The 1,153,433-nt window shown below is 41.1% G+C and overlaps 9 protein-coding genes, 1 long non-coding RNA gene and 5 other non-coding genes across 42 annotated transcripts; 6 read left to right on the top strand and 9 right to left on the bottom strand.

The window, feature by feature from the left end:
- Positions 1-148,601: 148,601 nt before the first annotated feature.
- Positions 148,602-170,178, bottom strand: LOC142053945 (uncharacterized). Of its 3 annotated transcripts, none has more exons than XR_012659387.1 (4): positions 170,023-170,178; positions 162,357-162,456; positions 159,476-159,614; positions 148,602-149,187 (listed from the first exon to the last, which is right to left on the bottom strand). It is a non-coding gene; the product is annotated as an uncharacterized LOC142053945 (long non-coding RNA). The 3 variants fall into 3 exon arrangements; XR_012659386.1 differs by lacking the exon at positions 170,023-170,178 and adding an exon at positions 155,466-155,620 and having other exon boundaries at positions 162,357-162,695; XR_012659385.1 differs by lacking the exon at positions 170,023-170,178 and having other exon boundaries at positions 162,357-162,695.
- A 41,924-nt stretch (positions 170,179-212,102) lies between these two features.
- LOC142053390 (chloride channel protein C-like) lies at positions 212,103-294,655 on the bottom strand. The gene is made up of 16 exons (XM_075084995.1): positions 294,386-294,655; positions 293,358-293,487; positions 288,608-288,688; positions 287,442-287,617; positions 285,257-285,349; positions 282,237-282,480; positions 278,677-278,871; positions 273,821-273,918; positions 270,260-270,360; positions 269,589-269,760; positions 267,853-268,024; positions 250,396-250,562; positions 231,657-231,836; positions 218,068-218,164; positions 217,042-217,137; positions 212,103-214,913 (listed from the first exon to the last, which is right to left on the bottom strand). The coding sequence occupies exons 1-16, from the start codon at positions 294,622-294,624 to the stop codon at positions 214,662-214,664; spliced, it is 2,493 nt and encodes an 830-aa protein (XP_074941096.1). The 5' UTR covers positions 294,625-294,655; the 3' UTR covers positions 212,103-214,661.
- A 10,032-nt stretch (positions 294,656-304,687) lies between these two features.
- UBE2V2 (ubiquitin conjugating enzyme E2 V2) lies at positions 304,688-334,148 on the bottom strand. Of its 4 annotated transcripts, XM_075084993.1 has the most exons (6): positions 334,011-334,052; positions 325,410-325,573; positions 315,489-315,634; positions 314,280-314,320; positions 312,164-312,289; positions 304,688-305,559 (listed from the first exon to the last, which is right to left on the bottom strand). In XM_075084993.1, the coding sequence occupies exons 3-6, from the start codon at positions 315,517-315,519 to the stop codon at positions 305,413-305,415; spliced, it is 345 nt and encodes a 114-aa protein (XP_074941094.1). In that variant the 5' UTR covers positions 315,520-315,634; positions 325,410-325,573; positions 334,011-334,052; the 3' UTR covers positions 304,688-305,412. The 4 variants fall into 4 exon arrangements, with proteins under 4 accessions (XP_074941094.1, XP_074941093.1, XP_074941095.1 ...); XM_075084992.1 differs by lacking the exon at positions 325,410-325,573 and having other exon boundaries at positions 334,011-334,148; XM_075084994.1 differs by lacking the exon at positions 314,280-314,320 and having other exon boundaries at positions 334,011-334,056.
- Positions 334,149-337,928: 3,780 nt separating this feature from the next.
- On the bottom strand, positions 337,929-338,001 carry TRNAA-AGC (transfer RNA alanine (anticodon AGC)). Its single transcript has one exon. It is a non-coding gene; the product is annotated as a tRNA-Ala (tRNA).
- Positions 338,002-348,973: 10,972 nt separating this feature from the next.
- Positions 348,974-349,046, top strand: TRNAA-AGC (transfer RNA alanine (anticodon AGC)). The gene has a single exon. It is a non-coding gene; the product is annotated as a tRNA-Ala (tRNA).
- An 878-nt stretch (positions 349,047-349,924) lies between these two features.
- On the bottom strand, positions 349,925-349,997 carry TRNAA-AGC (transfer RNA alanine (anticodon AGC)). Its single transcript has one exon. It is a non-coding gene; the product is annotated as a tRNA-Ala (tRNA).
- A 2,205-nt stretch (positions 349,998-352,202) lies between these two features.
- On the top strand, positions 352,203-352,275 carry TRNAA-AGC (transfer RNA alanine (anticodon AGC)). Its single transcript has one exon. It is a non-coding gene; the product is annotated as a tRNA-Ala (tRNA).
- A 521-nt stretch (positions 352,276-352,796) lies between these two features.
- On the top strand, positions 352,797-352,869 carry TRNAA-AGC (transfer RNA alanine (anticodon AGC)). The gene has a single exon. It is a non-coding gene; the product is annotated as a tRNA-Ala (tRNA).
- A 5,676-nt stretch (positions 352,870-358,545) lies between these two features.
- Positions 358,546-372,459, bottom strand: MCM4 (minichromosome maintenance complex component 4). 2 transcript variants are annotated; one of them, XM_075084988.1, is made up of 17 exons: positions 372,441-372,459; positions 371,723-371,823; positions 371,449-371,607; positions 370,547-370,710; positions 370,359-370,457; positions 370,143-370,238; positions 369,962-370,057; positions 369,360-369,498; positions 368,692-368,912; positions 368,022-368,142; positions 365,972-366,231; positions 363,100-363,465; positions 362,631-362,758; positions 361,119-361,326; positions 360,345-360,573; positions 359,374-359,507; positions 358,546-359,006 (listed from the first exon to the last, which is right to left on the bottom strand). In XM_075084988.1, the coding sequence occupies exons 2-17, from the start codon at positions 371,790-371,792 to the stop codon at positions 358,914-358,916; spliced, it is 2,583 nt and encodes an 860-aa protein (XP_074941089.1). In that variant the 5' UTR covers positions 371,793-371,823; positions 372,441-372,459; the 3' UTR covers positions 358,546-358,913. The 2 variants fall into 2 exon arrangements, with proteins under 2 accessions (XP_074941089.1, XP_074941088.1); XM_075084987.1 differs by lacking the exon at positions 372,441-372,459 and adding an exon at positions 372,009-372,088.
- Positions 372,460-372,656: 197 nt separating this feature from the next.
- PRKDC (protein kinase, DNA-activated, catalytic subunit) lies at positions 372,657-458,789 on the top strand. Of its 4 annotated transcripts, none has more exons than XM_075084983.1 (86): positions 372,662-372,872; positions 373,439-373,515; positions 373,628-373,720; positions 374,551-374,625; positions 376,555-376,663; positions 378,101-378,213; positions 378,913-379,012; positions 379,554-379,609; positions 379,701-379,731; positions 380,734-380,891; positions 381,116-381,262; positions 383,414-383,578; positions 384,428-384,596; positions 385,635-385,684; positions 386,296-386,433; positions 386,720-386,869; positions 387,317-387,432; positions 388,118-388,277; positions 389,222-389,308; positions 389,677-389,796; positions 390,185-390,344; positions 390,752-390,858; positions 391,637-391,727; positions 393,105-393,268; positions 393,936-394,088; positions 395,340-395,447; positions 396,263-396,489; positions 396,914-397,008; positions 397,922-398,024; positions 399,014-399,147; positions 399,660-399,914; positions 400,879-401,105; positions 401,946-402,154; positions 402,295-402,427; positions 403,482-403,640; positions 403,962-404,165; positions 406,085-406,270; positions 407,158-407,262; positions 408,394-408,561; positions 408,863-408,990; positions 410,005-410,212; positions 411,291-411,469; positions 412,550-412,718; positions 413,274-413,339; positions 413,767-413,839; positions 414,062-414,210; positions 415,418-415,555; positions 415,756-415,875; positions 416,638-416,781; positions 416,997-417,148; positions 417,756-417,887; positions 418,319-418,430; positions 419,933-420,057; positions 420,151-420,300; positions 420,722-420,895; positions 421,797-421,895; positions 422,552-422,762; positions 423,335-423,524; positions 423,897-424,112; positions 425,446-425,558; positions 427,527-427,658; positions 428,850-429,029; positions 432,360-432,568; positions 433,022-433,160; positions 433,756-433,944; positions 434,457-434,681; positions 435,312-435,420; positions 436,117-436,228; positions 437,793-437,982; positions 439,124-439,298; positions 439,386-439,576; positions 441,289-441,469; positions 441,997-442,157; positions 443,676-443,887; positions 445,007-445,094; positions 445,783-445,926; positions 449,488-449,692; positions 450,249-450,316; positions 450,587-450,807; positions 451,118-451,210; positions 453,144-453,233; positions 454,505-454,576; positions 454,662-454,863; positions 455,310-455,498; positions 456,082-456,221; positions 457,233-458,789. In XM_075084983.1, exons 1-86 carry the CDS (start codon positions 372,728-372,730, stop codon positions 457,435-457,437), a joined length of 12,417 nt encoding a protein of 4,138 aa, XP_074941084.1. In that variant the 5' UTR covers positions 372,662-372,727; the 3' UTR covers positions 457,438-458,789. The 4 variants fall into 4 exon arrangements, with proteins under 4 accessions (XP_074941086.1, XP_074941084.1, XP_074941085.1 ...); XM_075084984.1 differs by having other exon boundaries at positions 372,713-372,872; positions 397,925-398,024; XM_075084985.1 differs by lacking the exons at positions 450,249-450,316; positions 450,587-450,807; positions 451,118-451,210; ... (4 more) ...; positions 456,082-456,221; positions 457,233-458,789 and having other exon boundaries at positions 372,657-372,872; positions 449,591-449,698.
- A 6,372-nt stretch (positions 458,790-465,161) lies between these two features.
- CEBPD (CCAAT enhancer binding protein delta) lies at positions 465,162-467,086 on the top strand. Its single transcript, XM_075084990.1, has one exon. It carries the CDS (start codon positions 465,472-465,474, stop codon positions 466,531-466,533), a length of 1,062 nt encoding a protein of 353 aa, XP_074941091.1. The 5' UTR covers positions 465,162-465,471; the 3' UTR covers positions 466,534-467,086.
- A 1,375-nt stretch (positions 467,087-468,461) lies between these two features.
- SPIDR (scaffold protein involved in DNA repair) lies at positions 468,462-678,709 on the bottom strand. Of its 2 annotated transcripts, XM_075084980.1 has the most exons (20): positions 678,547-678,709; positions 669,684-669,839; positions 668,584-668,662; positions 666,904-667,089; positions 664,034-664,191; positions 621,887-622,143; positions 610,176-610,276; positions 596,199-596,418; positions 540,086-540,296; positions 537,977-538,227; positions 496,024-496,182; positions 486,265-486,352; positions 483,769-483,912; positions 483,615-483,674; positions 479,882-480,080; positions 478,796-478,948; positions 473,878-473,971; positions 472,270-472,384; positions 471,728-471,781; positions 468,462-469,101 (listed from the first exon to the last, which is right to left on the bottom strand). In XM_075084980.1, the coding sequence occupies exons 1-20, from the start codon at positions 678,559-678,561 to the stop codon at positions 468,970-468,972; spliced, it is 2,832 nt and encodes a 943-aa protein (XP_074941081.1). In that variant the 5' UTR covers positions 678,562-678,709; the 3' UTR covers positions 468,462-468,969. The 2 variants fall into 2 exon arrangements, with proteins under 2 accessions (XP_074941081.1, XP_074941082.1); XM_075084981.1 differs by lacking the exons at positions 468,462-469,101; positions 471,728-471,781; positions 472,270-472,384; positions 478,796-478,948; positions 479,882-480,080 and having other exon boundaries at positions 473,626-473,971.
- An 8,544-nt stretch (positions 678,710-687,253) lies between these two features.
- On the top strand, positions 687,254-744,526 carry LOC142053383 (ethanolaminephosphotransferase 1-like). The gene is made up of 10 exons (XM_075084979.1): positions 687,254-687,429; positions 704,080-704,148; positions 711,042-711,150; positions 713,238-713,312; positions 717,961-718,229; positions 726,259-726,367; positions 736,681-736,729; positions 738,430-738,610; positions 742,186-742,368; positions 743,551-744,526. Exons 1-10 carry the CDS (start codon positions 687,373-687,375, stop codon positions 743,614-743,616), a joined length of 1,167 nt encoding a protein of 388 aa, XP_074941080.1. The 5' UTR covers positions 687,254-687,372; the 3' UTR covers positions 743,617-744,526.
- Positions 744,527-747,269: 2,743 nt separating this feature from the next.
- MAPRE2 (microtubule associated protein RP/EB family member 2) lies at positions 747,270-852,141 on the bottom strand. 4 transcript variants are annotated; one of them, XM_075084977.1, is made up of 8 exons: positions 852,064-852,141; positions 826,087-826,148; positions 787,260-787,387; positions 775,177-775,322; positions 772,979-773,192; positions 760,651-760,790; positions 756,037-756,195; positions 747,270-750,247 (listed from the first exon to the last, which is right to left on the bottom strand). In XM_075084977.1, the coding sequence occupies exons 3-8, from the start codon at positions 787,378-787,380 to the stop codon at positions 750,176-750,178; spliced, it is 852 nt and encodes a 283-aa protein (XP_074941078.1). In that variant the 5' UTR covers positions 787,381-787,387; positions 826,087-826,148; positions 852,064-852,141; the 3' UTR covers positions 747,270-750,175. The 4 variants fall into 4 exon arrangements, with proteins under 4 accessions (XP_074941078.1, XP_074941076.1, XP_074941077.1 ...); XM_075084975.1 differs by lacking the exon at positions 852,064-852,141 and adding an exon at positions 841,603-841,770; XM_075084976.1 differs by lacking the exons at positions 826,087-826,148; positions 852,064-852,141 and adding an exon at positions 807,249-807,471.
- A 34,686-nt stretch (positions 852,142-886,827) lies between these two features.
- DTNA (dystrobrevin alpha) lies at positions 886,828-1,125,041 on the bottom strand. 15 transcript variants are annotated; one of them, XM_075084966.1, is made up of 22 exons: positions 1,077,680-1,077,856; positions 988,608-988,675; positions 983,605-983,685; positions 957,335-957,548; positions 948,163-948,248; positions 946,491-946,645; positions 941,779-941,884; positions 939,121-939,287; positions 936,517-936,641; positions 931,257-931,337; positions 923,634-923,711; positions 922,914-923,006; positions 915,977-916,064; positions 913,536-913,633; positions 912,046-912,159; positions 908,392-908,488; positions 902,629-902,788; positions 899,710-899,799; positions 898,988-899,156; positions 898,115-898,247; positions 894,841-894,887; positions 886,828-887,134 (listed from the first exon to the last, which is right to left on the bottom strand). In XM_075084966.1, the coding sequence occupies exons 1-21, from the start codon at positions 1,077,694-1,077,696 to the stop codon at positions 894,870-894,872; spliced, it is 2,238 nt and encodes a 745-aa protein (XP_074941067.1). In that variant the 5' UTR covers positions 1,077,697-1,077,856; the 3' UTR covers positions 886,828-887,134; positions 894,841-894,869. The 15 variants fall into 15 exon arrangements, with proteins under 15 accessions (XP_074941067.1, XP_074941075.1, XP_074941061.1 ...); XM_075084974.1 differs by lacking the exon at positions 894,841-894,887 and adding an exon at positions 929,267-929,356 and having other exon boundaries at positions 886,832-887,134; XM_075084960.1 differs by lacking the exon at positions 894,841-894,887 and adding an exon at positions 1,066,304-1,066,377 and having other exon boundaries at positions 886,832-887,134; positions 1,077,680-1,077,806.
- Between the last annotated feature and the right edge of the window lie 28,392 nt (positions 1,125,042-1,153,433).

Below are 1,153,433 nucleotides of genomic sequence, written 5' to 3'. Positions count from 1 at the left end.
TAATGTTTCCCGGATCTGTTTAGCTCACCTACAGAGAAAGAGTTTGCAGCGCGTGTGTGCGAACAGGAGCAGAGTCATTAAAACTGGAGCAGCTCTTGGGCAAGATCCAGTTTGCATGTTACATATTCATAAATAGCTGTGTTAGAATGGCTTCCAACAGTGCAAACGTCAATGGAGCCTGCTGGAGCAAGCCTTAGGTATGCCATCTATGTGTCTGATTGCCTGGAGTTCAGAGGAACTTGCTAAATGTATTACCAACGGGAATGAAAAAAGCTTGCATCAGGGTAGCTGGCCAGGTCCAATTGCTGCATGTTTAAAAGGACGTGTCGGTGTCAAAGGGCTTCACAGCTTTAATTTTTTTAACTCATTTGTTTTTTGTATAATCCTTGAGACTCTCAAACAGGAACATTTAGTTTTGTTGTTCTTTCAAAAAACACATATTAATTTATGTTATAACAAAAAATGTTCATTAGGGCTTGGCTAATAGCACTGATTATTTGTTTATTTTCACCCTGTGCAGCCTGTTTAATTGTGTGTACACATACCTATAATTACCACTTTGAAATGCAAATACACAGTTACTAAGGAAAACCCTTCTCATTTTCAAGCAGCTAACACTCCTTTTTTATAAATGCTAACCATATCCTAAGCTCTCTGGAAAACAGCACATTTTAAGCTCTCCCCACATTGCAATGGTTGTTGCCTGCTCCAGATTATTCTCTCTGCTGCTGTCACAGCTTCCTTTAATTTATCATGAGTCGCAGCCCCTGATGAGGGCTGCAAGGTCATTTGACTGAGGTACTGGCCAGCTTACGGATGACTATATGTTGGGACTCCTTTAAGTGATAGGAACAGAAGTGAATGTGTTAAACGGTGTCTCATTGAGCCTCCAACTCTACTTGTAATTTATCTGTGGAAAGGCCTGGGTTGGTACAGAATCATTTGTTACTCTTGATTATTCATCAGATAGTTTATTGCTATTTATTTCCACCCACAGATTGCTCTGATGCTTTCTTCTGGGACAGGATTTTCTTCCTAAAGGGAGAATTTTGGGTTTTGACTAAGCAGTATGAATAGCAGAAGACATCACATAACAATGGTCTTGCTTCCTAACTGTCAAATCCACAAAGTGCTTTCAAAGTGACCATACCAACCCACCTTCCTTTCCCCATCCCTCCTCCCCAAGCCCCAGTCCTTCTGCAACTACAGACATCAGTGGCTACCCATGGAAGTTTCTCTTTCAGCAGTATTTTTGTGAACAAATATTTGCTTGTCCCTCTGTTCACAGAAAGCACATTAAAGAGGCATGTCAGTTAGAGTGTGGGCTGTCTTTGAACAGATGTTATGAATACTGTTTTGCAGGATTTGCCCAGCAGTAGATGAGAACAAGTAGTGAGGAAACTAGGAACATGGGTAACGAGGCCAGAAGGTGTGGAAGCTTTCCAGGAGCAGGGGGAGCTGGGTGGAGAAAAACTTGCCTTACCAATATATAGCCACAAACCTTTCTCAGACTTTATTTGTACTTCTTAATGGTCACTCTAAAGAAAAAGTATTTACCAGGGCTCGTTCTCTTGAGAATTAATTTTCCTGTGGCTTAAAGGTGAACAAAGGCACATACACTTCCATATAACTCTTGTAATTCCATAAACATGGTACCTAAGAGTGGGAAATGATTTGGGATTGATCTATCTTATTTATTTAAATGAAGGGAAAAAAGGATGTTGTGTGCTCCCAGTCAGGTTGAATGTAGAGCCACAAAGAGCTCCTTCACCTGTGCGCTTTTCAACCAGTTTATTATTTGTTCTGTATAAAACATATAAAGATAATTAATGGGCTGAATTGTAAAAGGGTTCTCCTTATCTTTCAGTGGGCAGCATGTGGAGAGGTAGCATGACCCAAATAATAATTTCAGTCAGTGAATGAACAGATGATATCTCAGTTCAGCTTCAAGCCCTATCCAACAGTACTTTAGTAGAAATACCAGCAAAGGAGCACACAAATAACATACATATCTTGTAGATTACATAATTTATTTGGAAATGGTTTCATACAGTTAAATAAACTTCAGAAAACTACAGTGGAGCCTTCTTATAAATTAACTCTAGTGCCTAAAATCCCATGAGCTATGAAATGTTAAAAAAGAAAAAAAATTAAATACATAGTGTTGCTGAGCAACATAGCTCACTCTTAAACAACTTTCCCTTGTATGAAGTGCCTCAGAAAGGGACTACTGTGGAGTCTGTATAAGTACTTGCCCTATGGGTAGTGCAATTTTGTTACAGTCCTTTAAAAAACAGCTACACAGACTGTTACTGAATTCAATTATAAGGAGTCTCCAGGGTTATTCCATTACCTCTGCCTTTAGCTCACAGTCTCAAATCAAAGCTTGAGCTATTCTTTTTTAATTTCATTCATCAAAAAAAAAACCAAAACACATGATATGAAGTTTCAACATGGAAACAGCTCAAGAACCCTTCTGCAGTTTCAACTCATTAAGAGTGCATAAGGAAAGTCTCTACCTTTACAAGATTTTGCTAAGGGCAGGGTAGCTTTCCCACAGCCCTGCCCAAATGTGTGTTGGATGCCCAGGGTCTTGAATAATGCAGAGCAGAAGGACAGTGCCTGATGGGCTCTGCTGTGGAGCAGATTTGGGCTGATGCCAGATTGCCAGCCCTGGGTTGCTGTGTGAACATCGGCCCTAGGAGGACCAGCCCTTCCCCTGCCTTGCAGAGTCTCTCTTAGTGAGCTCAGAACCCCAAAACTGTCCCAAACTATTAAAAAAAAAAGAGCTGAAAAAAAAAGGTTCCTCCCCACAAAACAGAAATCTCATTGTTATTCTGTTCTCACTGGTACCAGGGTGCTTAGCAAGGTTGCATTGCGTTGCTCAGTGCTGACTTCAGCTTCCGTACATCTGTGTTTCATCTGCATGCATCTACATGCATCTGCAATGAGGTTTATAATGACAAGGAAGGGGTTAACCCAGGGAGCAGGTGGAAAGCAACCCAGCTGCAAAAAGATTTTAAAAAGTGGTATGAGAACCCAGCCTGAAAGGGAAAGAGGCAGGCCAGGAGAGAAGAGGGGAGTATGAGCCTGGGGGAGAGGCTGCCAGTGCCACCCTGGGGCAGGGGGAGCCAGCAGGCTGTTGCCTTCAGTGAGGCAGGTGTCTCCTGGCAGCAGCAGATGTGGCTTTGATCTGTGGGTATACAGGGTGGGGAAAGGTCTCCACGTGGTGGGGACACTCTCTGGGGAGCTGAGCTGTTTGCAGGGTTTGGTTCAGCTAGGCTTTAGCTCTCCTCAGCTTCTCTGGGAGCTTGCGCAAGGGATACTTTACCTGGTTGGAGCAATGTCTTTATTTACAGATTTATTTTTAAAGGTTTTTAGACCCCTCCTGCACATAAAAATGGGAACTGAGTACTCAGATACCTCTTTGAAAATTGGGTCTTGCTAAAATTCCTCCCTCAGACCAGACCAGATCCAAACTTTCTGCTGAGGTTTGAAATGCTATAAATGAACCTTCTATATTGTTGCCTTATGCTTTCAACTTCAGGCACCTCATTCAGACAGAAAAGTAATGAAAGACCTGAAAAAAGTTGAGGGCTGGAAAGGAACAAAGCAGTCCTGTGGCCACAGCACAGGATGAGGAGTCAGTGGCTCTGGGTCCCGTTCCCAAAGCTATCGCTCATTCGCTGTGTGGCCTTGAGCAATCCACTAACAGGCCTATCCAGCTCCCAGTAAAGTCACTGGGAATTTTCCCATAGACTCCAGTGAATGCTGGATCAGGCCCCTAGATTCCTCACAGTCCCCTCATTACCCCACCCCTCCCCCCCGCAAAGCCGGGATAACAATATCCTTGTCTCAGAGGGTAGTAAGGGGATTAATTCATTAATGTTCATAAAGCTTTTTCAGATCTACAGATGGAAGGCATTATGTCAGCACAAATTATTCTTAGTTATTATCATTCTCATGGTATTTCCAATTGTCTCTGCTCACTAAAGCCAAGAAGTTCCAAAAATCTTGTGAGAAAGTTTCTTCTCTGGAGATCAGACCCCATTTCTGGCCCAAAGATACATGGAAACAGATACGTTCAGATGGCACTGGAATGCGGGAATACTTACTGAAATAAGCCTCTGAATCTTTGGGGGTTTTGCATGAATCCTGAAAGCAGAGGAGCATGCAATGCTATAGGAAGGATAGTCCCTGAATTTTATAAAAAGCACATACAGCTGTAGTCTAGCAAGCAAAATGACAAAGCCAAAATATTCAAATTTGACTCTCAAAGCTTGCTGCCAGTAGGGATTCTTTAAGCTCTGCTCCCTGGTATTTCAGAGCACTTTCAGAGGAAAGGTGGGCTCTGGCTCAAGTTCCATGCTGAGAGAAGGAAAGGAGGAGTCCTTTCCCTCCCTACACCCCTATTGCTTGCTAGAAGTTAGTCAGGCATCAGGTCCAGGCACGGAAAAGCAACGAGGTCAGGTGAGTAGGCAGCAGATAAGGGATTTCACTGGGGAGAGGTCAGCTTGAGCGAGTGGTAACCCATCATTTGAGAAAAGGAAGAAACATACTGCAAATGTTACATACAAACACACTCACTCATATGTATGAGTATGTGCCTGTATATAGATGAATCCCACCACACTCCCTATGGCTATTCTGTTTCATGTCCCCTGACCTGACTTTTGGAACTATACAGCTTTGTATACTTCAGCTACCCGACTTTAGCCATCCTCACTACTAAAGGTGAATGCTGGAGAAACTCCACAGGTGTAAAAGTCATCTAAAGAGACTGCGACACATGCTGTCAGGAACACTGTAGTGTAGACAGCAGTGTCACAAATTCTGCATTTCACTTTTCCCTGTCATCTCACTCCTTCCCCACACGTAACCACCCCCTTGCAGGTAGAGAGCTTGCTACTCTGCTTTGGGAAAGCAGGTAAATGTTAATGTTCTGATGGATCCAGCTCTTTTAAATCATGCATTATGTCAAAACTGGTCAAAGACAGGAAATTAACCTCCCTCCTTCCCCCGACTGTGCACACACGCACAGACACACGCATGCACAGCCACAGCCAAGGCCTTCGGCAAGCCATCTGATAGCAATCAGTATTTTGAGAAGTGATAGCTCATCTGTAGATTCAGCATTCTTTTGCAGCAGAAGGTATTATGCAAACTAGCCCCATTAGAAAAGCAAACATCAAAGCAAAACATGTTTTCAAAGAGACAAATGCATAAACCATGTGGTACCTGACACTGAAACAGAAATAGAATAATTACCCTTGCTCTCAGTGGAAAGCATAGCTGCAGAGGATAATAAAGGCACCTCATACACTGTACCTCATAGTTTCCTGTACTGTGCATGAAAGGGAGAGTAGTCAGGTAGGGAGATGCTGCAGGGGAGAGCCTGAAAGGGCCGATACTGTCCCCCTCGGTGAAGGACAGGAGAACACGAGCTAGGCTGCAGCTGATTGTGGAGCAGCATGGCTACGCCATGCCCTTGGCACCAGCTGGAATGCAAGGTGCCACTCCAGCCTTAGGGGAAAGGAAAAAAAAAAAGAGTGCAGCTAAGGTTACACAATTACCTGTCTTGAAACTGCACAACTTTTAAAAAATATGCATACCTCCCTGACCATAAGTAGCCACAAAGTATGCTCCGTGGGTCCTTTGACTAAAGTCTAAACAGAGGAAGCTCTCTGTAGGCAGCCTTTTGCCTAGCAGTGGATGCTGCTGTTCAGTCACTGCTACTGCAAGAAAAAAAAAAAAAAGAAGCCCTCATGGGTAGGATGGAAATGGAAGGTGTGAAATGAGGCTTGGATGATGCTGTCACAGTGCTGGTAAAACAACACAGCCAGGTACCACTAATTCATTTAAATCAAGAGCAGAGTAAATCAGAGTCTATCAGGACTTCTGCAAAAGTTGAACAAACTTGCTTTAGGGAGGAAATGTTTGCTGAATTTCCCAGGACAAGTTGGAAGTACATACACATGCTCTCTCTTTCTTTTGCCTCAGCCCCCCTCTTTTTGTCTTTCAGAGCCCATTTCTCCAGCACGCAGATCAGCTATCAGGCAGAGAGAAAGAGAGAGTGTGAGATGGCTGACCTTGTCCTCCAGTGCCGAGGGCCTGTGGGTTTGGGCCAGGAACAGGAATTCCCTGTACAGACACTGAGTCTGCTGGAGGAGACAGGAGAGCCTGCTCCACAGAAGAGCACTTTGTTCACTGCCACCAAGGAAAACTTACACAACAGACACACACAACCATGGAAATATGAATATTTTAAAAGTGTGTTTTTTTCCTAGAATACACAGTGCTCTTATTTCCTTAGGGGGGCAGTAAAAATTGGGCAAGAGCATATTGCCAAATGCATGAGAGTTAGGGAGGATATTAATCCTGTATGCTGTAGTTACAGAGAGCAGGGCACCAGAGCAAGGTCTGGAGAGAACAACAATTCAGACGGAGTTACTGACAAATGAAATGCCCACCAATCATGTCTAACAGAGAGGGGGTTTTTTTAAGCCTGCTCTACTTTTTAATAGCTTTTCTGTCAATTCATCACTTCTTGGAAACTGAAAAGAGTTAAAATCCTTTACCCTTTGTGCCCCAAAAGTACACGTGCATCTGTGTTTGTGTGTGTACATAATTTCTTTGTGCAAAATGCCAGACAGTGCTGTTGGGCAGCTGTTTTGTGCTGCATCACTAGCACAAAACAAACCTTAAAATGGCTTGAGTGGGGTCATGTGAATATAGATAACATGGAGAGTTAAGACCCTAGCCTTTGTATTGGGAAGCCTAGCCTAATTTCACATGCTTCCTAAGGTACCTTATAAAACTCTTTGGAAAGGAATGCCTCTTGCTTTAACCATCTGAAAGATAGATGCCATACTAGATATCCAGGCTTCCTATAGACACAACTAGGTGGTGATCCACCTTATCTTCAGTTACTACATTTGTCTTCAGAGTTACTCCATCTGTCTTTACTTCTGTGCCCTGCCTAAACGGCGAGCCCAGATGGATAGCTTAGACTTGATAGCTAACTTTTAGATGGCTAACGTTAACTGATCTCTCTATTCTTAGTCTATACTTCCCTATCTCAACGAGGTCATATGAAAAATCATTCATTAAAGATTATGGGTTGCTTTTCTATTAACAAGACACATAACGAGAGCTTAGATGGTGTATTGGCAACTGTGAACATCCTAATGCTATTTTCCATGCAGTCAAGGTTACAACTCTAAACAGCAGCAAAACACAACCCAGTTCACAAGGACGTACGTCTTGATATGGAGGCCATGCAAACACCTCAAAGCCCATGGGCTGGCGGAGTCCAGTACACAAGGCTGTGGAAATGGAGGGTGGCTGGAGAAATCTCTGATGGGGATGCGAGGCAGGTATTTCTATTTCATTCCGAGCACCAGGTCTCTGCCAAATACACTGTGCCACTGTTTATTCGTGGTCTTCTAACTTAAATCGGGGAACTGGCCTAGCAAATAGTCACCACAGGAAACAAAGTCAGCTTTATAACACCTTTCCAAACCCCACCTCCTAGACCAAGTCAGGAGCTTCTTGGTGGGAACCTCAGCTGTGGTCTTAGGGTACATGGATACATTACCCAGGGGTTACCATTAAAAGTTAGTTTCTGAGAACCGCTGCAACACTGTGTATGCATGTATATGCACATACAGAGAGACTCTGTGTATTGTACACAGGATCATGGTTTCATCTTTATTCAGTCCTGATTTAACTCTCTCAATGACAGATTTGTTCAAAAAAGAAAAACTAAAAAACTCATCTGAAATCTTTTACAGTACATTTTAAAAAGCTGTGAGTAGATGCTAGTCAAAGAAAATATATGCTGATAGGAGACAAAAATCCTACAGTCCTATGAAGAGTGTCGCGCTGGGGATGCACTTTGCTTAAGTTACAGGTATCTTGCCATTCCTCTTGTGCCACATCAGACTGGGAACATTACATATCTTCACTATGTTAATATAAATAACTGCACAACATAGAGTTGCATCCCCCATACTAGAAAAATTTAACTTCATACATCTCAGACCTCTTAACTTCTAAGAAGTATTAGTATGATATTCCTCTACTCATTTTACTCTTGCCTTTCCTGTCATCCATCTAAGGATTTCAGTAGAAATTTAAAAACATGACTTGCTTCCTCCTGCCCACCACTCCCCTGTCTCATTCTTTCCCTCGAAGTTGCTTTCATGGATTGTCAAGGTTTTCTCAATTAATGTAGACAGGGCATTATAGCATGTGGTTGAACAGAGAAAGCAAAGAGCCCATTACCTGTAGATGGGGGTAAGGGAAGAGCATGCATTCAGTAGTTATCCTGATGGATCTGTCAGAAATGGGGTTCTCCAAAGGCAAGGGAGACACTGAAGAGGGTGATGAGAGGAGAACTGCAGAAACTTTCCAGTCAGCTGGAAAAACCTACAGAAGTTTTTGGTGAGTAGGACACTGAGGAAAACCCATTGGACATCACACAAAGGAGAAGGATGTCAGTGCACTGCTGAAATGCAGTGGAAAAGTGGATGCCTGGGATCAGGAAGACCAAGTCAAAGGCGTGAGGAAACAGATTGTGTGGTTCAAACTTTTTTTGAACTTAAAAATGTTAATTTTGGTTCAAGGAAAAGGCTTAGGTTCCGAGTTGGTTCCTATTTTAATTGGATCAATTCACATGTTTATAACTACAATAATTTGAAGGTATGTGATTTGTAAATATCAAATAAAATGAAATCTAGCATACTGCATACTTTTTGCTTTTTAATATCAGCCAAGTTTATTGGCTGTTGCATATAGCCTGTACTTCAGATGTATACATAAAATTGTCTTTCTTTTGTAGATTAATATCATTACAAAATATTACAGATGTTTCATCCTAACATAAATTATATCATGATGGTCAAGATACTGTTGTAACATCCACACACTGAACAGTGAAGGGGTACACACAGCTTTTTATCAAAATTAGGGAAGCTCCAAAGACCTGTGGAACCCTTTGCCCTCAGGTGAGTTGGCACAGACTGTTACACATATTTTGGAGTCTGGGGGAATGTTTAGTATATGTAAAAAGCTATGCTTTCATTTCTGTTAATGCCAAAGATCCAAACATGTGTTTCAAATTCTGCAAGTGTACCAGGTACTTGGAGATCACAGCCTACTGTTTTGCCTTTGTAGATGCCTTCTGCATGTGCCAATAATGCAGTTGGATCACAAATAGAAAAACACAAACAGAGAAGTGAAAAAAAAAATCACTTGAAAAAATGACTTGCTGTTTTAGAGACCTGGATGATGTACATTACAAGTACAAATGCTGGGAGAATATTATATAGTGTTACACGACTTCATAACCATTCACAGAGTAACATTTCTAGTGGGAAACTGATGCTAAACAGCATTTTCCCAAGCATCACTAGGATATGCAATTAATCTTGTTTGCTGGGCATCATTCCTTCACTTTGGGCAATGAGCAGAAGACCCTAATGTGCAGTTTTAGAAAATACCCTTTCAGTGTTTTTCCCTTGGCACACACACAGAAAATTCAACTAGTGGCTCTGGAGGAATCTCAAGTCTGCCACATAGGTGGTCTGCTGCCTGCTGGAGAAGTCTGGATACCTTTATATTCGGGACATAATTTTTCTGTCACAGTACCCTCGCCGCTCAGAAATTCCAAACTCACTCTTTAAATCAAGCCCGAGGTTTTTCAAACACATAGTTTGAAAAAATCTTGAGGAATTATTTTTAGAGCTACCACAGAAAGGGTCAGAGAATCCCCACAGAGGTGAGGTTTAGCCTATGTATAAGTATGGCATCTACCAGATTCCTAGGTGACTATAAGTGACACATTTCCTGTAGATTCTCATAGAAAGTCTCATTTATTCCAGTCTGAACTCTGCTTCAGTCACCGCAGAGCTAAATTCTATGTCTTTAGCAAAAAAGTAGAACAAAAAAAGTCCCAAAACAGTAAGTTGGACTGAGACTCAAACCGGGATATTCAGGTTGCAGAGTACATGTGTGTGCACATGTGTGCGTGTGTGCACGTCTGTACATAGTCTGACAAATATGCATGCACACACAGGCACGAAAAACATGTAGCATCTAGGGTGCACAGAAACAAAACATTATCTTTCACCCAAAAAGCAGCTATTTACCTTGTGCAAAGTGCCTCTTTTGGGAGACAGATATCCCCTCACAGAAATAGAACGAGAAACTAAAAAAAAACCCAGAAAACAGCAGCAGAATAATAGCATAGACCAACTGTAATCTAGCCTTGGAGAAGAAGCAGTCACACTGCTAGTTGGCATAGACAATAAATGAATTCTGAGACAGAGAAACAAAGCCCTTGCTATTCACTCCTGGAAAAATGCAATCCTTAGCTAAGCATCTCTGTCCTTGGATCTTATGACTTCAGCAGGCTCAGCTCACCAAACATAGAAGTCTGCATTGTCTATGATGATCATTAGAAAATAGCAATATTCTCAGGAAATATATTTATATTCTGCAAAAACATGAAATATTTGTAGTAGAAAACTACTTATGATTCTGTAATTATGCATAAAATGGAATTTGTTGACTCTGAACAAATGAACAGCAGAAGTTATCTCAGTTCAATAAAACTGATTCATTGCTTTTAACAATGCCATTGTTCCATAGGACAGTTATGAAACTCTTCTTCAACCCAGACAACTCTATGGAGGAGAAGGTCAGCTTTCTTCTATTTCTTCTGCTCTCTTCAAATGTTTTTGAGAGCTTTTAAAGGTGTTACCCACAGGAGAACAGATCGGTTGTTCAAGACTTGCATCATGATGCAGGTACAGACTGTGTTTACATTATATATTGAGCTTGAAACCAGGGAAAGTTGCATCCAGTTGGGGATGGAGTAACCCAGAACTACCAGAATTGTGGCAGTGTTTCAGCAAGGCCACACTCAAACATAACCCAGAAAGGAAGAGATGCACACAGAGAGAAAGAGTTCCAGTGTGGAAAGTAATACATCTTTCATTAAACTCAAGAAAGACTAATTTGCTATGAATAGTGCCATAAATCTGATTTCAGTTGAATGACTTAATCATTACATGAAGGGCAACAGAATATATCTGGCACTGAAAGTAAAATTCAGGTCTAAAACAACTCTGTATTCAAGGATCCCAAAGAAAGGAAGGATCAGCCAAGGAGAAACATGCAGGTGGAGAGCTACTTTTCTCAAACTCATCACACAGCGTCTAGAAAGGGAACACGAGAGAGCACTCTCAGAAGCAGCTGATCAACAAAATACTCAGAAACCTATTTGCTGTGGTTCACCATGTTTACAGATAAATCAGCTCCATAGTAGATAGTGAAAGGAGTACAGCAGCAGAACAATAAACTGTGGTCAGACACAGAAAAGCTGAGGCTTCCTTCCTGTTTCTGGGCATGTATTCCAGAATATGTAGATGGATAGCATCTCTCTGTCCAGCTATTCTAGGTAATGTCTTCACAAAACCAAGACATCACAATGATACAATTCAGACAATTCCACAACTGTTTCCCCAAAAGAAACCATCTAATGGGCAGTGCTTTTAGGAATTTACCTCCTTTAATCTATGATTGCTTCAGGTGACCCAAGAGAATATAAAAGCCATGCATACTAAGCAACATATATTTGGCTTGAATTACTAAGATTTCTCTGAAGTGGAGTCTGCTAGTCTCCCCAAAGAAGGTGCAAAATCCCATTTGAGCAGAACCAATCTCATAAATCTTAATATGATATTCAATGGAAATAAACCAATTACTTCAAGGACCAAGTAGTCAGATTTGAGTCAAAAAGTAGGTCTGTAAAAATGAATCATGGCTGAAGTACCTGCCAGCTTGCATTTGCATATATGTAGAATAAGAAATTAAATCTAAAAAGCAGGTACTCCATGGAAAAAATTACATTATTGCCTATACTTGTTAAACACACCACGGTGCTTATTTTATTTTCTAGTCTACCAAATAGAAATACAGCACATAGTTTATCAATTTCAGTATTATAGACTGTTGTTCATGATTTTAAAAAAGGGATGGAGCAGTCAAACGTATATGAGCATCAATTTAGCTGTTTGTGACAGGTACTTGTGTTTCTTTTTAATACATATTTTTCCTACAGCATTCAAAAGCATAGTCATTATCCAGTGAAATCATAGCATGAAAACCCTTATGGACTGTATGAGAGAAAGAGGTCTAACATGATCCATCTTGAAAATCTCACTCAGTTAAAGGCTTTGATTAAAGAGATCCTTTAATGACCACCAAAAGGCATATTCAAGCCCATTGACTTTGTCCAGCAAGTAACACTATACTTAGTGCTAAGTATGAGCATAATTGTTTTGCTGAATCTGTTGTGAAGGAAAAAAAAAGGTTTATTTTATTAAGAAATTATTTTATATGAAAATAATAATCACCTAAAAATCCACTACATGGATATTTACACTCTTTTTTCTAAAGGTGGACTTTTGCAAGGTTCTCAGAGTAACCACTAATAAGCATATGTTACAAATCCTCCGCTTTTGTCAATCCACCCTGGATATATGTTGCTAAAGCCCCCAGCTGCAGAGCCTTGGCTCTTAACTCAGGCGCTAAAACTTGTGCTGTTCACTTTGGATCCCTGATGTGTCAGTTAAGAGGGCAGCTGACACATAAACTGGGACCGATCCCAGCCTCAGGCCGCTGTGGTCCCACATACTTGGATGAGCCATCTTGGAGCATATAAACCTCTAGTTATTGTGCATTACAAACCCTCCCAGTCTCAAGAGCCTGATCCGCAGAGGTTATGAGATTTTAAGACAGCCAACTAAAGAGCTTTGGCTTCAGTTTTATGGCAGCATATGCTTTGTAGCTGCATTCAAACCCTTCATGTCAGTCTAAAGGAGGTTGTCACCTTGATTGCTCTCCATTCCTATCAATGATTGTCAAAGTTAAAGGCACCCAAAGATTCCTAGCTGCAAATCAAGGTGATGCTTTAACAGAACCGCACTGAAGCAACACATATTTTCCTTACGGGAGTCAAATTTGGGCTTTAGATCATCTTATTGTTTCTTTCAAATTAGCTCAAATTAGTGAAAAATTTGGAACCTATCTATTTATTTGACGCAAGCCTGCACACTAGAGCAACACTGCATGAAAAATTAGAAATTGCAGAACTGTAGTCCCATTAGTCTCATGCTACCAAGGTTTCTTTACAGCACACATGTATGACAACTTGTATTCCATATGCTAAGTCAGGACCAACTCACTGACAACATGTGTTTTTTTATTACTATAATCTGCCTCAAAATAATTTTGTGGAAAGAAATTGTGGAGAAAACCTGCAGGGCTGTATTTCCACTTGAAATTATAGAATGTCTTGGCTACCAGTACAGAAACACTTAGGTTACTCCATCAATGAGTTGCTGCTGGAGTCTTCAACTTGAATAAAGGAACAGAGAAGCTGCATTACTTTCAAAAGTTTCACCACATCCATGGTACACACAAGTATAAAATCTGTAAAGGAAAATGGGACAGAAATTCATACAACAAACAGGAATTTAAAATGCCCTTCTAAATTGGAAAACGCTTAATGGCTATTGTTGCCAATATCTTGAGTTTTTAAGATAAAATAAAAACCTATTGAATTCCATTAAAAATATAAAAAAGGAGGAAAATAAAGGAGAAAGAAAAAGAAAAATGGCAGCAGTATAGCCAACTGGAATACATGTTTCCTTTATGGAAAAACTGTGGTTTAGATTTCCCTTTGGAGTCCTTTTCTTAAATGACGATTTTCAGGAACTCTTTAGGAGAACACAGACCCCCAAAGAAAGTGCTTTGAAAGTATTTCTGTTCAGTCTAAAATACTCATATTTATGCTCACAAAAAGTTTGCCTCCCTTTTTGGTACAATGCCCAAAAGAACCCCCAACAGAGGAAGCAGCATTGTTGTAATTTTTTTTTCACTGACTCCTAAAAAGGCCTTTTTTTTCCCACCAGCTACGCACTGCATTGAGTTTGTCAGTTCTCCAGAGCACTGTTCTGAAGTGCATTATTTCCTCTCCTCAAAAATACAAGCTAAAAATAGTATAAAAATACCAGTTGCCTTTTGGAAAATGAACAGACCTCATTTAAAAAGGTAAAGTTTATCTGGTAACAATTACACTTATATCGAATAAATCACAATGTAGCTCCTTGTTGGCCCTAGTTAGAGAAGGTAAGGCTTGTATTTCTTAATGTCTTTGATATAAACTCCTTGTATAGCATGCGTCTGCAGCTGCAGAGTTTAAAATTTCTCAGACAGAGAAATACCTGCATCACTTGTTCCCATTCGGAAGGTTCTTGTCCTCCCAGGAGCTCACGGGACCAGGCCAAGCAAAGCCAAACACACCTAGCTGGCTTTTACAGTTTCATCTGTGGCTTTGTTACATATTTAGTAAGTCTCAACCATTGATGTTCATGTAACAAAGTGGATGCCATGGACCCACGTGCTAACACAGAGTCTTATTTTCTTTCCTTACCCTCAGCTACAGAGGCTTCAGTCCCAAAATACCTACTAGGACTGTCAATACCTTTGCTCCTCACTAACAAGAGCCTGTGTCTAAAGAGCATCCCTATTTGCAGCAATTATATGTGTTTCAGATATTCATGCGTGCTGTGGTTACCCCATAACATAACATATTGGAATATGAAGAGGTTTAACTTTTCTGCCATCTTGCCACCCCTTTCACTTAAAAAAAAATAGCAGTCACACATCACTTCATGGATGTGTGGGTCCAGGTTTAACAGGATTCCTTAGGAGACACTAAAAAGGCACTTCAAGAGTGAAGCTTCAGGGACACCAACTGAAGGCTGATAAATACTTTCCACATGCTGGGTGCATTGGGGAAAAGAAGAAAAAAACAACAGCAGCCTTTGTATCCTTGACCCTTCGCCTACTGTGCATTTTGGACAATCATATGCAGGCAATCAGAGCCTAAGGAGAGTCTGCATGACTTGCCAAAGCAAAAGTTTGACCTCAATCAAAAAGTGATTTCTGCAGAGATGAAGGAGGATTAGGAAAAATGTATTCCAATTTCTCATCAGGCCAATGTTAACCAAGCTGAGGAAGTTATCTTGCCCCTGTAGAATCAATATTTTATTAAAGAAACCCTGTGCTGAAGTTTTGAATTATACAACCAAGCGCTGTGCCAAAAAAGCTCTCAGTGGCATAGTCACATCAGCTTCTCCCCCACTATAACAGGGGATGCTTCAGCTGGTTACGTCTGCACTGAACTGGCACTAGTGTTGATTTTGGCTGAATCCCGGGGGAGATGCTATAAGCCTGATAACAAACATTTTAATGGTGGGTTTTTTTTAAGAAAATAAAAAAAGTGCAAGATAACTACAAATTTGAATTGTTTAAATGTGACTCAAAATTTCTCAAGGTTTCATCAGCTCCAGATAGTTCACAGTGCAATCTCCACATATAATTTAAATATACTATTTCAGCTGGGAATGTAGTCATGCCCTCATACAAGCAGCACTCTGTAGAAGATGCTAAACATTCATCTCATTACTAGCGTTGTAAATAAAATAACATGCCTAATATGCTTGCTACCAGCTAGATTAACAAGTTTGCAAGGAGATGCTTGGAAAGGAAGAAAACAATATTGCAGTTTTCTTCACAGAACAGCAGATGCCTGCATCCACAGAAAACTCTTCAGCTTAAGAGCTGAAAATAACTTCTCAGGTGCACAGTGAGATTGCAGATCTGTACTTCCGTGCTCCATTTCTGCCCACCAAGAAAGTTAGCCTGTGCTACAGAAATGAGAACAAGATGTTTATGGCATGAACTCAGTTAACTTGTGGAGTGCTGAGACACAGTGTACATTCAGGGTTGGGCACCATTAACGTTAATGAAAGACTAGGATGTACATCCACAAGTTTTTACAGATGATACATGAATGGATATGTATCATACTTCCTAAGGGCACTAAATCGGCAAAACGGCAAACCCAAAATTAGACAGCTCTCACTAGAACACAATACATTGAACAGCTTGTTTCTTTGAGCAAATGGTTTTGTGTGAAGGAAATCAAAACTTAGGGCAATACATATGTGTAACGAATATAAAGATAAGCAGAACAAAGAGCTCTGCTTGTGACCCTGTGTAATGGAATTTTACATTTAGTCTTTGCAGTGTTTGCAACTTGATGGGGTTTGGGTCTTTCTTTCTTTCTTTTTTTTTTTTTTTTTTTTTGGGGGGGGGGAGGGGTATAAAAGCCCAGAGGAAAATAACTAAAACGAAATGAAAAGAGAGAAAAAAATCATGAAACAATTTGAAGAGGAAAATATGACACTCAAACATAGCATGCCCAACAAAAGAAATACCATACAGTGTAGTCATATACCAGCATTAAGTGATTCAAGAGTGCCCTTCCTGGCTGTTACTGTCACTCTGCTGTAACAATGGGTTGGCATGAAGGAAGAGAAGAATATATTTTAATTTTGTATCCCTTTTTAGTGGACAATAAGTCTGTCTTCAGTTACATATGTGCAATGTTGCAGTTCCTCCATGGGTCCTCAAGTTGCATAGTCACCTGTAAATAGTATTTCTGCTGAGACAGCTAACTACACTGTTAAAAAAGAATAGCACAAGTAGTTGTCTTATATTTTATTGTTCAGAACAACATGCTTGGACTTAAAAGACAGCAAAATAATTGCATTTATTTTATTTCTGTTGTGAGGATTTTTGCTAGCAAGTTGTTCAAGCAGCACCCTGAGGTCCCCCAAGTTTTGGTCCCCTCCATCTGAGCTGCCACTTTTCCTCCAAAGAAGCTCTGCCTCCCACAGAGATGGAAAGAGGGCAGGACTGTGGGTCTGCAGCTGCCTTTGAATGCCCCCCAGCCACCACCTCGCTACGGACCTGATGCAGTGGGGGAGTGGGAGGTCAAGGAAAGACAATCCTCTCAGAACTGTGGCCATGTCCAGAAAGGTTCATCCACCCTAATGTGCTACCATTGGCTAAATCTGGAAAACATGGGATCTAGTCAGTACCTATTCACCCAGGCCCTTTCTTTTATGCTTTCATGGACCACACTGATCTGCTCACCAAGTATCTGTTTTCCTTTGGAAGTTCATTTCATATTCTTTATCCAGGCAAAAGGGGCTAGGAGCAAATGAGTGAGAAAGCAAACAAGCAAGCGAGAAGGCAATAAGGGGAAGGGAGAGACAGGGAGAGAATGAGAGGGAAGGCGATAGGAAGGTGGGAAGGAAGGATGAAGGGAAGGAGGGAAGCCTGGTTTAAACACCTACAACAAGACACGACACCTCAGTCCAACCCTGGGATCCTACTTAGCAGCCACCCAACCCAGGATACTGGGATTATTTAGGTACCTCCCACTTCCCACCCAGAGCACCCAAGGCGCCAGCCTGCCTTCAGGCAGCAGGAGCCAGGCCTCTAGCTCTGCCGCAGCCAGCATAGCTGGGACTAGGGTGGAAACCATGCACAGCTCTGTGGCAGGGCCAGCACCTGGAGCTTCTTGGCTGCCCCTTGGCTCTGGTGGAGACAGCACCGGGGTCTATGGCATCCTGCAGTCTGCCATGCCTGCGGGAATAACAGCCACCACAACATCCTCAGAGACTCAGAGGGGCATTAGGCATGCACCGTGACATGGGAAAGGACAGCACTCATTTTTTAGATACCAGGTTAGTCAGCTGAGCACTCACCCTAGCAGCGGTCCTGAGCAGATTTTAATCCACCCAAGACAGATAGGCTCCCTTACACAGACTTCACAAGATGAGGTCTTATTAACTAAAGTTCTGCCAAGTGGTATCTTCCTTTCCCTTGTTGAAGATCACCTGCTGTGTATAAAGCCACATAAAACAGTAAGACAAAGAAGCAAGTTGAAAAATAAGACTATAAATACATTAATTAAATCACCTTGATGGCATCTAGAAATTATTCCTAGCTCACAATCTCTGCTCTTAGAGTTATTCCTTTTTATTTTTTCTTATTAAATGACTGTTTAATGTAAAACATGTAAAAATGCAAAAGAGGGGACCAACACTGAGAACCACATTTGAAATAGAAAAGAGTAAGCTCTGCACGATTCTGTGGAAAGGGTACCATGTATCAGTGTTCATGTAAAAAAACCCTCTGCAATGGGAAAATTAATCATCCAAGGAGCTGATGGGTTCAAGGTGGTGGAGATCCATTGACTTGGGCATTTAATCACAAGGCAGAGAGATAGTGGCTTCAGTATTCCCTGTTGGGACACCATGAAACAGTTGCACCCTGTCCATCACTGGGAATTTTGATCTCCCATCTGAAGCCTCAGCAACTATCTTAGGGGTCCAGGTTCCACTCTAGGGATCAGGCATGTACAAATTAGGCATTACACTGTGTAATGTGTAGACACTTTTGTCCCCCTCATCCCATCTCCCAGAGATCTAGCAAAATTGGGCTTATTATTCAGACTTTTCCCTGAAGTCTGACTTTACTGAGAATTCTCTTGCTGTACAAATCAACTGCATTGCCTCTATTCAAGCTTGTTTATTATAGAGGGTTTCTCAATAAGATGTCTCCATTCCAGTTACCCCAGCACAAAGAATCCATTTTCACACATTAGCTTACATAGCTGTTGGTGCTAGCTGGCATGGTTTGGTAGTAGTTAGTACAAAATTTAACAGAGGTTTTAATACTAAATGTAAGTTGACTCAATAGAAATATATTTCTCTATAACATCACAGACACTGTCAATTTGTTACATTCACAGTATACTGCTACAAATATTGGATAACTCTTATCTCTGATAATATTTTATGCAAAAATGCATATGGAAGTTTTTACATTGGTTGCTAGTGGCATTTCTGTGGCTTCATCAAAACAATGCATTAAGACTGCAACATAATGTATCCTGCCTCATTTTCATTGGAATATCTGCAGGGAAAGGACTGTGATTGTCTCAGTTCTTTTAATGGAACTAAAATCCACTGCTTCCAAATGGAAAAATAATATCATCTTGATTTCCCTTGTGATAGCTATTTTATATAATAGAAGGGAAGTATTATTAGTAGTACCACTGTTATTAAATGAAGAAATTGCCTCTGTTCTGTGGATGATTTTCTGCCTCAGAGGACAACAAAGAAGCAGAGTGGTCAGAACGGAGTTTGAAACGGATGTGGATTTATTTCCATACTTCAGGATTAACTGAACCCTGGTATTTAGTGTGTATGGTTCTGTCCAACTGGGAGAGCTGTGTGTCGTCATGAGCAGCTGAATTTACTCATGTTACTTTGAAGGGGTTAACATCTACGCTCTGACAGAGATTCTCCAGTTCCATTAATTAAAAGGGGCTTGGTAAGCAAGTAGCTATTGTTTTAAAATGTCAGATTACCCTTGTAGTCGACAAGGAGATAAGATAGTCATAGACCAGAGCTAGTTTTCATTTTCATTTCCTCATTTTATTAGGTTTGAAACAGTGAGAGTGGGCTGCAGTGATTAGTACAAACAGGAGAGCCACACTTAAAAGCTGTTAGGGTTTTTGTGTATCTGTTTAAGCTCCCCAGGCTAAGAAACAAGTCTATCCTTGCATGTGTACAATGCCTGCTAAGCATAACTGACAAGGATTTCCAGGCCTAACTCTAAGGGCAGAGCTCTTGTCCAAGCCTTGGACATCTTACGTCAGATTTTTTGTAATCCACTCTGCTCTGCTAAGAACAGCCGTAAAAGGGTCCCCCTCATGATAATTCAAAACTCTGCTTCTAAGCTCTTCTTTCCTACTTGTGGCTGTGTACAACCTTCAGTGTAAGCCCTTCCCTCTTTTCACCATATCCAGCACAAATTTCTTGGCCTTATCTTCAAAGCCCCTCACAATTTCACCCCACCCTACCTCTCCCACTGGGTCCCTAACCAAGGTTAACTCCCACCTCACATCACAATGCTACACTTTGTGCTCTGTCCCACTCACAGGCCCTCACCAGCAAAGTTTCAAGTCAAATGCACCTCCTGAGACATAACCTTCACACTCCCAAGCCCGCAGTTCACAGCCCAATGAACAACGCAGGACTGAGCTTTATTTAAGGGTCCCGGCTACTGGTTGCAGGGCTCCTTCAAAACAGCAGTCCTATGCCCTGGACCCTGCTCCAGGGTGTTGCTGAGGGGCTGCACTTCTTCCAACAGCAGGGCTGTCCTCTGCTCACTTGAAATGTTTGTGCAACTGCAGCCTCGCATTCAAAAGGTAACAGGACCTCAAGCAATGTTCATATTATCAAGTCAGGTTTATTATAGTGCAATGAGGTCTGGGGATTTAGAGATTAGTGAGCGGAAGAATTTATTCTCTTACTTTTCTATCATTTAGGTCAGAGTATAACCTCAGTTATCCAGGGAGATTTCTCAACGTGTATATTTATTACAGTTTGGCACCAGACTCGGCAGTCTGACCCTTAGCTGTCAGAGATCCCCCATCTATATCACTTTTTCCATTGCCGGGCAGTGCTGTTGATTGGCGCTCAACTTGTAGCTTGTAAAATAAGAGCACATTACTTCACACTGTGCATGTGCTCCTGAGCAAACTCCAAGCAAGATACCACGTACGATGTTTGCAGAAAATTGTTGACACTTCCCCTAAATGAGCTGGCTGCTAGTGTGGGCTTGCATATCTATCCACCTAATACTTGGGTTTGACAGTAATGTGTATTCAGCATGTCAGGGGAGGTGGTACTTAAAGATACTGGCACGAGCAAGGCAGGTGGAGCCTAGGAGGCTTTTCCATTGCCAACAACAGCTGCCCTTTTTACACAGTCTCTCCCTTTTGTGTCTTCTTTCTTTTTTTTTTTTTTTTTTTTGTGTGTGTGTACACTGAAGATCTGCTTCATTGCAAATGCTTCCAGGAAAGTAACTCTTCTGTCTACAGTCCAAGTGACTTGTATAAGAGTTGGCCATTGGCATTTCAAACCTGATTACAGTTTTAATCAGATTCATATGAACACCCAGCCAGGCAGTTCAGTGGGCTACCTAAAGCCTTATTATGGAGACACCTTTTTAGCCACATCAATCAGTCTAACAGAAGCAGGATGCCATTGCCGGATGGAGATCTTCCACCTGAGCTTGCGTTGTTCAGAATCAAAACTGAGATTAAATTTATAAGCAGAAGTTGCATCTGTATATTCTACTTACCTTTTCATTATAACAAAAATAATTTATCTTTCAGGTTTCCTATGCATGTCATACATGATGGATAATTTGGCCAAAGCAAGAACTAGGTCTGGCTCTAAAGCTATGTGAAAAATAGCTATTCTTTTTGGACTCCTTTTTGTGAGTAAATAGAAGTAAGTGATCTATTAATTAACTTCCTGGTCCTATTTGTTATGTATTCATGGCAAGGACATGCAGAGGTTCAGTGTTTAAGAAAAGGAAAAACTTACCAATCCAATGCTGTCTACAGTTATTAATTCTCCCAGATCATGATTCACCTTGTCAGAGGACTTCTGCAAAAGGGCATCTGGTTTTGCCATGGCTTTTCTTCTCTAATTTTTGTTTGCTTCCTTTGTTTTTCTTCCCTGTCAACAGATATTTGCCCTGAATCTATTTGTATTATAAATGCCCAGTGAGCTAAGACCTGAAATGGAAAGTTGATGCTACAAGATACTGCCAAAATTAATCTCACCAAAAGCAAATATGACACATCTCTAGTCCCAAAGTGAGACTATTTTATTGTGCTTTTCAATCATTGTCACAATTAAAACACAGCTTTGCTGCCTCCCACTTTTCTCACCAAACCCCAGAGAGACCCACTCTACTTTCAATGTTTTTAACACTAATGTCCCTCAGGTGTGCCAGTGCTTACTGATGTTCTCCTAGCATTCACAGGGAGCAGATGTATGCTTGAATGTGTAGTCTGGTGAAGGCACCTGAAGGAAAGGATCAGTTATGAAGTTGCAACTTGCTGGCCATATTCATTAAGCTGAATAGCTAGATGCATATTGATTTTTAGGTGGCTATTCTCAACAGCACTTACGCGCTGCTAGGTGCACTCGTACTGCGAGGAGGCCAGTTTTACCCATACTTAGCGTTCATAACTGAGCCTATAAACTCCACAGGGAGGAATACTGCTTTGTGTGTTGCCCAGCAGTACGTCCATGATTTTAGGCTGGTACAGTGATCCACAAGGTAATAGACTATATATACATGCATGCATGTGCTGTGTGAGTGAGCAAGATATAAGTACCTAAACACCCCTAAAGTTAACTTATCCGTTTGCCACTAGAATGAATCAGAATGTGCATAGAAGATGAGACCTTCTAAATACTGGGTAGTGCAGTGGCAGACAAATCATACCAAATAGCACAATACTTTCCATTATACACTAATCACCACATTTAAAATTGTTATCATCAGATTATGTGGATGCATGATTCACAGCCCACTCCCTGTCTCCAAAGAATCGGTTTTTAAGCAGGCTGCCACGCGCCTACTGCACCTGATTGTTTCATCGGCACATTCCAGCTAACAAAGGCGGACGAGCCGGGGCAGAGCCCGGGACACTGATACACTTGTTCTATCCCCACAGGTGTAGCAGCCTTCTGTTTTGAAAGCTTCTGGGTGTAGGCGTTAGGGCTGCATTCTTTCTTTAATTTGTACTCGCTTCATTCGGAGTCAGATGGAACAGCAGCCAAGTGAGGAGTGCACAGAAGGAGCTAAACCCATGTTCAAAAAGCCCTGCTAGAACATGGACCGTTACGGCAGACCCTGAGACCTTGCTTTCAGCCAGAGGAGGAAGAAAGGGAAAAGAAGGAAATGATATGGAGGGTTTTAACATTAAAAGCTCCTTCCTATCCTCATGCATTTTCGGTCTATATTGCTGGCAGAAAATATATTCTGTATAACTTACAGCAACAGGCAGTTCCATGTGAATGTATATTTTTTGGATAATTATTGATGCAAGCCATTATTTACATGGTAGTACAGGTGTACTTTCCCTATATTTTATGTATACTTATTAGAACCAGCCATTATTTGTATGGGACTACAGATGTACATACTGTTTTATTGCCAAACAAGCAGAGGGGAGACCGCATTCTCCTCCCAGTTTACACCATCTTCAGCCAGAACAGACCATTGTACCCATCCAGTCTGACCTCTCGCACTCTCACACGTTACTTTCCTCAGTTGTACCAGTTATAACTCTGATGTCCCAGTCCCCAAAAGCCAACAGTCTTCTAGATTAATGCTTGGGCAAGGTGTTGAATTGTTGGCACTAAAAACTGAAGTCACTTATGTAGTTGGAGGACAGCTGTATAAGAGATAACATGTCACCTTCTGAAGGGAGGGAGTAGGTCACTCTACACCACACATAATCACTGCTACCTCTACTAAGGTCGCCCACAAGATTTCTTGTAATGAGTCTTGTGACAACCACCTGTTCACCAGGATTTTTATGGAGTTTTACCAGTTTCTTGTAGATTAAGTTACTCAGTCTGCATTGCTTTGGAGTCCTTAGCCAGCCAATTAGGATATTAAATTAGCTCACTGATGCTTACAAAATGTCTGTGAGCAAACTGAGATTTGTATGAAAATTCAATTTGAACAGAAACGATTTTTCATGGTCCATAAAAGGTAGTGTAAGATGCGCAAAGCTGACATTCCTGACTCCTGCTCATAGCTCAGTGCTCTGTGTTTAATTCCACACAGATGGAGTTAAGAAATTATCCTCACATTTATTAGAGAAAATATTCAGGAGAGCAGATTTCTTGCAGCTCCACCTGTTTTTAAAGCCAGATTCGGATAAACACAGAATTCTGCAATTTGAGAAAATAGCTTACAAATATCTTATTTCTTTTTCCTTTTCTTTTTTTTTTCCTGCCAACCCAGAGTTCTGTTATCTTATACTTATTTTGATAAGTTACCTTCAGCTTTTCTGTCTGCACATGCAAGGAAACAAATCCAGCCCCATTTCCAATGCAAGTTTAGACAACGTGGTTAAATTAACAGCTTGAACATTAGAAAAGAGATTAGAATAATTAATGCCAAGATGATAGAACTAGGAATGTTTTGTACTGTAGGTAGGGCCACTATTTGGGAGGCCAAAAGAGGAGTTTTACCACCAGCTTGCAACAGGTTCTAACAGTGGAGCTTGAAAACTGGAATCACATTCCCCTATAATGCTAGTCATGCATTCAAAAACATGTGTCACAAGCTGGTCCTCCAAACTCAAGTGGAAGCACCTGAAATATGCTGGTTTTCCCCACTTTATCAAGAAGATTTACTAGATGCCCACACTATTCTAGAAAATTAAGCATTTCTTCGGATTACTTTGTGTGCTTCAGCTCAGAGTTGGCCAAAGAAACACAGGTTTAACACCTTAAAGAACAGAGTAGCTGCTATCTATCACAAGCCCAGAAATTCATTCAGGATTTTTTTGGAATTAAAGAAACATTTTATTTCCTTGCTCCAGGGCCTGTTCAATGCCCTCCCTAAAGACATTGAGATCATGAAATAATTAAGAGCATATTTCTTGACCTGGAATTATTATTCACTGTCAAACTGCCAGGTTCTCTGCACAAAATGCACTACATAACATTATACTGGGAATTAATAGCACTGGTTATACAGACCCAGTCAAATTTCAGGAAGAAAGTTTCAAAGCCAAGCGGAAAGGGAGATGCTTGATTCAGGTCTGAACCATTTACAATGTGCTAACTCCAGTGAAATAAGATGGACAAGAATTTTAATATTTTAACAGTTATTTTTGCAAGGAAAAGTCAAATTTCTCCAGAGAGATCCTCCAAATCCCTGAAAAAGGAACTTAAAAATGTGAATATTTTCATTAAAATAATGAGTTTGTTGGTTGGCCTCTGTTTTAAGGTGAAGTTTGCTGTTACTATGTCTGCAACCTTCTTTGACAGATGCAAGAAAAATGGATTATAGAGAGAAGCATGTGAAACAGAGAAGCAGGAATGCTGATAGTTAGATCCATAGTTAGACCGGTAAGTAGAAATGGCCTGATTCTGAGAAGTGCTGAGAAATCAGGATCCTATTAGTTCCCATTCACATCACTGGAAATTTGATACACTAAAAACATTTTAATTTATATTTCCATAACTGTCTTACCTTGGCACCAGAATACAGGTTATCAAAACTTTCTGTTCTTCTGTTGTAATGCCCAACCTGAGAGGACATAAAAAGACTCATGTTCAGAGGACACAGGCTCAACACTCCCCAAAACCCCAGCTCTCTTAATGTCCGGAGTTAGAGGTTCTCACCCTAAACTGGGATACCCAGAAATGCTCATTTAGTTTGAAAACCCAGACTTTCAGTTCTCTAGTCTCTGCACCCAAGTGTGAACCTAGAGTACAAGACTAGCCAGTGCATGGAGAAGCTGTTCCCTGAATCGCCAGAGCTAAGGCTACCAGAAACACAGAGTCGTTCTCCCATCTCTTCTCAGAAGGTGCTGGAAAATCACTTCATTGGGGCCATTACATCCCAAAGCAACATTAGCTTCGTTTGATCTACAAACTGCTCTGTCCTCAGCAATTTGTGGCTTTCTGTGTACCCTTACACCTCCAGCTTGAATCCATCCAAAAAAATATTCCTCCCCCAAAACATACATCCTTTGTTTATTTTTACCTGCCCTCGTGCCTGTTTAGCTGTACGCTGCTCTATTATGTGGTCTCTGTGTTTTCCAGGCAGATTTTCCTCATCTAAGGGATCTCTCAAGTGAAGGCTATTTGAATAAATGAGGATGATATAGCCCACCCACCCTAAGCCCCCTATATGTCTTCTGAGAGCTGGCCTTTACCAAGAGCCAACAGCTTATCTTTGGGCTAAAAAAGTCTAAAGGGATTCCTGTACTAGCATGACTAGCTGTAGAGGTCTGCAAATTAATAATTTAGATATACAGGCAAATAAAGCCCAGATATCTTAGAAAAATAGACTTTTGAAGACTTCTTTTCTTGCCACAGAACATGAGCTAACCCTGGAACAAATTTTTATGATCTCTGCAAATCCGAAATATAGTTCTGAGAATCCTCAGAGTCCCTACGTCCAGCCATACCAAATTACAGCATTTTAGTTTGTGTGTGCACATGGAGAAGGTGTCTTGGGCCTTGGGGCTGTGTCTGTTCAAATGAGTACTCCCCTGAGGTGCCCTAACAATCATAGCAAACTCATATTTCACTGGACAGTAGATTTTGATTTCTCTACCAAACTCACTCATATCAGTGTTGCAAAGCTTATACTCATAGATGTAGGATCAGGTTGTTGCTGAAAGACCCATGGGCAGGAAAAGGTTTTATGTATTGATACAGTGAACAGCTACAAGCAGGATCATGCCAAGTGATGCCTGGAGGTGGGGGCTGGGAGATGGAGGGGCTCTTTTTGTACTGAAGGCATTGCTGAATATCAAATGGCAGGTATCAGAGTGACAGCTTTTGTTTTCATAGCCTATTGAAAAGTTAACGAAGTAAAGAAGATATAATCATTCAGGTAAAGCAGGATACAAAGCAGGCCAGGGCTTGCACTAAAAATGCATAAAGTTATTTCACTAAAAGACGGAGGCACTTGCCCATGGCAGGTGCAAAACTTAGGCAGTGCTCTGATTGCCTCGAGAAAGGAAAAAACCTGCAGAAAATGTTGGGACATGTTCTAAGCCTCCTTAACAGCCGTCCTCCTTTTCCACCCCCCCACCCCCTTTCTTTTTTTTTTTTTTTCTTGTTGAATACTTTAGGTCGTATCTTTATTGTCTGCCAGCAAAGGCTGTGGTTTTCAGGGCTCCAAGCTATTGGGGAGGGAAAGCACACACAGAAATCTTGAGTGGTTTAGAGAAGTCTCTGAATCAGGAGATTTCTTTTCATGACGAAGATGATATGGCAGAGCTTTAAAGTATGTGTCTGCTGTAAACCAGAGAAAGGACAATATTTGAGGCTGACTCACGTCTGTCTGACTCTGCTCATGGGTTAAAGGAAAAATGTCAGCCTCACCTCAGCTGCCACTTGAAAACTCTGAGTGTTTGGTTTCCTTGGTTTCCCCTTGCTGTTAGGTGTTCAGGTCCTGCTGCTTTTGAGACATATTTGGCCCCATTGCTCTCAGCATGTATTTATATTGTCATCTCGTAGCATGCTCTGGTTTGCACCAGCTTCCTGGCTCCCTCACCTTCCAGGGAGTAAGTAAACCCTGGCTCGCCCGGGGAAGACAGAGCACGGAGCGAGCCAGGGTTCAGCCCCTACCTGCAGTACAGGTGTGACCTAGGAGTCACCACAGTCCCCCATGGCATGAGTCAGGGTCCCAGCAGCAGAGCCCTGCCAACAGCTCGGTACCACACAGCTCCCATGGGGACTGAATGGCCTGTCACATCCAGCAGGACCCTCTCACCCCCTTGGCTGTCCAAAGAAAGGGCCCAAAGGTCAGCCCAAGTGTCGCCACGTGACACGCTGTTCACCCATCCCCTCCAGTTGTCCAAACCCAGCTGTGATGCACATTTGGCGGAGACAACAGCCAATACCAGGAGGGCATTTTTTGGTCAGATCAGTGCCTATAAAGCAAGGGTAAAAGGACACACAGGAAGCCAAGGAAGCTCTTGCAAAGCAAAATCCTTAAGATTTGATGAATCATCAGGTGAAGAACCTCTCAAAGCTGCCAGAAAACACAGAAACAGACAATCAGAGTAGTCGAGAGATGCCAATTTTTTTGGCCAAACACATCACTCTGTGATAGTACATTGATATCTGTTTTGCTTGCTGCCTTCTTTTGAAATGGTTAGAGACTCCCACTGAAAGCAAGAAGTGTGAGGATCAAGTTTAAAGGAAATTACTAATTTGGACTGGAAATTGAAGGTTCTTAAAAACAAATTCAACTTCTCACTATCATTGGGGAAAAAAAATGGAAGCAGCCAAATTTATGTGATACCTTATTGCTCAAGCTCAGCAGTACCTGGGAGACTCAGAAGCAGGCACTGACCTGCATGCATTTTTCCAGTCCCAGCCCTTGATGATATGAGTAAGAGACAGGAAAACAGAGGAAGCTTTGAAAAACACAGGCTTAAAGGACAGAAGTGCCTGAGTGAGTCGTTTGCATCAGCAGCTGCCACGCACCAAGGACTGTACAATCCAGAAAACTTCCCCACAAAGCAGATGGCAGAGGCATTTCAGCCAGGAAGGAAATTCCCTCCTGGATGTAATTTTGTTTGTTTGTTTGTGTGATTGATCCCCACGCACACAAACACACACCTGTCTCTCTCCCTTCCTCCCTCACGCACACAGCCAGTAGCAGGTTTGTGTAGAAGAGCCCTTATGTTAATGCAGCTCCTCCTGTCCCAGCAGCTCCTCGCTCTCCCTGGCAGACACTGAAGCAAATGGATCACCAAGCGCTTCCCCATAGAGAGGAATTTTGGTGCCTACAGGTAGATGGTGTGCAGGGGAGAGGCACAGTTATTGCAGTGGTTTCCTGTTAGCCTGCCCTTCTCCAGCCTTCCAGGCACACTCCTTTCCTCACAAGGCAGGCCACAGCACACTTGATCTTTCCACATCAAACCCAAACATTTCTTGACTTCTACCTCCCTGCCATCCTTTTCCCCTCATTTCCCATCCTGAGTTCCTTTCTGCTCCAGGTGTGTATTTTGAAATAATTCACCGATCAGAGTCTCCCTCTGCGAGCCAGATAAGCCATCAGGCCAAGGGAGAAAGAGATCAAAAATACCACTTTTCTTCTGGCAAAGCTCTACAGCCTGCAAGCTTGTAGCTACCAGCCGGCTGGAAAGCAATTGTGGTGACTACTTGGACTTGGGCCGTCTGTCATAAGCCAAGGGCTGTAGCTGAGAACAGAGCTTCAGTGTAGTGCAAGGAGCAGCCGTGGATGGAAAGAGCTCAGGCAATTAAAATGAAAATAAAGGTGTACGGCCTACAGTCATGTCTATTCAAGGTAATGGAGTTGCTGCATTACTGTAGGTCTACTCCATGTAAAACTCAGTGCTGTTAAATGCAGGTAGGTACAACGTCCAAACTCCAACGTTTTCAGATTGAAATTCAGAGTCACGAATCCGGGGGAATACATCTTTATTTGGCCAACTTTATTGGCATAAGCACTTGAAACAAGAAAATGCCTAAAAAAGTTGTGTTCATTACAATCTTCACAGAAGTTGATCAGCTGTATGAAGAAAGAAATAATAAACTATCAAAAAATTTACAAAATAAATAATGACATGGGAGAAAACTAGTGGGGCTAACACATTAACTTAGAAATTATGAAAAATGACTGGCTGAGAATAGGACATCAGTGAAAGCCCTGTTTGCAGATGAGAAACAAATGCGTCCGTAACTCTAAAGGTCCCCTATCACCTTTGTACAGAACTCTATAGTGTAATGAAGATGATACATCAGTGAGGCCTGCTCCAAGTAAGGAAGATGTGAACCCTTGCTGATAGTAGGGGATTTTTCCAGCACAAAGGAGGATAGTTTGGCAGAGGAGAAGCAAGAAAATACTGGACTCAGAATTACAGCATGATCCAAGATCTTCTCAGAGCAGGATCTCCATCCAGATTCCCAGCCTGCTTGTCCACACTCAGTCATTTGGGCCAAGGATTATTTTATGTCAATAAACTCAGCCCTTTTCCAGGGAATATCAAATTCATCCAGTGTGGATGAATTGGCTTATATATGAAAGGAAGAGCTCCAGAAAAATACTTATTCTAATTACACTGTAGGAAAGGCAACACAGGCAAACAGTAGAAAGTAAAAAAATCAAGAGAAAAGGAAAAGCTCATTCCAAAAGAACAAACCCAAAAGAGGAGTGCGTATCTGATGTGTCATCAGGTTACTTTGCACTTTTCTAAGATGGAAGGATAAAGATGTGACATGTTAACGTGTCATTGCCTTCCTCTGGGATAAAGGGCATACCACATGTCAGGAATCTCCCGTCCTCTAGCAAAGGACTGACATCTGCAGAGACCACACATTCCACCTGACTACAGGTAAAAACAGAGTATCTGGTTGCATTTCTTAGCAGAAACTGTGATTCTTGAAGAACTGCCTTATGTTTTTTAAAAAAGGCAGCAGCCACTTGTGCCTGTTATATGGTGGGAAGGAAATTCCAGGGGAAAAAAAAAGCCCAAAGAAAAATTTCCCCACTTCAAGTTACAGATAGCCATCAGATCATCCAGATCCTTGGCTGGTAGGAAGTAGTGGGTATTCTGAGCTGTATTTAAAGGGAAAACTAGACTTTCTCAAGCTATTGTTCAAAAGCAACCTGAGAAGACTGAATTTTTCTATGAAGAGCTGCTCTGACAAGATTTTACTACTAAAAGTGGCAGATTACTCCTGAAATTTCCCCTGCTTGGTGCTTAAGTCTGAGGAAAGGTTTTTGCAAGAAGTTTTCTCCACTCTGCTGAGTGAGCAGTCTTAAAACTGGTTTGGTCTTGAAGCCACGCTTTAACTAAAGGCCCAAATCAAACTGGCATCTGAAGAGTGCTTGCCTGATCTGCTTACCTCTGACTGCTATATTGCAGGGGTGAAATGCCACCAAATGGACTAAAAAAAAAATATTAAAAATTGTTTTGTAATTATCTTGGCAGCACGTTTACTGTAATTACAAGGAAATTGCATTTAACCATGTTTTATGGGTTTAATTTTCCGTTCAATTAATGCAATTGTTTTGCAAATCTTAATTCTTAACTTTAGCTCAAATATTTAATACCAAAGGAGAACAAAATTTTTAAAGAGCTTCATGGAGCTGATTTGTTGTGTATATAATAATGAGATCAGGTTGTTATAAAATGAAGGAATTCTTTATTAAATAGTCAGCTTTACTGATCTTAATTGCAAGCTGCATCTTTACATGGCACCTGTACATTCTGATGTGTTGTCATAACCCTCAGAGCTATGTAAACAAGCAAGTCCTGTCGTGTTGCTGGCTGACTCCAGCAATCACAGAGACAGACAAAGTGATCTCTAAGGAGTCAGGTATATATACGTACATTAAAAAAAAGAGAAGAAAGAAAGTAAAAAAGGAAGGAGCAATGGTAAAGCAATAGGATGATTAAAAATATATATGTTTAATGGGGAAGAAAGTGAATCACTTAAAAACTCAAAAGGAATGCAAGATGAGCAGATCTGAACAGCTAAATTCCTGATTCTAAACCCAGTTTTCACAGGTGGTGGGGGACTCTGGTTTCCACATCCCACTTCAGTGTCTACATTTTTTTATCCTGGTTTGAAAATAGGGCGCCCCTGTTTTCTGGCAGCTGATTTTGAAACATGCAGCTCTCAGTGACAGTTCCTCTGGTTAATCCACAGGTTTTTAAAAGAAGATTTATAAGTCAGTGCAGTGCTGGTAGGAGTACAAGCAGCCAGATTCTTAGCTGGCATAAATCAGCATCCTCCACCAAGGTATATTGTGCAACATTGATTTACACCAGCTATGAAATTAGCCCACAGTGCTCTGCCATGAAAAAAATATAACTCCCGGCAGCAGAGAGGTGAAAACCTTCAAGCTAGCCTGATATTTATCTGTCTGGACCAGACAGATTTTGATTACTGTCACATTCCCCTTTCATTTATCCATCTGGTCCTTCTTGGCTCCAGAGGTGAAATTTTCAGAAAAGACTAATATTAGACTAAACTGCTTACACAGTGGGACCCATGTGAAGCTGAAGTTAAGTAGTTTACAAAATCTTGACCAAGTCTACTAATTCCCAGGTTACAATATGCACTGGGCTGTTTCTGACAGAATGTGATGCACCTCGAGGAAAAGTGGACTTTCAGGAAAGAGGCTGAGGCTGGTGGTGTGTCTGTAAGGGGCTGATTAAAAAAAAAAAAAAAAAAAAAAAAGAAACCTAAAAACAAAAAACACAGCCCCCACCTCAAAAAAAAAAAAAAGCCCTACAACCAAGAAATATTGCCTGGTGATCTCTGCCAGAGTTTTGAGTTGGGCTGTTCGTGTTCTCATCTGAGAGGCTGCTAACATATCCCTGTGATGGTCTCTCAACCCGTGTGATATTGGCTTTGAGCTTCAGAGAAGCACAAAACTTTGGAAAACAAATATCTTGCATTTTGCACTTCCTTTATCTACAGCACTTAATAATCCACAAGCATTTCTTAAATTAAAATATTGAGGCAAGCATCAAAGGTCTGACTCCTCTAACACTAATGTATGCATTGCGGTCCACACTTTCACTTGATCAAACCATCTGCAGCAGCAATGAGAAAGAACTTGATTGTAAGTTCAGACTTTGCTTTCAAATAGCTACAGATTTGCCAGACACTTGAGGAGTCACTGGCAGATAAACCCTTTCAAACAGTAATTATTCAAGCTTTGCCAGCAATATCTGTCTGCAGCACACTTTCCTTTGCCACACTGTGTGATCAGAGAGGAGTTTCCATGAGTTGTTTTCTTATTGATGGAAATCAGAAATTATGCCTTCACCACTCTCCTCTCAGACTTTTTCAATACCTTTTTCCCAGGGTCAAAACTCTTTAGCACATGCACAAAAAACAGTGCTAGCAGATATTGCCTTTTGGTTTTTTTCAGAGTTTCACCTTTTTTCAGCTTTTGCTTTGTTTTTACCCAAAAGGCAAAGTAAAATACAAACCAACAGTTTGCTGCATGGAGACATAGACGATGAAGGGTGGCTACAGCCACGTTTCGAAGCCCATGCCTCCCTGCAAGACCTTTCTGAGCTCTGCGGTGCATCTGTGCACACCTGCAAGGTGGTGTGCAGCTCAGGGAGGTGTACATGTTAATGTGAGTGCCCCCCTGTGGTACTGTACTGTCAGTTGAGGCTTTGGAAAGAAAAGCCACTTGTTACCCTGCAATAACCTGTTCCTGCAGAAAGCATCAGGTTTCACGGCAGGTTAGCTTCATTGTACTGTACAAGCAAGACAATTAGAATAAGCTGTTGGGATCACCCTTGGTAAAGCCAATCTGGAAGTGCTCCTAGGAGCATGGGAACGAAGCAGTGAAGCTCTTCACAGTGTTGAAGCTGTATTGAACAATGTCATTAAGGGCTGGGTTCAGCCGCAGTTGTGAGTTATTAAGGTTTGTTTATTGTTAGCATTGCCTGGCCAGGCCTTTGAGGTGGAGGAGCTTAGTGTGTGAATGGCAGCACCTGAGTGAAAGTCACCACTGCCATTCATTTCTGATTTCAGCAAAGCTGCAGTCTTCAACAATGGATGACAGGGAAAGGGGGACCAAATATGAAAACAGCTTCTGAGCAAGGGGGGCATCAAAATTCCTCAAGCGACTGTGATACTCTCAATTAAGCTTGTCCAAACTTGTAGCTGTTTCTCTAACTGAACGTGATGGCAGCAGAAGCAAGCTGGGGTGAAACAGCGGAGAGTCAGGCCATGTGCTTGGATACCACTTCCCTTTCCCCAATATGGTGGGGAGCCACAACAAGGTCTTCCCCAATCACAGAATCACAGAGTGGTAGGGCTTGGAAGGGACCTCTGGAGATCATCTTGTCCAATTCCCCTGCTTGAGCAGGCACACCTAAAGCAGGGGGCACAGGAACGCGTCCAGGCGGGTTTTGAATGTCTCCAGGGAAGGAGACTCCACAACCTCCCTGGGCAGCCTGTTCCCCTGCTCTCTCACCCTCACAGGAAAGAAGTTTTCCCTCATATTGAGGTGGAACTCCCTGTGTTCCAACTTGTGCCCACGGCCCCTTGTCCTGTCATTGGGCACTATTGAAAAGAGCCTAGTCCCATCATCCTGACACCCACACTTTAGATATTTATAGTTATTGATAAAATCCCCCCTCAGTGTTCTCTTCTCCAGGCTAAACAACCCCAAGTGTCTCAGACTTTCCTCATAAGGGAGATGCTCCAGTCCCCTGATCATCTTTGTAGCTCTCCGCTGGACTTGCTCAAGCAGTTCCGTATCCTTCTTAAACTGGGGGGCCCAAAACTGGACACAGAACTCCAGATGTGGTCTCACTCGGGCAGAGTAGAGGGGGAAGATAACCTCCCTTGACCTGCTGGCCACGATCATTTTAATGCACCCCAGGATACCATTGGCCTTTTTGGCCACAAGGGCACATTTCTGGCTCGGGGTCAACTTGTTGTCCACCAGCACTCCCAGCACTGAACATCAGCATTGAACACAATGTAAGGCTGCTTTAGCCCACAGGCAAAACTCTATCAAAGTCCTTCCCCTGAGGCTGACTAGAGCAGGAAGGGAGGAAACCTGAACCCTTGGGAGGCCTGGCTGTCACCTTTTACCTTTGCTTCTGTCACCTGCTTTGGAAACCAGGGTACTCAGTTCCCCTTCTTTCAGAAAAGTGAAATTGCTCAAGTCTGGATCAACACTCTCCCTTCCTGATCTTTCCACTCACTGTGTTGAGGGTGGCTTTAGGTTCTGGTTCACACCTTGGGAAGCTGCAGAAGAACAGTCACTTCTGTTTCTTTTCCAGGGATTTCTCGGTGACAATATTCCTAATGTTACTTTTTTAACTGATGACCTTCTCTTTGCCACCAACAGTCCTTTAATGCATGTCTCCAGTCAAGAATTCCAACAAATAGGTTGGATGTTCTCAGTCAACCATGTAACAACACCTACACTTTCTCTTGCTTTGATAATAATTGGGGGGGTTGTTTACATGTACTATAATGCAGTAAAGAATAGGGGGGGTTTTATTCTAAACTTTTAGGCAATTTGATTTTAATTCTCAGTCTCCATTATTTGAGAATCAGGGCTGAGACCTTGAGCTTTCACTACTCTTAATGAAAGTCTGCGTGAAAACCACCCCACCTTTTTCATGTGTTCCTTTGGATATTGTGTCAAACTTTCAGAACCCAGGTTTGAAAATGTTGCCCATACCTATTTACTCATCCTTGTAATTAGATAACAGTGATGGGAGGAGTTCATCTTTCTTTTAGGTGATTCAAGTAAGGGCATGTCCACTACCTTCCTCTGGAAATTACTCAGCCTAATAGCCTTGCTTTTCAAATGTTTTTCTTGACAATCAGATGACTTTAAAAGCTTGCTCTCTTTTCAATTCAAAAGACATTTCATTCTCTTTTCTTAGCTTTTGTGAGAAGCAGCTCAGCATTTGAATGAAATAGTAGACCAATAAGTCTGGATTATGAACTCCACAGAGCAAGTTTCCTGACATTGCCTTGCTAAAGTATCTTAAGTATGATTTGTATAGGTTGCTTTAAAACTGTTGTCTATTGTGTCAGATCTTGCTCTACCTGTTCTTAGCACTTCGTCTTTCCCGTTGGCCTGTGAAAGGCAGTTACTGGCTATTTTGGTGCATGTATTAGGATATGGAGATCCCCTCAGGACCTGACTGCAACTAGTTCCCTACTGGCTTCATTGCTAGAAAGCTCCCAGATGGCAAGCAATGTGTTTTCAGTCACTACCAGACTAACATCACTTTGAACAAGTGACCTAGAATGGTATCTCATCATCAATCCACTGAGCCATCCCATCCCCATAAATACAGTTTCACTTAACAAAATTGCATTTGATGAGTAGTTAATCCAGTTTATGCTTTAATCCCTTTTGGTCTTTCAAAGAAAAAAAAATCAAGCGGCTAAATATTGAGGAGTTAAAATTCACAACTGAGTAAAATGTAATACTCTCCTAAGGATTTCAGGGAAGGAGGAGAGGAGAGGAGAGGAGAGGAGAGGAGAGGAGAGGAGAGGAGAGGAGAGGAGAGGAGAGGAGAGGAGAGGAGAGGAGAGGAGAGGAGAGGAGAGGAGAGGAGAGGAGAGGGGACTACATTTCTGCTGATTTAGGACCCTAGCATGGCAGACATCCTTACCTCTGTTTTTACATCACTTGTTCTTACATATATTAAAAATATAATGTCAGGCCATTCTACAGTTTAATGACTTAGCCAAAAGCTGTCTTACATGACAAAGATTACAAACACACAAGATATCTCCCTGTAAAAACAAATATGGACTGACCCTTTTTAGGATGCTATCCCTATATATTTCTGTAAAAATCAGAGGTTTGAATGCCCTTTCAGATCTGAGTATAAGCAGCTTGCCCAGAGAACTGAACAAGATTTTGCCAAGTCCCAGGAAAACACCTGAACCATCTTTCTGCCTTGCTAAAGGTTACAGTGATTTGAAGAATCATAGAAAAGAGTGACATGCTCAAACACTGTCGGTCCAGATTGTTGGACTGGAGGTTTTTGGAGGGGTGGGGGAAAGTGTAATTATTCATTAAGGTGTGGAAGAGGGAAAGAAGAAACTAAATCTTGAAGGATTTTGAGCAGGATGCAGATATTAATAGGGCAATACCAGACCAGTTTACAGCATAAGCAAATACAAAGGTATGTGATATGTTTTGATCAACAGGTAAAAATGCAAATAATATTTTACAGTTCATAAGGTAGAAAGCACAGGAGGCAAGATATCTCTGTGAGCCATCTACCAGCTGTACCAGGTCCACTTGATAGAACTGCTTTCTAGCATAATGGTAAGAAGCCCCCCAAAATGAATTCTGGAGCTCCCAGGAAAAGAGTGGTCATGCTTGCCATTCCTCAAACCCATCCAGCTGTTTTTCACTTCTTCATAAGAAGTGTCCATGATGTTTTGTCTGCCACTAGGCCACCTGCACATCTGTGAGAAAACCTCCCTGCCCTTAATCAGAGAAGGTTCAAAAATATTCTTGAGCAACACTGACTTTACAGGATTGCAAAAGGGAACATTAAATGCCAGCCACTATCTCTTCCCTTGTATGATGGAAGCAAGTGTTGTCGTAGTATCTTAGATATGTTGGTTGGACGGAAAACCTCTGGGGGTTGTCTAGTCCAGCCAGAATGAGACTGTGACCAACAAACACTAGGTCAGGTCAGCCATGGCTTTGCTAGACGTGTCCTGAAAACCTTCACAGATGGAGATTATACCGCCTCTTCAGATATGCTGTTCCATACCCACACTACCCACTGAAGAATAAACTTTTCAAAAATTCTGGTATGAACCTCCCTAGTCATAATTTGCAATTATTTCCTCTTAGAATTTTAACTATTTGCTCATGTAACTAGCCTAGTTGTCTAGTAACTACCAACTAGTAGTCTGAAAAGAGTTTTGCTCTTATATCTTTATAATTCTCTTTTCAGAAATTGTAAGCTACATTTAATCATCCCTTTTTCTTCTCTATCAAATGAATCAAGCTCATGTCCCTCAGCCTTCTCTAATAGGCCATGTACTCCACATCCCTAAGTATCTTTGTAGCTTGCCACTGGACCTTATCCAGTTTCTCTGTATCTCTCTTTAAGTGGAGAAAACAAGTTTGGCACAGTATTTCAGGTGCAGCCTCACCAATGCCAAGTAGAGATAGTTCCCTCAATCTGCTGTCCAAGCTCCTCCTAAAGTAGTATGTGGTTTCCCTTATTTACACTGAGAGTACATTGCTGGGTTATATGCAATTTGGCACCTGTCATAACCCCCAGGTCCTTTTCCACAGTGCTGTTTCTCAGCCAGTCAGTTCCCAGCCAGCACTGATGCAGAAGGTTACCCCACCCCATGTGCACAACTTTGCATTTTGTGCAGCTGTTGTTCGCCCAGATCTAAAGTTTCTCCAGGCCCTTGCAGTTCAGCTGCACTGTATGTCAACCACTCCCCATGATGTACTGCCATTTACAAATCTCCAGAGGGTACATTTTGTCAGATCATCCAGGTCACTGATGAAGATATTAAACAAGTAGTCCTAGTTTAAACCGTTTGGGTACTGTACTTGTTGATGGCCACCCAGCTGACCTCAAGCCATCAGTTACCACTCTTGGAGCCTGCCATTCCTGCTAATTTTCCAGTCTTCTAATAATCCATCTATCACACATTGCCTCAAACTACCTTTGAAAATGCTGTGGGAGATGGTCTCAAAAGCCTTCCAAGATATATTGCATTCACTTCTCCCTTCACCCACAGTCATTTCGTCACAGAAGGCCATCAGGTTGGTAAAGCATGATGCCCTTGGAATTTCTATGTCTCCTCATCCTGATTATATTCTTGTCCCTCATGTGTTTGGAAATGGAGTCTATGAGGATGTTCTCCCTGATTTTTCCAGACACAGAAGTAGAGCTGACCAGTAGTTCCCCAGATCTTCCTTTTCCCTTTGTAAAGATAAGCTTGTTCTTATGTTAATCTTTTTCCAACTATCAGGGACCTTCCTCAGCCATCATGATTTTTCACTGAGGACAGACAGCAATCTTGCAATCACATCTGCACCCTCAACACCTTCAGGTGCATCCCACCAGCTTCTCCCTAACTTTTTGGTCCCCTGCTGTTGGCTCCCCCTTCCATTCCAATTTATACCAGTATGCACAGAGGTCTGGAAGAATGGTCTGCCTTTGAAGGATGAGGCAACAAATGTGTTGAGTACTTCAGCATTTCCCATGTCATGAAGTCTGGGAACCTCAACAATTGTTTATATGGTGTGGTGTTGCCACTCAGCACACACATCAATCCTTATGTGATATCTCAGTCCTTGTAAGTTTGGATATGAAAATCATGGAGATGGTCTTTTAGCCCTGGATACTGCTTACAGTGTAACCGCCATTATCTACAAAATCCCCAAATTAGGGCAATAAACATTAGGTGGAGCAAGAGGGATCACACAACTCTCCCATTCCACACACTACTGAATATAAATGTCTATTCAAAGGGAAATTTTCAAAGGAATGAAGGAAATTAGACTGTCACTTCCCCTTTTGAAAACCAGTAGGTATTGCCATTTTGAGCCACTAAAGTAGGTGTTCAACTTAGAAGATTAGCTTTCTGTGCAGTCAAAGGAGTGAGAGGCTTCCAGAAGGCAAATGAGACTACCTAGAAGATAAGTCTCTATTCTGAAAAAGCTGGGAGTCAGGGTGGAAAGCAAGCAGGGATGAGAAGAGGTGACTTAGATGTTCTTCATATTTTTTGAAAGTCCTAATCCAGTATTTGAACCAAATGTGCACTATTTCTACTTCACCCTAGTCTCAGATGTCATATTCCTCTCTCGCTTATGAAGCTAAGCTTCTCTTATAAAGTGTTCAGTCCGTTGCTCCACAACTGTATCTTTTTTCCACAAGACAGAAAATAGAAGCACATACTTAATGTACTGGTGCCTAGATAATTTTTTTAAAGTAGGGCTAAACAAAAGAATGATAGATAAAAGCTGGATTCTCCCAGCATACAAAAAAAAACCCAAAACCCTTTTATTTGTCATTTTTTGGAAAGCAGAACATGACAAGCATATTTGATGTGGAAGAAAAGCTTGTTTGTAGATGTTGGAGAAATTATTCAAGGACAGTTCACTCATATAAAAAATGACCCCTGCGTTACTGCCAAGGTCAATGAGACCTAGAGCGACCTGCCACAAAATTGTACTTTTGTCTGCTTGTTTGGGCCAGCTTATCCTTTTTCTCCATTTCCTTTTGGCGCTTTGGAGATGACTAACACTCCCCCACTTCCAGTGTACTTGGCACTTTCCCCGAGATGCATGAAAAACCCTCAGAAGGATAATATAGACCTTATGAGGTCGTTTTTTCCCACTTATTCTTTGGAGGGAGGTATGAAGTTATGATGTTATATTGCCTATACATCAGGTGACAGATGCCATCTTTTTTTTTGCTAGTTATCTCTCCAGCTCTTTTGCTAACTTCCACTAGTCTTAGTATGTTAGCTGTTTATGCTTTACACTATAATAATTGCTTGCATCTTGCCATAGGTTTATCTGCTGCTATCCTCACAAGAAAATCTGTTCCCCATCTCATGGCTCTCAGATCTTATGCCTGTATATAATGCTACTGTTGGGAACATTAGGTATGATACATTCTGTATGGTTAGTATTCTCATGATAGTATTTTTATTGCAGTGCAGTTCTGTTCTCTCTCCTCTAACTCAAGGGAATTTAAAGCTGCTCCTTGAAAAATTCAGAGGACGCATAAAACTACCAGTGACATCAACTGGAGCCAGTTAAGTACGTCAGAGAGATTAAAAACTGATAAAAGAGGGAAAGAGTAGGACTGCTTTTTCATTTGTACATTAATCACACATTCCTCATCACTCACCTTTTTTGAATTCTTGATTATAGTCAAATGACCTTAATTATATGGTAGTCTTTGTTATCTAGACCATGAAATACAAATAAGACTTTGAAACAAAGGACAAGGACAACACCAAAAGTAATAATCACAAAGCAAAGACAACCCTCTTAACCACCCCCACTAAAAACCCGAAGACAGAGACACTGCAATTTTATTTATATTGTAGACTGTAGGAATTAGTATGTGAAGATCAATGGAATGTGCCACGTAGAGACTGAAAGGACAAAAGCATATTCTTTGTCCATGAGAACTAAGAATGCAAAATTTAAGGTGGTAATCTACAACATATTTTCATTTTCATACAGTATTTCAACCTAACTTGGAGCACAAAAATCTCTTCTGCTACAGTGCCATTTGCCCAGCTATTTACTCTTCCCAACACTGAGTACTTATCAAGTGAAAAATGCCATACAAAAGAAGCAGGTGTATCCATCTAAGCATACGGACATTTATCAAGGGCTTTGGTGTCCCCCTCAGCAATGATCACTTCAGCCTCACTGTGCATCATGTGTTGGGGTCACAGCTGCATGGCCCTCCCCTGCCCTTCCAGTCCAAAGGATCCTATTGTTTCAGCCTCTGTCCCTGCATAGATGCATCCATATGCACATATATGGACACTCAATGAATGCACATATATATCCACACATATACATTGTGCAGTTTACCAGAGTCCACTTGAATGACTGCACAGGGGAAGTATATGGTTAAAAGTGAACTAAATGAAGTAACAGTCATTTGGAGCTCTAGGAAAAGCAAGTGTTTCATATGGAAGGGATGGCATGGAGCAAGTTTTTATGTCACTAGTATAATATTAAGAAATCTTGTCTCATTTCCTTAACTAATCTTTTCCCTAATCTTAGCCCAAAATATTTATCTACTTGAGCTCAAAAGGGTGGAGTGTCTTGACAGTCACTTTAAGTTGCCTTTAATTGAGGTTTTTGGCCATCTGCTTATATTTCTTTACTATATCTAAAGTTGTGAATGTTACATGATAACTCCAGTACAATCCTCTTTTTTTGGTTGCTAGATCAACTAAAACCAGACCAAAGTGCCACTAAGACATTGAGAGTGCTACAAAAACGTAAATCAGTCTTCTGTCCATTTGATCATTTAGAATTACTGCACGCTTTCAGATTTTTGTGGGGACTTAAAAGTGAAGAGATGATCAGTTTCTGAACTGACATTGTCCAGTTGTGAATTATTGGAAACACAGTCCTCCCCTCTCCATAAATGCCACAAAAACTTGTGCAAAAGCCATGGGGAGGGCAAAAGAAGAGGTCTTGATACCAGATGAAATGGAATGTTCAAGATTAAAACTCAATTAAAGTTTTGTTAAAAGTGGTTTGGTTTTTTAGTAGCTGAACTAACACTGTATTACATGACAAATTCACTTTTTAAAAAATATTACTATCATCACCTCTACCGTTCAAAGAAACTTTAAAATACCATTGTAACACTTTGCAATATCAACCATTTATATGTTCTAAATGTATCATGAATCAAGAACTAAAATGCATTTATAAAAGCTCCAGGACCACCTATTGAACATTTACATTCTCTTCAAGACTCTGGAAAGAGGCATCAATGCTTAAGGTTAACTGCGTCTTTGAAAGGCATCAGAAGCAATGCCATAAAAGCTGATGGAGTTAGATTAGTGTAAAAACAGATTCATAGTTAATGTCTATATAAGGCAGATGCAAGAAGATAACACTGAACTTCAGGGCTCACGTAGACAGGAAATCCCAGGTCTGGAGCTGGGGTATGAGTTTGGTGTACACGGCAGCAACTGTGTGCCGTCATAGCAGTGCGGGCTCTCTTTGTACATAGCTGGGGTGGCTTTAAAGAATAAAACCTACTCCAGTTGCAATGCATTTTTTTCAAACTCATCCTGTGCCATATAAAATCTGCCTTAGACTCAGTAGAACTGCAAAAGAAAACTTCAGTAGTCATTACCCAGTTTTATAAACTCAAATTGCACTATGTGTAGTTGAGCCCTCCTCACCTAGCAGAACGCACTTTGGAGCTACCAAATACTATATGAAATGTCAGCTGAAGTGTCTCTAATTAACTTATTCCCATCTTATCCTTCTTACTGATATTATATTTATTGATTGATTTGATTTGGAGCTTTCGTTTCTCCAGAGATAAATCTGAAAATCTCAGAGGGCCGTGTCAGTTAGAGAGAGGGGCCTAAAGCGGGGCTTCTCCAAAAGAGGAATGTGGAAAGAACAGCTGGTTCCTCGTAGGCTTCCTGTCTTCATATGACAACAGAGTCGGGCTATGTCAAGCCTTTTCCCCAACTCTTTTACCTAACGCAAGGGCACAAACACACAGAGGTGTGCAGGTACCTGCAGAGGAGAGGACATACAGAAGAATGGGGAGTAATGACCTGATCTCACATGTTCTGGGTCTCTCATCGGGTAGTGCCATACCTTCCCCTAAACAAACATCGCTGGTTTCCTGCCTTCTGTAACTTTGCTTTTCTGCATCTAAATGGGACTTCCCCTCCTGCCACATCATCTGCTCCTGGGGCTTCCCTTTTTGTTCCCCCTCCTGCTCACTTCTCACAGGTTTTATTAAATGTATAAGAAATCACTCTATTCACCCTCTTGTGTCCTCAGTCTTTCTCCTAGTGACACCTGACCCAGTATGGTTTCCTATCTCACTTCCACAGTCCTGCTCTGCACAGCTGCTTTTTCTCTTATCTTTCTCCTGCTGCCTTCTCCTCTGCTGGTGTCCCTCCTGGGATTGTCTCCTCTGCCTTCTGTCCAGCTGTCCCACAAGCAGCAGCTGTGTGTAGTTGCACACCATATATAATGCCAGGGTGGGTTGCATGGGAGTGCTTGCAGACTTGTAGCTGTGCTGGTGATTTTGTAAATTAAATGAATGGTTTCATAGAAATGATGCCCACAACGTGCTCCACAATTAGCACTTGAATCAACACTCCTGGCCTACCATTGCTCCTCTCTTTCAATCCTTCTTGCTCCAAGTTCAAGTGATAGTTGGGCATGGAATTTTTTGTGAAGTAATCAGCACTCTGTACAAGTGGAGGCTGTTAAGAGATAATACTTCTGTCCCTGAATCTCTTCCCAGCTGCTTCTTGCTGTTGTTCCTAGCTTCATAAATTCACTTCTAAATGTCATATCCTTCATTTTAGCCAGGCTAAAGTTTTCAAAACAAATCTGAGCATATCTGGACTATTTACTTGCTATATATAGACCAAAATAAAATCCCCAGCTACAGTATGAGCTAGTGAGAACATATGGAACGCCTCACAGACTTTAGAAAGAAACAACTAGCTGTGGAAATGTGTAATTAACTCATAGGAAGGCTACTGTAATGTGAAGGAACCATTTCTACCAGGTTCTGCTACTGGATGTGATTTAGTCTTATGGAAAACCATACTCTGATGTAGGAAACTTTTGTAAACTTTTATGTACATATACAAACATACATATATATAAGGCATAAAGGACAAAAATCTAAAGGTGCTGGATTTGATCCATGGTTGTGGATGAATCTTGGGGAGGAGGGGGGAATATCACAATTTTGTTCTGTTTCTGTTCTGTTCTGTTCTGCTTCTGTTTAAATTAGCAAGTCAAGTCTACCAAAATTCAAAGTGTAGGAATACTGAGACCGATAGCTTGAAAACAGAATTTTCTGTTTTCTGTACTGAATCAGATCTGACTTGTTTTGTCTCTAAATGAAATAATTGCTTAAGAAATAATTCCTATTGCAACCAAAAAGTTTAGTAAAAACATACAGTCACATTGTCATTTAAAATATGCGTTATAGGCCATGGTGCAAAACAATGACTGAAGGATAGGATAGGATAGGACAGAAAAGAATAATCCCACAGAAGCTCTAGACAGGTAGCTACACATACTGGCTTTCATCAAACTCTTGGCATAAATGATGGAACAATGGCAGACAGTACAAAAAATCGGAAGAGCTTTGAAGTGTAGATTTTGAGTTCCAGTACCACTGCCATATATATGGGAATCTTCAGAAATGCTGCTAGTTTGGCATAAAGTAAGACAGTATATGCATACTGGGAGAAAATATAAGTGCTGAACAATGGAGCAGTCATTGAAGAAAAGTTAGTCAGCTAGCTTAAAAGCAAACTAAACAAAGCCAACTACTGCTCTACACATTCTCAGCTGTGACACATTAACGCACAGCAAATAGGTACGAAATATCTGAGCAGAAACACAGTATAAAGAGGATTTGATGAAATAGAGATCAATGACAAAATTAATTTTATTAATTTCACCAGCATCCCTAAATGCTTTGAGCAGACCCTCGGCTAATTTGCAGCAGCTGAGGTTCTGCTCCCAAATTATGGATATTGGCCACTTCTTAGCAATATTTAATCTAAGGTTGCTTCCTATTTTATTGTTAATAATTAGCCGCAGCCCACTGGCTATGGACCACTGATAGGTGAAAAGTCAACAGACTCTGCAATATGTTTGTCCTGTTTCAGGCTAACATTTGCAGGCTGCACCTTGCAGGACCGTTATTATGGGAGTTATTAAAAATCTATTTTTGCTGAAAACAATGTAAACGGAAGGAAGTGAGCCTGTCGGGAGACTTATTTCCTATTCAAGCCGACAGGTAGTTGGAGAATGGCCATCTGGTGTTTAAAAATTGCCAGTCAAACCTCTTGGATTTGTCCCTTCCTGGATTAACACACTTGCTCCGGATAGTGCAACGATGTTGTCATGGCACAACAAACAAGAAGCAACTTTCTGGGGGGGAAGGAATCAAAGGAAGTTAGTTAGCCATGAGAAAACTTGTTTGCTCTCGCAACTCTAAGAGCCAAAAGGCAAACACTTGGACACGATCCATTCATCTGGAAACTTTTGCGTCGTGGGAGCAGAGGTACCAACGGCGAGAAGCTGCGGGGCAAGGGCTTGGCTGCCGGCGCAGACCTTTCCCTGTAGCCCGCCTGCTCCCCGGCCCCCACAGCCAGATAGTGCTGCATCCTGGCTCCCATCACTTCTGGCAAAACAGATTGTTCATCCTGCCTGCTGTTCCAGGGTGCTAAATCTTCATTTCCTGAAGACTGGAAAACTCTCTGCCCAAAGTCAGCCCTTGCCCTGAGTCCCGCTGCTCCTACTGCAAGGAGTTGCACAGGGCCCCATCCCTCCAGTGAAGTGGGACTAACAAAATCACAAGCAATCAGCCTGGAAAGCAAGTGAAGACTTCAGGAGATAAAAACTCAGCAGCCTTCCACTGCATCCCCCCCACAGTTGACCACCCTTTTTGCACTTTGCTGTATTAACAGGGTTACCCTACAGTTTTAGGCTTAAAGTGACATAGGACTTCTGAGCTGAAGTTAATTTTCCATATGAGTAAATAGAAAACTACCTGTGTCACTGGTTTGCTTGGCTGCTTGTGGCAGTTCTTGTGCTAGCTCCAGCGAAGCTTTTCATCTTCAGCATCCTTATCTTCTTGGCTAAGCAAAACATCACACACCAAGGGTCTGTCACTAGAGCATGGTTTGGCTAATGTTTATGTTGCAAAATACCGCCTGACCTAAGAAAGCTTTTACTTAACAGTAAGGTAGGTGCCTCACTTTACAGTCTTATCTCTCCCCTTCATATGCATCGTAAGCCTCAATAGTTTATACAATATACATACCACAATGTTTGGTATGTTTGGTCAATAGGAGCTAGAAAAGAGGCAAAAAATAAAGAAGTTAGAAAATTTTGGAAGTGTTTCCATTGGATGGGGTTGAAAATTATGGAGGTTGGTAGGGGCGTTTTCCACCTTCTAAAATCATAACATTTTGGGAGAAGATTACCAGTCTTTTGCTTACCAGAAACTGTTGTAAGCAGGCTGTGTACTTTGGGCGCAAAAAAAATCTATCTTTGAAAATGTTGACCAGCTCCATGAGAAAGAGCCTGCTCTCTTTCCACCAAACTTTGGGCCCCATTTCAGCACCCTGCTGAATCAAGGCCCTCGTGTGCTGAACAAGGGCAGCTGGCATTATTGAATATTAATGTGGTAAGGTAATCCCTCAGCGATCATGACACTTATGTTTTTGGTTTTACTTAAGTTGTAATTTTCAAAGTTGGACAAGCTTGGAGGAAAAAAACCACCTGGCAAACAAACAAACTTTAAAAATTAAAGGAATTTTCCAAGACTGCTGCATTTGCAAGCCTAGGCATACTGCAGCTTAATTACTAGTCAATGAAGGAGAAACAATTACACACCAGAAAGTAACATTTGAGAGCTCATGAAATGTGGCCCCAATATGTTTCTAATTTTTTTTTATACATGAAGGACTCAGCTGCCATGGTGATAGGCAAATAAAATAAATAATTATAACAAATATTCCATGAATTGGAGTTGTGAAATCTGTGAACAACATGTTATTTTATCCTTCCATCCTCTTTACTTCAGTTTGGAGGAAAGAGCTGGTCAAATGTGCTGCTTTGGGCCTAACCTTGTCTGTTCCTCTTTTATTTTCTTCATAACTGTTCTGATGTACACTGCCAGCTGGAAGGGTCAAGGTGATGCAAGGTGATGCAAGGTGAGAGTCTGATCTCAAAACTACTTTTGAAGAATGCTAGGAACCAGGATTTCTCACAACATCATAGAAATTTGCATGAGGCTTGCAGATATACAGTTCCTTACCCTGAAGGATTACACTAAGAGCTACCTACGAGCTACCTAAAGATACTTAGACTTGCACGCAAAGTGTGTATTCTTTATCTTCTTTATTTAATCACGTGAAAATGCATGTCATCAGGTGGACCTTAGGCTAGCCATCTGATCATAAAATCCGTTTTCTTCCTGTACTTGCAGTGCAGAGGTCCCATGCCAAACGTTCTTTTTTGTTTCAGTTGCCCTGTTGGATTTCGCATATGGAGTTTATACCTGGGTTATTTCAAACCCTGCTTATAGTTTTTCTTTTTTAAAAACTTGTTCTTCACCCCAGTTGAATACTATATTCATTGTTTGAATGGTATGTTTTATACTCAGCCTTGAATTCTTGGCAAACTATAAACTTAATATCTCCTAAAAATATTATATCCTTGTGGAGATAGTAAATCCCCTTGAGCTTCTTCTGTAAAGACAGATAAGTACCATAATCATGTGCCTCAATTACACCTGCTATGCCATTTGCACTTTGATTTTGAAAGGTGAATTTATTCTTTTTAATCATTATTAAGAACATCTGTATTTCCTGCCAAGGCAGTCTTATAAAAACATTGGAGACATATGAGAAAAATTCCTCTGAGGCCTCAGGCACATTGAACTGTCCTGAGAATGTGAAGTGAGGAGAGATTGATGCATGGACTACCTGTCCAGGAATTCAGTAGTACTGGATCGGATTTTCCATGGTTTCTCTCTCTATTTTACTGAAATTACACATAACTCACATACATGTATCTGTGCATGCATACAAGTGTATGCATGCACACACACACATTAAGTGATCCTGCAGAGCAATGAGGATAATGGTAGACATGATCTGGCTGCAGTTTAGTTACAGAGGGAAAAACAAATTTCCACACCTTCATATATATTTTTGAGAGTGTAACTTCTGTTTTAGCTATATGGCTATACCTATTTGCAACTTAAATATTACATATGGTCAATGTCCCCTCCAAAGCAAACTAAGCTAAAGGAATGAGTAGTTACCACTGGAATTATAATTGTCACTAAAGCATCGAGCCAAGCCAGACAGTTCCAAGGAGATTCTTTGATTTATAAAAAATCAAAATCATTCTGTCTATTTATCTGTCTTTGTTATCTCCTGGAAAACATGTGCTGAAGGCCACTGATATTTTTTCCAGTGATGTGAGTGAAGATGTATACAGAGCTACACAAAAACATTTCAAAGTGAAGTCAGCTACTATTCCAAAAGTTCACCTTCTATTTTTGAAATTCAGACATGGGACTGTAGCCACTTCTGGCTATTGGTACAAAATCAAGAACATGAATACCTCTTCTCCCTCTAGCAATAGGAATTATTAAGGCCAGAAGACAGTTATGAGCCTTTAGTCTGGCCTCCTGCATAACACTGGTCTTTGAATTTCACCCAGTGATTCTTATAAACCTATAACTCCAAGTTTACTTCAATCATAGTTTTAGAAAGATGCTCATTTTTGATTTAAAGAATTCAAGGGATGGAGAATCCATCAAATCCCCATGGTAATTTGTTCCAATGGATAATTACCGTCACCTTTAAAAATATGTTCCTTATTTCCTCTCTGTATTAATATAGCTTCAGCTTCCAGCCACTAGATCTCTATTTTTCCCCTTTATCTTTCAGAATTAAAAAGCATTGATCTATGTAGGTAATTACAGATACTGATTAAGTCTTTACTCAGAAAGGCTGAAAAATTGAGGGTCTTTCTTACCTCTAGACTCAAAGGCTTCCCCTTTCCCGTATAAAGAAGGAGTAAATACTGAATTACTGTGAAGCAGAAAAGATCAGACTTTTCTTTCAAATGATTTTACTCATACAGGCAGAAACAAGGCATCTAATCCATATGGAACTATATTAAAATCAACAGCTTTATTATGTCCCACTTTGTACTTTATTTCCACATGTCCCACTGTTTTGCGAAATAGATTTGGTGCAGATTGGACAGTCATTCTTGGCTCCAAATTTTTCACATTTAAGTCAGACTCCTAATAACACTTTAATGGGATATTGAGGCCAACAGCAACTTCTCTTGACTTCCTCACTTCAAAATGAGAGAAACTACCTCACTAGACACCATAGCTTCTCCAGGTGACATTTACTTAAAGCCAGATTGAATCCTAGGGGACTATTCCAGCGCTGCCTTGTACCCTGTATCACTCAGTTGAGTGGGGTTGCACAGCACTGAACTTGTACAGCAGGCAAGGAAGTAGAAAGGACAGTGCCTTTAGCAAATTAGATTTTTGCCTGACAAACAATTTGTGGTAAAATTAATGAATGGCATTCCATTTTTCAGCTTAAATTCTCTTTGCAACCATCATGGTAAAAACACATGTTTTGTAGTCTACAATCTTTTTTGGCACAGCTGAAACATTTTGCATAGATTGCTGATTTATTGTTTTGATGATCTTTTCTTTTGCCTTGGCAGTTCAAGATGTCTCTTGTGGACATTGCTTTTGTCAGCCTGATACCTGAGTAGAATTCATTCCTCTTTAGCCACTACAAAAAGGTAGCAATATCAATGATAATTTAATGGTTAGTAATATATACATAAGCCACACAGACCAGATCAGGTGACATTCACGTGAAATGTTAGCCCCAAAACCAGGTCCCTAAATCCCTATGTAATTACAGCTATCAATATGTTTAGTGCACATGTATCCACCATTTCCTATATAAAAACTTTCAGTGTTCAGTTTGATCCTTTGCATGTGGATTTGCAGCTCCTGTTTGGTAAAAACTAAGCTCAGATACTGTGTGCAGGAGTCCTAAGGTGTATGGCTAAGCAGAACACAGTGGACTTTTTCTGATTACTTTTTTGTTTCATTTTAAGAGCATATGCATTGCCCAAATGTAAAATATTATTTTTCTCACTGGTTATTTGGATAGCCTAAATTTATTGCAGATGAACTCCTTTTTATTCCTAGTTAAGTTTGCCTTTGTTACCAGTGCCAGTTTTGCCAGTTAATACACAAAAACATCACAGCCTTACAGTCTGTGGATCAAGAACAGATCCTGGTGCTTCCTTTTGTCATTAAGTTCAACTACTAACAAAATGCAACCAGCAAAGCGCAAATAGACTCAAGAAACATTCAGTTCTAAAATCATTAATTGGTTTTCATTCCCTTTGCAGTGTTTGCTTATGAAGGCAACTTCCTAAAAAGTTGCATGATCTTCTCTTTGAGAAACCAAACACCTAGAGGCATGTAGACTGGATTGAAACATGAAAGGATTCACACATTTGCACAGTTTGTTTTTATCTACTATACTTCAACACACTGGCATTCATATCTGCAGTACAAACTGATGTCCCAGTGCATTTTCAGTATCCCAGCTTTTCTGACAAGACAAGAATACAAACCATCTGCTTTTCAGAGAGAAAGGCGAGGGCTCTGCCTAATATCACTTCCCTACGGACAATCAGGTTCGTGCCAATTTATTGAGGGGGACAGGAGGGAAACCTGTGCTCTTGCCTTGAGCCCTCACATGCCAAGCTGCAGCCTGGAATTTTTACAGCTCTGTCCTGAAGCTCTGACAAGAAGGGTTTACAACAGAAATCTTGCCAGACCCTTAACTATAGCGACGCCACTATAGTATTTATAAGTACACTATACTCTTTCCAAACATATGCCCTTATTACTTATGTCTCTGCTCCTGCCTCTCTTCTAGGGGACTTTTCTGTATAAACAAAACAGATTCTCTTGCTTATACTTAGAAAATCTAATTGCTCTGCGTCTCTAGCTGTTATGCAAAAGCCCAAACAGCCAAGAGATTCTTTCAGTGCATTTACACAGCAGCGAGTCTCTACAAAAAACATAAACTTCCTTTTCCACTTTGCTCTTCTTTGCTTTCATAAATCTGCCCATTTCACTCATGTTTGGATAAGATTCTTCTTTAAAAAAAAAAGAGTAAAAATAAAAAATGCAAGTTTGAGGTGGATAGGCCATTAGTTACACAGCCCAGCCTTACAAGAGCTGACAATTCTGTCCCGTTAAGTAAACAGAGGAACAGAAAAGATACATAAACAAAAAGACCACTTGCAGGGCTGACAGCTTGTCTGCTCCAGCAAAAGCAGGTTCCCAGGGAAAGTGATTGCCTAATAGTAATAGGGAATGACAGGGATTTCCTAGCTTTTCCATTAACATCTCAAAGCAGTTTGGTTCTGGGTACAGATATGCCCATTTCTGCTGATGACTTAGACAGATGTGGCCTGCAGGTGAGAAACTGCTCAAAAGTAGCTAACCCAAGGTAACACAGGTTCCCCTGCACAAGGTTTTAGCTAGATTTAAGGTCACCAGAGCTTTTAGTGAGCACAGCCTGGGATGTTCTTAGCTGCTTTTGGGTTGGGCTTGCATCAGGGTTTCAGGTTCGGATCGAAGTCAAACTGAGGAATAGTCTGGGAATGGTTTCAAGTGAGCTTAAAGCAAAATGAAATAGGATTCATATATGAAATAGTAGAATTTTACTGAAATCATCTTTCTTGTGAGATTTTAGGCACGTTTCAAACAGCACATAAGGTAGGTCTCTTCCAACTCCAAAACAATAGGAAATAGAACACCCAAAGATACAAACATTGGACACTTTTAAGATTCAGCTGGACAGGGTGCTGGGCCGTCTTGTCTAGACTGTGCTCTTCCTAGAAAGGCTGGACTAGGTGAACCCTGAGGTCCCTTCCAACCTGTGATTCTATGATACTGTGAAATAGGTAGCCTTATTCTAGTCAGGAATGCCAGTGAATTTTTCACTCCAGCTGCCTTTTTACCCTGGCTAAGAAATATTTCAGTTGGGTTGCTGTATCTATTTGGATGCTTAGATAATTCAGAAATTAAATTACTTGGAATTATGGGATGTATACGGCCTGTAGAAAAGGAGATGTTTGGGAAAAAAAGACTTTTAAGTAAGAAAGTGTTACCTAGAGCACAATATATATAGGAATTGCATGTCAGGTAAATGACTCCTACATGGACAGACCTGCTTCTCTGGTCTGTCTGATGCTGATGCGGTCTCTCTTAACAGAGACAGATCAGGAAGAAAGTGTACTGGTCAGCATTTTTCTTCTACAGTTCTTTTGCAGTCATAAACAGGTCATAAAAAAATTGAAACAACATTTTCAAAGAAGCTACTATCACATAACAAAAGCTCTCTGAAAATATTCTTTCCTGTTGCGCTTTATTCTTTCTGAGCTTTCATTTTCTCAAATAAAGAATTTAGTTTTTGACGAGTAAGCTTTTCTGTCTACACATATATGACATTCGAGATGCAGCTGCAGAAAGAGTGAGGAAATAGCAGACTCAAGCTATCCTTAAATTATATGACAAGTTGTCTGAATGACTGATGTTACCATAACAGTGACAAAATGATGGGATGTTGGATGAATGTCTATGTTCTAATCCTGATAATTCTGAGGATGTGAAGACAAAGTTACCCATGGAAAAAAACATTATGGAAGGCCAAGTATAACGCATATTTGGGAGGAATTGTATTAAGATTGTTCTGTAAATATATATGAGATGGGATTCCTCTCTCAGAATTTGCATTAAATTCTGGGATTGACTTAAGTGGAACCGCCCACAAAACACCTCAGAACTCAGCTACTACAGCTGAAACCTGGCATTGACAGTAGGCCTGAATTTTATTATCTGAAAATATTTTTGATCATTCCTGATTCTTCTGAATTTGAGGAACTCAAATGGGAGCTAAACACTGCACTGAAATGATAAGGCATAGATATAAAATCTAATAAATTGTTTCATTTTCCCTTCCCTATTTTTGGCATGGATTGTGTCAGAGCACTTTAGCCTGGGATGAACTGTATCCTGACAACTGAAATCAGAAAGTCAGGAAATTCAGAGACTACTAAGAAAAAGGATACCAAGGGGAAAAAAAACATACAAATAGGTTTGATGACAAGGAACAAATTTCATTAAGAAGAAACCCACATGAGGAAAACCAGTTTTTACTTTGCTGTTTTATGGACAAAGTCAGCAATATAAAACAACCAGGTCATCCATCTATTCCTGCAGGAAAACCACTGGAGCCTTCAATATCATAGTGTCAGCTGCTTTTCTATAGCCTGACCTCATGAGCTAAGAAGCATGAACTCTGCTGAAAAAGATTCCTTTGGGTTCAGTAAGACTACCTCCTGTTTTTAAATGTGTGTGTGTGTGGGTATTGTGACACCTGCAGTCTGATAGAGCTGTTATTTCTCTAACTATGCAAACTAATTTAGGCACTCAGGGGTTTTTTTTAGTCATGCTTAAGTGGCTGATTTTAGCCTTTGAAAACAGGAAACAAGTGCTATAATTTTAAAGAATTAATCTGGCAATCCACCCATTAAGAACAAGAAATCAAGGGTGGATTTTTGAGGGTGGGTTTTTTTTTGAGTCAGAAGCTTAAATTTGGATACAACTCAGACACAGCTTTCCTTAACTAACCCCTGACTCTGCTTAGAGCAGTAAGGAAGTGGAGGAGGAAGAGCATGACTTAAATGGACTGAACCAGAAAATAATAAAAGAAAAACAATGCTATTCTCTGGAGAAAAGAATATCATGATGAAAAATCAGTTTATTCTCAGCTTGAATAAATTTTGAAAGAAAGAAAACACAAGAGGATAATTTTCAAAGAAACTGCTTTCATTAAAAAATGATGCATATATCATGGGGATAACTTTAAAAGGGAAGCAATAATTTAAACACCATTCCCCTTCCCAGAACCTTTGCCATAAATTTGTAAGAGAATAATCAAGTGAAGAGGAGTTTAGAAAAGCAGTTAGATTCACCTGAAAGTGATTTAGGCAAGTTTTGTTTTCCCTTCTTGTGTTAATTTATTTTGATTCACTATCTATCTGTCTCTAATGAATCTCATTATGTCATTAGGCAGTGTTCCCGGACAATGTAGGGACACAGCCATCCTCTGTTTTACACTTTGGACTGAAGAACCTAATCTGACTCCTGTAACTGAAAGTTTTTAATTTGGGTTTGCCTTTAATGCTTATTTGTTGAAGATGATGGACAGAAGCTGCCTCTAAACTCCTGCCTGTGTTCTGGACCTACTCACCTGAGCCAACCTACTTTCACACACAGTGTCTCCTCAGTATTATTCAACAGCCATTTCCTCCCACACCACCGATACGAGAACAGACCACATGAAAATGGAATGAGTCCTAAGACACTGAGTATTTCTCCTCCCTATCCTGGATGTTTACAAGCATTCTTTGCTGTCAAAACAATATCCATACAAACCAGTGACTGTGCTGGGGTATTTCAGTCTAAGCATGTGGCTAGAGATATAGAGAAACACTCAGAAAACAACTTTCTTAAACAAATAAACAGCTCAGCTCTTGAACTTTATGCTCATAGTAATCTCTGTCATTAATCACATTCAGTGTTTGACTTAGCAACCTAAATGGGGTGGGGGGGAGCAGGGTAGAAAAAAGTCATAACCCTCTGTCAAACCAGCTGAGAACTCTTTTCTTAAACATGGAATATACAACGGGCCTGATCCAGCTGCTGGCGAGCACTGATCTTGTGAGGAGACAGGCCTGATAACTTTGCCATGAGTGTTTCATGGAGGACATTCGCAGGTAATACCTGAAAGCCCCAAAGTCCCTTACAAGAAGACTCCACAGACCAGCACAGTATCTGTGGCTGTGTATTAGCTGTTCAGAGTCTGTTTCTGTTTAACAAATGATAAAAACACAATCCAACTCCTAAGACAGTTTCTGCATTAAGAGAGTGCTTAGGGAATAGGACCACTTCAGAAGCCTTGAAGAGAAATCGGATAAGGAGCTCACAAACTACTCTTTCAAGCAGTACCCTTACTTCTCCTAAAATGAGTCTCTCACCTGTAGTCACAAATCAAGTTGGAGAAGCTGAGGTAGTCTCTGTTGTCAACATATATTATTCACATTATTCTCCTATGACACCAGAACATTATTGATTTATATACAAGTTATTGGAGTCAACCACATTATTTTCTTTGGGAAGGGTGAGGAGAGAAGATGGCTGCTGAAGAGGTCGAATGTGGAAAGAGGTGTGGGCAAGGAAAACTGATTATTTCTTCTAACAAAGCTTGTGTTTTCCCCCTTATTGTCAAATAGTGCTGTTCAGGTGATGAAAACCAGCTGGGCCCTCAGAAACTTGATGAAGCAATAAGGTCCACATGCTGAAGGCTAACATGAAGCAAAGGTGCTAATTACTGGCTTGTAGGTAAAAAAAAAAAAGGGCTCCACCTGCAATCTATAACATCTGAACCTTCATTTTCCCAGGAACAGGAAAACTATAATTTAAACAACCTGTCCCACTCATTCTTCTTTTATGAGGGAAAATTTGAATTTTAAAGCAGATTATGACCCTGAGTGACAGAAAAAGCTATGCAACCAGGTTTGCACATTGAACTGATTTAAGAATCAAACAGCTTATAGATAGATTAGCTGACGCATAGTGTGGGATCAGCCCTGTCCCTCATTATAGCCTCAGCCTGGACAGAAATAAATTCTGAAAATCTTTAGTCTCCTGTAAACAAAATTGCCAGAGTCCACAACCTCAGCAGATAGGTCTGATTCCCGGCTGCTGTAAGTCAGCCGTGAATCCTAGTATGAGACTATGGACTTTTTTATCTGCTAACTTACTGCTGCCAATGGAGCTTGTTCTGCTGCTGATATGCGAGGATTGACTTGCTTGCTTGCTTTCACAAACAAAGCATGCTTACTGACAAAGCTACAGAAGCTGGGAAGGTGACAGTCGTTCCATCTCCATCCTTTCTGTTACATCCCATGATGCCACTGTCGTGCAATTAAATCTTGAGTTGAGAAATGATGTGCTGTTGGCTCTTGCTCATGTTGCCTTCCTTGCCCCGGCCTCTTTACACACTGTCCCATTTCTCTTACCTTCCTTGAATTTTGTTTCAGGACAGATTTCCACCTTCCTTCATCATTTATTTTTAATTCTCAGAAGCCCCTACACCACAGGGACCTTGGTGCAGCTGCAGCAGGGGCATAGGTAAAGGCATGGGCCTAGCTGGATGCAGCTACAACCCTGCCTCCAGGGCAGTGCTTGGAGGAAAGGTGGGATTGCCTCTGGCTGGTTAGCAGTCAGCAGCACCATAGCGTCGTGCTTCTGCTTCTGACACACTTTCATTCAGCAGCTCTGCTAATGGGGAAGACGGCAAAGAAAATATGTTCATAGGATGTGCCTGTCTAAAATCAGCAGAGCAGCGGTCTCCTTGTCAACTTGTACCCAGCTTCCTGTTTTGATGCATGATTCCCTGACTGCTATTTAATCCCAGTTTGGCTCTAAAAGATTACAAAATACATTTTTGGCAATGGCTTTCTGAGACTCCTAGCAAACAAAACTTGTGCTATGGGAAGATGCCAAATTCTAATAAAGCTCTTCAGGGGAAATGTTTTCTTACTATAACTACTATGGCCACTTACTGCATTTAAGCACTGAAGTTGGAAGTAAGCTGTTATGAGGTAAATTGATACACATTTTTCTGGAAATGATTTATTAGTAGTGTTGTCACCAAAAAGACTACCACCCTCTGGGATGGCATGACCCCTGGGCAAATTTAGATGAGGCCCAAGTTGAAACAGGTCTTGAGTTCGATTCAGAGAATTGTGCCCTTTCACAACTGAAACTACAGTAATAGGAGACTTAGAAGTAACAAGAGCCACCAAATAATTTCTCAGATACCACTAACTTGGAGATAATTCTATAATATAGTATTTTAAGCCTAAGGAATCATATGGAGTAGATCTCTTCAGAGTCTGCAATAAGCAGGTATGCAGTCTCTGAACCTAGAGTAAGATATGTTTTTAAGGAAGATGAAACTAAACAATTACAGTAGTATTTGTGATATAATCCAAATAATTTGTGGAACAGGAAAATATATGGTATTAGAACACTTCTCCATGGTTTCTGGTTGTACCAGATACTTCATCTGGTTGGTATTATTTTCAGCTTGGAAGGAGAGGGGAATATCTTCCTTTTATTTAATATATATTTGGGTTTTAAAGAGGTGTCACATCAAGTAGAATTTCCTCTGATGCTCCTGAATGTATGGATACGATCATTCTGCAAAATGAATGTAAAAAGTAGCAATGGACATGGCCCGGATCCAGCATACAGCTCCCTCAGTGTATATACACAGAAAGATCCCTCAAGGCATAAGTGGACTCAAGATCAGCAGTTTTTTTCATTTCACAGGTTTGCAAAGTCCATTACATATTCTGAATTTTGCTGTAATCCAAGGGGGGCTTTTTAATCAATTAGCAAGATCTCAGAGGATTTCTCAGAAGCATAGCAGTGATAAGCAGACCTCAGATTAGGAGGTGTTCTGTTAAAAACTTTGGAAGCAAATGTTTCATGTTCTAGCTTCCTCATGTTCCAAACAATGTTTAGGGCATACAGTAAATAAAATCTAAATACAGCCAATACATATGATTCTTACTTTAGCTCTATCAGAGAATGCTAGGAGACCAATTTGTATTAATTTTCACTTCACACCCAGACTGTTTCTTTTTAGTACACTCTCTCTCCTAGGTCAGATATAATAGAAATATCGTTGTATGGCAATACCTATTTTTTTATAAATCCACAAATATTCTACCTAGATAGCCATAGGCAAACTATTTTTTTTCTCCCATAATAATCAGACTACTGGTTCCTACAAAGCCATAAGGCATGAGCTTCAAATAAAACAAGAAGAGGTTAGGAAAAGTTTGGATAATTTCCATGTTAAAATGATTGGATCTCATGCACCCAGATGCTAGACCATGTAATATTGTAAGATGCATAAAACTTTTAAAATATATCACAAATCGACGAATTAAATCTCGGAATCACTGACAGATATTGTTGGAAAGACGTCTTTCAAGTGAGACAAAAGAAGACTGGAAAAGGGCAACAGTGTCTATCTTTTAAAAAGAGGCCAGAGAGGAAAACAGCAATTTTTACACTACAGCTCCATGTTGCTGGAGAAATGCTAGAACAAATAATCAACAAACCATCTGTAAATACCTAGAAAATAAACAACACGATAAGCATGAGCCAGTTTACATTTGCCAGAACAAACTGTGCAAAACCAAAGTAATTCCTACAACCACATAACAGAACTTGCAGATAAAGAAGTCATAGTTGTTATATAGCTCGTCTTGAGAAATGTACCAGACAGCATGACGTGACGTGCTCCAGGGAAATTTATGGAAGCATGGACTAGGTGAAAGGAAAATACAATTTTCTCTTCAGGAGGGACTAATCAATGTTTAAAGGGTCTTTCCTACATCAAGTATTACTCAGTATTTTCATGAATGAGCCAGGAAAGGAAAGAAAAGCATTTATCAAATATAAGAAAAAATTTATTCATCAGATTTTAAGGTGACATCAAGTAAGACAAACTCTTAATGCACTAGAAGACATAAAAGACACCACAATCCTCCTATATTGGTGTTAAGAGACAGAAAGCCATAGGACACTGCCCACAGGGGAGAGGACTATTTATCGCCTCTGTACAGGAATAAACTGCTGTATGAAAAACACATAGAGAACGGCTGCCTAAGAAGTACTTAGGTAGGAAAGAACTAGGCATTATGTAGTAGATCACAGGGTGAATGATGCTGTTGTTCAAATGATACACAGGAGTAGCCTGGAAAAGAAGATAGAAACACAGTCTGTAAGAGGCAAGATTTTCCTCCTTCCCCTTTCAGAGCTTGCAAGGCCTCAGCTACCGTATCTGAGTAGAAATATTGAGAACTGAAGACTCCACAGGAGAACTACAGGTTAAAAGTCTAGAAAATATGCCTTAGAGGAAAGATTGAAAGATTTGAGTTTATTTGTTCACAGAAAAGAGGATGGAGGGGACATGGTAATTGTCTTTTTTTGGACAAAAGAAAGCTGCAAAGAGAAAGAACATGGGTTTTATGACCTTGGCATATAGAACTAGATTAATGGAAAGATTTAGATTAGGTATTAGCAAAGCTTCCTAACAGTATGAACACATACTATTCTGGAGTAAACACACAAGGACATTGTGGAATCTTCATCATGAAACATTTTTAAAATGTGATCAAACATGTAAGACATGATATGAATATGATTGATACTGTCTTTCCTTGTCCATCATTTTGAAGTCCTCTTTACTCCCGTGATCCTATGAAACCACAGTCCACAGAAAACTCATTGGCTATGAGGTCACAGTCTCTAGACCCCTATGAAACGGTGCATCTCTGTAGTACAGTTCTTAAATAAAATTTTAACGGTAAGGGCAGACAGTGGTCCACAAAAAAATGTGAGGTTTGGCAGTGGTCAGTTGGTCAGTTAGCTGAAAAAGCTTGGAGATACTGGCACAGGCCCTACCTCAAAGTCTGAACTCCTTTTACATCCCACCTTTATTCAGAGAGAATCTGAGTAAAGTATAACCAAAAAAAAAAAAAAAAAACCAAAACCAAAACCAAACCCACCAAGCAAAACACTTCCCCCCACCCAGCCTTTTTTTTTTTCAACTCATGGAAACAAGGAAATTCTCCCATTTTTGCCAGCAGTACAGTGGTACAATTTTTTTTTTTTTTTTCACACAACTAAGGTGGAGTAACTTTAACCACCCAAGATGTATAATTATCACCCTGAAATGCACTGCCTGGAATGTATTATTGCTGTCATGAAATGGAATTTATACACAGTAAGGAAACAGTTAGCCCCACAGATTTACTGGACATTATCGGCAGGGCTATGACATCAAGGGCAGCCAATCCAACAGCTCCAAGCAAGCTCAGCACTCACAAACCATTTTGCGCTTCTAAGTACTTATTACCAATAAAACAAATGTTATGACTGTGTATTTTTAGGTAGTCCAGTTGATTCATCAGCCAGTCTTTTGTGCGCTGAAGAGGTCTGTGTGGCACAGTGAGACTAAATCAGAGAACTTGAAGACAAGGCATTTTCCTACACAGCTTTGGTTCTGCATTTCAGGAGCTGCTTTACAGCTGCGCTGCTGAATCTGAAGGTCACACGCAGAATAAAACCACTGCAAACAATCATTTCTGCTGATGAAGAATGAATTCTCGTACTGTTTTGGCATTTATGGGTGTCAAACTGCAGCTGTTCTCAAAGAAGAGGAAAGAACTCCTGGGTATTTCTGCTGCAGTCCCAACCACAGCAAGCCCCAACAAGCAGGCAGTGGTTGCGAGTGTCTCTCTTACACCTACCCTGGTCCAACAGAGACACTCTGAGCAATATCTCAGAAAGGACCCAGCTCACCAGCACCAGACAGACCTCACCACGCATTAGGATCTGGCTAAGTTTTAGAGCCATGACACATTTTGGCAGGTTGGCATCCGGCAGTTCAGATGCACCTGCTTACAATTAGTTACAAGAAATTCCACATAAAATACCTCATTGCTTGGATCAGCGTACCTTGTTCGCATACTCATATTTTAACCCTTTCAGTATCCTAGTCTTATTAAAGGTTAGCCACAGAGGTTTCCTTTAACTTTCCTTGACTTTTTCTATGTCAGGGCTTCCCTTTAAAGGGTTCAATTTCAAAATCAACCTGATATTGAGGACAAAAGAAAAAAAAACATTACCAGCCATGCAGGAGACTGAATTGAACTGTCTGAGGACAATTAAAGTAAACATAACCCACTGAACAATCTCTGTGATTCTGAGCAGAAATGGATTAACTCCTAATATGGAGTTAATACTCTTCCAAAATATACAATAGCATTTCCTTGTGCTACTAATTATGACAATAAAACAACTGTGTTTGGAGAGGAAATGAAGAAACACCAGAAATCACCTGGTCACCCAATACACGTGCATTATTGAGCTATAAACTTCCATTTTTGGATACCACTACCACATTCTGCTGCTACACTGATATTTTTAATGCCTCACAATATGAACGTTAAGAGGGACAGATTGCCTGGTTTATGTACTATTGTGGGAAACAGAGATTTTTACTGGGACAAAATAATGAACTATCAAACAAGCATGCTCTAATTGTAGCTAGTATATAGTCACAAAATCCTGTTAACTCCAAAAGCCTGAGGCAAAAATTTATTTATTTCAGAAAAATAAGAAGTAAATTAATTTGGGATAGGATGCACCTGGAGGAAGTTTAGATCTAACTGTTGGCCCAAACCAAATGTGAAGGATGTCTGGATCCAGTTCCATATTCATATTCCATCTTGCTTCTATCTCTATAACATGATAGAATGAGAAGAGCCAAACTCCAGATCCAAGAATACAGAATATTTCAAGGATTAATATAAAACCTTTTTCTTCTTCAGTGGAACACAGAATTCCCTCATAGTCAACATGGCACAAAGTGGCTGCAAACATAAGCATATGAAATTTACTCTGCTCACCTATGTTCTGTTTTATTTGACAACACTAACTTCACATCCCTAACTGCATTATTCTCTCAAATGAAAGAAGAGTAATGCTCACCAATATCACAGACCTACAGCAAGAAGAGATACAAAGACTGAGTACCAGCCTTTCAAAAACCCTTCCACCCCAATTAAAAGTGGGTAAGGAGGTTCATTATCACAAAGGCATTTGTGCCGCTGGTCTCCCATTCTTTTTATTTTTCATTTAGGGCTTCAGTTAATTGGAAAAAAATATCTGACATTTAGACTGAATGGGCATTTAGAATTCAATATGCTGACAATGAAATCAACTCTTTCTTGTAAAACCACGGTATTAAACCCAAACTATATTGCAACAACCTTTTTTTTTTTTTCATCATTATGGTCAAAATAACGTGGTATGTTTATCCTCCCCTACGCTAACTGGCAATCCTCCTGCTTCCTTTCTCCAACTGGAGGGGAAGGTAAGAGGCTGCTTTGCATTGTCTGGCAAGGGACGTTTGTCTCATGGGAGAGAAAATGCCTTCCTAACAGACTACAAAAAAAGTCTCAGTAGACAGGATATACAGCACACTCCATGTAAACTTCATTTTGATGTAATTAAGTGAGACTCGCGAGGCACATCACTTTATGTGTTACTAAGTTTGCTCTGGCATACTCCAGGAGCTAAGCCCATCTGGGGCCAGGGAGCAAGGAAAAGGCTGAAGATTGCAGACTTCCGAGTGCAAAACCACCTGGTAGGTTTTGGATGCTTAAGCTAAATTGCCACATATAAAGACACAGACTGTTTTAGGCCATACGGATCTCGATGGCATCATTGTTAGAGCAGCTGATACTTAGATAGGTATGGCTAGATCTATAGAGGAACATGTAAGGAGGACTGGAAAGGACATAGAGATCCTTTACAATCTCAGACAGTTAGTAATAGGATTAATCCAGAAAACAGCTCTGATGCTTTAGAGAACTTTCAATCTAGCAAAAAAACTAAGAATAACTGTTGCAATGTACCAGAAGTTGGGAACGGGAAAATTGCTGCTCACAGCTTTAATCAGTTCAAGCTTCTATATTATCAAAGCAGTACAACCAAAGTATTTTTTCATATCTAGTCCACAAAAGTCAGACACACTTAGAGAATGTGTGTATGTGTATATATATACACAATTCTCATCACAGTCAGTGGGAGTTGTGCAGCCTCACAAAAGGGACACAGACATCTGACTTGATGCGCTTTAGCCATAGAAATTACAGAGAACTGATCTTGTCACTAGTCTCTTGGGTTGTCTCTGCCTCCCACTTAGTAGCTCAGGTAAAGAAATTAAAAAAAATAAAAAGGCAACAGAAAAGCTCTTTGAGGTTTTATTAAAGACGTTTATGTAGAACAGGGTTCAACAAGATGTTTGCTACTCCAGCGAAGATTTATGCAAACAAAAGCCAACTTAGGTATTCAATATAAACCAAATCCCCCTATATTTATTGAGCTTAGAGGATTCAGTATCACATTCATGCAAATCTAATAGCTGAAAGGATGGAATCTATAACTTATATTTCTCTCCCTATAATTCTTGTTGACTTGACATAGTACCACTCCCTTCTAGCATATTTCCCCAAAGCTTGAATTTCTAGTGAGAGCTGTAACAGCATCTCAGTCCAACAGCTTTCTGATTGCTCCCTCTTCATATAATGATTTGCCTGAGTCCTGTGCTTCCTTGACAGTTCTTTCTCATTACCAAGCTTTCCCTACCTCATTACTCAATATTCTATCTTATATCATCCTTGAACACAGAGACCTCCCCCATTCCAAGTCTCAGTAGGAGCCCGTGACTCATTTTTATACTCCCTCCCCAGGAACCATGAGTTTCCCAGGTGTGTTTCATAAGGGAGAAAGCAAATGGTTGCCTAGGCAAAAATATCTTTCAGGTGAATGCACATTGAGGCAACAGACAAGCAGCATGGAGGAACCAGATTTACCTTTTCCATTATTTACTTATCCCAAATATAATTCCCTGCATAAGCTCTATAACCAACTCCTCTTGCGTTTCACAGTTGGCCTGTGCCTTCCTATATCCTCTTCCCTCTTAATTTTAACATGCTTAGGAGAAGCAAATCACCCCAAAGAAATTCCTGGGGGAAAGTCCTTATGCAGCTATGTAGTACATAAAGAGGAGCTTGTTTGCTCAACTTATTGAAGAGTAGAAACTTTGCCAAGCTATAAAGAGCAGGAGTGTTACTACTTGATTACGGACAGCTGCTTCACACTGTTACAAAAGTCAGTTTCACTGAATATTTTATTTTTGGCTGTTTTTTTCATAAGTATTCTGTAAATGCTTGTGAAAACCTCCAGCGCAACAGCTTAACAAATACTATTTACCATCCTTCTTTTCCTATGGGAGTCATTGTTAGATTATCCTTACAGGTGTTTTCCTTATAGCAGCCCTGGTATGCAAAATGGGGATCAGTGGCTCCACTGCATCATTTTCATTCTTCTTTTACTTGTGCCTTCTTTTTTACTTCATACTTCTTTTACTTGTTTACTTGTTATTCCTTCCCCACCTAGTGCTTTCTCTGATCTCTCTTTCACTGGTAACAAGAGTCTTTCCATGCAATTTCTAGTGTATCATGAAGGGATTTATTTTCAAAGGTGCCTAATTTCCTGTCGCCTGTTGTGATGAATCTTCCTAGAAATCACTATGGTCAGATCAACACGACACCCTGTGTCCTTGTTCCCCTATCAAATTTCTGTGGCATTAGAAAAGAATGATGGAGCTCCAACATGACCAAAATTTCTTAGCTGGTATCATCAAGGAAGTTCATTCCTCCACACTAAATTCTTACAGGAGTTGAACTTATAGGGGTACACAGGGATTCCTACTACAAACTGAGAAAACTTCGATCTCCCTCACTCCATCTAAAATTGGCAGAAATATTATTAATTTCTCCAAGCCTAATAGATGGCTCTGAAAGGCACAAGACTCAGCAGAATTGTAAAAGAGACCATAAAATGGAAAGGAAAAGGAAAGGAGGGGAGGAGGCCCTCTGTAAGAACAGCTGTAGAGAGAGAAACCTTTGAACTGCATCAGGGCAGCTATACTGGCTACCTAGAGCCCTCTCCTTGGACTCCGCGCAGGTGCGGGGGCCACTGCGACCTGAGGGTTGATGGCACGAGTGATGAATCACATGCTGCAGCCAGGTCTGGCAGGTGACATCCAGGTGGGAGCCCTGGCCGAGTCAGGGGTCCTTCAGCCACCGTGGGAGTGTGGTGCAGATGCGCGTGGCAAAAGAAGATGGATGAAATGTATCTCGCCGGAGGTGTGAGGTATGCTGTGTTCCCACGCACAGACAGGCACACGCAGACCATGCCGCTCTGTTAGAACCCAGGTCAGATACAGCAGGTTTATGAAGCACATTAGGAAGGAGGTCAGTGCTATTCCTTATATTTCGCAGACTGGGAAAATGGGGCGCAGCTGAATGAAATCACTAAGATCACCCAGAAAATGAATGGCAAGGCCAGGAACAGAAGCCAGTTCTAGCCTGGTGCCTACATATGGCTTTAGTACATGACTATCCATTCTGGCCTGTCATGTATAAGAGCAGACCTTCTACAAGCAACCTTTCCCAACAAGACTTTTTTTTCTATTATTATTCCTCTTAAAATAATCCTGCCATTAAAACACAAGTGAATTCACAGGCATAAAACTCCATTTAAATAACATTATATTGACAGAACCTGACACAAAGCCTGGAAATTCAGAGTTATGGTTGGCATTCCCTGCTGAACTCGAGTCACTGTGCCTTTTATTTTCCACATTAGTGTCAGCCTTAAGTGTGGATTTCCTGACTTTTTCAGCCTGTGTCACAACCTTCATTTTATTTAAACACAGATTTTTTCCTGCAAATATCTACTGAATAGGTCACCAGAATTACAGTGTCATTTTGCTGCTTCTAAAGTAAGATCTGGCAAATAAGCTAAGAAACAATACAAATCTTGATCCAAAGGCCTAACCAAACCCAGTCCTAAATTTTCTGGCTCTATGAAGGAGAAAAAAAGATAGGCTGTGGGTTTCCTTAAAAAGAAAAAAAAAAGTTTTTTGTCTCTTTCTGTCCAGGACTGGAAGGAGAAATTAAAAAATAAACAAAAGGTCTTCTCTCACTGCTTTGCTCTGCTTTTCTAAAGGCAGGGAGTGCAGACAGTTCAGCCATGGTCATATATCTGAGCAAATGCTGTTTATCAGATAAACCCCCTGGAAGAGCTGCCAGGGCCTTCATCAGTGTGCTGAATTTTCAGCCATGAAGAACCAGCCAGGCAATTACAGTTCCTGGTGCACGCAGAGGGGAGAGGTAGAGTCAATATGAGCTGAGGAGTAATTACTACAGGGGAGGAACACATGAATTTTACTGTCAACATGCCGTGCTCTCCTTGCTACTTGACAAGCATTTGTCCAGCTATATGGCATCATGTGTACTTGGTGTGTGCCCCGGTGATATGCTGGGTACACAACCAGTTCGATGCAAGCAGACCTATCTTATGAGATCAGGACTCAACGTGCATGGTCACACCTGCATACGTGCACACTGTCGTGTGTGCCTGATGGGGACAGGCTGAAGGATGGCAAGGACAGCACCAGCAAAGAGCATACTGCCTCAGGAAGGAAATTAATCCTCCAGCCCCATCTCTGAGGGACGTGGGAAAGAAGGTGATGGGCAGTCAGGTGACAGGTTGGCTGTTTTATCCTGCAAAGCCAAATCTGGATCATGAGTGCAACAGACAAATCATACATTCACAAGCCCTTTGACATACACCCTGTTTATCTATAGTGCCTTCTCTTTGAAGCTCCCTCATGCCAAATTCCTTAATTTGGACATTTGTTCTATATTCTACCAATTAAAAGTACACATATGCTGGGACCACTCACCTGCATCTGTACAGGACTGAAGACATCATCAAGGCTTTGCTGCTTACAGTTTCACTGAGCTCTGGCCCAAATCTGGCCCACAATCCAGGAGACTCAGGCATCAGCTTCTCCTTCAGCACACACTGACCCAGCATACAAGCTTCTCTCCCTGTGCCAGTCAATAGTCTGGTCCAAAGAGATGGAGGGGATGAAGGAAGAGCTCAGAGCAGCATCTGAGTCCCCTCTTCTGTTGGCGGTCCCTCGAGGATGGACAGCATCCCTCCTCCCCTGCACCCCAACACTCTCCTGCCCCAGTGCAGTCTTCTATGGCACACATGGGTTTTATGACTGTTGCAAGTGGTAGAGATGGGAAAGAGAAATCCTAAAACTTCAGTCCATCCTTCCAGGGTTGGATCATCCAGGCCTAAGGCATCTTCCACTAACGCTGCAGTGTGAATGCAGGGAATCACCATTTTCTTCAAATTATGATGAATTTCACATTAGCCCTTTAACCTATGAGTACCTAAGCATGAAATTACACGACTAGTCCTACCGAAACATAAGTATGGGCAGAGTTTGGGCCCTTGTGCTACCTTCAGCAAGCACACGTACAGGCTGCACTTGCATTGATTGCATTTGTACAGACTGGCAGAAGCAACTAACAATTCCTCATGGCAATTCTTTACCACATTTGCTCAGATTCTGTTGTTACAGACACCAGGGCTGATTTCCCTCTGTATTAAGGTCATGCCTAAATTAAAGTCCTCATTGCTCTGAGATGGTAAATTGCACGTTTTACATGTTATTTCAGTTTATCAGTATTTTTCTTGCTGCCTGGTTCTTAGCTTCTCAAAAACATAGCTTTAGAATGTACCTCAGTAGTCGAAAACTGGGAAGATTATATCTTTATTTGTCTCAGACATAGCCTGATATTTTAAAACAAAATGCTAGATAAAGACTATTTCTATCACTTACGCAATTTCTAAAGTCTGTATGAGAAACTACAGAAGAGGGTCCAGTTCATATAATCCTCTTTAAGATAGAAAATAAGACAAGTCCTTATCACATATTTTACATAGAAGATCATTATATACTGTGGCTCATTTAAGGCTTGGTAGTGAAGCCACAATGTTGAGATCAAAGCAGCATTCAGAAATGTAATCGTCGTCTTTTAAGAAGAATCTGTAGATTACGCAGTGTTTGCTGGGTATGCATAAACAACCAGCTCCATGAAGCCTAATCATTTAGTAGTCTTAAGGCAACACTACATTCTTATAAAGCTTGTCTGTGACAACTCGTTATTATAGCAGAAAGCTAAACTAACATGTCCTTAGGCCTGATCACTGAAAAGTCTATTCTCAGTTTAAGATCACATTCTGCCTTACACAGAGAGAGGAAAAAAAGAAGTGCTGTAAAGACAAAAGAGAAAAACACACCCCAGAGCAAAGACAGCGTACACTTGGACTTATGCATGTCTACAACACATCCAGAAGGCAAAGAGGCCAAACACTGCATCTCAGTTGTTTTGGCTCAAGAGAGACATGCAAGGCTGATGGGACTAGAGCTGTCCCTGGGGTTTGCAGCCACACTTGTTTCCCCAGAGCCAGAAATGTGCAGCGCAGAGCTGTCCCAGCACTGCTGACAACTGTGAGAAGTTCAAGGGAATGAGCAGCCATAGCCACAACCATGCACGTAGCACATTTTTGCAAGATCTCGAGGCTTTATTATCTCTGGACAAAGTCAGGGGTCTCAGTGCCTAACTCCCATCTATTTCGTGGGGAAGTAGGCATCTGATTTCTTCTGTGGGCATGGCCTCTTCTCCAGGATGGTTAATATAGGATTTAATAACATTATCAACTTCACATCTCTACACAACTGTATACAGTCTTTTTTTCTGCTATGTCCTTCTTTTTTATTAGCAATTAAAAGGGGGTAAGATTGTCACACCATTAATTTCCAGGATTGCTTTCACAGCATGAACATATAACTATATACAGAATCAAGCAGCACACTGAACTTCTTTCCTCACAAGGAGGTCCCAAAGACGGAGCAAGCAGAGGCCAAAGCCAAGAAGCCAAGAAGCCAAAGCCCATCTCATTTTTCCACCAGGGCAGCGCACAGTCCTGCATGAGCACTTCCCACATTGCACAACAGTGGCTCCTGCTCAAATGCAGCTGGATTGAGCAGGCAGACTGTGGCAGGACCAAGCCTCATCGGCTTGAAACACTGCCTTAAAAAGTCATATTCAGGTTCAAGTGTCTGTAAGGGCTGTGAAGCCACTGGCCAGGAAGCAGGTAACACCTGTCAATCGAATTCAAACCACCTGCAGGGACTGGGAGGGAGTGAAGCCTGTGCACCCCGGGCCCCAGCACCAGCTGCCCACCAGCACCCTTGCTGGCACCGACTCTCCTTCCACATCAGGAGACCCATCGGTACCCAGCAAGAGAGGCTTCAAACCATAGGCTCTTGGCTGGGAAAAGAAAAAAGTGGCAGAAGATTTTTAGTCTGCAAGATAGTCTTTTCCTCAATACATAATGTTGTGAAATCCAGTTTCATGCTTTTGTGATTAGTAACCCACATGCGGTGCTTTTTCCTAAAATTACATCAGAAAGACTTAAGAACACGATGCATAAACATGCATGTTAGAACATAGAGGCTGTTCCCAAAAAGGTAAAAAAAAATATATTTTTTTTTCTCAAATCCAGAAACTTTGACATCACATGTATGCATAAGAGATTAAGTGAAATGCCAAAAGTAACAGTTTCAATTGGATTTCATTACTCTGTGATGAGGTTGTCCTCTGTTATTTTTGGTATAGCTCTTAATGAGCTGAGCAACCATGCCAGTCTAATAAGCATTTGCTTTGGAGTCTTCCTCTAATTTAGAAAAAATAGTTTTTAAAAAATCACAATTCATTTTGAAGAAGGAGTGACATAAAAGACTTGGTTACAAAGCAGAACTTTCCTTTTGTGTTCACATCTGTATGGACAAGAGGGCTATGTTGGTGACCTCCTTAACATTTCCTTTTTTTTCCTTTTCTTTTTTTCCTCTGGATTTCCGCGAAGCATGAACTGTTCTTTTAATGGTCTGGAACTAGACATTTCAGGGGGTGGAGGTGAAGAAAATGTGAGAGAGGAAAAATAATTTCACACTTAATACCTGATAGGGTGGGTCATTTTTGCAGAATGGAATATGATTTTTTTTAATTTCTTCACTGAGTAAAATACATTTGTCCCATGTTCCTTACACCTCATTGAGACATGAATGTCTCCTTTCTTCACGTACACTGGAGAAAGATGTCTTCACTTTGGAAAAGACTAAGTTAGACAAATAAGAAGGAGATTCTCTGAGCATTAAATTGCTTAACAAAAATGGCATATTTCATAACAGAAATGAAAAATCAGAAAGACCTCTCCATGTCTCTGGATGAATTCTTTGTCTAAATGAGTGCCACATGTCAGGGCTTCTCATGGAGAAAGGGGAATTTTTCCTGCCGAATCTCACATATGGTACACAGTCTAAATCAGATGGAGATAAAAATGCAAACAAACTATGCACGGTTTCATTATGCGGGCTCTTAGGATATTAATGCTGCCTGTTTATCAGAAAAAGCAATTTTTTAAAAAACGCAGAAAACACTCAATTTACAGCAACTAGGCCCACTCTGCCTTCCCAGTGAGATTATTACTGGTGAGGTAGAATGTAATCTCATTAAGGCATGATTTAATTTCCACTTCAGATGCTTTACTACATGCTACAAGTGGTAGGTGTTGTGAGACTTGAAAATCCATACAAATTTTGAGTTCAATACCTCAGAAACCTGTCATTCTCAAGGTCATAGACAACCTTTCCAATGCAGTGATGCTGCTCTGCAACTGGAGCCCTTGGATGCAGGACCTCAAATGCAAAAGATGGCAGGATTAGGTCCCAAGTCTCCCTCTTTACCTCCTTAAACAGCTTCTTCACAGAGTCCTGAAAGTCCTTGGTGGGCATAAATCCCTTCTTTAAAAACACAAAAAAGTTAGTAAAGGGGAAAAATTTTCTTTTTTTTAACCAGTGTTTGAGAAGCAAGACTATATAGCTAAGAGTATATTACCTTAAAATCCTCACAAATAGTGATGTTAACATATATCTTTTTAAAATAAAATTAATTCTGATATTCCTTTAGAGCTATCCATTAAAAAAAAAAAAAAACCACAAAAAAAAAAAACCCACACCACCCCACCAACCCATGATTACCTTTTGTTTCATAAATTACTTTTTCTCCTTACCCTGCCTTTCAGTCTTCCAGGAATAGCCTGGCATATGCTCGGGTGTCTGTTATAAATGGAGATTAATAAAGCTTATGCTTTAAAGGAGTTTAATAAAGTCCAGAACAAATTAAACCAGAAGTAGCACAACAAAAAGCCTATTAATATTGCTACACCAGGGACCTCTTAAAGGCCCATAGCTTTGGTGTATTCCAAGTTTCATCTTGCACTGTACCTTGAACAGGATGTGGGTTGAGAAGGTTTCACAATGCATCTGGTTCTCAATAAATCAGTCATTAACTCTTGGTTTAGTTTTCACTGAAATTGTTGAATTATCATTGTTCCCAATTTTATTTCTAGACCATTTTATTCCCCCATTAGATGTGTATTGCAGGGCACACAATGACATGCACTGTGTTTTTTTTTGATCTACCTCTACAGAGTCAGTAATTTTAATTATTCTAATAATAACCCTTACAGTTAGGAAATGTTTCTGCCCCAGTGCAGTACTTATACCCTCTTGGACCACCCAAAATAATTCCTTTTATCATGAAAATGTAATATTATTTTCAAGTTAGCCATTTGTTACTTTGGGAGTCAAAGAACAGAGTAGGATCATAGAATCATAGAATCATTAAGATTGGAAAAGATCTCTAGGATCATCAAGTCCAACCATCAACTCAGCACCACCATGCCCCCTAAACTGTGCCCTGAAGTGCCACGTCTATACACTTTTTTAACACCTCCAGGGACAGTGACTCCACCACCTCTCTGGGCAGCCTGTGCCAATGCCTGACCACTCTTTCAGTAAAGAATTTTTTCCTAACAGCCAATCTAAACCTCCCCTGATGCAACTTGAGGCCATTTCCTCTCATCCTATCACTAGTAACTTGGGAGAAGAGACCAACACCCACCTCACTACAACCTCCTTTCAGGTAGTTGTAGAGAGCAACAAGGTCTCCCCTCAGCCTCCTCCTCTCCAGGCTAAACAACCCCAGTTCCCTCAGCTGCTCCTCATACAACTTGTGCTCAGACCCCTTACCAGCTTTGTTGCACTTCTCTGTACAACGTCCCTGGGATGAGAAAAAGGAGAAGAGAAGGAGTAATTCGGCCATGTTCATTTTAATTTTCTATTAATATTTAAGGCACTTCACTGAATTTCAGATGAAGAACAATTACATGAATCAAAATGCTGAGCTAGTTAGCTGTTTAGCTTGCATTTTCAAAAAGCTGAATATATTTATTAAAATTTAATTAAAGTTCAAAAAAACAAAAGATAGAAAATAACTTTCAATATGAGTAATCATTCACAAATAGGAACAATCATGTAAAGGAAGCAAAGGCAAACATGTCCATATCATAGAGTTAATTTACTAACTCAGCAGAAAAGTATCTCATGCACAACCAGAGCAGTGTTAAGTCAACTGGCTATTTACTCTCAGGTATCTTGGGCTGAATCCACAAATGGGCGTAGGTATGGCAACTCTTCCCTTTGCCATAGCTAACTTTTGGGGCCAGTGTTAAATCCACCGTATTGACAAGTCTGAGTTAGCTGCCTTACATGCCTCCCACTGTGAGCAGGAAAGTTGGCAGCACAGAGCAAGGCTCACAGGGCAGCAGGGACAAAACAAGTTAAGGAAGGAGGGAGCACGTCTGCTGTCCTGCCTCTCTCCTCAACCTAAAATTTGCACTGAATTAGGCACCTGTGGGAAACTTGTCTTCGATCTCTTGCACTAGGCACCCACAGTTTCTGCCTGTGCATGCACAACAGGCTTATGGTTTCTCCTGAATCACAGCTGGAAGAAGCATCAGCACAGCTTATCTCATATGCATGAACCTGAGCAGAAAGCCTTCTTCCTCGGTGTTAAGATGCATCCTATCTTGGAGCCTGATGTTCTTCAGACCTCTTAAAGCTGGGACACTGGACAGTCCAGCATAGAAAATGCACAAAGGCTGGTGAGAAAGAAAAAGCAAGATGATGCATTACCTGTGACTTAAAAGCGAGCCTTGCTGGGGGAGGAAAGATGTTGATGATGGCCAGACACACTTATGTAAGACAAATGTCTATCCTATTAGGTTTGCACGCACAGAACAATACATACCTACCTTTTATTGACCTTCACCTCTCCCCTTGGAGGCCCTTCTCCGCTCTTCATTCATTCTCCATGAATTCTAGGGAGTTTTCCATCCTCTGATATCTCATACTTTTGGTAACCTTCCCTCAGCCTCTCTGGACTTAGCTCCCTCTCTGTCTCATCACTGGCGCTGTTCGAATGAGACAGACAAGTCATGCACTCCAGGTTGTCCCCATCTTTTTTCCTCTCACAAGACTTCCTTGCCTGAAGTGGAGCACCCACCTCAGTCACTCCCCAGCCCAGCTCTCTGCTCAACACCGTAGCACACAACCATGGACCAAGGGTGAGCTGTGAGAAAGCATACAGTGTACATTGAATTCCTTTGCTGTTAGGGTCAAACTTATATCCAAATACCACATTCAGCAAGAACACTATTCCTGGACATCATTCTTCACGTGAAACTCAAACCCTGTTTTGCCATGCTTTCTTCTTTCAACAAAGAAAATTATAGCATGATAGGCAATAAATTGGAAGAAATGTTAAAAGATTATTTGAAGAGATATCAAAAAATCCCAAAACTTTTCTCCTCAACATAAGCTGGAATCAATTTCATCTGAGCTAATCCTGATATGATGTGTGTGCAACCTATTCTTAAACACCTCCAGTACAGCAATTCTGCAGAATTCCTCAATATTTTATTTAAGACCTCAGTTATCTTTACAACCAGGAAGTTTTTCTGCATGTATTACTTAAATCACCCTGGAGTACAGTTTATTCTTTTTCCGTTCTAGATACCTTTATGTGTTTTAATTACTGTTATTGTATATCTTCTCGGTGTTATTTTCCAGATAAACACAGTTTTTCTAGTCTTTCCCATATCTCAGGCTTCCTAGTCTAGTCTGGATCCTTGTCAACTGTTTTATGGCTTTCTTGGCATACAGTGCCCAAAATGGTCATGCGTCTGCTGCTGGGGCCTTGAGAGAGGAAGGATGGAGTGGAAGTATTATTTCAAATGGGCCCACCAAAACGAATTTGACTCATTTCACAGTGAAGTGTGAGTCTTGGTGAGTGAGCCTGGCATAACAGCAGTAAGATTTTTGAAAGTTCTTAGTATTTTCTTAACTCTTTTTTTTTTCTTTTTTTTTACAGCAATGGTAGAAGTTTTGGTACTTTTTGAAAATTTGAGCCTTCAAATGCATGTTAGCAGCATTATACAGAATCAAACCATCATTTGCAAGAATATCCCTGAGTAAGCGATGGCCAAAGGCTGATGTCAGCTCTTACATCTGATACTACTAATCATTGAATATGCTCCTATAATTTTTAGTTGGAGGATAGATTTCAGTCTTGATCCTGCAAAAGACTGTATACACCACCTAAGCCATATTTATGCATAGTATTAAGGGGGGCTCTCTGCAATGGGATTAGTTTCTGCTATGTAGAAAAACAGTTGACTTTATAAGGTGGAAAGGAAGACCGAAGAAATTTTGGGGTTCCCAGAAGCTATAAAATATCATTTTAGCCAAAAATAGTTCTTGTAGGAAAAAACATTCCCTTTGTCTAACACTTTCCAAAATGGAATAAAATCTTTAAATGCACTAAAAGTTTTTATACCATGGTATTCTACAAGGTTTTAAATTATAGGTTCCTGATTCTTCCATCCCTAAACAGTAGCCAAATATAATAATGTAGGGAATATAATGCCAGTTTAGCAGGTTTGGAAATAATGTTGTTGTGTTTCTTAATACAGAGCACTTTCACATGCTCCCTTCTGTGAGACTTTCAAGAATGGTGATGTGGCAATGTATAGTTGGCAAGGTACACTCCATGACAACGGTTAATTAGTAAATAAATGATCCCAGGCCCATTTCCACTGAGTTTCAGTTGTAATAGCACAGTATGCAGGTTTAAGCTCCAAGCTGACTAATTCTAACAGTTATAAATGAAATGTTGCTTCACTTTGATATATCCTTTAATATCTTCCCTTGACAAGCAACGGACCCAGGATCCAGATATAGTTCTGGTCTACAGCACAGCGACTCTAAACTGTAGCAACAGCTAGTGAAACTTACTGAGATGGTAAAACAATTTATACATTTACAAATTATTTTAGAGAACACATTGAAGCTGTTTATTCACAAAAGGTCTACATAAGGAGCCAGGACTGTCTGTCTGCCTCAGCCTGTGTTAAACCTACACAGAAGAGACTCCTGCACATCCTGATCCTGACATCAAGGAGAAGAAAAGAGGCTATAGGAGCTCACACAGGGATTCACCGCACCATGTGGTCATTTCTAGTAGGAATTTGCGCTTTCCTCTCTGACTTTGCTCTAAGGCAGAGTAGGAGCACTTATATGGGAAGTTACAAATGGGAGACAATTCAAGAAGTTACTACCTTTCAATAACAGCTGGGGGAGATCCCTTAATGCAACAGCGTGTGTAAGGATTCAGCAGGTACAATTCGCTGGACACTGGCACAAATTTTGCATGCTTGCAATGATGGTGAATGTATGCTGCCATCTCACCGAGCAGGCATAACCTCAGGAAGACAGGTTCACCTGGCAGTCTGGGATCGGAAGTCTCCATTGAACTCTCTGCTAAAAGTCCTCTGCATGACCTGGGCAAGCCAACCTTCACCTCACCCAGCAGGACCTGTCTGACCCTCTCTCTCCATCTCCCTCCATTCCATATGGGGGCACTACCTTTGGTATCGTGCTGATACAAGACTATCTTGGGTACAATGCTGACACAAACCTTCTATTTTAATAACTTGAACAGCACAATTCCCCTGCAATTTATAAAATAAGGAAGTAGCTAGTGGCCTTTTTTAAATTGCTAAGCACACTATCTAGGTCAACCAAGCTTCATCACAGATTCTAGGTCAAGATTTTCACATGCTGAGGGAATTCATATGTCTTTTTCCTGTCTTGTTTCTCTGGTCTCTAATAGGGGAGAAATTTATGCTTCAGCCTTAGGATACTTCCGTTAAAGTCAACAGGAAGGTACAAATGCCTTAAAAAGCAAACTTGATTAACTTGTGTGTTCATCAAACCACTTGTTTGGACAGATCCATATGCTGATCCCTATCCATGTTGCTACCATCTTCTAAATAATAGAACTTAATAACAAGGAGACCAAATTATCTGCTGCTGTACGTCAGCAAAACATCAAGGAACTCAATGAAGATTCACACACACTGTGAATCTGATTCAAAACACAGCATTTTCTACATGTACAAGTCTGGAGGTTGGCTGAAGAATAAGATCCCCTCCTTTCAGACACAGAACTTCTATTGATGCCAGTGGGAAGGCCCGGGATAGTATAAATATTTTACACACATGCTGGTATATCCTGTGTTTGTAGAAGAAAATGTTTATTTAATTTAAAGTAAATGCGTGTAGTGGGTCACATCCTCAACCTGACTGCACTGGTTTCTCTGCCAGAACCAGGTCATCTTCGGGCGCTGAAAGACTGCACAACTTTTTTGGATGCTGAAGGCCACAGAGAAGCGTGAGAATATTTTAAGGTTCATAATATATAAAAATACTTTTACTGTTTATATAACCTGTAACAATCATAGCCATGGAATATTAGAAAGGATAAAAGGAAGACAATAGCACAGAGGCTTCCACAGTCTGCTTAACATGAAATAGAAACTCATGATCATATAATCAGATTCCTACACTTCTGTGAAAAGGATATTTTTAGGACAAGAGAGAAAATTAAATATTCAGTATATGTTTTCCATAAAAGAAGATGCATGTATACTAAACCTTCTTGTCTGAAATTGATGTAGATAATCTTCTGACTCTCATCAGCTCTTACTGTTCTGAAAAGAGTGAAAAATCCACCTATTATATTTTCTGCTATTCATTGCTGTTGCACTTTCTAATAACATATATAGTGACAGTATGTTTCCCCTCATTATGACAGTCAGCTGAGTAAATGTAAGTGCAAGTGTTTGGGTTTTTTAAGCATATTTTGTAATTTTTAGGTTGCAATTCATTGGAAAGGTTTATTTCCTAAGCCACAGTTTGAAAAAAAAAAAACACTTTAAAAAAAAATCTTAGCCAAATTTCTCTAAACTTCATTGTACCAAAAATCACACCAAATACTTCACAAGATCTGTTTTATATCTCCAATGCCCAAACTTCTTTCTCTTGAGTTGATTTCAAATATATCATGGTACTTTGTTGCAGCCCTGCTTCACCTGTGTGAAAAGCAGGTGCGAGCAAGTAAAATTTGAAAGACTGCCAATAACTATCTATCTTCAGCATAGTTCCAAGCAGTGGTTCATATTGGTTTGTACTTTCACCCATTCTTAATCTCCAAGGATAGAAAACATGCAAAGGATGCAAATATACTGGTTTAAGATTAGAAAAGTTGTCTTTGAGTCTTATCTCTTCCTTAACCCTGGCCACAGGTTTTTGCAATATAAGTTCCTGCTTCAAGACCAACAGCTGTTTCACTAGAGTATATCTTTAGAAAAATAGTCACAATCTCAATCTTGTCAATCAATCAATAGTCTACTGATAAAGGGTGCAAAAATATGTGTCATCCCTAATACCAGATATCCACAGTTAAAACACAGGCCCTATTTTTACTTGATATGTGTTTGACTTTACCTTCAGGCTGTTGGATATTGCTATACCTTTCTCCTCAAGACTGAAGAGTCCACTGTTGATGATTCCCATTGCTTATGTAGATATTTCAGAGTATCACCAAGTGACCCTCTAACATTTGTTCTGGAAATAAATTAACCCCTGCATCTCCTTTGTTATAAAACTGCTTCTATAATGTTGTTTTCATCTGAAATCACCTAGTTTATTATCTTCAGCCTTCTTGAGTTGTGAATACTAGAACCACATACAGTTTTGCTGTAGCATTGCTCCTCCACCAAACACAAAGGTAATGCCGCCTCTCCATTCCCAATCATATACCACCATTCACATAATTTGTTTTGTGTTTTGTAGCCAAACATTAAAATGAGAACCCACAGCCACAAAAAAACCAACTTCTTTTACAATTTTCTTTCTTCCCAAGATAGACCACTCAGCCTCAGTGTCTTTCTGCAAGAGACGTGTTTCTTGATACATAACCTTAAATACAGTTGCACTAAAGAAATATGACCTATCTCTATAATTCATCTTTCCCATCATTCTTGTCACCAACAGTTATTATTAGCACCATTATTTGCTCTTTGCAAACCATGGATGATATTGTTAATGTTAATGAACTTCTGTGGGAACATTGTCATGCAGTGATGATTTCTCATTTCAGTTTATATCTGAGCCCTATGACTTAATGAAGTCTTCATCTATTTCACATATGACACACTAGTTTTGAATCAGTCTATCTTATTAATAATCACTATACCATGTGATTCCTTGTCAAACAGCTTGTACAAGTCCAGCTATATTCCATTAACATTTATTCATTCCACTAACCTTCATTCAGAGGCGAAGAAAGTAAGTTATAGACAGACTGAATTACATTTACTAGCAAGGAACAGTTTCACAAAGATTCATAGGCTGACATCTGCTTTCCATCCCAGGGGACCCTTAACCTGCCATGCTGGAGTCCAATTCCAAGTTTCAGGTCAACTTTTGGACTTGGACTCTGACTGGAGTAGCTTTTTTTGACCAAGGAAGGGGTACTTCTACATTCAATGTCCATCCTACCAGTTTATTCATTTTCAACCATATTATCAAACATTTTCATATTAACCAATTTTTCAAACTTCCAGTGGGTAGTTGGTATGTCTGAAGAAGCCTAATGTAATTTTATACAAATGGTATAACAAACAGGGAAAATAATTGTATCAAATCTAAAATTTTTATAGTTTTGCTGGCAATGGTGACTCATTTGTAAATGAGAGAAAAGATAGAGAAGGCTCAAAATGGAGATTGTCACCATGAGTTGGATTTACAGCCAGACTCTATGGACAGTGCTCACACTATATTTTTGTCTCACTCTCCACTGAGTTTTGCCAATTTTATCGATGTAGTGCCATAGTGATTTTCTCTTCAGACAGTGCCACTTCATGGAATAATAATTGGGCAGCAGAACCATTTGGTCCAGTGAGACATGTAATGACAGAAACTTGGACAAATGCAGTTTACCTACTTCTCATTTGGACAATAGAAAGTAATACAATTCATCCTGGAAAACCCTGCCAATAAACCTACCCACTTTTCTGTGTATCACAATATCATTGATCCAAACTGTGCAAGGAATTCTACTGAAATCAGGGAGGAAACTCACTCAGTGGCAGCTTCTGCATTGTGTCTTTGCAGCATGGCTGCTTTCCCAGCAGATGTTGCTGTGCTATTTGAGGAAGATTCAGCCAGCAATGCCACAGTAGCGTAGGGCCAAACTGTTAGGAGGTGTGACTTTGCATTCCTCAGCGTCACAGCAGGAGGTATCATTTGTGCAAGGAATTGGGGACTAGCAGTGTGTCCTACATAGCTGGCCATGGTCCTTGCTACCCAAGCATACTTGTAACCAGCGCATGTTCAGCAGCCATACGCCAGCTCATCACAAAGTAGTCTAGGCCTGGAAGAGTTCAGAAGTGATTTTTCCCTCTCCCCTTCAAACTCCATGACGAGCAGATCAGCCAGACCCTGAGAGCTGACATTGTCTGCACATTTATTCAATCTCCTCTGTATCTCTTACTTCCTAAGTCCCTCCACCCATTTCTCAAGAAATGAGAAATGTCTTTCTTAACAGGACTTATTAAGAGATTCAGGTGCCAAAGCCAGTCAGCAATTCATTCATTGTGCTGATGCATTCAAGCTCTCAACACCACTAAAAGATATACACAAAAAAGTATGATTTCAAAATCTGCACCCTTAGTCTCTGAAACGAATAAAACACAGTAGAGAAAGTCTAGTAGAAAAGAAAAAATGAAAAACAAGATGTGGAACAGAGTAAGAAATGGAGTGCTGAATTTCTTTCAGATTAATTACAGACCTTTGGAAAAGAGGGGAGAGAAGTAGTCATACAGACATCCCAGAAGAGTCAAGCTCCACACCTAGGACTGGAAGTGTCTGTCACCTATAGATCATGCATGAGTGCAGACATCGGTAGAGATTAATAAGCATTAAGGAGAAGGAGAAATTTGTGAGATTTTTAAAGTTAAAAAGCATACAGAGTTCATGATCAGATTAATGTTTTATGGGGAGAGATCTAGCTTATCGGCCTAGTATGTTATGGCTTACCCTTACCTAATTTCTCTGATATAATGCCGCATTAAAAATAATGTGTTATGCATACAGTAGGATTATAATTTGCAATGCTCAGTTTCACCCTTCATATATAAATGTATGTGTTGTCTTGTGAGGAATATTCTAAATTCAGGATAGCTCTAGCCACAGTATACGGGTGCCCAGGCAAATGTTCAGGGCAGTGGAGTTCAAAAAGTGGCAAGAATCTATTTTGACAGGTCTCACAAAGAGACTTAATGGTGTTACCAACTTCAGCTGCCTCTATACTCCCTCTGATCACGGTACTCCTTCAGAGCAGAGCTGCTGTCAGCAGACATGTGCCTAAGCAGTAGCTTCCCCAATTTACACATCTGCAATAACAGCGTACTTGTGCAACCACAATTAACATCCACATGGGTTTACTGAGATGGTATTTGAACATGGAAAAGAGCAGCCTGTGGGAAGGAGGTCCAGAACTGATCCCACCATGACGTAATTCTGACATTACCCAAGCAGAATAACAGTCTAATGTCCAACGTCCTGACGTAATGGCTAAATTATGGTTAAAATACCGAACTCCACTTCTGCAGGTACAAATGATTGGCCTCAGAGCATACTTCTAACAGTTTAGCATCCATGGATTTCACACACAGTTAAGAGCGCTGAAATGTGCTGGCCTCTCTCCACCCGTTGAAAAATGGTTACTGAGCACCTGAACCTTATTTAGACTTTTCAGGCATGAAGGAAGAAAGAGAAACATGGATGAAACTAGATGAGGCTTTAGTTTCACAGTTGAAAATTAATTCTCTTTTTCAGTGTTCAGGGAGCCTTTACAGCACCCTGTGAGCACACACCTATTTATGAGGAAGACACCCTTTCAGAATGGAAAAATAGATGCATGAACAAATCCTCATCACATCTGTCTGTGAGACCTGCCCAGGCACTCTGAAAATTGCCTGTGTCCAGTCACTGTCTCTTCATGGTTGATCTTGGCAGTGGCTGGTAAGGAGGGAGGAGAAGGGAAGAGCCATTACTCCCAGGTTTTCACACAGCCGCAGTCCCAGCAGGCTGTGACTGCAGAGGCGGGGCTGCTCCAGGGACCTGGGAGGAACAAGACACCCCTGGAGAAGTGGCCGGCACCAGCTAGCCAAACCCAGCAGATGCACCGGCTGCAGGCAGCCCTGAAAGTCCCTGTGTAATGGTGGCTTCATGACTAATAAAATATCGACCCTTTTGCCCCCATCAGTGTCTTCTTTTGCTGCCCCTTCCTCACTCTCGTCAGTTATGGTGAAACACTCCCTGCAAGCGGTGATGGCTGCAGAGAGTCAGGGAGAACTGAAAGGGATAGGGCAAAGTTTCCCTGGGCAGCGCAGAGGGTGCTGGCACCGAGCAGGAGGCTGTCAGGGCAAAAAAGGAGGTTTAGGCTCCTTTTATCACCAGATCCATGGGAACTGCCCTGGGCTCCTGCCTCCTTCCTCCCCCACCATTTTGGCAGCCCCTCTGTGCTGTCAGGCACAAGCAAACCCTCCATTAGTCAGAGGAAAAACATTCAGAAGTACTTGATATGGATTTATTCAGTATAGCTTGTAACCATATTTTGAAATGAGAGATCAATGACACTGCATATATACCATTATTTTTCATACAGAACAGATTCATTTTCACACTTGGCATGCAATTAAACACCAGAGTCATGAAGAAGCACAGTTTCTAAAGGCCAGCACATTTCATGCTGGGAGAGCACTGTACAGCTACCCCCTAATTACATGCAATACAGACCACAGCAAGGCACATACAGCATGTGATAGTTTGATTAAAGTGAACACCGTGGCAAATAAACCAAATGCCTAAAACTCTGAATATTACCTAAGCTAAACATATGAAGAAGAAATGCAGAAAACAGATCTGACAAGTCCTTGAGCAACGTTTCAGCTTCTCATGGCTTCAAATCATTTTCTCATGTTGGGACTGTTATTTGCTCTAAAGTGATTCTTATGTGAGGGCAAATTCACTGTAACCTTTCCCACATGCCTGCTCGGCAGCATGTACGTGGCTTAAAAAGAAAATTCCACGCTCTGGAAAGCCCACCAGCACACCAGCATTAACTGCAAATTTCCTTCACCTTCCTTATGCTTCTCTTCATTAATCTCCTCAGAGGTGCTAATTACCTGCACTAGTTGTGTCCAAAAACAAGCCGCTTTCTCTTGCAAGCGGATTTTCTCTCCTCAGCTGAGTTTTCAGAGACAACTGCAGGAACAGGGGCTGCATTTCACCTATGAGGTACATTTACATAGTGAGACAGACCCTTGCTTCTCTGCTTTTACTTCACCAAGCTAGGCAGGAGCCAGTTGCATCCCAAGAGTCATATGTCTCTGTAAACCCGGGATTGTGCCAGGACACATCTGCCATGTGGCCACTGCCATACCTGACCAGCTCGGGGTACAGCAAAGCAAGTACACATCTCTTGTGCCTAATGTACGGCTTGAGCAGAAGGAGAAGGGATTTCTCAAGGTCCCTACCTACAAGTGACTTTTGAGCTGCATGCTCTGTTGGCGTGTTGAAGTTCATTCCCCCAGGAGCAGTCAGCCTGCCCCATGCACCAGAGCCCATAAGGATCAGTTGTGCTATATTCATTCACCCATTCCTATATGCTCTGGGACAACTTCCCACCACGGGGGTGCACAGAAGATATATCACCTCTGCAACCCACAATGCTGTTTCGTTTCACTTTTGCATAAAGTAGGCAAAGTGGTGGGGAAATACTCTGTTTGCTCTCACCTTAGGGACCCACATTTCAGGCTGAGACAATCAGGCAGTGTGGCCTGGATGCTCCAGGGTTTATGGAAATTTTCTGAAATCTTCTTCTATACTGAATGTATTCTTCCCAACATAATCAGAGTCTTTCTATCCCCTCCTCATCCCCCTCCCCCTGCACCTAAAGCAGCTCCTTCCCTCTGGCTTCCAAGAGCTCCTCTTTCCAAGCTATATTTTATCAGGGGAGTCTCAGTTTTGGCACGTTTTCTTCTGGGCTCAGCTGGCTGATGTCTTCCCATCCCATGCATTCCTCAGGTCAAAGGTATACCCCAAAATGTACTCACTCCCTCTAACCCAAGGGAAGCATTGGAAATTGTCAGATTTGAGGACAGCAGCTGGATCAGCAAAGACAGCCAAGACTGTAGAGTCCACATGATTAATTTCAGGGAGGTACTTATTGAAATCATGTTAGCTTTAAAACAAAAAAAAAAAGAAGGGGGTGGGGAGGAGAGGTCAAAATTTGGGCTGAGGTTCATGGCAGTTGCTATTTTTATTGAAGTAGTTTGCCCATCCCTGGTGGATTTGTGCTATCAAAATCATTTCGATGCTGGCAACAGCCTGCAATGTCAGAAACACAGAAGTATGATTTCACTGCAGCACTAAGCCAGGGGAGAATCTGGATTGTGAAGGAGCAAGCTCTGACCAGAACACAAATAGTTTAAGAGCTCACAAATACAATTTTGTAGAAGTAATTCTTTTTTCCTGAAATGCTTCTTTTCCCCACTTCCCGTATTACAGCCCAGGACCACTTCTTTTGTGCCTTTAGGCTCCAGCATTGCAAAGAGGGGGCTGAGGGTGGATAGCCCTGGGGACAGCAAAACAAGTAGCAGAAAGGGAATAACTTTTATTCTTGGTCTTCACACAAAAACACTGTAATCTTTTCATTTTAATGAGTGAAAGAATGGCATAAAATACAACCCTCTATATCTAAGATTCATGTTGCAGAAACTCACCTATGGTAAAGTCTTTTATGGCCTGAGAAACAAATAAAAAAACATCTATGAATGAATGTATGTTTAAGGAGCATAGATGAAAGGAGTATAAGGCAGCAGAAAACTTATGGAAAATGTGTGTCTCCTGCAATCAGTTTTCCATGAAGAAGGATCTCCTGAGGCAGCACATGCAAAATGGAAAGACCTGGGTATTGCTGGAAATAGGGATTTTATTTTGGCATTAAAGAATTTGGTTTGCGCTAACAGAAACAAAACTCCTGTGTAACCTGATGATGGTGATGCATAAATTATCTGTGCCCTACAGACTATTTAAAAAACAAAACCTGACTTTGTTTGGTTGATTTCACTTTTTCTAGTGCTGCAAACACAAGTGTCAACTTACATGAAGTGGAAAAGGTGTTTAGTGGTCAGGAAACATGTTCTTTCTAGTGCACAAGGAATGCAACTCTCAGGCAGAAATAGCCCACCAAAAAAAAAATTTGTGATTTATTATTCTGATTTACAAGGATGACAACTGTTACCTTTTGTAAAAAAACACCACTTTTACATCATTGCAGAAACTTCTAGACACCAAAGAACAAAAAGCAAGGTTTTACTATCTTGCAATGGCAAAGTAAATTGAAGAGTGGGTTGAAAAAAAAAAAAAGCCCTATATGCCTATTTCTCTTTCTGAAGAGCTACAGGAAGGTTCTGTGTTCACTTTATGTCCAAGTGAACTTCTTACCACGGCCAACCTCAGCTCAGTTCCTCTAGAACTGACGCTGTTGTGTGTCATGACACAAACTAACAGGTCCTGCTGCTAAAACACGGAGTGCCTTAAAGAAGTTTTAATCAACGTGGTGCTTAAAACAGCAATGGCAGACAGCGGCTTGTAGCAGCTGCAGCATAGCTAAGCCACAGCTTGCAACAGTGAGAAACCTTGAAAACAAACCTTTGCACCAGGGCCTTCACAAGCAGAGGGCAGCTTAATCGAAAATATAGGAGGGATGTCTCTCTAAACTAATGCAAACTGTAAAAGTCAGGAAGTCCTACTGTGAGGAACCAAACAGCTCAAGGACTTGCACAGGCATCTGTCAGAAATACTCAAGATGAGAAGCCTTGAGTCAGAGGGCTGAAACAGATGAATTCCGTCCTAGTTCTACTTTTCTACCATTTTTCTTCACTAGGATACAGAGAAGTTCTTTACCACCACTAAACACCGTCACGTACGTACTGCAGAGTGGCTATTTTTAATAAATATTCCAAGAAACCTTGTGTTAACGTCTTTAGGATTATGAAAGAGTAATATAAAAGACAAATGTATTCTTTAAAAGTTATATATGCTGTCAGTACCTCGGGGTACTGAAGAATTCTATCATGAAAGAATGAAAACTGAACATATATGACAATAGAAAAAACAGCTTTGATTTCTTGACAGTTACCATTCACTGTCTAAAGGTACGTAACAAAGCAGTAAAACAGATATTATGCACCACAAGCTTTTTCTTCATTGTTTTTCACAAAGTTCACAGATTTCTTCTAAAGTAAGAGCAAATGTAACTTGACAGAGCCATATGTCTCCAACATTCTGCAAAAAAGCAAAGCACTTTCATAGATGAAGTAGAAATAATGCGGCTGAGGTCACCTGGCAAAAATTTGGGGGACATAATGTGAAACTTCAGGCCCAGGTCAAGATGACCAGAATGTGGTGGACAGTCACTTCACTTTATTGATATATATTCCATTTCATAGCTTAGTGTAAATGCTATTAAAGCAGCTGCTGAGTACAAAAGTAAGCTGATGTACCAGACAAGCCTTAGTGTCAGAGAGGGCTGGAAGAAACTTTTTTTTCTTATATAGGTCACATTTGCATTACATCAACAGTAGTCACTCATCAAATCCAGCTAATATTGTTTGGGAACATGTCAGAGCTACTATAATAATACAAACATTTAGGCTGCATTGGGAATACACTAAATACACAATAAACTATTTCCAGTACAAAAACAATGTGGGCAGTTTTCTGGCTGAATCAAAACTAACAAGAAAATAAGGAATTGAACGTAAAAAAAAAAAAAAAGCAGCAACAAATCTGGTTTAACAGCTGCACAGCAAATATGTTAATAATGTAAAATCATTGAGTCCATCAACCCATCCACTCCTTTCTTAATGTTTTCCTGTCGCATAATGGTTAATCCTCACAAAACTACAGGAGTCATCTACAAGACTCTTTACAAAGACATTCATGCTGCAGTGCACAAATACAGCCTGACTTGCAAACAGCAAGGGAAGATAATAATAAGGTAATAGAGAAGGTACAAAACACTCTGATCTCTTATGAGCTGCTGAGTCTTTTTATTTAAATTATATTTCATATATATGTGGCAGGAAGAACGTAGGTGGTTTCTTTGACCCTGGTTGATCTGAGGACCCAGGTGTTTCTGATAACAGAAGAATCCTTTTGTCCTCATAACATTTCATCTCTCTTGCTTCAATATCTGGTTTCTCGCTAAACATTTGCCTTGAAATCTGTCCCAAGGGTGCAGGGCTGTATGATCCCCCATGACAGCAGCTGTAAGGTAGTGTGCAGAGGGTTAGCTCTATTACTGCAGAGTACAACTTTCCCAAACTCTGCTGTCCTCCATCCTCTTAAAGAAAAGTCAAAGCCCACTGGTTCCTTGAGAGGCTCTCCATTAGCCTTCCTTGCTGCATTAGGCCATGGGGAGATAAAAACCAGTTTCTCACTGCAGTGACAACAGGAATCAGAACATCAGTGCTCTCCTTGAGGAGACAGTTTGTTTTTAACACAAAATTATCTCAAAGACTTGTAAAAGGTGAAGAAAGAGAACAGACAAAGATTGGACTGTATTACTACACTGGCTCTCAAGATGAAGCTACTAATAGTTGTACTATTAGAATAGAAAGGAGAGAAGAAAAAGGCTAGTTATATTTTGAAAAGATAAAATGGGATAGAAGACACACCTGCAAAAGGCTAAAAACCAAAAAGCCTGCAAATCCTCATTTCTTTCAGTGAACAAGCACTTAGCCAAAGATAATGAGGGTCCTTTGACCGACTTTTCTGTACACTGCCTTTGTTATCTCCTCCTGCTCTTGCAAAGGTTTTTCTCTTCCCTTTCTCAGCAGCTGTTGCTACAGGCAAAATCAGTGTCTTCTTCACCATTTGCAGGAAATTACGGTGCTAGACATCACTCCATTCACAAATTGTGGCTCCACAATGACTACAGTGATGTGAAGCCCAAGTAACCCAACTGGTTTTAATTTACATCAGGTAACTGGATTTGCGCTTGTGCCAATGGGAACAGTACCTAGCCCAGAGAGCCAAGCCATAAACAGGTGGGAAGAGGTTTGGAGAGAGTTCATCACCAGGGATATGAGAAATGTGCGCGTGAAAAGAGTTTAGTCAGCAATCAGTCACCTCTAATTTTTTTTTTTTAACCACAATGGGTTTATCCAAGAGCCCTGTAGACTTTTATCTGGGTACATTACGCAACCCTGTCTACTACAGCATTAAAAGGCAGGTGTATTCAGAGACACGCATGCAGAGATCATTTGCAATCTCTGAATCACAGCAATGTTTCTGCTGGCTCTTTGCTCTGCCACCTGTACACTCATCGTTAAGTCAGAGCACAGACCGGCCGGCTGATCGTACAAGTTCAGAAAATCAAAGCCAGGCAGATGATGGCGTGGGAGGCTGAGTATGAATTGTTGCAGGGCTCTGACTAACGCTCCGGCAGGGAAGCGCGCAGGAAGCTGTGCAGAGCCAGGAAGGACACTGCCCCGGTGCTTCCTTTCTGCCACTTCAAAAATATCGACTAACAGACCTCTTTAAAAAAAAAAAAAAAGTGCTTTGGACAGATCCTGACATTAGCTCTTGGCCTTTGCCTCATATTATCTTACCGAAAAATAGAAGGAAAGTACTGCAAGTAGTTAATAGCTTCTCTTAAACAGGATGCTGAGGATAGTGATTACAAGGCACTCTGTAGAAAAAGACTTTGAAACATGCAAGCTGTGTATTCACAGTCTGGGCATGAATGCAGTTTGTACATGTCCTTGTAACTGTTTTCTGAACCCAGAACACTGTTTTCTTTTACTTACTCCATTCCTAGTCCCTCTTCATATACTCTCTCTCCACATATTGTTTTAAAATAGAATGTCAAACAAACAAACAAAAAAAAAGTCTTTGTACTTGTGATACTATATGCAGTTATTTGTATTGCCTTTAGGTTCAGAGCTCACAGACGCTGTGTGATTGGAAACTCGGAGACATGCTGAAGGCTATGTTTGAGACAGCCACTGAGTCAATCTGTGACCTTGAGCAAGGCACTAGATCTCTCTGTGCTTCTACTAGTCATGTCATAAAACTGGGGAAAAAACAGCACCCCAGTGAAATGCAGATGCTTCACCAGAGACGAAGTTACCTCCCTAAAATAACACACGTAGAGGCATACATACAAATGGGCCTCATACGGTCTTTCCTCATTTTGGTAGCTGCTTTGCTAAACTTCTGCACAGTTTTACATCCGTCCTACTGGTGTCAGAATATTGAATTTACACACAAAGGCATATCTGATCCACAGCTGAAAACTAGCCTTGATAAAATTCAGCTTTATGCAAAGTGCCATCATAAGCCTTGCTGAGCACTCAGCCTAAGCCATTGCAAGCAGGACTTAAAATAGCAGGAAGCTTAAACTTAAGAAATGGCAGCTCTGTTATTGCTCCTTGTTTTAAAATTGATAGGTTTGACCTTTTACATTTATCTTCTGTGGTCATTAATCAGCTCTGAGGTGAAAGCTGAAGTTACAACATGCTATGCCCTTTCACTATTCAATTTTAGTTAAAATTCTGATCTTGCACTTTGTTTAATATTCCACACTGAGAGTGGGGTGAAATGGTCCCCAGGAGCTTGAGAGTCCATGCATAGCAAACCAAGTGCCAGGCATTCATTGTTAAATTAATTAACAAAAGTGCGCACTGAATTACATCGTCTTTTAAGGTTGTAAAGGGATTTCACTCCTACCTACCAGCTACCTCCAGAAAAGACTTTAGGATTTATAAACACTATTCCAGCCACTGTACCCTCTACAAAATTTCAGACAGAAAACCTCAAAATCCTTCTTCATAAATTCTTGAAACTCGGACTCTTTGATCAACATAACTGTACCATTCAAGGATTTTTGTAAATCCTGAGTGCCTTGGGAAATGCAATGTACATGTAGCAAAAAGGCTACCTAATGGCCATATGGAATGTAGTTTATTCTTGCCCACTTTCAAGTTACATAGAAATGCCTGTATGAAATGTCTCCAGGGGCCTAGCGCGAGACAGATATAAAATCAGGAAATGGATAGAGAGGGGAACAGAGGAGCAGCTTTAAATGTTGAACTGCCATTCACATCAGCTGGACTTTGAGTCAAAAATTAGGACAGAAATGGATTATCACCTTTTATAAAGAGCAAAAGTCTCTGACATGATTTAAAGCTTGCGTCATAGGTACAATCAGACCTCAGTCAATGCATGCTGTACTATCTGCAGGGCTCCACACACAGAAAAACTAAGCAGACTTGAGGAACCTTAATAATATACAAAGACGCAACGCATGACCTTCTTATTTGTTTTTCAACCAAACACTATCTAAAAGAACGAGCGTTTAAAAAGTTTGATGTTGATTAGCCAGGTCTGACTGTAATTAAGTTTATGAATAGAGAGAAAAATGCAAAATTTTATTAACTGTGGAAGGAATGTTAGGTCCTTAACTGCCCAGCAAGTTCGTGAAGACAAAGGAGATCAGTTTACAAGGGTTAAGTAAACATAATATTTTACATTACAGTTCAAATGAATCCAATTTCAACAAGACTGTGTAAGAGTCTAAAAATTGGTTTACCAGATTGAACATTTTTATGAACATTAAAACCCATTACATTGCTCTGAAGTACAGCTACCGAACAGCCAGAGCCACATAAAGAAACCATTTGTTTCTTAGCCCTATGGCTGAATTGCTTCTAGCCTCCTTGCTATTCATGTCTGGTGGGTTCCCTGTATTTATTTTTACACGCCTACGTGTTGTGCATTTTGTATTCCTTTAAGTTTCCAAGGTCATGTCAAAACAAAATGCATTCCTGAGTGGGTCAGCATAGGAATAGCCACACCAGACATTAACGTAATAACTTGATGCTTACTGCAAATCTGAGAAAAGTAACCAGCTGTTGTGAAACACAAATTTCTGGTAAGGGAAGGAGGCAGTACGTGAACACAGCGCTCTGAAAAGCGCTGGCTTAGCAGTAATTGACCTTAAGGTCCTTTATTTATATATAGAATAGACACACATTTATAGCCTGCCAATTAGCACTAATTATGATAGCAATACTTCATTCAGATTAACGAGTCTGAATGAACCACTGAACATCTTTGGAGAGGAAAAGTCCTTTTAAGCACTTTTCAGAAGATTTCCAGCACTGCAAAGAACTAGACGACAGATACTATAAGTGTGTATCCAATGGTGATAGCTCACCATTTGAGGGAAAACAAGTATTAGATAATGGAGATACTGTTATACAACATGGCACAAACAGAGTGGATCCTGTGTGCCTCCTGTAGCATGCAGTACGGTTCCCCCATCAAACCACAACTACCTCTGCATAACATGCCATTCATTAGGAGCTGTAAAATTCAAACAGCCCTCATCTTGCAGCTGATCACTCCTTTTCTGCACAGCTGCTGGTATTACAAGCATTATCAGTTGTATTGGTCTTACTTGGGCCATGCCTTTATTGCAGCCAGCACAAAATAGCTGAGGCAAGCCACTCGTTCTGGTGAGAGCCCATGGGCCAAAGGCTGCCGTGACGTATGCACCAGAGGCGAGTCTGTTGAAGTCTGTGACAAGGAAACAGATTGACCTCGGGCATTTTGAGCTACAGTTTGTTAACGGCTGAATTACAGGGCAGATAAACCTTTAATGTACCTCATGAGCAAAGCACGCTAGTCCATGCCAAAGGCTGGTGGATGAAGAAAATCAAGGAAACAGAAAGATATACCACATGCTCTGCCATGCCAGCTTGGGTCCTGCTGTCCGAGCAGCAGCTCTGAATGAGGCTATCTGGGGCCATACCTGGTCCAGTACAGGGATCTGTTCGGATGCACTCTGAGAGAAAACCAATGTCACCACCAGCAGCTCTGCAAACCAGTAAAGACCCATGTTTTACTGCACCTGAAACACAACACTTGGCTTCTCAGGATGTGTAAGCAACAGATTTGTCAGGTGAGCCAAAAGGGATCCTCCCCTTAGGCAGGCCAGCAGAAATGAATGCCAGGGTTGTCTCGTCCAGGACTCACTCTTGCAGCTCTTACACTGAAAGAACACATTGTGAGAAGTGAATTAACACACTGGCATCTGTATTAGCTACGTTAAAACCACCAGAGCATGGACAGGATTGCCCATACCATGCATCCAGAAAGAGAAATACATGGGTTTGTTTCATGATCAGCTGTGGCTCTTCCTTGCTCTCCTCGAGGCTCCACTGGAGCAGGCTGGTGATGGGCAGGCTGCCTACCTGCACACCAAGAGCAGGGCTGGGAAAGGGTCCAAAATCCAAAGAGAAGCTAGGGAGTAACCCGGTGACTGAAGGTCTGGTTTGACCAGGAAAAATGCAGCCGTCCCAGTAAAGATGATGATGAGTTGCAATAGAGTGGGTGGGTAGGGTGGGGCGAGAGAAGGCTTGAGAGAATTGAGCCCGAATGACTCCCACACTCCAGAGAGCTGGAGACTGGGAACCGTCCTTTCTGGAAAGCAATATGCTGGGGTGTACGAGTAGCACAGAAAGACGTTACTCCCAGTAGAGATGGGCGGGAGGTGCAATATTTGGACTCCAGTTTTCAATACCACCAAGTATCGAACATGTATGGGTCTGAGCGTGTGGACCTAACAGACCCATCTTAATTTCCTAAGAGTCGTAAAGGAAAACTTTTAGCAGCGTAAAACACAAAATATAATTTGGAAAACCTGTGTTGCTGGGGGAGGCAAAGAGGCATGCCTTAACCTTCGTGGAAAAAAAAAGCTGTTTTGGCAAGGGCAATAATTAATGAGCCAGCGGGTCATTTAAGGTGGGCATAAATATTTGCATCTCAGAAACATTTGCCACCTTGTCCACGTTCCCCTTGTCTCTGTTTTTTCCCTTCTCTGTAGCCTCCTCTCTCACGCGCTCTTTTTCTCTCCCCTCCTCTCCCTGCCTGCCTGCCTATCATCTTGCTCTAATTGTTTCCAGATTTGTGTGGGAGGTCAGGGCCCAGGAGTGCTGCTTCATGCCAAGTTTATAAACAGAGCAGTGTTTCCAGATGGCCACTGGCTCCAGCCTGGCTAGCAGGTTGATTGGGACCAGAATAACAACAGGTGGAGAACAGACAATGAATTCCTTGACACTTATTTTACTCCCTCTGCTTTTTCCCCCATTCCCTCCTCCCTGCAGCCACCACGGCTACCACCAGCAGACCTTTAAGCTCTGGAATCAGGGCAGGGAGTCGAGACATGGGGGAGGGAGAGAGGAGGGGTAGGAATGATGAAAGAAAGCGCAAGTGACTTCCTTGACCGAAGAAATGGCAGGGCAGGAAAGGAGACACATGCTGCTACCTCCCTGCCACCCGTTACTGCTGCTGTTAATTAGGGTGTCCTTCAAACCCTCATGGAAGAGACCCTTGGAGATGAAATAACAGAGAATAAGCAAGATACCTTGGAAAAGTAGAGAAAATTATAACATTGATTTAACAATGCTCCTTAGGCAATTGCATGCTCTCAGTTTTTGGCAAGGCAGCCTGGGCCACCAAGCCCACTGGCAGCAACGACACATCTTCAGCCACAGGGAGCTCCCTACTCTGTTTTTCCAGGCAAAGCTAGTCTCTCCCAGGCTCCAGTTTGCTACCCCCCCTCCTAGGCTCCTGCTCTTCCCAGTTTCCCTCGCCTCCTCAGAGCTGGTGTTTTCTTCCCAGTCTCCACATCAAATTCCCACTTTCCTCATCGAAAGTTGTTTATAGAAATGATGGGGGCAGGGAAAAGAGGTTCTGCAAGGCAGTAGCAGAGGTGTTTTTCTTTTTATTTCCATGCTCTTCCTGGTGCATTTGGGGGACTTGTTCGGCTCGACAGTGTTACTCCAAACGACTGGGTTTAGAGCAGATCAAAAGGTGGCCAGAGATGACACAAAACTGCAGTAGGTTCAGACTCAGGAGAAGCCTCACTCCAATTGAAGGAGAAAGAGGCATAAATTAATGCAGACAACAGCCTTGATTTTTTGCCTACGGTAACATGAAGGGACACTTTATATGTATACACAGAGTATAGGCAACGCCTACTATCATATTCCTCCTGGAAATTCCCAAAGGGAAGGCAGATCCTGGGAGAGAAAGAGCCAGGCTCAGAGGAGTAAAGCTAAACTTCATATGCTCAGAACTGCTTCAGGCTGTGGTAAAACTTTCAGGAAGGTATGAACAATAACCCATCAGGAAACACTTGCAACAGTACGTTTTGGTTCTGGTGGCTATGATTGGCACCTCCTCCATCCCCAGAGAGAGCACCAGGATGCAGGATCGGGATCCCATTCCAGCTGTACGCAGGAGTACCAGGGCCGCTCCTCTTCCTCACTGAATCTCCCAGGGATCCATGTGATTAGGAGCTTGACTTCAGAAGGAGAGAATGGGGAAAAGGGACTGAAAGGGGTACTAATGAGGGGAAATGAGGGGAAACAGTCAGTCTTCCAGATGAATGTATTTTATATTACCAAACTGCAAATGTTTCTATGTCCCTGCCTGGCCCAGTTCTGTGCTCCTTAGGGTAAGACAGCAGAACTGTTGAGAAGCAAAAGTGTAAATGATCAAAAAACGTTATAATCTCAAGTGAATTAATGAATAATGAGACTAAATTATTGAAACTGTTGGACATGACTCACCAGGACAGGCTTGACAAACTTGCTATACACAAGAGAAAGAAAAAATGGTAACATATTCTCTCCATTTCCCACTTGCGCTTACACTCTCCAGATGGCTAAATTTAAACTAGGATGAATACCCTAGAAATAAACCCATAGAGAAGTATTAGGACTGCAGAATTAAAAGCTGCTGTCTTAAAAAAATTATTCCTGAAAAATTCAATGGCTGCCTTAAGCAGAATGTTATCCAAAGTTGATAATTAACCCAAGACTCCAAAGTAAATTGCTTATTTTCTTTTTATTTGCTGCTTTCCTCACACATAAATAGAGAAATTCAAAAGGCAGTGAAATGGCATACACAGCCTCCTCTGTTCAGATAAAGTGATTAGTAAACTGAATGAATTGCTTACATGGGTAAAGCAGACAGAATTTGTCCCATTCATTATTAATAGCATATTTTCTTATTTGTAACTGTATATTCAGGTCCTTAATGACATGTACTCTTGGATTGTCTATAAAATACCCCCAAAAACCATTTTTGGCACCAGTGCCAGCATGAAGGTGAACTGGAATTTAATAGGACTACAATTTGCTGCTACTTTGAAAGCTTTTATATAAATGGTGTGTGAGAAGTGAGCATAATTTAAAAAGCATTTGCTAATATTTGCAATGCAAAAGACTACAAATTCTTGCATATGAGTACCTGGAAGCAGATTTGGAAGCATTTAGGGGTTTTCATGAATGTCAGCAAATTGTTAACAGGTTTTTATTTTCCTGGAGAAATTTCATGACTAGTCTTAGCTGTCAAATTTTATACTTCATTAGTTCTACATCTACAAATAAACACAAAAACTTATTAAGCCAGTTAAAAAATTCTTTGCAATTCCAAAGCTGCTTATATCTCAGGATCTCAAAATACTTTAAACAAACATTGTGCCTAATCCTAAGGATTGGTTTAAGTGAGGTCACTCAGCACCTCTTCAGTAGATGCTTAAGATATTCTTCTAGAGTGAACTTTTAAGATAGGTAATTTTATGGCAATAGGGTAAGCTCCACAGTTTGGAGATTCTCCCACTTTCAGACTGTGAATTCTTTGGGGCAGAGAATGGCTTTGAGCATTTATTTAGGCAGTAGAGTCTTGATTTTACTGGGAATTCTGGACATAACTGAGATGCAAGTAGAATAACAAAGGAAGAGAATAGGAAGTGCTGAAGACAAGATGCTCACCAAGGCAGGATTTGGATCTGATCAAATATGGTAATTCTTATGTTCATAAGAATCCAAAATTCTTATTCTAAGATTCTATTCATGCACAAAATTTCCAATTATTTGTGGAGCATTATTGGGACTGTAGACTGATGTTTTTCATGTGCCACTAACACCACTGCTTTGGCACAGCACTATGTTTTGTATTACTCAGAAACACTAGGCCATACCTTTCCTGTCATTAGTCCTGTGTTCTACAGAAAACTGCATACCAGGTTTTTCAAAAAGGAATTCCATTCATTGCTTGGTTCATAGATGTTTTGCAGTATCTGTGTTTCTCCTGAATGGAATTATCCAACTCTGATATACCAAATCCAGGATAAGTAAACTTGAGAGTTGATTGTGCACCAAACTCTAGATTCCTGTAGTGAAGGTATTGATCTGGTGCTGAGCTATGGATACCTATCTGCAATCCTCGTTTCTCTTTCAGCACTTCATCATTGACCGAGATGACTAGAGTCACTTGTGGACCTCTCTCTGGAAAGAAGGCAAATGACACTTGTATTTTAAACCAACAAAGAACACTTTCAATAGATGCAAAGCTGAAGATAGGTGGGCCTACGAATTACTAGCATAAGTGATTCTTTTAAGGAGAAGAGTTTGTTTGCATAATGCTGATTTGCAGCGTTGATGTCCACATGAACACAGTGTGGTAAGTAGAAGTTCTTGTTCCGGATGTGGCTCCTCGCACATTTTCACACCCAGGCAGCACAGTGGGAAATGGCAGGGAGTCTGGCTTCAGTCACTGGCTCAGATATCAAGTTAAGCTTGAAAGGTCAAGTTCTGGGAATCCACATTTCAGAAGCTTTATATGTAAATGTAAGCAGAAGGATTCATCTCACCTAACTTCCTAAGTCTTAAAGTTAAGCATCTACTGGAAGATGCTTAGATTGCAGGTGTTTCTTCTGTAATCAGCAGAGACAGACATCTCCACAGGCATCTTCAGTGGAAGGATCTCTCACTTGCACACTGTTGACTGTAGAAGGACTTCAGAAAACTAACATAGCTAAACAGATAACTTCTTTTAGATGCTAAAATAAATTATGCTCCAAGCACGGCAACAGCTTTTTGGACTTTGCCAAAGATTAAGCTCTTCACAAAGACATAGCTATTGAGACCTACTGGTACAACATAATTTTCAAATGTGAATGTTTCTGAACATTCCCGCTGTAGAAAGATTACATAAATGCTTCCTGAAATGTAGGTTATTTAGAAGTGAGGTGCATACCTGAGCTAATGTTCCTGCAAAAAAGAAAAAAACAGCTAAGCTTCTTCTCTCATAACTTTTGAAACACCTCAGACCAAAATGAAGTTATTTTTCCCTTAAAGAAGTTGGCAGGGCATTGAAAAGGCTTGTGTGGAGGAGGTGAGAAATACCGTTTCTAAATGCTGAGAACACCAAGTAAACTGTCCACAGTGACAACCCATATTCAGTGACTGAATTATTTATTTTGCTGGTCTGAATTGCTACTCTAAACCAATAATACAGACAGAGCTGTGACTGGATAGGACAACATGCAAATATCATTCACAAATGCTTCCCTGACTTTTTAAATTAAATTGGAACTCATGTTTGTACAGTTATTCTGCTCACAAATATTCAAGTGGATGGGTGCGTTCTCCTGAGCATTCAGAGGCAGGGAAGTATGGCCCTGGAAGAGGACCATTGCAAGGCCTCTGAATAGTTCAACATATACAGACCCCTCATAAAAGCTTTTCTTTTTTCAGGAAGCACCTTACAAATTGAAATAAACACACAGAGGATAACTGGACTGGGTAAGTTAGCTTCACCTGATGGTGCCCAGTGGCTGTTACTCTGAAGAGCAGACTACAACTTTGGGCATTAAACCATCAGATTTCTGGAATTCTGCCAGGCACAGTCCAAATTCCCTGGGCAAAGAGGCACAACATGGTCTCAGAACACCACCACAGTCCATCGCAGGTGGTCTGAGAGCTACTCAGCAGGTGCAGCAGATCCTAGAGATAAGTCTGGCACCTACCCCAATTTGTATGTTTTGAAAGGTATGTAAATGCTATAAGCAATTTCATTGCAGGGAGTCCTGCTAATGAGTCTTCACTACGAGGGCAATGAGGCATTGGAACAGGTTGCCCAGAGAAGTTGTGGATGCCCCACCCCTGGAAGTGTTCAATGCCAGGTTGGACAGGGCTCTGAGCAACCTGATCTAGTGGAAGGTGTCCCTGCCCATGGTGGGGGGGTTGGAACTAGATGGTCTTTAAGGTCCCTTCCAACCCAACCCATTCTATGATTCTATGATTCTGTGAGTCTATGATTCTATGATAATTAATAACAGACATTTTTCTGCTATGTTTTCTATGAAGGACCTCAGTCAAGTCACCTCAGGTTGTTTTTGCTTTCTGTTCTTTGCCACCCTAAAGATAGGCAAGCAAACACAGCAAACACACTTGACCAAAACAGAGAGCATTTAAATGAAAAGCATGTAATGGTGAGGGCTGCTTCGTCATAGGAAAAGGCACACTAAAGAGATACGGGGAGAGAGATTCTAAGTATGACCACTGAACATCAGATGTAGCAAGTATACTTCGTAAAAAAGGTGATAGTGAACTGTGGATTGCAGGGAACCTAACTGCTGAAATTTAGATAAACCTTTTGTTCCACAGGAATCTATTGATTATGAAGTCTGAACAAAAGGAATTGCCTGGGAGATTTTTTACCTGCTTAATGAGATATTAATTGCAAGATTTTGTTAAAATATGTGAAGAAAAAAAAGTGGTGCTTTGTTCACTCTAAATTGTAATACCTATATAAATATTAAGATGATAGAATAATCTGCTCCAACACTTCCATCTGTATTAGTATAACTGGTGCACTGGAATGCTCTTTTGCTGAAGAACACTACAGTACGCCTACAACCATTTGCATATCTCCTACTGCCAGATCTTGTAATGATACAAGATTCCAGTTCAAGGAGCAGGTTTGTGGCAACATTCTGCAGTACATAGTGTCATAAGGGCATATATGGTATGAACACAAATTTTAAAAAATTTTAAAATGAACCTCAGATGTTAATTGTAATCCTCTATTTATTTCCTGATTTAACTGCAAGCATAGCAGTCCGGAACCTACCGACAAATATGGATTGTACAATAACTAGCACTATGCTGTTCTTCTACCTTTTGCATAGAAAAAATTGACATCAACGGAGTTCTACCTAAGAGCTCCTGTGATATCATGGGCTGCACAGTGAAGCCCCAGGATGAGCCACTATTGTCTGTAAACTATTATAATACTAATACTTCATCTAAATCATAGAGCCAAAAAGGCCTAATAGATCAACATGTTCATCTGTCTGCCAGAAGACTGCCCACGTTCTGAAACTTCACAACAATTCAAAGGAAAGCAAATAATAGTGATTAACGAGCAAAGAACAACGTAGTTATTGCAGTGGAGTTGATCTCTGAAACAAAGCAGAATTTAGCAGCTAAGTAAAGTGGAAGCTATTAACTGCCTCTTTATTACTATGCAAAGGCAAGTAGCAACTGTGTAATTTAAATAGGTCCCATTATGTAACATTTTTTTCTAATTCATTCCTGATCTGCTAAACTAATCTCTATTTTTTAGGGGGTTTGAAAATGAATTAAATGGATGAAAAATGCAGCTGAAAGCCAGGATTATTTAAGGAATGGAGAACAATAGAAAACCATGACAAGGAAAGATCAGCCATTTGACAATGAAGCAACATCCTGAGCCTGAAGCACAATTCTATTGAGCAAGCATCTGAGAAAATGTTTTATTTCTTCACCCAGGATGCATCCTCTTTCCTCTTTCTCCTCCCCTTCTAGCAGTGGAGCTTGACTTGGTGTTAACCTAGAGAAGTTTAACTTGGGGTTTCCTAGACTGGACTAAGAACTCCATCTGCTACGTAGTTCTCTAATTCCACACCCTACATTTATAGGGTGTACTGGAAATGCCAGATCCATCCCACCTAAATATGGGCACTGAATGGAGGCAGCTACCCATGGACTGTAGGACTCCTAAATGCCCTTTACAGTCAATGGAGAGAAAGTCACTCCAGCAGCTGACAATTCAAAGAACCAAAACATATCTCACCTTCTGGAGATCTCTCATCTTCCACTGATTGTAAAGGAAACCTAAAATAGGTAAGCTCTTAACACAGGTGGCTAAAGTTAGGTGGGAAGATCCCCATCCAACTTTGCATGTTCTCGTGCTTTTACAACTCCCCACCCTATCAGAAGTGAAGGTTCTCCTTTCCACAATGTTTGTTATATGGGTTTCAAAAGCTGTTTCTACTACAGTTTTCCAGGCAGCATAAGCAAGGCGATTTGACTGGTTACAATGCTAGCTTCCTTCAAATAATGTCTTGTTACATAGTTATCAGAAAAGAAATCTTTGTCTATCCAATAATGATGCTGCAATAATGCAAGATTTTTATGGTTCAAAGACTCCATTGTGCCCATCAGGATATAAGGAATTTTCACCTTATTTTTTGGTCACATGCACTAAGCCATTGCAACACATAAGAGTGGTGCAGCACTGTCAGTTAATTTAGTGCAGCATTTCAATAATGAAAGTGAGGGTCTTTTGAAGATTTGGAAAATATATTGAAAGGCTATATATCTAAAACTAACACCTTTTCTTTTAGCAATGTAAAACTAGTGTTACCCTTTTATCTAATTTCCTGCCCTTTTTACTAGCGACTTAGTTACAGCTCTTTTCTGCTAGGAACTGGCAGTTCAGTAGTTCAGTGGACCAAAAAGTAATGTAATATTTTGCAAGTTTTGTTGGAAAAGTAATATAGTAGTGCTATTACTAACGAGGAACATGCTTACACTATGACTGAGCTTTACTTTAAAAAATTAATTAAAACTAGGAAGTACGCTCTGCCCACTGTTGCACTTGTACAATCCCTTGTGATTAATGAGAACTGTGCATTATTACCTAAAGATACAACTGAGTCCTGTGGTTGCACTGCATCTACTAAAAAGCACCATGTTTGTTCAAATTCACTTACAGGAATAATTTAGACTCACACATTTCAGTCATGCTCTGCATAAGACATCCACTGTATTTTCTTAGTTGGTGGACAACAGAATTAGAGATGAGTCCAGCTTGGAGCACCAGCCAAAATGCACTTTCATTTAAAAGAGGTTCAAAACACAAACCTGATGCCAAACTAATTAGATTCTCTTTCACAAAAATAGAACTTCCAAGTCTCACTTCTTCTTTCAGAAAAATCTGAGAAGGGGATAATTCTTTATAAAATTGCAATTCTTATTTGTATAATTCAATTTAAACTTTATAGAGGAAAAGGTCTTATCCAATTATTAAATCATCATTTGATGATCACTGAAATTCGACGGAATCTATATTTAATCTTGGGCATTTAAAAACCCTTGGGGTTTATTTGTTGTGTTTCAGGACACCTGAGTTGACTGCAATGACTGTGATCAGAATTTCACCTGCCTGATAAAAATAAATTGTGCTTTTGCAATAATTTGGTGGATAGTTTCCTTTCTCTCGCTCTTAACTTCAAGCTCTTTTTTCACATCCAATTTATTACTTAATGCCTGCATTCTTATTCTTGTGGTTGTCTTTCTACTTCTCTCCCCCTTTTTTTCCTCTACTTCATTCTTTTGCTGTTCTTCAATTTTGCTTAGTCTAACATTTGTTGTGGTTTATTTTTAGGATACATGTATATTTGGGGTGGAATTATAATCTGAGCATTTATATACTGAGTATATGTTTTTGTTGGAGAAAGATATAATTGACCACTGCTCTTATTCTTCTGAGAAATGCCAATAACAAATGGCAGGCTCCAGTTCAATGAATCCACACTGCTTTAACAAAACAAAACACTGAAAGCAGGCAAAGTAAGTACAATAGGATAATTTTTTAAAGTACAACAGTTTACCCTGGGGTCAAAAATGTTGCAGATGCTGGTGTTTGACTGTTTCACATCTGTCATAATCTTATGCTGAAATACCATTTAAATGTCAATACTATATTTTGCAAAAAACATGGAACAGATATACTGTAAATAATCACATTGAGAGGAAATAACACACTTGGAACTGGAAATTTCTTTTTTACTTCTAGGCAGATTTCTCGGTTTATTTAGATGTTAAAGACATCTATTGCCCTTTAAAGTATGGTATTAATAGCTGGGTTAGTTTAACTGCCCTTTTCCCACACACATATGTTTTTGCACACTAACACCTACTGATACACTTTTCAAACCCTTAAATCTCCTCTGATTCATAAAGTGCTCTTCTGTCTTCATTTCTGGATGATGGTCACAGAGCACAAAGTCTACTAGAATAAATGCAGTTTTTGAATGCATGTTCCACAGGTTTCACTGTTGTTTGAGCATGCACATAGGTCCCAAAGTTGTGCTTGCTTAAAAAAAAAGCCCACAGTATTAAGGCCTCTTTAAAAATTGATTATTGTTTGCCATGGTAAATTGTCTTTTAAATCTAATATAACTGGATAGGATTCAAAAGAAGCATTACAGAGTGACTGATTGAGTAAAGGACAGGCATGGGCACATATTTAAAGTGAGGCACCCAGGTGAGCCAAAGGGACATACCAATACACAGGCAGGCTCTGCTGACTTTATTGGCACCACTCAGCTCTAGTAAATTTTTTATTTTTACCTTTGCTACATTAATCCACAATGTTTAGTTTTTCACAAATGCTTTTTTTTTTTTTTTTTTTTTTTTTTGTTAGAGGTAGAAAATCTATTATGAAGTAGTAGTTTCCAAAAGAGAGGATTGGAGAAGGGAGAGCTTGTTGAGTTTTGGAAGGGGGTAGTTTGTTTATTTGTTTTCTCACAACTGGCAAAACCCCAGCAGCTATTCTCCAGAAATTTCACAAGAAACATTCATATGGGCAGGAAATGTACTGGCAAGAAACGGCAGATGAAAGAGTTATGTACTGCTGAACGAGAGTTTTGCACCTGCATATTGCTTAAGTTGGAGAACACGCTATTAATATAATCACAATAACATAACCAGCAGGATGCATAGTCATCTACCAAGAAGATTTCATTTCGAGACTTCATGGACACTTTTGGCATTAGTGCAAAACAAGGAGTTGAATCAGTTTCAAATGTGCGCTAAATGAAAAGATTTTCTGTCTCCAGAATAGAAAAAGATGTTCTATTCCCATTCAATTACTATCAGGATATCATGTTTAAAATTAAGACAAGAACTACATAACTGAGCCCAGACCAGTCTACTGGAGGTCCAGTAGGACACCTGTGGGATTATAGGCAGAGATGTCCAGTAAGTAGGTTCAGAGGAACCCTGCTTCAGACTCATTCACTAGATCCTGTTTCGTTTCTACTTTATTTTTGGAGAAACCATTTTTTCCCCCTCAGGGTCATTAAACTTAGACTGGAATAGAGCTGTTCAAAAACTCATGTGGAACATTTTTTGGGGTCAGGATTTGGTAATTCATTGAAATCAAAATATTTCCAATGCATATCAAAACATATCAACAAAGTTTCAAAACAAGTGTTGTCCCAGTTTCGAAACCTGCAAGCCCTGAGGTCTCCAGTTCAAAGGTAGACTACTTGGTGGGCCATCCTGCAATGACAGGACATCAATCCTCTACCCTGGTAGTCGGAGGGTTGAGCAATGATCTGCCAGCCAGGCAGGACTCCTCCAGAGCCCTGCAGGCTTCCAGAAACACTTAGCCAAAATCCAACTGTCCCTGCAAAAAGTTTAGATTTCAGTCAACTGCCAAGGTCTCTCTGAAGTTTGCCAAAGAGCTTTACTTTTGAGACTGGTTCCATCAGCTTTTCTGTATAGAAATGGTTTTTTTCCAGATAAATAATTTCTTCCCAAACAAACCATTTTACCTACCTTTGTAATCACCTAGATCATGCAAAATGGTGTACCATCCCTGGATTTGTCCCTGGACTCATGATGCTAATTCAGGTTTCAGGCACAGAAAGGCTATGTGCAGTTCAGTCTTTCCAAGCTGACCAACACCTCTGCCACGCAGACAGTCCTTACTGAATTTCACCTTGAGTGGTTTTAAGCAGCCATAGGGTGGTAATGCCCAGTAATTCCCTGCATGAGAAGGCTGAGGCCTGGCCAAGGTGGTTCATGAGGAATTTTGGCCCTTTCCTACTGTGATCTGAATAGCCAGTAAAGTAAGAGAAAATATAATTGTGAAGAAATTACTAAAATCAACTAAAACAGTATCCATTAAAAACAGAAATACAGAAGTATGTCACCTATATCGCTCTCTCTTGTATAAGTATTATGGCATATCAACACAGAACATCGAACAGGAATCGTAAGAGCCCCATGGGGGATGCATTGCTGAAACTTTGGACTACCATGGTACATGAGCTGCTGCTCAGCCACACTTGCTGCTCAGGCCAAATTTTCCTACATGATAGAAAGGCCAGCCTCCATCAAGAATCATGGGAGCCACCTACTCATCTGGAAGGTCACAACTTAATCCACCAAAAGGCTAAAATACTGAGCATGGCTTGTAAACTGTGGGGAGGCAATGAACCAACATCCCTAGAAAACTGTACTGGTGATCGAAGATTTTCTACTTCTGTAGACAAAAATGTTTTGGGGGCTGACCCACAGTGGTTTATTCAGATTTACTGAGCAAGATTGTTCAACAGTCTCCATACCAGGTAAAACACTTCTTTCATCTGAATGTGAATTTTACTACGGTCTTTAAAGACAGCTAAATCAACCTAGCATGCATCAGTGTGTTATCAGCAGCAATGTCTCCTGAGGTTTTTTTCTCTCCTTTATTCACTGCAAAATCTTTTGAGTTGCAAGGAATGGTGAGTGGGAAAAGTAATTTTAAATAGCATGTTTATCATTTTAACGTAAGTTGAACAACTGACCTACAAACTTTCTTATTTTGCTATTAGAAAGAAGAAATAAAACCTATATAAAACTTGTAAAGAATCACCAAGTACTCATCCAGATTGCTGACAGTCAGTAAATGCCTCAGAAAACTCTCCCACTTCTTTATTGAGACCAAAATTCACAGGTCCAGTGAACAGGACTATAAAATCAGCATATCTGCCCCAAAAAGAGTATGCTTTTTCTTTGCAGTAACATAGCTAAAATGCATTTGTGGGACAGCAGGCTGGCACTGGGCCGTGGAAGGTGTTCGCCATTTTGTAAAACAAAGCAGCCATCCATAATCTTTTTCGTTTCCAGATAATAAAAGGAAAGTCTCATTTTGCGACGATAAAAAAAAGTTAAAGCAGTACAGCTGTAAGCAGAAACCCAGTCCACTTGTGGTTTAAAGAGCTCCACGCCTACTGTACATAAAATAATACACTGGTATCATTAGCATAGACAACAGCTTGTTTTCAATTTGGCTGCAGATAATGAAATTATCCCCCAAATTACCATAAAGTGGAACAAATAAACACAAAAGCAAACTCTTGCTTTTTTTTCCCCCCTTCAGCAGCGCTGGCTTTCAGCTATTTAGAATAAAAGCAAAGCTTCTGTTTTTCCAGAGCTCCAGTTTGACCTCAAGCAGATAAAGAACATGAAATGACAAACACGCAGCAAAGAGTTACTGTGTCCTTCCCCCCTGGCCTCTGTTTACATTAGGAAATGTACCCGGGGAGGAGGGAAGGGGAGGCAGGAGGGCTGCCTTTCAGCGCTGCGCTCAGCTCCGCTGGCTCCGGCTGGAGCTGGCCTCTGTTTCTGAGTAAGCTTACTCCACTCCAGATGTGCCTCGGCTCCAGCGTGGCTGCCATGTACAGTAAATCGGCATCTGAGGGCTCGTCAATCTGTGGGGTAGAGCAATTGCGGTCTCGCCAGGCCGCCCCACTGGCACAAACAGAAATTTGCGCTGCTGAACTGGAAAAGGAGGAGAAGGAGGAGGGAGAGGAGGGAAAGGGGCGACAGGGAGGGAAGGAGGCAAATAACGGGAGAGCAGTGTGTGAAAGGTGAGGGGCTGGAAGGTGTCCGCTCCCGGGAGGAGAAGGGGAAGAAATAAACACTAACAGCCAACGGGGGAAATGTTCTTAATGCATTTGTAAATTTACTTGTAAATGTTTTACACTTGGAGAGAAGGGGGAATGCTGCATATCATTTGGCAATGTTGGCTCTCTATAGGTCCCTGCGGATATACTGGTTTAGTACGACTTGTAACCAGGGCAAGAGAAACATAAAATAGCTGGGAAAACACAGCCAATTAGTCATTACATGTAGACTGTAAAAACAAGAGAGAGAGAGGCAGAGACAGAGAAATAAATACCCTTAGCAAATTGAGTCCCTCTTGTTTATGTCCCTGCAACATGAGTACGAAAAAGCAGAGGCAATGCCGCCTTCTAATCAAACTGCAACCTGCAAACCAGTCAGTGCTCCCATTCAAAATCCTCCAGGATTTCCTGACGCTCACAAGATTTACCTATTTGCTGTCATTGTAAAATACAAATTGTTTCGCTAATCAGGCAGTTTGCTTTGGACCTGACCCCAGTTGTACAAACTCCAAGTTGGATGTTCATTTCTGATCTCCTGCCGCCTACACAGCCGTTGCTAACTGAGTTTTAATAGGATGAGAAAATGATCTTTTCTTTTATAGTGGGTTCAACTGAGCTACCCAGCTTCAAGCTGACCATAGCTGTGTTTTCCTAATCACCATTTTTTTATAGCAATTCTGAGGACCAAAATGCTTGCTCCCCCTCCCTTCTCTTCCAACAGCGCCAAGTCTAAGAATGTAAATAAGTGTTAAATTGAAACACAGAACAAAAATGGGTCAGATTTAGTGTAATTGAGTCATAGTTAAATTTAGGCTGCTTTTATTTCCGAATGTGCACTTTAACAGCAGCTCTCTACAGCATCTCTGGGTAGAATGAGATGCCTCATTTATTTATTATTTTTACTGTGGTTGTGCCTGAAATTCTCAACAAAGGCTCCCAGTCCCATTGTGCCGTGCACTGTAAAAGATGAACTATGCATTTTAAAGACTCTCCTTTGCCAGAGAGGCTATCCGCTGGGTACCACCTGCATTAAATGGCAGCACCTTAAATGGACAGAAATATTGTCAGCTGTTCCAAATTTTCAAAAATTGCAAATCAAAGCTGAAAAAAATCACGAGGCTGCAGGAAAAAAAGATGTAAGATTTTCCAAAGGGCATATGCAGCATCTTTTCTTGTCTTCTAATTTGTGAGTTTTCAAATCTTCCCAACACACTGCAAGAGTATGAAGGCTACTTTTTTAAAAGGAACGCTCAGATTCTTGCAGTATCCCTTCATTTAAGGAATGAAAGCTTAAAAACTTTAAATATCATTAGATTTGAAATACAACAAAACAAACAGTTGTATATGGGACTTGATTTTGCTCAACACCTCATTGACAGGATACTAAGCTGTCTTCCCTCTAGACGAAATCAGTCCTGCAAGGTACAAGGTGCTCTGATTCTGACTGCAAAGAACATACGTAATCACATACAATTAAACAATTAAAGTAAATGTAATTATTCTTATGTATAAATTTCATACTGAATAAGATGCAGGGCAATAGAGAAGCTCAACAAGCCCCCAGCAAGCAAGCAGGCGTGCATCTGCCAAAGAGGACAAGTCCATGCGTAAGGAATATGTGTCACATTATCAGCTCTTCTGTATCGACCAGAAGGAGGCACGCTGCCTCCCACTTCTTCCTCTCATCTCAATGCGCAGCCTGTGCCCCAGCTAGTCCCTGCAGAGGGTTTTCACCATTGCTTTATGCCTTGTACAGTCATTTACAGCTGCACAAAATGGACATAAAACAAGCGTATCGAATCAGGATGGCAAGATTAGGATCAAAATTACCTCAAAAACTGACTGTTTAAAATTAGGCTGGCCAAAGCACTGGTAAATGCACAACAGGAACTTCCCTTACACTGACAGAAATACGAACTGGGTGATTGAACAGGTGTTTTCAACAGCCAGCATTTCCATGCATAAAGGCAACACAGACGGGTCTCATTAGACAGTAGCTAAGTTTAGTGAGGAATGTGACTTTTCCCACCCAATGTTGAATGAGTGGCCCAGGGGAAATGCGATACTTAGAGGACACCATGGGCAGCACAGTTCTTAGCTCATCCACCACAATAATGGCACTAATTTGAGAATAAGTGAGCATAAAGCTGATAATAGTTGTCTGTAAAGGACCATGTATGATGGTAAGATGATATCAGACAATGCTAAGTGACCATGGAGGAATGTATCTAGAAGCCAGGACACAAAGTGAGTGAAGCATGAAGACAGTGATGAAAATGAATCACTGAAAGAGAGAGGAACAGCAGAGCAAACAGTGCAGTCCCTCCTCAGAGCATCCCCTCTCAGTACCATGCTCCTAACCCACAGCAACGGTGCTCTTCCAAGTCCTTGTTTACATGTGCATCATAAGTGCACCCACTTAGCCTCAGGTTTATCATGTGTATAGTCAGAAAGGACAATTTCCCTGACAAAAGTTAAAAAAGAAGACAAAGTCAACTCATAATATCACTAAAATATGGTAATATCTTCTTTCTTTGATGGCTCAGCTAAAAAGATGTGCTCTTTTGCAAGACAGCAGGTACTAACAACTCAGAAAAAATTGCCTGAAAAAGAATTGGTGCTTTGTACTTCCAACTACAACCACATTTGAACTGTGCATTAGAATCTTGGATCTACTTTTTAATTTGTTTTTTCTTCTATACGCATTCCAATGCACCTGACAACTGACGGAAGGACAGTACTGTCCAGCCATTGTGTGGGCAGATGTTGTGTAAATTTCCACACAAGTTTCTGCCAAGCCTCCCTCTTACACAGACCTCTGACACCTGCATTATTTGGAAGGATTACTTTCTGTATCAGTGAACTTCCCCCAGGGACTGAGACAAGATGAGCAACCAAGAGGCTGGCCGCAGAGCAATGCTGCAGAGTACAGAGGGATGCAATTATCCTTCCCTCCTTAAGGAAGGAACCTGGCTGCAGAGCAATCCTGCAGAGTAGATAGGGATGCAGTCACCCTTCCCTACTTAAGGAAGACACAGCAGTCCCGTGCTTCATGGAAGACAAAGGTGGCTCACTTCACACATCTCCTAAAAAAGTGAGGACTAACAAAATTTTGTTAGGCATCCTGCCTACAGTCATTTTCAAATAAAATAATATCTAAAAGGACTGCAAGAACAGGTTGTGTTGCAATTGAAATTGCCTATAGCATAAAGTGCAAGCTTGGCATTTCTGTTCATAAAAGAACTATCAGTAAGTCCACGGGGCTTATGTATGCCAAATGCTTAACATCCCAGAAGCATGCTTTTTATGATGCCTTTGACACCTGCAGAGAAATTACATAAAATCTGTAGCAGCAGTATTAGGTAATGCAACAGAGTTCAATGTTCAAAACATCCTGTTCTTTACATAGCCTCTTGTCTTACACAAAAGCAGTTAAAAATAATAGAGCTTGTTCACGCGCCAGATTTACAAGCTTGTGTTCATAGACTTTGTAAGGCTCATCTTGCAAGGTTGTTTTGTTTTACCTGTGGGCTGAGAAAGGGGAGGCAGGAGACAGCACAAGAGGGAGGAAAGCTCTCAGGAAAAAATGAAATAACCTCAGCCACTGTGCTTTTATGACAATTAATTTACTTTTCTGAAAAGCAAAATTAATAAGAAGTGAAATTTGTCAGAAGTGAGTAACAAAATAAGCATCCTGTAGCTGGACTGGAGATAGATTAAAGTCATGGAATATTTATATTTGTAGTTTGAGATCTGGAGGCTTGGATAGGCTAATTGGTAGGACCGATGCCATTGCAAAACTTGGATGTCGATCCTGATGCAGATTTTGAGCTCATCAATCTTTTGGAATGTTTAGAGGAGAGGAAGCTTGGCTCTCCTCTCGAATTTCACACTAGGAGGCTCTAGCTGGGTTCAGTGCTGAAAGAAAAAGTAGGGGAAAAAAAAAAGAAAAAACAGCTCTATGTAGGTTTCTACAGCCTTGCTATGTAACGTGTACATTGTAATAACCTCAGTGTTGATGTTACAAAACTATGTGAGTAATAGGCCCTCTCCTTATTGGGATCTGGGGTTCCTGTTGTTGAGAGAAATCTGAGCAGAACAATGCAATCCACCAGTGCCTTTATGTTCTTGTCACATTCACAAGTCCTATGACTAATCTCTTTGCAATCAAGACTCAAAGCTATAATTGATCACTTTATTCTTATTTTCTCAAGCTGTTGAGAGCTTTGCTGTTATTCATTCTGTTTATGAAACACTCATTTTCACTGGGAAGTAACATACTGATAGCGTGTTGGAATGGAAATAAAGGGACCTGGCTCAGAACATCAGTGAAGTCTGCTACTAGTCCTGGCCTTTGGCACTGACACACTTCTGAGACACAGATTATATTTGCAGTCTAAAAACTGTAAAGACCTTCATTATTACTTAATAAGGTACTCTGAGATCACAGGTGAAAAACATGAGGTAAAAATAATAGTAATTTGTACAAAAAAATAACCAGCACCACAGAATGAAGCACCAGAACACAAACAAGCTGAATTTCACTCTTCCATCTTCAGTTTATACCAGATCAGATTTGAGCCCAGCTATTTTGTCCAAACACCTACATATAGTCTATTTGTAATGTGTCCCTCATAACTCTTCCTCTTACTTCCTGTGAATAGGAATATTGCAAAACTGCACAGAGGAAGTGGAAGTTTAAAAGCTTTGCAGAGACCAGATGGAAAATGTGATAGGAAATTGTAAAACAAACATTTTGTGTTTTCATATATATTAATTACACTTAACAAAGGTTAACTTCCACTCATATCTTCCCCCCAATTTTTTTGCCCAGAACTTTTAATTCTTGCACTAACAATTATACACTGGAAGGGCTTCTACCAATAATAACAGTAAGAGTCTGGTAAATGTTTTATTATCAAAGGCAGCAAAAAGTCTTATTTTATGTAGAGGAAATAAGCCAGAATTAATAGAGATATAACCTGTTGATTTTATTAAATCACTGGAACAAGGTTTCTCAATTATTTTTTATCAAAATGCAGTTTCCTTTAGTGAGGTTCTCTGGGTGATTTTTGCTAAAGTTTTCACAGTAGGAAGTACTGGACAAACTCCAGATCTCAGAGAGAATGACAAACCGGTATGAAATACCGTGTCTCCCACAAGAATGCTAGGGACTTCATCTCTCGTGGACCTGGAAAAGACCAAACAAAATTTACACATGGCCTGAACCCAGATTGGGGTCTGGTATTTGAATAATCCTGGAGTATTTTCAGTCCATCTCATTCTATCTTAGTAGCTGCTTCATTTTTTAAAGCGGGCTAGGCCCTTGTTAAATCAGCTGATTTTCAAACTCTTAGTACCCACCAGCACACCTGAAAATCAGAATAGTTATTTTGTTCTGTAAATTATGAATTAAAATTTAGAACATTTTATGTCCCTAAAAGTAAATTATTCTGAATGTTTTGTCTTTTGTAGTTACTGACCACTAAAGATTGATGTCGCCCTGTAACTCCTTCCTGATTAACACATTCCTCTGGATGCCTAATTTGTGAGAGATTTACACTGTGCAAACATTATTTACAGCAAGCACTTGATTCTCTCTAAATCAATTAGATATGCCTTTTCAGGCACATTTTCTGTTGGAGACTGCTACAAGATGGTTTTCTTTTTTACCTGCAATGGGGATTCCAAAACCACATCACCTCTGAGAAGCCCCGGGGCACCTTAGAAATAAAATGGTCCTGCCAGTGGAGCCGCCTGTATAATTGAAATGCAGTTTAAGGGGTCTTCAGAGGAATTTCTCCTTCCAACTCTGGAGGAGGCCGATCAGCAATCTGACCTCCAATAAAGGCAACAGGAGGAAGCTCCCTTTGAAAGATAGAGGAAACTTTTTTCTTTGAAAAGCATTCTTAGGTGCCGTCTGCTGATACAGTGCAGACTTATCTCCTGAGGTCCAGACAAGTCTGTGTTACTGATTATGCCAATATACCTCATGCGGTTCTCACTGCCCTTATCTAAGAATGAGAAAAGTCAAGGAAAGCAAGTGAAAAACAAAGCAGAACCCTACCTAATGGAGAATTTTATCATTAGAAGTGTTCTAAACGCATCCAGAGAAATCTCCCTGCATATATATATATATGAAGTCTAGGAATGTTACCTTTTTACTATTCTATGGAAACAATGAGACTGCCAACAAAAAACGAGCAAAATATGTCTATAAACCTGGTGGACGCATGTACAAACACGTAATTATATTTAGAATTATGCATTGTGTGTGCAAAATGAGCATCTGTACCCAAAGGTTCATGAGGTACCCAAAGGTTCATGATATTCAACAAAGGCTAATACTAAGTCCTGCATCTGGGATAGTCTAGAGGGCAAATGATTAGAAAGCAGCTTTGCAAAAAGGACTCAGGTCTCCTGGAGGACAAACCAAACATGAGTCAGCAGTGTGCTTTTGCAGTGTTAAAAGCTAACCTCATACTGAGCTGTTTTATTAAGAAAATAGTCAGCAAGTCAAGGAAGTAATTATTCCCCTCTATTCAGCACTTGTGAGTCCACATCTGGAACACTGCATCCAGTTCTGGGACACTGACGAACTGGAGTACGTAAAGCTGAGGGCCACCAAGGCGGACAAAGGGCTGGAGTATGTGACTTGAGAGGACAGCTGAGTGAGCTGGGTTGGTTTGGTCTGGAAGAAGGAGAGATGAAGGAGAGGATCTCAATCTCACCACCATTGTCACCTACCTAATGGGTGGTCACAGACAGACTGTTCTTGGAAGCGCACATCAAAAGGTTAAGTGGCAATGGAGGCATGTCACAGGAAGGTAAATTCCAACATGGAAGGGGGAAAAAAACACACTGAAACTGGCCAAAAACTGGAAAAGGCTGCCCAGAGAGGCTATGGAATCTCCATCCTTTGAGATATTCACTACTTGATGGGAAAGGTCCTGAGCAGTATGCTCTAGCTTTGAAGTTATCAGTGCTCTGAGCAGGCGATTGCACTACAGGAGCTCCAAAGGTCACCTCCAACCTAAATTATTCAATGAGTTTATATTACTATACAAAAGTTCATCTGTTTTTATGGTTAACTGGTCTTCCATCTCACATCAGAAACAGAGTAAGTGCATTGTCTGTGAGTTTACAATTTGTGGGACAAAGCGACACACTGCTGGGGCAGCGTAAGACTAAAGAAGACCTGGAGTCAAGCCAACCAGCATGCCTCAAGCAAACCAGAGCAGTGCAATAAACTAACCGAATCCATTTAAACACACAGCAAAAATTCCCATGACTCAACCCCCTCCATAGCCTGTCAGCTCTACCTCCCACCTCCACAGCCCTATCTAACATTAGAGCCCAAGCTGCCAGATACTTCAATCCAAACACTGTGGTTATACAGGCCCCCTCCAAGCCCAAGGCCCAGATCCATGAATCCCGCCTTAATCCACTCCTGAGAATGTGTGTATTTTTTGGTCAGAATTTTGGTTGTCTATATTTGGAAAGTCTCACCCACAGTCTTTAGCTGCCTAAAGGAAGCCAAAGAAAATGCAAGATGTAGTGGTTACCAAAGCTAAAATCTTCCCTGAATATGACCATTCCTTATGTATTCGTGCACTGTATATGGCCTACCAAACCTCTAGGAACTCAGTCTGCTCCTTATTTCATTTATAGGGAAGGGATGAGAAAGAGTCCGTTTCTACATAATTCCCCAGACACAATCTACTGCAAAGTACATCATTAATAAAGGCTTTTTCTATTTATTTGTTTCACCCAGAGCAGCTGGTCAGCCATATCCCTCTGGGGCATTTCAACTAATACATATTATTTCATAAGCTGAGAATTTTTGAATAAAACTGTCTCGTCCCTTCCATTTGTATTACATTACATGGGAGCAAGGAAGTACATTTTCATTATACTGTAGAAATTTAAGGGGAAAAAATATTTACAAAATATTAGAAAACTATAAAAATGCTGATAAACCTTTACAAAAATGTTGGTAAACCTTTGTATCAGAGGTTATGTTTCATAAGAGTAAAGGAGGAGGCTAAGAATAAATCTGAATCATGCTCATGTGAGGTAGAACCAGTGACTGACAACTAAGGAAAATGTATTAAAAGCAACAATCAGCTTTTTTTCCCCCATGGATCTCAAAGCACTGGAGTGCCACTGAACTCAATAGGAATCTATTATTGATTTCAGTGAGAAAAGCTGGCCCACTAGCCTCATTTTCACAGTTGGAGAAACTGAGACACAAAAATGTTAAATGAGTTGAAGGATATTACCCAGCAAATGGCAGAGCTGGGAATAGTACTCAGCTCCCCTGGAGGCCAGTCCGTGCGTCATCCACCGCACCACTTCCTCATACTAGAAGGCAGCAGCAGAGCACAAATTTCAGGGATTTTGTTTAATGAGAATGGGAGATGGAGAGATCTGGAGGCTCACCTCCAAAGTAAAGGAATTCCGGGCTTGTCTGATTGTTACATCCGATGTGCAACTGCTGACACTAAAATATGAACATGTCTTTGCTCATGTGCAGACTATTAAGGGTCAGGATTACAAGGAGAGAAAAAAAATCAATTTATTTTAGAAACAAACACACAGCAATGCAGATTCTGTAGACTCTGTGTCAGGACGCGAGTTTGCAAATCATAATCAAATGTGATTTAAACACCGTTTCTGCTAAAGTGGTAGAACCAACTAGTTGGTTAATGTAAAAGGAATACAATGCAGGGATGTCACTTTGCATCAGATGCCCACCAATCCTATTTTTTACAGGTTACCTCTCTTCAGCCTGAAACAGGTGATATCAGGCTTTTAACAGAATACATGACTTGTAGCGTGATTATTTATGTCTCACTGCTGTATGGGTGGCATATTGCTTTACTGCTGGGACAGATGCACTGACTTTGCAGCTTATTCCTCCAGGATATTTTAATCATTTAAAATTATGACTATGAATCCATTTTCACAGCAAACACTGTTTGACAATTCCCTCTCCCTGTGGTTGTTGCTGCACATGATTTGGTATTATCCTCCCATCCTAGGAGGTTCTGTATCCTCAGAAGAACACATGGGATGGGACAGGCCTAATAGATACCGACTTTTGACTGTCTTGCTGAACTGTTTTGGCCCATGGAGCCGGAATATTTCAGGCTGCCAAAATGCTCATAGTTGAGAAATAGCCCAAACACATGCACGTTACAGGTGGGGGTCCCCTTCCTTTGCCCAGCAGGCTATGCCCCTGTTAGGAGCCTCCCTGGTACCAGGAGAGGAGCAGCGGCTGCAGTGCTGACACGGTTTTGGAGCAGACCCCCTGGCCTCAGTGTTGTTGATGGCTCCACTTACTTGTGACTACCCGTGCAGTGCGTTTTTTCCAGAAGGTTTCAAATCACTTTACCAAGCTGACAGCTACACGTTATTATTGTGATGGTTTTGTGAAAAGGAAAGTAGCAGTTATGGCCAAGACCATCTCAGACAGTTGCTAATTTCAAGTGATTTAAATTGAAGGACATTGTAAATACTTTACGTTACCTTAAGTGAAGGCAATACATGAATGGCAGAGCAGCAAAAAGATTATAGGATTCATATCTTATAGTCCAACAGCCTTTCAAATGGACCACGCCATGATTCAGGGGCTCTTCAATTCACTTTAAGCCTTCTGACTTCGTTGCTTCAACACAAACCAACTACATAATTTAGCTTCATGACTGCTAGTGGGAAATAAACACTACTGAAACTTCAGACTTCGAACATTTCAAACTTTTCCTCTGATTTTAATCTTTGAAATCTTGTATATAAACTTGTAACTTTGACACTACAATTCTTCAGCAAACACTTTCTTCTTCACTTCTGGACTGGGTTTGGCTTTTATTGTTTTGTTTTAAAAAAAAAATTGCTATTATGCAGCTGTGTAATATATGACAATAGAGGGTGATAAATACTGTACAGCTGAAGCTGAAAACAAGTTTAGTTAATGGAATGAAGTGAAGGTGATGACACTTTTTTTTTTTTACAAAGTCATGAGATATTTTAAAGAATATCTTTTATACAAATGCACACAAAAAAAAATCTTTCATTGTTCCTTAAAGAGACTCTGGTGCAAAATTTATTCCCACTGGAGAACACACACACATACAACAAAAAAAAAACAAAAAAAAAAAAAAAAAAAACCTGGCCTCTTTTTAACGACTTCATGAATTCACACAAAGTGGGATAACATTTATGCTTCCAAAATCCAGATTAAATAACAGTCCTCCGTTCTGCTGCTAAAATCCCCTCTGTTGCTGGTGGCTGCTAGAAATGAAAGAGTTAAAATGGAAACCACTGAAAAAAGAGAAAGCATATGTTATATGCAGCATGTTACTTGCTCACTGGGCTTCCCATGGGCCAGCGAAGGTTGGGAACCACTTCTGTAAAGGAAATGTATATGGTGTCAAGTTATAGACAGTCCTGCGTGTTAGCTCCATCTCTGCAACTGATTAGCCCCAGAATGACTTTGGCCTCACATAGTTTCTTAAAAACATTATTTAGTCAGGCTTCAAAACTTAAGTAGGCAACACAGTTATTCCCAGTTTACAGACAAGTTATAAGTGCAACAGGGTTAACAGCTACTACAAGAGGACACACTAAATGAGCATCAGGAGCCAGAACAAAATTCACTTTCCCAGCCCTTGCCCACTTAACCATAATGTCCACAGTCTCAACCGCTAAGATGAATTTAAAAAAGAAGTTTCTTCACTGAAACCATGCCCCCTGAAGCCATTTCTGATGCATAAGCCTGTAATTTTTAGAGCTACTGTGCACCTGCAGCTTCCAAATAGTTTCCAAAGGTCACCTACCAATCCTAATTTTTCCAAGCCTCAGCTTCTTAAGTCTTTCAAAACATGGAAAGAATAGCTATCTGTCTCCCAGTCTTCCTGCCCACTGAGGTCAATGAGAGAATTTTCATTTACTTCAGTGGCTGTAAGACTTCCCTCCCATATTCTTTTCTTTCAGTTTTGGAGAGTGACTGTCTCAGGGTGGGTAAATGTCAGCTTGAAGAGAAACTGTTGTGTTGAGAATCACTATCTAATCATTACCACCCATGCGCCACACAATACAAACAGTAAAACTGACAAGCAAATAAAACAACATAAAAATAAAGAATAAGAAAACAGCACAATCATCCTAACAGCAATGGCTGGAAATTCATCTTGGAAGGCTTAACTGTTCCTGTGGCACAGAAGCTAGGAGTGATTGTTCTGTGCTGCAATGGCATTGCCCAATAACCCATTCTGTCTAAACTAACAGAGCTGGCTAAATTATCCTGCCTTGTGTTCTCTTTTAATTAATTGTTTAGTTTAAAGGGAGGATAAAAAAGGCTGGCTGGGATCCGAGCTCAATTGCCTGCTGCTATGACAGAAAAAAGTACTGATCAGAATATTTCTCTGCAGAATGAAATGTGTATCTCCTGGGTTTTTAGCAATAGCAAAACAAGTTTACATTTCTGTCTCTAATACGATTCTGTCCTCTAAGTCATTAACAGTTCCTTGATCCCTTCTCTTATTCCTGCCCCCTTTATCTTATTTATTGAAACATGTAATATAAACAGCATTTCTTCACCTACTGCCTTTTTAAATTGTTGATTGTCTGGAAAATGGCACTAGCGCAAGGTTCCAGGGCATTCCCTCTGTGTAGCAGTGGTGTTTCACTCCCCTGTGGGTACTGTCAGACACCAGCTATCATTTAGGGCCATCAGGGGCAACTCGGGGAGCAAGATACTGGGCCAGTGTAAATGAGCACAGCACAATGTGACCTTAGGAGCATCGGGCAGATTCGCACACGGCTGAGGATCTGGCCATGTGACTGTTTCCAGCTAAAATCACATTCTTCCCCCACCACACGCTGGAAAATTAGAGACTGCGGATCTTTCTAAACATGCTTATGGATGTAGAAAACCCTTTCATAAGGCGGAGGGTGGGGAGGGGAAGGGCAGTGGGGGAGACAGGTTTCTTCTGAAAGGCAGTATAGGAGGAGATTGGAAGTGCCAGCACTTTTGCCCCCTCATTGTCACATTCCTTTCCCAGGCCCAACCGATGAGGCGGTTTGTGAGCTGCTCTCGCTGGGAAGGATCGCATTGCTGAACAGGGACGGGAAAGGGAATGTGGTTTCCTGAAAGGTTTCCAGCAAGTACATGAGAATGGAGCTCTTGAAAGAGACATGGAGCTGGAAGCACTTCCCTTCTGAGAAACACTTCCAATCCGCTCCCCGGGCCAAATGTAATAACAGCTCTGACATTATTATTACAAAGGGGGAAACAGTCATTCTTCCAGCTCGCTCCTGTGATTTCTCCATTTTGAAGCCACACCTTCTTTGAAACCTGGAAGTCATGTGGTTTAACATGCAAGCCTGCTCACAAGGGATGCTTCTTGGGCACCTCTCTAGCAGCATTTAGCACCAAGCCTTTCTGGCGGTGCCAGGAATGCTTCTGGCAACAAAAAAAAAATAAAGATGTGTTTTTCTACTTGGGTCCCTCATTATATATTGCCACAAATTGTCTGCAATATGACAAGCTTTTTCCTACTGTCAGTCATGAGCCAATATCTAGATATGAGGGAAAATTGTGTGTGAAAACCAGCTATTTTCCCATTTGATGTGGCAAATTTTAGGTTTGGTAGGATCCTTCTACAGCTGTAACTTCTCTCCCCCTCCCCACTTAATACACTACACTGCACAACAAATTAAGAGAATATATTTGAAACCTCTGTCTAAACAAGCCTATCAGAGGATATGCTAACTGCTCCTTATGAGTGAATACTAACAGAGTCGTGCTAAATATTCAGACTATCAGTAGAAGGGTTAGGAAATAACGTATGAAGGAAGAAATGAAGAAGCAAAAGCAGCAAGGGACCCAATTTCTGGTTTACCGTCCAGGAATATGCTGGAATATGCACAGAAGAGTTACAAAACAAGTGCTGTTGACAGTACAAAGGGGAAAATAAAGCCATTAGAAACACTATAAATTGTACTGGCATGAATAATGTTTCTCCCCAGACTTTGTTCTAGAAAAAAAAGGGGGCGGCATTAATTCAGCAACCTCCGTTTCTAAATAGGTTCATTTAAATTGGTACAATTTTTGTTTAGATAAGGCCTCAGACTCACTGACTCTCTGGATCCCCCTCTTAGTCTTACCTCTAACCGCTTTTTCCAGCCCATGGCAGGGAAAAATGTACCACAGGAGGCAGAGCCAGACACCAGTAGTATCATAAGAGCCTCAACCAAGAGTGTCTCAGCAAACACAGGGCCAGAAACCACCCTTGCTCACAGTGAGCAATTCATTTGATTGAGGCTACTTAAAGAGGCAACTTTTAAGCTGCCAGTTTACCGACACCTGACAGCCATCAGCCTCCAGTGCCTAAGCTGCTATAAAACATGAGTCAGTCAATGAATTACATGATTTTTGGAAAATAAGAGTAATTTAGAACATTCTATTCACATTTCTGTGTACAGATCATTTAACCTCGTGGGTGGGTTTTTTCTTTAATTATTATTTTAACTAAGCATATAAAAGGAATAAGAACACAAACATTCTTACCAGTATCAGGAAAAAGTAAAAGACCATTTTTTACAGGGTTATGTCCATATTCTAAGTAAGGGCAGGAAGTTCTTTGGACCTTTGGGAAAATGTAGCCTTAACTATACAACCCAAAACTGACAGCATGCTTTTCTTAAAATTCAAAATACAGGATTTTAAACAGCTGATGGTTAATTTTAGCTGATATTAGAAGTTCAGGTAACAATTGAGAGAGTATATCTGGGTCTGTAGCTAACTCAAACATCCACACACTTCACAGCCTCATTTCTATGGAAAAGTTTTTTAGGCAATAAATACACCACACTTCAGATGAGTGTTTATTCTTTCAGTTTGATTCTTCCAGTCAAATAGAAACAGCCAAGAAATCAAAGATTTCTAATGGGATATAGAAAATACCACTAAAAATATCAAGTAGCCACAAAACTCTCAGAGGCCAAAGAACTACTAAACTGCAGTCAGTTTATGCAGAAGGCTGTACAAACGTGCCTGAGGACTCAGGTTCCTGCAGTCAGAGGTAGGTGGATATGAAGCATCTAAATCCAAAACGGTGAGAAAAGCCCCTTCCTAAACTTGAGGATGCCTAAAGTCACTGGAACCCTTCTTACTTGACATGAAGTACACCAGGTTGCAGGAGACCACTTCTACAAAAGTGCAAGATTGCCAGTATCTGGGTTGATAAACACCATTACTCCTGAATACAGTCAGGATTTAGAAACAAGGTGTTTCTCAGTTTACATCTTTCAAGGAAACAAATTCAACAGGTACCTTTAGAACAAGCTCGGCACACAATGATAAACTAAGGTCTCCACAAAAAGCCAGTTGTGGACACCATGTTTAAATGGAGCAGGAAGAGGAATTTGTGTCATTGACATCTTTGTGCTCCTCATTCAACACCAGGTTAATAATATACAGACATGGGCCTGGAAGCCGGATTCCTTCATCCCAACAGAGCGCCCTAAGCACATAGCAACAGTCACACTGCTCATTCCTCACTCTGGTTCAAACAGTCTCACGGTCCTCATAAGCAGCTGACAGTGGCACAAACAAGAAACTACTCCAGGTCATCCTGTCTCGCACCTGGTTAGAAAGACCCATTTTTAGGGGGAGACCCTAAGAAAAGGATTTGATTCCTCTGTCCTTCTCCATACAGACTAAATAGAAGACAGACCCCACATCTTCCCCATCCAGACAAGCACCCTAACCTGCAAGCTTTCCCTCTAGTCACACTGTGGAAGAGCAGTTGACTGCTTGCTTTTGCACACTTCAAAGAGGATGCTGGGCTCTGGATCATGGCTAGATAGAGGAATTTTCCCACAAGCCCTGCTGAGGCTTGGCAATGGCTATAACTTCAGGCACATCCTAGCTAAACTTCAGTGCTTCCTCCTGGCTCACTCTAGACAGCTGGCTATTCAGTGTGAGGGTTTTCCAACTCATCCTTATGAATCACCACTTTTTGATGTACAGTCTAGTGCACTCAGACTGATGGTTTCCCATCTGGTGAGAAGATTGCTGAGCTCATCGGACACAGCATTAATTAACAATGAGACAGTTACAGGCAAACTGTTCTGGAGCAGTAAGCACCCCTTCACATTTGCCTTGCTTTCTGACTTACTCTTTTCCTGATGAAAAGGCACTAGGACAGCACATTATTAGCATTCTCTGTTTTATTAGTATGACGGTCCTCATGTACGTCACAAGAGACTTGCATGGCAGGCCAGCATGACACTGACGTTCTAAATCTCCAGCAACCCCATCTGGTTTCTGCAGGGTCTCATAAAACCAGCATGTGTGCTCATAAACTCAGAAATGCCATCAGCACCATGGAGGAAGTTGTCACTCAGGCAGAGTTACCTTCATGTGATCGTCAGGGTTGGAGAGCTGAATGTAATTTTCATCAGACCAGGCTCAAAAATTCTGACCATGCAACCTGTGCACAAACCAGAGGAAGGGAACCTAGAGGAGGAGCCATCAATAATGATAAAATGCAAGATTAAGTGACCAAGCAGCAACTAATTTAACCAAGTTTAGGAAATTAAAGTCACCCACTTTGATCTTGCATTCGAATATCTCCTAACATTCTCTATAGTTCTGTTTCAGCTCCCATCATGCTTTTCAGCAAATAGTCCACAGGTGCCTCACTGTTCTCCATCCCTGAGCTTGACACTGTGCTCCATGGTGAATTAAGGTGGCATCCCTGCTGGCCATGCTAGGCCTTTGACTCCAATTAGGAAACAAGGAGATGAGATAATGGAGCCATCAAACCTAGTAGAAATCTGGCTGAAATGATTCTGAAATGCTCCTACCATCTACACTGCTCCCTGCCAAGTCTCCCCACCCTCCGCTGTTATTTTCTCCTCTCTTTTATAAGAGGAAATGGATGCTAAATAAGCAAGTTAGGTTAGCTCCTTAACATAACAATTACTAACAATACACCTTTTCCCCTTTGTTATAAATTACTTTAGGGTGTAATTCGGCCAAATGAGAAGACAGGCACCACTTATACACACTGTCTCCATCCCTTTGTGCAAGTCCAGAACTAGCTTCATTCACCAGCTTAGAGATCTGCAAAAGAACAACTTTTTTCCTTCTACTCTGGCAGCCTGCTTAGTTCTCCTTCTGCTACTACCTCTCTTTATCCCCAGAAAACCAGGACCACAGGAAATGAACTGTTGCAGGCAGAGGAAGGATGAGACTTCAGTCATTCAAGATACTGAAGACTAGATCTTAAGCTCCAGTTATTCCACAGACTTTTTTTTTTCTCTGAGGTTGGCCAAAAAAAACACATTTAGCGCTATTTCCTACTTATACCCCAAACTGAAATAGAGTTAATACTTTTGGAGACAGTCCTTAGTTTCTTCAGCCATACAAAATATGCCCTGTGAGGTCACTCCAACAATGGTAGAGTGTGCCATTGCACATCACCTACAGCACCTTTAGGCACAATATCAGTCCCACAAAACCCAGTGACATCCCCAATAAGCCCTTTCTAGTGCTTTGCACTATACCCATACCCATCCCATCTGCACCTTCACAACCATAACACATGGCACTACCTGATTCACATCACTATTTGCTAGCCCTGTAGCACAGGGGGACCCAGGGACCATGAAGGGAAAATGTGAGCCAAGGGAAAGTGTGGGGCAGTTACCTCCCAGACTCCCACCCAGCCTAATGATATTCCCACCAGGCAGCTCACATAGGAGAGAGGAGGCAATACCTGCCTCCATAGGCTTCATGTGCCTTAATGTCTGCATGGAAAAGGGCTGTCCTTTCACAAAGACCCTATACTGGGTTCCACAAGCAGGACCTGTAGGTATTTACCTTGTTTCCTTAATGTATTCTCAAAGGCCCAGATACCCTCTCTCTGTAGTGAGCCTACAAAGCTAAGTGGGAACAGGAGGACTTACCAACACCCATGCACGTGGCAAAGCCCAGATGGGGAGGGAGAGCAATGGAGAACTTCCTCAAAGTATTATATGTGCATACACACAGGGGATTGGGAGCGAAGACCTTGTCTCTGGAAGTCACACAAAGCACTGGACAAGGAGACAGCCTTCCAGCCCACCCTGACGTGCTTTGCAGCCAGGCAGCTCACAGGGAGTCTAGCGTACGCTACCAAAGTCCTGACATGTCGATTTTTCATGAAATATGAAACATTAAGAGAAGACTCTTTAGCCATGGCTCTGCACAGATGTCTTGTCAAATCTCTGTGCCAACAGCATTTGGCTCTAAGTCTTGCACAATCCACTCAAGAAGGACACGTGCTCCCCGTTCTTCCTGGGCAACCTCGAAAAGCAAGGAGTGACTGTCCAAGCTTTTGGGCAGATGACCCGGAGGGATCTCCAGCTCCTGCCAGTCCTCACAGCTGTTTTACTCCAAATCTGATTGCTTCAAACTTGTCAGCAGGCTCAAGAGGAGAATTTCACACAGCCTAGGGATACCAAGTGATGTGGATGTGCCAGTGTGCACATAGTTTGGGACCTAACTGACACCATGATAATTACCTATAAGATCTGAATAACTATCCATACAAATTAGGAACATTTGGGGAATAATTTCCCACTTGGAACAGATCATGAGAGCACGCTTTTCTGAGGACCCAACTCTCAAGTGAATACAGATGCTGTGGACACTGGTGTGTCCCTCAGTTGTTCAGATTTCAGGTCCTATGCTTCCAATTAATTTCAGAATTTGGTCAAATGAAAAGGCCACGGTTATTTCCAGTTCATTTGAGAGCACAAGTCTGAGGTTCACAGCTGACCACATTTTCTTTACACACACACATACTGTGTAATTTTAACTCCCTCTTGACTTCCTCTGTCGTAGATTCTATTACAAAAAGTGAATGTTCATTAAGTGATTAATTACAATATTAAACATTAAAGGCCAATTCCCAAATTGATGTGATCAGTGTAGCTGCGCTGAAGTCCTTGAATGATCGCTAATTTACACCAGTGAGTAGCCTTGTACTTATAGTACCAAGATTTTTATTTATGCTGGCTGAACAGATGTAGGGAGAGAGCAGTGTCATTGCTCTTCGGCACGACTCTCTCAGCTTTGTATCTGTTCTCATGAAGCTTCCAGTCAAGTTTTTGCAAACTCAGACATTTACACACCTCAGCCTGTAGATGCTCAGCTGAAGAAACCACCAATTCCAGTCCTCTGGTAGCTCACCTATCATCATTAATGTAAACCAACCAGTCTTTCCTCCACCATCAGCCTAAATTCCCTGAAGTGCTGCTTGCAGAGGGAGAAACTGCCTTCACAGACACCTGTTACATCTCATAATATCAGATAGCACAACGTCTGTACTTCTACCTCAGACTCTTTCTACAACTTTGTGAGTCATCCTACATGTTTCATGTACCTAGTGAACTAAAGCAAACAAACAGGAACTATTTGTATTCTTATTTATGCCAGGGCTTATAATAAACCCCTTTGGAGACACTTCCGAACAGGTAGCAGCCGGCACATAAGCTTTGCCAAGGATTTAAACTAGTCTTTACCTGCTGCAGCTGTTGGGAAATTTTTAGCTGTTGCTAGAAGTGCACTTGTACCTGCATGCTGGGATTGGGAGTGTGAGCAGGTGTTTGCAAACCACAGTTATACTGCTAACCATGCTTACTGTCTCAGACTCAATACTAATCACACTAGCAACATCTGGTACCTGCAATATCTTGCTGCAAAGATTCTCATTCAATTTGTCTTACAATAGTGATCAGAACCGCTCCAAGCTATAAAAGCCTCTCCAGCTAATTTCTGTGTGCAGCGTGATGCTCCTTACCCTGAAGGCCCTTTAAGATTTGACCCCTTTCACTGTTTTTCCTGCTGTCAGCCAGGACAGCAAAAGAAGAGGTGGCATGTGAGCTGAAAAGCCTAGCAGTCCTCAATCAGCCCTTTGTCTTTCATGACCAGCTTTTTATCCAGGGGCAACAGTCTTTTTCCATTACCAGTAAAAATGAACCCCCCAGTAGGGGTGATGAAGAAACAATAAAACTAATCATTAAGCAGGCCTGCTGAGAAGTGAATTCCAGTCCCAGGTCAGATCTAATTGCATTCTGACACTGAAGCAATGGCCTGGTCATTTATATTAGCAATGTCATGTTTCTTTTTATTTATTTGTCTCCATTCTGCCCTCCATCCCCATAAAGAAAGAAATATAAACGTGAAAAGACATATGCAGAGATCAAAATACACATACCGTCCTGTGGTGTACTTTGAAAGTTTTTAAAATACTCTTTTTTTAGCCAAGATCAATTGTGGAAAAACTAGAAACAAATATAGCATTTTGGAAAATGATGAGCAACTGTAAAAGGGAGATTTATTAAAAATTATGGTAGTGTTATGGCTTATTACCAAGGAAAACCACGTACACAGGGGAGGAAAGACAAATTTCATCATGCGTATAAGCACACAAGATATATATGTGTAGCTGTGATTTCTGAAACTAAGGAGACCTAGATATCCAGCTTTGAGTAACTACAACAGAAATACGCTACTTTTGAGTTCAAGTACAGAACAGGCATGCACATGGCATACACACACACCCATTAATATACTCCTGAAAATATAACTATCTTTAGGTCCTTTTCCTCCCTTGCCACCTTCCTTTTACTGCTTTCACCATTAATGATGTTTTGCCCCGGTCTGTGTCCTCAGCCTCCTCCCCCACTGTTTCTTGCCCAGATTCCCAGTCAGCCTCCCAACCTGAGACTCTTCCTTCAAGAGTCTAAACAAGATGCCTTTGCATCTGACTGAACACAATGGGCCTCTCTTCAAAGCCAAGCAACATTTTTCCTATCATTGTTTGCAGGGGAAGAGTCACTCTGCACTCTGCTCAGATATTACGGTCCCACAAGCCTTATTAGCTTATGGGTAGATTTGCTGTCATAAAAGGGTTTGTAAAGCTAACAAGATTGCTTAATCCCTTCCTAGGTCCCTCAGCATTTGTAACAAGTTTTGTAATTGTTTTTTAAATAAAATGCCTTGACTTTGGAAACTCACTTTCAAGCCAGCTCAATCCTCTGGCTTTTTTCCCTTCATATAGCTTTTATGACCTCTCCTATCTGGATATCAAGCCCTTTCTCAGAAATATCTTAGTCCAATCGTCTTGATTCTATCCAGAGCTAAAAGCCCTCAGCATGTGCTTTGGATCGGATCCCTACCTGGCTGCTGCGCTCAGAGGGGCATTGATCAAATCTGGTAACAACAAATCAGGGCCCAGGAAATGTATTTGTAGAACCTGGAGTTGTTCCATCTAATTGCAAGCAGGCTTTCACAACTCATTTACTGAAAAAAAACTTCCTTATCAGGTGAGGATGTGACTTCATGTTGTGGTTCTTATCAAAAACACTTGAAAAGTTTTTTACTTAATCCATGGAATCAGCTTTCAAAACTTGCTTTATTGAAAGCCACATCACGGCACCATGACAATTTTGGCTAGTATTTGCCATGTGCTTCATGTTCTAGGGTTAGCTGAGCTATGCCTGCCCTGGTGGCACAGGAGAGAAGCAGGCTAGCATAGGTATGCCACAGTTAGCTTTTTGTATTAAGCTCCACACCACAATGAATACAGTGCTACCAGTATCCAAGGTAGCTAGTTTAACTACTCATTTATTCCAAATAGTTTCCAACCTTATGAACATTAATCATTGTCAGGGCAGGCACACATTCCCTGTTACATTTGTGTGCCCATGCTGGCTTTTTTTAGTTACCTGTGGTGAATCTTTTAAAAGTCACCCATGGATGCCAGGCCCAAAACCTCTGTGATGCTCTGGGACACTCCAGCCCTCTCTGTGCAGACACGCCGTAAGAGCCAGGCTGTAACGCCTGGGTTCTGCTTCCACCTCTGCCACTGAACTGCTTGACAAATCTGTTCAAATCAAATAACTTGTGCCTACATTTCACCCTTTCATCTAATGTATATAGGGGAGTTCTCTACTTCTCTAGGGTAATAAACACTTAGAGGGTGGGCTGGATCAATGTGTAACAAGGTGGAAAGGACTGGGACTCGCATCTAGATCTATTAACCTTCTGAGGATCTAAATCACATTAAAAGCTACAGGGATTTCATTCCCAAGGTGAGCATCTAAAACATACCCAAAACATTATATACATTACTGAAATGTAATTAGATAGTAAATATTATTATAGTAATAACTTAGCACTTTGTTTTCCAAGACTGAAAAAAACATTTTGGGAAACTCTAATTAAGACTCAACTCATGAAACATAACCTCTTTGCAGTGGATAGCAATATATGTATAATGGTGCGCAGCAACATGACCCAACAGATTAGAGCAGGAAAGCAAGGAAAATACCACATCCAACCTGCAAGTTCAGAGGGAATTAAGTAAACAGAAGGATCCCAGGTGGAACTGGGATTAGGGCAACTTGAAATAAATTAACTCTACTGCCAGAGAAACGATTACAGAACACTTAAGACCAGTAATTGTGAAGCTTTTTAATAACTTTTCCAAAAAATACTACCTGCATCAGCAGTGTTCCCTATGTCCTACTGAGGCACAAGTACTGACTCGGGTAAGGATGTGCCATCTACAGAGGAACTACTGCTGACTGCAGCGCTTGAGGGCTGCAAGAACTACTGCAGCCCCGCCGAGACATCAGAATGGTGCTAGGCAGAGAGAGCTTCCTGCACAAGACACTTTACAGGGTCCTCTCTCTTCTCAATATCAAGCTGCCCAGGACGTTTTTCTCCCATAGTCCCACATATCCCAAAACATGAGCAGAGGAATATAATTGCAAACAGGCTCCATTCCTCTTACATCAATAACTATAAAGCTGCTATTATATTTTATACGTTGCATAAGTAAACTACATTCATTTTCACCAATTCTTTTCCCTCTATCTCTATGCCCTTCCCTAATTTTGATAAAAATATTTGAAACTTTAAATCCATTAGGTTTCCCAGTAAAATTGCAAACTATATCTTAAAATGCTTTTCCTTTATACTTTTTATTTTTCTAAATTATAGTTGTGCATCAGAAATTACTTGTTTTTATACAAAACACGCCAGTTAAAACTACAGCATATTATTTATCAGAAATAAATGAAAAATTGCCATTTCATTATTTTTATCAAGCATATAACACATCACAAGAATATATCTTCACAGATGTGCCCTTGTACTAAAATATCAAACACCCCCAACTCAAGACTACTTAGATACTCCAAGCTAAGTCTGTCAGGTCTTGATTCAAAGCTCTTTGAACCCAGAGAGAGTAAATTCATTGACTTTTATTGCTTTTGTTCCATGCTCTTAAAGGTAGCATCAGAGTATTTGGAGATAGAGCTGAATTTTTACACACAGCTAACCTCCAAAGTCTGGGATAAGCCTGAGCTTGGGACTGAGAACCCAAAAATTATCGACAGAAATGGTCCAATGTAGCCAGAAAAAGTTGGCAACTTCTTACACTCTCTTTCTCCAGGTCATCTTACCCCAAAGAAAGAAAAGACTATTGGGAAGAGTTTCCATGTGCCATATAAAATCTGTTTCATTTTGTGGACATCTCACCAGCGTCTCCTTTATAGAAATGCAGGACAGGTTCACAGTGCTAAGTTTCAGGTGGACACCAAGCAGTGCAACAAGCCTGGTACAACGTCAAAGCACTCACCCCATTTCACTTGCAGGCTACTCAGGCTACTCAGTGGTAGCTCAGTGGAGTCATTTGAACTTCAAGATACATCACGTAATGGATTATCATCGCTCACACAAGTCACTGAAAACCTCTCCTATGACACCTGTGCTTTTAGATAAAATCACTGGACAAATGGAGGTTGGTAGACCATATCTATGCCTCTTTAGTCATACCCTCTTCTCTGCTGCTGAAGTTAGAAATGTCACCACTAAGATTAATCTCATCATACAATAGTATTACACGTTGTCTCCTAAGCTCCCCTGAAGCCCTTGAAAATTCATATGAACATTACTGAGGGAAAAAAAAAACCCAACTAACATGTGAGAGCATTGTCCAACACCTATCAGCCCTGAATTTAGGAAAACTGCCATTAGATGTACCAGCAGACGATCAGGAACTTTCTAAGAGCTCTGAGAACAAACCTTTACTTACACAAGCTTGATTACAACCTTCACAATACTCAAAAAATCTGTTTTGTAGGACAGCAACTCTGAGGTTTTCCTGCCATTTATGATTTTTATTAACATCCATATCAGTTTCATCTCCCTGTCATGGACTGAATTTCCAGAAGCTCCACTTCATAAGGCTTGTTGAAGCCTATTGTACACAAGAAATGACTTGGATAAAAATTCTGGAGTCAAAACAGAAGGAAAAAAACTCCTTTCCTCTTCCATCCTCCAGAAGATTTACAGAGACTCAGTATAAGACCATACTTTACCAGTAATTTTCTTACTCAGGAGGAAAACTAATTTAGTGATCCTATTGAACAAATGACAAGTCTGATTGTCTCTGGGAAAGAAGTGAGGGAACAAAGAAACCTTGTCACACCATGTTTTTTAGGATGATGTTATTCAAGCCCCACAACCTTGCCAGCAATTCCTCATGACTCATTCTCCTCTGAAAATGCTATTATCGATCTTATATTGAGACAACGACATTTTACTTATTTGGTGTCTGTTTCTGTTCAGTTGGCCTTTCACAGAAGCCAGAAAACAGTATCTAGATGCATTCATAAAAACTGGAATGTAGTAAAAAGATTCAGGGAGGACCTATTATGGATAAGTATAATGAATAAACAGAGGACAAAATTTACTGAGGAACTGAGGTTTCTTCCAATTCTCTCTCTTCTGAGGAATTCTACCTCTTCAGAGAAAACGCCAGTTTCGGTCTCAGTTATCTGTTAGGATCCACAAGCCCAAGTTCACTATACCAAATACTCTGTCCCCAGCAGCTATGTATTATGCCACTGGAGATATCAACACGGAAAAGACAAAGCCTTTTTTACTCTCCTTACACCAGCTAAGTACTCCTGACCACTTGAATCTGCTATTGCAGGTTTAGAGTAATACCAGAATGGGCAATTTTAGAACATGATCGTGCTTGTACTGAAGGCAACAGTAACCAGATTTTGGTGTGAAGACCCTTTGGGGACCGCATTTGCTCAAAGAAAAGCCAGAAGGTAAATGTAACTGGAAGCATACTCCAAAATTGACTTCAACGGGGGTGATGAATAGTGAAAAGATGAGGTCTTCAAGCCTAGGTGCTCTACCAAAATTTACTGGGAAGCAGACAATCTGCCGAGCATCCTTGTACTCTTTGCCCAGCTCCAAGTCTTCAGCCCCACTCCAAAAAAGCCAGGTTCCCTCAAGTCCTTTCCGCTGCCAGAGAGAGAGCTCTTGAAACCTCATTGGAGCTTGCTTCCTCTCCTGCAGCACCAGGTTATTAAAGGGCCTGTATTCCTCTGCCTGCTGCCACAAACATAAATCCTCATTTTACATTGCCTTTCCTTTAACACTAAACATAAAAGAATGGACTTTTTATTGGAGTTTTATCTTTGCCTGGGCTTCTAACAACCCATACCGAACACTCTGTTATTAAGGCCCCTTCTGGATTTAGAGGCATATAAACTGTTTGTGCTTGGCTACATACATTGGTATTTTTATGTTCTTACGTATCTTTATCTGTACAGTATCTCTGAATACACTTATAACTGTTTCAAAAAACCACCCTAAGACTTCATTCAAATAAAACTGTAGAAAAGCGACCTGCTACATACATATTTCCTCATCACTTCGATTTTCATGTTCAGCAAGGGCCAGAATGTTTAATTTTGACTGTTTGTTTTAATTTGGCCACTACAATTAAAAGGCCATGCCCCAGATTTGGCCCTGTGAAGAGGTAGTTTTCTCCAGTTTAAATGGGTATGAGGCACAGCATTTTCACATCCTAGAAACAGTTCTCTCATCTTCTTTTTTTTTCCTAATGTAAATTTTGCAATGCTAATTCCTTTCATAAGAGACGTAGGGATAACTGGTGGTTTACAGTTCAACCTTCCCCTGGTACCCATAAATATTTATTGTTTCTTGCCCCATTTCAAGGCGCAGATGAAATTCATCTTCGGGGGGGGGGAGTTGAGAGGGAAAGGATGTGGAGGGGCGACCGTCATCTTTAAAATATAAACGTGAAGAAAACTAAAACAGATGCGTGGAGAGGAAAAGAGAAGCTGGTGGGAACACGGTGGGGCTGGAGCACATTTTCCCTGGGAGACGGCTGCGCTTCGAGCTTCCCCGGGACGCCCTGCGGGCGGACGGCTCCCTGTGGAGAGCTTCCCGGGAGGAGGTGGGAGGCTGCTGTGGGCCAGAGAGGCAAGAGGTGGGCTGGGAATGGCCCCGCTCCCCAGCCAGGCCCCCAGCGCCGTGTGTACACTGTCCCCTTTTTAGTTAAACCTCAGTCCCTTCCAACCAGGGAGGAAAATGTCTCCCGGTCAGAAAGCAGGATAGCCTAGCGCTGCTCCCTCACCCAGGGCCTTGGTGGGGCTCTGAGGCGGGGCGATGGCAGCCCACGCCAGCAGGCACCGCCGCGCAAGGACAGGGCTTTGCAGGCCGAGCGGCGGGCGGCAGTGGGGAGGAAGAGAGGGAGGAGGTGCCGGGAGGGAGACCGGGAAACTGTAACTCATTGTGGATGGGATGGAGTGGCCGGGGTGGCGAACGCTCGCAGCCCAGCACATCCATCAACCTGCCGAGCGGCCCGACAGGCTGGAGCCGTGGCTGCTCCCTCTCTCCCTGTGTCAGGCATGATCCAGCCCAACTGCGCCGAGGCGGCGCAGCCCGGCCAGGCAAGCTCCGGTCAGCACAAGCCATCGCAGCCTGCCAGCCGCCTGGCAAGCTCTGCCGCAGCCGGCTGTGCATCCTGGGTTGCCTGCAGGGCTCAGCCCCCAGCATCCCAGCTCTCACATGGCCTACGCAATCCAGAGCCTAATCCCCTTTCAATCCCTGCAGTTGCACCCGAGGTTAATTTAACCTAGTCATGTCCACTCACATTAAAAGCCCTGTTTGGTCTCACATCACATTTAAATCGGCCTAACATCACCATCTCCAACAGCCCCTGAGTGTGTGAGGGAAGAGCCAGGCCCTCGGTCTTCCTCCAGTACTCCAAACAGGGCAAATCAAGTGCTCTGTTTTCTTCCATTTTATGAGGTAATTTGGGTTAAGCCCTGGTATTTATTTTTTCAACCCTGCTGTAACGATGTTGCTCTCTAGCACAGGGCTATTAAATGCTCTCAGTTCTCTATCAATGACTTGCTTGGCAGGAGTGCCGCAGCCCGCCCCAGGAGCCGCCGCCGTGGTGTGGTGCAGGGGGGCTTCTGCTGCAGTGCTCCCACAGCCGCTGCCTGCTCCTCCACTCTGGGGCACTGCCCTGTCAGCTCACTGGCGAGGCTGTGAGCTGCATAAAAGCTGCAGAAAGCCAGAATGCCCAGGCAGGAGGCAAATCATCATTTGCAGCTTGCCCTCCCAATCTCTACCCAGCTAATGAAATGCTGGCGCAGGACATGAAGGCACTGGCCTTGCTGCGGTGCCTGATATGGATCAGCTGCAACACCTCACCATGTCACAGGGCCTTAGCTCACAGCTTGTGCTCTAAACTTCCTGCACTTTGTCTGCTTAAAGCAGAGCCAGAACACTGCTTTATTGATAGGGGTGGCAAGAACGATTTGTCCAATTTTGAGGCTTTTGCTTGAAGGATTTCAGGACTTTTTAAAATTTGTTGTTTTTTTTTTCTTTTGTAGCAGCTGATTTAAATAAACATTTTGAAAATATATATAATAGCACTTCCTAAATGTATGCGGTTTTCCCAGCATCGTAGGCCAGCTATATATGATAGAAACCAATCTCTGATATATTTTCCACATAATTTTCAAATTTTCATTCATCTTTTTGTTTTGTTGGAGCTCATATGTCCTAACATGCCCAAATAAATTAATGGATTTCTATATTATTATTACTCATTATTCCATAGTGTGGCTTTTATCTTAAAGGAGAAGACACAATGAAACATGAACAACATGTCTTTCATCTCTAAGAATCCCACTGCAATTTATAAGCTTAGGTCCTGCACTAGGAACACATCAATACTCAGGAGAACAGTTAACATATTTTAGCCTCAGATATGTGCCCACATCCTCCTGAAGTCAAAGGTACTTAAGCACATGATCAAAACAGGGGAGGGGAGCTTTTATAAGAATAAACCTCAAAATACCCAAAGTGCTTTCCTGCAAGTATCTCTTAAAGGTCATTTCCATCTTAGAATTATTCCACCATCACCAAAATGCAAAGAAGGAACAAAGTAAGTAGTGTATTGGGAAGAAAGTGAAATGGGATCCTTTTTTCAAATGAAATCATAGAATCATAGAATTGTTAAGGCTGGAAAAGACCCTTAAGACCATTGAGTCCAACTGCTAACCTATCACTGCCAAGTCCACCACTAAACCATATCCTCAAGCACCATGTCTACCCTTCTTTTAAATATCTCCAGGGATGAAGACTCAACCACCTCCGTGGGCAGCCTGTTCTAATGCCTGACAACCCTTTCAGTGAAGAAGTTTTTTCTAATATCCAACCTAAACTTCCCCTGGTGCAGCTTGAGGCCATTTCCTCTCATCCTATTGCTTATTACTAGGGAGAAGGGACCACCCCCACATCACTACAACCTCCATTCAGGTAGTTGTAGACAGCGATAAGGTCTCCCCCTCAGCCTCCTCCTCTCCACACTAAACAACCTCAGTTCCCTCAGCCACTCCTCATAAGACTTGTTCTGTAGACCCTTCACCAACTTCGTTGCCCTTCCCTGGACACACTTCAGCCACTTAATGTCCTTCTTGTAGTGAGGGGCCCAAAACTGCACACAGTACTCGAGGTGCGGCCTCACCAGTGCCGAGTACAGGGGCACTATCACCTCCCTGCTCCTGCTGGCCACAAATGACAGGGGGAATTTTAGACAGGCAAATAGAATCATTCAAGGAGCAGTTCTGCCAGGAAAAAAGATTAATACCCCTATACTTAAAAAAATACACAGTCAAGAGCTCAGTACAATATTCATCCAGAATCCAGAAGCTATATGGCACAACTACAAGCTCTTCCATCCATACAATATCAGCTCAAGAGGGCTGGTACAGGCATAAAGATTATTTTATCATGATGTTTATATTTTGATATAACATGACAGTAATATATATTACCAGGATAGGAGAAAAGGAGGAAGTAAAGAAAATCTAATAAATTTACCTATCAAAACTGAGAGATTTGTACTTATCTGCAAAATTTTAAGTGTTTTCCAGAACCCTCAGCCTCTGATACCAAGCCAGTCCTGCCCCGTTCAGTGTGCTAGATCTGACAGGACAACACAACAGAGTGATTCCCATTGCCTCCAATATGAAATACTATATGCACGATGCAAAAGGTGGCTCTCATGTTTATGAATTGAGCACACCTCTACAGAGTCAGGCTCACCTCCAGCAGTCTGACCTTTCTGTATTTAGCACTATCAGTCTAAATCTTCCTAAATCATCCCTCTGCATTCTGAGGACTGCATTTGCTATTCTCAGTATTCATACAAGTGGAGAAGCTACAGCTATTAGTAGCCAATTTTAAAAGTATCTTCATTGCAGTCAGCAAGGGCAACTGTTTCTGCAGCACGGCAGGTGGGACACCAATGGAAAAATTAGATTTAGAGTGGTAGCGTTCCATTTTGTAGTGTAGCTGCTGCATTCTTAAGAAATAACATCAGGCTTTCACTGGTGTCTGGAAAATATCATCTGCTATGCAGGTACTCTCTGTCAGCTGTTGCAGGACAAAGGACAACAGTGAAAGATTACATATGATGTGTCATGCTGAAAGACTACTGTTCCATCAAACTTTTCCACTTCCAGCAAATAATGTCAGAAAAGGGGGGTGGGGGGTGGGGGCAACAACAAAAAACCCAGATAACACCTAAAAAATCCTTAAAAATGTGAAAGCATAAAGTCATACTCTCACCAGTTTGGCAATCTCACCAATGCAGCAAATCTGCTAAAATTTGTGGAGATACTGAATACATAAACATCAGAGAAATTATTCCTGCATTACCTCTCAGAGGTGACCATATATGTGACAACTTTGTTAAATCATACATTGTTGATTAAAAAGAAATACAAAAACTGTTAAAAGAGAAACATGTTTTCCTCAGAGAACCTCTTTGAAAACTTTGGTGAAATTGCTGGCTTAAAGTGAACCTATTAAAGGATGGGTATAGGCAAGTCTTGAAAAACATTTAGGGATTAAAAACTCATTACCAAAATGCCAGCAGTCACACAGCACTATTTATGCTATGTGGCTGCCCTGTATTAAGTGATACAGATTTAAAGGCTAGTCAGATAACATCCAAATTATAATTGAATCCAAGCCAAAATCCTAGATCCAGATACCCACGCTTAGATATTTATGAAAACCAAATCCAAATGTAACATGATTTCATAGCTAACAAAAGAATAACAAGTAGCTGTTGCTAGTTACTGGACCTGTCATACATTATTAATTGTGAAGGAGCCTTGCCAACTCTCATGGTTGTCCTGTGCTCGGGTCTTGCAATAATCAGTATTCTTCTTGAAGTACTAGTTGCTAGAGTCATATGAATAGATACAAATCTCACCTTTCTCTATATATTCTTTTAGCATGTCTTAATGTATTCTGACACTAAAGTGATATGTCTTTTCTATACAGAAAGGGAAATTTAGGGCCTTGCCTTACTTCCTTTAAAGTCTACAGAGGAACTCCACGTTTATTTTCATTAACCTTTTGGCACAATACCTGGGCCTGCAACTCAGTGTGTCTTATGTAAGGACATACAACACAAACTGAATGAGATACTGTATCTTAATAAGCTATTTATCGAGTAAGTGGTAGTAGCTGGCTGGGGGAGTGCTCCTACCATGTCCAAACTGTCAGGTACTTTCGAATTAAAATGTTTATTCTGCAGCTGACATCGAAAGAGCCCCTGACCCAGGAGCTAGAGGAGATCACAAGCAGGAGCAGAATTAACAGCAGAATCAGAATCCACTCTGAACCTACAATTTTTTTCTTTAATTTAGTAGATAAATGCTCCTCCATCTAAATGAAGTACATAATAAAGTACACCTGGCTTCTGGCCACACAGGAAAAAAAGTTGCAAATATTGGTCTACTGCTTCCACATCCGTTTAGTAAAGCAGAAATAAGCCCATTGTAACAGGAGATTGCCATAGGATCTGTACCTCCAGCTTTGCAAATGAACATGCCTTGATGTTTAATTTTCCGTGAGTTCCTCTGCATTTAGGTACCAGCAGGAGACCATTATACTGTGACAGCACTCAGTTCTGATGACATTATCTTAAACTTTTCCCAGTTGTCCATCCTCACCCCTGTTGTGCTGCCGCCATCTATTAACATTCCACTGACAACAACGAAAGATGTTAGAGCAGAGCACATTAACACGGTAGCCAAGATGGGGTGCTTTCACCTGGATGTACACAAATGTTTGGCAGTAACTATATAGTTAATTAGCTGGATCACATCATGCCTATTCCTCACAAGGCTTGTCTGAGGTGCTTTGCATTTATAATTCATGGATTCATAGATTTTTATGGCCAGAAGAAATCATTAGATCATCTGGCCTCCCCTTCTCTATTATAAAGGCCATACAATTGCATTCACTTACTCCTGTCGTTAACCCAATTACTTGTGTTTCACTGTCTTCCAAAAAAGACATCCAAAGACTTCAAAAGATGGCAATCCCACTTCTCCCTTGGAAGTTTATCCCAACAGCTAATCACGCTAAGTATCACACAACTAGTGTAGACTTGGGACTAATAAAGCTTAGTCTCCTATGGATTTGTGTTTCATGGCTGATTGACTTCGATGCCTAACAAGCTGTGAGCTCTGATTAAAGTTTCTTCCCATATACAGAACATTTTTAAGGTCTTTTCCTCAACTCCTTGTAGATCCTCTGCATCTTACTAATGTGACAACTCAAGTTATAGCCCTGACAGTACCTCAGATCATTATAGGTCTCTGTCAGAATTCTTCTAAGTGAGATTTCACCTATTCTTGACCACATACTTTCATGAAACCTGTAGAAACATAATTGCTTTTCAGACCTTCCCCCCCTCTTCCAAGAGTGGCTGCAGAGAAACAAGGTCAAAATTTATTGGAGGCACCTGTGCATGTACATGCACGCACACATACACTCAGCATGGTTACTTGCAACTTTTTTTTCCAAACAATTGTGCCTTATTTCTTATTTATTTGCATTTGTTGCTCTCTTCCTCACTATGTCTCTTTTATTCCTCAGTATGACTTTCATCAGTGCCCACTAGCACCCAGAATTTGCTCTGTACTGAAGACATTAATGCACTCAGTATTCTTTTTAATATGATGAATACCTTGAGTTACTTCTCCTCCTTAACCCTGTTGAATTTTTTCCCAGGTTGGAATAATTCTTATTTCTCTTTTCTGTACTATTATCAATTTTCCCTAATGCAGATGTCATGATGTGAAGAAAAGCCCATATGCCCAATCATTTTTCCATATTTTTCCAAATATGTTGGCTAGTCCAATTAAAAAAAAAAATGCATCCCTTTCTACAGATCTTACTTGTATCCTTAGACCACCATAGTTACAACAACATTGCTAAGAGACAGGAACAGTATGCACTATTTTCAGTGTTAACCTCCCCAGTGTCAGATAGAGGTAAAAACACCTCCTTATGCTACTCACAACTCCCTTCTTATATATCAAAGGACCACATCAGTCTTTTCCCAGAACATCTCACTGGGAACTCATGTTGAGTGACTTGTCTTCTTTGACCTCTAAATCCTTTCCAGAGCTTTCTAAGACACAGTCTTCCTATTGTTCAGAGAGAAACTGCTAACGTTCCCAAATATACTATACCTATTACACTAGAAGAAAAGTTTTTGCAATTATTTTGGATGGAAAAAGAGTCCATAACCAAGTTTCCCAAAATCAGTGTAAGAAATATCCACCAGAAAAAAATTTAAAAATTAGGGAGGCTGAACATACTATACTAATCTTAATACATTAACATTTTGCTTTGATATTGTTGGAGAGATGGAAAGAGTAGAAATGGGACTTCACATGCCAATTTTAATGATTTATTTTTTGGAGTGCAGGACAGCAAAAATATATGTTGCAAAGTTCTGTAATTTCCCCTCTTCTTTCCCATGTTTTAGGCAGGCTTCATTCAGTAGTACTGATAAGCAAGTCTTATATGTCTGAAGACAGTGAACTGAAATTATGTGAACCAAAATAAAAAGCCAGATTGAAAATAGGAGGCTTGGCTTCCCTTTCAGTAATCGTGGTAGTAAAAATGAATTCATATCTCTTAGAGAAGCTGAAAGACACTCAGATTAACAACTTTGATGGTCTCAGAGAAAATCAGATCTGTAACCACTGAAAACATGTTTTAATACTTTTTCATTGCATTGCATATTGCTCTTAACTAAATTATCTCTTCCAGAGTTCTTTTTATTAATCAATTCCAACTCACCTAACCACTGTCAGTTTTGCTAATTAAAAATTCAGCTGTGTGACACTACACTCTTTTGCATCTATAATGAAATCTAATAAAGACTGAGGAGAAAACTAGTAATTTTCTTGTGGGAAAACTATGGCTAACTTTCACTGGGTCATTTGACAAAAAATTAAAACTAAGTGATGCTCATTTTGGTGATCACATACCAGGTCCTGGGACAACTATTCTGCCTGCAGAGGAGCTCCTTGAAGAGCTGTCTGTCTCCAGGAAAGGACTTAGAACGCTCAGCTCCCATCAGATGAGAAGGAACTTGCTATGCCAAATCCTAACTTTGAGGAAAATTTTCAGGGAAAAACCTCTGAGCAGCAAATACAGAGGCTTTTAGAGACAGTCCTGTTTGTCTCTTGTACTGCATCATTTATCAAAGACATAGCTAGGTTTAAAAACAAACAAACAAACAAACAAAGAATAAGACGACGGTGAAGGAAAGTTGCTGTAGAAAGGGAATGCTGATCAAATTGCTTTTGAGTGAAGCATGCAGACAGAATAAATTTTAAATTTAATCTTTGTTACAGTAGTAGTAATAAAGCAGTAGTACGATGCATTAAAGATTTGATTTTCCTTTATAGCTTGTCTAAGAATATGCAAATTACCCTCAAGGAAAATGAGAATCAAGCCTTTTAATAGAGAGAAACTAATGGGTATTCTCTGTCCTGATGGTTCTAGCTGAGTTTAAGAGTTGCAGAGATCTGACTCTGCAAACGCTAACACATAGAAATTAATTACCTGGATCAAGTTATTTTCATGATCAGAACCCAATAATGGCTCATTTGTACAGCTGTTAATATTAAACAACAAACCCAATAAAAAAATGAAATTCGAAAAAGTCTAAGCTGAACCTGAGGCAGTACATAAATCTGCTGAGACTGCAAAACCAGCACTTATGGAGGAAGAAAGCCAAGGGAGGCAAGCTAGGCTTCTAACTACGGAAGTTAATTAGCTCTATTTTTAGCTAGAAGGGGATTTCTGTTTAATATTCAGCCAGGTTTTAGGTTACAATGATTTAAGATTACAGGCAAAAAAAATGTACCTGGTAAATTTAGTTTAAGGCCTTAAACAAAACAAAACAAAAAAGTCTAGATAAAATACTAAGGCAGCCTTGAGGATGTAAGCATTCACCCATATGCTCCTTCCAGCCATACTTGAAAAAATATTTCTCATGAGATTACAGACAAAGAGGGATTAATTAGTAAGAGATAATTCTCATGCATTGCGCAATGCATTCATCTTCCTCAGCTCAGCACTTTTTACTGAATGATAATGTCAATAGCATAGGTTCTTACTGGTGAAAATTACATATGCACGATGCCTCTCAATTTTAAGACTATAATCTTAAAGGGTTTGACTCTGTATCAAGTCATAGTACAGTACTGTATTGCATCAGTAATGCAACACAATTTCTAACGTGGGTTCATTCCTGATCTGAATGGTTTTTAGTTCAAACTATTGATAATGAATATGAGAGGGATTTGCTTTTGATTTTTACAGTTTTGGGAACAAGCCCATTGGAAAAGTCATCAGTTAAAGCTGCAGGTGCACATCACCTCTGAAGATGATAACCTAGAAGAAAAGCTATGGTCCCTCTGAAGTCAATATGATCTCAGAGAATTACAGGAGGAATGTTCAGGTACAATCTTTGAATATGAAAAGCAAAACTTTTATCATAACTTTTAGATGGAGCTAGATTGGTTCATAAAAATGCTCTGTGGTGTGGTTGCCTGTGACAGCAGAGGACTGTTGCCCTACAGGTCTTGTCCAGTCTTATATTCCTGCATTCACTGGAAAACACTCATTGATGTCCCTTTACCTGAGAGCTCTCCATGGGTCCTGAATTTGACTGGGAATCTAGCTCTTCAGAATTGAGGTCACATTCGATAATACAGCTTTTAAATCCTCTGCTTCTTTAGTCATGAAATAGGTACACCAATTATGTACTACACTAGGCAATAGATTTATACATACATTTGCAAAAAAAATCAGTGATAGGGACAGAAAAAATGCCATATCACTTCACTGTGTCGAGACACAGTGACATTTGAACACAAAACAAAATATATAGCAAAGGAGGGTTGAGAAAGAGGAGCCAGTCCTAGTAGTCATCGACTAAACAGAAATCTCTGGCAATCTTTATCTGGGATTGTCAGACAGCTCTAAGGAAATCAAGGATAGGTATCTTTATCATTGAGCAATTAAGCTCGAAGGCAGAAGAATATACTTGTGAATGCCATCTCTTTAACCATGCGTGATAAATTGTCTTCACCCTTTTTCCCACTCCTGCTCTCCACCCATCCCATCTTTTTTTTAAGTGACTACACCCTTTCACCTGCTTCACCCTCACCCCTTGCCAGCTTCAGTGCTTAGAGCAATTCAGACAGCCCTGCCAGCGAACCTCCAGCTCTGCTCACTGCTGTGCTGCTCCACCTCCTATCTGCTGCTCCGCGACCTGTCTAAAGAGCCAGGGTTTGGCAAGGGAGCAGGTGAAACAAGCTGAGAAGGCAGATGGAGGGAAGCAGCAGGTTCCCAGCTTGTAGCACACAGAATAGGACTTAACTTTTCTCCCACGAGACCTGAGTAACCCATAGGTAGATGGAGTTGCCCTCCAGTCACTATTCATTTTCCAGAGAACATCAAAGGTCTAGCATACTACATTATGCACTGCTTCTTCAAAAAAAGTGAGATGCTATTGAAAAATCTGGTAAAAGCACAGCATTTTCGTGATAAAAAAATTATAATTGCCAATGAAGTAGCATTTAATAATAATAATAACAAAAAGCTCTGAGGCATTCTAAGAAAAGAAATATAGGACTAAGAATCCTTTTGTAATATAATGCACACCCCTCACTCAATAATATGTTAATGAAATTTATTTAATTAATTAATGGATGTTAAAGAACATTTAAACATACTGTGCCTTTGGCTATCACAGGGAAATATTCTGGTCAATGAATGCAATCAAATTACTTGAAGTACTGCAAAGAATTTTTTTTAAAGCAAGCATTAAAAGTTATCTATTAAAAAAATAATGCTTCAAATATGAAGAATAAGTACCTTGTACGTGGAATGTTTGTGTCTGAGGTCACTCTTATTTAGAAGCTCACTAGTTAATTGCAATTACAGATGAAAAGCTTTTCATTAACACTCATCTTTGGGGACATAAATAATTGCATTTTAAAGCCAGAGAAAGTGCTGGCTCCAAACCAAACCAGGGTACAGGCAAGTGGTCCCTCAGATCACAGCAACTAAGCACAATACTGTGCGCTATATATATGATGATAGCAACAACCGTACAAAGCGTTTCACAGAAAGTCACATTCGCCTAAATTTGCTAGTGCACTAAGACACAGCAAGAATTTTCCCCATGATCTTGAATGAGAAATGTACAGATCTTTTTCCAAATTTTATTTTCCAGTTGAATTCTTAGAAAACAACAATAAAAAGTTACAATATCGGAAGGAAAACATACTGTCTATGGGTCTCATAGGAAAAGTATCAATAGCATCAGTTTTGCTGGAAATTTCAGATAGGACAAACCTCCTGGTCTTTTGCTTGCAGCAAATAATCATCTCTTCCAAAATCATAAAACTTTCTGGAATGCCAAGTTACATGAAGAAAAATTAGATAGGAATCATGTTTATTTAACTTTTATTTAAAGATAGCAATAACTCCTTTGCACTCCTTGGCAGCCTACAGCTGCTTACAAGTTACACCTGTAACTTCCATTAGGTTAATAAGATTATACCTACTCATTAACCCTCACCGTATTAATGGCTAATTATGTGCTGTCTTATTTAAAAGTGGATGCCCCCATGCAGGTTGGAGGGGGTGGTATAGGAGGGGAGAGAGAGGATGAGCCAATTAGAGAAAAAAAGTTTATGTGTCTGAAATGAAAAGGTTATGCTGTATCTACAAAGGGTTCTTAGAGGTTAAATATTTCAGGTTAGGAGGATATTCATCATAGTATATTTAGAATAAATGAATGTGCAGGTGGAATAAGGACAAAGCACTTATACTGCAACTTGCAGCAGCCATTCACTTTAAAGATGCTCCTGATATCACAGTGAATTTCTTTAGTGCCAGTTTAATCTTCTCTCTAGAGCACTCATATACGCCCTATAGCATGTTAAAGCACAAAATCTACAAAAAATCTATTCCCAGCTTGCACTCTGAGTCAGTATTAAATTCAGGTCATTCTAACTGGAGTTAGACAAAATTTGCAGCTACAGTCCCTTTTCAGAATAGAGGTGTTGAAATATGTTGTGTAATGTGCAGCCATTTTACACAATTATTTTGTGTAGAGGGAAAATAAGGATATTTTAAAGCATCTTAAGTATCAATATTATTTAACCATTTAAGCACCTTAATAATCTTTCAGTGTGAAGCATTTTGGTCCCTGGATTAAAGAAAACTTTTTTTCAAAACTCTCCTGAAGTTATTTCTCAAACAGTAAAAAAAATTCCTCAAAATCTTGTCCAATGCCTTTTTATTTGGTTTTTTTTTAAACTGCTAGTGAGCCAAATAACCCATCCTTCACAAAGTCCTTTCTCTTAAATAGAGAACTACTCAGACAGGACTTAGCCCACTGAACCCCATTTAATCACCACCAGCAAAGCACAGTTATGGTGTCATGCAAAAGATAATGTCACTGAGTCTCTAGGCATGAGAAAGATGATTTGTTTGACTTGATTTTTTTTCCTCATAGCACTGAGAAATCCCTTTAGGCAAGAACTTTTTTCTTTTTTTTTTTTTTCTTTGTTTTAATTTTTCCTTAAGCAAAAAGGAGTGGGACTCATTTGTTAGGTGTGTGAGACTTTGCAGGTCTGGTTTTACAATACACCATTTAGTCTTTGGTGAGGCTTGTTAAACCCTGAAAGAAAAAAGTCATGCATTGACTGAGTGACGCCACCCTGAGGTTGATTCCCAAGGGAAAATAAAGACTTGGTCCTGCCTTAGAATCGTTAGAGTGACCGAGAACACCTTCTAGCAAGTGATAGCGTACCAAACCTTGGCAAGCTGCATAATAACAGTAAACCCAGTGATCTAATTATTCACCTCTAATAAAAAGGGCAGGGTTCCATGGGAAATCAGGAGAAGGCCTGAGAATTACACCCAGCAAATACATTTCACAATACAAACGGAGGCAGTTTGTCAAGACTCTAACCTGGGAAAATTAACTTATGAAGCTGTCCTATGCATCCACTGTGCCCAGTTCAGAACAATTTCACATTTATGCAGGGAGGCTCTTCAAAGCACCAAATTATCAGCCTTGAACGCCGGGTTTAAAATATCACTTTAACCCGTTGTGGCTCAGAGATCTTTAATTTTTTATTAAACATGGAAATACATAATATAAATATATGGATAGATATAGCATAGGAATTTAAACTAACCCCTACTGACCTGTGAACATAACAGAAATTCACAGGTAGAAAAGTAGTATCTTTTATGTATGCCAATGAGACAGTCAGCAGCACCACTGATGGCACATAAAGCCTTTCCCCAATATTATACTTCTTTTTCATGACCACTTCTTCATTTTTTATTCTGTATAATCTAGTGTGATGCCATGTACCAAGTTTTTGCTGTGTAAAGGTATGAATTTCCAGATATATCCCTAAATACACACTGAAAATATTTGCATGTTCATTCATTTGTACACCTAAAACCTTGGATTTGTTTGCAAAGCAATAGCTACACATGCCAAAGAAGTGACTGTTCTATACCCGCTGTACACAGAAAAATAGAATTTTCTGCAAGTATATTTCAAACTGTGGAATATTTGAACTGCAGCCCAAGTAATTACCTGAGCAGTCTACTGGGAATGTACATACTAGAACAAGTTGTAAAATAATCTCTTCCAAATAGCTATTAAAAACAAAATTACAGATCCTGGGCCAGATCCTCAGCTGTTACAAATTGGTAGCTGTTACAAGTCTCTTTGACTACATGTGTGCAAAGTTTGAACTCCAAGAGAAATTTTACAGTAAAACTACAAATTACTGAAAAATGAGGTTCAGAGTAGAAACACAGGTGGTATTCTCACCATCTCCTTCAAACTCCTTTAGGCATTTAGCTTGGCTTCTCTGAATCATGCCTGCCTCCTCTACATCAGCAGTATGAGGAATCTGGGTTCCTCCAAACTGCACCTTAACAGATGAGTAAAGTAGCCTCAGCCAGACAACGTAAATGCCCTGAATACCACAAAAAAAAGGTCATGTCTTCTGTCAGTATAACTGAATTGCTAGAGAACCCTGCTTTCAATAAAAAAAAAAGTATCGAGCCATTTCATTATAGAAGTTGTGGTTATTTGCAAAAGCAAATCAGTTGTTGCACCAATTTCTGCATCACTTTCTAATTTCTCTGGGATTCTCTTAATTAAAAAGTGTTCTGAATGATGTCTTGCTGTCTATAATAAGAAAGATTTTTATTTTCTTCTAATGATGGTCTAAAGCCTGTGTAGTAACCAACTGACTAACACAGGGAAATCCCAATCTTTCAGCTCCATTGTATAATTTATACAATATGTTCAACACTTTCCCACATAATAAACGTGGGAATCCCTTACAACCAGTCCAAGGTCTGAGGTTTTTTGTATGAATCATGTTTGCTGCATCCTGGCTTTACCACACCCCCAACTACTACTGCTGGGAGCCAAAGAGTTACTGCAATCACCACTGGTAGGAGATACCGTGTGCAAAGGCGTTATTTACAGGAGGATGCAGTGAAGATGAGAGCCAGAGCCTGATAACTTTATCTCAGGGGTTACCTGGGAAAGAGTCCTCTAGGTCTATTTAGGAGAGAAACATTAAATAATGAATAAATTAAGAGATATTATCATTCAATTATTACTTCTTGCTATTACAAATCTTTCATGTAACCCTTAGCCAGGTTCTGTTTATTTAAGGTGATGCTCATTTGAATAGTTTGGGAAAGAAGTGCTTTCACTGTACCTGTTATTCAATTTGACAGTTCTTTGCAACACAGGAAAGAATCATGTTTGAACTTGCGCAGATAAATGTCATTGTCTTGTCTTTAGAAAAGATATTCAAGATACCTCTGATAATGTTCGCAAACATTTAGCTTCCCTGACTGGCAAATTTACTGTCTGGCAGCAACTTTAATGTAAGGGGCCGGGGGGCGGGCAATCAACAACAGGTTGCTCATTATTAATGCAAAACTGACAATTTTTATCAGCCCTCAAAAACTAATGTACTCTTTCTGAACTGTGCTCAGTGCAGGGAATTGAACCAGAAGGTTGCCTGTAGCATAGACATCTCCACTATACATTTATTCCTACTGCTTAGAGCCCTCATAGATGTACAAGCATATCATAGGGATAATCATCTCTTGGTCTTTTCTCTGTCATATGTATTTCACTCCTTTTATACTGTATTGTCAGATGAATCCCAGCTCCACCTATTGCAATCAGGGAACAAGAGCTTGTCAAGGCTTTAGGCACTCAGCCAGCTCAAATCTGAGCACCTGACCTGTTCTGAATCATCCTCTGGAAGAACCTCTTAGATACACACCTGTCTGTTGACTCCAGACAGAATAAAATCTAAAGACTTGTCAGCTAACCTAGCCACCTAAGTCAGAATCCGGATTCTGAATGTTAAATAAAGCCACTCACTCTTACGGGGAAAAAAAAAATAAGGCAGAAAAGGTCTGTGCTACATTCATAAAAGCAAGTTTTTACAGCATTTCCCCCTCATTAAAGCTATTTTTTGAAAGGGTAGGACAAATTCATAAAAGGAATTGCTTTTGCACTATTATGCAAAGGTGCACTAGCCACAGTCCAAACACTTGTTCTGTTAAGTACTGGGAGTTTGCCTTGTCTGCATTTACTGTACAAAACAAGGGGGTCAGAAATAGGGATCCTGAGTTTGGTTCTTATCTGCATCACTGATTCAGTTTGTAATATTAAGCAAGTCAAGTAAGTGGTGCCAGCTAGGCATCACAGATTTTCCCACATCACAGAAATGCTGTTTGGCTGAATTAATTTATGCTTATGAAGCACTCAAACTTTTTATGAGAAGTCAATGTAGTAGTATGAAAAGGAGTTTCTCATGGGTTCCAGACTAGCTGGGATCCATAACACTGTGGCAATCAATCAGCAGTATTACAGAGTGAGAGCACTGTGCCTCCCTGAAAGACAAGCATACACAAAAGTTAAGAAATTGTTTATTCCAGCCGTAATAGGAAACTTTTGTATATAATTTCCCTGCTTACTCAGAGGCACTGTAACATCTGTCAGGCCAGTCCTAGCACTTAGCATGCAGATCTGAGCAGAGGAACACATGCCCCATTTCCTGATAGCAGCTCACCCGCCGGTGCTGCCAGCTCAGTGACCACGCATGAGACACCAACCTCAGTTCCACCAGTGTACAGTTAGACTTCATGGACCAAATCCAAATTTGCACAGGTGTAAATGAGAGCCACCCAATCTGTTCAATGCCTTTAATGAAATTTCAGCTCTGACTGCGTGGCACTCCCTCTCTTTTAACCATTCAAGAAGTGATAAGGACTGAAGCCAAAATCTCATTACCTTCCATGCACTGCTTGACACACACTGTTGTTTGATCAGCATCCTTCCCTAATGTATAAGCAGCTCTGAACTTCATTCCCCCTGCCTCCCTGCCCATTTAGACAGTGTCAGTCAGCTCAAATGGCGGTCACCGCAACATTTAGAGTTGTTTAGGGGAATGATGTTTAAGGGGATGAACACTTTTCTTTCAGATTCCTGATTTCAGTCAAAATCTATTCAAGCTCTGCAATAGAAAAATGGCAGCTCCAACTGCAACACCACCAAACCACTCTTCTTTCTTGTATTTGTTCCTAAATCCTGTTCATTGAGTTGTTCTCTTCTCCTGGGTTTATACACCTGTGCTCCTCTCCACTTTTGCCCATAAATTTGTAAGCTTTGGGCATCTGGTAATGTCCAGTGCTGCCAAGTTTTCGTATGAGACCAAGCGAGCTCAGAGTGCCACAGTGACAGAAATCACTGTAACAGACATTTAAAATATTATACCTCCCTCTTACACAATAGGGACACTTCTCCCAGCATAATTAAAAAAAAAAAAAATACAAAAAACCTGAAAAAGCTTAGAACTATCTAAAAATATGTATTTTAAGCCAGTTAGGAAAGCTATGCAGCGGTTTTAACTTTTATTCTTTACACACCTACCTGTGTTCACATATCTATACTTCAGAGTGTTTTATCACCTCAGTCATAATTTTGAATTTTTAAAAGGCATGCAGTGCAAGATATTGCAAGTGATTGCAGTCTCTTTCTATCATCCAAAGACTTTGGAAACATAAGCAATGATGTATTCCTTATCTGCTGTGTTTCCTTCTCTTTCTATATTATAATACATTTTGCACCCTGACAGAGGATTAATCACCTGATGGGAATACCACAGGCTGCAGAGATCTGCTGGGAAATATATTTCTGAATGACTTCACACTAGTCAGAAGTTCATGATGTCTATGATTTATTGTCTCTGGTGAATTTCTCATTGCTGTTGAGAATTTAAACTAGTTCAGATGCTCCTAGTGATGAGGCACAGAAGGCAAAGAACAAGGCCACAGTAATGTCTGTGAAGCTCAGATTTGGAAAACAGCTTTTCCAAAACATGCAGAGAGATTATTAATTTAGACCTAAGGAGGAGAAGAGCAGCTTTCTTTTCAGGTGTTTCCACATTCCTATTTGGCTGTGCCATAAAGCCTTATACGTAGCAAAAAGAGAGAACTGTGGCCAAAACCTGAAATTCGCCCTCAGTTTTCATCACATTTTTACACAACAAACTACCTCTCAGCATACTTCCATGTAATAAGATACACACATGGAAGAGAAGGGAAAAAACCAAGCCCAAGATGTCAGGACTGCTCTTTGGCATGTTCAGGTACCAACTGGTGTCAGAAAAAGAGAGCAGCTTGGGTAACCGACACTGTTGGACAGATGGGGTTTATACACCCAGGAGGGTAGAAAGGCTCAGTTGGATCAGTCAAAAGCAAAGGCAGATGGCAACATGATACAGATTTTACCTTGAATAAGGATTTCAGGTACAGACCCCTGATTAAAAGGAGTGAATATAGCTTGGCTGACATCACTCAATGTTTCAACTCATTTTTAAAGCAATTTGTATTTCTTAATATCCTCCTCATTGCTCAGTTGTGATATTCAGTGCAATGCCTTCTCTTCAGCCTTGCATATGGTTGGGATCGTGATTCATTAGAAGAAGAGTTTACTCACACAAAATAAGCACTTAACATTTTGCAACCTCTAAACATACTTCAGTGAAATACACAAAATCTTTTTTGGCCCAAAAAGACTTTAAAGGCTGTCTTCACTCAGCAATGGTATAAAAGGACTAAAAATATTCAAGATACTTGCAGTGTTTTAGGTGTTATAAAGTAAACCACATTTGATCATTTGCAAACGAGCAAGGGTCTGACTCCTGATTTGCCCCTGTGTAAAGGGGCATAAACCCCTACTGTTCTGATGTGAACAACTGCAAATAACAATGCTAAGCAAAAGTACTGGAAAACTATGGTTATCAAGCAATCAACCAAGCTAATGAGTCAGGCAGCTATTTCTCCATAGTCATATTTATATAAATGTGAGAGAGATTTGTGGGCACAACAAAAGCAGAGATCGACCTAAGGCCTGACCTAGGAGAAAAGAAACAGGAAAGGGAAGCACACTGGAGATGACTAGGTTAGGCTTTCTTCCCTCTGTCATTCCCCTATATTCTGGATGTGCCTGTCCTCCATTTTGAGAATTTATGTGTTCCCCTGCAATGAAGAGCGGTTTCATCTCCTTTCAGCAATCACATTCACCTCTTTCAGAAGGTTTGCTTTGCCCGAATTCTTTGACAAGGAGTAAGTGAAATCGCAATCCCACTGAAGTCAGTGGGAAATTTGCCATTCACTGTAACAGAGCCAGGATTTCACACAAAGTTTATATCCATAGAAGACCAGACTGAATCTAGTCCAGTGTTTGTGAAGTGCTTTGAACTAGAGAGTGTTGCAGCACTGAAAGTATGGCTATTATTACTATTGCTATTGAGTGCATGACAGAGAAGAAAGGTAGAAACCTCAGAGTGAACTGGAAGGAAATACTGATTCTGCAGATCTTTCTCAGAGGTCAGTACATGACATTTTTCTAAACAGTTTCCTTTAAAAGTGTCTAGTAAAATTCTCTTTCAACCTAAGTACTTTCTTGGCATGTTAATCAGAAGCAGATCTTCCTACCAAGTACAACCATCCCAAATGAAAACATCCTATCTTTTCCTTCGCCTGCTTTTCCTAGAGCTTTATTGTTGCTCTCTAAGGATTAACTGAAATACTCTACAGAGAGCTTAAAATGTTTTCAGAAACACTGCAAAAGCCCAAGCGGGAAGGGAGAAACAATGGTTTCCTTTCAGCCTGTCTATTCTTCCTCTGAACTACAGTGTGGCCTTTGCACTTCACTGGCCCATGGAAACAAGAGCCTGGGACTCAGTAAACATTGGCAATGATAAGCTATTTCACTACTTGTGGCTGTAGTGTATGTATTACCACCAGACAAGACAACAGTTGATCATCAAGGAAATAAAGCACTCTCCCATGATCTCATTAACTAGTTTATTCTGCCACAGATTCATTCAAAATTCTTTTCAAGTTACATGGACAACACGGCAGTCAGGAAATGTGTTAACTGCTACCAAAGGAACTAGCATTTGGGTCTTGGCTGTCATTTTCCATGAGGCTGTGGCAGAGATCTCACCCCAGTATCCTCAGATCACAGTCCCTGCTGTTCCCCTGATCAACTTGCTCATTAGAAAAGAACGCTCCCTGTAGGGTTCAAACACCCAGGGACAGATCTTCAACTGGTCCAAACTGTCAGTGCTCTGTTAACCTCAGGCAACCCAAGATTTTAGGCTGTAGAGGATTTATCAGCAGCTCGTCAGCTGTGAGAAGAGCACAGCGTTAGGTCAGAGAGTGAACAGGCCAGCAAGTGTGATTCAGCCATTGGCACACTCAGCTCAGCTGAGAATTCCCAACCACAGCCTACAAAAGGGAGTTGTTACATCTTGATTAATTTCAAATTACCCTGTCTTCTTTCAGTCTCTACCTTTTTTGGTTATCTCAGTGTACAGCAGTGGTCCCAGTGGTTGAGATCTGGACAGTCGAGTTCTTGACTCTGATCTTAATCATGTGGCCTGTGATGGAAACAGTGACAAATTACTATCAGTCAACTACGAAGAAAGGACAAGCTTATATCTTCTCCTAAGTTTTATCCTTGACACTATAATCCAAATGAAGGCAGTGATAGAAAATATGTTATTAAATACTTCACTAAATGTTTAGTAGGTATAATTGCAGCTAGAAAGAAACTTTAAATATCATAAGCTAAAAATTTCTGGAAACAGTTTCTACATCTTCTGTTCTTGACCCAGGTGCCACTCAGCAACAAGCTATTGCTGCTGAGCCACAGCACGTTAGGCACCAGCTGTGCTTGCGTGACTTGCTTGCATTTTACTTCTCTGGGCACCACACTTAATTCAGGACTGAGATTCCTATTTTTAAATGTGTTAGACAAAGCTGATTCTCCAGTGCAGATATCTCAATGTAGGTAGGCCTCGATGTTATATGAAGACAATTCTATAAAGACATATCTGTGTAGGCAAAAATCGTGTCTTAATAGCTTCAACTCAGCACTGCATCCATGTACCTATACAGTTTCTGGAATGGAGCTGGTTTCTATATGGACAACTCCTTCTGCAGCAGAGGAGATCACATCTATCTGCATGCAAGCATGTCAACACCTCACTTGAGGCTCATACAATTATTTTTCAAGAAGTCTCTTAGTCTCTCAGTACTTTGGAAAAAGAGACCACTTCTTTGTAAGTTGAAAATGGATGTAAATTATCAACTTTATAAAAATAGATTTTAAAACATTGGCAACAGTGACTAAGCATACTAACGAGAGCAAAAGCTAAAATAACCACCTATTTAAGTATTTGCTATAAATATCTATATATTCCCTATTTAAGTTTACCAGTATAAAATGCTAGGTTCAGATGTAGCATTTCAACCAATAAACACATTCTTAAGGGAAGATACGACATGCTTTTCTACCATTCATCACAATCAAACACAACAGCTGCATGTGTTCAGGACAGTTCATATCACACTTAGTTCTTAGCACTACTTTTCATGGCCAGTGACATAAAAAAGAAGGTAACTGGGCCCACTGTCCTTAGCAAGAGACACAACACTGCACAAATCAGTACTTCCTTCACACAGCACTGCTCTTAAGCATCTGTGTGTGACTTCAAGAACACAAATAGGTTTTTCCCTCCAACTGAACAAGGAAGGGGAGAATTTAGAAAAGCAGAAAGGCAGGCAGAGAGTTATCCATCCCTCTCTGTGCCCTCACAAACCAGGAAAGCTGCTTGAGCTAGAGAGACTTAGCGAAAAGAATGGGTAGTTTGCAGTCAATAATCTAGTACTTTGTCATTCTCTGAAATCAACTGTATCAGCCTTATGGATTTTAGCGGGGTCAGGATTTCACTTGCTCTGTTTTTACCTGACAGAGGAAGCCTAATCTTTTGCTAAATTAACTCCTTAATGAGGCCACTTCTCCCTTTTCTCACATTTGGGGCAGTGAAAAACCTAGTACTGCTAACAGCCTTTTGATGTGCCAGCCCTCTACAGCTTCCAGGTCCGTCCTGCCTTTGGGGGTCACACCTGTTTGCAGGCCCATGACTGAACATTACCTTGCAACACATCTTCCCTGCCTTCCCTACTGCTGGGAACATGCAGGCATCCTCTAGAAATGCATCTCGCCGCCTCAGCAGCTCTGAAGGCCTGTGGTAGGTCGGCTCCACTGATCAGCTGGAGATTTTATTTAGAAGGCTTCTTTATGCTGTTTATGTTGCTGTCAAGTCTAGCTCACCACAGACCTAACACTGCCACCTCTTTGTTTACATACCTCCACTCCAGGACATTATAACCCTCCACTACTAACACTGCCCAGTGTGTGAGGGAGCAGCTTCATTTTTATTTTTATAAGGTTTGTTAGCCACACTGCTATAAGATATTCATTCAAATTCCACCCAAATAGACCTCTTGCTGTCAGCATTTAATTATGCTTGCATTCCTATGTAAATAGAGCGTTAGCCAAAATAGAGCCTATTATAGAAGATAAGGTCAGGCACATCTTTACAAGAAAAGGAAGCCTTGGAAGCTTCTGTACTTTTGACAAGAATAACTTTCTGCATGCAAGAAAAATGGAGAGGACCGAGCATGTTCTGCTGGGGATAAATCATGCTATTGAAAGTAGTACTCTGTCTTTATGCATCTTTCTTAGGAAGTTTAAGAAGACATATTTAATATGCATATATAAAGTATGCCCTTGTAAGACTACAAGGTCTTTTCAGACTTACTTTGAAAAATAATACACACTTAAGATCACTCCTTTTAAAGATTCACAGCTCAGGAAAGATTTCAGCCAAGGTTTTCTCCCAAGCTGGGTATCAAATTATTTGACAGTTTGGCTCATGTATGTAAACACCTGGAGAAACATTATGTTCTAAGTTCAACCACAGATTTCATATCACAAGATAAGCATACACTTTAAATCCTCATTTAAATCTTAAAATACTGAAATCTCATCCATTCAAACAGGCTCCTGATCTTTCAAGAATAAATGTCCATTTCCCTTTCAAATAGGACTAGAAAAATAACATAGTCCTTCAAACAAGAATATCAGACCCCACTGTATTTAGACTGACAGGAATTGCAGCAAGCCTAATATGATTCTTCCTCACCAACATGAGTCTTAACTCAGTTGTCAGGTTTTCTGTCACCTCCAATATAGATTACTGTAAAAGGTCATACAGATCTAATGCAGTGGCTCAACTTTCATTGTACTGGGACACTGTAGTTAACTTCAGATTCCCAGCTAGCATTCTCAGCAGCCACACTGATAGGTGTAACTGAAATCACACTGAACAGCTACACAGCTATTTCCATGATAGTAGCTTTTGAGGTTAAGCTTCTGCAGGTTTCGGAATGATGAGGAACTGCATCAGCTATTTCAGCACTTGTTTTGGTTAAATTGCATTCACCTTGAACAGGAATTAAATACCAGTTAACATGCTGCTGCTCCAGAAATCTATATAGAACACAATTGAGCGTAATCAAAATGAGATTTGACCCTAAAATCCTGTTTACACGTTATTTTCTTGTGGCACATTTGCCTTGACAATACAATCTCAATTTATCCAAAGGTTCCTATGTTTCTAGCAGTGTCAGAAGTAAGTATCAGAATAATTTTTGCTATTCATATGGATCAACCAAGTTCTTTCTTCTGACACACCAGTAGAAAATCAGTGCAGAATTTGGCTCACTGTATTTTCACTTGTAGATCTCTAGACACCCTAAAAATGCTTCACAATGAAGATAATAATTAAGCGTTTGCAATTAGCTTATTTTATTGCTGAGTACTACCCCAGTACTGTGTAATTCACCCATGCTGTTTGACCTAAAGGTAACTTTAACAGCTGAAGCTGAGGTGTATTCTCACAGATCTGCCCTATTACCTAATGTTGCCTACTGCTGCATTAGAGAAGTGTAAAAATTATTTACCTATAATTATAAAATCAATTTTATACAAAGCACTCTGAACAAATACCTTCTACTACATGCTTTTAAAAAACCACATTTTACTTGGCTGGAAATACTCTGATAAACAGCAGGTCTCATTGACTGTAACACTGAAATGCTCTAATGAATTTTTAATGTCTTTAGTTGTTTAACTGGATCTTATTACAAAGAAGCTGAAGACACAGAAGCATGATGTTTCCTCCACTGGCACATTTAAGAAAACAGCAGAGGCATGTCAAGAAAATATTCTGCTTTCAAAACAAGGCTCCAAAACTGAACTCAGGGGAAAAAATAAAAAGCATTTTGCGTGGTTTCTAGAATTAAACTATGGCTGTTGATTTGAAATCTATATATACCATTTCCTCAAACTGCCTACACTTTTTTCTGTCCTTTATCTCACTGCTGGTACAATATTGCATCTGTGACTGGCTAGCAGGTAGTAGAAACTGATCACATTTGACAACAAATTAAAGGTCAGAGATCTCCAATTGATTAAAGGTCAGAGATCTCTGATTGCACCGACAGTAGAAGGGAAATTCTCCTATTATAATATATGTGCCATTTCCCTGTGAAGTTAAAACATGGTTTTCGAGATGATGCTTTGCTCCACTGATAGCTATTATTGCACAGGCCTACCAACTGCAGAGATCCTTCCGCTCTTGTTCAGTAAACCCGCACTGATTAACAAGATTGAACTGAGAAAGTTCACCTCAAAAATTTTCCTCAGGTCCTCCATTCAGTGCTATTGCATTATCTACGTCCCCATGTCCGCTGCAGGTTTTAAATCTCACATGCAGTCCTGAGCAATAGAAACCCATGTGCATTAAGAAAATAAATCGTTATAGACTCCTCAAGTATTCTGCTCTTTGTCTGGCAACCAACCCGTTGTGCTTTGAGAAGCCTCCCAGCTTGCCTGGAGGCTTTCTTTGCTGGAAAAACCTATGTATTATCATCACCAGCAAAACAATGGAGTTGGCTGCAGGCGCAGTGGTAACACAGTGCACTAGCAGAGAGAATAGCCCCATGCAGAGCCTGCAGAGCAGTGATCGTGAGGAGTGTAATACAATGAGGCCTGCAGAGCGCTAATGCACATCGGGGTTGCTGTGCCAGTGCTCCACTCAACAGGCTGCATTTCCTGGCAAAGTGACAGGATACTATTAGTGCTGGTCAGAAAGCCAAGCTACTTGCTCAGCTTCCTCATGTAAGGAGGAGAGGAGTCATACAGCAGGGATAGAAAGAGCTTCAAAGCATGCAAGGGCACGAGAACTGCTTCCATACTAAAATAAAAAAAAAAAAGAGGTGCTCCTTCCTGCAATGCCTTTTCTGAGCACAGTGAAGAAGGTCCTAAAGTTCACCGGCCCATAGATTTCCTTGAATGAGAAATAACACATATTAAGTGGGTGTCTTCTTCCCAGAATACACTCCAGAGTGTTTGAGTATATACCTCACCCTCCCCCACATTTGTTTGTTTTATCCATCTGTTATTGCCCCATATTTGATTATGAATTGAAAGCATTCTCCTGGAGCTGCACTCTGAGCTTTTTAAACTGAAGTGTTTGAATAAGGCTTGTCACTACAGGAAGGATGTGGAGGGCATCACATTCCCCAGCTGCCTCCCATCACCCTTTCCCCCTCCCTGCACCTCAGAGCCTCGAGCAGCTCCGATGCAAACAGGGAGAGCTCTAAGCAGCTGCTACCTCTTCCCTGTTCCTCCTGCTGAGCAGCTTCCATGCAGGGGACAAAGAGAAGAGTGGCTCTGTTGCTGGCTTTCAAGTGAGCTGAAGGAGCCTGAGGGCAAACAGAATGGTTCACTGGGCTCTGTCTAAGCTGACAGTGGCACATTAGTAGAGGATGGATTCCCCCATCCTACACAGCCATGAAAGAGAGGCAGACAAATATGTGAAAAAGTGGTCGTGTGGCATCCTGATTCTCCCTGCCCCAGTCACAATGCCTGGTTAAAGAAATTATCCTAATTTTTCCCAGATGAATATCCTAAGGAACTGTGCACAGTCCTACAATGTATTTCTTCTGGAAGGGTTTGCATAAGTAGGATGTTTTGGCAGTACCCTCAAGTTGGGAAGTCCCCTTTTTCAGAGGACTTTCCAGGAAGGAGCATTTGGGAGGTGATTTCCACTCCCTCTGCATTGGCTGAACTGATATATGAAATAACCTGTTGAAGTCTTGGGCTAAGAAGGAGCTACTCTGCTCCAACCAAGTGCCCTGCAGAGCAAGCTAAAACTCTTCTGCTTGGCCTAGAGCTTCTCTCTCCACCACTGCCAGAGCCTGACAAAAGCCATCAGGCTGCATGGCAACCAGCAGAGCTGGGAACATCCATATTTCTTGCGCACTGTTCTCGAGGGAGCAGAATATAAATCTTTTAAATATATAGCCTGTTTCTTAACAAGCTGTTTGACTTTTTTTCCTGAATTACTCCAATAAGCCATTTGCATTTGATAATTTAACTGATATGGGGACTGTTTCAGGTAGCAAATTTGCTGCTTTGTTCTTCACAACATGAGGAAATTTAATTTTAAAAACAGGTTTTCAACTTCAAAGCCTTATAACCTGACACAAAACATAGCACGCAGAAACCACCCATGCTTCACATTTGGCCATTTGCAGGGACCAAAAGTGGTGTGGAGCCAGCTGACAGTAAGGGGGACTGAAAAACAGATTCTGTGTGGGCTTCTGCTGCAGTCAGATTAGATGAGGGAATTAAAGACAGGGTGTGGTTCCCACCTAGAATGCCTCTCCTGCAGTTCACAGACCTTCACACTGTCTTATTAACATGCAGTTCCCTCTCTCCTTCCAAATATGCAAACTGTACCCTCTCTCAGGTCCCTCCTTAGCTTAAGGGTGCTGGCATGTTGTCTGCTGACTTTCTGGAACCCAGGGATTTCCAATTATTTCCACATCCTCCTCCTGTTTCTCTTCTGGCTGTGATGCCTCTGGGCTGCCTGCTCAACTTCCCACTCCACAGGTCTGCAAGGCAAGGGCAGAAAGGCCAAAAATTAAAAGCACAGAGTGATATTTGCACAAGGCAGAAGGGAAGAGGAACAAATAGAAATTGCCTGGGGCCAGATCTGCTTATTCTCTCTATCTTGCCCTGTCTCTAAAAAGGCAGCCTTCGTGTCTCCTCAGGTTCTTGCTAAGTTTCCCAGCTATCTTTTATTCAGCATCCAGCTCGCTCTCTCTCAGTTCTTAGGAAGAGAGGAGGAGTATCTTCTTTACCTTTAGGCACAAAAGGCTTCATCAAGGTGAGGTACAGGCAGCATGTTTTATTAGAGCATGTGGTATAACACAGTGCAACGCATCTGAGAAGTCATGAACATAATATTGCAATGTTTGAAATTATTGCGTTAGGTGACATCCCCCAGATCAAAAGTTGATCCCAATCTAGATAAGCGATTACTGCAGAGCCTACACCTCAGGCCTGTCCATCACCCTAGTCTAGCAATTCCCTCACCCAGTTATCAGCTTGGCCGAACTACACAGCCCTAACTCACTCCCTGGGCTTTCCAATGCCTGTTTAACTACTCTTCCATTTTGCAGTATCTCAGAGATACTCCTCACTCCATATCTTCCAGACTAGAAAGCTGGTGACTATAGGCAGCCTCCACCAAGCCCTTCCCTAGCCAAGGCTACAAAAGACCTCCACCCTCTTGCATGCTGTGGGTACTACTACAAACAACCCCCTTCACCCTGTTCCCAGGCCAAGTACTGCAGGGAGGGAAAGGGAAGGAAGGAAAAGGAGATAGCAAACTGACTTATTGTTCGTAAGAAGGGTGGGGGAAGGACAGAGAAAAGCTGACCTGAGCTGCAAAGCCCTTTTAGTTTCCTCTTTCTCCTGTAAGGATGATTTCTGCTGTTCCCACTCTTCCCCACCCCACTCCTCCTGCTGTAATTCAACTCCTGCCCCTAAAGGTAGGGGAAGAACTGTGCCTGACTTTTGCAGAGATCCTGGTTTGATGCTTTTCTGTAGGAAGTCAGTCAATCAAAGGAGCACTTCCCACTGGCAAAGCTGGGAATCTTGTGAAGGCCTAGGGTCAAGATATTGATAGCAGTGTAAGTCTTTATATGCCTGTCTGTTATATTGCTAGAATAAGAAAGGAGCCAAGCACTTATCTGGTTAATCACTCCTTTCATTTTCTACATCACTCCCATTTCAAAATCTGTATGTATATATTTGCGGGTCCTAACAATAGCATGTTTGTGTGATTCCAGCTGACCAAACAACAGAAGTTATTTATAACTACAGATGACCGGACTCTGCTGTATTTTCATTTATGTAATTTTCCTTAGATCATTCATTGGAAAGTGGTCGTACTTTCATGTTTCTCACACGCAGAGGCCTGTAGGTTAACACTCAGGAGATTAACCTTGGCAGTCTCCACTGCCGGACTGCCTGAAGAGGAATTCTCGCTGCAGCTGTCTGAACCAACAACCCACAGGGGCTGGGGGATAGCTGTTCTCAATGCCACACCAGGCAGCAGGTGGCTGCAATGGCAGCACTGGTGATTTTCAGATATAAAGCTTTGTATAAGTGGTACTTGTTTGCAGTTTTTTTCTTTTGCCAAGGCACTGCAGTGGAATGGTCAATGCCAGAGAAATGCCAAAGTGAGTGAGTGGGATATTGAGAAGTGGCATTAGTTAAACAAGGGTGAATTACCGTAAGGTGAAGCATCTTCTTCTTAGACAGTAAACAGAGCCACAGCATGCCTATCCATGCTAACAGAGCAGCACTTCCCGTCCACATAAATGCACACTAAATTTAAAAACATTTTTAACATTTTCAGATGCTTCTCTCTGTACAAGCTTAAATGGGGACAGGCATGAAATTTACATGATGACAGCTGGGACATCAAAGGCTACCTCTTTGAAACCATTCTACCTACAACCTTTTCACATTGTATGGAAGGCTTACAGTAGGTAGAGCACTTTCTATAGACCCTTCACTAGCCAATAATGCCATCCAAGGCAAATTCATTCAAACAAGCATACTATAACCAAAAAAGACAATTTGCAAAATCCTTTATTTCTAACTTACAAGTTCTAACTTACAAGCAAGGCAGTTCTCCCCAAAGCTCCTACGAAAGGACTGAAGTTCAGAAGAGACAAAGGGACAAAGGGAACTGCAGTGTCCAAGGACTCCTCTTACAGTTGCACATCAAGATTCGGAGCAGCCAGATAGAGACAGCAGCATATTTTACAGTATGCGCTGTATGAAATCAGCCTCACAACTAATCCAAGCAGACACACAACCAGCCAGAGCAGGTCTACTAAATAAAGCCACAAGATCTTTTCCTTAAAATAGAGACTATTAAGGAATTTGGTGATTTAAAATACTCAATAAAACTCATAGCTGGCAGTAAACAGGACAGAAACGAAGTCACGGAGGTTGCATTCCTTTATCTTAAAGCAGCATAGGCCTTCTTATTTAGTCCAGCCATGATACCAGAGAAAAATGTATTCAAACACTCAAAGAAAAAGCAGGGATCATCTCTGGGGCCTTTAAATATTAACCTGCACTGACTAGGCTGTGTCTATGCAGCTGAATAGCGGCGCTGTTCTCTAGAACAAAAACTTTTCCTACTTCCCATCTTTTCCTTTTTATTGTCTTTTTTGTTTATGGGAAATTTAGGCATCTTCTGAAGAGTTCAGAAAAGGAAAGCTGGCTGGCATTGGGAATTCTGATATCACAGCCGTGGAATGCCACACACTTATTAGCCAAGTGTTTCCATCCCTCTGTATACGTGACTCTTCCCTCAAGCTAATCATTTTCATAACCTTTTGCCCTTTCCATGGCATCACAGCTATTTAGTAATATTTACTTTTTTCCCATCTTGTAAAATGTGTGACCCTATTGCCTTGCCAGTTTGTGGCTGATCCCCACGTAGATCAACTCAAACTGAAAGAGTAGTTCCCAGAGTCTGTGTTCTCTGACATACTTTCTTCCAAGTATGTTAGTCAATACCCACTAATGCTCCCTAAGGAAAAAGACATCCAAATGACTGGGGAGGAAGAGGAGGTACCACAGCTTTTTAAAGCTGTTGTCTGGGGCCTTTAGTCTCAGGCACCAGTCTCACAACTGAATTTTCTGGAAGAGCTTTTCTCTTTTGAAAACCAGTGCCTTCTGGGCTAATACTGAGAACATGTACTTGGCACCGTATCCAACATAGGGTTGTAATTAGCAGCCAGTATAGCACTTCTGTTGACCAAACAACCAGCTGAGTTTATTGCTGAGGACCTATTCACAATATTACTGTCTACTAAAACTAGACGTTATTTTAACTGCTATATCGTCTAGGCCTGATAAAGTTCTATACTGTTCCTCATGTCCACTCACAAGAACCATGAACACTAGCTACAGTGCCAATATTCATCAACAAGTTAAAGACTTTCTTTAGAGAAGAGCAGAAAAGATCCAGCTGCAGTATTTACATCAGAATGACTGAAGGTACTTTTATCCTAATCCCAAATGTAGAATGGCAAGTGATTTTTTTTTTACCATATATATTAAAATGGATGACCGTCCAGAAAAGTTGAATCAATCAACTAACATGGCTACACTTTCAGTAAAAGAAAACGATGTTGCCTACTGACTGTTGAGAAATGATCTTGTAGAGAATAATGACAATTTAAGATTATAGTTTGTATTACTTTGCATCCTGGAAAGTCTGTACTGAAAGAAAAACTGGTTTCAGATATGCACACCTAATTTTTACTGAGTCCAGAACTGTTTCTGTAATAGTACGTGCTATAAAACATTTATTTTGCCAGGAAACTCCAGGAGTATACACCTTCCATATTTCAGATCAGAACAGAAGTGTCACAAACCTGCCAAAGCTCCATGTGGTGCCATGTGGGAAGCCTTGTGCTTTGCATCCTTTCTTCTGTGTGGGGTCATCTGCAATCTCTGCCTCTGAGGAAGGTCCTTTGTGGCTCCTACTGCCTCTAGCAGATTCATGTAAGGGATCTGAAATACAGAAGTGTAGCATGTGAATAGAATAAACCACAGTAAAACTCCTATTATCTTTCTAGTGCGCTCATTTTCAAAAGTGTGAAAACTTTCTTAGAAATCTTACAGACTAAAAAAATATATAGAATGAAGTGTAATACTGACCCTTAGTCCTTCTTTTAACCTTGAACAGAAAAAGTAAAGAAACAGTCAGCTTGGGAAAGCTTACAGAAGGAATCACACAGAATCACAGAATCACAGGTTGAAAGGGACCTCAGGGATCATCTAGTCCAACCTTTCTAAGAAAAGCACAGCCTAGACAAGATGGCCCGGTGCCCTGTCCAGACGACTCTTGAAGGTGTCCAACGTCGCCGAGTCAAATGCATTTCTAAAACGTTTCCAAACAGTCTGGACTTTACAGAATTTCTGCACTCCTTGGTAACCTTGTCTTGGTGATGAGAGTCTCTTCTTTATTGATTAGAGATCAGTCCTGCCATGGCAACGAGATCATTGGATAGTCACCGAGTATGCAGTGAAACCAACGCAAATGAAGTAATTTTCAGGTGAACAAAAGAATAAGAACATAATAAATTAAGAAATGCTACATCTGGAAGACATGTAAACATGGAAACACTGCAGAGAATATCATCAGTAGCGAGACACCAGGAGGAGCACAGACTAATTACGCAGAATTTAACACACATACTTCCCTGATTGTATGGGAACTCAGGTGTTAAAAATGTAATTTTCATTCAGGGTGCTGGTGCTTCTGTTGGGATTTGAGGTTAGCAGTTCAGCTTTTAAAATTCAGCCCAGCGTTCACAGACTTCTGTCCTGGGAAGTTTTTCTAAGAGAGCTCTGGGGAGGAAGCTGTGGAGAACAGGACTTGCATTCTCCAGGATGCTCGCACTATATGACACACCGTCTGCAGCTTTCCTGCTAGAGACATTCCTGAGGAGCCTGAAAGAATGCAACAAGTGTCTGGCAAAATATGCAGGGATCTCTGCAAGATTCAGGCCAAGAACTTGCTTGTTTGCCAAGAACTTCCCTGTTCCTGCAACATTGCTGCCCTTTTGTTAGTTTGCTTGACAAACACTGTAGTCATTCTTCTCTGGAGGGTTACAGCAACATAAATGCTGTTTAGGCTGCACATCAGTTATGGGAAGTGGTGGGTAGATCTGCCATACAGGTTTGTGTAGCACCTCTCCCCCAGCTCCAAAAGTTGGAGAGGAAACCATACAAGACAGTGTTACAAACCTCTTTAGTATGCTTGGTCTTGTCTACCCCTCATCCACCACCAACACTAACACCGCAGATCTGTCCAATTTGGAAATACAAGTTCAAAAGCCTTACCACTCTTTCTGCTGACTTCTATGCAGCTGCTAAGCTTGCGCTTGATATGTTTATGTTAAGGGTTTGGTGTAAACGGCGCTTATTTTGCATAGCTGTCTGAAAATGTCTCCCCCCACCCACTTTTCAAAAATGGGCAAAAGACCAAGTATTTCTGTAAAGCTTTTAAAATCCTACAGTCTACAGAAGACCTTAAATCTTCTAAACCAAAACTGAACATTTTCAGGGAAAGCAGACATTTTTCTGGGAAAATGTTACGTTGTTAAAAATGCTGAGTTTAAAAGCATTCAGATAATCCTTATCACTAAACTCGACTCAAAACTGAAGAGGGCAATTCTGCATGAATTCTGCAGCTTCCAAATGCTTAGATGTTCCTTTAAAGATTTGCCTAACACAGGAAGTATAGACTAAATTCTAGTAGAGATGAGGATTAGTAACAGCGTTGCACACATTGATGAGTTTGTAATGTACCTCAAATTTATTTTGGTCTCAGATCCAGCATGAGAAGAGAAAGAGCTTGTAATTTCTTGATGAAGTAATTTAGTGAATGGGGGGCAAAGAATTTAATGACTAGCCCAAAGAATTTATGTGACAGCCATGCAGTTCTTTTATCCTCTGTTGCACAATGTGTTCATTTTTTAATGTCTGATGCTTTAACACAGTGTGTCACAAACCCAAGATGTGCAGAAGACCCAGGGTCTCTGTGACAGAGAATCGGACTGCAAATGAATGAATTCCTCCTTTGCTCTTTGGGATTGGGACTGGTAGGCACAGCTTTTGCCAAGTTTTTTTCACCCTGAACCAAAGAAATGTACTTAGGCATTTTTCAGCAGCCAATACAGTATCGCAGCAACACTTGCACTAGACAGTACTGAAGGACTCCAGAGACAAGGTGGGGAATGGTTTGAGCTGGGCTCAGCACAACACTGACATGCTTTTCTCTAGGCACTCAAAAAATCTGATGATGAGGGCCACATGCAGAGCTCCATCGGACCACCTACAAGGGTGCTAGATCACCTTAAGAAAATGCCACAGGATAATCCAAGACTACAGGTGGCTGGAATCTCAGTTTGAATCTACCCACTGACATCATTAGGAATATTCACCTCCAGCATTGGTTAATCTGGCTTTCTTTAGATCCAAGACCTGCAGAACCCTCTGCAGAAGCGTTTAATTGCCTTTTTGAGACTTCTGGCCCATGGTTACAGTACTGATTCTGAAAGAAAACTGATCTTTTCTTCATACAGATTACATTTAGAAGCACTTGTTTTTCAGGTATTGAAAATCACAGAAGTTGAAAATCATGGGTGAGAAGTAATCCAGTGTTATTACCGCTCTTCAACCACTGTATTTACCTCTTAGGCAGGAAAATAATGAAGCATGAGACATCAGTGAACCAAGCCCCTTTACCTCTCAGAGAAGATTACATGGGAATTCAAGTGTCCTGGTATAGTTCACGGATTCCTGAGTTCACATGAACAGCAGCAAAAGAGGAAAATTGCTCCATATCCTGTAGAGAGGAAATGAAAGGTATCAGGAAGAGAAGAATGTGCTGTGTGGTGCGAAAATGCTGTTTTGATTCCTGATGCTAAACATCTGCCATATTTTTGTGTGGAATCACTTGACTTAGTGAGAGAATAGCATCTTCAGGATTGTGCAAAGCCTGTTCCAGACTCGAGCTGTCTGAATTGGCAGCTGTGGGAACACCCACAGGAAGCATGGGATCCTGGAAGAAAAAGTGTAGGAGTACATCCTGTGGGGATAGATAAAAGTCAGAGCCGGGCTATGGGAACCTCTTCAGAACAAACATGCAAATACAGTTTCGCAAGTCAAAGTCCCAACTGTTTTGTTATTTGTTGCTTTTATTTGGCTTTCACAGAACAGAAACAGAAAAAGGATCTCAGAAAAAAAAAAGATGAATGAAATCAAAACCTTACATGTTTTCTTTATTGTTTGGTGTGAGTTCATGTGCTTCATGCGCAGCACCACAGCTTGCTTCTTTTCCTGTGCAGTAGAAGAATGCCATAACATACCTATTTCTGGCCCACCAAGTTTCATAGTCCATCTCCACTCACAACTGATAAGAGCAGTGCTAGAGCAGAGCTGTCCATAACTTCTTCACTGTCACTGCTTCATGGACAAACGCCTCCTCTCATCCATATAAAATCTGTAATTACCTGCTACAAAACTGTTGGTGAAGAAGAGTGACAATGGGAAAGAATTTCAACCATTTATTAACTATTAAGCGCTCCCAGTCACTGAAATTAAGTAGAAATTGGTGTCATGCAAACAGATGGCTTCCCATGAATACCGACAGGTAACAAAGAAACCCTCTACCATCAGAACAGGATCCCTTCTACTCCCATCATCACAGTAATGTGTTCATCTTTCTTCTTACCTTTATATGCCCTGCTGAATAAAGCTAGATGGATTTATTTTTATCTTACCTGGGTGACATTTTCTCTTAATATTTGTGCCCAATATTTTCGTCAGTCTTTAAGCCAACTTTCTGTCATTTGTACAAATTATATCCTGCAAAATCGATACCCACAGATTGATTACACATTATGTCAATTATTATTTCCTTTTGTGCCTGAACGTTCCTAATTCCTATATCACTGGGAAGGCTGGAAAGGAGTTTTTAAGTTGGCTTCCTGCCTATTATCTGTTATTTCTTGTGTAATACACGCTATATGTTCTGTTGTTCTTTTTACTTTCCTGAGCTAATAATCCTAATCTTTTCAATTTCTTCCTACAAGAAATACGTTCTCTGTAGTTCTCTGATCTTTTCACTACCTGTCTGGTGTTTGTTTTTAGTTCTGTGCCTGTCTTTTTTTAGATGGGTTTACTAAAACAAAATGCAATAACCAAATTGAGGACATGGCATCTTAGATGAAACATGTAAGACTCTCCATGTGATTGTCTATCCACTTCTAATGTGCAGCCTAATAAATCACTCCCATAACAGACATTCACTGTATTGCCCATGAAGACTTCTAGGTCTTCTTGTTTCCCAGGAGGTTACTACTACATTCAGAACCCATTAATATGAAAGAATAATTTAAAGTATATTTCCATGTCATTCTGTTGTTAGTTTCTTTAATAGTTTCTGAAAGCAAGAAAGCAAGAAAGAAAGCAAGAAAGCAAGAAAGCAAGAAAGCAAGAAAGCAAGCAAGCAAGCAAGCAAGAAAGAAAGAAAGAAAGAGAAGGAAACCACCAGCTCAGTAGAAGTTTAAAGAAGTAAACATTTTACAAGTTATCATGCAGTGTGGAGAATTGGTGACCATCTCTCAAAGCGCCTTTTGATTCCCCAAATGCTGATGGGAAATATTCTGGAGGCACAAATAGACTGCAGATGTTGGAGAATACATCTTAGAATTCTGCTGAACATATTACCCTACTGGGAGGCTGTTTTGAGTCTCCGGGGACATTCCTTTGAGAGCCCAGCTGATTGTCTCATATTGAAACAACATGTCCAAGATACATTCCAAGTAAAAGAAAATAGAACAGGGGTACTCTGACCAAATATAAATCATGGGGCTAAAGGGCAGTTTATCTTCCTTCTTTCTACCATTCCTTTTCTCCTCTAGTGAATACTCCCCCCAGGGAAACAGACCACTGGGTAAATGACTGCCAAACATGATGACTCAGACATTAGGCACTGTCCCCAAGTGCTTCACAGATGGTGTCTGGATGGGAAACCCAGAGCTTTCGGCACCATAAGCCTTGCTACTTATTTTTTTTTCCCTCTTTTTTTTAAAATTCACTGCAGCATTACTTCTGATCTCATGTCAAGCCCTTACAGCACTGTTGCCCCCCACAATGTATTCTGATCCTGACCTTATAACAACCGATGTCATTGGCACATAAAAAAGATAGGAGAGAAATCCTAGCAGACCTAGGGGAGTGGGAAAAACAAAGCTAAAATAAACACATTACTTAGAAGACTATCTTGTGTCTAATTGAAAAAAAAAATACTAGCATACATTTAAAAGGAAAAGAGTCTGCTGTAAAAGACAGGCATACTGTGCAGTACAGTACACTAGCACAATTGCATAACAGTAGGTACTATGAAAGAAAATGCTCTCTGTACAGTTTTTACTGGTCTGCTGCTTTTTGTGGAATCCTGTTTGTTTCAGTCAAATCCTGTTCCTTTCAGTTTGCTTTATGTTCCCCAAAGCTAGCACATCTTGGGATGCACATCTGGACATGGGCAAGCCTGAAAGCAATGGCATGTTTCTGTGCTTCTCCAGTACTGTGTGTTCACACTAGACACTGGAAAAGTCCTCTGTGAAAAAAAAACCAGCTATTTTTCCTCCCATGAAGAGAAGCTCAAGAAAAGCCCTGTAAAGGCTTGCAGATTATGCACAATGAATCAAGCTATCACAACCCTAAACAAAACATATCATGGGAAACGTGAAATAGCCCTTCCTCTCTCTCTCCCTCTCTCTCACACACATGCACACACACACACACACAAAGCCAGCTGCAAAGGATAAAAAAGGAGGAATTGCACATTGAGAAGAACCAGGTCCAGCACATTTTTTTTTCTTCCTCTTCTTCCTCTCCTTTTGTTTTTAAGGTTTACCACCAGTATCATCCATAAGAAACAAAAGGAGAATTGTTTACTCCAAGTGGAGAGGAGAAATAACTAGAGTTTTTTGTGGGGCTTATTATGTTTCGAAGGTTATGCAGCAATTCATTGAACTCCAGTTTACACAAATTCAGCTGAGCAGTAATTCTATTTAAATCAATGGAGTTACTTGAACACGTGTATAAAAGAGAGAAAATTCAGACATTTTGCTTCCAGATTCAAAGTAAAAGGACCCAGAATTAAAAGCAGCAACTCTTAGGTCAGCCAATTTCTCTGTTATTTAAGAAGGAGCCTCTGATAAAAGTTGATAGCACTACACAGAGCCAATCTCTCCAAGTCCTGGGTTTTACGAGCTCCATGAACCCTTGCGGCACTCTGTCTGGTGGACCAAGCCAGGGTCACAGACACTGACCACCACTGGGTTCCTTACTTGGGGACAGTCACTCCAGAGCCATTACACTTGGAAATATACACTTAACAGCCAGTTGGTGAACTGCTAAGGAACCAACGGTATAAACCAGCAGAAAACTAGCCAGGTTGCTAAAATGTGCCTGGCAGGCAGTTTTCAATCCCTGCCTGGTTTTGGAAGCAACTTTGTCAAAATTGGACCCACTCCACAAAGTGCTTTGATGTTGATGAATCGGTAAATTCCAACGAAAACTTGTTTAGTCAGAATTTTTCTGACCATCTCTACTTCCTCCTTCTGCCAAGCCTATTTACTAATTCTCAGACTTTCTGTGTGGCTCCAGGCAAAGGTTTTCTGCCAGGACCATCATGGCCGCAGAGCCCTGTGCTCAGGGGTCTGCAGGCACAGCTGAACACAGGCACTCACCCTCCGGGATCCTCCTCTTTCGTGTCCCCATGCGAGAGCAGTGCCATGCAGCAGCACAGCTCTCAGCCTCCCTCTCCATCCATAGCACAGCTCCATCCAGACATCTGTAGCTCAGGAAGCTTTGTCATGGTGGCTAAAATACCATTACCCCCATTTTACAGCCAGAGACACTGAAGCATAGAGAAATAATCAGTTAGGGAGTGTCACAGCAGCATTAAAAGTAGACTCCCGTGCCTGATGCCTGTGTCTTTATTGAGTCCAACAGTCAGTAACATTTATTTACACATTTAGATTCACAGCTACATCTGTGAACTTCAATCCAACGTGGATGTGGGTGAGCCTGTGCAGTAAATAGGGAGGGAGAGAATAGGCCAAGATTATATTAAACTGTTTCCATTCCAGGCTTGCAAAAACAATGCATTGCGCTGAGACAAGGTGTTATTGTCTGCTTTTAAGTGTACCCTCCCTTTCAAGTTTTTCTTTCTTAATAAAGTATCTGAGGTCATGCTATTGTCATTAGAGCTTGGCGAGTGCTCAGCAGCTGTCACCGTGGCAGCAGGAGTGTGCCTGGTGCCAGTCCCCTTTGTCACGACAGCCACAGCAATGTAAGGAGAAGGGCCTTGCAGGATGCAGGACAATACTGGGAAGGAAAAGGAGGGAATCCTCGACCTTGGGCCAGGGCCTGGTGGCAGACTATTGAACCCTGCGCATCTCGACAAACCACAAGGAGTAAAAATTCTTGGAAGCTGCAAAGGTTGCAAGTGAAAACAAAAGATTCTATCGTGTAGGAAATAGAACAAAACGGAGAGAAATTTGTTTTGTTTTCAGAGATAAAATAAGCAAATAGCACTCTGCGAGGGTCAGGAGCGCTGCACCCTGCATGCGGCACACACGGCAGGGAGGAGGGCAGAAAAGATGGAGCGAATCTGGAAGCAGGTAGGAAAGTGCTCCATAGCTTTCCAAATCTTGCACTGTAGGAAAGGGACTCCCTCGTGAAAAAAAGGACTATGACGGTCTCTAATAGGGTGTAAAACATAAAATCATCTACCCAAACAAAACCCTGATGATGCAATGCAATCAAATAATTGCCTTTTGAGCCCATAGCTGAGGCAACAGATAGAAGCAAATGAATCACCGCTACTGAGCTTTGCCAGTTGGGCGATCAGAAAAGCCCAGTGTAGGATAACTAGCACCGATTTCCTTACACTTCAGCTAAAGCAAGAGTAAAGCCTGCACCCATAAGTGGCTGCAGGAACAGACAATGAGGATGGTGTTATTGGTCCACGTAGACTTGTTAATTTAATAAATGTTTCACAGCTGACATGCTGAAGTGTTTTGTCCCCCTTTTTTGTTTGTATTTATATCAGCAACACCCAGAAGAGTGGCCTTGACTAGGAGCTGCTTAGCTATTGTTTTCCAGCTCACTTCTGATCTGAAGATCCACTCCAGAAATACCAGCAATTTCTAATCCACGCCCAGTAATCAGTGCCGTCTCTCTTACACCAGAGATCCCAGCATACTCTGTGTGCACGACTTTCACAACTTTGTGGGTGTTCCTTTAGGACAGGAAGTGAAGAAATAAATCACATCCCAGCAGAATCGCCAGTGGAGCTCTGGGCTGGTGGGATGCTACCCAGGCTGCAATTTGGCTGGGATGCCTGGGCCAGCACCCCTGTATTTTGAAAAATACTGTGGTGTTTTGAATGACCGCAAGTGGCCAGAACCTCAGCTTTATTCCTTATCCAAAAGAAAAATACCTTTTGGAGCAGAAAAGCCCCGCAGCGGGTGAGCAGGACTCACAGTGCCACCTGCTGAAGCACCAGGGCTGCTCAGGGCAGCAGCTGACGTCCCTCTGAGAGGCTGGGGAAGGTCTGGCTCGATGGCTGATGCGGCCAGCCTGATGTTACCACCAGCTTGTCTTGCCCAATTTCCTACATGTAAAAATCTCCCCTTGGAAAAAGAATGCACCTCAACAGATTGGGGGGGGGGGGGGGGGGGGGAGGCACAGGGTGCTGTGGCAATGTGGGAAGGCATCAAGGGATGGGGTTTTGTGACGTGAGAAGGACGCCCGCCTTTCAGCAAAGCTTTGGGTCACAGCAGTCTCTGTGCCAGCAGGCGGGCTGGTTATTACCCTGAGACAATACAACTTGTTCTTTTTCTTTCTCAGTAATTTCACAGCATCCAGTCCCTGCTGGAGTCCTTCGCTCCCCTCCTCCCCACACTCTAATCTGTGGATCCGTTGAAAAAAGATGCTGGTGAAGCTCCTTCATACTTAAAAGGGGGTGGTTAATTGCAACAGGCTAAGGACACATCTTTTAACCATCTCCTTCTGCCTTTTTCCCATCCTTCCCTTGTCAGTATGGGACTGCAAGTATCTAAGACCTGAAAAAAAAAGAGAGCATCTGATAGACAGTTCCCCCCCGCCCATAGTGATGTGCAGCCAGTCACCAGCTCCTAGGAGCTCACACCCAGTAATAGCTGTAGGACAGACCCACATATTCCCCGACAGCAGGTGCATTATTCCCCTGGGCTATTTCCATCATAACAGCTCCCATGTAGACTGTCCCTCTCTAGTATGATACCACTATCTGAAATGAAAGAAGGATCCAAAGGAGGGAAAAGCGTCCCTGATGCATTCAGTAACAGAGAGGAATAACGCTGGGATGTGAATAAACAGGGCTGGTTTTGTCTAGGCTCAGGTATTGTAAGCCTTTCAAGAGACAGTGATAAGACCTCAAAAATGAAGCAGGAAGGTAAATATACAGTATCTTCCCTGTGAGGGTAAGCAAATCGCACGGATGACCTACAGAATAAACTGGTGCAGGGAAAGGGGGAGTCCAGCTGGTGGGCACCAGAGACATTGTGCAGTCTGAAATGGCTTGGGGAACGTCTGTGTGGCATGTATTTTTCCAGGCGTGACTACAGCAAAGAGTTTCACATGTACTTACAAATCAGTCATCCTTTCTCTTGTACCCTGCTTAACTTTATTTATGCTTACCATCTTTTCTACCTTCTTTTACATTACTAGTAAAAAAAGAAGAGAGAAAAAAATCCGTTTCTCAGCTGTTCATAAACTCTTCTACAACCTTTCTGTAGAGAAGAAACAGAAGGGGGAAGGGACGAGCAAATGTGGCATTGGCTCTGTGACTGTGGTTTTTGTTTCCATAAACCTTAGAGCACAAGAATGCATGAGATATTTACACAAATCTTTCCACAATTCCTGTGGCCTTTGGGAGCATTGCATTTGCATGACTTCACCACTGTGGCTGGTTTGTGCTTTCTCAGCAGCATTGCCTGCAACAGGGAGCAATCCTCGCCATTCAAGTACTTCTCCCTCTCCCACCCCCAGATACGATCACACCAGTGCATGTTTAATACAAGCTATGTTAATGCAGGAGTTCCTGTCCTGCTCGTTGTCCAGTTTCCCAGGGATGGTACAGGAAGTTTCCCAATTCATCTCATAAATACAAAAAGAGAAAAATGTTATACTCAGAGAAAGTGTTGGCCACTTAGATCTTGAGGGAAATTTCAAGGGATATGAGAGGGAGGAGGATGCTTCTGAAAGGTTACTGAAGTGTGGTAGAAGTTGGTCGGTCAAACGCATAAAGAAAAATGCAAAACACAGCCCAGATTTTGCATCAACAACTCACCTTATTCCTACTTGCCCTGCATCACAGCATGGTGGGAAGCTAAGTGCCGTGGAGTCAGTGTCTCCAAGTGAATAGGCTACTGAATAAGAACTTGGCTATGGGTTTCCATCCTCTGCTGCCCAAATCAGGGACTTCCAGCAATTGCTTTGGTCTGTCTATACCTCATTTTCTCAGTCTAATAAAGGGATGTTGCTCAACCTTTGCAGAATAGTTTGCATCAGTGCACAAAAAGCGCTGTGTTAGGACCAAGGCATTTTTTTCACTGAATGGGAATATATCGGGTCACTCAGCACACAAGCTGCCTGTTGCGGAAACAAAGCCACTACGTCTACAAGGCAAGGCCGTCTTGCCCATTCTCACTATTGCAGCTGTAACCATTTGGCTGCAGCAGCCCTGGCTTCTACGGTGTTAGTAGATGTCTTTAAAAGGGAGGTTGCATCCTGGGTGTTTGTTCTGGAGGATTTGAGGGGGGAGGCTAGTGAAGGAGAGCACGTGCTGCAACGTTGTAAGTCTCAGGACTGTTGTCGTGGACTTTACAGGGCAGCCAGGTTGCTTGAAACCGTGTTCAAAGCCGTGCTGCATCTCTCCTCCCCACTCTGGCTGAGCCTGTGGGAGATCCAGCCCAGAGGCAGAAGTAATAGCAGATTCATTTGCAGGAGTTTAACACTTGATATCAGAACCAGTGTGCAATGACATAAGGCAGAAGCATAAACACAGACGGCTTGTAAAAATTCAGCTTTGTCCCTCGCAAGTGAATCCATAATTAAAACTGCAACTACAGTCCATTGTACTTATCCAGCAGTAGGACTCACTCCCGCTACCACCTGAGTCAGCAAGTTTCTCTATTTACAGTAATCCTTTACTTTGTCTTTCGTTGATTATTATTAAAACAATTTTAGATTCTTTAATGTCAGCCAAATGGTGTTTCAAATTATATTTTCCAGAAAAAAAAAAGACAGTTCAGTGTTCAGAGGGGAACACTTAGTTATGTTATAGTTCAGCCTGAGACACTCTGGTGACTCTTAGAAAGTGTTGAAATTACAGGTTCATGACGTACACAGTGTTGAAACACCATGTTACTGCAACACTTGGTCCAACACGAACTTGCAGTTTCAACACTTCCTAGGTCTTTTGTAAAACCCCATAACCAACCAGAACAAATGTAAATTCCCAAAAAGTCTAAAGCAATGTGCTGTACAATAGCACAGAATGGAAAACCCATTTAATTTCCAGTACTGCTACCCTTACACAGGATAATCATTCTCAAAGTATGTTTAATTTGCAAAAAAAATGTCATCCAGGATTAGCTGCCCTTACAGCAAGATACTGGTCCCAAGGCACAGCTGGTCTGATCTGGTATGGTAATATCTGTATTCTTCCAACTTGTTAACCTCTTTTCTTGGTGTCACAAAAAATCCAACAGGAAAGTACCTGCCTTAGCCTAAGCAAAGGACATTCATCAGTGACCTCCAAAATGTGCTGTCCTGGAGCTTAGCAGAGACCATAATAACAAAACATTAAACACAGGGATAAAACTTTCTCGACCAAAGGGAAGCTGCAATTTAAAAACACAGCAAAATTTGATATTTAAAAATACACCATGGCATTATTTCAAAATACCGTTTGTTATATAAGCGGGAGGCAGCAGAGCAGGCAGGATCACGGCTCGCATGGTGTTTGTTTTGAAGATGAGGAGAGTACAGGAATTGCGCTCGACCTCTTCACAGGTTACACTTAGCTCATTTGGTTTCATTTACAAAAGAAACGAGTTTTTACTCAGGGGAGCTGCTGAGAAACAGCTTTATGCCCTGGCTCCTGTAAGCAGCTCGGGTCAGGAGACTCCTACACCTGAAGCCAGCAGAGATGCAGCCACCTAGAGTGCTTGGCAGGATGGGGACATCTGGGTTCCTGCCCCTGCCAGCAGACAGGGGACCGTCCATGTGTGTCACGAAAGCCAGGTCTCACGTGGGGGTTAAGCGGGACTGGCGGGGATGCTGGCCTGCTGGAGGAATCCCACTGCTAGCATATATCGTCTTCAGCACTTGTGCAAAGCACCCTCCAATAATGGAGATGAAATGGGAGTTTTAACAATACATTTCCTTTTGTTTATCTGGCTCTGTTCTGATTATTTAATGCTAACTTTAGTACTTGAGCAGTTGGGAAGGAGTAAAACAGACTAAACATGTTGTGTGTATTGGCCTGTAAATATATACCCCGCTACATACCCGCTTGGGTTTCTCCACATCAGTCAAAGCTGAAGTAACAGCAGAAACAGCAGTTTTGGTGTTACATACAACTACAGTTCTCATTTATTTTTAGAGAACATAATTTCTTAAGATAGCAGAGAGCTTACTTGGAAAATCATGATAAATTACAATAGTCTCTCTTCTCTGAGACTTTGTACAGAAGCTGCTTTTTTTTGGACCGTTGCAGTGTGCTACATACTAGGAAGAAGGTACTTACGATAGGATTTATTTGTAGCTGTGAGCCAAAATACATATTGCCTTAGACGAGAGTCAGTATTATCACAAAGAACCGTGCCGACTGGGATTTAATGAAATTGGACCTGGGTGTCAGATTTTAGCTTGGTATAGTTAGCAGCTGGGATGAATTGGACCAGAAATGTGCTGTGTAACAGGATTTCACTGGAATCCTTGTGAAAAAAAAAAAAAAAAGTATGTGGAATATGTCACGCTAACAGTTGACAGTGTAGCTGCAACACCAAACATTAAATAAATAAATTCCATACGTAACACAGGCACAGAAAAACTTTTCAGGAAAGTGCCTCAGAGCTGCATAGCCTCGCGTCTATAAATCTCCATTAAATCAGTTTGAGTGGGGCGAGTGTTAGAGACAGAGCTGCCAGAAATAGCTCTTTTCCTGCAAGATGTAGAAAAGATTACAGCTGAGATTGAGACGGCGGGGTGGGGAGGGAAAGCAGGGGAGGGGTGGGGGGGAAGAGAAGCAAAGGAGTTGAACTGGAGGAGGCGGGGGAGCTGTGAAAGGCATCTCATAAAAGTCCCATTTGTTGGAAGGCTGCAGGAAGTGGAGGCAGCTTTGGCACACGTGTCCACGGTGCTAAATTAACTGTTAACACAAATAATCAAAGTGCAAGGCCCATCAAGCCGCTGGCGCCAGCAAAATGAGGGAGCGGCCAGGTCAGCGCTGCCTCTCGAGTGAGCCGGCTAGCAGGTGGAGACCAACCAGGGACTCGACAGGATGGAAGTGCTTACAGAACACACTGACCCACTGACAGAGGAAAACACCGCTGCACTCCTGCTTTCCAGCTATTGTGTGCAGAGCGTCTTGTGTGTGTATTTTTATTTTGCTTTTATTTATTATATTTTATGTAAATTTTTAAAAAAAAATCTTGTCAGCAATTCACTGCAGTTGAGAGCTTGGACACCCCAGGGTGAGTTTTATTACAGCTCAGCCTTTATTTGCCAGCATTGATGGAGGAACAGCTGAGCAGGACAAAGGAACAGTTATCAGGCGCAAAAGCAGCCCTACCCTCCCGAAGGAAAACCACTGCTTTTCAGAAATAGATGCTGAAAAGGAATGCGGACAGGGGTATTTCTACCTGCTGTGTTCTTTCTCCCTTTAGAGAGTCCAGAGCACCATTCTGTACTGAAATATAATGCAGATGCTTTGGTAGGTATCATGGCAATGCTGCCATCCCAGCAGTGAAGGACAGAAGCCCACCACAGCCCACACTGCGCTGTGCAGAGTGGAAGCAGACAGGGTGGTGGTACATGCGCCTGCTGAGTAGGATTAGATTGTAAGCAAGCAGGACTGCTCCTACAATCAAATTTGGACATGCTGAGGTTCACTGAAAGTCTCAAATGATCTCATTGTATTGTACTGTGGAAGCAGAAATTGCTCCAACTATCACCCTGCTCCGCTCTTGGTGAGATACCTCGGTGGGAAGGCTGCCTGGTGAGCGGCTTCCACCACACCAACATAGTAGGAGCCTTGTGCTGGATTCATTGGCTGCTTTGCTCAGCTTCCTGACACAAGACAGCTATAAACCCACTTTAACTGCCCAGTAAAGCCAGGTTTACAATTACTTTGCATGACCAAAGCACTGCAAAGCAATCACAGTGCAATTTCGCCTCCTTTCCCAGGTATAATACACAGAGCTAGATGCTATAATAAATCACATGTATATAATATACATGTGCTGTGTACATACATATTTACATCACACACTTTGGTTTAGTTTGGGTTTTGTTGGATATACACATATTCTCTACAGATACACCTGTGAGCACATATATACACCAAAAAAAACATTTGCAGTTATCAGCTGTTACAATAGAGAGCATGCATCATTGCTTAGCATAAAATATGATCCAGAAAACAAAACCCAGAAATAAGCACTCATACTAAATCAAATTACTTATAATTACTTATATAATGAGTAATATGATACAAAAAATGTATAATTTCGGTGAGGATATACATCTTCAGAGCATCTAAACCTTAATTATGCCTTTAATTCATAACTGAAAGTATAAAAATCTTATGTATCTTTAAAAAATTCTCATCACATTTATCTTAGCCAACAGATAGCAAAATACCCCATAAAAATATGGAGGGGTGAGTGTATAATCTGTTCATAGGGCTGTCATTGCTTTTAGTGAAGAAGTTAGTAAAAGCTAAAATTACAAACAAAATCATTAAGTGTGGCAGTAATATTTACACATCTTCTAGAAACAATGTTTTAGTGAGGTTTAAATATATAGAAATTATATGTGATCTTCCCTATATTCCATAGGGTCACTTTGACATCTACCAGTTACGAGGTCTGTGGTAGATCCAAAGATGTATTTCAGTTCTAACAGTATGTTAGACCAGTGCCTTTAATACAGGAGATCATCCTTAGCTAACTTTGTAAACTCTAGCTGAACCACAGCCAGCTGCATGATCTGTACAAAGAACATTCAGGAACTTTAGCAGCAGACATCTGATGTGATCCAAGGAGCAGGTATAAAGATAATTTGCTCATAAGTCAGTTAGATTTGTGTAGACTTTTACAGGACAGGAAAATGTAAGATCTCTCAGGAAAAGAAATGGGGAGAGAGACATAGACAGAAAAACAGAGACAGAGAAAGAAACAAAGGGAGAGAAAATAATACTGTCATAGGCCAAAATTACTTATTACTACCCTTTGCCCCCTTCTTGATAAGGGTTAAACCAACTTCACTGAAACCTTCCATGTGTAAAATTCAACCTGACACAGACAGAAGTTTTCTACAAGGGAATGGGCAAAGTTACAAAAATCTGAGATCCGTGACTTACACCAGAGGCTAGGTGGCCACTGTTGTATGTGTCGCTATCACGTTTACCTCTACGGAAACGTTATGCCCCCCCTTAAAGATACCATTGTATGTGAGTGGGTGGGTGAGTGCATGCATGTGTCAGAGACAACAACTGCTATCACAGCTACCAAATTAATGGAAAAGTTATAACTACTCTGAAAAATGGAAACCAAGCACTTCCTGAGTAGGCAGGAAAAGGATTATTGCAAATTTTAAAGACTAGATAATCTTTGTTAATTGAATAAGAAAATTAGAAGAAAAGCCCATTAAGCAAAACGTCCATGATTAAGAGTCCCTTTTCTGACCCTAAGCCAAGTTAGAGAAAGAATGTCATTGTTACAGTTTGATAAAAACTACTGAAGATACAAAGAAACCATGTCAGAAAAACAAAGTTCCAGACATATAAAGATGACATCGTTCCAAACACATCAAGATTGAGTAATAGCTTACTTGGATCCTGTCCTACAACTAATAAATTCAGCCAAAATTTGTTATTAAAGTTTTCAGAGTATATTATAGTTAACACTAGCTGTGCAATGTTTAGCATAGCCAGTTAAATGGCTATCCCTTTTCCAATACAACCATTTGTAAAAACATCACAGCCTTGGGTCTGGTCTTTCCTGCACCCAAACCTTGGGGTAGGGCTCTCCACAGCACTTCTGCGCCTCCTGCCACTGGTGGGACCTGCTGAAGCATGCCGCTGCTTCATATTGGCCTGGGTTTCCTTCCAAAGAATACTCTGGCATGAGAAGAGCAGTCCAATAAGAATTTGGGACTTAGGTGAGCCGAATGCCTGTGAAAAAAGATGGGCATGGGGACAAGTAGATTTCCCATTAAGTGATGCAACATATATTGCTCTGACACCACTGATGATTTACACTGGTGTGATATAAGAATCATACAATCATAGAATCTCAGAATCATTAAGGTTGGAAAAGACCTCCAGGATCATCAAAGTCCAACCATCAACCCAACACTACCATCTCCCCTAAACCATGCCCTGAAGTGCCACATCTACACGCCTTTTAAATACCTCCAGGGCTGGTGACTCCACCACCTCTCTGGGCAGCCTGTTCCAATGCCTGACTGCTCTTTCAGTGAAGAAATTTTCCCTAATTTCCAATCTAAACCTCCCCTGATGCAGCTTGAAGCCGTTTCCTCTCATTCTATCACTAGTAATTTGGGACAAGAGACCAACACCCACCTCACTACAACCCCCTTTCAGGTAGTTGTAGAGAGCGATAAGGTCTCCCCTCAGCCTCCTCTTCTCCAGGCTAAACAACCCCAGTTCCCTCAGCTGCTCCTCATACAACTTGTGCTCAGACCCTTCACCAGCTTCGTTGCCCTTCTCTGGACACGCTCCAGCACCTCAATGTCCTTCTTGTACTGAGGGGCCCAAAACTGAACAAAATATTCAAGGTGTGGCCTCACCAGTGCCGAGTACAGGGGCACGATCACTTCCCTACTCCACCCTCCTTTACATATTTCTATTTCTTAATTTTCTGTCCTTTCAGCTGTCAGGAAGGAATTTATCCTCCCCACCGCTCAAAGCAAAGACAACAAGACTCTCATTTCTGTGTAAGAGAAGGGGAACAAAAATTCCCACTCCTTTTAACAAGGACCTCAGACAAAATAACTCAGGACACTGCTGTGGATCCAGACTGGGGAGGAAACCAATCACTCCTTAACACATAGGAAAGAATGTCTCCTAGCCTGAAAGAATAAAGGTCAGATAAAAGGGGAAAGCAAGCCTGGGCCCATTTGAAAAGACTTAGCCTGCAGTTCAGAGGCTTTTTTAACTAACATCTAAACATCAGGAACCCTCCACCAACATCTGTACACAAAAATCATAGAAGTTCTCATTCCACTCATTTTTAATGTTCTTGATAAGACTGAAAATATCCAGAATAGGAAATATCAAGTGCAGCAAGACATCCAAAACTGTAACGAACAAGGAAGAAAGAAGCAGTAAGAGTTCACTAGAGACAAAAAAGTGGGTGGGAAGACACGAAGTCTTCTGTGCAGAGGTACATTCTTCCCACTCCCCACTGTTTAAATAATTTCTGTGTACCTTTTGCAGGCTTAGCTCTAAACTCCAAGAACCCAGATCTGTAACTGGAGAACACACAGTGTAATGTGGCCAGTGTGTTTGAGAAGGATCTGTGAGTTGACCCTTATCTTCCACATAAGTGAAGAATACCTAGCCTGTGCAAGAAGAGAGTCACAAGTCCCATATGACACCAACATTGTGTAATGCCCTAATGAAAGCTCTTACATATGATTCCTGGCAACCAGGTTCCTGAAGCACAGGGGTGTACGGACTGCAGAATTAGTTAGCACAATTTGGGTTGGAGGCCATCTAAACTCACTCTCTCAAGTACAAACAAAACGCAGTGGTTTTCTGCTGCTTATTTCTGTGTTTAATTTCCTTCAGTCATTTTCCAGACAGTATCAGTGAAGCTTCTTCCTCTACAGGGTATTTCTATAAGACCAGTGGCCTCCCAAAAACCACATAGGTTAACATTGCAAGTTCTCTGACCTATATTAAATCCTTTCATGCAACTCATCCAAACAAGTGTCAGTTCATACAGCACACCATTTAATGCAAAAAGACTTCCAGATCTAGTTCCAAGTGGATTTTTTGCCAGCCTCATTCTGACACAGCATCATGCACCATCACTAGCTCAGACCCCACAAGCAGTAGTCATGTTAGTACTGTACGGCACCAAAGCAAACCAGCCCTACGTCCTTCCCCTTACCCCCCTGGAGAGCTATACTAAATCTTTCAGATCCCAGCTAGCTCACCTGATGCAGGTTCAGGGATTTCTACACTGCCTCATGTTAGAGACATGCACTTTCATACCCCTGCCCTTTCTTACAGCCATGACTGCCCATAGATGTAAACCTCCTTGGGCACAATCAGATTGTCAGCTAATAAATCGAGAGGTCTGACAGCAGCCTCCATCTATGCAACTCACATCTGCGTAGAAACAAAATAATCTCATTTCAGCAAGTTAATATAAAGTTCATTTCTCCAGTTTAGTTTTCTCACAGCAAAGATGAAGTGACACCAGCATACCTGTACTGGTCCAGAACTGGAGACACAGAGCAGTTAGAACCTTTATCTGATACAGAGAGAGGCAAAAGCCAAAGTGAGATACTCGAATGGCAGCTCCTGTCCCAGCACAGGCAGGGATACACCCCAGGGTACACTCCCTTAACTTCTTATTTCTGCCAGGTCCTGCCAGGCTGTGAAATGCACTTCCCACCAAAGGCTTGAAAACTGTTTGTATTTGATCCACAGACTTTAATGAACATGCAAGAAAACACAGCAGAATGGATTTGTTGAAGAAAGCTGTCCCGTTGTCCTGAAATGGGTTAACACACACAGGTTACAACTTTTGAAAAATTTACAGTTCCCAGTTCGGCCCCATATCAGTACACACAATGAAAAGTGAACATGATTTAACTTTGACTTCTTGTATCTTCAGCAGAAGTCCAAGAAAAAAGTGGTCACTGTGAAGGGTCACTAAGACACTATTTTCTGGAGGACTGGATAACATGGCTATTCCTATGGGATTTCAGAAACGCCAACTGCAAACCACCATTTATTTCATTTCCGTCTTCGAAACAGGCTGACAAGCAAACCCAAGAACACCCTGTTTCATAACCTAGGTGTTCACCTACACTAACCTAATGTGGTTTGCTGCCTTTAGTTTCCAGGCTACATGTGATCCTAGACTCATACAATAGGCAGTACTTAATATTGCCCAAGTGGCCTTAAATAATCCTTTCATTTTCAGTTGCCATTAATCCATGAAAGGAAAGAAGAGGCCGTCTGAACTAGCACCTTCTCAGTTTGTTCTATCATGAACTGATTTTTCTCAGTGGAATTGTGCACAAGCAGTAAAGATAGCCATGCCAGGAGAGGAGGGGGTGGAAAGGAAAGAGGCTTTTTACTCCTGAGGGCTTTTCCTCTTTCCTCATAGCTTTCTGCATGATATCGCTCCTCTTTTCATTGCCCAGCAGGGAATCCCAGAGGCCAGAGGCAAATTTTCCCTTTGGTCTTAGAGCATTCGTGATGGATTCTTGTTTTAAGAAGGGGTTATTAGTTGTTTGCTCTTGAGTATTATATCATCACCATTACAGCAAAGCTGGTCTCATTCTAAATTTCGTTTATTCTTTGGCACGCATGAGATATCTTGGATCCCTTTATGCACCAAAGTCAAAGAAAACCCTTCCAGTGGCTCCAGTGGTGCCAGATGAAAGTTGCAAAGGTGCTGAAAAAATTATCTCTTTTGGTCTTAATTCTATTTCCACTGGTAAACTTCCCTCTGGCTTTGACAGTAGTTGCTTTAAGTTCACTGATTTAAACAGCTTTTTAGAAACCATGAAACTATTCCATTTCATATAAGCTTCCGCTTGATAAGGAATGCTCATAGTCCGTGAGGTCTGTTTATGTTGTAGTTTGTTAATAGAAGTTAACACTTAAAAATGTCTTGGCTACTGTTTATATTTTCACTACTTATAGTTCATATAAGTCACTGTAGAAATAGAAAAAGATACAGTATTTAGAAGCGATACCCAGTTAGGGACAGTATCTAGTTGAATTTTTAAAACATCACAGCATTTCCAAGTTCTTGATAAATTATGCGACATTGCTGACCCTGATCAGAAATTTCACCAGTGAGCGCTTGTACCTATCTATTACCTTATACAGCCATTTTCAGCCCCATTTTTATCTAAGTTTCACCATTTGGGAAAACCTAACCTAACCTCATCTCAGTACTTAACTTCCCAAGGCTCATACAGCAAGCAAAAGATTCCTTTGATGCTTTTCCAGTTTTGTAATAACACTGATGTGCAGCAAAAGATCCATTATTCAAAAAGACTCTGTAGAAGCCATATGCGTGGATTAAACATTATTGTTATCATTTTTATTTTTTCGGTAAGTCTTTGCTTAATAAATTAAGACATTTAATCATGCACACAGAAAATCAATCTTCTATATACTTAGGGTCTGGGTAGGAGGTGCTTTCTCTTTATTTTGTTTTTTTTGTTGTTGTTGTTGTGCCTGAAGGGTTATTTTCCCCATCCCAAAATAGTTTGTGTTATCGCATATTAACTTCAACAAGTTCAAGAAACTACAACCAGAAAACTCTCAATGTTCAAAGAAGAAAAAAGGCACCTTTTATCTTATCTGTTCTACACATACTTTTAACTCTGAGTCTGACATCATTGCTGGCAAAACCTTCATAGTTACCAGAGAACTAGCAAGTTCAGTACGGCAATGAGCTTCAAAAAGTAAACTTACCAATCTCTGTTTACAGATGTCAGCATCGAAGAGTTTGAAAATTCCAAGTGTTACCTGATATATCTCAGAATACTGACTTTAACTTTTCTGCTCCCCATTGCTTTGGCATCTCTGTTAGCTCTGGAGACAGCGTGTCAGAACTCCAATACAAACAACCAGGTTTACTTTGTAAAGAGTTTCAGACCTGAATACAGTTAAACCATCCTGATTTCAAATTCTTTCAAGCTTGCTCTGTATATTTGACAAAAGTAACTAACACTTCCTTCAGTTCTGCACACCCCACACCTCCCCCCACCCGGGACTGGACATTCCCATATTCCAATACTTTAATTCATAGTGCACAAGAGAAGAGAAATGAAATGTAGGATCTTGAAAAGAATATAATTTTACACAAATATTTCAACAGCTATTTTAAAATGTTTTACACGCTTCTAGGTTTGCCGCTTGCAGCACAGCAGGACCTGGCTATGCCAGTTAACTACTTGGATAGACTGACCATATTTATTAACAACCTGATTTTTGCAGTGAATGTTGTCTTGACACCTGATATTTGGGAATAATTGTTTCCACAGAAAAAAGGTTTGCAGTACCTTTGATTTTTCTTTTCAAGGTTAGCAAGATGAGGTCATTAAGGGAAGTCTGTGTCCTGTTATGCATAACAGAGCACTCCCATCTGCTTTCTCTGCTTTTCGCGTAGTATTCCTGTTCTTACACAGGTAATGCATACCGCAGGAGCCAACAGCCAAATATGCTTTGCGTGTTTACATCCCAGCAGATGTTTGGGCAAAATTTTCAAATGTGAGCACCTGCCATTAGACAAAAAAAAAAAAAAAGCCCAATTTTTGAACACCTACTTAAGTGCTGGGGTCATCAGAGGTGCCAAGAAGCAATCACAAGGTTACATCTTATGCTCTTTCCTTGGGCTGCGAGACAACCCTGTGCTATCTATCTTCTACCCAGGGCTAAGGCAAAGCAGAAACACTCACACAAAGGCCAGCAAAGGCAGAATTAACAGCAGCCTTCGGGGCAATGGGGATGGCACTGCAGCAGAGCAGCAGGTGTTCAGCTCTTCCTCTCCTACCCCACCACAAAAGCTCAGTTTCTGTATTTTTTTCTGAGTTAGTCATGCTTCATCTTGACTGTTTGTTTGTTTGTTTGTTTGTTTGTTTGTTTGTTTTGAGGAAGAACAAGGGCTTCAAATACTGCCATTATATGCCACAAGTGGGAAGGAACTGGTTAGTCAGTTGGAAAGGGAGCCGCCTGGGGAGGAGGGGAGGCGAGAGGGGCTGCAGACAGGAGGGAGAGGTGGGATGGTTGCCACTGGGCCCCTCGATACCATTACACAAGCTTTTCTGCTCTCTCTAAGCACCACGACCTTCTCTGGGTATTAAATAGGGTTGTTTTGTTTTCTTCGAGCTAGGATGATTCCTGCCATGTATTTGATATTAGAATCTCTCTCTAGTGGTTTGCAAGTATTTGATCCCCTAGGGCTTGTGATGCTGGATCCACTAATGATTCACACAATGGCATTAATGTCATTCATGGATGAAACCACATTTCCTTACCCTACAGGGTGAGAGCAAGATGGGAAGACTGTGGCTAACGTTAGGAAGGGACTGGGTGGGAAATAAAAATTGAAGTATTCAGGTCAAAAGACAGTGGGTGGCTAAATAAAAATCCGTGATTTCTGATCATTTTGGAGGTGGGGTGAACAATAGAGATTTCACCCTCAAATGCCTGAGGACCCAGCACTAAAAAAATAGACAATAAATGACCCCCCAAGTGAGCAATTTAAAACCATTCTCTTTGAAAACAGTTCTTGAAAACGAGTTGGCAGAACAGTTAGGTCTCCCCACAGCAATGCATCATGAGATCACGTACAAGGAAACAGCAGAAGTATCAAAGCATGCTTTACTAGAGCCTGCCCTTAGCTGCTCTGCTCTCTTAAGCTAGGCAGCCCAGACTAGCACCTAACAGCAGAGGCTGCGTGAGGAGCTGGGTAGACATTGCCAGCTAAACGGTGGCTCAAATCCTTCTTGCTTTGGAGTGGGAAATGGGGCCCTTAAGTTTTAATTATGTAAAATAATCACAGCAGACTGAAAGTGGGAACTTACATTTAATTGCTAATGTGCATGCAAATTTTGGAGGATCATTTCACACACTCATTTCCAGCTTCCATGGATAAATGGTATGAGGAAGGTGAGAAATAACACAGGAATGTAGGAAACAACAACTTACAGGAGGACGGAGGGACTGAGCCAGCCAATTGAGGTTGGCATGCAGGAACACCTTTACCCCAAACACAAAAAGAAGGGTGAAACAAAATAAAAAGACAAAAAAATAAAGGTCCCTGAAGAAGTGCATAAGAAGCATTTGCTGGGGGGGGGGGGGGGGGGGGGAGAAGGGGGGGTGCTGAGAGCACCAGAGTGATCAGCTCTGAAAAATATGCCAGAGAAATTTCCAGCAGAAAGGTCTGTTCCAAGGCTGAGACAGACCTAGGTGACTCAGAGGGCCTTCCCAGCTCCAGGGTAGAAGAAAGAGGAAAGATTTCCAATTCCTCACAAGAAGATAAACAAGGCTTGGATCAGATACCAGCCTAATAATCAAGGTGCACTTTTTTGTAACCTTGAAATGTCCAGACTGAGAAAATATACATTGTTCACTGGTTAACAAAACACAGTAACTGTCAGAAAAGGGGCTTGCATCTTGATTTATGGAAATACACAGGAGAGTCTCAGCTCCAGCTTCAGTTCTGTGGGTGCCAATCCTACCATTTAAGGATTTGGTCTCGGAGACAGCTACTCCTCTGAGCTACGCCACTGATGTAATTTCCCAGTGAAGTCCCCTTACACCCACAAATCAGGTGCTGAAATCCCTTTGTGGGATAGTAAAAATGCTGGCACAAGTAACAGCCAATGTAAAATTATTCCTGAAAATGAGAGGGACAGGTCAAAGCCCCTTTAAAAAAACAAGTCTTGGTGGCTATGCAGAAAAGGATTATATTATGCTTAGCTAGTGCGTGGGTGTAGAGAACAAGGGACAGAGACAGTCTTCCTCGGTACGCCCTCCCCACAGCCCCTGGCAAGGCAGAGCACATAGGCAACATTTCAACCTCAAATCCACAAACAGATTGGGATACAGTGGAGGAGAGAGAGAGAGATTTCTTGTTTTTTAATAAAAGGTAGGATTAGGAAAAGATGTAGGTGGGGAAGGTGTAAAACAAGCAGGCAGGCAGTCCTTACTCAGCTTCCCTCTTATATTCATTTCTCTGAAAAGTGGACAAGCCTTAGGAAGAAATAAGACACATGGCTGTGGGTAAAGGGGGGGAGGAATTAGAAACTGTAATTCAATCTAATATTTGAGGCTTGGCAAATGCACCTATGGGATTTCATGAAAACCCCCGAATCTTTTTCATTTCGGAGCAATTAACCAGATCCCAGCATCGCTGGCTCCAGTGAGCCGCTTAGCTCTCTGTTTTATTACCCATTTCCTTTCCCCCTCGCCAGCACTAGCTCCCATCCTCACACTTGGGGAAAAAAAAAAAGGGGGGGAGGGAGAACCCACACTGTTACAATGCCACAAAGGGGCCACCACAAACAAGTGCCAGCCAGTGCATTTCAGAGCAAACACAGAACACACATAAATGAGGCTCACATTTGGATTAAAACGCTGTTGTGTTCAGGCATTTATGTGTGGCATAATTAAAAACATCCAGCCGTAATTTAATAGTTCCCACCAAGCACAGACATAAAGTCTAGCAATTTTTTCCCTCTGCATATTTAACCCTTAGAGACAGAAGGAAGAGGAGGCGGGGGGAGAGAGAGCAGGAAGCTGAGGAGAGACAGAGGTCTTTTGAACACATTTTTTTCCCCCTCCTTTGTTACTCTAGTTTGCTTTTTACCTTCTCTGATCTTTTCCTTCTACAGAGAGAAAGCAAGTATCTTCTGGATGTGATAGAAAGAGGAATTACATTCAGACAGCATTTCCGTAGTTCAACAGCAATACGGCTGGATACGGGCTCCTCAATTTGCAGAGGATAACTTCTGTAGCTGGATGCACTGATTCACAATTTGTGGAGATGCCAGATTTTTCAGGCTTAAAAATCAGCTACTAAAAAGACAGACTAATTTCACCACCATTACTCACGCTGAGTACAGTCTTTCTATTCAGAGTGGCCCTTCTAAATCAAAGGCAGCAGTGACAGGACTAAGTGCAATGTTAGGACAGGAAGGATAAACCAGCATTTGCAGCACTAGCTAAGCATCCGGGACACCAGGGTGGGTTCAAGTCCCTGCTCTGCCACGTCACTGATTTCCAGAGAAACATCTCTAGGGACATTTTCAAAAATGCCTAGCTACCAGCTATGAGAGTGAGGCACCTGAGTAAGGTCCCATCTGTAGCACTGGAAATCTGAATGATTTAAAGTTCTTCAGCTCTCCCCATCTCAATTCCCTACAAGCAGATTTGGGATGACAATATTTTCCTCCATCCCAAAGTATTTTACAATGAGAAAGGTATTAAAGGTTGGGATGTGCTCAAATCCTACAGCAAGGTAGAAACTTAATAAAGAGTAGAAAATCTGCTTGGAACTATATTTCTAAATGCTGCAGTCTTCATTCAGGCAACAGCCCATTACCCTGACAAAGCTCAAGCTTGGCTTGAGCAAGGAACACAGAATCCCACCCTTATCCTGGAAGAGTGAAAACTGAAGGAAATGCTCTGCATAAGTTCCTAATCATGGTCAACTGTGTCCCAATTTTCCGTCAGTTCTGTATATTACAATTAGTCTAGGATCTTAAATCTATTAGTCTCCAGAGACAGAAGGGTATCTATAAAAACCATATAATATTTCTATCACTAGCTGTTCAGCTCTGCCCTTTAAACGTGTTCCTGCCCAACAGAAGATACTTGCAAAAATACAGAGAGGGCAAAGGAAAAGGACTTCCAGAGCAGTAATGTAAAACAGGGGAAACTGAGAAATAAGCCTCTTCTGTGCATATAATTTTAAATTTTAAGATCATTCAGTTCTCTCTTCAGCCTTTCTTCACCACATCCGGATTAATATCTACTGGCATAAAAACTTGCAGAAAGCATATCAATCTTGCCATCCTGAAGAAGAAGAGAAAATATCTAACTTATCCACTCTGGATTATGAAAGCCAGCAATGCTGTGAACTTGCCCCAGCTAGGTCAGAACCTCCTGGTACCTAACTGCAAAGTAGCAATCAAGAAGCCCAGTGATGCTCACCAAATGGTTCATAACCAACATATAGAGAAAACATCTGTGAAAGACAGCTTTCTAAAATATGTAAAATAATTAATATGAGAAAATTATGACCAGCTCATAGATATCTTGCTTTAATTATATGCCTGTCAATCAAAGATAATACGTGAACTTCATTCTGAACTATTTGTGAACGGTGAGAAGCACTGCTGTCAGCAACAGCCACTATCTTACTGTTGGTATAGCCAACTAACCACAGCTGAAGGGTAAAGAAAAGGAATGCTTAGTGGTTATAGCAACAGCTCTGGACTTGTGAGATGTAGGATCACAGGACCATATAGGAATTCAGGCTGAAAGGAACCTCAGGAGGTACTTTCAGCAGCTGTGAGGTAAGTCTGGTTATACATAAAAGTTGTGGGACGAGAAGCTGGAGAGCAGCCCCGTGGAATGACATCTGGGGGTCTGGGTCAATGGTGAGTTGAATACGACTCAACAGTGTTCCCTGGCAGCCAAAACGGCCAACTGTGTCCTGGGGTGCACCACGCACAGCATAGCCAGCTGGTCGAGGGAGGGGATTGTCCCACTCTGCACTGCACTGGTGCGGCCTCACCTTGAGTACTGCGTGCAGTTTTGGGTGCCTCGATATAAGAAGGACATCCAACTATTAGAGCATGTCCAGAGGAGGGTGACCAAGATGGTGAAAGGCCTCAAGGGCAAGACTTATGAGGAGCAGCTGAGGTCACTTGGCTTTTTCAGCTTGGAGAAGAGAAGGCTCAGGGGTGACCTCGTCACAGTCTACAGCTTCCCCAAGGAGGGCAGCGGAGGGGGAGGCGCTGATCTCCTCTCTCTGGTGACCAGCGATAGGACACGAGGAAATGGAACAAAGCTGCATCAGGGGAAGTTCAGACTGGACATTAGGAAAAGGTTCATCCCTGAGGGGATGGTCAGTCACTGGCACAGGCTCCCAGGGAAGTGGTCATGGCACCAAGTCTGTCAGCTTTTAGTCATCTTGTTTAGTTTTAGGTGAGAAGCAGGGAGTTGGACATGATAATCCTTATGGGTCCCCTCCAACTTTAGATATTCTATGATTCTATGATTCTAAGTCACTTAGGCCATTCTGCTTTGTACTTCAGAGCACCAAAACACTGACAGCTCTGACCCCCTGAGCACCGTCTGGGTGCGGTGCAGCACAGTGAGGTGTAAAGACATGGAGAAGTTCTTACTCAGAACTGGTGACAGGACAGCCCCCCAGCCCCAGCACACCCCTGAGAAACACAGGTTTCTTCTTAGGAGGGTCAGTTTTCCTCTTATAATGTGGCACTGATGCAAATGTATTGCTCCTGGCTCCAGAGTCATTACTACCATCTCTGTACTCCATACCAGTAGTGCCTGTATACCCTTACCTCCCTGCACTTCCCCTTCCCAACAATAAAGCCTTCTGGGCTGCTGTGAAAAAGAACTAAATTTAAGATTCTGACAGCCTCAAGTACTCCAAAGAGGAGACTGGTGTAGGTGCCTAAGACAGATAGCTGTGTGGGAGGGGGTTAGGTAAATAAGTTCCAAATGAAATCCTACAAACCGTGGCTCAGGACTACTGAAGCATTGTTTTTGATTGCCACTTTATTACCTGCTTTATTGCTTCTCAAATAGATTGCAGAGAGCATGGCATGCCAGGAGAGAAGAATGAGCCCCCCTGTCCCAGTAAAATCATGGGTTTCTTCCAACTAGAAATCCTAACCCTGATCTCTTTTTATATAAATAAAAGTCAGAGCAGGTCTCGCTCTGTAGCAATTTCTTACAATGTCGTTTTAAAAGTGCTCTGCTGCAAACCTCTCTGCAAATGAAAACAATCCATCTTCCCAAGGCATCCTGCAGAGTGTGTAACTTTTCAGGCAAGGCGGGAGTGGGTGATGCTGAAATGAAGATGGAACAGGGTGACACAGTACACCAGCACTTCATGAGATCTGTTTTCTGCATACTGACTCTTGCTAATGAGAAAAAAGCTCCGCAGCGCCTTAAACATCATGAAATCGTGGACAAGAACAACTAGCTGATGATGTCTGCCAACAGCGATTCTTTTGTTTCTCTGTACCTCCACACTAAGCAGTTACTGCTGGGCTTCAGTAACACATGTAACATGGACTAATGACATGGAGGCACCCAACCAGCTCCCCAGCAAATCTGCCAACCCGCTGCTTTTAATGATAAAGTCCCAAGTGCACAGCGTAGGACAATAATGTTTTACATTGCAAGATATTACTGCCATAAAGTTTCCCAGGTAAAACTACTTGAAAGGCTCTAAAAGTGGGCAGTCACAGAATGAACAGTTTTTATGCTTGACTGAATCAGAGACAGTATGCTGAGGTTCTAGCCAGTCCTAGTGGAAAAAAAAAAATGTTTTGTCTTAGTTTCAGTAATATGGGCACGCTGGAAAGCTGCCACCTTTCCCCCATAGCTATTCTGCTTTACCTTCTACTCCCCCTCACCATCCACCATCATTTTAACACAACAGATTGAAACTGTACGTAGTACTATAAAGGTTTCAACAGTGTTACAAATAAAAGAAATGCAGTCATATCTGTTTTATACATCTTATGTCAGCACAGCACCCCGACATCACTGTGATGAGAAGCACTTTTAGCACACAAGCTGAACCAGCGAACCCAGCTAACCTAACTATGTCAGCAACAACACTTCACCATATAGCTAACTCACTCACTGCTCCAGAAATCTGTATCATCACCACCACCAAAACACAACCACTGCTGGACTAGAAGTCGTCAACTGACTCATGTCTTGCTGCACAATGGTTACTGTGGGACATAATTATAGCCAAGGACTCTGTAACAAACCACTACTCTTAGGAAAAAGCACAGCGGCATCTTTAATGTCCACACAGAGCAGACGGAGACTGGGAGTCAGGCCCTGCAAGCACATTGGTAAGGCTGTGAGCCATGCCATGAAGCTTCCTGGCATGGTGGTGGCAGAAAGCATGACACTGAGTTGTGAGGAGCTGAATTCACACTTAGTATGGCCCGCTGGCACCGTGAAGCTGTAGGTACAATGGTAATTTACACTCACTTAGAAGGCCCTTTCCCTTTGCCAAACTGGTAACAGTATAAATAGGACTCAGGATCCAAAGAATGAACCATTGTTTTTCTTAAGGCCACGTTAAAAAAAAAATACTAATCCCCCTATGTTTTTCTCCTTGCTTTGCATGCTAGTCAGAATGCACTTTCCTGGGAAATGCATTATAATAACAGGCAATGTTTAGCATCACATTTGAAGTGAGCACATCCCAGTGATTAAAATCCAGGCAACAGAAATAAACACATCAGCAGGACATGCTGCACAGTACTGAATTGGGACTTCTTTGTTTTATTACTTTCTTGAACGTTAAATACTGTGTGAGAAAAACATTGTTCAAACTTAACCATCTGTATTTGGTTTCTTTTGAGTGCATTACAATCATCAGTAATCATTTTAAGTCTAAAATCAGAAAACCTGGTTGTACTTGTGGGAGACTAATTGCAGCAGTAATAGGCGGCTTTTGTAGCCATAGAATCATTTAATTTTTTTTTAAATGAATTTATTAGAAACTTCTTGTTTTTAAATGGGGCTACTCCACGTAAAACTGGTACAGTCCATTATGTTAAGCTGAGAGAGAAACGGTTTCCCTGTAAACAGTTTTTTAGATATCAGTAATTTTTTCCACAATTCAAAGTGGGAGGAAAGGCTTAAATTATTAAAATTTTCAAAAGTAAAACCTGGGCAAAGAAAAAAAAAAACCTGGACTTCAAGGCCAACATTTTGCTTTGACAATTTCAAACCATATCTTTTCAATACAACTTCTTAAAGATGCTATTAAGTTTAATTTTCTAAATAAAAAGTAATTTTGAATGAGAAAGCCACTCAGTTAGAAACCATCAAAACATTCTGACAGTTCCAGAACTTTATTTCCACAATAGTTTTCAAGTCAAGAGATTTCTGAAAGCCAACCCTTTCCCACAAACAGTCTCAGTTTCTGTGAATCAGCATGTTCCATCTTTGAACATTTTATTACCAGCATGACACAAAGGCTCCCACCTCACAAGACCTCTTCTCCAAGAGCCTGTTACTCTCGCACCCTCCTGGGAGCTGCCACTGCAGTAATACTCCGGGTTTAGGTTCTGCCCCTCATTGACAGACAATATCCTCCTGCCAGCTGCGGTTCTCAGCAGAAGTCTTCCGCGTCTGCAGATGTCTTCTTCTATCTCTCCAGCCAAATGTCAGAAACTAACAGAGAGGAAGAACAGAGAGTAAAAGAAATGCTGCACCTGCAAGCAATGCTTCATTCCTACCTCTTGGTCAGAGCTTCAGATTCTTAGAAAGGTCACTTGGAGAAGATCAGCATGAAGAGGAAGAAGCTGGCCATCCCACCCACAGCTCCTTGAAATCTCACAGCCCCCTGTACAGAAGTACAATAGTAGCCATCAGGACACCTGGTGGTATCACAATTATATTTTAATCATCCACACTGAAAAGCAGTCGAACAGTCTCACCCATCATTTGTCCCACCTCACTGGACAAAGTAACTCCTGCTTTCAGCTCATCCCCTGGGCCTTTTTGGCCAAGTCCCTGGCCACAGGATGTCTGTAGCCCTAGATATGTCACCTCGAGGCTCCCCAGTCTTAGCCTCAGTGCAGACCCCTTGTCAGTCCAGCTTATAGCATCCCAGGGATCCTCTCTTTCTCCTGGTTCCTTGTTCCCCACACCAGAGTTAGCAGATGGTCTCATTGCTCTTGAGCTCTACTTCTGGAAATCCCAGCCCAGGCACGGGCTGAAAAAAAAATGCCTTAATCCAGAGTAAAACTTTCTGCTCCACACATTAGATCTACCTGGGTGCCAAACAAATGACTAGTTGGTTGGACATGCCAGAGTCACTCTGCAGCCTTAGTAGCTTAACCACTTAAGGCCAAACACAGCAGAAGGCATGCAGGAGATACAGACAGTTCTGTACCCAAACAGGATAAATTCAAAACTTAGTTTCTAAACTGCATGCAGAAAGACTGCCCACACCATCCCACTCTTCCTTTCCCTAGCAGTGTCGGCATTAGGGGTTTTCTGGTGTCTTGGGTGATTAAAGCCATCCAACCTTTGGCCTCATGCCTTATAACTCCACCCAAGGCATGTTGTAATTCCCTAGAAACGCACTGTTTGTCATGTTTTATTGTTTAATTACACTCTGGCTTTATTTTATTGATACATGTCTGTTTCTTGACTAGCTACATGTGGGTTTTTATGCCCCTGAAGGAAAGACTGGGAGCACAGATGCCCTGCAAGTATTGCCATTACCAGAATTGCGGTGCTCAGCACCTGTCCCCTTCTATTTGCCTTCCTTGCTCGCACTCCCATGAGGAGAAATGTGGCCCTACCAATTAGCACAGTGACATGAGCAAAGACTATATTGTTTGTATCTAAGAGTGGACAACGTCACTGTGTTGCACTGTACATCCCCAGACTCCTAGTTATGAGTTATCTTTTACAACATCTTGGCAAGTCCTTAAATAAATAGAAGTGGGCATTGGTCAGTCATTTCCAGGTCTAGGAATGAAGCTTACACTTTCTGGAAGTATACAGGTCTTAGGATGGAGGAAGAGCAAAGCAGCCTGATCCAGCTTCATTTCTCAAGGTTTGGACTAGCTGAGGACACAGAGAAATCTGTGGTAGTACTAGACAGGCTGACAAGGTCAGAAAGCTCATCACCATATTACAGTTAAGAGCCACAGGCTACCCAATGAGAGAATTTCTAGCAAGGGGTAGACGGAAGTCAACTTAAGTCTTGTTGACACTGTCAGGCAGAGAATGAGTCCTGCACACACATTACTGGATACGGTCCAGTGGCACAGGATGCTAGGATTAAAAGGCACAATCACTAATGTGAATTGTTGGCGGAGGAGGCTAAAAAGGAGGACTGGGTAGTATTCAAAGACCTGCTGCTGAGGGACGAACAGAATGAATTATATAAACCAGGCCTAGCATTTTTTAAAAGAGACCAAGCCCTAGTTGTTGACATCACAGTCAGGTACGAGACTAAATTAACACCTTTGGCAGATTAAGCGGCGGAAGAAGTTAAGAAATACCAACACACAAAAGATCAAGTGGAGGAACTGACCAACACCAATAGCATTAAATTTATGGGATTTCTGTTAGATGCACGTGGAAAACAGTACCAAGGCAGCTATGAATTGCTGAAAGAACTAGGACTGTCCAGTTCCCGGCAGGAAAAGCTATCTCGTTGTTTATCAAATTGAGCACTGTTTTCTTCAGTGGATTTTATGCATATGTTTGTTAGTCAAGTAAGAACTACTGTAAAGTCATAATGTTTTGATGCATTGTAAATGTGTTATCTAATGATTTGTAAATAAGCTGACCTTTCTCTTCTATCATCTAAGGCGGGATCCAGACCCCCATGGAAAAGCCAAGGGTGACAAAAGCTTAGATAAAGAGAGCAATAGCGTGGAGGGAGGAACTGGGGCTTGGAATCATGATGTGTCACCTATCCTGCCAACGATAATTATCACTGGTCTTTACCAAGGTGGACAAGCCACCTATACTTACCCAGAAAAGGAACATGTATAATGTTGTATATGTTTGATAAATAGCATCCAGTAGGAGGATAATTATTTCCACACCAAGAGTCCTGAGGTCATTACTCATACAAATTCCCATGGAAGTTAGTTGAGCAAAAGTTGGAAGAATTCCCCCACAAATATGAAAGTATCGTAAGGGTATTTACAGAAAATTGCAAAATATAATCAAAGTTGGATGGTATGCTCTAGAATCACTCTCATTCTTACTAGCCATCCTGATCTTATTCCTGTCTTTATTTGCCTCTAGTTTGATCAGTTGCAAGAAATATAAGCCTTACCCAGCTGAAAAACTCTTTCAAATAGGAAACTGCGTATTTAAAAGTATGTAAGGAAGGAGGAATAACAAGCACTCTCTGTAAATATTCCTTACCTCCTTTCATTTTGCCCTTTCAGAGAAGGGAATTTGGCATTTGGAGCAAGCAATGTCTTTTTGTTGCCTGCTTCTGGGTCCCAGTTGATCAGTACTTCCCAAAACACAGCCCTGCTGTTTGAGAGTTGCACGTTAGGCATCTAGAGTTCAACAATAACAGAATTTTTTCTGTTTTGGCAGAGCTTGTCTCAGTTTGGAAACTTTTAGCTGGACTTTGATGTCACAGCAGTCAATATGCCCATCCAAAAAAATAATGCTAAGTAAACAGAGTTACTGCAACTTCTGCTAAGGCAACGCACACCAGTATGTGTTTCCAAAACTTTTGGTAGTCCGGAGGTAAGAAACAAATGATCCAGATTTCATTGTATCTATATTCATATATAGATGTATTATATATATTTATTTAGTTTAACTGATGGATACTGTTATGGATTAAATCTGTGTAACAGTCAGATCTCAAGCACAGGGAAGGCCAACTGTCCTCATAATTTCTGCCAGAGCCTACAGAATCTATGCTGACATTAAAGCAATAATAATAATAATAATAACCTAGTCCTTTTGGCTAACAGAAATCCTTCTGAGCGTGAAACTGCCAACCATGAACCAGAAATCTTTTGTGAGTCTGCAGAAAGAGAGGCTGGATCAATAACTGCCAGGGTGTCTCTCCTAAGTTAATAGTTAACTGAAAGGACTGCCCCAGGACATTGAAAATGCCCATGTTATTAACTCTTTATTGCACAGGAAGGAGGGGGAGACATGACCCTCCCTCTTCAAATCCCAGAAAGCACGGGAATGAAAAAAGAAAGCTAAGGTAACTGTTGATAAAGTTCTGGCTAATATGCATGTCATTTGCATGACTATATACCTCTGCCCTCCTCCCAAGAGAACATTACCTCTGCTTTTCACCTTGCATCTTCCTTCTCTTTGATCCCTAACAGAAATTAACATTGAAATGTTCTGTCTTTAAACTAAGAATTTGCATATGGAGTGCCATTTGCTACAAATTTATTTTTGGAGTTAGCTTGTAATGTCTAACGTAAAACATTATTAAACATCACCCCATACCATTACATATCAAAAAATCTAAGGACGTTTCCCCACTCAGCAATCATGGACAACTTTACATGCTAAGAGAAATTGGAATGGCTCCGTAAGTACTGTGGGCTGCTCAGTAGACTGTTTTCCTAACAGCCTGATGTTTCTTGGTAGTTATGGTATGACACATCAATCACAACACTATTTAAGTATAGCCAATTTAACGGAGTCTGTGAATCCCACAGCTGCAAGGGCTTGGAGAAGTAACTTGCAAAGTGACTTCAAAAAAACTTAATTTTTGAGGGGAAAAGCTTCATTTAGACATTTTGATGATTTTATCACCCTTTGAGCCTTCTTTTTTTAAATTGGATTGGCTTCCTACGAAATCAGTCAATACTTAAATAAATTAACATCTATTTACTTGGTCTGTTACAAATAAGAAGAAATCTATCCTGGTTTTAAGCAAAGTCAGGGATGGTTTCTGTTTAGTTTTCTGTCCCCTTCGTTTTAATTCCTAAAATTTATTTATCCTTTTGACTAGCTGTGAGCTAAAGTTTGCATAGTCCTGCCTGCAACTACTTCAGGGTCTCTTCCCTGAACAGTAATAGCTAATACAGAGTCTGGCATTGAGTAACACAGTCACAGCTGGTTTTCCTCCCTAAATGGATTATTTTGCATTTATTAACATACAATTTAATCTGCCACTTTATTTTTCAGTTATTAAGTGTTATGTCCTTTTTCTACTGCCCTGCAAAGGACTTTCCTGCTTGAATAAGCAAACCTTGTCCTTCATCCTCTCATAGATATACCGATAGGCCCACATACGCATGCTAACCTAGTAAGACCCTACTGGGAAAATCCCTTCAGTCTGCAAACTTAAATTTTTAGTTCTCACATCCTTAGAAGGGAACTTTTCCACTTACTGAACAATACCATAATTTTGTAAGAGGAACAGTGATGGTGGTGGATCATGTTTCTTGGAGAGGCAGCACACAGAATCCAACTGCCCTACGTTGACTCCTTCAGAAAAATCGGTGGAATAGCGAAGCAGGGCTACAAAACCAGAATGGCAATCTTTCACAATACATATCCCCATGCCGCCTCACCTAATCTTCATTACTTAACTTCTAACAGTCTGCCTCCCACAAAGTCAGACACTCTAGGCTGGCAACACAAAGAGCCACTTTCCATCCCTATACTAGCAACAGCTAGGACACATACTCCTGTTAGCAATTTGGCAGTTCCATAGTTGTGCCATCTAACCTCCTGGTTAAGCAGCATCTGTCCTCAGAATTTTGTAAAAATTGTGTTATACTCAGCCTAAAACTATTCTGCCTCAATATGAATATATTTTCTTGCCTCACCTCCCGCAAAAAAATGTTGTAGCAGCTGTAAGCTCCTCCATACTGAATACCAGTACAATGCTATCACATTTCTTTTATATACTGATTCTACAGATATACCAGTATAGTTTCAACTTCTAATGTGCTTGAAATAGAACAGTTAATTTATTTACTTTTATGTCTTTCACAATTTTCTTCAAAATCTTCTTGGCATAACTTACTATGGTCTGACATGTATCTTGTGAAAGTTTATTCTCTTTTGTATGTTCTTCATTTGGAATGACTTCTGTATATTCAGTTATGTCTTATTTCTTTTATTCTTTTTCAGTCTGTTTAGAAACTAATTTTCAGAGACAAAATGCACACCACCTATCAAAAAGACGCTAAAACCACCCCTTATTCTTCATGGCACTTCAAGAAATTTAACATTTTGGCTGTTTTAATTTCCTTTCAGAGAGGTTTCCTCAGTTTTATCTAACACCTCTGCGACTCTTTCACTCTCACAAGAATGCTGAGCTTCGGTACACGGTGATCGCTACCGCACTCACTTTTTGGTAGTTGCCTTTTGGGCCATGTCCGGCACAGTAACTGTGGCCTAAATCACAAGCTGTTCCTCCTCTTGTTTGTTCTTTGACCATCTACTCTAAAATATAATTATGGTGTCAAAACAAAAAAAAAAAAGAGGCTTTGTCTTATATGCCCATATGATGTTTAAGCTGTCTATAGAGAAACACAGTTTTTCATTATTATTGTGATTTTTTACTCTCTGTTAGCATACCACGTTCATTGTTAGTTGCCCAACCAAGTGATCAATATTGTAAACACAACATTTTAACATTTCTTCTAACTGGAATCCACAAGAATACTGTGATACAGTTAATATATTTACCTTGTTTGAACCTGAATTTTAATGTATCATGTGACTTCTCCACCAGCAAAGCTATTCTGTTATTCCTGTATGTTTTCTATTCAAATATTAAAGCGGCTTTCATTCCCTCTCCCTACTGGCATACTTATATTTTTGTCATTTCTGAGCTTCTAAGTATGCCCAACAGAAATAGGGTGCTTTCAGAAGGCTGAATAGATTCAGGATGCTTCTTTGTGGCCTGTGATGGCAAGTGTGCCAGCTCTGCCTACATTCCATAGAAGTGGGAGAAGCCAAGTCTTGCCCTGCAGCCGTCGCAGTGGCACCAGCTAGGATGATGCTAGGTCCTCCCCATCTGGTAAGGAACACTTAATTTCACAAGCAAAATCCCATACTAACATCACTGTCATCATTCAGGAGATCCATTATTCCTGCTTCCTGAACTAACAGTGCAAGAGGAGAAAGATGAAGTCTTTGGTTTCTGCACAGCAAGTCATGCCCCCGAATTTGAGGTCAGGGCCTGGACAGTTTAAAAAAAAGGGTGGGAGAGCAAAGTTGTAGGGCACTGCAAACTAGCACATTTTAACACGTTTTAACAATTAAAAGTTATTAGCATGGCTGTTTTTCCTGAAGAGAGCCTACCGTTTCAGTTAAGAATGCAATACAGGAAAAATCCATAGAGTTTAAAAATTTACCATTCTTGTCAAGATACAACCCATTTTTAATAAGGGCTATCTGACAGAAAAGCGAAGAGGTGTTAGTAACTTAAAAAGGAGCAACAAGTCCCTTCTTCCCTATTGCTTTTCTGTGGTACAACCTAGAAATTCAACAGAAACCACCATCTAGGTTTGGACCAGCCTCCTGATCACACACGCTATAACTTCTGGTTGATTTACAGTGCATATCTTTTATAAAGATATCTTGTTTTAAAGACTTCCTTATGGATAGTCCACTATATACCTTAGCAATTTTTCAATAATTACTTACCCTTGCTTAACTTATTTTTCAATTTATTCCCAGGTTAAATCAGATTAGCTTTAAATGTCTAGTATTTAGACTTTGTAAACCCCCTTTGCCAAAGTAAAGAACCCTGAAATATCACCTACTTTTGCTCAGAGACATGCTTAAAAAAATTGAGATCAAGCCATCTTCAGTCTTTTTTTTGTCTGCACAGACTGAGTTATGAGGCTCTCCTGTTGCATTAAGGAAAAGAAATTAGAAGCTAAGAGGAACCAGAGCAGAATCATAGTGGCAATAAGGATGAACAGTGATGACGCCAGTGTTGATTTTCTCTTGCTTCCCTGAGGCAACTACTGTCCCAGTGTCCCATGATGCTGTGAGATGTGGAACACAACCAAAGCCTCCAGCCGCTTCAGTAAGTTGTCCAGGTATCAAAGCCAAAACCAACACCATGGGTGTGTCAACTTCATTAGCGATGATTCAAACAATCACACAATAGAAGCATTTTGCATGCCTCAGCAAAAGATTATTCGAAGACCTAAATCCAAATCAAAGGCATGCACATCTTTGTTTTACTGTTAACTGTTTGGCTATTAATAATTGCTTATATGAGTCCACAAGTGAATGTAGTGTTTAAAAAAAGAAAAAAAAAAAAAACAAACAGGATAAGACCACTTCTTTACAATGAAATATAATTTTAGCAAAACACCTGCAAAACAGACATGCTTCTGCATTCAAGGAAACTAGTAAGGAACCTGGAAAATTAACTGAGCAGATCCTGGATATAAAAACAAACACAGGATCTCATTTCCCCCAATCCTACGGCACACGCATTATGTGTACACGTGAACAGGACATCTCCACTACACAGTCCATCAATTTAATAAAGAAGGCTCCTTTTGGCTGCTGGGGCAACACACAAGCCAATCAATAGGAGACCTTTTTGAACCTATCTGTCAAGAGAGTCACAAATACACTCCTATGCCTCCTTCTTTGGGCTCCGAAAGGAGGGTACTGCCTTTGCAGTCTGCCTTTACTGCTCTGACCATCATGCAAGTAGCTTGATGAGAAGGAAGAGACTTCAGGAATAAAGCAAATTCAAAGAGCAGTTCTGGAGGGCCTGGCTGACGATAAGGATTTTGGCTTGCAAGTTCAGATTGTAACTGGACAAACAAGCACGGTGATTTTAGCTGCACTTCTCTAGCAGACATCATGCACTCAATACGGCATAACCAAGAGCTGATTCCAGGAGACCACCTGCTGAAGTCACTACGGCTTTTCTCCAAAGTAAGGACTAAACAGGAACTGCATGATTGACCCAAGGTGCAAAAAAAGAATATGAACTTACACTAAGTAGGAACTGATGACTAAAAAATATGTGGATTTGGGGAAAAAAAAAAAGGTGGTAGAATGTGTTTGGAAGTATAAGCAGAAGGCAGAGACATGACAGAGTGTACCACAATAAATGAAATATGTTTAAGCATGTTCCCAGTAGCAAAATAGAAAGTGTACTTCCTTTTCTATCAGTCATGCTACAGCAACCAACAAATCAAAGCAGATAAAATGTCATATAAGATCTGCACTGATTTATTTCTTTGATTTGTTATTTTTTAGAAAATAGTCATCTACAAATAAACCCAAATCAAGTCTGCTATTGCTCTTCAGCAGCAGGAGGGCGGACTGTAAGATTGGGAGCTTTTCAGATGTTATTTCCCTGCAATGCCGGTGGTCTTAAGGCCCTGGCCTTTTTACATCTTTGGGCAAGCCAGACCAGCATAACAGAGACTGAGAAGAATTAACACCAATACAATGGTAAGAGTCCAGAGCATTATTAGTTACACCTAAAAAAATGGATCGTATTTCCAAGTTACACAGAAATATAAGAGTATTCCATGGCAACATGTAGACTCAGTTTAAACAAAAATCATCAGACACCACAAAGCATACTGCTGTTTTCAAAAACCATAGACCGGATTAAAAAAATAACATGTAAGAACATGAAATTTAGCTAGGCAAAAAAACATAACCAGGGCTTCTGAAAACCTTCTTTAAGACCAACATCTAATATACAGAGCACAGAGATACTACATTTATCTGTTAATTATCTGCTCATGAAAGCTTAATTCTGCTTGACTTCAGCATATGCAATTCCCACCAACAATGGAGAGCTATAAGCATATCTTGAGAGAACAGAAAGCACTGTAAATAAAATGTTGATACAAATGTTCAGCTTTCTAATAATTTTCCCCCTCAAGACACTAACTTTTATGAAATTCTTTAATTGCCTATATTAACTCTTGGATATATGGCAGATTTTAAGGACTGTAAAAATATAAAACTAAGGAAATTAAATTCTTAAGCATAAACCATGTGTGTCAAGGTTGTAAGAATGATATAAAAGATAACCATTATATACCATTATATAAAAGATAACCATTATATATTGCCATAACTTCAGGGCTGTCGTTTGCTTTCTATGTATATACCTCTTTCTAAGAGAACGTGCAAGTTGCCCTGAAGCAGCACTGCTTATCTTGTTACGTGCACTGTGTGACTCTAAAACTATCATTTTATCCTGACTAAAATGCAACATAAGAAAAATTTATTTTCACACTCAGCGCTCCTAGACCTAAGATGACGTGCACTGAAATACAGATGTGCCTTACTACTTCTACACACACTGATGTCTTAGAACAAAGATGAAGGAATATTGAAATCATATCTCAAATTCCTGGAATCCTAAACTGTAACTTCCTTCTCTGCATCATACAGGTCTATGTCTTAGGCAGCTGGGATTCTGGCTCTTCTACTCCTATTCATGCATATTGCATATTTTCACAAGATTTATCTTAAGGTCTTAGAAAAAGATTTGATAAAACAACAGTGATTTGATTTTATTAATTATTCACAAGCATTTTAATGAAATTTCATTTAGGTAATTACTGATAGAAACTAATAATCTGACATTCCTCTCATTTAAGCAGTAGTTCAAAATCAAACACCACCTCGTTAATAATAACCAAAATTTACCTCATGCTGATGTTTTCAAAGGCTATTTATAGGACATTTATATGGCCCAAACAGATACGTTTGATTTTCCCACCTTGTTCAGAGAGCATCGGTAATTGATCCAGATTTGGGGTTAGACCACTCAGGAATGTACCAGCAAGCCTCCTCAGAATTTTTCTGCTATCCTTTTCCTACATAAACATCCTAATCACGATATATTATCACTAAAATCTAGACAATACTGAATTATTTTTTGCCCAATAAGCAAAAATAACTGACAGTTAGGACAATCTTAAATCCTCTAAATCTCTGCCTGTTGTAAACACAGATTTGCATTATCAAACTGCTGATCACTTTTGATGTCTGTGGAAACTTTCTGTCCACCCAGTGCATGGAGAGTCCAAACAACCAACATAAAATAGAAAATAGTGAACTCTGCAGTGGAAGCTGGGAGAATCTAAATTTCATAACGAATTGCTATCGGCCAAAAAACATTGCCAAATCTGGACCTGTGCATGCTACTTGCTCCAAATAAGGTAGTTTTTTCAAAAGGGAAGTTAAGGAGGTGAAGCAGAAAATGCACAAATAAAGTTGATATAGGAATCCCTCTGGTCTTACTGCTCGCTGCACCATCAGTGCCAGAGAAATAGCTTCACAACAGTCACGTCAGGAATGTGAATGAACAATCCCTGTGCAGTCACTGGAAGTGAGACTAGTCACAAAAGTACCAGCATAATAAGACAGATTCAGTGGAAAACTCTACTTCTATCATTTTCCTCAAAAGATATGGGCTTTTTGGAAGTTTCCTGGGTTTTACTTCTGTTAAACACAAAGAAAAACATGCATCTCTTAGAAGTGCCTGTTTCTCTGACAACGACAGACCACTGAATTCAGGTAACTTCAAATACACTATTCTTGATTTCAACCCCCAAAGAAATACAAATACCTTGAAAAGGAAACAGCTGTTTGGAACTAGTGATCACCTGCTTCTAAGCAGGTATTACAGTCTACTAATTTAGATAAATATACACGTTACTCTTGCCACGTCCTCCCATCACCACGTCTTCCCCACTGAGTAGACTAATCTTTTCTCCGTCAGATGGCAAATACTAGACTTCAGTCCTGCAGGGAATGGGGCTGTCTTTGACCTTTTTGATCAGTCAGTGTTTACAGCACAGAAAATATGCTAGAATTAATAATTAAAATGCCATTAAAATCATCTTCTATACTTCTAAACCACTGCAGGGGAAAACTACTACAAATATTGAAATTCAGCATCAGAAAAATTACGTGCTTTCTTGTTCACACACAAAGATTCACTAGCTCTTTAAAGAAAATGCATGTGACAGAGGTCCTAACCACCAGCAGAATGACTGCAAACGCGCCAGAGTCTGCCAAAGTCCTTGCAGAAGACAGCAAAGTGAGAAAGTTCTGATTTCCATAATATAACTTTCTCCTCCCCACTCTTCTTGATAGCCAGGGCTTGGTTTTTTTTCTGGATTACAACTGGTGAGGCACAGATCTCCACGAGTTGCCTTGCTCACTGCAGCTGGGTAGCAGCCCCGTGACTCCTTGGTGGGCCGTTCAAGAGCTCACCCAGGGACCGAGGTCTCCCGGGCAGCTTGCTCCTGCCAGTTCTCCAGACGGGCTGCTAAGGCCAGGAGGGCAGACCACACAGGCTGCTGCAAGCACTGCCACAGCAAACAGCACCACTCTTGCAACACACTAGATTCCCATGCCTGGGGAACTGCTGGTGTAAATAGTCCATCACTTTTCATCTTTAGGCCCTACCTCAGCAAAACATTTATACATAAAGAAGTGCACACTTACTTACACACATTGTTATGCTGCAAAGCAACGCATTAAAGACTTGTTCAGTCAGAGATTTACTTACAAGTAGGTTAAAGTTTCAAGCATTTTAAATTTTTTTTGAAAGATTAAAACTCAGAAAACACCAAAGAGGAAGAAAAATCCACACAAAGACCTTTTCATCCAACCAGAATCTTGCAGTAATTATTCCAATACTGGTTGAAATATTTCACTGGATATTGGGACTTGGTGTGAGTACACAGTTGGCCCAGTAAGCTTGTCCACCTAAACTAAGCTTTAACTTGTGAAAAATTTGGCCTTTAGGATTAATACCCTACAAAGACCTGGTTATTTTGCAACCCTCAAAATAAATCAGCTCTTCATCCTTGAACATCTTGGGTGAGCTGAAGGCAAGCCTCTTATTTGTTTTTTACTCCTGGCATTTATGAGAGGAGACAAAAATCAAAATACTGATGGTTTTACTTATCATAGACTTGAAAGTATTTTGTATTTATTTGCTATATGAGCTCTTTCATTCTTATATATTTGTCTTATCATACACCACACATCATTTCATGGCTACAACAGCACATGGAATCCACAAATATCATAAACTATTGCTCTTTGTCTGCAGACTGGTGTGTGCCAACTACAGCATATAAGATAATGAAACACTTCACATGTTATTGGCAAAGTATATGAGCTGTTAAATATGGGACCTCACAGTCTTACAGCCAAACACCTGGCAAAGTTCAAATGAATTCCACAGGTTTGGTAAAAGCTTATTTTTCGTCACTTATGCCGTGTCTACTCAAGAGTCCTTTTGGTTGTATAAAAGTCAAATATTTATAGTTCAGTACCTGAGGAGGAGCATCTTTCCCATCAGCCTCCCCATATGAAAAGCAACGCAAAAGGCATTGCTTAACATTCTGCCAAAATAAGCCTTCTTTGGAGGCTGAAAATGCTTGGCAAGACTGCCATCCCACAACCAGCATTTTCTCTCCTTTTTTTGCCCAGTCACTGAACTCAACTTGGATCAGCAGAACATCATGAAAAAGGTCTTTCTAAACACCTTCCATTCAAGGCAAAACAGGAAGCTCTGTCATAAGTGAACCTGCTCATCGCTTCCTCTCCTCAGCCTGAGAAGTTCAGCCTGGGTGAGTCACAGAGAACTTAAAGATGACTTCTGGGGTATTCAGCCAAATAAATCCAAACTTCAAAAGCCTTGAAGTCTAACCATCCGTATGAGCATCTCTTCAATGAGGCTGTTTCTCTAACTTCTGAATGAATGTTACAAGGCTCCTTCTATATATGGACAGCCTGTTCGGCAGGATCAAGTGGTTTGAAATTCCCATTTGACTTTGAAAAGTCTGGTGAGTGCTCAACACAACTCTTGTTTGCTAAATGCATACTAACATATGCAAAGAGCATTCTTTTTCCAAATCAAACAGTTCCAAGTCCACGGTATATTTTGCTGCACAGATATGCTTACTCATAGCCTACTATCACCTTGAAAACAACACGTGTGCCCATGCTGACAGAAAAAATTCTAAGAGATCTCAGCTCATCTGCCATTACAGTTGCTTGTAATGCTATCCTGGGAATCCTCTTTTCATAGTTTTATGATTTTAAGACATAACCTTGCACAGCATAATGCAGCCTGTCAAAACTAATATCACAAAGTCTCTTAGAGATGAGACAGTAATGGATAGGAGATGTGCAGAAGAACTGAATGGATCCACAGCGATCCAACGAACTCAATGCCCCTGTCTAATCTACTTGAGCTCTGTAGGAGGACAACATCCAGCACACTCCTGGGGGTTGTTTAAAAGCCTACTAAGAGACTGAAATCATATAGCTGAAAAGGATCCAGTCCAAAACCAGGAAAGTCAAGCAAGGATAAAGGCATTCAGAACCTCCTGCGTCTAGGACATTGGTTAAGACACGCGATAACCAAAGTTATTCCCATCCAACAGCTGTTTGGTAGCCTCCACAAAATGAAACAGTGGTTTCAGTGCAGTTAGTAGACAGATGTTTACATTATAGATAGAACTACGTGGCAAGATCAGCAGAGAAGCCAAGCAGTTTTGCTAGGTTAACACACCAATGATAACAGAAGAAAGCTTCCAAGCCTGACACTGCTCACCCCGACTTGCCATTCATGGGGTCAGTCCAGGTCACAGCCAAGAAGCCGTGCAGGAAGTGCTTATGCTTCTGCTTGTGAATACAGGAGTCCAGACAATACAGCATTTCACACAGAAGACGCTAAATTAGCAATAGTGGTCAATTTTTAAGTATTACAAACCTCTCCCTCAAAAAAACACCCAAATAGACATGGCAATTGCTTATATTCCTTTAGCCCCTAAACAATTTTATATTGCAAATTGGCTTTGAAATATGAATAGTCCCAAACCTCAGTGGCCTTGGCCTCGAGAGCCAGCCCTGAATTGTGGACTAACTGCTGTTGACTTTTTCCCCCATGAATGCACACAGCCAGATGGCTGTTACAGCATGGGGCTCTATTCTTCAGATGATTTTACTCCCAAAACCATGCGTGCACTCAATGCATCCGTTCTTTTAAGTAGAATACTCAATGAGGGAAAACTGAAACACACAAGGTTCAAAAGGGCAACACAGTCAATTGCTACTGAAATTCAACATACAAACTGGTTGCTCTAATCCATTTGAGGGCTGATTGTTGTCGGTTTGTCGTAAAGATCATTTGAGAACCCCTCTAATGAACAGAACACTCGGTTTTGGCCACTGTCACCCACCCCTCAGTCACCACGCTGTGACCCCCCGTACCGCTAGCCCTGCACTCCCTGAAGAAGCCCGATGAATCCCGGCCAGTGCCAGGGCCCCAGTGCTGTAATTCAGCAGCCTTGCCCAGCCTCACGGGGGGCCACCCCCAAACCCACCCGTGGCCCAGGAGCCTGAGGTCGTGGCAGCTCGGGGCCGTCAGTCCCTGTCACAGTGTCCATTCTCGCCACAGCCCGGCTCTGGGCCCCGCCGGCCCGTAAGGCTGCCGGTCCCGCCCGGCCTCGGCCCTGCCCGGCCACCCCGGGGCTGTACCTGACTCTGGCTCCCCTCACCCAGCCCGGCCCGGCCCGGCCCTGACCCCCCACCCGCGGGCTGGCCCCGTCCCCGCGGCTCGGCCGCCAGCCCGGACCCGCTCCGGAGCAGTGACAAAGTTGCCTCCTCCGAAAAACAAGGCAAGGCAACGCGGCCCCCTGCGCCGCTCCCCGGGGCGGAAAGGCGGCACCAGCACAGGCGGCGCGGAGGGCGCTCCCCGGGCGGGTGGACGGGCAGGGGCCGAGGGGGCAGACCCGGCTCCCGCCGAGTCGCCGCCGCCGCCGCCCGGCCGCCAAGCCGTTGGGCAGGGCGGCATCTAGCGGCCGCTGCCGCCGCTCCCGCAGACCGGGGTCCGCCCGGCGCCGCCGCGGGCGGCCCGGCGACAGCTCCGGGCCTCGGCGGGGGACGGGGCCCAGGCGCCGGGAGGCGGGCGGGGAGGCGGCCGGCGCGGCGGGCGGGCGAGGGGGAGGGAGCAGGTGGCGCCCGCCTCCGCCGTCGGCTCGGTGGGCTCTCGCCTGGGGCCGGCGGCGTTTCAGCCGCGGGTGCGAACTGCCTCTTTTCGGGTCATAATTCACCACAAACTGTAACTTCGGCCTTTTAATTAAAAGCGACACCGATACGAACGCGGCGCTGCAGAAGGTGCCTTTTCCAAGCTGCGATCTGTACGGCGGCCTAAGGCTTGCTGCTGTCCGCCTGACCACTCGCGCCACATACCCGCCTCATAAGCACCCCTGGGATCACCAAATAATGCTATTGACCCCCTAACAGAGATCATTCCTTTTCCTAGTAAGCCGATCAAATGTTATAGGAAATAACATGCATGTAACATGAAATTATAGCTACTTAGCAAACGTGCAAGAAACTTCTGGGTTGGTGGCTACGCCGTGGCTTTGGCAAGAAGTGAGGCGGGTGCGTAACAGGGCTTATGACACGGGGATGGAAAGCCTGCCAGAAAGGAGAGACTGTGCACCCCCACACACTGCAGTGGGGGCAGTTGCAAAACAAAGGCAGCTGCACTGGCGATCAGACCAGATGCAGGTTCTGAAATCCACGGTCTCGAGAAGAAACAGCACTCAACGCTTCACGACATCAAACGGTCACGACCCAAGTTTGAAAACTCATCTGAAGATACAGCATCTCCACTAATCCAGTTCCTGCTATGAGAACACCAGGGCAGTGGTTCAAGGATGACTCGGAGGGAAGGCTGCCATTTCCTGACTCACCATCCTCGCTTCCTGTAGCTTAGCCTTTCAAGTCTCTGTCCTGTTACCAGCTCCTGAAGTGAACCCTCTTATCGTGTGAAGTACGATGAAGTCACAGGCCCCCACAGACTGTGTCTATACATACTCGCCCTCCTCCATGTTTTTGTCTGGAAATTTGTTGCTCATACTGTTCAGATGAACATTTTTCTCACTAAGATCCAAGTAAAGTTATTCATAAAATGATTCAGGTTTGCCAGTAACTGCACGGATTGTGAGAGTTTATTAAGTTGTTTCATACCTATGGATACTGTGATGCTACAAAAAGGCTTCCTATTAGGTTTTACTCATAAGAAGTTGAAAACTCACCTGATGATAGTGCTCGTCCTGTCAAAAATGCAAGTAGAATGAACACAGAAGGGTTTGCAAAAATAACCCCCATTAACAACAGCAGATTTGAGATAGGGATGCTACTGCCAAATGATGAAAAAGTATTCCTCAGTATCTCAGTAGTGCAATGCATGTTTTATCTGCCGCCTCAAAAAAACCAGAACAGACCTAAACAAGAACATATACTGAGACATTTCACAGTGAGAGGTCATGATCTTTTAGCTGTAATCTTAACCATTTAGCTCTGTCTGTTTTAGTCTGTTCAGGCAAACCTAATTAACAACTTCAAACAGCATTTTGCAAAATGCTATCTCTAATCTTAAAATATATAAATCACTAGGGAAAACTGCACCTAGCCCGTGATCTGCTGTTTATTTCTGCAGAGACCTTTCACGCAGCACTACTCAAGTTCACTCAAGTGTACAAAACACTAACAAAATAGGTGAAATTCACTTAGGTAACATCTCACCCCAGTGAGGCTGTGAGCTTGCCTTGGGTAGCCTTAAGGAGGTGTAGTCTGATACCCCTTGGACTGGACCTGTGTAGTCATTAGCAAGCAAATGGACACAGAAGGCAGCCATTCTGACCACACCTGCAGTGCCAAGCAATGGAAATTCAGAGCCCTCTGCCTCAAAAGTAAAAAGAGGAGCACTCAAAGCCTGGCACAAGTCTGGAAAATTACTTTGGAACAAGCAAAAGCAATGAGAGATGGAAAGTGAGTAATTTTCTATGGTACAGCAAGCAAAATTTCCTGAATTTCTGAGAAAAGAATTCGCATGCAAAGCAATGAGGAAGAGGCAATCAGTACCAAGGATGAAGAAATAATGCCCAACAAACTATAAAAGAAAAGAAAGCAGAAATATGGAGAGAAAATAACACAGTGAAATTCATTGTGGAAAAAAGCTGTTAATACAACTTCATTGCAACTAATAGGAAACAAAAAGTTGCTGCATGAGAGAGAAACACCAAATGCTCACAATATCGAAGAGAAAGTGGCCGCAAACAAACTATGAACTGATGCAGCATTAAAGCATCTGGCCTGCAGTACCCAAGTGTAGTTTTAGCTCCCTGGGCTGTTCACCTATCTGAACAATATCCCAACTCCATGCCACGGGAAACCTTAATGAGCACCAACCCTACACAATTATTTGGTCTCACACAAAGGAAATGCAGGTGCAGAGGCCAAAGGGTCCCTACAGAGCCCTTTGACCTAGCCTCTGTCTATGTCAGTAGCTTGCTTTTCAGGGAAAGTGCCTTGCTCTATGTAGATGCAGCCATAGGTCTGCCTGCTCTTGAGGTGCTTTCTAAATTCTTCTGGCTCTCATTTCTGAGGTCACCCCCCTGGAGGTCTCCCTAGTGGTGCCTGCAGCCTTATTTTCCATCCCACGTACTGGAAGCACCCCATTTTCAACATTTACTGTGGATCTCTTCTTTATTTTCTTTGGTCTTCCATCTCTGTTGCCACCGACATGCAAACAATTTAAGGAGAATTCTTTCTGGCTGAGGGAAGCAACATAACGAAGTAGGGAATAATAGATACAAAATGAGCTTCTGTGGCTGAGAAGGGTTCTATGTTGGGCGGACATAAAAGCATCAACAGCAAACAAATACAAAATCAATTAACCCATACCAGAGAAATTACCGAGGACTACATGAGAAATAAGATGCAGAGGTACAAAGCTCAGCCTGTCCTAGGAAAGCCAGAGAGGCTGTTGACAAGTAAGTTTATCATTCTGCGTCCCGCCAACCTCCTATTACAGCATCCAGCAACCATCAGCCCACCCAAGTCCTACTGTCAAAAGAGCTGTATGTTCCTGCTGACGAATATAAAGAGTTGTGGAAAAATATGTCCAAACCCCAAAGCCTCACACACAGCACCTTACGTTTTTTGACTGTCATAAAACCACCCTGAGTAATTTCCAAAATCATGGCCAGACCCTAATGAATAATTTTTCAAAACAATGTTGTGGGTGTTTCTGTTAACATGTTGAGTGTATAATTTTAATTTCTTCATTTGGAGTTACTCTGTGCTAATAGGCATTATGTTCCTTTCAAGAGACAGCAGAGAACAATGCGGCTGCACTCAGTGAGGGGGCATCTTCTGGAAGGCGGAGGAAATTGTGCTTTTCCAAGAGCAATTGAGCAACTTTTCGGGGAAAAAGTTTCTGGAGTGCAGAGCAAGTCAGAGTGGAGAAACGCACAAGGAGGAGGAGCCTGCAGCACAAGCAGAGACAGGAGAGCTCTGTGAGAGGCAGAGGAGACATACGCAACGAAAGGCCCAGGATGCTGAGAAGGGATTGTGAAGTCTTCCTTACAGTACAGGAAGCCACTGAAAATTGTGGGCTGAAAAAAAAAGGACACATTGGGTAATGAAGGAGAAGGCAGAAATGGGTTAAAAGCCTTTCGTTTCCACGGTCTCCAATTTTTAAAAAATTAATTGCTAGAACAATCTTCTAATTGCTATCTTCTAATGAAGTCATATTCTCTGTGGCAGCATATATACTAAAATCTGAATGATATAAGATTAGCATGGCACCTGCGCAAGTTGTTTTGGGAGTGGTAGGAAGGCTTCACAGTACAGGAAAAATATTGACATACTGGAGCAAGTCCAGCAGTGAGCCACCAGACTGGTCAGGGGGCTGGAGCACAGGCATATGAGGAGAGGCTTGGAGAGATGAGTCTATTCAGCTTGGAGGAAAGGAGGCTCAGAGGGGACCTGATTGCTGAAACTATCTGACCTCAGGGTACAGAGAAGACAGAGCCAGACTCTTCTTGTAGGTGTACAATTATAGGCAATGGACACAAGTTGGAGCATGGGAAATACTAATTAAATATAAGAAAAATAGTTTACCAAGAATGTGGTGAAATTCGGGAATAGAGGATGTGTGCTCTCCATCTTTGGAGGTGCCAAGGGCTTGACTGGGCATGGCCCTAAGCTACCTGATTTAGTTAGACCTCCTCCAAGCAGGGGCTTGGACTAGATGACCTCCAGAGGACCCTTCCAACCTAAATTCTTCTGTGACTTCTGTGAAACTCAGCTTTCTAGGTTCAAAGAGCTGATGTTTTCAGATGTTCTTCACCTTCAAGACAAGATGCAAGGAATATCTCTGTCAGAGATCGAACCCACCCAGGCTGATTAAAGAAATGTCATGGCATTTTTGTGAATAGTGTTTATGTTTTATACTGTTGTTGGCATTTCAGGTAAATATTACTCCTTCTTATTTGTATGTCCTGCAAGGCACTGCTATCTTGGGCACTTGATTCACCAAGCTCTTTTAAATTCCTTCTGTGTCTTTTACCTCTGTGCCCTGCTCTCAACCCATAACTTGCATCAACACTAATCCCTATCCTATTGCTTAAGCCCTGAGGATTAAAAAGGTTTCTACAGGTAGTAGTCTGTATGATTGTAGGGTAATGAAGCTCAAGGTACACATAGTTTGTTTCCCCTTTTTTTTTTCCTAAAAGGAAACACATAGCCTCATCCAGTGCTTAGCCTGTCTTCTAAATTACAAAGGATAGTTACAAAACGATTAGGTTCCTTACCTGCACATGCATGCACACACACACACACATATATGTTCACGTCTATACATATACAGACATACCAGACATATCAAGTCTTGTGCATTTATTGTTCTCCACCTCATACTTTCACAGAAACCCATACCTTCTGCATTTGTAATGCAGTGACTCAGCAGTGGTCCCATCCTTTGCTGTGCTGACCAGCTGTACCCAGTGTATTTCTGGAAGGCTTCCAGGCTGCGTTCTCACTGAGAGCACTTACACAGGACTACAGTGCCTCCTGCACAGGTGCAGTCTTCACAGCCCTCCCTGTTGCGTGGGTGGCTTTGCTCTGTAGACCAGGGACAGCCCTATCACCCCAGAAACACTTCTTTCCTGCGTATCAAAGCTGACAAAAATTTGGAAGGCCATGTGAGTCACACAGCTTGACATGCCTTCCCCTAATGCTAGCTTTTGTGTCTACATTACCAGTCAGAAATTGAGAAGAAAAGAAGTCAGGAGTCTGAAGCTCTCCTTTTAGATTTGCCACAGAGTCACTTCCCAATCCTCAGTAGGCTACTTCATATCCATATCTCAGCTCCACCATATGCAAGAGGGGTGATTATAGCAACATTGCAGCAAAAGCCGTGTGACTTCGCATCTACAGAGCTCTTTGCAAATATAAGCTGCACAGAAATGTAAATTCTTTTCTGTAACCCCTTCAAAATAAAATATGCAGAAACTGGTAATTCCTCACAGTTTCTCTGCTGGCATGGAGTGAGGAGTGGCCTCAGCGGCAGAACACTGAGTCTTTGCACACAATCTCTGATCTCAGACGAGGAAGATTCACCAGTTTAATGAGATACTGCAAGTTAGTCAACCATTTCATTGCTTTGGCCCCTCAGAAGTGTGCTAGGCATTGATTAGAATCACATAGTGTAAGTTATTCTGGTTTGTTCAGTACCTCAAGTAAGCAGCAGTAACTCCTCATGTGTTTGAACTCTGATGCTGGCATTCCCACGCCATACCGTGTTAGACATTCAGACAACTGTGCTGATCACATTATTTCCTCTTACTTTAATAGGCCTTTCAGGAACGAACAAGCATTCCCTTGTATTCTACTAGGGTTCCCATCACTTAATGGTCACACTTAATTAACCACTAGTTTAGTAGAGAGCTGGTTACACTTCATTTCATTAAGTGATTTCATGATCACCAGAGGTACACTGACAGCTCTGTTAGCTGAAGGTATGTGAAAAGGGGCAGCAGAGACAACAGTAACATTTTGCAGCACTTCCTCATCAGTGATTTTCCATGCACTACTCTTGCAGAGAGAGTACAGCTAGTTACATTTCCATTCCCGTTTAGCTTTTTGGCTTAAGGCTATCTCAGCCTTGAGGTAAGATAGACGATATTCTATTACTAGTACCTTTAGAAATGTTGGTCTCTGCATCCTTAAAGTCAGCATTTTTATGTAAAGTAGATACTAAGAATTTCTTCATCTGTCTTCCCTCCTTTAGGCTTTAGGTCAGCAAATAAATGTGATAAAAGGACAACACTCTATTTAAAAATGTAAGCAAGAATCAACTGGAAACAAGAAAATGTTAAAAGGTTCTACAACATGATAAACCAGGCAATGTAAAAACACTAAGCAATTCACTCTAAGGTATGTAAGCATCACATGACAGGAAAAACACCGCTAATGTTACATACATTAGCATAAGCACATAGACATTACAGGAGACCTGTAAAACCATACATTAAAGCTGCATACCACAAAAACCTTCTCACGATAGTTAATGATCATTCATAGGGATATGTTATGCACAGATGGTTTAATGTTTCTAATGTGAAAGCATTTTTTCTAATTGAATAGGGGGAATTTTGCATGGCTGTACTTCAAACCTAGATCTAAAGGTCAGTCTGCCTGTGTTTTAAGCAATATTTCGGTATAAGAGAGGAAGAAGTGTTAGGAAAACACCATCATAAAGGAGGGTGAGATGAAAGAGGTGTAGATACATAGCACAAACCAAAAAATAATGCCAATGGCTTGAATTTTATTGTGAAGCCTTTATATCTGTCACAGAGATTTGTGTTCAGAAACTGTGAAAATTCATAAACAAACTGTATTTCATATAAAAATAGCATCTTTAACTACCAAGTCTTTAGTTCAAATCAAGTGAAGAAATAGCAGAACATTTACTGTTCACTACAAGCAGACAAGAATTAAAACAGAAGTATCTTGTGCCAAAGGGTCAAATGATATGACTACTTGTTACTGCTGTGCCTTAGAGACCTGTTACGGTTTGTGATGAGATGGATTTGACACTGGAGTCCAGAATATAAGGGACCCACCTGTTTTAGGAAGTGCTAGGAGGGATTCCATTTTGTGTGTCTTCAGGACACACATATATTACAAAAAACCCCATGTAGCAATGGAACTAGGTAATTATGTATGGAAAAATGCAGCATGCCATCCCACATGCAGCTCACAACACAGTTACAAGAGGTTCCACGTAAATTGTGTGAACTTTTCCTTAGAAATTACACTTGTTACTGGGGGGCAGAACCTAGTCCCACACTGCTTTTTACAACTGGCCTGCACAAAATGTTATTATAAACAGTTTCTCTTCCTATTATATCTTTCGCACATGTACTCTTCACAGTAACTACGGTGGATCCATATCACTGTTCCAACTTTAAGGGCAGAGTAAACAACATGCCAAGCATTTAAGTGACCTGTTCAAAGTTGTGTAACAAGTTACAGATATCCTGGCTGTCTCTAGCCCTCATACTCTGCAAAGTACACCCCAGCTACAGCTTGTACTGAGTCATTTAGCCACAGATACTGTAAGCAAAAAGAAATTACATTACTCAGGTCTTAGAAAGCTGATACTTTGTGTACCCAATAAATCAAGGAAAAGGAAATCAGCAATGGGCTTTGAACCAAAAATGCAAATTCACAGCAAGGTTGTTCAGATTTGGTTATCAAGAGAAGAGATTCTCACTGCCTTAAGGGGAAATCACAACGGGTTTCTAGATTAGATCTCTTGTTCTGCTAGCACACAAACATGAATTCCTTCAAGAAAAACTTTGCGTTTTTCAGGTAGGCGAGGCATAGATCAATAGTGACAATGACCTTAGTGATGCACTAATGAACAAAAGATTACTAACTGTAACAGGATCTAAATAAACATCCACCTCCCTGTCTCTTGGATGGATGATTTGCAAAGCATTTCTCACCCTGCATATGACGTATTTTAACTGACCATTTAAAGAACCTTTCTCATATACCTTCATAAGTTTCTGGGCTGCCAGCTATCTGCGTTGACGGGACACTTAAGTTTTAAAGTGCTGTGCATTCTCTGGCGTGCTAAAAAAGCAACATTATTGATAATAAAGACAAGATCCAGCAGGGAAAATGGGAAAATCCAACAAATCTTTGATTCTTAAGAGACTCAAAGCTGCATGATTAAAATGCCAGAAATGCACTTTCAGGAATTTTGGCATGTTTTTATAACCAGTAAATTATTACTAGTTTTCTTTGGTATTCATTATAACAACATTAATAGTGGTGGATTCCTTTGTACATGTTTGATTTTAATATCCAAATCTGTGGGAATCCCTCTGGTATTTAACAGAACAAAATTAAACATCGATTACAAAGTCATAGAATGAAATCTAAAAGCATCTTTTTCCAAAAATATGTTCACATTAATTTATTAACAGACAACATTTTCCAAGGTTTCAAACACTGTATGACTCCAAAATCACAAAGTATTTAATTTGTGCTCAGTGTGTAGATACGCCGCTATATACACAAAAACTACTCCCACAATTTCTCATGTTGCTTCCCCATTATTAGAATTTGCCCCATACTTCACTGCACAAGAACTTAACTAAGAATGTTATTGTATCAGGTGGAAGGAGAGAAAGAAAGCCTGTTCTAGGAGTTGCAGAAATTGAAAGAAATGTAGGCAACAGAAGAGCATATCAAGTTTCTCTCATGGAGAAGTGTGAAGGGAATTTGGCAGGAGCCCCACAGTCATTATCTTTCTTACATACAATCCTCCCTTTCCATTTCTAATACAGGTAGGTCAATAAGAATGGCCAATCCCTTGTTCCTCTCAGTGGCCCACCTCTCTCGAGGCAGTGTTTCCTTTCAGTTAAACATACGTATTACAGCAAAAAGACACTGATATGGAAACATTCTCCTTTTTAATAGGCAGATAATTAGAGGTTGAAGATTTAGTCCTCACTGAAAGTTTTGACAACATAACTGCTGCTAATGGTTATGACATTTTTTCACTGGGAGGCGTAGACACAGTGTGACAAAAAGCGTTCTTGACATCCATCCTTCACATCTGATTTTATGTACATCTTCCATAAACATGTGAATTCTTATCTTGTCTCACAAACATTTAAACTAATTAATTTTGCAGTCACCAAACAGCTGAAGAGACATAGCTCTGGGCTACAATCCCACATGTCTACGTACAACAGCTTTTAAGCATCTCTCTCCAGAAGGGATCAAGTAGAAAAGCTCTGATTTTTTTTCCTGAAGAAGAGCATGGGCTCAAAAAGAAGTAACAAAGCCTAAGAATGCATCCATAGCCTTGAATCCAGGGGTTGATCACCTGCATCAGGATTCTGTGGTGCCAGCTGGAGCCTCAGCCTCATCTCCAGTGGCAAAGGCATCAGGTCCTTCCTGGTGATCACCCCAACTACTCGGTTCTGCAGGTCGACAACAGTGAGGTGGCGCAGCCCCAGGGTGCGAAAGATGATGTAGGTGCGTTGCAGTGAGAAATGAGCTTGAACTGACATTGCAGATTTGTTTATGTATGGCTTCTGTAAAGCAAAGAAACAAGACACAGGGGGAAGACAAAAGTGTGAGTGCAACCCTGCCACAGGGGTGGGAAGGAGAGGCGGAGGAAGGAGGCCACGGAGAAAGAGGTAGCAGACTTGAGGGACAGGAGCCAATAAGAACATTAGTTCTTCTCTCCCTGTTCCCCACCCCCAATTATACCTAAAACATCAGGAAATACCATAGTAAAAAAACACTTTCTTTTTTGGTAAAACATCAGGTTCACTCTAAATAAACTATTATGACTGGAATGTACCCAAATCTCACAGGCTAAAAAAGCAAAGTTGAGCTCCATTGATTTGGTCTGAGTTTTAAGTTAGAAATAGTCAGTGACCCCAATATTTATTAAGTCTTAAGATTTTTTATAGCTGCTATCTCATTACACAACCATTTATGACATCCTGTAATATTTTGCAGTAAATGCTTTTAAAAGTCAATTCACACAGAAACATAGACTGCAAGGAGGAGGACAGAGAAAACAATCATATTGCTCTGAGAAGAAGAGGGCCTGCAAGTACTGAACTCTGGTCACTGAAAACTATGAGGACTATAACTGTTTCTTGATAGGAACAGAGCTAAAGACCATTTTATTGTTAACCAAACTGGTCTTTCTAACTTATATATGTGTTCACTAATTTTTTACTTTTCACGTAATTCTACAGTATCCTTCTTATGACTTGGCAAGGTCTGTCAAAGCAGGTGTGTTATGCTTCCCAAGTGTATGCTTCTCCAGACAGAGGAAAAATTAAATAAAGACATGATAAAACAATATCAATAAATATGCAGTATAGAGGGACACGTCTCTTCTCCCTCTTTCATTTACAGGACTGACAAAACATTCAAAGACATAAGGAGGAAAAAAATTACAGGTAAAAAGGTTTTCTCTTTCTATACCACATATAATTTTGCTGTGGAACTCACTGCCACAGCAAATCATTATGCCCAAAAACTTCACAATGGATGTTTTTGTGGATATCAGAAACAGAGCTTTCATGAGCACGTAACAGGTTTTTGGAAGGGATACTGGGATACTAAACTTTGTGCTTTGGGGATCACATCAGGTACTAAAATGCTAGGTATCAATGTGAAACCTAACTGAGTGCAATAGGTTTCGCATAACAAAAAAGTTGGGTGGCCCAATAAGGCAAGCACTAGACTGGGTCCCAGCTGAGCTGGCTTCTACTCCCGGGTATGACCTCCTCTTGAACTCTGGAGAGCCATGTGTCATCTCTCCACCTCAGTTTCACCATCTATTAAAAGGAAACTCTTAAAGCATATTAGATAATGGGTATTAGGAGCATTTTGGGGTTTATAACTTTTCTCTCCTTCAAGTTATTCTCAAAGAAAGGAATTCAGACTAGATGGATCTCAAACTCAGTCCTAGCTTCTTTACACATGAGTAAACAGGAGCAGATTTTATATTTTTTTAAATAAAATCCAACTGAATTAGGCCTGGATTTCCCAGTGTCCCCCAATCTCCATTTCAGTGCTGTAGACTGGAAATTCACTGAGGCAGAAACTACATTTACTTTGTTCATAACATATTTATTTTAGGCCTTATTCAGTATACCAAACACATTATTGCTTTTGGACCCAGTATTTTAGTACAGTATTTAGGAAATAAATGTGGCAATGTCATAGCAAGGATTGAAAAAAAAAAGGAAAGGGAAAAGAAATATAGCTTTATTTATAAGTTGATGTATAGGCACTGTACTGTAATGGAGCCTAAAATCTCAAAAGCGTTGCTTTATATTTGCTTTATGGGACTATAAGAGCCAAATAATGACATTTAAATGATCTATTCCATTAACATTGTATCATTTTGTCAATCTGGAATGTATTTTAATCAAAAGCCCCCTTGAAATGGTCTCCTTTGTTGTATTTTCTTTTTGGCTCATTTTATCAACATCTGTTATGTTTATACAATATGAATTAAAACTTCGGAATGCTGTTTGTACTCAGCTACTTTTGTTGAGAATGTAACATCCCAGGATTGGCAGTGTTTATGTAAATCAGTGCGGCTGACACAGCCATCATAAACAAATGAGAAAATATAACAAACACATTGTTCATGGAGGAAATGTTTGTTTTTAGAGTTGGCTTCAGTCTTACCAGATTGATGAAGAGTTGCTGATACCGGGGATCTGTAGCGTAGCGATTCAGCAGCATGGTTAGGCGCGACAGATTGGGCAGCTTCTCCACTGTTATCTAGAATAGGCAAGAATCCATTTCTCTTTCCTTCTGTGCTGCACATTAGAACCCAAGGTTCAAAAGCTTTCCAATCTGACTCTTAAGAAAAAGTTTTCTAGCAGAGCTACACTGGCAGAGCTTGTCCAAACTTCATAAATTCTTTTGCCAATAAGGCTTACATTAGCAATTTAAAATAAAACACTCTCTACTTACAAAATTTTTTTTTCCCTTAGTGTAACTGTATCTCTATTAAGACAATGTAAGTTATATTGGCTTGGGGGGAGATTTTTCACGCTGTGAAAATTCACACACTATGTGGTAAATACATGATAGTGCAGTGCAGAAAAATGCAACAAAACTGGTATCCTGGTATCCTATTTGTATCCTGGCACCTCATCCCATACATAATTGCCCTGCTCCTTCTCTACATTGTTTTGCCAGCCAGATTCTCATGCACAGACCAAGCTTCAGTAATATATCATGAATTTCCAGTTGTGCCTGTATAAATTGCTCAAAACTACATTACCAGTCTTGCCCTGGTAACACATGATTTTCTTCTACCACGCTTACTGTTTACTATTCTTAAAAATCCTTTAGTCATCTATCAAAGGGAAGAATGCAACATGCTTTTGAGTTTGAAAGATTTTATAAATACTCATCATTCAGAGAGGTGGTATCCCATACAGAATTAAATATTATAATAATTCTGCTATCCATAGAGAAGTTGAGAGAGAGAAGATTGGAACAGCCTATCTGAGCCAATTCTTTGGCATTATGGTTTATGACAGCTGTCCCGGGAAGATCTCTAGTCATCCTTTAATTTAAATTGAACCTGACCACTTCTTTATCTCACCCATATATATTACATCTTTGTTTATGGAGAGTTCATCCTAAATCACCCAATATACATGCTGGTTAAACAATGAAAGAGCTGAAAGAAAAGGTTACCTTCTCATAGGAGAGAAGATGAGAGGAGGAAAAAGACTCATCATTTGTCTCTGGTTCAAAGAGGTGCTCATTCTCCAGCAGCATGCACAGCTCTAACCTAAGGTTAGAGAAGAGGACTGTATTCATTATAAGGGGCAAATTTTAAAAAGCAAGTACACAATGATTTAGCATCAAATAAATGATGGTACCTCAAGTACTGTGTGCAGTCTTGGGCACCTCAATAAAAGAAGGACTTCAAACTATTAGAGCATGTCCAGAGGAGGGCAACCAAGATGGTGAAAGGCCTCAAGGGCAAGACTTATGAGGAGCAGCTGAGGTCGCTTGGTTTGTTCAGCTTGGAGAAGAGAAGGCTCAGGGGTGACCTCATCACAGTCTACAGCTTCCCCAAGGAGGGCAGCGGAGGGGGAGGTGTTGATATCCTCTCTCTGGTGACCAGCGATAGGACACGAGGAAATGGAGCAAAGCTGCATCAGGGGAAGTTCATCACTGAGAGGGTGGTCGGTCACTGGCACAAGCTCCCAGGGAAGTGGTCATGGCACCAAGTCTCTCAGAGTTCAAGGAGCATCTGGACGATGCTCTTAATCATATGGTTTAATTTTAGGTAGTTCTGCAAGGAGCAGGGAGTTGGACTTAATGATCCTTATGGCTCCCTGCCAACTTTAGATATTCTATGATTCTAGAGTATTAGTGGGCTGACCACAGATTTCACCTTCCTAAATTTCCATCAGCAATAGCAGCATCACACAGGTGTTTTCTGGTTTAAGTTTGCCTAATTAGATTAATGGACATCACCTGTCCTACATGTTCTTCTTGACCTGGATCAGTCTGCTTGGCAGGACCAGCTCATGCCCTGTCTAGTTTGCACCCAATAAGACAATACAAATAATAAGCAAATACAATTTTCTGAATATAAGTAGATAGGCTGTTGTTCCTTCCCACATCCTTCTTAAGTAACTTCTACATTAAAACACAAGATCTGCCAAAAATTTGTCATATTTTAAATCATCAGAGAAACCTTTTCTCACAGTACTGCACTCTAGAGTTCATTAAGACATTTAATATTCTTGCTGACTCAGTCATGTGAAAATGCATATCTTTATCAATTATTATATCATTTCAAACCTTTCTTTAGAGCTCCCCTTCCAAACTACATATATAAAGCCCTGACAAGGAATATATTTAAAACTATTCCACTCCATCCACACTATCCAATTCAAGCCTTTTAACTGATATTTAGATAACAAACACCTTGGGGACTGCCACAAAGCTTTTTGGTTTGCAATATATGTAACATCATATTAGCCCTGGTCTGTGATTACAACTAGGGGCTACTACAGTAGCACAAACATGTTCAACACACGGCTAAATTATGTGCCTGAGGGACCCAGAGGAGAGCAGATACACAGTCTTCATTAGGGAACAAGAGAATTACAAATTAGGTACAAAGTGGCTTTTGTGACTGGAACACCAAGTATAAGCTGGGAATTTTTCAAATAAATATTTCTGTATCCAAAAATATTGATTCGTTCAACCAAAAATTTTTATAGGTATTTACGAGTTTTAACATAATATCTCCTGGGAAAGATTAGTCTGCTTCAAGGTGGGATTAGCACTCCACAGCAGAGGACTTACACTAAGACAACATGCCTGCCAGATCCAAAAGCTGGTGGTTAGTGACTTCCTTAGGGACAGGATATGGAAGAACTACCTTCAAGCCTTTTCTCCACACTCTCCTTTCCTTCATAACAAGCACATTAATGGCCATGTATGGCATGTCTTAATTTCTCCTATTGGAGGGGTTCCATGCTGAATAAACAGGGATCTGTACAACCAGGTCCCCCCCATTCCCGCTGGCTGCCCTGACCAGCAGCCTATTTGCTGTTCTATTATTTTCTTTCCAAACAGTCTCCCCTTCACTATTCTATACTTCTTTGTCCTGCATTTGATGAAGCTGGATTGAAACTGTAAAAAGTGCAAAAAAAAAAAAAAAGTAAATTTATGATGAAATACCACTGAGCTCTTACACATGAGGAGGTAACATTAAACTAGTTTCCAGTGTGATACGTTAAACTGAAGTTTCACATGTTTCGTGTCTTTTATATAGTCCACCTTTTCTCCAACTTAAAACCAAGATACTTTGGGAGCATCTACCTCTGCATTTTAGTTCAGATCTGGAAAACTCATTTGAAGGAAACTATCCTATCACCTCCACCTCCCATGAGTTGGTTAGCATTGTAGAGCAGTCTCCTTTCTCCTGAAACAGTCAGCTGTTTCACTCTGTAGCTGCACTTTTGAAATCTGCACTTGCGGATTTCAAATGCAGATGTGGCTTTGGTCTCTCATCTAAAGTTCTCAATGGGATTTAGAAATAAGTATGCCTGTGGCCAGGATACAGGCATCAACCTTTTACAGGTGAAGACCTGAGTGTGGATAAAACTTTTGGAAAAACATCCGTTCTGAAGAAAATCAGTGGCACAGCCAGGGATACCTGGAGTTTGTCATCTGCTCCCACCTTTAATGTACATCCCATTCACAGGACAAACAAGGAATTCAGTATCCTTCATAACTCTTGAAACTTTGTTGCAATTTAATATCTGACTGGCTTTGGTTTTCATAGAATCTCTTTCAGATTACTAAACTAACCGCTGAGAAAACTCCACTGAGGAAATACTTTGCCTTGGGCTCACATCTCCCCTCCTGGGAAAGTCAGTAGCTTGCCCTAAGCCTCTGGCCATGTGCATGCCAGCACATGGACATGTCACACAGACAATTAATGGGCTTGGGTTTGAGGACAATCATGAGAACACACTAAAGAGAACTGTATAGGGATGCTACAACAGGCAAGATCTATTCCCCTCAGGCTACATTTGTAGGAGGAAAGGAAGGAAAACACAATATACTCATAATATATTCACTAGAGCAGAGAACATGAAGAAGAAATTAATCCAGCCATGCCATATGAATTACCTTTGGCGCATTACACACTTTGTTCTGCAGGGCTTTCTAAAGGTTCACATTTTATGGTCTTTCACAGACCGGTCTGTAATCGTTCTAAGTAAGATATAAGTACACAGATCTAAATTCTGCTCCGAGATCATCATATACAGCTCCAGAAAGTTGATTTCAGGAATGATCACTGGGCCAGGGATATTCTCAAGACTTTAACCCTAACATGAATATATAGATGTCAAGTGCAAAAGCTATGATCTACCCTGGTCCTTTGCCAGAATCTACATGCTCAGGTCCAAAACACTGTTCAGACCTGTCCGTAGTCCAGACTTCACCACTTTCCACTTAAGCATCATGGGCTGGAATTAAAAAAGCAGCAACATTCACTATGAGCTGAAAGAGCAGAAACATTTGCTCATCACCAGTGGTTTGTTGGCCGGTTTTGGTGGCTTGCAATTGGCTCGGCACCACTCTCAACTAAACCCAGCAGGCAGTCACTTAACAGGGCTTTGGGAAGTGTGAGGGAAATTTGGCTAGTCAAAAAAAAAAGCACACGCAAACACAATGAAGGAAATTGTTGGAACGTTTCTGATAAGAATCCAAGCCTATTAAAAACTGGCATATTCAGGAGAAAAATGAACATACATTATTTCACTTGGACTTCCAGAAGTCATGCTTCAGAGGTATAACAACATCACTCTTTGATGTTACATACAACATCCTTCCTATCACATCATCAAGCCTTAGAAAGCAGACCAAACATGTTTCTTGCACTATTTTGTGAGGTTTAACAGGAAGTGATAGGATTCAGACTTGGACTCTGCAATTGTTCATTTACTCTTTATTTATTTAAGAAGGAAGAAAACCCTTAAGTAGGGAATCTCATTTCAAAGATACCCTGGCAAGGCATTGCAGTAGTTTCATGTGCTCTATCTGTTATAAAGCGTGCATCATGAAGATACACCTAATTAAGATAACACATTATTATCCCAATATCCACATGTCAGATTTGGCATGGAAGTCAGGAATGAAAAGTATCTGACAGCTGATTGTGTCACTCTTCTTGTCAAGATGGCCAATTATCTGAGGAAACGAAAAATTCTAAGTACTGGGGGAGTGACATAAAAGGAACTTCAGCTCCAAAGTAGCTGCAAATGAACACAAGGAAGATTAAAAGGTGATGTCACTGGCAAAAGCATTCAGAGAAGGACTCTCCCAAATTGAATGGATAAAATAGCCACATAGTGGGGCGAGGGGCGGAGGGAGGATTAGAGAACCTGAAGCATCATTTTTTGCTTGCTTCAGAATTCTTTAGGCTTATTTCCCCTGTATTAATCCACCAAAGGTACCTGCATTGTTTTTATTCTTAAGCTGATTATATCTGATATCCAACCCAGTGAGGACCAGTGATTAACATATTCCGACCAGAATAAAACAAATGTCCCTTCCATGCATTAAAAATCTACTGTCTCAGGGCTTCTCTCAGATATGTTTACAACCCAGTGACATCAATTACTAAATTTTGATTTATGTCAGTCAGTTTGAAAAAATTATGATGAAAGAGCATTAACAAGTAACAATAAATTGCACACTAAAATAACTGAATATAGCACCCTGAAACTCTTCATGGTCCTTCTTCATCTTAATAACTGGCTGGTGTAAATGATTTTACAGTATCAACAAGTCTCTGAAAACTTGCTGCGTCTAAGACTTAGCGTCTTGCACCTTCAATTTTCACAGCAGTCGAAATGAAAGGAGTGCTTTGAGGATTTTGCAGGATTTGATCACTGCTCTGCTCTTAACAGAATTTCTAGCATAAGCGTGCAACTCTTCCAAAAGGGCACAATGAGAGAAACATTTTACATAGACTGTAAAATGTAAATTCTGTTTAAGAAGAGTTGTTACTTTATGTCCTTGGTAAAATAGCTGCTAGTATAACAAATGCATTTTTCCTGACTTCAAATAGCGTTGTGCCTTTTCTTAACTGGTAAAAAAGAGTATTCTGCATATGGTGAGCTAAACAGGAGATAAGGACTAGATTATGACATACTGGGAACTCTCTTAAAATCCACCAAATCCCCATCTTACACAGCAACATCTCAGGGTTACAGGGTTGTTTCAGGTTAGACAGCCTAAATCATTACTGTTTACTCAATATTTTATTCTTCAAACCAAGAAGGATCTTTGCATGAATTTTTGGCACTTCACCTACAAGACGATAAAAATGTCATTATCAAGTACTGGACTGAGGTTTTCCAGAGCAGAGATCAAATTCTGTCCATGCCACAGCTTTTCAGAGGATACTGAATAAATATTTAATCTCTGTACCTCGGTTTTCACATCTACAAAACAGGGATTTCTTCCACCTTAGAGTTGTGTTTTGAGGTTAATATTCATTACGTAAGTTGCCAGCTGTCTGGTTTTATGGGCATCATCATCAGGGTGAATGAGCAGACAGTAAGTCGGCAGCCTCAACACAAAATGCAAAGGCAGCTGTTAAATTGTAAATGCAGATTTAGTATTTCAAACTTACAGAAAGGCTAGATTTTAGAAAATGATGAAGACTTAGGATCAGATTTGTGTTTCCCTACAAGCTGGCTTGTTACCAGGAAGATTTTCAATTTCAGGGGAACCTACCACACATTTAAAAGACAGAACAAGTATGTGATCAGTCTTTCCATTCACACACCAGTTTTCTCCATGCCTATATTTGATTTTGACATTTAACAACACTGCACTTGCCTAAAAGCCACCCACATGCTGCAGCAAGGCTGGCTGCATACGTTTTTAATTTGGCTTTTTGAGTTAGCGCACAGCCTCTGCAACGCTCCAGTTTTCCCTCCAAAGGGCTCTGTCACAAAGTCCTGCAGCACCTGCACGATTATTTGTATGGCCAAACAGGCCTACTAATTTTAAAAGTATCATATAATGTTGTCCTTTGGAAGAAAATTTTTACACTTTGGATACGAAATAAAACCACTGCCACAGACTCTATAAACTTTCCTCCATCTGTGTTATTCATGAGCTGCAGTGCCCCAGGACCCTGACAATACATGGGAGGATCATAACGTCAAGGGCTTTTGTTGAAAGTGCTGGATTCCATTTATTTTAATAGGCAAGATTACTGTAGAGTGTATCATTGAAATTAACTGGATCAGCTTTTCAAAAGCAGGAGTCCAGACAGTAAAAACAAACAATGTGCTGACAGACTCTACCCTCTAACATGAAACCCAAGTAATCACAAAAGCACTTTGATATTGCCGTCAGCTCCCTTGTCTGCACACCTAAAAATAGTTTGCAAGTCCCTAACCTGCTCCCCCTCCCCTTCTTTTCTTCTTTGCTGGCTGAGTTTAGATGCAGCCTTCAAAACACAGCCAACAGTGTTTCTAGCTTTGATCAGACCTCGTAGAATCACCATTGCCCAGAACTTACAAAAAAACCACAGGGAGGAGGAAGGGGCAAAGCTATCCGTGATCCTCTAGTAAGAAACAAAACCTCATTTTTATCTCCAGCGATATTGCATGAACTTTGCAGACTTCTGTGTTTGATTGAGTAACTTTGCATTCCTGTGATCTAAACTTAGCAACCTCTCCACAACAGTGCCAGAAGAAAAAAGGCTCTCCAAGAAGCTTTCAAATCTTTATCACTTATTTCAAGAGTGCCAGCAGCAAGGCTGTCGCAATATTAAGGTAGATATCACTAAACTCAGTAATTAACTTATGAATTAAATGTTTCAGGTCTCAGTTCATGGTTATCTTTCCAGTTGTCCCTAAGCTGTCGTACTGCATTGCTTACTGAAGGCAAGTACTTCTCCTCTTGCTAAGAAAAATAAAGGTATTGCCTTATTAAACAAGTGTGCATGGACTCTCCGCACACATGCGCACACACACGCCTTGAGAGTAGTGTTTCATTAGTCCCAACTGGGAGGGCAGATTAAAGAAAAATACCAGAAACCATACCTACAGCCTGACATATCTATGATATGTTGCAATGCTCGGTCTCCTTTCCCACAGCACATATCAATATGCTATGCTTAGCTTTACTGAAGTGCTTGGCAGAAAGTATTCCTGACTCACAATGATTTCTGTTCACTGGACTGACCAGAGGCGAGTCATACCTAATAAACTGCCATAAAATACACATACACACACCACTTTGGATCAATGATTTCTCTGCTAAAGGATGTTACTGTGTAATACAGCTTTAAGTTTTCAACTTTGTCATATTTTCTAAACTCTGATCTCTTCAATTTACTTTCAGTTATGTGACATTCCCCTTTAGCGGAGTGAAAGCATGCATTAGCTAAACAATGTGGTTTGGATTTAGTGTTCCCATGCATCATCGTGAAAATGTTTGTCTCAGCAATAGTGTCATTATTGTTACTGGGAACAGCTGCTCTACCATGTCTTCTGATTGTGGAAAGCAGAGTATCTCCCTTCCCATACCAGTTTACAAGCAGGGAAATTAAAGCAGGACCATCGAGTAGGAGGTTTATGAGTGCACACTGTTCTGTACCTGGCTTCCTTCTACCACGAAGGAAGCAGAAAGTGCAGGGCAGCAAGACCAGCAGCAAAATTAATATTGCAAATAGAAATGTAGTTTGGCTCCCTCCACTGGCAGTTCTTCTGACTCCAGACCGGGGACTAACCTGAGGCAGAAATCCTCCTCTCAGGTGCAGTTCTCTGGCAGTTTGGCTCCATTAGACATGACATCCTTTGAGCAAGAATTAGAGTGGGGAGCTCGCTGCTGATCGAGCGGATGTTTAGTATCTCCCCTGAGTTTCTGAAGTGGAAAGATGTAACCCTCAGTGTTCTTGCCAGCGCTCCCAGCCTCACTGAAGTAAGTTTCCAAATCCAGCTCTGTGTGAGCAATGGAGTCCTGCTGGGCTCGCCAGGAGTGTCGCAGCAGCGATGCTGTGCTCTGCGGGCCCATGCAGCTTGGCTCAGGCCAGCTGGGCTTTTTTAAGAAAAGCTCACAAAATTTAGAGCTATTTGTGTGATTACACAGAAAAGCAGGCTCTAACTCACCTTCCAGAACAAGATCTTCAGAAGTAATTAGGCTTTATTTTAAGATGGATAAAATCTGTTCTCCAGAATATTAGACCTTTTGAAATGTCTTCAGATGGGAAGCCATGCTTTCAGTCACTAGGCATTTCTGAAAGTCCAGGCTTTGGTAACTTTTCAACTACACAAAGACCACAGCTTTTAAATATATTTCTTTTCTGATTTAGAGCCCAACGTTCTATTTTTTGAAAGGATCCTAAATTCCCAACTTTGTTCCAAAAATGGGAATTAGGCCCTGTGAACACTTCACTTTACTTGTATCAAACAAACTTAGTTTGAATAAGGCAATTACATAGTCAATACACTCCCATATAGCATAACAAAACGTGTAATAAAACAGTTCAAACATGGTAAACTACATGGATTTTTGACAACTTTACCTACAATATTTTTACTGAAATTTCTTTTTGGCCCAAAAACAACAATTTCCATCAACCACAAATGCTGAAGTTTCAGTAAACTTGATAGGTGGGAAGAGATGGGGTTTCCTAGGTGAAAAAATATACACAAAAATGCAGGCACAATGCCAGAAATGTCACATCCTGTAGAGAAGTAGCAGAAAACCAAGTTTTACCCATTTCTGCTTAGACAGATATATTCTGTACAGTCTGCTTACAGTCAGAGACATTGTGGTTTCTGCATAATTACTTTCTCCTAATCAAATTAAATCAAGCAAAAAAAAATTTCCTTCAGCCCAAAGATAGGCAAACAAAATGCAGAGTAATGGCTAACAGCTGTGTAGGTAAGAGGGCAAGGCAAAAACAAGGAATCCAGCCTTCAGCCGTACAACAGGAGAGCTATGTATGGTACAGATCTGGGAGGTTCAGGCATGAACAAAATGGCTTATTTGTTATGTTAAAATTCCCAAACGGGCTACTCAGTGGTATTTGTCAGCCCAGTAGTTTCTCCAGGAAAATTGTCTCATAGCTGTGTTCAAGGCTGGAATTAAGACTGCGAGGCAGCACTCCAGCTTCTGCCTCTCTGCACCACTTCTCCTCAAAGGAAATGGAGGGGACAGATCCTTGCCTAACAAGACACCAGCATCCACCTGCTTTTCTTCAGTGAATACCAGGAGGATTTAACCGCAGTATGGAAACCCTGCTCTTTCATTTTCCTTGGCAAAAGCGAAGTAAAAGCAAGAAAAGCCACCAACATCGGAACAGTCCCTGGGAGGAACATGGTATTCATCAGTCACAAATATGCAGGAAACCCACATATAATAAGGGATAAACAGCACCTCAGAAAAAAAGCACCTAGGTAGAGTCATTGTCATTCATTTTGGTGGAAGAAATCAGAGAGTACATGATTGTCACACACACGTAGGGAAGAGACCATGCATGGGAGGATGTGCAGCATGGCAGCAAACACATTGATGATGACCATGAGGTATCATCACCTCCCATGTTATATCCCACCCATGTTCATAGCCAGGGAAAATAAATTCACTACCTAGAGCTTTCCTCCTCAAATCTTCCATGTCTTCTGTTTTTGCTGTGGTTTACATTATAAAGTAACCTCTGGGAAAGTAGATGGAGCAGCAAAACACAAGTGATCACATGTCTAATCTCTGCATCATGTCAAAGAACCACTCGATTGTCCCACAATGGCCCTACACCAGCACTTTGTAACAAATGTGGAAGTGAAAAAAATAACTCTTTTTTCAGTTTTGGTCTCCCAGAAATTAGGCAGAAGAATAACTCTACCTTCTCGCACTGGAGGAGTATCTGGAGCCACAGACTAGAGCACCCAAGGCTAGAGAGAGGCAGGGGACCTCCTAACAACTCCTCAATATGGATTTACAGCCTCACGCAGTGTCTCCGGCAGAAACTTCCTAGGAAGGAAGGCTGTGGTCCCATCCTCAGGTCTCTCTGAAGAATGAATTCCACCTACCCAGGAGGGCATGCCATTTAGGGCATGACATTTATAGCGCTCAGCAGACTTTGGGCTAGCACATTCATAACAGCCCAGCTCCCTCCCTGCAGTCGCTGAGGGAATACAGGGGAGGCATTTCAGCTGCAGTGCAAAAGAACAGCTTGTTTTATTCTGATGTGCAAGTATCATCATTACTGGGGGAGAAATGAAGGGGGGAGGCCAGTCCCTCTGTGTTGCTCACAGTAAGTTGATCATCCCCATCAATGCCATGCATGAAGTTCATCAGCCACACGTTCCTCAAACTGAATTCTGCGAGGGTTTCCCAGGCATGCACAGAGCTCTGCCTATGGCAAAGTGTCAAAAGTATTACTCTAAGGAGATCTTTGTTTTGGAAACTTGCTTCTCAGCTACAGCTTGCTTCTTCAACAATTTTAAAGCCAAGAGGTTTTCTTTAGTAGTTGGTTTTGGTTTTAGTCTCTACTGCTTACTCAACTGGGGAAGATAACAGCTTCAGATTTAGGTCACCCATGTAAAAACGTCTTTGGTGATCTGACCTTGATCCCCCGCGGGTAAGCATCCAGATCACAAAGAGCAGGAGAAAAATCTGCCCCCACTAAGCAGATCTGGAAGATTTTTGGGGTTTTGTTTGGTGTTTGGTTTTTGGTTTTAATAAAATTGGAATACCTGGGTATTTGCTACAGGCCAGCACTGAGGTGGATTTGTAGGCCCATGCAAGTTCCAGCCAACATTGCCTGGACACAGTCCTTGCTTTTAAGAACTGACATTGACCTTTTCTCTTCAAAGGGTCAGAATCATTCATATGCATTATAAAACATTACAACACTTTGTCCTTGTACAGCAACTCTCATCACTACAGTTTCCAAGTGCGCTCAGGTACTGAATAACTTTTACATTTCGTCCAAATTTAGTCTTTCATCCATGCTTATTTCACGAGAAGAAACAGTACAGAAAAACACATAAATAAGAAGCAGTATTAAAAAATTATGAGCTGCTGCCTTCATGCAAGCTTAGCAGATTGTTTGCTTCTTTCCCTTCGTTAGCTTGTTGCCCCCTTCTTTTTAACCTAATAATAACATTTTTGTACTAGAAGAAAAAACAAACCACATTTGAGAATCAATAATAATGCCCAAGGCAACTCTCAAGAAAAACATCATGGCAATTATTTTTTGCATCTTCCCCAAGCCACCTTTTTTAAAATATGCCAGGCAAGCCACATTTCCTCCACTTTAACTTTATTGATGTACAAGATGGAAAAATAACTTAGCATTTTTCTGCCTGTGGCCATGTCACCTCCACATAGGATTGCATTAGATCTCATAGGGGAAGGGGTTGAACAGCACCCTTCTCCTTTAAGGAGTCCACAGCATTTCTCATCTTGGTCTTAACAGTTACGTGCTGCAAGAGCTGTAATTTTGTGAGTAATGGAAAACCCAAATCCTAGCTGCTTATGGTTATGAATATTCTAATTCCATGACACATCACATTTTTGGAGGCTTGTTTCAGAGGATGGCTGCAGAGAATTACCTTCCTGGTATTGGTGAGAACAGCAGAACAGCAAAGTCACCCATGGTCCCTGCTGGGAAGAAGGCACCCAGAACTCATCAGGCAACTACTCAGGCTGCTGGGCATGCACTAGGGCCAGATGGGATGTCGTCAGAGCACCCCAGAACACAGCGCTTGCTCCCAGACAATGTCTCTGTATGGGTTTCACTGGAGTGAGCAACTGACTAGCCAAAAAAGCCATTTGCTGCTTCTTTGTCAACCATTTAAAACATTATCCTGGTTTTACTCAAAATAGTCTAACAACAGCTCATTTATGCTGAAAGTGACAGGGAAACAAACTTCTTCCTTCATCCCTTTTAAAAGGATCTAACAGAATGTATCATAAAAGAGCTCTGGGATTAGCAAACCATAAGCCTACTGGAATTGTCAGGTAGCATCAGCTTTTCTCTAAAGGCATCTTTTTCTGGGATGTGCTGGTGATCAGCCTTCCGTCCCCCCTTTTTGCTTGCTCCCATACCACTTTGCATTACAAAGCACAACGCTATTTGCATAAACTGAGCATACTCCTCAGCAGCCTGGGACGCTCACTGCAAAGTGATTTGGTGAATTAAGGAAATTATGAAACTAAAAACTGAATTTAAAAGGAACTCTGGCTGGATCAGTTGTTAGTGTGCTTTCTAGTTTTATTGCCATGGGCAGCCGAGAACTGAAAAGACACACTAGTTTATTCTATACAATATCTTTAGATTGGTGCACACTACAGACTATCACCCAGAAACTGAGGTTTTAGTGCCTTAGCACATTTCTTAATTAATAATATTTATGATAGCATCACCATGAGGGAACAAGTATACATATCATATACAAGTATAAATACCGCACTTATTGATGATGTTACTCCTGCAGGCCACTGTGACCCAAACAATTTCCATTGTACAATTCTCATTCCAAGCAGATATTTATCTTCCTAAAAGGTTCAAACTGTTTCACTTGTCAATGAAGCAAGTTCACAATTTTTATTAAATATTCACTCCCTTCTCATCTTCATGCTCCAAAAGGGCAGCTGACCACATTGCTATGAGGTAAGTTCGTGTGATCCAGCTGCCAGCGGTTCATCCTTGAAAATTTGTTATAAAGCAGGCAAGCAGACAAGTCCTAACCAAATTTCCACTGATGATGCACAAATAACATTTTTCCCCATCCAGATCAACAGAAGAAAATACTTTCATCCCTGTTTGCTCACAGATAGCTCCCAGCTGCCATGCAGTTAAGGCATTAAAGCAGAAGTGCATAAAAAAAACCGGTTCTTCAAGAAAAGATGTAGAATGCTACAGTCATTTGGGACAAAAGACACCATGCAAATTATGAAAGATTATGATATTACAATACAAAACTGGGCATGTGTTTGTATTACAGTTATTGGAAGCATAATTAATAGGGCTTTGCTGTGTGAACTCCTATGCAGTAGGAGTTGCGTATGCATCTTCTCCCTTCCTCTAGGATACTCAAGGTGGAAATTAAGTTGCTGCATCTGCCACTCATGACCCACCACTCAAATGACACTCTTAAGATACCTTCCTGAAAGGATGAATTCACTCCTGCAGTCATATGAAGTACAGTACTATAAATACTTCATTAATCAGGAGACTTTATATGCCTTTTGAGAGTCCCCCATATGGCAAAGATTCCTTTAGCCTAATTCTTGTTTACTCTAGCATGTTACTACTTCCAGTGACTTTGTTGCTTATCTCGTCTATGATATGATTTATGTTAACTCATTTCCTGTAAAAGCACACACTAATAAAATGAAAAAATGGTGAAGAAAGAGCAGGCCAGCTCTGAATTGGCATGGGACGTTTCATGAGTAACTAGATTCAAATCCTTTTAAATTACTGTTTCAGTGAACCTTTAAGGCTCTGAAGGGCAATTTTCCCTTTTTCCACGTTCCTGTAAGATCAATTCATTGGTGCTGCTTCAATAAATCCCTGATGCAAGAGATAACCTTGTACTAGAAAGGACCTAGGTCCTTCCTTTAAAGGACACCTGCTGTTCATGCTAAAGAAAGTAAGAACAACTTTCATATCCATCCCAAATAATCTTCACAAACAGATGCTTAAAGAAAAAAAAAACCTGATGAACAGCCAGAAACATCACATGACATCAATTTGATAGCATTTTTACCTTTTAATAGTTCCCTGGAACACCTCTGCATGGTCTGGCTTGGGCCTGCAAACCACTGGGAATCCGCCATGGCTTGTACTTGCAAGAAGCTGAGCCAAGGAAGCAATGCTTTCCTTCAGGTGAAGGACTCTGACGCCAGGCTCCATGACGTCCCTGGCAGAGAACAATTCCAGGTTCAACCTGGAAGACACAAAGCAGACAGCCAAAGGATTATTTAGTAAACAGGAAATGAAGCATACTGTACCACGTTAGCATTTGACGAGTTTATAATGTGTTAGTAAATTACTTCAAGATGGAAATCATGCTGCTTTATTTGCAAATGTAAAAAAAAAAATGTAATTACCCAATAAAACTGCTTATCAAGCATTGCCTTTCTTTGTGTGAGATACATGATAAATTCAACCATATGCATGACATGGTCATCCTAGACAGGATATTGTAAGACCCATTTATCAATTTGCATGACTTTTCACATTAAAAAAATATTTTTAATCTGAGCTGAAATCCTCTGGAATTCTGGCTGATACCAAATAGTTTAAAGTTAAGCACTTTGGAGAAATTCAGGCTTACACTTATCATTGCAACAGGATTTTTTGCAGCGGTAGCAGCTAGAAAGATAGCCTCTTCAAAGGTAGCTTACAAATCATATATGGATTTTTCCAGTATTTTCTAACACTTTTCAGGTTCTAGGCACAGTTTCAGGAAATATGAACATACAAAACTGAAAAATATGAGTACCCACTATTTCTGACAGTAGGGTGAAATGAAAAATAAAGATGCTTTCTGGAAAATTCAGGAGCAATTTCTATGGAATTACAGTAGGCCGGATTCTTACAACTGACGTCAATGAACTGCTCTAGTTTTAGGTTTGTTTTATATTTTCCAGTTTCAGAAAAATACATTAATTATTCTGACTATCATCTAGACACACCATAAGCCAGAATCTCCTGTTCAGACACAGGCTGACACAAACCACAGACAGAGACAACTGGAACATAAATTTGCCCACATCCTGTTTTACCAATGTACCTTTCATCCCTGTGGTAAAAGCAACTCTTTCCATATGCTGTTAATTATTGTCCTCCCTCCTGAGAGACACAACATTATTTTTTCAAGCCAGTTACTCTGATGGTTTGTGATGTGACCACCTGCCTACGAGTAGCTGAACTGAGAAGACAGTGCATTTCATACATGGCACCTACACAGCTGTGAAACAAGATTATTCTTCTTCTAAACTGGGAAGGATTTAAATGAATCCTGAAAAAGAAGTGTCTCATATACATCGAATCACATCATACCCATCCCCAGTTCTATGAAACAGACTGCAGGCAATGAAAATTTGGAACACCATCTTGTATAGATCCACATTTGCAGGGACCAGAACAGCAACTTATGGAAAAATGAACCTCTCTGAACCGCATTTTGCCTCTGAGTTAAAATGAGCAGTAGTTCACCTTGCAAATCAAAGTGGCTGAGTGCAGGATTCAGTGTCAACTAATGAAAACAAAGCTTAAAAATCCCGAAGAGATGGATTTTTTCATTCTTAATCTCACTTGGTGCTACCAGTTGATGCAGTACAAGTAATGGAACTCAGTGGGAACCACAGATGCTGCCAAGGGTGAGTTGCTGTCAGAACTGTGCCACTGTGTCTGTCTGTTGTGTAAAACACTTCCCCAGAGGAGTTTTATTTTTCCTAAATGAGTAGATTCCTGTTCATCCTTTGCCTCTTTTCTATCTCCATAGGCCAGATAAAAATCTGTATTTGCCTGCCTTAGGCTTTGTCTACAAATACTATACGCTGTATTACTCTTAAAAGTACTGTACCTAGCACAGTATACACAATGGGAAAACATGATTAATGGTAATAGCTACTTCCCGGATGACAAGAAATATGTGCAAACCCCAAGTGATTTTTAAACAAGAGCAATATGAATACCATTATATTTCAGCAGTTTCTAGAGGGTATTTCTTAGCAGTACACAGGTTTTCCATCTTCACAACTTTACAGTTTTGCTCTATTGCACGGAAAGTAAATGTTCCACATTATTGCAGAAGACCATGAAACATCCTTAGGTTTTGTCAAATCAGTCATTTGTATAGAAGTGAGGGATAGCTCTTTATATGGTTCTGTGATCTTGGCTCTGTCTGGGTTTTTATAAAGTGTCTGTATTGTCTACATCAACTATACACCTTGCATTATCATCAGTCAGCTTTTTCAGATGTAAGAACACACTAAGGGCTGGCGCTGATTCACTGCTTGTTGTCAGTGACATTTCTTTCAAGGAGTCTTCTCTCTGTTGCTGTAAAGTATAACCTTACTTTGGGGGTGGGGGAGACAAGCAGGCAAAAGTTTTTTTATGAAAGACTGTTACAAGGCCAAGGCATCTTTAAATAAAATTGGCTAAAGAAAGCCTTTACCAATATATATTGCTTCTCAGAAAAACACTAAGCCAAACTGGAGTTGTATCTATAGGATCATAAGAATCAAGGATCATTCAAGTAGAAGGGACCTCAGCAGTTCTGTAGTCCAAACTCCTGCTGAAGGTAGACTCAGCCATGAGCTCAAACCATTTGCTTGGATCTTTCTCCAGTCAGGTCTTAAAAACCTCCAAGGATGGAGGCTGTGCAACCACCCTAGACAGCCTGTGCCACTACCCCACCATCCTCATGGTGAAAAGGTATTTCCTCATATCCAGTATGAACATCTCTTGTTTCAACTTGTGCCTGTTGTTTCTTGTCCACCATGCACCATTGTGAAGACCATGGCTCCATCCTCTCAATGATCTCCAATAGTTATGAGTGGAGGGGAGGCACACTGTTAGGTGCCTCCAAAGCCTCCTCATCTCCAGGCTGAACAAGCCCCAGCCCTTCAGCCTCAAAGCATAAGTGGTCCAGCCCCGACCATCCCGGTTTGACATCATCTGCATTTCTGTTGAAAGTACACTCCATTGTCTCCTCCATGTCATTTATTAAAATGTTAAACAGCCTAGGTCCAGGGATAGACCCTGCACTGCTCTACTTGTTAGGCCTCCAGGCAGTGTATGATCCAGTAACCACCACCCTCTAAGGCCAACCACCCAACCAGTTATTCTACCATCCAGTTGTTCAGCCTTTAAACTGTAACATCTTATCTTAGATACAAGGATATGATGAAAGTCAGTGTCAAAAGCCTTGCTAAAGTCAGGGTAAATGACATCCACTGCTCTCCCCTCCTCCACAAACCCACTCATTTCCTCACAGAAGACAATCAGGTCAGTGAAGCATGGTTTACCTTTGGTCCTGACAACATCCTTCTCCTTCATGTGCCCAGAAATCTATTCCAAGAGGACTCACTTCATGATCTTCCCAGTGACTGAAGTGAGGCTGACTGACCTATAGTTTTCTAGGTGAACTTTTGGTCTTTTTTGGACACAGGCACAATTCTGCCATCATTGGGGATTTCCCCCAATCTCCACAACCTTTCAAAGATGAAATATAGCAGCCTCGCAAAGACATTGGCCAGCTCTCTCAGCATCCTTAGATGCCACCTATCTGGTCTTGTAGACTTCTATGGCTCAAGTTTTCACAAGTAATCCCTCACTCAGTCCTTAGCTACCGCTGGCAGTTCTCCTTTAAGTTTTACACTAAATTCAGAGACCTAGGAGTCCTTGTTTGTAGACAGTGAAGAAAACAAGGCACTGTGTCTTACCTATGGCTGTTGTCACTAAATCATGTGTCCTCCTCCATCTGCTTCCAGAGCACTAAACCTATTCTGCAGTTGCAGAGCTGAAAGTGGAGAAGGAACCATTTTCTTGCTGCCAGTAGTCACAGGTCTCCAGCCTTCCCCATCATGGCAGTCTCCATTTGCCACCCACAACTTAACCATGGTCTCCTGGTGCCCCTCCTTCTGTGGAGCTGGGTGTTCAGGCTGTTGTTAAATGGGTGCTTAACATGCCTTTACCAGGATCAGCCTTCCCAGTAGCAGCCCAGATCAAAGAAGGCAAAGAAAACTCACAGAAGAGCCAGAAGGAGGGTACAAACAGTGAACAGGAGCCTAAAAACCATCCCAGGCACCTACATTTGCACTAGCCCACCAATGGCCATGCCAGCCAACCAGGCCATGCTCACAGCCCTCCAGGTAGCAGTGCTGCCTAGGGGCCAGTTAGAGCACAAAAGTATGCCATGCCTAGGCATCAGCCCCTGCGGGAAGGGTCCCCACCGTTGGTGGGTCCCTTCTCCTGCACAACTACAAGCCTGCCCAAATGCCTCCCAAAGATGCTTTGCTTAGCTGATGAGTGCCACTGCTGCTGCACGCTTGTGTTTATGTAACAAAGTCCTCAGTTTCAGAATACAGTTTCAAGCAAGGTCACGTCATTTACCATTTGGAAAATGCCTTTTTGTATGGAATAACAAGAGGTACTTACTTACATTTGGATTTTGTCAAGTAGATCTTTCTTACATTATTAGATTTACCTCAAGGAGAGACACAGAGCTGTAGCCACACTACTAAAACAGATCTCACATAAATTTTTCTTTTATAGGACATGTGAGAACATTTTCTCCAAAATGTAATTCACTATAGTAGCGTAATGTGTTAAAGTATTAAGGCTATTTCACCAAAGTTATGATATCTAAGTTTCAGGTTCATCTCAAGAACATGTCCATGAGACTGGATATAACGTGGAACAAAGACAATCTGCCTTATGACCTAAATAAGTCAGTCATTTGGTAAGAATCCAATATCCCTGAATGGTAAACTGTCTTGAAATGATTCACAGAAATTTAGTTTGGGCCCTGTTGCTATTAAATCCAATGGAAGTTTTCCCACTGAAATAAATTGTTAAGGATCTAACCATAACAGATCTAATCATAACATGGAGGTTTCCTTAGACAACATGCAGTACAAGAGAACTTTTCGTCAAATAGGACTTACTCTATATTTTATGCAAGTATCAAACGAATCAAAGGACTTAAAGGGGGGTGGAAGAAAAGCATAATCCTAACTCAAACACACTCCAAGGACCAAGGTGCATGAGAACACAGGCAGTCCTGCTTGCTTGGATTTATTCACAGATTTGCCCTTATAGTCTTTTTTAGCTGTCGCTCCCGTCCTCCTCTTTCTGCACTGAGAATGTTTATCCATTGACTCACCACAGGCCATCCTCCTCAGGACAGCCCTAGGTTTTGTTTGGGCTTCTTGTAAACCATTGTTTTATTGCTCTGACTGGCCAGCACATCTTGTATAAATACTTCTCAGGAGGTTGTTTTGGGGTTTGCTTAATGTTTGTGGTGATTTTTAGTCTGAGCACAGTCAGGGCTCCAAACTATTGAGAGGGCAGGCTGGTTAGATTAGGGGAACATCATCAGGTGGAGGTCATTAAAATTACTTACCTGTGTTATAAACATTGGCAAGTATTAGAGCTATTCAGTTCTAGTTTCTACTATTCATGCATCTTCTGAGACTAGGGCATTCTTTTTTCTTTTTTAAATACATTTCATTTGGCCACAAAAAACAAACAGATTTATTTAATAATTTTCACTCTAGTACAGAACCAGCCACACTGCTGTGAAGACCTGTAACTGCTACTACATTATAAATACAGTTTATCTATATTATCTTCCTTTTGCTCTGTCATCTTTAAAGAAACCCCATTGTGAATAAACTCATAGCATTGCAGGAAATTGCTTATATTTAAATACAAATTCTTTTTTTTTTTTCTTAAAAGGTTATTTTAAAAGATTTCTGCATACTTGTCACAGGCCCACCAATTTTCTTTTCAACAAGACATTTGGTAAAAGCAAATGATGAAAAAGCTATCAAAAAGTTACACGCCAATATTGATCTCACTATATAACAGAAAAGTATATATGTACTACAGCAATGTTAATCGTGTGCAGATGATGGAATTCAGTAGTTTTGCAAGTGAATTCTGTAAAAAAAAATCGTTCTTTAAGTATGTTCACAGAATACCACTGAGATCAATAAAGGGAAACAAAAAGGTCTATAAAACCTCCTTATGCTGGAAAAGGACACCACTTAAATTAAATTAATTTTAAAATTTAATTGCTCCACTCAGTGCTAGCCCCTGAAATAGACACATTTAAAGTTAAATTAAACCCATAAAATCACCATGTGCATTGATGTAAGTGCATGCATGCCAGTGATGTGCTTTGTTTAATTAGATCTATTTAAAATCAGTTCTCAGTGGAACTTTGCATGGCATATAAGGCCTATGACTCCTTGCTGTCTCTAGTTTAGCTGAACGCTAGACTGAGTGAGAAATTCTTCTGGTTAAATCAGGAGCCAAAAGTTTGGCAGAGTTCAGTCTCCATTCAGTATATCTACAAATATTTACATTGACTGTAAGATGACAAGCTTCCCAGGATCCCCTGGTCCTGGCTCCCTCAATAGCCTTAAATGCGGGGACATTTAGCTATTCAGTCCAAAGGCCTTTTGATAGTACAGCACTTACTGTGAAATGTGTTGTTTGGGTTAGCTGCATGTCTCTGTCACTTATTTCCCAGGGAGGATTTGAAAGTTATATATGTTTAGCAACTACTGTATGCTAAAGACAAATGGATTTCCACAAGGTCTCATAATCTGCTGGGAAACTGTCTCTCCCTAATGCTTGAAAAATTGCAGAACAAAAAAGAAACAAAGGAAACAGATAAGAAAGCCTTTGTGTTTTGGAAAAGAGATGAATTGGCGGGGGGGGGGGGGGGGGGAGTGTGGGGGGAGTAGAATGTTGAGTGTTTGGGGGTTTTCTGCCAAGAGTTTGTTTTTCTGTTCCTTTTTCCCTTATGAAGTTTTTCCCACCAGCACTGTCAGTATAAAATACTACCAAGTTAGAAAAATAGCAGCTCCTACCCACTTTGCATAGATGTTGCTGTTTATACAAGGGCATTTAGCTTTAAAAAAATTAATTAGGTTGTGCATGAGACCTTGGGATAAGCAAGTAAAGGATCATGTGAGTGGATCACATGCTGGAGTTACTCAAACAGCAGCTTAAAAACTACAGCCTTGGTGCACCACCTGCAAAACCGTAGGTAAAAACATAAAGGTCGTAGTCCTTGACTTAGTTTTCACAGTGCAAGTCCAAAAACAAATTTACAAATTGTAACTAGCAGTCTACTTTAGCCATGTCAGTATTAAGGGGAGTACAGGCATCTAAATAGTCAGAGCTATTGACAGTGCCCGCTCACTACTTCCATCCAAACCTGAAGGCATCTCAACTCACTTGGTGTTTCTATTCAGAACTGTGCATTTCCCCACGTGATTAGTAGTGTGTGTGGAAATGTCTCAGTCCAAACAAGCAGCTGTCTGGCATGCACCTGCTCTCAGCCCTTACATGTATATCGACAGCACTCAAGCCCAACACCAGGCTCTGCACCATGGCTATTGAAGAGTGGCATCCAACAGACATGGCCTGCAGAAGACCACATTTGGTGGAAACGTCAGAGATCCTAAATGGGTTCTCACCTCAACCATGGGGCATCCAAACCCTCATCTGGGATCTCCAAGACACAGGGGATGCTGCAGCAGCCAGGCTCTCAGGGGGCCAGGAGCAAACACCCTCCCGCCAAGGCTGCTTAGCTGAATGGTCAGGAACAGAGGACACCTGCAAGCAATGCCTAGCTGGCTTTAGAGAGAACACATATGAATGTGTATAAATGGAAGAAAGATCCAAAGATGTATTAGCCATCTTGATGTCTAATGGGTTAACACTGGTGTATGTACCAATTATTATTACTGTATTCAGAATGGGGATGATTCAGCATCCTTGTGCTTTCCAAATTATTATCTGAGCCTGTAGGAATCTTTTTTTAAAAAAAAAAAAGTTACCCTTGTGTTAAATCTTTCTGCCCTGGCATTATGACCAACCAGAGCAAAGACAGACATTTCTCAAAATGACACTGGTACAAGCTATTTAAATTCAAAGAAACATTTCAAACAAACTTCCATAGGAATAAAGTGAGAGAAGCAAGTAAATTGAACACTAAAATAAATGCCTCATGGTCTTGCTTATAACCAAAGAAACAGAGAAATATATGTTCTCTGGATAGATCATCGCAGAGCAATTTCCAAGGGAAATTCACAAAATAGTAAGCTGGCTCTTGCAGTTTGAATGCAATGACATGATGAGTTTCTTGCAAACATATGCCAAAAAACCTAATCCAAACTGGAAAGAAGAGAGGAAAGCTCCGATGAGACAGTTATTATAAAAGCTTCATTCAGGGCCTCCACCCTCATGTACTGTACCAGCCACCTTAGCTTTTCCACTCTGCCTGGTCCAAGAAACCACCGACTAGTATATTAAAAATGCGGGCTTTAAAATGTTTGGGAATGGACAGTGACAGCAATATATGTTTTAATAATCAGCAACAGATCATCAGACGACCCTTTAGTCAAAATGAAGTACAGAAATTTAGGTCTAACAGACTACAACATGAGTAAACTAAAGTAATACACATGGGAAAAAATATGAAAAATATTTCAAATTGCTCAGTCCTTCCAAGAATCAGGCTCTTTCTAGTGGAAAAGTATAGTAAGGTTATTAAAACATGACGTTGGGTATCTGGAAATACAGATTATACCCTGTTCCCAATTCAGTAAAGAGAAGTTTTTGACACTTATAACCAGGATTTCAAGCAACTTCACCTGTACAATCAACTTACTTGGAAAATGCATTTAAGCCCTCAAACTTCACCATTCCCATTTCTAAAATTAATCTAGCCCACTTCTTACACCACAAGCACATTGGGAACCATAATTAATTTTTCATAAAAATACTGTAAGCTACAACTTCCTACATATATTAATCGTTTAAAATAAAATTTATTTAACTAACCCCCTTGATCTCTAAGTACCATCATGTACCTTATCACTCTCTACAACTACCTGAAAGGAGGTTGTAGTGAGTGTTGGTCTCTTCTCCCAAGTTACAAGCAATGAGAGGAAACGGCTTTAAGCTGCATCAGGGGAGGTTTAGATTGGAAATTAGGGAAAATTTCTTCACTGAAAGAGTGGTCAGGCGTTGGAAGAGGCTGCCCGGAGAGGTGGTGGAGTCACCAGCCCTGGAGGTATTTAAAAGACGTGTAGATGTGGCACTTCAGGGCATGGTTTAGGGGAGATGGTAGTGTTGGGTTGACGGTTGGACTTTGATGATCCTAGAGGTCATTTCCAACATCTATGATTCTATGATTCTATGTGCAGTACTTGTTTTTTCCTTGGTTATGACTTATGCAAGGACCACTACTACCAGTGGAGAACACACACACTTCTCAGTTAAAAATAAGATCATGAATGCTGGTATTACTTGTCTGTTCTTCCAGAAAATAAGTGTATTTATAATGAAACATAGTCAATATATGCACCTGAAATTCTGGGAATGGATTTCATGTGTCTGACTTGCTTTGTCTCTCTCCTTCCTTATCCCCAACACCACAACTCAACTTCCTCAGGCTTCTTCCATCTGCTGTCACTTTCATCTCCCACTCACCTACTGTCACAACTCCATGTGTTGAATGGCAGCAGCTAATAAAACTACACTCGTGGCTTTATGGCTTTTCATAAAACTACTCCATTCTGTCTCTTTTTTTTTTTTTTGCCTTACTTCTGCTGCGGCTTTGTGTACACTCTGTGTACTGAAGAACAAGCCTCCCTAGTGATTGTGTGAAATAACATGTAATGTCTTCACAAAACTGATATTATTTCTAAAAAGGGTATTTCATTTCTCAAACATGCTGAAATTCATTAAAGTATCTTTTGCCATCTGTTCCCTCCTTGTAAATAAATAACTCTTTCCATCACGGCAACCAGTATGACAAGCAACTAATATTTATGAGGATGTAGCAACACTCACAGGAACAGAAAAAGTGACATATATGTGAACAACAAAGAGAATCCATTTCAGCTTAAGGTGAACTTGGAAGTAGTCCCCAGCACCAGAACAAAGATGGTATCCTTACACGTAACTCAGGAACACTAAGGTATAACTCTTATATAAATGGATGTCTGTATTCCCATATCCAGCGAAGACCCCCAGGGGATTTCAGCCCACATCAAGTCAGATCCACTCTTTCTTGAATGAGCCCAAACAGTTGTTCAATGACATCTTCATGAGATTGGCCGCTCTGCCGGCACAGCTGGCTTTCCAGTGAGGTTGGCTGGCTTTAAGTGGAAACTGTCAGTATTTGCCAAATGGTGGCCAGACAGACCAGACTTAACCAATTAGTGGAATACCCCATGCGATGGCTGGATGCGATTTCTCTGTGTGTGTATGTGCACGCTCCACCTGCATGCTACCACATCTGAAGGCTGAAGGTGGTACCCGTACAGGCAGCCCTGTCCTCCCAGGTGAGGCAAAAGGGAGTCAGTCTGCTCCTCACTGGGCCAGCAGAAGCTGTTTTAAGTTTTCACACAGCTGAAAGTCACTGTGTGCATGTTTTACATAAGGGCTTGTAGGAGCCGGAGAGGCTCTCTCACTGCCCATCAGTGAGCTGTGAAACACAGGTGATCAGTTCCAGATGCTGCTTCAGTGCCTTTCCTTCTGCGGAAAGTGTGCAGAAGTCACTTTTGGTTTCATGGGACTCCCCAGAAATGGAAAACACACCAAAAGTCGGCGTGGATTTGTTATCCCTCCCTCAACATCAGGCAGGCTGCAGCAGCAACTAAGAGGTCTGTGGAAAGACTTCTCCATGAGCTGAAGGGATCTGTGTTACACTCACTATGAACCTTACAGCAAGAACCAGAACCTCATATTAAGTTCCTATCCATTGTCACAGCATGCCCAATACTTGAAGCAGGTTTGCCAACCCCATGACAGTCCCATTCATACTCTAACAGGGACCTTGCTTTGGACAGAAAAGAGAAGTGCATTGTGACAGAAACCAGAGGAACAGGATAGCTGCTTCAAAACTCACTATATTTGATCTGCCTGTTCATGCCTCCAAATTTTCTGCCTAAGGTTTTGACCAACTGCAACAAAGCAGTCTTTCAAACTTCTTATACGTTTGTTTCTTTTAAAAATCTTTCTTCAGGAAAGACATTTGTCTCACCACTTCTGAATTATAATAAAAGCAGATCATGTAGCTGCATCTATCTGATAATTTACAGTACAACATTCACTTGTAAATTCAAAATGTTTTCTTCTTAGCACACTGTGATTACAATCAGTATACAGTCTTTGTAGAAGTTGCCATTTACATTTTGCATATTCGGGGGCAGGGGGGAATCCAGCTTTAATTGTTAATGAAAAAAATGGGGCGATAAAGAAGCTGAGCCTGCAGTTTTCAGACATATCAGAAAGTATAATTTCTTAGAGCCTGAAAACATTCCAGTGTAAAACATTTTGGGCTCATGGAAAGGTAATTGTGCAAATATACAGGCCCTGTGTAAACATTTAAGTATTTACAAGGTCCTCCAAGGATTTCAGTCAGACAGATTGTTGGCTCATCTTCAATATCCTTGTCATTATATTTTTCCGTATTCATGCTTCTATTGTATATACTTGGTTATGAGGACTGCAGTAACTACCAATACACTTCCAAGTGCAGTAGGCCAGCAGTGAGCTATTACTCAGCCCCCAGCCCTTTCTATCAAAGGAGGGTCCTGCTGGCCGGGTCTTCATGAGCCCTCCTCTCAGCCAGCAGCATGCTTGCTCCTCACCCACTGCTCTGTGTAAGCCTGCAGCTCCTAACCGTGAGGGCACAGTGCCAGCTCCAGCTCTCATCCTGGACATTTTGGGAAAGGGAATGGCGAAGGGTGGGAAAGGTTTATTTTAGGTTGGAGGAAGGGTTATATCTGCTGGTATTTATTGTAGCCTGGGAAGAGTAATTTGTCTTATCTGTTCAGACTCCACTCTAAAAATAAACAGTAATGCAAACAGAATCTTGGGCATCTTTATATGGTTTTACCAATCTAAATAAATAAAGTCATTTTGATTTGTGTAGTACCTTTAGGAAGTAGCTTCATTAAATAGTCAAAATTAGAGCAGGTCGAAAATCATCTTCTAGAGTTCACAAGAAATTTTGCCTTTATGTAAGGCCCTTCATTTAAGAACCTGACAATACTTGGCAAAGACAACAAATGCTGAAAGCCACACAAGATATATAGGCACTATTTTCCCTTCTGTAACTGAGAAGACTGAAAAATAAATTGGTTTGGCCAAAGCAACACAAGGAAATGGGACAGACCCAAAAACAGAATAGTGACTCCTCCACAGTCTCCTGCATCCCTCCACATAGACTTCCTCTTCCTGTCTCATCTCAATATTCATATTAATATGATTACATTGTTTGCATGTGACTATTTTCCCTAGAGACATTATTCAAATTTGGGCACTGAAATTACTTTATGCTAAAATTTGAAATTTTAGGTGAAATTTAATGGTTAAAAATTCTGAGGAAACAGTGTCCCTGGTCACTGAAAATGAAGGCTGAAAATGCCCATCAGATGATTTCTGTATATCACTCAGTGTCACTGAGTCTTGTTTTTCCTCAAAATCCTACAAAGAGAGAAAATCAGATCCCCTGAAAACTACAAAGCTAAATAGCCTTTTTTATCACCACCTGTCATAGAGCAAAAAATTTATCAATAACATAAGTATTGGTTGGGGTTAATATACAGCAGTAGCTCTGCCCAGCTGGAAGGTCACCTTCCATACATATTCACATTACGACAACCTTCTTCACACAGATTCGTGTGCACCGAATCGTCACCTTTTTTCTTTTTTTCTTTTTTTTCTTTTTTTTTTTTTTTTTAAGAGCAGTTCTGGATAATATGGACCCAAGCACAGTCTGAAGGCTCAAGCACAGTGAAGCAAGCTAGTATCAGCCTTTTGACAGGTTAAAAGGGTTGGAAAGAGAGACAGGCTGGGCTTTCCCACAGAGATCTGCGGGAGCTGGTACACGGGCAGGAGGGAGCAATCAGTCCTTTCGCCCATCCTACATGGGCTCCACCAACCCCACAAGGCAAGGCCGTGCTGCTGTTCTTCCACACACATAAAGAGACATCCGGCTCTACCATAGCATTTTTGTCAGGGGGTCAATATGGCTGTTTATGGGTCACACAGTGACTTCTCCAGTAATGGGATCACACTAAACTCAAAACCCAGTACAGGAGAATAGGCAAAAAAAGGGACTAAAACCAGGTCTTTGCCATGTTTGCTTAAGCCTGACATAGAGGCGACTTCTAAATAAATTCTAAATAAATCTCACCCACATCTCAACACCTTCCCTCCATCTTTTCCATAGCAGCCAGGGTTCTCCCCAGACAAAGCGTGGCCTTGTTACAGCAGCTCCCTTTTTCCTTTGTGAAGCCAGAACAGGTTCCAGCTTCCACCGCAAACACTCTACAAAGATGGGCTGGATGCCCTCTGATGTGAAAACATTGCCAAGTCCACCCCCTAACGATGCCTCTGAGGATGAAAGCACCAAGGAGCCATGAAACACACCATCTTCTCAAAGAGGCGAGATGAGATTCACCACGTGTATCTTGGTGAGTTATCTTTGAATGAACACTTGTGTCAACAAGATGGGTAAGCAATCTTTTAGTGTAGTAGTTACTAGTCAAGGCCCAAACCAAAAGCACCTCCTTGCCCCCACAAAGTCCAGTGATTTTCAAAATCCAAAACCTCATCTAAAAAGTTCGCTAATTACCCCAAATTTTATAGCAGGCCAAACCAGGACCTTGGATCCCAAATAACCCTCAAACTTGGGTTGGCTCAAATTCTGGATCCAATATCTGTGGTGTGGGCTAAGGCAAAACTAGAAGGGAGAAAGAAAAAAAATCAGCCTTGCTCCATGGATCTTTAATATAGGGCCACCTCTGATACACTTTAAAAAATATAATGAGACCACTATAATATATATTCCAGCCAAAATTCTTGGCTCCCAAAAACAGCTTTATATGGTATGCAATACAGAAACACCCAGGAGACGCTATAAGAACTTTGACAAGGCTAATATTAAGCTAGAACAAAACAGAACTACTGGCACCAGCTCCACTCAGCTCTTAAGTAAACTTGTCCCATTAAAAAGTAGCCTCTAAGATATTTTCTCTCTGAAGTGTATAGTAGCTTATAAAAAGCAGGAAGGGTTGCCAAGTCATAGATGCATTCAAGTACTCCTTACCCTCATTAAAGAACATTCCCTGGCAGCCAGCAGCTTTGAGTGTTCCAGTGAACCAGATTTTATAAGGGGGGGTGTTTACAGTGGTGTGTGATGGAGCTGGAAATCACGGTGCACTGTAGCAGCCCTGTACTAGATACAGCTGTGTTTGGAGCCTTGTCACCCAGGGCACAGAATACAACAGGTGATCAATGAGTTTCAAAAAAAGAAATAATGAGTATTAACAAATAATATCTCACGCCTCTCTGCTCCATAGGAAGAAAAGCATCCAGAGATGCGAGTGCCTAAATTAGGCACAGATTAGGTAGTGAAATACCACTAAGGATCTAAGTCTCACTTCCACCAGTTTTATATATTATAACAGTATTTACAGAGATGTGTTCATAGTGAGTGTGTATATAATTTAGCTTCTTAACCTACCCACTCATTTACGCAGCATTTAGGAGTTAAATTCTTTTGTGGATCTGGACCTTAAGACTACCCCCTGCTTTGTTCATGTGAAGGCTATCTTCTCTTCTCAGTTCAGTGTCCAACACATCTTCTGCCTGAGCATATTATACAGCCCTGTAAGAGGAATCAACAAATGACTGAATACAGAAGGTCTTTCCATCCTTAACATTGATGAAGAACTGGGAAAGAAGACCCGCATTTTCTCTCTAACAGTATGAGTGCTGAGGACCTCAAATACAATTTATCACCTGTTTATAAACACATGCTAGTTACCAGTTCCTACCCAGCTGACCCCTTTCCCTGTTATGATTTGGCAAATCCAGAAATGCTCAGTTTATACATTCTTTGATCTTACAGAATAATTAATATTGAAGAAAGAGGATGTAAAACCTGTCACACACACAACTGTCACCTATGCTTTCCCAGAGCGGCAATAACGTGGTTGCAAACCCTCAGCCAAACTGGCATGGCCAGAGAAAGAGGATAGCCTGTGCAAAATGACATCGGGTATAGGCATTTGAATGTAAAAATACTCCCAAAGTGTAGCAAATAAGCGGAACTTAAAAACAGCAGAGCCTCACATACTCTGGGTGGTCACTCTGAGATAAAAGAAAGACTAGAGAAGCAGATAGGCAGGCTCCCACAGCATCTTGTAGCTGCAGGACCAGTCACAGAGAAAACAAACGAGAAATCTTGGTCCACAGGGAAAACACATGGAAAGAAAAGTCATGGCCAGGCCCCTTTCTGTAGAATTTTGACTCAAGTTTCAAGGATGCTCAGAAGTGATGAGGAAACAGAGATAAGGAAACATGTACAGAGACTGATTTTATTTTAACTGTCTTGTCATAATTTGTATATTTCTCATGCTAGGTAAAGTAATAAGATCTTGGGTTTGGAATTCTTACAAAGGCTGCATGTTAGGCTTCATAATTTGTTTCAGTTATGACGTATTTTTTACTTTAAGAGGCAGATTATAAATCTAGAGTTCCCTTGAGTCAGGGTTTGGGTTGCCTAAGCTATAAGACAGATCTAAGGATCAGTGCAAATCTTGAAGGGCTAAAGTGGCTGAATGGTGAAGCTTCATTTGTTTCAGGGGATGACAAGGTAACAGAGCATCCAAGAAGTGTGCTGGAGAGACCAAATGGGCCAGTGCCATAGAATCATAGAACCACAGAATGGTTTGGGTTGGAAGGAACTTTTGACAATCACCTAGTTCCAACCCTCCCGTCATGGGCAGGGACATCCTTCACTAGACCAGCTTCCTCAAAGTCCCATCCAACCTGACCTTGAACACTTCCAGGGATGGGGTATTCACAGATTCTTGGGGCAATCCATTCCAGTGTCCACTACCCTCATCATAAATGTCTTCCTTATGTCCAACATAACCTATCCTCTTTTAGCTTAACACTGTTGCCTCTTGTCCTCTCACTACAGATCCTGGTAAAAAGCCTCTCTCCATCTTTCCTGTAAGCCCCCTTTAAGAATTGAAAAGCTGAAATGAGGACTCCCCAGAGCCTTCTCTTCTACAGACTGAACAACCCCAACTCTCTCAGCCTGTCCTCATAGGACAGGTGCTCCAGCCCTCTGATCTTTTTCACGGCCCTCCTCTGGACCTGCTCCAACAGGTCCATGTCTTCCTTGTACTGAGGACCCCAGAGCTGGTTGCAGTACTCTCACAAGAGCAGAGAAAAGGGAGAGAATCACCTTTCTCGACCTGCTAGCCATACTTCTTTTCATGCAACCCAGGATACAATCGGCTTTCTGGGCTGCAATTACAAATTGCCAGCACATATATAATTTTTCATCTACCAATATCCCCATGTCCACAGGGCTGTTCTCAATCCATTCATTACCCTGGTGATTGCCCCGATGCAGGTGCAGGACCTTGTTGAACTTCATAATGTTCACAATGGCCCAGTCCTCAAGCCTGTCAAGGTCCCTCTGGATGGCATCCTTTCCCTCAAGTGTATCAACCACACTACTCAGCTTTGTGTCATCCGCAAACTTGCTATGGGTACAATCCCACTGTCTGTGTCATTAATAAAGATATTGAACAGTGCCAGTCCCAATATGGACTCTTGAGAGACACCACTTGTTACTGACCTCCATTTGGACCATTTGATGGTCCAGTGAGACCACTCCATTGAGTCACTGACTGCAACTCTTTGGATGAGGCCACCCAAATAATTCCTCATCCATCAAACCCTTCTCTCTCCTATTTATCTAAAAGGATGTTATACAGGACTGTATCAAAGCCCTTACAGAAGTCCAAGTAGATGATGTCCATAGCTCTTCCCTTGTCCACTGATGCGCTCTATTGTAAAAGGCATGTAGATTATCACTAATCTATAGATCAGTCAGGCATGATGTGCCCTTTGTGAAGCCATATTGGCTGTCTCAGATCACCTCCCTGTCTTCCAAATGCCTCGAGGTAGCTTCTAGCAGGATCTGTTCCATGATCTACTGGGCACAAAGGTGAGGTTGGTATTTTCCAGGGTCCTCCCTTTTAAAAATGGGTGTGATGTTTCCCTTTTTCTAGTCACTGAGAACTTCACCTGACTACCAAGACTTTTCAGGTATGATGGAGAGCAGCTTAGAAACTACATCTGCCAGTTTAGAGGTGTAATAGCCTATTCAGACTATGTCTAAGAGGATTTAGACTAAAACTTGGCAGCCTGTAAAGGGTCTATCTATAAAATCTTTACCAAGTTGTGCTTTAGAGTATCAGTATATTCTGTGACCAAGTTACCCAGAAACTTCCTTTAACGTTCCTGGAGAGGAAAGAGAAAGGAGTGGGAGAGAAATGAAATTTTATATATATATATTTGTCCGTCAAATGAATAGGACCTCACTCTGAACCAGGAAAGCAGCTATAATTCTTTCCAAGGACGTGTCATCTAACTGGAATACCATGGGAAATTTTATGACTCCTTCTCCTCTGTTTTATCTGCCATGGTACATATAGAAGTCATCCATAATGTCACAGATTGTTTTTATTTCCTCCTACCGCATTGCTGGCTCTTTTTCCTCTCATATCAAACACAGATTATACCCAGCATTCAATGTGCCTGCTAAAAACTTTCAGATATGGGTACATTTGGAAGAAAGTTATAAAGTGTGGACAGAATGAGTCGCCAATATTTTATTCTTCTAAAGGGTCATTTGAAACTAAGAGATTGTCCAGTAGACCTCAATACTGGGAGAAATGACAGCTAAAGCATCCTGCAAATAGCTTTGGTTGTGGATATATACTACCCAGCTATGCTTTAAGGAAAACAGAAAGTCTTTCTATGGTAAATAAACAAATTCATTTTTTCCTTCTATTTCTTCACCACATTACCTATTTCCATCCATTTCCTTCCCAGAGAATATCTTAAAGAATCAGCATTTCTGCTAATTATTTTATAGAAGACAATAAATAGAGTTCTCACTATGCACAGATAAATGTAGACCCAGCACCTACGTTTAGGAGAGAAAATGGTTCTTATTACTGGTTATAAATGCCCATGAACAGACTGAAGTTTTGGATGCTGGTTCACACACTGGAAGATACACAGGACAGGTTGGATGAACGTAAGTTAAAAAATAAAAACTATATTTTTTTTCTAAGCTATTAATTTAGTCTACAGTCAGTGGAGGCACTTCCAGAAGACAATTCATGCTACCTGCCTTAAGTTGCTATCCTTGGATGGCAGGAATCGCTGCCTGAAAATGTACATCTTATGGTACCAATCACACAGGAAGCCCAGAGCAGTCATCCAGAAGTTGGGTAAGGCAAACTCCACCATAACGGCCTCTACATACCCTGTCATTGTTCCTCTGCTCTGTGGCATCTGCTCACAAGAAACAGAGTCACAATTGTCTGTGAAAACCTCCACTAGATTCTCCAGTGGACCAACTGGACCGCTAATAAAGAGCATCAAACTGGGCATTATAGAACACTTACTACTCTCAGGACTCTAGCAATGGTGGTAATTCAGATCCCACCACAAACCTGAAGAGAAAGGGAGTCTCTTTTGTTCTGTTTGTACAGCACATCACACTGTGGGGACCTTGTTCAGGATCAGGGTCTCCTTTTACTCCTTTGTCCCTCCAAGCTCCAGGTATCAGAGAATCCACACAGTCTCTGTGCAGAACATGACACAGAAAGCTTACAGATCAGCAACGTAAGAGACCTCACCGTTTTCTCCTGTGATGAGCAAAAGGTTCCACATCCAAGTAGGGAATGCATTTCAGCTTCAGGAGGGAACTGTACAGCGATGCATTGAACAAGTCGCCAACCATCTTGGCCACCATGACAGCCAGCATTATCAGTAGCAAGGACTGGACATCATTTGTGATCTCTACCTAAGGAGAAAACAGAACAAAGGACTTCCCATTTTTTTCATATACCTGGAAACAATGGCAATGGTTGCACAGGACTTCCTACTTTTTTCAGGAGAGAACAGGAAGCAATTCTGTCTGCTAAAAATGGAAAGGCTCTCCCCCTCCTTTCCCAGGGATGGGTGATCAATCAACACTTCCACCAGAAAGTCTTGGCTGATGTAGTGACAGCTCCCCCTCCCGTTCCTATCAGTTGAAGCACTGCACTTACATTAAAACTCACGTCTCATTCCCATATTTCAGGTGGCTTGTGATAATTTTGAAGTAAGAGAGGACGGTAAGTACAGATGGAGTAGCCAGATTGCTTAAAATAGCTTGGCATTGTGACAAATATTAAAAAATGAAAACAAATCCAAATATTTTTTTTATTTCTTGCTGAGCTCAGGCAATATAAAATTGTTTTCCCATACTGCTGCTTCCTGACAGAAAAAGTGCCTTGTACAAACGCTGTCTTGAAGGATGCCAGAAAGGGAAACTAGCAGCTTTCAACAGAAGTCCAGCTCAGGAGATCAAGCAGCAGGAACATCACGCAGTTACCATGCTGAACAACGCTTGGCAGTACAAGGCATGGGTCAGGCATCCCTGCCCCCATGATCACAATTCTATGAATGTGGCACTGCAGCACTGGTTATAGAGAAACATAAGCACGAATTATGGTATCTCACCTAAAACACATTTCCTAAGTGATGCTTGAACTTTCTCCCTATTTAGTGAGAGTATGGTCAATACCCTCAATAGTGAGGGCAAAGCAGGTAGAGTGTTTCAATACTTTATCCCCCTTCAGCTATTTGTTTTTGCCTCCACAGCTGGACACAGCCACCGTAACAGTACCGTTAGCTCACTGCAGTGCAAAGGTAGACTGAGTTCACTTGACCTACTACTGCAAATGTCTAATAGCTGTTGTGGCAGTGACTTAAAGCACACCAATACAACTGCCTTTGAATAAAGGATTCAGAGTGAATCCTCATACACAAAGTAGAGAGTAATGTGAATGCACTTAATACTGCTTATGCCCAACTCACAATAGTCAAGTATTTTTCATGGTGAAAATGACCACACAGAAATATTCTCATTATGCTACCTTAATAACCCTTTTTAGTAAAAACTGCTGTCCTTTCACTTCCCACTATTTCCCCTACCATTGCATCCTATTAAAAAGGCGTATTCACTAGCAATCATCCTGGGATTAAATATGCAAAATTTCCTCATAACACTAAGAGGCTTTTGCCCAGAAAATTCTCCAGTCCAGACAAACCGTATTGCAGCACATTGCCATTTAATAGACCTCATTAGCCAGAGATTGTTTAGTACTCCAAGAATCTCCATTCAAAGAATGCCAATAAACACATTTCTGCCTGATAAGCTGTAGCAAATTGATCCAGACTTATACTTTTACCCTCTTTCTGTCGCTGTTCTGGGTTTGGAAAGATAACATCCAGGATGATTTACAGTATATCCCAACAAGGGACTCATATGGCATGGTCAGCCATGTACGACAGGGTCATGCAACTGTCCTTTCTGCTTGGACATAGCCAGGGATTTCTAATAACACCACAGCATTCTTTGAATATCTCTTTAAACCTAGTATTCAACTGTTTTATTTAAAAATACCAGGAACATGTCAGTTGAAAGGAAAACAGCAACTGTGGGATTTTAAGAATTGCTTCATCATATCTGCCACAACTCATTCACACAGATGGAGACTCCTTTATTGTGGATTCCTTTTAAGGTTTTTTTTTTAAAAAGTATCTTTCTATGGGGAACTTTTCTGGAACAAAACCAGCATTAACAATTAATATAAAAACACTCTAAAAAGCTATAAAAGCACTCTAAAACTCCAAATTTAAACACTCTTGAAACTCAGCCTCTAAAAAACACTCACGTAACTGCTTTCACCTATACAGAACATCTCCAGAACAGCAAGAACCAGAGCTTGATTTTCCAGACTCCCCTCCTTGTTTTTCATCCCATTTTATCCCTTGCTCCTACCCTCCCATTCTCTAGCAGGAACAGTCAAGCTGGCCTGGCCCAGGCCCTCATCCTTTATTGTCGCAAACATTCAGCAGCATTTTACATCTGCTATTGAGTAACTGAGGCTTGTGCCGATTTTCTCCAGCTCTGCAGCCCTCCTGAGTGCTGAGATCTGAGGGGGTGGCTCCTCTCCACAACAGCGCATTGAATGCTCGGTGCAAGTGCCTCTGGGTTCAGTGTCGGACTTCACTTCCTCCAAGAGTTAACGCCTGCTGAGCAGAAATGCTGTTTGCCTTTGGCAGGCTAGTATGGCTGAGGTCATTAAAGAAAGACATGTTAAAAGCATTTTGAGCAATACCTTTTCTATGTAAGTAAATTTAAACTTTGGCCAAAATAGAGCTGATAGAGTTGTCCTGAACTCCCACTACAGATGGAAACTGGAGAGGTAATTTTTGTGATAGGAAATTTTCTTGGAAATAGGAAATACTAGAGCAAAAACATAAAGCAGATCTGCAGATGACTTGGAAATCAATTTTATATTTGAAGCATGAGTATGAAAAACAGATTAAATCATTCATAAAATATCAAGAAAACTTGCATGAAAATTTAACCCATTATGTGACCCTAAAATAAGGTAAAGCTGTACACTAATTATAGATCAAGTTACTTATGAAGCCCAGCCTAAAGCAAAAGTTTTATTAACAAATTGACTTGATTTCAAGTACTCAGAGAGCTAGAGAAAACCTTATTTCCTTTTTACTGGGGGTTCTCATGTCATGGGAGAACATTTATTACCTATAAACATATATCAAATAGAAGAATAAATTCCAGAGATCAAATAAGAAATGCTGGAGAAGGGAATCACAACAAAAAGATTCACACACAAAAGATGCAGTCACTCATAGAAGAAAACGTATGCCAGTCTTAGCACTGCAGAAAAAAGAAGAATTCATTGAAGCCTCCCCAAAACCTGTAGCCAAAACCTAAGTCCATTAATGATAAGGATGATGGCAATGCAGCAGCAAAGTTCTCCTTAGGGTGTCTTGATAAAAATCAAGGAAGCACAAGTTAATCCAAGAACCGTGACAGATTCAAGTCATCTTCTGTGAGCGTATGGACACACACAAACCTACACATGCACATATATGTGCCCTTCATAAAGCTTAGTATTCCCTGTTTAGAGAAGGGCCCTCTGCTCCCTGCTGAGAGAGACAAAGTGCAGAGCCTCAGGACTCAGCTGCATGAGAGAGTGAGCCCTCGGTGAGCTTGGGTGTGAATTTACTGCGTATTAGCTACTCTGCACTAACTACCCACTTGGGTACCCTTGGTGCTTGGGAAGTGAAAAACAACATACTTCACCTTCAAAAAGGACCCCGCCTATCTCACGCAAAAGCACTCTTAAAGCTACCCTGCACAAAAGCACTCTTAGTAGGTACTAGAAGCATCCGCCCAGGGAGCTAGTGCCAAGTAACTAGCAGGCTGTAAATTCATGCTGGAGCTCCCTGCATACTAATTCCCCCAGCAGACAGGCCCTTGTAAGCCCACAACAGCAGCCAAGCAAGCCCAGCCACAGTCCAACACCATTAGGAGCCCATGTGGTCCAGGGCTGGAAGGTTATGCAGCCTCTCCTTCAAAAATACTTATCCGTTCAAACCAGTTCCTAAAGAATTTAAGAAAGGAACAAATTACACAGAGTATTACAGAGGGAGTGATAAAATAAAGGTGACAAAAGCAGAGAAAGGAAGGGGGAAGTTGGGGGCAGCCACCAAACACCTACAACTCTTCAGCCATTAAACACGATGTTCCATTTAGTGATATTCATTCCAAGCCTGCGTTTTAGGGGCTCCTCTTTAGGATGCAATTTACTCTCTGTGCATATTGCCAGATTTTTTTTTTCCTTTTGATCCTACGGGTGCAGCAGGCCGTGCCAAAAATGTCTTTGCCTAGGGCACCCGTGTATGCAAAGCCAGCAGCACTAATAGGCGCTGGAAGCACTCGGCGCTGACACTTCATACATCAGCAGCCTAGTAAATTGCATCTATTTTTTTTCAATATTCTCTCTATATACAAAATCTTGAAAAATGTCGTTCACACACGCACAGAGACCACAATTAATTTATTAGCACAGTTACTCAAACCTCTTTAAATATCTTCTTTGTCACCGGAGGCACTTTTCAACAACCCCCATGGTCCTCAGTTTCTCAGGCCTCCACATCATTATAATCTATTAGGCACCTTCATGTTAGCTCTGTTTTATTATATAACACATAATTATGCATTTCATTAACAGCATCACCAGGCACGGTACATCAAAAGGAGAAAGGCAGCTGCCCAGGAAATTCAAAAAGATGCAGTTTACTTAAAGCTCACTGTTAAAAAACCTCCCCCACTTTTCAATCAAATTGTGGTTAACATGTTTCAAAGGTTTTATTCCAGCTCAGAGAACAGAGTCCAAACAACCTCATTAGATGCAAGGCTGCTGATACAGTGAATATTCCCTGAACCCTTGATACTTACAATAATATAAAGAAAAGATTGCCAGCCACCTACATAGCACAAATCAATTTTCTTTCTTCTACTGAAAACCCACTTAGCAAGAGAGCTCGCTTGCTACTTGCAGCCTACAACGACAAATGCAGAAGAGAGGGCATATCAAAAAGAAAGAAAAATATATTTATTTTGTAGTCAAATTCATTTTTCAAGATTTGTTGAAACAGAAGAGCTGACTGGCAAACTGAACAAACAAAAGACAAAATATCCTTCCTTCCCATGATATGAAGATCATCATCGTTGGTAGAAGCAAACTCTCCAAAAAGAAATATTTTTGTCGTTCTTCACAAGGTTACACACGGTTAACCGAAAGGCCTGGAAGTTGGAAAATATTTGGGAAAAAACGAGCAGCTGCTGGACAAAGGTGCAAGACAATATGTCTGAGAGCAAGTTTAAATAGTGGGTAGATGGGAAGGGACATGAAGCCTTGGTACTACGAGCCAAATCCAACAGCTTTGGAGTTGAGGCTGCAGCTCTGTGCACAGTTTCCCAGTCTCCAGGACACCAGATTTTGTGGAAGAGTACACGCTCCCCCAGGAAAGCAACTTTCATTTCTCTCATATACAACCAGAACGTCTCTTATTTGAAATTTTTGCTACTATTGATTAAAGGCACCAAGAAAAAAAATCGTTTATGATCAACAGAACATTTCCAAAGGGTGGAGGGCTTGTAGCCAGCAGAAAACTTTTGATCATTTTTTTCTTAGAGCAAATACCAACAAGGTTGCAAGCTGATCACTTGACTTAAAGAAGGGAAGGAGAGAACAATTCTCTATTCACAGCAGTAAAAGAGTTGTTCATGCAGCTTTCTTGAGAACAGGAGGTTATGGAAGTAACATCTCCCACGATTAAGTTATTTGTATTGTCACAGCCATTTCATAAATGATACAGATCTGCATTTCAACTTCTTTCATCTCTGGATTATGATCTGGTGGCCCTTAGAAACCTGTGCATTGAACACTTGAGTCACTTCCCACTTACTAGTTCCTGACAAACTATGGGTTGAAATGGAGCTATCATGATCCACTATTTTCATCTGGGATTATGCCAAAAGAGGCACCTTCTTCACATATCAATCCAGCTGAATACTCCCTCCCTGAACTTCTGTTAATCTCTCTCTTTAAAACTAAGTGAAAAATATTCCTTTCCTGTGCACTTCACCTTTAAAGAAATCCTTTGTAGTCTTAGGACTACATCCATTAACTCAACTCACTTTACTGTATCTCCTTATCACTCATCACCATCACTGCTGGAAATTTTTGGAAAAGTGGGATGCTGCAATACAGTAAACATAAATCTCCTAAAAAGACATGATTGCCATGCTAGCCCCAAAAAGTTATGCATTCAAGCTCCCTCACACTGCTGAAAATTATTATTTCTTGCAGCCTCAGGCACACAAAGCTGTGCATCACACTCTACAAAGGGCGGCACACCCAGCGTAGGTTCACTGTGAGGACGTCCTGCCAAACCCCAGTGCCAGGAGGATTGCACAATTAGTGGGATTCTTCCTCTTACAGAGCTCAACCCCATTAACTATTCCAGGCCATTACGAGGAATAGGCAGCCTCTAGCACCCTAGAGCTTAATTACTGCCAAGACAGAGCACGAAAAGATATCTTAGCACAGGGTGCGTACTTTTTCTCTTTAAGCAAAGTAGTTGAATTAATCACACTCATGCACTGCTTCTTAATTTACTTTAATTCATAATGTTCAGTGAGATCTTGTCCCAGTTTTCTCTGATGTGGATTTAAATATTTGTGTGTTTTTCTGAAGCCAACCAGCATTTTGTTGATGATTTCCTTGCTAAAAGGGAGAATAATTTTTTCTAATTCCAAGACCTAGTACAGCAGCAGGAGATTGCTAAAGAGAATATAGAAATGTTTGATTTCTTGTTTCAGTCCCTCAGGGCCTATAAATACACCTGTTTTGACAGGCTGTGGCAATGGATGCAAGTGATATCAGAAACAGCATAGGTGATAGCAGCAACTCTTGCCAAGATCCCCTGGAAAGATATGTATCAGTGATTTTTTTGTAATCTGGCTCTTTAGCTTGCATACAGAGCAGACACCAGACCCTGAAAGGAGGTTTCAAAGCTGTCTAAATATGTGTCTCAGGAAGGTAACAGTGGTGTGTGCTGTGTCAGGTGAACATTCTAGTAATAAAAATAGCAGCATTGTGTGTGTGCATTGCTGAATATGCCTAAAAATTCAGCTGGGTCATGTATTAAATATTTGCAAAACAAGCACTGTACTGTATAATAACCCAGCTAAGCAACCTTGTACTTTTTTAACCCATTGTATCGCAGAGTTCTTTAAATTATGATTCATGAGCATTTTTAAGTAAGATAGACTACTGCAATAAACCTCTTGTCATATTAAAGTGATGCTAAAAGCAACATCTGCGGAATGCCATGATTCTTATGGCCTCAGCTCCTGAGGTCTAGAAAAGGCTGAAGAAGAAAGAGCCCCATGACTACAGGCAGCTGCAGGCTGGACAGTGGATTTACCAAGGCTATTTGATAAATGCTGTATGCCATGGGCTGCAAACTTCATTTCAGCTTTACCTTCAGTAGGAGATCAGGCCTTAAATATCAGAACAGAAAACTTACAAAAGCTTGTTATTCTCAGAATGAGCATAGGTACTCATTCACTGAGCCTCCAGTTTCTTAAAGAAATGCATTACGAAATCTGAGGTCCTGAAACCATTCCCCACCTCTTTCTCCATGAGAGCACGGTTTCATTTATTTCATTTTCCAGACAAGCTACTGCCAAAAAACACATGGTGATCTTCCCCTAGTTGGAGCAAATTCAACAGAAAATAGTAGGACTTAATGTATTTAACAGTTTGCTGATTATGCATTGTTACTCCAATTATTTTGGCATTAATTTGAATAAGACTAGGATCCGTACAACACTACTCTGCATCTCCCCTTCTTTGTAAAAAGGTGACATCACTTGCAGTCAGGTTCCAAAATAACATTAAATATACCATACAAATACACCAGGCTTCTCCTGACAGGCAGTGTAAGCAGAGCGAATGCTTATCCTGTTAGGAATAACTGTAGGCTCGGAGATTTTGAAAAATTGTTTTGACTAGGGTTTAAACTCTTCATTAGAAAAAAAATCAGGCAGCTTAGTAACAGAAAATTATACCCTGTCAAAACAGCTTCTGTGAACCATCTCAGGTGTAATCAAAAACGTTAAGTGAGCCCTAAAGTATTTAAGTGTGACGGGCTGATGCATTAAATAGCCTAGTGCTGGGAAGAACCTGCCAAATGAGTTTCCAAATAATTAAGCACTTCCGCTGCCTGCTTTGAAGGCAACATGATGGGAAAAATCTTGAATACTACACATTTGTCCCAGCTTCTGCAAAACATTTTCCTTTCCCCACCAAATCAGGTGGAAGATCAACCATGTGGCATTTGCTCCTGGGGAGTTAAAATGAAAACTGTGGCCATGCGGAGAATCCTGACCAAAGCTAAATTCGATATTGAGTAACCCTGCTGGAGTAACTGTACTGAACTGTTTTTAAGCATCTATGGAGAGAATTTGAACCTGACTGTTGAGTGGGCACATATGCCTTCCTGCCCTTCTGGTACGGACTCCGTAGTACGTGCCTTATTAACCAGTTCAGAAAACACTCCCTGATCCAGAGCATGTACATGCGTACTCATTCTAAAGTGAGGGTCAAAATCTTCTCTCATCTACACCAATGTAGCATGACAGATGCTGACATGACTTGTCATGAGCCTCTATTAGTTTCTCAAACAGGAATGGCTCTCTCAACAGGCAGCTGAGAGCTCCTTATCATTTTCTCTCCAGAGCACCAGACTACGTTTGCCCCAGCAGCCCAATGTCCCTTTCACGCCCTTCCATCTTGAGCAAGTCAGAGGAAGGCACACTCAGACATCTCCCAAGGTCTGTGCTGCCAAAGTGTGCCATAAGGATATATTCATTTATTAAAGTCAGTGCTTTCCCTTGTCTTTGCCTGTTCCCTCCCAAGTACTGCATACGCTGTGCTAAACAAGGAGGAGAAAGGGAAAAGTATGACTTAAGCCCTCCACATAAATTCTCTTTTCTTTGAACAAGGGTCAGGCTGAGGAAGAGCATGAGGTGAAGGCAGTATAAGCAGAGTAACCTGAGGTCAGTCTTCATGCTATATGATCTGAAGCACCAGACAACTCCACTCCAGCTGTCTCCACAGCTGTGCAACTTCATCCTTTCTAAAGCCAGGCACTGCTGTTTCACAAGTTGCATCAGCAACTGAAGAAGTCATCTGCTGCTACATAACTCACCAGTGGACAACAAGCTGGGTGACCACTGCCAGTTTGGGGTGTTGTGGGTTGTTTTTTTTTTGTTTGGGTTGGGTTTTTTGGGTTTTTTTTGCTTTTTTTTTGTTTTGTTTTGCCTTTTTTTTTTAGAGGTGCAAGAAAGCAGCTCAGGTCTGGCTCTGCAAGCCTGCCTGAGACACAGCCATCAGGCACTCAAGAGTTTTTTCCATCATCCCTTTTTCATATTTCAAAATGAGAGAAGAGCCATCATTAGGACAGGTCCCACTGGCTACCAATTATGCTCCTCCTTTCTGCAGTGCTTCTACTTTTCCATGTGCTTTCATGGCTTCCCCTCGGTGCCCACCTCCATTCAGTCTTGCTCACAACAGCAGCACACCTTTCACCAGCAGTCACCACCACCACCATGTGTGCCCTGGACCCAGCCTTATTCCTCTTCAAAAAAAAAAAACAGGGAGAATGTTGAAACTGCAACAACAAAAGATGTTGTTCTGCCCATCTTGAGCAGAGGGGAGGCCATACTCCTCCCTAGGGATTTGCATCTCTCAGGACCTACAGTAGGAGCCTCCTTCCCACTGACAGACCTTGTTCAGCCCAGCAGCTGCCGGGTTGTGTAACCACTTGCTCCTGTTTCAGCTGGGTCCAATAATCAAACAGGGATTTCTGGCCCTGAGCCCCCATTCATTAGAGCACCCGGTTACATGGGGGTTTTAATTCAAGATGATAATAAACCCCTCAGGCTGGAAAAAAAGAGGTAGGCTTATGGTGGTAGGTTTTGTCCCAGAGATAAATCATTTTCTCAAAAATTGGAAAAATCACTATCGGCAACATTCTGAAGTTTTTAAAGTTAAAAATATAACAAAACTTAACAGTTTCAGATGCTTTTCGTGACAGTGTAACTGAAAAATGTCTTTAATTTGGAAACAAATTAGATCTGGCAAAGAATTAGTACATAAGACAGCCCAATTGCATTTTGTAATTTGAAAAAAATTAAAAACAGATAAGATACTGTGAATTAAAAATAACTTCTGCACATTAAATTCTCATGAACTTTCATTAAGGTTTATATTACATGTCCCAAATGTACAACTGTATGTTGTAATACACCAGATCTCTTTATTTATAAAATACCTTTAAAGCTACTGAAAGCTAGAGCCAGAAAAATGACTATATAAAAATGTTATCTTCTCGCATTACAACTTCATTTCCAATGTGTGTATTTAAAACAGAGATGCAGTCTCAATTTCAATATTTTAGATGCACAACTGAACTTTCTAAAAGTTCAATGCCAATTGAATCCATGTACAATTCAGTCATGTCTGTTTATTTTACTGATAAAAACCTGGTGCCAAAGCTGAAACAGCTATATTAGAGATATAGCTGGATTCTCTTCTAATCTGTGAATTACCTATAGACTAACCAACTGCCCCATAGTTGCAGTTCTTCTTTACAGATGATGAATGAATGAATCAGAGGGGACTTGTTCTGACTTTCTTGGGCTGGGTTCATAAGGCTACCATCCAGAAAGAAAAAGGGTTTTCTTTCATTTTTCCTCACAAGCATACATTCTTTTATGGAATGTTCCAGTGATGTGACAAATTGTTTATCATCCCTGTAGAGCAGTATTTTTTAAGATTAAAACCCAAAAAGCTTTCATTTGGAATGCTATTTTGGCATCTCTTGAGAATTTTAAACTCAGATTCGGCTTGGCCTCTCAGATTAAACTACGTCTCCCACGATGCACCATGTATTGCCTCTTCCTTCCTCAGACATACCAAGAAAGTCTCTTTGGTGTTTCACGGGAAATATTTCATTCCTTACAGAAAAATGCTGACGTGAAACAACAAAGCTTATACTAGGACGTTTAAAATATTTTTTTTCTTTATTTCTGTTTTTCAGATGTTCAGCTTTTTGATGAAATGTCCAAGGGTTTTGTAAAAACAGATCTGAAGGCCTCATTTTTCAGTCAAAAATAGAATGATTTTTAAAAATGGCTTTCTACTCTAATGCGAGTGATGTTGAAAAAAACAAGCTATTGCAGACTTTCGTATTTATAGTCACTCCTACCACAAAGCTAGGCACTGAAGAACATTTTGCTGGATTGACTGTAAGATCATACTGATGTTATTTGACCACAAGATTCTTCACATGAACAAGAAATTAATGTATTTCAGATCAGCCTGTTCTCTTGCTTGCTGGTATGCCAAAAGCATACTCAGCACTCAGAGAAGTTTCCTACTCACACTTCAGCAAACTACGATCTTTATCAAGGAAAGGATCGCACTTTGGATGGCATTACAAGTTTGGAAGGGAACTCCCTTCTTTTCAACTAGTCAGATGTTACACCACGTTTTATGTGCCGAAAACAAGACTGGTTTCTTTTAAGACCATAAGGACCGATTAAATCATTTAATTTGACATCTTGCAAAATATCCTGCTTCCTGTAGTTACTCATGCCATAAGACCTGCCCTGAAGAGCTGTCTGGACCAAAATCCAATAGCCTCCTTTTTCTGAAGCCCACAGCATGAAAGTGCCACTGCTCTTGAGCCCCATCGCTTCAGGGTCAGCGGGTCCTCCATTTGGGAAGAACATAATAAGGGCACCAGTACACAAGCCCAGCTTCGTGCCAGCACTCATTTTGTGCATTTAATAATCTACCAAAAACAAAAAAGTAAGACAAACTGGGAGGAAACTATGCATTACAGAAAGGCACCTGCACTGTAGTTGGTGTTTTAAAGCCAGCTGTTTAAAGGTTATTTTATTGTTTCTTTCTCTTACTAGAGCAAGATCCAAGAAGACTGCAAGTACATCAACAAGTCTTATGTAAAGCACAGTTTGCACTGAAGACCCTTTGCACCTCTAAGTTCTGCCAGTTCTGCAGGCAGCTTCCTTTTCAGGCTCTCCTCATTGCCTACACAACAATCCTGGGCCCTCATAAACCAGTTGGGGACAAACCCCGGAGACTGGCCAAACAAGACAACCAATTCGTACCATGAGCTGTTTTCTGTCCTTACTCTCCAGCTCAAGGAGCAGAAGGGAAGAGGGAAAAGCAGGAGGTCCAGTTGGCAGACACAGCCCCAACCCAAATGGAGGTGGAGGCTGCCCAAGGCAAACAGACACTGCTGTTTCACGTGATGAGGAGCACATGCACCACCAGAGGCATCCTTCTTCCTTTCTCAGGGAGACCTTACCCTGCTGCAGCCAAGTAAAACAGTGACAGGTAACAGGGGTCAGCAGGCAGGCTGGAACTGAAAACGGAGGAAACATCATTCATGTTCTGACAGACATGCAAAACATCACACAAAAAGCACTGGGCAACCCAGCATTTCTACTAAAAAGCTCTCTCTGTTTCTAAAAGTTTTAAGATCTTGACAAAAATTGAAAAAAGAAAATAAAAAAAGAAAAGCAGCGTGTAAGTTAATCATATGCCCCCAAAAAATCACTCAGAAGAGCTCAGTATTAATAATTTGCAGAGGTGAGCAGGGGAAATTCACAGAAATGCTGCAAGGTATTACCAGGTACCAACCAAAACCCAAACACAGCTGCTGGCAATCCAGTCCATGGCTCTCCAGCACCACAGAGGAGGAGGCTGAAGTGGAAAATACCACAATCCAACTACTCCCAGCATGTTGAAAGGCACAACTATACAGACTTTTTCTGGCATCCCATTAGACAAGAAGAATCCTAGTATTTACACCCATTAACATTTACATTTAATCCAAGCGTGACACATATAACAATTGTGTTGCCCAGTTAATGTACAGTTTATCCATTTTCACCTGTAGAGTAGACCTGTCATCCATTAGATCAGGCCTCTCTTAGGAGAAATTTGATTTAAATCAGTGAGAATGCCTGGCCCCCGATGGTCTTTTTAGCAGCAGTACAGAAAAGCAATGCCATGAGCAGCCAGGATTTTTTACTGTTTGCTCTTCAAGCGCCAGCTATGCGATATTATCTGACACCTCCACTGAACAAGGAAAGATTCAGAATTTATATTTGTTTTAGCATTTTCAAAACCATCCTTCCTGCTTGCATCATCATTATGTCAAATGCTTCAAAATGCAGCATATTGCATCCTACAACCACTGAGCAACACAGCTCTCTTGTAAAAAACTTGCACTGGATACCTGGCAAATTTTACATGTATTTTAGAAGTCTTGTGCTTATTTTTCTAACATCTTACATCACCATTCTGCTTTTCTTATAATTTCCCTCTAGTTAGTTGGATTGGGTGGTTGTCTGTGCTGTATTCTCTCACCACGTCTGTACAACATGATGTGTCTGTCATATCTACTCTAAGTGACACTGTACTTAAATTTCTTGTGAAAGGACTTAAGCTGCTCGAGAGTCACTCTCTCTGAGGAAGTGAGAAAGGTAGCCGCAGAATTTGCAACAATACATCCTGCCTGTAATTTGAGGTAAGCACATTTTACCTAAACTAGAAGTACTGAAGAAATATTGAGAGAGGAGAGAGGTTAGGGTTTAATTGTTACTACCTGCTGATACAGTTATTTTAGTGCACTTACTGAAGATGACCTGTAACACTGCTGGGAAACATGTCAGAAGTATACATTACAACTGAGGTATCCAAATTATGCAAAAAAAAAAATGTTCCTTTTCATTTCTTAATGGACTATATATAACAAATATGCCAAATTTCCTAACTATAGGACAGCAGGTCACTTAGAGCAGTGTAACTTATTATATACAGTGCTCTGCCAGTGTGCCTGTCTTGATGCAGGCATCAGAGAGCAGAAAGCACAAACAAACCTCATCTCTGAGCCTTCAATACCATCTTATGAGCCAGATGATTTTACATACAGCTTGTTATTTCTGCCGTATTGCAGACTCAGACAGACATCAACAAGCAACTTTTCATAATGCTCTGGACCCCCATCAGATGTTCATATCTTTTCAGTACCAACATTATGCCCATTAGCACAAGTCACTCAGTCACAGCAGCCACACCCGCCATTAGGAAGAGACACAAGGACAGACCTTAGGCCATTTAATCCTCTGTGGAGATTTCCCTTTGGTTTATGTAACAGCATTGCGTTTCCTCCTCCAAATCCTAAGGTATACTCTATTTTCTCCTTGAGCCGACATCTGTTAAAAGCCTGATATTTCAGTGTCTCATTGAGGGTTTCACAGTGTTTCATAGCAGGGTTTTGAGTCAAACTTCTCAGAATTAATTGCATTCCCCATATCCCTTAGAAGAGATTTCTTGCAGAAATAAATTAGGCAAATAAACTGATATACTGCTTTAATTCTGTTTGAGCAGAACAGGCAAGAGAGAGGTTCAGGGCTCTTTTCTGTCCTGTGTAATAGAATGACAGACAACTCAGGGGACAAAGGATCCAAACTGGTGCTAATCAAGCTTCTCTCAGCTTGCACACAGGGGCATCACCAGTACTGGGCAAGAACACTAATCTTAGGCTAGCCAAGTGCCACCTTTCCTCTTTAACCCTTGCAAGGCTGTGTTGCTGAGAGGTAAAAATACAAAAGGAATGATAAAAACACAGAATGACCCAGAGACAAAACACACTGTAGGAAGATGCTATTCCTTTTCCCACATCTAGAGCACCCTGAGGCCAGCACGCCAGGACACATGACACTTAAAAAGACATGGGAGACAGAAGGCTGCAGGGAGGCAAGTCATAAGGCTGGTCCTTGTATTTGCCAAGGAAAATGTCACCACATCTACCATTCACCACAAAGAACTGAGGATGAGGGTCAAGTGTCAGCATGGGGGTTAGAAAGAGGCAGCCAAGAAAGAAAAGGTGGGCAGATGCCTGTGGGGTCTGCCATGAGAAAGGAGAAAAAAAAAAAAAAAAAAAAAAAAAGCAGCATACAAACCTGTTCACTACAAATCCCACATTCATAACTATTTCCACATGGAAGACTCTGTGAAAAGCCAAAGCAAACATTCTCAATTCTTTTTGAAACCATCAGACAATATAGGAAAAATATGTGCATTTTATGGTTTGAGGGCACAACCTTTTAATTATGTTTTTGCATTGTCATGTCCAGGACCTTTTTTCTCCTCAAAAATTAATATTTCCTCAAGCAATGCAGCTATTTATCTTGGACAAACATGAATTGAAACATAATTTCATAAATAGCCTCGCAGAGAGAGGCACAGAAGGGTTATAACATGACACCTAGGGGAATTCAGAACACATTGCAATGCAATCCTCATTTTTCTAGTGCCTTTTCAATTGAGTGTCCTACAGTGCTCTTAACAGATTCCAGCTATTGTTTTGCATATGCTGTACACGCGTGCTCACGGAGGTGGTTGGAAAAAAAAAGAACAAGTGCAGGTAATGGGGAAGGCAGGGAGAAAATGAAGCAAATAAAATGCAGGCTTTTCCTCTCTACTGGAGCTGAATGAAATGCAGTTCTGTCATCCAAGACCAGCAAGTGTTCTGGCACATAATCACCTCTCACTTCCCTGCGATGAAGCACAGCCTCATGAGCACCAAGCTAAGGAAGATGTCAATCAACTGCTTTTGCCACTAAGGACTTATATCTACAGCAAGACCATAAAAGAATGATTTACAAATGATACTTAAAATGTATTGAGCCATTGCAAGAAAATTCAGGCCTACTTTGGAAAAGACATTACATTTAGTGGTAATAGGGTCTCTCAAAAAACCTACACCTAGTGTCCAGGCACCAACTTTCCCCCCTTCAAGTTTTACAGACTTAGTAGCTGGCCAACAAATCATACAGTAACTTCCAAAAGATGCATAACAGCAATAATAGAAGCAAAAATGCCAGAGTGCATTTGTACTTAATGGATAAATAAGTGCTAAAGAACTAAGAGGACACTGAAGGAGGAGTGATTCCGTAATCAATCTAATTATTCATAGAATCATAGAATCATTAAGGCTGGAAAAGACCCTTAAGATCATCAAGTCCAACCTCTAACCTATCACTGCCAAGTCCACCACTAAACCATATCCTCAAGCACCACATCTACCCTTCTTTTAAATACCTCCAGGGATGGAGACTCCACCACATCCCTGGGCAGCCTGTTCCAATGCCTGACAACCCTTTTGGTGAAGAAGGTTTTCCTAATATCCAATTTAAACTTCCCCTGGTGCAGCTTGAGGCCATTTCCTCTCATCCTATTGCTTGGGAGAAAAGACCGACCCCTGCCTCGCTACAACCCCCATTCAGGTAGTTGTAGAGAGCAATAAGGTCTCCCCTCAGCCTACTCTTCCCCAGACTGAACAACCCCAGCTCCCTCAGCCGCTCCTCATAAGACTTTTTCTCTAGACCCTTCACCAGCTTTGTTGCCCTTCCCTGGACACGCTCCAGCACCTCAATGCCCTTAGAGAAGTTTTTATGCACATACAACACGTTTCAAGATAAAACATTAAAAAAAAAAAAAGGCTTCCTACACAATCTACACAACCTATCACTAAAATGAACCCAGTTCAGAGTGAGTGCCAACAAACAGCTACTTTATCAAACACTGTGCAACAGTGTACTAGAAGAGAAAATCCTGGTTTGGTCACTCCGGGTGAATTCTGACATCTGCAAAGATTTTAATGAGATACTTTTGGGCAAAGCCAGCTGGGCAGCCAAGACTAGGTTTAGTCATTGGTGAAATTTCCACACACAGTAACACTCATAGGACTTGAATGTCCTTGTCATGGAAGGGTGAAAGCTTCCCCCTTGTGACCCCAACATCACTTCTCTGTTGACTAAGCTGAATTTCAGCTGCGCCTTACAACTCACTGTCCCCAGATGTTGCAACTGGGGAGAGCAAAGAACATCCTCTCTAATTAGAAGAGTATTGTTTGCAAAACCTCTAGCTTTCAAGAGGCTTGCCTGGAAAGTATTGTAGCACAGACTCAAAATGTTCTATTATAACAGGAGGGGCAGGAAACAGAAATATGAAATGTGTTCCAAGCGAATCTCAAAATTTTGAAATCTAAAAGGCATAAATTTATCAGAGAGACCTGGGAGGTTTCCCATTGCATCACTTGCCTATACTACTGCAAATCCTTCACTTACTCCATCCAGAAGGCCATATTCAGCCCCAACATAAAAAGGTGCATTGCACAAGAACCTCAGCCCCCACAGAAGTCAATTCACAAGCCAAGCAGTGTGATCTACTAATTTTTTGTAATTCAGAAGAAACAATAGATAGTATATTCTGTTCTCTTGTTTGTAAACCACTGATGCCATTATTGTTTCTGTAACCCCCCAAAAAATAAAAAATAGGAAAACAGATAGTCATATTTCTCAGTCAGAATGTTATTTCCAAACTTACACGTCACAAATCTCTTCAGGCAAGCCAGAAAAAGCCAGGCCAATAATTTATTTCTCTGTGGTTCAATGTGCATGGGACAACACCTGTGGTTCATTTAGCTGCAGCAGCAAAAGCTCAGCTCAATCTTGGCCACACAAATACCTAAAAACTTAACATACTTACCATTATCACAGTGAGGGAGATGGTTAGTCTTGACACACCACTGAAAAAGGAGGCAGCTCCAATGGCAGCAAAGAGACCTGGATCAATCCATGCTCCGTATTCATTAGTTGGAACACCAAAAATGGAAACAAGGATCAAACCAATTATCCTGCCATACAAAGCTCCTGTGTACCTGTATGCAAGAAGAAAAAGAGCAATCCTCTTGCCAATGATAGCGTTTTCTAGAAAAGCTTCTAATATTCTGCTGATCCCAGATTAATTTTGCCAACTTCTGTAGCTACTCCTTTCCCAAGAAAAGCTCTAGCTAGCATCCTTCCTTAGAATAAGCATTTACTTAGTGCCAATCACTAGCATGAAACTGCCAGATTTACCATATTTGAAGAAAAAGGACTATCAGCATGTTTGTCTTAATGTCCTTCAAAGCCAAATGAGAATGAACCTTACAGGAATACAGTCAAAAGTATAGATACAAACACTGGGATATTTCAGATTAAAAGCCCACATTTCTAGAGCTCCAGCCTTAAAATTAAGTCTACCTGTGCCCCATAAACCAGAAAAGTAAAGTACTACAGCCATGTAACAAATGAGCAAAATGGAGTAATAGGCATTAATGACCTGCCCAAAGCTAACCAGGAATGAAACTGGAAGAGAACCCAGCAGTCCTCAAACGAACCATATCTACACTGAGGAGCAAGACCAAAATTTAGCACAGTTGGGCATGTAATTGCTGGCATGATACATAGCCTTTCATTCCACATGCAAGGAATTAAATATACAGATTCCAGCATCAGCTAATGAACTATATTTGTACAGACATTCACCTTCCAGAAACAGCAAATTATTATTTATACAATAGCCATATGTATGATATATATTATCTCATTTGGGGATCATCTTCTTGCATCATTTTTTCATGCAATTGATTCATTTTATTGATGGTTCCAGTTCTAGTGGTTCTAGAATGGTTATAAAAAATTAGGTTATTGGGTCAGAAACACGGGTGCTGGCTGACAGACTTGACTTGACTATCTATATCTATTCAGCCAGGTATGCCAAGTTTCAGCAAACAGTGCCTATTAAAATTTGATTTAGGCAACAGTTTGGGGAGGGTAGGAGGTGAATACATAGGGGTAGGGAAAAGGCAGAAGCTTGTACGCACAACTATTTTTAGATATTTTTTTTTCTGGTATTTCAATTGCATTATGCTGGATACCCACTCTCCAGCAATGGCTCCTTACTTGCTGAGCATTAAACCTCTCAACATTACTGTAAGAACTTTGCTCTAGTCTACCACAGCTTTCTAAAAAGTACAACAAAAGACCTAACTGCAGTTTCCTCCGAAGTCTAGGGTGTTGATGTCCAAGATTAAGATTCAGGCTGTTATGTGCATAAGAAACAGATGAAAAGTCTGGATCTGAACCCATATTTCTACAGTTACAAAGATGGAGCCAGCAGCCGAGACACACTCTGGGTCCCCAAAGGATTCAAATGATCTATACTTGGAAAGTACACAGTTTTGGCTATGATCCTTCCACAGCTATTCTCAGATGATTCTTCTTCATTCTTTTCCACAATTTTAGCATCTTTCCAAGCAAACCATCCTGTTCCACCTATATAACCTCCTCCAAGCAATTATAGCTTTGCTATTGCCAAGCTTTCAGCTTACAATTCAGATTGTTGCTACTCAGCACAGGTCTTTTGTACAGGAAGCTCAAACCAAGACGGGTGAAGCTTACAGCATAGGAATAACCAGGCCACTGGCAACAGCAGAACCTGCTGTCCAACAGCTGAGGATGAAATAAAATGCCAAAGCAGTGCAGAGGGATGTGTATCCAAACTCTTCATGAGTCCCACGTTTAAAAAGATATGTGATCCCTTGCTTCCCATTTTCAACTAGAAGCGCAGCAGCTGTAACACAGAGGAAGAGATGTGGAGAGATACAAAACATTAAAAGGATCCTTCACAAAAATACAGTTTGTAGTAGTTGTCATTCGCCTAAACCTGTTTAAAAAATCAGCAAAATACATAGATCAGTTGATTGGAGTTTACATGACAGCTTCGGCACCTGGGGTACTTTCAGAAAAACAAGGAACTCCTGTTCTTTCCAGTCTGGTTTGTGTGATGTTAATCTTGATCTGAACAAGGAGAAATTGCAGCCATTGAAGCCAAAGAAAGGCAACCATACTACTTCAGCAAGGCTCTTTCCCCATTCCTTTCAGAGGTAATAACTCAGGAACTTCCCAGCATATTTGGCTCAAATATGGAATTTAGTTCTGATATATTCCTCCAAAGGGAGCACTACATTACTTTGAAGAAAACCTATGTTATGAGTAAACACACTTAGATATCACCTCAAGTTACATAAATTCAATTTGTTCCCAGGTATCAACCACTTAGCTCCCCTTACCTTGATTGAAAGTTTGATTAGAATATCTGACTCCATCCGGGCCAGTCCATGTGTTTGATGAACAGGTATATTTTGAAATTTCCCTCTTGAACTGATTTATGCTTAAATATTAAAAACAAACAAAAAAATTATTAAATGGATGAATATAACTTACCTTAGTGCCTGTACAGAATGTGTCTATTAGATATAAAATTTACACAAAAAGCCTACTTTCCCTTACATGTCCCAATTAGGTTGTTTTATTAACTAATAAATCTAGTTTACTAGATCAGTTTATTAATTATTCTACTAAACTAATAAATCTGGTTTATTAATGTTCATATTCCTCTGCATAAAACTCCTGCTGCTGAAACCCAAAATTTCTAAAACCAGGAATCATATTACACTGCCTAAACCCAGAAAACAGGAAAATTCTGATTAAAATGCCTAGCCTGGCCTTGATCTCCATGCCCACAGATACCATTGTAACTCTATAAAACAGGATTAGCAGACCAAAAATGTATCATCCCTGACAAGCACTTCAGTGGGTAAGCACAGCACCCCAAGCTGACAGATGCATTTGCAGTTAGAAAGCTTTGCACAGGAGGACGCCATGGAGAGTTGGAAAGACTTAGAGCTTTCCTCTTCCACAGCAGCACAGGCTATACCCAAACCACACCTAAAAGTTGTTTGTCCAACATGTTCCTAAAGCTCTCTTTCGGTAAATACTGGCACCAGTTATTTCAACATCTTGCAACTTAGACTGCTGGTTATCATGCTGACCGTGACCACCCTTTCTGTACAACATTACTATTCCTGGACACTTGCTCAATCTCAGTCATCTGGAGCAATTGCTCTCTCCAAGCAGGTATGACTTCCTTCTTCCAGTTTGGAAAGCACCCAGCATGTTTTGGAAATCACCAGAACCTAAAGAGTAACAATATGAACTCTGTTTCTGGAACAAAGAGCAGGAGATCTGTGGTATTCCCGCTCCGAACTACAAGGAAAACTTAAAATGCAGCCAACATCTAGTGCAAGAAAATTTATTCCAGACCCCAGATTGGCAACCAAAGGAACACAAGACACTTGCCAATCTTGTATTTACTTTTTACACTAATCCAACCACTCAAACCAGAATATATTCCAAATTCATACTGATCAATAAAAAAATAATTTATTTACTCCATCTTGCTTTAGAAATCTTATAATCGTATAAACCCACTTATAGCAAAGCCTCAAGTTCTATACAAATGTCTTTATTACCAGAAGAAGAGTCCACACACAAACAACAGCACATCTGAAAGGCAATTTGAAGCTTGCAGCAATGCCAAAATTACAGAAACAACAGAAGAAAGTTTTTTACAGTTAAAATACATGGTTGAGCAAGCAGAACCAAGCACAGAGAATGGAGATGTAGGGCTTCTTTACACACAGGGTTTTGTACCACTAATTCTTTGTTTGAAATCAGTATATTTAGTAGAGACAGATTTCTCCCTGGTGCCAATGGAGGACTGCACTGCCACACTACGTGCTGCAGGAATACATGTGCTGTTCCGAGACCTGCTAAAGGAGGAAACCCATCGCTTCTTTACCTCCTTCTCCTGCCTCCCCATGACCTCCTACTCCTCCTTCTAGAAATATCCAGACCTGCTGGAAGTACTACAAAACACTACTGAATGCACTGTTCAAGTATAAATTTGTGAGTATAAGCTATGTTAGAAGGAAGCGCTGTCATACTGGCATAGCCACATACAGCCCCATCTGGAGCTGCAGCTCTTGTACTGTCATGATTTAAAAGAAAAAACATACACTTCACCAAGTTGGATCAGTACAAAAGACAAAACTATGCATCTTACAATTTTTTGGTTATATTTTGTTGAGATCTTAAAGAGGCAAGGGTGCCTGTTACTAACCTGATGGATCTTCAAAGGTTAGTGATATTTACCTGCCTCTGGATAACTGACTAAGAATCTCAGATTACACTGAGATGAGCCAAATCTAAATGATCCTAATTAAAATCTCAAGACTGCCATCATAATTCCCTTTTTAAATTTCTAAGAATGGGAAAACAGTGAACAATATTCTTCTCCACATTTAGTCTTGCATCTTATTACAAGCTCACTAGAGACATCATCACTACCTGCAGCATGTGCACAGCCTTGCAAAGTCAATGGCAATTTGGTGCTTAATTCCCTCCAGATCTATCAATTTTCAAGAGGATGTACTCTTTATAACTTCTAGCCACACCAAACGAAAAATTGGCACAAAGACCATTTAGCCTCTAGGTTGGATCAGCCTGACTATTTTTCATTCAGAGACAGACAAAAAAAGCCATGAAATTATCATGGTTTCAGATGTTTTTCCTTTAGAGCAAAATATTTTTATTTTTATTTTGAAAAATAACATTTTACAAGCATTTAGTCCTTAAAATAAAAAAGGATGTTGGGGTGAGGAAAAATGCTTTTCCTGCAGCAATCCAAATAGCCATAGTCACCAAGCCCTGGTACTAAGTGACAAAGTTTGCTTTTATGAAGAGTACGTAAATACATATTATAGCAAACAATACTGAACCAGGTATTGTAAGTCAAATGACAGTCTAGAATTGGTGGCAAGAATGGGAAAGTAGGTCTGCTTTCTATATACTTCAATAAGCTTTTCAGAGTCCAGTCACCAATGGCAAGTTAATCAGTATTTACCGTTTGTATTATGGAATATATAGGATGCTGCCCAATTGGAAGGAGGAATTAATAAATTTTACAAATTTATGAATTTGTAAAACTATAAATTGGTAGTGATCACTTGCAATGACTGTGAAATCAAGCTGCCATTTAACCTCAATCTGAGCAATTCTTTTTCTACTTCCTTTGGATTCCTCACAGGTATTTCTCAAGAAAGATACTTGGACTGCAAAACCTGTATCAGATTCACAGATCTCTTCAACTGTATCACCCATAAAATCCCTAGCCATTCAGCCACGTATTCCCTGCCTGTTTATTAACACAATATTTGTCATTTTAAGTCCCCAGATTACCGTTTGTGCTGCGGTAACATGCACCTCTCAAGTGTCACCTATTGGTGTTCTTATATAGATGACTGATAAAATCATGTCCCTCTGCCAAGAGCAGCTGACTGAAACTGAGAATAACAAAGGTTTTTCATCAGTTTCCAGTTCCAGCTTTCCAGCTAAAGCACAGCCTATTTCCTACAAGCTTATATACCTATACATAAGGCCTATACACCTTTTAAATCAAAATTAGGATTCTAAACTGAAAAAAATGCTTGTGAGGTAACAGCCACATTTCAGGTTCTTTTCATTTTTTAACTGCCTTTTATTTCTTTCTTTCTCCTTTATTTTCATTAATTTGACATGATGCAAATGTCTCTCACTAGAAAAGTTTAAGTGTGATTAAATTTTAGTTATTAAAAGATTAAGTGCAATTCTTGTCTCTACATGAATTTTAAACATTCAGCTCTGATGCACCTTTGAATTTTTCCATCCCAAATCCTTGTAACAACTAACTGGGAGAAATGGTTAATAATTGTATTTACACAGATATGCTCCTGGTGACTCTCCCCACTTACATTCCTGAGCTGTTTCTCAGCTGGTAGTTTCTCACGCTCATGACCGGAGTGCAAGGAAAGAAATACGGTAAGTACATTGTAACAGTCGTCGTACATACCTGCAGGCATTCAAGTAAGAAAATAGGCTATCATGAGACGTAGAAACAGACAAAAACAGGAAGTGTCTAAAATCATTACTACCAGCAGTTACCACAAGGAGATTGTCCTTTTGTCTTGCTCTCATATCCCAGAAGATCAGCATTTGCTCCTAGGCAGCCAGTGAGGCCCAGATTCGTCCCACCTAAATTCAGGGACTCAGCTGCTGCAACTAGGTAATTGACCTCCATCCTGCAGCCACCTGAGAGCCACCACTACCTCCAGGGAGACAGATCTGCAGCATATGGGATGCTCTACATGTGCCTAGCCTTGCTGCCTCATGCCACATTCAGGCAGAGCTCCTCGTAGGCTTCCAGCCTGAAACCGCAGCTGGTGCACAGCAAGGACTTGGGATCAACGTGTCTTTTGTTGAGGATGTAGTGTTTTGGTTGGTACTTAAGATTATGCTGTGTGTCAAAACAATCCACTGCTTCAACTTAAGTTACTTCCAGATTTATGCAAATTTGAAGTCACTGGTCAGTACGAACAGCTAAAGAAGTGTTCCTAACTTGTAAACTTATTGCTTCCCTTCCCTTTCAAGGAAAAGGTTAAGAAAGGGCTGATATTCAGGTAATCAACAGGAAGAAGTTCCTAGACATCCCAGCAATACTAGACAGCTATTGTGCCTAAAGCAGATTACATACTATACAGTAGAGACACAGGCATTGCAATCCAAATAACTGAAGAGACTTTATCAGGTCCTTCTACTAGCTTTCCACATACCCATTTTGAAGTGAACATGAATGAAACACAAAATGTTTGAAATAGAGCACAACAGGTGGTGTTTTCACTGGCTGCTTTGCATTCACCAAAAGCAAAGGATATCTTTATGAGATGACTGTTTTTCAGATATGCATATTTTTCAACATAACATAGTTATATTTCATTCAAAACTAATGTTAAGTTTTTTATCTTAGTTGAGATGAATTTACATTTCTAAATAAATGAAGATACACCCCAAAAAAAAAATTCAGAAAATATTTCAGTAGGCATCTGGAGAGAAGTTACTCAAACACACAGCCATAATAATAATGTATTTCCCAAGCACAAGGTTTCATGCACTCTGTGGATTGTTATAAAATATCTCAGGTAGCATGTTTATAGAGAACCTCAAGCTGAGATTCAGCCGTGTGCAGTTGTGATGATTTGTCAGACAAACATATCTCAAGCCTTTGTTTCCTTGTATCTCAAAGATTATAAGCTTATTGGCAGAGCACATCTATAAGAGATAGCTGAAACTGGGAGTAGTTCAGTCTTCACAAAGTTTAGGTCAGGTTTTGTTTCTGAAAACTTAACTCTGGGACAGTTCAAACCCAGGTCAAGGTCCGAAGGGCACTAGAAGGACAGCTAGCCTGGAGCCAGTGGCTACATATTTAAAGCAGTAGCCTATCTTCACAGCTAGGTAGAAAAAAAAAATAATCCTTTTGAGTAACCTTTTAAAGCTCTGACAGTTTAATATATAAGTGTATATGCATATATCCTTAAATTGTTCACCCTTCCCATGGAAACACTGAGCTTTTGGAACAGAAGCATTAGTCAATGTGATAAAAAAATTAGAAAAGAAAGATAGCTCTGCCAGATTCTTGGCAAAACATTATCTACATTGTGATTTCCTCACAGAGAGAAAGGTGACAAATTGAGGAGAAGCAAACGCAGGCCAAGGGGCAGAAGGGCACTTAGGAAGACAGCTTCACCTAATCTATGGGCTGAAGATTAGATATTCAATTCCAGTCAAAGGAATGGTACTCCGGGTTATGTTGTGGGTGTGGAAGATACCATGATGGGTTCTTTCCAAGTTTAAATGCAGATTGTTTTATACAAGATTATTTTTGGTTAAAGTCACTGTGACATAGTTTCTTTCAGTTGCCTGATTATGTGAGTTTATTAAAAAAAAAAATATATAAATTGTATGGTTCTCTCTCACATCAAACAGTTTATTTCCTGCCCTTTTTTTGCCAAGTTATAATAAAATAAGGACTGTGACCTGAGCAGGATCTCCTAGAGCTAATAAAAAGGAAAAACAGTCTGAATAAGAGTTCATGCTACAAAGTCAATTAAAAAAAACAAAACAGTATTTAAAAAAAAAAATCAAAGGATGAATACAAAAATATATAAACAGAAAAGCTCTTGTAAGCACTACAGCCCTACAAAACACATACTGTTCTCCCAGTTTCAGGTATGATCTGGCAAGGTGCTAACTGCTCCATGAACTTTTGGAGTCAGTAAGGCACCACTCCTAAACAATCTAAAATAACTCCTAGGAGGCGTTTCCTTTACATCTGACACTAAATCTTTGCTAGCTGATCTTAGGTTTAATCCTACAGTATCTTTTCACACACCGGGTCTTGCTGGCTTATGTTGCGGCTTGTTTGGGTTGGTTTTTTTTTTTCCCCAAAAAAAAAGTAATAAGGAACTGTGTGGGTTTTATTTGTTTAAGTAGTTGATGCAAGGTTTTTGTAATGTACTATGAGAAAGCCAAACCTTTCCCAATAGTTGCGGAAGCGGCTGTCAAACACACAGCTCTGGCTCTAAATTGTTAAAAAAGTAATTGTTACAAACCTGACCTCTCTTAAATGGAGGTCCTTTGGAAGCCACGGATTTTACACCGGACTAATAGGAGTCACACATGGGACACTACTCCTCATCCTGCTGTTTGAAAAGTGGATTTTTGTTAGAATGTCTCACTGCAGTGCTTAACAGCACAAAGTCCCAAATTCTTTGCAAGACCTGGGAGCAAATCTGTAGCAAACCAAAAGAAGGCTGGGCAGTGGAAGGACTCTTCCAAGAGCTGAGAAAACCCATTTTCCCTACCCCCTCCTTCAAACATGGAAGCAAAAAGCTTCAAGTGAGCTTCCCCAAGGTGTCTTCCCTCAGCGAGGTGCTGACCAAACAGCTGCAAACTGAAAAGCTGACATCCTGCTCCTAACAGGAGCTAAAATCCAGTTGTCCTCAATGGCATGGGCCTGCTCTAGCACAGTCCATTCACAGGGATCCCACCTCCTCCTCCTCCTCTTACCAGAGGTCAGATTTCACCCCTGATGTGCCAACAGAGAACCCAACAAGCAGGATGCTGCTCTGAGCGACGAGTGAGACTAGGCAGAGGAGGAGGAATTGGACTGCCATAGCATGCACAGCTTTCAAGGGCTAAATGAAACGCACTCTTTCTGACCCTACGGAGAGGAAAAATCGTGCAACCTATGGGAAACATGCGCATCTCTGTACCAATCTGTGGACAGCTTGCAGAGGTTGTGCCCCAACCTATGGGTATTCACACTTGTAGCTCCAAGTTTCCCTTTTCAGATTTTAAATATTATTTTTTTTCCTCCCAGTATCACCCAAGTGCTGATGCGAACCAAGGTGACTGCTTTTCCCTAAAGTTTACATCCTTTTGTTGGCTCGGAGTACAGGCTGCTGAAGCATGTCTGGGTTGATGGGAGGAGAGCATCTATATGGCCAACCCTTTGGTCTAAAATTGAGCAATCCTCTCTCCAGGGGGGAAGGAAGGGAAAGTATATAATAGTATGTATATTAAAAAATATACATAGCATACATAAAATATATTGGCAAATCTGCCTAAGAGAGGGCAGAAGAAAGGGGCTTTGGTGTGCACTGATTTCCCTAAAGGTCATCTCAATGCTTAAAAAGGTCTGAAAATTCCTCAGAAAGACTTCCTTAAAATGGTGGGAAAAACCCCAAAAGTTATGACAAGCAGGTATTCACTAGAGAAACTTGCAGAGAAACACAAATTTGCACAGTTGACCAGGAGTGCAGCAGAAAAGCTCTGAAGGTTTCCTTCCTCCACATTTAACAACAAACTTAAGTTATAACCAAAGCATAAGATTGAAAATTATGAAAATGTTCAAAATATGGGAACTTTTTGTCTATACCCTTTTTCACTCCAATGGCAAGACCCTCCCCAAAGCCTTACAATGCCAAATGGAAACTCCAAAGCCTAGAGGTAAAATGGCCCCGTCATGCCTTATCAGGACATCTGAGGCTCCAGGCTGACCTCCATCACTAACAACAAGGGATAGCTGACTCCAGGTATATAGTCAGCTCCAGAAAGTTATCTGTACCTATCCATAACTTTTAAACCCTCTACAACATTTATTCTTCATTCATCTGTTCTTTTCAACAGACAGAGATCTCCTTTGTTGTCTTGAGGCAAAAATACATATGGTTATGGTAATAGTCTCCTAATTGTTCTTTCCAAGGTAACAGCTGAAAAAGTGCCCAGGTGCAGAGGTGTGGAGGAGAATGTCTGCCTGGTTCTGGTACATGAGCAAGCTGTGTGGGGTAATGAGAGGATCAATCACTAGCAACGAAAAATGGAGAAAGATGGATGAAATCTACTAGTGACAGCCCTCCATAGACTGCAAATAAACGCAAAAGCATACCAACATAACTGCTACATGTCACTAAGTTGAGGTAGCGTCATCAGAGTAGAGCAGCAGTGGGAGAGCAACTCTACAGGTGAAATACTTCAAGCATTAAAAAACAAAACAAAAAAAACCAAACTGAAACGTGTCTTCTCCATTCTTATATACCCACCAACATTAAATACCTATATATACTTCGGAAATCCACGTTTGCTGCATTCTTGTTGCACATTATCAAGTACCAGCAGGTGAGATCCACTCTTCCAACCATCCAATTTATGACCTCCCCTCATTAGCCATTGTAAATATTATACAATCAAGAGAACTGTATTATTTACTTACAAGGATGAGCACAGTTTCCAATAGCTTGCTTGTTTTTCTAAGGGATAATTTTGGAATTGAATTAAAGAACTGCATACGTAATTTATTAATCTTTATATTTAGGGAAACAAAAAGTGCTCCCAGAAGACCACCAAGCATTCCAAGGAAGATGGTCGGAACGAAGGCCAAGACATTCATATCCAGCAAGTTCTTAACCTAAGTCAAAGAAAGGAGAAAAAAAAAATATTCTGAGCATCCTGCCAGTGACACGAAATATTGCACCCTCTCTTACAAAACCTGATACCACAAAGTAATTTCCATACAGGAAATAAATCTTTCCTTGTGGTTTAGGGAGCTCAGCTAATTAATTTAAAGCTGATCTCATGAGAGATGGTATACTCTTCTTGCACACCTCACAGGATTGGAACCAGCAGGTAGACACTGGTGTTGGCACACATAGCAGAAACCTCTATGACGCACAGCAGTTACCACAAGCACTGAGCACTTCAGGTTGCATCCAAACAACATGACAAATATTGGCCCTAATGAACACTTCAAAAGACTGCTGAACCAGAGCTTTGCTCACTGTGTCTATATGTACATCATAATTTGGGAAAGTTCATTTATTAAGTGTCAACCTGCATCCATGTCATTGAGATCATTTATAAGTAAAATTATTTAAGTAAAACTGAAAATTGATGCTGATCTGGAACAACTAGCAAAACAACAAATCACAAACACAGACTATAATCTGGCAGCTGGAATATTAATTGAACTTTCTGCTTGATTCCTCAACAGGCAGCAAAGATGAGAGCAATATCATGATTTATCTTCCAGCCAACAGGAAAAGGTCAACAGATCCGTGCCTATCTATTGAAAGCTGTGAGAATATTATTGCCTTAGCCCAGGTTTAGAGTTACATAGCTTTTTGTCAAGTTTAGGATCTGGACAGAGTAAGAGATCATTAAATGCTCAAAAAGCTACCTGGCAAGAAGCAGTAAGGGCACAGGTCAAGGGTTGCTTGCAAAAAAAACCTAAACCGGTATAATCTTGGGGGTAGCAGATAGGCGACACTGTCAGACTTCCTTAAATTGCCTGAGCAAGTGCACAGGCCCTCTTATCGTTCAAACGCTTTTTTTCTTCCTCCTCTTCTTCTTGACCCTGAACCTTATTCTTCCTCTTGCTACCACTAACCTAGACTTTTACAAATCCACCGGGTGGCAGTACTAAACACTGGTGGTATTTCCTGAGAGGGGGAATGCCAGGGTCAAAATTCAGCCAGACTTGAAGAGTTGGTCCATAGGGTACTGCAGGCTGAGAAACCAGGCCTGGAAGAGGGAAAATCCCAGCAGCCACTGCCAGGCACAAGAAGCCCACCGCCTGCAGGGTACACTCACAGGGAGTAGGGAGAGACTTGAGGTGTATCGTACCTTATAATCAAGACTACAACCATCACATATGTAGGTACTCTATATACTAAGCAAAACTTTAAGAATGGTATTTCTACCAATAGCTGCAACAAAATCCATCCTTTTCCAAAGGATTTAAAGCAATCTAATGTTTAAGATATTGAAATTTGAGAGAAGTAGCTTAATTTGAAGTGGAAAAAAATCTGCTTTATTTACTGCAGGATCTAAATATCTTGCAATATATTTTACTTAATTCCAATCCAGCACAAAAATTGAAAATGGACATACATGGTTTTATTGTTTTCTCTCCCCACCTCCATTTTTCCTAAGGGAAATAAGATGTTTGTTTTAAAGTAATATTTGTACATTACACTGCATGTGTGGGCAATAAAGGTAAAGTCAAGCAAGTGCTCCACACACTGGCAACGAAAGGTGGCACAGTGTATTGTTTGTTTTTGTTGTAGTAACAACCACAGGCTTTGGCCAGTCATCAAGAAAAATCTGTTACCTACAGAGCAAGTTTCACCTTTACAAATAATCCAATGGTCTGTGTAAAAATAAAGTGAAGTTTCCTGAAAATCTCATGCTCTGGAGTACAATAAATTCCCCTTATAACATTACGCTAGGTAGAATGAAACTAAAGAAAACAAATAGTTTCCTTGAGAAACATAACCCACAAACTTTCAACTCAGAGTTTATCCACTGTAAACTGTGTTGGTTAATGCCACAAAAGATGAAAGAAGAAAATTTCCCGAGCCCCGTGTTCAGTGAAATGAAAACATTTCTGGTTACTTGTACCACACTGAAAGCCAAAAACTATTGAACCCTGACAGAAGTCATGTTGATAATAATTTTAGCTCACTTTTCCCTCTAATGACACTAAGAGAAGATAGAAGGAGACAGAATCCACTGCTCTTTTCAGAAAACATCCTGAAAGGAGTGTTAAAAGAGCAATGCTTATTGTAAAATAGCAATTGAAGTGAATCCACTCTCCCCTATGCATGCGGGTGTTCATTACACAATACTTTGGCTTCAGCAATGAATCTGGCTTCAGAAGGCCTGACCTCTTCCTGTCTGAGTAGTCTTTTTTTATCTTCTTGGTTGTGTCACTGCAACTGTTTGGGGGACTGCACTATGAGTTGGTCCACAAAAAGGATTTGGGTTGAAAACCAATGTCTTCTCCATTTGCCCCAGCTAAACTTGTGGTAAAGCAAATATACGCCCAATACTTTTGCATAGTATATGCAAAATCATTACATCAGGCAGCATGCACACAAAAAAAATTTGTCCATTTTCACAACCAAGGTAATGCCTACATGTGGAAAATACCATAATCTCTGGTTTCTGCATTGCTCGAGAGATACAAGCCAGAAGAAATTCAGAAATCGGGAAATTATATTAGGAAAAATTTACTTAGTAGCAAAAAGTGGACTGGGGTTCAGAAGACCAGGGGTTTATTTCTAGCTCTCTACCTGATCTTCAAGTCAAACGCAAAGAAGGGTATTTAGGCAAGTAGAAGAGAAGACTGTGATACTTGCACGTTGCTATTGAAACATCTTGCAATAAAAATGAGCAAAAGACATTACAATAAAAGCAACTATTTTTAGGTGGACACAAGGTAAAACTCAAAGATCAAGGCTATGTTGTGCTGGAAAGAATAAAGTAAAGGTAGCTGAGGCTGAAGGTCACCTCTGTTGTGCAACCAGGAACAAACAGTGGTTATATGTTTTCATATGTTTAATCTGTAAGCACCAAGGAACAGGAGCACAGTACAGCAATGCCTGCCTGCAGCAACAACAGAGAGCTCAAGCCAACTATGGAAGGAGAGGACACCCTATTTAAGAGCTCCTTTGCTTTTTCTCTTACTTCAAAGTATCCCTCTCCTATCAAGCCCCAATAAAGTTATCTTAATACCTTATAGGATTAGCTAATAAGCAAACATTAGCTGCTTTATCTATTTTTTCACTTTAATTCAGAACAAAACAACCCTGTGTTGTATCTAAGTGATTACCAGATGTAAAACGAGAAGGCTTCCATATCCACTGATCTGATAATTGTACATGTACCATCCTTTCCCTTTCTCGGTCCCCCTTCCCCACTACTCCCCCAGCAACAATGCTGAAAGAGACAAGCCTAAAACCCTGTATCTATCTCCTCCCACACAGTACATACCCAAAATATAATTCTTTTCTCTGCTTCAAAAAATCCAAAATGACCTCTGTAAACAAATCCATAGAGAGAAGAGGACAGTAAATCCGTGGTGAAGGTAGCCATCAAGCAGCAGAAGAAGGTTTGCCAGGCCAGCCTGATGTCCCAGAACGAAGACACTTCTTCTAACGTGAACAAGAGCCCACCAATGGGGGCACGAAATACCGAAGCTATCCCTGCTCCCGCGCCAGCTGTAATGAAACTGCGCCTGCAACAGACAGAAGAGTCAAAAGTCAGGTAACAAGGATGGAAAACAAAAATAAAAAACCTCCATAAACATCACTTCCTGCCAAAACTGCGTTTATGGGGCTGAATTTAGAGACCTGCTGGTTTCTTTTTGGGTTATATATAGTGCCTTGCATCTCTAGGATTTGAGTTCAGATCTGTCTGTCTTGACCTCTGGCCTTGACAAAACCCTCAATCCTATAACATTGCTTGGGGACCACCATGCCATGCCAGTGAGCTGCTGAACTAGTGCCAACTAACGCCAGGTGGACGTGTCACTCCACACCCTGGAAGCAGTGCAGTCACAGGGGTGAAATAATGCAGGGGAAAAAGGTAAGGAAGTTTGGGATTCACTAGAGAATGACAGTACAGTCTCAGAACCTGTAGGCTCAGTCTGTAAACGTCTGAGAAATCCAGAGGGAACATATATGCCCTGTCTCCCTCCCTGCAAAGGTGTGCAGCTCACATACACCCCAAAGAGCCACAAATTTCCATTGCTGTAAGCTGCACTAGGAGCTCAAATGGCAGAGATCGGCACTGTGAGCCAGGTCCAGTAAAGAAAAAAAGAGGAAAGAAAGAAAAATAATTATAGTGTTGCAAAGAAAGATATTAATGGACAGTCTTCCTTTATACACTTATTATTATTTATTTTCCCACACACAACATAATTTTCTTTCCAAAGCACCCATTTCGTTATATGAAAACAACATCCTGCATCAGACAAATGTTACGTTTTTAAGGAAGGCCACAGTGTGCAAAACAAAGGGAAGGATATAGAAAGAGGAAATAAAATTATGCTCGAATTCTGCCTTGGAAAATTAGAGTTAAGTCCAGCCTTTGTGAGGGAACCTGGGGTAATGCTGACACATATAATGCACTAATAACTAGCGCTCACCGGCTTATGAAACTTGCATCCTCTGGATGTGCTACCTGAGACCTCACGGATAACTTGCAGAAATGCTGAGCATTCAGTACTACCTCAAGTCAACAAGTATACAGAACACTTGAGTATTTTTAATATTAAGAAATGCCAAGTTCTCAGCAAAAAAAAAGCCAAACAAATCAGAGTCATCTCCAAATATTAGGGGGCCCTTTTGTCTCTTCTGTGGTGTACGCAAATTTTGTCAGTACAAAGACGGGTGGCAATAAGGATGATGGACAGGAAATAAGGAAAAATGTCAGAGAGTTCATGTATTAAAGCCCTTAACAAAGCCCACAGGCTTTGTTAAACTAAAGCTACACAGGCAACTTTACATCTGATGGTTCTCAACTCAAAAAAGCTGTTAGGCACTCTTGTGCATGGATTTTTACTTACACGTTGTATCTTCACAGTGACATTGTTTCCAGCAGCAGGGAACTCAAGAGGTGCTGCACGCCACAGTGAAAGTGGGGCGAGCTTTGCTTGGATGCCTCCAACTTCTTGCTCCAGTCAGTTGTACGCGCTACGTGTCCCACCAATAGTACGAACGATGAAATTACAGCTGCCCGATGGAGGGACATCTTAAAATCCTTCAACATCCTAACACTTGCTGAGTTCCTGCTCTGCCTGTGACTGTACTTGGAGAGGATATATCACTTGTGCCTACTTAGTAACTCCAAAAGATACCGGGGAAGTTGTCATCTTTCATTCCGGTCTTTGTAATGAAGCAAGGTCTCACTTAGGCTGAAATTTGTCTCTGCTGCTCACCAACAACCCTCTCTGTGAAGGGGACTTCCACACAACCTGTCCAGCCCAGGATGATTCCTGGCAGCAAGCTAACACTTCTTTCTAATTATACTATAACTGGATCCTGCAGAGAAAAACAAAAGTTCTTGCTGCTTCTCTTACCACAATTGCTGATTTCTTCCATGACTAACATTTTGTTTAACTAGCATGCCTCAGATTTATTTAAACGATTGATCTTAAAAGGCTAAAGGCAAAAGAGATTCCATATCTTCCCTTTGGTGCTTTTTGATTTTCTTTAAGCTACAGATAGTTCACTATCTGTATCTGTATCTGTATCTATAGTGGCTGTTCATGTGAATTCTTTGTGTTTATTTAGCAAATTAACACATAAGGGTCTCTGTTTTTTTCCTTGCTTTAGAAAAAAACAGTATTGTATAGGGGCTTGTATGTCAACATGACAATAAATCCCATCCAGAAGTCATAAACTAGTTTGTAATTTCTTTTTCTGGAAACTAATCTCATTAATTTCAGTAGAACTGTTCACAAGAGAGAGCTTACCAGAGTTCTCTCACAGACATGCATGAGCAGAGAAGAGGCAGATTTAAAAAGTGTCACAAACAATTTACTTTTTCAAAACTAGACAAATAAAGCAAGGGCCCCTGTGCACATTGTGCAATCTCCATCATCTCTTTTTTCCTGGGCCAGCATGGTTAATTTGAAGATAAATCTATGTCTAAAAATCCTGCATTTTTCTCCCTCCTTATACAACCCAGAAGGCAATGAGAAAAGGTCTTCAGTGTTAATGCGTTATTTCACAACTGTGCAATAAAACAACTCGCAAACTTTCTTTTAATTAAAGAACTTTAAAGTTGTTTGATTAAACAACTTTTTTTTTTTTTTAATTAGAACAGGTGGCTTTTTCCCCATTCCAAAGTGACAAACCGCAGGAATGCTGAAAGACTGCAGGAGCGGCATCTTCATTTCCCTTCCAGATGCAATGGGCTCGCCAGCAACTCACCGGACACCCATGAGGTGCCAAGGGCAGGCGGGGGGGTGGCCTCCCCCGAGCCCCACAGCTCTGCCCATCACTTACTTATCAACTGAATTCCGAAACTTGGTGAAGATCGGGAGGTGGATGCCAAGGGTGTCCGACTGCAGCTGGCTCAGGCCACAACCCAGGAGAGCACTAGAAGGGATGTTGTATAATTGAGAGCACTCTTTCAATAAATTATTCATAGATCAGCCACAGTTTAAAGGCAGGGGAGGACAGAGCCTTAGCCAGCTTGCAACAGCAAAGCTAGATTGGTTTCAACAGATTTAAACATGGAAAATATTGAACACATCTTTTAAATATGCAAAGTCCCATTGACATAAAGCAGGAGGCTATTAAAGACTTTCAGATCCTTGACTCAGAGACTTAAATGTCTCTTTTGCAAGGGGTGTTGTGATGATAGACCATGAAATGCCTTTTGAAGAACTGCACGTTAATGTCTGCCCAAGTGTGGTCACTTCAGACTATAGCTCATCATTTCAATCATCTGTTCCCAGGTTAATGATCATGGCAGTCAGAACAGCCCTACTTCTAACAGAAGATGTGTAATGATTTAAATTATTACAGTGTGTTCCCAGGCAGCACTTCAAACTACATTTTAAAAGGGGAAAAAAAAAATCCAAACCCTTAGTGAAATGAAAAGTCTATTCATTGTATAATCTTGGAAGACTTTTCTACAAGACTTAAATTAGGAGCCTTAACTAATCTCTCAGAGGCTTTTAGCAACTTACGTGTGTTTATGTTTAATAAAAATAGTGGAGAGTTCCAGCAAAATTAAATTAAACTAGCTCTTAATTCCTGTGTTTTGAAAAGGCATCATGTTAATACTGTGCTGACTTTCTTCATGGAAATATGATTCAATTCTTTGGCTCATACATCACTGTTACCAACCCAGCACAAAGGTTAAAAAAAAAATCACAGCTGCAGTCTCTGAGCTCCTGGAGACAAATGTCTGAAAGCAAAGAAAACAAAAGAAACCTAAAGGGAGAGCTAAACCTTGGTAATCATTGTCTGGAAGGTTTGTGGCTGCCTCTGACTAACCACGTGCTCCTATTTTTGAACATCTGAGTCATCCCCTAGGGCGCTGCACCTCTGTGCAAATAAATAAATAAAAATAAACCCATGGAGTAACAGAAAATGTGAAAGGGTGGTGGGGAGGAGGATAGGTTTGGTCAGGGCAGTGAGGAGGAAGAGAACAAACTTCGAGGTTGAATACTTTCCAAAACCAAAATGGACCAGAAATAAAACAGCAAACCAGGCTGATCTATATCATATTAGCAGAGATATGGTTTAATAATGGTAATAAAGCTCAGCAGGATTCTCCTCTAAACAGTGAATAAAGGAAATTCTGTCACTTACTAAAACAGAAAAGCCCAAAATCTGGCCTTCAGTTACTAGGTTTGGCTGTATTGCAACACAGTAAATTTTATGAATCGCTCTGACCTACAGAGCAGGACTGGGCAACACTCTTCTTCCCTTCTCACAAGGCCCCAGACCACAATAGGGAGATAGGGATTCTCTTTCTTTGTATATAGCAAGGGGGGATAAAAACATTATCCTTCAAAAGGACTATAAAATTTACCTTTCCTACCTGGAAACATAGTGTTACACTACCGCATGAACAGCAAGCAGCTCCAGCCTGACTTGCAATCTGCCATCTGCAGAGCGTGCAAAGCAGCAGCCGGTGTTCATGGTCACCCTTAGCTGGCACCAGCAGCAGCTGCTGTGTTTCTAAGCTAGAAACACGGACCCCAAGGGTCTGACTGTCCAGCACTGCACATCTCGCACAGCCACGTACAGCACTTCTGCAACTGGCTGTAAAATTATTGCCCCTTTTGTACACAGCCACTTGAGACTGGCTTTATTTTCATACAGACTTTGCATAGGTAAAAGCAGTTATATGAGATGCAAAGCAGCTGGCAGGCCATAGCTGCCGGACAGGTTGCTTTTCAGAAACAAAACTGACAGCAGCTGTCCAGATAACTGCTTACTGAGCCTCACGGGGAATTGTACTAGGGAATGAAGCCAGTATTTAAAACACACAGTGAAAAAATGTTTTTCTTCACTGCATGGCATGAATAGTTGTGCTAATGCAAAGGAGGGGGCATCACAGGTGACAAGAGCTCCCAATACAGGATGTTTTTTAAGCCAGCGCTGCAACCAACACAGACATTGCAAACCCATGCCCTCAGCCTGATAGCTTTAACTTTTGTCTGCTATTTCTTACCCCAAATGGATCATGGGACCTTCTGGCCCACAGAAAAGCCCAGAGGCTACAGCCAGCACGCATGAGACAAACGTCCCTAAAAAGGTCTTGATGTTGAAAAGATGTTGAATAGAAGTGCCATTCAAATACCCAATGATTTCTGGCAAGCCAGACGGTGAACCTGCTGGGCAAAAGAACTGCAAAGGGAAAAAAAAAAAAACAGAGAAACAGAGTCAACAATCATTAGATGTTGATGTGTTCGATGCACCTATGGAAATGGTTTTTAAGTCCAGGCCTCACCTTGCTCTGTTCACAGACTTTCCCAGAATTAACAGACAATGTAGATACACCTATAACTTCTGGCTACACACAAAAATTCAAGCTCCCAACAGCGTTGCTGTACGTGTACTGCGGGTAATGAGAGAAAAAAACAACTAGCAAGGGCTGCTGCCCCAGCCCCCTACCACCCCTCCCCAATGCCTGAAGCCAACCAGCCTCTTGTCTTTGCACAGATTGTCTGCGGAGCAGGTGTACATGTGAACCTACATGATTTGTCCAGTCAGTGCAGAGTTCAGATAGCTTAAAACTGGTCAGTTATTACCCATGTAACAGCAAACTCCCTTTTCCTACTGTTGCTGGATTTCGGGGTAAGTTCAGTAAAACATTCACTTTTTCTCCCACCTATGCTGTTAATTGCCTGTCTATAATTAAATTGAACACAGCAGGACAGTAAATGACAGAAAGGCTCAATTAAAACATTGAGCCTTGTTGCCTCATAAAAGGACTGATCTGGGCTACAAGCGATACCCACATAGGACAGCTAAAAGATCAATCTAAAACCAACAGTAACTTTTATATGGACTGATGGTCTTTGGCTTAGGCCCTTTCCAAACACCACATTTTCACAAGTTACACCAGCTGCCACTTGTATTTATATTATAAACACCACATGCTAAGTGTAAATTGCGTCGCCACCACCACTGATTTCACTCCAGACACCTTTATACAAGTTATGGGCACTGGAATCCAGCTTTAGGCTGAAGGCCAAGACAGACCTCTCCGATTGCGTTGTATAATAGAGAGGATTTTTTAAAAATAAAATACTGAATTAACGAATACTTTGAAGAGCAAGAGATTTGGTTTATCACAGCATTATAGGCTTGTTGCGTAGGGGACGTAACACTTACCAGCACTGAGCCTGAAGAGAGAAACACCATGGCCAGCCCGGAGCCGAGCACACACAGCCAGGTCATGTGGATGTTGCCATCCTGTCCAGTTGACAAACAGATTACTACATCAGGACCCGTAGACCAGGTCCTGCTTTTCAATTATGTTTTGTCCCACAGATTTCTGCAGGCAGCAGGTATACCATAGCAAAAAACCAAAACAAGCAGTGCAGGCCTTTAGAAGGACAGGAGTGAGTAACAGTGAGGTGAATGGTGACTTTCAGAGTCAGGTCATGTTTTTCTTCCAGGACTTCTTGCCCATCTCTAAAAACACTATGAAGGATACATTGTTACTCATCAAGGCCCTTTTCAGGTCAGAAGTAGAGTTAAAGGACCTTAAGAATATGCACAAGAAAACACTACATGGTGTCTTCAGGAGATATTTTGCCTGAATGGAGGCATCAGAGTCTTACATCAGTAATTACCTTTATGAATTTGCAGCTATTATTAGTAGACAGAATATATTGAGCGAGCTCTTTCCTGCTTTATTTTAACCAAAAGGACATCTCTCATCCTAGGCCTTCTCACATTTGAAAAACACATTTCAATCTCCCTGCGTTTTTGTTTTGTTTGTGCTGGTGCTGCCCGCAGCCATGCTGTCTCCAGAACTCCTCAGCTCCCACAGCCTTGCCGCCTTCTGCAGTGCTCAGCTGTGATTCATTGTGTGTGCAGGTCAAACACATCCCTTGCATTTCTGAGGTCCCAGCATTACAGTCAGCCACCACAGCCTTTCCCACAGCATGTCCCATCAAGGCTTCTGTAAGCAGATTGTGCAGCCAAAAAGCAAAGCATGAAGATGAATTTTGCTCATCCACAGCTGAAGAACGTATTTAGATAGGAAGGTCTTCCAGAGGAGGAATTGCATGTTTGTACCGATGTCAGAGCCTGGGTGAACTTACCTCCTGTCCCTCTGCATTAGTTTAATACAACAGGACAAATAATACAACAGGTCCAACAGTGTGTCTAACGGTTGTTGTGATGTCCTGGAGTCAAACTGTGGCTTTTCTATATATTCTTTATTTATACTTTAGTGTGTATATATACACACATGCATGTATATACATAAAAATGCATATATATGTAGGCATGTGTATTCATCCACTGTTTATATATTTTATAAACATATGCATAGTCTGTATATAAGAAACCTCAGGGGAATAATATTCCAAGAGCATTATATATGCTTTCCTCATGGAAAACCTAAACTTGTTCATTTCTTGGATACTCCCCCGATATATTCAGCCTCCATCTGTTCCACAGAGCAAGTTTTCCCCTGTGTTTCTGTGAAGTGATTCAGGTCAGCAATCGGCAGCATTATTCCATTAACTTGATTTCATAGAACAGCAGAGGACACATGCCTGTCTGCCTTGTACTGGCGAGCCCAGAAGTGGACACGCTACTCCAGGTGTGGCCTCACCAGTGCTCAACAGAGGGGAAGGATCAACCTCCCTCGACCTGCTGGCAGCCCCTCCTGATGCAGCCCAGGAGGCTGTTGGCTGAACAGCAACACAATCATCTGGCCTATCAAGCACTGCTTCCTTCCAGTTTTGCTTTGGTCTGCAAGTTTGCTGCGGTCTGTCCCATCACCCAGGGCATGTCCAACAGTGTTTGGCCCCAGTATTGATGCCTGGGGTACACCTGTGGTGACCAGCCTTCAGCTGGGCTTTGTGTCACTGATCACAAAGCGTTGAGCCCTGCAGTTCTGCAAGTTTTAAATCTATCTCACCGTCCACTTATCTAACCCATACACCACCAGTTTGTCTATGAGGATGTTACGGGAGACAGTGATGAAAGCCTTGCTAAAGTCAAGCTAAACAACATCCACTGCTCCAGTCATGTCATTGTAGAGGGTTGTTATCCATTGTAAATCCATATTGACTACACCCAATCACCTTTTTGTCCTTCATATGGTTAGAAAAGTTTTCCAGGATTACTTGCTATATCCTGGGGTCAGGAAGAGGTTGACTGGCCTGTAGTTCCCTGGATCCTCCTTCTTGTCCTTCTTGAAGATAGGAGAGACGCTGGCTTCCTCCAGTCCTCAGGCATCTCTCCTCAATTGCCATGACATTTCAAAGATAATTGGGTGGCCTCAAAATGACATCAGCCAGCTCTCTCAGAGAAGGCATCAAGAATCTTGGCCTTTTCCAAGTCCTTTTTCACCAAGTCCCCTACCCAGTTCAACAACAAGCCCATGTTTTTCCTAGTCTTCCTTTTGATGCTGATGTACCTGCAGACACCTCCTTCCTTTCTTGTGGCCCTTCAACATCCCTTATCAGATTCAGCTCCAGGTGAACACTGGCTTTCCTAACCCCGTCCCTGCACACTCAGTGTCTCTATTCCTCCTGGGTCACCTGTCTCTGCTTCCACCTCTTGTGTGGTTCCTTTTTATGTTTGAGTTTTGTGAGGAGCTTCCTGCCACCTTTTGCTTGATATCCTGCTGTGATGGTTTTGCTTTAGTAGAGTTATTTTTCTCATGGGGCTGTGTTTTGGATTTGTGCTGGAAACAGTGTTGATAACACAGGGATGTTTTCGTTATTGCTGAGCAGTGCTTACACAGAGCCAAGGCCTTTTCTGCTTCTCACACCACCCCACCAGCGAGTGGGCTGGGGGTGCACAAGAAGCTGGGAGGGGACACAGCTGGGACAGCTGACCCCAACTGGCCAAAGGGATATCCCATACCATGTGATGTCATGCTCAGCATATAAAGCTGGGGAAATAAGAAGGAAGGAGGGGACATTAGGAGAGATGGCATTTGTCTCCCCAAGTAACCATTACGCATGATGGAGCCCTGCTTTCCTGGAGATGGCTGAACACCTGCCTGCCCATGGGAAGTAGTGAATAAATTTTTTGTTCTGCTTTGCTTGTGTGCATGGCTTTTGCTTTACCTATTAAGCTGTCTTTATCTCAACCAATGAGTTTTCTCACTTTTACTCTTCCAATTCTCTCCCCATCCAACTGTGAGGGGATTGAGCAAGCACCCATGTGGTGATTGTCAGCTGGAGTTAAACCACAACACCTGCTCACTGGAATGGACTGTTTTTCACCATGGACGTAATCACTAAAAACCAACCAGCCCTCTTGGACCCCTATTCTCTCCAGGATGGTCTCCTTTGGGATTCTTCCAAGCAGATCCCTGAACAGACCAAAGTACTCTCCTGAAGTCCAGAATTGTTATCCTGCTTTTTGCTTTTTCTCCCTCATCTCAAGATCCTGTACACTGCCATCTCATGGTCACTGCTGCCCCCAGCCTTCACATACCTGACCAGTCCTTCCTTGTCTGTAAGTATGAGGTCCAGCAAAGTATGTCCCCTCATTGGCTTCTTGGTCATCTATAAGGAAGCTGTTATCAATGCACTCCAGAAAGCTCACAGATTCCTTGTGCCCTGCTGTTTTGTCCTTCCAGCAGATAGTGGGGTGGTTAGCTAAAGACCTCCATAAGGATCTGGGCCAGTGACCATAAGACTTCTTCCAATTGTCTGAAGACAGCCTTGTCTAATTCCTCATGAGCAGGTGGTCTATAGCAGACACAACAACAACATCACATATGTTGGTGTGCCCTTTAACCCTGATCTGCAAGCTCTCAGCTGACTCTCATCTGTCCCAAGGCGAAGCTCCATCCATTCCCACTGCTTTCTCACAAAAAAGAGCAACTGGACTTCCTAACCAACCCAGTCTGTCCTTCCTAAAGATCCTGTATCCAGCCACTGCAGCTTTCCAGCAGTGTCAGCTATCCTACCTTGCCTATGCAGAGAAGGAACTCATCTGCCATGCCCCAGCCCCAGTGAGAAGCCTCAGGCACTGCCTGCAGCCCCAAACCTGCAAAGCTGCACCATCCCTCAGGAGCTTGCTCTGAGTTGTGGCCTCTGCTGAGTCAGGGGTAATTTCTCCCCTAGGTGCAGGGGACCATCTCTGGCAATTCCTTGCCACCATTGCTGAGCACAAAAGCACTGTCAGCCCAGACCCTGGCCCCCTTCGGCACAACTTGCTGCATCTGCTGGCTGCATGCCGTGCTTGGTAGTTGTACAGGCTCCCCCAGCACCAGCTGACAGGATGCCTGACCCTCCCTGGTCAGGGTTCAGTGGGAACAAAAGCTCAAAGCCCCTTTCTCACAAGAATCTCTTCAGTATTGATGCTATCTACCATAGATATCACAAACCAGGTGAAAATTTTACCACCCTCTTCTCTCTAGAGGTGAGAAGAACAAGCAGTCAGGGTGAAAGATACCTGAACATTTACATTGGTTTTAGCCATTTGGTGATTTTTACCACCACCATCCCAATTATCACAGAGATGATGATACCCATCAAGGACAAATTAATCATTCCACAATAATCTATTATAGCATTAGCAGAAGATAGCTGCCCCAGACATAGAAAGAAATAACATATCTGATACCAGGTCTGCATTCATTAAGTACCTTAGAGAAACCTAATCCCTTCCCTTGGACATCAACTAAAGCAGCACGTGCCCCTTATGTACAAGGAGGGAGAGGAAAACCACAATATTTTAAAGATTACCTTCATCAGTCTCATTACAAGAACAATTTCAGACATTATACTGTGCACCAAAGCATGCCTACACAAAGCACCACAGGATTTCTGATGTCCACACCCACCTAGACAGGCAGGACCTCTAGTCAGTTAAAACTTTACAGTGTGGATTTTCTAATAAACAAACACAGAAGAGGTCATGCTGACTTTTTCTTGCTCACCTGTAGGTAATTTCCCACCAGGTCCCATTTCAATTTGATGAGAGAGTCAATTATCTGATGAGTCAAAAACCCCAGCATCCCAACTGCTGTTCCAATTAGCCCCATCAGCAGCCATCGATCCCACTCTTTTCTAGAAACAGGAAAACACAGTTACCTCTCAGCCTATAGCATAGAACTATTTGCCGTGCTTCCACTCACAAACATGCCGGTTCCATTTTTAGAGCATTCTGATCATTAACCATGACTGCATGAGCAAGAGGCTGTTCTTGCCAATATCGCCTTAAAAAGCGTACACTCAGCAAAACTTTACCTTCAGGTGAAAACCACTTCCATTTGGGTAAAGAACATGGTTGGATTTTTTGGTTTTGTTTTTTTTTTAAGTAGCAGTGCAATCTGCTTTCAGATGCTGATTGGTGCCATCTCAAAGTTCAATTATGTGACTCAGTAATTAGGCATTCAGCAGAGCACTCAGAACTCATTTCAAAGTAATTCCTGTTTTCTTTTACTGCAACTAATGCACTGAGCACCTCTCATATAAACATGCAAACCTTTACCTCATTTCTGTCATTCCTAAACTTATTCTTCTGATAATAATTGTGCATCAGTAATAATTTCTGATTTATTTGTAGTATCATCCAGGACTAGAGCACCCCTACTGAGACTCAAACACCACGTTTCCTGCAGATTACACTAAGAGGCAGTGAATGTCAAGAAAAGTCTCAGTGAGAGAACATTCCCCCAGACCTCTGCAAAGCCTCTTCCTTTCAAGTTGTATACATTGAGTAGTTAATAATTTTTTTTTGCATTCAATAATTTGTGAAAAGCAAAGGCATAAATGCTCTCAAAAAACACTGTTAATCAAAACTCCTTGCCTCTTGGCCCCCTTCTACATTCTATTAAAATATTTTCCTATGTACAGAAACAATAAATAACATCATCTTAATTCCTTCTGCTAACAGGCATCTCCTTGGATTGTCCAAATTATCCATAGTTTAGAGGCAACTTAAAATTATTTAACATAAATTTACCCATATGTTTTCTCTTGTAGCCACTTCTTATAGATGTTACTGTGTGAAGGCAAATAATCCAGACTCTCATGGGCTATCAGGTGTTCTTTTTCCTCCTTGCAGTGATAATTTTCTAAACTGCTTCTGCATTGCCTCCCAAAATCCTGAGGATGAATCAAATCAGGCCCACGATCTTCTGCCATTAACATCTCCTCTTCACCATTTTCCACGTGTGTCCTATGGGGAAAAAGTGATGACATTACAGCGGCCTCCTTCTTTGGGATACCAACATGGACGATGTGAGCCCAAGATCAGTCTCCTTGAGACTGAGAGAGGGGAGTGGAAAACCACATGAGGATGGAGTAGCTGTGGCACAGAGATTGGCTGGTCTGTGTTTGGCCTTGGTTCGCTGTGACTATGCATAGACCCAGCACAGTCAGAACAACAAAAACTTGTCTGAGCTGGAGCTCTCTGGTGAAGTCATTCCACACACAGACCAGCCACCGTAGCAAGATTATCGCACCAGCTCCTTGCTGACTGTTCAGAGGACAGGGATGTTTAAGGCACGCACAGGGGCTTTGTCTGTTAAGAGGTAGTCACTTGCTGTGCTTTGGGCTCTTGATCCACTAATCTAATCATAGAATTCAATGAAATAAAACAAAATCTAGGTTGGAGTGACATTCAGTTAAACCCTGAATCCTCAGTATTATATAGGCACCCTAAAAAAGCCTACTCTCTAACACAATTTCTTTTCAATTTACATGTCAAATTTATTTTTTGATAGATTCAGGACATGGTTTAGGAGGCATTGTGGTGTTGGGTTGGCGGTTGGACTTGATCTCAGAGGTCTTTTCCAACCTTTATGATTCTATAAAAACCATTTGCTAGACTACCAAACTCACTACAGCTTAGATACTTTACCCAAGGTAGTTTGCAAGTTGGCAGTTCATTCAAAGCAGAAGAAGACTTGATGCATGTCAAATATTTACTGTAAAGAAAAATCAGTAACATGCTGTGTGTTTGCTACCTCCAAGGCATGATTTTGGTTACCAAAGACAGAGTAGAGAAAGATTTCTGCTGCTCTCCACTTACTGGCATGTGGACCAATTTAGAAAGGTCTCATCTCAAATAATGAGGAAACATAAATAGTTCCTGGTTGTCAGTTAGTGAGTACTAAATGGCAAGAGAAAAAGAAAATATCTTTACACAAGCCACATACAAATTACCTGAAACCAAGCCTTTTGCACCTCTGGTTTTTGCAATGCTGAGTTTCCTTGTGGTGCCTGCTAACACTTCTGAAATTGTTGTCGAGGCAATACTGCCTGGGCAGAAGGCACCTCCAGATCAGGATACAGCAATAGTCTAAGTCCAATTTCTTACACCATGCCAGCTCAATCAGGCATTTAGTTCTAGATATTTCAAAAGTACTATGCAAATTCCAGAGCTGGCAACACTCAGACTGAGAAAAAGAGAGTTAAAGAGGAGAAGCGGTCTAGGTGGGAACCAAAGACTTTAGAAAATAGTTGTTGCTGGAAACCGAGAATGGCTACAAGCAATAGCAAATGCATTAGAAAAGTTAATGTTACTTTCCACACACATGTAGGGAAATAAGTTTATTTTTGCCACCAGTATACGCATAGAGAAGTTACCTGACAACAAATACATGTTGTGTGATTGACTAAATCACCCCAGTCAAAGATGACCTGAGGAGGAATAGCCAGGCTCTGCCTCTGATTTTGACCTGTTCTTATGTAAAAAGTGGTAAGTGCTTTATTAAACACAGTAGCTCAGACTTTAGTTTGGGGTTTAAGCACAAAAATATTTTAAGATCAGACTGATAATTTTTGCATGGACAAAAGTTGGGTTTGACTAGTCCTATCCAAAGTTTAAAATGGAGCAAAGGAATGCAGAGCCCAGATGAGAAAAGCAGGCACCTGAGCAGAGCTCCTGGCTGAGACCCCACCGCTGCTTCATTCAGGGATGCCCAGTCTGGCTACCATGAGGTCTCCATTTAGCCCTTTTCTTTATTTCTGGAACATGGGAATTTGTACAATATCATTTTCAAGTTGTGTTAGATCAAACTTGTATATGTGAATAGATCCAGGTATTACAGAGATTGCAGCATGAACAGAAAGGCAAAAATCCACTGAACAATACAGAAAGGGGGAAAAAAAACCCACTCTGAAACTAAAGATTCCTTTCTAGGGGAAAGGGATGAAGCTGTCACACTGTTCACAGACAAGACAGGTCTACCCCATTCCATGGCATGACAATTTGTTGTGTAAACAGGATGGCTGTTTTTCCTCAAACAGAAATACCTGAGCATTTGCCTTTGCTGTCCCTAGTTGCCAGAAGACCAAAGCTGACAACTCCTCTTACATCAGACATGAATCCAACCCAGCCTCTGCAGCAGCAGCTCAGCTTGACTGCAAATTCTCACAGGCACCCCCTTGTGCATTAGGAATTTTAAAAAACAAAATGGAGTAAGACTGGTTTTAAAACTTCAACCCCTAGTTTGTTGGTTTTTTTTTTCACGGACCCCTCTATAGTTAACTTAAACCCACCAGTGCGCTCACTTATCTGAAATACATTTCATGAACCTCTGGGAGGCAGTACACAAATGGCCAGGGTCCAAAAGCTAGAAGGCAAAAAGCAGAGAGATATTTGAGATCACGGGGGGGCACAGCTGCATCCCAGAGATGCAGGAGTTGAGACAACTCTACAGAGGAAGAGACAAGGCCTTACAAAATATGTACACACACAGAGCATTTATTCATTATTTTACAATGACACCCGAAGATATCTTCGCTCCTTAACGGAAAAATAGTTATTTTCAGACTACTTAGATGAATGCAGCAAATGCAGATTGGGGGTGTAAAAGCATTCTGTACCAGAAATTCCTCTGCTTTCTTAGAAATACACACTGCTTAATTGCCCTGCCAGAACTTGACCCCAAACCTATGCATTTTGGCTGTCATTGTTAAATACCCTCCCACACACCTACACACACCTCCCAGTGCCAAACATCAGTTTTAACCTTTCTTCTGTAAAGTATTTTGGAGAGTGTATCATCAGTCCTCCAAGTCTGCGTAAGGATTGTCCTGCTTTCTGCAACATTTTCATCTCCAAACATCACACAAGGATCTCTGCTTATCCAAGAGCTTCCATAACTCAGATTTTGCCATGGATAAAGGCAACCAGAGGCAACGATGAAAGAATACCTTGTCAGTACTGGAAGATATAATTCCATGACCACCTTTCCCTGCCCTGCCAGGAGCGGGGAGAATCCACGTTGTGACAATTCCCAGGCTTTCCACTCATTTCTGACTTTGATACCTGCTTCTGCAAGGCTTGCTAACTTACTTATAACTGTTCTTATGGCCTAATGGGGAACTGCTGCTTTAGACACAAGGAAGGAAAGGAGGAGTCTATATTCTGTGTTCATCACCAGTGAAGGCTAGTAGCTACATACTTCTTAGAGTAAATGTTTTAAGGGATTCAAGTTATAAATTGAGTTTTACTTAGTTGGGGGAGAGTTATGAAATATCAGTGTGGGGAAAAGCATGCTTTCAACCTGCCAAGACTCTGGGAGCCACAGAGGTCCTTGTTCCACTCCCAAGAAGCTTCCATGCAGACCGCAGGACCCCTCGCACAAGGGTGAGGGCAGGGTAAGGAGGGTGGGCAGACACCAGCACAGCTCTCTCTCCTCCTCCATAAGCATAAGCAGGCTGAGCTAGGCTGCCTCCAGTTAGGACCTGGAAAGTAGCTCCCTTGAAATTAGAAAGATCAGCCAAGATCTGACCACTGCTGCTTGGTGACCTGGATTACAGGTGAAGTGTGAACAGAAAAAACCCCACAGCTACCACATCATTATCACTAGCTGGCCGTTCCAACGTGAAGTTTTGAGCTACACCATCTAACTCTTCTCCCAAACAACTGGGGAGAAGGAGCAACACAATTTTATTTGCCTGTTTTGTACGTGTGAAAGTGTGTACATGCTTGCAGATGAATGCATTCTAAAGACCACCAGGGTGGAATAATCCCAAACGATACTGTGAAAATACAAAATAAGTATTGCCAAATTACAAGCCCCAGCAAATAAGAACTACCCACCAAACAGCATTAGCGATACAGCATGAATTTAATACCAAAACATTTTGCCATTTGTCTTTAAATAGTACAGACATAAATCAGATACCAGTTATTATACATAAGAGCACCTACAACAGAACTAATTCTTGCTACAGTAGCACTAAACTGCTCCTACCTGGGCACAAATTACTGGTCTCCCGCATATCTAGATGGCTACATAATGTAATTTCAGCTGTGTAGTAGCAGGCATGTAAAAACCAAGCAAATACTTAGTTGGCACCCCAGTTTTATGTAGTCAGAACAGTGTGCTTTTTGAATTGTGTCAGAGGTTATATATACTTATACAAACTCCCTCCCTCCCTCTTCACTGCCCCCTTGTCTTCAGCTATGGGCTCGTTGGTGCCGCATATGCGATTTCTGCATCTGTCAAGTAACGCAGTGCACCATTTTTGTTGGCTTCTGTTTTAATACTAATTATCGTACAGATATTATAGAATCATAAAATCACAAAAATACAGTAAAGCGTTACAGGCTGAGAATTAACATTACACTGAAAGACTTACACAACAATTCCAACCAAATCTGAGGGTAAAAGCAAAGAGTATTTGAAATGCCAAAATTAAAGAGTTACTACTGTAAGGAACATGAGCAGTTCAGAATATACTTGGGGTTTGGGTTTTTTGTTTTTGTTTTTTTTTCTTAACAGCTTGAAAGCAGGGCAGTAGAATGAATATTGCTCTGAAGCAATACTCTGGTCACAGCATCCCACTCTGAAGATCAAAACCATTATGCTACTTACTGAGGTGACACTCAAAGATTGTAAATGATGAGTGTTTAATGCGCAATCTGAATGACAGCTCAAGGAAGCAAATAATTGTCATAGTGATTGAATAGTTATATAAAAACATTGCTAACTAGAAACACCATGGCTATAAATTTTCATTTCACATTATTTCAGTACTTCAAAGTTACAGCATTTAAGGAATGAAAGTTAGTACTAACTTAGCATGAGAATTTTGCTATAAATGCAATGACTCGTACATCTGATGCTGACTGTAAGGACACAGATGTCTGAAACATTCTCTGATAAGGCTGTAACAAATACGATATATTGTTACAGGTTAGTAGTATCTCTATGAGATTGTAAACGTAACTTGTGAATCTTCACAGAGAAAAAAACAAACCCTGTACATACAACAGGAAACAAGTGTCAGAAAACACAGACCAAGATGACTAATGACTGTCTCCATGAATCCTGAAACTGTGATGCTGTGGCAAGGAGTTATTTTAGAGATTTCTCAGAAGCCGACGGTCTCATGGTTTTAAGTGTGATGCACCACCCAGAGATGAGAAAGAATGTTCTCTCTTCAAACTGCAGTCCAGCAAACAACCAACAGTGGAAGAAACTGTCGGCCAGGGAAGGCAGGGGTCAGGATTGCTGGCAATTCGCCTGATACCGTGACAAAAGCAAAGAGCTTTTAGCATAGACTTTTCTCATTAATAGTACTGACTCTATTAACTACATGTAGACATTTAAGCTTAAAACTGCTGATCACCCATCGCTTGGATTAGCCTGGGAACTAAAGAGCCAGCTGCTCACACATTTTGCTTTGCACAGCTCCTCATAGTGGCAAGTTTTGCATATCAAAACCTGAAGGAAACTGAGTCATCCCAATCTGCTGTACTTCGCCACAATGTTTAACAATTTTAAATGCAGGAAAATTCTACCTCAAGAAAGCGAAAGAGGTGAATAGACCTGGGTTAAGTCCTGTCAGGCTGAATTTAAGGAGTTCCAAGTGCTAGTTTATCTCCCAGAACCATTCTGCGAGGCTCAACCCTCTCTCCCATATTAACCCAATTTTCACAACACTAGAAAGATCTGCTAGAAACACTCCCTTCCACATCTTTGTAACTTCACAGCTCTACAGTTTGAGCTGCTCTCATCCTACTTGTAACAGCTTTAATTCCTGTGACAAATGGGAAAAAAACCAACCAAACCAGCCAATTTTTCATGGTCTATTCTCAAGTCAGTGGCAGATATGTTTACCTCTACCAGGTTTCTTTTCTTGATAATTTTTCATCAGTAGAAATTGCAGCAGGGAATCAAAACCCTTCCCACCTCCCTTTCTCATTCTGGCATGCTTAAAAATATAATAATATAATATTGATTCAAAATTAAAAGAGCCAGCGTGTTAAAGCAGCATACCTACACATCTATAATAACTACCAGGGAGCACAGTGGGAACAAGCACGCAGAAGCCAGTGAAAGCCTTCCTTGTTTACATCTGCATAGCCGTTCCTTCAGTATTTCTGAGTTAACAATTATAGAGGATGTATTTTTTAAACGCAAACTGCATAGTTTATACATTATAAAACCATGTTTACATTTTATCCATACTGCAAATATTAAAAGCAGAAGGTTGGGATGATTCCATTAAGAAATAGTGAGAAGTCATAAATTAGCATAGAAAACATGCGTTATATCAAGAGATCCCAAGCAGTGGTTATTTGTGCATTATCTCAACATCATCCATTAAGTTATCCATTTATATAGTTTGGCACTGGTATAAATAAAAAAGGCTTTTTATATTTATTGCTATTTTAAAATGGTAAAGACTGAAAAACTTCATGGAACCGTTTGGATACGGGAATGCTACTTGAGAGTTGGTATATGATTTTATAGACTGGAATTCACTGTGCATTCATTTACAACTCTGTCAACTGAGCTGAAGGTATACAACCATTTAGTAAAAAAGAAAGTCACAACCCATATTAACACTAAGGTAATGTATAGAGCTGGTATTTTAACCACTGAATGGGGTACCCGTTCCTATGGAAGCTGAGATCAGCTAGCAAAAATGTGTTCTTTTGTACTTTTTTAAAGCAGCATAAAGTTATTTTCATGCTTCCAGCATTACAGGCAATACATCCTTCATATCATTTTAGACCATGATCAGTCAGGTCTGCAACAGAGGAGGATGGTATAGTCCACTGTTTCAGGGTAATAGAGCAATCACCAGAACAGGTAAAAGAAGAAAACCCTCTTCCACAATTGTTTCATTATGTGGAATTAATAGAGATGCATTAACAGGTTTTAAAGCTTTTTTTTAATTATTATTGAAGAAGGACAACAAGCATTCAACATGTTTCTCCAATACCCCCCCACCTCCGAAATATTCCTAGGCTTCACAAAGAGTTCTGAACACTTTATTTAGAAAAAAATATGAGAAACGTATTTTTTCCCACTGATTCACTTCTATCTGGAATTTTACTTGCATAAAAGAGAAAGACCAACAGTAGTTTTAAGTCACCTTTTTTTGTTACAGTAACATGACTTGCTTAATATCAGTTTATTCCTCCTTCTCTAGCAGCTGAGACTACGCACACCAGGGGCAATCTGGCTGAGGTAAGAGCTACAGGTCAGAATAAAAACAAGGAGCAGTCAGACATCCTGCCTCTGTCATAGGACGGTTACCAGGTAGCCTGCTAAATGAGCTTTCTGCATCAAAAGGTAGTGCAAGGTAAGTGTAATATTTTTAGGCCCGAATTACTGTCCCAGAAGCTACTAAATAGGACTTACATTTCCACAAACTCACCATAGAAGTAACCATGTAAAACACAATACTTGTCTAAATTACAGAGTTTATTATTATTATTATAGTTAATCAACTGTCATAGGATGCACTAAATTTTTCCCTTAGGTATCCCCTATATAATAACAAACATATAGGAGGAGCATGGATGACGCAGGTATTTCGCAACAGTTGAGGGACTCGTTCCCGACTGTCCTGCTGGCTGTCAGTTATTCTCAACTTGCTTTCAGGAAGATGAGTGCAATCAAGGCAGTTGGTAGGTGCACACCTTGCAACATTTTATGTACTTTTATTATAAAGGAGTAAGGCACGTTATTTGTAATGTGGATATTTCCTTCGGCTTGCTCATTATATCATAAGGTTTACGAAGCATGAATGATACCAACTTTGGGGTTTTTCTCTGCTTCATAGTAAACTTAACCCTCCCTCAAACAATGAAAACACAACAACTTTGGCGCACAAGAACTTCAGAGCACAAAGCGAGTTTAAACCCCAGTTGATGACCACCAACATGATATGAATTTTCAAACACAATCTGAAAAACCATTATATTTAGAATTTTTGCACTTTCCTCCTCACACAACTGGCTTTAAATGGTGCTCTACTTCACAAGATGCACAAATACCGTTTTGAGAAGAAAAAACAAATGCACATTTGCTAACAATAGCAAATTCAAATCTTGCCCAAAGAACACAGCACAAATTAAATACTTGTAAGAGGAAAATTAAAATTCTGGTATCTAAGTAGGTTACCTAAGAGAAACCACAAGAACACGAGAAAACAAATTACTAAGTAAACAGTGATCAGACATGGATACATGTAAATCCACCTAACCTTTCTGGAGGTGAGTAAGCAGCAGTGCTTCATAATCTTCTTCAGGTATCAAAAGAGTTTCCAAGAGACTCTCGACTTTATGCAGTAGTCAGACATTTTAAAATTTCATAATTAATGACACTTAGACTTCTTCCAGTGTGAGCAAAATGGAAAACCAACACACTTAAAATCACTGCAGGAATATTTTTACAGTCATCCTTTATATCACATACCCTGGTGTCAGAGATCAGGTCCCTCCACCGCTTTTTTTTTCTTCGGCAAAATGTATCTGCTTACAGCTGGATATGCAGATTTTCACAGATACAGATAGTTAGAGTACAGGCAAGGAGGAACAGCTCTTGTGGGATCGACTCGCACCACATAAAACCAAGCAAACCACCAGCCCTTTTTCACGCTCTGTGAATAAGTCACTCTCTTAAATTATGTTGCCAACCATACAATAGTCTATGAGTGTTTCTCATTCTCTAAACAGTTTATGCTGAAATTTTCCCCAAAATTCACATCTTAGAACTGTACGGTTCCATTATTTTAATTGATTAAATATAGCTTAGCAGTGTTAGCGTAAGAAAAAGAGATTTAATGGCATCAAAATCATTCCAATTAAATCAAGTAAGAAAATGTTGCAGTGCACTTCAGCCAAACCGTCACAAATGATACGTTATATAAATACAGACAGGAGGTAGCTGACAGCTCCAAAGCCACCAGTTCTGGAAGTGCCCAATTTGTCTAAAAAGCATAAGCTGACAACTACTAAGTAAACAGTTCCATTTAAAAAAAAAAAAACCAAACACCTACTTTATTGCTTTTAAAGGTTCATTCTTTACATCAGAAATAGGCAAAGGCATATTGAAGAACCTAGCTGTTGATGGCTTTTGATTATATCCACTTTTTTAAAATAACCACTAGATAAAATTTTGAATGCAAACAGCTGACTCTCTCCCAATGCTACATGTTCTCACCAAAATGAACAAAGGCTAGCATTTTCCAAGGGCGAAGGGCGGAACACGGACCAGGAAAAGAAGGTATAATTTCCAAAAGGATAGCATTAACTGCTTTCTAATGAGAAATCAGTACACAGAACTAAAACCAGTGTTCCCACCAGACAGAATACATCGAAAAAACAGACCAACAATTGCAGGAGAGGCAAAAAGCACTCTAGCTACAAAGACAGTGGTGTCACAGCACAGGATACATGCAATGCAGATGGAAATACGATCATCTGTATTATAGGTGTAATTTTTATTAAAGCTTCCTGAAGTTTCTTTTTTGTGTTTTTCAGAAAAGGCAAAAGTAGGATAAGAAAAAAAGGCAAGAAACATAGAAGAGGAAAAGATGCAAGAAAGAAAGAATGAGGGCAACAACTGCAAAAGCAAGACAGAGGACTGAGAAGTAGGACAGACTTCAGCAGTGTGGTCTGAAAACCGCTCAGAGGTCAAGTAAGCGAAGTGAAAGTTACACTCATTTCTCAAAGAATCTGGAGGGGAGGTAAAGTGGAGGTGTGTAGGCAAGTGTTTTTTGTTTTTATTTTGGAGTTGGTTTTGGGGGTTGTTTGGGATTTTTTTTAAAGTTATATATATACACACACAGTGCAAGCTTGTCTAAAGAAGCAGTACTACAGATGTCAGAACTTAACTCCTCTGCAACAAACGGAATACCTTGACCTCTCAAGTAAACTAAGCATACAAAAGTGGCAAGAATAAAAGGTGCACTTAAAACCAGCAGCAATATTATGTTTGGCTTTTCACTACTTCTGCAAGTTACTGTACATATATTACATCACTATTATAGAAATGGCACAGCCTCAGACACTTTCCACATTTTATTTACATTTTAAGACTAACTTTAATCTCAATCACATATCCATACATTTCCTTTGTTTCACTAAAACTTAAATGCATGGTTTATTAGAACAAAGACTGTAAACAAATATTTGCCATGTCCGATACATGTAACACACAGGAGCTGCTTAACAGAAATCAATCCCCCCATTTTATAAATACAGGTATCAAAACAATCCTGAACATACTTTGTGACACTACTAGTAGTCGGCACCCACACCCTTGCAAAATTAAACAAGATGAGCAACGGTATTCACTGTACCTGCTACTTCAAAACAAATTTAACTGCAGCTCTTTTACTAAGCAAGATGGATAAAGCATGCCATTTATATTTTGCCTTCTCAAGAGATTATTTTCAGAAACGTACATTATTCCACAGCAATCTGACACTTTCTGTCATGCTTTCATCTTGTAAAACCTGAATTCCAATTTTAGGCTATTTCAGGCTTATGCTTAAATGACAGTGCCTCGATAAGAGAAAAAAAATAATTGTGCTGCCTTTTTCTCCCATAGTGCCTGAAAACATATTGGGCATACATATAATATATATATATTCTTACAAATGTCCAGGTCATGTATACCAGCTGAAATTCTTTTAATGTGTGGGTGTTTGCATTGTGAGATTTAATCAAGACATTAACATGAGTAGAAGGTTGTTGTTTTAAGACAGAAGTTTGAGAATCGGCTAAAATTAATTGTTGTAAGTTTGTCCCTCTGGAGGTTGTGGAAGCTTCATATTTTCTTTGGACATCATTAGACGTCTTAGCTCTTGAAGTACAACTTTAATGCTATAAGAATTTTGCCATTTTGCTAACACTGGTATGCTCCGCGCATCCACCTAGAAAAAGAAGAGGGAGTTTTAAGTTATGACAAAATACAAAATCTCCACATAAATAACCGCTATTGACCTAATTGTTCTAAGAAAGAGTCTAAGCATTCCCTGACACTTTCTCTATGGGATAAAGTCCCTCTGTTCATAAAAGTTTTCCTTAAAATATATCATATACTTACATACAGGTTCTGCAATAAAATCCATGCAGGTGAACCCTTCCATTTGTGCTGACACTAATATTAGTGAGAAGGAAAGGGGCGGGGGGAGGAGGAGATCAGTGAACCGTTCGCTCCAAAACTGGAGCTGTATCTTGTAAAACATATTAATTTGTTTCAAATTACCCCCCAAAACAGAAGAAAGTAACCACCTTCATTATGCCAATACATACATGTGGGGTTTCCTCAGTTCTTTAAAAGAAACTGCCACACAGGAGTTTGTAGAATACCTTTCTAAAGGAAAATTTCCCTTGTTTGTCCCTTGCTACAAGTATCATTAGTCATTTATTTCACATCGATATTACATGATGCTTCTGATACATCCAGAGTTGTGATGTATACTAAGAAACAGCTTGAAATAACTGATTCATAATGTTTGGACATCTTAGTTCTTTGCATCCTTCTTACAGTAAGTCATCTTACGGAGCCATGAAGATTACTATACATCACTTACCAATTTGAATATGAACTGAAAGGAAAGGACATGGGACTTCTCCTATGCGCTTATAAAACCTGTGGGACAATTTACACAATGATATTATAACAGAGAGGTTTCCATAGGAAAGTCAGCAATTGAAAGTCAGTTTGGGAACCGTTTTGGCAGCAGGTAAGTCCTGGCCACCCAGCCCCTGCAAGGAGGAACTTAAGACAGAGGGGCCTACAACTGTGCAACTGCAAAGCCAGCCCATGGGCAGGAACAGGGGGCTATTGCATGCTATGAATTCCATTGGCAGAGTAGCACAAGCAGCCCACATGGCTATGAAAGTGCTGGAAACTACTGCTTTATGATTTAGGCAGCATGAAAGATCAAGAAGTTTCTTATCCAATCTTAATTAGGGCAAACTGAAAGAAAAAACAACACTGGAATCAGAAGTAAGAACATTAACACAGATGTTTTATTTCCAGATTGTTCAAAGTGAGGCTGAATATTTTTGGAACACCTTTCTGTAGGGGGAGACAGAAGCCAAGGTTTAACAACATGCTGGCTTGGGCAGCAATACTAACCCAAGAAACTTCTGCTGCCTCTCACTAGGCACTTGTTCCTTTAACAGTGCTACTGCCTATCAGCTCAGGTGAACCATGGCATGTATGTGGAGCTACTTTCTGACCACCTTGGAAAGAAGTGCCTAAGCAGGATCCTTGATCCGATTCACAGCTCAGCACTGTAAGTGTCTCTCTTCACACAAATAATGTTCTGCTCAGAGTCAGGAACCCCTTAAAGTCAGCAGAGCTGCCAAAGACAGCATATGATAAAAACACACTATAGAGGGCAGTCAGACTACTTGATAATTATTACTAAACATTAATAAATTAGGAAGAAAAAGAGCACCAAAAGGAAAGCTCCATTATGCAGCAAGATCATGCCAGTTAAAAATACATGTGAGCATGTGAGTTAAGACAGAAAGGTTTTGAAAGTAACACTAGTCAGACCATCACTGTAATTCCTGGACTACGACTACTACTTTTTAAAGTTGTATTTGGTTTAATGTGGTAGATAAAAGAGGCAATATCAGAGCAGAATAATCTTTGCAACTGGAAAAGAGGTTCTCTTTTCTTAAAGAGCAGACTATTAGATAAAACCACCAGTGAGTAAGAGGGAAATTCTGATAAGCGATCACCTCTGTTATCAAGTAGCAGCTTGAGTAAGGCATCATTTAGCCTGAATCTTTGTTCTGAGGTACCAAGCTCTTACAGATTTCTTCCTCTCCAATTCTTCTAGCTAAGATTAAAGGAAACTCCAGAGTTTCTATCCAACGAGCTGGACCCAGCAAACTAGGAACAACATGCATTTGTTTCAAAAGTTAGAATAGTAAATGTTACACTACTCAAAACTGTTCTCCATATAGAAAATGCCATGAGAAATGCATGAGACCACCATTTTTCCTCACAGGGGCCTACAGAAAGAAGAAAAACTTCATGGTGGTTAAGTATCACAGTAACAGAAGAAACAAGGGCTCAGATCTTATGCTCACTTAGCATATAGCTGCAGATGTTTAAGAGTATATTTCCCCCCTCTCACACAGACACGCTTATTAATATTTGTTAACACTTCTCTGCAGCTAACCTGACATCCTCTTCAACTTTGCAAAACAGAACAAAATGTGAGAGTACTCCCTGAATGCTTTGGTGTAAGTCCTTTGGCAGACTAGCAGTTTAAAAAATTTCCATGTTAGTCTGAATCACAATACTTTCTACTAAAGTAGCTGAGGAGAGATCACATTATGTGTCACTGACCTGCCAAAAAGAAAAAATCAATAATCTCCCTGAGAAAAATAGAGGGGGGAAGAAGCCACAGTAAACAGCTGTCAAGGACTCAGTAATCATAACAGAAGATTCCCAGCCAGGAAAGACGTGCACTTGGGGGTGGAAGCCTACGTGATAATAAACTGTTTTAGAAGACCACCAGTAAACAAACATGGATAAGAAGAAAAATATAGGTTTAGTATTTAGTAGGTTTAAGAAAGAAAACTTATTATCTATTCAGATAAAGACTGGGTTAGCAAAAAATGGCTGGAAGGGCAGCTGCTGTGGGACTCCCCAAATGAATGTCTTCAGCCTAGCAATTCTGCTTTCATACAGTCTTCCTTTTCCTCGCTTCTCCTCAACTATGCCTTTATAGGCTCTCTAAAATCTGAAAATCTGCCTCAACTACAGCACACAGCAGTCAGTCACCAGCATTATTCAAACCGTGCAATTCTACATACACTAGCTGTACTTGAACATGAGACCTGATCACTTAAGAGCCTCCAACTTTTCTTTCTTGGCTGGCAGTATAAGCCTGTTGCTACATAGACTGGAAACTTTGTTTTAATAGTGTTACGGATGTTTTCTGAGTAAAGACTGCTAAACATGACATTTTTGATGCTGTTTATCTCGTCTCTTTTCTGCAAGTCACCAACTTTTTTCATGACATGTTGCAGCAGTGAAGATTTTGGCTCAGATTCTGTTTTCTGTGTTGCAGAATTTAGTTCCAAGTTAGTGCACAATAAATTCACTTTATGAAGAACAAGGATATTTGGAAGAATGGTACAAACTATGTTCAAACCACACAAAAGCATTACATAATATCCAAGTACACATCCTGGGACACAGAGGGAGAAATTTCAAGGTCACACAAAAGCTAATAAAGCTGAAAACAGCAAACTGAAGACTATTTTATTCTTGGGGTACACCATTGTAAACCTTTAAACAATAGCAAGAGAAGCAATATATATAGTGCATTTTTTTCTAAACAATTGAAATTAAAACAAAAATTTTATACAATATTGCAAAGTATTCAATGTTTATAATGTTCCCAGTATCTTAACTTTAAGAAGCAGCAAACTGCTTAGTCTACAACATACTCAAAGCAATAACTGGACAAGAGTTTACAGATTTATAGCTGACAAAGTCCCAAGTGAGTTTAAAGGAAACAAATATTTCCAGCTGTAAATGGTATTTAAATGAACAGAAGTGACTGGAAATATTGCAAGACAATGCTGAAGAGCGCTCTCACAGATACAAAAATCAGATATCCTCAAAAGACCATAGGAAAATAAATAGCACATCAGAATGCAACCTGTGTTTTATCAATACAGGATACACACATCTCCAAGAGAAAAGACCCTGAAGCACCAAGAATGATAATTTTTTAAGAATTTTACAACAGTGATGCCATTAGCAATAAAGGCATTTTGTCCAGCCCTATATAAGTACTTGGACTAGCTTTTCTGAACTTAGTATCCTAATTCTGTATATAAATGCAGTAGCTCCATAGGCAAATTGAAAAGCAGAAAACCACAAAATCTAACTTGCAGATAAGAACAGGAAGGCAATTAAACAGAGTGACTTAGAGCACTTAAGTTTAGTCTTCTGAGAAAAAATACTTTTGAAGTAGCCCTCTCCTGCATTAAATTTATCGAACAGCGATCTCTCGGATCCCTGATGATATGCTGGTGGTGGAAGAGTTACTTACAAGCAAAGCTCTCTCAGAATAATCAAACAAAAAGTCAATAAACTTGTCACTGTCAGTACAGATTAATTATTACCCACATGCACTTTTGAGAACCACTGCCAACAAGACAATGTGAGACTAGCTTCCTTAGATCACTATTAACTCTAGCACATATCCATCTCCCCCCTCCACCATTCACACTCCAACTCAACAGAAATTATCACCTTCTAAGCTCACACTGGGGGCTCTACTTTTCCTCAGGTGTTAACAGGCATACACACCTGTGAAGCGCTCCTTAACAATGTTACAAGTGTTTTGAGCAGTATGATAACACTGTTAGAACATGCAATTTCAGTTGCTGTTTATCTCAGCTCTCTTTTCTGCAAGTCACCAATTTTTTTAACTTTAAGCAATGTGATCAAAAGCTGGCCACGTGAAAAAACAGGGTGCGGAAGCCTGGATAGTAGAGCCTGTCTGAAGATGAAACCCTGTCATTCAAAGAATGCAGCAAACCGCTTATGATCTATTATATGAAAGATGATCAGAAAGTGTGAGAGAGCTTGGAAGAAACACAAAGGAACTAAAATAGAAAGCAGCAATGTGAACTGTTCCAGGGATACTGAAGGTACCTCTAGTTTATCTGACATATTTGACACAACTCTAGTGAGCACAACGGCAAAATAAGCTAAAATGCAAGATACTGTCACAATGGGTACAATAAAAATTACATGATAAATGAGTTTTAAATTCACTAGCTATGAAAACTATTTTCATTTAAAATGCTAGCTAGTCCTATTTAAATCCATTTTTAAAAGTTATGAAGGATTTGCTATGCAAACACATAAGATATAGTGGTTTACAGAACTGTTGGGGAAAAACTGAATTAAGGTTTTGTATAAGCTTAAAAACCTAGCAATGACTGGATTTTAACAGTGCTTTTAAAACCACCAGGCAGGTTTCCTGTCACAGTATTCACCCCATTCCTCAGCAAGCTGAGGAAGGATAGACTTCTCCAACCAAAATCAAGCCAACTGACTCGGTAAACACGAACTTTTGGGCTCTGCAGATCTGAGATTCTGCTTTGGAAACCAACACCTATATTCTCAGGCATGCACAGATGAAGCAATGAGGGCATACTTCTTTACTGATTCAGAATAATACATGTTACCAGGGAGGGGTAGGAAAATAATATTCTAAACATACCAAAAGCTCTGCTGCATTCAAGACCGGCAGCTTTTGCTAGTCACAACCTCTTAATAAACATATATACTTAGGCCACAAGCCACGGTTGTGATGAAGGGCAACAGCTGGTTTGTAGTCAGCAACTTTACTAAGATCTTCAGGTAAAGTTGTTGGCTATGAAAGAAGTACTTTCAAATGAATTTTAGATTACTTCTGAAGCGTTAGAGCACTGGGCTTTGGATGTCCAAACAGTACACTATCCTACCACCTACAACAGCTCAAACCCACCCCTAAGAATCTCTCCCTCCTCTACAGTCATTGAGATACTTAAGCTTCAGATTTCAGTACTGTTAATCACAAAAATGCAAGTCCATCTTTCTTTTAGATCTTGCAAATTATTTTAAATCCAAAGATGCTCTGTGACTCACCTCTAAGTATTACCTCAACCCAATTACTTTGCATTCACTAAAGACAAATGTACACACGGACAAGTGTTACATTTTATTGTATTTCCTGCTGATATACACATATATGACTGTAAATGCAAGACAGCTGACATCTCTCTTCACTGAGCAATGGAGTACCTCAGTGTTATTCACAGGACTGAGTACCTAGCGAATAACGGAGTAACAAACTTGCTTGAGCTGCTGCCATCGCATGCGAACTCATCCCACCCTAAGTGCAGGATCAGTGAAAGTAACTTATTGCAAATTGATCTTTGAAACAAAAGCGATTACCATCTATATCAAAAAGACCTTAAGACTGAAGCTCAGAATCACCATGGGTTTGAATAAAGCCATTAAAAGAAAATAGGAGTTTAAAGACATTGGTTCATTATAGGTGAGTTACTATACCCAGAGTGAGACACATCAGGAATAACCTCAATTTTCAACTAATGGAATCATCAGATAAAGTTTGTAGTACCCCTGTTACAATATGAATCTAATCCCCTTTGTAAGAGTATTACAAGGGAAATACCTACTTGTGGCTTAAACACTTATTTTATTCTGTTAAGAACTAAAATCTTCAGCTTCATTTAAAAGAAACAACTGTTTCAATACTATAACGTTCATCTCATTGATAAGCCACTCAGAACCACTAACATATTGTAAACACCTAAAGATTTGAAGTAGTAGGCAACCAAAATTTGATTTAAACCAAGTACTTATACAGTAAAATTTAAGCACAAAAGCTTTGTCCAACATGCATATTCTTCACCTGTGTTTTTCACAGAAATAATTTATAGATTAACATGGTTGATCTTACCATTTCAACTTACCATTCCATTGGAATTATTTATTCCGTTCATATTAATTTTAGTTACAAATCTAACTGTAGGAGGTGCTTCTGGATATTTAGGTCCACACTCTACTTTCAGACTGTATATTCTGTTTTCATAGTTTGTCTAGAAAGCAAAAAGACAGACTAATGCATCTTATTGAAAGCTGAATATTAATTAAAAAAAACAAAGCAAGGAATAAAGATGAAGAAATATGAAATAATTATTAATCTGTTAATATTAGGTACCAGTTAATGATCTTGGATTACTGATTGATATTCTACTCTTTTGGTTACACTGACTCTTGATGAATATGTATAAGTTATACTACTTATTGACTGTACCATAAAAAAGTTCTAAATGAATACAGTCCTTTTTTTTTAAATTCACTTTTACTCTCACCTCTCCTACCCACCTGCATTCCCAGAAGACCTTTGGCACAGTAGGGGGCTGAGAGAAAAATCAATAATCTTTATGAAAATTACTGCTTTCCCCTGTAAACAAATATCTAGCACTGCAAAAAAAAATGGAAACGGGGAAAGACAAAGATGCCGATAATCCAACAGTTAAGACACAACCAAGAAGAAGATAACAATAGTATTTGCAAAAAAACGTATTCTAGATATCCAAGACTTCTATAGCTGAGAGTTGTTTGGTTTACTAGAGGATTTATAAACTTTGGACAGGAAAGTAACAGCTAATTTGCAGAAGACGTCACTCCAAAGTTACCATGGAATAAATCATTCTAAGTGCAAATGTACTTTGAGAAAGTCCAATTAGAAATTAATATGGTTCTATCTTTTTTTTTAATCTTGTCAAGTAGGCTATGCATAATAAAAAGTGTCAGTGGCTCTGCTGGCCACTGATGCACAGCCCTCTGCGCTCACAAAGGAAGATAAACCCAGTTTGTACACCTGTCTTTCCGTTGGCAAAACGGATACAGCTAACATGAACCCAAAGCAGTAACGTGCCTCTGAACTTACTTCCCAGAAATACCATCTTTAAGCTGTTCTGCAACAGCCAGCTGTCACTCTCTCCACGTAGAAGTATCAATCATGCAGTCAAGTTATTAAATGACAGTCCACTCTGTGGTCAATTGAAAGGCAGAGTGGAGACTGGTCTACTGAAGCACCCTAACTGTGTCCTATAATTATGAGAGCCACAGAGACTGAGCAGCAAGTGGGTCAGAAAGAAACAAAGGCGAAGCAGGATGTCCTTTGTTAGAAAATCTGTTTTCTATTATTTTTCCCATTAAAAGCTGAAGGCCCACTATAAGTAATCTTGTCCTGTTACAGGTAACAGAGCTGCTACCACAGCAAGAAAACACAATAAGAAAAATTCTCAGTATTCACTCAGATAAAACAATTTACTTCCCCAGAAAGGGATGCTGTCACTTACAGTGGAAATAGGCAAAAATGCTCACAACTCTGAAAAATCCAAAGAATGGCACTCATTCTTATTCCCTTGTTCCTATCCAGGTGGTTTCTCAATTTTGCTCAGTTTTTCAAGTCACTGTTTTACTGCAAGCCAAGCATCCCTGGTTAGCTCCCCAAAAAGCCTAACACACACCCAGTTTTTTCGGGGTCAGAAAAATGTCTCCTTTAATTCAAAACAAATCGTCCCTTCCCCCTTCCATGCTGGTTTGCCCTTCAAATGAAGCAAGGAAATAAAAAACTGATACGCAATTTTTGCATGTCTCTAGAGAATATACATCTGTGAAACAATTCATGACATAGACAGTATTAGCAATTTTCTCTGTGTTCTGCCCAACTGCACACTGTCTACATAACTCAAACAATTCCAAAAACACTCATCATCTACAGACTCTGAAACTGGATATACAAGTCTCCTCAGAGCACCACCACTGGCTTGGGAGCAGGTGGCTTCCATTGTCTACAGTCACCACGTACTGCAAGTCATTCTGTCAGCAAGACTGCATGTCCCTGAAATGGTCTAAAATATTATTTGCATGCACTCTTTCATAAAGAAAATAAAATGACAGCAGTACAAATTGACCGGAATGAAAAATGCATCCCAGGTTGGGGTCTTTTTATTTTTAAAACATATCGGCTCCTACATAATAACCACTCCCTGCAAAGATGTCTTAGGAGTCTACCTTAGGTTGAACCAGGAACCAGTCACAGGCAGTTCTGGAGGCTGTTTGGAGAGTCAGGGAGACACTACTTTAGTTAGCTTCTCTGCAAGTTCTTTTCAAAACCTGTAAAACTACCAACTTTCCTCAAAATGCATTCAAACAAGGTGATTCCACAGAAGCTAGTTCCCAAAGCATACCGTGATTACACTTATGTTTTAAATTGTTTCTCCCTCAAATGTATCCAAGTCTTAGGAGCTCAGCACAATTATCCAGATGTTCAAGACAGTCTGCTGCAAGTTACAACTAACTCTGACTTCCAAAAGGAGCTTGAATTACACTGAATCTAACTGTGGAACTGTTACTCTGGAAGACATTATCTGAGGCCAGTTTCTGATCTCAGTTCTTGTCTCGGATAGTTCTTCCAATAAACCCTGCAGCACTAAAGGACACAAAAGATAGTAACCTCACATTAGCAGGGAAAGATATGTGCCAGCCTAGAGCTACCTGAAGTACACTCGTTTAAAGTTCTCGTTTACACAGTGATCTTTTGTATAATATTCTAACTCATGAGAAAGCATGCACAAAAGTTACGCATCAGGTAAAGATGTGTCCACTCATATATGATGAGGCTGATCCTCAGCCACTAGAGCTGATTACTTCTGCAGTTTTTAATCAGTCTAGATGACATTCTACAGAACAAAAAGGTCAAAAGGATTCAAACTTTGTGTATATGTTTTAACTTATCAGAGGTAATTAAAAACTGTTTGGTCTTTTGGCATGATTCAACTGAACTGCATAAACTGCTATACTGAATGACTTTGACAAAAGCTGTGAAAGTTGAAAATGTATTGTCAGTTTACCACAGAACTGAAATTACTAAGCGCATATGATAAACTGTGGAAAGACAGTTACCCTGTTTACTGTACTATCACTGTACACTTACGTGCACTAATGATGGAAATACAGACTGAGTATATTCTTAACTTATTACTAAGTCTCAAATCACAACTGGTTTATACAGACAGCTGCAGAAACATGGACTAGGGAAAGCTAGACTAAAAACACCAACATACCAGGAAGCAATGAGTTCTAACATGAAAATATACTGTTTCTACAACCTCATACATACAATTTTAACTAATTCCTTTACACTGTAGCAAAGTAACATTTTTTTTTGCATTTCGTATTGCCTACAAACTTAAGAAAAATGTTTTAATTCATCACACTTACCCTCGGTGGCCCAATAATCATTCCTGTCCATCTGGTGAGTGTCATATCTTCATCATCTTCAAGGCCCCAGCTTACTGTACCATCACCTACTCCTTTCTGCCCTTCTTCAAGTTCTTCCAATAAGCGAAAATTACGAGGTACTTTAACTAGAGAAAAGGGAAGAATGGAATTAACACTGATCATTTTAAGGAAAAGGTAAATAGTTTCATATGTTATGCACTAGCAACTGCTGAATATGCTTTCAAAGCTAAACAAATATTTCCTGAGTGAATTTATTTAGCACTTTCAATTGTTTTGCTCTTATTTAGCACTTATTTATTGTTTTGAAGCAACTAACCACTTCACTGGAAGCCAGTTACTGCTAAGTGATAGCAATACAAACTATAAAAGAGAAAATAAGAAAGCTCTCTTTGGTTTGAGATGGCTTAGTTCAAGTTCTCTTTCCCAAGCACAGTACTGCTTAGAGCCAGCACATTTCAAAAAAATCAATTCACTGTCTGTCACATTCTATTCAGCTAGAATCCACCTAAAATTGACATGGCAAATTCCCTCCAAAAACAACTAAAGAATGCAACTTTTAACACAAATTATCTTAGTAAATGTAAACTGTAAGAGAAAGACTGAAACAATTTCAATTGATTTAAACTTGATTTTAAAAAAACCAACACTAATATCTGTAAACAAATATTTTAAAAATCAAGTCTTTAATCTAGTGATTATTATTATTACTCCCACTTAACACAGGAAAAAAATAAAAAGCACAGAAACACCGATTAAGTTGTTAGAGAGAGATAATGACATATTCACAACAGAATATGAAGATGCGCTGCCTCTACAGAGAGCCAAGTAATATTCACTTACTGAACTATAATTACTGGCTTTTGATTATTATCCATGAAAACAGACAGATACTGATAGGTGGTAAACAAGTGGTTGTTTAATTGCCTACATCACAGAAGCTAAAATGGTATTTCAGCACTGATGTAGGGAACAAAGCTAATTAACACTTGCGCATGCAACCATGGTATGCTTTTATTGTCAAATAAAATACGCACAATGATGTAGTAGTGATATTACAATACAATAAAACTTCAATTTTCTTATAGCTACTTACAGCTATAGTGTTTTCCATGATCTTTACTAGAGATCCTTTCTTGTACTGGAAGAATCCAGGTACTCTATAAAACTAGAACTCTAAGACTGGGTACATACAAAGTTGTTAGCAAGAACTACATACTGTGCAAGTTTGAAAGAGATGGGGTCAAAGAAAACTGGTTTTCATATCAGTTATTTAGACACTGGGATTTCAGGTTTTACGTTACCCTAGTCTGTATTCCAAGCCGTTTCTATGCAAAAAATTAAGAGCAATAGTATACAATGATTATTTAGTCAATATGTATGCAATATAGAACAGTACAGATAAACATACCCTTCAGCAACTGTTCAAATAGCTTATCTTGCATAACTATGGTTTCTCCTCAACTCTGGTTAAAACATTTACTTTTTTAAAAAAAAAAAAAAACAAAACCACACAGACTAGGGAGAGGCTCCTAAAAATCACAGAAACAATTGTCTCCAAGTTCTCCAAATTCCAAAAATCTCCAAAATCATTAAGAGTATGGCATCAAGACAGTGCAAGGACATTAAATACCTCTGTATGGCCTCACCTTCCTTCCTGCTTTAGTATTATCGCTCATCTGAGCCCATAATGAACTACTTCAGCTTGCTAACTGCGCAGAAAATTATACATTTTGGTTAGTCTCCTGATAACTTAACAAACCAGCCCAGCTCATGAAGAGATCTGACAAGCACCATCATGAAAGCACAGCCATGACAGCAAAAACTCAGATAACCTTGATGTAAAAACAAGTTTTAATGAAGTTAGACCACTCTGGAAACTTATTTTCACAGATAAGAGATCACATATAGTTACCTGAAAGTACTAGCACATTACATCAAGGAGCAGATCGTTTCTCAGTACTTTAGCATAGATCCTTTTAAAAAGCTTCATTGAAATTCATTTGCCCATTCCTCTGGTCCCATCTTGACTTGTTGCTAACATTAGATCTGTACATTTATATATCTAATTCAGACTAGGGATAAGAACTGACAATCACACTTCTATCACATTATGGAACACAAGGTTCTTCTTCCTTTTGCTCCACATTCATATATGATCTGGAATGGAGTCTGCCAGGAAAAGGTTAACTCTTCTTAGAAAAAAATAAACAAACCAGCAGGATAAACTTCTACTAAACTGCTTGTTTTGCATCACATAACTGTATAGCTTCTCATTGGTAGGTAGAGCCTCAAACGGGAAAAAACCAAAGCCCCATCCCCAAAACACACGTACTTTAGCATCCAATCATTATCCTGGATTTCTCCAGTGGCTTAAATCTACCATTTCTCAGAATTCTTGCTCTGACCGCAGACCTTCAGATTTAAAGTTTACCTCTTTAAAAAGCACATAAAAGACAGTAGCAAACAGGCCTTAAGTTTATGTCTGACCACCTGCTATCACCTTTCAGTGCAGCCGAGATGATCCAACTGCTCATTGCCAGAAGAGGTTCTATGCAACAGCAACAGTTTTGGGAGAAGGCACTAACCAGGCTCCTCTATTAGCCAAACTGGCACAATAATTTAGCAAAAAGCTGTTTTTCCTTTTTGCAAAAATAAAATCCAAACAGTTAATTAACTGAATTGACTCAGGAAGAAAGATCAACAAATGCCAGAGCTGACCACTGTGTCTTTCGGTGCCTTCCTTTGCAAAACCATGACTGTGGGAATGAGGCAGCTTTTTGTGGCAAAAAGTCATTGGACTGTCTCGGTTCTATCATAAAATTGTACTCAACGCACAAAACTGTAGATGACGACAGTTACCAGAAAATAACAGTCCCTTACGACTAACGGTCCTGTGTTCATCACATTTTTTCCACTACATTGTCTGAGCTCACCAGCTTACCTAACTGCCCAAGGAGAGCAGTAAAGGACTTGTGAAACCTCCAGAACATCTCCAGAAAAAAAAAAAAAAAATTTAGATCTGCTCTGAAAAGAGACAAAAACATCTGACAGCAAGTGCCAGGCTCCCCACACTAACGTTACTCTCAGTGTAAGAACTAGATAGCAAAACACTGCTCTGAAATTAAAAATAAGAGTCAAAATACCTAGTGTTATAAAAAAAACAAAAAAAAACCACCCAACAAACAACCCCACCTCATAGCACACCACCCTACTGAGATTCCAACCCATTAAAAAAACTCCCAAGAGAAGCAAGATGTCAGTTCTCAACCAAAACTGGACCAAACACATGTTCAAACAGGTTGCCTTTCAGAAAGTTACAGAAGCTGACAACATTTGGGTTGGGGTCACTGGAAATTATTATATAAATTAAGATAAACCCACTATTTCATAAGAGCACTTCCATACTTACGGTACTTAGTTCACTTCCACAAACATATTTATTCCTTTATTTATGAGCTCATAAGAAATGCACAAGATCTTTAAGATTTAGGCAACAACCTCTCCCACCCTATTTCCAAAGAGGCACCCTGATTTGTCAACTGACATTAGAGGGGCAGACCAACAAGCTCTGCACAACTTAATTATGAATGTCTACTAGAGCTTTTTGCAACAAAGGATTACCAGGTCACTGTATTTTGTAGCCTTTACCAAAAAACAAAACAAAGACACCCACAACCACACCCAAACAAAAAAAAAAACAAAACAAGGGGAAAAAAAAACAACACAAAAAAACCCAATGCCCCCACAAACAACCCCCCCAAAAAAACCACTAAACCTAAGCTTCTATATCCCTGGCATATATGATTAATGTTTTATCCTCAATACTTCAACACTACTGAATGTTCCATTAGGAAACCATTGTTGACAGATTTCTGACAACTGACACGGAATACTTAAAAAATTAACACACTGGATATAAAGGTAAGGGGTTTTTTTAATTACAGTCTTGGAAATTACCAGCAAAATGAACTGCAATTAAATGCTTATGCTGTCCTCAGCACCCACTCACGCACTCGTGTGCACTATTGCACTCTACATGTTTGCTTTGGTCATGCTATAACCTTTACGTAATACAAATCTACCTAGCTTGAAGAACACAACACAAGTACAAGATTGCACCTTCTTTGCAGTAAAACAGCAGCAAGAATTTCTATCTAGAAGATCAGGTAATGACGGTCTGGATCATTTGGAAATTAAGTTTGCTCCTAGTATCCAGTAAATAATTCTTGTTCTTCTCACTATTTCACGTATTCCAGGGGGCACAATCTAAACTGTATGTTAATGGTACATACACAGCTTGCAGGTTTGTCTCTAATCCACACAATACAATTCATCAAAATTTTGCTAAAAACTTTTAAATCGTCCTTGACGAAATCTGAATAAGGTTCAGGATTTCATTTACAGAATTTGGACAATGAAACAACATCCTTCTATTCTAGTTTGCAGCTCATCAGCAATAGGAAATTACAGAAATCACCCCCATTCTCTAGCTGACTACCAGACCTCAGGTGTACCTGCTGGAACAAGCAGAGCAATTGAAGAAATGCTTCTAGCCTTTCACCACCATGGGTCTGCCAAATACTGTTCTCCCCAATTCCACTTGCTGATGGGACCACTAACCAGCTTCAGACAAGTGCAGACAGGTTGGTTTTACACCCTGTAACAGGCGTCCCTCAGCTAAAACCTCTTCCTTCCAAGTGAAGGGGATTAAAGCAGTCATGCGATTTTACCACTGGTAGAGCTGTAGGAGTGGTAAGCTCCACTCAGTAGGCTGTGATTAACGGCTGGGTACAGCACTGCACCCAGCACAGCTATTTGCAGTGATGGATGAAGGCTGTCCAGGTGAAAATATAGCTGGGTTCATCAAGATTAAAAAACAAAACATAAGCAACCTCCCCTCCAAGCTCTTTTTTGTTTACCTGCAAAGCTTACCTCACTATGGATTTTACTGACAAATACCTCCCAACCCCCCAAAACTGTACACAGGAACTGTCAAGCAGTATTTACCAAGTCTTCACAGAGTTGAAGTGAAGATATTTCACTTAAAAAACAAACCAAAAACAACAAAAAAACTGAACAACAAACCCCCCCCAATACCCACTCTTCCTTAAATATACTAAGAGTTTTTAATTTAGAAGTTTAATCACAAAACTGGACTACAGAAACTGGAGTTATTAGAAATATATTAGAAATCTGTGGAATTAAAAATTGATTTAATACCTTGGAACAATGAGAAAAAAATAAAAGCAGAATCAGTAAATAAAGACTTAAATTAAGCAGGAGGTTCTTTCATACATATGGTGCTACTTCAGACATCACATCCTAAACCACCAATTTAACAGAAGCAAGTAGTACACTGTCCCAACAGGACAAGTTAGAAAAGAAGTTACAGCTATGCTTTTATCCAGAATCTGCATAACCTGAAAAAAAAATCGGGGGGGGGGGGGGGGGGGGGGAAGGAATCTTCAGTGTCCTTTAGTAGGACCAACAACTTGCACTGGAGCAATGAAGGGGAATTGGCTGGGTGGACCTGCTCTTGCTAGTATGTCAAGACATAGTTCCACAGTTGGTAATGTCAGATCATCCACCAGTACAGAGATTTCAACAGATCAAGACAGAACACACAATTGTACTTACGTCAAACTTGACACAGCACACTGGCTACATCAAATCACATTTTTAAGCAATTCACATGGACACACTCCTTCAAACACAGTTAGGAGTCCAAGCTCCCCGCACATCAAATGATTCTCTGCCATGTAACAGGCAAGAGCGAGATAACCTACACTCTACTCTTCTCCTTGACACTTTTAAAAGAAGGGAACCATAACCCTAATTTTTATAGATTGGCTCAGAGCCTAAAGTATGAGGTTTTCTGTTATAACCAGAACTATTTTTAATAATAATTGTTTATCACAATATCCATACCAACACACAGCTTCTCTTAAAATCTTCCTTAGCTCTTGGCTTCAAGCGCTCCTGAAAGTTACATCCACACCAGGAGCCTTTTACCATAGTTATACCAACACACCCCATACTGCCAGCACACTCCCCAACACAGCTATAAAACCAAATCTTAATATGGACCCAAAGCAAGTTATATCAGTAAATTATACATTATGACAGCTAGGATACTGTTAGGGATGCTAGTCTTCCTGACTGAGATACCCATGTCAGGAAGTCTGTAGTATAAACAAATATGAATGTATGAGTTATCTTTTGCCCATTGACTTCCATTTAACAAAAACTTAAAAAAAAAAAAGTATAGTTTGGTAACGAAGAAAAACTCTCAAACCCCATTTAAGAGCTTCAGGCTGGCAGAAAAACAGGTTTTTTTTCTTTAATGACAGGGAAGAGGGGAGGGATGTCAGCCTTGCAAATTCTAAGCTATAATAATATTTCTCCTGGGGTCAGGAGAGGAAGAAATAAAAAATTCCAAACAGAAACACACAGAAAATAGCAGGTTCCTTTCAGTCTGAACAATTCAGAAGTCATCTTACTCTGGACAAAAAGCAACAAACTGAAATGCTGTACTGACACCACCACCACACCACACACCCACAAAAAGCACATAAACCAACCAAAGCCTTAAATAGGCCCTGAAATGGGCAATACACAAGGAAGAGGAAAGAGGGACAGGGCATGTGAAATGCTAACATATTCTATTCTGGCTGCAAAAAAATATTCCTGTGAAATTAAATTTTTGGAAGACACTCTTCTCTGAAAAAACTAATTTTTAAAAAAAATTTTTTTATTTTTTTTTTTTTGCCAGTTACCCTGCTCACATCGCATACTATTTTGCCTAGTAAAACATTCTGTGAAAACACACCAAAAAATGGCTGCTTTACTATCAGGAACCTACTATCAAGATGTATTACCAGGTTTACTGTAATTGCATTGTAATTATCTGAGGTTGTTCACAGTAACCTGGCTCGAAAAGCCAAAAGTATTTCTAGTAACTTGCCTGTTAACTCCCATTGGACATGGCATTTTTGTCTACAGAACTCCTCCATCGCTACTGTTAGTAGTGGAATGCAGCAATTCAATAGTGAACTTTTTTGTTTGTTTTAAAACAAATCTATTACTACAGACATAGTAAAAGCATTCCAACAACCAAGAAAACAACATGATTCTTGTTCAACACCAATAGATGTCTTCAGTGAAAAGCAATACTTTTTTTCCTTTAACTACAAAAGCATCCAGTCGCTGCTGCGGAACTCAATCCATGAATCAACCCAAACATGCGCTACTGAACATACAGCAAGCCTCCACTGAGAAATCTGTGCCTTCATTTAATGAGCTTGATAAATCTTGATATTTCTGTTTACTGAAACTTCTCCTTTCTTAGCATTATGGGTACATCCCATTTCTTTGAACTGCTTTCCAACCAAGTTTTGATATCCTTCAGGAAAATTCAAATTTATAATTCTGTGTATCAGTAGCATTCATAAAGCTACATTTACGAAACACTGTTTTTCTCTACTCTCCTTCAGCAAGTATGTCCCCAAAGCAATGAAATTCAGGCCCCAGAATACTCTGCATTAGCAGTTTTGAGTTTAAATTGGGAAAGTACTATGTTAACTTCAGTGGTAGAATGAAGGTGTTTAGCAGCAATATGTGGCCTGTACACATTGATCAGGATGGCGAGTAAGGTACTATGCAATTCTAGCGCATATGGTTGAAACTTCCATATAATGCAAGTATAATATATTCCACAGGAACATTCCAGTCATCACTGATTCTGTCACATAAAACCAAACAGATGTATTTCTATCAATGGTAACAGAATACAGAAGGACCTTATTACTGCCACTCAGTACAGACAGATGACATAAAAAGACAACAGATAACAGAGACTCCAGAGCACTCTGTGCTTCCAAAAGTAATCACGGGCAACCCCTCAAAAACAACAGTGATCTTGAATGCTTTCTTCTCCATTTTGCTACTGTCTAAAGTATGCATTGTGTCAAATCGATTGAACAGTGTCTTGTCGTTACTGTCCGCCACCGGCAAAGCTGTAAGCAACAGCAGTTTAGATCTGCAGACTCATGAAGACTAACCTAACTAAGCTTACCTGTAGAAAATTTCTAGGAATAGAAGTTCAAGAAGAAAAACAATCTGACATAATCAGGTAAAAATCCATTTCTATATAAAATGAAATTATTCATCCCAAAAGAAATAAACAAAACAAGATGCCTAACTTTAGGAAATAATAAGAGATGAGTAGCACCTAAGTTTTCACAGCTCAACTAAATAGATGTACACCAATGAACACGTCCAGAGTGAATGGCCATTTATTCAATGTGTTCATGTTTATCATAACTTAGAGCCTTTTTTGGTACAATCCTAAACATTAGAAAACTACCATTTCACAAGAATTAAATCACCAGTATTCAACAGAGCCAGTAAGAACTGCATGGCCTATTCTGCTTTTGCAGGACTGAATTTTTATATATATATATTTATATAAAACATGATATATTTTACTATGTAGGAGCTCTAACTGGTTAACTTCTTACGCTTTTTGCAATATTTAAAATTAAAAACAAAAAAATTGAAAGCACACAGGTTGGAAGACTTCAAGGAGGAGGTACAATTCTAGGAACTGCACTAAAGTTAAAGTATGCATTTCATCAGGTTTTGGGTTCTGTTTTTTTCTTACGAAGATATATCTCTGGCTGAGGAACATTTCCAAGCAGGAGCCAAGAAGCAGTCACAGCAGTGTGAAAGTTATGAACCTTCATCTTGAAACCTACCTTTTGGTTAAAGCTAACTGAAGTAATATTCCTTTCCAGAATTACACTGGTGCTAGTTTCTCTTTATTTCACTTAAGTGAAATCTGACGTTTTTTGGTATCTTAACAGACAGTTCAAAACTAAAGTTAGTCTGCATGAAAACAACTTCCATAGGAATTTCTTCTATATTTGAGCCTAGCCACAGCCATAAACATCCTGTACACAGCTTATATTAAGATGGCAGCTAATGAGAAACTATGCTAATACAGCAAAAGCCTCAGTCATTTATTGCAACACAGCATGCACACTTTGGCTGAGGGGAAAAGGTCTGGAGGGGTGTAGGGGTATTTATATCTTTAGGGTAGGGCACAAACACTAGTGTTTAAAAAAACAGTAATTTCACTGAAGACAGAACATAGATTTACAGAAGCAGATTTTTTTCCCCTTACTTTCAACTTCATTATGAATATTCATAATATTAAGACACTGTCAATTATCTGCTAGCAATAATAATTGAAAATGATAAATTCTAAACAGAATGATATTTGCATATTGACCTGTTCTTTCAGTAGTAGTTCTAGTTGCACTGGGTTAAAGTTTGCATTTAATACAACTTAAGCTGCTCCATCTCGTTCTCTGGGTTCAGCTGCCAAATACGGTACAAGAGGTCTTCAAAGGAAACCAGAACTTACTTTATACTTGCACATTTGGGTGCAGGCAGACTATTAACTTGGAAAGGCAAGGCCATAAGCACAAGTGTTGTCCACTACCTGTCAGCTCGCACTTTCAAGGCTGAGCCCACCTCAGCAGCATTTGGTGGTATACAAATCTCTGATTTACCTTTCACATACATCTTACTAGCAGCAATCACAAAATAGAGAATGCAGTATATAGTGATGGACTGCCTCACAAGGAAGGAGAGGTGGTAATACCAGTTTGCCTTACAAGGCCGAAGTTTACATTTAATTTAAAAAAACAAAAATGCATTTAGATACCAGAAAAATAATAATAATGCTTTCAATATATGAACAATACTAAAGTTTATTTAGTTTAGGGGGTGGGAAGGGAAGAAATTAATTTCTATAGATCTAGGCATTAGTAGTTGGGATGTCGTAAACACATAGCTGATTTACAAACACATGTTAAAATGGCTTAGACCACAAACCTTCGGCTGGAGTAAGAGATCAGCATATCAAAACTGCAAAAGCAACATCAGCTTATTCAACATGTTTCAGTTGCTGTTGGCTTCACAATAAGAATGATGAGACCTTGAACTTGTCTTCTGCAGCACAGCAGGCATTCCAAATGTATAACTTCATAGGAAAAAGTCTGTGCAATTTTACATTTTATTAATTATGGTTTTAAATGTGAGAAATGACTAGCAGAACAAACAGCTCCATTATCAAGGCATCTTCATCTAAGTCCTCCCTTCTTTTCTCTTATCCTGCCTCTTTGGTAACCAGAAGGAAGTGAGCTAACCACTCCCAGTGATTTTGAGTTCTACCAATTCTGTTCCATAATTCATCAGATTATTTACTGAAGGCAGCCTTGTGGACAGGATTCTCCCTTGTGATGGTCAACATCCTCCAGGAAAATATCTGTTTAGTATTCCCTTCTAACCATGCCCACGACCACTCCTCTCTCCCCTCCTTCCCTGCTCCCCACTGTCCCTCCTTTCCCTTTACTCACCTTTCTCAGAAGAGCAGCAGACAGGGGGACACAGCTGCCATTAACTACCTGGTTCATCAGAGCTGCTCCACACTCTGACCAGCATCCATGGAGAAGCCATTTCTCACAAATCCCAGCAAGTTTCTTCCATCCTTTATCATCTCTCCTTACAAGGTTCACGCCTCACTGAAAACCTCCATTCCCCATCCCCTGCAGTCCAACTTCCAAATGCCTCAACACCCTCCTGAATTTTTATGTAGCAACAACACCCTAAACATCCTAAAGCTGTACAAGGTACAATAGTAAAGTAGCATAAGAGCTATCATATGTATGTCAGTGAGCTGAAGCACACAGAGTAGCTACGGCTGGATATGTGCACACACAGAACATAGTCCAGATCTGAGAAAAACTCCAACTGGACTCAACTTTATTAGCAAGGGTGCGACAACAGTTACGGTTTCAGTCTATCTTTGCATCTTCATTCAAATACAATCATCTTGAGTACAGTTGCTGGCAGGGAATTGCTAATGGTGCTCGTATAGATTGCACTAATGAAGCTCACTCCACTAGAAATACAAATGTAACACTACAAAACAGCAAAGGCATAAGCAAGCTCTTAGTAAAGAAAAAAACACACCCAAAACCTTGAAAAGCTCCCACACAACAAGTCACTGAAATACCTATTTTTTGATTTTTTTAATGAAGTATCACAACAATAGAAAACTATAGTATAAAAGCCACTAGATTGCAGTCCTAAAAAAGGGGTGTAAATTGCTTCAAACTAATTTTACAAATTTGCACCAACATTAAATTAATCAGTCTGTACTATATCTCAGTGCAAGTTTGTTATAAATAATAAAAAAAAATAATTGTTAATTCAGAGTTTAGTTATGTCAGACACTGCACATCCAGTTGTGCCTAGCTGTAAAAAAACCAAATAGGAATTAAACAGTTAAGTCACTAAACAGCTCATCAATTGACATCCAAGCTGTTTTGGTGAAGGGTGGAAAGCATAGGCTGACTATGGTTTAAAAGTTAACTCTTTATAGCCAACTACTGAATGAAAACACAGATGAGATATTAAACGGTCCAAACATCTTCCCATACGCTTTAGTACATGAAGTGACAGATTATGAAAAATGACACATTGTGACACTTATCAAACTCAGAATTTTATTACTATTACATTGTTTTGTACAAAATTGAAAGTCAGGAAACCAGTAAAAGAGTTTAGAAAAGATACCCGTCGCTTCAAAAACCACCAGCAATATTGTGATTTAGCAGTCTAAGGAATCAGGATTTTATCAGACAAATAAATCCTCCCAATTTCTCATCTCAGAAGCTAAAAAAAAACCCCTTGTTTAGTACAAATTAACCTCACTATTAAAAACAAAACTATATAAAGGCATGAAAGGCTAAAGGAAAGGTATAACGGCAAATAGGCCCAATTTTTGAAAGTTTCTTTTTAAACCTGAGACTGTGTTGGCAGAGAGAAAAAAGGATTTAAAATACAGAATTTTAAGCTATCTTTTAAAGAGCGATGACGTAAAAAAAAATCGTTTCAGATAAAGGGACAGGAAAAGTGGGAGACTAAAGGAACCCAGCAAAGGCCAATATCTCTTGTCATGAAATGGCTTGCACAGGGTCTGCTTTAATAGTAAGAATACTATGTGTGACCCAGATAACAATAGTAGCATCAAGGATTTAGTTTAGCAAAGCTGTAAAGCCTTCTAAAACCAGTTAGCAAGTCATTGATTAGCAAACAGTTGTTCTAACACTTGCATGAAGGTCCTTTCCAGCATGACTCAGCACCCACCCACAGTCCAAAACATAAAGATCCTTCAACCATGTAAAACAAATGATGTGATGCATCGTTATTGTTTCAGTTATACACATAAGCATACACTTATTGATATAATCAGCAAATGTACCAATCACCACATGTTCAGTAACAAGAACTGACATTAAATTATTTTCCTACATTATTTTTGTGCCAGTCTTATTTCAGCCTGCTATTTTCTATATACCATGTCTCAGAAGTTCAAATTATTTAATATATACATGATCATATATTCCACTTCAGTGAGAAGAAAGTATACAATTTCTTCCTTAAAAACAGTTCTAAGTTACATGAATGAAGCTGGACACTTTACTAAGACTATATTGGTATCCTGAGTAAAAGACAGTATTTTTACATGTATTGGGAAAAATGGTTTTGATTTACTCAAGTAAATTTAAAATACACTTAACTATCCATTTATGAATAGTCACAAATGCAATGAAGGGAAGTGACTTTTACTTTGTACAGTTTATGTATGTCTAATTTTAAGAAGGGGATACTGAGTCTATCTAGATGTTAGAAATAATTTTTCTGATAATTTTTGTAATCTAGTTGATGCTTCTGAAACTTCTGAAAAAGGATTAATTTAGAGCTCTGAAGTTCTATTTGTTGAAAGTTCCATTTATTCCAAAATGCTAACTAGAAATTATTTAGTCACATACTTAAAGCACCACACATTTTTGAAAAGGCTGTAAAAGAAGCTCATGTTATTCAGAACCAGTCTGACAGCTTCACAATCATAAGTTTTTGCACTGATGTACAGATTTTATTCAAAATATTGTTTGAATTATATCTCATTAGTGTCTTCCAAATGACAAAAACAAGGAAAAACACTTCTTTTGGCAGGACAGCATATACCAAAACCCTTCTGAGTACAGCTTAAATATAGACTATTTTGAAGGCTTTCCCAACAACACTTTCTTGTCCTTCCACAATCTACACTGAGGTTCCCACAGGCTTGTTGAGGCAGCAAGGCAACAAAACCTAAGTGACATGAGCAGCTGAAGCTGATCTAGTACTTCACATGAAGTTTTGGTCAGGATGAAGTACAAGCTATAGTCTAGGAAAAAGCAGGTAATAATAGGGAGAGCAAGCCTGAAGGGACTGTCAACAAAATGAGGCTGAACAGTTTCATAGCATGTACTTAATGCTGCCTTTGGAAAAATCTTCCATAAGGCAAAACACAAACACTAACAGACATGTATGTAATTCAACTCCAACAACAACTCTTAAGATTTGGAAATCTAATTGTCACACATGAGAAGCCTTCTCATCCGTGCTTAGATTTACAGTATGGACCATCCGCCTCCAACTGCTGAAAGGCATGTATCTTCCTAAAACTGTATGTGTTCTGTCTTCATCCAGGCTAATATTTTTCCAGGACTGTACAGAATAGTTTAGATAATAGGTTTTAATACTATGCCTGATAACATCCTTGAATCTCAAACAAACTCTGAAACAAAGTAGGCCACTTTTTTATCTCAGAAGGTGTTTAGCCTGTAAACATACTCTTACACAGCTATTATAGCAGAAAGACCTAAGCTGGGGCATGTATTTAAGGACAGAGTTATAAAACACGATCACCAAAGACAGGAAAATGACATGGGCAAAGCTCAGAGAAGAAACAGAGTATCTTGCCTATATATGCCACGAAGTTGGAAAGAACTAACAGTTTATATATAGTTTAAAAGTAATTTGTAAGCTAGATTGTTCTCAACCCAGCTGAAGCACATCTAAGCTATTTGTGGCTTGCCAAGATGTTTTTAAGCATTCAGAACAATCACAGTTGCAATTCCTTGTGCAAAGGACAGGATGGGAAAATGCCCCACAGAGAGTGCCTGCTGCCTCATAGAATACAGTACTTTACTTTTGTTTTGCCTGATTACTTGCAGCTTCAAGAAGTCTGTGCTGACAGAGCTAATGTTATAAATACACAGAACAAACTCTGAGGATTGTAAAATTCTAAATAGCCTTTAAATGGACTTCTTGGACAGGTTCTGGATAAGCAAAAAATGTGATGGAGGCATAATAGAAAAAAGGGGAGGAAGCAACACAGCCCTGAAGGTAAAACACATTAGATAAAAAACAGACAACTATTTCCTCCACAAGGACAAAAAGAGGGAGGAAACAGGCATCCACCAGGTCAGAGGAAAAGAGAAGCATACCCATGACGAGCTTAACACACAAATTTTCTAGATACAAAGCTTAAATCATACCATCTCCTATGTGGAAAAAACAGTCTTTAAAACATTACTCCTACATCCCACTTATGAATCAATTCCTTTACTACTCATCTGAATGGCTCTTAATGTCTAGGAGTTTCCACACAGAGTATGGTGACCCATCAATCTCTGTCCCACTAAGCACAGAACAGACAGACATCAGCTGGATTGGGAATGGAGAAGAATTGCAAAGGATTTAAGGGAAACTATTATGAAACCCTATCTCACGTTATGGAATCTTTTTCAATGGAGGATTTTAGAAAAAAAAAAGCTTTAAAAACAAACCAACAACAACAAAGACCCCAATCACCAGGAAAGATACAGGCAGTCCTTGCTTCACAGCTCAGGGAGTTAGACTGAATGCACTCAAGACCACTTCCAGCTTTTCATTTTTAATATCAGCTTCCTTACAGCTGCAGTCATGAATGTTTAGAACAGCTTTCACCACCACTAAATGTTTGCAAATAGAAGTAAAAAACAAAGTTAAGAAAACAAGGCACTGACATTGAGGGTTGTGCCATTTCTATTAAAAGAATAAATCATATATAAATTCAAAGGGAAATATGTTTTTGCACGGGCAATGTAAGTCACACAAAGAAGCCGATTCATCCTTACAGATTAGAATATCTGGAAGTGAGAATTAGGGACTTTACGGGAAAAAAAATACTTGTTTGGCATCTAGTTGGGCTCCTTCAAAGTCATTAAGCACACTTTCAAAAAAGGTTGCTTGTGACTGACTGCATACTAGAAGATAATCTGGAATCTCACGCATAATTGCTAACTGCAGATCAGTTGATTTTTCTCCCCCAAGTGCATGGTTTCAGCAAACCAAGGGGAATTTTCATTAACTTAGCCCTATTCACCCTCCCCCAAGCTACTGAAGCCCACAGTTGAAGAGGAACAAGACAAAAGCCTTTAGCAGCCCACAGTCAGAACCCAGTATTAGACACTGCTGCCTTAATTCTCATCTTTTCACACGTAAATTCTAACCACTTAGTGACATAATCACTGCTTTCAGGAAACATTCACATTTTAGACAGATACATCTATATCCTATACATGTATGTTAATCTTAAGTAAAACCCAAATTATGGAAATAAAGAAATTAACTCTTGAATTAACTCCTTTTAATGACACCATTGATTAGTTTCTTTTTCTCAAGTTACATAAGAGATTTTAAATAGCATGCTTTGGTAAATTGTTTCTTTTAATGTGAAACTAAGTTTAACTACATCTTCTGATCTGTATTTTCAAAGAGATTAACAGAATGAATCTCCAGCTAACCAGTATGAAATTGGCTGATTGTATCAACAATAGCTGTTCTCTGCTTTAAAAAGTTGACTTATTTTTCCCCAGACCTCCAGCAGTACCCACACAAACAACTTGGGTCCAGCTTCAAGCAGGAGGAGTGGCAGTACCGGAAGATTAATCAAACTGCAGCTTACAAATGTCAATTTCTAGGACATCCAATACCTGTGTCTAAAATTAGTCAATATCAATGATTTTTAATATGCAAGTAAGATACTCAGCAACAATATAACACCAGCATACACAGTTTCTTTAGCACGCATTAAAGAACAGCTATTTTCAAACTAAATTATCTGTTGTTAAAGGCATGTAATTTTTTACATGATTGTTCAAACAACTAGTGAGCCCAGGAAAGGAATTTCTAGGATAAAACTAAGACAGTTGACAAGAGTAACAGTTTTGCGGTTGACTTTCTTGAGGCTAGAATTTCATTCCTGGACTTCATGCAACCAAAACATTATTTTTTCTGAAATAAGGATTAAGTTGAACTGCATAGCAAGAGCAGATTAAATTCACAGAGCTAGGTAGAGTTAAATCTTATGCCCATAGAAAATCATTCCCTTCGCTCCTCCACAAATTAGTATAACACAGCTTCCTGGCAAGAACCATTTTTCTGGGTGAAGTCTTAAAAATCGAAATTTCTGCGTAATACATGGAAAGAACAAAACAAACACAGGCTCCCCCCACCCGCCAATCTATGCATGTGGCAATAAAAAGCCTATAGCATTTTCTCCACAGGAAAAAGTATTTTGCTTTAGAAGCCCTGACTAATTTTCCCAGCAGTTCTGTTTATGATTGTCTGCTCGCTTCATTTTGCTCAAATGATTTCACTTCTTGAACAAGGCATATATGCAGTACTAGCACTTTACACCTTTTGGAGCAGATCCATTGTAAATGGTTTTCTACATCTCCCACTTCTTTTGAACTTTAGGTGTGGCTATATTCCTGAGACAAAAATAACTGTACTGAGTGAGTGCATACAGGGGCTTTTAAAATATCACATGTAAAACTGTGAAGAGCATTTATAGCAGTAAAACTAGGAAAAGTTAGAAAAAATATTTCTTCTTATAGAGTTGAATGTTCTGTAGGAAAATAGCTTTTTTTACTGTACAAGTTTTTAATAACAGATATTCTACAATAGCCAAACTGAATGGACAGTGATGTTAAATGCCAATACTCAAAACACATGACCTAAAATGACTTTACTTCCTGTGAATTACAGGAAATCCTAGGCCAGAGCCCAGACATAAGCTATAGTCTTTGGGAGTTGCTACATCATCATCATCATATCATCTTTTTAAACTTAGATGCCAGGAAGTAAGTCTACAAATTTTAACAAAATAAAATGCAGTAATCCACAGCTGAGTAAATACTTAAGTTTCTCTAATTTATCCATTCTAGCTCAGTCTACTATATGCAATAATGCATCCTTTTGGACACCTTTCACAGAGTTGCAAGAGCTGCTCTATTCCCCAATTTGTTGTAACCTTCCCAAATTCCACTCCATAAATCCCCCATCCTCAAAGTCACACTACCAAGTAGAGAGGACTCTCCTACCCCAAAAAAATCTGCCCAAGTTCTCCTCAAAGAGGCAACAGTAGGGTACCAAGACCAGTTTCAGTACACAGAAGTTTATTCTGTTTTGTTATAGTCTTAATCCCTCAGTGATCCAGTGGATTGGGAGCAGAAATAAATTAGTAGCCAATGTTCAGCCTAGACTGACCACTGAGGTCAACTCACTCCTCTATCCTGAGCTCTGTCAATCCCACTTATAAAGTGTCAGGGGTGAGAGAAGGGGAAAACGAGGCCCAGAAGACTTCAGCTTTTCATACCAGGAAAAGGTCTTTTGTGTTTCAAGCCTCTCATGAAATGAAACTGAGACAGTGTAACTATGCTTATTAAACTTCCGCATTTAGTCCTTGAAGCAATATTCGTGTTCCTTTCTTTATCACCACCTTCCACAATATTCTGCCATGCAAATGTTCAACACACTGGCTACTGATAGGGGATTCCTGGGATGACTTGCAGCTCTTTGCCGTTCCGTTTGCCTATAAGGGAGACCCCTTGGCTCCAGTGGCTGTCTAGTGAAAGAAAGCAAGATGCATCACTCCTCTTCCCCACTATGCTGCAGTCGCCACCAAACTGAAGTACCTTTGCCCCAATATACAGCACAGGCCTGACCCCTTTTCCCCTACACCAAAAGGGGAGAGACAACCCTTTATTTTAGATACTGCTATACCACGACTTCTATACTCACCGCATGGCAACTAGTACCAATCTTTAGCACGAATCTTTTTCCTCCGGCACGTTTGCCAGCCTAGTGGCACCTCCTCCCTCCCCTATACGCAAACGCATCTGCCCGCTCCTGCCTCTTAGCAGACAAAGTCTTCTCTTCCCCAGCACCTCACCGCGCTCGTTACAGACCCCGAAGCCCTCTCCCCCACCGCCCACCCCTCAGGCCAGGCTCCCACAGGGGCGCCGCTGCCCTGCCGGCAGGTGGGGCCGTGCCTGCAGCGGGACCGGGACCGGGCCCAGCACCCCTGAAGCCTCCCTCCTGCTCCTCCTCCTCCCCCTGTCAGGAGATTCCTCCTCCTCCTTCTTCTCCTCCGCACGCCAGGCACTCCCAGCAAGGGCACCTCAGGAGCACCTCCCACCCCGAGCAGGGCGCCCCCAGAGCCCGAGCCCGCCGCCGCGCGCAGTCCCAGGCCCGCCGAGCCCCCTCACGGACCTGTAGATCCAGCCATCTTGTCCGAACCCCCCCGCCGCTCCGGGCCTGCACGCGATGCGCGTCACTTCCGCTTGACACAGGGCGTCACTTCCCACAGGGTAATCGCAGCTCCTGAGCGCGGAGGCGCGCGCGGCAAAGGCAGGGGGCGGAAGGGGTGGGTGGAAGATGCGCGCGAGCGACGGGGGCGGGGCGAAGGGGAGGGGGCGGGGCCGCCGGGGTCGGTAGCCGAGGGCCGGTCAGACGCTCGGGGCCGCTCCCGGCAGTACCTTGCGCCGTCCCGGCCGGTCGGGTGGCGGGGGAAAGCCGCTTCCCTCTCAGGAAGGCGGCGGGCTGAGCACAGCACGGCACGGCGGCCGCCGGGAGGTCAGGGGTCCGTCCGCCGCAGCTGCCCGACCAGGCCCGGGAGCGAACGCAAGTGGAGCCGGGGCCGCCGCTGCAGGCTGGGACTGGGCTCGGCGGCGCCGTCCGGGGCCCTCGGCCAGCCCCAGCCGCCTCTTGCGGCAACGGCCGTCCCGCAGGTGCCTCCCTAACGAGCGGCAGCGCCCCTGCTCAGGTCTCCGCGTCCCGTCCTACTGTAGATACACGCTTAATTCGTACTGACAGACTAGAATGAGAGCGCGTTACATCCATTTACAGATTCCTCTGGTAGAAATCAAAAAGCAAGGATGCAAAATGTTTTTCCTCCAGGTAACGGGAACACCGTCGCCAACGAGGAGTCACTGCCATCCTTGCACATACAAGAGCCTGCCTCCGGTCATTTTTCCACTGCTGTCTGATCATAGATCAAACACTGTAGTTGTCATCTGTGCATACGTAAAAAAATATAAATCTACCATAGCTTTTAGTTCTTCCATTGATTTCTGTTTTACCTTTATAAAAGAAAAGCTTTGACCAGATTTCTGTAACAGGAACAAGGAGGAGTTTCCACGTTACCACCACCAGAATTAGAAGTAAGCTTTCCAAGTACAGGGAAACTATTTCTTAAGCTGCATTTGAACGATGTGTGGAGCTTTCTGTTGTCACACCAAGGTGATTGTAGGGATTCTCTTATGTAGCCTATTTCAGTATTTCATTTAGTGGTAACAGTAAGGATACTGAAGTCACAATATTTAAAGATTTTTGTTCTCTACCTATTATAACATCACCAGAGAAAATACTGTGGCATGTCCTTCTGTTTGAGGCCACATGAGCTGTCCCTCTTTTCCTATTATTTGTGAGCCAGAAAGGAGCCCTACAGCCACCTAATGCCTCAGCACTTATTTTTTCAGAAGGATTCATCTGTCTTTTTAAGTGACCCCATGCTAACGATGAACAGCACACCAGCCTATCTTCTAAGACGTGATGCAAATACAGCTGTATGCTTACCGAACCACAGCCGACTTGTATTCTATGAGTCCCTGCCAGCACACAGTGGATTCCGCAGCCCATCTCTGTCTGTACCCACCCACTAGGTGTAAGTCCCATCTTCTGGTTAACGGCAACAAATTCTTATACTACTAATCACAACCACAGAAAATAAAGACAAAACAGGAGCCGAGGGGGGGGCTAGGTAGAACCCTCACTTTTCTGATGTTGTGGGAAGTTTACTGAGACAAAAGTGTATTTTTTTTTCCAACACTGAACTTGGTGAAAAATACCTGACAGCTAGAGGCTGAACAAATCAAAGGTGTAAGTTCCTTTTCTTCCAAGCTATCAAAGGCTTACCCATGGTGATGAAGTTTTCTCTTTTTGAAAAGTGAGAGGCGAGTTCTTTGAAATACAACTTCTGCTTTACAACTTGGTTGAAATAGGGGAATGGTAGTCATTACAACAAAAACCTTTTGTAAACTTCACTGTCAAACATCACACAGCATCCCTTGGGAGAAAGCTTAGAACAGCAGTGCGTTCAGCTCAGAAAATCAGTGTACTACAATCATGTTGTGGAATAAATTTATTTAGAAGAAGCTTTTTATAGAGTTGAGACTTCCGAGTGCTGATTCTACAGACGGCTCTCATGCTGTAAAACACTGCCTCCAGAGTTACCAGAACAATGGCTCCCAAGTCCATCCCACCCTTTCTAAGTAATATTTGGAAAAAGTGTTGATAAAAGGCAAGTAAGGAATAATTACTCCCCCTTCTTAGACTACAAACACAGACAAAGGAAAAGGGTACCTTCCAGTAAGTTTAGGACAAACAAATTATTTTTTCCACAGAATAACTGACCTGTGTAACTCATTTAAGCATGATATTACGGAGGGCACAAGTCTGTGTGAATAGCAGTGATAATAAAAATCATAACATAGCTAAATACCCTTGTGGTTCTTTACACAGATTATCTCTGTGCAACTTCTGCCTTGGGAAGCAGACTGACCCAGAGTAGTCACTGCCTTTGACACAGAGCTCTGGAAACTGCTTACCAATCATCAGGTAATTTCCTCCCATAGGTAGTGCTTTTGGCAGCCAGGACCCTTGCATCTCTGAATCCAGTAAATCCTTCACAAGATAGTCTACCTTAAAAGTAAAGACAGAAAACACCACATGGGATGAGAAAAAGCTCTTACTTATCTTCATGTCCTACTGTGTCTATAAACCCTAACAGGCAGAAAAGCCCCACTGTAAGAAGCGGGGTATAAATGTAGCCGACAGTGATTAGTCTGGAGAGCTTACAGCAGAATCCGTAGCTCTGCAGGTGATGGCAGATGGCACCTGTACAGAGCCCCACTAGATCCTCTCACTTCATCAGTGCAAAACTTGTGTCTGATTAGCCGAGAGGAGCAACATAACTCATCCTCTTTAAAAGCACAGTAAGTGTCAGGTATTAAGCAATAACAGAAACACAGAAAACATGGAAGCAAAAATACTCTCGTAGAAAACTACTAGAGTCTCATTCCAAGCAAATGGACATTTAAATCATTACCTGAGCCCAGAGGGGACTCCTGAAGACCAATAGCCTTCACATTCACAACATATAGCAGTCTTGAAGTTGCAATACCTCTTTTCTCTCCAGTAGGTGGAGAATACAAAAGAAATAAGCAAACTCGATTTCTAGCCCATCCATCCAGAGTTTAACTCCTTTCTTGTTGTGTCATGGGAGGATCTTCAAGTTCTCTTATTTTCCCAAGAGGTTCTACTTGCACATCCATGCAGCACAGTATCTCCTCCTTCCTTAACCTGAAACCCAATTAATAATTTTTGTTTCCTGATTTCCATTTGTTCTAACATGTGTACTCCCAAGATCCTGATCGCACAAATTCACCGTATTTATAGGAAGTACATTTTGCTCATTTCCTCGTGCCGCCTCAACCTGGAAGTACAAGCAGTTACATACCTGAATGAGCTAGTAAGAAAATCAAATTAGAATAGTAAAATGGGCAAGCATAGCTTTACAGTGAAAGTTGCCATTATATTTCACAGATGTGAAAATTCACAAGCAAAGGACATCATCTTGCTACCAGGACTGACAGAGTTACAGAATATTCTAGCCCATTGTTTCTAATAAATGGCCTGTACAACCAAAATAGAACAAAAATAATTAGTATTACATCATAAATACAAAGTTTTGTTCATTATACACTAAACTATAATATCAAATATAAATTTAACTAATGAATGAGGTCATAAACCAAAGATTTAAGGGCACATAAAAAAAAAAATCCCTCATTTATTTTTCTCTATAATTTGTTCATGTTACTTATTATTGTATTAAAATGTCAGCAAGTTTTGTTATTTCATGCAAGGATTATACTTCTTTCCTCCCTGTAAGCAAAACAGCACACATATGATTCTGAAAAGAAAAAACTATTTAAAACAACGTGTTAACTTTTTTCCAAGATTTCAATTCATTCAAGCTTTTTACACGCTCATACAAGAAAAACAAAGTGTAATGTTTTTAAACTCTGCCACTTAGTTTCTAATGAAACAAATGTTGAAAATATTCCCTGGAGAATGCGGGCATCGATCCCGCTACCTCTCGCATGCTAAGCGAGCGCTCTACCATTTGAGCTAATTCCCCACCTCAAAAAAAAAGCTTCGAAACTTGGAGTTACACACTCCACACTTACTGAGAACCGCAGCGCCACCACTTTCGATTTTACGTTCGTTGTTTCTTGCTACTTGTTCCTTTCGCTCACCAATAACCGACTGCAACTCACAGTTGGAATCATGAGATACATCTTTCAGCATGTACGCTACCAGAATAATCTTATTTATCTCTTTTGCAACACAAGCAAAAGAGATTAGCTGTTTTCATACACGAAGCTCTCCAAAAGATGAAGTTATTTGCAAGAAACCTAATGTGTTATTGAAAAAAAAACCCAAAACAAAACCAACTTTTGCTGAGCAATTGTTCCAAATTAAACAAGGAAACCCATGTTCTTTCCAATTTTCAAGGCATACACATGAGGAACCTGGTCCAGGAAATGTTTAATGAGTGAAAAATATTATATGCCTGATTGAAAGGGTCTTAAAGCTTCTACATAAATTTGTGTGTGTTTACCTATGTATACACACACAAATTCTTTTGGAGTGTGTCTGGCTTCTCTGGGGTGACAGTCAAGGGAAATTAAAATATATCTGTATTTTCCTTACTTTTACCTTATTTTCCTTATTTATTACCTCACTGAATGCACTTCCATGTACATAATACATTACTCGTAGCAGCCTTAAAACACTGACTTTTTGAAAAATCAACACGTACAAGCATGAGAAATGCTTGCATGACTTGAGATAGAGCATAAAACCTACATCATAGGCAAGGAACATAAAGACGGCTTATTCCCATATGTCATTAACATTTTAATTTTCACCCTTACCTGCCTACAGCAAGTATTTAACTATCTCTCTAGATCAACATTTTGAGTTATCTATTACTACTACTAACTCAACTACTGCATTTGGCAAAAGCTTCTGGTTGCACAAGTCCTCCTTCCAGTATTGTTGGAAAGTTGGAAAAATTACACCAGCTTAACCAACAGGCCAACCTGTACCCCAGGCTGCATCTCCTACCACTCTATGCCTGCATTTGCTTCCCCGGGTCCTTGGAACAGCCATCTCCCCTTCCACAAACCATCATCCTCCATGTTCCTGAATCCCCCTGCCACCACCCCCCTCTCTTCCATCCCCTCCTTCCCACTGCTTCCTTACCCAAACCCAGCACACAACCTGAAGCACAGACAAAAGTAGGGGTGTGATCAGGGAGTCAGGAGGAGGATCGGAAACCTCAGCAGGCAGCCTGAAACTTGAGCTCAACCATTATGTGAAGGAGTTTGTAACAACTTGCACATGCACATAGTTGATCAACCCAGGTTTTTCAAGCTCAACCAAACCCAGGCTGGGTTCCACTTTACACCTGCCCCCTCCATGTTGTTTTAACAGCAGAAGTTTCTTGGGTCCCTCTTTGAAACATAAGATTGCTACCACATATAAAGTGATGTACCCAGCAAGAGAATTGGGACTCTGGTTCTCCGAAAGGCAAGCACAGTTTACAAACTCTGCCTGATTTGACACAGTAGTGTGCGCTCATGCTCATCTCCATAAGCCCTATGTACTTCTGTGCGTACAGCCAAATTACATAGTCCATAATCTACCACATCGGGACATTCTGACTGTTGCTTTAACACCTTCATTCACAGATTAGATTGTTGTGTCAGCACTACACCAGACTACAACTCTTCCCTGCCTTAAGCCCCATTTCTCACTCCACAGCAGAACGAAAGGCATTACTCATCCATCAAGTCTACGTCAGGCTAAGGGGGAAATCACACCAGAGCATGAGTGGAGGTAAGATCACCACCTGACTCGTTTCTAACCAGCCTGGCTTTTTTTACATCATTTTACTGGATTCTGGTGACCCTTAATCCACTGGGTTATGTACATAAGCCCTGACATGTGACATATAGCTTGGAGCTACTGTACATACACACTCAGTTGTTCCTGGAGCTGGATTCTTTGGCATAACTGAAAGCAACCCCCTGTCTTTACTCTGTGTGGCAGTATTCACTCAGTGCTTGACAAGCCTCAGTGTTGATGTGCTACACATTTCCTAACAGTGCCAGCCACAAAAAAATAGGAAGGAGAAGAAAGAATAGTATTCAGAAAAAACCATAGTTGTCAGCTCTAAGAGCATGAACGGTGTGAGAAATAATCAGAAATAAAGCTGTTGTGAATTTACGGCCATCTGTAAAAGTTTAAGCTACCTTAGATTTTTTTTTTTTTTTAAATACTAAAACTAGTCCTGCCAGAGTTAAAAAAACAAGGAAATTTTAATAGGAGGATGTGAATGGCTGTGTATAGTTTTTTAATGTTTGTAAAATGCTTTAAAGATTAAAAACAACATGGGATTCATGTATTTGTGACACAAAGTATGGAAAGATCTTTGCCATATAAAAATTCATTTTTCTATGGCAGCTTCTAGAACATGCATGGAAAATTCAGCATGCTTTCTGTGTCGAAAACAGAGAGGAAAACATTAACTTTCAGAAAGGACTCTTTGAGATACAGAAAGTGATAATTAAAACAACTTGACAACTACTGGTAACACAAAGCTTAAGGAGACCCTTGAAAGGCATTGTCAGCAGCACATCACTGTCAAATCAGACTTAAATGAAAAAAATTCAACCCAGAAGTGAAGTCTTTGGGTAGTTACAAAGAAAGCTACAGAAGCTGCAACCATATTTCTCACTTGGGGAAGCTTTCTTACCACAAGCATTTCATTTGTTATAGAAACTATGATACAAAATCCAGCTGAAATAAGGCGCATGTGTTTTTCATGTGGTCTTCTTCATGCAGAATCGGCCACCTTTGGACTCTCACTGGGCCCAACAGCACCTGCTTACTTGATCATCTGGAGGAATTTAGAGTGAGGTAGCTAACCATCCCTAATTATTCCATGGTAAAGGTCACTAATTTTTAGCAGTTATGACAGAGAGCATATTTAGACCAGGCATTCCTGATTAAGTTCCTGGTTGGGTATTGTTATTCTAAAACAAAGGGATTTCAAGAAAAAAAAAAAACCACCTTATTTTTGTCTTTATCTTCAGAAAATATAAAGCCTTCATCACAGAAGCTTGTTTAGAGATGGCTACTATCAATTCAAATGTTGCTATAATCTTAAGTGACGGTAAACAATTTAAAGTCTGCACTGATCTTGTTTCAGGTTATCTAACAATATTAACATCTTTTCATAACCTTTTATTTATCCGAGAAGTGTTGAAGTACTGTAATGTTACCAACATCATCTGGCAAAAGGAGCACTCATGAGCTCCAGAAAGGCATTAGTTTTGCCATCAGAAAACCAGCTCAGCTCTTGCTGGAAAAGAAATTTTTTAATTCCTGTTTTTTGCTCTGTTACTTTTTCCAGGAAAAATATTTAGCAAGACTCCAAGGAGCAAAGGAAGAAGGGAGCAAGGTGGAGCAGTTTATCCTACACAATTCCACCAAACCTGCTAGCAGGACAGATTAAAAGTGGATTTTCCCATCCTCTAGCGAAACAGTCTCTTTTCCTATTAGCAGTTAGCCTGATGTTTGGTGTTGAAGGTTTGAAGGCCAAGGCTTTTTGTAAGACAGGAGAAGCTTTTACAGCTGCAAACCAATCTGAAGTTTTAAGAAAACAACAGAGAAAGATATATTGTATATCCAAGTTATTTAAGAGTCATGCTCTCAAGTGCTAGAAATTACTAGGACTGTGGTTGTAAGGTAAGAATTCTGTCTACCTTAAACACAGATCAATATACATGTTTTTAATTAATTTTTCCAACCTCCACCTTCAAAGCAATGCTGAGGAAATTGCTTGAGCATAAACCTATTTATGAATTTACATCCTGAAAACACCCATGCAAGTTCACTTAAAGGCATACACACTCAGCTGTTACTCCTGTTACAGCTATTGATTTTGAGAAACCTAGGACAAAATCCACTCTTTCCAACATTACCTTCTTCTCCTGTCGATGATGCAGAAAGCATTTGTAGCACCGGGTGGCTCCGGAGGAACCCCCATAGCTGGCCAGCAGGCAGGCTCACTGAACAGGCCAGGCTTTTCTTTTGAAGACTTACTATTCCAGCAACAGCCTTAAGGACTGGGAGGGGACCAAGCTACAGCATCTCCCTGCTCACACCATAGAACACCCCATTACTGGGCTGCCTATATTTAAAGAATAAAAGGAGGGGAAGAGGGTGTGGATGTGGTGGGGGAGCATGTGTCACTGCAGAAGGTTCTAGCAGTGGAAGTACCGAGCAAGGGCTGGGCCCTGAGGGGGCGGGAAGGCGGGCACTCTGTGGGGCTGCCTGGAGGTTGTGTCAGCCTGAGCAGGTTCAGGTGGAGATATGGAAAGATGAAGTAGGTGGAGGAGGTTTGTCTGCAGCCTTTTACTCAGGGATTTTCTGGTTGTGAAGGTTGTCTTTGTGGGTCTCTCAAAATGGAGCTCTGAGGTCATGGGGGTGGCTTGCTTGAGGGAGGCAGTGCAGTCGGTGGTGCCCTCCCTCAGGAGAGGGGGTGGTTTTGTGGGTTCTGCTGGGGGTACTTCCTACTGCTGTACTGCACTTGGGAGCTGTGACTGGGGCTCCAGCTCTCCTTTGATCACTCAACACCAGTCTCACACTGTATTTGTGAAAATTTAATAGCTGTTTTCTTCTGATACTGTTCAGCCAGAGTTTGCTCACAGTGTACCACTGAGCCCAAGAAGGAAATGGAAGACTCAAATAGGAGGGTAACATGGATTAACAAACTTGGTGAAGTGGGTGTGAACTTAAAGTTTCTGTGTTTTTAATTCAGCTTGGCTGTGATGTTTTTGTGCTATGTCTGTGTTTTGAGTACACTGTAAGCAGGTAGCTCTTCTACTGATAGGTCTGGTTTACCTGTTCTAATTCTAAAATGACTGTATAGTATGGTGGTGTGTAAATTAAAAAAGACAAGCTCTCATATCTTCATGTGGACCTAAGTAATCAGATGCTAAACACTCACTGAATTTCAGTGAGTTCTGTGTGCCTTAAACATCTAATGTTTGAACATTGCAGACAAACATTTTTCAGGTCGTTCTATATAACCAGTTCCTCAGGTCTTTTCCTGTTGTGTTAGTTTGGAAGATGTGATTGTTCTTAAAACTACTCTGTTATTCTGGAGCAGTTCTTGTTTAGTGAGTAGATATTTCTGTACCTTAGTAAAATCTACAGGATGTAGGAATCTTCATCATCCTCTAAACTAGAGAAATCTTCATCACCAAAAGCGAAAGATGGATAAAAAGCTGAAAGATAAAGAAATTGTCCAGTGTTTTGTAGAAATAGATGGCTCTGTAGAGCCTTTAAAGGAGCATGAGAAAAATACTGTGTGTCCTGTTAAATGATGGACGATTAGCCACGTGGCCTGCACAGAGCTCAAGGCATAACCAGCACACATTCTCTCCTTTCTGGAGTTATAGGGAATGTGGAGAAAATTTGGACTATTACAGTGGTGATTCAGAAGACAAAGGTTGCAAATTCATTTGGATTCAGGCATAGTCAATCTCACTGCTTTTGTACCAATCTTTTTTGACTGTTATTAAACTGTTTGTTTGGAATGGGTATCTGAAGTTGGACAGTATGTTAAATGAATAGTACAGTTTTTCTGTATGGCCATGTTAGTTCATGGAGGGCATTGTACATGAACCCTATGATACTGAAACTTTTGAAACCCTCTTGAAGTTGGTAGAGATGTCAGGGCTTCCAAAAAAATCAGAGAAGGAAGTTGTGATGTGAATATAGTAATTTTCCTAAAAAAGAAACCAAAATGCATAATCATGTTAATATATGACTTACTGTTTCCCTGTCTGGAAACAGAATGAAGTCTTTCCCAATCTGGAAGCCTTAGACAGAAATCTAAAACCCACTGATGCTTTTAGAGGAAGAGAATGATAATTCTGATGTCTTGCTCAGTACTTCCAACGTTCCTCTCAAGTTTGGGATGTTATGGGTTGAAATCATGATGGTGATTTTTGTGTGGTCCGGACTACCCTTTTATGCTACTTTTTGGGATCTGTCTGATCTCCATCTGAGCTCACTGCCTCCTTAGCACTAGGTTAACTTAAATGGCAGTCCGATAAATACACTCAAAGAACGTTATGGTTTTGTACTTCTTACAAAAGCAGCTTATTTAATTATTTGGGCATTTGCAAGCTTCTGTTGTGGCTGCTAATGCTATCTGAAGTTACTTAGGTTGCCTGGCTAAGCTCTGTCCAACACTGATTCTTTGATTAATATTACAGTATTTTGTATTGCTACATTACCTCCAAGGTGGACTGTGCTGATTTTCCTCAAAGTAATAGCAGTGGCAAATATTACTAAAAGTAGCAAATCTTTCTAGGGTTTTTTTAATTGTGTTTTGTTGTTGTTGTTGTTAGCGGTTTTTTTAGCACGTCTTCGTCTTGTGGTTTGGGTACAAAATGATGAATGGCGGTAAAATGGAGGCAAAATTTTGTGAGGAATAAAATCTTCATCAAGAAATAAAGCTCTGGGAGGAAGTTTTTCTAACTCATGACAGACCTGCTGTGTGGCTTTTTGTGTGACTTATATTTTTTTGTTCTGTGTTTCCCAAAGGAAGGTGTTGATTTTGTTGCCAAGTTCCATGTTTTGATACTGATTTTCCATAAAATGATTTCTGAGGTCCAGAACACATTTTCTGTAATGCTTTAAATACAGTTTTTTGTACAGAACCGATGATGTATTTGTTTCATTTTAATGATAAATCTATCAACTTGAAAGTTGGGCTATTTAAAAGAATTAACTGAATGTACTGCAGCTGTCCTTAGGTTATTTTATCACTGCTTAATTTATAGTTAGTTCTGGGTGTCGTTTTATTTTAAGTAAATTTTGCCCTACTTGCTGTGTTAAAGCCTTAAGACTACCAGAGCTTAGCAACAAATTAAAACATTTCATAGGCAGCAGTACTTGGCAGTTTGTGTGCAGCTGTCAGCCTGCTCGGGCCTTCTCATAATTAAGGCATGTAGATGTGCTGTACCATTCAAAAGCTGGCATGATGAAATCCTGTTCCTGCCTGGGCTGTGTTCATACAAGCCAAATGCAAACACAATTAGAAGGGGTTTGCCTGCTTATTTTACAACATAGGTGTTTTTAAGACTTAGGTGATTTGTATTCTGAAAGAATACTAGGGGGAAAAAAACAATAGCCAAGCACAAATGAAGATCTGAAAGTGTTACAGTTGGCTTGTAACATTTTTTTTTGAGGGGGGTTTAATTGCTTTGAAATACAAAGCTTAGAGTAAAGTATTACTGTTAGGAGGAAAGTCATGCTTTTCGTCTGTGAGTGATTTTTAGATCACCTGTTTTTGTCAGTCATAGAGAGCAGAAGGCATTCTGGCCAAAACAAGATAAAATGTTGAGTGGAATATTTAGTAATCAAGCCAATTCCTGTAAAGGTAGTTTGCCTCTGTATGTACTGAAATGCATAGTGCCTCAACTGTGGCATAACTCTGAGTCACTTTTAAAAGTGGGATTTAGTCACTCTGGTGCTCTGGAATGTTTACATCGTAACAAAGTGCTGTGTTTCTAGTTATTATATGACTAAGCAAATGAACTACTGGATGTTTCAGAGGTTTTGGTGCAAAGATCCAACTGGTCATGTGAAGATAGCACAGAGTAGAAGTAGCAGCAAGAATACCTACTTTGCCAGCTAGCAGGGCTTTCAGTTGGCAGGCTAGTTGCTGAAATGTCTATGGTATCTGCAGATTAATTCCAGCTGTAAGAACTTAATTATCTTCTGCAAATTAATTTCAGATGCTTCTTTCCACATTGATTAGGTTTTAATATGAGAGGGGAAACATTTTTTCCCAAAGGCAGCTGTTTCAGAGGGAGGGAGCAGGTAACAAGATACTGGAGTTTGTTAATGGAAGAGTGTGTATGGGACTTCTGGTGTGGGAATTTAGGGTTAGACCAGTGGTCCTCATCAGGGAGTTGGCATCTTGGATGCTGCAGCAGCATTTGACAATTTCAGAAAGCGAGGTTAGCATTAGCAATTTATAGCTAATGGTAGTGCTAGCTTGTAAATCGTATCTCTTCTTTCTCTGGTCAATGATAATTAGTGTCTTGCTGCTGCTTCTTCACATCTTTGGTTCTCCCACCATCTCTAGAAGATTCTGTTCTCTGTTCTTTTTGTTATGATAATTGTTTTACTATTCCTGAAATAATAATATTCCCAGAGTATCTTTGGATTAAAAAAAGAAAAGGTGGAGTTGCTCTAAACTGCTGCTGCTGTTTTATCTTAAAAGTGAATTTGCAACTGCAAGCCTAGTTGGGCTTCCCTTAGTTAAGTTGTTGAGAGGTTTTCTGTGTTGTCTTTTGAAGCACTGCATATTCTGAGCCATGTGGTGCCATGTGAGGTTCCTAAAATCTGTTGTCAACTTTGAAGTGTTCTATGCACATGGTGTTCAGAAATTACAGATACCATAATGGGCAAAGGAAAAAGAAGGAAGGGACTCAGATTGCTAAAGAATGATGGACAAGAAAGCCAAAGGTTCAGACAAAAACCACAGTCATTCAGAAATTGTCTTATTCTGTGAATGGAACTTGCTAGAAAAGTAATGAGGGAGTGGTGTTGCATTAGAAAGCCAGAAGTCTCTTCACAGAGTATCCCTACTCTTTCTACAGTTAGAACTTCCTACAGTAGCAAAACCATTGATACATGTACAAGTGTAAACTTGAGTTGTTCTGCTTTAAATGTTTGTCTGCTAACACCTTTTTTTCCATTTTTGAGATTCTGCTAGTCCTAATGTCACAATACTATGCTCTCTGGAGTCTTCCAGAACAAAAAAATAAAAAAAAAGTTTAATGCATTTGAAAGTCAGATCGAAGTTGGAAGAGCAGAATGGCAAAAACTTAATTCTCAGGGTTGAACAAGTGAGAGAGTTTGGAGGAAATGCCATGCAAATAGTTGTTTCTGTCTTAAAGTTAGGATGGTCAAATATCTTTAAAGCGTGATTACATATAGGTTGACTTTGAGGGATTTGATACTGTCTAATAAACCTCCACTGTGTCTGAACCTGTAACTTTTAGGTATGGCTAAGTAATGAGTTGTTGACTGCAGATGACTTCCACAGGAATTCTTGTTGAATTATATATGGCATGGCAATAACTGTATATATATAAGATGACTTAGGATGTATTTTTTAAAGTATCAGGCTTGGAAAAATCTTCTAGAACTTGATACTCTGGTTTATTTCATTATCACAAATAGTTCAAGTTATAAAAAACCAAATATATATTATTTAGGCATTAACCTAGGTGTCCTGCAAAGACTGCAATTCGGTTATTGCACTTCCTGAAATCACTGAGTCCTCGGAGAAGAGAGTACTGACAGCTCTTTATATGTCAGTGTGATTCGTGTGTCTTAAAGGACCTTGGGCAAATCAAGACAGAAACTGCAAGCGAGTTGTTTTTAAAGTTGTTAAATAAATTTAATTTCAGATAGTCTTTTTTCCAGAAAGGCAAAGATGTACTACATTTACAATATTAAATAAAAGTTCACGGTTCTCTCTAGCTTCCCCCCCCCCCCCGAATCAAAGCAAAAGAAAGGCCCAGACTATGAAAAGATTTCTGAAGGGTTCATTCCAACTCCCCTTCTTTTTACAAGGAAAAGAAACATGAATCCTCACAGTTGCTTTTCTTTGGGTTTTAACAGTCAGTTGCCTATCTTTCCATTACTGCCTACTATTTAGTCTTTATCCATTTCAGTGTTATTTTCTGACTAATGAACAGTTAGTTGACCGCTGATTAGTAACACATACAAATTATGATTGTTTCCAGCACTCTGAATCAGCAACTATCTGCACAAATGTAAATATGGCTGGGTATGGCTTTGATCCTCCAAGGTAAATGGCAATATATAGAGATTGAGGAAGTAAGAAACTAACTTGATTGTTGTGATATGTCAGTCACATTAGGTCAACAAATGTGCATGTTCCAGTTCTAGCAAAGTGGATCTCTTTTGCTTGCTTTACTTCTATTTTATGATAGTGTGAAATCATAGCCACTTTCAAAGGGAGAAACTACTCTAGTACATAACTTCAAATAACCGGAAATATTGGAGACCCAGCTTTGTGTTTTCTGACTCTGATCTTGCAGAGCTGAAACCAAACCACTGGACAGAATTTTCACTGGTATTTCATTATAGCCACGATTTCTTTTTTTACATTTTAATCATGTATTCTTAATTTTATATGTATGTGTGAGTGTGCATGTCTGTCTGGTGATGTAGTCATGCCTTAAAAATTCCTGAGAGATATAGACAGATGATGTGAATTATTACTTTGTTTCCCATTGTTCCATTTGCCCTCTGTTTAACTTGGGCCCAGAACTCCATTGCCACAAGAGAAAGAACTGGAAGAATTTGAGAGAAATTCTCATGTCTCTTCTTTTCTCAGAAAGAACTGACCTATTCAGTCACATTTATTGTATTGTAAAATGTGGAAATGAGTAACGTCATTTAGCTGACCACCTAGGGATTATAAATAGGAAAAATCTGTTTTAGAAAAACATAATCTTTAAATATATCCAGATTTCTCTAAACAGTCATAATTGTTTGGTGTGAACATAAATCTACAGTTGCTTGGAAACACAGACCTTCTGTTATCCAGATGCAGCTCAGCTGAATAAAACATGTGCGGTTACATCAAGGAGTCTAGATTTCATGCTTCGCAAAATTCCCACTAAGGCTGTCAAAAGCAGTGTACTTTAAGAAAAATCTAATTGTTTCTGCATTTCAGTGGAAAGTTGTGTTGTTATTGTCTGCCAGAAACTTCGGTAGGGGATTAGAACTTGAGCAGTGGGGTCCGGCTGCCCAGCTACCAGTGTGGTATTTGGGTAGAAAAACAATTTGATTCTTGGTAGATGGTTTTGTTTGTACTTGAGACAGCAGATCAAATTTGGAGATAATTTATAGAAAGTCTTTCTGTCAGTGCAAAATAGGAAAGTTGGAAGGGACAGTAAATAGGCCGTTCCCACCGCGGGGAATTAGCTCAAATGGTAGAGCGCTCGCTTAGCATGCGAGAGGTAGCGGGATCGATGCCCGCATTCTCCATTTGCTACCTACAGGTGTTACTTTCTATTGCCACTGTGAACTGTACTTCGTTTTTTTCAGTTACCAGTTGTAATTTTTTTTTTGCTGTTTTGGAAAAGAACAGCTTGTAAACTTCTGTTTTGCTTAAAATTAGGGTAACTGCCTGCACAAAAAAGAAACAAATTCCTATTGATGGGTTTTAAAGAATGAAACAGAAGCACATTGACAAATACCACTGTTTCTTCGCCTTTTTGGCTGTGATACAATTTTAGTGCCCTATGCTGAGGGGTTCTTTTTCAAATGTAGATGCCTTTTTCTGTACCCATTTTTTAAGGATTAAAATTAATGAATTTTAAGAAGCACAGGAACAATATGAACGATTTAAGTTGAGCGTTTTTTAAAAGTGTAAATTATATCGGGTTGAGGAAGAAACTGTGTGAAATTGTGAGAGATTGAATGTCAGTTGAAGCTCAGGTTAAGTACAAGTGTGTTGTGCCCATACTAGCTACAACAGGTGCAAAGTAGCTGGAGTAGCTATGGTAAGCTGCAGATTATGTAGACGACTACATACTTTTACATTTTAGAGAATTTCAATAACTTTTTATATAACTAAAAACTTGTTTAAAAATGCTCACATTGAAATTCAATGCACTGGTAACGGACAGAAGTGAATTATATTTCCTGTATTACAGAATAAGAACATTAGTATTAGGTGCTTTTTTGAAGACATAATTTTTCTGAGAGTTCACAAGTGTAGTTTGCTAATTGAGATTTTTTTTTCCTGTTTTATTTGCTGTATGAAATGGTATATATTACTAGCTATATATTTTCTTTCACAAACCTGAACAATTTATGGAAGAAAATGTTATATTACCGTAGATTTCAGTCCCTCAAAACACTGGAGAATGCGGGCATCGATCCCGCTACCTCTCGCATGCTAAGCGAGCGCTCTACCATTTGAGCTAATTCCCCTTGATTGCTAGTATGAAGGGCGGATTTACTTCTGCTGAATCATAGCTTGGCTGCTTCAGGTATAATTACTTTGTTGAGTCAATCTGCTTATTTATCACTGTATTTATGTGGGAAGCCTGGTATTGTAAAAATCGGAATACTCACTTGACATGAGAAGCAGTCATACTGAAGCATTTTCCTGCTGTGTTGATAAAACACTACTTGCTTTCCTGAACAAAGCCTCCACCAGTGTTTATTCAGGAAGGAGAGAGAACTATTTTTTTTACCTCTTTTACAATATAGATACCAAAAGACTTGTAAATCTAGAAAGTGTACTATTAGAAGTCACTGAAGGACAATGAGATTTTTCTTCACCTTATCTTTCAAGGCCTTTTCTTTTATTTTCCAACTTTATTTTCCAATTAGTTGTATGTAAATGGTATATATAATGGTTTAGAAGTTCATATTTATCATAGTTGGTGGAGAGGAAGTATTCAGTTGTATCTTCCTAAGTTATATTCTAGGTACATCTGCCTTTTTTAATTGAATTTGATGATTCAGTTAATATTGCATCTTAAATATATGGGGTTACTAAAACCACTTTGGAAATATAAAAAGTGTAGGCATACTAACTGACTTGGCAGCAAGAAGTGCATTGGCAAAGCCCTATTCACAGGGTATTAAATCAAGGAATGCTTTCTGGATTTAAAGAACAAAAATGTAGTTTACAGTGAGAGTGGTTGCACTGAGATACTATTAAACAACAAAGACAAAGAAAGTGATATAATGGAAGAGTTCTAACATGATTTTTTTAAATTCAGAAAAGTAAGTTCTCCTAGTAAAGTAAAACGTGTACAGTAATCCAACAATACATGTGCCAGTGGTTTTTCTCTAATGGATTTAACTTACTGGATGACAGCACCTAGTAAGAAGAAAATAAATTACAAATGTAAGCATCAGGCCATTACAATTTGTCTAAAGTAAGGTAGTACTCAAATCTGGCACAATCCAGATTCAGGATGTGGAACTAAAACTGCAGTGTCACTGCAAATATTCTCCTAGAATTTAAATATTCTCCTGTCTTACCTCAATCTCTGCACAACAATAAATAAAGATTTGTTCTTACTGTTTCTTGCAAAATATTTTAACTGACTTTGTCTACCTCTCTGGAGTAAACTGGAGGGGAAAAACAAATACACAAAAGTGGTTTCAGTCCCTCTCACAGGCACCCGTCTTAGGCTCAGCGATGGCCCACTGCACATCTGCAGCTGTGGTCTTTCCCATATTGTACTTCACAAGGTTCAGCTCTATGTACAGTATTATTTACCTACCCTGTGCAGTCTGAGTTGTGTGAAAATGGCAGACTCTCCCTAATTTTCACCCCCAAATATCACTCTGCTGCTACTGAAAAGCCTAAAGCTTAGACAGTTCAGCTCACATGTAAATAGTTTATTTGATGCTGAAGTCAGATAAGGGTGAAGAAAGACCTCTGCAATAGTACTATTTTTAGTGACTAAAATGTGTATTTCATATAATTGGCAGCCCATTGCTTTGTGATCTTGAATTTATTGTGATTGCTAAGTTTTCATGTAAGATGGTGAGTAAAACTTTTTGATTTCTCCACCTGATTGGGAGAACTTCCTTACCTACATGGCTGAAAATAACCTGACCTCCTTAATTCCATGTTTCATTTCTCTAGGGTATTTCAGCAGTGAAGGCTTTGTATCCACATACTTCCATTTAACACAGATCACTTCGATACATCTCTCTGGCCACACTGATGTGAACCGATATCAGCTAATTTAATCAGGTTTGATGTTTGCTTTCTAAGATGGACTTCTTAGGGGATGTCAGGGCAAATGCGAGTTTTGTGTTACCTTCAAGCTGCTCCATGGCATTGCCTGTGATGTGATAGCCCTCAACACAGAAGCAGCAGCTGCCCCCTTCATAGAAGGATAAATCTAGGGCGAGTTGGGTGGCATTGAAAGGCTGCAGGTCATGAGTTTGTCGTGCAAGTTAATGTGAAGTGCCTTATCACGTTACTCGGGGAGTTTGTCTATTTTTTTTGTCCAAGATGACAAGCTCAAGGTCAAATGCTCATAAGTGTTCTGAACAGCTGCTGTGGGGTTACTGCCCTTGATAAAGCAGCAGAATCAGTAGTAGGAAGGCACTTTGCATTTGTGTTTATTAAAATCTATGGTTACAGGATAAATTAGAATATGGTGGGGGGAATTAGCTCAAATGGTAGAGCGCTCGCTTAGCATGCGAGAGGTAGCGGGATCGATGCCCGCATTCTCCACTGTCATGTTTTATTTGTGGTGGGAGAAAAACCAGTTAACTACGAAAAATGTTTTCAGGTGTTGAACTGGAATTTTGAAGTGAAATAAGCTCGTGGATTTTAGGTGTACATAGTTTATTTCTTAAATGCTGCCATCTGTTCAACTAGAATAAATTAATTACTCATTTTTTAAAAAAAAAACCAAAACCAAAACAAATAGAAACTGACTTTTATAGGGAGAAAACCAAACGTCAGAAAGTACTTCCTCTCAGGAATGACAAGTAATAAACCTTTTTTATTATTATTTTATACACCTAGAAAACATGTCTTTTCTGGTTTGTCTTGTTTCTTACTACTTCATTTGGAAATGCAAAATGAACTATTTCAAATTCATTTGACACCTCTTCTGGAATTGCAGCTGAATGAGGTTTAATTTGTGAATAGATAGGCCTGTGCAAGAGAAAACTCTGCATGTATGGGGCTGCATTTTAAATCCACCTTGAAGATGAGAGTTTTGCAATCCATGTAAACAATAAGGGGAGGGGGAATTAGCTCAAATGGTAGAGCGCTCGCTTAGCATGCGAGAGGTAGCGGGATCGATGCCCGCATTCTCCAGTGTTTTCTTAAACAGGAATTGTTATAGCTATAAGTAGAAACTACCAAAACAAAATATGAAACTATTTTGGTCAAAAGTTAATTTTGTTTTAACTGGGGCGAAACTGATTGCCTGCCTCCCTCCCTCTCCCTCCCCAAATCAGGCTTGTATAACTGCATATGTCAATCCTCTGTTGTAGCTGTTGACTCTTCCTGGGCAGTTTCAGTCAAATTCCAAAAGATAATTCTGCAATATGATGTTTTTCCAGGCTTTATGAAAAATGATGAATGAATGACAGTTAGAGACCTGAATCAGTGTGTCTTTTCTCCACTTGTCCAGCTAGGACAAATTTGATCAGACAGTGGAAAATAGCAGTTTAGGAATGCTTGTTGTTTCCCAGCTGCCCATTCTGGTCCCCATCCAGAAATATAGGACCTTCTTTTCATTTACTATCTTTGTGAAGCTGTTGTACGAGCTGGATTGGTCAACTCAAGTTTAAGGATAAAAGTTGTCACCTCTTTCCCCCCAAGTCTGTATTCTAGAAAACACACTAGAGCTGCTGTGTCTTTTGGCTATGGCCTGTGTGCAGGTTATAACTGAGCTCCTTAGCCTTCTCTCCTACTTGTTTTCACAGAGCTGCTTTTGAGGCTGATGACTGCCACGCTTGTGTTAGAGGTTCAGAGATAACCTCGACCATCTAATTGATGCACTGACTTCCCTTAACATCTTACTAGTTTCTTCTGATCTGTGTCCAGATATTGTGTGTTTCTTTGTGGTGCATTTCCCCCCAGCCCTTCTAGAAGCAGCTGCACAGCAAGTGCAGCTTTTTAGATCTTTGTGACCAGTGCTGCTAAACCTGCTGTCTCTTCAATGTTAACTAAGTTCTTTACAGTGTGGAAAAAAGGCTTACTGATGTCCTCACGTCTTCTGTCTGTTCATAGCCGAGGAAGAAAATGTGCATGGAACTAGCAAAACACTGATACTGTTCCACTTCTTGGTGTATCTCCTTATGCTTTAGAAGCTGAAAACTTAACCTTCCCTTTGAACTCTTGGGCATACCTAAAAAAAGTTTGTACCAGGCTTAGTAACTACTTTCAGTGTGATAAGTAGATAGAAGATGCCTAGAATGGTCGTACTAAATGCCATCCTTCTGATGACAACATGGGATGTGCTTATACATACTGTGTATGTGCTTATTTTCAGCAGGGTTGTTCTCAGTGCACACTGTGTTGGCACTGGGTTCTTGTCACACCAACATCCTTTACTGAACCTGCCTCATAAAAATGATTCCTGATCATTATCTTTGATGTGTAATTTCTTATCAACTGTTGTAAGGAGTGTGGACAAAGATAACTAACACATCTGTCTCCTGGGAATATCTAATGATGAGTCTTTCCAGAGAAAGAATACTTTTCCTTCTTTTAGTATGACCACTGAGTACTCCAAAATGTCTTCAAATAAGTGAATAGATTGATTATTTTTTCACCCTCTTCATGAAGTGAAGGCAAAGTACAGAGTTTGGAAAATTTCTCAGTAACATCCATCTTCCAAGTTCTGCCGAAAGGGTTATGTGAAGATTCTAACCAGCTTGTTGCACTTAGATAAAATAGCCCATATAAAGCAGTTGTGCTGCTTTGTACAGCTCTGAAAGGTCTATGTAGCATTATATTTTGCCATTAAAAAATCACCAATACCAGATACTTGGGAACATTATGGTTTATCCGAGGGGAAATAGCTTACCTGTTGGGATCATTCTCAAATTTGCAATTAAAATGGTGTTAAGCCTGCTTCAGCTTCCTGATCAGCCTCAGGCTGCTCTTTTCAGTTGTTGAGAGGAAGCTGAGAACAATAAGGAAGTATTTAGATGGACTTCTACAGCTAGCTACTGTATTGCTGGGAAGTTGGATGAGGCCCATAATGATGTTTACTTTGTACTCATTTGTTTATATTGATTTCAGTTTAGTTGAAGTGTTTATATATCAGGTAAATTTCAAGATTGACTCTTCTAATAAGGGTCGGAGAGTCAAGTATTTTTTAAAAGTGACAGGAACTCTGTGATCCTGGTATGTAACTGTTATAGAGTGATGGAACGTGAGTGGAACTGTCAACCAAGCACATGTTGCCAAGACTGTTTACCTAGAAAGATACTGCAAGGAAATGCCCAATTAGTGAAAAAAATTCTGCCTGTATAATGTCCTTAGAGCTTCATTGTTACTAAGTACAAGCTTAAGAGCTTAATGGCTGTTTGCATACTGAAAGATGGGCTAAGAACTTGCTGAATCATGGAGATGCCTCCCTTTCTTCATCTTCCCAACCAAATGTACATGTATTGAAAAGCACAGGTAACATACCATGTGACTAAAACTGAGATAAGGTCATAATACCAATGCAGGTAGCCAGACTAGCCTTACTGTATTCGAGGGTGGAAACTGAGCTCGCTCAGGCAGCATTGTGTGCCTGGGTACTTAGGCTCAACTGTCTCTGGCTTTAAATTGTGGGTGCAGTTATGTTCCAGAACGGTGTTTGCACTCTCCTGGTTCAAGTCTGCATCTGGTGCCACTGGAAAAGATTGGCAACGGGAAGGTGCTCCTGACTAAGAACTAGAACCAGGAAGTAAATCTTCCCTGGCTCCTGACTCAGTAAGCTTGTGCCAACCATTTCTTCACTGGGTGAGAAATTACAAACTCTGGAGGGGCCTGTTGTGGTTACTTCTTTCGGGGACCAGGGAAGGAAATGACACTTGAGTACTACAGCATTGGGCAGTATGGAAGACTATGACAAGAAAACAAAATTCTAAGAACAGCCAGTTTGTAAGTTTTTCTTTTTGATGTCAGAGGTGTTCAAAACTGTTGATGACTTAATGTTTTCAGCTTTTTCATATCTTTAAGGATTAGACAGGTAACAGCTTACGAGTCACAATAAAACTTGCACCAGGACTGTAATAAAGTTAACCACTTAAAACCAAGGAAGGGTCAAAAGCTCCTCTACTTCCTAACATTTCTTTCAGAGGTCATCAGAGATATAATAGAGAGTATCTTCCACATAAGAAGGTTTAGTAGCTTTCTTACATGTAGTTATTGTATTTTTAGGAGTCTACATATTATTGTACCTAGTAGTTTTCAATAAAAAAGGTTAGGAAAGACTGTATCACTCTTGCTTCAGGGCATGGGAAGTTTTTAATTACTAGAGGAAACCTTATGAATTTGCTTGTATTTCGTGTGAAGCATTTGATGTTTGGTTAAGACTAACAAAGGATTCTTAACTAGATGTATAGCAAATTTGATCCAAGTTGGTCGGTAAGTTGTGCTAGTAAAAGCCTGGTTCATACTAGAAAAAACAATTTGTATGATAATGGTTAAGAGATAGTTGGACCACAAAGCCACATTAACAATACGTGGGGTTTTTAATCATGTCTATAAAAGAAACAATTTAACCTGCATCTAGATGTAGCAAGATTTTCAAAACAAAATATGCAGGCATTACAGTGGTTCACTGATAAGATTTCCACTCACAAAATATGGTAACTGGAAACTCTATGCTTCATTAGAAAAGGGGGTCAAATTTAGGCAAAAGCAGTCCAAACCTATTCCTACCCTATCCAGTTGAGAGGTGGGACATGATCAGGGGTCACTGAAGCAACCAAGTTAATGTTTTCTCTGCAGTCAAAATATAGGGCAGTGAGAATGTTTTAGGGTTCTAGAAATTATATAATCAGTTAATCAGGTAATTATATAATCTGTAGGTCTTCTGCTCAGGTTTTGACTTCAAAAATATTTTTTCATATTTTTCTGAGAATTGGTCGACAGCCTCTATATTGACTGTCAGTTTACCTCACGGATGATGAATCCCATGCTTTAAGTAAACTATGCATGTATTTTTGCAAGACTAGATGTGGTCTTGCCAAGTCAGAAAAAAAATATGCAAAATGCTTACTTTCTTCAGTCCATATTGCTGTCTCCAAACAGCGAGTTACAGAGCAGCTCTAATTATGAAATTAGATAAACACACTGCAAAAGTGGGATAGAATCTCTTCCCTGATCAGCTATTTGACGTGCAGTTTTCAGTGTACTTTCTTCTTTTCCTGAGATAATCCTGGAAGTCCTGGGCCTTCTAGGAAGATAAAACTGCAGTTCCAAAGTGACTGCCAAAAATAAGACTGAAGTTGTTTGAGGCCAACTAGAACATAGTCTTAAAGGAGTATGTTATCTCAGTTATGATGGGCAGGGGATAATCCTGACAGCTGTTTCTCACTTAATTTACATCTGTTCATACTGAAGCACCTAACAAAACCAGGGGTGACTAGGATTGAGTTACTTTCCAATCAAATCTGTGCTTGCAGAGAAATGGCATACCAGCTTTGAAACCAGTAACAGTGGTAGCAAACATTTTTTGGTCTATCTTACACTGGTTCCCCACCCACCCCAAGTAACCAGCGATTTCATTCTGTGCTCGGAAAACAGAAGAGTACCATTCTATATCACTTCACCACCAGCTTCTCTTCATAGTGTTAGAAAAGACAGCAAATCACTTCAACTATGGTCCTTAAAGTGACTTATTACAAATAATTTCTGCCAGTAGGCTTATAACTTTTTTAATGTATAGAAGACTTCAATGCCTTTCTTCTACGTAATTTCTGATGTTAAGAGTATCAAATTTCTAGCAGAAGTGCTTTTCCCTGGTTGTATATTCCAGTCTTTAAATGACTTGAGTTTTTTAAAATTAGCTTAATTATAACTGTTAACAGCATAGGGTAAATACAGCAATAAATTATGATATACCATAAGACTATTGGATAGAGTAAGGAAGACATTCTCAGTCCAAGTAAATTACTTTCATCTTCCTCTTGCTTTGTGTACATTTCAAATTAGTATATGGATGGTTAATATCTTTTAATCAGATTTAAAAAAAAAAACTAAAAGACTATTTACCAGTATTTCCCGTCTCTATCAACCTAATTACAGAGTGGTACTTGCAGTCTTTGCTTATTAAAAAAAAAAATCCACTACAGAGTGAAAACAAATCATATCTATCAACTATTACATCCAGGTTTAAGAGCCACCTAGTGGGATTATTCTGCAAGTAACTCTGCACACACTAAATTTCTAAGAAGCATTTTATTTTAAAAAGCAAAACCCCAAAAAACTAGAAGATGGTGAATTAAGAGTAATCTTAAATAGAAAGGGACCTGAAATCTGTTTTCCACACAAACAGCAGGAGTATTTATTTCAGCTTAGAAGGGCTAAGTGAGCAGTTGAGATCAGCCTGGTGCTGTCTGTACTGAAGTGAATTAGGGAACTCTTCTGCTAGCTCAGCTGTAAAAACAATAGCAGCTATTGACATGCAATGACTGAGAGCATCTACCCTGCCTAGCATGAGGGAAGCTTCTCCGGTCAGGCACTACTGGACCTTATTCTTTCAGGACAGATGATTATATGAGATTACACCAGAGGTGGGTAACTTAATTTATCCAGTCATGCTTAAATGTACAGTAATAAAATTTGAAAACTTGGTATGAGGTAGAACCTGCCTTTTTTTACATTGACAATACCACCAAAAGTACACTCAAGTAAAAAAGCGCAGCACAGAGCTCCTTCATGCTCTCACAGAGAGCTTCCTAAAAATTGCAGAATTCTATATTGAAAAGTGCTCAGCACAGGATATGCTCACTTCCATGTGAAATAAATGCTGAAGAGCCCTTTTAAGTCCAATAACTTTATTTCAGATTACAGCAGTATTAATAGTCAAATTGCATTTACTAAAAAGTCATTTAAGATGAATTTTTACAATTCAGAAATACATGCAACATTGCTAGCATGTTCTACAAAACCTCAAAAATATGTGGCATGTAACACATTGGTAGTTACATTTAGTTAAAATGTAAATGGCATTATTCAGCTAAGGATTTTTTAGGTCCTTTGTAAGCTCTTGTCTGAGAGGAGCGCCACTTAATTGTCACTACACTTATCATAGCAAATGATAATACCAGATCTTGAAAATCTTGCAGACTGGCAATATAGTAAGGAGAAGTAAAGCTGTGACAGCTGGCTTGCAAGTAAAGGCTAACTTACAGCAGTCTAACAGTCTTTCCAGTCACAGTCAAGAAGTCATCATCAGCCAAGGCACGAAGCGCTTCTTCAAACATTTCCTTAGTGACAGCCTTAAAAGTAAAAAAAAAAAGTAAGTAAAGATGGCAGGGGGAAATACTTTAAAGACTGTAAAAATGCCTTATTTCTTATCCATTTTCTCAACAGGTTTTTTTAAGCTTTGTTATGTTCTTTTCACAACTCAAAAGCTGGTCTGGAACCCTGAAGCCAAGTTTGCTATTTCAGAAGCCAGAATAAACTAAGATACAGCAAAGATTCAGCTCATTCATTTGTAGAATTGGCTTTCTGGTCACATCAGCTGAATAAGTTAGTGCCTCCCTTTCTCTCCATAATATGATTTGAGAACAAGATAACATTGATTTGGAAAAACACCATGCTTTTACAATTAAGGAAAACATAAAAACAAAGCAGGAAACTTACTGCATCAGACTGTGCTCGGAGATCATCAAAAAGCTGTTGGTATTTCAAAGCTGGTGTTTTACCCTTTGACTGGATAAGCTTCCTTAAGGCTTGAGCCAACTCCTCTTTCCGCTTACGAGCTGTTGTGCTCATTCCTTATAAAAAGAAAGATAACATCTTTTAGAAGTAAACTAAACCTGTCCTCCTAAGTTACATTTAAAAATCACAGAATCATACAAAATGGTTGGGGTTGGAAGGGACCTCAGGAGATCACCAAGTCTAGCCCCCCTGCTTGAGCAGGGACACCTAGAGCAGGGGGCACATAAATGCATCCAGGTGGGTTTTGACTGTCTCCAGGGAAGGAGACTCCATAACCTCCCTGGGCAGCCTGTGCCACTGCTCTCACACCCTCACAGGAAAGAAGTTTTTCCTCATATTGAGGTGGAACTTCCTGCGTTCCAATTTGCGCCCGTTGTCTCTTGTCTGGTCATTGGGCACCACTGAAAAGAGCCTGGCCTCATCCTCTTGACACCCACTCTTCAGCTATAAATTTCTAAGTATTGACAAAGATCCCCCCTCACTTTTCTCTGTGCTGAACAAACCCAGGTCTCAGCCTTTCCTCATAAGGGGGGTGCTCTGGTCCCCTGATCAGCTTAGTAACTCTCTGCTGGACTCTGTCCAGTAGTGCCATCTTTCTTGAATGGGGGAGCCCAGAACTGGACACAGAAGTCCAGATGTGGCCTTACTAGGGCAGAGTAGAGGGAGAGGATAACCTCCCTTGACCTGCTGGCCACACTCCTTTTAATGCATCCCAGGCTACCATTGGCCTGCTTGGCCACAAGGGCACAGTGCTGGCTCAGGGTCAGCTTCCTACCCACCAGCACTCCCAGGTCCTCCTCAACAGAGCTGCTCTCCAGCAGGTCAAGCCCCAGCCAATAGCCTAATACAAAAGCCCAATAGCATCCCAGCTTTATCACTATGAAAACACAAACCTGTAGTGAGAATGGATATGTCCACAATTCCAGTCCTTGGATCAGTAGCAGACTGTTTCAGTGCTTCCCGATGGAGGCGTTTTGCTTCTTCTACATCAATTGTTTCAACTTTTGCAGAAAAGCGTACTTTAGCATGTGCTTCTGCCAGTCGGATCAGAGACTCAAGTTGTCGAGGGTACGCAGAAACCATTCCCCTGCCACTACCAATCTTCCTCATGTCCACGTATGCCTGAAGAGAGTCATTAAATATTTCAGTAAATCCTGTCATTTGTATTATTTTCAGAGTTCCCTTCATCCCCCACCTCTTATTTCAGAATACAAGCAATTGTGGCAAGCTATTCCAAACACTATTTCTGCTCATATACCTTCACGATTCTTCTGCAGTGAAGGATAACCACATCACATATAGACACTTCCCTTATAAAGCAATTAAGCCATGATAATGAGTCAAGTTTTGAATCACTTTTTAAAACTTATGTAAGACTAGTCCTAATAGTGCTTGTGTCTTTACTGGCACATTTCATTTTAGTAGAATTCTATGCTTTTATTAATATGATAAAACCAAAACAAACACCTCTGAAAAGTACCAATCAGAGAGCACTGAATGATTTTTATACTGAGCCCTCTTTCCTTTGTATAATGCTGGTGATATTTAGAGATGTTTGAGAAGTCTTACACAAAAACTATATATAAATAGGAAGCATACATACAGGGGGATTTTGCCATTTCTGTCAAATCAGTAAGGACTCAGAACATCAACAGCAATGTCTTTACCTCAATAAGGGCTTGGCTTGCTTCTTCACTTAACCTAGGATTTATGTAACTACGAGCATATGCGATATAATCCCTCAGTACTGCCATGTCCATGTATTCCTCCTCCATCTTTTCTTCACTTTGGTAGTACAGCGAAACTAAATGGCGAGCAAGACGTCTGTCATAAGCTTCATCACGTGGATCCAACATTAAAAAGATCAAGTCAAATCTGAACAGGATAAGAATCCAGTATTAGTGTGTATACTTTCTTGCCATTTATAGTTTGTTTTAGGGTTTTTGACCTAACAAGTAGAGGTAGGAGCTATTTGACTATTACTTCCTACTCTAAGTAAGAATTGCTCTATTAAACTGAAATTATAGTTTTTCTGGAATTCTGAAAGTACAGAACAGCACAGTGGATTTGCTTTCATCCTATGAACTTGAAACTTTGAAAGTGACATAATTTTGCAGAATCTCAGATCCCATGTTCAAGGCTGACAGCTTTTGTTTTCTTAAAAAAACCCACCCAAACAAACAAACAAAACACCAACCAGAAACCACACAGACAACTCCATACACATACAGAATACACAGAACAAGCTTGCTGCTAAAGAAACTGCCCTGAAAGGCAACAGCACATACCTACATAGTTATTTTATGCATATAAAACACTAAGTAAATAAATATCTGTATAAATAAAGCATTTACAGTTTAATCCTGAGAAAAATTGCTTATAATTTTACAAATATATTCAACTATGCTGAACTCTAGACAGACATTTTTAGCCAGCCTATTGTGCATTTTCATAAGCTTAAATCCCATAAGCGATAAAACTGAGGTTCTGCTCAAGCCTAGTTTCATTCAGTATACCCGTACTAAAGTACCATTTGTCACTTAATGGCTAAATTAAGGAGCTACTAATTGAAATCTAAGCTGTAGGTATCCTCAGAATATTCAATATACCAGTGTACTTCAAATTCCAGCTAGTGTGGGAATTCTTCACAAGATGGACCTGCAGCACATAGACAGTTTGATTTTAAATCAGCAGACACTAAATGGTGCTCTAACAGCTGTCACCCAAAAGGCTAGCACTGCCACCTCCCTGACTGAAGACTGGTAGATCTTCAGATTCTATGACCTCTGCTCAAGTTTCCTAATCATCAGCTCTACAAAACTTCAGAAGTGAAACTAAGAAAAAGATCCTGAGTTTTCACTAAAGTTATCAGTGCTGTAAGTTTCAGAATAACTCTTGCCTAGGACATGATCATGAAACATCAGAAAAAAAAACCAAACCAATATAAAAGTAAATAAAAAGATCCTACAGATCTCATCTTCTGTTCAAGGTCAATATGTATATACTAAAAGGCAGTTCTCTGATCACATAGAAGTTGAGAGAACAGCATTTAAAATAAATGCCAGAAAAGTTTTCCACTACACTACAAAGAATACAGTTGTTCTGTTATACTATATTTAATCATTTGCATGAGGTATTATACTTCCTCTTGTGAAACTGTGACATGCAAACGGGAGTACCTTGACAACAGCGTATGAGGAAGCTGGATATTCTCAATAGTAGTCTTTTTCGGATTCCACTGTGATTCTATAGGGTTAGCTGCTGCTAGGATAGATGTACGAGCATTCAGTTGGCAAATAATTCCAGCCTGTCAAAATGAAAAAACATTTCTGAAACCAGCTGCAACTATGTGCCGCCAAAACTGCCCCCCCCAACTTCATGAGACCACCGGTGTTACTAAGTGGGTTCTCCAGTAAAAAAACTGCATTGCAAAAACCTTTTAGAGCAAAGCAAGAGAACAAAAACATCTCGAAATTCTACAGTTTGCTCTGAAAGCTATATTCTTTTGCAAGTGGGTTGTTACATAATCTAGGATTGATCCACTGACAACAACAGAAAAGTCTAATCCTTTGTCGTTGTTCTTTTTAGTTTCAGTTGCCAAGCAGATACCGTGCTTAATGCAGAGAGCCTGGAATTCAACAGACTCACCTTTGCGATGGAGAGAGTCTGTTGTTCCATCACTTCATGTAGTACTGATCTTGTGCTTTCATTCATTTTATCAAACTCGTCAATGCAGCAAATGCCATTGTCACTAAGTACTAGAGCACCTGTCTGAAGAACCAGTTGCCGTGTTTCTGGATCCTTCATCACGTATGCAGTAAGACCAACTGCACTTGAGCCTTTGCCAGACGTATACTGGCCTCGAGGAACCAGGTTATACACATACTGGAGCAGCTGGGATTTACTAGTACCAGGATCACCACAGAGAAGAATGTTGATCTCGGCGCGAAAATTGCCTCTTCCTGTGTGACTAAAATCCTTTCTTGATCCTCCAAAAAGCTGAAGCAGAATACCCTACAAAAATATTCTCTTTAAAAATCAAAATATCACCTAGTTAACAGAGCAAATCCAACTGTTGAACTGAAACATCTAGTGAACTGAAGTACTGCTGAAGTCCACTCAGACATGGAAGAAAACACTTGAAACACTTTTTAGTAAAAGGGTTCATTGTTTATAGATATCCTGAATTCCAGTTAATTACAAACATATAGTTAAACTCCTAGGTCCTACTTATGTAATCAACATTTTGATAACAAATTCTGCTGACAACAGGAAAGCCAGAATAGACAATTATTTTCCAGAACAGATGATTGTTTTCCTTAAGTCTGTGTTTAATCTAGGAGCAAAGTACTATCACCTCTTTCATATAATTAAAAAAGTGCCACTTTTATCAGCTTTTTAGTCAAGGCTAATCAAACCTTGACTAAGTTTTATTTAGTAATTTATTTCATTTTCGGGAAGACTGCTTTACTGTGTTAGAACATTACTTCAGTAAAAGTTCTTCACGTGCCCATAAAGATTAAGTGTTTAAGGCCTCTATTTCATTGAAATTTACCAATGCTTCCACCTTTATACTTCGTTTAAAAAAACAAAAAGCATACACTTGCAGTGTTAGTAAATAAATAAAACTAACTTCCAGTATTTTGAAAGTAGTGGAATTATTAGTGCAAACATATACTTGTAATTTTATATGTTTAATTGTTAGCCAGAATTATCAGGGAGGACTTTTTTTCCTTTTCAAACTTCCTAGTTGAAAAATTCACCATTTTCCAGTGTTCTTTTAATTTTTTTCTTTTCTAGCAGCATATATATGCGAGGTAATCAATTAAAAAAGTGATAGTGACAATGACAGCTGGAAACAGCAAAGAAGACAGTGAGGAGAACTGTACACTACTTTATGTAAAGCCTCTACACAATTTCTTACACCACAGAAACCTTGCAGAGACATGGAATGAGCTATTTGTATCAGTTCTGTTCTCATTCACCAAGAACAACTTGCAGAGGTCAGTAAAACCTGTTCAGTAGTTACAAGGAGCACAAACTACCTCATTTCATTTTCCTCGAGGTCCCTGAGTATTGGTGCCCCAACACATGTGGGTTTCAAGCACTTTGAAGTATTGAAGACAGAAATCTCATATATTGTTGTGAACAGATCTGGTCAGACCCTGAAGATCTCCTTTAACGAGGGGTCCCTGGCTTTCCTTGACTCCACCCAATATGCCTTATTAGTGTGGTAAGGAGGCAACAACAAATGGCGTTGTCATTACTCTATTTCCTTTTCAGGAGGAATCATTGTGTGGTTTTGAGTTCAGCTGGCCATTTCAGAAACCTGTGAACTATGACAATGTATAAATCTATAAAGAAAAACCAAAGGGATATACTTGAAGAGGGTTTTTTGGTGTCTGACGTTACTTTGAGACCGCCTACTGACTAGTTTTTGCAATGATAAAGTTGTAGTACTGTCATGGTTTTAGCTGGGATAGAGTTAATTTTCTTCACTCTAGCTGGTATAGTGCTGTGTGTTGAACTTAACATTTTTTTTCCATGCTGAGATAACACACAGATGTTTGGGCTGTTGCTGGGCAGTGCTTGTACTAGTCAAGGACATTTCTAGCTTCCCATGCTCTGCCAGGTGCACAAGAAGCCCGGAGGGGACGGGGCGCAGCTAAGAGAGCGGATTCAAACTGACCAAAGGGATATTCCGTATCATATAATGTCATGCCCAGTGTATTAACTGGGAGGAGCTGGCTGGGGGAGGGAGGCAGCAATCGCAGCTCAGGGAGGGGCAGCGTCGGTCAGCAGTTGTATCGTTTGTGTTTCTGTGTTTTTTTTCTTTTTTTTTTTCTTTCCCTTCGTTTTCCACTTTATTATTATAATAATGTTAATATAATGACAATTACTATAATAATTATTATTTTATTGTAATTATTAAACTGTGCTTATCTCAACCCACAAGTTCTTTTGCTCTTCCTATTCTCTTCCCCATCCCACAGGGGTGGGGGGAGTGAGCGAGCGGCTGCGTGGTGTTCAGTTGCCAGCTGAGGCTGAACCATGAGAAGTACCTTGGTTGAACATTTTACTGGAACAGTCCCTTCTCGGACACATTTAAGTAACTGTTCTAACATCCCATAAGCCAGGGTCAACCACACGCCATTTTAAAGCTACTGTTCTCTTGTGGATACCTCTTTTCATCACTTATGTTATGGCTACTTATTTTTCTTTGATCACCACTAATCTGAACTTTCAAGAAATGTCCAAGATGCACGCTGCAATTAAGTTCTCCCAGTTCTGCTGCCCTCCTGCCTTTTCAATACCTTCCCCCTAATTAACGCTCCTTAACACTGTGAGAAGAATGATACACTTACAATCAATTCCATCCTGGCAAGACCATGGAGTTTTAAGATTGCTGAAGATATGTTTTTTTGAATTTTGAAGCCTCAAGTCATTTTTATAGCAAACAATAATCACAAATGTACTTGCATATAAATACATCTCTTATAAGACAAATAATTTGATTCACCTTTTTGATGTCTTCATGCTCATAGATACTTGGGGCCAGTGCTGAAGAAAGTCTCTCATATATGTCTGCTTTTTTAGAAAGCTCTTTTAGAATTTCCACACGTTCCTCTGTAAACATTTTTTGCTCTGTTTCCTCATCAACACCATGCAGGCGTTTTGCATCTGTCTTGCGATAGTGTATGACATCAATGTGGGTTTTATAGACGGATTTTACATTGCTGACCCTTGGATTAACTCGAATTGGGACGGCCCTGTAGATACCTAAGTACAATTTTTAATCACAACATTAGTTATGAAGAAACATGATAAATCCAAAACACGAAAGATTTACACTTTCCCTTGAAAAGCTTTTCAAAACAGCCTAAATACTTTACTCAGTTATTTCTCAGCACCAGTAAGTCATGTAGAAGTCAATGGAACACATTTAAGTTATCTAAACCCTATTTTTGCAGGTATGTACATGTCTAACATTCCTACAACAAATGTTCTCAACACGGAAAATGCTTAAGCATTTTTGAAAAAACTTAAAGCTTGATGCTTTTGAAAGTCCTGCTCTGATTTCTAAAGCCAGCATTTCCCCCTTTTTGTACATGCCAAGTTTAGTAACATATTCCTAATGCATCTCTAACAGCTAGCAGTACAGCAGTTGTTTTACAGCAAAGCTGTTTATAAAATGTGGTTGCAGTATCACAAGACTTTGTTACCACTCTCCTGACAGCAGCCACTGTTCAAGATACTGCTTCCTCCGTACCTACATTCTGACGGAATCACCAGAATCAGAAGGGATCTCTGGATGTTGTCTAGTCCAACCATGGGATCAAACTGGAGTCAACTAGAACAGGTTGCTGAAAGCCATGTCCAGTCAGGTTTTTAATGTCTGTAAAGTTGGAGACTCCACACAGCCTCTCTGGGCAACCTGTGCCAGGGCTTCACCACTCAAACACTGAAAGTTTTCTTACATTTAACAGGAATTTCCTGTATTTCCGCTTGTGCCCACTGCCGCATGTCTTGTCACTGGGCACCACTGAAAAGTGTGTGGTTCCATCTTCCTGACACCACCCCAGCCCCCAGATCAGGTATTTATAAACACACTGGTAAAATCCCCCTGAGCATTCTCTTCTCCAGGCTAAGCAGTCCCATCCTTCTCAACATTTCCATATATGACAGAGTATCCAGTACCATTGTGGCCTTTTGCTGAATTCACTCTAGTGTGTTCACGTCTGCCTTGTACTGGAGAGCCCAGAAGTGGACACACTACTCCAGGTGTGGCCTCACCAGTGCTCAACAGAGGGGAAGGATCAACCTCCCTCAACCTGCTGGCAGCCCCTCCTGATGCAGCCCAGGAGGCTGTTGGCTGAACAGCAACACAATCATCTGGCCTATCAAGCACTGCTTCCTTCCAGTTTTGCTTTGGTCTGCAAGTTTGCTGCACTCTGTCCCACCATCCAGGGCATTAGCGAACATGTCCAACAGTGTTTATCCCCAGTATTGATGCCTGGGGTACACCTGTGGTGACCAGCCTTCAGCTGGACTTCGTGCCACTGATCACAAAGCGTTGAGCCCTGCAGTTCTGCAAGTTTTAAATCTATCTCACCGTCCACTTATCTAACCCATACACCACCAGTTTGTCTATGAGGATGTTATGGGAGACAGTGATGAAAGCCTTGCTAAAGTCAAGCTAAACAACATCCACTGCTCCAGTCATGTCATTGTAGAGGGTTGTTATCCATTGTAAATCCATACTGACTATGCCCAATCATCTTCTTGTGGTTAGAGAAGTTTTCCAGGATTACTTGCTTTATCACCTTCATGGGGGTCAAGAGGAGGTTGACCGGCCTGTAGTTCCCCAGGACTCCTGCTTTCCCTAGGAATGACACTGACTTTCTTCCAATACCTTAGCCAGTCACCAAGACTTTTCAGAGGTAACTGAGCGGCCTTGCAGAGACAGTGGCCAGCTCCCTCAACACTTGCAGGTACATCTCATCAGGTCCCTTTACAGACGGTGAAGATCAGTGATAAAGGAGGATGCAAATACTCAAACCAAATTTTACCTGTGACATTAACTCTATCACCTGGCTGAACTTTATCAACAAGGTCATTATGAGCAAACAGCGCAACCGTATGAGGGGTCTGTCCAGCTGGCATATCTTCAGGAGACTCTTGCAGTTTAATCTAGAAAAAAACAAAACAAAACAAAACCCACCCTTATGTTTTAGTTTCAGAAAAGCAAAGCTTTTCCACAGTGCATACAACAGAATCTTGCATTAGCAGTCTTCAGCATCATTTTGAATCGGGAACATTGCTCAAGAACAAGATACCCCCACCCAAACAGCAGAACTGATTACTAATAAAAAAAGATACAATGAAATTAGAATTCTGCTGGTTGCTACTGGTACGGCTAAAATGCTGTTACAGACGTGGCTCATCTAGCCCAGATGGAAGTGGGCATAGTGGACATGTAACAGGCTTCCATATGGAAACATCAAAATGTGTAGATACTTCATTACTTCATTTCATTCTTTTAATGCATTTCTTCTCCAAAGTATGGACTTATCCTTTTGCTAAGTGGTTTCACCCATTTTCATGTTCTATAACACGTTTCCCTTTTCTAAAGCATTCAGTCTCAAGATACATACATTAACGCTACTGATGATACTAGGGGGGCAGGGGAGCAAAAACTAGAAATTGTTTCATTGTAGCCACTACCGAAGCACAACATACCATCTGTTTGTCAGAGAACATGGATCGATTGTGAATCAGTGCCATGCTGTGTGTTGTGTTACAGTTCTTGCATACTGATGGTTCAGCAATCCTGCCACGATCAATTTCTACTCTGGTGGTGAAAGCGCAAACCTGGCATTTAAAGAACGCTTCTTGCATCTCAGGAATTAACTGGGAGGTCCTGATGACCATACCACTGATGGTGATAAGTTGATCGATATCTAGAAAATAGAGACTTGTGTCATCACTTCATACTCTTAAAGTTTAAAATAACCTTCAAATTTCATGTTACGTTAGTTTTTAGGTGGGAGGTAGACATCTGGTTAGGTACTAGTATTTTGTCTAAGACAAAGCAAAAAGAAGCGTAAGTGTGTAGTACAAATATTCCAATTTACAGAAGTATTTATACAAAAGAAAGAATCCTTTGCACTCGCAGAACTATGAAGATGAGTAGCTGACGCCAGGAAAGATTTCCTTTCCAGATAGATTATTCTGCACTTGGGCTCTGAAGCATTTGCTTCTCAAACAGGCTTAAATAAATGAAAGACATTGGTCTGGATGAGCCACAAGTACAGTTTTATACAGTCTTCATGTAATTCTATGTTAACATTCAATAAGTTGATATAAATCCTTAAGATTTTTTTCTAACATGGTAATCACAAGCTTACCTTCAGGGTTTAAACTTCTCATATTCCTAGTCTTCAGTGCATTATATGGCCTTACTTGAATTTGATGTTCTAAGATTGAATCAGGGTAACGATCAAAAAAGATCTCATTGGCAGCCATGTCAAATGTTGGGATGACTTCCTGTGTAAAATTGTTAGAAACAGGTAAGCTTAGAAGTTAAAGAAGGGGGAAAAAAAAAAAAAATCATAGAATGAAGTATGTTTGCATGAAGCATTTTATGTGCTGGTGATCAGCCAGGAATGACTAAAAGTTAAGCCAGCCGAGCATTTTCCTACGTAACAGGAAGCTCACTGCTCAGATGACATTTATTCATTTGAGTATCGCAAAAAAAAAAAAAAAGTCAATGACTCCGGACATTGCTGTTACCAGCTACCTCTGCATGTATGCGGCACCCACTGTAACATCTACCATCAAGGCTCAAGTACTACTAAACAAGACATTTTATATTAAGTAAAATAAAGAAGCCAGAAATTAGACTCAACTGTACCAGGTACAAAGTACATGCTGCATTTAAACAAACATATTAAAAACCAGAAATACAGAAGGGCCTCTTGAAAGCCAGAAAACAAGGGCAGTACTTCACCTGAGGATAGCAGATCAGTTGCCTGTAAAGATTTTCATCAAATGATCTTAGATGGTCACAATTTACATTCAGGAATGGTTCCCCAACCATATTAATCTGCAAGATGTTTGAAAAGAAATCTTTAGCTCAACGGTATGCGAGACTAAAAAAGAGAAGTTACATTTCGCCCTGTGACAAGTACCTCTTCAAGTCGTTGCATATAGCGTGGCTCGTTAAGATCCAGGCCAATGTCTTCATCCTCTTTAGCCAGCGGGTCAATGAAGCGCTGAAGAAATCTCTGAATGTCAGAGGTAGCAGGAAGGCAGAAGGGAAAGATGAACAGAATGTAGTAGGAAAAACACCTCCTTTGTATCAGCTTTTCATTTAAAAAAAGATAAAAAATGAGTTGTTAACCTACCTGGAATTTTTCTTTGCATGAGGCTACATTAACATCTGTTCCCCAGATAACAAGCTTTTGTCCAAGAGATTGCTCGGTGGCTACCACATCCTCAGCCAGCTGCATGGAAACAAGTTAAGCATACACAAATTTGCACAGAGTTATCTGAAAAGCAGCTGTCACACACAAAATCCAGGACATGTACCTACCCCATCTGAGTGTAAATCGACTTGTCTGGCTTTACGGACAGAGCCGAGGTCCGGCCTCTGCCTGACCGGAGTTCCTCGTACACCACTTCGTGGAGTACCCTCTACTCTGGAGCTGGGTGTGCCGTAAGTCAGAGGTGAGCTGATATCAAAGTCAAGAGGAATAGCTATAAAAAAAAAAAAATGTTCTATTATGATTATCAAGACATTTATGTTTAGAGCAGACTAAGCCTCTGCGTTTGTCTTATTCTTTTTACTCTGCTGTCATAAAAAGAATAGTGTCAACAAGTTCCAGTTTAACAGAGAAACAAGAAAGATGTTGCAAGCCTACCTCCAAGTTTTCCTTGCATTAACATCTCTTCTGAGATGTTAATCCAAAGTTCTAGTAAAGCTCCACTAGAAACCCTTAAAGTGATACTGCATTTTAAAACTACATTGATGTGCAAGCAAAAAAAGGCAAAACACAGCATTTTAGATTAAACATGTTTTCCAGTATTTTTGGGGCCATAAAACAAGTGATATGACAATTGCCAGCTACTGCAATTAAAAGCAATCCTGTTCATAAAAGCAAGAAAGACTTCTTATGGCAAAATATCTAGTTCTTTCCCTGCTAATAATTTTATTAATTTATTCTTTGTAAAAACATATAATAAGGTATAGTCCCTGATACACATTCCCAAGATAATTTGAGGCCGCAACAGCAGATCTGCACCCCCAGCACTGCCTACGTTCCTGCACTGCTCACCACGCAAAACTCGAGAATTTTGATACAAAACTAATTTTTTCCTGGCGTATTTTTCACCCAGATCCATCCTCCAGGCTGCTGGCTACGCCAGAACGGGGGCAGCCCCCCGGGGTGCATCGACCCAGGCCTGAGCCTGGCCCAGGCGCGAGCCCCCGCGTACCGGAGTGGCGGAACTGCGGGGGGCTGGAGAAGAGCGCATCGGGGGCGCCGGGGCTCTGTGCCTCGGCGGGCGGGGAGGTGGGCAGGGGCTGCAGGTCTCCCGTGGAGGTGGCGTCTTCTGTCCTGCGCTTCTGCGAAGGAGGAGACCGAGCATCTTGCGCTGCAAGAGACAAGCGGACCCGGAGACGGTGCTTAAATCGCCGCCAGCCAACACCCACCCGCCCGCCCGCTCTCCGCGGGCCCGGCGCCGGCCGCCCTCCCGCCAAGGCACTCACGAGTCGCGGGGTTGCTGCCCCGGCCGCGCTTGCCGCGACGGCGGCTGGGGGTGGAGGCGGGCGACGACATGGCGCTGCTCCGGCTCCCGCGGCGGTCCTACCTGCGGAGGGGGCGGGGCGGGGGGGGGGAGAAGAATAACGCGGGCTGTGGGAGCCCCGCCACCGGCCAAGCCCCGAGCGAAGACCCAGGGGCTTCCTCCACTCTCCCCGCACAGGCCGAGCGCGGAGCCGCCAGGAAAAGAAGGGGAAGGTGAGGTTAGGGGAAACAGCCGGCACCGCCACCCACCTCAGCGACCCCGAGCAGCCCCAGGAAACTCCGCGCCAAGCGACCCCGGTGTGCGCGCTCTCGCGGGCTTTCTGGCCAATGGGTAAGCGCGATCGCAACGGAAGCGCCCAAGGGATGCAGAAAGGGGGGGTGGAAAACGGAGAAGGGAAGGAGGGAGAAGTGATCCCTGCGGGCCCCGGCGGGGAGGGTCGCGCCCTGCTCAAGCTGCTGCGGCAAGGACTGGAGCATGCTGCGGGGTGCTTCTTGTGCTACAAGGCGGAGGCCATCCTCACCGATGGAACATTGCTCCCCCCCAACCCGCAGTGGAACCGCCCGCACCTGACCGAATTTCGCGGCAAAACTTGTCCAGCGGTTGGACTGGGAGGCGTGGGGAGCTCGGAGCAGCCCATTCTCCGCGGTGGGGGGGGAGAAGAAACAGTGCTTGCAGGTTACCGTACGTGCGTGTAGTAGAGCCTATCCTGCAGCGAGAGACAGAGATGTCCCCAAACCCTCCCTGCCATCGCCCGTAGACGGCTGTGCTGCCCCTCTCTGGTCGGAATGATCCGGCCGAGGTCTACCCGCCTTTCTCCTCCCTCGGAGTGCGCTCGTCCTGATGCCACGGCGTGTCCCGCTCCACCCCCCCTCACCCCCACCCCCACCCCGGCTGTCTGTGTTGGATCCGCCCGGGGCCGGGCCCTTTGCTCCCGCCTCCCTCGCGCCGCTTCCCGCCGCGCCGCAGCATGGCCGGCGCCCAGGAGTGCCTGCACCAGCTGCATCGCTGCCTGCAGGCCGGGGGCGATGCCGCCAGCGCCGCCCTGCATGGCTATAGCCTGCTCCGCACCCTGGGGGAGACCTGCCTCACCAGCCCGGCGGGCGGCGTGCAGGGTGCGACAGCGGGCCCGGCCCGGCCGCCGAAACGGGGGGGTGCGGAGGCTCGGAGCGGGGCCTGGAGCGGCTGTTGCTTCGCTGGTGTCTTTAAAGCAGCGACTGCTCAGCTTGGGGAGGGCTTGCTGATGCCGGGGGGCACCCGCCGGGTCGCTGGTGCGGCGGAGCGGCTCTGCCCGCCCGCCTTCCCTCAGTGCTTCGCTCGCCGCGACACTCGGGGGCTGCTGGCGTGACGTAAAGGGCTGATTTCGGGGGAGGGACGGTCCCTTGCCCCAAATAACCATTTCCCTTGGTAAAACCACTTGGGGGGGGGGTGCCCCCCTCCGCCGGCGGCCCTCGGGTCGGCTGCCCCTCGGCTCCGAGGGGGGCCGGCCGCAGGCCGGGGGCCCCAGCCCGTGGGGAGGCCGGGGACACCCGCGCTAGGCCGTTCTTGTGATGACAAGCGTCAGGTCGTGCCCGGGGCGTCGGGGCACGTTGTGCAGGAGGCGGCAGGCCGGTGTGCCCGGCCCTGCCCGCCCTGGGGCGGCACCCGGCCGCCTGACGGCTGTCCGTGTGCTTCCCCGCAGCGCTGCACCTGTCCCTGCTGTTCTCTCAAGAGCATGGCTTACTCCTCTTCATCCACAGGTCCCTCGGCATCGAGGAGGTGAGTTGGCAAACCTCAGTTTTCAAAGAACTGTTGAGATAGTGCTATACGAACAGCGTGTTGCGTTACACACGTTAAAACTAAACTTTGAATTTTTTTTTTAACTCTTCAGTTTCGAGAGTGCAGGGAAGAAGCACTGAAGTTTCTTTGTGTCTTTATGGAAAAAGTTGGTGACAAAGTTCACCCTTACGCCTGTAATATTAAGGTGGGTAAAGGAAAACTATTTCCTAAAGGTCTTTGCGGAATGGTTGAAACAATGCTGGTGGGTCTCATGCCAGAACAGATTCGTAACTATCCTTCACCCCTCGCAGTCTGCCTTACCCGTCTCTGGTGTTCTTGTTAGAGCTGAAATAACTTGATTGGCATAAGACGTAATTAAGACAACAGAGAAGCGTGGAATTGTTTAAACTATAGACTTAATTTTATTAACTTCTCTTTATAGAACACAATAGGTGTTGATCTTGAAACTAAGTTATTGATTTTGAAAATAAGTTATAACTTTTATATAGAATAAATTCATAGTTTAAGTGTAGTATGTTAAATGTTTCTACAGGTGATAATTAACTTTAAATACCAATTTTTAAAAAGCTTTCCTGCAAAGTTGTTACTTTTGCAATATATACAGAAATTGGTGTAAACTACAATACCTCAAAAAATGAGGCTCCTTGAGTCTAGATTGCTGAATAATAATGCTTTGCATAGAAGTGCTTAGCTGTACCACTGCACTTTCTGATCTTAAATTAGTAGCTACGTATTGTAAGGAATGATAATGCTGAGGTGGAAAATTTTGCTATGTGTGCCTTTTATTCCTGAAACTGCACTTTCTTTGCTTGAGCTGGAATTTGTTATTATGTCAGACAGTGCTGCAGTGTTGTCAGAGAAGCCACGGTCACGACTGAATATTTTTATTGTTACAGTCTTTTAGAAACCTTAAACTTGCTAGGAGCAGATAAAGAGGTAGATGAATACGTTATTATTTTTGAATTCCCTTCTCTACTTACGAGCATTATAATCTTCATTTTCTTTCCTATCTAGCAAACTTGCATTAGCGCTTATACAAAAGAGAGATCAGCAAAATGTAAAATCCCAGCTCTGGAACTTTTGATTAAGGTAAAATGCATTTTATAAATGTCTCATGTTTCTAGAAAATCTAGAAAGTTGTGCTATATCATGCAGAAAATCCGTAGTCTGCAGTAGCAAGAGAATAGTGATAGTGTAATATTTAGACGTTAGTAAGAGATAATTCTTAGCAATAGATTGTCTTTGATATTCTTCCAGTGGGTTGCTTAGATGTGAGTATGTCACTCCTTCATCTGCCAGAGCAAGGCACGATCGTTTTGGGGGCAGTTGCAGATCTGTCCCAGTTTATTGTGGTTCTTTAAGGAAGAATTTTTGCAGTTCAATTGTATTCTTGCTTAAAATATTATGTATTAGTATATGATATTATAATATAGGATATTAGACACAATATGTGAAAGGTGTGGGGGAGAAGGGGTTTTTTTCAAAAGTTTTGTTACTGTGTGAAACAGTAGTTTCATAATGTGCTTCACAGAATCACAGTTTGGAAGGGACCTCAGGGATCATCTAGTCCAACCTTTCTGGGGAGAGCAGAGTCTAGACAAGATGGCCCAGCACCCTGTCCAGCTGAATCTTAAAAGTATCCAATGTGGCCGAGTCAGCCACTTCCCTGGGGAGATTATTCCAATGGTGACTGTCCTCACTGTGAAAAATTTCCCTCTCATGTCCAATCAGAATCTTCCCAAGAGCAACTTGTGTCCATTCCCCCTTGTCCTCTCCATGTGACTCCTTGTAAAAAGGGAGTCTCCATCTTCTCTGTAGCTGCCCCTTAAGTACTGGTACATGGTGATGAGATCCCCCCTGAGCCTCCTTTTCTGAAGGCCGAACAAACACAGTTCTCCCAGCCTATCCTCATATGGCAGCTTCCCAGGCCTTTGATCATCTTGGCGGCCCTTCTCTGGACCCCTTCCAGCCTGTCCACATCCTTTTTGTATAGAGGGGACCAGAACTGCACACAGTACTCTAGGTGTGCCCTGACCAGTGCTGAGTAGAGCGGGATAATGACTTCTTTCTCTCTGCTGGTGATGCCCTTTTTGATGCAGCCCAGCATCCTGTTGGCCTTCTTGGCCGCAGCAACACACTGTTCGCTCATGTTGAGCTTTCTGTCCACCAGGACCCCCAGGTCCCTTTCCATGGAGCTGCTCTCCAGCCAGGTGGATCCCAGTCTGTGCTGCGCTCCTGGATTATGTTTTCCCAGGTGCAAGACGTTACACTTGTCCTTGTTGAACTTCATAAGGTTCTTGCTCTTCTGGAGTGTCTACTTCCCCACTCAATTTGGTGTCATCTGCAAACTTCATCAGGCTACACTTGATCCCATTATCCAGATCACTTTTGAAGATGTTGAATAACATTGGGCTCAATATCAATCCCTGGGAGACCCCGTTTGTGGCAGGCTGCCACTTTGAAAAAGAGCTACTTACCACCACCCTTTGCGTGCCTTAGAATGCATTAGACCCTTGTTTTGCAAATGCTTTTACACCTACTTCATTTTGTTTATGAGAAACAAAACTCTCTTCTGAGTTATTCTGAGTTAGTTCTTCTGTGAATTGGATTGGCTTTACAGTGGTAGGGAGGGAAGTACAATGGGATAAAGGCTGTTGTAGACTTGCTAAGCCTGTGCTCTTGTGGGGTTTTTATATATATACATATTTTAAAATTATATAATTATACATATATAATTAGATTGTGTGTCATTTTCATGCAGATGATCTATATATAGTATATGTAGTATGAATTAAAAATAATAAATTTTGTATTTATACATATACAGGAAGGTAGTTTATTGTTAAAGTAGATTTCATGCCAATACTCTTTCCTGGACCAGTCACCTTAAATCTCTTACATTCAATAGCATACTTAAGCTGAAGGTACATGAGAGCTGTGTTCTTATTTAGACCAAGAAGGATTGTGGTAGTAATATTAATGATTTTCCTAAATTTTCTTTATTTTCATCTATCTTAGTTGCTCCAAAGTTTACGACGTTCCTGTGTGATGGAAGAAATGAAAGTTGGGGAGATATTTAATAAATTTTATGGGGAACTTGCCACAAGAAGTAAAGTTCCTGATACAGGTAGACTTTAGTTTTTCTGTCAATGTCGTTTGTTTTATTTATACTCAGTTCTTCTTGGTTTAGACCCTATGGAAACGTGTAATTGCTATTCCAGTGGCAAGTGTGCTTAAAAATGGTAGCTGTCATGTTTTAGAGGTAGTAAAATTTGTTCAGGTCTTCTAATTATGATCATGCAGTTAGCTGTTTCTTAGCAGACTTGTATATATGTATGAGCTAACACGCGGGAGAATTATTGAATTTAGTGCTGGCAGTTCATACTGAATTTAAGCATAGGTCTGGTTTAGGATTCCTGACATAAGGGTATTTGTATGTCTAATCTGTTATTATTAGTCCCTGAATGCCTAAATCCTGAAAGTAATTCCAGCTTTCTTGTTGTAAACCGAGTTAACTTTGCTATGCTCTTAGATTCCCCACCCCCCCCAGGTTCCATGCAAACCTGGTGTAGCTGAAACTTTGAAGTTACTCTTATACGTATTTTATAACTATACATGCACATACCCCTATAACTTTGACCCTTAAGAGTAGTCCTGGCGCCTCCAGTGGGCGCTCTTACCAAAAGCAGAGGCTGCCTGTCCCTATCGCAGTTCATGTAAACCCCAGCTCAGTTGCTAAAGCTCTTTGTAACCTTATTCCAACCCCAGCCAGTTTCACCATCAGAGCTGCAGTTTTAGTGTGATAGCTCCTTCATTGGCTGCCTCTAATGTGAGTTCATCAGTTCCTGCCTTTCCCGGTTATGTTATTTATGTAAGCGTACTAACGTGAGCTCTAGTTTGTTCACCTTGGCTAGTTACCGCTGAAGTCTTCGCTTGGCAGGTCTAGCCCTCACAAAACTTGCTGTGCCTGGGTAGAACCCTTTAGTGTGAATTCAGGCACTGAAACTTCTGCCAGCTGTTGGCCCTGATGGTACTTAAAAGATCCAACATGACCTCAAGGCCAGCAGCAAACTTAGAACCATAGAAACATTAAGGATGGAAAAAATCTCTAGGATCATCAAGTCCAACTGCCAGCCCAACACCACCATGTCTCCTAAACCATGCCCTGAAGTGCCACGCCTACACGTCTTTTAAATACCTCCAGGGATGGCGACTCTACAACCTCTCTGTGCAGCCTGTTCCAGTGCCTGACTTGGATTAGTCGTAAATTCTTCTCACTGGATGTGGCCTTTATTAATGAGTTTTCTAAGCCGTATTTAAGAAAAGTAAATGTGTTTAACTTATTAATGGGAGAAGAGGGTGCATCTCACATCGTAGTATGTAGATATAAATGTATATGTGTGTGTATGTACATTATAAAGGGCCGTCTTCCCCACATGCTAATCACCAGTTAAAATTAAACCATCAGGGGTGTTTTTCTTGTGTTGCAAGTTATATAGGAATTGCAGTGAAAATGTCAATGATTTCAGCAATTAATATTTAATAATATTAAATTACTTTCTAGTACTGGAAAAGATTTATGAGCTTTTGGGAGTTTTGGGAGAGGTCCAGCCTAGCGACATGATTAACAATTCTGAAAAACTGTTCCGAGCTTATTTGGGAGAGCTTAAAACACAGGTATGAATGGAATTTCTTTTCAGACTCTTGCACTGCTTTGGGTTTTTTCCTTTGATATGTGTAGCACTGTGTGTTTGAATACTATTTTAACTAGTACAATTTGTGGGGATCTGAGTGGACAATCACAAATGCTTCCTTAAGGACTGTTAAAGTTTTTGTTCTCTGGTTCTGAGAAACTTTCAAAGTAAAAATTCAGGGCCATCAGTGACAGCGAATTAACCAGATTACTGTGAGAGAAGATGGCACATGCTGGTCATTGCAGTAGTGCCCAAGAAAAGTTGCCATGCACTGGTAGTTTCTGATTTGGTCTCTATTAGCTGCAAAATCCTTGCAGTTCAGGTAAATATCAGAGTTCTGCTGAACTTCACTTTCCTATATTCTGCACTTTTAAGATATTAGTGTGTGATATCTAAGTTTTGCTATGGTTGGTCTGGGTGGAATATATTTCTTGCTTTTCAGAGGATTTCTTATGCTTCTGTAGTTAAACTCCGGCCCCCCCCCCCCCCCCCCCCCCAAAAGACATGAAACTTCTGAGTAAAAGATATTTCCGTGGGCTTGTGTTCATAGAGGTGGGTGCTGACATAACTGTATTAGGTCGGAATATGTTGTTTTGTCTATACTTCTAGGAGCTGGGAAGCCTTGGTGTAAATTTATCTTAGCTTGAGAATAATATTTTTTTTCAATTCCCACTTCTTTTAGATGACATCAGCTACAAGGGGACCCAAACTACTTGTTGTAGCGGGATGTCTGAGGGGACTGGTTGCACTCATGCACAACTTTACTAAATCTGTGGATGAAGGTATGTTCTTTTTCTATGTGAAAGACAGTTTTCCAGTTTGATGTATTTTAATAATTTTACATCCAGCAAGCAGCACCGTTTCTTGCTGTGATCTCCCAATTAAAATTTCCCCACTAGCAGATAGTTTATGAAAAGCAAGGCCTATTCAGCTACATGGTCCTTGTACTGTGTCTTTGTGTGGAGTGGCTTCATCAGTGTGTTTCTGTATGTAAATGTCTGAAGTGCTGTTTTCTAACTAGGGAATGGGCAGCTGTGAGAGCCACACTGAAGCTGGAACATGGTTTATAGAGAGATGTGTTTCCTTTGGAAGAGACATGTATGTTAAAACATGAATATTCAGAGAAATCAATGAATATAGATGTACAATTTCTTTTGAAATTTAAGAGTATTTCAGGTGAAAGCATCTCTGCCTCTTAAAATGAGATATGTAAGGCTTTCCAATAGTGCTTCCTCATACCAAGCTTTGGATAAAAACATCTTTGTCTTTACTCTACCTCTTGTGTGTCAGTAGTGAAATACTCATTATTGGATTGTTTCACAGATCCTCAGACTGCAAAAGAGATTTTTGATTTTGCAATGAAGGCAATCAGCCCACAGGTAAATCTGCCATGTGTTAATTGTTCCCCATATATGAATTAGCCCTGATAAAGAATAAATCACACATGACAAACCTTTTCTGATATTCCAGGTTGATCAGAAGCGGTATGCAGTACCTCTAGGTAAGACTGTAAATTATTTCAGTTCGTGCTGAGGTGAATACCGTACATACAATAGTGTCTTCTGTCTGGAGTTGTTTATTCTCTACTGGCTGTCTTCCATCTTCTAAGCTGACTGGGGAGCAAAGCTCGTGTACTGTTAAGTTGGAATCTAAAGAGTTGAACACGTGTTCGGTTAAACTAGGCATGGTCTAAACCGGTTATGAACAGCAGCATTACACTTGATGCCACTCACCCCTCTGGAGTAGTACAAAACCCTGGTATGAGAAGGGAATTGTGGTAGGAGTAGCAATAAGAGGAATGTAGCAAATTAGGAGAAAAGAGAAGATGGTGAATGGGGTTAGAGGACAAAAATGGAAGGAGAAGGGGATTTTCACTGGAAGAAGGAGAAGGAAATGGGGAACACATGAAGTTCATGAAGAAAATGAGAAATTGGCCTGTGAAATGTGAGTGGCTTATGCAGAAATTGCAAAAACACAAGGCTTGAGTACTAGGCCCGTGGCAACTGTGAAGGGTAAAACCCCCTTTAAAGATAGCCTGCCCCCCCCCCCCCCCCCCCAATTAATTCAGTAGGGGTCTTGAAATTTCATTTATGCTTATATTTGGGATTGTGAAATTACCTATATTCTGAACTCTCTATTTGTCTGCATAGCAATTTGGTGGAAGAGGGGATTTGGGCATATGACCGCTGAAACCAAATCCTTGTGAACTGTCCAATTGAGTTTTATTATTTGCAACCAGTAGAGTCCCTTTTTTTTTTTTCACTGTTAACATAAATTATTTCCGAACACAGCTGTGTGTTCCATACTGGTGCACTGTAAAAAAGGGAATTTTGGAGGGTTGTTTTTATGCTAAGTTCTTAATGTTTGGATATTGATACTGTAATGGCTAGAACACATTTTATACCCTTCACTCATGGTGAGTGTACCTACCTAGAGTCCTAATACGGACTTTCATAGTCTGGTCTGTTTCTGGGTTTTGATGAGAATTGTTTTTCAATTGCAGCTGGTTTACAGTTGTTCAGCTGGCATGCTGCTCAGTTCGGTACCTTACTCCTAGATAGCTACGTCTCCATCTTTGAAGTAATGTGTAAATGGTGTGGCCACACAAATCAGGAGCTGAAGAAAGCCAGTCATTCTGCACTAGATTCGTTCCTCAAGCAGGTATTTTATCTTCACTGGGATCTCTTAGACTAAAGCAAAGTCAAATTTCTTGAAATAGTGGGAATATCTGGTGCTTGGAAGTTCGGTGAATTTGTTTAATAAATAAGTATTTTGCTTAAAGTGCTTCATATTACAAGCTAAGTATCTTCTAAGATTTATTGTAATGTTTTTGTGGCTTTTCTCATGTTTCTTGAAATCCTGTAATTTTTGTATCCACCTTACAGATTTCTTTAATGGTAGCTAAGGATGCAGAGCTACACAAGAGCACATTGCAGTTCTTCATGGAGCAGTTCTATGGAATCATCAGAAGAACGGATTCGAGCAGCAAAGAGTTGTCCATTGCCATTTGCGGATATGGGCTTTTTGCAGCAGTATGTGCAGAAAACTTACTCTGATAAAGGAGCATACTGAATTGATTTAAAACTAGGATTCATATACCATCCATTTTGCAATTTTACGCAGCTTGTTAGATAGGGAATACTACTGGTTCTGGATTAAGTGTTGAACTTAATTAGCTACACTGTAAAACTTTGTTTTACAACTTTGTGTTCAACTTTGTGGTTGAAAATCATTAAAAAGCATACTAAATTTAGTGGGAGCACTTGAACCATTGAGGGTTGTGGTTACTTCTGCTTGTGCACCAGTTCTGAAGTGGAAAAACCAGGGGCTTCATACAGGGCTGTCACAAAACTTAAGGGTATGCTTAATCGCTTAGGTATGGACAATACCTAGTTAGCTCTGTCTGCGTTTCAGATGGTAGATCCAAGCCAGCTCTCCTCCGGAAGCATTTCACGTATGCTTCCTACAGAGCAGGAATCTCAGTCAGAACACTCAAAACGTGCTGCTAACTGCAAGACACTAGGAGGTAACCTGTGAAACAACTGCAAATTAAAAAAACGAAACCATGCTTATATATTTCTGTGGAGGGCAGATACATTCAGGAAGTACCATTAAGAACCAACTTCCAGTTTTTGTCAGCAGTCAATTAAAATACAAATATAAAAGTAAAGTTAAGGTTCTATAAAGAAAGGGTGGTGTTTATGTGTCTGCAACCTACATGCTTGATGGTGGTACCACAACAAAATTCTAGATATCCTTTTTTTTTTTTTTTTAATCTCTCTCAAAGCGAAGATCAGGTTAAATAATCTCACAGATGATTTAAAGAAGGTTAGGAAATGTGGTAGAATAGCTGGTTACTAGCTGAATCCTTTCCATTTTGCTACCTTTTGAACAGAGTGCATTTGTTTTGTAAGAATTTTCAGTGTGCTTTGTTGAAACCTAGCCTTCCTCTTCTATGATATGAGTTAGAAAGGAATTGAATTAAAGGTATTGTTTTGAGAAAAAAGGAAGTATTTCAAATTACTGAATTGAAAGAACTTTTTAAAAAATATCTGTTATGGAACACAATAAGATCATTAAAATTGCCTAACGTAAATACAGGCATAGGATTATACTGCAAATTTTAACAGGAGAAAGGGATCTTAATGCTCCCATACCTAGAAATCTTTAATGCGTTAAGACTCACTAATAGTTGTTAGCTTGTTCAGACTAAATCTTAGCCAAGCGTCAGATGCTAGGTTGTAAGGAAGGAGGGTCTTGCTGCTCCTGCAAGTAGTGGCCTTCGCCTGTACACAAGTTCAGTGATTGATTCAGGCAGGCTATTTCTTTTACTGTCTAATCGCTAAACTAATTTTAAAGTAATACTTGCGGTTCTACAAATGATAAAAGGACAGTTGTAATTCTGACAGCATCATTTTAGGCAGACTAGATTCAGCCTTTAGTCTCTCTCTCGTATTCTATCATTACCTAAATCAGTCCATTCTTTTTCCATGGTCAGTTCCCTACTACAGTTCTTGCATGTAACTTGGTTCCTGGTTCCTTTTCCACAAAGACTGCTTTTCTACCTAGCTCATGCTAAATACTGTGATTTACAAATGATTCTATAGAAAACTGTAAGCATTATTACATACCCTCTAGTGCTGTTCGGGATGCTTTCTCCTTGTTTATAAGTTTAGGAGTAGTCTTTATCCTCTGTTTGTACAGACCCCAGCATGATAAAAGTTCAGAATTTGGGCTGCTGGGTTAAATGTTAAGTAGCAGTAGCCTGGGAATGATAATTAGTTAAGCCACATTAAGGTAAGCCACTTACTGCTTTAATGCAGCTAGCCCAAAATATAAGTACATATTAGCATCCATAATGCCATATATAAGGTATTTACAGCCAAACTCCATGCTTTTCACATTGGATTCGAAATTGTGTCACTGAAAGTTCAAGTACTCTTAACATTAAATTACACTGCATCAGTGAACTATTATTTTAATTTATTGCAGGTACCATGTTTCTCATACAAGAAGTAGAATACTTAAAGTTAGTTTATTCAGAAGTATTGAGTTCCTGGAAAAATGTAAGAGATTATTCTTATTATGGTTCAGTGAAGACTTGGCTGGGTTTTAGTGCTACAGCATATGTTTGCTTGACTGTACAAAGTTGCTAAGTCAGTATTTTATTTTCTCTCTCTAAGCCCTGTAAAGCTATACATTCGAAGGAAGTTGACGACATGTATGTTGAGCTCCTTCAGCGTTGTAAGCAAATGTACCTCACAGAAGCAGAAGCAATAGATGACCATCTGTATCAGCTACCAAGTTTCCTCCAGTCCATTGCAAGTGTGATATTCCATATAGATACGGTAAGTCTAGTATTTAAAGTACCAGTCAAAGGTTTTATGCAGCTACAGGTGTATAAGGAGGTAATAGCTGTGAGCTATGATAGGTGTTTATTTGAAATACGATGGCGTTTAGCTTCTAGGGAATAGGAAGACTATCAGGAGAATACTTTACTGGGTTTTATTTGAATGAAGAAAATGCACAGAATGTACTAAATAAAATGCTACAGTGCGTTGTAACAAAAACCTTGATAGCCAGATGTGAATAGGTTTTTATTTATTTTAGGCAAAGCTATTTATTTGGACCTAGCTTTACTCTTCCCTTTATGCATTTATACCACTCTATTGCTGCTTTCTCTTTTGGTACTGATACTTAGCATGTTCTCTGAGGCTGATTCTTTGATTTTCCTCTGACGTTGTGCTGTCTGTGTTCTGATGAGGGCTTTCTGGATCCTAGCTGGAGCTGGGAGGTAAGGTTGGGGCAGAGAAGAGACATTCACTTACATTCTGTATTCAGGTTGTTAAGGATGAACCGATTATACTGCTGTGTTACTATTGCTTAATTAAATTAAATTGGTACTTTTCTAATAAGCTTAAGACTGGTTTCGCCAAAGCACTAATCTATTCAGGAGCTACTTTCCATAATGTGTTCCAGGAAACTGTCTTACTCTGTTTTCTTTGGTTTTGTTTTGTTTTTCTTTTTAATGTCTAAGATTAATTTACTTGCTTCGCCTTTTTATTGTTCTCAGAGCAGGTCATGATGTAAACTCTTGTAACAAAGGATCTTGCTGAAATAATGTAGCATAATTCTTCAAATTGATAGTTATAATCATTGTTCTTGCATGATGGGTGTTTTGTTTTTATTTCTTCTAGATTCCTGAAATATACACTCCAGTTCTTGAACATCTAGTTGTTCTGCAGATCAATAGCTTTCCACAATACAGTGAAAAAATGCAGATAGTCTGTTGCAGATCTATAGTAAAGGTATTTTTAGCCCTCTCAGGAAAAGGTCCAGTTCTCTGGAATTTTATTAGCACTGTGGGTGAGTCCGTGATATTAACTTTGCGGTGGTTTTGGGGTTTTGTTTTGGATTTTTTTTGCCTTAAATTGTTTAACTGGTTCTAAGAGAGGTATGTGGAGTAGCCATTTGGGGTCAAAAATGAAGCTTTTTCCAGTCCCCTAATAATGGAAGTTTAGGCTGCTGCTTGTGTTATTTTTTCGATACCCATTGTTCAGTCACTTAAGGAATACATTTAACAACTGTTCTGGATGACAGAATGGCAGAATATATTTTTGTGATAATCTGTTTAAGCATAAGACATTCCTCCTCCGAAGGATTGTGGGGAGAAAGGGATTTCACAGAAGAATGTCCAAAAATCTGTTCAATACCCTTTCAGTTACCCCTACAAAATATCACAGAAAGTAGGGTGAGTGTCATCTTTATTAGAAATGCAACTTTTTAATGCTCTGGAACTTGTACATAGTAAAAAGGAAAATTCCAACTATATGCTTAGTCAGATACAGTCCTGTGAATGTACTAATGAATGTGTCAGCATTGGTAGCTGACAATTCTAGTAGCCTCCAGCATGCTGACATTTCATTATAATGATTTTCAGAAATTATTTGTTTTCTTTCAATTATTTATGGTGACTTTTCTCTACTGCTGTGGCATTTTCATTGTTTTCCATGTTCTTGGTCTGGGACGTGGTGCACCCAAGCACCATGCCAGAATGGAGATTCTAAGTCCACGTTTGTGAGAGTCATTGGGAGTTGTTGCCTTTTTCAATATGGGCTTTATGGGCAATGCCCTGGTCATCACTGCATTCAGACTCAGGAACAAGTCAAAGCAGTATTGAGAAAAAGTAGTAAAAAGCAAATTCAGAATTGGTTCCCTGTGAAACATCCTAGAGTTATGGCTCTCGTTTTGGCTATATTAAAGAAAAATCTGTGTTCTTTTGCCTCTTCTTTATCCTGACAGAACGTAGAAAATAGAACCCTGATTTAATTCAATGCTAATGTAATGAGTGGTATGGATTCCGTGCCTTTTTAAATCTGTTCAGGCAATTTTTTGTTGTTTCAGTGCATCAGGGATTAATCAGAATCTTCTCCAAGCCAGTCACATTCTCAAAGGTAAAATAACCATTTAAACATAATTATTTCATCTAGCTTCTTAGAGTATACATTCCAGTTCTTGAACATCTAGGCCAGTAAACAGGGGAAGGCCCAAAGAAGCAAAAATAGTACTGTCCATTTTGGATTGTGGCTCAGTTGTTATTAGTTGCTGGTCCCTACATCTGCTCAGCAGAATAAGGATGTGCCTCTTGTGCTGAATGAAAAAAAGCACCAGGAAATAGACTTCTGTTCTCTGCAGTTCTTGTTTGCTCAGGTTGGCTGTAACAAAGTAGGTTGTACTTAAGGTCATCTAGCTTTCTTCCAGGTTAACAAATTTTTGGACACTTTAAAAGTTTTTCTAAATGTTTGTGTTAAGGGAGGATTTTAAAGCTCTTTAATCCTGTGCAGCAGGATAACTACAGAGTTTCTCAAATAACTGACCACTGGAAGGAGAAGATCTTAGAGATTTTTCAAACGAGCTGATTGTTTTGTGCTCTTTTCAGCTTGGTTAAATGAGAAAACTAAACGTTTCATGTTTTTACCTGCAGAAGTAGTTTGACATTGTGTTTTGCCTTAAGTCAGGTAGTTATATATACAGTGTTTCTGAACAATATTGTGTGTCCTTTCAGGATTTTTTTGGAAAAAAACCTTCTGGATCAGAAGACTCAAGTGAAGCTGGAGAGTTTGGGACAGGGAGGTGGAAAGTACCGACCTATAAGGACTATCTGTATCTCTTTAGAAGTCTACTGAACTGTGACACAATGAAGGTAAAAACATAGTTAACATGGAAGTACAAAAGGAAAAAAGTAATCATGAGACTTAGCACTGCTTTTCTAACCCTAGACTTTTTCCAAATGTTATGCTGTAGGAGAACTGTTTACTGGACTTCAGTGGATTTTGTGGTTGATAAATGAATTAAACGGGTGAATTTAGGCTTCCATAGCTGAGGAACATCTAAAGCAGAGTTCTCTGAATCATTCAAATCTGGGTTTGTAAATTCAAGAAATAATTCTCATTGGTGTTTTAAAATGTGAACTCTTTTCTCCTACAAAGGATTGTGGTTTTGAAGATGAAAACTTTCTTACTGCCAATTCACGACTGCAGTCTCTGAATCGGTTGCTATATGATGAACTTATAAAATCCATTTTGAAGATTATTGAGAAGTTGGACCTGACTGTTCAGAAACTAGATGTTAATGAACAGGTGAGACCTCATGACTTGTCCATTAATTTCTGCTGTTGTAGGGGAACCAAAATCACATTCCCTATTTTGTTTTCATTATGCTTATATGCCTCCTCATAGTGTCCCTGAAGTAACACTCCCACTAGTCAAAATGTCTTACTTCATATTTCTGGATGTTGCGTTGAAGTGTTAGTAGATGGGAACATCAGACTCGGAAGAAGTTCACAGAATGTGATGCCTACTCTAGCATTTAGTGGTTTTCATTTTTTTTACTCACTTTTTCCTTATGAGCAAGCAACACATTATTTCTTTGAATTATTTGTGAGCCAGTTAGTAGTCATTTGTCTGTGTCAGACTAGCTCGTAGCAGCTAGAAAATAGGAATAGACTGTGTTTATCTGGAAAAAAGGTGTAAATGCTTTCTGTGTTGTCACAGACCCAGTGTTCTTCCTTCAATACTTATTTTCAGGATGAAAATGAAACTGACAGTGCTTTTGTTGGGCCTACTTCTGACCCTGCTTCAAACCTTCGGCCGACGAAGCCGACAGACTTTATTGCCTTTATAAATCTAGTGGAATTCTGCAGGTATTAATATGCTCTTATGTAGCTTGGAAGTTACAAAGTGGTTGGAAGAAATGGGAGATTTATTTAAGGTGCCTGTTTCTGACTTAGGATGATATACCTTATTTCAAAATGCACAAGCTGATTATCAGGGAGAGAATTAAGTGTATTTCAGACATCTGGGTCATAGGTAAAACCATCCTAGCTCATTGGCTCAGTTTTTTTTAAAGAGTACAGGGGAAAAGTAATTAGCTTTCATTATTTGCGTGTAATTGTCTTTCAGTATATGTTGTAACTTCTAGTATTATACTGACTGTATACTAGTCTTCAGAGTACTTCAGAGACCAGAAATACAGTCCTCATAGAGTAGTATGGGGCATTAAGTGAAAAGTACAACATTGTTTGGCTGTGAAGGTCCAGCTGATTTCCCCTAGTAATACTGCAGTCTCGGTAGTGAAATGTGCTATGTGAGTTTGTATAAATTTAATAATGAGATGTAATGAGGAAGAAATGGCTTTGTACTGTAAAGCAAAATAAAGATCTTCCTGTGCTTGCCTCAGAAGGCAGCATGCAGTTATTCCCTCATTGTGTTCAGAGCTGCTCTGTTATTGCAATACTTCTCTTTCTTGTACTGACTTGAAAGTTTGGAAAAAAAAACAAACCCACACAGATGTTTTTTTCAGTTTTTTCCCCCCCATATGTGTTTTAGGGAGATACTTCCAGAGAAGCATGTTGAATACTTTAACCCTTGGGTATATTCCTTTGGTTATGAGCTTATTATACATTCAACAAGACTACCTCTTATCAGTGGATTCTACAAGCTGCTTTCTGTTACAATGAAAATTGCCAAGAAAATAAAATACTTTGAGGTGAGATCTCTTTTCCCAATGGAGGGCTAACGTGTAACATGTTAACGGTGGTGCAGTTCTTTATATATAGTCTTTTAAGCCCCATGGAAAATAGTTCCTTGAAACTATTACCCAGTTCTTCCAAATGTTTATAGCATCCTGTGCCTCCATAGTTACAAGCACATAGAAAGTAAAAATTTAGACTAGAAGCCCAGTTTCTGAAGAGATACCATACACGTGTAATGCTCTTTCTAAAATCCTGAGCTGTGTGATCAGAGGGATGGGAAATACCCTTGCAGTGCAGGCAGTACAGAAGATAGCTTGGACATCAGAAAATATCTAGCCAGAACAGCAGAGGCATATATGGGTTAATTACTCAACTTCTGGGGTGTACTTGCATTCCACTGACTGATTTCCACAAGAAATAACGATGCACCATTTGCAGCATGGAAGCTATTGTAAAGTGATGGTGCATCATCCCATTGTGTCTGTAGCCCCCCACAGAGTCCAGAACTGTCCCTGCCACTGCTGGTGATGGCACCAAGTGAAGCAGATTTGGGAACTCAGTGGTATAGATGCTTGTACTCTAGATGATGTTGTGAATTGCTAGTTTTTTATTCCACCTGCATTCTTGCCACTTGGGCATCCACTACTAGGGATTTTTTTTTTCAGTTTATGGTTTGTTAGAGGGGAGGGCAAGGAGAAAATAAAGCCATTGAAAGTTATTTTTCAGTCCTATGTATCTTGCTTATTTTGGGTAATAATAAATATATTCCAAAAAGTTGACTCGCAGTGCTTGGTACTAATGTTAGTTTCTAAGCACTGAGGGAAAAAACATGCATTTCAAGTTTTCACCGATGCCAATTTCATATTGGGCAGTGATGTATTTAGTTTGAGTTCAACTTCATATTTGTACTGTGTACTATGTTTTTTTAATACTGTTGACTTGTGATTTCTGTTGGTAGGGTGTCAGTCCAAAGAGTCTCAAAAAATGTCCTGAAGACCCAGAAAAGAGGTCTTGCTTTGCACTGTTTGCAAAGTTTGGGAAAGAAGTAAGTTGTTTCACTGGCTAATTTTCTTAGTCTGAATATAAGCATAAAAGACTTAATCAAAATTACGTGTTCTGAGAAAACTTACATATATGATAGAAATGTCATAGCTGTTTGAATTATGCAACATAGTGGGGTTTTTCTGTCTGTTTTTTACTTGATGTTGGAAGAGGCAAATACTGGTCACTTCTTGATGTAAAACTGAGAAATAGCTGTATAATTGTGCATTAAAAGCTTCCTGGTAACCAACTGCAGGTGAATGAGATTCCAGTATTGGTTTTGAGTTGTGTATTTTATGTGGATATTGATATACCTAAATCAAGATCTTAGAAGGTTTATGATTGTTCTTGACCTATTTATCTGAATTCTAGGTTACAGGAAAAATGAAGCAGTATAAAGATGAGTTGTTGGCGTCCTGTCTTAATTTTTTGCTCTCCTTACCACATGACATCATAATGCTTGATATCCCAGCATATATTCCTGCACTGCAGGTGGGTCAAAGTGATGTACAGCTAACACTTTTTTTTTTTTTTTTCCTTCTAAAACACATACAAAAATTTTGGAGCAAAGTTAGTATTCTGTTGAGAAAGAAAGATAACAGTTAAGCTTTGCACTGTCTTCAGTGAGATAGAACACTCGACTTATTGGATAAACAAGTAAATTGTCAGAATTTGCTTTTGCACTAAGCTGACTCTGTTAGTGTCTGTGTTACAATATAATATGTATCTCCTGTGCTGATGTTGAGTGAGATGTTAAGCAGACAAAAGTAATTAAGAAGGAAGATGTATTGTATGCTAAATGCATTTTTTTTTTTTTTTACCTTTACATAGTAGTAGTCAATAAAAATGAAAGACTAATAGTTTTACATTTGACCTGTAGAATGCCTTTAAGTTGGGCCTTAGCTGTACCCCAATGGCTGATCTGGGACTGGATGCTTTGGAAGACTGGTCGGCTCACATCCCCAGACATATAATGCAACCTTACTACAAGGATGTTCTACCTCTTCTTGATTGTTATTTGAAAAACTCTACTTCTACAGGTATGTACAGGCAATGAATTTTTAGTCTTGAGGGAAAGATATTGATGTGATGTACTTTTTGTCTATATTGTGTGTCTCTTGTGGTTGGAACAATATAATTTCTCTTACACCCCAGAATTTACCTTTTTCTTAAACTGGGATGTGTTTGCTGCTGCCAAACAATCATTAATTGTAGCCATTTTATATGCCACTTTTCTGTGATTTGTCCTTTGTATCATTAAATCAGCTTAGTTTTCACTAATAGAGACTTATTTTCCTTTACAAAGATTTAAAATGAAAGTATGATTGTCAAATCCTAAAAATAAAAATGGGCAAAACTAGGGTGGATTTTTTAAAGAAACTGTGAGTAGGTGCATGAGGTACAGCTACAATAAACTAATATTAATATGCTGGGTTTTGTTCATCAGTGGAATCCCAGAATAACTGGGAAGTAAGGAAACTTTCTCAAGCAGCCCAGAAGGGATTTAATAAAGTTGTGATACAGCGTTTAAGAAAAGCAAAGACTCTTTCATTGGTAAGAACACTGTTTCCTTTTAGAGTTAAATGTGAGTTAATCACTTCACTCTGTTTCTCTTCCTTTCTTGCGTACCTTTTTTTTCTGAGGGTTATTTCTGCATTAGATCAGTACAATGAAACCCATTCTACAACATGGCTCAAAAAGCTGTTACATCAATACAGCTGGAAAGATGTCATATTCTAGAGTGAGAATGGGAATGAAGAAGGGGAAGGGAACTGAAGAAATCTTCTAAGTCAGCATGACTGCTAGACTAATACAGTGTGGAAACAAAAATTTACCTCCCTATACCGAAAATCAGGTCCCAGGTTAGCAGTGGTGCAGTGAGCAAATAACCATTTTGTTAATGTGTTACTATTTTTTAGTTATCTTTGGACAGGTTCATAGTCTTAGAAGTCAAACATACTGCAATTTAGGTTCTGGGATTAAAGCAAATTAAAAGAGTAATTTTTTACTTCAGACTTCTTTCCATCTTTTAAACTATTACATCTTTCTGTAGGTACATGTTATCTGCAGTGATAAGATTTTAACTGTTACTTGAGAAATGGCAATTCAGAGCCCACAAAATGTGATGAAAATGCTTTCCAGTCTTCCCCTCTTTTGCTTATTGAACCAAAACTGTTCTCATTTGTGGTTCTCCTCCCCACAGGTTCTTAATTTTACTTTCTTCATCCATATGTTAATAAGAGCCATAAAACCTTCATTTACTGTGTAAACCAAGTCCTTATGTATAGAAGTAACTCTTCCTTCACTAATATCAATCTGTTGAATTATTTAGGATGACAGTCCCTCCTCGGAAGCAGTAAGGACTAGAGTGGCACGCATTCTTGGATCTTTGGGAGGGCAGATCAACCACAACTTAATTACAGGTGAGTGTCCCATCAGTGTAAATAAAAATATTTACATGTCTCTGCTCTCTCTTTTGAAAGTTGATTTCAGTGACGTCTTGTTGTGAGAATGCATGAGCTTTTCAAGGAAAGCTATTTTTTGTTGCTCTTGTTTAAACAAAATTGCTTTTATTCAGTTCCAGAGTTTAGGAGAGCAAAGTATTCACTAACTTACTATGGAATGAAGAAAGTGTGTAGAAAACTTCAGTTAAAGGCAAAAATTATATGCATCTGAGTATATGTTTTTATTTATTTCACCCCTTTTGCCCCCTGGCTGCAAAGCCATTTTAAAACTTTGCCCCAGTTTGTGACTCCTCAGTACTTGTCTCCACCTTTTTACTACAGTTCTCACTTAATCCAGTTTTGCAGAACCGCAGCCTGTGAATTGTGTAAGTCTCAGCAAGCTTACTTCTTCACTTGGGAGTTTAAGGTGCACGAGGTCTTTAGTATATGCAGGTAGTAGAGTTCCATTTGAGTCCCTCATCCAAAAAAAAAAAAAGTTTTCTCTTCTTCTCTGTTCAGTCTGTGAATAAACGTCATAATTTAATTATTACGTAGCATAAAATCTAATCAAAACAAAAATGGAAAAGTATAGCGTCAGTACCTGACTGTGAGCTTCAAGGGATAACTTCAGTGCAAAATGTAGTTGGTCTAAAAACTCATCTAGTTGTGTAGAAGTTTTGTTCCTTTCTTTTAGTGCTTACATTTGTTTTTTCTGCCTTTAAGATCAGTTTTCTTTCTGCCAAGTACTTCTCTTGCTCATTCAGAAATACAGAGGGAAAGTAACATTATTCCCTGGAAATCAAATACGAAGTGTGGTCAGACTTTGTTAACCAAATTAACAAACATGGGAATATAGGGAGAGGTGGGTGTAAGCCTGGCAGTTTTCCTTGGAGAACGTAGCCATAAATGTGATAATTTTCTGTGCAACTGCAGGAGTCTGTGTGTTGGCTCTTCCTGTCTGGTTGGTTGTAACAGTAGAAGACAAAAACAGTGTATTGGACATCTTAAAGAAGTATTTTAAATGAAGTGTGATTCAATGTCGTCTGGGTTTATAATTGTCTCCAAACCTACATGTATTGAAACTGGAGGCTGCTGTATATGTCTCCCAAAATGTTCGCTGTAATTATTTTTCCATGTGGTAGCTAAACATCTGTCTGGATGTGCAAATAAAACCGTCCTTCTAAAATACTTCTGGTACTTGTCACATCCAGTAATTTATAAAGCATTAACATTTTATGGCAATCTAACTGAAGGTGGAAGGTTACAGATTTTTTTCGACTGAGCTACAGAAATACTTGTTCTGTGTATATTATATAAAGGTTATTTTTTTTGTTTTGGTGTTTTCAAATGCATTAGCTACCTCTGCAGAAGAGATGATGAAGAAATGTGTATCCTGGGACACTGAGAGGCGTCTGAGCTTTGCTGTACCATTTGCAGATATGAAGCCTGTCATCTACTTGGATTTATTCTTGCCTCGTGTGACTGAACTGGCTCTTTCTGCAAGTGACAGACAAACAAAAGTATTTTTGTTTTTTCTGCATCTTTTTTTATGCTAGCTGATAGATACTGCATAAAAGAATGTCTTCCTCGTTAAGAAAGACCATTTTAATTAATTCATAGGTAGCAGTGTGCTTCTTTGGTGCCCTTTCATGATGAAATTGTTCTGAGTGTTTAAAAACTAAAGAGCAGCAGTTGCTGTAAGCTCTGTCAGACACCATGGTGCTTTGAGAGTTAGACTTAACATAAAAATGAAAATTTTAAACTGGTTGATCTTCAGTGGTTTTTGGCCTCCTTCTCATGCCTAGCCTGTGAGCTTGCGGGCCCAGTCCAGCAGAATACTTAAGCAAATCTTTTGCTGCTTTGCAGGATTGGGATGTTGCTCTCCGAAGAGAGCCCAGAATGGAGGTATCCTTGAACGCACAATGATGGGTGAATTATGCAGTGGTGAATTTTCCCCAGCTGAAAAGTGACTGCCCGTGATAGAGGCTGAAAGATTAGGAGAAAAGCCAGTTGGAATGTACATAAATTATTTCCATGGACACAATCTGTTCCTGGAACTGTGATTTAGGATAGATTGGAATGACTTCTCAAGTACACCCTTTCTTTTGACTCATTCTCTCCTGCCCACAATTTTGTCTTCTCTGTGAAAGTAATGAATGCATAACCAAAGGGATTTTTAAATTTCAGGTTGCAGCGTGTGAGCTGCTGCATAGCATAGTCACATACATGTTGGGGAAAGCATCTCAGATGCCAGAAGGACGTCAGGGTCCCCCACCCATGTATCAGTTACATAAGCGAATATTTCCAGTACTGCTTCGTCTTGCTTGTGATGTAGACCAGGTAAACAGACATATTTATAAGCTTTTTACCGTGTTTAAAATATCTCTAAATGTGGGAATTAATTATAATTTTATTTAGAAGCTATCCTGTTAGAAGTTATCCTAACACATTGACTTTTTTTTTTCCCTTCCCCAAATGTAATGTATTTTGTAAGCTGAAATTCTATTTTAGGGATAGTTTTTCAGCATTTCAGGGGTGGGTGGGTGGGGTGGGAGCCTTTTCAAAGTCTTCAATAATGGAGTGTAATTCAGAAGAGTGAACAAATACATGAGGGTTTCAAGATTCAAGTTTCAAGGTTCATTTAGAGAGTTTGTGGTAGTAGCTGATCTTTATTGTTGTATTTAATTTCCATATTTTTATTTTTCTATAACAAGTTAATTTGAGGTGAAGTTGATTATTTCAATATAGGATGAGTGCAAAGCTACAATCTACAAGAAGAGCATTTGGGAGAGAATTTTTAGCTGCCTTATTAATAGCTAAGGATGATGTATTTAATTCAAACATCTGAATTTGGTATTTATCCTCCTTTACATGAAACACAATAGATGCATAGGTTCAGCTCCACTGAAATTACAGGTCTTGTGCCTTTTCCAACTGCTGTTTGGACCCTGGATCCAGAATCTGGTTTTAGACCAGAGGGATTGCGTCCTGTTAAAATATACAGGAAGCTGTGTTACCAATTTAGGTGAAACCTCTTTTGCTGGCACACAGCTGAACATAAACCATAGGTAGTAGGTAGATAATGTCTGGGTTGGTCCAAACAAATGCACACAGACATAACACACTGTGTTATAAGCATGTATGTATGTAAGCAAGTATATTTAATGTTTCTTTCCTTCATGTTGTAGTATGATAGTATTTGATCAGGTTGACTTACAGGTAGAATTGTTGAAATCCAGCAAGTTAGAATAATGTATACAGTAAAGATTAAGAGAGATTTTAGATCAAAATACAAACGTCTCTGTTTTCCTGGCTGTATGTTGGCCTGTCAGTCTGTGGCATGCAATGTTTTTTGTCTGTCTCAGAGGATCTTACTGAAAGTAATCTTGGAGATCTTTTGCGACTAGCTGAATAGAAAGTAGCTAACCAGACCTTTTATTTGTTGTACTTGATATGGACAAGTAATATGAAGCTGATTATTTCTTTGAAAAATGGTCTATAAAATGAACATTATTCTTACATATTTTGAATAGCAAAATGGCATAGAAATATATTAATCCTAGAAAATGAGTTGGCTTTTACTCTTTTCAGGTAACAAGACAGTTGTATGAGCCCTTAGTCATGCAACTCATTCACTGGTTTACAAACAACAAAAAATTTGAGAGTCAAGATACGGTGGTGTTCCTGGAGGCGATTTTGGTAAGTCATAAGCCTTCCTTCTCTTTTTTTCTGTGCCATATGACTTTATTTTTAACTAGCATCATTTTACTGCTGAAAGAACCAGGAGCACATAAACAGATATAATGGCTCATTGTTTGTCTGAAAGATGGAAACCAGTTTATCAGTTTTGTGATCTCTTAATGTTTCTTATCTGAGATTTTGATGTTGGATTTTTCTATTTCTTTGACGTTCTCAAAATACAGGTAGCATCTTTAGAGTGCTTTTGGGACTAAGGAAACACTATTTTTATCATCAGTGTACACAAGGAACTACTGAAACACATGATCTTTTTTCCCCCCACTCTAAAGGAAAGTTGCTTTTGATGTGCACTTAGTTTTCTTCTCTAAGCTTTTTGCTTTCACCAGGCACAAAAGCTTTAAATTTAAAACCAGCTTTTGCACTCACCTGAAGTGGCTGTGGAGGCAAGATAGGTCGGGAGGTTTTGCAGTACTTTCTGTAAATTAAAGTCCATGTTGCCAGACCACTTCTAAAGCAGAGGAAACTGGCTCATCAGAAAATGAAGTGACTTAGACAAGGATTCTAAACTGTTCAGTAGCTGAGACGGGAATAGAAATCCAGATCTTTGAGGCCTAATCCAGTGCTGTGAGGGCTGAAAACGCTGCCCCTTCCCTTGGACAGTAGTAATTTTGAGGCTTTATTACTTCTGGGAAAGTGTGAGTACATTTGTTTTTTAACCTACAAATAATACTGTTGTAAATAAGTTGCTTTGATAACTGCACCGAGGCAATGCCTTTTTTTCATTCCTGTAATGAAATAATGTTGTGTAATTTCAGAGTGGCATAGTGGATCCAGTTGACAGCACTCTGAGAGATTTCTGTGGTCAGTGCATACGAGAATTTTTGAAATGGTCTATTAAGCAGACAACACCGAGACAGCAGGAGAAAAGCCCAGCAAACACCAAGTCTCTTTTTAAACGGCTGTATAGTCTTGCTCTTCATCCCAGTGCTTTCAAGAGACTGGGTGCAGCACTTGCTTTTAACAGCATCTACAGAGAATTTAGGTGAGCAAACAGAGCTCAGAATAGTAGCTAACTTGGACTAAAGGTTCAAGAAGATAAAAAGAATTGAGCATAAAACTCAAATAGGCATCCACTGACACTTACCCTATTAATGAATACAATAGCTGTAAAATTGAGTTACTCAGATTATTAATTTTTAATTACAATGTTGTAGTTCCGGCTTTCTGCAAGTGCGGAGTGTAGAAGTTTAAATTTCTATCAAAAGTTTATGGGAAGTTACCCCTTTTAAAGGTGGTCAGCAAATCTTCATTGCTGTTCTTTTAGAGTGGTTTAGATGTATTTTGTTATACAAACATCTTGTGCGGTTTATCTCTACAGTATTTTCATTTTCTTTTAAAATTGTAATTTCACACTTAGTGCTTCTTCTACTCCTGTTTCTCATCATATTTATTCCTGATTTTTAAAGGGAAGAAAATTCTCTGGTGGAGCAGTTTGTATTTGAAGCATTGGTTGTATTTCTGGAAAGTCTGGCTTTAACCCATACAGACGAGAAATCATTAGGTGAGCTATAATTAACTAACTGTGGAATGAAGACAAAAGCCATCCTGGTGAATCTTGGTTTAAAAAAGAAAAACTAAACCAAACCATGAATCTATAACTGGAGAAAAAGTAAATGTGCTTACTTTTGCAACAAAGGAAGGATTATTTTTCACTACTGAGAGAGAGGCCATTTGATATCTAGTTAGGAACTCTTTGAATTGGCTCCTTGCAACACGTAAAGGTGGAAGATTTTGCGCTCAGAGAAAGAACCTTTTCACATTCATGATGATTTAGTAATACTAAAAATGCTCGTGCTTCTGATTTGAGTCCTGGTTTTGCAGTTACACAATGTAAAAATGTAGTTTGACAAGAATCTTGAAGTCTACTTTTTTATAACAAACAAAATGCTTGAAAAATTGGTATTTCTCTATATTCTGGGGAAGACTTCCACCATTCTGTAATACCCTTCCCTGTTTGCCTTGTCATTCTTCTCTACAACAGTATGTAGCTGTGTGAAGAATCTGCGACCTCCTCCACAGTTGTAATGATTCTTCAGTATCAATTAATAGTAATTCAAACATAAAACCAAAAACTGATGTTATAAAGATTTATTTCCTTCAGAGAAACAGTTCAGGATATGATAGAAGTGGTCCCATAAGAAATATTCATATGGGAAAACTTCTTTAAGGATGAGCAAGGAAAATAGAATACACAGTTTTTATAGCAGAGGCCACACGGTTGGCTCAGGCCATGTTGGCCTGTCTGCTATTTTATGATCTTGTTCTGCAGCCTTGAAAAATAGAAGCACAGAGTAGTGGAGTTGATAGACATTATCCTGTGTGTAAGCCTCTTGCACCATTCCTATAGTGATAATACCTTGATTCATTTAACCAAGTTACCGGCATTTATTTATACATGTCAATTCTCTTTCTAGCAGGTACGACTCAACAATGTTGTGATACTATTAATCATCTGAAGCGCATAATCAAACATAAAGCACCTTCGCTGAACAAAGAAGGAAAACGGCGAGTGCCACGGTCAGCAATTTGCGATTCTTTTGCTTTTTAAATACTACATTTTGGTTAACGATGTACGTAGTTCCATTAACACTTAGGACTGAATGGGGAATTCATCCTGTGACTGTTGTTGATAGAGATCTCCTGATGTGTCTGTTGAACCCCTAGTGAGAAATGATGGACATGATAAAAAAGGGTCACAATGATCGTTCTTTATTCCAAAGCGGTGAGCTCAGAACAGAGAGCTTGCTTTAGTTTGGTAAGGACAGAAGGGAAAGAAAAGCATATTTGCCCCACAGCAATGTTTGTAACAACATTAGCCCTGGAGGAAACTCTCCCAAGTTTGGGGGTTGTTGTGGGTTTTTTTGTTTTGTTTTTTAATTGCTGTAAGTATTAGCAGAAGTAGGACAAGGAGCAGTAGGATGATCAGTGATTAAAGAAGGGTAGTGAAAAAGGTGGAAGAAGCACAAATGGATTCAGTATCAGGCTGGATGAAGCCCTGAGTCACCTGGTCTGATCACATAGGTGATCCTGCTTTTAGCAGGTGGTTGGACTGGAGACCTCTTGAGGTCCCTTTTTACCAGAATTATGCTGTGATCCTGAAAAAAACAGGCAAGTGGAATCTGGGAGTTAGCTTACTGCCACGGCACATGGCAAGTTAGGAGACTGGATAATTAGGGATGGGCTAAAACTGTGCAGGCTTATTTCAGTTTTCATCTCCTTTTTATCTCTTTGAGTGTTACAAAGAGAAGGAGGGAGACCAGATTCCGCTTTCCAAAATTTTGCCACAAAGACTATGCTCTGGGCATCCAAAGTAGAGTGGGGAGAAAGGAAAGCAGTGCAGGATGTGCTTGTAGAAGAACTCTTCCTTATAATGTAGATGGATTTTGGTTAGATAGATAAAAGGACGTTCATAATGCTCATGGAACGTTTTGATTTTTTTCGACTGTGAGACTATGGCTTCTTGGTAGATGTCATGAAGATTGTTAATCCCTAGTATTTTTGTGCAGAGGATTTCCAGCTACTAAGTCAGTATGTCTTCTGGACATTGTCATGTGGCTCTTAGTGCAGTGTGGACGACCTCAGACAGAATGCCGACATAAAGCCATGGAACTCTTCTATGAATTTGTTCCTTTATTACCAGGTACCGTAAGTCACAATATATTACTGTGTTTGCTTTCTAAATACTGTGCATGCCTTTCCTCTACATTTTCTGTGCAAAGTATTAATTAGAAGAAAAAATACTTTTTAAGTAAATGTCTGTTCACTTCTGTTAAATAGAAACTAAGTAGTTGCTTATATGGGAAATCAAATATTGTGAGAACCTCAGGGTTTGTGGACATAGAAGAGGGTTTTGTTGTAAACTTCCTTCTGGCCAGGAAGGAGAACTTACAGGCCCAGAACTGTGGTTGCATCCAGCTATGACGGCAGTATTTGCTGACCAGGAACTAGTGGGAGCCTCTCATTATGTGACATCCCGCTTGTGGGTAATTTAAGTAGTGTGGCCAAGGCTGGACCAGAACCAATACCTTCTCCACTAGAAGGTCCAGTTTAAAACACAAAGCTTGGGCATGTCAGTCCATTTGCCTCTATTCCTTGCTAGCTTGAAATGTGTTTTTCCTAGAGAATTTATATTTGTGATTTTATTTCTATCAGGAAACAAGTCTTCATCTTCTTGGCTGGCTAATGTTCTAAAAACCCGAGATATTTCTTTCCTCATTAACAAATTTGAAGGAGGTGGCAGCGATGCCAAAAGCCCATCTGGGATCCTTTCTCAGCCAACTCTCCGTGGTATGGAGGAGCCCTTCAGTTTACAGACTGTCATGCGGTGGATGGATATGTTCTTAGCAGCACTGGACTGCTACAATACATTCTTTGAGCTGCGAATGATCAAACCTCATGAAATACTGGGTGAGTGATTAACTGTAGCGTTAGGTTCATTCATGTCTTTTACACAAAGCCCACCCAAGATGAGTTCCTAACTTGGACTTGAAGCTTTTTCTTAAACGTAGAGTTGATGAATTTCACAAATTCTGCCAAAGGTTTCAATGACACTTGTTGTACTGGATATTTTTTGATTAAGTAGTACTTTGTTAATAGTGTACCTTGTTTGCTTTTAGTCCTAGAAACTTACCGTTACGTTTCTGTCTGTTAGTCGTCCACCCAGCAGCAACTTCTTTTGCTTTATCTCATCTTAAAAAAATGATTCTGTACAGCTAATTTCCCTCTGCTCAGGACAGTGATAGATATTTTGTTTTTTAAATCCTTCCAAAGCTCTTTGTTAATGTCTGGAGGGAGCTATCAGAAAGCAATGAATGAAATCCCTTTTTTCATTTCAAGCACTGTACGTATTACCTTTCTTCAGATCCTAATGCTTCAACTGCATTAGGTCCAGAAGCCTTGTGTTTGAATTTTGATCATGTGCCTAGTAATACCTTGTGTAGCCGTTGTCTCTATCAAAAAGGTTTTTTTTTATTATTCGTGTAGGTCTAAACAAAATGTTTGTCACTGACAGTACAGTTGCATAGTTACCTCATATATGCAGTCTTGTACAAGCTCTAGGTATAGAACTATAGGGCCATAGGGTCAAATGATTCAAAACTAGGGATTTCAACTTTTCATCCTTTTTATTGCACATGCTTACCTTGTTACCATTAATAAGGGCTTTAAAATGATCAGTAAGTACAAAGCTACCCTTCACTACCCAGAATGTTAATATTTGGAACTGGTACATGACTTTCAGAAAATACTGGTGTGACATGTGATGTACTGAGATGATAAACAGCAAACCGACTGTGTTTTTTCCCAGCACAAAGTAACACATTTAAAAGTTGAGAGCTGCTGTATCATTTCAGCTTAGTATGAATCTTTTTAGGTGTAAATGAAAGGTCCTCATTCTTGGAGGCTGTGCAGTTCTTCCTTGAAACCATTGCTTTGCATGATATCCACGCAGCAGAGCAGTGCTTTGATTGCAGTTCGAAAGGCAGCGTGTTCAGCCCACAAGAGAGAGACATGTATAATTACAGCAAGTGTACCATTATAGTCCGAATCATGGAGTTTGTCACCATGATCCTGGAAACATGCCAGCAGGATTTCTGGAAGGTAGGCACTGAAATCTGTTTGTGGTCTCATTGTGATGTTAGTTTGCTGGAGAATATCAGCTTCAGGGGTGCTTTAATTGAAATTGGTGACTAAGCATTGTGAACTTTGTGGTCTTTGCCTATAAGTGAAAAGAGTTATATTGCACAGTTAATTTTAGCAGTTGATGTAGTTTTGATCAGCGGAATTATTTCCTGTATATTCCAGTAGTGTGTTGACTATGAGACTCCTATGAGGTTGTAATTTTGTATGGCATACTTGCAATGAGTATTTCCTGCGTGACTCCTGATGGCCTTAAATGTGTGGGGGTGATAGCTGCTTAAAAGGCAGAAAGGCAGATCGTGGCAATTCTTTCTTGAATTCAGTATAGATATTCGTGTCTCTCCACTTGCCTGGCAAATATAATGGTGCAATATAAACTGTATTTAACTGCATGAAGTATAGTACTTAGGAGTCTCAGGAAAATTACACCACCAGGCTTAGTTGTGAGACTGTCTCTTGTTTTAAGTAAACTTCTAGTAATGTGCAGAGCGGTGTACATCTGGATTTCAAGGTGATTACAGGTGTATAATCAAGACTGAAGCAGGCCTATGTGGACATAAAAGATCTTATGTGCAGTTTGAGATAGGATTTATGCTATGTATATTTTTACAGATATTTAATTTCTGTGTCTTAGCATGACTGAAAGTCAAACATTTCGTAGACAGTCACTTAGAATAATTACTCTTCCATGTTTTGTTTCATTTTAGATATAAGGAATAATGATAACTTATGAAGAATAAAATAGGGAAATCTAAATAGGTTTTTAAATAAAGCTTTTATTTAATGTTTTATTCTTTCTAGCTACTTGAGAAGGAATTGCTTAATGCAAGCCTTATAGAGCTTCTGGTGATGACAGTGTGTGATCCATCACAATTAGGCTTTAACACTGCTGATGTGCAAGTCATGAAAAATCTCCCAGATATCTCAGTGAGACTCATGAAAGCTTTGATGAAATCTCCCTATAAGGAATCTTTGAAACTATGCATAAAGAAAAGAATCACTCTGCAGAGGTAAGTAGGGCTTTCTGGAGAGCTTCAATCCAGAACAAATGCCACTCTCACCATGAGAAATGGAAAGTAAATAATGTTGTGTGTGGTTGGACATGGAGCTCCCCAGTAGCCTAATGTTATTCCTTCTGTTTTCTCATTAGCCTTGAGGACCTTTGTTCTGTTGATCTGTTTAATTCAGATGCACGTTTTGATCAAGTTAAGTTTAGTGCTGTCCTTTCTGCCTGCAAGCAACTCCAGAAATCTGGCCTGCTGCATGCTGTTCTTCACAATCAGGTAATTGTTTATCCAGAAAATAATGGTGAATGTTTTTATACAGTAAAGAGCTTTTCCTGTGTAAAAGGTCAGTATGAAAACAGAGAACAGATCAGATGAAGTTGTGTAAAATGAGATCAACAGTGAAGAGCTGGTGTTGAATAGGATCATAAATAAAAGTTCTATGTTTATTTTATGAATCTGAGTAGCACAATACTGAGGTTTGAACGATCTTCATAATTATGTCTGTCTTTCTCTAATTTCCAGGGCCTGGAGGCAACCAGAATCCACCTAAAACTTCCCTTTAGTGAGCTTCACAAGACTGAAAGCTCAAAAAATCAGTATTTACTATCCCATAAAGGAAGAATTTTTCAACAATTTTTAAATGGGCAACATTCAAAGTGATGAGGGAAATTAGAAAATGAATACATTCCAGCTGATCAGGAGCAACAGTGGGTCTGAGTTGCAGGAAAACAGGATGGAGAGCAGTTGTGGAGTAGGGGTCTAGGCTATAATACTCAAAAGAATTATTTCTACTAACTTTCTGATTGTAGTCAATCTATTTTACTTTGGGCAATTGAAGGAAAACAGGCTGTGCAACGGCCACAAGGACTGGGAGAATTTGTCAACTGGTGATCAAGGCTATATTTAGCAAGTAACAAAATACTTAATTTCTGTAGGTGTTTGCCATACATCTACATCTACACAAAAGCTAGAGCTGTGATTGTCAGATGGTGATATTCAGGGAGGTGCATGATTTACCTTTTGTGGCCCACCCATTCTGACTAAGCTGTTAATTTTATTTCTGTAGTAGTGTGGTTATCTCAAAAAAATCTGGAGTAGGATCGGAATCTTTTCAGATTTTCAAATGACTGTCAGTTTGTTCTAGACTTTGTACACAACAGGGTTGCCTGTTTAAAAAAATCTTGTTCCTCAGTTAGAAAGATGTCTTGTCACAGTATATTTGCATCACTTTATAAGAATATGACCAGGAGTTCAAGTGTTTTCATTAGCTATACAGGTGGATTGGAAGGCCTTTATGTTATTTTTTTGTCACGTTTGTTTATTTCCATAGGATGAAGGATCTCATTTCTCAGTTGGCCGTAAGCTTCTTTCAGTTGTTTATAAAGGTATTGCACCTGGGAGTGAAAGGACACCTCTTCCGTCGTTAGACATCAGCAGTAAGCGATTAGCTGATGGTCTCCTGCAGCTAGCCTTTGCTATTGATGACCAGGTAGGATATGTTTCTCCAGTTTTAATACTGAATCATCATTTAATATTCAACATCAATAGTCTTCTGCCCATATTTTGGGTAGATGAGGCTGGTGTTTTATTCATAATCCTACAGAGAAACTGTAAGGATTATTTGGTTTAATTCAGTGACAATTGTAGGTAGCAAGCATTTCAGTATTCTGTTTGCGCTTTATTTCTGTGCTTTTCGTTAACATAAAAGAGTTTGGGATGGAAGGTTTAAAAAACTTGTGCACTTTTGTAAGAAATGAGTGGAACTTAATGTGCTTGAGATAACTCTGTCTCTATACTTTAATTTTCACAGTACGAGGAGCTAGTGAGTCTGCTGTTGAACACAGTGGTGTTATCTGTGCCATTATCAGGAGCATCCCAGAAGGACCTGATCAGTTTCTCTCATGGACAGTATTTCTACAGCCTATTCTCAGAAACCGTCAATCAACAGTTGTTGAAAAACCTGGATGTGATCATAGTCCAACTTATGGAATCATCTGTCAGCAATCCCCAAATGGTATTAGACTTCTTTAAAAGGACATGGTCAAATGGGAACGTTAGAAGTAATGCTTTTTTTGTTGTTATAGGTAGATGTAACTGAACGTGTAGTGGAGAAAAATGGATTTGGTTGCACTTCAGACAGCATCGCATTGATAGCTTTGATTTTAATTTTAGAGTGGACCCAGAGCATGCAGACTGGATTTGTTTTGGGTAAAACTACACCGGAAAAGGAATTCCCACCACTAATGGGCATTTAGTCCACAGGTCTAGGGTAGAGCTAGATCAAAGTATTAAAAAGAGAGACAAACACACACACACACACGCACAGCCCCCCATGACCTGACATAAATACAGGGTAGATGCCATGTACTCAGTCTCAGCACCACTTGTTTTGCCTAACAGATTTTCTCCTGTTGGTCCACACTATTTCCAAACATGGAGCTCACCTTCAGGTCCATAAAGGAAGAATGTTATAATTGAGAAGCCTTCTTTCAAGTGCTTTAGACAAACAGAAGGGTCAGAAAGAAAGATCAAAAGTCCACTTTCCCTTTTGCTTAAAAAGATGCTCAGGAAAGTGGATCATCCTTTTAAAAATAATTGGATCTTTTCTTATCCGAGATGTTACGCTTGAAGGTGTTGCTTCCAAGTAACATTTTAAAATACTGGGAACATATTCTTTTATTATACCAGAAATTGTTTAATTTGATTGAAGAGAGAAGTATATATATTTTAAAAGGCTCATTCTTGTGATGACTTTGTAGTGTTTCCTGTGCAGAGCATGTCACAATAGATTTCCTTCTTAAAGTGTCTCTGATAGGCTACTAACTAATACTGGCTACATGTGGCAATAGTGTTAAAAGGCTTCATTTATTAATTTAATTAAGGCAAATAGCCAAATTGGGTCAAACACACACTTTTATGTTGTCTGCTATCTGCTGCTGTTCTTTGCCTGACTTTTTAAAAAATATGTTACAGATTACATTTTATAAGATATCCCTTCTTTAGTTTTATGCATTTGTGTTATACAGGAAGGAAAAAATAAGGTTTATTTCACTGTACCCATCCAAATCTGGTGAAGTAACAAGATTGATTGTATTAATCCAGCTATTAGGTGGTTGCCAACTATTCAAGAGGAGAATGCAGAAATCAGGTTTGGCAGTCAGTGACCATTGGTTTTAGTCAGGTCTTTCTTAGACTGTGAAGAAAAGAGATTGAAGTGTACTTAGTTCATATCTGGCATGCCGTGGTTTATGTTTTGGGTTTTTTTCAAAATGTATGCAAATGAGTTAGCATATGTGCTATTTCTCCTATTTCTCAGCTTCATGCTAACTAAAATTTTCAAGTATTGACCTTTAGAGTCATTCTGGATTATCATTTATTTCTCCGTATTCACAGAAAAGTTATGGGAAGGAGTTGCTGTACTCTGAATGAAACAGGAGTAAATTGGATAGTCTCTTTTTTGAAAAGTGTGTGCTTTTAATTTCCTGCAGAGACTTCTCCTGTATCTTTTGAGACTTAAATCTAGCATTGCTCTGTGATACAATAAATTAAACTTAAGTTTGCTGATATGCCAGGGTAAGATTTTGAAATTTCCTTAATTAGACATTTATTTTCCATTAAATAGAGTTATATTTAAGGATGTGGGATAGAATTAAGATCTTCCAATTTCAGATCTTAATCTTAGCTTTCCAACAGAGTCAAAGAAGAGAAAGGTGCTTCTAATTTAGGTGCTTTTAGGACAGATAGCAAGTCGGACAGGAAGAGCCTAAGTTGAAGGGATTGTCGTCTTTTTCTTTTAACAAACTTTTAAACTTTCAGTCAGGTGTTCTGTTCTCCTGAATCTGTGGTGCTGTTTTATGATTGCTCATACAATGAAGAGATCCTATCATCCTTTCATTTGGGATGCAAGAATCTACCTGTTGCGTTTCCTTCCAGGTTGGTAGCATTCTGAACGGCATGTTAGACCAGAGTTTTAGGGATCGTACTGTTTGCAAGCAACAAGGAGTGAAACTGGTCACAGCTGTCCTAAGAAGCTGGAAGAAACTTGACAGCTGGTGGGCCAAAGGTTCAGCTCCCGAGAGCAAAATGGCAGTCTTGACTCTGCTGGCAAAAGTTCTGCAGGTATGCATTCCTTATAAAATCCAGGTAACTTTTCTAATTCTGTAGGAATTGTTTTGCTTTGAAGAAATGCTACTTCATTCTAATGTTTTCTTTTGGGGGGGGGGGAAAAAAGGTTGGGGAATATAAAAATCTGATTTTTTTTTTTTATTTGCAAAGTACAAAAAGTATTCTCCCCCCTTTTTTTTTTCCTTTTTAATTGATCTCATGTTTTAGCTGCCTCTTTTCCTTCTGGAGAAGTGGTACAAGTGCAGAGAGTAAACTTTGAAACTGAGCAGCCTCTGACAACATTCTTTGTCATGTTGGCATCTAGAATGTCACAGTCCTCCATATGAACAGACTGCAGAAAGATCTTTATTTCAAAGACCTTTACTTGCTGTTATATTGGGGTTTTGGTCTTTCTTTCTCTATTTTGAAAACATAATTTATCTACTTATCCTATTGGTGCTTTTTAGGAACTTGTAAAAGTAGCTGTATACAAATACACACAAGATCACATATTGAGAATTTTTTTTTCTTTTTTATAATTATGATTTTAAACTTGAATTGTTTTAAAGGTGTGTGTTAGGACGCAGAATGTGAGCTGTATTGCTGCATTAGCTGTCAGCGAAGTGACCAGTAGGGAATCTGGCTTTGAGAGAGAGCTCAATATCAAATATCACACAATACGATTTTGTATTGTGTAGGAGCTTTTAGAATTCTTTTTGATAATTGATAATAAGAATTCTTTTTAAAACCAGAATCACTCTATATGTGCTTTCTGTTAATTCAGTGTATTTTTGGAAATTAAAAAATTCATGAGCTATAGAATTGTTTTTGTTCATTAATACAATGATTGCTTTGACTAGTTTTAAAAAAAATGCTTTTTTTTTTTTCTTCTGTCATTCCAGATAGACTCTTCAGTTTCTTGCAATACCAACCATGAAGCATTTACAGCTGTTTTTAATACCTATACCAGTCTACTTACTGATCAGAGTTTAGGCTTAAATCTTAAGGTAAATTGCTCACTTCAGTGGCTTTACTGGCCTCCCCAGATCAGAATGTTAGTTGTCCATGAAATTCCCTGTTATTGGGCTTAAATTTTACCTTAGTTTGCACAGTAGCATGGACGTCACTTCCATTTTTTTATCCTCCTGTTCAACAGCCTAAAAATTGTAAATTGTCCTTTTTGTTCCTCAGACAGAAGGCAGTATCACAGATCTTTTGTTTTGGTTTTAGGGGCTCCATTTTTTTTCCTTGCCCTACCGAAGGGCACGTAATTTTTAGGAAAAAACTTACTGTCAGTTGCAAGTAATTTAGAACTCTAAAGTGTTAATTTGAGAAGTGACAACTAATCAGGCTTTCGGCAAGGACTGGCATTTCCTACATGTCAAATTATGAACGTCTGCCATGACTTTAATGTCCATGTCTGCAAGTGTGAAACCAGTACTAATGGATTAACTGCTGTATGTGGCTTGGTCAGGAAAGGGAGATGAATCACAGAATCACAGAATGGCAGGGGTTGGAAGGGACCTCTGAAGATCATCTTGTCCAACTCCCCTGCTTGAGCAGGCACACCCAGAGCAGGGAGCACAGGAACACATCCAGGCGGTTTTTGAATGTCTCCAGGGAAGGAGACTCCACAGCCTCCCTGGGCAGCCTGTTCCATGAAGTGTTGCGTACTGAAAGTGGAAGTTATAAAAGATGCTGGAGCATAACGTTTGGACCAGAAGAATAAAGATTTTCTTCCTGAAAAACAGCTTTGCATAGTTGCTGCTCTGTCTGTCTAGCTAGACAGTTTTGTGCTTTCCTGTGCATTTAAAAGAAAGTTTGGGATCTTGCTTTAGCTGCCAGTTGGTTCCTTAAATCAGTCACTTGAGTGATGCTGGATGCTTGCTTAAAAGAACGATGAGGTCTTACTCATAGCCATGTCATCCATGGCTTTCAACTCCCACTCAAATGTGATCAAAGCTTGTTTTCTGAACTAGCACCTGAAAGATGAGCAGCTATGTAATGTATCTTTATCAGTACACTGAGCTGTTGCATCAGTAAGCCCAGCCACTGCTGATTATTTTGTGGTCCTATTCAGCTTGCTTCATAGCTAGAGAATAATCTTTTTAGTGTGAAACTGCATTTCTTTTCTTCAGGGCCAGGCACTGATAATTCTTCCATTCTTCACTAATTTGACTGGAGAAAAACTTTATGACCTTAAGAATGCTCTTGATCAACTTGTAGCTTTCAATTTTCCCATGAGGTCAGATGAGTTTCCCAGAGGAACCTTGAAGCACAATAACTATGTAGACTGCACTAAAAAGGTCAGTATTTTTAATGAACATGTAATTAGAAGCTTAAGTGAACTATGTCTAGAAACAATGTTTCACAGTGTCTGGAATTAAAGAGAGATACCTTCAGTTTATGTAAGGAAACCAGCTTTTCTGTTTCTGAGTTACGTCTTTATCCAGAAATTTAATTTAGATGCACATTAAATCAGACATATTAAATACACATATCCTTCTGAGCATCTGCTTCTGATCAGTACTGAAAAATCATTACACAATTAGATTGGATTGATTTGATCAAGTGTGGCTCCTTATCTTATGCATCACTTTTTTTCAGTTTTTAGATGCATTAGAATTGTCTCAGAGTCCAATGTTGCTGCAGTTGATGACAGAAGTGCTCTGTAGGGACCACAGACATTTCATGGAGGACTTATTTCAAGCCAGCTTCAAAAGAATTTCCAGAAGGTGAGTTTGGTCTACTGGATTTTGCTCCTGTTCTCATTGAATTTTTGCTGAAGCAAATGTGCTTCCTCTATTATGTTGTCCTTGTAGTAGTGATGGTTTACACCATAAATGTTTTCATAATAATTTTAATTCAGGTTTTTCTTTTGTCTTCACATTTCAAAAATATTCCTGAAGTGTGAACAAGTGGCACGAACTTTGAGATAACACTTCCAGTGCCTGGGCAAATTTTGTAAAGCCTTCTGTAAATTAGCATGTTCCAGCAGAATTCAGCTGAGGATAGTAATTGTGTGATACCTATATTTGGTATCCCTGTATGATTACCTAAGTTGATAGCACTTAAAGTGATAGTGAATTACTTTGTTCAATCCCTTTCAAAACACAACAGCACATTTATTTAATTGAGTGTTTCCAGAGTGGTAAATTGTAGGCACAAACATGCTTTGTCCACAGAAGAGGTCTTCAGTCTCTTCCAAACCAAGCATTCCAATTCATGATGGGCTATTAAGTAGTCACTATTTTGGAGCGTGTAGGTTCCTGGAGAAAGTAATTTATCTTATGCCCAAACCCCATTTCTGAAGTTTTAGCTTTTATAAAATTATTCAGAACAACAGTTCATCTAGTAGTGGAACATTCGATAGGCTACAGAAGGCGCTGATAACAGTGAAGTCTCCTCTTTTTTTTTACTTGTTTGCCCCCATCCTTCTCATGTACCTGATAAATGATTTCTTTAGGTTTTTCAGTGAAAAGGGACTGAGAGAGCTAATGATTGCTTTTGGATTAAGCTAACAAAGATACTAAAACAAGTTTACCACCTGTTGCAGAGTAAGAACCTGTGATTTTCTTTGGAGAACTCCACAATAAGTGGTGATTTAATCTGATCTTGCATGTCTTGTAGAACAATAACCCAAGAGGGTATGAATGCAGACAATAAAAAATTTTGAATGTCACTGGGTTTTGAAATATAAATGGAGTCTGGTAAAAGAGTTTTCATCTTGAGATTTCCATCTTGTTTAGGAGTACCACTGACAAACAAGTGATACTGTTGGACACTGTTCACAAAATGTTCCAGAGCAAAGACCTTCTTTCAAATACTACCCGTCAAGCATTTATGGATCGCTCCCTGCTCACTCTCTTGTGGCACTGCAGCTTAGACGCACTGAGAGAATTCTTTGGCAAGATTATAGTACAAGCTATGGATGCACTTAATTCCAGGTTTACAAAGGTATGAGTTACTTTCCCACCCACCCAAGGATTGCAGAAGGTCAAATACAATGTTGGTATGTACATTTTGCTTAACTTTGAGTAAGACACTAGTTGAAACTGTTTGTTTTCCCGATTTCTGTATCTTGAAGTTTATGCCAATTACATAGTTCAGTTATTAGTGAGAAACTTTTCTTTATTCCCCAAAACGCTGCATGATTGCATATCTACTATGTATAAAAATTGAAGTTGGAATGTTTTCTATGTGTGTCTACAGGGGTCTGAAGTTCTGTCAAAAGCAGAAACCCCTTCTAACTTTGAAATATAAAAACTGTATAAGATTGTAGCCTGTTACTGCGTTACAAGAGAGAGGTATTCAACCTCCGTAATGAAAGCTCTTAAATTAGCTGCCTTACGTGTAGAGAAAGAAACACGTCTAACTACTGCAAAGATCCTTCAGCAAGGTATTAGGAGCACAGATCTTCCTTTCTCCATTTATAGCCAATTTCTGATTCTGTTACATGCAGTGATTTTGTTGTCTGTGGAGGTCTCTGCTCTTGCCATAGTTCTTCACTCCCACAGTTTTGCTGATGCAACTGTTCAAAGGCAGCAGGACAAACAAGATGCTGAACTGATTCAAATTTAGTAATAGTTGCTGAAAACAAAATGCTAAACCCAAGACTTATGTAGAGTCACCCCCACCATGTTTCTGTTGCTGTAAATGTTGGCACCAAAGTGAGGTGAATAATGAAACTCGTGAATAATACCCAGTCTGGAGACAGGTATATATGTTTTGCTTACAGGTGTCATGAGTCTTGAGCCATTACTTGGTATTCTGCTTATTTTACTCCGATATCACTATATTCATTTAGGCCAATTATCGTTAAGACAGCTCACCTGATAAAGAGCAGATCAACATAGCTTTAATAACTATTACACAGGAACTCAGAACCTGTCAGTCTTTTATTATCATTGGCTGTCTGTTTTAGAAAGTAAAAGTAAGCTGAAGGCTGTTCAGTAGAAACTAGAGGAACTGTGAAGCTACTTGGGAAAGGCAGGATCCAGGAAATCTTTCTGAGATTTTCCTTATTTGTTTCTAGTCCAATGAATATATTTTTGATACACAAGTGACCAAGAAAACGGGGTATTACAAGCTGCTAGAAGTGATGTATGCGCGTCTTTCAAAAGAGGATGTTTACTCCAAGGAATCTAAAATTAACCAAGCTTACCGTGGTTCCATGAGTGTAGAAGGAAATGAACTTACCAAGACACTAATAAAGTAAGACTATTTTTTTTTTTTATTTCCTTTTAATTTCTAATTAGGTTTTGGGCAGATACACCTTTTACGTATGCCATATAAAGCAGAAGATTGAGTTGTTCAAGGGTAAATGTAATCTGCGGTGTAGCTTTTGATTTTTAAATGGAATACCCAATATTGAATTTGCGTTGATAGAATGATCTCTAGTGTAGACTACAGTCCTATGTCAGGATAACTTTTGCCTCCTGGTTTTGCCATTTTTTTGGTCTATTTATTAAACTTCTGCTCTTATTTTTCTTTCTCAGTAAGATTCTTGGCCTTTAGCTTGTGTTTTCACAATTTCAGTTTCAATATACTTACGCTTTTAAGTAGAGCATGTTTCTGTGTTGTAAGATAGGTGTTTATATGACTGATGAGAAGATGGGATGGATTTTCATATACATTTCATAATATAGCAGCACGCCCAGCAGGTATAATTTGGTTTAATCACCACTGCAGAGGGGGACAGAAGTTTAATACTGAATGTATATCCTAATTAATATTATTTAGCTTGTTTAATATTCCAAAAAAAGTATAAGATGCCTGAATTGCTGTTCATTTGTTTTGTTTTAATTTTAATTAAAGTCCTATGAGGACTTTAAAGAATTTCTTGGCTATGATTTGCAGAAGATCTATAAATGGCTATGGGCAAAAGACCTATAAAAATTGCGTCTAACCTGGTTTTCTCCGGCTAATCTATAGAATAGCTTAGCAAGCCTGTCCATTCATAATTTCTTGGGAAAGGACGATAAGAGAGATTTACGCATGCATTGGAACAGATCTCCGTCTTATCTGAAAATGGCTTATCATTGTATTCCCGACATTAAGGACTGCTGTGCAAATACTTGGGGAAGCTGGCTTTGTCATTGCTGAATGGTTCCGTTTTGGTGCAGTATACCTGCGGAGAACTTGAACAAGTCTGAGGTGGTTTAATGCTGCTACTGCTATAATAATAAAGATCCCTTGAAATTCTGTTAATTCGCTGGTCTCTGACTGGGACCTTGCCTCTGCTTTGTAAAAAAAGACTTCTGATGGTGTTTTCTTCCCTCTTTGTATTTTAAGGTCATGTTACGATGCATTTACAGAAAACATGGCAGGAGAGAGTCAGCTGCTGGAGAAGAGGAGACAGTATCACTGTGCAGCATATAATTGTGCTATTGCTGTTATTAGCTGTGTCTTCACTGAAAGTAAATTTTATCAAGGCTTTCTTTTTACAGAAAAATCAGAAAAGGTGAGAAGCTGTTGTTGCTGTTAGAGGCTTCCAGAGCCTGAGACCCAAAGTGGTTTTACCTGACTGCAATAAATCAAAGCATTAAACCTGAACGACACACAACTGTATTAGCAAACTACCTAGTGAGGCAATAGAAGGAGTTGTAGCTGGCTTGCTTGTATCTCTCACGCAATTTGAATTGCTGATGAAGATTTTACTGTCTGTTTGGGAATGGGTAAAGTAGTGATACATTTACCCTGTTTTGCCTACACTCTCAATCAATTTTCTAAAATATGAGAAAAAAAAACCTATTGTTTAAGTTCTCCAGCGCTTGGAATAATACACTTGAATAAGAGATACTCTCTTTACAGAGCACATTGTCTGTGCTGTGAATTCTTGAGTAGTCGAATAACAAAATTTTCTTAGAAGTATTGATCTAGAAGAGAAAACATGCCACATTTTCTATATTATACATTGATCTGTTGTTTTTTAAGACAAAATAAAATATATTCAGAGAAATTGTTATTATGTGCAACATTATCATTTTTAAATTTCCAAACATGCTTCGGTTTGCAGAACTTGCTGATTTTTGAAAATTTGATAGACCTGAAGCGTCAGTATACATTTCCTGTAGAAATTGAGGTGAGTGGAATTTCTGGGATTTAGTGTTCCTAAGTAAAAAATGAGTATGGCTTTAACAGTGTATCACTGTAGACCAGGTCAGTTCTCACACACAGAGAAAGAGGGTTCTGTAGTGAATAAAAAAATGGAGTAGTACTCAATATTTTAAAATAGGTTTTTCTGAGAGAAATACAGACTTGAAAATTAGAACACAACTGCAGTGCATGTAACATTAATATGTTTTCACACGCTTACTCTGGTAATGAACAGCTGTAGGAATAATTTAGCTGGTTTTCTATAGCATTAATTATAATCGTTTACAACGTGAGATTTCCATTCATGTTAAATGGTTTTGATAATTTTTGGCAGTTCTGTAAATAAATAATTGTAAACAAGCTGTAAATTTAAAAAATTAATTAATTTTCAAATTTTATTTCCTGCTGCTTAGATGCCTCTGGAAAGGAAGAAGCGGTACATTGCTATTAGAAAGGAGGCCAGGGATGCAGGGAATACCGATCAGGGTATGAAAGTCATTCATGACTATGAAAAAAATGCCTTCTTACCTTTCATAAAGTGTTCATTGGTGCATTGCTAATTGGCTTCTACAGTAGCAGGAACAAATGAAAGCATTCAATGTACTTCATCTAACAACCAATTCCCACCCACCCTCAAGTTTTAGTGGCTAATAAAAGCTTGCTTCTTGTAATTACCTTGATTAATGGTCTATTCTTTTTCCTATTTAGATGAACCCAAATATTTAGCTTCTGCATCATACATGATGGATAGCAGTTTGAGTGAGGAAATGAGTCAGTTTGATTTTTCTACTGGAGTCCAAGGTTTTTCTTATAGCTCCCAAGATGTTACAGCTAGCAGCACTCGTCTCAGGAGAAAGGTAATTTAGCGACTTATATGCAGTGTTGAAGAGAAGTTTTATGCTTTTTAGCAATTGCATACATTTATTGGGGCTGAGAAACTTCTAATCTGCTATATTTATTCTACTTGACTGAGGATGGGTTTCTCCAGAAAATGAGGGAGGGGACTTGACTGTATTCTATTGGTCATTTTCCTTCTTCCCTCTCTCCACTGTGTACAGCTGGAGAAAAACAATGCCCTACCTTGGGCTGCTAAAGTTGAGTAATGTGAGTGAAGTCCAGCCTGTGTTGTAAAAAGGTGACTTGTGACTTCATATGCACTCAGGAGTAACCTGTGATGGTTACGTTTTGCTGTTAGGCAGCTGGTTTCCTCATTGCCCTCTTCTTTTGGTCTTTGAAGGCACTTGACCAACCTGGTTTTATCAAATGCATGGAATAAATGATCAGGCACTTTATTAATTTTGTATTTCTGTTGTGGCACCTTGTATTTAACTGTTGCTCTTGGGAGAACAGCATTTAGTATCTGCCAAGATTTGAGGTTGTGTTCCTTCTGCAGTCAAGAGACATCAACAGTAATACTGATAGGATAGATATTTGCTATAAAGCAAAGAAAGCTTGTAGAAGTATCATAGACACTGAAGACAAAATCTGACAAAATAACTGTTAACATTGGTAAAGATAAACTCTTTCCATCTTTTGGAGCAATGAGGTATTTTAGCTGCAGTGAAGTTAACCAGAAATGTACTTTTTATCTGCTTTGTGTAGTAACGTTGTAATTTCTAACTGTAAACAGCTTTCTTCTTTGTTTTATTCTGTGTAGCAAAAGAGAGAGGTGCTGTGATTGTTAAGTCTGTGTGAAACAACACATCCATAAAAATAGGGCTTTCCCCCTGTGCAAGGTGTTACTACGTTCTTTCAGCTATGAAATGAAATAATTTCTATGAGGTTCAGCTAACTCTTCCTGCTTCCAGCAGCTGCCACACCTATCCTGACAGGTAGTGAAGTCAGAGTAACATGAGGATGACATCCGTTGGCACAGAAGGCAAAAGATGTGCACAGCTGGTGCATATTTTGGGGAGGTGTTCGAACCGTACATTTGAGGTGGTACCTGTTGTGCACACTGTGCGTATAGTCAAACCTTTACAGATAAAATCAGAATGACTCATGGCGTTATCATGATTTAAAAGAAAATACAGTGTTATTAATCATAGTAACACTTTTTTTCAGGAGACCACAGAATACATGGTTTTAAATGATGAAATGGAACTGGAAATGGATGAACTCAACCAACATGAATGTATGGCTTCTATGACCACTCTGATTAAACATATGCAGAGGAACAACATTACACCCAAAGTGGAGGAGGCCAGTATTAACCAAAAAGTTGGCATGTTTTCAGTAATTATACCAAGAAAAGGGAGTCATCACTGAATCCCTTAGTTTATTAATTTTCATGACTGTATCATAATGAGACCTATGTGGCTCAAGCTGGGGGCTTTTTGGCTTGGTAAGCTTGTTTGGTCCAAGAAGTGAGTTGATTTTTGCTCATGTCTCTTAAATTTCAGGGGACAGTTCCAGTAGATCTTCCTCTTTGGATGAAATTTCTGCATGGCAAATTAGGAAACCCATCAGTACCACTAAATATTCGCCTCTTCATAGCAAAGCTTATTGTTAATACTGAGGATGTGAGTAATTTTTTTGTCATATTTTTTCTCTTAACAGGTTGTATTATAATATCAACTGTGTAATTCTTGTGGGGTAAAATATTTCATCAGGTGAGACTTTTGGGGCATTCGAATTGAGTAGTTCGCTGTGATAAAAGAGAGCACATTCATAGCCCAAAATTCCAGATAGTGGAATATGGACTATGGAAACCCTCAGAGCTAAACAGTGTTCTGGTTGCAGAAAGATATTAAGATAGCATAATGTGTCTTTGCCTGAGAAGAAACGTTTTCTAACTGTCATTCTTGTGTAAAACAGTCTCATCCTGTTTCATACAGTGATTTTAAAGCATAATGTTTCTGTCTGAAATACTCCAAATTCAAAATACAAAAAGGCTGAATTTCAGAATTGATTCAAGAAGCTGTAACACCCACTTAATGCTAGTTTTTTAGTAAAGCTGTCTGAAATGCAAGGGTGGATGAATGGCATACTCTTTCAAATCCTTTAATGACAGGTTTTCTGCATGAGAGCCGTCCTGTGTGGGCCTGAAATAATTAACTTTACATGAATACTTCGTTAAAGGTTTCCAAGCAGAAGTGAGGAATGCAGTTAAGGATACTTTATATTCTAAAGTTATTTTAAAATTTTTGTGGTGGTTGGTTCAGAGGTTAAGTGAAGTGATAAGAGGTTGATTTAGCAGTCTTACCTGTAACGATTACTGAACAACAGATTATTCAACAGTTGGATAATTTGTACTTGATTGTTGCTTCTCCTGTTTTCCGTAGGTTTTCCGACCTTATGCAAAGCAGTGGCTTGGTCCATTGCTGCAGCTTGTTGTTTCTGGGAATAATGGAGGTGAAGGGATTCATTACATGGTAGTGGAAATAGTAGTTACTATCCTTTCCTGGACAAGTGTAACCACTCCCAACGTAAGGAAATGTGAAAATAATTTTTATTATTATTTTGACAGTTTGGTAAGGAATGAGTGAGTTTATTAAGCACTTAAAATCAGTTTCTACGTCACTCTACTGTTTCTTTTAGATATTAACTTCAAAAATAGCTTATTTGCTTGCTTGCTTTCATACAACAATGTATGTCTTCATGTTGGATTCACTATGTTTATTTTTGCTCCTGTTCATTGTAGGGGAATATTAAGGATGAGATTTTAGCTAACAGATTGCTTGAATTCTTAATGAAGAATGCCTTTCACCAAAAAAGAGCTGTGTTCGGACACAATCTCGAAATCATCAAGACAGTTATAGAGTGTTGGAAGAACTGTCTCTCCATACCGTACAGGTAAGCATTTAGACAATTGCTTTCTTTTATCAATATCTCAAGAATGTAAATGAACATTATCAAAGGAGGTGGAAAGGTAAATTCAGCTGCAATAGTAAACTTCCTGTCCCTAGAGTTGACAGCAGAATTTCAGAACTGAGCTCTCCAAAGACTGTAACTTAATTTGCAAAACAGCAAGAAAAGAGTCAGGGAAAATATGTAGAGGATTACAACAGCAACAACAAAAGCAGGAATAATCTCTGCAAAGGCTTACGTTTTACTGGAAATTTTGGATATTATGACTGAATATTGGTGAACTCTTAGTAAGACTTTTGTGATCTGCTGTGCTCCTGAATGTGTTGCAGAGAATTTGTGTGGGCTTGTAATCTCTTTTTAGTTTTTATTTTTGTTTTGCAAAGACATCTTCATGGAAGCTAAATAGTTAGGTCTTTCTGAATACATGCTTTTGACTGGTTTTGGTAGGAGTATATGCATATATACATACTTTCTGCTGGTTTTGGTGGGGTTGTCTGTGTGTGTATATATATCTGTATACACACAGTGATTTATGGTGTGTGTATTTTGGGGTTTTTGTGTATATCACTACTTTCATGTTTGTATCCACCAGGTTAATATTTGAAAAGTTTTCTAGTGGAGATCCTGATACAAAAGACAACTCGGTGGGAATTCAGCTTCTGGGAATTGTTCTTGCTAACAATTTACCTCCCTTTGACCCAAAGTGTGAAATAGATCGTGTCAGGTGAGAAATGCAGCTTTTTGGAGAATTATTTTGATAAAAGCTTAAGACAAAGAGAATACATCTTACTTGTCAGCATGAAGTATGGAAGTTGGATTGCTTGTTTATTGGAATTTTGTCCTATCATCCCTTTGCTGTCAGAGATAATGCTTTCCTAGCTGCAAGCCGCAAACCACATTTATTTTGGAAAATAACTAGAAGGATGTAAGCTTTTTTGCAGTGGGCCCCAGGGTTACAGTTTCATGGGAATTAACAGAGTCAGGAATTGCTAAAGCAGGGATTTGAGTCACTGTAGGTGGAAATCCATGTTGTGCTGTGTTCAGCTCTTCTAAAAATTGTCGCTGTTCCCCTAGGCAGCTCAGGTGAGCTTTTTGTTTCAGTTTAAAATTGGATGCTGGAGTAGTGGCTTACAGCAAGTCTACCTTTTATGTTAGGTATTTTCAGGCTTTGACCAGCAACATGGGCTTATTAAAGTATAAAGAAGTTTATGCAGCTGCAGCAGAAGTGTTGGGACTTGCTCTTCGATACATTGCTGAGAGAGAAAATGTAAGTAAACTGTATTGTGTGTCTGACCGTTCCTGACTTAATTCTATGTACATCATTTATGTGATGTATACATCTAATTCAGCTTCAAAAATGAATGTATTTAAAACTCAACAGTCTTTGTCCAACAGATTGACTTAAAAGTCTAAACCATTAACTCAAGAGGAAAAGAATTTGAGAGCAAACTGAGTGCACAGTTTTCGCCCTGGTGTTTTGAAGCTGACAGTGAATGGTCTCTTTCTGAGGCTTTGTTCAGCTTTTGCTAACCAGCAACACTGGCATGGTACATTGGAAGTTTTTTTGGGTTTTGGCGGTGTTTTGTTGTCGTTGTTTGGTTTTGTTGGGCTTTTATTAAAGAAAAAAATAAATTGTGTGTTGGGAGGTTTGGCTCAACCACTTGAATATCTATATCTGAGGATGCTTAATAACTTGTAAGTTTTGATGTGAAATTTAAAAGTATTGTATTTAATTTCAAATTGAGTTATTTTCTTTGTAGTGGAGGAGGTGAATGCAAAACTGTTACTCACCAAATCCTACGGTACTAGAACTAGGGGATAGTGCTTGAGGACCACAGAAATCTGTTTGAGGCAGATGGTAGAAGTAATTCTTTACACAACAGTTAGCGAACTCTCTGGAATTTGTTGCCAGAAGAGGTTCTAGGGGTAAGTAGCATCAGCAGGTTCAAAGAGAAATTAGGCAAATTCCTGCACAAAAAAAAAAATCATTAATAGATTCTAAAAACAATAGACAACGAGGTACACTCCAGGATCCCTAATCTAATGACAGATGCATGTTGGGTTGTATGAGAGGAGGGCAAAATACAGCCAGACTTGTGTGCTTCCCCTAAATATCATTCCGCAGCTGCTATTGGAGACGAAAATACCAAGATACTGGCTAGGTGGATTATTAGTCTGACCTTGTAGGTTATTCTTAGTTCTCTCCCCGCTATTGTTACTTCTTTCCCTACTTAATTGCATTTCGGTTGTTCTTTCACAGTTTGTAAACTGAATTCCTGCCGTCTTCTCTTTTAGTCTTCGCAGTTCCATTATAAGCAGTATTTTGAATTAATAAGCAAAGATGGTGCAAATATTTTGTCCTGTACAAAGCTTATTTCTTTGACATTAAGTGAAGGTTGCTGATTATTTTTCTCCTTTACACTAAAAATGTCTGGTTTTTTACATTCATTAATTAGAAATCTGCCATACTGAATGAGAAGCTACTTATTTATGTAAGCATACAAGCAACTTCTATTTCAAAACTAAGGTGTTTGTTCCAAGCCAATTAAAGGAAGCTCAAAAATGTCTTTGTTTAAGCAGGCAATCATGTGTTTCAGCCAGGCGTAGGGGTACAGCAACTATAAAGCACCGTAAATGTCAAGATGAGGCGGACGGATCTTACCTAGCAAAATGCACTAGAATCAAATGCTACAGCAGCAGAACTATGTGTCATTAAGGTGGTTATGAGTTTCATGGCTATCCTCGTCTTACTGTCTTACTCATTTTCAGGTGCTTGAACATCCAGTTTATGATTGTGTCATAAGACAATTAAAACATCATCAGAACACCCAACAGGATAAGTTTATTCAATGCTTGAATAAAGTTGTTAAGAATTTTCCACCTCTTGCTGACAGGTATGTCGTCATTTATGTGGTATGTTCATCATAGATCTGGAGAAGTAATAGAAAATAACTTGCTTTTCTTTGTGGACTTCTGGTTATGTTAAGGTTTATGAATGCGGTATTCTTTTTGGTACCCAAACTTCATGGCGTGATGAAAACCTACTGTCTGGAAGTAATAATGTGCCAGGCAGAAGAAATCCCTGATCTCCACTTGCAGTTAAAGAGTAAAGACTTTATCCAGATCATGAATCACAGGTGAGTGGTCGTGTGATTACAAATGTGGATGTATAGTCTAAACTCCTTGATAATATTTTCTCTACTGGCCACAACATTTTTACCTTCAGAAGCATTTATATTTCATGTTCACTTTTTGGTCACTGCTCTCCTGATTCGAGCTAATGGAATCTGGGAGTTAAGCATTAAGACAGTTAGCTGAATGTGAAAAACAAACAAAAAAAACTAAATAGCAGTAAGGTGAAGCACCACTGGTATGTGAATTTCTGTAGTATGTATTAGTTTAGTTATAGTCTTACTCTGAGGTTGAAGTCAAAAGTATTTACCTAAAGTCCTTTATGCAAAACCAAATATTGTTGCTAAAACCTAAACTGATATTCTGGTTCTGTGTGTAGCAGTGAAAAGAGAAGTAATGTAGCGATTCTTTCTTTCCTCTTTTTAGGGATGATGAAAGGCAAAGGGTTTGTTTGGATATAGTGTACAAGATGCTGTCTAAGCTAAAACCACTAGAACTTAAAGAACTTCTTCCTGGAGTGACAGGGTTCATTTCTCACCCTTCTGTAATATGTCGACAGCGCATGTATGATATTCTGATGTGGATTTACGATAATTACAGGTGTGTATTCACTGCAGATATTCTCTTCTAGTGGTTTGTCATAGGCAGAGTGAAAGTGCTTGTAACATTGTCTTCCAACTTCACGTCCCTTGGTGCCAGACTTTCATCTCGTCACCTCTCTCAGAAGAATGGAGCCTGTTGTTTGCCTAAGTAGCTCTGGCCTTTGGTGGCAATTTTATCACTTCCATTAAGGGACAAAGACTTAGATCTGAACTTCAGTCCAGAACTAGGATGTTGCATCACCACATCATGATGGCATAAGAAGTCTTAGTTCTGACGCTTCCCCTTTTTTCTTGTTGCCAGAATTTGTAAGAATTGTACACTAGAGAAATTTACTTGTAGGTAGAAAGTCTATTAAGGCACTTTGGCGTGATCTGGATCCCTTCAATCTCATAGTATAAAGATGTTCTTCTGGTTTGACCCCTTAGAGTAAGGAGCAGACATGTACTCAGTTTGAGAAGCGGGTTGCTGTTGAATCATCTTACTTAGCTGGGTACTATTACAGGCTTTTTCCTAAGATAACTTAGCGATTTGAATGGGTAATTATTGTGAAGAAAATGTACAGGCTATTTTTACTCCAGTGTCACTTGGGAAAAGCCAATTCTCTGCCTTTTTCTCAGTTTTAACCTTGCAAACTCAGAATTACTTCTGTTTGGCCTTTATAATAAATACCTAACATGCATTATTTAGCTTTCTGATTTTTACTCTGCTAAGTAGTGGAGAGACAAGACATTTCTGGCAATGAAGACTTCATATTATGAAAAAAATGCAGTGTTTTCATGCCTAGTTGAGATTTTTGAGAAGGGCATGTTCCTCCTTTTCTCCCACCACCCCCATCCTATTATTTTACTATGGATTGTTTGAAAGAAGTCATTAAGAGACATTTTTCTCCTAACATCAGTGATCCAGAAAGCCAAGCAGATGGTGATTCTCAGGAAATACTCAAACTGGCAAAAGAAATCCTGCTGCAAGGACTGATTGATGAGAATGCTGAACTGCAGTGAGTAGAGTGTGTTGTGATGACTGACTGAAATAACAAATCCTTAAATTGCTGTTTATCACAGAAGAGTTGATCTTTAGAGGTTTTTAAGTATTTTAATATCAAAGAGTAACAGTGACATAACATTATTTCCTTTTTTTCCAATAAGTTAATTTACAGAATTGTGTCCTATAGTGTTACACCAAATTTAAGTGAAGCACAGAGCTTTTGAACAAACTTCTGAGCCATGGAGAAATTGTTTCAGTATGTTGGACCTTATTCTGTGTTAATATTCTGGAGTATTTTAGCAACAAGGTGGCCTTCACGATACACAGACACACAAAAACAGATTCAGTGTTGGAGGATGTTGGATTTTTTTAACTTTTTGGTGAAGCAGGATATAGAATAGGAGATCTCTGTGCTTATCCACCCCTAGCACTTTTCAAGAGGAAAACAATAGAAATAATATTTTCAGAGTAAATCTTTAATATCAGTCGAATGGCATAGAGCATGGTAGATGAATGAGGGATTTGGTATAATTCAATAGAAGATCCATGGCATGAAGGGGTTAGTTGAAGGTGGTAATCTTATTGTGGTTTTCTTTAAATTTACTTTTTTGGTAGTGTTGTCTTCTGTTTGTAGATAACCAATAATAACTTTATTCCTTGCCTTTACAGATTAATTGTTAGGAATTTTTGGAGTGATGAGACAAGGTTACCTGCAAATATTCTTGATCGCATGCTGGCATTGTTAAATTCTTTATATTCCACCAAGATTGAAACAAAGTACTTGAGTCTGATCACAAATTTTCTGCTTGAAATGACTAGCAAGAGCCCAGATTATTCCAGAAAAATATTTGAGCATCCACTGTCTGAATGCAAATTTCAGGTGAATTGTAATGTGTTATCCTGTGTGCAGTCGTGACAAATTCCATTCCTTGATGTAGTTACTACTTAGACAAGAATGGCATAGTGGAGGAGATTTTTGAAAGTGTGTTTTGTACTCTACTCTGTGGTTAACAGCTGCAACAGTCACGGGTTATGTACAGTATCAGTAGTTTGATGATTTTGTGGGGGCGATAATTTGCTTTCTTTTCAAAAAAGGAGGATGTAATTAAAATAATTATATATACCAAGTATAGCTGATGTGTAGAGTAATGAAAGATATAAAAAAGAGGGTAGTGGAGAGAAGCACCGTGAGATGGAGAAAAATGGTGAAGAAACAAGAGTGCTAGTACAAGAGCTATAAATCAGTCCTCATCTGACCAGTCCAAATTAGTGAGCTTTTTTTGCCGAACTGTGGAGAATTTTTATGTGTTTGGGATCTTTATAGTCAAGTTCGGCCTTTGTACCTGGGATGGTGTTTTAAATGATGTACTTTAATTTCTGCTATCCTGTCTTAAGGAAGGCAAAAAGCCTTCATTCTTATTGTTCTTATTAAAATCTTTTTTGTATTCCTAGGACTTTGTAATTGATTCCAGCTGGCGTTACCAAAGTACCATGCTCACACCTATGTTTTTGGAGACTCAAGTTTCTCAGAGTATCCACAGGAATTTATCACAAGAAAGATCCCTTTCTGCTTCTGGGTCAATCAGTGGTCGAGTGAGGGCTACCCAACGGCAATATGAATTTACACCTACACAGCAAGCCAGTAAGTCCAGACCAGTGTCTTCTGAAATTTTCTGGTTAGCTATAGGAATGATAGCATTCTCATCATTCCTGTTGCTTATGAATTTTTACTGTAAAACTGTAAATGCATTTAATATTTTGTTTTCAAGGGTTGGGGTTTTTTTTTTGCATTACAAGAAAAAACATCCGGTCATGTTTTTATTAGTTCCATATATATTTTACGTTCTGTCTAATGTAAAAAAAGTTTGTTTCTTACCTAACGGCCTGAAATCTCTTCAGCCCATAAACACAGGGAATTATATTTTGGGGGGACGAAAATTACCTACTTCATAGATGTTTTCACCTGGTTTATATTCAGATGTCTTACAGCTTTTGTACAATTTTTTTTTTATAGGTGGTAGAAGTTCTTTTAATTGGCTAACAGGAAGCAGCATTGACACACTGGCAGAGTATACAGTTCCTTCATCCTCTGAATCCTTGTCGTCATCCATGCTGTTAGTTAACAAATGGAGTGAAAAATTTAAACAAGCAACCTTTAAACCAGTGGGGCCAGATTTTGGGAAAAAAAGGTTGGGTTTGCCTGGAGATGAGGTAGACAGCAAAACCAAAGGTCTGTAAGCCTTATGATGCAATTTCTGTATAAATATTACATTTTTATAGATCATCTTTGTCAGTTATTTGGCTGGCAGTCCGTTGTCTTTGAGGCATTCTAATTGAGGTTCAGCTTGAGATATTTTTTTCCAGCAACGTGTGGTGATGCATAACGTGTGGCAAAAAGCTAGAATTGTCCTAGGAATTGCAAAACTATATGTTACTAGATGAAAAAAAATGACTGGATAAGAAACCAGCTGGTGTAATCTTTGCATTTCTACCTCTCCCTAAGACAATCGTAGCATGAATGTCAGACAGTTCTGTCCCTTCTGTTTTAAATTTAACTGCTTATCTCTTTAAAGAAGAGATCTCTTTAAACATCCTTTTTCCAAACCATTTCAGCTGCGCTGACACATTCTGCAACAGATTGCAGTCTGGCATTAGAACTACCTGCTATTTTCTGAGAATGCTCCTCCATCCACCCAGTCGATAACTGAAGAATATCGGCACTGTCTGGAATGGCTTAGGCTCCTTCTCCCTATTTCCTCCCCATTTCACCCTTGCCTACCTTGTCATTAATTTTTGACTGGAAGGATGAGAGTAGGAGTTCAGGCAGAGAGCTGTAAAGATTGACCTTTTCAATATCTGAGAGGTGTTTCAGGGCAGTTTTTAATGGCCCATGCTAAACTACAGAAAGAGAGAGCTCAGTCTACCTTCCCATCAGTCCCTGGTCTTCTACTAGGAAAATACCAGTTATAGTGGTATGTTTTTGTTTGCTCACTCTTCTTTCCTAGGAAATGGACTGAACTGAACAGTCCGTAAAGTGGCCTTTCTCCATGACTTGTCCTGAGCAGGAGCTGATCCAGTGACAGTTCTGTAATAGTAACCTAAAAAATATAGTACTATATTATTACTACCCAATCTTTGAATATGTTTAGCACCTGTTTTAGGTAGGGAGCTAAACTTTATGGAATAATGGAAATAAATACTTTATGGAATATGGTGCAAATGCCATACTTGCCTTTGAGAGCTTAAAATAAATCTGTTACATGAGGCAAATTTGTTCATGAGTTTTAGTGTCTTTCCCAGGACAATAGTTTGACCCTTATACCTCATCTATGTGCTTTAAGTTTTTATATAAATGCTTATTACCTCTTCTCCTAAGAACAACTTTGTTTTAATGTGCTATCTTGTTGAATGGCTTGCGTTGAGTTGTTGCATATGAAAATTAGGAGACTAGCTGGTAAGCTAGTAAATACAAAAATTATGTTTGTTGTTATATGATGCTCTTGCCTTAAACCTGAAGTTTGCTTGAGAAGGGAAAGCTGTGGACATGATTGTGTGTTCCCTAGGTATAGAAGAACGAGCAGAAATTCTAAGGCTGCGGAGGCGTTTCTTGAAGGACAGAGAGAAACTCAGTCTGATTTATGCTAGAAAAGGTGTGGCTGAACAGAAAAGAGAAAAGGTTTGTCAATCCAAATAAGTTTAAAACCTTAAGTCCCAGTGCCATTTGCAGTCTTGTACTTTGTCTCTGGAAGTAACTTTGTGAAGAAAGGGTAGGTGTGAGATACCGGTTGCTACTTTAAGGGCTTTAGAGGGTTTTGTTTGGAAATCATGCTATTTATGTGCTTAAAGCTAAATGATGTTACTTAGCATGAGTGAGAAAAGAGCTGGATAATAACACTCCCAGTCTACCACTTAGTGTGCATGAAGCGATTTTATGTGATGGAGTCCCTAACAGCTATGGGAAGCTCTTTACAGTTGTCATCCTGGAAACTAGGAGCCTTGAAGCTACAGTAATCTGCAGAAATAGCTGGACAACATTATCCAGTGTCTGAAGGTGAACTCAGAAATGTGGTACAGCTGATGGACTAACCAGAACTGTTTTGTACTTTTTACCTGAAAGAGTGTCAGTAATAATGATTTGATGAGTGTTTATCAAGGCCAGAAACTTAATACTATGTGGGTTTCCTGGTTGTGTTATGTACTTAAAATAAGTTTAAGGGTTTTTAAGCTCTACAACAGTTTTTCAGAGGTTCATGTTACTAAAAATAACATACATTATCATCCAGAAATGATAGCAGTTAGACCAAGAGCAAAAGAACCCAGGATTGAGAGCTGCCAGTTTCAGACACACTTACAATTCTTTGCAGCTGCAGACAACTGTGTAAACAGAACTTACGTCTGGAAGAACCACACAAACACCTATTTTAGCCAATTTATATTTACCTGCAGGCTAAGGCTACCATTTCCTCCCACCCTGCAAGAGAGAACCTGTAAATGCATTCTGTATGACAGTCCAAAACACAAAAAACCCTGTGATATTCCAAATAAAAGACCAGATGAGACTATGAATGCTGTCAGGACCCCTTAAACTTTTCAAGAGATTTCTTGCCCATAAATACACATGGAGCTCGGTGGCTTGCAGTAATACCATACCTGATGGGGCTAAACAGGAAAAAAGTAGGTCCTGAGCAAGGAAGTATTTGGAAGTCACTTTAGCAGAGTCCTAATCTCTCCCAGCATATTTCTTTTGAAAGTTTTTTTTTTTAAATCATCCCTTTGAAGTTGTGTAGAAGAAAAAGGGGCTCAAACAGCAAAATTACAAAGGGTTTACAGATGAGAAGAACATCTTCAGACGTTCTTCTGTTCCCCTTTTCCACTCTACCAATGTATATATCCACCTGTTGTCTGCTGATTTAACTGGTAATGGCAGTAGTTAAAAATAAAGTCCCAGCCTCTAAACTTACTGCCCATTCCTTTATAGTGTATCAGTGCCATGGAAAGGAAGAAAGTCAGAGGAAGAGATAGGCTTTTGTCTATGTCTGGTAGTAGCTCTTGTTTGATTTAAATGTATTCCTTTAAGCCTCAGCAAAAAAATAGCTGCCTTGCCAATAACTGCAGTTTACAACAGTTTTATTACAGTTTGGTTTAAATTTTACTAGGAATCAGTTCTACCAGATTCATCCTTCCTTCTCCTCCCCATCCTACTGTGTGAAATAGAACACACTAGCTTTAGCAACCTCATTTTACTTTGCACCTGGGCCAGGCTGAAAACCATCGTATAATGGACTACTGTGGCTCAGCTGGTAGGCAGTAACTTATTAAACCATAGCAGCTCACTAGCTCAGTCATAATCATTCTCTTTAAAAGTGATTTAAATACTACCTGTATGGAACCAGGAACTACAGGGCATTAATATTAGAAGTTATGGCTGAACTAAGTCCATCAACAAGACTGGGGTTTTAAGTTACTACAGTAATTTTGTGTTTAACCATATTAAGCTTTATAGAAAATGCATTTGTTTAATAAGAATGGCAAAAGTTTATAAAACACTTCAGAAATGCTCTTGCTTACTTTATCTTATCTAGATACAGCTCTCTATAAATAATATGATGATTTATTTTTTTTTAACATGAGCAATGCATTTCAGGAGATGAAATCTGAGCTGAAAATGAAGAATGATGCCCAGGTCACTTTGTACAGAAGTTACCGAGTAGGAGACCTTCCTGACATCCAGATTGAATACTGCAGTCTCATTGCCCCTCTGCAGGGCCTTGCCCAGGTCTGTCTGCTTTTCAAAGGTCATTTGTGAAATTTTCTGTTCTTGTAGGGAAAACAATGTATAGTTGGGCAACTGTTTTCAAAATTGATTTCCTGTTTTGTAGTCAACTACTGTGACATGCCTGTAAAGATTCTGTTTTGAGGGAGAGTTTCTTCTAGCCCTGGGCTGGTGCAGTGATGAGAGAAGGATGCCTTCTACCTTGCTTCACCTGAGCAGTTGAGTTCAACACTGAGGACCTGAGATGTCAGCTGTTGTCCACTGCATCTAGGCTCATTTGCTTGAGAAACAGATGGTGGTGGTCTTTACAGACATTATGCAAAGGACATCTTACTGTACAGCAACAAACCAACCATTTTTATTCTTTTATATGGCTATAGCGGAGTTGTAAAAGTACAAATGAAGTTACTGTGTCTAAGGCTGGACTCGGACTACTCAGTAAAGCTGATCCAATATTCCTTTTCCTACCTGAGTGCGGTACAAACTGTAGTCTGAACCTATCCCATTTTACGGTGTTTGGGAAGTCACAGTGTTCCTGATTACCTTTGTATTTAATTTCTTTTGATGGTCCCTTATCTCTGTGTAAAGGGAGGAAGTGGAACAGCCATGAGTTATCTGAATAGCCTTGTATCAAGAATTAGACCAAACTCCAGTCCCATGATAGACCAGGGTGCATAGGATTATGTTACACATACAAATGTGTTTCTGGGTTGAAAAAATGCCTTTAAATCTCAGATGGAACTGTCTGTCTGTACAGACAGTCTGTCTCTCTCTGTTGGCTCCCTTAGCGTTAGGTCCAGGTCTCCTCACATGTTGACCTCTTCTGTTTTTTCCTGAAACCCTCTTCACTGGCAGTGGTGTCCATAAGACGATATTGGATGTCTGGATCCTGCAGTAGGAATTGTGAATATGTGTAAATAGTAATTGTAAATTTCATCCTCTTCACCAACACTCTGGCCTGAAACCTGCATTACCTTGTAGTTTCTTTATGTAGAAGAATTAAGATGGGATTTGAATGGGTAGTACGGTAATTCCCAGCGTAGGTGTGATGCATGCCAGAGTAATTATTCCACTCCCAAAAAGTGTCCACATAGGGATTAGGTACAGGGTGGGCCATATCTCTTCATTTTATTTATTAGTTTGTTGTGTCACAGCAAAATTCAGTGGCCTTATTACTTTTGTTGTAATTTACAGAAAGATCCAACATTTGCCAAGCAGCTTTTCAGCAGTTTGTTTGGTGGAATTTTTCATGAGGTAGAAAAATCTAAAACTTCTTCTGAGAAAAAAGCTATCATCCAGAAGCTGCTGAACGACTTCAATAATTTCCTGAGTGTGAGCCTGTCTTACTTCCCACCATTCATTGCATGCATCCAGGTAAATCCTGCTATACAGCGTGAAAGTAACTGAATATAATGCCTTTGGCTCAATGTGTGATAGACCCAGCGTTAGTGAAGGTTGAATACTGTTACTGAAATTTAGACAGATTAAAAGAGAATTGTTAACCAAATGGGTATTTCAAGTGACTCTTGTTAAGGTGAACAAGGTAATTCATGCCTCTGAACTGATCTTTCAAGGTATCCACAATTTCTGATCTGTAGAGCTTGAGTCACCTTTTAATGTTTTAATTGCATCAGTAACAAGAAGAGACTTGATTTGAAATGAAAGCCACAAGAACAATTGGAAGGGTTACGTGGGTGTCTGTGCTTATCTTCCTGTTTCTGGGAAATGCTTACTGAGGAGTACTTTGATGTCTTGAGGATATCAGTAGCTGTCAGACTTTGTTGTTAGCCTCTCTTATTTTTTCAAATTAGTCCCCTGAAGTAGTTGTCTGGGGATTTTCAGTAATGAGAAAAGGACTCACTTCCACCAAAGGGTAAGTGGGTGCATCACAGCTGTTTCATTGGAAAGGAAACACAAGCTTTTCTGCTATGAGGATATACTGACCTGGAATAGATTGTGAACTTCATCTTTTTACCTCAGTTTTCAGGCAGATAAAAAAAACTTGTCCAAGCACCTGTTACATACTTAGTGTCACTATATTCAATGCTGCTTGTTAACTGTGTTGATCTTGATGTTGTGTCTGATTTGTAGCGCTGAAAATAACCTTTTTTTGAGTGGCAGGTAATGGCTGTTTCTTTCTGTTATGGAAATCCAAATACTCTGTGACAGTAGATGTCATTCGTAATACAGGAGAAATGTCTACTTTGGACTAGCTTTTCGAACAGTGACAAACTTTGCTTCTTAGTACTTGTATTTACACATCTGAAAAAATGTAATTTCTTGTTTACTTTTTTTCTGTGCAGCTGCATAAAAGGTCAAATGCTATGGGGATTTTTCTGGGCTGTCTTGGTATTTTTCAAGCCAGCATCTCACAATAGCTATCTGTTAATATTCCCTCTTGACGTTGCATTTGTTGGTTCTCTGTCTTGATATTATTATTTCTGTTGAATTTTGCTGTCTGTTAGACCCTATTAATAACACTGTTGTGTTAGGCTACTTTTTTCCTGAATAGACCTAAAAAGAAAAATCAAAAATAGATAAGTAAAAATTAGTCAGAACTACAAACTTTTACTGTAAGAGTGATAAGAACACGTCATTGCCATGCCCATTCAATAACAAAACAGCAGCAGCACGAAGGCAAGCTTCAGCCTGTGCATTTGAGCATCCTGCATAATGGTGAGAGAAAGTGTCTTCCCCAACAGGGGACAGAGTTCATACTGATGAGGAGGGAGAGTGAGAGCACACAGTGCTGTCTGAGGCTGTCACTTGGCTCAGCAAAGGCTGTCCTAATGACTTCGCCATTTGGAAATACAGCTTCTATTTCCTGTATACCAATGGTATAATAAATACTGGCTTGTTTCAGAAAGGCTTCCTACTTCACTGCCATTTCCTTCTGGTTGCTTTTTTTTAGTCTTCTACAGGTTCAGGTCCCATCAGGAGAGTAGCTTGGTGGTAAAAAGAGCTGTTTTCATCTACAGGTATAATCTTAAAATTCAATATGAGGGTCTGGGATTGGCTTCCAGGACAGATTAAAAACCAGCTGAAATACTAAGAAAGAAGTTAACCCCATGACAAAAGTTTACATAGACTCCATAGAGATACCTGGCCTCTGAAGAACATATAATTACCTTATAAATATTTTAGCTGTCAGGCCAGCTTGGATGCCATTCCTCCTAATCTTTGGCCATGTGATGTAAGTAAAGACAGAAGGCATTGCATATGGAACAAGGAGCATTTGCTTTCAGAAGATAAGTGATCAAATAGTCACCGGAATGGACTAAATAGAAAGATATCTCCTTTGGTGTGGGATGGTGTCTGTAAATTGTGAGTTTGGGAGGGTTTTCGTTCTTTGGATGTACTTTTATATTTGCAGAGTTCTTGCATTTTTCCCGGGCGTTCCTGAGGCAGGGCTTTTGGACTGGACTTAGCACAGCTATTCTGAAGTTTTTAGATTGTGCAGTTGGCGCTGCATCCCTGACCTAACAACTAAAAGCTGGCAGTCAAGGAATGTGTGCCCATACATAAGAGTGTCTGGGGCACACGTGCAACTTTGGATGAAACTGCCGGTTGAAATTGCCTGAATAGCAGGTGAAGCATATGCTAACCCCTCATTGGGAGCCACCTGGTCTGTAACTCAGGAAGCTACAAGAAGCTGTTCTTTTTCTCTTTTTATTGAGTACAAATTTATTGGTGTGAGTGTCTCAACTATACAAATTGTATAATGAGTTTGCTTATGCCAGATGCCTGTTCTGCAGTTCTTGTGATGGTTGCCATTGATCAAAGAAGTGTAGCTTGGTTGTTCTTACAGTCTCCTGTTATAGTTTCCAAATAGTTGGGGTTTCTTTCCAATTAATATTCTTGAACATACTATGTTGCAAGAATCAAACATTAATTAAACTTGGTGCTGTGGTAGATGTTCTTCTTCCTATTTGGTTAAGATTTTACTGCAATTTTTGCTTAGGTTCTTAAGCAGGAAGAAAAAAAATACACTGGCTTTAATAAACTTGCCTGCTCCTTTCTTAATATGTTTACCTATATTTGGGATAATGATTTAAGTATTAAAAAAAAAACCCTTCAGATAAACAAGACCATTTATCCCTGAAAAAGAGGTTATTCTATAGTTGAACTGATGTTAAATAGGATAAAGATCTGCTATAAATATTGTCTTGTCTTTAAATCAGGCAGGACTAGATAAGTACAGTATTAAATGAGTCTAATGGGAAGTTGCACTATGCTAAAACTGGATGAAATGTGTGGGTAGAAAGCCTCCAGCTCAGAGGAGGCGTCATGGTTAATTGTGCCTTTGGCGTGTGGCAGGAATCCACCGCTCAGTAGGTTAAGTGAAATGCAGCTGTTGTGTAGCAGGCACCACGCTGCCAAAAAACAGAAGGACAAATTGAGGCTGTGAATGTGTCCATCTCTCTTTCCCCCCACTTCCCGTGTGTTTCTGTCGAGTGTGTTGTCCTGTGCCCTGGACACAGATGAAATAGGGAGGTTATTCTTTACTCTTTTCTGTCTGAAGAGTAACAGCACAGAATGAAAAGATTCTGGTTTTCCCAGAGCTGGGAACTTGTGGAGATTTATCAGCTTATTTCCAAAGCTTGCACTGTAAGAAAAGGCATACCAAATAGGTGATCTGTAAAAGGTAACTATCAGTGTAGTTTTAGACAAAGCAGACACCTGGTGTTTCGTTTTGTTTTAAAGGAAATGAGTTACCAGCACAGAGAGCTACTAGAACTGGATTCAGCTAATGTAACCACGAGCTGCCTCGCAAGTCTACAGCAGCCAGTGGGCATCCTTCTTCTGGAGCAAGCCCTGATGGCTTTGTCCACTGCGGAGGAGCCCCCATCCAAGCGGGTGTGTGGGAGGACAGAGCTTCCTGCAGATGTGATCAGATGGATTGAACTTGCTAAGTAAATTCTTGTTTGAAATAATTTTCTTCTATTTAGGTTTGCCAGCTGAAGAATTCGGCCTTTATGGCTTATGGGATTTCTTTTTTAGTCTTTCCCTCTTCTAGAATTAGATAATCTTTTAATTTCTTGTCAGTTAATGACTGTCTTTCAGGTAGAGCAGTTAGTCTTAACAGCTGTGACCCTGATGATGCTATCAGACTGCTGAAAAACATAATGTTCATAGCTTTTCAACTGCAGCAGTTTCCATGGTTCAGGTATTACCCTACAAGATGAAGTTTACCTAGTTAAATATATACTTATGGTCTTATATAAGAAATATCAGAACATTTTTTTACTATCACAAAACAGTAGTATTACTGCTTATTGAATTTTATTTATTTTTAAATAGCTTATGTTTGCATTAACATACCTCTGTTCAACTAACTAAAAGATTTCCTTTTTCAATTTTACTAGGCTCTACCGATCTCTTGGGGATTATGATGTCCTTCGTGGCATTTTCAGTGGTAAGATTGGGACTAAGGAAATTACACAGAAAGCATTGTTGGCAGAAGCAAGGAGTGATTATGCTGAAGCAGCTAAATATTATGATGAGGTAAAATGACAAGATTTTTTTTGTTGTTTCAAAAATCTCTCATGACTTAAAACTAATAAGCCAAAATTAAACAATTTGAGAAGCAGCATATTGTTTAAAATGTCCTTGTGTTTCGTTTGACTGATGGTTCAGTCTATAAAGACATAGGAACAGATGAGCAGTCACAACAGAGCAGGAAGTGTGATACTTTTTACTGTTTGTTACAAAGCTTCACACGTGCGATCACCCAGGCAGACAAGTAAAACGCCATGGGTGCACTACCACCCCAAGACAGCAAATTGCATGTGCTTCCTGGCAAAGAATATCTGAGTTATAGTGGGTAGAAATGAAGAAGAATCTCTTTAACCTTCTATTAAAGTCTTAGCTTTTTTAAAAACGCAAGTTTACTAAAGATGGCTACTGTAAAGCATTTCTTTATAAACACTGGCAAGCTTGAATTTTCTGCACTTAATGTTGTAGTCACATTCTCATTCTGGTAAATGGATAGGTATTTTTATGAGGCAATGAATTCTTGTGAAGTTCCTGGTGACTTAGAATTGAAACTAGTGTCCGATTCCAGCTGAGAACCTTCCTCCCCCTCAAATTCATTCTGTAGGCACTTTCCAAAGAAGCCTGGCAAGATGGAGAGCCAACAGAAGTGGAGAAGGACTTCTGGGAACTTGCATCTCTGGAATGCTATGACCACCTCACAGAGTGGAAGTCTCTGGAGTATTGTGCTACCATTAATATCGATAGTGGAAAACCTCCAGACCTAAGCAAAACATGGAATGATCCATATTTTCAGGTCTTTAGAAATCACTTTGTTGATACTGTACTGTTTTTATCTCTGTAAGATTGTCCTACAGTAATGTGATTTTGAGTGGAAATCGGTTGCATTATTTGGATTACTTTCATTATGGAAATTAGCAGAGAGACTGATTACCTAAAATAATTGAAGCAATTACTTCTGCTGTTTTTATGATGTTTAATTTTGAGTCTGTGGCCAATCATCTAAGACCAACTTTTATCATCATCATCATCTTTCAGTGTTTTTGTTGCTTTTATCACTTACTTGTTTCATGTTTTAAGAGTTACCAAACCACTGTCTTTGAAGCTGGTAGAACTTGCTAACAACTTCTTGAGCCTATCAGAAAAGGCTGCTGTGATTTGTTAGCAAATCGGCATTTGTCTAAAGGGAAGACATTTAAGAAAACAATTCAAAATATTTTTATGCTTACTTGATCTGCCACTGATAACAAAAAATTGATCACCTAATATTCCATTACTAGAAATAAAGACTATATTTTCACCTTGTAGGAGACATATCTGCCATACATAATACGCAGTAAGTTGAAGTTACTGCTCAGTGGGGAAAATGACCAGACTTTGCTAACTTTTATTGATGAGGCAATGAAGACAGAACAGAAGAAAGCCATTATAGAAATGCATTACAGCCAAGAACTTAGTCTCCTTTACATCCTGCAAGATGATTTTGACAGAGCCAAATATTATATTAGCAATGGCATGCAGATCTTCATGCAGGTAACAGTCTCTGCTATCTCTGATATGATTTTTTTTCTGTATAAACTCCTGGAACTATGAAACTGTTGTTGCTGTTACTGCTGCTAGATTATACTCTCGAGAGAAACACTTGCCCAAATACAATGAAATCTAGGTGCTTTCCAATCATATAACAAAACTCCCTTTGAATTCACTGCTTGCAATGATGAGTTGAGCCAGCCAGTGGAGTGCATCCTCCCATTTTAATTTGTTTTATTTTGCTGATTTCATCTGAAAGAAATTTTTCAGAATAACTGTTTGTGCAGATTAATAGCAGTTTTATTCCATTCATCTTGACGGAAGCCTCGTATCCTCAGAACAAACTTGAAAGGAGGGTATTACTTTTAGAGTTTACAAGTTCCATCTGTTACCAAGTTTTGATTGACTGTAGGACTGTCCTAAAACCTAGAATAGCAATTGCAGCTAGAATATGCCTCTATACTTGTCCAAAGCAGAGTTGCTCTTGGATTATGGGTATTAAATTTCTTGGAAAAGGTTGGGTTGTAGAGCATAATATATAGCAGCATCAGATAAATAGGTTGTAGAGCACTGAATAGAACCATGTTGTAAATTCTGTATATGAAATCTTCCATTGTCTCTCTTTCTTTTCAGAGCTATGCCAGCATTGATACTTTATTATATCAAAGTCGAATGATCAAACTGCAGTCTGTACAAGCTTTGACAGAAATACAGGATTTCATCAATTTTATGACCAAAAGAAGTAAAGACGTTTTTCATTAAGTGATTTTCCTTTCACTGTGTTAAATAATCATGGTTTTCTGAACATTGAATTTCTGTTTCCACGCTTAGAGGACTGAATTCCTGTTTCAAGGAGCATAGGTCTGGAATCACTTCTTGCGGTCTTCTTGACAGTAAGAACTATTGCAGTTGTGCAAGATAGGCTTGGAAGATAATTCTGTGTTCTCTTGCAAAGTTTTATTAGCCTAGCTGCTGTGATAAGATTTAAGTATCTCTTTTAAAAGTGTAAGTAATAGTTTTAAGCTAAGATTTTAGTTGGGGACACTTTTGGTAGCAAATAGTGGTTAGCAGAGATAAAAGGTGGATGCGGTATATAATTCATAGCTACTGAGGCAGGCATGAAATACAAATTTATCTGCATAAACTGAATTTAGTTAACAGTTCCACTGTGTTCCAGCATATTCCTGTATGGAAAGGTACTTACCCAGTGCTGAATCCCAGTGGCAGCTGCCACGGATGTCATTATTGAATCTCCTGTGCTTCAGCAATAAACAAAACTAATATGATCACCAAGTAGTGTATTTAATGCAACCCCAGAAATGCAAGTGGGTTGTTTTATTGCAGTTTTGTGGTTTGAATGTTAGACTATGTTTGGTTTAGGCCTTTTTCACGCTGTTTGGATTTAGATGCATTTTAAGTATTCTTAATTGATTTCTAGGTAACTTAGCTTCACAAATTTCCCTTAAGAGACTTCTCAGAATTTGGACAAGCAGATATCCAGATGCTAAAATGGATCCTATGAACATCTGGGATGATATCATTACAAATCGGTAAAATCACATTCTTGGGTTAGCTTTAGTTCTGTCTGCCTGTTGGAGTTCTGAGAGGTGCTTTTTTTAATGCTGCTTGTTTTCATATGGGGGGTTGTTTATCCAGTGTATGACTTTTTTTTTTTTTTTAAACTATTGTAATAGCTTTATCAGTAGAACTGGTTTTTGTGTGACTAACTTGCAGTGAGAAGCAAAAGGAGGTTGAGTAATGGACAGGGAATAAAATGCATTTTGATACAGAAACATAACTGTTAGTTTAGCCATTTTCTTGCATCAGTGACTGCATGCACTGTACAATTTAGCCCACTTCAGCAGCCCTTAAATGTATCCGACTGTAATTGAGTAGATCAGCTGCATTTAGCTCAACAAAACACCACCCAAAAGGCCAGTCCATTATGAATAAAAATACTTACCTAATTTGTAGGCGGTTCCAAAGTTAGGGAGTATACAAAATAAGCCCAGCCCTGTCACTATCAGTGCTTCATAATTTTGTTGTAAAATTAATGACCAGTGCTGTAATTAGAGACTTCTTTCTAGCAACAGTTGCACAGCAGAACAAAGGGTCTCTGGAGACTCCTTCAGGAATGCTTTTTTGATTTTGAAAGTTTTCTGTCATCCCCATGTAATCTGTCTCCATCCCAGTCCATTCTTCCCGTGCAAATCTAGATTCTTTCTTCTTTCCTGGGGGACGGCAACTTCAGCAGCTCCACTGATACCCACTGTGGTCTGTAATTTATTTTATTATCTCTGGGTGTCAAGAAAGCGTAGCTACAGAAGACCTTACTGCAATTAATATGAGGCAGAATACATAGTACGGCTTAGTCCTCTACAAAGTCTCAAAACATTTATGACGTGAAGGGCTGTCAGTATCTTGAACATTTTTATGTGCTTTTAAAAAACCTTTATCTCATCTTAAATTAGTGACAAAGGAAGTGCCTTTATTCAGCGCCAAGCCCTACTCCATACAGCAGTGCTTTCCCCTGCATTGACTACCAGGCTACTTAATGAGAGAGGGTGTTAAATTAGATAGGGCTAGTTGTAGAATGAAAAGGATTTAGATTTAGGATTGATTAATGGCAATTCCCTGTCAAATGTTGAGTATGGTCGCTGTTCTTTTCTGCAACACAAATTTCAACATTTATATGTGTTGGTTTCATATATGTTTGAGTTGCAAGCTGACGTAAAATACAGCCTGGCACTTACAAACAAGACTCCTTTTGTGTTCACATTTCTGTCTAGTTGGAATGCAAGTTATGTCTCGGTGAATTTCGAGGTTGTTCCTTTAAAATCATAGCTACAAACTAACAAAAAATCCTACTCATACAGACATTTTCTAATACTTAAATCTCATTGATTCAAGATCCTAGAAGGCTCTCAGGGCCAACCTATCCCTGGTTGTGACTTTCCAGGCTCTGAGGACTATGTTTAGCCCTTGCTGAAGATGACTGCTAGAGCTTGCCATTTTTTATTAGCTTTGTTTACTGTCGGGCAGATCAACACTTCTGAATGTTCATTCCATTGCATGCATACCGGAGTGATTTGTACTCCTGTTGTCATTGTGCAGGTGTTTCTTTCTTGATAAACTGCAGGAGAAACTTCTCTGTGATCAGGCCAATGATAGTATGGAGGTGGATGAAGAATATGATGATGGTGACCAAATGGAAGTGGATCAACAGGGTGAAGACATTTACTCAATGATTAAAAGCTGCAAATTTAACATGAAAATGAAGATGATGGAAAGTGCCAGGAAACAGGTGACTGTACTGCCTGATAGCTTCCTGTTTTGTGAGAAAATATGTAGAAACTACAACTGGAAAAGCCTCATAGGTGGTCTTGAGCACCTTTTTGCCAGGGTAGACCTTGTCTGTCTTTAACCTTGCTGTCCAGGACATTTTGAAAGGTCAAGAAAGTCAGTTCCACAGAGACAGAAAACAAATGGATAAGTGTTAATTAAAAACTTGATGATAATTTGTCATTACTGGCAATGTGCCTGAAGGCCCCTTTGATCCATAGATGGTTTCTGACACTCTAAAGGGCAGATAAAGTATCTGAAATGCTGCAGCCTTTAATGGAAGGGATTCTTGCAAACAAGCATAATCCTTTCTCATTTACAAATAATCTTGTCTTTACAAGAAAACAAATCAAATTCAGATTGAATCAATATAATTTATTTCAGTCAGCAATGATGAAACATTTTATGTTGCGTTTGTTTTTTTGCGGTTTTCATTAATGCTGTTAGGTTAAAACTTCTATAAAGAACTAAAGCTAAGTGACTTAGAAATTTTGTTTGGGATCTGACTGCTAAAATGACTGAAATATAACCTTTTTAATGATGGGCCTTTGGTGAATCAAGCTTGAGACAAGGCAAATAACACTTAAGTCGAGGTCTCCCTCATCTTCTGAGATGCTGCAGAAATCTGCAGTGACAGTGTTTATTTTAAGCGCTGTAATAACTGAATATGACATTAGTGCTGTGCAGACTATGCACTCTTAAAGGAGTAAAAGAAAAATAAGGTTTCCTTTAGTATTACTTATATAAAACTTTTCATCAAAATGCAAACATAAGAGACTTGCTTAATGGTATTTATAAACCAATTTATATGTCTCATATGTGTTTGTACTGCAGAACAGTTAATGCTGTTTAGTCATACAGGTAGAATTATTTTGATTTCCTCGGTTTGTCAAACCTCTGTTCTTCTCTTTTTCTTTTCAAATTTTTCCATTAGCACAAATCTGTTTTTGAATATAAGGCCTGACAAACAGTGCACCTCTCTTCATCTTATTATAGCTTTACTTGTGTTACCTAAATCCTCCTGTCCCTTAATTTAGTTGCAGAAAGGTTTTATTTCCTCTTCAGATGTATTGTCTGAACATTCTGTCTTAATCTGAATACAGAACAGCTTCTCACTTGCAAAGAAGCTTCTGAAAGACCTACGCAAAGAAGCCAAAACAAGGGAAGACTGGCTGGTGAGATGGAATTATGCCTATTGCCGCTTTACGCACAGTTGCAGCCAGAACCAGAGTTGTCCTGAACGCATACTTTCGGTGTTAAAAACCATCTCCCTGCTTGGTAACAGCCTTCTCTTTGCTTCACATTGTTTATTATACAAAGCTGCTTTGTTGTCAAATTACCAACTTTGTTTTTGAATTCCAACAGAAGATACCAAATCTGACTATCTTAGCAAGAACATAACGACCTTCCGAAACCAGTCTCTTCTTCTGGGTACTACATACCACATCATGGCCAACGCTTTTAGTCAGGATCCAAGATGTCTTGAGCAAATGGAGGAAGAAAAAGCTGGGAAAATAGCAGTACTATCAGGAGAAAGTCTTGAGAGTCCTGAAAAGGTAAATGAGAGGGGAGAAGCTTTTAGGTATTTCAGTATTCTAATTCAATATTTCAGTATTGACTTCAATAGCTAGTGATGGGTATAGATACATACAGAGAATGTGAAACCCATCTGCTATTAGCAGTGATTTGTCTAGGACCGCACCTAGGGTAAGAACAAAAAACAAACAAACAAACAAAACAACCTGCTGTAGTTGCTGTTTTGTCCTGTTTTAGCTCTCCTGGAGTTCTGCACCACTATACCCTTTTTAACTGGGAGAGCATTCTTGTGTTTCTCTGCATTTTGTGTGGAGGGGAAAGACATAGTCATAGCACCTGCATGCACGGTGGCAAGACAAGGCTTGGGAACATGATCCTCAAAGAATGCCTTTATTTCAGCTGGGCATTTCTGAGTTTCTTCACGCTGTCAGACTACCTTATTTCATTTTATAATACTGATAATTATACTGATACGCTTATTTTATGTAACTAATTTTAGTGATAGAGAGGAAAGGGGTTTTTAAGACAGAGCGTATACAGGTCATCTTTGGTGAGGTGCGTATTTGAAGAATACAGTGACAGACTGTGCTGCATCTGAAATCATATGTTGTCAGTTGTCCCAGATGCTGTGGCACTGACCTCTTGTCTGTCAAACTGATTGAGTAAGAATTTGAATTACCATTGCTGACTTCTTTCTATTAATTCCTAAAGTCACCATGAAGACCCTTAGATATGAATCATTTCAGTATAAACAGCAAAAAGATGTTCCTAATTTGTGTCTTTATGGTTGTTAAAGAAAAGCGGATAGAAAAGAGATTCCTGCAAAAAAGATTTTAAATTTTCAGGTGTGTAGAAGCTTGAGCAAAAGCTTAAGCTTCATTTATTAGCTTAATTATTAAGATCATTCTTCTTAAGGAAAAGATGAGCATAAAAGCTGTTCTGCATCAGATGAGTCAGCTTGGAATACCAGATATTTCCACAAGATCAAGAAGTTTAGCCTTATTTAAGCAGTGCTCTGACCCTGGTAGCTTTCCTCTACCTACATGACATTCAAACTATTTCATTTCAGTTACGGCATTTTTCAGATGTTCCAACTTGTTCTGCAGCAATTTTGTGTTTTGTGTAATAACTGCAATAGCTACAACATCTGAGGTTGGTAAGCTTGTTAGCAATATAAGCATATACGTACTTGATTTATAAACATCCAATTGTAAATGATCTTCTCAAACCCTTCATTGCATGAGCTGCGTTAGAAATGTATGGTCAATATGACTATGTTTGTAATAAGGAAAAAGATATCAGATTTGAAATAGTTTGATTCATGCTTTTTTTAACACAAATTCTAAGTATAGCTGTTACGCAGATGCTACAGATTTGTCTTAATAGGAAAAAATAGCAATTTTTAATTGTGTTTTCTGTTAATTGTTTGTGGAAACTCTAGTAACATTAACTGGTTTGCATTTATAAAAATTCCACATAACATTTCCAGAGGCTAATTTAAGTTAGAAGTGTGGTGGTTTTGTTTCTTCATTTAAAATTGTGGAAATTAAAATTCTTGAAATTACTGCTAGAAATAACATCCCAATTTTTTTCCTTTGTATCAGCTGCTCGAAACATCTAAGACAGTTAAAGTTTTACCTACCCAAGACTTGCAGCCAAGCTCCAGTTTCAAAAAGAATTGTTGAATACTACTTGCTAACCTGTCGTCTTTTCTCTTATCGTTGAATTTCAGGTATTGGCAGGTCTGAACAAGAAGGCCTTTCAGTGTTTCAGCAGTGCCGTGAGGAAGTCTGAAGAGGAGGTGCAGTCCCACTCCATGGAACATGTAGATGTCATGGGAGTTACTGATGCGTATATGACTTTGGTCAGATTCTGTGACCAGCATCTGCATAAGGAAGAAGAAGGCTTGCTTGGTTAGTCAGGATTTCTCCTAAGGGTGCAAAGTGGACTTATCTGTGATGCATGAGCTTTTGTGATACCCAGGAGATCTCCCTGAGCAAGACAGCTTGAATTTAAATGGAACAGTTTGTCCTCCAGTTCAACAGTATTTATTTATATTCCCTTCCACCACCACCCCCCCACTATTACTGCTAGCATTGGTACTAAGTGAATCACTCATAGTCTCCCTCTCACTTGTGAGATATATATCATGTCCAGCAGATGCTTCCCGTGTTCCTTCCCAGACCACAGCAGTGCTGTGTTTAAAGCAGGCAAGATACCAGCAGCGATGCAGCTTCCTGATAAAGCTAATCCTTACAGTCCTCAAGTATATGTGTTGCTGATGTGTGCAGTTCAACAGATGGGAAGGAGAACAAAGTAAAGATACAAAATACAGAGGGGAAAAGAAATACCAAATTTTAAAGATGAATGTTCCAGATGATCAAAGACATGGAACAACTGATGGTGTTTCTGATAATTCTTGTTTAATGTCTCTTGGCAGAAATTAACACTGAAGATCTGCAGCTATTCCCAGCTATTGTGGTGGAGAAAATGATAAAAGCTTTAAAACTGAACTCCAGAGAAGCCAGGCTGAGATTTCCTAGACTGCTGCAAATAATTGAAAGATATCCAGCAGAGACACTGGGTCTAGTGAAACGAGAGGTTAGTTGCTTCCATTTTCCTGGCAGCAAATGTCACTATAAATCAAATTTAAAAGGTGGGGGTGGAGGTTGGATGGACAGAGAGGTTAGACTGGTAAGTTTTGCTGCAGGTAAATCAGATACATTTTATCCCATCATTGTTCCTTGCCTTTTCTCTAACTTGCTGAGTCTAATTCATATGGACAGAAACTTTTTTCTTAAAAGTTTAACTTTATTATTATTTGGTTCCAAATGTTAGTTTGAGAGCTGCTGGAGAGAAATGTTATTGCAGTTTTTCTTCCTTCTGAACGATCTAAGTGGGCTTATAAAGGCACATAGGATTAGGGTGAGGCTTGTATCTTATTTCTGTAGGCTGAGTTTCCTGTATGCAGGATGCCAGCAGCTTTTCCATGGTCGTTTTCCACTTCTCCCACCTCTCCCTGTCCTGCTTCACTTCAGAGTTTACTACAGCTTCTTCCTCCCTTCCACAACCTGTCCCTCCAATTCTGTTCCACAGCATGATACTGTGAGCCACGCTGCCTTCCCTGCTGTCATGGGACAGATAAGCTGAGAGGTCCTCCATGACTCATACCTGTTCCTGCCTTGGCCTGCCCGCACTTTCAAGCCCATTGTGCTGGTTCTCATAGAGTGCCAGGCCCTGTCAGAGGAAGAACTCAAAAGAGACAGAAACATGGCTTAGTTACCCCAGGAAACTGGGAACGTAGCAAAAGTAGGTGAGGTGCACAAGGTGTGGCCACAGTGAAACTCTGATGGTTCAAACAGAACCTAACACCTGGTCCAGTTAACAAACCTCACCCACTTAACAAACCTCACCCAGAAAAGAACTTCACCAGGCGTTTCTTCATCCTCTGCTTCTGTGAGATAAATACTGGCAATCTGATCTCAAACTCCGTTAGAAAGGTAGGAAGGGATGAGACAGGAAGAAAGGAGTCGGAGTCTGGTCTCTTGCTATCAAAGGAAAATACATTGTAGCACTCCTTTCAAAAGTAATACAGCTTTTGGAGTGAGGTAAGCATGAAGTATATTGGCAGGGGATGCACTACTGAAATTAATATCTACTAGCAAGTCTTTAAAGTTGAAGGAAGAACAAAACTGTGGTACAAGTTCCAGTGTTCTCCATCCTGGCTTTTCTTACCCAAATAAAGACTTCAACCCAATGGTGTTTGAACTGTCCCTTCAAATTTTTGAGTTATTTGTATATGGTGATCAAAAGTTATTATATTGCGTCCAGGTAGAATTTGAGTATAGTTTCCTCTTGATCAGCACACTGCAAATCTTTGTAAAGAAAAACCTATTAAGCAGCAGTAGTTAGTAGTGGTGGTGGTAGTAGTAGTAATAATAAAAATAATGAAATTGGCTTTATTGGGGAATGTTTTGTGTAACCTAGTTGGCATTATCTGTTTCCTTTTCATGTGTTTCTGTCTGTTAGGCTGGGCCACAGAGCAGTTTTGTTTGCATTTGCTCTGTTTGGTATTTTCAAGGAGGACCAAAGCTGAAAGCAGTGTCTGTGTTTTTGCAGCTTCCTTCGGTTCCCTGTTGGCAGTTCATTGGTTGGATTAGCCAGATGATGGCACTACTTGACAAGGATGAAGCAGTAGCTGTGCAACATACTGTTGAAGAGATCGCAAATACCTATCCCCAGGCAATCATCTACCCTTTCATGATCAGCAGTGAAAGTTACTGTTTCAAAGATACTGCAACTGGTTGTACGAATAAGGCGTTTGTAGAAAGGTGAATTTGCAATCAGAGTAGCTCTTTTGTATGTTTTTATTCAGGAGTGGAGATGGTTTTTTTCCTAATGAAACTGTTTTCTTTAGGGGACATGAGAAGCATTAGAGAGTAGTCCCATGTGTTCTCATTTAAAGGCACAGGGAAAACCAATACGTGAGCTCTCTTAGTATTAGACATACTCAGGTTGGTGGCCTGAATACTTTCTGAAGTGTTGAGTACATATAGCCCCCAGGCTGTGGGAAGCTAGAATTTTTTCAAAGAAAAACAAGACCACAGAGAGGCAAGCCCTTTCTACAGATAATTCTGTGGTAGTGAAAGTTTCTCCTTTTCCTGCTCTGCTGAGGCTGAAGGGAAATCAGGTGCATAGTTAGCCTTTTACTGTAGCAGACTTCACAGCAGTGAGAGTCAGTACCCATCAAAGATGAAGATGAAGCTAGCTTGGACATTTAGAGTCACTTTAATACCAGGCAAGAGCAGAGATATTTGTATGGAATAGATACTCCTACCAGACTTCAGAGAGGGCCAGTGAAGCGGATGCATGTTATCTTTTGGGGAATGACAGCTCTTTGTTGTCTTCTCGGTTTATTCAGTGTGCAGCATGCGCCTTCCTCCACAAGCCCTCCCTTGCCCATTTTGCCATGCAGTAAAATCTGAGTTAATCCCCAGGCAAAAGTCAACTTTTATCACACAGTGCTGTAGAAGCACTAATACAATTTTAGGTGTCCTTTTGCTTTTTTCAAACCTCTGATACATTTGCTGTTTGTCTTGGGGTTTTTTTCACTTAAAATAAGAAGATAAAGTCTTGCACTTCAAAAACTGTCTCTTGAATAACTGTTGTGATAAGATGAAGTCTGGTTAATGCCCGTTTCTGTTGCAAGTATGCTTTCCACTCCTGCACCAAGCTCCTGTTTTCATAGTGGGACACTTAAAAAATTGGGAGCTGCACAGCAAGGACAGTCATGCAGCCCACAATTCTGAGGGAGTCCTCCTAGCTACCCCCAGGTTATTTTGCCAGATTCTTTAATATAGCAGACAATCTGGAGCATTGCTTATCTGCAGGCTAGGTGGTGATGGTAGTTCCTGTTGTGTTGTGATGCACTTTTTTTTTTTCTTATAAAGGATCAAGCATAAGTTGGACAGAGGAGGAGTAGTTGAAGATTTTGTTCGCTCCCTGGAACAGCTCTCTAATCCCATAATGCTTTTTAAGGTAGTGTATCTTTTTTATCCCCTCCCAGCCCCCTCCTTTCCCTTCATTCCTCACCCACTGTTTAGGAAGAAGAGTGCTGGGTGGAGCCTGACACAGTTCGGTTGACACCACAGCCTCCGGAAGCGGTTCAACCCAGAATCAACTGGTGATGATGTCAGGGTGCTGTCAGCAGCTTTTGCTGCCGATGGCCTCCCTCCTTGTGCTAGCTAGCCCTTTTCAGCTTTCTCCTTCAGGGTCTCTGCCCTGCCTCATAGTCAGTCTTCCTTAATTGTTCTGAAACTGTTACAGAATTATCATTTGTGGCCATCTCTACAATTTCTTACTACTTGTATTCTTATGCCCTTTTCCTGTTCTCTGTTGGGCTTCCTTGTCCACATTCTGAGCCTGTTGCCCAAAGGATTCTTGTCTTGTGTTAAATACCACTCCTGGCGCCGTAGAGGCTTTCTTAGTTTGCGCTAGACACTATGGTAGTAAGCATAATTATATTATTGAGTAGAAATATTTTATCGAGAGACAGAATGAAAGGGAAATATTTCCATAGCTTTTTTTATTGCCCTTTTGGTTGTCAAAAGACACATTAATTGACTATTAGTAAGTACAGTAACCCAGATGCAATCTGAACAGATTACCAAAGAGCAAGGGTCAGTAAACTTTTTCTCAGTGCTCTTCTGTTTCCTTCTGTTTGCAGGATTGGGTTGAGGATGTCAGAAACGAGTTGGTAAAAGCTCAGAGGAATAAAAATAAGCTCAAGGAAATGTATGAAGGGATGTACAAGAATTTGGGAAATTTAGAGGCTCCTGGCCTTGGATTGCTGAGGAAAAGGTTTATTCAGGTATGTGTGATGACTGTGTAGTGTTGGCTTTTCTAAAAGGCACCAGGAAGTCAAAAGAGAAACAGATCACAGCTTTTACAGGTGCTGGAGGACTTGATGAGACAAGAGATCAAGTCAGGAGTACAGGACTGGGATTTCTTTGCTAGAAGCTATGGGCTTATTATAGTTCAACCTCCACTTCTGACTGCCCTGCAGGACTAAATGTTCCCTCTTACTCGGCTTCTGCCTCCTGTGTCCTGCACAGTGCCAGGTTCTGAGGGCCTGGGCGCCTCTGACCATCCGTGAACCTGCACAGGAATCTGGCCTTGTTTTTTTCCCTGCTGCCAAGGATGTATGAGCACTTCAGAGTGTTTTGCTGTATTATGCTACTCAAATTTGCTGCTGATACTAAATTATTTATGGTAAGTTATTCAGAAGAGTTACAACTAAGAAGAATTACAGAAAGGACTTTACAGAACTGACTGAGATCTGAAATAGTGAAAGTCAGTGTAGAAAAATGAAGCGATGCATGTAGGAAAAAAAAAAACCACAAACCCAAAACAAAACCCCTACTTTCCACATAAAAGGTCTTTGGGTTTGAGCTGACTATTGCAATTGAGGAACAAAATCTTGATTTGTGATAGTTCTGTGAAAACATCAGCTGTGAATACTCAAGAGCAGTCAAGAAAGAAAAGCAGCTGTTAGTCATTATTAAGAATAGAGAACAAAACATGGATTTAGATGTTGACTTAGCAGCCTTCTCTGACTCTTACATCTTGAACACTGTAATCCTCATCTGCAGTTCTCAATATCGATATAATGAAACCAGAGGAGGTTCAGAGTGGCAAGAATAATTGGAGGTACAGAGTAACCTCTGTACAAGGAACAACTTTACCATTCCTCCAGTTGGAAAAGGCACAGCGAGGACAGATACAATAAGGCTCTCAACATCAGGAGTGCCAAGCGTGGAGTAAATATTATGTGGAAAAGGCAGGTTCAAAACAAACAGGGAGAAGTGTTTCCTCATTCAATACGCACTTAAGTGCTGAACTCCTCCTGCAGGGTATTATGGATGCTTTCATCGGTTCAAATAGCAAGTAGACAATAGCATGGGGAGGGGAAAAATGCTTTGAGTGCTTTTACATACAAATGCACACTTGTGGGTCCAGAAAACCCTGAGCGGCAAATTGCTGGAGGCCAGGAGAGTGATACTGCCACAGAAGCCCAGCTGTGTGCTTGTACTGTGGGCTAGGTGGATCCAGGTCTCTGCCGTACGGCCATTCTTATGTCACATTAGCACTAGATAACCTTATCCAAGTATCTCTAGGGAGATTCCTTCCCCATGAGCAGGGAAGGTGGAGGATGGGAGTAAGGTGTGGTTGAGTAAGGTGGGGTCAGGAGGAGGTGAGGTGATAGAGCAGCAGAGAAGAGCAATTAGAAGTTCAGGAGCATACTAGCCTTTTGAATATGTTGCTGCAAGATAAGTTGTGTCTCTGATGATGATGACTTTAAACTTAAAAGAGTATGGGAATACAAATTTGCAGGATGTGCCGCTGCCAGGGTTGGGGTGGAGGGAGAGGAGCAGCTGTAGGTTGAGCCATGCAGGGTACAGGCGCAGCAAGGGACCTAGCAGGAGGGCAAAGGCAGTCTGCGTTTGGTTGCTGGGCCCACTTAAACAAAAAAATCCATGGCTCTTTAAAAAGCTGAAATGTGTGGTATTAGACAATGCTGCAGGTAATGCTGATGGATTTTTGTTATTGAATTAACAGAGTAGGGAGAGAAGAGTGAGGGAGGTGCTGGAAGAGGGATAGCAGGGTTGTTCCCCTCTGCTGAAGGGACGAGGGAGAGCAGTATTCCTTTCACACGCTGCGGCTGCAGGAGAAAAGGGTCAGGGTGATGGTGCATAGACTCTGAAGTTTTTTGCCTTCGTGATGCAGTATTAATGGAGAAACAAAGTGGGCTGTGAGGATAACTGTGTAGTTTCTAGTGTCCTTGCTGGAAAAAAAAAAAAGAGTTGTATCTCTTGACTGACATATAAAATTGCTTTAATACGTGGAGAACTTCAGGGCTGTAATCTTCATGTCTATCATTTATGTACAGTTTCAATTGTAACTTAATAAAAATCTTGCTTTTATTGTTAACATGAAATTCCAATAATGCATAAATTAAACACTGTTGATGGATTGTGTTAATTAAAATACAGTCTTAAGGAAGGCTATTAAATATTTGCTATTAAATATTTTATATTGATAAATATTAAATATTTGCTGCCTTGAATTTTAAAGGAAGTCAAAGAACAGAGCAGAGAAAGCAATCAGATGATCATCTGGAAATAGATTTAAAGTGATAAAGATGTTGCCTGTAGCAGTCTCTTCTTCAGAAGGATATTTTCTGTATTTTCATTTACTTCAGTGAAATAGCTGTGTCCTCCTTAGCTTGGGAGAAAAATGATACGGCATTGAAAAAACAAGTGAGCTTACATATCTCTCCAAGCTGTTAATACCAGTGAGGTCCAAGAGGGAACATCTATTTTTTCCCTAGAACCTTGAATTATGAACAAAATAAGTCAACTCAGTTATCAACTTGCAGATAATACTTACTTTGCTTATTAAACAGATCAGTATGAAATGTCTTTGCAGTTCTCCTTTATCAGATATTTAAAATACTTTTAAAATATGGTTATATAAATTTTACGTCTGAATTATCTCAAGGCAAATCATGAATAATGGATATGATGGTAAATGAAACACTGAAACTGGCATTTTCTAACATGCAAAAAAATTCTTTTAATACATAAAGATACATGACATGCATTACATGTACATGTACTATCTTTTAGTTAGCAAAAAAGGTATATATAAAATTAGCTATTTGCTTGCTGTGCAGTATGGTTGCTGCTAGTTTAAAAAAAAAAAAGGAACAAAACAAAAACCTCAAAACCAAACAAAAATCCCAGACCTTCCATAAAGTACATAGCATTCAAGTTCTAAGGGGGGAGAAAAAGAGTTAACATAGCTTATCCATCTGTATTATTTTTTGCCATTTGTAAATAGAACAGTTGAGGGGGTTTTGGGTTTTGGGGGTTTTGTTGCAGCAGTTTGAAAGTGTGATGACATCTAAAGAGTGGGACATCAATTAAATGTTCTGATAATAATCCTGTATTTAGCTTCATGAGGGAATTTGTATTTGTTTTAATAGGTACAAATGTAAATATTTGTATTTGATATCAATATTTCACTAGCTGTTCTTAAGTTTTTGTAAGCAGGTGAGATACATGTATTAAGTTTAATGGGCAGGGTTTTTGATATGGCAAAAAGGTTTATGATCTAATTCTACAGATCTTTGATATCACTGGTTTGGTGTAATGTAGGTATTTCTGTTGATGACAGCTGGTGGGTCTACGAAACAGGCAGTAAAAGTGTTCTGACAGACTAGAAATAATGCAGAAAAAAAGAACTGGAGTGGAAGGATGATAATTATTTTAGGAGCTAAGGTGAAGCTGTGTGTGTAGATAGGAAGGTACTGTTTGGGGAGTTCCTAGCACTGCGTTAACAGGATTCCTTTCTTATAAATGAACCTCAGGTGTTTGGGAAGGACTTCGATAATCATTTTGGAAAAGGTGGTTCAGAACTGTTGAATATGAAGGCTAGTGACTTTGATGCGATTGCAGCTTCTCTCCTCTCAGAAATGAACAAAAACCATAAAGAACCTGGAAACCTGAAAGAATGTTCACCGTGGATGAGTGAATTCAAAGCTGAGTTCTTGAGGAACGAACTAGAAGTTCCTGGTAAGTTCCCCTTTAGTGTCAATGGCGACCTGTCCTTTAGAAAAAAAGCTGTGGCTCTTGAGCTCTACTTCTTATATTGGCTATGTGGCCGTTCTTTCTGGCCTTACACAGAGGTAGATTTCACCTGAGATGACTCTGTTTATTCATCATCTCTTAAATCTGTTCTTAAGGTATAGTCCAGATTCTTAAAATTGTATCTAAAATTGTATCTCTTACCTAAGAACTTAGTATTTTTTTGAAGGCCTGACTACAGGAAATCTGATATATAAATCTAACGTATGTTTAAATCTAGTTCAAAAAGGATGCGTCTTCTGAAACTGTTACGAGCTGCAATTCTAACAGCTTAAGAAGGAAAGAATATTAGTAATTCACAGCCAAAATCATATGTGTATGATGGTTTTTTATGCATTTTAAAAAAATATTTTCTTCATAGTTATCATTCTACCAATTTGACAAAATATTTGGACTCGTGTTTTGTTCTTAAACACACTTCAAAAGTTATATAGATTGATTTTAATTTTTTTTTCTTCTTTTAATTTTTCCACTACCACTTCAGGTCAGTATGATGGAAAAGGGAAACCACTGCCTGAGTACCACGCAAAAATCTCTGGATTTGATGAACGGGTATGTTTATAAGTTTGAGACAAAATCCTCTGTGGTATAAATTTGTGTCCATGCTCCATCTGAAGAATTTGACAATAGCGAGGTTGTTGCTTGTGTACGCATCTTGCAGCACACAAAGGAAGGTCTGCAAATAGGCATTTGTTTTTGTAGTAGTAATTGAGCAACTTGATTATGCCATCTAGGAATGACAGATGTGCTTAATTTTGGTGATGATTCTGTAAGGCCAAGTCTTCTGTCACAAATATTTTGCTTTTTCCTGTCTTTTTCAAGATAAGTGTAATGGAATCCTTGAGGAAGCCAAAACGTATAACAATCCGAGGCAGTGATGAGCGGGAGTATCCTTTTCTTGTCAAAGGTGGTGAAGACCTGCGGCAAGACCAACGTATTGAGCAACTGTTCGATGTAATGAACATTATCCTTTCCCAAGATGCTATGTGTAGCCAAAGGAATATGCAGTTAAAAACATACCAGGTCATCCCCATGACAACAAGGTAGGCACTTATCTTGAAGGGACAGAAATCCTCATGTTAACGTCTATTACTGTTGGGACATTAGAAAGCGAGATTTCTGTGTGCCATTCTGGGTCAGAGTGTTTTGTATCTTGGCTTAATTTTTTTTTCTTTTCCTTTTAAACAACATTGAAAGAACTTTGTCTGGAAACTTCTTTTCAGAGTATATTTTAATTGGTAGCTTTCAACCTTCTTTTAGCAGGCACTAGAATGTGTTGCTTCCTATTTGTGGTGTCCCTCTAAAGTTCAACTCTGAGCTACTTGTTCTCATCTCAGACTTCTTTTGTTCCAGACTGGGACTCATCAAGTGGCTGGAAAATACTTGTACTTTAAAAGAATTCCTTAAGAACAGCATGTCTAAAGAGGAAGACGCCAACTATAACAGGTGATGCTTGGTTTAGCTGTCTGCTCTAATAGGGACCACGACTAATGGATTTTTTGACAGTGACAGTCTTATGGCAGCATTTTTATTTTTTAAAAGAATGAAATAAAAGCAGCTATAAGCAAGGAGGCAGTTTGTACTTCCTGACCCAAATTAGTAATTAGCGACTGTTTGTTTAATGAGTACCACTGTAACTGAAATATCCTCCACCCAGCTTGTTTGAACAAGAGGCTTATAATCATGCGTGACGTCATTATTGTCACCATTTCCTTATCAGCAGATTGATTTTACAAGCAAAGGATTTTGATCTCCTGACTTGATCAGGCAGGAAATGGACGTAGGTTAGCAAGGGGGGGAGCGGAGGGGAGGGGAACAGAGCAGAGCAGAGACAGAGCTGTTCAAAACCTGGGTTCGGCAGTGTGTCGGTAACGGGGAATTGGCAGCAGATGCACAAAACACAACTGTAAAAGAACGCTGTCTCTGACTTTATACAAATGCTAGGTTTGAATAAATTAGCTTGCTTTCTCTTGATTGCAGTTGGGGGATCAATATTTGTAAAATGGATTTAATTCTAGCAGTTCAGCCTGTTTCTATCCTGGAATTTAGAAACATGGGTTTATTTGTCAACGTTGTTCTTAGTACATTATCTCTGTTTGGGTTTGTCAAAGTGGTGTTGTCACCATTCTTTTTTTTTTACTAGTTCTCTTGTTTATGGGGCAGGTTGGAGGAACCTCCAGCATGGAAGTTGGACTCCAAAGAGTCATTATTTCTACAGTTACTTGATTTGCAAGCAGTTTAGGAACTGCTACAGTTTCTGCATTGCTGCCGTCTGGTTCACCTCTGTGAACAGCAGCAGTACTATGTTGGTCTCCGTTCATCAGCTGGGAAGGTGGAGGAGCACTCACATGGAACAACCTTGTGAGGGGAGAAAATTTCTAATACGTTAAATGTAGAAGATCAGTGTCTTTCTAAAAAGAGTTGATGATTTTAAAAAGCTTTATTTTATTGTTTTATGTAGACTTCACGTATTTTCCTATATGCTCTTCAAACAAGTCAATTAAAACACTTTATATTAAGCTATGGTTGAATGACAGCACTCAAAGGAAAATTCTGATTAAATCCTTGCTGGCTATATTTTGGGTGCGGTGGGGGAAGTAACTTTCTGAAGTTTTAAAATAGTTCTCTTTATCCCAAAGTGTTGGGCTGTGCAGTCTGTAAATGATAAATACTTGTTAAGTGGAATGGATCTCTATATCACAGAACATGGTTTGGAAGGAAAAGAGAAGGCAGGTGCCTTCTGGAACACCTTGGTTGCTGCCTCTGGAACAGAAGTTTAATGTCTAGTGTTTAGTGAAGATGGGAGAGAAAAACATCAGATCATTCTATAAGCAGTACAGCTAATGAAGACTGGCCTGGCTTCTTATGGATTAATACCTTAAGTCCAAGTCCCCATTCCTCCCCTCCTATACACACTGAGGAGGTAGCGGGCTGCCTTCCTGCATTCCCTACCTGTTTGAATGGACAAATGGCAGCACGTCCTGTGGTAGACTACATAGTGCCTCTGAAATGGACTGTGTGAAAAATACCTTTCCCTCCCTGGAGAAATTATTTCAGGCCTTTCTTCTCAAGGCAACACCTGATTTTCACAGTACCTGTTGACAAATTAACACCTTAGATGTCTTATCTTCTGGCAAATATGAGTGAAGTACATTCAGAGCTGGGGGAAAGAGATGGATGGATCAGCACATGCACTGACGGCCTAAACTTCATTTCCATAGAAGGGCTGAAGTTAATGTAGGCTGTAGCTTCCTGATGCCTTCTGTGCATAAAAATCTCCTGGGTCACAGAGCACAGACTCAGCCTGCAGGTATTCAAGAGTGGTAAGATGATAGAGGGAAATCATGAGGCCTTTTTTCTTTCTTTCTTTTGTCCCTAGCATGGAAGGACCTCGTGCTACCTACTCTGAGTGGCTGTCCAAGACAGGTGGGAAAGCACAAGGCACCTCTCGATACCATAATATGTACAGGTAGGTTTTAAAAGAGAACGGTAGGTAGAATGTAGAAACTAGAGTGTGCATACATACACAGTTGTAGAAATTCCAGGAAAAAATAGGATCTGCGTTATAATGTGCTGGCTAGTTATGATTTTTGCATGTTTTACTGCTTTGTCTTACTGGAGATGCTCTGCAGGATGAGTTTAGTATGGCCAAAATCCCACCAGAGCACAAGAATGCTTCCAGAAGTTTGCTCGCTTCCTTAGGAAAGTGTCTAGAAGCAGATGCTCCTCTTCAGCTTTATTTCCTAGGTGTCTTATTCCTGATTTTGCAGTTAGGTAGGCTGCCTCAGAGCCAGAACACCTGCTGAAGTTGGACAGAGAAACTCACTGTGATTTACTGAGAGTTTTAAGAGTATTTATATTGATGCTTTGGGTCCTGACTTGAGCATCCTCTGAGAGGAATTTCCACGCCTGTCTGGATCTAGCACTGTAGTGGGGGAAGGGAAATATCCAGTGGAGCACTTCTGACCAGCCTATAACCTGCTTAAGCAAGCTTCTTCTTTCTTAAGGGAAAACTTTGGCTCGTTTATCTCAGTGTGTCTACATCAGTACTTTTATTCAGATCTGGAATGCGCTTTTGAAGTAAATTCCCAGTCACCCCCACTCACCTCACATTGGCTTGTATCGCAGAGCTGGCCCCAAGTGCACAATTCTGCTCCTTTCAGACGAAACTAGACTGGAAGAAGAGTACCCAGCACGTTCCAGCTGCTCACAAGCATTCAGTTTGCAGGACCAGACGTGGGCTAGACCAGAGCACTCACTCGCCCTGCCTTCCCCAAGTGCATATGGCATGGATGTCCTCAGCACCAACTATTTAGTTCTGTTGCCTCCCCTTGTGCTGCACTACTTTCTAATGTCAGTATAGCCTCTGCAAGCAGCTGAGAGATTTCGTTTGGGTCTTAGTTTCTCTTTTTGGAGGAGACTGTCCAGCCAGAAAGAGCACAATTCTGATGCTGTATTAAAACTTAAACCCATCTGCTTAATTTGGGGAAAACTAGGCAAAACTACATACTCTTTTGTATTAAGAAATATCAGTCCCAGAAAAAACTGTTTGGGAAAAAAGAGAAGGGCGGCTATTTTTAATACCAGACAAAACATCTTGGGCAAACCCTCTGTGTGTCTGGCTGTACTGTTTACTGGGGTAAGCAAAGTGTGCTAATGCAGTCAGGTACACATCTTAGCTTGTAATGTCCAGTGGGCTGTTATTTCAATAGCTAACGTTACTCTTTCATTAATTTGCAGAAATGCTAACCGTAAGGAAACAGTTAGGTCTTTCAGAAGCAGGGAAAGCAGCGTTCCAGAAGACCTGCTGCGGTAAGTGCGCTGTTAATGACTGTACATTGTGAAATTAATGTTGTTGTTTTATCTGTATGCAACAAGTGACTTCTGTTTTGTTAAGGCGAGCCTTTGTGAAAATGAGTACGTCTCCTGAAGCCTTCCTGTTTCTGCGGTCCCATTTTGCGAGCTCTCATGCACTGATGTGCATCAGCCACTGGATACTTGGTATCGGAGACAGACATCTGTCCAACTTCATGATTAACAAGGAGACAGGTGGCATGGTGGGAATAGACTTTGGATATGCGTTTGGCGCAGCTACGCAGGTATTTGTTTTCTAATTAATTTTTTACAGCTTTTGCATTTAATATGTGCAATTACACACTTATTCTCGGTAATAAATTCGATGCTTCTCATTTGCCATCATTCTGATGTGAAATAGTCTTTACAAGTTACTTCTAGCTAGTATAATAAAATCTCAGTTTCCAGATACTCTTAGGCAGGGGGGGAGGTACAGAGTTTCATACAGTCTATACGGTGGTGTTTTGTATAGTTCAGCCATGCTTCCAACCACTGTCACTAAATATTCATGACTAGAGTCATGAATAGTGTCACAACTCGGTCCTGTTCTACCAAGTTGCACATTGTTTTCAGTTCAGTGACAAAGAGGGTTTCAAAGCCTGAAAAGAAAAAACAAATATTGATTTCTAATCCTTCTGTTCCAAAGTTCCTTAATTTTTGTTTTCTTTTGACTGTCCTTCCCCTTGGCTAGTTTTTGGGTGTGCCAGAGTTGATGCCTTTTCGACTGACTCGCCAGTTTGTTAATCTGATGATGCCAGTGAAAGAGTGGGGTCTCATTTACAGCGTGATGGTGCATGCCCTAAGGGCTTATCGTGCAGCTCCGGATCTCCTCATCAGCACAATGGATGTATTTGTAAAAGAGCCTTCTTTGGACTGGAAGGTGGGATTTTTTTTCCTCTTTCCTTCTTCATGTGAAAATTCTTAAACTGTAATAAGGATAAAACTGAGCAAAAAGCAAGCATTTCTTGATGCTCGCTCTCAGTGCTCCCTTTATCTTTCCATGTCTTATTGAGTTCTCAGAGAAACTGAACTTAAAGGATGTAAAATGACAGAATTCTATATTGACGGACAAAGAATAGTAGCACGTGTCTGTGTTATCAGCGTACTGGTTTTTATCTGCATGGTAATCCTCAAAATGTGGGTATCTCTTGATCACATTATGTCACTTATGGCAGCAGCATAAATATTTTCAACTTTTTGCACTGAGCCCCTTGGACTTACAGAACAGCACTGTATATATCAAGGTAATAATTACAGAGAAAAAAACCTGAAACTAGTTGCGCTTCAGTAACTCCGGTTGTAAATTAAATTTTAAATCACGGGCAGGCTAGATATCATCTTACTACTTTGTCCTCCATTGTGTCTGCAGTTAAAACTTACTGGCTTGACTTGCTGTGATGTGGCTGCTTAAAGCTATTTTTAAGTGTACGATTTACGATACAGCAAATTTTTTTTCTCTTTAGAACTTCGAACAAAGACAGCTGAAAAAAGGAGGCACGTGGATTAAGGAAATAAACACATCTGAAGTAAACTGGTACCCTTTGCAAAAAGTCAGCTACGTCAAAAGAAAGCTTACAGGTGCCAATCCAGCAATAATCACTTGGTAAGATGCTCTCCTTCTGCTTTAAACTGCTCCACTGAGAGCTTTGGCAGTCTCCTGTGTCAGATTTTGCTCCCTTCAGATACAATGGCAGCTAGGGAAAGAGAAGAGGCAGAGAGCGCAAAAATTCAACAAGCTTCCTGTCAGAATTGTTTTGGTCCGCATACAAGCTCTCTGAACCGCCCTGCCAGCCAAAACACCAGATATCTCCCTGTGAGCGCTCTTGCTCCAGCTCAGGCCTCCTGAGCAGTTTTACTGTTCCTGGCAACACACACGTCCCCACCCCGTAAGCCTGCTAAACTTCTCACTCCTCAGACTGCTGTTCTTTATGTTCATCTCCACAGCTTTTAGGCTAGGGGGTTAGTATTTAAGTCCATATGCTTCTGCTGGACAGTTGCTTGAAATGGAACCTGAACCAGCTGTATGGGAGGCACGGAGGTAAGCTGCTTCCCAAAAACGTCGCACTCAAATCTGATGGAATTCTTACGTTATTTATGTCAGTCTAGTCAAGTCTGGCTCAAGCCAGAATGTCTTTAAAGTTCAGTTAAAGTACAATTAATCCCTTCCATCCTCTTTTAAAAAGACATTTTGGATTAATAAAATAAAAATAAAAGAAGGCAAAGGAAGCAAGCCTGTTTTAAAACCGTACAACTACTGAAAAGCACAGGACTTGGGAGGAGTCCCTTTTGTGGTCAAGGCTGAACTGGAAAAGGCAGCAAAATATACTTGCAGGCAGAAATCAGCAGGGCAGGTAAGGAGATAACAGCTTGGATGTGAACTGTTAGAGACCTTTGACAAGACTGAAATATTCGTGGTAAATATTCACTAGTAAAGGACACCTGAAATCACCAGTCTTCACTGGCCGAGCCATCTACAGCTGTTGAAGAGTCTCCGCATCTTGAAAAATAAAGCTGTGTGAACAGTGTTTAAGTACTGTTTCGTATTTTAAAATCCATCTCAGATTTTCTGCTTGTTTCTTTCAGTAAGAGTGTATTTTTCTGTTCTTAATTTTAGTGATGAACTGCGCCTGGGCCATGAGAAGTCTCTTCCTTATAATTATTTTGTAGCTGTGGCTCGTGGTAACGCTGATCATAATGTCAGAGCCAAAGAGCCGGAGGACGGACTTTCAGAAGAGACCCAAGTGAGATGCCTGATCGATCAAGCAACAGATCCCAATATTCTTGGCAGAGTCTGGGAAGGATGGGAACCCTGGATGTGAAGGACTGCTCTCTAAAGCCCAGGCGGCCAGGAGGAGCGTCCCCTAACACACAGCTGCAACCAGATCAGAATTCTAATATAGAAAAATTTTTTGTTAAAGCTGTATTCAAACAGTGATTTTTATTTTTTTTTTGTTAATCATTTTTTCTTATATGAGGTTCTGCAACAAAGCAGCTTTATTGTCTCTGTGTGAAACTCCATGTAGAAAGAACTGGAGAGGCTACAGAGCTTAAAGACGATATGCGGAGCACTGAGATCACTCAGTGGAAGGCACAAATTCGTACCCTGTGAACTTGTAGGCATCCTGGTAGTGCAAGCCTGCGCTTTTGTCTGTTACAGAGACCTTGATGACAATCAACTGTAAACCATTCTGCAGACATGTGTTATTTATAATTCAAACTAGAAGGTTTTCATATCAATAGAAACAGTGAAGCACATGTTCAAAATAATAAGAAAACAGCTTCTAGCTCTAGATAACACCTAAAGTATCTGCATAGTTGTTTTATTACTGGATAATGAGAACACAATGACGAGACTGTACCAGTTTGTTCCAGCAGATTGTTTAACAATTAGAGGTTATACTCTGTTATCTCTGTCCTTTAGAAGTCTGTACTCCTCACGTTGCCTTTAACTTGTTTTGGCCAAAGCCAGGAGTAGCTACTGCTGTTAAGCTCTTCGCCGTAACTGCAGCGCAGGACAGGAGCGGCTGCCGCGCTCCGGCGTTAGCCTGTGCCCAAGTGCAGAAGCTGTGCCAGATGTGGCTCTGCCTCTCTGGCAGCCAGTTTTCAGGTAACCTTGGCGGCAAGTGCAGCGCAGGCGGCGACAGGGAGAGACGGGGACTTCTCTAAAGTATTATGGTTTTTATTACCCGCAGTTCATTGTAGGAGATAGTTTCCATTGAGGCTTTTAATTATCATAAATGGTGTAATAAAAATAAGTCTTTGCCCTTTCACTGACTACACCACGCTTTCCCTCCTGCCCCCGTGGCGATGGGGCAGTCCCGGTCTCCCTGAGGGCCATGGCTGCGGCTGGCACCAGTCTCAGACCGGAGCTTTCACCTGGAGAGCTGAATCTGCCTCCTGGATGCAACTCCACAAAAAACTCAGGATGAGGAGGATTGCTTGCTGAGGCCTAACGCATAGGGAGGGGCCTTTTTTGTTTTAAATACTTCCCAGCAACAATTACAGTTTGTTACCTTCCTTGTTACTAAATATGCTCAATTCTATATGTCAGCAGTGTTACGGATCAAGAAATCTAGAATCTTTTTGTCAGATTTTATTAATTAAAATTACTGTTTGGTGGTATTCTTGTAAAGGAAACATCTATTTAAAAATAAATAAACTTTCAGATGTATACCTCATGTCAAAAGTTAATTCGGGGCACTTTAATCACAGAAAACATCCACATTTACCCATTTATACAGGTGATAATTAATGGATAGTGTTTTTTTCACAAGAGGGTGTGATACAGTCTATTTTTATATCACCTTGTGTAAGATGTCGTGGTGCATTATGTTGTTTTAATCTGTGGTATCAATAAAGACGGCGGCGTTATGACTAAAGCGTGGTTAAGTGAAGCGCTCGCCTTTCACAGTGTCACTCCACAAGTATAAGAAGTTAAAGCACAATAAAAAGCTACACGAAAAGGCGAGGGGACATTTGGAAATGAAGTGGCTGGTTGTACGAGGTGTTTAATTGCACTTTTGGCACATACCTCAGATATTTACTAGGAACTTTGACCTGCACTGCAGAGGACAAAGTTTAGGTTTATAATTTAACGAGGCTCTTCTCGTAGCCTACGGCTTTTGATACCTTCAGCAACAATAGATGTTTGTGCACAGCAGACCTCCCTCCAGCGCCAACCAAGGTTTCCTTGGCCTTTTGGAAGGGGCCGGAGCAGGAACGCAGCCCGGCTCTTCCGGGGGAAGGGGACTGTGGTGAACCCTGCCCCATGCCTTCCTCTCCCTTCAGTCCGTAGCAAAAGGCCCTCAGGCCGGGGGCGAAAGCCTTTGAGACAGGTGAAAGTAGCCCTGATAGTACAGAAGAGCTTTGAACGTGTCCATGACGCTTAAAATAGTTAAAAGCTCAGTTTTAGGCCTAAAATAAGTACTATAGTTGGAAGCCTCAGCTACATCAGTCCTACTAGTGATGCATTTGGCAAGCTCAAGCGTCAGTAAGGAGCAAAGCACAAAGCTGCTGGGTTTTCATGAGCGGCAACACACCCTGTGCGAAGCAGGTGGAATCGCCCTCACGGAGCTTTCCCTGTGCAGCTGAATGAGCCTGGAACTAACCTCCAACAGAGGTGAATCGTGGCTGCCGTCCCCAGCCCTGACTGAAGGGTGCTGCTCTCCGTAAGACAGCAGTTAAATGGAGAGGCTGAAGCCAGCCCGTGAAGCGGCAAGGAAAGTACTGACGCAATGAAAACCTCAAGTCGCTGGGCTCGGTGCTTTACGTGGCGGGTTTGTTCGGCTTCCAGAAAAGAATAAGATGATGTGTGGCTCGGAGTCAGAGTCTGCTGCGGGTCTCATGATGCAAAACAAGGCTTAGTAACTATCCACAAGTATGGCAGAATATTTCCTTCTCAGATGAGATAACCAGATGTGCCCTATATCTGGAGATTCATGAGTTGCATCTAAAAAGCTATGTAAACCATTAGCATATATTCTCAGTAGGTTTTTCTTAGCGTACAGACTAATAATGTTTAAGCTAGTCCTTACCATCCCTGTCAGTCTTAAAATTCCCCTCTAATTAAAAATAATAATACTGCTAAACACAGAGGAAAGCTCTGCAGCTGCAGCCTGCAGTCAGCTCCTTTCACAGCTGATGAAGAGGTTCCTGTGCGCTGCTTGTCGTGCTCGGGATTTTTCCTTAGCCCCCACCACCGCCCCCCCAATTTACATGTTAGCTTGAGGTGCCTGCGGCCGAGACGTGGGGCAGCACCAGCACACGTCTGGGCACGGGAAGGAGCCTACGAGCTTGCCACAAGACCAATGAATTAGGCTCATCTTCGGCCGTGGAATAAGGACTTTCCTGGAGCTCTCCTGGCCCGGGGCTGAAGGGTTTGGCCAGCCGCTTCCTGAAGTCAGGCACGTAAACGTCCACATTTAGAGACGCTTATCCCCAAACTTCATGTTTTTCAAAACCGCAGTGTTAAAATAAGACTTTATTACAGCTGCTTTAAAACCCTCACCCTCCCCCCCCCCCCCCCCCCCAAGTACTGAGGATGAGGGTCTGCCGAGTCACTTCATTAACACCATGTGCCTCATCTGGAAATGACCTGGGTTTAAAAAAATTTCATTTTTAGGCTACGCTGCTTGTAAGAAATGGCACCTACGCAGAAAGGTCGCACCCTGGCAGCCTCCCGAGCAGCGAGTCGTGTCACTAGGCTTGTAGCAAAGCTACCGAAGAGCTACAGCTTGCATTAAACCAACAGTGCCCAGAATAGGGTGTTCAGGGGTTTTTTTGTTGCAAAAAGTTTTGGGAAGGAGTGGCCGTAAGGCACTGGAAACAATTTGGTTACAGTTTCCACATTATTTACAGGGGGTTTTGGTTTGCTTTTTGTTTGCTTGGGTTTTTTGGGTTTTTTTCCTTTTTGATGGGACAGGAGAGGGTTATGCTCACTCTACCTGTCCATTAACCTCCCAGTAAATTATACTGTGCGAGATATCATTCGATGAGGCAGAAGACATAGCTGTGATTTTGCGCTCATGCATCTTGCCCCTGCTGGAAACTCATGCAAAACCTGTATCGGGAAAGGCTTCAGAGCATCCACCAAGAGCGTGAGAAAGCGAGGAGCGTGGGGTCCGAGGCATTTGCTGCTGTGCGCCTGGCCTTTTGGGAGCCCGGGTATGTGGAAGATGGACTTCAGCAGTTCAGCAGCCGCAGGTGCAGCTGAACAAACCCAGCCTGGGCTGGCTCAAATGCCCGCAGGAAGCCAGAGCAGAGAGTTTAAAGGAGCTTAAAAAGAAAAATCCTTTCATTTACCGGCAAGTCCTTCAGCCACTGACAGTGGGGCGGCCGCGGGCTGGAGCAGTGCAATGAACTGTCCCGAGTGGGTACAAGTGATGAGCAAAATACTGTTACAGCGAGTCAAGACAGGGGATTCTGTGATCCTGCGGGAGGAGGCACGAGCCCCAGCAGAGGTGGGACGAGGGGGTAGGGAGGGTCTGTCCAGCAGTCACGGCGCTGGCTTACAAGAGCCAATGCCAACCTCAAGGCAGTACTGGCTCTCCCTAGGAGTGTGTTGGCGGGTTGTTTGACTCTCCCCGAACAACTTGCACCTCCTCATCTGCACGTCCCACTCCCTGGTGAGCCCCCAAGTGCTGATCCTGGCCTCTAGCTGTGGAATGAAACAATCACTGCACTCCTGCTTCTTGGGTGGGGGGGGAGGGAGGGAGAGAGAAAACCAGGCAAACCACCCTGCCATCTTTGTCCCTCTTGTCAGCTGGCTATTTCATCCAGCCAGCCTTTCCCTGTGAAACCCGGTGCTGCACCATGGGGTTCTTCCCCTGGACAATGTGTCTCTCCTGCAGTCCTGCTCCGCAGCCCGGGTGAATCCCCCGGGAGCCAGCCTCCTGCTGGTGCTGACTCAGCTCTGTAGCACCCCAAGAGCAGAGAAGGGCTCCGTGGGCACCACAGGACCAGCCCAGCCTTGCCAGGCTCCCAGCCCCACTGCCCCAAAAAGTCCTGCACGGCTGGCCGCATTGCCAGAGGCTAGCACATCGGGAGGAGGACAGGGAGGATTAAAGCCAGGCAGAAGCATTGCCCCATTTGCTCACCTTCCCTGGGTGGCCTGGCCCCCAATTTTTGGGAAAAACTAGTAAGAACTACACTGTGACTTAACTCCTGTCCCTGGAGGGCTCAGGATCGTGGAACTTCTCTGGGATTCACAGCCGGCACTCCAGAGTAATTTAAAGCTTTGTCCAGTCTCTTCAAAGATTTCTTAGAGAAAGGTTTCTTGTCTACTGTCTCTGCGTGTAAATGCTCCTCTTTTCCTGATTTGGAGCAGGAACCTCAAACAGGTCTCAAAGAAAATATTCTGAAATTCAGATGTTCAAATGTTACTGCTGTTTAAAACTTACTGGAGCCCAGAGAGAAGCCATGATTCGGTGGGTCAGGTACTCGGCGCGATGGGTGAGGGAATCAAGGGCTTGTCTCTGCTTCACTCTCCATGAAATCATTTATGCAAACGGACCAGATTCAGCTGCTGAGAAGCCAGACAAATCCACCCTCGGAAAGAGCACGGCGTGGATAGATCCCTGCCCTCAGCCCAGCGCTTTGGTAAGTGACAAGCGACAAGTATCACTTACCCACTCCTGGATGTGTTGGTACAGGTGTAGTACCACCCCAGGGCCTCACACCCCGCATGGCACATGGGGGAACCCCCCAAAACATGCTCCTGAAATCACACGGCTCAGTTAGGCTCAGCAACAAACGCAACCAACTTGCCTTCCAGGGGACGGCTCTCACCGCTTGGTTTTGGGGGACAGGTGGTGACGGGGCTGACCACGAACCTTGAACATCCCTCCAGGTCCTGGTGGCACCGTAAACAAAGCTGCAGCCTCCACGGTGGGGCTTAGGTGTCACACAGGTGGCAGATACGGGGACTCATACAGGGGTCCATGCCCAGCAAGTCACGGTTTACTGAGGGATTTTGAGACTCTCATTGCCGCAGGGCAGGGTGCCCGGTGGCAGCCGGGTGACCTGGCTGTGCATCGCTTTTTTTGGGGTAACACGTGATGGGCATTAAGTGAGACTGCTGGGGCTGGCGCAGTTGGTCTGATGGCCAGCTGCCCTTTGGGGCTGAGGGCTTCAGCGCGCTGAGAGCATAACACGGTTCCACGCACAAGCAGTTTAATGAGGTGCTTTCCAAGACAGATCGCAATCTTATGGCTAAGACAGGTGAGATGTATCGCCGTCCAGCAATAGACAGCCCCGTCGCACAGCAAAGGGGACAGAGGGAGCGGGTGTTGCCGCCTTGCATTGCTGAGCTACCTTCCCGTGCTTCATGCACCCACCTCTCTACACTTCACACAGAGAAGAAAAGGCCCAGGAGCAGCCGGCGAGGGTTGCGGCTCCCTGCCGGACAGCCAGGCCAAGGGCAGGCGCCGCGGAGTCACACCACGCGAACGTGCCCCGGTGCTGGGGGGCAGCAAGTAACAACATGCAGAACTGGCTTTGGGCATATTATCTTTAGCCAATGTGGAAAAGGCGTCTTTTTCGCAACAAAGAAAAATAAAAAAAATGCCCAACCATTTCTTATGCCACTGTCAAGTTCGGTGCTTGATGCTGATGTAGAGCGAGGTTGCACGACCAAAGCCCTGACGAGCAAAGCAAATCAAGTTTATTTAAGCACACCGTCTCTGTGGGGTTACCTGCAGCACTAGAGTTAAAAGCAAAGCAAAGCCCCTCCACGCCAAACCTTACCTGCCAGATGCAAAACCCCACCTGCCAGGCAGAGCACTCGTACCCTGATCCCACACGCCTTCCCACGAGGAGTTTACGGCCAAAAGGCGAGCGCGTACCAGTCCTGTCCCAACTATTTATGTTAAAATACACACCCTTTGATAAACAGCTGCGTTACTGCAACAGCTGCGGTAGCGGCAGATGGAGCCCAGCCCGGAGCGAGGCGGCAGGCCTGGCCGCCCAAGGGCTGGCATGACCGGCATGTACCCACCGTCCCCCCGAAAGCCACCGCCGAGCGGCACAGCGCTCGCAGGGCACAGCTTCATGCCAGCAGCACCGTCATCCGAGCGCTGGCCTGAAAAAGTCAGCGGCGGCGGGGCTGGTCCTGCCGGAGCGTCATAAATCTAGCTGGGTCTTCTGGAAGGAAAAAAAAAAAGAAAGCAAAAAAATCCAAAATAAAACTTCAAATAGACTTTTCTAAAGGTTTTTCTTTTATTTATTTGGTGTGTGTTTCTTTTGTAATTTGGTCAATGGAGCATCTGGGGGTGAAGCCAGGGGTTTTAAATGTTTTATGTGACGGAAAATGTAGCATTTCACATACTCGAAATAAAAATATTTTAATTTCTCTGATACTTGTCCATTTGATAGCAGTCATTTATTGGATACGGCGGGGCAGGGAATGCATAATTACTTACCGCAAGTTTTTAAGCGAGGCTTAACGTCACGCAGGCAGCGTGGAGCTGCCTTAGCGACCCCTTGTCCCACGGGAGCAGCCCAAGCCGCCACCCCGCCACGGGAACGGGGGGGATTTACAGCCCTCTCGGGTGAAGCTGCCCGTGCTCCAGCGGAAGGAGCGGGGCCTCGGGAGGGCGCTCGGGTGATGCACAGAGACACGCGTGGGGCAGGCAGCATCTTTCCCATATCGCCTCATCCAAGGAGCCGCTGGGGAAGTGGAGGGGAGCGGGGGGTGGGGGGTTAAACGGGCCTTTTCCGCTGGCCCGCGTGGAAATAAGCCAGGAAAAGGGAAAATGAAGACTGAACCGGAGTGTTGCGGGGGGAATGGGGGCCGGTACCGGCGTCGGGGCAGCCCACGCGGGGGACGGGGCCGTGCGGGGAGGGGGCAGGCGCGGGCGCTCTGTCCCCTCCCCGCACGGCCCCGTCCCCCCCGGGGGGGGGCCGCCCCCGCCGGCGGCCACCCTCCACCGGGAGGTGGCAGCTCTAGCGGCGGGAGCCCAGCCTCCGCGGCCGCGCACCCCACCCGCTCCCGCCCCCGGGTCCCCGGGGGTGCCGGGAACACTAGGTCCCGGCAGGAGGCGGGGCCGACGCCGTATAAGAAGGGACCGAGCGGACGTTTCGCTCCCAGGTCCAGAGACGCTTCGTCCCCCTGCCCGCCTCCTGTCGCCGAGCACGGCGTGACCCGAGCGCCGGATCGGGCCCACTCGGGGAAGCGACGGCGGGACGGCAGCGGGAGCGCCAGTAGCACCAGCAGCGGCGGCGGCGGCGGCGGCCCCGCTCCCCACCTGCCCGCGGAAGGAGGGCTGGAGCTGCGATCGCCGTCGCGGAGCGGCGGCTGGTGCCCCCGGCCCGCACCCGTCGCGCCGCGGCCGTGCGGCGCCGCGTCCCGCTCGCCCATGAGCGCCGCCGCTCTCTACAGCCTGGACTCCCCGGCATGTTATAAGAGCTGGTGCCTGGAGCCCGCCAACTTCTACGACGCCAAGGTGGGCAGCGGCGGCGGGCCCGCGCCCGCCTGCAAGCCGGGGTCCCGCGGCGGCGGCTGCGGGATGAGCGGCGAGGAGGCGGGGGGCGGCCTGGGGGGCAGCGGCACCAACCTGGCGGAGCTGAGCGCCGCCGCCCCGGCCATGTACGAGGACGAGAGCGCCATCGACTTCAGCTCCTACATTGACTCCATGTCGGCCGTGCCCAACCTGGAGCTGTGCAACGACGAGCTCTTCGCCGACCTCTTCAACAGCAACCACAAGCCCGAGCGGGGCGGGGACTACGGCGAGTACCTGCCGCCGGGCGGCGGCGCCGGCCGCGACCCCGTCAAGGACCTCGGCGCTGCCATGACCACCCTGCTGGGCGCCGAGCCCCGCACCGCCTCCTCCTCCTCCTCCCCCTCCTCCTCCTCCTCCTCCTCCTCTTCCTCCTCCTCCTCCTCCTCCTCCCGCGGCGCCCTGAAGCAGGAGCCGGACTGGAGCGACAGCGACCTCTCCTCCTCGCTGCTGCCCTCGCAGATCGCCACCTGCGCCCAGACCATCATGAACCTGAGCGGGCAGCCCACGCCGCCCACGTCCCCCGAGCCGCCGGGCAGCAGCTCCCCCTCCAGCTGCAGCACCCGCTCCCCGGGCCCCGCCGCCGCCGCCGGCCCGGCCCCGGGCGTCCCGCCGCCGCCGCCGCCGGCCTCGGCCCCCGGCGGGAAGGAGCGGGGCGGCAAGAAGTGCGTGGACAGGTTTAGCCCCGAGTACCGGCAGCGCCGGGAGCGCAACAACATCGCCGTGCGCAAGAGCCGCGACAAGGCGAAGCGGCGCAACCAGGAGATGCAGCAGAAGCTGCTCGAGCTCTCGGCCGAGAACGAGAAGCTGCACAAGAAGATCGAGCAGCTCACCCGGGACTTGACCAGCCTCCGGCACTTCTTCAAGCAGCTGCCCAGCGCCTCCTTCCTGCAGCCCGGCTCGGGCACCGACTGCCGGTAACCGGGGGGGAGCGGGACGGAGAGACGGACTCCGGCACACCGTGGATAAATACCTCAGAGGGCCGGGCCGGGCCGGGCCGAGCTGGGCCAGGCCTGGCCTATCCTTGCCGGGGCGGGCCGGGCCGCGGCGCCCCGGGCCGGGCCGGGCGCGGGGAGGAGGCGCGAAGCCGCCGTGGGACCCGCCGGCCCCGCCGCCGCTTTGCGAGGGTGGCAGCGACGCGGGGCCATGCCTGGGTCTTCCACCGCGAAAGTTGCAAAAAAAAAAAAAAAAAAAAAAAAAAAGGAAAAAAGCTAAATATCTTCCGGGGTTTGTTTGTTTGTTTGTTTGTTTTTCTCTCCCCTTAAATTATTTTTGTAATGGTAGTTTTTTCGCCTTTTCTACATTTTACTCGTACAGAAGCAGCTATGGTAAATCTGTTAAAATGATTCAAAACCCCATGTATTTTAGACAGTAGGATGAAAAAAGAGACTGAGCATGCTCGACCTTTTATATCAATTTTTACAGCATTTCTAAGGATAATAATAATAATTATAATAAAAAGCATTTTAAATCATCTCTGCTCCGTGTCTTGAAGGCAGCGGGAGGGGGGGCCGGGTCGCGCTTCCCGGGGGCTGCCGCCCACTCGCAGCGCTGGGAGGGGACGGGACGGGACACACGGACGCGGGGAAGGGGGTGGCGGGGCAAGGGGTGGGTGTGGGGGGGGTGTGAGGCGCACTGCATTTATTTTTGGCCCCCAAACCAGGGTGGGAAGAGCCGGGGCTCCCGCAGCGGGCGCCGCTGGGTCAGTCGCCCCCGGGGCTGCTGGGGCCGAGCAGCAGCTGCACGGCAAGAGGGGCTGCCCTGGGCCAGGGCTCGGCCAGAAGGAACAAGGTGTTATTGAACAACAACAGAAAAGAAGTATGCACGAGTAGAAGAACACGGTTAGCTGAAATTCCTGCTGAAAAACCAACCTGGAAGCGGTTCCCGCCGCAGCCGAGGCAGAGCTGCTCCTACGGGACGCGCTCCCAGCTCCGGCCGGCCGCTGCCCCGGCAGCGATGCGGCCCGCAGGCACCGGGCTGTGGCAGCTTCCACTGGCCGCCCGCCGCCAGCGAAAGCCGGAGCAGGCACCGAGGCTCGTCCCTGACTGAGGGGACGTAGCGCGAAAGGTTGGGCAACTTGGCTGAATTTTGCTGGTGCGCACACAGAGGTGACGGCAGCATCCGTGGGGCACTGGCAGAAAAATGGCCTGGCAGGAGAAGCACCTCCGCCAGCCAGTGCTCCGAGAGAGAGAGAGGTGTTGCTGGTGTCTAAGGGGCGACCCTGGTCGCAAACTGGGCAGTAATGGGCTGACACCCCCTTTCTCCTTACATGGGAGGCAGGTAAGAGACTGAAAGATATTGAGGACAGGGGTGGGGTGGAGGGAGGGAAGGGGATTAAAAAGCTTGGTCATCCCTTTGGAAATTGTGACGTATATAAGACTTTCCACCATCGGCCTCGGCCGCAGGGCAGGAACACTCGGCGTAGCAACAAGTTTGCTGTTCCTTTTCTGCTGGGGAATCCATACTGGACCTTTGCAAAACCGTTAATCCCTCCTCCTCCGGCCCGCATGGGATTTGTAAATGCCGTGAAAGGGGGGAAAAGAAAATTCTAATCTCTGACTGATCTCTTATATTAATTCTTGCACCTTGAACAATGAACGCCTAGGAAGATTTTGATATTATTTATCTGATTTGTAATCCACGTCTCCATACAGTCAGGGTGCGGATAGTTATGTGGCCTACAAAGCAGTTTGCTCCTACCCATAACAGAAACGGTGTCATGAAACACCCGCTTTGTGGGAAGCTACAGATAACATGGTACTTCTATGCTTAGAGACCAAATAGATGTAAAACATTAACTTTATATATGCTTGACACTTCAAAATATAAGCTTTGTTCAAATCTCCATCTTTATAACGTTTATTGCAAGGCGATAACAAACATTACAACTCAGAAATCGCGCACAACGCGGTGTTTTGCAGCCGGCGGTACATCTGGAATCTGCTGATAAAACTCAGTTTAGACCAATGTTCGCTGCCTCCAGCAAGGTATTTATTTCACAAGTATCAGTAAAATATTTTCCAGCGACACCTGATAAATACAATATTATATATAAAAAAAAAAATCACAAGTGTTCAAAAGAACAAGATGTTTGACATACATAAACAGCAAACACGCCAGGGAACTGTATTCTTAAATTCTGAACTGATCCAAAAAAAAAGAGTTCAGAAAGTTGAACAGCTTTTTTTTTTACACAGATAATTTTTCAGCGTTAGCACAATGTGCTTTGTAAATCACAGTTTTAATAAACTATCTTAACACTTATCACACTTGCATTATACATTATCTGTGGCACTAGTTAACAGATAACCACATTACAAAGTCCACAGATACTAGAGTAGCTGACTGGAGTTCAGCTCAGTGTCTTGCTTCTGCTTCCAGAAGAACAATTTCCTCCAGCGCAACGCAGTTGGGGTGGCTGGTTACGGAGTGGACGTAGCAGTTCAATAACCCCACCTCCTTTCCCAGCACGCTCTGCACCTCATAACTCTGCAGTGATAAAAGCATGTTGATGAAAACAAACAGTCCTGGACATTCTGTTCTAAGCAGCGTTCGGCTGGGAAGATGCAGTGTGTAAGGTCCTCTTCCAACAGACAATTTTTTTTTAAGGACTCGGAAAGAAAGGTGCATTAGAACCGATGGAAAGAATGAATACATTAGATTTGCAATAATTAGATCGCACTCCTGTGTCAAGTGTTGCTTCCCTACCAGGCTTTTAAAAATGAGCTCTGTAAACAACAAAAAACAAAGCTACTGTGACTTTGAACTCGATTTTGCTAAAGCAAAACCTCCGTGTGCTCCCTTTACCTGGCTCTCTGACACTCGCAGGATTTCACGTGTGCTAGCAACGGCTATGCACATACCATACATCAATTACCTCAGCTAACAGATCCACTAGAGGAAGAAATATTCTGTAACTCCTTCTGCTGCCCGCCTCCCCCCCCTTTTGTTTCGTATCATGCATCCTTTACCATCCCTGGCACCTACACAGTCCTTCTCTTTAATGATCCGTGGGGCAGCTGTGCCCACACGAGTTGTGCCTGAGCGGATCTGTGGAGCCCGCATTCTGCGTGGAGGAGGGGGACGCGAGGCCGGGATGATTTCTCTAAGAGGAGACAGCACATTAACTGAAGAACTGGTAACACCGATAGCTGCTGCCTCGCCGGAGAGGGTATCTCCGAGGGCCAGTTTACATCCCTTTCTTTCCTCAGTGGGACTTGCCTATGACCAGCCTCTGGCCATGTCCCAGCTTTCATCTGGCCTGTGCATTTGTCCAGGTACGTGATGCCCACACCTATTTTGCCCGGTTGAAGGTATAAACAACCCTTTTCTTTTCTTTTCTTTTTTTTTTTTTCCCCCCCTAGATTATTTTTACCCCAGACCGGTTCCGCAGTCCAATTCACCACGCAGCTGCGCAAACAGCTATACTGGTGTAACAAGAAAGGCTGCCACAAGGTAAGGAACAAGTGGCCAGGGCCAGCGATGGCTAAAAGCAGCCTCCCTGCCAAAAGAAGTGATTACAAAGCTACACCCTTAGAAACTTTAGCAGGACTGGCAAAAAAATGCCACCTCGAGTGGTATTTCTTGTGATGAGTCTTGTTGACATGTGCTGCTTTTTAAAATGCAGCAGCGGTTCAGAGATGGAAATGCTTATGAAAAAAAAGGAAAAAATGATCCCTGCATTTCAGCTAGGGAAAAAAAATGTTTCTAAGTTGCCAGACTTCTAAATACTAGCATTATAAAAATTGAAACATGAAAAGAGGTTGTTTGAACTCTAATAACTTGAAAAAGAACTACGTTTTGTCAGTCTGCAACCAAACCAGACGCATCCTGTAAAATTTAGCAAGGCTTAACTGCTATTAGAAGAGCAACTGTATTTTTTGAAATGTCTTCTCTTTGCTTAAATGAAATGTACACCCTCCAGCATAAGAAAAATAATTTTACAATTTCAGAGAAATGTTCCACTTTAAAAATTATCCATAACTCCCATTTAAACCAGAAAGCATGTAATAGCAAAATGCCAGAAGACTGTATAGGAGAGGGAAAGGAAAATGACTCCAAGACATGTCACCTAACTGAAGATCCTGAACTGGGATGATTAAACAAGACAATGAGCTGACCTTTGCTCCCTTCCACGTGTGGTGGAAGATCTCGGGATCCTGACTGGATTTAATCACCCTCTGAAGGTGCTGCTCCTTCACTGCTGACCATCGGCAGCCAATGCCAATGCCAGCCAGGCACCTGGGTGCCTCCCTCACCTGTGATAAATCTGGGTCACTGTGCCAAATGTCAGGGTTCTTCTGATATCTCAGATTAAAGGAATAACTACCTCATGATTACATAAACTGTACTTTAGCCCATGGATCCCCGTGGCTTACGTGTGTTTCATTCATACAATCATAAAGTATTATCTTGCCTGCGTTTTGCAATTTTCTCTACTATTACCGCCTGCCAGTAATTTCACGGTTGTGCTATTAGAAAGTAGTTGTGGTTTATAGGGTTGAGAAGACCATCCCGAAAAGGTGGGATGCTTGGACTGCATCTTTGCTGTCTTTGGATCCTCAGCCAGAAAAGGGAGTAAAGCCCAGCACTGCTCGTCGCAGCTCCGAATGTCTGGATGGGGTGCTATTTGCAGATAGCTCTGCAGGGCCACAGCTGAGCTAAAGCTGTCTGCACATCCCATCTGCGGCAACCCTCTTCCAAAAAGGAGGGCATCAGCCTGATGACAGTCGTGCAGCAGCAGGGCATCAGCAGGTGGAAGGGGGGCTTGCCAAAGCATCCAGCCTACTCAAATCCCAGGCTGGACACGAGAAATAAATATACTGTTTCTAGTGAAATCTCCTACCGCTCCTAGTGCAGTTCTGAAGCGAGCTGCCTGGAAAGGCAGAATCTCCACCCCTGGAGGTTTTCAAGACCCTGGCAGCCAAAGTCACGGCTGACCTGCCCATGCATTGGCAATAGCCCAGTGTGGGTGGTATGTTGGACGATGACGTTCAGGAGTACCTTCCATTTCTATGATTCGAGTATCTTCCCACCTGATTCAGGTCTCCTGTACTCTGCCTCTACAGTAAGTTATGTAGTTTAACTTTCTTTCGTCAATGCTCATTATACTTACCCCATCTTCACTGGCGGAGGACATCAGGAGAGAAGATATTGTCCTTTGTAACAGCTGGAATGAGAAAATGAACAGGTTTTGTTCATGAAAAAAATCTGATGTATGCAAAGGTTAAAACAGTCACGTTGAATGAAGATTTATCACTTTAATATAGAATGGTTTTATTTCTCTGGCCAGGAAAGCAGGGGAGAGGTGACACAAAAGATGTTCAGAATGGGAGTCTAAAAATACATGTTCCATTTAGGCTGTGGAGACTGAGGTTTCCCAAGGCCCAACCCAACAAAACCCTTCAGCTGGACCATAAAAGAGTTTGCAAGCCTCAGGGTGAACTCAGTGACTGTATTGTTTGAGTAAGATCTGGGAACTGGGTTCTTAGTCCAACGAAACACAAGTTTAGTAGCAGATTACATTATGGGATACTCTTACGTCTTTTCATTTTTCTTCTGAGCGAGCTGTTTATAAAAGTGTGGCTTAGGGTACCTATGTGTCTACATATCTAGCCTCACCATACTCAATATACTGAAGCCCGTTTCATACCATACCTTTACTTTTACTGTACTTTGAGATCGAGATGTGCAACTCAAGAAGATTTCCAGCTGCATTTTCAAAACTGGTGAAATGACAACTTCAGAGCACTGGTTACAATACAGCAATCCTCTGAAACACACAAATAATGATGGAGAAACATAGACAAAGGGAAAAGCCAAGAAGTCGTAAATCAAAACACAGGGAAAACCAGCTAGCTTATTCTCTAAAATACTTTCCTGATAGACTTTTAGTAGGAAAGCCCTGGTAGAGATTCAGCTAATAATAGCAAATAGACCTCTTCTGTTGGTAGAGCTAAGTAACTCTCTTGGAGGACCTAAACTCTTCTAGCAAAAGGACCTTTCTTTCGTAAGTTTTGGCAACACAAGGGGAGGTTGCTATTTTTAGCCACCCCACTTAAGCAAATATTAATCACATAACCTTCTAAAAGTTATGGTAGAATAAATTTTGTAGTATCAATTTGGCCCAAGTGACTTACTGATTTAGGCCCTCGTTCAGTAAATGTTCAACGTTTTCGGCAAACACTTAAGTCATATGTATAAAATTAAGCTCGGCTATAAGTTCTTGTTGGAATAATGTCTTAAACAAATATTGATGCTACACTGTTCTCCAAATGAAGCAAAAGTGTCCTTCACAGTAGAGATTTTTTTTTTTACTGAACTATGCTACTAAGTGAACATACACACCCCTTTATTTTTTGCATGATAGTACAATATAGGACAACTTTTGTTTTTATTTTCAGCTTTTTTCCCCCCAGAGGCTATACACAACAAAGTAGAAGCAGTAATGCTTCTCATATTTAGGAAAATGTAATCTATTTCAATGGGATCAAACCCACCCAACTTCTCCTTAGGCTTTTTGTAGGCTTTTCCAGTTGAAAGGACCCCCCTTTCCTTCTTTTTACACTCTGACCACTCTCTTATCCCCTCATGTTTTTATCCCATCAGGTATCTCAGACTCTGCAAGAGCAAGCTGGCTAAGCAGCTGAAGGGGAGGCTTTCCAAGAGCATGCCAGTGTGACGCAGGTTTAGCGTTTGAGGTGCTAACAGGACCTGTAGGATCAGCCTTCATATTTGGGACAGCTGTACTCCCAGAATTATTCAACATCCTTCTTAGAAAGGTTATAATTTTAATATGTCTGAAATGCAACTCTTTCACAGTCACATAAATTACAGCAAAGATCACAGTTCAATATAAAAATGAGGTGAATTGGTGGTACACAGGGTAACAAGGCAGGGTAGACAAACACAAGAAGCTACTTCTAAAGGAGCTTAAAATCAGACCTGTCATATATGTGGATGTTTATTAAAACCAATATTATAATGCAGTGGGATATGAAATCTTTATAAGCAATACTTTAAGATTAGCCTGAAAAAGATGTGATAACTGCAAATTCAAACCACTTCATATCTACTTGTATCTTTCTTAATAAATTAATCTAACCTTGCAGGTTTTATCAGTTCATCAGCAATAAAAGTACTACGTCTTAGCTCTAGGAAGGAACAAAGTGCAGCCTGTGCCTGCAGGAATCATTGCATCACCTATCGCTGTTATGGCTACATCTGCAAAACACCTGGAGTGCTCCGGAGCATGCTGACTCTCACCTGTCCTGGGGACACAGCTCCAACTTTCCATTGCCACATCTGTCGCATGTAGGCCAGGAGAAAGCAGTGCTCTCATTAACTCCAACAACAGTACCTGCAGAAGATGAAATGCTTACAAAATACTAATGGTAAGCTAGCAAACACAGTCACTCCTGGCTTCACAGCAGGTTTGACCCTTTCTGACTCTCAGCTTAAGAATAAGACTTGTCAGAGCAAGCATCAGCTCTTCCAACAGTCCCGCTCCCTTTCTTCTTTGTCCATCCGACAAGGGATGATGGTATGCCAAAGTGTGTTACATTCTAAAAATACCAGAAGGCAGATAATTGATAATTAACTTTCCAAACAGGTTCAGTTCTTTTGGTTCAGGTTTTATTGTTTTTCTGATTTGTTTTTGTTTGTTTATTTTCTTTCTAGTCCTCTGATGTTTCCTTGGCAATAAATAGCTGTAAAAATCATTGGGTCATGTCGCTTGATATTGATGCTTAGGAAGCACAAAACAATGAGAAGACCCAATCCCTCTCAAAAACAACGATGCAGGTTAAATGTCATTAACAATGGAGTTATTCTTCATTTATACTGATTTAACAGATATTAGATACGGCCCACAGATTTAAGTGTGTGCCTAAGAAGGGATTGCCAAAGATACTTTGGACTAATATAAAGGGCCTTGCTAGTTTTGGCAAGAACAAATATATTCAGAGTTTTATGAGAAGTCAATAAAAAGTGTATTATGTTTTATGGTAACGATATGCTGAAATTATAAGCATTATTTATGGAGAAAATACTTCTAAGTATTTTGAAGCCTACAAAGTGGATCACCTGTAAGAATGAGATTACACTAAAATAAACCCTCACTAGTACAACAGAAGTATAGACTAAAAATTCCAGCTCCTACTGAGCAAGAATCTCATAGTTTTATACCACGTTCAATAAAGGAAACCCTTGGAGACTAGGGAGCATTTACACTGTCTGGTCTGTAATATAGGGCATTAATCCCTTGATTTCCTGGTTCTCCTGGGACAAGGACTGGCAGGAAGGAGGGAGCTACACGTAAACAATAAAACCATAATTTTCTTTGGCAATTCAAAGGACAGCAAGTCTGAAGATCAGGAAAGGTAATTCTCAAATACAACATTTATGACCCAATTTCTACGTGTATAATGAAACAACATGGATTTCACTGACAGAACAAACAATTCTCTGCATTTAACCCCCTAGACTGTTAGAGGAATACTTTTGATTCTTCAGTTTTTATGATAAACTGGGAGCTTCCATCAGCACTTGCTACTACACAGCAGGATGCTTTCTGCCACAGCATGGGCATGTTTCCCTTGTTCATGGAAAAGAAAAGCTACCAATTAGTTTGCTGAGTATGTTTCCTTTTTCATCAAAAAATCATTTTCAAAACAAAACAACAAAATCCCCTTTTTTGACAGATCTGTTTCTCTCTAAGCCTTTTAACTTTCCCCCAACTGCGTGCCATATTGCAACTGCAGGGCGCCAGTGCACAAGTAACGCAGGCACATGTGAAGAAAATGAATCAGGATCGTACTGACGAGATTATGTCTAGTGGAGAGATTTATTTTGATGAGAGTGTAGAGTTTCCTTGAGAAAACCACCAGAGATCACTGAAGTCAGAACAAACACAACTGAAGGCGGCAGCTGATCTAATAATGGAGTGACAGCCTTGTGCATCCCACATGCAAAGTGCTCAATGATCAGTTGTGTTTTTGAACTGAATGCTCAAGTTCAAGCTGATGAACTGCCGTACATCTTTGTCAAGACTAGATTTTGCTTGATGTTCACAAACCTTTTGGGTACTTTCCCAAGATCCTTCTTTTAAATGGAAATGCACATAGCCAAAATTTGATTTTTACCCCTAGTCTATCTTTATGAGTTGTGGCTGACTATTAATAAGAGACTGATAATAGGACAGCACCTAGAAAAACAGGTCTCTGGTGAGGAATGCAAAGAAGGGCTGAGGATTAAACATAACACTGGTTGAAACATTCAAAAAATGAATATGAATATTTTTTTTTCCAATGAGTTACCCTGATTAATGGGCAGGAAGGGGAAAAGTTCAGTCAAAAAGGGAAACCAGCTGACTGACTCCATTTTGTCCACACTGTTAAGAGGGAAACTGAAAAAAAACTCCACCCTTGAGTAAGGGTGTTGGGTATGAAAATATCCAATGTCAAAATTCAGTCACTGGTGGTGAGTCATATACCAGGCAAATATCATTAATCAAGCAATATTCCCACATAACACATGTTGTATGGGCTAACTAGAATTTGCTCGTAAGCAGGGTTAAGAGGAGAAACAGTTCTGTGCAGTATGAACTGCCAACACTTAATCATCCCGACTGCTCCTATACAGCAAAAAGAGGCTAGAAATTACTTTGCAATGCATAGTGGTAAGAAAATAAATATATTAACCATGAGCTCACAGGTGAGAACCACAGGCTCATCTTTAAAAGAAGAATAAACTTTCCAGTAGAAAGCAACCACAGGTTTTCAGTCATCTATTGAAGAGCAACACACTCCAGTCCAGAGCTGATATGACCGGTCCTGTCTGAAACAAGTATTTCTGACAAACTTAGTGGGTCTGCTTGGACAGCAACATTGTCCTTTTAAAGCTGGATCAGCTATAGAGTTGTACCAGGTTGCTCAGGGCCCAGCTTTGAGCAGGAGTTAGGACTGGAGGGACTTCAGAGGTTCCTTCCAACCTAACTTATCCTATTTATACACCTTCCAACAAACGACCGATCTACCTAAAGCCCAGCAGGCAGCATGGCCTGTGCCCCTCCCCAATCCTGGCACTCCTGGAAGCTCCAACACCGTGACCAGTTGCTGCACCTGTGGATGGGGACTTGAATGACCACCTGCATTTTTTCACTGTTAAAAAGAAGTTTTTCTAGAGAAGGTTGGGCCGACTGAATCCCTCACAGCCACGAGGAGCAGCCATGACTGTAAGAAGCAGGAAGAAGCACTACTTCAAGAAGGGGTAGAGTAAAGCTTTTGAAGCCTTTTTGAGTGTTAGGTGAGAGGAGGCCCACGTACAGCATACGTAAGTGACCAAAAGCACAGGAAGTGAAAGGAGGGCACAGAGAAAAAGAATGAACGAGGTAATACTGCTTCTCATTGAAAGCCAGGCTAACAACTCTCTCAGTTAAAAGACAGAGACAGTGAGTGAATTTCAGAGATGATAGATTTTCCTTCATGGGTTATTCCATCCAATTCATAAGCTCCCACCAACAAAGTAGGGTCAGTGCTATTAGTTTCACTTCTTCGGTAGAAAGATGTAAGCAATAACTAACTGAATTCCAAAACACTGGATATATAGCTTAAGTGCTAAAATGGAATAATTTTAGTTACACATAAAAGTGAGAGTTATCATCTATATATATAGCATTACCGTAGGCATAAAGAAGACACTTTATATTCTACATTGGTACAAATGTGTGGGAACACACTAATAACAGCTACCATGGACAAATTTCAGATGAAGCAAGTCAAGGTTGAAGGATTGATTTCTCCTTTTGTCATTCTTCCACGTGTAATACAAAACAGGGAAGGCGTGATACCTCCCATGTGTGTAAAATAAGTACTTGTTTACACAACAGATCACAAAGGTGTATGTTCTTTGTTCTGCTGGAAAAAGAAAAGACAGAGAAATGTTTGCTTTATCTTACTATGTACACTGTCAATGGGACAAAAGAAGACAGGCACTTCTCATACATAGTTATAAAATTAAGAGCGGAGAAGTGATAAATCTTAGCGTAACTATTAGGTTACAAAAAAAAAAAAAGCCAAAAAGTATTTCACACCCAGTGACAGAAATATCTTTCAAGTAACTCACAATATCTATGTGAGATGTACACAACAACCAAGGCTTTGAGTGAAGTGCCTCTAATTGTGCTTTTTTTTCATTATGCACTGTTAGAGTTCAAGATTTGCCACTGCAAGGTGCTCATTTATTAATCACAGAGGCATTTCTAACTTGTGACTCTACCATAAGAGAAGGTATGTTTAGTAACAGCTTTGCCTGGTTTCGACCTGTCTTTTCAGTGCATCACGTTATAGCTGGAAGGATTAATCTGTAACCATTATTTGCTATTGTTCTAAAGCTCATTTAAAATGCTCCAGTGAATACTTGAAAGGGTAAATGTAGAACAGTATCAAAAATTTTCTACAAGGGCTACTGGAATCATTAAGAGTTAAATCAAGAAAGGAAATTGTCTTTAAAAGCCAAGAGTCATTGGGCTTTTAAGGACTTTTCCCTATAGGCACTCTACAACTAGGGGGTTTAAGAAGCTGACCGGGCAAAGCATTAGAAAATACAGGGTAGGAAATGTTTCTTTGTGATTAGGAAATGCTAGAAAATACATTGTAAGAAACATTTCTGCATGGTTAGTGGTAGGACTGAAATATTAGACAAAGCAATGATCCAAAGTGGCTGGTGAGCAAATATTGGCCAAGTTATGCTAGATGATTATGGTGAAATACTAAATTGCCCCATTGCAGCAAAGCTCCAGGGAAATCAGACACTAACCCCTACCATTCAGGATCTGGCTAACATATCTTATCCATCTGCCTAAAAAATATTGGTATACCTTACTGTTGCCAACATCAACAAGGCTGGTGTGAACAGAAGGCTCCTGAAAGAAGATGGTGAAGGAAGGAATATAATAAAACAGATTGTGCATCAAACGTATTCTGGGGTATGAATGAGTGGGAGCAGAGCTTGGCCAGCAAAAGGCAAACAGAGCCCACTAAGAAGTATGAAAACTTGAATATCCTAATGACCCACAGCAATGCTGTGCTTTTTTATCCCTCCACGCTGTCTGTACAAGAAATCAATATGATTAAAGTGAGCACAAATAATTAACAGCATTCATTTCAGGAAAGGCCATACAAACCTCTTACAGCACAAATGGAGTTGGCCTGAGTTGTAGAATCCAGCTCATCGAGTCTGACAGGGCCAGTCAGCTCACTGAGGTCAGCACCGGCAGCCGAGTACAAAAGAGGCTTTTGTAATAAGAGAACAGTACGTTCAACACAAATAATCCTACCTGCCAACAAAGACATTTCAACTCAGTACAGTAACAAGGAAAAAGGTGACCATGTTAATCGTCATGGCCAATAAAGACAACGATCTCTGCCAGCTACTAAACAGATGGATAGACTCCATCAGGTTTTCTCAATGACAAAATATTTGTTTTCGGCATACATGCATCATGCTCTCATTACACTTTGTGACCTCCAGGGAATAAAGATGTTTTAAAAATTTGGACATGGCAGAAGGGAGTCCGATTCCACTCTGACTGCCTCACACCACACTTCCTGCAAACACAACACTACTGTCTACTCCCTGATAATAAGCTTGGGCACCCAAGGCGTAAGATGTGAACTATACATGCAGGCACCATTCAGAACCATACCTGAACCTCAAAAAAGAGCAAGTAAAAATTAATATAAAGAGAACTACCATTGTTACATAATCTGTATTGTGGCCAAAGCTCACAGCTAAGATGGTACAGGAGATTCTGTAAAATTTCTGTATCCAGGGACATGCATGTCTCTAGATTCACCTTCCTGCTCCTTTTAGAGGTAGTTAAAGTCAATAAAACAAGCTTCTGCAAGAATACCAAAACAAATGAAACTAGGTTTCTTAATATCTCTGCGTCTTCTGTCAGCTAGCAAATTTGATTGACACTGGTCACTAGATGCAACAGCCATCAGGGAAGACTGACAGAAATATTGGTGGACATATACCAAGATCACTGAATTTCTCATTTACTTTGGAGATCAAGCCACAAATCTAAAAAAGAAACCTTACGGGAACGCTCTAATTACAACCCCTTTCAACTTTCTCAACCCAAAATTTCAACGTCTCATCTTCACCTGAGAATGAAAGTCTTCATAGGCCAGATATTGCAGTGTCAGAGATTAGGATGCTATTTCAGTTTGATTCCAACTGCTTCAAAACCACGCGTAAAGCTTACCATTTCCCCACAGCGCATCCTTGAAGAAGACTAGTCGTGATGCAACACTGAGGGCTTCTGTGATTTCTGTACTGAGAACACACGGAGCAGCAACTGACACAGCCACAACTTTTGGCATTATACGAACCACATTTTGCAATGTGGAGTCAGTCACAAACAACCAAATCTCACTCTGGTTTATAGGAACACTGTGTTTTGTCTAGTATTAAAAAAAAAAATTGGAATGCAGTTGTTAATGTTTAGTAGAAGGAAAGACTAAAATGACATTCTCATTTAAATAACTAATAAAACTGAGAGAAATTATTACATTTAGGGCTCGTGCAAGACAATGAATCAAAGCTTTATTGGAATTTTTCATTACTCCTTACTGCAGATACAAACGTCTCTACCTTAAATTAACTTTCCAAGGCTGACCCACTGGAATCTTGGCTTTATCAACTACTGTGCCTTATCATAACTCACTTGGACTGTACTAGGGATTCGAAAATATATTTTGTATTAAAAAATATATAATATATACACACACACACATATAAAGTTAATTGGCTGCTTTTATGAACGAAGTCTTATATGATTTTTTCCTTAAAAAAAGAAAGGCTAACACTACTACCAATATTATTCCTGTGTGAGCAAATTTTCCATGTACTGTTATCTGATTCCCAAGAGCACCAGTCCTTGGCTAATAGCTACTGTAAGCTATAAGGCTGGAGGTTCTTCTTTCTGTTGAACAAACATCTCTAAATATTTGAATGATGAAATTTGAATACATAGAAAGAAGAAAGTAGATAACTCATACGTACGAAACATAGGAATTTGCAATGACAATGTAAGTTTTCTTCCTAAGAAAGTCATAAAAATATACTGGTGTGCCTAAATTAAGCTGTATCGCAACTACTGATGTCACAAACAAAATACCTACCAACTCAGGCTTCATATCTGAAAAGAATTATCATAAAATCCATAGAGTTTTAGAAATTTTTCACACTGGGATGATGAGCAAGACAAACTAGACAGACATTATATACACATCAGTGCTTATTCCAGGGTCTCTAACAAAATCAGATGCGTTACAATTTGCCGATTCATGCTTTTCTTCTTTTTTTTAAGCACAACTTTTATAATACCTGTTTGCGTATATAAATTTTCCCATGCTTTAGAAAAAATGGGTTTAGTAACAAAGCATATTTCACATTTACCAGTCCAAGCTACTTGCAATTTTTAAGATTCTAATATTTTAAAATATTTAACTGAAATTAAGTTACTTCCTTAATTTAAAAATCTTTTGCTACTATTTTTAATTAAGTCTGCTGAGTAAAAATTCATACTTAAAACATTTAAATTAAATTAAGATACTGCAATGACTGGAGACACACATATCACATAAGTACTTTATTCTCAAAGTTGCATGACTCTAGCATAAGGTAATGCAATGAGAACCCCAACTTTTTGTCTTCAGTTGAATTCAAACCTTGAAACCTTTAACTACACTAGAATTAGCTTTTTGTTCACCCTAGCAGCTCTTAGAACAAACGCAGTAATTGTAAATAATGACTGGGAAAGTTTATAACTCAGATATTACAGTTATGTCTTAATACAATATATGCAGCCTGTTGCACTGACGTCGTTTCTTTGCCTAGGAAGTACATACATTTGAGTACCTCTTCTGTGTGTATAGCATTAGGACAGCTTCAAAGAAAGAATTTTTACAGCTGTCCCATGAGACTTACTAACACATTAAAAGCTGACTTTCAGAAGAATCATCCAAATAATACTAACAGCAAAAAATCACAAGTTAGTATAAAATAATCATCTAGCTATATGTGACAATTTGTTCTGAACAGAGAGGGCACAACAGACAAATAGCAGCAGGATTGAGTTATAAGGAAGGACAGCTCCTTAACCACAGATGGAATATATTTCCTCATATTCCTTCTGTACCACAGTACAGATTCTGAGTAATAGTAAAAGCATATTTCCATTCCTCCTTCACACAAATGAAGTATCTCAGAATATTGTAGCTACATAGAATATTACTTTTAAAGTACATCTGAATTAGCTCACGTAGCAGATTATCTAATAACAATAAATCTGCAAAATAAACCATATCATAGTCCCTTCCTCACTTACTACAGCTTGATGATTTTGCATGCAAAGGATGTCGCCTTGGCAAAGGCAACTGCAGTAAACAAGCTGCTGTTTGTGGCCTTCTTCTGGGAGGACTAGGCAAGCAATACACTAACAGCAGGTAAATACATTCATTTACGTTCCTAGAGCGGTTATCCAAAAGTTACGCAGAAGAAGAATATCTTCTATTGCTTTTTCCAACATTACTTTCAAAAAATTATGAGTACTCATGTTGTTCACTTATGAAAATTCAGTGCTTACAGGTGAGTAAGTGAATAGCCATTAAAAAAACCCAGCTAATAAACCTCCTAGTAGCAAAAACAAATAATAGGCCTTTTTCTTTTCTGCTAGACAAGCTTCCATTCTTCAAAATCACCTCTGTTCCTGCATGCTTCATCTTTTCTCTAATTTAGTGATGAAGTGCATCTACACAAGAATACTGATGACCCACAGCATCTCAGATGTAGACATTCCTGAATACAAAAATGTTTGGCTAGGATACCACTAGTCCGTAATTTTGTTTTATTTCTAAATAGAACAGGTTTCTTGAAAATAGAAGTTCATGCATGTACGTGTCTGTCTTTCTGTTAGCGCCCTAAAGATCCCATCAAGTTAGCCCTAATTTCACATTTGCAAATGCTCTGTTAAATTCTCACTTAGCATGGAGAAAACACAAGAGATACCCCTCATCTCGGGAGTTAAAAGTACTCCCTGCCTAAAAATCAAATAACTCATTGGCTTTTGAAGCAAAAGGGCAAGACCTAAATTAAATTTATGTCTCACACTGGTGGGAAGCATCTCCAGCTATTTTGCTGGCCGTTCTGGAATTTCTTTGTCTTTGGTTCATATGCTTTGATTCACACTTTGTTTCTTGTGGAGCTGATGGACAATTGCAAATTCTTCTCCACCAAAATTCTGTGCTGGCTGTACTGAGGATCTAGTCACCAGGAATAAAAAAATAAACCAGCAACAAAAAAATCTTTTAACTACTGAGGGAGTTAGCAACATTTGGCATGAAAATTGTAGCACCATTCAGAAACAAATAGATAGAACATAATTATAAGCTTTCCAACATAGTATGGATGGCAGATGTATTTACCTAAGAGTCCTAAGGTCCCTTCTACTAACTGGACCATAAAGGCCAAATTTGCCTGAGGGGCTTCTATTGAAGTCAACAAAAATAGTCCACACACTTGCATGCAAAGAGCAAAACTGTATTTTTATATAACCATCATCTGTTAAATTCTATCCCCAGACACTCAACTGACTGGGAACTTTTTGCTATTTATCTAAGGACAGCTTTTATCTATAAACGGAGTCTCAACAAACTTCCTGCAAGCTCCCTTACCAGGGTGAAATACTACCTCTGGTTAGATACCTATTTATTCAGAAATAATTAACTTTCTGGACTGGATGGTATTGAAACTGGAGGTGCAGTTCATTTTACCCATTCACAAGCATTTTAGACCTGGTGATAATTCTGCTCATACAACTCTTGACGAAAATCCACAAGGTTTTGGGTTTTCCCCTAAACAAGATGAACACTGGCTTCTTCACATAAACATAACATTGATTTTATGTTGAATTCATTGCTAAGTGAAAAGATTACCTGTGGCCTTAGATACAGCACTTGTGCCCAAAAGCTACAACGTTCATTACACCCATCAATCTGAAAATAGTACAAAAACAGGGCATGAGACAAACATGATACCAGAAATCCAGTGGGGCAAAGTATTTGTTATCTGACTTGTAAAGCAGATTACCTGAAGAATTTCCTTTAGACCACGAACAGCTGGTGGCTGGTACAAATTAGAAATCTGTTCTTCCTCATCCACTTCCACATGTATTTCACCAGACTGAGCAGTAAGAATGTAACAGAAGCTGGGAGGAGGAAGATTATTTGTCGTCTATTGAAAAGGAAAAGAAATGTGACCTTAAAAAAGGCACTTTAATTTGGCCAGTCGGGTTTTATAATAATTGCCAAAATGAATCACCCAATTTACATTTTAAGAGGGATGGGAAAACAAAATTATATGGTTAATAACAGTGACTCTGAGTTAATAAACTGACATTCACAAGTTATAAGTGAAATCAGCTTGTGCGTATCATTCTTTCCATAATCTGACATTGATTCTCATCACAAAAACATCTCATGATTTGGCACAACTGGCAAACACTTTGACTACTTCAAGGTACTTGTTGGTTTTGCATTTTTTTATTACATGGTAGGAGTGCCCTGATTATTCCTTTTTTTTCTTTTTTTTTTTTTAAACATCCATAACTTTTCTGAGATTTGGGGACTTTTGCATGTGGGTGGGTTTTTGTGATAGTAAACAGCTGACTAACTTTTAAAGCTGCCAAATTAAATCCAGGACAGCACAAGGAGATAATGAAGAACAGGAACACAACAGCTACAAGAACTGTTCTCTTTGTGTTATGCCAGATTCTTCTTTCTCCCTTAAAAAGTACCGTGACGTAACAACTTTATCAATCACCACTTAAAGAGGTCCCAAACTATAAAGGCTTCTGAGGAAAAAAAAAAGACAATGCTAGAAAATAATTTTTATTGCGCATATGGTAAAATATCCTTCTAGCAATGTTTGTTGCTAATAAAGCATTTCACTTAAAAAAAGAAAAATGAATCTATTAAAGACAGCTGAATACCCACTAAAAAAATCTGCATAAAGAGGGAAAAAAGCAAAAGGCATCAACTGAAATTCTGTTTGCCTCTGACAGCACTAAAGAAGGTATCTGAGTGTACACATGGCTCAAAAGAAATCAGTCCCACAGATCTCTTCCCAACAATATTATCAGCATGCTGGCAATATTATTTATGTACCTATATATAAAGCTGCTTCCATAAAACTGTGCATGAAACTATACCGTTTGTATCAAGAAAAATGTACCTCAACTGAAAAAACTCCACTCAGCCAAAAACCTGCAGCAGTAAAATGCAAGTCTTGATCCTCTGTGGAATGAATGAGTGTTTTAAACCCATGACAGAAGTGTAAACTACATGATTATGAAAAGTTTTCTCCATTTTTAGATTGCTAATAAAATAGAGAAAATTAAGAACAAATGAGAGTCATAACAACGCTAAACAACATCTAAAAGCTTTGCTCCATCCGTGGATGTTCCCATTCTGTTGTCCACAGAATTCTGAGGCACAAAACAACCCGTTCCTCTGAGACTTCTGAAATGTCTAGATGAAAGGGACAGTCAAGGAGAGAACAGCCATTTCACTCAGTTTCGGTCTTGGTTTTATATATAATCAAGGTCTGAACTTTTTATTCTTCAACATAAATCCCTGCACAATGCAAAGAACACTCTCCATTGCCAAGAAAAGATTCTCAGACTTTAGAAATAACTAGTAACATCCACCTTTAATGTCCCCTGGTTTTGAAACTTGTTTATTTCCAGCTTTTTCTTCTTTTCTAGGATTTACATCCTGATTGACTCCCCTAGGCTGTAACATAAATTTTTATCACCATAAACTTCTTCCCCCAAGAACAGCTATACAGGAACAGCAGGACAGCACACGCACTCGGTTACCCAGAAGCTTCTCAAATGATCTCACACTACCAAAATGACACTTGATATGACAGAACACCTTTTCAAATACAACCACTAATAAAGGGAAAATCAAAGATGCAATTTTAGGTTTGCAAATGTATAGTAACATACTTAAAATCTTTAACTACCTTTAACTTTAAAACCGTAACTACCTCCCCACCCCCTAAAATCACAGAAACATTAAATACTTTTTCATAGATTATTTTTGTGTTCATCCTTTGTCTTCACATGAGACAAGTATCAGTCAAAATCATTCTAACTAGTAGGAGACCTGATTCCAGCAGTCAGTCTGTCCTCACAGAAGTTAATCTTCATAAAGGTGCTTTCGAATCTAAGGCTGAAAAGTGCTTCAGAGAACAAGTTAATACCCTTGTATACAGATTTCTCAGCTGGCTCCATGCTATCTAATACCTCTTTCCTCCTGCAAGGAGAGGAGAGGAATAATTTGTCTGGACATCCTACCATTCTAGCTCCAGAGGATTAATAAGGGGCTAACTGCATCATTTTGGAAAGATGCTGCTGATCCAGAGGGCTTCCGGTTAGCCTAGGAGGTTGCCAGAACCAGTAAAACAAAACTCAGTAGCTAAAGAGAGGGAGAGCATCTGATTCCCAATGCAAACACGATTACACTACCAACAAATATAGTCATGAGTGAAAAAATACATTTCCATAATAACAAGACTTACCGTTTCACAGTCTTGACTTTGTCCAGGAACTTTTACAGGTACTACTGGAGGCCACAGACTGTCTATCAGACTAAAAAGTCCTAAATCCCTTCAAAAAGACCAATAAAATCAGGTTTAAAATGTTTTCCAGTGTTATATGTTATACTAAAAAGATCCATTAGGAAATATAATTTAAACGATCGCATGATTATGAAAACAATTTCAAATCATATTTGTTTTCTGGAAGCTGGTTTCGATTTCCTCTAATTAAATCTCCATCATTTCCACTGCAGGGTGGAGAGGGAGGGAAGGGATGTATCACATTCAGTGACAAGCAAGTCATATTTAATCCTTTGCCACAAACCGCCTGCTACATGATAAAATTCAGGGGATCTGGGGTAAATGCTAACTTGGGAAGGACAGAGGTACAACTTCTTCTATAAAATAGCTTTTAACTATTTGAACTGATAGGTTAAAAAAAAATGTTTTGCTTCTAAACATTTTCGTTTCTTGCTTTTCTTTAACAGCTGATTGTAACTGCTTTCAGGAAAGTCAGAGATTATCAGATACAGAGAAACAGGCACGATTTTGTTATCTTAAGTACATGTGCAGAGGATGGTCTCCTTCCTACACAGCTGCTCATTTAGTTACAGTTTTTTATTTATTTATTTTGTACGCTTCCTGCTTTTAATTTAGAAACAAACATAAAACTAACAGCCCAGCATATTAAGGTAAAATGCTGCAGACTCTTTAGCTTTAGCAGTAGCTCCCTTGTCAGCTGATATGGCATCCTTGCAGGACAGGCAGGACATCTGAGGGAGAGGCCAAGAAAACAGCTGAAGGAGGGGAAATAGCTACAGATAACCAACTTGAAGAGGCATGCATTTTTGGGTTAAAGCTCTCAGTTATCTTGTCCTAGTTCTCTGTTCTCTGTAGTTGAAGCACAGAGGTCTGGATTTTAACCCCACGCTGCCTCCAAGAATGAGCTGTCTGTTCCTCTGATTAAGAAAGCCACTATTTCTGAAACAGCTCTAAAAAATTAAGCCCAAAACTTGCTAAAAGTAAGATTAGCCTCTAAACTCAACTATTTAGAAGAAGGAAAAGGCATACTCTGGCACAGGGCTGAAGCACGTTGCAATACGCTGCTTCTCTTCAAGGGGTCACGGAAACTCTCCTTTAAAGTTCTGCTTTTAGCTTACTTCTGCTTAAGCTTATTTATTTCTGTATTTCCCTAGTCCTTCTCCAGATCCTTAAGCGCTTAGACTTTGTGTGTCTACAGGCAGTGAACTTCTTCCCATATTTCTTCGTAAAGTGGCAGGTATCATCTATGTTCAGTGTTAATAATGATGCCTTTGGACCAGCACTGTAAGAAGTTTTATGAATGTAAATATCAGACTGGATCTTGTGGAATAAAGCTTGTGGTTCACAATTCAGGTAACAAGCTGGCAGATTAAAGAGATGATGTTGCTATCTGTTGTCATGTTCTCCACACTAATGAACAGACCAGAAACCAAATGTGCTGCTCTTTTACAGAAATTAACTTCCTGACTTCTAGGGCATCATCGCCAAGTCTGTAGAAGGAGAAGGCTGAGCTCAGAGGCTGGGTTGTTTTGTTTTGTTTTTTTTTAAAACAGCGAGAACATTACAACATACAAAGCAACACTTCTTGGGTATTAAAGAGACTTTACAGAAATTGACCACTTCTTGAATCCTTGATCAGGGTGAGATTTTCTGTCTTGTAACGTACAGAATGATACCCTCTCTGGAGTTACAGGAGGGCCAATGCCCAGTGGAATAAACTGGACTTGCTAACTGGGACATGAGAAAGGAGAGTTACAAAGAAAGCATAGCCTTCCATACAATTCAGGCAGTTACACAACTGGCCTTCTTCGTACAACATGCAGCATGAGGGCAAGGGCACAGCACAGGTATGAACATCCCACAAACACTGTGTATGTGTGTGTCTGTGTGTGCACACGCGTGCAGAGACCACATGTTTATCAACCTATATCAAATCAGCTATGTTGTTGCAGTGCCAGTATAATCACACCTCCACACAGACTGTACACTGATACCTAATCTATCTTTTTAAATTTGCACAAGGGCCATAAGCTGTCCCTTATTCTTTAGCTCTCTTCCAGCTTGCTACCCCATATCAGAATATCTAAGACATACAGTAGATTTTCTTCAATTACTTGTGCCCTTTTGGAGAAGGTCATCTACTGCTTTAACTAGGAGCACTTAACCATTAGTGAATGACAGTGTTTGTTTACAGTCAGGCAGGTGAGCAGTGTAGAGAGTGTCTCCTGAACATCTTAGCCTCATCCTTCTTGTTGGCACCAGCCAGGCCAATGGCAGGGACATCTGCCTCCGGAAGGATTTGCAAGTTCCAAATCACATCCTGCCTTCTCTACCAAAGGGGGTGATCTCTCCTGGAGCTGTCAGTGATGCACCAGGGACTGTATCAGACAGTGTCCATGGTGAGGAGCTCCCTGCTGCTCCACCCATTTATATGCCTCCAAGAAAGTTAACTCTCGCTTTACACTTTTGGACTTTGACTTAGCAGAAGGGGGAATGAGGTGGAGGCAATGACAGTGGAGAAATGGCAAGACATTGTGTCCTCCTCTGTAGAAAATAATTATCCATATAGAAAGAATAAAATTCATTCTCTTTATTGGCCAAGCAACACTCAAATCCTGCTTCAATCTGAGTTGAACAATGGGTGTATTTTATCCAATATGTGTATCCTTCTTCAGCTATAGAGTCGGGATGAGAGATGAACAGCTGGCTCTGTGCTACAGTGGAGGGACATGGTTAGCCCCCATGTACACAAAGAGCCTTTCCGGCTCCAGAAGACAAAAGAAAAACTTTAAAATTTTCCCCTGGGTGTGTAATTACTAGTCACTATTTTAAAAAAATTAAAATAATTTTGATCACAAAAGGACAATCTTCTAAAGAAGGAAAAGTACAGTAAGAAGTGAGAAGAAAGAGGCTCAAGGATAAAAAAAAAAAGAGCATGTAATATTCTATAACTTTTCTTCAAAAAAAAGAAGAAAAGACTGAATCCATACCAGGAGGACAGAAATAATCTATTGGATTCTAAATGACAGATTAAACCCCTTACTTCCCACGCTAAACTGAAATCTGTGTTTGGTATAAATGGTTTTGTCCCACAGTAAATATGCAGATGTTCACTGTGTATCACCAACATAGCAAGGCCACCAGTAACTCTGATGGAGCATTAGAGTATAGACTTCCATAGACGTATGGAATAACGACAGGCAGTCCTCTACATACAAGTACTCTTCTCTTCTGTAAACCCACATCTTCAAGCTTTGCTTATATATAATGATACTTTTACGTGTGTGTGCGTGCATGTATACACACAGAGAGACCTATGTATATATACATAATATGCAAAATAATTCCATTTAGTATCCTTGATTATTCTTATTATCCAACGTGCTCAAAAGGCATCCCTCTCGATTGAAATTTTGCTTGTTAAACTTTGGTATGTCTCTTCTGTGTATCCATAAACACGAACTGCCTGCTGTGTTCCCAGACACAGCAGTCAGAGAATTTTAAAGATTTCATACAGGCTAAACACATGGCCAAGAAAATGCAAAATATACAAGCAGCACAAGCAGAAATTAATCCTGACCTATTTAATAAATTTTCTTAAACTACTCCATAGAAAAATAACTGGAAGATAGTGAGTGATACTACTAAAATAGCATTTACTTCTCCCTCCCCACAAGTCTCGCCATAGATGATGACTGTGCTGCCCTGTACAGGAGAAGCTGCTTTCAGTCACTCACCTAACCACCTCTGTTCTCAGTTTCACAGCTTGGCAGGAGACAGAAGTCACCTTCTGCTTCTAACCTTCCTGGCTTGTTTGTTTAGCCCTTCACTGCAAAGTCAAATGGCATACATCCATATGTGCACACGTGCATACACATGTTTGCTCTGTGATTTTTGATAAAAACATACAAATTAAAGAGAAAAGCCATTGTAATTATATTTAGACTCTGTAAGTGATAAACCAGTATCTACAGTCTCAGTACCTCCACTCTGATCCTATGGAAATGTCATTTATTTCACACTACAAACGATACTACAAAATCAAACAACTTCAAATTTTGATTTTTCAAAACTGTATTTCACTGACTCTGACCTGACAACTTATTTCATAACTCACTAAGATGATTTTGTTAATTTCTCTCACAAGCATGAAGATTCTTCTACAGTTCTCGTCCAAGAACTTTTGTGCGTGACATTCCTGATTCGACTTTTTAACATTACAGCTTACAGTTTAGGAGATTTTTCAATTTTAGTAATCATACCACAGGTGCAGGGGAAAATTACTACGGGGAGAAAATATCAGCAATATCAAAGAAAGCAGAAGGAAAACAATGCCCATAACTAGGAAAAGAAGAAAGACCTTGTAAAGTTTATAGTAAGGGACAGGAAGAAAGATGCTAGAACTCTCTTCCAATATCTTCCACGGCTTTGCTCTGGGGACTCAAGACTTGGCACTTCTCTGTTTCCTCCTCTCCTACTTTCCCAATTTGAGTTTAAACCGAAACAGTTTTCTTTTGGCAGTATCAGTCTCAACTATTACAAACTCAAAAATAAAGCAACTCCTAGCCCTCTGTGAAACATCTTCTTGCTCAAAACTAAAAAGAAATTAAGTAATAATCACCTAGACTGCAAAAGATTCAACTATCAAAAGATGAGCAATCCAAACATGAAGCTGATACTGCAGGCTAGCTCTCCCTTTAATTGAGCTACACAACACCATGTTTTCCCAGACTTCAGTAATAGAAGCAACAAAATAATAAAGTAAAAATCTGAGCCTACTAAACCAGCATCTCAATCAAGATACAAACAGGGAGGAAGGATTGCTGGCTTTTTGTCCCTAAGTTTTGTTTAGATATATGAATTTATTTTGTTGAATAATTTATTCACCTACTTTAATAACTCTATTTCCTATCGTACATTATAAATTACATATACTATCTTAAAACACTGAAATAATAATATAAAAGTACTTTTTATTCAATATGGGTATGCCTATGTTATTCTCCAATGCTGGTTACCAAACAGACTCATGACAGAAGCACTGAAGATACAAGCAGCAGTCCATGCTTGTTAAAGAGAAAAAAACTCGGGAAAAAAAGTTGATTTCTGATACATAAGCAGTCATCAAAAATTAAAAAAAAGTAATCCAAATACGCAAAACTTCAATGCAATTACTTAAATTATGCTTTAATGGAATTCAACTTTTAACCACAGCAGTTACTGAAGTGTTTCAGGACGTCCAAACCTCAGAGGTGTGGGTGGCTTTTTTAGATGGCAGTCTTTTTGGAGGAGGGAAAACCAAAGGAAGGAAGTTATGACTTCCTTGCTCTGTGGAAGGTTCTTACTATTACATTTCCTGTCAACGTCTAGCAATTGAAACACTTCCTTGTACAGCAGTTAGCAGTGGTCCTCTCTTCTGAGTGTAAAGCAAACAGAAGAGAAAGTATACAGTGGAGAGTCAGAGGAAAAAGGAGAGAGATGGATGCCAGAGAAGTATGGGATCTAGATAAAAAGAAAAAAAAAGTAGGAAAACCCTCAGGCACAACAGTGACCAACACTACAGACAAATGCAGGGAGATTTCACATTTCAGTGCCTAACATTTGAAAGTTTAACATGACAAAAACAGAAGCCAACTTTATTTGAAAACACAGAAATTTCCCAGAGAAACATAACACTGGTTGATTAACTCAATATTCAGAGTCTACTTAACTTTAGAGGAAAACGCAACAGGTAGTACAGCAAACTATTATGGAACAACCTGCCATGAATTAAAGGTTGGGTCATGTGCCAAAGCTTATGAGTTGCTGCATCCTTCAAAGTATTTTACCCTATCCAACGTAAGTGTAGATTTTAGCACTATCCATGCAACAGCTACATCTTCTTTTGAAACCTGTTAAGCATTTTTTCAATTTAGGGACAAAATCGGTACTGACACCCTGCATTAATTATGTATTATACTAAAGCATTTCTTCCTCCCCCCTCCATTTTTAAATTGGTGTCTTCTTCCTTCTGTTCTGCTGAATAGAAACTCTTCATATTTCCACCTTATACGAAAGCATAAAGAGAATATTTATATTCAGCAGTAAAAAAACTCAGTGCTTGGCAAATGAGGTGTAAAGACACAAATTGTCAAAATCCAAACTATTATTCTGTGTGGGACTCCAGTCAGGCTATAAACATAAAATTAATATTTTTGTCGAGAAAGACAGATATCTAACTACACAGTTTATCCCAGCTCACTGAAATTAATTTCTGACAGGAAGCACCAGGCTATGACAATTTATAGGTTATTTACCCTTGAGGCATTTTAGTGAGTGCTCAGTCCCTGCATCTAATTGCATCTGTTTAGTTACTGGTTATACCGGACATACCTGAAACACGCCTGGGATCTATTAAAATAGGGGGGTTACATGTTAGTTGTACTGCATACAGATTCTTAACCAAAATTCCTGCCTCTAGCAGTACGCCATCAAAATCTCACTTCCTCTTTCTCAATGGGCTGAATTTATAAGATTGACATATGCGGTAGTGGGAGGACAAGAGAGAGAATGTACACCTCTAAGAAGCCACCACCACCAGAGGCAGATCAATGAACATTTTTCAGTCTTCTCTCTTTAAACCACCATCTTTCTTTTCTGCTGATACTAAGCGTGCAGTGCAGGGAACAGTTGTAGGAAAGGCTAGGAGACAAGTATGAATGAGAAGGTGAAGAGAAAAAGTATCAAGAAACAGATACTGAATCACATACCTGCTGTTAATTCAGCTGCTACAATATGGGTTCCTACCTTATTCAACAGCCTTATGAGCAGTACTCGAAGCATTGCTAAAAATAAGACACTGAACAAGCCATTGCAACTTTGCCGTGACTCACCCGTGCCCATCTGTTTTACAGGATTGCCAGAAACTGGACTGCAAAGGGAAACACCACTTCCTCTACTGGACTACAAAGTGAAGCATTTCTTGCAGCAATGGTTCTGGGGAGTATGTTTTATGTGGGGTATGGGACTTGTTCTGAAAACCACCTAAATCAAAGAAAGACCTTCAAATGACCTAGTACAAGACCCTAGTACTTGTTAAAGCATATGGGTATTGAAAAGCAATATTCAACATTAATAGTGTTTCTCTCAATGTAAGATTACTATAATTCTAATTTTTCACAGAGTTGATCTCAGTCAATACAGGGCATGGTTGTGTAAGTTCTTATCCCACTTTTCTTTTGGAACACAAGTGTTTTCTGATCAGGAGAAGAAATGGGTTTAGTTTCTTTAGCACATCTTAGAGTACAGGTCCATTCCAAAGATCAAGTCAGGTTTACAGCCAGGTTTTTTGCCTGGGTGTAAAATACCCTTTATTATAGGTTTTCAGTCCTTGAAATGCAACTTCAGCTTAACAGAGTGATTTTAAAATTGCATTTACTGTAATGATGTTAAATAGTACTTTAAATTAAATACTTGATGATGAAAATGGATAATGGCCTGGAAAATTTTTTGGTAAGTAACAGTGGTCCATTGATGCAAAAAGCTTGAGAACCTCTTGTATCTGTTAAATGAAAATCTCCTCTGTCTCACAGAGGGACTGAGACAGCACTCTGCCTCTGTAAGAGAGATTAGAATCCATGCGACTGTGGGACAACATGCACGTATGGGATCTTATTAGCCGTTCTTGGCTTTCTCCAGATCATGTGCTTCAAAGGCACAAAAAAAAAGTCATGACTCTTCCCTCCTATTTTCTACATTTTATTCCCTTTTATCCATTTTTAAAGCCACTGTCAGACTCCAGGAAACAAACAGTTTAAAAGCCATCTCCTTCCAAAAAGTAATTGGTGTTCTCAAAACAAAACAAAAAAGGCAGCAGTCTTTCTTGCAGGGCAGACCACGTAGTTCTTACTCACTTACGTGCTGCAAGCCAAGGATGGGCACTCACAGGCATATCCCATCATGGGCTCGGATATACCACTGACTCTGGGAACCCATTTATCCAGTGGCAATGAGTTCTACATTCTAATTATGCTCTGTGTGAATAAGTACTCCCTTATATTCATTTCAGCTATGGCTTTAGTGTGGTTCCCATCACACCTAGAATGACACAAAACGTGTCCCAGCACTTAAAAGTAATAACAAGTTATAAAGCAGAACTTAGGCTAAAACAATTAAGAAAAAATAAATCTCTGAACAATTCTCCCACCCACCCATCTTGTACAATAAAATCACGTTTTAACCACTGCACTGTCCCTGAAGCTACACTAGTCTTTTTCTTTTAATGTTTCCTAGCAGGGTTACCACCAGCACAGCTCCAGCTGAGCCACCAGCGTTTTCAGCAGTGTGTCTTCTAATCGCCCTCAGAATAGCCAGAAGTAAGTTACTGCTGCTTTGAAACACAATTTACACTAGAAAAAGCCTGTCTCTTATTAGCTAGGCAGAGTACTGGAAACACCAGCAGCCAGTTGTAAAACTTCATTTGTATCCAGAATTCCAACGCCATTATTTAATTTGTTTGGAAAAAATGTAACTTGAAAAAAAAGCCAACAAAATAATTAAATAAGAGGACGTGTTTGTTATTAAAGATCCATAAAAATGCAAGTAGGCTTGAAATCCAAAGGATCTGAAAATTAACACTGCAAGTACATAAAAAGAAAAGCATACTCAATAGTGCTGGCTGGAAAACAACAATTCCATTTTGCTAAACACTTCAAGGCTTTGAAATTTGTTTTTGTTCCAATATGAAACAAAAATGAGACTTTCTGAAAGTTTTCATGAAATGAGAATGAGAGAGAGAGTATTCACTCCCTCTGGACCTGAAAAAATCTTCCCAACAAAATTGTCTCCAAAATAGATAATGTTTCCATGAAACATTCTGGTTTTGATGAAACAGCATTTTTCAACAGGAAAAAAAAGCGTCAGCAGAAATATCACAGCCATTCTAATACTAAAGGCTTATCTAGATCGGATGCTTGTACGGATAAATTATGTTGAGAATTCAACCATTCTAATGATATTTATTTAGGTCTCCATGTGAAAATCATATCCCTTTCCTTAGAAAGATACTCCATAGTGAATTGATCTATTTAATTTTTTTCTTGATTAAAGATATTTTATTTTATTCAAAGAATGCAAAAGGAATCACAGAATAAGCAAAATCTGAGAGGTACCATACATCAATTTGTTACTTATCTGGGGGGATTTTTCTAGAAACCTGTGGACATTCTTATTCCAAAATAAGAATGGCTTTATGATTTGTGAGATTTTTTTTTTAAAGAAACTTAAACTGTGCTTCTAAAACCATAGAGACTTATCTGAATTAAGCTCTCTTGTACTAACGGAAAATCTGTGCTTAAATCTTCAACCCAGACTGGGCAGCACTGTAGAAAAACATAGTGTAATAAACTGTTCTGCAATGAAAGGGAGGTGAACTAATGTTTTTGAGACTTTGAATCTACTGAATGAAATATTGCATACAGTAATTCTTCTTAATCCCTTGCTCTGTTAAGTGTGTATTTGTGTGTTAGCTTATTTATGCTCATTTTGGAGTATGGTTGGCTCAGATACTACTGGATGCCCCAAAAAAGGCAATGAGGACATTTAACTGAACAAAGCCCAATTCAGTAGTTCCAAAGAATATTGATCACAGAAGTAAATAAAAAGGCAGGTCATCTCTGCCTGCCACAGCACGCAGTATGTTCTCCCGTGAATTGTTCTCACCTTCCTCTCGTAGTTCTTTGCAAAATTTTCATTCCAGCTAGGCAGCAGAATTTTCCTTCCCATCTCCTGCAGTACTGCTCGGTGTCATCTGCAGAACTCAGGGACTGCAACTGCACCTCACTGAACATTCCATAGGCATCCTGGACAAGGAGGCATAACCTGCAAAACATTCCTCTGTTACTCACTGGCTCCTGCTCATAACAAACTAGTTAGCAAATTTCTGAAAATCACATTACAAGCTTCAAAATAGGGCTCATCCTCTACAATATCTGGAGAATTCCTACCAAATAATGAATACCCGTATCAATAAACAAAACCATTACTGTTAAAGGTTTTCTCGTGTATATTTGCAGGAGCATTTAACAGGGCTACAAAATAAAGAAGCATGACTGAAAAAAAGCATAAAGGGTTTGCACTAGGGATTAGATCAAATAATTGCTATGCACTCTGTGGTTTGTTTACCTATAAAGAAAGAAGGTTGAGCTTTTGCCTAACTTGGGGTGAATTCTTCAATGCAGACAGAGCAATGATGCAAACATATACACGCGTGTGTATAAATATAAAAATTCTGCTTAGAAGTAAACAAAGCAACATATTTCATAATAATCCCCAACACTGAAAGTGTCAAAGCAAGCATTATATATCCTATAACTTGTTTTAAGAGAGTCCTGAGAATGCAAAGAAGAGTCAAATGTCAATTTTTCTTTGAAAACAAACAAACAAACAAACAAAAATCCAACATGAAACTACAGATGAGTACTTTCAATATTGGGGATGAAGAAGACCAGAGAAACTATTTTAAGGAGGTAATTAAAGAACTTGTTAAACAAACAATTTGATTAAAGTAATCTATGGAAGTTGGGGCTGGGAAGCATTGCTTAAACAACTTGCTGGCATTTCGAGAAGATATTAAAGTCATAGCAGATAAGGCAAAATCAGTGGATGTCATACATTTAGATAGTCAAAAATGCATTTCACAAGATTCTGCACCCGAGATGAGCAGCCACGATAGCATGAGTCATGCAGTGCTGGAGGAAGGAGGCTGCTGTCTACAAGATTGGTTTAATTGCCCCAGAAAGAGACAGTTAAGCATGGAAACTTTTCAAAGGGAGACAAAAATTCCCTTTAAGGGTAGCACTCACATATTTATTTCTAAATAAAACTCAGGGGTGCACTAGGCAGCAGAATTCAGTTCATTTCAAAGGTACTAAAACTACCTTCTCCAGCGCAGTACCATTGTTCACAGCAAGGCAACTCCAACTGCTTTTGGAGCACACATGTAACATATTATTATATTACTATTATATTATTATATGCATCCTGAAAGCATTCAACAGTCGTTATATCTTTATAAAACACAATTTAAATTAAATGAGCTCCTACATTTCCCTGGAAGAAATCCACTTTTTTTTTTTCTTTTTTTTTTTCTTCACAGGGAAGCTTAGGCACATGGAAGACCATTAATCACAGTTTCCTTGTTCATTATGAACTGCCTAACTTTGGCTTATACCCCTGAGAGGGCTGTATTTGACATAGGATACAACTCCAAAGCCTTTCAGACGCGAGCAGCTGTGCAAGCACCAGCTGAGAGTCCTCATTTTTCAGATTCTGGTGCTGGTTTTGAGGAGCAGGGAGTGGCAGGACTGAACACAAATGAAGGCTCCCTTATTTTCCCCATTATCTCTAGCTACAAGGGTCCCACACAGAGTCTTCACCAGGCAAAGAAAGCTTAGGTACGATTCCTCCACAGCTTGCCAAGGTTAAGAAGTCTGTGAGAGCCATGAAACACTGCTTCTGCCCTGAGCAACAACAAACAGGAGGAAACCAGACACTGCTGTGGTGTGTAGGCTGGAAGGATACATACCCTCATCTCTGGGATGAGTGGTGTTCCCAGCCTAGAAAACGGGTGACAGTCCTAACAATACAAACTTGTGTCTTCAACAGCTCTACCACTCTTTTAACCTCCTGTGTAAAACAACCTGTGAGATGCCTTCTCGATTTGTACCACAAGGTCACCTCCAACTCAACAGAACAAAGACTGATGATGTGCTATGAACATGACAGCCCAGAAGCAGAAAAACTATGGTTACCGGCCACTTTCTGTGTTAGGACCTTGCAATCGGTTAAAAACTCTCCCGGGCTTTAACTGATTGGACTGAAACTCCTCATGCTATTGTTTTGTTTGGAAAAACAGACCTAATATGCTCTGGACATTTCTGAAAATCAGATTGAGGGGAAGAGTAAAAAGAAAGCAAACAGTTTTGCCTATGTTAACAGAACAACATTCAGTGACTGTTAATTGCGAAAAATTAGGCCTCCGTATCTTGGAGTAAGCAAGGGCCAACCGAGTTAGCGTCTCAGATCTGATCAGTTCAGCAGTCTCTTAACTGATCACTGGCATTTCTCATATCTTTAGTGAAACATAACTGAACACAAGTAGTCTCAGACTAGCTGGCACCAGATTTATATTAAGTCCCCTGGGACATGTTAATTGCCCAAATAAAACTAGCTTGGTTGGTGCCGAAGACATCAGTCACTAAAAATGCACTTTCCCAGTCCTTCTAAGCCAAGCAAAGAGATGGCAGCTGTCAGACATGAGAGTCTCATCTCCCCGCATCCCTGGCTGCATATTTTCATCCCTTTGTGGTGGCAGCATAAATGACTAGGGTAGGAAACTGATATGACCAAAAAAATACTGTAGCCAAATAATCGTCATCATTATCACCACCATCACCATCAGAGCAGCTCCTTGAAAATTAATTCTGTGGAACCAAACTCCTATTTGCATGGTGTACTACTTCTAGACAGGGTTGTATTTTCCAGTCAGGACCAGGAGGCTGAAGCTCCCACTTCAGCTGTCTAGTGTATGTAGCACAACACCCCAGGTCCTATGATGGGAGAATTAGTTATCATGCGACAAAGCTCAATATACAGAAGAAAAGGAAGAACGGTGTAACTTCAGGCTTATATCGCTAATGTTCCCATTCACACCAGTAATGCATTCATGATTATTGGCATTGTGAAGAAACACAGAGCAGCAGAAACTCTTGCACCAGACCCCAAGTACTTTTGCTCTACTAGTACCACACAGGTGAGCAGACATCCGCTATGCTACGCTTGTTCTAACCATATCCAAAACGTAGTCATGATTTCTCTGCAACATGCATTTAAAATGAAATGCATATACTCACTCACTTGGAAAACAGAATTTCATATGCCCAATTTCACACTAAAAGATGAGGAATATTCCCAACTAATACGATGAAGAGAACTTTACAAATGCATGTTCCCTGCCTCAGCACACTTTCAAAACAGTATTAAAGAATGATGACAAAAACTTGAAATATTCTCAACATCATTTGATCTGTCTCACACTGATTTAGTAGGCAATGCTAAAGGTATTTAATGATGAGTGACAACTGATTTTCCTACTTAATGACTATCATGAAATCAGCTGAATTCCACAACAGACTCAGCAATGCATTTGGAGAACTATTCTCATGTTTGGGGACAGACTTTTTAGTAGAGCCTGTTGCAATATGACAAGGGGTAATGCTTTTAAACTAAAAGAGGGTAGATTTGGACTATTTAGAAATATTTTATGTTGCTGGTGGTGAAACACTGGCACAGGTTGCCCAGAGAAGTGGTAGGTGCCCCACATCTACCATTCCAGGTCAGGCTGGATGGGGCTCTGAGCAACCTGATCTAGTTGAGGATGTCCCTGCTTACTGCAGGGGGGTTGGGCTAGATGACCTCTAAAGGCCCCTTCCAACCTAACTATTCTGTGATTCTCTGATTCTCTGAAACCGGTTCTGTTCTTACGGATTTTACACATGCTGTTAGCACCACTAAGAGTAGTTCAGTTGCTTTCAGCGGCTGTTGATTTATGGCCTTAACCTCCTCTCCACCATTGTTTTTTTCCTTGATTTCTTTTTATTCCCCAAAAAGCACAATTGTATTATTTTCCTACATTACAGTGCTGCTCCCATATTGCAGCAAATGTTCTTGCAAATTAAGTTTTAGCAGCAAGTCTAACTGTGATTAAAGCAACAGTTTGTCTCATGATTTTTTCCCTGCTTTGAAGCTCACTACCAGGATGAAAGCCCACATCTAAATTATGAGGCAAGCTGCAAATCCAAAATGAGTATCTGCCACCAGGAATTCAGTGTTTATGTTTCATGCACATCTATCACAAATACTTTTTTTTCCGTAAAATGTGGCGTTTGTACTAAATCAGTTAATCAGCTAAAACGTACCTTTACCAATGCCTTGTCAGCATGCATAGTAATGAACTGTTAAAAAAAAGAAGGGCAATATCTCTGTTTTTATCAGCAGTGCTCATGTAGGGAAGAAATAAGGGCCATCTCTATTTTTGGGATAATAGTGTGAAACCCTGCGAAGGTCTGAATTTAAAATATGTTTTTGGAAACTGAAATTTCTCAAGCAAAGGAGCAGAGAATTCACTCCAGGAGCAAGGGGTGGCTGGAAAGCCAGTAGAGAAGTGAGTGTGGGAGATGCAGACTAAGGAAAAGGTGAAGTATGACTCATTGGTAATAACAAAGGGGGCGAAGATAGGGAATGATAAGAAGTGAGGCAGAGATTAGCCTTTTTTTCCCCCTTTTTTTTTCTTTTTTTAAAAGTAATGACACAGTAAGTCTCATGCAAAAGCTTGGGAAGATTTTGTTAATTTGCTAATAGCCAGGAGCAAGGATAGGGGCTGGGGAAAGATGAGTCTGACTACTCTGCATTATTTCTATGACTGTGCTGATCTTTAGGACAAAATGTCTCCCAGTAGAAATCTGGAGAGGATTACAGGATTACCTGTCATGCCCTTCTCCTAATCCATCACTCCTCGTGGGTAAAGGGTAAAACCTTCTTTTACTATTACTTTTTTATGCATGAAAAAGAATCTCCGTATTGCTGCCTTGTATCGGGCAGCTGACTTTCTGGAGAAGTAAGGGCAACAAAGGCCTTCTTCAGCTTTGCTCACCTCCAGCCTCCTCAGTGGCTAGTGGAAAAGAATAAGAAAAAGAAAAAGGAGATCTGCCTGCAGAGGAGATGAGAGCGCATGGAGGCCAGAACTGACTAATGACACAGGGATTGCCTTTATTGAGTCTTGTGGAAACAAGCAGCAGAAATTTGTCATGAACAGATCTTAATTAATGAATAATTATTTTACTCTAGGGTAGGAGGACAACAATGTGCCCACAGCAGCTTTTCTCTACCCATAGCTAAGCTGTGCTTAGCATGAGGAGCAAGGCAGCCAGGCAAATGCTACCACCTTCATAGTGCTCAGCAGGGACTTCATCACTTTCTGAGGAAGGAAGGGAAAGGGGGGAACGGGAAAAATGCCTCAAAACTAACTGAATTGTATTAACTCTGATATTTGCCCATTCTTTATCTTAACCATCCAAGAGCCAGCTGCTGCTGCTTTGTTTGTCAGAAGGGCGACTTATCTCTTTGAGGTGCGGTCCTAGCAGAGGCATAAAGCACATGTACATAAACACACATAAACAAAAACCCCCTCTCCCTTAATCACCAGAGGCACAACACTACCTACACAACTCCAATTCAGCAACTTGTCTGGTCAAGTCTCGAGGTGGAGCTGATTAACTCCTGCTAATATGGCTCAGATTCAAATTGTAACCTGCAGGACACCACCCTACTGGGATTTAATTTATCCCTACCTTACACACTCCTTGCATTCACCATACCCATATTATCTTTGAAAAATCAAAGCCCAGGGCACAGGTCTAAACACAGAGGGACAACGATCCACCTCCCCCACTCCTTTGTAACACCAGCAGAATTTTCCTTTTAAAAGCACCATATTCTCCAGATCACATTCCCTTTTGAAAAGTACATACTGGATGTAGCCTTCTTTTGGGAGACACAAGATTCTGTGTCTTCTGCTTAAAACCCATGCCATTTGCTGTCACTAAATAGCAAGTGAAGCTCTACTGAGCATAACTATGGATTCAACGATACAAATAAAAACTAATGCTGATGATGACTAGCCCCTTCTATGCATGGATTGCATAGGTACACAGGTACAGAGGAAAACACAAGCACCGCTGCTTCCAGTTTATAAGGGAAATGTCAAGCTCAAAGAAGAATCCTCGTCATAACTCTCTCCAAGTATAGCCATTTCTAGCACCCAAGCTGGTGCTCTGGTTTGAAGAACTGAGACAACCAAAACAGCAATCATTTGCTGTGAAAACTGGAGGTTTAAAATTAGTGAAAAGTAGAGTTTGTGATCATGCACAATGTTATTCTATAATTGTGGAAGGACCCAGCAGGAAAGAAAGGAGACAGCCGTTAAGGAGTGCTGGACCTGGCAGAGCAGGAACAGCGCACACGGTTAACACCAGACACTCCAGTTCCCTCCAGTGAGAGACAGGCTGTCCTTGCCGAGATAGTGGTGGAAACTGTACATGTGACAGGGGTATATCCAGGGCAATGAGCAACTCTTCTCTTAGCATCTTGAATAGAAAATATGCTGTATAGGCCTCTCCAGTCTCAGGAAAGGTATCTTTTCTTTGTAGGCATTTCTTAGCATGTGTGTGACAGAGTATTTACATAATACACTTTGCAAATAACATACTACAGTAACCATACCAAGCCCATTCTTTTGGATTTTCCTTGCTTCTCCTTATGTTTTTAGGCATATGTTAAAAAAAAAAGAAAGACAGAGAGAGGTTATAAAATAACTGTTACTTATTTTTACTCACTTCCTTGAACAGTCACTTCAATGCAAACTGGAAAATCAAATGCAACTTCCACAAGGCCTTTTATGAATCTCTGCCTGCTGACTGCTTTTTCCATTTCTTCATTCAAGTTAATCCTTCCACCTACTATTTTCTGCCTATGACCTGAAGAAGCAGTACTTCTCTGGGAAATGGCTTTTGCGCATAGGAAGAGACCTGTACGAGCCTAACACATCAGCAGAGCTATGTTTTTAATGCACAACATGCGTGTAGTGAATGGAGCTCCACACTGGAACACCACCTGGCTGGTGGGAACAATGTACATCTTGGGAATGAGTGTAGCATAAAAACCAGGCAGCTTTTCATATTTGCAATGACAACCATGGCTTCACATGTGACAATTTTTTCAGCATAAACCATTTCTTCTATGAAGTTTTCATGCGGCACCAAATGAACTTTTTAAATCCCCCATCTGACACTGCCTCTAAGTGCGCTTTCAAATTAAACTGCTGATGCGTGTGTTTTATTTGTATGCAGAATTTTACTCAAAAGTATACAAAACATTTAAAACCATAAAAAGACATTCCTGACATCCACTCAAACACAATATGGAGCCTAAACTATAATTTCAAAGAGTTACTGAGTTGCATTTGAGAAATATTTTCAGTATCATCTGATAGCTTCACTTATCTCAGATTCCTAAATGGATACTGAAGTTGTTTTATATTAATAGTTTAAATCCAAAGTAATTATGCCACATAGGTAAAAATTTACAGTGATGGTTGGTTTGGAAGACACAGAAAGTTAAGGAAAAACAAGTTCCTAAGTACTGCCTAAAAGTTTGTATAAAGGTTCAGCCACAAGAAACCAGTAAGGCCTTCCTCCCTCCAGCTCCCCCAGGCATCTCCCCCGTACAATGCTACACTGCATGTAATTTATGGTCCTTCTGCTAAGACCCATTCCATACAGCTTGTTACGTAAATAAAAACAATTTTGGGTGGTAACAAAAAAGCAAGCACATCAGATCATCCCAGCTTGTTTCAGACTCACTATGCTGTTAATTGTAGTTGGTAAAAAAAAATAATGATGCACACACTCCTCAGATTCCTCAGCGTACCATTACTTCAGGATGGAATCCCATTACAATCCCTTGGTTACTTCAGTATATAATTCAGAGAAAAGATTATTTTCCTGTACATCATGATTTACTAATCAAGAGTAAAAATGTACATTTAAAAAACTTACAAGCTCAGTTGAAAACTGCAAGTCTTTCTTGTGGATGATGTCCAATAGAAAAATCATGTTCCAAATATAACGTGTAATTACCACCCAGTCATTTAAAGTACTTATCTATGAATCTGAGGAGGGGCTCTTTGTTTATTTTTTTAATCTTAGGACTTCGTAATTATTGTTTTGGCATCCAAGAATTCCAACAGTCGGTAAGGTGCTGCCAAAAGATCTTCTCTTGCAAGGTGCTCAGTACCCTCCTTTCCAAGAAAATCAGCATTCAGTCGCTGGTTCTGGCAACATTTCACATCAACTTTGCTGCACTACGTCTCCTCCACACCGCACCTCCTTATATATAAAAATCAGAATAAAAGTCTTGTCTTAAAAGGGTGATCTGAAAGCAATAGCTGAATAATACGGTGATACCTAGGAGGGCAGGTCCACAAAGTCTATTCTGTGTGCTAGAACCCATGTGAGTTGGGGGAGGAGGCTATACATATATCTGTATGTATGTATATATATAGAGAGAGGGCTTCCTTGCAGTATCAACCCATTTCTTCCACGCTACAGGACTTGGAGAACTCTTAACTGCCCCTGCAAAACCCACGGCAATGGCATTACAGAATTACAGCATGTGGAATGAAGCAAGAACACTATAGCACCAGTACTGGGGTCGCTTATCTTTCAAGACTGTATTATTTGTGGATTCACCATATTTACTTCTGAACCACAGAGAACATGAATGGGATCCTAGAAGATTTTATTTAAAAGAAAAAAAAAACCGACATGAAGCGAGTATTAAAAAAAAATAGCTGCCCATTTTGACAGGCATAGAACATCCTAAAACCCATTCTCGGCAGTACAGCATTGCACATGTGCTTCCCTAGTGCATGTGAAAGGTAAATGAAATACAATAATGCTGCAGGATTTCTTACAGAGCTGCGCCTGTATTCAATAAGACATTCTGCTGTTTCAATCATCCCACCAAACTAGCATAAAACCATAATATTCATTGAAATAAAAGGCAGAAAAAGAGCAAAGAAGAAAAGCAGAAGTGAGATCACGCTGGGGCTCCTTCCCCAGCAGAAAGGCAATTTTCTACTCTTTCTCGCAGGGTCTGCTGTTTCTGTTTTTCACTCACACTGTTTTTCTTTACTCTCCTGTAGTGGCTGCCTTTCCTAGGTGTGTTTCTAAATGAGGGAGAGGGAGGGTGTTTGTGTGTGTGTGTGTCGCGTGTTTACAAGAGTTATGGTAGCAGTTCTCAGCAGTCCGCGGAGAGTTCTAGGAAACGGCCCCTGTTATTTTATTCTGGGTCAGTGTCAGCTCATGTCAGGCAGTAAAGATCACACAGGACAGCTCGCTCCATCTCGCAGTCCTGGCCGGAGGCCTCAATGGGAGAGGGAAAGGGAGCAAGCTGCGAGTGGGCGGAGAGCCTTCCCAGCACTCTACCAACCACCGCACGAGGAATTATGATAAACACCACTCTGGAAACCAGATACAACAGTACATTGTGTTCTTCTTCGGAAAAACAACCAGACTTCGGCTCACTTAAAGTAAACAGTTAATCCTGTTTATCTTTTTTTTTTTCTTTCTTTCTTGATGAGTTGTTAACAGAAAAATCTCTTCTGCAAAGCAAATAAGAGCTCTGTCCCTTAAATTTGTACTGATTTTCTCTTCCTTCAAGAAAAAAAAAAATCAAGTCAATATGTAAACTTTCTACTATCGGCAAACAGTGTGGAATAACAATCTTCCTTGGCTTAAACTGACTTAACAAAGCAATGCCAAAACTGAATGAAACCTTTCCCTCACTTACATACTTTATTTTGGAAAACTGAAGTCCCAAACAGGGTGTTCTATTCATCCCTTTTAACTATTCCTTTTCTGACAAGAACAAGCAGAACTGGTTAAAACAAACAAACGAAAAAAATCAGGCTGTGTGGTGTCCTTGCAGCCTGAGTACAAGGTGCCTGAGGAGTTCAGGTTAGCTATTGAGCAGGGGGGCGGCTGTTCCCAGGTTTTCTCCGGGAGGTGAAAAGAGTCAAACTAATAAACCACAAATGAAGGAACAAAGTATTATTCTCTTTTTCAAAATATATGCTTACTGTGCAAATTCATGATTCATGACTTTCAATATTAAGGGTGATTAATTACAAAAGCAGATGGAATTGATTATCTTGTTTTGCTGGAGTCACCACAGCCTACTTGTTAACTACTTCTTACTGGGGATGCTAACCAACTCCCCTGAAAGTTACAAGATTTTCCAAAGGGAATTCTAATTTTTAGCACTCAGGAGTTTAAATAGCTCTGCAAGTCAACAAGGAAAAGTGTGCTTAACATCCCTAGTCAGTAAAAGTTTGTTGATTTAGCTATTTATAATCATAAAAATACGTGATTTGCAAAACTGAAAGTGGAGAAGGAAAATATCTCCTTGTTTTATTTTTACTCATCTTGCAAGCTTTAGGATTCTGGGTTTTTTGTGCAACCTATGTCACCGAGTGCAAAAATGTAAATCCAGGTCTGGGAATGAAAGTCTGATTTTCAGATTTTTTTTTTTTTTAATATTTTACATGTAAAACTTGTCTAATTTTTATGCTTTTTCTGCCTTGAGATCTTAATTTATTTTGCATTTATTTTTAAATCTTCTGCAGCAGTTGCTGAATTTACATCACTCTCATGAGCAATAAAGTGACAGCGCAGGAGGAAGCAGTGCTATTTCCCACTGCAGAAGCCAGACTGGGGAGGCAGCGACCAGCAGCCGAGGACCAGAACCTCAGAGGAGCAGCCTCAGGACTATCCCCCCCAGTCCATCACTTCTCCCACCATGGCCTCCAGCCAAGACTGGAAGAGCCAGTACTGGTAGGACAGGACTTGCTCCAAGTGCACCCTGTCACTTAACCCCCTCCCCCCCAGTGCTGCACCTGCACAAGAAAAGAATGGTTGCTTGCTTATGATCATGGGTTTGGCCCATCAAATTTGTCCCCAAATTGGTGGACAGTCCACAGCGCTACCTATGACGCACCCAACTAACGCCAAGGTCCTGCAGCTCTGAGCAGAGCAGTTATTAGCTGCAGGACTGCAGGGAAGAAGCAATATACTTTGGTAAAACGTCTCTCTCGGGAAGCCAGAGGAGAATGTGGTGTTACGGTCTCCACTTGTTGGAGAAACTCCTGGGCGAAGGAGAAGAAAGCAATAAACCTAAATCATTTAGGGTACGGTTATAATCCATGTACAGAAAAAGACTCCCTTTGGCTCCCCAAGTTTTGACCCCATGGTGGCTGGCCACCACCACACCCTTCTTCAGGAGGGAATGTATCTACTGAGAAGAATGCCAATGAGAGGTGAATCAACAGGAGATCATTAGGAGATGAAGCAACGGCAGGAGGAAAACACGGAAGGTGAAGAAAGACGAGGAGGAAATGCTCTCTGATATTACCCCTTTCCCACTTCCTTTCTCACTCCTTGCTGTTCTCCATGTCTCTGATAGTTAAGAGATTAAGAGAAAAATGCCAGTGTGTGGCAACACTACTATAATCGTGTGGGTCACCTACGAGCATTCCTGATGGAGCACTTTCCCCAGACATGTTTGGATTTTTTCTATCACAAATTATGGACACAAGTGCTGCTGAAAGGGAAGTGCAGATGGCAGCAGTCTTCCAATTTGAAAACAAAAACATAAAGGTTTGTTACACTTTTAAGCTTCCATTTGAACTTTTCAAAATGAGAAATCACATTTTCCACTATAGGTCAAGTAAAATTTTATAAATGACTTTTAAATAAGCAGCAGGTTTGAGCCAAATCTCACTCAGTTTCCGCTGATTTCATAAGCTTCATTTCATGCTGTATAGAAGGCAGAAAAAACACCTGGGCAGCACCAGTAACGTTCCTCCACCTTGATTTCATTCAATCATTCATGCAAATTCCACATTTCTCTTTTAAAACTACCTAAACTGAACACCAATCAAGGATCATAAACCAAAGTGATTTCACAAACATCACAAAATTTCCTACAAGCAGGACCGGAACTTGGAGCACAGCACACGGTACATAAAAAAGAATCTTAAAACTGCCATATTCTGTTTCTTTTTTTTTGTTTCTTTTTTTTTTTTTTGCATTTAGGTGGGTAATCTTAAGATATGCATAGAAAAGCTCTCACTTCTTTCATCACTGTGGTCATCTCTGGATGCATATGGAGATTTCAAAAATTGCATATGCTAGTGGAAAGTATACTAAAAGAAAAAATCGCTACTACAGCGTGTTGATCACAACTACTCTGTACAGATGATGGTCTTTATTTTATATCTCATGCATGTGGAATACTATTTTGTTGTACTGACATAACCAGTCATTACACTGGTTTTAATATTATAACACTGGTCAAATACTGAGAAACTACATGCGTGGTATATTTGATTTTGATTTTCCCTCCCCCTAAAAAAAGAAAACAGTCCTGAGAGTAAGAATCTGTTCAAATATCAGCACAGCACAGTTTGTTCTCATTATTTATATTCCAAGGGAAAGAAAAAAAGGAGGACCAAATCTAATCAAAACTACAGGAAGAGTTTAGAGAGACAGAAGATAATGATGTAAATTAGAACTGGATTAGAGCCCTTAGTAAACCTATCTATCCATGCCAAAAGAGGTGATTTAATATTCTGTGGTTAAGATTCTGGTTTTGTGTCTTATCCAAAAGAATATCAACAATGGCACATTGTTCTCCTACCACCACTCTGGTGTTACAGCCTCTGATGTGATTCAGCACAGACTTGAAGGGAGAGGCACAGCTAAACACGGTTTGGATTTTCCTGAGCCGTCACCCATTTCGGGCCAGCAGGAGATATAACATCACAGCCAAGATAACAAGATACCTTTTGTCTTTAAAACATGCAGTTTCCTGTTGATAGTATTCGGTATTGTCACACTTGCCTCATGTTCTTTTTCCTGCCACACATACATTCTCTAACTGAGTCTTCACTGAACTGCACTGAGGAAGCATCAGGACAGGGGTGACTTCTACATGCCCGTAGAGCATCTGACACAGGGAACAAGCCTGATCCTCACAGCAGTATCTGTGTCACAAAACCAGATGAAAGCTTTGGCATAGCCGTTTAAACATCAGTCGCTGCTGTCTATCCTTCTTGACAACAAGCAATAGGACTAGGCTTTGTATTTTCAGAATACTGTCAGCCTCTTAGCAGCTCTATTTCCCCCTCTCAGCCTCTCCACTAAGTAGAATCTCTTTGCATCGAAGAAAGGTCTCAAAGCAGGCTGACTTCACCCCCACCCCCAGAACAACGCATTTGGGAACCGTCAGAGGGAGGTTGAAGGTTGGTTCAAGGGGGCTCCTTCCTACTGGACGTGTAATATAAGACACAGAGAATCATCAGCATATCAAATTATTATATTTTACATAAATATAGGCCACATTTTCATGCGTTGTCTGTTGTCATGGGACACACTGTTCGTGGTGTTATCTCCACTGCCAGGTAATGTCAGACAACCTTGATTGTGGCTCATGTGACACCCTGTAACTCAAGTACTCCTAAGGTGAAGCATAAGAAGACCCAAAATTTTAAAAATGGGAACACTCTAAAACAAATACAGGCAAAGCCTCGAAACAACATTTGCAAGAATAGGAGACAAAATACCTATATTTTTAATAAATGTGCTTTCTTACCAGCCATTTTTCAGACACATTTCCTAACTTCCACCACTGCAAGAAGTGTGAAAATATCAACAAGACAAAAATACAATAAATGAAAACACAGTAAGTGAATCCCACTTGGATCAATCTAAGCATTTTGTTTCACCAATTCAAAAAACTCAGTTAAAAATCATAACTGAAATGGAATTTCTAAACAAGTGGTTTTAGAGTAGGAAAATGGCATTGTTTCAAAACATAGCATTTCAGCAATTTCACAATTTTTCAATTGCTTGTACAAGTTTTTAATAAGAAAGTTGTCATTTTTTATAAGATGATCTGACAGAAAGTTATTTCTTTGAAAAATTCCCAACCATTTTTCCTAGAAATATTTTTAACAACTGTAATGCAGTAACTATTCATTAATTTTCAAGGGTTTGTTCTGACAAAACAAAATTATCCAGCATACCGAAGAATAATTACCCAGTATGCCTGTAAGTAGAAGCAATGCTGAATGGTGAGAGATAGAAACGTCATATATATATTCCCCCCCCGCCCCTCTTTCTCTCACAGTAGCTGTAGAAATATGTTTGAACATAAAACTTCTTTCTAAGCAGAAGCAAAACTGTAGGGAAAGCTATAAGAAAACCACTGTTGCAGGTAAATTTTAAGCTTCAGAACTTAACACAAAATAAAACTGAATGTCTGTGCTTACACCTCTTCCCATTTTTAAAAAAAATAGCCTATTAAAACTTAGAAGAAGTAGAAACATAGTGCGGAAAAAAAGTAATTTTTAAATTTAGAGAACAAAAATAAAAAAGCCTGCACCCTCTACAGAGAGTCAAGAGGTTGAGACTGCCGGCACCATTCCTGGAGGTGCAACGTGGCTATGGCTGTCCTCCTGGAGGGCTACCGGGGTTGGGTCCAGGCCCTGATCCTGAACAAAGGTAACGTGAGAGCAGAATACTGCCTTCGTATGCACCTGAAACGAAGGCACTGGGCTGCGTGTGGGAACCGCAGCCTGCGACTCGGTGTTTGGGGGGAGGTGGTGGAGAAGCCCAGTGAGGTTCCTGAACCTCGCTAAGAAAAGGGGCTTATTCCGACCTCCTCCCTTGCCTTACCTTACCTGGACTCTGCCAGGCATGAAGCAGTGCTGACTCCCAACTGCAAGTGCAGGATCTGATCTGGATTTTACAGTTTAACTGCATCTATGGATTTCAATGGTGGTTTACGTGCATTTCCAAAGAAAAGAAGAAGAAGAAACATTCATGAGAATTTTATTGGAGAAAAGGTGATAACTACAACCTGTACCTAACCCCATTGGGGTGTGTTGTTATCATTAATTTAAATTGAAAATGGCAGCAGGCATGAACCATATTTCACTGCCCTTTTTAAGCCAGTTACCTAAATAGGTTCCCTTAGTGGCAGTCCCACAAAATTGTTATTTCACCACGACTAATACCAAATTCAACCACTCCTACACATAGAACCAGATTTTAAATTTTTTTAAATTTGTACAGAAGTCTAATTCACTAAAACTTTCCTTTCCTGACGAAAAGACATCTCTTCAAGCACAGTTAGTTGTAAATAAATATACATGTAAAAAAATATATTTTTTTTCATACAGTGTTGAACCAAATATGTAATTGCAGAGGCACAAAAAAGCATTCTGCTTCAGGTGTACGTCCCCAGCTTAGCTTGACCTGATATGACAAGATAGGATGCATAAGAAAAAGCTCGAAGATTGAGAAAGCATTGAAAAGCAGCAGAACAAGACATCAGAAAGAACCGACTTTCTTTAGAAAGGCTAACACTTTCCCAGTTGCCAGCCAAATCAATGCTGAAAATTGTACACTGCATATTCGAAGTTTTTTTAAGAATTAAATTTTTATATTCCAAAAAGTTATTTAGCTACAGCACAGACAAAGATTTATGTTCTTGTAGAGCAAAGAAATGTGGTATCATCTCACGTGGGATGAACCACCAAGAGAACATTTAATTTCATGCCACAGTTCTTTAATTTTAATTCATAACTCTCCCTGTCTTTCTCCATTTCCCCTTTCTCTCCATGCCATACTACCTGTGTTTTTCAGTGCTGTGTATACTGACCTCTGTATACATACTGACCCCAAATTTCAATATTGGCTATCAGTGAAAGATTCCCAATATTCTTCATTTTTTCATTCCACAGTGTGGACACTAGTTTTAATCCTACAGCTGGGATGCTAATGTATTCTAGCACTTATATAAATAGTGTATTCTTTGTATATTTTATATTATAATTTTTAATTAAGTTTTTATAATTAAGTGATAGGGAGCTGGGCCAAATCAGCTTTGTAACTACAGCTATACACTAACATCATCTAATTGATGAAGTGGGAAGACTGTTTTGTACAAGTCAGTTTTATTTCCCTAGTGGGCAATACTGTTTTCTAGCTAAAATACACCAGTTAACAAAAAACTTATGGTGAGTAGGAGGAGAACCTGCAAGTGAACAGAACTTATTCCTGGTTTACATGCATGAGTCAGCAACAGCGTAACAGAAACCTTAAAGCATCAATGCAGATTCGTCTCGGGACTGTGGTTAACTTCTCTAGTATCAGTGCTTATAAGCATCAGAAAGAAAGCAAGCAGCCGTCAGGTGCCAGAGAGAAACACTGTCTGCAGTTCTTACAAAATGAGGTCAGAGGAACAGCTTATCACTTCCAGGCAACTACTTCGACTCCTAGATAGAGGGTGCTGATGCTGGCCTGGAAGGACACACACCTGGGAGAAGGATTGTCCTCACCACCTGTATTTTTGCCTACCTGAAGAACAACAGTGACAAATCATCTATTTCAACAGTGCTTATAAGGTGTCATGCATTCAGCTTGAGAAACACACAACTGGAAGCTACTGTTATAACTGTTAAATTATGATAATTACCACAGTGTTCTTCTTGTTCTACTGACTCAGTTTATTGAAGTTGCCAGAGAAGATTGCTTAGCCCTGACCACTGCGTTGAGAGTTATGAAGTGGTTCAAACTTTGGGTATTTGCAGTTGTGGAACGGGTTGCGCGATTTCAGCATCACGGGGTGAAATGGAGTAAGGGGGAAAGAATCGTCTGGATTTTACATCCTTTCTAGTTTTTTCACCTGCAAGTTGACCTGATTAACATTAAGTTGGAAAACAGTTAGAGTGTCAATGGACTATATCTCATTTGTCCTGTCCACTGTGCAAAAAGGGACCAGACTGCACAATTTGGGAGGAATAATTAATATTAAAATAGACCGCATTTACATTGGAACCTTAGGAGATGTTCTTTACCTATATGCTTCTCCTTCAGTGCCCATAAAATCTCCAAACACATTAAAGGTTACCTTTATACTTCAAACACCCAAAATAAAATCTGCTAGAAATCATTTGGCATATATTTAAAGTATCTCATTACACAGTTTTACAAGTGTACAAACTAGCTGGAAAAATCAGAAATGGTAAATTGTGGTTTATAAAAATTATACAAGAATGGTTATTGGGTAGTCAACAAAGCTGCGCATTGCCAGTAGACCATCACTTCCAAAATTAATCACAACAAGCTCCATGCTTTCCTTACTTTGCGTGTTGGTATACAGGTAAAGAGATGGTTCCACTACAGAAATACGTCTTACAGTTTCAAGTCTCATGTAACTTACATCATGTAAATAGAGATTTCAAAATAATTTATCCAAAGCCTACACTGGGCAGAGATAAAGTGCCAAGTACTTACACATCACACAAAAATTACTTAGAATCCTATCATGGCTGCTCACAGTGATGCTCCCAGAAAGCAGTGCAGCAGCATTTTTTATGTACAGTAAGAAACTTCCACACAAGCTCTGCACTTCACTGGGTTTTAGCCAGAAGTTCTCCCAATATACAACCATACCAGCAGGAAAAAGTAAGGAATGCCTTTCCATTGTCTGTCCAAGTAATTTCTAACACCTCTGTATAATCAAATCAAGCTACAACAATCTATGACAAGGCCAGTTTGCAGTATGTGGGTAAGACACAGAAGATTGCATGTGAAAAGAAATACAGACATATACTACCTCTGATGACATAAGGCTGCATTAATCTAAGTAAAACTGCTCAAAGAAAACTCAGACATCAGAATTTGCAATGCTCGGGGTCAGAATACTTGGTCCGCCTAGAAATCGGCAAAATTACCTTCCATGTTCAACTTGCTTTGTATAAGGTTTATGGGATTAAAAGTGGTTCTGCACTGAAATCTAACACAGGCAATCTCAGGACACAAGAAACTATTTATGTTGTTTTAAAATTTCTAGTTGAGTAATGAAAGAAATATTAACATCTCCACCTACACTTCCCCAAAACCTAAACTTTTTAATGACCAGATTCAGCTAGGAAAATGTCCAGCTTGTCATGACATGCCTTTGAGGGCTCTGTAGATTTCAAGATAATTTTTGTTTTCTGTAGTGAGTCTTCTTAACTATGACTTGAAATCATGTCCACCGAAGGATTTTACTGTCAAATCACAGAATTCTGTATTTTACATGCTCTGCAAGAACAGCAGAATTTTAAACTAAACATATTTCTATATGGAGATGTAGATATATATATATACACACACATCCACACACACATACATATCCATATCAAACCTGCAGACTGAAAATACTGTTTGTCAGACAGTATTGGCATTTAGCATCCACAAACTAAAAATCCCACACATTTAGCATCCACAAACTAAAAACCAGCCTCATGTCGAGAAGTATTCAGTGGAGATACCACATCAAGGTGTACCTGCCCTACACAACTGACTCCCCACTCAGCTGTAGTACACTGTCCCCCCACCTCCCTCATAACTGTGATGGCAAAACAAGTTGAGGCAGCATGAGAAATCAGATCAGGGAACTGATCTGATTTTAACAAACAAATCTCAGATGTAAAAATAAAGTTAGTTACCTGGAGTACTACGTCTAGCTCTGGAGTCCTCAGCACAAGAAAGACATGGGCCTGTTGGAGTGGGTCCAGAGGAGGCGCACAAAAATGGCCAGAGGGCTGGAGCACCTCTCCTGTGAGGAAATGCTGAGAGAGTTGGGGTTGTTCAAGCTGGGGAAGAGAAGGCTCCAGGGACACCTTATCGCAGCCTTTCAATACTTAAAGGGGGCTTATAAGAAAGATGGGGACAGACTTTTTAACAGGGCTTCTTGCACTAGGACAAGGGGTAATGGCTTTAAACTAAAAGAGGGTAGATTAAACGTATATGTAAGGAGGAAATTTTTTACGATGAGGGTGGTGAAACACTGGCACAGGTTGCCCAGAGAGGTGGTAGATGTCCAATCCCTGGAAACATTCCAGGTCAGGCTGGACAGGACTCTGAAGATGTCCCTGCTCGTTGCAGGAGGGTTGGACTAGATGACCTTTAACAGTCCCTTCCAAGCCGAACCATTCAATGATTCTGTTTTTCTTTTGCATCCATTTGCTGATTTAGCATCACAAACAGCTGTTCCAGCTCAACTGGATGGACACCCTGGCATGCAGTGGTGACAAGACAACTCAGCAGGGAGAGGAGAGGTGGGGAGATGGATGTGGAGTGAGACTAATTTTAAGCGAGTTTAGAGAGAGAGAAAATAATTTATCGTGGACTCCCTCGACAAGAGATCACAGCTTCAGTCATACCCTAGATGAAGCAGAAAAACAAATGGGCCTTCTGCCACTGGTTGAAGGTCCATCACTACCCTCCTGCCTCAATTGTTTGTCCTTTGGCTTGGTTTTAATGGAAACATTGGTCTGAATCCCCCCACCTTGTAAGAATAACTCTAGTAAGAATAATTTTTACACAAAATATTTACATAAATGATAGCATACAATGTAACATTAGAAACAATATCACATTTTAATTTTATAACTGCAGAGAGACAGACCATTTAAAAAATGTAAGCTATCTAAAAGGAACAGTAGAAACACTTCAAAAACACTGAAAGCCAGTCTAATGGAAAACATGTTAAAAACCCTACAAAAAGTTTACTTTTTTGCATATTTTAAAGTTCATTTAGCCTTTTCAGTGTGTGAATGTGCATTTATAGCTATACACTACGAAAACACACAAACATGTAACCTAATTTCCCCTAGCAGATTTAGTTCACTAACACTGAATATTTAAAACACGGTCTTCAAAAGTGAAGTCCAGGCTTTCAAACTCAAATTTCAATTTGTGTCCAAATGCCAGCTACTACACTTCTGACTTATATTTCTTCTGACGTATCTTCTGTATAGTTTACTGAACTCGTTCAACTTACCTAAAACTTCAAATGTGTATCTTACTTACTGGTCTGCTTTACTGACTTTCTATTTTATTTATAAATACTACAAATTTTATAACAAATTTGTTTAAAAAATCCTCTAGTGATATCTATCTACAATTCTTGAAATACACTAGAGTGAAAAATTATTGTGTCCAAATGAATATATTAACTTTAGCATTTCCTTTTCTCAGGCTGAGGCAGATCAGCTGGTAAATGAGACTGTTGCAAACGCCGTTTCCTTTAATTTATCACTTCATACTTGCAAGAATTATGGACAGTTAAATTTTCATTTTCTTTTTTAATACTTAGCAAAATACTACCTATGAGAACATTTAGCAATTGGTAGGTAGTGACAAAACCAGCAACTTCTTTCTTGCTGATTTAAAGGGGGGAGAAAAGAAAAGAAATAATTTTTTGCTGTTTTTAAAGAACTAAATGGATATAAATTGTCAGACTCTGGGTCATCGCTAAGCATAGGCCAGAGCATTGGCACGAATGACTGTGTTGTGAAGCCTACAAGCTTTATTTGGTTTTTAGTTCACATTCCTGTAGAGTGAGACATTCTTAATTCGGGAGAGCTACGGGTAAACATTTATGGGAAAAAATTATTAAATATTTCCTTTCACAAAGGTAGCAGGCAAAATAAAAACATAAACAACCCCTCCACACAATGCTAAAGATAGTCTTTAACTATCAAAATTCAGCAAGGCAAATGAGATATCTACACTTCTTTCTGACAAGCACTCGAAGCTTTTAGTATTAGGAGACTAATCTTCCTTCCACCGTTTACCCTTCACAAACTCATACGATGTTTATTTTCAGATAGGGACAGCATTATCCATATGTGAATATGCATACCAAATGGGCTGCTCCATCATATGGAGATAATAGTAATTATTTGGGTCCTATGTACACTTGCACTTAGATTTAGCATTACAGAGGAAGTGAAGAGACTTACAAGGGTAATGATACTTATTACAACACCTGATGTAATACGTAACTACTGGTTACTTCCCAAAGCTCTCACTGAACTCCAGTAGCCTTTGAGAGCTATTTGTTGCAATTCAGTTTATGACACACTGCTTTAAATGTTCTTACTCCAAAAGACTCTTGAAAGATGAAGCCCATCTGAAAATTTTCTCTCTAAATACAAAACATGTTCTGCTTGCAGAAGATTTCAGAATTTTAAACAAATATGAAACACGGTTTATTCACCCTGGTGAAAGAAGTCATCCGGCAGATGGGTCTGAGGCTCAAGAGGACAATATGCACAGTTTAATGAAAGGCAGAATACAGGTTTTTCTCCTGGCTTTAGCCCTCGGCACTACAGCTCATATGTCTAAGTTTGAGAAATCTACAGGAACACCTAAGAACATATATCAGATGTGTTTTGATCAGTGTGTACAGAAAGCAGAACTTCACTGTAACTCTACAAGTAGGAACATGTTGGCCCGACTGTATGTGGATCAGGAATATCAAAGCTCTCTTTCTCCTCTGACCAAAGTAAGATACAAACTTTCCCTACAGAAAATTCAAATGCATCCACACCACCCCTGCTGCACTTTAAACCGTACGCGATTTTTAACTATTAAAAAAAATAGAAGATCGCCTCCTTCTCTTCCTTTTATCTACAAAATTATGCATGTCAAGTGGCCCCTGAGCTACGAGAGACCAAATGCCACGTCCTGCTTTCCCGGCCATGCAGATGGATTGCATTATCACTAAATTACTGGCTTTCATATTATTATTCCAGGATTAAACCTGCACTATTTCCACCTCCTGACTTCAACAACTGTAGGGTAAGACCTCCACGAAACAAACCTATTCCAGACATGCAGCTAACCTAGAAGTAGTTCCTGAATGTAGAGCACATGGGTAGACTAGAGAGTACGCTGCTTTCCCCAGCGGCAAATAACTCCCAAAGCTGGTCTTCTCTGGCTCCTTAGGAAGGGTGCTCCTGTCCTGATCCCTCTCTATTTGTCCAGACTGAAGTCAAAAGAGTTTGCACTAAGTGGGCAAATCTCCGAGAGCAACCTGGTAGCTCCTTCCACTCAGGCTGCAAAGACAAGGCAGCTTTTCCGAATTTTATCATGATTGTGGTAGGGCCAAGGTTTTATTAGTACTTCTAATATTTGATACAATCTCCTACAAACTCCCCAGTGTAGCCCAAAAACAATACTGGGGCTCTACTGTAAGTAGAGCAAAACTTAGGGCGTATGTTTTGCTGAAACGTTAGGCAAACATCTAGAAGATTTCTCTTTGTGGTACCACCATAATAGTATCATACCTGAAAAGGAAAAGTCAGTAACAATTAAGCAAATTTGCTCCTCAGATGTCCAGTGGAACAATGTGCCAAAGATTTACCCTTCCCAAAGATCAGACAAGAAATGCATGGCACAATTAGTTTCACAGCACTGTGTGTCACAACAGCTATGCACAAAGATGTCATCCAGCTTGGCCTTTGAGGGGAGCACCAAATAATTCAAAAACAGAACTGATAGGAGGAAAATAAACTACTTTTTTCATGGGAACTGAACTATGCTAAATGACTGATCCTTCCCAAAAGCCTCAAGTACCATACTTTTTTGACTATTCCACTAGTCAAACTGTTGCCTGTTTCTCAGGGAAATTGGGAGTATTTATTAGCTGGTATTATTAGTCACGTGACTTCAAACATTAATCATGTTTGTTCAAAAAAGTTGGTGCAATAATTGCAGCTTCTTACTGATGAATGATAAAATGCTACATTCCACTTCAGTTTACTGGAGATTGCAGAACTCAGTTAACTGTTGCCTAATATATCTAAAATATAGCCAAAATGGAGTATATTTTTAAAAATGAAAGGCTTATTTGCATGTGGCTTAGTATATTTCTTCTAGGAAACAATAAATGGATAAAATGCCTTAACAAAACATCAAGATATTATGACACAGTGAAACAGATGATCCTACCCGATTGCCACACCTTTTAAAATTATGTATAAGGAGTCTTTTGTTCCCTGGTTTTCGGAATGTCAAGCAACTCATAAATGATAATCTGGACCTAAATAAACACAAGCTAGTTAAAAATTCCTTATTTATATAAAGCACGAAATGAATCATTACTTCAAGTATTCAAGTAGCAACATCTTTCCTCAGTTTCTTACCTATCCTCTCTTTTAAATAGCCAACCTAGGGCTATACCAAAAAGCTAATGGCAATCTGAAATTCTTCTTAACCTCTTTGACACCTTCACCAGACAGTTTTAAAGACCATCAAAAATGCTTAATGTTACTGTCATTATGCTAGTTTAAAGCAAGAAGGTAGCTATAAGTCTTTACGGCAGGAAAAACTAAACTATAAGGATTTTTTTTAGTATTCTCTTAAGGCATTTACCTCAATTCTTGTATTTTGTCACTCTATCAGTAACATCAAGAATTGTTAGCAGAACTACAAGTGGAAATATGAAGAAAGTAAAAAGACCCTGACAATGTAATCCAGACTTGAAAAACCCTACATGATGAAGGTTTTTTTGTTCATTTTTGGTTTTGGGTTTTTAGTAAGAGGAAAGTATCTTCACATAGGGGTCACTTCACCTGTCCTTCCCCTTCTCTCGTAACACACCTATATAAGCTTAAAAACATTCTTTTATTCAAAAGAGGGTTTCTTCAGTTACTAATGAAGAATTACTCACACTTGTCCAGTGGTTTGTATCAGTTTAAGAGAATAACATGGAGAGATGTGTTTTTCAAGCGGTGAAATTCCAGCAACCCACAGACATGAGCAATGACGGTGCACACAACCTCTGAGAGAGTAGATGAGGGGACAAAAAGGAAGCAAGGTCAAATCTTAGGTCAATCCACCATGAAAAATGGCTAAATCAGGGTTTGAAGAATTCTTTGACAAAGAAGGCAAAACGGCCGTGCCTAGTAGCCCACTCCCTCCAGCCACCCTAAGTAATTGGTAATTGCTCCCAACCAAAACCATGCTTGTTTAAACACTCAGTTTCTCCTACCCTCCCTCATTATCTGGTCAGAATTAATGATTATCTGATTAATAAATTCTTACTCAATTACCACTTAACCCAATCCCCACCAATCAATCCCAGGCACACCTTTCAAACCACAATAAAAAAAATGGATGTTTGTCTCCTCCTCTTCTTTTCCCACATTCTCCTTCCCCTCCCCCCAGATTAACACATTCTGGCATTTATTTTCCTGTATCAATCCAAGAACTAGAGAGTCTTCTATTCCTTTTTGATACAGGGTGAACAGGAGATGCTGGTCCCAAGCCTACCTTCTGCATAGAGTATTCTGCTCTCACCTTTTGGAATAGTGTCAGTCACTGCTGCAGCATTTCAGTTCTAGCAGAACTCCTCAAAATTAGGTCCCACATTGCCCAACATCCCTTGACTCTCCTTATTCCTCCAATGTTACTTTTTGGGATTCTGTTTAATCTCTCAGCTCCTTTCAGAGAAGCAGCTCCTTAGCCCAGCTCAGTTCATTTGATCAGAGAAAACCTTTATTCACCCTGAAGGAACAAGCTGCTTTAAATGTGAAACAGTCAAAAGAAATATAAATTCCTGAATAAAAATCTAATCACTGCACTGCCCTATTCCACATGCTCTGTAAGCGGTATATATCGTATGCCATGTGCCAAAATGATTTGTATATGTAGTGTGGACATTTTTTACGTTCCCCACAATGTTTGGAATACCACACTACACTGGGTGTAGTGTGCAAGAAGAGTAGCAAGAAGATAAGATCATTTATGTAAGCAAAATATGACCTTACAAGTGTGTAAATCCCTTATTTGCGTATGCAAGAAAAATAGCTGTGAGCACCGGTACTATTTGTCTGTGCAATTATTTGCTTTACATGCCACATCAATTCTGCAAACAAATAGTGACTCTTTAGCAAAATTCATCTATTTCTATTGTATAATACTGAACTGGGGGAGAGAGAGAGAAAAAAAGATAAGACTTTAAAGACCATGGATAAATAGTATACTGTCTGCAAACTATCTAGGATAGAAATCTCAAGTTTGTGCTGTAAGAACAGAAATCCGTGGCTGGCAAAAGAGCAGAAAACGGCAAGAGCAGCCTAATCCAAAAATCAGAACTGCAAGATGCTGTGCGGCTCTGGGAGAAAACATGGGTCTAGAAAGAATAAACAGACACCTTATATTTATCATTCATACATATAAATATACATATAAACCCCACACATTCTAAGTTGTTGGTTGTTCTCTTCTTTTTAATCCATGAGGCTAATATAAATAAAACTTACTAAACCTTCCTGCTTTAGGAATCTGAAGGTGGCAAGGTTAAGTACTCTAAAATCAACAGATGACACATTCCGTTTTTAGTATATACATTCTGTGCTGTAGGAAATCTGGTATTACATCCCTTTTGAGTATTTTGCACCTGTGCTTCTCAATATATGGTTGAAGAATATCTTTTTGTTATTAGCAGGGTCTGTAGCTTGAACAGTCTGCTACCGCTTGAATTAGGGGATATCTGAGTCCCACTGCTGCGTAAGAGGAAAGCTGCCAGCCCTGGGTCTGACTATAGGTAAGTGCCGCCCAAGCTGCTGCTTCACACATATAGGAAGTATCATGTGATGCCCTTACAGAGGTAGCTGGACCAGTGTGGTCTGTGCCCCAGTTGGGAGGATGGTTTGGGAACAGCTTTACTTCAGCTGTCTGTCTCTCATCTTAAAATATTTCCTGCCTCGGGTGGCATGAACCTCTTGGGCTGGAGGAGGAAAGTCTACTTCTTATCTCTCTCCCCCTTCTCCCTTTCCAATCCCAACTGTTTCCATGGTAGAGCCAGCTGTAGCTGCTGCCAAAGAAAACAAGGCATTTTCCTACCTTGAGGGCATTCCCCTTTGAACATCAAAAGTCTACAGCAAACAATGGAGTTGAAACAGCTTTGCAAATAAAAGGTCACAAGAATTTTTCATAATGGAAAATATCAGACTACCTACAAACAGGGGTTGCTTCCAGCTCACAAACTACACTACACATGCTTGCAAATACACTTCATTTTGAGCTGAACTAGTCTTTGCTGAGATATTGCATGGTCCCAATGATGTAACTCAAATACATCCTCCCTCTAGCCATTTTGTAATCACCTTAACTGTCAGGTCTTTAAAATAATAGATTTTTAGTTCTTTGGGAAGGGAATGCACTTATATATGGTACAAAGCCAAGCAAACTGTAGGGTGTTCTGAAATAGCAGTTCACAAATAAGGTAGTGCACAAAGTAGGGGAAAGGAGAAAGGGCATGTGCTACTGGAGAGCTTTGGGGAGGAAAGCAGGACATGTGATAAGCTGTTGATGGAGCTGTGCTTCACAAGCTCTAGCCAAAGGACAAATGAGCAATGCAGAGAGCCCTTGGCTGCCAGAAGCTACTGAACCCATACTAGAGGCTTCCATGGAGAATTGGCAGGATGGGATTCAGCAACAGCAGGAGCCACATGTTTTCTGGGTTCCTGCTCTCTGCCTGTGCGTACGCCCAGCCCTGAGAGTGCAGCAGTCTGCCACGGGGTCATGTTCCCCTGTGGCCACCCTGGCCTCCACCACCCAAACATACCCTATGTTCCCCTCCCCTACAGCATTGGCATCCCTGCCTCCTCCACAAGCACACTCCGGTGGTCTTCCCTCTCTCCTGCCTCTCAGAAGCAGAGGGGTTGGCAGACAGTCTGTGATACCCACTTTGAGTGCTGCTGCTATAAAGATGAATAGTGAACTCTCAGACCCTAGACCAAGAGCAGAGGACGGAAGGTGACTCAAGAAGCATTTAGTGGGAAAAATACTGGACAAGCTATCGCTGAACATCTTTCTGGCACTAACCGTTAGCTAGACTGAAATCCCTTCAGATGTGCATAAGAAAGTAATTTTACTGTGGGAAATTAACAGAGTTTAAATGTGCACCCCAGATATCTGGCATTCATCTCCCTGTGAATTCAACATATTCAGTGAAGGAGGAAACTATGATTATCTGCATTTTTCTGCATTGCTGGGGCAATGGAGGAAGGGAGTGGGGGTACAGGTTGAAGGCTCTGAATTTTCAGAGGAACTCATTATGTTGAAAAACAAAACTGTCATAATTTTGTAATAAGAAGAGCTTGCTTTGGACTTCTCTTTTATGTTCCCATTCCCCAACTGGATAGTTTAGCAGACACAAGCCAGAAGAACTGGTGACTGGAAGCATAGTTGAGCACTTGCTCATTAAAAGAATTAACCCTATCACATCTTTCACATATCACCTTGCTGCCAGCTCCCATGGGAAGCTGTCCAACAAGACCATCACTCTCACTGCCTGCAGCTTCTCCCAAGATTTCAACATGTTTCTGTGCATTCATCCTTGACCTGAAGTGCCCAGTCTGGGAACACTTGTCTGATTTTTCCTTTTCCTTTCCCACTTAGAAAAGCCTGGTCAGCCAACGCTTTCTTCACAACAGGATGAAGAAAACCTATGAGTTTGACTAATTGCAAGAACACACTCAAATACACTAGAAGGGGTACTGCTGAGAACAAAGCACCTGAGTTTTTAGATTTTAAATGTGAGGCACTGAGAAGATGGGGCTTGACTGGTGGAGGAAACGTAGTTAAAGGTCACTGATACTTGGGGAATAAAAAAGGAGTAATTAAGATGTTGTCAAAGTCACTGGTATATAAGGACTGTTTCCATTTGGGAGTTTTCAGTGCTCAACATGAAGTGCCAATTGGTTTATAGACACTGTAACTTACATTTTAGCAGAGACCATCAATCCAGATTAGCCTGGAAGCTTAACTCAGCTCAGCATTTACAAATAGAAATAGAAATTAAAAACTGTTATTGGTAAATGGCACCATATGAATAACAATAAAGATACATTTTTTTCACTCTTCTGCCATAAGGTATGCGTGCCAATTATCACAGAAATGTCTAGAAACCTTAATCAGGTTCATGTCCCATCAGACTAGGCACATGAGATACGCAGCAGTTTGTTTAGACTGCTTAAATGCTTTAGCAAATTTTAACAGATGGATGAAACAAATGTGTGTGAGTGTAGAACGTAAATAATTTATGTGTGGCCACGTAAATAATCTACAGAAATGAGTGTTAATTTTTTCCACTGTCTCTTATCTTTATTAATCCTGTAGTGTGTATGGATAGCTTTCCCAACCACACCAACAAGGTCTCCTTAAAGCTCCCCCTTCTTCAGCATCCATTTCATTTATTCATCTCTACAGCAAGACAACTGTCTCCTGTTTTTTTAAGCAGGTAAAACAATTATTTCTGACACCTCACATATACTAACAATGCATATACATATATATATGGAAAAGATGCATTAAGTTATTTTGCAAAGGGGGCAGGAGAAGGGAGTTTTCTGGCAATTACTCAGCATAAGGAGTAAGGTATATGGTGAACAGTTCAGGTAAAATTAGTAGTTGTCAACCCAGTGATGCCTGATGACAGAAATTGCAGCTTTATCTCTCTCCTGTCCATGCCTCCCACGTACCATGTGCCTCATTAGGATGCTATGGACAGAACACACAAGAAAAAGACCATCATCAAGCCATTAGAAAAAGCGATCAAAAAAAGCAGGGAAAAACTGCCAGATTTGGTCAAAAAGATTTTGCTTGGTTGCAGGGCATAATTATGTTCTATTCTACACTATCACTGCATTTGAGGAATGGGAAAATCCATGTTGTAACCAGGCCCCCTGCCAGGGTCAAAAATGCCTTCTTACCTCCAAAACACACGTTCTTTGTGTGTTGAAAAAACTAGCAAGACCCATAAATTAAAGAGGACAGACAACTGACTCTGAGAAAGGATTGGTCAGTCAAGATCTGGCTATGATGAATTTGGCTGTTTTAAATTAGATGTCACAGAAGTGTGGACTTTGAGAAAACACTAAAAACACTTTTGCCAAATATTTGGAGGAAAAAGACATTGCTTTTTAGGCTACATGGTCCTGTAATACAGTATCTGATACACCAATCTATGTCCCCAATATCCAAAGCTAGCAGCATGATGCTGATTGTCCCAGCCATCTTTGTGGGAAAACTGTTGGATAAAACTGCTCTTCCCAATTCTCCACATTCCTCCAGCTAAGTTCTTGCACAGAGGTTTTAGCTGCAGTGACAAAAGCATGAGGAACAAATGAGAAAGGACCCTGAACGGCAGAACAGTCAATTCAAAACAAGTCCAAGTGCCAGCACGTGATGACACCTCATAGGTCATTTCCATGTACATAAGAAAAACCACTTACAAAGCATTTAGGAGAACAGTAAATATGAACAAAAATGTTTTCTATCAGATCACAATGAACAGAAGTCTCCTGCAGATTTACCGAATGGTGCAAAACACTCCAGCACAGTTTTGCTGGTTTGCATTACAAGGAAGAATGTGAGCACATCAAAGCTCTACTTTGCCTGAGTAAGAAATTATTCTTCTGGCCCTCAAAAGACTAGCTGACCTCGAAACTGGAATGAACAGAGCCTCGACCCACATTTGTAAAGGTAACACAGAGCCAAATTACAGAACATTCTGTAGAGAAGTCTAGATACTGCTGATACAAGTCTTCCCACCTGTATTTTGAGGATACAGCTGTAGGCACTGAACAGGCATAATTCATGAGCTGTGCTTCCACAGTCTCACAGGGCTTTCAAGAGCTTGTCACATTCTTTTCAAGTGGATCATTAAGGGTGGTGTACCTAAATGGATGGGTGGAGGAAATTTATCTGAACAGGAGATTAGAAGTGATTCAATTTTGGGAGATAACCTGACTTTTTGTCTTGCTAAGACTATAGTTCAACCATGTGAGTTGACATTGGCATCTGGGGCTACTCAGCAGTTTCACATACAGATACTGTTGGGCAGATGAAAAAGAATAGCATTATAAAGCTTCTCTTTGTGAACCATAATGGTATAATTCTGACATGATGATGACTGATGTAATCAACATTTTCATGAGGAGGCTAGGCTTAACAAGGCAAACTAAAGCTTTTTACTATTAACTTTTTGAAGCTTGAAGAGTTCATCACTGACAATCAGTGGGACTGTGACAAAGATAAGAGGAATGGAAATTCATGCTAAGACTGTTTTACAATGGCTCAGGAATCTTTCTAGTCTCTGTAAAACACACTGCAAGTAGAGGCAAAAGACCCAGGAAGAAGAGGAATAGCAATGATGGTCTTCAGTGCAATTTACTTTCCTCAGGAGAAGAAAACTTGAGAGGGAAGCAAGTCCTGAAAGTTTCCATTCCATTCCAAAGCTTTAACTATTAAAATGACTAAATTAGGTGCAAGAAAGCAGCAAACTCATTCCACACCTTCTACAGAAATGCAAGCAGAGGATAGACAAAATTTCCTACTTCTTTAGGTGCTTCTGTCCTTGCCTGGACAAGCGGAGCTGTCAGAATTGTTTGGGGAACACTGACTGACCAGGAAAGGAAAATGTATTGACGCAAATAGCAGAGATCATGGTGCTTGTCATACTGGAGCTCTAAAAACAGCACTTCTTGTGCCTTCCTAATTCTCTGTTTTGCAGTTGCTTTTGTTATTTATTTTTAAATACCCTTCTGACTAACTATCTTCCAGAAGAAGAGGGGGGAAAAAAAGAAAAAAGCAAGAACTGGGAGAAACCAGAGGAGGATAGCTGAGCCATCAATTTGTCTGGGCCAAACCCTTAGGTCCAATTAATCCTGTGCTACTGCCAGCCACTTACATCACTCATAGCAAAAAATTTAGCAGTCCAAACTGGTGTATTCAAGACTTGCAGGAATACTGCTTATTCCCGACTCATCCTAAGAGCTAAACAGAAAATACTTTTTGTAACTGCGTAGCTGCAAAGCATTATTAAAAAAGAATAGCTTTTAATCAAGCAATAAGCCATTTAAAGATGCAAATCTTATGATTTGCTACACTAAAAGTTTTTACACAAAATCCTCTTGAATCCTGGGAAATTTGTTCATTAAAAAGGTGCATGCTGTTCTAATATATATATCCTATGTCAGCACAAACAGCCTTCATGTAAACACACAGCCATGAGTACCATGAGTAACAACTCTGTTTCCATCAGAAGCCCTTTATCCTGCGTAAGAGGTCTGCACGCTAATAGATGTCCTAGGCTAATGCTAACTAGCTACAGCTGGCTCGCAGCTATAAAAAGCATTAATGAAAACATAAATACTAACTTCTCCACTTCCCTCAGCCCGTACGTCAAGGCTGCGCAAAGGCATCACTTTCCAAGTGGTCTGTGTGAATGAACTGGCTGCTCTGAACCAGCTCGCTCTGGTTCTCCAAAGTTTGTTTACCGAACAGGGTGTGCAGAGACACACTGAGCATGGGGGACGCAGGGGAAGAGACAAACCACGTGGCCACCCGGCTCGCTCAGCAAATCCTCCCACAACCCGGAGCCCTGAGCTTTTAGTGACGGCTCAGATAAAGGAAGGAAATATCTATCAACCAAGGGACTGACCTTTGGGCATAAAAATGTCAGTCCGTGCTGAAGCTGAACACAGCCCAATTCTTACAATATATTACTGTGTTTTGCTGTAATATTACTTTGCTTTGCTGCACTGCTGTTATGAATTCAGTTACAATAAATAATGCAAGCAGTGATGCACTGACATGCATGGGGCAGAGAAACAGCACTTCATCCTTCAGACTTCTGTCCACTCTCAAAACTCACTACAGGATTTATATTTTCATTGTGCCAAATATAAACCAAAATTGCAGAAAAAAGAAAGAGACTCTGATTTATCCAGTACGCGTACAGAAAAGGGAAAAAAATCAATTTAATGAAAGAGAGGATGCATGCAACTCCAGGATTACAAATTCAGACAGAAACATGAGGATACTGAAGTGCTACAACACTCAGCAATTTTTATTCAACCACGCTGCATATACACACACACACACACTCTCTTATTATTCTTTGACTACCAGACTCTTTATCTGCTATTTTAAAATAGTTTTGTCCCGAAAACAGTTACTTTGTCACTCTGTTTCTATGCATTTTTTCAGAGGTGACCTCAGACAGCAACTAACTTTCAGGTCTTTGCTGGGAGGCCAGGCACGCTGGCTTGCTATCCACCCCACTAGGCTGAACACAATTCCTCCCAGTTCCATGTTTGCTGCCTCCTAACAACTGCCACAAGCCAGCATTGTCTGAACATTAGCCCACCTTACGGGAAAAAGGGGACCCTTCTTTTAGCAGCACATAAAGCATATAACAGTACTGCCTGTTTTCAGATTTATTTTCCATTTCAAAATAGTGGATGTGTATCTTAAAACCACGGCTTCTGAAGTCCCACCAGTAAATAAGAACCATAACCAGTGTTTTTCCTTTTCCATTTTCACATGAGGCTGATGAAATTTTGGGTTCTTCACCCAAAAAGCTCACAAATACTCAAAAGTGCATTTTAAAAAAATTCTTACTTCCAAGTATCATGACTCTTCATCCTCATGAGTTTGTCCAATGCGTTATTTTTTTTATTTCCTCTGATTTGCACTACCCAAACAGCAACTGCAGCCATGTCGGTCACCCCCAAATCCAGCTTCCACATATTTAATGGAGATCAAACGAAGGTTAAAATATAACCTATTTGGCTATGCAGGAGGTTCTTAAATCTAACATACAGATGTTTTCCAACACGGCGCAACCTTTCGCGGCATTTAAAAATAAATTAGCCAACTGCAGTTTGTTGATTTGCTGAAGTTATGACCTCCAAATTAGAGGTAGCACCTCTTTTTGCTTTGAGTTCTCCCCCGCCTACTTGGTGCATATAAGCTGATTTAAAACTTATTTCTTACAAATCCATGACCTTAGCAGAGTCCCTCCCCACTTACACTGTTGAAGTGCAAACATTCCGAGAGCCACCGATTTTCCTGTGGACTGCTGAGGCATCCACTTCAAGTGCCTGTTTTCTCAGGATGTTATTGCTACAATTCTCCCCCAAACCCTGGCCATCCAAATATGGATGATGACTCAGATACACAGAAACACCAAGGTATAGATGAGCTCCTATCACAGATATTTTTAATCATGACTAAACCGCCCAGGCTGCAGCAAGAAAGTTTTGGCAGTTTTCAGCTTCCTTGAGAAGGAAATACACACTTACAATTAGAAATAAGGAAATTTGAAACCTTTTTAAAGGCTTTGCAAAGATTAGGCACTGAATGTTTTTCTTAACAAGCTCTTCCACTTCCTATTTACATTATGTTACTATGCTCAGTTAATTTATAGCTCTATATTGAAGATGTGACATAACTTGTTCTTCCAATCAAATTAACTTCCTTGCACATTCTTCCTCATGTCAAACAGAACTTAAAAATTTTGGCATTTGTTCAGAGACAGGGGAAAGAGCAGAAATCCATACCAGGAACTACAGAGGTTTAAGGGAAACTAATGGGCAGACAGAAATGTAACTCGCACAAAATGGTATTTTAACACCTTATGGCCGCTCTCGTAGCCCTCTTACGAGGACCTCAGCTCCACGCATGACTTCCTTCTCCCATGACCTACCACAGACTCCCTCGCCTGGGACTCTACTTCCATGATCCCAGCTACACTTCCCACGTCTCTGAAGCTGGGACTCCAGTGCAATCTCTTATCCCACCTCACTAATGGTGTGTTCCTTGCAGCTCCCCTGTTCACTCACTCAGAAACAGAAGTGAACATCGCCTTGCTGGTGGAGTTCCTGCAGCACATGCTGAATTGGGACCATGACTGCACAGCTGCGGAAGGGACTGTACCCCACCTGCCAGGCAGGCTCTTTGAAGTATGTTGTTGCCATTCGTCTAAAATACGAAACCACTTGGGAAACCACTGAGAAATGTGGAATGATTTTATACTTTTATAATAATTTCCTTAAAGCCATCTTCTTAGGTAAGGATGATGATGCTGTACCGGAGAAGACAAGACAAGATCTTGCAGTGACAGCACACGTTCCAAGTGTCAAATGGCATCACAAATGCATGGAAAGTAGAAACATTGTAGAGACTTCACTGTATCTTGCACTGGAACTTTGCTCCTCCCGGCCATCTACATTCGTGTGTACATGAAAGACAGCGGACAACAACTTCCTGGGCAGAGAACCCAGCACAAAGCCAGGGAGAGCCTGCCTGCTGCTTTCACTTCCATCTTTGCTTCCTTCCTTCCACTGCTGCAGACACAAGGAAGGCTACTGGGAGCAATCAATACCCTCACCCCACTCTCAGGTGGCCATATGAAGTCAGCTTTCAGATTTAGCCCTTGCCCCTCTAGTTGCACAGATCAGTAAGCGCCTCTGAGCTGGAGTAAGCAGCTGCACAAAGATATTTACAGTTGGCTGGTGGTAGCTGCCTGATGGCTCAGATTAGCACCTCCAGAAGGGCAGAATCTGGAGCTGCTTCTGTGAGATCCTTCTCAATGACTCGCATACCACCAAAACAGTGCCAGAGTTGGGCAACCACTGATAAAGAGAAATAATTTTCAAAATACGTATAAAATCCTGTTATCATGTGATATTGAATGAAACACACCCCACAGCACAAACATGACCAAAAATTTTACTCTGTACTTTCATTACATCATTCTTGGTCCATTTAAATGTGAAAACTCTCAGTTAGGTATTTTGCATTCAGTCCTAGCCTTAGAGAACTTGTACAGCAGGTTGTCCAGAGGAGCTCACACTGCAGCCAAACACAGGCCTCAAAACAAGTATCTAAATTCAGTGAGTTACAAAACCATTTCAAACATACATCAGGCAGTATGTATCAGGTGAATAATTTCCTCTTTTCTTACTGTAGGACTAAAATTACAAAAATAACTAAATCTCTCTTAACTGCCATTCCACCCAAGTCCTTATACTGTGAAGCATAATACACAGTAAGTTCATCCCAGGCCTTTGCCTCATCACTTGATGCTCATTTGAGGAGCATGTTCTTCTCCAAACCCTGTGAAGCCCACTTTAGCCAAAGAGCAGGGTGAGGCATTAACTGAAACAAGTTTGAGGACTTCAGCACAGCCTGTAGCTGATCCCTACCCAGTGTGATGTTGCTGACTGCCACTGGCTGTGAGAAATGGAACAACCCAGCAGGCACTGCAGCCATTCAGGACTGGCACGTCAGCATAAGATAATAAGTTAAGTGCATTTATAAGTTACATATCAATTTTAAATCACAATGCTTACTAAAAGAACTAAGATTGTCTTCTCTGAGGAGCTTAATTTTATTCATATTGTTTGCTGTATCTTAATCTTTTGCATTCTATAAAAGAAAGTGTATAAAAGCTTCTACAGATCGACAGGCCTATGTCCCAGCAATACTGTCCCTTTCAAAGTCTGTCTTGTCTTAATTACTAAAGTGTGCCCATAATTTTAAAACCATCTAGAAGAGTGTATTCCTGATGCTATACTCCTTGGAAAAAAAAGAGCTTCTTCCCCAAAAGAGTAAGAGTATGTTCGCAACTCCTTTCCAAGGGGTATTGATTTGTTATATGCAAACAGAAGCTTTTACAAAGCTGATGCAAAAAGTTATTTCTAAGAATCTTCCTTTTCGAAAACCTGCTGTTGTATTAAACCTATCTTTGTATGTCTGCTGATCTACGCAGATACTTACGGCTGTGCCTACAAAGAGTGTTTACCTGCCCAAGTTGCACAGAAATTACAAGCAATATTTGTGTAGTTAGATTTCTCTCCCAACTGTTAGCTCAGTGTGTGTATGCGTAGGCATTTCTAACATTTATCACTACTCATGGTCCTTGCCTTCTGTACCATGGTAGTAGGAAAACAAATCCTGGAGACACAATCTAGCTTTTATAAAAGTTTCAGAGAGCTCCAGCATGACTTTAACACTTCCTCCAGGTCAGTACTTAAGTCATGTAGTCAGTGAAAGGTAGAGGTGTAAAACACACATGGAGGATTTCTGCTCTCAGTTCTGTCAGCCACATTATCTTCAGAGATACAAAAATTCAAGGGGAAGAAAGGTCAAAACCAAGGGAAAGATCCCATACCTTTTACATAGGCTATCTTAGAATAATTCTTGGCAAGTAACAGGTGCTGAAAAATTACTCTTCCTGGTTTAAACCAGACAACGTACAACAGCACGTACCTTGACTGTAACTCTAGGGCTGGAAAATCACCTTTTCAAATTGTTAGCTTTCTACTCCCTAGAATGGTCTCCACTACAGGATAACATACAGGGGACCACATCACTCTTCCCATTCCCCCCATTTACGTATTCACTTGAGAACAATCAGTTGGGGTGGATACAGCCATAAAACAGACAGCAGCGGGAAATGAGGTGTTCAGATGCAATAAAGCTTCTCCAGCTTTCTAAAGCCCTGTATGCAATCATCAGATGTGGGAGGTGTGAAAAGGTATGGTTAAAAGGTAAATGGTGAGTAAGCAACTCTACATAACGATGCTTCCATATCATTTATCTGTCCCTCTATATTATTTACATATCTCTGCAATTTCTCTATCATGGGGAATACATGGGGAAGAAGAGCTACTCCTCTTTCTTGACCAACAAAAGGCTTGGGGTGGAGGTGTGTGAAACTATCTTCTGTGAACATATGGGTGCTTTAGTGATCAGTTTAAGCTCTTGAGTATGGAGGAAATACAGAGACAGACAACCAGCGTCTCCTTTTTGGGAGCCTGCACACACAGTGGTGGCTGTCTGTGATACCTGTTCCTGCCCATTTGCTTTCCAAAGAGACTGAAACCTAGTCACACATGTGGTCTATGCTGGCTACTCTTCTTGAGACTCTTTTCTGTATCAGTAGCTTTTACCACTGCGTTGACATGTTTTAGAACAATGGCAAACTGTTTAATCGCCTATTGCCAGTGCAAGGCCAAAAACCAGTGACGTATGTTGAGGGTCCTTTTTTTTCTTTGTACAGAGTATATCAGATAACAGTGCTTTCACCTTGCCCTTGGACAGAATAAGATTATGTAAATATTTAGCACCGAAAAATAAACGGTAATGTCAAATTAACGAATTGTGGTACTACAGTGGCACTGGAAGAAGCCCAAGTTCCATCCGCCTGCAGCATCCAGCAGCAGGGAAAACAGACTTTCAGGGCTATTTGGGCAACAGCACAGGGAAGCTACAGTGTTAAATGTATAATACAATTTAATGTCTCAGCTGGACAATGTAATACCAAAGCTGTTTTTCCAACAGTCTTTTGTCCTTACTCTGTTTTGGTGGTTCCAGTTTCAGAATTACAAATAGAGCAGGGTGGAGGCAAAAGGGAATAAGCCAAGTGTGAGGAGTCTTAACTGTGAATGAAAAAAAAGAAAAAAAGAGACACTTCAAAGCAGAAACAGGTTACTAGACCTTGAACCACAGCTGTTAGGAGAACTATTACAAGTCTGTCAAATAGCAATTAGATGGCTTTGCAAGAATATTAAAAGCACGTATCTTCACTTCTGAGTAGGATCTGAAAAGGGGAAATCAGAGAAAACTTCTAGCTTAATAAGTACTCTACTGCACTTCAGTTACCTATTTCCTGTTTATTTCCCACTTGAAAAATCACATCCCAGAAACATAATGTAATTTTTAAAAACTTGCATTTATGACCATTCCATTTAAAACATTTTGTTGAAAAAACACACACAAAAAACAAATGGAATGCTGTAAACAGATTTAAGTCAGCCACAAAAAACATTCTGACAGATGTTACCATCTGTGAACATGGATCTTTCATGACAGTCCTTTCCAAGCTGGGCTCTTTTCAAATAAGATGACCTCCAGGGTTTTGGGGTGTTTTTTTTGTTGTTTGTTTCAATACGCTTTATAAATTTTAACGTAAGTTTTCCATGTCAGAAGGGTGACTTTTCAATATATTAATCCAGCTACTTGGAATGCTAGTTGCAGTGCTTGACACTCAATTTTTAGTTTGCATGCTGCCAGACAGGTTAACCCATTGACTAGATTTGTGTTAAGATAAACAGCAAAGATCATTAGATGAAGAAAAAGAGGAAAAAAGGAAATCCAACTTTGAAATGAATTAGTTTTACACAATTACCACCTGCTAATAAAACTGTTTTACACAGAATTACACAGGAATAGACTACTCAGAAACATGCAACAACTTGCTAGAGCATAATGAATCTCAGCAACTATGAGGTTTCTGGGGGTCTGCTCAGAAAGAGAAATGTGACTTTCCCCATAGTTCTACTTCTTCCAGCCACTCAAATCCTTGGCTCTTCTAAATATTTTGCTCCCCAAGGGTCCTGCTTGCATGGTAGCAGGCCTTTCCACTTCTCTAAGATCTGGCAAATTGAAAACAAAATAAAGAGCAAAACCAAAAGAACTATTGGCGACTAGTGCATAGAGGCAGATCACATTATTTTTTAATGTAAATGTACTGTCTTTCTTTTGTTCTTGGAATAGAAACTTATAGCAGGCTGGAGTGCTAACATTCAGGTAGGAAGTAGGTCAAAACATACACCAAGAGAAGCGAATGGAAAATTTCTCTAGTCACCCATGAAGATTTTAAAACGTGGATTCACAGCTTTGGCTAGCATTGTTTTATGTTAGCAGTGGTTAGCTTTTCCTTAATAGACAACTCCCTTTTCAGTCCAGCCTCCTCATCCAAATCTTTTGAGTGCTCTGACCAGTTTAACTGCCTAATAGTCCTAAAAATTCATCTATTTTAGTTTCACCAAATACCACACAACCAGCCCTGTCCTTTAAGGCATAAAACTGACCAGCTCTATTTTTTACTGAACTCACGTGGCCCGCTCAAAACAAACAGATACTGGCAAGAGCAAAATCCAAATTATACACTGCTTTATCCCAGGAACACAAAGTACAAGGCCGACACAGTGAGTCAGACACCTCAGCGCCAGTGAGCTCCTCAGGTTGACAGGAGTCTCTTTGGGATCCTCATACGTGTAAACCAGGCCTTTTTCAAAAAGAGTCAAAATAATCGGGTTTAGACAAACATGTGTTGTGTCATTAGCAAAAGTATCTCTCTCATCAGAGGGGAAAAGGCAGCAAAAAGTATGTCAGGAATGCTGGAAATGGGCAGACAGTCACGGCGCATCATATTTTCTTCTCCTCACCCCCCCCCCCGAAGCTCCTTCAGCATTAAAAGTCCATTTGCAAGAGCAGTTAATTACAGGGGGGGAAGGCAAATGATTCGACATTAATGCAGGGAACATGGGACCAATTTATGTATGACAGAAGCCAGGGAACATCTCATTCTCTGTAATGATTTCTCAGAGTCCTCAGAAAATGCTTCAGATACTTCAGCTAAACAGACTTAAACCCATCAGACATATCCATTTGTCTATCAGTAAAAGCCCGTATTCTATATATGTGTATTTATGAACAATAAAAAGCTAGACGCATATAGGCGCTACCGTATTTTCTATGCTTTACCTGTGTTAGTTTTAACCAATTAAATTAATCCATTTCCTTATGATGAAAACAGAAGTTTCTACCACAATTTGCCAGTCTCTTTCTAGACACTGGATGCCTTGAACTAAATGCATTACTTCCCCTGCTCCACATTTAATTTCATGCCTCTCTTCAGCTTACTGTGTTTTTTATGCTTCCCTGTGGCAACACCATCTAGGCTATTGTGGAGTGATACAAAAGAAGATATACAATGAAACAGCCTAAAATACAAATCAATTAACTATTCATCTACCTTGATATCTAATTAGAAACTTTTGTTTACAAAACAATGAATTATCTAACTCATCTTGCCTCATAAAATACAAATATTGCTTTCATGGTAGTTCTACTTTACAAAAAGAAGTTACAAAGAAAAAAGAGGATTCTTTAATTACAAAAGAATGAGCCATCAGTTGGTTCAAAGGACTGCCAGAGGGCGTTGGACCCTTTTGCTCACTATCAGGTGACAGACACAGACATGTTTGATAGAGGAGAAAAGTCTCATGTGGATGGTTATCAGCCATGGAAATAGCAGCTGATAAAACAGTATGAGGTGTTTTCTGTTCCTCAGCCTTTAAAAGAAGTGTTCGTTCTCTTCTTTGTAAAAGAGAAAGTGGGTTGATTCTTCTCTTCAGGACCCAAAAGACAGCCTGATCGCTGCAAATGACAACCACCAAGCTCTTTTCTGAGCTGGGACATCTATAAAATTGGAGGAACTTCCTAGAGGCCAGTTGAACAACTGCATGTGAGAACACCCAGCTACAGCATGTACTCAGAAGCAAAGGCCTCTCATTTTTCATTTTATTTCTATTTCAAGTTTGACAGAAGAAGTGCAGTCTGAAATTTCTGTTTTCTTACATCCTGTTCCTGTGAAAGATGTGGGCTCAGGAAGGTTAACTACCCTCAAATTTTGTGATTGCAAGTCAAGTATACTTTTGGTTAAAAGTTGGAATGGAAATATGGAGACGGTATTATCATTTGGACTCTGCTAGAATTGTTAAAAATCAGCTTGAATAACAGATTGTCAGCTACCCTGACTGTTGATCAAATGTAGCCCTCTGGAAGAAAATCTACATGGAGCAATGCTGTCCTTAAAATCACATATTGATGTGGGGCTGGTAAAGTACTGTTCCTCTCACTTTTTAAAAAAAATATATGTTATAGCAAGAATTAATTAAATATAAAGCAATAAGTTCACACAACGAGATGTACCGATTATTTTTGTAAAAATAATGCAAGTTAAAGTCAATCTATTATATGTAACGGAGCTTTCAAAAAATATTGGGGACAAGGCTGTTGATAATTAATTTCCTGTGGGTGATGACCGAGTTTGTATTTTAGGAAAGAACAATCTTCCTAAATTCCTCCTGGAGGAATTTTGTTGATCAATGAGTGCTGTAAATTATCCGGTGGCTTACAAGGTTGCAAGAAGTGGGAGAATTCCAGTATTTCAAAAGCTCAGGAAGAAGGACCTTTGAGCGTGCTACTACCCACCAGCAGGGTGGCTTAGAGGAACTCAAATTCTTCAAACCTTTGAAGAATCCCCTCAAAGCCTATTGCAAATTACATCTGGTGAGTTCTCAATGGGACCTTTTAAACCACTGGCACATTTCCATTCAGGTCCTAAACTCTGCAGAAAGATAGATCTCCTAATGTTCAGAAAGGCTGAACTTAGAGGTTTTATATAAGCTCTGCCACTGTAACCCACTTTAACAAGCTTCCTGAGTAAAAACAAAATCAAATGTATCTTACTTTTTAAAATTTTAAGCCAGCATGAACCAAAAGTTAGTGCAAAACCAAAGGAAGGAAATTCAATAATAGACACAGTGATCTCAGATCCAGAGCTGTTGAGAAAGGCTTTGAAATCAGTCTTTGGTCTCAAACCTTGAGGATCATAAAAGCAGAAGGAAAGGACTCAACAGTTTAATACCCGTCAGAAAGGAAAACTGTGTCTGGCATATCTTTTGTACTTAAGAAAACAAGGTCCCATTCTTGATGCCCTACACCAAAGACAGACCAGTGTTAGGATGCAAAGACTAAACCAGAAGAGGCTAAAACCACTGTTCTAAAGCTGTATGCTCCATAGGTTTTACATATAAGATTTCTGTACTGGTGTTAATATTTTGACACCAGACCACTTTTTACTGCAGAGGAGTTGAACTGCTGTGATGTCCAGATCTCCAGAAGTCAACAGGAGCTTTTTCCAGTGGCTTCACAAAGGAAGTTTGCACCTGCACACCTATGTTTCTCTAATGACACCTTTGCAAAATTCCCATTTTAGAAAAACCTTTCATTTCTCCACCTCTCCACGTATTTCATTTTTGTTTCAAAAGACCACTTTATGAGCACAACTTACTAGCAGACCATACTGGAGACTGAAATAGATAAACGGAAAGTAACAGTTGTCTGTAAAATTCAAGAAGAGTATAAGATGCCAATGATCATCACTGGTTTTAAATTAACTTCCCATTAATTAATTTTCAATCTTCCTGTCACCTGTTGATGACATGAACTATAGACAGATCCTTCCCGCCTCTGGGCAGGACTACTTCTGTGTCACACTTTACCCGTTAAAAAACTACACCACTTCCATCAAAAGCCCTGCGCCTTGCTGAGCATGCTGCAAGCTGACGACTATGAATGACATTTCTGAACTCACTCCTCTTCGGTTTCTCGTGTATCACAGCCTCAACAGGAAAATTCCCATGCATCTTTCTACTCACCTAACATTTGGTGGATCTGAATTTACGGTGGGTGTTGCACAAAGAGGCTTGTTTCCTTGGACGTGGCTTCTGTAACCTTCTCTTGCAGGCAAATAGTACACCCTTTGGATAACAACTCGTACCTGCGCTTCTCTCCATCCCACTGCTCCCTGGCTTTCCACCATTTCAAGCAGAGAATCATTAACAGCACTCTGCGCTAAGGCATGATGTTTCGAATCACAGTTTTTATGGATGTGTGGAGCACAAGCAACCTGGTGAAGGAAAACCCATTAACAGAAGCATTTCACAGGACCTTGAAAAAACATAGTGCTAAAGAGTAAAAACTTCAGCATGAAAAATCACTGCAAGAAGTGCAAAATCAGTTTCAAAATACTTACTGCACCTAAACTAACTTTGAGACTAATGGCCAGTATTTATTGTGTATTTTTAATGAACAATCAGGAGAGCTGAGCACACAGTGCTCTCCTGTATTTAACTGGTGCTCTGGACTGAGCTAAATCAATCCTCCATGAGAGATGAGGGTGCCACCAGCAGGAAAACAAAGTTGATATTACTATTTATGATTCTTGTCCTTGAACTGAGTTTCATTTTTACTTCTTTGATGTACTTTCCTTCCTCTTTTCCTTTCTCTTGTAAGAAAGAGGCAAAATCCATCTTGAATGCTTCCAGACTTTCAGACTAGGTTGAAAATGAACAGGTGTCTAGTTTTATAGAATAGTAAGTTAGACCTCAGACTTACACAGTTCAATGTGAAATGTTTTAATGTAAAAGAATTAGATGAAAAGTATAAAACTTTAGAAGTATAAACCTTAATTTATTCTTTCATGAGTTCCAAAACATATTTTAATAAAATCTTCCAAATTTTCACAATAAATTTTATTAATAAAATGATGCTATGTTTTGCCTTAATCTAAAAGAGTACTTTTATTAATTTTAATTTAAAAATAAATCTCTTATACTAAAAATTATATGCAAGTATAGACTAACATGGTCTATATATATAGGGTCCTTCCCAGCACAAGCCAAATTTCTATTTTCACAATGAAACCTGTTTTTATAGAAAGCTGGGTGCCAAGAAAGGTTTTCAGAGTATTACAGACTGTGCCGTAAGTATTACTCACCAGTAGAGAAGGAGATTTTGCAGTATTTAAAAGAAAATTGTGGTACAACACTACCCCTTGTCTACAAAGCAGTTGCAATAAAACTTGCCTACTGAGTTTTAAATGAAGTGGTTTTGTTGTGAGGAACTGTGAGGGGAACAAGTAAATTATTCTGGTTTTCGAATACCACAGTAGAAGCTTCTTACTAGGTAGAGCTGAAGCAAGAAAGGAGATTAGGACTTATGTAACTTTTTCATTCCCAGGCCTATAATGGCAATTATATATACAGCAAATACACCATGTTGACACTTGGCGCTGTTCATCAAACTTTTAGGGCCAAAATTCTCAAATATAAAGTATTAAGAATTATTTTGGGTGGCCAGTATAAAGCCTCTACAAAAGCCTTACTTTCAGAAAGTGCTGGCACAGACTATCAGAAAACCAGATCCCTTAAAATACCTCAGCTTGTAGAACCACAGCTAGAGACATGCATAGTCAGTAGTCATTTTAATATAAACAAAGACAAAATAGGAAAGCAAATAAATTGAAGGGGCGGGAAAGGGGGTTGTGTTGCCAACTGATTATTTAAAGAAAGCATAGGATCGATTGGGAAATTACTTCAGAAATAGGAGTGGGAAAAGGGAATGTCTATTTAAAATACTATCCTGAGTGAGTTAGCAGAAAACAGATTTTATTTCAGATAAAGCTTAGCTATTCAACTATACAGAGTAAGAGAAAAATCAATGAAAAACCAAGCTGCAGTTATTATTTAGCACAGTAGTGAGACTTCAGCAAAATAACCTCACAGCAGTTCAGCATCTGGATGGGCCAAAAGCCTCCGCTAAGAAAATATTATTAAAATAAACACTGCATATTATTCAGCCTTGGCTAAATGAAAGGGGAAACTGAACAGGTCAGTAATTTAGAATTTTTGTTTTTGTTATGATTTCCAAACATCTGCTCACCAACTTCTTACCAAGTGCTGAACTGTGAATGAAATGGACCTTACCTGATTATCTGAAGATTCCTGGTGTAACTCATCATCAAGGTCATCTAGTCTGAATGTCTGTGCCAAAGATATAATATTCTTCCTGATAAGCATTTTTGTAAGACTGTATGTCTTCTCTTTTGTTTCTGAATGTTCACTGAGTAGCACCTTCTGACTAAAATATGTATTCATGATAACAGGAACATCTGCGTTTTTGAGAAGCAGTTTTTGCCTGGAAAAAAAATAATTTAACTGGCATCAAATCCATTACAAGTTAAACTACCAATAAGCACTATTTTAAAACGTGGTTGTGTTGTATTTCTCTCCCTTTTTCCTGTAATTCCCACTAAAACACTCAAACATATGTTATCCAAATTGCAAATAAACCACCCCATAGACACCTTCAGCTTGGATCAGCCCTATTAGCTCAAGCATAGCCCTGGGCAAGTAGAGTTCCACTGCATCCAGGGACAACTTACAATTGGGAGCCCGCCGAGCTGAGGAGCCCCGTGAACCCCATCTGGCTTCACACAAATGCTACCCAGTGCCTCCGAGTTGTCAGCGAAGCGCAAAGAGCACCAGGAATCCCTGCATACCATTACTGACGTAAAAGCCATGAATGGAAGATTATTAAACCTGCTCTGTGTTAAGTCAGAGCACTGGCTCTGCTGGACCCAGCCTGACCCTCACAGACCAGGACATCCCTCTCTGGTGTTTCCCACTGACCCTAATTCATTCTCACTGCAGCCAGCGGCAAGCTGTTCCTTCCACTCTTTCTCCTCTCTTTTTCTAAAAGCAAAATCTTATGCTTTTCCTATGATATCCCACATACTACTTTGCCTGTGTGGCACAAGTTGGAACACAGGAAGTTCCAGCTAAACATGAGAAAAAACTTCTTTCCTGTGAGGGTGACAGAGCAGTGGAACAGGCTCCCAGGGAGGCTGTGGAGTCTCTTTCCCTGGAGACATTCAAAACCCACCTGGACGCGTTCCTGTGCCCCCTGCTCTGGGTGTCCCTGCTCAAGCAGGGGGGTTGGACAAGATGATCTCCAGAGGTCCCTTCCAAGCCCTGCCATTCTGTGATTCTGTGATAAATGTGCTCTCCAAGACCCAGTTTTGGTTTCTAGTGACAATAACAGCTTCACATACAGTACTTTCTCGCCTACGAGATTAATGTAACAGTTGCAGAATCTCTAAACACACAATAATTTAATGCCAAAGCATGTCTCAATGTTGGGATTTTTTCATATGCTGGTATCACATGCATACATTCAGAAATACACTTTTTATACTCACAGGATAAAAATCTAATGAAGTCAGCTAACAAAAACAATCCGTAATCTCATTTTCTAGACACCATCAAAACAGAAACAAAATTCACTTAGTGACTTTATTGCAGGCTGTGTTTTTCTACTATTAGATTTGTATTGCTTGGGAGTAACACAAGGCCTCCTGCCTTGGCAGCAACGCTGAGCTGACCTGAGTTCAGAAGGAACTTCACGACTTCAGTCTCCAGACTGCTCAACAGTCACATTATAGAGGTGGAGCAGGTTTTCATTATTACTCAAAATGCAACCATACAAAGTTAAAAAACCAAACCAAATAAAACAAACAAATACTTATTTCTCATCTCAATCCATAATACTTATTTCTGATCTTGGTCCATACACGATTTTGACCATGGTGTATTTCATAACAGCTTCCTTCGTTCTCTACAGAGTAGATAGCTAAATGGAAATTAATGCATACATATTTTCAAAAGAACAGGAAGAGCTGCAGCAAGCTATTAAATATAGTCCTCAGTTTTTTATAATTAGGAAAATAATGTAGCACAAAGATGATCTCTGCCTTTTAGAAAAAAGTAGACATTTAAAACTAAGCTTGCACTTAAAACTATGACTCATACACACAAATTATAAAAAATATGTATTGCTTCTATCTGCAATCACTTAAGTTATGATTTGAAATAGAAAATTTGTGAAAATTTACAGCATAAAACTAAGTACTGAACTTCACCACAATGCCTTACTGCCATCTGTAAACTCTTCAGATCTAAGTGAGCAGTAGTTCATCCCTAAGGGACACTCAGTCCCTTGACTCCAGGTGAATTTGCTAACAAAGGTCCCAGGTAAGAAGAGCATGACAGTCGCTCACAAGGCTGCCAAACCGACATTCCCTGATAATTTTCTGCATTACAGGATTCAAACTGAGGAATTAGCTTTGTCAGCAAACCAAAACCATCTCTGATCGTATAAGACTTTTAAACTGTCACTACCCCCTTTTTTCTGAAGAACGAAAATATATATAAAGTTTGCTATAGATCTCAGAACAGTTTGGGCTGTATTTATATGCAGATGTGGAACGAAAATTTTAGCACCTACTTTCTTCAGACGTCTGTGTTCAAACCCAAAGTAAACAGGAAATCTCTCTGTACACGAGACTGTTACGTCACTAATGTCAGAAGAATGTTTGCTTGATCTAAATCATCTCATTCTCTAAAAAAATACTGACGTTAGTAGCAAATCATTCGCAGGAACTCTGAGGTTTATGGTTTTATTTTTGTTTTCCTGTGCAGATATGTGATCAGCTTTTTTTTTTTTTTTTAGGCAGGTAGGTTTTACTGATACCCATATTTCATGTACCATGGTTTTACCATGCCTATATATGCATTTCATGCCTCAAGTACTTTTATAACCACCAAGAGCTTTCTCGGTTTTCATCATACCTTCACATGGGTAGTGCACAAATTAATGGCTACTTGGCATTTCCACAAAGCAAAAAAAGGACATACGTACACTTTCAGGAGAAGCCCCCCATTCCTTACCTGCAATTAGTTCACTAAGAACACTTAATGAATCATTTATTTTATACCTGCATAGATCTCCACTGACTTAGCAGTAACTCTTCAGCTAGGTCAGAGGAATAATCATAGCAGTCTACTTAAATCTTCCCTATTTCTCAATGGATGGATTCCTCCCAAGAAGAAATAAAAAGGACCAGTGCTGCAGAGGGACCTGCACAGGCTGGATGGATGGGCCAAGGACAGTTGTATGAGGTTTAACAAGGCCAAGTGCCGCGTTCTGCACTTGGATCACAACAATCCCCTGCAATGCTACAGGCTTGGGGAAGAGTGGCTGGAAAGCTGCCCAGCAGAGAAAGGTCTGGGGGTGTTGGTTGACAGCTGGCTGAAGATGAGCCAGCTGTGTGCCCAGGTGGCCAAGAAGGCCAACAGCATCCCGGCTTGTATCAGGAATAGTGTGGCCAGCAGGAGTAGGGCAGTGATCGTGCCACTGTACTCAGCACTGGTGAGGCCGCACCTTGACTATTGTGTTCAGTTTTGCGCTCCTCAGTACAAGAAGGATACTGAGTTGCTGGAGCATGTCCAGAGAAGGGCAACAAAGCTGGTGAAGGGTCTAGAGAAAAAGTCTTATGAGGAGCAGCTGAGGGAACTGGGATTGTTTAGCCTGGAGAGGAGGAGGCTGAGGGGAGACCTTATCGCTCTCTACAACGATCTGAAAGGGGGTATTAGTGATGTGGGTGTTGGTCTCTTCTCCCAAGTAACAAACAACTGATAAAATAAGAGGAAACGGCTTCAAGCTGCGTGAGGGCAGGTTTAGATTGGATATTAGGGAAAATGTCTTCACTGAAAGGGTTGTCACAGATTGGAACAGGCTGCCCAGGGAAGTGGTTGAGTCACCATCGCTGGAGGTGTTCAAAAAACATGTAGTCATGGCACTTCAGGGCATGGTTTAGGAGGCATGGTGGTGTTGGGTTGACGGTTGGACTTGATGATCTTACAGGTCTTTTCCAAGATTAATGATTCTATGATTCTATGAAATAAGAAAAACGTTTGTAATAAGCTCACTATTTAGTGTACAGGTGAATGGCTAAATGGAAATGTTTCATATTTATATATACATATATATAATATGTGTAAGTATATTATCTCTATATAATATATAATAAAGACATAGAATATATATAATTTCTAAGTTTTTTATATATACATATTCTTCAACATGAAGAAGAGAATTATTAGTATAATATGACTTAATTGAATAAAAACTCTGTCCTTTTCCAGAAATTCTTCCTAGCGTATCTCTCAGCTCAAGCTCTGCAGGATGAGAGTTTCAGTCATCATCATGGCAGAAAACTCTGCATTGCCACTGTATATTGCTCATACTGTTCTCTCTGCAACAAAGGCAACCATGTTAGAAACATACACACATGCCATAATTCTTTTTGTCTTCTTGAAAGATACAGTGTAGTGCAAAGAAAGCCTGTCAAGCTGGTACAGCTGGGGGAGGCATCTTCCCCAAGCAGTCCCTGCAGTCTTGAGCTGCTTGTGTTGCCCCTGTGCCTGAGACACCACAACTGACCACCTCTACTTTCTCTCTGTTCCAGATGCAGATTCTAGACAGACAGAAGTAGCCCTATCCTGCAGGATACAGAGTACGCTCTGTAGCATCCTCTTAACAGATAAAGTGTTAAATGGGCATTTAAAATCTTCTGTGACCTCTCTTAAATGTCTTCTTTTCTATCTGCTTCATTACATTTAAAAGCTTATTTTCAAAGAGTGAGAGACATCATCTCATTCAGCAAATCACATAGAGACAATGGCAAGAAAATAAAGCTCACTACAGACTTAAAAAAATCCCTCTTTTGTACTCTCCAATTTTCTTCTTGCTCAGCAAAATATATTTAAATGTTGGATTAATAGTCAGCTTCCTTAATAACTGCCTTTAGAGGAAAGGTTGTTTGTAATGACCCAAAGTAGAGACTGTGAACTTTTTATACTACAGGGCATTTTTTTTCCTGGTATGTAGACAATCAGCAATTGCCGTAACTGGTCACATGCTAAAGGAACATGAGGCAATAATGTTTTTTTTCTTTTCCAGCAGCAGCTTGCTTCTCTCTCCAAGGACGTAGCTTGCTTTTTCTCTTCCTCCCTCCTACGGTGAAATGGCTATCTGGCAGAGTAGAAGCAGGAGATGTTCTTGTCTACTTCTCCGTTAATTGTGGTCTATCACCATTTGAGGTACAAAGCACTGCAGAAACTTACAGCACAGCATGGTATAAAGTACGTGAAGTTTCAACCTGAGGCAGGGCCTTAATCCTGCTGCCAGATAGTCGGCAGGTTTGCACTGCGGTCTGCCCCGTGCAGCCCATCCACAGGCTCAGCCAGCAAGAAGTTGTGACTCTATGGCAGCAGCTCACAAACCACACGCTTCCGTTCAGTTCTGCTGACATCAAACGGCGGTGCTGGTTCATGAACTTGAGATGACTCTGGATCACTTTAAATTAGAGAACATATTTTTTTGTTTGCTCTCCCTGGATATTTTATTGGGTGCTTTTTTTTCCTTTGACAAAGTGTAAAATGCCTAGAGCATTTTTTGAAGAGTACATTGCATTAACTGAACACTCTTAATGTTTCAACGACCTACAACATGCACTGTAATTATGAAACAGGCTAATTTCAAGTCTCAGAACAATGATTTCTGCATAAAGGTTTAATGCCCACCAAGTGGAACAGCAGTAGTACATGCAGGATAAAAGCATGCCAGAGCCTTACTCTGTTGCCCAGAAGCATGATGAATCATCCCCCATAGGAACACCATACAGGACCCATCTCTAACTTCCCAGGAGTTGCTTATTTTGTCCAATATAAAGGAAGTTGCTCATGCTGCTTCTCACTAGGGGTTGAATGCCATTTGCAGTATTTTACCTGTGAAATGCTGTAACGTGTCCAAGAAATGCCTGAGCAACACAATAATAATAATAATTTTTTAAAAATATATAATTCCCAAGTCCGGACAGATCTCTGCCCATGTACCACGCAAGGACAATAACTATCTTCCCAATACGTAGCCCAGATTGAAAAGCCATTTGGGACAGATCTACCTTCTGCCATGCCTAGAGATTGCCCAAACACAGAATTTTCATCCATCAGTGAGTAACCTCAGAACCTGCATGTGAGCCTCCATCAGCGTCATTTACCATCGCTTGAATGATGTTTATGAATACTGTGTCTGTGAGGTCACACTTTCATAATGCAAAATTTCTTCCCCTGACCCAACCTCAAAGACAGAAAACAAAAATCAGCTGTTATCTCCTTCTTTGTAATCATCTTATTCAAAGAAACAGATTACTGGGGGACAAGTTCTCAAGGCCGACTGTACACTTTTTTCCATGAAGAAATAGTATTAACCATCTAGACCACTGTCCAGTGTCACAGATGTCAAATATACAATTCTCAACAGGGTCAGGTTTCCAAAGAAACGTAGCTTCAGCACCTCGGAACAGCAGCTCTGCAGAAGATACAAAACCAAAAAGCTACTCAAGCTATGTCTAAAATACCTGCTTCTAGAATTTGATGCATTTTTTATTTGTGAATAGCTAGATGTTTCTTTTGTTTCCCTACTGGAAAAATATTTTGTTTGAGGACTCATTCCATGAATACAACACACAGAGAAAAGCTATTAAATGTATATACTGTTATAACCTAATCTGTTACCATTTGTCACTCAACCTTAAGTGAAAAGTAAAGTCTACGGAAATTAGTAAAACAGCACAAGTAATGAAAAAAAAAATCTTCTCTATAGTGGCATAAGCTCCTTCTGCAAAATAATATTGTACTTTTCAACAAAATTACTTGTAAATCTAAGAAATTACTCCAGCAAGAAATTACTGCACACAGTTTTTACTAATTTCGAACTAATCATATAAACTAACCACTGGTTTGCCATAGTACTGCCTTTTGAAATGTGACGCCCTGTAGCATGAAAAAAATTTGTATGGAAATTTTCACATTTAAGAAAAGCTCTGCTAAAAAAAGCCTGTGGTTAACATTATGCACTATTATACCACACACCCAGTGCTCTCACTTCTGCAGGGAGGTGCACCGTGTGCTAACTGAAGAGGATGTACAGGTCTTCTGATGTAGGAAAGCACAGACAGATATCAAAGCAAATCTCATCCACCTTCAGGAAATTACTGGAATACCAGGCTTTACCAAGACTGGAAAGTAGGGAAGCTTCTCAAAGCTCTCCAGCCACTTGCTTCAGCGACAAAGAAAGCACCTGAAATTTCTAGCATTCTGGACCACAATTTATCATGACAAAGCTTAACCTTTGGCATCACCAAACATAAAATTCCACTCATAGGCTGCACTTACACACAAACTGGCATGAAAACAATCTCTTGAGCTCACTGGGCAAATACTTTTGAGAGAATTTGCTAAAAATCTACTCCAACTGTGATGCTGGTACTTTTTTAAAACCTAGTGCATAAGTTGGGCACAAATCAATTTTTAAAAGATTTAAAGTTCTATTGGTAAAAAACCTGCACGCAGTAAAGCATTAAACGAGAAATTTGCTTTAATAACAAAACAAAAACACTCCCACACACAGAGTATGAGGGTGTTACAAGTAACTGGGGAGATATAAATATCATGGTTATCTTTTCATAATCAGGATGTTATGAAAGAATTCCAATCTGTGTGTTTACCCCATATATCAACTTGTGCCTGACTAGCCACAAGCTCATTACTCAGACAACTTATTCTCACTTCCAGTGCTAAACTGCACGTAGAGTTTGAGGTGGCTGAGGGAGAATGGCTGGAGCCACCAGAAAGTCTAGGATGTATCAGAGTTTTTCTGAAAAGTGAAAAAAGGGAAGCAAGCAAACTGCAAAGTGACATCATATTAAAACTCATGGTGAACGTTAGGGATAACAAAAATGGCTGTACTGGTGTGAGATCAGAGGCCCACCTACCCCATACTCTATCTTATAGCAGTAAACAACAGATGTTTGAGGAAACTATGAAAAAAACCACAAGCATCTAGTGGAAGTTCTCTAGAACACTCTCCTCTAATAACTTAGAAGGGAGTCTCTAATAGCTTAGGAACTTCCTATGGCAGAAGTAGAGTCTTCGTAGTTAACAGTCCTTGGTAGACTTTTCTTCTAGGAACTGACGTGCCTGCTTTTTGACCATTTGTACATTTACATCATCCACAACATCCTGCAGCATCCACAGTGCTCTACAGTCTAATTACACGCATGTGAGAAACCACTTCCTTTTATTTGTTTTGATCTGTCACCTAGTGGTTACATTGCTGCCCCCCGCTTCTTGCTTTTAAGAGGCAGTGAGCCATCATCCTTCTTGATACACTTCCTAATACTGACCTTTATCACATCCTCTCCCAGCCACTGCTTTTTCAAGGTGAAAAGTCCTAGTCATTGTAGTAATTTCTCATAGGGAAGCTGCTCCATACCTCTCTGTGTCACTCTCTGATATTTTTCCACTTCTGCTATGTATTTTTGATTTGGGGGACTGAAATTCCAACCTAAAAATGCACTATTAATTTGTACAGTGACATCATGATGCTTCCGACTCCATCTTATCATTCTATATGTTTTCCAGATCTATAGATGAAAACTACGCTGACACATTAATGAAGCTACCAGAACATTAACACCACACTCCTGGATAGCAACAATCCAGAGTCCAAAATTTTATAAGTGCACTTTGCATTTACATACAATTTCCTAGTAAGAGAGGTCAAATCCTTCCTCCAGCTCCAATTCTAGAACGCTCTATAGGAGGATGAATATGTTCCTCTGTCCATAGGATTGTGAGGACCACAGTTTGTCATTGAAGAGGAAGGAAATCTCCATAGTATTCTGTTGTACAGGTGTCCAACTCTTTATTTCCTTCCTAGGCATCATGACACAATGGAGATTTGAGGCAACAGGTTACACCAACAGCTCCTCTGCCTGTGGTGGAAAAGTAAGGAGTGTGGCCACCCTGCCACCGTTACACAGCATTACTACTCCCGAGGCATCAGGAACAGAACCTGCTTCTCAGGCCAGAAGAGCTCTGCAATATCCACCCAAGCAGCTGAGGGCCATGTGTGAAGAACTTGAGCTCAGAATTTCTGACTAAGGCATGAGAGTCAGGGTACTTGGTTGCTTGGTTCAAGTTTGGAGGATTATCAGAGAAACTTTAACAAATAAAGTCCATTTTAAAACACATTGTTCTACATGTTGTAGACATTATTAAGAACACCAGCCTTTTCTCCCACAGAGGTTTAGCATTTGCTGTTGGCAAGGACTATTTATAAGTCCACACTCGCATACATGCTCACAAATGTCTTCACAGGCACAGCAGCAAGAACAAATACCTATCCCTGCACAAACTCTAGTATTCAGAAAGACAGCTCAATATGCTTGATTTTATTTAAGCATTTGATTATTAAACCTAATATTAAAAAAAAATCCCACAACAACAAAAAAACTCCCATGAGACTTGTTCTTGTACTTCTCTCTTGTTCTGGTACTCATCTCTGGGCATTTCCTATTGTTTCTTGGCCAGGACATGGAGCAAGACCAAATTCTGGTCTGGCCTGGTGAGGTCGCTTCTTATACAGACAAATTGAGTGCTATCAGCACATTAGTAAAGGGAGAGTAGCTGAAAGCAGCAGTAGTTCTGGGTTCTTTGGTTACACAAAGGGGACCACAAAAAGTAGTGAGAGCTTGCTTAGCGCTCCAGAGTGCAACAGCAAAGCAGAAGACTCCCTCTGACCTGGTCAAACTCTGCTACAGCAAGAAGGCAGGCAGCAGCTTGGAGGTCTCAATGAACAGCACCAGGCAAAGGAAAGTGGCTGGAGCCCTGGCACAGAGAGCTGCCATGCAGAGCTCCAGAGGTCCTTAAGCAGGTTGTAGACCAAGGTTAACTGCACTGTGGTCCACTTCAGCTGTACTGAGCTGAGAAAAACAAATTTTTTTCACTGTATTTGCTGCTACCATTGAAAAATGTGTCACAAAGGTAAAGGCAGTGTGGATAAGCCACGTACCACAGAAATCTGTTTTAGGCAAAGTCCTGCCTACACTAATCCACCCACCAGAGTCATCAGTGAAAAGACAGCAACACTAGCGGCCAGAGTGGGAACTTCTTTAGTGAAACATCCTGGTGTAGACACAGCCTGAGTGAAACTTTCTGTGCAAGGGAAGCCCAGCAGCTGAGTCTGCCACAGAAACACTGCTCTTCTGTGATAAACAAAATACCTTTCTTCTTTTCAGGGTGGAAAACAGCCCTCAATAGTGTATGTACTTTAAAGTCATCACTCAAATGAATTACTTTCAGAGCTTCGTTTTGCTTCTATGTAATAGTACATAGCTTCTCCATTTGATTGCAATAGATGGATTCTATGGTATTGTTCTCTCACAGCCAAAACAAGGAAAAACTCTCAGAAAAAAACAGCATTTAAATTCAACATCCTCCTTAATGTTGTCTTTTTTTTTCTTTTCTGAATCAAGAGCAAACTTAATACTCCTGCATTACTTTAAAGACATAATTGTACAGAACAAGTGAAAACTTCTAATACTGAAATCTTATACCGCTGGTCTCCATGTCATTGCTTAATTTTTGGTTTGTCTTATTTCACTGAACAGTTCAATGACAATTTGCTACCAGATCACGTCTGTGAGAATTTTCATACTGTATCACACTATTCTTACATGCCCTAATTTAATTTTTGGATTCAGGTATGAGGGCTGGTGACTCGGCAGAGCAGACTCAGTAATGCAATGAGATGGACGAACCTCTGGATTGCTTTTTTTGTGATCCCATTACCCTTCAGAGGCTACAAAGCTTGAGCATGTTCTAGGTTTACTTTTCCATTTCAAGGAATATTTATTTTCAGAAGGAAACAAGACTTTTCTGCTTCAGATAGAAGAAAATTACAGAGATGCAGTGGAAAGATGAAAGTCCTTACTATTTAAAAAAAAAAAAAAGTACACACAGCTCTGCTTCTGTTTCTTTAAAATACCTCAACATCTACCAACCCAATAAGCCAAGTTTACCTACCACAATTCTCTGTGTTGCACAGTCATATGAATACAGCTCCTTGAAACTAATTATAAACCAAATTGAAAGAGGGGGGAAAATACCAGACAAATCATTACAGAAATAAAATCTAAGAACAACTTTTTCAGAACAAGAACAAGATTTCTATTTTCCTAGAGGACCTAAGAAAACAGAATTCCAACCTGAGTAATTGATTGAAGCACCGTCATAAACATAGTAAAAATTCTACAAGCCTGATACAAACACACCTACCAAAACAGGGGGCCACCAACAACCTTTAAAAACTGGGAAGACCCCCAGCAGCAATGAGATTGTGACATACAGTCGCACATGAAGGGCCAGTTCTTGGACAACCCACTTAAGCTAAAGAGTGCAACACACTTTCAAGGGAAAGGAGCGTTTTGGGGCACTGGTATCTCTCACTGCCCAGCCCACTGCTGCTGAAAAGAGCAGAAACAAAGCCTTTGAAGTTTTGGGAAAACACCTGTGAAAACATACAGATTTTGGAGAAAACCAGTGAGAAAGACAGGAGGGAGAAGGTGTGTCATCATGGAGACCTTGGTCCTGGCAAAGTAAAAAAACCCTGGAGTTTAAAGTGAGAATGACATTTCAAGAACAATAGTGAAATTAGCCAGTACAGAGAAATGTTTATGTGATAAAGGGTGAAACAACTCCCCTACGCACACATTTCCCAAGCAAACAACTGTAAGCTAATCAGGGGTTTAAATATATCCTGTATTGTTTAACAATGGATGGCATCCCTATTCGCAGGCCTGGAAGCTGCGTATCAAGTTTCTGAAGCAGGGATTTTGCAGCCAAATTTGAAAACCTGAGAAATATGAACCTAAAGAAGGACTGCTGACTGACTTCTTATAAAGCAATCATCATGCATTTTGCTCTTCTTTTCTATACTTCTCACTCTGTATGTACCTTCAATAAAATAAAAGCAAATACAATATCACTGTACCATACACCAAGCTTTACACCACGTACACAGGATCAACCCGGCCCCTGTTTTTGAGTTGAGTCACGTGCCAGCACACGGAAAACCAGGAGAAAAAATTTCCTTGACAAAATGATCAGGCTCCAGCAAAACTACCTGCCTTTCCTCGTGACTATTCCCACTACAACTGAAGTACTATTAGTAAGAAACCATCTTTCACCTGCAACAGAAATATGTTTGTGCCAGCTGATACTCATCCCTGCGTAAGCCAAAATTCTCCATTTTTTCCCACTCTGGTGGAAAGACCCTCCCTGCTTGTTTATTTATTTATTTTTTATTTAAAAGTGTGTCCCCTTCTTGTTCAGCCAGGCCAAGGGCCAGCTTCTGTTAGCCTCCTCTCCCAAGGAGCGCACCCTGGCCTTGCAGCCACCGTGCTAGGCACTTCCTGCACTGCTCCTCCTGGTGCTGGCACTCTGCAAGGGAGGAGAGAGCTTCATGCTCATATTCATGTGCAATTCAAGATGGACCTAAATAAAAATTATTCTCTTGCTCAACTGCATCACTAAACAGGACACGGACAAACCATACATAAATGCAGTGATACTAGCGCATTCTTGCTTTAAGTTGTGCATGTAAATATATATAGGATATTGGATTTTAATGCATATTTATACACCTGTTTTTAAGCAGTTAGTTGTTTTCTGTATTTTCCTCTTGAAAAAAAAACCCCAAACATACCTGAAACCAGTGCAGAACTGTCTAGTACAAATATTGTTCAAAGAGGAGGCTTTGGGCTGATTTCCTGTATGTAAATGTGCTCAGCTGAAAAAATGTCCAGGGCACGATTCCCGGACTAAGATACAAGAAAGAAGAGGAGTTCCCTGGCGTGGTTTACATCAGAGGGAGGACACAAGGGACTCATAAAGAGAAAAGAGGCCATTCCATGACTCTAGCATGTGCATGCGCACACACACAAAGGTGCACGCAAATGCCTGTGTGGTGCCTTCCCTTCCCTGCCTTGCCCCTGCCCCAGTGCAGCAGGGTAGCTGGCGCAACATCCCCTCAAGGGAACAGCTCTCGAAAGATCTGATACGGCATTTTTACATTCAACTGACTGCATGCAACATTCCTTTAAAAAAAAAAAAATTATCTGTTTGCTTGCTTGAAGCGTCACTAAGATAATATTCACGTCTATGACCCTGACTGTCTCTGGTCAAGAGGCAGAGAGATTGTGCAGACCGCGTTGCTTTCCAGCACCCCTGGGACGCCTGCCAGAGAACAGCGCTGCTGTCTTAGAGGAGAGGGTCAGATCCCTCGGCCTTCGGCTAATGCTGTTAGCACTCTCTGGCTAACTGCCAACAAGGTGCATGGCATGCACAGGAGACCTGCTTTCCACAGCCTTACATCTGTGATACTGACATACACAGCAAAAACACTGGTGTCCTAAATTTGGGGAGAGAATGAAGGCAATTTTTTTTTTCCTTAGAGAAGCTTACCCCCAGATCACTTGTCTTTCCATTTCTTCTTTATCATTGTTGTCCTCCGAATTCCTGCACCACCACCATCTTTAAGTATCTGCCAAAACATTCATATCTGTTTTCTACATTGTGGTTACATGTACATGCGGGCTGAAAATCTGTTAAAGAATCTTGTTTAAACACAGCTTCATCGTTCAGATATTGTTTGGGTAACCAGCAATACAGAACCAAACAGCATTAGAGAATCTCATTTCAAAGCCCAATTCAACTACAGGAGCACTCATTTTAAAGTGAATCTAACTTACTGTCCTCCCCATAAAAACTTGCTTAAGTGCATTTTAAAAGAAATGTTGCCAAGTGCAGAAATGCAACCTCTGGCCTTAGAAGTCCTTGAACTGAAGTTTGCTGAAGGCTGGCAGGTTAATCCAGGGAAGAATCTGACTGTGTTTGCCCAGTCCTTCTATTCTCCCACCAACACGCACTCCTGGAGATAGGGTATGCCGATAGGCAGAACTACTATCTCATCTGATAGGGCTTGTCTGTTCATCACACCCACCACATTTTGCCCCCGTGCCAATAAAGGCATAGCCTAACAGAAAAGCAGATCATGAGAAGCAGCCAAGCATCATGTGCATTTTTACTATGTCTCAAGCTCATCCCATTGTGACAGTATTCAGTATAACATCTTCTGCTGCCACAGAGCACAATCACAAGTGATCGCATAAAGACAGTAAGAAATGTATGTTTGCATGGCTACGAGTATACAAATCCCTGATTTTATAAACTCATCACAGAATGCATGAAAGGCTTGAGATGCATGGAGATTTCACTTTAATTTATTCTAAACTTGTTCTGGGACTGCCATTTTTATTTAAGTCTACTCTGTAAAAGTTAAAAAAAAAAAACTTTTGAAAAAATTCAAACCCTAATAAACCCAAGAGTGTCTGCCCAATAGAGAGTACCAAAATACATACCACCCACAACAGCTCTCTGTAAATGTAAACTCTCCTAACCCAAACCCTCCCCCTTTCACTTCAGAAAGTAGGTGGCCTTTACAGGGTGCCGTGAATGTCTGGCTGCTTCTTATCAGGAGAGCATATGTTGGTTTACAAAGCCTCTTGAAGTCATCCAGGGAGTTTCTCCTCCATGGTGTCTGAGGGTATCTGGCTTAAGGACATCATACCCTAAACCTTTTCCAGGTTCTTAAATCACCAAAAAACAGGCCCAACAGCCATCAAACAATTTTTAAAATGTGGTAAAATCACATGTCCATTACAAAATACATGCTTATGTGCAAGGTTGGCTTACTTCTATTCAGATAAAACAGATCTCTCTGTAGAGATCACCGTTGCATTTTAATAACATTGTAATGAGGTCCACATAAAAAGCAAGAATAGTTGCGACTTTTTGAGTAGGCATAGGCAGGAAAAAAAGGGTATGCTAGACCAGAAAACATAGCAAAAGAATATTGAAAACTAGTAATTCATGCAGCAGAATGAATGGGTAGTAAAATTTTAAGCAAACACTTTGCCTCTCTGCTCACTTGTATCATCTTCTCTGAGGCTGAGCCTGTACCATGCTTCCATCGCACCTAGGCTTGGGCTGTATTAAGTGTGCTGTGCTTTCTGAAAGGTAACAATATCTTTTTGCTACCATAACAGACTCAGACATACAGAGAACACTGCAGGTGAGAAGATTACAAATAATAAAAAAAATCCATCTAAACACAGACTCGGTATTGAAAACTGCCTTCTTTGTTTTGTTTTGTTCTTGCTTTTTTTCTTTCTTCTCAGAAAGGTTCTTGCCAGCTGTTTTGCTGTCTCTCAGTATTCCAACAACAAGCAAACATCACCCCATGGTGCCGGATCTCAAAGGCAGAGTTATGATTAACAGTGTTACGATTAAGTGCCAACTGAACAGGCAAAACCACAAAACCAGATTCTGCGGCTGGGAGCTCATGGGATCCCCCCGAGCACTGAAATCTTCACACTCTTCCCCTCTGAGCCAGGGAAAGGGATGGCACTTCCAGACAGAACAGCACACAGTGTTACTCCTGGATGACAAAAAGGGTTTTGACATTGAGACCTATGAGCACTGCCCAGTTCCCCAGTCAGAGGACGTAATTCAGGGAACCTGCACATGGGGAATACAGGTCAGACGGAGACCTGCAGGACAAGGACCGGAGGTATGTGTAGCCACGGTATCTCATGCTCATTACGGAAAACATTCCAGAGGCCAGTGAATTCTTCAAATAGTTTTTTGAAATAATTATCACCATTTAGATCAGTCCAATTTACAATAAGTGAATAAAATCAATAAAATAAATTAATTCCCTTGCTATGTCCCATAACCTCACCTATTTACCCTGAAAATCAATGCGGCTAGTTTTACTTTCAGTGCTCCTTGCTGCCAGACTAACGTTGCTACAGGGCACACATTATTTGATAAAAACAATTCTATCTACTGGCATATACATATTTGCTTTATGCCATGGAAATATCTCTATGCTTTTCACAGAAACTGGATATAAAAGTTACACATGGAAAAAACAGTACCTGTGGATGCCCTCCTCCCAAACTGTAAACATAGTGAGAGACTTCTAATATTTGTTTGAAAACACTTGCCCTAAGTGATAATCCTGATGGAAAAAGAGGAAGTAATTTTGCTTACTCTCTGCCTTCAGGTGGCTAATTAAAACACCTCCTATGAAAGAAGAGGATATGAGTCTCTCCTGAGAACATTACGCTTAGGCTAACCATCTCTGGGGAAGGATCCTGGCAGCAAAAGAGTATAAACTCAATTTGTTGTTTTGATTTTGAATTTAATTTGTCAGCAAAACCAAAGTTCATAAAGAAGGCAAATTTTGACAAATTGCAACTGCCATGAGCTCTGCTAAGAGCAGGATGTAACATGAATGTAATTCTTCAAGAGAACAAATTACAATCATTGCATCCAAACAAAAATTGCTTATGTTAATAAGTTTATTCTATAGTTTGCCAACCCTTCAGGCCGGGCGCTAAGGAGAACTTGCTAACCTCACATTCACATGCTAAAGTGATCTGCAGCATATCTACTACATGTCAGCAGTACAAGATGACAGTTGTCCTATCAGGCTTTTTGGATTACAATTAGTCCTTTTTTTCTTTATAGCTATAATACCTTAAATTTGGGCATATCTGTAAAGAGGAAGAGGTAATATAAACAAAGCAGCAGCCTTCCCAAAAGCAGTCTTTAGAAGCTGCACTCACCCAAGTAATTTGCACCTAGAAAGAAAATGGTTGCTTATAAAAATAGTAATTTATTTGTATGTCTAAAATAAAATGCAGCACATGTACTAGGTACATGGTAAGAATGTTTGCTGCTCACTTCAGCTACAGCATACTCATAAAATTAAACATTTAATGTCACATGGATGGGTAGAGCGGCAGAGACTGCAGGGAAATGTAAAGTATTACATCAGACACTACGATATCAGTAAATAGCTGGAGTCGTTCCAAGCCAAAAATATTTATCAGACATTTAAGACTGGGATTTATCTAGCTAACGTTATCAACTGGTCCCCTAGACTCTCTTTACAGCTGATGAGCCGAAACGAACAACTTCAGAATGAAGTTCATTTGACGTCCTTAAGCGGAGAGGAGATAGTCTCCAGAAATGCCAACTTCCTTCTCCCTGTTTCCTGCAGAAGGATTAGGGGCCCATACTTGCACAGCCAAACCACAGGTGCCTTGAGTTGCACTCTGCCTGCCGCGCTGCGTAGAGGCAACCTGTAACCCAGCAATCCCCTTGCCAGAGCAGGAGAGATGGGTTCTGCAGAGGTTAAGGTCTGCAGAGGTCCTCACAGCATCAGTGGCTCTCAGCATCGCAAGCTCCATCATCACATCACAGGAGGTTTCACTGGGTTGTGAAAAATCATAATGAAACCTTACTACAGACTGCTCCCTGCCTCCTGTAATTAATGTACCTCTTGCCCAAGAGGGAGATCTTCTCGCATCTCTCTCTCCTTGATGCTGGGAAAAGGGAGGTCTCTCTCATCCACTTATTCTTGCGGATAGAGAGACACAGCTAAAAGGAGAGATCTCCATTCCTATTTCTGCTTTCTTTTACTTTTCAAACATGAGAACACTGTAGTAGAATAGCATAAAAATTTAACTAAATCACTCACAGAGAAACCACACAGGTTTTTTAATGTCCCTGAAAGCCAAATCAGATGTCACACATCAAGGAAAACATCCACTGAGAAACTAGCATGGTATCAGGCAGAAGAATTACACTCCATGTTCTCCTACGTATCTCTCAGCTGTGGGAGCTAAACCGACAAACAGTTGTACAAATGGGAGTAGCACTGGTGCTTAGCACAGCCCCACGCAGAAAAGTGCAAGTAACTCTGCATAAGTGAACAGCACAGCAGATATAGCGAGGTTATACTCATGGCCATACCGCCGGGAACTGTAATACATCCACGAGCATACAGTGTGCTGTACCTCCAACCTTAATGATTCTATGATTCTCTTACAAACCCAGCTGCAGTGGCTGAACGCGATACCTGCCCCTCAGAGCTGTTCAGTACCGGGTGCCGCCAGGACTTTACCACCCCTATCGCAAAGCTCTAGTGCTCTCAGTGCAAAGCCAGCCAGGTTAGCACAAACTGCCTTAAATCATCAGTTTGCTCTCAGATTTCACACTCTGCACACGAAGCACTTTCAGACATTCTCCTCCACTGTCTGCTGGCATGGGGCAATGATCTCCAGCAAGGCGGCACGCGTGAGTGGGCGTCTGCCACCCACAGAGCAGCAGTGGCAAGTGATGATCCACACCACAGGCAGACTCGCTGCAGCTGAAACCGGTCGCCTCACTTCCTTTCTACCTTTTGCCTCTCTGCTACTCTAGGATATGCTTGATCCTGCTGAGCCAATTTAATGCAGTAGAAAAACAACACCTCATACTCCTTCCCCCTCCCCATCTTCTTGTTTTTAGTTCTCTGATTAGTTTTCTACTGGTTTAGTAATATGAATCACAACTACTCAAGCCTTTCAAGAGGATACGATGCTGCAAGCACCTGCAATGGCTAAACTTTACCCTCTATCAATATTTTACATAATTCACAGAGATGTAAATTTTGCAGGAAAGGGGTAAAAAAGATTCATCTGCATTTGGCAAGGATGAGCAATTAATTTGTCAGCTTCTTTCACTGTCAATCCACGTGAGAGTGGTAACTGTACATGCAGCTCGCAGCACGCTTTCTGAACACTTCAAGCAGACACGACTCCTATCGTGCTTCTGGGCTACAGTTTATCATCTTGGTTTTTTCCTGCTTAATGCAGTTATTTCTTTGAGAGGACAGAACAGAGTGAATGGGGATAAACCAGAGAAATAAACAGAAGCCAAAATCCCTCACTGTCTACAACAAAAACACGTCACTAGCAACCACAAAGGATATTAAAATCAACAGATAAAGGTCAGATAAAGCACAAGGCGAGGTAGTGCGTACATTAATATCTCAAAGATGCTATTACAAGGTTAATCAGTTATGCTAGCAAGATTTAGGTTTAATTTATTTGGTGCCTAAGAAACAAAATCAGAATAATTTATTTTCACTTTACAAACAAAATGTACATCAGTCACGAAATTACTACTTTACAGAACAAAATGGATATAATGCAACAAAATCTTAGTTGCATATCCACCCTAAGGATTTTTATACTAGTACAGCTACACACACACTACAGGTAAGGGTGCTTTGCCTTAATTCAGCCCCAGGTGCCTTTTTTACACCCCTGGAAGTGGAACAGAGAGGTTGCATCAGAGTTTAGTTGCTCCAATGCAAAAAAGAAACCCAAATCTTTAACACAGATAAGCCCTGTGCCGGCTGATGGCAAATAGAAGACTGCTTGGTTCATTACATTTTTGTAATTTATTTACTCACTTAGTTACCCAGAACAGGGTCTTTCCTTGTCTGCTTTTGGGAATGCTACTGAATACAATGAACTAGAGACTTTTTTGCTTTTTCATCTGACAAAAATCAGAAGTTCAGGATTTGCATTATGACTGTTTCGCCATTTCTCTTCATTTTTGACCCTACTATATTTGTATGACTGAAACTTACAGTCCTGATGAAAAGAACAGTTGCCTCTTTCACCTAGGGGTAGGCTCCAGATTCTCTCCTGTTCTACACAGGGCAAATTATTTAGGTTCATGGCATTCCAACACAAAAAGAAGAAAAGCAAGTGGAAATATTTTTTCAGACAATCTTATTTTTCTAATTGCAGCTTTCACAGAAATAAATGTTGAGAAAAATAGGCAGGGATAAACCAAAACACAATGCTTTTCCCATGGCCTACCTGCACTCTTGGCGGTGTTCACTCTTGAGCCTGCTCAACTTAGCGAGGAGAAAAGTCACAAAGACAGGGTTAAGTCTAAGTCTTCAGCCAAATACGTCAAAGGGAAAGCTACTCTTGAGTATAACAGAAGTAATATTTTGGTATTTAAGGGCCCAGTATACAGCTTAAGGAGAATTTTAACTCCACCTTTATCAAACCATTACCTCTGCTACGTACTATTCACACAGCAAGAGTCTTAATTGCCCAGACACTCTGCCAACTCTTTCCTCCCCATTGAAACCAACCACACAAATCTAAAACACTTATTTTCAATAAAAGTCTACTGAAACACACACTAGAGATATTAGTTGCCAAATGTTAAGCATAACGTTTCGCTTTTCATTAATTACACATTTATATGGGTCCACGAGCCTGTTAGTATCAGTGTGTCTTCGCAATATCAATCCCTCTCTTCCCAGCCTTCAAGAGAAACGGCTTTGTCAGTTCACCGCTTTGTTGATTGTTTGTAGACATATGTGGGTGTATTGGCCTCTCTCAGACAAAGAAAGTGCATAAGGAAATTGAGGTAAAGCTAAGCTGAAATAAAGACTTTCACACTTAGGACTGAAAACACATCAGTTCCAATGCTTTCACTTAATTCACTGTAACAAAAAATGCTGCAGTGCAGCTCAGGGACTGCATTTCCAAAGCGCAATAATCTTGTATTGCAGCCATTCACTTTGCAACAATGTTTTGAGAAGATAATGGACAAATTAACTCCAAAAACTTGTATCTCATGCTATTAAACAACTTTTTTTTTTTTTTCTCACCAGTGTTCCTGCTCCACTGTAGCTGATCTGTCACAGAAAATCAAGGAACAAGAGGTTGTTGTAAGCTAGTCCTGCAGATTTTAAGAGAGCAGTCATGCTTAATGTAGATTCAAAACAGAAGGGAGAACATCAGTGACTTTGCTGAACCCCTGCTAAACAGACAGGCTTGCTGAACCAATTGAACATTTTTCTAAGCACATAGCTTCAGTCCTCGGAACAAGAATGAGCTACTGGCGTGACGACTGGAAACCCAGCATGGGTAGCTCTGTGTCTAAGAGTGCAGGATGTTTCCTCTACTGTCAAAGGCATTTTATAGAATTAGAACTAAAGACACAGGTGGTAAGCTGAAAGCAATACCTAGTTCTTTAATACTATCTTTTCCTTGAAGATTTTACAGTATTGCACAAAAATTAAAAAGCTCACAAAACAGCTTTAATAAACAGGTGTCTTATAACTCCTGCTTTAATTAAAGTATTTCTCCCTTCTCATGAAATGAGAAATGAAGGTAGAGGGGATGGCAACTTGCCTAAAGCAACACAGAAAAGGAAGCTCTGGCTTCAAAATACCCTCACCCTGTGGTCCGCCCACCCCCACCATTTTGGCTGACATGTCTGTGGGTTGTGCCGCAAACCAGATCAAGAACTCCTCCTACTTGAAAAACAAAGTAAATGAAAACACCTGCCTTCAAAAAAAGAAAGAAGAAAAAGAAAATCTTATAGCTGGAGCAGTCCCCTTGGGCAGATCCAGGTCACAGCAGAGCCCCGTCACCATTTCAGGGGCAGAAGCAATGTGCGCCATAGTGCAGGAGCAGGAACAAGTGGGAACAGCTGGAGGAGGCCAGAGCAGATGAGGCAAGCGTGTACCACAGGTCTCGGCCTCGGCTGCCAGAGTGCCTAGCTCCCAGTGAAATCCTCCAACGTGTCATCCTCTACTTCATACTCTATACCGCCTTAAAAACCCCCACACCAACGAATGCATTCAAAAGCCAGCTTCCAAAGGAAACACTCTCTTCAACACTTATGCTAATTGCAGTTGTTCCACTGCAGTTGCGGTAGACAGCCAGGAACTGCCCATGTGTGCAAAAGCTGCTTCCATCATTGTTCTTCTAATGTAACCTAGTTCCTGTAAAAACTGAAGTGCCGAACTGTCCCAATTCAAAGCTAGCAAAAGTCAAAGTAGTAAGCTAGCACAAACACTAAAACTGCAATCTAAACATTTCTCTCAAACTCTTCTGCCTCATCTCGTGTCAGTGTAAGTCATTCACAATTTATCCGGAGTTAATTTCAGTCTTCCTACAGTAAGGATTTACACTCTCTGTTCTTTAAAATAGAGCCTGTTATAAGGAAGCTTGTCACTACACCCAAGGCAGTGCTTCTTTCAGCAACTCCTTTCAAATGTCTTGTGGCTGACAGAGAAGCTGTAGATACTTATTTTATGGTAAAATGTGAGTGATCATGGCAAGAGCTTGATGGTCTCTTAGCAGATCATGTTCAGGGTCTTTGGCTTAAAAAAACACCCAAAAGCAAACAAAAAGACCCCACAAAAGACTACAGAATCCTTTGCCACAGAACTAGCATAATTTCTGATACTAGTGTTTTGACACCAGCCTGGCAGAGACATGTAAGCAAAGCCCTGTTGTTTGCTCTAATCATCACAGACAGCTTCCTGCAGGTAGCCAGCACAGAATTAGGCAGTAACAGACCTGTGAGGTATAATACAAATAAACAGTCCTAATCATAATACGGTGTATAGACAACAAAGCTAGAGAAAGAAAGAGCAACAATAACGCACATCAAACCACAAGAGAATGAAGTACATGAAACATTCTATTGCTAATGTACTACAAAAGTATAAGGGTGTGGTGCTGTCCAGAGAAATGCTTCCTGACTCCTCTTCCACATGAGAGGCAGGAAAAACCGCTTACAAGAAATCAAGATGCTAAGTTTCAAATAGTAAAATATTATAAAATTGAAACTGACAGGACTTGCACAGAAATGGTTCTGCTCATCAAGATGCTCCTTGAAATCGCATACAGAATAGACTGCACACAGATGCACACAGTGTGTTACCTCAAAACCTAACAGAATCCCATTTACTCTTTTGTTTTAAAGAGGTTTTTTACTTTAATATGTGAAACCAAAAACCCCCAAATGCAAGGAGGCCAACTGAGCCTACAGGCAGGAAGTTACCTTTTTTTCTTTGCTAAGCTTTTATGACAGTCCTTTACCCAGAATTACCACTAGTACAGCTCTGTTACTGGTAGAGATAGAAGCAAAATAGGTGTTAGGGCTTTTAAACATTAATTTTTTTTAATAAAAGCTCAATCCTCTCCTTATTGTATCCTCTACCACTGCCAATGTAAAGAGAGCTGAACTACTAATAAATGGAAAATCCTAAGTTGTCCATGAGGAGATACGACCTCCTTTCACTATGTGAAGACAGAAATGGTTAGAAATTAGTGTGGACTGACAAGGTGTATTATCTGGATTGCAAAGAGATCAAAGTAGCTGAAGTTCTTCATATCAACTGAAACATGAGCTTTGTGGGGGATATTCATCCTTGGCATACACATCTCTGAGTCAGCAAACTGCCTTCATTTGATTTTCAAAAAAATTGTCAGGGTTTATCTGCTGAAGAATCCCCTTTCTAATTTAACACAAGGAATTAAGAAGTAATTACATTATGTTTACAAATTTATAAACAGTGGGTTGCCTTTTGTTAAGGGTACTGGATCCCTTAATCCTTCCTTAATCTAATCAAACAAGTTGGCAACAAATAAAGCACAAAGGGATGGGGGAGCCCAAGGGAGAATCTGCAAGGAAAACAAAGCAAGCTTTGGACTGCTCCTCAAACCAATGATCCAGGGCAGGCAAAAAGCAATTGAAACAGTCAACTCCAGTGGAAAGAGGGGAGTAAAGGGTGCAAGACAAATACTGCTGCTTTATATTAAAAGTTGCAATAGTAAAACTTACATTGTTATCATTAAGTCCATATATAGTGATCACATATTTTTCGAATAAGACAATTACCCCACATACAGGTATGGTCATTTGTCCTTCTAAACTTTCACTCAGAGGTGTAACATGACAATTCATGATAACATGATGCCTCAAGCACCAGTATCAGTCAGTGAGACACCTGCAAAATACTTGGATTTTAAAAATGCCTTATATTTTTGTTTTCTAAAGATCTGAGAGCATATACTTATCGCTGGAATCGACCTTACACCTCTAGTGGCGTCTGGCATCCTTTTGAAGCCAAGTGTTCAATAAGTGCTGAAAAAACTCCAAAAGATTTGGGTCAGGAAAAAAAAATTCCCTCCCTCACCAGTATGAGGAAAAAAAAGACAGAAGAGTGAAACCGTTCAAGTAGCTCCATATGGCAAATGTTTCTGTTTGGGCTACTGACAGTTCATTACACAAACCTTTCCATCAGCTTCCTAGCAGAAAGACTTACTAACTGTAAAGACGCTTTAAGCCTTGGAGAGAAGATACAAGGACAGATTTTTCTCGAGTCGCCTTCGAGGTGAAGGAACAAACCATGGCATCGCATACCTCACAAGCAACATAGCATGCCTCTACTAGAGTCCAAGTTTTCAGGAGAGTAGGAAAGTGCTATGTCACAAGAGGGATTTCTGTTCTGGAAATGAAGAGCCTGGCTTCCCAAAACCATCAGCCGGAAGCATCAGGACTGGGCAAACCCCCACCTCTCTCTGAGCAAGCACCCTCAACACCACTGAGGTTGACACATATTAGCCCTGTATCAGGGCTTGCTAAAGCTGGTATGGATTTCAGTTTCTTTTTTTTCCCCTCAGCAGAAACCACATACAGCCAAAGTGAGCATTGACAACTGCCGTTTCTGAGCTTTTCTACTTAAAACCAAGCTGAGCATATACTTCACATTTTAATTTTTCAGACAAAAGTCCTGAGAGACCAGACCAAGCTAAAATGCAACACACTGTAAATCAGAAAGGTTTATCTTTACTTGGAATCGGGTCAACTACAATGATTTAAAGCTGTTTCTTCATTGCACTGTCATCCAGCCACCAGCTTTGAACTTCTTCGGTCAAAACAAAGATGTTATGGAGGGGAGCTCCTTTCACGGTAATGGTGAAAAATCCAGCAACAGCAAAAATTGCTAGGCATGTGCTTGGTTGGTAGTAGGCAGCAGGAACTTTAATCATATAACAGATAAGTATTTGCTTTAAAAAATTTAAATGAAAAATGAATATAAACATGGTGTCAGTGTTATAATCCTTGATCACGCAAGATTCCCAGAAATGTGATGATGTTTTGCTTTAATGGTAACCATCAAACAAACAAAAATTCCAAGATTCTGTGATCAGCCTACACAGATTTTTTTAAACTATATTTTACTATTTTGTGATTAAACCTTTCCCTCTAAGTCTTGATCTCTGCAATGTGCTTTTATTTCTACTTAAAGTCAGACAGTTTCCCAAACACAAGATAAAAATTCAGCTTTCCAACAACCAGAAATAAAATCCGTCTGTTGGAATACAGCCTCCTAAATCACTTATTCAAAAGTATACAGCCACAAAGAAAAACACGTGGTAATTTCTTCTTTACCTAGTTGTCAAAAAATGGAGAAATTAATAATTTCTTCAGTGAAATTTTAACACTTTGCAGAAACCAAGCATTTTTTTTGTGTGCAAAAGGAACACATTGCTTCTAAATTAAGAAACAGTGGTGAAAATTATTTACAGTTTCCATTTTACCTAGACTCTGAGTCGTAAATTAAACTGGTGCTCTGACCTTTAAGGACCAACTAAGATCATAATAAACACGTCTCATATTTTCAGTTGAGTCCAAGCAGAGAGAAGCCCCACAACTCTTTGGAAAGTCTCAGGAGATGCAGTTTCTTAAAGCATACATAAAATCGATTAGCATCCAAAGAAACTAAAAATACGTGAAGAAGAGAACTGACTTAATATACATTGAATTTTCAGTCTTTCCCCCCCTCTTATATATACTTCAAATGAGAAAAGAACTGATACTGAAAATGAACCATGCATATGGAGGACCACCAAAACCATGCAAAACAACCTGAGAGTAGGGCAGACCAGACAGTACAACAGATATGTGTAGCCATGCAAGACCTGGAATTTAATTTTTGTTCACCAAGCTAGGGAGATTTCTTACCCAGAAACAATAATTTTTGTGACGTATGTCTCCTGATGGTGTCCTTGAACATCAAAAATGTTGAGGACAGAAAAGTTAGGAGCTACCTCTCTTCACCAAACTTGCATATGGAAACTTCTTCCCATCATGTGTCATACTGCTGGTTTTCTCCTCTCAGCTCCACCTGCCCTCAGCCCAGACAAAACTAACCTCTTTCTCCAGAAGTCCCCTCAAACCCACTATGGACCTTCTAAGATGTGAGTACATGAACAAGTGCTATATCGATACTGAGGCTCAATATACTTGTGTAGGGGCCTGTGTTCACACACACTGTTCAACCTCTTATTTGTCAACATGAACTTGCACTTCTTTCCCTCTACCAGTTCAGCTACCAACATTGTATTTCACTATACATAGTTATATCAGTACAAGTATGCTTATTATTGTAATGCAATTTATTCTTAAACAGGGTACAAGTACAAGCTACAGTCTTCATAAGTGTAAGTCTGCTATGCTACTAAACAACACATTTTATAATTTGGCTTGGTTGATGTTAAGCCATGTAAAAAGGTTACTCCTCCACCTGTGTGTAACCCAGTTTTTAGAGGTTACAGTTAACTTCCAGTCAAAAGGATGCAAGTAAATTCAGAAAAGATACAAATGTTTTCTTGAAACCCTTTCTGCATTCAGAAAAGACTTCTTAGTGTAGACAAAAGCATAAGGCTAGATGATTCACAGCTAAGCCTACCTAAGTGCTTGGTTAACCCTAAAAAGGGGAGGGAGAACCCTGACCTGCTCCCCACTTGTCTGTGAGCTGGTTCAGTTTGCCAAGCCAGGAACACACTGGTGCAGAGCTGGTGAATGGAAACTGCTCCCAGAAGGGTGTGCTGCGCTCTGGAGACAGCACAGGTGAAATGGCAAGAGCACACGCTCCACCTCCGGGCAGCAGCCAGGGCTCTCTGCTCAGGAATGGAGTTAAACAGCACCGTAAAAGAATCCAGTTTCAAAGGCAAGAAAAGTGCCAAACAGATGTCACAGCACAAGATAAACACCAATGTAGCTCATTTTAGGTGCTTCTCATTACCCTTCCCACCTAGCTAAGTCACCAGCTAGACCATAAGACTCCCAAGAACCAAGATTTTTAAAACAGAAATTATAACAAGTATCAAATACTTCAAGCTTTAATAGTAATAAAAAGAACAGGAACAAAACAGTAAACATCAAAGATTGTCACAGCTTTCTGTTTTACTAAATGCAAAACAAGTTATGTTATGTAATTAAATTATAAAGCACTTTCACTCTTGCTTGTGAATAAGAAATGTCAGTCTTCGATCTTTGCAGTTCAAAATGCCTCTCAATGGTTTTAGCAAGTTCACCAAAAATGTTCACTACTGTATCACGTGTTGAGCCATGCTGGCCCTGGCACGGTATGTAAATGAACTCACTCACCTCCTTGGGTTTTCCCCTTTCTTTTCCCTGATCTTTAATGAGGATATCGAGCTCACAGGGAGTAGCACGCAGGAGTTTGCTCTGTACTTTCACAGCGGGAAAGAAGCCAAAATATAGACACAATGCCTGGATTCAGCTTTTTCAGGCAAACCCAGCATAACAGCATACATCCTCCTCCGGGAAGAATGCTTTCCATTACTGCTTTAACAGAAAAGCCAGCTCAAAACAAGGGTGGGCTATCCCCTCATTCACTTTTCACACCTGGCTATTAAAGCTATTTTCCCACAAGAAAGGCTTTCCTCTTAGATGAGCTTCAAAAATTGCTTAAGAGCTATTTCTTTTGGTTTGTTATGATGATTTCATGTGGTAATATTGTGAATCATTACACGTGGTCTTAAATATTTGGCTTTTACATTGAAGACTGGTAAAAACGTGGTTAACGGTACATACTGAGAAAGAAAATGAACGCAACATTAGCTAATAAAACATTTACACATGAAAATGTCTCAAGGTTCAGAGTGTATTAATTTTTTGCTTTAAAAGGTATCCTGTTTGACACAGACAGCACATGCTAACTTCCAATTTTCTTTATGTTCCACCTACCCTTTCTTTAATTAGTCTCTCTTTAGCTGCGTACTACACAGACAAATTACTTGGTCTGAGCTGAAGTTCTCCTCTTTCCTCTTAAATCCAAAGCAAATTTCTCTGGCTAGCTGGCAGTAAATACATTTAGATGTGTTCTATATTCTCATATTCCATATGAACAAATAAATCCTAAGTACGGGTCGACACATGCCTCTGGAGAGATGAAGAACAAGATTCAGAGCTCATAAAAAAGTAGCCAGTAGCATCTTTAAGTCTCTCTCAATGTGTTGCTGCTCTTGGGAACTACAGCAGCCTCTGACATAGCTAAGAAAACTCCCCACCCCCACCTCCACACACCCCCCTCGGCTTTTCCTCAAACCCAGTAGGCCAGTGTTTCACTAATATTGATTTTATTTACTAATAATCCAGTGAAACTGAGAAGCACCATTATCTTCATTTTTTTAATGCCAAATCAAGGCTCACAACAGATAAATTGCTGGAGGTTTTCTGGGAAGCCTGTGGCATAAGCCAAATGAAATCAGGAATGTAAAGAGTATTTTGAATACAAAGTCTATTTTTCCTCATCCAGTAGTCTTTGATTATACTCATTCTTTATACTAGAAGACATTCAAGTGTATGTCAGGTCAAGAGCCAGCAGAGAAGGGGATGAGATTTTGACCATGTGACTGGCATACGTCCAGCTGTATGACACGAGCTACCACGACACGGTGGTAAGCATACGAGGTCACGGCATATGATCCTTCTCTGTCCCTGGACAAACTGTGAACCCAGGAGGGCTTTGGCAGAGTTGAGGCTACATGCACTGTCTTAAATTTAGGTTTGCCTAAAGAGAAAACTCTGACACCGTGCTGTCACAGTTAGGTATCTGGGCTAGCTGGCATCTCCCTTCTCGATCCCAAAATTGGGTTTACAGTATCTAAAAAAACTTTTATATATATTTTCTAGACCGTGGAATTATCTATTTGCAATGTTACATTGTTAAGAATTTTTAGGTTGTCGCCCAAAATCTTTGTTCCAGGCCACTAACTCTTTCTCACCAGTTCAGAGAGGTTACAGAAAAGGTGTATTGATTCAGATAGCAATTAGTTCCATGCAGGTTAAAACAAAACAAGTACGTTTAAGACCAAAGGGACATTCTTTCTCATAGAAACTAGTAGTCCTCGGCTGGAAAAGAATGAACTTGCATTTTATTACCCTTCCTTAAAACAGGGAGAGGGAGAGAAAAGATGGAGGACAGGGACAGGATTAATCAAGATAATATGTGCTGATTATATTCTGAAACAAAGGGAAATAAAAATATAAGAAGATATATTACATGACTAAGATAGGAAGTAACTTGCTACACAGCAGAATTACTGGAGCCACATCCCAGCAGTAAGAAACATGGATACAAACACAGAGATTATTTCAAATGAGGTCACTAGCATTTCACTGTTAGGGAAATAGGGGAAGCTAAGAAGGAAGGAAACTAAAAACATTGTTTGCTTTGAAGATACTGTATTTTGACCAGTATGAGGGAAGGCTGTCGAAAGAGGAAAGTTGTATATCCTGATAATAATTGACTCCATGAATACGCCTTACAGATGAGCAGATTTTGATCATGTTTGTTTCTATATGAGGCAAAAACTAATTCGCTGCTCATATTGCCCTAGTTTGAAGTTGCTTCTCTAAAAACAAATATGACACAATGAAAAACTGCTAAAGGATTCACTGAGCTACAGAATGTCCTTCCTGCTCACCCTGGCTCACTTTTCACTTTGAAACGTAAAAGGAATGTCATGCATTTCTAAACTATGTCTGGGAGTGAAGCCTCAAGTATCATGAATAAAAACATGCAAGTTCTTCACTATACCAATAAAAATGCTACGTGACTTGTATTCAAGCGCAAGCTCAGATGTTTCTAAAAACAGACGGTATCCATCACACGAATGAAGAACATTAATTACTGTATTTGACATCTTTCTTGGGAACTGCGCCCCTCCTCACTGAGCAGAACAAAGTCTCTGGCATACTAGAAGCTGCCAAGACGTTCTATACCTCTGTCTTCAATGCAATGCGTATTCTCTATGGAAAGAGGAAAACAGGAAAAGGAAAAATTCATAAAGCAGCCATCCCTTCCGTATGGTACACCAGTTGTTTTTCTCAGCCCAGTTTTTGTCACCTAAGCTTACTGCAACCTCCAGGCAATTATATATTGACGTACATATTGACAGCTCACATGTATACAATAAATGTTTGCAAAAACCTGCTACTTGCAAGTTGGCTATTTGCAGCTTCTATTCGGAAGCGCAAGCTGTAACAGTGTGCCAGAAGATGCCCAAACCTGACTGGGTCTGACTGACCTGTTGCTCTGGCCTGCTTATACTTCCCAGATCTAACCTGGCCCTGTAAAGGAACAAGGTAGAAGTCTGCATGAACCTGCTTACTTCTGCTGGAAGGAAACCTCGGCACCTGAGCTGAATGCTAGGGACATCAAGAGTCTCCAGTTGCTGTGGTGTGTGCACTTTATTCTATCTAGGTGATACCTTTATCCTATCACTTCACCAAAATTAAGCCTGAAGGAACCAGAAATTATTTGTTTACATTAACAGGGTAAAGGACCACCATCTTCCATTCCTTAGCTAACATGCGCAAGTTTCTTTTAGGTGTCCATGTCATGGTAAGCTCTGAACCTCTATAAAAAGTTACAGTGTTTAAGACTGGTTTTCCCACTCCTGATTCCAAGTATCTGCTTGCGGTACCATCGAGTATATGGTATGGCACAAGTTGTCAGTGATTTCCAGGGTCGCCATGGGAATGAAAACTCATCTTTTCAAGTTAATATGTACCAGCTACAAAGGGTCAACGTTAGTATTTTAGCACAGTTTTAGAGACTCCATTAAAGAAAGGATGCGGATGCAGTAGGACAAGGTCCAGAACTCTGTCAACTGCAACAAAGCTATGCAGTCACCATCACCAGACTGAGCAACACCCAGGTATTTAAAAGCTGAACATCCACTTTTTTTCCTTCTTCCTAGTGTTAAAGAAGCAGCTTATTGTCTGGGCTTTATCTGTTTATGACTGTGCATCTGTGTATATGTATGACAATAGGAATTCTCAGAGCGAGCCAAACTGAGAAAGATGGATTGGTCCGATGTCTGGTTGTCCGTGGGTGTGTCCACACCAGTCCTGCAGTTCAGATCAGTGGTGTGGTTTTGAAGCAAATCTCTCAATCTTTCCTGTACTTTGGTTTGGATTGTGGAACAGCCTTCTGAGCTCACAAAATGGATTCTTTCTGGATGAAACTAAACCTGAAGATGTGCTTCAACTGCTAAAAGGTGTGGTGGAGATGGTGCTAAAAGGTCCACCATGCCCAGCCTACAGCCCACCTTGAGTAAAACCCCACAATGCATATAGCAGGACTGAATCTCCCACACCAACTTTTACGCTACAGAGCTGCTCCCACCACATCACATAACTTGCTAGTGCAGACATGTTTTTGTCAGAACCACAGTCCCGTGGCTTGGCAAGTCTGTCTTCCGTACACATGAACCCACCCGCACTCTTTGTTAGCTCCATTATTTCAGAAAGATGTACTACTGTGGAAGGCCAGGAACACAGAAAGACAGACAAATTCTCCCAGTTATACAGCAGTGCAGACATTTTGAAATGGACTCTGGAAGCAGTGGCACAGGAAGGAAATCACCAAACTATGATGTTAACGGTACCCAGCAAGTACTCCACAAGGCTCTTGATGTGAATATGTGTTAATAATAAAGCCCCTACCAGCCTACAACCAGCAATGTTCGCACAAGTCGTCTCGACAGCTGCAGATGTATTGATTCTTTGACATATTCATTACTGGTGCCACAACAGATATATGGGAATCTCAAAGCAGACTGACATCACATTCGTCTCACTGCTACCTTGGAGGAGACAACCCTTGATTTAGTTTAAGGTTTAAATGATAGTTTGTGACCCAGCTTCTAATTTTGATTACACCATGGGATCATGATGGTAATCAAAAGAAAATAAAGGAAAAATATTAAAACTCAAAGAGAAGACTTAAAACCAGGAGAACTGAAAAGATGATTGAAGAGGCTTACTAGGAGTTGAGATGAGGCTGAGAGAGCTGAAGACCCTCATGAAAGAATGGTAAGCTATTTTTTCCTTAACCACCTGTTCCATCTTTCTGTACTCAGTCTCTCTGGATTATTTATTAGTTCAAACAAAATGTGACTGATTTCTATTTACTGCTTCAAACTGCTTGTAAGTGTCAGTCTACATTCTTAAAATTTATAATTCAAGTATCCAGATACACACCTACATGTGTCTACTGTGCGTATTCTTTAAAATGTCTCACAAAGGGTTCCTTTAATCTTTACTAAACAATTGGATTGGTTTAATTGCACTACTTAGGATACTCAAATTCTGCCTATTAATTTTTAAAATGTCTTCTTTTTTTACCACTGTAATCTCATCTATACATAGAAATCAATGTATGATCCCCCTACCCAGCAAATAGTAAAGTTAATATGCATTGCAGTTCTTGAACTGAGTTGTTCTGAACACCAACAGAGATTACTACGGACAAACAGAGTGAGGAACAATAAAAGATAATGCTATCATGTAAGTGATTATAATGATAAAGCATCTGACTGCTCAAGGTTTACCATCTGGCTTTCTTGCTCATTTTGGGCACCTGCTATAATCACAAAGTAGGTTCTCGGGCTGACTCTAAGTGAACGTACAAGAAGGGTGCAAGAAATTCCTCAAGATCAAAAGTAAAAATTATTTAAGACAATGACAAAATAACAAAAAGTAGCATGACAACTGAAGCATAGACATGAATCACTGAGATTTCTTACAGCTACCAAGACTGTAGTGCAACTAGCAGCAAAACCTATCAAATAGTGGAGAGATCAGAAAGCTATGCAAGAACAGGTAGCATGAGGAGACCAAGATATCTGAGAAGGCACAAGCTTACACTGTCAGAAGCAGAAAGCTCTTTGCAGGGCATGTCTGTATTAAAGACAGGAACCAGACTGTGAAGTATGATATTACTAGAAAGGACTCCTGGATTCTACTAAGGCAGATACAATTACAAAAAGCTGACCGTAAAATGAGTAGATGTTCTTACTACACTGATACATGTTGTACCAACATGCTTCCTGGAAAGCTGCGCAACATTCATGCATGATTTTTTTTTTTTTAAAGTTTGGGGACAGAATCTTCACAAAAAGGTACGTTCCGTGCCCCATCCAAACTAGAAAAGAGTCAAGCAGCAGTGGATTGTAGAATGGTTTATCTGGAGTCAGGCAATCCAGTTGAGGCATGCCCACCCAGGTCAGATGACACATCTATCTAAAGGGGCACAAGCAAGGCTCTTGGCCTGAATTTACTGACAGGTGGCTAGAAATAATGTAAGGCCTATATTATTTTTCCCAGTGTAGTGGTGGGTGCCAGGACACAACCAATGAAAAGATGCTTATGCAACACTTAAAAGAAACTATGCAGCTGCTATAAAATCTTGGAGGGAACTGGCAGATATGGGTAGGAGAACAGCTTTGTCTTGGAGATGGGAAGCTGGAAAGGTTAGAGTCATTAGTAAATGTGGATTTGATGAGGAAATTTTGTGATAGATGCGCAGCCGACAATTATCTCTGTCCACAAAAATCATCATCAACAGCTCACATGCAAGGACTGTATTTCCATTAAAATGACTAAGACTGGGACTTTTTCACAGTGGTGAGCTAATAAATGAGCTCACTGCACATCATGGAAACAGCCTTGTCCTATGTTCCTGTATTTCCTCCGCAGAAGTATCCTTTTTCTCTTTGTTGTTGTCGGATCAGGACCCTGCAGGACATGAACCATCAACTCAGTCCCAGGGCAAAAATTGAGGAGAGCAGTTAACTACAAGAGGGAAATGTACTCCCTCAGGGAAGCTGCACATCAATTATTCTCAAGCTAGACACTGTAGGGTTGCTGTAAGAGGGTGGTGCTTGTTTGGTGTTTGTTTTGGTTTTTTTGGGGGGGAGGAGTTGCAAAATGTGCTGGTTCATACCACAGGTTGAAAAATTATTAGCATTGTGTTTAGAGGTAGTCTGCAGATCATTCATTGTTACATAGTTCACTAGTAAGATGTAAAAAGGGCTCTAACCATTCTATGCGCAGAGGTACAGAGCTGTGAATGAAGAACAGCTGATATCAAATTTTAGAAATTAGAAGCAAGTGTAGAAGAGTTTTTATAAATTTGTATTCCATTTATGATACTCTGTGGGACAGTGCATACATTGGAGATGATCCCACAGTACTCAGTGCTTGTTCAGCAGAAAAACAATATGCACACACGAGACATTTGTTGAAAAAATATGTACTGAATGTAAAACAAAAAAAAACCCTGAACTTTGCCCCTACAATCTTATCACCAAAACTGTATTTTGAGGGGTGGTAGAGCTCAGAATGACTCCTCCCTCACTCTAGTTTCTGTCTAACATTAGCAGAAAACAGTATAGGGCACTTTCTGCTCAGAAAGAAAATGCACAGACAATTACTTGTGAAGTGACTGCTAAAAACAAGGGAGAACAAAACCCAAGCAGCAAGCTTCTACAATGATCTCGTAACGGCAGCAATCAAATACCTGGCTACATTTCTGCTCCAACAATTGGAGCTGCAGTCCCACCTCAGCAGAAGTGAGGAATACATGTGAGTAGGTGCCAACTGAGTTTCAGTCTCAGATACTTCAGTATCTCCCACCCTGAAGGCCATTTTTGAACTGCAGCGGTGGTAAAAGCCTTCCTGCCTGAACTCCTTAAGGTTCCTTTACAACAACACACTTACTGGGGAAACAGAGAAGTGTCTGTATTTTAGCAAAACAACCTGTTTTCCAAGTTCTAAAAATAGAAAAGAAAAAAAAATATTAAAAGTGTCTGTCATTTTGAAACCACTGCAAGCATTTCATCCTAAGCAACACAGCCTCCCCTCCTTGCTAAAAATAAAACGGTACATTACAGCAACATTTTTTGCTGGCTTCAGCCAAGGACTTGAAAACCTCCCCCCAGCCCAGCCCGGCCCTAAGCCGTGAGTCAGCACTTCTCAGCATTTCTGGAAATTCCTCAGCGGAGCATCCACCCTGTAGCAGGAAGCTGCTTGTCCACTTCAGCCAGTACCAGGAAACAGGCTGGCGGTCACGGACCTCACCTGAGCTGGGGACACAGCTCAAGAAAACTCCAGCAAAACTACCAAACGCTCCCCATCCTGCCAGCTTCCCGCAGCCCACCCTCCTCCCCAGAACACACTGCCCGGGGAATAAGCTTGCCTCACTCCTTGGTCAGCAGACAAATACAACTTCAGGCAGTGCTGATGAATAGGAAAATACAAGACTAATTAGAAAAACAAAAATCATGTCGGACAAGGACACTGACATGGCTCTGTAGTGCCATTTAAATCCTATGTGCTCTTCCACCCCGAACACACAGGAAGCTGCACTCCACCAGCCCCAGGCAGGATCTGTCCCCTGCCTGCAGAAGTCTGAATCTTTAAAAAGCAGAGCCGTGCCCCAGCAGGTAAAGAGGGGACTCTCCAGTGGGGTACAGAGAAATCGGTTACTTTCCCCTCTCAAGATGATGAAGCAGCCAGGGGTTTAGGGCATTGCCATGCCTGTGAGTTAAAGGAAGACACGACTGCAGCTCCCTCTCTCCCTCTTGCAGTCCTTGCTTTACACAGAAAATCTTACAACCCCCATACAACAGAACCTCGTGACGGGAAGACACCTCAAATCTGCCTGTGTCTGTACAGGCTATGGCGCCGTCAGGTTATCTCATCCCCACTGACGCACAAACCAGGAGTCCCCACGGAAGCTCTTGGTGGTCAATACTCCCAAACGTGTACAACCCCCAAGGTGGAGACCCTGCTCTTGAAACCAAGATGTAACGTGCACTTGGGTCTGTCTTTAGATATAAAGCAGTTATTTCATGAGTACTGCCTGTAGTGAACGCAGTTCCTTCATTATTCACCTCAGAGAGAGCACCTACTCTTGTTGTGCTTTAAACACGTTTTGACAGGGACATTAAAGAGAGAGTTAAGGGAATAGGAAGTACTTTGTGAACAAGAGTAATTGCACGTTCTGACCTCTCCAGCTTACATCATACACATTATCCAACAACCACAATTCAAGGAGGAAACCAAATTTAAAGATACTAATTTTCAGCAGAAGACATATTAAAACTAACAGAAGAACAAGACAAATATTGACTGTTTCCCTACTTGTTTCTTGCTTTCATGTATGTGGCTATCCTCCCAGAAAAATCTTGGTTATTGGGGTTTTTGTTTGTTTGGTTTTTTGTTTGTTTTTTGTTTTAAATCTACATTGGTATAAAGGAAGCTGCCTAAAGTTGGGTACAAAAAAAAAAAAAAATCTGTTTTTCTCAACTGTTTTTAAATACAGAGCAATGAGATTAAAGTGAGGCAGATAGCCAAATACCTCAGCCATCACAGTCATTAATAAACGCATTTAACATTCGTGCAGCTTTCGAATGCAGAACATCTGGTTCCAATTCCCAATCTGGCTTTTAATAAAAGTGCCTCCCCCACAATACTTTTATTATAAAGTGTTCTTTTCCTCCTCGCACACTCTCCCCCCCGCCCCTTTTTCTTTTTTTTTTTTTTTTTTTTTTTTTTTCTTTTTGGAAGCTGCTGTTCCTTCCTTCGTGCTGGAAGCCACCTGACCATTGCCAGGAAGAGGAATGCAAAACATTCCCAGGAGCAGCTCCTGACGTCAGGGCAGCAGCATTCCTCCTCCTCCTCCTCCTCCTCTCCGCCACGGCCCGCCACCACCGCCCGGCCCGGAAAGTCCAGGCCTGGGCCCGGCGCCGGGGGCCTGCCAGCAGCTGCCGCCTGCCCTGAGTCACCCCAAAAGCTCCCCGCCGTTAAAGTCAGAGGCAGACACGGCAGCCACCGAGTTTTTGGTCCTGCAAAACCAGCGTTTATTTAAGAGACTGTATCATTCCTGCTTTCCCCACAACTACAGACCTTAAATAAACCCAGGAAAGGGTGACGGTGCCCCTGCCGGGTGTCCCTACATGGGCTCAAGCCACTCCAGAGCCACTCCACACACCCCTCCTCCTTGCCCTTAAAGAGGAGTTTCTGCTTCGGATAAGCTTCGGGTCCCTGGTAGGTTTAAATCAGCTTAGACACTGACTCTCACGATTCTTTCATTTTACTTCTCATTTCTTCACACGAAGGCATGCTGCCAAAGGATGCCAATAAAAAAAGTGATGCGCTGTTACGGGGTGGCTTGTTTTTTCATTTTTAAGACATTCCCAAGAGATCATGACGTGATAAGGATACCTAGGCAGCCGGCCTTCATCAAACACAGCTCTGGAACTTCTTGGTTCTGAATCTTCTTGGTTCTCTTTTCATACAATATCTACCTTCTAACGCATGACAAAATGAGACAGATGGGGTGGGATTTCAACTCTGCATATCTCTTTAATTTCATTTATCAGAACACACTAACAATAAATAGCATTATTTTATTCTACTCTTAAACTAACTGTTAGCTAAAACTATACAAGAGAGATTTTTGGCTGAGTTGCAGTGAAGTGAGTTTACTCCTTTCAATATGTTAGTCCAGTTAGTCTGACATTTTTGAGACATAAATTTTTAAAATTCTATAAAATGTCCTGCCTGGGGGAAAAAACCAATCTCTGCATATTTTAATAAACTACTGTATCAAAGGCAGTGAAAAATAAAAAGAAACAGTAGTTGTTACCAAATCCATGATGAAGCTGAAGGAGAGTTCCCCCATTCCTCCATGCCAAGGGAGCGGGAAGGTAGGTTAGGGATTATGAAATAAAAGAGAATATGGAAAAACCTTCATTTCTAGAAGAGGTGAATTAAGAGCTCTTCAAGAAATTCATTTCATGTGTCTCTAATCATACAATAAAAAGTTTAAAATATGTAGTCTCATCACTCCAAAATCAACAAAACCCTAACATGTAGATGTTAGTTTAATCATTATTTTCCAGGGAATTCAAAGGAAGCCAAAACTCATCCTGAATAGCTAAGGAGTATGACTGGTGGCAGTGAAGTATTCACATGTATCACTTTCCCCCAAAATATTTACATAATGAATATAAATGTCTCGATGTTGACTAACCACAACCAAAAAAATAAAGATCTAGAAACACCAAGCAAGACAGTTACATAATTTCCAATATTCATCATAATTAATCAGCTATATGCTGTTAGGGTTATTCTATCTGTTCAGCTGTAGTCCTACACATCAAGATCCAGATGGCTCCCAAACCTGCAGGTGGTCTGTCAGTCCCAGTTCTCCAGCTTCTTGATCCATTTGTGGCAATTTAAGAAATAAAAAAAAAAAATGTTTGCGTTTTCTCCTCATGTAGGGTCTTGTTACTAAAAGGTCAAACAAATATGTCTACCCTCTGACCAACCTTATGCTATCTATGACTTTTTTAAGGAAACCAGCTCTCTGAAACACCGCATGGTAAGCAAACACATTGCTTTCCTAGTGAAAAGCCTGCAAGCACTGGTTACACCAGCTGGCCACATCTGACCAGCTAGAAAATCCAAAACCACCTTTTTTTATCCCCCTCTTCTCCAGAGGTCACAAACATTCATATGATGTATCATCTAAGCAAACTGTTATTGTTGGAAAACGTGACAACAAGAAGACTCATTAATTTTGTTTTGTAAAACTTGATGGGGACCTGGAAAAGCACTAGTCAGCTTACTGCAGCCAGTGGCTGCTGAGAAAAAAACAGCTGATCTCTGCTTTTATATACACATACACAAATTTAACTATTCACTGAAGTCAACAGCCAGCCAGCAGTATACCTGACGATTAAAAACAGTACCTTTTTCTTCATCTTTTGCAACAAAATGAAAGTGCAAGAAGTTTCTATCACTGAAAAACAGAAGTAGGAGGAAATATAACGAAAATACTGTATTACCTAAATAATCTAAAAGTAGTGGCTCAGTAGAACTGTTCAATTTTCTAAGCTAAAAGGCAAAGAAACTGAAATATGTCCTCAGTAGCTTCTAAAATTAAGCATGAGCTTAAGGTGGCCTGCAGTCATTGAAGAATAGTATATGCTTTTTGGTTCTTGACATTTTCTATTTTTTATTTTCTATTATATACAGAGATAGGTGGCCTGCAGTCATTGAAGAATAGTATATGCTTTTTGGTTCTTGACATTTTCTATTTTTTATTTTATATTATATACAGAGATAGATATACACAGGGTTTTTTTTCAGCTCTCTATTAGGGATTTAAAATTTCCTTTTTTCTTCAGAAATTATTTTTTAAAATTTAAATAAACTTCCCTTTATCAAAATGTAAATACATGCAAATCATACTAGGTAACTTCTGAGAAGCAGACTTCAGAATTTCTGAAAGATGAACATTTTAAAACATTTGACTATTTAATCCCTAGTGTTGAAGCCTGGATGGGGATTAGAATGGGCACAGCGTACATAAGTGATGAGAACTGGGGTGTGTTCTCAGCTTCCCCGAAGCTTAAATTCATTCTCCTTTGCTGTGCTTTAGCTGCTTATTCATTCTATTATTCTATTATCACTAGGAACAACGTTGGGATGCCAAAAGCTGGATGAAGTCACAGTGAGAACTTCCTTCTATGTATGGTACATAGAATGAAGCTTCAGGTGTGTTTCAGGAGGCTGCCTCAAGAACCTGTGACTCAGGAGCCTTGTACCAAGCACACAGTTGGCCAAGTCATGGCCAACTTTCTCCTGGCAAAACCTGGCAAGTGATTTGATCTCCATCCATTGATCTCCACAGATGAAGTGAACGCTAGATTGGAAATTCAGCCTCAAAAGACTACAGACACTTTAATGAAAAGATTATTCTTCACCAGAAGAGCAACACAGGGTGATACGTATTTGCTACCATGCTGGCAGAACCACAGCAGTTTGCTTGGCTTCTAGAGGAAAAAGCATCTTTCTTTTCTTGAACTTACAGAAAAGAGTTACATTCATGAGTAACAAGATTTAGAAAACAATGTATGCTGAGAAAAAGAGGTCAGAAAATTGACACAGAGATCAGTAAGAAAAATACATCAAGTCTCTTCTCCTGGTGACTTTTCTGTATCTTTATTCCTTACACTGCCATTTGAATGAATAACTCTTTTTCTGCAAGACTAAAATTTCAGTTGATAGCAGTGTGCTTTGTAACACCTGAAATTCTTTTAACTGCAAAGCATTGGATGCAGGGAAAAAAACCCCTTAATTTCATAGGTTCATTTTGACATCTGGTAAGTGAAACAAGCCCAGGCACCAGCTACTAACGATGCACAGTCCTGTTTACACAGGGCTAAGAGCAGAGCCCCCTGGAACCAAAACTCCCCGAGGTTTTGCAAGGCAGTACTGGGAAAAGGTGGCAATTTCTTCACAGCTTCTCACCTTTGCGCACAACCTACACAAACTCTCTTCTGAAGTCTGTCTGTACTTCTGTGAAGTACACTCCCTCCCCTCTTCCCTCCAGTTTTTCCTTTCATGCGTCTGTTTTCTGCTGCTGGCTGGTCCTGGCAGTGGAACTGCTGAACAACAGGAGCGGGTCCAGCCCTGTTGCTGACTCAGATCTGAGAGCCTGTGCTCATCAGATTTCACTGCATCGTTCCAGATTTCAGTACCCCCAAAAAAAGTCAGATACTTACCTAACCAAACTTCCTGAGGGTGAACTGTCCCTAGCACTAAGATACTTCGAGGGCCCAATATGCGCTTAAGCAAGAGCCCACCAGCAGGCAGGAGACAGCATGCCAACTGCACTTAAAGCAATACCTACCTACAGAACTTCAGCTTGGCCTGACTGGGTAAATTACCCAGTTAATTGCCTCGGTATTCATATTTACATTCAAAAAAAGGATATGCAGATCTGAGGTCAAATTATTAGGCTGTTCCATTTAAAAAATTGGTTTAGGCAAATGGACTTCAGAAAACTCTTTTGTAATGTAAAATGGAAACATCTGTACATAAATTTTGGGAGTTATTTGTATGTTAGGTTTATTGATATAATTATGCCATTACTGAGCTGTTTACTGTTTCAGGCTCCTAACAGCTATGAGGGCTCTTCTTTCCCTTTGGTTTGGAAAGAGAAAACAAAACTTCTAAATGTGTTTATTTCCACATTCTATATTTTCACATAGCACCTACTTCCTTTAATGTGAAAATTTTGTGATCACAAAGCTTTTGCCCCTATTTGTTTAGCTTTATGGCTCAGACAGCCATATTATTATTATCACAACAGTACGAGACCACATTACTTAAAAGTGTTTAAAGAAAGTCCAATGCGTAGTCTCAAGATTAAGTATTTCTTCATATTCACTTTACTCTTAAAGCAATAAGAAGACTGATACTGCAATTACTATAAAAAGAAATAATTACAAAAATTACAGCAGTAATAACCCACCGTATCTTAAATTGTTTCCTCTTCAGAGTTGGAGATCATTGGTTTTCCAGTTGCAATTTTGAAAAGTGAAAGTCTCCCACGCAGCTCAGCAAAACAGATTTAGTAAAAGAAAGCTTTCATTGGCTTGTCATTTGATTTGGAGAGACAGAATATAGCAGATTCTGCCAGACAAACTGCTCAGAACCCCAACTCGTTTCTGAAAGCCTGTCATCACTCTTTTGTAATACTAAGGACCCATTATCTAGGGTTCCCCTGGACAATTGCTGGACCATTTGCACAACAGAGTGAAGAGCTGTGGTAGGCAAAGTATCCATACAGCAACAAATTTTGCTACTCAGCAAACAGTTTAACAGAGACCAAAGCAGTATTAGAAGCCTTCAGTGCATATTTAATGCAGTGAGTAGCATCCCCAAGAAATACACCAGTCAGGAGGGGGACATACATATACAACTTTACAGACTGATTATTTAAACTCCTATAAATTGTACAGCATTAGGCACCTAAACTCTGCCTTCCTTCCTTCTGAAAAAAACAATAAGTAACTAAAGAAGTGCAACAAAAATTGTCATCTGTGTGGCAAATAAAGTTAAGTAGGAGGGTGGGGGATTACAAGGTAATGTCATACTATTTGCTCTCTGCTTACCGTAAAGTACGTCAAGATTTTGTATTTTTTGCCCCACTTGACCTCCTAAATGGAAGAAATCCATTACATCTTGTCCAAGAGGCTTAGGTAAGGAACACAGAATGAGAGGTGAACCCAGTAATTAAATATGGTGAAAGGTTCCATGATAATTTTAAATCAATGATGGACTTACCACAGCAGAACCAAGAGACTAGAGTCAAGAGGAAAGCAATGGGATAACATACACATAAACTTGTGTACTTTCCCTCGAGGGTGGAGAACTAGCATTAGACAGAATAAAATATTAAAATCACAAGACACAAAAGTCTGAGGATCATTTGAGGTAGTTAAAAAGATTCAGGGAGTTAGCTGAAATATGAAAAGAAAAGAAAAACATCTCCACCAGACCCAGGAATGGTCTGTTAGGCTTTCAACAGGTTAAAAGCCTGTCATAGCCGGGCGGTAGCTCTTAACAAAATCCGTGGCATGCAGGGAAGTTCTCAGTTTCTCCCCTGGCAAGCTCACTTCAAAGCAAAGTTTGTAAACATCTTGAGGGGAGGGGGCCAGAAAATTACAGTGGGTTTCAGAAACATTCACAAGTTTTTTGCAGAAATGAAACTTCAGTCAAGGAGATCAGTTTTGCTCACCTGGTGGAGGATGGTTCCTGAGTATGCAGGTCAATGACAACCAGCACGGAGAAGTCTTTAAGGGTGTTAAACTAAATGGCACATGGCCTTCTTCAGCATTATGAAGGAGAAAGTTGTGTAAACAGCGTGGTGACAGCCTCACGCACATCCCTACATTCAGAACACATACTGTACCAAGTTATTAAAAGTTGTTCAAAAGTAATGGCGCACGAAACTAAACAAATCCCCCTTTTACAGACCCTTAACTTCACGGATATGAAACTCTGATGCCAGAAAAAGTTCTGGACACATAAGCACTGAGGCTATCTTGGAGAGATCAGTCACCCGAGAGCAGTTTTAGCTGGGCTTCTGCTGACAACATTGCCACCTTCCGCAGGCGGTGGGAAGGGCAGGGCAGGGCGGGGCAGGGCGGGGTGGCAGCGAGCCCGGCCCAGTACCTGCACCCGAGGGGCTCAGCCAGCCTCCCACCACCCCAGGGAACTACTCTGGAAACAGGGTTTTCCCACCGCTGCGCTGTGTACAATGATTCCTGTTGGTAAGCATTTCTCAAAGAGAAAGACATGTCTTTAATGTCACGTTCACAATGCTACCTGCAGTGCTCCTGCCCTTCGAGGTTCAGCCCCGGCCCGTGCCCAGCTGCATGACAGTTTGGTTGGGTCTTCTGTGCCACCACAAGGCCACACTGTCGAATGTATTGCTCAACAACCCTAGTTTAAAATATTTTATTTTCCAAGCAAATTATTTAACTGATTAGTGCAAGCACAGTCCCAAGAACAACTGGTCTGGTACAACGGTGGGACAATGAGCGCAGCACACAGAAGGCAAATACAATAAAGGGAAAGCATTCTTCACCACAGAGTAAAATAAACATAGTATTGAATGCGTCACCGATGTGACTGCTCGTGTCACTTCCAGAATAGCTGAGGGAGCCAAAGAGAGCCAAAGCAGAAGTTAAGGGGACAAGAGTACTGCTCTCTCCATGTCCAGACTGAGGACCTCTCATTCCAGACTCCAGCCCTAATGCATTTGATTACCATCATGCCCAGTTTCAGTCAAGAGTGATAACAAACCACGTGTGCTACTCTGACTTCTAGGCTTTCATAACGTAGGGTTTACACGTCAATATATGCATTTTATTTAACATCTGAAGAGGTTATACAGTAAGACTGGATTTTGTCCTGCCAGCTTATAGGGGATATTTTCCTCCAAATTATCTGCAATATGTGGATAGTTAATAAAGCAGTAGCATGAAGATAGCGGTTAAATAAAAAAGTACAATTAATAATAAATTCAATGCATAACTAACACGTCTAGTCCACATTCTGGATGGAAAATGGCTCTGCATAGACATAGCCAAAGTATATCAACACAGCTGATAATGTGGGATAAGAAATGACTTTTCAAGAAAAGCTCCAAAAAATCAGCATTGCAGCCAAGTAATACATGTATTAATTTAGAAAATGGGTGTTGAGAGTTTAATATAAACAGACATAGAGGGGCTTTACATGTAAGAGTTACACATCTTTCCAAATCACAGACCTATTCCACAAAGGCAATCTTGGATGTGGAGGGATTGCCGGAGAACAAGATTTGTGGTCACATATTGGTAAGGATCCCAACCAAATAACAACTACAGGACAAAGGAAGATATTCTTTTTATATGTAGTCTAATCTAAAAAATAAATAAAAAATAAATAGATATAAAAGTTGCTTTTTTATTTCCCTGAAAAGGTGTTGTTTTTATTTAGGTTGTAGAAATTATTTCCCCACCTTGTTTTCTCCTCTAAGCTGAGCTGGTGCTAAGGGCAATTTCAGGGTAACCAGTAAACCTTACGGGATTCCATTCCACCCTGAGCAGCAGTCCTCAAAAATCAGGAAATTACAGCCATATCTGAAATGATCAGCAACCAAAGGCAATTCGTAAGGCTTAGGTGGACTGTTCTAGAAGCTGATAATGTGGTATGTTGATGTTTGTTTTTAAAATGGGTTTGGTTTTCAGTATAGCTAGAAAATGGCTCCCTGCTATACAGCAGGATTAGAAAGTGAACTCCTGGAGTCAAATATCTCCCAGCAAAATTAAACAATCACCTCATGCACACCTTCTCAAACCGCAAGCCATGAGTGTCAGCCAAAGGAGGCTGCAAAAAGACAAAGAAAATACTATGCAGCTTATTAATTTTGATGTGAGAGATGGAAGGTAAGAAATATTTGAGAAGATGATAAAGAACTATCCTATTCTATATGAAAAGTTTTCAAATAATTTGAAGAACCACCATGATAAATGTACATTGTAAATCTGGGCTCCTTTAAGTCTACAAACCCTCTAAGTTGCAGCAGCAGCCCACATCAATAAAATTTATCTCTTCCTCAATCTGTACATTCACAATGCATAAAATAGTACCAGCCCTATTACATTCATATTCATGACAAGCTCAGGGAACCAGAAGACAAGCAGTACTTGCTAAGGCACAAAAGCAATGTACAAGTCTCACATAGCTGCATTGCCCATGTTTCTCAAAAATGAACCTCAGCTCAGAGGAGTGATTTGCTTCCAGGAAACACAAAAGGCAGACACGCTGTGCCATGCTGGGCAGAAAAATGCAAACAAATACAAATGCAAACAAATGCAATTTATGGTTTTACACTGAATCTAAAGCGCGCGCACACACACACACACAGACACACACACACAGACACAGACACACACACAGACACACACACACAGACACACACACACAGACACACACACACAGACACACACACACAGACACACACACACAGAGAGAGAGAGAGAGGTTTACTGAGGGAGCTGGCAGAAGTGCTCACCAACCCACTTTCAATCTTTTATCAGCAGTCCTTGCTAACTGGGGAGGTCCCAGATGACTGGAGTTTAGCAAATGTGACGCCCATCTACAAGAACGCAAGAGGGGCTGGAAGGAGGATCCAGGGAACTACAGGCCAGTCAGTCTGACCTTGGTGCCAGGGAAGGTTATGGAGCAGATCATCCTGAGTGCCGTCACATGGCACATACAGGACAACCAGGTGATCAGGCCCAGCCAGCATGGCTTCATGAGAGGCAGGTCCTGCTTAACTAACCTGATCTCCTTCTATGAGAACGTCACATGCTTAGTAGATGAGGGAAAGGCTGTGGATGTTGTCTACCTAGACTTTAGTAAAGCCTTTGACACCATTTCCCACAGTATTCTCCTGGAGAAACTGGCTGCTCATGGCTTGGACAGGTGTACTCTGCTGGATAAAAACTGGCTGGAAGGCCAGGCCCAAAGAGTTGTGGTGAATGGAGTTAAATGCAGTTGGTGGCCAGTCACAAGTGCTGTTCCCCAGCGCTCAGTTCTGTTTGGTATCTTTATCAATGATCTGGACAAGGAGATCAAGTGCACCCTCAGTAAGTTTGCAGACGACACCAAGTTGGGCAGGAGTGTCAATCTGCTTGAGGGAAGAAAGGCTCTACAGAGGGATCTGGACAGGCTGGATCATTGGGCCAAGGCCAGTTGTACGAGGCTCAACAAGGCTCAGTGCTTCAGTCACAACAATCCCCTGCAATGCTACAGGCTTGGGGAAGAGTGGCTGGAAAGCTGCCCAGCAGAGAAAGGTCTGGGGGTGTTGGTTGACAGCCGGCTGAAGATGAGCCAGCTGTGTGCCCAGGTGGCCAAGAAGGCCAACAGCATCCCGGCTTGTATCAGGAATAGTGTGCCCAGGAGTAGGGCAGTGATCGTGCCCCTAGACTCAGCACTGGTGAGGCCACACCTTGAATATTGTGTTCAGTTTTGCGCTCCTCAGTACAAGAAGGATACTGAGTTGCTGGAGCGTGTCCAGAGAAGGGCATCAAAGCTGGTGAAGGGTCTAGAGAGCAGGTCTTATGAGGAGCAGCTGAGGGAACTGGGGTTGTTTAGCCTGGAGAGGAGGAGGCTGAGGGGAGACCTTATCACTCTCTACAACTACCTGAAAGGAGGTTGTAGTGAGGTGGGTGTTGGTCTCTTCTCCCAAGTAACGAGCAACAGAATGAGAGGAAATGGCCTCAAGCTATGCCAGGGGAGGTTTAGACTGTGTATTAGGAAATATTACTTCACTGAAAGGGTTGTCACAGATTGGAACAGGCTGCCCAGGGAAGTGGTTGAGTCACCATCCCTGGAGGCATTTAAAAGACATTTGGATGTGGTGCTTAGAGACAAGGTTTAGTGGTGAACTGGCAGTGTTAGGTTTATGGTTGTACTCGATGATCTTAAAGGTCTTTTCCAACCTATAGGATTCTGTGTTTATTCTAGTAGATATTCTGCCATGTTTTTTCAGAGTAGTTAAGTTATGACCTCAGATGTCTGTCCCAACAATACTTCGGAGATGGCAAAAAGGGGTATTTCTTTACAGCCACAGTTCAAATTACAAGGTATTACCTGGATATGCTGACAGAATTGGGTTTGCACTAACAGATGTGCTGTGAACAGCACCAGCAGCTTCAAGGCAGACATGCAGTCCTCTCTTTCACGCCAGCCAAGGGCCACGGAGACTGCCTGTGGACGATGATTCCAGGGAGAATATGCAAAGCCCATCATCATGCCTTGCTCTACAACACCACCACCACCACCACCCTCCCCCTTTATTAAAAAAAATTAAAATCCAAGAATTAAGAAAGTGGGAGATGAAGAACTATCAAACCCAGAAACATCCACAGAAATGTTCACTAGGTTTCTTAACTCTTTTATCAAGGAGAGAGACAACAGGTATCGTTTCAGGAGTCCAAAGAGGTTAAAGAGAGGGGAAGAAAAAAAAAATGCACACAGAAAAAAAACCCTTCCCACATGCTGCTGAGTATGATTTTTTTTGAGCCACATCTGTGATTTGGCTTTCAAAACACACAGTGAATCCCTCAAAGGTAAAATTAATGGTTGTACACTGCTTCTAATGCCATGGATACTATTCTGATACATTTGCTGGGAGAAACTTGGTCTGCCATAAGGCTGTACTGGGACAGTAACAAGAGGAATACGTTTTCAAGACATCTCAGAAAGCTGTCGAAGGAGCCTACTACTCAGGGAGAAGTAATACATTGCAATCTGCATGGTTAACGTTGACTCAGAAGATGGGTAGGAAGAGAAGCTTCATCAAACACACAAAAGGCTGCACTGAATGTTTCACAGCTGAACTGCTTTATATACCAAAGTATGTTCTTGCTGCCAAAAATACATAAAACCATGGGCATATTTCCTATGAGCTTTTACTAAAAGGCAAGGAATCTTCCTGGTAGAAGTAACAGCAAAATTTGTTCTCCCCCTTCCTCCCGTGCCCCTGTCGCCCAGGATAGCTGAGATGTTTTAAATTCTGCGTTCTGGGTAACAACATTCCAAATTTTTCAAATATTTGAAAGCAACATTCCCCTTTTGAAATACTTAATTATTATTTCTGCTAGGAGTATAGTAATTAACTTCTGCTTACCTACACTTAAATATGACATTCAGGAGGAGGAGTCTGAGAAAGCATACCTTCATGTTGAGGGGAATCACCAGACACAACAATATGATAAACTCACACTTCATCCATCTCTTTGCTCATACAAAATTGCATAAGGACACAAGCATGCTTAGCATGAAAATCTACTGTGGCATAAAATATCCAGCATATTCAAAGCTCACCACAGCTTCATAAGAACTGCATGTGAAAATCTTACCATAACCACACACCTACCTAGCAAATCACACCTGCTAAAGAGAATGGAACTTGAATTTAAAATTGTTTCTCCAGGTTGAGCTATGGAAATACATTGTATTTCACAAAGTGAAAGTGCTGAACAGCAATCCAACAAGAAGAAATAATAATTTTTCAAAATGTAAATTTAAAAAAAAGATTAGCTGATTACTGATAATCTTAAACATTTAAACAAACCCATCCACATAGTCAAAACTTGCTCTTTAGTGGTTAAACTACTGCAGGAATTTTGGCACAAAGTCTTTTTACAAATTAAGTATTGTTTTACACGTCCCAAATGTGTTAGTCATAAACATTAGCAGAGGAATACAAATCACAACTTTTTAATAACCCTGCAGTAATTCCGAACTTGTTCATCTGAACTTATTTAGCTTGTTTTTCCTTCATGACTGGATAAAGCAGACTGCAGGATTTTGTGCAGTGCCAGGTCTTGGCTCCATCAGTTGTTCATTAAACAAGATGTGGAATTTAGCATTGGATTGAATGCACATGGGAACTCATGTGAAGCTGCTCATATATCATTGATAGCTCCGTTGCTAACACAGAGTTTATCCAAGACCGTACATTTTTCGTTGACTTGAACAAAGCTGTTCACCATCCTCTGTTTTTGACGTCAGTGGACAACTACCCACTAACAGTATCTGTCACTACAAAATGCTTGGAATTTCCTCACTTATAAAAGCTGGAAAGTTTCAAGTACAGACCTTTCATTAAAAAAAAAAATAGTACACATTATTAGATTTTCAGGATGAGAATATTTTGTGATTATTAGGATAGGACATTTTAATTCTCACTGAATATTTTTTCCAGTAACTTAAGAACTCAGATGTAAACAGCACCACTAACTGTAAGGAATGGATGTTTAAAAACATAATTTTTCTCTTCTGTTCCTGAAAACCATGGACTCAAATGTATGCTAATTCCTCCACACATAAGCACCACAGTGAGGTGATTAAGATTTCCCACATTCACTGGATGCTACAATCATTCCAGCAGGATCAATGTTGGACAGTATCTAGCATTTAACAAATATGTAGAAAACCACCACCCCAGCATAAACCAGGCTATTTACATTCACTGCCTCTTTTCTACACCTCCTTGATTCTTGCAAGTGAAATGGCCCACATTGAAGAAAGTCATACTGGTGGAGGCTCCCTCTGGAGCACAGAATTACCTCCTGAGAACAACATACAATGCTCCTTCTAGGCGAGCTCAGTGCAGGCTGCCTGGGTAGCCCTCACTGCTCGCATGAGCCAGGAGCAGAACAGCTGACTGCATGCAACCAGTTCAGACATCCATCTCGACACAGAGACGTATTCTACCCCTGCTGGAGGTTTTTGTGCTGACAACAATGCATTTCAACCTTGATCTAAAAACCAAGCTGCTGCTTCACAAACACACCACTCGCTTCTGACCCCTCCGATTTGGCTGAAAGCAAACAAACATATCAACAAAACCCAGAACTTCATTGGTACAATACAGTAGAAAGTCCCCCTTTTCAGTGTGTCACGATACCATCAGCTATTAGCCCTGAGACTGACATTCATTTTTAAACATCCAGTTTTAATCTTCTACGGAACTCTGGATTTACTATCTTGAGACTCCCATCTTCCCCAAATGTGTTTCCATTCTTTTCTCTATGGAAAACCGCTTTCACAGAGAGCAGTTCTTTCACCTTTGTTTTTCAGGATGCTAATATTTTATGTATGACATGCATATAATACATCTATCTATATCATAGTTATAAAAGGTTATAGTCATAACAAGTCTATCTCACTGTAAAAGTGTGATCGTGTTACTCTGCTTACTAGACATAACCCATATCCGAAATACCAGGTATCTGTTGCTTCAGGCGGTTGTGACAAATCACAGAAATGTCATAAATGACTTGTTCACCTCTTGGAATCAAAGCTCTGTATTTTTCCAATTATGTCATCCATCTATGAAGGAACATAATTATTCATTGATTTGATTACTAAGAAATGGTGTTATTTCGATTTTCTACATGCAAGGTGAACAAACACAAGTACTACTAATGGCTGAATGTCTCTAGTTCTAGACACAGAAAATAAGATATACCTGACCAGATCTACAGATACAACTTTCTCCCTTTACAGGAGGGAATGGACAAAAAATCAAATTTATTTTTAAAAATAGAAAAATTAGTAAAATCCTAAGGACTACTCTGTCAAAATGGATAAAGCAACAGAAGTATTGAAGAAATTATATTAAAAGCTTGTTAGTGACAAGTTTCAGTTCACAAAAATGTATGTACTCCTATTCTCAAAGGACAACTCATCTCTTTTGAAGTGATTGCACTAGGAAAGGTATATCCTACCAAAAAAAAATATAAACACTTGCAAGAAACCTGCAGCTGCTTCACCTTATTCTGAAAGGAGCTTCAATTTTCACAACTGCATGATCTCTGAGAAACAGTTCCAAGCAGATGATACGATCTGATCTTTGGCTCCAAGGCCATTCCCATATGTACTTTAGAAATAGTGCCCACACTGGCTTTACAGCTCTCCAGTTTTGTAGAATTTTATCTTCTGAGTGAGCCTTGTCCCTCTTATCAGGGTTCTCTCACTCTGCTATTGTGACATCTTCAAAGAAAGAATGTAAAGTCAGAGCTAACATCTTTCTGATAGGAAGGATCTGACTGGTGATCTTCCCCCCACCCCCCTGCCATTTGAATATTTATATGTGTACATATATATATATTTATAAATGTTTAGATTTCATCAAAGAAAGACGGAGAACATAGATCAATTTTGTCCAACTGATCAGTCAAGTATTCGAAGAAGCTGCCTCTCTGTGGAGTAAGCAGAGAAACTGAATTTATGCAAAAGATGTTCCATACATGTCTTTAATTTGTATTTGCATTTTGCATTTATGGAACGAGAAAATTTTAAAGGATGTAGATGCTTTCCTTCTACAGAGCAGCAGTGGGTCATTTCTGCATTTCATTAATATATGAAGCCCAAGATCCTACTTTCACATGATCTTTCTTGTGATAGGGAGGTATTCTGTAACAATGTTCTTAAATGCTTCCCTTGACTGGTGAGAGTAACAGTAATAAAAGGTCTCTACCTTCATCGAATGGAAATCAAACCATCTTTAACACCAGTCACACTAGTTCAAAACACCTATTTTGTGTTAGGTCCCTGTGTTGGTACTCTTATGTAAGACCATGCAATGTAAGACAGTGTATTAAGTAAGGGACCGCAAAAATCACAGTAACTTATCCATTTATCGGAAAATCTGTTGTTGAGCCAACAAAACAGCCTACAGCATATCCAGGATAATTCTAAAGTAGAAGAATATCCAAGTCCACAAAGCTAGGTTGCTTCCCATACAGAATCTTGTTCAGACCCTGCCTGCATACTTCTACAAGCAACTTCTATCATTGGCCCACCTTAAAGGACTTGAGATTCAAGGTTTCATCACCGTACGTCAGCTGATCTGCAGCAAAGTTTTGTATGAGCTCTTCTGGGCAGTAAATAATTCACGCTCTTCTAAACCTCCTTCATTGAGGAGAGACTGAATCTAGTACAATGCAAGTAGTAATGAGAAGTCCACATTAAACACTTTCACCAGGCACTGGAACACTTTCAAAGCTGAGTAATTATGATCCCCTATAGTTTCATAGATTAAGAAAAGCTAAAGAACAACTTTGAAGTTGCTTGTTGATGTCACAGAGTTAAGTGTTTTATATACTTAGCATACTGAGTTCCTAAAATAAACTTTTTTTTTTTTTAAGCCAGCCAGTCTTCTGCAGTGCGTAATGGCCAGTGTTTACAGGCAATGTAGGGACAGAACACAAAGTGCTTCTGCCTCCTTCATACCCATCCCAGCCTCCCAGTTATCAGCAGCATGTGAACCTTCTAAACTAGAGGCTTCATACAAGACCATCACATTCAGCAGGTATGGATCGATCTCTGAGCCTGTCCAAATCAAATACAATCTAAGGTCTATATTGCTATTGCTAACAGCTGTAGTAATAACAACATACTTCTACTAGTTGAACTTCAGAAACACATGAAAAACATTTCAAAGTTGTTAAATTGAATGGCAAGGAGAATAATTCTGATCTGCACCATTTTCTTCAGGTTAATTTATCCTGAATATTCAACAGTAGGCATATCTACGAGCAAGAGACAGGATTATCTGAAGGAAACTGTCTATCCTCAAGCCCTGCTGTCAGCAGAAAAAAATGAATCGTGAAGCCTCTGAAAACATCAACTCTTGCCACTTTGTGTCAGGTATGGCAAATTATTTCTATTATTTTTACAATTAAACAAACAAACAAACAAAAAAACCCAGGTAAGTTGAAGCCATAAAATCACCACCAGTGGAACCAGGAAGCCTTTGTTCCCATTCTCTCATGTCTTTGCAGTATCAAGCAGCCTTCACTTTTTGCTGGGTATGTATTCTGCTAAGTGAATAAAGACTTAGTAATCGATTTAATTACACTCACTAATAAGCTTTTCCTTTTCAGCTGTTAAAAACACTTAATGATTCAGATTCAGTTTGTAAAAATTATGAGGTGTTCTTTTAAAATCTTCATCCAAGAAGTTGCTCAGGTACTGCAAAGACAACCAAAGGCAAGCCTACGCAGGCAGGGGCAGGCAGGGCTGAGTTCTTTTGCCTGTTGCGTTCCCAGCTGGCCAGACACAAACCAGCTCCAGCCCAAAACATGCAACTGTTTTCATGTGATGTGTCCAAGGTAATAGGCTTTATTTAGATACAACACTGCAATAATACCTCTATATAGCCTCAAGATCAGAGCAGGCTCCCATCAGACGGCTCAGAGGCCAGGCAGCTGAGCTCTTTCCTCCACCAGACACGCTGGCTTCAAAATGCTAATAAATGTTATCGGGGTTGCTTTCCCTATAGCAAGTGACAATTCTCACATGAAGTCCCTTTCATTCAAGACTGTAAATATATACCTTAAGACACGAGGACAGAAGAAATCCATACCCGGTTATAATGGAAATCAGGGCTCAGTCCTGCAAATTCTTACTCTGACTCAAAGCTCCTCTGAAAGTCAGTGGAACCACTCTCATGAGCAATGTCCAGGTGGATAAGATTCTTATCCACCCGGCCTTATTGTCCTCTTGTCAATATTTTGTTTTTTAAATTAAATTACTTGTATTCCAGTGCTGAAGTATAACAGGATTCTGTATGCAAACAAATACCAACAAATATGTCAACAACTCTCTAAACACTGCTTCCCAAAGTATTTCTGCAAGTCTACTGCCAGAGACGTTCCACATACCAAGCTGTGCACTGAGTTCACAACACATACAAATACAGTTACAAAAGCAAAGTCTAATTTTACAAAGGCTCCAAAATGATGCATTCAAATTTTGCTCACGAATAGTCACATGTGGAAGCCAGCAGCCTGTGTGTCTGCATCTTACCTACTCACTCTGACTGCTTTGCCTGTCAGAGAGCAAAGTCCAAACATAACTCTGAGTTGTTACTTTAAATATATCGGGAAATTCTACTCTCAGGACGTTACTTTACAGCAGCAGAAGCAGCCCACTTATAAATCACCCCATCTCATCCCATTCTGCCTTACCATACAAGTGTCTCAAAATACAGGACAATGATGCACAGTGTGCTGTGTGTCCCAAGTACATGCAGATCATTCAAGGATTGTCTCCCCTTGCACTTACTTCTTTTTTTGTTCCCTTTTACTTCTGACTGGTGATATCAGTAAGATACATAAATATGCTTATTTCACCATGTCAGGGTGAGATTTATTAATTTGGTTTTACACTAGTCACACACTTGAATCGACAGGAAAGCATTTTAACACAGCTAAAAACAGGGTTTTTTTTTAACAACAGAAGTACAAATTCAATGCAGAGTAACAGAAACTCATTTCAGCATTCAGAGCTCTCAAGTAAGAGTTTAACAGAATAGAAGCTTGGAAATGTGATAGAGGAAACTTCCATTAAGTGTACAAGTCCAATTTCCAATTAATGTAAACTAAAAGTGCCAAATAATAATCCAAAACAAAAACATCCTTCATCCTCCCCCTGCCCCGCCTCTAGTAGATTTAGTTTAACAGTATCCAGCCCAACTTCTTTTGACTGCTAGTTGGGTAAACAAAGAGACAACTGACTTTAAGATAATTCCCAAAACGATAGAAAATAGGACTAGGGATGAGATATAATGCAGTTTTGCCACTATTAGCTAATGTCTTTATAAGGTGCCTTGAGAGCCACAGAGGTAAGGAGAGTAGCTCTGACAATGCAGACATACCCCCTACCCAAACATTCTGGTTTTATGAAATAACCTTTGCTTACATGAAAAGGGCATCCTAATAAAATTAAAACCAAAAGCAAATAAAAAGGGATATTTCAAGATAGACAGCTATGAAGTTTTCTCAAGAAATCTTAGTTTACACATATATAGGAATAAGTTTTCTGTCCAGAACGTCTTCGAATTTAAACAAATGAGAAGGCTACTACTAGTACAGTTACAGACACTTGTAGCCTGGAAAGGATCATATCAGTGCAGAGTTACATGTTCCCAGAGCAGACATGGAACAAGTTGGAGCAGTCTGGGACTTACACATGCTAAGCATACTGACAGTAAACGTTCAGGAAAAGCAAAAAGGAGGGGAAAAAAAGTTGAATCACACCCTAACTAAAAAGGCCTCGCTGGTACAAAAATCTTTGCATAAGTTAAGGTCTATACAGAAAGACACAGCACTAAAAATACAATGCCTCGTGGTTTAAAAACAACAGAGGAAATTTGAAGAGAAAAATGGAATTAGGATGGAAGTTTGTAGGAGAGAGAAACAAGAAGAAAACAGAAGAAACAAAAGCAAATGTAAAGCATGAAAAGAAGCTTGTTGAAGGAAAAGATAAACAAGAACAAACATTAGTACCTTAGGGGTGGGAGGAAGGAAAAAAAACCAAACCTGCTGACTTATTTCATATCAGACTAGGAATTAATTAATATTCAACTGTATTTCCCTTAGCTACCAATCTATTTACATCTAAACTATCAATAGTTTTATCTATAGCCATAATAAACCACAGATTAAGTATCTTCCCTTAATTTTTGAATCGCCTCCAAAAAAAGGTAAACAACATTCTAGAAGTGAAAGATTACAAATTGGGGAACCCCAAGAAGATTTGCAGCTATCCGTGAAGATAAAAACCAGACATGGACCTTTGCAAAAGGATATGGTCAAACACTAGAGGCAGAATTCTACTGCAGCTGGAGACTAAAACTCAGATAATGAATGCTGAAATATGTAAGAAGAAAAATATTTCCTCTTTTATAATTCGGATGGAGAATAGTGAAAAACGAAGTAATATAGCTCACTTCAAAGTTGTCTTGAATTTTTATGGAGAGTAGACCTTCCAACCTACAGCCACCAACAAGTAGCTGCTTTAGTGGAAATCACATCACTTTACGCTACCCCTTAAAATCAAGAAAGTAATCCAATTCAGAAAAAATCACAAATGTAGACCAAACGTTTTGAAGAATTCCAGAAAGGGTTGTGCTGAAGAGGGATTTGGGGAACTGAAGACAGCGGCGGCAGCGGCGATGTGGAGCTACCAAAAAGGTGTCTACCAATTCATTGCGAATAGCATGAATCTCTCATTTCTCCCCCCCCCATTTTTTAGCTGCATGTTGTTTTTGCTGAATGCTATACAGTTAATACAGACTTTTCTGCTGAAACATTATGCCCATACTCACAGCAACAGATGAGCATTCCTGAACTACTTTGCTACCAGAAAGTATGCACTTTATTAGCCTTATCATTGATAAGACATTGCTCAGAACTTTCCATTGCCCTAAACATGAAAATATTAAGTGAAAACAAAACCGAAGCCCTGAGCAACACTGGAGGCATTATGATACACATTTCGTTGTTATCTGAGCTATCTTTAAGGTATCTGTCAGTCTCTCTCCAGCTGCCAGAGACAGATGACCACAAGAGCGCCCTGCTCCCCCCTTGCCCCTCAAGGTCCTTTCTACAACAATGCAGCCAGCATTCTACCAGCCCCACTTTGTTCTCCAGTGCTACAGCAAGTGTGGCCAGGTCTCCCTACTCACCATGGAGGGTGGATATGGATGACATCCTGTGGCCTGCTCTTCAGGTGAGCTGCTGTCTCTCTCGCGAAGAGGACTTTGAGTATTGGTTCTCCTGCACTGATGACAGCATCCTCAGATGAAAGTATAGCAGGAGACTGTTCCAGCTGCTGGCAGATGGCAACTTGTATTGTACACTCCTCAAACATTTCTAAGATCTTCACGAATAAGACACCAGATTTATCTGGAAAGTAAATTAAAATGAAAAATAAAAATGCAAAGTCTGGATAAGGAGAAAGACATTCTCACACTCTGAAGACCTGCATCCCTCTGCTCTCTGCAGATCTGTCTCACTGCAAAAAATCCACATATGAGTAGAGTAAGTTGTCCCACCAAAAGACTTATGTTAAGGTTTTCTGGTCATTTTTCTTTTCTTTATAGATACTATTAACCGTGGAGACAAAGGCCTGCCTGCACTTCTTCCAAACATCAATGAAATCACAGACTCCTTACAAGAAGCCCTCTCCCACCACGTTTGAACTTTTTCTTCTTGCAACTCATTCACTTTGTTCAATCTTTTTTTTTTAATTAGATACTGCACAAAATATATTTATTTAAAGACAGAATAATCACACTGTGTTAAAAGTGAAGCTGTGCTTTCCTTCCTTAACCTTTCTCAAAGCAACAGTTGTCAGGGTCCAAGTTAGAAGAGTACCTGTTAGGTACAAAGCATCTAAAAGCTGTCGATTCACATTTAGAGATGAATGTGGAAAAAAAGGGAGAAAGATAGATGTACTTCCTAAAAGTAATTACTGCAAAACTGATCATCCATTTTATCAGTAGACAATCAGGATACAGATGGCTCTTGTTTTAAAGCAACATGAACAGATACCAGCATCCCCACTGTTCCATTCTATCTAAGCACTTTTTTCTACACTGAACAAGAAACAACTCCGCACTGAAGCGAAATCACTTCCACCTCTCTTTGCAGTCAGTGCAGGGCAGCAGCTACTCAGACAGACCTGCATCTGTACTGTAAGATTACATAAGATTTATCCTCTTTCTCACCTAGCCCTGCTCAGATTTGCACTCTAGTCACTGAGGGGGCAGTTATTGTTACCCACTTAGCAAATGCTATGAGGAGTTAGAGGGGTAAGACAGGATGCCAGAGGACAGGGATAGCAAAGCCCCAGTTCTACCCATTTTGATTCACAAGTTGCACTGGGAAAAACACAGCATCCCCAGAAAAACAGCTGATATAAATTATTGTCTTCCCACAGCAAAGAAGAAGCAGGGGACTAACCGTGAACGTGGTACTGGAACTTAATGGCAGAGCTGTACTAGTTCTTTGTTTGTTTATTTTAAGGCTCATTTCACAATTGTGAATGCCTTTCCTTTGGAAAATAAATCAAAATATTTTAGTTTCAGTTTATGAGAAACTTCAAAAAAAAAAAAATTAACCCAACCCTCAAGAAACCCAAACCAAAGAAACTGGGCCCTAAAACCTTTCAGGTTTATTAAATAAAGTTCAATTCTACAAAAAAAGGAAAATATTTTGTCCCTGTTTTGTATTCCACAGTCTTTATTACATTTTATACTGAATCTGAAATAAAGCAATTTTGAAATATAAAACTGAAATGTTCTGAAAACCACTTTTATGTGAACCAAATTTTCATCACACGCAACATGCTTCTGCAAAGCGTTCTGTTTCCCATGAACTGGTATTTTCCAGCAGGATAAAGGGTTCCACCAGAAAGTCCCCCATGTGATGTACATAAGCTACTTCTGTCCAATCCTATACAGCTCAACCTCCTTTTCCAGATCTGAGAAGCTGGAGTAAGAGAATCGATCCTTTCTGCCAAGCCCTTTGAGACTGGCTGATGAAGAGAGACGGTTGCCACCACTACTCTCCTCACTGCTGTCAGCTTCTCACAGAAAGCTGTAAGATTGCAATGCCTCTCCGAATACTCACTACGCTGTGTTAAGGTCTGCTTATGTGCAAACCCCTGCTAAGTGTGAGCATGGACTAGTTTTCTACGCCTAAAGGCAAGGACTTAGAATGTTCACACTTGAATTCTGTTTTGCCTGACTAGCTGCAGTTGTGGTCCTCTGACAACCCCAAGTCATCTGGCACGCATAAACAAATTCTCCCAACCACAAAAATTCTCAGCCTTCAAAGTAACTGAGCATTTACCTCTCCCCTCTAGACATACTGCACAATTTGCATTTTCATCCACTTTTAAAACCAAGTCACAAAAAAATCAACTTCAATTTTGAAACACACCAACAGTTTATTAAAAAGAAAAAAAAAAAGTATTAAGACAGCTTGTGAGAGAGACTGTTCATCACTTATGAGCTACTTCCGAGTGTTTCTTATGTGCAGAATTTTATGACAATTCTTACTGGTCAGCAGCGTATATGTTACTCAGGTGATAAAGCAGCTTGAAGACAATGAATGACAATTTAATAACATTTTTCTTTTAAATACCTCTGACTATAAAGCAGTTAAAAATAGTAGGTAAATCCAGAAATCTATCTATATGAAAGCTTCTAAAAGACATTGGAGGAAAAAACCCTACCAAGGTACCAGTCTCTCTTGCAAGCTAGCCTTAGAGTTGGTGCAAACACTGGGAGCTGATACTAAATGAAGCTGAATGCTTCTACATTAAAAGCAGCACGATTTCAACAATTAGCCAAGTCTCACACTTGGCACACACGCTTATTCTACAGAACCACAATCTTATTTGTTTATTTAGATGCACAGAGATAGTTTAATTTAATTACTCAGAATTTATTATTACTGTTGATAGAACACTCTCTGGAACAACATGGCAAAGCACTTTGGATTCCTGGCATGTGATGAAACACCCAAGTTCAGAACGTAGCTTCGTTTTTAACTCATTTGGCTCTTGTATTGTTATGTCAATCAAAAATAAATCAAACATATGTGGCTGCACACTGAAGGGAGAATTTGCGGGTGAGGAGATGGGCTGGATCACTGCAATTTCTACAGCTTCCAGAGAAGTTTACTTGTTTGTTCATCCATGTGAAAAGCTTACTTTAAGGTTCTGCGATGTTCTCTTTCACCCTTGGATAATTCACAGAAGTTCTCGCTTGCTTGCTGAAGTCCTCATTTACTTAATTTCACCTGCAAAGCAGGATTACAGCCCAAGAAATTCAAACCTGGAGATGTGCAGGTTTCATGGCAAATCCTAGCAATCTCAAAAAAGGAAGAATACCTTACAATAATATGTATTTTAAAAGGCGCAAGCAATAACTGCATTGCAGTCCTGCCCATTCCTACACTGCATATTCCTTCATTTCCCATTCTGCTGTCTAGAGCATTCATGAATTTCTTTCTTCAGGGTTGGTTTTTAACAAAATCAATGAGCTAATCCAGCTATATTGCAAAGCCACCAAAGCACATGAGCAGACCCTAGGGAAAGGAAGGAACAAGTGATGGAAAGGAGGGAGGTAGGCAGGAAGGGACTGAGCGAGGATGGTTCTTCTAGGCTGGATTAAGCCAGTTTCAAACACTATACAGTCACTTTTTCCCCTATGGTGCCAAGGCTGGCCTGTCCTGGAGAAGCTCCTTCAGCACACAAGAAGGACAGGCAAGATGAAGTCCCTGAACAGAGATACCAGCTGTTCAAGGTGCGTGGTCCACAGGCACATTTGATACCATAAGCATACATACATTATACAACTCTTGGCCAGACTCTCTTTCATCCTTTTTGAGCCTCAATGTCCACAATGGATAGGCACCATGTTACGGTAATGAAAGTGTGGGTCAGAGCACACCTAGTATTATCTTTCAACCACCAACTCTAGGTATAACGCTATATAGTGGAGGGACCCTGAGAAAGAGGGAAGGAATAAGAACTGCAGGAACCTATGGAATGCTCACTTTAAAAAACTTCATTTTACTTCCTTGAAAGTAACCTTTCTTCTCCCATCGAAAGACAAGTCCACATGCACACTCACAGAGAGTGAGCATACAGCCACCTGGACGTGTTTAGAAATCTTCCACCCAAGCAGCAGCTCGAGGACTGCTTAACAAAGCTCTTTTTTGGTGCCAGATATCTCTGCAACAGTGCAATGCTTGAGGGAGATAAAGACTGAAAACAGAGAGCTGCCTGATCAGTATCAGGCATAGGTACGTTTCTCAGCAAAGGCCTGGGCACTCTGAGCTACTGGTGACAGAGGGCAGCTGCAGCTCGGTGGTCCTAGAACATAGCCTAGCAAGGACAGCTGCCCCTTCCAGCACGCCTCTTGTAGCCTTCACACAGAGTCAGCTGGAAAGTCAGAGAAAACATCCACTGACACAGGCTCAAGTATCATTTGAAAGATCTGGCCCTGTGAATATAAACCAAGAGCTTATTCATCCCAGGGTCATGAAGTATAAATTCAATCCCTGATACACAAGATTTGTGGTGCCATGAAGAGAGATAGAAAGGCACTGATAAGAATGTTTGAGTGTGAATTTTGAAGAGGTATTTAGGATGTCTCCTCTAAAGAGCACCATTTAAAAGGAGGGGAAATCAGCCACCAGGGCCTGTAATGCTCTCTTACTTCTAACAGAATTTTCCACAAGAAAAAAAAAACACCTTCACAAAGACATGCAGCAACATGCTGTAACTAGGTGCTGCAGCAACTAGTGATTCAAAAGGTTGGTCACAGAAGGGCCATAGTACAAGAAAAATCAGGTACTAGTGATGAACTGGGTTAGTTTCCACCTGTAAAGGTCACATGCAGAACACTGCTGTGGTAAGTGCCACCCACTGGAAGGCAACAGACACAAATCATTGCTAGATGGACCGTGATCAAACAAATTATTTCCTCCAGACCTCACAAGTGGTCCAGAATGAGTGAAACCAGCAGGAGAGACTGACTGGTGGGAGGAACAAGCCATTTAAGCAGGGTAGTATTTCTGGTAAAGCCTCTCTACAATTGACAAGAACCTCCCTCACCTCCCAGCCAAGAAACAAGAAGCTCTGACAAAAGCCATCCAGCATCCCTGTCATGAAGGGGCTGGACAGGCAGATTCAGCACCACCCCACCAGCATACAGAGGAGCCACATCTTCAGGCTCCTCTGAGATCTATGAAGAAATCCTGATCCAAGCCAAGGCAAATGGGTCAGCAACCTCTCACTGCTACAGTTAGCAGAATCTTTGAAATCACAGGGAAAGGTCTTTTTGGCAACAGTAGTAATAGAGCAAACATGGCAAAGACCTTGGGCATAATTTCCAAAAAAGTCTGCTGTTTCACAATTGTGTGATCAAAATAGGCCTGTATTTTATGTATGGGTTTAGAAAAACAACCAGTAACTTCTTGGCAGGAGAAAAATATTTATTTAGGACTACTAAGAACACAGACACTAGTTCTGATTCAGAAAGTCCCAGAGTCAGAGATCTTTGGAAGACAGTTGGAAGAATACTTCGGCGAATATCATCAAGTATTAGCCGCGTTATGTTTTTTCCTAGGCATTTTGACTCTTGTCACTGCCAGAAACAGGATCCTAAGATAGAGGAACTTTTGGGCTGACCACCCAGCAGATCTGCTCTTATGGCCATAGTTAATATTTAATTCCAGGTGACCTCTGGGATGTTGGTGTCTCACTCCAATTTGCAACCTGGACATGAAGTAGCTCAATTAAATCCGAAAAGATATTTCAAGAACATGGGCGATGAAGTAGTTTTACTCTGAATGCATCAGTTTCCCTGGTTAGTTCCTTTCATTTCTGTTTATTATTTCAGTACACAGGGTGATGCTGCCCTTCAATCATATACCATGTCATATACCATGACATCAAAACATGTTTTGACGCAGTACTTTGCAGATGTTCTGCATTACTCTGAATTCCAGGAGGGTTAAAAAAAGAAAAAAAGGAAAAAGAACCAAACAAAAAACAAATAAAAACCCCCTCCCCCCTTCCTTTGGAGATCACGGACCCTGAGATCTTGAGCCTTTTGAAAACTGGCAGAGTGAAGTCCCTTAATCTTCAGACCTAACAAAGTGGCTTCACAGCAGATGCATGTATTTAAGCCACATCAACACTGACTGTACATGGTCACAGATGATGCACTGGCGATGCCGAGGGCAGCCTAGGAGGGAGGCTAGGAAGAAAGCCAGTCTGCTTTGACTCCTAACAACCAAAAAGCAGTTTGAAGAGAAGAAGAGGAAAAACACTGAGGAGCACAATTTTAAAAAAAATGTTTAGACATTCTGGCTTCAGTGCCTGAAATACAATTCTAAAGTTTGTTTTAATAACTCTGTCACTACCAGCAAGGAAGACAAATGAGAAGAAAAATATAGAAATATGACTGCATATTTTATGTTTCTCTTGCTACACAGTGACAGGAAGCTGAACACACTGCAGGGAGGAGATCCCTGGGACCTGATGTATGGAAATGCATCAGATGTTGACATCAGTAAGACTCTACGCAGTTTCACCTCACTCAGGTAAATTTTGCTAAAATGTTACTGTTCAAGTGTTTCAAAAGAGCACCTGTAGCCTTAAATGGAAAGCTCGCAAAGGGAACAAACCCTCTTTAGAGTCAGTTGATAGAACTCCAGCAGCAGAGCCATCCCTGTGAGACCTACAAGGTGAGGAAAAGTGCTTTGGGTCAGGAAAAGTGCTTCAGGACAAGTTGGGGTATGCAACACCTCCCAGGTCCTGAAGAGGAAGACAGGGCAGAGGGTAATCTATCACGTTCTGCACAATTTGAATATGTTAGCTGGGGTAGCCAGTGCACCTCCATGCAGATCAAGTCAGGAGAAGTAACAGTACCACTACCACCACCACATCAGCAAAAGCAAACCAAAGGCAGGCTGGCTCTGTGACAGTGGGTATGCTTGAATTTTTCAATTTTCCATTCTTCCATGAGAATTTAAAAACCTGGCAATGTTGAGGGCCTACATCTCATCCACAGGGCTGAAGGACACATGTGCATCTCAATGTAACTGAACGTAGCAATAATACTCGAGGTAGAAAGACATTCATAAAGACCACAGTACCAATGCAGAAAACAGTGAACTACAAGCACACAGAACAGATCTTACAAACACAGAAGAAAACTGGAGTGTACAGCTCTGCTCCACTGATCAATCTGGAAAAAAAAATACTCATATGCAAGCATGAAGAATAGCAGAGTAAAAATTATTATCATTATTATTATTATTGAGATAGTAAAAAGTCTCTAGTAATAAAGAACACACACACCTACCAGTACATATACATGTGGACTATCATGCAAAGCAAGAATGATGAAATTAACAGAGAAACTCCTCAGCCACAAGACTTACCCCATAAGTCACATGGATGAAAGAAACCAAACAAGCAGGGCAAGAGGCACAAAGAAGAGTACTTCAACACCTTCCTTTTAAATCAGTAAAAAAAAAAGTTATACTCATACAAGTAGAGCTTTCTGAAAAAACAAGACAAACTCATAAGAAAACCCAAGGGACTGGGAGGAAGATAAGATTGCTTGAAGTGATGTTAATCTTTGACAAACTGCTAACAAATATTTGTTTTGTGCATGTGCAAAGGCAGTCAGGACAACCTGTATTTGTTCTTACCAGCTAAATAGTCACAATGCAAAATTCTTGATCTTAATGATGTCTGAATGATACGAGAGATGGACAGATGCTTTTAAGAAAAATGCTGTTACTTTTGCTCAAAGAGCTATCAAACAAATCATATACATGAACTGCAGTTTATAAGCAATTTTTGTACTGTGCCTGACATGGTTAGTTGACATTTCTAAAGAACATGGCTGAAAAGTTAAATTATACCTTTACTTAACTGCCAAATTCTTCAGAAATGTGAAGTACAAGCAATACAGGTGTTACCCTCAAGTCAAATTTCTACTAATCCAAGCTAAAAACTTTTATAAAATTACATTTCCCACTGGAAGTACACAGGATTTTGTGCAATTGACGTTGGGAATAGTAGTTACTGCACTAAGAATAACAGTCAACTCTGCATTTTGTTCTGAGGGACGGATCAGATACACATTATGGAAGTATAAAGTAAACAAAGAAAACCCCACTTTATGCCTTGTTTAATAAAGCAAACTAGCAACAAACTTCCGAATTTTCCTCCCTCGGTTATTTTTTTCAAAGGCATTATTTCATCCCAACATAATTTAATGTCTAATTGTCTAATCTGGGTTCCAAAACTGCAGTTAATAGACACCCTCCTGGGACAGCACGTAGTATCTGCAGTTAGCCAAGCCTATGTTTTCTGGTTCACTCCACAAAGTTTTACTTTCATTCTCAAGTGTAAAAAGTATAAAATGTCAAATTACAAGCATAAATCAGAAGAAAAACATCCTTCTGCTTGGCATCCCATTATTGTTCTTCCTCCTGCCTCATGTAAATGATTGCAGGTGCAGGCATAACAAACTCAGCAAACAGGTAGATACCAAGCAGACCCTTGCAATCCAAAGTGAACGCTGACAACCAGGTGGAGATTCCAACATATTCACAGCCTGTCCAAAAGCATCTGGTTGCTATTCTGATCTATACATGCTGTTATACTTCCTGGGCTGGTAACTTCTGAAGCCATTCAAAAAGATTTTTCTCAAAAACACACTAAGTCTTGAAGGCATGATGGCTTCTTGCCACATCTATATTCATTTTAAAAAGGCTGCTGAATTTGGTTGTGCTTTAAACATTATACATTCTTTATACGAACATATGTAAGCTACTTTAAGTGACTGTGCATGCCATTATTGTTTGTCATAAGACGACAAAAACAATACAAAAAACTCTTGTTTGAAAAAGACAAGTTTACATTTGATTTTTTCCTTCCTAATGGTGTAATAAGTTCAGACAGTTGGGTAGCAGAAAAAAAAAGCCCACATAAATTTGGCCACTGGCCATCTCTCTAATTTAAAGTATTAACTCTTAAGTAATAAAACAAACTATCAAGAACTACGAAAATAAGCACCAACTAGCAAAGCTCAGACTTTTGTGATTTTAGGAGAATTTTGTGTGGTAAAAGGATATCCTGTTAAGGACTACCCATGTTTTCTTCATCCACAGAGATGGATTTTTGTGCCAGTCTCATGGCATTCAAATTGCTAAAATCTTTTCCTCCCGTCACCTTAACTAGTCACTGACACTGGAAGGGGGAGAATGATTGTTTATGTCCTCTTTCGTAAGCCTTTCAGCCTTCCTGAAAATGTGGTGTTACATGTGAAACTCTGTCCTCATCTCCAGAGCTTCACCCTCCTCCCCTCGTGTGTGTGTTCCACTTGCCTCAGCAAACTGAAGAATTGTTGCCCCTTGAAGGTCACCTACCCCTGAGAGGAAGGAGCAATCTGAAAGGAAACATCAATGGTTTGGGCTTATTATCAGTTTATTAACTAAATTCAATTGTAATCCAATCCCAAACCTTAATCTCAGGCCAACAAATACCAAATACCTTATATCAGATTACAAATGCTAGAAAATAATATGCTTCTGCATTTTAGGTAAAGAACTGCTTTGATAACAACTGCAAGGGAAAGAAAAACAATAGGAAAGAAAATGTACAGAAAGTAAAATTTCAGAAGTTACAGAAGGAATCTACATTAATTTCGTTCGAGTATTTTTGGTGTCCTCTCCTATAGAGAGGAAAGTTGTCTGAATGTAACTCAGAAAAGCCCTATTTTTGTTTCTGCATCAGCCAATCCCCATATAACCAGCAGATGTTGACAGGAAAAAGGTTTGGGTTTTTGTTGTGGTTTTTTTTCCTCTCTCTCAACTGCCCAGATCTCCTCTTTGCCCAAACAGGAAACTTCACAGGGAAGTTGCAGTGCTGCATACAGAAAAAAAGCTTGCAAATGGTCTAAAAGCCCTTGCACATAGTACTCTGAAACCATCAGCTTAACTGAGGGGAGACTTGCTGTTATGGGGACTGTGTACTTCTCAGCCTCTCTTTTATATCTTGTGAAGAAAAAAAAAAATCTAAATTTGTGGCAAAGAGCCTGACACCCATCTCTGTCAGAACTAAACCACAGCAAGCATCCAACCAACACTGTGTGGCATGGGCAAGCTTTGGTCTTCTCTCCTTTCAGGGCTCTGTCTGATATGGTTAGCTTCATTACGTTAAGTGGAATTACCAACCACCTTGCAAAAATGCACACCCTTAGTGAGTGCCTATCCCAACACAGGGACAGGCTACCGAACTCAATTTTGACCCAAAAATTGTCAAAATGAAGAAAGCACAAAGATTTCTTCTACCCTGCAGAGTGAATCAGCCAAGAGTAAGACCCCCATGCACTGTATAAAACCCAGAAAGTGCATGCTGAAAGGAGGCGCTCTTTTCTGGAGTAGTGATTCATCCCAGTGACCAAGAGGCAGCCAAACCATAACGGCTACTTACAGAAAGGGGTCAGGGGAACAAACAGAAAGGAATTTTTAAAAAAATAAATCCAGAACAAGGTTTTTTTTTTATAACATGGATGTTGATATAACATAAAAGTAAACAAGAGCAAAGCAAAGGTCTAAAATTCTGTACCATGAAATGCCTAACAGGGGGAACAGCCCACACTTCTGGAAATGTTTTTCCTTACGTCTCAAATGGAAGGACAACTTCAAACTGATCTCATCTGAAATTGCTCCCCTTTGCCTTAGCAATTAAATTCTGGTCTGCATGTCTATGGGATATCCAAAATGACGTGACAGGTCTCCCAGCAACTAAGTTACTTCAGTCCTCCACATTAATCTTCAGGCTCCTTTGATAACTCATTGGAGTTTGTCATTTGAGAAGTTCTTTTCTCTACTTCTGTTGCCGAAGTCAGAAACGGTCCTGGAAACAGTGTGGTTTAGAAATATTACTGGGTAAAACAGAGGGGAAACAAAATCCAAGAAGAATCTCAGATTAGCGAGACACCCTTAGTATGAACTTAAAAAGATGAAAGCATAAAGTGGTATGCATTTGCTGTGCTGACACTTCACATTTCCAGACGAGAAGGAATTAGAAGGTTATCTAGTTACATTAGAAAAATTTCAGTCATTCTGACTGACATTTTTCAAACCAAACACCAATTTTATTTTGGTGACACGAAACAGTATGGCCATTCTAAGAACCAAACTACCAAAACAAATTTTGCCCTAGATGAAAAAATACCCCCAAAATATTATCACAGCTATTTCAATGATTATTTTATCATCCTCACGCTTTGGAATAAGGATTGAGAATTGGAAGTAAATTTAGGTTGTGAAGTTGATGTGTATTCCTAAATTATGGCAGCCTAGCATCTTTCAGAAATTTTAGCAAATACTCACAGGGTAAATGAAACAGTAGTTTGTCCTAAAGACTTCTAACTTGCCCAAGTCCTTGTAGATTTTCAACATGATGACAAAAGGCATATCCCAGAAATGGATCATTTTCTGCCAAAACTAAATTATCTTGAAAACACTCATCAGAATTTTAAAAATGTACTGTAGAATAGAGCAAGGTATTTTCCCATAGCCCTTTTCTCATAAAATGCTAACAAATTCTGACTCATTTTCTGAAAGAAAGAATAATAATCAAAGAAAGGAATTCAGCCAGAGGCAGATGTTTAGCATGGAATATTGCATCTTAGAAGTTAGTCTAACAAAATGGTGTGCAGCCAAACACAAGGTTTTATAATGACATGTGGAGCTTGGACAAAAAGAATATTAGCATATTAGCAATGTTGCAGGTCTGTTACCATAGAGAACACTAAAAATTTTCATTTTATTAAAAAGAGACCTACTCAATATCAGTTTCTGTTCCATACTTCAGAAGAAGCAAGTGGATGTCCTCATATCACATAAGAATGATGAAGTAGCCCCCTATCCATTAGTAACTCAGGTGGAAGGTAAACAACATGCAGAAGGCTTGATTTGTTTTAAGTCAGCATGCCTATATAATTTTCAACAGAGCAGTTCTGAAAAGTTGGCTAAAGCCATTTCTGATTCCCTGATGTTACTGTCTAGTGAGCCTTCAAATACCGGGGAAATTCCAGAAGACTGAAAGGATGATGATATTGTGCTAGTATTCAGGAAGGGCAAACAAAGTGACCTACAATGACTAGAGACCAGCTAGCTTGACATCAGATCTAGGCAAAGTGACTGGAAAAATAAGTAAGCAATTAAGGTCAGAAATAGAACGTGCCATTGCACATGGGTGGCATTTTGCACACATAGCATTCAAGTGGCCACGGGATGTAAGCTCTCTAAAGCTCCAGTGAAAAACTGTGAGACTAGCTTTAGCCAACAGTTTGGGTATGACTTAAAATTGTACAACCTTCTTATGAAAAGCCAACCATTTTCACTACCAGTAACCTACCCTTTAAGTGGAATGCAAAAAAGAATATTTCAGAGAACTATCTTTGTGAATTACAGTTAGAGCTTCTTACCAATAGAAAATCGTAACCAAGAGCAGTTCCAGCAGGATTTGAAAGTAAACACTCATGCTATTAAATGATTTAATCAATTACATAAACACAAGTTAAAAAAAAAAAAGAACAGACTGTGTGGATATCACCGATTCAAGCAAATCTGTGGCTAAAAGAGGACTGGATTGACATACACAATGATACAGACTGCATGGTTAGCTGGGCATACTCAAATGAAGCAGACCTGGATAGGGCACAAATACTTCCCTGTGTTTAGGTAGAAGAAACACAAATGGTAGCTGGAGAGTGGGAAACTGGATCTCAGAAAACAACCGCTACAGAAGTTATGATACTACGCTGGAGAATCAATTCAACATGAAGTCTCAGTATCACACTGTGACCAAAGCCAAACCAGACTCAAACGCTTAATACAGGCCTTGAAGATACAGGAGGCTGAGTAGTGAACTGGATCAGGCCAGTGAATTTGATGAGACTAAAACTGGAAGAATACATACAGAGTAGCTGTCCTTGTTCTTAAGATCATGCTGCAAAGTTTGAGAGGGTACAGTAGAAAGCCATGCAAATCATTTGAAGTCTGGTAAAAATGCTTTAGAGAGCCTTAAAGAGCTGTCTGTTTAGTTTATGAAAATTGTGAGGCAGCATGATTTTGCTATGCAAGTGCCAGAGAGGGAAAATGCCACACACTAAAGAGCTCTTTAATCTAATGGAGAAAGGCTTTACAAGAAACAAAAGAGGGGAACTGGAGCCAGACAAACTCAGATTTGGAAGAAAACCCATTTTAAAAAATTTGGGAGTAGAATTGAAGACAAACTCTCAGGGCAAGTGATAGATTCTCTCATCTGCATGTTTTCAAATTAAGACCAGAGGATTTTCTGAAAAATAAATGGAAGTTAGTATGTGCTCAAAAACAAGTAGCCTGCTTAATACAGAATAAATGCTTGACATTTGTAGCCTACAGTGACGCTTACATAAGCTGATAAAAACCCCTAACCCTTTTTTGACACTTGACAAATTCATTATTTCTCAAGAAATACTGCTGAAAGGTGGTGCTGTCAGTCACCTGTAACTAATTTGCATAACTCCCAGCATTTCTTTTTAAGTGAAGTGCCCTCTGTAGTTACGCTCCACACTTATTTCATGGTTGGGTTCTATTTGTCCATATTTGCTGTCATTCACAATTTCAGCACTTATCCGTGAATACAGCTGACTTCAAAGAAAAATGAACAAGGGAAGAGGAAAAGGTGGTTATAAAGAAACAACAAGAACCAGAAAACCACACCCATAAATTAAACCTTGAATTGTCCTACAAACTGCTGGAAACACCATTTCTACACATGATGCTGGAAATCAAGGAGTTGTGAAAAGTCTAGATGGAGGCTATTTAAAACAAGTTCTTCACCCCTTACCTTCAAAGCATTTTGATAACTGAGACATTATAAACCACAGTATTTAGCTGAAATGCAGTATTAGCTCAGAAGACAATCAAGAGAGCATTAAACCCTCAGGGTCAGTGAGGGAAAACACACGAAGAATATAAACTTCAGTTGTACCCCTCTGTGGGCCATATATACACACATGTAATTATATACTTTCACGCAGCAGTGTATGTATAATGCTTCTTACCTGAGGGGATTTTAGCATCTGAAATACATTGATGCCTCCAAAAGCTAATGGCAGATCTTTCTCTGTTCTGCAGTCGACATAACCTCTCAGCTAGCCCGCCCCTGCAGAGAATAAAGGAATGCTCAATTTTGCCAGGAATCAGCATTCAGTTTTGCCAAGTGACAAGCCATAGGACAGATGGAATTTGTATGCTTTTATGCTTAGAGACAGAAACATACAGTAAAACTACATTTTGCAGATTAGTTCTCCTAATTTTCATTTTCCAATGGATATACTCTCAATAAAACATACATTTAGGGTCAATACACACAATAAAACATTTATACTATCTGGGTGTCCAAAATCTCCACGTTTTCAGTCCTGCCTCCGACAGCATTTTAACAAAAGGTTCACCACTTTTCTTTGCACTTATGCACGTATCCTGATAGATACTACAGACAATTGCGAATTCAAAACAAACCAGTGTAACCACCAGTTATAACAGGTTGGGGTTTTTTTTCCCTCACCGATTTGTTTGTCTGTTGGCAAGGAGTGATCACAAAAATATTCTTTTACCCATACTTGACCCTATGATTCATTTCACAAGCTAGGTCAAGTGTGCAGTTTCAGTGGTCTGAACACTCTCCAAGATTGAATTAATTTAGCATTCCCAAGGTGAGGAGCAGAGGAGTGGCACCTAGCACAAATACATTTAAGGTAACACTAAAGCAATTCCTACCACTGGATTCAAAGCCAGAAGACATAATTTCTCACTTCAAGAACAAAAAGACAAATGTGTTGGAAGCTGCCTTTGGTCTACTACAAAGAGCTGAGGACTACTATGGGAGAATTTGAGTGTTTTTCTTTGGCTTCAAAGAAGTTATTTGCATAAAAACCTACTTCTTTCTTTCCTTATAGTGTAAGGTTTTCCACAACAAGTACTATCCAGTATATCAAAAAGATTTCTGCTAAGGTGAAATGTGTCCTTGGGTTAAACTGGTTCAGGAATCAACAGAGATAACATACAACCACCTTATGACTATTTGTGCACATGAATAGAATTTTTTGGCTTAGGAAAAAAAAGCCAAATAGCTTGGTAAAGCTCACACTGCAAATGAGAAACTGGGAGGACTCACACCTGTGGAAACCAAGAAGGAGCTAAAAAAAGGACTAAGCAGCATTTCAGGTGGGCTGTAAAAATCTCTCTTTGCTTAGCAATTACTAAGCAATTTCACCTGCAGACAAGTCAACAGGTTATATGAAAGGTAGTTAGCAGTCTCAGCTGAATTTCTAATGAACAACGATATATTCTGCAAAATTGTAACTATCAAAAGAAGTATTAGATTGCATGGCTAAACATGTTAGTAGAAAAGACTACCAGATGAACACTCTGAAATACATGTGACCCAGAATGATCCACAAAAGTTCTGTAGTTTACATTACTGCATCTCTTCTATGGCTGGTGTGGTTCAGGCAGGGAAGAGAGAAACTCAGACTCTTTCAGAGGAGGAAAAAATCCCCAACCCCCCCAAAATAAAGAACCCATACTTAACTCGCTATAAAACCTGCTATATTAAGGAGGAAAATAAACAAAAATATTTAGGAAATCTTGGGCCCCACTGAACTTCCAGATAAGCTTAACCTTGTTTAATCCTGCTTTCAACATGGACTTTAAGACGCAGGGGCAACCTAATACAGAGAAGTGCAATGGAAGCTTTGGTACCAACAACAGCACAGAACTTCATACAGGATAATTTACTCTGCTGATAACATTCTGCTCAGCCTCATTTCCCCCAAAGCTTGAGCACTCAAGCATTACTGCACCGCAACACTTTGTGGGCAAGACAGTTCTCCAAACTCCAGCAAACTGTCCACCCAGTTTCCCTTCTTACCAGGGAACTGTTCTCAGAGGCAGTTGTAATTCAGTTTGGCTGTGAGGTCTACACGAGCCATACTGGAATGGGTAGATGCCAGCTCGGCTTAGAAATGCAGCAGTTAAATGCATTTTGAGTTTGCTTGCTTAGGTCTTGCATGCGTGAGTGTGCAACTGAACTCTGTGGCTGGACTACAGCAACACACAATACAGCTAGTAGCTCAAAAACTTGTTCTGCTGAAAGAAAACTGTTCAACAGGAGTGTTCTAAAACCCTACTCCATTCCCTCCACAGTCAAAGAAATGTATTTTCTTTGCTCAAATAATGTTAGAAAGCCTTAAGGTACTTCCACAAGAGAGCAGCTATTACTGGATCACAGCCTGATTTTCCTCCCTTTCCCTGAACAGGGCTATGGTTGTGTCCAGTCAGTCAGTTCCTACTCTTCTGTGAGCCCACTACTCTTTCACCTATGTCAGGAATGCCCTACAGCACGAAGGAAAACAAGTTCCTGCTTTCGTGGCTATTGCACACAACAGTAATACACCATTCCTCTTTCAGGCCTCATACACCTACCTACCAGGGAGGGTCTCACTGACACAACTTCATTACTAAGTTGCTAACCATGTCTGTATTAGGATAATAGCTATCACAAAGCCCCATGAAAATCAAAACTGTACCTTTCCTTAGCAGCCCTTTGTGCTAATAAAATTCATTGATATTTATTGATCATCATCCTTCCATTCACATTCCAAATGCAGTTAAAAATAGTTTAAACAGAAAAAATCATAAAGCATTTTGCATCTGCTTGGTCGCAGAATATAAAATATAACCCAGAATGCATTTATGAGATGTTCTCAGCTGGTCACTGGAATTTTTTTTTATAATGTCTGTTTCATACATTGTGAAATTGGAAATTATAATTCAGGACATGCCATGCACAAAAGGGATTTTCATGGCAAGACAGAGCTGGTAGTTTATGGTTTGTTTCTTTTAAAAGGTAGAAATAAAGACATTTAGCCACTGCTAGGAGGATCAACCCACTTCTTTAGCTCAAACGTTAAAAAAAAAAAAAGGAAAAGGTGCTTTCTGTTATATTCTAACAGATTTGATGACAACCGCATTTGAAAACTACTAATTCTTTCTCATACCATACAGCTGCCCACATGGTTGAAAACACTTGTGTATGCACTGTGAGATTCTGTGAAGTATAAAGTCAGTCACTCCTGGCTGAGCAGATTAGAGATAAGACAGGTTACACAGAGCTTACACAAAACAGAGTATGGTATTAAACAGGTGCCAGCTTCAGTGTAAGAAGCAACTCCATGTTTTGAAAAAAAGCTAAATGATTACTATTATTTTATTCCTAATTGCACATCTGTGGACTGTTAAATACCTAATGAGCTTTTATATTCAGTCTTTGGTAGTTAACTGGGTTTTCTGGGACTAACAGTCATTTTTTTGGCATAGACTCTATTCTATGGAAGTAACATTTTTATTATTTTGGTAATACAAGGTAGAGATTAATAATTTTCACTTTTCACTGTCCACTCATTATGCCTCTAAAAAACCCCCTAGCTTTCTTGGATTTTCAGGCTGCAGAAACTGGCTGAATTTTGCCAGATATGAAAGGTTGGTTGGTGGCATCAAGGGTGGAGACTGGATTCTACTGTACCAGGTCTTGGTTAATCTGCAGTCTGTATTTATTTACACCACTATCCGCTTCAAAAAGTTTAGAAAAAGATATTCAGTTTCTTCTTTTGCACGGATCTAGCTCTTACGATGCATTTAATTGTCCTCCGTGATGAACCCGACATCTGGTGTGTGTGTATATATATAAAATTGGCAAATAGATTTTGATTACTAATGTAAAATTTCTGTAATCAAGGGAACAGAAAAACTGTATTTAAATAACAAAACCTGTAATTTGAGATGCATACTTTACTGACCAGCTCTTCAGACTTGCCCCCAAAATGTTTTAATATGAGCAAATTGAGCACATTTGGCAAATCGTTAATGCAAAGGCTGTTAAGTGAAGCCAAACTGCTCAGATACAATCTCCACTGCCCACAGACTTTTTATTCTTAATCATGAAACTTAATCAGTACAACTAACTTTATTTAGGAACTTTTGTTCCTTTAAATCCCTGAAGGCAGACAGATTTAACATGCAGGGAGCCATGTGCTATTTCTGTACTAGATCTGGGCTTGTTAAAATACTGTATTTAAAACAACACATTGCCATTACTGTCCATGTGCAACAACATCCACATAAAAGACAGCTTTGATGACCATAAGAAAGCTCAGCATCTAGTACAAAAGTTTCTGGTGGTTGCCCCTTTCCACAAATTCCGACAGCAAGACTGAGTCTTCTGAGTCCTTCTTCTGAGTCTTTCTGAGTGAGAAAGTGTGTTTTGTGCCACCATGTGACAAGTATCACCAAAAGGTAACACTGAGCCTGATCTGTGACTCTCAGGCTGCTGGACCCTAGCTTCCAACTCCAATGAGGCTAATAGGGAAAAAAAAAAGAAAAAAAAGAAAGAGTATTAGTGAGTACATTGTGTTTTGAAAAGCCATTTTCAATCTTTCTGAAGTGCTGGAGATCTCTCTGTGTTTATTTATTGAGGTTTTCATTCAGCAGGGCGCTTACCAAAAATAACCCCACGTTCTTCCAAGTTTACTCCTTTCCAGACTTCATGTGAATTTAATAACAGTGAACGCTTAAGCATCTTATTATTGAGTTATCTCCTCGTATACACTATATTCAGGTCCCTGTGTACTGCAAAAACGATAGGTTACACAAATATGCATCCCCATCTCAGGACTGGGCAATTTCTCTCCTCTCTATTCAAAGCAAGGACAGAACTCCTCTCACATTCCCAACTTAACTGGTGAATTAACTGACTTCTGCAACATTCAGCTGTCCGTTTCCACTCCATAGGTTGCTTGCTAAAGGAATAGAAAGGACCCCTAACCGTGCTGGCATTTAATTTGTCAACACTGCAAACCCATCAGCTATTAACAGCTAGTTTACAATTTGCAAAATAATAAGCAACACTGAATGCTGACAGTCACTACCAAGCGCTCCTTTAGTGCACAAAATAGCACGGGGATGTATATAAGACGTGACTGAAGAACGTTGGCCAGGCAAGCGCAAGTCTCCTCTACAGAGGCCCACGTCCTCTCCAGCACAGAAGAGAACCTGTTGACTTTGTGAAGTAACAAGGGATCAGAACAAGTAATTTTTGCTTTACAGGTCAGCCCCACTCAAGCTCTGACTCAACTACTATATTTATAAACTTTCACCTTGGTTGAACCACCTTTACCATGACTGCTGGCATTATTCTGTTTCTTAAATGTGGGCTGCTTTTCTGGAATCAAAGCATAACACAATTTCTCTTCCTATGTGACAGAACAAGCAAAGGACAACGTAGACAGCAATAATTTTAAGTCCCTATAAAACTTGTCAAGTAATTATACTCTGCTACAAGTTCTGGGGTCTTTCCCTTGGAAAGCAGTCAGTGTCTCTCCCAACCCACAATTTCCATGTCAAATCAACGGCATCTGAGGTACACACCTAAAATGAAAGGAAAATGGAAGATGTGTACTGTAACACAAATGATATTTTCTAACACACAGCTATCAACAGCCAGTTGCGTCTGCCAACACAAAAATATAGAGAAAAGACCTTCCACATTCATTTGAAAAAATTACAAACTGAGTAGAAAGGCAATGCAATGATTTAGTAAACTGTACTGGATGCTGGATTTTGTTGCACACCAGTTGCTTATATTTCAACGCTCTGATCTATTGTACTCATCCAGAGTTGTTGGTTTTGGTTTTTTTGTGGTTGTTTGTTTTTTTTTTTTTAACACTAGCCAAATCAACAAGGCGGACATACTGAAAGCCTCTTCTAGAGTCTTAAAGATTCAAGGATTTGGAGTCTCTCTTAAGAGTTCAATATGCCAAAAGTCTTTTCAAGTCTGTGTAGTCTCTCACCACTTTTTTCAATTGTTCCAAAAGCAGGTCACCTCCATAAAACATATGTGGATCAAAGACACCATTTTCATGAGTCCCCATAAAACAGTGAGAGCTAGAGGTATCTTTCAACTACTGCATTAGACAGAAGTGACCAGTTACAGAATTTACAGTGTCTTCAGCTGTAAATTCCAACCAGCATATACTAGTGACATCCTCAATACCACCTTTAACAATTAAACTTTTGCAAGAAGTGTCTGGACACTATACCACAATTATTCCTACAAATCAAAAATAGTTCTTTGTCGTAGACACCAAAGCTTCATCACTCTTGTGTAGTGAGATTTGGTTTCTAGGACCTAATTGCCTCAAACAGCGCAGAGGAAAAGATATATGAGGGATTACAGTCATAACTGCTGAGAATAGGGTGGGTGAGCACTTTCTACATCCCATATGGCCCCCACTCCACTCCAAGATTTTAAGTAAAACTTTATAGGTGGTTGACTTTCCCACGCCCCTACTTAGCCAAGTTATCTCACAGAAAATATCTGAAATAATTTAGGAACATCTTCGGAAATAGGTAAGCTTTTGGGGCCTGCTCCTTTCATAGTTTTCAAAACACTGATCACCTGTTCTTAACAGCCACTGAAAAATAAAGAAAAATCAACCCTACAATTGAAAAGTTTACCACAGCCCTCTGGCTCTTCAGACTCCTTAGTAGAAAAAAAATATTTCAGATTGTCCTACTTCTTACAGCAGAGGCTCTCAGCAGAAGTAAGATGATCTAATAAGGAGAGTCCTTCCAGAAATAAGTTACCCCTTTTGGCAGGTATAAAAGAAAAAACACAAACAAGTCCCAGACTCACATGCACAATTTCTCATAGAATAGAGTAATAAAGTTAAGAGGAAGACTCTGCAGGAACCAGTCTTGAGGGGAACAGCCATGCCCCACGAGATAAGGGAAGAGCCTTCCCTTTGGGTCTGAAGGTTTTGGCTTGCCTGAGCAGAGATCTTGCATAGAAAAGAAAGTTCCACGGTTAAACAAACCAAAGGCGCCAAAATGACTTCTCTGGGATGGGGAACAATTGCACCCTGCTAAACCATTCCAACTGGTAAAATACATTACCCATGAAACTGAAGAAATCTGTCATTTTAAGGAAAGTGGGGCTGGTTTTTTTACTAATGTGGGTCTTTTTCCTCTTAAGACCAAACATCTGGTACAGTGAAACCATCCACACTTTCTATAAAAGAAAAGACATTTTAACTTTCAGTAAGTGCAAAATAATTTACCCGTGTACATTGCCAGTGATTACAAGTGGTACATCTGTAGTGCAGCCATTATATTCTTCAGTTATATTCTCCTAATTCAACAAGAAAGTCACTAGCAAGGAAAACTTAATCTAATAGTTAAAATCAACGTAAGAACATGACAGTCAAAAGGGCTAGTCTGTTGCTGTACACTCTCATGCTACTTGTGGATGCATTTAAAAAAGAACAGACCCAATTTTAGAGTAAAAGCCTGCTTCATTTGTGCCAGCTCCTTCCTCCCTTGGCAACTTCTTTGATCTTCAGGACCTCAGTTGGCCTCATATCACAACCGGGTTTCATTTTACTGCATGTAGTACCAGGACATTCTGTAATTTTCTCCTCTTTTGATAACAAAAGTTAATTTTAGCAGATCAGATCTGTAAGTGGTCTGCATACAAGTAGAGATAAGATAATTAAACAGGATATCCCACGATTTTATTTCACTATTAAACTAAAAATGGCCACTCAAATATTTAAAAGAAAAAACAAAAACAAAACCAAACAGAAAAAGCTAAAGCAGCTATTCTTCACAACTAAAAGCTCTTGCAACGTGACAGATTTAAAAGCAGGGTTAACATTATATAACTTAAGATATCTTTTTCCCGCACTGAAACCCAGACTCTTTTTTTTCTGATGGAAATAAAACCTTACTAGAAAATGCAAACAATTCAAAAAACCTTTAAGAAAGGTTTAGCTGTAGACCAGAAAAGCTGAGTGTGTGCATTTTGAGTTTTCTGTATAAATACTGAATGAATCCAGTTATTGGTTTAATCTATGTAACAAACTTTGAGACTTTCAATACTCTTCATTTCTCCCTTCTTTCACATGGGAACTTTGAGAGACTTAGAACTAGTGCAGTTTTAGATATTTCACTCTGTAGCATTAACATGAATTCCAAATCTAAAAAGAAGAGCTCCCTGAAAACTGTTATTTGCAGCATATACTCTCTCCCCTCAGGTTTGCAAATCACTTGTATTATTTTCCCATGCAGTGTTGACTCAAGCTGAGAAACTGAAACGTTGTGGTGGAATAAAAGGGCAGGAACACCTACACCCTACACCTCTTGACCTGATCACCAAGGCAATTCACCTCCATATCAAGTACCACTAGCAGCACTTCTTTATCAAATCTCTTAGTAGCTCATGGGTGCGATACAATGACATTTATCTCTCAGCATACTGGGGAAAATTATACTACTCCTACTCCATCCATCACCAATTTTGTTTAAATAAAGGAAGGTGGTGACACAAGATGGCATATAAAACCAATGTTTAAGGTGAGGATGTCCAGGAGCCATCGTATTGATACCTGTGAATGAAAGAGATGATACTTTGCCTCTAGCATGCCAGACTGGCACCTCCTACAGCACTGCCCTTCAGGTTGCTTCAGAATCTGTCCAGGACCACCAACACCCCTGAAGGACAAACACCACCATACAGGCTACCTGCTCTCCCCTGTGGACCGTGGTAGAAATAAGAACAATCTTTACTTAGAACAGTTTTGAAAACAAAAACTAACATTACAGGGGATACATGAAGACATAGGAGAATTTGGCAAAAGGGTACAGAACAGACCAGTCAGCAGGAATGGTGGCGAGGAATTGCTTCTGTCATGCCTTTCTTTTCTGCAGATGCTAATCACTTTCCAAAACTCCACTTAACTCCTAGAGTAGAGGATGATTGCTACGTGTGCCTTCCAATTTTGCTCACCATAAACAATATTGAATATTGTACATGTTCTTTTGGTGACATAGATGGGTTTCTCATTTTCACTCAAAGCTGTTGAATTTACACTCAAACACGAGGATGAGCAGAATTTATTTTAATCATCCATAATCAGCTTACTTCTGAAGATTTCTGTTGGTAGGGTTACATCTTAATTTTTGTAGTGTATGACAATTACATCTGGAATAGGATCAAACAAACAATACTCTTTCCTCCCATCCAGACAACTACCCATTTCCATTTTAGCACCAGGAGGATTCCAGGAGGAGAGGACAGTAGAAAGTAACTTATTTGCATTTTTCCACAGACTGTTAGGGCTCTTTTCTCTGTTTTTTGTTTGGTTTTGGTTGTGGTGCAGGTTAGTTAGTGAGGTTTCTTTGAGGTTGCATAGAAAAATGTAGACATTGAGGTAACAGGAGCATAGCTGTAATCAAGTAATGCAAATATAAACACGGATTGCACTGTGCCTGAAGAATTTGGAAGAGACTGCTACACATGGTAGAAGACTTTTTCAGAAAATATAAGCTACATTTTTTTAAAATATTCTCTCTACTTTTGAAGATGGCTTTAGTCATCTCAAACAGCAGAGAGATGAAAACAGAAATAACTTCTGTTTTCTTAAAAGTGGAAACAAAACTACAGGAGGCCTATTCTACCCATATCAGGACTGTTCCATGAAGTAAGCATACTTAATGTGGTCTGGATTTGGAGTAGAACCTCTCGCACAGGAATTCACATAGGAAGGCAGCAGCTCTACCACCTGCACCATCTCTGCTCAACCCATGCTTCCTTAGCCACCAGCCTGGAAAAGAGAGCCTGGCTAAGCAGAGGCTCTCAGCTCTCTTCACCTACTGCTAAGCTCCAAATGGTCCAAGTGGGAGCCTGTGGGACAGATCCAGCTTGAAGGATGATTTCCCCTGCTCACTGCTGTGGCCTCAGCCTGCAGCAGAGGTGGGAAGAAAGGAGAAAGGACAGGCCAACAACTGCTGTGTAACTTTAGCTATATAACCAGAAAGAAGGGGTTGTCGCTTCATCAATCAAGAAGCTGACAAACCTTTCCCCAAACTGGCCTTCAATCCACAGCACTGAAAACCTAAGCTTTCCTATCGAGGATGCAGACTTTTACATCCACTGTTCGCACACCAATGCAAACATTCTCAACTGTAAAAGGAAGGATGGCAATGAGAGGCACATGGAATTAATGCCCTGAACAGGAAGAGTGAAAAGATGACAATTACCTGGACAAGCAAAATAACTAGATAAACAAAACTCATAACTGAAGAATTTCCTGCCCGCTTCCCTGTTCCCAAAGGAACCCAAGGTGGAACCCACAGGACGGAAGAGTGAAAAACCCTGCAAGCTCTGCTCCTCCGGCCACTCAGGACAGATTACATTCTATATCATTGTGGTTTCTTTGGTTTTGTTTGTTTGTTTTTAAAGCTATTTATTCTCTTATACACTTGTTTCAGAGTATTTTTGCTGTAAAATATATTTTTGCACTAAGACTGTTGATAGTAGGGATCATCATAGAGCTGGTAGGTGCAGATTCACATCATGTTTAAGTCCTAACCCTGGGATGTTATTGAAGCAGCCAAAAGTTTTTATGGCTTCAGAAAACTGGGCGAACTCATGAAAAGACAAACCCACTAAGGGCAACAAACAGCTCCTGAGTAATAAACTGCTGAAAGCTGGAAGTGCATCTGGGCAAAATACCACTATACGTTTGTCCTGTTCTTATTACCCTCACAGGTACTTGCTTTTGGCCACTAACAGGCATTTTTGTGGGCTACAGCTTTGGTCTGACCTAGTACAGTTGTGCCTTTATGTTTTTAAAGTAACAAGAAATAAAGCTTGATTGCACAAGCAAAACACTTAAGTATAGGCATCCTCAGTAATTAGGACTTTCAAATCTGTTCCTTCAGTCAGCGTTTTGAAATAGCCAAAAACATTTCTAGAGAAAAATAAGGTATGGCTATTTAACCAAAGTGAATATTTACTTTTAAAGTAATCGATTGATTGATTACTGTACATAGAATCAGCTGTAAAAAAAGTAAGAACACACCACACTGTTAGAAATACAGCAGATATCTACAGCAGCACCACTGGTAACTGTAGTCTCCATAGCTTGAGGCATACCTTCACATATACCATTTAAGTTAAAGCAACTGTTGTTAATTCAATATAGGAACCCTGTCATTAATTCAATATAGGAAGTGACCATTTCTGCACTGTAAGTAGCAAGAGAAATGGTGAATTGTGAACATCAGGCTTCTATTGTTTAGGCTCAGGCTGTTTTCTTTCAGCAGTTAGATATATTTTCAATGTATTTAATTTAGTCACAGAGATTTAAATTTCAGATTAACAAATACATCCCACTTTTGCCTAAAAATCATTCTGTCCTGCACTATTCAATCTTCCATCCCTTTACAACAGTATTTTGGATAATTTTACCCTGACAAATCTGGAGAGGACCAAAGAAAAATCAGAGGTACAGTATTTCTGCAGGCTATATGGAGAGGCACAAAGCAATAAAATGATTACAGGCTAAAACAGAAGTATGTCCACTCACACATCTGTAAGGCACTGTAAAACATTATTAGAAGTGCAAAAAGCATATCAGTTTGTACACAGGAGTTAAAGATCAAGAACTTTCACCACAGATTGAAAGCTGAACCGAGTTCTTTCTTGCATTATTCGCTTGTTTACAGACAAATGACATTCTTTAAGTTTTTTGAAACTGCATCTCTAAAATGTTTATCCTCGAAATGCACTCCTACTCTTCTGTAGGTATTCTTTTACTTACAATTAAAAAAAAAAAACCCAACAACTCCTTAAGGTGAACAGCGCATTTACCTCAGTAGCTTCCTCTTCTTTGCGGACTCGGCGGGGGCTCGGGGGGCCTTGCCCGCCTGCTTCCCAGGGGTGCGGAGAAGGGCCTGCGCAGACCTCAACCACTCGCTGGCTGGACGTGCTGTAACATCCCCCATGTCTGCTCCTGACCTTGACTGTAATCTCTTAGTGGATCCTGGAGCAGTGGTTGCCAGGCCCGTCTCTCCTTTTCCCACGCTGTCATTATCAGATGAATACTCAGAAATTTCTGTCGAAGTTGTCTAAACAAATAAAAATATAAACCTACTGAAACAGAATACTACTGAGATAGCACAGGTTTATGTAGGCAGTTATTTATGTCCCCAGTAATCCATAAATTGAATACCAATTTATTGATTAATATAACTTGCACAACTTCACCTGCACATTAATCCTTTCTAAGTCAATATGGATTCCTGAATATAAGGACCGTCTCTTGAGGGACAACTGGGTGAGTAACATTTATTTTTTCAAACAACTAGATCTGGAGGATTTATCAAAATGATAAGCCAATGCTTATCTCTATCAGAAGTTTCCAGACAGGTGTCAGAATTAAAGCAAGTTTTCGGGAAAGCAGAAAGAGACTAATGAGTGACAGGGTTTGTGACTGGCAGGGAAGCTGAGAGAAAGGGAGCTTTCACATCAGGATTCAAATAAGTAGGAAGGGTGGCTTCTGTAGTCTGAATGGTGGGAAGAAACACATGCCTCTGTTGAGAACTCAGAGCTGGCAAAAGTATGTAACTATTTGTTAAAACAAGATTTCGACCACTAAAGCTGGCCTTCACCCCTGTCCGGCAGGCCTAGAGCTTCCCAGGAAGTTTCTGAAGTGGAGCATAAGCTATTGGGCCGCATCCAGGTAGCTCCAGCAAGAATCGATCACTGCTCAGCAGCCAGGGCCACGAGCAAGTGGGGCTGGAGTCCAGACTCTCAAAACCTCACTGGAGCTCTTCTCCCAGAAACTCACAGGGCACAGTGAACTCATCCCACTGAGGGATGGATGAGAGGAGAGGACAAGAAGGCCCAAAAACAAGTCTGCAAGAGACATGGAAGGCTGAGGGGAGGGCTGGCAGGGAAAATTTACCTCCTGCCTCAGCTTGTTTTACTCTCCTGTAGGGCTCCTGCACAAGCAGGGAGGGCAAGGCAGCTGTGTTGACACCCTAAGATGAGCTCCACACAGTGATTACGTACATTATGCTCTCTTGGCCCAGTATTACAGTACTGAGTATTAAGCAAAAATACTTGGAAAGTAGCATTTTACCTAGTACAGAACAAAACAATCTAAACTCTGAAATAGGCAGAAGACTAAGAAACATGAGCTGGGCTCAGTCTTCAGGAGCAAGTTGGAAAAAAAACCAGACCCACTCTGTGCAAGTTCTGGTGGGGTAGGCATAGTAACAGTCCCATCAGTGGGATCACCAGCACTAGCCCAGCTCAAGGTGTCTTGCACAAAACTGTCTGTAGAAGAGGCAAGTTAAGCAATTCAGACTGATTCTTGAAAGAATCAAAACCCAATGCAAAACATTAGGTTCACATTATCAGGTGGGAACTGGAAAACCCCAAAGACTGACTTTGCTCCAGATTATGCTGCCCCGATCACAGAACAGCTCCTGAAAAAAAATTAGCCTCTTCCTCTGGTCTAATGCAGTAAGCAGCTCTCCACACAGGTTGCCTGACAACTGGCTCAGGTAAAGACTTTACAGATAAAAGAGTAAAGGGAGCGCAACCACTGCATTCATTAATGCTTTTATATGTTATTAATTAGTATAATCATCTGAAACCAACATTCTTCAACTGTGCACAAAAATGAGTTCAGCTTTTGCCAGTTCTTTCATACATTCTTCATGTAAATGATGAGACGCCACATTCATGTTCTGAGAACTTACCTAAGTGTTCTGGAAATTGGAAGGCCCTTTTAAAGTTATCCAGACAAGGAGAATAGCTAAAAGACTGTAATTAATATCAGCCTGTTTTATACACAACACAGTCAACATTTGTCCCTTGGCAACAATATTTCTCTGAAAACAAACTCCTTCTGCAATGGAAAAGAGCCAGAATAAAATAAAAGGTTTCAAACACTATGAAAGCAGTAAGCAAGCACTTCATTCTTAAAACACCATTCCAATGCATTCTTTTGCTTTAGGAATGCTTTAATTTTGTTCGAACTGCTATGATATCCACTGTACCTAAAAGAAGGATGCAAATATGGATTTCTTTGGCAAGTGAAATGCAAATGAGGAAAGCCTTTGGGATGTGCTTCAAGTTAAGCACATTTTAATCCTACTGTTTTAAGAGTTAAGAAGCTTTCCTAAGTAAAGATTGTCTAATAAATAATTTAATTCTTCTGCTAATATTTATTATTGCATACTTTTTTAGACTTAACTTCCCCATGGAATCCATACTTCGGGGGTTTTGTTTTTAGTTTGTTTGCTTCTTAGAGTTTGTATTGGGTTTTTTTTTTTTAATTGGTTAGTTGGAAATTTTTCTCAAAAAAGGAAGCTATAAAAATTGAGGAAAAAAAAGAAAAACTTGACCTTCCAACTCCGTACATTATTTAACTGTAGCCACTATCAGAAATAGAGTCTGAAGAGAAAAATATTTTCAAAACATACAAACATGATTTTCCAAGTATCCAGTAAATGAGCTGGCATGTCTACCAACATTATGGTGGTAGGCAGCTGACAAAAAAAGAATTCATTTTATTTCTTAGGTTCACTTCAACAGAACCATGGATAAGTAGTGAAGAAATTGTTTATCAATTATCAGTATCTTAAACATCAGGAAGCTGAATTTTCAAGAGTGAGTTTGTGGGGTTTTTTGGTTTGTGGTTTGTTTTTTTTTTTTAAATAATATCCCCAGCAATATCAGTCAGAGTCTCTGAAGAGCATCATTGCTAAGCTCAGAGAAGTATAAGATTAAAAGTAGTTGGCTTTTTCACATTGCTTATTATTTAAAAATACAGTAATTTTGGTTGTGGTGGCTGAAGGTACAATGCTCCCCACTACACATAGGCTCAGTTTCCCCACCCCAATCCCTCCCTCCAACCCCTGAGCCCAGTCTAAGCATCCCCATCCTGGGGTTTCCCATATATCCCAGTCACTCCAAATACTTGGTAGTCAACTGTTCTCTAACGTTTACCTACCATTTCCGATGACAGCCTTGCCACAACACCTTTTTATACCATGCTAACTACTACTTCATGTCCACAGGCTGAGTGGAAAAAAAATGCAGGGGCTGACCTCAATCTCTTTCTCACTAAAGTGACAAACATGGCTCATTTTGTTCACTTTTAGAATAAATCAATGTGCTCTGTGACTAGTTTCATTTGAAAGGTTCTAAATGCTCCCCTTTTATGGCTCTTTCTTTTAAGGAAAAATGACTTCAGTATAAATGCACAGAATACTGCCATTTTTTCCGATAACATTTGGCTACAGGAAAACAAAGAAATCAGTAAGTACTGTAGCTGAGCATCCAGGACCCTATATTTTAAAGATAAGCATGTTTAAATCAAAATGCATCAAAAGAGAGCTCTGAAGATTAATTCATTTATGATGTATTTTTGACACCACTTAACACCCTCTACATTAGCTAGTACTGGTACAAATGTAAAAATAGAAACCAGAATGAGAAACAGCAAATATCCCTCCGCGGCTAAACAGTTAAGACTACTAAAGAATATATGATTACCTGTGTCAATTTAAATTCATTAAAACAAACAAACAAAAAACCACAAACCACCAAAAAACCCAGCCACTGAAATGGTAAAATCCTGGCCCAAATTGTTCAAAGACAGAACTGTTGACTTCAGTGAAATGAAGACAGCATTCCATAAGGACATAGATTTTGCACGCAGACAGCAGAGACGGTACCATGCTGTCACTTCTGTGACCAAGTACTCCCCCCCTCACCCTCAAAAGATTTGCTTCAGCTGCCTGTTGCTTTACCTTGAACACCTTGTGAGTTCTCTGGAAGTACCTTTGCAATCTGCACAGCATTTGCCTCTAAAAGGTCTGAAAAATTACCTTTTCACTTCAATAATGATGGAAGCAAGAAATATCTGCATTTCATCACTTTAATAAGCACTTGCTATTTCTTATCAATAAAATAGCCATAAGTTAATATACGAAGTGTTAAATTCCCATTTGAAGTTTCCAGCTTCAGCACAGAAAGCAGCACTATACAAACTTCTTGTACAAAAAGATAGATAACGTATCAATTTTATTTAAAAAAAAAATCAGTATTTTTTTAAAAAGGTGCTCTCATGCAGTTATTGCTAATTAGAGGCAAGGAGATGAGCAGTTGGGAGAGTTTCTCATCCCCCTTGGCTCTCCTCCCAAGATACATCACTCAATAAAACTTTTCTGTGGAAAAATGTCAGTATAAACACCCCGCTTTTGTATTGGTCAAACGCTTTCACTTGTTCAGTCATCATACATTCAGAAAGTGTTGAATATCTTTTCCAGTCAGTATGAAGATACTTTGCAGATATAATGCTCAGTAAAAGCTCATAGATATTCTGAACAAGTTGATCAGCTGAAACTAAGATGCTTTAGCATGCTGCGGTATGCCCCAATCTCTTCTTACTGGCAAAAAAAATGGCTATCAAATTCTACACAGACACTGAAATACTTTTTGCAGATGGAGGCCACTTAGTCTGTCATTTCCTTCACTAAATATAATAAATCTTTTCCCTCCTATTATCTTACTACAGCTTAGCTCAAATGGCAGAAGAACTAAGATGGTTTCTCAGATGGCACCCTTAGGGAACCAGGCTTTCTCAAGGTCACAGAGCCAAGTTACGTCAGAAATGGAAACAGTGTTTGAGAGTTTCAGACTTTGATCATTGTACATACAGAGGAAAATTAATCTTGCGGCATTTCCTTTCCTCCTTGTTCTTTCACATACCGTTGCCTCTAACTCTGGAAGCATTTTCTCTTTTCCCCTGCCTATTCTCTCATGGACTATCTTTCTTCTCTTTTCTGAATCCCTTACTCTTTTCAGAATTAATGTGCATTTCTCCTAACTGTCCTCTCATGACGGCTCTCAAGGTGGGTGGTAGCTGACTGGTATTAACAAACACACACAGTGAACTTAGGCAACTATCCTACCACCTCTCCTTTTATACAGTCTTCCTTCCTGATAAGCAGTGCTACATTTGTGCTATCGGTACTCCTTCCTGTCATGCATGCAAAGGGATTAAAATGCAGCAAACTTCTACCCCAGGGAGTTAGTTACAGGTTGCAAGGAGATTTTGTATCTTGCATGGTACTCTCCAAAAAACAGAGCGAGCAGAAAAGCCACGGGATTTGCTACAATGAATATTCACAAGCATAAATCACCAGTGCAGTATGTCAAAGGCCCAGGCTATGCTAATGAATGCTTGAAGCTAACTCCACCAGAAGCTGGCTTGCAGGGTTATAGGGAGTAGGGTAAAGGTAAAAGAAAAGATGTTTCCCCTTAATTAATCAACACAAAATTAACTCAATCATTGTCTGCACAGATAGTACAGGATATTATTCAGCTCTATAAATATAATTAGAGATATAAAGGATTTAAAGCTTGCAGTTCTCTTCAAAGCTTTGTGTTTTCTGAAGCTTTAACTGAAACACTAAAGTCTATGCCAAATATTTTCCTAGTATCTTGAGAAAAAATTTGGTTCTTGGTAAGCTAGCTACTTTCACTCTAGAGAGATAAAATTCAGATATACCTCCACACAAGAAACTCAATATTCAAGTCAGAGCTAGGCGTGTGCCGCTCTGTGGGTGACACCAAGCTTTCGTCTCACGGAATAACCACAGGAACAGCACGCAAAACGTACAAGATGAGGTAGCAGTGCGTGGGCAGAGACAACCATGTGACAAAAAAGAACAACAATGAAAGACATAAATCACTAATAAGATATTTTTGGACTTGCAAGCCCAAACTGACACAGCAGATTAACTGAAATTTTGTATCTGGAACAACCACCCAGCATTACTACAGAGACAGCATATATTTAAACTGGATCTTAGATAACGTCTAGTTGTTTAGCTAAGTACAGCATTCCTCCTCAGCACATGAGCTCAGACCATCTGATCTGTCCTAAATATTTATCAGTAATGTTGGTTCAGCACACTAGGAAATGACACGTCCTGCTCCACACACATTAGCATTTTGTGGCTGCCATTACAGGAAACAAAGCCGTATGCTCTTCAAGGGCACGAGAACGGCCACCTCGAGCATCTCTCTGGGACTCTCCAAGAGCAACTACCACTGAGCTGACAAAGGGTTTGCTTCTTTCTCCCTGCTCAGCCACTGTTAAACTTCAACAACGTCTCCCTTCACACGGACACGGGAATGAATTTTTGCTATCTCCTAGATGCCACCACCCCTAGGCTGGAATGCAGTAGTTATTAGCACACAAAATCATTTATGCCAAGTAGCAAAGAAGAATGCTCTATCTACTAGAATATGGAGAAGTGTAGGCAGCAACACTGTAATTATTCAAAGCAGAATTTGGTCACAGACTGCACCCTCATCTCCTCTTAGTGGTGTTTTGAGACCTTTGAACAAGTCGTTAAGACTTCTCTTCTATGACTAATTAAAAAGGATTTATTGCATCTAGCATCCCAGTACTTCCTATCGTAAAGGAAATTGATTCATGATTATCTCTGGAGGAAGGAGGCCAGCTACTGCACCTTAAGCACCACTGCTTGCACTGCTGGGCTTCCCTTTGGAGAGCTCCTGGGGAAGTCTTACCCATGTTTGAGCCCATTTATTCTGCAAGCTCTGTCAAAAATTACAGCTGCATTAGCTACTGTCTTAAAAGGCTACCCCAAGTATGACTCAATTCAAAGGCAAAATACCAATAGCTGTTATCGAAATAAAAGCAAATAGGACAGTTGCAGAGATGTTTTCATGGACTGAAGGAGTTGAAAGTGCATGGACTTAACTCTGCAGAAATTAATGGAACGATATGGCTGCTCTCAAGTCCAGCTGACAGTTATCCTCTGACACTGGGCTTCCTGCATGATTTCTGAAACTAAGAAAAGGTGTGGAGGGTGACATGGACAGGAAAACTCCCTCTTACACTTCAAAGAGCAAGGAAGTTGAAGTACAGTACACAAGCCCACAAAATGGTGTTTTATATCACACATGAAATAACAATTAACAAAATAAATAATTCGTAACATCATTTATCAGCTCCCATATCTTGAGTAGATCATGCTGCCTTGAAGTGGGAAATGAGGTGACGATTGGGATTACATGCAGTATGTTTGGCTGTACATTCTTTTTTGTAAAGGGAGAGGTGTGTGTGTTTGTTTGGTTTGAGCTCTCTCACACATAATCCTGTACACATACACCATTGGCAGGCAGTATCCTGTGCGCAGCACTAATTGTTTTAGAAAACAAGAATGGAAAAAATAATATTAGAATAAGATTTTGCGCACACACACACAAAATCAACATTAATATCTGATCTTTGAAAGAAAATCTTTGGGAGAGGAGTGACGGAGTGATTTAAATCACAACAAAACAGACTCTTTATAGACCTAATGAAAAGCTGGTATTTTACCGACTGGTTGGGTTGGGTTTTTTGTTTGTTTGTTTTGTTGTGTTTTGGGGTGGGGTTTGGTTTTTTTGTTTGGGTTTGTTGTTGTTGTTTTTCTTTTTTTTTTTTTAAAGCCAGGTAAAGAATACACAAGTGGTAAGGAAGATGAAATCGAAGCCATAACTTCTAATCCCGAGCAGAAACCTCAGCTTTTACAAGGCAAACAGGTTTAGCAGGCTATACCTCTGGAGATACATCCACAAGCTGTTCCAGCCTGCCTCTCCCAGAACAGGTTGTTCTAAGGCATGGATCAGCCAACCGAAACAGGTGAGGCTGTCTTCTCAGCTCAAGTGCATTTTTATACAAAATAAGTCAGCAAAGCAAGAAGCACAGCATTTGTTTCTAAGCGTACTCTTTAGATGTAGAATTAAACAGTGATTCTGAAGGTAAGATGGAACAGAACGGCTGTCTGCTGGGCACAAGGACAGGACAGAAGAGTAGGGGACAGTGAGCTATTAAGGTACAAAATGGGTACGAAGCTGAAGTTTACCCAACAGCAGTTAAAGGATACTGATTTGTACTGTATGGAGCATAAGGAAAACCCTGCTGCAGTCTTGGCATCTGTAGCATTTGTACTGCAACTGCATCTCTTAGAAGTATCATTTTAGTAGTTTAACAAAGCTTTGGCATTAAGAAGTCAATCCATCCCTTCCTAATTTTCTGCATTACCGCTGATCTCTCCATCAGTCTGTGACTGGAGTAACAGTCAACTTCTGATAGTCCAACAATGCTGAAAAATGTCAATACAGACAACCTACCAGTGCTTTTTATGCTTTGTCTAATCTTTTTTTCCATCATGCAAGAACATCTTCAGTTTCTCCCAAGGAAAATGACTGGCTGTTAAAGACAATTTGGACCAGTTTATGCATACTGTTAGCCAACATTACATTCAAGTGAATTACCGTAACCCTTGCTCTCCATTCCTTCCTTAACAAGAAGGGGGAGCGGGGAAGATGCCACTTCACATGTTGCATCTTGCAAACTATTCCAGGACAGAACCAGGTCTCCTCTCATGGAACTGCATATTATCCCACGCAGTTGAGCTCTCATCTTGATAAGGATCCTCCAGATGATAGACACCCAGGTTTTCAAATATAAATACCTGACTCTGATAGGGCACACAGATAATTACATCATTTCGCATAGAAGCCTTAACATTATGCACTGAAGTCTGGGCACACAAGAAAATTGCAGTCAGCTTATAATACCACTTAAACAGGGTTTAGTTCTTGACACAGAAATAGGTACTTTTATGTTTCCAAGGAACAGATGTTATCACATGGTTTGATAACCTACTTTCACATTCTTTGTTTATGGTTATTCACTCTGTTCCATTTATTAAAGTTAGTGGAGTCAGGCCATGAAACCTCAGTTTTATTGTCTCTATTTTAGGTGATGCTATGGTAATCATGCAGGTTAAAGCTTGGATGTAACAAGAGGACTCAACTGAAAGGCATGATTAAAAGCCAAATTATTATTTATGAGCTAAATCCTAAAGTACCTAGACTAAACACCTGCAGGATTCAGTAGGAACTGCTAAGGGAGGAAATACATTTCCATCTTCAAGCAACTCTTTTGTTTTGTTCCAAGTCTTCAGAACGAGCAAATACTTGTAATGAGAGGTAATATCTTTTACTAGACAAACAGATATAACTGTGGGAAAACAGATGAGCTTTCACAGCACTAAGACCTTCCATAGGTCTAAAAATTTTGTCAAGTTTTTTTTACTCCAAATAGATCATTTGGTCTAAATAAATTAAATCTTTCCTTATAAAATAGCTTTATATCTTTATATATCTTTAGCCTATACAGTTATGAAAAATGATCCTGCAAGCTTTTTTAAAAATTCTTTCTAAAAAAGAAACTATGAGGAAATACCTCTCACAATAATGTTACTGTTTAGACCAAACAGGGAACAGAGACTTTAAAACAACTTTCATCTTATGTATTCTCTTTCAAAAAGTAGGTGACAACTGCAAGCATGTTATTTTTGAGATGAGAGGAAGCAATTCCAGAATAACTACTTAAATGAGAGATTGCACACAGATATTCAGTAAAGTACAAATTCTGCATGCTGACTTCTCATCTTTGGTTGATCTGCCTGCAGTTTCCTGTGAAACCCCATAGAAAATCACTTATCAAAAAAGGAGAAAAAATAAAAAAAAGAAAATGAGAAAGAGAGGAAACACAACTAGCACAGTGTTGTATAACACACAAATGCAACACAGGCATAATTTCTGCAGTAATGCTCAGCACTTAGTGGAAATTTTGTTGTTCATAGTTTCCACAGAGGTACACGTCTTGAAATTCAGACTCTGCGCTTCCAGCTGCAGCACTGTCAGTGTTCACAGCTCCAGCACTGGCAGCTTAAGGAGACACCGGGCTGCTGGGCAGCGCAGAACATTACATTCATTTTCTTCTACTCCCACTCACTCCACATTCTTCTCACTTGACTGTTCTCCCCTTTGCCCCATTTATTGCTTCACAGTGCCTGCGGTACTGCCCCCAAAGCCTAAAACAGTCACTTCATTTCTTCCCTCCTCTTCATTTCTAACTTCTTCTGACCCTTTCTGTCCTCTCCAGAAGTCTTTCCACAGCCTACCTTTTCTAGAACACCGTTTCATGTTTTTGTCCTCTTAGAACTATTTCAAACAGCAAACATTTCAGGGCAGAAAATGTTTTACCATGTCTGAAATACTGTGTTAGTGATGACAGTACATATATGCATACAAAAACACCATCTTCACCTAAGCTGATTTTTAACAATGATGAAAGCGTGCCTGCCTATACGCAAACTGAAGAAACAGAAGACCCATTTAATTGCTTTTCCCAGTAAGCCAAAGAACATCAAACAAGAAAACTCGTTAAAAAAAATACATTAAATGTACTCTGTTGAAATTAATTCTGTTTGGAGAAAAACAAAGAAAAAAGGAGCCCAACACAAAGTTTACAGATTTTCTTTTAGGTCATGTGCCTGAACTTTGGAGAAGCAGAAGGAAAATAAGTAACCATCTATTGTGTAAGGCATTGCATTTGAAAATTGTCATGTTTTTATAAATACAGATTTTAGAGAGGGATTCAGAGGTGCTAACTTCTGCTATACTGTCTTAAGTTTGACACATTTAGTTGCACTGATTGTTCACAGTACATCAAAAGAATTCAAAGTGAAAACCAATTAAAACTCCTTTGAGATCTAGATAGAATAAAAACATACGTGTGCTGTAACGTGTGTATTACATTACAGTGACATGATTCCATAATATGGGTATAACATACATTACAGGACACACGGAGACAATCACAGATATTTAAAACTTTTACTAGTAAAGAAGCATACCACATGAACATACCAGGAAAAACACACTTGAAACGTCCCAGCAGGGCAGTAATCAAATACACCCCTTGAGCAATTAAACTCAATGGACTGCAGTTGTCTAAGAAATGGCTAACAACTGGCATGCTGAATTTGCAAAGCAAAGAGCCCTGAAATACAAACATCAGTAATTTGTACTAAGCAATTCCTTATAAGGATTATAAAGCTTGCATAAAGTAGGAAGATTAAAATGAATTAAGATAATGCTTCTCAATTACAGGCAAAAACAAAAAAAGAGAGCCTCAGTGCATGTCCACATACTTTAACCCACTTTAAAAAGCAATAGTTGACTGGTTTCCACAGCAGTCACCAATATCTTTTGGCTTCATGCCTCCACTATCTCAAACCAGATTGAAAGACTGTGATGGCTCAGTTTCACTTCCATTCTTAAATCAATGCTTGCTTTACTTCAGGAAGGTGGGAGAAAAATCACATAGAACTGTCACTTGCTTTTCTAACACACGTCAATGTGTATTTACACATGGAAAATGCAACCTCTGCAAGGTTCAGAGGGCGGTGCGTGTCCCCCCGTTTTCTTTTTTCAAAATGTAACAGAAGCTCAAAGCTGACAAGATAATGCTAAAATAATCCAAGCTAATTCAGCTTCTAGGAAGAGCAATTAAAACTAAAATGTGTCCTTCCAGATACTATTAAACATCCTCTGCTTATTTTCCCCTTCCCAATGTAAAAATATTCATGTGATATTTGTCCTTCACACTGAACTCTGCAGCTAGCAGGATTTTTAAAAAAGTGTTGCAAATAAATTTTTCTTTAACATGAGTTATTAGCATTCTGATCAAAAACTTTCATGTTATGTATGAAGCAACGAAAAATACCGTGCAAGCTGCAATTTCCTGAAATGTCTGGGGCAACAAATCTGGGCCCAAAGTTTGTTCTAGAAGTAAAGGGAGAAAAATATTTTTTATTAAAAAGCAATTAACTCTCAAACACCAGCAGCTGGAGGTCTTGCTCTGGGAGCTCTACCCAGCACTGAGAAGCTGGGGTGGGGGCAGAGGAAAGAGCTGAGTCAAGAAAGGAGAGGGACAGTAACAGCAGCTTTGAAGAAAGTGCTCAAGCAGCTCTGGGCGTCCGGCTGCACTGCTTTTAGGAAGTGTCCGACACAGGAGGCTTTACTGCCTAAATGCAGAAGTGCAAATGTTGGCATTCACTGTATCAATTTTGTGCTCATCTTATTGCAAACTATTTTAATTGGAATTCTTTTACTTCGTGGTTAGACAGCAATGTAGCATCCAGTCATATTACTTCAGTAGCAACGAACAGTCCTCAGAGCCTATTATAACCACCTAAGACACTGCAACATTTTTTATTCTCCGCTTGCAATCACCAAAGAGATACTTGCGCATATAAGTAACCTAAACTGCCATCTGGACGATCTGCATTCCCCAGCTCACAACAGTAATTTCATTTTGGTCAAAGATGAACAAGACACTGCAGAGTTGATTTAAAAAAAATAAAAAGTCTTTTAAAATTCAGAGAATTTCACCTGCTTCAAGGGTCATTTTGCAGGTTACAATATAGGGCAGGACTGCAGTGGACCAAGATCTTGCCCTCTACTTGACAAAAGCCCAGTCAGTTTGTCTATATTGCTGTTTTAATGCTTTAAACTCCAACTCATATAGTATATTTTCCATTCAGTGTGTAGGACAGTAACTACACAGATCTATCAATGTATTATAACTCTTCTCAAATAAGGAGAACCGAAGTTAAAGCAAGTTTTTAGACAATGGCAGAATGGTAGTTACTATAGTTTTTTCTAGAGTTGATTCATTAAAAGCAAACTATACACTAATTACAAACGTTATTAAAATAAAGAAAAAAATCACTCAGTTAAAATATTCAGAATAAAACCAAATGCAGCTGTGTCATATAATTGTGCAAGATGATTTAGCCTATGCATAAAGGGGAATACAGATAAAGATTCAGATGAGAATTTGAATATTCTTGTAGAAAAGTTTGTTTCTCAGTTTTAAACTTCTCTGACAAAATAATGTAAAAAAAACACTCACAAGTGCATCATTTAAACCCTTGGTTTCCAAAACGCTGACTTAAGATTTCCACTGGAGCTACTGCAGTTCAAAGCATTAATATAACACATACCAAGACTTCAGGATAAAAATCCTTTTGACATGTTTATTGACATCTACTACAGCCAAATTTACACTTGGAAATTTTAGACGTTTTGAATGCATTTTCCCCCCAAATTGCCAAAAGCAAATTGATTCCATTATGTACGAATCACTTAGGAGGAGGAGGAGCTGAGTTTCTACATCAAAAGTTGACCATTTCTGTCAATTTGCAAAAGTACAGTGAAAAAAGTGGTTTTATTTTTTTTTCTTCCATTTTACTATTAACAAAAGTCCTGGAAAATTGCACCACTACAGCCAAATATATGTATTATTATTCCTGGAATGCACTTACAGAAGGAATGCAAAGGCAACCCTATGCAAAATAGCTGAAGTGTACAATTACATTTAGACTACCTGATGAAACAACCACTTCTTAAGGAAAAAGCACTCAAGAAATTGAAAATTCAATTTAACAAGTCACCCACACTCTCAAACACTGCAGTGAAAAACCTCACAAACCCCACTACATCCCAAGCACAAGCATTTACATTTATTTGTTTATATTTAAAACAAACCTGTCATTTTCCATTTAGGAAACATCACATGCTTTCCTCCCAGTTTTAGGTTTGTCTTTGTATATTTTTATACACCTAATGTTAACCTGTTAGCTTGTTCTTCCTAAAGTATGAGGACTCTGGCTATAAAGAGGTTCCTGAATTCACTCTGCTTTTTGCAGGATGGCAACTTTCAGTTATCTTCACTAACGTTTATGTAAGGCTGTAATAATTCAATGTAAGCTTTACTAAACAGAAGAGCAGGAACAGCATATGTAGAAAACAGATGCATGCACCTACACAACTGCTTCTCCTTGTCCCAAAACTGAAATCCACATCACTCCACAATCCACTACACACGCAAACATACAAATTGGCGTCAAATACAGAAAAATATTTGCAGGACTTTCATAGAGGCTAACTTTACATTTGAAGGATTACATAAACATATAGCACAAAAATAGGGATCAAAAGCAGTGATGCTTTCCTATACTCAAACGGTCAAAACTTAAGGCCAATAACTCAAGAGGTTCTATAGTTTCAAGTGGTGCTATACTGATAAACTAGGGCTTTGACAACATTAAACCAAATTCATGCCCTGAACAGCAAGTATGGAAGTCCACGAAAAACGGAGGCAGATCAGAAATGCCCCTCTATTTCATTCCACAACTCTTCAAAAAGCCAAGTGTAGGGAGAGGATTGAGAAATGATATATATCAGGCTTTCTACGAAAACAACACCACTGGATTTATGTGCATGGGTTTTCCAGATATTATAGTATTACCACCTATCATGGCCAGCACTGTGAAGACTGGGTGCACAAATGTGGCCGCTCTATGGCTACAACCCTGGCAGAAAGAAGCAGTAGATTGACAGACAATACATAAAACCACTTTGGTGGAAGCAGAGGAATGCTATTGGCTGTGGATGGCAACCACCACCAAGAGTTTTGCTCATGGCTGATGAAGTAAAATTGAATCAGAAGATTTTTAGAGAGAGAACACAACCCAGAACTTACAAAAAAAATGCCCTTGGGAGAAATCTGGGGAATTCCCTGTTTCAGATACAGAAGAGAAAACCATAGTTGTAATAGGAACCCAAGGATCTACTTTAAAAAGCACACAATGTTCATGAAGTATTGCCTGAACAAGTGAACCTTCACAATAAAATGTGATCTAGTGGTGTAAGCACAGGACTGAGCCAGAAAGCCTGAAATTAAAGACTGGATCTAACATCAGTTCCTGCATTTTGGGGAGATGTTATTTAAGATAAAATTCTCAGAAATTAATCTCAGCTGTATCTGGCAACTTGGCTCTCAAGCTTATTTTGTGCAGGTGCTAGACGCCGACTCCCACATAAAAGCACTGAGCACCACTAAGGCTTACCATCCAGGGGCGAGAGAAGTGGAACTGCAAAGCAGCTACATTTGAATGTTGCATAAGCAGACATTCATATTTAAGATAATTTTGAAAGTCTTCACTTAATTTTTCAATTTTATTAATTTTTAATTTACTCTTCAAAATAGGAGACTATAGATCACTTTGATAACTTCAGGGAGACTGAAAAAGAAAACAGTTGAAAGTGTTCTGCGCATGTAAATACGTAAGATTATCTTTAGCTATAAAAGCTAAGACTCAGACTCTGAGAGGCACTTTGATAGCATTTAGACATCAAAGTCCAAGAGGTCAGTCACAAAACCTTCCACTCCTGTCCCCAAAGTCTCCTGATGAACAGAGCTTTTTCAGTACTGAGTATTTCAAGAGTTTCTTAAAGCACTTCTTTCTGGACATACCCAGATGCAATGCAACTCTGCAGATTCATGGTTTATGTCACATTTAAGCTTGTCAGTACAAAGTTGGTACTTCTGTACCTAAGCCTGTTTAGGGGCTTAGTTCAGTAGGTGTGGGTTTATGCTCTGCAGAGATTTTCACTCACAGCATGCTGTATGCATTGTTTGCATTGAAAAGCACATCCACAACAGTAAACACGTAACTCTTCAGCAACACTCCAGACATTTCAGCCTAAGCAAGCAAAAACCCCAAATTCTAGCAAGACAATCTTTAGCTTAAGAGAGTTTAAATCCCTCCCTCTCAGGAAAGCGTTCAACTCACAAAAAGCAATGAGGAGCTAATTTCTACCTCTCCCTTGAAGGCTGGGCCACTACGGAAGAAACCACAAGATTAAAACAGTCTTTAAGAGCTCCAGTCCCTGCTTCACATCAAACAGGCATTAGATAAAATGCAGGAACACCAGGGAGCTTAAGCGTTCCTTGGTTAGAAAGACAGTAGCTGAGAATCCTGGTATTTAGCACTTAAGCTCTTCTGTTCATTGTATACAGAACACAGGCATCTAAATCTAAGTTTAATAGCTATTTTGCAGGCTAGGACTAGGATTCCTGTCCTTCTGGGACGACGATCGGCTTCACCGCAGAAATCAGCCCATTTCTTTATCTGCCTCCAAATATGCTGCAGCATTTTTTGGAAATCCACACAACTCCCAAAAGGCAAATCTCCCAAAGAAAATGCTGATCACAGCAAATATGTGACAATTCAGTCTTTTTTAGCTGCCTAACCAGATTTCAATTACTGCAGTTTGGAATTTTACAATGACACTGCATGACGAAGCACAACTTAACTGGACTTTCATTTGTTTGTTAGACGAGTTCCTACCCACTTCTATGCTTCCTCAATTCAGGCAGTGCAGAAATTCAAACTGTGAAAGCAACACTGGATTTTGCAATGCATTCAGGACTTAAAAAAAATTTTTAAATACATCAAAGCGGTCAGATAAGTTAGTACTCAATAGGAAGTTGTTTCTTGAAAGGAAATTGCAAATTTCTGTCAAAGAGGAAGATGGAGAGTTAGAATTAACTAACTGTTCTAAAAACTTCAGATTGCAGGAAGGGTTTGTGAAGGTTGCATGAAGAAACTGCATGCAACTACATAAACAAGCTCAGTTTAGGACTATGTAAATATCTTAAGAATATGTCTCCACTTAAAATAAAAAAACCCAACAACACAGAAGAGCAACCAGCCAATAAACAAGCAAAATCTCCCATCAAGTTGCACATGTTTCTGAAAGGATGTAACAGGATATCCTAGCAGTTGTTACATTCGGAGGTATTTACCAATTAGATAGCCTAGATGCAAACACCTTAAAACTGGCTGTCCAACACAAAGATATTTATATTATGCACCTTCTCAGTTATGGAATATGTAACAAATGTATTTAAAACCAGAACGCTTCCTACATTTTGTTGAAGGTCTCTCTATCACTCCCAACTTTCTGTAATTCAAATACCTAGTCTTCTCTGAAGATCAGGGATTATTTTAATGTACATTCAGCCAGCAGCAAAGCAACTGGTATTATGATTTTTAGCCAGTTAATCCATTTAGCTTAACCAGTGTTTATATCCAGTGTCCACATTGTGGGCCTCTGGTCATCAAGCACAGTAAGGGCAATGGGCTAGACAGATCTTCCGTCTACCTATATAGCCATTCTTACATCTTATCAGAAAATGTTCCTCTGCAGCTGGGGAAGAGATGCATGCTTGTAGGGTCATTTAATACAGAGTTAAATAAAAAAGGGACTGACTAAAGATTATGTTCTCTAGTAGCTGGCCAGCAAAAGAGCCTTAGTTTTCCTTTCATGCCCCAACACACACACACTTCAAGCTATAACTTTACATGTACAGTATTGGTAAAACCTTTCCAATTACCTTGTTACTGTACCTGAATGTAACTGGGAATGCACCCAGTTCACAGACACAGCTTTTGCTGTAATACCATGATAGTGTGGGCTTGGCAGGATTACATCATACACATTATCTTGGCAGCCAGGCAGCAGCAGCTCCACCAACTAAGCTCAAGGCCAAGCCATCAACAGTTGTGCTAAATGCAGTTGTCTGCACATTTTTACAAAGGCTTTCCCATTTATTATGTTTGTTTTAATTCACTGCTCTTATCTTAGCGCTGTACCAACATCCCTATGCAATGTTTGTATACCCAGTAAAGTTGTGAGAAAACATGCAATAACAGGCAACAAACTCGTGATCATTTTGCAAACACGATGATTGAAATTTTTTACTCCTGATAGAGTAAAATAGACCATGCATAATTGTACCTGAAAACTCTGTCAGGCACATGTGTCTTGGAACCACAGATCTGCTCACTTCTTATCTCTGGGCCGTTCATGTGAGATCAGTTGCTATGGCATAACCCGAGGCTCTAACCTCCTTGAATAGTATTCTCAGCCATTTTCAGTTCTTCTCCCAACAACATTTAACCTTTTAGACCCAAACTATCCTACATTAGTTTCAGAGATTACAACAAAAAAGAGCCATACGTGCCACCTTGTGAAATCTATACGTTTGGCTCTATTCGACAGAACTGCCATTCTGGTGTTGTTCCTTCTTCACTATGTGACATCTGCCCCTTCCTTTCCTCCTCCATTTATCCTCTTTGCACAAAAAAAGGTGTACAATAAACATATCGGGCAAAACATGAAACAGAGCAGAAGTAAATACTGGAAGTAACTGTATTTCAACTAGAGCAAAAGATTTATTTTAAATAGCTGCTAGCATAATTAAGGTCTGCAAGAAACAGCACTTATTAGGCTTCATTAAAATTATAGTATTAACACCAGGGGTGAAGTGTATAAATTGCCAAACTGATACGTTAGTTGTAGCAGTACATTTTTCTTATTTTGGGGATGAATCCCAACAGGCCAGAAATTAGTGACCTGCATTAGCTTGCATAAAACAGGATTGAGAGTAGCTGAACTAGGTCTTTGAGGAGCTGCGAGGACAAGTTCACGTAGCTCATTGTTTAAAGGAAGAAAGGCTCTCTGGAGGCCGTGCCTCTGAACTGTGCATTGAACAAGTTGCTTTCCACACCCAGCAGCCTCTCAAAAGGTTCAGTAGCCCAGATGTACTAAAAACTTCTCCCCACATCTTCAGAGCCACATCTACCACCAAACACAAGACAAGAGTAGAAGAGATCTATTGAATGCTGTCAAAATTATGATCAGAGACAATAAGAGAAACACAATCGTGCCCTTGCAGTTTTAGAAGCAGAAAAAGGAATTCACAGTAACGCCTTTCTCTGTTCCCTGCCCTCACCACCACCCCCAAAAGGAAATCACGCAGCCATGTACACAGTGGCTTTAGTATGCTGAGTGATTAAAAGTGACGATGATGCTACAGGCCATACTATATATCTTTAGAGGCTTTCCAGCTCAACACTGAGGGGCCCAATGGGGCTACTGTGTATCTAAAATATGTTACTCTGATTAAAGGTGTAATTATATAGTTAGTCATAATAGCTGCCATACTTTAAAAGAAACCCACCTCTCCTTCAGGGGAAGGGAAGGAAATTATGCTACTTTATTCATCCAAACACATTCTCAGTTAAATTCGAATACAACACGTGGACGAGATAAATACAGTGACACACAGCCACAAACACTTAGTAATCCAAGATAGAACAAGGAGATGAATCTTTTAACCTATAATCTTCGCAAAGGGAAACTAAATCTTATGATTAAGAGTTCTGTCATATCTGTACAGGTATCAATGGAGGCTATGTGTTTTCTTCTCAACTGTCATAAGAAATTCATGCTAGTTTTAAGGCCTAAATAGGAGCAAAGACACTGCAAACATGTGGTCTGACACAGAGTTTAAGAGATTTACTTGTTTATACAGTTAGCGCATAACTTCTGTAGATATCCACATGCATGTTGCACAGAGGGGTAGGCTGGTGCTAAGAATCTTATTCAGCACAAACAAACCAGAAATCTTTTCCTTCTCACTGTTTTCAGCCCTGCAACAGATTTGCTCTGTTATTGTTACCTTCACCAAATCATCACTTCAGGTCCACAGGAATAATATTTTTGTCTAGGAGGGATTTCCTTGGATTAGGTCACCTTTCACAGAAAAGTAGTTGATCTCAAATAGCCACTACTATTGATGTATAAGAAAAGATGAGGGAAGGTAAATTCTCTATATAGCTATACCTTTTAAACGAACGCTTCTGGTTACACAGGAGAAAGGGTGAAAAAGAAAATGCACAATAGACAAGCTTTAGTTCTTCACCAGTTTTTTACTGACACTCAAAGTCCATGTTTAACACCACTGAAGCCACGTAGAGAACCTTCCCCAGCAAGTGCTGCCTGGAGACCCTCCAGGAGGTTCAGTTTCCCAAGGAGACAAACTCAGACACAACACAGACCTAGTTGATTTGAAGCTCAAGGAGGGGAGGCAAGGTTTATGAACAGCGTCCACGCCCCAGCAGTCCCAGGCCCAAAACCAAATGACAAAATCAGGCTGGATAAAAGAGATGTCACGTTTCAAGGGAAAAGAAAGGAGAATGGGGGGAGATACAGAAGAAAAAAAATTGTCATCCTTGCTAATAAAATTTCCAGTTATCTGCATGGACACACGTACACTATCCAGAAACTCTCCTTCTGGAATAAAATATTTAGCGCGTTTGGTGTGCATTCAACAGCTCTGAACAAATCTACTGAGTTTTAATACTTAACCTTCCTCCTCTCTCCCTTTTCTTTTTTCAGCGTTGGTGTTAGAGTTTTAAAACGTTCTATAGTTCAACAACTGAACATATGTTCCCCACACTAATCGCTTGACGAGAGAGAATGCTGACCAGGACCCCGACGAGGTATCACATACCACATAATTTGTTAGATAACAGAAGTATAAGTCATCTTAATACGCGCACAGTTTTTAATCACCATCCTTTGCCCAACATAGCTCAGTGGTCAAGTCCCAAGAACAATTTTATGGGTCCTGTCATCTCTGGTTTTTTTTTTTCAACCATTCACTCAAGAGATCCCATAGTTCCATTGCTGCACCTCCCCTGAGCTAGATTTCAGTATCTTTTAAAATGCTACCTGCTATTCTTTAAGTTTTTATGCACTTGATAATAGAGGGAAGAAAACACCACTGAAAATATACAAGAAAATTTTAACTTTCATCAACAGAACTATACAAGAATAACAAAAATACAGATCAAGTCACACCATAAAGCAATAAAGTTACAAAACCCCATATAATAGTTTTATGGGAAACAAGGATGGGAAAAAATTCTTTTCCATATTTCACACCATTTCCTTCCCCCACACACACCCAATTTGGGTGAGGTAGGAAGCAAGAGAAGTTTTTTGTTTCTTTTAATTTTGCCCTGAAACATACTTTAAGTAATTGCAAGTGAGTGACACCTAGTGATGAACACAAATCTGATCATCCTCCACTCTCCCACACAGAGAAGATAAGCCAGCAAGCACCGACAGGTAACTCAGGAGTGGGTGTTGAATCATGGGAACCTGACACTACTATGTTTCTCTCCCTTAAAAGCCAAACATCAAGTGAGCCAAGACCTAGAAACTTGGTGCACAACTAAAGAAAAAAAACCAAAACCAAAGTAAAATGGCTAATCTGTCCAAATAAGAGATGGTTAAAACAGATCTAAATCATGACCTGTATATTCACTTCTCCATTCTCTTTAAAGCTAATCGCCTCTCTCTAGAAACACCAAGTCTTCCCAGAGATCTCATTCTTAATTAATAAAAATATATCCCAGAAGCAAAGGGGAAGAATGGGTTTCTCATCAAATACTAAAATATCAACGGTTGTCTTAGAGACCACTTAGTGATGTCTCTGGCGTTATAACTGCTATCCTGTTGTAAGGATTTTATGAGCTTGTCAAAGACTCTTATTTTGCCAGTAGTTCCAAAATTATTGCTCACAGAGCAGTTACTGGAAGTGAAGGGGAGGGGAAGGGATCTAGTGTGATTTGTGGTAGGGTTACAGGAAGGAAAAGTATGCTACTATGCAAAGTAGCAACAACACAGTCCCCTGAAAGGGAAGCTGGAATAAAGAGATCAAGAAGCCTGGTCTGGCTTTTCAAGACCATGACATGGGACAATCCTGTACACGGCAAGTTCACCCCGAAGAAGACATTTCATTAATTTATGCATTTTTAAAAGCAGTCCAAAGCTCCAGGGCTAAGAGAACAAAACACAGACTCCTGTAGGAAAGGGAAGTGATTAACCTAGCACAGCCATTGCTGCTTTCATGCACTTTGTGACATTTCATCTATTTTTGTCATGAGCTGGATTTTGTCACTGGAACCTCAGGAGTAGCTCCTGCTTTAAAGACACGAAGTATACATGGTGAATAAAGCCATCACAAGGACAGGAGTAAAAAAAAAAAAAACAAGTCAGTGGGCAGAGAAAGGAAAACACTTAAACACATGCTACAACTTGCAGACCTTATTCTGCTCAGTAAACCCATGGCCATCTCCTTTTCTCTCCACACAGATTCATGTGAGGTCGGGCTTGCTTTTTTTTTTTAATCCTTCCGCAAACATTAAAGAAATTTCAAAAGCCTGTAAAATTTCAAGTCCTGAAAAACCCAAGCTCTTCAGAAAACTAACGCAACAGAGCCACCTACCATGCAAAGGCAGGACTGACAGGGCTCAGGCAGCAAGAGCTGCCACTGAATGAACTTGACCCAGGTTGGCAGCCGGCCAGCGCCCTACGTCACCCCGTGACTTAACAGAACACAGTGTTCTTGGCACCCGCACAAAAATGTGTTGAAATCCATGCTGGAGAGAGAGAGAAAAAAAGTCAGTGTATGTTTCAAATTAATAAAGAAAAATGGTAATGAAAAGGTAATAAAATGCAAAGGCTGCATCAGATATTTTAAAACGCATCCACTGCATTTTTTCCCCCCAATACATTCATATTGTTTGGTGTTCCTGCGTGTACCAGAAGTTCGGCACAGTGGCAGTTCTTCCCAGGACAAGCCCTTCCCTGTCCAAATCCCATCCCACGCGCTCTCCCTCTCACCTCTCCCCATGCTCTACCTGGAAAATTCCAGTGCAGTGCTCAGCCAGGCAGCGAGGGCAGACGCTGGCTGCTGCACCAGGGCTGCCCCCGACTCACTCCCTCGCCCAGCCCTCATGCAGAGGCAACACGGCGGGCACCTCATGCAATACTTCTGCAGGGGATGATCGGTTATACAGTTATGTCATTCACAAATGGATTTTGCTAATGCTCTGTCATGAGATGAAAAGCAAACACATAGAAGGAGGACACACAAAATGAACTTAATGAACCATGAACTTGATGTACTTCCTCCATACACCATATGACTATTTTCCCCCTTTTCAGCATTTTCTCCCTCTGGGACTCCCCCTCTTTCTCTCCAAAGACTAGCCTCAAGTCTCTTTTCCTCCTGTCTGTCACCCGTTCTCCCTCTGATGTCCTGTTCCCCTCTTCAGTGACTGATGAAGACATTTGCAGGATCAAAACCAGCTCACAGATGCCTGCCAAGAGGGCTTTCCCATGTCACCTATTCAGGGCCCATATCTGCCACCTGCAACCCCACCAGTGTCCTGATGGTGCAAGCCTCCAGCAACACCTTCCAGCCAGGCCATCAGCCACGATGACAGCAATATCGATCCAGTTTCATCCTCATTGCCTTCTGCACACACATCCTCAGCCTAGCATGCAATCCACGCAGTTAGAGGAATATACAGGAGACTGTAACGCAAACATGCTCCCTACCTGGACAGCCCACTGAAGCTGCTTCCACCACTTCGTGGAATCATAGCACGGTTTAGGTTGGAAGGGACCTTTAAAGGTCATCTAGTCCAAGCCGCTGCAGTGAGCAGGGACATCTTCAAGTAGATCAGGTTGCTCAGAGCCCCATCCAGTCCAATCTTGAATGTTTCCAGGGATGGGGCATCCACAGCTTCTCTGGGCAACCTGTGCCAGTGTTTCACCATTCTCATCATAAAAAAAAAAAATCTCTTCCTTACATCTAGGCTGAATCTACCCTTTTTTAGTTTAAAACCATTACCCCTGTCCTATCGCAACAGGCCCTGCTGTCCCCATATTTCCTGTAGTCCCTCTTTAAGTACTGGAAGGCCACAATAAGGTCTCCCCAGAGAACTTGCCTTCTCCAGGCTGAACAACCCCAACTCTCTCAGCTTTTCTTCACAGGAGAGGTGCTCCATCCCTCTGATCATTTTTGTGGCCCTCCTCTGGACCCACTCCAACAGGTCCACGTCTTTCCTGTGCTGTGGGCTCCAGAGCTGGATGCAGCACTCTAGGTGGGGTCTCACCAGAGTAAGTAGAGAGGAAGAATCACCTCCCTTGACCTGCTGCCCATGCTGCTTTTGATGCAGCCCAGGATATGGCTGGCTTTCTGGGCTGTGAACACACATTGCTGGCTCATGTCCAGCTTTTCATCCACCAGTACCTCCAATTCCTTCTTCGCAGGGCTGCTCTCAATCTCTTCATCCCCCAGCCTGTATTGATATTGGGGGTTGCCCCAGCCTAGGTGCAGGACCTTGGACTTGGCCTTGTTGAACCTCATAAGGTTCACACAGGCCCACCTCTTAAGTTCATCCAGGTCCCTTTGGATGGCATCCCATCCTTCAGCCATGTCAACTACACCACTCAGCTTGGTGTCATCTGCACACTTGCTTAGGGTGCGCTCAATCCCACTATGTCATTGATGAAGATATTAAACAGTACTGGTCCCAGCACAGACCCCTGAGGGACAACACTTGTCACCAATCTCCATCTAGGCATTAAGCCATTGACCACTACCCTCTGCACATGACCATCCAACCAATTCCTCATCCACCGAATAGTCCATCCATCAAATCTGTATCTCCCCAGTTTAGAGAGAAGGATGTTGTGGGGGACTGTGTCAAAGGCCTTACAGAAGTCCAGATAGATGACATCTGTAGCTCTTCCCTTGTCCACTGATATAGTCACTCCTCATAGAAGGCCCCTAGGCTGGTCAGGCAGGATTTGCCCTTGGTGAAGCCATGCTGGCTGCCTGGAATGACCTCCCTGTCCTCTGTGTGCATTAGCATAGCTTCTGGGAGGATCTGTTCCATGACCTTCCCCGGCACAGAGGTGAGGCTGACAGGTCTGTAGTTCCCAGGATCCTCCTTTCTACCCGTTTTAAAAATGGGTGCAATGTTTCCCTTTTTCCATTTCAGTGCAAACCTGAAAAGCTACATCAGTTAATAGCTGATCCAGCATTCCACTGCCTTTCATCCACCAGCTGAAAGAGGACAACATTTTTGTCTAGCTACAGATTCTCTAATGAGACACAAAACAACACATGCTTCTTGGAAATGGTCCACGTCTCCGGTCAGTCCTTCCAACATCAGGAGTCTGTGTTATATGTGAAAGTTGCACTTATTTTTCACCTTGACTATTATGCGCTACAAGCTACTAATATGGCTATAGAAGTAAACTATCTGCTAACCAAAGAGACAGTAAAACTTGTGAAGGAAGCAATTAGGCCCTTTCAGTAGTCCCTATTTAGTATCACAGAAAATCCTTTCAAAACTCCTCTTCTTCCAATGAAAACCCTGCTTATGCCTTTCAAATTACAATAGTATTAGCTCCAATACTGTTACAGTGGGGAAAACAAGTCTGCTTTAATGCCCCAAGGATGAAAAAAAACAATAAGAAAGAAGTCGTGTGTTTGATGTTTTCTGGATAAATTTTTTGATGCTCAAAATGCCATTTTCTGAGTAACTGCATCCTAAAATAAAAAATCCTAGAGAGATATGAAAAATAAAATTCTTACAGCATTTACTTTTGCCTCTCTGTGGGATACACCAAGGTCACCCACATACGGAAAAAAACCACAAATGTTGATCAGGACAAAGTAGAGAAGGGGACTGCTTGATGAATGAATGATGTGAAGTCCTCTAGAAACAATTAACAATCATTTGACATTTGACATAATTTCTGATCTCTTTTTTCTATGGTCGGGCTCCAGATCAAGGAGGGCACCTGAATAAGTAGCAGACAGAAAGTGAATTCAGAGTTAGATAAGTTATAGGAAGGAAAGGCATTCACATAAGAAATACACAGATTGCTGATGACACAGATGACAGAATTTATATTAAGACATAAATTTCCAACAGCACGCCTTGACTTGATAGGTTATCTTTAAAAATCCCTATGGAAGGAGCAGTTCATATTTATTTAGCAACGATGCACTGGCATTCACACTGTATGCATCACCAAAGCAGTTACCTACCCATCTCCCTCCAAGCACAGCCAGAAACACTACTGCAGCAGAGGTGTGGGAAGATTTTCACAGAAGAGGGAAGCTCTTTGGTAGTCTTATGTTTACAAAGGAGTTTACTGGGTTGTCAAGGAGAAAAAAAACCCACAGTGATCCCCACACAACATGTTTTGAATGCACGCAATTAAATTTGTCACAAAATTACAGATGAGTTCTCTGCCAAACTTTGAAAGCCTGCCCTAGTCGGTATCCTCAGTTCTCTCCTAACTGGGCTTGGCAAGGAGCACCAAGATACTGTTAAGTCTGAAAGTTTGCTCGAGAACCAGATCCGCAGGTTAGAGAAGTTTTCTCGAGCCACTCCCAGCTGGCTAGTGGGCAAACCACAGGGAGACTGCCAGAGCCTCCAAGGAGGGCAAAGTTAAGGGGCAGGATGTGACACACTTACCGCAATCACGCAGGCTGCTTGTCTTCCTAACACGCAGCGTGGCTTCCAGCCTCTAAGCAAATGCACAGGACTACTAGCTCAAACAGGGTGAGATTAATTTTTTGTTGTATTGTTAAAGTATGTGTTCAATAACATTGTTCTTACACCTTCAAGACTGTGAATGGAACTTTTTTTTTTTTTTTAAAAAAGTGTTGGGAATCTCTTACAATTAAAAGATAAAGCAACGAGACCTCTGATTTTGTAGCTAAACACAAAAACCGGCAAGGCCTGTGCTCCACTGCCCTTCTCCTAAACCACCCCCTCTCTCTGGAACATGAAGTATTTCAGCTTGTTAAGTCCTGGAATATTTTCATGTGTGGTTTAGGGAGTCTCAAGTGATTGGATGCAATTAGCTGCACCAGGACCAAAACCAAAGTAACACGTTCCCTGACTTTAGTACATACTGTTTGAATTAAAACTTTCAATTGCAGCATGTTATGTTTTTATTTAACACACAAAAGAAAACCCCACCTATCCACCAATAATTTTAATGGTAAAGCCCCATTTTCAAAGCACAGTTGAATCCTGAGCTATGAACATCTCTAGGCCCCATCCTTGGAAACATTCAAGGTCAGGTCGGACAGGGCTCTGAGCAACCTGGTCTAGTTAAAGACATCCCTGCTCACTGCAGGGGGCTTGGACTAGATGACCTCTAAAGGTCCCTTCCAACCCAAACCATTCTATGATTCTATTAATGCATCTCTAACCATCTTCAACTATATACACATGAAAGCAACCACGGCAGCACACAACAATGCCAGTTACACACCTGCCAGGCAGGAAAAAAAAATCTAGGTGAGAGGAATACTTTTATTTTCTTAAATATAACACCATGTGTCAATTTAAGAGAAGGGAGGTTGTACCAGATGGGTCACCTTCCTTAAAAACAAGTGGAAACCAGACACTCATACTGAAGAAGAACAGCAATACCTTGTAGCTCCGTTAACATGTCCATTTATTCATTTGAGAGTTGGGTCATTTGCTAATAAAGCAAAGAGCACTTATTGGACATGTTAGTAATGCTGCAAAACCTGACTATCTAATATGTTTGCCTACTTTCTCCTCCCCCATTTTTAAACATAGTTAAAATATCCGGTTAGAGGGTCAGAGAAAAGAATCTAGGACAGATCCATAACAAGAGTGAGTCGTAAGTGCAGAAGGAACATTAAAAACATTACTTCAGAGGACCAGGAAGTGCAATAGCACATGACCATCATGTCCATAGGCGAGTAAAACAAAACCAGGATAATGCCAGAATTAGGTTAGCGTTTCATTTGAGCTTTTGGAGTATTCAGAGTCAAAGCATTTTAATTCTACTGCTGTCTTATAACACCTGATCTGTCAGCCCTCATAAACCTTGGTCTGGAAATTACTTATTACCAGATGAAAAGCACAGAAAATAGGTGAAAGAAAAAATGCTTACCTACCTATGGGGCACCACAACACGATTTACGTGATCTGTGGTACAATAAATGCAGACAGAGGCAGAAAAGTTGCGCCTATCTGACCATACATACAAAACTCAAGACCTTCCAATTTGTTAAATATAAGTTATAACTGTTTGCAGTGAGGGTGACGATGTGCATTACTGGCTAAAAGGGAACATATTTTCAGATACTTCTTTTTATTTTTACCAATTGCAGCTTAGGCTTAGGGGAGTATGCGTGTGTCTTTTTTCAAAAGCTAGTGCAGGTTGATGTATTTTTCTAAAAACAAAGGCACATTCGTAGTACTGACCACATTTTCACCACAGTAACAACGTCATACAACCCATCAGGCTTCTGGATTCTACACACTTTCACAATGTTAAATATATCTGTAACTATCCCCTTCTTCACTTTAGTTTTATGCTTTACGTATTATGCACTAGTTTGCCTTAGTTTGTCCTCCGTGAGGTTTTTAAGAGTTTTAGCAAGTATTGATTTGATTTTCCACAGTACAATTTCCTTTCTTTAAAACACTCCATAGTTAAGCTCATAAAACCAAACAAAATAATTCCTTTCTAACTTTTTCCAGCATTGTTTGTTTATATTTCTACACATGCAATTAGTCTAGCTTTATCTAGCAAAAATTAAAGCATTACTCTTTTTAGAAACCAACCATACTGGGACTAACACCTGCCAGAGAGATTGAGGCACCAGGTATGAAGTTTCAGTTCCACTAAATAGAAGTAACCTATCAGATTCACTCTGCATTTTAGATGTAAACAATAAACCAGAACTTCCTTTTGCTTTAATCCCATAAACATTGGCATAATGCCACAGAAGATAACATGCTAACCAGACTCTGGAAGCTGAGGACTTAAATGCACAATAAAGCAGCAATTAAAAAATTTTGTGGAGATCAAGGAAACAAAGTAAGAACAGCAAGAAAAGTCAGGCCAGAGACTTGTTGAATTCAGCATCCTACCTGAGACAGTGCCTACATGAGATGCACAAAGCAAAGAAGTACAAAGCAAGCAAATACTTCTTCCCTGATATACTCCTCCACAGTGAAGTGATTTGCAACTCCAAAACTTCCCAAGGGAGCATGATTTGACTTATTAGCTTAATGGGCTTTTCTCCAGAAAAAAACTGTCCAATCACTTTTGACGCAAACTCTGCAGAAGACTGGTAATATTGTACAACTTCTTAATATTTTTAACATTAGCAAAGAAAGTAATTGGAAGGGATCACAGGTGGGTCACCAGCCATAGGTTTCTGATCCAGTCATTCTGGTTTGTTCTTGGTGCAACACCTAAAGAAGCCTCAGAAAAGTTAAGGGGTGTTATGCTGAGACCTCTACCAAAAAACGCAAGAAGTGGCAACCTCCATTCAATGACTTTGGGCCAGCTAAAGAGCCTGAGCAATGAAGTGCATTCTCAAAAAGTCATAGTGCTGGAGGAAAAAATATATTGAAAGATACTTTTCTTGCAGTTAAACCCTAAAATACTACCAACACTTGGGAATCTCCTTCAGAATGTGCCATTCATTCATTCCAGTTCAGGAAAACACATAAGCTACATTATCATCTTTCTTCTTTTTAAAAGTGGAGCATAGTGCTGCTAACAAGCAGACGGAGAATTTTTACGCTATGCTGGCTGCAAATCTTACAAAAATTAAATCCATTTGCTGTTCTTCCATTTAAAATATGCATGGTAACAAAGCAACTGAAATTAGCATTCAGTGGTCTCTTAATCCCTCCCTGCTCAAAATGTGAAAATAAACCACCACACATTATATCACCAGTAGTCTTACTTTTTCGGCTCTGTGATGACGACAAGGATCATGACTGTGTCAAAGCAGAATGGTTATTGTCTACATTATTACTTCTGACTGTTCAGAGTGTCTGGAGCATGCAAGGCAGATAGAAAGCTTCCACCACTGCTTTCCAAAATGCTTACAAATTTTTTTGATGGTAAGTAAGTAACAGCTGAGTAGCACTAAAAAACACGCAATTCGCATGCAGAGTTTTAAAAGTTTTGCTTCTTCACAACCAAGTTTTTGAAGTAATGATCCACAGCAACTGCTGCATTAAACACGCAGACATGCCAACCTGAGAATGCTTAGAGTAGTTGCAAAGTTATACACACAACAAAAAATGATGTGGAGTACTTGATAATAATGTAGTACAACTCCCCCTCCTTAAATCTTACTGTCATTCTTGCCTTCAAAAAGTGGCTTGCACCACCTAAGTGTGTCATAGAAGTTAGGTTCCCTTCCAATACTATATAAAATCATATTCTAATTTTCCTTTCCATCATTTCCCCAATTTCTTCCACTTAGCTCCCAACAGAATGAACTATGATGATGTTAACTAACTTAAATATTTATACTCAGCATCCATGATAAGAAGCATGGGGATATGTGCAATATTTTTCACTCAGATTCATATACGAGTGATGAATCAACTCATCATATATTCACTATCAACAGAAGTGATGCACTCACCTTTTTGGGTAATTGTTTTTTTTTAAACAACATTGAAGAAACCAAAACAGATATCGTCTCAGACCTAGTTTCTCCTCTGAGCTAATCAGATTTAAAAAGCCATCAATATGTATGGGAAAGAGTAATCTAAAACTGTTAAGCCCTCTAAGAAAAGAGTTCTCTGCCCTGTTCTGATGCCCACTTAATTACTTTTCTCTCCACAACTCTTGTGGTTCATGCTAAGTTTTTTTACAATGAAATGCTCTTACAGAAAAGAAAAGCAATCACAGTATCTTTAAATTCTAAGTAATGTAACCACAAGTAAGAAACAAATCTAGCGCTACTGTTTGCCTGGGAAGCAAATGTGGAAACTGAGGCTCAAGTCCATCTAAACGTTAAAAAGTAGATGGGAATAATCACCCTCCTGCATTTTTTTCAGACTTGCTTCTTAGAAAAACAGTGATTTTGTTGTTTAAACTGTTAACCCTATCTGCTGTCCAGCTCATTGCTTTTTAGGCATATGAGAGTGGCAATTATGCCGCATTTTATTTCCTTATCCTAAATCCGTGCCCTTTGAGAAGTCTATACAACCTGATATTTTTTAATCCAACGTTCCCCCACAAACTATGTAAAAGAACAATACATCTATTTCTCTCTTTACCTCCTCCTCCAATAACTACAGTCTGAGGCTGATGACAAAGTTTTGTAGTGCAAAGAGCTACCTTGACCTTTCTATTCTAAACCAGTAAGTAAACGTAATACAAAACCTCTTCTATCTTCCCAACATACCACAAGTACCACAGAATCACAGAATGGTAGGGGTTGGAAGGGACCTCTGGAGATCATCTTGTCCAACCCCCTGCTTGAGCAGGGACACCTAGAGCAGGAACGCGTCCAGCCGGGTTTTGAATGTCTCCAGGGAAGGAGACTCCACACATCCCTGGGCAGCCTGTTCCACTGCTCTGTCACCCAAGTATCTTACATTATAAAGATGATCCTGTTGAGTCCTGTAAAGGAGGAAGACATTCGCAAAGCTCACACCATTGGTGACGTTTCCTGGTATACAGCTATATAATCTAGTTTTACAAGCAGCTCTCTAAAACTGTTACATTACTGTCTGTAATATGGTTAATTCTTTCCTCTGTATGTGTCTGCAAAGAATAGAGTGAAAGAAAATGTGATGAATTACCTACAATAGCCATAGCTAAAAAGTCTTCTTTCTAATTCTGTCTTAAACACATAATGCATTATTAGATTGGGGCATCCACCCCTGCCAAGTATCTGGAGACCATGAACATAAATTGGTTCAGAAAGGGACTGAGCTAGCTACTGAAGGATAAAACTCACAACATCTCTCAGACTTAATAATCTCAGTGGAACTTCTGGCTCAGAAAGCACCTAAACTGCAACAGAGATCCTCTTTCTCCCACTGTACAATGTTTAACATAGCCTCACGCTTTTCTCCCAATACTATAATAATTCAGGACCCAAGCTGGAGGAACCTTCAGTATAATAATCTTGTGTCGTCAAGCAAATTATTACTTTAGCATTATGTACCTATTTCCAACTTTAGCCCACACCATTATACACTCATGCATTCACACACATGCTCCGAAAGGGAGCTGCAATTACCCTGCTTACCCCCCAAAAATGTTCAGTATTGTGGATTTATACTATTTATTCTTGTCATACTGCTAGTCATGCTGTTCTCCCATTCCAAAAGATCCTGCAGTGCTTCATATCCTAGACAAATCACTTTATTACTCTAACATACCAGATTCACAACAAAACTCAGCACCGCCTTTTTTTTAATTTCATGATGCTTAAATGTACTTCAACAAATGCGTATGTTTAAAAAAAGAACACCATTCCAATTAGTCATAAGAATGAAAGATTTCCATCAAAAAAAAAAGGAAAACAAACAAACGCTGGCCAAACTTACCTTTTGCACTTCTCCCTCACCCAATCAAGCAAGTTAAAGAAACAGTCTGTGAAGCCTGTCACCAGCTCACTCCAGGGAAGCTAAATGCTTCTCTAGGCAAGACCAGCTACAGCCATCACCCCCTACAAAATCTATGCTGTCTCAAATGCTCCTCTCCATCCCTACATCTATTCAGAAAGCTTTATTAAAAACATGAGGTAAGCATAAACTAGACTACGGGAAAAAACACCCTGTAGAAGCCACACAGAGCAGTAGGTGGTAGAGAACTAGAGCTACAAAGGGTACCCAGTGCACTGCACCAAGTAGAAATCCATTTGCAACATCATCTTTTGGTATGTGACTTCTCAATTGCTCTGCAGAGAAAGCACCGAGGGTGGCGATGGTAAGAGGACGCACTGAAAAGCCCACAGCACACAAACATGGGAATATAGCTGTAGGGGAATCTACCAAGGATCATTCTAACCCCTTACTTTTGTCTCCACCAATGATTAATGTCAGATGTTTAGGGAAGAGTTTAAAACAGGACAAGCATGTGGCAATGCTGCCACAGAACAGTCTCCCTGATTCCAGATTGTGGCTTCAACTAGAGGCAAGATCTTCATATTTAATCCTCAACAGATTTGTCTTCTCTAAGTTTGTCCAATTGGTTTTGAACCCATGTAATAATAATAATAATAATCATCATCATCATCATCATAATCTTTCAGCATCCATATCATCCTGTGGCAAGGAGCTCTGCACCTCATATGGTGAGATGAATAAACTCCTTTTTAAAGTTGAATCAACCTGCTAGTTTCATTTGATGTATCCTAGCTGTATACAGTACCTAGTAATTTAATTTACTTCTTCCTATCTATTTGTGATTCATGGGTTTCTTTCATGTCCTCTCCATAGCAATCTCTTTTGGAGGCTGAAGGTTTCCATCTACAGAATTTTTCTCATACAGAAAATTCCCACATATCTGATCACTTACCAACTTGCTCTGAAGCTTTTCTAGTTCCATTGCACCTTTAATTTTATGAATGGGAGAACAAAAACTACTATCCGCAAGTAGAGTTGAAGTGCAAACTTGATGGATTTTTAAAGTTGCAGTGTTTTTAGCAGCTTTTCAGAGTATCTAAATCCCAGCACAAACCTCAACACTTCTAGTCCATGACTACTTTATGTCAGGATGAAGCTGTTCTGCCCATCGTGTTTGCCTTCACAAGCAGACAGTTCCAGTCTGCTTTTCTTAGTTAGCTTCAACAGTCCCTTTCCCATGCACAGGAAGGCGTCAAGGTGTCTGCAAAATACCAACAACTCATTTCCTCTCAGAAGCAGCAGCCCCACCGGGATTCCTACAAAGGGAGAACAGGGTTTTCCTCCAGTGGTGTAACGCCGAGAAAAATACACATAGAGAAACAAAAGTTGTGTGCAGACCACTGGATGCTGCCACAACAGCACTGTGCTGGTGAGACACTTGATATCAGCTGCCACAGACACCATTTCTGAAGACTTGCAACCAGATGAGAGTATTTGGTGGCACATAACTAAATGGTTGTATTAGGCAGGAGAGAACCAGTGAACTGAGTCCAAGCAACGACCGGCTGAGGGTGAACGGGGACAAGCGAGTGAAATAGTGTCCATGCTGGGAAGAGGAGACAGCGTGGGAGGAGAATGACTGGGACTGAGTCAAAATGTATGCCACTCTGCTGGGACTGAGCAGTGAATCAACAGCCAGGTGCAACAGCTTCTTCATGCATCCAGGAAGTGGGAATAATAAAGCTGAGCTGAAGTTGTGAGTGGTGGGAGAGATATCATATGAAGTAACAATTTATGAGCATACTTCCAGAGAGACCAAGGACAGACAAAGCCAAAACCATTAAGTAGTCAAGGCTGCTGCCCTGATCTGAAAGCAAATAGCAATATGCTAAAGGGGAAAAAAAAAACCAGTGTGGGAGCAGGGTTGTATGCAGCTGGCAAGTATATGAGAGCGTGCTAACAATTCCTGCAGAGCAGGCAAAATCCTCTTTAACATGTTACAGTTATCGAGTTACAGACCATTGCTACAGAAAGGGTTAATCAGTCACCAGGATTATTAGTCTGGCATGTAAGCATATGGGTAACAAAAGAACTGTAAATCTGAATTGTCATCTACAGATGATTCAGACATTTGTATAGAAACTGTTTATCACAAAGCAGGAGCAACAGAACATGACACAGACCCTGCCAAACTGGATATGAAAGACATTAGGATTTCACCCCACCCCAGTCCCATCTCATTGTCCCCAAGAAAGCCAACCCCCCCACCCCCCACTCAACAAAAAGTTCCCACCTCCCAATTTCTTAAGTTTTATTCTAAACATTCTCAGTTTTATTCCATTTGTTCTGCCCCCATTTACTTCTCTTATCTATGCAACACACTTCCGCACTGTGATGGGAGCCAGGAACAAATGTCCTGCTCCCCATACCATACCACCAAACTGCATTCTTTCCAAGCAAAAGATACAGTGGCATGACTTAAAAGAACCCACAAAACAAAACAAAAACCCCACATAGCTGCCTTCTTCCATGCAAGATAAGAACAAGCAGAGATATACATTTTTTAATAACCCCAATGTTAGTAGAGAATAGTTTCTAAACTTTGGTCTTCCTGTGTTTTCTAAGGTATTCTAAATTTATTTCCAGATCTTCACAATTCAGTAGGTTCTACAAAGAGCCAGTATATACTAATCTTTACCACCAAAGGGACAGCTCTGTTTCAGTGAAAAGTGACAAGAAACTCATAAGAAGATGAAGCCTAAATACAGGGATAGTTGGATAGTTTTGGTACACCTCATGCTTTACTTGTTCTACCAGGAACTGGTTGACCTTGGACATTGAAGTATCTTATTTTCACTTAACAGCCATTCTGTAAGCACTATTACACATGCATTTTCTTTAGAGATAGCCGTGCATATGTCTGTCTTGTACTGCTGCCACGAACCCCTGGACCAGTAAGGTTCACTTGTGAAAAGATGAAAGCTACCACTGCACTAGGTACCTTAAAAGGACAAGAAATGTTTTCTTCCCCACTGGATGCAACAAACACACCTGGTAGTAAAGGAGCATTTTATTTTCCCCAATATATTCGAGCCTTCACCTGACGCAATGAACTGGCATGATGGGTGACAGCACCAGCCACTAAAAGATCATAAAATTATTTTTAAAACAAAGTGACAACCTACAAGAAAGACTGAACCAAAATCTTTTAGAGAATTCAAGCCATTAGCCAATCTACGCTGTTGAGGTCTCCTTCCAGAACCACAGTATTCAGAAAGCACATTTACCAGAACAAGAAATGATCAAGACTGGTCCTATGTATTCCACTAGAACTTCTCTTCCACTGTTTCCTTCAAAAAGGATTTCAGACAAATTCAAACCAACCTCCCCTCCAATTTAGCCTGAGGAGTCCTGAGACAGTTTGGAAGACAAAAGTTAGACAAATCAAAACCCAGCAGTGTTCTCACTGTCCTCATGGCTCTTGGCAGAGCACAAAACTATCAGCAAATCATCCATAATGGCAAACAACAAAGAGCCTCACCAGAGGTGGGGAAACAAGACAAAAAGCCTTCATTCTCCTATTAATGTTGTTAACTCCTCTGGCTTTATCCTTTCAGGGTAGAGTACTGCACTCACAGCAGTGCATGCTCTGCTCTTCCCTGTAGCCTCTTCTGCTGTAGCACCAGGCAGGCTACCAACAGGAGACAGACGAGACCCTCTTTCTTTGCGTCACCTCTTGAGATGGAGGTCAGAGCCCTAACGGGACAAACATATAGCACTTTGCTCCTTGCTAGTACTCCTGAAGACCCTCCGTGGTGCTGTGAAAAGAGCCACGCTGCCAAGAGGTGCCGCCAGACATGAGGAAATGCAGATGCCTCCTCTAGCATGCAGCCACAGGAAAACTAACATAGGCCACTTGAATCTTGTTTAAAAACACCAGGCAAACATGGGGAGGAGGGGGGGAAGACAGCAAAGAGAGGGGCATCCGATATGTGGATGCCAAGATAGCAATGCTGTCAGCTGCACTTAAAGTTGTTCCTCTCCAGAGCTGTGCAAGAAAGAATTCGCGGCTCAGCTGAAGCCTTAGTTAAACAAAGCAGAGGGGCTGGATTAGCGTGCGCAAACAGCCTGGTGCTTCAAACAACATAAAAATACAGTCTGGGAATGACAGCACAAGGCAGCAAGGTCTAAAGTCTGTTTATGTCACTATGATAGCTCCTGCAATCCATCAGATTTTGTACACCCAGAACGCGGTACACAGGAGCCTCTTTTATACTTAGTTAATAAGGCACCCAGGGAATTTCACAAACTAGGCACAAAGAAGTACAGCTACCTCCATGACACTGGACCACTGACAAGAGCTTACACACATACATGCAACCACCTGTTAAGTATGGCAATGGTGATCAAAGAAACTTCCTTCAGAATGGGCACTACGGACTTTCAACATTTTTATACCACTGAAAAGGCACTTAATGAGTGTTAAGACACTCGTATGACTGCCTGCGTCATTCTTGAGGAGGATAACGAGCCAGTTCAGCTACAATGAGATTTGAACTCCTGTCTCTCAGAACTATAAGAAAAAGTCTTCCCAAGATACTTTAAACCATCAAAGCAAGGAACATCCGAGCCACTTAGGTATTAGCTGAACTAATCTCTTCGATCCTGATTTAAAATTAATGGGGTCATTGTTCAACTGGAGACTTAAGAGAAGCTAGTTACAATACAGATAGCCACAGCTCACCCAGAAACATGCTGTTCCTTATTTTGATAATCTGAGCAAATCATGGAAACAGAACGTTGAGAGCAAATCATGGAAACAAAGGTGAGAGGGGAACTATTGTCTGTGACTATGGAAAAAAGCTTCATGGCTTCATTTCTGGACCAGAAGATACAGAGACATCCCCCTGCAGATGGCATGTAGCAGAAAGCAGCCAGTGCACGACCTCAGTTTTATCTAATAGTTCTGGTATAAATCATTTCACCCTGCTGATGTGACCACAAAAGGCACCTGGTTTCTGTACCTCTATTGACTTGCAGTCTTTGGATTAATATGTCTTGCCTAAAAGGTCCACCTAGAAGAGACCAGTTCTACCCAGAAAAATAAGGTTTCAGTTTTGGGGGCGACAGTGGGGAGAGAGGCAGGGAAGGAAGCAGGATGTTGCCCAGATGGGTTATGCTGTCTCCATCCTTAGAGTTTTCCAAGATCCAAATGGATAAAGCCTTAAACAACCTTGTCTGACCTTGCTCCCGAGCCTGCTTTGAGCAGGTTGAACTGGAGACATTTTGAAGTCCCTTCCAACCTGAATTATTCCATGAAGTACACATTTAGAAATAATAGTGAGCTTGTGGGTATTCTTTTATATATTCTAATAAGCTCCTTTGGTAATGGACTGACAAAAATAATTGTTTGCAATAACATGGTCGTATCATCACCCTGTATCAGTGTTAAGTCATCAGTCTGACAGGATGACACAAATTCCATTTGCCATAATAATGATTACCTACTTTGAGATAACCTATTTTAAATTCTGTTACACAACAATAGTTCTAGACTCAATTCTAATTACCAAGCCAATGATAGTTATAATTACCTTTATAATGGATCAAGAGAGCAAGGACATAAAAGCAGGCTCAGAAATAACAGCAAAATCTTGGCCTACTCACCTTTTAAGTCATCTCCTCAGAATTTCATTAGGCATGTTGAATCCCTCTCAATGTCATACCACAGAAGGACAGAGTTTGGGGTTTTTTTAAAAGCAAAGTTAAGACAGTAATAAATCCATTAACTAAGCAAACCTTATTCTTATAGATGAGAAGGCCTCAGATACAAGACGTACACCTTCATACATCCATGTGCAGGAAGGACTTCTCAAATAATGTGCTCTTCCCTCAGGGAAAGCCCCAAAGTAACGTTTTGTACAACATTACAATGATTTTTGCACAAGACTCAACAACATCACATCAGATCGCCCACTGCCAGTGCACACAGTAGAGAGCTGAGAACACGGTGATCCACTTAAGTTTTGTAACATAGAAAATGCGGCAATTCTCTTTTTCAGTTGTCTATCACCATACAGCAAGATACTCTGGGGGTATTACCATTCTATATGTTATTAAAGGAAACAAGCTCTTAACCACGTGGCTTTTTGATGAATTTTCAGCCAAATTAGAAGTTAAGATCAGCAGAGAAGCTTATTAGCGTGCTCTGCAATAAAGAGGGTCTGCTATAACCAGTTAAGCTTTATTAATGCTGCATAGTGAGTAGAGAAGACCAATTCCTACACGCTAGCAATATAAAGGGCGAAAAAATTCTCCTCATGCCATTCTCACTTGGCCTTGCATATAAAGCAAGCAAATCTGGCTACCCATCAAAAATTGATAAGTAGATTTAACACATGGAATAAAATGACAAGACAATACTCTGTAAGATACCAAAATTCTGTACTCCATAAAAATATTGGCCTTCTTTAAGGGATTAAGTTACAGAAAGTGGAGGAAGTGTGGATGGAACTGAGTACAGAAGATGATGCCTCTCTGTGCACAGGGCCAGAGAAAGTTCCCAGTTTAGAAGGCAGTATGGCAGGGGACAGGAATTCACGTACAAGAACACCAGATTTCATTTAAACCCTAGCATTAAAATATTTAGAAGTTGAAAATAATTCAGAGATGAACAATTCTTATAAAAAGGGAACTTCAGCTCATGAGAAAAGTCTCTGCACAAGTCAGGCAAAAAGTAGTCATGACCAATGCATAAAAATATGTTACACCAATTTTGAGGCGATTACATAGTGCTCTTCTGAAAAACATGTATGCTGAAAAATTAACAGCAATGGTTAATCTTTATTTTAGCACCATAGTCTCCAAGGAAAAGGTCAACTAGGCATCCACCACAGGCAACTGAAAGCAGAGGAACTCTCAGAATAAAACCATCTGGCTTCAGGCCTTGCCAGATCTTTGTCCTGCATCACCTTAAGCAAAGATTCAACCATCGAACTTTCAAAGGAAAGTTAACAATTAGAAAACAACTCTCCCATCCCCTAAAAATACACAAAGGAAAGTAAAGCATGACCATGCCATATCTTGCACGTGTTTTCTTCAAAAATTCTGAACTGAACCGAAACCAAAAATCAGCTAACAACTGCTCACCACAAGACCAGCTTCAACTTGCCTTCCTCATTATCCTCTATCAAGCAGCTTTACACGTCAGAGGTGGCGAGTTGATAGGAAATATGCAGCACAGGGACTTGGAACATAAACTGGATCAGGACTGTAGCTTTACGCCCTACAGATAAGCAAGAGTTTTACCTTCATACCAAAACAACACATGAAGTCTTTCTACATAGATCGTTATCACTAAATAGAAATAATTTTCAAATTAGATCTACTGGTATATAAGGGGGAAAAAAAAAGCCATAAAGTTATTAATCTTTTGAGATTTCCTATTGGAAACCTAGTACACTCCTACCGTGGGTAAATACTACCATAAAGATATTTTGGCAGCAATCCTAAACCTCCAGAACCTCGTGGTATTTGGCATATTTTGAAGTGGGGTAAAATAAATTTCATGGTCTTTTGATTATCCACACACTCCATTAGGTTCCAGAGATTTAGTAAATACCACAGAAATGATGATATATCAACATTTGAGGTTTTTTTTCCTTCCCCCACTGTGAACTAGGCCACAAAATTAACAGGCCTTTTTAAAGAAAACTCATACAGCAAATGACCTCCTATAGTGAACACTGCTTTCCTATTCTCCCTTGGAAACTTCTCAAACAGCTCACCCTGCAATTTTTTCTAGGAAAACTGCATGTCCCAAGTAAAGAAAAACAAAGACTGCAACGGACACAGCAATCACTAGGGATTTACCCTCCTGCATACACCAAACTCCCAGAAGAAAGTTTACTGGTGAGGCTGACCACCCATGAAAATGACCACCGCATGGCACTTCAGTGGGGAAGGGAGATGGGGAAATCTGCAGAGGCATCCTCAGATTCCCAGTGTACCCACATCTTTTGTGGTAGCATAACTATTCTGGTTAGGGTTCAGAACTTTTTATTCCAGTATGGTTGCATCCGAAAAAGCCCTCTCATGAGCACCATTTACTGATATGAAAGTGTCTCATAATATTCATCCAACCCTCCATCTACACTGGGGTAATTAAACACTGGTATAATACAGACAGAACAACTTTTACTGCTTGCATAAATCCCAGTTCTGTTTTCCCAGGTTTGTGCAGACTGTGCAGTGTCTCCTGACACTGCTGGCCAGGACTCGAGCTATTTTAAATGAATTCTCCAAGAACCTGAAAAATACTTGACCAACCCTTGCTGAACTCCGAGGTATGAATGCTAAACCACTCTGGACACCCACGTGAGCGAGCCAAAGGCCAGGTCACGCGTGTCGCCACAGCAGTCGGCATGCTGCCACGCGCTACGTCCGGACCCATTTTCACCCTCCAGCCGCAGCAAGGCCGTGTCCCTCGAAAGGCAGCACGACCCCAACACGGGACCGGTTCGCCGGGGACCTGAGGACTGCTCTTCTTCTGCGAGCAGAGCTCACTATCGTATCCCACCCATAATCCCTCACAGCAATGTTAATAAAGAATCGATACCTAAAATTAACTTAGTTTTAATAAGGCTTTAATCCGCTTCGGTAACAGCCGCCTTCCCCGTCCCCAGCGCCGGCAGCAGCCCAGCCCGCCTCCCTCCCTCGCCCGCGGGCGGGGGCACGGCTGCAGCCTGCGTGCCAGGGCCTGCCCGGTCCCCTCCCCGCCGCCGGGGGGCCGCGCCCGCGGGAGGCGGCTGCCGGGCCGGGCCCCAGGCCGGGGCCGGGGCGGCCCAGCCCGGGCCTGCGGCGCCCTCTGCCGGCTCCCCGCCGGAGCGCCGGGCCGCGGCCCCGGACAGGAGGGAGCGGCGGCCGCAGCGGCAGAGGTGCTTCGGGCGGCGCCGGCAGCCAGGCCTGGCCGCGCCGGGGCTTGCGGCGAGCATGGCCCCCGGGCCCTCCCCTCGTCTCGCCGGGTGTGCCCCGCCGCCAGGCGACCGCGGCCCCTGCCCTCCTGTCGGGCTCCTCTGAGAAAGGCCACAGCCCCCCGCCGCCTCCTGGCCAGGCAAACGCACTCCCTCCCACCGGCCCCACCCGCCAGCCCCGCCGGCCTCCAGCCCACTGGCTACATGTTAACGTCGCCTAGGATCGTGTCATATCTCAAGTCTTGTAATCCCAGTCATTTCGCTGTAAGACACCAAATAGAGATCAAAATTTCTGCCTTCTTTATAAATAAAGTTATATTTTCTACAGTAAAAAATACCCAAATAGTACCAATTCTTAGCTGGCGTGATTCAATATTTACTGCTGCCCCTTTCCTGGCTCTTCAATCCTCATCACTTTTCAGTGATGCAGGGAGCCCGGTAACTAGCCCCTTCTCTCGTCATCACTCTCAGAACACGCTCTAGTCACGATACCTGGATTTTACACAGCCAAGGTCTCAAAGTACTGAGCAGAAAAGATAACCGTCTCACCCACCACAATATAGGAAAACTGTACATCAGCTTGCAACAAGCAGCCAGGGGCTGTAGAGAGTCCAGATCATCACAATGCTGGTGAGAAACCTACCCACTCGATTCCCTTTTGCACATACACCGAAATATAAGAAGTTCCATTTAAATACAAGAACAAACTTCCGTACTGCGAGGGTGACCAAGCGCTGGCACAGGTTGCCCAGAGAGGCTGTGGAGCCTCCGAGATACCCAAAATGCAACCGTACACAGCCCTGAGCAGCGAGCTCCAGCTGACCCTGCTTTGAGCAGAGGGGTTCAACTAGACCATCTCCAGAGGTGCCCACCACCCCAGTCACCCCGACTCCGTGACCACACTGCCAAGCTCTAGGTGTGGGACACTGCTGGGTTTTGAGGGTTAGCAGACAGAGAAAATACCTTGAAATTCTTGTCAACAGAATTCCTTCTGGAGAGATTAGGTAAGCAAAAACCTTGCATTCCTCCAAATTAAATGCAATAAAATATTAATACACACTGTAATTATAGCAGTAGCTTTTCTTTCTTTTGTTTTTTTTTTTTAACCTGGAACAGTTTCTCACCTTACAGAGCTGATCATTCTCCTCTTTGACAGGCTGAGAATTAAGATTTGTGCAGGAGTCCGAGTCTGATATCTCCAGTAAGCTGTCGTCATTTCCTGATCCATCATACCTCTCGGTAGAATCACTATCCTTCTCCCAATCAATGAACTCTGATTCATCTAAAATAAGAATATTTGTAAAAAGAATTTTTCTTAATCACCATGTATTTATTATTCATAAGCATGAAGTCAAACAGAGTAATACTACAATTACCCCTCACTTGGGGAAAAAGTGCAAAGTTGTTTTTTACGTATGTTCAACTGATCTTTACATTTAACTATTTTGTGATCCTGTCTCTCAAAATCCTACCAGCAGATAGTAGAAGCTTCTGTGAAGAAAGATATACAAATTACATTAGAAAAAAAAAAGATTTCAAAGTACTGCCCATAAGGAGGCAGTAGTATATTTAACTGCTTAGGCAGGTAGGGGCTTTTTAGTTTACTTTTCCTAGATTTTCGTTAGGGGTTTTTTTTGCCCAGTTGCATTGTGTCTTCCAAATGCACTTGTTCAGAATTAACTGTTCTAAGCAAATACTTAAGTGACCTGGCACAGCTGAAAACTTGGCATAAGCTAGCATCTACTCTAAGTGGTAACCCCCACAGAGAAATTAAAAAGCTTGTTGAAATGGTCACCTCCAAACACCATGGCTGAATACACAGGTCTCCAAATCAAACCTCTAAGGATGTCAGACAGAGGATTGTTTAGGATAATAGAAACAGGCACAAAAATAGCATTTTTTTAAAAAAAACCAAACACAACAAAGTGGCAATAAAAGACAGAGATGCAGAACAGTCCCTCCACCATCCTCATGACCAGGTGGTGTTTAATGCAACTCCAGAAGTCCACTCATATCTCCAAGGATCCCTTTAAGGCAGTGGAAGCTTGAGCAGCCGTAGCAGGCCCACTACCCTTCAGGTCTAAGTGACTGAGAGGAAGAATCTCATTGTGTTTTGTACAAATGAGCATGTTTGGAGGAGGGATGAAAGCTTTTTGGTCTTGCTTTTTTGCTTCTGTAAATGTCACATTTCTAACACTCAAAGAGTCAGGCACAGGGGAGAGGCAGCACAGAAAGGAGGCACCTGCAGAGCACTCCAGGAATCTGTACAGATCCGTGGAACTGTGGCAGTACCTTCTGGACTTGGCAGTGCTTCTACAGTCTAAATCACTAGTTTCTTCATGGAGCTTCCAAACTCTGAAGTCACCCAGACAAATAACCACACAGCTTTGGTGTTGCCTGCTTTTTCATGCGTGTGAATGCATTTCTAACTACAAGAAAGCTTCATCAGAAATTTTAGACACAGACATCGGCAACCAGGTTGCACAAAGAGGAGTCTCTTGAAGCTGTGCGGCAAGCTGCATGCAACTTGCAACAGCAGTATAAATTCCTTAATAAAATATGAGACAATCCGTTTTATCTTGTCACACTAAAGTACTAACAGTCTTGTTTCTGAAAGTGAACTTCAGGTCAAAGGGCACATCACTTCAAAATACTTTCTCAGCTATTATCCCCATACTTAGAACTGCACATATATATGTACACATGGAGATACATGCATACAACACAATAACTAGTGTATATGACAGTTACTTGAAAAAGCATGGAAATTAGAGTTCTTTTACTCCCCACTGCTTTCAATAAGTATTTTGGGTTTAGAAGAAAAACAGGAGATGATCAGATTTCCTCAGTACCCTCAAGCAGATACATAATGCATCAGGGTTTCTTCATTTACACAGAGAAACCAAATTTTGCTATCTTACAAGAGTAAAAATAAGCCTGTGTATTGTCTCTTAAAAAAAAGAGCATTAAAGATTAAAACCTGCAGGATATACTTGCAGGAGACAAGTGCAATAGAATGATATTAATGGCAGGTTAGAAAGATTCCTGGTAAGTATTAAATTGCAGTCTAGAAAATGGACAGTCCTTCCATTTCAAAAATAAGGAAAGGAAATTACTAGGAATTACAAAAGATGACCATCAGATACATCAATGACAGTGTTAAATGAGTGACAAAAGTATGGATGAAAGAATCAGCTCACAGTGGTGCTTGAACACTTTGCAAGACGTCCAGATGTGACGTCTAGCTGTAACGTCTAGTTGTAACACTTCAGGTCTACCTGAAGTATTATGTACCTAACCTGATTTCTTTTTCTTGAAGTAGTCACACTGAAAATACTTCCTAACAAGTTCTAATGCAAATTAAACATTTTCCTAATTAATGCTTATGTAATGGAGCACACAAGTAAAGATTTTTCTGTCTTCAGCCACACTTTTTAATTAGTTTCTCTTACTTCTGTCATCCCCTGCTCCATGAACTAGAACGCCAGCCCTAAGAACAAAACTCGTGGTTGCTCGCACAATACAGCTAACAGGGGAAGCAAGGAATACCGTGTACCAAAATGAAAACTTGCACCCCAGAACGTGATGCTATCTACAGCTGCACAGCCTGCCCCATCTAGTCGGTAGATGCAGGCAGCAAGATCACCAGTAGAACAGGGCAGGCAGAGAAGGCTGTTCACAACCCCAGAATCTGTACCACAGCACAGAGAAGGAAATGGTACAAATAAACTGTAGTATACTGAAATGAATTGACATGCTTTACTAGATGTAATCTGCCCAACTATGCTCCTTTACTCCAAGGTTTAAAATTTTTGTACATAATTTATACTAAAAGCTTATTCCATACTCGGATGAAATTGATGAAGAAAACACCGATTTAACTGAAATAGGATCAGATCATGTCATTTTGTCAGAATGACCTCAAAGAATTTTCTTTACAGCACTTGAAGTTGACAGAAGGTTTCCTGACGAATCTTAATGTGCTTAAACTTACCTTCACTACTACTGTCATCTAACAAGAAATCAGGTCTGCTAGGCGATTCCTCTGTTTTAGAAGCGTGACTCTTTTTGCTGTGCAACCTTGTAATCAATGTTTTCCTTTCATCACCTGAAAAATCACTGCCACTAGAGGTCCATATTATGTCCTCAGCCTCCTTAGAGCTTTCAGCAGCAGCAGACCCTATCAAAAAGAATTGTAAAGTGTCAGATTGCTACATAAACACGATATTGTTAAATTTAAAATTCTTAACAATTAAACTATATTATTTTTGAACAGGGAAGAAAATGATCAGTTTTGTCACCAGGCATCAGTCATTAATACTGGAGCATTAACTCACCCATATTTCTTATACATACACACATTATTTTCATTTTGGTTCTCCACAATAAATGCTAACACTTCATTTTATATGATGAGGCTATTAATTAGTCCTTCAGCAGAGTGAGGGCAAGTAACGACTGTCTGACATATAGTCCTCTACACACAGTCCTCATGCTCCGGCACATGCCCTTTCAAAATAGTAAGTGGCTTAAATAAAGACTCCTTAGAATTCTGGGTTTGGGATTTCTCTGACTTTATAAAATGAATAACAAATGAATAAAAGTATGTCATCAGCAGAGGTGACTTTCCAGTTTTGTCCTGAGAGCAAAAAATTTTAGGAATTTAGGAACTTTTCAGGAATAATGAAAAATAGCTGTGGTGTGTTTGAAGTGAGACATTTATATTCAAAGTACCTTTCTCTATCATTTTAATAACAAAAGCAAGGAGAAAAGAAATAATGCTTAGCAGTGGAGCACACAGAATTAGCAATCATATAAAGGCAGAATTTTCCACTTCCTACCAAAGTTTCTTAGGTAAATGGGAAGTTAGACTGTTACTGCGGATTTGGAATTTGGCAGGAGGGCCCAGAATAGAGAAACACAACTACACCTCCTCCTGCAACACACAGAGGTTCTTTTCAGAAATCTGATTTTGAACCCCAAAAAGGAAGGCAAAAGGTCACTCACTTAACTCCAACAGAGGCAGCACAGATGCTGGAGCAAGTAGAAATACAAAGACTGAAGAAGCCACTGCCCCCTCTTTCTTTCCTTTCCTCTGGGCTCAGAAGGGACAGAACTGAAGGGAGTCGGTAAGTCCTCCTCATCCTCTTTATTATGCCTAGAGTTCTTTTTTTTTCCACAACATTAAACAGACTTGGGTGCATACAGAAGACTGTGAAAGCAGAAGGTTGACAAAATTCTGTTTATCTGTTGCTCACACTTACGAAATGTATGTTTTCTCTCATGCTTGCCTGTCTGCCTCTAGCAGAACAATTATTTCAACGTCTATCTAGACAGCTAAGTGTTGTTTTTCATTCCCTCCTCTTAAAAATGTGAAGAATCTAAATACCCTGTCCCTGTTAGAACATGCACTATATACAGCATTAGTGATGCTTCTTTCAAGAGCAATAGCTGAAGTGCCTGCAGCTTTGCAGGATATACTTCTGGCACTCTAGGTGAATAGAGCAGTCCAGTCACAATAGCATCATGACTGTGTCTCTTATCAAAATTAGCTCCTGATTACAATAGCAGCAGAAGAAAGCAAGTAATATTTTGAGCCAACTTCTGCCTTGATAAAGGGCAAAACAACGTGACAATCTGCTGCCAAGGCTAACATGAAATAGTTACAACATACCTGCTGCACTTTCAGCAGATGTTAACAGTGGTCCAAAATGCTTCTTAATCCTGGATTTCTTATCAGTCGGTCTCAGAGACTACATTAAAAAGAGACAGAGAGAGATTTTATCACCAAGACATTAAAGACAATTTTAACATGTAGCAATATACTCAAAACTGTTGTTACCCACCCACCACAACTTAATAGCACAATTTCAGATTAGTTTTTCTATCTTCTACTACACTGCGATTTAATGAGTGAGGTAATAAAGCGTGTGAACAGTAATAAAAAAAGCTGATTTTTCATTTTTTTTGAAAATAGAAACTTACTGTGACTATGACAAGAATCACATCTGACCTTGAGAAGAAAAGCAGCCAGTATTTTCAGCATTAAAATGTCAAAACTGGGCAGGAAGAGAACGCTTGATAAAGCATGTGCCCTATTAAAAGGTTACAGAAAGAAGCACTCAGTGGCCCTGATTTTATTAAATCCCACATGCTGTGTGACACCGTGACTGCTCACTACCAGAAGAAGCAGCAGAAAAGCAACTTGGTTAAAGACTATTTTCAGCACAAAGCACTTCTCTCTCAGAGCTGACTGAACCTCTCTGTTCATGACCAATAAGACCAACGCACACACAAAAAATTAAGCATAATTTGATATATTGTCCAAAAGAACATCTGCACCAAGATCCACATCTGCAGGGTCATCAAAAAGCAGGATTTTCTACAGTGAATTCATTATTGCAAACACACTCTTTAGATCTATCAAAAAATCTTCAGATGCAAACAAGAGTCTTTTTGTTCCACATTTTTTAGGAAATACAGTACTCCATCCCAAATGATTGATTACTTTTGTATCCTTCAGTGTATTATTGAAATTTTCCAAATGATAAGTGCTATCTAGAACATGACATATTAACGTATGCTCAGAAAATTACACTTACAAGTTAAGACAATACCCTTACTTTTGCCTACTTTGACTGTTATAACAATATGCTGTTAACTGGGAAACAACACAAAAAAGTGCAACATCTTAAAATTCAGTCAAGCATGGAAATCGGTTTAACTGTCAGTCTGCATCTCTCTCTTACACCATTAATTAAGCCAGCATTTTACCTCCAGTGCTGAAGTGCTCTGAAAACCATCCCCACACCTAAGCCACGCACGGGAAATCGAAGTAGCAGCCACTGATGTCCTGACATTTGTTTTTTTCAGCTGTAGGGGTGCCTCATCTGGGAAGGGTGTGCATTCTGCATTCCAAAATCGCTTCCGCTATGAGGAAAAACAAACCCATTAAAACCACCATGTACACATAATTCTTCTCAAATGAGCTTTACTCAATCTAGACAGCCCCTTTTTCTGAATGCTTAGAAATACAAATTCGAGTTTTTAATGAGCTGGGGAAAAAAAGTCCTTAATACTTGAAACCATATTTTATGCAACACCATATAACAACAACCACCCCAATGTCATGGGTAAATTTAATTTTTCATAAGTACACTCTTTCTCTTGACCTAAGTTATAGTTGTAGTACCTGCTAGCTGCCCAGTGAAGCTGAAAATATTATCCTGAACAGGAACAGCTCAGTAAAATACATTTTAACTAAATAATTCCTTCAAACTCGCATTTAATCTGATTGAATTCTATATTACGAAAGCGGTCAAAACTAGATAATCACTATTCAGCTCTCCATTAAAAACCAACCAAACAAAAAAACCCAGACTCTTTCAACTTTCAAAATTACATTGGTTTTCACAACTATTTCCCAAAAAATGGCAGATGAAGTGTTGCATTCCCCTTACATAGGATGCTGGAAGTCATATGGACTATTAGATAAGTCACAAAACAGGATGCTGATTAGCATCCACTGCTCATTTCATGCAACAGATTTTAGCCTCTGAAAAAAGATGAAGCTGAGAGAATTGGTTGTTATCACATCCAAAGTTATCTTTAAGATTCTACATCAGTTTATACATATAAATTGATCTTGAGCACGACAAACAGCCCACTCTGCTACTAACACTTATCTTACAAAATGCTGACTATATTATCTGCCTGAATATGTCTTTCTTCTTTCGATATACTGTCTCTCAAGAAACTACAGTTTCTACCTATATTTAAGAATTACTCCAAAGTTATGTTGATCAGCACATACATTTTCAGCCAAACTGGTCAATCAGGACTGTAACATACATGTTGAACTAAGAAACATATGCCAAAAAAAAAAAAGCTTTGGCAATTTTTGTCTTTTTTGTAAATGATAAAGTGTATTTGCTTCCTCTAAATCTTTTGAGTGCTCACAAAAATAGTACTTTTATATTTTTAATATATCTATATATATTAAAATGTTATATATCTATATCTTATACACAAGTATAATTATTTATCATATATAAATTTAATAAAATATTTCAAACATAACTAGATTATTATAGTAAATATAATAAATATTTTCAATATTAAAATATTTTTATTATATATGGATACAAAAATATACTTTATTTCTTAAAAATATATATTTTTATATATATATATAAAACCAAGTACTTTCCAAAAGCATATAGCAAGCAGCATCTTCCTTCACCCCTCTGGTCAGCTATTGTCACATGGTGAGAAGACAGAGTAAAACAAATCGGCTTTGCATTTTCCCCTGATGGCAGCCAACCTTGCTAAGAGCCTCTCCTAAAATCGCTGCGGGTATTTATACCGCAAAGCGGCTACTACAAGAGGTCCAAAGTCAAACTGTCCCCATAACTGCTCCCACCAATATATAAATGAGAAGTGCACCCTTGAATCTGATGTGGTATTAAATAAGGAATGAAAGGCACTTTAACAAGGACACAATGTCATGTAGGGAGGCTATGACAGTTTAAACAAGAAGGGTTAACACAAAAAGAATTTAAATCCTGCTTTCCTCCCAGTGAGGACGCTGGCCCAAGCCTCCATTTCCAGAGGGCTTCAACATGGATCGCTACATTGTGCTATCCCCTCGGTAAGTCCTCTTGCCTCTGCACAGCGAAAAGCACGGACAGGGAAAATACTACTGACTGAAATGTGTCAAGACTCATTTTTTGGTTCTGTGTCAAAATGTCACAGCAAGACTTTACTCCAGTTGGAGATGTTTGCTTCACCTCTGTGTCCCCCCGAGTGAATGACTTCTGCCAGGCTCAGCGTTAACGGTACAGCCAGCAGTGCACCAAGGCTCAAAACCATGCCGTGGCTCTAGTTCACTTTTTTGATTTTGGGGTTTTTTTTGGGTTTGGTTGGTTTTGCTGGTGGGTTTTTTTTTTTGTTGTTTCTTTTTTTTTTTAAACCTTAGCTAGTGCTGGAAGTCTTGCTTATACAAATGTTTTCGTAGCTTCAAGATGATTTTGCAAGATACATTTTGGAGATAAAAATTTACAGTGTAAAATGCAGTTCATCTAAGCTTATTTCTTAAATGGGACACTCGGGTTCTGAAGGATGTGTATCTGTGCCAATAACAGCACTACAACTTGCGCATGGGTTTACAATACATTGCTTCTGATGGTCAATTAAAAGCAGAAACAGTTGCAAACAAGTGAAAAAGCCACACAAGTGCACACAAAGAGAGTTACATAAAACAAGGCTTCATAATATATTTCTATTGTTAGGAATCCCAATAAACATAGAACTAAAGAATCACTCTTAAGTTTCTCATCCATGCTATTCTTAAAATCATTAAATACCCTGACAGACAGAATCTCTCTATTTCTCTATGCTGTGCAATACCAACAGAGCAAAGAAAGAGCACGGCATAAGAGGCAGGGGACAAACAGCACAACGTGGCAGCTGAGGTACAGCCAGTGGTGCACAACTGTCAAGACTTGGGAAGGGAATGCTGAATAAAAACAGGCAGGAGAAAAGCTACACACTAATTCCCTCCCGCTAGGTAAGAAGGGTTAGAGTGCGTATAGAAAGGCTCTGCTTACAGTTTATAAGATTAAAAATATGCTAATATGAATACAACAAATAGATGTGCTTATGCTTAGACAATGTAGATGGTTATGCTCATATTCAGATTGTCAGAGTGCAATGTGAAGTGGCACTGGGAGTGACTTTTAAGCAGCTGGGAAAATTCCTTTGGAGGCATCAGACAGTCATGGCTGTGACAGGCAAAAAGAGAGTTTTAAGAGGTAATGTTGTTAATGATGAAGGGTGTTATTTAATCCTTCACTTCACTAGCCTGGATAAGGACAGGACCGCTCAGGTTTTCAGAGCAGCACTACAGGGACGTCTCAGTGCAGGTGATCTCACAACAAACCAGAAACAACTGAAGTCTCCTCTCCTCCTTCTCCTTCCCAAGCACTCTGCACTCACCAGACTCTGTGCAGACATAGTGACAAAGAACCAAACCAGCAGAAATAATCTTTGGGAAGAAGAACTAGTTATCTACAGCTGGCACAGTGGCAGAGGAAAGCATACGAGGACCAGTGGGACCACTCCAGCAGCTGCTTGACACCGTATCAGCTTAATTACAACCTGAAGAACCATCAGCACAGCTGAAAGCTCTGGTTAATTATCTCTTTGTCTCACCACACGTCCTGCTCCCGAGGTAGATGAAAATATGAGTTTCTGTTACCACCGCACAGAAATTTATAGCCACTATAGTCACTGAGAAAAAACAAAAATGGTTCCTCAAGTCCCAGAACAAGAAAGTAAAGAAATACACCCTCTACATAAGATGTTCTTCAGCTACCACAAATTTCTGGCAGACAGCATTTGGAGGGAAGGCAAAGAGGACTTGATTGTTGATACTGACAGCAGGGACTTACAGCTCTGTGTCTTTAATGCAGATACCTTCCACCATTTCCCACATCCTACACCACCTTAAAAAGAAATTGAAAAAACAAGCCCTAAAGTTAACTCCCCTCATCCGAAACTCCTTGACAGTTAAATTGCTCCATACAAATATCTGATGTGAACTCTGGAAATTGGACCTACAGCTTCAATCCACAGTTATTGAGGGGGGAGTTAGTCATAGTAGCACTGCATGCGTGCATATATACACATGGGTGCACGTATACATGTACATACACACCCCAAACATTTTCTTTAAAGAAAAAATATGCCATGTAAGAAGTATATGAAAATTCAATATGCCTAAAGTAATGTTTACGTGCAAGTATAAATGTAAAGCACACAGATCGCCGTCTACAGCTTTCTCACAAGGGCAGGAGGAGGAGCAGGGACAGGCGGTGATCTCCTCTCTCTGGTGACTGGACCCGAGGGAATGGCAGGAAGATGTGTCAGGGGACGTTTAGGCTGGATATTAGGAAAAGGTTCTTCACCCAGAGGGTGGTGGAGCACTGGCACAGGCTCCCCAGGGAGGCAGTCACGGCACGAAGCCTGACGCTGTTCAAGAGGCACTTGGACAACACCCTCAGAGATCTGGTGTGAATTTGGGGTTGTCTGTGCAGGGACAGGAGTTGGACTTGATGATCCTTGTGGGTCCCTTCTAACTCAGGACATTCTGATTCTGTGAAATCTATTTTTATCAAAAATCTGTAACATGAACATTGCGTGCAACCGAAAGAGTTACAGATATATAGATATGAAGTTACAAGACATGCAATTCAGAAGAAAAGTTTTCAAGGACAAGTGACACCAGAGGGTTCCCTCTGGACAAAGGCTACAACCCAAAGAATAGGAAGGAAACATAGTGACCACACTTTCCACATGCAGCTAGCGTTGCCACATTTCAAATGACAAATGCAGTCCAGTAGCCAGGAGGCCAGCTGCCAGGCGGCATGGCCACAGGCCAGGAGCAGGGGCGAGTGAGCTGGGAGCGGCCCTGCAGGGCCCCTGTTTGGGTCTCTGCCTTGGGCACAGTGGGACAGTGCCCCTGCTGGGGAGGGCACCATCTCCCTTCCCTGTGGGGCCACCGGGGCTGCTGCTCCCCAACACCCTGGCACACAGGGCTGGTGTCCGAGGACCTCTGCCACAGGCATATGCCGGCTGGCATGCAGAAATGGAAAGTTTTAAAGGCTCTTTGCTTCCGCACCAGCCTGCTTCAAGGCAACAGGGAAACTCAGATTTCAAGAAACTTGTTTCTATCAGGAATAAATATTTATAATAAAGCTAATCCGAAGGCCATGCTGTTCCCTAAGAAATGCAGTGACAACAGCAAATTCTCTTAATCTTGAGTCACAAGGTTAATCATCATCTTTTTCCTCTGGCATAAAAATGGGGCACACAAAAATATATCTCAAGTAATTTATTGTTATGCCTGAAGTGTCTAGAAACAAGATATTGGTATTAAAAAAAAAATAAATCACTGAATCAGCCTCAAAAGAGCTAGATCATGTAGACCTGATGTAACGCAAAAATCAAGACTTACTAGAAAACACAGAATCAGGCAAATAATCTTGTGGACTGCATAGAGTGTCTGTAGATAAAATACAACCCCTGGAATACTGAGTTAAAAAAGGGGAGGCTAGGATGGCTACCTCATGCAGAAATTGTCTGTTGACCTCTGATCATGAAAGCACTGCATTTTGTCTCTGGAGCATTTTCTTCTAAAGGAGTGAAAAAAATTAAATTGCTCTTGCTGGTGTCAGTGGAATTAGGATCAAGCCCTCCACATAAAAGGCGCAGCAGGCAATTCTTCCCTCATTACTCCTTCAGTTAAAGGGTAAGTCAGCCTATGTGGTGCGGGTGTGCAGTGAGGAAAAGGGAGACACACTCTGAAAATTCAATAAATATACATAACGATTATGCACCACATGACTAAAAGTAAGGAGGGCTGGTTTTGATTCTTGAACAGATGGTTCTATGTAGAACATTTCCACTCAACCAATCTATATTGCCAAATAAGTAACAACATTAGTTAACCAGAAGCACCCTGTATGGAGTCACTGGGACTGTGTGTTCAAAGACTACTCACTGCACGGCCCTTCACACTCCAGGCAATCACACTTTCTTGGGGCTGCTCCACAAACCGTTAAATGAATGGTTTGAAATGGAATGAAACCCCAGGAAAACATGACCCAATATATGATCGACCTCATACGCAAGTGGCATTTCTTTGATACTTCACCTTCTTTAACACAAAAGGGAACATAAGCTGATAAGCAAAAATAATAATAAAACATTTGTTTTACGTGAACTCCTGCTACTGACACGCAAATCCAGAAGTTAGTCATGTCACTTAAGCATCACTCAAAAGTGTTCAAATACAATTACTGCATTCTTCCCTAACACAGAGCAGAACATACAATAAAGAAATCACAGCTCTAGGTTCCAGAAACTTCTTGTGTTTTCTAAGAAAAAAAAACAACAAACCAAACTTTTGAAGGGAACAATTGCATAAAAGTACACAGAAATATCGAACACTGACCAGCTGCCATCCTCATCATTTGCCCTTGTCCTCGTAGACTTCACATAAAAGTACTCATAAACTAAAAGAAAGGAGTCTTGGGCTTTGAAAGCCCAATGTTAGGACAGCACAAAACTGAATTTGACAACAGGCATTTCATTTTCAGCAAAACTCAATATTCATGCTACTGAGCTTCTGAAAGCGTAGTTACTGGTTTTAGTGTCTGAATAGAAAGTGACATTTTAATTTAATATTAAAACTTCCTTGCATTTTACACTCTCAAGTAAGAATTTAAATATAAGTTGCAGAATTAAACCATAGTATTTTTTTTTCAAGCCAAGATTTTTCTTATATTCCTATGAAAACTGATATGCATATTTTCCAAAGATGATTTGCAAGAATACGTACAATCCTGAGAAAGGACCTTACCAAGTTGTAATCATCTGTGAAAAAGTCTAAACTGTACAACCACGGTCACAATGACCTGGCATACCTCCTTCCACCGCCAGCATGCACTTGAATAATTTAAAAACAAACAAAAAAAACCCAAACAAAAAACCCCACAGAGAAACCAAACCTCAAAATACTTTTCCTATTGATATTGATGTGAGACTGATATTTTTAAAACACTGTTTTAAAACCTTTGTGTTCATGATTTTTACTACTCTTAACGAAATGCTGTTCTCATTGACTGATGTATATACGTGTATATAATATTCCCATTTGAATATCAGGATTTTTTTTAACCTATACATGCTTTTTTAAGCAAGAGTATAAATTACTATATGTTTACACTGGAACAAAAAAAAACCAACCTCATGGAATAAGAATATTACTGAAATGTACTTTGCATTAATAACTGGTGCCAAGCAGTTAGTTAGAAATCTGCACTCTATCAAAATGATTAAAATATAAGTTTTTAGAAAAGCTTTCACAAGATTAAATTATCCAACATGTTTAGGATACAATAACAGTATCATACCTTTTTGTTATGTATCAGGTTGGTTTGTTATTCAAAATGGATTAATTGAGTCATCAGCAAGCGGAGAGGACTGCTGTCTTTTCGCTTGACAGTATAGTTTTCATTGATATAGTAATGTTGAACATTATCTTTGTCTGCAAAAGAAACTCCTATTATCAAAAGCTGCCATCCAATTGCAACACGAGCTGGTCAAATCTTGGCAGTTGAAGAGTGCAGTTTTTCACTAGTCCAGAACTTCAAAAATTTCAGAAGAAATATGTATAGTGTTACTATTGCAAGGTAATTTAAATGAAGTATAATTGGTTGTTTTAAGCTTGTTGTTGACATTTTCTTCCATAAAAAATGGTTTTAAATGTGGTTATATTAAAAATCAGTGTAGAATATTAACACTATTTTATAAATATGCTAAATGGAAAATGAAATGTGTTAGAATCAAGATTTGTCATGTGAACTCTGTGTGTTTAAAAGCAAACAACACTTGAGCCCATCTTTCAGCAGTGCCTCAACATAAGCATGAGCACCGGAAATCAGAGCCAGCATCCTAATTACTACCCTGCAAGTGTCATCAAATGCACCAGGCGAACTACCAGAGCAAGGAGTCCAAGACACGGCATGGGTGCCTCTGCACCCTCCACGCCTACTCATGACCAAAGCAGCTCAACTACTCGCAAGCATATTGAGGCTGGTGATTTTAAGTCACAGAATCCCAGGTTGGAAGGGACCTCAGGGATCATCTAGCCCAACCTTTCTAGGAAGAGCAGAGTCTAGACAAGATGGCCCAGCACCCTGTCCAGACAACTCCTGAAGGTGTCCAACGTGGCCAAGTCAACCACTTCCCTGGGGAGATCATTCCAATGGTTGACTGCTCTCGCTGTGAAAAATTTCCCTCTCGCGTCCAATTGAAATCTCTCCAAGAGCAACTTGTGTCCATTCCCCCTTGTCCTCTCCATGTGACTCCTTGTAAAAAGGGAGTCTCCATCTTCTTTGTAGCTGCCCCTTAAGTACTGGTACATGGTGATGAGATCCCCCCTGAGCCTCCTTTTCTCAAGGCTGAACAAACCCAGCTCTCCCAGCCTGTCCTCATATGGCAGGCTTCCCAGTCCTTGGATCATCTTGGTGGCCCTTCTCTGGACCCCTTCCAGCCTGTCCACATCCTTTTTGTAGAGCGGGGACCAGAACTGCACACAGTCCCTCCTCCTCTCCCCGTTGTACTTTCCCTGGCTGTCACCGGATGGCAAAGGCCGGACTACACCTTCCCCTCGGTGCAGCCGCGTACCGACGCGGATCGGCTCGGAAGGGCGGCGCGGGGCCCCCTCTCCCGCCCGGGCGGGGCGGGCTGCCCACGCACCGCTGCTGCCTCGGCAGGGGCCGGGGGCGCAGCCCAGGCGGACGACACAGCCCGGCCACGGGGCCGCTGCCCGGGTCCCCGCAGGGGCCGCTGGTGCCTGCCTTGCGCCGCCTCCCCGAGGCGAGCTGCACCGGGACAGCCGGCCGGGGACGGGGGCGCGCACGGCGAGGCCGCCGCGAAAGGCACAAGGCTTGCGGCCGGCGGGACCGCGGCTCGGCCCTGAGGAGAGGCTGGCGCGGCGGTTACCCAGCCCAGCCGCCCGCACCCGGCCCGCCGGAACCCCCTCCACCCCAGCGCGCGCGCACGCAGGTACCTTCCTACTGGGCATCGCCCCCTGACAAGGCGGCCACGTCTCGTGTCACGTGGCGGGGGAGCCCCTGGGGGAGGGGCAAATTGGGAAACCCCCCCCCCCCGGCCCACTCCTCCGTGCAGGAAGGAGGGACGCACGCGCCTCCCTCCCACGCGCCGGCGGCCACACCCCCCCGCCCTTTCCAGCTTTGGCGCCACGGGAACAGCGGCCCCTGATTGGGCAGGCTTAGCGGGGCGCTGGTGACGTCACGGGGAAGGCGGAGGTTCCCGAGGAGGCGGCTTGTGCAGTGCGCGCATGCGTTCTGCGTCGGGGGCGGGCGGGGCGAGGTCTCCCTCCGTCCTTCCCCTCCTCACGGTGAGAGGGCAGTCTGGGTTTCTGAGGGGTCGGAGTGGGCAGTTGTGTTTAAGCTCTGTTATAGAGGGAACAGCTCTCCGGCCTGTGCTTTGGCATCGCATCATTTGTGACGTCCGAGTTCGCTCAGAAGTTAATCTCAGGAGAATGACGTTGTTTAACATCACTAGGAAATAAACAAAGCCCTGGAATCTGAACTGTGGCGAGATACCTAAGCAAATAACGTCTAAACACAAGATGTGTTATGAAAAATATGTTTGCTGCTAAGTCATTAACTTAATATTTTGAACTCCCTATGCTAACAGCAAATAAGCAGATAAATTTACAGGCAATAAAGAGTAATGTGTAGGAACTTGGAATTGCAAATGGTTTGAACTGGTGTTCCCTTCCAGAAAATTATAACTGACTGAAGGGAAAAAAAGATAGATGACCTTTGAAAAATGTTGTTCTGATACAAGCGGAAACACTGATGGAAAAGGCACAGTCAGGTTATTTTTTTATTGCTTTTTGTGTATTCTTGAGAAGGTCACTTAGGCTGTCAGTGCTGCTAAGAGCAAGAATAATAAACAATCTTTGTAAAACCAGGTAATTGTACTATATATCTCAGAGCTTAATTAGAATTTGTAAAGCACTTATGTTTTGATAGAAGGTACTGTATGACTGAATTTTTTATTATTAAACCCTAGTTACATACATCTATAGTTTACAGTTTGTATTTTTTTGAAGGCACCCTGTGGCCAATACCCGTCTCCCATTCCCTTTATAGAACTGCCTCTAATTAAAAGTGGATTTTGCAAAGAGAGGAGAGCCAGAAACATCATCATCCAAACCGCATACTGGCTTTGATTCTTATGTTCAAAACAGAGTTAAAAGCACTGTATTCTCATCCTTCCAAAAATTTGCAGTATTTCTTCTGAAATTACCAGACTGACAAATGAATTCTATTATATACCATCAGAGTGGGTCTCTTTGATATTTGAAGAAGTATGTTATTGCACTATTCAGTGAAATAGTCTATGTTAGAGCTAAATCACAGAGAAATATGTAGACCACAGAAGTCAGGTCTGCTTAGTGAGCATCATTGTTTTTCTATACATAAACTACTTCTGCCGATTCCAAGATGGTCATTCCTGGGAGGAGCTTATTCTGCAGAATCCCAAGGTGAACCCAATCAATAGGTTCCTCTATTTGTTTCCATGTTCTTCACAGAAAATTACTGAAATGAGGTGGATATAGAGGAAATGGGTCAGAAAACAACCCTGTATATTAGGAATTAAAATACAGCTGTGGTTGGTTTTTAAAATAATGTCTCTGTGGAGAAAGAATAATAGATGCTGAGGTTCTTCTCAAAAGCTTAAGCTTCATAATATCAGAACGTTATTCTTCAAGTCTGTTAAAAATTTCAGTGCATTATCCTTTTGGAAGTAATGTTTTAACGCAATTTGCAATATAATTTTTGGAAAACTTTTTTTTCATGTATATATGCAAGCATATCTGTGTCCTTGCAGGCCTAAATAATAGTTTGAGGCTGCTGTTTTATCTGATTGTGTTCGTGCTCAAGATCAAAGTTGGTGCTGCTCAGGGAACAGTCAGAAATTGTATACTTTTTGTATTTTTATTGCACAAAAATTCTATGAAAAATGTAAAAAATTTAAAACTTCTGTTAACAATAAAACTGAATTTCCTTAGTGAAGGACAGGAAAAAAGAGCGTTTATTTGTTGGTGGTGCTGTTGATTGCATCGATGTCTCTCAATTAACGTGAAGAAAGAACTTATCTCTCAAAGAAACAAAATATATTTTCTACAAATGAATCAAAAGATAAGGAGGCTTAAATTACTGAAGTTTGGAGAACTTGTTTATATTGATTGAATGTGCCTGTCCTTCATTCTAACATGGATTTATGGATTCATTTCCTCCCACAGAGCATTAAGTTACAGCTCTAAAAGCTTTCCAGTATATAAAGCCTGGTATGGACAATGTCAAATTCAAACGTAGAGAAAGGATTTTGGTTTGAGTCATTTCCTTAGTAAAGTTTTAAAAGTCACAAATATCCCAGCCACTTAACTGGGGTGAGATAGATGAGGAAAAACTCATTAAGTACTTTAGAGTCTGTCTTTCAGGGTCAGCTGGATTTTTATGAATCTGTCAGGCAAGAGGTGACCCCAAAGCCTAGGCTAGATCCCGGGCAGATTCCCAGTCTAGATCCAAAGTAACATTTTCTTCAGCAGACTGTGTTACAATTTGATGATTCCCGGCTTTCTAAGGTTTCCTAGGAAACAACATGAAACACTTCAGTCTTTTTAATCCCAAAGCTGCAGTGTCAGTTCCACTATAAATTAAATTGTAGTACGATGCATGGCTATGGAGGCAAGCTGTAGACTTGTGGAGGAAAAGGAAAAGAAAACCCTCAGGGGATGCCAGAATTTAGTGAAGCAAATGGAGACAAGTTCTTATATTCATGAAAATTAAAAATTAATAGCCGATCATTCAAGAATCAAAAGCAAAAATGAGTTTTAAATGAATCAACATACCCAGGAAGCATCTTTTTACCAGCTTTTGCCCCTGGCTGTAAAGCCACGAGGGGCTCCAGCCTTGTGGGCTTCCCGACCAGCACAGGGTGGCTGTGCACTGGGCCCAAGCCCAGTCACCTCAGCGTCCCACCACCAAGCACTGCCTATGGCGTCACACAATGGCTGACGTTTTTATGTCTTCTCCTGCTATTTCTTTGTGTTCAGTGCTATAAAAGAAATATGAGTACATAACTTTCTGACAGATGGTAACATTTGGGAAGCATATTTGCCTGCGTTTTATAAGAAGTCTCTGTAGTTCAATGAGATAAACACAAATAAAATAAGATTTTCCAAGCTGAAACTGAACATCTATCATCAAAGTACTCTGTTTTGTCTCTAACTGATGAAAAAAAAAATTGCAGGCACATATTGAGTGCTGGAAAAAAAGTGGCACTTTGAAAAGTTCAATCATTAGACCAGTTTACTCCCACCGAAGTTCTTCCTGTTAGCTCAATCCAAACAGATTTAAAAATTACTGAGGTACTGATAACACTCCACTTCATGTATTTTAGTAATTTCAGGAACTGAATTTCCTTTTTTAGGTCCAGTGTTAATACTACCATAGCATAATTGGTTTTATCGTGACTGTGCTGTACCCTTGTACCGAAGACTTTACAAAGATTGTTCTTGAAAAACCTTAAGTAATGCCATACCCACAGAAGGAGGATATATCGAAAAGGGGATGGGGTCTGCTGACTATCTACAGTCAAGATCATCTTTTCAGTTTGAAAAGTTCATATTAAGCATCACTTAAGCCCAGCGTATCTATACTGCTGAGGGAAGGCAGGCTGATTGGCATGGATTCGCATACATCCATAATGTTTGAGGCTAGTGGCTCCACAGCAGCCCCAAGGGAGCTGGAGTTATCCACAGCAGAGCTGGGACCAAGGTAAGCATGCAAGCGGCGTGGACAGCTGGGGCCAGTGCTGAGCAGACTTTCCCACTGGCAAACTGAAGGGAGCTGGAGCACAAGCTTGAGTGCTGCCCTGTGATTGTCCTTGCCACTGAGCTGTCAGCAGGCTTCCAGGCCTGGATCAGGCCCTGCCAGCTGGCGTGTCCCCAAGCAGTGCCCCTGGCACTGGTTAGGAGAGCACAAGCCAGGACTTGTTTTCAGTAGGCAGCATGGACGAGGCTGCCCTGACTTGGAAGACGAGAGTTTAATTATACGGTCACAAGACGTACTATGCTGCATGCTCTCAGAGCCTGAGAATGGATTTGAGCCTGTTTTATTTATTGATATAGTATATTGACTAGTGACACTTACATGATATTTTGTTTAAGGCTTTTTCTTTCATCACCATGATGTGACACCACACCTCTAAGAAGCTGTGATCTGCAACAGAGGAAATAAGGATTAAGCTGTCTGTTTAAAGGTTGCTCTGTGATGATGAGTCCCACAGGCTCATCTCAGGAGTGGCTACCTTCAAATTCCAAAATTCGCCATAGAGCAGCCAAGAACCAAAAGGTACAGCCCTGCCACTACCTACATTGACCCAAACCAAGACCCTACTGTTTTCCTGTTACTCCTCCTGTCTTCTTTAAACATTTCCCTTGACACGTGATGCTTACTTTATGAGCCTGCTTTACTCTGAGAGTAAGGTTGTATGGTCTGTTCAGTGCTATGAACAGGCCGCAACTGGGTAGAGCTGCCTTTCTAAGGAGCAAGTTACCATGCATCAGTGAAGAAACTTTGCTGCTGTTGTGCAAGACAACAGCTTCTGCTCACTCTGTTTTGACGCATACTGTTTTCAGAACAAATGACTTTTCCTTTCCGGGTAGGAAATGGATAGGCATCATGAGAATCCCCATACAGACTGCATCTGCTGGGAACACGGGAGCCTGTACCTGCCCAGAATCACCCATCCCCTTGGTTAGGGTGGCACCCAGATGCATCCAGCACAACCGGTACCCTACGATACTCAGCACCCCTTGTCCATCAGCTGTGTAATTCCCACACCATAATATCCATGGCTTAAAAACTCTAAATACAGACTGTGGGGGCCACATCTGCCGCTATGGCCAGGTCATATGTCACATACCTGCAGAATCCTTCTTGTCTCACTGACATGTGCCCACTGACGCAGTGGCCGTTTCCCTGCATGAGGCCCAGCGCACCAGGTGCGCTCTAGAACGAAGGCAGAGAGAGGACTGTGGTCCGCAGCAGTGCCTCACTGCATTTGCATTGCTTGCAAGCCCTCTAACAGCTAACAAGCTGTAGTCTGGTTACGCTACTTAAGTTGTTTCATTTGTTTTCTAACCATTAGCTGTGTTCTAGCCATATTCTGAAGTTCACAAACTGGTTTTTGAATACTTTTGTTGATGTAGTAAAAGTAGCTCTCATTCAAACAAAATTGGAGGTCATCTTCAAGGTCCTTTAGTGAACTCCCAGTAGGATTCTGCCTTCATGGAGCTTATCTGCTTATAAGCAAACTGAAACTGCAAATGGACAACTGGCTTTGGAACTGACAGGGCAATTTTTGAGGACAGATGTGGTCGTTTTCTAGCATTCAGTACTAATACTAGGTTAAACAGCCATGAGTTACAAACCAGGTTAACAGACCAAGAGAAGCTTACAGAGAGCCTGAAACTTAAATTGAGCCTCTAAAGTGATTCTAGTCTAAACTTAGAAAAGCTTTCTTCTTTTGCAGCGTAGAGATCCTGAATATTAACAGATTTATGCTAGCCCATGCAGTGATGGGGAGGGAAGCACTGCCTAAGTCCTACATGTTACACATTCTAGGGGAACCTGAGGAGGTGTCCCACATGGCTCCTTCTTTACCTGTTCCTCCCAGTACATTAGTCCTTAGCTTTGGCAGCTGATCATTTTTGATTTTCTCTTTGCACGATTTCTCTCTGCTTTGTCTTACTTTTTGAAGTAGGTAGGAATGTACTATTTGATGACTTCTGGATAAAGGCTATTGGATACCAGCCGGCTTTAAGCTGGGGAGTAACAAGACACTGTCATAAATTATTAAAAGACAAAGTTGCCATAGTAGGCAGCTTTACCTGTGCAAGAAGCTCCATCATTATTAATTTAATGTAACTTGTAACAGAGAGAGTGAAAACTGAAAGCCAAGGATTTATTCTAAGCCACCCTGAGCCCTCATCTCTTTGCCTACCATTTTGATGGATTAAGAATATAACTTATCTTGATGTTTGTTGGTTGTTTTTTTGTAAATATCATTTGTATCCATGGAACAGCTATTCTTTTTAACTTTTTCTTGCATGTACCAGCGGTACAATATGCCCGTTCTTTTAAAGTAATAAATCACTGCTTTCGTCTCAGTACTACCCACAATTAGCAGACAGCACTGAAGACCTGAGAATTCCCTGGCTGATTTGACTGGATTCAAATCTGGCCTTGACTTATTTCCCCCCGCGCTGCAGAAAGCCATGTGTGGATCATTTACTTAGTAAAGTCTGAATTGTCACAAATGTCCCTGCCACAGTTGTTAAAAAACTTAAGCTTTTTCTATAGTGAAAGTTAATTGTGCCCTGATTTGGGCTTTTGTCTTAATGGTTGTCTCATCCACACTCAAGCTCATGAAATGGAAGTGTGTTCAGGTTATAATACTCATGTGCTGGTGCCCATTAGAGCTCCTTTTTACTCAGGCTACAACTCATTAGTTTTCCAGAAAAGACACAAGAGAATGGTCTGCAGAGAATGTGCTGCTTTCATTGCTCTTCCCACAATCCTGCATGTACGACAGACAGCTTGGATCACAGCTCAAACAATTGTCAGGAAAAGAACTCCAGAACATCTCAGATTGAAAAATATAACCATAGAATAACCTCTAAACATATACACGGTATGCATGGAAACAGTGAGTACGTCAGGTGTAGCAGTAAACCACGTGGCTGTGGGTTTTGCTCGCACCTGGGCTTGCCTAGCCTGCGTGCTTGGTCTTAAGGGCCAACCGTTCGTATGAATCGTGATGCCTAAATCAAGGAAGTTTCTTAAATTGAAGGCTAGCACACATCACCATAATTTCCACATTATTCTCCAATATCGCGTTATTTGTGTCATAGCTTGCTCTGTGATGTTCCGTACCCAGTCAGCAGTCTCTTTCCCTCTCTTTAGTATAGCTTATCTAACGCTGCCTCCTTTGGTGTGCTCATTAGAAGACACAGAACATGCTGAGGTACAAATTGATGAAATTGCGTTTTTACATATATGCAGCCTTTTACATTCTCTGCTTTGTGCGGTATTTATGCCTGGTTTTTAAAAAAGGGTTTAATTTATCACCAAGACAGTTTTGAGAGAACAGGAAATAAAACTCATGTTCTATATCTGCTATGTCTATATATCTTCTGTATCTACATCTTTGTGACAGCACATCTTCTTTTAGCATAAACTGAAAGAGAAAAAATACTTTGCGACCTTCCAGCTTTAAGAAAAGCAAGCACCTTTTCTACCGCTGTCCATCACACTGCTAATAGTTCAGCCAAATTTCTGCTTTTGTGTTTGAGGCTTACGAGTGTTGGAGTTAAGAAATGAAAGTGATAACTATAAAATAGTTTGGTCAGTTTTAATAACTTGCACAAAAAAATTGTGCTGAGGACGGTAGCAGTCACAAGCCTTTTCTTAGATACCCTTGTTGATTAATCCAATGGCATAATACAAGTTAAAATCATGACAGTAACAATAAGAGGTGAAGGGGATCAAATCAAAATCCCAAATCAAATCAAAATCCAGATTCCCAATGAAAATCCAGGGTATGAAGACTAATTAAGATTAGAATTGGCTCCTGAAAAATATGGGCTCCAAAAACTTTAGCTTTCTGAACTGGAATCAAGCTTTAACTCTGTCACCTGAAGCCGAGCGCTACAGGTCTGGGTTGTTCTCAAGAGCAGTTGTTCAGATGCAGCTGCTGGAAGCAGAACATAGGTGTAAGCATATCTAAAGTGATGAATGTGTAATTAATAATAGAGAACAAGAACCATTGTTTTAAGTTTGCACTTAGCAATTTTAACTTGTACACAATTCCTATCAAACCTGCGCAGTTCGTAAAATAACACCGGCTCTCACAATCCATTAGGTGCCTGAAAGAGGTCGTGGGGTGCACGTAATGGATTTTAATTGATTTCCTTTCTGGATAGATTCCACTTGGTCAATAAGAGCTCAGACCCTGATGTGTCTGATTTCAACTCTCCCTCTAACAGTGTACAGCGAAGGCAACACAAGGTGTCGTGCCATATGCTGAAATGGATTTGCAGCTGAAACATTACTCCTGATGTTTTCTGGTCTTTTGCCTACACAGGTGCCTCTCTTCCCTGGGAATCAGAAGGTACAGGATGGACTGCAGGCTGGTGTGGGGCAAAGTGCTCCAGCGCAGGTGTTTTAAGAAACAGATGTGAGAGGCACGTTGTTGCTGGAAAGGAATGCCAATAAAATCTTTAATCCTCAGTATCACCTGTTTCTAAAAGACGGTACTTAAGTAACATTGGTTTGTGTACTGTCTTCACAGGCACGTCTTTGCACGTACTATAAACACGGCATTTTTAACACACCTTTAAGCAGAAAAACAGATTCGGGGCCTGACGCTGCAGCGGCACTTGGGTTAGGGCTGGCTGTGGCCGGGGGGAGGCTGCCGCAGCCTGTCCCCGGTACCGAGCACCGGCACGGAGTCCAGGGTTTCTAACAGAGGCCCATGGCGGGCTGGTACCCGGGCCGGGCCGCAGGGACCCACGGGCAAACGCCCGCTCCCACAGGCGTGGGCGGGCGGGAGCCGCCCCCGGGGGAACGCCCACCGCCCGGCGCTGCGGGGCACCCCGGCGCCACGCACCCCCACGCCACAGGACGCGGAGGGCAGGGCCCAGCCCGAGGGGCGCGGCCGGGGAGCCGCCCGCCCCCGGCCCCGCTGCCTCCCTCCCTCCGTCCGTCCCTCCCTCCCTGCCGGCGCGGCGATGTGGCGGTGTCGGTATGTCAGCGGCCGGCAGCTGGACGGCTTCCGCCACTACAAGGTAACGGGGGGCTGGGCGGGGGGGGGGCTCAGCGGCGCGTCGGGGCTTCCGGGGGCGGCGGGAGGCTGGCCGGGGTCTTGCTCAGGTCGAGAGAGCGTGGGGACGGGAGCTGGGGGTGCGTGCGAAGTGGCAGGTCTCGGTGGAAACAGCGTTACCGGGGGTTTAAGTGAGGAGCAACATCTTTAAAAGCCTTGCACGTTTTAAAGAAACGCTGGCTGGGTGTAAAATCGGTATTTCTGTAAGAAAGCGCGCGCCGGTGGTGCTTGTCTGGCCGCGTGCGAATTCTTCATACGCAGGGATGCTTTGGCTTTAAGAAATAGGAAAGCCAGGAAAAAAGCTTACTTCAAATAACTGGAAGTAAACCTCATGTTTGCAAATAACAGGCCTGCAGAATTCAGATGAATGGGTGGATCATTAGATATTTTGATTTACCAACGTTATGTTGCAGACTTAGGAGAAACCTGGGTTTTGTTCCCACAACGTTGCAGGTTGTCCACATTTGCTTTAGTTGAGGTGCAGGTGTCTGAGATGGGCTGTGCCACCCCATTCACACACCCTCACCCCGCTCCCTGTTACAGGCATGGGGGACGGATTCCACCAGCTTTTATTTTAGGTTCAGTTTCCCAAAGCAGCCCCTACCCTGCGCTCCCCATGCCTCTTGCCTTCCTGCTTTTACCCCCCACCCTCCCAGCCTGGCCTCCAGCCAGGGTGTTCAGCTTCTCCCAGCTCCTACCAAGCTTGTCACTTCCCCGGGCCAGGGGTTCTGCAGGCTCTCTGCAGGGTGGATGATGGTGGAGTAGTTGTGGTTTCAAGAGCCTGCTCCAGGTTACTTACTAGGAACTTGTTGGTTGCAGCAGCTTGTTGAACGACCTGCTTGTATGTCTCCAGTGTGAGTGGGATAAAACATGCTGCAGGCTGCACCTGGCCACTGGGCATAAGTTGCACAGGCCTGTGCTTGAACAACAGGAGCCGCAGTCTCGACTCAGATCACCAGAGGCAAAATGGAAAGCTATTTTTAGCATAAACAGACACTATTATTTAAGTAACTTGCCTAAAATATTTGAGTTTGTAGTACAAATACATGGAAGTCTTGTATTGCATTCTTCTTTACCACTTGAATGAAAGTGGCTGCAAACAAATGCAGATGGGGAGAATCAAAATAAGATTTTTTTAAAAAAACTTGTAATAATTGTGTACTCCTTATGAGGGCAAATGATTGCCAAAAGACAGAATCACATATCAAAACATTTCAGTTGAATATATTAAAATTACTTTGGTTTCTTGGGAAAATTGCAAAGGCCAGAAAATGTGTTAGGTCGTTTTTTTTAACTCTAGGAATCAGCCAGCGCACTTGAGAAGTATCTGTTCAACCATGTTCTGGAAAACTATGGTAAGTACAGGTTTTAGAAAGGTGACGTGAAATAGTCAGTTCTCTATTATCTGAGGTGACTCGGGACTGGGGCATCCTGGAAATAAATACATCCAAATGACACAGGTTACGCCCAGAGAAGCATAGCCATGAGAGGCCAGTGCTGCCAAACTGGTGGGGTATCCGCAACGCCTTCCTGGTCCTCCGGGTTGCAGGAGGACATGGCAGGTGATGGCAGGTCTACTGGTTCCTGAAGTGTTGCTCACAATGGGTTAAAGTCCTCCAAAAATGCAAAAGCAGAGGCGAGGAGACACTAATCACTGCCACAATCTCCTCCCCACCTCCTCACTTCACCCTCCCATGCCCAGGGCTGCTACTACAACCACAGCTTTGTTCTCACCACCTCCCAGGCCTGAGACATGCTCTTCAACCTGTTATTGCCCTCTGGCTGCTGTCTCCTCGATTATCCCCTTCCGCCTAGCCCCTCGCCTCATCCTGCTCTTCCAGCTTCCCGGCCCTGCTGAGGAGATTGCTGCCACTTTTGCTGCCAACAGGACTGGCGCTGAACTCAGCTTACAGTGCCTGGCAGACATGAGTTAGGTCTTTTTTACAACCACCTGGCTATTTCTGTAGTCTGTTGCCTACAGACACCTGGGTGGACCCAGCTCTAGGATACGGTGGAGGGATACATGGGTTGATAATCTGTGGAAGGATTTATTAGCGCACGTTCAATATTGAGCTAAAGCAACATATTGCTTCCAGACCTGAAGCATGCCCAGGAGACTAGGTAGAGGCATCCAACTCTCTGTTGTGCATCACATTGCAGCATTACACTTGCACTAGTATCAGTGGCTTAATACACTCTGCACTTTGCACAATTTATCTGCTGAGCTGATTGTAATGCAGCTTAAAAGAGTCATTTGTGTAATCAACTCTGTTTTGTAAAGGTAAATTTGGCCTGAAAAAAATACTGCTCAATTTTCAAAATTTTCACACAGCTGAACTAATTTCTCTGCCATGAATGCTGCAATTGTATGTCTCGGCCACTGTCTGTCTCCTGTTTGCAGCTGGAGGAGGGTCTTGGCAACAAAACCAGTGCAGTTCTTTGCAAAGGGAATGGCAGACCTAATGAATGCAAAGACGTCAGCAGCCTTTAGAATCACTAGGTCCATGCTTTTAAAGCAAGTTTTCCCCAATTACCAAGCTTTGGTTTACATCACGGAGTGACCCCAGAGCGCACAAAATGCGTTCCCTTTGAGTGAACCTAAACCAGATATACTAGGAACGCACAAGTACACCCACTATATTCAGTCCATGGTATCGTACTGGAACAAGTTCAGTGTAAAACCTTCTGAAATCCTTATAGCATGGACATCGGATCCTTAGGGCTAGCCATTTCACTTTACAAATCTATTCCCATTCATTCTGCATGTTAATGGCGATTCAGAGATTGTTTTCCTTTCTCTGCTCAAAAGCACACAGAGAACAGGTGGAGATGTATCAGTGAGACAGTTCAGACACAACCCTGGGTATTGCTGCTGTGATAATTCTGCTGTCTTCTTGTCTGTGGGGCAGATGGGCAGGTAATGATTTCAGGACAGGTGTATGCTCAGGTGCTTTGCTGCAACTGTACAGCAGAATAAGCTGATAGCCGAATTTTGTGCCGTTCCCTAGGATCTGGAGTGACACAGCCAAAATGCTACAACCAGCTGCAATTGTAGCCCTCAGGTTATGTCATTCCAACTTTTATATTTCTGTGATCAGCATTTTGCAGCTCTAGAGGAGCACCCATGGAATTACACAGCTGCCTTTTTCCATCTGTTTGGGTTTCTGTTGGAAACAAGCAGTTCTGAGACAGCCAGGTGATGGGTACAAATCAAGGCAGAATTTAATTCTTTACTTTTAACCTCCTCTTCTCATCAGAATGCAGTAATGTTGATGATGAGCTCTTGTTGCCATTGCCTCTTTTCATCACTGTGGTCTTAGGATTTCCCTTGCAAAACAACCTTCAATCGACTTTTCTGCAGCACCTATGCACTGAGGTTTTCCAAGCCAGAAATCTTTGACGCTTTATCCTCTTTCAGAAGAGATCTGAGGACAAACTGTAGAGGCTTGACTCAAAGAATAGGCCTTGGAAAAATAATTTTAAAAAATCAGAGATAACATTAAAAATTAAGGTCTAAGGTTCCACATTTTCATCTTGGTACATCCACACTGTTTCTATCGTTTAAGCCATTTTTTAGAGGGTAACTCCCTGTGCAGAGAAGGTGGGGCCAGTAAATGTGGTTTCATTTCAGTGAGCCTTCTGATGCTGTCCTACATTCTCGTAAGTGAAGTAGGTAGAGGTAAGTAAGATAAAATCAGTGTAAAATAGAAACACATTAAAGAGTAATCATGAGTTCTCTGACAAAGTAGGAGGTTCTATCAAATGGGATCATACCTACAGAGCTGTCTCTGTCCTGGCTCCGTTGCTGGTCAATACATTTGTTAATTAACAGAAGGGAGGTTACTCTTGTAAAATTTTCATGTCATCCTAAAGCACCTGGAAGAACAGGCTTATGATTTAAAGTGTTCTTGAAAAAGGAATATAACGGCCATAAATCAATATGAAGAAATTCATTAAACAATGTACAATGTTAAGGGGAAAGAAAATCAACATTTCAAACATAAAATAAGAGACAACAGGCTGCAAAAAAGGATATCTGGGGGGATCAATGCATCAGCAATGCTGTGGCTGTTATAAGAAAGAGAAAAAAGGTCTTAAGTGTGAAGTGTCGTAGGTATGTCAAAGGGTTACATATACTGCTGTAGCTGACGTACTGATCAGGTATCAGCTGGAATAATGAGTCCTGCTTGCTTTGGCACACAGTTTACAATCCACAGAATGGCATTAGGAATATTAAGAGGCTTAGAAAAGATGAACTCTGAGAAGCAGTCCGAGTACTGTGGGAGTAAAAGCATAACAGCCAGTTAGTCTTCGCGCATGCCCTTTTAAAGACAGACAATATATAAGTTTTGGCTGCACATTTAAGGTGGGTGCTATGTCAGACTTATGTCAATAAGGGTATTTAAATGCCGGAACAGGTACTAGGGGGCATTCAGCAGTCGTTTTATCAGTCTTAAGAAATGGTTCGATTTCGCTCAGGGAGGATCTAAAATCTAGCATTGAGTGTTAAACAGTTGCTTACACCTTTTTTTAGCAAAGTTTTGGATAATGTGTTCTGTTCTAATCTGCTGACGTGGTCCTTTATCACAAGTAGTTGGAAGCCAGTGGCTCGTTATCTCATGGTAACTTGATCTGCTTCCTGCATGGCTCCTAAACATGATCCTGCATTAGGTGAATGTGCTGGACTAGAAGACCTCTCAAGTTACATCCCAGTCCTTGTTATGGCAGGTTAGAGAAATAGGATCAGACGTATGATGATCACATTTTAAGTCTGTTAAGTATAATCTGGTGAATTACTTTCTGGAAGTTCAGGATCGATTCAGTATGGAAAAATACAAGACTGGATTTCTGTTAAGTCTTTATGCATTTCCAAGGCTACCTGTGTAACTATGAGATTTAGAAACATAATGGGTACTGCTCACATTGATTGAACAGGAGTTTTGCTTTGAATTCCAGTAGTGCAAGGATTTTACATGATTTTGAAAATTTAGGACAGGAGACTTTCATTTGCATATTTATCTGGAACTTCTTAGGAGACAGTTAATGATCTTCATGGTTGTGCATGGACAATTTGATACATGTTGAGTACAGTGTTTATTACGTAGTGTTTTTGCAGATGGTATTTTTAGTTTTTTTCCCTGATTTTTATTTTCAAATATTACTGAAAAACAGTTATAATCGGTTTTATCTGCTCCAGTTAGTTTTTGCAAACTACCTGAGTTTAGTAAAGCCCTTCTTAGTTTTCACTGCCTCAAATACCCGTTTTCCACCTTCCATAAAACTGGTCAGTCAACAGCCCACTGTTGTACAAATAAAATCTTGTAGTATTCTTCATATTACTTTGATGGATTGGAAGACTAGGGGTATAATTAAAAGTTGTTGAATAATATGTGAAATAAACCAAACCATTCGTTTCCCTTACATTTTCTGTTACTGTGTTCATGTGTAGAAGAGTTGTGGGCCAACTGAATTACATAGTTCTGAAAGACTGTCTTCATGTACACACCATTTCTTATTCCTCATTCCCTTGTAATGGCAGCCGAAATAATGTAGCATTTCAAGGGCTTTGTGATAATTATTTTCCTTCTATATATCATATGCTAATACTAATGAGACAACAGCATAATGAACTCACATCACAGAGATGCTGCATTTGATATTACTTGCCACAGGACTTTTTCCCAATGATGGTGTAATTGTACATGTTTCTGAGTGCCACATTATGCCCATGCATTTACAAAGGTTCATTAGATCACTTTTGAGACAAATACACTGGATATAGAGTTGTATGCTGTGCTGAGTCTCATAAAAGTGCAAATATCAACCACATAATTTCATTTTATTGCTTTACCAAGAGGTGTTAGTGTTCTGAAATGTTTATTGGATTTTTACGTGTAGGATCTGCATATATACATGCTTATGTAGAACCACAGAATCTCAGAATCATTAAGGTTGGAAAAGACCTCCAGGATCATCAAGTCCAACCATCAACTCAACACCACCATGTCTCCTAAACCATGGCCTGAAGTGCCACCTCTACACGTCTTTTAAATACCTCCAGGGATGACGACTCTGCCACCTCTCTGGGCAGCCTGTTCCAGTGCCTGACCACTCTTTCAGTGAAGAAAGTTTTCCTAATATCCAAGCTAAACCTCCCCTGATGCAGCTTGAAGCTTTTTTCCTTTCATTCTGTCACTAATAACTTGTGAGAAGAGACTAACACCCACCTCGCTACAACCTCCTTTCAGGTAGTTGTAGAGAGCGATTTTTTAAAATTTTTTTTCTTCTGTGTTTTAATAGAGGACTAATTGCAGGGAAGTATCTGTGATTTGGATGTGTATTATTTGTTATCAATCTAGGGGTACCATTTTTATAAGGGTTGTTTTATAAAGGGAGGAATTGGGGTTTTGCGTCTTTCTGTGAAATATCTCCACTCTTATGCGTCAGGATACTAGGTCACACAACTGTTTAGCATATGTGGTACAGAACCCATGTTTAGCATCCGTCATTAAAACTGCAACCCACTTTTAATCTTTCTGCCCTTTTGGGCCTAGAGCAGTTTCCTTGGGTTCTCCAGAGACTTAGGTACATCCTCTGGCGGAGCTCCAGCTCTTGGGAATTTGGTCTACCGTTTGATCTTTAAAGGGCTGCTGGCATCTCCAAAACACACATTTGTACATGCACACAGAGAGATGTGGCACGAAATCTTACTGACTTTTCCTTCACCAACTTTAGAAGACAAATGTACACAAAAAGTACGTAGAAATCAACATCTTTACCGTGCTAGAGCATCTTTGAATAGGGATGGTTAAGGATCTTTTTGTGCAGTTCCTTAAGAGTGTGCAGGTCTTGCTTTTTAGCAGCATTTGTAGTTTTGCCAGTCTGGGCCAGCCTCTACCTTTGTCCCTTTAGAGCAATAAATGTGCATCGGCCTTCTGTTATTCCTTGCTCAACATTTAATCGTGTTTCTGTGCTCTTTTCCATCAGTTTGGTTTCACTATTATGTGTTTGGAGGTGTCCCATTAAACAGAGCCTTTTCCTGAAGAGAAGTTAGTCAGCAGCTTTAATGTAACTACTGTTGATTGAAAAACTGTTGCTGACTTCCAGTGTTATCCCCTCTCCACCCACCCCTGGTCTGGCTGCTTACAGTCCTGTCAGTAAAGAATTGGATCTATCTAGTCTTACAAGGTGAGCAAGAACTAACTCGTTGGGGCCAGCACATTATGACTTCTTGCCTCAGAATGTGCTTCTCTCTCAAACGTGGTGTGTCTCTGATGTCTCTCATAGATACCACATCTCAAGCATTGCTACTCTCTGCAGATCAGCGATCCACCAGCCTCTTATTCTTGGCAAATGGGGTTGTGGCAGGCAGGAAGCTGAACACAAGCCCTCAGTGTGCCCTGGCAGCAAAGGTGGTCAACAGCACCCTGGGTAGCGTAGCCCATTAAGTAAGGGAGAAGTAATTTTTCTCCTTTACTAGGCCACATGTAGAATATTGTGTCCAGTTTTGGGTCCCCAGTACAAGAAAAATGTCAACAAACTGGAGTAAGTTCAGTGGAGGCCACCAAAGTAGTTGGGGCTGGAGCACTTGTCCTATGAGGGGAGGCTGAGGGACTGGGGCTTTTTTGGCCTGGAGATGAGACATCTTCAGTGGCACCTAGCAGCAGCCCCCCAGTACCTATGTGAAAGTACTTGGGAAGATGAAGCCAGGCTCTTTATAACAGTGCTGGGTGGGAAGACAACAGACAACAGGCACAAGCTGAGACAAGACATCTTCACGATGGATATAAGGAGAAAATTTTACTCAAAAACACAGTGTGGCAGTGGCACAGGTTGCCCAGTGAGGTTGTGCAGTCCTCATCCTTGGAGCTTTTCAAGACCCAGCTGGATAAAAGTACCAAGCACCTGGTTTGAGCTCCTGGCTGAGCCCACTTTGGGAAGGAGGTAGGACTAGAGACCTGCTGAGGTACCTTCTGACCTGAATTATCCTGTGATCCTAACCCATGATTCTGTGATCCTGAGGTGAAAACAATGCTCTGCAGGCAAGGAGATATGACGCTAGCAGGCATGACTCCCTAAAGGCAGCCTGTCCTGACCCACAACTCCACATGTCCCATGATCTCGTGGATGTGAGTTCATACATACCTCCATTAAGTGACAGGATGTGGGCGTGTGGCCCGATGCGTGTGTCAGGATTCCTGAAAATGGGGAGGTTTGAATGATGAGTATACATTTACAAAGGAGCATCCCCAGGGCAGAAGTTTATGTAACGACAACTTCCTGATGACTTCATAATGCCAACCAGAATTCTTGAATTGCCCAAACTATCACATTGGGTTTCAAGTATTTTACTAGGAATAGTTTAAGAAGGAAGGAAAATTTAACCCTATTTCCTGGCCATAGGCATGCACAGGCTAATGGAACTGAAGGGAGCAAAGTGAGGGGGAAGAGAACCACTCAGGAGCCCAACTTGGGCAGCCTGTTCACTCACAGTGCAGCTACATCCAGCCCTAGTACAGACAGCACAACCGTTGGGTAATAAGAGTCCACAACCTCAGACCCCCAAAGACACAAGCATTTGTGTCTGAGGATGCAATTACATGCCCACCAGCATGTTCTCTTTTCCAGGCTAAATTACAAACCTTATTCTTTAGTTTCTGCTTGTATGTTATATGCTTCAGCCCTAGATATCTTAGGGGCTTATAACTCCTGGAGTTAGGTATTGGTGACCTAATAAAAAAAATATATATGGATGGATGAGAAAAAAGGCAGGGTAGTCCAAACTATTTAAGCAATAGGAGTTACTAAATCCAAGCCATTATTTATGAAAAATTAACTAAATGCTGATGTAACATAAAGTAATTTTATTATTAGAAATAACAGGACTGTGTTTTGGGAAACATCAGCACCTTTAAACTGCTGAACATTTGGAAATCACTTGGCATCCACAATGTTGTATAGCTCTGTTGCTGTTTTATAGTGTACTTCTCTCCCTTTGTGAAGCTTTTGTTCAAACCCAAGACTGTGTCCCATAACATCTACAAACCCATAAAGTAGAATTAAAACCCACGTGTTTAATGTATTCTAGGAATCCGAAAGATTGCTACCAAATGGGCCAGTATTTCAGTATTTTCTGTAATTTTTGTGTGGTTCCAGAAGTGTAAGATACCACAGAAGGAAAGTTCATGTTGCATGTTTGTCGTGGTTCAGCCCCAGTCAGCAACTAAACACCACGCAGCCGCTTGCTCACTGCCCCCACCCCTGTGGGATGGAGGGGAGAATCAGAAGAGCAAAAGAACTTGTGGGTTGAGATAAGAACAGTTTAATTATTAGAATAAAATAATAATAATGATTATTATAATAATAATAACAATGATGATAATAAAATAAAAAGGAAATGGGAAAAAAAACAGAAACACAAATAATACAACTGCTCACCACCTGCCGACCGACGCTGCCCGTCCCCGAGCTGTGATTGCTGCCTCCCTCCCCTGGCCAGCTCCTCCCAGTTAACATACTGGGCATGATGTTACACGATGTGGAATATTGCTTTCGCCAGTTTGAATCCGCTCTCTTAGCTGTGCCCCCTCCCCTCCCGGCTTCTTGTGCCCCCAGCAGAGCATGGGAAGCTGGAAAAGTCCTTGACTAGTACAAGCGTTACCCAGCAACAACCAAAACATCGGTGTGTTATCAACATTGTTTTCATACTAAGTCCAAAGCACAGCACTATATCAGCTGCAGTGAAGAAAATTAACTCTATCCCAGCTCAAACCATGACAACGTTGAAAGTTTGACTTGCCCAGAAAGGAGAGTTCCCACCGAGCTCTCTTAAATAGCAACTGGTTCATGCCCTGGATTGGAGGGTCATATTGCAGACTTCAAAACAATGAAAAACTTGTCTAATACAAAAGAGAATATTCCTTGCCCAATCCATCCTCAGTCCTCCTATCTCCTTTCCTGTTGGTTGCAAAACACAGGTATTGTGAAATTGCATTATCAGAGGGGAGATGTGATAAAAGAAGCCATAGGAAGGTATTAGTAGCTGTCAGGGTGCCATGATGGCTGGGGGTGGAGGGGTGCCAGGGCAGCAGGACAGGGCCTGGCAGCCTGTCCTGTCCCACCAGCTCAGCCAAAAGCTCCCAGGGAGCAGGGCTGGGACCCAGCTGTTCCCCTCAGCACCCAGAAGGTTCTGTCCGTGGGTACCCAAGGAAAGGGCCACCCACGCTGTGCCGGCCCTGGGAGGGGTAGCTGGGTCTACCCAGTTCATGGTACGTGATAGATATGGTGCCTGAGGTACCCATGGTAGACCAGCTGCATGGTACAGGGTAGGCAGTAACACCTCATCACTTGCTTAAATCTTTTTTTTTAATTATTATTTTATTTAAAAGATAAGCTGTGGAGCATAATATTTTTAAAGTTTTTTCAGCAGCAGATCCCTCAAAATTTTCTGAGATGTAGGTCTCTGCGTATAAGTAAAGGCCAAATGGCGACAAACCTGCATTTAGGCATTCTGGAGAAGGATGCAGGTGGCATTGTGGAAATTTATCATCCTGCAAATATTGAGGAAAACCACTCTGCAGGGTTATTATTTTCAGTATACAACTTGTTTTTGCCTATTTTAAATTTTGCCTATTTTGAATTTGATGGATTGATTCTCAGCTGGTTTAGGCTGTCTTCTATCATCTTCATGAAAAGTTAATTTAGGAGGAAGAGAAAATTACTTGTTTCTCCCCCTCCCCTTTTCATTAATTTTGAACACATGTAAATGCAGGTTCAATGATAATTTAAAATTTTAATAACACTTTAAAAGTTTGATAACACTTTGAAACAGTTGTAAAGCAAGGGAACAAGACAACTTATGTGGAATAAGGTGTGTGTGGAACTTACTACTGCATTTCAGCTGCTCTCATTTTGGTGCTTCCCCCACAGAAAATATGAAGTACCTTACCTTTTTACATTTAGGTAGAGGTTACCTCAATTCATCAAATACTCATTATGAGGTAATGACATGCACAGGTACATCAGCTGTGGTGCACCACGAGGCAAACTCTTGGCTATCTTGTAATAACTTCTTTACGTGTTCTCACCCTTTTCCATCATTTTATCTTTTGCCAGGTATTGTTCATTAATAGATAATTTTTTTTTTTGCATGGGTAACGCAAATATAATGAACAACTTGACTGAAGAGGAGGTTCCCCAAGCCTGCAGGACCATTGAGTTGTTAGAACATCGGCACATACGTACAGCTGGGGCTCTTCCATGCCTGTGCCTGACCTGGCTGAGTTTGCTTGCAGGAAAACAGCAGTTATCACTGTATTTATATTCTTCATCTGAGTCCTTACATCATTGTTAGCGGGTTCTCATCTTTTCCATGTGGGAACAGCTAGTGTATTCTTCCATAACAGGCGTCTGACTTCACATGAAATATTAGAGGAATCACAGAACCATATAGTCAATATACTGTAACCTAAACAGTGATTACTATCTGATACATAGCTGTTTTAAACATTAGTTTGTCTGGGAAAGGAGCTTCTCAGCCTTTACATTTTTAATAGACTTCTTTATTTCCTTTTGTAAAAATGAACTCAAGTATAAAGTTGAGCTAATATGGGCAGACTTTATTTGAATAAACTGGTATTGCTTATACTTAAATTATGTATATAAATATGACACTTCTAACAATGTTGTGGCTGTATCCTTTGCTATATACTCTTAGGGTGAATCACAGCCCTTCTGTGCTGCAGTCTTCCAGCGTATACAATGGAGATGATAATTCCTGTGCTGATTCATAAAGTTAATGAAAAATTAAATTTGCTGATTTCTGGGCAGGAATGGGAAGTGTTGCAAATTTGTTGCTACTAATATGAAATTAAAACCTACGGAGCAATTTTGCTGCCAACAATTCAAATGTAAACAATTCACAACAGTTTTACTCTGTATCTCTGAATGGATATGACTGCATGGCACAATTCAATGCTACCTGGAATAAGGTAATTTAAGTACAGAGAAGGAATAGTCTGCTAGCATAAGGACCAGCTTGAGTTAAAATAACCATCTCCCAGTAGTTAATGCAGCTACGTTTCTTGCAACTTTCTTTCCTGACTCTGAAGTTTGTGTGGACACGCTTTATATTTTTCTCTTCATTGTAATCTTTCCAAATTTTATTCTTGGGATACCTCCATAGTGCAAGGCTGGAGAGGGCTAGGGAGCCCAGTGAAGATCCAGCTGTCTGCTCTGATTAATGGTTAGTTCACTCCCTGGTTCTTTTTCCCAGAAGGTCTCTCCAATAGCTAGGCTTTGTTTTGGAAATAGTCCATTCTGGAGGCATTACACACCATTTTTTTGGCTTTTGCCATCCTACAGCACTCTCCCAATATGGGCATTTGGATCTTTGAACACACGTAACACACAACTGTCATTTCCATGCTCTGAAAATGCAGTATTGCTGGGTTACAACGTAGTCGCCAGATTGGTTTAGGTACTTTGAATGGAAACATACTCAATCCTAATAATGTATTAGGTGTGCAGGGCCAGATAAGGAAGCCCAAAACTCCTCCAGCAAGTTCTGTGAGATGTGGATGTGACCAGTTTGCAATAAGGGGAGGTATTTCTAAGCTGTGTGGATGTGAGCAGAAGGTACTGTTCGTCTTGTATATAGCAGTGCAGACCTTGATCACTGTGAGTGCTTTTGACCCACGGGCGACCCATGGGTTGGCTCTGCTCTGCCACTCCAGAACAGTTGTCTCTCTTCTGTGTAGCTAAACCTTTGCTTTGGCTCATTTTTCTTTCTTTTGTTTTTCTCAGCCCTATTCTTTCCTTACTTTTACTTTTCTTACTCTTTATACCTTCCCCCCACCCCTCACCTTAATCCTCTCGCCTTTCCTCTTCCCTCTAACACAGCTGACCAGCACAGACTGGATGCTGTGCTGGATCCCTTGGATGGAGGTTAAGACGCAGGATCACAGAGTGAGAGCACATCGTACATGTGCTGCCCGAGTCAACATCTATGTGTGCACATGTGTCTGCTGTCTGTATTCTCATTTCTAGCTCTGCTAGAAGCTGTTATTAACGCAGAGAGGGAAAGCTGATGGCTTTCAAGGAGATATCAGCTATTTAAAAATAAAGGAACAGAAGCATCTTTTAACTTGGGAGTAAGATGGAGTCCTTTAATGCCATTTATTCTTATTCCCTCACCACAGCTGTTCCTTCCGAACTATTACAACTTCTTTGAAAAATAATTAACAGAAGCTTTCTGATTAATCCAAGCTCCTCTTCTTTGTATTAGGACAATCAAGATCCCTTTTCCAGTGCAGAAAGTGCTTGCTGGGGAGTGCTTAGCACTTGTGTCAGTCTTGTACTCAAAAACCTCCAACAGGCTTGTCCTTCACTTCTGTCTTTTATTGTAAGTGCCCTGAAAAGGACAGAATTATGCAATAGCAAATGGCAGTACTATTTTTTCATCAGGTTCAGTGCACTCTTGCATTCATGTTCATTGATCGTAATGTGAGCACGTTACTCAGCAATTTGCTTTTCTGAGCAGCCACGCACATTAAACTCCTGAGGATTTCATGACCTGGAGGTTTAGTAGCTTCTTGGGAGCAGAGTAAAGCAGGGTGTTAAACCGTATAGTGGATTTTATTTGTCAAGTTTTATTTTGCCATGACAGAAAACTCCAGAATGCTTTTTTCCATGGGTGTTTCCTTTGGTCTGGCTAAAAGAGATTACTGACAAGCAAAGAGCAAATTTCCATTCTTTTGTACATCTGCTGAATGTTCCTTCCCTGCACAGAGGACCATGGTTCAGCCACAGACATAGGAATGAACGGGATGAAGTGTGACGGGTCTTGAAATGTCTTTAGGTGACAGGAGCTGGCTGTAATTCCAATTTTTTTTAATAAGGACTGTTTTGATTTTTGATGCTTGAATTTGGAAACTGTCAAGCAAATGAAAAAGCTCCTGTGTCTTATGTTCATGTCTATTGTATAGAGATATGTTGGAAAACGACGTAATATATTTTCCATTTAAGAAAATATAAGAATTATATAATCCCTAATGTGGTCTCTTATATTTTCTATGTAAGAAAATAATTTTAAAGAAATTAGATTGTTTTTCCTTTTTTCCTCCTGCGACCAATATGGACGGCCAGTGAGTACTTTGGGTAGAAAGCCTCATTTTGCATTGTTATTTACCTAGGATTTTGTGATTTTATTCATGACTTTGAAGGCTTGGGGTAGAAGGGAGGAGGAGAAAGCCAAAGCAGGAGCAGGAGTGAAGGTCACATATTTTGACCTTTGCATGTTCTTATCTGGGTATGGCTGAATTAATTTAATTTGTTGGTCAGCAAATTATCACGTACCTCACACAGTTTTTGAATACCAGTGAAGGTAAGGAAATGGGCAATAGCTACCGAGAAGCTTCAGGCAGATTCCTGATTACCTGTAACCTCAATAGTGCTCATGGATACTTTGAATTTTCTTGATTTTCAGAGGATTTCTGTAGTTCTCATGTGAATTAAGTACTAGCTGACTCTTCTGTTGGCATAGGTATTATTGTTATTTTTGGCATAAATATAAGCAAAGCCCACAGATAGTTCAGACTGGGTTAATTCACATGCAAGCTGGACCATCAAAAGATCAATGAGTTGTAATAATCAATGTTTGAAAGATACAGTATAAAATACAGCATCTGGAGCTGCAAAGACATGCGGAACAGTGAAAACTTTAGTTTTACCTGCAAATTCATTTTTTTCCAAGGTAATGTATTTAAGAATTCTAATATATGATCTGGCAGAAAAGGTGTTGATGACAGAATTGTCTCATGTTTTAAATAATATGAGTGGGAGAAGCAGAGAAAAATCATACACTTAAGTGACATTTCCAGTATTTTTAGGAAAAAAAATAATCAGTGATGTACAGTTCGATAACCGTACTTTTTATTCCCTGTGTAAAGTTAGTCTGCCCCATCTGACCAGTAGCTGATAGGTGATTTCTTGGGTATTTGCTAATATGTATTCACAACATGTAGCTGTGTTATAACAATTTTACAAGTATACTACATTTATTATCTGTGATTAAAACTTAACCATAAATTACAAAATAACTAAGAAAATGTTTTGTTTTGTCCAGAAAGGAATGAATACGTATCTTTTGTACACAGATGGAAAAAGGAAATGGGTGGAAAAGTTCTTAAGCACTCCATAGCCTGATATCCTCAGAAAGATTGGATGAAAAGTCATAGACTGTGCATTCAAAACCTGAGGCATGCTGCATTAATATTCTGTCCCGCTTGCACTTGTCCACTGAGAGCTGTTAGCTCAGATGTGTGCAGGTTAAGCGTGTGTAGAAGCTTGGTGAATGTGGATATTGAAACTTAGAATAATCTTGCCACACTTCAGTCACCTAAAAGATGCCTCAGTTTAAGACAAGTGTCTAGGCTCCTTCGACAATTAATGACTTGAAACAGGTACTTCCAGAGTGCAATCTCATCCAAAGGGTAGTTGGCTGAGAGGGGCCGATTAATTAACTATAGTGAGAACAGTTAGTTGTGAGCTGAAGTTAGGTGGAATGACTGTCTCTGTCATCAGCTCTTCTGCATGTGAACAGCTTTGACAAATTGTGGTCTAACACATCTCTCTCTTGTTCCCATTGTCCACACACGATGTTTGCACGATGCTGTATATAGATATATCTGAATCCTTATGTAAGCGATGTGCATCATGCTAACAACATAAGCCATATGTACACTTTCAAAGTCCAAGAATTTCTGAAAGAATTACGTATACCACCCCAATGATGACTAACTTCTGCCGCACTGGACCCGCCAGGGCTCAAGACCGTAGTTGTGACTGGTATTATCAGTTAAGATCATTCTTCTGCAGATTGTTCTGAGTCTGTTTTCTGCAATCTCAAGGCAAGATAAAACTTGATACTGTTGTCTGAGGAGAAAGCAATTTGGGGTGGCTTGGATTTCTGAAATATTTTGTTTGCAAGAGATACAGATATGTACTTCTTGGAATTTATTGAATATACAATATTTTTACAAGTCTGTCCAATAGGGAGATTTTATTGTGGTAATGAACTGTGCTATTTCAGAGCTTATTTTTATAATAACATCACCTTAAAATAACTAGTATAGTGCAAATGCAACTGGTTTACTGTGTCAAAAGCTGCACATCTCTACAAGATAATATTCCACTTATGACCATATTACATACGTGCTTTTTATTCTACATACTAACAATGAACTGCTGCTCAGACAATGCATTACTGGTAGTGCAAATAAAGGTATTAAATCCAAAATACAGTAGAAATGCAGAATCTTCTAGGATAACTTGTAAAATGAATAAGAATTTTAAAAGTAAAATGTGACTACAGTACTGTGTGCCCTTTTACCAGCCTAAACCTTTGTGTTAGTACACAGAGTTGCTAACAAGGTAATTGTAAACCAGGCCAGTTCTTTTAAATTAAATTAAAACTGTATGAATGGTCATCAGAATAAAATAAATTTATACCAGTCAGAGTCAGCGTGATTGTTCTTAGATGCTGAAGGACATACAATGATGGAAAAATGTGCGTTGTTCAGTGCTTTGTTTAACATGTTTAATTTTTTCCTCACAGTACAGTGCTGTGGATACAAATCCTTTATCTGTGTACATTATGCAGCCCATCTGGAACAAAATTATTAAGGTAAGAATTTTATTTAAAAGAAATATCACATGATAATGTAAGAATTGGTTTTAAATGCAGCATGTATTTTCATTTTAAAATACATATTTATTAATAAAGCTGAAATTAAGACATCTGTATAAAAGAAAACAAATGTTACAGGACATATAGCTATATTTAAGATAAGTATGTTTGAATTTTGAGGTGGGTTTTTTAGAAAAACAAGGTTTGTTTATTTGTTCTGATCGCTACACAAAAAGCATCTGTTTCTTTTTTACATCTCATTATTACATCTTTCATTAAACAGCTTTGCAGATGCTGAAGGGTTTACTTAGTGCAAATTATTTTTGTGCAGCATATGCCGCCTAACAACAGCATGGCTTTATCTCTGTGCTGTGCACATGATTTTCTGCAAGTGCTGCCTCATTTTCTCCCAAGGGTACTTGCTCGAGGGAGCTAGGCATTTCTCTAAGAAGCTGAAAATGAGAGCGGTTACCATGATCACCATAACGATTGGAAGATGACATCTCTTGAATGCATTATGATCTGCAGTTTTTAAAAATAAAACCGCTCACAATCAGTTTTGCTGTTGTTGGCAAAAAAAAGACTGTATCTCAAATAAATATAAACTTTATTGATCTCCGAGGAAGCAATGACTTCTGCATCTGCCTCTTTAGAGGAAATCTTTAGATTGGAGCAGACTTGAAAATACAAACAAGAAAAGATGTCAGAGTGCTGTTGGATCTGCCATCTTTGGATTCTATAAATCAGGTATTGCTTATGCTTGATATAACAGGAAAATCATAACCTCATAACCTTAATGTAGTTTCATGAAAGTGTTTATATGACCCAACCTAAGAATTAAAAAAAAACCCTGAAGAGAAAAAAGCAACGAGAAAAAAGCAATTCAAAGATGTGAAACTGAATTTAGTAATTCAGTTCAGAGACTCTTGTTTTCATTCCCATCATAATATTGAAGAAAAAAATGAGGCAGAAAAGCCCCCCAGCACTCTGGAGTCCAGCATGGGAGATGAGCAGAGGCCTTACTGTGCACTTGCAGTTTGGTTTAGGAGATCCTGGGTATTCATCTGCTCTCAAACTGAAAGGAGAGTATTATCAGTGAAAAACTTCCTTTGGAGAGAAGTTGTTCTAATGGTTGTAGGGTGTTCCCAGAGGAAAAGCAACATATGCCCCCATGTAGCATAGGGTGATAGATCCTATAAAAAATGAGATGTCATTAGATTTTTTTAAACCTCCTTACATTTTAGGTGAGCATGATTTTGTTCACTTCGTGCTGGAGGGGAACCCAAACCAGAGCACAGGACTGAAAACCTGTTTCAAAAGCTGGGAGATCTGAGTACAGAACCAAGGATCGGAGTGGGTGCTGTCTGTACTTTGCCTTTTGGTTTGAACCCTGAAGATATAGCAATGAGTGTTCTGCTTTGTCTTCTGGTGCGAGAGTGCTAAAGGATAATTCTCAGTGATGTATCACAAGGATTTAAAGGGAAATTAGGTTCCTCCATACTTTTGTAGGGGTAATCATTCAAATGTTAAAAGATACTGCCAGGTAAAATCAGAGTCCTGGAGAGGAGCTGGGAATGCGCAGCTGCAGAGGGGAGAGCAGTATGTAATGGGAGAATGCAGTAGAGTCATCTTGGTTGCTCCTAGAGATAAAAATGAGGACTGGGGGAGCACCAAACTTACTGGCCAAAATTTAACTGTTTGTAATATATTAGCAGGAACAGAAGTTGCTAGAATGGTTTTGTTCCTGGCTAGATACTGAAACCTGGTGTGGCAGTGACTGTTGCCCCAGATTCAGTCTAAGAAAATTCTGTGCATCTGTTACCCAAAAATACTTTTTTTCTCTTGGAGTATAAGTAAAACAGTGGCATTAGAATAAATGTGATCAAATCTTATTTTTAGAAGGAGAAGCTTTGAATGCATTTACTCATCATTGATCTTTTTGTAGCTTGTATCTGTTGTAAGCATTATAACTGGGCTGTGGGCGTGAACTAGACTATAATCTGTGATCTACAATATAATATTGAATTACATTTTACAGTGTATCATCTTATTTCTATTCAAATAGAACAGTGCATTGCAGTAGAAAGATAGAGTAAAGCTGGGGTAAATTTAAGAAGAGGAAACATTGCATCTAATATGTTAATTCAACATTGGGCAGTACCAGTGTGCTTCTTGATGATTGGGGAAGTAATTTCTCTCAGTTCAGACATCCTAATATATCCATTTGCAGGTATGAGTCAATTATATTTTAGTTTCTAATCTGGTGAAAATAAACGTTCCACAGGGACTATTTTTACTAGATTCTAGAGGAGCTGAAAAAAAAAAACCAACCTAAAATTCACAGAGCCAAGAAAAAAAAATCTATGACAACAGAGGCTTGGGATTTGGGTCCGGCCTTTCATATGTCAGTTTAGTCCTAATTGCAACACAAGTTCCTCTGTATTCGGTAACACAGAATTCATTGTAAGATGTGTTTCCTATGTTATGAGAAGATGTGAGAATTTATGAACTGGGATATTGATGTATTTAAGAACTGAAACATGTTGTCGTAAGCCAGCTCATTTACCTGTGGTGGGGATGCTAGGAAAGCAAAGAATTTGTGCATTTAAGTTAGAAATTTGCCTGGAAATCCTGATCATTACCCTCCTCTCTTTCCTTGTCCAAGGACATCTTTCTTATGTGCTGTATCACATGCCTGTGTCAGTCTGAGTGTGATTTTTTTTTGATGTATGTGCTTTAGAAATGTGCTGAATCTGGTGCTAAAGCAGAAAGTGAAGGGTAATGTTTCATGCCTGGATTCTGTAATGGGCTTGAAGTACTCTGAGATACTCCTGTCCATGGCAGCTTTTCCACCTTGTATGAAACTCTAGTAACACCTATATGAAACTACAGAGTAGCAACTAACTTCCTCTATGTTTTATTTAAAACTATTCTGATTATGCAACTATAGTATTTCGTCTTTAATTAATTCAATGCTCTGTCCTTTTGCCTTTAATTAAGATTTGTATTTTGTAATAAAGTACCATCATGTGCACTGTGATAGATAATGGATAGTATCACTTAGCTACTACATGAACAGAATATTCCTCCTCTATTTGTATTCATGAGAAATCACATTTGTGCACGACAATGAGAGGAAAAGGAGGAAATCTCACTGGGATACACAGGTGTATGTGAGCTTCACTGAAGTCAATTAACCCCCCCTCTGTTGCCTTTATGAACTTTGATTTTATCACTAGAATCAGGCATGAGTAGAATTTTAGTGGTCTCAAGTGGCCTAGTTAAGGAATATTTCAAGTTTGAACAGAGCTTTATATAAATATGTGTACTTTACCATTTATTATCTGAATAGTTGATATATTAAAACATTCACTGTACTTATTAAGGCTTTTAGCGTGAATGGCTGTAGACCTGTTAAAACAGTAATTGATTAGTATTTTGTGGAACTAAAAGTTTTTTAAAACGTTCTAACATGCAATGGTTTTGCCAGAGAGCAGATGTGATTCTCCCCAGTGGCACATCCACTTGTATTAATCATGTAGTGCATTGATGTATTAGACTTCTACTGTCTGTTAATTAGATAATAAAGATCACAATGTGTCCTTCTATTAAGCTACTAGTAAATTCAGGGTGTATTTTTTCAACATGCATAAGAAGTTAATCTTTAATACTCTGTAATTTTTGAACTGTGGAATAGGGTGATGGTAGTGTAATGCCAACCAAAAGGATAAGGGGAATTAAATACTACAAAAGGGATTCTGCAATGGGAATACTTTCCAAATACCTACACAGATTAGGTTCGGCAAGGGTCAAAAGAGTATCCTTAGGAGTTTAACTGCAGGAGAGGGTGTTTTCCTGAGGATAGATCTCCTGTAACTGTTTTTTGTGGTGTATCTACTAGCCAAAGGGACTGCAAGTATAGCAACATGCTTTGGTGGTTTCCTTCTTAAAATAAATGATGTTAGCAAAAAAAATGGGTTAAAATAATGTTGTCATGTTTGCACTGTGTAAGCATAATTTTTTTCCTGTAGTAACTTAATAATGACATTGTGACTATTTGGAACGATGAACCTAATTAGAAAGCAGAAACTTATGGCACACCACTTTATTTAATAGTCAACAATTATTATGACTCATACAGGAGAAATCAGTAATTTTAAAACAATACGTTGGATGGCACCTGTATATCCATGTAAACTGTTCATCCACAGGTTGTCTTAACACATTTTGACCTATGTTTTAGATTAAAAGATGCCAATCTAGAATTTCTTCAGCATCTGTCGTTCTTATTTAATGTAAGGTCACAGACATCAGACAAATTCCACAGCAGGCGATTCATACCAAGCCTCCATCTTACTAAGTTTCTGCATCGACAGGAAGCAAAATTAGGAGACGTGTTGCTGTCGCCGCATGCTGAGTGTGCAGTCAATGTAAGAAGAGGGGACCGTGCAGCGAAGGGTTCCTTCTCAGGTGTTCGCCTAAAGGAGCTTCAGGGAACATTTGCTGTCACTTGTTCTTAGGGATTTAAAATCGGGCTTTTGAAGACTCAGAATGATAGATATGATAAACATTTTTATTCAAGCATTCCATGATGTATTTGAAATACTGTAAGAGGTGACATACAGTATTTTAAAATTAGTGATAAAATCCTGGTCATGAGGAAGGCAACTATCAGATTTAATATTTTTCCCAATGTTATTAAAGAAAATATCTAAGAAATATAACTGAAAAATATTCAGGAATTTTCATCTGATTTTTGAAAGTTTACACTGTACATTACCCTCAGCAAGTTTGCTGACGATACCAAGCTGGGAGGAGTGGCCGATACACCAGAAGGCTGTGCTGCCATCCAGCGAGACCTGGACAGGCTGGAGAGCTGGGCCGAGGGGAACCTCATGAAATTCAACAAAAGCAACTGTAGGGTCCGGCACCTGGGGAGGAACAACCCCATGCACCGGTACAGGCTGGGGGCTGAACTACTGGAAAGTGGCTCTGCTGAGAAGGACCTGGGAGTGGTGGTGGACAGCAAGGTGACCCTGAGCCAGCACTGTGCCCTTGTGGCCAAGAAGGCCCAACGGTGTCCTGGGGTGCATTAAAGGGAGTGTGGCCAGCAGGTCGAGGGAGGTTATCCTCCCCCTCTACTCTGCTCTAGTGAGGCCACATCTGGAGTGCTGTGTCCAGTTCTGGGCCCTCCAGTTCAAGAAAGACAGGGAACTACTGGAGAGAGTCTAGCGGAGAGCTGCGAAGATGATCAGGGGACTGGAGCATCGCTCTTATGAGGAAAGGCTGAGAGACCTGGGTTTGTTCAGCCTGGAGAAGAGAGGACTGAGGGGGGATGTTATCAATATCTGAAGGGTGGATGTCAAGAGGATGGGACCAGATTCCAGTGGTGCCCAGAGACAGGACAAGGGTCAATGGGCACAACTTGAAACACAGGAAGATCCACCTGACTATGAGGAAAAACTTCTTTCTTGTGAGGGTGACAGAGCAGTGGAACAGGCTGCCCAGGGAGGTTGTGGAGTCTCCTTCCCTGGAGACATTCAAAACCCACCTGGATACGTTCCTGTGCCCCCTGCTGTGGGTGTCCCTGCTCAAGCAGGGGGGTTGGACAAGATGATCTCCAGAGGTCTCTTCCAACCCATACCATTCTGTGATTATCAGTTGCACAATTTCTCCTGAATGTTATTAATTGTTCTCTGGTAGAAAAAGAGGATCTAATCAGGGTAATTAATTGTTCTAAGCATTCAGATTCTACTTGCAAATTTTTCATGTAGTAATAGGGTAGAGAAAATTTAAAGATGTATGTAAAATAGTATGTATTAATCTCACTGTTGATCTAGCTAGTCCAAAGAAATTAACAAAACATTTTATTTCAATTTATTAGTATCTGAAATTATATAACTTCTTTTTCTTTAATTTTTTAAATATTTTATAATTTTGAAGCACTTTGCATCTATTTTCAGCCCTTAGGCACTCCAAAGATTTTGATTATAAGCCTCCAATTTTTTTTTAATATATTGATACGTGTTTGAGTGACAGTAGTGGCTGGTGCTTAGTATTTCTGAATATATATTCTGTCTAAAAATCATGTAGAAAGCTGTGTATGCCATTTCAGAGAATACTTTGGAGCAACTCTGTTACCTGGGGAGAGTGTTACCAGGAAGGATCCCTGTTGCAGTACAAGGAATACCTTAAAGCCACGGGGGTTGAATAGCTGAGAACAGTTAATGGGACAAAGAATTAAAGGCTTAGGAGGAGGTGGAGAGTCCTTTTCAGCACTCTACAAAGTCAAATGAATTAATGTAGTGTTTATAATTTATGGCTAAAGAGGGAGACCCTGCAGAAAGTTACTATCTAGAGAAGTAGGGAGCTGCTTGTAACAGGGAGATCTTGTGGATCTAAAAAAAGTAATGCACTCAATGTATGATTTTATTGATGTTTTGAGTTGGAAATTATTAGCATATTTTAGACGAGGAAATTTCCTTGTTATGGTATGGGAATAGAATGCTTCAAAAAACCTGCTATGTAGATGCTGAATTACCACACTGGGGTGCTGCAGTCTTCTTTCAGTTGTGATACACACAATTGCAAGAAGCTTTCCTTGGTGGCTGGGAAAGTAAGGATAGTATATAACATAAGAAATACGACATTTTAAAATTACATTTCTGCTGCAGTTGCAAAGATCAGGCAAAAGAATTACCTTTGAAAATAAATTTCAGAAATGAAAACTATTTTTTTGAAAATGGGAAAATACGCACAAATCTGAATGTTGGTGATGTCATATATGGGCTTCTCCTTTCCTGATAAAAAATAAAAAATATTTAATTAAAACTAGACTTAGAATTTGAAATATAATTTTTCTTAGATTTTTTTTCTTTCTTTTTTAACAGGTAGTGCCATTGTGGATTGCTCCCAACATGTTAACGTTCTCTGGATTTATCATGATTTTAGTTAATTATTTTCTAATATCTTTTTATGACTGGGACTACACTGCCTCAGGTAAACATCCTCATGTTGTAATTTTGTCAGAATTAGTATGCTTCTTATGTCATAGTTCTGAATGATACAGGGAGGTATCAGATACTTGGATCATCCACTCATTCCCTTAATGAGGCTCCATGTGCATAGGAGGATCTGACCTCACACATGGCATTTTAAATTTAGATCATTTTATTGAAAAACCTTATTTAATTTCATTCCCAAATACGGGTTTCAGCATGTGCTGCTTGAAGTCTGTGATAATATCTCATTTTATTTAAAGTGTATGCCAGGATTTAAATACACTGCCAAAACCCACCCTGACATTCTTAATAAAATTTTCATTGGTTTCACATTTCCTAATACCTAAATCCATGCCTGAATGAGTTAATTTCCCTTTCATTACTCCACTGCCCCCTTCAAGACTGCTTCTAGAAAAAAAAAAAACCAACAGTTTCTAAACAAATGTCTCTTGAAATTATGACTTTTGAATTCCAAATCCATATTTGCACCTCATGGCAGACCAAATCAAAAGATTTTTGGAGCTGATTGTTCCTGAGTATAGGGCGTGTTCAGTTCTGAGCTTCTCAGACCAGCTGTTGGAGCCTACAGAAAGTATTAAGCATCTCACCAGTGATTAACATATACAAATCTTAGTTTTTCTTGAAACTAGACAATTTGGTGAAGACTCAACACTTTTATTTCCTGAAACAATTACGTTTGGGTTTTTTTTGCTGCCTTTTATTTCTTATACACTTTGGTGTGAGCTGTTTGTACATTTATCACAACAATTCTAGAGGCAGGGATACTTGTTAGCAGTTTTAGTTAAAAAATAATCCTGTATGAGCATTAAGTTTTCATGACTGGCATGTTGTGTAGTTATCTGGCCTTGTCATTAAACACTTGGTTTTTTATCAATGGAGCTGATATTTACTAAGTTCTGTAATAAAAGAGCATCCAGTACAGATCTTTTAATGGGATAATTTTATCTCGACACATTCCTGGTAGATACACGTTAAACTTGAAGGCATTTGAAATGGTGATTAAGTCTGTTAGAGCTGAGATTTCTATGTGCAAGCTTATTCTTGATTTCACACGAGAACAGTGCCCATCATTTTTCAATTGATTGAAAACGTTCATGCAGCCTAATAAGCCTTTTGAGTATCATATATCAATCCCATACCTAGGATCAGAAATAAAAGACTTAATTTCCTGGACAGCTGGTTTTCATTCTACAGTTTGAAAAATTGCAGCTAGGAGTCAGGAATTGTCATCTTTTCTTTCAGAGTGGCAAGATGAGGCCTTGAGAGAAAGGTGGTCAGGGCACTGCTTTAGGTACTGGCATCTCCCTGTTCAGCAATGACGCACCTCTGTGTGCAAGTATTTGCTGTGTTCGGTGCCGAATGCCAGAAACCTGAGAGGGCTTTGCATATACGGTTGTTCCTAGTGCTGGTAGAGTCCTTATTGGATTATGTTTAAGTTAAATAGAATGCTCTTTGGAAAAAGGATTGATGTCTTTAAAAGAGTAACAATAACCTTGGGTTATTGCAATCAGCAGAGCAATAACAGAACCCTGGGTTCTGCCCAATTCAGCTTTCTTTTCCAGATCAATTTCCTTTTTCAAGGAAAAAAAAAGGTGCTAATATCTGTCCTAGCCTAAGGACAAAAATTTCCTTTTCAGATCTGCATGGTAAAAGTGCTATACAAAATCCACGGTTGTGCTTATAAGAATGATCGTGGATGAAAACTCCATTTTTTTAAATATTTAGATATTACATAAACATTAACTAATTCGTTGATAGGTACTCTTCCCATGACCTGTGAAAATTTTTGGCTAGTTACTATCATTATTTTGTGCAATACTGGAGTCACTGCAGGACGAAAAATCTTGCCCTTGTCTTCTCTCCTTTATGGTATCAGCACATTCAAGCCTGCTCATTGCTTCTTTGATAGAGGTCACTGATGACTTAGGGTCAAAACCAAATATTTCAATCTGTTTGACGTAGTGGGCTAATCAGTGGCAGCTTGTTCATATGTATATGCATATCTCGGTGGACTTCTTTGATGTTAACCACTGTTACGCTGACTTACTACCCCATTTATTTCAGGTACCAGTCCTGGACTTGTTCCCACGTGGGTGTGGCTGTTCAGTGCTTTTACCACCTTTTGTGCTTATGCTTTAGGTAAAGTATGATGAAACAATTTACATGTCTGACGTCTTCATATAATTTTATCTACCAGTTCATTAGTGGTCAGCACTATCAAAATGAAGAGGATAGTGGATAAATTACTGATCTGTCTCTAAAACATTTCTCTGAGATGTGAAAAACCCAAACCAGCAACAAAAACCAGCCATAATGCTTAAAAAAAAAGACAATTTTAAATGATATATTAGAGGTTATATGACTGTTGCTCTTATCTCCTTTGAAACTTCAAATTGTTTTAGGGAAACAATGGAAATCATTACATAGAAGCAGTCATTGCTGTTGGGATTCATAAAAATCTTTGTCCCTCAACGATGACATTCTGAGAAGCTCCCTGACACTTGCATTAGCAAAGGGTGCTTTCAGGGACAGGGAAAATAAAGGGCAAAGCAGAGGAAAAGGAAAATGAATGTAGCACTGTGTTTTAACCTGCTAGGCACTTCAGTGCTTATGGCATGTGTCAGGAGAGGTGGTATGAATGTGGTGACAGGCCTGAGCTTCTTATGGAGATGAAGTATAATTTTTTTTAACTTCTCTGTTGCTGTTTTTCTTCCATGACACCTATACCTCATTTTCAGTTTCATATTCCATTTTTACTTTTTCTTTTTATATCATACCATGACATATTTTTAGGTACATTGCATCTTGCTCTGTGCAGTGGTGTGAAGACGTAGACTCAAACTGATGCAGATCTGGGAGTGAGATCCACATTAGCACAGCTTTCTTGCTTTCTCTTCCAAAGCTAACTCATTCCAAACTAGTCTCTCCACAACACGGTGCAACAGAGCTCATTTTTTTGGGGGACTCAAGGTGGCATATTTACATGGACTGCACTGTGCTGTGTAAATGTACCCTCTCTTATGGAGCTGGTTCTTATATGGCCCTGCATTGCGGAGCCATATGTTTGTGTGCCATATTTAAGATACCCAGGCATAAATGTGTTCTAGATGTACACTGCAGTGTTGTGCAAAGATGCTGGCCCCTTTTGGTATCAGACCCATGCATGTAGAGCCATCTTGATTAACCTGGGTGCATCCCCTTGTGCAGACATCTCCCTCTTCGTTGCGAATGCCTTGCCATTTCTATTCAAGTGGAGAGTTTGTGCCAAAATTATTTTGTCCAGAATTTCTTTGTGTTTGTACCATGAAAATCATTGGGACAACTGACCCTTGAAGCTGACTACCAGTCAGATTTCCCTAACAGCTCCGTGTAATCATTAGCAGAAGCAGCAGTTTCTTTTTTGAAAACCATTCCTTATGCAATTGTAGGCAATTTAATGAAGTGGCTATTGTTTCATAAGTAGGAATTACATATTGGAGCTGTTAGTGTATAACACCCCAGAAAGCTCATTAGAAATACAGCTTCTGAGTTTCTTAATGTAGATGTTATTTGCCAGTGAGGCCTATAGTTCCTTATACTTGGAAGACAAGGAATATGATGTTGACAATCAAAGCTATAATGAGCTGATGTGTATGTAGATTTTTGTGTCTGCTGTCCAAGCCACTTCATGAAATATTTAGTCTCAGATTTAATTCTGCATGGCCAAAGTTTTCCCTTTGGAAGACTGCAGAGAGCCATAATAACTAACCAAATATGCAGCTTTAATCTCTCTCAGCTTCTTTTTAATGACACAGTTACTCTTTCCAAATTCCCTAGCATGCTGCTCTTTACCCTGCTCTTTGTTAAGGTGGTTTGGTATCTTTTCCCTTTCTGTAAAATGGTATGCTCTTTGTCGTTATTTTGAATTCCACTATTTAAAAGTTATATAAACTTTAATAAAACTGAAGATTTTTGAATCTTCATGAGACAAAATCATAATATAATAATTCTGAAGCAGTGGAAATGTGGGACAGCCTATGTCCACTATACACCATTGTTGGCACGAATGATTTCAAAATGAAACCTAAACCAGAAAATATTTTCAGTCTCTTAAAAAGCTAGTGAAACCACATGGAAAATGTGGGTAAAGATTTGTGAAAATCCAATTTTACATATGTGTTATACAGGGAGTATATGTGTATACAGTTATACAGTATTTTTCCCCATGTCCGTTATAATTAGAAGTACTGTATTTCATGACACCATTATAAGCCTAACTCTTTTTAGTAAAGTGTTCTTATAAAATGAAACCCATTCTTTCACTGGTGTACATATTTTACTATCTAATGTGAATACTATTTGGTGACAGCGTAAAATAATTTATGAATAGACCAATCTTCTGTCATTCTCATTAAAATAGCATTACCCCTATAACTGAACGGTCTCTGATTCGGGATAGATGTTCTTGAAATATGAAAGACTATATACTGTTTAGGGATGTTTACGTACCTGTTTGCTAGTTAAGTTTCAGAAGCATCCTAAAATAGACTTAAAGAACTTCTACATTTATAACAACACTATTCAAGTAACCTCAAGCTTATATACACAGTTTTCTTTCTGCACTTTTCAGTAAGAAGCTGACAAGTCAATGGCAATGTTGATGGAGAGAGAATGAAGCTCTAGAAGGGGGCAAGCTGCATTTGAAATCCTCTCTGATATCTTTAATTTTTAGAGTTGTGAGACCTGTCTCAAGAGATTTGTATTTGAGTGGAGGATGTCTCACAGCTGTTTAGGTATTACAATAGGGAGATAGTCTAAAATCTGTACAAAATCAAACCCCATGTTTTCCTGGTTTAGATCCCTGAAGTATATTTACATTAAACAAAACTCAGAGTACTGCCAAATAATCTGGAGAAGTAAGTAGCATATGATCTATAGCAGCTGTGGAGTCTTTGGTCTCACTCTGCTGAGTTTTATCTCTAGTCAGTTTTGGGTTACTAATGCTATCAATAACTAATAATTGTTAGCTTTAGTACCGTCCAAGTAACATTAAGAAGAAAAAAATTCCCCATGTTATTTTGAGATTCAGGATAACAATAAGTAATTGGTAAGGTTTGTTCTGTGTACTTTTTCCTAAGAGGTTTATCCAGCATATTTACACTGAACTAAGGAAAAAATATTTCTATTTCTCACCAGCATAGTCTCAGAGAAAAGACTAACAGTATGGTTTGACAATGCAACTAAGAAAGGTTACAGCTGCTAGACCCCCTTTTCCTTCTCCCTGCATTCGCTGCCCCTCCCTTGTGCCATCTCCCTTGCTTTCATTCACAGCACCAATTCTGTTCTGTGACCCAGAAGAAAATGTAATGTTTGCTGTCTTTCCACCAGCTGAGCAGGCTGCAGGTCCTCCCCTGTTCAACAGCAGTGAACTCACAGATCGACTCAAACCATATTGTCCAACGACATCCTCAGAGTGAGATCCAGTACAGTGTTTGGGCATCTTTCAAGCACTTAAGTATTAAAACTGATGAAGATATAACTCATCTTAACAGTAGGATGTTCTTAGAATCATAGGACCATTTAGGTTGGAGAAGACCTTTAAGATCATTGAGTCCAACCGTAAACCTGGCACTGCCAAGTTCACCACTAAACCATGTCCCTAAGTGCCACATCTACATGTCTTTTAAATACCTCCAGGGATGGTGACTCAGCCAATTCCGTGGGCAGACTGTTCCAATCTCTCACAACCCTTTTTTGTGAAGACATTTTTCCTAACGTCCAGTCTAAACTTCCCCTGGTACAACTTGAGGCCATTTCCTCTTGTCCTATTACTTGTTACTTGAGAGAAGAGACCAACACCCACCTCACTACAACCTCCTTTCATGTAGTTGTAGAGGGCAATAAGGTCTCCCCTTAGCCTCCTCCTCTCCAGGCTAAACAAACCCAGCTCCCTCAACCCCTCCTCATAAGAGTTTTTCTCTAGACCCTTCACCAGCTTTGTTGCCCTTCTCTGGACACGCTCCAGCAACTCAACGTCCTTCTTGTAGTGAGGGGCCCAAAACTGAACACAGCACTCAAGGTGCGGCCTCACCAGTGCTGAGTACAGGGGCACGATCACTTCCCTGCTCCTGCTGGCCACGCTATTCCTGATACAAGCCGGGATGCCGTTGGCCTTCTTGGCCACCTGGGCACACTGCCAACTCTTGAATCCTAAGATTTCAACCAGAAGACTGTTTAAAATATCTTATGTAGGCACACACAAAAATAAATTTTGTGAAGTTTGCTCCTTGAGGCTGCCACATAACTGTTAGTCATTGAGGCATTTAGCATTAGGCAACCTAAATGCCTTAGTGAATCTACCCCACAAGTGGCCTGAAGTCTCAGAGGGTCCAGAACACCACTGGACAGGCGAGAAGCCTTATGGGCACTTTTCAGCACTTTAATTAAGAAACCGATTGCAGGGAATGACATTAAAGTGTTTAAAGACCACTGGGGACAAGTAATTATAAATGTCTTTCTGAACCTTGTAAGGAAGTTGGCATTTAGTTTAAGAGTTGAGGTAAGGACAGAAAAATTACTGGTAACCGAAGTGAATATTTTACGAGCAATCCTAATATGTTGGTATTGAAGGGACTGTTGTGCTTCAGTTTGCTGTCATTGGTGTATTTTTCCCATACATTATATAGGCTATATATGTTATATATATTTATGTTTTATATATATGTTATATATAGTGAAGTGTTTGTGAAGAAAGTGACTCCTGTTGTGCTCTAATTCTTTATTTCTTTTACTTTCCCAATCCTTCTAGACTCTATAGATGGGAAACATGCTCGAAGGACTCAGTCCAGTACTCCTCTGGGAGAGTTATTTGACCACGGGCTGGATAGCTGGGCTACCTCCATTTTTGTGCTTTCTTTTTTTTCTGTCTGTTCCCGTGACAATGGGAAGACTGGAGTTTCCGTATATACAATGTATATATATTTAAGCATCGTGTTGTTTAACTTTATGTGTTCACACTGGGAGAAATATAACACAGGAGTTCTTTTTCTTCCTTGGGGATACGATATAAGCCAAGTGGTAAGTATTTAGCATTCCTGTTTTGGTTTTATTTTTTTAACTATGTTAGTGTTTTCATAATATTACAGAAATAGAAAAATAGAGCTCAAGGCAAATGTATTTGGCCAAGATTTTGAATATGAAATAGCATAACCCTAAAAGTAATTCAGAAATATTTCCTGCATTTGCAAAGAGGGATGCTCTGAAGCAAATTGTCAGCATCAGAGAGTCACTGCCTTGCAGGAAAAAAAAAAAGCTTGCAGCAAGCCTAGCAGTTGGATAGTGCCTAGGAGAATGTAATTTAACTGCATTTGATTTGGGGTATTAACAAAAAATTATTATGCTATCTGAAGCCATAAGCACTTCTCCCACCAACACTAGTTTCTGAGACACGATGTGAACTAGTCCAAGTAGTATTTATTAACAGTAATTATACAGTTATACAATACTAGACCTTCTCAGTTCTACCAGCTTTTACACTGAATGTGATAATGGAAATAGCATTGTACCTATACAGCGAGCATTAACTGTTGTCAAGTGAGTTTTAGCCTTGAAAAAAGGTCCAAGTCATACCAATAGAGGTTTCCTGTCTGAGTATGGCGTTCAGTAACATGAATTACACGTCAGCCCACAGCCAAACCCCAGATGAGTTCTTGAATGGCTTACCCCTACCTTGGGGTGGACCTCTTCAGAAACATGCCCAGGGCACCACAGTGAGTGGTAGCCTCAGTGCACAAGTGAATAGCAGCAGTAGCAGTAACAAGCCCCTTGCACTGCCAAGGGCCCAGTGCTGCGATTTCTGGGCTGGCTTATCTATTTCTTAGATAGCCAGGCTCTTGCAGCCTGAAGAGCACAGTCCCAGTCTTCCAAGCTTCCTGTCACAGGCATGAGATGAAAGGTACAGCCAAATAGACATAATTGAAAAGAAGTTTGACAAATATTCAAATACGTGTTTTAATGGAAATATAGTATTTGAATTAATGGCTGCAGATGTATTGCTGTAAACATAATCAGAATCCAGTGGTTTGAGAACAACTCAGAGATGGTGGTCCAGCTGTTGTGCATCTGTTTTGTCCCCTAGAAAATAGGTTCTGGGAGAAGAAGTTGGCTCAGGACTAAGACATTAGGCAGCCAGCTGGTCTACAAGTTTCAGCCATGTCTGTGTAAGGTTTCTTAGTGAAGTTCTTCCAGCAGGAGAGGAATAGCTATGTTCAAACCAATTTCACTTGTTGCTCAGATGATCGCTGTAGATATACATGTGAATGTTGGATTGCTACAGCATCCGAACTGTATTAGTGGTTAAATATGGGTATCAACTAGCAGAGCAGTATTGTTAACTCTGTCAGTGCCTTTTAGTGACCTCTGCCTCTGTCACTGTTTTCCCATCTGGGAAATAATGGTAATAACATTTCCCTGCCTGACAGATTTGTGGTGAGGCTGAATTTCAGTAAAGTCTGTAAACCGCTTTGTTTAACTTGGATGCAAGGTGCTAACAAGTACTATTTCCTGTTCCCCTCTGATGCCGAATTGCTGTCCTGCATGCTTGCTTTCTAGTAACTTGTGTGATGACTTGCCTGCAGTGATAAGCACATAAATGTAAGGTTATTTTGGTGCTATATAACACAGTCATCAAGAGTGGTGGAAGACTGTACTATTGAAATATCTGTATGTCAATTTTCCCATCTGTAAAAATTAGCTTTTGTAGTTGTGAATGACTATGAACAAAGACAGGACGGGATTAGTAGATCAAGGTAGTATTTTTTCCATGAGTCCAAACTACATTTCATGCACACCAGAAAGTACGTAACATAATTTTTTTTCAGTTGTACTAACTAGTCTAGTAAAAGATCTTAATTCCCCTACAAATACTGCCTTCCTCTCGTTTTGTAAACCCATTCAGCAAATTTTGTATGATGTGTGCACTATTAAAGGTAGCTCTTCATCTCCAGTTACTTGGAGGAGAGGATACTGAGGACATTAGCAAATGGCTGATGATGAGCACGAAAGGTAATATTCCCCTTGCTGGTTTCCCCCCACCACATCTCTGCCAGATATTCCCACAGCCACACTGAGAGGCAGAGGGGGTGGAATTCAGACTAATTCCCAGCATTTAGTTCACCATTTCCTCTGTGGTGTTCCTCGCTGGATTGCTGCATGAATGTGCCTCTCTGCTCTGTCTTCAGTGATTTCACTGACAACATGATGCTATTGCATTGGCATGTCAGATGTTCAGGTGGTCTAGTCCCCTGCTTCTGCTTTTAAAATTTATGATAGCCAGGAACTTTGGACTTCATTATCATCACAAAGTTCAGGAAATACAGCAGTTAGTATAAGTGTGCAAATAGATAACTGTTGACCTTAATGAAAGCTTAACTGGCATGTAGCTCCCAGGACAGTGCTGCTGAGTCAGCTCCACTGTATATAAACACAGACAGCCCGCTTGCTGGGTCTGTGTTAGCTGTGGTACAAAAAGAGCTGCTGTTCCTTGTGAAAAATACCTCATTATAAATAGAGAAATTTGTAGGACTTATGCAGATCACATTTTTCTGCAACTTGATGACTTGTCAGAATCAGTAACCTAATTGCAGTAGCTGGGCTGTAATTGGCACTCCAATTAGCTTTGATTACAGCAGACATCCATTTATAGAAAGCTGTGGTGTGTAAACTTGAAAAATGGCTGTAATGTTTCTGAGAGATGCTGGGTCAGGGAAGTGCTATGTTTGTGGATCCAGAGACAAGGAGGAGGCATCTGCAACAATGAAAACTCTTCCTCCATCCTCTCTCCAGCACAAATTTCTGCTGACTCCTCTGCAGGCAGAAGATGTAGGGAGAGGAGCCTCTTTACACCATATGGTCTAGACAATTTTCATGTACTCTCAAGTAAGCACAAGCCCCCAGAAGTCACGGGCTGAAGTGAAGACTTAGAAAGAAACTGTTCTTGAATGTTCTTGAATGCATCTTGTCACAAGCCCAAACAAAGAAAGCTAATACCTGCAAATGAAGTTTCTTGGAGAAAAAAAAAAGACAAAGCTTTCCTGAGAAATTAAAATTTCAGGCTTCCTGCCATATGTTAATTTTCACAGACGTCCTCTGTATTATTTGAAAATCTGTTTTTCTCCTGAAAATTGTAATATTCCCTTAATGAAATACTTTCTAATCTTGCTGTTGCTTTTCGTAAGCCACTGTGGTTGAGTTCATAGTAGGGGAACAAAACATTAATTTTTCCTTAATATGATGTAGTGATACCTCTGCTTACATTTGTGCTGCATTAAGCGTAACAGGGAGGTACCCTTTATAGTCTTAAATAAAAATTTAAAAGTGAAAATAAGAGCTGTGTGAGAGCTGGAGTGACCCAGAGGGTTCCACGCTCCTTCCCCTCACTCTCCCCAGCCAAGAGGGCAAGCTCAAAAAAGCACAAAACCACAAGTAGCAAGTGTGAAAGGCAACTGGCAGCTCTCTCTGGCCCTGCCCTAGCCCTGTGAGGAGAGGATGACCAGAAATCCTGTAAACAGTCATGCCTGCAGGCACAGATGCTTGGACCATAAGCCCCAGGTTTTCAGTTTGAGGTGCTTTCCCAGCTGGTTCTGCCCAATGGCTTTGGATGGTCCCACCTAGGCTCTCAGGGAGAACACTCTGCCTTGAAACTCCAAATAAATTAAGTGTATGATGCAGGTAGCAACTTAAACACTGTAGAACTTATACTTTTCTCCTTCCTTTCGGTCAGAACAGGGCAAGAGGTTTTTGGATGTCATATATCAGGTTTTCTTTTGAGAAGCAGTTTACAAAACTCATGCTGAAATATGTTTCATATGACCTTTTCCTGGGAGGTACTGTGGCAGCCAGTGTTTCAGGAACTGGAAGAGAAATCCTGAGCAGTGCAAGTGCACATCACATCCTTTAAAAACTTCTGTCTCTTCTAAGGGGCAAAAAAAAGTCTCTATTAAAAAGAAAAAAGGAGATGCAAATGTGTTGTTCTTTGGTCACGTTATCAGGATTCAGAACCTTTTTTATTTTAGTTAAAAAGTTATTCACTTTCAGAGTTTTTCAAATTTGAAGTGTCTGTGGAAAGCATAGCCTTTCTTGTAAGAAATAATATTGATTATTACTTAGTTCCAAAGGTAGGAATGCGCTGGAATTGTTGAAGTAAAAGAACCAATAGTTGTGTGGAAGCAGTGCTGGCCAGGCTATGGTGCCTGCTTCCAGCTGCCTCCTGACTCCGCTGGGAACCGAACCCAGTACTCAGTTATCTGAGGGAAACCCACGGTGGATCCATGTGAAATTTAAAGAGAAGAACCTGTGGTGCAGAAGCTCCTTCTGCAGCAGATTGCTTCTTTCTTAACCACTCAGTTACGATTCTCCTCAAACCCTTCTTGGTTAATTAATCTTCCACATGCCTTTAGCTGTTTGCCTATGACATACTGCATGTCTAAATGTAAAATGACATTTTCAAGACATATAAAAAACTATTTTTATCAGCTAAATTTACAACCTTTAGTGATTTATTGAAAGGAAAAATACTGAGGAAAAAAATGGGAAAAATTACACATCATGCTAAAGCTAACTCCTGTTGAAATAACTTGCAGGAAATTGATAGTTCTTACTTTTTTAGCCAAGTGTCACATTTATTTTCAGAGGAAAAAGGTAACCTTGTATTTTAAATGACTTTGCTCTCTTTGTTCAGTTTGAGCACTATGTTAATGGAAAATATTTCAACACAGGAACAATTAATGCTATTGGAACATGCTAGTGAAATTGAACGTTACAGCAAAATTAATGTCATTTTTTGTGGACTCATAAAGAATTTAAAAGTATAGCCAGAATATCTTTTTAAAAAGATGAGAAATTGATTAATTTTCTTTTCCCTGTGTAGTACATCATACAGCATACTCAATGTGCCTGTGTAAAGCAGAAATGGTAAATCATTAGGGAGAAAAAGAGTGTATGTACACACACATACAGTCTAGAATATTTTGGTCACAAACTTACACCTGCAGTAGTGGAAAGACATGAAAGAGATGGTGATTTTTTAAAAAATAAATATTTTAGAGAGCAGTTAAAATCTAGAAGCTAGGAGATTTTGAGGAGTTATACTGGCTTATGGTTATATAGGTTTTTCCCAAAACCACATTAAAGAAGTAATACTCTGATTTTACAGAGGGATAAAGGTGACTATGTTGCTGTGATTTACAAAGTTGTGACAAGATAGGGAGCCACTGCTCAGAAGCCAGCTGTCCTGCTGTTCAGCCATATCAAAGGGCCTACAAATTAACACCATGTATTTCCAGATTTTTGTCTGCGTAAGTACTCCTCCTCCTCCTACATAAGCCTTGACAAGCCAGAAATTTTCCTAGTCATATGTTTCAGTGAGTTGGAATCCCAGATTGTATACGTCTGACACTAACTTGCTACATAGTCCTTACTTGTGTTAATTAATTTGGACTCTCATTTTATGAAAGGTTGCAATTATTTTTACTTGCTAAAGACTACATTTATATCTGTAAAGTACTAAAGCCGATCGATGCCAGAGAGATGAGTAAAAATCCTGGCCATCTTTTCTTAAGTAGAATTATTCAGTTGCACTTAGGAACACTGTTACAGATTTTAGTATATTTATTTTACCAGCAGTGCCTTTAAAAACAGCTTATACTTATTGGCATACTTACCTTTTGTCTAATAATTTTTACAATCTTCAGTTTTTGCTGATATAGCTTAAATCAAGGGATGCAGCCATTTTCTTATCCTTCCAGCATTCTAAAGGAAGTCTTTGAGACTGCCTCAGGGAAGTCAAAGTTTCGAGTCCTTAAAAAACAACACACCAAAAATTTCAAGCCAAAGAGTGTTCTTTCATACACTACATCTGTTAAATAAGAGGCAATCTCAACCTGTGAGTGCTGCATCACCAAATCCCAGGGCAGGGCATTCCCCCGAGAGAGCCCGTTGCATCAATGCTTGTGTTCCTAAAGGTGTGCTGCCATCTGACAGTGATACTCATGGCTGCACTGCCAAAAGTACTGACTGTAATAACGGGTAATACTGAAGTTCCTCTTTTATCACTTGCCAAAAAAGTCTGTTCAGAATTCAACGTGTGAGGGTAAATTCAGGCTCCATCAGAGCCAGCTGGAGTTCTGCCATCAACTTTGATGGGGCCAGGAGCCCATCCGTCACGTCGTATGGATAACACAATGCAGTTTCTTCAGAAAGCCAAATCTTAGCTCTGTTGTAGTCGGTTGCAAACCCCATTATACCCGTTCTTCAAAATCTTTGATCTTTTAGATCAAAATTTCACCCACTGTCAATGGCCCAAGATGTAACTCTCATACTAGTGCCTGCTCTTCTCTGTTGCAGATCTGTTGTGCTGCTTGTTCTGGCAGAGGCAATTCAAACATCCAATTCTGCAATGCCACACACAAGCAAAACTATTAAGGAGCTACATACTGATAGGGCAAGAATCTTGACTTTAGATACGGAGAAGGAAGTGAAGTCAAATATAGTGGTATCTATGTGTAATCGGGAGTTTAAGCGACATCAGTGTTCTGCTAATAATCTGTGATCTTAAACAGCCTGTTACCTAAAAAAGAGATTTTCAGTGTACCTTTAAATTAAAGCAAAAATTTGATAGAAGACTAGAAATGTGTTTATTGAAGGTAAAAATGAAGAAAACCCATAACATAGTAAAAACTGAGTATTTAAAAAAACTACACAAAATATAGTAAAATCTATCATACACGTTAAGCTGGAAAGTATTTGTCATCCCAGACTGAGAAACTATTGAATGAAAAATGAAAGGGTTACTGGACTTTACCTGGGAATAAATAGATGGAAACGCAGTCTTCTAAATGGCATTATAGTTAACATAGTTGTTTTAATTTAGAGCTAAAGTAAATGTTTGCAATTCATTCTTAATCCAAGTCTAGAATAGTTGAGGAGGTTGAGACATGTAGCATGAAACATACAGCCCCTCATGACTCCTATAGCAAAACCAAGCAGCTGAGAACAAAATAGCCTGGAGAAAGAGTGGGGCAGCAGTCCTGCTAGCTGGGTGCCAGCAGCAGAAGGGGCTTCAGGGGGTGGGTGGCCTGGGCTAAGCCGGGAAGTGAGTTTGAAGGGAGAGCAGGGTCCCTTGAGGAGGTGGGATCAAGGGCACAAGGGCTTGGGAACCACTGCATCGCATTCAGTGCTGCATTTGCACGGTACACACGTTAAATGGTAAAACGTCATCAATTTGTGCCATGAATTGTCAGTGGTGCTGCTATGGGTAATACAACAGGCGTGAAAGGTGTTGCTATAGGAACTGTAGGGTTTTGGCTACATTAAGATTCTGACCTTGCTGGGTCACAAACTTAACTCTGAAGAGAGAGTAGAAACTACATTTACATCTCTACTGAAACTGGTGGCACTTCAGCGAGTGACTCATGAGCCTTTTGTACAAGTCCTTTTGCTTCTATTGATGCTTGACTAGTGTTTCTTTTAGTGTCCTGTAATGATGTTATCTGTCAAACAAATTAAAAATCAGGGAAGACTTCATCTCCCTCCCCTTCTTGTTATTTCTTCACATTCAATTGAATTTTTTTATTATTTCAGGTGAGCTTAGATTTTTTACCCCTCTCAGGTATTCTGATACAATCAGTTCAGGGGGCTGAGCTGCAGAAATAACCACATTACCACATTGCTAATCCTGAAGTCCGTATGCAAATACAAGAAAGTGCATGTGCAGTGGGTACACCTGGCATTATGAAGGGATTTAGAAATTAGGTGTTTTGAAAAGGTAAGTCAGTAATACCACATGCAACAGGTGCACATACTAGCAGGGAAGTTCCTTGCTTACCATATTTCATACATATGAAATAATTTTGTTGGTAACCCTGGAAGCTGCTTTACTGCTCAGAAGTGATTGTTTTGGGCTGGCAGCATAAGGCTGTGTAAAATGGAGGCAGGAGGAAAATAACAGATTCTTTTTTTTTTTTTACTCTTGCATTTGTATTAAGATGATAAGCAAAATTCTATGCCTTTAGAAGTAAAGGACTGAGAATACATTATCCTTTTTATATAGGTATTGATAGCAGCATATCTGCTCACCGGTGCTGTTGGTGTGGAAGTCTGGCAGAAGCCTTTTCTGTTTGGTTATTACATTACAGACGCATTAGTAATCCTGCTTATAGGTAAGTGTCTGGATCCATGCAAAACTGTACTGCTTTTTAATTATTTTGATCAGTTATTTCTTAACATTTCCTTCATAATTTTTTTTCTTGTTCTAAGTGTTGGCTAGGCCAAAAAACACATGAATAGAGCTGATTAAAAGGGCTAATACTGGAAAACTTTAAAAAAGTAGATTGTTTTGGAAACATTTTTCCTCACTGAATTGTTGCACACAAATAATACAGAAAATGTTCCTTACCTGCATGTGCAGTTGCGTGCAGTGTGCCGGCTGGCTGGCTGCCTCTCAAAGTCTCAGGAACTCGTGTCACTCAGGTAAAACGTCACTCACATTTACATATATTATAAGTTTAATGCTTTGGCCTGCAGCACGCTGTGCTCCAAAACATGATGAATAGAAACAATAAAGGCATTATATAAATAATCTTAGGAGGCACAACTGTAAATCTGAAAAAGAGCCAGGTGGTTTCTAAGCGCTTCTTTAGAATTCCCTTCTGAACGGAAGTGATGCGTTTTTCACACACAGCAGTAGCCGATTTGCTCATTATTTGATACTGTCAATGTAGTTGAAATAAGCATCAAACATTTTACAATTGCTATAGCTAGACCGAGAACAAGAGCAATTACATTTTAATGAATTAAAACATGGGAATCCTAGATAAAAATATGTGTATGCAAAATGACTTTGATGTGTTGCTTGGAAGGTGAAGAAAATAGCATATAAATTTTAGGGATTTTTATGAGCATACAGGTGATGAGAAGAGGGCACCAAAAAAAGTGTTTGACCCAGGCAGTCTAGACTTACATACCAAGAAACGTCTTCAGTCCTTGAGCCAGATGGAGAGCTTGGACATAGGTGCTCACCCAACGCTGACTCTAACCACGAGCTATCTGAGCATTCTGGGGGGGATTTTTGAATCCACTGATTGACATGTGCTCCTACTACCCTTTCCCATGGAGAGGTCTTCAGCAGGTACTGCCTCCAGCTCAGCAGTGCTTCCGAGAATTCCCAGATTAGAAAGGACCCTGCGTTCAGGCTGTGCTTTCTAATAAGTAGCATGTACAAGGACATGGTTTTGACAGTCCTTTGTGCTTTACCCAGAGTATAAGACTCTGCGTGGCCAAGATTGCACAGCCTCTTTTTTTTTTTTTTTTTTTTGTCAGGCCTGTTTTTGGCACGCTGAGGAAAAGAAGAAAGGAAGAGGGAAAAATAGTGGTTGCCTTTTCAGTAGTCAACGAATTATTCAGCTTGGCAGATGTAGCTATAAAATGCCCTCTGGTGGCTGGCAGGGCGCTGAGGAATAGGGAGTGATTTGTGCTCTTGAAGGAGTGCCGCAAGTCCAGGAGAGAGGGATGCTGGCTCTCCCAGAAGTGGCAGGATATGCCTGCGTTGGCGTTAGGTGCTAGCATGGGCTAGTCCATTGAACACGCTTGTTCCAGGCTATGCACATCGCTGCTTTTGTTCCTGTCGCTAAGGCACATGACAGCCCATTCAGTGAGTACGCTGATGGCTTCCCTTGTGCTTGGGAAGCCATGGATGAAGGTTTAGTTCAAACTGTTCAACATATTAGGAAGGTTTGTGGTAGGGGAGCATGTCAAAGTCATCAAATCTGTAGAAGTGAGCAGCCTTTTTCATACTTTACCAAAACCATCTGCAAAGCAAGGCTTGATGGACTATTCCGTTAGCATTAGAAAGAAGTACTGCTTCTGCCTCATGTGGTGTGCTTGCATGAATGGATCTGTGAGCAGAGAATTGAGTATTTCTTCCCTTACTGTCCCAAGCAGAGTAGGCATAAGTAAGAGTCAAAAGATTTCTTTAAAAACATTGTGTCTCGCACACTATCCACAATGGCATTAACAGGGCAACTTTTGCAGCTTAATTATAGTTACATATGTGTTGAAAGTATGCGAGAAATTATCTTGGTTGACTCTATATCACAAAATTGTCACAGTACTTTCTAAATCTCTTAAAAACAGACACTACATTTAAATATTAAAAAAGTAGAATCCTTCCAGTGAGGGTCGTGCTGATCCAGAAAGCACTGCCATTTCACCCCAGGTTTGAATCTCAACTTAAGGTGGTTATCATTGGATAACCTGTGTATAGTGAATATAGATATATAAACTTCTTAGAAACTCATAGTAAACAGCAGGACTTCACTGTGACTGCAGAAAAGGTATCGGTCTAGCCTACACCAAGGGCCAAGCAGCTGGGAAGATTAAATTATTCTCTCCCTTAGCGAGGCTGCAGCAAGTGTGTCTTGCTCAGCCAGATCCATTTGTATCAGAGAGCCCACTCTCTGGCATGCTCAGTTAAATGCCTTTGTGACTAGTTAAAAAACAAAGCGACGTAGTGGGCCTCTGATGCTTTTTACGAGTTAGTTTCCCAGGACCCCGAGAGGAGCCATTAAACCGTAACTGGCTGTCCTTAACCATCTGATAGCGTTTAGTAGTCACTAGTGGTTCTTCTAACAATGAACCTGTAGCTGCTCCGTCAATACTTGGCATTCGTTTTGTGCTTTTACTATTCTGTGCACAACAGGAGTTCAGCTGCTGAGCCGTCACTTCTCCAAGAACAGCTGGGCTTGTGCTAGTACCTTCTGTAGTGGGAAGAAATCCAAATGAGATGCACAAGAGTGGAGTTTTTCAGATGTCTTTCTTGGAGTTTTGAGGGGGGGGAATAGCCCACGTATAACCTAAGGATGAACTCTGTAAAAGCACCCCCTCAGAGGAAGCTGTGGTATCAGCAGGTGACAGTCACTTGCTGAAAATAATGGAATTTTTATCAGGTGCCAGAACACACAAAGATATACATAAAATTGCAGCAATACCAGTGTTTAGATTAGATGTTTTAGGAAAGCCTCCGAAGAGAGAGCTTTACATATGTCCCTGGGAACTGTCTAGCACACTGTGAACACCTGTAGGAAGGCCAAGTCTCGGGCTGCTGAACAGTGACCTCAGAGGACTCCCCTGTGAAGCAGAGAAACTTCTGCATAATATTTTATGGGAATTTTTCAGCTACCCAGCGAACAGAAACCCGTAATTTTCACAGGCAGTGAATGCAATTCCATCCTGCAGCTCCGAAACACACACCTAGCTGGACACCAAACAAACAAAGAAGGCCTTCTCCTGTTTCCAGAGTGTGTTGTCCTGGCTGCTAGACAGAAATGCCTTTTCTCTCCTAGCGTGAAAGCAGCCAGACCTTTCTAAAGTTATGTGCCTGTGTGCTCAGCTGAAACTAATTACTTCTGCTCTCAGCAAGGCTCCTGTGGATGACACTCCAAAAGCTCTCCTGGGATTTAACCACAATTGTCCCATAGCATTATCAGGCTAACTAGGGTGCCTTCAAAGGGCAGCACTGGGGTGAGAGCTATCATTTATTTTTGCCCCTCCAGGGTATCTGGAATTCCTAGCATTCCCTGTCACCGTGCTATCAGGTTGAGAGCAATATAAAATATTTACAATAAGCATTTTAAAACAGTCAATTCCCCACTCACATAAGGTCTAGTACCACAAATCATGCAATACACTTCATAAGAAGATTTTCACTGACGGGTAAACATCAGTAGTTCAGGAAGTAGCATTACTTAATTGATGATGGTTTCTGTCTCACATTGCAATTAAATGACCTATAATAGGTGCATGTTCTGAGTGAAGCATGTCCCATTCTTGGGACGTTCATACTTGCTCTCTGTGAGATAGATTTTATAATGTCTAATAAAATTTGAGTTCAGGCTGCAATCCTCTCCTCACTGGAGACATTTATATATCTGTTTTCCTCTACCTGTCTGCTCATTTCCATGCAACTTACTGGAAATTTTTTTCAGTCCATTAAATTTGTTCAGAATTGACCAGAGGGCTCAGAAGTTATGGTGGGAAGCGCTCAAACAAGCACAGTGTCGTCATGTCAGCTTCATTCCTTAGGAAGCCAGGTTGGAAAAATTACTCCTGGATGCACAGAAAGAAAACCTGCTCCCCCTCAGTATTAATTGCAACCCCAAGAATAGCCTTTTTGGTTAAAGGACCAATAAAGCATGGAGTGGACATGTTGTACTTCATCAGTGTCTGGCATGTGGGGCAGATAGTTCTGTAAGCAGATGTGGTGGCACATTTGAGTGTTCTATCTGGTCAGCAGTGCCCCAGATCTGGCTACTGAAGCCTGTGGCAAATCTGAGACAATTTTTCCAAGTATAGGTTTGAACATGAAATGTGAATGGAGTACTAACATCTGTCAGAGATCTGAAACTTGAACTTTCTTTTAGAGATGGGGCCAAAGCATTCAGAGTTTTTTCCTATGATGTGTATTGGGTTGGGTTCTGTGCTGACTTCTGTAGAGTGTGCGTTCCTTGAGGTTCACTCCTTCTCTGAGCTACTTAATTATATAAAATGAGGAGTAAATACATAAATGAAAACATAATAGCAGCACAAAACTAACCATGAGACCAAGCCACAACATTTGAAACGTGCCGAGTATTTGCATTCTGTCATAGTGGGAAAGCACAGTTATCCATCTAAAACAGTGCCTATATCCTATATATCAAAGGAGTACACAGAAGTCCTTGCAGTGGGTAATTATACAGCAGCCTGCCCATTTTTCAGTGTCAGAAAATGTTTAGGAGACACTAGTCAAATTATAACTGGTTTCTGCCTCACATGGATAATTAATTCTGTAGTGATTTCCTATAGTTCCCATGCAAAGTGGCTGATGGTTCTGCCTTGCTGATGGATAGTTGAATGATTAAATGTTAAGTGATATGTTTTCAAAACATTATCACTCCAACAGGCTTTGACTAGCCTTGTTTGAAAAGTGTGGTTAACATGAATTGGCTTCTACATGTATGTCACCAATTTAACATTTATTAAAGCATTGTTGTGACAGATTGTACGAGACTTTGCTGAAGTAAAGGGTGCGAAATACTCACCTGTCACTTGAGATAAATATAAAAAGCAGTTGAGTTCATGTTTGGAGTAACTCATCTGAACCAGTCAGAACAATAACCCAGTAAACCAGAGCGCTGAAGGCCGGAGGCAGAGCAGTGTCACGGGACGCTAATTGCAAGTGGGAATGGGTTCAGTAGTGCTAGCCGTGAGGAGTCATTTCACAGGTGGTGGGAGCCCCAGAAGAAAGTCAGACAAGGGTGTTCTTCTGGCGGAGTCCTTCCAGAAGCAAGCCTGGGCTTTTCAAATGAAGCTACCGTTTCTCTGGTGCTTGATTCCTCTTGTGCCCAGAAAAAGAGAATGATGTGTACATGGTGTATGAACAGGACTACATCAAAGAAGCATCTACATCCATAAACTAATTTCTCAGTCTGTACTAAATCCCTGCAAATGCTCATAGTTAGCTTGCAGCTCAGTTCAAGAGAGATAAATGCAATGTGTACTTCCTTAGCCACTGAAAATAAGCTGTAAAATCAACAAGCATGATAAATGCATCCCTTTACAATCTCTATACCTAAGAAGCATCTTAGATGCTAAACATCCAAAACATACACCAACTCTTTGCGTGAAGACAGTGCTTGTGTTTACACTGTGCTCTTAAAACCTGTACAATCGTTTCATACAGTGTAGATGTGTCTGGGTGTATTTTTCATCTGTCCTTAAATTGCTTAATGTATTCAGGCTTTACAGGCTCAATTAAGTCTGAAAATAATATACTAATTTTCTAAGCTTTTTTTCCCCCCCAATTACTAAGTGGTTCTAAATTTGCCATTTTATATAATAGTAAAATGTAATTTTATAGTTAGTGGACAGCTCAATATGCAATTATCTGTTTGCATAACCAATTAAGAGAGTTGACTTCTCAAGACATGCCTGAGAAAATCACACTGTTCCATAAAAAGCTGCTGTTCCAGTTACAAGTGGTTGTAAATGTTCACCTTTTGTTGAAGCTTGCTTCCAGGCACTGATCAGTGTGCTAAACATTCAGTGTGTTAAGATATTTTCCTGTGTCCATCTGCTCTAAATGTGGAAGAAATTTGGAAAAAACTTGGAAAAAGTATTTAAAGATTTTTCCAGGCTAATATTAAGGCCTAAATATTTTTTATCTTAATTATTTGTCTAGTGCCTAAGAAAGGTAAATGAAAACATCTCATTTCTTTAAAGCAAGCATTGACTATGATGAATTATTAACATAGCCATAGAATGGCTACGCAGTATACTGGAGAAGGCCACATGGAGGTGTGGGTTACTGAAGAACAGGAGAGGGGGGTGATAGTATTTTGTTTGTAGGCTGAAATGCAACTACAACTGCCTACTGTTAAAGAGTTGATTTTTACTGAGCTCAACGTCTGTGATATGCTCAGGAGAAGGTGTGCACAGACCTCTTCACTGCCTCCCAAGTGGGAGGAGCGCTCAGGGTTGTCTCTTTTTGGGGGAACACAGCAGGGATGGAAGGGTACTTTTCCTGAACAAATTCCCGCAGTTTCCATTGTGGTGTTCACCTAAAAATGACATCCCTGTATTGCACTGTCTCATTTGTGAACTTTTAACGGTCAGGAAGAGCCAATTCTTAACAAATAACATTTCAATGCTTTTCTTAGGACAGTTTAAGGATAGTTCGTCAGGAACTTACCAACAAATGTGGTTTACGATAGCAAAGGTGTGGAGAAGATAAACAGCTAATGTAAACATTGTCCTTCCTTTGAAGCAGTGTAATTTGTTTAAAAATAGTGGTTAGATGTCTTGCCTACCTCCTTGGAGTTTTTTCTTTATTTAATGGTGTTTACAGTCTGTGAAGTTTGGTGTATTCAGGAACATGGCTACCTGCGATGGGCTTTCTGCCTTTGTCTGAATGCCAGCGTGGAGCTCTTACGTTGGTTACTGAAATAGCATTTTCCAGAACTGACGGTAGTGTCAGCAGTTCGTTTCTGGCCATACCCTCTCTTTCTCTACAGCAAGCAAGTCTGCATTTTGCAGAAATGCCTAAATTAACTCGGGTACAGCAGCCACACCAAGTAACTGCAGTGTGTCGCAGAAACGTAACCTGGCTGTCTTCAGGTCTTCAGTAGACTTTAGGGCACGGTTTAAGATGCTGTCATGTAGCTAAATTTAAATACATTAATGTTAGTCTAGACTAACACTGGGGACAAATGTGCTAGTTGCTGGTTTTTTTTTAATTTACTCAGCAATATCATGCATCTTAGAGTTTTGGAATTGAATTTGAAAGCACCAAATGAAATCTAAAGTTGTCACTAGAAGTGATGGGAATTAACTTTTTGATCCTTTTCACACACATGCGTATATATAAAAATATATATTTGCAACTGTGTGTATGGATCTGTGTGTTTATATATCTATATATATTTGGAAAACAAGATATACCTTTATTTCTGACATGTCTCTAATCCTGAATTCTTGAATGCATTGTTTTTTGTTTGGTTGGTTTTTTTTTTTTTTATTATGGACAAAATAATTCCTGGTAAAGAGCTTTGCAAATGCCTATTTCTCTGAAAAGCGTGTCAAGATAGTGCAAGGCAGAGGACTGACCCTAGGATTGTGTCTAAATCCGAGGATTTGAGCTTGATACCTTCAGCCTAGCATGACACAAGAATTCCCTGCGTGTATCTGTGCCACCCATCTGTGCTTCAGTATTTCTGCCTTTAGTACAGGCCCGTGTTCTTACATTTGGGTCTCAGAATTTAAATCAGCTGGAAAATGGGGAAAGCATTAAAGGAGAAATTAAAAAACACTGGAACAGGAGTAATACTTCTAATAAATACTTGATGAGTTCTATTTTCTGTAATGTGTTAAAAATGTCTAATACACTAAACTTGGGTTTTTAAATGATTTAAAAATAAAATATATGCTTTAGGACATTTTAAAAAAAAAAAAAAGGCTCCACCATCATCACTTGGGCAGTGCCTGGGTGGCTGAGGGCCAGAGAGACAGCAGTGGGTTTGCTTTCCAGGCTGCACCTTTTGTTCCCCAGTCCAGCAGAAAATGGCAACAATGTGAAAGCAGCAGTTTAGCTCCTGGACACAAAGGGATCCTTAATACCAATTAAAAAGCAGCCTTAATGAGTACCAAAAGCAGCCCCCAAGCCAGGCCTCCTTAGCTAAAAAAAAGGTGGGAAAGCAACATGTTGTAGGAAATGATGGAATTTTGAAAAATCCCATAAGAAACAGGGGAACACCCTTTGCTTTCCCCACTGCATCCTCAGCTCTTGCTCTGCTAAAAGCAAAGCCGTATAAAAATGCAGAGGAGTAACTGGTGTAACTGCCCCATTCGGAAAGTGGCTTTTAGCTAGCTGGGGGATTGTTTGTGGTCAGTGTGTTATTTCTAAATAAAATGGCACTTCATAAAAATAACAAATTGTTGGCAACCATTCCTCTTTGAATTCTATTTCTAGTTCTAGTCTCTATTTCTGTTCCTCTTGGTTGCTTTTCTCCTAACAAATCAAACTTCAGGATTGCAGCAGGAAATTTAGATTTAACCTCAAGAGTCAATGTTTTGTCTCATGTCTGCTCTAATGTGATACAGATGTTGGAACTGCTGTACGTAACTCAAGATTTTATTGAACTAGCCCTCCCTGCCTAATAGAAAACATAGCTAACTGGAGTGCACATTAAACACAGACCATTGTGAAGGAACCAAGCTTGCAAATTTTAGAAATATATTTACAGAGTACTTGGGATATTACTTCAATTGCACATCCTTCAGCTGTTTGATACAGAGTTCCTGCCATGGTAAAGAAGCAGATCTCCTTATCTTACTTGTTTTAAAAAGCAAAACCAAGAAATAAACACATAAAAATACAATATGTGAAATAATTTACAGGCTGGATAATCTTTTTTTTTTCCCAATTCTTTGTTTCCTTCTCTTTGAAAGGTAACCAGAAAGACTGGAGAAATACATTATCTATTGCATCCTTTTTTACTTCTGTTTTCCAACAATCCTGATCCCCACTGTTCCTGTTTTTTTTAGTTTTCCTTCTCTTGAGTTGCCACTCTGGCCAGAGCATGCTAAACATTTGGGTAGATCTTTGATGAGGACTGAATGGTAAACAGTGACGTTTCTTGGAAGTCTGTTATGTTACATTAGCCCAGTACAAAGTCATCTGAAAGGAGTTCTTTCCTCTGTTCATTCTTATTTTTCCTTATTTCTAATAATGAGATTAAAGTTTGCTACTTTTCTGCACAAACAGTACATTGTGTTTCTTAAATGAGATTTTTTAAGGTGAAAACAGAAGGTTTACAATATCAGAGTGCTTTTCTTGCCCACAACAAAATAGGAATTATGTATTAATTTAGTGCACCAAAACCAATCCTCATGCCTTATAATATAAAAGCCTGTCTGAAATATGCTACCCACAGCAATCTCCAAGCAGCAAACAAACCAGGGAAAAGCCCATGATACACAGAAAGTGGGGGAAAAAAACCCAAACCAAACCCAAAGAGCTCTGCAGGGAAACACATAGAAAATGGGTGTCATAGATTTAAAAATTATTATATATATTTTCACCAGTTAGGCTGACTAATACTTTGACTTTTTTGTTTAAACCTTGAACTTCCACTTCTTGCTGGAGGAGTTCTTTGACCTGTGGGTGGCCCAACGTATTTGCGATGCAGGTGTTAGATGGGTTATAACTGGGTCTTCAGGCAGCTCCAGGGCTGCCAGCAGCAGTGTTGGTAATACTGGCAGCAATGCAGAGAGATACAGCGTTAGCAAAGGTGATTTCCTTGTCCTTTGTGGGTTAAAGCTGAGCTCCAGAAAGGACACAGCTGTATTAAAAAAAACTAGTTAAAAAAACCTCACTCGTTCAAATGATGGCCATATGATGAAAACTAATTCATTTCAGCCACTGTATCAGCAAAGCAGATAATTAGTTGAACTTTAGTATATTGAACGATAAACCTGTTATTTCCCCAGTAATGTGGGCAGCCCTGTTTCAGGTTGTCTTTATATATTCCATTGGAAAGCTTTTGGTGTCAGACTTGGGGTTTTTTACTACATAAACAGTGAGCAGCTCATGCAAAATGGGGTGTTATATTTCTTGGGTCCAGCAGAGGAACCCGTATGACAAATAACTGATCCTACCTACTAACTGCATTAGAATTTTTAAAAACCTTTCTGGTCTTGTCACTCATTACAGGAGAAAATCTGTGTCAGCAACTATTTCTAGCAGCTAACTTTTGGAAAAATGAGGAAGGTTTTATTATTGCCTGAAGCCTCCAAACTCAGTTCATATCCTGAAATGAGTACAGGAATACTGAGTCATTTTTAAAATAACACACTAGCTTTGTTATGATATAAGAAAACTCTGAGGTCATCAGTGTAGCAGGACTGTATATCATTACATATGAATCTTTTTCTCTTCCAGGCTTCAGTTTATTTCTTTCATTTCCTCAAACACTGTACAACATTCACAGGTAAGTTAATTCACATTAAATAAGTTCTAGCCCTTCCCATTTCATTCTGTATATTTAACAGTTTCCTCACTTGAGAAATAAATGTAATGCTTGAAGTAGCCTAGCTTCTTTCAGCCAGATGCTGTCCTGATAATGTAGTAAAAAGTTCTTCTGGTCAATTTTGAGAATCTGACTCATTCATTTTCCATGTTTAGAACACCTCTCCTTCTCCTTTCACTTGCCATTCTCCAGGCAGTCTCATGCTGGTCCAGCATACTGAACTGATGAAAGCTCTGTAGTTATAAACATGGCATTTTATTCACAGTCAAATGTGATTTGTAACTTCTACCTGTGCTAGGTAAAATTCTGTTGCTGATCATTCTGCACTCCGTGAAGTACTTTATTGTCTTCCAGATCCTTCTGTAAAACTCTTCTCTGTATGAAGTCTGCAGACAATTGCCATCAGATACAGGCTAGGCAGGTGGTAAGCTGTGATTACATCTAAGAGTTGGCTTGCTGCACCTAGGCATTTTATACATGGTTAGTTTATACTCTGATGGCCTATTTTTATTAATGCTGCTTGCCTCCCTGTAGTATTTGCTAGCTCATTTCACTCACCTGCCACATCAGGTGTCTCTCAAGCCTTCCAGTGGTTTTATCATACCTCTGAACAGAACTACACAATAATTCTAAATATCCAGTCAGGGTTGCTTGAAGGATGCACACACAAGCTAATTGGTGATGAGGAATTTGAGTTTTCCAATCATCTCCTCTCTTTCTTCATCCTGCTGCCTGTTCTCGGTTGTTATTTTATCAGACAAATATTCTTTTTTGGAATGAGAAGGATATTGGAGATATTGGATTTTTGTCTAGCTGATTCTATAAATAAACATGTTCAGAGATTTTTAAACAGGACATTTCCCAGTACACTTCAAACACAGACTTGCGCTTCTGAACTATTGGTGTGAAGAAATGGTTCAATGATAGTGAACTTCAGTAAATGGAACCTCCTACGCCTTTTATAACCTCTCAATGAGTTTCGCCTGAGTGAGAAGGATGCAAGATAGATGCAGAAGCTCTTGATCTTACAATTACCTTTTTCCTAGCTGACAGAAAATACAGTAATTTAATGTATTTAATATTACTACCTTTAAAAGACAGCTTAAAATAGCCAAGAAAACACAATGCATCATTAATTTTCCTGTCCTCTAATTAGCAAAAAAAGCCTCCCCTTTAGCCTGGAGTTTGGTGATGGTGCAGGATTGTCTAGAAGCATCAGCTCTGGACCTAAACAACCCCACCTGCCAGCCATGTGCTTGACTGTGTTGCCACTGAAAACGTGGGGCATATTGGCTGAAGTAATTTCATGCCTCATGTCAGGAGTTTCATCCTCTAAAAAAATAGATACTTTGAATTCACCACAAGCCTGCAGTCATCATTTGGATGACAACTATGACAACAGAGCTACTGCAGCTCACTTTGTGTGTAATGATGAGCTGATGAAGCTGACCAGAAGCTACCGGAATAAAACTATATAATTTTATCCCAGAAATAAATGTTAACATTTCTAGTAAAATGTCTGGATATCTAGCACATTTGCACAGGTAGTTGTGTTGCAAGATGAATTTCTGGGCTGAGTTTAGGCTGGAGTTCGAAGTTACTGTGCGGAAATGGAACGGATAAGTTTTCTTACTCCATAAAATGATTGTATTTATTTACAGAGCACATTTAAAGAAAACGCTGAAGAATGATTCTTTGTATGAAGGACTCCTACCTCTTGTGTCACCTCTGTTGCTGTTCATTCTTCTTACAGTCTGGGTGGTTTTATCTCCAGGCAACATATTAGCAAAGCAACCAAGATTGTTTTTATGGATGGTTGGGGTTGCTTTCTCAAACGTTATTGTAAGTATGTTGTTGTCAGTGGTGGTGGTATTATTTAGAGCTAGCCTTCTATTTCTATGTGAATAAACAAAAGGGAACAGAAATGGTAGCTAAAACTCATTGGAATCTCACCGCTCTTCTACCTCTGTGTTATCCTCTCATGTATAAAAATACACCACAGCAGTTGTCTGGACCCTTACAGTACTGCAATACCTACTTTACTGCAGCATAACATTTTAATGAGCATTCTTTTTTTTCCGGGGAGTTTATGAACAGCCCTGGGGAGCCCTTACTCCCAGAAATGTAACAAATATTCCCCAATACATAGGCAGAACTGGGGATTTGTCGAAAGTCAAAGAAAGCTCAACATAAGCATTGATTTACCAACAAGAGTAAGGGGTGCTTGTAGCCTTCACCTGCAGTTGTGCCCGTTAGTGTGGTAGACGCATTCCTGTATCTTACAGCTCAGCTGATCCTGCATTTTCCTATCACTGTTCAGAATAAGCAGTTTTTAGGGAAAGCCATAAAGAGGTGCAGAGGCCTTGCGATGGCCCTCTGCCCACAGGTTAGTTTCACCCATACCACATCATTGTGACCAATTTCCCCCTTTTAATACCTGTGAAGCAACATAAACCTCTATGAAGCAATAACAAAGTCAGCCAAACAGTAATGCTGAGCACTGCAGTTAACCCAGGGCTTTCTTTGCCGGAGTAGGCCCTTCGCCACTCTTCTTGCCAGGAGAGAGGCAAGGAGTCTGCAGCCAGGTAGAAAGGTATTCCTCCATTTAACGCTAAAATACCCTAAAGGATAGTGACTAATGTCATTTTGAGGAAAATAGTCTCCAACACCATCTACAATTGTGTCACTGAGCAACACTACATCCAATTTAAAAAGTGAGAGGCTTGAAGTGCCTTGCATTATGAGAGCGCTCTTTGAAAATGCAGGATTTTAAAAAAGAAAGCATAACCCATCCAGAAATTTGTATTCAGGAATGGAAGAGAAATCATAATTGTGATGCTTGTTAGATGTAGCCTACAAATGTATGTTTCTGAGGGTCACAAATCAAATGGTTCCATCTTAAGGACTTCATCTGACAACAGTTAGGTTATTTTCAGAAGTATAAGTTTTATTGTATGCATTTTTTCATTACTTAGTCTACCCTTTTTCTTAAGAGGACAGTGTAGATTGCTAAATGAGCAATACAGTTATTTCATACTAGTGGGGAAGGTGCTTTCAGAGTTTGGCAGATGGCAGGTTCTGCACATACATCTTAACCAACTGAGAGCAATTGTGGCAGGATGCTTGCAGAAATAAAATGGTATGGCAAACCAGAAGTTTCTTTGTAGACTACGGTTTATTAAACAGGGAATGCAACACATATTCTTCAGGCCTTGTTTTTGCTTTTACTGAAACATCTACTCCAGTGTTAACGGTTTGCGTGAATTAAAAATGTATGCATGTTAGTGGAAATTATTAACATTTTAAAAGCAAGCATTAAAAATGTATGGGTGTTAGTTGGAATTTATAACATTTTAAAAGTGAAAAACAAGCCTGTATCTCCTTTCATCTCCTCTGGTCCCTTATACACACACACATACACACACACACACACACACGTTTCCTCCAGCTTCAGAGTAAGGCTTGTCACGGCAATGCTTTTCTTCTTCATGATATTCTGACACACTGGGTTTCCATTATCTGTTCTGCAGCTCATGTGTCTCTACCTGCCAGTAGCTTGAATGTCTCATGCCTTTGACAGCATGTTTAGTTGCCCAGCAGATCCCTTGGGCTAAATGCCTGGTCTCAGACCTGGCCTCGTAGCTGTGCAATGATAGGGTGAGTAGCAGGGGCAGCTCAGACTGAGGGAGCTCTTCCCCGGGGAGATGGGAAGAGAGAAGATGCTAAGGACCTACCCAGGGGTACCAGCCACAGCTGCTAGAGGTTTAAATTCAGGAGGAGCAGGGTAGCATTGCAAGGTGTGGGTGAAGGGCATGGAGAAGTGCAGAGCAAAGTCCTGCAGCCTTACCTTTTCTTTCCAGTCTGCCTCTCCAAACTCCAGCTCTTTCATCTCCTAACGCTGTTTTTGCCTCACTTGTAGTGTGAGTCAGTGCTTCAGGACCAGGGGTAATAAGGAACAGCGCATAGTCCATTTTGCAGTCCTGTGATACACTGAGGGTGAATTACTCCAGATATTAATAAGCAATCTTTATGAAAAATTGAGTACTGTACTTAACACAGTGTAATAACAGTTTAAAACAATGTGAAATCCAACCTCTGGACAGGTGCGATTATTCAGCCAGAAAAACTATATATTTATTATATATTATATATAAATTATATAAAAAAATTTATATATATAATATATATAATTTATATATATATAATTTATATATATATAAATATATATATATATAATTATAATATGTTTAGCAATTTCTGATACCCTCTGGAAAGATTCCCAATGGATTCATAAAACTAGTGTTATTAAAAAAATTCAGAATCGGTACTGATAATGCATTGTAAGCAAAAATATTTACATTAGGTACAAATGCTTACTTCTTGCATTATTGAAAGTTTATTATTTTTTTCATGGTTTACTTTTGCATTCTTCAGCTTCTACAGCACATACAGTAAATCCAGTATTTTTTCCCTATGGTCAGACCCCTGCTGCTGTCATAAGCTTTCAGGCACTGCACTGGGAATGAATTTTTCATTCTTTTACTGTTTTCAGGATACATAAAATCTATTTTTAACCACACTGAAATTTTGATAGAAACTTACATCAAAAAAACATTTCAGCTGTGCCTAAATTCCTTTTTTTTTCCTTAAAAAGAATAGTGTACATGAGACATTTCTTAAGGAGGCAAATCCAGGTGAAACACTTTGGTGCACTTAACTGGTTTTAAAAATCTGAACTTCAACTCAACTAATTAAATTTCAAGAACTCAGTAAAATTAAGCTAATTGCTTTCAGTTAAACCATGCACCGTACATTCATTTTTTCTGCCATTCTGCCGAGTGGGAGCCCTTTCCCTGGGCCCCCAGCTACATCTCCAGGGAGTCCACCGCCATGATTGAGCCAAGAAAATGGTGGTTTAGTACATGAAGGAGTGCTAGAAAAGAAAAACAGGATTTAAAAGTGGCATATATTACCTTCCCTCCCTTCTATACAAGGAACCAGAATATACTTTCGTCATGCCATGGGATTAAAATACCAGTATGTCCTCCCAGTGATTAAGTGGTGCCACACTTGATTTGGGATCACAACTTTACGAGCCTGTGTGAAAGTGTGAGGTGTCAAACAACTCCCTTTTTGTGAGGGTGTGCTTTGGCTCATAAAGCAAAGCGTGTCAAAACATTGTCTCCAGAATATAAGTGTGTATTTTAAATTACTTGTAATAAAGACCTTTAAGACTCACAGGCAATAAGGCACAAAGGTGCACCTATAGTAGTCTTCACACCAGGAAAAAAGCCCCATTTTGAATTCTAGCCTTGTTTTCCCCTCACCTAAAGCAACCTGTGGAGAAAATGGATGTACTTTTGCCCAGACCCCAGGCTGACCCAGCACTTCTCACCTGGCGCCTTTTGCTCTGACAGTGCAAGGTGATCATCTGCCAGATGAGCAGCACCCGGCCAGAGCTTTTCCACTGGTTCCTCTTCCCACTGGCACTGGTGGTCTACGCAGCCATCTCTGGGCTGCTGAGCTGGATGGAAGAAGCGGTGCTCGCCATGTTCACCATGCTGCTCACGGCCGCCCACGTGCACTACGGGGTCTGCGTGGTGAGTGGGCACCTCCAAAGTGGCCACGGGAGAGCTGTGCTGGGGTGGGGAGGAAGATGGGGTCTAGGAATGCTTTCCAGGAGTCTGAATGTTCAGTTATGTTTTTTTTTTTTCCTTTGTATTGTTTTATTTAGTCAAAAGTTTAAAAAATAATCAGTTTACTGCAGGCAGTGCCTTTTTGCACATGCAGCAACCTCAGTGACTTGAATTATTCCAATGTAGGCGACTGGTTTCGGCTTTAAACCCATTACAGTCGGAATACTTATGGGCTGGTTTTATGTAGCAGTTAGCCCACATGGTGTGAATACTCCCACCCCTTTTTCTCCCTTTCTTCTTCCTGAGATTACTTGACTAAAAAATTAGGAGGGTAAAATGCCATGAATAGAATTCATAAAAATCAGATTAACTTTGATTTGAATCTGCAACCACAATACGTGTCCCAGTTTCTAATCTTTTCTTGGCCCTCTGTTAGCATCTCCCAAACTGGAGACATGAATGTTTCTCCAGTTCATTCAGTCTTACTAGTGCATTGTTTTGTCTGCTAGGTATCAGTTTTGTCATTTATTGTCATCTGAATTATTGCTTAAATTCATTTTTTCTCAGTTAATGCCCTTTTTTCTAAAGAGTATTGTCAAATAATGCTTAGGAAAGTGTCTTAATGGAGGTTTGCTTTTAGATAAAACCCTTTGCCTGGCAAAGATCTCATTTCACAGAGAGTTGGTCAGCATTCTTTTATTTAAGATACTTAAATCTTAAGATTTAAGATTTAATTTAAAATAACAACCATTAGAATGTAAGGATTTTTCTTTGAAAGAAGCCTTTTGCCAGCAGACATTGGCATCATAGCAGATTTTACCCCAGCACTGATACAGGCCAGTCAGTGAAGGTCAGAATGGAAATACCTGGTCAAAATTCACTATTGACTGAGGGGGCTGAGCTCCATCACAGTTTGTCATCTGTGAATCTGGTCTGTAGCGATTTAACTTCCCCTCAGTGTGCTGCAAGAGGAATGTAAAGACCACAGCTCTCTTGCTTGAATACTTGTAGGTCCCCATGTACTCATAGGTCCCCAAATACATGTGGACTGTGGTCAGGTCCTCCCCTCCCTGACCGGGAGAGGAGAGATGGTGAATTGTGAAGCATGTACAAAACTGGTTGTTAATCTCCGTGATTTCTCTTTAGGGGAGGCAGCTGAGTGAGCACTTGAACATTTACATCTTTTCCCTGAAGAAACGTGTCCAGGAGTGAACGCTTGCACTATGATCAGACTGTAAGACTTGATGTGGCGATTCACAACTCTTCTGATGTAATAAATAGTTGGGATTAATCTGATTAAAATAACCAAAGAATAGAATACTCCAGATAGCCAAACCACTGCGACAATAAGCTATGCAGCAAGATGCATCATCTCAGAGGAAGATTCCTGTCCGGCAGAGAAGTGTTTACCATGTTGTTCTGCTGCTAATATTTATTCTGTTCACTAATGCCATGTTACTATCTGCTCTGAAGCTTTTGTCTTCCTCCTCGCCACTGTGTCCAAAGCACTGGATAAATCCATGCTGGGTTACATGAGATCCTTGGTGGTTTATAACCAGCACTGGTTTTGCCCAGCCTAGTCACCAGTGGGACGCCGGCAATGCAAACCCTCCCTGTGTGTCCTTCCCACTCAGACATCTGTGCCTGCTTCATTTTCCACATTTATTTTCTCACAACTCATTTCTTCCATGCAACCTCCTGAAGAGCTTACGTAGATTCAGTCTTTTCCTAACCTCAGATGAATGTGTGAAGAAAAGAGAATGAGCTCAGGAAGCTAGGGTACAGTAAAGTGTTTTGGAAACGTATGACTTTTTTCCCCAGCGTTAAGATGAGTCTCAGCTGACCTGTATCTGTCAGAAATGCAGGTGCGGTACAGCAGCTGCTGGCCTTTATACTTATTTTCTAGGCAGTAACAAGCACAATGTTGATATTTCGGTAGCAACAAGCAATATACCTTGCAAAGATAACCAGCTGAGACTAAATTTGGCCAACGAACATTTGAAGATTCTCATATTTCACTGCAAAACTAGTTAGTCAAACCTCATCCATCAGTGCAAAATGCTAAGCAAATAATTATTTGCCTGTGTGCTTGAAACAAATTCTTGTGGTTTTAGATAACGACAAAAAAAAAATTGAGATAAGAAAAGCTTTCCTTAGACATTATACATTTACATGCAGATGTAAACTACTCGCTTCATCTATAATAGATGTAGGTTTCCTGCGTGCCTTGGAGGAAGGAGTAGGAATTTGAGTTTTCATCACTTTTCATACGCTGCCCTAGCCAGAGGGACTCTGTGGCCTTGAAGCATTAATGAAACAATCTGTCCACTTTCCCCAAGGTAAGCATTAGATTACATTTCTTGCGCAGAGGGATGTGACTGACTGACTGGCATGTTTATTAACTAGTTAACTATCACTTGCCAGAAGCAGGGCAGAAGCGCAGTTGTTGAGCTGCTGAGGCTTAAGTTCACCTTTTTCAGTTCTTAGACCATTTCTCTGGCTTTATCAGTAGCCTGATCATTTTCTCCCTGGTTAACATACCCGTACATCAGTAGCTCCTATTAATATTTTCGGCTGAGCACTGACTAGCCATATCTTTGTGAACAGCTTCAATTTAATTTTGTACCGCCTATTAACAGTAGGCGGTGCACGACAATGTCGGGAGGGCTCATTTCCCCTGGCAGCCCTTACCATTGGCACCAGAGGACAACCCTGCACATCAGCTTCCCTTCGTCACAAAGCAGAAACACCACATGAACTTGTAAAGTTTCTTATGGTTTGAAAGTATGTACGTTCTACCTACCAAACGAACATGTTGAGGGTCCCACCCCGCAAATGAGCATCATACTACAATCACAGTTCAAGCAGCTTAAGGTTCGAGTCAGGCAGAGGACACAGGTCATCCTGCTAATGCTGGGTCGAGATTTTGCTGAGAGCCCTGCAGGGAAGGGAGGCTCCCGCACCCTCCAGCGCTGCTGCAGTTGAGCTCTGGGGCTGCAGCTGGAACAAGAAGAGGCATCTTCCAGCCTTCCTCCCAGCTGGTGGGGTGGCTGTGCCCCTTCCCTGCACGATGCCCACGGAGCATGGGGTCTCCACCAAGGCACTCCCTAACTGCCCAAGGACTCTTTTAGAGTACGGCTGATGGCTGTTTATTTAATGAGGGATGCTAAAAAAGGTAGTTCTGACTGCGTTTGAAGGGGACAATGAGTTTGATGTAGGCACGCCCCTTGCAATCTGTTTGATGAAGTTAAATACTACATCCAATACCAGATACACTGCCACAAGTGTCTCACCTATTTCAACAGCTTATATTTAACCTTTCCATCAAAAGCATTGGGAGGAAGTTCTGACAAGAAAAAAATTAGAATAAGATGAACAAAAATACCTCTGGATTGAATGTGGTTGTACTGGAGGAACTCTGAAGGACAGGATTCCCTTTTCCCTCTGTCTTGCATTATTTATAAAACAGTTGGAAATAAGGGTCACAGAAGCAGCACAGTTTGATGCACTGTAATGGAGAATTTTGAAGTACTTAATTAAATGAAATTATAAAACTTGAACTGCCACAACCTGCCTGCACTTGTACCTTTCTAAAGAGAAATACAGTATAACTTTTAAAGGAAATTAAGCTCCAGACAGCTTTTTCACATTCTATAGAAAGACACGGCAAATAACTTTCCTTTTTAAAGCAACTTGTCACTATGATCTCTATAATGACAAGTATAAAACCAGATCATGTATTGCACAGTGTGTATATATTGAATTGTTACCCATCTTAGATGGTAACTGGTTCAATGAATGTGAATTAAAATGCTTTGTTAATAGGGCAGTATAGTCACAAATTTATTTTGCAAAGGCAGGTGAGAGTATGATGACCCAACAGTCTAACAGCAATTTTTTTTGGTCACAACATTGTGGCAGGAAGTTTTCAACTATTTGAACTGGAAAATACATTACTTTTTTATGCCGTTGAGTATTCGCACTAGCCCAAATACATGCCTCCCGCTAGTCTTATGGAAATCAACTACACTAGCACCAATCTCCCACGTCTGAGCACCTGGGTTGAAAATGGGCTCTTCTGGTCCTGGCTTTGTCCTCATCCCTCATCCCTCTACCAGAAACCTTCTCTAAGTGGGGCTGGGCAGTGGCTCAGCCCCAGTGATACCCGAAGGCAGTGGGGTGGGCTTAGGCTGGACTCCTGGTCATTATTGCTTGATAATTGATGGTCCAAGAAACCATCATACCTGACCATCTGGTGGTGGGACACGACCAGGTAGCTTCAGCCCATGGCAGAAAAAGGTCCGGAGCCAAGGCTCAAATCCCCGGAGATTTAGCAGCAACTACAGCAGCAACATTGCTCATGCTCCAGCAGATCAGAGCTATGAGAATTACAATGAAGTTTCCTCATTTTCTTCAAAAAACCTAATATTTTAATCTAAAACATGGGTGGCTTTTAGGTACTGCACTGAACATGCATCCCTGAATACCTGACCAACTTGACCATTGCAAGGGAAGTCCACTGGGAGCTTCGGTGCCCTTGCTCTAGTACTCTCTTCCCCTCAAAACTGAGATACAACAAGAGATCTAGTATTCTGAAATCACAAAGCATTTACCATAAAGAAGAATGTTCTGTTTACATGCATGTACATACAATGCATTTTCATTTTTAATTTGCAGGAGGGGATACAGTTGCTGAGCTCTTGGGGAAACAGATACTACCTACACATAGAAAAAGTGAACTTTCTTTTTTAAAGCAGCTGCCTTTTCCTCCCTGCTCCCATATGCAGTCACTAATGAAGTAAAAATATGTATTTAAACCAGAAAAGTATTATTTTAGAATGTTTTGAATAGTCTCTAGAGCTAGACAGATTTTAACATATATTTTTTTATTAAATATGTAAAAAGATAAACGCAAGTCAAGTTATTCACATATTCAGACAAAAATCTACTCTACCATGCGACAATCTGTGGATAATGTAAAATGACTGATACATCTGAATAAGACTTTTTGTATCTATTATGCCATTACTTATCTGTTTATAATTAACAATACATGTTTACATTCCTTTCAGTTTACATTTAATATATAACCAAAGCTTTATGGTGTGCTATTTAGTAAAGATAATTACAAATGCATATTAAAACCATAACGGAATAATGGGTTACTCACAGGGGGTGGGGGAAGAAGGACAACCCTTTCCCCTTTCAGAGCATCGCTCTCCCCTCAGCACAGCCAAATTTCTAGTGCCCACGAGGTACTTTACTGCCCCGGCTCCCTACGTCAGTCACTTCCCCCTTGATACAAGCAGTGAGAGAGCTGTGGTCCTCAGACCAGAAATGTGACATAAGGAATTTTCAGGAAATGAAGTTCAGCTTTTTAAAATTTTTTTTAGAAATGTGCTTCAAAGAGAGAAAAGGAGAGAGGCACGACAGCCTGGCTACGAACCCTCCAGGGAGCTCAGCAACCAACCATTCGCACCTAGAGAGAAACATTTTCCCTCAAAGTGCTCTCCACGTGTCTGCTCGAGTATTAGCAGAAGGATGAACTGCAGTAAGCAGAGACTGGTGCTGATGAAATTAAGTTCATAGCCTGATCCCAAACGCCTTGCCCCATCACAGATCCCATGCAGGTTAAAGGACGTTCTGGAGACTGGAAAAAAATTACTAACTGCTCTTCGGTTCAACAGTATTATGAAGAACTACTGTTTATTACAATGACAATTGTAATAAGTACATATGTTCTAATAAACACAAATACAACAAAAATGACAATTCCCCCATTTGTGGTGATTCTTGGAAACACTTATTTTGGAATATACATGTTTTTATAAACCAGACCTTATTTGTATTTGTAACCAATTGCAGCAGGAAAGGAAAGCGCTGGCCTGCAGGTTGCAGTGCTTTTACTTCATCACCGGGTAGGACGTGAGGTCAGTGCTGGAGGCAGGGCTGGGAAACCGTCAGCCCGCAGGGTCCAGAAACTCTTCTGCTGAGCAGGGGAAGCAATCAAGGAACTGGAAATACCTGTTCTAACGCTTAACAGTATTTTATACATTGTGTGTGGTGCAACACAACAGCCAGGATCTCGCCCTGAAGTAAGAGCCACTTAGCTGCAAAAGACTGATCAGGAACAGAAAACTGCGCATGCGTGTGAGTGCTGGGGGCTGATTAACTGAAAACCCTTCTATGGAAGCGTAAGCTGGGAACTTACACTTTAGGAGCACTGGAAGGTCTAAGCTGTTCAATAGGCTTTGGAGTTTTTCAGTGACTGCCAATTGGGATTGGACTTCCGTGTACCTGCTAAATCAGCATAACAATCCAGAATTAGGAAAATCAAGTGAGAGACCAAGCATACCAAGCATTAAATATTCAGAGAGACTACAATGCACAGTTTTACGAGAAAAATAAGGAATGCTTTATACACTTCAAGATACTTCTGTTTATAAAATACCATCATTTAGAACAGGGTGATGGGACCACACTGGAAGGGAACGCTCTCACTGCGGACACCTCCAGGGCCAATGTGGTTCTGCACTGTGCTGGCCTCACCAGAGGAAGGTCAGCCAAGTGCAGAACCTGCTCTGTGTCCCTCAGTCAGCTGGTCCCCCTCTGATGCGTGCTGTGTCTCCAGGAAGACTCCTCACTGCCTCTCCATGCTTCAGAAGCAGCCTCACCACTTGTGAGGTGTCCACCACCACTTTAAAGGGAGTCTGGGGGGGTTCTGGGCTAGTGCTGTTCCTGGTTTTTCCCCATGCCTTGCACTAGTGAGGAAATTTTGTGTCTTCCATATTTGTATGGCCGGGGTAGCAGAGGGGGGAAGGATAGCGAAAAGAAATGGCTGGCCTACTTTGTCCTCTTCTGAGGGGTGGGAAGCCACGTATGACGGCAGAGATTGTGTCCTGCAGCTACACTTGTGTCAAGGAGATTTCTCTCCTCCTTTAGCACTGAGCTCTGCGGAGGCAGAGCTGAAGCTGGAGGCTGGGACTGGATTCCTCAGGAAGGAAGAAAAGCTGGGAAATGTCTATTGACTAGTCAGGAAATTGGGAGGGTTTTCAAAAAACTTAAGTGGATGTCTGTTCCTCCAGAAATAAGCCAAAAAACATACCACGCAGCTTTCTAACAAGCTTTCTAACACAGGGGTTTAAATCTCCTCTAGTGAAACAGATGCTCTGCCTCCCATTTTGTGAAGGCAGGAAAGGAACAAACATGAGCAACACGAGCATTTTCCTCCACAACACACCTCATCGTTATGGCTTGAGTATGACTTCCACTGTATCCCTTTATTCCAATTGTTCAACCGAATTTATGCCCCAAGGTAGATGTACTAGAAAAAACGCGAAAGCACCACAAAGTGAGAGACACAGCTAGTGGTACGGTACTTCTTGCCACACAAAATGCCAATATAAATATGTTAGAACAAGTTACAAGTGTACCATACTTAAGACGAAAAAGGAAAAAAAAAATAAATATATATTTGTTTTAAAAGAGCAGAACAAATCTCAAGCAGCCAAGTGGTGAAGTTGCAGTGATGTACAGTAGGTGATGTAGCCCTACAACCTCTCTTGGGAAGATACACTGAAAGAAGACGTCTGCAAATGCATCTTGGCAAAGTATGGGTACAGAATGCAGTGGTTGGCTGGCACTCACTATGGTACATAAATGTTAATGGTAGACTGGGAGTGAACTGATTTCAAGTTTGAGGCCACACATGTTCCGTTCTCCAGAAGAAAGTTCTCACACAAAACGAAAATTGTCAGAGACGCTGGGTGAGTCAGTACTCCTCCTGCTGCTGGGGCTGTTCATGGACTTGCTCTTCACCTTCATGCTCTTCTGTGTGGCTCTCCTGCAGGGAGAAAAAGACCCCAAAACATTCTTCAGCAGAAAGCATTTCTCCTGTGATCTTGCCACCCCACAGTGCTCGCAGCACCCTAAAGCTTAACTTCTCATTTTCATGCACTTAAGTACAAAAGGAGCTGTAACCTGAGAAAAGCAGCATCTTGTAATATTGCAATAAAATCTATTTACTTTGCTTTTAATCAATGCATAAGCACTACTGATACTTCTCCAGAAAAAGTGGCAGTTTTCAACATCACTGACTGTTAACTGTACCGGTAAGTGAATATTTTGAATAGGTAGACAGTGAGATGTTCAACGGTTAGAAGATGCTGTATCATAGCATCCTGATGTCCTCCTCCATTTTCAGTTTGTCCAAGGATTTCTGAACCTGTCTGCTATAGTCTTCACACAATCCTCACTCTAGGTTTAGATCACTAAATGGACAAAACACTTTTGCTATCACCTACTTTAAAAATTAAACTCAGGCTCCTTTTTAAGGTCAGATATACTACTTTCCCAAAATAATACCGATGCTAGACCAGAGGTCAAATGTTACCAAAACAGTGATTTTGGTTTTTTTAGTGGTATCCAGAAAAATATAACCAGAGACTTGCAAACACATTTTCTTTGGGGGGTGGGGGGGGTGGGTGGGGATTGAGCCAAGTATTCACTGATTTACAGAGCTGCTGTTAAAAGCACCAATTACTAATAAACACTTCCCTCTTGCAAATGGTTATTATGCACAGTATTTTCCAGAGCTCTCTCTCTGAATATACACTGCCATTGCGAGAAGAATCCCTGACCGAAAGGAAGGCTGGATCCTCACTGCAGGTGATACCAGTTTTAAACAAGTTCTATTTTAGAGACAACAGACCTGGTATCTTGAGTTGGCCTGGATGTATCAGAGCTCCAAGAGTCTGGCTGACTCTTAGGGCATTAATTCTATATTCTTATTAAGCACAGCTGCTTTTACAGCTTTTCTCTCACATGGCTTCCATCTCACTGGAGCACAGTTCACTGAAAAGATCCCACACACATCTACTCTCTGCCCTGCATTAGTAGCGCTCTGCTGTAGGCAGCTCCAAAGGAAAACACTTTTCCAAGAGACTGAGCTGCCATTCAAAACGCAGCACCCCTGATGCAGTACCTCTGCAGAACTCGGCTGGCTCCGGGCAATTTTTGTTAGAAGCAAGCTGCTTGAACAACGAACTTTAACAAATTGATACTGCTAACTTTTCAAATTTGAGGAAAAAAATATAAAGAAAAGGGAGACCACAATTTGAGTGTTTCCAGAATAGTTCAGAGCAGCTTATGCAATATGAAAATATTTCCCTTCTGGCAATAAAATATTCGTATTTCTAAAGGGCAGGAACAGGCAAATAAAATTCCTAACATTTGCTGATATAATGGAAATACTCAGCTGTTTACCACATACAGAAACAGCCAAATTCCAATCAGAAGTAAGCTTTCTCTCACTCAGGTGCTATTTTCAGGTAGAAGCCACATGTGTCAGTCAGAGCAACTGGAGTTTAACACCTTATGGCTCCTCGGGGGGAACCATGCCCTTATTACACACAGTAGCTACATCACGTCAGAACAGCTTTTTGCATAGTATCTAAAAATTGCAGCTTCTGTGATGGGCTGCAAGGGTGCAAGACTTGCAGAGAACAGGAGTTTCACATAGAAAGGCTGACAGCTGTGAGAACATGACCCCGCTTTGCAGGGTGAGAAAATGAAGCTTGGTTAGCTGCTGTGAGCTATGTTCCCTTAACCCCATCCATCCTGACCCTCCTGATGTGTTGAGGTGACCTACTTTGGAATGCACCTGTTCCACTGACTCTATGTATGCAGAGTTTGAGACACCCCTATTAGAAAGCCCAAGGAAAGATTTTATAGGTCACGTACGTGCTATCCTTTCATGCATATACTAGGAAAAGCCTCTAAACACAAGGAGTGGCTTGGGAACCTACTCTGCTGCTCTGAAGAAGAGTGGTGGCTCCCCTCTTGCCGGGCTTACCTTTGATGGAAATGGTAAGTCTTATGTGGCTACCTCAGAAGTTGTTTTGAGACTTGGACACGTGCTTTTCAGTATGTACAGCTTGTAAAAATACATGAAATGGGAAAGACAAGAGTCACCATGCCCAATTACCTTGGGACTGTGGAATCTCCTTGAATAGCATCCCCTAATAAGGAAAATAGTGGAAGATCTATTTAGAGCATTTATTTCTGGCTTGGATCACACAACCATGGTCATCTCTGTCTCCCTCATTGAGAGGTGCTCTCTTTTGACCCTTTGATCCATCTGCCTCAAACTATTCAGGTGTGCCGGTGGACTGAAGGGCCAGACTTTATGAAAACCAGCTGCTGGGGGGGTGGGTGCCTTTTCCAAAAGCAGCAGCAGATGTAGTAGCTGCTAGAGCAGAAAGATACAAAATCAACTGCATTTTGAACAACTGCTTTGGAAACTTGAGTCGAGCAACCGATAGATCAAACGGCAGCAATCCACCCAACTTCTGCCTGAACTGAACCAAAACAGCCTAAGCAAAAGCTTTCCTACAGTTTCACTTTACACAAATACTTACATGGCTCTGAGTTTCGTAACTAGACACATAGCCTCTTCTGGTTCATCAGTCTGAAGCTGTAAGACCGTATGACCAAATGCTTTACTTACTATATGAAGTCTCAATGCTGCCTACAGCCATCATAGCATGAGCGCTAGGGGCCACTTCTCCCCACCGCCCACATGTATCCTTTTTTAACACCGTTCTCTGTCAACTTTGATGTTTTTGATGAACAAGTAGGATTACAAATGAGCAATTTGTAATTAAAAATTACAAAGGATTACAGACTGATCAGCCAAATGTTAAATGACAACAGCAGATACAATATCCCTCTTGCATAAGCAGAGACATAATGATGAGGTTTAGCAGAGAATCATAACAAAGAAAAGAAAAGGGAGCCTTTAAAAACAAAGAACCAAATGGATTGGTATTAGTGCTGTAAGACTCAAAACCAAGACACACCCCACCCCCCCAAAAAAAAATTAAAAATAGGTCTTAAAAATCTAGCCTTTATTTAATTAAACAACACAGAAGCTTATGAAGTAACATGGTTGTAACTACACTGTGACTTGGAATTCTGAAAAAATAATTAACATACTCCCCCTGCAACATGAACCTAAAAAAATCTCTTCAGTGCAATACTACAATAATCAAACCTCTGGAGAATGTTTTTTATAGGGACTAAACTTTATACTTGCATTCTGAATCATCCTACACAGAATTCACCTGACAGCCTACGATGCTCAGGGGGGACCTACGAGCTACTGGGAGATGTGACCACTTAAAGTGCTGTCCAGATTTTTTTTCTTAATTTTTCTTTTGGGAGGATTAAATTAAGTATAACAGAAAATTAAGCATAAAGGCAGACTTGTCCCTTCTGAGTAAGAAGAGTTGGTATGAAAAATAGGACATGATCTCTATGCCATGTCGAATACAGTAGATGGCTGTCAAATTACGTCTAGGAAGGGTTTGAGATTGCTTTCAAACAGTTATTGGAAGTATGAACTGAAAACACATTTAAGTTAGTCACAGTGTTGAAGCACAAGGCTTTGGTCAGGGATCACTTGTGAGGTATGTGTGAGCTGCATTACCGCCTCCGCTTCCTGAAGAAAAGCCTCATGGCCACAGTATAATTTATAAATGTCACAAATCCTGAAAATTAATGAAATCCTCTGGGGTTTTTTCCACTTTGCCTCTGTATACTTGAGACACTCTGAAACAAAGATTAAAAGAAAAAAAACCAAACAATCTAACCTGGATTTACAGTGAACTCATTAGCAAGAAACTGGGAATGCTGGAGTTGCCTGTGGTTTGGGAACTGAGACTATTTCCTATCTAGGGATTGAGAAATCCAAACTGCTGTCACCAAGGGATTAACCTGCAAAATGCTGCAAGATATAGAATTTAACTTGGGACAAATTCATTACAGAGAGAGAGAAAAACCAGAACCAAAGGGCAAAGCAGGGAAGTGAGACAGCAAAGTCTGAAAACAAAAAGTAGGCAGGACCTGCATCAGCAAGGGAACCAGAGCCTTCGGTTTAGCGCTAATGCATTGGGGTCTTTTCTCAGCAAATTACAGTCCCTCTGCTAAGCTGAGGAGGAAATGCACCCCAGAAGATGAGGACATCATGTCTCCCACTAAAAGGCACAAGAAAAAAAAAATTGCATGGGGAATGGCCTCTTCCTCTCTGGGGGAGCAGCGCTGTCCTGCTGAAGCGACACACTCAGACTCCCAACTGCAAACACATTTCAGATAAAGGCACGGTCATGCGCAGGCATGGATGATGCTTTCAAAGGAGAAAGGCTTGGAGGGAGGATGCAGATAAAACACCGGGATGTGGGCTGAAGTAGAACATTTTATAACATGTTCTGCCAGTAAGGAAAACTGCATGAAGAAAAGCAACAAATGCATTCCTTGGCAGGGAATCACTTGCTATTTAAGCCAACAGACAGAGAGATGTGGTAGGGGTATGGGGAGAAGAGGGATTTTTCTGGCTTTGCTTTATAAATAAATCACCGTTCTTGAATCCAGAAGACATTTTCTCTGACCACTATATGTATGTAATTCTTTTAGCCTGTTATCACGTGCCTGGCAAATTTGTCTTGTTGTTTATTCCTGAGAAAATAATGGTTTCCTCCTCCTTTTCCTCTCTAGCACTTGCTCTGCTCTGTTGAGCAAATCCTCTTTCCCCTGTCACTTCTCATCTAAGCAGTGACCCCTATCAGTGGCAAGCTCGTCTCCCTTTTGCACCTAACTTTGATTCGTGCCCTATTAGTCTTTTTTAGAAAAGCATGTGAGCTAGTGTTGCTTTGGCACTGTTTTTGATAAAAAAAGCTGCTGCAGCAGCTCTCTGGGAACAACTATAAGACAGCCAACAGTACCACAGTGCTGCTGAGAGATTAAGCTGATGCTTATACATTCCGGAGCCAAAGCCATCGCCTGCTCGAGGCTGAAGGGTCAGTCGTCAGTACAGTGCATACAGGGATTTAGTTAGCATGAATGGGAGTAGTTCAGCTAAATCTCCACTGAATCATTATCCCTGAATGTATCTGAGGAATTTAACCAGCACCCTTTGGAGCTTCTTGCTTTGTTCAGTATCTACAGCGTTAAGTCTAAGATGCAATGAGATTCTTGCTTAATCTTGCAGACAATAAATTTCTGAAATTTTGGTAATAGAGGATTATTGAGTTTGCACAATGAAGAATTTTGCCTATAGCAACAGGCTAAAAATTATGCTAAAGAGCATTATCTCTGCAGATATAATGATGTATTTGGCAACCTGCACCGTACACATTGCAACATTGCCACAGGGACTAAAGAAGGTGTACAGTACCTCTGTCAGAATTTCTGTGATTTTCAACACATTAAAGAACATGAATAAAAGACTTCATGCAGAAAGGCAGAAGACGAAAAAACAAAACTAGGGCTCAGAACCGTATGAAAATCAATTTAAAACTGTGACATGCCCCCTCCCTTCAGATCAACTTCAGCAAACCTAGAATACAAAACCTATGCCGAAGCAGCAAAAAGCAGTCAGCCTCCTGAATCCCTTCTCCAAACTGAAAAGTCTGTTGTTTGCAAATGCAAACTTCCTTTCTGGGGGACGAGGCATGGAAATCCTAGCTGCTACAGTTCTGCTGACCTAAATATAGGACATGACCCAATACTGGACCAATACATTTTTAGGAAATTAAGCTGTTTTGTCTAAATAAAAGACATGAAGCTTGAACTTACATGTTCTTCTGAAGCATAAAGGACTTCCATTAGCCGATTCACAAGGTCATTATTCTCTCCTCCGTGTTCTTGGCAGAGAAGTTCAATCTCCCTTAATTTGCCAAAGTAGAAATCCCTTTCTTTCTCCACGCCTTCAAGTGCAAGTTTTAATGAATGTACCTGCATATAAACCAAGATGTGATGAGTCAGTTGTGAGGGGCACTACAGACAAAACAACTCAGTCTGAAATTATGCAATCTTAAATATATAGTCAATTTTATAGCTTAAAATGAAGTCCACTTTTTTTCCTGAAGTGCTAGATTGAACCTTACACAACAGAGAACAGTAAATCAGGCTCCCTCATTACGCCTCTTGGATACATCTTAACCTTGATCCTCAAAGGTCAATTTTCTTGGTGCTCTTTTATACTGAAACCCAAAGCAGCAGTTCAGGAATCAGGGCTACCTAAGACTTGTCTCCCAACAAAGCTTCCAGAAGTGTCACGTAGTGGTAATTAATAAAACTTTCAGCTCAGTACTTGCATTATTTTGCCTGGATTAATGCGTAGTTTTTGGGAAACCTACAATATCTCCTTGCCTAAAAATACGCAGATCTAGCAGAAAAGTTCACAAAGGGAAAGAGTCTAAGATTAAAAGGTCTTCTAGTAGCAAATGTGAGTACTGCTGTGTTGTTTTTCCACCTCTCCTTTTCTGCCACTTACCATACTGTTAGAGCTTGCCCCTCTGATGCTGCAACCAGCTGCACCATGGACTTTCTGCTCTGACTGATGTGCTGTATCTATCAACAAATTCTCTCAAATGCCAAATATCTTTCTCTTTGCAACCTTGTTCACAAGGGTCTTCAAGCTATACTGTCAGTCTTAATTTCACCACTAGGACTGCTGCGAATCATTTATGGGCAACATAGCTGTTAATGATTAGGCTTCATATAAATCATGACAGATGTTGCAACATAGTTTTATACATACATATATTTTATATACACACATACATATATATTTGAAAAAGAAAAATTTTGTGGGAGCATAAAGATAAACTGCTGTCCAACAGGGTATATGCAATCAGGATAATGTGCATAAGTGGCTCTCAAATTCACAGGACAGCAGTGTAACAACGAACAGAAATAATCACAGATTAAGCTGTCCACAGTAAACACACCGACCCCAATCACATCCAAATTACAGCCAAATTAGCATCCACATTTTAAGGCCTGCAATTATACAAATTATTTTCTAAATAAAACACGCTAAATAAATAGCACCAGACTACATTTCAGTGAACTGATAAAATTTAATACAGAGTTCTGTGCTGCCAGTTCTACTGCAAGCTGATTTATTTCCTTCACTAGTAAAAATACCAGCAGAGTTCAAACAATGCTTTGACAGCCTACTAAATCCTATCAGTTCATTTTTCTATAACTGCTGAGCTAGCGATGCCTTTTTCTGACCTTTGATTGCACTCCCAGAGGTGTCAGACAGCAGAACTGACCCGTCACGAGGGCAGGATCTCAGAGCATCTCATTCACGTACTAACCTATTTCTGACCGGCAGCCCGAGTGTGACACCCAAGTCTCCCCTTGACAGTTTGAATCGATGATTGGTACAGTGACCAGACACCTTAAAATAAACTATTTATTCATGAAAGTAGGAACAGCAAAACGGAACAAGAGTTTATAATATTTCGGTCTACACATTTAAGACATGTCTTCTGGATCTGCAGCAGCATATTCCTTGAAAGCAACGCCTGCACCCAGACAGAACAAGAACGTAACTGCTTCCAGATCTCTTGCTCTGTGCTTGCTAGAGCTTGGGAAAACAACTAACTTCAGTTGAAACATTGGCAGGTAATAGCTCCGACTGTCTCCCCTTCTGACCTATTTACATGAAGGTATTCTCCTGTTTTCATCCTATACATTCACTCTGTTTTAAGAGACAGAATTAAACTATGCATATATGCACACAGTTAGTTAACTACAGTATACAGTAAATACTGTTATAAACAAACCATATATGCTTTTCTTCAGTTACATATCAGCTACTTGTCTCTGACATATGTAATTTGTTTTTCTTCAGGTAATTAGCACATCCACATGCTACGCTTTCCTTCTATTCACATGCCAAAAAGCTAATCCTGTACGAAGAACAGTGCGCATTAACTCCCATGCTGTTTCTGGACCACAAATACCCCTCTGCATCCAGTTAACGGGTGCAAAGACAACAGTTCCTACTAACTGGTCTTTTCCCTGATGGTATTTATTGGTAGTATGAATACTCGCAGGGCTGCAGAGCCAGGTTGGAGATTAAATACATATTGCAGACATGCAGCCAAGACGGTGCTGTTGTCAGAAACTATGTGCATACTAGCATACAATTAACAGTTCCTGGGACCATTCACCATATGTAAAGGTTCCCTTCTCCATATGCAATGGTCCCTGGTCTGTGTCGTCTTTTCAACTGCACTCAGACTCTTTGGGAGAGTACTAACTGGCACAGACCAAAACCACAGCAGGGACCACTTTAGCTATAGGTAATCGAGTTCCAGTGTACAGTGACATTCCTTGGGAGTATTTAATTTATTAGCACAAACCAAAGCAATAGCTAAGACCATTTTAAGAGAAACTTTAAGGATTGTTGGGAGCCATTAAACTAGCAGATGTTATGGATGGTTTAGGAGTATTGCAAATAGCTCATTAAGCAACCCTGTGGTAAAATTCAGTGTATCGAAAGTCCCACTACTTAAATTTCTCCACTACAAATTGCATGAAAGTTCAGATGTTTCAATCTCCCTTAGCTGCCACCCATGAAAGGGCTGGGGGAAAAAAAAAATGTTATAGCCACATAGGAATTTGATATCCACAGACAGCATTCAACATTTCTTACTCATAATTGGGACAGCAAAGGGATGAAAGTGTCTGCTGCCCTCATCTCCCTGATTGCTAGAGACCGGTAAAAAATTTGGCTTTTCCAGCATGTTCAGACTTGGGGTCAGAAAAACCTGGCTCAGAGCTACTTGCAGCACAGGGCTTTTGGCCTATGCTATATGCCCAGGGTGCACAAGTAACCATTAGTGGGAAACAAAATACCAAATGCTGCCAACATAGGAGGAAAAAAAAGCCTTCCAGACCATTCTAGCTAGCAGAGGTATCTTAAAAACTAGCTGTTCAAACACCAACTTTCCAAATCCCCAAAACTACTTCTCCTCTTTGGTGACCGGGGAAATAATCAGTTCTCCCTCAGGGCTATTTGTATATAAACCGTAAGGTTTTCACACATGGAACATGCTAGGAATACATTAGCAGTGGATGCGATAGTGACTGCCTACTTTAGTAAACATCAAATATTTTTATGTTGCTCGGATGCCAACCAACTCTTCCTCCTGAAGCGAACACATTGACTTCTGAGTACAAATGTCATGGTTTAAGTTGCATTAAGCTGATGGTTGAACCCCACTCTTACATTGATTAAAAAAAAAAGATTCCATGAAAAATATATACATCCATTCCTTGTGCAACATTTAAAACCTTTTCTGTTACAGCAACAATCAAAAGCCTATTTGGAAAGCTGGTGGAGCCTGTTGTGCTCTCCGCTGCTCAGAATTATACCCTGAACCCTCAAGTATGCCATGTTTGGGATGTGGCTATCCATCCACCACCTTTAAGTGCATAAGAGTAACCCAGAATTTGCAAACAGTGCCCTAACAGCCTGAAATCTTTGTTGTTCAAGTCAATGACAGTCTGAAACCGAAATGCCCTTAATTGTGGAAAATTATACTTGATCCAGAATAATGACTTCTTCCTGAATGCAGCTGCCAGGCAGCTCAGACTCTAAAATACGAGGTTTTTCCTTTCCATTTTCCCTCTTCCAGGACAAATGCGGGGATCAGGCCTCATTTAGAATAGTGGCATTTACACCATTCTGACAGCCCAGTCTTGAGCCAGATTCAGATACTTATTCATGCCCAGTGCAGACACTTTCGCATGTCCAGGAATGACAAAGTGGTATAAATCTAAGGGTTTAATTTTAATTCATGCTATGTAGATTCCTAACATTAAAGAAATTCTGAAGCTTTATTAATGACATTGCAGAACATTATAAATAATATCACTAAGTGTTGTCATAAAGGTAGATCACATTTTTAAATGAAAAAGGCATATTAACTTCTTAACGCCTTCCTTCCAGAAAGTAGAGTGGAATGAGCTTAGTCTTCATTCAGCTGCAAATGTCGAACACCTCGGTATTACAAACAGGCTTGTTTTCTCCACAACAACACATTAAAATGATTTCAAATTTGTAATACACAAAACCAAAGACACTATTGGGATTGTTCCTACCCAAGCGAAACAAAAGATATATTTTAATATCTAATAAAATTATCATACTTCAGCCAGACTTACCTGTCATTCTTAAGATCATCTTTTAAAAATACTGGTAAACACCAGTTATCTCTCCCAGATGTTATTTTTAACAATAGATCACTTTTTTCTTCCCAGCTGAGCCATTTCAATCTTTCATCCCCTTATAATTCTGGAGAGCATCATTCAACAGAGGTCAATATTAGATTTCATGCCTGCCTGTAACAATGAATGCATCTAATTTTATGCCTAAAGCAAATTTACCTGTTCGCTGAGCTGTATGACTTGAGTTTCCAAATCTTTATCTGATTTAGATGCTGAGCTGCTTGGTGCAGCTTTTTTTGCTGAAGATGGGCGAGAAGGTGTTGATCCTGGTTTAGAAGCTGGACTGGATTTAGCAGCACCTGAAAAACATAATAAATAAATAATAATCAAGAATTATCTCCATGATAAATACATTCCTGTTAACCTGGTACTGAAACAACAGTATTCGTTTTACAGACAGCCATTCTCTCTCTTACTTCAGGGTGACAGTGGAGGCAGTTCCAGTGCTGCTATACCTTGGGAAAGGAAAAACCACATTTCCTAGCAGTTTAACCTTGAGTTTGTTACTGAGACTGAAGTTAGCTCTGAAACTAATATAAGTATACATCAGACTAAGAATAAAGTTCCCTTAGCTCTCAGCAGCTTTCAGCTTTAAAAAAATATGCCGTTAACAGACCATTCCCCAGCCCAATATTGAGCTTACATATCTATCTCAAGTCTGTCTTTCTCCAGGGAAATTGTAAACAAACTCAGCTAAACTACCTCTGTGCTTCCCACATTTTCAAATGTGAACCATCCCTGAGACAAGGGCATTGAAATTCAGACAGAGCATGCAGAATTAAATCCATCGGTGAACTCCCAGTTGCCATAGTGACCAAGAGATGAGTTTTGATCTGCTTAGGTTTTGCTATTTGTTTTTAATTACTTGCACTGCAAATCTGCCAGAATACGGAGCAACATCTTTACCAGCAAGTAAGGAGCACACACAGGTATTCTTTTTTCACAAGGCCTGAGGCACACAAATGTCGGAGCAGAGAAACATTTGCGTGAAAGGGTTTGCAGTGCCTTCATACGAACGTGAGGAGCTGGCTGTGACCCCTTACTCTGCCTCTCCATCTTTCCCCTCCTTGTCCCTGGATGTTTGATTTAGTTGCTCAGCCCCTGTACACGACTGCCCGGCTCACGGCTGTCCCCCTTGCCTGGGCTCCCACAGGCACTGTACTCTGACTCGCAGCCTTTTCCTTATTCCCTCTGATCAGGAATAAATTTCAGATGCAGTGAACATACATCTGGTACAAAAATCGCTTGGGTTACGAAGTCAGAGCAGGAACCCAGCCCTCTCTTCGACCTGTTTTATGTGATTTACTAAGCAGGCATGTGGATAAGAAGTCGTGCTTTGCAGCACCCTTGTTTATTGCTGTTTCTTACAAAGAGGAAAACACACTTTTCCAGACTTGCATATGGGCTCCATGACCACCCTCCAACCATCAAATGCCATCGGCTCTGAAGCCTGGGACACACAAGGTGCAGGAGAAAGCCTGAATCCAGCAAGGACCCAGCTGCCAGCTGAGCCCTGAGCTTGCAATCACCACTTCTGGAGGCATTTGCCCCAGCTTTCTCGGCAGCCACCTTCCACCCCACAGCTTGCCAGCTGCTCCTCGCATATGATTACTTGATTTATGGCACACTGCAGATTGTTCCAAGTTGTCATTTCCACAATGTATTCCCAGCGTCAGACAACACTTTAATAAAGCAATTAATTGTAAAACCAATGTTTCATGAATGCATTTCTAGGAAGAAATCGCAAGGAGGCAGGGGAAGGCAGGAGGAGGAGAGACACAACTTGTGTGGCTGCCTGTATGACCAAACCCTGGAGCTCCCATGGCCTCACCGACCTAGAACTGTGTACAGTGGTCCCTTGGAGGAGCTGAAAAGTGATGAGAAAGGAAAGCAGCAATGGGTTATTTAATCAATCTTGCTTAAGCTTTCCTGATTTACTCACAGGCCTCTCTCTGTAAACAAGCATCTCCTCTCGCCTTTAAGGATAACTCTGTATTAACTGGGTCATCTAATGCCAACAGAACACAAACAACTTGATAATTCAATTGGCTTGTGTAAACATTTCTGTGCAAGACGCCCATTGTCCTTTTCTATGATCTTTAATATAAGACAGATAAGGAAAAAAAAAATATTGGGTGTTGTGTGTCACACCCCCCCCCCCAAACTGGTGACTCCAATAGCTTCCATGTCTAATTGCATACACAAACTCACCTCTAGCAGATTTCGGATACAGTACACAGACTCACTGAAGTTGTGAAAATTCAATGTTGTGTACGTGCCCGAAATTAAACTTCTTTTCACATCATCTTAGATGATGCGAATAAATAATTTAAATAAATAAATAAATAAATTATGGGGAAAAACCATTTAAAATGCCAAGATCTTTTGCTGTTATTTCTTTCTTAAGGCAATCTTATAAACTTCAGCATGCCACCTTCAACACTTCCCAGGTTCAGTCCATATTTTGACTAACTAAAAATCAGCTGCTTCAGAGCAGGGTTGTTAAGATGCTCTTAAAGCCAGGAAAAAATTTTTCATTTGGATTAGCAGAAGAAAACTGGTGTCAAGAAATGCAAGATAAACACAAACATGAAATAATTGCTTTGACTATAGCATTCTAGTTGGGCCTCAAGTTATTTAATGAATACTTGTATCACATGCAACTGCAACAGTTACCTATAAAACATTTAAAATAATACATATGTATACTAAACCAAGGTATGAACACTTATTTCTTATTGTATTCTACACCTGAAAGGTGCAGTTCAGGGTATCAACTGAAAATTAAGTGCTGTAAAACAAGCTATGGACCTTCAGATGCAAAACCTTGGCTGGTCGACACAGCTCCCCCCTCTACCAACTACCCTTCTTTTATGTGAAGGCAGCACTGGACTTTTTCTAGGCAGCAAGAACCTGCACACAAGCACAGGAGAAGCTGCTCAGCTTTTCTAGGGCAGCATCCCCTGGCCTGTCAGCTCTTCACCATTTCTCATGGGGAGCCTTGGTGCAAGACCTGAGCAAGGCACAACATGCAGCCATGGCACGTTGCTCCCTTTCATGCTCAACAGCCCTGTGAAGTGAGCTAGTTCTTTGTAGATCGGTGTACTGATCACAGAAAGCCAAATCATTAAGTACACACCTCTTTTTAACCTGCAGAGAGAGTTAAGGACAGAGCAGGCACAAACATTTAATCCCCAGGTACTCTCTTTAATTTGCAGCTGAGGCACCCTCCCAGAGCATGCTGAGCAAGCCCACATCAGCACTGCCTGCGGACAGTGAGGGCTGGATGGCACCAATACACCGTGTTATATTCTGCCCTCCCTTCAAAACAACAAAGCCTTTTGAATTTCCACGGTAAAGTGTTTCTAAGCTTTACAAAGTCCAGACAAATCAAAAGAAATTGACTTCTGCTTTGCTGCTCAGGATCAGCTCTTAAATGAACATGATATTCCAACTTCAGTAACACAGATAAAAACGAGTTAAGTAACCTGAGCATTTCAGACAGTATCAGCAACAGCTGGATAGAACTTAATTGCATCAGAGAATGCCTAGGGATTTCCAATTTAAAGTTTCCTGGAGGGGGAAGAAATAAAAAAGGCTTTCCTGCACATTTATTCTGAAATGTCAGTTTTAGAATCAGCTCAGAGGTAAGCCTCCCATTTCTAACAGAAGCTAATTTCATAAAAGAATTAAAGGATGCTGGTTGGCAGGGTAGTGCAAAGTGCTTGAGGCAGCCATATACCTAAACAGAGATGAAAGATCTTGGTAGAATTAATGACTTTGCTATTAAGCACCACAATGGCTTTGCAGTCAATTAGCGCAAGTGTGGAGTAACACCTAGTGCATTGCTCAGAGGGGCTATATAATCCATGCAGTTTAAATTCTGTCCAACATCATATCTCCTATGAAAATATTTATATACAACCCATTTACATATTATGAGCAGGCACAATTTTATACAAATTTTATATGCAAAATATCTGATAACCATCTCTTCACTGACCACTGACAGAACTGCACTGTAATCAATGCCGTAAATATTATCCATTACCAACTCCTTTTCAAGCTTACGGTCAATGCTCAAAAAGAGGTGCAGAGCCCTGCCGTGGAGAGGAAGAGACCCATGCCCCAGACCATGCTGGCAGCCAACAGTCTGAAAAGTAGCATGGCAGAAAAGGATTTGGGGGTCCTGGTGGACACCAAGTTGAGCATGAGCCAGCAACACACCATCACAGCAAGGAAGGCCAACAGCCTCCTGGGCTGTATCGGGAAGAGCGTTGCCAGCAGGTTGAGGGAGGTGATCCTCCCCCTCTACTCAGCACTGATGAGGCAGGCACATGGGGAGTGCTGGGTCCAGTTCTGACCTCCCCATTGCAAGAGAGACACAGGCATGTTGGAGAGAGTCCAACGAAAGGCCACAAAGATGGCAGAGAGTCTGGAGCACCTCACATACGATAAAACCTGAGAGCTGGGACTGTTTAGCTTGGAGAAGAGAAGGCTCAGTGGGGATCTTATCCATACCCAAAGGGAGGGTACAAAGAAGATGGAGCCTCACTTCAGTGGTGCCCAGCCAGAGGACAAAAGAGGCAGCAGGCACAAATACAAGAAATTCCATTTAAACGTAAGAAAAAAACACTTCTTTTCTCCAAGGGCGACTGAATACTGGAACAAGTTGTCCAGAGAGGCTGGGGAGGTCTCCATCCTTGGAGACACTCAAAATCTGACTGGACATGGTGCTGGGCAACCCGCTCTAGGTGACCCTGCTTTGAGCAGAGGGGTTCGACTGGACAATCTCAGAGGTGCCTTCCCACCTCCACCATTCTGCAAGAACTTCTGTTAGAGCATGCTCTGATTTTAGGTCAGTGCAGGGTCTGATTGGATTTTCTTTTAAACAGTATCCAAGCTGTTTCAGTTAGCATCTGGATAACTTTCGGTACCTGCCCATATAACAGCAGTGGAGATGGGAAAAATAAATTCACAGTATAAAGACAAATTATTTTGTTTAAAGACAAGTTATTTTGTTCCTGTACTGAAGTTAGATGAATCGGCTTTGAAATGCATTACAGTTTTCTATCTGTGGTGCTCCAGAAACAATTACTAGTCAGTCTCATCAAAATTAAATATATCCCCTGCAGTTTCAGCTTTACTGTTCTTTTTGCTAAAGACGTATGTTTTACACACAGATGTACACTTCTGCAATTTAAAACAGTGGATGTTGGCACTGTGCAGGTTTTGGGTACAACAAAGCTTGGCTGCAAATTCCAGGTCACTTTACATCACAAGTGCAGTCTTGCAGACAAGAGACCTATTTAATGTTTAGAGAGAAATCTTCCTTGAAGCTATATGAGTAATTAGCATGCTGTTAAATATTTATGCACAATTCCAAGGAAACACGTGCATGAATACAGTGTGGACGTGCGTGAGGACAGCGTGGAGAGCAATGGAAGCCCTGAGCAAGCACAAGACTTGGCTGAGCCCTCACGACCACTGCTTCAATGGAATTTGGGAATCACTCACAGTATATCTTCAGTCAAATTAAAGGACTTTACAAAGTGAAGATTCCTGAGTCATGTCACAGAAGAAAAAACAAACCTACCAAGAGACCACAGAGCTAACAATTCCTTCAAAAGCTAAAGAAAAACTCTCCACCCACTTAAAACAGATGAGAGAGAACAGTAAATGAATTAATATTCACAGAATCACAGAATAGTAGGGGTTGGAAGGGACCTCTGGAGATCTTCTTGTCCAACCCCCTGCTTGAGCAGGCACACCCAGAGCAGGGGGCACAGGAACGCGTCCAGCCAGGTTTTGAATGTCTCCAGGGAAGGAGACTCCACAACCTCCCTGGGCAGCCTGTTCCACTGCTCTCTCACCCTCACAGGAAAGAAGTTCCCTCATATTCAGGTGGATCTTCTTGTGTTTCAAGTTGTGCCCATTGACCCTTGTCCTGTCACTGGGCACCACTGGAAAGAGTCTGGTCCCATTCTCTTGACATCCACCCTTCAGATATTTATAAGTATTGATAACATCCCCCCTCAGCCTTCTCTTCTCCAGGCTGAACAAACCCAAGTCTCTCAGCCTTTCCTCATAAGGGAGATGCTCCAGTCCCCTGATCATCTTGGTAGCTCTCTGCTGGACTTGCTCAAGCAGTTCTGCATCCTTCTTAAACTGGGGGGCCCAAAACTGGACACAAACTTATTGTTGCAGCTACACTGGGATGTGAGAAACTGCTCAATTTAGGGATGCTTAATGGCTTAAGTGATGACAAATGATGGGAATTAATTGGAATGAAATTATCTCAGACAAAATCTGACTCCACTTTCAGCATCTCAACATGCTGCGGTGTAGCTGCCTAATTATTTTGTGATCCTTAGCTTCCCCTGGGTGGCAGGACCCCTCTGTCCCCTCGGCTCTCCATACTTCCACTGCTGACAGCTGGCAAAGAGAAGGATGTACAAATACTTGAAACTGAAGCACCTTTTACAAATTTCAGAGCAATCCAAGCAAGAACATACGATGGGGTCTACTTGTCAGATGAGGTTTTGTTGATGGCATGACTCTCTCAGTTAATCTTTAATAGAAGGAGATTTGATGGAAACTAACCAGCCTTTTTCCCATCATAAATGACGAATTTTCTTTAGATTTGAAACAACTAACATTTTAATGGCAACTATTAACTGTTCTCAGCTGAAACCCCTATTTTCTCTAGAAGCACCTTCAAGCATGCAAGCATTCATCTTCAATGGATAAAACCACTCCACATAGGCTGAAGAGAAGAATACAATTCAAAATTTGAAATGCTCTTAAACCTTTGCATGTTCTAAAATACAACTGTCTGCTTAGCTACAAGGAGAAAGCAGTCCCAAAAGGAAAATCCAAATGAAAATATATTTTAAAAATGCATATCGAAATACAAAAGATCATGCAAAAATTGGAGCAACGCAGGCATTCAAGCCACACCCAAAATACTCTGAAAATTAAGACAGCAATTTTCACCACTGTTTTCAAACACAACCTTCTCTCCTGAAAAAAGGCCTTGGCTCCTGCACTACACACAGCATTGCTTTATGGTCTAAATTCTGAGGCTCAGTGGGTTTAAAAAGTAAACTCTCCTCACGCTGGCAGGGAGGGTGTGTCTGTATTAAGGCCGAGCCACTTTCTTCTCTAACTCCCAGGCCAGCACTGCCACTGCACACGCTGTTCCTGTCAGCTAGCACAACTCCTTGGCCTCGTATGAACTAGGCACAAAAGCATTTTAAGTTTGTCGCCCCGCGGCTCTTCCCATCTCCAGCTCTGCCACATGTTCCCAGAGCACCACACCACCATGAGCAGAGGTTGTCATTGCCCATACCAACTGCCTGCCACCTGGGGGAAAAGGTACCATGTTTTGGTGGAAAGCAAGAAAAAAAAGCATTAGGAGTTCCCTAGTCTCCCAGGAGTCCTAATCGTATCACTAGCTGCTAAAATAAAGACTGGTTTTGCTGACTATTTTTATCGCTCAAAATTAATTTACAGCACATCTGCCACAGTAGGATATACCAGATTCCCTGAAGAAAATTGGTATTTTTCTTGTGCAATTCGCTCTTCAATGGTATGCACATTATATAGAAAGCATTCGTGCACAAACAGTTCATTCTGCCCTGGTTTTTTTCCCTGTCATAGCGTGAGTATTTTTAGCCCTCATGTGATCCTCCAGTATTTTCCAGCTCTGCTTTAGTCATCCTGCTCTCGCTGAATATTTCAAACCAGAATGTCTAAGAGCCTTCAGATCTAAGAGCCTCTCGCATTTTTAGCTTACATGTAAATAATTAATTTTATTAAGCTGTCTTTTACCCATGTATTTTTGACACCCCACACCCATACACAAAGCAGCGCTCCATGGAGATTTGCTCTGACATACAGGAATACTTACATAAGACACTAAGCTAAAATCCTGACAACCTGATCACCATTTTCAATTTGATCAGATGAAGCTTTTTCTGCCGTTTTCCACAGGGAGCATTAGAACTGGCACAAACAACACTACCCTAATATTTTAATCCCTTACCATAATTTTGACTCTACATCTGTAGGTTGTTTACCACTGCATTAGAGAAGAGCGGAGGCTGTAGAAGATCGAAAGGCGGCTCAGGGCTGGCAGATGGCGTTATATCTAAAAGCAGCTGTGGTGGTGTTGGCAGAGAGCCTGCAGCGGTGGTCTGTGCTGCTGGCTCCACTCCTTGAAAGATGAAAACATACTCGTTCCCCCAGCAGGGAGCTGCCTTTACCTGGCAAATCCTTGCTGCTCCTACTGTTTCTAGAAGAAGCCCTTTTCATGTATTACCGAAGCCACCCACCCTTTGTACAGCCATCAGCTCGGCAACAAATCGGCTCTGTCTCTCAAGGAAGGGACGAGGCAACGTGAGGGTGGCACAGCAGATTAGTTGTAAGGACCTATTTACACTTCATTCCCGAGCTGCATTACCCTTGACCTGTGCTGACTCCTCAGACGGATCACCTTTAGAGGGGTAGGGCCATGGCTGTTGGCCTTCACTGACACAAAACGCGGTGCATTTTCAGATTTTTCCAGTTTTGGTTTGTTTTAAAAGAATTGTTTAAAATTAAATAAAGACCACACTCAGCATCTGCAGAGATATAGGCAAATATCCATGTATAAGTATGGAAAGTAGCTACCTGATACCGTGGGTCTTGTCAAGCTTTAGTGTCAGATTAAAATACCAAAAATAATTCTAACTCATGGCAGCTACCTTTCTGGGTAAGCTTTCAGATCAGGCTTTAGGGATTTGACCCCTCGTTAACTGAAAGACGTATCTTCGTCTACCTCTGAAAATAAAGAGTTAGAATAGAATGTTATGAAGTAGTTACAAAAAAATAAAGAGATCAGCACCTCCTAAATCACTCAAAAACAAAACTCTGGCAAAAGGCACTGGAAGAGTTATTCTGCAGAACAACAGGAATCATCTGAAAAACGTATGAAATTACTAGTAGTTAAGTAAGTAGTTAGCTTTAGAAATTTATATATTTGATCAATTCAGAATAGGCGTATTTAAAGGTCTACCAAAATAAAAAATATAGTATGAACGACTACCCATATGTCTGCTTGCTCCTGACACTAAATAAAAAATGCACATTTACGTACGTCCACTACACACTGTTTAAAACCTTTTTGATTATGTTTAAACATCTTCTGGATTCTGTATTTTTTCCAATATTGCTTCTTTTTGTTTCATTAATAAACTGAAACAAGACAGTACTAAAATTTCAAAGCTTCAGTGTTAGTGTAGAGCAAATCACACAAATTAAAAGTGACATTAAAGAAAATGTACAAAAAAGATGCAAGCTACCCTGGCAAACTACTACAGATGCTGGCAAATGCTTGCTGCATTGGCGTAAGAGGTTATTGCATCAAGCAGCCCACAACGTTTACTGCTCCCACAACAAAGTCAGTGGAAGTAAAGCCATGCCCAAAACCTCAGCCATTTCACTGAAGACCCAAGAACACAGAATAACAAAATAATCCACATAAAAGTTACAGATAGCAGTTTAAACTATGCCACCTGATGTTGCACTTACTCGTGGGCATGCATTCCCTCTTTGTGCTTGTATCATCAAGGAAGAGAAACTCCAGATGGAGTGGGGAATTCATAACCTGCTGCAGAACTCATGAGACCTTACCTTTTTTGCCTTTTGAGTATAAATGGCTAAGCTTGTTTTACTCACATGGGCACATTATGGTTCCTATAATAACTGTAATGAATACTCCTTCATTTCCAATTAACTGTGTGTGAGCATGCACAGACACACACACACGACAGAGTTACAGAAGCATCTCTTTCATGGTAATTTCAACTTCAATCCAGCTACCCAGGACTTGCTTCCACACCATCCCAATTTACTCCCAAACAGCAGGGGATGAGGCACACACAAGCTTGCAGATGCATACAGCGCTCCTCCCAGAGCATCCCCTATCAGAACCCAGTAAGGGTTCCCATCCTTTCAAGCAATCAGGCTACGTGATGTGGTGAGGTGAGGCACAAAGGCACAACACATCACAGTGAAATGAAAACGTGCTTGCCCAGAAATAGAATAAACCTAAGAATGACTGACACCCAAATGAAATGTTCCTCTTCTAAAATGCAAGCAGCAATACCAGCTACAACTCTCATTTTACCTAGCATCATGTAATGTCTACACCCACCCACCCCCACCCCCATTCCCCAGCTCAACAAAAATTGAACTGGTGTCCTGCCTGTCGTACTCCTGGACAATATTTAATCTAATAATGAAGGAAGCTTTCCACGAAAAAGCTCACTTCCACAGCCACATAATGTAATGATCTTTGGTAAGATTCTGTCGCTGTTGGCCTATTCTACGCAAGGGCTGAGGAGGCACGGGACATGGGCTTCATACAACCAGTAACACGAGATGAGATTACACAAGATCACTGCGTTATCTGCCAGCTAATAAGCTGGCTGGTTCCACTCCAGTAGCTATCCTATTTCTCTAGGATTGTCACCTCGGCAACTTTAATTTGGATGACATATTTGTGACTTTGGTACAAACAGATCATCTGCAAGAAGAATTATTAAATACAGACTTTACCATGCTTGTTAAAAGTGTCTTTTCTAATTTCTCAGTTGGCTAGCATCATGACATTAGCACTTCGGGTTTTTTTTCTTTCCAAAGGAAGTGCAAGACATTGCACAGGAAATTATAGCATACCAGGCTGTGATATTCAAAAGTTTAGACACAAGATGATGCAAAACAAAGATGTAAACAAGCTTCAAAAGCCTAGAGCAGCACTAGCCTGCTATTAGGTGCTCAGTTTCCTGGAAGCATTAATGAGCGGAAGGCAGCTCGCCAAGTATGCCCCACTTTGACGTCAGAAGTGCTCAGAGCAGAACACTGAAATCTGGGTATGATTCCAGAGCACAAGCCAATCTAAAACAGAGGGTGCCTCATACCTACCCCTTCCCTTTGACAGTACTGGTACATATCTGAGCCCAGGAGAAGACAGGTCACAGAATTAAGCCAACTGAAAAGTAATCATTACTTGAGGACTGGGTTAGCATGAATAACAAACCCAGGACAGAACAAAAAAGGAATTAAGTGTGTGTGCATGCGTGTTTCTGTATGCACAGGCAACCAACCCCAGTAACACTTGTTTGGTGATTTTTAATTTTATTTAATTGCATCTGCTCTCCTGCTCACTTAAATCTCAGTTATCAAAAAATGGCATCTGCTTAATGACCAGTCATGCCCATATTACATAAACACCAAAGATCAGGCTTAGTCCTTTGGCCTGTTCCAGAAACACTGCCATGGTTTAACCCCAGTAGGCAGCTTGAGCCCCACAGAGCTGCTCGCTCAATCCCCTCACAGTGGCATGAGGGAGAGAACCAGGAGAGCAAAAGTGAGCAAATTTATGGGTTGGGAATAAAAATAATTTGATATGTAAAGCAAAATACACACACACAAAATCAAAGCAAGATAAAGAATTCATTCACTACTGCCCATCATCAGGCAGGTGTTCAGTCATCTCCAAGAAAGTAAGGCTCCATCACACAAAACAGTTGCTTGGGAAGACAAGCACCATCACTCCAAATGTCCACACCCCTTTCTTCTTCTTCCCACAGCTTTATATGCTGAGTATGACATCATATGGTGTGGGATATCCCTTGGGTCAGTTGGGGTCAGCTGTCCCAGCTGTGTCCCCTCCCAGCTTCCTGTGCACCCCCAGACTATTCACTACCAAGTCAGTCTGAGAAACAAGAAAGGCCCTGATGCTGTTCAAGCACTGTTCCACAGTAAGTCAAACATCCCTGAGTGGTCAACACTGTTGTCACCACAAATCCAAAACATAGCACCCTACAATCTCCTATGAAGAAAATTAACTCTATCCTAGCAAAACCCAGTATAAACACAAAATAAGGAGTTAGAGGTATCTTTGAGAAGGAGCAAGAGTTGTATGTTGCTCATTTAAGAAGACTAGCGTACGTGAACAAGAAAGCACGTATAAAAACACAAATCAATTCATTTCCTCCTTCTTGTCATCCCTCAAGATTTGGAAGCATTTCACTTGCCAGAATTTTAATAAAAAAGAAATCAGCCTGTGCTAGCAATTTCCTGTAAAATTGGAGCTGTGAGAGAGAAATGCACTTCATGTAATGTTCTTGAATATTTACACGCACCACATTCATAGACAAGAAGGTTGAATACCTTTGTCTCCACCATCAGACGCCACTAGAATCCACATCATTTACATCAAGGGTTCAGTGAGGGAGACCCTACACCCCATAGGGCTGGGCCAAACTAGAACGCACCATAAGAAGCTAAATTCTGCCGTCTCAGATGCTAAGCCTATGACAAGGCAAAAAGAATGGCCCACCCACATGAGAAGAAAATTTTAAACTAGTATTTATGTAAAATGGATCACAGTTTATAATCATCTTCAGAGACAGAAAGTGAATTATTGAAGACAAAATACCTGCAGTCGGCGAGTTTGCATGGTGAGACTTTTTGGGCAGGTTGAAGATTTGTTCACCAGGATCTGGTGGGGGAAGAGCGTCTTGGCCTTGTCGAGCTTCCACAGGATCATACTCCTTCCCATCATAGTTAGCATCAAAGAATTTCTTAAACCACTGAATGAAATCCAAGTTGTCTTGGAAGCGCCCTTTGACCAGTTTTTCCACGGGAATTACCTGAAAGGTAGAATAAAGGTTCCAATAATATATCATTGCCATTTTTAAATATAAAAATTACATATATACACTTATTTGAAAAAAAAAAATCTACTAACTATATCATCTTATATTCCTCTGCCATTGTTTTCTACCTAAAAGAAAGGTAATTACAGTAGGTGTGGAAGTGCTCTTAGTATGAAATAAAACCTAAATAAAACAAAGACCCAGCCTTCAAAGTGGCTATACAGTGGGTGTATGTAAGCCTTTATAATTGCTCTTCCACAGAGTTATTTCTCTCTTACTGCAGTGACAGCACTATATTCAGCTAACTAGGGATTTCTATTTTTAATGGGCGTGCTGCAGTTGGGCATACTAAAAATGAAAATTCTTCAAAAGGTCCAGACGGAAGTTTCTTGCTCTCTGTCCTACTGTTTGAACTACAAAAAAAAAACCCAGCAGCTTTTCCAAGACATGAAGTTCAAACCAACCTACATTTTGGTAGTACATGTTCATCATATGAACTAACCCTGAGGTTTTAACCTTGTAATTTTTTTCCATTCCATATATAGCTATACATAGAGTAGTTTGTGGACATGCAGAAGTTGGCTAAAATGCCTACAAAGTTTTAGGAAAATAAAAGAAAGGCTATGACAATGTCTCCATCTCCATATCCTGCAAAATTTTTCACAGAAACGAAGGCTCCAAAAGGTGCCTTGGGCCAATATTAGTGTAAGGAGGTGGTTCAGCATTGCTCTGCAGCAGGCTCAACCTTCCCAGATGCTGTGGGCAGACAAGGAGACAGGGACAGCAAAAGCTGCAGAAGAGCTGCCCTGCTTTGCTTAATTCATGCAGCTGATTAAGAAGCCAAGTTAAATGGATCTGAATGCCTCCTGAATGCATTCAATTTTCAACCCGAAAAAGGATACCTAAAACCATTGCAGTTTTCCTTTCGTCTTCAAGTTGAAGCCAATTGTGCAGCTTTTGATAAGTCTATGATACTCCTACAAGGGTTAATACAGCATTTTGCATGTCCTTTTAGGTTGTTCCTTTTGTATCTTAATTCTGCACTGGGAAAGTATAGCAAGTTTGCTCCCTATAGAAGAATTGACAATGTTAACTTTTTAGGCTTTCCAATATTTCGCTAACAAGTTACTCTGTAAGTAGAAGCATCCACAATTCTCAGGAGATGAGGGTTTTCCACTGCTTTAAAGAAGTCTTACAGGACTCTGTTCAGACTGTTTAAATTTCAGAAAAAGGTAACACTAAAAGCCAGAGCAGAACCTTATAAGGATATACAGGTAGTACGTCTGGGTAAAACTAAAAGTATGACAACATAACTTTCATTATTCATTTTTATCAACACAGTCGTTTATATTGGTGAGCCTGTCAAACTCACACATTCAAGCATAAACCAGTACCTTATGGCTGCACAAGCCATTTTGTAAGAGCTCTCCATTCTTAACTTTACAAGATCACATGTGCTGGCCAACCTATCAAATAATTGGATAAATTATTCCAGATCTTGAATACGTTAAATTCCTTAAACCCCATTTTGGACAAGAAACATAGAATACTTGTAAGAACAGCATATTTCCAAGTTATTTGGGTGGAAATTCAGGTCACCAGTAATTTTACTGTACCTAAAATTAAGGTTCACTGATGGTAAGGAATTTCTAACACATGGTGTTTTATCAAAAGTGTCTCAGATATTAAGATATTATGAGTTAGGCTGTACAATTCCTCAGCAGACACATGGACTCAATTTTCACTTTGTACCTAAACGGAACATGCCAAATTTCTTCCTTCATGCCTAAATACCCTTTTCAGATAATGAAAGGTCATGAAGAACGTCTTCACATACAGCTTGTACTCCAGTTCTCAGCCCAAAAGTTGAAGCGGACTTTAAGTATTTTGAAATTTATTTCCCCTATTTATTGACTTCACCCAGTTTACACAACTTTTGAAACTTGTAGTGATTGAAATACAAATACAGAATACCTACCTTATCCACATTCATTCTTTTAAATGATGCTTGCAGAAGTTTGAAGTTGTGAATGTATTCATGCTCCAGCTTTGCTTGAAACTTTACTTTCTTCAAGCTAATGCACCCTGGGAACAACATGTCCATGAACTGGCAGTAAGCTGCTCCTATAACAAGATAACGCATTGATGTTAATCCAGATGCACCCAGCTAAGACCAAATGGCATTTAATGTCACTAGCAGAAAGCATGAGCAGAAAGCAACTGTGTTGAGTAAGTCCCTGTTCAGCCTAACACTATTCACCCAAGATCTACTTGTCTAATGTACACTGAACAGCGTCACATATTAACGTGGGTTTTTTCCATTCAGTCTGGATGCACGACACACTTGTGTAGCACCTGAAGAACCACCATGACTAATGCAAAGTAAATCTTTCTTCTGTTTAAAACATATTCCTGGAGTCCCTTTACACAGTAGGGCACGGACAGTAGGACTGTCTATATGGTGAGAAGATCACAGTCAAGATGGAAATCTCTTAATAAGCTCCTTCAATCCTCACAGCCCCCTGAATTCAACCAAGCAAACATCATCTTTCTTCTGGCACTTGTAGCCAAATGCCAATCAAGTCCATGGCAATCATTTAAGATTATATCCAACCACGATTCAAAAAAAAAAATTTTAAAGCTCCAGCTTGTTACCACACACTAGCCAGTTCCCACCCCTCCAAACCAAACAATTTTACTGATTTTCATCTCCTGAGAAAAGCATTTTAATCAGCAGACTGTAGCATAGTCGACCCATAGGTTTCAGAAGCTGGGCTGCTAGCTTTAGTTCTCACTCAAAACAGTAAGTTCAACTTCGAAGGCTATCTGAACTTACATATTAGTAGGTAGGGTGTGGGTGTGGGCGTGTGTATAACTAACTTCGCACAGAGCTGCAAGTATATGGAAAATTTTCTAAACAGCGTACTGAGTACTGCCAACCGGGGTAGTCTTTTCTTGTATGCAGGGACCTTCCTCCTACATCATCATCACGTCCTGTCATTTGCAAAATAAGTCTTTATTGTTGATACACTCAAGTGTTCAGAAATTAAGGCTGAAAATGTTTGAGGAAATCTGAAGAACTGAAATTGGTTTTCCTCTGAAAAGAGTTTTCTGCAAAATGCTTTAGATTCAAAGATTCAGTGAAGTCCATTTCTGGAGCAGAGGGCCATAGAGCAAGCAGTCCCTGCGCCTGAGTGTACAGGGCAGCGAAGCGATCAAATGACAAGTTCAATTTCACTTCCACAAAAAGGACTTTTGTGCATTTAATGCAGATCCATTTTGATGAACTCACCTAGGTCTCACTTAACAGTTCAGTGCAGTAGCAAGAGCAATAATTTTTAAAATAAAGTAATTCTTCTGAGTGCTCATACAGAAACCAAATTAACAAAGCAAACACCTGGCTTGCCCAGTTTTACAGGAGGGGGCAACAATAACTTAAAGACATTTTTCTCCATGGATATACATGTGTTTTGACATGACCAAATTTATGCATGAGAGAGTTCTCATTCTCTGTATCCACTCAACCATCATATGAAGGGTAACAGAGCTTGTAACTTCCCAGAAAAGAAGCAGAGTTTAAAAGCAGAGTCCAAAAAAGTTTCCCAAAATACCGATAGGAGTTTTGCTAAGGGACTTACCAAGATCAAGCTTTAGTGCTGAAAACCATTACCATTTTAAAAATTTTCTTCATGTCGCCTAGCTTTGTCGGGGAAAATTGTTATTTAAAAAGTGTCTGTTCTTCCAAGGACACCTTGTGCTTAGCTGTTTGCAATAGTTCGATATGATTAGGAATCAAACTAAAATATTCCCTAAAGGAAAAGCAGCCTTCTGGCAAGTTACAAACATCAGATGACAAATTTGCATCCTCTTATAGAAAGCTATATAAACACAATTAGTTATTCAAGGCTCACCCTTAGCAAGACAACTGGTAAATATGTGGCAACAGAAAAACGACATTACAATTAAAAGCATGGATATACAGATAATGCAAGGCTTGGCTACATTTATTACTATTTAATTTCATGCAAAAGGATTATTATGCAATCATTTCATGTTATAAATTGAATTTGTTCCTAACTTTGTCCTTTCATCCTCCCCATACCCCAATTATAAGCTTTACTCTGATATCTAAGTAATTGCCTGGAGGCCTTGAAAATGCACTGCGCAACCTTTCATCTAGATCCTTTTAGAAAACTAGAAACCCAAAGTGTTCACATGAGATTTTCTCCTTCTGCTGGTAATGCAAATTCCTTCTGCATGCCTTTACACAGAGTCTTACTAGGTTTAAGACTCTAGTTACGGTGTTTCCTTGTGTTTCCTTCCCATCATGCTGGCAGATGTTTCTGTACTTTTGCCAGCCAGGAGGTGGTCCTGGGTCTGCACAACACTCGAGGGCAGAAAACACTGGACTACATCCACATGACAGCACAAACCTGGTCTCTGATACAACACCAAAGCCGGCTGTCGGGCCGTTTCCCCAACAGGAGAATTTTATTACACCAGCAAACACAGTTCATTGAATTGCTCCTTCCTGAAGTACAGCGGCAACGTACAAACACGGACTGAACTAAACACTGTAAACTACAAAGAGAGAAAACTTCTCGACTCCCGAAAGGCAGAGACCTGCCTACCACAGCAACAGGGGAAAGTAAAAATATCGTTATAGTCAACTGGGATTACCTGATTTTGGACATCGAGGTTATGTACACACTTAATATTAAATATAGGCATTTATTTATAATTTAAAGTTTTACTCCCTAAAGCTTGTAGCTGTCACATTGCATTCAAATGCTAAACGTCAGCACAGCAGAATGGGGATGCTACTTTCTATGATGCCATCACTGAGATTTCCTGGAGGCAGCGGAAAGAGCAGCCCTACTGTCAGTCATGTAAGTTTTCAATGCCTTTACCTCACAGCCACAGCATATAGCCATGTGGTCCTTTGCATACTGGACAGCACTTTAGGCCTATTCAATTTACTATACAACTGATGCTTCAATGGGAGTGCCTGGGCATGGAATATTTTCAACAGAACAATAAAGAAAATGGCAGTAGAGATAATGACATCATGGTTTATGACATACTTTTTGCACAATTTACATAACAAAAGGATTTATATGCCATTATATTTTATCCAAGATTTTAAAAGTTCCTTACATTTTCTGCTAAAACACCCTGAATACCACCACCACCCACCAGCCAAAACCTAACAAATCTACAAAAGGAGTTGAAAACATACTACCTGTCCAGAGCAGTTCTCACAATAAATCTGTCTTTATGACCAAAAAGCTATTATATGCATGAAAACATGCACATACACATACATACAAACAGAAATAATTTGAAACCTTCTCAAAAGAAAGGATGAAAACTACAGCTAGTAGCACTGGAGAGGAGGGATCGATGTTAAAAACCTCTTACCCTGGATTAGCTAACAAGCAATTCAGAATCACTGGCTAAAAGTCCTTTTGTGTTTTGACTTAGAATATTGATGCAGCCATTAGTTACAGAAGATCTTCACGGGCCAGACTCCCAAACTAACCCACAAACATGGCTGTGCTGGATTACACCCCCAGCAGCTACTACTTTTGCCCCGATCAGTGAGTGTAAAGAGCCCAGCAGCATCACGGTTAGCAGGTGTTTGCTGGGCTTCCCACACCAGGCTCAGGGCAGAGCAGGCAGCAAACACCAGCGAGGGGACTGCACTCGTGGGGCTGGGCAGGCAGGCACCTGCCAGAGGAGGGGAAGGGGTGCTGGGGCAGAAGTAAGACAGAGAAGATCAAACCAAGAACTGAAAAGGTGGTTGTTTAAAGCTATTACAACTGAAGAGTTTTGCCACGGGCAGTGGTAAAGCCAGAAGCTTCTACACAGTCTATAAAATAACAATGTTTTTACAGAACTTTCAGAGTTGTAGATAATCTTTCACTAGTCTCCCTTGCAGTAAACAATGCTGAAGTCATTCTAGCTTTTGCCCTATACTTTTCTTTCCCTGCTTCTCCATTTTGTTCCCAGACTGTCCATACTGATTTACAGTTTGCTCTGAAGCACTCTGCATCATTACAGATTTCCAGTTTTTCTCCTTTCTCCTCTTCCATCTGGAGGTTGATGAATCCAAAAAAACAAACAAGTACTTTCCTGATAATCAAAGGTACTTCTGCTTCTAACTACTTAAAGCACAGGAAATTAAAGGAGGTAACAACAAAAACGAGAGAATCCTGTTTTCCTGCAAGACTTTACTGCTTGGTAAACCTCCCAGATTTCAGCTGGAGAGCAAGATTGGATCCTTGGTATTTTTTGCATTTATCTTTATATATTTATAAAGGAAAACAAAAATATTATTTGCAAACTTCTTTAAATATACTATATTTAGTACTTAGTATACTAACAAAGTATTTAGTAGAAATACTATAATATACGCTTAGGTACGCCCAAGTTAATATTTGTCTCCTATAGGAGGAGTCAGGTCAATCCTTCACATCAACTGCCAGAAGACACTGTCCTTCCCCATTCATCCCTGTAGCATGCGGGAGCAAGACCCCAGAAAGTCACATAAAACCACAGCAGCCAACATGGGAACACAAAGAGCCCATGAAGAGATAGGGCCTGTCTGTGTGTGTGTCTGCTTTATTTTAATTCTGATGTCCAAACTATAGCAAGAAGTGCTACACTGTAAGTTTGCTATAAATGCTTAGTAAGAATTTTGTTCAAAAATGGCATGCAATTCAAGTTTAAACCTTTTAACCAGGCCTCAGATTGATTTTCACACACTCATTTTTGAAAAATCCCATTTGGGAAAAAGGCTGACCATACCTTTTTCTGTAATTAGAAATTTTTTGTTTGTTTGCTTCAAGGAAATATATTTCAGATAATATAAAAACATATATCCAGTCACACTAGATACAAACTCCTTCAAATTATTCATTCCCTCCAAAACTGCAACAACCTGACCACGCATTTGGAAACTACAGGATGATTTGTGTGCCTGTTAGTCATCAGCACTAGAGCAATGGCTGCTAACACTGATGGGAAACTGCACACACCCGGTCCTTCTGTTGCTGGGACAACAGGGACAAAAAAAATAAAGGCACTAACTTGCAAAGAGCATGCGTGACCTAATAGTTTTGATAAGAAGGGGGAACCCAGCGCAGCAGCACTTGGGGCTTGCCTTTTACCTCTGGCTTCCTAGAATTGCTTCTGTAAGTGATGTGAAGATAGGTTTTTGACTTAGATATTGTAGTATAGATTTTAATTTACATTTCAAATATGGGTGTTTTGTTATGCCACTCAAGGTTGGTTTTTTTAAGCTGGGTATGTTTGTGACCATAACCTTGTGTTACACATAGCCACCTATTTAAGAAATAGCACAATTCACGTTGAGCACTCCATTGGAGACCACAGTCTTCAAATTCCTCTTTGCATTTCCAGCAGTACCTATATGACCTAGCATATAGGTCAAGAGATTTCTATTTATCCAATTAAAAAAAAAACCCTGATTTAAGGTTTAATTTACTGCCTGCTTAGTTGTCGAGAACCAAGCAGTCATGGGGCTGCACATCCACGAAGCCATTCTGGCCTGAGCTTTACCCTTCCCAGCAACAGTCTTGGGAGAGCACTCAACAAAAAATAAAATTGATGCAGATTAGAGTGCAGCCCTGCACTCCTGCACATAGTTGCATGAGCACAGCTGCCTCAGTGAGGGCGGAGTGAGTGCATGCATACAGATGGGAGCTTCTGAAAGCCATGCTGCCACCAGAGAAAACAGCCTACAGAATTATGTACCTCCTACAACCTTACCAACGGTCATTGAGATATATGTGTCTAACTGGCAGCTGCTTCAGAAAGTCCTATTCCACACAGGTGCTCCATTTGTATGGCAATCCAGAATAGCCACTGATCATTTTAAATAATGCATGTTTGGAGGGAGGTTTCCTCCCTGTTAACTTATATTCTCTTTTTCTTAAATATGTAAATTGTTAAGCTGCTCATAAATTATACACAGCAGAGTTTTTAATACTTAATTTTTAGCAATAATTTATTTTGGAATTCATTAATTTTTAAATGGGAATATCAGAACAATTTCAGAAAACAGTTCCCATTGAACTTAATAGCTGCGTAACTCCTCATGCCTGGAAAAAAAAAGTAGCACGCAAAACCTAACAAGCTCTTTCAAAAGGCAGATCAAGCAACTGACTGCAAGTGAGTGCTGTAAGTAATTAAATAATAATTTAAAAAAGTAAAAACCTTGTTTAAGTTCTGTACCTCCTGAATTCTTAATGGACATTGAAAGAAATATTATTGACTGAAAATCTCATATTGCTTTGCAAACTTCCTCAGAAAGTTTTGGAAATTATCTTAAATAAAGTCACTAGCATCCATTGTATCCCTCTAATCCTAAACATCATATGGAAAACATTAGAGAGTCATTGACACTAAGCATCCTCTGTGTTGCATGACCTCAGGACAACATGCCAGTTCCTTGAAACATGGCTTGGTTACAGAGTGCAAATGGGATCAAGCCATGTTTTAATCATGTTTCCAAGTTGCTCTAGAAACTCAGCCTTTGCAAGGCTGCAAACTGGAAGAAACCCAAAACCACCAATGTTGAAACATGCTTCAGCTTCACAGGCACTAGCACCCCGGCTTGTACAGAAATCATGCTGGCACCAAATGCTCCAACAGGGTTCTATAATGCCAGATTTTAGTAATACGCATGTAGGAAGTTATGGGTTAATAGAGGCACTGAGCAAAATACACCTTCTGAGACATGAAAAAACAATTCCTAGGCAGCTCAGCCACAGAATATACCCTGTTTGCATATAAACACAAATGACACAGAGAAGAAAAAACCCTTCTCGCCATCTCTCTGTCTGGCCAGTACCCTTCTCCAGTCACCTCAGCCCTGCTCAGAAAGATCTTCGCTGTGTGCAGGAGAGAAGAGCCGGCTCTCAGAGCGCTGCTCAGGAGGCAGGGCATGCAGCGACTACCCAGGGCCCGAGGCTGGGTGGTGCCAGAGGCGTGATGGCCATCCTGCAAACAGGCGCTGCCAGGCCTAGGGGCTGGTCATCAGCCCCAAGCCGCAGCACGCAGTCCCTGGAAGGAGAACACCTCGGACGCTCTCCACAAACCCTGAGCCGGAGAGGCAACACAGAGTCAAACAAAGAATGACATCTGCCCTGTCGTCGTGCTGCCTTCCTTCCTCCGAGATCGGGGCAGTGAACTACCAGCAAAACATATGTACAAAGGGACTATATATTTTCAAAGGAGGACCGCCAATTGAGATATGGTACTAGCTACAGCAGTCACCACATGAAAAATTCCCTGTGGCAACACCCAGGGCATCTGCAGAGAAAGCATCACAGTCTAAAATTTGAAAATGCCAGACCATGTGCTCTCTTATAATGCAGTCATTTATTAAAAGCAAGGGAAAAAAAAACCCACCCCATGTTTAATCCTTGATCCTTGCATACAAATCCTGAAAGACAGAAGGTCTGTATGCACTGGAGGCCGGGCAATTTGCAAGTTTATAATTCTACTGATAATTTTCAAATGCAGGAGGAAGAGGGGAAATATTCGGTATCTCCTTAACCTCAAAGGACCACACAAGTATAGCTAAGCCAGAAATTATGCCTCACTTCAGGCTGCATTTTCCTTTCTATATGCATTTACCATTTCTAGCTTCCTTGCTCATAATTTATGTAGCTTATGCACTTTGTATTGTTTCTTTTTAATTCATACACAAGCCCTCTATAGTCTCCTGCCTGACTCTTATTTTGAATATACTCTCACGTAGCAGCCAAACATTTCATGAAAAGCCCTGTAACACGTTCACTTGGTATTCCCTATAGATGAAAAACAGCCTTAGTAAAGAAAATGCAGTTATAAGCTGTTCAGTCAGAATTCTTTTTAAGAAGCCACTGTGCATTCATTACAAAAATAGCACGACTCCTAAGAAACAACTACTGTTGTAATTCATTTGAAACTCCTATTCCCCTAGACTATGGGTATTGAACATAGGATCCTACTACATTAAATCCATTCAGTTGTTCTCTATTATTTGTCATTCATGTATCAAATTAAATGCTCTCAAGTCTAGTGCCCATCTGAAAGAAATGCACTATGCCTTCAATTAAAACCATGGATTATAAATTTCATATTCAGGTCAACAACCTTGCATGAAGTCAAACCTGGAGACCAAAAACTGACAAAATGACACTCACCTAAAGCAAAGAGAACTGCATTGCTTTCAGATGGTCACAGAGATTTTTCTCTCTTGAGTTGTCAAAACCAAATTACCAGAGGAGCTGCAGACTAAATTTAGACTCTCCGGGGCTGCATCCATCCATAACCTGGCCTTTTTGGCACATCACTACTACAGCAGGCATTCAGAAGGCTCAGGGGACACTGCACTTTGCTCGGCCTACTTAGCAGAGACAAAAACACATCTAAGACTCCCAAAGAATACCAACACTTTATGACTAAGCCAGCCTTTTCCTTTGCTGCTCCTCATCCTAGCAGCTCTGTTTCTGCAACCGGCAACTGGGGAATAGGCTGGTATTGCTACAGCATGGGTATTATTAAAGCTACTTCTCCACAGCAATGAGAAAAAGAAAGTCTGATTGCTTTTTCTGTCTTTATTACTAACTGTCACATTAAGATTTAGGTACGCTCCGAATAAAGCCTTTAGTAAAGGCAAAATGTCATATTATTCCTTCTTGCTTAAGCTCAGAAAGTCCAAAATTATCACTAGGTTGACTATTGCGGGTGGACACCCATTAAGTTTCACAGCCAGGTGCCGAACATGAGAGCATGCCACATCTTGGTAGCTCATGCCTCCTAAAAGTAAAGCCTTTGAGCTCTTCACTCAGACTTAGCACCCTACCTTCCTTCCCCTGCCTTTTGCATTTAGCTGTTTCTGGCCTTTCCATTGCTCCTTATTAACAAAAATGAACAAGAACTGAATAGTCATGTAACAGCATGACAAATCTTAATTTTTCTAAATGAAAGAAAACGTTCATACAATTTTACAGTAGGTTATGAAAACTCAGTTACAGTGGCTCTGCAGCTCCCTGTTAATACTGTAATGCTTCATAGCTGTAAAGAGTTTCCCACATATTCCTTTTCTTTGAAGTCCTGGAGAAATGATCGTATTTTATGGAAACTAACGTTAAGCTGCACGATAGCTGCCAATGCTTCAAGGAACATCAGCCAAAGGAACGCCAGAATGAATGAGTTAGAATGGCCATTCTCAAACTATGATCTGTACCACGTTTGCTGGTGCTCTGCCTGTTAGTTGGCTGGTTATTTGTGCTACTGTTCCCCTAGTTTCCATCCTGCAAACTACACTAGAAGTACACTAAATAAACTATATGTACATTAAATAAACTACTTGGAGTTTACATTGTAAACTCTATTAAATACAGAAGGATTCCCAAAGCTTCTTGTTCATCTATCTTCAATTCCTACACGCGCATGTCTTGTACATGAGAAACGGCCTATGTAGTCTCAAATGGAAAGGACCTAGTCTGTAAGACTACCGTGCTCTAACATCTGTAATAATCTAGCAGAGTTTAGATTCAGTTCGGAGAGTAAAGTCCTCCAGACCATAGGAATAACTGTGCTAGAATGCTTCTTCAGATAAGGAACTATTAAAGCCCCCCCCCGGATTGTAATGAACATTGATGCAAAAATAAGAATGTGTAAGTATCAAGCTTGGCTGTCAAACTAAAGGGGGTAATTCAAGTTTATAGCTCTGACCTGTTAAGATATAAATGCAAAGGCATCAGGTAACAATAGCAATCAATGCAATCCAGGAAGTTCTAAAGGAAGAAAAGATTTAATTTTATACGAGATGCAGTAAGAGCTCTAATGAGACGATCTTTTTTCAGTTTTTCCCTTGTGGTGCGTCCCAAAATCCTCACTGGAGGTCACAAAAAAGTTGTATAAGAAGCTGTGTAATGAAATGGGACAGTGGGTTTGTGACAATTTCCATGCTTTTCTCCTGCCCACCCTGCCCAGCTGAAGTCTCTCAATCTGATCTTCTTAAATATCTTTAACTCATTGTATTCTGCATAATCAAAATTTTCTTAGATCACCTCTCCCCTATTTTGGGAAAGGATTTTTTTGTGGGGGTTTGGTTTTTCTTTTTTTAAGCCCACACACATTTAACTTGTTGGAGAACTCACTTCAAAAGCTTCCTTTCAACTATTTATGAGCATATAAATAGCTATGCAGGAACAAGTCAATAACTTGTCTAGCATGCTTCCTGTTTCAAACAATGGCAAACGTTGAGTATTTTGGGATGAAAATGTCCATTATCTTGTATCTTTCTATCTCCTTATAAGAGTGTGTGCATGTGTATACTATATATATCTATACGTGTGCATGTGTATATCTATATATATCTACACCCATATATACACACACGTGCACACACATTCCCACATGAATATTTTATGTATAATTCACCAAAAGAAAATACTTAGGCTAACTTCCAACATGTAAATATAACAACAGCTAAATATAAATTTCTATTTCAAGTTTAATAACTGTTAAAAAGGTTATTTCCCATGTTCTATGTCTTTAGTTATTTAGTTTATATTAGTTACTGTTGTGGTGCAGCCTCAGCTGGCAACTAAACACCACGCAGCCGCTCGCTCACTCCCCCCACCCCTGTGGGATGGGGAAGGGAATTGGAAGAGCAAAAGAACTTGTGGTTCGAGGTAAGCACAGTTTAATAATTACAATAAAATAATAATGATTATGACAATAATTACAATAATGATAATATAATAAAATGGAAAAGGAAAAAAAACCAGAAACACAAACGATACAGCCGCTCACCACCCGCCGACCGACGCTGCCCAGCTAAAATTGTGACAGTTACATACACTTTAACCTGCACTTTTTCAACCGCAATTTTATAGTCATTGTGCAAGCCTGCAAGCATGCCAGCCTGCTTCGGCAGCTGAGATTTGTGTTTTTTTTTTTTTAATTTTGAAGAGTAGGCTATTATCATCCTCCAAGGATTTTCTGTACCTTTCAAGGAACATCTGAGACAAAGTTTACCCAGAACGGTAGGTAAGTTCAAGTATATGAATGTAAGACCCCATTTATGCCTTTCAGCTGGACCAGTAAGTAGCTGAAATGTGGTAACGTGGTTTCAGTTCTATGTAGTTAGTTTCATTGTCCGCATAAGTAAAATATTCCCAGCATGTCAGTTGTCTGAAGTAGCAATCTAAGTTAGATCTCCTCCAACACAAACATCTTCAAATTTAAAAATCACAGTAGGAAATCAGAAAGAATCACTCCCCAGGGGCATCTGTATTCTCAGTGAAACGTCAACCTTTGTCTGTGGCACTTCCAGTCATCATCTAGTTACAGACCCTGTTGTTTAACACATATCTTGTAGTTGCCACTCTGATTAACCAAAATGCCCAAAGTATTCAAACCATTACCCCCTTTTTCAGGGCTCATTACCAAATCTACTTACAACAAGAGCTCAGTTACATTTAAAGAGAAACAAGCAGATTTTCTTGACAAACTTCTAAAGCCCTCACAGCAGCTAAAGGCTCATTTCCTCAAACCCATGTTTTTTTTCACCAACACACTTGTGCTCTTTTCCTGCAAACAGCAGCAGTGATTTGAGGACCCTTGGCAGGAAGGAAAAGGTGCTGCAGAATTTTGTTCATCCAGGGTGTTGGTTCTCTGTTTGCCTCTTTTTCAGCTATGTCCACTCTCCATTTGAAAAGATACCACCCCGGTGGCTTTAAAACGCAAAAGCTTATCACTGTATTCTTTTCTTGCTTAGTCAACATTTTTATTATGTCTATGTATCTCCTGCTACATTTGTCCCATTCAGCTCTGCATTTATTATGCTTTCTCAAGGCACCTTATCTTTCCGTGATTAACATGAACGCAAAAATGCTTCCTTTGCACATACATTAGTCCCTTTTCTGAGAGTAACTGTTTAATGTCAAAGTTAAAAGTGATCTATTTTCAACAAATCAGACTTTTAAAGTTGTTTTAAAATAAACATTTGTAGAGCATACTGCACTTTCTTACCTGAACAGAGTTGTTCGACTTTTGTGTAGTTTAAAGCTAATATATCATTAACCCATGCGATGATGTCATGTCTGCTCATAGTCTCTTGGGTTATAGAGGTAGAGTACACGTTGACCGCCATTCCCCAACTAGGAAAAAAGCACAAAAAAATTTTTTTGACATTTTGATAATTGTTTTCTGGATACAATGAATTTACACTCCGTGTTCAAAAAAAGAAGGAAAAGCTGAATCACTGCACCACCTTCTCTTATTTATTGCGAAAGGAGACATATTTATTCTTCGATGACCTGTGGTCTCCTCAATGTCGTCTTGGAATCTATGGACATATTTCTCTGGCTGTCATTGTGAACTTAAAGAACATACAAACCTACAGCATTCTGCTTAATGCTAATAAGGTAGGAAAAAAAGAATCAGACACAGCCTAAAGATACACAGACAGGATCAGAGACCTGGGATTTCGTCACACAGTGCTGCACAAGTATAGTGATCTGACATCTATCCAACAGTTTTTTCCCACTTCAGGATGATCAGACCGCCTAAACCAGTATTTAATTTTCAGATAACTTCTAGAAGATGCAGCTGTTCTACTTAAACACCAATTTCTTACTAGGACAGAGGTCTTTTGGATCATTAATTCAGTTCTGAACAGTCACAGAGTAAATACTAGTTGATCTTTTTTTATCAATTTACCAACCTCTATCCTGAAAGTAACTGAGACTTCCACTCCCAAACATCTGGTTGGAAAGATGCTGCAGAGCCCACTTCCTCTAAATTGTTCAGAACACTCCTCAGCTTAAACCCATTTGTTCTTCTGCCAACATTATCCTCCAGCTCTAATGGTTTTTTCTTCTCCAGAGCTGATTTCATAATGCGTTAGGAACGGCACTCAAGAGTCTGCCCCAGTGCCCAGGTAGGCTACATTAAACAAATCAATCCTCTAAGTCTTTTATGAAGTCAGACTTTCACTTACTGGTCATGCCAGCAGCCCTCCCTGAACACAGCCAAACAGCTTCAGACTCTGTTCAGATAATGTTTCACCAAGACCTTGGAAAATGGCTGTGCTCAAAATTTTCATAGCCACATCATCTTAAACCGAGCCTTCTAGTCAGCTAAGGGCCTTTCCTGCAAGTAGGTCTAATTCATAGTAGCTTTTATGATCAGTCCCCAGTGCATAGACTGAAAATGCATACTACTCGATTTTATTCTACACCAGTCACATCTTTCAGTTGTGAGACGTTGCCAAGAGAAAAGACGAGCACATTCAAGTTTATCTCATCAATAGTTTCAAAGAGCACAGTCAAGATCGTTCATGAAAAGAGTAAATAATGTTCCCAAGTGTAAATAATGTCCACAAGCAACAATCCGAGTACAAGGTATCTCAGAAATGATCAGATAGTCAAAGTTGCACTGTTATTCTTGGGAGGAAAAGGTTTGGTGGGGACTGCACACCTTTGTCTTTAGTGATACCTTGTAGCTAACACAACTGGCTGGCTTTGGCACCAGTCCTGCCGCCTCAGCCTTGGACTCAACCTTCTCCCTCAATAAAAGAGCGCCGGATTCCCTGTGGGATCTGAGGTCTGCATGGGCTATTTCCATTGACAATTTGCAAAGATGTAACTGTTTGAGGCTTGATTGACAATTCTGCAGAGAATGCAAAGACTGCAGGTTAACTCCACCCATTTTTTAGGTGTGCTGGAGCAACCCAGATAAAAAGCGTAAAAAAATGCACCAGCATGAAACTTGGCACAATAAGATATAAGTGTGTAAGTATATACGGCAGGGAATGCATTTTAAATACATGATGACAAAGTTCACAATACAGGTCACCTTCTATGAAACAAATTTCACATATGCAGAAGATTGCTCAAATTGTCCCTATCTATTGACATTAATCCAAAATATAAAATCCCCAAATTTGCCTGATGATAAGGAAAAAATTAAAAAAGAAGAAAAGACAGACCAGTAAGGGAAAGCAGGCTCAAAAAAATCATGTGCTCATAGTCAGGCCACTGCTGCCAGCAATTCATTCAGAACCAGCCTGCCTCTGTACCCACTTCTGTACAGACACCTCTGAAGTATGGAAGAAATCAGCCTGTCCTCAATCTGATCAGTTCTTCCTGCAGGCTTCCAGACAGCACGGCTATTTGTACAAACATAGCACTGTATTCACTGTAACAGCAAAGGTCGTCTTCTTGGCACACACTAAGTGCTTGGATTGAACTGAGTGCTAGGAACAAAGTTTTAGAAACAGGGAGTGCCCTTTACTCTTGAAACCACACCATAACGGCTACCCATGAGAGCTTAGTTCAGTATCAGGATGGAGGGGATCGATCACAGCACAAAGGCAAACAGCACCTTTGTTACTAATGGCATCTGAAGTTTAAACCATCACTGTTAGCATGGTTTTTACTTTATTATTCCTAGCCATTTCATATAAATAAGAAACAAAGACACTACCACTGTCACTATTAAATGAACATGTTCAGTATTGTTTGTAAGATCAGTTCAAGTAACAGCTTATTAGCAACTTTAATATTTACTTAAGATTCAGAATAGTGAGTTTAATATTAAACCAAAAGACCAACATAAAAATTCTAAAGAAGCTAAAAATATTTAGAAATTGTGAAATAGAGCTATTCTGATTTGCAATTGCTACTACTTCATCCAAACTTTAATTGTCCTCTTGAGGCCAGGCAGAACTCAGAACAACCATCAGCTACCAGCAGTGAAAGCAGCAAGGCTACTCTGTCAAAAAGGTCAAGAAAATCCATATGCAGAAAGGAAACAGAAATTCCCTCATCATCCTCATCCAAAAGCAACTGCAAAGACAAATACCTATCCCTTCTGCAAGCAACAGGAGAGCAAGCAACCTCCTTTGCTGCAGCGCATGGGATGGAGAACTCTACTTCAGGAAACAGTGAGTAAATGAATAACCTTGAGTTTTACAATGATACTCTGAAGGATATCTGTAATATAACTTACGCTGTGTCTACAAATGAGTTATGGTCTGTGGGTCAAATGAAAGTTCAGGCTATTTGTTAGAGACAATAGCTTCGCAATCATACACACAGATAAGCACGAGGGTGTGTCAATAAAATTTTGAACAAATGTATGCAAAATGAATCAGAATTTGTTTAAAAAAATCAACATGCCATTGCCATTTATTCTCAGTGACTTGTTAACATATGCCTGAATCTTCCACAGCCTCTTCCCTCCAAAGAGCTCACCACGTCTTTGCAACTCTTGAAAGAATTCACCATGTCTTTGCTTCTTGTGTCCCCCACCCTCCTAATGGTTACGTTTTAAATAAACTCAGCTGGGAAAGGTTTCCTTTACAGTAAGCATGTTCTAATGTGGTGCTTAGATATACACATATCCTGTTTGCCACACAGACAGATCGTGAAAAAAAAAAAAAAACAACCCACGAACCCCAAACCAACACCCCACCCCACCCCCACCCCCACCCCCCCGCAAAAAAAAAGACCAGCCAGGCATAGGTAGTGCAGCCACCGTGCTCAGTGACCAACAGAAACCCTGTGCTTGACATCCTCAGCTGGGCCCAGGTTTTCTCCAGGACTTTGTTTCCCATGTGCTGAATTACTTTGAAAAATGTGATTCAGATTCAAAACACATTCATAAACATCTGTAAGGTGATGCCAGAGAACAGCTGGGCAGGTGGAGACTCACAGACTATACTCTGTGAACGGCCAAGTAGCTAACAACTTATTTGGATGTCCTAATACACTACTACTTCCCAATAACGTTATTTACATTTTCGACTTGTTAGGCTTTCCCTTGTTTAGGCTGAAGACTCTCAAGCATAAGGCTGCGATGAGGCTGATACAAGCCTAAAAATCAGCGTCTACCTCAGTGAGATCTTTAAGCTTCCACCTTCCATAGAGATGCCTGGTGATTCTACAGCAATAAAAAGCAGATTGAAGATAGCACACCACATGCCTCACTTCAGGGCATGCAGGTGGAGATTAAAAACCTCCGGCTGTTACAGTACTGCCTAACCAAAGGCCTCTGCTTTGTTTTACTTATAAGAAACTGAAATTCAAATCCCCAATAAATACAAACAAGCCATAAGAGAGTCTTCACATATTAGTCCAGACCATTTCAGAAAAACACTTCACACGCGCATGGCTAAGCACCACAGACCTGAAGTTCAGAGGATAAGGTAGGTGCTGAAAATCATATATGTGCTTAAGCAGTTTCCTCAATCAGAAATATACTGTCTCAGCATGCCCAATAGTAAACATTACACCCAAAGGGGTATTAATTTTTAAGGCATTACATGCAGCACTGAACATTCAGCATTAGGCATTTTCCACTGCTCTTGCTGCAGAAAACTGCAGCTGTTACAAGGTGTTATCCAGCTGTGTTTAAGGACAGTTTTGCAAGAGACATTTATTTTTCTGGGGAGAAACTAACAGTTGTTGACAGCAGAAGCTGTATTATGCCAAACCAGTAATAACGGCAAGACTGGAAAGATTACAGCAATGGATCTATCTGCAGTGTAAAAAGTCATCACACATGCCATCACCTCTGAACCTGCAAGGCCTTCCTGTTTTGCACAATTAGACACAGTATGATGTTAAGTTTTTAAATGCAGTAGAAAGCCTGTGCGACAATACAAAGAGGAGCCTTCTGGAAGCTGGCACCTGATAGCATCAGGATAGATACTGCCAGTAAAACAAAAGATCTCACACCAAAAATCACTGAAGCAGAAGATACAGCAGAAAGGCTAAGATGTAGCTGAGTGAGACTGCTGTAGCTCCTGTAAGGCTCTAGATGAAAGCTACTGCAAAACAAAAATCCTCAAAGGAAGAAATCTGCCAGCCTCAGTGGCTGCACCCCTGTAAAATAATAAGTCATCCTTTCATATCATCCTGAAACGGCAGCTGATTTGAGGCAGGACCTTGCCTGCTTCTCTAACACTCACTGCATACAGCCTTAGCCATAGCCATTAGAGGCCAGTTATGCTCGAGGCCGTCTTTACCAAAAGGAGTCCTGAGGACAGAAAAAACCACAAAAAGCTCCAGCACGGTTCTGACAACACTACTCTTACTCTCCCTTTTAACTTATGCTGTACTCCTGCAGCAAATTCAATGGCCATGGCCAGTGCCCTCACATCAGAACACTGCCACTGAAGAGATATTTGCAGCAAGTGATATAAAGGCTCTATCTAGTCAAACTCAAACAGATCAGTATTAATCACAATGAGGGACTGCCATGGAAAAAAGGAGGAAAGGAGAAAAGAATCCTCTGATTGTAATATTGGGAGACATTTACACCTTTTAAAATGCTGAATGTCTAATCTCTTGTGTGCTGTTCTCATGTTACTAAATGGGCCCAAAATGCTAAAAATCTTTTATTATCCATTTATGCCACTCACTTCTGAACGCCATTTTTAGCTTCACAACATGGATCTGACTTGATGACCTAAAATGATTTATGAAGCATGCTACAGAGTCTAGACAATCCATGTACAGTTTGATTGCTTGAATGTTGCGGGATTACCATTTAACACAGCAAACAGCGTATTTTCTATTGTTCTCATTGCAGATCCCTGTTTAAATGCAAGCGAGGTTAGAGTACTAGAGATTTACTTTGATTGAATTAGGGCATGTTTTAAGTTTTGTTCTTTTAAATTAGAGGCTGCCTGCCAAAGCTGGGACATTCTGACCTACGTAAATGTTTATGATGGGTCCCAAGAACTGGTTTAGACCCAAACCCGAGTGGGTCTTCTAAAGACTGGTGGTAATTCTGTTTTGTGGTACATACAGCTTTAGAAAAATTTTTAAAAACCCCAAAAACGTATTATCTGTGAAGCAGAAAAATACTGGTTCTTTTCCAGACATTCAGTTCCCCCAAATCTGAAAAACACAATCAAAAGTATTCAAACAATATACATATTCTGAGCCAAAACCTCTGAGATGGCCCAGTAACTAGCAATGCATTACACTGTCTACTGCACACTTTTTAGAAAATAGTTTCAAGTTTATTCACTAACCAGTTACGAAATTAAGATAGCTCACCAAAATCAGAACAACAGTTACAAATTCCGAGAAAATGATTTAGCACTTGGAATATTTTTGGGCACCTGAGGACGACAAGCCACATTCACTGACTTGCTTGATTTTGATTTTTTTTGAAATGCCAGTCATACATGCATAGCACAAGTAAGATTTTTTTATATTTCTCCAACTACCTTCTCTTTCCTTCATTCTTCCTACTGCCACTGAAACTGTATGGCAATGTAATACATGACGTCATGTTTCCACAGCAATACTAGCACTTTTCTTTTTCTTCAGGGTTCACCTTTGCCTCCAAAAGTACAACGAGATATTAACACTTAACTACATGATATCTTAAAATGCGGCTGAAAGTATTTGCATATCCTGAAAGGATCCTTATCGATTTCTATAAGTAAATGAATCTCAACTGAAAAATACACTCCTGACAAAGGACGGAGGTTCAAGAAAGGCAGACATCCACAGCTTACACAAAAGAGAAGCAATTCAGACTCTGGCTGCCACCATTTCCACAAAGGTATACTCACTCTGACTGGCTAGGAGTGAACCACAGCAGTGCACGGCACCTTCAAACTGCACCTTAGTCAAGCAAAGCAATAGCAGTGCTTGATGCTGAACAGGCACTCATTAACGTGGGGAAAGGATGTGCAAATTTCAGTATGAAATGAATGTTACTACAAATTAAGAAGGCGTTTTATTAATGGAGAACCACAAAAACCTTTGAAGTGGGCTGAACGAGAGGAACGTAAGTGTGGCAAGCCTGCAATGTTAAAATAAACTGCTTTTAGTTACAGTTATTACCCTCCCCGCCACGGCTTTCAACTCCAAGATCTTAAGCTTGAATTGCTGCTCTGATGCCCTGAAGGAAACCATTCAACCTGTAAAATTTTCACTAGCACCGGCAACTAGTCTACCTTTCACAACAGACAGATGCGGGGTGGGGGGGGAACTGATTCAGAGAAAAATAATTCTCAGAGTTGTGTTATATAGTAATACCAAGTCAATTAGAAACAGCTACATTTTGGAAAACAGAAGAGGATCTATGACCATTTTGTAGCTAGAAAACCTTGAAAAAGCTGACCAATAAACCAACATCTAAGCTTCTGTGAAACAAAGTCTCAATTCACCAAGACAAACACGAGAGCTTTAATTCTCCTTTTATTTTTTCTTCCTCTTATGCAAAATAACAGACTACTAAGCATACATGCAGACATTGCTATAGGATTTCTAAGAGGTTAAAAACGTGCCGTAAGGCAAGGTAATAGCAGTGCTGAGTACGCTTATCATGGTGGAGATAGGATGCCTTGAGAGGCAGCAGGTTTTAGCAAGCCTCAGCTCCTGGCCTGTGTTCTGTAAATAACAGGGGAACCTCCTAGCTTTTCGCTCCCACTAGATGATGGATGAGTAGTCATATTTTCAGATGGTAGATTCCCAAGTGCTTTAGCAAATGCAGATTTACTAGAAAGTGAAGACAGCAGCTGCAGATAGCTTGTGTCCAAAGCTACTGCCCCATTGAGTGCAGCCACACACCTGAGCTGTCACCTGCATCTATACGAGGGAAACATCTGCCCCCAGTTAGGAAGGGATAAAAATAATCAGAAACCCTTATTAAGAAAAAACAATGCTGCAGGCACCCGAGGCACTATGTCAGAGGCATAAGCCACCGGTGCAGCAGCCGCACTGCAGCCCGGCAGCAGCTCTGGCAGGGCAGAGAGCCCGCTGCTCCTGACTCCTGCCATTTCCGCCTTTTAAGTCCAGCAAACACTGTGGGCAGGCTTGGAGTTTCAGCAGGGACGAGATCCAGCTAGCTAGAGTCAGATGAAGTCACCAAATGAATTTAGTTTTGACCTATCCGGGGTTTTGCCGCCCCCCCCCCCCCCCCCCTTCCTCCCCGACATGTATACATTCAGAGGTGAAAGGCTAAAGTAACATGCCGATTTACTCCAAGCATAACGTAATGGCAAATGAGATTTTGTAATGCTATACAGCCCTCCTGACAGGGGGCCTGAGCAGCCTCTGAGCGCCTCACACCCCCGCCCAGTGCCGGGCGAGCAATGCAGTGACTCAGCAGGAGACAGGCACTGAGCATCCACGGGTTTCAGAGGAGTATTGCCTGGGAAAAAGGGAAAACGGGAGGATTAAACAAGGCGAAATGCAATGCCTTTCTCCTAATGCATAGCTGCTGTTTCCTAACAGGAGTTACTTGCAGCACACTTAATACAGCCTGGTTGTCCAAGGCATGCAAAGTTAGCCGAGGAAGCATTCTCATGGGGAAGGTGTTACGCTAGCTAAAAAGGGACCACAACACACCTTTTCTTCTCGCAAATGATGTAATACAATCCAGATAACAAGGACTTCGATTTGCATCAACTTCCCTCTCTTTACATTAAAAAGAAATGTAGATATGCACTGATTTATACATTGCAATATTTATTCTAACATTAATATACGTTAGAACTGCAGAATGGCCTGAGTTTGAAGGGACCCACAAAGACCATCAAGTCTAACACCTTGTTACCACAGAGAGTAAAGACCTTTGAAAGTGGCCTTCTAAGAAGGCACTCTGAAGCTGAATGGTGTGACACCTGGGAAAGGACAAGAAACAGCACAGCGGCTGCCCATGCAACCAGGGCAACCATCCCAGGACCCGTGGGCAAAGGTGCCATAGCACAGCTTGCGCGACAGAGCTGCTGAGGTGCCAGGCAGGCAGGCAGCCTTGCTCCTGAGCCATCCTGGCAGGAAGGTGACAACACTGAGCAGGGGTATAAGACGATATTTATTTTAAGCCACCTTTACCCTGCAATTATAAACAAGCATGTGACAGCAGATGAAGCAACAGGCAACCACGCTAGCTGCTTTCACTGGTGCATCACTCTCTAAAACACGGCTGTGTATTTTCGTAACGCAGAATATTAAACTCTAGTGTGGTTGTCCAGGGTTCCCACTGCTACAACAGCTCTGCTGCCATTTGGGGTTCAAAGGACAGGTGTCAGGTTTTCTGCTGGGTATGCAGGGTGCTTGGAGGGCAGGTTTCTAGGACCAAGCTCTCCTGCAGATGGCTGCAATCTGAACCACATGTCAAACCCCTGCCAGCACTGCCTCTGCAGGCCACTGGCCCAACACACTACAAAGCCTTCTACTAGGCTCTGCATTCAACCTCTCTTCCACGTCTCCCTCCACTGCTGGTGAAAGCTAGACCAAAAATAGTAATACAAAATCTCAGAGTTTTGACATTGCTGAGTTTGTTGAAATAGGCCCAAATAAATACCCCTGTCTTCAGCTTGTACAAACTCCCTACAGATCATTATTAATATTATAATGATTTCAAGTGTTAACACTACCAGCCACAACATTTAATTTTGGGTTTGGATACCAAAGTAACTTGACCTCTGCCCTCATTCTCATGAGTTAGTACTATAACAGACAAGGAGGCACTGAAATTATTCTGGTGCTCAAGATATTACCAGTAAATAACTTGTACTTAAGAACTAATCCTACCAAGGACTAGCTAGAATAGGGCTGAACTTCTAAGTGCAATTGCTTAACTGCTAAATTAATTTTGGAGCAACTAAAACTAGAATTCACTAATCTTTCATGGAGTAAATTGCCCTTTATGAACATGCTAGCTCAACCATCTGTGATTTATGTAATGTATTATTCTTGCTGTATGCCAGTAACCACAAAATTATTTTACCATTGTTATACTGCTAACACAATTGTTGAGACTACCAGCATAAGTAAAGCTTCCCCAAAACTGACTTTTCCAACCACGTTGATCTTTGAAGGTCTGTGAAGTCGGTGTTTGCTTTTAGATTTTAGCTTTTAAAATCTCCTGCCTATCTAAAGGGGGAAATCCCCAAAGCTTTGTTTTCCCAAATAATGTTCTTTAGATAGTGCTCACTCCTTTGATGTAAGTGTGACTGTAAGAACACAATTAATGGCAGTTACAACAGTGTTTATCTACAAGCCCCAGTAAAACCCTGTACCTTAAGCTAAGAGAAGCATAGGTGCCCTGTTTAATAGGATTTGGCCTCCTTTCATGGAATACCTTGAGGTCAGTTCCTGAAGTGTATTGCTTCCAGCTGGCAAATGGTGACGTTACCATGTCCAACTCCCACAATAAACAAGGCAAAAAAAAAAAGTTGAATGTGTGAATTACCTTCGACTACATATAAGTGCAGTTTAGAAGGTAGTAATCTGTACTGCAATGTGAATATTCAGTTTCTTCAACCCTCTCAATGTTGCTGTAGGTCATGCTACAAGACAATTCTGCACCACTCCCTACAAAAGCATGTCAAATGAAGCACACATCTGGTAGCTTAAGAGCTGTGCTTATAGTTAAACATTTTCTGCAGATTAAATTTGTCAATAACGTTAATATTTTCTGCATGAAAAATACACAATTCATTAAAAGTAGAGGGAGAAATTTATCAGCTTTCAACTTCAAGACATAATCTTTAATTGCAATGTACATAATTTTATGACATAGCAGAACTATCCCTTTGCTCTACTGTGTGCCTACAACCTTTCGGTCATCCTTAGGTACTAAACTACGGAAGTTGCTCCCAGTGATTTAGAGAATGCGATATGAAGTAATCACTACACGGTGGCAGCAGCAGCAGTATGCAATCAAACTGAGACTGCATACACACATTTTTCTTCTCCATTTGAAACCTTTATGATGGGGTGAATTCACCGTGGTGGCAGTACTAAATTTGTTGCCATATCATACTCCTTTCACTTTTAAAGTGCCTGATTTTATGAATTTGTGTGTTTCGTTTTGAACTCAATAGCTGTTTATGCCTATTAGAGAATTACAGAACAGGATCATAAAGTGCCTCAGGTAGGCAGGGAACTCCAGAGATATCTGCTCCAACCTCACATTCACAGCAAAGCCAGCAAGAGAAGGCTGCTGATGGTCCCATCTATCTAAGTTTTGAGTCTCTCCAAGGACAGATATTCCACAGCCGCTCTGGGTAACCTCTTCCAGTGTTTGACTGTCCCCACTGTGAAAACTTTTCTCCCAATATCTAAAGCCATTTCTACTGTCGCAGCTGCTGCTTCCATCACCTCTCATCGTCGCCCTGTGTACCTCAGAAGAACCTGGCTCTGTCTTCTCTAACCCCACCCCCCCCATTAGACAGCTAAAGACTGCAGTAAGATCTTCCCCTCTCCTGAGCTGGCTCTCCTCCAGGCTGACCAAACTCAACTCACATGTTCCAGCCCCCTGCCTATTCTGGTGGCTCTCTGCCCCACTCACTTCTGTATGACATGGTCTTTCTCAAATTGGAGAGGCCAAATTCGGACACAGTGTGTGAGATGTGGTCTCAGAAGCACCAGAGGCAAATAATCACTTCCCCAGAGCTGCTGGCTACATGCCTGCTAATGCAGCCCAGCGCGGACTTGGCCTTCTTCCGTACAAGAGTGCACTGCTGACTCATGTTCATCATGTTCACCAGCACCACCAGGTCCGTAATTCTATAGCACTTCAGGAACAATTAGAGAGGGGGTGCCTAAGGTGGTAGTGGAAAAAACCACCTCACCATATTAAAAATAGAGTTGCTCAAGAGACGAGGCAGTTCTACAGCATCCCCGTTGCTGTGAAACTCATTTTACACTTGGGGGCCGCAGATTGAAAACATACATTGGAGAGCCAAACTTCTGCAGGCAGAAATATATATTAATGGAGAAAAGAAAAAGAAAATACTCCTTATGCCTCCTTGAGTATGACAACTGGCACAACACAAGAGTGTTGACTGAAAACAGCGTTTTCAGATCCCGATTCAGAATCTACATCTTGCATAACTTTGAAACATTAATATGGGCAAAGAGTGATATGGACTCCAAATAATAATTCCATAAAATATAATTAATGCCACTCTGCATAACAAGATTTCCAGCAGAACAGCTATTTACATGTGAATGCTGTCCTTTCAGGAAAATGTACCTCTTTTATTCAACCAATTATTATTTCACTGCCTCCATGTTCCAGCACTCCCACACACTATAGTCTTTCTGTATACGAAAGCTCCCGCGGGACTTTCGTATCACTGGGTTACGTACTCCACTTCCATACAAACAATTACTCACAGATTCTATAGTTATACAAATCATAGCTTATTAAAATAACACCGAATCCATAAGTAAAGAAATGCATATTCTACTTCAAATATTTCAGTGCTTCCTATTCATTATATTACTGGACTAGCTCCACAGAGATTAACCTTAAGAAGCGAAGCATAACAACCATGTAAAATTTGCCTAAAATGAATTTTCATTCCTCCAAAATTGTTTAATACAAATTGCCAGCAAGCCCTTCCGAGCATCAACACCGCATTCCACAGTGACAGGCAAGAATTTGCATTCATATGCATCTCTGAATAATTACAGCTGCTTGGGTAGGAAATCTGTACGGTGCTAAGGAACCCTGCTGTAGGAGGGATGTTCACTTGAGTTACTCCTAAAAGATAAAACTGAAGTCCACAGATCTCGCTAACTAGCTCTCGGGGTTCCCAATTGCCAGGAAACATAATATGGAAAATTAAGCCTCTGAAACAATACACACAACCATATGGAAAAACTGGCCATATAGCATTGCTTTACACTATACCATTAGAGCAAAATAAGGTATTCCTTTATGCTGTCAACTGCCACACTAGAGAAGACAGGCCCATTTTACACAGAAGAAATCCCAAACTCCAAACCGAGAATTTTTCAGTTTGCATAGCTTGTTTAAATATTGTTCCAGACCGCTTCTGTTTAAATTCACATGAGCTCACACCAGTGTTTCTGTCCTTGCCCCTCCAGTCATGCAGGACCGAGATTCACAGGCTCCATCTTCAACCACCTCACCCATATTTCAGACCCTTTCCCTCCCCCACTCAACACGAGGAAGTAACACGAGGCGGCCGCACATCAGACCAGAAGATCAAGACCACGACCTGCATGGCATATTCCTCTCCAGGCAGAATGATTTGGCACAGTTGTTGGATTTCCTACGGAAGCTACATCTTTAAGTCTCAACTCACTGATGAATGTTTACATTTCCTGTTTGGATAGCATAGCAAAAAAACCAGATTAGACACAAAAGCACCCTTCACTAACCATAGGGCTCTATGGGAAACAAGAAGTCATTTCAGAGTGGTTGAGCTGAGCCATTTAATGGGTGTGCTTTCAGGATACAGAGCCCTTCTCTATCAAGTATTTAATAATTTAGTACACCACCAGAAACTTCTGTCAAAATATCACAATCAAGGTTTTAATTTTGAATTAAATATGCGATAGCATGAAGACAACAGAGTTGTGTTAGAAATTTTTAAAAAGCCACTGCTTTTAAAACCCCAACAGTTAAATGCATGTTCAATAAACTTTCATGGCTGATATTCCCCTTCCCCTCCCACCTAATTATAATGAAACAATATGAAGAAGATGCTTTATCGGTGAGTCAGGCAGCAGAGATCTGAGCAAGATCCAAACAGCTACGCAGTGCTCAGCTAACACCATCCACAGAAAAACACGGATGTTTTCCATTTACGTTCCCTAGGCACCGATACTGGAAGCGAGCGATCAGTGCCGCTAGCTGGAGGCCAGGATTCAGGGAGCGAGGAGGACGCAAGTATCCGGACGCCGTCCCGGGGCAGCACGAGTCTTGCTGCTGCCGCCACCACGCTTACGCCGTGCTACAGCCTTCGTGCCATCCCGCTCAGCGGTTTGCGTGATTGAGAACAGATGTGGTGAGACCACTCGTTTTCAATTATCAAACAAAGGCTGAAAGTTGCATCTCCAAAACGAAAAGCTGGCACACAATTTATCTTCTTCCTTACCAAGCCTTTGCTATAATTAGCTTTGGGCATGAAGAGGGAGAAAAGACTGTCAAATTAGACTAGCCTCCCCCCACAAGCCCCAAAGCCAAAACCTCTGAAGATATTTTTAAGAAGTCACTCATTCAAATTCCAAGGCTGGAAGTGTAAACCTACTACACTTATTTTTTCATACTGCGTCCTAAAACAAGTTTTATATGTTAAAAGGTTAGACCAGGTATGTCACCTGGGAGAACATTCCTGTGGCACAGCCTGCCTGTCATGAGCTAGCTGCATCTCCCCCAGACCATTTGTGCAGCAAAGGAAAAACTCAAAGAAGTTGCTTCGATTAGGCTGTCTTGGTGCACAGCCCCACCTCCAAATCACCCTTCTCTTACAAGACAGCATATTTTTCAGTGCCTGTTTTCCAGGGAGGCTAGACTGAAGAAACCAGGCAGCAGCCAAAATGTCTATTTCTATAAGTGGCAGCATCAGGTTCAGTTCTCACATATCCCAAAGTCGCTCATTTTTTTGTTAGTATGCCAGAAACACAGTGCTGTTGCTATGCAGCTCAGCAAGGTAGTTTAAAGAAAACCCACACCATGCAACAAAAACCAGAATGCAGCCTCCCACCTACAGGATGTTTCTGAAACCCACGGAGGCTGGGTGCAAATTAGGTGTACTCAGACCTTTTTGGAGAGAGCACTTGGGTGCAAGCTGAGGAGACGGTGCTGTCTGAAAGTTACTTTCATTTCCTTACACAAACTGTGTTCTCTGTGGAGTGTTGTTTTATTTCTCTCCCTCCCCCACCTCCATAAAGCTACCTCTCTTTTAGCCCCTGATTTTAACAAATACCCTCAACTCGTAAAACATTGTGAAGATATTTCCTTCAAGGAAGATCTAAAGCCAGGTCAAGAGAGGTAGCCCAATAATACAGGCAGAGTAGCTAGGCTTCAAACTACCAACGCGGTATTGAGCAGAGTCATCCTTATAACCCTCCGAGTCATTTACATGCACTCGCATGTGATTCCCAGTTATCTTCAGTTTCACCCTGTACTTTTTGAGGGCTAGACCTGCCCAGCAGAAGATACTCACCAAAAGAGCTCTCCCTAGGCAGAGTACTCCCTAATCAGAAAACAAGATTAAAGAGCAGCAGCGACAGGAAGCCAGCTTTATGAAAGTGAAAGAAGAGAAAATGTAGGGTACCTAAGTTCAACAGGAGCCAAGGAAAGGTTTCTGCATGGTAACTCCAATGCCAGCTAGCAGATGCTGGCTCTAAGTCATCAGGATGGTCTTCTCTTGGATAGCTAGCAACTGTCTTGTTGCAATCCAGAGGCTTGACAGACAAGGGTGTTATCACAAATACCACTTTTAAAAAGGTCAACCCAAATTTGTGGGGTGTGATTCATGTGGGTTTTTGTTTTGTTTTGTTTTTTAAACAAATATTTATTATTGCCTTTCTCTTGCTTCCTGTGAAATCTAGGGCAAAATTCTCATAATCTGCAATAGGAGCAGTTAGGCCAAGAGCAACTGCCTCTGGAAATAATGTTTCAATTACTAATATGTTTAGTAGCATTTCCTTTGACTAGCATTTACAAAGGATGAAGCCAGTCGTGCCCATCTGTATTATGAAGACAACTCCCTGCTTTTACTCTAACTTCTTCCCGGTTCTCGGCAAGAAAAGTTTGGGCCTTAATCTATTAATTTTAACAACACAAATGATCTTTTTTACTTCAGTGGAATTACCTGCTCACCATATTCAATGGAACCTAATTTTAGAGCAAGAAACACCTTCTGCCGGAGTAAGGTGAAGCACCAAGTCTCCCTTTGTACCCTGAGTAAAGCTGCACACATGTGGAAGGCACAGAGTTGCCACAGACAGTGGCAGGGACGGGTCCTGCAGAGGGAAGGATGCTCCCTGCTGCGCGGGGCCAGCCTGTGTCCGGCAATTCATCGGGAGCTGGGAAGGCAAACACCAAAACAGATTTTGCCGTAACGTAAATCTTGACTTTCAGCGTGGAAGTTATCAGCTCCCGCTGCAGTAAACTAAGACTGCCAGATGCGCTCTGTAACACTCCACAGTTTATTTCAGCAGTGGGTGAGGAAATCACCACATCCGTCCAGCTTTCATTATTATGCAATGCACTGTTGTACAGTGGCAACTTAATGATTTCTAAAAGGAAGGTAACACTTAGGAAAACCAAATATTTAAAACAGATACCATTAGAAAGGTACATACTCATAGATAGGAAAGGTTTTTTTCTGTTTTAGTTTTAGTTTAGCGTTTTAAAGAAAAATAATCAGGAAATTAGCTCCCTCCCCCTGCTTCATGAAATTTCTGGGTATAAAACTAAATACAGCCAGTATACAAAGGACCAGAAAAGTTTTTTAGCAGCACATAGGTAAACCAGAAGTTAGGCGTGGTATCCTGCAAAGGAGGGTGCAACAGTTTGTCTCTTTTAGACTGGAGTGGTTTTGGCAAGGTATGCCATTCAAACCTGGAAATATCCAAACTCTTTGTACAGCTAGCTTTTAAAAACATGATGAGCTGATCAACCACACAAGATGCCTAAATTTTGGCAAAAAAGGCACTGCAGACATGCCCTGCTTAAAACAATTCTCCACACAGCAGTTGATTTGGTTTCTCATAAAATTTTTTCAGGCATTTTTGAACATACAAGTAAAACTATAATTAAATGTAACGCCATTCTCAGAAACAAGCCCAAATCTATTTTGGGCCAACAAAACACCTCGGTTCCAACAAAATTTTAAAGTCAGTCTCCTGATCTGGAGCACCTGAAACAGCATTTCCCCAGAGAAAAATAAATTGATTACAGTTATTTACTCTGAAAGGTAACATCTCCCTGTGACTACATTTTATCTCAAAGTGCGTGGTTTCCATTTACCAGCTAAACGAGGCTGGATGAGAAACTTAACACCTCAGGCCTGTATGTTCCAGCCTGCAAAATATAACATGTCCTTTGGAAGACTTGGGAAAACTATTTGTGGCTTTGCATACAGAGCACATGGTTGGGACTCATGTGGTATAGGTTCAATTCCCTGCTGCATCCACAGCTTGGTGGATAACTCAGGGCAACCCCTTTCACAGCAGTTTCCTGGGTTGCAAAATGGTGTAAACATCACCTCTTTTTAAATCTGCTTTGGGAAGTGGATATCAAGTCTTTGGAAGGAGTTGGTATTTGAAACAATAAAGCCTTTTGGTTTTTTTGTTAGGTCTGAAAACATCTCAATGAGAACATCTGAACTGGTAAACACAAATTCATTCTGATCAACAAACACTAATTTTTATGAAACACAGTATGTTAAGAGTAAAAATGAGGAAACATTTCTGATATTACAGGAGAGCGAAGTGAAAGGCAAATACTGAACCCTCGATACATATGGTAGGCGCAGTTTTACTTAAGAGCAACGCTGCAGCATGCAGAAGTGTATTGCGAGCAAAGCAGTACTTCTAGATCCATACAACTGCTGATCTGATGTCATGCTTTCAGGCTGTGCTTAATGACATATTTATTCCATATTTCTAGATGCAGATGGAACAAACCAGCCCGACAATCAGAGGCATAGCAACTTGATGTGTCATATGGTGAAGTTATATAGGCTGCTGAATAAGCCTGCTTCAAAGTCAGCATGGCACCAACAGTCCAGGGTGGCAGTAGGCATATTACTGATGGTACTGACCTGTTGCATTTAGTGATCCCCTGCTTCAACTCAAACTCAGCAAGGACCAAATTAGCCTAGCTATTAAATATTTGTATGGAGGTTAAAAGCACATTACATTCCAGTATCAAGGAGAAGTTTCACCAGTTTTCACATTTTCTTTAAGGTTTCTTTCTGTTACGGTTGACATTTACTTCACAAAGTACTTAGAGCTACAGATGAAAACAAATCATTCTCCCCACTGCAGAAAGGGAGAATCAACAGATTTGGGTGCCGTGACTCTGTAGATGGGAGTAGATTTTCACAAGAGAACCTAAATAGGATTCCCCAGTGGAAATTTTTATATGTGCATTAAAGGTTTATTTCTGAAAAAAATTTAATTGGATTGTTTATTTACTGCCCCAAAATAATGTGCAATGTTAGTATTAGTAGTTCTGCATTCCTTTATATTGCTTTAGATACGGATACAAATGGATACAAAGCTCCACAAGACTAAGGATAACTCCTCTGCATGAAAGGCTATTCCGATGCAGAATAACTTCCTACAGTTTCTGGAAAACTGGGCAAGTGATGTAATTATTTCTGTCAACATGTGCTTAACACAGCAGCCTTGCAAAATGTCTTTTCTAGACACTGAATCATGGAATCGTGAAGGTTGGAAAAGACCTCTAAGATCATCAAGTCCAACTGCCAACCCAACACCTCTGTGCCTCCTAAACCGTATCCCGAAGTACCACGTCTACATGTTTTTTGAACAAAACCCACATAGTTCAAGGTACGATATTAAGGCAAAAGGACAAGCAAACTAATTTGTAGATGGGCTGCAGAAAACTAGAAACAAACATAGTGCAAAATGATAAAGGAGAACCCCACTCAGCAGAGGTTTTCCAAAGAACTCTTCTGAAGGAAAGCAGTGAGATAGCAATCAGCAGTATTTATGTCAGAATAACTACAGATGCACGATAATTCATTTCAAATCTATTCTATGCTTCTATTTAGGTACACAATGGAAATCTAGCTTTCCTCTAAAACAGAATCTCATACTGCTCAGCTGAAATTCAGATATAGGAAGCAAGAGCTCCAACCTTTCTACAAGTAGAAACAGGTCTTTACAAAAGCAATTTTGCTACTCTGTGCTAAATGTGCGCACAGGGTCTTTGTTACACAAAGTACCAATAGATTCAGAGAGAAGGACAGGCTAAATTTTTGCGGTGTTCAAATGAACCATGCATCTGGATCTCCGATGCATTTCACGATCCCCTGTCAGTGTGTGATCAACAATGAGATTCACTGTTAAGGTTATTAACGGTCGGCTATGCCAGCAGCAGCTCTCTTATTCCTCAGCAGAAGAAAAAAAAAAAATTGCTATTTTCTTCAAACAAGCCAAGTCACCCACATTTGTTTTCGTCTAATCAAGCATACAACTCGCCACTTTACTCAGATATTTGAAAGCAGCATCATTTCCTGCTGTTTGAAAAATCAGCTTTAAGGGGCGTGTTCTCTGCAGAGGCATTGCTTGCTGTCATCCAGGCAGTATTTAAAATAACTGTATATTAACATAAGGGGAGCTACCGACCGTATTATCGGCCTTCGGGTCGGCAGCAAGGAGCACATAAAACCAGTTGCGTTCCGGGCTGCGCCGCGACCCTTATCAAACAATGCAAACAATTTTAATGAGCTTATCTGCCGGAACATATTGTCAGAGATGTTGATGCAGAAGCGCTGCCAGCAGCGCATGCCAAGCCATTCATCAAAAATACCTACAATTGCGACAAAAGACGACGTGTCCCCCCCCCCCAAAAAAAACAACAAAAAACGAAAAAAGATAAACACAAGACGGGGGTGGCTCCGATCGCCGCGGCGGGTGGCGGATGGAGCCGCCCCCCACCTAGCACCGGGGTGCTGAGGGGGTGGGTTGTCACCCCCGCCCCCCGACCGGCGGGGGGTGGCTGTCACCCCCGGACCGGTGTGTGTTGGGGAGGGCGGCCCCCCGTCCCCCCCCCGCAGGGCAGTGCCCGGTGCCCGAGTCCCCCGGCCGGGCAGGGGCTGCCCCCGCGCCCCGCCATCCCCGGCCGCCGCCTCCCGCACGGCGCCGCCTCCGAGATCCGCAGCGAGGTGCTGCGGCTCTTCCCAGGGACAGCTGCCTGCGCGGGGCTCGTTCTTTCCTTCCTTTTTTTTTTTTTCTTTCTTCCTTTTTTCTTTCTTTTTTTTTTTTAATTGTTTTTATTTTATTATTCCTAACCGCCTTTCTTCCGCCCGGCAGCGGCGAGCCCCCGCAGACATCCCGCCTATTCACCAAACGCTTTGCAGCCGGACAATGCCAGCGCCGCCGCACGCCGCAGCCCTGGTCCGTCCGTCTGTCCCCCCGCGGCGGCGGGGGCCCCGCATCCCCTCCCGCCTTATGCAACCGCCCCCCGCGCTGCAGCCCCCCCCGCCCCCGCCCGCCGCCGCCCCGCTAGCCGCCGCAGTACCTGTAGGAGCGCTCCCCCCGCACCGTGTGCTTCCTGAAGGGGATGATGGTGCCGTTATCCTGGATGATGTCGTTATTGTTCTCGCCATTTGGGGAGAGGGCTTGGGTCGGTCCGGGCATTGGCGCTCCCGCGGCCCCGCAGAGCTCCCGCGCTGCTGGTGTGCGGAAGGTGGCGGCAGCCGACTCGCCCCGCCCCGCCCGGCCCCGCCCCGCGCGTCAGCCCCGCCGCCGCCCCACGTGACCGCCCCTCGCCATGGCAACCGGGCGACTCCGCTGCGCCCCCGGGAGCGGGCGGGGGGGGGGCAGGGCCCGCTCCGCACCCCACGCACAAAGAGCCGCTCGCCCCGCGTGTGCGGGGGGATCCGCGGGGGAGGCCCGAGGCCCCAGGCGGTCCTTCTCGGTGCAGGCAGACAAAGCGCGAGGGGCAGCCGGCCCCCCCCCCCCCCCGCCCCGTTATCCCCCCCGCCCCGAGGACGTGTCCCCCCCCACTCGTGGGCGGCACAGAAACACCTCCTTCTCCCCGCCCGGAACGGGGAGGGGACCCGCGCCGTTCCTCTGCCCACCGCTCCCTGCGGCAGCGGCCGCGGCGCTTTCGCCCTGCCTTTATGAGAAGAGCCGAGACGTCAAAGCCCGACACCGTCACCCCCCTTCCCCGGCACCCCCCGCCGTCGCCTGACGCCAGGGACCCATTTCGGGCTCCAGCTTTTACCAGCAGCACGGAACAAGCCCCCGCGCCGCGCCGTTACAATGCCCAGTATAATTCAGACGGGGGAAACAGCTCCCCTGAACACCTTAATTCGGTAGACAGGTCATTGACAAAAATGTGTATAAATATTAAATGCTATAGGAACACAAGGATGTCAGAAAACATGGACTCCTCATCATAAAAAACGTAAGAAGGTCTAAGTCATCGATGTTATTTTTGTTCCTGTTCCCGTGTCCCCTGCTCCGCCTGGATTTCCACCCCCGCTCCCCTCTCACCCTCCCCAAGCACCAGGGTGTCCAAGTTACCAAGCTCTATATATCCCTGCTTACAGCTCCACTGGGGAGCACAGTAAAACACCCGTCAAGCCGCATCGCACGTTTCCATCTTTCTCCTCAGGCTTACACAGAGAAACCATCTGATGGCACATCCTTTAACGTCTTGCTTGGGTCAGAAACAAGAAGGAAAAAAATCCTGCCGAGGCAGCAGCACTGAACTGCTGGCCCTGCTAGCTCTGCCAGCACCACCATTCACACCACCCCTCATCTCTTCCTCCCCTTCTAAGGGTCTCTTATCCCCCTGGTCCATTTCCCTCTGCAGATCTCTGTCATTTCTGCACATCCCCCCCTTGCCTAAATAGCAATGTCCTTCAAAGTCTGACGTTAACCACAGAGCGATGCTGGTCATCCTCAGAAGCAGAGCTGAACTTCACCGCGGTAAAACCTACCCTCATGTCCCCACAGTGGATCAAAACTCACACATTTACCACATTAGAAAAACAAACTGTCCAACTGTTTACAAATTGTTTTCTCCAAACAGAAACCAGTAAGTATGACTATGGGCACAGTCTCTGAACAGCTCTGTATGACCTCAAGGCTGTTAGATACCAAAGAGCAAAAAAGTATTTGGGAAGATCTACCAACGTCTTTTTTAAAACAAACAACCAACCAACCAACCAAACAACAACAAAAAAAACCAAAACAAAAAAGCACCCCCAAATCCAGCTTTCTTTTAAAATAAGTTTTAAGGTGGCAGGTCAAATGGAAGCAATATGAGTATTTCTAATACATTCTCAGAGGCACATGTTGCTATCTTAGTAAAACCCAAAAGTTTTGAAGCATGAGTTTGATCAGGTTTATACCTCAGATTTTTCCTGCAAGAAGAAAGTGATTTTATGAAATTTTAACTAATCTTTCTCTAACCTTTCAGACTGCAATGACACTTTGCTGAACGCTTACATGATTAAGCTCGTGATTCAGACTCTGGATTCACAGAGAGCTTGCAATGCAAATACAATCAATAACTAAACACCAACTGCACAGCACTTGGACTGCTGAGAAACTACTTGGATTTAAATCACGTGTATACATTAACACATACACACAATCTCTAACAAAATCCAAATTAATTTGCCAATTTGCCATAGTCCTCTGAACACCAGGACAGCAGGTTTTATTTATTCTTTCTGCCAGGTTTTCAAATATACTCCAATTTCACTTTCATCAACCAACCTAAGGACATTTGCAGTTGACATGCTTTACTGAAAAATGTTCTATTTGTCTGGCAACAGTAAACCCACTAGAGAAAGTTGCCTTTGAGTCTTTTTCAAAACAAGCAACAAAGTACATCCTGCTAAAAAGACCAGTAAGTGTCTTCCGAGTAACAGTCAAGAGCATGAAGAAGCCAGAAATACTACATGGTGACAGAATATAAAAAATAATCTATAGCAGGTCTTTAGCTGCTAGACATAACCCTACCTGCTCTGCTAGGCAGCGAGCACTAAAACACACTGCTACCCTAACTTGTAAAAATATTTTTATTTCTTCACCAGTGGCAAAGAACAGAAGCTTCTTTACTGAAGTCTCCAAAACTGTTTAAAACCTGTGCTGGCAAAGCTACAGGAGAGAGGTGCAGGTGAGGACAGCACAGCAGCCTCACTTCAGACACCTGTTTGCCTCTGCATTAGGATTCAGGGTCAGAAAACACACGCTACCTCAATGCAGTACCTTACCTTTATAGAGGCTGAGCTAGGCCTTGGCCAAGGCAGCTTGGCGCTGGTTTTCAGAAAAAACATGCTTCTTCGGTTGATCTGGCACAGCCTGGGGAGCACAGGGCACAATAGAGATTCCATATGCATGGCACTCCCTCCACTTGCATCTCTGTTTGAGCACTGCGTGGCCCACAAACTCAACTCATCTTTACATGCAGGAAGCCACCAGCATCCTCTTCCCACTTTCGTTGCTCTGAGCAGAGAGGTCTCAGATGTGGATCCAGCAACACAGAACAAGAAAGAAGAACCTGGTGCTGTTACTAGGCGCCTGTACGTCTGTGCTGCCTTTATAGGTTTTTCCATGTAGTAGGCATACAAATGGAAAAGCAGCTTAAATAATAAAAGGTCAGCGTGGTGTTGATAAAAAAAAAAAAACCACCTATGGTATGTTGAAAGTACTGAGACCTAGTACTCACAAGTGATACGCAGACTAAGCAAAGAAAAGAGCCAGGAAAGCAATTAAGGGTGGAATTACAAAGCCTGATGTAATAGATCTTCAAGCACTAAGAACCACAGAAGCAAAGGCTGGAAGGGACCTACAGAAGCCGTGCAGTCCAATCTCCCACTCAGAGCAGGATCATCACCAACACGAGATCAGGTCACGTTTGGTGACACGATGATAGTCTAGCCAAATCTTGAAAATCTCCAGTGATGGATATGTCACATCCTCTCAGGGCAACCCGCTCCCGTGCCACGTTAGCCTGCTGTTCCCCATTTCCCACCCGACTCTGGCTACAAGGTGAACCCAACACTTCCCCCAGAGAAGTACAGCAAGTCCCAGGTATGCTGAAGATGAAAAAAGCACCACCCTACCCCAGCACATGCATTTCAGTGCTTTGATTTCTGCTGTGGTGAACCGGGTAGAGCAAACACTAGCAAGCGCTGCAACAGGCCTAAACGTCATTCTCCAAAATCTTGTTGCTCCTTCCTCCTCAGAGCTCTTGTTTTCAGTTCCTCTCTCTGTACTTGCTCTAGGCCTCACTTACTGCAGTAAAAAGGTCATGCAATGTAATTTATAACGCTGAGTGTGAAATCCCCTAAAAGCTCAAAATGCAATGTTAGAACATCAGGCATGCTCAAGCCAGAATTTTATACCAGCCAGCTAACATGGAAATAAATTACGAGTATTTCAACACTAATAAGAAGTGACCAGCCTCTGAAAACAGAGGTGATGGCCATGCTAGAGACCTCTGCTGATATGTTTGTCAGAAGATTAAAAAGAAAAAAACCACACACAGTTTTAGGGAGCTTTCTATGTGACCTGTTTTAAGCTGCACCAGGGGTGGAAACACAGCCCTACCATTTACCATGGACTGATCCAGACTGCACTGGGAGGATCTCCAGAACACGTACAGTACATTGATGGTATCATCCTGTGGGGTAACACAGCAGAAGTAGTTTCTGAGAAAGGGAAGAAAATAGTCCAAATCCTTCTGAAGGCTGGTTTTGCCATAAAACAAAGTAAGGTCAAGGGACTCGCACAAAAGATCTAGATTTTAGTAATAAAACAGCACGATGGACATCATCAGATCCCAATGGATGTGATCAGCAAAACAACAGCCATGTCTCCACCAACTAGCAAAAAGGAAACAGAAGCTTCCTTGACCATTGTGGGTTTTTGGAGAATATGCATTCCAAATTACAGTCTGATCACAAGCCTTCTCTATCAAGTGATCCGGAAGAAGAATGGTTTCAAATGGGGCCCTGAGCATCAACAAGCCTTTGAACAAATTAAACAGGAGATAGTCCATGCAGTAGCCCTTGGGCCAGTCCAGGCAGGACAAGATGTAAAAAATGTGCTCTACACTGCAGTCAGGGAGAATGGCCCTACCTGGAGCCTCTGGCACAATCTGAGGCCTTCTATACCCTGAGTGAAAACAACATATTGGCAGCACATGAAGAGGTTTGAGCAACTCTGGCAGAAAGCACCAGGGGAGACCCAAGAACAACCCCTGCAGTTTTGGAGCTGGGGATACAGAGGGTCCAAGGCATGCTATACTCCAGCTGAAAAAGAGATATTGGCAGTATACAAAGGGGTTTGAGCTGCTTCGCAAGTGGTTGGTACCGAAGCATGGCTCTTCCCAGCACCCCGACTGCTGGTGCTGGGCTTGATGTTCAAAGGGAGGGTCCACAGTACAATCTTTATTGCAACTGATGCTACATGGAATAAGTGGCTTGCACTAATCACCCAATGGGCTCAGACAGGAAACCCCAGTCTCCCAGGAACCTTGGAAGTGATCGTGGACTGGCCAGAAGGCAAAGACTTTGGAATATCACCAGAGGAGGAGGTGACACGTGCTGAAGAAGCCCCACTGTACAACAAACTGCCAGAAATTGAGAAGTAATATGCCCTGTTCACTGATGGGTCCTGTCATCTTGTGGGAAAGCACCGGAGATGGAAGGCTGTTGTATGGAGTCCTATATGGCAAGTTGCAGAAACTGCTGAAGGAGAAGGTGAATCGAGCCAGTTTGCCGAAGTAAAGGCCATCCAGCTGGCCTTAGACATTGCTGAAAGGGAAAAATGCCCAGTACTTTATACTGACTCACAGATGGTGGCAAATGCCCTGTGGGAGTGGTTACAGCAGCGGAAGCAGAGCAACTGGCAGCACAGAGGCAAACCCATCTGGCCTGCCACACTGTGGCAAGATATTGCTGCCCGGGTAGAGAATCTGGTTGTGAAAGTACATCATGTGGACGCTCATGTCCCTGAGAGTCAGGCCACTGAAGAACATCAAAACAACCAGCAGGTGGATCAGGCTGCTAAGATTGAAATGGCTCAGGTGGATCTGGACTGGCAACATAAGGACAAAGTATTTATAGCCTCACGGGCCATGACACCTCAGGCCATCAAGGAAGAGATGCAACACGAGATGGGCTCGTGATCAAGGGATGGACTTGATCATGGACCCTATTGCACAGGTTATCCACGAATGTGAAACATGCACTGCAATCAAGCAAGCCAAACAGGTAAAGCCTTTGAGGTACAGAGGGCTATGGCTGAAATATAAATATAGGGAGGCCTGGCAGGTTGTCTATATCACACTCCCACAAACCTGCCAAGACAAGTGCTGTTTGCTCACCATGGTGGAAGCAACCACCGGCTGGCTGGAAACATATCCAGTGCCCCATGCCACTGCCCAGAACACTATCCTGAGCCTGGAAAAATAAATCTTATGGCAACATGGCACTCCAGAAAGAATTAAGTCAGACAACAGGACTCATTTCCAAAACAACCTCATAGACAGCTGGGCTAAAGAGCACGCCATTGGGTGGGTACACCACATTCCCTGTCATGCACCAGCCTCCAGGAAAATCAAACAATGCAATGGACTGTTAAAGACCACACTTAGTGATGGGTGGTGGGACAAACACTGGGATATACATTTAGCAAAGGTCACCTGGTTAGTTAACACTAGAGGATCTGCCAATCCTGCCCAGTCAGAACACTTACGTACTGTGGAAGAGGATAAAGTCCCTGTAGTGCACGTAAAAAATATGCTGGGGAAGACAGTCTGGGTTATTCCTGCCTCAGGCAAAGGTAAACCCATCTATGGATTGCTTTTGCTCAAGGACCTGGGTGCACTTGGTGGGTGATGCAGGAGGATGGGGAAGTCCAATGTGTAGCTCAAGGGGATTTGATTTTGGGTGAAAACAGCCAGTTAATTAAATTGTTGTTTGTTAATTGCTATGCAATACTGTATATCATCACTACTATGGTGGCTATATGCCATATCAACAGTATTACAGTAAGAACCACCCAGATTAATGAAGAATGAACTTTGATGAAACCAAGCAAAGCGCAGTGGTGATGGAATCAGGACTGGCTTCAGCATGCAACAATCCACCACCACACACCATCTCTCTGGCCCTGAAGGACTGTTACAACAGATGTGAAGCCCAAAGCCATGGACTAAATCAACTCAATGAACATTTTATAGGGATGGCCCATAGACTAAGGGAATGATATCTGTGTGTACATATCAAAAGACAGGCAAAGAGGCGGTGATTAATTGAGATGTATTGGAAAGCGTGGGACCCAGGCATGACACAGATGGTAGAGAATAAAGGGTGGACGCTGTGCTGGTTTCAGCTGGGATAGAGTTAATTTTCTTCCTAGTAGCTGGTATAGTGCTGTGGTTTGTATTTAGCATGAGAATAACAGTAACAGGCTGTTTTAGTATTGCTAAGTAGTGCTTACACTAGTCAAGGACTTTTCACAGCTTCCCATGCTCTGCCAGCAAGAAGCTGGGAGGGGGCACAGCCAGGACAGCTGACCCAACTGGTCAAGGGATATTCCATACCATATAATGTCACACTCAGTATATAAACTGGGGACAGTTGGCTGCGGGGCAGCAAGTGCTGCTCAGGAGCTGGCTGGGCATAGGTTAGCGGGTGCTGAGCAATTGCATTGTGCATCACTTTTGTACATTCTTTTATAATTTTCCCTCCCTTTTCTGTCCTATTAAACTGTCTTTATCTCAGCCCACAAATTTAACTTCCTCCCACCCCAATTCTCTCCCCCATCCCACTGGGGACAGGGCAGTGAGCAAATGGCTGTGTGGTGTTTAGCTGCCTGCTGGGTTAAACCACAATAGTATGTGATACAGCCAAAGTATAAATACAATTAATGATTGCAGAAATTCCCCACTGCTTGGGTAATTTGGAGGGGGGTGGGGTAGGATAGAGGGTGAGATAAAGTAAAATGCATTTAACTCCCGAGTGGTCAATGAGCATCCCTCACCTCTGACATTGCTGTTCGTGTTCAAGTTTGTAAAGGAATCAGTGTGATATTCGTTGCACTGCTCTCAGAATACACCTCAGCTGCAGCTTCAAACTGGAGCAAACACCATGCAAATATCATTATTTTGGCCCATGTACTTCACTTTTCAGAGGAGTTTCATGAACACTCCTGTCACAAGTGCAGGTTTTTCCACTAAGACAGACAATGAGAAAAGAGGATTTTAGGCAAACAAATGGTTAGAAGGAAGCAACAGCTTTTGTAAAGCAGCAGTCCTGATCAACGTGGTCTGCTTTTCTAACTTAACTATTCTCATAGTCTTCCTTTATCAGGATGAAGATTAACAGAATTCTGCAAACCAACAAATTTACACACTGTAGAGCAAAATCAAAGTTATTTCCAGCACTCAAGTGTGTGTTTTTTATCAGAAACCTGTGCAGAAACAGGCTGTCCTTGAAGGAGTTGGCCAACAGTGTTTCGATTTGAAAATAAGTGAATACAGCAATTCAGGAGGAAAGTTTGGGAAAGGATTGAAAAAAAAAAAGTAACTCTTGTCTTGGGCACATCTTGCTTGTTCAAGGAAGCCCCAGTTCATTAAGGTACATAGACATACTTTATTTCCAGCATGAGTAGATTCAGTAAGATTAATATAACCATGAGCATACTTAATTAGGCTGCATCAGAATCAGCCAAATTTCTGATAGTATACACCATGAATAAAAGTTTCATTTGGTAAATTAGGAACAGAAGACTTAGGAGATCCAGATTTGCATGTTATCTACAGGAAATACAAATGAGGTATCTACAACTGCACATCTATTACAGAGCACTGGCTTGCGCCAGGCTAAATTAGTGCACAGTTCTAACCTGTAATGATAACGCATTACACAGAAACATCCATAAAGGAATTAGCAACAGCAATGTTACTAACACAGTGAGCGTATATCAGATATGATGTGGTATACGATAAGTTTCAAGCTGACCTCGGTTATGCAGAACTCACATTTCCCGTTTCACTGACATACTGTCAACCGCAGCGTTCAGCCCAAAGGAAAGCTCCCACTGTGGCATAAAATCACTTCAAGTGAAAATTCAAAACTATAAATTTATAGACTTTCTTTGTTTACACAGCACTGAATAAATTCTCCCATCTCCATTCTGTTACTTCATTCTACGCCTTGAATTTCAGGGTGCGTTGCATTTAAACTCACCATACTGAACAGTAAATGATAATTTTGTCAGGACAAAGAAACACTGCATGAGTTTTAATAAAACAGCTACTTATCACTCCAGACATCCTGTAGATAAAGAATGAGCTTCCCACCCTTGGGGATTATAGTGTTGCTACTTTAAGCAAAGTCTTGATTATTTGCCTTCCCTGGAGAGAGACAGATAAAGAGAAAGAAAGAGAGGGCTGTCCCAATTACACAATGTGCATGGACCACATCCCTATGAGGTAATTCAAGTCTATTTTTAAATATTCGGACATATTTATATTTCAGAGGTCACATTTAATATTTTAAAAAGTATTCTGTGCCTGTGAGGAAGAGTAAAATAAAACTTGGGGCTTTTGTTAGCTAAGCATTCTTGGAAATTCAGCCTAAAAGCCTGCAAATCCAATCTGACCATTAGCGTACGAATTCCTCACTGGAGAGAGAGGTCTTGAAGAGCCACAGCCTGTGGGTATTTTTCTTTAAAAAGGCAGCAGCTACCTTTTATAGTTACTGCATAAATCAAATAGAAATCAGAGGATTATTTCAAGATTCAAATACTGTCTACAAAACCAGGATTTCTTTTGTTCACAGAAACAGGATTTCAGAAACCTTTGAATAGAAGCGATTTTAAGGCAAGTTATATACTTTTAATATTAATGGTTAGGTTAAAACTAATAAATAGGTTTAGTGGACATTTGTTAAATCCAACCCTTCCAGGATTAGGCTAAATCCAGCTGTTTTAAAGCAAAAAATATTTCATATTTAGAAAGAAGCACTCTCTAGTATACATCAAAAGATTCTGTACTTAAAACATAAGCACTTCACACCAAATATCCAAATATTTTTTATCCCACATTTCCTACGTAACAAAAAGATCCAATGAGAACAGGCAACACTCAGTGAAGGATGGTTCCAAAGAGAAGAAATTTGCACTTCCGTTAATTCCAGACCAAACCAAAATTTTGAATTCTTTAGTGTCTGTTACACTTGTGTTCAGGGATATCCACTGGGCTATGGCAGAGTTTCAGGCACACCTTGGGCAGCTGCTTTCATCTGAAAACCTGTAAACAGAGGCTGTGATCAATAAATGCTTGAAGTAACAACTCATGTCTCTTACTCTGCCTTTAATGCTGATTGAGAGGAACAGAGGCAGGAGGCTGACTCATGGCTCATTCACATGCATTTACATGGAATTATTTGGCTGGAGCTGTTCTAGATTTACCATTGCCACTTCCATTTGCAGTGAGGTGTTAACTACTTTTCTAGGCTTGTTTTGTCAGGGTTCAGATGTAAAGACTACGATGGGTCAAACCAAAAACATTCAAAGTGTTCAGGTAGTCTGGATTTCTACACTTTTTCAGAGGATGACAAAAGCCTTAATTAAATGAAGGTGAGATTCATGTTCTAGAAGAGAGGGATTTGGGATTTTCAGGTTTCCATACACTACAGCTTATGACTGTTACCTTTGGAAAAGGTCAGAGCTTCAGACATCCATATCTTAAACAAAACCAATGAAACAAGTTATAAATGGTAAGAACCTGGAAGGGTTTGGAAATGTGAGAGACTAGAAGAAAAACCTAGCACTTCTTTACATATTTTCAGCTGTTGAGGAATCTTTGGCTTTCCTGAGGCTAAATGGAGGTATTGGGAAAATGCAGGCAGGTAGAAAAACATGCAGGAATGGACAATCTACCTCTCTGATGTTCCTCCTTACATTCTACACTGAAAGTATCAGCAATATACTTCAAAGGCATTTCAGTCAAATGATATATTTAATAAAAGCAACACTGGGGCATGGAAGAAGACAAATGAGAACCTTTGCAACACCATTTGACAAAGTTTCTGACATGAAAATCTAATATGGTTGTATCACACACTAAAGTGATACCTTATCAGCAGACGATGGCTTTCAACATTACTTGTTAACGTTACTCTGCTGAAAACTTGACTTGGCATTGATATTACACACTAAGAATTCAAGAACAGTTAAGAGCAGCTGTTGGGATCAATAAGTTTGTTAGTACTGTACAATAAGAGTTGTGAAGCTGATAGCCATTTGATTTGCATGTTATCCAAGTAATTTAATGCCCCACATGACTATCCAATACCTGCATATGACATAGGGAGAAGTTTAAATGCTTCGGAATGATTATTGGCTAAGATCTGCTCAGCATTCAGTGTTGCACCTTGCCCAATATCACCGTTATAGATACTGGACACAGGGTTTATAACCTATCACAAGGAACACCACATTTGTCAACATTTACCAACCTGTCCAAGGTGCTCATCGTTGCAAAAGAGGAAGGGAGAAGGCATGGCACAAGAAAATTATGGTTCCAGCAGACAGTCAATTAAGGTTTTAGATACCTATTACTGGATCAAAAGCGCTTCAAACAGCTGACAGAAAGAGCTGGATCATTAGAAAACAAGATTCGAAGGGGTTACTTTGTCACAGGAAAATGTTAATTAAATGTCCTCCCACACCCAGCAAAAAGCCAACAAACATTATTACATACTCTTGCTAACGTGAAAGAAATACAGAGCATATTCATGCCTGACCGGGATCAAAATTGCACTGCCAAGTCATTCAGTAGTGTGTGAATGTTTCCGTGATTGCAAACCCTGGCCCAAGAATCCAGTGCCTCCCTGCAAAATACTCTACACAGTTTCCTCAGGTCCTTACAGCGTACTACAAATCATTCTGTTACAAAGCATGTCTCACATGCCCATCAAACTAGCAAACTCCAACAAGTTACACAAGAAAGCGGAGTGCTTTTTTTGCTTGTATGCTGCCTGCCCCTTCTCTTGGTAACTGCTTTTTATCTGGGACATTCACAGCATTTTACAAAAACTAATTTATGTCAGCTTTCCTCATTTGACAGGCACAGAAACAGGCTCCACTCTTATGACCAGCTTCCTCAAAACACTGTCAGAAATCTGTGCAGCCTTCCCCAGCTTCACTCTCAGCACCACTGAGAGCACGCTGGGTCCTCATCGTTTCCTCCATGGTTTGCTTTCTGATCCATGCAGTCCTTCCAGCTCTGTTCACTCTTTCTCACTAGCCCTGCAGCTAAGCAAATCCTGTCCCTTTTCTCCATTGCTATAACTAGATGAGTGTCTCCTCCCTTTTATCTCAGGATTTCTTCCACACCTGAGGTTTCCCCATTGTTCTTTTTCCCATTCTTTTCCACCCTTCCCTTGTCAGGCATAATTCTTTGTACCACTTGGGCAATTTCCACTCTCCTTCATCAGCCACCTGCAGAGAACCTGGGTCAAATTGGTTTCCTTCCCTCAGACAAAGTCCCCAGCATACCTATTGTCCAGCTAACATGCTGTCATTAGCTAATTACACCTCATTTCACCCAGGCTGAGAGGAACGTGCTACAGTACTTGCCTGCTAAGGTGCATGCACATTCACACGCAGTCATCCCAAGAAGCGACACCTGTATTTCAGGGCTGCACAACACCCAGGATTCGCACGCGTGCATGACACGTTGCCACCATTTGCATACTAAAGAGCTGAAATCCCCGAGGCACCTCAGCACCTCTGGAAAACTAGGTTGCAAGGATTTGCTTGCCATCAGTAGCTCACAGAGAAGTCAAGGAATGCTTCCTCTCTGGGCTAGAACAAATATATATATATATATATATCACAAACACAATTAACAGAAATTTGTCTTACTATTCGAATAGACTTGCTCTTAGCTATTTCAGGCTCCTTACAGGCCAAATGCAAGCATCTGAGGCACTTTGCTCTTTACTTTCTGATAATTCTGTACAGACATGCTTTTTAACTTGCTGTTAAGCATTTAGACCTGCAACACACTTGTAAGTAATAGTTACTATTTGCAAACGCTAGAACATTTGACAACAAGAAACTGTTCTTTTAAGTACAATTTAATTGCTACTTTACATAATACTCTTACTAATCTTAAAGTTTTAGTTTCATAGAATCATAGAGGGGTCTTTTAGAGGTCATCTAGTCTAATCCCAGTTTCCTCATTTATTCATGGAAAACAGACTTTTCCAATGGCAGGTCAATGGTCATTATCATCATCTTAGGATAAACACTAAGTCTTATTAATAAAATAGCCCTCAAATGAAGAGGGAAAATAATTTTCACAGACATCTTTAACCATGTTGCACTTATTAGTACTCTGAATTAAGACAAAGATTTGCAAACTGTGTCAAGAAACTTATCCTGCTGACAGGCATTCCCTAATAGGACTTTTGCAATTTGACACATTAGACCAAGTTCCCATGAATACTTTGAGCCCTTTATTAACCTAGTGCTGCAAGTGCTTTATTTAGACACTAGGACCCTACAGAAAGCTTACCAAGCACTTTCTGAAATCCTGAAATTTCATATTAGCCCAAAAATTTCCTTGCCTTGTAGTTAAGAGGCAAAGCTAGTTGGGAGAAAGCTACTGCTGGCCTGCTTTAGTAGAAGGTGCACCTGCTAACAGCAACACACACAAATACTGGGGCTTGGGTAGGAGAAATAAGAAAACAAGAAAACCTGCAAGCAATGTTGAACAATAAATTTTCCTTATCAAGTCAAATTAACAATTTTTTTTTAAAAAATCACACCTAGTAATTAAATTAGTAGTACTACAATTACTGCCATAAACTTGTAGGTCAAATGTGATACCAGCCAAAGTACTACTGTCACTTTATTTCATTTAAACGTAGGGAACAGATGTAATATAAAGCTCACACCCCTATTCGAAAATAGAGATAGTGCCATTAAAAATGTACACATCTCCATTCTAAATAGACAAGAGCATACAGAAAGTACATGGTCTTATTGAAAAGATAAACAGCTGGATTTACTTGCTTCCATTAACCAATGACCCACTTGTCAAACATAAGCCGTAGATTTAAAAGAGTGATTACATGGTCTCTTGTACCAGACAAAAAAGCACCTCGCTATGAAATCAGATCAAGTCTGAAAATCCTTGAACACAGTCGATATTGTTCTCTTTTACAGACACAAGACGAGGACCAGTTATTCTTTTTAAAACATACAATATAATGTAAGGATGTTTCCTATAGTGCTGCAGAAGGTGTTTAGCCCATGTAGCCCACTCAGGTCATTAGCCGTGAGCCAAATCCAGGCCTCGTATAAGGGGATGAAGCTCTAATGGAAGCCACTGCACAACCCTTAATGTGGGGACACCACCAGCTTCCTTCTATGAGGAACAGGTGTTCCTAGAGAAGTAAAACTGGTACTCCCCACATTAAATGGTAACCATGACATGTACCTGGCCTGTCTATGCACAGAGAGAGGATTTTTAACAGGGGCTGCAGCTGTGCACACTTTGGTGGCAGGTCTCCAGCTGAGGCTCTTAAGGCTCAAGCCAGCTGCCATCAGCTTTGCCCAAATGTAAGTGCCTCCCACCACACGCCTCTTTCTGTGCCTACTCCAGGCTCTGGCAGGAACAAACATGCAAGACTATACAGATGATTACAACATTTGGGCTTGAGTGCAAGCCCCGAGTTAACAACAGGAAACATATCAAGGACAACAAATTAATAGGTCCTAAGACACTGAAAAGCTCTAATTTTGCCACCTTGTATTGTAAGGCAACAGAAGGGCGCACAACAGTGGCCTTCCTATACTCTACCTAAGGCTAAACAAGTCTTTAAGCCGCCATTATTATAAACAACATCTTTACTGCAAGGACAACTTATAAAATTAAATGCACATTGCTTCCACCTGACCTCACTAGCATGCTGTGTGCCGCCAGCGACTCACGCTTTACTGTGACTCACTATCCAGGGTGATTTTCTGGAAGCTAGAGATCATGAAGCAACTGAATTGTATGAGAGTCTCAGCAGTCAGCTAATGAAAACCAAAATTTCCAAGCCTAGCAACTGCAGAGAAATATTGGAAAATGCTGATACTTGGATTAAGAAAAAATAAAACAAAAAACACAGAACCACAAAAGCCAACAACCACCAAAAAGCCTCCTTAAAAATAAGTGCAATATTTGAATTAGCTCTTTCAAGCCTTTCTTTACTCTTGACTCCTGGCAGGCACGGTGGGTTTCTGGGAGCCTGTCCACCCCCTGGATTTTTCCCTGCTGCTGGAGGCCCTGAGCACTGCAGCTCAGCATCCCAGCACCTGATGTCCAGGTACAGACTTCAGCAGCAGCATCAGAGCAGAGGCTAGGTGAGCCACGCAGCACCTACCACACCACAGAACACGGACATGTGTACTTCATAGAAAAGAAAGTACAGATGGGAACAGAGTCATGGCACTCTGAGCTCCACACGCCTCTCACCACACACCCCCCAGCATTTTGGTTGCAGCTCAGCTCCTTGTCATATTCCTCAGCAGCAGCACTTGGGGGTCACCACTGTGTACTGTCACTGCTGTGCCAGCCCAACCTTCTCTTCCCATCTTCCTTTTACACTCCTCTATCTGCCTTCCTTTCTGCACCTCTCCTCCCTTTGCCTTTCCTTCCCTAGATGAAATTGAGGGCTACTTACCACTTTGCTGTTAGCACCTCCTGGACCTTGAAGTGATCATCAAGTGATCACACTCGCAGTCAGTATAGCAAACAGACTAGCAAGACACAGGCTACTAGAAAAAGATCCTGTTTTCCTAACAGATCCAGCCTGACAGCAGACTCAGGATGACTGCACAGGGTAGGTCCTGCGCACGTTTGCAAGATTATACTTGTAAAATCTAGAAACTGCTTTGAAAAATGACAGTTATTTTTATAGCATCTGGACGCACTACAGATACTTGGCATATCTGACAAGGATTAGGTTTTTTTTAAGGTCCTTAAAAAAAGAGAAATTTTTTTTGCTGCTGGAGCAAAACTCAAATCACTACTTGAATCATCTTTTAATAAACATTCTTCAAATTTTAAATGAAGCACCATTGATAGGCAAAGTTCAGAAGGCAACAAAAGACTACTAGAAATAAGGGTATCTTCTTTTTTTGTATTATTTATATAGTCATGGCTTCAACAGTCATGGGACAAAGTAGGAACATTTTGTAACCTCTGAACAGTCATATTGTGTATAAAATGAAGAAAGGCTTCTGTAACATTTTGAGCACAAAAGGTACTAGTGGCATGAAAACAGTGTCTCTTCCTCATTACAGTAGAAAATGAGGTTTCTATTTAATAAAACCCCCAACCACAAGGCTATGTGTTTTTGTAACTGCAAATGTATATCAGTGCTGTTGACAGCTTCTGCGTTGGAAAGGCTCTCATTATTAACTCTGAACAAAACCACACGTTATCTTTCTGAAAAGCAAAGTTACGTTCCTGATGAGTCAGGCGCTTTGCTGAGCTCCTGTGGGATAATTTTTTGTATTGGGCACTGAAAAAATAAATATCACCCCAAAGTTCAGAATATTTTCAGACAGCACCATAAAAGGCTGTCCAAGCTACCCAATTCCTAAGTTAAGAAGGGAACGGGGCTGGTGAGCACGCAGCCATAAACAAACATTCCACTTCGGTTAACTTTGCTCTTCGGTTCAGGATTTAGGTCTCCAGTTTTCTCATGTTGGATCAAAACCAGCTATAAAGCAGCTGTGTCCTAGGCAGGACTGACTCCTAAACAGATGTCCTCCACTACATTTTGTGGGACCCTGTGGTGTTTCCACTGAATGAAAATGCTTTCGAAGCACTCTGCTCAGCCCGGAGGTTCACCTATTTCATAATTCTTAAGTCTTTTGGCTGAAGGTACAACCCAGCCCTCAGGGAAGTCAGGTCATCTTTAGTGGACATCATGGGGACCAGTTTGGGGAAAACAAGCAGTGAACTGAGTGGGAAACAAGTGCACTTACACAGAAGTATTATTTTATTCTGCACCAGCACTAGTGCTGGGAGTTCGGGTGAAAGGAGTGAGAGGAAACCTGTCTTTAGTCTGCCCGGTTTAAGAAACTATATGCACCTTTAGCATGAATGGCCACAGAATGTTTCTGTGCAGGGAAGAGAAAAGCTCATACAGGCTATTTTGTTCAGATCTCTTCTGAACACTTCATGAATTAGTAGTTCATCATACAAACATTTTATATACATGAGTATATACACATATTTTTAATATATTCTCTTTCTCTTCCCCTATCTCAAAATTACTGAAATGTAACAAGTAATTCCTGAGCTAGTGTTCCAGCAGAAACCAGACTTGCTTTCTAATGTTAGGGTGTATTGTAAACGTTTTGGTGATAATATATCAAGCAAAGAACTGTAACTGCCAAAAGCCCCCTTATCTGCATCTCACACATAAGAGTGCCTGATGTGAAAACTGTAAAATTCCTTGGATGTTCCAGCATCCATCCCTCATGTTGTTGTCCATATAACTTAACTCCATGGAAAAAAAAATACATCCATTTGTCAGGCTCAAAGGCACTGAAACCCTTCCGGAAGGTTTCCCAAGTGAAGACCAGTATATAATAGCATGTTACATGGATTTGGCTTTTGCAATAATTTGTAATAGCTCAGCTAATTCTTTAGCAATATAATGAACCTCCGGTATTAGAAGGCTGATAGCTAGATCTTTATTTTGACATATAATAGGCCATAAGGACTAAGGGATTTGGAGAGGAAAGGCTACACAGTAAGTGGCAATCCATGGAGAATATGCTGGAAAGCTGTCCGTTGCTTCACGGAGAGGGTTACTCACTGCAGGAAATCTGCACGTGTCAGATAAGTTTGTTAGACAGGTAGGATGCAGTCTGCTTTTTAAGTGTCCATTTGGTGGCTGCGCACTATCTCAACACTCTCAGTTTTCTTTAGATTTCCTGTTGTTTCAAAGTACTTGTGACAACGCCAGTATAACTGCAGTGGCGTAGCTTGACTTACGCAGCGGCACCTACACTGTGCAAGAGTAGAAAGTGATAGATGAAACCCACCGTGGCTCAGCACAGGGCATTGCCCCACTGCACTTCCAGCTGCAACACCTTCATGGGAAGGAGTGCGTCTGCAGGGAGAGGGCTTTACACTTTCCTAGTTCTTGCTCTCAGATGCCTCCTGTAGTCTAGAGCTATTGTTTCACCCTTGAGGCGTACAAGCCTCCTTCAGCTCTAAATTATAGACTGCTCTTCTGAGGATCTCCAGGTGTACATGAGCCCTGCAAATCTTCTAATTGCTGTGAAAGTAACTCTTCTCTCACAACCTAGTGAGTCTGATCTCTGTGGCTCCTCATTTAACTCTTCCTCTCCCAGTGTCACTCTCTTCTCCCTACCTGTGTCTGTGCCGGTGAACATAGGCAGTTCTTGTATTTTCCATAGAACTTACCCTGAATAATTTCTCATGTCTATCATGTATCTAGAGAAATCTTTCTGCAAACGTATTTAAGTTTTTTTTTTCAAGGGCATTAGATAACTTTGAGCAAATCCCTAGTTTCACTGTGAAACAAGTCTTTAAAATAGCTCAGACGAACCTTTTTACTTTTAACTACAAAGCACGAAGTATCACCGCAGGATGTAGGATGCCTCCTACATCCAAAGCTAGCATTTATACACTGTAACAGCTTTTCAAGCTTTGGCAGAAATGCCGTGGTACGTCTTAAAATGAAAGTTCTTCATTACACAGCCCTAGCATCATTTTGGTGCTACACATTTTCAGCACTAGCTATGAATAACGAAACCCCACGCTGTATTGCAAACCACTAATGCTGTGGCACATTCCTTGCCAAGGGAAAAGGCACATACGATATTCAGCACAGTATGGTGAGCGGTGTCACTAGTGAATCTGTTCAAATAGGAGGTTTATTACCGGGTATCCTATGCTCCATTTTTGGCAACAGTGAAGACTTCTTGTTTAATAGCACAGATGCAGCAGCAATGATACAAGGGGAGTGAGCTATGGCAACCACAGGAAGCCCAGATCTGTTCCAGGCGCATCCTTTCAAAGGCTTTCTAAACATTGCCACCTTGTGGGCCTCCTATCTCCTGGCATCACTGATATCTCCACTCTTTGCAGGTGACTCCCTGCGTGGATTTCAGATGTCAAGCTGGAGGCTGGACAGTTTAAATTAACATCCAACTCAGGTGGGATGAGATTTAAACCCCCATAGTTGGGGATTAAAAAAGAGTTAGGTGGTTTTTTTTTTATAGTATACATACACACATATATAATGTACATAGTATACATACACAAACATACTTACTTTGAGCATCCAAACACTTTCCCTGGTTGCCGGCTTGAACTACTCCTTGCAGCAATTTGGTACTGGAAAGAAAACATGAAAACTTTTAGTTCAACAAGCAAACAGGAAACAAAAAAGGCTCAGTGAATGGTCTTTGTCTGTATTGGTTGGGCCATGATGCAATAGATGTATGCTAAAAATAAAACAAGAGGAGAAGTCCTTCATTACAATACCCTAATTCAGCTGCATTCACAATGGTTCAGTGTCTACCACATCTGCACAACAATCAGATGTCCCTCTGATATAGTAGCAAGTCTATGAGGTCCCTTATGCAGTGCTACATTCAGAGAGTTTATTCATAATTGCCAGGCACGTTGCCGTTTCTTCATCTGACCAGGCTTCTTCGGAGCACAGGCAATCAGTTATGACCGTTGTGTCATGCAGCTGGGGCCTTGCTGCACTTGCCCAAACAGCTTTTCAGAGGGAAAAAAAAAAAATCTACCATTGAGAAACACATGAACTGATACCCAGCAACTATGTTTTTGCCAATACAACAAAAACACTGGCAATCCTTTGAAGTGTCTCACTTAGCAATGAAGTCATGATGCTGCCCACTTGTAGCAGCAACACTAAGGCCTGTTTCCTTCTGTGTTCCTAGATGTGACTGCCTGCTATTGCTAGGTTTATCCTCACATCCATTCTCTGAACTGCTACATTACAGGCTACAGAAACATTAGCAGGAGCAGCCATACATGGGTTTCAATTTGTGCCATGAATTACATACTAGGGTTACGTGGCTAAGTTTCTTAATTCGCCTCCTCAGTCAGCAGGAAATATCATTCCTAGCAGGTAAATAATGATTTACAGTCAGACCAGGGCCCTGGTTATTGCTTGTTTTGCATTCCTAGTCAACTAGTTGAGACAGCCCAGCAGGGAGGGGTATTCCAAAGGCATCTATCTCTGCATAACAGCATGAAACTACACCAAACAGGATCCCAGTGGGGCTTGGATTAAATCAGAACTAAGGGATGCAAGAAGCTCCCACAGGTGAATTTATATTCATCATAAACCCCGTTTTAAGAGGAAGAAAGCATAGGCAATTCTCACTCCAATTAATTATCATCTGGGAAAGGTAAACAGACCTTTAAAGATGGCTTGTCTAAAGGACTGGATCCTAGTTCCAGGAGCTGTGACTCATCTTGGCAGAGAACTTAGGAAGGCTGCTAGCAGACTGGAAGGCTGAAGCTACCTTAAAGCCAAACCAGAATGGGAATTAGCTATTAAACATGTTATTGTTTCATTTCTTTGAATCTCTCCAAGCCTCTTATGCTTTGCTTTTCAATGTACTCTTTTTTCCCTCCATTTGTTTAATGTGGAAAGTGATTCCAGCACAGCTGACAAACCTCAGGCATCCTATTGGCAAAGGAACAGCAAATCCATCATGGTATGTTGGCTTTTGCTCAAGTAGACCCCCCTGAACTTAAGCTGGGATCTAACAGCACTACTCCAATAACTTGTAGGATGAGACACTCTTAAGGGTATGGTTTCTCACATCAGAAGGTGTTGACCAGAACTTCTAACAGGCAACGCCAGGAGAGAGATGGCGATTCCCATAGAAATGTGAGACTTAATTTGCTCATTGAACATTTTCTACACTATACTTTCTGAAGAGAGTGATATCTATGGCATATTGAAGACAGATAACCATTTCATTGTCTTCAGGAAGCAGACCTTGGGTTGAGAGTGATTTGAATACCGCCATGCTGAACTTCATTCCTGTAGTCTTAAAAAAGAAAGAGCCTCAGAAATCCTCATAGCGGAGGTTCCTAAACTTGATAACTGATGATGGTGTACCTCTTTGGTTTGACCCGTACATATATCTCAGCAACAGCTCCTGACTTTTTGCCTGTATACAGGTACTTACCTGAGCTACAGGGAACAGTGAGATGGCTATGGCCAGATGAGATAATTGGCACTTGCTTGCTGCTGCGTGCAGCAGCACTGCCAGGTCTCCACCTGCTCTGTAAGCCATGCCAACACCTCGACCTGTACTTCTGGCTTGAGATGCCAGAGCAGCACCCAGGCAAGGGAGTGGTAGGAAACACCGGATCATTAAGGTGGAATTTAATTTAGGTGGACAAAGGAATGCAGTAGAGGTCCTAGTTAGTGGGTGTGAGGAAGGTAACAACGGGGAGCTGCAGTCTACTTTGGAAGGGTGGAGGGATGGATAGAAGTGTGCAATGAAAACAAGGGGAGGAAAGGATGCCATGTTTCCTCCCACCACATGCCAGGCCATGCACAGCTCTCAGCTGCAGACACTGGCATCATGTCACCACTCTACATAAACCAGCAAGTGCCATTCAATTCCTCAGAATTCCCCAACACACAGAGGCTCCAATGATTTTAATATAGGTTCCCATCTCCTAAACAATCACTTACAAAGACATCTAAAGAACTTACTCCTTCCACACCAGTAAACATACGAAAAAGGTCAAGGGGTAAAAACCAAGAGGATAAAGGTCTAGAGGATCTGGAAAATGGAGAAGACCTTCAAACTGGGAAAAATATATTTCTTTAACAATTGAAAGCAGAATCTCAGAAAATCCCACATCATGAAACAGGTAAGAAAAAAGGATTGTGCATTTTTCAAGACATGAAATTATTATTTGTTCAATGCATTGAAGTTACACACATCTGCAAGCTCTCTGTATTAAACTATCTGTTCCCCTGATGGGGGGATTGTTTTGGGTGGAACAGGACACTATTTACTAGAAAATGTTAATAAAATCTGCCCAATTATGTTAATAAAAGCTGATGACCATTCACATAGTGCATTGAGTTAACCCCCTCTTACAGTCCACTTCTGGAACAACTCATGTCACCCGGCTGGAGCAACAGTCAAGAGTCCAAGCCCAGCCAGGGGGGTCAGACTGGTGGGCCACTGGTTTCCAGTTCAAGAATCCCTCAGGGTGTCCCTTGCTTCGCCAGGCTACAGCCCTGTAGCCTACACTTGCCACTTTCTCAGATGCAGCCGAGTTACACAGCCTGCTGTTGATCCTAGTGTGTGCTGGTGGTGGTCTGGGACGGGTTTGGCAGACTTGCTGTTTGGAATTTATGGAATCTTGGCATATTCAGTGGGCCACTGCTCTTCAGTGTTTATCTGGTCTTGGGAAGCTTTCATCTGGTCCCTCTCAGTGCATACTTTTCATCCCTGTGAACTTGTCTTCCAGTAGCTATTGCTACACCCACGAACTTAGTTACCTGTTGAACCCATTCACACAATCTGACACAGAAGGGGATTCTATAGCAATATCCCTTGAAATGCTGTAAAACATTGATTTAATTCTGAATGAATACTGACTGAAAAAGAAAAAACCCAAATAAGACAAGGACTGGGCAAGAGGGTTATGAGAAAGCAAGACAAAAGCCAAGCAACTAAGTGAAAAAAGACAGTAAAGCAAAGGCAATCTGCAGAAAACAAGATACAACAGCTTCTAGAAGCACATTGTATGGTCATACTATGAAAAGTAGTACCCAAAGCTGTTAGTTTGAAGGAACAAGGAGGAAAAGTTAGGACAGAATGTTATTAAGGTGATTTAAATGAAGCCTTCTAGTGTATTTGACAACATATTTTCAAAGTTTTGTTGCATGGAGCTGTGTCCCCCATGTGGGCAGAGCCCTCTCTTCTGCTACTGGGTCTCAGTGGACTGGATGCTTTCTACCATACTGCACAGATCTTTTTTTCCTCACCCCTTCCAAGGTCTGGGAATGATATTAAATGAAAATAATTTGTAATATAAGCTGACAGTCACCTATTATTGCTTCAAATATCTTCAGTGGTTATAGAAAACAACTTCAAAACCAACGTATTTTTAGCAACTGGAAGAATTCAAGCAAACCCGTCGTGGCTGCTATCCAGGCATTTACAGAGTAGAGAATAGCTCAACAAATTACAGAAATGGACAAACTCAGAATGTAAATCAGAAACCAGCGTATATCACTATTTACATATGCTTTCCTGTTGAAAAGATGAACTGAGAGATTAAGGCTTCCAGCGTCAAAGGGAAGAACTGCTGTTTTTATGAGCTGTTCATGAATCACAAAAACCAAAACAAACCCCCCCGTACACTTAGCAGTTGGGCAGATTTCTCAACTTACTGTTAACTAGCAGCCCAACCCTATGCTGTCTCTCTGTTCCTGGGTAAGTCCTTTGCACCTGCTCACAGCTGGGCTCTGCACAAAGACAGATTCAAAGGAAAGAAATCAAGTAACAGAGCTGAGCTTAGTGCTATCTCCAACTCCAAACCTGTGAGAAATGCCCTAGTTTGACCCAGAGTGCTTCACAAGGAAGGCAGTCCCAGAAGACATGAGATGCTGCTACTGAGTGCACGATAGAGCCTCCCACCTCTTTTGCTCTTGCCATTTCAAACATGGCTTTGTCCCAGTGGTTCTGCTTCTCTGCCAGTGCTCTGATTTCAAGTAATCTGTTGGCATGAAAAAGGTCCTAGAGACTTCTTATAGAACTATATTCCCTCCCTCTCATTTACAAAGCAACCAATCCTTTTTGTCATTTACATATAAATTAAATCCAAGCATGTCCTACTTAACAACTTAGTAGGAAAGAGCATGCATCTTTTCTCAAGACGACTTCTAACCCTCCTTGGGAAGCCACTAGATGTTTCTCCCCATAGAGCAGAAACCTAACTTCTGTCATTTATATTGTCTTCTCTCATCCCTCCTCAACCTTTTGTAAACTGGAGTTTCCAAGATGGAAGTGCCTTGGAGAAAATGCTGGGTTCAAAGCTCCAGCCAACTGCACTGTCACACCTACCTTTGTGCAGCAGCCTACCTGCCCTCCTGCTATTAACGAATACCTTCCCTGCCTTCCTGCCCAGTAACTCTGAGATACAGTAATTATCTTCCAACTTGAAAAGGGTGTAACAGAGCTCAGCTTATGTGATTTTAGTTACTTAGTGTGACAGATTTGGCAAACTTTTTCTTTTCAGCATAACAAGCAATGCCAAACCAGTATATCAAGCAGTAGGTGGCAGACCTAACAGGACAAACAGATGAGAATGTGTATCATTCTTCGTATTTATCAGCAGGCTGCCACATCACACTTAGCTCTGTTTCCACCAAAAAAGTTTCTCCCTTTGCTCCTTTTTGAGAAAACAATCTTCCTTCAATTATTTGAGGCATCGTTTTGTTTAAACTTTAGTTCAGACTCATTGACGTCCACATTTCAATTTTTATCCCACTAACTAAAAATCTGTTCTTCTATTCTCAGTGCCTACATCTGTTGGCTTCTACATCTAATACAACCACTAATTTTGTTTGGCACCTGTCTGTGGTTTGCACATTTGACTGCAGTTTCCTGTTTATGCACTTCTGTATGTACTAATGTGTTATGCATTTTGACGCGTTTTTCTGGTAGGCATTATACCATCTTACAGAATGCACTTGGTTTAAGAATAACCAGATTTGATCAGGTGTCTGCTTTGTTTCATACACTAGAATCACTTAACACATTACTTTTTAATGCTTTGCTCTTTATAAACATAGAGTTATGCTGCAGTGATACATGTGTTTTATAGTGAGGCAAGAAAAGCCAGCACTGACTAAGGTTTCACATTATGAAGAATTTGGCAATAATATTACCTTAAGGCATTCCAGTCTTAACTGTTCGCTCCTTATTTATAGCTCTGGGCTGCCCCTCCAGTTTTCTGGAACAACTCTGAATCAGAGTTTTGTTTTTTGTTTTTTTTTTTTTTTCAGATTTAAAAAATACATCTGCAGCAGCTCCCCATTTCAGTATACAGCATGGCTCCAGCAGCTGGGTTGGCACAACTGGAAAGGCAGGAACTCACTGGCTAGTATTGCTGACCAGAAACAGGTACAGGGAACAGCTCTGCTGTGGGTGGTGGAATATTAAGCTTAAAAGCAGACACAACGTTTTCTTCAGATATAGCCTGGGTACTGGTGGGTGTACAGAGCTATGGGGAACATATATCAGCTTTTCCCTCTTCCATTTGAAAGGGGTAAGAGATGCATGGAGGCCAGCTAGCAGCAACTGCTTTGGTCCAGGTCAACCCACCACAAGTTTCTAGTACATTTATCATTTCTGTTCCCAGCTTTAGGCTTCATTTTGGGGCAATTTATATTTAGAAAGAAGATTCAAGCAACAAACATTAAGGTACACATTCAGATGTTAAAACACAAAAGCCTGTATCTGTGTTTTGACTTGAGACATTTTCTGAAGTTCTTTTAAGATAACAAAACCTGAAGTTTAACACGAGGAGTCCTGATGGCATAATAATATGTTGAATTACCCAGGTTGACATTCTTTGAAAACAAGCCTGCTGAGCAAGCATGGTAGGAAAAGCCCAAAGATAACTTCCACAGAAGTGTTACACAGGTGGCTACAGCAGCTGCAGGGCTTTCAGAACTGCTTCAGGGATCTAAAACATACCAGCTTCAGGACCAGCAAAATATTTAGAAGAATGAGTTGGTTTAAGAGCTTTCAACTCAAGAAGTAACTTAAATTTAAATGGCACCCTTCATTGGAACCCTTACGCTTCTAGATATGCCTGATTAAAAACGCTCCTACCAACCGTCCATTCTAACACTGCTCTGCTATGAGCACATGGCCATACCTGTAAGTCGTCTAGCTTACGGAGCAGTGATCTTCGCTAAGTTACAGAATACAGTAGCTTTCTTTAAAAAGCAAAAAAAAAAATCTATAAAACAGTGCAACATTCACTACCTATGCCTACTTCAGACCAGGAAAGAGACAAAGACAGGCCTGGAAAGCAAGTACGCAAATTCTTGCCCCTGGGAGGGAATGACCTTGCTGAGTGCCAGCCAGCTGGAAACCAACCTCAGCAAAAAAACCTGGGGATCTTGGTGGACAAGAAGTTGGAAAAGACTCAGCAGTATGCCCTTGAGTAGAGAAGGGCAACCCTACACTGGGCTGGGTTTGCAGATCCAGGGCAGTAATTAATCCCCTGTATTCAGGGCTTGCGAAAGTGAAGTACCTGTGTACTGGGGAGCCACAAACCAGTGACAGACATACTGGAGCCCAGTCTACTATACCGAGATGGTTAAGGAGCTTGAGCAGATGCAGGAGAGGTTGAGAGAGTTGGTTTTGTCCAGCCTGAAGAGAAGGCTTAGGGTGTAGGGGGATGTATCATTGCAGCTTACAGCTACCTAAGGGGAGGGTGTAGAGAAGATGGAAACAGGATCATCTTAAAGGTGCACACTGGCATTGCAAGTGGCAACAGGCAAGTTTCAACAGAGCAAATCCTGATTACATGTTAGGAAAAGTGTTTTCATCATGAGGGTGGTTGAACATTGGGTCCAGTGAGGCTGGGAAGTCTGAATGTCTGAGACAGAGCTCAACAAGTTCCTAAGCAACCTGATCTGTTTGGGATGGCTTTGAACAGGGGTCAGACCAGATGGTCTCTTTCAACCTGTATTATCCACTGATTCCATGTAAAAGTACTATAACTGCAGGCTACTCATTGCCTGCTTGCCTTACCCAGGGAAGAGGGCCCTAGTTAGGGTATTGGACTGCCATCTCAGCCCTTTTAACAGTTCCGACATGTCTTTCTCTTCCTCAAGTTCCTGAGCAGGAAAATGGGATTAACTGTAATCTTGATTATCTGTGGCAATGGTAAAAACAGCTGAAGTCTTGTATCTTGATTTTTATGTATTATAAATAGATTCTTAAGGACTGAAATAATGTCCAATATATAAATCTAAAAAACAAAGTTTTGCTCTTCACAGCGCTGGTGAAGCAGATAAAGAGTTCTTGGATGCCTCTCTTATGTGAGCAGAATGAATTACTTGCAGTCAATTACAGATATACAATCCTATGAAGGCTGTAAGGCTATAGTTTGTGGAAACGTCCTGTGAACCTCTGATTAGATGAGGTGCTCACTTGACAGCTGAAGATACATTGAAGGGTATAGCATCACCTCAATTGTACTGCACAGATCACCATGTGTGCTCTGAGTCATAAACCAAAAGCCAAAAACGTTTGAGTGTTTTCTTCTCTCATTTTTGCTGATCAATCCCAACGATTCAGTTTTCCTAGGTGGCATGTAAGAGTCATTTTTTCATAGATCCCCAGTGCAAAAATTATCCCTGGGTGCCAGTCTCTGCTGAAAGGACTATATTAATCCTTCATATTACTTAATCAGTGCAGAAAAGTGGTCAGGTGGTCCCAATGGCAACCACAACCAGGTGGTCATGAAACTCTGGAAGAGCACATTTTAAGCCTTGTCCAAGCTGCTGAAGGGCAGGTCCCCTTTAGCATCTCATGTTTTGAGTCAGTTCTTCAGCCACCCTCATCTACAACGTGGAGGACTGGCACACCATAAGTTCACACTCTTCTGCACATATTTTGACTGAAAGCAGTCAGCGATTGCTGTGTTTGGCACAGGTAACATGATTTGGGTAGGGTGATAGGATTGGATCCTGTGGGGGAGTAGACAGAGAAATGCTATTTGCATTTATTCATGTTTCAAAACAGTGAGCACTGATTTGTTTACCCTGCCCAGGTGGCAGTAGCTCTGATCACCAAGAGAAGCAGAACTTCACTGGCAAATATAATAGCTACCTATATTCTCAGTAAGGATGCGAAGCCTGCACTTCTAAAAGGTCTATCGGAAACTGGGGCAACCTTGCGTTCTGCCTGAAAAAGGGGAAAGCTAAAGTGTGCTGAAGCTTGAGGACACTTGCATTGTGGCAATGACCCCACACAAGTTGTTAGAGCTAAAGCTGCAAAACCCATATATTTGACAAAGGGAGCACAGAGCCAACTGAGCTTTTTGGATCTTGAGTGTTTATAGAGCTCGAAACTAGAAATGAGTCTCTATATTAAGGGACAAAGTGTCACTGAGGGGTTCTTCAGGGCTGCATAAATACCTTTTACTCCTTCAGTTACAATAACATTGCCACCTGACCACAGCTTATGAACTTCAAGTTGAAGGAAAACATTCCAGTCTGAGATAAGAGTGACAGCTTGTTACCTCATTTAGGTACTCCATGATACTACACAATTAAAGCAATTCATATGGGAGGGCGTTCAAAAGGTTGGCTGTCAAGCTTTAACCCCTCAAGTTAACATAGCTTTTTCTGAAAGGATACTTTGTGTTTGAAGTCTACAAAATCAGAATTTTCTCGGCTGCATTATTTTCTCCAAGAGGCTGCAGTGCAAAATTTATAGGAATTATTGTTTCTTTACATTGCTCTGCAGAAAAGAGCCATGGAACACAGTGGACCAGTGCACTAACTTGAAGGCACACGCATCACTTCTGCTCATTAGAAAAAAGCTAATTGGGAAGTTTCCAAGTTATTTTGCAGTATCGATTTGAATTTAAACTTCCACAACATTCTGCTCTGGAAAGATTCTCCTTTAGCACGCTGCCTGTAAGTACTGATCTGGAGGAGCACTAAACTAATTCAGTAGTATACACAATTTAAGCGTAGATACTTTTCTCGCTGCCTTTCCCAGACACGTTTTCTGTTTGCTGTCCAAACTAAGCAAGAAAAGTCACCACTTAACTGAAGAAATGGATACTTTGGATTGATTTGCCATTTACATGCACGCTATTTCCCATATAGTTGACTAAACTTCTATACTGGCCCATTTTTCACTTCTAAAAGATAAAGCCTGTTAGCTTAGATCGGGAAGCAAAACTCTGGCAGTTTTGGTGTTTGGTTTTTTTGTTTTGTTTTGTTTCCCACTTTCATAAACCTGCCAATATAGCAAATCCTGTGCAGAAGAACCAGTCTTACTGTTTCTTCTCAGGCACATACAACCTGCCCTAGACAACCTAGCCCCTGTTAATGTTCCTAGAGAAGCTTTCTTCAAACTGTGGCACTTTCTGTAGTGGTATCCTGCTAGTAGCTGTTTTTCTTTGGAGTGACCAGAGCGTTCTTCAACTGAGCCTGAAAGAGTGCTCCTGTCTGCATAAACTCACTCTTTGCATCCAGGGCCCCCAAGATGGCAACTATAATATATTTTCATGTACAACTGCTTTAGTAAACTGCGCTAGATATAAAATACACATGCAAAAGGTGAATATGCATTTTGGGCCTCTAAATAAGACTTCTGCAAATTGAATCCTTGTTTCCCAAGCATGTGCGCATTTAACAAAGCTGTTCTCTTTTCAGCAAGATTAGTCAGCTATTGGAAGTCCCTGTAACAAGATATTACTCAACATGCCCAAGGTGAATCAAGGTAGTGACTTGTGGAACAAATGAGCAGCTGGATAGCATCCACAGCTGAAGCATCCAACACCAGCTGAAAGCAGGTCTCTTTCTCACAATCCAATGAGCAGTTTATGTACGCTTGTGGTGCAAGTCCAATTCTTCTCCCTTTTTGGTAGTCAGCTTGCTTGTTAACTCACATAGCAAAAATGCAAGATTCAACCTACGCTTTCCCATAAGATTGATTTCCCTGCAGGGCCTGTCTCAGACTCTGCTGCACTCCGCTGTGACTCTTACGCCCTTCCATTCCTGGTCAAAACATGCCACACCTTCCACATGAGTCAACAGAGCAGGGCAGCATCTCCCACAGCAAGCTGAGAAACAGCCGAGAGGAGAGCCCTGCTATGCTTCTCAAACAGACCTTCACCTCAGCATTGGTTAAGATGCTCAGATAAATGCAGCCTTGGTCAAAAATATTATCAGGCATTGCAACAAGCTGCACTTGAGCTTGAATTAACTAGATCAGGCAAGGTCACTGCTAGTGAAATATTCTCAGGGACAAATTCTAATTCACCCAGATATTTAGTTAGCATACGCAAGACAGCTGGAAGCCTTTGCAACCATCTCAAATGACACTGTTTGGCACCTTATCAAACTAAATGCCTTTTGCCTGTTGAGAGCACAAGCACATCATTTTACTTCAGTGTTATTCTGTTCTCCCTCAGTGTAATGTGTCAGTTTTGAGAAGCTGCTGTATCCCAGAGAAGACTGTCAGGGTTCAGCTTTCCTACTCATTTTTGATGACAAATTGATGTTGAAGTTTAATTTTCAGAATATGAAAATGATCGAGATAATGTATTTTGAAATAAAAGGTGTGTAAAGAACAATACAACTGAAGCTGTCTCAACTTTAACCAAGTGACACTATGTTACACTGGGAAGTGTGCTATTTTTAATCCCAGAAATATCCCTGCTTTCCGTAGCCAGTAGAGATGCTTACAACCTTCTCGTTTGAAGTGCTGTATTCTTTCCCCTACTATTCCATACTGGAAAACAGGACATGTAAGCCAGCGTAACTGTTTTCCGACACCAAGAACTCAATAAATTCAGGAACACAAGTTGTTGCTTCTTTTACAGTTGACTTGTTAATTTGGAATAAGGCCACAGGTTTTGGCAGTCCACATCCCAGAAGAGGTGGGCCTGTCTCTGCTTGATACCAATGGAAAGGCATCTGGTAGCACAGTGAGATAATCCAACTCAAAGAGCTATGTTTATACACTCAGAGCTATTTATTTTACTGTTGTGGGGCTTTGCTGTGCGTACACACCATGGGGCATGCTGGGAGTGAAACCCCTCCGTGGTCAATGTAACGCACAAGCGGAAAACAGGAGATGCCCAAGCAAAGAACTGAGCTCATGCCAGGGACTCAAACCAAAAGGCAAGAGCCGCAAGGAATGAAAATAAACTCTCCTGGGGACAGCACAGAATTTCTTCTAACTTCAGAAGCCAAAAAAAATTAGAGAGCTACAAAAGATAGGAGGGAAGGACCGTACTGCACAGGATACATCAGGCATGGAAGGCATATATTAATGAAGAGCTTTAACCTCACCTACCAGATCTCTCTCTTATTGGTAAGTGCTTTTATTTCTAACATGTACTTCTATGTTCTAATGAAATCAGGTTTGTGGGCTGGAAGCCTCTAACACCTCACTTATGCTCATATAATAGAAACGAGTGGGTGGTTCCCCCAAAAACCTCAGGCTGGCTCCAGACCCTGCTGCAGCACTCTGCAAGCGCACAGGCCAATACCCAGCTCCCATTGATTACGTCCAAGCAGGCTCACCAGCACCTTCCAGGACCAGCCTGCACGCTATAAGAAAGGCAGAAATACCATTCAGTTTTACCTCAGACATCTGAGTAAACCTTTTCCTGCAATTTCAAATTTTAGAAGTGAGTTTTCGAATGTAAACAGATCATCATGAAAAAATACATAGCTGAACACCCTACTGCACAGCAGGACATATACAGGAATTTACTCAGAGGCCCTATACCCTGTACCACCAGTCTTAGTGGATTTAAACAGATGCATTTAGGCTACTGCATACACACACTTTTTTATGTCTTATTCTACATCACTGAACTCCATAAAACCTGGAATATCATCTTCATGGTCAAAGAGCAGAAGGCAGAATTTTGCATTTCTTAGAGGAGCAGACAGCGAATGCTGTAAAAAAGCAGCATCAGCTCCTCTGTGCCACATTGTTTTAATGGACAGAACTGTACCAGTAGCTACGCGTTCCTTTCATAGGAAGACAAGAGATATCACTGCCATCCGTCAGACAAACGTTTCTTGTTGGTCTGTTCCACAGCTACATAATAAGTTCCCTGTCATTTGACAAGCCTATCATAGGATTTCTCTATCTGGTTTTCTAACATAATCACATGTTGCCTGTGGTCCCTGTATCCCAATGAAGGATTATTGCTGCAGCAGAGACAATATATCATCCTAAAGTCATACGCAGGATGCTAGTCACATCCTTTACCTGATGCGGCTGTCACGCATCTTACAAACACACCTCAGAAACATTGCCTCAGTCCGAGTGACATCTGCATGGTAGTTATATTCCTTTCTCAGTTTGTCGTTTACATCTCAGTTACCTAAGGAGAGTTTTTATTGAATACCGCATCCTTTGCGACTCCCCTTCCAGCTTGCACAAAGGAGCTGAACTTCAGGCCTCTTCCTGGGAGCCTCCCTCCACAGGCCACCCACACCGGCCCCTTCTCCACAACCACCCCTCCACCCACCCCAGCCAAACCTGCAAGCCCCCCCACAACCTTCCCCCAGCTTGGCTCCGAACACACTTGTGTTGCCATGCATGAATTAAGGAGGGAGAATCCAGAGCAAGACTTAATTTTAGCAGCCACCCAAATATGATGAAGTTTTATGCTTGAACCTTCTGATAGCAAAATTACTGAAATGTGAAGGGACTAACAGAAAACCACGTCTCAGAGTAATCCAGCTGTCAGTGTCAGCCTTCATACAGCACCTAAAAAATGAGTTACTAAGAGATTGTCACTCCCCATCCGCCTCTTAATTACTCATCTTGCCACCAAGAAGTCATCTTTGTGGACTTTCTGCATTTCGTACGTATGTGGCTCCAATAAAATCAGATCAGGAGAGGAAGATGGCACCCTAAGGCTTGTAGTCTGGCTACTCAAAAGTAGCCTTTTGAAGATTTAAATTTATCAAATACATTAAGTAACCAGCCACAGGACAGTCAGTGCCCCCTGACTCATTTGTATTGAATAGCACGAGTGTCAGAATTACCCTGGATAAGTATCTTATTCTATAAGTATTGCTTTTCAGGTCACAAAATGACGGAAGTCACTTTAATCCCTGCTTAGAGGGGTGACCAAATTTACAAACACGTTAAACTACGCAACAATGTTAAGTAACTCCACATTACCCACTTGAAAAAGCTCAAACTTTCTCCCTGATTTACAAAAACCATCCAAAAGTATCCAAGAGCAGAGACAACTAAGATTCTCTGCCAGTATTGACAGTATTTTCTTCTTTCTTCATCTCTCCCACTTACTGTACTAACACAACAAAAAATAACAGCAAATTTTTTTAACAGTTTGGTCTATATCAGGCACTGAAAATAAATGCAATGCACTTAAAAATACCTATGAACAATCTAACTGCAGCATGTCAACCTCCCGGAAGAGTGGCAGCAGATAAAGCCACGGGGACTCCCTTGCAGGAGACAGCTATGCTGTCAAACAAGACTCCTCTCACCACAATCCAGCACAGCCACCATTTGTTACATATCAGTAAAAACACATGGTAAAAAGCAGAAATTACCACACTGCCCAAGTTAAACATCCTACAAGTTTAATATTGACAGAAAAAGCTCCAAAGAGAAACCACAGCATTATCAAGGTGGAAAAGCATCTATTAAAATGCAAGATGCATTTATTTTCTCATGTCTACTAATCACACAAAGCCAAAATGCTCTGACAGCCTCTCCAACTTACATCATACCATTTTGCCCGAGAGGCCATCCGTCAGCTTTTTGCCAGCTACATTAATTCACAGTTTTGCTTACAGCTTGAAAAACAGAACACATCAGCACCACCAGTTTTGTGGAAACCATTACTCTGGTTATTTTCATAGCACATGGTAGTTATACTAGACTCTGGAGAGCAACTAGTAGACTAGTGTCCCTCAAATACTTCCCATGTTTTGGGTGCAACAAGTAACAAAAATATTAGTGATGTCTACTCCTTCCAGATTGAAGGCTCACAAGAAAAACTTATTACTCATCTCCTCCGTTCTAGTTATGTATAGGTAAAGTAATTGGAGGAAAAAAGTTCACTTTTGAGACTCTTGTTTCTGGTTGCTCATTAAGTTTTCAGAGAAGTCCAGACTTTCTTCCATTTTCCCAGAGGCCTGAAAGTAGCTCCTAAAAGTATTTTCAAGGTTCATTCCCCTCTCTCCAATTCCTTACAGTTCTGCTTTACTATCACACCAGCAATAATCCCAGGGCTAGGTAACCAGTGTAATGAGATAGGTGGTTTTTTTTTTAATCCTGACCGTTCTTGGCACATCATGATACACACTTTTTGATACAATGCATTCAACTTCAGTGGATGATTATGAAAGATTTCACCCAGTCATCTTGTAAACTGATACAGACCTGTCTACCAAATTGTTGTACCAACCTGAACACCTGTGTTGAATAGCAAATAGCACCTAATCTCATTGAGGGACATCCACAGTAACTCACAAGACCTCTCCTGAACAGAATAAATGAAGCAATTATTTATATGTATACATAAGGAAACAGTGATACACTACAAAGCGAAAATTATGCCAGGATTCCTGGGTGTATCAAAAAGTCATGACTAAGTCAAAGCAATTGTGCAATAAAGCATAGCATATCTTTTATTTGTATGCTTGAGAAATTAATATTGGTGTGACTTATGAACAACAGCACAATTACAACAACCACATTAACCTTAGTGTTGTGGTCAGGTGGTGCAAATTAGCCCTCAAAGTCATCAGTCTTGAAAGCCTGACCACCCCATGACAAATAGCAACCTCTCCAAACTCTAAGAAGTTTGGGGATGTCTTTTTAAGGCTGTTTTTCCTCCATTTGAGTTAATGTTACAGGAATACAAAGCTACAGAGAAGACAACTCCAATTATACATGGCAGAGAAGATACAGACCTTTGAAAAAACAGTAATACACAACTTTCTACCACAGAAATATTATGTATAAAAATGAACTAAAGTAGTAAAGCAGACTCCATGACTTACCTTACTTTGCTGTTTCAAAGATCCATTTAGAGGAGCAGCCCCACTATGGGAACCTTTAGGAGGCCTTGACATAGTAGGAGTTTTCTTTCTCCTTTTTGGTTTGTTTGTTTTTTTTTTTTAGAAGCTAAAACCTGTTAAATGAAACTGCTGGTTGTCACAGACTGACAGAGCAGAGCTTCCCCTAGAAAACTTCCCTTTATAAACCATACCATGGGTGTGGCTAAATGACTAGCTCCACCCTTCATCCCATTTAGAAACCCAGAGAACCTATAAAAAACTTCAGTGGAGCAAGATAATAATTTTGTCAGCTTATCATACTCTCTGTTTTAAAAAAAGTGGATAATTAATGGATAGTTTCACAAGCTAATAGGAATAATGTAGATAAATAAAATTAAAGTTGTCTCTAACATTTGAAGTTCTTCCAGCATGTTCTACAAACATTTAGTGGGTGAGCTTGCTCAGTTATTTGCTTTTTAAAAGCACTGCTGTAACAATCTGAGGGAAGTCTAACAGCTTTTTATTGTTTATTTGTAGTAGAGATGCATTATAGTGAAAATCAACACATCTATGTACTTGCAACAATTGCCACTTGCATCACCTCTTGATGAGCATCCACTGGCAGTGAAGGCTCCTGTTTTCATCCCTGTCATCATCATAAAGATGATGCAAGATCAAACCTCTTTGCATGCTTCTTTAAATCAGACACGTGCCCTCACTGTGGAGAAACCACCACCAATAAAAACTAGAATCTGTTCTTTTGTCCTCTAACTACATCTTAAAAGAAAAAGTCAACCTCCTTTTTTTCTGGAGGCCAAATTGAAGAGGATGGGGACATGGACTAGAATGTTGCCACCAGGGCAATATTGCCTGCAGAGTTATATATTGCCTTGGTGTGTAATAAAAACACATCTAGATGCCGGCACTCTTGTTTCTTACTCAAGTTTTTGTACTAGCCCAACTGATAGTTATTGCATTTAAGAATACAAGTGTAAGGAACTATAAGCATAGTGCTTGAGGGGTTTTTTCACTGAATACTTGAGATTATCCTGGCACTCCTGCAGGAGCTTGGGTGTGAAATCAGATTTCTTGAGGTGTTTGGCAGGAGCTCAACTATGCTTCTATCATCTGGGTTTGCTTTCAAGGGAGTGATTAGGAAATTATGTTCTTGTTAACAAGATCTGTGAAAGTAATGGCTATTATGCCCAACATTTCCTGTGTTTAAGCTGGAGTGATTGTTCCATCTTGATATGAAGAGTTGAGGTGTTTTCTGGAGAATTAGTGATTTGGGCCAAATCTTAACTTTGAAAAGTGTTACAAGTGGAACATTCATCCCTTTGCACAGTACCAGGTCATTTCTGTCTGAAAATGCTAACTGGTCTTTAAAATACATGTATCCATGTGGAACTTTTACTACAAAATTAGAATATAAGCTTAATATTGCCTGTGCTCCTCTTCCCCCACCTCCCAAAATGTCAGATGGAGGAAGAAAGCCACCTTCATTGTAACAAGAAATTCTGCTTAATAAACTACAGCGTTCACTTTTTATTGCTTCTGTACTTCTGCAGGCAAAATAAAGCATCTTTTACTTTAAAATCCATATTTAAAGGACAGATACGCATGTCCCTTTCTGTAGCTGAAAGTCTGTAATCTCATGCTCTACCATTCGTGAATGCAAAAATTCTGCAGCATTCTCCGAGGGCAATAAAACCATGTCACCCTTTGAAGTCCCACAATTCTGGGAAAAAGATAACATCTTGGTGAGCTCACAAATTAAACATAGCATGCAAGAGTAAAGAAAGCAGTTCTATTTAAACGCAGAGTTGGGAGAAATAGAGACGAGCTCATTTTATTCCCTACCACTGTAAGGTCCTCTAGCAGAGGTGCGCACCATGGGCAGGCTTCCTCTCTCTCTCTTTCAGCAATGACTGACAAAACAGGTCAGGTCTGACATCCTTGGTTGAATTCTCACTTCTTTTGAATTGATGTTCCCCAGGTATAGTGGGGGAATCCACAGGTGTGGGTGGAAGGAGCAGGAATATCACAGGAGATGGGCAGGACCAGAAATCAGAATGCGAGTACTAGCGTGTGGTGCTCAGCGCAGTCAGCTCCGTACTGCTGCATTTCCTAGACTGGGGCTTGAAACCATGCTCTGTTTAGAAATACAGGACTGGGAAGATACCAGAGATGATGTAACCCTTTATGAAGATGGTGAAGGGTTTAGAGGAGCAGCTAAAGTCACTTGGTTTGTTCAGCCTGGAGAAGAGGAGACTGAGGGGAGACCTCATCATGGTCTACAGCTTCCTCACAAGGGGAGAAGGGGCAGGCGCTGATCTCTTCTCTCTGGTGACTGATGACAGGACCCAAGGGAATGGCAGGAAGATGTGTCAGGGGAGGTTTAGGCTGGATATTAGGAAAAGGTTCTTCACCCAGAAGGTGGCGGAGCACTGGAACAGGCTACCCAGGGAGGCAGTCACGGCGCCAAACCTGATGCTTTTCAAGAAGCACTTGGGCAACACCCTCAGACACATGGTGTGAATTTGGGGTTGTCCTTTGCAGGGACAGGAGTTGGACTTGATGATCCTTGTGGGTCCCTTCCAAATCAGGACATTCTATGACTCTATGATGCTTTAACTTTTAAAGGATCTGCTGTTTTACATGGTAGTAACTATACCCCAATACTAAAACATGAAATGGTGATACTGAGCATGGTCTCAGCTGTAGCATCTAGCAAATAAAATCAAGAGAGAAAATGCTAAGTGCCTGGGATTCGCTCCTAATAAACCCTGCACATGGAAAAAAAGCTTATTTTCTGAATATCACTACCACCTCTTAGAACTATAAGGGCACACCTGCACTGCCTGCCAGAACTACTTTATTACCATCCTACTGCCAAACACGGCATTAGGTTTCTGTAAAAGCAAGCACACTTGTTGCCATTATAACTGCAGGAAATTGCTAAAGCTTAGTTGACCAGGTCATATTTTAGCAGCCAAAACTAGGAGAGGTGAGTACACAACTGCATGCAAGGGTAAGTAGGTTAGTCCTCACTGAGAAGGTCCTTCAGTCATACTCATCTCTATTGATGTCACTTGCTTTTGCCAGCTGCTACCATGCAAAGGTAAGCCTTAAAAACACATATGCTTTCCTGAGCAAGGACGGCTGCAAGAGTTTCTCAAAATCTACTCATACGTAGCATCAATGTTTAAACTACAGAATTAGTCTGACTGCTGATACCTCAGGTCCAGGGGAAAATTTAGACTGAGTTTCAGTCCCACTTTGCTCCACAGTCCCCTCCCTCATCACAGCTGCCTAGATCAAAAGCTCTTGGTTTGATAAAGCAGTGTGTTCAAGCCTTGAACGCAATAACTGCTTCTCATCCCTCTTGGTAAGGCACAGCATTCCCTGGCTCCGCTGCACGGCTGGCATAAGGCTAACCTGAAAACCTCTGCTGTACCGCTTTCCTGGTGCCTTGCCTTTCCTACTGAGCCCATGATCAAACTGGAAAACAAGAGTTAGCAGCCAAACAGCAACCAAGGCTCTGCCTGGTAGAAAAGGGGTTTAAAGGGTCACTGTTACAGCATCACAGCCATTCACAAGGAGGAACCCATGTCAGCAAGGTACATGTGAGAATTAAAAGGGAGTCCTGTGGTGTCAGAGTGTTCAGCTGTTAACTGAAATGTTGGTGGTTTGAGCCCACCCAGCGACAAGTTCCCCCTTCCTGCCCCATGGCCGGGAGGTTGGAATGAGATGACCTTTAATGTCCCCTCCATCCCAAACCATTCTATAAAAAGAGGAGGCTATCCAGTCCCCGGAGCAAAGGCAGCGGAAGGAAAAATGCAAACTGACTAAACGAATGCCAATTTTGTGGTGAAGTCAGGATGCAGCTAAGGGGAAGAGACACAACTCAGATAAAAGTGGTGAAATATCTTCTAAGAGGGACTGTATGAGAAAGAAAGAGACACCCCAGAGTGGCAGCACTGAATGGGCGCAGGGTTCTTTCCAGGCACAAAAACAACCCCAAAATGGCTGAAAGCCCAGACCTTTTGTTTTCTTAACAGTTCGTTGTCATCATCTGGAACCATTTAATCTGCACTTCAAAAGTCTTCCAAGAGACAGCCAACCTAGTGCTGCTGTTCAAAACTTCTAATGCAGTTTTCTTCTGACGTTCTGCAGGCCATTTTCAGCTGTACCTTGCAACCCCTGCTTCCCCTACAGAAATAAATATTCCTAGCAAATTTGCTAACAAGGCATAAAGAGGTTCACGACCAATTGCCAAAGTCTAGTCTCTCGTATCTCTAAATTTCCTGCCTTTTTAGTAAATATTTATCGTGATTGCAATTGACACCAAAGCTCATGAGGGAGTTAAAGGGTTACTGGAGTTGAAAGCAGTAGAATAGAACAGACTATAAGCAGTTACTGCAATTACTAATGGCTGAGAACTTGAGCTGCAGGAAGAAGATGTGGAAATTTGCAGGGAAAAAAAAAGAACAGTTGTAAGGCTTAGTCTGTGTATGTTGCACACTTTATTTATATCAGGGCTTTTAAATATCCAATTATTTGGTAATAATGAAATTATTTACCTTTACAGCAGACCTGTAGACTAACCTGTGGAAGTGGAAGAGAGATGCATGAGTGGGATGTCCTGCCCTGGCCACTAATCACTCCAGGGAAACCCCAAAGCACACAATGCTGTGTAAGTACCAGATGCCAAAGCAAGCATTTGCTCTGCTGGTGCAGTCTAGTAGTTGAGTTGAAACAGTAATCCTGATAAGATAGGAGCTCTCTCCTGCCTCTGTGATTAGCTTAATTACAAACAGAAGTCACCTGTTCTCCTTTTGTGTGTTTAGGTCTATTCATACTAACAATGTGCTCCTGCCATCTGCCACTGAACTACTTCCAATTTTACATAGCAAAGCAGGCAATATTCTCCAGTGTTTGAAAATGTATTTATTTGGCTATCACATCCACAAGATCAAACCATTGCCAAACAATATTTGCATTTGCAGGTATTCCTGCAGGACAATGTCTTCTGAACTAATACCAGACATGAAGAACTCAAGACTGATAGAAATCAAGAGAGGTATTAATCTATTGCCTCAGTTTTGCCTCTTAGTCTGGGTCTTTGCCTCTGACTTGCAAATATGCTTAGATTCAGAATTGTAAGTTTGTCAAGGGATGCTGCATTCACAGCAAAGATGAGTCATGAGATCCAAGGTTAGTTTCAAGTGCCATATTGTAATGAAGCTTCAAGAATAAGTTTACTCATGGCGTTTCTATTTAGTCTGAATATTGTAAAGCTAAACAAAACATATTGTTTTCCTTTGATAAAACTTGACATGCTTTGGTTGCAGTGCGATTCAAACTGTCTGAAGAGATTGTTACTACTATATATTCAACCCAGTATTAATTGGGACATAAAATGGTTACCAGATCAAAGCCTATTTTAATAAAATTCCTCTGTAAGAAGTAGCCTGAGAAGATATTTGGCCATTTCACATTAGATGTTGCACAACCAAACCACACAGTGAAACGAGAGACAGATTTTTTCCTTGCTGGCTTCAACAACTCTATGAAGAATTACTAGACTAGAACAACTGAAGCTTATAGCTGATAGACCTGCACGTTACATCCTTCTTCCCTTCTCACTGTGCTGTACCACAACGCTCCCCTGTCCAATCTATGCAGGATTTGTTTTTTTTTCTGGCAACTTGTTATTTTTATGTGGCTTGGCATTGGTAATTAGATCAACCTGAAAGCTTGTCATTTCCGTATGGTAGATTACCCAGTGTAAGGACCCTACAAATTTTATCCCTTCAGGAAAACAGAGTAAATTTGATTAAATGATATACTCAATATCTGAAATTGCCTTGCTGGAGAAATACTACCGGCTTCTTCAGGCAAGGTGGAAAAGTAACTTGGTGAGCCATTCTCAGAAAAGACTGGGTTAAAGATTAGGTTCCTGTAAAGCATTAGAACTGTTCCTAAAGTTTAAATAGGATAAATTTGGAATCTGGGATCATTAAAGGTTCAGTAGAATGAAACTGGATGAATGCAAAACTCTTTAGCAAGACGCAGGAACTTCTGGGACTGAGGAGGCATTCAACCAGGATCAAGGCTCTCCCCACCAACCCTTCCATGTTTCTGCCTTCTCTACCACCCCTCCTCCTCCTCTTCACCACCATCAGGCATCTTTACCAGACCACTGTGGAGCACTGTCCCCTCTTTAGGGCAGCAGCTGCTGATCAGATTGTAGCATACTTTCCCCACCTGAAGTCCTGCTCTTGCTATAGGGGCTCTGTTAGGCAGCAAGGTTGCTTTCCTTCAGCCTTTTTAAAACACTTTTTGGCCATAATAAAAATAGCACAGGGCAGCCCTGCTGCTGGCTGCCAACGCTGGGCAGTGGTCCCAGAACAGGCCTGCCCCTTAATCCTGCCTGTCCTGCGACTGTGCACTGGGGCTATGGTTCAGCTCACTGGGGACAAATGCAACGTGAAACCGTTCTGAGATCCAGCTGTATCTTTAGGTAACAATATGCTAAATGCTTGTCCAGACAGCTTTCCTAGAGCATTCTTGTTTTCTGGATTCTTTCCCTGAAGTTCAGGTTTTGCATTCTTCTCTCCCCTCTCTTTAGCCCTGTTGCCAGTCCCTCTTTCTCTCACCTCACTTTCCCAAATTTAGAAGATGAGTCACTGCTTCTTCCCTACACTCCGTGAAGTGTCTTTTCAAACTCCTTGAAAATAACACCTTGTTTGAGGCTCCTTCCCCAACCACTTCTCCTACAGACAGACTAAACCCCATAGTTTCTCTTGCTGCCCTTAGAGCACCCATTGCTCTGTCAGAGTTCGGTCTTCAAGCTCACTGCTCCTAGAGACGGGCATTGTAGAGTCAGCAGGGAGGGTCCGCAGCCACCCCACGACAAAAAGGATGCAAAAGCTGTACATGTGTTTCCCCAAATCACCTTACCTTTTCATCAGTGAGAAATCAAGCCCTGCTGAAGCTGCAAGGATTTCACACTGGCAGTTGTAGCTATCCCCAAAGGAGCTAAGCCGACACTCTGACTTTTATATACATACTTGCATACACACATACATGCATAAAAATAAATAAGTAATATATATAAAGGTGCTGAAAGACTCAGGACCTCATTTAAACCTCACCCAACAACAACACATGTGCCATCATGTGACGGTTGGTGTTCTGGCCCCTAGTGACTCAGAGCAATGCTATCAACACACTCCCCACCAGGGCTTTCTGCACTAGCAGGAGTTCTCCCTCACGTGTCTCATGCAAACACCGGCCCAGCCCAACTCTGCCTGAGACAACAGCTTATGGTTTTTAACATGATATAGTATCCCTCTCCAGAGGTGCCTGAGGGAAAAATGCATTCCACTCACCTAATTGTGTTAGTCTAATGTTTCTCCCTCTTCTGGAATTAAGCTATTTTTTAAAAACTTGACTGTATTAAGGTTTCAGTGTTGCAAGGTTTAAGAGAAGAAGGGCCAGGATAAAAGCTATTTTAAGGTGAATTTGAATGTCATGTTTCAGTAATTTTGAAGGCTCCCAAAAGTGTTTTCAAAGATGAACTGACAATGAATTCTTGCAAATATCCATTTATAAGTGGAGTAGAGTGGGGTGGGGTGGGTGGGTGGAGAGGGTGTCATTTGTTTTTTAACTCCTCCAAATATTTCACTGGTATTTGGAAGAATGGTCAAAAAATAACACAGAAAAATGCTAAATTAGCCAGAAGAGACAATGATAGTTTAGAATAGAATACTTGGACTTGTAAAAGCTGAAAGAAACCCGATTTGAGGGTTTTATTGTCAGAGAGAGGACTTAGATTTAGAATTTCAGACAACTAAAACTAAATCAGGCCATTACAAATTAAATCATAGGGCTGAAATAGCTATTCCAGCCCCAGACTACCAGTCAGCGTTGTCAATGCCCAGGTTATTTCCAAGGCACTTTAGACAGACTTCACGTCCTTCCAAGTAAGCTGTCCCTGCTGCTCATGAGGACAGGCAGCTTCTCCTGCCTGAGGAGCAAAAGCGATGGCACTGGAGCCTCTGCTCCTTCTCAGGGGAAGAGATATGCTACAGGAAGACTTAACCTCGAAGAACAGGTACCTGGTAAGTGGCCAATTGCCAAAAGTTTTCAATAAGCAGAAGACACCCCAAATGACCAAACCATACTGAGCATCAGATGTTCTGATACAGTCTCACAGGGCAACTGGCCAACTTATACCAACCTGCTATGGCACACCCCACAAAGTGAGGTCACAGAAAAATATCCGTGTTTTCCTGTCACTGAAACGTCTCCAAAAGGCGTAGGTATCTCATAGACACCAAGCCCACAAGACGTTAACCGCCCTGTGTGCTGCTGTCCCCGACTCCCTGTCTCTCTTACTAAGCTGATCCTTTTCTCCTTATGAAGCTGAAGCAGCTCATGGATTCTGTAGGCTGAGTTTGAGGCAAACTGAAAGAAACAACAACTGCCCTCAGGAAAAGTCAAATTTACCAACTGCCAGTCATTTCTGAAGTCCTTGGTTGCATTTAAAAAGATTATATAGCATTTCAGTCAGCTTTCTCTACTAGCGACAGTAGAGAAACTCCACTGTCCCAGCAGCACTACCATAAATCTTGAGTGTTTTAGGAAGATGCAGAGCTTCTGCAACTCAAACACATCATACACAGGATATGACAGTAGGTAAGGGTTCAATAACCCTCCTGTCCTCCACTTTGGGGATGATTTCACTGCAAGAGGTTTACTAACAAGCAGCCATTGAATCTCAGCAGTGGTTGCGAACAACCCCCATGTGAGACAAAGACAGTTTGTGCTCTTTGTATCTTCTCACTGGTTGGGTGAAGGCCCCCCCACATCCAGTAATGTGAGTAAAGACATAAACAAGGATTGAAGCAGGAGTCTCTGTATCTCAGGGAAAAGAGATGGCGCGAGGGTGCGTACACAGAGGATTTGGAGAGCATTCAGCCTGTGACCTGGGCATCCTGACATGACAGTGCGTACAGTTGCTCATACAGCTGTTGAATAATGAATATCTCAAGATGCCCTTGAGATGGTTCTTCTAAATACTCAGCACTTTGTTGAAGCAATCAGAACCCTGAAAAAAGGATTTACCTTGTGACACTGTTCCTGTGATGTTTTTACACAGCTCACTTGACTTCAGAAGACAATATATTTGGAAAGAGCAAGTGCATCTTGCAAAATAACCTTTAAGCTATACGATGCTTTGTTTGAAATACTGTTCTGCTATTCCACTTCTAAAATGTCATCTCTGTCTCAGCGTTTATCTTCTCCTAAAACACAGCAAAATTGCTACAGTATTTCTTGTAAAAAGTTTTCACCTTCTTTACTGCTCCAGATTTCTTGCTATGTTAAGGTATGAGCTTATACTATGAGCCTCATTTCATTTGCTGCACAGTTTGGTGCGACAGCTAAAAAGCAAATATCCCTCTGGGAAGCAAGTGAGGTACAAAAAGGGCTATCACTCACTCACCACAGAAAGCACCAGAGGGTTGTTTGAATTATCAGAAGAAGCTGTTTAAAATTAAAAACTAGCGGTATTTTTTCCCCCCCCCCCACGTCACATGTGCCACGACCGCATAGGAAGCTCACAGCTTCAGGTAGCATTAACATCCCCCCTGTGCTGCCGCATCCTTCCTCGCAGGAGCTGCCACGCTCGGTCGGTGAATGCAGCATGCTGATTCATCAGGCTTTTAGGTGCATTCTCTGGAATGGGATGTATTCATCCCGGAGCCTCCCTACGGCACAGCACGCCCAAGGAAAGCTCCTTTCAAGCCTCCGTTACCAGAAGCTACTTCGGACGCTCGCAACTCAGTGGCGACGTGCAAACTGGTTATAAATTGAAGGATTTTTAAATCCGTGCGGTACTAAGCGCTTTCCTGCTTTTGACACAACGCGTCGCCGAGCCAACCAACAACTCTTCTGTTTCGCAACTGTTCGTGTCGACAAAACAAACACGTAAACGTGCTTCTCAGTCCTTAAGCCCCCTAAATACTAGTTACTCTCGGGCGATGATACTCATTGGAATACTCCTGAGAATCTTCTGGCTTAATCGCCACAGGGTAGGGGACTCGGATCGAGTAAAGAGACTGTTTTAGCACCGTCACAGCGCTAAATTGCACTTCCTTTCCTACGAAGAGCCAGCAGTGACCGCTTCCCAAAGTACTTTCAGACCCCCGGGCAGAGGCAATGGCTGCATCAGGCAGCGCCGTCCGTCACCCACCGGCTGCAACCCCCCGAGCAGCCCACGGGTGAAAGGATCGCCCCTCGCGGGGGGATCCGTTCACCCGCGCCGCACAAAGCCGCCCCCGCCCCGCACAGCCACCCACGCGTGGCACGGCGTAGCCTCCCCCCGGGGCTGCCGGGGTGCCCGCCCGCCCACTCGGGGTGCCAGCGTGGCACATCCACCGCTACCCGCCTCACCTGCTCCGCTGCGGCCGCCGCTTTTCCTTTCTCCCGCCCGCCCCGCTGACAGCCCGGCTTTGTCCGCCCGCCCCGCTCGGCTCCGCTCCGCCCCACGCGGGAGGCGCCACGGCACGGCGCGGCACGGCACGGCACGGCACGGCACTGGCGCCCCGAGAGGGTGTCCTGCCCTGTCCCGCTGAGAGCATCCTGCGCGGCGGCCTTTCCACGCACGGGGCAGCGAGTGTGCCGACCCACGCCTGGCTGCATTATTATTATTTTTATTTAATTTTATTGCTATATTTTCCTTTATATATTATCTCCTCTCCTCTCCTCTCGTCTCGTCTCGTCTCTTCTCTTCTTTCTTTCTTCTCTGTCTTCCTTTTCTTCTTTTTCCCTTTCCCTTTCCCCTTCCCATCCCACTTCCCCTTCCCTTTACTCTTCCTGTCCCCTTTCCTTTCCTTTCCTTTCCTTTCCTTTCCTTTCCTTTCCTTTCCTTTCCTTTCCTTTCCTTTCCTTTCCTTTCCTTTCCTTTCCTTTCCTTTCCTTTCCTTTCCTTTCCTTTCCTTTCCTTTCCTTTCCTTTCCTTTCCTTTCCTTTCCTTCCCTTCCCTTCCCTTCCCTTCCCTTCCCTTCCCTTCCCTTCCCTTCCCTTCCCTTCCCTTCCCTTCCCTTCCCTTCCCTTCCCTTCCATCATCTTTGGCATAAAGCAGGGAGGCCCCCAGCGGACATGCAACCCCCACAGCTTCCCCCAACCCACCATTCCCTGGGTGCCAAGGGCTGCCGGACAGCACCCGGGGCTGGGAAAGGGCTTCAGCATCACCCCTCTTGGCCAGCTTCCTCCCTGAATCACCTCAGTTCCACAGCCCCATGGGAACCGCCCGAGGGGCACAAAGCAAGATGCTGCTCTGCAGAAGGAGTTGCTGATTTCCACAGGCTCTCAGAAATCACCCCCTGCATCAAAATCATCCCACCTGCTCGCAAAAGAAGAGCTAGCCAAGGAAGCTGTCAGGGCCCTAGCTTTAGTTCTTTGCTCTGCAGATGGACTGTTAGTCAAGTCCTGCCCACGTGGAGTCTAGTGTTTTGGTTTTTAAGCTCTGTGTTACGTAGCCAAAATGCTGAGGGGAGGTGATCTCTATGTAGGATGTTTTCTCCTATTTTTATAATGGTAACCGTCAACTAGGGCTTGGAGAAAAAGATAAATGGTGCAGATCCCCCCCTCCCTTTTAATGCAACCCGATACTTCCCCTCAGGCATTATGTTAGGGCACATTTAAATGAAGACAAAATTAAAAACAGGGGGAGAAAATCCCCAAAGCTATGAAGTAAATAACTTTAATTTGCCGTTTTTTTAGACATGGGAAAGCATTATGCATGTCAGAGGAAATAGAGCCCGTTCCCTTCTGGGCAGTTCTGTGTGAAGGACCAGGGCTGTGACCCAGTTTCTTCTCCAATGATTATGGGACCTCTCCTGCTGCGTAGATTATGGGATCCCATGTCCCTAGGGATGCATGGACCCTGTGTAGATCCAGCACAGCAGCTCTGCTGTCCCAATTAACTGATGGAAAGGGCAACTTGGAAATAGAGATGGGGGAAACCCATCGGGTGGCCAACCCTTCTGATTGTGAGGATGAGAGACCACGCCCTGCCTTGGAGCAGGTTAGGGCCGAAGGTGAGGCACAGAGGAGTTCACCACCACTGGGTAGGTTGGGACCATCCGCTCTGAAGGGTGCAGAGCAGGGCTTATGGCAGTTGGATGCTTCATGGTAGAAGAGCGATGACAGTCCCATGCTGCTGGCACCACTCTGTACCCTCGATGAGATGGTGCCAAAACTGTGAAACTGGGCCTGGAGGTCAAGTATGCTTGTGAGCCCTGCTGCTTTCCATAGGTCATGGTCACCTCTTGATGGGGAAAAAAAATGCAAATATAAGCACTCTCAGGTAATGCAGAATGGCCACCCCCTCAAAAGCCTGCCACTCAAAGCCAAAAGAACTTTCTAGCTTTTTTGGTAGTGTCTGAAAACTCCCAAATTTTGTCCTAATCCTGTCACTTCATGTCGTAGTGACAAGAAACCTATTTTTGTGCCCACAGAACAACTGAAGGGTTTTACTGCATCTGCAGGCTGCATTTAACAGGGTTTGAAGATCAAAAGATATGCTATTTTCGTATGGTCTTTTTTGGAACTCCGCACGGCAGTGTTTGAGGTGCTGATGGGTGATTTTGTTGTTAGTGTTGTTAGTGCCTGAGCAATGCTGGAATTGTTATGTTCAGTGTGCAGAAGGGAGGCTAGCAAGCAGAGAGACAGAGTCAAGCTAAAAAACATCCCCTCATCTTCAAGCATGTCCAGCATAAATGTCCATGAGGAGACCTGCTGTCTCAGAAGACCTATGGTCTGGAGATGTAGCTGCTGCAGGTCACCGCTGGCTGGTGCCTCTCTCCTGCTCGAGGTTCCCAGCATTGTAGGTGAGAGGTGTGTTGGGTCTCAGCTATGCCCGGGTGCTCCCAAGTCCATCGCCGCCAGTCATGGTGGGCAGCATGGCTCACCCGGTGCCCTGCACACCACAGCACACCATGGCTGGGATTTCCTAAACTGAAACAGCCCAGTCTGATGGGTATAATCTCCCAGAGCCTTCAGGTAATGAATGGCCAGAAACAAGGTCATTTAAAACTAGACACTCATGCTGAGGACCATGGAAGGGATTTATTGATCATCTACAGCACTGTGAAGGCTGTCCTCATTATAGGCATCCTGACATGCATTCCCTTCCCTCAGATGCTTCTCATGTTTCCATTCTACTCCAATGCCAGCACCAGCATAAGGACCATTGCTGCAGAAACAGCCACTTTCTGTTATAGTCCCTCTGCAGAAGATTTTGTTTCCCCTAATGGAGAGGAGTTTGGGTCACGCATGTTCCCTAGAGTCACAGAGTGCCTGGATCAGGCTAGTGATCAGTTTATGGCTAGTTAAACTGAACTGTTTGGTTTTGTGTAACTCATTTGCCATGTTCCACCAACGATGCTGGAGGTAGCAGCTGGCAGTGGGGTGGGCTGGCAAACTGGCTTTACCTACCAAAACTGTTTCAAAATGAACATTTGCCTCATCTCTAAAACTGGATGCTTGCTGGTTATTTCTTAACAAAACTTGCTCTGCAGCTCACACATGTATTCCTGTTTAGCAAGTGAAAAAACAGAAGATGACTCCAAGTTGACAAAGGAAATGGCAAAGCAACCCACTTGGGTCCTAGCTTTCCCTCAAACACAGTAAGAGAAACACCTACAGACAGTGACCTGGTCAGGGCTGCCCTGGTACAGAAAAGGCTGCCAAATAATCTGCCCTGCAGAGCCTTAGGAAAGCGAATCCATCTTCAGCCACGCTTTTCTTGCAGGGAGGAATGATGACTCTTAGTTTTTTAAGAGCTCCCTACGCTTGATCTTTAATCACTGATGGAAGAGTTGCAGTTAGGTTACAGGATATAATCTCAGTATAATTTATTACCAAAGGCTTTTCCCTGAACCCCTGTGACCCTGCACCCTCCTTGATGCTAATCCAGTGCAGGGTCACGGCTGAGGAAGGAATATGGCCCTTTCACTTTCATTCTTCATAGAGGTAATTAATTATCTGCATCATCTTCATCAGTGAGTGCAGCTAAAGAAAAGAGGAACAAAAGGGACATCAATCTCTCTAATGCATAACTGATTTAGATGCTCTTCTGTCAGCATTTGGATCTTGCCCATCACACAGATTCACAGGAAAAGCAAATGTGTGGCTCATTCTTCTAGCAAAGACATACACTAGAATGACCATGTAAATACATCTATCTGAAGAGAAAACTTAGCATTCCCGCTTGCAGATGTTTTGCTGTTTCTTCATTTACTACTTCATTAACTACAGGAAGGGATTCCTGACAAGTGACTCCTTTTTACAGTAGCTAAAAAAGTGTGCAATATATTTCCCATTAAAACAAATGGAAAGAGTTCAAATTAACAGTATAATATATTGCAGCATCCTTTGCTTATGGAACATAAAAAACCCCAAATTTGTCTCAGAATAATTAGTAGCACTTCCTAAATGCCACAGTTAGGCAGGTTAAATTGTTGTTTTGTAGAACCTGTTGGAAAGAAGTGGTTTTTTTTTTTACCTTGTACAAAATTTCCATCTCACCTGAAACAAAGCCTTCAGTCTTTTATTGTTTTTTTCTTCCCTGACCAACTGTCCTCCCAAACCACAAGTTTCCCACAAAATACTGCATTTGGTCAAACCTTACAATCTGATATCCAGAAACATCTGAGGAAATCCTCAGAAAACCATAATCTCATAGTATTTGTCATTTCTCTCCTCACTTTGTTGATATATTTATTTATTTTTTTACCATTTAACCCAAGTGGCCCCAATGTGCCTGGAGCTCCAGCCTCAGAGCCCCTCCCACCCAGGCAGCGCTGTGCTGTCAACAGGAGGTGGCTGTGTCCAGCACCCACAAAAGTCCCTCTGGAACCCAATAATAAGGTAAATTTCCAACTCCAGCTTAACATACAGTCCCCCATCACGCTGCAAGTGTGCAGCCTTACATGCCGCTGTGTGCCACAGGGCACAGCATGTAGAAGACCCCAGGGTCTCATTTTTGTATACAGTGCCTCTGCTACCTCTGTCTTACAGTAGCTGTGGTGAGCAGAGCAGAGCGTGGGGATGGAAGGAGGCTCGAGAAAGCTGTACTTTGTGCTGTGTCAACACCGTAATCTGATAGACATGTTGTACGGTATTTTTATGGAACGTCTTTTCCCTGCTGAAGCCTTGAGAAAACAACCCACAAATGCATTAGTGGGTTATTAAATTGTTCGGTTGGATACACGCAGCCTATTTTACATGGTGTGTGTGGAACAGAACTGATATATCAGCTGTCGTTCTTAATATTTTATAATGAAGTCTATAAATCGTCAGGCATGTAAGTCTGAAAAGTCTTACTCAAGGGCATCACCTTCTGATTTCTGTTGCTCAAAGGCAGGCGCGAACAGAGGAGTTCCTGGCTCATACAAGGTATGATCATTTGCTTCTGTTGCTGTCCTAATACATTACTTCTAGATGGACCATAGCACGACTTTTTGGCACAGTCCTTCCCTCGCTCATTTTACCTAACTTGCTTGCCTCAGGGAAGGACAGCGTTAAGTGGTAATTGCCTTGGCCCAGTCCCAGCATTAAAAATTATGTTCTTAGCTGTATTTACATATTTGCCCACGCTACCAGCATCCCTGGGGAGCAATCCCTCTTATCTAACCTCACTGTGGCCCTGATACACCCTGTCACTGGAATGAATGAATGAGCTTTAAGAGTGCATTTGATTTAAGGGGTACTACCACGAGGTTAGACCTAAGTATAGCCTTTTAAAATGGTTCTCTCCAAAACTCCAGGGGGGAGTTTTTCTATCTCTGAAATAGTCAGATAGTGGTGAGAAATCTATTCATTTAAAGCGAATCGGCAACATTTGAAAAAAATAGCTGCTACACCCAAGTTCTTTACCAGGGGTTATGCAATGGTACCTGTTAACTGAAGTCCTTTTCAGGAAAGCTCCTAAGTATACACCTTGTAACAGGCCCACTTCTAAATGTTCTCCTGACTAGGATGCTTTCTTGGATATATGCCAAATCCCTAATTTCCAAAAGGATTCCCAAGTCCATCTTGGGCAGTATCTTCTGAGTCACCTTTGACCTTCAAGTTTCAGGATTTGGGAGTATTCTCTTTCATTAGATGGAAGAAGTTTTCATCAGAGAACCTGGCTAACTAGTTGCTTTTCTGCTGAAATTGTGATGTTAAATCTTTCAGGTCTGCAAAGTGTGAAAGATCTTTGCAAGGCCAGTGGCTGCCTTCCTGATGCCAGGGGGATTTCTGGTTTGGACAAGTTGGGAAAGAAGGAAACCCCTCAAGATTAGTATAATCTTTGCCATTAACAGCAGAGAAATATTAACTAGCAGCCCAAATGAGCTGCCAACAGACTGTTGTTGTGAAGGTAGTTATACGAGGTAGGTCTCCTTTCTGAGTGAAAGGAGGCTATAGCCCCACTGAAGATGGGGACAGTCCCCATCTGCTGGGACCTGGCAGATGATAGTCAGAGGGAATACGCTGAGAAAGTGAGGAGCAGTGAGGCTGAAAATCTCTTTCCTTGGAATCTTCACCTATGCAGAGGTGGGACAGAAGCAGATGGCTGAGCAGACACCGTCTGTGGCACCTAGCGGAGCAGACAGATAGTACCTAACCAAGTGCGAAGCTTGTCCCCATACCCCTATGGCACCGTGGAAAGCCTCAGGGAAAGCAGCAAAGGTCTGACAAACTGGTTGCTAATGGCAATGTGCCATTGTATGAGGTCTCCTCACCCTCTACAGGTGGCCCCCAGAGCATGTAAAAGTCAGGAAATCTTCTGCTTTGAAGGGCCAGACTTATCCCTATTACGACTGAAAGAAATTCTGCTCCCTGAGGGAACAATTAGGAAGCTGAGCTGAAACTCGTGTTGAACTCACTTTCCCTTTACAGTGGTTTTCCTTTGCAACTTGGAGGGTAATTCTTCTTTGAAAATATTGTGCACATCTCACTGTAACAGATGCTGGGGAGAGCCATGCTGTTCTTCCCGTGACTGTCGGGAACGGAAGCAGTGAAACAAGAGGTAAAGTGAAGAACCATCTCATCTGAAAAAAACCATATTTTTTCTTCTGTAAAGCCAAGGTTACTTAGGGTAACCATAGCAGCAAGAAGCATTGCCGTACCCAGATGCAAAGTAATGCACTTACCTAGTATCATGGGTTAAAACGGTTCAGTTTATGGCATCTGACATTGTTTTTTCTAATAAGGAAGCATGAGTAATTAGAAATCTCCTGTTTTAGTATTACCATAGAAACAAGCCATGTAAGAAGTAAATGAACTGTGCATACAGAGCTGGATCAGGTCATATTGAATCTATAAGAATAAAATGAACAATGGTGGAAGAGTCCAGGGGACCGAATATCCCAGTCAGCAGAGCATTGAAAACCCCTAACATTGTTCACCCTGCCACCATGTGTTTCTTTGTTCTCAATGAAATTAATTCTGCGCACTATCCGTGTACGCACATTTGGCTTTGTCTCATAATAGTGACTAACAGTAAGAGAACAAAATTAACACATTTCTCCTGTCAGGCTGTAGATTTTCTGTGAGTGGTTTACAAATGATTTTGCTGTATAAAGGGTGAGTTTTTATTAAATATTACATTTGAAAATGTATATTCAAACCAGTAACTGTTCATCCATTACAGTGGGTAATAAGGAAACTAATGACAAGCAACTAAACCTTTTCCCAGAGGACTGAACAATTTGCATAAGCAATGCCTACCTCCACAAGCCACTTTCTCAAAGACAGTAAATTTTTTGGTTAAATGTCATAGGTGAGGAACACTCATAAAAGAAAATAAGGAAGAAATACCAGATACCTGAGGAAATACAGTTGTTGTCCAAGTTTAAAAGCTCCCCAGTTCTCCTTTACATAAAAATATAAATATTCATACCATCCTAATAGCACAAGAAAGAAGTGAAATAACAGTCTATGTCATGACTGCTGATCAGAGTCACAGCTTCAGAGTTTGACTGAAAGCCCAGGTGTGCTGTTTATATAGGGTGGAAAATTGTGTAGAAGTACTGACAACACATATACCAGCGCAGTTAAAGTGATTTCAGTGAGGAAGTGATTATTTTTAAACAGGTAATAGAGATCTCTGAAGGATGGATTAGTGCGAGATGGTAAATGCAGCTCGGTGCATACGGGATGCACAGGATTTCTTCTGAAATGCTGTCACAAATGCAGAAAAGAACAAGCCTGGAGACTTGCAAAGGGCGCAGTCCAGTGGTTCTGGCCTTGCAGTGCCCCCCTGATGCTGAAAGAGCAGCTTCCCCCATCAGTCATGATAAGAAAATATATTCTGTATCCTTGCCCTGCCCCATTGCCTCGTTTCTCTTCTGCACACCATGTGCACTTGGCGATGAGTAAGTGCTGTGGGTAGCACAGCACTTCAGTAACGCTGGCAACAACATATTTAAATTGTCATTGACTGTATTTTGCAAGAAGCTGAATATTTTGGCAGCAGTTTAGCAAAGGGCATTATCCTTGGCATGGGTTTGGCTCTGCTTACAGGAGCAGGCAGTGGCTTTGCAGGGGGAAGTGCAGGTGATGGGCCACATTATGTGTGTGCTGGGGAGGGGTTACACTGGATGAGCTCCAGGCTGGTCTGATGGACTGTAGGGCTTTAGCGTTTCTTTTTGTAAATGCATTGCATCATCTGGTTTGGTTTCTTCCAAAATGAATACATTTTGTGGCTTCTGCACCTGCTGCACAGCGTGAACCAAAACCCAGTGGGGACAATCAGGTGAGCCCTTGTAAAGAAACACTTCTGACAGGAGCTAAAACCTTCACGTCAACACATCTTTTACTGACTGGGGCTAGAGTTCCCAGCTTCTATCAACAGCAAAGAGGCTTTCAAATGAGCCAAGGAGAATCACCATGCCCCCACCTGCAGAGTTTCAACAAGAACTAAGTTCCCAGAACTAAGAACTTAATTACCAAAGTCTTGCTTAAGCTTACTTCAAAAATAATTAGTTGTCTAACAGCCTGAAATCAAAAGAGACACCTAAATAACTCCAGAATTTTGTTAGTATTTGGCACACATAAACATATTGGCCTGTATTCTCAAGCAGCCTCCAACTTCTGGTGATGATAATAAGGAAAGTCAGATTAGTCTTGTCTCTTAGAACCGTAATTCTGGTTTTAATTATTTATTTGCAGACAAAGAAATATAACTCTTTAGAGGTATTTCTTGTTGGTCTGGAAGTTTGAAAGTGAGCATTGCTGTAGTAGACACAGTAGACTCAAGCTAGGCAGGAGAAAAAAAAACCCATAGCAATTATTTTTTAATTATTGGGATGTGTTGCTTTTGACTTGTAATAAAGGACATTTTCTGCATTGAAGAGGAGAGTTGTCTGGGAGCAAAGCCAGGTGTAGCAGTGGTAGGAGGAAGAAAGAAGAGAACTACACAGATATTTTTGTTACAATTTGTCCAGAAGGTGGCTGCTTGCAATGATTTAGTTAAACAAATAGTACAATTGTTCCCACTGCAGATGCCCTGATACTAATGAGGCTCTGTGGAAAGATACACAGTAAGGATAGCTATTGCTTTTTACTGCTCCGTGTGCTCTGGGGGAAGTAAATATCCAAAGAAAAAAAACCAAAACCTCTCAGATACTCCTCCCCATCCAACACCATTATGTTTTAAAAATTAGCTGTCCACAAAAGTAAGCTTCTTTCAGCTTCATGAGTTGCAGAGTAAATATTGTACAGGCAGATAAGATTTGTCCTGGCCCGCCCGAGGCACTGCATTTGGGCTGGAGCAGGCTATCTGTCCTTTGCACACACACAATCATGTTCCCTTTGCCCTCCAGCTCTCTACATGTTTCAAACAGACAACAACCCAAGAGAGAAGTATAGGTCATGTATATGTCCGTCATCATCAGGCTTCTCAGTGCACCTCGTAATTAAGAAGTGTTGCTGACACAGCAGCAAGACCCTGAAGGCAAAAGCAGGATGGGGTTGCACAGTGGGGCTGGGGTCCTCCCACCTGCAGCTCAGGTGGTCCCATGTACCAAGGACAGTCACTTGCCAGCCCTGCCAGGGCCCTGGCTTACTGCCTCCGTGGTCCAACGGGGACATAAGGGAGCAACATGAGCTTGTGGCACGTTACACTCTGCAACGTGCAGCTCTAGGTCTCTATTTTGGTGCATGCAACGCTGTCCTCCACCCATCCCACGAACACCCAGGAGAACTGGAAACCAGCCAAAGGGCAGCTGGCGCCTACACCAACACGAGATGATGATGAAGAAGAAGGAACCGTTGTGTGCAATTTCAAGGGCTTGTGGCTTGCTTTCCATGGGGAGCACCTATGGCATAGTGACCTGAGGACTGATTGCTACTCCTGGATATGTGAAGCATAACTCACAGAGTGTGTGTCCCACATCAGCCATGAGTTGCAAAGCAGGTAGCAACTCTGGATAACCCCTGCATGCATTTGACCCATGGACACCGAATCAAAGATTTCTGCAAGGCTCTCTTCTGTGTCGCTTCAATGCACTCCTCTCTCTGGTGCTAAATTAGCCCTGTCTTTGCCACCACCTGCACAGAATGAACACTCCTGTGCAGTGATAGGTCTCTAGGTTGATTTAAATCCGTCACGCAATCAGTTCTACCAAAACACTCAAAGCCCTTTTCGGTAACTGGAGCTATTCCACGATAAATTTCAGCTTTTGGCATGGAAGAACTTCAGCTGTACAGATATACTGAAAAGTTATTAAAAACAGGAAGAAGAATTAGTGTTTTTCCATTTTTCCTAGTTCTTACATTTGAATTGCAATGATCTATGCCAAGTTAGAACCAGGAATGTTTCATTTAGAAAACTTGAAAATATTACCAGTTTGAGGAGCTGAAAGCAAAAGTTGAGCCTGAAACCCTAGGTGAGCAATGAGCACAGGTTGACCTAAAATTGACATGTCAGACAGGAGTTCATAATATTTTCACCATTTCCGTAAAACCTGAAATTTCTAAAGCAGGTGTAATGATTCAATAACAGGTGCATCTTGTTTAGTTAATGGAAGTAAAGTTGCAAATGTGATTGAAATACTCATACAGCACTTCCTAAACTAGATTTTGTGTGTTGTCCTCTATTGCTAATGGGTCAGCAACGCTGCTTCCTCTATCAGTGTTGCTAACTCTTGCTATTTTATTGTGTTTCACATTATTATGCTATTTATCATTATGCCGTAATATATATAAATCCATGGTGCATCTGGATCTGGTTTCTTTCCCTCACTTGCTGCTAGAAGAATAAAATAGCAGAGGAAGTGCTATACAGGAAGGCAACCAGGCAGATTAAAGATGTGGCACCATTTCTGTTCAAGGAGTGACAAATAGATGCTCTACAGCCAGGAGAAAGGGCGAGTGAGGAGATATGAGAGAGGCCTCTGTTAAGGCCCTGAAAAGGTCTTTGAGAGTAATCATTTGCTCTTTCTCAGAACAAAGGAATTTGGGGTAAAACATCCAGGTTCTAGGTGGCAGACTGAGAAGAGATGCAAGAACAAACGTGTTCTTTGCGTGGCAGGTATCATCTAAGTTGTGGAGCTCATTGCCACAGGATGTTATTGATCTAAAGGGCTTAAAAGGGTTAAAATTAATGAACTACATCAATGGAAGAAAAATCCTCAGGGGCTGTGGAACACAAAGATGCCACCTCTGGTGCAGGCATTCCCTGAGCTGTAGTCACAGAAGGCTGGGAACTATATTAAGAGAATGTCACTACATTCCTGCCTATTTTTATATTCTTCCCAAAGTAGGTAATATTTATTACTGCCAGAGACAGGATCCTGGGCTAGCTGGACCTTGACTCTGAGCCAATATATCTGTTCTTGTGATCTTATACTTACTTTCAGTAAGAGAAAAAAGGGGGGACATTTTAGTACTCAGGACTTTTAAACTTTGAAGCCTCTATGTTCAGTTCTCAGAGTTGAGTAAAAAGAACTTAAATCTTATGGATATTAAATCAATATAATGATTTTTGAGTGATTTTGGTTTCCTGAATACCTGGGCTATATTGCATGGCAACCAGAACTTTGATATGCCAAAAGAGTCCAAAATAGAGCATAGATAATAAACATGTTCACAGCTGTTTTCTGATAATCTTCAAGTACAATAGATTGCACCATTGTTTTGGTGCAATGTCTGATTTTCTGATAAGACTCTGGCAGCATTAATACCGTAGTTCTTTCCCCACACATATTTGTCTTCAAAAATACCAGGAATCAACTGAAGCTCCTTGGCATTTTTTCCCAAATTATTGAGGACCTCCCTCTGCTAAGTGTCATATTTGTGCTTTTATATTATCAAGTGTAACTTCATAGAACTCAAATTAAAAAATTCTAATTAAAAGATTAAGAATGTGATTTGTTCTGCTGCAGTTCTGAATCCAAGAGAGACTTACTGAATGAAGTTGTTAATTTGAGCCACAGTATGGTACTGTATGTGGTTTTATTTCCCCCCTCCTCTTCCATTTGAAGCTCTGATTACTAAGTCATATTCACAGGGGTCAGAAGGGAGGGAGGAAAAAAAAAAAGCGGTTATTGCTCAAAATTATTAGACTGTATAGGAAGCAGATTTAACCATCTCTTTGATTATCTCCCCTGGCCAGGATGAGATATGGTCTACAGTTCATGGCTCATTCCTCATAACCAGTGAGGCAGAAATACAATGTAATGAAAATTGATCTATAGAACGCATTCGATTAGTGAAATATGAGCAAAGACATTACTTCTGAAGAAAGTGAAAATTAAAAGCGCACACCAGCAGCAGCAGACATATAGACAGAAAGGCATCATTTTTACCTCCAGAGAAGCAGATGGGGTAAGTACTGGATGGTTCCACCAAGCAAAGAGTTCATTGCTTCACCTACCTCTAAATCTCACTATAGAGAATCAATTATAGAAATAGAAAAGCAAAAATTAAAATCCCCAATTAATGACTGTGTTCTTTCACTGATTATTAGATGATGGCATTTTGGAAAGAGTGCTTCACTGCCACAGAAGACCTTGTTACAGCAAAATACATCTTCAGGTCTTTGTCCTTCATCTTCTACCTGTGTAAGCCAAGGCACATCACTGATATCCTCTCTCTTCCATGTTTTTTATTTGTAAAACATGGGTAGCAGTACCCCAGGATTCTGTGAGGATTAATTTAATGTGAGAAGTGCTTTGATTTCCTTGGGCAACAGGTTTATAACAGCATAAACATATGTTGGGGAAATAAATGCATTCCCTCTTATCTGAAACGTGGATCTCTTACGTGGTCACTTGTATGTTCTCAGCAAAGTAATAACAAATGATCTTCCCATCTGTGCAGGCTCTGTCATATAGTACGGAAGAAAAATAACTTCTGTTGTTTAGATGAGCAATGAGAGAACATGGAGCAAATCAGGATAAGCAAACACCCAAGGCTAAAGCCATATTCAAGAACGTGTATAGACTGAAACGTGCATATAAAACATTTATGGACGACTTCAAGAAGGGAAATCATAAACAGCGAGTCTGATTATAGAGAGAGAAGTCATGGACAGAAAAGGGGTTAAATGCTTAGAATAAATTTCTTATTGCAAATAGCTTAAGGTATTTGTATGCATTATTTTGCCAGGAAAATATTGTTCCCTTTGGGTCTCCAGGGATTTCCGTTTTCCATGCTGCCCCCTATTTCAGCACCTACATATGCTTACAGATTTTCACCCTGATTGGTTTCTATGACTGTATTTTTCAGTCAAACTTCTAATTGAAAGCAGCATGATGAATCGTAGGAGGCCTATCTCCCTAGATCCACTATCGCTGCTGCAGAAAGTCAGCCTGTCTGCACAGCCTATTTTTGTGCTGTCCCTGAGCCACTGCTGTGCCCTGCACAGTCACAGATCAGAAGCGGAGGCTGCAGAGAAGCAGCCAGCAGTGTCTCTGCCACGGCCAGCTCAGCAGCACAGCCTGCACCACTGCACCCCAGGGCTGTGCAGCACGGGGCACCGTGGCTGCTCCGCCGTGGCACGGCCCGTGGCACAGCCCCACCAGCCTCGGTGCCGGCGGCTGCCGAGCATGAGGCACACCGGCCGGAGGGCACAGAGCAATGGGGAAGGCGATGCCATCTCCACCCCTTTCTGGGATTTACAGGCATACATTTTCTTGTCTTGCTCCTTGGTACTGAAGATCAGAAGATTTCTTGGTCCCCAATCCCAAAAGTGACGCCAAAAGAGCAGAAAAGCAGCACATAGCAGAATGTGTGAACAAACCCTCCAGGACGGGAAGGCTCCAGATGATGTGTAGGCAGGTATAGCTCCTAAGGAAGCTGCTCCCTCTTCATGTCAGGGTGAATTTGGTCCAAAGAGCTCAGCCTTGGGCTGATGCTTTCCTTTGTTTTCATGTTCCTGTTCAACAAAAATCAGCTGGCAGCCACAGGATTAAAAGGCAGCCTCAATCTTTTCAATTTTGTGTTGGTTTTTTTTCCCTTCTCTCTCTAAACAACAGGTATGCCTGCCAATAACACACAGCAAGCGGGCTTGTCCACAGCCATGGCTGTGCTGGGGTGGTCCCGTGTGAGACCTCACAGCCACTCTGCAGCTACAAGACCAGACACCCTGTGATTTATGTTTGTTGCCAGTGAGATGGCAGTTCCTCCTGATACACAATTTAGCGTGTAATGCTGCAATGGAAGAGACCCGCTGAAAAACAGGGGTAAAACTGGGCACGTTTTTCAGTCCCAGGATGCTGCAGGGGCATCCTAGGGAATACTTTCTAAACCAAAGCACAGGCTTGTGTTAATCCAACACCCGCCTGTACACAGCTAATGAAATATGATTGACACTTCTGTCACCTCCATGCTTGTGAGGTGACAGATGTATGTTTCGTGTTTCATATGACCATAGGTCTTGAGGTAATGTCTGTGGAAATCAGGGGAGGACCCTCTGTGTCTTCAGTCATCCACGAACCAGGCCTGGAGAAACACCGGGGCTGAGATTACCTCACAGCATCTTGCCTTTGGAAACACATGGATGTCTGGCAGCTTGTAATTGCTTCTTGCTGAAACAACGATTGCTGAAAGTATGCCAGTGTATTAATATACTGTATTATTTACAGACTTGCAGGCTGGGCCAAGGTAAACACTCAGCAATGGAGTCACCTCGATCTGAACTTTTCTCTCTTGCTTTGAAATTTCACTTTATGTTCTCACAATACCTACCACCACTGCTGTGCTTGTTCAGTTTGCTGTGTGCCTCACATTAACCTACAGCTCTGATTTTTCACAGTCAATGAAGCCTCACTGACAAATGGGAGCTTCCACGCCCAGCATTACTCATTTGCAGAAGAATGACTAGAAGAGCACTCAGAGGCCAAAGGAAGCAATGCCAGGATTATTTTCTGATTTGCTTTTATTCAAAACGCTTCCACTGATTCTCTTCCACTTACAGAACTATTGTTGTCTGGGAATTTTGCATGAACTAAATGTGAAAGCAGCAGGAGCATCCCCCATTTCTGGAGGAAAGATGTTCCAGGTTAGATACTAGCACATGGCTGAATTCAAAGTGCAATATTATGCTTTCCTTTGCCACCAGTGGGGTGTGGAGGGCAACTGGGCACAGTCTGACATTCTCAAGATCCTCTCAAATTCACATTGTGACTTAACCCCAATTTTCATTCAGGCTTGGATTCCCACTCTAGCAGGTACCTTGCAAGTATGCATGTGGGGATCTTCTGTTTTACCTACTATTTTTGATCTGAGCATCTTTCTTGATAATCCCTGGTGGACTTAATTGGCTGTATTTCTCTTGCAGAACCCAGAACCATTTCTTAATGTGTGCAGACAGAGGTCACCATGGTAACGTGCAAAAATAATATGTTTTGAGTTTGTTTTTAAAACCTAGTTTGAGCACCATGACATAAAGACTGAAGTGTAGGACAATTGACAAAAGGTCAAGGAACAAGTTTAAAAGAGGAAGGGAGGAAAAGAAAGATGACAGAGGCCCTTTAGGTACTACATTGCATTAATTATACTTGAGTTACATTGTAAAAAGAGAAAACAAAGTGAAACACTCCATCCCGGTGATGAACAGTTGGGGCACATGGAGATTTGGTGACATAGCCATAGCCATGCAGGAAACCTGCAGCAAATGTAAGAATTACCCCTGCCTTTAATAAGCACCTTAACTGTTCAAATGCTTTTAACTTGCTTAGTACATCTTTTCAATTCTCTGAGGATATGACTGTGGGTCAAGATCAGCCCTGCCAAGGCTGTAGAGTCCATCAGTATGGCCAAGATTCTGAAAAATATTAAAAAGTATAAATAACTTTGAGTATCTTGGCTAAGTTAGTAGTAGAAGGGAGAATAAGCAAAGAGGACTGGCTATGCTAATATTTGTGTTAAATGTTTGAGCCTAGATGTGCTTGCAGATGTTTGACAAGGCAGAGATAAATACTTACGCAGCCCCCTGTGTCCTGTCCCTCACTCTAGACCAGTTAGGTCTCAGGGTACCCTGTAACCAGCAGCAGGACCAGTAGAGCAGCCTGGGGCAAGCTGGCAAATGCCTCCTCTTGTACAAGTCGATAGAAAAACTCATTCATCAGATCTAAGATTTTTATCCCAGGGTGTTTTCTCAAGGTTTTTCTTGAGTGCTTTGCTTTCACAGGTACATGTTTCCTCTGCCTTCAGTCTGCTACACAACTGGGGTAGAAAAGTAAATTTTTAACTTCAAATACTTTTCTTACCTATTTCCATCACCAGTAGCTGTCTGTCACCAAGTAGAAGGAATACTCCCTTGTACTGTATGACCTGGATAGAGTTTTCCTTACTGCTTTTATTCTAATGTAGTACTTGAAATAAAGAGAAACAGTCCAAAACCATTACACTATTTTTTAAAAAATACAGAAAAAGAAAACAACATTAACACAGTCTTTCAAAAGAAGATGTATATTTGTCTGTCAACTTCATGTGCCAAAAAATCCATATTTTTTACCGAAAACTTTACACCTCCTATGAGCTCAGAATGCTACCAGACCTAGAAACACACAATTAAGCCACCCTCCCCACCACAGATGACTTCATTCATATGCAGCAGTTAGGACTGTATATTAAAGACTGGTATAGTAAGCTGAAAATAAAAGCACTTTAAACTGAAATGAGTAAAAATGAGAAGTTGAGGTTCGGTGACATAGTATCTTCTCTGAAAATGAGGGCCATAATTTCCTTGAATGGACTATCTAGAATCAGTGAAAGTTTTGCACCCCTACTTTTTCCCCTGTGAAACAGAGCTAATGCTGCTGGTTCACTGCTGTAGAGCCCACCATGCAATTATAAGTGCCAAGGATTAGCTCAGAGATAACAATTCCTAAAGACTAATCTATGCATTCATTTAAAGACATGCTGGTCTTTCCAGAGGCATGAGAAGTGCTTTTACTAGGGTTCTAAATTAGTAATGAAAACAACAACAAAAACACTCAAAAAAAAGGGAAAACCCTTCTCAGTTTATGAATTAATAGTGTTTTGTTGTATCATTTGAATGTAAAGCTGGCAGTACTTAGGGAACATGACCTCAAAACCGAAAGGAAGAAATAACCCCCAGGTCTTGCCAAACCCACTTCTCACAAAAGGCAGGCTAGGGAGGCCAGGAGGAGCTCTCTTTAAAAAAAGATCGCTATTCCCAAACTGATCCGCCTTTTGTTTCTCCAAGACTAGATCTGGAAAGTCCAGCAGTAAGGAAAAGCTCTGCTGTTTCCTTCTCCCGCTTGTTGAAAGTCCCATTTACACACAGTTCATACTAATGCAGGGGGAGGGGGGTGGATGGTTTTCTTTGCTAATTTTCCTCCCTAGGGTGCCTAATGATTTTTCAGAGCTAATACATCCTGACAGATGCAGTCATACTAGTGCTCGCACCCTGCATCTTTGTTGGCCAATCGGGGTCATGGTTTGGAAAGCTGATCTCTTAATCATTTTATCTGATGGATGTCGCCTACTATAAATCGACAGTTGTTTGACCGATATTGACCTCTTCTGTTCTCACTGATGCAGGAGACAGACTTTCTGTGGGGCTCAGTCAGCCAGCGACCAGGGTGTGTGAGGCACTGTAGCTGTTTGACAAGTGTCTTAAAACTGCATTTGAAACTTTTTTGCACATTGGCAATTGACAGACACCAAAGCTTTGCATGGGACAAGTCCCATGTAGTATTGTACGTCACACCTTCTGTAGGACTTTGAACTTAATGAACTGCAAATCATAGGTAAGGGTTTACCGTTCAATATTATTAGCAGACAGTGAATTGTGATAGATTGGAGCAGCTAAAAAGCAGCAAAAAGCCAACATTTTCCCAGAATCTAAGTGTTCCCTTTAAGTGAAATTATTCTTTATAGTTATGAACTACATCAGTCTTTAAATTTGTGCACTAATTTTATTAAAAACAACACAGAGCATGTACTAGGTACAAGTCAGCAGCTAGAAAAAGTATCTCTTGGCTTTCGCCCTATTCCATAGCATGTTTATTTTGCAAATTGACTGTTCAAAACTGAGCATATTTGCTGGCCAAAAGACAGAAGGCGGAAGCAGGGGTATGACCAGAATGTAAAAGCACCTTTTCCTTCATGTCAGAAACTAGCAGAGGTCAAAAAGCCATCTGTACTCTACAGAAATCATACCTTTTCTTTTTCCTCTCCTTGCCAGTTCAGTTTTACTACAAGAATCTTATCCTGAAGTAAGTTTGCACAAGGTGAGATTGCTGTGGCCTTAAACTTAGTTTGCCTGGTAGGTAGCGGGGCCGTGCTAACGTGCCGTCGCCGGGAGCTCTGCCAGTCGGTCCCTCCTCCGAGAGGTGGCCAGGCTGGCGCTTGCTGCAGCAGGGCGCGTGGGGCAGCAGCTCAGTGCCTGGATGAAGCCTCCAGAAGTGCCTTCACCCAAGCTCCCCCTGCAATGCTCCCTCCATCCGGGAGGTCCTTCCCGCTGCGGGGGGCACAGTGGAGCTCCCTTGCTCTCTGGGATGTTGGCATGGAGCAGAGCTGGGAGCTATGCAATAGCTTCGAAGGCAGAAGGACTGTCCTGGGGGAGGATGTGAAACAGGGCTGCACTTGCTGCCTTGATTATCCCAGTGCGGCACAAGTAGCCATAGAAAGAAGATCCACAGAGAAGAAGGATCTAAAAAGTCATGTGGATATGGCAGGATTTTTAGGATATATTAGCCTGAATGGCTCCACAGTGTGGAATTTTACCTGGCATTAGTGGACTTCTATACAAAAATTAAAGTAATATTTAGTGCAGATAGGAAAGGATAAGAGGTTAGATCTGAGCTGTAGCCCTGAGGTCAACGATGTAGCAGGAGCTCCCTGCCTAAACCTGGACTGTTTGCTGCACAGTATGCTCCCTGTTTAGAGGTATGAAAATAGTGAAAACAGTGTCTGAGAAAGAGCCAGAAATACATCATTTATATTACCGAAACAAATTAATACTGGGAGGTATTTTTCCCTTACAAATAGGCCTCAAGAGATTGATCTAATTAATTAGCTTTTGGTTGTACAAAACTGACCCTTCTGCCTCCAAGTCACCATAGCAGAGGCAACTGAGTGCAAAGAGTGAAATAAATGGAGCTGCGTCAAAGGAGCAAAGCTGGAGTACACACGGAGCCTGGGATTCGGGCCCAGGGCATCTCCTAGGACCTGTAATGGTGGGGTGCAGGTGGTAACTAGGCTCCCCTGTGAGCACTTGGGGGAATGAAGCCTTTAAATAGTCCTAACGGCAGCTGATGCAGCAAGGTGTGGCACGGTGCTCTCATTTGATACAAATCAATGTTCAAAGCATACAAGTGGCTAAAGCATTTCTACCATAATTCTACGAGAAATACAGAAATCATTGTTTGAAACGCTAAAATTGTAGGCTAGCTGAGAAAATGACTAACCCTTAAAACAGTCAAAAGTGAGCCGCTGCCCTTTGCTGCAAGGGCTTCAACTGTTACTCCTTGTTCTGAGGAAACAGGATCTGAGGTGGTAACAAATTATTAGTAGGTGGAGGGCAGCCGCATTACCCTTGCTACAAATGCACTGGGAGCGTGTCTCAAGAGACTGTAAAGCCTATAGAAACATCAAGCTTTGGGACTGTTTGGCTAAATTCACTTTGATGTGAGACCTGACGGCTTTTCTGCTCACCTTGTCCACCGAGATCCCCAGGTCTGTGGGGGCAAGGGAGAGGTCTCGCAGCAGGGCCGGTGCACGCCTGGCTATGGGTACCCTAAGGCATCGACATTTGACCCCATGGGTGAATGAAAAATTTTGTAATCTTTGTGATAAAGAGTAAGGATGAACTTAATTTATTTTGTGTATTATGAAAGACTATTGTGACACCACTAGGAAAGGGCCATGCAAAGTGGGGCACAAGTCTGGTTTCACAGATGATGATAATGCTTATTAATTTTGGTGTCACTGGGTACCCCATGCATTTACACCTATTACTGAGCAATTTAAAAATTTTCCATCATTAGTACACAGCCTGATCTAACTACTGTTGAAATAAATTATTTGTAGTGGAGATGTCAACATCTTTGTCTCATTCTTTGGCTAAGCCTCAGTGAGAGCAGTATGGTCTATGGTTCCTGGAGCTCTTGATCAACTAATGAACGAGAAATTTCCTTAACGCCACCTTCCCATCCCATTAAATAAGTTTTGCTTGTAGTTATTAATTATTGTTATTAAAAAGCTTCTTTATTCCTCCTGGAGGTATTTGGGCCACAGGCCTTAATTCATCAACACATTTTATGGCAATTTCTGCTAGGAAGCATCGCGCAAGGGCGTTGCACGGGGCAAGAGATGAGGAAAGCCGGTGGCAGAAGGCTAAGTGAAGAGTGCAGTGGGATTTAGCTGTTGGGGCTATGAAGTATCCTGGCTTCTGCCTGTGCAGGCAGAGCCAGGGGGCACGTGGATAATTAGGGCATGTTCTCCTCAGCAGAGAAGGGTACAGACTTCACTGACTGAACCAATGTCTGGAAACTGTGAATTTGGATTCAGGGGAGATTTACTGGGGTTTCTTTATGAGCTAAACGAGGAGAAATGTGACCAGAGCAGATGTATAAAAGCAATTTTCCTGAGTAAGTAAGAGGATGGCATAGCTGGCCAGGGAGTTGCACTGTGATCTTTGGCTGAGCTTTGCAAAGAGTGACGGCAGCACATTACCTCCTGCGCAGAGGAGCCGCGGCAGAAATGAAACCATTTCCTTATGCATAACTTAAAGTTTTACTTGCTTACTCACCAATTGGTATGTTATTCCAAAACAGTGGATAAAGTAACTTTGAAAGTCCTGATGGATGCCCAAACAAAATAAGCAGGTTTAGCAAGTGTACTGCAACAGCTTCACCAGGGCTGATACAGCTATTAACAGGCCGGAATAATGCTGTCAGCACATTACCTCACGTCTGTTAACATCCTCCAGCACTGCCCAGTCTCCTGAAATCCCCCTTTCCAGCAGCAATATATTTGTAGAACTACACCGAACAGTTTGGTATTTGCTTGACTTGGACGGTCCCCCAGGAATCAGAAAATCTTTGCAACAGCATTGCTCCAGGTCGTGGTGCACAGCGTGTGTACAGCTCCACACCCTGTTTTCCAAGCAATCGAAAGCCAGGAGAAGGATGGATGTCAGGGCAGAGGGAGGAGGCACCTGCCCCGCTTTCTCACACGGGTTCTTCAGTGGAGCAGCCAGAGCTGCTAGAATTAATGTGTTCTGACTGTTATATCCTGCAATTTGTGTTTCAGTTTAATTTCTGTCCTGTGGTAATTATAAATAGAAACCAATAGAAACGAACATGTTTGACAGCAACTCGATTTTGTTAGTTAGAGTTTTGTCCTTAAAGCTGAAATAAATCTGGAATGCAGAAGGCACATGAGTGTCCCCCATCGTCCCCCCCAGCCGTGTGTGCATGTGCACATGCACCGTCTCCCCCTTCCCTGCCTGAGTCTGACGTCTGTGGAGCTTTGGACTGATTGCTTGTATTCAAATGCAGTTTATTAAAAAAATGTAATATATAACATAATTGTAATGCTCTCACTTTAGAACTAGTTAATGCTTCTTCCTTCTACATTGTGTGTGCTTTTTTCCCTTTAAGCTATGCCAATGTCTCTCTGAAAAGGAGATTTTTGTCTTACAACTGTTTTTCATCTGAATCAATTTTTAATCTATTAAAAAAATAAATACATAATTAAAAAAAATTGCAAGAAGCCATTTTTTTTTTGTACTAAAACTGCGTACAAAATTGACAAAGTTAGTATATGTGCCTTTCAAATAGATTTTAATGATGCCCACCCATGACAGCTATTTTAAAGCGGTCTTGTGGCTCTTTGTAATCATTCCTTCTGGTGCATTTTAAAAGCTCGAATGCAATTTTTTGAAACAGAAGAAACTGTCCCCGAATTTTCTTCCCTGTGACCTCAGAACAGTGGCAAAGCCAGATCTGTTCTCTGCTTTTGCAGGTGCTGTCACAGGCGATAATAAGTGCTGTGGTCTATAAACTTACACGGGGGCACCATAAACCGTTAATTTATCACTGCATTAAAACAGGTATTTGAGAAAATAAACAAATGAACAAAGGGCTTTTTCACATTTGTGCGTGTGCTTTTTTACACCGGTTTTGTGCTGGAAGGGACTGTAAGCTTGGGCAAGTTTATATTCTCAGCCCCAAGAATTTACAGGCTGCCTGGAAGCTCGTCTCCTTCATTGCTTAGTCCTGAGGGTCTTCTGAAGTTGTAACTTCTCCAGCTTTCCAGACACCCGAATTTTCAAGGCTACACAAGAGGTAAATGTCTTATGCAGAAAACGGATACTCTTGAGGAACAAAAACTTCAGAGCCATGGAAGTAAAGGCCTTTGCTGAGCCATAAACAGAGCAAAAGGCATGGGGAAAACAATTACACTTTTTCTTTCGGGGGTCACAGTCCATGTCTTGTAAGTCGTGTTGAAATTCAACATTAAGTTAAACTGTGGGATGGAGGAGGTACTAGACCCTGCTGTGGGGGGGGAAGCTGACACTCAGGACCAGGTTTCCTAGAGCCAGGGTGGAGCATGTCTTCCTGGAGAGCTCATCGAGGTGTGCCTCAGGCAGATATTTAATCTGAAGCTGAAGACAGCACACAGACATGAGGACGTCCAAGCCTCCTGGTTGCTCGGAGGAAGTGGGACTGGCACTACAGGACCAGGGTTGCTGTCCCTGGGGCATGAGGAGGCAGATCTGACTCTACGATGCCCCGCCGGTGAGACGAACCAGGACAAAATGCAGGTTGTGTGGATTGGCCGGGGCCTGGAGAAGGACGCTATGGAGCCGGGATGGGCCTGTGCTTGTTGATCCTGGAAAAGAAAAAACTCGTTAAGTTAAGAGAATGAGGGGAGGGGAAATGCAGCAGTGGCAGCAAGAATGATACTTTTTAGCCATAAACTGAAAATGTAAGCCATCTGTAGGGTTTTAGGTATGACTTTATGGTTAAGGACAATGTCTAAAATATCCCTGATGTCTTAATCTACTGTTTGCTCACAAAAACTCAGGGAAATGCTTCAAAATCATTCCACAGTGATTTTTATTCTTTCCTGATCTCATTCACCACTGGTCATTAGTTTCCTTGTTTCCACTGAAGACCTGAAGGGACACAGAGCAAATCACGGGACCAAGGTTTCACACCAAGCCGTACCATGGCTGGGGCTACGGGGTGGAAGGAGAGGATGGCTGGAAATTGTGCTGCATGCCAGCGACTTGGCTCACATCACTCCAGGATTATTGTCGCTACACACAGTGAAAAGGGCTGTTCAAAAATCTCAAGCCTAATGTCATGCCAAAAATCTGTGCTTGTTCGTTTTTCTGTTTGTCATGAAAAATGTGACACAACTCTTCCGTTCCTAGAATTATTTTCCACGGAAAAGTCCTTATCTGCAATAAATAAACCCCATCCTTTTGAGTTTACTTCACTGCATATTTATTTTTCTTGAATTCTTCTAGTTTTACAACTTTGCTACTTAATTTCTGCTTTACTATGAGAAAAAGACAGGACACAGCTGTTAGTGGAAATGCAGCAGACTTTTTTAGAAGACAGATGTGCTGATGACTACCCTGAAGAAATGCATACACATTCCTGCCTTTCTGCATTGTCTATAGTTATTTGAATGGGTTTGGCATTTGCTCTCCCTGACTTCCATGGCTGAAGGTTTGCACTTTTTAAAAATCAACTGGTTTTTTTTCCTGTTTCACATCTGTTGGATGTTGCTTTTTAGATTCTTTAGAAACATAAGAAAAACTTGACAATTTCTCCGTATTCTATGACCTGACAGACTATCATATTGGCCTTGATCCCATGCTTCCAAAAATAAGAGCTTTATCTTTTAGATCAGTGGATAATGGATCAGGCCAATACTCTTCTACGAGGTCTGAACTTGTATTGATTTATTTTTCCAAGCCTTACTATGTCAAGTACATAAACAAGTAGAAATAATGTCAGTCGAGTATAAATAGTGCTAATAACTAAGATGATAGAAACTTTAACCCCTATTGATAGAAACAGCAACTAACGTAAGGCAGACTTACATCTCCAATAGGTCCTTGCTCTGGTTTCCAAGTCACTTATCTATCCTGCTATAGTTTGAAGGTATATAGGTTCTTGTAACTGTGAAAGATAGGCATACAAATGAAGTCTTAGTTATGACAGAGATTACTTTTTGGATGATTTCATTGTATCACCCCTGTTTAGCAACAGCTCTTCACAGATTGTAGGCTTTATGAGATTTCAGACCTTGCCTGACTTTGACTTCAGGCAGCAGATACAGAAGGAAAGGCAAGGTAGGGATGAGGTATGGCTGCAGCGGGTATCTTTAGTTCTCACGGTGTGACTTCATTTATGACCACTGCCAACTTTCTGCTGAAAACAAGTGCTTCCAGAACAACAGTTTTGCAGCTTTGCAGGGGAAAGAAATCACACTTTCAATCAATGTTGGATTTTTAAGAACACTTAAAACCTCTTTTTGGACTGCATTGCATGAGAAAAACTTCAAAAACCTGTCTACTCAACCAAAGACTTAATATACCTGCAATTTATTTATGCTAATGTAACCAGAAACAGAATGTGGTTATAATAAGATGGAATCCCTTTAAAAAATAAAAGGATTCTGTACTATGGCAGTGCTCTTGCTAATAATTTCCAAATTAAATTTGCATAACAATCTCTCTTTTCAGACTGCTGGTCCAACAAATCAAGCTGCAACACTTCTGGTTAAGCTTTGTTCTGCAAGTATTCTGGAACAGTAATTTAGTTGTCAGTTTTGGGGCTGTGGGAGCATAATTAGGTTTATGCAGCTAAAGACATGTCCACATGCCTCTGTGGGAAATTAGATGAAGGGAAGTGCTGGGTTGGGCTAAACTTGTCAGAATTCAGCCCAGAAATTCTGGAGCAAGCTTGAATATCTCTGTAGACATACAGTATATTGAATATAGGTTTTCCTGGAGTTACAGCTGTGGTGTCACTAAATGGCCATAAAGAATAAACATTTTCATTACTACTGTGCCCTTCAAAAGTTCTTTCTTGATCAGGGGAGCTGCACTAGTGCTGCTTCAATCAGATGAGGCTGATGGGCAAGCACATCTTGCTGATGCTCCAAATAGCTACTGTCTATTCACATCTTAGAGTAAATTGACTTGAGACTCACCAATTATGTCTACTGATACTTCATGTTAGGTGAACTTCCCTTTCACCTCATCTTTTTATACTTTCTTCATGTGTATTTCCCCTTAGTCCGGAGCATCCCATCTCTGGAGGAGGAGAGACAGCCACCTGTGTTTGGCGTGGCAGGGCCTTGACTTCCACCACAGCACCTGCACGCTCCGCAGATCAAAACCAAGGCTGAAGGGTTTGGTGGCCACTGTGCAGAAAAACCAGAGCCCTCACACTGGTGGATCTTACAAAAGCAGAGCTGGTGCCCGAGCTGTGAGATGAGGAAAGGCGATTCCTGGGGTGTGGATGGGTACCACCTCTGGCAGGGTACGGCCAGCATTGCCTTGGGGGGCTGGCATGAGGACGCATGAAATGCAGCTCTCGCCTTTACCTGGTGGGGGGACGGTTCATCCTCTTGTACAGTGAAAATGAGAACAACCCAATCCATACATACTGGGTAGGGTAACCTCTTACTGCATCTGACCCACCCCGTGCAGTCTGGAATGTCACTTCTTATTTAACATAGCAAGAACAAACTCATCAGTGTACGTGTGCATATGTCTGTGCCAAGGATTATACAGGGCTAGGCATATAAAGCTGGCTGAGGTTGAGTAAGGGAAACACCTCTGCAGGGTATATATGTTTCTAGGCTGTCATTAGACGATGGATGTCCAAATGAGCACAAGTAAATACAGCAAACCAAATTTGACTCCTCTTCGGCATTCTTAAAAGAGCTTGTTTATTTCTCTAACTCATAACTCCTAGAAACAAGCCCCTGAATTTTAAATGTAGATACCTGGCAACAGGGCATGACGCAGATACTCAACAAATCTCAAGCCTTGCCTTTCCCAATTTTTTTTATGTGTTTGCTTAAGTTGTGTTGGCCAAGTTCTATATTCGTAAGTGAGAGAATAAATACTATTACAGTACAGTCTGTAGCGAAGGATAGAAGAAGGACCTGATACAAGGGTTCTTGTGCTTGGAATTATTACACGGCTCAGTGTGAAACCTCACCCCAGAATTAGGCTGCCTCATGCTTTCTGGACGAGGCCACTAGCTTTCCTGTCTCATCTGTTAGGCGGCTGAAAACATGCACATTATTTCCATCTTGGAAAAGGTTTCAGCTGCCAGGGAAAACACCCCACGGTTATTCATCACATTTTGTTAAAGCATTGACCAGATGCAGTCCTGCTATCAACTCAAGAGAGCTATTAGGGCAAAGTTCTGCCTGCTGTACCTCAGCTGTACCTAATGGCCCAGCCATGGCAGGAGCGAGCCCGCTGCGTCATCGTGGCAGGAAAACCACCTGCCGCTTGGCAGCGTTAGCCGAGCAGATGAGCTGTATCACTACCAGCAGCGCATCATGTATGGGGAATAACGAATTGCTTCCCAAGGAAAGCAATAGCTGGCTACTGGTTATCTACTTCACCAGTGATCTGGTTTTCATTTAGTTTTAGTCCTCCAGGTTTGCTCCCTTTGGGTTAAGTGATGGATCCCCAGCTAAACATAAGACAGTTTAATTTTTCTGCTTCCAGGCGCCATCAGCCTCGGTAACCCCAACTTACAGCCAAACCCGGTTCATTTTTCTGTTGATTATCGCTTTGCCAGACAAACAAACAATGCTAGAGCTGTGCAGAGTTTTATAACCTCTATAAAATCAGTTCTGAATTGGCAGACAGGTGTATTTCTGCATACATTTCTCACAGTCATGACCTTAGGAGACTGCTCTGTATTCCTCCTTCTTGCATTTATACATGAACTCAATTAATTTGTAAGAGCTTAGATCCAAAACATAGCAGAAAATGTGTTTCTGGTGTCCTCCAATAAGCGTGTGACTCAGAGCAAGTGATGAGAGGATTCCCTGGAAGCAGCGCTCCCTCGAGTACTAATTACCATCTGCAATAGCTCCAATATCAGCCTTTCAGCCGAAACAAACAGGGCTCGAACCCTTCCGTCTGCCGGGGGACTCGGGACTGCAAGGGGCTCTGGGCAAACGAGCTGAGAGCAAGCGCACATTTATAGGTAGCAAATGTACAATCAGCTCTGGAGAGCACACAATGCCATTTAAAAATACTAAAGTACTACTTTGCTACTTCGTAGAGAAGGCCATAGGGTGTTGTTTCAGAGATGAGGTCCGTCGGGGAGGTTCTGAGTTTAGTTGCAACTGCTTAATATATATGGTGAGGAAAACTGCTTCTTCCAGTGCCTGCAAGCTCTCATTTTTTTCACATGTAGACAGCCCTAAAAGAAGTGCAGAGACAAAAGCGAAGATCTTCAAGACTTGCTAAGCACCTGATTCCTAGTGATAGCAGCAGTGTTAAGTGCATAACATTGCTGGGGATTTAAGGCTACTGACAGTGGCCTTAAAAAACAGCAAAGCAAAAAAGAAAAAAAATTGAGTGTAATTGGAGTAGGCAACAGTGAGGGGTGCAGGAGGAGAGGTAAGCCTGCAGGGCAGGGGGTTACAAATGGCTGAAACTTTTTGACCTGAGTGAGGGACTGCACGCAGGGGAAACGCCAGTCTGGGCCTGATGGCAGCTCCTGTGGGAGGTGGCACAGGAGGGCAGAGAGAGATGCATGATCCCCAAGGGGGAGAAAGGGAGCTGCTCTGCAAGGTGGTGCCAAAAGGCTCCTTGCTTTTGAGGAAGTTTTAGACAAATTCCGTTTCACCCTGGTGTGAGACTAGAACGACAGCAGAAGTATAAGAACAAGCGGTTGTGTAGGTGAGGTCCTGCAATCACACTGAGGTGCACATGGTGGAAGGACGAGGAGCAGGGAGGCTTTGTGCCCCAGGCTGGAGTTAGCGGAGGCTTTCAGTGACATGGGGGATGCAAAGACCAAAGGCTGAGAAATGTAGGCATGCATGGTCACATCCCCAGATCGGAAACCACCTTGCCCCACATTTTTTTAGACAGGAATGTCCCAAGAGGGGCCAAAACCAAACCCAGCAGTAATAAGGAAACCACTCAAAACTCATACTTGCAGGGTGCCTCTTTTCTGGAGGAACACGCTGGCTGCAGGCAATGCTGGGCTATAGCAAGCAGAGGAGGAGAAACATTAACTGGGAGGCCTTTACGGCTGCCCATTAGCATAACAAGCAGCAGGCCTAACACATCTGCCATCTGGCCACCACTGAGTGTTATGTAAAAAACGTAAGTCATGAGGAGATTAATTTGCTAGTGGTAAATTATGTTGGATTAAATAGCAAACTACTTTCTGCAACGTCGCATACCAATGACAAAATGCGCCGTGGCCTCCTCCATTTCCTTCCAAGACATGGAAAAACAAGTACTCTTTCACATTGCCTATCTTTTTAGTCTTTATCGCCAAGCTGCATTAATCATCTTATTTTGAGGTTTGCATGATGTGACTGCATGATTCCCCTGCTCCCCTGTGCATGTTCCCCAGCCTTGCCCTGGGAGGTCACTTCCCCAAAACAGATTTTTCTAGAAAGGTCCAGACTTGTGGTCCTCAGAAAGGCTTATTCCAGTCTGGGATCTGCTCATCACTGGCTTTTACCTCTCTCAGGGGGAAGGGGAAGCTGGTGAGAGGCGCAACCTAATTCTGCCACTTTGCCTTTTGCAGCCAACGGCGCGTTGGTGCTGTGCTGGCAGTGTGGGATAGCTGTCCTAATAGCACAGACAACTCGACTGGTGGCAATCACTCAGGAGAAAGCAAAAGGGAATCCTTAATCTGTGGATTATCTGAGGTTTTAGACAGGATGATCCTGAAGCATATGAAATTCTTCAATGCATTTTTTCGTTATGGAACAATAGAGGTTACTCTTCCCACCCCACTTAACCTATTTCTGCGACAGATTCAGCTTCATATTCCTGCAATATTCTCTTAAAAGGTTTCACCCAGAACTAAGAGCTGCTTGCAAGGGAATACGCAACTGCTGAACAAGAGGCTTCCCAAGCCAAGTTTGGAAGAGCGGCCATAGATCCATCTGTTGCTGCATGAAACTCCTAGGCACTTTTAGAAAGTCCCAGGTGCTTTCAGTCACCTGGGTCAGCACTGACGCAGCCAAAGTGCCAACTTCCCAGATCTAAAGACCACTTATGTTATTAATTTTATTTTGGTTTATTAATTTTATTTTTTATTATTTTTATTTATTTTTGCAAATGAAACATTTTTCTTCCCATATGAGTCTATTTTTCTTGTGGGGAGCAGAAAGTAGCTAGAATAACCATGAGGCAAAGAGGAAAACAGCCTTTGCCTATAAATTAGTTTTCACTAGCTCCTTTGCTCCCCAAAGGCCATAGGCTGACTGTGGGTTAGGAAGAAATACAGCAATTTGGGATTATGCATGGATAAAACAGTTATCCTCATGAGTTGATGATATGTCATCATATATTACAATCCCGCGGATATGAATTTGGCCTGGATTGCAGAGGCAAAGTTCAGCAAATAATTTACAGTGTAAAATGATCGCCTTTATTGAAGAACGTCACCATGTAGACAGGGGAATTAGGGCAAACAAACCCTGGTGATTTATAGGTTACCACAGCAGTCAACGTCACAGGAGGAGGCAGCAGACTGGGTTTTATCTGCTTCCCAAGATACTGGGACATTTAACTGTGTGGTAAGTATTAGTGTTTTAATGTGCTGCTACTGCTTTCCTTCTAAGTGACCCTCATCTTGGTGTAATTAATCGGCCAGTGAGCAACACCACATGTACAGCCAGGGACATTTTGGCTGCGCTGAGCTGCTGGGGTTAACACGCTCTGTGATGGCCAGCTGCAGTCCGTCGGCTGGAAGGGGCTGGAAGGGGCTGCCACAGCAGGGCAGAAGCACACCTTCAACAATCTGCCCTGTGGGGGACCACCAGCCCAGCACCACGGGCATAAAAAGCACAGCTGGGCATTGCCTCCCAGATGTCCTTGCCATGACTGGAGGTACTTCACCAGGATGCAGACCTGATGCTTTATGAGGTCTTGCTTTGCAGCTCCATGCTCTTTTAGGTTAGCAACCAGTTGTAATTACCAACGCCTGACGTGCAAAGAAACCTTAGAAGTGTAATTGGAAAAAATAAAGGTGTCATGTCCTTCTGCAATAAAAGATAACATAGAATCATAGGGTCATTAAGGTTGGTACAGACCTTTAGGATCATCAACTCCAACCATCAACCCAACACCACCATGTCTCCTAAACCATGCCCTGAAGTGCCACATCTACACGGCTTTTAAATACCTCCAGGGACAGTGACTCCACCACCCCTCTGGGCAGTCTGTTCCAGTGCCTGAACACTCTCTCAGTAAAGACATTTTATCCTAATAGACAGTCTAAACCTCCCCTCATGCAGCTTAAGGCCATTTCCTCTCATCCTATCACTAGTAACTTGGGACAAGAGACCAACACCCACCTCACTAATACCCCCTTTCAGGTAGTTGTAGAGAGCGACAAGGTCTCCCCCCCTCAGCCTCCTCTTCTCCAGGCTAAACAACCCCAGTTCCCTCAACCTCTCCTCATAAGACCTGCTCTCCAGACCCTTCACCAGCTTCGTTGCCCTTCTCTGGACACGCTCCAGCAACTCAACGTCCTTCTTGTAGTGAGGGGCCTGAAACTGAACACAGAACTCAAGGTGCGGCCTCACCAGTGCCGAGTACAGGGGCACGATCACTTCCCCGCTCCTGCTGGCCACACTATTCCTGATACAAGCCGGGATGCTGTTGGCCTTTGTGGCCACCTGGGCACACAGCTGGCTCATGTTCAGCCGGCTGTCGACCAACACCCCCAGACCCTTCTCTGCCGGGCAGCTTTCCAGCCACTCTTCCCTGAGCCTGTAGCATTGCAGGGGGTTGTTGTGATCCAAGTGCAGGACCCGGCACTTGGCCTTGTTAAACCTCATTCAATTGGTGTCGGCCCATCGATCCAGCCTGTCCAGGTCATGTGACTCTGTACGGCAAAGCCATTAAAATGCACCTCTTCCAAGGTTTAGCTCCTTCTAAGGACAGAGAGAAGAACACAATGGGTAAGGAAAAATACAGCATTGCAGACAGGGCTTTGGATTAGGTTCCTGAGGACTAGGAAGAAAGAAGAAACTGCTTGGGCCACTGGAATGCAGGCACTTCTTGGTGCCATGCTCAAAGCGCGGCGGAAAGCGGTGAAGGAGATCTCTCACACAGAGGTGGAGGAGACAGTGGGGGTGAGGAAAAGGCTTCTTGCTGGGCCACGGGGAAGCGTCTTCCTTTCCAAATGAAAAAAACCTGGGCTTCCGCTCCAAGGAACAGGACTTCTGAAATGAAAATGAGCCACAAGCATGATGCTCCACAGATTACTTTTAAAAATCTTTTTAATGAAGAAATAATTCCATTCCAAAATATAGACACACAATTAAATAGTTTAATCACTTCAAAATATAACATGTCCCCAGTAGGTTCCAACACACACACACAAAACAATACTTAACAGCAATACAAAAAACCCATACAATAGCAGTTCTGTTACAATACCAATGAATATCGTGACGTCTTCAGTGTCTCTGGATCTGTCTCAAGTGGTGTCAAGTACAGTAGTTTTAAAAATGTCTTATGGTTAGTAGCCTCAAGATGTAACTCTTCATACAGGGTTTGTTTTTTTTTTTTTGGTTCAAAGGTAAAAATGCCCTTTTGACTTCAGGACACAGCGGAGTGCTTGTTGTTCACAGCTCCGCCTGCTGAATTGAACCAATGTGATTACAGCAACCCGAGGTTGCAATATTTACAAGGTCTATCTACAGTAATTGCCAAGAACCAATAAGGATGGGAGAAGATGACTGAAAGAAAAGGTGGACACACTTATGATAAATTATGATGCAACAGTTTGGCTCATGCATATAAGAAAATACATATTATATCACAACAAAGGCCACACACCTTTTTATGCAGTTTACATTACTACTTACAGACTACCCATTCTCCACCTTCGCTTTGGACATTCGAGGACCCTATACATCTTCACATCCCTGTCTCCTGATTCCAATCCACTGGTTTCCCTCCAGTGACAGTAAAACCACCCGGAGTTTTCACTGCTGTGGTGGGCCATTGGTAGTTAAGAGAAGGCCCACGCCAAGAACCTCCTCTGTAACTCTGTTTTAACGACCGCAAACCACAACCAAAATAATATTCAACAAGCAGACAAAGACTAGCTGGGTGAAAACGCAGCCAGCTTAACACTTGGAAAATGCTTAAAATAGATATTTGGAGAGCCAAGTAAGAGGTGCTTCATCTCAGGGCTCCAGGGCTTAAGGGACCCAGAGCTCTGCTGGGGATCACCTTGTTGACACCAGCCAGAGCAAGGTGCTTGATCCGTCACCTTTTTCTTTACTCCTAGTCCGGAAGCCCTTGCAATGGATTTATTCTATTGCACCTATTTTAAGCGTAGTGATGATGAGCACGCAGACATTAGGGTCATGGGAGGGATCTATTACTCTGGGTACAGTTAAACACGACATGGGTTGAATTAGTCAGCCATTGCATGTAGCTGTGTTCTAGCTTGTTTTATCTCTGTTCAGGAAATGCTTGCCTGGAATCCTGAGCTGCCAGCAACATCTACAGCTTCACTGGAGTAGCTTTAAAGGTGGAGTGCTAGGCACTAGTGGAGGCTCACCCATTCCTGAGAGGAGGTTGGAGGAGGGGGCATCTGAGGATATGGTGCCTGCCTTGCCAGGATGGCACATACCCCAGCAGCAAAGACCAGTGATTGCAAAAATGAAGATATCTGGATGTCTTAGTATGCATTTGGATGTCTGAGACCAAGCCCAGGTGTGCAAGGAGATGTGGACAAGAGATCTGCATATGCAGTAATACAATATGGAAGTGGAAAATGGCAGCAGCTCCTTCATACAGATACTCATTCCCTATCACACAGTGCCCAGGGAAACAGCCACGAGCCTAGAGAGTGCATGCAAACAAGGGGACTTACTGGGCCGAGCTACATAGCAATCTCACATGAATACAGCAGCGCACATCCATGTCACCATGAAAGCGAGACAGACAAACCATGTTAACCTGCTTTAGATGGCAATCTCATCACTTGCTGTAGGCAAACTGCGCTGGTGTGAAATATCTGTATGAAACGCTACTCTTTTCAGGGCTGTTAGACAGTGTCACTTCAGGGCAGCCAGATACTGGAAGCCGTGATTTTGTATCAGGGCAGTAAAATCACATTAGCGCAGAGGTTGTCCTGAGCTAACACACCGCGCTTCTCCGGAGGGCTGTGCAGCCAGCACGTAACACCGCACTGTGTTACTGCCTGGCTTCTGGCCTAGCTGTTCCCGGCCTGGCTCTGATTTCTCTGCACGGCAGTGCTATGTGCCATACAGGCGCCACTTTTATTTGCAAGCCATATGCTGTGGGGGGGACTTTCCAGCTAGTTTGTGTCAATCCCTGCCCAGGGGTATCTGTAGATTTGTAGTCACAGCAGAGCAAACTTTTTAGCTAGCAGTCCCACTGCCTAACCCAAAATGGCCAGGGAAGTCCCGTTTCTCCTGAAATGCCTTTATACTCGAAAAATACTAAACTGGACAAAACTCCAATTCTGTAACTGTACGCCTGTCCTTTCGAAAAAATCCACTGCTCCTCTTGTGCTTTTCACCGATAGCTATTTCTCCATCCAGCTCCCAAAGAGTCTCACCACACATTTCCAAGAGTGCATGCAGAACATCTGGTGGCTGGCTAAGGCAATACACATTCGGAAATAAAAAGAAAAACAGTTGCAAGCGCACTTTAAGCCTGTACATTTAAAGCTGAAGGCCTCGAAAATAACATAATGGGTGGGATGGGGAGGGTGGGGGGAAGGAGGGAGGAGGAGTGGCAGAGAGATGGAAAGAGCCGGTTTGTTGAACACATGCTTACTAAAGCTAAAACATCAATGAAACAATACCATGGAGGATTATACATAACATCAGTCAGTTCAGGGATCTTATGGCACCTGTGGTTTATAAACAGCTTTAGCAACGAGTATTTCAAAACATAGTTCACAGTTTTAAGAAGATCTGTGCTGATTTAAAAACTAGATTCTATATCATTTGAATGTCACCTTTTGTATATGGTATCTATTTGGAAAAAAAATATTTACACTAACTTCTATGGCTGATTTGTTAGATTATTTTGAAAGAAACATTCCTAAGTTACACATTAGCCCTAAATTAGAGAGGTTTTTTATTATTATTATTAATTATATTATTATTATTATTATTTTAGTACATTTTGTAGAAGTCAATTTAAAGACTTGCAAACAAATTGCAAATATAGTCTGGTACTTTGCTTTTTGGGCTACTAGGTATATACACTCAGGAGTATAATCATTCAGTGTTAAATGCATAATTGTAGCTTTTTACTTCTCCCGTGGAAAAAATGTACAGTGTATAGTAAACTGATCTACTAAAATCTCAAAGTATTCAGAAATCAAATTTCTATCTATAAACAGTATTGTCATTGTAAACTGAACAGGTTCAATATCATGTGCAAAGGGTTTACGTGAGTTACTAATACCGCCATCCTTTGTAACAGCAGTACGTACGTCAGTCAGTTTTCTTCACCGGTAATGAGCCATGTTACAGAAGATGTAGCTAATATAAGTTAGCTTTAAACAGAAGTCTTGTTGTCAAAAACACACATCTACAAACTACAACTCTTAGAACAAAAGTACTGTGCTACAGTCCTCAGAACTTAGTTATGTGATTTTTTTGTCAAGAGACGCTGCACCTCTTGGTTCCACTCTTCTGTGAAGTTCGCAGCCGAGTTTTCTTCATCGTCTGTCCGAAAGCAGCTCTCCTCATCATCAGTTCTTACGTAGCTTTCGTTGTCTGTCTGACTGCAGCTTGCCTGTTGAGAAATGTTTAGGGAAGGTTTTTAAAAGGAGCGCTGGTTTAAGATGCTGCACCCCCACAGGCAGAGCAAATAAAGCCACTGCCTGCTGCTTTATTGCTAGAAGAAAGGAGGAGCTGGCCAATTCCTGTGGTTACCCCTGAAAAAGTCAAGAAAGTGAAAAAGCCACTCTACCCAGGTGAACCACAGGTATTTGAGCTGTAAACAGAAACTTATAGGGCACTTGGGAAGTTGGAAATTCTTCTTACCAAGAGTGAGAAGACTGTTGCCTGCTCTGCTGTGGGACCCTGGGGTACCTGGGTCTGCACTGACACAGATTTGCACATGTCCCCATTTTCCCTTTCATTTTACCCTGCCAGGTTGCTCTATAGATAGTTCATTGGTAGCAAACCCACGGATTATTCCCCTTGTGCACAGCGTTCAGGCACCCAGCTAAGAGCCACTCACCAACAGGAGCCCCCCATCACATGTAAACATCTCGCCCTTAATTTACATGCTCAAGTATGTTTCCCTATGTCTACAAAGAAATGCAGTTACTTAAAAGGATGATTCTGGGTGATATAGCTCATAGATGCCCTAATCTGCTGGTGCACCAATTTTTCCTTGGTGGTCCTCCGTATCCTGAAGCATTTAAGTATCTTAAATTCCTGTATCGGAGGCATCGAAGTTTTAGCTGGTAATGGAAAATGCTTGATAGATGACTGCTGCTCTTTCTCAGAACTATGTCAGGATCTACAGTCAGCTAATATTGCACTTCTTCTATTGGCGCACTTATTGTAAAGGCACTGTTTACACACTTGACTCTATCAAAGTTAAGGAGTTCAACCTTTTTCATGAACTACCTCAGACAGAAAACTAATTTGCATTACGTGAGATCTCTGACAATAACACCATAGAAGACCAAACCCTACTGACATCCATTCTTTTCTACTCATTTCAGGTGTAAGGCTAGTCTACAAGATGAGAGATGAAATGCAAATTACTTCAGCAAAAAAGAGTTAAATTAAAGCTGATGAATGAAGAAAGGTCAGGTAGTTTAGCTTGCTTCTTCTCCTTCCTGACACCATTTGATTGTATTAATTATTCAAGCACAAATGCTTCCATCCGATTCCTTAATATCTAGGCATGCCAAATGGTATGATGATCTTAATTTAGTATCTTCTTGTGTCAGGCAGTTACAAAAGTCCTAGCATTAACATTTCGTTGATAGATGGAAAGGAAACCTGCACTGCAAGTCTGATGAGAGGTTCACGAAAAATTTCTGAGGTACATTTTAAATGAGCATTTTTAAAAAATTGGACATGCATCCGCACCGCTTAAGTCTGCAAACTAATCTGGAAATCATAGTAAAGCAGCATTTTGATCTTTGCAATTCAGCCAAAAAATGCAAATGAAAGGCAGGGAAGAGGTCAGTTCTCAGCTGCCTGAGACTGATTTTTATTGAACCAGTTTCAGGGTTATGTAAATATAGGTACATCTCATATTTCTTGATGGTATTATTATAAACCACGGGAGCAAAGTAAGAGTGGCTTGTGAAACACTGCATGCATTAAGATGCATTGATAGTACTGCTAAGTATTTGGGTTTGCTTTGAATTTTCTGGATAAATTACTTCTCTGGTGGTGTGCAGAGAGGTTATTCCAAATTCTCTCAAGGCTTCTTTCTGTTCCACAGCCAGCGTTGGGATAGAGGGATTTTCATACAAGAAATAATGAGTACTAATGAATCTCAGAGCTCTAAATTCACTGCAGCATTTTGGAAATGCCAGAATTAATTCCAAAGTAAGACTCATATGATTTGTTATGTTACAAAACTGTCTCTCGACCTTTTTTATAACTTAACCCACAGATTCTTATCTGTTACTTATCATTCAGCAATTTTCAAAAACCATCCCTATCACTTGTGTAATTTTAGCATTAAATTCACAAAACTAAAGCTGCTTCTTCCAAGTTAACGCAGTCACAGTTCTTTTGCAACTTTTTTACGCCTACATGCTAGGAAGAGGAGGACTTAAGGAGAAAAATAAAGAGGAAACCCAAAATATATCTGAGTGAATGTACCAGACATTTTTGAAAATTCCTGTCTTGTCAGCCTGCTGTTGTTTTCAGATGGAACGGTCCACTTAATGCTGGTTTTTATGTATTTGTTCAGAGAAAACTAAAAAGAGATGCTGAATCATTTCGCTGTGCTAGTAGAGTATGACTTATGGATGGGAGCAGCTCATCTAGTGCCTGTATCCTGCTTCTTCACCACTGCATCACTGACTTAGGTGGAAACATAGAATCATTAAGGTTGGTACAGACCTTTAGGATCATCAACTCCAACCGTCTACCCAACACCACCATGCCCTGAAGTGCCACGTCTACACGGCTTTTAAATACCTCCAGGGACAGTGACTCCACCGCCTCTCTGGGCAGCCTGTTCCAGTGCCTGAACACTCTCTCAGTAAAGACATTTTATCCTAATAGACAGTCTAAACCTCCCCTCATGCAGCTTAAGGCCATTTCCTCTCATCCTAACACTAGTAACTTGGGACAAGAGACCAACACCCACCTCACTAATACCCCCTTTCAGGTAGTTGTAGAGAGCGACAAGGTCTCCCCCCCTCAGCCTCCTCTTCTCCAGGCTAAACAACCCCAGTTCCCTCAACCTCTCCTCATAAGACCTGCTCTCCAGACCCTTCACCAGCTTCGTTGCCCTTCTCTGGACACGCTCCAGCAACTCAACGTCCTTCTTGTAGTGAGGGGCCTGAAACTGAACACAGAACTCAAGGTGCGGCCTCACCAGTGTGAGTACAGGGGCATGATCACTTCCCCGCTCCTGCTGGCCACACTATTCCTGATACAAGCCGGGATGCTGTTGGCCTTTGTGGCCACCTGGGCACACAGCTGGCTCATGTTCAGCCGGCTGTCGACCAACACCCCCAGACCCTTCTCTGCCGGGCAGCTTTCCAGCCACTCTTCCCTGAGCCTGTAGCATTGCAGGGGGTTGTTGTGATCCAAGTGCAGGACCCGGCACTTGGCCTTGTTAAACCTCATTCAATTGGTGTCGGCCCATCGATCCAGCCTGTCCAGATCCCTCTGCAGAGCCTTCCTACCTTCAAGCAGATTGACACTCCCATCCAATTTGGTGTAATCAGCAAACTTACTGAGGGTGCACTTGATCCCCTCATTCAGATCATTGATAAAATGAAGAGGAAATGAAGAGGATAAAAAGAGAGGCTGAGGAAACTGGGCTTGCTGTGGCTGGGCCAGAGGTGGCAGGGGAGGATCAGTTAGCAGCTATTTGAGGGCTAGCTGCAAGGGTAACAAAGCCAAAATCCTCTTGGCAGTGTTAAAGTACACAAAAAAAGGACAGACTGCATTTTGGGGGTTCAGGGTGGATATCAGGAAAAAGGAAAACCATGAGGATGGTGGCACTGCACTGGAGGAATATGCCCAGAAAGGTGGTGAAAATTCCATCTGTGGAGGTTTCAAAGTCTTTGCTAGTCAAAGCCAAGGCTGACATGGTCTTGTTTTGGAGCTAGACCTGTGTAAGATGGGAGACTGGACCAGAAGACCTCCTGAGGGTCCAACCAACCAATGCACCTACATCTCTGCGATCTCCTGAGCTCCTGGCATGAAGCCCATGTAAGGAATGAACCACACGGTATGAGCTTTAAATGCAGCCAGTCAACACTGACTAACAGTGTTTGGGGCCCCACAGCCGAAGAGAGGCCAGATCACCTCTGGGAAATGTGATCTCAGGCAATGGGCACAGAAAATCTGACACCCACACATCTATGAACTGTGGGCTAGTAACCTGACTTGGGCCCCGGGCTGTGGATCCTGCACCCCGTCTTTCCCAAACAGTAGATGGCCAGGTCCATGCTGCAGACAGCTGAAAATGTCAACGGCCAGTGAAATGCATGCTGCCTCTAAAATCTTATTTCCTTCCCAGAAAAAAACCAGAGATGCAGGGCAGTTGTGTCTTCACAGCACTTAAACAAATCGTCTGTGCCCTTTGGCTTAACCAACAGCCCTTCTCACAGCGGCACACTGGGCAGACTGGACTGACCACACCATCTCCCTTGGCCCAATGTCACCTGACATTTGGCAATATTCCTAATCTCTGCTGGTAAACATGAAAACAATAATTTGGAGAAAAAGGGAAAAGCTGAGAAAAACATGAAAATGTTAACTCAGTAAGAATACTGTCCTGGAAAAACAGTCAGGTTGAATAAATAATAATTTTTTAACAATGCATTCATATAAAAAAGTTGAGGGGATTTGGGGTTTTTGTGTTTGAAAAATTTCCACCTGTTTCAATATGAACCAGTCGCTTTTGCAATGGAAAATGTCAGCCCTGGCCACCCAAAGGCCCAGATCCCACAAATTGTGTGATGAGGTTTAGAGCAAGTGAAAAGGTTTGGACTGGAATGGAATTGAGGCTTCAGCGTAAATTATTATGTTTTTTTGTCAATACAAAGAAACTGTGATCACAGTTCAAAAATAGAAAACAAAACCTCACACAAAGACCCCTCCCTATACTCCCTCTCAAGTGGATGCTTTAGGTCTGACTTTTATTAGCTTTTCACACCACCTTTTCTGTTATAATAATGCATATAAATGAATTAGACATGACCAACTACAGTGTTGATATGCCAGCACTAAGAAAGCATTGCTTTAGAAAATCCAGGAAATCGTAGGTCTCGTGGGAACATGTCCACTGCACAAGTCGACAGCTCTTAATTGAAAATGACAACTTTTTAACCACTTTCAGAGATGGAGGCTTGCTGCTCTCATTGGCCATCCTTGGCAAAAAAGCAACTGCTATCACGGGGGTAAAGGCAAAATAACGTCAAAGTTGCATGTTCACCTAATTTCAAGATCTGCCTAAAGCCTGCCACAAACAAGCTGAAATTCACTCTGTTACTCTATTAAGAATACAACGAATGGTATTAAAGTACATTTAATATAAAAATGAAACTGAACACATGATTAAATTATGTTTTATATATTACTGGAACCACCTGGCCTCTTGGGAATTTGTTATACTAGATGTTATTTCAAAATAAATTCTAGCGAATTGTACATAGCACTTTTAAACACGCAAATGTAAAAAGCCTTAATCAAATGACATCAGCACCACTTGTCCATGACTGATGAATGAGGAAATGAACAAAATTCTGTGGCTGGCTATCAGTGGCAATACCACTCATAAGAAGTAATAATAAACTGATTCTATTTTCCCCACCTTTTTAAAAATAAGTACAAATGTAATACTGTTGTGAGATAAGAAAGTTTGTTGACTTTCTACCTCATATGCCGTCTAGGCAATATAATACTGACTGTATTTGTACCATCATTGATTGAATAACATTATCTTAGAAACAGAAATCTTGATGTAATTGCTAAGCTTCAAGCAAGAACCCAACTTTAGACATTGCGACCAGTATGAACAATTTTGGATTTAATATTCCAAGGCTATGAGATATTAGTACCAAATAAAACATGCAAGACAGTGAATCCTGAGAAGACTAAGCCATGTTTATTGTGTGCAGATATATTTATCACAATGTACCATAACACAGGGTTTGTTTTTGTGGATAAAGGTGAAGTGCCAAATTCATTGATTTTTGTTGCTAATTTCTCTAGGGCCAGGCTTTTAGAACTGGTGGGAAAGACTGAAGTCTTTGGTACTGGCTGAAGTGCTTCCCTGGAGCCATAAAAAGTTTCACTATGGAATTAACTAGAGCACAGCGCTTTAAAATATTTCTTTTTGACAGGGTTTCAAAAGGTTTTAAAAGCATCCAGGAGATGAGATAGTAACTCAGTCCCAGATCTCTGCTAATTTGAGACAGGATACATATTTTCAAGAAAGCTAGGCTGTACGGCAGTATGTGTTTCCCCACATCGCTGTTAAGACTGCTCCCTAAGAAAAGCAGAAACCTTAAATGGGATTGCCTGAGCTTTAGAATTCTAATGAAAAGGATTTTTTCCACTTAATATTGCAAATGGTTTGTCTGAATGCTACTAAAGTCATAGTTATTCGTAACTGTAATTAAATTCAATCATATGTAACATTTCCACTATATACATAGTTGTACACACATATATTGTTGAAAGATCTATTTTCCTTTTCAAGCGACCAGATCTATAACTGACAACTGCAACAAAATAGAAGAAAAAATTTATTTTTCTGGCTGTCAATGTTTAGGAAACTCTACATGGCTCATGCTTTGTACAAGGCTACTGAGAAAATGAATGTAACCTGAGGGGCAACGTTAGGAGAATTTTTATGAGCAGTTATTTGGTGTTTATAGTACTCTGGGTATTGCCATTTATTTGATTTTCACATCCATTTATTCTGTTTTATCTGCCAGAGACACTGAGCCAGATGCTTCAGAAATACCTAACAGCTTTTAACACTGAAGACTGGCAGCTGCTTTCACAAGGTCCACACTTTTACATCCAAATTTTACTGTCATCAGAAGTTGCAAACCCCTTGAATCAGGGTCAAATTTTGCCATCAAAATTGCCATATAAACAAGGAGGTCTAGCATAAAACATGGCATACAAAATCTAGCAACATGAATTCCGGCTAAAGTTGGCACAGGCTAGTTCACTGGTTTTGCTTATCTGAACATGACCCTGCTCCCACCTTGAAGTGCCCATTTGATAGTTGACCTTTGGTTGCCTTTAGTTCTGGCTTTGAGGAAGAGACTCAGTTTGCAGACCAGAGTCAGACCCCTATTTTGATTTCTCCTCCCCTTCTGGCCCTGTTACTCCATGGTTCAGTGTCACAGTAGGATGGACAGCATCATCTCCCTGCCATCTTCACAGCAGGGCACTGCACTATCTTAGCAAGTCAGAAATGCAGAGTCTGCAGCTTCAGATGAGGCAAGAAGGAAATGTGTGGTCTCCCATTTCCTGGGCAAATGTTCAGAATAACAGGCTACTTCATAGAAATAGCCATTCTCTGTGTTCCTGAGGAAAAACACAGTCGCTGAACTTGGCATTAAACTCAGTGCTGCAGGTTGTGAGGCGCAAGTTAACCTCACCGCTGTGAGGCTGGCACACATAAGGAACATGACCTGAATATGGGCCAGAAGGGAATTTATAGACCTTTTTGCCTTATCTCTGAATTGCCAGGCTCTAGCTAGTAGCTGAGTACCTGGCACTTTGGAATGGGGCATTTTAGACTTCCACAACATACCTACGGGCACCTGTATGGTTAAGCAGCTGATGGATTGCTTTCTTTAATGTTTGCCTAACTCCTGTTTCACACACTAGACTAAATGTTCTGGTTTCAACAGAAAAGATTTATTTCAGTTATCCTAGGAAGACTAAAGCATTTTAAGGAATTGATCTCAGGTGTCCTGAAATGTCACCTGATTCCTCGTCTTCTGGATAAGGTTTCTCTGTACTGGCTAATATATTTGTCATTATCCCCAAGGATCAAAAGCCCATGTTCTCACTGTTATGGTCAACAAAGGAAGAAGACAAAAAGGGTGGTGGCTTAACAGGAATCCTCAGGACTAGGACCATATGTCAAACAGATTATTAGAAATAATTTAGAGACATTCCTAGGCATCCTAAGACAGATTATAAGAAAGAAACAGCACCTTTGCATACACTCAGGCAGTACAAGCTGCACTGCAACTGAAATACGCATTATGGGGATTCATTCCAAACATTCGTCTAAATTATAATGATACCTACCTGAGAGGAGAGAGAGAAGGATATTGCACTCAACTTTGCAAACTGACCTGTAGATAACAAAGGATAGAAAACAAGAAGATGACAAATTAAGCCAGTGAGCAGCCAGGCAGTGTATTATTCTGAAGAAAGCCATGCATAAGCCTAGAAATAAAGGGAACAATTATGGACCCAGAAAATAAAACACAATGAAAAGTGTCTTACACAACACATCCAGCAAAAGACTGTAACAGGAACACAACTGGTAGCAGATGTGGGAGGATAAGCACTCTTAGCATTTACACTTGTGCACTAAATGTGTTTCTGGCAGAGATACTTGTTATTTACAACATGCTTCAAAAAAAGAGAGAGAGAGAAAGAATCCTGCTTTGAGATCCCCTGTCCCAGATTTCCTTGCGTATCTTGGGTTTTCTGCTCATACTTTAATACTAATTTAGAGTTTAGCTTGAAAATCTTGTTTAGAGACAAGGTGACACAAAATAACAAGAGTGGGTTTTGACCAACCATCTTCCATGCTACACAACATCTACACGTTTTTCTAAATGTGCTGCTTTTACGCAAAGTGAGACATTTAATAACATAAAAATGGTTACCATTTTGTTACTGAGGTTACCATTTTGTAACCTTAGTAGGAGTTCCTCCTTGCAGATTTTTTTCAGCTGACAATTGCATTACGATAGCTAGAGCCACCAGCTTTTTTTGGCTATCCAGATGAATGCAGTGTACATGTGAGCACAAATAGTAAAATACCCTGTAATAAATTCCAATGGTTGGATGCAAAATGAGAATAGTTGACCTGGCCACTGTTTAATAGGATACCCTAAACAGAAATTTCCTAATTTTCCTTTGTTTTGGCAAGTAGAAAGAAAGTTGTGTCTTTACCTTTAGAGACTACTCAGTGATACTAGTAGAAAAAGGAATAGAACAGCAAAATACCACAAATTAACTGCAACGTGCAGAGAACGAGCCAAAGCCAAAGCACATGTCTCAGGTTCAATATATGACACTACCCAACCATTTCCTAAACATCCTACTGGTCTCTACTAACCTAATACCTATTCTTACTGGCTTTAAATCCATTCCCTAATCGAAAGGGCATCAGCCATACTGGGAAGGACTTATCACATGTTGCATGCTTTGTGTCTGTGGTTATCAACTAAAAATAATTTCTACTTACAAGTCACTACTGTCAAATCATTGTCTGATGGGAGCTGACAATCTCACAGACAGTAAAGTACATCATAAAATTTCTTGTCTAGAACTTGTCTAGAATAAAGACTTTCTCTTCCCTCAGTGAGGGAAATTATTTGAAATAATTTCTTTTTCTGGTTTTTTTTTTTTCCCCTCCCTTTTTTTTCCCCCCAGTGGAAACAAATTGTGTCAAACGACGGTGAAGAAAGTTCACCTGCGTGTAGTCTTGGCTGACCTAAAATCAACAGGAGTTTTATTCTGACACTGATAGGGAGAAGATTTCCTCCCCTTCTTCTGGGAATGTTGTTGGAAGAGAGTAGAAAAGCTCTATTTTGACTGAAGAAAGAGTAACATCCAGTTCTACAGAGTGACATGTGTAACTTCTACCGCACAATGAACGCCCCTGTTTTGCAGTGCACATGCATACTCAATTTTGTGCGTGTACAAAATCCTGTTGTAACTTGTGAAACTCATGTAACACTGTTGCCATATACTGCACTTCCATACTGTAATCAAAGTACAGTCAAAGTGGTCTATCCTTCTTTCTGGAGAAAATGGAATTTCTACCAGCAATAATAACATTTATTATTTGATGCTTGACAGCTGTCACCATTGAGATACTCCTTCTTTATAACTGACAATTACTTTCCATTACATCAGCAGTAGTTTAAAGGCTGTCATTTTTGCCATTTCCTATCTTGGGTAAAAAAATGTGACAAAACCCCCCATGTCACCACTGTTGCCTTAGTAGACAGCCTACAACAATTCTGCTCCTGACGCCATGTCCTTAAAGACCTCTGCAATTAAATTACTTTTGACAGGCTATTATGGGCATGTAGCGGACCGTGATAAACAACATCAAAAAAATGATGCTCACACCAACTTCAAAACTGCCTGCAATTTTGATATGAGTCAATGAACTTTTAAAAGACTAACTTATCCTAGCAGCTTTACAGAAAAGAAGACCAAAAGAGCAGCCATTCTTCATTAGAACATGAGCCTGTCAGTCCCAGATTCTTGTCTCCAAAGTGACTAGTAGTGGTCGTTACAGAAAAACTACCAGAAAAAAGGCTAGATCTTGTTAGTTCCCAGCATGAAGAATCCCTGCCCAAGAGGTGCTTTTGAACCTAATTTCCATACACCTGAGATCTCAGTACCTGCTTAATCCTCTTTTTTTAGCCCACTTATACTTTTGGTTTCTGTTATATTCTGTAGTGGTGAGTTCCAAATTTTAATTGATCACCGTGTGGGAAAGTAGTTATTTTTGCTTACTTCAGCTCTGTTCCCAAATAACTGAACAGGGCATGCCCTCCTACTGACATTACTACCAACATTATAAGAAGTAATGAATTTTATATTAGGATGATTCAAGTCAGAATAACTTAAAAACTGGTGATGGCCCATTACACCAGGCAGAAGTGGAGACCATTACGCAGACAGGACAGGATATCTACATAATTCCACTTCCCACTGGCAAATTTGCTTTGCTCAGACTCTTAAAAAAATGCCTTTTGAAAACTTCCATAGTGGGTGTTTAATGACAAATCCCCAGGCCTCTCCATGCTAGATGCTTGTTGAATACTTGGTCCCCTGGGATACAACTAATTTCAGAATATTTCCTCTCTTTCCAGATTCTGACAATGACAATAACACACAGGCTGCACTTGAGCTTCAGTTCACACTGGAGAAACTGTTATGAATGTTTTTTGCTACTGGAGAAAAAAAGAAACCAGGAAGAATTCAGCTTGACACCACCAACCAGCCTCTGTAGTATGGAGAAATGAGGTCTAAGTAACTTGGTAGGCACTGCAGAGAACAAGCTCAGAAGCAATTCTGTCCCACCTGATGCACTGGTAAGCTTAGGACTACTGTTGTGTGCCTCAGGCAGTGTGGTCTTCCTGGATGTGCATAAAGGCTAGACGCATGTGTGTCTGCAGAGGAGAACAGCAGCAGTTTTTGGAATGTGGCTGCTCTTGCAGCTGAGAAGAGATGATGCCCCAGGGCCCAAGACAGGTTAAGAAGGGCACTGGGCAGCTATTCTTTCTCACTTATGGAGATGTATGGGCAGCTGGTGTCCTTCTCCCACCTGGTATGCCTCATCCTGCAGCTTCTGCTTCAGGTACTCCTCCATTTTCAGTTCGTTCTCCAGCTGGCGGACAGAGTCATTCTCATAATTTTCATCATCTGCTCTGACATAGGGGTCTCCATCTTCTGTAACCCTAAAGACAATTATTAATAAATAGCCTCCTGAGATGAATGACAGAGTCAATAAACCTTCCCTCTATTGTAAGCTATGAGGAGAGTGGGATACTTTTAGTCCAACCACATACACCATTGGTTAGAATTTTCCTGGCTGTGGAAAACACTTCTGCTATTTCCCCTCTCCAGTGGTCTGGTATTGATGAAGTAGACCAAAGGGCATATTCTGCTGAAGGAATCTGGTGGTACAGCCACACAGAAACAAGTAGCAGTAGTTCTCAATAACTTGATACAAAGAGGCTAACTAAAAATAACCAGAAAGATGCCTGTTGTCTTTGATAGGAAGATTCAGGTTCTGAAAATAAATTGGTTTGTTGATCAATTGAGTTGGTCAACAAAAAGCATTTTGTCTTTTCCATTTAAAAACTTCCCTTTTTTTCCAGCGGGCTCCAACAGGCCCCTCAGTCTACATTAGCAGGGAATAGGACTGTAGGGCACATAAGGGAGCACAGCTGTCCCACAGCCTCCATGCTGCCCGAGTGTACCCGACTGGATGTGAGACAGCTCACTCCTGAGGGCATCCTAAGTTCTGGTCCTTATTGTTTGCAGAGCTCACTACTATCTAGCTGTCCTCACTTGGACTTAAGCATTTTTTTTTTGGTAATCAAATAGTTGAGAGGGAGAGAAAATATTATATGCTGATTACTGTTTTCAGCAGAAAAAGAATGAGATTAAGAAGATGAATCAAGCATGTACCCACATGTCACTGCGGATGGAGCCGGTGGCAGCAGCGCTGTGGATGTACCCTGGCTTCCGGGCATGGATCTGCGCGAGGAAAGCCTTCTCCGATGTTGGAGATGGAACAAGGTCATCAAAATGAGTCCGTCCAAATTCAGAATCCACATTGCTTTCTGTCTCGCTGCCCACTTCTGTGAAGCAAAAGGTGACACGTGGTTCCATTTAACTTTCACAAGAGTAAGTATATTTGCCTACTTCTCTAAGCCTTTCTCTGCCTTTCCAACTGAGAAAACCACCTCCTTATAGTGAATAACATTATATTATTCTACATATATCTGTAGAGCTCATAGTTTTCTGGTGGTGGGACAGAATAGTGAAGCTTTTGCTTATTTTGGTTATCAGGTAGGATATTTTAATGAGAATACTACAGACTGCGTTTTACAACAGGTCCTCTAGGTCCTATACTGAATGCAATTTCTGAAGAGCAAAATCCCACTCCACATGAAATCACAAACAAACTTCTGAAAGTTTTCACTGTATCCAGCTGCACCTCTGCGTCCATGGCTCTTAGAACTGCTGTATTCCTGAAGCTGTTATGTAGGGGTTTTTCTTTCTAAAACCATTAAATCTTTGAAGATACATTGCACTGCTTTTTTGTTGGTTTATATTTTCCTACTTCCCATTTTTTCAAATATATGTGAAATATCAGTGTAATGACTATCCACTCTTGCTAGCCTCACTCACCAGAATTTAGTTCTTTTACCAAAGAAGACATGGTGTTGGTGATTGAATCTGCTGCCACCAGCAAATCATTTCTTAAGTTTCGTCTTGCACCTGAAGCAAGAGACAAAGCACAGTGTCACTATTCTTCACAAGACACGTTTTCCTGTTGAAAGCAGTTTTAACCCTTTTGAAAGCTGCCATTGTGATAACTCAGGGTATCAAAGTCCTTACGAGGGACGCGTGCAGAAGAGTTCTCTGCAGAATGGCCTCATTTACTTATGCTGTATGCAAGAGCAGAAGCCTATCCTCATGCTTCATTTAATCACAATGCCGGATATGTGGAGCTTATTCATTGCCATCAAGCTTGCATTTGTGTGGTGACACCAGCAGACCAGGCCTGGAAGATTAAATCCAGCGTGAACTCATTTACAATGTCTGTGGGGGAGGAGGGAAGAAATGAAGTGTTTTCTCCAAGTTCCCACAGCTTTGTTTAATGACACCATTATTGCCAGGTATTTGCCAGATAATTATGGCAAATGTTGAAGAAACATACTTGACCTCATCAAGACTGATAGGGATTTTTCTTCTCTGCTCCCTCTCAGCCTCTCTTGCAGCTCAAGGACTTTCTTTTATATTTCATAATTTACTTTTTTTTTTTTTCTCTCTCTCTCTTTTTTTTTTAATAAAGGAAGCACTACTGCCTCTCTAAACAGCCCTAGGCTGCTTTTAAACTCTTTCTAATAATGGACCTAGAAGTGCTTCCCTGCTGAATCTGGCAATATTCCCTTAACCATCAATCATGAAAGATTCTTGTGAGCTGCATGAAATACTCCTTCCCTAGGAGCAGGCTGTGGGTAACGCGTGCTTAACTCCCACAAATCCCAAACATAGCTCCTATTGTAGCTGAATAATCAATATATCCCACAGAATCTCTAATCATCCAGTCTGGATTATTCACAGGATTTGGCAGGATTCGACTGCTGTAGATTCTTTAAAACCGGCTGAATGTAAAACAATAGAGTTTAAAAAGTTCCTCAAATACTAAAGAGGTTTTTTTTTTAATAGATCCTTAATATTATTTAATATATCCTTAATATTCTTACTGGGATGTAAAATAAAGTAGTTAATCTCTGTCTTACACACACACAAACACTCAGAAAGCCACTCCCTCTCTAAAGTCTTCTCAATTTTGTATCTCTGAACTATTGCAAACGCTATGAAAGAAGAAAAAAAAACAACCCAAGAGAAACTGTGCTTTAACCATGGCTTATCAGCATTATGTGTATATAGGCGGATCTCTGTTGGTGCAGCACAGAATGGAGCTGTAAAATCTCAGCCCGCCCCCCCCAAAGTCATATGTCAAGATGTGACAGAACGGCTGGCTTCAAGCCTTTGGCTTTGACCTTCCCATCTAGAGAATATGTTAAATAATAACATAAAGCTAGATATTTATCAAATGCCGCAGTTTTTAAATGTGATCGCTTACCTTTTTATATTGCTTTTTATCTTGAACAGAACACATTTATGTACTTAAAAAGCATTTGCCTGAGGCAGCCTTAGTATTATTTATGGGTATTTTATTGTGGCCACTACATTATTTCTCTTACTCTTAGGTCTGGAAAAAAACTGTCCTATAACAGTATAGGGGTTAGTGGTCCATATTTTTGCCTGTCTTGATTTTTTTCACAGTGGAAAGAAGCAAAATAGGTCTTGCCTGTTTCTTTTGCCACGGAAAATGAGATATCCAGCAACCTGTTATGCTGGGACTGGGAATTATGCCCATGTTCGATACATGATTTGACTAGCAATTTCATAGAAAGTTCTTGATTGCATTATAGATTCAACTTTGTCTTAAGATACACACACGGACACAATTCCCATGAAAATTAAGGGGAAGGGTGCATGAAAGGGCTGAACTGGGCTCCTGGGAACAACACGCTTCCACTGTAGCAGAGGAACTCCAAAGCTCCACTTATATTTGGTTTGTATGAGGGAAGCAGGGAAAAAATTCATTCAAATAAAAGAATTGATGTAAATATTGTAGGAGTCAGCAGATTAGAAAAAGAAGGGATATTTCTTCCTTTAGATCACATAGACTTTCTTTAGTACTTAACAAAATCGCTTAATCTGTGGTCTTAGAAATTCAGAACAATTTAAAATTTATTGGTACTTGACAAGAGTGGAAAGAGGAGCGAGAAACATGGTGCAGCCTATGGCAGTTTTCTGGAAACACAAAGGAAAGGTTCACCTAGACTTCCAGACTCAATTCCTGTCTAATCTAGCTGGACCCTTCTCAGAGGCCCAAAGCAAAAGGACAAGGGACAACTGTCATGAGTTGCATCAAGGGATGTTCCAGTCAGATGCAAGGACAAAAAATTGACACAGTAAGCATGCTCGAACACTGGAACAGAGGCTGTGGAAAATGCATACCAGGAGTCATCTAGAACACAACTGGTTAAGGTCCTGAATGGTCTGATCTCACTTTGAAGCCCTCTTTCTTGGAGCAGGAGGACATAGTGACTTACAAGAGCCCTTTCCACCTGAACTAATTCAATGAGTGTATCATCTATTCCTAGCAAAGTCTTTATTTAAAAGCAAACACACTGACAACGCCTTGCTGAGGTCAATAGCAATTCTTCTTCTGATTAACAGAGCACTGATAACTGCTCTGACCCTCTTGCATCAAAATTCCCTCTTACCACGAAATCCATTAACTAGTATCATTGTCCAGTTTCTGCTTACCTGCTCACTTTGACAACAAAGTCTGATGGCAGACAAAGTTGATTTTCAATGGCAAAACACAATTGTTGCAGATTTTTTGTATTTTGTTTTGTTTCATTGCACACAACTCAGAAGCTCAAGTTCATTTAGTCATTAACCACAACAGCAGTTCTTCAAAGAGTCTCCGAGTACCTCAGAGAAGCTAGTAATGAGACTTACTTTGTGCAAAGGCTTCCTGCACATCTCCTCCCACCCCGGTCAGAGAGTCCTGAGGTGCGTGGGTTGGGGTAGAGCAGGCAGAGGCAGACCTGATGGGCATTGGAATCGGTCGACTGATAGTGTGGCTGGGTGAGGAACGCGGAGAGCCTGCCCCTTGGGTCTGCAAAACAGTCACGAAGGGTTAGACAGGGTTTTGCAAGAGCCCTTGCCTGCTGTCCTTTTCCCCCATCCCTCAGCTTAAAGGCGTCATGCTGTTTGTAGATCATTTGGGTAACGTTAATTTTGCTAAAATATACTGAAGTCAGCTGTTAGCAGACAGCAAGGCTTCTGTGTAAAAAAATATTAAGTAGGAAAATATGAGTCAAGATCTGACTTCCTTTAAGCATGGGAAAATGTCAGGCAGCTAAATTAAAAAAAAAAACCCAAGTTAATAAGCATCAAAATACAGACCTTTTCTCTGCCCTCTTCCCTCTCTCACCCACCCAGTTCGCATGCATGTTTGATAAAACATAAGCCATTCAGGCTGTGGGAAGGGAAAAGATGCTGGCACTGACGTGGCTTTCAGCCTGGGCAGGGGACTGAAATGGCTCCTTTCATCAGAGCGCTGCTGTGACAGCTGATCACAGCCCTGCCCTCTGCCTCCCTGCAGGAGAAGTTCAAGGTACATGTAACGTCTCAGTCTCGTCAAGTCTGACGCTCGCAATAAATAATATAGCTCTATGCTTTTTATTCAGAGCTAGAGAACTATTTTAAGCCATTATTAAATCATACACTATTAAATTGTTCACTCTACAGGATATACTCAGGCACTCCCAAATCACTGTGGGGACAGGGCAATATAAATTCCTGCTATGGGTTCAGCTGCTGGAATTGAAAATGTTTTAACACCAGTCATATAAAATGTCATGCTGTTAGCACCTCACAGTTAGTATCACTTAGCTGAAATTCAAGCAGACTTTACAAAATAGTAATTTTTGCAAACACAGCTGCGTGAGTCATACCAAGAAACACAGTGCACTTTTCCTTGACTGTTTCAAACCCCCTGGGAATGTGTATCGACGTAAGGAAAAACAAATGCAGGAGCCCACACCAAACTGCACACGGCTTTTGACTGGAAACCTGTGCTTGGTACATGCCAAGGATGGAGGTAGCTTGAGTGCTGTTAAAGGGGAACTACAACACATGCGCCAGGTTGTTTACAGTGAAAACTAACCTGAGGGCTGGTGTCTCCCTCCCCCTGGGTTTATTTTGAGAATTCAGAAGGATTTCTTAACTCATCCCATGCATTTCTTTTGAATTCTATAGTGGCTGCCACTGCAGCCCTGATATAGTTTGGCAAACATGTTCTAAAGACGACAGTTTGCTTGTTGCAGGAGGACTGCAGCATCGCCCTTGAAATTTTTATACATTCCTGCCTGGACCATAAATAATGTATCAGAATACTAAGCTACTTGTTCTTTTCTCCTATCACCCCCTTCTAAGAAACATTATCACCAGAGAGACATCAAGGGCAAATTAGGTTTATGAGGAATAAGCACATTACTGATGGGAGAATGGAGGATTTAATACTTATCATTTCTTTAATGATCAGTTTTAGAACATTTAAATGATGGATGAAAGGGAAGTCGAATACATAAGGGCCAGATGCTCTCCTGTTTCTGGAATCGTCTGTACCCACTCCAGCAGAAATGCAGATCTCTAGTCCTCCAGAGGCAGGGCACAGAGAAACCTGGAGATGCTCCAAGGTCCTCAGAGGTTGCACCCTGTGCCACACCAGGCGGGGGATCAGGGGGGCTACAGTTGTCTCCTTTCATGTCCCAGCACGGGATGCTTCAGCCTCTGTGAAACAAATTTGCGAAAGGATTTCTGGTTCCCAGCCCGCTCTGTCACTTGTCCTTTTTCCTCAGCTCCCCTTTGCCTTTGATCTCGGTTCTGGGGAACACCAACAACAGTGGGAACTTTCAGAGAAAATGAAAAAACAAACAAAAAAAAAGGACAAAATTTGCTTCCTATAGTCAAGCCACATTTAAGGAATGAACTTCAGAATAGGCATTTTATTTACTAAAAATAACAGATGCCTGCCAGTATTTCTTCACTGGAATTTTCCCACAAGAGAAATGTAAAAGCTGCTGCACACCAGTGCTTACCCTTGTGTCTGCTTTGCAGCTATGACTGAGATCTTGTGTTTATGACAAACAGTGCTCTCTTATCTGTAGCTTTCAGCGTTGGAACAAACTGGGAAGCACAGGGACATGAAGCATTTGGAGCCCCCTGTCCAGTAGAATACCCCTCTCTTTTTATACTATTTGGGCAGTATCAGACAGAGCTGATGAACAGCAAGTTGAAACAGGAGGATATTAGGGAATGCCTGATTTCAGAGAGGTGAACACTTCAATTATTTTTTACTCATCTAGATCCACCTCAGCCCAAGTTTGTGGGAATGGAGTGTTATTAGGATTGGATTGCTGCTTAGTGGTTAACAGGAGAAACATGGTTTTCACAGGCTAGAGCTACTGGCCTGAAACATGCTATGATAATCAGTAATGACTTTTTGGTAATCTCGGCAGAGAAACTGAACACTGAATTGCTCCCAGACCTCGGCAGCCCCACCAGCTGAGGACCGAGGCATGCTGAAAGGGGAGCTACCATGGCCACCATGGTGGATGGCTTCAGCTTTTATGTTTTCCTTAGTTGCAGCTATCAATGTTCTTGTGTCTTTTATTTAATGTATTTTATTTAATTCACCATCCCTAGCCAACCTGCTATGGATTTTAAGTTAACCCTTGCTAGACAGGAAAATATTTCCCACTATCAACTGTCATGCATGCTTAGGAGAAAACGCTTGACATGAAAACTGGCTTTACAGGAGCTTTAGCCCATTGCTCCCTCTGCTGGAATTGAACTGGGATGACATATGGGGAAAGCCTGTCTCACAGCCTCATCAAATGACACGGATGCGAAGAACTCATTATCCTTTCTCAAGGAAGGGCAGGAGAGAAATAGAAAGTTCATAAGCATTAGATGAATTGCCAGGCTGCTCATTCCAATTGAATTCCTCCAGAAATTAATTTAATCCTGTTTCTCTCAACAGATCATGAAATGGCATAGTGTAATGGGGATCATTTCATGGAAACTGTGAGAGTAATTCCTTAGCATCATCACCTGGTATTCAGTGAGGCTATTACTCTCCAAAGAAAAAAATTCATATCTCATAATAGCCTGAAAATGCCCTTTCACTTACACTGTCCAGTGAACATTTCATACGGTAGAGAAACTCTCATCATGTTGGAAACCTCTCTTTGTGAATGGAAGACCTTTTAATACTGCTACGCAGAATCAAAAAGATGACCCCTACACAAAGGTTATGTTTAGTCATATGTATTTTTTTTTGGTGCAACAGATTGATGGTCTGCAAAAATCAGCCAAAATGTTAGTTTTATGAAGGTATTACCTAGAAACTCTGCATGCTTTACCATAGACAGAACACATCAGACTTGAGACTACTGCTGATGAAAGCAAGAGGAAGCATGTTTTGTTAAAATGAAACATTTTTATTGGATGCATAAATCAGACTGCTGTCTGAAAAGTGCTTTTTTCAGCCTAATATCTTTCCAAGATCCATTTCAATACTAAAAAGCTCCAAAACAATCAAATCGTCTAAAATTTACCATTAGTAATATAAATACTTGCCCTTTTTGACCTAGGTTGCAGAAGCCATTTAGAAACTGCAGTAGTTTCCTGAAGGCTCATGGGACTGTTAGGATCAGTGCTGACATTAAAAGATGTGCAACAATGCCCTGACTTTTTGTGGATGAAGTGGGATTTCGAACTCGTTTTTCTGGTCTACTTCAAACTCAGTTGTATTTTTCTTACAGTTCAAAAATTCTTATTACATTTTCAAAATGTTATCTATGGTAGAAGTGTCCTTTAATTCATATTCTAGGTTGGTTTCACAACATTTGGGTGGTGGTTTCCATATTTTATGTGCTCTTATTTATAGAAGTGAGAAAAAGGTCAAGACTCCTTATAGCCATAACTCACTTTCTAGTGGGCTGAGATGTTTAATTGTGAAAATTGCTCCAAGATACTTGAAAATAATATGTGAAAGAATTGCAAAATATTAATTCTGGTCAAAAGAACACGCACACATTTCAAGCAAAGGAAGTAAAATAAATCATAGGAACACAATCACATTTAGGAGTTAGTGAGGCCTCCAGTGAGGAGGTAACTTACTACCTGTTTCAATTCTTCTTCCTAAGGAAAAAGAGGATCAGCACATGAGATTAGCTGCGATGTAAATGAAGAACAGAAAACAAAGCCAAATCTGGAGTACAAGGTTAAAGGTACAGTCAAGATAGTTGAAGGTATGTGACGAGGTTATGGTCCTACCCCTGCACACATTGAAACACCAGAACAGTGCAAAGTGTGCAGAAAGGTACTGTCATTTCCTACCCCAAATTCTCTTTGTCCAGGCAGTGCAATGACAGCAGGCAGCCCTGACTGCTAGTTGTAGCACTGCAGCATTTCATAGGTAGAGTGAAAAGTATCCTGTCTACTCCCAGCTCCCAAAACTCTGGTGGCTACTTGGTGGGCTCTGCTGCTCAGGTGCCACCAATTCCTGCATCGTGGCTGCAGAAGCCTATGCCTGAGAAGATGCAAATGATATAAGGGGTCAAACTCATCCTTTGATGCAAATACATGTTGCTAAATGGATTTCAGTGAAACTCTTTCTGCTTTTATCAGAACCATATTTGACCCAAGTTGCACCGAATTTCCATGCACTCATTTTATCTGGCATGGCCAACAACAAAACAGACTCTTATACTATTCAGAGAACTTTCTTCCAATGTGAATTTCTCGCATCATCTGTCCTGACATCAGGTAAAATAGGGCTGGAGTCTGCAAATAAAGACACATTTTCCATCTTACCCTAGTCTGTCTTAAAAATGCACATGCATTTTGATATTTCCATTTTTAACCGAGATCCTTCGTTGAGGCATGTTTCATCTGTTTAACAAGGGCTTGTTTCTGTATTTTTGAAAATGATCAAGTGTTGTTGGGAAAGCATCTCTAAGATCCGAGAGTTAGATGTCATTGTCAAAGGGCACGTCTGACAGAACTAGTAACTGAATGGGCAAAGTTAAAGGAACTAGCAAAAGCAATTCTGTACTGTCAGCTGGAGTAGGTAATAGTGTACAGTGCTCAGTTGCTTTTCTCACAATTATAAGTTAACTCATTTTACATGTTGGTTTGTTTCTTTTCCATTCACTCACTCACTCACTCACTCATTCATCTGATGTCCTCAACAGAGAAAACTCTAAAAACACCTGAAACTGGACCACAAAATATTTTGTGTTTAGAAATTGCTGAATGGCTGTTCCAGAGATTGCTTGCCCGAAATCCAGAGGTGTGGCCAAACCCTTCCACAAAAGAGCAAAACAGGACTGTATTGCATGCTGTAGTATTATTTAAAGGATTGTACTAATTCTTCGGTAGTTCAGAGCCTGTCTCTGATGTTCCATCCATTTAGCAGTAGGTGACAATGATGATGCAGTGTTACTACAGGAACAACATCACCTGAGCACCATTTGAAACCCCTGAACTGAAAGAACAAGGCAAAAAATAGAAAGGGAAAGGAAAAAAGCCAAACTTTATGGGTGGAAATAGTCAAGTTCTGCAGAATTCAGTGGTCATATCTCCTCCCTCTCCTCTCTGGCTTCACTCTGCCTGTTCTCCTTGGTAGTATCAGGTGGAGCTCCTTACCTTCAGCAGTTTCATAAGGCTTTCCAACTGAACCATAAGCTCCCTCCGGCTTTCCTGGAGAGCAGACATCCTCTGTTCCAGCTCATCCTTCCGCTGTCTGAGAAACAAGCAGATCCGGTCAGAGCTTACCCTTCACAGCGTCAGCAGCTTTTAACTGCATCATTTCCCCAGCCCGACTATGAGGTATGTGCCTGTAGACCACAGGAAAGCAAACACACTGTATGAATTCAGCAGAGTGCTTAGAAACAGGGCTACATGAAAGCTAGGGAGGTTCCCTCATACTGAGAATATTCATGGGACTGTGGTGATAGTGATTAAGTAAAAGACAGCCACTGACACAAATCCTTGAAATGGCTTCAAGCGGCATCAGGGGAGGTTTAGCTTGGATATTAGGAAAACTTTCTTCACTGAAAGAGTGGTCAGGCACTGGAACAGGCTGCCCAGAGAGGTGGTAGAGTCGCCATCCCTGGAGGTATTTAAAAGACGTGTAGACGTGGCACTTCAGGGCATGGTTTAGGGGACATGGTGGTGTTGGGTTGGCAGTTGGAGTTGATGATCCTAGAAGTCTTTTCCAACCCTAATGATTCTATGATTGTCCAAAGAACAAATGACGTTCAAACAAATTTGGGTTATATTCCCTTGTGGGGATGTCTGGCAATTTTTGTCTTTGGACCTCTCTAGTCAATAACCTCTCTAGCTGTCAGGAGAAATTAAAGCCATGCCCTGAAGGACAGGAAATTACAGCAGGGACACTGAACAGAGTGAGATATGAGAGAAGCTAAGACGGTTCAGAAATTCAGCCAGAAAACCAGAGCAATCTGCTTTTGTTTCTGTATTTTTCTGAAAGCGAGAGTAAAACTATCACATAGTGGAGAAATAACTGCTTGAAAATAGCTCTTTGGACTCGGACAGCAGTGCTGGTCCTGTGACAGTGTGAATACTGAGCCATTCCAAGTGTGACAGCCAGCCTGTGCCCACAGAAATGGGAACAGCTTTGATTCTGCCCAGCTCCACTCCACAGGACAGGGGTTCAGCACTTGCACATGTTCAAACACTAAATCGTGTGGGAGGTCCCCGCACAAATACAAAATAAAATTGTGGCCTTCTGGAAGCTATGATGTAATTAAAAACATTACTGTTGAAAAATATACATATTAGGTTTATTTTATACACTGCTGTGTTGCAAATAACATAAAACCACTATGTCATTAGCCTTGTGCTACCTACAAAATGTGAGAATTTCATCCTAAATGGAAAAGCACCAGAGCCAACAAGTACATTTCCTATATTCAGGGAAATATGAAACCCTGATTTTGAGCCTTCTCTGTAAGTGAGCATTTACTGATATAAGCAACGCTGATTTCTGCAGGATTGTTCATGTGTGCTATCTCTCACCTATACAATAGGATCATATAGTAACACTGTCAGGTTGTATTTACTCTTCTGGAGGATTAATCTGTTTTCTGCTACAAATTGCCTGTGCTGGCTTTGCTTTTCCAGCCATGTAATGGTTGGAAATGCTATGAACTGTACAAAGGCAACTGAGCTTAAGAAACTGCTAAAAAATAATGGTACCCTATCCATGTAATTCAAAGTGGCAGGTCCTAGCACAGAGCTCTGCTGGGTTTTAGACTCATTCTACAGGGAGAGAGGATCTAAGCAGTGTGCAGTGTTCAGACTGCTCCTCTGACTTTTTTCTCCTGCTGTACTCCAGAGAAAGATTTTGGAAGTAACGGGCTTTCCAACCTGTCTCCGAGGCAGCACTGGTAATGTGAAGGAATCCTGTGTTCAGAACCTCATTTCAGCGGGTCTGCGACACTACAGCAGCTCGTGAAAGATGCTGGGACAGGTACTCATAACATAATATAGAGATGCCAGCATTTCTATATTTTATATGAACTAAATTGCCCTCCTGCCCTAATTGCTTCAAGCCCCAAAAAACTGTGTGCTTGAAGTAAATCAGTGCTGCTGTTCCTAGTCCTGCTGTTTTATACATGATAAGAACAGCCTTGTGACACCTTAAGTGTCTAGGAATTTGAGGTGGTGTCGAATTTCCACAGTAAATCAAAAGCCAATCTTTTGGCTTTCAAGCGGTGAACATTTTAGAAGGTGCGCAAAGCAGTACAGACCCACAGATTAAAAGTTATTTCCTATCTCTGACACTGTATATTAAATCAGAAAAGATAATTAAGGAACTCAGCATCACTGCCTGAGGGGTATCCTCTGTTAGGAAATTCAAATATGGATACTTTGCTTTTAATGTGTACGAAAACTGAAAAGAGGGAAAATTTAAGTACTCAGTCTGCTAACACTGCACAATCATTTGGGTTTTAATTTTTTAAGGATAATTAATTTTATTTGTCAACTCCATAGAAAGCTAATCTAAACCTGCTTCAAATAGACTTTAGGCTTGATGCACAGGACCTACATTATTGGTATATATTATGCAGTATACACATTTTCATCACAGTCAATTTTATATGTCTCACAGAATATCACTTGCCTGTAGATATCTAGAAGTAATTACATATTAAAATCACTCATAGAAATGAAGAAGCTAATTTGTCTTCAGATTGGAAAGCAAATGTAATTATTTGTGAACAGAACAATATCTTAGTGTGGAAAACTCAATGATAAAAACGATACAGTATTTGCAAAGAAAAAATTTAGCACAATTTCTTACAGTAATTTCCTTTGATTATGAATCAGACCACTAAAATATAACTTGTGTGAGGAGTGGTTAAGTGGCCAAAAATGTTCTTTAGTCTTCTCCAGAGAGAACTGCTTTATGGTGGGGGTGTGGATAAAATTTAATCTAGCGTTGTTTCACTATAAAGAAAGCATTTATACTCTATTCACATGAAGTGTTTTGAAAGTTCTTACTGGATTCTCTTTCTGGCTCTCACAACATGAACTTCAGGACATGCAGGGAGCCTACGGATCTGGGCCAACGAAAATTGTTCTTCTTCAATGTGATATACATGGCAATTAGTAAATCCATGTAGAGTATCCAAATTAACATGCAGACACATCCATATCAATGTCTTTAGCTTGGTGGGATAATTGGAGAAATGATCCTCTAAATCTTCAGCTGCTGCAGATGACATTACTCCTCACTTCCCATGGGACAAGGAGGATCATCCTGCAGCCTGGTTTTGCCCCACGAAAAGAAATGACCTCTGCTTAGAGTTCAACACATGGGGGAAATTTCCAAAAATTAACGTCTAATTCTGGCTGTATTTTCATGTAACTCTGTATTTAGTTTAGCATAAATGAGAAATCTTTATAGAAGCATTTGTTCTGACAGAACGTTTTTCCCATTATAATTAATGGCATTTGGACAGGGCTGCAGGGACCTATTCCAAATGACCTAAGGGCCTAACTCTGCAAACGCTAATGCACATGCTTAATTTAATGTAGATGAGTAATATGTAGATTCCTCATGCATGCTGTTTAAAGCATAAGCTTAATTACTTCTAGGACTACAGCCTGCACCGAAAATGGAGAAAAAAATACACATTGTCTTATTTACTTAAAAAAGCCCCCAAAACCTTAAGCCAGGCTTATCTCTTATTTCTTCTCTTATTTCTTCTCTTATTGAGAATGACTGGCTGGCCCCAGTCATGGCCAGACATTTCACTGCTGTGGACTTACCTCAGGAGCCGCAGCTCTGCAAGGAGAGTAGGATTTTGTTGTGCCTTCTCTGGTGTGGGCTGAGACGCTTGTTCATGTTCAAGTCGCAGCCTCTGGATCTCCTGTAGGATTTCTCTTGGGGAGGAGAATAAGCAGAAGACTACAAGTCAGTAATTTTCCACTAAATCAGCTCACTGGACATCACAAGAGGAGAAAAAGTATGATTGTATATAGTTCTTCATCAATGTAGATATAATGACTGGGCTCCAATTAACAAAAGATGGCCTCAGCAATGGGACAGGGCTCTGGATATTTTTAAAATAAACTGTTAAGATTTCACCATTAAGGGAAACACTTCTTCAAGACCTCGAAAATCAGAGGTAGACATGAAATAGCTCTATGCTTAATTAAATTGTCCCCTTGTAATTCTTCCCCATGGACATTTCAAGCATCGTACGACCTTAACAAAAATTAAAATAACCTATCTGGCCCTTCCTGACTATCAGAGAAAACACTTAGCACTTAAAAAAATATTTTAGTGTAAGTAGAGATGTGAGAGTGGTCAACAATTCATGGAGTAGCATTTTAATAGGACTTGTTACGACTGGCTTGCCAGCCCTCGCGTGCTGTCAAAAGGCTAATACAAAGCTTCGCAGCAGAAGGTTGAAACCTGTGTGAATTTTGTCTCTTTTTTGCAATGTGCTGGATAGCAGACGGTCAGGAGGCATCCTCGAACTATGAAAGACAAATCGAGACAGGAGCTGGTGGCTCATTACACGGTGACAGAAGGCAGTGCAGAGTTTGGAATAGGAAACCATCTGGTCTGGGCTGGCCTTTATTTTACAGTCCGGCAGTAAAAGCAGAGCTCTGCTGCCATACATTTCATAGCATCAGGCAGTCTGGTACCGAGGGCCAGATCCTCTGCTGCTAACAAATGGGCATCACTCCTTTTTGGAGCCGGCTGGCCTGTTTCTCCTGGACACACTCTCTCAGTCTCGGTCATATCCGTACCTTGTGTCTCATTTGATCATCAGCCTAACTTGCTGCTAACCTTTCTGCAAACCCTTCCCAGACAGGCTGTGTTCTGGAGAGCTTTAATCATCTTTTTCACAAATAAAAGCAGGGGAGCGTAACATTTCCAGTGTGACTGATCCTTTTATAATTTCATGTTATAGTGCTACAGAGAATCCAACTCAAAGTTAATCTGGTTTTGAAACAGGACAAGGTTTTTTTTAAAAAAATTTTAACAAACAGCAGCTGCAAACAGTAAAGTATAAATGATTACATCACGTCATTGGACAGTACTCTCATTAAAACTCAGGGTGGCTATGGATTTCAAAGCCCTTGTCATATTTTGTGGAGGTTTTTGTGCCTTGTGCTTTTTGCAGGGGGAGGTGTATGTGCGTGTATAAGCATATTGCACAGTAGTAAGTGGTAAAAAACCTTAAGGAACAAACAAACATACACAATATATAGGACTGAAAAAAACCAGGTACTTAGTGGATGCTTACCGGTTTTTATTTTCAAGCTCTGCAATCAGCTGCCTTTGTTGCTTGTTTGCATCAATGGTGAAGGAGATATCTGATGCCCCTCTCTGCTGACCCTGCTGCTGTTGTAACAAAGAGAAGGCTGCACTGAAGGAGGAATAGCCAGCATGCACCCGTGACACAGATCTGTTCTGTGCAATCTGCTTACAGAAAATGCAGTACCAGGCTTGGCTACACTAAAAAAAGAGCATCCATGTTGTGCTCATACCAGTATGGCTCCATTGCTAGTAAAGCAGGGTAAGTGCTAGAGTAAATAAGACTCAGTGTTTACCATCCTGTCACTCATTGCTTCTTCAGGGAGCTTCCTTTGAACCAATCATACAAGGCAGCGGCACTGCCGCAGGCAGTTGCTGTAGCATGGCTCTTTATTTGGCCAAGTTTTCTTATACACTCTGAGGATACTTCAGAAAACCTCTTTCCCCAGTCCTTCAGGTACAGCAGAACCCTTTTTCCCCAATGTAACGAAGGGGGAATTAGACTATTTCTAACCAAACTGGGCAGTGTTCGCTACAGCTTCATTGGACTGTGCTCTTTTTTCATGATTATCAGCAATAACCAAATATTGTTTTCCTTGTTCACGCTCCTGTATTTCAATATTGTATCAATGACAATGCAGAGCAAGACATTTAAAGTTTCACAGCTATCAAAGATATCAACTTATTTCTAACTCCAGCCTGAAAGCATCAGACATTACAAAATACTATGCTGAATTACTGCTGTGATCTGAGTGTTCCTCACTGTAGAAGCCATGTGAAGTGTAACTCCAGAGCCCAATTTTATGTGATGCCAGGTACCGCCTCCTCCAGGAGGTGGACCCTCAAAAAGGATGTAGATACATCTCAGTACTAACGCTAACGCTTTGTTCACACTGTCTGTGGGGAAAGGACAGTACACTATGCCTGTAACTGTTTACTATTTTTTCTGCTACTGGTACATTTTCCCATTAGCACTCCAACTATAGGGAAGGAGAGCAGTGCATAAAGAACTGATGCAAGCTGGTGGGTGTCACGACTGACACAGGGCGAACCAGGACCTTCATCCTGAATGCCCAGTGTTATTAATACATTTCATTCCTTAAATCACCGAATGACCATTAGCAAAGCTTTAAAAATTTCCACTGTGTTTCTAATGTGGTGCCACTTGTGCTTGTAAAGATTTCTGTATAGAGAGACCTTCTCTTTCCCTTCTGTCTCTTTTGTTCAAAGAGCATAGATGGATGGCAATGAGAAATTCAGTATTTTCCTTCAGACTAGGTCTATTTAAAAGCTATTTAAATATTGCTTCCTAAGTTTTCTCCTGTATCATAGATGCATGTTATATAGAGCTGATTTCTACCAGTTTCTACCCAGAGACATTATTAATGGGAAATCTTGTTCCCATGAAGAACCACTGTCCTTCAGAAACAGGACCATCACCTACAGGTTGCCTTAAATTTGTAACACTGTGCCACACCTCTGGAAGGGATTGATTTGGGCTGGGCTGGCAGATCAGGAGCACCTGTGCACCCCTCTCTGCCCCTGCAGCTGCAGGTAGTGTGAGATCGTCCGTGACAGACGGCTGCACGAGGTGGCAGATTCATCTTCACTGCCCTCACTTGGGATGAACGTGACTCAGTGTTTTTACATGAAGAGCAGTGCCTGATTTTGCCCTTTCAATTGACCCCGCAGTGTAAATCTCAGTGTGAAAATATGCTTCCTGGCACTCCGGACCGGCTGCTTTTAACTTAACCATCATTTATGGTCCCTTGTTCTATCAAATGTGCTGAGGTGGAAAAAAAGTAACTAGGCTGACCTTATTTATGCCACTTAAGATTTTATATACTTCAATTAGGTTCCTGTTTCATTCTCTCTTATTCCTGAATATAGTTAGTGAGGTTTTAGCTTGTCATCACCGTCTGTCTTGGGATACATAGAGCAGAATAATCATTGCTCTGAAATGAAAATGGGAGCTGGGGCTAATGCAGGGGGTCATTACAGTCATCCTGCTGAAGATTATTCTTTAAAATCCTCAGCACTTAGGGCCCCAGTGGCCGTGATATTTGAACTAAAGAGTAAAACGGATTCATCAGCCCATTTTTCCACTGCAGTAAATCATTAACCTTTCACCAAAGCTAGTCCAGACAATATTTTCTAGTCTTTCCTGAGGTCAAGATGTCAGATTCCCTTTGCCGTAATTGTTTAAATAACATTGCATTAGTATATAGATTATATGCATTAGTATGTGGATTCTTTGGTTTAAATGGACTGCATAAAAGTGTTATTACTAAAGCCTAACAGCATCTGATGAAAAGGATAGGGAAAAATAATCCATTAATCACTAAGACTGTCAGATGTAGTTTCCCTCATCTTGCCAAGCCCCTGCAACATAACAGAAGGAAAGCACCTCCCTTTAATTAAAACACTTACTGATGAAGAAGTTTCTGCTGCCAGCCTTGCTGCATACCTGGCGATCAGCTTATGCTCTTCATCCAGGCGACTTGCGCTGTCGAGCATGCTGCTCAGGGTTGAAGGGGAAGGAGGGAAGATGTTAAAACATGGTAAAAAAGACCATTGCTCTGTCACACTGCCCTCTCACACACCCTCATTACAGAATTTGGAAGCAAAATGTCACCAAATTAAAAATGGCAGATGTTAATTGCACAAAAGGGAGAATGGGGAGGGTAATTTTCCAGGAAGAAACAGCTCTAGGGGCCAGCAGCACCTTCCCTTAGGGGGAAACAGCAGCGGTCTGCAACCCTTGGCCAAGGCTGTACAAGATGCAACTCGCAGACTATTCTGTCCAAAGAGGGGTGGGAGGTGGCTAGGGCCACCACTCAGCATTTGTTTTTACTTCTCAGTTTTGTCATATCACCTAGAAGAGTGATTACTTTTTGTACAGTGGATTAGTGGGAACCTCAGTGTTTCTTGAGAAAAACTTTAGAAGCTTGTCAGATTTGCAATAGAAAACAGTATTTAGGACAGTTTTGCCGGGCACTTACCAAAGCCTCATGGACCACAGCTTGGAACCACTGATCTAGGAATTTATAATCAGACTTTCCCTTTTATTCTGGGTTTCTTGATATTTGGGAGTAAGATTTCAGAGAATCACATAATGGTGATCAGAAAGTGTAAGGACTAAACAGCAAATACACTGAATTCCTTTAAAGTATTGCAGCTTATTGCTTATGTATCATGACTGATCCAAGACTTGGACTCACTTTAACATGGAGCCAACTCAGGAGTCTACTAGCACCAACTATGAAAAGCTTAGGCCACATGTGCAGATCCTCCACAAAAATTACTCAGAAAGTGTAAGAACTAAACAGCAAATATGCTGAATTCCTTTAAATATTGCATCTTATTACTTTCTTTTCCTCCCTTGCCAGCTGTCCTTATTTTAAATGGAGGCTATTATTTAGTCAGATGAGCAGGAAAAAGGTAATATAGTGAGATCCTTTACTATTTCTAATCATTTAGATGTTTGCAGAGAACCATCAAAACTAATAAACTGAGAAAAAATGAAATCTGAAGAGGACTTAGTTGACCCTGGATAATCCTGGGATTTAGAATCCTATATTGCATTACTTTTAGTATATACAACAGAAAAGAAAAAAAAAAAGCCCCTAAGAAGAGGTGAGAAGAAGGCTTTGTTGTATGGATACAAGACAGCCTGCAGAATATCCCAGACAGAGATAAGTCTGACCTCTTTTCTTATCCCTTGGCAACTGCCTGATGCTTTGGCTGAAGGGAGGCAGGCATATCTCTCCCTGCCCACTGGGCTCTTCAGGGCACGCAACCGGTTGCTGGCAAATGAGCTTCACATTTCAAAAGAGCACGCAAAACAAGGGTTATTTTGGGCCTGGGATTCTTATTCTGATTTTTGCCAGAAATCATATCTTGAACTTGAAAAGCCTTCCAGATGAAAATGGCACTTGTACAAAAAGTTCTGCTTTTGAAGAATTGGCATCTTTAAAAGGAAATACTACTCCAAAATTACTCAGTGACTTCATATCCCCAGGTACCTTGGGGAACTACAACGTGCATCTTTTGGTTGGCTTGATTAGGTCCATTGGTATTTAGAAGTTATGCCTGAAACATGAGTAGTGGTTGACATCCACTCATCATTAAACAAAAGCTGGGAGTCACACGGATTTATTGGCTTGCTGAGATAAGGGAAAAGAGACAATTTTTCTCTCGTTCTGACGATAGCCTGTGAGCCCACAAACATGAAGTTTAGAAAAACAGTAAAGCTACGAAAAGTCAGACCCAGAGGGGTTCTGTGTAAGCTAAGCTTGAGCTGCAGACCACCTATAAGACTTCTGGTGGTAGATGAACAGTGTTTCTTTGGTTTTGGTTATGCTTAATTTATTTTGTTACACATATAGCTTAATTCTACGCTTACTCAGATTCTTGTGGGGTAACTGATTTACTTTCTGGAAAGACCCAGGTTAAAGGCATTTTTCTAAATTCATGCAGTTCTGCTTCTTACATACTCATGCTTACTGTCCTGATATGTCCTCCAGAGAATGAAAGGGTGAAGCAACTCTTGCAGACACATAAAATTATGCAGACCAGGTAATAAGTGTTACTTTCATGACAGTAGAATTCGTTTTTAGTTTTTCCATAATGACTAATACATCACATCCTAACAGATGGCTGTGAAAACAGCAAGCATTCAGCATCAATTCTCCTTTTTACAGCAATGTGCAACCATATTATGTATCCTGGAAAAAAAATGGATTATGGTTCCACTTATTGGCATAACACAATCCGCAACACAGTTCTGAGATGTGAGTTAACCCCTGAGACAATGACTTGACTGAATGAACCAAGCCACTGCAGCTTTTCAATTCTTACTTGCTACTTAATGTCTTTGATATATATTTATGTGTAGGTGGATGTCATAAAATAGATGTAGCAGCACGTCAAATTTCGTCTATGAATGCCACAAATCACTGTCCCCAAAGCTTTGTAAATTATATTTCAATGTCTGAGATAAATTTAACTCTGGAATGTACCTATTCTATGTGATCATTAAGCACAGAGGTATGCACAGCAGCATTAGCCTCAACTGTCAAGACTTCACGGACAATGATGCAGTGAAACATGCACACTTTAAAATATTATAAATATGTGTACAGAATTTGGGACCCTCAAGAGAACGATTCAGGTATCCTTTTGTAAGAAAATGAACATTTTGCATACAAATATCGTGCTGCAGATCCTTCCTTTCTAAGAAAGTTAAAAAATGGTTTCAATACTGCTTCTCCATTAATGACCCTTTCTTTAAAGACTTTATGATTATTAGCAATGATTGGTCTAACAGAATTATTATCATACAGCAAGAGTGAATATTCAATCTTACTGCCTGTACAAATAGGCTTCAGTTGATCCGTGTAATATTCCACAGTCTAAAGGAGATCTGTAAAAACAGGGATCTCAAAACTCCAGGCAAAGGATGAAAAATATGATAGCCTGTGAACAGGAGTGACACTAGAGTGTCTTTGCTATTTCTCAGGCTTTAGATGTGTCAAATCAGCCTTTCCTGCAGCAGGCACCCTGCAACAGGTGATATGGATGTCCTCGATGGTCTTAAAATTATGTCACCACTGGTTAGAAAACTCTCAGAAATGCCAGTCTCTTGGAAAATTTTTGCAATAGGGGTATCAGTGGGGTCTTTGTGACATACTTTTATTCTACAAACCTTCATTTAATAAATAATTTACTGTAGAAAATGCTGACAAATTAAAGGGTACGTTTCTAACCCTCAGGGCTGTAAGAACAAGGCCCTAAAAACAACCCACCAAATGTATTCTGAGGATTGTTTATTGTGACGCTTTCAAAATTGTCCTGGTTTTAAGGCACTTTAAACCGAGACACATCATCTGAGCCCTCTGCTATTGTTAATTTGCCATTTACTTTAAAATCACCAAGATTTTACCATCAAAAAGTTAATACCACTAAGGTATGTGTGTATAATAATGATGATAACTAACTCCATTCAAGGGAGCCAACTGCCCATACATTTCCTCTGTAATCAGTGGGTCTCTGAATGTTTTTCCTCTTTCTAGGGAAAATTCAACCAACCTTCCTAGATACAGCTAGGAATAAACATTTTTAAAAATAGGATAGCATGGCACTTTTATAGTACAGAAATACGATTCACCACTGTACTACATGGTATAACAGAAAAAAAATCAGAAAGCAACTTTTTATGGAACAAAAATAATCTCCTTCTGATAATATATTTTACCTTATTTTCTTCTGCACCTGAAAAGAAAAAGACTGAAATATGCGGAAATAATATTCAAAACTAGGTAATGTCTCTAACTTATATGAACAAAAATGAAAACTATTTAGTATCAGACCCTAAAGATGAACTAAATTAAATATCAGTTATTGGTTTTACATGCTAAAACACTCTATGATTAAACTAACCAAAATATCTGACTAAGGGATACTTTTTCTACCCATACAGTTACTATAAATAGCTAATTAAGTCTTTTTCTTGTTTCTTAATTTGCCCTGGTCTCCTGGAGTCTAAAAAAAAACCCCAGGTAGCTTATTAGCCTGCAAGGGATGGAAAGGAAAACTTGTATTTCTAGTTGCGGTATCAAATGACTGCAGATGAAAAATAAACAGTGAAAATTAATTGAATTAATTACACCCACCCCACCCCCCCCCAATATAAATACTAGCTACAATTAGAACAGGAAAAAATGTATACTGGGCTATATTGGACTGATCATTACGTACTGTGAATTAGCCTGACTCAATAGCTAACAAAAAAAAAACACCTTGGTTTTTTTTTTTTAATGCTACTATGTAGCTCCCAAGATAATCCTATGTATTATGCTCACAAAGTATTTCTGTAGGTTTTTCTTTCAGATGAAGGTCCAGCTACAGTCATTCCTCTTCTCATCTTTGGATGCCAGTAGCACTTGAAAATACGTGATGGCACATATGGGTATGTACATGTGGTATTTTGCAGGCAGATACAACAGCTGAGCTGGCTAGCTGTAGCCTTCCCTAGATCAGAAGCTACCTGATTATGGCTAACCACACGCTTTACTCAAGTTCCCAAATCATAGAATCATAGAATCACTAAGGTTGGAAAAGACCTCTAAGATCATCAAGTCCAACCATCAACCCAACACCTCCGTGCCTCCTAAACCATGTCCCGAAGTGCCACGTCTACATGTTTCCGCTTTGGGGCATGGGCAGAAGGAGTTCGCCTTTGCCTGAAGATGCCATCCCAGGCTATATAAGATGCAGCAGCTGAACCTCCTGCAGAGGCCTCAACTACCTCTTCTAGAAAGTGGCTTCACACCAGGAGCTTCAGGATAGCAACACTTTGTTCTTCTTGTCTTTACCAAACTATAACCATTCACTTTCTCTACTACCAGTCTCATTGCAGCAAAGCAGAAAATGGTAATACAGCATGGTTTGATGCGTAACTAAGACTGCTGTCCCTCTTGATTACATCTATCAAAATCTAATCTAATAACGGAGATATTGTGTCTCATTGAGGCTGCTGTGACTGCATTGATTTAATGTCAGTAATCAGATGGCATGTAATACACTTTGCATTGGTTATTTAAACAATTAAGGCCATTATCAATCACTCTCCATTCATCCCTCAAATTCATTGAATTTGAAGGATGTAATGGCACATAATTTGTACGTGCGTATTTGGATAGAAATATACTATGACTTAGTGAAGTTGGCTCAAAAGCTTGAAGGAACAGGTTGGAATATACTGGATAGAATTTAGAGGATAAAGACGGTAAAGATGAGGCTAAGCGCTCACAAGGGGATCTAACTGGTGGTCCTCACTGAAGCTAAATGAATTACAGACAGCATCAGTAGTCTAAGCACCAAAAATTACTCTAAACCAGGTCTAGTCTTTGCTGGCTTCTTGAACAACTGTATCAAGTAAGTCACTCATGGTTGGCAGGGGTACATTTCCTTCTTCCTGTCAAACTGGACCAAGTGGTAGTGTACTCCCGTCCTCTTCAATTACGGGTGGGCAATGACTGGTCTAAACACATGCCCCCAGCAGCCTGGTTTTCACAGCCATGGTGTATATATTACTGAGTAAGCCTACTTTCTGGAAGTGCTGCTCCAAGAATGAAATTCCCCTTCAGAATGTTTTTCTTTTGAAGAAATGGTTTTAATTTTCCTCCCTAAAAACCAGTTTCCATTTTTTTTCCCCACTGGCACATTCCAGTGGGATGTAGCATAGAGAAGCAGGTCCAGACCCATGAAGGCAGGCTCTTTTTCTCCACTGGGCACAGCTACATGGCAAATTATTCCCATTTTCAACTGGAGCTAAACACAGAAGTTAATTTTATAAGACTGCAGAGAAGCATTGCATTCACCCTCCCCAAATAAGTTTTTTGTTGCCTTATCTACATATAAGGGTAAATGGAGAGTTTCTACTAACCTGGGAAATATTCTGCAATAGAAGTATGGGAAAACAAAGGGTTTGTTATGAACAGCAGAAACCTCATGAACAGTTTTGTTAGAAACACCGTATGGTTTTGTGTTCAGTGCCACATTTTCTAGGGCCATATACTACACCGCTCACCACCTTGCTGGTACAGGGCTGCAAAGTCTGGAGTTTTGTTGCACTTGGAGAGGTTAGCCAGCAGCTCCCCTCCCTGGAGCAGCCTGCTGCGATGCCACCATCCGCAAGTGCTGGGACAGCAGGTGGGTTTAGTAGACAAAGCTTTGTATTCACCCCAGCAGAAATTATGAACTATGTTCAAGATGTGTTTAAAAACCTGTTATACTTGAGTCTGAAAGATAAGGGCAACTTTATATACAAGATTAAAAAAATGCAGAAATCAGGCAGATTTAAAAACAATGCCCAATGTATTTAAAAGTTGAAATGAACTCCTTCCTTCACTAGGCTAATAAGCAAATTCCTATTGTTATTATTATTGTTTACATACTACTACCACTTCTTACTTTCAAGGTAAGGTGAAGCTACAAATTATATATCACCTCAAAAATTATTACCTTGAACACACGGCCTTGTTAGTCATGGTTGTTTGAAGGTGTCTGTACCATCGCAAAGTCCTGCACTGACTAGAACATGGTATCCCAAATCAGTTTGTACAGCCATTCTCACTACTCAATTATTTGCAATACCTTGCTACTCAACATCACTAGAGACAATAACAGCAATTGCCACAATCCACCAACTTTGGGAGGACATACCCCATATTCATACGCATTCCCTTTAGGTTAGTGCTCATAAAGAGCTGCTTCAGCTTGTAGCCAGGAGGAAACAGTGAGAGCATTTGGCCGACCAACGTCCCTTTCCTGGGTTCCCCAAAGGTGCCAAACCTGCACTAACCGTGCGGGGTTGCTCTGCAGCATGTTGACATACAGCCCGATGAGTACATGTTCATCGGCCAGCCTGTCTGCAACATCGAGACTGTACTGTAACCTGAAACGGGGTCAGGGGGACAGAGGGTGCGGTCCGGACAGACAGAGGGAAATAAACAGAGAAAGCAGGAGCAAGTAAGATTATGAAGTGGGAATTTAGGAATGAATACTTAAGTGTTCTTAGGGAAAAAAAACCAACCCCAAACAAGTGCAAAAATTACTTTGTTAGTATTGTAATTTATATGTTAAGTATTTAATGGCTTTGGATGGTAGAATCCCACTTGATTACAGAGCCAGCCACAGAAATCAGTGAGGTGCCAGATCGGGCCAGGGACTGGCGTCGTACAGTACCATTTATTCCAAAATACAGCAGACTGTGAGGTTGGCACTATTTTCTTTAATATATTATGTATTGTATATATAGATTAAATATACATGTTACACACACGATTAACATATTGAAATCACAAGTTGGATTCACTTGGAAGTATCTGATCAAGACCTCACACATCCAAGTGTACATAAATATATTTAAACATGCCCTACTTAGCTCACTGGGTTAATTGGTTATCACAATTTTCTCAGGAAAGATGTTTGCAGAATACATTAAAAGCAGGAGGAATAGAGGAGAAGGTTTTGGTTTAGCTGTGTTAGTGCAAGCTGTGAACATACTCTCTCTTTAACTTACCCTTTGCCTTTCAAGAAAGCTGGAGCAGCCCTAGCCAGCAGTTTGCTCTGCTCTACTTCAGTATTCTTGGAAGGAGAGCTAGTTAATAAGATAGGAAAACTAAGAAGGGGGTAAACAGTGATGTCTGAAATTCATTACAGAACAGAGTTTGGAGAAACTCATTCAAGAGCCCTGGACTGAATAAAAATAAAATGAGAAGTTTTAAAGATATTTCAGAAAACTTCAGAAAATGCGAAGTCAGGAATTAGAGTTTTCCCTCCTGTTCTCCAAAAGCAAACTATAAAGCCTTCACTACAGAAAAGACAACCAAAATGTGCTTCTCTCACAAATGGAGAGTGGAAGGCTTGTGTAGTTTCCAGGTGGAGTCCAAGATAAACGTCATCTTAAATGCAGCTTTCAAGCTGGGAAACCTTCAGCATAACAGCTAAATTGCTTTTCTCCACATTTGCCGTAAGATAGTTTCAGTAATCCACAGAAATGTGCTTATTTAGATTCAGTAATGGGACACACCAGTTTAATTTTCAGAAGTACTGTTCTTCTGTTGATTTTAAAAAAATATACAGTCCATAATTTTTTTCTAAATACAGTATTTAATGGATTACAGAAACTGCAATACTAAAATATCCACGTTAATAAGGTAACACTGGCTAAAAATGGAGAGATTGAAATGTTAAGTGTTTTTTTCATGCTGCAGCATTTTTGGTTTAAAAAACAACAAAGCAAAACAAAAATATTTTTTACTTTTTCCTTTTTAAAAATTATTAACTTTTATTCTTTTGTTTGGCTACTGATACTGTAATGTCTTTGATCAAAAGATGGGTGCATGAGCATGCACGGGGTGTGTGTGTATGTATATATAGGCAGATAATGTGGCACAAATGTGATGCATGATAAATCTGAGCAGGTGTGGCTCTGATGGACTGAAGATCAAAACCTTTAATATTAGGACAAGGAAGGAATTCAGTTAGATGATCTGTGTGCTGTTCCCCTCCTTTTGGGAGGTCAAGGTTGGCAGTGGGGTTCTGAAATGGATGGTACCAAAGGGTGTCCTAAGAACCCAAGCACTAGTGATTTATAATAAATCTGGAAGATAGCTGAATGAAATGCTGTACTGCACAGCAAGAAAAAAATGCTTGCTTCACTTTTCTATGCCCACCAGCATGTCACTTTTGTGTGGTGCGCTTCCATTGAAGTGATATCCATGCAGATAAACCTGCTCCATGCCGTCTAGAAGGATCCGTTTTTTACCCATGTTTTCTTCCCAGTTACAGAAGGAAAATGCATTCAGGGATACAGAGTGTGCCATTTCAACCAAAAAATGCACATTTTGATTCTTAATGTAAAGATACATATGTTGCCAAAATGGGAGACCAAAGACCCCAGGGCAGATTTTGTGGTTTGCTTTCTAGCAGTGCAGTGTGATGCCCCCTCTACCTACCGTAAGTTCTCCTCTCCTATGCTCCAGAAGCAACACAGCTAGGCTGGAGGGACAGGCAAGCGAATGTTACTCAGTGAGCAATTGATACCATGTCTATCAATGTCCACTTCCTTCTTAGTTGATTAAGCAAACTTGTAACTTCCAACCTCTTCTTATGAGTTAGGCTTTCTGAGCTTTTCTGATGTTTGGATGTCTCCTCTAGACTCTGTCACGCTGGTTAGCATATATGTCCCCATGCTAATGCCCTGCACTGGGTACAAACCTCCAGACAGATACCTGCTCCTCCAGGGAATGAGATTTAATGGCTTTCCACATGATGTCCCAGGGTCAGATGGAATCTAACAAACGTATTGCTGACTTTAATTTGTTTGCGGTTCACTGCAACTGCTAGATCCTCTGTTAAAATATTTCTGTCCATCAAATTATGCTCCGTATTTTATTTGGTTATTTGCTTCCTTGCTACAGCACTTTTCACTTATAATTACCAAGTTTTCTCTAACTGATTTCAGATCATTCGGACATCAATTACTACCACTGGAACTGAACTAATTTTTTAATTTAGAAACTGCTCTGTAAGCACTCCTTCCCATAACTATTTCAACCTTTGTATCATCTTCAAATTGCATACACTCACTCTGTTGCTCCTACTAGGTCATTACAAGAAATAGTGCATAGTGTCTGACTTAAGATAGCCTTTAAGAATCCCAGCTAGCTGATACGTCCTCCTCCCAGAACGCCAGCACACTTTTGAAAAAGTAATTACTGATTTTCGATTTTGCCCTTATACTAATTTCCCCTAGTCCGTATTTCCTTTGGGTACTTCTGTGTCATCTGGGACTATGTCAAGAGTCCTTTTAAGGTCAACCTGTATCACATCTGCTGCTTCTTTTTTACCCACTGGACCAGTTTTCCTGTCAATGAAATATATCAGTTTGGTTTGACATAATTTGTTCTTGACAAATCCATGATAGTTATTTCTCATTGGTTTCTTATCCTCCAGGTGCTTACTAATTCTTTCATAATTTCAGTATCTTTGGATGCCAAGGTTAGGCAGTCTCTTGTATGATTCCTTCGACCTTTGCCCCTGTTTCCACCTTCAACCTTCCTCCATTTGGAAAAGCTGACATTTGTCCTTCTTGTTCTTCCACATCTTCCTACATCCTCCACATATTCCCCAAAATACAACTAATACTTCAGCGATTGTTTTGGCCACAGTGAGTTTCTCTGGGCCCTACCAACTGGAACATATATTTCAAAAGATATATTCCTGTTAATATGAAACATTTTGTAAGATGCCAAAGAATGCTTCCCCATCCAAATTAAGAGACAAAACGTCCAACTCTGAGCAGATGTCTACAAAGATGTAGACCTAACAATATTGGTGGCTTTAGGATCTACCTGGCTATGAAGCAATCAGACATATAAACCTTCCCTTTAGCAGGTAGAACATGGCTGATGAAATAAGTTGGACTCTCATCTTGTTCTGAAAACAACATATGAAAGCAGCATGCAGTTCAAGTTTACCACACTCCTGAGAGACAGAAACATGGGCAACAGCAGCAATGAGTATGTTTTGCTCCAAAGTTAGCTGTTGTCCAGAAATTTTGCCTAATCTTTTGCTATGCCCAGGTAGAATATCCAATTCTTTTTAGCTTTTATGTGGAGTTCGAAAAAGGCACCAGCTACTCTGACCCAGCATTAAATAAGACTCAGTTTCTCCTTGGCTATGGGCATTTGATGCCATAGTACATTCTTTCCATCTACCACAGAACTGCCAAGTAATTTCAAGTTCAGCAGAATGTGCTGCATCACTCCACTTATTCCAGTGTATTACTCTTTTAGAAGAACTAAATGTATTAGCTGTGAGGAGGGGCTGAGAAAAATGCAAGAAAACCCATTCTGTTTCATTTTATCCTACCTTAGCCTTATAATTTGATAGCTTAAATAAGACGTTTATTAAGAAAGAGAAAGGTATTGTATCCATACTGTGGTAGCTATGTACTTCAAGGCAGCACCAACAGACTGCCGCTGCAGAACAAAAGAATCCAAAGAAGGAGGAAAACATGAATTCAGGATATAGAGTTATTCCTCCTGACTGGACAAAAGTTTCTACAATGCTCCATTTACCTGTTTTGACATAACATATCCAATTCATTGGGTTTGCAAGGGCATTACCTACTCTGCAGCAATATTCCCTTGTTCTGCTGCCCTCTAGGTAATCAGAGATCACAAAAACAAATGTGAGATTAAAAACTGCAGTAAAAAAATTTCAGGACTTGTGGTTTTAATCACATATCAGCTGTCATATCAGCAAATGACTGTGATTTGGTATCTGGGAGATCACAGATTTTTTTGTTTCTTCTTTTCTAATATAAGTGCTTGAAAGTTGATCTTGAGCTGTACAGAGCATAGTGTTGGTATCAACTTCCACGCTGTACATATTTGGAAGAAAGGTGCTTGTAATTGTTATGCCGACCTCCACGTTAAAGCTCTCTTGGTGGCTCAAACTAAGCAAAGCAAGCAGTGAAATTTTAAGCAGACTTTGATTCTGAAGTGGCTTGAAGAAACTAAGAGGCATCTCAGGGAATGCCTGAATCTGACCTCCTTTGAGCTCTGGAATAATTGCATACCCACCCAAAACTGGTGCTTCAGATGCAATTAAAATGCAAATAACATATAATGTTCAATCTCCTTTCAGCTTTTCTCTACAATTTGTCATTGTATTTACGAAGTACCAAAGATCTTTCCTCTAATGAGATTATTTTTCTCCCCAGTTCATTTCCCTTTTTCACCTATGAATCAAAAAATGAAGATTATATTGTGCTGAACTTATGAGACCATATCCATTTCCAGCAGCAGAATGAGTCGGTGCACTGAGTTCAGCATTGGCTGCTACAGGGAGAAACTGGTTGTGAATGGTTATGTTCTTATGTGAACACAACTAGCTGAAATAAATACCATGGGAATGCTACAAATGACAGTCTGTGCCAATTCTCCTTTGAATAAACATTCTAATTACATAAAAACTTTCTTTAAAGCTATCTGAAACCTCTGGACTAGATTGCAACACAAATTAAAGTAACCATAAGTTATTTGCAGTGAAAACACAGCCAGCAGAGCTTTTAGCGTTGATTACATTCAGCTAGAAATTTTACTGAGTTTGTACAATTTCTATTATAATATGAATCACAGAGCATTTAATATAAAATCAGCACAATTGCAAACAGAGCTGTCAAAGTCTGTTTCTCAGATGTATGAGGGGATGAGCGTCCACTAATGAGGCCTGATTTTCCCAGGGCAATAATAATAGTAAAACCTAAAAGAATGAATTAAGATACTGTTATTAGTCTAATAGAGATTGAAGAACTTGGCATTTAGCAGAAAAGTACCCTGGTCTCACTCCTTTCTTACTGAATTATAGCTAATGCTCATGGATTAATCAAAAAAGAAAAAAAGAAAGGTCATCACACTCCACAATAAAGAAAATGGGGAAACTGTTCTTATCCAACTGCATATTTCTTTCATGATGAATGAAACAGGCTCTTCCTTTAGGTCATTAAGATGAGAGGGAATACTGGAAAAAGGGCGTACGAACCAGAGGCACTGGTCCAAATCCAGCACTCACTACATAAATGGGAAGTCTTCATTAGCTTCAGCAGGATTTAGGTCTGCCTTTCCTGTGGCCATTTTGAAAAGCAAAGCAAAGGGGTTTGGGGAAGGTTATTGGCAAGTGGCTCTAACTGCAGAACAGTAACCACCAGCAGCAAGAGCTGTGGAAGAGTAAGAGGAGGCTGGCTGTGAGACCTGGAGTTGTTTCCAGGCTCTCATGCAAGTCTCTTTCATTCCTCGGTCAAGAACGCAACAGGCATGCCATACACTGATGATGAAACCATAAAGATGTAGGGTTTTTTTCAGTTTTGAAAAACAATGTTTCCAACTTCCACTAGATCCATTATCATTAATTCTACGTGAAAGGGGAAAATGAAAGATTCGTGCTGTGCAGAAGCAAGAGAAGTTGGCAAAGCCCACAGCCAGCAGGAAGTCTATTCAAAAGACAAACTAGAGCCACAGAAACCCTCTAGCCCACCAGAGCCTGCCTTAAAGAATATCTTTAGTAGTTTAGCAGAACTGCTAATGATTCAGTGCATGAGCTACAGAACTACAGCGATTAGTGGGTTAGTGCTCTCATACTGACCGTGAGTTGCTGTGAAGCTGATTTACATACAGCTTTATAAGAGAATGCTCATCAGCCACAGGACTGGCTGCATTTATACCCCCAAGTAACCTGAATGAGTCAAACAATGAAACCTTGTTAATACTCCAAAAAGTATGCAGAGAGCAGTGTGTTCAGAGTAGGTTCATTACCATAAGTGCGATTTGTGACCATTTAGAAAGGATACTGACTTGACAGTTTGTAGGGTGCTTTTTTCTTTTAAATAAAAAGAGGCAAATCAAATTTATAAGAGATGAAAATAAAAATAAAGAGAATAAGCTGCCAAACACTTAAAATCCTGCTAGGTCAATGAAACAAAAGTTACAAAACTTTTAACACACAAGCAATGTAATTGCTTTACATATCAGAGTACTGTTAACTCTAAAAAAGCCAGAACTGTCTGCTGCACCATGGAAACGTTTTGCTGTATAAGGATGTCATACTGACTACTTATAAGGAAGTCTGGGTACCTATTGGGGGGGGGTGTGAGGTTTATTGTCTCCTGCCTTCGGAGGATTCTCTATCAAGGAGTTCTTCCTCTGGAAGAAAAGGAATTCTAATGGCTCAGGAATCATATATGGTTAATCCTGATAGTTAAAGCCAGTCAGTTGAATTACTGAAGGACACAGAAGTAAAACCATCAGGAATTTTTCATATGTAAAAAAACCCAAGCAGCACAATAGGTAGCGCTGTGATTTTTACTGCAGGTCCCTGGCTTAAATGGCATACTTTTGTTGAATGAGCACAGGGACTTCTTGGGGATAAACAGAAGCAATAGCTACCCTCTTAAAGAGCATTGCCTTTAATGACTTGTCCTGGAGAGGGCACAAATAGATTATCCTGCCTTGCACATAAAATCCCATATACTCCAATGACAGAAATGAATTTGCATTTGCAGTCTCACTGTCTGTACAGGCAGAAGATCTGGTCTTGGGGGTCTGCTTTGGGACTGGCTTTCAAAAAGTATCTCAGTCACACCCAGCAGCTACTTGCACTAAGATAACACTGAGAGTTTACAGCTTATAGTTCCTGATAACAAGGTGTATAAATCAAAGTAGTAGTAAACCATCTTTACTCTGACATTGCAGTGCGGTACACTGCGGGTTTGGTTTTGCTGCTAAAATATGCAGCCATGCATACCCAGAGATTGTGTTTGGTTATTTGGGAACGCCGAAGCACTGACACATACAGCAGGAGCCAAGCAATGAAATACACCCACAGAAGACATATCACTCATCTTCCTCAACACAGCAGGAAGTCATTTTTCTGCCACCTTCTCATCTATGTGCATTGGTAGGCTTACACAGATTGGGTGAGACAGCTAGCAAATGCTACACACATATTTTGGATGTATGAACCAAAATATATTTAGTCAGCTGCAAGCACCTTCTCTTTGGGATTGATGTTTCTGATGACTCTTCTCTGGTTTGTTTGCTGAAAGGTCACCATATTCCAAGACTACTCCTTCTCTCTTGTAGCCTTTAATGAAAATCTGAATGTTTTAATAGGAGTAAGGATGTCTTGCTATATCTTGCAAGTATGAACACATTTTCTCTTTGTTCATATGGTATCTTGCAGTTCGATGCAGGCATTCCCAGTAGGCAAGGCATGTCCCAGTTTCTATTCCCAGTGCTGCTACAATATGGCTTCTCGCCAACAGCCCATTTTCAGCCCCTATGGGAGGGTGCCTATATTGCATGTGAGCACATTTTAGCGGGATGCAATGGTTCAAATGAGGACTGAAGTTCTGTGCTCTGCTGTGAGGAGCTTGGGGTGCCCTAACTCCAGCTCTCCATCCAGATATCTGTGTATCAGTCCAAAATAACCAAGGCGTTTCTCTGCTTGTGTCTGCCAGTTTTATTTTGTGGGTGGTTTTTTGGCTTTGTTTTTTTTTATCCTGGGAGGGAATTGAAAATTGAAACCTCCACCACTATCATATAATGGCTTAACATAAATAAGGATAAGAACTCACCTTCTGTTTGCAAAAGGACTTCCTGAGGGAACAGAGTGGGAGAAGAGTGTGTCATTCATGCTGGTTACAGGTCGGGGGGGCCTAGAAGAAGGTAAAATATTCCATTGCATTAATTTTGCACAAAAAAACCCTTGATCAGCAACAGTATTTACAGAGACTTGAACGAGCTGCTTGTTTAAAGTAACATTACTGTTGGTATCTTCTGCTTTAAGTAGCAATAGTTCCAACTTAAAGATGCTGTGTTTTTAAGCACAAGTTGATAAAAACACAGTTACTTAGGCCTGGAAGGAAATAATGCTTTTGTGTGTTCTGAGGTGAGTTTTAAGCAACTTGATTTTTTTCCCCTGCTTTGGCAAAATAACCACTACGCCTTTTTTCCTTTCCAGAGCCTGTAGCCCAGGGTGCAGACACTGCTTTCACCCAGCTAGGCTGAGCGCTGGTAGCAGGTTCTCTGTGGCAGCATAGAGGTCTGCGGGGTGTAACTGCCAATAAATTACACATCTTTTCATGAGGTTATGCCTGGCGCTAAGCTCCATGCTACCATGCTCACATAGTGACCACAGTGTACCCATAGACCACAGTACCCCATAAAATACATGTAGAACTAAGCTGGTTTAACTGCAAAGCTTTTCAAATCCCCAAATCAAAATTTAAAATAAGTATCTAGCTTAAGAGGACCCATTAATAATGATGGTTTTATTATTACATTCTTTATTTCCTGCTCTTATTAAAAATGAAATGAGAAGGAATATTTCCTCTGCTTTCTTTTATTGTCTACTCTTAAAAAACACTTTGCACATAATTTTTCCTTCTGCATCTATTAAGGACAAATTTCTCCGTCTTAATGGGCTTCTTACACAACATTGGACAAAAGATACAGACACTCTGGAGAAACTGAAAAATATGTTATTAAAATCACAGGGTTTTCAATCAGATATGAGCAGAACCTGAAGCCATATATAATTCAGACTTCAAATTTCCTAGATTTCGAGTTGGTCAATAACTCCTTTAAGGTCTGTCAAAGATCTGACTTGCTTTCTGAATTCTGCAGACGTGCAAATCAAAATATAGTAGCCATCTGCAAAATATTCAGTGGGCTCCAACTGTGCAAGACAACTGGTTATCGAAACCATGTGTAAGAAATTAAGAAAGCCAGTACTGCACAGAAGTGAACTACTACTACATGTTTTCTTTCTTATTTTCTAACCGTTAGAAAACAAGCATAAATGTGGTCTTTGACAAGTCCAAATGGATTTCTCAGCATGACAATGTCACACTGATTTAAAAAAGTTTAAAACTGGGAATAAAAAGACGTAGGATTTGGCATATTATTTATTTATATGAAAATATAGTTTTAGCCTAACCCTGCATCTGCAGACCCACATGAAAAACTCCAGTTCTGGTCAGTCATGAATTTGAGAAGCAGCACTTTGTGGTCTAGGTACTGACGGAGAAGTGTTTAATATAATTTTTCATGGACTCCTTCATCAGAGCTAGGAACTGCTTGGATGAGGCCATGATCAGAGCCAATCCACTGGAAAGGTCCTTGTGGTATGAGTCTTGAAATAGAGATTTGAAAATAAACTTCAAGAGAATACTTAGATATTAATTTTTTTTAATTGGTCAGCAACTGGTGTTTTGTTGCCTGGGAATTGTAAACTGCTAACTGATGTAGGAGAAATAGTTCACACCTACTGCGTGTACCTACTGCATTTTTCCTTTTCTCAATGCAATCAATGGCCAGTGAACAGACTCAAAAACTAATTAGGAACAGGCTGGGGTTTCTGAAACATGGGTCCAACCTTGTGCTGTGGAGTCCTAAACAGCTGAGGAGAATGGAGGAGAGGCTGGTTCTCAACACTGCCCCAGAACAGGAGGCAGGAGGAGCGCTCCCTCGGCAGAGCTTGGGCTCTGCTTTGCCTTGCACCCAGTCCACCTCTGCTGACTGAGGAGTAAGTGGATACGTGGCACCCACAGACTTCAGCAGATCTCCATATACACACTTCAGGTTAGTATCTTCTTTAAGCTTTATCTCAAAATAGGGGTGGAAGAGAAAGTTTCTAAACCCTAAGAGTTCTTCCCTTTCGCTGTCTCCGTATTCAAGGACAATTATTTATTTGGCTCTGGACTCTGATAAAAAGTTAAGGATTGATAGTAATGAGATTATCGCATTTTTTTCCAAGCTTCTTCCTCTGATAAGTATACTAAAGAAGAAAAATACTCACCAAGTATCTCTTTTGCAGCCAAAATGAAATGGAAAAGAGATCATTAATTAAATTGTCAGTTTAATATGCATGTGGTTTAAGTAGTGCGTTGGACATACTCCATTCTTATGACCTTGATTCTGCAAAAAGCATGAGAGCCTCTGTGCATAAAAGGTCATTGATCTGTTTACATATGCAGAGTTACTCTTCTGTACAAATGTCTATAAACTCCAAGGCTTTGCTAAGTTTTTGTGATTAGCTTCAGTTTGTTAATTCTTATATGAAGAAAATTATATTAAACTAATCTGGGCTTTCCCAAGACAAGTTTCTTAAAGGCTGATGCCCACTGTCACATTCCTCAGGTTCAGCCCGAATACCAAATGGATGTTCAAACATACATATACAGCTGTGTGATGTGATAAGACAAGAACAGCAGACTTTATGGTAAAGCGAAGGAAACCTCAGCTATTGACTGTAAATGTATATCTTTCTGAGATTATTTCTAAACTTCTGGAAGTCAGCGATTAAGCTTTCTGATAAAAGTGAGCTAATGATAATCAACTTTCCTCAAGGAGGCAGAAAACACTTAATACTATTGAAATATGCTATGTAATAGATGCATGTGATGGCATAACACATACCCACAGTAACAAACCAAATTAAATAAGAGGAATTTTCCAAAGTGCTCCATGCTGATCTAACCTCTTCACACTGATGTGAAAAATGACGCTCCCACTGGCTTAGATGGAAACAAAGTAATGCCAGTGCAGAATGCATTTGAAAAATACCTCCATGATGCACTGGTCACGCCACTCAACCTCTCTGCAGGCTAGTGTTTCTTTTTTGTTGCCAATCTTATGTACAGAAAGGAAAAATCACCCCTCCATGGGTGGGGGGAGTCCCTCCATCAGGTTAATGACACCTTGGAAACTACTTCTCTAGATGAGCCTTCTATGTGTTTCTTGCTTAACTGAAAATTTTGTGTGGCACCAGTAAAACAAAAACCTGATGCTGTCTTTCTGTCTGGTACCACTCAAAGGTGGAAGGATGATGAAAAGGAAAGGCTGTATAGTAATGCAGAGAGTACTTGTCCCCATTTAAGCTGGAAGCTAAGAAAAAGATACTGTTTTGTTGCCAAAAGTCTTCCATTTAATGCACATACAAAACCTTTTTTGCCTGGATTCCTGCCCAGAGCTGTTTCTCTCAACTTCCATTATGTTGAAAAATAAAAACCACATCAGCGAGAAGATATTCTCAACGAGGTACTGTAGCATATCTCTTCCCTCAGGTAATTTATATGAATTATGCTGTAGATCATGCTACCTCCACAACTTACAGGTTTTTCACTCATGTATCATTATAGCCAATATAAATTGCCAAGTTATATTGCCTTCAATCTATGAATAAAGAGAAACTCTATCATAAAACAAAATAGATGGTGGTTTGTTCTTACATCCAATCACTCTAAATTATGTTTGTATAGTTAGGAAGAGGGGAAGACGTTAATTTCACAGCAAAGATTTGGAACAGATCCTACTCAATTAAGGTACCTTCCACTTGCCTTGCCTAAATGCACAGTAGCCCAGTTTTCACTACCCATTATCTGCTGACATACCCCCAGGCCTTCGAGGGCCTCCAGGCAACTGGGAACAGAGGCTTCTCCTTCAGTTTTGTACTCCCTGTCTCCTTCCATTTGTCTTAAGGATGGCCAAAATCTGCCCTGTGAAATTATCACTGACTTGCCAGCAGCGCCAGGCTTTTGTACCACGCACAGCAGTGGGGCAGCTCCGCAGGCCCACCTCTGGATGATTTCTTCCAACAAACAACATCCTCCCATTACACCTCCATAAAGAAGTGCAGGGGTTTTAACTGACAGTTGAGTCTAACAGGGATCTGTCACCTCATATCTGTCAGAGGCACCTTGTGTCTGAAGAGCAGAGCACTCTTTTACACCTTGAAAAAGTTCTGCTATAACCACATGAGGAGGACCACCAGCATGATTTGCCCTTAAAATGTCAGGTAGTTTAGATGAACTTTCCAGGTGTTGCACAGCCCACAACGGCCAGTGTGCACCAGCCCTTAAAAACACTACATACAAACATTCAGTACTGACAAAAGTAAATATGTATAATAATTACAGACCAGAATAGCTCCAGCAGCCGGTAACACAGATATGCAGCAAGCAAATACAATTGTAATGGCTGCTGCCTGAAATGTTTCAGTCAGGGACCCTGGGAAGATGGTTAAGAAAGATATTTCCTTAAGAAATATATCAGAATAAAAGAAATATTTTAAAGGCAGTATTTTCGGAATAATTTTTCCAATTTAATTTCTTCGTAACTTTCTTGCAGCCAGTGTCTTGATTTTTCTTGAATTCTAAGGAAAATTTGCCTTATTTTTAAGGACCCGTACAAATACATTTTCTCTCTGCTTTGAGTTTCTTGACTCCTTCAGAGAAAAAGTAGTGACACAAACTACTATACCAAAAAACAATTTCACTTTCCTAAAATATCAAAATATAAACATAACGGACTCTCTTCAAGTGACGTGGCAATTAAAGACACACTTCTTATGCAGACTCATATAACTCTTCAGGGCTAGGTGAAGCCACAGCTCCACTGAACTCATCAAGAACTCTGACACCAATTTCAACAAAACTGGTAAGACTTCACTTTTCTCTGGTGCCTTGTGTCAAGACAGACCTGTGATATACTGAAGCTGAGAGTCTCTAAATGTCAAAACTAACGTTCTCAGTATTAATATATCCCAAAGTGCTCAAACTCTATGAAATTGCATGGCTATCTCTTGAAGAGAATGGGGACATACCAACATTGTGTCCCCGTATTTGGTTATATGTACATATCCCACTGACTTTTCAAATGAAGTCACAACAGAAGAACATTTTTATCCTAAGTACCCCTATCAGCAAATTTGCACTTGTGATGCATTGAGCTAGATATACCACAGCTGCCTCCTATTTTTTCTGCAGTCTCTACACTCGGTGTAAGCAACTCCTACAACAAAGCTTACTTTCTCTACAGCACACAGATACTTACACAATATGAGCCAGGTTTAGAGGTTTTTCAGGCTGGTCAGGGAACATTGGGTGCAAAGGTTCACGGCTGGAAGCACAGCTTAAAGACTTGCTAAGTGCATTAGTTAGCTTCTTAGCAGGTGATTTCTGGGAGGAACAAGGAAGGTAGAGGTAATCTGGACAAGTAAGGTGCATACTGTTTCTGCTATAGGAAGCACAAAACGACAGGAAGCTCTATGGCTTGCATTACCTATCGACTGATATCCCCCTTGCCCCCCTCCCACACCAAGAGTCTGGTAAGACAAGGACTGCTCAGTTTGGAGGAAAGATTACTCTTCCCTTCAGGGGTCTTTAGAGTAGGCTTGGGGGGTATATCTGTATGGACAGATGCAGTTGCCATGGCTTCTTTGCAATGCTGCGTTCAGGTAGTACTGAATGAAGAACAGCACAAAGTTAGCGTTGCCTGGATGGGAGCTGGCTTGTACCTCACCATCTTGGGAGTGCAAGCAGAACAAATCTGTGTATGCCTGTCCATACAGATACACTGTACAGGACACCGTTTCCTTCCTGGCTGAGGGCCAGGCATGAGGCTGGTATATTCTTTCTCCTTGCTACTATTTACCTCCTCAGCTCCAGCACCCTGTACTGTTTATCTACTGTTATAAAGCTCCTCTTCCACAGCCCGTGGCTGCTGCAGCCCCTGCCACGATGGCGAACAGAAAATTTGAGACATGTGCATGGTGGGAATTGCCCCACCACGGCGACACCATGCCAGAAGAGGCTGACATACTGTCACCATCACCAAAAGATGGGGAGGCTCTGTGCAAGAAGCATGCTTTTCACCCTGAAAACCCATCAGCAAGTCTAAAAAAAAAAATTCAGTATTTTCTGCTTTCTAGTTTTGTTTGGACACTCTTTGCAGTTGAACACTATTCTAAGGAAGGGCTTGGAGATCTAGGGTATCTTTTAGGCTGTGTGAGAGATTCTCAGGGAATCCAACCCACCTCTCTGTGATTCAGCTTCTCTGCCAGTAAAACAGGGGTAGTGATCCTTACATTGCCTCCTCCCCCCAAAACACAGCTCTACACACTGAGATTTAAAAATCTTTTTGGAACTTAACGGGAGTGGTTTTGTATTTGTGCGCACTCATCCTGCATAGACTTATGACTGTGATCAAGATAATAATGAAATATTTCTATTACAGAAAACCAACCTAAATATGTAAAGTTCAGCCTTTTTCTCTTTCATTATAAATGCAATTTCACTCTGAACTGAGAATAGTTGAGTTCCACTGCGCCCATGAACACCTGTAATCTGCATATGGAGCTTGATACAGATGCATTATGGAGAATGCTAACCAGGCTTGAACAAATGCTAATGAATGCTACAGAAAGGCAATTTCAAACTTGAAGCAAAACGTTTGTTTCTGACAAGGAAACAATTGAAACCACTAGGCATGTAGTAACATTTTTGCCCTCTGCTGAGCAGGAATCTTAAGTTTTCCAATTACTTCCTACCTATAATTACAGCTAGCTGGCTACAGCAAAAAATGATTTTATAGCACAAATTGCTGTTAGGAATGGAGTGAGAGCTATGCAGTGGGCACTCTCCTATTCAGAGACTAAACTCAAGCCATTCGTGTCTATGCAACAAGCAGCAATTAGGACCCACAAAAACAATTACAGACCCAGATCTGCTGGGATACAGCGCAGGGCCATGTGACTGGCATAGAGAGCAAACCACATCAAATTTAACCCTTGCCTGCTCCATCAATGGAAAACTAGACATTTTAGAAGCATTAAGTTTCAGGACTTTGTTAAAAGATACCCACGAAGTGATGTACAACGTGAAAACGTGAGTTGTTGCTACATGCATAATTTTCTTTTTTTTTTTTTTGAAACTATTGTAATATTTGATATTAGTTAGGATTTTTCTGCTGTTCTTTGGATTTGAACCCTGAAGTACTGGGATGCTCTGTGACCAAGGGCTTCAGTTGGGGCTTTGCTCCAGTCTGTGGAGAGCTTAGCCCACAAGTCTGATGCCCTTCAGAGAAGGTTAATGCAGCTGTTGATACTTCTCTTTCAGCTTAGAAAAAACATTGAATTATTTTGTTTAACTATGAAAAGATTGTTTTTCTCTACAGTAAACACAACTGTGGATCTAAGGCTGCGACCATGCTCAAATCTACAGTGCCAGGACCATCCCAAATGCTATGCATATGCTGCAGCCACTCGACTGAAAATATTGATGAATGAGCGTTAAGTATTCATCATTTCGTTTACACATAGCCAAACAGAGCAAGCCAATGACGATTTTACTGTGAGTCCTGTGGGAACAGAAGCTGCTGTGCACCTGGCACCCTGCTGCCAGCCCCTCCTGTGCTGCCCTCCCCACGGCACGCACTGTCACAGGCACCCCAGATTCTCACCCACAAAAGACCATTCCCACCTCCACGCTCTCCTGACAGCTCCCAAGGCTGGAGCCACCCTGATGGGGTCGCCGATCCAAACTGGCAGCCTGGCTCCCAGCCTCCCCGTGCCGGACGGCTGCCTGGAGCTGTGGCTGGGGGCTTCTCCGCCAGCTGGAGGGCAAAGCAGTCTGCAGTGAGGCGCAAGCCTTCCCTTACCCATGACGTGTACTCTTTCATTTGGTGCTGGTTGCTGTGGGAACCGCTGGCATGGCCCCTCCAGAAGCAGTCCTGACAGAGCTGGTAATTGTGACACTGCTGGCAGCGGTAGCGAAAGCCCATCATGCTCTCGCTGTGGCAGTAGGAACACTCGACGGGGTGGAAGACTGCGCAGGAGAGAAAAATGCCGAGCCATAAACCAAAGCAAAGAAACCCCCAGCAAAAGTTTAAAGACAAAGCCCCAAACTGAAGGGCAAATCCCTTCTTTGTTTCTAGCAATCTGCAGCGTTGGATGCCACCTGCAGCTTTGACCCGTGAAAACTCGAGTAGCTGCCCCGGGCAACGCTTCCTACACTGGGCACCAAACCCTTCATCACTTCTGAGCTGATGCCTGCACCTCCTGCGCGCAGCAGCAAAAAATGTGTTCGGTGTCTAACAGAATGTAGGATAGGGGAAATTCATACGTGGGAAAATCCACTGCACCCTTGAGCTGTGTTACAGGGGAAAGCTGAATGTTCTGCTGTGCTGTGAGGAGCTAATGCGATGTGCCTCGGAGGAAAAGTCAAACTCAGCTATCTGATTACTGGAAGCACAAAAATGTACTTAGGCATGTCTTTGTTTCTTAATTACTGCTGCCGCATCTGTACAACTGGTGTCATTTAGGTACCTATATATGGAGTTGAACAGGTAGCTTTGGATCCCCAGATCTGGAAAGCTGGCCATTGAAGGGGACCTGTGTAATCCTGTTCTCTGTTCCACTCAGAAGCAGACAGTACTGCGGATTCAAGTCACTGAGCATGCTAAGGCACCAGTCACGACATTTAGAAGCCCTCTCCTGGCAATAGTGCTATTTCTGTTCCTCCCTCCTCACTACAGCATGTACCCAATTTACCACGGGGTACTGTATATCTCCTTGTTCCCAGACACCTTCTGCTCTTCTGTTTTAAGGTTCAGTCTGGGAGGATTTGGATCAGTGCTGACTGTGTCAGGGTTTTAATTCCTTGCCAGAATTTCGCAGCAGGAAGGGTTAGTGCTCTAGGCTGGGAAACAGTGCGAAGCTAGTGAGGGACAGGGATGGATGGCAAAAGCCTGAGGAAGGTGAGGTAGATTGGCTTGGCTCTGTAGCCAAGAAGGACTTGGGAACATCACCTTACTGACCTTGCTGCCTTTCAGTGGAAGAGGGATTTAATTAGTACAAGAACATGTACAACCTCCTCCTTCTCCTTTTTCACCAAAAAATAGCTGCACACCTCCCCTCCCACTGGTCCCATTTTCCTCTTGGAAATATGGCATAAATACTTTTATTGCCCAACAGGATGACTATATTTGACCTTTTCTTCCTCCTGCCCCCTGTCTTCTTTTTCCCTGCAGCATCCCAAAGCTTCAGTTACATTAGAGGTAAACCTTCAAGGGAGCAACAACACATGAATATTCAACAAGCCCCTTACACAACAACTTCTGAGGCAAAATATTGGGCTGGAAAATTGTTTACAAAGATCTATTTATCTTGATAAGTTAATATTTTAAAATTTTTGTATAAACTTCCTCCATTTTTAAATCCTCCTTTTTCTAGATTTAAAGCATTGGAATAATGACTGTCAACATCATTGCCTCCTGATGATCACGAGCAAGAAATGTGACATTAGGAAGATGTACACCCAGATACACACGAGAGTAAAAAGGCATTTCTTGTCTCATGGGTTTTTCTATTTGATATTGGCAGTGCTGGTCTTCCTGGACAGCAAAAGGTGGCTGCATTGGAGCTGGGGAACTCCTCCAGGACTACTTAAGGAATCATAGAGTTTGTGAGCTGAAATTGGGTGGTGCACACAGTAAGATGAGATGCACAAGCTTTCTAGCTCTGCCCCCACACTTCCAGTGGGGCAGCTCCTTCTACAGAAACAGTATATGAAGGGTTTGGCTGGACGACTACATCTGTGAGTCTGTGAACTTTTCCCCAGGTGCTCAAAAAGTCGGAGGGCTGAGGAAGATGTTACTGTCCAGGGACATGAAACATGCACAGTGCAATAATCAAATGAGTCGACCTTCATGGCCCCTTCCTGTCTTAAAATCTGTGATCTACTCGTTCTGGGGAAAGACAACTCCAGAGGAGAAAGTGGCATCTCACAGTTAAATCCTCATCTTCCACAAAAGCAAAGGATAAGGACAAATCTGGAACTTCCTTTTCAGAGTATATTGCCTGGCAGTGTAGGCTTAGGAGGAGACCCTTCATAAGCACCTTTTGGCTGATATTTTGTACTGCACTGGACATCTCCTGCCCAGAATATTGCACGAACGGAAACTGCCAAGCTGTTCTTTCTCTGCTGCCATATGTCATAGCTAATGAAATTTGTGACCTTGATAATTTTACCAAATGTAAGTGTGTGAATGGATCAAATCCTATTGCTCTATGTTTATCCAGAGTACAGGAGGAGAGGACACGATCAGGATAATTTCTTGAGCATAGCAAAGATCAAACCATGTTCCTGGCCGAATGACCAACAGGATTCTTTAAATATTTTACCAGTTACTATAAAAATAGCACATGGAGTCAATAAACCCAGTACAGTGGCTCCTACAAAACCATCTACAGAGTGAGAAAATCATCACACAAAAGCTGGCTCCTGTAACTGTTTTTCAGCAGCAGCTCTTACTTACCATTTTCAACATTTGCCAGTCGATGCAGAAGTGGTAACCACACAAGACACTGTGGCGGGGGATCAGACATGAGAGTATCCAAGAAAGTGTTTAATGTGACTTTTTTCTGCTCAAACAAGCAAACAAACATGCACAAAGAATCAGTAATTAGACATATCAAAATAATTTTATCTTGCCCTTGCAGAAACACTTGGGAACAAGTTTCAGACGCTGTTTGCGTGTAGCCGTGGTTTAATACAAAGAACAAGTGATACTAGCAAATCTTTTCCAGACTGTTTTTAGTAGTTACAATGCATACTACTGATGACTAGCAGTCCTTTTCACAAGGCTGGGTTGGAGACACCTAGCTCCAACCCACTTCAAGACTCTCCTCTAAAGTCATTGCCTGAAGATGCTTTGTGAATAAGATTGGCATGCAACTCTCCATGTTTTCATGTGTTTTGAGTACCCCATAATGAATACAAGTGCATGTAGGGCATCACTATGTATTACCAATTTTCACATGAAAAGCCACTGTGATGGTACTCCAACAAAGAAAATGAAAGAAAATAATGACAAGGGAGTATAATTTCAAAACAAATATAGGGTAATGACAGATCATCACAGGCAATTGTGTTACTGTAACTTAAGAAACTACACTTGTCTGCTGAGTGATGGCAACTAGTTATGGGTGAGCTATGATTGGGGATGTTGTGTTTGCAAACACTCAGGGACTGCAACTGTTCCTAAACTCTCCACACCTGAATGCACTTAAAGGCCTATGCTCCTTTATCCTTCAGAGAGATTTAAACTCTAAAATATCTCTGTTGATTTTAAAAAAAAAAGTAATCTAGGGCCTTAAGTTTCTTAGACACCTGGAAAAAGTCAGCACAAATCTTAGTTAACTTGTTTTTTTTCAGACGTAGAAGCAACATTTCAGCCTGAGATACCTCCACCAGAAATACTTGCTCTATATCTAGCTCTATATAATACTTGCTCTATATCTAGCTCTATACACTACTTATAGTAGTATAGTATATAGTACATATAGTAGTATAGTATATATAAGTAATATAGTATTACTTATATCTAGCTCTATATGCTACTTGCTCTACTTGCTCTATATACTAGCTAGTATACCTAGTATACTGGCTACATAAGTGTGTACTAAAGTACACAGCTACTGGGTGGCCAAGGACAGAGGGTCCTTAAGAAATCAGCAACTGAGCCTTCCTTTAAAATAAAATTACGATGCAAAAATATTGAGCACTGTTGAGAATGTGTGCAGATATAATTTACAGACATACGTATTAAAGTATTAAAGTAGCATCCCCATATCCAAAGGGATTGCTAAATTTTCATATCTGATTGCATAAGCTACTGCTATAACTTGCTAAAGAATTGTGGTTGCCCCACGAGGAAGCAAAACAGCTGCTATGCAGTGACATGTATCATCTCCATGTGTTGTGGAGTGCTTTTAAGACCCGAGATTTCCAGATGGAGTGTCTGTGCTGCATTTATATACAATTGCCACCAGATGTAAAGAAAATCATTATTTGTCTTATACAATGAGTGATCAGTGGAAAACATCTCATTCTTTAACAGTGTCAGTGCTGAAATATTGCAAGACAGTGGTAAGTAAATAAAGGTATTTGTCCCTAAAAGAAGAGAAAATACTTCAGCCTAGTTGTGAAAATGGTCTGGATTCTTAATGAACAGGAATAGCCAGAATATGAGCTTAAATCTATTGAAATACCACCTTTTCCCGCAATAAGCGCAGTATGAAAGTCCAAATAAACAGGTACCACCTTCTTGTTGTATGAATGAGATTCCCACCCATGAAGAGTGACTAACCACTTCCCAAATAGGCTTCCTACATTATAAGCATCAGCTCACAGAAAAGGATCTTTCTTTTGGAGATCTGCTGTGGATGTTCAGCACGGCTTTGCTGACCAATGCTGACAGCAAACGCCTGTGCTGTCCGCAGCAGAACTGAGAACAGGATGAGAAAAGGCAGAACTAAGTCTAGGAAAAGAAGGGTCCTCCAGTGCCCCACGCTGCAGAGCTGAGTAGCATTAAGTAAGCCTTCCCTCTGCTCTTGAAGGCAGGTAAGTCGGCAGCAAACACACAACCGGTCTAAACAAGCAAATAGATGGAAAGACAAGAACAGCTCTTCCACAATGGAACAGGCTTTTGAATGCAGCTATAATTTACAACCTGATTTGCACCAAATAAAGCAACTTAGCTTCACTGACAGCTTTATGGCCAAACTCCTCTGGTGGTCACAGATTTTATGGATTAGAGAAAGCAGTGTCCCTTAAAAGGACATAAGCAGAGCAATCTCCATACATTTTAAAAGGTGCATTTTCCTCCTGCAGTTTTTTTCAGCTGCTGGGAAAGTTGAAAATGAAAGCTGTTTTCTAAATATACGCCACATGCAGATGGAGTCTAGATTTGTGGAATAACACTTAGCCAAGTGCTAAGAAAATGAAGCTAGTGTCTATCTTTTTAGTTTGGGAAAAAAAAGAAAATTAAAAAGTGCTTTTTATAACAATAACAACACTTTTTAAATAGAAATACAGTATAATATCACATTAATCCTACCTATGGGGGAAAGTGGTGGTGACAAAACTCCTTTTTGAGCCACAGATTTGTATTCTGAAACATTAAGTCACTTGCCCTGGCTTTTCTGATCCATAAATTTGCTGATGAGGAAACACTGTTGTTTCTGTTTTGAATAGCCATTCAATCTAGCAGGGGTTCACAGACGGAAGAAAACACATGGTTTGATCAAATAAACCAGTACAATGGGGAATAACAAAACATTTCTGCAATAGGAAAAATCCTTTCGGATGCAAACTGAAATGGATTTGTCACCATGAGCAGAAGATCATTCCCAGAATTTTTTATTTCCTTGAAATTGAGGAATCTATGTATTAGAAGGATGAAAGGCAAGAGTTATCTGTGAGGAGAACAACAGAGTGCCAAACTTATCCCAACTTTTGATAACACTAAGTGCAATGTAAAACAGTGAAGGAATGACCTACGGTGTTCTTAGTCTCACAACTAAGACTGTGAGTGTCATATATCAGAGTGTCATAGGGATATGTTGTTTTGAGTCTCATTTCAAAACTCTGGTTCATCCCTAGTGAAGATGTAAGGAGAATTACATAAAGTGAATTCAAGTGAAATATTAGACTAGATTTACAAGAGCACTTGGCTGCCCACAGATGCAAGACAGCAGCTTTGTAAATGTGCTGTGTACCTACATCAGTCAGAGACCCAGCTCTCGTTAGCTGTAAGCAGACACTGTGAACTAAACCATCTAATGCCTGTTTGAAGACTTTGTGTCTTAAGATACCTCAGTACATCTGGTCCACTCATTTGGATGCAATGTCAGTGAAAATGCTATTTCTGATGGCTGCTTAGATAGAAAATGAGGCCTGAATGACATTTTTTCAAGAAAAGAAATTGCTTTTTTCATCTTTAATAATACCATGTCCAACATGCAAAGCTTGGCTGTCCTGTTGCCATGCAGGAGCACTCTTTCATTATTTTAACACAAAACTACCAAAAGTCTCTTCACTACCTAAATTCTTCAACATAAGATGAAGTGCTCTCTTAAGCCTCCCCCTGTGAAACAAGACTAGCTTCATATATGCAAACATTACCATTTAAAATGATTTGAGAGATGATTCAATAAATGAATTTCAACAATGCCTTTCAGTTGACTGGAGTGCCTATTGATTAGTGATGAAACTGAGGGAAAACAAAAAATGAGACTCTATTTTGCATGAAAATGACACTATTCATGCTCCATTCAACTTATTTGTTCAACAGTATTCAGTTAGCGAATGGAAGGATAAAGAGAAGGAAAATACCACTTTATTTCTAACATTTTCCCAGTTTCAGCATCTTCCCTCGCTTTATGTTTATGGAATTATACAGTGTGATGTGTGGCAAGAGCCAGAGGAATTCTCTCTTTCTCCATTGGAGAAGTGGACAACAAGCCCCAATTATGGGATCTTTCGAAGTGTGAGGTATTAGCTGCAGCCAATGCACTGTACTCTGCACCTGCAGAGTCTGGTGAGTTGTGGAAAAATCTCGTATTTTCTTTAGGATGAATTAATTGTTTTCCTGACCCTACCTCACTGATGTATCTGTAAGAGACTAGGGATTTCCTACTACCTACTGACTCCTGTTTTCAATGAAGGTTTAAGGCAATTTTCTACTCATTAGTAAATATCTCATGTGTGTACAATATCACCTGGAAAACATGTCGTTCAATTTTTCGGTGGAAGTTGAGCTTTATATGGAGAAGTTGGAAGTCTCATATACGCTTATAGAAACAACAACTAACTGGAGCGGAGGATTGCATGTCTTGGGGTATTTCTATCACCTAAATATAAGTATCTAACGTAGGTGCTTAAATTAGGAAGTTAGTCTCCTCAGGCTCCCTAATTTAGGAACATGTAAGCTAAGATCCTGCTCTGCTTCACTTTTTGACTAAGGCTCTGTCCTCTGTGGTCGTATGGGGAACCTATAGAGACCTACAGAGGTCCTGTTGAAGGGACCTACCCTACATGCCAGAAATCAGCAAAGTGGACATCCGCTCCACCCAGCCCTGCGTCTCCTGGGCAAATATGCACATACGTGTAAGAAAGGAAGAAAGTCTTGGCCTGCTCGGAGGGGTGATTGAGATCCTGTGTCTAGGATGTGCACTCTTCATTTACCTGTTGTGAGAAACAGGATTTTGCCGATTGCTCAGTATAACCAAATGAAGGCCCTTCGAAAACAGCTGTGGGCAGCTTGAGAACCTCCCGCAGAAACATGTCATATCTGCCATAAACCATCACTCCACTGGAGTCGGAAATCATTGAGAAAATATCTGAGGGAGGAAAAGACAAGAAAAGGACACAGCAACTTCAGTGTGAGCTAGAGATTTGCTCTTAATTCAGTACTATCTTGTTTGAACTGAGGTGTACTAAGCAACATGTTCTGCTTATGGAAACATCCACTATTGCTGCATCTTTAATTATAATTTCAATAGAAAAAAAAGAGAATGATTTACTTGTAAAAAAGTAGCTGATTTTGATATTAAAATATTCCTGCTTTTTTGTCACCGTGTGTGGTCATTTTTTTAAGTGAAGTCTGATGCAGGGCATGAGGCAGTAATTCAATCAGATAAGAAGGATCTAATTTGACAAGATACACAACGTCAGCTTTTTGCCTACTGCCAGCCTACCATGTCAAATCTAAACCTTAACAATGAGTTCATTAAGTCAGTTGTTGTTGTTTTGGACACACAAAGCACTGAAGATCTTTCAAATGCATTACTTTTGACTTTTCTCCTTTTTTGCTTTTTGGTTCATGTATAAAAATATTGCAAAGTTTTATTTCTCCAGAGATGCATGCTTCTCAGCCTTTACTTTTCCCCTTGTTTAGAAGTATCCTAAGCTTAGCAGGGGATCATAGACTAAGGAACTCTTTATCATTTTTCAGGCTGTCATGTCAGCTGCTTCATTTCCAGGAACCTGGGAGGGATTTTCTGACTACAGGACCCTGGGACTTGCTGACCTGAAAAATCACCATCGTACTCCAGCCTTCCACTGGACGGACACCGCTCAAGGAACAAACACTGTTCAGTTTATAACAGTGTTCAATTTATAATTTATAATTTGAGTTCAGTCTACATTTGAGTTTCTACATAGAAATAATATATTAAAAAATGGCAGCAAATCTGGAAGACTAAATTAGCACCTGGGACTTCTAGTTGTCTACTCTAAACAACAGCAGTTTGTAAACTCAGTTTGCTTTGGCTGTGGTAGATGGCTCAGAGGAAATTGAAGGTTGACATTAACCCTGTGGTCAAAAAGTCTGGAAAATGGTGTTTTGGACCTGAGCTATAGATATCACAGCACTAAACAGAAAATCTTGCATTGCAGCTGCAAGTAAACTATGCCTTGGCTACTGGGGAACTGCCAATAAATCTTATGAAATGAGAATCTATTTTGCAAAGTAGATGGAATTAGTATGTGTCCTGTGGGAAGAAATATAAATAGTGCATAAATATATTGTACTTCTAAGTGTGAAATAAGAAAGATGGTATTAAAAAAAGTCTGAAGAAATTAAGTGATGCTTCATACGTTGAACACTTGAGGCACCTACTTTTGAATTCAGTCATCTCAAAGGAAAAAAAAAAGCCACCAATCAGAACCTCAATATATGCAATTTGGCTTCAAAAATATGAAGTCTGGTGTGAAGTTCAGTCAAACATTTAGTGGGAATTACTTGGAGGTGCATATAGTGCAAATCCCAAACGCAACTATGAAACTATAACTTACCCTAATTCCCTCTTCCTATCTGTACTGATTAACAGGTAAAAATATCACCAAAAAGACTTACATCTTAGTTTGTCCATGATCTTTCCTCCACAAAGAGTTGCCAAGGCCATTTTGACTGCAAAGACGGAAATTTTACCGTGCCCTTCCCTGTTCAAAAGTAGAAAGTAGACATATTTTATAATATGGACTTCCTTCCATTTAAAATTTATATCAACATGCTGTATTGTAATGCACACTACGTGCAATTCGCATATGAAGAAATAATTTTAAAATCAAAGTTTATTTCGTGGGAACACGCATAAGTACATTGTTCTGTAAAGATCTCAGAACATATTTATTATGTATGTAAATCTCAGTATTAAACTGTTTACCTCATTATACATTAAGGTGATGATTATTGCAGCTATTTGTGCTACAGTAGCACTGGAAGGCACCTATCTCACTCACGGCCTCCCTACCCTAAGTGCACTGTGTATCTTCTGTCTCTAGAAGATTGTAAATAAGTGCAAAAATCAACACTGGCAACAAAAGTGAAAAAGCTGAAAAGGGCCACATGATTGCATAAGAATAAGCAAAGGACATTTGTTGTCATAGGTAGAACAGTCTTGTCCCTGGTTTGTTCAAGTTGAAGCTATGTCTGGCTCTCTACTTTCAACTTAAAATGAATAACGCTATTAAAACTCAAATGCATACAGGCGTATGCCATAGGGGCAAAAAGATGTATTTTATTCCTGTAAATCCAGCCACTTTCAGGTAAAAATAAAAGACTTTTTTTTTTCTCCCTGGAGGGATCAGACCATATATTGCTCTCTGACGATGCTGTGTTCGCCTTTAGCACATTGCCAACTCTTCCTTCAACTGCCTTGAAGCACGCAATGGCTTAATTTTATTGCTCCTCTTGCTATCCTCATTCTCCCTCCACAGTCATGATGGTCCCTGATGATTACCTGCCGTTACAGAAACCCTGGTATATTTGAGCTGCATGAGTAATCCATGACCTCACACACTGCAAGGCACTCTTAACTCCTAAAAGACCTATTTCCCCAGTTTAGGCAAAGCTAAGTTGAGAGTGTTCACATGACTGGCAGAACAAAGATGCTGTAATGTCCAGTCCCTTTCCAAAGAACATGCCCTCTAAGTTCATCTCCTTTTTAAAGTTCATTTTTTGGGCATCCAAATATTGAAACGAGTGGGTTTTTTGAAATTCTCTGAGCCTTACTCTAAGGCAGTCAGAGCCCACAGTTGCACTGGAGCAACTTCTATCTGTCATCCAAAGTCCTTGGCATTACTTAATATTTTCCTGTATGTCTGCTTAATGACATCAGTGAGAATACGTTGTCATCATGATTTAAAAAGAGACAGACAAACAGTATTTGTGAGTTTAGCAAAATGGCACCCATGTCCCTTTCTAAATTCTACTGATAGGGCTAATGACGGGACCAGATAATAAAATTTTGTGTCATTTTTTGAAAATGGAGGTCCTGCGACCTTCCGTTTTTTCTCTTTCAGGGAACATTATGCTTGTAAGGGATTTCCTGTTAAAATGTATAGAATTATCTCATATATAAGATAGTCTAACTACACTGGCAATAGCAATATATAGAAATTGAGCTCTCCACCAATATTTATTAAATTACCCTGTTGATTGTCACAATTTTAATGAAGAAAATTGTGTCTGATCAGAAGTAAAAGAAACTGATTCTGGAAAGACACAGAGCCTGTGACTGTGTCTCCCTCTCTGCTCACCCCATGCCAGACTTACTTACACAGTAACATATACATATACAGTAGACATGAATGGCATATTCAAATCAGTACCTTAAAGCATGCTACATGCTTCACTGCTATGTTCATTATTAAGTCACTCAGACTTCACAAAATGAGCCAATTCCCTAAGCTTGGCTAGCTAATAACCTACACAGTTTGGTGAACGGGATTCAATTCTACCTGAATGTAATCCACGATTCTAAATACTAATTCTAAATATTCTTTACAGACATGTAAAATTCTACTTTTTGTCAGAAAATCAACCAAAGATGTAGACAACAAAATTCACTACTTCAGTATTTAAGAAATAAATCTTTACTATGTTCTTTAATGATGGCTTTAATGCATATTTTCTTTTTCATGGCATTGCATTCTCTTTGAATAGCTTCATAAGATTAAAATCAGAGTATAGACATTTCCAGTCTTCTGTATTTCCATCTTTTGCTGGATGGATTCTATTTTCTGTAAGCCAGGACCTAGCACTGCTGCAGCTATGGCTGAGAATTTGTCCATTTTGTATTCCTTTTGGGTGTGCTACCCTTTAGCCTTTGGGAATTTTATTTTCTGCACTGTTTCATCATGAGGTTTTAATCTGCCTTTAAAAGAGTTGTTATATTTAAGAAAAATAAATGCTAAGTGAAGCAATGGCATTATTAAGAAGCAATGGAAGGATTAGAGGAAAAAATAAAGCCCACGTGGAAGTGCTTCAGATTTAGATTATTTTTCCCGGTAGGTTTAGTTACATTTACTAAAAGAATTATACTCTTGAATGGCAGACACGTATCAATTCGCCTTCAGCTTTCCACCCCAGAGCCATTGGCTTTCCCATACTCAAATAGTTATGGAACAGAGAAAGAAAAGATTTCATTTATCTCTTCAATCTCTCAGTTTGATTTGATTAGTTTTGACACTGTATTTTGTATCAGTCATTTGTATTCATAAAAGCACCACTAGAGCCAGTATAAATTCAATTTGCCCTCCAAATATATATGTGTGTGCATACATATAGACACACGCATATATAAATATGTATGACTAATGAACAGACAAGATAATGGGGTCTAAGACTTGCCAATATCATTTGGATCCTGAAGCGCCCTAAGCTATGTCTAAGCTCTACGGATGCCCTTGACTGGCAGCACTAGGGCCTCGCAGCGCTTGCTGTGTAAAAGCAAATGCTGAAGTGGTGGCTCACAGCAGCATGAAGATCTCTACTGAAGTCAGTGCTCCCTGAAAGAAGCTTTAGGCTGGCTAATGCAAAGAGATATAAATTTTACTAGTGGAAATAGGAGAGGACTGAAAATATTGTGATTTTATATAGCACCTCTCTTACTGAGGCTACTCTTCTGATCCCTACAGAAAAGCACCATAAATGATGGCGAAGGCAAACCTTGAAGCTGACATGCACTTAGCAACAACAAAGGATGGAGTACTTAGGAAGGGGAATGAAGGCTAGGGCTTGAGGTTATCTCCTGCTGCCTGGGGAAAAGGGGCAAAAAATAATACATGCTTCTAGACACCAGAGCAGAGCAGAAGGTTTCCTCTTCAAATGCGTGGCTGCAGAGAGAAACAGCCTCTCCCCAGAGCAAGGAAGCCCCACAGACTGCCTGATAAAATTCACACACCATGCAAGGCTAAGTCCAGCTCCAGGGCCTGAATTTGCCTTTCAGGTCAGCAAGGAGAGCGGTACCAAATGGTACACTGACATTTGTCAGGTTCTCTAGCAACACTCATCCTGAGACAGCCATATGGTGGGGAAAGCTATAAAAAAAATAACATCACATCTTTAGAAATAGCAAATGCGTCTCATGAAATGCACATTGAGAAAATATGATTTTTCTCATTAACTAGACACGAAGTGGTGCTCCCCCAACACTTTAAGTTATCTTTTCCAAGAGTAATGAAATTTCTTTGGTTACTTGTGGGTCTCCTACTGCCCACCTTAATCAGGGCAGCCAATTCTGAAATGTCAGAGGCTGTAATTATAAATTCCTGTTTTCACAAACAGGTTTCAGACAGGAAATCTATTGGAATCAAGCAAAATTCTTTCATTTAGGAGAGCAAAATGCATAATGACCAGATGTCTGAAATGCATTTTTTTGCTGGACTTCCTTTGTAAAAGCTAGCTGGTCTCTATGGTTTTCAATGATTAACAAAGTGTCATGGTTTTAGCTGGGATAGAGTTAATTTTCTTCACTCTAGCTGGGATAGTGCTGTGCTTTGAAATTAGCATGGAAAAAACAACCTGTTGAGATAACACACAGATGTTTGGGCTGTTGCTGGGCAGTGCTTGTACTAGTCAAGGACTTTTCCAGCTTCCCATGCTCTGCTGGGGGCACAAGAAGCCGGGAGGGGAGGGGGCACAGCCAAGAGAGCTGATTCAAACTGACCAAAGGGATATTCCATATCATGTAACGTCATGCCCAGTGTGTTACCTGGGAGGGGCTGGCCGGGGGGGAGGAAGCAATTGTGGCTTGGGGACAGGCAGCGTTGGTCGGCGGGTGGTGAGCGGTTGTATTGTTTGTGTTTCCGTGGGGTTTTTTTCCTTTTTTTCCCTTTCCCTTCCTTTTTCGTTTTATTATATTAACATTATTGTCATTATTATGATAATCATTGGTACTATTATTATAATTTTATTGTAATCATTAAACTGTGCTTATCTCAACCCACAAGTTCTTTTGCTCATCCGATTCTCTTCCCCATCCCACAGGGGTGGGGGGGGGAAGTGAGCGAGTGGCTGTGTGGTGTTTAGTTGCCAGCTGAGGCTGAACCACGACACAAAGGTGGAGAAAAGATCACAGAATCACAGAATCACAGGTTGGAAGGGACCTAAGGGATCATCTAGTCCAACCTTTCTAGGAAGAGCACAGCCTAGACAAGGTGGTCCACCACCCTGTCCAGACCACTCTTAAAAGTGTCCAACGTGGCCAAGTCAACCACTTCCCTGGGGAGATTATTCCAATAGTGATTGTCCTCACTGTGAAAAATTTTCCTCTCATGTCCAATTGGAATCTCCCCAAGAGCAACTTGGGTCCATTCCCCCTTGTCCTCTCCATGTGACTCCTTGTAAAAAGGGAGTCTCCATCTTCTTTGTAGCTACTCCTTAAGTACTGGTACATGGTGATGAGATCCCCTCTGAGTCTCCTTTTCTCAAGGCCGAACAAACCCATTTCTCCCAGCCTATCCTCATATGGCAGCTTCCCAGTCCTTTGATCATCTTGGTGGCCCTTCTCTGGACCCCTTCCAGCCTGTCCACATCCTTTTTGTATAGAGGGGACCAGAACTGCACACAGTACTCTAGGTGTGCCCTGACCAGTGCTGAGTAGAGCGGGATGATGACTTCTTTCTCTCTGCTGGTGATGCCCTTTTTGATGCAACCCAGCATCCTGTTGGCCTTCTTGGCCGCAGCAACACACTGTTCGCTCATGTTGAGCTTTCTGTCCACCAGGACCTCCAGGTCCCTTTCCACGGAGCTGCTCTCCAGCCAGGTGGATCCCAGGCTGTGCTGCACTCCTGAATTATGTTTTCCCAGGTGCAAGACCTTACACTTGTCCTTGTTGAACTTCATAAGGTTCTTTAAACACTTTACAGCTCTGAATATCTGGACAAGCAAGAAGTTATACTTCCAAAACAGACAGTGAACATTTTTATGTATTGAACTCAGTATGATTCAAATGTGCATTTGATTAAACAAGGGCACGAATATTTCCTCTTATCTTTGTAGAAGTCAAGCCCCTCCAGCGAGATTTCAAAGCCCAAAGCTCCCAGCTCCATTCGCAGGACAGGTATGTCAAGGGACAGATTAAAATCAGCTATTTTCTTGCCAGTTAAACTTTGCAGCAGGAACAGCTTTATTGTAATATTGAGACAGTGCTGAAGATGATCTAGCACAGAATATTTTACAGACTGTTTAAATAGAGTCTTTTTGGGAACGGCTTGATTGAATGAGGCTGACATTCCGCCTAGCTGCCTAGGCTTTGACACTGGCCTGGGACGGGTTTTTCAGAGAGGTTTGAACTTGTCATCTTTTTATATAGTACTTGCATGCCAGTGAAGGAAGTATGCTATTATTTCATAAAGCCCGTTAATCACCTTAGATCCTAAAGCAAAAGCTATTGCCCAATTTTAACATGCAGTTAAAAATGCAAATCAGGCATGTTTTTGTCCAGATTTTTTAAACGTCTGCTTCATTCTGCTCACTGGTTTTGGTCTGTTGGGGTCCTCTATCCCATGATCCTGACTTTCACACACTAACAGCAAATTAATTGGAGCACTGTTACTGTTTGTGAATTTTGATTTTGTTGTCTTGCAGTTTTATAAGGTTGCACTTCAGTTTTGGCTTAGTATGAAGGAGCATCACACTCAGTGTCACATAAAATCTTACACACTACTATTTTTTCCCCACTTTTCCCCCACTTCAGGGTTGAGCAGCAGGGAAATTAGACCTGTAGGCCTAATGAATCCCCAAGGCTGTGAAAAAATATTGAAAACCTGGCATGAAAGTTCAGCAGAAGCAGTGGTCCACATGCCACAGCATTGCACCATGGTTCCTCTTAAGTTTTGCTAGCCAGTTTCTAGGTCCTGAGAAGACATCTGTATTGCAGACTGTATTGCAAGCCTAGGGAAATACAACCTGCCAGAGGGTAGAGAAACCTGCCAGGTTTTCAGCAGGCTACAAACGAAGGAAGAAGCTCTGTTTAAAGCTTGGAGGATCTTCAGCCAGCACAGTACACACGGGGCAGTATATATTAACTCAAACTAAATAAATGAGACAGTGGTAGGCTTATTAGATTTTAAATCACACCTTAACTTGTCTCTTGTGGTCCTTTCATATATGTTAAATCACAGACTCTTTTTCTCAATCTCTTTGTATTTCAAATGTGACGTGAGAAACCACACAACCTTTTCTGGACCTGCCCATAGTACAGCAGGAGCAGCCATCGCTCTGCGTAGCCACAAACACCAAAACCACCCATGATCACTCATAACAGCCTTCTCATACTGAAGAGCTATTTGGTCTTGGTCTACTGTTTGGTCTTAGAAAGCTGTTCTGGGTTTTTTGCGGTTTGGGGGGTTTTTTGTTGTCGTCTGCATCCATAGAATCAAATGTGATCACATTAACATTCATTAATAAACACGAAAAATAATTCCTCAGTGGCCACATAGAAATTTGGACAGCATTTCTGCAGGCCAACTGTTTCCTTAAAACATAATCCTAAGAAATAGAGGAGGGAACCCAGCTCAAAGATAACAGGATTATTTTAGGGGTGACTGTCGTGCTTTCAGTATGATTCAAGCACTTAGTGAAACCCTTTTTTTCATCAGAGGAGACTGCAGGTAATTTAGTTTAACTGCCCAGTTTCTATAAATGAGGGGAGAGTGACAAAAAGACTTAATCCCTCCTCACAGTTCCACCCTGTTCCCCCTATATGCAATGCTTTGCTTCCCTCTGAGCGTGGGACCGCAGAAGACCTTGCTCCATCTTCTACTAACTGGTAGACTTGAACAGAGAAGGACCTTTCCGCTGCACTTCAGACGAGGGGAGGGAAGGGAGCAACATCGGAAGCAGAGACATCAGCTGTGGTTAGACCACAGCAGCTCTCACACCATCCCTGTAGCATGTAAAGCCACCTCCCTCTGTTTCCCAGAAACGGGGAAATCTGGATCACCAGCAGTTGCTAAACCAACACCCGACCAAAAGCTTCAATAACCTAAACCATACTAAAGGGTAGGGCACATTTTGAGAATCAGATGCTTAACTTGTGCATCACTATGTGCAACAGGTGTCCAAACTCCCATTACAGTAAAGAGAGATCTAGCTGATGCACATCTCCATGAAGCCTGAACGTAGATATCTCAGATTGCACTCAAACCTCATCCCAGATGTTTGGTGTATTTAAAATGGGGTGATAGGCAGCCAGTCCCTACCTCAGACCCCAGAGCTGAGAGCCTCTTCCTGGGGGTCCTTCAGGTGTTTCTGTCCTTCTGGGAAGTGCATCTTGGACACCCCCCTTGGAGGCAGCATGACAGACTGAGTTGCTGCTTGGTGAATGGAGTGAGGATCACAGCCTCCTCACCCCTGGGAGGGCCTGATGGGAGCCCAGAAACAGGTCATGACCCACAGAACATGAGGTGTTTTCAGGGAAAGCAAAACCTTACTCCCTTAAACACATTCTCTATTTCCCTACAGGGGAGTAAATTCCTCTCCTCCATTTTTCTGCAAGTAGCCTTGATGTCTACCTGAGATCTTGACCCCTTTACAATGAGCTACAAAACAAGCATGTTATCACAGGACTTGCTTCCACAGTTGTGGGTCTTTCCTTGTGTTTACCAGCCAGGAAGCAGTTTGCTTGCACCACGCAGCAATGCATGCATCTGGTCATTTTCATCATCCTTTAGTGTTCTCATGACAGACACAGAGGTATAGAATAAAATGCCTATTCCTTCTTTTATTGCCCTTGTGGGGACAAAAAATATTCCTGAAGGCTATGGTTTCATAATGGATTGGCTTCTTTTTCTTCCCCTTGGAGGGGCCGGAGGGGAGTTTGCCTCCTCATGTGGAACATCTACTTTTTCTCCCCATTGCCATGGTGACTGAGCCGCTGGCTGGTCTGGCTCCCAAAGGTGTTTGATGACACCCAGCACCGGGGCCTTGAAGCGAGAGGATGGGAAAGAGGGAGGGGGAGAGGGGCAGCATCCTTATTTTAATGTGTCATGGCCAGTGTTTTCAGCTGGTGAATTTTCAAAATATAAGCCATAAAGAGGCAATAGGTCTTCTGCATCTGTCATCACTGTTCTCCAACAATTCCGTTTTGAGGATTGCAAATATGGCAGTACAGGTTGATGACTAAGTATTCAGAAACTGTAATTTGTACACACAGTATACTTGTTAGGGTAAGCGGTCCACTCAATCTCAAACTTGTCCTTTCTGTAATATGGGTCCCCTGCAGTAATAAACAACATGAATTTTGTCACCTCCAGGTCTTTATCCTATTTCTGTCATGGTCTCAAAATCATGCTGCACTGACATGAGCCAGAAAAAAAAAATTGCTTACAGCTGCAAGAACTTGCAGGGAAACGAGCTCTTTCAAAATAATGAGCTATTAACCCATGGCACTGCTGCAGAGGCATTGCAGTGGTGTCAGACATTGGTGTGTCAATAAATAACAAGGGAAATTATAAGTGGATGTATATTTGTTTCTGTAGATAATTCTTCTTTGATATAAACTGGAACAAGTCTGAGTAAGTGGATGAAAACACAGTTGTGCTGAATTTGGCTCGACAGAAAGGAAAGCAGAGGTCCTTAATTTAGGTTCTCTCCCTAGTTAGTGCTATTCACACGCTCATTATTTGGGTCCCAATTTAGCTTGTTCAATTGTTTCCCGAAGATATTTCTGGAGCAAGTAAAATCCTTTCACTAGTCGGGAGAAGAGGGAAGCACACATGGCTATGAGAGACAGACTTACGGATCAAAGGCTGCTAGCAAGAAGTTGAGCAGTAAGCTGATGGATTGCTCCACGTTGATCTGGTGGGTTGTTGGCATCCGTTTGTTGAGCTGGTAGAAGATAGTTGAAATCACAGCTTCCAGGCGAGCCACGTTCAGTTCGATGTTGGGATCCAGGTTGTTCAGTGCGTTTTCCCGCAGGGCTTCTATCACGTTCCAGATGTCTACCAGGTGCACTAGGGGACAGGACAGAAAGAGTCAGCAGGGACAGGAGCTCCTGAAAGCAACTGAGAAAAAAAGTCACCTCATCCCACAGGGTGGGGAATAGTACAGTCACACAGGACATGCTTCATGAATAATTAAACAAATGAACGTATTCTCCATCACTGAGATTTGAACTTGGTGGAGGAACGAGTAAACAAAATTCAAATCCGTTAATAAGCAAACAATATATTGATGTAATTAGTTGTAACGTGTACACCTTCAGCTTGGGAAATCATTCCTCATTCAAGGAAAAAATCTATATTTTACAGAAATCACTGGAAGGTAAATATATGCTAATTGTTTTTCTGAACAATGCCTCTATGAATACCCATTCAGAAATTACTTTTACATATTAATTTGCATAGCAAAAGGGCTTTTCAGACAATCCTATGAATACTAAGTGCTTAACATGTACTGACATTTTGAAAATTCTTTTCTGTAATTTGTATGGGAAGCAAAATATTTTACAGAAACAGAAGTGCAATTGAATCAGGGCAGACAAGCTACATTTAAACAAAGAACATGTAATGAAGTGATCCCAAAGTCATATTTTGTATCTTCTAAATATATTTCCTAAATGATTTGTTTAAATCTCTCTTTGACAAAGTTCTGGTCTAAGCTGAATTTCAGTGGGGCTGTTTTTACCTACAAGGACAGCTTAAAGGACAATCTCTGCTCACCCTTCATATTGTACCCAAATACAAATCTTATTTGCGTAGCGCTGTTATTGTGACAGTATGATTGGCTTGCCGCAGATTGGCATTTCCAGAATCAGTTGACCATGCCAAAAAAGAAAAAGCCCTACATTCATTCAAAATTTGGATTTAGTTCAAACCTGAACTCAAAGAATCATCCCTTTTCTTAAGTATTACCTAGGGTCCTACTAAACTGTCAATAAGAAACAAACCATAAGGTTCAGGGTGCAAAGTCTCTTTTTTTTAACCAGAGAAACTACTGTATAGTTCTTATTACTTAGCATGGTGATATGTCTTATGACATATCAAGAGCCATCTGTATGTGGAAGGACACGCAATTTTTTTGTGCATAGAGAAATTTAATTCTAACCCTCATCATTATATTTCTACCTTCTTGGTTTGCAGGTGCTGTCTCAGACTGCTATGTGACATGATGGTCTGATGGCAGGGAAATGTAAGCTGATACTAGACAGATAAATGAAACCAGATATACTGTCATTTTACTTAGTCTATAATTTTTCCCTATGATTGGGTTTCTTTTCTTCTGCCTCGGGAAAAAAATAATCTCCAATGCCCTCCTACTGCATGTGTAAGCCCAAGGAGGAAGATACACCACACAGGCGAGAGGCTACAGCAGCAGCAACTACTTCAGGCACTAGAAAAGGCACTTTTCCACTTCTTCTTGCTGTTCCCAAGCAAATAATTGGGAAAAAAGTTGGGAAAAGATGAAGTTCCACTGTGACACCTAAATATTTATTTGGCCTTTGTATCAAAAGGAAACTTCTGTAGATGACCTTGTATGCTGGCAGGTTGTCTTTAGAGTGTTGTCCTGAATTAAGCCAAGTGGGTGGAGCAATCAACCTCTCTGAACTCTTCATTTTTGTCCTCTAGCTGGGGGAAGAGCATCTTCCCTGTAAAAAATCTGGCATAAGTCTCAGATCTTTTTAATGCAGCCATTCCCATTCAATCAGTTTTCACTGTCAAGCTGGTACAGAGGTAACCTGGGTAAATGGGAGATGAACGTTCTCCAGGAAGACGACCGGCACACAGTAACTGACCCTTTCTGGGCAGCTTCTCCACATGGCTCAGAGGCCAGACTAGGCAGAGAATGGAAAAAGTCACCAGAAAGCAGGCCATCTTCTTGTCCAGGACAGAAGGGTTAATGAGCATTTCTCACTCTGGGTCACCACTGTAAGGCAGCCAAGGAAGAAATACAAAGCAATATGCCAGAAAATGCAGCAACAGGCTGGACCGTGCGCATGTGTTTTGTGACCTTATTAAGAAGGGAAGGGCAGGCAGAAAGCAGAAGGTTAAGTGTGGTGTTTCCCTCGAGGTCTAGCTGTCGCTGGCCATGAGGGCTGTCTCTGGTAACTCAGACCAAGCAGATGAAGGAGAAGGTGCTTCCACCACCAGTTTCACCAGGCTGGCTTCTGGGTGCAAGGGTATGCATGCAAACTGTTGAATCTGAACTGTAGCTACACCAACAAAATAAAATGTAAGAAATTACCAGGCATCACAAATATAAAAAAGGGAGTAATGCATACGCAGATGGCTAACCTTGACCTGATGCTACATGAACATGATAGCAACCTGAGAAACAGCACAAACAGGGGTACTAGTTTAACAGCACCGCTGACCGAGGCAGAAATTACTAGGGAAACCCTATGCTAAATACTGAATGAGGATGTAAAATCAGCAACATTGAAGATAGTGGGAAAAGAATAAACAGGTACAGGGTGTTTATTTGGGAATGCATGAGCATGGCAGAGGACAAAGCATGGGGGTGAAAAAGGGGAATATAAACGGTAACAAATCATGTCACCAGAGCTGCTTGTGGGTGCCTCTGAAGCAGCCCCGCGCCTGAGGAGCGCAGAAGAATGAACACAGCAATACACCTGTTGTTTTGACCATACAAGTATCTAGTTTACTTCTTCAGTCATGGGGATCTGCGATGGTTTCCCCAGCATTGATAAAAGGACATCCAGGGAGGATGAACCAGATGTGGAACTCCCTAACAGTGAGAATTTCACACAGCAATTTAACTTTAATTCCTAAGGCCTAGTAGTGGAAAACTCTTGAATAAGAGAGCATAGAGGAAAACAGTTGGCACAAGGAATGAGACTGAAATGGGGCTTGGTGCCTTTATTCTTTATGTGATCCAGTACTGATACTATGTGGATGTCAGATTTTCATGTTTGTTTTTTTTTTCTTTTCCCACTGATATTATATTTTTCATAACATAGTCATATCCAGAGTTCGTTTTGACGATGGTCCTGGAAAGGGAAATATCCAGAGGCTAGCAGACGTGGGACTAATAATATCAGTACACTCACACAGCTGAGAGAAAAATATTGGTTTTAGTTTTAACTCTAACCTGAAAGCCTCATAAGCTATCCTGATATTCATTGGTATGCCAGAAAGGTAGGGTACAAGACTAAAGAAATTACTTATTGGAAATTCCACAGCAGTAACAGTCCTCTACCCACCATAAAATATTAGTCTCAAGGAACTGCTGTGCATTTGTACTATAAATAATTTTATTTGTTTTGGGGTTTTTTTTTTTCAGAAACACTTCAGTTCCACTTGAAGCTGAATAAACAACAATCCTACTGCACCGTTTTATTTTGCATTTTATTCATGAATTTCAAATCTCTCTACAAAGGCTGGAAAGTAATACTTCCTGGAGGAGGAAATGGAAGAAGGACAAGAGCCAGACTTTTTAACAAGATCTGCTAATTTTGAAACTATCTGTTGAAATATCTGGCTCAAAATCACAAAAAGAGTTTGTCAGACTGTTGTACAGAGGACTGAAGCCTCTGACCTTTACTCAAGTCAGTTTCATGGACAAGAATTCACCCACAGAAACTGAAATGTCAAAAATCAGGTGTCTACTGTCAGCTGGTGATCAAGGCTCCCTCTAATGCCAGTGGAAGAAAAAGGCACCTTGAAGCAGCTGTCTGGAGATCAGGTTGGATGATCAGTGCTTTGAAGGTGCCCATATTTCTTCCCTGACTACAGACAAAGCCTAAAGTGACAAGTTAACATGAGACATGTAACCTCAGAGCTTTTAAAGTTAACTGAGGTGAATCCCACACCTTGCTCTTTAAACATTAAAAAAAGGTATCTTTTCTGTTCTCACTACTACATGGCCTAGAATAATTCAGGTTTTATACAAAATATGAATAATAAATACTTTAATCTGTATGAACAGCCACCAGATCCTGTCACAGTCACAGCCTCTTACACTGCATCAGTTAACCTTGTGCAGATTAATTCTGGGTGTAGTTCCCTACTGATCACTTTGAATCCTCTTTTTTTTAAGTTTACTCACATAGTAAGCAGACTCTTACATATTATAATCACACTGCTAAGTCAACCTATCATCACCAGGAAAAGGCAGAGAAAAACACAGGCCTCTGCAAGCTCCCCTCTATTCATTTGCACCATTAGAAATGTATGTCTACAGCTAATATGGTATCTGTAGTCTTTTCACCAAAATAACAGAATGTTGACCTTGTAAACTTTGCATAAGCTTACATTCCTCATTTCAATTTTCATCCTCTCTGCTATGCACTTGCTATAATACCTGCTATGCCCATTTATTTATTTATCCATCCCTGAGATTCTTTTAATCTCACTGAAGAAGGCATGTCTCCTTACTTTGTTTGCACAACATGTAGTGCAATAAAACCCACATCTGATTTCTACATACTACTATGATGCTAGCAAGAGTTTGCAGTGTAACGAACAACTTACAGATGCAGGAGAGCTTTCTTTCTCCTAAAATCTACCTTAAATTCCCTCAACAAACTCAAACTCTACAAGTTTGTTTTTAACTTCTTGTTGCTGTTGCTGCTTCTGTTGCCTTACACACGCTTCCCTCTGAAAAGGGAATTATCCCTCAACATGAGAAAGATGCCCTTTCTGAAATGGATCTTCAAAGCTATAGAAATCTGGCAGTTGTTTCTTCAGTGTCAGCAGATGGGCACTAAGCAGTAAGACTAAAAGCTGCTTGTATCTAGCACCTGTGTGGTATAAGGCAATCCAAAATCATGCAGCCCAGCCAATCTTCACAGACTCTTCAGAAAGGCCTCACACTCTGCAAACAGCATAGCTATCCAGGTATAGACGATCTCCCTCATTTGTATGATGTCTGCAAAACATGTAGATGATTTCCACAAGCAATTGCTATACTATACATTTCCCTTTAGATTTTCTGTTAAGTGATTTCTAGAGTCACAGCTAAGCTAAACATCTGCATTATTAGACCTTCAATGGCAAACATTGTCTGCTAATTTATCTTTTATGAGATGAAGTAATATTTAAACACTGTCATAGAGGGTTTCATATCTGAGCACGTTCCGTAACAGATAATGATTAGTGAATGTAAATAAAGTTCAGTATCCGGACAGAAGTGGGACAACGCAGATGAGCAGCAGTACAGATGGCTGCCATTCACTCCACAGCAATTGTCACCAACAAATGCATACTCTGAGGAGACCCTGGCTGAACTGCAGAAAATTAAGATTAATGTATGAAAATATACTCCAAATAACAAATGTTATTTCCTTCAGTGGACTCCTTCACCTGTTAAAATAACATTTGGAGAGTGCCTGTTGCCAGTGCATTGTAACTGAACAGAACAGCGTCTCTCTGCAGGATTTAAGGGTGAACGAAAGATGGCTGGCTCAGTTTGAAACGAGTTTTGTATCTTCCTCAAACTACAAAGTTTTCAGACCCCTTCTGCCTTTACCTGTGTTCAGAACATCTTTTCCTATTGCCTTTTACTACTTTGATGATGAAATGATCATGAAAAAGAGTAATTAGTAGTTATAGTGCAGAATTCTATCACCTACAACTCTATCAACAGGTTAATCTGTGGAAGAGGTGTACTCTGGATACATTTGGAGAAAGTAGGATTTAGGATTAAACTACGTCGCTTACTAAAAATGCATGTCAATTTTCTTGATCTTGATCCCTCCTCTTTTCTTCAAGTGTTTTTCAGTCTCTTCATTAGCAGGAAAAAAATGTATTTTTAATTTATTGTAACTAGGAACTTTAATTTACTTGCAACTAGTAATTTTCTATTTGGTAGATAAAGATATCTTAATAGCCAAATTGTGAGAGAAGAGATGGACTACACTCATCTTTTTTTCAACTCAAAGCAAAGAAATTAAAATTTATTTATGCAGTGAAAAATGAAGTCTTCTTTCTATCATGCAGTTTATTTAGAATTATGGAAAGGCTGTGAGATACAGATAATCTTGGATATATCACTAATCTCAAAGGAGGCAGATTACTTAAAACATCATTTGTCAAGAAATGATGTTGCCTTAAGCAAGCATAAAAAAGAAAACTGTAGTGGAAATTTATTTTCTAAAAGTAGTTTAAAAAAATATTTTAAAAAGTCTGTGTGCTTAAGCTTTCTTACCATTAAACGGATCTACTTATGCAAAAATTCTCATCTGTTCTACTACATTTTTGTATTCCACCTGAACCATGAACTCCACAATGTTATCTTTCCATTTATTACTAAATGAACATGGAAGAGGAGATTACATTTAATCAAACAAGGAAAGCAACTAAACTAGGACTTTAGCAATCAATGCAAATTTACTTAACATATAGTAGCTCTAACTAAGCCTACGTTAAACACGCCCAATTGATAGTTAGGACAGAATTCCTCCTTGACAGATTTTCCTTTGTTGATGAACACAGGAAAAACTTTTGAAGAAGTATTTATTTAAATTATTTCCAAAATTTTAGTACACATTTCATTAAGATTTTAGTCCAGCAAAGCTCTTGCAGACATGCTTGAGTTTAAACAAACTAATACTGCCATTTGAAATCAACGGCACTTGAAATGTGTGTCAGGTATTTCAGGTGAATTTCATTAAAGGGGAAAGATTTATGATTCCATGTCTAACAATCCTAAAAATATTATAACATATATTAGACGATTCTTCTTCTTTTGATTAGAATCTACGAACACATCACAAATCAGGGTATTGGAGCCATTTGTCACCGTCACTGCTCTGAAGCCCTGGGAAGTCGCTCACTCTCTGTTTGGCTCCCTCTGCTGCTGCCAGGAGGGTAACGGAGGACTGAACGAGGTGTGTTTTCCCTCTAAACTACACCTCTTTTTGGCCAAGGTGCCCCTCAAATCTGTCAGCTGTAGCACAAACACCAAAAATGTTATCTGCACATCCCACCGCTATGCAGATTGACGTGCCAGCTACGATGGCTTGCAGTCTTTTATGCTCTCTACTGCCAATTACATGAAAAAGAAAATGTACCAAGGTGTTGCTTCTGCTCAGGTCTAAAATGAGGTACCCAGTTCTTTGGCTGGGTACATCTGGTGACAGCTGTCACACTACATGGCTGATACACCCCAGCTACTCATTGTCCAACTAGCTGAACCTCTGCTCAGACTGTACCTGGAAATGTCCTACCTGTTCTTATTCCTGCTCCCATGTCTCTCAGGCTCCTCAAGTACCTCCCTTGCTTACCTCTGCTGCCAGACATAGTTCACAGCCCAGTGATTCCCAGCACAGCTGGGCACCCACTAGGCAGCTGATCCAATAAGCTTAGCGTGGGTTGGGCCACTTCCAAATGCTCTGCAGGCCATCAACAGCCCTTGGGATGGTCACCACTCTTTTCCAAAAGCAAGAATGCTGGACTTCTAGCTTGTCAGCACATATTTGAATGTGTAATATCAAAATATATTTCATTGCATCTTCTTGCTATTTCACTTGATTCCTAGGTTTTGTAGATGCAGTGATTGGTGAGTAAATACTGCAAGCTTAAAGAAGAAACTAAAAAAATATTCCAAATATTTTCTGCCATGTTATTCTGATCCCAAAATGTTTTAATTTTTACACCCAAATTATTACACCCAGGGGATGGCTCCTGAGGGTTGTGAGAAAGCCACTGTTACTCCAATTTCCACTGAGAGCAAGAAGGACCCAGTGAACTAAAACCTCATCTCAGTCTCTGGAAAGGGGATGGAGTGAATTCTCCTGGAAGCCATTTCCAAGCATATTAAGGACAAGAAGGTGATTGGAAGCAGTCAGCATGGATTTATGACAGAAAAGTCATGCCTGACCAACCTCTTCGCCTTCCACAATGAAATGAACAGTTCATGGGACAAGGGAGAGTAGTGGATGTTCTTTACTCTGCCTTTAGCAAGGCTTAACACTGTGTCCCATAATATCCTCATTGTCAAACTAATAAGTGTGGGCTGCATAAGTGGACAGTAAGGTGGACTAAACACGCTGAACAGATTAGCTGAAAATCTTGTGATCAGTGGCACCAAATCAAGTTGGAGGCCAGCCACTAGTAGTATACCCCCAGGCTTGATACAGGGGCCAAAACTGATTAACACTGTGCTGGTTTTGACTGGGATAGAGTTAAAGTTCTTCACAGTAGCTAGTATGGGGCTCTGTTTTAGATTTGTGCTGAAAACAGTGTTCATAATACAGGGATGTTTAATTATTGCTGAGCAGTGCTTACACAGAGTCAAGGCCTTTTCTGCTTCTCCCCCCACTCCACCAGTGAGTGGGCTGGGGGTGCACAAGAAGCCAGGAGGGGACACAGCTGGGACAGCTGACCCCAACTGACCAAATGGATGTCCCATACCGTATGAGGTCATGCTCAGCATATAAAGCTGAGGGAAGAAGAAGGAAGGGCAGAACATTCCGAGTGATGGTGTTTTGTCTTCCCACGTAACTGTTATGCGTGACGGAGCCCTGCTTTCCTGGAGATGGCTGAACACCTGCCTGCCCATGGGAAAGAGTGAATGAATTCCTTATCTTGCTTTGCATGTGTGCGCAGCTTTTGCTTTACCTATTAAACTGTCTTTATCTCAACCCACGAGTTTTCTTACTTTTGCTCTTCTGAGCAAGTAGCTCTGTGGGGTGTAGTTGCCAGCTGGGGTTAAACCACAACAAATGCCTTTACCTGGACAATGGGACAGAGTGCACCCTCAGCAAGCTCGCAGATGTTACAAAACTGGGAAGAGTGACTGATACACCAGAGGGCTGGGCTGACATTCAGAGGGACCTCGACAGACTGGAGGAATATGCAAACAGAAACTTCATGCAGTCCAACAAATGGAAATACGAAGTCCTGAATGTGGTAAGGAATAACCCCATGTACCAGTCCAAGCTGCATGCTGACTGGCAATACACTTTTTCAGCAAAGGCAGCCAACATGCTCCTGGGCTGCTTTGGGCAGTGCGTTGCCAGCAGATGCAGGGAGGCAATTGTTCCCCTCTACTCAGCACTGGTGACACATCTGGAGTGCTGGGTCCAAAGCCCAGCAAAGGGCCACAAAGATGATGAAGGGACTGAAGCAACTGTCATATGGGGAGAGGCTGAGAGAGGTGGGACTGTCCAGACTGGAGGAGAGAAGGCTCGGGGGGACTCTGTAAATGTGTGTAAACATCTGATGCAAGGGTGTAAAGAAGATGGAGCCAGACTCTTCTCATGGAAAGGACAGTGAAAACACAGAAGGCAACTGGCACAAATTAAAATATTAGAAAGCTTTTAAACATAAGAAAAAAAATTTCCCTGTGAGGGTTGCCAGGCAGTTGACAGGTTGCCCAGAGAGGCTGTGGAGTCTCCATCCTTGAAGATATTCAAAACCAAACTGGACACAGCTCTGAACAACCTGTTCTAGCTGACCCTATTCTCTCCAGAAGTCCCTGCCAACCTCAGTGATTCCTTGATGTCCTTGTCTAGTCATTAACTTACACTGCAAAACCATATAATAACTCTTACTGGAGAGGAATCAGTGTTGCCCCACTGATTTTTCTCTAAAGTAACCTATGCTTCAAGTCCCTTTTCTGACACAAGCGACAAACAAAAAACCACAGAGCTCACTCTGAGGCCCCTTGAATGCTGGGAGAGTCCTCCATATCCTCGAGAGGTTTTGTGAGGTCTACAGAGCGCCTTCACGGCACTCTGCATACTCAAACACCCCCTCAAGCTTTCCTCCAAATGCCATGGGGTCTCAGAGGGAGGTCATGGTTTCATATAGTCCCCTGTCAGCTGCATGCATTCCTTGTCCTCATCATCTCTTTGCCTGTGGTGCGAGAGTATGCAGGTGTGTGATATGCACTGGCCCAGCAAGAAGCTGGGGTAAGGCTATTCACTTCTAACTGGCAACCCCAATGATGGACACCCAGAGCGAGGAAGAGTGCCTGGACAAGGAACTAACATTCAGACCAGCCAATGGAAACATCTTTCTTCCGAACTACTCTGCACGTGGAGTAAGTCAGCTGTGTTTGGACTCACTGAATTAATGCAGATCACCTGTCCGTGTGGTGCACATCACACAGGACATGCTGAACTTTGTGCAAAACAGTGTTGGAATCAGTCTGCGGAAGTGATGTCCTACCCATCAGGAGCTGGGCCCTCTGTCCTCATGCCAGCCGGCTGCACACTGCATGCACAGGAGACATTTCTGAGTGGCTGCCAATGTGGCTGCTGGGTGTCTGGAAATCTGCAGGATGTGCTATGTAGAACCAAGGCACTGAACTTCTTGGGGAAAAGTTTTTAAGGTTCTCCTGTCCACATACCTGGGCTTGCATCCTTGTATCCTCACCTACTGCTCTGCCCAGAAGGAAAAATGAGTTATTCTAAAACCTTCCAGATTCTGATCACTACCGCACATTAAACAAATGTGGCCTGCTGGAAGTGTCTGTCAACTTTGCCAAGTGCTACTAATGAGGAATAACAATAGGACAATAATACAGTGAAATGTGATCTTTTTACTTTTAATATGGTACCTGAAAAATCCACCAAGGTGTAAGAGTATGTAAAGATCTCCAGTAACATTCTTCTATTTTAAATTAATTTAATTTACAACAAAAGTTCCTCCCCCCCCCACTGTTATTTCCTGCCTATTTTGCCCCACCTATATTTAAGTGAAGCCTGAAGGGCTCTTTGTGGGTGGCAGAAGAGGCCATCAGTCTCCCCAAGGAGGAGCACTAATGACAGTCAATTCAGCAAAAGGGAAGGTGGGTGATGCGCCCTGCAGTGCTGGGCTGGGAAACTGTTGTCATCCTCTTGTCACCCAGACGGTGGGGAAGCGTTTCCTTTTTTTAAACATACTTTCAAATAATTTATTTGAAATTCTGAATGAAGTATGATGTGTATAAAATAAAATAATAAAAAAATCTAACTCTAAGCTTCTTAATATTTTGATGACAACCATGAAAGACCACTCAATTAAAACTCTACACTGTTGCTAGTAAGTCGCATAGCTTAAACCCATTGATTATACGTAATTTTCCTGTTTTAAGATGTAAACATATTTATGAATTAAAGACCAATGTGTAAACAGCAGACCTGTTACTACCTGTATTCCATAGCCAGAAACTTTATAAATCCCCTCCCCAAACAGACAATGCTCTTCCTAGATGCCTGGGTTCAGCCCCAGTTGGCAACTAAACACCACGCAGCCACTCGCTCATTTTCCCCCCCCACCCCTGTGGGATGGGGAAGAGAATCGGACGAGCAAAAGGAAAAAGATAAACTTGTGGGTTGAGATAAGAACAGTTTAATAATTAAAATAAAATAATGACGATGATAATAATGATTATGATACTAATGATAATATAATAAAAAGGAAAAGGGAAAAAAACAGAAACACAAACGCTACAACTGCTCACCCCCCGCCGACTGACGCTGCCCGTCCCCGAGCTGCGATTGCTGCCCCCTCCCCCCGCCAGCTCCTCCCAGTTAGCATACTGGGCATGACGTTACATGATATGGAATATCCCTTTGGTCAGTTTGAATCCGCTCTCTTAGCTGTGCCCCCTCCCCTCCCGGCTTCTTGTGCACCCGGCAGAGCTTGGGAAACTGGAAAAGTCCTTGACTAGTACAAGCACTACCCAGCAACAGCCAAAACATCGGTGTGTTATCAACATTATTCTCATAATAAGTCCAAAGCACAGCACTATCCCAGCTACAGTGAAGAAAATTAACACTATCCCAGCTAAAACCATGATGCTAGATTATGCATCTCTATTAGTCTTACTATCCCAGCATAACACTATTTTAATGAGAAAGGCTTTATTTGAGCCATTGTGCAATCAGGCCTCAGTCTGACTAAATAGTTCCTTCAAATGGGTTTTGCAAATGTCAGCTTTAAATTAGCCAAAGAATTCATGGGGACGTGAGGTTACAAAACTTGGTCAGTAAATACCTATGATACACCACGGCTTTCTCATTTCTCTTAAAATAAGGTCAATTTGCCTTACATCTGAGTTAATATTTCAATTAGTAAAATTACAGCATTTCAAATTTTTAATTAAATATAGCTCTTCTGTACTATATTACAGGAAACAGTATATTTGGAAAAAGTTTCTGCACTCCCAGTAAGTGGCAAAAAAAATCTCTAAGGCTGGGTGACACTGCATCTGGAGTTGATTTTCAACATATCATCTCAGCTGGCAGATATTCTTGCTGAGCCACTCTCCATCATCTTTGAAAGGTCATGGAGGACAGGAAAGGTGCCCAAGGACTGGAGGAAAGCAAACGTCACTCCAGTCTTCAAAAAGGGCAACAAGGAAGACCTGCTAAACTATAGGCCAGTCAGCCTCACCTCCGTCCCTGGAAAGGTTGATGGAGCAGTTCATTCTGGAGGTCTTCTCCAGGCATGCAGAGAAAAAGAAGGTTCTCAGAAGTAGTCAACATGGATTCACCAAGGGAACATCATGCTTGACCAACCTGATAGCCTTCTATGATGGCATGACTGGCTGGGCAGATGAAGGGAGAGCAGTGGATGTTGCTTACCTCGACTTCAGCAAGGCTTTTGACACTGTCTCCCAGAACATCCCCATAGGTAAGCTTAGGAAGCGTGGGCTAGATGAGTGGACAGTGAGGTGGATTGAGAACTGGCTGAACGGCAGAGCTGAGAGGGTCATGATCAATGGGGAAGAGTCTGGTTGGAGGCCTGTCACTAGCGGTGTTCCCCAGGGGTCTGTGCTGGGTGCGGTCCTGTTCAACATATTCATCAGTGACATAGACAAAGGGACAGAGTGGGCCCTCAGAGTTTGCTGACGATACCAAACTGGGAGGAGTGGCTGATATGCCAGAAGGCTGTGCTGCCGTCCAGCGAGACCTGGACAGGCTGGAGAGCTGGGCCGAGGGGAACCTCATGAAATTCAACAAGAGCAAATGTAAGGTCCCGCACCTGGGGAGGAACAACCCCATGCACCAGTACAGGCTGGGGGCTGAACTACTGGGACGTGGCTCTGCTGAGAAGGACCTGGTGGACAGCAAGGTGACCCTGAGCCAGCACTGTGCCCTTGTGGCCAAGGTGGGCAACAATATCCTGGGGTGCATTAAAAGGAGTGTGGCCAGCAGGTCGAGGGAGGTTATCCTCCCCCTCTACTCTGCCCTGGTGAGGCCACATCTGGAGTGCTGTGTCCAGTTCTGGGATCCCCAGTTTAAGAAAGACAGGGAACTAGTGGAGAGAGTCTAGCGGAGAGCTACGAAGATGATCAGGGGACTGGAGCATCTCCCTTATGAGGAAAGGCTGAGAGACTTGGGTTTGTTCAGCCTGGAGAAGAGTGACGGGGGATCTCATCAATGCTTATAAATATCTGAAAGGTGAGTGTCAAGAGAATGGGGCCAGACTCTTTTCAGTGGTGCCCAGCAACAGGTCAAGGGGCAATGGGCACACGCTGGAACACAGGAAGTTTCACTTAAACATGAGAAAAAAATTATTTCCTGTGAGGGTGCCAGAGCAGTGGAACAGGCTGCCCAGGGAGGTTGTGGAGTCTCCTTTCCTGGAGACATTCAAAACCCGGCTGGATGCGTTCCTGTGCCCCCTGCTCTGGGTGCGCATGCTCAAGCAGGGGGGTTGGACAAGATGATCTTCAGAGGTCCCTTCCAACCCCTACCATTCTGTGATTATGTGATTCTGTGATCTCTGTTAAAGATCTGGTGACAGAAACTGAATTACGGGGACTTTCCAAAAAATGTTTCCAGAGAAAAAAAAAGCCATATTCCAAGCCTCTTTTTTAGGAGATTAAAGCAGAAGTTCAGAAATGACTGAACATATGAGAAGAAAACCATAATTTTATAGTCTGGCACAACTTGGATTGTGTGCTAACAACCGAAGACAAACCAACTTTTAGAAAACAGGCGGGACACGGTGCACAAGCCTTCTGGTAGCCACAGTCCTGACCACAGGATGGCACTACTAGGTATATTTTAGTAAACGCAGCACACATTTGCTGTAACATTTTAACTCTCTACTGGCACAATGTCAAGCGAGCTAACACAAATGAACGGCTGTGCATCCCCACTGCTCTCTCCAGAAATGCCCTTGTCTGTATTTGGTTGAATAAAGACTATGTGCTTGGAGATCTAGAGGTATGGATGTCCTATACAGGCGATCACATGTGACAGGCAGACAATAACAAAGCTGTGAGGTGGAAAGGGCAGAATGTCTTCATCTTGGATGTCCTTATTACAGTGATAAAATCTCCTCCGGAAGTATGTTTCTTCAAATGCCAAATCTGACTAATACTACATATTTCTCTCTCAAATAACTTCCCTTTTTTTCCTTTGATACAACCCCTGGCAGCTCCCTCTATACCCCCTAAAACCCCCTCCATGCCACAAGAGGACTACGGCTTGCTTTGGCACTGTTACCAGCAAAAAGCAAGTGTAAAGTGAATACAAATGTTAACAAACTGGACTATTTATATTGTTCATTAATTTTGAAGTGGTATGTGTTACCAGCTGTAACCATATAGGGTATTACCCCCAATCTCATATTAACTGCTCTCTTCTTTAAAAAATAGCTCATGACGACAAGAGAATATGCGATTTAACAATTTATAACAATTTCTTCCCTCATGGCTATAGAAAACAAGTTGAGATTACATCCTCCACCTTTAAGGTTCAGTCATATCACAAAGGTCAATGAAAAAGAATGAGCACATATTATACATTTAGAACTGCTTGAAGATAAAAATCCTCCTTGGTCCATCTCCCGTTTTTCAGATTTTGACCCATGGTTACTTTGTCTTCCGTCATTTTTTTTTAATCATTTAGGGTTGGCAAGACCATAAACAGCAAAACAATGTACAGAATACTAATGAAACATGAATTGTGTATTTCCCTGAATATAAAAGATGCAATATTTTACATGTCTGCACATTCTTAAGCTGATCCTTATTCTGTGAGTTTAAATAGTTTCTTATGTAATGTGGACTGAATTTGGCCCATAATGTTTTCAACTATTAAAAATAATAAGAGAAATACTTAAGCTGAACTTAATGCCTGGGTAAACTGTCTGATACCAGAATTGCATTTTTTTCAGCCCCAGAACAGAAGAGACACACTAAAGAGTGGTGGCATACGTTTCTTTCTTCTGAAGCGTTTGGGTCAATCCAGAGGGTTTCTGGGACGAAATCCCAATATCAACCTCAGCTGTTGTGAGCGAGACATTGCTCTTAAGTAGGACATTCATGTGACTTGCAGATCTTTGGTGAAAAAGCATCTTATGCCTGAAGCCAGCTGTAAGGGCAGTTCAGACTCTAATCTTATTTAGCCTTTTGCTGAGACTGGTAATGGAGGTGCTAATTTCTGCCACAGGTTCAAGCTTTCATAGGTGTTTGAAGACCTATTACATTGAAAACAACACGATTTATTTGCCCAAAAATCTTTTGAGATCTGAACTATCATCAGCTTTCAGATAGGGAGAGACAGAGCCAGGTATCTGGAATATCCAATTATTTTGTATCAAATTCATTTAAGTAGACAATATCTTATTCAGCCAAACTGTAGAGAATATTTGACTAAACTCTAGCTTTGTGTTCACACAATCTTTCGACATCTGCATTCCCGCCATTACTCATATTCAAAGCAATGCCTTCTGCAAGAGCTGCACCGTGCTCCAGTTCCCTGGCTGATTAGCTCAGTTACCAGAACACCAGGACCAGGAGGCAACTGCAGTGGCTCCCATTGCAGCAATTTGCAATATCACGCACTAAAACTTCACATCTCTTAAGGAAATAGGTATGGGGAATCAGCCAAGAAAAGGAGAAAAGCTCCAGTACACACAAACATTGCTCGACAGTCAGCAACAATGAGAAAGGAAACAAGACTGCAGAATGTGAAATGACAGATAAATGGGATTTAGGTGCAGTCCCACACATCTATCCTCCCTCCTCTCTGTAAAAGGAGCTCTTTAATGATGTTGCCAGGGCCCCTAGATGGAGTAAGAGTCTTGATGTGCATGGCCACTTATCTGTCATCCTTTATTTTACACATGCAATCCTTAATTATATCCTGGAAATCTGAGACAAAATAAGAGTTTCAAGGCAAAATATAGATGAATGAAATGTGGAAAACTGAACTTCGGGAAGATCAGCACCTTTACAAGAAACGCAGTATGATACTACTTTTGGCTTCATTTATTAGAAATTGAGTTCCACCTCCTCAAACAACGTACACTGAGACTGATTCATTCCTTCCTTTGTGCCATAGCAATGTCACTGAGTTCAACAGACTTACGTTCAATTTACTTTCTGTCAGTAAAGGAGACATCCATCTCTCCATCCACATGGACCAAAGAAAAAGCTGAGCATAGACAGAACTTCTCCTAGAATTGGCCCACACTTTGCACAGTAAAGGGCCAAACACTGCTTGCAAATACCCTGCTAGAAATCCATTGCGGCCAACAGCAATATCACAGATATAATTCAGCCTGAATTCAGCCTAGAAATGCCTTAATTCAGCACAAGGAAAACTGTCTCTGTAAAGCCATTGTATATTACCAACATTAATGCCAGGAAGCTGAATGTTCATTGTGTAGAGTCCCAGAACTGTATTAATAACAATGCACACCGAGGACATTATACTGTGCAGTCTCTTCACACTTATAAAAGCAGGAAATTATTTTTATGGCCAATATCTTCTGTTCTCACAATTTGTCCTAGCATACCAGATACATGCTGTATGAAATCTTACACCAAGACTTACAGAAAATAATCCTAGGTGCAGCTGGGGGAGTAAAAATATAATATAACAGTTAAGCTAAAGCTTCTCTTTGAATATTCTGGGTGTTAAGAAGTTGATCTATATTGTTAGAGGTACAAAGACTGACTTTTGATGTAACTCTGAAAACAAATGAACACGGAAAAACACTCTGGGAATTACAGAAGGAGAATTATTCTAAAAATTATGCCAGGCTCCACACTTTGACTGTCCTTCTGTGGACTATTTGCTGTCTTCACCTTGAAGAAGCCCATAATTGCTGAGAACATGGACAGCCAGTATCCTTGCTGGCTCCACAGTAGTTTTATTTGTAAAAGCTACTGGAGACTGGTACTGAAAGGGAGCAAGGAAAGGCTGGAGACAGTTCGGACCACCTGTGGGATGCTGCAGCAGAGGTCACTGTTTAGGCAGGAGGGTGGTTCAGTCTGTGCAGTAAGGTGGAGGAAAGCTGCATACTGCCTACTCACTCTCCAGAGATGAGTGACAGCATCACGACCAGGAGAAGGCAAAAGATCCTCAGCAAAAATCCCAACTCAGCAGATACAATGGAGGACACTTTGAATGCAATGCTACAGCACACAGATAGGGCAAAATGCTGCAGCTTATCTTCTTAGGAAAACAATTTTCTGCAAGGACATCAAAACAGTCCTTTACTCTCTACAGAAAGCACATATGGACTGAGCTCATATATGACTCCTCAAGACTTACTGAGTCCAGAATGGAGGCAGGGCTGGTTCAATATGATAGACTGAAGTTCCCTAGGAACAAAGGACCAGGATCACCAAACTCACTGATATCTGCTCCAAGGAAGACTTATTTTTCACATAAATACATTGTCATATGGCAAAAAACTAAGAGAATGACCAACATGCGACAGGCATTAAGTGACACTGCTTAATGCACTCTGGCACATTATGGAGGTGCTCACGTGACATCAGGATAGGCCTGGCAAAATACCCAAACAGGACAGACCAGAACAGCCCAGGGAAAGGGAACAAAGGCTCAGGTGTAAGAGATGGTTTGCCTGAAGAAAGGTGCTTGGAGCCAAGAGGATGACAGGAAAGGAGAGAGCAGCCAAGAGAATGAGGGTTGAAGAGAAGTCAGAGATGAAGCCAATACCACAGATAACAACATGAACCTCAAGAAGGGACAGGGAAATGATGGAGGAGGAGACTTAAAGACATATTTACAGTTTGAGGGGAAAAGCAGGAGGGTGAAAGAAGAAAAAGCTCTCACGTGAAGAAGCAGCAGCCCTCAGAAGATACAGTGATCCTGTTATCACCACGGTATCAGTTTGCTTGCATGAGACTATGTCTGCATATATTTTGCAGTTTTTAGACTGTCTAGAAAAGTACCGAGCTAATAATTATTTATTTTATTTTGTTCGAAGTGTTCATTAGGAGGACTGATGTGAAATAAGATGCACAAACTTTCTGGTTTTGGGTAACTAATCAAAAGCCTGCCAGACCAAAGGTGACTGACGCTTGTTACCAGTAGCAGATGTTCAGAGACATCAGCAGGGAACTGAACAGCCTGTCCAACCTCAAACCTGCATCAGAAAAGCCATCAGAAATAGCACAGTGAATGGCAGTTATAGCAGAGTTCAGGAAGTCAGTAAGAAGAGATTTTCAGCTATGATCCAATTACAAAAGCTGTCTGCATCAAGGCAGGGCTGAGCCACCTGTGTAGCAGACGGCAGTGTGTAGGTATACTTGGGACGTGGCCTAGCCTGCGTGCCTGTCAACTTCTGACAGAAAGGATGCCAATTCAGTCATTTTCCTCTGTAAAGGGCAAAATAATATTAGCTGACAAACTTCTGCAACTCAGTTTTTAAGAGGAGCCACTTGGAATCATGGGTATGTTTGAAAAATCAATCTCTAAGCAAATGAAAATGTGAGAGTTTAATATATATATCCTCTTTGGTTCACCCTTTTTGACATTAAAATGAATTCCAAATGTCCACTGATAGTTCTTGTATCAATCTTGTATGAGACAGACTTGCAGTGGTAGCCTTTTAGAGCAAATACTCGGAGGCATCTGAGATACCACAACCCATTTAGGTAATAACAGTCCTCTTCATGCTAACATTGAAGAAAAGACTGAATAGTAGTCCCTCAATGAACGTGCCAAACATACAGGTTATATGTCAGATCTCTAACAGCTATTATTATCTGTCAAGCACATTAATAAACTTTTACAGATGAAAGGAAAAGAAAAGAAAATCTGAACCATTTTCAGGATATTGTGCTGTGAGTGAACACTTACAGACTAAAATCCTTATGAAGGATTTGTCTGCGGGGAATATGCTAAATCAAGCCCTTTTGAACTTTTGATTAAATAATTGATGCATAATGCAGAATGTATAATATATGCATCCTTTCCCCATAGTTGCCTGGAAACCCATATGGAACGGTACTAGCAGTTCCAGGAGCATTTAGTCTCTAAGTCGCTGGTAAAGACAAAGGAACAAAAAAGTTCTTAAAATCATTAACTCATCTTTCTTTCCATTATTCAAGTACTGCAGGATACCAGAATTAGTAACTTACACAATGGTATCATGACTCTTGCAATATAGACTGCTTTTTCATTTTTTAAAGCTGTATCAGTTGGAGCCACGTGAATAATGTCTTTCACTATAAGTGAACTATAAGACTCAGCTTCCGTTAAAATAGAAAACAAAGAACACAACTAATATTTCCAGCCTCATTATGTAATAATAATAATGATGATGATGATGAATATCCAAGATGGTCAACAGAGAAGAATGAAAGTAACTCACAATGGTGGTTTTTTTTTCCAAATTATAGGATTTTTAAGCAAATCTTATAGAAGACTGATCACTGAGGGTTTAGAAGAATATGAGAATACCATGATCACAAATTCAAAAGGCAGATTGTTTCAAATTGCAGCCAAGCAGACCTTTTGCACTTCTCAAGTAGGCAACATTGCTTGTCATTCAGTTTGATTGCTCTGTGACCCAGTCTGAATCTATCTTGTGCTTTATTGCTTTCAAGATGGAATGAAAAACATGATAAAAACCAACAATGAGAACAGAGCACTAACCATGGAAACCTACAGTGATGAAGGATTAAGTTATTTAATCTAAACAGTTCTGTAATCATGATAATTTAGTGGCTCTGTTTCTGATGGTCATTCGGAGAAAAAAAAGAATGAGGGGCAAGCACAAAACTGCACAGGCGACACAGTCCTTGAGAAGTAAAAGGCAGGATGTTGAGAAGGAATGCCTCCTGCCGCAGCAGGGTTCTTCATGGGATTCTTGCACACCAAGGATACCACCATCGAGCATCTCTTGTGCGCCCCATTTCACTTTAGAGAAAATAAATACTTGCCGCGTCAAAGGAAGAATGGCTTTATGCTATGCTGGCAAGAGGTGTAATTTAAGTGAAGAGACGCAGTTGTCTGTTCCTAAATCAATTAACTTATAAAGATGAAAGATTTGGTGGTTAAGCATCAACAGGACAAACTGGAACACTTCTGAATATCCTCTAGCTTTGTGTTTAGGGAACTTTTTTGGATATGTAAGATCAGCCAGTGCAGATTTTCTCATGCAGAAGAGAAAGTTGAACCTGGATCTCCTGTTGACTTCCTCAACCACTGGATAACACAAAGGTCACAGCACCATTTCCAGTGTGGAATCAAGACTTTCACATCCTTTCCTTTTAATACAAGTACCAGATACTGTGAGTTTTCATTTTGTGGTGAATGGCGTGTTGAATGGGATGGGATAAAATGATATTTTAAGTGTCAGCCCAGTATAGAAAAAAAAAATATCCCCGAACTCAAACCCTAGTAATTTTATTTAGGTTTATTCAAATAGTTTTTAAAAAGTGATTGCCATCCTGATGGGGGCGAGTAGCTCACATAGGCTGATTTCATCATTTGATACCCAAATTGTCAGTTTCTAGGACAAAACCAGTTTCAGCAGCTTGCTGTAGCGTTACAGTAGATATAAGACAGAAAAAAGCTTTAAGAAAAGCATCTAAAAATAGTGTGTTTACAATAACTGTCATTCATGTTCAGTGGGAAATTATTACATTTCAGGAGGGTGAGAAATTATTCTAACTTAAAACAAATGTAAAAAGGCAGATCAGATCAGGGAGGCACCCAAAAGCATGTATGGAAATTAAGCTGACATGCCTACATGCCTCAGCTGTGACTACTTAAGCCCAGAGGAGGTAGGAGGAAGAGCAGCAGTGTGGAGGTGGAGGAGACTGCCTTGAACATTCACAAGGTCTCTGTCACAGTCATGGCAGCTGCACTCTTTGTGTAGAAACAGCTGTACTACAACTTGGCATAGACAAAACAATGCAAAAAAAAAATCACTCGAGAGGAAGAATATTGAAGGGAGAAACAAAGACACTGAAACACTAAGGTGGTGGGATTAAACTGCCAGAGAAACAAGCTCCCTTTTTGTCTGTATTAATTAAACCCCGTATTACTATCACTACCATGGCTTTGGATTCACGCTTTCAACTGCCAATGATTTATTCTGATCTAGGGAAATCAGCAAAATCTGCTCTTTGCATCCAGAGTCATAGAATAATCTCACAACACATTCAGGAAAGTTCATCAAGGACAGCAATAGTTTTCCAGCTGTCCGGTTCTGTATTAGTGAGTGATGTTTAATTGTATAATGGTTTCGATTACGATATGTTGTTATATTCTACTCCTGCTGCCACCATAGCCCAGAGGGAATTTGCACGTGAACACGTTCTTTCATCTTGTTTTTCTGTATAAACAATTGAGTTTTAATAAATTCACTGAAATCCAAATATTAAAATAAAGCAACTGCACAGTGATCACTGGGGATAACTATAAATTGTGCTTTTTGGTGGTTCCTGAATACTGGCAAATGTTCAGAGATACAGGCAACTGCTGTTACTGGTTCTTCATGCCAATTCAGATACCCTTCTGTATCTGAATGCTATGGATAAACAGCTGTACATCAACCTTGTCAAGATGGCATTTTCCTGGCAGTAAGGGGAGCTGAGCAGTAGTCTGTATGACGAGAAGGTATACTGTGTGCTCAGAAATCCGCTCCGATGCACTGGAGGTGAAGTGAAGGACAGTACCCTAAGGTTTGACTTTGTCAGAGCAACATCGGTTTGTAGAGTTTTCAAGTTCTGCAACTGTTGCAGACCTCACAGTGCTCACCGGTAGTTTTTCCATCTCCCTCCTTGATTCTTGCAGTGTGCACTATTTAGGGCTACCTATAAAACACATTCAGAACATTTAGATGATGAAGTCAGCTACTTGCATTTTGTACATTTTGTACGGTACAGACAGGAAAAAACATGTAGCATGTTTGATCAGGTTTCTGCACCTGCCTCCTATCTGCTTTTATTATCCCAAATAATGAAATTTAACCTCAAATGATTAGGGTGCTGCTATTTCTGAGACTATACCCAACACTATGACCCAGTGGAGCAGTCACAGTCAGCTCATACTCCCTTGCTTTACATTCTGAGATCTGAAGATGACATAACCACCAGCAGTGCTTTCTCGGGGGTCTGTCTGTCCAAGATTCTTGGCATTCATTTGGAAGTATGCATGCCCAAATCTCAAGATCTTCTCAAGACTTCTTTAGTATTTCCTTGATTTTTTTTTTTTTTTTTTTAACAGAAAAGGTATCTACATTTTCTGTTAGTATTTGTGACTAAGGTTATTGCTATTGCAACAGGTCTGTTGCTACAGGAGTTCTGCAAAGTAATAAGCAAGTAGCCCGCAATCATCTCTTTCTAAACCCAGCACATCCTCAAAGGTACCCACATTACATACAGAGTTTCTCTTTTCATTACTTCCAGTTCTAGAAATCGTCAGCAGAAATAGAGAAGCATCAAATGAGTTTATATACATGGTGCACTAACAAAGCTTCCCAGCCTTTAGGACCCCTGCATGTAGAATTTTGTGGGTCTCTTGCTTTTGGGATCTTTGTCACATACTGTATCCCACATTTGGAGACGTAGCACATTCAGAGGTGTGCCAACAATAATTTGTAAATGTTATTGTTATTTATTTGTAGCATTAACATAGGCAAAGGGGAATGCTTAAATTTGAAGGAATTTTTGTTTGAAAGAGAACATGGCAACTTTTTCAAATTTATCTACCTATCATTTTCTGAGTTCTTAAGAAGAATTTCTTGCTTTTCTTAAGAATGTGTCTGGACTGGATTCAGTTCTATCCTGTTTGACAAATAATTGCAATTACCGATACTGATTTTTCTCACTTTGCTGATTTTATTTAAACTGCCTGTTGGTTTAAATGCTCAGAGAGATTTTTACCAAAGAAATACTTTTCACATGCATAGCAGTTTTCCTGAGGTTTTATAGAATTATCAGAAAGACATGCATTTGCAATTCCGAAGACAGTTTCTAAATATCTTTAAAGTAGTTTTCCTCTTCTGAAAATTAAACAATTCCATGGAGCAATTAATTTGACCAACAGTGTTAGTACTCAAAGTGCAGCATATGTAGTAGTATTCTGGTAAATGGTGGTAAATTGTCACCTCCGCTATAATCTTTGGCCAGAGAGTTTAACTAGTTTAAGGAGAAATGCTGTGAGAGCTAATGGCTGTTATAATATGAAGGTACCTGTGCTCATTGCACACTGCCTACTTCACCAGTAAAACCCATCCAGCTGCTGAAGGTTTCAGCAAAACACCTTTGTGTACTGACAGAAGAATTCACAAAGGGAGGCCAGGAGATGAACCTGTGTCTGCGTCTGCATTAAAGACAGCAGAAACAAACAGTGCATTGGTTGTGATAAACATAGCTGTCTGTTAAATGATATCCCATGACTGTCTATGCTAATGGGCATCTTCAGGTAAAAAAGATGGTGTTAATAAAACCCCTGCTCTGCTTTTCTTGGAACAGCCACTTCTGGCTCTCAAAGCAGCTCTCTGCTTCCATCCTCACACACCTTCAGCCTGTAGCCAAGAGCAGCTCCCCGCAATTTATTAAAATAGCTCTTTAAAAGAACCCCTTAAATACACCCTTTCCAAGCAATTTTTTCCTAGTGAGTCTGGGCCGGTGTGCCAGGGCAGGGCAGGAGGGCACAGCTGAAAGAAGACAGGGATGGCCTGAGTGACAGTAGGTGCTATGCACTGGGAGTGGAGCAGAACTGCCTTTGAGCTTTTTCTTTTTATATTCTCCCCTAAATGAAACAGCTCAGATGCAGCAAAAAGGTTTTTTTTTCCATGTCCTTTTTTTTTTTTCAATCCTGAACATACTATTGAGTGGTGCATAATGGCAATTTCTGTAGGGGAAAAAAAAATGTAGCTGACATGAGCCAGAGGTCTGATATTAACCATTTTGGGGCAGCGCTTGGTTCAGTAGCTCTATGTTTAGAACCTCTGCCTTGGACAGCCATTGCTTGAAATCACATCAGGTGAGTGAATGAATTCTTTTTGCACTAATAAGAGAAAGCCATCTGGGAGAGCAGCAGTCTACCAGAAACAACCAGAAGAAAACTGTACTTGAGAGTGAAAAGACACATGCAATTCAGCCCAGTCCGGAGCAACCAGCATTGTTCCTTAAGTTACACAGAACCTAATTCTTAGGATGACATTTTTGATTAAGTCCCCCCTTATTTTTTTCTTCAGAAGAGGTTGATATAGTACAACTCTTGATATAAGATCAGCAAATCACTTCTCCTAGGTTATCAACGGCAACCAGAGGGCAAGCACTGTCAATGAGTATCTTGGCACAAGCTGGCAGACTGAAGGGCATGTGTATTGGTTCTCTATGAAGAGAAGCAATAGTCCCACAAAAGCAGATCACAGTTGATAAATAAGAGGAACAAAGTTAAGATTAACAACTCATATTTTTTAGCCAGCCAGTCACTTCCAACAATGAGGCTATTGCACCCCTAGGTTTTTTCATTTGGATTGTATACAGTTATCAAAGCAATTAGCGTTACGACTTTGCTATCGCTGTCAACTTAATTGGATACTTTTGTCACCTCAGACTATTGTATCCAGTTACCATGAAAAAAATGAAGTGAACGTTTTAGCCTCTTAAACATAGAAATTAAAAAAAATTAAAATAAACAAGTGAATGCAACATAATAGTGTCTTTCAACACATTTCCTTCTGAAAGGGAGAAGGCAGGTGCTGGGCAGGTACTAAACCCCTCCTGGGTTTTGTGTCTGGCAGCCTGCTTATAATGTGATACTAATCCTTCAGTTCATACTTAATGTATTAAAAACATGAGAAATGTGCTGCAGAGTGACTGAAAGTCTAGCTCTTTAGCTAATAACCCAATAAATACTCTCCCAAGCCTTTTCTGCCACAACTTGGCCTCTCCAGTATGTTTGGACAGCAGAAGCTAAACATCTTGGTAACGCAGATACATGTAGTCTCAAAACTAGGAGCTCTGCGGGCAGTTAATCTCTATCTGCAGTGAGCATTTCTTAACATACTTACCAATGTGAGAAGCACAAGCGTAGCCACACTGTCATTCTAGTTTAGATATGAAGACTAAAAAACTTGTTTTCTCTGCATTAGTCCTCTCCCTACTGCTATTGCTGGCAAGAATTTCCCTGGTGAGGATTTTTTTTTTCTACTTAGTGTGGAAAGGTCTGGTAAAACACATAAACCAAACCCCACCATCTTAAGTATTTAGGATGGAGAAGAAAGGATACAACCTATTACAAATTTTATACATATTTAGCTTTTGAAGTTCACAGCTTTTCTCATGACTGTGCTAAAAGAAACTGCAGCTCTAAAGGAAGAAAGACTGAATTTCAAAAAAAAATAATTTTAAAAGTCACTAATCAAGTGGGAAACACCTCAAGAATGAAGCCTAGATGGAGGAAGACAGACATGCAGAGACTACAAGCAGGTTCACCCTCTGAGAAGAGATGCCCCTCAGCTGGCCTTCTGGAACAAAAGACTGACATTGCACATACTTTGCTGCCCCCCAAACAGGCAAGGACTGGAACCACCGTATCTTCTCCATGGAGTTGCTATAAAAGCATTTAATTTGCAGGATCTTGCTGGAACCCCCAAATGTTATTTTACAAGAAAACTGGAGAATGTAGTTAGCGTACTTATTAAATAAAACTGTGGCCTGCATCATGATCCACTCTTCTATGACTCAATCACTGGCACGTTTGAGACAGTTCCTTATATAAACAGGTTAATATTTAAAGTCTGCCCAGGCACTCTGATTAGTGTCCTTTGCAATGCTGAATCAAACAGTCCCCATTTGTGACTGATCTGAAGGATAGACCATGGAGTGCCGTGGAAAGCTAGTAACAATGGCATACAGAAGAAGCGCTGACATACTTACAGTTGCATTTCTTCTGAACAAATCTAAGCTTGCATGCTGTTCGGTAGGTGGACAAACGAATGCGATCCAGATCTTGAGCCCCTAGTGGAAGAGAATAACAGTGACATTTGTATGGAATATGACCTGTGCATATCTTTGCTAGCAGGGAAGCCAGAGAACAAAGAGGGCATGTAAGCTAACTCTGTTCAATAATTTTCAAGGCTCTCTCCTTTGCAGGGAGAGTAGAGAGGGGTGAGGAGAAAGAAGGGGAATGGCAGGAGCTACAGTGTTAAAAGACTTTCATAAAGGAAGGCAAGGAATACTCAGCCCACTGTGTCTGTCACTTTGAAGAACAATCTGGTCAAGCTGCAGGCTAAAAGACACACTGGCCAGGTTCCAGCAGCAGGGAAAACCTCCATCTAATTTTAATATTTAACAACAAAGCTCATAACAAATATCTTTGGCTGACATGCCAGATCGGAACAAGGTATTGCCAGCAAACCAGATTGGAAACAATATCACGTCATAATGAAAAGACTGATAGCACTCTGCAGAAGGGGGCAAAAATAATACAAATGCTGTGAGGCCTTTCTCCATTTTGCAGAGGTTTGTTTTCTGCAACGGAAACCTCAAAGGGTCTGCTCTCTGCTTCACGCATAGCTTGGCCCTGGCTACTCCAACTTAAAGATCTGGCAACATTTCCAAAACAGCTGTCCAGGAGATGGGTATAAACTGACTGGTAGCTACTTCACATACAAGTGCAGCAGAGAGGGACCAGGATGGGGACAGAACCTGGCACATTGTCTTTAGGCCTCCTTCTGCTGCGTACCACTCATAACACTTCCCAAAAACCTCAAAAAGTAGATGAGGATATCGTGATTTAAACCCTTCTCTCTTGGCTGGAGAAGGGTTGCCTCATAGCTACAATAAAGCCTACGAAATACAGGACTGCTTATTAATTTTACCAGGCATTTCATGGAAACACATTCAATTAAATGCTTGCATATTTGCTTTTTCACTGTGGGTGGCCCTGTAACAGGAGTGAGACCTGTTCTATACAGTTGAGCAAGGTACCAAGTTACAAAAAATATTTTCTTAAGGAACTGTCCACATGAAACACATCCGAAAAGGTACAATCGGGCTGTAAGAGAAGTGGAGTGGAATATGGTCCTATTCTGCTTTTACACGTGCTTCCCGAATGCTTTCTTTAAAATTCATCTTAACATTATTAGATTGGCCGCTCAGCTGCACTGCTGTACATATGGCCATGTCGGCATTGTTCACCCACGCTTTCTTAAACAATCTGCCATCATTTGGACCCAAATTTTTCAAATGAGCTCTGACCTGCGAGATGAAAACGAGTATGATACTATCCCCTCTCCCCAGACTCTGCTCTTTTCCTGACCGGATTCTCCCACACCATGTTCCCAGGGCTCCCAGCTACTCCCTTTTGCCAGTTGGCTGTCTTAACACCATCTGTTCCTGGGAGAAGCTATGCTTAACTACTTAACATCAGGTCTGGAAAGTTGTTTCTTTTGTTTGTGGTTTGTTTTTTTTTTTTAATCGTATGCTTTATTGTTAAATGACAGAGGTTTTTCTCTTCCCCGTTAGTACCTCATTGACAGCTTTTGGAAAACTGTATTTGTTCTGCAATGCTAAGTCTTTCCTTTTTTAATAGGACCAATGAGTAAAACAGATTTAACTTCTTCCCTCCTAACTGTAGTGAAAGCTACTAGTAAAAGCTTCCAGCACTCCTTTATAAAACTTCAGCCTTTTAAAGAGATGGAAAGATTCAATGCAAAGTGAGAGTCCGGCTCATTGAGCTGCCTAGGTTGCAGTATTAATCCTAAACAAACAAATTTTCAGGCAATAAAGTTGCTTTTTTTTCTTTATTATTTACACATAGAGCGGATGGTATTAATTTGGGAGTAGGTGTTTTTGCTGATGAATCCCTGCAACAAACAATTTATTTTTCACATTTTGCCATAGTCAGAGATCTATTTGTCAAATAACTGTCAAGTGACTTCATTTACATGGAGTGTCCTGAAAAACAAGCGGAAAGATGCGTGGGACTGAGCACAGCAAATGAGTCTGTGAATTTAACTTGCCTACAAGGATTGCCAGTGGCCTCTCCTACCCTTTGCCCACTGGCGTTGTTTCACTCTGTTTCCTTTGATTATGCTTATCCCATGTAACACTGTTTGCAGTTTGCAAAAATAATAAAGGGATACATTGCAAGTTTGGCTGCTATTTTCTTGCTATATAATATGTGCTGGCAGCACAACAATGATGTACATTTTGAACTCTATTCATCAGTCTGGATATACCTGAGCATGTCAGGTAAGACTAAGGGTAGCTGAGTGATTTCACATCCAACGGTGTATTTTGAGATGTAAGACACAATTTAAGCTTTAACTATAGGACTCTACAGAAGATTATATTGAAGTTTGGAATTTGGAACTAGGAAGATGCCTCTTCTGAAGGACAGGAAACAAAAAAGTCAAAGTGAACTTCTTCAAACACAGAGAAAAACACACAGTGGCCCAAATCTAAAGTGGGAGTCAAATCCATCTATTGCTTGTTCAGAGCAAATTTCCTACTTAAAAAGGCCTTGTGTAGTCTGGAACATGACCCACTTCCTAAAAGTATTGTGGGGTTTTAATGACAGACTTGCAGATATGACTGCAAGAGCCTAAAACACTGGCAAAGTCCTCTGCATTATGAATTTTCTTCCTTTATCATGGGCAGGTTGTAGAGTTTAACTTTCTACCAGAAGCTTACGTTTGTTATAATGTTAAGAAGCTTTGCATGCCACAGTATGTAGGGTTTTTGTTAAATATGGATCATGTGGGCTTGCACACAGCTGAGGCCTGAATGCAATGCCAGGTTGGGCTTCTGTTTCAGTGAAGTACACCCTTTACACACACAGGGTTCCAAGGGACTCTTGAAATGCAAAATTCAGTGTTTTATGAATATGGACATTTATTTGCCTAAAACTTATTTAGATTTTCACAAAGACTTAACATTTTCCCCTCTTTTTGCCTGGTTGAAACCCAGTTCTCTGCGTGCATGTGTAGTAAATAGGAGGAAGGGAGGCAGGCAAATAGAAAAGGGAAACACATGTGAGAGAAAACAGACTCAAGTATGTCAAAATACTAAAATGGGAAAGATGAAATAGTAGACAATAACTATTTGTGTACAGTATGGGAAAATAGTCCCTCCTCCATTTCCAACTACTGATTGTAAATTTTCCCAACATCTCCTTAACTTCTCCAAAACAACCCAACAGCAAAACAGCCTTCAAAACAGTGGGAACAAATAATAAACCCTCACAGTAAAGTCTGAAGCAGTTATATTCCATTTCAGGAATATTTCAAATCAACTGAAATTAATAGAAGCTGTGCTATTGACTTTAGCTGATACAAGCGCAAGTTCTCTCTATAATTCTAATTAAAAGTATAGTATGTTCTGACAGTGGACAAATACATCATCCTTTTTTCTTGTTGTTGTTGGTTTTTTTTCTTCTGGCTAAAGAACAAACCCTCCCTCCACCAGTCCAAGACATTGTACACAAGGGACAAGAGAAATATCCATCTGAGTTACAACAGCAAGCCTTGTGCGACACTGAAATAATTACAGGGCACAACAGAGCTAGTGGACATAGTGGAATGGGCCAAGACCGTTCTCAGTAGGCCATCTGAATGAGAACTCCTTAATTTGGAGAGCTCAGGAGTGCAGATGTAGGGCATTCAGTCACCCCCGGGCTCACCCCAGGAGAACAGTCCCAAGTATATTTAATTTGCCAGCACAGACCTGGCCTTTTAGTGCACATAGTTGCTCAAGTCCCAGTAATCTTAGCCTCCCCCAGAAGGTGAGGGAGATGTTGTGTCTTTTTTTACTACACGGAGGGGACAAATAACAGGAAACTTAGTAATTAAAGACAGAACTTAGGTAAACCTAGTAACAGGGTGACAGTCTCAAACTTCATACATAATAGAATTTCCTTGAGAAATGGTGGATTGTTTGTAAGTGAAAAAAGAGAGGACTGTCAAAAGAACTGCAGGAACACTGTTAGTTTAGTATATCCCTGACACACTATTCTGCAACACAAAGCTTCACAAGAAACTAAAATTGTGCTGAAGTGGGTATGTAGTGTATGAGTCCCTGTACTGTGTCTGGCTGGGATGGAGTTGACTTACTTTATAGCAGCCTGCACAGTGCTTTGTTTTAGATTTGTGGCTTTAAAAAGTGTTGATAACTCACTGATGTTTTAGCTACTGCTGAACAGTGCTTGCACAGCATCCATGCCTTTTTGTTTCCTACTCTGTCCCCTCCCAGAGTTGGCTGGGGGTGGACAAGAGATTGGGAGGGGACATAGCCAGGACAGATGACTCCACCTGGCCAAAAGGATAGTCCATTCCATATAATGTCATGCTCAGCAATAAAACTGGGGTAGGGAAAGAAGGGGGTAGGGAATTTTGTCTGCTTTTGGGAGGTGGTGAGTGACCACCTTTGCATGATTTGTTGTTGGGTTTTTTTGTTGACTTTTTTTTTCTCTCTTTCCATCACTTAATCAACTGTCTTTATCTGAAGCCATGAGTTTTCTTGCTTTTGCTCTCCCTATTTTCTCTCCCATCTCGCTGGGTGTTGGTTGGGGGTTAAGCAAGTGGATGGATGGGTGCCTAGCAGCTGGCTGAGGTCAACCCTCTACAGATACCCATGCTAAAAGATGTTGTCTTCCAGAGACCTTTATCCTTCTTCATTGCTACCTGTGTATTTCAGCATTTGTGTCTCAGGAAGCTACTGATTAAAATAATAGTCACAAAATATGATGTAGAAAATCCCTCTCCCCTGCTGTTTGGTCAAATCAGCCCATTTTCCTGTAGTTTTGGTCTCAGGACATTAAACCATTTGCGAAATGGAGGTATCAGTTACTTGAGGTGGGAAGCTTGCATAAATTTTACTGATGCTGCATTGCAACTGGCTTGGTCTATCAAAGCAAAACATTTCTAGGAAGTACTTACGCATTTCTGCAAACAGCTGCCTTCTTTCTGCCATGGTATTTCCTCTTTTCGCACAATCTTCAATCATTCTGGAAGACAAAATCATGTGAAAATAAGAGTATTATTCCCAGACTGAACATACCTACATCGGCATCCATAATCAATCCTGGAGAACCTTTGAAGTTGGCTGGTGCTCCACATGTACCCAATGCCTTTTGCCAGCCTCTCTGTGGCATGGTTTGCGGAGAAGCTGATCCCCAAGTTGTCCTCTGTTCCCTAGACTCTGCTTTCAAGCATTTGTTTTCCCCCTCTCTTTCTCTCCCAAAGGCAATGTTCAGTTTTTCTGCTTGATGTAACTAACTGACTTACATAACACAAGCTCTGAAATTCATTTTAGGTTTTCTTAAATAAGGAATCTTCAGTTTAAATTATGTAAGAGGGAAGAAATCATAAAAGATTCAGATATTATTTTATAGTTTAGAAAATGCCTTTCTAGCCAATTTTGCGTGGAGGAGACAAAAAAAACCCCCACAACAGCAACTAAATCTCTACGCCACAATGTAATACCCTCTATTTACTCAAGCAATACACTCCAAATATTAATTCAAATTCAAGACAGTACATCTCTGATTAAATGAGTTCCAGCAAAAGGCTCAGAAGTAAGAATATATTTTCCTTCAGTCTTCAGATAAAGAAATCTTCAGAATATTTTGAAGAGCGCTGCTGCTGGATAGAGCACAGAGAAAAGGGACAGCTTCCTTCACAGCCAGCATTCAAACCGTAAAAGACTAAAGCCTTCAGAGGCTTCAGAGATAAACATCTTTAGCAGTACTTAAAAAATCAAGCCAGTGTCAGCATCACCACTTCCTTAGAGTAGGTAATTACCCTAGCAAACCAACATCCTTTCCTCCCTGCCAAGTCTGGTTAGGGCTTCTGACCTGCATTTGAATTTACACCCTTACCTCAACCAGACACTGGCCCACCTGCAATATAAAGGACATGCTCTGTAGAGGCCTGCAATCTAAAGTATTCCAGTGTATCCCACAGCAAACCCACGTATGCATATAACAGGAAGGATAAAAGTACTGATGCTGAAGCCTACTGTCACAAAAGGACTCGGGACAGAAACCCAATTTCCTTTTATTTCTCAGAGAAAGAAAGGCAATCATATAAGAGGTGTTTTGCTGTGTGTGTCTTTTTTCCCTTCCGAAACACATTGTTCAAATGAAGTGGTGGTACTTCTACAAACAGGCATTTTCCAAATAGCCTATTCAATTTTCATAGTACTGATAAAGGCTCTGCTAAAGCGCTATCTACTGTGGAGATTTTGTGACGTGAGCAGCAGTCCCACTAGGAAGTGGACAAAGTGTACGGCTGCAGCCTGTTCGCAAGGATATTCAAGTTCACCCTTATGGTCTAATCTGCCTAGTAGCGATACAGATGTGTATAGCATGGCATTAAGTCTGAGCTAATATATACCGCTTTTCTGCAGAGATAACAGCTTTGACTAGAGTGCTCTACAGAAGTGGCCACACAGCTGCTGATCTGGAGGTAGTGGTGTCTTGCTAGCTTAGAGCTGTCAGGGAAGACTCGCACCTACCTGCAAAAGGAGATACACCTCAAGGTACGCCAGACCTAACCTGCATCCTAATGCAAGTAGTTATATCTTTTGTACCTGAATCAGCCTTAAATCTCTGCCCATGAAAGACGAAAAGTGATGTAATCCCACCAACCCCATCCTGAGTTCCCCGCTCCTATTTCTAATCGAACTCATAGTAGGAGAAAAATTTGCCACATTAGATGACCAGATGTCATAGGACAGCTGGGTTAAAGAAGCCATTTGAAAAGACAGCCTCTTTTACAAGGCAGGGCAGTTGAGAGAATATGTCAGAGCAAATACAATTTCAGATTAACTTTTATTTTTTGTAGAGTGGGTCATGGACCATCATAATTTTCTCTGACTTCTGTATTCAGAATTATTCTACACACAATGTGCAGCTGGTTTTCAGGCTGTATACTGTTCGTATTAATTGACTGAGATTTGGTTATTTTGACCTTGGTGCAGGGATTGCATGATCTTCCTTCAGTTTCGTGACATAATTTACACTTAAGCCTTACAGATTTTTCTCTGTTTATTAATTTGCTGTTTTCATTCCACCAACGTTCTCTAAGATTCATGAAATCATCACTGGTCTCACAGTGACTGCTGCAAACTTTATTGAAAACAAAAGGGGTGCAACTTTATTCTCCCTTCCCTCATACTGCCTCTTGGATAAAAATATTCCTTAGCTATTGCTTTTAAATATCTATTGTGCATCCACTGGAACGTGGCTTACCTGTGACCTGTGATGTGGAACAATTTTCCCAGTCAAAATTAAGTAAAAAAAAGTATTTTTCCAATAATGCAAACAGCAAGTTCTCCACTTCCTTCAGAGAGCCCGCTCCTAAAGTGTACTTTCAGTGGGGTGAAAATCATTAGCTGGTTTTCCCTTTCGCGCAATTCATCCTCCCCTCACTTTTCCTGATGTTTATATCTCCTTATATAAAATGTTCCCTGGACCTGATCATCATTTTTCAGAATGTCCCATTATCTACTGAAACTGAATCACTCTCTTCACTGCTGGGGCTTGTGGGGATTACCAGGCCTGACAAATAACTCTGTATTTATATACACACACAACTCAGGCTTCCTTGGGGAGGGAAGAAACTTTGTATTTATACTTTTAAGACTCTCACTGCACCAGACATTTTACAGATTTTAGAACAGCCTTCATCCCAAATGACAATCCTAAAATGCTCTGCAACAGGATATATGCCATTAAGCTAATGAGCGGTGGCAGTATTTTCAGATAGATATCTTCTATACTTCCTTCCCATCTTTTGAGTCGCCATTGATAGGAATTCGCTCAGCTGCGTTTTCCAAGCTTTTCATACGCATTTTTAACTCTAGAACGTGCTACAGCCCATGCTCAATTAATGCCATTGGTCACGGGTGTTGGGCATCTCCCTCTTCAGCCCTGTTCACCTTGATGCAGCTCACAGGTACACAGCTCAGCTCTTCAACTCAGATTACAGAGACTCACGCTTTGGCCTGGAATGCGCTCAGCTCAGTCCCTGGGACTGGCCGTGAGCATAACTGACTACAGTCATGTTCCAGTATTTCTCATTTTGCTTATAACACGTGTGAAGTCACTTGAAAAAAATACAATTTGTTCTACAGGGGAAAAGAGCAAATCTCAAAGTGAATTTTGATGTACTTTACAAACAGAATAAATTATCAGAGACATAATTTTGAAAAATATTAATTAATGTACAGTCTTCCTATAGTAGGGATTAGATTATATTTGTCTTCTACTGATCCCTTCCACTATCTTTTTCCCTTCACTTTTCTCCCCAGGAAAAACTCCTCCACTGCAGGTAGGGAGAACACCTACTGTGCTTCTAATTAAAATTCTTGTCACGGGCTGATTAGTAAGGTACCAATTAGCAAGGTATGAAGGCTTCAATATATTACAGACATTCCAGAGCAGAAATCATTCCAAGTGTAATGTTTCCAGCCTCTGAAAAAGATATCATGAATGTTTCATTTCTACCAGTGTTTCAAGCTGAAAATGGCATTCAGAGCACTGGAAGGAAAATAATAAAAAAAAGAAATAATTTAGTTTGATTTCAACTTTTTTGATTACGATTTCACCTTCATGCTTATCATACTTGGTCTATTTTTTTAATACACTTTGTTTATAAAATCTGGGAGGGAATATATAATATACAGAAGGTGAGAACTAAATGCCTCATTTTTGTTTCCTTTGCTGTTGGGCTGCTTTTATTTATAAGTACTGTAGTAATCTCTCTCACACATAAGTGCTTTCCTTGTTTTAGTATTTATAGGGTAAATAGCGTATTTTATTAACCCTCATTTTACATCATCCTTCTTGTAATTAGTATATTTCCATTTCTTGAGCTATCTCTACGCACGGTAAAAGCAATGCCTGCCACAATCATTAGCTCCAAAAAACCATTGAAAGAAGTGATTGCCAGTATACCTGTAGAAGGAACTCCTCTCTGGAACGTTCCATACCCTTCCCTGGGGACCGTCAAAAATTCCTGACCTGACGCACATGTGCACACACAGTTTGATGACTCTGAGAAAAGCCACCCTATTAACACTTCCACAAATCCCCATCCCATTCGTCCGTGACGGAAGAAGTGCCCTGGGGAGGTGGGAAGCACGCCGGTGAGGAAAATAATCCACTAAAATTGATTAATTGTGGAATGAAAAATTTCTCAAGTCCTATGTGATGGCTGTGCTGCAGCCGCGCATTTGACAAAAGAGGCTCCGAATCCTGACCCGTGACACTCCTGACGGTCTTTCAAGCTGGATAGAAGTTGTTTTTTCCATCGCAGCAGGCACAGAGGAAAAGGAGAAACACCTGCCTCTGCCTGAGTCTTGTCCAGTCGTGCTCGCTGTAGCTCTGAACGCTTGGGAGCGTCTGGGACACAACTTCCAGCTGGAAGTTTTGCTCTGGAAGACTGGTAAAACCAAGTGAATAAGTATCTTGAGTATCTCAAGATCACTTTTGGAAAGAGTACCATCGTCTGGTAGAAAATATCGACTAGACTCAAGCGTCCTTTATTCTGGGCAGTCTGTGTTTCCCTAGCGAGGAAATCTTCAACTCCTGATATAAACAGCTATTTTTTTTCTCCCATGAAATGTCAAATGTTAGATATTTGCTTTGGTATCTCTGGGAATTGGAAGCATTAGGATGCAGAGAAATGTGCTGGTTTCTCAGTGCTGTTTTTCCAGCTGTTGGCAAATCAGATGCTATTTCTTATGCAGCCGGTCAATATTTAAATCCAGCTTTGAGCAGCAGGCAACAGTAACATTTTTCAGCCGCACAGGCTTCTTGTCTGCCATTGCTTGGGACAGTTTTATCAAAATGCCCACCACACATAAGAAACTGCTATTCCTCTTCAGGACTTACCAGCGTCAGAAATTTTGATTTATGAAGATGAAAGAGCCTGGTAGGGTCCAGCTTACAGTGACTTTATGAGTGACTTAAAAGCTGTAGTCAACAGCTAGGTTTGGAGTGCTGTTCATGCAGGATTCATAGCAATGTGAGAGCGAAGTTTTTCCACAGATTTTTCATTTTCTCCCATTTTCTCCAAATCCAGCCGTGGTAGGTGGCTGCTCCTCAGATAAATAGAACAGAGTTATGGCTGCTTATTTCAAAGTGAATTTGGACAGGAGAACAGAGAGTTAAAAGGGACAGTGAGTGCTAGCTAAAACCTTATTTGCAAAGTCACCAACCTCAGCAATCCTTGAAGTTAATAACAAGAACCATGAAAGGCCATTTCAGAGCCCTCTTCCCCTTAATGGATTTATTGGTGCCTTATGAATGTCTTGTTCCATATCTTTTAATGAAGCAGGTCTCTAATAGGTCTCTTTCAGCTTTACATTCCAGGACTAATCTTTGGCACTATAATTGTTCAATGCTCTTTCCTGAGGCTAGGTATAATTGCATTGCACTTACAGTGCTTGTTTGTATTTTATCTAGATGAGCATTTACAGTGAAGGAGGAAAATAAAAGCTGTTGCTAAGCCCATCTCCAACATAAGCCTCAGCAAGTCTGCCTCTCCTTATTTTTGTTGTATTTTGCAATTCTAATATTACAAAAATTTTGAAATTCTTCCTTGATTTATTCCTTTAGTGAAATGTGTCTCTTGTTTTTCAGAAAGAATTTTCCAACAGATTTTTTCATCAGTCCCCCTTTTGGGAGCTTTGTATCCTTAGTAGAAAACTGTCAAAAATGCCTAATAAGGCACCCACCGCAGCTCATTTTCGTAACATTCAGTCTTCAAGGAAGTCTGAATGCTACGCAAATCCTATCTGTGAGGTCTAAAAAACAAATGGTGAAGAGTTTCATCACTGAAGAAAGAAAGGGCAATTTGAAGATAGAAAACATGAGAGTCAAAAGAGACTAAGTTCATATTTAATACTGTACAGAATCAGAACTCTAACAGAGGATGCCGTGACTGTTTGGCTTCAGGGAACAAAGGAACCGTCAGTTGTTTTCCAGGTGCACTAGGCATTATCAAGTTTAGGAATTTAAACTGTTATTAATTAGGCCAAAATACGTCCCCAAATCATTGTTTTTCCACTTTTTATGGGTGCTTGTAGAGTACAATTTTCAGCTTTTCCCTGAAACACAAAGGAGTACTTCTCTTGTGTATCAGAGAAATCTTACTACTCCAGACACGAAAGACATTTAAGAAAACCAATACTTGAGACTTACAAGATATACGTGAAACTTTACAAAGCTGTCTTACATGAGTTGCTTAGATAGATATATTTTTCCAACCATGCTCTTTTAGAGTCAGCCTTCCTGCCACTGCAAGAAACTACTCTATTGGATGAAACACGGAAAGAAAACTAATGTTCAGTGCTTCAAATATGTTTTCACCCTTTGAGAATATAAAATGATCCAATCAAATAATTTTGGTCAGCTCCAAAAAACTTCTCTCCAGTGCTTCATTGCCATCACTTCTGATAAACAGTTCTGATAAACAGTAGGAATTGATTTTATCTAACTGGTACAGATTTAAATACAGCTTCTCAAAGTTCTATTCAAATCTTATTTTAAAATTTTATTTCATCTAAGTATTATTAAATATTTTAAAACAAATAAAGCAGATACTGATTTCCTTTATCCACATCCACAATGTTTCAGAGCCTTAGTTCAGCTGAGGGGTAGTTAGAAATAACCTCCACTAACAGTCGTTTCTTTTTTGTAACACTTAAAACACATTCCAGAATAAGAAGAAAGCCCCAAAACTCAGACACAGAAGCTGACGATATAGAATGCCAAATCTGCTTGTCTGATTGTTAATCTGTTAATGGAGCTTTGCCATGCCCTCATCAGGGATCTGGATTTCACCCAAACTATAGTTTTTCCTTCAACATATGGTTGGCTTTTTCTTTTTTACTATTTTTCTAAAAACCATGATCAATAAGAATTGATCACTTTTAAACACTCAGATTTCCAATTCTACTTTTTTTCAGTTGTTTAGGCAAAGAATAATTCATAGGGAAAACTGTAATGAAGCTCAAGAGATAAAAAGTTATAAGGACTTTATCACAGGAAGTGTGTAATTGATACTGTGACACTTTGGTCTTCTCTCAGGTCTTTATTTCCCACTGTAGAGACTCAGTGCAGGTTGCAGGATTTCACATATAATTAAACTCCTACTTAGTCAAAGGGACCCTTTAGTTCTTCTTGTGCTGCCATAATTAAACCTAAATTCATTTGAGTAAGCTGTCAGTGATACAACTGTGTTGGGAAGCATTTCCTGGCTTCTGCCAATTTTAATAATACAAGTTGACAGTTTTTGTAAATAGGGATTTGATTATTATTTGCTGTAGGACAGTAGGTACTTTCATCTCTTTAGAATTATAAAAACATCTAAATAAACCAAATGCTAGATGTGGCAGAAGATACATTCCCAGGGAGCTGAAATTATTGAGATCCTTTGCGCGTACTGTGAAAATCTTTCACTAAAATTAAGTATTGTCGTGTAGTCAAACAAAAAAAGAGAGGCAATTGGCTTTTGTCACCTTACCTGATCAAAAGTTTTGGTGTCCAAACAATTAATTGAATGGCTATTGATTTAGAGAAGTTGAAAAAACCTTATCAGCTAAGAAAACTTTTCCATTACTCAGCTGAGAACCTAGAAGAATTTAAACCTTCTCATCTTTATGCCTGGAATAGAGCCCTTTGCCCTTTCTCCACTTTTTAATTTTCTGAAATACTATAACAAAAAGATTCATGAAAAAGTAGTCTGAATTATACCTAAACAGTGCATCTTAAAACAAAGAATCTTTAAAAACATTCCCATGGAAATCTAAGTCTCTCCATATCTAATTGGGGAAAATGTAGAAAATAAATTACAAATGAAAGAATGATGAGGCACTGATGAAATTGTTCACATGTATTCTTTCACAGTGGTAGCTGTTAATTTGTCTTGAATTTCAGTGAGAGCAGGCACCAGGACAGAAGAATGGCACTAGGATGGGAATTAAGGAACTTAGGAGCATATTTGGGTTAAGTACACCTTCTGAGACAAAAAAAGGCTTTGATTACTGAGTCTGTATGAATGTCATGCAGAGAGAAATCAGATCCTTAATGCAAGTAAGAGCAGCCTACGGGCTGATCTAATTAATATCTGAAGAAGGTATTTTTAGCAATTAGCAACTGTCAGGAAATAAGGAAATGGGATATTTTCTCTTTTACCTGGCCGTATCCCTTCTGTGAGTGGCCTGATGGCTTGGGTAAAAGTGATACAACTGCATTCAGCTGAAGGTTCTTTTAAAGCAGATGCCAACTTGTCCATTTTAATTCTGTTTTCAAGTACCAGATGACATTGAAGGACACATGTCTAAGTCTCTAAGTTTGTGGTGTGAAAATAAGTTCCAGATGCATTGTTAAAGTGATTTCACTTGGCAGCCTTAGCTGTAATAGTTCAGTCCTCAAGATACTCAGTTACGATGCTAACTATCCCAAAGTCAGAATGATTAAAATCAGTGTCTGTACATTCTCTTTCCATAACTGTCTGCCTGCACACCCATGAATAATCGCCTAAGCAGTACAGCAACACAATCATCATACCCAACAGAAACAGAACAGGTAGGCTGGCAGTACCACATGATAACAGAAGAAACAGCAGAAAAAAAATCCAAGCAATGAGACGTCTAAATTTGTAAAGGTTTAAGTGACAAGGAATTACAGGCCCATACAAACATTTCTAAGTCTTCTAAAGGTAAACACATAGGAAAGGCAAACTCAGATGGGCTCCAGTTTAACAAAAGCTTTCTTCAATCTGTCCTTATTCTGCAAAGCCTTTACACACAGACTGGCCTGAACACATATGCCTGAATTCCATTGTGCTGACCAAGTACTTAGCCGAAGAAGAATGGACTGCTGACCTGGGCTCAAAGGTTTTTTATTTAGCCCTTAATAAACGTCTAACAAAAACCAGAGCCTACAAACAGTGTATATAAAAGGGAATGCACTTAGAAATGACACTTTAAGGAGGAGTCAGAGTATCTCCCAATATCAGTTAAGCTTTAGTCATGTGCAGAGATGTATCTAACAGAGAACATACCTCCTCTGCATGGGAGGTGGAAGTTCTCTACTCATGGGATGTAGAATTATGTAGAAGTATGCATGCACATATGTATGCACTATTCTCATGGGATGTAGAGTACTGAGGTCACTTGGAAAGCAAAAGGAATTAAAGAATTAGAGAGAAGGTGTAAGAAACACACGAATCTTTCCCCCTTTCATCCTTCTCCTCTTCATTACTTGAATGTATGTTGAGATGCTGTTCAGGACACCCTTGAAAAAGGGAACTGCAAAAAGAACTATATTTTATGTCAGTTCATACATCACTGGTTATTCCTCAAGTATCCCACCACAGAAGGTTAGCGTAAGCTTTTCTGTTACAGAATGGTCTTTGATGCAAATGTATTGTCTTTGCCTCCCAGCAAATTCAGCCTTTCCATTGCTGGGTTATTTTCATACAATATTACCACATCTTTTCATATTAGTCTAGTTAATTCATTACAGTGATTAATAAGTTGCAGCTATTTATTAGGAGCAGGAATTTCTACAAAACTATCCATTTAATAAATAGTAAGTCAGGCATCTTATGTCCTCACTACAACATCAATATGTTCTCATAAGGCTGTGAAGGGCTGTAATAACTTAAAACAATTAAAAAAACAAAACACCCTTATTTCAACAGGTAAAGGACAACAGGAAATGAAAGCAAATGCAAACGAAAAAAACGGACAGCTTGATATGCACTATCGGCTAGTTTATTTTCTCAAATAAAAAACCTAATATACCAAAATACTTTTAACCTAATTAAAATCTGACATTATTTTATTAGGCAATATCATTATTACAATAGCATACAGAAGAAAATGAAATACAATATAATTATGTAGCAAATAGTCTCATACACTAAGCCTGAACAGAAAGCTGATGCTTGAAATATTGAATGCAAAGATAATGGCTGGTGATGGTTGTAAACGGACACAGCAGAAACAGGCTGCTATGTATGATTCACCGATCCTGTTCTTTCCTCTCAGATACGCACATTACCTCTAACACTGTTTGGACCCTGTGAAACTCAAGTTACTGTTTTATATGCAAATATGCTTGAAGAGGAACATTTTTAATAAAGCAGTATTAATTATATTGTGAAAGAACATTTAGGTTATAAAAATCCCTCCAATGCAGCATAAACATTTCAGCTGGTAGAAATATACTTGTAAGCAGACTTTTGTCTGGAGAAATTTCAGTGTCCTGAATTTACCTTTCCCATGGCGAGGAGGGAAGGTGAAGAAAGCCATGGGGAGCGCAGGAAAGCCCAAAAGAAGCACAGTCAACTAATCAAACTGGCAGCTATGGCGGCAAAAAATCCTGATGTGCTTTGAAATCTCCAGTTGGTAAAAGAGATTTTTCTTCTTAGAAACACTCATCTAAGGGTAGTCAAGACAGAAGACACGCTCCTACACAGGCATTGCTCTAAGATGCACAGAATGCATCAACTTGTGTGGAAAAATGACTTTTGTAACTTTAATGACAGGTTACAAGAGGTGCCAAAACAGTCAAGACAGAGTCAGCTGCACAGCACTTTGTATCTGTATGTGCTTCTGTCATGTTCCACCAAAGACTAAACTCGGTCCAGCGGCCTCTAAACTGAAGTCATTGAAGTTGGTAATAAACAGATTTGAGCCTAAGCTGCTTAATGATATTGCAAACAAGAATAAATTGCATTGGCTCCTCAGGTGTCATTTGCTTAATTCTGAGACTATGTCTAATATTATTCTGAGTATTCTGGCAAAAAAGCAGTGGTGCAGTTTTGGTCTGCCTTATCAAATGCATCACATCAGAGCAGGACACAAGAGACCTTCTCCCTTTGGCTCTGGTTCAGCCACACTCAACTATTACTTTCTGGTTTAGGCACCAAGTTGTCTGGAAGCTATTGACAGAGCCGAAGGAGCAAGGAGGAGAGATGGGGAAATACTCAGAGGGTGGAGACTGGAGGGTCTGCTTTCTGGGAAGAGAATAACATCAAATCTATACAGTTTTGTTAAATGCTGATGAGCTGGGAATAAAATAGCTATCTGCTGTTTGTGTTGAGGAGAGAATTATTAGGTGTGATACACAGGGCTTAATTAGGAATGAAAGGAATGATATTTAAACACAGAAAACATCCAATCTCGACAGGGGAACTCTGAAGTTAAAGACGTATGAGGCTGCGGACAGTCTCTCAAGAGATGTGGTGAATGCCCTACAGTCTGTGGCTTTTAAAACTATCCCAATAAATCTTTGGAATATGTATTTTAGGCCCAACACTGTATTTTCAATGAGGTGAAACGGAGACTCCAGAAGTGTTTGTGGTATATACATTTTTTCCTCTTATATATTTCATAACTTAGTTTCTTAGACATACAGCCTTTAAAACAGACTAGGTCAGCAGCCACATCCTACTCCCTCAGTACTCTTTCTGCCTTCACTATTACCTTTCTTTTGTTCTTTCTTTCCCAAACCATCCATTCACCTCTACTGACTTTTAATTTCTCAGACTTCCCGTGTCGTTATCACAGAACTGCGATGCCCTACAGCAGACTGCTCAGTCACAGCTCACCACTTTGCTTCTTGCCTTAGCCTCCAGTGTAAATAGAGAGCAAAGGAAGGGTGCAAACCGCACAGCTGGATTTTGGGCACTGGGCTCAGATCTCTCCTTTGTGTTGAACAGACACCAAAGGCTGAAACATGAAAAAGATGGAAGAACTGCCAAACTCCCCTTTTACCTGCAAGAAAGTTGACACCACAGCACCCTATACATCAGTGAAGTGTATTAAAGACACTAGGTGACTAGGAGCAGTGCTAGTGTTGCGAAGAATCTGCCCCTCCCTTAGAGAAGGGAGCAGATAAAGCCGTTTGGCACCAAGCGCCTCCTCAGATGTTCTTCACCTTCTACTAAAAGAAGCTCTGGCCAGTGATTTTTTTGGACTGGGCTAAATTAACTGGTACTTTTTACAAGGTGCTTGAGCTACATGCAGAACCCCAACATAGGAGAACTTCCTGGAGCAAATTCTTCCACTTCTAAAATTATAAACACAAAATATATATATATAACATATATAAGAGGGGTACATTTGCCCAGTGGTCTGCAAGAGAATGCCACCCACTCACCCTCCCACCTTGGCCTTTGGTGAAGGCCTTTGCAATGTGCAAAGGGGAAAGGCAAACCTACATGACGGAAGGAGAAACAACGGTCAGCCTTGCTCTGCTGTCACATGGCATTGCTATGAGGTATTGACTTTGAAGAGCTAGGGACCAGATTAGAGCCAGGTAGCCAAGTCAAAACCATTCAGGATCAGAAACCTGAGAAACAAGAATATAACAAGCCCAGGTCTAGGGGCAGACATGGTGTGAGGTGCAGCTCCATATCAGGAAACCAGGTGTGTCCTGAGTAGCAGGATCCTGGGCAAAAGCAAGACAGAGCTGCAGCAAAGACAGCAGGAGGACCAAGAACTTTTCGGCAGAGGAGAACCAGGACTATGCCCATTTTCTAAGGGGCAGGACTAAGAGGTGAGGTGAATTAACGCAGCATAATACACTGAGTAGCCAAGAAAACTGGTGGGATTATCTGATATACCTTCTGGTGGGATGAGTGGCCAACCTTTAGCTCCTCCCAACCTGTGTCTGGCTTGCAGGGGACTGTTCTGCCAAGGAGACTGAATACAACCCATTGCAGGGCTGAGGGTCTTGGAGAGGCTGTCTAGGCTGACCAGGGCTTTTCCTTGTCCCCTGTTCAAGGCACTTCCAGGAAGAGAGTGTCCTTCATCCTCCAGTTGTAGGCCCAGCTGTGTGGGCTGTCACCGTGTGCTGCTGCTGATTTCCTACAGAAGAGCTTGCCTTTCCTCTTCACCTCTCCCACTGCCGCAGGGGTGGTGGCACCTCCCTACATGCATTGCCTTCTCTCCAGGACATCCAACTTGGGAAAGGCTGAAACTGACCTGGAGGAAGTAAGAAGCCTGACAACAGGCACTGAAAATACTTCTCAAGCATTATCCGAAGGACCTGAAACACCCCTGCCCAGCTCAGCTTTTCAGCTTGAAAATTTCAATTTCCAAACCCTGGAGAGACAAAAGATCATTCTGTCTTCTCAATCCACTGCTTATTGACTCAGGTTATCAGTTATCTCAACTCAATTTCAGCTCTTCTAATACCTGCATTTCACTACAGATGCCCAGAGGCAAAGGGTACTTAGGAATTAGCGGTGTGAATTAATTTCCAGAGGCACTGAAACAATTTAACAAAATCTATTGGGTAAATATTTAGCTGCAGGCCTGGTTCTAAGCAAGCCTGTGGAAGTGTGGTTTTACAACACAAATGAGTTGAAAAGTGGACTTGAAAGAACCAGAGAGGCTTTTTTTCCAGTTGCTTACAATTTTATTTTACTTATTTTATTTACAATTTTGCCACTCAATCCTATTTGGCTATAGCAGCCAGAGAGGACGAATACCTTCACTTCGAACACACTTATATACCATTAAGTGTTGCAATATTTGGCAAAGAAAGGCCTTTTGGTGGTATTCCTCATGTACATCTCATTTTAATGCAGCTGAGAAGAAGCACTGGAAGGATTTCCACCAGCAATCTCCAATGCCAGGCAATTTGTTTGTACCAAGTGCCAGTCATTCCTCACTACATCAGCAACAGGCTATTTAAAGGTGTATCTTTTAATGCACAAGATCACAGAGATTTGGGTGAGGTAAAAAATACTACAGGGTAGCACTTCTGGAGGCAGCATTTGTATGTCAGTTGTATGAGCTGGCTACATCAGCAGGGCTTCCCAGAGCAGAAACCCCAGAAGGTCCATGAGAAGCCAGGGTGGAGCAGATCCTACTCTGCTTTGGTAGCAGCCACCCTGGAAGTCTTTCAAATTTGCAGTTTCTGATAGAACCAGTCTGCCTGTGAAGGTTTTAACATAGCAGTCATGGAGCTATAAATAAGGTCATGCGGCATTAATAAGGTCAAAATAAAGGGGGGGGGGGGGGGAGGTAATAGGATCCGTTCAAACTTCTATTTTCATCTAAGATCTCACATTAGGAAGAAAACCAATATGCATTTTTGATAATCTTAGCTATATAATAAAAATACTCAAGGCTGAGACACAAATAGTTAAATTTCAGCAGATTATTTCAGAATGTTCTGCTGAAATTGTACTGACTGCAGTGATGCCACTGTCTTGAGGGGGACACTGGCAATCATTAAAAAGCTTTAGAATTTTGTAAGATTATAAATCTCTAAAACTGTAGAAATACATACACATAAAAATGATAAAATAACGCACTCTAAAAAGAAAGAGTTGGAGAATTAACATTTTGAAGCCCCTGGAAGTTGCTGCAGCTGCCAGCAACAGTTCATGACATCAGCTGAATTCTCAAACAGTGCCAAAAACTCAGGAACAGTTTTACGTGAGCTAATCTGAAGAGGAAGAATACTGAGCACTAAATCCAAAGCTTCATGTGTGAGTGCTTTCTGTTCACCTCTAAAATTTCAACAGAAAAGCTAGGTACAAACATTTTTTTAAAAAGGCATCTTATCAGATTAGAATAATGTATTTGCTAGGATCAAAGAGACACGTCACATAATCTTTGTCCTGACTGCTCAGTTTTTGATATGGCAAAGGATTAGGAAAAAAACAAATACAGTACTCTCTCAAATGTCCAAAGAAAAGATGTTCCCATTCTCCTCATGCACACCAAACAAACAGAGATCACATCTGCACACATTTGGTCACGCTAGGATAGAAGTGAGTTTGTTTCGTATTTGCTTTCCTAGTATTGCAAACACTGACTGCAAAACAGGTAACACCTGAATCCATATGGGATAGAAAACCTTTTAAAATGAAACTTTTTAAGCTTCCTGCAGGCAACAGCTACTCAGAATAATCTTTTCTGCTATATCCCTATCCATGAAAAAGGTTTCTAGACAGATCTCCTGTCCTTCCAGACAAGATACAGCATCTGGACCATCTCTGTCCTGGAACAAAGGTGTTCTACTTGTTCTTGAAGTCATGGATCCATCTGCAACAAACGCAAACTTCAGTATATGCATCAGCTTATGCTGATATTTATGGGGAAAAATACAGACTTGGAAAGGAAGGGACTTTAGTGTACACTTCTCATCCTTTTTACAGGGTGACCTGAAAAAAGGAAAATGTCTTTTCTTTCCCCTTTTTTCTCAGTAAACAGTTATCTTGTATTCCAGGCAGGTAATCATGTGGGAAATTAAATGTTTGTTCTTTAAAATAAAGGTTTTAGTTTTTTTCAGGGGCTGGGCCAAAGTTCTGCCCTGGATGATGAAGAGCAGACACTTAGGGAGATCTGCGTTTGAGGGCTCCTGGCCAGAGTTACCATGAGCACTGGAGCAAAATGGTGTGGCAAACTTCTCTTGGCTGGAACAAACATTGCAAATTTTATTTTGAAAACGTGCCATTCTGGTCCAACCCACACTTCTCCCTTAAGGACGTCCACTGTAAAATGCAATAGTACTTGCTCTGTTGCTTGCAGGCCCCCAGGCAATCTCTCTCAGGATCACACCTGCAACACGACAGACCTGACACTTGTCCCTGCTCCTCAGATGTCTGCCACGCATAGGAAGGGCAAAACTAACACCTGCCCGTGGAAACACACACTTTTAAAAGTCAGAAGCCATTTACTCTGAGTATTCCTGTGGCCTGGCTCGCTGCAGACTTACTTCCTTGAGTTGATATCCAATACTTTGTTTTAAGTTGCTATAACAATACACTTTTACAATTGCAGCCCACACACTGTCTTACAGAAAATATCTTGCACTAAACTCGACAGCATCAGTAAATATGTCTGAAATTTCTCCCTTTACCGCTGAGAGCTGAAGCCTGTTGAAATCTACCTGGATTCAGGCTGCAGCCCTGTCAAGTGAAATACCCTCTGTTTTGAGAACTAAAGGCACTGGCTGACGTATGTAGCCGTGCTTGGCCTGCGCTGCTTAATGCTTCTCCGCTGCTGGCATACCATCTTTCCTAAAGGTTGTGAACTTTTAAGTGGCTCTTTTCCAGCACAGTACATTTAGAGCAGAGAAAGGAATAGAAAGTCTGCATGTGAAAAAAGTAAAAGCTCTTAATCTTCTATATAAAATACAGAGTTTAATCCCAGTTCCTCTTAAATCAATGGAAAGGCTTTCATTGACTTCAATGACAATGAAGTCAATTTTGCCAGGATTTTACCTACGTTTAATTTTAGCCCTAATGACTTGTGTTTTCAAAAGCAACCTGTGATTTAGGATACCTCTATTTCTGGATATATTGAAAGATGTCCATTAGGTGTCTGCCTTTCACAAAGGAAGGCTTCTCATTCTCCCCCCAAAAATCAAGCTGGACAATGACAATAAACATCCTCTTTTGAAAGCCTGTATGGTTGTCTATTTTGTTGTCTTGCAGTGTTAAAATTAGAATGCTGCAAGGTTAAATTGTAATGTGAACAGATTCACAATCAGGAAGGAGCCAAGACAACAGAACGGCAACATCAGAAATAACAATTGATAAGATGACGGCAGTGTGTGGATCAACAGTCACTTCTCTTCTTTAATTACTGTAAGATTCTCAATGAAAAAGGTGGCATTTGTTAAAAGTGACACAATCTTGTTCATCCTGAAGTGGCAGATGTGAAATACTCACTGATGGGAGACTTTATGCATCATTATATCAGCTCATTTTTTCCACATCTTTATCCACTTCAGATAATTTTGGATTTAAAATTATATGCTGTTTTACAAAGACAGGAAATTAACCTAATGACCTTGATGTAATAATTTCAGTTACTGATTCCAATGAAAGTAATCTACCCCTTAGCTGTCTATCCTTAGCTGATAGGAAAAGTGTATCTACCAAACAATGAATATAGAAAAGAAGATGAAAAGGCACAGTGATTGCATGGGATGCTCCCAGAAGAGAGCGGTTTAAAATATTGGCTATTTTTATGCAATAAATCATGGTGGGGGAAAAAGAGAAGTTATTTTAAAACGCAGGCATTAAATTCTTCTTCCTGGCCTGCAGGTGTTTTCACATGCCAATTCTTCATCTGATACAAGGGGAATTTAAAGGGACAGGACTCTAATTAGCAGTAGCTTACACGGCCCTGTCCTTTGCAAGGAGCTGCAAAAGCCACCTGGAGCATGCGGAAGATAGCAGAGTCATGGTTTGTTCTGCCTCCAACACACCAGTGGGACCTTTCTGTTCGCATCTGACCAGCTGCAGCAGAAGGGAAGACGGATCAGCATTTTCCCAGGTAGAATGCGCTTACAGCCCTGGTATTACTCCCATACAAGATGAAAGTTTCAGAAACTAGGAACGGACTTCAGATTTTTACTATCCCCTTCCAACAGCTGCAATTACACAATATTCATGTCCTGGATTGACAGTTAACTCAAGATCAGAAATAGCATTATAAAGATGCATATTCTCTCACACGGTACCACTCAAATTAAAATACACTGTGTAGAGTATTTTATTTCTATTAGAAATTATAATATACACATAAAACTGGTTCTATGGACAAGGACAGGATATTTCAGGCAAATAGAATTTTTTTTGTTTACAAACTGTTGAGATCATTGCAATATTGTCTTTATTCTGTTTACAACTGTGTATGATCCTGGGTTTTGGTCAGATTTCAAAATATATAGATGTGAGCTTAGCAAAAGGGAGCAAAAGCACTTTCTGCTCCTTGTCTCACTATTTTCAGATCTGTAGCAGTTCTTTGTTCTGCCAGATCTGGAGCTCTTCTTTCTCACTGCCAAGTCACACCCCAAACTAAGGAAAATTTTCTGAGCTAATACTAATTGTAGTGGTGGACTGCTGATTAAACTCCATATTTCCTAGGCTTTAGGGAGACAAATGGGAACAGAATGGCCTGGCTGAATTCTGAATTGGCTTTCTGGAAGGATTTCTTTGAACTTTGCCCAAAACTTAAGGGCCTGGGATGTTCTGCTATTCAAAACCTGCTTCTGAACTGCAAGATCTATTTCTGCACTGCAAGATCTATTTCTACACCTACCTGACACATTCTCTGCCTTACAAAAGAAGACCCCTACCATTTCAGTAGTTTTAACTCACTTCTTTTTCACCATGCAGCTCAGTTAAATGTGCTGAGATGTGCCCTTGTTTAACTGAGAAGGAGCAGAGAGCAGATTAGAAAAAGAGCCCTGCAAAGAACATGCTTCACTTTTGGACGTACACAGTCCGAGTGTGTTCAGCCACAATTTCTCCTGCAAGAAAGATTCCCCTCTTCAGGTTTTGACTTAGAACTCTTATTTCTGCACACAGAAATAAGCAGTTTAAGTGTATATTCATCATAAACCCAGGCATTTAAGGAAAATAGAGGTGAATAATCTTTTTTCCCCTGACAGTTGGAAGGTTAGCACACCTACCCAAGCCTGCAACCACCCAGGCCCAGCACAGGTCTGAGCTGGTGATGCTCCAGCTCACGGGACTGTGCCTCACCTCTTTGCCCAGCCCAGCGTGCTTGCTGGTTGAAAGGCAAAAGGTTTCCCATTGCAGCCAGCTCTGTTTGCTTTAAAACCATCAGAAGGTCCCTTGTGCCAGAATAATTACACTTAGGCTCTTAAAAATCAAAACCGGGCCCAAAATGAATAATTATTTCATTCTGCTTTTAGTCTTTTAAGTTATGTGATTTACAGATTTTTACATTGTCAGTTGGGAGAAAAAAACCCTACTAATGGCTAGCTTAAAACATCTTCCTTCTTCAGCTTCTAATCATGGCTCAGGATTACTCCATTTTCCTGCATTTCATATATCACTGTAATAAAATCACTCTGAAAAGACTCAGCAGTGAGGTACAGCAACAACATGAAAAAGAAGGCACAGCAGGAGCTGGTTTCATATCCTTCACATGGTGCAGTGCAGCTGTAAGAGGTTTCTTCTTTTACAAGCAGGTAGTCCCCTACCTCTGTGCTCACGATCCCCCCACCATCACCTTCTCTCATTTACCCACAGATCTTACTTTACAAAGATCATTGTTCAGTGTTCATGGTGCAGCAACCACACTTGTTTCCCTATTTCACATTATCTCAGCAGTTAGGGAAGGAGTTTCCAAGTCTCTAGCACACAAGCACATAGGGGCACTTTAGAAATAAGCATTATGCATTTTTAGGGTATGCGTCTATCACCCTTCGACAGCTTTCCTATAGACAAGAGTCCAGACCTGGTACAACAGCCCCCAGCACCTCCAAAGGTCACCTTCCAGATCAGGACACTGACAGCTCAAAACTCACTTGGTGCCCGGCGGGCCACCTGGACAAGCTGTTAGCCCTAGGCAGCCCAGCAGTGCACACAAGGCAACCATGTAAACTAGAGGCAGGTGGATCAAGGTGCATACATTGCTCACAGCCTCTCCTGTGAACAGCTTCCCTTCAGGAGTGACATGGGCATCATTATGCCAAAGGTCTATCAGAGGGGGAGCTTCTCGGTTTCTGTCCTTTTCCCCTAACTGACAAGAAGTAGGCGGTGGGCTCTGGCAATGCCTCATTTCAGTCAGATACGTAGGACACCATATAGGTTGTTATCAGGCACAAAGCAATGATATGGAAGAGTGTGGGTGAAGTCCAATTAGTATCTCTGAATAACATCAGCATTTGGCCCTTTGCAAAGCGTAAACATAATTGCAGCCACGATGCTGAAAACAACATTCACAGAGAATCATATGGGTAACCAGTGCTTCATGAACACAGGAAAAGCTTGCCACTGAAGACTGGATGAACAGAAGACGGACATACAGAAACAAAGGAAATGAAAAGGAGCAAGCACTATTGGTGATGAGAGCCAGAAAAAGAGATTCCTTGCATAAATATTAAAGAACGGATTTGAAGGAAGAGCATCTGGCTGTTCGAAAATGCGAGTCTGCTCCAAGCAACAGCACGACAGAGGGAAAAAACTGCACGTATGTAGCGAGGATGGAGGAAGAATAGGACAGATGGGGAGAGAAGGGAGTGGCAAGGCAGAGAGTGGAAGGCAGGAAGAATAAGGAAGGAGTACGGAAATACAATGACTGTACAGCCTGGAAGCTAAGGAGTCCTTATCAGTGCCCCTCACACTAAGGTGTTGGAAGTGTTTTCAAAGCCCACTGAAGATGCTGAACTGTACTTTTGCATACAGTGTTTTCAGAGGTTGATAGTGACATTTCTAACACGGAACAAACGCACGAGGCTCACAGAATAAAACCTGAAGAGCAGTTATTTTTGCTCAGCCTACTCATGAACAACGCATCAGTTCAAAGCAGTTGGCCAGAGAAGCATTTGGGCACCTCGCATCTGCTGGGTGACTGCTGGTGTGGGAGCTGTGTGTGCACTGCATGAAAAACCACGAACAGCTGACAAAAGATTATCAAAATCAAACAGTAACTCTTTTGATTTGAGGCCAAAGGACTAGGCTTTGTTTCTCAAGCCACACAAGGAAGCACATTTAAGTTGCTCAGAACCGATGCAGTTAGTTATAGGGTGGGAAAATACTCTTTGAAGAGAGCTATGGCCACACTTCCAAGTGAAATAGGAGGCATCCTGACCTTCACATCCACCTCATGCCCAAGACTACCTACTCTCTCCTCTCCTGCAGTGCCGGTAAGATGCACAGACTCACAAAATCATGTTGGGGGATAAAAACGCCCCTCCCCCTTGTCACAATCTGGTGTTTTTGGTATGATACTGTCCCAGCATATCCATCTGTATAACTGAGGCAGATGCTATAATGGGCAACACAGCTAGTAAAATCTGCAGAGAGGTTTGAATGCCATAAAGCCGATGAGGTCTAACTGGTTACTTGCTAAGGTTTAAAAACTACCATACTTTCAAGACCTCAGTGCTTAAGTGTATTCCCTAAAGCCTGATGATGGAAATCCTTCAGGAAAATACAGGGGATAAAGTAGAGGTTAAAATAGTCCATCTATTAGATATTGAAAAAAAAATCTGTGTTGTTATTTAGGGCCATAACATTTATTTGAATGGGAAATTACACAATATAATTTTTATTAAGCTTAGACGTTTTCAAACAGAAATGTCTTTAAAACAATCCAATTAAAGCACATTTTTCATGTTTAAACATATTCCAAATAACATGTGTTACTCCTTATTTTGGAACATACTGCAAGCACTTGCTCTGTCTAAAAAACCATTTGTGTTCATACAGACATAATCTGATTAGTTTAATTTTGGTGTTACTATTGCTGCTGAGTTTGCCCTTTACATGTGGAATACAGTTCTTTCAAAGGAAAAAAATCTGCATTTGACTGTGCTGTTAAATAAGGCACCCTAGAGAAGCCAACTAACTGAAATCTGGCTTTTCCAGGAAAGCCAGAACAAATCACTGTTTCCCTTTCCTGCCACCAGCAGAGCCTGACCCCTCTCCAATTAGGGAAAAGAAAAGCAGACATATTTCTCCAACAACTCTTCCTCATGAGGATCTTGCTGGTCAGTCTCAAAAAGTGCACAAAGAAGATAAGAGAATCATATATTTGGTCATCTTCCATCAGGCAGAAGACCTTACCAGCGACTGCTGGCCCAAGCATTTGTACAACGTACGCTTTTTCTTGACACCTTCAAAGACTTCAGTGTGCTCATAAATCCTAAATAATGCTAAAAGAAACTGGTGACCGACAGGAAACCATAAAAAATCTGGCTTTTGGCTACAGAAAAATGTTCCTTATTTAGAAATATACTCTTTTAGACTATTGGTTTTAAGGTTTATTAGTGGATATTTACCTTTTGAATACAAGTACATTTACTTTTGTGTGTGTGGAAACACATGCACAACTTTTTTTGCCTTGGTTCTGTAAATATTCTATTAAGCTAATAAACATTTTAACCAAAACAAATTAACTGTGCCAGTGCAATATTTCAGTTTCAATTAACCTTTTAATTTAAATGTTCATCTGCCTATGTTCAATATAATTTAAAGCTGGTAAAAATCCAGGAAATCTTCAATGTAAGTGAAAGATAGCCTGACTGGAATGATAATAAATTCTTAGGTGAGATGTCAGCAGTGATTTCCCGAGCAAATTGACAATAAGGAAGTGTGATGCATTTATGGAGCCTAGGGGTTACAAAAAGGGAAAACCCCCCTTTTTTTCCCTGCTTTGCTCTGCTAACTTCAGCAGAATTAGCAAGATGTTCCTAGTTTTCCAGTATTAGCATTCCTCAGTGCACCCTCAGCTTCACTGCCATTGTCAAAGGGTGCTTGAAAGTCTAATCTGCCTCTTTTCATTCTAAGCAGCACTCCACACAAAAATACCCATAACTGAAGACAGCTAACGGGCTTTTAGTCTTCACCTCATGACTTAAGTGTGTGAGAAATAACATTCTTAATTACAGTTAGTAGGTAGGTGGCACTGTGCCTCTCAGCCCTGCAAACCCAGTTGCTTTCAGTCCAGTGTTGGGCTGAAACTTGCAATGAGTGTGGGATGGTCAGACTCAGAGCCAGCCAGAGTTACTTCAGCATCTTAGGAGATCAGGACACAATTTGGCACAATTAGTAGGCCACCTGCTCAGTAAAAGGATGGGGAGACTTGGGTTTGTGCCTGTTTTACTCTCCTAGACCCAATGTGATAGCACTTCTTACGTCACTTATCTTTAATAAAAGAGATTGTCACATTTAATCTTTTCTTCAGTCATTTTTCTTTTTGGAAGTCGTGAAAACCAAAGTAATTCAATGCAAACTCGATGATTTCTGTCTAATAACATACAGGACTCACTGTAAGTGTGCCTGTGTGTGCGTCTCTGTGTATATGCACACGCAAAAGCATGTATATGAGGGTTAGGTTACATGGGACAGGCAGGGAGGGAGAAGGAGTCTTCTTGTAGGTTAATTAATTGCTGTAGCCTGAAGCCGATGGAGGAGGTAGTGGAATGAGAGAGAGGAGCTTTTCCTTAGCACAGGATCTGGATGGGAGCTTTAGTCTTTAGTGTTCAGAGCCAGAGACTATCTCAGTGTAGGTTTATTGGGGGACAAATCTGTAGGAAGAAGCTATGCTCCCTTTTCTATCAAAGACCTACCATCTCCAAGAGCCACAAGATGCCCTGAGCTGTTGGTTAAAGGAGCTGTTTTCTCCTTCTTTCACAGGATGTTACTTCCTCACTGAGAGTAATCACCTGCACATATTCCAAAATGAGTCTCTAAGTTTTAGGGTCTCTGCACTATATGCTCCCCTTGCCCACATCAGAGAGCTCTTCTTTTGGCTGTATCTCTACTGCTCCATCAGGAAAAGATGATCTTTTCTCAGTCACAGCATTTGGCTTTTTTTCTTTAAGAGACTGTGCTACTGGAAACAGGAGGCTGAACAGGCTCCTTTGCTCTGCATTGAACTTAAAAGTTCTCCACAGTTCACAGCAGCAGAAAAGAACAAGCAACGAGCCAGAAAGAAGAGTAGCTCTAACACCTCATGACTGTTCTGCAACATTGACTCGTGATCTGTGAGCACCTGGGACCTGGCAATATCGAACGCAAGTTACCTGAAGGAAAAATTATAGGAAGTTTGACCACAGGCAAATGTGACCAAGTGGCATTTATATACAAGTCTCCCTTCCTCGCTCAGTGGCCATGGCAGTCCAGGAGCCAGAGCCTCATTTTCCACAATGTGTTCTGTGCGTTTGACCTGTTTCAGCACACCATTAAAGCTGCAGTGGGTACTGGAGCTAGACCTGCAGGACACCCAAGATAAACACCCTGATGCCACAAGCTCTTGTGCTCTATGAAGAACTGAATCAACTTCTCTTGGGATGATTTCATAGCGGACTTCCTTCCAAAGAGAACAAATTCCTTTAATCCTCCACGTTGAATGCTTTAAGAGGCTGGACCTTTTGGAGATAACTGGTCCCGAGAGCACAGTTTGTGCCTGTGAAGAAGACACCCTGGACGGCTGTGAATATGTCTACTCTTGATCTGAGATGTGGCCCTGGAGATGTCAGCACTCCCTTTGGACATGCTTTTGCCCGTTTTGATTTGAGCCAGATGAACATTTGGATGTAGAGCCCGGGCTCCTAGAGTTAGCATCTGCTACTGTAATCATCCTTGTATATATTTATCCCTAGAAAAATATCTCAGCCATCTGATAGCTGAGTGAGGGACTGGCCTGCTCCTACTAGTGCACATATTCCTACATCAATTAGTCACTACAAGTTGTTCCGTACTGGAATTTTGCCTACGTTATTATTTGCATACAAGGCATATACACATCATATTACGCAGCCTTAAAATTTTGTGCCTGTTTTGATTCCTAGTAATCAGGACCCCAGATTTCTTTCTTCTCAAAGACTGACACACAGTCATGTCAGTCCAATGGATTCATTTTTATTCTTTCCAGCAGAGTCAGTTTGGCTTTTCCACTGTCCTCCGTGAATCCAAAACTGGTAAAAAAATTATATTAATAAATTGTGTGATTTTAATCTATAGGAATGGGCAGATGAGATCTCTCTTATAAATTTTTTGACATTATTAGTGAGTTCTAGTTTTAATACTGGGTAAAATCTGAATAGCAAAGTCACGCAGTGAGTGAAATTACTCTGATGGTACAGTACTACATTTTAGCAGTCTTCCGTGACCTTCTCAGCTGGTCCATGTACAAGATGTGCCCATATGTTATAAAGAATTATGATTTGTTTTACTCCACCTTTCAGAGGTTTCAGTTAGCACTGGGCATTAATGCATTGTGCAGTCTATAGACATATAAAACACTGTCCCTTGTTTTGAAGGTTTTATAAAAGATTCAATGAGATTAATGAGACAGTAGAAAGTAAGCGGAACAAAACTCCAAGACGGAAGGTTTGTATGTACTCACAGTTCCTAAAAACAGACAAAATATGATACTTGAAAATACAGTATTCTTCACCAAATCATGACCAGGATTGTCACCTGTAAGAACATTTGTAGAGACTAATATGATGCTAGAGAAACCATGCAAAGAACACGCTTTCATGAAGGACACTACCTTTTGCTGACAGTGCTCATGTTCACCAGGCTTCACCAAGAATACGATTTTCCACACCCGTATTTCCATCATCTCTTACCTTTTTGCTACTCTAGTAAAGATGACTAGCTAGACACTGCTTGCTATCTTGGTTCACTGTTGTTGGTTAATAATGAAGCTCCTGAGACTATTACTTCCTTTTCTCCCTTCGTTGTGATAAAATATTATGGCTCTGATTCCAAACACAAATGAAACTCATGGAGAGGGAACTACTTATTAGAGGGTGCTTTGTCTCCTTTCATCTAGATTCCTTAATTTTTTAATCCCCTGGACAAAATTCACCCCTGGTGCATCTCTGTGACAGTCAGTAGATAGTGTGTTAGTGATACTACACTATGAATCACTTGCACCCCTGGTGCCTCATGCTTTGGGCCACAATGGATGTGCTGTATTAGTGATAAAGAGCTCTTGGGTGTTTGAATTAGATTTCTCATTCGCCCAATTGAACAAGGTCCTTAAATCTAGATAGATTAAGCTTCTTTGATTGCTTAGATAATTTGATCTGGATTTTCCTTGCTCTGATTGAGCTGATGGAATCAGAGCTAAATCACCATCCTACTTTGCTTGACTTTTTCCTTTTACAGCTAATCTTCCCCTTCAAAGAATTCTACTCTTTCCAAATCCTCATTTTCAAGAATCCCAACTCAGCTCCTTGCAAACTTGTCTCATTCTGGGATCATTAACAGGCTGCTCATTTATATACTTCTCCATTTCACAAATTCTCTCCTGGGAGCTGATGGGCAGGACGGCTGCTTCTTTCTTCACCTCTGTTAAAGTTGACTCATTACAGCTAGAGGAGCCTCATTTAAATCCGACCACGCAGTCCCTAAAGCGTCCCATAAAGCACACTTGCTCTTTGCTGCTGGCAAAGTTACCTAACACTCAGACTTGGTTTAGTTATACCGTGACTTAGGCTGTCACTTCTTGCCACTGAAAGGGTGAGGCGGCGGGGAAAGGCTGACCTTCACATCAGTCCTCAGCTTCCACAGGACTGCTTCCAATTTGCCTACAGTGGCAATGAGGGCTTTTAAACAATGGATCACCAGGGATATAATTATATCTGGAAAAAAAGAAGGTAATTCGAACTCTTTTAATTAGACCCGTGAAGAAAGATTGCACATTTGTACACCCTTGCTTAGCCCTATGTAAAAGCAGTGGTCCAGGCCACTTTTTCCTTATATTTGTCTACCATGAAACACACCGGAGCCTTTCCCATGGACTGGCTTTGCTCACATATCCATACCGTGTGTCTTGTGCTTTCTGACAGAACCAGGGAATGGATGAGTCTTGAGCCTCACAACTGTTCCTAAAACAGCATGAAAAGCACTTGGATTTCTGTCTCTGATTCTTGTTATCTGTGCAATCAGAACTTTTGCTACAGAGCAAAAGTTTGAGGCTCTTAACCACCTCTTATACTGTCAGGAGAGAAAAGCAACTATCTGACGAAATAAACAGAAGTCCAGTGGTAAGGAAGAAATATGTTATAAGTTGCAGATAATAGAAAGTATTGAAAATGTTGGAAATGCCTCATGGGAAGCAGGAAAAGTACTGAATCATCTAACTTGCTTTTCAGGCATGCTCTCCACACTCTTCACTATCGTTTTGGTCCCTCAGTTTTTCCCTTTCTGAAGTACCGTTGTCCTCTTCCACCTAATGGATGCTACCTGAAAGCCTGTCATATTTAACCTAGTGATGTGTAAAACAAAAAAAAAAAAGGTGCACGGAGAATGTGGGACAGTAAATAGTTTTTAAAGTTTTATATGGGTGTGAATAAACAGATTAATTCAATGCTGACATTAATTATTTCTATTTACCTGTATGTGGATGAGTGGTTAACAGGGCAAAAAACATAATATCCTGTGGCACTGTTTCCATTTTCACATCCTTACAGGTGCACTGAAGTTTGCTTAACTGCATTAAAACTGCCAGACTTAGGAAGGCAGCATAAAATCTGAGGGAGGAAATGACATGAAAATTCATTTCCAAGAAGACTCAGGCACACTGATGCAGCTGATCAGGAGGGAGGGAGAGAGGGAGGAAGACATGCTAATAAATGCTAAAGACAGCAGATCATTAAAAAGGACTGATAATAAAAATCACTAAGTAAGTAAAGCCGGGGATTCTGACTGACAAAAGAGATGTTCTGAACCACTGTGCAGATAGTAACAAAACCGAAACTCGTTCAATACATTGAAGTAAAGCTGAAGCAACAGCAAAAATATACATACACTTTGTCATTGATTTGAGGGCAATCACCTGTTAATCTGTAAGACCGGTCACCCTGCAGTAAGAGAGCCTCTCTAACAGTTTAAACAGCTGTCAATGTATCCACATTGCCACATTAGCAAAACAACTTTTAAAAAAAACACTTGGAAAAACTACGAGAAAACTCTCCGGGAAGTTGTGCTGTCACATCAAGGAGGGTAAGATCTCAGGTTAATCAACACAGCTGTACCTTACCTGGTTCTGCAGTTTAATACCACCACACGCCCCTACTCCTTTCTGCTGAGCACAATATGTGCTGGGAGCTGGAGCATTTGACCTTCCCCAGCTCTCCAGCAGAAACTCCAGCATAACCTTTACCTTCAGCAAGGAGCTGTGCTCATTTTCCCCCTCGTGCTCTGCGCAGAGCAATCTAATACACCTCATCATGTGGTGTGTTGCCATAGCAGCAATGAATCCAGCTGCTGCAACACAAAAGACTGACAAAAAGTTGGGGTTTTTTTCCTGTCCACCCACCCGGTAAAAGTCAGGGTTGTTTTCTTGTGCAGCAAATCCAATCCAGATAGACTCATGCCACCTGCGAGAGCTAAGTTGTGGCAAAGTCTAAAAAGAAACAATTACACTACATGTTCTGCTTTGGGGGACTTGGGGTTTGTTTTTTTTTAAGAAAACAAATGAGTCAATAGTATGAAATCACCACTGATCCCTTAAACAGCTGATGATTATTTTTCTGCTCCTGCCATTCACTGGTTTCAAAATTTAGGTCCCTATCTCCATAGGAATTGCAATCACATAAATCACGTTCAGCAGACAGAAATGCAACGGTATAGCTGCAGAGCCAGTACAGGTGACAAACACCAGATTTACACCTTCAGAAACAAAACAGCCACCCACTTCCACCCTCTTGGCCAGGAAAAAAAACTTTTACAAAATTGTTTGCTTGTGGAACAAGATTGTATTTATCTGGAAAGTGCTAAATAATCATTATTAGCACTGCCCTACAGCACTAAGCATGAGTACTAACCATAGCAGAGCCTTTTGAGTTAAACATTGATGCTTTACAGCTTTAAATGAATTTTGGCACTGCTGAGACATCTTAGTAATACCATTCGAAGTCTGCCTTGGGAAGTGTACTAGAATACATGCACTGCCACCTCTAAGGTCCCAGTCTTGCATCTTTGCAAGACTGCATCTTTGAGAACAAATTCTTCCTGTGAAGCAGGGCCACAGTCTTCCTCCGGCAGTTTCAGCAGACAGAAAAGGACTGAATGTGCAGCAGAGCCAGGCCTTTCACCTGTGGGAAGTTTCTTCAAGAGCGGGTACTGAACTGGCAGCAACCTGATACGTGCCATACAAACTGTACCAGGTTTTTCTAAGTGGTCATAATGGGTTTTTCCCAGCAACCAGCCTTCCCCAAAACCTGCTGTATGTTTTGAGTTGGAATAACAGCTTCTTGTTTCCAAGATAAAAAGTCTGTTCAAGGTGTGAAAGATACTATTGCTTAAGGAGCATCTTAAATAAGAATGTAGTCCTGCAACTATATTATCAAAAGGTCACCTTTTCTACTCAGTCTTCCATTTGTCTGAATGTGATGGAAGATGCAGAAAAAACAGCCTCTGCTATCACGGATCTCAACCCACCCTGTTACAGGTTCAGAATGAAAATAAAATAACTACTAATTCATTCTCTTACTGCTTTATAAGTAAACTCTTTCCAAGTTAATGCATAATATTTTTACCCTATTTGCATACAGGACCTGCAAAGCTGTTTATGGAATTTGTATCTTACTGTAACTGCCAGTGAAGGCTGTCTTTGGAGTTCACAGATCTCCAGTATTGTAGATGTTCAGAGCTGCAGCTGTTCTAAGAGACCTCTGAAGGTGGAAAAGAAGCAATGCAGGCTCCTGGAAGAGTCACCTTACTTTGCCTTGAAGTAGGTATTTATTTATTTATTCCCTTTTAAAATTCTGTCTGGCATTCTGAAGACGGACAAAACACACAGTGCAAGAGGATTCTCCTCAACAATTTCTACAATTACTCAACATGCATGCTCTTAATTGTTACCACTTGGTGAATTTTCTTCCCCAAATACTGACTATCAGGAGAACAGACAGGCCATAAAGCACATCCTGAAGTTGTATAACGTGATCGAGTTCCAGTTGTTACACAGTCATTTGCAAACTCTGTGATAAGTACTTCACACACAAACAATTGCAAAAAAACCCAAAGGCTGAAAGGCAAGCAAACCTTCCACGCACTTCTATTAATGTTACTGTCTGTCTTGTATACTTTTAGTGACTTCACTCTAATTGCGTGTAGAGTAAACAAGAAAAAAAGAAAACTTATTTTAGAGTAAACAAGAAAAAAAAAGAAAATGTTTGAGGGAGCCTAATGGGCTATTAAAGGATGTCACCTGTTTTAAAAGAAACAAACACAGGCTTTTGAAGAGCAATATCCCTCTGAACCAACAAAGGATCCAGGTCAGGCAGCTGAAGCTGCAGGCTGGCGCCCCAGCAGAAGCCACCCCGGCTCCCTGACCAGTCCCACTCCCTGGGGCTTGCGGCCATACAGCACCTGCTCACTGTTTATAGAAGGGTTGACAACATGAACATTAACAGAGCCTAATTTCAGTAATTCAAGTCTGCTCTGGAGTCCCAAGGCTAAAAGCAGACTCCTGTATCACTCATGATTTCACGCTTTCAGAGTCTTTATTTCTCCTGTTGTGCTCCCCACCCCAACCCAGTTCTCCTCCACTTCTATGGGTTTGTAGCAAACTTCAGGGGACCTGCAGGAAAAGCATGCCAGTTTTAGAAATTGTGCTTGTCAGTAACAGGGAACAGCCCTGAACTCTTCTGTGACACAGGTAGGCACCTGGAACCTGCTGCTAAGGATGGTGGGAACCAGCTTCCAGGTGGCACTTACTTTTGTACAGAAAGGGTTAGGCATGGCTTGAAGCACCATCGCGTACTTACTGTTCTGGAACAGAGTCAGTTAATACACTACCTGGAAAATGCAAAAGGTGATCAGACCAATGTCAAATGTCCTCAAAGGAAGGTTACTCTGCCTTTCTGTAAACACCTGTTGGCCAGGGCTGCCTTACACAGACAGCATCAAGCCCACTTGGGCTTGTAAGATAAAGGGCCACTTTTCCATCAAAGTATTTTCTCATCAGAAATGCTACTGAATGCTACTTCTAGGGGGCTCTCTTCCTACTGCTGTGGGATAACTGATCCTTTCACACAATACTCAAGCCATGCAAAATAAAATTAAAGCCTGACTCCTATGACAACTGAGTCCCTCTGGACAAACTCAGCCTGCAGCAGCTGTCAAGACTTGACTCTTCCTTTAAAATGCAGTGTGAGCACAGGAGATGGAGTAGCGGCACTGGTCCAGCGCTGCTCTGGCACTTCCAAAGCTGAACAGCAACCGGCACAGGGAATCACATCTCTTCTTGCTGTCCCTACTTGCCTGACAGAAAGCATGACTTCCTTCATGCTGTATTTGCAGCACTGGGCAGCTGCTGCGGTTGATGAGTAGAAAAGGCCTCCCTAGTGCTGCCCCAATGGCCGTAGATCAGGCTGCAGCACTAACAAGCCTGTCTGGACTGAAGCTGACTTGGGTGCCCTTCTCAAATTAATAATGCTTCAGGCTGGAGCAGTGGAAATGCAATGCAGAAACATCTCCGTGGCTGAGCCACTTCATGGCACCACAAATATTTAGTTCCAACAGTGCTGGGGAGGCAGGACACAGAGAGAGGAGCAAGCAGCTGCAGGGTTGGCATGGGGGGAGACCTTGCACTGAGCCTGGCGGTTGGAGAGTTTGTGTTACAAAACTGTGGCCTTCATCTCCTAATAGCCAAAAAAGGAATGTGACAAATGAAGTCTTCAGAGCTCCTCCTTCCCCCAGCTCCCTCCTCTCTGAAGATCCAAGTATCCTGTGGCCAGCAGTGCATGCCAGTGGCAGCCAAAAGCCCAGGCAAAAACTACGGTGTGAGAACCTATGGTGTGAGAACCTACAGTGCCCTGAAAAATTATTTCAATTATTTAATAAGTGGGATTTCTTGCTTGGTGCGTGCCTCTGGTGGCGATTAAACTCTGAATGCAAAATAAAGTGCTTTCACCAAAACAGGTCAGAATGAACAAGCTCTCTGCTGTCTGGAGACTGGGCTCAGCCTTGCATTTGACCTACCAGCAACAGCCCATGGGGTGGCCAGGAGTGCCACCCTGGTACGCCCTCACACCGAGCCAAATGAGGAACCGTACCTTGGCAGAGAGTGAGTACAGCAACTCTGCCCACACACACTTCTGCTGCTGCACACGGGAAGAGGGAAAGGGAGGGAGGGGGGGGAGGGGAGGGGAGGGAAGGGAGGGAGGGAGGGAGGGAGGGAGGAAGGGAGGAAGGGAGGGAAGAAGGGAGGAAGGGAGGAAGGGAGGAAGGGAGGAAGGAAGGAAGGAAGGAAGGAAGGAAGGAAGGAAGGAAGGAAGGAAGGAAGGAAGGAAGGAAGGAAGGAAGGAAGGAAGGAAGGAAGGAAGGAAGGAAGGAAGGAAGGAAGGAAGGAAGGAAGGAAGGAAGGAAGGAAGGAAGGGAGGGAGGGAGGAAGGAAGGAAGGAAGGAAGGAAGGAAGGAAGGAAGGAAGGAAGGAAGGAAGGAAGGAAGGAAGGAAGGAAGGAAGGAAGGAAGGAAGGAAGGAAGGAAGGAAGGGAGGGAGGGAGGGAGGGAGGGAGGGAGGGAGGGAGGACATAATTTCCAGCCTCTTCCCCATCATTCCTACCTCTTCCCCAAGGTGAATGTGCTGGCTGTGAATGTCCTAGGATCTGGGAGGTTTGACCCCTGTTCCCCACACTGCCACAAGCATCCTTTTCCACACAGGACTGGTCTGTGCAAACCCTTATTAAATACTGGTGAGCTGCTCATAATTTTTTGCTCACTATTGTGAATTGGTTATTTACTTCTCCTTTCATTAAGGACAACTTGCTGTCTGCCCCAAAGCATTGTCAAGTATTTGCCATCCATGCCAAGACTTTGTCAGGTCTGGCTTCACATTTTCTCTCACTCTTGGGTGCTTGACATGTTCCTCACCTCGTCCTGTGACCCTTCCAGGGAACGGTTACTATGGCACTAAACACAGAGCTTGCGATTGCCGTGTGAAACAGCAATACAACACTGGGGAGAACAAATGTTTGAAGACTGGACCACAAGTATGCAGCAAAGTGACAGCTTGAGCACTTCCAAAGCATGGGAATCAACGCACAAGCACAAGGGGCCAGGGAGTAGTTTGATAAAACAGCCTTTTTCTAATGGTTCTCAAAAGAACACATTTTAAAAAATGTCTGCAAATAAATTGGCAATCAGGTTCTCTACCACTATGGTCACTTCTATGCTCCTGCAGAGAGGGTTTTATTCAAAACACATTTCTTCATTTATATTTTAACATGTTTCTACAAAGGCAATAGTTCAAATCACCTCAAAAACCATCTGGGCTAGATCAGCCCAACCACCGGCCACTTGCCACTCACCCAAAAGCCATGTGGCTGCTGCCGGTCCTGCCCAGCAGCCTCCTGCTCTCTCACTCCCTCCCACCTGCTACCCCCAATCCTGCTGTACCACCCCACCGGCAACTTAGGTGTGAAGCATGTGTGTGCGCTGAGGGCACATGCGTTGTAATGGGCACGCAGTCATGATCTAATGTAGATGCATGTTTTTTTTACCTTGGGCAGGCAATTTTAAAAGAGTGCAAGCTTTCTTTCAGCAGCTCAGTGATAAATCTCATTTAAGACATAAATAGATGTAAGCAATGGCCTAGGTGAAGAGAGCAGACGATCTGAATTTGCATATCTTCTATTTTAAGCATCTAACATGAATGACCTGAATTTCCCGCATAGAGACACCTGCCTCTCTACAATGAAGTTACTGGGAATTGCTGCTCCTAATGCTGTCCTCCGAACTGCATCCAAGTTGGATGCTTAAAGCAGATGGTATCAGTACATCTCCTAAGGCTCTGCTTCGAGTAGACAAACCCTAACCTCTTTAAAAATGAACAAAACCACTTACAGGAGTGCAGACCTAAATCCAGGTGACTCGGGGGCTGGGGAGACGCTCTGCAGAATCCCCTTATGCCAGAGTGGTCCAAACAGCTGCTGACAGAAGAGCGATGAGGGCTTCTGCCAAAAGCTCTAGGTTACTTCATCCATTCATTTCCTCTTACCTCAGCTAACCAGCATAAACTAAAGAGGGTCAAGCGAGTACAGAAAAAACAAACCTCAGGGGGAAAATGGAGACCAGCTGAGGAGAAGGGTGGAAGTCAGGAGGTGGCACCCTTCCCTCTGAGTCGGTGCCCACGGCGGTGCTGGGGGCGGATGGCGAGTGCCAGTGGATGTTCTTGAAACTGGGGCTTTTAGGCAAGAAGCCGAACAGTATTTCTGATCACCTATCATTATGGATCATGCAGTTCTTAATAATATTCTGGCCTGCAACACTGGCCAGATTACGTTATCAGTAGGTAATTCTGGTTGCTACAGTTTCCCTGGCCGTTTCAGTCTGACACAGCAGTCTTCCTCGCTTTCTGACCCTAGATCCCGGCTCCTCAGATAGAATGTGTATTAAGATTCCTGTAAATTCAAAGCTTTATACAATCTCCCAGAATGTTTAATCCCTGCGATTATTAGGGATATATTTACTTATCGATGTTACAAAATTTTATGTGGTTTTGTTATCATTTGGGGGGGTTTGGCTACATCTGTGACAAAATATAAAAATTCTGCCTTGTACAAGTTCTAAGGGTTTTCTGTCCTCAGCTTAGCACAAAGTATACACAGTGATGTCTGCCTCTGTAGATGTGTAGTAGGAATCCTGTTAGCATTTATGTATGCCTCCCTAGATACTTATTCCATGCTTCTAATTAACCCTAGGATTTGAGTCTTTCATGAGAAAATTATCAAGTAGGGCCACTGTAGTGTGATTTAACCACTCAGCCAGAGGGAGACAAGGATATTTTATTTTCAAAATTACTAAGGATATGCCAAGAACCTTTCAACTGCAGTAGTTCACTGCCAGTAATGGCACCATGATAAAACCAAAGTCACTGAAAATAGTACCACGGCATTAGTAGTTGAAAAGCTAAAATTGATATGCATGTCTGGTCCATTTTGTTGCAGTTAGTTTAAGGATATCAAGGGAAGTGTGCTGTGTATATCAGACAGAGTGCTTTTAAAACCAGAACCTGGCATTTTGTATTCACAGCTTGGCACAAACTTCAAGGGAAGCTGATGTGGAGAGCTCATCCCACCTCTTATCTGCGATAATCATTAAGCTGCCACAAATATTAGAACAGCTAAGCATCTCTATTTGAGAGCAATTCTGTGGGCTGGTAGATAGTGTGGAACTGGGGCAACGAGCCACCAGCTAGGTGGACCCCAGGACCACCCCTGATCTTCCCCAAACCCTCTTCCCACCAACCTTCAGGAGCTAAGAATCTCATTACAGGCTGGAACAGCTCCACCGCCTCTCCCCAGCCCTGGGAATGAAGGAAGCAGCACTGGCACCATCCTCCCTGGTGGCTGTCAGGACCAAGCAGGGATGAGCACCCACCTCTGTGGGGCTCCTGCTGCTAACTGGGGGCTGCGAGCCCCCGTGGCCAGCTGACAGCACGCTTAGGCAGGGTTTAAGCTATCTGGAGCACCACTGAACAGAAAACACACACTTTACAGTCTGGAGTTTTCCTCCTCAGCAGAAATCTTATTGGGAAAAAAACCAAAAAAATCAGTAAAATATTTGTCCATACGCTACTGGGACCTGGATGCCTATCCAGGGCTGAACCTGGTGACAGGTTAGGGCTGCAGGTTTCCAGAAGAGAAGTAAAGAACCAGACTTGGCTGATAGGTGAAGTAAACAGTGTCCAAATACCATGGCAACAAGAACAAATTCCTACCTATCTGCTTGTATACATGTCCTCTCAAGCTTGCTGCCATGTTACCGTACTGCCAGGCAGCATGTGTATTCTCCTATGGGGCTGCAACAGCATGCCTCCCTGAATGCTATGAAAGTTATTTTGCCCTCAAGCAACAGTAATCTGCACAGGATTTTGTTTGACTAGTATAAAGAAGCACAGTATTTATATGAACAGTCCTTAAAAGATACAATCAACCTTTATTTTGCAAATCACTTCTCTTGACTTTCAAATATGCAATATTTATCTTATATATATATATGATACTTAAAATGACTTCAAATAAAAAATTCTAGAAATAAATAAATTTTTATTTCTTTTGTTTGCTTTATGGTTCGAATAGCACTTTGTACTTCTCTTTGTGCAGCTTTTCAATATAATAGCAGAGGAGAGAGAAAGTAGTAATAGAATAAAAGTAATCTTGAAATAAAAACATGGCCAAGAGATTAAGGCAAATGCACTAAATTAACCTATTTTTAACTCTTACTTCAATATTTGATTACACTTCATGGCCCATCTACATTTTTGAAGGGAGAAAAAGAGCAAGATTTTGCCACAATTTTACATATTGCGTTATTATCTTACTCCAAATGCTTTTACTTAGAGTGCTTTGCCAATAGCTGCTTTCTGTCCTTTTTAGCAACTTGCCTTAATAAGTTTGTAAAATCAGTAGGAGGCAGTAACACATCTGAGATACTTTCATCTCCTCACTGCTTTTGCAGAGCCAACTGTTTCCCTGTATGTTTGCCCTAACACAGAGAGAACAGCCCTGCTGACTATGGGGCTTACAGGACCTCATTGCTCCCAGCATTACAGAGTGCATCCAGACCCACACTCAGGCATGGACCTTTCCATGAAACACAGCTTGGGCCCTGCCTTAGCTGATCCACCACCCAGCTGCTTGTGCTGGGCCAAGGCAGTCTCCACCTCCGTCACAAACAAGCCAAATGCATGTAATGGCATGTGTACCAGCCTAAATCTTCTGCTATTTAACCCATCACATTTTGCAGAGTACATCTCCGTCACCTGGCTGACTTCAAGCAGGCAAATCAGAAGTAAACTACCTCTTTAAAAGGCCCAGCATCACATCTAGCAAAGCAAGGACCTCTGAACAGACACACTGCTGGAGGTCATTGTGCCCCCACACAGGGGAAGCCAAAGCTGGTCACCTGAACATGAGTGATGCTCACAGGATGTGCTGAAACTCAGCCAGCTCCTGCACCCCTGCTCCACAGCATGGAAGAAACCCTGGTTTTGAATCCAGTGAGTCTAATTAAGCACATTCATAAGCCCTGGGAGGACTGAAAACCAATAAATCTTGCATTGACAGAGATGCGACTATTAAATAAAAACAACATTTATGGGCCTATTTGCATTTTTTTTTTAATTCCTGCACTGGGATGTAGTGGTTTCCCTCTCCCTAAATCTCTTTGAAAGCATGTTAATACAGTTTGGTTTGGTGTTTTTTTTTTTTAATTTAACAAAAGTGAAAATGAACAGATTCAGCAAATCTAATACTACTCAGAAATAAGTGACATTAACCAAATAGGGCACCATCAGCAACAATTACAATGATGTGTAAGTATAACTGTGTCTGTCTGCTATTCACATGAAAGGTAAGTTTGAGGAATAACACTGTGATGAATGTAAAAGCCTTTCTAGAGAAACTGTTAAGGAAAATGTGATTACAAACAGTGGGTAAACCACAGAGCTGGTTTTTACATGACTGTAACCAAAGCAAGCCTGACTTTCCTGTTGGGAGTACGGTAAAATACATAGTTATATAGGGAATAAAAGGAAAGATGGAAGAAGACAGAATGATGCAGGTGATCTGAAATTGTTAACTGTTGTAAACTAATGATCTTGTTTCAGTAAACTTTGTCCTTGTGCAGAAGAGGAAGCGCTCTCCAGTTTCCAACTGAGGGCACTGCAAAAGGACATCTGAATCCCTTCATTTGGCCATAGATTAATTCCTACGCATACCAATGTCCAAAGAGCTCCAAGTTTGTGAGGTGGGACCCCGTTCATAATATCCACACCTTCTCCCACTTAGACTCGTTTATGTGTGAAATGTTGCATGGGAAATGGAAGTGCATCCTGGCTAAAATTAGCTCAGATGGTTGAACAGGCTCCTGGCTTCCTCAGGGAACCAGTTTGTTGCCATCTTCAGACATGAAGCCTGAAACAGATTTCAGAATTACTGCAGCAACCCTACTCTGAAATCTAAAATGGGCAAGTGGTTTCACATGTGTTTCTTCAACCAGGATGTGGTGGGCACACCTGGAAGACCCTTTCCTGCACCCACCCTCTGTCCCTGAGCATGGCTCTGCAGGGGACGGAGGTCCCCGGAAAGGCTGCAAGAGGCAGCGCCCACAGCTGTCCCTTGTCAGTGCACGGAAAGACTGTCAACCCCAGCTAACAGCAGCTGGAAAATAGAGGGGCAAGAGCATGAGAGAGAGTAGGAACTGAAGTACCCAGGAGAGGTCTCGTCCCTGAACTGGGTCACTGGGGAATCCATCTGGGCTTGTAGGATGGAGTCAAGGCTGTGGGGAACACAAGTACTGCTGAAGCCAACCGTGTGGTTTGCCTTCTCCTGACGTTTATCCAACTGATTTCCCTTAAAAATATCCCATGAGGAGTTTTGGCATAAGGGGTTCTGGCTGGAAAGTCTGTAAAGAGTTAATACATTTGGTTTCCAGCTCTGGCAGGCTCAATTAATTTCCTACTTATATCGCAAATGAAAATAAATTCAATCTTCTCCCTGTGCTTTTCCACAAAAAAAGAAGCTCCCACTCCATTTGAGTAGATAAGCAGCCTTTTGCTCTGGAGAGGCCAATGTGAGAAAGCGATGGAGTGATGCTGATCAAAAAAGAGGCAAACCAGTCCCTGCCTTCCTGAGGAGACCTGCACAATTCTTACAACCACCATGCTGAGACCGCCTGGTGCTTCAGATAGAAGCGACTCTTATCTGACAATCCTTTGGATTGTGTTCCTGACCATTTAAAAATACAGCATCAACCCAAACTACATTCATGCTAAGTGAAACAGTAGTTCTAACTAATCTTCACTGAACAGGGACATTTCTTCATTAAATTCTAAAGGATGTGCTCAAATAATTTTTAGCAATTTCACTGTTGTTAATTTAAGCTCTACTTTTAATATCAGCTGGAAAGTTGAAAAACATTCTCTTAAAATCAGTTTATCATCTTTGCTTTGGCCATGTTTTATTTCTTTCATTTTTACCTAAATTTAACTACAGCTGTTTTTGTTTCAACAGCAATATTTGGTATTTGTACCAGACAATCACCATAGCAAGGAGGTATCTGTAACTGTGAACCCAATGGAACTGAGTGTTACCAAAACAGTTCTACAAACAATGTTTGACAATTTATAAAATGCCACATATGGAAATACTCAGGCCCATACTTCTCCCTGAAAACAAAAAGAGCTGAAAACTAATTTCTAGCTTACGTTGTGGGTAAGGTTCAAAACATAACTGACCAATCCCCCTCACCCCTTCCCCCAAGACCTCCTGACCAAGCTAAAATTCAGCATTGAAATGGCAGTGTGTTTCCTCAGCCTTCCTATTTTGAGCTGAGAACCACATACAGGACTGCCATCCATAGTACAAAGCTGAAACAGGACAAAAATGATAAAATAGGTTTGGATTTGACTGCTTAGGAAAGATGAGCAGAGACACGTGGGAAGCCAGATCTCCCGGTGCCATGACACATTTCACCTATAGCTGTCCTAAAACATATCACTGTAGGCTACCATCTTCTTGCACTGACTGTCAATCACCTGGTAAATGACCTGTATCTAATCATGTCTCACTTCATTGGCATCCTTAAATTCCCCACTCAAGTTCCACCAGAAGATGCATCCAGTGTGAACCTATGGAAAAGACAAGAACTCCACAATACTGCAGGCACTACCAAAACCCATGAAACTTCTCCCCTTCTGCCTCTGCTATGAGAAATCATCTTTTATTTCATGTGTACCCTGCCTGTGGGAAGAGAGGCCAGCACCCTGGTACTCACTTCCTCACACCTGAGAGACACTGAAAGTCCCTGACTGTGGATGGGAGATTGAAAACATGCGGACATATTCTCTTCCAGATCCAGCCCTTTCTGAAGACAGAAGGGGAGTTCCAGTCCCCAGGCTAGCACCATGGAAGCCAGCAGCTTGACTCCTGCTTTCCTGGCACACAGATGTACAAGGCATAGTGGCATTTCTGTCCACAGGGCTTTCCTGCATTCTGAAATTCCTCCCACTGTTCATGCAAGAACCCCTAATCTTGCCTTTCTTCTGGATGTAAACCAACAAAACATCAGGCATGACAGGATTTCTCTCTGCTACTACTCACCTGGAATGGAAGCTCTAAAGTGCCCCTAAAACACCCTCTAAATCCCATAATTATCCCGAGCTTTGTGGGATCTATTTCTCCTTAGCCAGCTTTGAGCATCTTAAAAGCAGCATCTGTCCTCATCCCACTGTGGAACTGGACCTCGTTCTTCTCCCTAAAGCCCCTCTTCAGCAATTTTGGACAAAAGAAAATCTGCATCACTGGATGTTTGTATAAGGGGGAGAGGATATTTATGATGCACAATAATCCTGTTGTATTTCAACCTGCAAGTGGAAAGGACAGAGCCTTTCAGGTGACTAACAGCTACCCATTCTCAGGGATGATTCTCCATGTCAAGCACCGCAGAAGAAAACCCTCTACGACCTAATGAGTTAAGTGTACTGTGGCCCAGGAGATAGAGGTGACTCTGCCCTCTTAGATTCCAGCACATGGAAATGCCTGATGAATTACACTGTGGACCTCCAAATGAAACACTTGCGTAAATATAGATAATCTTGACATTATCCTTATCTATCTTTAAAGATATTATTAATATGTCTACAGATAAATGCTGGGGGAAGATAGCTAGGAATTTGTATTCAAAGCAATCAAGTTGAATACAGCTGCAGCTGATTAAAACAGTTTTAATTTAACCAGTACTGAGAGAGTCAGTCAGCACTTGGGAGCAAGAATGCAAATTAAGTGTTTGCTTGTCTGTAAGACTAAGAGCTGGGGCTCCTGGGCATCCCGGGACTCCTAGGCACCCCAGGGGCTCCTGGGCATCCCACCTGTGCAGCCAGGGCAGCAGTCACTACAGAAGCAGCAGCCCTGCTGAAATGCATGCAGATCATAAAGCAACCTCAGCTAACCTGAGTGTGACAGGTCATTCAACTGTGGTAAAAAGATGCATAACAAAACAGATCGAGACTCCTGCATTTTAAAATGAAAGCTTTCTGGGGTGGGGGAAGCAATGCCCAAATTGCAGACCACATAGAGCAATATATTTATCTCATTCTACTGTACGAGAGGGAACAAATATAAAGGGCACCAAGTTGCGCTTACCTACAGTCTAAGTAATGTCAACCTATGTCCATCCTTATTGTCCTCCAGTAGCATCAGCCCAACAGACCTCTCTACTTTGCCTACAATGGGTTCTTACCATGACAAACTTTTCAGAGATGTAATAATCAAAAATTAGTTTTCAAAAGATCTGTGTGTGAGCAGGGTCCACAATAACCTTGAGAACACTGGACTCACCTAATTAGTTAAAAACCAAAGCTACTGATGTTCAGGAAAGGCAATGGATTTCTCTTTTTTCAGTTTCTCTTTTGAACATTCTGCTCCTGAACTTGCCCTACCTGACACCAAGGCTGGTGTTCATCTTCAGTTTGGTAGCAATGAGGTTGGTCTCTGTATGGAAATGATTTTAATAGTAAAACATACCAAACCCTTTGCATAAATACTTCAAAATGAAATGTGGCTTTTAAATTAAAGCAAATTATTTTTTATATTTTAATATCACTGAAAACATTTTACTTTAAAATCTGTTCCAGAGAGGGATGAGAGGCAAGCTGTAAAGTCTCAAGGAACACAGTAAAAGCAACATCATTTGTAACTGGGTACATTACTTTTGGTTTACTGGAGGAAATTGGTTTTAGAAAAAGAAATTTGCAAAAGGGCACTTACTTATGTTAGAAATCACTCGTATTCAACAGTATTTGCAATAAATACTTAAAACTAGTAGCTGAATGTGGAGAGAATTTTATAGTTCTGGTGCCATTATTTGTGCTGGCCTACAATTTTACCAGATAAACGGGGATCCTGGGCTGAAATTCTCTTGAGCCTAGAAGAATGAGACGGGAGAAGCACCTTGGACTTGTTTCTAGCCTCCTGATTCTGACCACATAGACACAAAATAAGGGCAAATTTCAGAGAATATGCTAGGCACCTTACCTAGTCTACAGAGACTAAATGCCTCACAGAGAGTACATCAGAAAGCCTGCGTAGGTCTGATTTTCCAAACAGGAAACTACTAGGAGTTCTTCTGTTTGGACCACATTTCTTGCTTAGTATAGTTGGGAGGAAGGAGAACGAATCCAATGAGAGAAGGGGAATCAGGACTACTCTCTCCATTGTGTAGTCAGCCCACTCGTGGCACTGTTTGGAGCTCAGTACTGCAAACTCTGCTTCCCTTGAGAGCATCTCAAAACCTTTGTTCAGTTCCTGATTTATTCTTCTGTGAGTTTAGACCTCTATTCTCCCCAGCAGTGGCTAACTTCACTTACTTTTGCCACAGCTAAATCCAGTACTGGTACCTTAAATAAATGTTGGTCTTTTTTTTTTAACGACACTGAGCTGAAAACAAAGAGAAAGAAATCAGATGAAAGATAATAGAAATCAGCTTATCTGCTCAGACACTGCAGCAAGCATTGCTAACAGAGTTCAAAACTTGCACACAAAAGATGAGAACGTTTCTTATAATATAGTATGAAAAGCCAAGCTGGCTGGGACTTTTTCCAACAGGAATTTGTAAGAAGAAAATGTTGATTTATCAAACACCACCCGTCATCTGCATACCCTAGTTTTGATAACAGTTTTCTTGGAAAGGTAGAATTTTTATTCGAAGCCCAAAAGACGCTCATGTGCATCCAGCAGTTGGGACTCCATTGATGATTGAGAAGACAGACGCTTGGGTCCCTAGCTCTGTCATCGTAGCTCAGGAGCCTTGAAACTGGAATGCCAGCAGGAAAATCCACCCCCCCAACTTCTGGGCTGTTACAATGTATGTGTGTAGGAATCCATCTCTGTATGATATTTTGAAAATAGCTTAGCTTTAAACCAATGGTTAATAAAAAAACCCCAATACTATCAACACTGACAGATTTCAACATGAAGAGGACAATACTGTGTACGCTTCTGGTAACACGTAACTCCCCAGCTTCTTCCTCCCTCCTGCTATAGTCACCCTCTCCAAACTGGAACAGGCTTGTAACTATGCTGGTTCCTTCCGCTTTTCACATTCTTTTGCAATCTTACTTGAAAAAAATCATCCAGGCAAACTGAAACACAGAGCATATTCACAAAGATGGCATTACCATACTAATTTGTGACTCGGGAGACCCTGGCTTAGCTCTCTTTTCATTCTGATCTCAGTCCCTGACCAGAAAACAGGATTAATAGCACATCCTATCCTATAGCCTTTTTCTGGGCACGCAGACATTTATGAACCTGGTGTGATAAGACAATCACGTAGACAAGGAGCTTAGAAATAGCCAAGACAGCCCTTTGCCAGACCACTCCTGCCAGCATGCTTTGTGCCAAAGATTGCGCCACAACCAAGCTGGCTGTTACTGAAGAGGACTACCTACCTGTCCCTCTGAGGCCCGGGTCAGTGTTCGTCACACCAGGGTGGAGAGCGAGCAAGCAGACCAGATGGCAGTGGTCAGGAGAAGCGGGGGCTCCTAGGGAGGAGGGTGGCATGGGAAGCGGGAAGAGACTGGGGAGGGGAGGGGCGGAGGGAAGAAGAGGGCAGAGTAACAGGTAAAGACATGAAAGACAGGATCAGAGCAGGAGAGAGGGGGCACAGCAGAGGTAAATGATGGTGAAAATACAGAGGGCAAGGTGTAAGCAGCTATAAAGGAAACTTTCTTGCTCAAGGCCCATATGCCTCACCTATGAATCATAACCATATTAACGGTCATGAATTGATGCTCATAGGAACGTATCAGTAGTTTCTGGAGCTGCTCAGGAAACCCAGCTGGAGTCAGTTCAGGTTTTAATGTCAGGTTTTCTCTCAGAAGTTTCAGTTCATATGTTCCTTGTGTCTTGTATCAAAATCTGTAGCGTCAGCTCTGAGCAGCCTGAGTATGTCACATTTCTCACACCATGTGAACATGCAAAATGACAATTAACTTATCCCACATAACACACACTACATCTCCCTGCAGTGTTGCTGCACATTGTCAAATACCTTTCCTCCTTAACCAAAAGCATCACTCCCTCCACCAGGATCAACGTAAAGATCAGCTGTGAAGAGTGTGAGGGAAACCGATTGATCAGTTGATTTTCATCCATCATTCACATAATACACCAGACATCCTGAACACTCATCCCTTAATATTTCATCATTTACATGCCTGTTAGCCTCTCTCTAAACTGCCACAGAAATAAGGAGATAATAGCAACCAGTATTGCACCATGCCTTGGATTTCACTGCTCATTGTGAAAACATAAATGACCAGACATAAAGGTCGAGCTGGAGATGAGGGCACTTGTTTCTTTCCCTAACTCACTCAGATAATATAAGAGCTTTCAACCATTTTTTCCTTGGACATGAAAAGAAAAAAGCAGCTGCTAACACAGGCAGTTATTCACAAGGCTGTTAATAGAAATCAGGCAGAAACATATATAGCTCTCCCTGCCTCTCACACACCATTGTTATGACACAGTCTAATAATTAAGCAATAGATCAAGTGAGCCAAAAGCCTAAACAACCCTCCAGCTCCCTAAAGCAACTGCACCAGCTTTCCTCTTTCTGGTTAATAGCGCTTAACCCTCACCCAAGTGACATGAAAGGCCTCATCTTCTGAAGAAGGCAAGGATTTCCCAAGGAATTCACCCAGATATGCACTACAACCACTAGTTACGGATACGATGCGGGGAACCTCTTTCTTGTTTATTTTGACAGCTTGAAAAATTTATTTACTAGAACAATAAATAGAGCTCTGACATTGTTGTATAGGACCTTTAAACAGTACAAGATTTTGTAGTAATTTGCAGCATCTTATTGCAATTTCCAATCCACCCGCCTCGAGAACAAAATGGTAAGACACAAATCCACAGCCCATTTCACCGATCAGAGTCCTCCAGATACCATTTCTAAACTCAGCAGCTGCAAAAGCCCTTGGGAAAATCTTTGCTTACTGTCAATGGTTTTATTTGGTTCTTCACAGATACTGTATTTTTCACTAGCTACCGAATACCTCAGTACTTCAAAGGTACAGCAAGAAGCACTCACCGACCTTTTTATAGACCAGGCTTTCCCTTGCCCCAGCCCCCAGAGTTTCAAAGAAATACTGTTCAGAGACCTGTTATTATGTTCTTGTTATTTCCACTAAGGCCTTAAAATTACACTAATCTCTGGGCACAGAATGCAACCAAAACTATGATTCTTCTCCAAAACTCAAAGGGCTGCAGGACTTACTGAGCCAATGCACACCCAGAGGCAAGTGGACCCTGCTCTTTATCCACAGCAGGGTAAACACGGTGATTTTACTGATTTTGCTGCTGGATGTTTCTGGGCCAGCAGGACTGAGCCAACTAGCTGCTAACTTCCAAAGTGAGGTTTTTCTCAAGATAAAGTAAGTCAGATTAAAAATGTCTATGCTTATTAGAATGGACAATTAACTTTTGGGGGGAAACCCCTTATAAATGAGGGATGGAGAGAGAAATAAACCACTGATACGCTGTAAAATTGTGTACCGTCAGGACAGCAGTACAGAGACACACTGAATTATGTGTAATGCTGAAGATTAGGATTCTTACATCAGAGTAAAAAAGATCTTTAAACAGAAGCCGCACATTCCTCTGCTGGTTGTAAGACCCAGGACAAGATGAAGGAAAAGCCTTTCACTCGGTGTGGGTTTTTTCCCCTGAAGTCCATTTGATACTCCTGTTGTGTGTACACACAGTGCTCAAACTATTCCCTCCATGCTGGAGCTGAAGCAAGGATGCCATGACCATTAAAGCAGCCTGTGACTGACAGGTCACTCAGCAGCACAAACCTGACCTGCAGCCGAGACAGTCACACAAGCACACTGGTGTCAAATCCGCATCAGCATACAACGCGCAGCTTATGTTGGCTTGACACCATGCGCAGGAGGTTTACCCCATCAGTGCTGTTTGAGCAGCTCTGAGCCTGCAGAGTGGGGATCAGTGTTTTGTCACCTCCTCCCCTGGTGCTAGTGTTAGATGCCCCAAGGCTGGCACTGGGAGCCAAAAGCCTGACGTGCCGTACTGTCAAATAGCAGCTGGGAAGAAGGTGGGCAACCTGCAGAAGGATGCTGTTGATGCTGCTTGTTTCCTTTACAGCTCTGGCTTTTTGCTTTTTACTCTTGATCCAATATGTGTTTCCGGGTGACAGAAGTTGTCTGTGGCCAGTAATGGGAGGAGGCTTTTCTGTTACTTGTTTCCCTATCACTGGAAATGGCAGAGGACAACTCTCTATGATGGAGGTGTTCCCTCCCATGTCAATGTTCGCACAGCTGCAGCCTGCTCTGGCGCCATCTCGCTATAGCTTGGGCAATGTTATGGGTACATATACATCCAATGTGCATGTTAAGGTCCAACTTTGCTCAGCCAGGCCTAGGCAGTCCTGGGTGCAGTGTGAGTTCAAGGTAGATATCAAACTCCAGCAGTGTCTTTGCATTTTGCTGGGGAGAGAAAATGGAGAGGAAAAGCACCACTTACAATGCAGACCAGCAGGCCTGGCTCAGGGCACAATGCTGGGGGACATTCACACCGCCATCTGACCATACCCCAATGCTGTTAAACGTGGAGACCTCACCTCTGGCTCAGGAAGCCCTCAAGCCACAGATGTTTCTGTGCTGGGAAAATATTTTGGACGCTCATCAGTGTATTCTCCCCACTTCTGATACCCCTGATGGATAAACATACGACACCTCAGGGCTGTTTGCAAGCTCCTACATCCACAAAGGGCGCAGCTGTACGTTACTGCTCCTCCTGCCGCAGATCTGGTGGAGGCACTTCCCAGCAGCCAAATGGAAAAGGACCTGACACAGCTGTGAGGACGGAGACCCCCTCTGGCAGGAGGAAGAGGGAGGAGGAGCGTGGGCTGGCGGAGTGATCTGCCACTGACAGGGCAGTAACGTGGACCAACAGCCTCCAAAGCTGTGCTTCCAGCCCATGGCAGCTTTTCTCCTTGCTTATCAAATGGAGAATATGACAACTGTCTCAAGACGCTCTCTTGACTGTTAGCGACCATCGCACACCCCAAGGAGACGTTTCAGGCTGTGCAGCCTGACAAATTTCCCCATGGACTAGAAAAACAAATCCTTCCCCGCTAAATGACTTCTAGTTTTCTTCGTTTTAAAGAAAAAAAGGAATTCTTGTTTTTCTGCAGAATAAGATACCTGGTGTTCAGCAGCAACCTGTTTGTTCTGGGAGAAGCAGAAAGGGCTTGGGATAAGCTTACTGCATTTCAGCACAATTCAAAATACAAAAGATGCCTCTTCAAAAGCTGTGTACAACCTCTCTTAAGGAGCGGAGCCAATGCTTTTACATATTACTGTGTGTTTTCCAGGGAGGCTGTGTCTATCGTGGCTACTAGGAGGTCCATCAGCTAAGGTATGAAATCAGGATTATTTTTAGAAAAATACAGGCTGGTGGAGGAGGCAGCATGCGATCAGAGATGCAAAAGCCTTTCTTGGCAATGGATCTTGTCTCCTCGGGGCTTAAAGGATACAGCTGTAAAAAGACCTTTATGTGCACAAAAACAGGAAAAAATCTGGCTCAGCCTACAGCTTTATTTTCCATGGCACTCTGCTCTTCTCCTTCTATGGTCCAGTTTGATACTCTGCTCAGCAGCAGCTAATGCACAGCTCCCTTGGTTTCAGAAGCAAAGACTCAAGCAGTACTCGTATTTAAAAGTAATCTGCATTATTTAGGCACCAGTTGGTGAACACCCTAGCAGTTCTGCCTTGGATAGTCTCAAAACAGCTTTCTTGAAACGAACAATTTCTCATCTGTCCTTTGACAGAAAAATCTTCCTTACCTGTTATTAGAAGTTCCACGTCGAGAGGGTCTCTGCTGTGTGATCCCACTCACACAAACAGGGAAAAAATAGCATAAGGGCAACAAGTAGGATTACAATGCTGGACTTGAGGAGAGCTAACTTTGGCCTCTTCAAAGACCTCCTTGGGGGAATCCCATAGGTTAGGGCTTTAGAAGGTGGGGGGGTGGGTGTTCCAAGAGAGCTGGTCAATATTCAAGCACCACTTCTTCCAAGCTCAAGATCAGTGCGTCTCCGTGAGGAAGAAGTCAGGCAGAGGAGCCAGAAGACCTGCATGGATGAGAAAAGAGCTTCTAGAAAAACTCAAATGGAAGAAGAAGATTTACACTATGTGGAAAAAGGGACTAGCCACTTAGGAGGAATACAGGAACATTGTCAGGGTATGTACAGATGCAACGAGGACAGCCAAGGCCCACTGAGAACTAAATTTGGCAAGGGATGTCAAGGATAACAAGAAGGGCTTCTTCAAATACATCAAAAATAAAAGAAAGACTGGGGAAACTGTGGGCCCACTGCTGAACAAGGTGGGTGCCCTGGTGATGCAGGATGCAGAGAAGGCAGAGTTACTGAATGCCTTCTTTGCTTCAGTCTTTACTGCTAAGGCTGACCCTCAGGCATCCCAGCCCCCAGAGGTGAGAGAGAAGATCTGGAGAAAGGAAGGCTTCCCCTTGGTTGAGGAGGATTGGGTCAGAGATCATTTAGGCAAACTGGATCCTCACAAATCCATGGGCCCCGATGGGATGCACCCATGAGTGCTGAGGGAGCAGGACGATGTTCTTGCCGAGCCACTCTCCATCATCTTTGAAAGGTCATGGAGGACAGGAAAGGTGCCCAAGGACTGGAGGAAAGCAAACGTCACTCCAGTCTTCAAAAAGGGCAACAAGGAAGACCTGCTAAACTATAGGCCAGTCAGCCTCACCTCCGTCCCTGGAAAGGTTGATGGAGCAGTTCATTCTGGAGGTCTTCTCCAGGCATGCAGAGAAAAAGAAGGTTCTCAGAAGTAGTCAACATGGATTCACCAAGGGAACATCATGCTTGACCAACCTGATAGCCTTCTATGATGGCATGACTGGCTGGGCAGATGAAGGGAGAGCAGTGGATGTTGCTTACCTCGACTTCAGCAAGGCTTTTGACACTGTCTCCCAGAACATCCCCATAGGTAAGCTTAGGAAGCGTGGGCTAGATGAGTGGACAGTGAGGTGGATTGAGAACTGGCTGAACGGCAGAGCTGAGAGGGTCATGATCAACGGGGAAGAGTCTGGTCGGAGGCCTGTCACTAGCGGTGTTCCCCAGGGGTCTGTGCTGGGTCCAGTCCTGTTCAACATATTCATCAGTGACATAGACAAAGGGACAGAGTGGGCCCTCAGCAAGTTTGCTGACGATACCAAACTGGGAGGAGTGGCCGATACACCAGAAGGCTGTGCTGCCATCCAGCGAGACCTGGACAGGCTGGAAAGCTGGGCCGAGGGGAACCTCATGAAATTCAACAAGAGCAAATGTAAGGTCCCGCACCTGGGGAGGAACAACCCCATGCACCAGTACAGGCTGGGGGCTGAACTACTGGGACGTGGCTCTGCTGAGAAGGACCTGGTGGACAGCAAGGTGACCCTGAGCCAGCACTGTGCCCTTGTGGCCAAGAAGGCCAACGGTGTCCTGGGGTGCATTAAAAGGAGTGTGGCCAGCAGGTCGAGGGAGGTTATCCTCCCCCTCTACTCTGCCCTGGTGAGGCCACATCTGGAGTGCTGTGTCCAGTTCTGGGATCCCCAGTTTAAGAAAGACAGGGAACTAGTGGAGAGAGTCTAGTGGAGAGCTGCGAAGATGATCAGGGGACTGGAGCATCTCCCTTATGAGGAAAGGCTGAGAGGCCTGGGTTTGTTCAGCCTGGGGAAGAGTGATGGGGGATCTCATCAATGCTTATAAATAAATATCTGAAAGGTGAGTGTCAAGAGAATGGGACCAGACTCTTTTCAGTGGTGCCCAGTAACAGGGCAAGGGGCAATGGGCACAAGCTGGAATACAGGAAGTTTCACTTAAAAATGAGAAAAAGCGTCTTTACTTCGAGGGTGAGAGAGCAGTGGAACAGGCTGCCCAGGGAGGTTGTGGAGTCTCCCTCCCTGGAGACATTCTCAGGTCCCATACTATTCAGTACAAATTCAATAATCCCTATCCATCTTCTCATCCTTTAACAATATATATATATATACAGATTTTTCATTTATTAACTCTATCCCAGCTAAAACCATGACACCCGGCTAGATGCGTTCCTGTGCCCCCTGCTCTGGGTGTCCCTGCTCAAGCAGGGGAGTTGGACAAGATGATCTTCAGAGGTCCCTTCCAACCCCTACCATTCTGTGATTCTGTGATTCTGTCTGCTTTCTAGCAAGTATTTTTATCTCAAAAAACTTCGACATCCACAATAATGTTGTCGAAGCGACAATACAATATAACAACTGCAAGAGTGACAGCTCTAATAGCAGCTTTAATAATCAAGGTTTTTTGCCATGGGATCCACACATTACTTACCTAGGCACACTACATTATGTGCACAGTATGGGGAGGAGGAAGAGAAAAGGGGTCAACATCTTTTCTAGTGTTTGTCCCTTCTGTTTTCCTACCTGAACAGTTAGGTTCAGCACTGTGGTACAACAATCCCACGTGTATATGGCTGAGCTATCAGCAAAATGACACTCAAATACTACCATTTCAGCTACATATTTACAGTTGGACTGGATCTTAAAGGTCTTTTCCAACCTATATGATTCTGTGATAAGCTAAAATTATGCACTGCCAGAAAAAGCTCACAGCCCCCTGGAAAGTCATTCTGAAAGTCCTTCTTACCATCCATCCAGAAGAAGCCAAGCCCATAAGAAGCAGGCTTCTGCTGTACAGGGGATTAATATTTAACTTGAAAACAGTGCACCAAAAACTAGTCCCTGCTTTTAGTATAAAGCTAAACGAATCTTTATAAAACATCTGGCTTGTGAACTAATTTCAGGCACTAAAAGACTGAATTTTCTCACTGTCAGAGAAAATACATATTTCCGTTGCACAGACAACAGAGCTTTCAGGAGTATCTCGGAGGCTAATTTGCACCAAATTTCTGTTATATGCTTGGTTCAAGCAAACATTTTAGACATAGCTCACCCAATAGCTCCTAGGCCTTCCCAAATCTGAACCTGCACGGTGGCCACATTTAAAAAGATTTGGTCACTACCTGTCCACCATAGCTTGGAGACCACTCAGATTTCCATTCCTTGCTATGTCACTGGTTACCTCAGTTCTTTTCAGGAACAAATGTTCCTTTCAAAGGTAAACTTGAACATCCCATCTAGATGACATACAACAGGCGCAGCAACTTCAAGAACCCCTCTTTGCAGTTTGAGATGCCACATCATTCAGATGTCATGAAGAGTAACAGACTCAGCCCTCCTCATCACAAAGGGGCTACAAGTTTGACAACAGGTCCCACAGCAAGTTGTTTTCACAATCAAAAATCCTCTTTTCAGCCTTTTCCCATTTGTCAGTTTGGCTCAACAATTAAGTGCTAGTAACAGAGGGAGAAACACAATCCCCAAAGAAAATGCAACCCCCAAAAAGAAACTTGCAGGTTAAAATCCAGCACTGAATTACAAAAAGAAACAAGCTGGAAAACAATACAAAGTCAAATATAATTTGCTTGCTGTGTCTCTCAAATACATTTTTCTGCAGTAACTGAAGTTTTGCTGGCCCTCTAGAAACTATACATAAAGGCAGAGTAATACATTAATACATGCTAGCCAAATCCCACTTAAGCTTAAAGCTCCTCCAAGTGTCAGAAGGAGCTGCAGTCAGAGTGCTTTATCTGTTGGAGGCTTTTCAGGTAGATAAGTTAGAAAGTGGGCAAACAATAAAATTTTTGTCCTCGACTATGCAAAATCAAGAGTAACTTCTACTTTTACGTGCAAAAGTAAAAGTGGAACTTCAGGTGTATAAAATATTCACCTGACTTCAACAAATCTAAAAGATTGCACTTTAAGAAGGATCATGGGGAAAAAATCTTGATATAAATCATAGTGTTCTCCTTTCTGGAAACACCTGAAAACAGATCTCTGAAGGGTAATGAAAACTGGAGTGTCTCATGTAGATTTTGCCTCCCGATTTTTGTTAGCTACATCTTTCATTCTGGTCTTAACCTACAGAGCCCTAGGTTTAATCTAACCCCATGTTCCAATCCCATATCTAAAATTAAAATTGCTATTACCTAATCACATGTATGTTTTTTTGTGCACTGCATGGCAGTTTTTAAGGAAAGCTAGTCATATATCCACTATATGGTCTCTGATATCACAAAAACTTTCCATGAAATGTCATTTAGGACACCAGTAATTGCTATATTCATTTAGCTTAGTAAAAATAGCAAGAAGAAAAAAATCAGTAACAGCATTTCACTACCACTGGTCCCCATGATCGAAGTGGTGGCAAGTGTGGCGTGAGTCCCGTGCCAGGTTTGTTCTGCTTCCTTTGCAAGCTGGGTCCTGGCAAACATACTGGACATACAGAGGGCATGTGCGGTTTGGTGCACATATGTGGGCATTGGGAATACAAAGTGCTCAGGTACCCCACAACTGGGGAATGCCCGAATGTGTCAGGTCACCCAGTAGCCTAAACCGAGGGCTAATAAGATTGGTATACTCAGACACTGACAATGCTTTTACCCCATCTGCTAAGCCAAGTCCCTACTGTTTCTCTGTAAGAAATGTCTAGATGGCAAATCTTAATCAGTATTTAAGTGGTGATTCCTTCCTTACTGCATGAAGAAAGACATACAACAGCATACAACAAGCATTGAATCAAGAAGTTCCCTCCTTTTGGCCCTCGTATGTTCTTCATGTTATTTGTAGAGCTCTTCGCACTTGTCCTTGCTTTGTTCGCGACCTTGAGAAACAATTTGGTCTACAATGGAACAGCGCAAGTTGTCAATATGCCGCCACTTCACCATTAACTTCTGATTTTGTGAAGGTTACTTTTGATTCCCATCGTTCTGTAGAATGAGAGCCTCTTGCTTTATCTGAAGAGCCTCATCCTCCCTGCCTGTTCCTTTGCTTTGCCCTTTGGCAGGCGAGACACCCTAAAATAATCTGACGGACGGAAACACAATTGCTTTTACAAGCACAATACTTCATTATATATTTGTTTTGAAAACAGTTTCCAGAGCCTAGAGTATGTCAGCAAAAGCCAAAGAAAGAGTGTTGATGTTGTTACAAGGTCAGCTCTTCAGAGACGGTAGGCAGTGATGTTGGCGCGCTGTCAAATTATCACCATGGCAAAGATGGCAGCTCACAGGCAGTGATTCAGCTGCTTTGACAATACCAAGGCTCCAGCTAAATGTGAAGGTAAGTTACTCATACTCCCTCGCACACACACACGCTCGCACGCACTCTACCTTGGGAGTTTCTTAATGTCTTTTTTTTTTTTAATGAAGTCATGGGGTTTAAGCAGAAATGGAAGCAATGTGCTTAAGGCTGAAAGACACTGCGAAAGCTCCTTCTCATACACATCTGTTTTGTGCATATATACACATACCTATACAGGCACACACTCCTATAGCCAGTATATTATTATAAACAAGTTTTTTCCTTAAGTAGTTGAGACTCTGAAACCCGATTCTCAAAATACTTCCTTCTTTTGTATCTCATTTCCAGCTTCCTCCCTCTTTAAAGCAATGGCTCTTGCACCTTTGGTTGTGGGGAGACAGGCTGCAACAGCCTTCTCAGGTGACAGCGAGCACGCACGGGGGCTTGCCAGGGGCCACGGACGTACGGACAGTTCAGCTCCCACTGCCAACATCATATAGCTGCTCAGTCCTGCTCCCGTTTTGCTCCCTGGGGCATGTATTTTCGCTTCTCCCCTCTGCTCGGTTGCCAACATTTTTATGACAGTAATAGGAGTTTAATAATACTAGAAATCTCTTTTACATGTACCTTGTCCTCTTGCTCGTATACAACAAACGTTTGCATCTGTAATGTTAACAATGCCATTTACTATACCTCAAATATATCCCTGTATTCCATACATCAGAAAACTCTTATTGATGGAGATGCTTAAAGACTATGCACAAATTGCAAGTCCTCTTAAAACTACAATGACTGGCAGGTTTTTGGGAGCTGCTCTGTAAAAATGTACAGATTTCACTAGAGTTTTTTTTTATTGGGACGTTTCAATATGAAGTCACTGCTTTTGTTTAATTTTGAGGGTCTGGGAGGACAATTTAAAATATGCGGGAATGGAAGAATAGCTTGAGATAAACTACCACCAGTAAACACTGCAGGGTTGTTAGAAGACAATGCCAGCACTATTTGCTCTGAAAAGACTTTTTCCAGGCTGAAGCAAGCTATAAACTTCACTTTGCTATACAAGGTGCTTTGTTCTTAGTTTTGATATTAAAAAAAAAGCTTTTGTATCTGTGTGTGCCCTGCAGCCGTGTCCTCACTCCATGTTAGGGCAAGAACAGGGTATGCATCAGCTGCCTCCTCTCTCTGCCTTGGCCTGTACCCAGTAGCTTGTAGCTTTTCCAGAGGAAAGGAAACCCAGCACAGGGAGCTCCCACACACCCTCACCAGGCCCCAGCTGGGACCGTGGCGGGAGGATCAAAGCCTCAATTTACCATCCAAGATATGCTCCCACAGGGAAAATAATTCGGTGTTTCTGTGTGAGCAGGTTTTTGCCCAGGAAAGGTACAGGGGTGGCTGCTTGCCTTTACGTTGGCATACCCTCAAGGTCCAGGACCAGGACAGCTCTGCAACTAGCAGGGTGATGGGCAAGCCCATGCCAGCCAAGCACACAGGGTGCAGCGGAGGCTGTGCTGCCTCCTTGCCCAGAAGGAACCTACCCACGGAAGGATTTTTTTCTGTTAGAAGCAGAATCATGACCTGACTGATCAGTCCCCAGAGGAGTGCAGGTCCCCCCTGCTCTCTCCCCACTGTGGCTCTTAGACTTTGCAGTGGGTACACAGTGTGAAGCAGGAGGATGCAGACATCTGGCTGCTTATAAAACAGCAGCATTAATCGGGCTTTCCTAGCAGCCGCTAATTTGAGGAAGTCTCCTCATTTTACTAAGAAGAGCTGTTAAGAGGGGAACATCAAAAAATACTCAAATTCTTTTGAAATGTAAGGATTTCCTTCTGGAAGCACTGGGGTCTTTGAATGCTCCAGAACTCTCAGGAATAAATCACTGTCTAATGATGATAAGCATCTCTATGTGTTTATCCAACTGACAGAACATGGAAAGCTGAAATTTGGCACAAAGTCCTCCTGCACCAAGTTTTGTGTGGCTCACCACGAGTCTCCCTCCTTTGCAATCGGAGGTCATGCAGCCATGCCCTTTCTGCCTTATTGCTTCTTTATCCTTTGGTGGTTTTGGTGCTTGTGAACAGAACAGGCTGCAGACAGGCACATCATAGCCAGGTGCTGTGCCGGTCTGCCTACCTTCTCCCCTTCCTTCTCAGATCGCCTTTCCAGCCAGAGCTGGACCTCTTTGGATCAGTGAGTGTGCGTTGCAGGAAGGTCTCAGTTTGCTCAGGCAGAAGCAGCACAGGAGAAGAGGCAGAAAGCCAAGTCCACTTCCACACTTGGCTGTTTTTCCAAAGGAGAGATTATCACTTTTTTTCCCTTTCAGAAAGATACTTGTCAAGGGAATATTAGTGGAAAATGAAAGACAGAAGCTGTGTTCCTGTGTGTGTGATCAGGTACAATTACAGAGAGGAAAGATAAATGTACTTTCAGCAAGTACAAGGGCCACTGTCAGAGCTACAGGAAAGGGGGAAGCATACGCCCATTAGGGAACTACATAAAAGGCAGGAGAGAAAAGAAGTCAAACAGACAGTGTTTTCAAAATGAGAACGTACGTACGGATGCAGGAGTCTAATTTTAATCATCCACGTATGAAATGTTTGGCCCAGCTCCCAATCTCTTCTGAGCGGGAGCAGTTGTTTAGGATTCCCTTTCCTGGCAGGTGTGTAGGCTGCTGCTTCTCTTCCACAGCAGGATCCAAATAAACACCCCTGGTTCTTCTCGAGAGGAAAAGAGGCGCACAAAAGAGAAGCTCGCTGTGCAGCAGAGCGGTGTTGGTTCCCCTCTGGCAGTGAAAACAGACATCAATCAACACTCCCGGCTTGCTGGCGGGCGGATTTCCCTCCCACTGCCATCGCTGCTCCTCAAGCAGGTGGCCAGGTCTGGAGGAAGCCTTATTTCCCATCACCCACATGCACGATGCTTGGCTCGGGGATACCAGTAATTCTCTTTTATGAGGGTGGGAAGCAATTACTAACTCCTTAAGCTAGGGAAGAGCCTCTTGAGAGGCATGACTTCTTCTTTGCTAGCATTGCCATATGCTGCCTTTTACTTCAGCAAACTGTAAATGCACAAAAAAGGCCATTCTTTTTTTTTTTAACCCTGACACCTTTTTATCCCAGCTGCACTGTTCAACACATGCTGTTCACAAGTGACATTAGGACTCTTTTATTATTCTTACAGGTCTCAGGCCTTAAAATAAAAACAGCCCAGGCCATAATGAGGGGAAAAGGTACTACAAATAACTAGAAATTACATTGCCCAGACGCAGAGCTTCTCCTTTTGTTATCATTAGGCATCAGTCTGAAGATTGGTAGAAATGTGTTTGCTAAAAAATGATAATCACTGCCTTCCTGTTTTATTTTTAATACGTGCTTTGCAGATTGTCTTACCCATTCAGGAAGATGATAGCTCTCATTTTATTGCCGCTGACATTGTTCTGCTACCTCACAGGAAAGAAAAGCAAGAAAATAAGAGCAGCCTCATGAGGAGGTTAAAGATGCATCAGAGATGTTTGTTGACCCAAGAGTGCTGGATGAGATGTGCAAGTATTGACCAGGAACATCTTGCAACCCCATTCATTACCCAACTGCTGGAAAATGAAGTAACATAAATATTTAATTGATTTTCAGGAATTAAAGAATGAGCCATGGTACTGAAGTTCAGAGACCAGGGAGGAGGGGAGAGGGAAATGCAAGAGAGGTTTTTTCAGCACTAACTATAAATGAGTAGCTCATCCCATCTCTGCTTAGAGATTTAAGGCCCAGTCACAGCAATACTATTAAAATCCTGGATGAAAATATTCCTTCAGAAAAATTTAAGTAAATGAACTTCACATAATTTAACATGAGCCAAAATCAAAGGAAATGGCAACAAAAGCAACTCCGCAATAAAAAATCTGAAACTGTTTATGACTTCCTGAAAGCAAAACGCACCCGACTATGCTGTGAATGACAAATCACTGCCAGCAGCAGAAACTATTTTAACACTCTACTGATTTTGGAGTTTGGAATCAGTCCTACTTAAATTTTTATAGGGGAAAACCAATTTCAATAATTCCCCTTTGTAAACATATATTTTCACAGGCAGGCAAGTCTTGGGTTAACTAGCTCTTAGGTTAACTGCCTCAGTGAGAACATTTTCAGAGATGAGATAGAAAGGAACATTAAATAACTCTTCCCTTGCAAGCTAAAAATAAAACACGTGAATTCATGCTTCCTTTCAAGATGCTAAAACAAGCCTTCAAACAGTTACTTGAGACAGCATTTCACTGGTTCGTGCTACAACCCATCTTTCCCTCCAATTCATTTTCTGTCTGTCCTTGGCAATTGTTACAGAAGGTTCAAAAAAAGACTGGCCTGGGTATTGGTCCCCCATGGAAAATATGATACCTCTCAACTCAACAAATAACTCTTGCTACACTTGTTATATTACCAGACACAGAAAGGACACCCAGCTCCCAGTGTCAGGCACACACTTTGTCGGTGTCCCAGCACCTTACACAGCTTCCCTCCCTCCACACCATGCCCACCCTGCTCTCCGTGCACATCCAGGACAGGAGTTGCTACGTGATCCAACTCGTCCCTCATCCAAAAAGGCAGGCAGCAGGTCCCCATGATACATTTTGCAGTGGCCAAAGCTGGATACTTCCCTGCGCAATCAGCCCTCGCAGCTTGGTTCTGCAATCAGCCTCCATCAGATACAGTAACTCAATTCTGCCATCAGCCTCCATCAGATACATCTTTCCCCACCAGTAAAGTCTTATTAGTGTGCAAAATGGTATTTTAAAGCTGTTTCCAGCCTGGCAACGTAGCTGAGAGTGGATTCTTTGTGCTGGAATACTGCAGGGGAGTCTCCTGATCGCTTGCATTGATTCAAGGAGCATCTGCCTGCCTGCCTGGAGGGCCTGGGGCAGTGAGGGGAGCAGGAGGCAGCTGTGGTTTTGCCCTGGCTGATCGCTGCCAAATGACCAGGATCTGGCACTAAAGGAAGTGAATAAACCAGGCCATGATCAAAGTGGTTTGAAATCTCAGCTAGGAGATCTCCTCAGTTCATTGCGGGAGGGGAGGACAGGGCCAAGGCAAGATACGAGCTGCAGCGTATCTGCCCAGGACCGTGACAGAGGAACAGCCACGCCGCCGCAAAGCCCTGCCAGCCCCACGGGGACGGATCCAGCGTCTGGGGGTGCTCAGGGAGCCGACGTACTGGGCAGCAGATTTATGAGGAGGTGGAGGCGGTGCTGTGTGTATGCTCTGAGCAGATAAACCCTGGTATGCTCCTGATTCATAGGCAAGGTAGTAAGAAGCTTTCTGGGGCTGAATGTGGGTCAGAGATTATTTTCCTTAATCGCTTATTTTGTCTTTTAAAAGTATTCTGTCAAGAGAAAAGGCTGAATTGCAAAAAACCCTTATCTGTGTTTTTCAAAGATGTCAGATTACTTAGGGGACTGGTTGATTTAGCTTTACATACACTCTGAATATGCAACCACGTCCATTTCATTCCTAAGAACACTTAAGCACATACAAGGCTGTGCTACAGCCTCAAACCCAAAGCTTATGTACTAGCCTACAAAAATCCTTTTAAGTTGATGTTAAAAATGAACAAATTATTTTAATTTCCAACTAGTTAGGAATTAAAGAAAATATATGTATTTGAACTTGATGCTAAGCTTTACTCCATAATAGTAACAGTAACAACACCAAATAATAATAATAATAATAATAATAATAATAATAATAATAAGAAGAAGAAGAAGAAGAAGAAGAAGAAGAATAACAACAATAATAACAATAAAATAATAATAAAAACACCAACACCACCACCAAAGCAATAAACCTTTGGACTTATTTGCCATAACTTGAAAGCTACGTGCAAGTATTTGGAAAACTAAACTGTACCAAGAGTCAAAATCATGACAGGAGGGACAGAATACCCACCTCTCCTGTCTCCTCAGTAATTACTTACTTTGTAGCCAACCTTTGGCTTTTTTCTAGTGCATTAGAACAACTATGAATTCAATCACCTATAAAAGTTGTTTTCTACCAAATTTCCTCATTAATAACTTCTGTTATATGAAAAGGATAGTTCTAGCATTCTTATATTTAGTTATTGTGTTCCAAACCTTTCCACTGAGAAACAGTGAAGAATGGGATCTGCCAATGAACATTTTTGATCAATTGCTTTGTTATCTTGCAAGCCATGAAGGGACCACGTACTGAGGGATTAGTGAATGAGGGTGCCTAATAAATATCTTCTAATTCAAAGAATCTGAGGAGGAAACATGATGTTTAGGAAATGCTTTTGAACACTGCTTCACTAGGCAGAGTTAATTACCTGGACAGAGTAAAGCACGTGTCTACATGTTTACAAGACCGTTGGTGGTAACAAGAGAAAAATTAAATACTAACCTACAATGCTATGGGTACCCCCAGTGTTACAGAAGAACTCAGTAATGGTTAGACACAATGAAGAACTATATTGCCATTTTTAAGGACTACACAGACAAACAAATTTTACTTTTTTTTTTTTTTTACCCCCACCCCCTTTTTTTCTCCTGCTAGTTTTCTGGAGCGTCTCACAGTCTTCACAGTAAACTAGGTCTCTCTCCAAAGTATTTATCTGCTAGTAATGTGGTATGTTCAGTGGTGTCCAATCTGGGGTTAAAGGTACACCAGGAAAAGAATGAAATGATGAGAGAAGTGGTCTAATATTAAGTTAGATCCATCTAAGTTCCATTAAGTTTCACAAAAATCCTAAATGCAGTGCATTCTGGCAAATCATTTACTCTTCAAGGGTTAATTAACTACTTTCTTGAAGTAGAAGATGAAGTTTCATATTAAAAAATTACATTCTCACATATCCAAAACAATTAACTTGAGGAATTCTGCTGGGAATAGTAGCAGAAAGAGCATATTTTCTACCTCAATCATAACAAAGTACATACATTTTTCCAGTCTGAGCTCTTACTCTCTGGGGGGGTGGGTGTGTCCCCCCATATTTCACCTTACTAGCAATTAGGCAGACTGGGCAATGACCCCAGTGCTGTTACAAATGAAATGCTGTGGACACCAACAGGGCTTGGTGGTCAATCGTTCCATGACAGGGGACAACAGCGGAAAGCAAGTACAACGGTAAAACACACGATTAACAGTGGTCAGAGATCACCCACATGAAATTATGGAAGAGTTTCTTACTATCTGGGAAGGTCTGGCAATTCTCTGGAGGTAATTCAGCCCTCCAGAAAAAAGCAGCTTGTTTAATTCTCTGGTGACTCTCAGGTGACTCCCTGGAACAGAACAGGGGAGACCTGGTGAGCTGGTTACGAGCTCTGGTCATCAGAGACAACACTTAGCAAGAGAACCCCTCCTATCAAAGGGTATTAGGTGAAATGGAGAAACTAGACTATTCCCTCTAGACCTTCCATTTAAAACAAACAAGGGCCAGAAGTAACATTCCAGAGGGAATGCCTTTTTTTTTTTTTTCTTTCTGAACTATATTTTTAGAGAAAGTAGAAAACACTGCTTCATTTTTGTAGGACCCACAGGACTTTTCCTACAGATAATATTGCATGTTAAAACCACTGAGGTGGGCTGTAGTGTAATGTCCAGATCTCTAACTACCAGCTAACCCATATGGCCACACACAGTGGTCAGAGAATGCAGATCTATGGCTGCCTAAGGAGACAATGCCACCGTGCATGTCTGGAGTGGCACCAGAGAGAAATTTTGATTTTTTAATCAACTTTCTTGGCAGCTATAAACAATGGAAAAATGAAGTAGTCCGATTCTGGTGGTTAGCATCCATGTTCAGGTGGCTGCTCTCACAGGAACGGGAGCAGCCTCACGGAGACAGCAACCGACTGTGTCATAGACTCGCAGAGTGGTTGGGGTTGGAAGGGACCTCTGGAGGACCATCTGCTCCTACCCTGGCTCAAGCAGGGCTGCCTGGAGCCGCTTGCCCAGGACTATGGCTGTCCTACCCAGGAACTGCTCAGCTCTTTCTAGCACGACAGTACTGTATTTACAAAACCATTCTAGGCGTAAACTTTAAAAGTAGGGAATTTGTAAATGCTAGGACAAATAGCAACATTTAAAAGGACTTAAATCGATCTTCAAAGTTTAGTTTTTAAGTAAAACAGTCGTTTCACAGTGGCACAGTTCTGCTGTATGGCTCTGCATGGACACCACAAAAAGCTGAAACCTTAATTCCCTGTTTTGAAAAAAATCTTGTTATTGAAGTTAAATAACAGTTGAACCACAGAGAACCCAGGAAATGCGGCAGTCTATTTAGAGCATTAACTACATTTTGTTTACTGCTTAGTATGAATTCATCGTGCAAACGGTCCAAAGTGAGATCCTGGCAGGCTCCGAATGTACTCGGAGAGGGTGAGGCCAGAGACATTCTACATCCATATTAGGCTGTGGATCAAGTCCTGAGCTGGATTCAACAGTTCTGCTTTGCCTGAGACTTCATAAACCCAGTGATGGCAATTTACATGCAGAATCGCCACTATCAGAACATTTTAGAGTGCATTTGATCACAGTATGGAGTACTAGCTATAGAAGCAGGAAACTAGAAACACAGAACTGGAAACCAAAGCTCCTGTATTAAAAGACTCGAGGACGAGCAGAAGTACTCTCATCCCTAAGGAAACTGAAAATATTTGCAAATTAAACTAGAAACTTTAGCCCAAAGCATGAATCTAATATATATGTCAAATCAAATTTTTGATTTATATTAAGGAAACTACAGAACTAGCCTGCTTACTCAGCATGGAATTTATTTCTATGAAAAGAAATAAATCCACCTCGCTAAAAATGTCACTGTGTTTATTTTTATTATTAAACTCAGAGTGCTCAGCAGTTTCAGCTGGCCTACATGGACATAGGTTTTCTGCCCTCATGCCTTTGGATATTGTGGATAATGTCAGGGAATCGGGTAGAAACAGAAAGATGGGCAGTTCTACTACATTTAAGCTTTCACACAATGCCCATTATTCTGATATTTGAATAGAGCTACTTAAACAAGTTGGGTAACCAGTAAACAGATCTTCACATAACAAAACTGGGTATCAAGTTCATGCACTTAATTTTAAGAGTTTTTGTGGAATGAATTGTCTGCTTAGTATTGTGCACCTGAAAAAATGTTTCCTTTATAGCCATGACTCTGGAAAACTTTCCTCTGATAAGGAATCAGAGCTGTGCAGTACCAGTCTTTTAGTTCATCTCCTGACTGTGATTCCTCTTGCACCTACTTACAAGAGCGTTCCAACACAATTTGGATCAATTCGGACTGACGCTGACAATCCCTGGAAGCTCAGTATTATTCTGAAACCAAGTTTTCCCATCCAGATTGTTTAGCTATGCACACACGCACCAGCAATACCTGGCATCTCCGAGACAGTAGAGCTACATGTTGCTACTTAAACCACAGTAACATCACCATGTTATGTGCATTGATGTACCAAAAAAAGGTACCAATACAAATACTTCTTTGTAAACAGAGAAAAGAGAATGCCAGATATAGAGGAACCTGGAAAAAAATAATGCCAGAAATTAGGGCATCAGTGACTTAGTGCAGCACACCGACTATACGGCTGGGCCCAGGAGACAAACTTTTTTGTATCCAATGGCAAGATTTCCCCACAAATACTTTCATCACTTTTGAAAGCAAATGTGTAGTGTCTCTTGAAAAACCCTGCTGATAGCAAGATCCTGCCCAGCAGAAGACAAGCAGTCAAGCTGAGCTCTGGTGTTTCCCAGGGCAGATTTGTTCCAGCTTAACTCAGGAGCTGTTAGGGAGGGAGCTTGCCCAGAGTTATCAAATAATCTATCACAGCATGCAACGGGGTTCATAACTGATGTCTTGTAACACGATGGCGAGTGATGGCAATGAAACCACTGCTTCTTTATTTGTTTCCAACTCCCTGATAAGACTATGTCTATATTCGCAAGTGAAACTGAGCAAGGGAATGTTCCTGGGAGCTGGAGCTGTTGCCTACACTGCTACAGCATTACAGCGGTCCCTGGCACGGTTTTGGCCCTAAAGAGCTCTCCTTCCTCCAAATGGCTCCTGGGCACAGCCTGGGAGTTTGCAGGGGCCAGCGACACTTCCAGCAGGCTGTTTGTTTGCTTGTGGCCACCCCACTCTGGAGACTGAGTTCAGTGGTATGGACATGTGCTGTGCCATGCTAGTTTGTCTCAGTGCCAGAGGCGTCTCTGTGGCGTGTTTACTAGAACAGACGTAGCCTCAGTGTCTCAGTCAGTGAGCTATTTAGTATGTTGAGGTCTCTGCCTCTTCAGCTAGACACATGAATCTGGATGCCAGAGCCCTTTCCAGAAGGATGTAAAACTGACACGTTGCTTAGAAAAGCTCATGTTTCAAAATCAGCCTTTTCCCTCTAAAATAATAATAATGGTAATCAGACCAGCTGATTTAACTGAAAGAACTGCAACTTTCTTTGCAGTCTTAAATACATACCCTCCATTGCCAAAAGCGAGAATCCTGACAGAGGCTGCTCAGGCCTAAAGCTACTTTGATAAAGATCATATCCTTTACACTCACTGTTTCTGTGCTGTTTTTTGAAAAAATGAGATGCACTCTAAGGTGCTCTCAGCAGCCATATTCTGACCAGATTAAGGCAATCTCTGGCCTTCTTGTCTAGCAATGACCATACACTTGGAGCAAGAAATAAAGAGAGAAACCATCCCTTCCCAAGAAATTGCCATGCTCTGGGATATGTACAAACAAAACTCTTTGGCAAGCCTAGACAATGCATAAACAGAACTCATAAAAAGCTGCTGTGCCTCATAAAAGGCACTTCAGTTTTAACAGTTTCTCTAAGAATCAATATTTTACATTTGAGTGTTCTTAATTCCAAATAGAGGTTATTAATTGAATAGAGGTGGTACTAAGGTAGGAAACATCCTAGAAGAGTAGGAAAACAAAGATGCTCTCAAAAATATTAGCTTCTGTTCCTGAGTGTAGAAGGACTGACAGTACCACATCCTCCTAGCCAGAAAGAAAAACCTCAAAAAACAGCATTTTTCAAAATAGTAGTTTTGGTATATGCTGTGCTGCTTATTAACCAATGACATTAGCAACAGCGCCTTTTGTGAATGAGCCATATCTACTTCTTTGTGCAATGTCTACAATGTTTTTTCTGTTCTGCTGCGTAAGGTGTGAATTCCTGGGACGAACTGCACATCTCATGGTATCACATATCCTGTGAACTACATATTTATCTGAGAGCGGGAGTTTTACTTCCTTTAGCACACAGCCAGAGGCAAAGTTTCATCTCCAAAGCTACGTTTAATGTCAGTAGAGTGAGCCCACTTTGAGCTGACATCCTAAATCCAGTCCTCAGCTGATCATCCAAACAGTTTTATTCATATCATTGGAGAGTAACTGCCACAGATTTTTACTTGCAATGACAGACCCAAGGTTTTAAATCTACGATCTATTTCTGATCCCTTTGAAGCCTTTGTTTTTAACCCCGTTTGTACACAAAAGCCTGAATTTTATTTGCAAACAAAAATGCTGTGGTAGGGCTCTGGTCAGAGCACCTGGTATGTGGCAGGACAGCAACAGCAAAATCACGCTGTGCTCTGCCTTCCCATTCCCCTCTGGCCTCCAGCAGACACGGCGCCTTCCTCGCCCATCTGTTACTTCGCATCATGGACACAGAGGGATTCATATCTCTGCTGCTCTTTTTGTAAGGAAGTTGCCTATATGCTGTATGGTATTTCAGACATCAAAGTGATCACTGCTAGTCGAGGCTTATGCCAACAGCTACGTCAGTTTTGGGGTAAGCGCTGGCAACTGCAGCACCATACAAGCAGAGAAAAAAGATGCCTTTGGCACCCAGCCTGGCCTGCACAGCAGTTATTTCTGTATACATGAAACTACTTGCAACAGCAATATAAGCTCACAGGTTGCTTGTATCTGCACATCAGCTCATTCAGTTCAGCATCTTTCCTTTTTGTAACGTGACATTCACAATCTCCTGCATTATCTAAAACCTGGGAAATGTGTTTGTCCATGGAACTTACCAGCTACTCTCCTGTGCTAATTAAAGTACTTTTGTCTGAGCAGCTGGTAATCCATTTATTCAGGTAGGAAAGCCCAGAGCATATTTAAATAATGACCGAGTTCAGTATAGCTTTCTGTACCCCTTAATACATCGCTATACCAAAGCCTATGGTTTAACACACCTATTACACTACGTGAAATGGACTGTCTCCCTGAAGAAGGCAGGAATGCAACCTTTGTCTAGAGTACATTCCTGGGATGTGGGATTTCTTCTTTTCATTTGTTTCCAAATATGTATTTCCCCATAGTGGGAAAATCTGCCTTGCATTAATAGAAGGCCATGCCTTTAATAAACCACTTAACTATGGATTATTTTTTTTTAGTTGTCCAGCTGATGAATTATTTTATAATTCTGGAAACCATTCACAGAGGTGAGATCACTGAGATGTATTTATACCCTCTCCATGTTCTTTATGCCTTGGCCAGAATATTTCTTATCAACCAACCAAGAAACATAAGGTCCAAATAGGTGAAAAGCAGGAGAAGTGAGCACAGAGAATCTTGTAAAAGAGATCAGAGAAAATCCTGAAGTCTTTTTATTACAGACAACTGGGGGGAAAACTTGTTGATTTGTGTATCTCTTTAAGATGCCACCACTCCCATTCACCAGAATTTTATTCATGTTTTCAACAGGTACAGTTTGGCTTTATAAAAAACACAATTTCTTGCAAACTTTGCCTATTATTTATTCTTAAGCCATTACTACCAGAGAGGAAACTGGAGCAAGAGCAGTGAGTCTGAAAGCAAGAAAGGACTATATAAATAAGATCTTTTGAGGGGAAAGTGATCTCACAGTGTTATAAACTGCAAAGTTATTTTCCATGATAAAGAATTTATTTAGGCACATGTAAGAGGACTGGGGGACCAATAGAGAAATGTATCAAAAGTATTATGTAGCTCAGTAAAAATTATTAACATTTTGCTCCCCCCTTCATACAACTTTCACACTGTCCTCAAGCAAACCTATTCATGTGGATAAAATACAGTAAGCATGGGGCTTTTAATAAGCAGGAAATAACGTTCATCTGACCACACTGAACAAAACAGAAATTGAATCAAAAGGCTCTTCTGAAAGAAAAGTGAGATTTCTAAAAGAGAACAGCAACAACAAAAAAAAATGCAGAGCTGAAGACAGGTGTAATCCTAACATCAGACACACTGATGACAGCAGAATTATTTTCTGCTCAATACTGGCCAGTGCTCCATAGCCAAGGTTTCAAACTGTTCATGTATTTATTTCCTTTCTGTTTGTTTTTTTCCCCCTCTGAGATCTTTTAGCTAGGGGTTGGATGTATGGTAGAAACCCAGAAGTTTTGAAAAGCATTTAATCATAAACCAAAATGGAAATGAACTTTGAATGTAATCTGCTTTCCCTCCCCTGAGACAGTGCTGTCCCTCTCCCCCTCCCCGCCCGTCCTGCCGGAGAGCTGCCAGAAGCGTATATGCTACACGCACCTCACGTGGGTAATATGTGGAAGCCCCAGAGTATTTTGGTATCCTCTATCAAGGCTGTTTTGAGTGCTAAGCAGTATAACTACTACAAAGCACTGGAGGTTCTGTCACAATTATTAAACAAGACAAGAAGCAATGCCACATTACACAGAGAATTATTCCAGGGGAATTTGGTGACAAGAATGTTACATTCTTTGCTTTAGCAGCCTCAGCATTCAAGGGACAGGCGATGCCAGAGTTCAGGCTGCCCATGAAACTGCAGCATTGCCCTCATGTGTAAGACTCGTGGGTCCAGTCTTTGACTCCTCGGTACACGATTCTTTTCACAACCACTTCCTCACTCAGTGCACTGCTCGGCTGGAAAGCAGACACCAGAGCTCTGTCAAGAAAAATACAGCAGAAAGCTTGCCAGGTGCTCCCGGACTAAGGAATGACTCGGGTGCCAGGAGCACGCACGCAGGCTCTGCAGGTGCTGGATCTGTCAAAGATCCTCACCTGCAGCTGGTTCTCAGCACCGGTAAGCTGCTCTGGAGTCATTTCCCCCTGAGGGCTAATGCATAGGCCAAAGGTGGGCAGATTTGCACAGGGACAAAACACAGAAGTGCTCCTCATGTAAAGGTCACGAGCTCTACTGAAGTTTACGTCCTTGCTCCAAAGCACAACAATACTAGAGCACACCAAATAAAATGTCTGAGGTTTTCTTTTAAGGTGAAAAAAAACCAACTAATTTTTATGCTAGCCTTGTTCTCAGTCTTACTGAATCATTTGAGCTGAAATATTCCAAAAATACTCAGGCTGAGGAAAACAGCTGGGCAGAAACATTTCAGCTCGAATGTTAGAAGTTTCACAAATACCCTGAAAACCAGGGTACTATAATGGGAACTGCTGGGCAACTTTCCTAATTGGCGGCACTACCAATCTATTACATAGTCAGGACTTTATGTGTTTTGTTTATTGCAGACTACATTATCAACTGCCCTCCGGTGAGTTGATAGTAAGCAGAAAAATAAAGAGAGTAGGGAAGCAGGAAGGAGACAGAGCTGCCGGCTGAACTTGGACAAGCCCAGAAAAACTGTTCTGTGGCCAGTCTGGCAGCGAGAGACACCGAAGGACAGCTTCTTGTGTCTGCCGTGGCCGTACAAAGCTGTATCAGACACATGCGCACGCACATCACTCCAACACAGAAGGCTTTCACAACATGAATAGTCTGCACCTCTCCCAAGGTCATGTGCCTGAAGCCCATAGCCTGTCAGACTGCTGCTTAAATGCAAGTGGAGCCATAAAGGCTGTTGAGATGATAAAATTATCACAGTCATATTTCAGCAGATGAAAAAGAAACCCGAGACCTGTGCTTGGACTAGATGTAAGAAAGAGGATACCTGGACAAGCAACACGCAATTCTATTTGTGTGCCGAAAGGAAAACTAGAGCAGGTTTCACACAGACCGACCTTCGGAGAAAGAGGAACAGAACAATTCCTTCTTCCTTGGCAGTAAACGAGCATTTCCAGAGTCACGCGACGACAGCACAGTCGGTACTGTACCTCCGATCTAGCTGCAGGACTATGAGGAGCTCTTGGCACTGAGGTCTCCTTCCCTAACTCAATGAATGAATTGAAAATGTTTCTGCAATGACACACATAGGGCACAAAAGATCACGCCTAGAAGCCAGTCTCTGAACATATGGTTTGCAGTTCTCAGAACAACAATGAAGTGAGAACTGGTGGAGGTTTAACAGCTTGACTTTTTATTTTCTGCTAACTCCAAAATTAAAAACAACAAACAAGTAGCTTGCAACATCATCTTAGCTGCTTCAACGCCGTGGTGTGTGTGTGAGCTATAAAGAAAAGGCAAAGTTTTTTAATTTTTAAGTGTCCGTTGTGTAATAAATAGCGGGTATTACAGAAATTTTACTATCTTCAGGCAGGGAAACACTAGATTTAGAACTGCAATAATGTATTTAATTTCCTGGGGTCAAAAAGTTAAGCTATAAAGTTCTCATATTAGGTCAAGAGAACCCCTGGCACACCAGAAACTCTTTACGTCATGACGAATTACAGTCAGATAGGGCTGTCATTTGGAAGATTATAATACCAATGTCCTACTCAGTAATCATACTTGTACAGGATGTTGCTTTTAAATTTGCAAGTGGGTTTTTACACCTCTTACCTTAGTACCGTGCGATCCTATCTTTGGACTGTCTGTTACACTAACATGAAGTGACACTTTTCTACCAAGGGTTCAAATTTTAGTTGACCTTCCATTCTGCCCTGGACAGATGAATGAATCGGACTGTCAATTTTGTAATATCAAGTTGAATTTCACTTTTAATACGATTTCCAGGAGAGATTATTTTCCAAGTAGTTCTACCCATCAATTTTCTACAGGGTCAGAAGAACTGTTGTTCTGGATCATGAATTGCATACGACAGCATAAAACAAGTATAAATTACAAGTACAACACTTCATACATAGGTGACAAAAGATAAGGAGTTCACTTTTAATAAACAGTTGAATTGCGAGTACTAAGGTCGGGCGTTGAAAGCAAAACAGAAGAAACTTGGTAAAGACCACTACACTAATAGCGTGATCCCAAGCTACGCTTTCCAAAGACTTCAATCAGAGCTACAGCTGTTCAGCAGCTCTCAAAATCAGACACAAATCATAATATTGCATTTAAAGCTATGAAAGTATGTGTGTGTAATGCACTGTCCACCACCACCAATATTTCTAGAGCATGAAACAGGGCTATTTTATGAATGAAAAATTAATGAATTTATGAATGAATGGATGCCTTTTCCCAAAAAGCCATTAGGGCAGAGGGCAGTAGGGTATCAGAAAGGTGGGGGTTTCTTTTCCTGACCCTCAGACAGTCTGATCTCCTTCGGGGTTTGACCCCCTGAAGAAAGCTAAAGCACAAAGCAGTCTTGGGATACCTTCACTTTGTTCTCTGTCAAAGACCATCTCCCCTCCCTGCCTCACAACCACATGCATACAGTTTACTGAAGATTGCTACTGGCCAGGTGAAAAGAGAGGGAATGCCATTCCTCTCATCACCCCTCGATCAGACAGGCTGTGAAGGGCACATATGTGCAGCACCTTGATCTACAGAGAGGTCATGGAAAATGGAGAAACAGAAGAGTTACCACAGACTGATCTGGAAGCACAGAGCATGAACCACCTGGGTTTTTCACCACAATGGGGCTCAGGATGGCATCAGAGCCAAAAAAGATTTGGTTTAAATTGTAAAGCTCTCATGGTATCATCATGCTGGTGTGATAGTTTTAGCAAAGTTTCACTAGATGAACTCAGATTTAAATATGCCTGTCATTTTAAATACTGCTACAGGAATCACAACTGCTGTATTTTTCAGTATGAAGAGTGGAAGGGATTTAGGTGAGAATCAACTATTCATTACACAGACTTCTTCCTAGGAGAACTGCAATCTCTTTTGCCCAAACTTTAGCACTTCAAAAAGAAGATAATTTACAAGCGTTAAACCTGTTCTCTCCTGCTGCTTTTGCCACTTCCTGCAATATTTGGAAAATCCTGCTCTTCTCAAAAGCTAAGTTATCAGGCATGGCTATAAATTCCCAAACCACCTCTGCTTTCCAATTTGTTGCCTACATCAACAAGGGAATTTAAGGTGATTCGCACTGTACCTCCATTCTACTGATGTGGTGCAAAGTTCCTTCAAAACAACTGCAGTTCTGCAGCGGGTCCTTTCCCCTGCCCAGTTATCATCCCAAAGCAAGGGAGCTGAGGGAGAGATGCCCAGGGAAGCAGAAGCATCACTGCCCAGTGGTGAGAAGCCTCTTAATAAACCTGCTCCAAAAGCAGGTGTCAGACCAGACCCTGCTAGCGTCAAATTCCAAGAAGCGCTTCAAAGGTCTCCTGCCCTGCCACCCTGACCTGGTTTTGGCTGGGATAGAGTTAATTTTCTTCCTAGTAGCTGGTATAGTGCTGTGGTTTGGATTTAGTATGAGAATAATGTTGCTAACACACTGATGTTTTAGTTGTTGCTAAGTAGTGCTTACATTACTCGAGGACTTTTCCAGCTTCCCGTGCTCTGCCGGGTGCACAAGAAGCCGGGAGGGGAGGGGGCACAGCCAGGAAACTGGCCAAAGGGATATTCCATATCATGTGACATCATGCCCAGTATATTAACTGGGGGGAGTTGGCAGGGGGGAGCAGCAATCGCAGCTCGGGGACTGGTGGCGTTGATTGGCAGGTGGTGAGCAATTGCAGAATTTGTTTGTTACCCACTCAACCCCCTGGGTTTCACCTCTCTCTCTTGTTGCCTTATTATATTATTATTATGATATTATTTTAATTATTAAACTGTTCTTATCTCAACCCATGAGTTTTCTTACTTTTGCCCTTCCAGTTCTCTCCCCCATCCCACTGGGGTCAGGGGAGTGAGCGAGCATCTGTGTGGTGCTTAGTTGCTGGCTGGAGCTAAACCACAACGGTCCTTTTTGGCCCCTAACATGGGGCACGAAGAGTTTGAGATAATAACAGATGCTAATCACAGCATTGACTCATCTGTTCTCAATATTAGTTTATCTGGTCTGCACCATGCTCTTGTTTTTGCTATACGTGTTAAAGACTGGTGTTGGTTTTTATAGTCTGCTGTGCTCTGCAGTGATTAGAGATGTTTTGCTTGGGAGATTTGTTATTCAGACACTGGCCTTGAGCTTTACCTGGTATTTGGGTCTTGCATGGAAGCCATTACTGTACTTCTGGTACTACCTCATGGAGACAATTAGCAATTATACCTCCTCCTTTGAGAGGTTTTCATGGAGGAAATACAGAATGGCACTGTTGCTACCTTCTATGATGTCTCCTCCTTCATTACAATAACTCTTCAGTATCTTGAACATCCTTGGGTAGTTAAAATACATCTATTGGTATTTCTTGGGAATATTGTTTCAGTTTTATCTAAGGTTAATAAGCAATTTAAGAGTACCATTCAGAGATGTGCCCCAAGGCTGGATAATTATGAGTGGCAGGGTGTGTGGAAATGCATGGACAAATACCCAGGAAGGCAGGCAGCTCCAATGTTTTGGAAATTCACCCCTGAACAAGTGCAGAATACTGAAAAACTAGTAGAGTGTTTGGAGAAAGTATGTTGTCACCCTGGCAACTGCAGATCACTGCAACATACTGGGGCCTGGCCCATACCTACCAAGCCCTGTTCAACACTACTGAGAACCCTCATGGGGAAGAGAAGGGTTCTGGATGCGAAGACAAAAGGACAGGCACTAAGGCCACTCAAAGCCCAGCAACAGGCAGGGCAGCTGAACCAGAGAACCAACCTGTGCTGCTATCAGCCACCCCTATACACAAGAAGAAATCTTGGAAGAGAAAGTCAAGTAGTTTAGAAAGAAATTATAGAAGAACAGGGCCATCACAAGGAGAAGAGGAAGAAGAGCAAGAACTTGTACAAGAGATGGAAACCACCCAATCCCTATCCTTGAATGAGCTGCAAGATATGCAAAAAGATTTTTGCTATCATCTAGGTGAGCACATTGTCACTTGGCTGCTCCAATGCTGGTATAATGGGGCCAGTAGCCTGGAATTAGAGGGTAAGGAAGCCAAACAACTGGGATCCCTTTCTAGGGAAGGGGACATTGACAAAGCAATTGGAAAAGGGACACAAGCCCTCAGCCTCTGGAGGCAACTCCTGTCCAGCGTGAGAGAAAGGTATCACTTCAAGGAAGATGTTATATATCACCCAGGAAACTGGATCACCATAGAGAAAGGTATCCTGTACCTGAGGGAATTAGCTGTGCTTGAGGTGATTTATGGTGACCTGGACGATCAACAGTCACCCAAAGATCCAGGTGAAGCCCAGTGCACGTGACCCATGTGGCAGAATTTTGTATGTAGTGCACCATCGATGCATGCAAACTCATTGGCAGTGATGTCCTGAAGAGATGATGAGGCACCAACAGCAGGGGATGTGGCTGACAGACTCTGGGATTATGAAGCACATCTCTCTTCCTCCCTCGTCTCAGCTGTGGAGAAACTGTCCCAGGAGTTCCAGCAACTCAAAGAAGATATGGCCTACTCCCCACCTGTACAGACGAGTATCTCAGCCATTAGGGGTAAACATCCCTTTGCTCAAGAGAGAGGATACACACCACAGTAACCCTATGATTTTACCTGTGTGACCATGGAGAGGACATGAGGAACTGGGACAGAAAATCTTCCTCGACCCTCGAGGCATGGGTACGTGAGCTACAAGGAAGAACAATCACTCAAGGAGGTTCTTCCAGGAAAGTGGCTGCTCCAGTTTCCAGTGAGCAGGACCCCGGACAGAGGAGTAGAAGTGCTGATTTTATTTCTGATCCTAATAGAGACACTTGTGATTCATATTTACAAGTGAGTGACAAATACTATGATCATGAATAGAGGGCCCCTGCCTCCAGCCAGGTGGAGGAAAGGGACAACCAGGTTTACTGGACTATGTGGATCCAATGGCTTTGCACATCAGCCCCACAGGAGTATAAGGCTCTAGTGGACACCGGCGCACAGTGCACCCTAATGCCATCAAGCTATACAGGAGCAGAACCCCTGTGCATTTCTGGAGTGACAGGGGGATCCCAAGACCTAACTGTATTGGAGGCCGAAGTGAGCCTAACGGGGAATGAGTGGCAAAAGCACCCCATTGTGACTGGCCCAGAGGCTCTGTGCATCCTTGGCATAGGCTACCTCAGGAGAGGGAATTTCAAGGACCCAGAAGGGTACAGGTGGGCTTTTGGGCTAGCTGCCTTGGAGACAGAGGAAACTAAACAGCTGTCTACCTTGCCTGGTCTCTCGAAGGACCCTTCTGTTGTGGGGTTGCTGAGGGTCAAAGAACAACAGATGCCGATCGCCACCACAACAGTGCACCGGAGGCAATATCGCACCAACAGAGACTCCCTGATCCCCATCCATGAGCTCATTTGTCAACTGGAGAGCCAAGGAGTCATCAGTAAGACCGACTCACCCTTTAACAGTCCCATATGGCCAGTGCAGAAGTCTAATGGAGAGCGGAGGCTAACAGTAGACTATCGTGGCCTGAACTGGTAGAACTTCAGTACGAACTGGAGTCAAATGTAGCCAAGTGTTATGCCACAACTGATATCGCTAATTCATTCTTCTCAATCCCTCTGGTAGCAGAGTACAGGCCACAGTTTGCTTTCACTTGGAGGGGCGTCCAGTACACCTGGAATCGACTGCCGCAGGGGTGGAAACACAGTCCTACCATTTGCCATGGACTGATCCATACCACACTGGAACAGGGTGGAGCTCCAGAACGCCTGCAATACATTGATGATATTCATTGTGTAAGGCAACACAGCAGAAGAACAAGCACCATCCAAGGAACGTCTCCATGAGCCACTACAGACAGACCCCAAGTTCTCTGCTTCCTCCCTGAGCTGCCCAGGTACAAGGCAGCTCTAAGCTGGTTCCGGCTTCAGCAGTTGCTAATATTCTGTGCACCATCCCTGGGCACACTGTGATGCTAAGCGAGCTCTGCAGCTTGTGACTGGCATTGAAGCACATCCCATCAGACTGGGGAAGGGACAGAGGAGAGCTCGTATTGCTGTCTGCAGACACATGTCCTATGTCTGAATGTGGAGTGGGGACATTACACCTCCATGCAGGCAATCAAAACAAGATTGCTTGAAGCTTTCTTCATGCCTTTCTTTCCTTTCTTTTTCTGTTACTGGTGACATTTAGAAATATGTTAAGTCTGAAGCCAGCCCAGGGATAAAGCCTTGTTGAGGAATGATAGCTCAGGTACATTTATCAGAGTTACATACATTTGAGAAATCTGCTTCCAATGACCACAGATCCTGACTGTGGAAGTGTCTAAGCAGGCAAATCCCTTGCCCATGAGGAGTTCCATTGAAATGAAGAAGCACCAAGCACACTGTGGACTTACTTTAAAGAGAAATGCTTGTAGAAATGGGGCCAAAGCAGATGTTCCCATATGTGTACAGATACATATACATATATGTATGTATGTGTATATACACATGCATACATATATACTCACACTCTAAAGGTACCTTAACCTGGAGTCACCCAAAGTACGTATTTGAGCTTTTCCTTTTCAAATCTGTGACAAGAGTGTGACGATGGAAACTTAAGAAAGTTTCAAAAGCCCACAAACACCTTCAGTGAAAAGGCTTTTCACATCATCTTTGTACTCAATGTACAGTATTAAAATAAACCATTTTAATAGCTGACTCCTTATAAATGATTAATGTATTGTATTGCACATAAGTGCTCTCCTGTTTCTGGGAACATCTAGTTGGGTAATATTCTCATTTGTGATTCATATGCATGTTCTTTTATAATTACAGTGAAATAACAGTTTCTTGGGAAGTGGTTTTTAAAAGTATGTCAGGTGCTACAGGAGATCAAAGTATAACAAAACTTACATGAAAGCAAAAATTGTGCATGAATAACGGCACCAGCTTTAACAATGGACTGAATAAACACGTGATTCTAAAGAGGATGGACTGAATTTTCCATCCTAGCAATCAATCGCGGAAGGCTGTATTCAGGTGAACAGGCTGAGCAGATACGCTCGCACTTATCACCACAACCATATGCTTCAAAAAAAAATATATATATGTGCTTGGGTCCCATCAACAAGGAGACTCTCACTGCAAGATATCAACACAGATCTTTGCACATAATGTTTGGGATCCTATAAACAGAATGCACATGTTAAAGCAGCCTCAGCAAATAATAATGACTAAACCAGGCAGTCTTTATTTCAGTGAGTGGAGAGGCGGCCAGAGCAGCTGTAATTACCTCACGCTCATAGCCCAGAACTATCAAAGAGCAGAAAACAACTGCAAAATGTGCCAGATACGGCACATCAGGATCTAGTCACCTGTTGTTTTGCTTTAGTGAGGGAAGACATTGAGGCAGTGGCTGGGAAGGACATTTTGCTTGGCTGTTTGAAATCAAAGGAATACTTTCTGTAAGCATGTGGTAAGTAGAGCGCTGAACAACTCTAACAGCAGCTCACCTGCAAGTTCAAGCAAAACGCCTTATAGCAATTGCAGCAGTTCTACTACTCCCTGTGCAGTCCTGGTGGGGACTCTGAATCTCATCTGTCAGTGCTAAAACTGACAAAATAAATGGGTTTCCAGCTTAGCCATCTGCATTCGGAACCAAATTGTTCAGCTTCAGGGCTTTGGCATTTATCTTAGTAAAGGCAAATTGCAAGTGCAGTGATCAGCTGGTGAGCAGTAGTCTTTGTGGAATTACTCGGTCATCCGGACTGATCACAGAACACACAGGTTAGCTTATTGTTGCCCAAACATCAAATAAAAATAAAAACTGAGAGGACAGCTTAAGTCTGACTTAAACAACTGAGGCAATGAGCACAGAACAAAACACATCAGAAGTAAAGGCTTTTTTTCCAGAAAATTATGCAGCTAGAATAAAAATTATAGATTTACTCATAATAAAAGAAATGCATCAAATAACTGTTTTACCTATACAAAGTTTATTTTTGAGTAATTGTATTGAAATGCAATGCTTTGAAGGTAATAGCCGAATATCACAATGCTCCTTTAATCCAGAGCTATATGGATCTTACTTTGTCAAAATAAACTAGAGAATAGAAAACTCTTTGCAGCTTAAATTGCTCTGAGATTTCTGTATAGCCTCTTTGCAGAAATACTAACCTGCAATGTAAGGTGAGAAAAGAAAGTTAGCAACTAAGGAGATTCAGGCTGAATGCCTGTCTTTATTCCCAGGTGAACTAAAAGCTCTATGACTTGTGTCCAAATACTTCGAAAGTATCAGTGCAAGGGAGTGACAAGTATTAAAGGCACCCCCTACTTTCCCCAATTACGTGAACTATCAGATTGAAGAAAGAAAACTTCCACACACACACACACACACACACTATATTTATTTTTATTCCCCTCATCAGCAATCTGGTCTTCTATGGGACATAATGGCACCTTAAAATCTGAAGTATGAAGGTCATGAACTAAATTAACTCAAAGGCTAAAACATAATTTTAAAAATGTAGTACCAATATTAATACAGCAGTTTAAAAGGACATAATCATGATGAAGTCTGTGAAATTGTTTGTGTATACAAAGGGCTTCAGGGGAATGGGAAATGCGAAAGATTTTCTGTGATGCTGATTGTAGTAAAATCTATAGTGCCTTGTAATCCTTGGATGTCCTGCAAGGCCCTGCCTGCAGAACCAGCTCCTGCACTAGGAAATGCTATTCTGTCACTGGGAGAGATACGCAGGCGAGGCTCTCCAGCTATGTCTCAGCTGTGGATGCCAGGAGCCCTGGCCAGGTCCCTATGCGTGCGCCAAGCTGCTGCCGGATGGCGTACCCGGGCAGAACCAGGTGGGACCATGCCCACACCCTGCCCTTGGGCTGCACTGGGGGAAAATCCAGAAACACCAGGAAAAAGAGAAACACGGTGTATTCAGCAGGGTCCCCGGTCTGGACAGCAGAGGGACCAGGATTGTTGGCAGCACTGCAATAAGTACCTGCCGTGCTGCTTGCACCCAGGCTGGGAGATGTGGGGCCTGTTCTCACTACTGCTGTGAGACTGCAGGTAGAGGGCCTCATGTTCCTATATTTCTGCCCACCCTCTGGGACGTCTGCTCTGCTCTCACCCATCCCTAGTGCAGTCAGCAGGATCACTCTCTCACTGTGTCTGCACACTATGCGGCTCCAGTGTTGCCCGGGCTTTCATGCTCTACTGTTAGACAGTATAAACAGTGATGGTTTTCTGCTGAGACAACAGTCAGTACAAAGCACTACTAGAAAAGCCCCAAGCTAACGCCACCCAACAACAAAAGAGAATTCAGGGTGCATAAAACAAGTGTACACTGTTAACAGCATTGTTAACTTAATAGCCCTTTTCTCCCTCTACCCTCTGTGCATTAATACCAAAAGGTTTTAAGAAGCACTCCAAATGCCTAAGACTGACCCTAAGAGGCTAAAAATCTTAACAGAAATTGCACATGGAATTCCTTTTCTTTCGTAAGCTCCAGAAACACACTCTTTGAAATACCCAGTGATCTTCTGTCAAATAATGTGGAGATGAATAAATGTAGCAAAGAGCAATGGTATTATGGGGCAGATTCCTATCTGCCTTTCACTGCATTGCACAGCCACTCGCATCTGTACCACAAGTTCAAAGTTTGAACAGAAACTCTGTCACTGTCTGACAAAGTCTTTACCCTCTGTATCAAAAAGCACCCATTCACATTTTCAGCAGTATTTTTTCTTTCCAAAAAGAAAGTTTTCAAAACATAAATCATATTTCTCAAAGCAACTGCCAGTGCCCGAGTGCTCCCCACAAATACAGTTAACTGCACCCTACCCGTAGAAATGATGCTCCTCCGATCGCTTGCTCTGTTCCCTGCTTCTTCTGCCTCAGAGTGCTCAGATCAGATCCTGCCCCAGAGAAAAAGCAGAGTCAAAGGCTTGGGATACTTAGAGCCGAGTCCTGGAGTCAGGCTGCTGGAGGATCAAGGAGTACTGGGCTGAAGCAGCATGGAAGGGAGACATATCAAAGCGCACTATCGCTCAACCATCACGCACAGATAATTGAGAGCATCTTAATGTGAAAACGGTGGTCACCAACTGGTGATAAAATAAGGAGACCCCAAGTGAGTTTGCTTTAAGCTTGCGCATACTGGGATGTTTAACGTACAATGCATAATGAAACCCATTGTCACCTTCATTCATACTGTTGCCTCTTACCCAGTTTAGCAGTTTAATACAATTTCTGTTAGCTTTGTCTTCCCCTCGCTTCAATTAAAAGCTGATTTCAACTTTCCAACAGATTGCATCGCGCGCACAGATGCATGTAACCTTCCAATTCAAGACACTTCTAACATGAAAGGAAGTGCAAAAGGGAGCAGCTGAGAACTACAAAGTTGTGCCACTCTTAAAAACAGGCACAGAAGACAGCCATTGGAATGAGTATGTTAAACATGGCAGAACTGAAGGGTTAAAAAAAGACAACACTCTGGATCTCTCCCTGCTTCTCAACTCTTAAGTGCATATTTATGAATCCTGGGACAGTGGCAAAATTAGGCCTAGCTGACCTTTAAAAGAATAAATTCCTAACATGGCAAGATGTTTTAAATATACATAACAGCTTTAAACACAAAAATTGCTCTGCTTCTAATTATTTTTGCTACATATGAAATATTTGAGGAAAATGTGTATGATACATTTAATTTGTTAATTACCAGCTGGCTCCTACGGCATGTTATTAAGCTACTATGGCGGTGACTAATGCTTCTGACAATACTAAATTACCAACAACACCTTGTGGATGAATGTGACCTGAGCAGGTGTTTATTTTCAGATAAAGATGGTTTGATTAACGCAGCCATAAGACAACAAACATTAAATACCACATGCACAAGTCCTGAGGAGGAGGGCTGCACTCCAAGCCCCATGTGCTGCCTACTCTGCAGGCACAGCCATGCCCCGTGGCCGGGGTAACCCCAACACCTGCATCCTGTGCTGTTGTTCGCAGGACAGATGTAGAGAAGCAAGAGCACCCAGAATTTTTCACTGGTGGTATTTTAGGTGCTGTGGGCTCTGCAGCCATGGCCCTCTGCTTGGTGACTTCGGTCCCGAAGGCTCCGCACCCACACTCGTGCGGTTTCAGAGGCTTGGCGTCAGTGTGAGTTTGCGCACCGAAATAGGGCCAGGTCCTACGCCATCCCTTCAGGCATTTCAGTAATTCTCTGACGTGAAGTGCGAGGGAACTGTTGCTGAAACAAAAGCAGGCTGCAGCCATTCCACTCAGCGTGCAATGGGCAGGGGTACTCAGCTGCAAGGGATGCCAGGCAGAGGGTCTGGGGGTCTTTGCATCAGGGAAGATGAAACGTGCAGAGGAGCCTTTTATGGGCAATCACAGCTGCAGCCCAGGCACAGCCCTTTTCCTCTCACATCTGAATACAAGTCTTTTTTTTTTTTTTTTCCTTTTATTTTTTTTTTTCAGTCAAAGCACTTTCTGCCAAATTGCTTAGATTAATAACATTATAGCTTGGAAAGGAACTTATACATCCAAGTACTAAGTGTGTGAAATAATGTTAGTCTCCTTTCCAAATCCTCCTGGAGTGGTTAGGAAAGCCAGTCTTCTCTTGCAAAGTTGCATTATAAAATTGCTGAACAAACTTATTCTGCTGTAACAGGAAGGGACACATTTTCTTCCCTATTGTAAGTAGGTCAATGAAAACATGATGTTGTGAGGATGAAACTGTTTTCCTCCATCTTCTTCCCCCTAATGGCAGTTTCAAATCATTCAGATTTAATTATGTTTCTCGTGTTAGCTAGAACATTGTAAGGTTATTAACAACTCATGTATTGGTGGTCCTAAAGTCTGGGGTTTGTGCTTCCTTGTGGGCTTATTCTAGCCTGAGGTATATGCATGCAATTCCTACCCAGGGCACGTCATTGCGCACTCAAGAAATGCCTGCAAAGAAATCTCGATGTGAAATGCAACAATATGAGACACAAAATTTTAACTCTCAGCTCTGAGATTCACACTGAGCTTTTACATCAATGTGATCTCTTTTTGAGGATGAAATTCTCACTATCATCTACTCCATTGTAGCTACACTGAACAGTGAACTTGCTCTGCATTAATACTGGCATAAACAAAGCCAGAGTATTTTCAGTGGAACTATTCCAATCCGTAGCACCTGGAGACTTCTCTGCATGCATTTCATCAGGAGGGATTAACCAGTAGCTGGAGAAACATTTAACTTGCAGTTACAGCTATCTGAATACTAAATGCAAATTAAAGGTCACTGGCAATAAAAAAATATATTTTGGGGGAGAACCACCCCTCCCCAAAACAGAAAAAGGATAAAAAATTACATTACACTAAAGAGATTACAGTATGCCAAAAGTCTTATCAAATTAAACTTTAAAAACCAAAATAGGTGCTGCTTTTTTACTGATGGCCTCTATTTTAGAACAGATGGTGTGAATTAGTTTTGTTGACATTATCTGAAAAAAGGAAAAGTAATTAATTCACCTCACATAATGCCTGTTGTAAACTCTCACTCACCCACACAAGGACTCCAAAGGCCCCCTTCTGCCAGCAAATGTTTGCCATAGCAAAGGTTGCACGCTCTTACAACACACTCCTTGTATCCTCGTCCTGAAAACAACAGGCCTGCCTAGGACAGTAAAGCTAAGCACATACAAGTGGATACCACTCTGTCCTCAGTGTGAAATTTTCACCCTATAAAAACCCATGACTTCAAAAGGGACTCGGATTTCATCCTAAGAATCTAATTACGTGTTTCAAATTTAGGTTGGACTGTCAAGCGCCAGCTGACAGAGTGATGTCCCCCAGTATTTCAGGACAACGATATCTGAGCTGAAATACAAAGCCAGCTGTTTATCCCTTAACTACTTACCTAAGAAACATTCCAAAATGAGAAAATTATATGACAATTAAGTGCCTCTGCACCTCAGCAAAATGCATCCCACTCCCACTCTGCAGAGAGATCTTTCCAACCAGAGTTTAGAAAGTATGTCTTTCATTAGGAAAACAATTCCATGTGCGATATTATCACCAGTATCACCAAATCATAAGGATGGTAGAAATTACAGGTAATCCACCTCCCACTGTGAGATAAAGTTGGATACACTTCACTTGTGTTTATTAAAGCCATTCCTAACACCTCCCGTGATGGAGGCTCCACAAGATCCACTGGCAGTGTATTTCAGAGGCAACATTTTCCTAGGGTTTACTCCATCTTTCTTGCTTCACTTTGGACTGGTTTCTTTGTCAATGGCACAGAGAAGAGATTACTGACCTCTTCGCAACAGCCTGTTTTGTGCTATCTGTACTTGAAAAACTGCCTGTCTCCTACCCAGTCCCCAGCAGGCTGCTCTCCTTTAGGTACAGCAAATGAAACCCTTTCAGGTTTTTCCCCTGGGACATATCCTCTGGATCTCTGGTCATTTTTACTGCCCCCCTCTCTACTTCCCAAGTAGCTGGCGTTTTCCTGAAGAGCAGTGCTCCAAACCGAACACAGGACTCCAGCTGAGTGATCACCAATGTGGAGATTACTCCCTGCAGGCTGTACTCCCATATGCATCCCAATATCGACCTTTTATTTTTTTCCTTTCTATCATGCAACAGCTCGATATTGCCAATTCATGTTCAACCGGAGATCCAAAGTAAGCCCTATCCTTCCCTGAAGAGCTGCTGTCTCACCAGTTGCTCCCCAACGTGTACTGGTGTCAAGGGCTACTAGCGTACAGCCCAGCGAACCCTCTGGAGCTACACACCACCACTGCTCACCTCTGTGCACCTGATGAGCCAAGCGTGCCCTTGCAATGCTGCCTCACGAAAGGCATTGAGTTGTGTGTCGTTCTTAATTAGCACTTAGTGAAAAATACTGCAAATCCAGCAAGGACTGGACCAATCTTTGCATAACCTTCCCCTCCTTTTATTTGCCTGCTCTATCTGCCAGGGACAGGGTGGAAAAACAATTAGGACTATTTCTTCCAAGGATGAAATATCCAATTTTATTTCCTTGCTCTATATTGAATCTGTCAGTATACGTAGTCATGCCTAATACAAACCCAAGCAGTCATCTACGCTGGTGTACAACAGAAAACAGATAGGACTAATGACCTGTGAAATAGGTATAGCCAGACCTGGCTGGTCTGAGGTTGCTTTCTGGCAAAGCTTGGTTTCTCTTGGACATAACACAGTGGATAACTTATTTAGTATTTTACATGCACAGTTACAAAATCTCAGGCTTTGTGCACAGGGAATTTATTTCTGCCTCTGGGAGAAGCGAGTGGCCTGAAAAATTATCAGTCTATCTACTTACCTTATGCCTTTGTCATAGGGAATACACAGTTTCAATGTGAGTGGATATTAAACAGTGAAACAGCAACGATTAGGCCCATTTAGCCCAAGTTACCACTGAGCTATGGGTAACTGTGCATGACTCTCAGCAGACACCTGTTCGCCTTTCAGTGAAAATGCACCACCCTGCAAAGAGTTCACCTAAGCCTGGAAACTATTTTTTAAAAAAGGGCTTTCAATTCTAGCACTTTTAATTCTATTTAGGAATACATCACCAGATTTAATGTAGATGAACTTATATTCCCTTGGATTCTTTTCAATCATCAGATACTTTATTTAGCTGTATGATTTCTGAAATTGTATTTACTATCTCCTAGACTCATATAATTGCTTCTTGCCGTCATCATTTTAGCAGGTTTCCTCTGCTTACACCTACTTCCTACTATAAAACTTTTTTCAGTTGCTTTTCTAAATTTTATGCTTCACCCGAAATTTTACATACTAGACATTAGAGTCAAGCTGAATGTATTATTTATAAATTTTCAGCAATTTTCAAAGCTAAAGTTATTGAAAAGAAATAGTTTTCCCTGTGCTTTAAAAAAAATCCTCTGCTGAGAAGCATTCATTCCTCCATACTTTCACACACAAACTTGAAGTCTGGCAGGCAGGTACAACTGTTATCTTTCTGTCACTATCAGCAAACAGCCACTGAACCCATTAACAAAAAGCACATGTCATCCCCCTCCAAGAGTGGTTCACAGGGAGCTTTAGAGCTTCTGAGTACAAGCGATTGCTCTACTAGCTGAAGGTCTGAACCTTGCTGATGACTTCTCTTTTGAACTGGCACAGGTCTCTGGGACATGTGTTCAGGGGGCTTCTTGCAAGCCACACATAACTTCCTGTATTGGAAAATGTGTTTCCTCCAGAAATTCCCTCCCTAACTGATACTCTGAGGAGATGGAGCAAGGACTTCCGCTGAAATACCACTTCTGGATGTGCTGCCAGCCTGCCAGGGTTGCTGTTACTGTGTATTCAATGGGTCAGCCAAAAATTCATCCAACTCTACGGTTGGAATTCCTCTCTGGGGAAGATGACTTGGAAGTTGCGATGAAGAGCATTACCAATGGCCTGGCAGGTGGCAGAGAGAGGTGGGAAGCCAGGATGCAGAATAGGTTCTGGGGGAAGTAATGTGATAGTTGGCATTTTCAGAAGTGGTTTGGGTTTTTTTTAAATAAAAACTTGACCTGTTTACAGAATAGCCTGGCAGAGTACACGGCTTGACTCTCAGCTCTGTTAAGCTCTCCTTGCATTTCTGTACCAGCATATTGTAATTTGTACCTGCATTAAACTGATGTGATTTATTTTCCCTAGTAAGACAAATAAGACATGCAAATTGATCAAAATTTTAAGGACAAAAATAAAACCATAGATCACTGTGCATTTTGTTTGATCTATTTGGAAATCTGTTTGATGTGTTTGGAAACACATTTTGTTTGCGTATATTCAGCGAAACGTGGAATATTTGTAATTGTAATAGCAATTAGAAATACACATCAAATACCAAGACAAATGCTTTCAAACTCAGATCTATGATGTGCCTTTTTTCCCCTGGGTTCTAGTCTGCAAACAACTGGCCAGCTCTCCTAAGTGAAGTTTGATTTCTCAAGCAGGCGAGGAAGCTTTCAGTTACGCAAATTATTTAGGACTCAGTGTTAAAAGAGTGACAAAGTTTCAGAATTACCAACTCAAAAGTTAGAAAATGTTTAAATCAATGTGCCACCTTTGTAATCAATGCATTTTTTTAGGTGTAAAGTTAGTCATTCTGAAGTCAATTTATAGGAAAAAAGAATGATCTGAAACCAGGGAATGGCTTATATTTCCCCATCAAATGAATGATATGTAGCTCTCTTGATCCAATATAAATGAGTCATGTATGGGGGGGGCAGAAGCACATAATAGCCAAACTATCATTGCTTTATAAACCTGGCAAGAAAGCATTTCCTGATCTTGTTCCAAGGACAATGTCACATCAAGAATAAACATGGACTGAAAAGGTAGTAATTACTAGAAAGCATATACTCTCATTAAACAGTATATTTTAAAAATGTAGCAGGAAAGGATAAGATTACTAATTCTATCTGCAGCTGTTATTTGGTAATGAGTACTCAAGGACAACTTCACTCCGAGCATGTTCTTCTGGGTTTTGCCTGTGCTTATTTTCATTGTCTTTGAAAGAACTAGTCACTAGTTGTCAACAAATTGTTTTTAAAGTCTACTTGCTCACAGACTTCTCTCTCAGCTTCATTTTTTTCTTTTTTTTTTTTTTTTTTGAGGTTCCACTGAGAGCAAATGTTCTTACAAATTTACAAGGATGCATTTTATACCAGAGTAGTCTTATCCTTACAAAAGATATAAAAGAAAATAAGAATGCAGCACTTTTAGGTAACACTCTTCATTCCTTGATCTCAGAGCACTTCGCAGAACTGGGCAAGTATTACCGTCGCCACTCTTGGAAAAGGGTACGCCAAGCCCCCTGCAAGACTTGTCAAAGATGACAGGCAGGGAAGCTGACTTGTCCCCTCCATTGCCCTAGGGAAGGTTATGTTCAGCAAACAGCTACCACCGTGCCAACAAATAAATTAATAAAGATTCATTATTTCCACTGCTTCCCTGTCTCTATTACTCAGAGTACACTTCCCAGTTCAGGTTTTAGAGTCAAATGCAGCAAAAGGCCATACAACTGTCTCAGATACAGGAAAGATACAGTAAAACTTGGCTTCCTGTAATACCCCCCTGCCAGGGAGGATGGTTTTCTCAAGGCTATTAGGTATTAGGCATTCTCTCAACTATCGCAGCTGCAATTAGATGCATTTTTAAGCATCCTATTAGTGGGAAGTGTCATATCACTGTGTTTCCAGGTAAAGTCACTTCATACAGTAATAATTAGCTCAGGAAATACTTTGTTCCTTCATACACCAGGAGCCGGAATCAATAGTGAGTTCAGGAGGTCTGACACCACTCAGACTGGCAACTTCCCTGGATATTGCCAGTCCAACTCATGGACTTGGAGGTGTTAACATGGCTGAACAGGACATCATAATTTCATTAGTTTTGGTTGTAGGTGTTTTGGGTGTTCTTTTTTTACAGAATTACAAAATTACAGAATTGAGGCTTTCTACAGCGTCGTGCATTGTACAAGGCATTGCCTGTCATACTCTGCCAAAACAAATTAGCTGCTGTCACTGGGAGCAGATTCATTAGGACCCAAAGGAAATTACATCACTGTGAGCTGCTTCTAGGTACTTTGGAGCTCAGAAAAATGCCAGCATATTCTCACAGAACCTTGGGGAAACAGTCCTTAAAACTGTTTACCAAGTGGTTCCTGATGACACCCCTATTTTATTATTTTTGGCAGAATAATAACGCAAAAAGCTGGAAGATGAGGCTAGAAACATAGATTTACAATGGAAAAAATACCATGACAGAAAGAAAGAAAATAGGAACCCTATACAGTAACTGTAAAGTCTCACAAGGAAGAATTTTAACAGCTATACGCGTATCCCTGCCACTGGTTTTATCAGGGTTTACAAAGAAAGAAGCGTAGGATTTATTAAAGGAAAAAAATGTTGCAAACCCATTTTCACCTCAGAAAGCGTGATTTTTCTGAACTCTTGTGACAGAGTCACTTACAACTTAATGGTAAAGGAAAGGGAGGGACTGTGACCTGCCTGCTCCGAGGGTAGAGGCGTAACTAACCATGACAAAGTAGGGCTTGTCCCTAAGCAACACTGAACAGCTGGCTCCTTGGAGCAGGAGAGCCTGGCACATGCCAGCGATGAACACCATACCAGTATCAGAGTAGCACCTCAGCCACTCACACAGTACCCAAGACTAGGAGACACCAATGCTTCAGCTGTAGGCCTGTGCTCCCCTCATCAATGATCTGTCCCTTGCTTGGTCCCCCTGAAGACAGGGGCCTCCATGATCTCTCCTCTCTCTGCAGTAGCAAGAGGCAGGGGCTGGCAGCAGTCACCCTTTCACCCTCCCACCACCTCCCACGAGAAGCACTTCTCCATCGCCCCCTGTGTGGGTTTAGTGGGGGTCCTGGGAAAGGGGAGGGAGGGAAGGAAAAGCCGCAACGAAGCAAGAAGTCCAGGAGACCAAGGAGAAGAGGGTGTCACCACCCCCGGTGACACCCTGTTTCAAAACCCTTTAAGAAAAAGATGCCTCCCTCTTTCCTTCCTCCCTCCCAGCTTCCCAACAAATCCCAGTCACCTGAGGGGTGCAGGGATAGTGAGGGAGAAGGGGACAGGGAGAGGAGAGAGAGAGGTCCCAGCCCCTGCATCCTGCCCTGATAAAGCTACCACACTCTTACTCAACAGCCTCAGCAGCACTGCGCTGCTGTGTGGTACCATCATTACTGACCGAATGTGGTACCATATTCACCCTAACTGTGCAAAATTCACCCTAACAGCTGGCCAAGGATTTTCTGTTCCAGAAAATATGCCAACATTATAATATATAAACTATATCAAATACAGTTTATTTGTACTTTTCTATGGGAAAATATCAGTTTATTGAAGATTTTCCATTTATTGCTAGGACAATTGGAAGATGTTATTTCAGGTGGATTAGATACACCAGAATATATTTTTTGAAGGCAGTCCAACACTGCACTGTAGTCCTTACCCTGGGAACTCCCTATTCCTAGGTCAGAAGCTCACTCCCTTCCAGAAATGAGGTTTTTCAGGCAGATTCACTTCTCAGAATACAAAGCAGGTTTCCTTCTGACAAAGCTCTCCAGTGCCTCTTGGACATTTAATTATGGGAGAAGGGTCTCAGATAATGAAATGGGAACACCATGCTCCTGAACTATAACTTCAGAAAAGCAATACACTGTGGTAGGGAAATGCAATTTAATTTTGAACTGACTCAGGAATTTCCCATGGAACATTAATTCTATTTTCTGCTCACCTCTGAATGTCAGTCTATTCTTCTCTTTCGGTTTAGGAAGCTTATAAAAGGTGCAGCAAACCTCTACTTCCAAATCTGTGGATTCCTCCTCCCTCAAGCCTTTTGCCATAGAGCTGGGGAGGGTGCACCCCATCTGAAGCAGAAGCCTGTTGTGCCAAGCCTTATCGGGGTGATGCCTAACCCAAGGAATTGCTATCTAGATAACTAACACAGAGAAGTAATAAAGGTATTTCCAGCCCCTTCAGTTTTGCAGGGGCTCTGAGAGCTCACACAACTTGCCTGAAGCTGCACAGGATCCTGTGCAAGAGCCAGAAACTAACCACAGCTTTACTAAGCCCCACTGAAAGTTTTTATTCAGCCTGACACATTTTGCCTCAAAGTTCTTCCAGTTCAATACTGAAACAAATATTATAGTGATACCTTAATGCAAGTAACTGCTGGCCTAGAAATTTAGCATGGGACTGAGCTAGTCTGAGCTAGTTAAAAGAACACCCAACTAGTATAAACTATAAGATAATATAGTCTGGCTTGAATGCCATTTCTCACCCCTGGAGTTGTTTTTATCTAGATTTACCTTAAACGTTCTACATTTGCCTCTCCTCCATCCCCTAGATCTAACCACACAGAAAACACTTCACAGCAGATTTGCTCACCCAAATATACCCAGATATTTTGCAAAATGTGGGTAAGCTGATCAACAGGGATGAGTTCAGTCAAATGGAAGAATAACAAAACATACCAGATGCACCATCCTTCCCTCAAACAGAGGGAACATTTCTATTTTAGTTCACCCAGTTTCACATATTTTGCAAGACACAGACTGACATTACGTGAGTCTCTTCGGCACTGATATCTATAACCAAAAATGTTAGGCGTTTCAGTTATCCGCAGACAGCACCTACTTCCTACAGTTATTATGGGCAGTGCTAACATGTCAGGAATTCTGAGTATGTTTGGGTGAACTGCCACCAAATCCAAAGTTAGGAGTTCTTCTACTACGAGCGTAAAACACGCATGCCCAGAATAAATGGTAAAAACGATGCTGGCATCTAGGTGATTCTCACACAAAGCACAGATTTAGAGGAAACTCTCAGAATACAAGTTCTTGCTATATAACAAATATTACATCTAACTTCCCACTCAGTTTCTGATATTTCAAAACCCTTCTGGCAATATGAGCACCACAACTTCACCAGAAATATTTGAGAAAGAGCTTGAAAATACCATTGATCAATGAAGCAAAGTATCTGCTAGTTACCAAAATTACTTCTGATAAATTGTAGAAAGACCATGACAGCCTGAATCTTCTTTTTACTTACAAACTCACTAGTAAAGTGAGGACTATCAAGGGAATGTGCACTTTTTAAATTACTGCTAGGAAGACTTTATTCAGAGAAAACTAAAGGGTCAAAATGTCAGAAAAAAAACCCCGCCAAGTAAAAAGCATTATCTGGGAACAAGCAAACTGAAAGGTCAAATGTAATTAACCCTGTGTTGTAATCAAATTCACACATGAGGAAACAGCAGGTAAGTAAAACCATAGCCAAACAAGCATGCAAAAACATTGATTACATCCTCTCTAACGTGGAAAACACTTGCTTTTCAACTTTGTAATAATAAGCAGCACTTCAAAAGGTATATAGGTATATAACAGAATTCAGCTGAGAGGAAAACACTTAAAACTGTAATGGTAAGATTATTAAAGCTCAAGACTCCCCAGGTACCTTGTTAGTTAACACCTCACTGAGGAAGAAAGTTCAAATAATCCGTATGGGGAAAACGGGCGGAATAAATCGCAGGGGGGAAAAGTACTACGTGAATATCCACCTCATCCTACAGGAACTGCTGAGCGCTCTGGAAGCAGAAGCAAAGCCCAGAGGATCCACCCTAGCAAATGTATGCAAAGGCAAGCTTCCTACTTACCCTATGGTCTGCACCATGATCTCTTTTGCCACCTTAATAATTCCAAAGAATCCAGAATGATGTTATTTTTAAGGGAATATTAGAGTCGTTAGAGGAGGCAAAGGCAAGCTGACAAGCAGAGCTTTGCGAGAAGCCAGACGGAGAGGGATGAATTTAAACCCTGGCTCAAGATGCTGTGTATTCTGCGTCTATCTTTAACTTGTAAATGATTTGGTTTCACATTCCTCTGAAGTCCTGCTGGCAGATGCCTTCGCGGAGCTTTACCAATCGCAGGCACCCGGGCACCCTCCCCTCCCCGCGCCCTCCCTCCCTCTCTCCCTCCCTCTCCCCAAGCCTGCCACTCCACCCCCATCTCCCCCATCCCCACCTCTCCCCTCCGCCACACACAGGCACACACGCAGAGGCTTTGGCAGGCAGGATTTCACTGACTTCCAACCACGGCTGCCCGCAGCAGGGGAGGCTGCCAGCGCCGCCCCGACAGCCGGCGGCAGCGCCGGGGCCGCCACCGGGCACCGCGGGCCTCCCTCCCGGGACTCCCCCTCTGCTCCCCGCCGGGCAGCGGGGGCTGCGGGCCGCCCTCCCGGGACTCCCCCTCTGCTCCCCGCCGGGCAGCGGGGGCTGCGGGCCGACCTCCCGGGACTCTCCCTCTGCTCCCCGCCGGGCGGCGGGGGCTGCGGGCCGCCCTCCCGGGACTCCCCCTCTGCTCCCCGCCGGGCGGCGGGGGCTGCGGGCCGACCTCACGGGAGCCCACCTCTGCCCCGCACCCTGCCCGTGTTCGGTGCGGGTGCACCTCAAATTATCGCTTGGGCCCAGCTAGGCAAAGCCTCTGGGTTTGAGGCCTGAAGTCACCAAGGGCATCGCGGTCACGAACGGGATCAGAAGAAATCCCTTTCCACGGGCGACTCCGAACGCAGCCAGCGTGAGGGCTGGGGGGAGGAAGCATGTCACCCTCTGTTGCACAAAGCTTCTGCAGAGACTTGTATTTGGGTGTTTCTAGCACTTCTGCCTGTGCAGAGAGCTTTCCTGAGGAATGGTGTATTTAAAAAAAAAAAAAAAGATTTTACTGGATCTTAAACACAAGGCTTCTAAACGTCCACTCTTAGTAAATTTGTGGCTCCTTACAATAACTACACGTTGTAATGTTCTTCAGAAGTCAGACTCTGAAACTACTGGACTACTGATGAACGGCAGCTTTCAAGGAGATTGAAGTGGGGAAACAAGTCCTTCCACATCACCCAGAAAGTCAGCATCCCTACCAGAGGCTTCAGGAGTCACTAGCCTTGACACAAACCCCTGGTTCTTAATGCCAGCCTTTTGAAGCAGCACGTCTGGAATTTGTAACCGCGCATTCAGCTGAGCACTGCTTGCCATCAACCACCTTATCTCAGACACGGGTGGGACTGGAACAAGCCACAAGACGCTATGTAAAACATGTGAATTACTGAACACTTTCAGTTGAAACTGGAAAATATCAATTGACAGTCACACCAATTCAAACGGAATGATATGGCAAACATCCCTCATTTACAGTCTTTGGCCTTTGCCCGAGCTGCTGCCAATGGGTTCGTACCCAGGGATGCAGGCAAGCAAGCAGCGAGAGCGGGTCAGGGCAGGGGGGAGCAAGGACAAGCTGGGCCCAGAATCACTCAGCTAAAAACATGGTTTATCAATGCCTTCCCAATGCCCTATTTGATGAGGTGTTATGCTTTTCAGAGCACTGGTGTTGAGAGGCTGGACTGATTTAATAGTAAAAGTAATTTTGCATTTACTTAAGGCTAACAAAGGAAACGGCTCAAAATTGGAAAGGCCTAAAGGGGGGTAAAAGAATCATCCAAAGGGCTGTATCTTAGTGCACATGAAGTAAGCCTGCAGCTACACTTTGTGGTGCTGTTTGATAACATATATATAAATACATATGTTTGCTAACATAAATGTAACATTATATAAAGTTTGATAAAACAATAACTCCACATCCATTTTCATGGTCAGTCCCACAGGTAGGAAGGCCAGAGCTCCTAATCTGGAGTCAGCTTGGGTTCACGGGCCTTGGAAAAGTTCCCAGCAACATACAAATAGTAAAGAATAAACTAGCTGATGACTCCTGAAAAGTTGAAAGATTTATTTTGAATCACTAACCCTTGTTACTATTAGCAAAGCCAGACCTCAGTATATTTAATGCCTGCCTTACAGAGCACTTCTAAAACTCAGCTAGAGAAAAACATGCCATGGACTTCCTGCCAGACAGGGTAGAAGTCACTTCGCTTCTCCTTTGCCTTGGGTCCTAAAACTCTGTATTGCTGATATGATGGTTGAGGGAACGTGTCTATTATTCAGCGAACTACAGGAATGCTGCCTGGCACCACTTTCCTATGGAGCCACCTCTACCGCTGCAGGCTTACAGATGTCTTAGAGAAAGTCAAGGAGCCACAGTGTCTCCCATTCAAATGCAGCAATGAGAATATCACACCTCAAATCGGGCTTTTTTCAGTTGTAACGATGTCAGACTGGAAGGGCACATAATCACTAGAAGCAGAGACCAAGTCTTAACATTAGGTCTTAAAAGCGGGGTTCTTCAGATGCTCAGAGAGACAAAAGAGAAGGAACAAAGGAAAGTCATCCTTTTGTGGCCGAGGGCTCCTTTTTAATTAGGGTATCCAGGAAGGAGCTAAGAAGCTCCCCATGGAAGAAGGTGTGATGGACAATTGTGGTGATCCAGAAGTGAATTAATGAACAGGAAGGATTAAGGCTGAGCTGTTTCTAGGACTCCAGTTTACCTCTAGAGAGTGCTTAAGTGTGGGGAAAAACAAAGGCAGGGAAATCCACAGAAGCACTTCAACACTTTTATCTAAACTTGTGTATTTCCCTTACTACATATGGGAAAAAAGAGATTGGGTTTTGGATCCTCTAAAAGAACACTTAGAAGTGTTTGCTTCCCATGTCTCTTAAGAGGTTATTTATAAACTTAAGTGTATGTGGGGATGGAGCTCTGGGAAGCGGGATGCTGGAAATTACTGGGAAACTTTGGATGTCAACATGGGCAGCATGATCCCATTCCCATGAATGGGACAGACAGAGGTCATATGTCCAAAAACGTATCGTATAAACCAAAAGAGAAGACAGGTGTCCAGTTCCCTCAGATGAAGGGACGTGCTGTCATACCAGTGTCTACATACCATACAAAGTGTACAGCTGGGAGAGATCTACCCAAGCTGTGAGAGGGAATACTACTCTTTCTCCCTCAGCAGGGTCTGTTGCTTATAACCATCACCAAATGTAATAGATCAGGGACCTCTGGGGTGTTACATTTGAGACACATGTATATGTATCAAGTATGAGGTTGGATTAGATGACCTCTGAAGGTCCCTTCCAACACAAACCATCCTATGATTCTATTATACACAAGCAAATTCTAGCAGAGGAGCGGGAGCTGGAGCAGGAGCTGGCGTGGGAGGGGAGATGGGAGCGGCCGGGAGGGGAGGGTAATTTGGTACCAGTGACAAGTGTAAATATGTAACATTTTTAGAGCCATGTGACTTCCTACCCATTCCCAATTTAGCCCAGTGCCTAAAAGGCATGGTCTGTCCCTTCACATTTAGCTATTTTTAATGCACACAGAATTTCCTCCTCGTCTTCCCTTGTCTGTCAGTGTCTTGAATTGATTTGTCTTGGCAGTCTTAAGATTTGGGTTTACTGGGACAAGCAAAATCTTCTACCTTATGGGCTCGGTCCTTCGAGGTCTTACTCAGAGTACTTCCTGCTCTTAGGAATGATCTCATTAACCCCAGATGATTTCAGCACGGGTTTGTCCGAGAGTAGAGGACTACCATTGCATTGACAGGAACGCAGTTCCTGCCTGTCACACTGGATCCAGCACACTGACTTTATTCTGTATTACTCAATCTACACACCCGTCACACCCTCAGCCTTGCCTACTCAGCTACGTGGTCACGCCATGAGCCGTCTCCAACACGGTCCAACAGATAGGGTTTGGCCAAGCTTTGACCAAAGCTTGGAGTTGCTTCTCTCCAACTTATCACTTTTTTACTGGAAGAGACGGGGAAGAGCTATTGAAGCTTGTGGGGACAGGGGGCGCTCAGTAGCATCCCCCCAGCACCTGCTGTCCCCATCCCCATGACACAGCCTCCGGCACAGCGGGGTACCTTTGCTCTGGAAGGCAACCCAGGAGACTGAGATGGGCTCACACAGGGCAAAACACTGCCCTGGCCCCCCAGCAACAAGTCTGACTGCTCCAAAGAAATTTATTCCAACACCCTCCTCACCGAGTCTAATCCTCCTGCCATTTTCGGGAGGTTCACTGGATCATGGGAGGAAGCTCAGTCACTAAAAATGTTCTGACGGGTTAGTTCCACTGTTTGCAAAGCATATTCAAATTGCTTGAATTCTTGGTAAGCATTAATAAAGTAAATAGGAAATGCACTTGGTACATACTCCGTGAGCAGTTTTGCAGCAACAGAGGATTTTCTGTGCTGGCTTTTCTGGTTTTATTTTCTATGTTTCTGAGATTCAAACTATGTGGAAGGAAGGGAGAATGTCCATGGTCATACATCTAGGCTTCAGAAACAAATCATATTTTCATTCAATCCATTTCACTGAAGAAAAAAAATACATTATTTCCTTTTAAACATTTCTTTCCTTTTTCCTATATCTTGTATTTACAGTTTGCTAGAGTTTTTTTTGACAAACCCATACTTTAAAACAGTGTTTATCACCATGTATAAGCATGTCACATCTACAAGAGCCAGGATATTGCAGAATCACAGAATGGTAGGGGTTGGAAGGGACCTCTGGAGATCATCTTGTCCAGCCCCCCTGCTTGAGCAGGCACACCCAGAGCAGGGGGCACAGGAACGCATCCAGGTGGGTTTTGAATGTCTCCAGGGAAGGAGACTCCACAACCTCCCTGGGCAGCCTGTTCCACTGCTCTGTCACACTCACAGGAAAGAAGCTTTTTCTCATATCAAGGTGGAACTTCCTGTGTTCCAACCTGTGCCCATTGACTCTTGTCCTGTCGCTGGGCACCACTGAAAAGAGCCTAGTCCCATCACTCTGATGCCCACCCTTCAGATATTTATAGGTATTGATGAAATCCCCCCTCAGTCTTCTCTTCTCCAGGCTGAACAAACGCAAGTCTCTCAGCCTTTCCTCATAAGGGAGATGCTCCAATCCCCCGATCATCTTCGTAGCTCTTCACTGGACTTGCTCAAGCAGTTCCACATGCTTCTTAAACTGGGGGGCCCAAAACTAGACACAGTACTCAAAATGTGGTCTCACTAGAGCAGAGTAGAGGGGGAGGATAACCTCCCTCGACCTGCTGGCCACACTCCTTTTAATGCACCCCAGGATATTGTTGGCCTTCTTGGCCACAAGGGCACAGCGCTGGCTCAGGGTCACCTTGCTGTCCACCAGCACTCCCAGGTCCTTCTCAACAGAGCCACTTTCCAATAGTTCAGCCCCCAGCCTGTACTGGTGCATGGGGTTGTTCCTCCCCAGGTGCAGGACCTTGCACTTGCTCTTGTTGAATTTCTTGTTGATATAGAGCCCTTGCCTTTATTTTTCTACACACAAAAAAAGTATGAACATTAATTATGAACAATTAAGCAACTTATGAAAAATGCTTTGCAGTTGCCCTGTTCCCTGCAAAATCAAACCATTATTTACCAGATGCATACTTGAAAAATCCCTAAGAGAACTAGAACAATTCTGCTTGCATTCATCTTCAATCCAAACACTAAATACAAGAAAAAGACTACTCTTTTTGTTAGATGTCCAAACTGATCAGCAAAATTAAGACCTCTGAGATATAATAAAGAGAACTTCTTAAAAATTAGTTTTTGTAGGAAAAATATTTTTCTAAAAATAATTTTATGATCACAGGTAAACCTAATCCCACAGTGCTGAGCCCTGGAAAAGTCTTTCCTGGCCTTACAGCACTCATGGATACATCAAAAGGCTGTATCATCCATTATTGGTCCTCTGCCTGAAAATACTGAATTTGAAAGGTTTGAAGGGACAGCTATAGTTTGTTAAAATTGTTTGGTGAGCAGTGCATCTAATGAAGATTGTTTTCCTAAGGATTTACGATCCATTGTTATTTATTGCTCCCAGTGACAGCAATCCCCATTTCCTCTAAACTCTCACGACCACTCCCACCTCTCAGGACATGAGTGCTGCCCACCTGCACTTTCAGCTTCTTTTCATGTGCGATGCAACCAACCTGCACCGCCATCTCCACAATAATCCTTCTAATTTCCCCAGGCCTCCACGGTTGTCCTTCCAGGTACTGTCCGAATCAGTACTCCCGGTCCCTTCCACGGTCCCTTTTGTACCTTCTCCCTACCTGGGGGAAAAGCAGCAAGCAGGACATGCAGCTGACTCAGTGCTGTGTGTGCTCAGACTGACCAGCCAGCACACATAGGGGCTGTTTCAAGAGGGGAACACTGCCTGTCCTGTCCTTGTTGGGGTGCTATCTTGAATCCCACTTCACGAGAGTCAAGGAGAATCAGTATAGCTGAGATTTCTTCCCCTGTGCTAAATTTAGCTGAAGGTATCTAATGTCTTCAAAACTACTGGCTGCAGCCAGAAGTGTGAGACAAACAAACATAGCAGGATTGTGTTCCCTTAGAAAGCCAAACTGAGAAGGAAAATAAAATAAACACACCACATGCCAGCTACAAAGATTCACGACACAGCCTTTCCTCCAGTAGGAGTTGCTCTTTGTCTCCTCGATGGTAAGAACCCTCTGCTGCTTTGAAGGCTTCATGTCTGCTCTAACCCCTTTAGTATAAGGCAGTAAAGACTACTAATTAAGACAGTTCATTGCAGCCTGTTCCTGAAAAGAATAACTGAAACGTTTGTGAAAGTAAAGATTGCAGCACCAAAATTTGTCTTGTCACAGCTTTCTCCTGAAATTAACATCCTTATTCCTAAAATTATGAAACTAATTTAATATTTTTGCTATGGAAATTACTCTGTTACCCTGTCTCGCTCCAGCACCTTGCTTTCATTGCAGCGCTATATTCTGCACTGAAAAAGGTCTCCAGTAATTAATTTTATAAAAATGCTACAAACATTATATATTTGTATTTGCCTGTACAGACAACCACAGGCCTTTCGTGGAAATTCAGCCAATGTCTAAAGGGTGCGTGCAGGCAGACATGCATGCGGATGGAGAGACAAACACACTTTTTTGAGAACTGGATGAGGATAATCTATGAAACAGATTCTCTGTTCAGTCGAGCCAAAGGTAGGAACAATCCCCTTTCATTCATCCCACATTCCACAGAAAAACCCTCCTGCTCTAAAATAAAACTCACTTTATTCCAACCTCCAGATGAAAAACTTGGGAAAAAGAGGAAATTACTTTTTTTTTTTTTTTTAATGAAAAAAATATATAGCAAGAACACAGAAGGAGGCCTGGAAGTCTCAGAAACTGCTAATGAGAGCTGGAGCATTAATATATAGGCCAGCAACCCGAATCCCATCAGATCAGTTATGTAAAAGCCAGCAGCGTCTGACTTGCTCTCTGAAATGCATCAGTGCTCTGCAGGGGCTGGGGGGGTGTCTCTGCCACACAGCCCCCTCCTTCCCTCTCTGTCCTGGCCCCAAGGCGCGCACAGACCCCTCAGCCTTGCAGGGCCTTGGTGCTGCTGGGGGTATTGGGACAGGAGGGGAAGTTAGATCTGCCAGAGGGTCTGGGCTGGGGTGGAAGCACGCAGGGTGAGCCTGGGAGAAGCTTGTCCTACTGCTCCCTCTGCTGTACCCATCCTGTGGAGAAATCCCAAATGTCAGCGCAAGAAGCTGGGATAAGGGATGGCAGCTTTCAGTGAGCAATCTGCAGGTAACAGAGAGCCAGACAGATTTGGGAAAGGCATAAAGTCGCAGCTGATGAGGATGAAACCACCGTCACATGACACGGACCTTTGTGTGTTTAACTCAAATCTCTTTTGCTTTGCACCTGCCAGGTTTATCCTTATGCTTCCAGAATGGTGCAGGAAAATAATGCCTCTCCTTGGGCATGATTGTCTCGCCTTATAACATATATTTAGATAATGATATCTTACGAGATGGATAGGTGTCAGGATCAGCAGCAGAGGAAGGCCCGCAAAGCTCCCCAGGCAGGGCTGCCAGCAGCAGCCCAGTGCCACGTTAGGCAACCCAGGCAGCAAACGCCTCCTGCACCTTGGTGCGCCGCAGGCAGCAAAGGGGGAAAAACACCCCATCTGTGAGTCACATTAGTGCCACACCAAATTTAAACGACATGAAACACAGGCAAAAAAAGGGAAAAGGGGGAAAACATCTTATGGAAATGGAGGCAATTAATCATGTGGGAATTACCACCTGATTGTCGTAGAAAATGTTTTTTTTCAACCTGCGACCACCTGAACACATCTCCAGTCAATAATCCCACCCTGTACACTTATTTCCGAGGGCTGTAAAATTGGCAGCACTGGATATCACCTATAAAAGACATTGCAGCTGCCATGAAAGCATTTATTTGAACACAGGGAAAACTTGTACCCCAAGAAAAATACTGTTTTTCAAACGTTCAAACATTACAATGTGCTTTTTGTGGTCTTCAGAGCAATACTTCAGTTACTCCAGACCTTCCTTTAGCACTGATTTATGGAAATCCAAACTACAGTAGAAACCATCTCAAAGGAAGAAATCCTCTGGAGCGCTTTTCCCTGAGAAGGCACATACTCGTCAGAATAGGAAGGAATGATGAGAAGCATCAGCACCTTCAGGAAAAGTGGACACTTTCCATAAGAAAAGAGGTGATGAAAGCCTGAAGGGCTGGAATTCGACACCGAGGGCTTGGTAACTTCCTTGCTGATACACTCATCTTAAACCTTCTGAAGAATTTCACGATCTTTACACAACTTTTACTAGAAACAAAACAAAAACCCTTCCTAATACCAATATGAGATTAAAAAAATTAATCAGCAAATTCCAGAAAGGCAGTGTTAACAGATTAATTGCATTCCCCTTTTTCTCCATGCCCTAAGTATTATTTCCTTTTATATTATAGAACATCTACCAGCTAATGAAAATACTGGAAACCAGACTTTATGATATAACATGGTGATAAAGTGAATTACATTTAAATGTCAGTGGGATCTACGGAACAGAGCAAATTTGGAAGAAACTCATTCAGTAATTTTAAAGTTGTGAATAATTAGCATGGCATTTTCAAATGTACTTGGTCATGACCTAATTCTGCTCTAAATTCTTCAATTCTAGTTTTCGCAAAGCTATAGAAGCCATGCAATACTACAGTAGTGTTAGAATGAGTGCTGCAGCAGTACTGAGTCCTGCTGAGAAATCCCACCCCTAAATGAGCAGCTCCAGCAAAGGAATGGGGCATGACAACTGGGGGGAGAATCCAGCCCATTCTTTTCAAAGGCAGTACTCCAGATTTACATAAATGCAAACAAATGCAGTTTGGCCTCAGGACTGACACGACGTACCTAATTCACACTTTCCCAGTTTACATGGAAGAAGCTGTAATGGAGCTGAAAACAGAAACTAAACTAACAACTTCCACAGGAAAACTGAGATACTGTAAAATATTTTATCTGTGGCAATCCAGTAACAAGTTATTTTGACATTGTCCTGTGAAGTGTCATAACAAACAGCCCACAAATGTACAGTGTGCATAGTACAAAGCCGAGCACAGGTCTGGGCATAATCTACTCACTGTCAGGTACCACAAAGCTGCTTTGAATAAACATGCTCCTTGGTATAGCACCTCCTCCCATGTCTCTGAATTCATCATGTTTATCCCAATAAAAGAAATTTTTTTTTTTTTTTTGCTTTCTTCATAGTAGCATATGCCTTATCTAAGAGCCTCAGACATTACAGTGTAATTTATTTGTACTTCTTGCTACAAAAAGTCTTGCTCCAGGACTTTGTGGCTGAACACTGACTACCTGAGGGAAATCAAATTAACAGCAGCTGAGACAGAACTATTAAAGGCATGTTTTCCCCTATGTACAGTAGTCTGTTAATGTACCCACAGGCACCAAGAGGGTGAGGAAAAAGCAAGGACATTTCTCTGAACCATCACTATCTTTCACATTACTGTCTACTCTTGTGAAGGAGATGTGGACGTAGTGATATTCATAGGCACTGGGGTTCCTCAAGCCTCAACACAAGCATGCAGATTTTACAGCCACGCACAATATGAAGACACTAGCTTCCAAAATAAATGGAGTAAGCTTTTTGCTTAAGGCTACAGAGGTAACTGCAAGGTTGTTTCTGGTTGTAAGCATAATGATGCAAGGAAGTGGCACACCAAAAGCCTGTCTCCCCTGCCCTCTCTCCCCCTGCCCTCATGCCCTCCGGAGGCACCACCCAGCCGCCAGAGAAGGGGAGGGGCTTGGGATGGCACCCAGCCTCCTGCTGCACAGCCTGCCTGAGCAAGATGCTCACAAAGGAGCTGTACTCACCCCCTGCATTCACTCCTCTGACGCAATGAGGGAGATGACATCTATACTGTTTTTAGAGGAGGCCAAAGATACATTATCAATATGTTCAGGATGATGGGGACCACTTTTGTAACTGGGAATTACCGCTCTGAAATGCAGGCTGTCACAGGGTGCTCACGTCACGGAGACCACCTCACCACGCCCATGCTGCTCAGGCATTACCTGAGTGGTGAATATGGCAGGAGCAGCATGGACTTGTGTTAAACACCACGCCAGCAGTGGTAGAAGACCTGATCAGGTCTCAGCTCTGCCACAGATCCGTTTGCTGAATTTGGGAATTTACTTCCTCTTACCTAGCCTTCACTGGTTTTATGACGGGTGTCATGTTTCTAGGTGCTTAGAGCAACTAAAACTTTGAGCTGGGACCTCCTAGCACTACTGCGACTACAATATTGAAAATTGTTTAGGGAGCATTTTTATTCCATTTAGTAAATCGAAAAAATAACTAAGTAAAAGAAGAAAAAATGCAGCTTCCTTCAAAAGGCTCTTTAATCAGCCCCTGAATCTGAATCAATGCTGAGCACAAAGATTTAAATTTGGCTTAATGAAAACTGAATAGACCAAAAAACAACAGAAGAAGTCTCTTTATAAAAGGTATGGATTCGACCTAGCCCGTAAATAATTAAAGCTCCTCTCTGTTCCTTTCCACTTTCTATTTTAAGGCTTTTCATTATAGGGGATCAAAGTCAGCTCGAGTTGGAGAGAGTTAGACAAATCCATCACAGAGACAGAATGAATGTATGATCTCATCCCCTGTGACAGCAGCCCGACGGTACCACCTGTTTGAACTCCAGCTCGTACCACTTCTGATGACACTGGCAATGTCAAGTCTACAGCTTGAAATCCAAGGGGGTGTGTGGAAACTCTCTCCACCTAAGCAAACAAAATGAAACAACTGTAAATCTGCCATCAGGAATGCTACAGTAGGCAGTACTAGCCGCCTGGCTGCAAAAAAAGCGGCCACAGCAAGGGTTCAGACTTGGGAATATAAACCACCAGGAATCTCTGAAAATCAGCTATACGAAGAAAGACCAATTTTTGTCTGGAGAAGAGGCAAAATGAGGAGAGAGATGATGCATGTAGAATAGCTGTCTAAAAATTACAAATAGTAAAAAGAAAAGTAATGAAACATTCTTATTTATTTTCTCATAATAGATGAAAAAGAATATGTTGTAGCCAAAGACAAAATAATTAACAAGATATGGAAGAAAAGTTAAACAGGAAGTTTAAAACTGACAGGCAAATTTAAAAGAGATTAAGGAAAATTCTGTTCTACCTTTTTAAACTTAAAGCATAGTTTACCCTGTGGAGCTGTCTGCAGCATAATATAATTGGAACCAAAAAGGACTATAAAAAAATATTCATTAGATTGTTAATGAATTCCTGCATGTTCCCATTAGAAACTCATTTGTTTTAAAAAGAAAGAATATAATCCTTAATGAACCTTGCTTTTTTTAAGCAAGAGAAGACAAACATTTATACTTCCTGACACAAGCAATGATTAAATGTCAGGGATTAAGACATTCCCCTTAAGGGGAATCCCCAAGGATCAAGAAAATCCCCCTTTTGTCACATTATTCCGTAACTGTCAACTGGCCAGTTCCTGAGCACTGTCAGGAACAATGTACTGGGTCAGATCCAACACACCAATGTTTGTTTAACACTACAGTTCAATCAAGAGATTTCTGTCTAAAACTTCTGTTTAAGAAAAAAGATTACAGCCTTGGCAGTGTACCATAAAACTTTGCTTTCAAAACCATTTTTTGCTCTGACTGCCAGTAGCTAGCAGCACTTGAAGACGAAGGCAGCAAGCATACATCAACTCTACTTGCTTTGGTGTGCAAAAACACTTTGGCCTAGATTTGGGTCAAGATACATTATTTCATTTCCTTGAGCTGCTTGACACGTTCAATGCACACTTGACTTCTGGTCTGCCACTGCATTAAGAGAATTTGCAGTTCTAGGAGTTGCAGGGTCTTCTAGCTGATGAAACTTGCCATCACACTGTGATATAAGAGCCAAATTGTAAAATTATTACAGATATCAAAAAAATCTCACTGCTGTGAATTTTATGCGATTCATTTCTCGGAGCCTACCAAGATGAAAACAAAGAGGCAGTTAAGCACATCACTAGCTGAAAGAGCTATTTCAAAACATGCTCTAAATTAAGAGTGCATAGCAGGACCTTCTCCCAGTGAGAAAATGCACCCTGGGGATGAGTAGAGGCCCCAGACATCAATATTCTCCTGGGTGACCTCATTAGCATCTGATATGTGGGAACATCATCTTTAAACGTGCGATTCTACTGTTTACTTTGAGATGGTTCTTTAATCAAATTCCTAAAATTACTTTCATTTGGTACCAGGCAGATAAATAAACCTACATTATTCAGGCCCAACAGCTCTTCAAATGAAAAAAAAAAAAAAGCCTGCAATAAAAAATTAGATTGGAAAGGTTTTGATGCTTTATGTGGGAGTTAGCTGTGTGCAGAATTGAACTGTATTTTCTTGGTTTAGCTGAACTAAGCTGTACTGACAAGAGCATGCTGAATTAGATCCGGTTGTAACCTGAGGTGAACCTGCAGGATAAACCTTACGTCATTATATTGCTGCAGTTCCTTCTTTTTTCCATGAGCAAACGTGGCTCGCTTCCCTTAGTCTCTGAAATGCCATATCGGGTGTGCTGGCCATGGGGTAGAAGTTTAAATAGAGCATGTTTGGATTTATTAATTTCAGGCCTCTGGGAATGGAACTGAGCTACTAGGAGAGACTGAAGTAAGACTACGAAGGCATGAGGGAGGCAAAAGTGATAGATCTTTTAAAGATAATGGGGTATTAAAATGTACCCTGTGTTGAAAGACATTCACCCGCATTTCTGATTTGGACTTTTGGATTTTTGCCTATCCAGGGCAAAACCAGCCCCATGTTTCCCCCCAACAGGGATGTAGGGGCACCTTGCCTTGCATCACGAGGCAACTGAAACTAACGGGTGTTGATGCCAAGCCCTACGTGGCTACAATATGTTAGAAATACTTCATTTCTACAGCACCGTTCACCCAACTTTGTAGGATAAGATATAACAGTCTTCCATGAGACTGAGGATTCCTCAACATGAATGACAATGAGAACATGAGGTACTTGGCATGGCAATCCCCTCTGCCAAATTTCCACAACCATATCATTGCTTCAGAGACACAACTCAGCAGGTAATGCTGCTTCTTATGTTCTACCTTATGGTGAGACCTACAAAACATGCTCTGTGTTCCTCCTTCAGACATGTTGCTGAGCGTGAATCTACTTTCTCTTTGCCAGTGTCAGCTGGAAGCCTCAGAGGCACAAGGTGAATGGGCACATAACCCTGTATCGTCTCGATACCTGACAGCTCCATTCTCTGTTAGTGTTATCAGGAGCCCTCCTTGGATCAATCTGTATACTTACAAGAAAAGCAACTCTATTTGTAGGTGCACTAGTTAGGCAATAGATAGACCCCTGCTCCATCGCACAAGCTCTTTGCCCGCAGAGCCCTGGAAGAAGCCCTCTCCCTGCTCAGTGAGAATCGTAGGGTATTACAAAACTGATTCAGTACATAGCAAGACAATCATTTAGCGTACAACGCTGCTGACTGCCAAACCTGGATCACAGTCTGTGGGCTCATACACTTTCTGCCTTCATCATAAAACAAGTTGGCTGGTGAACAGGAGTGGTGCAGCAAAGACAGGGGGTGCAGCCAGTTCAGAACAAGCCTGCGGCCACTAAAATAACAACAACCCCTCAGAACTACAAACTCTCTTGCTCCAAATTGTTAAGGATGCTATCCCAGGCATTTACCTGAAAAAATGTTTTTCCTTTCCCTTTACATTGGCAGTGGACAATACAGAGTCTGCTTTGAGGACCTTCCACATTGTCAGGAATTACCTTGCTACTATAGGTTTCTCCCTCCTAAGAGCTATGGTGCTAAATGTTATTTTCCAACCCTGTATAACCATTGTTTTTTTCAAAAGAAATTCAGGTACATATCCTTGAAAATTATTTTTCTCATGTATATTCAAGCTCATATGCAATGGAGATGTTATGGAGACACTATGATTTTGCTTAATAAAAATATAAATCTCTATATAGTTTCACCACTTCAGGCCTTGAATAACTGGAAATCCTCCTCCTACATAATTTGTCATGATTTCCTCTGTATGAGTTCAGTGTAAGAAGCATATAGCTAAATTATGCAGAACGATAAACTTACATAACTGTTTGTAAGACAGAAGAACATAAAAAATAAAGCAGCTTTAATAGATGGGAATATAGAGAGGTCCAACACAGAGCTGAGGAAAAGATGATTTATAATTTGTCCTTTAGGTGGACAGGTTTACTAGTATTTAATTAGTATAAATAGAAGTAAATCTGAGAATATACTGTCATTCCTTAAGACATATGGCAAAAAAGAGCTGGCAGAACTAATTACGAAGCAGCTATATGAACAAACATAAACATAATATGTAGAAAGGTCAATTTGCATGAAGAGATCACCTATCTCTTGCCTTAGTTTCTCCTCTTGGAACAGCGGTGGATGCACCCACATGGCTCACTGATATAATGTGCACACAATCCGCAGTACTAGGCATACATCCGGAGTACCACTGCAAGCATACATAATTTCTTTCACTGCCTATCAGGAGGTTCCATCAATAGTCCACCCTTTATGCCTTTTGGTAGTTTGCATTCTCCTTCTTCTCTTGGAGCAGTCTCACATTACCCATGCTGCCTTCTCCTACTCTCAATGCAAAAATCAGAAAGGAAATAAAATCCATCAATCCTCTACTTGCCTTATTAAATCTGTCTCACACTGTTCATCATTCCCTGTGGCCCTGCAACTCAAGCTCTTAGCTCTCTACTTGCAGGGCTCTTTAATCCTTTAGCTTTCTGCCTGGATGGCTATGGGCAGATCCCACCACAATTTGCCCAACTCCTGGCCTCTTTTTCTAGTCCCTGATAAGAATATTTGCTCTCGCTGTGGTCTCTCCTACCTCCACTGAAACAGCAAAAAGCCTTTTACAAGGTCACACACATACCCTTAGTCAGGTGTTCTTTGACTTGCAATGAAAACCACAGGACAGCACAAATGAACCTAGGGTTCATGATGTAAGGCACTGTTGTTATAAATTATAATTAGACACAGCCAGAAATGGGGATGAAAGTGAGTTCATTAGCCAATGTCAGCTTTTCAGCATACTCCAAGCATGTGTACTTGGAAATTCTTGTTGCTGTACCTCATGCAAATTACAGTTTGCAGCTCCCTTGCACTGTTCTCCCATTAGGTGTGTGTCTGAAGCATAGAAACAATTTGTTTTATCGCCTCCACTCTCACAAAAGAATTAAATTAAAAATAGCAGTAAGGCATCACATTTAACAGGGCAGTAAAATAGAACTGTAATGACTGCAGGCTTGCTCCTTCCCTCCTATAGCAAATCCTGCAGTGAGAGGGAAGCTGCAGCTCTGCTTGGGATCCTTCTACCAGCATCCCATGGATCCTGCCCTGGGAAAAGGTTTACTGAGGGGGAAGTCATTGTAGGGTAAGGGCCAAAGCCCACGCCTGTCCACTCAGTTCTCAGGCCATTTGGTTGGAGGAACTGATAATCTGCTTTGCTGTTCCATCTTGCTAGCAGCCCTTTTCCAGAGTGATGCTCTTCTAGAAACACCTGCCAGCCAAGCATCATGGGGGCCCATTTCCTTGAGAAGGCTTCTCAATTTATAGGAGATTTACTGTAAACCTAATACAGGTCGTTATTTTTTAATTTTGACTCTCCCATGGGTGGTCAGTAGTACCAATATCACAGTTTGCCCACTCCTTCCCTACCATAGGAGACCTCAGGACACTGAGGGACTAGCAAAACAGCACAAGATGACTTGTACTGCTGACATCTATTCAGTACAACTAAAATTTTTCAAAACCAATGGGCATGAACCAGGTCCCTGCAAAACTGCAAACATTAATCTGAGCTTAAAGAAACCCAGGGACTAAAGATGTCATACTAACATCTCTATGCAGCAATTCCTTTTAAACAAACATTGTGGTAATACTAGCAGAAGGAAAAGGTTTGTCTGTGGTATGCACGTAATACCCAGCTAAGACGACTCCTCTGTTAGGCCCAGAGCTGCATGAACCTGTGCTCACTGTTGGATTTCCAAAATGCACAAAAATACTTACCTGCATATCTCAAATCACTGTCAGACCTAAGATGCAGGAAACTGGGGATTAAAAAATGGAATGGTGACAATCTGGGTAGGGACTTGGTGTTTTGGCTTATTTAATTTGAATGCTTTATACTTAATAATATATTTGGCCCCTGGTATTTAAGGGGTTTCTCTATAGAACACTGTTATAACAAAGGCAGCATATCCTACAAGAAAGGTATGTGTGCCATTTCCATCAATGTTACTGGATTTATAGGTGAAGTGAGATTCACCCTTGGCTCACAAATCTGGCACAAAGGCCCTTTGCTTCCTGGAAGACAATGAATGTGCGAAGGAAGATCAAGGACAGAGGAGCTACCCAGGGGGACTTCTCTGCAGCCTTTCACACAGCACTCAGAGGAGATGTTTGCCAGCTGTGAAGAGGCTGTCATATAGGAAGATACAGGAGCAGGCTAGGGGAAAGGATCATAGGAGTCACCAGTTCACAGATCCTGAGCACACAGCGTGCACACAACAGCAGCCGACCCCAGCCATGAAAAGAAGCGGTAGGAGAGCCAACTTGAAGTGTTAAATAATTTCTAGTCCTTGGTCAGTGACCTGCTCGGTCTTACTCTGCACACGTTTGTCACACAGGAGTGGTGACCCTCTCTGAAAATGTCATGCTAAGGGTAGGAAAAGCAGTTAACATACTTCCTACAGTTTTATGCACCAATGCCTAGAGCTTTTCCATCTAAAGCATACATAAACTAAATTTCAGTGGCTGTGAATTTTGTTAATGCAAAAAACCATGAAACAATACAAGTTTTCCTAATGCTTCTGTCACATGCAGAGTAAGCACTGTTGTGAAAGCTGCGTGCTCAGGATGTGTTAATTGCCAGGTCCCAGGAGCACTCCCTTTAGCCTACTCCACATCTTCCAGTATGACAGGCTTTACTACAGTGTGATGAGAGTCACTGACCCATATTTTGAAGGTAGATTATTGCAGTTTAAGTTTATAACATAATCGTTAAGTAGAAGGTCGTTTCTTAATAAAATTCTGCTGTGGCTTACTATGATTCTGCACTAGTAATAAATATTTACTTACCCTTAAATTACTCTGAGAATACTTTTTATAAGATTAAACCAGGTCCTTTACCACTAGAACACAAGAATTTTTCACTCAAAAGAGAATGAAGATGGCAATTAGAGATTTCTCTGTATCCTATATCCTAAAACCTTCTTAGCTGCCATTTATTTAAAAAAAAATACTTTGAACAAGCCAAAGAACACTGCAAATCCAGCCCTTTAGTGCTCTGTTTTACATCTCTGTTGGACAAACTGGATCAGGACACAAAAGCCATTAACCCCTTTTGTTGAGGGTCACTGCATTTATGACATGACATAAGTACCAGCAGAAGGAGTCACACACACTTAATTGTATAAGCTATTTCCACATAAAATAACCAAATGGTCAAACTAAAATAGCTTGCCAAACTCTGTATCTGTAGTTTATACACTGCCACACAACTATCGAGAACTTGCATGTTAACTTGCTAGTAAGGGTTCAGAATAGTTTTCAAACTCACAGAAGTCCAGAAAAGGCAGATGAGTAGGTAAATGTTGTGGTTTAACCCAGCCAGTAACTGAGCCCCACACAGCCGCTCACTCAGTCCCCCTCAGCGGGATGGGGGAGAGAATCACAAGGGTAAAAGTGAGAAAACTCATGGGTTGAGATAAAGACAGTTCAACAGGTAAAGCAGAATGAATTTCTCCCTTTACTAAAAAAGTTTTTCTGTATACACTCAGGCTGGCAATTGCTTTTATTGTTCCACTAAGCTGTTCTACAATAACTTTAAGAAGAATATTCCTGGGGCAAACGAAGAGAGCAAATTACCTTATATTTTTCCTTGAACCATTTTATACTTTAGATTGTAGATAAACATGCCTTCACAACTGCTGTTCTCTACTTGAACCCTTCCCTTACACCTCCAGTGATGTAACTGTCTTACATCTTAATTTCTTACTGCTGTGAGGTCACAAATTTTTTATCACCTGACTTCACCGCAGGATCTACTGAATATCATGACATGACATCAGAACATAACAGTTACATTCCATAGTTAGAAATCTCAGCCCTGTATACTCCTACAGACATATTTCTTCTGCCTTTGTTGACTTTTTGCTGCTTTCTCCCAGCTATTAAATTGGGCTCCCAAAATATCATTCATCTGCCAACATAATTGTAGAGTTCATCACATCAATCTGCAAAGTCACTGTTTTCAGAGCATACATTCAAAGACAAATTCATATAACCACTTTATATAGCCAATTAAACCTGCATACCGTAAGGTATGAATTTAAGTTGAATGTAAAGGCTGAGCAGGGCAGTAGTCCAGCCTATTCTCTGCTAGGTTACTTTTTATTGTATGGTTTTCACTTTGATTTGCAAAGCCAATTCCTGCTTCTTGCCTCGGTTGATACAATTCTAAAAGCGAGGTTCATCTCAACAGATGTATCCATTATAGTGCCTTAAAAAACTTATTGCCCTGGACTAATCTTTACTTTTCATACAGAGCAGCTACTTCGCACATGGTATTTTCAAAGGCATTTAACCTATCTCTTGGCAAGAAGTCTACAGATCTGAGTGAGACAATGTTAAGGTCAAAGTAAATACTCTCAAAACACCCAATGAGTATTTTTACCTTTTCAGCACAGAACCTAAGACTTTTAAATATATGGCATTTCCATATGTTCTGCTCACCCAGACTTCAATGAGAATAAAGGGGACAAAGGACTCATTTGTCAGGGTTTAATTTACTACATGAATTATATGCATGGTCAGTTATACTACATAAAATAAACCTAATGCTGTTTCATGCATTTTGCACAGTCAACTTTATCAGATAAACTCTGAAGATCCAATTAAAATTTAAAAAGAACAATTACCTTTTAAAAAACAGTTCTAGTTAACAAAAGGGACATTCTGATCATTTAGTGACAATAAGATCATATTCTAGGTAAAGACAGCCTGAGCAGCTAAGCTATGGAAAAGCCTGTTCAAACACTGAACATTTGATTGTAGTTTTTGTAATACATTCACAGTAACCTTAGCGATGCCAATTAGAGCAAATATTGGGACAAAACCCAAAAGACTGATTCAGTTTTGATTTTCATTTTATTCCATTTTACAGAATAAAATGGCACACTGGCTCTTGAAAAGGAGCTAAGAAAGTATATTAAGATTTGTTATCTCAGAAGACAGTGTCTCCCCTTTATTACCCATCTTTTGCAAGTAACCTGACAAAGACTGACAAAGTTAGGATGCCCGGTTTTTCTTAACTGTATGATCTGTATGATCTTTTGTCTTGTTGCCCTCATATGGCTTCCCTGGATATTTAGACAGGAACACTGAATACACCAAAACAACAGGAGGTGCCATTTGCAGTCTTCTCATTGACTTCAAAGGACTGATAAGCTGGCCATTTAAGATTCAAATATTTCAAGAAGAAGTGGGAGATACTGTTGAGCAAAGGGCAGAGTCATGTTTGCTGTCTTATTCTCTGCATTGCAGGTATTTATTTCGTCCTCCATAAAGCAGACACCACGACTACAGAATGTATTCTGTAAAATCAAGTTCTATTTATGTTCTTGCCCACATTTAGCCTCAGTTAAAAAAACATTTCCTTTTCAAAATCCTTGGGTTCTGCTCTAAGCATCTTCTAGGGAAATACTAGCATATAAAACATAGTCACTTCCAGGGAAAAGAATGACAGATCCTTAATAAAACCAATGAATTCTGAAGCTTTTAGAACAAGATCTCTGTTCTAACCTGCTACAGCAGCTCCCATCCAGGGTAAGACATCATGGCTGAATCTTCATCTGAAGCAGATGGAGCACTGTGAACTGAAATTATATAGGAAATTCAGCAGAAAGAGGGCTGGCAGTTAGGACGAGGTCGGTGCAAAACAGACTCGTCCAATACCAGGAGAGAAGGAAAACAGAGATGGATGCTAGAAGCATGCAAGCCACCTGAAAGTTGTTAATGTGATCTGAAGTTTGGAAGGAAATTTATGATGGCAAATTTCAGAGCAGAAGGAGGGAAATGAGACTTGCTCAGCATTTTGTTTAGTAAAGCCACTTAAGTGCGTATATATTTACAACAAGACATTGTAAAGTTGCACAGTTTAAGTCAGATTTTATTCCTACACACAGAATTCAGCTAAGACAAACCTGATGTGAGTTATTTCCACTTAAGAATTTTTTTTTTCATTCAACTGATATCCACTGAAAACAGGTTTGAAGTGTAATCAGGTGAGTGCATGATTAATTTTGACATATCTTGTGCTAAGCTACTGTCCCTTATCTGAGGTAACAAAGTTCATCTGAATGCAAAGCAGAAAGGCATATCTTAAACCACCATCTTGTACCATGTTTTTGTGATGCGTAGTGAGTACTCTTCATCCATTTCAGGGCAGAAATAACAGATATCACAAGCCAACGCTGACTTTGTTTTAAAGCAAAATTTGCGCTGAAACAGCCTAGGGAATCTCACAGAGGAGTGAACCTCTGTTGGGAAACTGTAAATTCTTCAGCTGTCTGATGCATCCTACCAATCCTCTAGATAAACTAGAAAAGTCAAATCAAAATCAACGTCCACACAAGGTTTTACCTTAATTTAACTCTGCCTGCTTACATTCAGGTAGTGCAAACATCCTTTGCAAAAAGTGGCCTAGGAAATCAACTTTCAGCTCACATGAAGTTTTCAGCTGTTGTTTGTAATTACTTCTGGAGCTCCTGCAAAAATGTGTTGCGCTAAAATGAACCAATTAATTTTAGCAGTTTTATTGGCTTACTCGTACTAAACACGAGCCAAATTTATAAGCCTGTAGAAGTTAATTTGTACCCCTTCATATGCACATATAGTAGCTGCAAATAAACAAGACAAATTTGCAGGGTGCAGTGCCTAAGTTTTCAAGTGAGATCATGGGAAAATGCACAGAAGACAGTAGTTGGTGCAATGAAATGAAGTTAATAAAGGAAGGATTAATACCAGGACATCAGTATATTTCTTGACAGTAGATCTATTATGCTCTGGAACATTTTCCCAAGGGAAGTGGTGGGAGCTCCATTACTTTGATAATTTAAAATTAGACCTACAAAGAAGTAGTAAATGTACAGCACAATATAGAATAATTGTATATAGGAAGGGCAATGAAGTAGATGACTAACAAGTCTTTCCTTCTACCAGCTATGAATCATACAAGCACAGTTGTAGCTTGACATGGAAGTTTCTGTGCATGGATGGTAATGCAGACAGATAGGCTCTCACATGGTACTAGTTGGTAATGGCTGGAGAAACCAATTCTTCACATGCAGTAAACCACAACTACATATTAGAGTGTCTGCCTAAACTCTACAGACACTTCATGTAGTGATGCTTTAACTTAGAATCCCTTCTCCCACAACAATAAAAGCAACACCAGTTTCATTATCATATGCACACTCATTTTTCTGGGACAGAACATCTTTAGCTGAGGTAATATATTTGTGCAAATTTATGAGCTGAGTGCTTTATGTGTAACCAGAGGTACGAACTTTTGGTCACAGGTTACACCATCCTTTACTTGAGTTTAATTCATATTTAAGACAAACATTTGATCTTTTGAGTATGAGTTCATTATTTTCACATGGAAGTTGAGGGAAAGAAAGAAACACAGACTTTTTATTTGATTCTTCTCTTTTCTAATATTTTCTCTAGTACTTTCAACAGGCAAGTGCTATTTGAATTAATCTGTCCAGGCCAAGCTGTTTGACCCAAGTACTTTGTTGCAGCTACCTAACATTCAGCCATTAGAAGAGTTGTGCTATAAGTCATGTGATACTCAGAGTACAGACCAGGGGTTAAACACTGACCACTACAGCAGTAGTTTGCAAATCAAAAGAGGGGAGAAGTAACAGTTTAAACTCTATGCAGGATGGTATTTCCGATAAATCTGAATACGATGTGTCTTAATTTTGCTGAAAAGCAAGACTGTCCAAAACAAAGGCTACAGTAAAGCAGTTTTTGTCAAGGACCATAGAAAGCGAAACTTACTGTGGTGAATATTTTGCTTTTTTGTAAAATAATCACTTCCAACTACAAATTTGCAAAGAACATATCAAAGAACAAAGGTAGTAATTTTCCTCAAACTGTCTAGGAATTAGGGAGAGTAGGACAGTATGTTCAAGTATGTTTAATTGTTGCATTTCACCATTTTTGGAAAAAACATGCTTATGGGATAAAACCTTCCACGCTTCTTTAAAGATATTGTCCCTGGAGGAGGCTGAGGATGGCCCATCACACCTGCTGTCCTGATAGAAAGTAACTTAACACTCAGAAGAGGAACAACAAGTGCTGCTTGGTGCACTTCAGAAACCATCTGTTTCCTCTGCAGGCAGGTTATTTTGTCTTTCAAGTCTCTTCAGCAGAGTCTAAGCTCTCTATGGGGTATTATTTTTCAACCACTTTGACTGGCTGTGTCTGGGTGTCACGGTTCAAACAATTTCATGATCGGAAGATGATACATTCCAGCCTGGTACTGAATTCAGGTAGACAGCGATACACAGACATTGCTGTGGATGCAATATAGGATAAACCGCAAAATTTTGGGTTTTTTTCTCACAGGAAAACACATACCAGCATACAGTAACTAAACAATAGTCAGCTTCTTCTTGTGTTCTCTCAGTAGCACAAGAAAACGGAAGTAACACAAAAATCACTACTACGCCAATGATATTTACCAACATCTTTTTTCATAAGACTTTGGTGGAAGTCCACCTCAAAGCAAATGGGGATATAGTAGTTTATCCAGGTAGGTCTGAAAAAGTAATTCACCTTAATCTGGATCTCCCGTCTGGCTCTTTTTTTACACACTACTTTTTTTTTTTTTTTTTTAAATCAAACCATACTGCCATCAGGAAAGCAAAAAGAAACTAGAATGGCTATTGATTTATTTTGAGATTAAAAGAGAACAGACACATCATTAGAGTTAGGACAGCACTATCATGGGACTGCATTTATATGTCTAAAAATATTTACACTTATTAACATTTAGAAATAAAACCCACTAGAGGACCTTCAATCCATTTTGGTCTGTGGACCTACATCCCCAATTCAAACACTTCCAGTCCTAGAACACAATGACTTCTCATTTAGGGCACTGGCCAAAGTGGATATGGTTCTTTCATCTAATTACAACAAAAAGTCACAGAATTTAGTTAAATGCAACTACCTGCTTTGAGATATAGTCAGAAGAAGGACCATTTTTAACATGCATGCGTAGCATAGTCAATTAAACTATAAATTTTACTACTGTCTGAAAATACTTTTATTTGCAGTGAAAGCTATACGAATTATTCCTATTTTTTCCAGTTTTCAAAATATTTGCCTTCAAAACATACTTTGTGTTTTTTTCTCTTTAACTACTGTGACTGAAGAAGGGGTAGAGTTAAAATAAATGAAAACAGAAGGCACAAAAGGGAAAAATAGAAAAAAAAAAAGGCTCATTTCTTCATGTCCTATCCCCCCAAGTGGGGACTGTTAAATTCTCAGAAAAGCCTTCATCACAGAAGAAAAGCTTTGGGTGACTGGCAGTAACAGCTGAAGAGATTGTTTTGTTGTTTTCCTGCAGCACAGGGAGCTGGGGCCCTGGGATGCTGGGCTGGTGGCTAAATCCATAGGGTAGTCCTGAAGCAGAAATAAGGGGGAAGGCAGGGCGGGGTAGGATGGGTGAAAAGGAGGGTGAGGATGAGCATGTGTGATCATTAAAGGCTCTCATAGCAGCTGGTGGAGTCATTAAAGGCCCACCTTCAGCTGAGCTGAGGACTTCTGCTGTATACACAAGTGTTTCAGGACAACTTTACTTGTGCAAGATGGTGAGTACCTCTATGATATCTAAACAGCCCTTTCATCCTTTGCCATAGCAGAACATAAAGATGCTTCAACATTTCCTAATACTGTGTCTGATGTCATTATCATGCTAAAGAAGGTAATGAAATGTCACATGTATCAAGAGAACATCAGGTTTGTGACCACCTGAGGAACCTGAACATACATAAGTCTATGGGACCTGACAAGATGCATCCAAGAGTCTTGAGGGAATTGGCTGATGTAGCTGTCAAACCTCTCCCCTTGATATTTGAAAAGTCGTGGCAGTCAGGTGAAGTCCCCAGAGACTGGAAAAAGGGAAACATTGCACCCATTTTTAAAAAGGGTAGAAAGGAGGACCCAGGGAACTACCATCCTGTCAGCCTCACCTCTGTGCCGGGGAAGCTCATGGAGCAGATTCTCCCAGAAGCTACACTAAGGCACATGGAGGACAGGGTAGTGATTTGAGGCAGCCAACATGGCTTCAACAAGGGCAAGTCCTGCCTGACCAACCTAGTAGCCTTCTATGATAGAGTGACTACATCCATGGACACAGGAAGAGCTATGCATGTCATATCTGGACTCCTGCAAGGCCTATGACACAATCCCCCACAATACCCTTCTCTCAATACCCAATTTGGAGAGGTCTGGATTTGATGGATGGACTCTTCAGTGGATGAGGAATTGGTTGGACGGTTGCATCCAGAGGGTAGTGGTCAATGGCTCAACGACCAGATGGAGATTGGTGACAAGTGGTGTCCCTCAGGGGTCTGTACTGGGACCAGTACTGTTTAATATCTTCATCAATCACATAGACAATGGGATTGAGCGCACCCTCAGCAAGTTTGCTGATGACACCAAGCTGAGTAATGCAGTTGACACACCAGAAGGACAGGATGCCATCCAGAGAGACCTAGACAAGCTGGAGAGGTGGACCTGTGAGAACCTCATGAAGTTCAACAAGGCCAGGTACAAGGTCCTGCACCTGGGTAGGGTATTAGGCAACCCCCAATATCCACACGGACTGGGGGATGAAGGGATTAAGAGTAGCCCTGCAGAGAAGGACCTGGGGGTGCTGGTAGACAAAAAGCTGGACATGAGCCTGCAATGTGCACTTGCAGCCCAGAAAGCCAGCTGTATCCTGGGCTGCAGCAAAAGCAGCATGGACAGCAGGTCGAGGGAGGTGATTCTGCCCCTCTGCTCCGCTCTGGTGAGACCCCACCTGGAGTGCTGCATCCAGCTCTGGAGCCCTTAGCACAGGAAGGACATGAATCTGTTGGAGCAGGTCCAGAGGAGGGCCACAAAAACAATCCAAGGGCTGACGCACCTCTCCTGTGAGGACAGTCTGAGACAGTTGGGGTTGTCCAACGTGGAGAAGAGAGGGCTCTGAGGAGACCTTAATGTGGCCTTTTAATATTTGAAGGGGGCTTATGAGAAAGATGGGGACAAACTTTTTAGCAGAGCCTGTTGCAATAGGACAAGGGGAAATGGTTTTAAACCGAATGAGGGTAGTTCTAGACTGGATATAAGGAAGAAATTTTTTACAATGAGGGCGGTGAGGCACCGGCACAGGTTGCCTAGAGAAGCTGTGGATGCCCCATCCCTGGAAACATTCAAGGTCAGGTTGGACGGGGCTCTGAACAGCCTGATCTAGTTGAAGATGTTCCTGCTCGTTTCAGGAGGGTTGGACTAGATGACCTCTAAAGGCCCCTTCCAACCTAAACTACTCTATGATTCTATGATCAACAATGGTGCTTTAAAAAATCAGGCCTGCACAGAGCAAAGAGAACATACAGAATAGGTGAAAATGAGCGAAATCTCAGCCCTGCCTACGCAGCAAAACCCACTGACTTCAGCCAGCCACATAAGCAGGTCACAAAAGTGGCAAAACAATTTTTAGTGATTAACACCACGAAACTATTACTTCTACATTATTAACCTTGCATATTTTGGTACTGTGATCTTTAAAGCACAGGGAAACTTTTAGTGTCATGAGCACTAGTACCTTTCTCATACTTGCATTTCTGATTTTGATTATCCAATCATAGCTTTCTCCTACATGAACAGCTTCAAGGTACAGATTCCAGGATCACTCGAACTCACTTCATTTTATCGATGTGAGTAATCCCATGATGTTCAGTGCAGTTACTTACATTAATAAGGACATTCTGCTCTTAAGTGATTGTAGGATTAGGGCCTTTGGGTTTTGAATAGACACTGGCTTCTCTGCCATTAACAGGTCATTGATAAACTGCAGTTTCCTTCACATCTGACAGAGGGCTACTAAGGTACGCATGTATCACTGTCATTTTTCTGTTACATTTTAAAATGCAGAATCAGATTTAAAAGGCAATCAATAGCAATCTAGTTGCAAGCAACTCTAATGAAGCGCAGCAGAAACAATTTGGTATTAGATTTTCACCTAAAAGGTCTCAGAAAAACCATTTCTCAGCGTCACTTTATCTGCCCAAAAAGAAGATCAAGGTGTTTATCCCAGGCTCTGAGCCAGGGAGGATACAAACATGCACAGAACCTCACACACAGCAAGAAACTCTGCTGGGTTGCACAGCACAGCTCTTTGCATCGTTACTGCTGCCGTAGATTGTTTGTCCTACTCACGTCTATTCTTCAAGTACTATTTCCACTATTCAAATTATTGTAATTATTTATAGTTGAAAGAACAATGAACTATCAATTCTTCAAAGTATTTCCAAAAGGAATTTAAAAAAATGTTTTTAAAAATTGAAAGCCTCTGCTAGGATACCCTGTCAATATATCTGTTGTATTTTTAACTCATGTTTGCAAATAATGATAGATTGGTAGTACTGACATGGGTCAAGTTTAGTGCAAATTTTTCCACACCACTCCGACCATGCGTGGCAGCTCTCCACATTCCCTGACTCCTAATCTATCCTCAGCAGAGTCTGGAAATCACAGTAGATTCATATTTCGTCAAATATTGAAGCACGTCATTAATTAGAAATACTCTTCCTCCTGCTGTGGGAGCTAAAGATAAAGGCAGAATGAAACCTAGCACATCAGTCAACTGAGCCGGCTTTCAGCTTTTCTTTCTTGAATAAATTTTACAAACACACATATATCATAATTCTCTGCAATGCAAACTATTCTATTCACAACACAACTCAAAAGGAAGAGTTAGCAATTAATTTCACTTGCCTTCTAAAATATGATTATTACTTTTTGGTTTTAGATGCTCAGTGAACATCCAATGATCCCTGAAAACCAACGTGATTCCCATTTTCAGATACACAAGCTAGAAGAAGAAATAATATCACTCAATAATTTCCTCAACAGAAGTATGAAAAATACCAATAAGCATACGCCGATGTTAATTGGCTCATATCTCCTACACCCCAACTGAAAATCCATTATCTTTGCTCATGAAGTAGATTTGTGCACTTGACTTTCACTTCCTAGAATCAATTAATTCAGATTAAGGGATACTGCTACATATGCAAGTCTAATCCAAATTGCTATTCCTAACTGGTAAAAATTACTTTAGCCCTAGACTTCAAATAGGTCTGTGGTATAGCAGTACAGAAACACTCCAGATGAGCTACTTGTTTGGTGCCCCATCTAATTCTAGATAAAAAATGTGTTTGATACTAATTTTATTTTCAGAAGAAAATGGGCAATATCAACACAAATCACCCTGTAATCATAGTACTGGCTCAAAAATTGTGTTTTTTACTTTTTATATTTTTTAATATACTTTATTTCCAAAGTTCACTGTAATACCATAAAGGATAACATTGTTTTAGTTTGAAATCTTGTACCATCTAGAAGTTCTGTATTTAAAAAAAGTCCAGTATTCTGAGGGTTGGTGCTGTTGCAACAGGGCCTGAGATCTCCACCTCCCTTGTGGAGAAGCCAGCAAGAGACTAAAGCCTGAAATTTCTGAATTCATACCCCCAGTTCAGCACTAGAACTTTCACAGAAACTGTTTATTTACATAGCAGCAATGCAGTGAAGGACCATTTTATCCCAACTGGTCTTCCTAAACCCTGAATAGCCACACAATTACTTCCAAAGCACATCTCAGCAGGGTGGGAACTGTTGCCAGCACTGCCATGGAGCCTCTTTCCTTGATTTCAAGGTCAAAGGCTTTTGGATCTGGCCAGTGAAGAGAACAGAGAGCCTTCACCAGCAACTCATACACCTCCAGCCCCAGGAATACAATGTGTGGTGGCTCTCTCATTCTGAGCGTTCCTCTAAGGTGATAGTCCAGGACCAAGAGCCAGTGAATGTCCATCTTCAAACTGCACAAAGCAGTATGTTTTCTTGCAGCTGACACTGAGAATGAAAAGGGGAAACAGAGCCAGGCATAAAAGCAGCCCATCTTGGCAGCGCTTGTGTTGGAAGCAGGATCACCATTCTTCTTACAGCTTAAGACCAGCAAAAGCACCTGGGTTCACACAAACCATAAGATGGTAGGAAGGGCTGTGTGTAAGAAAGGCTTTGCTAAAGCCTGCAAACACAACAAATGAGTTTTGTTAAAAAAAAAAAACAACCACAATTCCAAATATGCAGTAGCAGACAGAGCAACTCTGAGAGCATCTCTCAGTTCAAGTATCCACAAGAAGAACCATGGAGGGGCGACTCTTGGAAAGGTTCATGCACCTCTCATTCGGAAAGATGAGTAGCTTGTAGCAGTGGGAGAGTGGAAGCGATCAAACAGCAAGCTTTTACCCTGGCTCTACTGCAAGTCCGCATAGGGCTTAAAAAAAGCAGCACTCATGAAGAGGTTTCCAAATGAGAAGTGCCAGGATCCTTATGAAAACAGCTTATTTTTAATACATGGGCTTGTGCTGATGGCCCAGAAGAAGACAGAACAGTAGCAAGCCAAGAAAGGAAAATAAAGGAGAAAAAAGAATGATAGAGAAAGAAAAATCCATTAAATCTAGATTTAATGAAAACACTGAGAGAACTCACATTCATATGGCATATCCTTCAAATTTATTTTGGAGATCACAGTCAGGAGCAGAAGAAACACCATTCCCCAAAATGTTCTTTAGAAAACAAAAACTCAGTTGTAGTAAACTGACAGTTGAAAGCAAAAGCCAAAATTAAATGAGCTGCCCCTCTACGTATTTTGCAGCCATCAAAAGCTTTCAATATATTTATCAGTCTTTTCTTCTTCAGCTGAAATTTCACTTTTCAGTTTTCTTTAATCCTAGCTTTCTATACACCCTTTCTTGGATCTTAATTGCTCTCACCCCACTTTCAACTTACATTTCGTGTTGCCCTGGAAGAAACATTGCTTGCTTAACAAGAAGAGCCACAAAAGGATTTTTAGCCTATTCTAAAACAACACTGCACTATTTCTACCTTTTTTTTTTTGACAAATTACCTTTACAAAGGTCATTTAAAAAAATATATTATGTCCTACGTCAAAGAAAAGCTAGTCCATCAAAGAAAATGCTAATAGGCATATAGCCAGAATATTAAGATTGCAGAAACTACCACATTCTCTGTGGTTTACATTTATTTGCATGCATTCACTCATTCAGTGTGATTCTCTGCTGCAGCTTCATGACTTAAGGGTAAATTCAGTGCTACAATGATTACTGGGGGTTGGGAAATTTCATCGCACAGGAGGTGAGGCCATGGAAAGGATGTGGGTGGGTCATGTCACGCATGGGGCAGGGAACAGATTTTCTTCTGGGACTCTCTGCATAGGCTCCTCAGCTAGAAGGTGGGGGACAGGTTTGAAAGCCTGTCAGAGCCCATCAGCTCCAGAGAGTACTGATGAGATGTTCTTGGCATCTGGGGGAGGTCTGTAGCTTATTCTGCCTTGCAGGAAGGTTCAGCAGCTGTGGTGTGGGTAGGGTCATTAGTAATGCTGCATTCATGACTCATCTGTGGGTTATTCTCTTAAATACACACACAGAGGCAGGAAAGTTTGTTTCTCTGGGCTCCAAGTTGGTCAGGACCTTCAATGCAAATATATGTATCAGTCTACAAGAACATTTATCATCTGACCTTGACAAGTTTCTTCCACTTTGAGAAAGAGCACTAGTTCCATAGTTCCCTACTTTTAAGAACAGGGAGTGCATCGCTGAAGAAGGGGAGCCTTCATTGCAAGGATATTTCCTAGTTACAACCCATGCAAACAAAGAAGAAGAGAACCTCAGAAGCAAGCTGGTCAGCAGAACAAAACTGAACCGTGGGAGTTTTAGCATTGAAGTGCTTTAACTTGAGCTGAAAACTGAAATCTCCCATCAGCAAAATACAAATGAAGTACTTCATTAAAAGCCAAGTTTAATTCATGCAGGAAAAAATGGATCACTTTCAAAGCAGACTGTTTTGGTTTGGGACTAAACTAGGCTGCTGGAGTACCTCACTGGACTTCTAATTTTGGTGCCTTGTGGAATGGACTATGGGGCTGCTTTCGGGCAAAGCATCATCTCAAGTAAATACAACCTGCCCACAGGGCACAGAAGCTGCATACTGGTGACACACCATGAAAAAGACGTATCTCTGGGCTGGACAGTCTGACTTACTGGGAGATGTGGGGGAAGGATGAATTTCTGCAGTAGCTCAGGAAGAAAAAAAATTCAAGTTCAGACTGTGGTGAATGAAAACTACTAATCTGGAGATGCTGAAATGTTTCATTTCAATCACAAATTTTTAAATGAAATATTATAAAATTTCTGAATGGTAAGTTTCATTTCAGCTACAGTTTTTTGTTGGTCAGTTGTTTCCACGGAAAGCAAAAACTTCTTGCAAAACACTACACAGAAGATTATTTTTTTCATATTTTCAGTCATGCCAATTTTCTGCTTTTTTAATCGAATTCTATATAAGCTATTGTACGATAAAGAGAAGCACAACAAAGCCCATCTTTGTATTCAATGATACAACAGAGAAGACTTGGACTGGTCAGTTCTGATGCTTCTTACTGAAATAAACATACTTTTAAAGTGTATCAATATTAAATCCCTAAAATTCACTAGCACTGAGTATAAAAGCATGTCTGTTTACAACAGGGAAAAATTCCCTGTTTTATTCTCTATGAAACCCCACAAAAGTAAGAAATGCAAGTCCAGACTGATTTCAAATCCATACATCCTGAGACTCACAAGTGTTGCTGTTAATTGTCTAAAACATGAATAGTACCTCAAAAATATAACTCATCTATTTCTGCTCTTTCTTCAAAGATAAGGCATGGGAAATTGTTGGTTTTTTCCTACCCTGACAATGTGGTTTTGGTTCTTTAAAGCTCTGTGTTTTGTATGTGTGAGTTTTTCTTCCTCTCTTTTCATAACAGCTGCTTTTTTTCTTTGCCTTGCTTTTGAGAACAGGCTATGCAATTTTTAGAAAATAAGCACTGCAAATGAATCATCAAATGATAGTAGCTAAGCTCCAGCCATTGTGGATGCTCCTACTGAGGGGGAGCACACGGGTTTACTCAGGCGCTCATGCTGTATGGGTGGGTGACCTTTGGTACGGGCTGTACACGCTCAGGAGGTGCCTCTTCCACAGGTACAGCAGGTTAAGAGCGTTGTGCGGAACAGCGGAAAGCGCAGGTGAGCATCGCTTATCGAGGTCATATACTTTTGGTCAACACAAGCTTTGGCAGAGCAATCAAAACCAAGGAACCCACAGGGAAAGGACACTGCCGTCTGGAAGAGGCACAATGAATGCTGGCTCCTCAGCAGCCTTGCAGGGGTGCGGCCAGCAAGGTCACATTTACTTTAGCTAGGATTGCATGGAAGCACTACTCAATGGATTCCTTTCAACCCTGCTAGTATTTTTGCATGGAAAGGGGATTGTAGAGGCTTTCTGCAGTCACAAACCTCTCCTTGTATATTTTACAACCAAATCCCGTATATGGATTTAGCTCAGTGTAAGCTAACATAATCTTAAAGTCCTGGTGTATGCAGCAAATCAAAAAAAAAGGAAATCTTATTATGGCAGTAAAATCATGGCTAAGGTAAATATATTCAGCGTCTCTGTTTTCAGACATTTGTAACCTACTGAAAAATACTGCCCTTTGGCCTAAGGATTTCATGTCTTCTCAGTTCAAAAGACTACTTAAAAACACACATGCAAAAAATGCTTGCCAGTTATTTTTGATCATTTGAAGTGCTCAGATAGGAAAATAAAAAAGGAAGTGAGTGTATGAAACATGGAAGGTCATAACTTATTATCATTCAGCCTTGAGAAGCCTTCCTTCTGCAACAGGAGGCTAACTTGGCACTTGGATCATGCTAAACCACCTGGGATTGCACGCACAGATTGCCATGGGAAGTCAGCTCTAGTATCAGCTCCCAAAGTTTTTGTGATGTCATTTTTTCTTACTTAGGTTGAAAAAGTTATAAAGGAGATGTATTGACAGGAACAGAAGAATTTGTTATTTAACAATGTTATTAAATATATCTAAATCTGACAAAACCAAATCATTACTTTTAGCAGTGGCCAGTGTTATCAGGGATGAAGTAGTTAAATACCAAAGGAGACAAATTCACTTGGCTGGTAAGTGGATGAACACCCACCTGTTTGGGACTCAAAGACTAGTGTGAAATGGGCTGACTTACTACTACTCCAATTACAAGTGGGAAGTGTGTTCATCCTCAGTCAGGTCACTGAGAAGAACAGAACAATTCTTGGTGTTCAAAATATTCCCTCTTCCTGAAACAAGTCACTCTGGGATTAATGCAGGCATGGACTCCACACCACTTGAAATGGTCTCTGTCAATTTCAATCTGTGTTCTTAGGAGTTTGACCTTCTCTTTGTTGTTCTGTTTTAGTGATACGCTGTACAAATAATTTTAAAAAGCCTCCTGGATGTTAATTCCTTACCTTTTTTTTTTTTTCATTATCATTGTCTCCCCCCCATCCCCCAATATGCTAAGAAATCCAGTCACCCTACCTTTGCAGACATGCATATATTCAGGCATTTATTCATCTTCTCTGATTCATGTGTACTTTGATCCTGCCCAGTGTATGTGCTGAGTGCTTCACCATTAATAGCTTCACAGGGAACACACTCAAGACTCAGAGCAGATCCCTTCAGAAGTTACTTTCGTGGAGCTATACGAATTTGTGGAGCTAAGAATCTGCTGCCTGAGCAGCGTGTTACACACTCTTTGTACAAGAAGGCACAGATTAGCTGGGCTGCTTTGTATTTTGCTGTAAAGCCTTCTGGACTGAGGTAGTTTTTTGCTGCACATCTTGATAACTGTTCCGTGTATGTTCTTTTTAAAAGGGAAATTTAAAAATAGAATATTAAAGAAACAATGGTGACAATACAGTTACCAGTTACAAATGCTGCAGTTTTAGAAGCAACTGCTGTTGGTGCTTCTGCTGAGAATATTTGCCAAGCAGAAAAACACAATAGTTAAGAGGACAGTTAATACAGAGCACAGACAACATAGAGCAGAGCCTTATATATCAAAATCCAGCTAAACACCATAATATCTAATGACATTGATGATTCATGAATAGTATGCAAGTGGGTGCTACCACTTGACAAAACAAAGTCACATCAAACACTCGGTTCTTGCAAGGTAGGGGAGGACTGCCTTACTTAAAAACAAAAAAAGCAATAAACTGTGAAAAATAAGTTGTGAAAAAAATAGTAAAGGCCCTCTTAAGGTCTGAGTGTCCACCATAACTGCTCAGATAACATATGCTAACAAATGTTTTGATACTCAAGGACTGAGTATGAGTGTATACTGGAGCTTCAATTTAAACGTGTTAACAACATTTAATAACGCTTCATAAATTATGTCCCAATTGCTGGTATGTTCTACCCAAACACAAGTAGGAGTATGAGGTAAAGCACGAAGAGCAAAAATATTCTTAATGAATTTTTAACCCCATGTTAACAAAAGATTAACTTGACTTAGCCAAGCAGATAGCAAGAGGCCCAAGGAGTTTCACTGCAGTGAGGCTGCCAAAGACAAGGAAGCAGTAAAAGAAACACCCCTCCTTTTGGTCTGGGGCTTTGCGAACAAAGCAATAAATCATTCTTAATTGCTGCATTTGAAGACTACTAGAAAAATGTAGATTGTCCCATTATCTTGTAGTCCTTAAATAAAAATCAATGCATAAAGAGCTAACTACAACAACATGCAAGCTTTGCTGTCATTTCAGTGGAAAGAGGTTGATACAAACAAAAGTGAGGAAAGGAAAAATACCACCATGAAAAAACAAACACCCTTTCCCCCCACTCCACAGCCCCATAAGAATCATCCAGCTGGACACTGTAATTTTGGATAACGACCTGATGCAGCAAGTTTCTCTGTAGCTTAGCAAAGATAAGTGTGTTGGTATCAACAAATTGGGATGTAAATCATAATACCAATGGAACGACCATTGCTTTTATCTCTCTGTTAGGCAGGGCCATAGAGAGTCCCCTGGAAAAAAACAGATTCAAATTCAAGTGCCCTGGACTTGGTTGGTTCCAGAATAGCCAATTTAGGAGTGCCAAAATCAGGTCCTATATCCCCACTCTCCTCCTCTGCATTCTCAGCGAGGAAGCATGCTGCAGGACCCACTGTGCCAGTCGATACCTTCCCCTTTCAAGTGTTGCTGCTTCAGAAAAAGTGAAGTGTTTGGGGCAAACAAAACAGGAGGAAAGCAACAGCCCCCACTCGCTGATGTCAAAGGAGTGATACACCCATAATCCTGCCCTCTGTGGTAAACCTGCGTCTCCCCACCTGGCCAAAGGGGCAGCCACCCATGCGGTGCTGACTACCTGCCTGTGCACTGCAGCTCCACGGTTTCAGTCTGTGATACCGTAGTGCATGAAATTAAAGCTTCTGGTCAGTTCTGGATAACCGTGACCATCTAGTAGATTTGGCAGCAGTTTTTAGTTATCCTTCCATGGTGTAATTTCAAGGTCTTGCAAAACACATGTCAGTGTATGTAAGGGAAATTTGGGTTTCAAGGACAAATCTTCTCAACAGCTGAGTAGTAAGATGAGGTTGACTCATAGGCATAAAGTCTGCTGTGAAAGACGACTTCGTTTTTAAATATTTTTCCTCAGTTTTGAGCAGCAAATGGCATAGGGATATGGAACTACTAAGGTTTCTGCTAGTGTTATTTTGTTTCTTTTCTTTTTTTTTCCAAATTCCCATATTTTCCTAAGCCATGTCCTTAATTGGATGTTCAGACTAATGTGAAAGATGTATTAAAAAAACATGAACAGTAAGATCATCAAACAGAGTATATGCAAAATGGTAGATTTTAGAAATATTCCCTGTTAAAATTTCAACTGTTAAATGTGTTTTGGTAGGAAAAGAAGACTCTGCAGCTTTTTAAACATGAGGAAATCCAAAGGATTACATCAAATCATGTTACAGACACTGACAGATACAGGCTTTCAAGCAAAACAGCTGTCATTAAAGCTCCTGTGACTGCTTAGAATACATCGCTGCCGTCTCCTAAAAAACAAAACCGCAGGGAAAAAAAAGAGTACCTTTAATCTATACTTTAGCTTCAGAGCAGAGATGCAGCTCCATGTTTCTTCCTTTTCCTACAGATAAACAAAAGCAATATGAACCACTTCTATGCCTGTGATCATCAGCAAGGGCCAAAAAGCCACAATATGGCCTCCAACAAGCACACCCCTCTTAGCAGTGACTGCAATCTCACATACCTTTCTTAGGACTGCACTTACTGCTATGTGTCCATACTAATTTTATTTAACATTAACATGTTCTGGATACAACATAAATTCCTACCTCCCAAACATTCACAGTACTTGGAACGAAGACTGTGAGCACTGGGTCGGGTGCCTGAAACAGCATCCGGCATCAACAGAGCTGCTAAAATGCTGTTGTGTCATTCCTTTCCTCAGGCGCTCATAAAGGCTGTCCCTGCACATCTCCTACAGCAACGGCAGCCTGCCACAGTCACCAAGGTTTGTGTTGTTCTGTGTGACAACTAGTGCAAATTATTTACTGAGATAATTTGCATGCTCATATGCCAACCATGGTCAACATGCAGCAGTGGCCGAAACAAGACAGAGCTGCTTAAATCCAAATGCCACTAGCAGCAGGGGAAAGATTCTTGGGCTTGAAGGAGAGCGCACACAAGAGCAGCTCCATGCTATGGAGGGAGGGAGGCCAGCATGAGGCATGGTCAGCCTGACTGTTCTTTGAGATGTTTCTGTGGGGAGCTGGCAAGACAAGAAAACAGTGGGATCCAGGACACATACAGAGATAACTGAAGGTCACAGAGAACTAACTACCTAGAAGCAAGTGTTACCTCTAAACCAGCCTTTTTGCTGAATATTTATTACCCCCAGGGCCTGAAGGTGATCAACTTCGATCCAGTGTTCATGTCATTATATGGCACAGGAAGGAGGGCATAGCTAATGATTTTTGTAAGTCTCAGCTCTCAGCAACATTGTTCAGGCCTGGTGTAATCTATTTCGACATTAGAATAACAGGGTTGCCAACTTGCATACTTCCCAGCTTTATTTATGGAGTAATACTTGCGCAGGAATTCAGACAAATACACATTAATGCCTTTAAAAGTAATTTTCACAGGAAATGCAAGACAGATCTAGCTGTACACATCTTAAACCTTCCCTGTTTGTATCCTGCCCAGAGAATCAGTGTCATTTATTGGGAAGCCCATGCCTTTTAGCTCTCTCCCCGCCCCCCCCCCCCCCCCCAAGGTCCGTATTCTCAAAGCCTTTCTTCTAGTCCTTCCATCTGGCTACCTGGTGAACTCCAGAGGCATTTGCATTGATGGTGCAGGACTTAGCACTAGATCTGTCATATATGGTTAAGCTGCTGCTGGGCTAAGCTCCCTTTTTTATCCTGAGTGGTATTTTCTCTTTGAACTTCAGGAATTTATACAGTGTTTTATCCTTTCAAGTATCTCTACAAATTCTTCATAGGATCTACAGTACAGGCAGGGCCTTTTTATGACAGAAAGGCACGGTAGGTTTCCATGCTTTGCAGTTACTGTAATATAGCCCACTGCTTCACTAAGCCCACTAACATTACATTAATTATTTGGAACAGAGCTTATGGTAAAGAAGCTGTGGTCGTCTGTTCTGATAGTCAAGCATACCAACAAAAGTCTGATTGCCTACAACAAATCAAGAGAGTTTTATAACACCCTACTATGTGCTTTCATGTGTCGAAATAAAAAAAAAAACCTAAACCCCACAAATTGCACAGCAGTAATGATCTTTCTGCTAGCTTGTTTTTCAAAGTAACATTTAATTGTAAATGCAAATAGCAATGATAATATGGGGCTCCTAGAGTATCAGAAATGTAGCATTCCCCATGGAAATACAGAAGAGCATTACAATGCGACAAATAAAATACACCCTTCACCAAAACATGAAGGTATGCTATCTATTCTTCTGCCTAATGGCTGACTAATCCATGGTGCAGAGAAATGTGCAAAGGAGCTGTATTTTAAGTTACTGATCTTGTACAAGAGTTATTGTTTATCTCTTCAGGGCAAACAAGTTTCATGCAGTTGTCCATAATAATGTCGGTCTTAATATGACTAGATTGAACGGGTCAGGAAGGAAAAATTAGCAAAGACCCTTTAAGGGTAGACTGATGCAGTGTTCATGAACGGTGATTGCTTTTAAATCTTCTGTGTCTGTCTAGAGAAACATGGACTACAGAAGTAATACCTCTAATATTACAGTATTTGACAGTATGTATCACCTTTCCTTGAGAAGGTTATACAGAGCACGGCATGATGCAGTTCAACTTCCAATGTGCCTGTCTGCAGGCTTAAAACATACAGCGACTTCCTTTCCTCTTTTCAATGCCAGCACTTAGTTGAGAACAAATATATTCCTACCTCAGCAGGCTCAGTAATGAAAAGGAAATCAGCGTCCTGTCTGTTGGCATAAACATACAGCCTGACCCTGCTAACATTGATCTTCACCCCGTAAAGGTCTTCCCAAGCGCGTTCTTCAAGGACGCAGTCCCATAAGGTCAAATGAGATCCTTTTCCCAAAGAAGCCTTTGCAAGATGAGTCCTGCTCTGTCACGTTAAGTGAAAAGGAATGTAGCTGGAGCACGTACTAATTTTCATTAACACAGTACAGTCCTCACCTGATAATCTGGGGATCTTTTTCTCTCTTTTCCTCTTCCCTCTTTCTTTTCTACTGGTTTCACCGTTTTTTTCTTTCCTCTTTCTTTCTGCCCTTCCCTTTTGCCTTGCTTTCCTTCTCCTTTCGCATCTCATTTTTCTCCATCCCACTCTCTCCTTTTAACCACCCTCCTCCCTCCATCCTGCTTTTCTTTCACTTTGCCCTCTCCCAGTCCTTTGGAGGACTGCACCTGTGTTTTTGTAATAGTTCCACCGGAAGCAGCTGAATGCAAGTGATAAGAAAACTGATTTAAAAAATCACTTGAGGCTTAAGGGCCATGTTCCCCCTAGCCTGCACGAAGGGGAATGGTAGATGTGGGCTAAGGAGACGGGGATTAAATGAGTGAAAACTTGCAGAATTCCCACACAGAGGATTTAAATTTCTGTAGTTCTCATTAACTAGTGCACACCACCATTAAACTGCTTGTTCTGGTTATTATTTAAGAAGGGAAAAAAATGAGCAAAGTCACATGGTAAGCACACCCGAAAGACTAAAAGAATAAAAAGTTAATGAAAGTGTGTGCACATCAGACATTATGCTGAGTCCAGAACACATTCTTCCATTTGCTATTCAGAATGCACCAGGCATACTCTTGTCGTTTCCATAACAGGAGCAAATACTTGCCTCTGAAACCTACTGGAGTTTTTAATCGTCTTTTGAAACGTGGGCCCTAAGAAATTTCCTAATTATTCCCCCTCTTCAAAACAGTCCTTTCATTGTACTCATTTTGGACACCTTGCCAGGTAGATCAGCCCCCGCCAAAAGCCTGGTCCCATCCTTTAAGCCAAAACATACTCCCTAGGCCTGCTGGCCCATTTAGTGCTGGCTTGCAAAATTTCTCTGTGCACTGTGTGCACTTAGGAAGCCAGCAACTGCAGTACTTGATTTGGGAGTAACACAGACAGCTGCCATGTCTTCAGGTTAAGCGTAAAGGGATTACATTAGATCTGGTAAATGTAATTTATTTCCAGGGTTTGAGGAAAGACTTTTCTTATTCCAATAATTCCTGCTAATCTAACTTAAGGGTCCTCAAAACATAAAGCTGAATCTCTACTTTTATACTGAGGGTATCCAGAGCTCATTATAGATTTTGCCAAAAATCACAGATCCTCAGTTTGCCCTATCAGCTTAAGGAAAAAAACGGCGTCCACAGACCTTCCAGAATTTTAAGAGGAGCCTGAAGCAATTTCCAGCTGGGTGTGCGATGCTATTCATCCTGCAATCCATTAGTGCTCTCTCCCAGTAAGGAGAGCTGGACCTTTAAGCAAGATACCTGCATGCTCTGAGACAGCAAGGCCAGGCAATTCTCCAGCATCACATTGATAAAATTAGGGAAATGGCCTTCTGCAATCAAATCCCTCTGCAGGCAAGTTCATGTCACTTAGCTTTTCTGCGTCCCTTCTGTAGAGATACAGCTAAAGTTTAGCTCTTCGAAAGACTTACAAGTGTTTAATTGTCAATTATTATATGGCCTGCACGCCTGTGTTAGCTGGCTGCCACCCATGGAAGGGCCTTGGCATTTACTTGCTAGCTAACTACACACAAAGATTTTGGAAGCTACAACCTGTATAGGAAGTTTTGTTACATTCTGTACCAGGAACTGATTTCTATGCAACTCTTGCTCTTGCTCAGTGAAGTATTTAATACTTCAAAATGTAATTCAAAATTAAAAGGTTGGCATGCACAGATTTCCACTGATCTCAAGCTGTACTAGTAAACATGTTGGTAGAATCTGAGCCGGTAGGAAGCCTCAAGCAGTTTGTAAGGGGATTCACTGCAGTACAGTGTCATTTTCCAAACTCCCAGTTGTAGTAACAAGAGTGCCTGGATTCAAAAGGCTAAATAGCCTCCTTTGTTTATTATATAATCTGCAAAACTGCAAGCAGAGGGCAAGGAGGAAAGCACAGATCCTTCCTTTGACCACTCTGACATGGCCCTTCCCTGAAAGAAGTCTCTCTTCAGGCTCATCACGTTAGTACTCAGCCTTTCGCTTTGGCAACTTTTTTTTACAGATTGCAAAGATCCCTATTTATTATGCCTGTACATACAATTATCTACATCTACACGTATGTATGTGCTTTGCTGGCTGCCCACACTCAGGCCCATCTGTTAGGCTGGCACTCTGCCCACCGAGAAGTTGGTTGGTCCATTTCACTAAAGCGTAACTGTCAAGCCGTGATGGGCTTTGGTGGGCAGCCAAGAGCCCTTCTTTCTCCAGGGAGGCAAGCCTCCCAGCACAGCAACTCAAGTTTGTGTCGAGCACCACATGACCACGCTCATTGACACACATGCCAAAGCAAAGAAAGTTTCAAGGAGGAAAGAAAGAGGAGGGCTGACTGGTACTTCAGACTGTGATCAAGACCTACTTTGTGGCAGTGATTACCGTGGACAATGCAGTCATGGCTAAGCACAGGCCAACCATCATTTAACTTTAACTCTGGCACCAATCAAGTACAACAGGGCAATTGTGAGAAAACTCAGTAGACTCAAATATCCACTATACAGGGCAATTTGGGAGGCATAAGGGCATATACAAATGGCTTACAAAAGGCACCTTCTTTCACACTTGTGCGGATTTGGTGAGTAACTATAGATGCCCAGGAACCAGGGGTCAAGATCAGAACAACATGCACCAGGTCGTGAATTCAGCCCAAATCTTTCCAGGAAGACCACGCTACCATCTTGTGCACGCTGCTCCCTCTTACATTTATGATGAAAGCTGGTCTTTACTTGCACAACGTTTCATCTTTATCACTTGAAGACAGAGGTGGGTCATGATTTACTTCTGGTTTTAGTCTTTTAATGGTAATAATTACATTCCAGAAAATGTTGCATTATCTTCTACTTTTCCTGCAGTCGCCTGTGGATCCAGCCACTAGAAGGCTGCTTTGGGACCACTCAACATGGCTCTTCCTCCCGGATGGAACCAGCTCACCCATCCTGCCTGGTGCCAAGTGTGGTGCAACCACAGTTCCACTGTCCTGCACAAGCCAAGATGAACAGTTCAACATGGTCTCACCATTCAATGGGACTATTCACCCGTAAGTATGACAAGAAAATTCTGGCACTAAACCAGCTGCTCCTCTGTTCCCTGGGAAGGCCCAAGGGCAAAATTATATCAAGCTTTTACTTCTACCGACATGGTCAAACTTCACTATAGAGGAGTTTTACCAGTTAGAGACTCCACTCACACGCGCCGTGTGAGGAGTCAGCGATCAGGAAGTAGTTCCAGCTGAACTTTTGAGAAGCTGCAGATATCGCTGAAAGATTTCCTTTCCCCTGTTAATTTTCATCATGTCAGAAAAATCTTACGTTATGATTCTTACACCACAAAACAGTTTATAGAAGTCACTGTCACATCACATTTTAATTGGTGTTACCTCTTTAGACAACAAAGCCAAGGCAGAGCTTGTCAGCGCCAAGAGGAAAGAAAATTGAGTGTGCTTCTGAAGTTTGAATTTCATTTTAAGCAAAATAAGCAGAGGCATCCAGACCACTACATGAGGAAATTCCACATGAATCTTCTACTTCATTCTTGTAGATTTCCACCCCTGGCTCTTCTGACATCTCTTCCAGCTAAGAAGATTAAAAAAGCCCAAGTAATTTGACATATTGCGTTGCTTCTTGGCATCAATCTGGTAGAGGACTTAACTGAAAAGAGCCTTTATTTTTGTACTTTATACATGATAGGACGGAATTCTGAAAAGTTTCAATCTCTTTCAAACAATTATAAGAATATCTGTATTTCCCTTTACAGGCTGTTCTAGTTATACAGAGCATCATTATACAAATGCAGCCTCTGTACAATAAAAGATACAGCTCAGGATTTTCCTCTGGGTCCTTGTGGCATATGCACAGGTGTGTGAAGTGTCAGTGGTACTCCTCACAGAATTAATATAAATCTGGCAGTTACAGAAGGAAAAGATGACGTCACGCATTCAATGGTAAAGGTTTTACACGGCATACAAGCAACAGCATAAAATAATTATACTCCCTAGCTGCAGTTGTGGATATGCCGTGGATAGGTAATAGAGATTCTCACTTCACTGTGAGAAAGAAAATACACTAGGGCTAGATTTATGTCATCATAAATAAGAGAAGGATTTGGCCCCATACATTTCAGTCCTGGCTATTTTAAGTATCAGGGCAAAAACCTGGCTCTACTGAAGTCAATAGCAAAATGTTATTGATTTCCAGGGGGCATGATATCACCTCACGACTTTGTGGTGTTCCAATTCTATGGTAACTAAATCCAAACAAGGTATCTGAAGGCTTTTCTTAGATCTCCATCTCTCTAGAGTTGAGATGGGTTTCTCTGGAGATTTCCAGTTCTGGTATCACTTTCTTCATCAGTGCAACTAGTCTCAGGTTTGTTGATCTCCACACCAGGACACAAAGACCACTGAAACTTTCAAGTTCTTGCAAGTGGCTTGGCATTTCATCTCAGTTGTGGAGTCTGCTAAACCCTCTCTGCGTTGATTTCTCCACACATGGCAATCTAGATATCTATACCTCTAGAGAACACAATAGTATATCTAACTTAAAAACAAATAAAGCATTTGTGCTTTAATTGGAATTGGTATGATTTAGACCTAAATTAGCACGTCTTTCCTGCATGTTTTCCAATGTGCTTTCATTGTAACAGTTCCCCAATTTAAGGCAATGTGAGAAGACAGCAGCTTTTATTGCAAGACCATTGACACACACACCCCACCCCAAAACCAGCGCTTATATCCGTGGTGATCACAAAATGGTGACTAGTTACATTCACAAGATTTAAAAATATACAGATCAATAATGTTCTGCTACGACTTTCAAATAAAAACCTTGTATTTTTTCCCAAAACACAGTCCCTCTAGGAGCTTTGTAACGAAGTGGGAGAGCCAGCCATTGCATTACTCTTCCAGGCTATCCTGACTGCCCCACCACCACAACTGTCCCTCTGCTCCCCCCTCATTTTCAGCAAAAGTGTCATTCTTGTGATGTTTGTGTAAGTGGACAGAATTTTGAGCATCTGCTCCCAAACGATTATAAATCAAGGAACTTTCATGCTCCATTAGCTTGAGAAGATGGTCTTATTAATGATCACTATTCAAGGAAGTTCAGAGTAGGTGTCTAAGTGAAGACATCTCTGATGTAAGGCTTTGTTTTGTTTCTGAAAACAGCTGAGTGAGCAGCCTTCACTCTCACTGTTTAACATATTCCTGAGGCTACCACCTCTAAGAAATTTCAATTATTTTCATTAGCTTAGCAATAACATCAGCTTCCTCTGGAGTCAGAAGCAATACGGTCATTCCACAGCAACACTCATAAAAAATCATTTAGCTTAGACAAATATTGGAGCCTATGAAGATGCAATACTGCTCTTACTCCTCTACTCTTTACCGAGTTTCAGAAGTCTGAAAATCTGCGATGCAGACAGTGAAAATATAAGTATTAGGTCATACTACTACTGGATTTGAAACAATGGAAGAAATGAATGCATATGGCCTGGCAGACCTGATTTGCTTAGCAAGTTAATGCATCATGATTTCCCACATGATCCTAACCAACAGCCCTTCATTTCAACAGAAGCAGAACCAACTCTGCAAAGAAAAGGCATCCCAGAGTCAGAAAGCTGATTGAGTTTATCGCCTGCTAGCTACTTGCCTAGGTGCACAATGAATGCAGTGCACCCCGTGCGTGAATAAGACGTAATACCAAATTTAAAGATAAGAGGTCTGACTCATCACTCCATTGCACCAGTTTTGTGCCTGCGGGGCTCCATGTTCTTCCACTGTGACTCAGTCCCAAGGCTCCCCTCTCTCCAGGAAAAACATGACAAGTCATGCAGTGCATGTCAGACTTACCCATCAACTATAATCCCCATTTGCATGGCAAAACTAATTAGAACATAACATTCCGTACCACTTATATTTTGCTGTTAAGCCTAGGGATGGGAACATATATAATTAATGTAAAGAGGAGCAGTTTAAAACACAGCCATTAGAATTAACCCTGTGACACCTGGCAACCCACTTAAGAAGCCCTGTTTAAGAAAACAGTTCTTGCCAAATGTTAATAGTGTGGATATGTGCACGCTAAGATTAACAGCATAGCATTACAGAGAAGAGGATTAGTCACCGGAACAAAAAAGTTTCTTTAGAACAGTTCTCATTCCAAGATTGCTGCCTTCACTCTCCTAACCCAAAGCTGCTGAAACAGAAGGAACTTTTTGGACGACTGTAAGATAGGCATTGACTATTTCTTCTGAAAGGACACGCTGTGTTTATGACAGCTATTTTTGGCTTTCAGCTATACAAATATAAAACACCATGAGGCCGATTTTCTTCTCACAGTTTCATGTCAGTATATATTCATTGATTTCAGTGCAATTATATCTGATTATTTGCCTGGCATGGAAGTTAGACAGATCAGTGCTGATCCTTATAGGCAATTCCGAATACATTTACACTGGGCAAAATGGATAGGAGGAGATAATCTATTCTACAGTCTCTGACAGTGTACAACTGTAGAAATCAAGGAAATCACTCATAAAGGACTAAACCTTCAAAAGCCAAACAAAACAAAAAATCCATCCTTCACCTTCCTCTAAACCTTCATAGATTGCTATCCAGCAGCTTACCATAATGTACTTTGTGCTTTTTTCTGTTTTTTAGTTGTGGGATCAGTAGGTTCTCTAGCACTCAGGGATCACAGCCACACATTTGTTTCCAGGATTGGGTCCTGAGGTACTTCCCTGAGAGGGCATGGTTGAGCCTGCACAGTTTAGCCATCCTGGGCATCGGTGCCAACAACCAGCAACACACCGAAAACCGCTTGTGGAAATGATTACACACCATTGGGGAGCCACATCTATTGAGTATTACGTGCATGAAGTATCCGCTTGCCTGTGATCACAGTGTGCACACACGTGTAATTTTGTGTTTACTACTACCACTGCAAGACTACAGCACCTCATTCTGCTACAGTTAGATCTCATTGAGAGGTGAAGTCAGAAGCTAGTATTTTATGTGTGACTTTTTACAGGAAGGAAAGATTTATTTTTAAGAATTTGGTTCTTTGAACTTTAACTTTGTCTTGTAATAAAGAAAAAATAAAATCCACATAAAACCACAAAAACATCTAGTGCATTAAATACCGACTTTGAATAAATACAGGAACATGAATGGTGACTGCAACAGGAGGGTGAAACCCAAAATGTGGCAGTAGGATCATTCTCTTTTGAGGAGCAATATGAAGACATGAACTTAAATAGACACGGCATTGGCTTTTATCTCATGCTCACTTACCCTTTGACAAGCAGAAACCAGCATGACTTAAAAATCTAGCACTCGCTACTCTCTAGTTGCCGTCATTTTATTAGTGAATAGGTGTCCAGTCCCGTGACTGGATGTGAGAGACAACCTGGCATTTACGTGCAAGTTACAGAAACAGCTCCATTGCTATGAGAGGGTTAAACAACAGAATCCCTGCCTTTACCCCCCATTATTATTAAACTACTTCTATGTCCCAGCAACAAGGGGAGGAGCAGAGGTACAGCATTCAGAAGTGAACAGTCAGTTACACAACTTCAAAACAGGACACAACATACTGAAAGTCTGCAAGCACCAAGTTTGTGATACTGCTTCTTACTTGGTGAACCTCTCATTTTAACATCTTCTGGATCACCAGTAACTATTGAGGATTATCACACAACACTGATTCCCACCAATGTTTAAAGTACTACCTAAAACATCACCCATGCTGGGAAGCAGAGCTGGTGAGTAAGTACCAGATTCAGCTGACCACCACAGTCACCAGCAATACTTAATTTTAGGTGGTAGCTACTCTTCAGCATGGGAGCGTAGTACAAGCTAGTTTGGCTGCAATGATTAAGATTTTCACCGCCAGTTACCAAAGTTTGCCAGTGAGTGGGTGAACACTCAGGTAAAATAGGGTGCCATCCTTTCATCCTTTTACCTCGACCATCCGTAAGATGTGACAGCAGCCGAACAGAGACAGCCAGCAGCCCACCCGGTCCCTTCTTCATGTCAAGTAACCTGAGGACTTGCTGCATGGAGCGGCTGGGTGGGTCACTGGGAGATAGCCCGGCCATCCCGCATGCCTGTGCACACTCACACACACTCACACACACCTGCCAGGGCAGGGAGCGGCTCAGCAGGCAGCACCAGCCCACCCTGAGGGCAAGCGGGAGCAAGGTGCGACCCCAACGGGGATGGCCTCGGGGAGGGGGGTAGGGAGGCGGGAAGGTGGAGCTCGGAGCCCCCCCCCCCCCCCCCGATACCGCCCCCCACCTCCAGCCCTGAGGGGGGCAACCCCGGGAGCCCCCCGCCCCGCCCGCTGCCCCTCACAGGTAAACGGCAACAGGCGGACCCCCCCGCCCGGCACCACGCACCCGGGATCGCTACCTCAGGAAAAAGCTCTGTGGGCTCCCGCCGCCGCTGCCACCGCCGCCTGCTCCCGCCGCCGGGGCGGATCAGCTGATATTTACCTGTGAGGTAATGCACGCTCCGTAAGGTCACCGTGCACCCGCCGGCACACGGTGCCAAGCGGGAGGGACGCCGGGAGCGGGAGTTGTTGCTCCTCCGCCACCGCCTCCGCGCACGGCGCCGGAGCGGGGCGGCCGCGCCGCGCAGAGGCAGAGGCGGCCGCTGCCGCTGCAGCTCCTGGCACATGCTGCAGGTGTCAGCGCAGGAGCTGCCCCGCCGCCCGCCCGCCGCGCCCGCCCACACGCACACTGCGCATGCGCGGCAGCCCCACCGCGCCGGCGCGGCTCTTCTGCGCCTGCGCACTGCCGTGGCTGAAGTCGCCGCGAAGCCGTTGCCCGGTCCCGGCGCTCCCCTCGGGGGACGGTTCCCCGCCAGCACCGCCGCGCGCGCGGGGGGGGGGGGAGCGGCGGGAGGGATGACGTAGTGGGGTGTGAGGTAGGGGCGAGGCCAGGCGGCGGGACGGGGCCGCGGGGCGGCAGCCCCCCCACACCCTCCCCAGGGCGCGGGTCGGTGAGGGGGGTGCGGGCGCGACCCCCCCACCCTCCCGGGGCAGCCGACGGTGCTGGGGGGGCGGTGGGGCGGGCGGGAGGGAGGGATGATGTCATCCCCTTCTCTCAGGGAGGGGAGGGGAGGGGAGGGGCGGGGCGTGACGCGACGCGGCGCCTCCCGGGTCCGGCACGTTCTAAACCTCTGACGGTGTAAAACCGGCACACTGTGAAACGCACTGTTCCGGGGGGGGGGGGGGGGTGCGATTGCGACCACCGTCACGACCGCACCGGCCGTGCGGCAGCCGCGGGTGCCCTCGGGCTGGGCAGCCGCCGGGTGGAAGCACCCCAAACACGGGCGGTGCGCTGCCGTGGCGTGTTTCCCTACGCAGCAGGGAGCCCTCCGCGCCCGGTCCCCGCCGGCCGGTGCCCGAGCTGCAGGACGCGAAGCGGACCGCAACTTTCCCACCGTCACATACAGCGCAGTGACGTATTAGGGAAAGAACATGTTATTTAAGCCACGCTTAAAGCCTTTTCCGCTGGATTGGGATTCTGCAGGTGTGAGCGGCTGTGCACATGCTCGGCTTTAACACGGCTCGCCGCTGAGGAGCGGGGGCTGGCGTGGGGGCGGGCAAGGATCCCTCCGTGCCACGGTAGGTAGCCCCGCTATGGAAAGCGATGAACAACAGCTTCTGCTCGTTCTGCCGTTCTGAAAACAAACACGTTTAGGTTTGGCAAAGGAACTGAATTATCTCTAATGCTAAAGTTCTGTGACCCACTTACTTCCCAGCTCTGGTCAGGTAAACTGCAGGGATTAACCACGTAGGCTTAACGCACAGGTACCTGAGAAGAAAATTCACCACCTTTCTGAGGGAGCCTCATGTTTCCTTTCATCCATCATGTATGACCTGAAAATAAGGCACAGCTATCTGCATTAGAAATGAAATGTACAGTCTTTAAAACAACAAAATCTGGAAGTTGGGTGGGTCTCTTTTCAGCTTTCACGGATTTTCTGATCTACTTATTAAAACAACTAACAGTATGTATAGCTTTTTAACTACATTCCTTAACCTTGAGCTCGGATAATGCTTAAGGGTCTGGATTGTGTTCATCACATGGTGTCAGGAGGGCTGAAGGGTTTTAGGTGCTGCTACATTGGTCCTGTGTCAGGACTGATCCTTTAACTAATCTGAAACCAATGCAAGGAGACCCTAGCTCTGACGGGAGGAAAGGAGCAGAAAAGTGAAAAGGGGGGAGGTTTGATCATGATGGAGGCTTAAATGTGCCTTCTTAGAGAGCTGGGGCATTACACTACCCAACTGCATGCAAATATTTAAGAATCTAATAATCCTTATTAAAAAATCAGTCTGAGGGTTTGAGCACAGGAGAAAGGCATTGCACAGACAATGCTGTACTGATGCCCTGTTACACCATTTTGCAGTTACTGGCTTCCTCGCACTGCAGAAGCAGAGGGAAAAAGAGGTGAGAAGAGGATAAGAACACAATTCAGACATAGGAGATTCCACAGAGAATGGCCCGATGGTACCCTCTGGCACACGGGGAACGTGAGAGGGATGGAGTGCATAAGAGGTGACACAACAGCTGAAGTAAGGTGTGAGGTCGTGGAGGACATGGAGGTTGAAATGGGAGCTTGAAATGAGGTGTGGTAGGTGATGGAGAGCCAGCAGGGGAAGTCGGTGTGTCTGCAGGTGGAAGGTGATTGTCATTACTGGAGTATAGTAGAAAAGCACAGGGAAAAGGCAGCATCACAGAACATGAAATGAGCGAGCATGCAACAAGGGATTCTGTTGCTGTAAGGACGAGGTAGGGGAAGGCTTGTGTTTCAAGAGGGAGATTTAAGTGACAGCAACCTTAGTGAAAGGGAAGAGTGACACATGAAGGAGATCAGACCACAGGAGAACCTGTCCTTAAAACCTCTGTTTCCAGCTCACAAGAGAATGTACCAGGAGACCTTGGTGCTCAGTAGGGATCAGTTACGATGTTAATGGGGCTGAGGATGTTCGTAGCTCTCAGGGCTGCTAACCAGGAGGGCTGCTATAATTATAGCTTCTGAGGCTTTGTCAGGGAGTGTTGCTTCATTTCTTGAAAATATGGACTAAATCCATCGCTGTTTTAACACAGCACTAAATTGTTTGCACTTACAGCCATTTTCACCATGAGAAAACATAATCCTTCGTTCTCTAGAACATGCCCATTCAAGGCTAAGTAGCCAAAGGACTGCCCTTTCTATGGGTCCCAGATCTGACTGTTACAGTCCTTGAATGGCAGGAGAGGTAATTTTTTCAAGGGGGATTGAGACTAGAGTTAGCAGTCTGCTTCTCAGCAAACTACCATCACATAGAAGGTGGCAGAATTTCTAAGAAAAGTGCTTTGAATCCTGGCAGAGCACTGCAGGAACAGGACCTCAGGGCTTAATGCTGCTCTAGGTGTTGTTAGCAGTTTTGGGACAGATGAGCGTGCCTGCCTGGTGGAGCTGCTGCCACATCAGGAAGGTTATTTTGTTTAGGGTACACGATACATCAGTGCATTCTAAGTACGTGAAGTTTTCCTCGAATGTCCAGTTTGCAGGAAAATAATGTGTGTTGGGTTTGCTTGAAATGGATGAAAACTAAATGAAGACAAACCAAAAGTGGAAGTTTCTGTTCAGTGAAAACCTGGCTTTTCAAATGCAGAGTTGTTACAGGGCAGCCTGAGTGTTGCCTGCGACTGTGAGATATGTCTTAGGCATCATCTGTTCTGTGCAGGAGAGGCATTGGCTTGTGTCTGCCGGCGCAGGCTTCTTTCTGCAATCTTTCTGCAATCTTTCTGCTGAAAACTCTTATCCCCTCATTAATTCTTGTACCTGCAAAGCAACACACTCCGTTTGCAGATCCTTTACACAAGTCTTGGGGAGCACCCAGAAGCTGCCTCTTCATGCCCCTTTATATGGATGTATTTGGATTATCTCACAAGATAGAAAATACTCTGAAGTTTGTTAGCTTCATCTGGACTTGTCATCAACACTAGTCAAGTGCAAACTTTAATCAAATTAAAGATTTGTTCCAGCGAGGCATAAGGTCAAACTCCTAATTACAAAGCTTAAAACCAAGAATGACCGGGAGTCATTTAAACTTAAAATGTAATTCTACTAGGGCAAACTTAACAACAGGCTCTTCCTTAGCTGCCCTGTTACCTTTCAGCTTCAGTTTTTAAGGTGTCTCATCCATAAAAAAAACAGGAGTCTAATTTGCACCTATACTGTGTGGCTTGTCTTGTTCCCTTCCAGCACAAGGGAAACATCTCAGGTGTGGCCAGCTGTGGTTTTGTGTGAAGTACAAAGTAGTTCCTACACTCCTGACCCTTCTTACTGTTGCACCTTCTAATCAAGCTGTCCTATCACACATTGACCAGTTCTTCTTTCCAGCCAGCAATTCATGAAGCAGTTTACAAATCCTTTACTGGCTTTCCTACATTTTACATTTAAGAACATTAAAAACTGAGCTCTATAACAGTCCTCTCAAGTTTTCTATACATAGCCAATTTCCTCTTGGGTAACATAAATGGCTCTCCAACAATGAAGATGACAGACATGATAACGACACATTTTGACCAAGCAGCCCTCCCACCATTTGGCATCAGCTTCTGAGGTTCCTAATTTGACATCCCCCCCATTGCCGAAGAATGAGAGAAGATCACACCTCCTACATCTAAGAGAGTGTGAGGAGAGCAGGAATCACATTAGACAGTGCTGATCTCAATGTCACTGTTAACAAGTCTAATCTTTCCCGAGTTCATCTATCACTGTGCCTACTAGGCATCATTTTGTATGATTAAGTGCCTGTGAAATAAAATAATAAACTGAATTTGTTCCATTTGAGTACATTATCCAAACTGGACTTTTGGATATATCATCATTACTATGTTCTTTAACTTGTCAGAAATACCAGGACACAGATAATAACAGTAACAATACTGATAGAGTACATTGGTGGCTTGCTTGACTCATTACAGGATAGAGAATAAAGTCCATACCTCACTCTGGAAAAATGCAGCACTTAACACTGAGATGTCATAGAAAGAGATAGGATTTCTGCCATATAGAAATAAAAGATTTTAGTGGGTTATGTGCTGGCAGGGAACTACAAAACACTTTGTACACTGTGTTATTGTAACTTCTTCATTAATAATTTTTGTTCCCTCCTTAGAAGAAGGAAACGGCATTGCCTGTTTAGCACCAGATTACATGCATAACTCTGGGCTTTCTTAATGACCTGGAAGTGAGAATTGTGATTAAGTCTGTTACTAAATTAGTAGCTTTGTGGTAGCTGCGTGAGTTTTATTCAGAATACTATGGCAGTCCCAGAGAGGTTGCGCTGTACCAGAAATACATTGCAACAGAGATTTATTTGGTTGCAAAATGAGGGGACTGTTCACATCTGACACTTCTAAAGCACTTTCTGAGAGTATCACTTTTTCTACTCCAAGAGGAGTTTAAAACCTTTCTCGCAGCAAGTGTTACTAGCCATTACTCGTAATTGGTGGAACCAGGAGAGACGTCTGCCTTCCCTCAGCTGAACGCTGCCGTTGTGTGTCTGCTTCCCAGCTGAGCTCCAATGGGCTCCCATCCTCGCCGAAGGACTCCAGCCTGTCTACCAAAGAAAATGGTGGGCTTGATGGGAATCTGAGAGGAGCACAACTGTTTTAGAGAGAAAAACAGACAAATACATACCATGGGAGGCCATGAGGAAGCAGAGTGATTTTTCGCCAGACGATACTCTTTCAAACAATCAGATTTCAGGTTGTCTGAGAGGATGAAACTGCACAGGTCGCCAGTTACAACAGTAAAAGACTTAATTCCCTTTTAGGTGTTATCTTCAATAAATAATATGCTCTAGCATTGGCAGTCATCTTTTGAGAGAGCAAAAAGGTTGTGCTGCACAATTGTTGTCAGCTGATATATGCATGTTTATGACTGTTATTTGCATTAATGTAGTGTATGGTGTATTACTGTGCTGTTGTGCTCTACACCTTGCAATTGCGAAAGCTTTAGCTTTAAGGAGTTTGGAAGCTGGATGTTGTAATGATACTTTGGAGCAATACAGGGCTTTACAGAGACTTTAATTTCATTAGCACATTGCTGCTGTCTGTGCCAAACAGCTAAATAGCATGCAGTATTTTAAAAAGGAAAGTGAAGTTAAACATGTGTATCATCAAGACCTCTACACATATGGAGGGAAGTCAGTGGTTCATCTGTGGAGATAATGTGATGCTGCTGCAAGAATGTGAGATGGGGATTTGGCAACCCGGTTTCACCTTCTAACCCAGCCTGAGCTGAGTATTGCCCTTGGCACAGCCCTTTCCTTTCTGTTCCTCCACCTGCAGAAGGAAAGGGTGTGGTCCCTTGTAAACGCTTTAAGATCTGCAAAGGAAAAAAGGGAGCTGTCCTTACAGTAACTAGGTGTATCTGTACCCACCATCTAAAATAGTTACAAGGGAGGTTCTTTATGGGAGCAGACACTTGAAACAACGGCAGCCTGCACTTCAAACACAGGCGGGCACATGCAGGACATGAATGTGAGGCTGTATTATCTTGAGAGGATAACATGTCCATGAATTAATCTACTGTTGGCTCTAAGGAAGCCAAAGCTGCTTTTTCAGTTGTGTATATGCTACGTTTCGTGACAGGGAGCTGCTGTGTGACTGCACAGCCTTCCTTCTGTCCTTGTGACTGCAATGAGCCCTGGCACCATAGAAATACCCTACTGCACTGCCAGGTTCACCTTGTAAAGTAAACAATACAGGGATCACACAAAAGCAACTGTACAGAAAGGGATACAGGGACAAAGGGTGCCTGAATAGGGAGGATGCAGAAGGGCGCAAAATGAATCATAAGGGACAAATTGTAATGGCAGGCTTGAAAGGATGTTAGAAACAGGAAGGCGGAAGGAAGGTCTGCTTCTTAGTGGGGAATAAGAAGAAAAGCAGGTGACACGAAGACTGACATATTCAGTAGTTTTCAGTCACAAACAAGGCGCTGGTACCCAGAAACTTAGCATGCTTCATTTTAACAGGGATATAGGAAAGACCAAAATCAAGGACACAATACATTTTAAATGTTTAAGAAATGTAGATACATTGAAATCAGCCAGGACTGCTGAGCTCTACGCTGACAAATTTAAAGCACTGGAGCAGCCTTAGAAGCACTAACAATAATCTTTGACAGCTGCTGGAAGAAAAATCCCAGTGGATAAACATAGTACCTGTCATTAAAAAGGAGAAAATGAAGAAAACAGGGACTTTCAGGGGAGTCAGGCTAGGACTGTCACTGAGAAATATTTTAAAACAAATACAGTTTGTTCCTAAACGTGTAGAATACAGTCAGGCAAACAAAGACTTTTGAAGAACAAATCCTGTTAAATGGATCTAATCTCTTCTTTAGGACAGCCTAGTGCCATAGCTAGTGTTGCTGCTGGTGACATGGTGTCTCTGGGAGGCATGCAGGAGGCGCCTTGCTTTCCCCTTCTGTTACGGAAACTTTATACCCACAAAACACTTCATGTCGGCAGAAGTCCATCCCTTTCTGTGGGTGCCAGATTTACTGGGCAAGGGCATACAGGTGAATCCTTCCCAACCCTCTGACCGCGTTGGGGGGAAGGTGGTCAGCTGAAGCCCTGCTGCTGTGTTGTTAGGACAAGGTACCTTGCTGCCTATGTAGGTAAGGCAGGTGCCTGGCAGTTCGGTATGGGCTACGTGAACTAACTTGGAGTCTATAAGTTGTGTGCCTTGGGCATCCCTGACCTAGCTGGTATATGGTAAGCCTCAGATGTGAGTAAGGCTTTTTAAAAGCTTTTGATGTAGTCCCACATGATGATGTTACGTACTGAACTAAAAAAAAAAAAAAAAAGTGAGGCCAGGCTAAAATCACTCTGCAGTCTGGTAGGTGCACAAGTGGTTCAAATACCACTTGTCCAGTGTAATTATCAATGATTCACTGTCAAACCAGGGGAATGTTGTAAGTGAGGTCCCACAAGGGTCTGCGTGGGGTCAGTTTTACCTCAATGCTCTCATTAATGACTTGGATGAGAGTAATGTTTTATATAGAGAGTAAAATTTGTGGATGGCATCAAGATGGAAGGGTCTGTAAGCACTTTGGTGAACAGGATTAGAATTTAAAATAATCTTGCTACACTGGTGAAATGCTCTGAAATCAATAAGATCAAATCCAATAAAGAATGCAAAGGACTTCTCTTAGAGGGGAGAAGTCAAATACAGAGGTGCAAAGTGGAGAATAGCTGGCTAGGCGGCAGTGCTGGAGGGAAGGCTCTGGGTCCTACAGTCAATCATGAACTGAGGATGAGTCAACGGTATAATGCTGCTGAAAAATATTCACCCCCGCAACTTGCTGTCCCATAAGGTGAACAAATGTAATTCTGGTGAATATAAGGATAATTACTCTGTGCTACTCAGCACTAATTACTAGGGTTGTGTGCCCAGTTTGGAATACTGTAAGAAAAAAATAAAGGAAGAATGACTAGAGAAGCTGAAAAGGCATGATGAAATTTATCTAACCTAGAAAAAAAGGAAACTGTGTGATGACCTGGTAGCATTCTTCACCTGTATGAAAGACTTGCAGAGAAAAACAAGTCTCCTCCATGCCAACAAAAAGTAAGATGAGAATTGATTTGCAGAAAGAGAGATATATGTTAGACCATAATTTTCTCAGTATATCTCAGCATTTGAGGAGTTTCTTAAAGAATTCCCCTTGTCAAAGTTTTAGAAGAACACAACAGACAAACCTCTTTCAGGAATATGCTACGCAGAGTTGATTCTTTCCCAAAGGAGATAGGGCCTTTATGTTTCTTCCAACCTTATGTGTCTGTGATTTTTGTCTAACAGCTTATATCACAAGAGATAACGTAATTTTTAATAATCTAATTTTGCAATTTGGTATTAAAGTGTGTAGTCGATACTAATCAATTAGTTCTGAGCTCTTGCGATATAGCGGTGTACAGAACCAAAAAGCTAATATACCATAATATTTCATTATGGCACAGTTTCTTCTACTAAAAGGCTCGGTCCTAAGGATCTTCACAAATGTCTTTGTACAATTATGTTACCTTGACTCAGGCAAAAAAAAAAAAGCTACTCAGGTCTGTATAAAATTGAAGGATTGGGCTTTTTTATGTATTACTGGTGTGCACAGTGCAAAAGCATTTATCAGCCTGGTGATATATGGCACTGGGTTTTTTTCACTGGTATTTGTGGACTGAGTCCATCTAAAACTAAATCTTGATCCAATTCCATGTGTGAAAAGAAATACTACCAACGATTGCTTTTTCACTTGTGTAATTTGTGCTGGCTGCTGCCGTGCAGAACAGCACCGAGCCAACTGTGTGCGAGAAGGGCAGGCCAGGTGGGCAGCTCGCCCCGGTCTGTACAGCTCTGCTGGGTACAGGACTCACTTAGGTTGCAGCAGCTAAGGAACTGACCTGCAGCATCTCTAGAGCACTGTTTTGCAGGTCTGATAATAGCATCATAAAAGAACGCAATTTATTATTGCTATGTACACTCTGTTCTAGCATTTTACCTCCTCCTCTTCTATTCCCAGAATCCTTGACTTCAGAGTAGAAGAAATGCTGTAAAATCAAGCAAGCTGCAACGAGATGCTGCTTATTCATTCACTGGTTGGTTTCTCCTTTTTCTATTACCAGCTGTTTGGTTTTGGAGACCAGGTAAGTGTACCAAGAGACGTTTGAGATCTCCAGAGACCTCTGCAGAGGGATTTCCACTCGGTTATGCAGAGTATTGGGCTAGGGACAAGTCCAGAGGATCTGCAGTGTCGGGTCAGTATGAAGCCTTGTTCTTACCCTAAGTTTAATTTTTACCGTTTCTACCCTTCTGAAAATTTCAGATGGTAAACAGCTGGGAAGCTTGCCTAAGGATAAGTATAGGGAATGAGAAAAGTTTTAATTTAGGGACAGAAACAGGTAGATGCAAAATCAATTCTCCTGTGAGGCAGTCTGGTCCATGGCTAGGCACCTGGCTGAAGGGACACTCTAGGGTTAGGGCTAGGGTTTTAGATTTCAGGTTCAGGCAGAAGAAAGCACAGAGCTACCTACCCCTGTGGAGGGAGCTAGGCAGGGACTGTGTCAATTAGGGTTAGAATTCAGGTTAGGGTAAGAGAACAAGAGGAGGAGCAGAGTGATAGTCGAGGTAGGGCTGGCAGGCACCTACCAAAGGAAGCTGAGGGCTGCCAAAAGTGTTCTCCACTGAGGAACTTATTGTCTGGGGCACAGCTAATCCTAACCCTAGAGTGCTCTGGGAGGGCTGGGATGGGTTTTGGCAGGGGATGCATAGCTGAACCCAGCTTCTCGGGGCAAAGCTGACTGGGAAGAAGTAGTAACATGAGGTTGGCCGGAAAGAGCCCAGAGCTCAGGCTTCAGTTTCTCCTAACCTCGTGGAGCAGGGGTTGGGACAAGGTGGCCATGGGGGCCCTACGAAGGAGGAACAAGCCATCCCTTCTGAGCAGAAGCCTGCAGTTAGCTCCACAGGTTACTCAAAATCCTGCAGAAGCCTGGGCTCTAACCCTGACAACAGAGGCTGGCAGAGAGAGCTGTGTGGACATGAGCGAAAAGGACTTTAAAGGTGCTGGCGTTTTTGGACCCCAGATCTCATCTTTGTCTTTTCATGTCTCTCCTCATATCCCCACAGCAAACCTCCACCCCAAACCATTCTGCAGCCTGGGGGTGGTACCTTGGGGCTAGCCTTCAACCCTGCCTCTGCCTCTTCAGTCTTCTGCTTCCCTTCCTTCATCCTGACCTTTGTGCTTACTGTAGCCTTGAAAGTCAAGTCTGGCTGAGGCAGGTGGTAAGTGCTGCTGTAGATCTACTTATCCAGTCTTCTGACCAACCTTACATCCATTACAATCATACAGTACTTAAGAGAAAAGTAATCTGAACTTTGACTCTGAAACTGTAGAAGAAAGTGAACACCACTAAGATGTCGGTCATCTGTTTGGCTTTGGAGAGCAGTTGGCTTAGTGACTGAACAAAGTGGATTTAATTTTATGAAGAGATTGCTTTTGATGGAGACACAGGGGAAAAGACTGGATAGTTATATCTGCTCTGAGATGTGGTTAGAGTATTCCCCATCCAATGCTAGTGCCAGGTGTGTGGTACAGGTAGGTAGTGGAAAGGCGGCTCTATTTTTTCTTACAAATTACATTAAGATTACGACAGGATGGGGTGAACAGCGCAAGGATACATTCAATATCTCACAAAGTTAAGGTCAGCTGAAGTGCACAGCATTTTATATTTCCTTTTGTGAAAACAGAGACAGAAACAGAAAAGTGGAGCTCCAGGGGCTAGGTATCATTAATGTCTGGCAGCAGAAGGAGCAAGCACAGAGGTTAACACCTAATCACACATGAGATGATTAGTGTTATTACCCCAGTCAATACCTCCCCCTGGCCTCTTCAGCTTTGGCTGAAAGCAGCGATCCCAGCCTCTCCTGTTTTATGCCGTGTGACACTGAGTGCACACCTACTTGGCTACAGAAGAGAACCGGTCTTTGGGCTCATCTCAAAAAGCAACTTTTTCATGGGTAATACTGTTGACTTTAGTCATAACACTCAGACAAGTAGAGACTCCATCATCTGGCTGTATATGGAAGAAAAGTAATAGGAATACTTCACTTCCCTGATATATGGAGGAAATGGGAAAGCCCTGATTTATTAAAACAAAACAAGTATTTCTCCAAAATAAAGAACTTCACTCAGCCAAGCATTTCTCAAGCTACAAGAAGACAAAGAAATAGGAAGAGGTTATAAATCAAATAAATTATTTTTTATATCTCTTCTGTAGCTGTATCTGTGCCTTCCATCTGCAAGACTTTCTTTCCTGTTCAGCTATTCAGTTTGCAGAACAGAAACATTTGAAAAGCTGACTAAATTGAAGAATGTTAGACTTCTGTTTAAAAAATGCCTATAATATCCCCATTTTTTGAATTACCCAGCAGCTAGTTTAAATACTTAGTATACAGTGCATTTATTTTGTTGAACTCTGTATCAGTCCAGTGACAAATTATGGTGAATATCGTCCTTTTTCTTTCATTCTGAGGGGAAGAATTTTTCCCAAAGGCAGATCTTGCTCAAATTATACTTTAGGCCAGAAAGTTGTGTAACGCTCAACTGCGAGTCGTAAATTACTTATCTGAGAATTGAACAGAAATGACAAAGTACAAAATAAAGTCAAATAATAATTACACTTTAAGGAATTAGTGACAACAAATCAAATAGGATATTTGATAGCAGGGGAGCAGGATGAGAAGCAAAGGCACAAAATGTTTCTTTCTCAATAGCAGCACTTTAACCTTTTAATATCTTCTAGCAGGCAGAGAGAAGATCTAAGATTGATAGGAGAAGAGAAGCCCCTGTGTACTCTGCTCACACTCCCCTTTGTATTTTTCACAGGTCAATATATCTACTTCCAGTCCCTTTTTTCTTTTCCTTTCAAATGAAATTTTTGTCTTCAGTGAAAACACACCTGAAATTTTGGACTTTCACTATAACACAGTGAACCTCCCTCAAAATGTTGCACCTTGAAGCTCTTAATTTACTGCCAGCTCTCAACTTTCTCTTGCTAGATTACACAACTTTCTAAGCCCTGTGTTCCAAGACCCCACTATTCTTTCTGTGCTATTCTTGTAGAGTTCATTAGTGGAAAAGTAGGGATAAATGTACACATGACTAGGCTGCACCCAGAGCCAGCTTCTCTCTGGAATGACAGTAGCCATGTTTATGCAGTGCTGGGGCCAAGCGAATAAACTTCGCTAGAATCTAGCTGCATCTTCTGCAGCCATTCCAGTATTTGTGTCTCACACTGCTGGCTGCTACGGGGCTCATTGGCTCTTCTGGAGGCCCATGCAAGGATGGTTATCCTTGTTCTAGAGCTGAGCTGGCTTCATCCATTTGCCTTGCTATGGGAGCTAACATGTTACTCTGAAAAAATGAGGAATGGGGGAGATGTTGCCTAGCATCTGAGCTGGACCTGCTATTGTGAAGGTTAGATTTGGAAGCAGCAGTATTATCTCTAGTGTTATAAGCCAAAGACATAGGGGTTGGACTTTTCCATTTTCTAACCCCACAGTACCTTGGTGATGAAGAGTTGGCAGCATATGTGTAGATGTCAACGGTTTATGTATAGCATCAATAGTGTCTGGATTGTTAAAGGTCTTACACTGTGGCATCCATGCTGCTGAGCTGATATCCTGGTCTAGCACCTGTCCTAGCCACGGAGTGGTGTTAAAAGCAGGCCTCAAAGTACAATCAGCAAATAATGTCAACAAAAACCATGGGAAATAGCAATAGTAGAAAGAAAAAGCACATATGTGAAATAGTGAAATATTGACCACCAACCTGTGCATTTCTCTAAGACAATTAAAAATGCATATAGTTTCAGCTCTCAGGTGTTCACAGGACATTAAATTAGAACCATAATAATTCTTTGCTTTGTTTACAGTGGAGAGAGGTAACGAGAGAACCTCCTTTATTGGTAACAGAACAAGTAGCTGTGAGTAAGCTGTGCTGGCAGCTTTCCAGCTGGATCAGGGTTCATTTCAGGACAGGTAAAATAGGTGAGGCTGCACTCTACGGGAATACTGCCACTTGTGTGGAGAAGACCTCATGGACTCTTAACACCATGCAACAGGAGAAAGAGATCTTCAGATATTGATAAAATTATATGCTCCCAACCTTCAGTTATGTTGGTTCCCCAAGTCATCAGTTCAAATGTGTCTGGTAGTGAGTTTTGTAGCAATACCGTGGTATCTGGTGTGTCAGCTAGAAAACAATGTCACCAAAAAGATACCTGCTGTTACCAGTCCCAGAGATGATATGAAAGTAAGACCCTTTTTTTTTTTTTTTAGCTAATGTTTAAGCCTGTTTGCTAAAACTTACAAAACCACCCCTGATATTTTCATGTCTCACAGAGACATAGCACTTGAGATACCAGACCTGTGGCACACAGTTTTGCTTTTGCTGGGAGAACATATCCCCATCAGCAGGTGCGTTATGTTCTTTACAAACAGCTTCTTATCTGCATACTCCTGTATTATTCACACGTCCATGGCAGCCAGGGTCAGGTTCAGTGGCAATGAGTCAGGGAGGACACACATCTTGTATTTCGTAGTGGGAGTGTGGACAACCTGATGCTGGGCAGCCTCCCTGGTGCATCAGCTGAACTGCTGTGAAGGAGAGCGATTATACGCATCAAGATAAGACTTCACAGTTTATCAGTTTAGTGGTAAAGCAGATTAATTTTAAAGAATTGGTGACTGATTGTCTTAAGTTGTGGTTCCAAGAGAAATTCATGCGAAGCCTTAGGTACCTAGCAGTGGGGAACTGAAGTGCCGCAGATGGATGATGAAAGGTGCTGAAGTAGTACAACTCACCTGACCGCTTCAGATTTGTTCTAGAAGGCATAACTTTGTTTGCGCAGACTGTATGTCAGATCAGGTATTTACTGGCCTCTTAGCACTGCTACTGGATGAGGAATAACTCAGAGAGGCAGTATAAAGCATCATCAGTGTGAATCATGTTTTGGGTACTCCAGCTAACTGGGCAAAAATGTAATTTCCTCCCTGATCCTGATCAGCTTTCTTTTCCCAAGTGCTGTAGTGGTCCAATATTAATAGCACAGAACCAGAGCCTTACAGACAGCAAACAGGCTGGATGAACTTAACAAATGAGTACATAACAACCCACCACAAAAATCACAACAGAATTTGGGCACAGTAGTTTCAATACTCCAATGTGGTAAAATAAGGCTGCGACTGTTTGTGTCAGCTGATCAGTTGACACAAATGATATAAATGATTTCAGCTTCATTTAGCCTTTTCACCATTACCACTTCCAGAACCCCAGGGATAATTGTATTTCAAGAAAACAAGTAAACCTTTCCAATGTTTGACAAAGTGAGATCTCTTTTGAAAAGACAGTCCTTTTCAAAAGCAATCACAGCTATAAACATGAGATGGTGGCTCATAACGTTCTTACAAAAAGCCTTTTAAAATTGACTGGCAGATTCAGCCCCACCTTGTTCAATTATAAGAAAGCAAATGGGCTGCAAAGAAAAACTACTTAAGAAGTCTCCCAGCAGGCACTTTGGTTACTACCCAGTGTGAGTTATAAATTAGGTAATAGGAAAAGCAAAGAAATAACAGGCTTTAATAACATTAGGCCTAAGCTAGTATTAGTCCACTTCATATTGGAATCATATTAACCCAAAGACAAAACCTTAGCATGACTTACTTGAATAAGAGGAGCTACAAGCTACATGGGAACATAGACTTCAGAACACTGCTTAAGTCACATTGCTCTGTGATCTCTCTATAAAAACCATAACTATCAGAGTCTTCAGCACGCTAACAGAAGCAAGGTACTTTTTAAAGCATCAGAACTCAAATAGACTAACAAAACAGATTTAAAGAGTGGCCTGCTTGAGTATGAGTGTTAATTCTTGAGTATAGGTAGATTGCGTTTAGCATTCATCCAAAGCATACCTTTCCTCACGCCCTCCAGTGCTTTTATGATTGGATAAACGCTACTGAGTTAAATCATGGATAACCAAGAGTGACAGACTTGGGAGACAAGGCAGACCTTGCAGAAAGCTGTGAGTATCATCTTGTGCACAAACACTTTTTCAAGGATTTGTCCAGTTCATCCGTTAATGCAATGCATCATTTTGGCCATGTCTGCTTGCTCCTAAATACCCTCTTACCTAAACAAAGGTAATGCACTACTTCTGCATCTTTTGGAGGCCACAGGATTTGCAGGCAGGGCTGAGAGACACTCTCTTTGCAGGTGGCTCTTTTCACCAAGACACCACTACTCCTGTGCTGGAGGTTTCCACCTGACAGCAAAGCTAGCAAGGGGGCTTCTCAGTTTCACCTGTGCAAAGGTGTCTGCGTGCAGCTGGTTTGGAGCTAGACTGGGCTAACCTTGGTGATTTTACACCAAAGTGGATTGAGAAGTTCTCACACATGTGACTGTGCCTGGTGACAAGCTGGATAGGGCCCTCATGACGGTGGGTGGTTACAGGTAGGGAGCCACAATAACATCTTCAAGTGACAAAGCTGAAAGCAGAGGAGTGCTACTGTCAGTGCTCTCAGCTGAGGGTAGTGACACGGTGTCTATGCACTCATCTACTGTGTAAAGATACATGCTTAAATCGATTTTGGTTTCCTGTCCTTCAGCTATCTGAATCTTCCTATCAGCTATTCCTTTAAACAACTCTAAGTGCAGTGAACAGCTGGCAAAAGGTTATTTGGATTTGTAACACATTCATCAGATTAACCACTTTTAAACTGTTTTGTTTATAGTAAAGCAGCAGCTATTATATTGCCTTGTGGATTTAAGGCAGCAAAATCAAGCCCATGGGTAAATAAGGAGATTTTAGTGCTTTCAGTTATGGGCAGCAATATCTGCTTGTTTGCTGAGTTGGCATTATTGACATGAATATATATGATCGTGTCACCTGAGGGACACAAACATGACAGTGTGGAGGTAAGTAACTTCAGCCATATACTCTGGGTTTATAACAGAGCAGCTCAGATAATGCCAGCAGAGAGATGAACTCCAGCTTGGATTCAATAAAGTGTTACTCCATGTGTCCTGCTTTTCTATCCCAAAACAGCCTCCTTGGGCAATACTGGAGATGCTTTTGAATACTCTGGAGTGATTAATCCCACCAAATGTTGACTGTCTGGCCCATTAACCCAGCAAAGATTTTAGCAGAAGGGTACCATTTTCATGAAGAATAAAATGTAATTATGAACCATGAGATCTACTGAGATAGGAGGAGGAATAGCAAGACCACTAATCACTTCATTCACACAGAAGAATATTTGGAAACTCCCCTGAAGTAATTTGATGGCTCTTATGTAGCCTGTCCCCCTTTTCTGCAGTATGATCTCTCTGTTTTTGAAGGCAGGACTAGATTTGCCATCCTGGATAAAAACCTCTGCCTCATGTCTTCCTAACATACAAGTTTAGTACAGTATAGGCCTTGGCTTTGTATAGTCCTGGCACCTACATAGGGGATATCTTTTCTAACGGGGATCTCTAGTTGCCTCTACAATATTATACTAACTGTATGGATGATAATAAAAACTATTAGATGGTTAGATGGCCTTAAGCTTCATGGGGGACTATCTGACAAGGGAAAATTTTGGAATTAAAAAAACCCCACAGGTTAATTTCATGCTCAGAACTTCTCCACATGAGAGGATTTCCACTGAAATGAGGTGCTTCTCTTTAACTGCTCCACATTATCTGCTCTGGAATAAGCAGAGGTAAAGAAGCAGTGGGCTTTTATCTTTCTGTAAGTCATTGTTTCATTGTGGTGGTGGTGGTTTCTTTCCAAATACTCTGTCAGTGCTGCAAACTAGAATTTTGTGCTTCTTGGGGCTGATGGGGGACACAGTGCATTTTGGGATTGTGCCACTGTGGTGGGTTGACTCTGGCTGGATGCCAAGTGCCCACCAAGCCACTCTATCACTCTCCTCCTCAGCAGGTTGAGGCGAGGGGTAGAAATAAGATGGAAAAAAACTTGGGGGTCAAGATAAAGGCAGTTTAATAAAATAAAAGCAAAGACCGTGCATGGAAGCAAAGGACAGCAGAAGATTTATTCTCTACTTCCCATCAGTAGGTGATGTCCAGCCACTTCCTGGGAAGCAGCAGTTGCTCCAGAAGATAAACGTAATAACATACACCACCCCAGCGTGACCCCTGCCCTTTGTCTTAGCTTTTATTGCTGAGCAGATGTCATATGGCTTGGAATATCCCTTTGGTCAGTTGGGGTCAGCTGTCCTGGCTATGTCTCTCCCAAGATCTTGCCCATCTTCAGCCTACTGGTGAGGGGGGAATGTTGCAGAGACAGCCTTGATGCTGTGTGAGCACTGCTCAGCAGTAGCCAAAACACCGGTGTGTTATCAACACCTTTCTAGCTACCAGAACAAAGCACAGCACTATGAGGGCTGCTATGGGGAAAATTAACTCCATCTCAGCCAGACCCAGTACAGCCACTGGAATTAGCAGCATATTTTGTTGCTGGTCACTGTAAATCTGCATTTTCCATATCCTCTCTCGTAAGTGTAAAATTACCGTGATTTGTCTTTTGCCCCAAGAGTTCATTGCTGTCTGACTGCAAATTTGTGGCTCAGGACAAAATAGTGATTGATGTGGATAGACACAGGACATACTTCTCCTAAGTACCCTGTTCCCGAGCAGTCAGAAGACAGCAGCAGTATCTCCTAGCTTATCTGCAGTGGAGCTTCCCAAATCAAAGGTCTGGAAGGGACCTTAATGTTCATCCAAGATATGCCCCTGCCCCCAGGTTCAACTGTCCTATATCAGTCTTGACTCAGGCCTTCTAGAGACCTGCACTAAGGAAAACGCCATAGCAGCAGAGTAAGAAAGCAAAGAATAAGAAGTGTCACTTATCTCATTGGGTATGGCTCTTTCCAGGATCAGGGAATGCAAGAACAGAAGCGCTTCTGTAGTAGATCAGGACAAAGGTCTGGCTAGCCTAATACTGTGTATCTAAAATGATGAAATAGGGTACACATAGAATCATAGAATCATTAAGGTTGGAAAAGACCTCTAGGATCATCAAGTCCAACCATCAGCCCAACACTACCCTACCTCCTAAACCATGCCCTGAAGTGCTGCGTCTACATGTCTTTTAAATACCTCAAGGGATGGCAACTCCACCACCTCTCTGGGCAGCCTGTTCCAATGCCTGACCACTCTTTCAGTGAAGAAATTTTTCCTAAAATCCAATCTAAACCTCCCCTGATGCAGCTTGAAGCCGTTTCCTCTTGTCTACATGTTGAAAAAGGCCTTAAAATGTATTCCTCCTCTGATGAAGACTGTATTCAGACTATCTTGCTTAATAAGTCTTTTGCATTAACTTTGTAATTCTTTTTAAGAACTGTTTATGTTTTTAACCTGCACAATATCCTGTGCCATTAAGGTTCATCAATCAATTCTGAATGGAACAAAACCCCTTCTTTTTTTTTTTTATTTGAAATTAGAGCCCTGAAGTGCTTTGACTTTTGAATTGTGAAAAGTAGTGAAAGACTCTTCCCTGCTCACCTTTTGCAAACCATTTGGAAGCTGAAGATTCCGACAGTATTTAGTCTGCCGTCGTATGGGAGCCACTCTACGTGTTTATTGTTCTGACATATTTTGCCTTCCTTCCTGTGCTCTTTGTGAAAGCGGGTGATCTGCTGTATTCAAAATAATTTTACTGTTATTTTCCTCTGCTCCTTTTCTAACAATGCTTAATATGCAATTCACTTTTTCTTACTGCCAAAAATTGTTCCATGTCCGCTTTCCTGAGTGGTAATAGCTAATTTATGTCCCATCACTATGTATGTATAGTTCATATTATTTTTCCCACTTGTGTTACATTGTGTGTATTCACACTGATTTTCATCTGCTATTTTGTCACCAATTAATAAAATACAGCAAGAATCCTTGTTTGCACATCTTTCAGTCAGCTCTACTCTGAACATCTGTGCCGTTTGCAGACATCGCAACTTCACTCTCTACCCTTTTGCTATGTAACTTGTAAACATCTGGTACAGCACAAGCCCTAGCACAGATTTTCATAGTAGTATCTGGTAACCAGCCTCTGCTGCAAAACCTGGCCATTTATTCCTGTCTTTTATTTCCCACCTTTTAAATGGGGGGCATGGGGGTGTGTGTCAGTTTATTAGGACACCTTCTCTCTTCTCAAGAGACTCAGCTACTCTGAGAAGCTTGTTGAAACTTTGGAAATCAAAGTATACTATATCAAATACATCGCTGTTATTTAGATGCTCATTGACTTTTAAAAAGATGCTAATAAACTGGTAACCCCAAAATTCCATTTATAATCATTATCTAAACCATTTCCCAGTGTGTCATGTTTTGGCTTTATGCCTGTTAAATGTATTCATTATCTTAGTTTCTACTAATTTACCTTGTATGGGCAGAAGTGGAGACTGGAGGGGATTTTGCAGCAGAACTGGGATGACCGGTGATGGCTGAATGACTTCAGACTGTCAAAGGATATTTTCCTGGAAATAAGCACATAGGAAACTCACAATGTCTAGTTGCTTCCAATTAATTACAAGGAGATTGACACTGAATGGACCACTGTGGCTGTGTTGCATGCTGCCATGAAGAGGTATCGTCTCTGTCTATCATAAGGGTTGTCCAGCCATGGGAAGTTAGAGACAGCTCTGCAAAAATGCTGCTCCGTGTTTTCGGCACATACTGTTTGTCTCCATACCAGCCCACTGAGTTTAGAAACAAAAGCAATATTTCTCTGCTAACGTGCCTGATAGCAACAGGAATGTGAATCTGGGAAAGTCTGAGAGTGAATCTTCACGAACTATTTTTCCTAATGAAAACTTAAAAAAAAAAACCTGCAAAAACCAAACCCAAAAGTTTTTCGATGCGGTTACTAGTTTGAAGATGAATGCTATTAGCATTTGTCTTCTTATCCCTCTGCAATCATGGCTAAGGAATCCTTTCCTTGGACAGAAAAAAATAACCCCTATGTCACCATTGTTGACGCATCTGCAGCACAACAGTAGGTTTTCTCTTTAGGAATTATAATCAAGTGCTATGCCCTGCACAACACTGAGACAAAAAGTTAGAGCTCAAGGTCGCTTGACAGAGGTTTGGAGACTTTCATGACAGGTTGAACATCCCACAAGATGCCCTCCTGAAAAAAGGCTGCCAGCAGCACATAATCCAAAATGCCTGGTGCACCTGTTCCAAAGAGGGAACACGTTGGGTTTGAAATACTGCTTGGAAATTTTAAGCTGTGAAGCATTCCTTTTGTGTGCTCTGTGTGTCCATATGTGTGTTAAAATTGAATAGTCCACGCCAGCCCACGCGGTGTGAGGGGCTCTGCGTGATGGATCGGAGGGACCGTTCTGCAGCTTGCGTGTGCTTTCATGGATGTTGTTTACCTGTAGCGCAGAGTGGACAATCTATGTGACAGCCTTCACCGAGAAGCCCAGAAAGGTTTTCTGTCCATTGTCCAGATTTTTCCCTCAGTAAGATTTTACTCTTTTATTTCAAACTGCATACTCAGTGGGAATGCTTTGCCTTTCAGAACCAGTGGCTTCATTATCTATACGGATTTGCTGTGAATTTTAGAAATGTCTGGTGAGAAAAAAAGTAGATGCTTAATCAGTAAACAAGATGTAGCTTCACTAAGTCAATAAAATAAGACTCTGTTGCCCTCGATGTGCATCAAAACAATTATCACCAAAGGTGCATACACACATTGTTGAGACCATTTTGAACTCTACAAAGAGGGAAAAAAAGAGGGTAAGCAGTAGGAATATAGTGTTGTAGTTAAGGATGAGTTAAATTTAATATAAGAACTTTTTGTGGAAAGGCTTAGGGTCTTGATTAATAGTCTTTCTTATTGGGGATCACTCACATATTGAAGCTCTGTATCAGATTCATGGCATCTCTGGGAGCAGTTTGGTCTCTGTCAGACTGAGCTGTGTTGTGTCTGGGGTAACCAAGTGCTGAATGTCTTTTCCTAGTAGAATAATTACTAGGGAGTGGTAGGATCTGAGCTTGCAAAGTTTTGTAATACATCTCAAAGTTTTGAGATGCCATGGGTAAGGGGAGGCAAAGGGATGACAGCTTTGACAGGCTATTCTTTACAGTAGCAATAATAACCGATTGATATGCCCCTGTGCTGCCACACTATCTCCATAGCCACTAGCTGCCCATCCTGTTCTGGCCAGACTGTGCTCTGTTATCTTGAGGTTGTGTTCTGGCAGCTGCCAGGTCAGAGTGAAACCCTCTTTCTTTCCGTAGCACTCCTGTACATTCCTTTCTTTGCTCTTACCCGTTTTATCGCCACTTGTCCTTCACTTTCTCTAGTCTGAGAAATTCTGTGTCAGAAAGCTGGAGACTCCCTGAACTTTGTTTCACTTTTTACTTTTCAGTTCACTTTAAACTGTGTGATGGTTAAGCCTGATGCCTCTAAAGGATGTTACAGGTGCTGAATCGGCAAAACTAGAAAGGCTGGTTCATGGGTTTGGGTCTGGGGTTTTGGAGGTTTTTTTGCTTGTTTTTTTCATCCCATACTTTTAAAAATGACCTATCATGCTGCTCAAAATCTTTGGAAATTTTGGAGCTCTTGTCTTTCTCCAGACCCTTTCTGAGGTTTATTAACACAGATACTCTTCTCTGACCCATGAAACTACTAAGGTACCTGATGGGTCACTGGTATGGGAACAGGGAAAGGTGACCCTACCTTACCATGAGGAACTTCACTGCAGCATTTGCTCTTTGCTGCATCATCCTGGCTGTTTTGCTCTTGGGAATGATCATGGGAGGTTTGTGCTTTGCACTTGTGCAGTGTGTTGCTTCCTTCTAATTTGGATGACCACCGTGCAAAACTCTAAAATACCCTGGTGAAGGCTTGGCTACTGCAGAAACCACCAGCAGCCACTTCAGACTCCTGCTCATCTAAGAAGGGAAAAGGAAGAAAAAAATCATTTTGGCTGTTCTCAGATAAAAGGACAAAACAATTTTAAAACAAGGAAAATCATTAATTTGGTACAAGGAAGAAAGGTGCTAAAAAATTTAACTTGGACCCTTTGTCACTACTGAACTAATGGGTGCAAAAGGAAGAAAATGAATGATACTGAAATGGAAGATTGATTTCTGTTGCTATAAAGTTGCTTCCAAAACTTTACTCAAAATTAACATGATGTAAGAAGCCAGCACTAGTATTTTATACTAATACCCTTCTCATCAAATCATACATAGGATAATCATACTTGGGTTGCTCTTGATAAACTTAAATTTTAGTTAAGGAACCTAGAAAATAATTTGATCTGATAAGGACCAGAATAAGTGGCATGGGGGACTGAGATCAAGGACAGCCTCCACTGTTGAAAAGTTGAAGCCATCTGAGTGGTAAATACAAGTGTGATGGGATATGGATTTGGGGCTTATTTGGTCAGGGAAATAGGAGAAGGTGGGAGATTTCCTTCACTGTGGTCAAGAAGCATTTTGAAGACTTAGAGGAAAGCAGTAACATGAGGTTGGCAAGGAGCCAGGGAGGAATGAAACTCTCAGCTGGGCTGTTGGTGACCTGAATGCTCAGGCAGCAGAGATGCAGGGCTGAGTGCCCGGGTTGGTGTGAGAGGAAAGCGGGTCACCATCCTGGGAGACAGAGAATTCCTGTGTGTGCTCTTGCAAGGCACCTCAGTCTCCTTGATGTCCCAAACTCTTGCCATATCACTGCCAGAGGATCATGTCAGGAAACTAATGTCATGCTGTTAGCTAAGCATCAATTTTTGCAAGACAAAGGGAAAAAAAGGTAGTCAAAGACTCAGGATGAAGTAAGAGACTTCTTAGGGTTTGGTTTAGTCATGTTGGTAGTGTCAGTGCTAACACAGTTGATATGTGTTTGCTTAGTCCACTATGATGCACATATTACCTTTAAGTGTATGCTTAACATGCAGAATAATAATACCTGCAATATTACCATTACCTGCAAAATTACCAAGATGATCAAAGGACTGGGAAGCTGCCATATGAGGATAGGCTGAGAGAACTGGGTTTGTTCAGCCTTGAGAAAAGGAGGCTCAGGGGGGATCTCATCTCCATGTACCAGTACTTAAGGAGTAGCTACAAAGAAGATGGAGACTCCCTTTTTACACGGAGTCACATGGAGAGGACAAGGGGGAATGGACACAAGTTGCTCTTGGGGAGATTCTGATTGGACATGAGAGGAAAATTTTTCACAGCGAGAGCAGTCAACCATTGGAATGATCTCCCCAGGGAAGTGGTTGACTCGGCCACGTTGGACACCTTCAAGAGTCGTCTGGGCAGGGTGGTGGGCCACCTTGTCTAGACTGTGCTCTTCCTAGAAAGGTTGGACTAGATGATCCCTGAGGTCCCTTCCAACCTGTGATTCTGTCATTCTGTGATTTGCAGGTGGTGGTAACAGTTCACTGGATTAAGAGGCTGAATGTTCCAGCCAATACACAGCAGCAATTGCTCATATTGTTCTAAGAAGTTTGCAGTGTTTTATGTCCCCTTTCCACTGACTCAGGTATCACTGGGAATTGACAGACAGGTAAGGGTGTAGCAGCAGTGGTACACTAAGCTGCACCACAGATTCTGAGTTAGTATCACTTATTTGATGTAGCTTGCAGTACTGATGACAAAAGGCTGAGGCATCCAGTGCCAGTATAAACTATCCTGGCTTTTACTGACAGCTCCTTTTCTTCATTTCCAGAGAAGCATTTCCAAGACACAAGATTTGTATCTCACTGCTACATGCTTTCTACACACAGTGCTTAAGGGATAATCCCCAATGCACTGTAGTATACGAAGCAATAAATGGCTGCTGAGATTAATAGACTGAGCAAAGCTGAAGCATTTAATCAATCTCCAAAAAGTACTCATTGCCAGAATATTACAGGCAAGAGAATTTATTCCTCATGTACAACAAACCTTAAGAGGGAACAGCAGAACTTCTATTCACCAGTGAGGACTTAAAATGCTGAGCTGTCCTCTTTCGTAACAGGACACCTCAGCATGGGGTGATGACAGAACTGACTGCAGTCATAACTAGGCAGGGAACACATACAGGCTTAGACCTGACTGGATAAATATGCTGCGGGTAAGGGTTTCCATGCTTTATGTGGAAAGGGTAATGTCCTGTTTCTCGGTGCCATGGTATCTTTATTCAAGGCATAAGAATAATAACAAGTATTAGAGTCTCTTAGTGTAAGAAAGAGCAGAATACAAGGAGGCTTTGGATCTTATTGATCCATCCCACCTTAGATACAATTCACAGCAGCTGCTAGACTGCTGCAATTTACCGCATTGCTTTAAAGTTCTTAACTGTGCATCAGCAGGGATTTCTGAAATGAGGTTTACTGTGATAGACCTTGATGGACACCATACAGCATCTAGGTGTTAGAACGCTAACAAGAGTAAGGAGCTCCTGTCCAACGGGGAGCTCTTCTATGAACACACGACCTACGTATGCCTTACCAGCACAGCGGTTGGTGGTCAGGTTTTCTGACTTCAGAAGTTGTCTGTAGGCTCCCAGTTTCCCACAGGAACACATTAAGTGACCCGCCTCAGGACCTCATACTCTTCTTCCTGGCCTGAGGCACCAAAATAATCCACAAAGAGTTCAGCAAATCTCTCTCAGAAGAAACTAATTTTTCATGATAATGATTAATGTAAAGATGTGAGCCCTGAGGGGGCAGGAAGAAGATGGGAATACCTTTCCTTACATCTCCCCTCTTCATTCACACACCTTCTCCTGTATCCTTACATTATACATTTATTTGTGCTTACCACTATCTGATCAAATGGAGAGTTGGAATTTTCACTATGAAACAACTCACTTGTTATTTAACCTGGTCTGAGAAGTGCTGGTACTGCATGCCAACTTACACTGGACTCTTAACTCACCTCTGTTTGCACTGCTTTCCTAGCTGCCATACCTCTTCCTCCTCCTCTCCTTCTCCAGACTGTTGTTCCTGGTTGTCCCAGTTGTACATGTCCCCTACCACAGCCTCTTCGAGCCCTTCTTTATGATCTTCAGGTCAGTGCTAAACACTTCCTGAAAAATCATACATTTTAAAGGAAATATATAATCTGTGGTCACTTCTTATAATCCTGTCCTACATGACCAGTTGATGCTTGCTAGAGGTGGTGTGAGAATGCAGGTAAAGAAGCATCCCTGCTTCAAGCTCAAGTGTTTCAAAAAACAGATTGATAGACTGGATTGGATCAGAATCAGGTTTCTAATACTAATCTTTTCGACTTCATAGATTGGGGAAAACTACAAAAGCACAACAAAGAAGGTAATGGCTGTTCATTTGTAAGGACTTTGAAAACAAACAAACGGACAATAAGCAAAACCAGATTTACCTTGCCATAAATCCAAGGTAATCTGCTTTTCTCTAGTATCTTTGTAATGAATTCTCATTAGTTTACAGATGGGGTAGTAGCATTTAAGTGGATAATGTTACATGCTATCGTTTATCTTTCTTTACTCATTTGATGGATGCCCAGGGTGTCTCTAGGATGTTCTTTTGAACTCCGTGTGACTGAAATATATATTAACTTTCAGTCTTTCATATAATATTATAAAATAATGAAGATTTTTAATGAGAAATCAGTTATTTGAGCAATATACTGACTAATCTGAGCTGAATGTTAACAGAGAATTGTCCTAGTAAGTCAGATGGGTGGAAGGACTTTCCTGACTCTTTACTCCAGGTTTCATTTAGATGGGCTTTATGCTGAGGAGATTCCCCAGGATTTTATTTACATCGGCATAAACTTGGAGTAAGTACAGTTTCAGGTACTTCATGTTTCCATCTGTAGAATACGCTCTCCAGAAACATTTCCAGAGCAGAAGAAACTCTAGATATACTTACCTTTTATGAATGTAGCACAGTAGGGATAGTCGCGAGTGTTTTATTTAACATAAGAACCATATGAAAACCTTCAGGAGTTTTCTGGAGCTAATCAAGTTCATCAATCCTTATCACTCCCAGTTCCAAGACTTTTAAGGGACGAGTTTGAGCAATCGACATTGCTAACTTAAAGACAATGGCCTAATGTTGCATTTTTTATTTTCTATTTCTGATAAATAGCTTAAGACTATATCCACATTTCACACCTGTTCAGATGTGTATTTTAGAGGTATTTTGAAAAACTCTGTCATCAAAATTTACATATGTTCCCGTGAGAACTTAAGGGATGGAAAATGTAATACTAGTATAAAGAAACAGATTTTGACTGTGACAATCCATAACTAATTTGAAGGAATATTACCAGTTAGTGAACTCGAAGCTTGATCGGCCTTACAAATATTTTGCTATGACAAGAAATGTGGTTTTCATCTTAAAATCACTTTTAAACTTTTTTTTTAAAGGAACATCCACTACTTTCTCTCTGAAAAAGACAATAAGCTCTAACAGAGTAACCATTTAAATGCATGATACTTGAAGTGCTCTTGCAAAGAGAAGAGCTATCCATGTGGAGAAAACAAATTAACAAATGGGAATCCAGTCCAATTCTGTATTCCATTGATGAGTAAAGATATTTAGATGAGACTGTACATCCTATTTCCAGAGTACTGTTGACTTTACTGATTACATTGCAGATATTCATGAAAAAAACCCCAAAGTAAACCACATCATATGCTTTTGGCATATGAGTCACACAAAGTGTAGAAGGGGGAAAGCATTATTCCTATTGACTTCACTGGGAAGAGAAATAAGGTACTTGAAAGAAGAGATACCAGTGTCAGAACTGAGGTCACTCAGTCCTTTCCCACGTATTTGAAGGACAGTCCTGCCTTCTGACAAAGACATAATTTTTCTGAATTTCTTTAGACTGCACTTAAATATCTACAGCAAGAGAATTGGATTTGATACTGCCATATGCAGGAATTTACAATATAGAAAAATAAATGTGACTCTCACTGCAGCCAGAATAATGGCATTTTAGTCTGACTGTGTATTCGCATTTAATGACTACTTTGCAAAGGATGTAAAATAGCAGGTACAGGGTGACACAGGCACCAGAGGTATTTCCCAATTAGCTGCCTTGATTAATTCAATGAATGAAGAGCAAGTCCTGTTCTGTGCTAGTGCAGCTGATTTTCAATAGGAGTTTGCTCTGACATAGTTACTGTAATGGGAACTTTTTAAAAATCGAAACACATCTTCCCCAATTTTTTTAAGGTATATATATGACCATCCAATTGCTCCATGAAGAGCTTTTTGTAATTTAAGCTCTCCTGCTCCTAGCTTGAGGCCCTTTCTTCTTGACCTGTTATTTTCTGAGACTAAATAATTCCCTTCTTTCATTTATGCTGTTGGCTTGATAGTATTTATAAATGTTCCTTGTTTTTCCCTTGCGTTTTCACTACACCAGACAATACAAAATTTATCTTATACATTCCCCATGTAGTACAACTTATTTTCCAGGTCTAAAATAATTTTTGTTGCCCTGGACCATATTTTTTGATTTTTATGAGTGCACAGATTTCTGAACTATGTGAATTGGAACTGCTCATAATTGCAGGTGTGGCTGCTACCTGAGCCATGCATAATCATCTTAACTCAAGATTTATATATAATCCTCCCCTTTGATATATAACCATGAATACCTTTGAACTTTGTGGTAATGGAGATGCACTGCAAATTTTATTTGGTGTCTTACTGTTCAGAGAAGTCCTAATCCAGTGCCAAAGAAGACTTGATATTAAAGCTACTTAGCTGATTAGGAGGAAAAAGGAGAACTAAACTGTGCTATAAGCAAAATAGCATAGAAAATCCCAAAAGAGAGAAGGGAAACAAAATGCAGGGAAAGTACGTAGAAGCAAAGTTAGATGAATTTAAGGCAATTCCGTCAAATGTCACCAGGTGAACAGGATCCTTCTCACAGAGTAAACTCAAGGTTTCCCAGCGGGACAGGCCAAGCTGAATTTACCCTTCCAGGGCTGGGAGGCAACAGTCTGCCTTGGCCAGCACACTGCTCAAAGAGAAAAGGGGGGAGGATTGTAATCAAAATGCAGTGGACGGGGCGGGTGGGAAAGACAGAGCAGCTTGTGGGTTCATCCTCTCCCCTTCCTTTATTCCCCAAGCAGTAGCTACTACCTCAGGCACCCTTCTACCTCCGCTGGTAGCACCTACACCAGGTCCAAAGCTTGTGGTTTGCAAGTATTTTACCATCACTAGTTTACTAGCAACAGCTCCCTTTGCCTCTTCATGCATACTTCTTCATACCTGAGAGCTCAGAATGGTAATACAGACTCCTTCATGTCTGAACCTTCAGAAACATATACTGAGGAGATTTTCCAGGCTGCGCTTTGCCTGCTTCCTCTACTTGAGCTTGAAACATCGGTTTGAGCAGGCCATACCCGAGCAGTGAACCTCGAGCCAAACACTCTTTCTACACATCAGGGCAGTTTGGTTTGCGCAGCTGATATAAGCTTTAGCAGAAGAGCAAGAGGAAAA

Source organism: Phalacrocorax aristotelis, chromosome 2 (assembly GCF_949628215.1).
Source record: "Phalacrocorax aristotelis chromosome 2, bGulAri2.1, whole genome shotgun sequence".
In the NCBI taxonomy this organism is placed as follows: Eukaryota; Metazoa; Chordata; class Aves; order Suliformes; family Phalacrocoracidae; genus Phalacrocorax; species Phalacrocorax aristotelis.
The sequence above is the reverse complement of the archived record's forward strand: the minus strand, read 5'-3'. Positions and strand labels throughout refer to the sequence as shown.

Coding starts and splice junctions, on each gene's coding strand:
- MCM4 (XM_075084988.1), bottom strand. CDS start 371,792: ATGTCGTCGCCCGCCTCCACCCCCAGCCGCCGTCGCGGCAAGCGCGGC. Junction 370,711..371,448: donor CCCGCAGTTCCGCCACTCCG/GTACGCGGGGGC, acceptor TTTTTTTTATAG/CTATTCCTCTTGACTTTGAT. Junction 361,327..362,630: donor CCTCATACGCTGTTGTCAAG/GTACTCCCGTTT, acceptor TATCCTGTTCAG/ATTTGACTTGATCTTTTTAA.
- DTNA (XM_075084974.1), bottom strand. Junction 931,338..936,516: donor CTAAACCTGGCTCATATTGT/GTAAGTATCTGT, acceptor ACCTTCTTCTAG/GCCCCCCCGACCTGTAACCA. Junction 898,248..898,987: donor GGCTCCATCCGCAGTGACAT/GTGGGTACATGC, acceptor AATTGTCTTTAG/GGTTACAGAAGATGGAGACC.
- MAPRE2 (XM_075084975.1), bottom strand. CDS start 841,674: ATGTCAAGGCCTCCTAAAGGTTCCCATAGTGGGGCTGCTCCTCTAAAT. Junction 787,388..826,086: donor AAAGTGTTTGGATGCTCAAA/GTAAGTATGTTT, acceptor CTTTTTTCCTAG/TTGGGGAATGGCGGTCAACG. Junction 773,193..775,176: donor AAAGAATGAATGTGGATAAG/GTAGGTATTCTG, acceptor TCTACCTTTCAG/GTAATTCCCGTGGAAAAACT.
- CEBPD (XM_075084990.1), top strand. CDS start 465,472: ATGAGCGCCGCCGCTCTCTACAGCCTGGACTCCCCGGCATGTTATAAG.
- PRKDC (XM_075084983.1), top strand. CDS start 372,728: ATGGCCGGCGCCCAGGAGTGCCTGCACCAGCTGCATCGCTGCCTGCAG. Junction 380,892..381,115: donor TAGATTCGTTCCTCAAGCAG/GTATTTTATCTT, acceptor TCCACCTTACAG/ATTTCTTTAATGGTAGCTAA. Junction 398,025..399,013: donor GGAAAACGGCGAGTGCCACG/GTCAGCAATTTG, acceptor ATTTTTGTGCAG/AGGATTTCCAGCTACTAAGT.
- LOC142053390 (XM_075084995.1), bottom strand. CDS start 294,624: ATGTCATCACTTTTTCCCCATAGGACACACGTGGAAAATGGTGAAGAG. Junction 288,689..293,357: donor TGGTGGGAAATTACCTACAG/GTGAGCAAGAAA, acceptor TCAACTGGACAG/GATGGCAACATCCACATGAC. Junction 250,563..267,852: donor TCTCCCTCACTGTGATAATG/GTAAGTATGTTA, acceptor TTTTCTCCTTAG/GTAGAGATCACAAATGATGT.
- LOC142053383 (XM_075084979.1), top strand. CDS start 687,373: ATGTGGCGGTGTCGGTATGTCAGCGGCCGGCAGCTGGACGGCTTCCGC. Junction 713,313..717,960: donor CTTTTGTGCTTATGCTTTAG/GTAAAGTATGAT, acceptor CAATCCTTCTAG/ACTCTATAGATGGGAAACAT. Junction 738,611..742,185: donor TTGCTTTCTCAAACGTTATT/GTAAGTATGTTG, acceptor TTGCTCTGACAG/TGCAAGGTGATCATCTGCCA.
- SPIDR (XM_075084980.1), bottom strand. Junction 540,297..596,198: donor ATCCATATCCACCCTCCATG/GTGAGTAGGGAG, acceptor TTTTTTTTCCAG/GCAAAAACTGCTTCTCAAAA. Junction 486,353..496,023: donor CAAAGAACTACGAGAGGAAG/GTGAGAACAATT, acceptor GTCTTTTTGAAG/GGATTTAGGACTTTTTAGTC.
- UBE2V2 (XM_075084991.1), bottom strand. Junction 312,290..315,488: donor TGATTATTGGGCCACCGAGG/GTAAGTGTGATG, acceptor TTTGCTTTCTAG/ACAAACTATGAAAACAGAAT. Junction 305,560..312,163: donor TAAATAATTCCAATGGAATG/GTAAGTTGAAAT, acceptor TTCTTTTTCTAG/GTGGATGCGCGGAGCATACC.